This window comes from Podarcis tiliguerta (genome assembly GCF_965153285.1).
Source record: "Podarcis tiliguerta genome assembly, chromosome: 3".
Classification (NCBI taxonomy): domain Eukaryota; kingdom Metazoa; phylum Chordata; class Lepidosauria; order Squamata; family Lacertidae; genus Podarcis; species Podarcis tiliguerta.
Window position 1 is genome coordinate 101404589 of NC_139536.1, and position 1108427 is coordinate 102513015.

The 1108427-nt window shown below is 43.7% G+C and overlaps 13 protein-coding genes and 5 long non-coding RNA genes across 44 annotated transcripts; 9 read left to right on the forward strand and 9 right to left on the reverse strand.

Annotated features, from left to right (window-relative positions):
* Positions 1–9793: 9793 nt before the first annotated feature.
* Positions 9794–61433, forward strand: WDR35 (WD repeat domain 35). 2 transcript variants are annotated; one of them, XM_083431511.1, is made up of 28 exons: positions 9794–10201; positions 11943–12060; positions 13370–13441; positions 14746–14838; positions 16129–16257; positions 17570–17700; positions 18281–18446; positions 18603–18748; positions 19232–19357; positions 20424–20609; positions 21861–21893; positions 23016–23076; positions 25884–26028; positions 27213–27282; positions 27533–27586; positions 29606–29715; positions 30640–30850; positions 33134–33214; positions 33337–33473; positions 34444–34647; positions 38113–38259; positions 44817–44949; positions 46608–46718; positions 53807–53971; positions 54980–55120; positions 56245–56401; positions 58284–58524; positions 59715–61433. In XM_083431511.1, the coding sequence occupies exons 1-28, from the start codon at positions 10178–10180 to the stop codon at positions 59866–59868; spliced, it is 3546 nt and encodes a 1181-aa protein (XP_083287637.1). In that variant the 5' UTR covers positions 9794–10177; the 3' UTR covers positions 59869–61433. The 2 variants fall into 2 exon arrangements, with proteins under 2 accessions (XP_083287637.1, XP_083287638.1); XM_083431512.1 differs by lacking the exon at positions 21861–21893 and having other exon boundaries at positions 9795–10201.
* Positions 23835–238497, reverse strand: LOC310673482. The gene is made up of 2 exons (XR_014509062.1): positions 238135–238497; positions 23835–24300 (listed from the first exon to the last, which is right to left on the reverse strand). It is a non-coding gene; the product is annotated as an uncharacterized lncRNA (long non-coding RNA).
* KCNS3 (potassium voltage-gated channel modifier subfamily S member 3) lies at positions 116818–558942 on the reverse strand. Of its 8 annotated transcripts, none has more exons than XM_083431691.1 (4): positions 167465–167542; positions 142300–142472; positions 137791–139317; positions 116818–117535 (listed from the first exon to the last, which is right to left on the reverse strand). In XM_083431691.1, the coding sequence occupies exons 3-4, from the start codon at positions 139259–139261 to the stop codon at positions 117498–117500; spliced, it is 1509 nt and encodes a 502-aa protein (XP_083287817.1). In that variant the 5' UTR covers positions 139262–139317; positions 142300–142472; positions 167465–167542; the 3' UTR covers positions 116818–117497. The 8 variants fall into 8 exon arrangements, 6 of the variants coding, with proteins under 6 accessions (XP_083287817.1, XP_083287818.1, XP_083287815.1 ...); XM_083431689.1 differs by lacking the exons at positions 116818–117535; positions 167465–167542 and adding exons at positions 134893–135826; positions 166724–166920; XR_014508959.1 differs by lacking the exon at positions 137791–139317.
* MSGN1 (mesogenin 1) lies at positions 182884–184357 on the reverse strand. Its single transcript, XM_083432351.1, has one exon. The coding sequence runs from the start codon at positions 183789–183791 to the stop codon at positions 183300–183302; it is 492 nt and encodes a 163-aa protein (XP_083288477.1). The 5' UTR covers positions 183792–184357; the 3' UTR covers positions 182884–183299.
* GEN1 (GEN1 Holliday junction 5' flap endonuclease) lies at positions 206156–233379 on the reverse strand. Of its 2 annotated transcripts, none has more exons than XM_083431601.1 (14): positions 233235–233379; positions 227571–227765; positions 225979–226165; positions 225164–225340; positions 223852–223962; positions 221295–221368; positions 220656–220747; positions 218990–219140; positions 217345–217381; positions 217168–217248; positions 215733–215863; positions 214528–214589; positions 211574–211717; positions 206156–211324 (listed from the first exon to the last, which is right to left on the reverse strand). In XM_083431601.1, exons 2-14 carry the CDS (start codon positions 227729–227731, stop codon positions 209934–209936), a joined length of 2799 nt encoding a protein of 932 aa, XP_083287727.1. In that variant the 5' UTR covers positions 227732–227765; positions 233235–233379; the 3' UTR covers positions 206156–209933. The 2 variants fall into 2 exon arrangements, with proteins under 2 accessions (XP_083287727.1, XP_083287728.1); XM_083431602.1 differs by lacking the exon at positions 233235–233379 and adding an exon at positions 233024–233214.
* On the forward strand, positions 219149–219897 carry LOC310673505. The gene is made up of 2 exons (XR_014509085.1): positions 219149–219438; positions 219806–219897. It is a non-coding gene; the product is annotated as an uncharacterized lncRNA (long non-coding RNA).
* Positions 233708–276690, forward strand: SMC6 (structural maintenance of chromosomes 6). Of its 3 annotated transcripts, XR_014508950.1 has the most exons (28): positions 233803–234048; positions 237281–237488; positions 238790–238907; positions 246791–246896; positions 247837–247973; positions 249092–249153; positions 249739–249819; positions 250428–250529; positions 251381–251500; positions 251585–251683; positions 253249–253395; positions 253707–253795; positions 257172–257342; positions 258563–258741; positions 260007–260208; positions 261151–261265; positions 262452–262612; positions 262698–262833; positions 263594–263674; positions 265454–265624; positions 266444–266581; positions 268037–268182; positions 268653–268778; positions 269103–269208; positions 272540–272692; positions 273334–273431; positions 275009–275797; positions 276090–276690. XR_014508950.1 is itself a non-coding variant. In XM_083431514.1 (27 exons), the coding sequence occupies exons 2-27, from the start codon at positions 237348–237350 to the stop codon at positions 275118–275120; spliced, it is 3297 nt and encodes a 1098-aa protein (XP_083287640.1). In that variant the 5' UTR covers positions 233708–233978; positions 237281–237347; the 3' UTR covers positions 275121–276690. The 3 variants fall into 3 exon arrangements, 2 of the variants coding, with proteins under 2 accessions (XP_083287640.1, XP_083287639.1); XM_083431514.1 differs by having other exon boundaries at positions 233708–233978; positions 275009–276690; XM_083431513.1 differs by having other exon boundaries at positions 275009–276690.
* Positions 279314–380637, reverse strand: VSNL1 (visinin like 1). Its single transcript, XM_083431860.1, has 4 exons — positions 380340–380637; positions 334681–334847; positions 281369–281584; positions 279314–280353 (listed from the first exon to the last, which is right to left on the reverse strand). Exons 2-4 carry the CDS (start codon positions 334840–334842, stop codon positions 280156–280158), a joined length of 576 nt encoding a protein of 191 aa, XP_083287986.1. The 5' UTR covers positions 334843–334847; positions 380340–380637; the 3' UTR covers positions 279314–280155.
* LOC310673503 lies at positions 292234–304174 on the forward strand. Its single transcript, XR_014509083.1, has 3 exons — positions 292234–292701; positions 293883–293942; positions 304033–304174. It is a non-coding gene; the product is annotated as an uncharacterized lncRNA (long non-coding RNA).
* LOC310673458 lies at positions 380340–404006 on the forward strand. Its single transcript, XR_014509035.1, has 3 exons — positions 380340–383384; positions 395062–395146; positions 401616–404006. It is a non-coding gene; the product is annotated as an uncharacterized lncRNA (long non-coding RNA).
* RAD51AP2 (RAD51 associated protein 2) lies at positions 408160–428859 on the forward strand. Of its 10 annotated transcripts, none has more exons than XM_083431576.1 (6): positions 408160–408277; positions 412451–412542; positions 413893–416703; positions 417253–417354; positions 417479–417529; positions 426826–428859. In XM_083431576.1, exons 3-6 carry the CDS (start codon positions 413925–413927, stop codon positions 426942–426944), a joined length of 3051 nt encoding a protein of 1016 aa, XP_083287702.1. In that variant the 5' UTR covers positions 408160–408277; positions 412451–412542; positions 413893–413924; the 3' UTR covers positions 426945–428859. The 10 variants fall into 10 exon arrangements, with proteins under 10 accessions (XP_083287702.1, XP_083287699.1, XP_083287700.1 ...); XM_083431573.1 differs by lacking the exon at positions 408160–408277 and adding an exon at positions 408825–408927; XM_083431574.1 differs by lacking the exon at positions 408160–408277 and adding an exon at positions 409412–409453.
* LOC310673486 lies at positions 456500–479934 on the forward strand. The gene is made up of 3 exons (XR_014509067.1): positions 456500–456577; positions 476979–477170; positions 479594–479934. It is a non-coding gene; the product is annotated as an uncharacterized lncRNA (long non-coding RNA).
* A 143141-nt stretch (positions 558943–702083) lies between the features above and the next one.
* LOC310673336 (prokineticin receptor 2-like) lies at positions 702084–715681 on the reverse strand. Its single transcript, XM_083431732.1, has 3 exons — positions 715317–715681; positions 710639–711281; positions 702084–703573 (listed from the first exon to the last, which is right to left on the reverse strand). Exons 2-3 carry the CDS (start codon positions 711130–711132, stop codon positions 702880–702882), a joined length of 1188 nt encoding a protein of 395 aa, XP_083287858.1. The 5' UTR covers positions 711133–711281; positions 715317–715681; the 3' UTR covers positions 702084–702879.
* Positions 715682–793894: 78213 nt separating this feature from the next.
* Positions 793895–817410, forward strand: BFSP1 (beaded filament structural protein 1). The gene is made up of 8 exons (XM_083431648.1): positions 793895–794389; positions 796679–796739; positions 805228–805323; positions 805895–805987; positions 807914–808021; positions 811656–811876; positions 813318–813403; positions 815318–817410. The coding sequence occupies exons 1-8, from the start codon at positions 794019–794021 to the stop codon at positions 816280–816282; spliced, it is 2001 nt and encodes a 666-aa protein (XP_083287774.1). The 5' UTR covers positions 793895–794018; the 3' UTR covers positions 816283–817410.
* An 11553-nt stretch (positions 817411–828963) lies between these two features.
* On the reverse strand, positions 828964–956985 carry PCSK2 (proprotein convertase subtilisin/kexin type 2). The gene is made up of 12 exons (XM_083431657.1): positions 956498–956985; positions 926410–926514; positions 886084–886197; positions 885019–885127; positions 881573–881610; positions 856279–856355; positions 851550–851638; positions 847941–848116; positions 836567–836782; positions 833766–833866; positions 832100–832327; positions 828964–829644 (listed from the first exon to the last, which is right to left on the reverse strand). The coding sequence occupies exons 1-12, from the start codon at positions 956678–956680 to the stop codon at positions 829158–829160; spliced, it is 1923 nt and encodes a 640-aa protein (XP_083287783.1). The 5' UTR covers positions 956681–956985; the 3' UTR covers positions 828964–829157.
* Positions 956986–998959: 41974 nt separating this feature from the next.
* LOC310673374 (uncharacterized protein) lies at positions 998960–1005748 on the forward strand. 6 transcript variants are annotated; one of them, XM_083431831.1, is made up of 5 exons: positions 998960–999095; positions 1002538–1002636; positions 1003312–1003395; positions 1004474–1004559; positions 1005200–1005748. In XM_083431831.1, the coding sequence occupies exons 3-5, from the start codon at positions 1003329–1003331 to the stop codon at positions 1005680–1005682; spliced, it is 636 nt and encodes a 211-aa protein (XP_083287957.1). In that variant the 5' UTR covers positions 998960–999095; positions 1002538–1002636; positions 1003312–1003328; the 3' UTR covers positions 1005683–1005748. The 6 variants fall into 6 exon arrangements, with proteins under 6 accessions (XP_083287957.1, XP_083287953.1, XP_083287955.1 ...); XM_083431827.1 differs by having other exon boundaries at positions 998961–999095; positions 1002538–1002640; XM_083431829.1 differs by lacking the exon at positions 998960–999095 and adding an exon at positions 999110–999323 and having other exon boundaries at positions 1002538–1002640.
* A 67802-nt stretch (positions 1005749–1073550) lies between these two features.
* On the reverse strand, positions 1073551–1081175 carry OTOR (otoraplin). The gene is made up of 5 exons (XM_083431875.1): positions 1081066–1081175; positions 1078023–1078182; positions 1077151–1077290; positions 1075216–1075326; positions 1073551–1073976 (listed from the first exon to the last, which is right to left on the reverse strand). Exons 2-5 carry the CDS (start codon positions 1078147–1078149, stop codon positions 1073953–1073955), a joined length of 402 nt encoding a protein of 133 aa, XP_083288001.1. The 5' UTR covers positions 1078150–1078182; positions 1081066–1081175; the 3' UTR covers positions 1073551–1073952.
* Positions 1081176–1081690: 515 nt separating this feature from the next.
* SNRPB2 (small nuclear ribonucleoprotein polypeptide B2) lies at positions 1081691–1089713 on the reverse strand. 2 transcript variants are annotated; one of them, XM_083431844.1, is made up of 8 exons: positions 1089454–1089525; positions 1088065–1088180; positions 1087856–1087942; positions 1086818–1086990; positions 1085266–1085403; positions 1084240–1084290; positions 1083434–1083522; positions 1081691–1082169 (listed from the first exon to the last, which is right to left on the reverse strand). In XM_083431844.1, the coding sequence occupies exons 3-8, from the start codon at positions 1087917–1087919 to the stop codon at positions 1082010–1082012; spliced, it is 675 nt and encodes a 224-aa protein (XP_083287970.1). In that variant the 5' UTR covers positions 1087920–1087942; positions 1088065–1088180; positions 1089454–1089525; the 3' UTR covers positions 1081691–1082009. The 2 variants fall into 2 exon arrangements, with proteins under 2 accessions (XP_083287970.1, XP_083287969.1); XM_083431843.1 differs by lacking the exon at positions 1088065–1088180 and having other exon boundaries at positions 1089454–1089713.
* Between the last annotated feature and the right edge of the window lie 18714 nt (positions 1089714–1108427).

The window sequence follows — 1108427 nt, forward strand, 5'->3', positions numbered from 1 at the left end:
GCCTAGGACTCAGAAGGTCAGTGGTTCGAATGCCCACGACAGGGTGAGCTCCCGTTGCTCGGTCCCTGCTCCTGCCAACCTAGCAGTTCGAAAGCACATCAAAGTGCGAGTAGATAAATAGGAACCGCTCCAGAGGGAAGGTAAACGGCATTTCCGTGTGCTGCTCTGGTTCGCCAGAAGTGGCTTGGTCATGCTGGCCACACGACCGAGAAAAACTGTCTGCGTACAAACGCCAGCTCCCTCGGCCAGTAAAGTGAGATGAGCGCCGCAACCCCAGAATCGGCCACGACTGGACCTAATAGTCAGGGGTCCCTTTACCTTTAATTAGGGGTTACCTAAAGTTAAGGGGAATGTGCTTGGAAAAAATGCGCATATTAGGTGAAATTCACACTAAATTGTTGATGAATTTTCATGAGGTTTTTAAAAGAAATAAATAAATTGTAAGCTGCTGTGTAAATGTGGAGAATGGAACTTAAGAATGGAAAACTGAGAAAAGCCAGAACTTACAGATTTGCCCATTCATCTCCATGACCTTGTGAGATCCGTGTTCAAAGGGACATTTTAATGCTCTCCTTTCGACAAATCAGATTGATGTTCTTTTTTCTTTATGTTCATGAAGGACAAAAGTTCATCCGTTTTCTGCTCTAACTTGTTCGGCGGCAACTTACTGATGTCGTAAAATCTAAGCCATTTTACTCGATGAACTTAGTTTTATATACTCCAACCGGGCAAGGAGTTCTAAGACGTCAAGCTCCTCTGAACATTTTATTAAAGCTGCCATCACTAAAAGATGAGAAAGTACGAGACTGCAACAAAATGTTGCAGAGCATCCTGGATATTGGCAAGTTTCACAGTTCACTGGGACACTGATCTCTCACCACTTTGGGCATGTGCTCTAAGTCATAAAGTCCATGTAGGGATTTCAGTAGTCCAAACACAGGATTCAAACAATAAATCCAGTTTTGATGAACTGATTATTAATACATTATCTTCATGATTATGTTTACTAAGTCCTCTTTGAACAATAAGTGAGGGGAACACAAGGGAAATGCATACCAGAACAAGCAGGACACTCTTTGGGGGCTCTTTGGTTCACAATCGGTTCTTTTTATACAGTATACAGTGGTACCTCAGGTTAAGTACTTAATTCGTTCCAGAGGTCCGTTCTCAACCTGAAACTGTTCTTAACCTGAAGCACCACTTTAGCTAATTGGGCCTGCTGCTGCTGCCGCACCGCCGGAGCCCGATTTCTGTTCTCATCCTGAAGCAAAGTTCTTAACCCGAGGTACTATTTCTGGGTTAGGGGAGTCTGTAACCTGAAGCATATGTAACCTGAAGCGTATGTAACCCAAGGTACCACTGTATATGGTAGCCAGGATTAAGAAAGCGTGGTGTTTGCTTGGGACCTCCTTAAAAAGATACAATGCAAACTTCTTCTTTTTTAAAAAAGGAATGTATTTCCTTGTTACCTTCTCAGGACTTTTGCCACAGAGACAAAAGCTAAGCAGTTGATGGGGATATATGATTTTTTTTCCCAAGTAAAAGAAGCCATTACACTTGAGTTAAATAAATGTACTGCAGCTTACAAGAGTCAAGAAGAAGGTGAATATAATTGAGTTTAATGTAGCTTGGGGCCAAAGTAGATTAAGTGCCTGTCATGAGGCAGCAATGGCTTCTTTGGCCTTTGCTTGAGCTTTTTTTTTTTTTTTTACAAGTGATGGAGAAAGCCATTCTTTTCTGAGAGAGCAGGGCTCTTTCCATTTTATGTGTTGTTCCAGCTACATTAAATTTAAAAGTTTTAAAAGTTTCTAAAACTTAACACTAATTGTTTGTTACTTTATTTCAATCATTTATTTTTAAACTTTAATATATATAAATATTTAAAAGGTAAAGGTAAAGGACCCCTGACAGTTAAGTCCAGTCACGAACGACTCTGGGGTTGCAGCGCTCATCTCGCTTTATTGGCTGAGGGAGCCGACGTTTGTCCGCAGACAGTTTTTCCAGGTCATGTGGCCAGCATGACTAAGCTGCTTCTGGCCAACCAGAGCAGTGCACGGAAACGCCGTTTACTTCCTGCCGGAGCAGTTCCTATTTATCTACTTGCACTTTTGAACTGCTAGGGAGCCAGCGTACAGCTTCCAGGTCATGTGGCCAGCATGACTAAGCCGCTTCTGGCCAAACCAGAGCAGCGCACGGAAATGCCGTTTACCTTCCCGCTGGAGCGGTACCTATTCATCTACTTGCACTACGTGCTTTTGAAATGCTAGGTTGGCAGGAGCAGGGACTGAACAACGGGAGCTCACCCCGTCGTGGGAATTCGAACCGCCGACCTTCCAATCTGCAAGCCCGAGGATCAGTGGTTTACACCACAGCTCCACCCCATGTAGAAATATTAAACCCCTACAATTCAATTCTGTTCAGCCTTCTTAGTTGCAGTTCCACTGTTTGGGGAAATCCGCTCCACTTCCCAGTTGGGAGGACTTGCAGTGGACCACATGGCCACCCAATCCACTCCAGGGGTAGGGTGGAGAGTCCCTACCTGGAGGTCCCGACCGCGTCATAGATCCAACCAGCCAATCCGCTGGCTGGGGGCGTGGCCAGAACCCATTTAAACCGTGGCGCGAGCCAGAGAACTTCCTTCTGGCTCGCTTCCTCGATCTTAGTTGCGGTTTCACTGTTTGGGGAACTCTCTTCACAGGGAAGTTTACTTCGGCCTCCTTTTAATGTCTTTCCAACACCAAGCAAAGGCCTTTATTTCCTCCTGGACTTTTACCATCTGGAGAGACTTGCTTTCATAAAGGCTTTCTACCGCTGGCTGAAAAACCACCAAATCCAAAGTCAGACCAGGTTTTTGAAACATACACACAACCTGTGACCATGAGACTCTTAACCTCAGGACTGTGGTTTGAGCCCCATGTTGGGCAATAGATTCCTACATGTCAGGTCATTGGACTAGACGACTCTTGTGGTCCCTTTCAACTCTAAAATTCTATGGTTCTATTCCTGTATCCCTTTGCTCTGTCATATTCATGCAATCAAATCTGTCCCTTTGCTCTCATATTATTCCTTTTCCTTTTCGCCTTAATAGCCACCGGTGCTTATTGCCTTTCAACTCCCAATTCCATTAAACAAGGTGAAATGAAATCTTGACTTGTACTTGAGCAAATGATGGATATGTTCCTTCTCACTCCTACATCTTCATTAGTTCTCATTTTGTTCCCTCATCACATGAAATAAGACGAATACTCATCCGCTGAATATTTCTAACTCCAACAGTTTGATCTAATCATTCTCAGAGTGTAAAACAGTGCCAATTCAAGCCTTCTGACATCCACTAAGCTATTAAGGAGCCATTTTCTCAAATTGGCTCTCTTCAAGCTGTTAAACAAGACGACACGGAAAAATAACGTAAAAGGGCATTTGATTAAAATCATAGCTGTAGCTCCCGTAGCGCCGGCATAATATAGCTGTATGTAGTGGTCCTCAGTAAATCCTCAGTCATTTTTGAAATTGAATTGTCTGTTGAGCATTATGCAGAACAAGTTTTGGAATCAGCCTGGATGAAATTCAATTGGGCTTGGTCTACTCCAGGATTAGGGAACCTGCGACCTTACAAACCTCCCACTCCCATCAGCCCCAGTCACCACTGGTTAGGGATGATGGGAGTAGCTGTCTGGCAACAACTCAAGGGTCACATGCTCCTCACCACTGATCTCCTCAAATAGCTTTTGGACACCACTCCTGAATTTTTCAGAATTGCCACTTTAATAATCTGCTGCAGCATCAACAATAAAGGAACTCTTCACTGATCAAATGGGGGAAGCATGTGGGGCCTTTGGAGGACGGATAATAGTTGCATAATTCCGTCCATAAATGGTGCTGGATGCTCGATGCCAGTCAGAAAAGTGCTAGCTTCATGCCCGCAGGATACTTTTCTGCATAGGAATCTTTTTTCACGGGGAGCAGTCAAACATGCAACACCACATCTAGGATCCAATACCATCTAGAATCAGTTTCACCACAGGACAAGCTGTTTATTAATTATTACTGATTACAGCAACATTTATTCCGCACTTTCTCACAACAAGCCTGTGAAGTTGATTAGGCTGAGAAACAGTGACTGGCGCAAAGTCACCCAAAGAGCCAGACTGGATAGTTCAGTTGGTTAGAGCATGGTGTGGATAATGCCAAGGTTGCAAGTTTGATCCCCATATGGGGCGGCTGCCTATTTCTGCATTGCAGGGGCCCTTCCAGTACTACAATTCTATGATTCTTTTTATTTATTTATTTTGAAAAGTTTTTATTATTAAAATAATTCAGCATTAATACACACATATTACGAATATACAAGCATAACAAACATACATTTCATACAATCCTTAAAAATGTTCAAACATACCTACACTCAGTCCCACAGATATTTCCTTTTCCCATCACCATCCCTCACCCCTCACCCCACCTTTGTATTAGACTTCCAATCTACTCAATTGCAATTTCTTTCCACTTCTATTACTTTTTTTCACACACCTTTAACCTAATTTTCTGCATCTTTTTCTATTACATGTTTTAATAATAATAATAATAATAATAATAATAATAATAATAATAATAATAATTTTTTATTTATACCCCGCCCTCCCCAGCCAAGGCTGGGCTCAGAGCGGCTTAGAAGCAATAATAAAAACAAGTTGAATCAATTATCCATCTTATTTAGTATTTCAGTATTTAAAACAGAACTTGTTTATTCTAATAGGAGTTCTGATTTTTCAATGTGGTTTTGCAAGTATCCTTTAAACACCTTCCAGTATCTGTCTATCTTCTCTTTTGAGATCCTTCCAATTTCTCCCATTGTTTTAGATATATTGTAATACTCCAATAATTTGGCAAGCCACTCTGTTTTTGTCGGTATAATGCCACTTTTCCAATTTTTCGCAATCAATAGGCTTGTGGCTACTTTTGCGTAAACAGTTCTATGATTCTATGATTCTCTTGCTGACCAGTGTATGACTCCAAGGACTTGGTGCCTAGCCCTCGCTTCTTCTCAATCAACTAGTGCAGGAACAACTAGGTGCATATTTCAAGTTTAACGAATTCTCTGAGCTCTTGTCTCACTTGCTCTGGGATTCAGTGAAGGCTGTAATTTGAGAACCATGCATCATCATCATCATATATTACATATTCCCCACCCATCTGGCCGGGCCTCCCCAGCATTAAAGAGGCTTTTATGTTGAAAAGGTGAAAGGAGGCTGTCTGTGCTGAACAATATATAGCTCGCCACAAACAAACAAACCAGCAATGCCAAAATATGTCAACTCCTGAGATAGGATCTAAAGATCTATGGCATGGGTAGGCAAACTAAGGCCCGGAGGCCGGATCCGGCCCAATCGCCTTCTAAATCCGGCCCACGGATGGTCTGGGAATCAGTGTGTTTTTATATGAGTAGAATGTGTGCTTTTATTTAAAATGCATCTCTGGGTTATTTGTGGGGCATAGGAATTCGTTCATCCCCCCCCCCCCCAAAAAAAAGAGAGAGAGAGAGAGAGAGATCCCCTGCTGAAAAAGTTTGCTGACCCCTGAACACTGAACCAGTGAATTTAAACTGGATGTATCACAAGTCTGGCAACAAGAGCCTTACAGTTATGGCACCAGGTTGCACAACTCAAAAATGTCAAGAGACTAACTTTTGCCACAAACAAAATGCTTTCTGTCAAGCATTTGCTGATTATTTTTCTGTAGATCATCCCAATCTGGATGTCATCAAGGTGTATTTAGATAAGACAGAGATTCCCCCCATTCAGCCCAGGGCATAATGACCATCTAAATTGGACTATAACAGCAGACAAAATAGAATCTGAGGTGAAACACTTAAAGAATGGGAAATCCCAAGGTGTCAATGGTTTGAGCGGTGGGTTTTTGTAAGAGCTTTTAATCTTTATTAATGCCACACTTGGAAATGTTCTTTAATGGTATACCTTGGGGTGGGAGGGGGTTGATCCTGCAGTGATGGACATTGCTTTTGAGTAAAATATATTGTCCTCCCTTCTAAAAAAAGAAAAAGAAAAAGCTTCCAAATGCATAAAGTGCAAAAAACCCCACATGATCAATATTGTGACACCATTTACTACTCCCGTCGTGTTGATCTGGGGCATCCTTGGCTAAAAAAATACCAACACGTTTTGTTCACTTGAAAGAGATGGTTATATCTGTAAATTATCTGGCACCTCTCAGGATTTTTACAGCACACTTCTGCAAGGGAAAAGGAATACCAAGCTGTCAAGCGTGTTCCAACCAAAGCTCAATAATGTCTATTGTCAGTAAATTGAAAATTAACAGATAAAGGACTAAATAATTCAATGTTTTCCCCAGGGAAATAAATAAATTAAAAGATACCACATCTAATCTGGTGTGAATAACCCAGTTGTTGTTTTAATGGCATTTGACACTAGTCAAAATAAGTATAATTTTAATTATAATACATGATGTTATGCATTGCATAGTTAATAGCTAGCAAAAATCACATCAAGTATGAATTTCTCATAAATTAAATACCTAAGTAGGAGCTGCAAACCACCATGCCATGAGATCATTGTACACAGACTTGTAGCCCTAATTACACAGTTCTGTGCTCTTTCTCTCAGTCATTTCACACACAGATGGAAGGTTGAGGAATCTGCTTCATTTCATTTCCAGATCACAACTCAATATGTATAACAAATCTCTGAGGGCTTTGGAGCATTGAGCTCAGCAGTCAGCAGCTGCGTATTTTCACCGGTGCATTACCTTGTACACACCAACTTTCCGTCATAGTCAAATGGAATAAAATGATTTCCTACTTAAAAATATTTTTTCTTCAGTCTTCATTACTGGGAAACACTGGCTGTGTTCCAGCAAACAGATCCCGGCCTCCTATGCCAGGATATGCACAAGCTCTGTGCGCCCACAGGCAGACCCTTTGATACAGTTTTGCTCCTCGCTTTGCAAAACAAACCATGAAAACATAGTTAACCATAACTTGCCATTATGCCCCAACTAGGAGCTTTGGTTCTGTGGTAGGTGTTACGTTGTGGGTGAACATATCAGACGACACAGCGATTCTTCAAACAGCTCTTGTTTATTCACAGGCCAGGACAGAACTGAACTGAAGGGTTCAGTCAGCCTGCTTATATAGAGCTCCAGTACAGTGTAACTGTAACAACTTTCTAAAACTATCCAATCACTGAACGTCACTTTCGATCCCTTATTTGCATAACTATCTACAGTATCCCCCTGCTGGCGCAGGGTGAGAACTTCAGTACATAACAGTAGGCACGAGGAAGATCAAGCCCAGCAAAGGTCCCATTTTGGTCTGTAAGTCCATTTACCCCCAAATCACGCCTGCCTGCCCCCACACCAGGTGTCACATGCCATGTCAAGAGAGGGGCAGATGGAGACATGACTGCCAATACACAACTGGGAGCATTAAAGGGAGCTGCTAATTGTGCACTGGCAATCAGCTGACTGGCAAAGAGGATGGGCTGCAGAACGCTCTATGGGAAATCCCATGATGAAGGTGATCTCAACAGAAAGTGGAGCTTGAAGTTACTGCCTATCAACTGATAGGCTCCATCTTCAAGCCCACTGGGATCAGCTGTGCTACTGAGAACCCAGCACTGCATCAAAAGCTCAGCACAGACCCCCCCCCATGCCCCCCACAATACGAAATGATATCTGTCAAGCATTTGCTGATTATTTTTCTGCAGATCATCCCAATCGGGATGTCATCAAGGTGTATTTAGATAAGACAGAGATTCCCCCCATTCAGCCCAGGGCATAATGACCAAAAATGCAACTTGAAGTAAGAGAGAGAGCCAGTGTGGTATAGTGGTTAAGAGCAGTAGACTCGTAATCTGGTGAACCGGGTTCGCGTCCCCGCTCCTCCACATGCAGCTGATGGGTGACCTTGGGTCAGTCACACTTCACACTTCTCTGACGTCTCTCAGCCTCACTCGCCTCACTCACCTCACAGAGTGTTTGTTGTGGGGGAGAAAGGGAAAGGAGAATGTTAGCCACTTTGAGACTCCTTCGGGTAGTGATAAAGCTATCAAATCCAAATTCCTCCTCCTCCAATAAGCAATAACTTCAAGCCCCACTTGAATAGGCTTAGATTTTCCTTTGTAGCACAGTTTGAGCTCTACAGAGGGAAAACGGCACACCTGCTATTATAGTGACATTGGGTTACTGACATGGCAGATAATTAACAGATATAACAATCTCTTTCAAGTGAACAAAATATATTGGTTCTTTTTTACCAAGGATGCCCCAGATCAACGTGACGGGAGTAGTAAATGGTGTCACAATATTGATCATGTGTTTTTTTTGCACTTTATGCATTTGGAAGCATTTTATGCATTTTGCATGCAAGGCTGGTGGTTTGGGATGTTACAGATGAGGAATTGATAAACGCGAGAAACAGAAGCAATACAATTTATTAGATGCTGTATAAATAAAATGGGACTTAAGAGACTCTGAAAGTAAGTTTGGACAATTAGAAACATCTCCAAAGTTAAAAGGATACAAATTTAATAGGATAACGAAACAGAATACAATGTTAACAGGATATTTCATCTATTGATATGACCAAAAAAGTAGCATGATTAGATTTCTTGAAGCTGCAGTCAGTTATCTAATTCCTCTCAAGCCTACATGATAGAAATATGTAATAGACAGGCTTGTCCATTAATCTATTTAAATGAAGCTATCTGAAGATATTATAGGGCATTATCTGTTAATTATAATTTGGTTTAATGGAAACGTTAGCCAGTAATTTTCCAAAAGGTTAGGTGGAGATATTAAGAACTGCAATTTAGAGGTAATGCTTTCTATAAAGTCAGCAAGCTGTTTTTCCTTCAATTAGAACAGAGATAAATTCTGGCTGACAACGTCCATCTTTTCTACAATGGAAGTGTAGCATGAGTGGACTCATTTATTTACATAGATAGGCCACTTCTAAATATCCAACCAGGACCAATGGTAATGCCAAACTAATAAGTAAAAATTCTCTTGCTATGACATCTGAATAGGTTAATACTAACTGTGGTTAGTATTAACCTGCATGTCGGAAGAAATTCAATGTACTGTAAATATGAAAAGGACTGGCTATGCCTGTTGAGAAATGCTGCAGTGTTATTCAGCACAGGCTCTTCTTTTGTGAACAAATAGAAGCCCAGAAAAAAATTAGTAAGACAGCTTGCTTCGCTGCTTTCATAAAAGCAAACATATCTCTGTGTTATAACTGGAAGTAGAGCTATTATAACTTTGGTAGAGCTATTAATAGACTCTGATTTCTGCATTTCATATTTGATTGTAGCAAGCAATCAGCGATTGAATAATTTAATACAAATAGGCTAAGAAAGCAAATTAACTATACCTTTCTATGGCATGTGCTCAAATGGAAAAGGGGTCAAACCATCGCAAGAAGTGTTGAAATTTTGAGAGGTTGGATAGTTACAATGGAATGATCCCGGTGGTGGGGTGAACATTTTTATTCTTACTTCATAGATAAGTAAGAATAAAAAAGTGCACCCTACCACCGGGACCATTCCATTGTAAGTATCCAACCTCTCATCAAAATTATTACTTTTATATATCTATACACACACACACACACACACACATATATATATATACATATTTTATACATATACATATTTATACATATATACACACACACACATATATATACACACACACTATATATATATATTTATATATATATTTAAAAAAGAAGAGTTAACTCAGTCAGATAGGCGGCTTATAAACAATGCATCGTTGTTATTGTTATTATTATTATTAGGGAAACCAGGGAGCAAAACAGTCGCGGGTTATGGAGGAGCAATGACGATTTTTTGGGTTTGTTGTTGTTTTGCCGCAGCGCGTACGAAGCCGCGGAATAGGTGAAGACGAAGCGTGGACGAGGCTTGAAATGCCGCGGGAGACTTGGCTTTCCTTTCCTTTTTGTTGCTGTCGTTCTTAAACTTTATTTCCTTTCATTGCTCTTCTGACCCGGAAGCTTTTCTTTCGAGGCGGCGACAACGACGGCGGCGGGTTGCCAAGGCGAGCCAGGAGGCGCTAGGCCTCTGTTGCCATGGAGACGGCGGCGGCGCGCGTGTGAATAGATAGGGGGAAGACTCTCGGCAGGATGTTTGTCTACCTGAGCAAGAAGGTAAAGGCTTTCGTGTGATTTTTTTTGGGGGGGCGGCTAAATTTGGGCGGGGGCGTTAAAGCGGGGCTGCCTTGAAATCACATAAACACCCCCCGGACCTTCGGGGGCGCATGCTCTAAAAGTTCACTTTCCTCCTAAAAAGTGCTTTTTTTACCCCCGACAGCCACCCTCCCCTTTGCCACCATCACTGCTTTCCCCCGCCTGCGCGTGTTGTTGTTTTCGGATTGTAGCCAGAAGAGATGCTCGTTTGTTGGTGGTTTAGGACACGTGTCGAAGCGCCTCACACGTGACGTCCGCCGCGCGTTTTCGTCGCCCGAGGGTTTAGACGCGAGTTCCGTGCAGGTCGGGGGCGACGCTCCCCAAACTTGTTTTCGGACTGCAGTCCCCATCCTAGACATGATGGGAATTGTAGCCCGAAAACAGCTGGAGAACCCAGGTTTGGGAAACCCTGGTTGGGAACGTCTGAATGTGCACGCCAGGAGCAGTGGTTCCTAACCTTTTTTGGGCCATGCCCCACCTAAGCATCTTTAAAATCCTCATGCCTTCACTCTGTGACATACAATTTTTATTATTCAAAAAGTGAACTCCTACATTAACTGTTAATAACTCAATATCAATGTTAATAACACATTATCGAATTGCCCCCCCCCCCCAAAAAAATCAAATTGTCCCCCTGTGGGGCGTGTGCCCAACATTGGGAACCACAGGCCAGGAGGAAAGCAGTACACGACCACAATAAGATTGCTTATTTAATCTACAGTTAAGTTGTTTGTTATTTTTATGAAAGGTGCTCAGCGCCATTGATTGATATGGTGAATATTGTTACCTCGCTGTCATACCCTTCAACATTTCTCTGATGAAAATAAGGACATCCTGTTCAATAATAATAGTAATATTTATACTCCACCCATCTGAGTGGCTTGCCCCAGCCACTCCAGGTGGTTCCCATATAAAAATAAAAAGCCTTCAGATGTCTTCTAAAATAGAGTTACAGTACTTATCTCTTTGGCTTCAGGGGACGGATGAAAGCATGCATAACTCCATACCCTCCAGCAAACCTTTCCGATACTGGAGCAACTTTTGAAGCTTTCAATAGTTGTTTTTTTACTGCGATTGGCGTTCTTTTCTCCTCTGTTTGACCCCCATGTTGCCCCAGAAACCTTTTCATTTTAGTCGTATAGCCTGAAAAGAACTTCTTACAGTTTATAAAGCTCTTTGAGGCAAGGGCCTGTCTTTTGCTTATACAGTTGTACCTTGGAAATAGAACGGAATCCATTCCGGAAGTCTGTCTGACTTCCAAAATGTTTGGAATGCTAAGCGTGGCTTCCCATTGGCTGCAGGAAGCTCCTGCAGCCAATCAGAAGCCGCGTTGGACGTTCAGCTTCCGAAAATTATTCAAAAACTGGAACACTCACTTCTGGATTTCGATCGTTCAGGAGCCGATTTTTTTGGGAGCCAAGGCATTTGAGATCCAAGGTACGACTGTATTACCTTGTACACTGGAGAAGCGATGAGTGTCACGCCATACATTTAACGCACCCCACCCTCCAAGAATGGAAATTGTAGTTTGTTAAGGTTGCTGGAAATTGTGGGACTGCAAAAAGGTAGCTACTGTCCCAGGATTCTTGCCAGGGGTGGGGTGTATGCGCTTTGAATTTATGATGCGCAACCGGTCCATATTTTGAGGTTAGCAATTTTGAACTTGGTTTCCATTTCCATTACGAAACCATCTTCCTTTCAGATCACAATTCCTGGCAATGTTCGGCTAAGATCTATTTCTTGGAGCAAGGACCAGGGCTATATAGCATGTGGGGGAGAAGATGGTCTGCTGAAAGTTTTAAAATTGGAGACAAAAATAGGTAAGTGACACTTCTGTTGCGCCTATCAGATATTTGAAAACAGTTACTGGCATTGCCTGTATGGAAGTGAGAGCTGGACCATAAAGAAGGCTGATCACCGAAGAATTGATGCTTTTGAATTATGGTGCTGGAGGAGATTCTTGAGAGTCCCATGGACTGCAAGAAGATCAAACCTATCCATTCTTAAGGAAATCAGCCCTGAGTGCTCACTGGAAGGACAGATCCTGAAGCTGAGACTCCAATACTTTGGCCACCTCATGAGAAGAGAAGACTCCCTGGAAAAGACCCTGATGTTGGGAAAGATTGAGGGCACAAGGAGAAGGGGACAACAGAGGACGAGATGGTTGGACAGTGTTCTCGAAGCTACCAGCATGAGTTTGACCAAACTGCAGGAGGCAGTGGAAGACAGGAGTGCCTGGCGTGCTCTGTTCCATGGGGTCACGAAGAGTCGGACACGACTAAACGACTAAACAACAACAACTAGCATTGCATCAGTACAATCTGGTTCCCATTCTGTGGTGGCATATGATTGTCTCTCTTTAGCTCTGTAGCTGGTCTGTCAACTTGCTCCCTCTATGGCCACATGACTGGTGCCAGTGTAGTCACACTATCCTGAGTTATTGTAGCAGTGCAATGCCCTTGATGTTTTGATGCCGCAGTGCAACGCACTCAATCTGTTCTGACATTTTCATTGCGTGAAAGGCATACAGATGAGTGCAGTCAACCATTTTTCTGGTCCTGTGATGCGAACACCAGGGAATCCTACACAAAGATGCAGAAAGTGGGTCCATGGGGGAAGCTTTGTGAGGGGTCAGCAAACTTTTTCAGCAGTCCACTGTCCCTCAGACCTTGTGGGGGTTCAGACTATATTTTTTTTTTGGGGGGGGGGGGAATGAACGAATTCCTATGCCCCGCAAATAACCCAGAGATGCATTTTAAATAAAAGCACACATTCTACTCATGTAAGAACACGCTGATTCCCGGACCGTCTGTGGGCCGGATTTAGAAGGCGATTGGGCTGGATCCGGCCCCCATGCTCTAAGGGGACGTATTGATGGGGCGGAGGGTGGGGAGGTGGGAAACGAGACGGGTGGGCAGCCCGGGCAGGCCATGGAGGAGCTCTAAGGAATTAGACTTTAGTCCACCTTTCCCCACATTTTGCAGAGTTCTGCATCCCTGTTTCTGATGGTTGGGGACCCCTGAGTATATGTGGACATGTTGTTAAGAACTTTAGAGGCTTTGTTCTACAGGGAGAACAATTTAGGATTCCAACCTTTGTTTTAAAATGGTATTTAAACTTCTTTTTTAGATGAATCCAAAGCAAAGGGGCTTGCAGCACCTAGCAATCTCTCAATGAATCAAACACTGGAAGGTCACACTGGTGAGAATCATTATGATCCTGTATTTAATATGCATTCATTATAGACTAGTTTAAAATTGCCTGCTGAATAAGGTGTTCAGAAACTGATGCACTTTCCATTGATATTTTTTCTCTGTTAATTCATTTATGCAAGAAAACAAACATTAGAGTTCATTGTTTGGGATCTGCTACTGCATGTGCAATTATTGCAAATGAAGTAAAAAAATATATGTGCGGTACATCTTCGACATCATGTTTTCGGTTTATTTTCTCCTTGAACCATCTAACAACATATTAGTGTTTCAGATGGGGTACATTGTTAGATAAGCAAAGGCAAATATCAGCCACAGTTCTTCAAGATTTAAAAGATGTTATTGCCTACATTGATTTATTTTTATTAAAATATTACATTAAATATATCACTAGGTTTGTAATCTTTGTCCCTCCAATACACCCCTTTCCACCTGCAATTTCACATTTATTGGGTGTACGTATAAATTGCTTATCATTTCAGCATGCCAAAGTGGTATAGGAGATTAACATGTTAAAATACAATTATGCAAAGAGAAAAATAAGTGAAAAGCATCATGTAAAGGTCTTGAATCTAGCAAAGAGTCTTGTGAGTGGACGTGGGAGAAGGTGAATTCCAGATTTCCCATACATCCCCAAAAATATGCTCAAAGATATGACATATCTCCTTGTACCAATATAGGCAGAGGTGCTTGGAGCTCTAGTGGGGAGGGAAAATTGGTAAATATTTTCTCTCTTCCATTTCTAGGAACCCCTATTGTATCAAAGGCCCTTACATTTAAAAAAAGCATATTCAGTGAATGGAATAACACCATTGGATCCAAGCTATACTTTATTTTTTCATTTTGCCCTATATTGCTTTGTTATTTATGAGCTCACAAATACTGTTATATTATTATGACTGATGTTTCTGGATACAGTGGTGCCCCGCAAGACGAATGCCTCGCAAGACGAAAAAGTCGCTAGACGAAAGAGTTTTCTGTTTTTTGAGTCGTTCCGCAAGACAAATTTCCCTATGGGCTTGCTTTGCAAGACGAAACGTCTTGCGAGTTCTTGCGAGTTTGTTTCCTTTTTCTTAAAGCCGCTAAGCCGCTAATAGCCGCTAATAGCCGCTAAGCCGCTAATAGCCGTGCTTCGCAAGGCGAAAAAACCGCAAGACGAAGAGACTCGCGGAACGGATTAATTTCGTCTTGCGAGGCACCACTGTAATGGGTTTTTTGGAATTAATAAGATTTTAATTGTGTTATTAACAATATTGTTGTGATCCAATAATATACTCATCTATAATTTTCTAGGTGCTGTGCAAGTAGTGACTTGGAATGAACAGTATCAGAAATTAACTAGCAGTGATGAGCATGGACTTATTATTGTGTGGATGCTGTATAAAGGTAGAGGATTTGTTGGAGATTGCCAATAATATCTCAAGTCTTTATCGTGCCTTTGTGAAATCTCAAATAATAGATGCCTTTGAGATTTGTACAATGCTTCCCCAGGTTTTTAATTGCTGGTTACAAAGCCGCAAGTAGCATTATTTAATGATTTTAAAAATTGTTCTAAATGCTTACCTTAATCAATTTCTTTTTTTAAAAAATATTGAGTTGTAAGTTTTTCCATAACAGCTCAAAGAAGGAAAGCAGGTCAATTCACAATACCATTTTGCAATGTCAGGCACATATGGAGAAAACTCTGTGTGTGGAGCCCATAACTCTAAAAAGGGGTCCCAGATCTCAGAGTAGTTGTGCTCTTTGCCCCTCCACAGAGAAAGTAGCTCTTCCGTATGCTTCAAGAAAGGAGGTTCCTCCAGCCAATGAGCTACTGGAGGAAGCTGTCCAGTGCTTCCAGTGCTGTAAAGCCAGTCACTTAGCCACCAATAAAGTGCACAGGGCTACTGGATTTATTCTTAAGTTTACCTCTTGCCTTTTTGCCCCTCTTCTCACCAACAGCATATCTGCCTTTTAGCCTACATGTATTTTGTTTTGACAGGTTGCCATGTGTAGTAGAGCTGTTTGCTGGCATCATGTATAATCACAGCAGCTGATTTGCTTAGATTTTATGGTTTCATGGATTAAGCTTTCTTAAATTCATTGGAAGCTTGTGGTTTTTAATAAAGTCAGTTTGAAATTTAGAGTGCTAAAACCATCTTTTCCATAGAAAATTCTTAGCTCTTTCCCCTCCAATTAAAAATAATCCACCAATCATTTCTTATCTTCTTCCCTATAAATATGGGGGGGGGGGCCTGTGGGGGGATAATAATAATAATAATAATAATAATAATAATAATAATAATAATAATAATAATAATTTTATTATTTGTATGCCACCCATCTGCCCCAGACACTCTGGGCGGCTCACAACAGAATATAAAATATTAAAAACATGATAAAGCATTGATAGAAACATGATAAAACATCAAACATTAAAAACTTCCCAATACAGGATTGTCTTCTAAGAGTCAAATAAGCCGTCAATCAAGAGATGACCACAGATTTAAGTCATCATTATTTTTTATTCATTAGTAAATTATTTTAAAATATTTCTTACTATGATTTAACATGCTACCCACATAATGTACAATGTTTTCGGCAGATAATTCCAACTGGTTTACTTCTAATAGAAATAGTTGAGATGAAGTACAGCAGTGTTGAAGGTGTGTCTGAACATTTATTCTTTGGCTTTAGGTTCTTGGTATGAGGAAATGATCAACAACAGAAATAAATCTGTTGTTCGAAGTATGAGATGGAATGCTGATGGACAAAAAATTTGCATTATATATGAAGACGGTGCTGTAATTGTTGGTTCTGTGGATGGTAAAGTATCTCCTGTATTAAATAAAAGACTCTTATAGCATTGTTTGCAGTGAATATGATTCACAAACATTGCAGATGAATTTGCGTTTGACTAAATTTGCTTTAATAGAATTGTGACTCCTGAAAATAATATTTTTGTTTGCCAAAATCTTACTGTCCTCCTTTTCAATTTGCAATTGCTATGTTGATGATATCTGACCACAGAGATATGGCGGTGACAGCCAATGATGTCTTCCCCCTTGTACATCTGTACTTTAGGTCTCTCTCCTCCTTCCTTCCCCCATGGGCCCCCCAAATCTGGATTTTGAAGCAGATTTTCAACAGATACAGGGGGAAGGAAAGGGAGGAGAAGCCCCACTGCAAGAGTAGATTCCTGTTTGTGCTACTTTAGAACTCACCCATGAGGTTTTTGTTCTCTCTATTTCTGCATTTTTACATACGAAAATGAAAGCTAATAAAAGTTGGCTTAAATTCCCTGAGATCATAGAATCATAGAATCATAGAGTTGGAAGAGACCACAAGGGCCATCGAGTCCAACCCCCTGCCAAGCAGGAAACACCATCAGAGCACTCCTGACATATGGTTGTCAAGCCTCTGCTTAAAGACCTCCAAAGAAGGAGACTCCACCACACTCCTTGGCAGCAAATTCCACTGTCGAACAGCTCTTACTGTCAGGAAGTTCTTCCTAATGTTTAGGTGGAATCTTCATTCTTGTAGTTTGGATCCATTGCTCCGTGTCCGCTTCTCTGGAGCAGCAGAAAACAACCTTTCTCCCTCCTCTAGGTGACATCCTTTTATATATTTGAACATGGCTATCATATCACCCCTTAACCTCCTCTTCTCCAGGCTAAACATGATAAAAGCACATTCTTTCTTTGGGGAATACTATATAAGCAGCAATTGAAATTAGGATATGCCTGTGTGTCAGCTTACCCAATAATTTTAATACATGAATAATATTTTTAATATGTCAAGTAGATTTATTGGAATGTATGATGGTATGCAATTAGACTTGTGTATATAGCCTGCTAATGGTTGAACACATATACTATCAAAAACATAGTAAAACCATACTGTTTACAATGGTTTAAATTCTCATTTTGATTCCATGAATGGAACAGAACTGTGTTCATGGATTGTTTATATAACAATAGAAAAGAGAGCAGAATACATTTCTCTTTTTTTGCTGTGTATGTGTGCATGAATTAACATTCATCATTTGAACTTTTGCAGTAGCAATCCTTTAGTATTTTAAGTGGCATAATTTTTATTTTTAGTTGTAGGCTGTGTTGAACGTATTTTCTCTTAAAAGGGAATCGCATTTGGGGAAAGGATTTGAAAGTACAGCTCCATCATGTTGCATGGTCTCCAGATGGCAGGACTCTACTCTTTGGAATGGCAAATGGTGAAATACACATTTATGACAAGAATGGGACTTTTATGGTAAGTTCAGAAGTGTAAGAAGTATAATCTATTGGGCACCTTAACTGTCTGGTTGATCTTGCAGTTGGGAAGGTTTTTTCTGCCTGATCTACACTGGTGCTGCATAAAGTCACTAGTGCTTATCCTTCTGTAATGACGTGCTTAAAAACTGTTCTGCAGTCACCGCAGGAATTGAAAACAGGAGCATGTAATGGTGTTTAATAGAGCACAAATACAGAGGCAGCTGGTTACAGCAACCAATGAAGGTGATTTAACTGAAGCCAGTGCCATTAACTTGGACAGAATGCCAACACTTTGACTTAATTGATATGTGGATTGCAGCCAGTTAGCTGCCTATTTATTCTTTCATTCGTTTAGGTACTTCACTTTTGAAAAAAATGTATTGGCTTGCATCGGTTTATATTTAAGCTAAGATTGGTTCTTCCATTCAGCAAACTTACTTGGGAGTAAAACTAATTCAATGCAGTGGGTCTTTCTTTCAAATAAACTTGCACAGCGTCAACCTGCACATCTGTTTAAGCCACTAGTGATAGTTTTGTCAAGTTCATTCTTACTTACATATGTTAAATGGTCACTTTAGATGAAAATGAAAATGAACTGCTTGGTGAATGTAACTGGAGCATTCAGTATTGCTGGAATCCACTGGTACCCTGGAACGGAGGGCTACATTGAGCCAGATTGCCCTTGCCTTGCTATTTGTTTTGACAATGGACGATGCCAAATAATGAGACATGAGAATGATCAAAGTAAGCACAACTTCCTATTACTCCTTGAAAGAAGCACTGTGAATTTAAGGCTTAGAGGTCTTGCTGGAGGGCGATGTAACTCAGATCCTTTTTCAGACAAGCTATTTGTAAGAGCTCGCGTCTGTAACATTTATTTTCCAAACTTATAACAACCAGATCCTGTCTTAATCGACGCTGCTCTGAATGTCGTGACTCTCCAGTGGAACCACTGTGGAAATGTCCTGGCTATTGCAGGCTTCCAGAAAATAGCTGGACAAGATAAAGATATAAACGTGGTACAGTTCTACTCTCCATTTGGTGAGGTAAAAGCATTTATTTCATTTTCCTATTTGATCCGGTTGGCTAAAATTAAATATTAGCCCTCTTCATAAATGTTGCTTGTTCCTGTTTTTTAAGAATTTAATTTCAGGAGATACAGTACCAGAAATTACCTCTCTCTTTACGCAATCAATTTTTTATTGAAAGTTTTCAACATAATATACAATAAAAGCCAAACTAAGCTAAGAGAGAGAGATAGAAGCCAAAAAAGAAGAGGAAAAAAGAGAAAAGAAAGGGGGGGGGGAGGAATGCCAAGCTCTTTATCACAGTTATACCCATATTCCACACAAATTACCTCTCTCAAGTCATCCTGTTAGATTGGCAAGAAGGCCCAAGCCTTCTTGAGTTCATGTACACCTTTCTTCCAGTCATACCTGCAAATATATATTGTGCAGTATATTCAGTTATGCCCCAATTGGAAGTCCCACAGATACCATGTAACCAATGAATGGATGGTGTTGTTTCAGCATTTGCGTACCCTGAAGGTTCCAGGCAAACAAGTTTCAGCTCTGTCTTGGGAAGGAGGAGGCTTAAAAATATCACTAGCCGTTGACCAATGTATTTATTTTGCAAATATCCGGCCAGACTATAAGGTAAGTAGCTGCAGAATGCCACTTTCACTGGAAGGCTTACAGCACCATTTGCAAGCACTACAGAAAGAGAAGCCTGGAATAATGATATTAAAATGAATCATCTCTTTGGGATATCACAACACTTCAAAAGCCACCTCTCCCTGTCTGAGGCCCTTCTTCATGTGCCTCTTCCATGAGAAGTCCAGAGAGTGGCAACATGAGGATGGGTCTTTACTGAGGTGGCTCCACGATTGTGGAATGATCTCCCCAGAGAGGCTCGCCTGGCACCCTCGTTACATATCTTTAGGTGCCAGGCAAGAACATTCCTCTTCTCCCAGTGTGGTGTAGTGGTTAAGAGCGGTAGACTCGTAATCTGGTGAACCAGGTTCGCATCCCCGCTCCTCCATATGCAGCTGCTGGGTGACCTTGGGCCAGTCACACTTCTTTGAAGTCTCTCAGCCCCACTCCCCTCACAGAGTGTTTGTTGTGGGAGAGGAAGAGAAAGGAGAATGTTAGCCGCTTTGAGACTCCTTAGGGTAGTGATAAAGCGGGATATCAAATCCAAACTCCTCCTCCTCCTCTTCTTCTTCTTTCCAGGCCTTTGGCTAATTAAGCAACCTATGGCCTTTTAAACTGAGGTGGGTGGGGTGTAATTGGTTGTTGTTTTTTGTTATTGTGGTATGTATTTTTGTGGTTTTGTATTGTAAACTGCCAAGTGAACTTTGAATGAAGGGCAATATAGAAATTGGTATAAAAAAATAATTACAATAGCAGCTTTTCACCATGTCCATTAGAGTTAGCTATATTCTCTTGAGGAGAATAGCAAAGATGAGTGGTAGGTCTGTACATTATATTTTCTATATGTTACTCTATACCAGGGTTTCCCAAACTTGGGTCTCCAGCTGTTTTTAGACTACAACTCCCATCATCCCTAGCTAGCAGAATCAGTGGTCAGGGATGATGGGCATTGTAGTCCTCAAAAAAGTCTGGGGACCCATGTTTGGGAAACCCTGCTCTACACTATGAATAATGTTTCTATATGTTACTCTCTACTATGAATAACGAATAAAGTTTTCTTTGTTGACAGTGGGGTTATTGCACTAATACAGTGGTTTATGCATATACCCGACCTGATCGTCCGGAGTACTGTGTGGTCTTCTGGGACATAAAAAACAATGAAAAGTATTTGAAATATGTCAAGAGTCTGATTTCCATTACAACCTGTGGAGACTTCTGCATTTTGGCAACCAAAGCCGATGAAAATCAACTTCAGGTATCCCTAGTTACCATATAACTCTTGCTGAATCACTTTGAATTAGAAAATGGAACAGTTAATTTGTTTGCAGTGCCCTGATAGAAGGTCCACTCGTTACCCTTCAAAGACAAAGGAGCTTAACATCATCCTTGTGGCAAGAATGAGTTAGAAGCAGTGGCGTAGCGTGGGGGGTGCAGGGGGGCCGGCCACACCGGGCGCAACATCTGGGGGGGGGCGCTCGCACTCGCAATGCTAAAATCAGTGCTAAAATCCATGGGTTAGGGGGCGCAAATTACTTGCCTTGCCCCGGGTGCTGACAACCCACGCTACGCCACTGGTTAGAAGCTGTAGTTGAAAGCTCTGCTGCTAGTTGTAAATCTTCAAATCACTGATTAATTGTTGTTGTTATTTCTAAAGTATCAACAACATCAGGAAATTCTGCCTAGAACATAAAATAAACAACAGGCTTGCAAAGCTCTTCTCACTATGAGCCTTTCAACCTGTAACATCAGAGGTTGGAACAGAAAGCACAGGAAAGGGCTTTGCAAGCCTTCCTTTCTCCTAGGTGGTTCCAAGGCTCTGCTGGGGGGCAGAAGCAATTTCCATTATATGAAAATTGCCTCCCCACTCCTTGAGCAAGCCATGATCCTGCAACCTCTCTGCTGATGGGCAGTTGGGAGTGTGCCTTGCTCCAGCAAAGGAACAATCAGGAGTTTGGGTAATGTTGTGCTTAATACTGTGCTTCTGGGGCACCTGCTTTTTAGCTTTCCATTGAGTCTGCTTGCTTATGTAAACCAACTCTCTCTAATGTTACTAAACCCAAGGAACAGTCCTCCTTCAGTGTTGAGAACATGGCTTTGTATTTTGAAATGTGATACAGTTAGGAAGGACCAGTGCTTTTTTCTAAAAATGTTTAGGGTTACTCTCTTTTTGACTCAAGAAAATCACCATTTTTTAGTTCAAGTCGGGGGAAATAAATACAGCAAATGGACAAAAGTCAAAGATTCACAAAATGTTTAGGGGTAAGCGTACCCCTGCGTCTCTCCAGAAAAAAAGCACTGGGAAGGACATAGAGCAAAATGCTAAGGTGCAAGTAAATTTTTCTACATCACTGTTAATAATTTGGAAGCCTATCTATTATGGAAGAAATCCAGCAGCCTTGCTTTTTCTTTTTGCCATTACATACAATATCCTTTAGTTTAATTGGTATTCTTTTATTTGCCAAAGGAATTAATTATTTCCCATATCTCTTGTACAATGCTTACAAAGGAGGAGCATGAAACTGACTCTCTCGGTGCAATGGTAAAACAATTCTTTTATATGCTGCTTTAATGTGTAGCTTGTATGGGTATGATATGATTTACCATTTAGGTATATGTAATCAGCACCCATTTCATTGAATTATAATTTCTGGAACTGCCCTGTTATGCCTATCGGTGTGGTTGCTCGAGAGCGATCAGGCAAGATCCATCACTGGTCTTTTCAAAGGCTTTATCTTTGGTGCAAAAACATTTACAATGCAGAACACCTCTATTCCATGTCTTGCTCAATCACTAGCAGAATCTGAGAGTGGGCGGTCCTTAAACTTTCCCCAGCAGAGTAGTTTCTTGACCCCCAGTCTGTGCCTCTGCACGAAAGCCCACTGCGCAAGGAAGGCTTGGGTAAAGGGGGACCTCCCTCCTCCCCACTTTGCTCAGGCAAGGTGTCCTGGCACTGCCTTGCATCTTCTGAGCCCTGCAGCTCTTCCCCACTAGAGGCGTGGCTTCCTTCCTCTGCTGAGGAAGTGCTGCTTCCCACGATTTTTGGAGGCTCTCTGTAATCCATCTGCCCTTCCCCCTCTCGCCTCTGAGCCAATGGCAGTTGCATGACATCCCCCTTTAGATCTGTGCTGTTTTACAGAGAGTGATAGTATATTTGACCTTCTTTGAATACTATATTGGCTTCAGAAACCTCACTGAACAGGCGACATGAATTTTACTTCGTTGTGACTAACTTTTCATATTGATTCAATGGAATCCAAGTTCAAGTAATCTAGACCCGACTCATGGATTAGTCAAAGGGATTCAGTAGTGCTTTCTAACATATTTTATGCTTTGCCCTTCCATATGCAGTGACATTTTGTTGCAAAGGGGTGGTTCCTTGTTGTGGTGGTGGTTTTAGTGGAAAGGAATTTAGCTTGATACTAATGAAACATGAGTTCTTGTTCCTTTCTTCTCCCCTTAAAAATGATTTTAAAATATTATATTAACTTGTTATGCCATCATAAATCTTGGATGCATTTCCTTACCTAATCTATATGGGCTCCTTTGGGAGGATACAGATTTAAATAATAATATATAAGCTGGGTTCAATATAATTTGAGTTGCCGAACATAGTGGATTATGTGATTTGCTTTGACAGTTATGTGTTTATATTTTTCCATAGTATGTACTTGTTCTCTGCAATTCCATTGGTACTCCTCTGGATCCAAAATATATTGACATTGGTAAGCAGATGTTCAGAGTTTGATTGTATTCATTATGCTTCTTGAGCCTTTGCCCCAAATCATTTCGGATTGCAGTGGCAATCCAAAATGGCTAACTACTACTTATGTGACAGAGCTGGCTCTTTGCTGTTTAGTGTCTTGAAACGTTAGCAAACTGTAACAGAAGTAAGTCTACCTACTACTGCCATTTTTGTATGGCTTACTAGGTCCACTTCTTTTGAAACTAATTGCAAAAGTGACTGTGGGCTGGATACAGACATATGTTGTTCCCTTTGATTTCAGAAGGGATTCTGATTCAGCGGAAGGGAGGGAGGTGATTTTCACACACAAAAATTCCCCAGGAAGCCCCCCCCCCACCTCCACTACCTCCCACACTGTTATAGGGCATCCTTCAGCCTTTTAGGGGGGTTTTCAGGGGGGGGGTCCCACCTTCTGCCCATGGGAGCATCCTATAAGTGGAACTGTGCTCGTGTTTAGTCTAGATCCAGTTGCTTGTTAATTGGTATTTCTGTTCAGAATGCCAGCTGCATCAGGTAGGAATGGGATTTTAAGCTGATATTATTTTATGGACAAAGCATAGTGTTTTGTAGCCAGTGATGTCCAGTGCAGACAAAGGCAATTTGATCCAGAAGGGCTTCTGTTACCGGAACGTGGAGAGAGGTGATTTTGTGATTCCCACCCCCACCAGCACCAGCTTCCATGCTGTTCCAAAAGGTTGCCCAATAGGGCGGTTCATAAAAAACCTTTTTTTATATATAAAAAAAAGCCTGCTCCAAAGGTCTTATCTTACTACACTAGGGATTATATAGCTATATCTGAAATTTCATGTATATCAGTTAATACATGGGTAGGCAAACTAAGGCCCTGGGGGCCAGATCTGGCCCAATTGCCTTCTAAATCTGGCCCACAGACGGTCCGGGAATCAGCATGTTTCTACATGAGTAGAATGTGTGCTTTTATGTAAAATTCATCATTGGGTTATTTGTGGGACATAGGAATTCGTTCATTTCCCCCAAAAAATATAGTCCGGCCCCCCACAAGGTCTGAGGGACAGTGGACCGGCCCCCTGCTGAAAAAGTTTGCTGACCCCTGAGTTAATATCTTGACCCTGCTCCACTGAAAAGCATTGGGTGTTCAGTAGGGCGGTTCATAAAAAACTTTTTTTAAAAAAAATGCCTGCGCCAAAGGTCTTACCCCACTACACTAGGGATTATATAGCTGTATCTGAATTTTCATGCATATCAGTTAATATCTTGACCCACCTCCACGAAAATAGCTGTTTACTTGGCCATTTTCCTATGTCGTGAATGCTGAAATTTCAATTCAGTGGAGCAGGATCAAGATATGAACTGATATGCATGAAACTTCAGAGTCATGCTGTCTGAGGCTGATGTGAGTTGGAGTCCAACAACATCTGCAAGGCCACAGGTTGCCCATTCCCACACCACATCGGAACATCTGTGCATGTGATGTAAACATATTTGCTCTTTTCAAAAGTGCCGATCACACTCACTTTTCAAAGGATCCACACATCTGCTGTTTTATTAGGCGTATTGTGAATCGTTCTGGCTTCTGCAAATGTCACTAAAGCAGGCACACTTTATTCATGCAATTCCAATCTTCAAAAACTGTTTAATTTCCAGGTTCCAGTCAAGTACTTGAGCCCAATTTGCAACTGCCTTTCCTTATCAAGTTCCAATTATTTTTAATTATGCATTTGCATGCAGGTTCATCAAAGGCTAATATTTGACAGTTTTCAATGGGAGGCTTTTAAAATGTATTTACCATGCTAGCTGCTTCTAACAACAGAGCTTGGTAGGCAGAGTAGAAGCATAGTTCCCACTTAACGTTTCTCAATTTCAGTGTTCTCTTGCTCATTGGTTATTTCTGCCATAGATATTAAACTATCAAAATGACTGATAGATAAAGCTCAATAGAGATGGTTGATTGCACTGTTTATAGTTGGTGGTAGATAGAATCACACTTCAGGGTACCTTGCTACTTACTGTAGTATTATTGATCTTACCTTTCATTTGTTTTTGTTGCTGTCATTTATTATTATTAGATAATTTATAGCCCACTGTTCCTCCCGAAAAGCATACACGCTGTAATGGAATGGGGGATATGTGGCCCTCCAGATGCCATTTGACTACAACTCCCATCAGTCCCAGCTAGCATGGCCAGGGATCAGGGATTCTGGGAATTGCAGTCCAACAACATCTAGGAAGACCATAGACTCTCCATTTGTGCCCCAAATCCAATGAAGTGGGGTGGAGACTTCCACTGCTACCATTTTCTGCAGAAAACTTTCCATTATTAGGAATGCATTGTTTTGTAAAATTAACAGCATAATGAATACAAATCAAGTAGGGGAATGGAAGTGGATATAATGATAACTCTAAAATCAAAGTTTTTAAAGACAACTATAGGAAGCACATGTATTATGAAATAAATAAGAAATGTATACTTGAGTGTGCCAGCACCTATTCTCTGGAAATTCCCTGCACATTTTGTGTTCAGCACATATAGATCTTTGAACCAGGCCATGAGATTTGTGTTGTTTTTCTTATACCTGACACCCAAGGGTAGCCAGTTTCAATTGTTTCCGGACTACAGCTCCCATCATCCCTGACCATTGTCAATGCTCGCTGAGGCTGCTGGGAGTTTTACTACAACAACACCTTCATGTTGACTACCTGCATGTTGGCTACTCATGTATACAACCTGCTTCTTATCTTGGTCTAAGTAAGATTGCACCATTCAACGGACCTATTCAATTTGTGCTTCTTGTTTGGATTTTATAATAGCACCACTGTTCGTTATCATGACCAAAACCCAGGTGATTGCAGCTTCAAAAGAAGCGTTCTATATCTGGCAGTATCGTGTGGACAAGAAGCTCACTGCAATGGAAATTAATCAGGTGGCACGAACTAGAAAAGAGGGCAAAGAGAGGTTTGTTCTTCGATTTTGCAGCTTCTTTTCCTGTGCTATGTTGTTTAACTCTTCGCATGATCTCCGTGACATTTGATTTGCAAGCAAATTCATAAAATAGTTCCTTTGTGAATAATTAATTTGTAAATAATATCTGCCTATATTCCAGGCAGGAAAGGACTAACAGCTCTTATTCAGCATGCCAAATATTCTTCATAGCTCATTCACTGTAACTGCTTCTGGGACCCTTATTTAACACTAATGGATTCTCTTCTTTGATGTCATTCAGATCTTTCATGGCCCAGCTTTTTTATCTGTTTCTACAATGCTGTGTTTGGGATGCGGGTGGCGCTGTGGGTTAAAGCCTCAGCACCTAGGACTTGCCGATCGAAAGGTCGGCGGTTCGAATCCCCGCGGCGGGGTGCGCTCCCGTTGTTCGGTCCCAGCGCCTGCCAACCTAGCAGTTCGAAAGCACCTCCGGGTGCAAGTAGATAAATAGGGACCGCTTACCAGCGGGAAGGTAAACGGCGTTCCGTGTGCTGCGCTGGCTCTCCAGATGCAGCTTGTCACGCTGGCCGCGTGACCCGGAAGTGTCTCCGGACAGCGCTGGCCCCCGGCCTCTTGAGTGAGATGGGCGCACAACCCTAGAGTCTGGCAAGACTGGCCCATACGGGCAGGGGTACCTTTACCTTTACCTTTACAATGCTGTGTATTGGATCCTAAGTTAAGTTAGCTTAATGAAGTTCATAGAAGGAAAGTTTCCCATCTAGTTGTCTTATGACCCAAGCCTAAATTGTTGTGTCATACCTGGAATAATAATGGGAAGTTTGGATTATTTTGCTTTGAGAATTTCTCCCAATCAAATTGCCATATTTCATTTCAGTCTGGCACCCCACTACCTCCAAAATCCAACCTTCCTCCTGTGTAGTATTTTCCTGCTTGCAAGATTGCACTGGAGGACGTGCTCTAGACAGAATGACTCCCTACTCTGGGTTTTATTCTTACAGGCAGGTTCTTCAGAACCTTTTGCCTTCCTCAACCCTATAACCACACTTTTAAAACCCTTCTGCATTAAGAACAACCACAGGAAAACACACACACATTTGGGAAACAAAACATCATGTGCAGTATGTAAAGGGCAAGCCCTAAAAAATATCCCTGTACTTCAGAAGGTACCAATTTCCTTTTTCCATTTTTCCTTTCAGGATTTATCATGTAGATGATACCCCTTCTGGAGCAGGTGATGGAGTACTTGATTATGCAAAAGTTTTACAAGTAAGTTCTTACTAGACTCTTGTTTTGCCAATGTGTGAGGAAAGCCATTTTGAGTTGTTGTTTATAATCTGAAAGTGCATTAGATTTCTTCTGATTATTTTTTTTTTTTATTGCTCTATCATGCAAATAAAAAAAACTACTTTCCCTTCCAAATGTTACCATATTCTTGCTAGCGATTTCACTCTGCACCTCTGTTTCAAAGAATAAAACTGCTTTTGGTGATTAAACTTGACATCTGATACGGTTTCAGGGAACGAGGGATCCGATTTGTGCAATAACAGCATCTGATAAGACACTTATTATTGTAAGTACCGAATGTGCTGTTTATTTTAATTCATTTATTTATTTAACAATATTTGCATATTCTTTTCCAAGCACACATGGTTCTCTTAACACTGCGCAAGAATAACCTTAGATTTATAGCTGGTCGATATTGCCCTTGCCCCGCTGAATCTAAAAGGCTATACCCACTAGTACACCTCTGGCCAGTCTTGCTGCTGCTGTTCACTGGGAGGTAGAGAGGGAGCAGGGAGGTCATTGTGGTACAAGTGTGCTAGCAGAGCCAATCTGGTTCTCGCACCAATGTGTTTCCAATACAGTAGTATCTCGGGTTACATACGCTTCAGGTTACAGGCTCTGCTAACCCAGCAATAGTGCTTCAGGTTAAGAACTTTGCTTTAGGATAAGAACAGAAATCGTGCTCTGGCGGCGCGGTGGCAGCAGGGGGCCCCATTAGCTAAAGTGGTGCTTCAGGTTAAGAACAGTTTCAGGTTAAGAACGGACCTCCGGAATGATTAAGAACTTAACCCGAGGTACCGCTGTACAGTCGTACCTTGGAAACCAAATGCCGTGGCTCTCAAACAAATCGGCTCCCGAACGATCGAAACCTTTAAGTGAGTGTTCCGGTTTTCGAACAATTATCGGAATGTCCGGCGCGGCTTTCGCAGCCAATCGGAAGCCAAGCTTTGGATTTCGAATGGTTCTGGGCATCAAACGGGCTCCCGGAATGCATTCTGTTCAAAAACCAAGGTACCACTGTATGCATCCCTCTCTGCTACCTGCTGGTAAACAGCAGTGATATGACCTACTGGAGGTCAGGTGAGTGTCGCTGCCTCACTACACTGTCCACTACTGACTGTGCTTCAGGGCATACCAGAGAAGGTGCCAAACAGGAGATAAGCTGATTCGAGTCTCAGACCAGCAATTCCTGGTCTTGTAGTAAGGTTAAAGCTTACTGGGAAATGATATATAATGAATTGAAAAGGATGTTTAAAATACCTTTGTAAAAAAAGATATCCAGAAGCTTTTCTTTGGGGAATTATAGGGACAAAACCACCTAAATTGTATAGAAAGTTATTTATGTATGTGACTACAGCAACAAGAATGCTCCTCACCCAAAAATGGAAAGAAGCAGAAGTCCCAACAAAGGAAGAATGGATACAAAAACCTATGGAATATGCAGAAATGGCAAAACTTACCGGAAGAATAAGCAATCAAGATAACAAACTTTTTATAAAAGAATGGAAATGTTTTATTGAATATTTGCAGATAAATTGCAAACATAAAAACATTGGCAGGATTATTGTAATAACCTGCAGTTTCATAAGAGTATATATTTAAAGTAGATAATTAAATGAGCAAATTAAATGAATTTGGATATGCAGAAGATATTAAAAAATAAATTTAAGGAACTGCAGAAAGGAGGAAGGATGGCAAATTTTGAACTGTTAAAGTGATTGTAAAATGAATGAAATGTATAAATTTGAAAAGTATAAATAAAAACTTTTTTAAAAAATGAAGCCAAGGGCTTCAAGTATGAAAGTGAAGGTTTGGTTGTTGACATGTAGACACAAAACCTCATGCAACACTGGGGAAGTGAGTACCCGCAAAGAATTTCTTTTGCTGTTTTTTGAAAGGGCAAACCTCAACAATAACCTGCGAGAGGGAGGCAGATCGCTCTATTCCTCCTCCACCAGCTTCTCTCATGCACCCCAATCTATAGGAACAGCTGACCAGCGAGGGAAAAGGGGTGGGGCTTCCAATAAAGGGGGTGTGGCCAAGTCCCCCTTTTTCTCCACTGCTCAGCAATTCCTGCTCAGCCACAGCAATTTCAAAGGGGAAGAAGAAGTAGCAGCAATTGGGGTTGGACCAGAGAACCCTCATGGTCCATTCCAACTCTCCAGTTTTATTATTCTCCCAAGCCTTTGGCTCATTCATTTGATAAGACTACATACAGGTTGCTTACCTGTGGCTTAGTCCAGCACATAAAGAAAGTTGTGTTATGCTCATATTTCCTCGCTTCTCAAAAGTTGTTTTTCTCTAGGGACGAGAATCTGGCACCATTCAGAGTTACAGGCTCCCCAACGTTGGTTTGATTCGGAAGTATCTCCTCAACTGCCGGCCTTATCAAATGTCTCTGAATTGCACCTCCAGGTAAGACAGAAGTTTGGCTGTAAAATATATTCTCAACTTTGAGACGCAATCTTGACCAATTTGGATACATTCTGTTAGTTGAAATATTAAACATTATTCTAGGAGGCTGAATTTTACATATTATATTGGAGACAATGGGACGCGGGTGGCGCTGTGGGTTAAACCACAGAGCCTAGGACTTGCCAATCAGAAGGTTGGCGGTTCAAATCCCTGTGATGGGGCGAGCTCCCGTTGCTCGGTCGCTGCTCCTGCCAACCTAGCAGATCGAAAGCATGTCAAAGTACAAGTAGATAAATAGGTGCCGCTCTTGCAGGAAGGTAAATGGTGTTTCCGTGCACTGCTCTGGTTCGTCAGAGAATGGTGAAGATTTGCCTCTTTACCCTGGCCTTTGACACCTGAGATCCTCTTTTTGTAAATATAATAGCTGATAACTGGTTTGTAATTCAGAATTTTAAATTGCTCTGACCTGTCCTGGGACCTGCTGGAGAAGGGTGTATTATAAATTTTAATTATCATTATTACTATGATGTTGAAAGAAACACCAATTTGGGAATTCAATGTTTACCTGTTAATATGTAGTTCTAATTATGCAATTTGTGGTTGAAATTCTGGTTTAAGAAATACAGTGGACCCTCTGGATACGAAATTAATTCAGGGGTCAGTGCACCCCTCAAAAAATCTATATCCAGAGGCGCCGCTTCTGCACATGGGTGCGGCTTGATAAAGCGCTTCTGCACATGCGTGAGCAGTGAAACCCCAAAAAATACTTCTGGATTTGCCGCTTTTGCAACCCGAAGTTTACGTTACTCGAAAGTAACATAACCTGAGGGTTTACTGTACCTTCACGGTAAACCATTTCAAATCTGAGACAGAACATTGATAAAGGACTATTTTTGTTTTCATTCATTCTCCCTTCATTTTCAGCCGTCTTGCTATCATAGACATGTTAGGAATGCTGGTTTTCTTTGACTTGGACACCCGAATAACAGACAGTTCAGGAAGCCAAGCAATAGGTGAACAACTCAAAGTGGAACGCAAAGATGTTTGGGATATGAAATGGGCCAGAGATAATCCAGAGTTATTTGCCATGATGGAGAAAACAAGAATGTATGTGTTCAGAAACTTGGATCCTGAGGTACAGCAATAACCAATAATTTAATACAAATATTTTAATTGGGAGTCCACGATCTCCCATTGCATCTTTTGGGGCTGGAATAGGAGGAAGGCAGTTGGCGAGGTTCTCTGCAGATCCACCTGGAGATCATATGTTCTTCTAGCACATTGTTTGTCATATATATTCCTTGGTTGATTGACTAGGAGTTTTTGTCAAGCTGGAAGCAAAGTGAAAATAGGTGGAAATTCAACAGAGATTAAGGGAACAAAGTGATTTTGGGGTGGGATGACTCTCCCTCTTCCCTCCACACCACCTTGCTCCTCATGGAGCTATTGGATCATTACGGTGGAACAACTACATAAGTAATAGTAAAAATACTGGGTCACACCAAAGTTTCATCTAGTCCAACATTCTGTCTCTAGGAGTGGCTAGACAGGATCCTCTGGAAGCTTTCAAGCAGAGTATTATATATTTATTATTTAATTATCATCATCATCATTTATACAAAATGATCCCACTTCTCACCATCCTGGTCTCAAATCAGCTTAAAAGGATAAAAAAAAGAAATGCAACATACAGAATTTGAAACGTAAATTACCGTATTTTTTGCTCTATAAGACTCACTTTTTCCCTCCTAAAAAGTAAGGGGAAATGTGTGTGCGTCTTATGGAGCGAATGCAGGCTGCGCAGCTATCGCTGAAGCCAGAACAGCAAGAGGGATTTCACTGTGCAGCAATCCCTCTTGCTATTCTGGCTTCTGAGATTCAGAATATTTTTTTTTCTTGTTTTCCTCCTCCAAAAACTAGGTGCGTCTTATGGTCTGGTGCGTCTTATAGAGCAAAAAATACGGTAAACCTCAGAAATGGAAACGAAAGAAAATCAGAAAATTTTAAAATCGCAAAGAAGTATTCATGATGTGAAGACTTCCTTAAATAAAATGGTTTTTAGCCAGGCATCTGAAACTCATCACGGACTGTGAATATCCAACTTCCTTACTAGTGGGAGGGAGTTCGGCAGAGTTGGGCCCACAATACTGAAGGCATGTCTTCTCATTGACCCATGTTATGCTTCTGGTCCCTGGGGAAACCACTCATAATGAAGGTGATGGGCATCCCTATTACTGATCCCAAGCACCTAGTATTTAAAGGTGGTTATTACTATTTTATTTGAACCCTACTCATCTGACTGATTTTCCCCAGCCACTCTGGGCAGCCTCCAGCAGATATAAGAACACAATAAAACATCAAACATTAAAAATTTCCCTATACATGACTGCCTTCAGATGTCTTCTGAAAGTTGTATAGTTGTTTATCTCTTTGTCATCTGGTGGGAGGGCATTCCACAGGGTGGGCGCCACTACTGAGAAGACCCTCTGCCTGGTTCCCTGTAGCTTCACTTCTCGCAGGGAGGGAACTGCCAGAAGGCCCTCAGCACTGGACCTCAGTGTACAGGCTAGACAACTGAGGTAGAGACGCTCCTTCAGGTATACAAGGCCGAGGCCATTTAGAGCTTTAAAGGTCAGCACCGGCACTTTGAATTGTGCTTGGAAACTTACTGTGAGCCAATGTAGATCCTTTAGGACCGGTGTTATATGGTCACCAGTCTAGCTGCCACCAGATGAGCTGCCTTTGTACTTGCAGTTCTCTGAAAATTGAGAGATCTTCCATGAATTTGTCTGATAGTTGCTTAACCTTAAAAGATGTCACCACATCTTGGTTAATTAGCGTTTACCAGTGGTTCTCAACCTGTGGGTTCCCAGATGTTGTTGGGCTACAACTCCCATCATCCCTGAGCTCTGGCCTTGCTAGCTAGGGGTGATGGGAGTTGTAGTTCATCATCTGGGGACCCATAGGTTGAGAAAGGCTGGTTTAGAGAATGTAATAAGCCTCTCTGTAGTCCCTGCAGACTAAAAGCTGAAATTGATGTAGCTGCTCTCTGTCGGAATGGTGCTCCAGCCCCTTGAGGATTTTAACTGCAAATGCAAAAATGACAGCAATAATAGGTTGATGCTTTCTGAAAGCTGCAAGGAGCTCCACAGGCTTTCACAAATACAGAGGGAGCACAGATATGAGGTTGCATGAGTAAATTGAGTAGGCAGAAAAACTGGTGATAATATTGCCAAAGCCTGCAATCCTGTGCACACTTAAATGTGAGTAACGGCACAATTAAGTCTCTCTGATTTCAGTGGGATTTGTTTCCTAGGAAGTGTACATACGATTGCATCCTAAATGGCATTGAAATTGTTGTCTGAAATGCTGCAGGATAATTTGGATTTGCTGATTATACGGTAACTTGTATTTTAAGGAACCCCTTCAAACGTCCGGATACATTTGCAACTTTGAAGATTTAGAAATTAAATCTGTTTTACTGGATGAAATATTAAAGGTAAATTTTAGATTTCTCCCCGCCCCCCTTCTAAAAACATTCCATTTATACAATTTACAAAACAGTGGTTTTCAGTGGGAATGAGCAGCCACTAAACTTATTTTTTTGTGTGTATTTTACAGAATCCTGAACACCCTAATAAGGATTGCATACTTAATTTTGAGATTAGATCACTACGAGATGCACAAGCGATTGTAAATAACGCAGGCATTGCAGAGTCTGCCCAGTTCATTGAAGAAAATTCACATCCAAGGCTTTGGTAAAATTCCATTTTTTTCTAGGTTTTCTTTCCTATTTAGAGGGATTATATTCTTATGGCTTTTCAGAGTTAAATCTAGATTAATAAAACAGGTTTTATTAGCTGCGGATTTGGACTGGTATCTGTTATATAGGAAAATAATCTCAGTTTGATGTGAAAACATCCAATAATAATAAGAGCCGCTAGCTAAATTTGACCCCCTGTGAAGGTCAAATTTGAACATTTGCTGCTCCTGATATGTCAAAAGTGTAACTAGGTCATGTAAGAATTGGTGCATGCAAAAGGACACTGAGGACCAGGTGATACATTTTCCTTCTCAATCCTCAGGCGGCTTTTGGCTTGCATCGTGGGTAGGTAAGCTGTTTCAGCAAGCCCAGGTAACCTATTTTAAGGGAGAGAGAAAAAAGAACCAGAGAGCAGTGCAGAGGTCAGATGGGGAGCCTTCAGAAAGGAATAACGCATCTAGGCAATACCTGAGGCAACCTTTTCCTGAAAGACGGAGGACATTCCAGCCAAGCAGAAGGCAGCAGGAGGTCAGAGGAGCATTTGGGCTGTCAGTCTGACCCTGTTGTCCTGTTTCCCTCCCCTTATGGTTTTGATCTATGGGCTACTTTTAAAATGAGGCTGCATTTTAAAATGCATTTTAACCTGTATTTTAAATTGGGTTTTTTCCCTATAATGTTTTTACTATAATTTTACTGGTGTTAGCCACCCTGTGCCCGGCTCTGGCTGGGGAGGGTGGGTTATAAATAAAATTATTATTATTTATTACTATTATTATTGTTATTGTTATTATTGTTATTATTATCTGCACACCCAAAGCTTTTCCCACCCCCCAAACCATGAGATCTTTTGGCCTTCTCCGCTTCTCTTCCATGTGCTGCTTTGGCTCCTCCTGCAATTCGGCCAAGAATATTTGTTCCTTATGAAGCTGTTTTTTCCAGGTAAGACATCTGTGTTCTTTATACAGGCGACTGTTGGCTGAAACGGCTCTCCAGAGATTGGATCTTGACACTGCTGAGCAAGCATTTGTGCGCTACAAAAACTACCAAGGTATCAAGTTTGTCAAGCGTCTCCTCAACCTCCAGAGTGAATTACTGAGGCAAGCTGAAGTGGCAGTTTACTTCGGCAAATTTGAAGAAGCTGAAAGGATGTATTTGGACATGGACAGAAGGTAATTTTCTAGGATAAATTTGAATTGACAAGAGAATCCCCTGAGTGCGCAACAGCCCAATTGATCGTGGGAGAGCTGTTTATCTTGAGTGAGTGAATTTAGGAATTGTGAGCACCACACAAACCATACTTGTGTTTCTGAATTTCAAGTCCACATAACTCAAAAGGGGGAAGACCAATGAAAAAGAAAGAATACCAGGCATGGGGACAGAACTGGGAAAGATCAGGCAAGCCAACTGAAAATAGACCAAAACATCTGTTTGAGGCCTTGTAAGCTGCCTTAGTGATGATACTGTGCATTTATGTAAAGCTATACAATGTTCAGGGATGCGGGTGGCGCTGTGGGTTAAACCACAGAGCCTAGGACTTGCTGATCAGAAGGTTGGCAGTTCGAATCCCAGCCAATAATCTGACTGCTGCTTTTTGGACGTTTCCAAACCATCTTCAAAGGCAACATGGCGTAGAAGACATTGTAATAATTCATTCTGGAAGTTACTAGAGCAGAATGCTAATACGGTGGAATCTCGGTTTCCGAACGTAATCCGTTCAGGAAGACTGTTCAACTTTGGAAATGTTCCAGAACCAAGAAACAATGGGTGGTCAGCAAAATCCATTGAGAAAATTGAGAAACCTGCAGAGGAAGCTGTTCAGCCTCCGAGGCGTGTTCGAAAACAGAAGCAATTACTTCCAAGTTTTCGCCGTTTGGCTTCCGAAATGTTTGGCTTCCGAGACGCTCAAAAACCAAGGTTCCACTGTATGAGGAAGGGAAGCCCTTCTATCAACATCATTTTCTGCCTGAACCCATCCCACCTTCAGTTAATTCTTCACCCTTTCCCCCCTGTCTATTAAAAGCCTTGGGTAGTATCCAACATAGTGCTCTGTGAACATTCCATCAGTGCAAGAATTTCTGCTTGTGTTCACCCCCCCAAATCTATTCTAAGGGTTTTCCCCCAACCCTTTGGAGCAGATTTGGGAAGGCAAGGGTGGAGTGGGGAGATGGCTCGGTGCTCAAGCAGAAATCCTTGCATTGATGGCATGGGATGGTTAAATACTACTCATTGTCTCCAATAAGGTAAAGACAAAGGGACCCCTGACCATTAGGTCCAGTTGTGGCCGACTCTGGGGTTGTAGCGCTTATCTCGCTTTATTGGCCGAGGGAGCCGGCGTACAGCTTCTGGGTCATGTGGCCAGCATGACTAAGCTGCTTCTGGCGAACCAGAGCAGTGCACAGAAACGCCATTTACCTTCCCACCGGAGCGGTACCTATTTATCTACTTGCACTTTGACGTGCTTTCGAACTGCTAGGTTGGCAGGAGCAGGGACTGAGCAATGGGAGCTCGCCCCGTCGCGGGGATTCGAACTGCCAACCTTCTGATGTTTAAATAATTATTTAGGGGACAAGGGCTCAGCAAGAAAGATCTGGCTATGTTTAGAATGATGCTGCATAGAGAAATGTTCCCTGATACCAAGATGAGGGATTCCTTTGGAATGCAGATAGAGATAATTGGTAAGAATAATGATCTGTTGTGAGCTTGACGGAAGTGTACAATAGATGAGCCTTCCTGCTTTGGCTCATCTTCCTTTTTCTTTTTCTTTTTTTTCTATTCTTTTTTCTTTTCTTTTATCTTTTCCATTGTTGCTTATGTTCTGTGTCATGTACTTTGATTTTTTTGTAGTTTTTTAAGTGTTTTTTTTTCATTACGATTAAGGAATTTTCCTTTGTGATTTTGGTTGTCTATATCTAATGTACCTGTTTAAAGCAAAATAAAAGTTTTTTTTAAAAAAAGGATGCCACATGACCCGGAAGCTGTACGCCGGCGCCCTCGGCCAATAAAGTGAGATGAGCGCCTCAACCCGAGAGTCGGTCACGACTGGACCTAATGGTCAGGGGTCCCTTTACCTTTTTAAGCTGCCTTGGTGATGATACTGTGCATTTATGTAAAGCTTTACAGTGTCCAGAGCATTTCCAAACATGCTCTTCATCATCCTTATAGCAATCCGATATGAGGTAGGCCAGTTACTGTTCCAGGTACGGACTGAGGTTTAGCAAGAATAACTTGCCAAAAGCCACCCGGTCACTTCATGGTTGAGATACAATTTGAACATTTTGGTCCACAGCTCTGTACTTTAAGAAACCTACAGGGCTGGTGGAGGAAAGAATGTGAGGAGTGAGTATAATGGAGTGAATGTGGAGTGAAAGAATGTGAGAGGAGTGAATTTTTTTTTTCATTTTGGAGGCAGTGGGAGGGAATTAACTATACCAACTCTCAGGTTGACATAGTTTCTGGCTCTGTTTGAGAGGGTCATATCCTTGCCCGTCCTTGACCCACACCTGAATCACCCCATCTTTGGCCCTGCCGCCAAAGGAGGACCACCAGCAGGACAACCATGGCAGTGGAAATCTTTGTCACCATCCCACCATGGTGGCAGAAAGTGCTGTCCCCTGTGGAGAAGGAGTTCTGTGATGCCTTACGGCCCACAGGGACCATAGGCTTGTGTTCTGTTGAATGTTTTTGTTTCATAAGCCACCTTGAGAGGCTTCTGTCTTTTAAAAGTGATATAAATGTACGGTGGTACCTCGGGTTAGGTATTTAATTCATTCTGAAGGTCCATTCTTAACCTGAAACTGTTCTTTTTTTAAAAAAAAAAAAATATTTTTATTGGGTTTTTTACTCAAGAAGTAAAGCAAAACAGAACTAAAAAAGAAAAAAAAAGATACACAATGCAAAAACACAAATACAAATACAAAACACATCAAAAAGAAAAAAAACAATAATAAAAACAATTTCATCTTTATGGTATATCTTTCATTTACTTGTTTCCCAACTTCCCCAAACCTCCCTCCATTGTATTCCAAATCGTATATTCATTCAGCAAATCCCTATCCTCTGTCTTAATTAATCCTTGTCTTAATTTTAACATCTTTATACAGCTTAATCTCCTTAAAGTCTTAAATCATTAAGTCTTTAAATTTTACGGCTTTTATACAAATAACCTTTTAAATTCAATCTGATGTCATTTTAACATTCATTAATCTTATAATATTTCTGTAAATAATCTTTAAATTTCTTCCAATCTTCTTCCACCGTCTCTTCTCCCTGGTCTCTGATTCTGCCAGTCATCTCGGCCAATTCCATATAGTCCATCACTTTCATCTGCCATTCTTCCAGCGTGGGTAGCTCTTGTGTCTCTAACCTGAAACTGTTCTTAACCGGAAACACCACTTTAGCTAATGGGGGCCTCCTGCTGCTGCCGCGCTGCCGGAGCACAATTTCTGTTCTCATCCTGAAGCAAAGTTCTTAACCTGAAGCACTATTTCTGCATTAGCGGAGTCTGTAACCTGAAGCGTATGTAACCTGAAGCGTATGTAACCTGAGGTACCACTGTACTTTTAAATAAATAAAGCATTTTAGAATTGGCGCTCTTTGTATTTCGTGAAGCTGCATTTTTGGTTTTATATTTGCAGAGACCTTGCCGTTGATTTGCGAATGAAACTAGGGAACGGATTTCGAGTAGTGCAGCTTTTGCAAACGGGCTCGGGACACGGAGATGACAGTCTCCTTGAAATGGCACACAACGAAATTGGGGACTACTTTGCCGATAGACAGAAATGGTATGTTCATAACTTGACACTATAAGTGACTATTGCTGCCTCCTGTCCAAACTGGAGACTTAATTAGTTGTTGATTTTTTAATTGCCTTATGCAGGGAATGGATATAGAACAACATTTAACCTCCAGGTAACTCTCTGATTGATGATTTAGTTACATTAATTAATGAATTTATTTGATGATATTGTACAATATCATCAGTGATATGAAATGTTTAAAACAGACAGGAAAAATGGTTTTGAATGTACGTTTAAAGAAGTCTGGAAAATGTTTACTGAAAGTATGGGTGAAAATTGTGTTTATTTAAAAACGGTGGTAGCATTAAGATAAATTCAACAGTGTAAATAAGTTCTGATTGATGTAACAAGGGATTACTGAATGGTTTAGTTCATGTAAAATATGCAGGGATGTGGGGTATGCAAAATGAACCATGGAAAGAGAAGGGAAGTCATTGATTTAAGGTTGCTTAAATGAATATTTTGAAATGTAAATTAGAATATATATATATATATATATATTTTGGTGTCCTCGGGTGTCTTCCCGTGTAAAAGTTGGGGTGTCTAGGCGACGTTTCGACGAGGTCTCACTCGTCATCTTCAGGCTGGTGCTTTCGGCTTCTTGTTACTGGAACAGAGCAGGATCTCAGTGTTTGAGTTCCTATAAATACTGTTGAGGAGGTGTGGTGTATAGCCTCCAATGTTCTGGGCAGAGAGGAGGTTCCCAGGCTAGTGTGCCTTTTCTTCTTTTGTTCCTTAATTACTTGAGGGATATCTTGAGTGATTTCTTGAGTGATTTCCTGAATCCCACTTAGGTGGGTCATTAGGTGTGGATTAGTTGCTAAAGCCTTCGTGTCTTGAACTCTTGAACTTTGTGAAGAGTTTTTCTGAGAAGATGGCTGTACTGCACTTGGTTGTGCTCTGGCTTGGCTTCGTGTATAGGGGCGAGCTGTGGTTTTGTGGCCTGTGCCAGCCAGATCTGTGTAGGGATTGCAGGGGGGTGCAGCATCCGGAGGTGCCACCCTGGTTTGGCTACTGGATGGTGTCTGTAATTTATCTGTGGAGAGGGTCTGGGTTTGGGTCTGGTGTGGTTGATTGGTGATGGCGTTCTGTGTGCCTCTGGATCTGGTGTCAGATTTTGTGGGGAGGGCTAATTTCCAGATGTCTGGCAAGCGGGATGTGTCGTCACGCTTGTTCATGTTGTGAGGGTGTTTCTCTATCTCGATGGCTTCCATGATTATTCTCTTGTGGTGATGTTCCATGTTAAAGAGCAATTTGGACTCTGCAAAATTAATTTCGTGTCCTGTTTCTTTCATGTGTTGGAAAAGAGAGGAAGTTTTTTCTTCTTTTTTGACGGCATTCTTGTGTTCTGCGATCCGTGCATTTATTCGTCTGTTTGTTTGTCCAATGTACGTGGCTGGGCAGACTTTGCAGGGTATTTCATAGACCCCTTGGTTTTCCAACTGAATTTTATCCTTGGGGTTTCTGAGGATATTGGCTATTTTTTGGTTGGTGCAAAAGGCTGTTTTGATATTGTGTTTATGGAGGATTTTGCTAATTTTATCTGTAGTGCCCTTGATATAAGGAAGGAGGGCTATGCCATTGTTTTCTTCTGTGTCTTGGTTTTTGGGGGGTGTTTCTTTTTGGATTAGCTTCGTAACCCTGTTTTGCTGGTATCCATTGGCAATTAACACATTTGAGAGATTCTGTAACTCAGTTGTCAAGTGGTCTTCGTCAGCCAGGTGTTTGGTTCTGGAGATGAGAGTCTTGGCTACGGAGTTTATTTGTGCAGGGTGGTGGTGTGATTGTGCATGTAAGTAGCGGTTGGTGTGTGTTTTTTTCCGGTAGATAGTGTGTCTCAACATCTCAACACATCTCAACACATCTCAACAGCCTACACCCCAAAATACAATTCACTATGGAAATAGAAGCCAACAACCAACTTCCCTTCCTTGACGTCCTAATCTACAAAAAACCTGATGGCTCCCTAGGACACACTATCTACCGAAAAAAACACACACCAACCGCTACTTACATGCACAATCACACCACCACCCTGCACAAATAAACTCCGTAGCCAAGACTCTCATCTCCAGAACCAAACACCTGGCTGACGAAGACCACTTGACAACTGAGTTACAGAATCTCTCAAATGTGTTAATTGCCAATGGATACCAGCAAAACAGGGTTACGAAGCTAATCCAAAAAGAAACACCCCCCAAAAACCAAGACACAGAAGAAAACAATGGCATAGCCCTCCTTCCTTATATCAAGGGCACTACAGATAAAATTAGCAAAATCCTCCATAAACACAATATCAAAACAGCCTTTTGCACCAACCAAAAAATAGCCAATATCCTCAGAAACCCCAAGGATAAAATTCAGTTGGAAAACCAAGGGGTCTATGAAATACCCTGCAAAGTCTGCCCAGCCACGTACATTGGACAAACAAACAGACGAATAAATGCACGGATCGCAGAACACAAGAATGCCGTCAAAAAAGAAGAAAAAACTTCCTCTCTTTTCCAACACATGAAAGAAACAGGACACGAAATTAATTTTGCAGAGTCCAAATTGCTCTTTAACATGGAACATCACCACAAGAGAATAATCATGGAAGCCATCGAGATAGAGAAACACCCTCACAACATGAACAAGCGTGACGACACATCCCGCTTGCCAGACATCTGGAAATTAGCCCTCCCCACAAAATCTGACACCAGATCCAGAGGCACACAGAACGCCATCACCAATCAACCACACCAGACCCAAACCCAGACCCTCTCCACAGATAAATTACAGACACCATCCAGTAGCCAAACCAGGGTGGCACCTCCGGATGCTGCACCCCCCTGCAATCCCTACACAGATCTGGCTGGCACAGGCCACAAAACCACAGCTCGCCCCTATACACGAAGCCAAGCCAGAGCACAACCAAGTGCAGTACAGCCATCTTCTCAGAAAAACTCTTCACAAAGTTCAAGAGTTCAAGACACGAAGGCTTTAGCAACTAATCCACACCTAATGACCCACCTAAGTGGGATTCAGGAAATCACTCAAGAAATCACTCAAGATATCCCTCAAGTAATTAAGGAACAAAAGAAGAAAAGGCACACTAGCCTGGGAACCTCCTCTCTGCCCAGAACATTGGAGGCTATACACCACACCTCCTCAACAGTATTTATAGGAACTCAAACACTGAGATCCTGCTCTGTTCCAGTAACAAGAAGCCGAAAGCACCAGCCTGAAGATGACGAGTGAGACCTCGTCGAAACGTCGCCTAGACACCCCAACTTTTACACGGGAAGACACCCGAGGACACCAAAACCTGCATTCCTGTACCCGTGAAAATCTACGAAAGCAAATATCTCACCTCTACGGGGAGGAAACCTTCCAGCTGACAAGAACCTACGAGAAACTAGAAATCCGAAGAGCCACCATCTTATGTGATCTCTTGTTCCTACGCAACTGCCGAGACAACAACTTAATTCCCACATGCTTCCAACTTAAATTCCACTCTAAAACCCCAGCTACCGAAAGGATCCTGAAACGAACTGAACTATCTCTAATCAGAAACGAACTACACAAGAAAAGATACCTACTAAACCAAACCAACAAAGATCTACTCACTCTTCACCTCAAACTCTGTAACAAAATCCACCCTGCACTCTGGGACAAATGCAAACAACTAGCCGTCTGGAGAGCTGAAACGGAGACCTCACACAAGACAGACACACACACCAACAAACTCCACAAACTAGAGAAACGCCAGAAGCCCAGCCACCCTCCACAACAACCCATGAAACAAACAGTACATAACATATCAGACAGGATCCTCACCTCAACTGAAACCAAAGTACTCTCCAAAGGTTTCAACTTTGCAGTCGCCCCGAGACGCATCCCCACGGAAAACATCATATGCGGAGTCGAAGCTAGCCTAACCAAAATCAATCCAGATGAAGCCAATAAAATCAGACTTGAAGTCACCAACATCCTCTGCTCCAGCAAACCACCCAGAAGCAATTTACACAAAGAAGAACAGAAAGCACTCACCAACCTGAGGAAAGACAACAACATAATCATTCTCCCAGCAGACAAAGGTAATGCCACTGTTGTGATGAACACATCGGACTACCAAGCAAAACTATCAAATCTACTCCAAGACCCTACCTACCAACCTATAAAAACAGATCCCACCACCTATCTGGAAAAAACCACCAAATCCAAAATAAAAGCCTCTCCTATCAGTGAAGAAATCCAGCTAAGAATCATCCCCAGAGAAAAATCATCCAGATGCCCCAAACTCTACGGCCTCCCCAAGATACACAAAGAAGGAACACCACTCAGACCAATAGTCAGCTCCATAGGCTCACCTCTACAAAATCTCGCTAAATTTCTCGCCAAGCAACTTCAGCCCTATGCAGAATCCATCTCTTCACACGTTCCAAACTCCTTCCAGTTCATAGAAACAATAAAGAAGCAAAACCTACAACCCAATGACCTACTTGTGAGCTTCGATGTTGTATCTCTCTTCACACAAGTGCCCATTAATGAAGCCTTGACAGCCATTCAAAACAAATACAATCCCCCCGAATACATCTTGGACCTGACCAACCACTGCCTAACCAACACGTACTTCATCCACAATGGACAAAGATACAAACAGATAGAAGGAGCACCTATGGGATCACCCCTCTCACCGGTCATCGCTAACCTGTACATGGAACACTTTGAAACCAATGCTTTAGACAAGTCAGAACACAAACCCAAACTTTGGCTCAGATATGTTGACGACACCTTTGTAATTTGGCCACACGGGAAGGAAAAACTGGATAGCTTCCTCACACATCTCAACAGCCTACACCCCAAAATACAATTCACTATGGAAATAGAAGCCAACAACCAACTTCCCTTCCTTGACGTCCTAATCTACAAAAAACCTGATGGCTCCCTAGGACACACTATCTACCGGAAAAAAACACACACCAACCGCTACTTACATGCACAATCACACCACCACCCTGCACAAATAAACTCCGTAGCCAAGACTCTCATCTCCAGAACCAAACACCTGGCTGACGAAGACCACTTGACAACTGAGTTACAGAATCTCTCAAATGTGTTAATTGCCAATGGATACCAGCAAAACAGGGTTACGAAGCTAATCCAAAAAGAAACACCCCCCAAAAACCAAGACACAGAAGAAAACAATGGCATAGCCCTCCTTCCTTATATCAAGGGCACTACAGATAAAATTAGCAAAATCCTCCATAAACACAATATCAAAACAGCCTTTTGCACCAACCAAAAAATAGCCAATATCCTCAGAAACCCCAAGGATAAAATTCAGTTGGAAAACCAAGGGGTCTATGAAATACCCTGCAAAGTCTGCCCAGCCACGTACATTGGACAAACAAACAGACGAATAAATGCACGGATCGCAGAACACAAGAATGCCGTCAAAAAAGAAGAAAAAACTTCCTCTCTTTTCCAACACATGAAAGAAACAGGACACGAAATTAATTTTGCAGAGTCCAAATTGCTCTTTAACATGGAACATCACCACAAGAGAATAATCATGGAAGCCATCGAGATAGAGAAACACCCTCACAACATGAACAAGCGTGACGACACATCCCGCTTGCCAGACATCTGGAAATTAGCCCTCCCCACAAAATCTGACACCAGATCCAGAGGCACACAGAACGCCATCACCAATCAACCACACCAGACCCAAACCCAGACCCTCTCCACAGATAAATTACAGACACCATCCAGTAGCCAAACCAGGGTGGCACCTCCGGATGCTGCACCCCCCTGCAATCCCTACACAGATCTGGCTGGCACAGGCCACAAAACCACAGCTCGCCCCTATACACGAAGCCAAGCCAGAGCACAACCAAGTGCAGTACAGCCATCTTCTCAGAAAAACTCTTCACAAAGTTCAAGAGTTCAAGACACGAAGGCTTTAGCAACTAATCCACACCTAATGACCCACCTAAGTGGGATTCAGGAAATCACTCAAGAAATCACTCAAGATATCCCTCAAGTAATTAAGGAACAAAAGAAGAAAAGGCACACTAGCCTGGGAACCTCCTCTCTGCCCAGAACATTGGAGGCTATACACCACACCTCCTCAACAGTATTTATAGGAACTCAAACACTGAGATCCTGCTCTGTTCCAGTAACAAGAAGCCGAAAGCACCAGCCTGAAGATGACGAGTGAGACCTCGTCGAAACGTCGCCTAGACACCCCAACTTTTACACGGGAAGACACCCGAGGACACCAAAACCTGCATTCCTGTACCCGTGAAAATCTACGAAAGCAAATATATATATATATATATATATGGTGAATTTATTTGAAAGAGACACAAAAAGTGTTCCATTTTGAAAACTTAAGCATAAGATACATTCTGTGGTTTCCTTACTTTGTTGCTGGTGCAATTATCAATCCTTTTGTAGCACTGACCCTAGGAAATTAAACACATTGACAATTTGACAATAGCAAGCAAACAATCAGAGATCTGGTTTTTCTCCCACCCATACCCAACTTCTTATAGGACAAATGCCGTGCCATATTATGTACAAGGCAGAAACCATGAACGTTTGGCTGAATGTTACTATATGCTGGAAGACTATCAAGCACTAGAAGATTTGGCTAACTCGCTTCCAGAAAACAACAAATTGCTTCCTGTAAGTATGGAAAGCTACTTATTGCTAATTCTCACCCTCAGGCTGTAATCCTGTACATGACTACCTGGGACTTAAGAACATACAAATGTTAGTTTCTGTTTGCCACTGTGCAGTGCTTTAGAGTCACAAGACTCTGTTTACATTTCAGAGACATTCCAGGCTGTTGGAAGTCTCACGGGAGACGGATGTGACGTTACTGGTTTCCTGTTCCTTTGTTTTTGGTTGCTCTCTGCTCTCACAGAGAGAGGATGTATATTTCTTTTCTGTCTGCGTAGCCTAGAAAAGAAAGCATAGCGATGTAGCCATAAATCTCATCACTTCCGCGTGCTGCTTTGATTCTCTGCTGAATGGGAATGTGGCTGGAGCCTCATCAAAGGCTCAGGTCATTAATCACGTCGGAGGGCGATTCCGGAAGATGAGCTTTATCAGCTCGGTCGAATGGATATTCTGACAACGAAGAGCCTGCTGGATCAGGCCAGTGGCCCATCTAGTGGCCCATCTAGTCCAGTATCCTGTTCTCGCAGTTGGCAGCCAGACACCTGTCGGAAACTCACAAGCAGAATTTGAACACAAGAGCCCTCTCCCCTCCTATGGCTTCCAGCAACTGGTGTTCAGAAGCATTGCTGCCTCTAGCTGTGGAAGCAAAACGTAGCCATCTGAGTAAACATGCAAAAGATGACGTTTTGTGGGAAGGCTACAGCATCGCGCTTCTCTGCTTGTTCCAGCAGCACAAGCATTTTTGCTAGCCAGATGGAACAACCCCATCTTTCCTCTCCACCCGCTTCATACTGTTCTGGGGGTTCTCCCCAACCCTCCAAGGTGGATTTTGGGGGAAGAGAGAGGGGCGGAAAACCCTGTTGCACCAGCAGGAACGTTTGTTCTGGTTTCTGCTAGCATGCCAGGTTAGTTCAATCTGGGCCTGCGGTTCTGCTTGTCGGAACAACCTGACTTCATCCAGCAACTAACCACTGGTTTACACAAATCAGATCCTTTATGTTATTCATCCTAAACCACATTTTGAGTTTTGGAAGATGGTGACAACACAGACATCTTTGATTGTGTGTGTATATGTGTGTGTGTGTGTGTGAGAGAGAGAGAGAGAGAGAGAGAGAGAGAGAATGAGATATTTAACACAAAAATATCCTTGGGGATGTTCTTTCTCAACACTCTTCAGAGCTCTAAATTTTCTAATACCAAACCCCGGTAGAAAGAATGTCAGCTGTAAAAAATTTTTTTAAAGGGGACACAGGAAGAAAAGTGGTACATTGCTTATCATAAAGCGGGGGGGATTATATCCCAGCTGATCGCTGCATTAAATTTTATTGATGTGCCTAAAATATGGAGAAGATGGTAAGGACGTTAGAATTTCTACTAGTTGCTACATATGGTAACGATTTTGTGCTTCTACATCCATCAAATGAACAGATGCATCTGACAAAGTAGTCTCCTTGTTAGCATATGTCATGGTGAATTTATTAGCATCGAAGTATCTGCAGTTGGTATCTGTAGTTTAGACAATAAAGACGTAGGGCCAATTTAGTCCTACTCAGAGCAGATCCAATAAAGTCAGGCTATAGTCTTGAGTACAACTGAATTGGCAATCACCCTAATAATGCTCTCCTTCTGCAATTTAATTATGCTTTTGGTGTCTCCTGCAGGACATAGCCCACAAGTTTGTTACTGTGGGTATGTGCGAACAAGCTGTAGCAGCCTTTCTCAAGTGCAACAGGCCCAAGGATGCCGTAGATATCTGTGTAAATCTCAACCAGGTAACAATATAAGCCCAGCACAGGAGTTGCTGAACTGTAAGGTTGTTTGCACATTAATTTCATTCTAATACCTAATAGTGGTTCATTCTAATATCATTTCCCACCAATAGCCAGGATTGCTTTTACATAATAACCTCTAATAATCAACTGATTCATACTGACCAGCTGCTTACATCCTCCTATGCTCTGTGTCTGAGGGCCAAGCCACAAATTGCATAAGAGACCTGAAATCAGAACTCCCGATATTGTTCCGGAGGCGGCGCGACCGGTAATGGCTGCCTTCTCCGAGTAAGGAGAAGGGAGCTCCGCTGTAAACGGGTCGTCCGCTACGGCGAAGCGGAGACCCATTCAGGAAAACCACAGGTGGCAGAAGCCTGTGGTCTCGGGACCCGGCGGGCGCCAGAAGCAGCCCCCAAAACGCTGAAGGGACCCCGTAAGGGGCTCCGGATCGCGGAGGGGGTAGCGGCGCTGTGGGTCGTTGCGCAAACAGCGAAGTGAAGCCGCGTTGCTGTGGCCGGTCAGCGCTGTCCTTTCTTCCTGCAACTTTTCTGAACTTTGGAAACTACAACCCGTGAGTAAATTTGGACATTGAAAACTTTCTGAAACTTTTGTCAACTTTCTGAAACTTTTTGAGAACTTTCTGAAACTTTTAAAACTTTTTTAAAAAAAAGTTGAAATCAGGCTGAAAACGGAGTGAGGATAAGCAGGAAGCCCATCTCCCGCTATACTGAACTTTAAGCAAAGAGCAGGAGGAGTGGAGACAAAAAGTTATGCGTTAACTAAATGCTGGCACCCTGTTAAAGCAGTTTTCTGAGTGAAAGACTTTGAGCTATTGACTTTTGCTGGTCATATTGGGGGTGCATTGATATCCTTCTTCTGTGGCACCAGTGGATTACAAAATAAATAAGAATCTCTGGTGCTGGAGCTGCCTGGATGAACACCAGTTTGCAACTTTGGATACATTGAATTCAGGTTTTGAAACATTCTGAGTTGGAACTGGACACTTTGAAACTGTTGCAGTCAAGGCACTGTAAGAAACACTGTTTTGCTTTAAGTTTTACTCTGCTAAAAATAATACATTGTGGAGGCGATGGACATGGATTTAAATTTATAAGTTTAACTTGGATTTGATCTTTTCCCTGAAGACGTATTGGATTTGATCTTTTCCCTGAAGACGTATTAAGCTCCCTCTAGAGGATTTTGGATTTACAGCAGTGACTTTGTTTTACTTTCCCTTTCCCGGCCTCTGTTTGACTATTGTATCTGGGACTCTGCTTTCTCATGGGAACAACTTGGATTGACCTTGGATTACAGATAACTTTGGAATGAGTGGCGCAAGGAGAAGAGGAAGGACCAAACAAACAACTCTAACTTTATCTGCAGCCTCACAGCGTAGATCTTCTGTGCCGGCCTTGCCTTCCACTTTGCCTCCAGACATAGAGGCGGCCTCCCTAATACAGGCAGGGGAGGGTGAGACAGAGGAGCTGCACCTGGGAGATATGGCTTCAGGGACAAGTAGCTCTGTCTTGGAGAAAATTTTGGAGAAACTGGAGGCTCTGGACAAGAAGGCTGATTTGCATACAGCTAAAATTGAACAGAACACAGAAAGCTTGAATAAGCTGACTGGACAAGTTGCACAGAATGCCCAGTCTATTGGAGAATTAAAGGAGGCTGTAGGTGAAAATCGTAAACTGGCTGAAGATACTAGTCAAAGACTGGAAGAACTTGAGAAAGAAGTAAGACCACTCAGCAAACAAGTTGGAGAACATCAGACTTACTTTTTGATGACAGAACTGCGAAACAGGGAGACCAACTTGAGGATACGGTCAATACCAGAGGTGGAAGAAGATAATTTTATTGAATTTCTAACTAAGGAATTTGCCAAGTTTTGGAAGTTAGAGGAAAAAGACTTTAAAATCGTATCTGCTTTCAGGCTTGGCAGAGTCAGAAGGACAGAGAAGCCCAGAGATTGTTTGATAACACTGAGATCAAAGGAGGAAAGGGACAAGATTTTGGGCCTGCACTACGAAAAGTCACTAGGCATTTTGGGCAAGAAAATTGAAATCTACAAGGACATTCCTAAGCAGTTGCTGGACCTTAGATCTAACTACGCGGAATTGGCAAGACTGTTGAGAAGCAACGCAATTATCTTCAGGTGGGAGTTTCCACAAGGATTATCCTTTACCTACAGAGGGAGAAAGATCAAAATCAAAACAGTGGAAGATAGAGACAAGTTTTTGGGAGCACACGGAGAAGACCTCCACAAAGGACTTGGATTGCCAGCGCCAGAACTTCCAGGGGAGCCCGCCCCCTCGGATCCTCAAGGACCGGAGAACAAGGTACCACCCCAGAAAGAATAACCAGACCTATCCAGGATGTCTCTGCAGCTTTTGAGCTGGAACATAAATGGCTGTAACAGTCCTGAAAAAAGGTCTAAAATTTTTCATATTTTAAAAAAGGAACAATTGGACATTATATGCTTACAAGAAACACATGTGATTAGGCTCCATAGAAAGGTGTTAATAAATAAAAGGCTTGGTCAAGAATTTATATCATCGGATACAGTTAAAAAGAGAGGTGTAGTGATCTATGCAAAAGAGAGCCTTTCACCAAAATTTCTTTTTAAAGATGAAAGTGGAAGAATCCTCGCAATAGAAGTACAGTATCAAGGAGAAAAAATTTTGATATTAGGAATTTATGCTCCAAATGAAGGTAAATCGGATTTTTATAAGAAGTTGCACGAGACCATGCTGGATTATCTGGATTACAACAACGTCATCATGATGGGGGACATGAACGGGGTCGCATCAACAAATATGGATAAGTCACAGAACCAGAACATTACTAAAGAGGGAAGACTACCTAAGACCTTTTTTGAAATGACTGACAATATGGACTGGGTTGACATCTGGAGAGTTAGAAACCCCTTGGGAAGAGAAGGAACATTCTTTTCTGAAGCTCAACTGACTTGGACACGAATCGACCAAATATGGATAACTAGAAGTCTGGCACCTAAGGTGAGGAAGGTGAAAATCTGCCCTAAAACATGCTCCGACCATAACGCCTTGAGAATGGATATGACATTGATCCCAACCGGCTCCTTTAGATGGAAGATGAATGATGGCCTGTTTAGAGACCAAAGAATTGTAAAGAAGGCCCAAAAAACTTTAAAGGACTATTTTGAGATTAATTTGAACACTACGGTGGAAAAAAGAACTATCTGGGATGCAAGTAAAGCTGTGATGAGAGGGTTCTTGATTCAACAGAATTCTTTAAAGAAAAGACTGCAAAATGAAAAGAAAGATAAAATTCTGGAAAGTATCAAAGAGTTGGAGAAGAAGTTAAGATCTAACCCGAAGTCCCAACCGATTCTGAGAGAAATTAAACTTTATCAGGCACAATATTCCAAACTGATAAATCAGGAAATAGAATGGAAGATTAAAATAATGAAACAAAAAACTTTTGAATCGGCAAATAAATGTGGGAAACTGCTAGCCTGGCAGTTGAAAAGGAGACAAAGATTAAATACAGTAACAAACTTAGAGGTTGAAGGAAGGAACATTCAGAACCCGGGAGAGATTAGAAAGTGCTTCCAGAGGTATTTTAAAAAGTTATACACTCAAGGGCCACAAGATGAAATAGAGATTACACAATTTTTGGAGAGAAATGGATTAGCAAAGCTGTCAGAAGAAAATAGAATAATTTTGAATGGCAAAATAACACGACAAGAGATTGAACAGGCCATCCAGAGTCTGAAACAGGGCAAATCACCAGGGCCAGATGGACTGACCTCTAACTACTATAAGACATTGAAGGATTATTTGATACAACCTTTGTTGGAGGTCAGTAATGAAATAATGGAGGGGAAGAAGGCGCCTGAATCGTGGAAAGAAGCATTTATCACATTGATTCCAAAGTCAGAAACTGAAAAGACACAACTCAAGAACTACCGTCCCATCTCCCTTTTAAATGTGGATTACAAAATATTTGCAGATGTTTTGGCACGAAGATTTAAGAAAGTTTTAAGTGAGATAATCCATAAAGACCAGGCAGGCTTTCTCCCGGGCAGACATATGTTTACTAACACGAGGAACATTATAGACATATTGGAACTTTTACAAACAAACATAAACACTAAAGCAGTTTTAATTTTTATAGACGCGGAGAAAGCCTTCGACAACATATCTTGGAAATTTATGAAGGGGAATTTAAAAGAAATGGGAGTGGGACGGGGGTTTGAGAACGGGATTGAGGCAATATATTCAGAACAAAAGGCTAAACTGATAGTTAACAATGTGGTTACAGAAGAGTTTAAAATTGAAAAAGGTACACGACAAGGCTGCCCGATTTCCCCATTACTGTTTATTTCGGTTCTGGAAGTGCTCCTGAATATGATTAGGGGGGACCGGTTGGTGGAAGGGATTCAGGTCGGAGCGAAACAATATAAACTTAAAGCTTTTGCAGATGACCTAGTTCTGACATTACAGGAGCCGGAGTCTAGTTTGAAAAGAGTACTACAACTGATTCAAAACTTTGGTCGAGTGGCAGGATTTAAGTTAAACAAGCAAAAAACTAAAGTTTTGGGGAAAAACTTGACAGATACTGAGTTGGAACAGCTTCAGAAAGAGACAGAACTAAATGTGGTTAAAAAAGTTAAATACCTAGGGGTAAACATAACAGCAAAAAACCTGAGTTTATTTAAAGATAATTATGAAAAATGCTGGTCAGAGATTAAGAGAGACTTGGATAGTTGGTCAAGACTAAATCTTTCTTTGTTAGGCCGAATAGCTGCCATCAAGATGAATGTATTGCCAAAAATGTTATTTTTGTTTCAGACACTGCAGATTGTAGACAAGACAGAGTGCTTTCGGAAGTGGCAGAAAGATATTTCTAAATTTGTCTGGCAGGGCAAAAAGCCCAGAATCAAATTTAAAATATTAACAGATGCGAAAGAAAGAGGGGGCTTTGCCCTGCCAGATTTAAGGTTGTATTATGAAGCTGCAGCTTTCTGCTGGTTAAAAGATTGGTTACTTCTTGAAGATACGGATGTCTTGGATTTGGAAGGTTTTAATAATGCGTTTGGATGGCATGCATATCTATGGTATGATAAAGCTAAGATAAATAAGGCCTTCAAGAACCATATTGTCAGAAAATCAGTTTTTAATGTCTGGACAAAATATAAAGACTTACTGGAGAATAAAACTCCGAGGTGGCTGTCACCCCTGGAGGCTAAGGCTTGGAAAAGAACCAATATGGAGGCCAACTGGCCAAAATATTGGGAGATAATAGAAAAGGATGGTGACAACTGGAAATTGCAGAGTTTAGAAAAGATGAGAGACAAAGTGCGAGACTGGTTACAATATGCTCAGATTAAAGAAGTGTTTAAAAATGATAAAAAGCTAGGATTCCAAGTGGAAAAGTCAAAGTTAGAAACTGAACTGTTAGAACCTAAGACTAAGGTACTTTCAAGAATGTATAACTTGCTGCTGAAATGGAACACACATGACGAAATGGTAAAATCAACAATGATAAAATGGGCGCAGGATATTGGGTATAATATTATGTTTGAAGATTGGGAAAGGTTGTGGACCTCTGGGCTGAACTTCACTGCATGTAATGCGTTGAAGGAAAATGTGATGAAAATGATGTATAGATGGTACATGACCCCTGTTAAACTGGCTAAAATATACCATTCGTCTGATAGCAAATGTTGGAAATGTAAGGAAAATGAAGGAACATTTTTTCACCTCTGGTGGACCTGCCCTAGAGTGAAGGCCTTTTGGGAGAAGATATATAATGAATTAAAAAAGGTGTTTAAATACACCTTTACTAAGAAACCAGAGGCCTTTCTCCTGGGTATTGTCGGCCAGAGTGTGTTAAAAAAGGACAGAACATTCTTTATGTACGCAACAACAGCAGCAAGAATATTAATTGCCAAGAATTGGAAAACTCAGGAGCTACCCACTGTGGAAGAATGGCAGATGCAACTGATGGACTATATGCAATTAGCCGAGATGACCGGCAGAATTCGAGACCAGGGAGAAGAAAGGATGGAAGAAGATTGGAGGGAATTTAAGATTTATTTACAAAAATATTGTAATTTGGCTGAGTGTTGAATTGGATGCCAGTGCAGATAATTGTCTACCATTAAATTAGATTTAAGGTTGAATTATATGTCAAACCAAATTAAGATTATTAATTAAGATGAGTTAAATGATAATTTGTTTGAAATTAATTTAATAATGATGTAAGTGTATGCGGGAGGTGTGGGGGAGTCCCATGTAACAATTGAGAGATGTTAAATGGACAATGACAAGTTGTGCTTATCTAATATATGCTTTATTTGAAAACTTCAATAAATATATTATAAAAAAAAAAAAAATGAAATCAGAACTCCCAGCAGCCTTTTAATTTTCCTAAAAGCAGCTGGCAGAGTGGAGAAACACAATTCAGATCAGGACGTACAACAATGGAGATGTTGAGATGGAAGGTGTTTCTACATTCCCTTGTGCCAGTTCCAGTTCCCTTATGCACAGACTTCCCATGCTGCTATTATCTGCCTTGGAATCTAGGCTGGCATTTTGGGAATTAACACAGGCGAAAGGATTAGACCAGCCAATGCCTCTATGTAGCTCCATCTTGATTTCAGACATTGTGATAATATTGGTATATCCTGATGTTTAGCTGGTGATATATCACAATGTTAAAAACCAAATATCACCTAGCGCAAGATGTGGCTCTGTGCCCAAAAGTGGTTCCTCACCCTGATGCATAGAGTCTTTCAAAAACTTTGGCAGTGCAACACCAGTGTTGTTTTGCCACTGAGAGTACCAACATTGATTCTGTCCCTGAGTTGTGTCCCAATATTCCACCACAATAGGATTTACCAGTGGCCTCAAAGCCCTAAGGCCTGAACCAATTTTCTCCAACAGCAGAGCTCTTTTGCTTTAGAGAGTGAACCTTTGATTGATATATATATATATATATATATATATATATATATATATATATACACACACACACACACACACACATATATATGTATGTATGTATTTAATTGACTTAACATTTGTTACCTTTGCTTCTAGTGGAGTAAAGCTGTTGAACTGGCTAAACAACACAATATGAAAGAGATTGGTTCTCTACTAGCTAGATACGCATCTCAATTGTTAGAAAAGAACAAGCCCCTTGATGCTGTTGAGTTGTATCGTAAAGCCAACTATTTCTTTGACGCTGCAAAGCTCATGTTCAAGGTACGGTTATTGTGGACGAACTGTCCAATATATGTGTGCATTTTTTGATAATATGCAATGCTTATTAATTAAGACGATTTACTTTTTGTATTGGAGCTTTTGGTTTAACTTTGCACCAGGATGCTGCTTCTATTTCTGGGAACAAATATATGCATTTCTAATCATATGCTGTAGTTTTTATTCAGTGAAGCCTTTTACCTAGGCTTTCAAGCACACAGGTGTGCATGGCACGTATTTTCTGAACAGCAGCTCCTCACTGTGTGTGTGTGACTTTAGCCACACACTTCTATAGGTGAGAACTTACAAACACATAATCAGTATACTAAGGCTGCAGTATTTTCAGCAATACATCGGTAGCTCAATACATTTAAGTTTCAAGTGAAGATTAATACTTTGGCCTCATACCGAAGGAAGGATGCACAGAACTGCCAGCTTGTATCTAAATGTTTGTTCCTTTTTTGTTTCAGGTTTTGTTGTTGTTGCTGCTGCTGTAAAAAATGGTGTTTATTTCCTGTTCATATTTAAAAGGGGGTGGTGTTTTGCATTTGGGGTGAAAACATGGGTTGCCTCCAACCAAGTGTGAGTGTTAGGGTTAGGTAGTTCTTTACCCTATTCCTTCCTATTGAATGCCAGCAGACCCACAACAAGAGAGTGGGATGGGGCATTCAGGGCTGCTGGATTGCTCAAAATTAGCAGCAAGGCACCTTCCAGAATTAAACTTGGACCAAAGCTTATCACTTTGAAAATGAGTAGAATGCGTGCTTTTATTTAAAATGCATCTCTGGGTTATTTGTGGGGCATAGGAATTTGTTCATTCCCCCCCCCTAAATATAGTCCGGCCCCCCACAAGGTTTGAGGGACAGTGGACCGGCCCCCTGCTGGAAAACTTTGCTGACCCCTGCCTTAGGCTTTCACTCTCAAACTGTAGACAGAAAACAAAAATAAACTTCATCTTTTTTGTTTTTGTTTTTTAATGGTGCATTTCTTTTGAAATTTCTCTTTAAAAAGATTGCAGACGAAGAGGCTAAAAAGAGGACCAAGCCTTTGCGTGTAAAAAAGCTCTACGTGATGTCAGCTTTACTGGTGGAACAATATCACGAACAAATGAAAAACGCGCAGAGGGGAAAAGTCAAGGGGAAAATTTCAGAGGTACGGTGCCTAAATGCCTGATCGCCCACCAAACATGAAAGCAAGCATTTTGAAAAATGTCTCTAGAACAGATGGCAACAAATCGATCTTTCTTACATTTATTTTTTTAAAAAAATTCTGTTTAGAACAGTATGTAGAGAATAGTTTCACAAAGGTAAAAGATTTAAAGGGTTACAGGCAGGATTGCTGCAGAAACCTCATGCCGTTATTTCCTCTGCTAACAACTCCTGTGTAGAAGATCTCACCAAAAATAATCCCAGCGACACATCTCACTTAGCAAACAGGAGAAAGGGCAACCTTGTGGGTAAAAACAGCTTCTTGACCCCTTTGCTGTCATTTTATTGTGCACAGTGCCTCCTCCTCCTGTTGAACCTCCCTCTCACCTATCAGAGTTGGCCCACTGGGGGTCAGAGGAGATTAAAGGATCCATCCACTGGCCAGATCCAGTTTCTCACCTGTGGAATATGGGAAAGCCAATCTCTGCATCAGAGCTCCACATCCAAACAAATGTGTCTAGTTTTAGGATGCATATACAGTGGTGCCTCGCAAGACAAAAAGAATCCGTTCCGCGAGTCTCTTCGTCTAGCGGTTTTTTCGTCTTGCGAAGCAACCCTATTAGCGGATTAGCGCTATTAGCGGTTTAGCGGCTATTAGCGGCTATTAAAGGCTTAAGGGATTAGCGGATTAGCTGCTAAAAGGCTATTAGCAGCTTAGTGCCTTAGAAAAAGGGGGTGGGGAGCGGGAAAAAATTGCAAGAATCGCAAGACATTTTCATCTTGCGAAGCAAGCCCATAGAGAAATTCGTCCTGCGAAGTGCATTGAAAAACGGAAAACCCTTTCGTCTGGCGGGTTTTCCGTCTTGCGAGGCATTCGTCTTGCGGGGCACCACTGTACCTCATTCGGTGAGCGTGAGTTTGGAGGAGGTAACTTAGTTGTTATTTAAGAGCTCTCTGCACTGTGCATTGCTGCTACATTCGAAAGACATTGACAATGGTATTGCGTACAGTGTTTGAAATTCACTTTGAAGCAGCCGTTTTCACTAGTGAAATCTGAAAATGGGCATTATAAATTAATAGCACAGACAACTATTTTCTCTTCATGTTTTCTTCTCTCCTTGCTTCCAGGCTACTTCAGCATTAGCTGGTCTGCTTGAGGAAGATGTTCTCTCTTCAGACAGTCGCCTGATTGATAACGCTTGGCGAGGAGCTGAGGCCTACCATTTTTTTATACTTGCCCAAAGGCAGCTTTATGAGGGTTATGTTGATACAGCAATGAAGACAGGTAGGATTCCTTGCTGTTATGAACCGCTGGGTAGTTTGTGGGATTCCGAAAGCTCAGGTTGCAGCTTTTGAATGGATTAGACATGTGTTCCTTAACCAAATGTATTCAATTGCCATTATTATTATTATTATTATTATTATTATTATTATTATTATTATTATTTTATTGATGTCAGAGGCTTTGTGCTGCCAAGCCGGCGTAGATAAAACTCCGGGCTCACTGCCAGTTACAATTTCTTTGATTTATTGACAAAGTACAAAAGTACATCTCCAGTGCTTCAAATAATGTCCGACCCTGTTGGCACAGTTGCCGCGTCTGATTTCTTTTTACTTTTTTTTGCCCAACATGCAAGTCTGCGAAAACCACGCCTCTGACTTCCTCTGTTTACAGAATGACTGGTTCTGGGCTCATCCTCCCCACTCCCTGCCTCTGGCTCACTGTCAGACGACAGACTACTAATGATCGGCTCTCTATAAGTGCTGGTTTCTCCCCTTAGATCTTTCCCCGTTTGCCTCTCCCTGACAATTGAATACAAAAAAAAATCAAATAAGAAAAGAAATACAGAACAAATTTCATACATATACACATAAACATAATTATTTATACATCTATAAAGCAATATTCAGAAAGAAAGGGGGAGGGGGAAAAGAATAAGCGAAGAAAAAAAAGGAGTAAAAGAATAAAGATTTAAAATAGAAATTTAGAAAATAGAAAAGTGTTCGCCATAAACAACAGTTCTAGATCTATGCTTGCATATGGCTATATATTTCCATCTTGCAAGATATCAACCTTAATTAAAATGTTTTTAAAAGACTTCCACCGTTTACGCCACACATCTTTTATACTTCAGTCGCCATAACCTCTGTTCTTCATATCCTTCCTATAGGTTTTCCTTAATTTTTCACTTTACATTCTTTATATTTTTCACAAGATTTGTCTAAACACAACCAAATTTTGGTAACTGAGCCCTGGTTTTGTAAATATTCATTTAGACAATCCCACTGTTTCTTGACCATAATTTTAGGTTTTCTCCTTATTAAATCCGTCAATTTGGCTAACTCCAGGTACTCGCAGAGTTTTCCCAACCATTCTCAATTGCCCTTTTATTGTCTGTAAATCAGGAGATAATTCTCTTGCACAGTGGGAAGACCACTGAAGCCCCTACATGCCTCCCAGGATCTTTGGCTTGAATATCTGAGCAGATCTGATGAAACCTTGTCACTTTTACAGTTAAGGCACTTGCTCTGGTCCTGCAATTCAATGCCAGTATGAGAGCTCTAGGGATGCAGGTGGCGCTGTGGGTTAAACCACAAAGCCTAGGACTTCCCAATCAGAAGGTCGGCGGTTCGAATCCCCATGACAGGGTGAGCTCCCGTTGCTCGGTCCCTGCTCCTGCCAACCTAGCAGTTCAAAAACACGTCAGAGTTCAAGTAGATAAATAGGTACCATTCCAGCGGGAAGGTAAACGGCGTTTCCGTGCACTGCTCTGGTTCGCCAGAAGCAGCTTATTCATGCTGGCCACATGACACGGAAGCTGTACGCCGGCTCCCTTGGCCAATAAAGTGAGATAAGTGCCGCAACCCCAGAGTCGGCCACGACTGGACCTAATGGTCAGGGGTCCCTTTACCTTTACCTATGAGAGCTCTAATGTTCACAGAAGCTCCCTCCTACTAAAGGATTTTCCCGTTTAACTGGAGGAGCCGATCCATGCATGCAGTTCCATTTTGTTTGCACCAAACCATTCCCATTTGCGCAAAGGGAACTTTCTGTACAAAGAGTGTGGATCAGGGTGAATGAATGACAATAATAGGATTCATGTACTACTAGTGCCTATTTTAGTGTAGCAAGCAAGTATACTGAGATCTCGTTCTCTTGCTTACAGCCCTTCACCTGAGGGATTACGAAGACATCATTCCTGCAGTAGAGATCTATTCCCTGTTGGCTCTTTGCGCATGTGCCAACAGAGCCTTTTCTATCTGCTCAAAAGCTTTTGTAAAACTGGAATCTTTGGAAAACTCTCTCCCAGACCAGAAGCATCAATATGAAGAGCTTGCCCTGCAGATATTCACAAAACACTTTCCTAAAGATAACAAGAAGTCAGAGTTGGAGGGTCTTCTTGAAGAGTAAGCTTGCTGCTTTTATTCTCATTATGACTAAAATGGAATATACAGTGGTGCCTCGCAAGACGAAAAGAATCCGTTCCGCGAGTCTTTTCGTCTTGCGTTTTTTTCGTCTTGCGAAGCAAGCCCATTAGCGGATTAGCACTATTTGCGCTATTGGCAGTTTAAGGGCTATTAACGGCTTTTTAAGGCTTAAGGGATTAGCGGTTTAGCTGCTAAAAGGCTATTAGCAGCTTAGCGCTTCAGAAAAAGGGGTTGGGGAGCGGGAAAAAAAACCTCAAAAATTTTCGTCATTTTCATCTTGCGAAGCAAGCCCATAGGGAAATTTGTCTTGCGAAGCGCCTCTGAAAACGGAAAACCCTTTCGTCTTGCGGGTTTTCCGTCTTGCGAGGCATTCGTCTTGCGGGGCACCACTGTATGTTGTCTCTATGAGCCAAATGTTGCTAAAAATAGCTGCCCTGTGGGTTGCAATTCATGTTTAATTTTTGATAGAGGTTGAAACTCGAACTCACTACCTTTTCATTAGTAGCACCCAGACATGTTGCTATTAATCAGAAATGTGCTAAACCACCTGACAAAATGCAATAGTACAGCTGGTTTGGGAATCTCTCTTTTTAGCTTAGTTTGCTTACTATAAAAGTAACAAGGCATGGGCTTCAAGGATGTTCAAATTTGACCGCTGAGCATTGGAGTTGATTCATAAATCACTGGAAATTTCAAGACAATGCTCAGCCCTTTGTGTTGTTCTCACTAATAAGATTTTTCTGACAGATTATGTCTAAAGCTGCTAATAGTTACCATATATCTGTCTTATGATTTACCAGCTATGCACCAGGAGAATATGCACTTTTTTTTTTACATGTAGATACAAACTTTATCTTTTTCTTTCATTCCCTTACGTTTTTTCTTTATCTGTTTCCCTTCTGTTTTCTTCTTTTTTCATCTTCTTTCATTCTTCATCATTGCTTGCTTAAAATATTTACAATGTTTTAAAAATCAAGTAAGTTTTATACTGTAATTTTTCTAAATTAAAAAATAGCTGTACACTGGTGCTGTGAACAAACATAGCTTTGAATAGAACTGATCATATTTTCACTAGCAATAACACTGTTCAGTATGAGGGATGCTGTAGATGGTCTTCCTTCCAAAAAAAAATTAAAAAATTAAATTCCATTTTGTGTTTCTTTTAACAGGGGAGAAGGGAAGCTCCCAACCTGTGTTGCTACAGGAAGGGCCATCACAGAGTATCAGTTTTGGATGTGCAATATTTGCAAGCACTGTGTACAAGCCCAAGAAATCAGCAATTACAACTTTTGCCCTCTCTGCCACAGCTCAGTGGCCTATTAATCATAGGAAAATGTCTGCGCTGTTATCGGTATGCACAACAAGTGCAAATGTATGTGGTGTGAAATGCTTAGAAACCCTGTTGAGATTGTTATGGGGGGAATAAACAGAGAAACAAAAGCTATCTAATAATTCGCCCATCCTCTGCGAAGTTGAACTATTCCAAATCCTTTCTTTAAAACAGCCTCAGCCTGGGAAAACAGTGGATTTTTTAATTATTATTTTAGTGTAGCTGAATAGTTTCCCAAAAGATTTGTAGGGTGTCAGTGGAGGTGAAGTCTTAAAGGAAAGGATTTTGTGATGGGAACCAGTGTAAAAATTGCATTGGTTTTATGACAAGGTCAATAACAACAAAAATCTGGCATGACTTTCGCACTTTGGTAAAAATGTCCTAGTCCAATTACATTTCACATAAAATAATTGCACAGATGTCCCTTTCTAAGCACAATGCTGAAAAGATTACTGAGATTTAAACATGGGTATCATGTTTATCCAAAGGAGCATACATGGATCAATTATTGCTGTGACCTACACCATGAACTTACGAAAGTTTGTTATCTAAACCAGGCATAGGTAAACTCCGGCCCTCCAGATGTTTGGGACTACAATTCCCATCATCCCTGACCACTGGTCCTGTTAGCTAGGGATGATGGGAACTGTAGTCCTAAACATCTGGAGGGCTGGAGTTTGCCTATGACTGATCTAAACAGTTAAAGAACAATTGGTAGGCTGAGTCCATCTAAAAAAACTATTCAGTGATGCAGTCTGCGCCAAGAGACAACATATGCTACTGCAGCCTTGGCACAGCTTAGTCAAATCGTATGCTCTCTCAGCACCTTAAAACTCAGTCAGATATGCCAGGACCACAATTGCTGGAGAGAGGACCTTAGTTCTGTGGGAAAGCTCAGGTTGTGCATGCAGCCCTTTGCCGTTGCAAACAGCGTGTGATCTCCCATGCACCCCGGCAGGCTTGCAAGAGCCAATCAGAGAATGCTGCATAGGCCCTTCTCCCTGCCATCCTTTAGCGACCATCCCACCCCTTTCACCTGATAGGTTATCATCAGACCTCATTGTCTGTTCCTTCCCTACAAACTGACCGCCCCATCCACCACTGCACCCAACCCGCATGTACATGAAATTGCACCTCAAGTTTCAGCGCTGCTTACAATGAATCCTGCGATCCTCCAGCAAGTGTATCTTTGAGTATAGGAATGCAATCTCATTTCCTCCCGGACCAATTCCTTCTGCAGCACCAGCGGCGGCAGTTGCAAAGAGCAAGGACAATACAGAAGTGGCAAAACATGTAGCGAGAAGAAACCACGTGCGCCGACTGACTTTATCACTTTATAGTTCAATAAAAAACACATTTACCTGTACATTTAATTATCTATACGCAGGTCTAGCAGTTAGTTTTGGCGTTCTGCTTCTGTATGTTTTTTGTATGAAAAAACGTGTATTATTTTGTAACAACGTTTAGCGAACCACTTTCTTTGTGGACGAAAATGGTTATGGATAACGCCAATACAGTTATTTGTTTCTTAAGGAAATAAATTATTATATTTCTTTAATATTCCTGCAGAATGTTGCCTGTTTTGCCAGCATATGGTCAAGTTTTGTTGTTGTTGTTTAGTCGTTTAGTCGTGTCCGACTCTTCGTGACCCCATGGACCGGAGCACGCCAGGCACTCCTGTCCTCGACTGCATCCCGCAGTTTGGTCAAACTCATGCTGGTAGCTTTGAGAACACTGTCCAACCATCTCATCCCCTTCTCCTTGTGCCCTCCATCTTTCCCAACATCAGGGTCTTTTCCAGGGAGTCTTCTCTTCTCATGAGGTGGCCAAAGTATTGGAGCCTCAGCTTCAGGATCTGTCCTTCCAGTGAGCACTCAGGGCTGATTTCCTTAAGAATGGATCAGTTTGATCTTCTTGCAGTCCATAGTTCTCTCAAGAGTCTCCTGCAGCACCATAATTCAAAAGCATCAATTCTTCGGCGATCAGCCTTCTTTATGATCCAACTCTTACTTCCATACATCACTACTGGGAAAACCATAGCTTCAGCCAAAGGTTGTCTCTCCAAACTCCTCTGCAAGTCTCTCCGGCCTCCTCTTCCACCTTCCAAGCCCCTCTATCTCTTCTGCTCCCAAACACTCCCAATGGCTGCTGGGTTTGATGGCTGTTTTATCCTGTGCATGACTTTTTCGTGCCATTTTCTTATTCCCCCCCATGCATGCCACCAGCAGTAGCCATTTTGCTAGTGAGGGTGCCCCTGCGAGTATCTTCTGCCCACCCAACATTTGAGTGTATTGGGACACTTCTTGCAGGCGTGATTTGTCTGCTAACAGCAAATCTTCCCTGCTGTCAGAGTCAGGCAGGGCTGAGCAAAGGGTGGCGCTGTGGTCTAAACCACTGAGCCTATTCGGCTTGCCGATCAGAAGGTCAGCGATTCGAATCCCCACAATGGGGTGAGTTCCCATTGCTCTGTCCCAGCTCCTGCCAACCTAGCAGTTCGAAAGCACACCAGTACAAGTAGATAAATAGGTACCATTGTGGCGGGAAGGTAAATGGCACTTCCATGTGCTCTAGTTTCCATCACAGTGTCCCGTTGTGCCAGAAGCAGTTTAGTCATGCTGGCCACATGACCCGGAAAGCTGTCTGTGGACAAACAGTGGCTCCCTCGGCCTGAAAGCAAGATGAGCGCTGCAACCCCATAGTCGCCTTGGACTGGACTTAACCATTCAGGAGTCCTTTACCTTTTTACCTTGCCTTTCCAGCATGGCGGATCAGGGATTTGTATTGCTCCACCTCTGTTTGCTGTTGATGCTACCACCATCATCCTCTTTGGTAACATGAAGTTCTGTAATAATGGTGAATTTCTTTACAGTGGTACCTCGGGTTAAGTACTTAATTCGTTCCGGAGGTCCGTTCTTAACCTGAAACTGTTCTTAACCTGAAGCACCACTTCAGCTAATGGGGCCTCCTTATGCTGCCGTGCCGCCAGAGCACGATTTCTCATCCTGAAGCAAAGTTCTTAACCTGAGGTACTATTTCTGGGTTAGCGGAGTCTGTAACCTGAAGCCTATGTAACCTGAAGCGTATGTAACCCGAGGTACCACTGTACTTTTAAAATGTTTTTGGAGAATATTCAAGGACTAAAGGACAAGCATCATGCAGAAATCAAGGGTCGGTCACTCTTCCTCGATAGACAATTCCCTGGCCACGCAGTCGTGGCAGTTTGTTTGCTCTTGCTCTTGCCAAGTAATAGCTGAAGCATATTTATGTATCCCTAATTACAGTCCCCACCACCAAAGCCGTACGCATTTGGTTTACAGTCTGTCAGCATTTCCATTACACCCCCCACACACACACACCTCCCAGAGGTCAATAACTTAAGCCATTAAAAAGCTGCATCAGCAGGAAACGTGATATACAGGCTACCTAAGCCGCAATTCCTTTTCCCCCTACTCCATGAAAGAGGGGAAATATTTTTTGCTTTCCGTAATTTATGGCAAAACTCTTCTCATCTGCTATCTTCAAATTGGCCCTCGTCCTGAAATTAAGCTGTCGGAGGCCGTCTGTCAGTAGCTAAACACTCACCCACAATAAATAAGGAGCCAAAATATAACCGTCAGCTTGTGGAACGGGCAGCCATTAATTGCATAGGTTATTCATCCTTTAATAGAAAGCGTTGAATTCAGCTTTAGTTTAAAAGCGCCAATTAATTTCTGAGATAGTAAAGGAGTCATTACTCTTCCTTCCCGGCCTCAGGAAGAGTGAATAGATTTTCTACTTGTTAAACTTGACGGTCTCCACCAAAATAAAACAGGCTCAGAGCCACTAAATCACAAAACCCTGTCGTTTGTTGTGCCGACTTTCAGCTCACAGTTGATACACCTATTCCAGGAGGCTTATTAAAGAAACACAATGGCAAATAATCAACACTGAATCTTAGCTCTATATACCAAGTGTGTCCAATTAAACAAGGCTATGGGCATGGATCTGAAATAGCTCACCGCGATGGGGTGAGCTCCTGTTGCTCGGTCCCAGCTCCTGCCAACCTAGCAGTTCGAAAGCATGCCAAAAAGTGCAAGTAGATAAATAGGTACCGCTCCGGCGGGAAGGTAAACGGCATTTCCGTGCACTGCTCTGGTTCGCTTAGTCATGCTGGCCACATGACCCGGAAGCTGTACGCCGGCTCCCTCGGCCAATAAAGCGAGATGAGCACCACAACCCCAGAGTTGGCCACGACTGGACCGAATGGTCAGGGGTCCATTTACCTTTACCGATGGGCATGCATCTGAAATAGGGCAGGGGGTTGGGTCCTGCCAGCAAATTAAATCCTTACCTTCCCCCACTTCTGTGGGCCAAGTTTGAAAAATTTGGAGGGATACTTGCCTGTCCATCACTTGACATCACTTTTGAGTTCAGGACACCCATTTTCACCCAGAGTTTGAAATTAGACTGTGCACGGTGCTTTGAAGGCCTGACAATCAGCTTGGCTATTGGGGCTTCAAAGCGCCACCGCAAATCAGCAGTCAGAGTTTGCAAAGAGCCACACAGGGCACTTTGCATATATGATGTTAGGTATAGGTCAGGTGGGCCTTGCAGGCCCTATTATGGTCCTTGCCCCCCTACAACAGTTTTATGGTATATCCCACCTGGTATCAGTACAGATTAAAGTTGCTCTATTAGTGGAGTCGAAATTAGATGAATAATTTCAGGTGGAAAGCTGAAGGCGTGGGAGCTACCTCAGGCAGAAAAAAAGAAAAGAAAATGCTGGAATGGGAAATTTTTCCACGTTCCAGATTTTTTTTAGCTTTTCACCTCCAGGGAAGGAGGTAGTGCCTATTTAGAAGTACAGCTCGTTAAACTCAGCGTCACTTATTTCCAGGCAAGTGGTACAGGTTTGCAGTCTTAAGATTCCTTATTACCTAAGTTTCATTTTTATGATTCTTAATGACTTATTCATGAACTACTCTCCAAGCACCAATTTCAATAAGAGATTGAACATTGCGACCATTAATGTGTATGCACATGTTTGATCCATTTTGTTTTAGTTAGCTGAACTGTAAATTCAGAGATAAACAATATTTTGTGGTAACACAGCTAAATTTAAGGCAAACGTTTTTGAGAAAGAGGAACCATCTCTGCCTAGGGATGGCCCAATAAATGTCTGGGCGTTAGGAAGAATATCTGAAGAGCAGCCCCACCGTGAAGATATATATAAAACCATAAATCGCATCCAACGGACCATTTGCTGCCTGCAATGGCATTCAAAATCTGCTGCCAAGTCAGCTACCTCATTCTGCCTTATGAGAGGGTCACCTTTAGCCTTTCCCGCAACCCCCAGCCAGTGACTAAAAATGTTGGAAGGACTCATAACTGAATTATAAAGGCTTCGCCTGCTTTGCCTGCATACACACCACATATTTAAAACATGTTTGAAGCACCACCACCACCCAAAAAAGAATACAGTGGCTTGTCAGGGCTGCTGGGAATTCTAGCTCTGTGGAGAATAAACTACAATTTCCAGGATTCTATGGTTGGGGAGTGCTTTAAATGGGTGCTTTGTTATGCAGCCTTTGTGGGTATAAACACCCTAATTTCAATCCCTTTCTTCCCCGGTGAGTTAATATTCTTACCATTAACGAACAGTCGTATCTTAGAACCCGTCTTATTGTTTAATCAGGAGAGTCGTCATGTATTAAATAATCCATTTCTAATGGTGTCTTGGCAGACAACTATTTGCAATTTTGCTCCATTGGTTTTTCATCTTGCCTTCGTCCTGAAGTCTTCCAGATTCGTGCATATTTCTGAAGTAAACCAAGATTAAAATTCCCAACGGATGCCCAGGCTGAAGCCTATGCTTTAAACTTTCGCTCACCTTGCTTCTTCACCTTGCCACAAGGACACCTCCTCAGGTTCCAACTTTCATACCGTCACCTTTTGACTGCTCCTTTTATTTTATTTTTAAAAAACTTTCATAGGTGTCTACATGCATTCGGCTCACGTCTCTGCAGAGATTCCTCATATCACCTCTGCAGTATCACCGGCTGAATGAATACTGTACGCTAGACAACTGTCAATGCAGCAGAGCTGAAACCTCCTTTTTGTGCACACTCCCTGAATGCCCTTCTCATTAGGTTTCTTCTGCACTCCCATCTCCAGGGTTCTGTTAGCCTGTGCATGCCCTGGTTATCTCCCGCTTGGACTACTGCAATGCATTCCATGTGGGGCTGCTTTTAAAGGTGACTCGGAAACTACAACTAATCCAGAATGCGACTACCAGATTGGTGACTGGGAGTGGCTGTTGGGACCACATAACACCAGTCCTGAAAGACCTAAGTTGACTCCCAGTACGTTTCTGAACACAATTCAAAGTGTTGGTGCTGAACTTGAAAGCCCTAAGGCAGCCCTGTTTAGGGAAGCTTTTAATGTTTAATTGGTTATTGTATTTTAATATTCTGTTGGAATCCGCCCAAAGTGGCTGCGGGAACCCAGCCAGATGGGTAGGGTATAAATAAATTATTATTATTATTATTATTATTATTATTAAACAGCCTCGGCCCAGAGTACCTGAAGGAGCGTCTCCACCCCCATCGTTCTGCCCGGACACTGAGGTCCAGCACATAGCTGTCAACGTTTCCCTTTTTTAAAGAGAAATTCCCTTATTCCGAATAGGAATATTCCCTTATTCCAAATTCCTATTCCCTTATTCCAAATAGGATTCATCACAAGAAAAGGGAAAAGTTGACAGCTATGGTCCAGCACCGAGGGCCTTCTGGTGGTTCCCTCCCTGCGAGAAGTGAGGTTGCAGGGAACCAGGCAGAGGGTCTTCTTGGTAGTGGCACCTGCCCTGTGGAAGAACCTCCCATCAGATGTTAAGGAAATAAACAACTGGGGAAAATGGGTGGCTCGATTCCTGCTTGACCTTTGAAAAACAAGTTAGGCTATATGGGTCATATACAGTGGTGCCTCTCAAGACGAAAAGAATCCGTTCCGCAAGTCTCTTCGTCTTGCGGTTTTTTTCGTCTTGCGAAGCAAGCCCATTAGCAGATTAGCGCTATTAGCGGTTTAGCGGCTATTAGCGGCTATTAAAGGCTTAAGGGATTAGCGGATTAGCTGCTAAAAGGCTATTAGCGGCTATTAAAGGCTTAAGGGATTAGCGGATTAGCTGCTAAAAGGCTATTAGCGGCTTAGATCAGCTGATAAGCGGTTTAGATCAGCTGTTAAGCGGCTTAGCGATCAGCTGTTAAGCGGCTTAGGGGCTTGGGGAAAAGGGGGGGATGGGGAAAAAACCCCAGGAATCGCAAGACATTTTCGTCTTGCGAAGCAAGCCCATAGCAAATTCGTTTTGCGAAGCACCCCCAAAACGGAAAACCCTTTCGTCTAGCGGGTTTTCCGTCTTGCGAGGCATTCGTCTTGCGGGGCACCACTGTAGTTGCACAAGATGTTTGTGGAAACAAGGTACTAGGCACAGTACACATTTACATGTAATTTGGCTGCCAAAGTTTCAGAGGTCTTGCCAAATGATAACCAAGCTAATTATTATTATTATTATTGTTGTTGTTGTTGTTGTTGTTGTTGTTGTATTTATACCCTGCCCATCTGGCTGGGTTTCCCCTGCCACTCTGGGCAGCTCTCAGCATTTATCAGAACATACTAAAATATCAAACATTGAAAACTTCCCGATACAGGGCTGCCTTCAGATGTTTTCTATAAGTCAGATAGTTGTTTATTTCCTTGACATCTAAAGTGGGGGTTCCACAGGGAGGGCACCACTACCAAGAAGGCCCTCTGCCTGGTTTTCTGTAACCTCACAGCAATAATAATATTTTTTATTATTTATACATACATTTATATATAAATGTATAAATGAACAAAATTGGGCAAGTTTAAATTGGACCTCAGACAGAATCCATTTCCTCAGGAACAGAAGTAATTGCAGATTATAACCTCTATGGAAATCAATTATTGAATAAGGAAAACAGCATAAAGAGTAAATTGCCTCCATAAAAGTGTGTGTGTGTGTGAAAACAGATAACTGGCACTGCATTGCAGGCAAAGACTGCAAGCACCATAACACACATCAATCCCTAATGCTTCAGCGGAAGAAATCCTGTTAAAAGAATGAACAGTGCTACAGTCATTCATCATTGGCTGCAAAATGCTGTTGCTGAACCACTTAACCCGCAGATTCAACCTGCTGTAGCAACTGCAATGTAACTGGGTGTCTGCAAGTAATGTATATTTGATTGCATAACTCATCTTCATTGGGAATGATGGTTGAGAAAGCAGTTAAGAGAAGTATTTCCAAACGGAAAAATAAATAAATGACAGCTTCATGATCATTCCTGGCCGGGGGGCGTTTAAAAAGATTAGCAAGAAATTGGTATTCTTAGCATCCGTGAGGGCTCAATCCAATATACAAGTCAGGATCTATTTGTGTCAAGAAAGCCAGTGCCTTCTAAACATATCAGTGCAGCTGGGATAGAAGGGAAATGGCCGGCAGCTGAATATTTGCTATAAAATGTGACTCTCTCCTGTGAGCAAATAACTGGAGCATTAGCAGAGCTCAATTCAAGCCAGACCAAAACAAGGATAATATGTTTCCAGTGACAGAGTGTGGATCTTCAGCACCTGACACCACAATGAGTCATAGTCCATTTGAACATGTGCCAGGTATGTTCCCTTGAGAATGCGAGGAGGCCCATTTGCGTGTGGAATCTTGCTCTCCCAACGAAATATTTAAATTGGAGGTTTTTAAGCAGAGCTTGGGTGGCCACCTGTCAGCTGTGATTCCTGCATTGCAGGGGGTTGGACTGGATGATCCTTGGCGTCCCCCGTCCAACTCTACAACTCTGTGAGAAGAGTCCTGCTAGATCAGACCCAAGGCCTCTCTGGTCCAGCATCCTTACAATGGCCAACCAATTCACTATCAAGCAACCATCTAGAATTTTGTAGTATGGATGGGCTTCCAAACTGACTTGAACCCCAGTATCACTCTGTTCAGAAAGCTAGGGCCACAGTTCTTTACATACTCTTGCCTGGTAGCTTGGTGGGCTTATGTCAGGGGCCATGCTGAGGAAGGCTACACTGAAGAGGAATGGTAGGACCCTTCCCCTCCTCCTATACTGTCTTGAGGAGGACAGTATAGATTTGGAACAGTGGTTTGCAGAGGGGCACAGTTCAGAAGGCAGAGGTTGGGAAATACTGGATGGGGAACAGCTATAAGAAGAAACACTGGAACAAAGACGGTTAACAGATTCACCGTCTCTGGACAGCATTCCTCTGCTCTCCCCAAGGTCAAGAAAGGCTCAGAAAGTGTCAGAACAGAAAGCACAGAGGGTTTCCAGATGTAGGAGTGACATAGATTAATAGGGACGGAAGGGGGTGTAATCCTTAATTGGGAGCACTGCCATTTCCAAGAGAGGTGTTCTTTGTTCTCTATCTGTGATTATTAAAGTAAGGAGGCTCCTTTTCCTTTGTTCTGCTTATCTACTGCCATGAGGGAGGAAGCCTATTCCCTGAAGCCTGACAGCTTACCTCTGCCTAAACCCACATAAAATTGCTCTGCAAGTCAAGCTGATATCTATTGCACAACTCAACGAGTATGTGGGCCTCCTTCACCTGCAGCTCCTTTCCTCTTGATTTTAATTGTGGTAGCAATCAAGACCGCTGTTGCCACTCAGCATCCTCGGGGAACTGTTGTGATGGCCCCAGCAGAGCTCACCACTGCCTCCTCTCCTAGCTCCCCCACCTGCTTCTTTCTGGTCTGGCACTCTGAGCGATGACAAGAGGCTGGATCGAGTCACCTTCAGGGGTGCCAAGTTGCATAAAATATTGGGCCGGCCCTTGTAGGCCCCTCCCTACAAAATCGATCACATGCAGACTATTTGAACGACAATGCCCATCAACTTTGGGGGGGCCCAACCCCCTTAAATATTTTATTGGTGGGCCGAAGGGACCTTGTCCTCTAGGAGATGGCCACCATTTTAATTTCTCAGGCATTGTGGATCATTTAAAGGGCAGCTGAACCCAGATGTTCCTCACTACCAAGTAAGCCCTCCAGGGCCCATTGATGGAGGAGGGAGGCTACCAGAAGACACTCTGCCCAGCTCTCACTCAGATCACCCATGCAGCTCTTATGGGAGTTTTAAGCAAGCTCCCCCCTTCATTGAAATAGAGAAAGCAGCCTATTTGCATTTAGAGTTGTGTGTGCCCAGGATGCTCATATAGGTAGCTCTGGATCAAGTCGATGCTTTCAGTAGTTTTACTGCTTTTTTTTTTTTTTTAAGGCATTCAACAGTCCTTTCCCAAGTACATAACTTTGATATATACTTCCAGTAAACACTGAGGGTTTTACTGGTGTCTTTAGAGAAAGTAGAATTACAACAAGGCAGAGAGGGAGAATATATATTTATATGGAGTGTCCTTCAGATTCTCTTCTCTCTTTTCAAAATCTCCAATAAATCATCCTTCTGGAATAGCCAGTCCTTTCCCTGGTCCTCTTTCCTCTTATGAAGCGATTGGACAGAAGTTTACCAGATTAAAATTCTGTCCGTTAATTGATGCCATCGATGGGCAGAACAATCCCAATTTACTAAGAGCATTCTGGTAAACAATAAAATAACCTCAGTGCCGATTCACAAACGCGAATCACACATCCCTGCACACGTTCATTCTCAAAAGTAGTTACGATCATCATTTTACACTTTTCACAAGCTTGCCATGACAAGTATTCCACGACCCTCAGGCCATCATGAGAAACCCAAGGGTCTCCAACACCTCACCACAGTTTCTTGCCCCCTTAGTAACTATTACCTCACTTTGCCTAACGGTTGAGCTAGCAGTGGGGAGAAGACCCCATCACTTGTGCAGGGGCTTAGTGTACAAATTTGTGGTTGTCCCCCATGACCAACATTTGTGGTCGATGATTTCATCTTTGCTTGCAGAACCCATCATGGCAAATGCCATCACGATTTTCTAGTTCTTTGCTTAATTTTCATCAGCTTGTCTTACAGAAGACGACAGTTTTTTGTCGTGATCAGTATAATCACATGTATATAGATCATTTTAGTTTGCGGTGTGGATGTGACCCATTTCCATTACAGTTTGGCTACAATAAAATCTCTGAGATCACCACGTTGAGCTTTTTCATTGCTCAAATGCATGCGCCTGCAATATTCCTTTTACTGAAACAATCCTTTTGTAGGAATATCTCTAAAAGATGCACGGAATGCATGGACTTGGTTTTGTTTTTATGGGGTATTACTCCAGTACTGAAAAATGGTCTCCTTTTTATGGTCTGGTGAAAGCTGATCAATGCACACTTTCCAAATTATTATTGGAGTATTATAGTGAATAACTTGGCCAATTTGTAAACTTTGATTTTCTCTCTCTGTTGAGTTATAATCCTCTAACAGAGAGAAATGCTTGTAAAAATCAGCAATGCACCTAGAGTGAAAAGGACCTCCTCATACCTCCGAGAGACTGTAGCTTTTGGTACAGCATTAAACCTAAAATGTGTTTTTAATATTTTGAGCTGTGAAATGTGGCTGCTTCTTCTAGTATAACTCTACAAATTGTTTCCCTGAACCAGAAACAAATGTGAGTTAAATATGGTTACAATTTATTGAGGATGTGTAGAAGCATCCTATTTTAAAATTATTATTATTATTATTATTATTATTATTATTATTATTATTATTATTATTATTATTAACAATTGTATACCATCCTTCATCCGAAGATAAGAGGGTGACTCACTACATAAAAATAAAAAATGAAAACACAAGAATACATAATGAAACTAAAGCAAGAATAAAAACAAATCAATAACCCCTTCCCACAAATACATTTAAAAGGTCACAGAATGTTAACCAGCCAAAGGCCTGGTTGAAGAGAACCATTTCTGCAGACAACCGCAGTGCCTGGAAACAGGGGCAGGGGAAGGGGGCGGTGAGGGCAGTCTGCCCCGGGTGTCACCACTGAGGGGAGTGACAAAATGTCAAGCGACACTCACCACGGGGCCTGGGAGTGACGCAGTGGCTTGGGCACCCGCAGGCTCCGCACTGCCCCAAATGGTCCGCCCGCTGCCTCCCCCTCAGCTGTAGGGTGGCTGAGTGGGAGGAGCCAGGGAGACTCCTTGGAGGCCCCATGGAAGGTCCCGCCCCAGCTCGCCTCACCCCACAGGCCGCTGGCCCCACACCTGGGTGCAGGGCACACGTGCCGCCCCAGGCGCCCAAACGGCTTACTCCACCGCTGCCTGGAAACAGGCCGTCAAGCCGTGTATCCATGTTGTTGTTGTTTAGTTGTTTAGTCGTGTCCGACTCTTCGTGACCCCATGAACCAGAGCACACCAGGCACTCCTGTATACAACTGCCTCCCGCAGTTTGGTCACACTCATGCTGGCAGCTTCAAGAACACTGTCCAACCATCTCATCCTCTGTCGTCCCCTTCTCCTTGTGCCTTCAATCTTTCCCAACATCAGGGTCTTTTCCAGGGAGTCTTCTCTTCTCATGAGGTGGCCAAAGTATTGGAGCCTCAGCTTCACGATCTGTCCTTCCAGTGAGCACTCAGGGCTGATTTCCTTAAGAATGGAGAGGTTTGATCTTCTTGTAGTCCATGGGACTCTCAAGAGTATCCATAGCAGTGACCAAAGAAGAAATTCCATAGTGCATCTGCAGCTGTACAGCCACACACCTTCATCTGCCTGAGCTGCAACAAAACATGTCTCTCCCACATCAGTCTCTACAGTCACAAGAGGCACTGCAACCTTCCAACACATGGGTAGGCAAACGAAGGCCTGGGGGCTGGATGCGGCCCAATCGCCTTCTCAATCTGGCCCGCAGATGGAGCCCACAGCGTGTTTTTACATGAGTAGAATGTGTCCTTTTATTTAAAATGCATCTCTGGGTTATTTGTGGGGCATAGGAATTCGTTCGTCCCCTCCCCCCAAAATACAGTCTGGCCCCCCACAAGGTCTAAGGGACAGTGGACTGGCCCCCAGCTGAAAAAGTTTGCCGACCCCTGTTCCAACAGCTTGTCCTCACCCCCAAAGGCGCACTCCTCCATCATCTCCCAAAACAGACAGATGCCAACCAACTATATTAGCAGACCATTCATACTGAAGATAATAGAATTCTTCCCGTTTACGTCACAGTCACTCTCTCTCCATGTGTGTGTGTATGTGTGTAATGATTTTGAGAATTATTGATGCCATTGAAAATGAAACCTGAGAGAAAATCATGTGCGAAATCATGGCAGCTTGGAAGGGAGATGTTTAGACCCACATTGGTAGGTCTTCTTATTTCAATAAAACTGCCATGCTAGTTCTGCCCAGTGCCTGTCTCTCAACTTCATTGGAGGGCAATATCAGAAACTGGAGGGCATGTTGCCTGGGGTTGGGTGGGTGGGGTATTGTCTGGGATCTACCTCATGCTGCTGCCCAATGAATGGACTATATGAAGAACATGACGTTTTAATTGATGTGTGGATTCCTAGAGCTCTCCAGGCAATCTGTTGTTCCATGCAGTTGTGCAATCCCTCTCGCTCTGAGTTATAATTCCAACCGAGCTTTTTTTGTGGCCGCGGAGTTTTGTTTAGCTGTTGCTGATTCAGTATATAAATTATGTAACTGAATCAATGGCTCCCATTACTTGTAAAGCATCGATCCCTCCTTCCCCGGCACCCCACCTCTCCTCCCTCAGATAATTTGAAGGGAAGGAATTCCTCAGAGGAGCAGGTGAGAAATGAAGCCGAGCAGAAATTATGCTGCCCTCAGCTTCTCGCACGCCACACTTCAATAACACATTGTCTACGTTCACGGAGATGTTGAAAAAGGATCAGCAATCACTTTTCTCTGTCGGGAAGTTCTGATTTGGGAAGAACTCCACAATGTGGCACTGACCCCACTTTTGTCAAGCCCTGTCAAATGCTCCGCCATCACAGAGATTGTGTAAGGGACCGGATTGAGGAAGGCTTCACTGAGGAGGAATGGTGGGAGTCTCCCCCTCCCCCTGCTCCAGATACTGAATCTTCCCAGGAGCAGGAGGACAGTATAGATTTGGAATAGTGGTTTGCAGAGGGGCATAGTTTAGAAGGCAGAAGCTGGGAAATACTGGATGGGGAACAGCTAGAAACACTGGGAGAGAGGGGGTTAACAGAGTCACAGTCTCTGGATAGCACCCACCCCCCTTCTCCAAAGTCACAGAGCTCAGAAAGTGGCAGAACAGAAAGCACAGAGGGTACAAGCTCAGATTACAAGATGTAGAAGTGATGTAGATTAATAGGGACATAAGGGGGTGTGATCCTTAACTGGGAGCACCGCCATTTCTAGGAGATGAGTTATTTGTTCTGTCGCTGTGATTATTAACATTTCTAACTGGTAAGAAGGCTCCCTTTTCTTTGTTCTGCTTATCTACTGCCAAAGTGGGGAGGAAGCCGATTTCCTGAAGCATGACAGGTTGGGTCGGTGGCAGTGGAAGACAGGATCCTCTTTTGCAACCATGGCAAAGGGCAACGGTTGGCGGGAATGCTCTGTTGCTCCAACCCTCTGATACTGGCACATACCTTCTATGCCAGTTTGATTAGACAGCTACTTAGAAAGGAGCCTTGTTGTAGACAGGGGTGCCAACTTGAATAAAATATTGGGGGGAGCCCAGTTAAGCCCCACCCTGCATAATCGATCACATGACACGGTGCACACACATAATTTGAATGGCAATGCCCATCAACTTTGGGTGACCCGGGCCCCTCAAATATTTTATGGGGGGAGGCAAAGACCCTTTGGAGTTGGCCCCCATGGTAGTGGATCACTTTCACATGAGCAGCTGACATAACCCAGTTTTTCACCAGTAACGAACTTAAAAAATATTAAGACTCAGCTATACAGCTGCAAATCAAATGTTTTTAAAGGTGTTAAGTGTTTAAGTGCAGTATACAATGTGACACTAGATGGCGATGGTGAGCCTTATGGGAAATTCAATGCATTTTTTTTAAACACTATTTTTAAAAAGCATTTTCAGAACATTTTTAATATCTGTGGACGCGGGTGGCGCTGTGGTCTAAACCACTGAGCCTAGGGCTTGCCGATCGGAAGGTCGGTGGTTCGAATCCCCATGACGGGGTGAGCTCCCGTTGCTCGGTCCCAGCTCCTGCCAACCTAACAGTTCAAAAGCACGTCAAAGTGCAAGTAGATAAATAGGTACCACTCCGGCGGGAAAGGTAAAGGGTGTTTCCATGCACTGCTCTGGTTTGCCAGAAGCGGCTTAGTCATGCTGACCACATGACCCAGAAGCTGTACGCCGGCTCCCTTGGCCAATAAAGCGAGGTGAGTGCCGCAACCTGAGAGTTGTCTGCGACTGGACTTAACAGTCAGGGGTCCCTTTACCTTTTAGATTCCACCCAAGTTGTTTGTCCTCATAGGTTTGGGTGCAGGTCTTGACACCCTTCCAGAATGCCTCCTGCTTGCCACCTCCATTTTCAGAGCTCTGACACTGGAGGCAGTGGCGTAGGAAGGGGGGACGAGGGGGCAGCCCCGTGTTCCATCCCTGAGGACGTTCACGCAGGCGACATGCCAGCCCCCCCCCCCCCCCCGCTCTGGGTGCCCAAGCCCCTAGCTCCACCACTGACTGGAAGGACCACGGAGAAGCCATCGAATGTCAGGCCTCCTTTTCAAAGGGTGAACATCTATCTCTCTACTCTCAGAAAGGGAGATCTGAATACAGTGGTACCTCTGGTTACGTACTTAATTTGTTCCGGAGGTCCGTTCTTAACCTGAAACTGTTCTTAACCTGAAGCACCACTTTAGCTAATGGGGCCTCCCACTGCTGCCGTGCCACAAGAGCACGGTTTCTGTCCTCATCCTGAAGCAAAGTTCTTAACCTGAGGTACTATTTCTGAGCTAGCGGAGTCTGTAACCTGAAGCATATGTAACCTGTAGCGTATGTAACCCGAGGTACCACTGTAATCCTTTGACAGCTGGGACGCTTCCCCAGGGACCATAGGATTGCAGCCTCACGTCACATTTAAGCCATATGTTCAAAGCACCCTTATGCTACTTTTAACAGTTACAGTTTTCCCCAAAGAATCCCAGGAACTACAGTTTGTTAACGATGCTGGGAATTGCAGCTCTGTAAGGGGCTCTCAAACAAACTCTCTGTACCCTTAAATGACACACTTTCCAAGATTCTTTAGAGGAAAGTTTTAATTTGTTGTTGTTGTGATTAAGATTTGTATACAGGTACCTCGGGTTAAGTACTTAATTCGTTCCGGAGGTCCGTTCTTAACCTGAAACTGTTCTTAACCTGAAGCACCACTTTAGCTAATGGGGCCTCCTGCTGCTGCCGCACCGCCGGAGCCCAATTTCTGTTCTTATCCTGAAGCAAAGTTCTTAACCTGAAGCACTATTCCTGGGTTAGCGGAGTGTGTAACCTGAAGTGTATGTAACCTGAAGTGTATGTAACCTGAAGTGTATGTAACCCGAGGTACCACTGTACAGCCCTTCGTCATAAGATCTCAGGGTTGCTCACAGTGTAAGAGTGTTTTAAATGTATGGTATGACTGAGACCTTAGTGGTTTCCCCAACTATTGTTGAAGTTTTGCCTCAGCTTCTTTCTTTTTATTGATTTCTCCTTTTATTTTATGGTTTTCGTTTCAATTTTTTGTTACTTAACGGGATGTTCTTTGGTTTCGTTCTGTTGCGCAAATTGTTTCGCAGGTCCTCGTTGGGGCTGGAAAAGGCCATATAAAAAGCTTTTCGTAAATAAATATATTACAAAATGCCGCTCACTGAACGAGAGACTCCACGGGCTCTGTTGCCACCTGCCCTTTCCGAGTTCCCTCGACCTCGATGTTTTTGCATGACACAGAAGGAAAGACTGTTACATAACCTGCAAGTCATCTTGGGGCTCTGGGAGAAGCAGGGCAAAAAAACACAAATGAATAATGGAGTGCCTTTCTATTCTGGTGGCATATTATGTGCCTGGCTCAAAAACATTTGCATAGAATGTTCTACACAACTAACAAAGGTGAAGGAGCACCCGCTCAGCTTTTTCAACTAGCTACCCTAGAAGACACGGGTGGCGCTGTGGGTTAAACCACAGAGCCTAGGACTTGCTGATCAGAAGGTCGGTGGTTCGAATCCCCGCAATGGGGTGAGCTCCCGTTGCTCGGTCCCTGCTCCTGCCAACCTAGCAGTTCGAAAGTACATCAAACTGCAAGTAGATAAATAGGTACTGCTCCGTCGGGAAGGTAAACGGCGTTTCCGTGCGCTGCTCTGGTTCGCCAGAAGCGGCTTAGTCATGTTGGCCACATGGCCCGGAAGCTGTACGCTGGCTCCCTTGGTCAATAAAGTGAGATGAGCGCCACAACCCCAGAGTCGTCCGCAACTGGACCTAATGGTCAGGGGTCCCCTTACCTTTACCCTAGAAGACACTAACATACATTTGGAAAAGTTCTCACTTCCTGCCTCCCCTCCCCCCAAAAAATCCCTCCCTATTATTATTATTATTATTATTATTATTATTATTATTATTATTATATTTGTACCCCACCCATCTGACTGGGTTGCCCCAGCCCCTGAGGTTTATCACATAGTTTGGCCTCTATTATTATTATTATTATTATTATTATTATTATTATTATTAAAAGCATTTCCAAACTGCTCAATATTCTACCATCTCTAAGCCAGGCGCAGTGCCGGAATTACATATAAGCTAAACAAGCTATAGTTTAGGGCTCCACACTCTTGGGGGGGGGGCGCAAAAATATTAAGGAAGAAAACCTGGATGTACATTTCCAAAATATAAGATAAAAAACAAATAAAATAAAACCTACATACAGCAACAGTGTTTTGTGTTGTGTGTATGAGGTAAGTAAAGGCCTGCTAGCCTGCTCCCTAAAATATCACTGGTTTGCTCATTTCTATATATAGGTTGCCTACATTCTGCATGGGCAAATGGCTTTAGATACCTATTACGTCCATAAATTACCATATAGCATATATTCAACACCAAAACCAGTGACAATTTGCTGTCGACAAAGGACAGCTGGACATATAAAGTGCCCCGGTACCTTCAGTAGCTTAGGGCCTCATCAAACCTAAATCCGGCCCTGGCTAGGGGTCACCTACCTGGTGTCCACAGAAGCCTTTCTTGGTGTCCTGGGCAGAACCATAATCTCCAGATTCCCATCTTTCATTAGGGTGGAAAGCACATTCCCAGCATTTTTTGAACCTGAGCCATGAGGCAAAATGTACATTTACAATTCTTCCCAGTTAGCACTTTCAGTAGTTTACTTTGCCCTCTGCTCGGTAAAAAAATTCCTAGGGGAACCCATTTGTGAGAAAGAGGGAGAGATGGAGGAGAGAAGGAGATCTGTCTCTGTGATCTCTCTCTCTCTCTGTTTCTCTCTCTGTGTGTAGTATGTGAGAGAGATAGGAAGCAGGTTTGTGTTTGTGAGAGAAGGAGCTGGGTATATATAAATGTGTAGTTTGTGTATTTGTGACAGAGAGGGAGAGATGAACTTGGGCAGAAAGAGAGGAAGAGATTTATATGCAACATACTTATCAGTTTTTGTTTAATGTTTTATTATGTTTTTACATATGTTGCAAGCCATCCAGAGTATCTGGAGCAACCCAGTCAGATGGACAGGGTATGAATAATAAAATTGTTGTTGTTGTTTTTGTTGCTGTTGAACAGGACATCCCTATTTCCATCAGAGAAATGTTGGAGGGTATGGCATAAGTTCCTCCAAAACAGAGGGCTGAGGGGGTAGGACAGGGCAACTCACTGTTTTCAGAAAAACAGCCTTTTTGTTTTCATTAAAACAGCAGTTTTTTATGTGGCACCTTAAAAACAAACACATTTACAGTGGTGCCTCGGAAGACGAAATTAATTCGTTCTGCGAGTTTTTTCGTCTTGTGAATTTTTCATCTTGCGAAGCACCACTGTGCATTGACGGTTTCCCATAGGAATGCATTGGCGGTTTTAAAAAAAAGGCGCAAGACGTTTTCCTCTTGCGAAGCAAGCCCATAGGGAAATCCGTCTTGCGAAGCAACTCAGAAAGCGAAAAACTCTTTCGTCTTGCGAGTTTTTCGTCTTGCGAGGCATTCGTCTTGCGAGGTAGCACTGTATTACCGCATCAATTTTTGTAGTTCATGAAAGGTTGCACCTTGATAAATTTGTTAATGTAACAGCTTAAGAAAAACCTCGTAGATCGGGCCAACGGCCTACCTAGTCCAGCATTCTGTTCTCACAATGGCCAACCAGATGGCTGTGGAAAACCTTCAGCACTCTCCCCTTCAGTGGTTTCCAGTAGCTGGTATTCTGAAACCTTACTGCCTCCGAACGTGGAGCCACAGCCTAAACATTATGGCGAGGAGCCATTGAGAACTGTGTCCTCCATGGATTTGTCTATCCCTCTTTTAGTTGGGGGCCGTCGCTGCCTCCCGTGGCAATGAGTTCCATAGTTTAACCATCCAAGGTATGGCAAGACTCTTAAATCTACTGCAGCAAAAACAATGAGCACTTGTACTCCTCTGGAGAGCGGGGCTTACTTCCAGGAAAGGAGGTTTAAGAATGCGGCTAAACCCAAGTAAATCAGCATGAAATGATCTGTGGATCTGTGGCTAATGTGGCTGAAAACAAACATTTCTTAATTTGTGGTGCTGTTCAGAAGTCTAATATATTTGCCTCAAGCTGCGGTGATCTAATGCAAGACAGACTCCATCTCCCCACCCCAGCCAAAAATTAAAAGCCAGGTTTTTATTTTCCTCCTGGAAGCCAACTGCTTGTTTTAAATTGTATGTGTCACGCCAAACTTTCAGCCTCAGTCTCTCATACGATTTCACCAAAGCATGCTTGCTTTTCATTGACAGACGTCACTTGAAGTGAAATTTTATAGTCAATAGATTCCTACAGGTCTAAGCAGAGGCGAGAAATCAATGCAGCTTGTTGTCAAATCAACATTGTCACCAAGTCTTTGGCGGCCGTTTCCTGTAATAAAACCTCAATATGAGGAGGTTGTGGGCTCGGTAAGGCAGCTTCCGCAGTCTAAATGGTTTGCTTCGTTGCTTAACTGAATTCCTTGTTTTCCTCCAAAAAAATCTCACTTCTCTGTATTTGAATGTCTTTGGGGAATGTCTTCTGATTATTTATCATGCCTGGATTATTAAAGGTAAAGGTAAAGGTACCCCTGCCCATACGGGCCAGTCTTGACAGACTCTAGGGTTGTGCGCTCATCTCACTCTAGAGGCCGGGAGCCAGCGCTGTCCGCAGACACTTCCGGGTCACGTGGCCAGCGTGACAAGCTGCATCTGGCGAGCCAGCACAGCACACGGAACGCCGTTTACCTTCCCGCTGGTAAGCGGTCCCTATTTATCTACTTGCACCCGGGGGTGCTTTTGAACTGCTAGGTTGGCAGGCGCTGGGACCGAACGACAGGAGCGCACCCCGCCGCGGGGATTCGAACCACCAACCATGCGATCGGCAAGTCCTAGGAGCTGAGGTTTTACCCACAGCGCCACCCGCATCCCATATTACTTGGACTATTACTTGCCTGGACTATTACTTACCTCATTTGGGGCTGACTGTCCTCAGCTAATACAGTGGACGCTTGGGTTAGGAACGTGATCCGTGCGGGAGGCACGTTCACAACCTGCAGGGTTCGCAACCCGCAGCGCCACATCTGCACATGTGCGGGTTGCGATCTGGTGCTTCTGCGCATGTGCAAAGTACGATTTAGTGCTTCTGTGCATGCGTGAGCGCCGAAACCCAGAAGTAACCCATTCTGGTAGTTCCGGGTGCAGTGCGGTGCGCAACCTGAAAACGTGCAACCTGAAGCGTCTGTAACCTGAGGTACCACTGTAGTATCAAACTTACAACCTTTGTGAAACACAACTATAGAAAGACTCCTACCACTTGATCCTAGACTTTCAGGAGCAAATGATTTTGACTCCAGTGACAGTTACTCCCAAGTAAATATGCCTGGGATTATTAGTAAAGTCATTAAATAACACAAGAGTCCAGAGAGAGATAGAGAGAAATCCTGGCGACACTTTGCTGAGGAAAATGAACCAAAACTGTGTATAATTTGAGGGGGAAGGAGCAGATAGCCTATGTTTTTTTTAGTCAGGTCTTTTTAAGAGCAGGGTTACATTCTGACCACTGCTTTCTCCATTCCAGAGTGATAGCTTTCTACTAGAAAGAGCAGATTTATTCCACAAGCATCGTGAACGCGGGAAGCAAAGCTGCAATCGATCTCTCCAAGCGGCAGCAAAAAACCCAGCAGCCCTAGGAGGAAAAAAAAGGGCCCTTTGTTTGTTAGTGTTTTTTTCCTTTCCTTCTCCGAAAGCTAATTTGCAGATTGGAGTGTTTCGGCCATCTGCTCTATAAATGATGCTGCTTTTTGATGAGGCTTTTGTGTGAGGCTGGAAAGTGAAAATGAGTGAGAAACATCAAATTGCATAAGCAGTAAGACAGCCTAGTATGTTGAGTACCCTGCTGTATGTACATATGCCACCAATGAACGTCACTGAGTGAAGGAGCTGGGGAGGTCTGCGTCACACACTGCCCACAGAGAGGAAGGAACATTATAATTTTGAAGCAGAATCCCTTGTCACAGAAGAGGATGCTGCTATCGTTCCTTTCCTTTCTTTTTCTTCTTCTCGTATAACCTTTTTATTGAATTTTCAGATTTTACAAATTCTTTTAAGCAACACTTAGAACAAATCTCTCATATCCACCCTTCTATGGTGTTCTTTTCTTACCGTGTAAAGCTGCTATATTACTTATACTTTACCCATTACAGTGGTACCTCGGGTTACAGACGCTTCAGGTTACAGACTCCGCTAACCCAGAAATAGTACCTCGGGTTAATAACTTTGCTTCAGGATGAGAACAGAAATCGCGCAGCAAGAGCAGCGGGATGCCCCATTAGCTAAAGTGGTACCTCAGGTTAAGAACAGTTTCAGGTTAAGAACGGTCCTCCAGAACGAATTAAGTTCTTTGTTGGGAAACTGTGTACGTGCAGCTACTCACACAGAGTCAATTAAGGTTTGGCAGACAGCCAGAAGGTCGTGTGAAGGAGTAAGTCTGCCTGGTGATAACAGAGACATGGAGACAGCTCCCTGATTGGTCAAACTCTCTCAAAGGAGTGAATTAATGGCCTACTAACTGGAATGTGTTAGTTCTGGAGTTCAGTGTTCAGAGGTTCAGAGTTCTGTGTGTCAGTGTAGGAGTTGTGAGTCGTGTCAGAGAGAGCTAGCAAAAGACCCGTGTTCTGTTCCTGTAAATAGTCCACTGTATATAATAAACCTAACTACAAGTTCCTGGTTCCTGCTTCATCTATCCTGTCTGCATCCAAGTTGCCAATTGCTTCCATGGATTCTGCGTTTACTCTGCTAGGTCTGGCTAAAGTCCTGCAACTAGTCGGAAAGTTGCGAAACACCAATAGGTTTTACCAATATTCTTTACCCGAGGTACCACTGTGTATACCTTAATTCTAACTTATTAAACCACCAATTCCAATCTGTTGCTGTACTTCAAGTCCTGCATACATTTTAACATAATCATGTATGGGCGTAGCGGGGGGCGGGGGGCGGCGGCTATGCCCATGTAACCATGATATTTTTTTCAAATATTCCACAAAATATTTCCATTCTCCAATATTTTCCCCCTCATTTTCTTCTTTAATTCTGTCTAGCCATCTCAGCATACAGATTCCATTATCTTCATAGTACTGTAGCTCCTTTCTACAGCAGTGGTTCAGGGATTAGGGATCCGGGAGCACACCCAGGGGGTATGCAGTCTCATCCCTTGCCTCCCCCCCAACGCCCCCCCCTATTTTTGCCATTTCTGCATGGTAATATCTCAAATTTCACAGTCTGTTTTAGCACTGTGCGATTTTTCAGTATATTGGCCAAAATCGGGGGCCAGTGATTTGTGGTGACCTGTATCAGCCGGGAGACAAGAGTTGGAGTCAGGGGAAGTTTCAGAGTTGGATGGTGGAGGACTGGAGAAAACGCAAGTCAGGCAAGCGTAGGGCCAGGTGCTTCCTCACCCTCTTGTCAGGAATGAGCCAGCTCCAAGCGAAGGTTTGCAGCCAACTGCAGAAAGCAGCCAGGAAGAGAGAGGCTTAGATGTTAGTCAGGCAGGGGAGAGCTGGCAGCTCTAGACTTTGGCTCTTCCTGACCTTGATGGGCAGATTGATAAGGCAGAGGCGAAGAGCAGGCTAAAACACAGCCAAAGCTCACAGGAAGCACAAAAAGGTACAAACAGTCTCAGAGATAGCCTCTCAGAATGGGAAGAGGTTGGAGCTGATCCACTAAGTCCAAAGAGTCTGGCAGAATTAGAGTGATTCTTGCAAAATAAAAAGTGTAAATGACATTCTGTGTGGACGAATGAAGATAAACTAGCGTAATACGAGACAGTACAAAGGAAAGAATAGATATGGTAAATGAGAATATTTGGAAGTCTTTTTTAGTTTATTTCTAGAGACCTTTTCTGTTCTTTTTGTGAGTTTGTATGAATTTAAGTGTTAATATGTTATTGTATTTACGTAGAAGAAATGTATAATGCCTTATATAGCCAGTGTGGTGTAGTAGTTAAGAGTGGTAGACTCGTAATCTGGGGAACCGGGTTCGCTTCCCTGCTCCTCCACATGCAGCTGCTGGGTGACCTTGGGCTAGTCACACTTCTCTGAAGTCTCTCAGCCCCACTCACCTCACAGAGTGTTTGTTGTGGGGAAGGAAGGGAAAGGAGAATGTTAGCCGCTTTGAGACTCCTTCGGGTAGTGATAAAGCGGGATATCAGATCCAAACTCTTCTTCTTTTTCCTTTCCCTTTCTTCTTTTTCCTTTTTCTGTTCTTGTACTAAACATTGTTAGGTATTTATCTTTTTTATTTAAATCAATAAAGATTATTTTTTTTAAAAAAAAAAAAAGTCCGAAGAGTCAGTGAATGGGAGAGCTGCTAGATAGGAAGCAAAACAGGAGATGTAAAGGTTGTAAGTTCAATATCTTCTCTTGACACCGGAAGGAGTCTTCAGAAGGGTCATCTTGAGTAATGATGCCGGAGGCTTTGTTAGAGCCATCCGGAGCTATTTGTTTTTGCAATAAATCCTCCTTTTTAATTATCTACACTCCTGACACCTCTCTGGCATCACTGATTTCCAGAACCAGGAGAGGATTGCAAAAGGATGAGCAGAGGAAGCTTTCATGCAGACATAGTCTTCGGCTACATGTGTGCAGCCTGCACATAAACTGGTGGAGGGAGAGTGGTCCCCAGTTGCTGCAACTGGTCCATACCATGCAGACATCGGAAGGTGTTTGTAGGTATTTGGAGCCGTAGACACAACTATAAGAGCCAGCTCTGACAATAAAGAGTTCACTGTCTGCCATGTGTGTTTCCTTGATATTAGCCCAGGGATGGGAAACCTGTAATCATAAAGTGCACTGCGGGGCAATGAGACTGAGGGTACGTTCTATCATATGTGGTGTACCTGTAAAAGGGTAAAAGAGTATTGGGAAATAATCCATAATGAATTGGGAAAAAAAGTTTTAAAGTGCTTCCCCCCCCCCCCAAAAAAAAAAACACACAGCAGAGTCCTCTTTGTTGGGCATAATTCAGACAGAAATTCCCAGGTGTCAAAAAAGGTTATTTATGTATGCTACCACTGCGGCCCGTGTTTTGTTAGCTCAAAAATGGAAATAGAACTAAAGAAGAATGACAACTTAAACTAATGGAATATGCGCAGCTTGCAGACTTAACATATAGAACAGGCTTCCTCAACCTTGGCCCTCCAGATATGTTGGCTCCCAGTACGTTTCCAAGCACAATTCAAAGTGTTGGTGCTGACCTTTAAAGCCCTAAATGGCCTTGGTCCGGTGTATCTGAAGGAGCATCTCCACCCTCATCATTCTGCCCGGACACTGAGGTCCAGCGCCGAGGGCCTTCTGGTGGTTCCCTCACTGCGAGAAGCCAAGTTACATGGAAACAGGCAGAGGGCCTTCTCGGTAGTGGCAGCTGCCCTGTGGAACGCCCTCCCACCAGATGTCAAAGAGAACAACAACTACCAGACTTTTAGAAGACATCTGAAGGCAGCCCTGTTTAGGGAAGCTTTTAATGTTTAACAGACCACTGTATTTTAATACTTTGTTTAAGCCGCCCAGAGTGGCTGGGAAAACCCAGCCAGATGGGCAGGGTATAAATAATAAATTATTATTATTATTATTATTATTATTATTATTATTATTATTATTATTACTACTACTACTACTACAATTCCCATCATCCCTGACCACTGGTCCTGCTAGCTAGGGATCATGGGAGTTGTAGGCCAAAAACATCTGTAGGGCCGAGGTTGAGGAAGCCTGGTTTAGAATAAGAGAACAAGTAGAACATACGTTTAAAGAAGATTGGAAAATCTTTATTGAGTATATGGAGGGAAATTGTGTTTATTTGATAATTTGGGCAGCATTAAGATAAATTCAGCAGTGTAAATCAGTTTTGATGGATGTAATAATGGAATACTGAATGGTTTAGTTTATATAAAATATGTAGGGATTTATGTTTTGCAAAATGAACCATGGAAAGAGAAGAAGGGAAGTCATTAATATTTTAAGGTTGTTTGAATGAATACTCTAAAATGTAAAACAGAAAATTTAATAAAAATTATGCGGGGGGGGGGAGTGCACTGCGGTGATCAGTCTTGAGGTTACCAATGAATGGACATCCGTGGGCAGGCTAGCATAAGTAAGGACTTGTTGTTCTGCCCCAGGCATGGCATGAGAACAGAACTGGATCCAAAATCTGACCGTGAGGAAGCTGGAGGGACACCATCAGCATGCTCAACTGAACTCTGAAATATGCAAAGAAACCACAAAGGGACCAAAAAAAGGAAAGACCCCAACAACTCATTGATGGCAACTGCATGTTCTCAGTGGCCTCCAGGAGCCACAGAACGCCAAGCGTCGGTTGGGAAAGAATACACAACAAATCTTTCGATCCCCTAAGATCAGAGTATTCCAGAGGAGATAATGGATAGATGACTGCCTGCATCCCTGAAATCGAGAACTTCTGTTATTGTGTTGCAGATCCCACTTTTAATCACCCTTCCCCCACCCCTCACTGGTGTGAAGGAAGTATCACGCAGAATACTATTTCCACAGCAATAATAATAATAATAATAATAATAATACCCAGACTTTTTATGAGTGACAGAATTTTGCAGGGACAATTTATTAAAGTGGCCAAGATATTAAAACGGTCCAAAATCAGGCATACAGTGGTACCTCGGGTTACAGACGCTTCAGGTTACAGACTCCGCTAACCCAGAAATAGTACCTCGGGTTAAGAACTTTGCTTCAGGATGAGAACAGAAATCGTGCTCCGGTGGTGCAGCAGCAGGCCCCATTAGCCAAAGTGGTGCTTCAGGTTAAGAACAATTTCAGGTTAAGAACGGACCTCCAGAATGAATTAAGTTCTTAACCCGAGGTACCGCTGCACATGAAAAGTTTCCTAAAGCACATGAGATCACTCATGTATTTGTACTCAAGGCTGACTGAACATTCTAATCCGTCTCCTGGAAAGAAGAACGGAGAGTTGTATTTATTTAATGGGGAAACCTAATGAGCCAGTGCCGTACACTGACACCTCCATTTTGAAATAGACCTAGATATATTACATTAGTCCTGACTTACACACACACAGGCAGGCAGGGAAGGGAGGGGGCAGAGACCGAGAAATGCTCTGAAGGTGACCTGAGGAGCCAATGTACCAGTTTCCATATGATTTCACCGATAGCTGCTTAGCACTTTCCTTTGAGAATGTAATTCCAAGAAGCTCCCAATTTCTTTATCTTCCTATTCAAAGATCACTGTATTCCACCTACAGGCTTAGAGACAACATGCCTCCACCAGGTGAAAGCAGCAGGAAATAGCCACTGTGCTCATGTTCTGACAACTCTTTCCCATGATTATGTGGGATGTGACACATAGATAGCAGTCAAGTACAACATTCCTAGAGTGGACATGAAAAGGGGATGTTTGTTCCAGCCAGTCGGAAAACTTCCTGTTTCCTCCGGGGCTGGAGCATCCTTCCACTTGCATGTAGAGGTGGGCGTGACCTTACCTGTGCAGGTGACAAAAGGACCAGGCACACAGCCATATTTCTCTTTTTGGACCTCTTTGTTGGACCAGCAGCTAGCCAGCAGCTTTCAGCCAACAGAGGATAAAGAGACTATCTCCACATGGGATAGACTGTGTGTGTGTGTGTGTGTGTGTGTATCTGTACTAAGTCTGCCTTCAGGGATCCATCTTTAAATAAGATTGTCGTGTGTTCATTCTTTTAAGAAGGAAATAAGGGATCTTACCAGGAATCTATATTGAAAAGCTTTAAAAAGTTTGCAACCAGCTACCCGCTGTGTGTTTAAAAGGGGAATGCACTCTGCTAAGTAAAGGGACTAGTTAACCAAGTTAGGAAGGATATTATTAAACAATATATCCTCTCCTGCCTCCCTGAACATTCCCACAGATGACTCACAGATTTGACTTTTAAAGCCAACATTTTGCTGCAAAGGGCTCATATCCAGGTACAGTGGTACCTCGCAAGACGAAAAACTTGCAAGACGAAAGAGTTTTTCGTTTTCTGAGTTGCTTCGCAAGACGAATTTCCCTATGGGCTTGCTTCGCAAGACGAAAACGTCTTGCGCCTTTTTTTAAAAACCGTCAATGCATTCCTATGATAAACCGTCAATACACAGTGGTGCTTTGCAAGACAAAAAAAATCACAAGACGAAAAAACTCGCAGAACGAATTAATTTCATTTTGCGAGGCACCACTGTACTCTGCATTCATTGGTCCATGCGTTTGTCTGTTGGAGAATTATTGCAACACTTCCACTGCACAGCCCAGTATCTTAGCTTATCTCAGCCTGGCTGTTATCATAGAATCATAACCTTGCAGAGCTGGAAGGGACACCGAGGGTCATCGAGTCCAACCCCCTGCAATGCAGGAATATGCAGCTGTCTTATAAGGGAATCAAACCTGCAACCTTGGTTGTTATCAGCACTACATTCTAACTAACTGAGCTGTTTGTGCCGTTCATGCAAGTCAATGATCCCATTTGTTGGATTAAGGTTGCAAGTGCAATGGTGCCACATCAGCCTGGAGGGACTGTAAATATCCTCCCCCATGTTGTCTTTTATTTTACAAATGCAATATTTTGAAAAACCTACAGTGGGGCTGTAGGTTTTCTGCAATGGCAAAGTGCACCAGGGACTACTACGGTTTAACTACGGAAACTACAACTAATCCAGAATGCGGCAGCTAAACTGGTGACTGGGAGCGGCCGCCGAGACCACATAACACCAGTCCTGAAAGAGCTACATTGGCTCCCAGTACGTTTCTGAGCACAATTCAAAGTGCTGGTGCTGACCTTGAAAGCCCTAAACGGCCTCAGCGAAGTATACTTGAAGGAGCATCTCCACTCCCATCATTCAGCCTGGACACTGAGGTTCCCACACAGTGAGAAGTGAAGCCACAGGAAACCAGGCAGAGGGCCTTCACGGTAGTGGCACCCACCCTGTGGAAAACCGTCCCATCAGATGTCAAGGAGATGGTTAACTATGTAACCTTTAGAAGACATCTGAAGGCAGCCCTGTATAGGGAAGTTTTCTAAGGTTTAATGTTTTACTAGGGACGCAGGTGGCGCTGTGGCGGCGGGGTGAGCTCCCGTTGCTCGGTCCCTGCTCCTGCCAACCTAACAGTTCGAAAGCATATCAAAGTGCAAGTAGATAAATGGGTACTGCTCCGGCGGGAAGGTAAACAGCGTTTCTGTGCGCTGCTCTGGTTCACCAGAAGCGGCTTAGTCATGCTTGCCACATGACCCGGAAGCTGTACGCCGGCTCCCTTGCCCAATAAAGCAAGATGAGCGCCGCAACCCCAGAGTCAGCCACGACTGGACCTAATGGTCAGGGGTCCCTTTACCTTTACCTTAGGGTTGTATATATGCTGGAAGCCACCCAGAGTGGCTGTGGCAACCCAGTCAGATGGGTGGGGGTACAAATAAATCATCATCTTCGCCATCATCTTCATCAAGCCATTTCTGATCTAAGCAGTGCTGGATCCATACCCATCAATCTAGTTTTATACTGAAGATGTATGTCAATTTACAAAGGCCTCTTGACACAGAATACATTGACAATCTGAGCAGTTGATTCTTTACTGTTCATACTCTGAGGTCAAGTGCTGTTGGTACCTCCAAGGTAACATCCATCACTCATTTTTTTCCCACCGGATTCCTGAAAGAGCCATTATGAGTTGGCTGCAGCAGCACATTTAACTTGACTTTGCTTAAGGAGTTTCTTTTTACTGCCTTACCTGGGTTATTAACTTTGCAGAGCAAATCAAATCAATGTTGTGAAAATTATTGCTGATCATAGATTCCGGTCACAAGGAGTTGTTAACATCAGAAGACCCTGGCATCTCTGCTATGCTTCCCAGTCTTGGCATGCGTTTACCCAAACGCTTAAAACTATTTGGCTTCTTCCATGCAAATATTCATTTCGCAGTCATAAAAATGACTAGCTCTTCTGCAGAGTCAGCTTCTGAAATAAATAAATAATCCTCGGGTGGGAGAAGACGACAGTGAGGAAGAGAAAAAGAACTGAGAGTTTTCTCCCCTTCCCTTCCCCTGAGAACCTTGCAATGGATACATTGGGGGTTTATTCATTTAAGAAGGAGGTCGCAAGTGCCTGCAGATCTGAAGTTCGATTTCTTTGGCCATTAGAGAAGGATATGAGAAGTCAGATGTCAAGAGAGGTGTCACCGTGCATCTGGTTGCAAGTTAATGGTCCTTGAAATTCAAAAACCTAGCGGCTGAGCTCAGGGCTTTTTTTTTATGCCTCCAACGCAAATACCATCTCTCCCCCACAATTTGCTGGTTTTATTAACACTGGCAACTTAAACCGGATAGGAATGTTATTGTCATTTTGTTTACAGAGGCTGAAAGATCACACGTCGCGGACATAACATACAATTTGAAGATTGGGAAAAACTGTGGAAAACAGATTTAAAATTTACAGACTCTTCTCTTTTGAAAGAAAACTATATGAAAATGATGTATAGATGGTATATAACACCAGTACAGAGAGCAAAAATGTACAAAACCGGGCCGAACATATGTTGGAAATGTAAAGAAAAGGAAGGGACCTTTTATCATATGCGGTTGGGAATGTAGAGAAATTTTTTAAAAAATGGAAATGATATATATATAATGAATTGAAGAAAAGAGAAAAGAGAAGAAGAAAGAGGAGCTTTCGATTCTCTATCTGAATTTATATCTAACTATCAGTATTTTCAAAGCATGCATTACTTATCAATCTGCCAAGCATGGTTCTTTTCCCACCATGACATAGAGCTGCCATACATTCTTATTTTCCTGGAGTTCGCCTCAGAAAATGACATCCTGGACTATTTTTTGAAAATTGGACAAATGTCCCTGAAAACCGGCAACAGGGTTAAATCATGCTGAAAATGCCTTTTAAAAAGCTCAAAAAAAACTTGGAGATTTTACCAAAATTCAGTGGTCCCCCACCCCCCCAAAAAAAGCCCAACAACGATGGGGTTTTTCTTAAAAGAGCTCAACAACTTTCAGAATGCCCTGGTTTTTACTTTTTGAAATATGACAACCCTACCATGACATGAATATAGAATTGAACAACCAGCGAGGAATTTCCTTTGCGTGCCATGCTGTTAGGGGGCCATTAGATGGCACGGTTGAGTCCTGAAGTATTCTTAGTTACTTGGGGTGGTCATGATCAGGGCAGGCATGAAGCCCAGATAAACTCACTTTCTTTAGCAACACATGCACAAATTAGAAATTCAGAGATCTTCTTAACGTTGTATGGAAAGCAATAATGGATACAATGTCCATTATAGGTTTGGGGAAGGATGTGGTGCGATAGCCAGACAGTTACAGAGCCCAAAGTTTTCGTTTTAGAAATTCACTGATAAGCAAGCAAGCAGGCAGGCAGGCAGGCAGGCAGTAATACCAACAGAACTTTTCTCTATTCTGCATTCAATATATTTTGAAGTTAAGCTACAGGAACAGCTTGTTGGAAGCTGGGAATACGCTGGAAAATGCTCTGGAGTTGCAGGTGGCTCCAATCCTTGCCCCACCCATTAGCCCCCAAATGGAAAGTGAGCGAGGTCCCAAAACTAAAGAGGACTGGCAAGAGGTTGCTAGAATATGCAGAGCTTGCAGGTTTAACGCATAAAATAAGAGAGCAAGAAGAACACACGTTTAAAGAAGAGTGGAGAACATTTATTGAGTATATGGAAAATAACTGTATACAGCTGAAAATGCTGGCAGCGCTAAGAAAAATTCAACAGAGTAAATAATTTTTGATGGATGTAAAAGTGGAAAACTGATTTGAACGGTTATAGTAAAATATGCAGGGATGTGTGATATTTAAAATGAGCCATGGAAGGAAAGGAAGGGAAGTCAGTGGATATTTTAAAGTTTGTAAAATGTTTATTTGGAAATGTAAAATTGGAACCTTAATAAAAAATATTATCCAAAAAAGAAAGATCCCAGCATCTGCTAAAAGGGTCGTTGTAGGTGGGACCAATGTACAGTGGTACCTCTGGTTGCGAACGGAATCTGTTCCGGAGTCCCGTTTGCAACGTGAAAAGCCCGCAATCTGAAGTGCCATATCTGCGCATGTGCGCGGTGTGATTTGGCACTTGTGTGCATGTGCAAAGCACGATTTAGCGCTACTGCGCATGCGCAAGCGGCGAAACCCGGAAGTAACCCGTTCTGGTACTTCCGGGTTGCCACGGGACGCAACCTGAAAAAACATAACATGAAGCAGAGGTATGACTGTATACTTCTTTGATCCCCATCTTCTCTTGCAAAGATACTGTGGACAGTTAAGCAAGCATCGAGGCGAACTCAACCCTGTAAGGTACGTTAGGCTGAGAGACTCTGCTTCGACAAGCCATCGGCTTGTGAATTGTGTTTGGTAGCAGAAAAGCGATAGCTCTTCTCAAGTTTTTTTTTTTAAAAAAGGGGGACAGCTTTATCAGTTATCAGTAAATTATCAGTAAATTAAGGTAAATTATCAGTTACCTTACAAAGAAAATTGGCCTCTGACCAGCCCCTGTAAGCTTAAAACCAAACAGCTCTAGATTTGCGGTGAAATACAGTGCTGCTACCTCTCTACATGCCCTTGAGCAGTGCGGGCCTCAAAAGTTGCAGGCACTGGTCTCCTCTCTGCACGGTTACAGAGATAACTTTTAAGCCACGACGGCATGGCTCCTGGCTGTCTGACTCTACCCTTGGCTGATATTATGAAGCCGTCTTCAAATGCTGCTGACCCTAGCCCTGCCAAATTACTGGATTAGTTCAATGACCTGTGAAAGCGTAGTCCGTGTTCCCTCTTACGTTTCCACCATCTGCTTTTGAACATCACATCACGTGACGTGCTACAGACGATATTTCCCCCCCTGAAAGCCTTGTTGTTATATGGACTAATGGACAACTAAGGCAGATTCAACACTAGCTAAATAGCAGACCTCTTCTGCCTTTTGATGCCCTTCAATTAACTTAAAAGGCTCCAATTGTTAAGAAAAAGGACCCCCTTTAAAAAAGCAACATTGCTTTATGCTCAAATTGCTTTAATTTTAGTCCACTTAATGCCTTTCATCAAGTCTCATTGTCTTATTTTAACAAATGGAATCATAAATAATGCAATCCACCTCTATTGCTATTATTTGCAATTGGATTTCTTTTTTCCCCAGGACTTCATTTTATGAATATTTAATATTACATAACCTTGATGGCACCACTGCAATCCAGTGAACCATAATGAATATTTAGAAATCCTTCCTTTCACGAGCTTGGCTTCAGATTCTACATGAACATCCAGTCAAACTTTCCATGCACGGTGCAGTTAAGTCTGCAGTGCTCTTCAGCCAGACATACGATGCACACCCAAACTTCACATGTTTGCTTGCGTTGCAGCTGCCTTCTTGTCTCAAAGGCGGGACTATCTCAAAACCAAGTCACGTGTTCATGTCTGATGCAGAAAAGTCAACAGGATGTGACTTCTCTCTGTTATGCACCCAGCATTTCATTCTGCAGAAAAGCATCCTACAGCGCCTTGGGTCATAAAAAAGGCACTCTGGCCTTCGCTATCCTTGGGGACAATTGCAGCCTCCACCTCTTGCATCGCAGTAAGAACATCATGGCAAAAGGGAGGCCAACCCTACCCCACCTCCATCCATATATCTATCTATATCTGTATCTATATCTATATCTATAGGTAAAGGTAAAGGTACCCCTGTCCGTACGGGCCAGTCTTGACAGACTCTAGGGTTGTGCGCCCATCTCACTCAAGAGGCCGGGGGCCAGCGCTGTCCGAAGACACTTCCGGGTCACGTGGCCAGCGTGACATTGCTGCTCTGGCGAGCCAGAGCCGCACACGGAACGCCATTTACCTTCCCGCTAGTAAGCTGTCCCTATTTATCTACTTGCCCCCGGGGGTGCTTTCGAACTGCTAGGTTGGCAAGCGCTGGGACCGAGCAACGGGAGCGCACCCCGCCGCGGGGATTCGAACCGCCCACCTTTCGATCAGCAAGCCCTAGGCGCTGAGGCTTTTACCCACAGCGCCACCCGCGTCCCTCATATATATATATATATATATATATATATATATATATATGGAATTTAAACAAAGCATATTATCTTACAACATATCATCCATAATTCCCCCCCCCCATTCCATCCCCCCATAAAACAACTCACCCTCCCCCCGACTTCCCTCAGTTCCCACCTCTCGTTTCTCTATAGACGCTATTCTCTGCATGTTACAAAATTGTATAAATCCTTAATTTATCTAACTGATTATTATCAATGAAAAATTTGTGAGTGTTTATTCAAAACCTGCCAAGGAGTCCAGTTCACTTTGTTGCCTCTTTAAATACTTTGTAAAAGGTTCCCATTCATCTTTAATGTCACAGTTATCCTTGTCCTGTAGTTTATATGTCAATTTTGCCAATTCTGCATAGTCCATCAGTTTCTCTTGCCGTGATTCTTTAGTCGGGGTTTCTTCGTTCTTCTATCCTTGTGCTATTAAGACTCTCGCCGCCGTTGTCGCATACATGAAGATGTTTTTCAACTTCCTTGGCAGGTCTTTTCCTACAATCCCTAACAAAAATGCTTCAGGTTTCTTAACAAATGTTAGATGGAACATTTTCTTCGATTCATTGTATATCATTTCCCCCCAAAATTTAATTTCATTACAAACCCACGACGTATGATAAAATGTCCCCTCCTTTTCTTTACACTTCCAACACGTGTTTGAGCTAGTTTTGTACATCTTCCCTAACTCCACTGGTATCATATACCAGCTACACATCCCACCTCTATCCTTAAAAGGACACTTTGCTCCAACTACAATTTACCTGAGACTTTGGAGTTAAAATGAAGCTCACTGTGCCCTCAGTCACCAGCAAGGTCACCTAGGGGTCCTGAGAGAAAGAACATAATGGTAATGGGGAAACCAATCTGGCCCTATGCATTGGACAGCAAATGTACAGCTGCTTCCATGGTTGCTTTCCTCTGCCCTCACCATTGCATTTTCCTTTTATATCTTCTCTGTTAGCAGTGGCGTAGCGTGGGTTGTCAGCACCCGGGGCAAGGCAAGTAATTCATGCCCCCTAACACGTGGATTTGCACCCCCTAACCCATGGATTTGCGCCCCCTAACCCATGGATTTGCGCCCCCTAACCCTAACCCCCAGATGTTGCGCCCGGTGCGCCCGGCCCCCCCTGCACCCCCCACGCTATGCCACTGTCTGTTAGACTGCGAGCCTGCAGGCAGGGGACTGTCATAAATTTTACTAAATGTGCAGTGCTTTTGTGCTTGCTGAATGTTTAACAACAACTTCAGCAAGGGGATTTCTCAGAGTCTCTATGGGTGGTACTTTGCTGTCACCACTCCACCACTGTTGCAGCAAAAAGCTCTCGAGGATCAGGTGAAGACATTTTTATTTAGCAAACCTGCTGCATATCATTGTCCTTGGGAACTGTAAGCCAAACCATGGTTTAGTGTGAACGAGCAAGCATGCGGGCTCCCAGAACTTTGTTCAGCTCTTGACATTCTTCCCAGAAAAGGGATCATGGGATTTGTAGGCCAAAAACATCTGGAGGGCCAGGGTTGAGGAAGCCTGTTCCAACTAAAGAATCATGGCAAGAAAAATTGATGGACTATGCAGAACTAGCAAAACTGACATACAAACTACGGGACAAGGATAACTGTGACTTTAAAGAGGAATGGGAACCCTTTACAAAGTATTTGAAGACGCAACAAAGCGAACTGGACTCCTTGGCAGGTTTTGAATAAACAATCACAAACTTTTTATTGATAATAATCAACTAAATAGTTTGAGGATCTATACAGCTGTGTAACATGCAGAAAACAGCATTTTTAGAGAAATCAAAGACTGGAACTGAGGGAAGTCGGGGGGTGTGGGTGGGTGGGTTCTGTGGGGGGAGGGAGGAAAAATGGGGGGGGGATAAGGATGATATGTTTCTGGATAATATGTTTTGTTTTAATTTTGAATATAAAAGTTATTAAAAAGAAAAGAGGAAGCCTGTTCTAGAACAATGGGAGTTTTGCGCAATGGGCAGGAGGGAGGCCATCTTTATGATTTTTACTCATACACAGCGGGTGGCGCTGTGGGTAAAACCTCAGTGCCTAGGACTTGCCGATCGCATGGTCGGCAGTTCGAATCCCCGCGGCGGGGTGCGCTCCCGTCGTTCGGTCCCAGCGCCTGCCAACCTAGCAGTTCGAAAGCACCCCCGGGTGCAAATAGATAAATAGGGACCGCTTACCAGCAGGAAGTAAATGGCGTTCCGTGTGCTGCGCTGGCTCGCCAGATGCAGCTTGTCACGCTGGCCACGTGACCCGGAAGTATCTGCGGACAGCGCTGGCTCCCAGCCTATAGAGTGAGATGAGCGCACAACCCTAGAGTCTGGCAAGACTGGCCCGTACGGGCAGGGGTACCTTTACCTTTACCTTTACTAGGGTTGCTCCAAAGCACGAACAACGCAGGCTCTAGGGCCGTGTTCCTGCTTTGCTGCCACTTAAATTCGGTTCTCCAGGAGCCACCCCTGTCTTCTTCCCACTCCATCATCTGACACCCGGCTTTTCATTGACAACCCGTCTGCAGAGACAGTTTATTACCCTCGTTTCAAATGGTGGAACTGAGACAGAGAGCAATGAACCCACAAACAACCGGGTGCCAGCTCAGAAAATTGCTTAATCCTCTCGGGCGAGCAGCATCGTGCATCATCTTCATTACATTTGTGGAGAAGCGGGATGCACATAAATATCGCGGTGGGCATTAATCATCGGCAGAATACCATGCCCTATTACCTCTGGGCAATCCAGAAGGCCATAGGTGAAAGCAAACCTACCGTTCGTGCAATCCCCATGCAGAGATTCGGACCCTGTTGTCAGGTGTAAAAAACCAAAAAAAACCTAGCAGTGTGAAGGAGTTTCCACAAATGTAAGGCATTCTCTAGACACAGCTCTGTTTTCCTTTTGCATGGGAAAAAAGCTGTAGGTAGCATGAATCGGTCGGTATTGGTTTCTCTCGGTTTTTCATTTTTCCATTCTTAAGTTCAATTCTTCACACATCTCCAATTAAAAACAACAACAGTCAGAATGGTATAAAAATCCCTGGAGTGTAATAATTGCAGAAAAAATAACATATGGGTCTCTGAGAGACAGGAAGATCCTAATAATTTCTAGCTAGTACGGTGGGATTTTATTTCATATGGCTGAGTTTCAGGTTTACAGGTATCTCACCCCTCACTGTATAGAGAAATACAGTGGTACATCGGGTTAAGTATTTAATTCGTTCCGGAGGTCTGTTCTTAACCTGAAACTGTTCTTAACCTGAAGCACCACTTTAGCTAATGGGGCCTCCTGCTGCTGCCACGCCGCCAGAGCATGATTTCTGTTCTTATCCTGAAGCAAAGTTCTTAACCTGAAGCACTATTTCTGGGTTAGCGGAGTCTGTAACCTGAAGCGTATGTAACCCGAGGTACCACTGTACGGTTGTCATCATTTTGGACTGGGTGTTATTATTTCATCTGTTTAGGCTTTGCATGCCCTGCCTTTAGTCGGAATATATCATTGAATTTTTGTTACTGTTCTTGCTTACTTGTCTCTCTGGTTCAACAATAATTTGAAATTTTTTTGAAAAAATATTTTTAAAAATTGTTCGCATTTTTGTGCAAATTTATCAGACTATGCACATTTTTAATGTACTTTTTCCTGTTATATGTATTTGTTGCATTTCAAATCTTCACTAATACAGTGGTGCCTCGCAAGACGAAATTAATTCGTTCCGCGAGTCTCTTCATCTAGCGGTTTTTTCGTCTTGCGAAGCAACCCTATTAGTGGCTTAGCGGATTAGCGCTATTAGCGGTTTAGCGGCTATTAAAGGCTTAGCGGCTTAGCGGCTTAGCTGCTAAAAGGCTATTAGCGGTTTAGCGGTTTAGAAAAAGGGGGTGGGGAGCGAAAAAAAATCTCAAGAATCGCAAGACATTTTCGTCTTCCAAAGCAAGCCCATAGGGAAATTCGTCCTGCGAAGCGCATCAAAAAACGGAAAACCCTTTCGTCTAGCGGGTTTTCCGTCTTGCAAGGCATTCGTCTAGCGGGGCACCACTGTATGTGCATTTTTAGGCTCACTTTCCAGCAATATAATCATTTGTACATATGTGGTTGGAGAACCATGCTGTGAAACTCAGTGACATGTAAATCTCTCTCTCTCTCTCTCTCTCTCTCTCTCTATATATATATATATATATATATATAATTTTTATTAATTTTCAATTACCATCCCATAATAGCCTCATTATAACAATACCAAATTATAAGACAATTACTAATATCAATCATTCCAATACTGAATTATATAATTTAGGTGGCCTAGAATTGATGGTTTGATTATTTTCTTTATTTCTGCGTTCCGAAATCTTATTAATTTCAATTTCAAGAGATGTATGCCTGTGGTAAAAAAATGAATGGAGAAACAGCTGTGACTCCTATATTACAGGGGGTTGGACTAGATTACCCTTGGGGTCCCTTCGAACAATTCTATGATTCTGTGACTCTAACCTTTGCATGGTAGGCTAGGTTCCAGCAATGCAAAATACTGAGGTTTCTGCAAATGCATCCTCCTTCAAGTTCAAGGACAGATTCCAACCTGGCAAAAGCACCTCAGGAGGGTGGAAGTCATGACCAAGAAGAAATATGCCCTGGAAAGGGTCCTTAAGGTAAAGGTACCCCTGCCTGTACGAGCCAGTCTTGCCAGACTCTAGGGTTGTGCGCTCATCTCACTCTATAGGCCAGGAGCCAGCGCTGTCCGCAGACACTTCCGGGTCACGTGGCCAGTGTGACAAGCTGCATCTGGTGAGCCGGCGCAGCACACGGAACGCCGTTTACCTTCCCGCTGGTAAGCGGTCCCTATTTATCTACTTGCACCCGGAGGTGCTTTCGAACTGCTAGGTTGGCAGGCGCTGGGACTGAAGGACGGGAGCGCACCCCGCCGCGGGGATTCGAACCGCTGACCATGTGATCGGCAAGTCCTAGGCGCTGAGGTTTTACCCACAGCGCCACCCGCGTCCCTGAAAGGGTCCTTAGTACTGGGCAAAAGTGTCCACAGAGGTTGCACCTGGTTCCCAGACCAGAGATTCCCCACCCATGAAATAAATACACAGTGGCTGGATCTATAGTCGTCATTTATAACGTTAAAATGGATTCTTGAAATGGGACACCAGAGGGCGCTGCAGAGCAATGGAAAACTGCCATTAAGCCTCCCAAGCAGTATTAAAAACAATGTTCTGTAAGATCAATGTAGATCCAGCCAATGATAGGGGATTACAAATAGAAACTACAAAAAAAAAGTTCCCTACCTCACCTGAAGGCATCCCTGTTTAGGGAAGTTTTTAATGTGTGATGTTTTATCGTGTTTTTTAATATTCTGGGGAGCCGCCCAGAGTGGCTGGGGAAACCCAGCCAGATTGGTGGGGCATAAGGAATACATTATTATTACATCACCTCCTTACAGAAGTGCTCCTGTTCAGGGCTCCAGCTAGCCAGTGGCGTAGCGTAGGGGTGCAGGGGGGGCCGGCCGCACCAGGCGCAACATCTGGGGGGGGCGCGCTCGCACTCGCAGCTCTCTGCCCCTACCTGGCTCACTCACTCTCTCTCACTGCAGTGCTGGCTGTGCGAATCCGATCCGAGCCGCCGGGTCGCCGCCCACTGTGGAGGGGAGGGTGCCAGGCGTATGGTGCGGTGCAGAGAGAGAGCGAGGGACTATCTGGGGGAGGGACAGTGCAGTGGGGGGGGCGCAAATTACTTGCCTTGCCCCGGGTTAGGGGGCGCAAATTACTTGCCTTGCCCCGGGTGCTGACAACCCACGCTACGCCACTGCAGCTAGCCATACCTAATTCCAGCATACTCCATTCCCCCTCGTTCCAGTTTTCATCCCTCCCTCCGCCCCCCCCCCCACAACTGTCACTCAGCATTATTTAGCCAATGAGTATACTCAGTCATGGGAGAGTGTTTTTCAACCCTTGGGTTTCTTTTTCGTTTAGTTGTGTAAAAAAAAAAGTACTTCTGAAAACCTTGCCCATCCCTTTCCCTGCATGTCTGCTGTGTGGCCCCCATCCTGGCTCCAATCCCATCAGCGCTCACTTCTTGAGCTCATTATTAGAGGGGGAAGCCATCTGCATCTCAACAATCAACATCATTGTCTCTGTATCCCAGCCAAACCGTCAATAAATAAATCAGCATGTTATGGCTGTGCTAAATAAGGAGGCTCCTTTTTCTTTCTTCCTTTTTTGTAGGCTCGTGCTAGGTAATAAATAATAAAATAAATGATTTATCAGTTGAAGGTGAGCCAGGGGAAAAAAGACAGAAGTCTTAGTTTTGAAGCTGGTTGGCAAGAAATAGCCGGGTTCTTCCGCCTGCTCCTCCCTCCTCACCTTATATATATTTTAAAATCAACAGGTACAGGGGGAGGGGGGAACTCATAAGTTCCCAGTGCTCTGGTAAGGAGAATGACTCTGTATTTCTACTTCTAACGTAAGCAGAGCACATGGAACAAATGCAATAATATTTGTTTATTTAGAGAATTTGTACTTCAGCCAAAAATAAATCCCAGAGGGGCTTACATGAAATCAAAACAAGACACTTCCTAACCAAGGTCTACATTCAAATAAACACACAAACAAACAAGGAAAAAGGGAGCAGGAGGGAAGAGGAAAACTAAAATCATAACCCAGGAACCAATTTCTAGGTAAAAGGAAAAGGTAAAGGACCCCTGGATGGTTAAGTCCAGTCAAAGGCGACTATGGGGTTGTGGTGCTCATCTCGCTTTTCAGGCCGAGGGAGCCAGCGTTTGTCCACAGGCAGCTTTCTGGGTCATGTCACCAGCATGACTAATCCGCTTCTGGCACAATGGGACCATAGCTGTCAACTTTTCCCTTTTCTTGCAAGGAATCCTATTCAGACTAAGGGAATTTCCCTTTGAAAAGGGGAAACGTTGACAGCTATGAATGGGACACCGTGACGGAAACCAGAGCACATGGAAACGCTGTTTACTTTTCTACCACAGTGGTACCTATTTATTTACTTGAACTGGTGTGCTTTTGAACTGCTAGGTTGGCAGGAGCTGGGACAGAGCCACGGGAGCTCACCCCACTGCAGGGATTCGAACCGCCAAACCATCCGATTGGCAAGCCCAAGAGGCTCAGTGATTTAGACCACAGTGCCGCCCACATCCCTTCCAATTTCCAGACCTGGCGTAGTTCAGAGGCAGGAGGTAGAGCTGGGACTCTGGAAAAGCGGGCGTAATAAGTTCTGCTTCCTATCTCTCCCACTGAGGCAGCCTGATGAAACAGCCGACCCTAGATGACAGGTGAGAGGAGAGAAGGCCTGGTTGATGGAGCTGGTCTGTCACAACAGGGCTGTTGGAGAGGGTTCTTGCTTCCCAGCTCTCCCTCTGTGTCCAAGAGCAGTCTTGTTGTTTTTAAGAAGGGAAGGAGCAATCTGCAAAATTGCCTCTCCCCCGCCCCATACACAAGCTGCCCCATACACAAACACACACTTCCAGTCAGGAGTGCCAGTCAGGAGTGCTTTCAAACTGCTAGGTTGGCAGGAGCAGGGACCGAGCAATGGGAGCTCACCCCGTCGCGGGGATTTGAACCGCCGATCTCTTGATCTGCAAGTCCTAGGTTCTGTGGTTTAACCCACAGTGCCACCTGCATCCCTTTTAGATATACAGCTCTACTCACTAATTACAGAAGAAATTTCATTTCACTTTGAAATTTCATTTCACTGGGGCCTGGAGCCAAAATTTGAGGAATTTTGTGGCTGCTTGGGCACCCAGGGAGCTGGCACCTATGCTTCCATTCTCAGAGGTGTCCATTAGCTCAAAACTCAAAACATGATGTCAGGTTCAGGCCAGATCTTCAGTGTAAAAAAGAGAAGAATTTGGCAAGGAGGCCAAACTCTAGCCTTCTGCTCCCATTGAATCCAACCAAGCAATCTTTCTTCTTCACACCTTCTACATCGATTCTTGCTGGTCGTCCTCAGGTGCCCTCATTCAGCTACGCTGGGGCCAAGTCTAATTTATTTGAACACCTTTGACATATTACAGATCCTGCTAAAAAGCTGCCTCGGACGCCCATTTGTCCTGGCATTTAAATGCTCCCCCATACTTCTGCCAGATTAGAAATCCTCCCCAAAGCTCGCTGCGAACAAGCAAAATCAATCTGAAAGGCTTTGCTAAATGACAGGGCTGCTTCAGGAGCTTTGCACAAGGAACAGTTGCAGCTAATGCTCTGGTGAACGAGCAAAAACGATTCTTCTCTCTGGTCTGAGCTCAATTGTTTTCGTAGCACTGAAAACAAAATGCTTTCTGCTCTGCACAAGCAAATATTCATGGGTGCCTTTCTCATCTTTTTAATATTCTGATCCTCTTCATCAAGCCCGCCCATGGTCAGGGCTGGCCCAAAGCATTTTGCTTCCTGAAGCAAAACAGCAAAGCACCCCGCTCCCACCTCAGTTATCAAAGCCAAGTTACATATTACTGAAGGATGGTCAAGTTATTTTGGCGTCTAAGGCAGAATAACCCACATGCATCTCTTCCAGGGAGTCACAATGCAGTAATAATCAACTAAATGACTAGCACTTTGCTTCTCCTTCATGATACCTCAAATCAGCTGCCTGAAGCACCCTTTTCACTTTGCCAAATGGTACTATCATCTCCTAAACCATGCTGCTTACAGATATTCACCTTGATTTGACTCACCGCAGACCCTCCAAGTGTCCCTATTTTCCAGGGACAGTCCTGGATTTACAGAAGCTGCCCCAGTTTCTGATTTGATCCCAGAATGTCCTGCTATTCCTTAAAGTAAAGGTAAAGGGACCCCCGACCATTAGGTCCAGTCGTGGCCGACTCTGGGGTTGTGGCACTCATCTCGTTTTACTGGCCGAGGGAGCCAGCGTACAGCTTCCGGGTCATGTGGCCAGCATGACTAAGCCGCTTCTGGCAAACCAGAGCAGCGCATGGAAACGCCATTTACCTTCCTGCCAGAATGGTACCTATTTATCTACTTGCAATTTGACGTGCTTTCGAACTGCTATGTTGGCAGGAGCAGGGACCGAGCAACGGGAGCTCACCCCGTCGTGGGGATTCGAACCGCCAACCTTCTGATCGGCAAGTCCTAGGCTCTGTGGTTTAACCCACAGCGCCACCCGTGTCCCCCCGCTATTCCTTAGGGCATCCCTATTTTCATTGGAGAAATGTTGAAGGGTGTGGAGTTATGTGCCCCCCCCCCAGGTCATGGTGATAAGTAACTATACAACCTTTAGAAGACATCTAAAGGCAGCCCCGTAAAGGGAAGTTTAAAAAAAATGTTTAATGTTCCATTATATTTCTATTTATGTTGGAACTCACTCAGAGTGGCTGGAGCAACCCTGTCAGATGGATGTGGTAGAAATAATAAAATTATTGTTATTATGGAATAGGATGTCCCTATTTTCATCAGAGAATTGTTGGAGGCTATGTCACCATGGAGGTACATAATATGTTAAGAGCACCATGTTTCATGAGGAAACATGAACAGTCCATCACACACTGCAGATCAATGTGGATTTGAAACTGCTTGTGCCATTATTATTATTATTATTATTATTATTATTAGTGTCCACATAACATCCACCTCATCCAAGTGGCAGCCCGCAATTTCTTTGTGTTTTTTTATTGCTGCGTTCCACTTCCTTTTTTGTTTCTTTTCTTTTCAAATAATAGACCATTATGCAAATATTTTCATGAGTAAATAAATAACCAGCATTCCAGACATGCAGAAGCAATGGAGGAGTCCATGCATGATGGAACCAGCAAAGGGGAGGGGGCATGTGTAACATGTCAAGGGCCAAATACACAGGCATTGAGGGCCACATTTGGCCTACGGGCCCTGATTTTCACCAGCCCTGCTTTTAAGAGCTGAAACCCTCTGCATGTAATATGGTATTATTAGAAGTGTTCTGAGACTGAGGCATCTCTACATCACAATTTTAAAGTATAAAAGATGGGGCGAGGATCTTGTGACCCTCCAGATATTTATGGACTACAATTTCCATATTCCCTATTGGCCATGCTGGCATGGGCTGATGGGCGTTGGAGTCCAACTGCCTCTGAAGGGCCACCGTTTCCCCATCCATAAAGCTATCATCTCTTAGGGAATCTGGGAACTGCAGCTGTGGATCTTTCAGAAGACTTCGGAATATTGGGCAAATACTGAAAACTATTGCTTGCCAACTATAAACTTCTTTCAGTGTCTTCTTGTCTTTTTCCCCTCTTTGCTCTGCCATCAGGAAACGTTTAACCCAAACCAATGGCATAACTTAGAATGACAAGCCTTAGATTGTCATTATGTGCTTTGGGAAAACCAATTCCCTGCCTGTACCTGGAGCCCGGTGGGGCTTGCATATAGTTTGACATCACCAATTAACTCTGCAGATGCAATTGTCACGCCCCTGACAGAACCGACAAGGAGAAGCTCTCTTCTTAAAGTGCATGGAATCTCCAGCACTCGGGATCAGTTTGTGTCATTGTCGCTAATCACGGTAACTCTCACATATTTGAAACCCATGGCTAGGAAGTTAATGTAAATTGAGTTTTCTTTTGGCTGCCCGTGGGTTGTGGGTTTGAGCCTCACATTGGGTGAAAGATTCCTGCTTTGCAGCAGGTTGGACTAGCATGGCTAAGAATCAATCATTCTCTCATGAAGAATTTACCCAATTCCCTTTAAATATTTTTGCCCCCACCCTCGTGTTTAAAATGCTCAAGGCAGTTCCAACACCACCTTACATTAAGATAGCAATAAAATGCAATTAATTGCAAATGCAAATGATAATACAGCAGATGAAACTTTTAAACTGAAATGCTAGGCATTGATAACAATAATAATACAGTGGTGCCTCGCAAGACGAAATTAATTCGTTCTGCGAGTTTTTTTGTCTTGTGAATTTTTCGTCTTGCGAAGCACGGTTTCCCATAGGAAATGCATTGACAGTTTTAAGAAAAAGGCGCAAGACGTTTTCGTCTTGCGAAGCAAGACCATAGGGAAATTCGTCTTGCGAAGCAACTCAAAAAACAAAAAACTCTTTCGTCTTGCAAGTTTTTCGTCTTGCGAGGCATTCGTCTTGCGAGGTACCACTGTAATAGCATTTATAAACAATGGTACCTTGGTTTTCAAACGTAATCCATTCTGGAAGACCATTAAAGTTCCCAAACGTTCAAAAACTGAAAACTCAGTACGGAAGCCCCAAAACAGAAAATTCTATATGGAAAACTCAATACAGAAGCCTTGTTTCATGTTTGATTTCGTGGGTGCGTTCGAAAATCGAAGCATTTACTTCCGTGTTTACAGCATTTGAAAACCGAAAGGTTCATCAATGGAGACATTCAAAAACTGAGGTACCACTCTACTGACTTTCGAGAATATCAAAGTGGTTCACAAGTAAAAGCCAGCAGTAAAATAAGAAGTATGGAACCAGTTATGAAGTGCAAGCTGGATTTCGAAGGGGAAGAGGAACCAGAGACCAAATTGCAAACATGCGCTGGATTATGGAGAAAGCTAGAGAGTTCCAGAAAGACATCTACTTCTGCTTCATTGACTATGCAAAAGCCTTTGACTGTGTCGACCACAGCAAACTATGGCAAGTTCTTAAAGAAATGGCAGTGCCTGATCACCTCATCTGTCTCCTGAGAAATCTCTATGTGGGACAAGAAGCTACAGTTAGAACTGGATATGGAATAACTGATTGGTTCAAAATTGGGAAAGGAGTACGACAAGGCTGTATATTGTCTCCCTGCTTATTTAACTTATATGCAGAATTCATCAGGCAAAAGGCTGGACTGGATGAATCCCAAGTCAGAATTAAGATTGCCCGAAGATATATCAACAACCTCAGATATGCAGATGACCTTAATGGCAGAAAGTGAAGAGGAATTAAAGAACCTTTTAATGAGGGTTGAAACCGGTTTAATGAGGGTGAAAGAGGAGAGCACAAAATATGGTCTGAAGTTCAACATAAAAAAAACTAAGATCATGGCCACTGGTCCCTTCACCTCCTGGCAAATAAAAGGGGAAGAAATGGAGGCAGTGAGAGATTTTACTTTCTTGGGTTCCATGATCACTGCAGATGGTGACAGCAGTCATGAAATTAAAAGACGCCTGCTTCTTGGGAGAAAAGCAATGACAAACCTAGACAGCATCTTAAAAAGCAGAGACATCACCTTACCGACAAAGGTCCATATAGTTAAAGCCATGGTTTTCCCAGTAGTGATGTATGGAAGTGAGAGCTACACCACAAAGAAGGCTGATTGCCGAATAATTGATGCTTTTGAATTATGGTGCTGGAGGAGACTCTTGAGAGTCCCATGGACTGCAAGAAGATCACACCTATCCATTCTTAAGGAAATCAGCCCTGAGTGCTCACGGGAAGGACAGATCCTGAAGCTGATGCTCCAATATGGCCACCTCATGAGAAGAGAAGACTCCCTGGAAAAGACCCTGATGTTGGGAAAGATGGAGGGCGCAAGGAGAAGGGGACGACAGAGGACGAGATGGTTGGACAGTGTTCTCGAAGCTACCAACATGACTTTGACCAAACTGCGGGAGGCAGTGGAAGACAGGAGTGCCTGGCGTGCTCTGCAGTGGCGTAGTGTGGGGGGTGCAGGGGGGGCCGGCCGCACCGGGCGCAACGTCTGGGGGTTAGGGTTATGGGGCGCAAATCCACGGGTTAGGGGCGCAAATTACTTGCCTTGCCCCGGGTGCTGACAACCCACGCTACGCCACTGGTGCTCTGGTCCATGGGGTCACAAAGAGTCGGACACGACTAAATGACTAAATAACAACAACAACCAGTTATGAAAAGAATACAGCTAGCCATGATTAAAATACATAGTAAAATAACTTTGTGTTATTTTTTGTCGGATGAAAGGATTTGCTGAGCATTTGGATGAGAGCTGGAACTTGGGAACTGAAATCAACAACAAACCGAGAACTCAAGTTGGTTTTAGATTAGCCTGCCAGAGTTTTTAGGAGAGTTTGTGGATATTACTTATGACATTAATTAAAGAAAATTACATAGGCCTAAAGGCATTTTTTTTCAAGGAGACATGGAACACCCTAGTGATTATACTGCTTGTCAGATACCTAGGCTAGCCATGTGTCCTGTTTCACAGTGAGCAATCCTCTAGTTTGCAGGGACAGATGTCTTTGAATGTGTCCTCTAGCTGAGGGCTGCCCAGTCCAAGTCTGGTTTACAGGTAAGGAGCCATCTGCAAATCTTATGCAATATGTTGGCCTCTTTTTTGGCAATACACCACTGGCCACCCTACCAAAAAAATCATTTTGGCAAAATACAGGGAGAATTTTACAGAAATGAAGAAGAGGTAGGATATTTAATTCGGAGCATCACCAAGCTACATGTTGTCCTTTCTTCTGATTTATGTAAGCAAATATTCATCTCTCCTTAAAAATATCACCCGATGAAACTACTCCCAACAAAGGCAATGCATGACAATTCATTTCCTCGCGAGCTTTGTTTGAATACTGAATATACGCTGCCTGTTTGATGCTTCTCAGACTGAGTGCATAATCCAGCGCAGCCGTGCTGCGTGATTTAATTAAGTTATGCACGAAAGAATTTGGTACAATGCTGGCATATGATATGATCAAAATATTTATAGAAGGATGAGCAGTTTTGGAATACCTCGTTGTTAAAGGCGAGGGTGCCTTTGGCAATGCCTTTTTCAAAGATCTGTTCCAAAGCCTTCTCCATCTGAATAAAAGAAGTGGGGCAATGTTAGGAAAAGGGGACTTCAAGGCTGTTTCTATTTTGGGGGTGGGAGACAGTCACTACTGGCAAATTCCAGTTGTGCAGTTGAATATGATTTAGAACTCCTTCTTAATAATCACGCTTCCCTCCCAAAACGGAATTGTTTGCAACAAGGAAAATGTCGTGAAAATACACCGGTAAGCATGGAATGGCGTTTTCATGATGCAACATCATCTCAACTCCCTGCAAACAGAACTTAATGAATGCTCAATAAACAGGTCATCTGGAAGCAGCCAAAGACCTGTGTTTTAGGAATATGAAGAGCTGGCCTTATATTGAGCCGCAAGATAATATCACCAAGGCAACGATCTGTAAACAAACAATAAATGTCCATAAAAATGGCAAAAGTAGTTTCTTTCCCAAATAGGTTTTATCTTAAACAACAGCAAATGTTGTAAATAAAGAGCTCACTTGTAGTATATCAGTGGTTCAGTGCTTGTTTCTTCCCTTTCCAAAATAGATTTGATGTTGAACAATTGCAAACGCAGTAACAAAGAGTCCACTTGTGATATACCAGTAGTTCAGTGCTTGGACGTCATTCTGGTAATCTGACGTTTCCTCGCTAAAGAGCTTATTCATCGAGTTTACAAAGCTCAATGACTAAGCTCTTTAGCGTTCGCAATTGTTCAACATAAAATCTATTTTGGAAAGAGAAGAATATACCACAAGGGAACTCTTTATTCACTGTGTTTGCTATTGTTTAAGATAAAACCAATTTGGAAAGAGACTACCTTTGCCATTTTTATGGATGTTTATAGCTTGTTTACAGATCATTGCCTTGGTGATATTATCTTGTGTCAATTGCAGTAGTTCTTGTATCACCACCCTGTTCATTGTTTTATTCTTATATTGAGTCAGGCAGCCCGTTGGCTCATCGAGCTCAGACTGACTGGCAATGGCTCTCCAGTGGGTTGTCTTCAGCTGTTTGTGTAGAGCTCTGTGAACTGATTCTGTTCACAGACAATGCAGCTTTTTGACTATAACTCTTCTGACCATCGAATGGAGTTGATGGGAGTTGGAGTCCCAACAAAGTTCCCATGAACATGATGACCCAGGCTACAGTCTTTTAATGTGCATATTATTTCAAAAAAATGAGTTGCTGTTGTTGTTGTTTTAAGCTTTAAGAACTTTTAAGCTTTAATAAAACTATTTTTTTTGGGGGGAGAGAACATAATTCCATATGTTCTCTCACCCCCAATAGATTTATTAAAGCTTAAATGAATATATATATATATATAATTATCAAAAACTGAGCGTCTTTTTAGAATACAAAAAGATTTAAAAAACTAATCTAAATAAATACAAAAACAAAAGAAAGGGGAAAACAAGGCTTCTGATTCTTTGCCTCTCATATATATATATATATATATATATATATGAATTCAAAACATTCGTTCCAAGGTAATGCTAATTCCATATGCTCATTATTCCATTCAGGGTATTCCAGGTACCAGTTCCCTTTACATGCCTGCATTCTCTTATCATTACATCTTCTGCTTCTCATCTCATTTTTCTGCAGACAGAGAAATAAATTTTCTTCCCGGAGAAGCTTAAAGCTCTGGATTCTGAGGTGCTCTGTTTTCTGAAATATAGCCAGCGGTATAAATTCAGACGGCAGGGATTATAAATCTCCATGAGGAACATAATGCATTCCCTTCACAAGAGGAAAACGGGGAAAAAGGAAAACAACATATAGGCAGATAAAGTCATCTTGTGTTTGCATAAACAAGATAAGTATGAATTATTATGTAAATGATCATGATTTTTCATCTCAGCTCAGTTCATTCAGAATGGGTTATTCTTTTACCCTGGGCCATTACTCATAGATGGCCCAGAAAACTGGGCTTTATCTTTTTTTAATTTTTTTTTGCAGAAGAAGAACACGGACTGACAGCGTTGTTTAAAAATATGCTGCTGTTGTTTCAAAGTTAAGCAGGATTTATTGTGGTTTTAAAACCTCTCTTACTTGACTGCAAAACATGTCATTGAGATAAGCCTACATGGCCACATATCTTTAAAAGGAAGCTAAATGTTTCTCTCACCGTGGAAAGATGTAACCTAGAGCATCAATTCACACACTGATTTGACTTAATATTTGTGTTCTGCTTTTCCATGCTGAGATCCAAGTGGTTCACAATAATAACAAAAGCATTAAATGTTTCACAGATACAAGTTGTCTCTACTTATGTACACGTATTTGTAGATTCCAAAGGTAGAATTGACGTCCGGGGGGAACTTTCAACAACATTCAGGGTGTCCTGGTTTTTACTTTTTGAAATAAGGCAGCCCTATAGCAGGCAAAAGGGACACGGGTGGCGCTGTGGGTTAAACCACAGAGCCTAGGACTTGTCAATCAGAAGGTCAGTGGTTCGAATCCCTACGATGGGATGAGCTCCCGTTGCTCGGTCCCTGCTCCTGCCAACCTAGCAGTTCGAAAGCACGCCAAAGTGCAAGTAGATAAATAGGTACCGCTCTGGCAGGAAGGTAAACGGCGTTTCCATGGGCTGCTCTGGTTCGCCAGAAGCGGCTTAGTCATGCTGGCCACATGACCCGGAAGCTGTACGCCGGCTCCCTCGGCCAATAAAGCGAGATGAGCGTTGCAACCCCAGAGTCGGTCACGACTGGACCTAACGGTTTGGGGTCCCTTTACCTTTACAGCGGGCAAAAACATTCCTCTTTAACCAGGTCTTGGGTTGACTGACATCCAATGCCCTTTTAAAATGTGTGGGGTGGTGTTTTTTTTGGGGGGGGGGGTTACTGGGCTGTTGCTGTTTTTATTTTGATTATGTATCCTGTTTTTTTATAGTGCGATTTTATCCTGGGAACCACCCTGAGACACTAATCAGCAGCATCACCACCACTACCATAACCATAACCATAATCATAATAGACAGGTACAAAGACTGTACACTCATTGAATGTAATGTATGAACATCCCTTAAGAAACATGAACCTGTGATTCGGCAGCAGCCAGTGAGCGTGCCAGTTTCTGAGCAGGATTTTATTTCCGGTCAGCACAGAACCAGTTCTGCTCTACAAGAGAGATCCATCGTTTTTGCAGGAGGATACAGAATACAATAGGCAACATCAGCAAGGCAAGAGAAATATCTGGCTGGGACCTCTAGGCTTTGGTAACCCCAAATATCAGAAAGGGGGGAAGGTTATTCCAGCCTAGAGGTATAGCTGATTGTAGCCCCTTTGCTTTCTTCACAAAAAAAGTCTACAAAAGCTCTTCACTTTTGTGGTAAAGCTATAAAACAGCCATTAGATATTTCTTAAGCTGGAAGAAAACAGGGATCACATCCTTTGCAAAAGCAGCCTTGTTTTTTTCCAGCTCCTAGGACTCAAAATAACTTAGAAACTAGAGGGTAAAGCATCAGTAAAGGAAAATATTTAAGAAGGGAGCTGGAGCTGGATATGCATATATATCAGATGCTGTGATTATTCATCATGAGCCAGCATCATGCAAATTCAGATATGGAAGGCAACTTTCAATTAGCTGGTCATGCAACACTTACCCATAGCCATGTTTCATAATCAATCACGTAGAAAAGTTGCTTGCCTGCTGTTTATGACCCATGCTGCTACAAGACTAATGCGAAAATAAAAACTCTAATCATTATCGAGAATAAGAAGGGGAAAGAATGTGAGCCTCCTGCTGCGAAATACCATGGGGGAAATCGCCCCAATCTTGGTGACATGTTGGTGTGGATATACCGTATTTTTCGCTCTATAAGATGCACCAGACCACAAGACGCACCTAGTTTTTGGAGGAGGAAAACAAGAAAAAAAATATTCTGAATCTCAGAAGCCAGAACAGCAAGAGGGATCGCTACGCAGTGAAAGCAAACCCTCTTGCTGTTCAGGCTTCTGGGATAGCTGCGCAGCCTGCATTCGCTCCATAAGACGCACACACATTTCCCCTTACTTTTTAGGAGGGAAAAAGTGAGTCTTATAGAGCAAAAAATATAGTATATGCGGCTTGGAGACTTTGATCAGTTCTATTTGAACTGCAGCCGGTCTTCATCCTCATTCCAAAAGCCTTCTGCAAGTACTCAGTTTGAGACCTCTAGCAAGAATGCTCTGTCCCTGCTGGGCAGGAGGGAAGGAGGCATAGAAAAGAGAGAGAAAGGAGTGTGCCCCAGAGAAAAGGGGGTCAGAGAAAGAGTGGGGAAACAGCTGACCCTACTCACTTTTGAGTGTAGCTAAGGTTACCAGACGTCCCCGTTTCCCGGGGACAGTCCCCGGATTTACAAATCAGTCCTGTAATGGTTCTAGGGGTTGCTCGTGCGTAAGCCGGTGCCGACACCTGGTTGGATTGCCTGAGTGAACCTTTTCTGTCCGGACAGCCACTCACCTGTGGCTGTCTCAATCGCTGGCAGAATCCGTCAGTGGGCGTTTCTTAAACTTCTTCCAGCAAAGAAGCTCTTTGATGCCTAGTCTTCTCCTACTCGCCTTCTGCGCAAGGAGGGCGTAGGCAGCGGAGGACCCTTACTCTCCCTGCTGGTCCCCAGCAAGGAGTCATGGGACCACCTCGCCGCTTCCCCCATCTGCCCCCCTTCTCCACTGGTGCTACACTGATTCTCTTCCCCAGAAGATGGGCTGCCTCTCCCAATCCTGGGACGCTCTCTGGAATCCCTCTGGAGCTTGCTCTCTCCCTCCGTCACTGTCAGGGAACTGCCATCGGAGCGGGAGGCAGAGAGGAGGCTCCCAGACGATGGTGAAGAGGGTCCTAGTAGAAGGAGGGATAGCCCATCCGCTGGGGAAGGTAATCAGCGTAACACCAGTGGGAAAGGGGAGGAGATGGAGGAATCGGAGAGGTGGCTCCAGGACTCTTTGCAGGAGACCAACGGAGAGGGCACGAGTGCTCCATTGCCCACACCCACCTTGCGCAGAAAACTTTCGTGCAGGCGATGGGGGAGGAGACTGGGCGTCAAACAGCTTCTATGCTGGAAGCGGTTTAAGAAACGCCCACTGACGGATTCTGCCAGCGACTGAGGCAGCCACGGAACTTGAGGCTGTCCTGACAGAAAGGGTTCAACCATGCAACCTAGCCAGGAGTAAAGGCAACTTACGCACGAGCAATCCCTAGAACCATTACAGTCACTGATGGCAGTTCCCTGACAAGTCCCCATACAAAATCCATTGAAGTTGAAAAGTGTCCCCAGATTCATTGAAAAAAATCTGGTAACCTTATAAGCATATCCGGCGCCGTGGCACAAAGCTCCCTCTGCCCCCCCCCCCAAATTTCCCAGAGTTGTTTTTTCCCCAGATAAATTTTTATTATTTTCTTCATATTATCTTTTTCCAACAATCCTTATTATCACAATATAATCCCTTTGACTCTGCCAAGTCTTGACTTCCCTCCCTCCCCGCAGCTGGTATATACATCACATTCTTACCGCGTATATTATTCTCATATCTCTACGATTTTACATTGAAGGTATTATTCCAGTCCTGCTAGTGTCTTTAAACTTTTATAGTTCTCCTTTAAATATTCAATAAATTTACTCCAGTTGTATCTCTGGTCCTCTTGGTCCCGAATCCTCCCTGTCAATTGGGCAAGTTCCGCAAAATCTGTCCTCTTCACCTGCCACTCCTGGATGGTTGGTAAGTCTTGTGTTTTCCATTTTTGGGCCAATAGAGTTCTTGCGGCGGCTGTGGCATACATAAACAAATTCTGATCTTTTATTTTAATCTCTCTTCCCACCAGACCTAGCAGAAATGCTTCTGGTCTTTTGGTTTTCCAGAGTTTTTTAGGGAGGATGGCACTGCCGGCAGGGCTGGAGGTGGTGGGCAGTGGCTGGCGGGTGGCTCCTCTGGCGGGGAAGGGGCCTGGCGTCTCCTGGCTCAGCCAGCTGCTTCGTGCCACGGTGGCCACGGCAGACGGAGGCTCCAGGCACAGTGCTGCTTCGGCGCGCCATGGCGGAGGCGGGTGAGGGCAGCGAGCTGATGCCAGGAGGCACCGCATCCAGCCTCCACCTCTTCCCTGGCACCCTCCAGAACTTGGCGCCCCGGCGCCCCGTGCTACTTGGCTCTACGGGTAAGACGCCCCTGGTAGCTGACAGAAATTGGAGGGGAAAATGTTGCCCATTTGGATTTGGATCCAGGTTTGAAGACTGAAAAAAAGGTTTGTTAATGGAAAGCAGAAGAGTTGGCTATTAAGGAGTAAGAGTTTTGCATACGTTTATAAGGCTGACAGAGAATCAAAATACTTCTTTCCCTTTCCCTATGTTTAAAAAAATGCTTGGTATTTGATGTTAACTTCTGTATATTTTCCCTTTGTTTTTCCAGCTTTATTAAAAAATAATTTTTAAAAAGGACCTGTGACACCAGGGGCCAGATTCAACTGAATAGCTGTGCTAGTTGGAGCCATCACAAGTCTTGCTAGTGCAATGGGAGTGTCTCCACCCCCATCGTTCAGCTCAGATACTGAGGTCCAGCTCCGAGGGCCTTCTGGCGGTTCCCTCACTGCGAGAAGTAAGGTTACAGGAAAACAGGCAGAGGGTCTTCTCGGTAGTGGCGCCCGCCCTGTGGAAGGCCCTCCCTTCAAGTGTCAAGGAAATAAACAACTATCTGACTTTTAGAAGACATTTGAGGGCAGCCCTGTTTAGGAAAGTTTTTAATGTTTGATGTTTTATCGTGTTTTTAACATTTTGTGAGGAGCCACCCAGAGTGGTGGGGAAACCCAGCCAGATGAGCGGAGTATAAATAATAATAATGAGATGTCAAGGAAATAAACAACTATCTGACTTTTAGGCGACATCTGTAGGAAGCCCTGTTTAGGGAAGTTTTTAATGTTTGAAGTTTTATTCTGCTTTTAATGTTCTGTTGAAAGCCGCCCAGAGTGGCCAGGGAAACCTAGGCAGATAGGTGGGGTAGAAATTTATTATTATTATTATTATTATTATTATTATTATTATTATTATTATTATTATGTTTCCCATTCTCCAACCTCTGGCGCCCCCACAATCAGCTCTGGTGGGAGATTGGGAGAACCCCCAGAACGGCGTACATGAGAGTGGGAGATCATTCCAACAAGCAGATGGAATGATGGTTAACTATGCAACACTGAATTCTTCCCCAAGATTCAAATGCCCAAACAGCCATGAAGCTCACTGGGTGACCTCGGACCAGTCGCAGTCTCTTAGACCAGCCTTGTTGTGAAGATAAAACAGGCAGGAGAAAAAGAATACACGCCACCTCGAGATCCTTTGGAGAAAAGGTGGGATATTAATAATAATAATAATCAATAAAATACAATACTTGGCAGTTTCTATGGCATGAAAAGAGATCACGGGGAAGGAGGGTTGGGTTCAATGGGACTGCACTGTGGAAATCAATAAAATTAGACGCATTGAATGCTATTAGTATGGGCAAACAGGGATTTTGTAATGACTACATAAAGGGCAGGCACATCGAACTTTATTACCTGAGACATCCCAGAGAATTTAGTTTCATGTTGACAGGTAAAATATACTGCATTGACATTCTGCAGGGGCAGCCAATGTAGTTCTTTCCAGAAGTTGGGGGGTTTCCCAGTTCCCATCATCTTCAACCAGCAAGGCTAACAGTCAGGGATAGTGGGAGCTGTGGCTGCCCCGGACATATTGAGTGTCTCCTGTCTTTAATTCACCAACCCAGTGGTAAAAATGAGACAAGAATGGCCAGGTATCAAGCGTCAGACTTCCTGAAAGACCCATCACTCACATTTATCACAGCTATACACATAATATAACTGACTCAGCCAAGGCCAATGCTTATTAAACTGCCAACCCTGAAGATATGGATCTCCTGTGCCCTTGTTCCCCTTTTCATGTTCTGAATTCCCTTCTAAAATGGACAGAAACTGGACACACCATGTTACACAACATAGGGCTCTTCACCAAATGTGTCTTCATCAATTTCTTACAGGGTGTTCAAATGCTAGCGTCAATGGGCTTCCTGCGACATCCTTTTTTTTTTTCCTGCAGAAATTGCTTTTGGGCCACCTACACATTCATTGCTTAAATGCACAAAAAGGGAGTGAATTTGAAGTATATAGCTTTCAGTTTACAGCTCTACCTTTCTTGCTTCAGTTCCCAGAAGGGAGGAACATGGCCAAGGACCAGTGGCGTAGCGTGGGTTGTCAGCACCCGGGGCAAGGCAAGTAATTTGCGCCCCCTAACCCATGGATTTGCGCCCCCTAACCCTAACCCCCAGATGTTGCGCCCGGTGCGCCAGCCCCCCCTGCAGCCCCCACGCTACGCCACTGCCAAGGACTCAACGTGAGGAATCGCATTACCGAGCTGGAATAAGAAGCCAAATCTGGGACAGCTTAGGCGGAAGTAGGCTTCCGGTCTTGTTTACACACACATATTCAATAGCTCCTCCTCACCCCACTGCAACGTGGATGCCATTTAGGAGAGTTTGGACGCCTCAATGGCATTAGAAGGCAGATCACAGAACCACGAAATATTGTGACGTGCTGATATATCTCAAGGTCTGAAATTGCCCATCCCTCCACATATCGGTCTTGCTCGCGGGAGCCAGAGTGGTATGGGAGCTTGCCCAGTTCGCCAAGATGAACAAGCCCCCTACCACTCAGGCTCCCATGAGCAGGAGCTGTGCAGGAGCTTTGTTAAACTGTTTTAGAATCATAGAATCATAGAGTTGGAAGAGACCACAAGGGCCATCGAGTCCAACCCCCTGCCAAGCAGGAAACACCATCAGAGCACTCCTGACATATGGTTGTCAAGCCTCTGCTTAAAGACCTCCAAAGAAGGAGACTCCGCCACACTCCTTGGCAGCAAATTCCACTGTCGAACAGCTCTTACTGTCAGGAAGTTCTTCCTAATGTTTAGGTGGAATCTTCTTTCTTGTAGTTTGCATCCATTGCTCCGTGTCCGCTTCTCTGGAGCAGCAGAAAACAACCTTTCTCCCCCCTCTATGTGACATCCTTTTATATATTTGACATCCTTTTATATATATGTTTTGCTGAGGTGCAGGCACTTTCAGAAAGCTGTCCCCTCGCCTTTGGCTTGATCAGCCGAGAAGCAGCCTTCCTTAAATTGCCCGCCTCCCAGCTAATCGAGGCAATTTTGAGCTGGCAGTACATCACAACCGCTACCAGCCCAGCCCAGGCGGGCAGGCAGGAGTGAGGTGCAATGAGCTGTCAGTGGCTGGAGAAACATCATACCAGTTTCATACTGAGTCAAACCATTGCTCCATCTTGTTGAGTTATTGTCAACACTGATGGGCAGAAGGCCTCCAGGATTTTAGGCTACCCTAGCTGGAGATGCCAAGGATTGAACTCTTGGCACTTCACTTGAAGTGAATGGTCTACTGAGGAACCAAGGACTGAGAACTGAGAGATGTTATTAGAGTGGGTTGTGTGTGTGTTTTTTCAAGTGGGTTTGGTTTTAACTATTGCTGCTGCATATACAAGCACACACACACACTAACAAAAGGACACTGGTGGTCATGACAAAATTTTATTGGTGTTGAGGTAGCCCGCCTTATCGTGAAGTAGTTTACCGGGATATTTGCCCAGTTGGCCTATTGGTAGTTTTTCTTCTTCTCCTTCTCCTTCTTCTTCTTTAAAATGGACATTTCTTAACAAGAACAAGCAAAGGGAGAGCAAGCAGTATCAAGTATAAGTCACAATACATGGTTATTATCGTCATCGTTCGGCAGCGGGAGGAAATGGCGGCAATCATCATGAGAGGAAGCATTTGGCAGAGTTAGGCAGCCCCCCGAGGACCGATGCTTTGTTAATTCATGTAGGGGAGAGGGAAGGGACACACAAACAAATGGACATTATTAGGTCATATGGGGGTTAGGTGATTCTACAGAAACTCTCCTGCTGGCCGAAAGTATAAAATGAGGCTATCAATGGCATGTATGGCTTATTCTTAGTGGGATGGGGGACTGGTGCGAAGCTGTAGCAGCAAATGCACAATAAGCTGTAGCAAAATCCTGTCAGCGTACGGCCTCGTGTTTGCCACTTACTGCTTCTGATTATCTCCCCTAGTGCTGTGTAAGAGAGCTCCCTTTCACCATTCTGATTAGTTGGGTGCTGAAGTCTCTCTTCACTGTGCATGGATTTCATTTGGCTGTGCTTAGTGCCAGAGGGTAACCAGCAGATTACAGGTCCCGTCACAGGTGGGTCTTCGAAGAGACTAAAGATGCACGCTCTATATGAAGGAGACAAACATATTTTCTTTTAATGCCGAGCCCTGGGTTTCTTCAAAAAGCAACTCAAGACATGGCCGTTTCCACGATGGGCCTGGAAATCATGGAAACTGGCATGGCGATGGGGCTTTTAATCTATTCGTACTGAGAATTAAGTTAGCACCAACAGCGTCGGAAGACAGGGGAACAAGAGCACACCTCTCTGTATAAAGAACACACACACACACACACTCCACATTCAGAAGTTGTTTACTCCCTACCCCAAAGGAGCTGGAATCGAAGTGGAGATTCCTCTAACCTGCTATAACAGAACTTTCAAAACCTTTAGGCACTGGGCAAGGTTACATAACCTATGATGATGTCACTAAGGCTGGGTGATATCTGGTTTTCAACATCGTGATATATCACCAGTTGAACATCACAAGGCGTCGGCTGGCTCCACAGTTTTCCCCACATTATGATTTTTGCATAGCATAGCATAGTGGACGCACATGTGCGCGCGCGCACACACACACACACACACACACAATGATTCACAATATATTGCAATGTTCAAAATTATGAAAACGACATCACAATATGGACTTCAAAACGGTTTTGGAAGATATATCGCCCTGCCCTAGCATGTCCCCGTGATGTTGTTCTTCTGTCCACCTGCCCCTGCCCTGCCCTCCCCCAAACTACGTCCATGGGAAATTTCAGCCACGGAATATAAGTGCAACATTTATTTTGGTTCTATGTTGATTTTTTTATATAAAAACAAAACAAAAAACAAACAAGGGTGAAGTTGAGTTGCATTTCTCTGTCTTGTTCTCAGGCTTCAGGGAATCGGCTCCCCCCCCCCCCCCCCCGTGGCAATAGATAAGCAGAACAAAGGAAAATGAGTCTTTTTACCAGTTAGAAATTTTAATAATCACAGTAAGAGAACAAAGAACTCATCTCCTAGAAATGGCGGTGCTCCCAATTAAGGATCACGCCCCCTTCCGTCCCTATTAATCTACATCACTTCTACGTCTTGTAATCTGAGCTTGTACCCTCTGCGCTTTCTGTTCTGCCACTTTCTGAGCTATCCATGACTTTGGAGAAGGGGGGGTGTGAATACTGTCCAGAGATGGTGAATCTGCTAAGCCTCTCTCTCCCAGTGTTTCTTCTCCTAGCTGTTCCCCATCCAGTATTTCCCAGCTTCTGCCTTCTGAACTATGCCTCTCTGCAAACCACTGTTCCAAATCTATACCGTCCTCCTGCTCCTGGGAAGATTCAGGATCATGGTCATGAGGAGGGGGAGGCTCCTACCATTCCTCCTCAGTGCAGCCCTCCTCAACACTTGTCAAGCACACTGGTGCATATAATCATCACAACAACATTACAATGATAAAATTCAATATTACTCTTACTATTCAGCATAATCCAGTCCATACAGTGCCCATGTGCAGAGAATATGCATGGGGTTCCCCTGCCCTCCACCCTATCATGTATGAGCAGCTGGGGGAGATGAAAGCTCAGCCTCATGAGTTCATCAGGCAGCTCTGCTTTATACAAGTCACTTGGGCTCCGTGGCACAAGTGACCTGCGCCAAGTGGAAGGGGAGAACTGGATAAGGATCTAAGAGGCATGAATGTCCCTCCAACTCACCCTAATGGCCTCTTGCATTGCCTGCCTATTCAGTCTTGTTTGCATGTGCAGAAGGGGTAAGTTGGACCCTACACATTGCACAGCAGCGGTACACTCTTACAATGGACTGTGGCATGCCCATTGCGTTTAGACAAAAATAAATAAATCCAGAGTTTTATCCCTGAGTTTGAATTTGCAATTTACCGTGCACAGCCCAAAAGTAATCTAAATGCCATTCATCTCAGCGGGGGAACGTGCTTAAACGTCTCCCACAGAAATCAATGGGACTTGAAAGTGCTTAACCTCATACACACAAGTACTGAACCAATTGATGAGACATCCTAGACTGTCCTACTCAGGGGTGCCAACTTAAATAAAATAATGGGGGCGCCCAGGTAAGCCTTGCCCCGCATAATCGATCACAAGATGCGGCACACACACACCAATTGAATGGCAATGCCCATCAACTTTTTTGGGGGGGCTAGCCCCCTCAAATATTTTATAGGAGGAGGGCAAAGGACCTTGGCCCCTGACTTCACTCCTATGGCCCTCCTGTAATTAAAAACCACGTTCTTATACACCCATACCCTTTTCTTCAGATCCATGTACTTTATTTCTTATATGCTAATGATTTCTTGCAGTGGAAAAACATACATGAAGGTTAGACTCTGGTGTGTTTCTCAGAGGCAGGATCTGTTTCATGTGCTCTAAGTATCCAGGTCAAAGTACCTAGGCTAAGGGTACACAGGTGTATGGAAGATGCTAGCAGGGACTCACAATAAGGATTGGATATGTGGGAGCCGGTGGCGCTGTGGTCTAAACCACTGAGCCTCTTGGGCTTGCTGATGGGACAGTCGGTGGTTCGAATCCACACAATGGGGCGAGCTCCCGTTGCTCGGTCCCTGCTCCTGCCAACCTGTTAAAGTGCAAGTAGATAAATAGGTCCCTTGTGGCTGGAAGGTAAATGGCGTTTCCGTGCGCTCTGGCTTCTGTCACAGTGTTCCATTGAGTCAGAAGCGGTTTAGTCACGCTGGCCACATGACCTGGAAAGATGTCTGCTGACAAAAGCCAGCTCCCTTGACCTGAAAGCGAGATGAGCGCTGCAACTCCATAGTCACCTTTGACTGACCTTAAGCATCCTTTTGGCTTTTTACCTTGGAATGGTGGTGGCTGAGGCCTGTTGGGATTGGTGGAGTGGAAGGCAGGGTGACCACAAGCAGGTGGAGCCAAAAACAATGACAGACAGAACCAACTAAATCTAGTTCTGTCCTCCCACTCTTCCCTGCTGAGTTCCATCAGGGTAACACTAAGACTAAAGGGTGCTACTTTCTGGGTTGGTTGCAAGCAAGAAGGCAGGCTAAAAGGGATGCGGGTGGCACTGTGGGTTAAACCACAGAGCCTAGGACTTGCCGATCAGAAGGTCGGCGGTTCGAATCCCCATGACGGGGTGAGCTCCCGTTGCTTGGTCCCTGCTCCTGCCCTCCTAGCAGTTTGAAAGCATGTCAAAGTGCAAGTAGATAAATAGGTACCGCTCCGGTGGAAATGTAAACGGCGTTTCCGTGCACTGCTCTGGTTCACCAGAAGCGGCTTAGTCATGCTGGCCACATGACCCGGAAGCTGTATGCCGGCTCCCTCGGCCAATAAAGCGAGATGAGCGCTGCAACCCCAGAGTCGTCCGTGACTGGACCTAATGGTCAGGGGTCTCTTTACCTTTTTAAGAAGGCAGGCAAGTGAGGGGCTGGTGGGAGTCAGACTGAGGCCGCTGGGACCGTGCCCATTCACCCTAACGGAGCAGCCTCTGCCACTGACATGACAGCTTTTATTAACACTATCAATTGCGCATTTTAATCTGGTAAGTGTTCATTTGCAGTATGAATATACTGAGGACCCTTGTCTGAATGCAATAAAGTGCATCTCTTCGTTACGACTTGCTATAATCAATGCCAACCTAATTCCCAGCTTCCCTTCCAGAGATCTGAGCTATGCACAATGCAGCCTAACACCTTTTCTAAATGCATGTGAGCAGGCGAGATGGAGATGGGGGCTTAATATCTCTCGTGAACGCTGAAAAAAATGGTTTTCCCTACAGCTGGGATTTGCGGTCTTGAAGCCCAGAGGGAGGAAAGCCAACACAAAAAACTTACTGGGAAGTGGGTGAGGAATTTTGCAGAGACAAACAAAAAAACCCAAGATAGATGTGGTGAGAAGGGTTATGTGCCCCAACCTGTAATCACAAATTTCCCTCTCCAAATGCATGTCCACATTAGCACCACAAGGCCAACACAGGGCTAGGAGCATCAAGTTTAGCCTTAAAATGTAGTTTCTTCTTGAGGTCAACCTAGAAGGCTGGGTGCTGATGTCTAGAACCTGCTTACTGGTGATTGAGAAAGTGCACCAGTGTCTCTTTTGATGTTCTACGTGGCTGCCAGTTTCTCTGTCTGCACTTGCCAGCATTGGCAGGAGTCATACTGAAGGTGGCTGAGAATGGGAAGTCAGCAGAGGGGGGGGGGGACAGACTGTGTTTGGGTAACCTTGCACCAAAGGTAGACTCCCCAAACACATTCCCCATCAGAACTGCCTTGGACAGTAACACAGCTTCCCCTTTTGATTCACAATCAGTTTCTTTGTGACATCGGCAGCAGCTACACTAATCCTCGGCCTCCTATCAGATCTGTTTGCGTGCCTAGTAACCAACACACATCCGCACTGCCAGCCTGAGCAGACCAGGAAATGCATGGCCAAGATGCCTATCAGGACATAAGCATCATGCAACTTACTGGCACAGCTACTGTCTGTAAATGCAGCTGTGTGAGAACAGTGCAGAGGGGAGCAGAGAGACAGTCTCCCAAGGTTTGCAGGAAACAACGAGAACTACGTTAATATACTGGGAGCGGCCGCCGAGACCATATTAACACCGGTCTTGAAAGACCTAAACTGGCTCCCAGTACGTTTCCGAGCACAATTCAAAGTGTTGGTGCTGACCTTTAAAGCACCCTGGATCCTGGTTTCATACAGGTCATTGAAACAGTGACACAAATCCATCAAGTTAATGCAAGAGGGATCCACATATCCCTTGGTTTAAAGGCCAAACGAGATGAAATGCATGCAATTCACGTAATTACCATTTTTAAAAATAACATTTACAAAGTAAATAGCAGGTGAAAGGGCCCTTGATATGGAGAGGCAGGGGGCTTTAACCATGATCCAGATCAAGGGGGGAGGCACACTTGTTTGAATCCAAAGGAAAGCTTCAACTAGTAGGAATGGGACCACTTTTTCCTAAGCAAAAAGGTTCAGGGCCCCCAATCCGGCTCATGAATACAGTGGGAGACAAAGGGTTAAAGCCCCTTACTTCCTACCTGGGTAGTAATCCAGATCTGCCCTCCCGCAACCTGCTAGTAACTTTTTAAAAATAAACTGAGTGATAGCTGTATTCCTCTTCTTTACACACCAAATACCTAACCTAAAAGTAGATATAAAAAATATTTAAAATACGTTACATTTGCACACTTAACATGACAACATTATCTGTTGCAACCCCAAATCTAACCATATTTTCAGCCTCATGTGAGTCCTAATGTTTTCTTCCAGATATATTTCCCTTCATATAAAAAGTGAAGCATTGGACAGTCTGTGTCTAAAGCTTTTTTTAAAAACACCAGAAATTGCATTCCGTTTTTACATAGCCTTGTCATACCCAGGACCTATTTTTGACCTCCATCGTCTCTATTTAACCCCATTTTGCAGCAAAACTTTATGCAACTTTACCCGGAAGTCTCCAACTATTTGCAACCAACTGAAGATGTTTGGGTGCCAGGATAATAACTGCATTTCCACCATCTGGGGATCATTGGACCTGGACTGCTTTCACACACTAATAACCCATCCTGTAGAATTCTATCAGTTATATACTATCTGCACAATCAGAATAAATTTCAGGAACTGTTATGTGCTGAGCTGAATCCTAGAACAATAGGATCCAGAATGCAGCAGTCTGATTGGTCCGCAGGAGCCACCCAATCCAGCTCCAGGTGGAAGTGAATCCGCAACCTGATTGGCCTACAGGAGCAGCCCGGAATTAGCCAATCACGCAGGGCCCATTGTGTAAATAATGTATACAGTAGTACCTCGGGTTAAGTACTTAATTCGTTCCGGAGGTCCGTTGTTAACCTGAAACTGTTCTTAACCTGAAGCATCACTTTAGCTAATGGGGCCTCCCGCTGCCGCCGCGCTGCCAGAGCACAATTTCTGTTCTCATCCCGAAGCAAAGTTCTTAACCCGAGGTACTATTTCTGGGTTCGCGGAGTCTGTAACCTGAAGCGTAGGTAATCTGAGGTACCACTGTATACAGCTAGACGTTTTGGGGAAAGTTTCATTCATTGCTTCTATGAGCTGAATAAAGCGCATGAAATTCACACTCGACTCCGAGTATATTTCAGGGACCAAAACACTTTTTCTGTTCAGCCTTTCAGTTTTCAAAGCTCCTAACCCAGCTCGAGGTTGCCCTCTGAACTAGCCAGATGTTTCACTGAGGATCAGTCACAGTCAGTCCATCCTTTGAAAAATAAGACTTTAGAGCTGTCTTGCCCCAAAATGGCAACTAGACATTCCATTTTGGCAACTGCGAGCTTGGTTTAAGAAGCCATTTGGCACCTAGCTTATATATCTGAGTTTCTAACACTGCCCAAGATTTCCAAAGGAGCTAAGTCTTTTTGGATGCACTTATTTCCAACCAATTTCTTTTCATTCATTTATCCTCACCCTTGCTTCTACTGTTTAAACCCCATGGAGGGCTGAAGAGCACTGGGTTTCGAAACCGAAAAGGTTTTAGAGGATGGGCCTTAGTTTCACAATTAATGGGCAATTACTGTGTGCCAAGCTCTGAGTGAGCTTTCCCTTGCCTGCTCATTTAAAAGAAGCCGGGGAGGGAAGGCAATTACTAGACATAAAGAGAGATTCACTGGCAATAACTGTAATGACTTTTTATCTTCCGTGCAAACCAGAAGCGTGCGTGTGCATGCAAACGGAAACTTTAAAATAAAGCAAGCATGTTTTATTCTTAGATTCCTCCCTCTCGCCTCCTAGGCTCCTTCTGAAAAGATGAATTGAAATTGTGATGGTGTCGATATGTATGGCTATTTAAAACGTATATTCAAAGAGGCCTCATTAGAAGGAGAACGTTCCCTTTCTATATTCATAGTCCCTGTCCAAAAATAGGCAAGTCTATGAAATCTATAATCATATCCCACTTCCCCGTGAATCTGTCTGCCCATACACCTTCTCTTTACTTTGCTGGGACGGGTAGGAATGATTGAATCGGGAGGCAAGGAAGGTAAACAGATCAGACAAAAGATTCTTGCATTGCAGAAGGTTTGACTAGATCAGCCTTTCTCAGCCTGTGGGTCCCCAGATGTGGTTGGACTACAACTCCCATCACCCCTAGCTAGCAAGGCCAGAGCTCAGGGATGATGGGAGTTGTAGTCCAACAACGTCTGGAGACCCACAGGTTGAGAACCGCTGGACTAGATGACCCTGGTGGTCCCTTGTAACTCAGCAATTCCACAATTCTAACAATTGCCGTAATGGCTGTGGCTGATAGGAATCTTGATACATGCCTTCCTTTGGTTCTACAAACACACACACATGCAGAGGGTGATGCTATCCATGCTTTTGTGTGAAAAGAAACAACAGAAACTGTGATTTGAGTCCAAGACTCAAAAGATACAAAGAGTGGTATCAAAGTCTGCTTATTTCAGTGGGTCATACCCTGAGTATGACTTAGTTGGATGTCACCAGAGCGCTAATAATAATAATAATAATAATAATAATAATAATAATAATTTATTTATACCCTGCCCATCTGGCTGGGTTTCCCCAGCCACTCTGGGTGGCTCCCAAGAGAATTTAATACACGATAAAACATCAAACATTAAAAACTTCCCCAAACAGAGCTGCCTTCAGATGTCTTCTAAAAGTCAAGATAGTTGTTTATATCCTTGACATCTGATGGGAGGGCGTTCCACAGGGCGGGCGCCACTACCGAGAAGGCCCTCTGCCTGGTTCCCTGTAACCTCACTTCTCGCAGTGAGGGAACCGCCAGAAGGCCCTCGGCGCTGGACCTCAGTGGTCGGGCTGAACACTGGTATACTGGGCCGAGGCACTGGATCTGCCTCTTGGTTGGAGTGCTTAAGCTGCATTTCTTGTAATATTTGTAAATAAACTCAAATATTCCAAGACACCATAAGCCTCCAATGACCTCCTTCCAAAGGAAGACAAACCCAGGTAAGAACTGCAGCCCTAGAACTTCTTACTGCTTGGAACAGCCTTCATGCAAAGACTTTCAGATCCTCCCTCTGAATGTTGAACAGGGGGAAAGGTTGCAATTTGATTTAGTGTGATTTTCATTGTTTATATGAAATCACCATACTTGTAGCTGCTCCCAGAAAAGAATTAAGAACCATTTGATGTTGTGTGTGTGTTTTTTTAAGCTGCAACCCAGACAGCATTTTCTTTGATGATCCACTGTAGACAAACATTATAATAACATGACTTAAAGAGTTTGAAAATTCAAGTAAATAACCGCAGGGATCTTTTTTAGTGGCAGGAAAAGCTTGGCCGCGTTTCCGAAATGATGAAAGGAGAAAAAGTACTAATGGCCGTTTTGGCAGGATCTGAAATGAGGGTAGGTTCCAAAATGACCACCTCTGAAGATCAGCAGAAAATGCAATTCCATCAGCAGTTTCTGAATCAGCAGAAAAACCTACATGAGAGGTATGATACGCTAGGCCCTGCCTTCTCTCTGTGTCCTCAACAAAGCCTTGGCAAAATGAAGACCACGTACGCATTTGCAGCTAAAAATGCAGAGAGGTTGTTTTTCACCACAGGAAAACAGAGGGGTGGCAAGGATGCCTTCATGCAATGAACTTTACCTGCTTGGTTTCCCTGGAAGCTCCTCCTAACACCTCTTAATGAAGATGTGGTCTGTGCACATGTGCAATGGCTGTCTCTACTGTACACACCTCAGCTTAACTGTGAAGTGAACGAGGCTTACATTTCCAAACAGGGTGGAAAATGCACCCAATAGCAGCGTTTCTCAAGAAACTATAGGATAGATACATATTGCAGCAAACATTCTGTGTACCTGGCTTCAAACACCAACAGCAGGCTTGTTATGGTGCCGGAGCAAATAATAACGCGTAAACAGCCCTAAATTTTGTTTTGTTAGAGGGGAGGGAATAGCATTTATGCAACTGTAGGGTTGCCATATTTCCAGAGGTAAAAACATGGACAAAAAAGAGTTGCAGGAATACAAATTATTAAATGTGTTAATACGAACGGAAGTTTAAAATATTGGAGCTGTTGGATTACGATGAAGACTGAAATGTAATTGGATTAAATAAGACTCTGGAAGCAGAATTAAACGAAATTATCATACCTTGAAATCTAGCACATCTAAAATGTGTAATTGGCTTTTTAACTGATTGGTAGTTGAATTAGAATGGTAATTTGGTATTGATACAATGTGCCATATATTGGACTTTTGTAACTGAAAATTAATGAAAAGAATATTTTCAAGAAGAAAAATATTGAGCTTTTTAAAAAACAATCATCCACTTGCCCCCCACTGGCCAAGTCATCCACACCAGAGCCCAAGAAACAGCCAGACCCCAGGTTGCCCGCACCCGTGCCTGAACTTGAGCCACTCACATACACACACAATTTTTTTTAACCCTTGAAATTGTAAAAATCCCCCCGGATGCACATGCCGGCACCTCAAAAGAGGACATGTCCTGGATTTCCCGGACATATGGCAACCCTATGCAACTGTGTAGACAACTAAGACATTATGGTTCATAGGCAGCTAGCTCCCTGTAGAGAAATTTCAAGCATCTGAACTGTCAGGATGAGCAAATATGGCTGGTGTACCCACCCAAGAGTCCCCCAGGAAGGACATAGAATAAGACTAATTTTCCCAAGGCAGCTCAGAAAAATATCTTTGCGATGTCCTATGCATGTTGATTCAGAAATGCACTCCAGTGAGTTCAAGAGGACTTACTGCAAGCAAAGTGGGCAGAGGATTAAGACTGCAGTCTAAAACAATTAAACCACAAATGCAATAATCGAAGAACAAAAAACAACGACAAAGGATACAAGAACAGCAAAGCAGCAACCTCAAAGGCTTTTTTCTCTTTGCAGTCAATGCTAACTGCACTGTTTCCTGCAGCGTCTCAAGTACTGCTTTGCACAGACGACTAATGAACACGAACACACACAACAAAAACCTCCCCCCGCCAACTATTAAGTTTTCAGGATTTGGCCCAAGGGATTCCAGCAGCAGCAGCAAGCCCTGTTTTCTCACAAGAGCACTCTGCATAAGCCACACATTCCTGTAATGCAGCAAAGCCCTGGACGCAGTTCAGCACACCGCACATTAGCAGCAATTAGCTTTGTGCCAACCTTTCTTAAAGAAATGCAGCAATGTTTTGACAGGTACCCAGCCAGCACGTATAGCAATCTATTAGGCAACCTTGAACATATTAGCATTTCATTGGGAAGGGGGGGGGAGCCCTCCAGGTGAGGGGATGGGGAGTCGGAACAAACCTATACCACTGGCCACACGCTTTTTCAGCTCACTTAAGGAAGTTAGTTTATCCCACAATGAATCATAGGTGATTTCATTTCCCACATTCGTGGGCTTTCTGTCTGTGCCGGAGACAGTCATCCAAACCTAAAGCTTATAGATATTTGTTTCGGCAGCCAAGGGAATATCGGAAAATGCATTATACCCAGGGCTGAAACTCAGTTCTGGCACCTCTCAGCACCATTGCCATTATAAGAGAACAGGTAAAGGTAAAGGAGCCCTGGACAGTTAAGTCCAGTCAAAGGCAACTCTGGGTTTGCAGAGCTCATCTCACTTTCAAGCTGAGGGAGCCAGCGTTTGTCCACAGACAGCTTTCCGGGTCATTTGGCCAGCATGACCAAACCGCTTCTGGCACAAAGGAACACCATGACAGAAAGCAGAGCGCACGGAAACGCTGTTTACCTTCCCGTCGCAGTGGTACCTATTTATCTACTTGCCTATTTGCTTGGTTGGCAGGAGCTGGGACAGAGCAATGGGAGATCACTCTGTTGAGGGGATTCGAACCGCCAATCCTTAAAGGATCCTGTAAACATGAATTCAGAATGCCTTTGCTTGCCAGGAGTTTTTTTAAAAAAAATATTCCTACAACCAGCAGTCTCACCAAACTATTTATTTCCTCACTCTGCTGCTCCACATACCAAACTCCAACAATATATTATACTATAACTTACACTGGTGTTGTTGTTGCTATTATTTATTGAATTTATATACTGCTCTATACCCAGAGGTGTCAGGGTGGCTCACAGAACAAAATCAAAATATAAAACCACAAAATATATAATCAAAACAAAAACAACAAACCAATAACCCCCCCCCACAAAAGAGTTACATTTTAAAAGGGTATAGGATGTCAATCTGGTCAACCAAAGGCCTAGTTAAAAAGGAACGTTTTTGCCTGGCACCTAAAAGTGTCCAATGAAGGCGCCAGGCGTACTTCCCTGGGGAGAGCATCCCACAGACAGGGAGCCACTGCAGAAAAGGCCCGTCAAAAGGTGAGAAATGGGACTCACAGCACTCTTCTGATCTACATCCCTAAACTGGTTTGAACATTCACGACTCAAAGCTCAAGATGCATTCACTTTCCTAGGCATATCATAATGGGTATCCTGTGAAGAGAGTGCTTGAAGACTGTAGCCAGAATAGCACCCTCTGGATATTATAAGACAATTCTCATCATCTCATTGAAAGAGGTGGGTTTGCTTAGTGTGGATAAGGGATGTTTAAAAGAGAAACATCAAATACCACATACTAATATTACTATAGAAGAAACATCAGCATGCTGAAGGGTTTTGTACCTTGGCTGTCCTTTGAAAGATGAGCCCTGGGAGGCAGGAAGAGGAGGAAGACCATGCAAGATATTACCCTCTCCAGAGGGCATGCTTAATGCTCCCACGGCAAGTTATCAAGTGACTCTTGTGTCACTAGCCTAAAAAGAACGCCCTTTTCCAAGGCGTGACATCTTATTAATTTTCCTTTTCTGAAAGTGTAAGCAGAATCCACAGTCACTTCCCTTCACTGTTACAAAACAGTGGGTGGAGTCATAAAGATGCCCAGAAGGGCTGGCTGAAGCATTTAAATTATTCCCAATCTTAATCTTTTAAATGTTCCCTAAGACTGCCATGGAGAGTTACCAGCACAGAATGCAGATGCTGATGAGAAAGTCTACTGACATCTCCATCTACTTTCTCTCTCACTCCCTGAATGGTCAAACCAAAGGAGATGGCTATGCCTCTAGAGCCCTAGTGACCAAGGAGCCAGCAGAGGGAGGTGTCACAATGAAGGGCGTGTCACAAGGACCTCCGCAACCTAGCAACCACCAGCCCTCAACTGACACTACTCTCAACTGACACTACAAAGTTTCCTTATATGGCTTTTAATCCATGTTCAGCTTTTTACAAGTATGTAAAATGAAAATTTTCCCTTTATATTCAAGCTTCTGTTGTTCCTGCACCTACTGAGCATTAGCTATCTAATCTACCACTCTGCCTCTTTGGTTCAAATGCCGCACACCAAAAGGCTATGGAAAGGGCCCTGTGTCTTCAACAATTCACAAAGTGATTCATTGTAGCTCCACAGAAGCATAGCTGTCAACCTTTCCCTTTTTTAAAGGGAAATTCCCTTATTCCGAATAGGATACCTCGCAAGAAAAGGGAAAAGTTGACAACTATGAACAGCAGCCCTCTCCTTCTTTTCAGCGTCATCCTATATTGCCGAACAGTGGAAAATTAGAGATCACCCCTTGTGTGTTTATTCATTTTATTACTCTCCTTCACTAGCAGGTCCCAGGGCGAGTTACAACCATCTAAAAATATTATCATTGTTGTTATTAATTAAATTTATATACCACCCTATGCCCACAGGTTTCAGGGCAGTTCACAGGATACATAATCACAAAATACATAATAAGAACAAAAGCCCAATAACCCCACTCCCAACACATTTTAAAAGGGCATTGGACGTCAATCAGATGGACCAAAGGCCTAGTTAAAAAGGAACGTTTTTGCCTGGCGCCTAAAGGTGTACAATGAAGGCACCAGGTAAACTTCCCTGGGGAGAGCATCCCACAGACGGGGAGCCACTGCAGAGAAGGCCCGTTCTCATGTTGCCACCCTCTGGACCTCTCAAGAAGGAGGCACACAAAGAAGGGCCTCAGAAGATGATCTCAGGGTCTGGGTAGGTTCATATGGGAAGAGGTGGTCCTTACGGTATTGCGGTCCTGAGCCGTTTAAGGCTTTATAGGTCAAAACCAGCACTTTGAATTGGCCCGGAAACTAACTGGTAGCCAGTGCAGTCGGGTTGTTGCGTTACAATGAAGAGATGGGCAGAGATGCTCAAAATAAATAAATTAAAACATGCCCCCTCCCCTGTGCCATAGTGTGATTTTTTTTTTGTCTCTAGCCTGCCTGAGAAAGGACATCACAGTGCTTGAACACCAACATGCTTGAACACCAACATGCAACAATTTGCTGTCACCACGGCTATGAATTCTTATGCCCTGAACTAGTAGTGCAAAACTTCACCACTGCCTCCTTTACGGCCCCTGGGCCACAGCTGGCCACCACTACAATCAAGTAGATAAAGTTAGAACGTTTTGTGCAACTGCTTTGGAGATCTTTTAAAAAAAATAAACAGTTTATAAAGCTTCTGTTATATTTAAAGGAGAGAACTTAACGACGGCTCACCAAATTATTAGGCATATGTATGAACAAAACAAATGTTACAAATGAAGTCCGATGGCAATAAGCTAAATTTTTGGAGTACGACTCCAACTTTCTCATGGGAACTGGAGATAGAATGTAACCCACAGTACTGATTGGTATAGCCTGTCATTAGCTTGAATTTCTGCACTCACAAGGTTATAAAGATAAGGCTTAAGTGTTTGTGGATAGCATGCAGGTTCTCCTGTGCCCTGCATAGGTCCTTACCTCTTAGTTAGGCTACAAAAAAACAAAACAGGAATTATCCAAACTATGCAGAATATGCACCTTTCTTTATTTTTGACAATTTGTTAGTCACAGAATGCAGCTTTTCTTATCCCATGTATACATTCTTGACCCAGGTTACATGAAGCTCTGAGTAAGCCTCTCTAACTTTACTCCAGGGAATAAAGTTTTGCTTTCTTGAGTTTCCACCACAAACAGAAACTTGATACTCTTTCTACTTTCACATTGCAGAGATTACTGTGCTTTAGAAAATCAGGAGAGTAGAAATAATTTCAGATAAGGTTATCGGTTCCTGCCAAAATTCATCCACCCCAAATATTTTGCCTAATGTATTATGATCTGGAAGCGGCTGGAGTCAAGATGCAATTTTGCACCAAGTGAAATGATAATTTTTACTCAAGTCATATGAACTCCCGCAGCTATTGCTTCATGATTGGTTAAAGCGAGAAAAACATATCACTCTTTCTTGGACACAATCCAACATTATATATGCTTGCAGTCTTTCAGGCTCACAGCCAGTTGTTACATCCAAAATGGCAGCCCCAATCCACAGCACCAGGGAAAACTTGAACATTTTGCAAAACTTAGCAATTTCATATTCAAAAGCAAGCCAGCTCCCTTTAGGTAGACTTGAACAATAAAGAACCAGTTTTACATCAGGTGGGCAAAGCTTGGCCAAAATGGCCTCAACCTTGAGAGTAAATGGGGAAGTCTGATTAGACCCATGGGCCTGAGGTTCTCCAATTCTGGAGTAGAGCGTCCGACTAGGACTGGGCTTAAATCCCTGCTCAACTACAAAACTCATTTGGTCGGCTGCTCTCTCTTATTCTGTTCCAGGGGTAGACAATGTGATGTCTTGCAGAAACTACAACCCCCATCATTCCTGACCCCATGTTGGCTGGGGCTGATGGGAGTTTTCACCCACTAACAAGATCAAGGAACCATGTTGGTCTTTCTCGGCCTTTCATGATACCCGAAACCAGCAGCCTGAGGCAGTTGCCTCACTCTGGCTAACAGTAGGGCCAGTCTTGCCAATATGGAAATAGTAAGGTAAAGGGACCCCTGACCACTAGGTCCAGTCATGGCCGACTCTGGGGTTGCGGCGCTCATCTCGCTTTACTGGCCGAGGGAGCCGGCGTACAGCTTCCGGGTCATGTGACCAGCATGACTAAGCCCCTTCTGGCGAACCAGAGCAGCGCACAGAAACGCCATTTACCTTCCCACTGGAGCGGTACCTATTTATCTACTTGCACTTTGATGTGCTTTCGAACTGCTAGGTTGGCAGGAACTGGGACCGAGCAACGGGAGCTCACCCCGTCGCGGGGATTCGAACCGCTGACCTTCTGATCGGCAAGTCCTAGGCTCTGTGGTTTAACCCACAGCGCCACCCGCGTCCCAATATGGAAATAGTCAGGGTCTAAAGTGAAGCACAGTAGCGGAAAGGAGAAAGGCTAGGGCCCAGCTCTCCCAAGACACTCATCTCTCCTGTGAAGTGGCACAGGGATTTCTCAAGTTAACAATAAAAGCCACTGAGATGGGCTTGTTGTTTGGACTAGGGCTACTCTGAAGCCTTGGCTTCCCATAGACTTTCCCGTCCTCTGTGTCTTTCTGCAGACAAAAGCATACAAGCAGAGAAGATCTTAGGAAAGGAAAACAGCACTACAGAAAACAGGCAACTTTTTAAAGGATTTGCACGGCGTCGAGACTGAAAGATTCGGAAAGAGTAGGAAGCATACGCTCCGTAGCATCAGTCACAGCAATTTTTCTGAGCGCTTATCAGTGTGCCACACAAATTGCAGGATGTGGTTCTTTGGGGCTTTAAAAAGTAATAATAAAAGACAGAGACAGAGAGGTGCTCAGCGCACTGAAAAGTTGTAATGGGTTTATAAGAGCTATTGATTAATCTGAGAGCATTAAAAGAACTTTATCCAGACTTTTAGCAGATCTTGGTCATTTCACAAAGAATAAGGGACTCAGGCACAGGCGGTATGAGTCAGCATGCTGTAAGCCGGCTGCGCTTGTGGAGGCTGAACTTACTGCACTGACATTGTCCTTCAAAACTCACAAAAGCTGCTTAAAAGGAGTGGTTTAGAAGGGACTTGCTGTACTCATAACTGCATATACCAGCTGAACCAAGAAGAACCTGGTAACTAACGATGCTTCTAGCCATTCATGTCTTCCAGGGTGCGTCTCTGCACAACAGCCTTGCCAGGTATTCCAAGAAAACTGTTGCATGCAGCAAACCCAACTCTTCACTTGCCTTCAGCCAAGATAATGTCTGTGCTGGCACACGGAACAGCAAAGAACAGCAAAGGCATATGTCTGCCTTGCCCACCCCACCACCAGCTAGCCGGGGCTGGGCGTTATATCAATATATCATCCAAACCCGGTTTGAAGTCCATATTGCAATATCGGCTTCATAACTTTTGACCTGGCAATATATCACAAATCACGATGTGTGTTGGGGCTGGGCGAAATATGATCCAAAACCAGTTTGAAGTCCATTTTTGACTTGAATCATGATGTGTTTGTGTGTGTGTGTTATGCAAAAATCACAACGTAGGGAAAACCATGAAGCCAGCCAATGCTTCTCTTGATTGCTGCAGCCCCAGCTAACTCCACCAGCTCAGTTCTCCTCTGCCTCCGGGGTGTGGGTGTGTGCAGCAAATCACAAGAGCAGCGTTGGCAAAAATCACGATGCGGGAAAAACTGTGAGGCCAGTCAATGCCTCTGCATAGCACCACCCTTACTTCAGACATCATGGCATATCGGTATATTGCGATGTTTAGCTGGTGATATATCATGATGTTGAAAACCAGATATCCCCCAGCCCTGGTCAGTGCACTGTTTATGCCTGTGCTTCTCCCTCAAAGACCCCTTCTTAGCCATTGGGGAAAACTTGAGTTGCTTATACAAATTCAACTAGAAGTGTCTAGCCCACTGGTAGCTAAAGGGGATGGTAAAGGTACCCCTGACCATTAGGTCCAGTCACGGACAACTCTGGGGTTGCAGCGCTCATTTTACTTTAGTGGCCGAGGGAGCCGGCGTTTGTCCGCAGACAGCTTCCGGGTCATGCGGCCAGCATAACTAAGCCGCTTCTGGCGAACCAGAGCAGTGCATGGAAACGCTGTTTACCTTCCTGCCAGAACAGTAGCTGTTTATCTACTTGCACTTGGACGTGCTTTCGAACTGCTAGGTGGGCAGGAACTGGGACCGAGCAACGGGAGCTCACCCTGCCGCGGGGATTTGAACCGCTGATCTTCTGACAAGCCCTAGGCTCTGCGGTTTATACCACAGCACCACTCGCGGACCACAGCACCACATGCGTCCCCACTGGCAGCTACTACCTCTATATTAAGCCAGAAGCTATTAAGCTGCAAACCTACCACCCCATCCTCCAGAATTCCAGCAAATCTCTCTCCCCAAACCAGTCGTTTCACTGAAAGCTGTCTACTAGCCCCTATATATCTAAGTCAGAAAGCCCCATGTTTTGCTTCTCCTGGTTCCTATGACTTTTAGAGAAGAGGTTGGCAGACAGCCAATCTGCAGCTATAAGTACACCTCTGGATAACCCAAAGCAGATCAGGACGGACTTCTGACTTCTAGTCATTTGACAGTGGGAATTATAAAATGGCACACATCCCCCCCCCCAAAAAAAAATACTATTATACTGCTGCAATGAAGAAACCTGGAGTGCACAGAATCATGGGAAGTTCAGTTCAGATACTCAACACAAATTCCTCGATTCGGTGATATTTAATCCTTAAATTGTACGTCTTTTCCACCTGATTCTGCTTGGTGGAGCTCAGAGCGCTAACAAAAAACAAAGTAGATTCACAAGACTTCAGAACATTTTTTGGCAAGTAGCCCTCAACAGCAGAAGAGCGTCAGAATAATAAAAATTACTCAGAAAGCATAAAAACATACTGGAGGCTTCAGCTTCTACTCTCAGCTGATATTACAGAGTTTTCCTTATCACCACTCCTAACGGTATCTGAATCATTGGCCTCTCTGTTTTAAACACCGCCAGGCTCATTTGTGAGAATGACTGACAAGAGAAGGCTGCTTAAGTTAAGCTTTTTAGTGTCGGCTGAGCAATTTGGCTGCCTTAAATGGAGGTATGGGGGCTCGGCCATTCTGCTGTGAAGACCAAAAATGGTGTGTACTAGCAAATCTCCCTTGCAGTAGTAGGTTCTGCAGCTCTGGGAAGCTCCTGCTTTCTGTACACAATGTGTGATTTCATATGAGATAATTTAGCCTCCTCCAGGTGATTACAAGGATCTCTGTGGGCTTAGTGGCCGGGTGGCTATTGGAATTTCGACTTGCAATTTCACGTACAAAGATGATAGCACCCCTATTCCATTTATAGCCAGCCTTGATGAATTCCTCCTACTGCAATCAGCGGAGAACCAAGCAAATGCTTCCCTGCTTTGTCATGCGTCCTGCTGTCACCATCACCAAAACAAAGGAAGTACATAGAGGATATAAAACCCTGAGCCCATAAACAGGGGCAAGACTTGACATTTAGACTGGCTTGGTGGTCAGCTTGACATAGTCCGTCGCACTGCAAGTTACGGGAGCACTCTGCCTCCCCCAAACTAGAAATTAATTGGAAAGAGAAAAATAAATGGAAATGTGTTTATGTGTGTGAGGATGGATTCACTTAAGAAGTCCCAGGATCCAGAAATTAAGACAGACGTATACTGCCAAATTTGTACAAATTGCCTCAAGTCAACTGCTCAGCCAACACTATTATGGGGTGCACCTTCTCTCTGATCGGGGGATGCTATGATTCGGATTTGTGGAAGTTGGCAGCTTAATTTTATGCTAGGGCCAAGGAAATATATGATATGGCTTCTGGGTTCCTTCCAGCTCTGTTATGAGTCCATTTAAAAAGCGAAGTGAACCGAGTGAGTTGGAAGGAATAATATGGCTGACTCATTGCCTGACCCTGCCATCCACCATGTCAATCTATGGCTTAAGGGTAGGTTCAGACACTAAATCAAAGATGGAGGAACTTAGGCCTCAGGCCTGAACGCAGCCCCTTCCCCCGGCTTCTCTTAGTGACCCACAATCCTCTCATTGGATGCCATCCCACGCCAGGCTTGTACAACACCTTCCTCAAGTGCTTCTGCCAATTGGAAGGTGCCCTTAAATAATGCTTCTTGCTTGCCTGTGTGCGTGTTTGTGTGTGTAGACAAGTAGGGAGGTTAAAAAAAAGGTCGCCCAACCCTGCGGTGAGAAAGGAAGGGTGAATGGCTGGCACATCAAGTGGCAATGCGCACATCTTTCCTGAGATCAGGCAGCTAAGCAAGACATGCATCTGAAACAGGTGCCTGTTCCTGAAAAACAAAATAAAGTGCCGACGTTTTGCACATCAAAAGGCGGGAGTTGGGAAGCCTTTTTTCTCTCCCTGGATCTGGCAGGTATGGAAAGCCAGGGGTGGGCAAGGTTAAACTGGGTTTGGATGGGGTTACACCCAAAACCAGCCAGGACCAATCAGGCTCCCTGTTCCCCTTCATCCCCTTCCTCTTTCTCCCAGCCCAGCAGGCTGCTGAAGAAAGGACAGATCCCACTCGAAGATGTTTACACTACAGTCATACCTCATGTTATGTTTGCTTCATGTTACGTTCTTTCAGGTTACGTCACGTGGCGACCCGGAAGTACTGGAAAGGGTTACTTCCGGGTTTCGCAGCTTGCGCATGCACACAAGCGCTAAATCATACTTCTCGCTTGCACACAAGAACCAAATCGCACCGTGCACCGGTGCAGACACGCTGCTTCAGGTTGCGCTCTTTTCATGTTGCGAACGGGCCTCCGGAACGGATCCCGTTCACAACCAGAGGTACCACTGTACTGTAAATTGCTTGCAAGGGGCTTTCCATTTCTTCTCCATCACTCCATTAGTTTCCATTCCACTTCCTTCCTTCCTCCCACCAGGCTTCCTCCACTGGCATGGAATTAGGCTGAGGACTGTATGCAAGCTACAGGAAGCACAAGTGAATTGCACCCACCCATAACACCAAAGAAGGCCTGGGTGAACTATGGTTGAGGAGCAAAGCCTTTCCCTAGCCCTGTATAATATCGAATTTTAACCTCAGATGCTAACAGGCCCCCTGGCTTAGTTTAGGACTATTTGGTTTCTTAGCAAATATGGTTTCGTATGCACTTCTGTTCATTCTCAGGTATAATCACCCAAATAAAAAATTACATTTGTCCCAGCACGTTTCCCGTGTGCTAGTAATCCACTATTTCCCAATGCACAATCCATTCAAACCACACATTCTTTAAAAGGTTATCGGACTTGGTTGCCGGACCAAGCACACTCAATATCATTTTCTGAAGCCATGTGAAAAAAACAAAAAACTAATCCACCACACACAGTCTATCTATCCTTAAGCCCCATCTAAACTGTAAAGAATGTGCAACATCATCAGAGCCAAGAATGCCCTAATATGGCAGAGAGTTAAGATACCCTGAGAATTTAAGTGCTCTTTGTCAAAGCTGTGCTAATATTAGAAGGAAACAGTAAAGAAAAGAGATTCAACTCATTTTCCTGTACCATTCTGCAAAGATGTTGTGTTATAAACATCGTCAAGATCTTGGATGCTTGAGGCGTCGGTTGAATCTTGATCGTTGGCTACAAATCCTACTGAAGAAAGGCTAGAAATAAAGGAGTGCATCCTTTTTGCATAAATATCCCTAATATTAAAATAAGGGAGCTCATTTGTCTTCTCCTTGGGGTCGTTGTTGCACTGGTCCACGTCAATATCCTTCTGTTTCTGGTAGTATTTGGAAAACTTGTTGAAAATGATGGTGATGGGAAGAGCTACCACTAATATTCCACAGATGATGCACGTTGTGCCAATGATCTTCCCTCCAAGAGTGACTGGGTAGGTGTCTCCATAGCCAACGGTGGTCATGCTAATGGTGGCCCACCACCAGCAGATTGGGATGCTCTGCAACTCTGATGTGTCATCATCTTTTTCCACAGAGTAGACCAGGACGGAGAAAATGGAAATCCCAACAGCCAGGAACAAAAGCAGAAGTCCAACTTCGTGGTAGCTGTGCCTCAAAGTGGCACCCAATGACCGCAGCCCAACAGAGTGCCTAGCCAGCTTCAGGATACGGAAGATCCTCATCAAACGCAGGATCTGGACCACTTTCCCCATGTTCTCGATGTCTTCGCTTTCCTCCTCTTTGGTGTCCACGGCCAAAGTGGCGTAGAACGGAATGATGGAGACAAAGTCTATGATGTTCAGCGGGTTCTTCCAGAACTTTTTCTGACTGGGAGCAGCAGCCAACCTGATCATAAGCTCAGAGGTGAACCAGATGATGCATATGATCTCCACTATTTCCAGAATAGGGTCTTCTATCTCCCTTTCGTTGGCATCCAGCTTCTGGAATTCCGGCATGCTATGGATGCACATGGTCACGATGGAGGCTAGGACCACGCTCAAGGAGGAAACGGCAATCAACTTGGCGGACAAGCAAGAGGCAGGGTTCTCCATTCTGACCCATATGTTCTTGCGCAACTCCCCCAACCATTGCTTATCAAACTTCTCGAGCTCCTTCTCAAAGATGGACGACTCATCGTCAGAAGAATCCAGGCTTCCGGCATTGCTTTTCTGGTCCCACTCCTTATCAAGTCCCTCTTCTTTCCTTTCTTGGTACCTGTTGCTGCAGCAAGAGTCAAGGAAGAGCTCGTTGATTCCCCAGTACTCTATTTCCTGGCAGAAGGAGAAGACGCAGAGCTCTTCCATGACGTGGAGTTTCCCTGTGTAATAAAAATTCAGCACGTAGCGGAACAAGGAAGGGTTCCGGTCAAAGTAGTACTCCTTCTCTGCAACGCTGTAGTCGTCGCACAGTTCCAGAATAGCTTCTTCTGAATGGCATTTGAGCAGCTTCCCGAGTCTCGTATGGGGAAATCTGAGCAATGTGCTTTGGCCAATGGACTGCTTAAAGCCACCCACATTCAAGTTGACAAGCTCCTCATCTTGTCCCGGCCTGTGGAAGAATTCGCCGTACACCATTTTGAATGCTGTAAGTGTTGTGGCCGGCCGGCAAGGCACATAATATTACATCGCACCTAAAAAGCAACACAAGGTACACTCAGGTAATTCAATCTCGTTTTGTTCTCATTGCAAACACTTCTCATCTCTGCTTACTGCGAGTAGTTATATTAAAGGAAACGGGGAAGAAATAAAAATCTCACATGCAGCACTAAACAATTCAGCGAGGCAAAATTAAATTACTTACAAGGTTTATTAAGTCAGAGTTATAAAGCTTGATTAAAATAAAGTCTGGTTAGCACTACCTCCCCCCGCCTCCCCCAAGCACCCTGCTGTGGAGAAAAGATGGTTAATTCATTAAGCCTGTCCTGTCCTGTAGCTGAACCATATTTAAATTAATGTTCATCCTTCCAAGAATTAAAGCGTAACTCTGGTAGGCTTAACTATAATGAATCTCACAAGAAAACAATATTTAAGTCTGTAATACATTTCCCCCTGTTTATACATGCATGGCCGTGTCCTTGCAATTACCAGGTTACCAAGACCCCTTCCTATGGGGAAAGGGTGGGTGGGTGCCCCACCCCTCCATCACACACTTCCCATTAATCTGCAATGAGAAAATTTTGTGTTTGATTCATATACAGTGGTACCTCTGGTTAAGAACTTAATTCGTTCTGGAGGTCCATTTTTAACCTGAAACTGTTCTTAACCTGAGGTACCACTTTAGCTAATGGGGCCTCCTGCTGCCGCTACGTTGCTGGAGCATGATTTCTATTCTCATCCTGAGGTAAAGTTCTTAACCCAAGGTACTATTTCTGGGTTAGCCGGAGTATGTAAACCGAAGCGTCTGTAATCTAAAGCGTCTGTAACCTGAGGTACCACTGTACTTTCTAAGGGGAAATAATTGTTCAAAGCATGATGAACCTACCTGGACCCCGAGATCATCTTCTGAGGCCCTCGTTTGTGTGCCTCCTCCTCGAGAGGTCTAGAGGGTGGCAACACAAGAATGGGCTCCCTGTCTGTGGGATTATCTTCCCAGGGAAGTTTGCCTGGCGCCTTCATTATACACCTTTAGGCGCCAGGCAAAAAGGTTCCTTTTTAACCAGGCCTTTTAAAGAGAGGTAGATTAGATAGCTAATGCTCAGTAGGTGCAGGAAAAACGGAAGGTTGAATATAAAGGGAAAATTTTCATTTTACATACTTGCAAAAAGCTGAACATGGATTCAAAGCCACATAAGGAAACTTAGTAGTGTCAGTTGAGTAGTGTCAGTTGAGTGCTGGTGGTTGCTAGGTTGCGGAGGTCCTTGTGACACACCCTCCATTGTGACACCTCCCTCTGCTGGCTCCTTGGTCACTAGGGCTCTAGAGGCATAGCCATCTCCTTTGGTTTGATCATTCAGCAAATGAGAGAGAAAGTGGATGGAGATGTAAGTAGACTTTCTCATCAGCATCTGCATTCTGTGCTGATAATGCTCCCTGACAGTCTATGGGAACATTATTGGGAATAATTTAAATGCTTCAGCCAGCCCTTCTGGGCTTCTGTATGACTCCACCCACTGTTTTGTAACAGTGAAGGGAAGTAACTGTGGATGCTGCTTACAATTTAGGAAAAGGAAAACTAACATGTCATGCGTTCTTTTTAGGCACTTGATAACTTGCCGTGGGAGCATTAAGCATGCCCTCTGGAGAAGGTAATATCTTGCATTGTCTTCCTCCCCTTCCTGTCTCCCAGGACAGCCAAGGTACAAAACCCTTCAGCATGCTGATGCTCCTTCCATAGTAATATTAGCATTTGGTGTTTGATGTTTCCCTTTTAAACATCCCTTCTCCACACTAAGCAAACCATCTCTTTCAATGAGATGGTGAGAATTGTCTTATAATATCCAGAGAGTGCTATTCTGGCTACAGTCTTCAAGCACTCTCTTCACAGGATACCCATTATGATATGCCTAGGAAAGTGAATCCATCTTGAGCTTTGAGTCGTGAATGTTCAAACCAGTTTAGGGATGTAGATCAGGAGAGTACCATTTCGCACATTTTAACAGGCCTTCTCTGCAGTGGCTCCCTGTCTGTGGGATGCTCTCCCTAGGAAAGTTCGCCTGGCACCTTCATTATACACCTTTAGGCACCAGGCAAAAACGTTCCTTTTTAACTAGGCCTTTGGGTGACTTTGGACGCGGGTGGTGCTGTGGGTAAAACTTCAGTGCCTAGGACTTGCCGATCGTATGGTCGGCAGTTCGAATCCCCGCGGTGGGGTGAGCTCCCGTCTTTCGGTCCCAGCTCCTGCCCACCTAGCAGTTCGAAAGCACACTTAAGTGCAAGTAGATAAATAGGGACTGCTTACCAGCGGGAAGGTAAACGGCGTTTCTGTGTGCTGCGCTGGTGCTGGCTCGCCAGAGGAGCGATGTCACGCTGGCCACGTGACCCGGAAGTGTCTTAGGACAGCGCTGGCTCCCGGCCTCTTAAGTGAGATTAGCGCACAACCCTAGAGTCGGACACGACTGGCCCGTACGGGCAGGGGTACCTTTACCTTTTTTGGGTGACCTGACTGACATCCTATACCCTTTTAAAATGTGGCTCTTTTCGAGGGGTGTGTTGTTGGGTTGTTGTTTTTATTCTGATTATATATGTTGTGATCTTTTCTGTGATCGTAATGATGATGATGACCATGGATCCCAAGGATGGGGAACCTGTGTGTCACAGAGCAAGCCGGACAGTAAATCACACTGTGAAAGTTGGAGTTAACTCCTTGTTAGCAAAAACTAATTGTGCACAGCACAGTGAGCACAGCAACTCATTTCTGGTAGGTCTTGCCCTAGGAAACAGTTGCTGAGACTGAAGGTCCCCACTTTCCTACAGCTGCCTCCTCTCCAGGGGTTTCCCCAAGATATCAGAGACTACGTCTGCACATTGCTAATCTCTCTCCTGCCCTTTTCATGCCTCTTCTGGTTTTGGGACACCAGAGGGAAGTTGACTTCATTTCCCTCTCCTAGCCATTCTTACAGACGGGTGCCTGGGGGGAAAGGGGATATTTGAACTTGTCTGATTTTGCTACTTACCAGAAGTGATCTGAAGCCTTCTCTTAGGGTACTTGTCAGTTCCAGAAGCATTTCCTGCCGTGGCAGTTTGTGTTTACAAGCATTGCGGTACTGCATACAAGAGAGGACTGAAACAACTTTCCTGGTTTAGGCAAAGGCCAGAAAGTTTCGCGTTCGGCAAAATGAGAGGATACCTGTAGGAAAGAAAGAAAAAGCATTGGCCATTTTGTCATCTACACATATTCCAATAAAAGTAGGCTAGGAGAACAGGCAGGGCTGGCCCAGTGTGGTGTAGAGAGCCAGCGTGGTGTAGTGGTTAAGAGTGGTGGACTTGTAATATGGTGAACCGGGTTCACTTCCCCACTCCTCCACAAGCAGCTGCTAGGTGACCTGGGGCTAGTCACACTTCTCTGAAGTCTCTCAGCATCACTCACCTCACAGAGTGTTTGTTGTGGGGGAGGAAGGGAAAGGAGAATGTTAGCCGCTTTGAGACTCCTTAAAAGGTAAAGGGAACCCTGACCATTAGGTCCAGCCGTGACCGACTCTGGGGTTGCGGCGCTCATCTCGCTTTATTGGTCGAGGGAGCCGCCGTACAGCTTCCGGGTCATGTGGCCAGCATGACTAAGCCTCTTCTGGTGAACCAGAGAAGCGCACGGAAAGGCTTCCCACCGGAGCAGTACCTATTTATCTACTTGCACTTTGGCATGCTTTCAAACTGCTAGGTTGGTAGGAGCAGGGACCGAGCAACGGGAGCTCACCCTGTCACGGGGATTCAAACCACCGACCTTCTGATTGGCAAGTCCTAGGCTCTGTGGTTTAACCCACAACGCCACCCGCTAAGCGGGATATCAAATCCAAACTCTTCTTCCTCTTCAATGTCCCACAGTGGCCACACACCCCACTGCTGTAAACCCCTGTGGCCACACACCCTGTGGCACCCATTGCAGCTTGCCTCCAGGTGGCAGCGGAGGAGACACAGTGGCAGATGGCCCACGGCAGCTGCAGGGCATGGTTGTGGAGGCAGGGGGCTCTCTCACTGCTGCAGCTGAGCAAGAGGCAGCAGCAAACACCTAGCAACAGCCAGCGCCCACTAGTGGCAAGTGCCAGGCGGTGGGTGCCTGGCAGCAAATGTCCAGTGGCATGCAGTGGCACCCCTAAGACCCTGCCACCCTGCGGCAACTGCCTCGCCACTTTTCATGGGCGGGAGGGCCAGCCCTGAGCACAGCGGGAGGGAAGAAATTAAGCAGGAGATTGATAGGCAATCAAGCGATTTAAGATATTCTGGAAGATTTAGGTTTTGGGTGAAGGGAGATTCAAAACTATGGTTTGAAGCTGGTTTGCTGTCAGACTGCGGCTTTCTGGTTTGTGTGTGCTATAGTTTGTGCCATTTGAATTCTGCAGCAAACTATGGATATTGCAAATCATGGATGAGGGAATCCACATACAGGAGGAAAGTAGGGAGAATATGAGGTTCTAGCAGATTGGCTCAGTTCAGATGTCACAAACTCCATTAGGCTAAGACTTATGTATAACCAGGATGAGGAATACGTAGTTCTTCAGATACCGTTGGACTCCAATCCCAGTTACCCCTAGCCAGCATGCCCAGTGGTCAGGGGAAGCTGTAGCCCAACATCTCAAGAACCAAATGTTCTCCATCCCTACTTTAGGGGAAGGGCAGGTACAAACAGAACCAAAATTGACAGTAGACTGGTCAAAGAGCATTAAGCTTCCTGTTTCTTATATAATCAAAATGGAATTAAAAGGGGTTGTGCACTAGATTTGTATCAACAGAGAAATCTGCACGCACCACCTTGTTAAAGCCAATTTCACTTCAGGGGGAAAAAAATCAGGGCTCAGCAAACCTCCACAGTACTAGGCTATGATTCACTGCTCGGATTACATTAATACCACCCATTACTCACTGTGATTACCTAGTGCGACGCATCCATTCAGTTAATTAACAGACACAGGTTTAGGCAACGTGGCAAGTTCTTTTGATTCCAAAAGCATTCCAAGCCAACTTTATCAAGAAAACATTGTTCTAGATCCAAGATGGTGGCCTGTATCCATCTCTTTGTCCAAAGGTTTTCCTATTTTCATTGCTGTTCAATGGCAGCAACTCAATTCAAGGAAGAGAAGGCTATCAGCAGCTACTAGCCATGATGGCTAGGCATTACCTCCACTGTTAGAAGCAGAAGACCTCTGAAAACCAGTGGGTGGGAATCAGAGATGGCTGTTGCACTACTCTGCAAGATTCCAGTAGGCATCTAGGTGGCCACTGTGGGAACAGGAGGCTGGTCTAGATTGGCCAGATCAAGCAGGCCTCTGCTTATTTTCTTGTGCAAACCTTTATTCTGAAGGTTACATGACCAGAGACCAGATATATCTGAGCTTTCTGTAACAAAATACTACATACTAATGGAGAACTCATGCTCAAAACTCAGAATACCCAGAACAGACCCATTAAAATCAATGGACTAGTTGGGCATCACATGTAGTGATGAATGAGGTATGCAGCAGGGAATTACTAACTTAGTGGGAGAGGGTCAGGGATGAGGTGGTGGGTAATATTAGATTGAACCTACACAGTGCTGATATCCCCATTGACTGGTCCTCTCCCCTCTGGTGAAGTTGCAATATCTCTGCTGCTGGCTGGGCTCAAAGTTGGAGTTAACTCTTTATTAGCAAAAACAGGATCTTCACGCAGGTCTGGCCCTCATGAAACAGTTGCCGGGACTGAAGGTCTCTGACTCCCCACAGCCGTCTATGTCTCCTCCTCTCCAGGATTTTCTCCGAGCGATCGGAGACTGCGCCTGCCTGCCTACCTTTGTTCCTCCCACTTCATGCTTCTTCTGGTTCTGGGGGACAAGAGTGGAGGGGACCTCATCGCAGCAGGAGAGGGTGACACCCATGACTCTTCACCAGCCTGACTCATCTCTGTCTCTTGGCCTCTCTCCTCCAGTACTCCTACTTCAGCTTCTGCCTCTCTGCCACAGACTCTCCCAGCTCACTAAGTCCTGTTGCCCCTTCAGTTTCTGACACCTCCTCCTCCCAGTCTTCTCGCTCTGACCCAGTGGCGTAGCGTGGGGATGCAGGGGGGCCGGCCGCACCGGGCGCAACATCTGGGGGGGGCGCTCGCACTCGCAGCTCTCTGCCCCTACCTGGCTCACTCACTCTCTCTCACTGCAGTGCTGGCTGTGCGAATCCGATCCAAGCCGCCGGGTCGCAGCCCACTGTGGGGGGGGGGGTGCCAGGCATGCGGTGCGGTGCGGAGAGAGAGCGAGGGACTATCTGGGGGAGGGACAGTGCAGCGGGGGGTGCAAATTACTTGCCTTGCCCCGGGTTAGGGGGCGCAAATTACTTGCCTTGCCCCGGGTGCTGACAACCCACGCTACGCCACTGCTCTGACCCCACCACCACTCCCCGGGCTCTGAGCCTCCTTCCCATGGAGGTTCCCCAGCAGTTTCCTCCCATCACTCCTCTGTGTCCAACCAGGCGGGGCTCCTCCTCACTGATGTTCATGAGCAATATTACTTCACTGCGACAGAGAGTCCATTTCATACACCATAAAGGATTTGGGGGTCTGTGAAAATTCCTTAAACAGATACATACAAATAACAAAGTGAGTGTCTGCAGTCTACTAACGTACATTATTTAGATGTTGACAAAGGAATGGGTTGAGTTACTACAATAATAATAGCTATCAAGACAGCTTAATAAGAAGCTGGCTGTGATCTTAATCCAACATATGTATTTCTTTTCTGAATATTTTATTACCTGCGAGAACAATACCAACACTCCAGAATTGTCTGTTGTTATATACAAGATCAGCCCTTATTCCCTTATGGGGGACACAAGAGCCCTTATAGAGTCCTTTGTAGGTTCTCCATCAGAAGGAGAAAATAACAGAGGCCAACCAGAGAATATTGATAAGCAAAGCAGCTAGTAAGCCTGATCTTTATGGAACTGCTGAAACAGGGTGCTCCTCTCACAAGCAGAAGAAAGGAGGAGGACCCAGAACAAAGGTGTGCCCACCCTTATATAGACATTTTTAATTGCCTTCCCTGGAGCTCAAGACCACCCCTCCATACATCATACATACATCAAAGAAGGGGTGTAACCCAAGACCACCCCCCACAAACATCATACCTACATCACAGAAAAGGTGGTCTACAACAGAAATCTGAATGTTGTTTTTCCTGGCTGCCAGGTTATCTGATAATGCCTTATCTGATTGCCTTTCCTGGTAGTCTGCCCATTCCTTTGAGATGGTGATTACCCAATTCCTGAGACAATGGGAAGGTTCCCTCACCCCCCCCTCCCTCCTTGCAGAGAAAACATTTGGTCAGTTTGGGAGTCAAAATGGTTTCAGGATGGTCTTCCTGTGCTGCTCCAGATATGTGGTCCATGTATCTATGTACGTGCTTGGTTGGTACATTTATGAACATTTATTATATATATAAGACCTTAATTTTTTTTATTACACTGTATACAATTCCCAAGAAGATCAGAAGTCTACAGTTTTAACACAAATATTCTAGCCCCCTCCTTGTAGATAAAGTTGACTTTAATGAGCCGTTCACTTAGAAGTGATGACCTGTTCATCCGTATTCTGTTCTGACTACACGCAGCTGGCTCAGTGACTGAGCACTTCGGGAAAATTGAAAGATCGCTATCACCCTGACCTAAGGAAAGTGGGTCATTTAAGATAGTTGGGCTTAGTTTAAAGATCACCTGGAATCTTTGCCTCTGAGCAATATGCAGGAGGCTTCCATTTGGGGTGGAAAACTCCATAATGAGTTTTCTTGAATGGTTGTCCTTCAGTTATACGACTCTGCAGCGTGACTGAGAAAGGCAAGAATAAGCAGAGTACCTCATTATGCCTTATCAAGACCAGCCTGTTCCGGCAGTAAAATAAAATGTCTCCCTTCAGACCAGTTTTAAAGACCACTAATCTTATTTCTCAGTTACTTTCAACAATACACGGCTTCTAATAGCGACGAACAACAACAAAATCAATGCTGCCCAACGTGAACAATGAAAGCTAGGTCCTTAAAAAGGATAGAGTTTCCAGTGACAATTGAAAATCAATGTATTTTGGCCCAACACTTTCAAGAAATTCAATTAGCATGAAATTCTTTTTCCCCCCTTTCCATTTTCAGTGAAGAATCTGATGGACCGTTCTTCTCTAGTTTATCCTCTCATCAACCACCGCATAAGGATGACGGCCTTCGAGTGTTACTTGAACTTTTACAAGTGAGGCCATAATATAGTAATATTATATTAGACTGGATTCCTGAATCCATGACAGTTCCATGGACCGTATTCTTCGCTCTATAAGACGCACCAGACCACAAGACGCGCCTAGTTTTTGGAGGAGGAAAGCAAGAAAAAAAATATTCTGAATCTCAGAAGCCAGAACAGCAAGAGGGATTGCTGCACAGCGAAAGCAATGATCCCTCTTGCTGTTCTGGCTTCTGGAATAGCTGCGCAGCCTGCATTCGCTCCATAAGACGCACACACATTTCCTCTTACTTTTTAGGAGGGAAAAACTGAGTCTTATAGAGCAAAAAATACAGTATTTACACACCATTGTAGAACCTAAGCAAGTTGAAAATCATATCAAAACTATCTGATGCTTTCCATAAACTCATCTACCCAAGGATTCATCTGCTATGAAATAAATGAAGCTTAAGCTTCATGCCCCCCCTAATTCCATAGGGGCCCAAAAAGTGACTTTACTCCACATTGTAGTCAATGAAATAACCTCTATCCCAGATGTCAACCTTGAAGGAGACAATTTTTTTTTACCTCATGAAGTGTGACGCCCTTTTCCTTTTAGAATTTTGGCCAGATGTATTCATCTGAAGCTACGATTAAGTGGTCCCAGTACAGTGGACACTCGGGTTACGAACATGATCCGTGTGGGAGACACGTTCGCAAGCCGCAGTGCCACGTCAACGAAACGATGTTTATTCGGCTTTACGCCCATAATGGAACACAACACAACAAAGCAAAACAAATCAAATAAAACAGCGGGTTGCAATTCGGCGCTTCTGCGCATGCGCAAAGCACGAGTTAGTGCTTCTGCGCATGTGTGAGTGCCGAAACCCGGAAGTAACCCGTTCCGGTACTTCCAGGTTTCAGCGCATCCGTAACCCAAAAACGCGCAACCTGAAGCGTTTGTAACCCGAGGTATGACTGTACTAGGTAGGTTTTCCTTGTGTCATTTCCAAGCAGAGAACAATACAGTATGCACATTTAACTCGGGCACATTCAACTTTGTGCATGTGGCAAAATGTCCTTGGCAATCCCACCCGCCACTGAACTCAATGAGTTTTCACCGTACGTAATTTTGGCATCAGTCACAATCCCTGGAATGTCACCCTCTCCTCCATTGTGGGCTCACTGTACTTCATTAATGCCTCCACCTCCACTTCTCCAGTATTTGAATTTTCATTTTTGAGGGATCTCTAGGATACTCTAGGAACTTTTGTTCAGAGTAGATCCACTGAAAGTTAGTGGGTCTACTCTTGAGTAAAAATTAGTGTCTCATAGTTATGTAAGTGTCCTATAGTAAATGACCTGTTTCATTATGAAGGGGGACATTCAGAAGAACGCAGGAATTGTAAAATCTCACGACGACTTCATCATTACAAAAAGAAATGTGAAAAGCCTTAGGTTGGCAAGGCAAGGCTTGTTTGCCTTCCATGTACCATAACATAACTGAAGGTTAATGGATTGGTAAGCAGTAAAATAGACAGGGGGAAATGTAGGATAGAATAGCCTGCATAACACTGTTCATTGCATTTATATATGGGCCATTAGCTTTAATTTCCCCCCCAAGAGAGAAAGATTGGTCCCATAAAATTGAAAGTGTTTGAATTTGGAAAGTGCATGCCTGCAGGTTTAAAAACCAAGCGTATATTGAAAAATGCCATAAATTAATATATTTGTGATTCTTAAAATGTCTAAGATGCCTTCACATAAACAACAGCTTTTATATCTTGAAGTCAACAAAGGAGAATTTAACCGATGGGAGAAATGGCTTTAAGTCATTTGGTATAAGCAAAAGTCGTTTATTTTATGAGTTCATTATAGTGAGAGCCAACGGGTCACAAGTCTGTGAGAAAATGTGCAGGCATTTGCAAAGCTTTGGTTTTCTAAAATGGCGACCGAACCCCCTCAGATTTCTGAAAAACCAAGCCCACCCCTATGAAGAATTATATGAGTTGATTATGTTTCCCTCTCAGGTGCTTCAAAATCCCAGAGATGACACCAGCCCACTTGATGTAAATTACCTTCCCGAGAGCATATCTCAGAATTAATCCATGTTACATCCATAAGACCTCAACCCTCATCAGCCTACGTTACATCTGTAAGCTCTTCTCTGAAAGGAAATTACAGAAAATGGGTAAAATACAGAATCTAACTGACTGCATGTGGGATAGCATTTCTTCCAAAGCCCTGCAACAGAAACCATAAACAAGGGGGGAACTGCGACAAATTGTTGCATTGTGCAGTGCTCCCATTCAGGGTTCCAGCCATCTAGCTAAGCCTTCTTCCAGAATATTCCATCCAATCACCATTCTATCACCCAGTTTTCCATCCCTTCTCCAACTGCAAGGATTCCCTTGTCAATGAGTAAGCTCAGTCCACTACTGGGCTGCATGGTGGTTGTTGTTTTTATGGGGGGGATTTTTCATTCCTCATTTTTTAATCTCCCCACTTTTGTACTTCTGCAAACCCTGGGATCCCCTCGAGCCTTTCGATACTCCCTGTTGTGTATGGATGGCGATGTTTTGGCTACATAAAGATCCACACTTTGAGAATGAGTTTGCTGTTGGTATAAGGAACAGCTGCAATGATTTTTCTGCTGCTTATATCTAAACATCCCCTTATGCTTTGAGCATACAAAATGCTCTCAGCTTCCAAACCGCCCCCCCCCCCGCCCAATGCTTAAAATTACAACCTTGGGTTGGTGCTGAGAAAGAGGGCAAATATATTTAAATGATAATAATATGATTATTACCTAGCACACAACGATGAAAAATAAATGATGCCGGATTTGTTTAATAAATGCATACACCACATAACTCCTCATATATTTTTTCTTAAATTTTGTTTAAAAATGAAATGTTAAGAATTAAGAAGAAGATAGGGCGTCTTTTTTAAAGCAAGCCTTAATATCTTCCTTCTTGAAAAACCCATATCTGGTTTAATTTTGAATGCTTGCCGCATGGAGAAAGAGAACAACATCATCACCATCGACGACATAAAACTGGATGAATTAAGCATTTTAAATGCCTTTAAGTTCAGTGGGAGACTTGCAGCCCAGTCTGACCTGTGTTCATGTCAGAGTAAGCGCCAATGGCATAGCTGTCATCTTTTCCCTTTTCTTGCGAGGAATCCTATTCGGAATAAGGGAATTTCCCTTTAAAAAAGGGAAATGTTGATAGCTATGGGCAATGGTCCCCAGGGGGTTTACTCCCAAGTAAACATTAACAGGATCTGGCTGTTAAAGCCACTCATTCAAACTGCTCCCATTGAAGCCAATGGGATGAAGAGTAAATAGCTCAGGAACACAATTTACACCAAGCAGGGCTTGAACTGATGGCTTCCGGGTACTTAAAAAGTCTCATTCAGCCCTCACTGAGGACAATTTAAAGGAGTGGTGGAATGGCTTCATGTTCTTGTTTGACACAAGCTGCTAAAGACAAAGAGATGGCTGATGGGAATTTGAATCCAACAATACCTGGAAGACCAGCAAGTCCTAGTTTACAGCTTTATTGCCATAATAACCCATCACAAGATTTAAGCACCCCTGTCAATATATGTCCATTTGGGCTGATTAATTGCTGAAGACTGCAAGTAGTACCATAGTGAAATGCTAAACGTCCCTGCTTCGTCTACAACAGATTCGCAACCAGGTTACTCATGGGCTAAAGTCAAGCAGCATTCGCTCACGTCCGTTCTGCAACACTTGTCATTATTGGATTGATTTTATTTTGCTGCGGAGAGAGGAGATGTGATAACCTTTTATTGAACAAGCCGTTTCAATTAAGAGCCGGCAAACTTTCTGCCCCCAAGGAATGGGCTGTGTGCTTACTTAACCCACCAAGGCTGGCTTAAAACAAACAAACAAAGAGGTATTCCTTTACATACCGTATTTTTCGCTCTATAAGACGCACCAGACCACAAGACACACCTAGTTTTTGGAGGAGGAAAACAAGAAAAAAAATATTATGAATCTCAGAAGCCAGAACAGCAAGAGGGAACAGAACAGCAATTCCTCTTGCTGTTCTGGCTTCTGGGATAGCTGCACAGCCTGCATTTGCTCCATAAGACGCACACACATTTTCCCTTACTTTTTAGGAGGGGAAAAGTGAATCTTACAGAGCAAAAAATATGGTATATACACTGCAGTTTTTTGACAGGGCGCTGGTTTATTGTTTGTTTGTTTTGCTTCTGCTTTAGCCATTTGGAGAGAGATTCCACTGAAAAGCTTCACAGGGTGATTTTCATGCAAAACTTTCCCTGGAACATCTGATCACTTCCTGAGAAAAAGAGTACCAAGCTTAGGGTGCTTTTGCTAAGATTTATTTACCAAATTACACTCAGGGCAATGGAATTTGAAGGAGCAGCTGTTCTCACTGGCAACAAGGAACAGAACATCCTAAGGATGTATTCTGCTAGCAACACTTTGAATTGTGCTCAAAAACGTACTGGGGACCAGTGTAGATCCTTTAGGACCGGTGTTACATGGTCCTGGCGGCCATTCCCAGTCACCAGTCTAACTGCTGCATTCTGGATAATTTGTAGTTTCTGAGTCACCTTCAAAGGTAGCCCCACGCAGAGAGCATTTCAGTAGTCCAACTGGGAGATAACCAGAGCACGTACCACTCTGTGGGCAGGTAGGGTCTCAGCCTGCGTACCAGATGGAGCTGGTAGACAGCTGCCCTGGATACAGAACTGACCTGTGCCTCCATGGACAGCTGTGAGTCCAAAATGACTCCCAGGCCGCACACCTGGTCCTTCAGGGGCACAGTTACCCCATTCAGGACCAGGGAGGCCCCCCACACCTGTCCACTCGCTGTGCCCCGAAAACAGTACAGTGGTACCTCCTGTTAAGAACTTAATTCATTCTGGAGGTCCGTTCTTAACCTGAAACCGTTCTGAACCTGAGGTAACACTTTAGCTAATGGGGCCTCCTGCTGCCGCTGCACCACTGCTGCACGATTTCTGTTCTCATCCTGAAGCAAAGTTCTTAACCTGAGGTACGATTTCTGGGTTAGCGGAGTCTGTAACCTGAAGCGTCTGTAACCTGAGGTACCACTGTACTTTGTCTTGTCAGGATTCAACCTCAATCTGTTAATGGCCATCCATCCTCCAGCCACCTCCTAACACTCACATGGGACATTCGCTATGATATCCCTATAAACAGTCATGGCTTTCCCCAAAGAATTCTGGGAGCTGTAATTTGCTGAGGGTGCTGAGAGCTGCTAGGAGACCCCGATTCTCCTCACAGAAGCAAAGTTTCTGGAGTTCCCCCTACAAAGAGATGTTGGTTGCTAAACCACTCTCTGGGACCGGAGTTCTGTGAGGGGAATTCAAGACATGCTTGTGATCTCACTGTGCACAGACTTTATGTTACAAAACAATCTCCTGAACAGCTCCCAAGAGTTACTTTGCACAAGACAGCCATGCGTGTTGCTTAGAAGGCTGTGATCGCTAACTTTTGAGAATCGTTCTGCACAACTGCAACAGCCACTCTCTTCCACATCAAATATGCCGTTGGACGACGTCATGCCGCTGACACATCGTTCGGCTTCTGGAAGAAGGTACAGGGTTATAAAGACTAGGACTAGCCGCCTTAGAAACAGTTTCTATTCAAATGCGATTTTGGTTTTAAACACAGTGTGAGGTAGTCTCAACCTAGCAGTTTGAAAGCACGTCAAAGTGCAAGTAGATAAATAGGTACCGCTCCGGTGGGAAGGTAAACGGTGTTTCCGTGTGCTGCTCTGGTTCGCCAGAAGCGGCTTAGTCATGCTGGCCACACGACTCGGAAGCTGTACGCCAGCTCCCTCGGCCAATAAAGCGAGATGAGCACCGCAACCCCAGAGTCATCCGTGACTGGACCTAATGGTCAGGGGTCCCTTTACCTTTAAGGTAGTCTCTATGGGAGTATATTGTATTTAATTCAAATTTTAGGGGTTTCACCCTATAATTAGCTTCTGAAGAATCAATAAACCCAGCAGCAGTTTATGTGCAATCAACTCCCCCCCACACACACACTCCAAAAAGCAACTCCTATAGTTAAAACTGAAAGCGTTATATATTGTGTGCGCTGTATATTTTACGGTACTAGGAAAGCCAATTATCAGAGTGGCCATTTTCATAGTCCAAGCCCAATTTATAATCCTGTTTAGTTTCACTCAGGATACACCGAAGCCAATTTTTAAAAAAACAAACTAAAACCCAAAATAAATAGGGTATGTTTTAGCCTATTCCCCCCCCCCCATCATAGCAGTAAAGCTCCATGTGCAATTAACTGTCCGTTGAGCTTATAAGTCAGAGCATCAAACTATAAGGCCGGGGAGATCTAGCACAGTGTTGAGCAACCCAAACAGAGCCTCAATCCCCCCCGCCCCCTTTTCAAACCTCTGTGGGATTTCTACCAATTTTTTTTAAAAAAAACAAAAACCTTTTTTGCTTCTCACTGCTGCTAATGTGTTGCCTCAACCAGTTTTTGGTAAGTTTTTTTTAAAAAAAGAATATGATTTTTCCCCCTCCACAGTGGAACAACTCTGAAAACTAAACACCTTTTCATGTGACAGTCGGCGTTCAAAATTAGCCAGGCACCAGGCGCATTTTGCACCTGACATCAACCAGTAGTGACCAAATGCAGATGCCTGATATCTTCATCATCTGGAGGTGCATGCCTGGGGATCATTGGATCTTGACCGTTTTCACGTACTAGCAGCATATCCTGTATAATTCTATCAGTTATATTTCATCTGCACCATCAGAATGAATGATGCAAAAAAAAAAAATGAGAGGCACAAATACAAGATGGGTGACACCCGGCTTGAGAGCAGTACATGTGAAAAGGATCTAGGAGTCTTGGTTGACCACAAACTTGACATGAGCCAACAGTGTGACGCGGCAGCTAAAAAAGCCAATGCAATTCTGGGCTGCATCAATAGGAGTATAGCATCTAGATCAAGGGAAGTAATAGTGCCACTGTATTCTGCTCTGGTCAGACCTCACCTGGAGTACTGTGTCCAGTTCTGGGCACCACAGTTCAAGAAGGACACTGACAAACTGGAACGTGTCCAGAGGAGGGCAACCAAAATGGTCCAAGGTCTGGAAACAATACCTTATGAGGAACGGCTAAGGGAGCTAGGCATGTTTAGCCTGGAGAAGAGGAGGTTAAGGGGTGATATGATAGCCATGTTCAAATATATAAAAGGATGTCATATGGAGGAGGGAGAAAGGTTGTTTTCTGCTGCTCCAGAGAAGCGGACACGGAGCAATGGATCCAAAGTACAAGAAAGAAGATTCCACCTAAACATTAGGAAGAACTTCCTGACAGTAAGAGCGGTTCGACAGTGGAATTTGCTGCCAAGGAGTGTGGTGGAGTCTCCTTCTTTGGAGGTCTTTAAGCAGAGGCTTGACAACCATATGTCAGGAGTGCTCTGATGGTGTTTCCTGCTTGGCAGGGGGTTGGACTCGATGGCCCTTGTGATCTCTTCCAATTCTATGATTCTATTCTATGATTCTATGAATTTCAGGAACCAAAATGCTTTTTCTGTGCAGCCTGAGTGAATGACGTTATAGTGAATTGCCATCACTCCTCTTCACTTACCCCACCCCACTGCCCTGCTCACATTTGTAAAGAATATTCTTATGTTATGAATGGTCCGCGTCACCATTAAGAAAAAGAGAGGTCAGAATAGGCCAATATATATGTGGACTGTCCCTGGATCAGGTGATTTTTCTTCTTTAAGTTCTCAAGCCTCTTAACCTAGCTCAAGGTTGTCATCTGAACTAGCCAGATGTTTAACTGAGAATCAATCACGGTCAATCCATCATTTGAAAATTACGAGTCCCAAAATGGCAATGAGGCATTCTCTTTGGTGACTGTAACAGCTCAAAAGTAGTTGCGTTTTTCCATACGACTTTCTGGTTCCTGAAATTCATTCTGGCTGTGCAGATAAAATATCACAGGGAGAATTCTACAGGATGTGTTGCTGGTGTGTGAAAACAGTCAACATCCAGTGATCCCCAGGCATAGCACCTCCAGATGGTGGAGACGTCAGAGGCGCCATCCTGACAACCGGGCATCTTCACTTGGTTGCAACTGGCCAATAGCCAGGTGCAAATGCACCTTGCACCTGGCGAATTTCAAATGTTGCTTGATATGACATGAATCTATGGCACCCGCCCCCCTGAAAGAGGTAAGTCTGGTATAGGTCACTCCCCTCCATATTATAGGATGTGAGGGTGATTAGCAGAGGACTACTGATTTAAATCATCATCAATCTTTATTACGGTCCAGAGACCGTAGCAACCCATAAGCTTCAATAAACAAAAAATCACTAGCAACCCATAAGCTTCAATAAACAAAACATATGAACCTACCAAGACCCTGAGATCATCTTCTGAGGCCCTCCTTCATGTGCCTCCTCCTCGAGAGGTTCAGAGGGTGGCAACACGAGAACGGGGCCTTCTCTGCAGTGGCTCCCCATCTGTGGAATGCTCTCCCCAGGGAAATTCGCTTGGCACCTTCATTAATGTTTGATGTATTATAGTATTTTAATATTCTTTTGGAAGCCACCCAGAGTGGCTGGGGAAGCCCAGCCAGATGGGCGGGGTATAAATAATAAATTATTATTATTATTATTATTATTATTATTATTATTATTATTCACCTTTAGGTGCCAGGCAAAAACCTTCCTTTTTAACCAGGCCTTAGGCTGACCTAATCAATATCCTACACCCTTTAAAATTTGGCTTTTTTGGGGGGGTATTATTAGATTTTTATTTTTATTTTATATATTGTGATTTTTTGTGTGAACCGCCCTGAGATCTCCGGGTATAGGGCGGTATATAAATTCAATAAATGAAATGAAATGAAGAAGACTCCTTTAATACCTGGTGCTTTGGGTATATCTCTTCCCCCTTTTGATTCACTGAGAGCGCTTCGCCCAGCCTCAACCCCTCTGCCATTGCAGAAGAACAGCACCTTGTACTCTGACACTGCATGTTCTGCCTACAGCCAGGCAGCAGCACGAAAGAATAGGTTGGTTCTACACCAGCCGAATGCTGATAGGCAAGCAGCTCGGTTGCATAACTGAGTGTTAATGGTATGGTGCTCGGGTTTTTTTCTTTCTTTCTTAAAAAGGCCAAACCACAGGAACCAGGAATCAAAGGTCTACTCAGCTAGATTCAGGAGCCACATAATTGCTTGGGTGCCTTGCGGCATGCTGTCATGGATTTGGAAAGAATAATAATAATATTTAAAAAACCCACCGCAATGGATGCATCTTGTAATAGTCTGGTACCGTGTTGAAGTGACGGCAGTGAACAGTACAGACAGCTCAGGATGTTTTAATAGGGTTTAGCCAGGGTGGGGTGGGGGGAAGGCGTGTGCTTGTTTTCCCAGTGAAGATAAAACATGGCACAATATCAATAAGGCTGATAATGGACTTTGCAATAAGCTGTCGGATCCTCAGGTCAAGTGGCCCATTAACAGGAATCTTTTTGCACCGAGATGCAAGCCTTTCTAGAGCTAACTAAAATTGAGCAAACTGGAGTCACTCGTTTCCATGCCCTTTAACGACCTACTATCATGTAAGACCCCCTTCATGGATCACTGCCTTGTCGTGGTGAATAACTCCAAGACGTTATGAGCTATGCCATGCAGGGCCACCCAAGATGGACAGGTCATAGGTGAGAGTGTAGATCAGGGGTCAGCAAACATTTTCAGTAGGGGCCTGTCCACTGTCCCTCAGACCTTGTGGGAGGCCGGACGATATTTTGAAAAAATATATATGAATGAGTTCCTATGCCCCACAAATAACCCAGAGATGCATTTTGAATAAAAGCACACATTCTACTCATGTAAAAACACCAGGCAGGCCCCACAAATAACCCAGAGATGCATTTTAAATAAAGGACACATTCTACTCATGTAAAAACACGCTGATTCCCGGACCATCTGTGGGCCAGATTTAGAAGGCTATTGGGCCAGATCCAGCCCCCGAGCCTTAGTTTGCCTACCCATGGTGTAGACTAAATGTGATCCACTTGGAGAAGGAACTGGCAATCCACTCTAGTACAGTGGAACCTTGGGTTAAGAACTTTGCTTCAGGATGAGAACAGAAATCGTGTGGCTGTGGCGCGGCGGAAGCAGAAGGCCCCATTAGCTAAAGTGGTACCTCATTATGAACTGTTTCAGGTTAAGAACGGACCTCCAGAACAAATTAAGTTCTTAACCCAGGGTACCAAGTTTGCCAAGAAAACTCCATGGACATAAAAAAGGAGCAGCTTTGAGAAGAAAAGTGATAGTTTCCAAGGCATGCTCTGGTTCATGGGGTCACGGAGAGTCAAAGACGACTAAGACGACTAAACAACAACATCATGTAAGACCCACAAATGTGAGTATTGGGGAAAAGGATACTGCGCTTGGCACATGCAAGCGATGTGGCAGAATTTCTCTCGCTGTTTGTCACCTCTGGCCCTTCCCCTGAGCTTGCCCCCAAAACATACTGTACAGAACCATTGCAGGTTCTGCAAAGACAAGTTGCTTCCAACACTCCCAGGGTTTAGAGGGCAGGGAAGTGAAGCATGAGAAGTAATGGGAAATGCAGATATACAAAAGAAGAAGGAACAGTAGAAAGCAGGGAGAAGAATCTGACAGACCTCAAAGGAAACAAAGGAAGGGCAACAATAGGGCTGGGTGATCTATCGTTCAAAACCAGTTTGAAGTGTCCATACCATGATATCAACGTCATAATTTTTGACCTGGCAGTATATCAACTGGCTCAACTAGAGCCAGGGCTTTTTCGGCTGCAGCTCCAACCTGGTGGAATGCTCTGTCACAAGAGACTAGGGCCCTGCAGGACTTGACATCTTTCCGCAGGGCGTGCAAGACAGAGCTGTTCCACCAGGCCTTTGGTCAGGGTGCAGCCTGACTCCCTCCTTTGGCAATCTTTACAAAACTTTAGTTTATGGTTGCCATCAATTTTGAATTTGATCTTAATTAATTTTTTATAATGTTTTTATAATGTTGCACTATTTTAGTGTTGTTAGCCGCCCTGAGCCCGGCTTCGGCTGGGGAGGGCGGGATATAAATAAAATTTATTATTATTATTATTATTATTATTATTATTATTATTATTATATCGTGAATCATGGTGTGCGTGTGCTTTCAAAAATCACAATATCATATAGTAGCTTAGATATGGAGTTCAGTTACAAAACAATTAAGGGGGAAATACAGCAACCACAAAAATAGCAACTCATTCCATACAAAATGGTTTTGTGTATATACGTAGGTTGCATATTATTTTCATACATTTCATTCCTCTTTCGATGGCCTATTGCCATCTTTGTCAACTTCCTCTGTATGGAAGATTCCAATAAATATAGGTTGTTGTTTTAAAAAGTAACTTCTTTCTTTCCTGTTTGACTTGCAAGTCTCACAAAGCAAAATTTGAATTTCAGTTTTTGAATCCATCTAGTATTTTTCACAGCTTTACTGATTCGTTCCGATTGCGTTCCACCTTTCCTCCACGAATCTCCATGTGGCATCCATGACTTTCTCCTCACAGCAACCCTGTGAGGTAGATTAGGCTGAAAGACTCTGACAGACCCCAGGCCACCCAGCGAATTTCATGGCTCATTGGGGTTTGGAACCTGGGTCTCCTCAGTCCTCGTCCGACACTCTAACCAACTGTACCACAATGGCTCGGTCCCACGACAGGAAGAAAAATATTCTCAAAAACTGCAGCCAGAGACAGAAGCAATGGCTGAGGTGAAGCTAGTGTGGCAAGATGCTCAACAGTTATAGAGCAACTGGGAATATCTGTACCTTTTGTCAGCATCACCTCCTGGCCTGGCTAGCTGATGCATTCAAGAAGACTGATTTTGCAATGTTGCTGAGCAGACAAAGCTTCAATAGGCCCTTCTGGGATAGTGAGATTTAAACAGCACAGACTGCAAAAACAACAGAGATGCCCCTTCGTTGAAGGAAGGGACAGAGAAGGTCACTTCACCACACAAATTGGGCTGCTTTGGAATATTCCTATCTAGCAACTCTAGAAGTACAATAACAACTTTGTAAAGTACAGTGGTAGCTCGGGTTAAGTACTTAATTTGTTCCAGAGGTCCGTTCTTAACCTGAAACTGTTCTTAACCTGAAGCACCACTTTAGCTAATGGGGCCTCCAGTTGCCACCACGTCACCGGAGCACAATTTCTGTTCTCATCCTGAAGCAAAGTTCTTAACCTGAGGTAATATTTGTGGGTTAGCGGAGTCTGTAACCTGAAGCGTATGTAACCTGAAGTGTATGTAACCCGAGGTACCACTGTATATGGGTGCTGTTTCTCTTTCTCTCTCTTTTATTTACATCTCACCGTATTTAGTGCACATATAATTAAATAAAGATGTTGGGGGGAGGGGGGGAGGTTTCAAACATCGATTTCCGTTTTGAGGAGCCATCATATCATCGGTTACCGTGCTCGGCAGAAGCAGAAACGTGCGAAGCTCTCTTGTCTTATTCGTTGTTTTCTATGAGGTCTGGATCACGGCCAGGAAACTGACCAACCCCATATTACGGCACTTCCTAAGTGACATTGAATTGGCCATTATTACTTTTCACTGCTCTGGAAGATTTAGTTCAATAATTAGGATTACCTTGAGGGCTAAGTGCCAGTTATTCGCCGGGTCTTCCAAATGTGCTTTTCCTTCTTCCATGTTGACATGTCCTTGGAACAGTCAGTGTGGGAACGTTCCCTGATATAGGACCACTCTGCCTCTCCACAGGGTCAAGGCAGGACAAATTCTGACCTCTGGTTTATAAATTTGCCTCCAGAGAATTACTTTTAATTTTAACCAGGCATTCTCGTTTCTTAAGCTTTCCTACTGTTTCGAGGGGAAGCCCTGGTTTTGCAGACTGGAAGCCTCTTTGTTGCTTATTGCTAGCGATTACAGATACAGTGGTACCTCAGGTTAAGTACTTAATTTGTTCTGGAGGTCCGTTCTTAACCTGAAGCTATTCTTAACCTGAAGCACCACTTTAGCTAATGGGGCCTCCTGCTGCTGCCGTGGCGCCGCCACACGATTTCTGTTCTCATCCTGAAGCAAAGTTCTTAACCCGAGGTACTATTTCTGGGTTAGTGGAGTCTGTAACCTGAAGCATATGTAACTCGAGGTACCACTGTACCCTATTTAGACAACTATGGATATAGCAAGAAAAGGAGAAAGGAAGAAGAGGCTACACAGCTCAGTGGTTGGAGAATCTGCCTTGCAATCAGAAGGTTTCAGGTTCAATCTCAAATAGTGAAAGACGCTGTGTCTGAAAGCTAGAGAGCTGCTCTCCATCTGTGCAAATAGGGGTTTCCGAAACTTGGGTTTCCAGCTGCTTTTGGACTATGATTCCCATCATCCCCAACCACTGGTCCTGCTAGCTAGGGATGATGGGAGTTGTAGTCCAAAAACAGCTAGAGACCCAAGTTTGGGAAACACTGGTGTAAACAATACTGAGTTGCATGGAAGTTTGTCTGATTCAGCAAAAATACTTCCTTACACATAACCTCACTTAAAAAAAAAACCTTATCAGTCATAAATTTCACATGGCCAGCAACAGGAACGATTTCAGAAGGATCTATTGATTCACAATGCCAGGTCATCATCTTTTATTATTCCCGTATGTACAAGATCAGTCAAAGGGTAGCCAGTGGGCCTCGAACCCTCAGTCAGTTAGGAAGTTGCCCTGCATGCAAAGACAGGCTCCGGTGGATTGAGCAGACGAGACCAACAGTGGGTCCAAAGGTCAAGAATGAGGTTTCTGCATGTGCTGGAGAGAGAAGAGAGGGACAGATGGAGCTGGTCCACCTGGGAAGGCAGCCCAACCAGGGGAAGGAAAACTCTGGTACTAAACCTCAGCTGCCTTGTGGGTTATGTTCAGGAGAAGAACAGGCTAAGGAGTAAACCCTACACACAGCCTTCTAGCTGTTAAGTCCACCAGCCCTTGTCACATGACATCTTGAGCGGTGATGTCTAGCCAGAATGTAGTTCCGGCCCATTTCCTTTGAGAACTTTTGAGTAAATACGCACAGGACTGGAATGTAAGGTAATGGTAAAGGGACCCCTGACCATTAGGTCCAGTCGTGACCGACTCTGGGCTTGTGGCGCTCCTCTCGTTTTATTGGCCGAGGGAGCCGGCGTACAGCTTCCGGGTCATGTGGCCAGCATGACTAAGTTGCTTCTGGCGAACCAGAGCAGCGCACGGAAATGCCGTTTACCTTCCTGCCAGAGTGGTACCTATTTATCTACTTGCACTTTGACGTGCTTTCGAACTGCTGGGTTGGCAGGAGCAGGGACCAAGCAATGGGAGCTCACCCCGTCGCGGGGATTCGAACTGCCAACATTCTGATCAGCAAGTCCTAGGCTCTGTGGTTTAACCCACAGCACCACCCACGTCCCGTTGGACTGGACTGTATCTCGCCACAAATGTCTGGAAGGCAAATCACTAGATATCATGAAATCCTATCATGAGACCCAGTATGGTCCAACAGTTGGGCTCAGATCTGGGAGAGCTGGGTTCGAATCCCCACCCAGCCATGAAGTTCACTGGGTGGCTTTGGAACAGCCTCTCAGCCTCCCAGCCTTCCCCACCTCACAGGGTTGTTGTGAGGACAAAGTGGATGGCGGAAAAAGGAGTTCACACCACCATGAGCTGCTTGGAGGAAAAGTGGATTATAAATGTAAAATACCGCAGCGCATTCAGAGTTATCCACTGGTCATTTGGCAATCCCTGCCCGCCAGACCCTCACTTTGAAGTCCTTTGCTCTTCATAAAGGACACTGCTAAAATCTTCTAAGCTCTGGAATTTTGCAAGAGAATTGGCCTGGGTACCCAGCACATCCAAGAGAGAGACAGCCGGCAAGTACTCCCACCCAAAACATCCTTTCTTGGTGTCATTCCTACGTTAACGATGCCTTTCTTCTAATGTATTTTGCCCGGGAACGTTCATTTCTAACTAAAAGCAACCACAGTGTGCAAGGGAGTGAGCAAACGGGAGAGATCATTCCATCCGTGACGTTTCCCCATTAAATCACACGTCCTACCAAGATACTATTTGTTTTCTGAAAACATACTCGCTGCAAGATTGCTCCAGATTTCCCCCCAGCAAACATACACACACACACACACCATGCCAGCTTTTTTTAACATTAAAGAACGTGCTTGCACCAAGAACATCTGCAAACACATAAACACACACACACACACAAAACTAAGCCAACCTGGCTGTTCTCCTCCTGCAGGGCCCTCGGCTCCTTCCAACTAGCGAGAATATATTTTTCCAGCGAAACTTCTTCGTGCAATTAATTACTCTCCGACACTTTTGCTGACAAACCGGACCACATTCTCAGCAAAGTAGTGCAACCCAGCATCGCTCCTTGCCAATCCTGCTCTGCGTGAACGCTAGCCAAGGGCTGGAGAAAGAGATGATTTCACACTAATGGGTTACTGTAATACAGTAAAAATTCCACAGCCGGGGTGGGGGTGGAATTAATGAAGACAAAACCCCCAGTGGCGAACTTCTCTGGTTCTCTTCCCCTCTCCTGTTCTTAAGAAACGCGTTCACACCCTTGTTCTCTGCAAAAGAAGTCTAGAAAGCCCCTCTTGGATTTAGAATCCTTCCCCCACAAGGACGCTTGAAAACGGTTCCTGTCTACACATATGGTGTGTGGTTGTCCATGGAGGGGGGAGTCTGTTAATGGCAATTACTGTTGAATGTGCACATTTAAATCAAGTTGCGGGTTTGCTTCACTACAAACTCAATTCTTGGCTTTTATTAAAGATTTTATAGTGTTACAAAACAGCCAAATAAACCAGGAAAAGTACATATAGGCAGTGCTTTTTTTCTTTAAAAAAATGTTTAGGGGCACTCTCATTTTCCTTGTTGTTGTTTAGTTGTTTAGTCGTGTCTGACTCTTCGTGACCCCATGGACCAGAGCACGCCAGGCACTCCTGTCTTCCACGGCCTCCCGCATTTTCCTACTCATATTGAAATACTGCCCCTCAATGAGGCCAAATTTAGATTCACAAAATGTTTAGGGGTATGCGTACCCCTGCGTACCCCCCAGGGGAAAAAGCACTGCATATAGGGTCTCTACTTTCCAATCTCTGAGTCTTTTTCACAGTTCAATTACGTTTGATGTGAGACACTATTGTCACAGACACCGTGCAATTGAGGGAAAAGAGAGGGGAGAGAAGGAGATATCAGGAGTGAATATAGCCCACCGGTTCCAAAACGTATGGGAAACTGCCCTACTAGAAAAGTTAACCAACAAACTTGGGACAAGCAAAGGAGGATGCCTTCACCATGGTGGGTCTCCCCTTTATCACACACACAACACAACAAGACAATGGCCTATTCCCTGCCCCTCTCCAGCATACGAATCAATGTGGCTAATCTGACTCAACAACCCAACCCCCAACCACTCATACAAACACAATCCACACTGCAACCAACCGAAGGCTACAAACTCATGTTTTTGTCACTGTACAGCTACAGCCAATCGCTTCTTGGCAAGTCTTGCACAAGACTGACATTTCCATTTGCCAGGTTCATAGTCTTTACATACTACACTGCTGGTAAAGGCAAAGGACCCCTGGCTGGTTAAGTCCAGTCAACGGCAACTATGGGGTTGCAGTGCTCATCTTGCTTTCAGGCCAAGGGAGCCGGCATTTGTCCGCAGACAGCTTTCTGGGTCCTGTGACCAGCAGACATAAACCGCTTCTGGCACAATGGGAAACCGTGATGGAAACCAGAGTGCACAGAAATGCCATGTACCTTCCCGCCACAGCGGTACCTATTTATCTACTTGCACTGGTGTGCTTTCAAACTACTAGGTTGGCAGAAGCTAGGACAGAGCAATGGGAGCTCACCCTGTTGTGGGGATTCGAACTGCCGACCTTCTGATCAGCAAGCCCAAGAGGCTCAGTGGTTTAGACCACAGCGCCACCAGCATCCCTCCAAAATACTTTTACCTTAATGCATTGTAAGGCAAAGCAACAAAAGGTTTGTACCATTAGAAATAACTTCCTGATGGGATGAGCCTCTCAGTTGTGGAACAGGCTGCCCTGATTGTGGTTTTTAAGCAAATGCTGAAAGCTACCTATCAAGAGATGCCGTGGCTATGGATTTCCTTCACGGGCAGTGGGATGCACTTGGGCCTCTGAGGAGCCCTTCTCTTGTTTTAAGTGTAACCTAGAAATATAATGCATGAAACAATCAAGGTAGCACAAAAAAATAAAGGGAGAAGAGAAAGAACTAGCTGGGGACATCGATGCCTAAAGCATCCCAACTGAAAGAGGTCCCTGCTCCTGCCAACCTAGCAGTTCGAAAGCACATCAAAGTGCAAGTAGATAAATACGTACCGCTCCGGTGGGAAGGTAAACGGCATTTCCGTGCATTGCTCTGGTTTGTCAGAAGTGGCTTAGTCATGCTGGCCACATGACCCGGAAGTTGTACACTGGCTCCCTCGGCCAGTAAAGCGAGATGAGCGCCGCAACCCCAGAGTCATCTGCGACTGGACCTAATAGTCAGGGGTCCTTTTACCTTTTACCTCGTGTTTCATACAGGATCTATTCCGGAGGCCCGTCTGTAACGTGAGATGCCCACAACTCGAAGCGCTGTGTCTGCGCAGGCGTGTGACGCGATTTGGAGCTTCTGCGCATACGCGAGCGGTGAAACCCGGAAGTAACTCATTCCGGTACTTCCGGGTTGCCACGGTACGTAACGCGAAAAGATGCGACATGAAGCAGATGCAACACGAGGCATGACTGTATATTTTTTAGGAGGAAAGATTAAACAAGAGTGTTGTGAAGCCTGCCCAAAAATAACCAAAGCCAAGTTAAATAGTTGCTTCCAATTTTTTTTGTAATAGCTGATGAAAAAACAAAGGAGAAGGGAGAAGGCTGATCAGGTCACTAATGGGATAAAAAGGAGCCGGCTGCCACTGTCCCTTTAAAACACACTTAGGAAATTGAAGGGCATTACAAAAAAGACAATTAATGCACCTTGATTTTGAAAAATAAATCCATTTTGAGTGCAGCAATACCATTACCATCCAATGTACCATAGCACACTAATACTTCAAAGAACGTGAACCTAGACTACTATTAAAATCTGTATTGTGGAAAGACGGGGTGGATTTCTGCAGTATGGGCTTCCAGGTGACCGTTGTTTCTTTTATTATTTCAGCATTTGTCCTGATTTGTTTGCACAAAGTTTGGGGAGAGGTTAGAAAAAGCCAGCTATTTATCAAGCATTCCTCCCAATTTGTTTGCAAAGGAAGTTAGATGGCATTGTTTCAAAGCAAGCATTTTCGAGTCCCTTTTCCAATCACGTTCCTTATCACAAATAGTCTGGGGTTTGTTTGTTTCTTTGGAGTGGGGGATGTGTTATACAAGAGGATCAACACAGCATTTAATTGCACAACTTGAATTGAACAATATATTGATTGCATCTCATCTTAAAATAGCAGTAGCCTGGAAGCACCCACATTTTAAGGAACATCTCCCTTGCAGATGGCAAACCTTGAGTTGCAGGACTGCCAAGATCAGCAGAATGTGACCCGTGTTGAAAACATAACTGTTTTCTCCTGCTCTGGAAAGAAGGAACTGAACCAATGGAATCAAGTTACAAGAAAGGAGAGTCCGACTAAACATCAGAAAGAACTTTCTGACAGTAAGACCTGTTTGACAGGGGAATGGGCTCCCTCAGAAGGTGACAGACTCTCCTTCCTTGGTGGTTTTTAAGAAGAGCTTGATTGGCCATCTGCCATGGATGCTTGAATTGAGATTCCTGCATTGCAGGGGGTTGGACTAGATGACCCATAGAGGACCCAACTCTGCAATTCTCTAAGTCTCAAAGAGTTTGTCATTCCCCTTACTAAGCACACAGAGAGACACAGAGTCCAATCCGATGTAGTTTCATGCTAAAAAAAAACCCAAACACATTCCCTAGTAAAAGACTAAAATTACTACAGTACTTTAAAGTAGAAAACCAAGTTCTGTATCTGAGACGTCCCCCATAGAATGACACAACATTCACATTTCAAAGAGAAAAAGTCACTCCATTTCAAAGGGAAGAAACGATTCCAAGTCAATCTCAGCAAAACACCCACCCTTAAAACACACACACACAATCCATGAGGCTTCACTCTTCTGAAAGGACATCCACGGAGCATGAGAAGCTGAGCTAGAGCTCAGCTCTGGAAATCTGTTCGTAGGCTTCATGCGAGATACCCAGGCTGCAATCCTAACCACGTCTGCTCAGAAGCAAGCCCCACTGAATTCAGACTGCAGCCTTAGCTAGTACTTGCACACTCCACCTGCAGCCTAGATGGCAAGGTCACTGCCTCTGAGCGTGTTCAGGGTGCCTTCCCTTCTCAAAGGAAGCACAGCTCGCCCCGACACAACCCCTAAACTGCAGGGCTGAGTTTCCACAACAGTGTGCCCTATGGGACCTTCTGGCGCTGCAAAGAAGAAACGGAGCGGCGCTCTCAGTTTTACGCAAGGTGTGGGGGGCGGGATGGTGCTCCACAAGTTTAATAAGTAAGTTAATAATGATGATGATGATGATGAAGTAAGGTGCGGGGGAGCCCGAGGAGGGGAGGGGAACATTGAGGGGGGGAAACATTGTTCTTCCCAGTCCCCTTAACGTGAACTGAAAACTTGGGAGGCGCAAAGAAAAGCGGAGAGGATACAGCGAAGTTTCTTTTGCGCACGAAGCAAAGGCTGGAGAGGCAAAGCGAGGCGACCCCAGGGAAACTTTGCGGCGAAAAGGCGGACCCAAACGAAGGCAAATGGGAGCCGGAGGGGGCGGAGAAGAAGGGGGACCCCCCTCCCTGACCCTCTGCACCGCGATGGCGAGGGGAAATACCTGGCACTGGAAGCGTGGCGCGCGGGAAAAGGGAGCTGCTCCGTGGAGCAGCTGGCGGCGCCCGGCGCGCGTGGCGAGTCCCCAGGACGCAGCGCGGCTTTGGCAGGCGCTCGCCGGCAGCCCCGCAGCAGCGGCAGGAGGAGGAGACACAGAAGAAGGGCGGTCCTTCGGCCTCCCGGCTTCCCCCCCACCGTCTCCTGCAAGCCCCACATTGCGGGAAAGGAGGCGCGCACGGGATGCTCGCTGCGGGCCCCCGGACCGATGAGGAAGGCCACGGGAGATGCTTGCCCGGAGAGAGAGGGAGAGAAAGAGGAGAGGTGGCAAAAATGTAACGCGCCGCGCTGCGCATCGTGACGACGCAGGAGTCAAGTCCCACAGAAGTCAAACGCTCCGAAGTTAAGCTGCATCCCCTACGTTTAGAGCACGGGACTTTCTCTCTCTTTTAAAGGAACTTTAGTTTCCTCCCTCGCAATGCTACAATTCCCAGCACCCTTTAAAAACTACAGTTCCCACGATTCCTGGGGGGGGGGGGGGAGGATAGGCTGTAGTTATTGCGCTGGATTTAGGGTTCCCCTGCAGAGACTGATGAGCCAATGGGGCCCTAAGTAATAACAGCAACTTATATTTATATGGATACCTACTCAATATGGGGGGCGGGGGGGAGAGATTTGGCCCTGGTTCAAGGCACCATATTACAAAAGTTGGCCACTACAGCATAGGAGCCAATTCCTAGGGGCTGAGGTCCCCCCCCCTCCATAAATTATTTGAGGATGAGCATTGCCATCCAAATTGTGCATGTGTGGTTCATCTTGTGATTGATTATGTGGAGCGGGCTCCCCCCCCCCATATAATCTATTCAAGTTGGCCCCCCTGCCTGTGCCCATTGTTATCCCTGACTAACAACTGTGCTGAGCTGGGTGTGTGGTTGATGGGAACTGGTGGAGGACCACAGATTTCACCCATCCCTACCTTAGGCCACGTTAAGGGACGTGGGTGGCACTGTGGGTTAAACCACAGAGCCTAGGACTTGCCAATCAGAAGGTCAGCAGTTCGAATCCCCGCGACGGGGTGAGCTCCCATTGCTCGGTCCCTGCTCCTGCCAACCTAGCAGTTCGAAAGCACTTCAAAGTGCAAGTAGATAAATAGGTACCGCTCTGGCGGGAAGGTAAACGACATTTCCGTGTGCTGCTCTGGTTCGCCAGAAGCTGCTTAGTCATGCTGGCCACATGACCCTGAAGCTGTATGCCGGCTCCCTCGGCCAATAAAGCGAGATGAGCGGCGCAACCCCAGAGTCGGCCATGACTGGACCTAATGGTCAGGGGTCCCTTTACCTTAGGCCATACTTCCTTCATCCTTTGGGGATGCTATTTTCCCCTGTGACAATACCTATAGCCCACTATCATGCTTTGGCAAGCTGGGGGAACCGCTCAGTGACAATGAAGGAAAGTGGGGGTAAGGCAGCAATGTGCCACTTGTCAATGAGCAGTTCCTCAGCTTGCCAGAGCAAGATTATAGACTAGAGGCATCATCACAGGGGGAAATAGCTCTGGAAATTTACCTAGCAGCGCTTCAGGAGGATGGAAACCTGGAATCAATAATTCTGTGCAGGCAAGTGGTGCTGATCAGAGAGAGAGATGAGAGTCCTTGTGTACTGAGAGCGTTTAGTCACATTCCCACTCTGCTCTCATGAATAATGGAAACATTTCCTTCCCCCTTCTTTTGTATCTGGATGAGGGAGTGCACGTAAAATGCCGAACTCTTCCAGACTCTCCACTTCCCTGGAGAAGATGCATTACCCAGTTCAGGCAGATGTCCTACAGATACACTTGTCTGAGTCCCACTGAACTCGGTGGGGCTTGCTTTTGAGGAGACATGTGTAAGCTGTCTTCTGGATGGGACAGCATTGTTGTTGTCAATTTGATTTATTATCCGTCCTTCACTATAAGGTCCCGGAGCAGGTCGCAACAACAATGCAGCAGCTTACACAACATCTCTAGTATTTGCTCTGTCAACAAATGCATAAGGAGGCAGACGATGAAGGCAAGTATATATGCCTAATACGGCACAGCCAGCCTCAGAATGCAGCACCACATCCCAGTTTTTCTAGATGAAGGGCCAAGCTGGGCATGACTCTTATTCCCACCTTTAGCCCTTGCACATCTATTTTTAAAACCATATTAAACAGTGCCAATGGATGCTTTCCTTCCATTGCAAAAAGGGCAAAAAAAGATAGAAAAGTAAAGGACCCCTGGACGTTTAAGTCCAGTCAAAGGTGAAAATGGGGTGCAGCACTCATCTTGCTTCAGGCCAAGGGAGCCGATGTTTGTCCACAGACGGCTTTCTGGGTCATGTGGCCAGCATGACAAAACCGTTTCTCATGCAACGGAACACTGTGACGGAAGCTAGAGCACACAGAAATGTTGTTTACTTTCCCGCCGCAGTGGTACCTATTTATCTACTTGCACTGGCGTGCTTTCAAACTGCTAGGTTGGCAGGAGCTGGGACAGAGCAACGGGAGCTTACCTGGTCATGGGGATTCGAACTGCTGACCTTCCGATCAGTGAGCCCAAGAGGCTCAGTGGTTTAGACCACAGTGCCACCCGCTTTAAAGCCCACCACCATGACACCATGGGGTCTCAAATTTCAGCTGTGTCCTGTGCGGTGCCAAAATTTGGCGGCCCCTCGCCCCTCACCTTCCACCTCAGAGTTGTGGTACTCTTGAGGCTCTGCACTCCACTAACCCAGAAATAGTACCTCAGGTTAAGAAGTTTGCTTCAGGATGAGAACAGAAATCGTGCTCTGGTGGCGCGGCGGCAGCAGGAGGCCCCATTAGCTAAAGTGGTGCTTCAGGTTAAGAACAGTTTCAGGTTAAGAACGGACCTCCGGAATGAATTAAGTACTTAACCCGAGGTACCGCTGTATAGAAAATAATCGTACACAGACAAAAATGCTGACAGCATTAAGGTAAATTCAGCAGCACAACATTTAAAAGGCATATTAAAATCGGAGTGTGTGAATTAAATGGATATACAAGAATACGCAGGGATTGTGGTTAAAATAAAGGAGCCTTGCAAGGGGAAGGAGGGAAGTCGTTGAATGCATTGGTATACTGAAAGATTTTAATTGTGGAAATGGCTATTTGAAAAACTGTTAATAAAAATTATGTACACTAAAGGAGGAAATATCCACACAGTCATTAAAGGAGCTTTAAGGCTCTTTTCTTAACGCCTAATTTCCATCCCGGATGGGCAAAACCAGAGCAACAGCCCCTTTAGCAATAGGGGCTGGACATGGCTCCTTTAGATCATCTTTGCTATCTTGTGTGTTTATGACACACAAGCTTGTTTTAGACAGACGGATCTCGCTTCCCTATGATAAAAATCATGTCCACTTGCAAGGAAACATATGAAGCGCAACAGCATTAAGAGCAAACCTAACAATCAAGCCGACCTCCGTAAAACGGCATCATAAACAATAGCACAGTGATGGAGAAAGAAAGCGGGGCCAAACCACAAAACGCTTTAATGTTCTGCAATAATTAAAACGAAAAGTCCTGGGACTTGGTCCCAATGTGAAGCACTCCTGCTGCCGGGCAAAGACGCAATTCCTTGCAGCCATTCAATGCACAGACAGTAAACATCTGAGGAGTTGTCATCTTGCAGTGGAGGCTTTCTAGGGTTGCCACCTATCAATAATAATAATAATAATAATAATTTATTACTTATACCCACCCATCTGGCCAGGCCTCCCCAGCCACTCTGGGCAGCTCCCAACAGAATATTAAAAACAAGATAAAACATCAAACATTAAAAACTTCCCTAAACAGGGCTGCCTTCAGGTGTTTTCTAAAAGTCAGGTAGTTGTTTATTTCCTTTCCTTGACATCTGATGGGAGGATGTTCCACAGGGTGGGCGCCACTACCGAGAAGACCCTCTGCCTGGTTCCCTGTAGCTTCCTTTCTCACAGTGAGGGAACCGCCAGAAGGCCCCTGGAGCTGGACCTCAGTGTCTGGGCTGAACAATTGGGGTGGAGACACTCCTTCAGGTATACTCGGTCGAGGCCATTTAGGGCGTTAAAGGTCAGCACCAACACCAACACTTTGAATTGTACTTGGAAACACACTGGGAGCCAATGTAGGTCTTTCAGGACTGGTGTTATATGGTCTTGGCGGCTGCTCCCAGTCACCAGTCTAGCTGCTGCATTCTGGATTAATTGTAGTTTCCGGGTCACCTTCAAAGGTAGCCCCAGGTAGAGCACATTGCAGTAGTCCAAGCGGGAGATAACCAGAACATTCACTACTCTGCTGATACAATCTGCAGGCAGGTAGGGTCTCAGCCTGCGTACCAGATGGAGCTGGTAAACAGCCACCCTAGACACAGAATTGACCTGTGCTTCCATGGACGGCTGTGAGTCCAAAATGACTCCCAGGCGACGTACCTGGTCCTACAGGGTTGTCCTTTATTTCAGTGTAAAATATCCAGTAGGAGAGAGCAAGAAGGAATTGAAAGTGAGCCTCCTGGGGGCAGTGGGAATAGCACTGGGACGGTCCCAAAGAAACCACAGTTCCCAGAATTCCTTGGGGGAAAGTTTAAATCATGGGTCGGCAAACTAAGGCCTGTGAGCCGGATCAGCCACGATTGCCTTCTAAATCTGGCCCGCGGACGGTCCAGGAATCATCGCGTGGATTGCCAGCGCACTCGTTCTTTCTCTCTCCCTCACGCAGCAGCGGCACCTCCTCCCTCCCTCCTCCTCCACCACCGCCAACCCCTGCAGCTCGCAAGACACAGGAGCCGCGGTTGGCTGAGGAGGAGTTTGGATTTGATATCCCACTTTATCACTACCCGAAGGAGTCTCAAAGCGGCTAACATTCTCCTTTCCCTTCCTACCCCACAACAAACACTCTGTGAGGTGAGTGGGGCTGAGAGACTTCAAAGAAGTGTGACTAGCCCAAGGTCACCCAGCAGCTGCATGTGGAGGAGCGGAGACACGAACCCGGTTCCCCAGATTGTGAGTCCACCGCTCTTAACCACTACACCACACTGGCTGAGCGCCCCTCTCGAGCGGCCGCCATTTAAAGCAGCCCCTCTCCGGAGCCCTTTCATGTGCTGCTCATTGTCCCTCGCTCATTCTTCCCCTCCCCCCAAAAAATATAGTCCGGCCCCCCACAAGGTCTGAGGGACAGTAGACCAGCCCCCTGCTGAAAAGTTTGAAAACCCCTGGTTTAAATGTATGGCACGGATGTGACCAGGAGGGCCAGAATATGCCACAATAAGGCAAACCACCTCTCCTTGCAACCAGTGAGCCCATTTCATGAGTAAGCAGTTCGCTGAGCACTGAAGCAGCATTGCTTAATCAGAAAATAATAATAATAATAATTGACACGGCTCGTTCTTAGCCCAGAAGAGTTTTGAAGTGCAGAAGGCATTCAAGGGAGGAGCGGGAAAAATCAATCTTTCTCACATTTGTACTGCTTTTTCCCCTGGAAGGTATTGGTGCTGTAATAAGTTCTGTTCTCTAAAGAGACCTCGGCGGAATTGAGAACAGACTTCTTTGTAACAATACAGGATTCACTGACATCTCGCAACTGTTGTAAGAGTAGCTTTGGGAATCGTGCGGTCGTGCTCGGAATATGTTCGGGATGCACGGCGAGCTTTAAGTGCCGCGTCAGCAGTTTCGGGACTGGTTAGGAACTGTTGCGATATTCATATAAAACAACACTGGAAACAGAACACTTAGATGGATCTCATGAGGCACGCAAAGTGCTGTTTAGGGGCAAGCCTCCTTTGCTTAAGAAAAAATATGTTGGCCTTCCACTTACTTAAACTCTGCAGCTGTATATTGTACTTAGTTATAACCTGCACTGTAAAGATCAAGTATCTGTATTAGACAGGGGAGTTGGGCAATGCTAATGATTCACAATTATTATTACTATTAGTATTATTAGAATTCATGTACCGCCCTACACCCAGAGGTCTTAGGTCGGTACACAGAATAGAATCAGAATATAAAGCCACAAAATATATAATCAAAATAAAACAACAACCCGATAACTGCCACCCAACACATTTTAGAAGGGCATAGGATGTCAAATCAATTTTGATTGAAGGGGAGGAAGACAATGCAAGATATTACGCTCTCCACAGCGCATGCTTAATGCTCCCATGGCGAGTTATCAAGTGACTCTTGTGTCACTAGCCTAAAAAGAACGCCCTTTTCCTAGGTGTGACATTTCCTAGGTTTTCCTTTTCCTAAAGTGTAAGCAGAATCCACACTCACTTTCCTTCACTGTTACAAAACAGTGGGTGGAGTCATAAAGACGCCCAGAAGGGCTGGCTGAAGCCTTTAAATTATTCCCAATCTTAATCTTTTAAATGTTCCCTAAGACTGTCAGGGAGCATTACCAGTGCAGAATGCAGATGCTGATGAGAAAGTCTACTTACATCTCCATCCACTTCTCTCTCACTCGCTGAATGATCAAACCAAAGGAGATTGTTGTGCCTCTGGAGCCCTAGTGACCAAGGAGCCAGCAGAGGGAGGTGTCACAATGAAGGGCGTGTCACAAGGACCTCCGCAACCTAGCAACCACCAGCACTCAACTGACACTACTCTCAACTGGCACTACTAAGTTTCCTTATATGGCTTTTAATCCACGTTCAGCTTTTTACAAGTATGTAAAATGAAATCTGCATGTGCTGTAGAGGGAAGTGAGGAGCAGATGGGGCTGGTCCACCTTGGAAGGTAGTCCACTTAGGAGAAGGAAACCTCTGACCCTAAACTTCCACTGCCTTGCGGCTATACACATCTGTGAGAAAGGCTTCAGGAGGAAACTCCATGGAAAAACCCATACCTGCTGCCTTGTGGGACATCTTCAGGAGAAGGAACAGCTAAGGAGTAAGCCCTACCAAATCTGGAGTCCCTAAGATGGTTGTATGCCTCCTTCTGACAACTCCTCCACAAAGCTGGTGTGAAATGTGTTGCTCTGCTTTCCTTTGGACCACATCAGTGAAACTGAGAGGGTGGTCTTGTTGCTAGGGCTTCCATATACTATGGCCAGGTGTGCTGGTCTCGGGCGGTTACCGTGTGGCGTGGTCCGAGGCAGAAGTGGGGTCCAAGGTAGGGAGTCGGGCGTGGTCAGGAACTCTGGCAGAAGAGCAGGACAGGGCGCAGGCAGGAACAGGCTACCAACAATGTTGCTCCCGCAACCTGGGACTGGGCTGACTGGCCTTTATCTCCTCTGAGGCCTGGGGCGGTCCAGGCCCACAGGTGACTCGCCTCCCCTGGCCTGGAGGCGAGCACTCCGCCTGAGAGAGCTTAGTTCCCTCCGCCTCTCTGCCTTGAGCCTCTGCAGCTCAGGAGAGGCTGGAGGGTTACCGGACCCAGAGGCAGCCTCACCTTCCCCTGACAGGGCTGGGAGAGGAGCACCTGCAGGCAATGGGTCCTCGATCACCTCCGGAGCCAGAGCAGATTCAGCTGGTGTCTGCTCCTGAAGATCCAGCACAGGTGAGGGCCCTTCAGATTCAAGCCTCTGCCCCGGCTCAGCCAGCCCTAGAGGCGGGGACTCCTGTGCAGGCTGGGATTCCTCCGGTTCAGCCTCTGAATCAGATTCCCAGGCCATCACACCAGGCTTGTGCCCGGGTAGGTCACTTTGGTGCTACTAATGTAAAATTACCAGATGTTTTTCAAAGAATCCGGGGACTTTAAGGTCTCTTCCAAGTCTTACGGTTCTAGGACTTCAACAAAAACTTTTCCTCTGCACTTTTCCCATTTATTTGGGGATATATATATTCTCACTACATACATCATTATGCAACAGCCGGAGCACATCAGCGGAGACAAATTAGCTGAACGTAAGCAGCACTTTGATGAATAAAGTGACTGAGTGGCAATTAAGTCAAAAAACACACGGAGCCCATTAAGACAACATGCATATCTATTGCCAATAAGCATCCCTTCTGCTCGGCCTGAGCGGCAATCTTTGAGTGATTTTGCAGCCGTCTAATTTCTTTTGTCTAGTCATCACCGGCTTCGTTGGCTGGGAAGTATTAGGAAGTCTTCACGCCACATTTGGCGGCATCTCATTATGGCGCATTGTAAACCAATCCGCGGAAAACGAAGGCTGAATCTCGTCAGTGATTGGGGTGGTTGTTGTCTCACTGGCTCGTCTGTTCCTCGTGATTTAAGTGCACCGTTGTAAAATTCCGCCTGGCGTCATTGCTTTTGTCGCCGTAAAGTTGCTTAATGCCCCATTGTAGAAGATGGCTCATGATCCTGGCCAAGAGCAAGCAGGCCAGAAGGACGGCCTATAAAGTCCTTGACGCAATGGTTTCATATGCAGGTGGTTGTCGTTGAAAACGGAGACAATTGCCGTGCTTGCTCCCCACACACCATTGTCTGAGAGGCTCCTTCTTTGCTTTCACACTCCCTCCCAGCCCCCTAGAACAGGGGTGGGGAACCGTTTGAGCCTGCTAGGCCAAGATACTTATCTCCGGCAGCCCCATGAGCCACATTTGACAGGTGGCAGGCATGCCAACTCCAGAGGGTCTTCAGCCTTCCCGGAATGCCCACTGGCAACCTCAAAGGAATGGGGGGGCCTTGCAGAGGAGGCGGAGATCCAGCGCGGCACAGTGGTTAGAGTGTCGGACTAGGACCTGGGAGACCAGGGTTTGAATCCCTACACCTCCATGAAGCTCACTGGGTGACCTTGGGCCAGTAGCTGCCTCTCAGCCTAACCTACTTCACAGAGTTGCTGTAAGGGTTAAAAAGGAGGGAATGAGCATGTACTGTTTTTTATTCATTGATTTAATTTGCACATTCGGGGGGGGGGTGGAATCGTGGAATATAAATGCAATAAATGACGGAATAAATAAATAAGCAAATTGGATTGCTGGGATAGCTCAGTTGGTAGACTCTGAGTCTCAGGGTTGTGGATTTGAGCCCCACATTAGGGGAAAGATTCTTGCATTGCAGGGGGTTGGACTAGATGGCCCTTGGTGTCCCTTCCAATTCTACAATTCTGTGATTCTATGATGCAGGGGTCCATGAACTCAGAAGTTTGGGAAACCCTGCATTATAGGAGATGATAGATAGATAGATAGATAGATAGATAGATAGATAGATAGATAGATAGATAATGATGGGGTATAAGGGTTAACTGAACAAATGGCTTAACCTTGGTCTCTCTAGTCACATTATCACCTAAAGTCTCAGGCAAATAGATATTTCCCAGCCCTCATAGGCTATGTAAAGGTAAGGTAAAGAATCCCTAAAGGCGACTATGGGGTGCGGTGCTCATCTCACTTTCAGGCTGAGGGAGCTGGCGTTTGTCCACAGACAGCTTTCCGGGTCATGTGGCCAGCATGACTAAACTACTTCTGGCACAACAGAACATCGTGATGGAAACCAGAGCGCAGGGAAACGCCGTTTACTTTCCCTCCACAGCAGTACCTATTTATCTACTTGCACTAGCACAGGGGTCAGCAAACTTTTTCACCAGAGGGCCAGTCCACTGTCCCTCAAACCTTGGGGCGGACGGGCGGACTATATTTTGGAAAAAAAATGAATGAATTCCTATGCCCCACAAATAACCCAGAGGTGCGTTTTAAATAAAAGGGCACATTCTATTCATGTAAAAACACGCTGATTCCTGGACCGTCCGCAGGCCGGATTTAGAAGGCGATTGGGCCGGATCCGGCCCCCAGGCCTTAGTTTGCCTACCCATGCACTGGCATGCTTTTGAACTGCTAGGTTGGCAGGAGTTGGGTCAGAGCAACGGGAGCTCATTCCGTTGCGGAATTCGAACCACCGACCTTCTGATCGGCGAACCCAAGAGGCTCAGTGGTTTAGACCACAGCGGTTTAGACCACATAGCGTCCAAATCGGCTACGTACATATTACTGGCTTGAAATGCTGCAAGGTTGTTTTTCTCTCTGCTGTCTCCAACTCCCATTTGCATTTTACTGTCCACACCAGAGAGGGACTGGGCATGACTTCCCCTGGCATGCGTTGCCCGTTTTGTTTCCCTTCACCTGAGCTTGCCCAACTCCCGTTCTCGAAGTTGCCCTCTGCGCATGAACCGGAGCTTAACTGCAATGCGGATGCGCCTTAAGTTTCCCATTCAGACTAAGCCCACGAGATGAGCTCTGCGCAGGACCACAGCCACCCACGCCCAACCGACCCCTGGGACTCGAAAGAAGGATGTGGAAATTAAAACAATTCATTACATTCCAAACGGACGGCGCAGTCATCAATAAATAAATGCCTCGGGTGCAATCGTCGATATGGATCTGTTGAACTATTCAATAATTAAATGTAAACTGTCTGAAGAGAATTATTAATTATTTTCATGTATTATTCAGCTGCCATCGCTTCTGAGACAGTGATAGTCTGGAGGGGTGTCCCAAGAACCAGGGGGGAGGAAGTTCAACCCAGAGAGAAAATGAGAGATGCATTGCTAAAGCAGAACCAGCCGGCATAAAGCAAGCTCTGTCTGGGATGCTTGGCTTGGTAGGGAAGGGAATTCGTATAAAAGCAAACAACGGGAGATTCCTCTCTATAGCAGCGCTAGAGGCACTAACTTCAAGAGATTTTGTGCTCTCTCTGGTGGGCATTCTTGGAAATGCAACCCAGCATGTCCAGTAATGTAAAAGCACCTGATTCTCCTCACATTATGTCAAATGAGGCACAACAAAACAACAACCACCGATTACAAAAGCAACCAATATAGTTAATTTTGGATTTGTTTGGATTTTTTGTTTGTTTTTGTGTGTGTGTTTGGTTAAGGTTTCTCCTGGAGGAAAGTCTTTACGTTGGCAAGCGGTTAAAGGAAATTTGCAAATACCGTATTTTTCACTCTATAAGACGCACCAGACCACAAGACGCACCTAGTTTTTGGAGGAGGAAAACAAGAAAAAAAATATTCTGAATCCCAGAAGCCAGAACAGCAAGAGGGATCGCTGCGCAGTGAAAGCAGCGATCCCTCTTGCTGTTCTGGCTTCTGGGATAGCTGCACAGCCTGCATTCACTCCATAAGACGCACACACATTTCCCCTTACTTTTTAGGAGGGAAAAAGTGAGTCTTATAGAGCAAAAAATACGGTAAATACAGTGGTACCTCGGTTCTCGAACGTCTCCATTGCCGAACCTTTCGGAACCAGAATACACAGGGGGATGTTACTCCAGACAGGAGGACTTCCTGTCACCCCTGGTCTGGAGCATCCTCCCCCTGCATGTGACCAGGTAGATGGGTGTGACCCTGTGAGACCCTTGTAAAAGGGCCAGTCACGCAATCATCTTCCCTTGCTCTTCTTTTGCTGCTCTCTTCTAATACTGATGCATTTGCTGTGTGCTGGCTCTCGGTCAGCAGCACATGGGCTCATCCCTCACAAAAGGGTGATTCCACACCTTTCTCTGTATCTGTAACTACAAGCTAAAGCCTGCCTTCAGGATCCTACTGTCAACTGAATGTAAGTAAACTTCTTATTACTTTTAAGAAAAGACTGTTGTGTCTTTATTCTTTTTAAGAGGGAACAAAGGGGATTTACCAGGAATAATCCAATCTGGACAAGCCAGACTGGATTGTTTAACTAAAGAGATTCAGTTGAGTCTAGCTTCCTGCAATATATTGGGGTATGTACTCTGCTACTGACACTCTAGCATGAGTGAGGAAAGATAATACAGTGGTACCTCGGGTTAAGTACTTAATTCGTTCCGGAGGTCCGTTCTTAACCTGAAACTGGTCTTAACCAGAAGCACCACTTTAGCTAATGGGGCCTCCTGCTGCCGCCATGCCGCCATAGCACGATTTCTGTTCTCCTCCTGAAGCAAAGTTCTTAACCCGAGGTACTATTTCTGGGTGAGCGGAGGCTGTGACCTGAAGCATATGTAACCTGAAGCGTATGTAACCCGAGGTACCACTGTATTTAATCCATATATCCTCCCCTACTATCCACAACATTCCCACACTTTTCTCCCCCTAGGACTAGGTCATGTCCATGCCATGCATCCAAAGCATATACCTTCCCCCAAAGAATCATGGGAACTGTAGTTCACCTCCCACAGAGCTACAATTCCCAGCACCCTTAACCAACTGCCGTTCCCAGGATTCTTTGGGGGAAAGTCATGTGGTTCAGATGGAACAAACAGATGGTGTGTCCGAGACCCTAATGATTTCCTGTACTTTGCCTTTCCCCTAGCCTGCTAACAGATAGCATTGCCCCCTTGTGGGTAGGTAAAAAAGTAAAGGTAAAGGATCCCTGGAAGGTTAAGTCCAGTCTAACTTGACTATGGAGTGAGGCGCTCATCTTCGCTTTCAGGCCAAGGGAGCAGACAGCTTTCTGGGTCATGTGGCCAGCATGACTAAACCGCTTCTGGTGCAACGGGACACTGTGATGGAAACCGGAGCCCATGGAAATGCTGTTTACCTTCCCACTGCAGCGGTACCTATTTATCTACTTGCACTGGTGTGCTTTTGGACTGCTAGGTTGGCAGGAGCTGGGACAGAGCTCCCCTGTCGCAGGGATTTGAACTGCTGACCTTCTGATCGGCAAGCCCAAGAGGATCAGTGGCTTAGACCACAGCGCTACCCGTGTCCCTGCCCCCCTTGTGGATAGTGTTGTTTTGGCTACATAAGACTAGGCACTCAGAACATAGAGTTTGCTGTTAGTATGCATTCTGAATTTACGTTAGGTATCAGCGCCAAAAGCGATATTTCTAAGATATAGCCAACATTAAAGTGCAAAAAGGCTGTGCATTATTAACAGTGTTTGGGAAGAGGGGGTTATTTCTCTGTACAGCAGTTGCTGATAACCTAAGGAAGAACCACATACTTTAAACGTACCTCCATGCCATTTAAAAGACGCTCATTCTGTGTAAATATTTCTAGAGCTGAGACAATAAGGGGCAATTACATTTCTGTGCCCATATACTGACATGTAAAAAAATAAAAAGGCTTGATGGTGGAGGAACAAGTGATCTGATTTTTTAAAGTCGTGCTATTATTTGCAAACCAGACAATGCAAGACTGTCTCTTCATTAGTACCATTCCCAACCTTTCTTTCACACTGTGCGGTGTGCATTTCGAAGCTATTCTGTGTACCTGTCCCTGTGTGCCATGTCCCAGGCAAAAGGAAAGGTGAACTTGCATCCTTCTCTTCGTATCTGCATTGCAGCATTATACAGATCCTTCTCTTTCCCCTCCCCATGTTCTGCTCTCAGAGGGCAGAACAGGGTCGTGCGAAATCAATTTCAAGCAAAATTGACAATGCAAATGTTTTCTTTTGCACATTGCAGCCTGGTGCAGCCTTTGACATTGATTAACTTAAAGTTAACAGGAACTTAAGACTTGCATGCAGAGGTTTCTAGGTTCCTTGCAGGGTGATAGTGGGTGGTTAGGGAGAAAATAAAAAGAGCAATTTACAACAATGTTGTCAAAGGCTAGAGAGACCTCCTAGGCTTTGGGGTGATGTGTTGAGCACTGCTATAATTTGAAGTGATGGATGGATACTAAAACGTTACAGCACACTTTATTTCAAAGGACAGTGGGTGGTAGTCAACTCAATTTTACTCAGAGTAGGTGCATCAAAATTCATGGACCTGACTTAATCGTGCTCATTAATTTCGGTGGCTCTACTCTGTTTAAAATCCAGTTGAATGCCATTCTGTATTTTTCTGTTCTTACTACATGTAAAGGTTGCCTGCAGCTGAACTTATTTAACAAAACCAATAAATAAAGTAAATCAGAAAGTATTTCAAAGTATGCTTGGGTGGAGATTTATTCACAGGTATGTAAATTTCCCTTAACAGATCACTGGTCCCAACAAGCTGTTAATGGAGCAAGCAGATCACCAAGGGATTGTAGAATTGGAAAGGGTCCTGAGGATCATCTAGTCCAACCCCCTGCAATGCAGTAATGTGCAATTGTCCCAGTCGGGGATATTTTATCACTCAGCAGTTAAAATCCTTCTATAATACTAAAGAGTTCCTGGTCACCCAGGTATGTGAGGTCTCCTTCAAATGTAATGCAGTTGCTACTCAACAAAGGACTTTTAAGCTCAGCCCAGGCTACTCAGAAGCCAACCCCACTGAATTCAATGGGACCGGCTTCCATGCTAGGGCTGCCATACATTGGGAAATTCCTGGACATATCTGGGATTCTTCCGTCGGAAATAGCGACCGGGTGGAATTTCCAAAAATCAGTAAAAATGGCTGGGGAAACCTGGGCATATGGCAACCCAAATCAGAAGTGATGAGGTTTTTTGGCAAATTTCCTAAAAAAATAGCTTTAAAAAAATCAGGGGGGGGGGGGATTTTGAAGAACTTTGCACCAGAAAAGCTCAACCACCTTTTGAAATATGGCAACCCTGTGAATCCAGGAAAGTCTGTGCAGGATTGCAGCCTGAATGCAGGAATAGCATGGAACCAGTGTGCAGTCACATGAGCCAGCTGCTGTGTGTGCGTGTATATCACTGCATAAACACACACAGGGGACACATGTACATTCACACACACACACATCACATGTGATAGTCTAGACATGGATTGCACAATGCTGTCTGCACAGGAGTCCTTTTGAGACAGGGGCCCTGTCCTGTTTTAACAACTTACACATCTCAACTGTAAACCACATGAACTGCTTACCAGGAAATTTGTACATTGCTTGGAACTGAGCTTACTTTATGCGCCCTGAGGACACATGCCTCCTGCATCAGTTATTTTCGTTTAGATACCAATAGACCAGGGGTTAGCAAACTTTTTCAGCAGGGGGCCGTTCCACTGTCCCTCAGACCTTGTGGGGGGGGGCAGACTATATTTTTTGGGGGGGGGGATAACGAATTCCTATGCCCCACAAATAACTCAGAGATGCATTTTAAATAAAAGCACACATTCTACTCATGTAAAAACACCAGGTAGGCTGCACAAGTAACCCAGAGATGCATTTAAAATAAAAGGACACATTCTTCACATGTAAAGACACGCTGATTCCCAGACTATCTGCGGGCTGGATTTATAAGGCGATTGGGCCAGATCCGGCCCCCGGGCCTTAGTTTGCCTACCATGCAATAGACTAACCATCTTTCCTTTGTTCCTGGTTACCATACATTTGGTTTGAGCTCTGTCCAATAGGCAGTAGTTCTACACTTGCAGAGGCGCAGATGCTTTCAGATTGAAATGAACCAGAACAATGTACTCTATGTTGGATATATAACCATCCTGGGAATATTTGACAGCAGGGGGAAAATATTTTCTAAATAGCAAAAACTAAAAACAATCTCAGATTAGAATTCCAACCCTAATCTCTTTCAGGGATATGATAAACCCATATGGAAGCAGCTTTTTATTTCAAAGTTGTTGTTTCCTTTCCTCCACCAAAGCTACTGTAGAAAATGAGTGAAGAAGCATTTCTCCAAATAATCATACACATATTTATCCTGCGGCTAATATAAAGTGCCTACAAACAGCAGAGAGACATGATAGCAAACATACAGGGTTTAAAAAGGGGGGGAAATAAAGAAGAAGTCCACAAGATCACCAACTCAAATGCATACCTAAGCAGAAGAAAATTGGTCAGCTATAATTAATTTTTTAAAAATTGTTCAATGGAATCATGATCCTTTCAAAACCACACTGTCACCATTGTTCCTGACTGATATCTGGTCTTCCTTTGCCTCATCCTGATACAAACATTCAACTGTAGGCAGCTCCTTTTAGATCAGCTTGTTTGCAAAGCAGCTTCTGAACAGGTCCACGCTTGCCCGATGGAAAGTTACTCCTTAAAGAAAGGAAAAAACCACTCCCGCTTTCTCGGTGAGGAAACCTTCCCAGAGTCTCCCAGGCCTCTCTATACTTGCTTGACGCTGTTCAGCAGGTCTGTGAGCTCGCTGATGTACTTGATGGTGTATTTCAGGGTCTGTATCTTGGTGAGAGGCTGACCCCTTTGGCTGTAGACGGGAGGCAGGTAGTTGCGAAGAGTGTGCAGCGCTTCGGCCAAGGTCCTCATCCTCAGCTTCTCCCTTTCGCTGGCCTTTCTCCGGCGCTGAACGGACATCCTGACTTTGGAGCCCTTGGCGAGGGCTTTGCCCTGGCCAGGTCCTGGGAGATAGACAGGAGGAAAGTCCATCAGGTTATAGCTTCTGTTGCTGCTGTCGCTGCTGCTGCTGCTGGCACAGGGCATCTCCATCACAAGGGGACAAGGCGAGGATGCATAGGATTCGAAGGAAGGGGATGGAGAGATGCTCTGGGGAGAGGAGCTCTGGCTGAGCTCCAGAGGCCCAGTCTTCCAGTCCCATGAGGAGAAGTAGGAAGAGTTCTCTGACTCCGCGCTCCCTTCCATGCTCACCAAAGCCTGGCCCGATTTGTGGCAAGGGGAAAAGCGGGAACGATTTCCTGTCAAAGCTGCAAGCGGGGAAAATCTGTGGCCTCCCTGTCTGCGGAGACCCTTTTATGATAGAGGGAGGGGTGGCGTAAGAAGTGACAAAATGGGAAACGGGGAGGGGGCCAAGGTGTGGGGAGGATTCAAAGGAAGGCAAGTGCCAAAATGGAAAATGAACTCCTGGCGGTGTTACTTTCCTCTCTATGATAATTATCAACCTTTGGCTAAAACCCATTTAAGCTAACAGGCCCTAGTGAGAAAGAAAAGTGGTGGTGGTTGAGGGGGAGAGATTATCATCTTGTAGCAAAACCAATCGAGCCTTCTTATCTACATTTAACAGTGTCTTGGGGAATAACTGGCAGTGGGAAAGGAAATCTAGAAAATGGGCCACAGGATCAACACCTAGGTTTCAATTTTATTTGACTGGATTGGATTTAAAGTGGTAATTTGGCTGACAAGGACACGACGACAACAAACTCCTATTACAGACCCTCCCAGTGCTCCTATTTCCTGGTTTAAAGAAGCCATCCCAGTTTCTGATTTGATCCCACAATGTTCCATTTTTCCGGTAAGGTAAATGTAAAGGGACCCCTGATCGTTAAGTTCAGTCGCGGACTTCAACAAAATAGTATATATATATTTAAAAGTGACTATGGTGCTTCATGAAGAATAAATCAGTGTTAGGAATTTATTTTGTAGGGCTAAAAGGTAAAGGTAAAGGACCCCTGACAGTTAAGTCCAGTCGCAAACGACTCTGGGGTTGCTGCGCTCATCTCTCTTTAATGGCCAAGGGAGCCAGGGTTTGTCCGCAGACAGCTTCCGAGTCATGTGGCCAGCATGACTAAGCCACTTCTGGCAAACCAGAGCAACACGGAAATGCCGTTTCTCGCTGGAGCGGTTCCTATTTATCTACTTGCACTTTGACGTGCTTTCGAACTGCTAGGTTGACAGGAGCAGGGACTGAGTAACGGGAGCTCACCCCGTCATGGAGATTTGAACTGCCAACCTTCTGATCAGCAAGCCCTAGGCTCTGTGGTTTAGATCACAGGGCCACCCGCATCCTTCATTTTCCTTAGGATGTCCCTATTTTCACTGGAGAAATGTTTTCCTGGAGAACCAGTTCTCACTGGAGAAATTCACTGGAGTCATCCGAACTCTGAGCCATCTGAAAGCAGTCCTGTATGGGGAAGGTTTTTTAAAACTGTTTTATTATGTTTTTATATATGTTGGAAGATGCCCAGAGTGGAATGGTATGTCCCTATTTTCACTGGAGAAATGTTGGAGGTTATGCTGTTGAATAAAATATTCCTTGTGGAATTGCTTCCAATGAAATGTGTTCCCCTATGTCACCCTGCCCCCCACAAACGCAGAGTTGATTCCCCACATTTTACTCCCCAAATATACCAAACTGGAGGGATGGAGAAATGTGTTTCAGATTTTTAATGTTTTCATTGTCTTCTTTCTGGATCTAAACATTCTAAATGTCCATCACGTTGAACATTCCTTTTAAAAGCACACACCAAAAACAAGCATTAAAAGCCTTCCAAATTATTATAACCCCTATACAGCACTTGAAGCTCCTTGCACAAAACAATATCATAATATGCAAATATGTTAGCTTTTAGAGGCAATATTGCCTTTTGCCTACCCACCACCACAGAATAGTACAGATGTTCTACTTAGAATAATTTTCTCGTATTGGTCTGAATGGCTTGGTAAAATAATGGAATTCTTTCTGAAGGCATTTCGATCAATCCCATTATCTACATTTAGCAGGAACAGTAGTGTCACATTATTTAGACAGAGCTTGGCTGACTCTTTCTAGTGAATGTAGCATAATGGTTTAGGAGACTACAGCCGCTGTCCTTTTTACCTGGGAGTAAGTGCCGCTGAACTCAGTGGGGCTTACTTCTGAGTAGACATGCATAGTTCTGTACTATAGGTTGGGATGTCTCTGGTTGAAATTATGTCTTTGCTCTGAGCTCACTCAGGGCTTCCGTTAACTTTTTTTTTTTTACAGCTCCCTCATCTGCAATGCAGACATGAGAATAATAGCTTACCTACCGGAATTGCTGCAAGGATTTTAGATTATTCATTTATTTGGAATACTTCTACCCTGCTTTAGGGCCCTGAGAGGCTGTCAAAATGAAACCTTGTACAGGAACAAAAATTACGCTGTCTCCATACACACCATGCATTAAAAGCATGCACCCAAGAATCCCAGGAATGCTGAGGTAAACCACAATTCCTGGGTTCTCTGGGGAAAAGTACAGTGGTACCTTCAGGTTACATATGCTTCAGGTTACAGACTCCACTAACCCAGAAATAGTGCTTCAGGTTAAGAACTTTGCTTCAGGATGAGAACAGAAATCGTGCTCCAGCGGCGCAGCAACAGCAGGAGGCCCCATTAGCTAAAGCAGTGCTTCAGGTTAAGAACAGTCCTCCGGAACAAATTAAATACTTAACCTGAGGTACCACTGAAATGTGTTCATCCTTGTTCCTCCCTAGTGTCATAGCCAGGCAGCAGTTCCACCTAAAATCCTCAAAAGTAAGGGAAGGAGTCAGCCAGAACTCAGCAAACTGATTATGAAAGCAGCCTTCCTTTGCTGGTATTTACCAAAAAGCAGCTCCCAAGCTGAAATGCTGGAGTTATCATCATAATCATCAACACCATAACTACCAATAATAATAATAATAATAATTTTCATGTGGTCTTTCCTCTCCATGTTGCCCCCCTTTAAAAAACTAATATTTTTTTTAAAATGTTTTTATTAAATATTCTCTTGGGTTACAAAGGTCCGTACAGCGTCTCTGCTTTCAGTTCATAGATTTCTTTCTACAGATCATTCATATTCAGCGTGAGACACAGGCATTATAGTCAATATAAAGTTGGGGAGAAGAGAGGTGGAGGGAGAGAGCTGGGAGGAGAGAAGGGGGTGGTGGCTAACTTTCGTTCTTCTACATAGCGTTTGTGTGTCAGCGTCACACGAGTAGCTTCTATTTCTGTTCATTTCTTGGTTTTCGTTGGCAGTGAGAGAGATGGGGGGGATGGGACTGTGTTGCCCTTCTCATACTAAGCAGGTACATTGTTGTTTAGTCGTTTTGTCATGTCCAATTCTTTGTGACCCCATGGACCAGAGCACGCCAAGCACTCCTTTCTTCCACTGCCTCCCGCAGTTTGGTCAAACTCATGCTGGTAGCTTCGAGAACACTATCCAACCATCTTGTCCTCTGTCATCCCCTTCTCCTTGTGCCCTCCATCTTTCCAAACATCAGGGTCTTTTCCAGGGAGTCTTCTCTTCTCATGAGGTGGCCAAAGTACTGGAGTCTCAGTTTCGGGATCTGTCCTTCCAGTGAGCACTCAGGGCTGATTTCCTTCAGAATGGATAGGTTGGATCTTCTTGCAGTCCATGGGACTCTCAAGAGTCTTCTCCAGAACCATAATTCAAAGGCATCAATTCTTCGGCGATCAGCCTTCTTTATGGTCCAGCTCTCACTTCCATATGTCACTACTAGGAAAACCATAGCTTTAACTATACGGAGCAGATACATACCCTCCAACATTTCTACAATGAAAACAGGGACACTCCGTTCCGGCTCTGGCCGGGGAGGGTGGGGTATAAATAAAATTTACTATTTTATTTATTTAATTATTATTATTATTGTTATTGTTGTTGTTGTTGTTGTTGTTGTTATTATTATTATTATTATTATTTTACTGTTCATACCCCACCCTTCTGACTGGGTTGCTCCAGCCACTCTGGGCAGCTTCCAACATACATTAAGATGTAATAAAACATTTTTAAAAAACCTTCCCTATACAGGGCTACCTTCAGATAACTCTATACCTTCCAATATTTCTCCGATGAAAATAGGGACATCCTAAGTAAAAGTGGGACATTCTGGGATCAAATCAGAAACAAGGTTGGCTTCTCTAAATCTGGGACTGTCCCTGGAAAACACTTTGAGGGTTTGCAGGTAGTTTTAGGACACATCAAGGCACCATCACGAACAGGGAGGCCATGAGCTATGAAAAAATGTCCTGCAGAATTTAGGCAACTAAAGCATTCTGAATACTCAGAACTGCTGTGTGAGTAATAATGAAGGTGCTGCTGATGTTGACGATCTATTGACCACTGATCGTGCGTCTCTATTTTCCAGGGACAGTCCCGGATTTACAGAAACCGTCCCTGTTCCTGATTTGATCCCGGAATGTCCCACTTTTCTTTAGGACGCCCAAACCACAGAGCCTAGGACTTGCTGATCAGAAGGTCGGCGGTTCGAATCCCTGCGACGGGGTGAGCTCCCGTTGCTCTGTCCCTACTCCTGCCAACCTAGCAGTTCGAAAGCATGTCAAAGTGCAAGTAGATAAATAGGTACTGCTCTGGCAGGAAGGTAAACAGCATTTCCGTGTGCTGCTCTGGTTCGCCAGAAGCAGCTTAGTTATGCTGGCCACATGACCCTGAAGCTGTACGCCGGCTCCCTCGGCCAATAAAGCGAGATCAGCGCCACAACCCCAGAGTCGGTCATGACTGGACCTAATGGTCAGGGGTCCCCTTTACCCTTATTTTCATCGGAGAAATGTTGGTGGGTATGGAGTTAGGTGACCTCCGAGCCAAGGAGATAAGTAACTCTACAACCGTTAGCCTGAAGGTGGAAAGAGGAAGCAGTCCCAAACAAAGAAGATTGGCAAACTAAGTTAATGGACTACGCTGAAATGGCAAAATTAACTGGAAAGCTCAGATGACAAGAAATTTAAAAAAGAATGGGAAATGTTTATTATGTACTTACATAAGTATTGTAAACAGGTTAATGCATTGGCAGGATTTTAAGAGCACTTGTAATTTTAGAAATAATGTAAGAAATTTGAGGTAGGGAAAGAAATGGAGTAGAAATGATATGCACTTCAAAAAGAAATTTAAAGAACCGGGGGGGGGGGGGGGAGGAGTCACGGGATTCGGAGAAGACAATTTTAGGGATTTGATATTGATTTTATGTACATTTTTCTTTGTTTGTGGTTGTCATGTTTGTTGTTGTTTGTTTTTTATTTTTGTTGAAAATTTAATTAAAATATTATTTTTTTAAAAAATAGAAGACATCTGAAGGCAGCCCTGTATAGAGAAGTTTTCTTTTTACTGTTTAATGTTTTATTATGCTTTTTAAAAATATTTTGGAAGCCTCCCAGAGTGGCTGGGGCAACTCAGTCAGATGGGGGGCGGGTGTAAATAATAAAATTATTATTTTTTATTATTATTAAATACAATGTTCCTACTTTCATTGGAGAAATGTTTGGGGTCATAGATCCCTTGGACTGCGGGCAGTGGAGGTCAAGAGTTAATTTCAATGGCACAGGCTTCTCAGAACTCCTCTCGAATTGTGATAGCAAACTATAAGCCAAAATAGATGAACTAATTAAAATCTGAGCATTTGGGGTTGTGGTTATTAAACTTTGATTGCCGTTTTATATGATCCCAGAGGCAAAGCGTTCCTGAAATTGTAGGCCTTTACAAATTGTTGGCTTTACTAGTGAACATGAAGCAAAATGTACATAGAAAAACCAGCAGAAGAATGTGGAAGCCTGTAATGTCCCCCCAAAAAACATACCTCACACGGAGGAATTGTCCTGATACCTTTTTCTGTTGTGAATGCATGGCCCTAGGTGGGCATTAGGTGCTGGCTGAGGGCAAGCTGTGTGGGTCAGTGTCTATTCACCCTAATGGCCTGCCTTCACTGATGGTTAGATACACAAATACAGTGGTACCTCAGGTTACATACCCTTCAGGTTACAGACTCCGCTAACCCAGAACTAGTACCTCGGCTTAAGAACTTTGCTTCAGGATGAGAACAGAAATCGTGCTCCAGCAGCGCGGCAGCAGCGGGAGGCCCCATTAGCTAAAGTGGTGCTTCAGGTTAAGAACAGTTTCAGGTTAAGAACGGACCTCCGGAACGAATTACCGGTAAGTACTTAACCCGAGGTACCACTGTAGTCTAACCTTGTATGAGGCAGTTTCATACTTCCCAAGAAGAAAATTATTATAAATTAATTTGGAGGTGGTATTTAACACCAGTCAGATTAAATCAAATAAACAAGGAATATTTGGTGTTGTGTTGGAGGGGATGCCGGTAAACAGGGAATTATGTTCACATGTGGTGGAGGTGTAAACATGTACATGTTTTTTAAGCAAAGGGTTTTTAAGGAGATAACAGAAACCATTGGGTTGAAGCTTATCGAAAGTCCAGAGGTAGTGCTATTATCAATTTATGGTGGGGTGGAAGGTACAGATGCTACAAAGCACTTGCTCACAAATTTATTGACAGCTGCACGAGTTATTATAGCTAAGAAGTGGAAGGGGCAAGCAGAATATACAGTGGTACCTCAGGTTACAGACACTTCAGGTTACAAGTGCTTCAGGTTACAGACTCCACTAACTCAGAAATAGTACCTTGGGTTAAGAACTTTGCTTCAGGATGAGAACAGAAATTGCGTGGCAGTGGCACGGCAGCAGCGGGAGGCTCCATTAGCTAAAGTGGTGCTTCAGGTTAAGAACAGTTTCAGGTTAAGAATGGACCTCCGGAATGAATTAAGTTCTTAACCCGAGGTAACACTGTAAAATGGAAGAATGGTATAAAGAGGTGTGGGATATAGCTTGTTGTTGTTTAGTCGTTCAGTCGTGTCCGACTCTTCGTGACCCCATGGACCAGAGCACGCCAGGCACTTCTGTCTTCCACTGCCACCCGCAGTTTGGTCAGATTCATGTTTGTAGCTTCGAGAACACTGTCCAACCATCTCGTCCTCTGCCATCCCCTTCTCCTTGTGCTCTCTATCTTACCCAACATCAGGGTCTTTTCTAGTGAGTCTTCTCTTCTCATGAGGTGGCCAAAGTATTGGAGCCTCAGCTTCAGGACCTGTCCTTCCAGTGAGCACTCAGGGCTGATTTCCTTAAGAATGGATGCGTTTGATCTTCTTGCAGTCCATGGGACTCTCAAGAGTCTCCTCCAGCAGCATAATTCAAAAGCGTCAATTCTTCGGCGATCAGCCTTCTTTATGGTCCAGCTCTCACTTCCATAATAGCTATTAATGATAAATTAACATGTGCCATTAAGGTAAGACGGGGAATATGCAGGAGAAATTATTTTGCGGAAATATGGAGGTTGTTTGTAGAATTTGTACTGTTAAAACAGAAAGGGGTCAAACCATCGCAAGAGGTGTTGAAAATTTGGGAGGTTGGATAGTTATAATGGAATGGTCTTGGTGGTGGGGCGCACATTTTTATTCTTATTTATTTATGATTATTACTTTGTAAAAAAAGAAAAGAAAAGAAAAGTGCTTGTGAAAAATGATCTAATACTTGCCATTGTAAATTTTGCCACTTGGATCCCTCTTGCCCTTTGTACATCTCACCACTGGAGTCACTATCACACGATAAAAACATAACATTCTCTTTTTACTATCGTTGTTAGGAAAGAACCAAGAAACAGGCTCATTCTGTTTTCCTGTGGCTAAAGAGGTTTTTAATGTATAATATCTAGGTAGAATTCATATTTGGGGGACCCTAAATTTTCTTCCACCTCATACAAATTGGGGCAGGAAGAGGAAAGACCTTTTTGGTCACCCAGTAATCTCATAATGTTAAAGGTTTTCGAGCTATGGAGCTCATATCGTAGGCGCGCTCGGTGACACCATAAAAAAACAGGAAGATTTCCTGCCTGAGTGATAGGTGTTGGGGTTTTTTTATGACTCCAACAATTTATTCAGAAATTTGAAGCCAAGCAACATTCAATCTTCAGTCAGTCAAGGGAGCCGTGGACTCAGAAAGGTTGAAACCTTCTGCATTGGACCGATAAATGTCTCAGGGTCATGTGTGAAGCAGCCCCAGAATCTGATTCGCAGATCCATGCAGGTTGGGTTTCTTGATCTCACTGGTGTCTCGCAAAGGCGGTGTCCTCTGGTCACACACTAGCAAGATCAGGGCCAATATGCCATATCTGAGAACATCCCATGTGAACATTTGATCCCCCCAGAAGTGGCAATCTCGACTGACTGAGATGTGACAGCAACTTCCCAATTCATTAAGACAACTGGCCTCTAATCAACCGGCTTCCTAGATGAAAACAGTCTCATGTGCCGAATTTACACCTACTCACCTTTTAAGTACAACTTTTATGACTTGGCATTTTCCAGCTGATATTGAGGAGGGTCTTTTTAATGCCCCTGTTAACAGAAGTTGAAAGGAGATGACGCCGTGTGGTTGGTCTTCTTTAATGTCTGCTTCTCGTTTTAAACTAACGGAAAAGGATCAGAAATAGTACAGAGTGCAGGCTTGTTGTTATTATTTGGGCAGAGAAGAGTGAGGTTTCCTTCCTGTCAAAATGTACACTTTTTCCAAGCACAATTTCAACAAAGAAATCCAAAGACGATATATTGTGTCTCTGATTTAAAGAACTACGGTAAATTCAGTATAAACACTTAATCACCAGCTTTCATTGCCTCACAAAATAGCTTAAATTTTGCCCAATCTTTGAAACACACACTCAGAAGTAAGCCCCACAGAGTTCAGTATGTACTGTACAGTGGTACCTCAGGTTAAGTACTTAATTCATTCCGGAGGTCTGTTCTTAACCTGGAACTGTTCTTAACCTGAGGTACCACTTTAGCTGCTGCTGCCGCGCCACTGGAGCACGATTTCTGTTCTCATCCTGAAGCAAAGTTCTTAACCTGAGGTAATATTTCTGGGTTAGCAGAGTCTGTAACTTGAAGCGTATGTAACCTGAAGCGTATGTAACCCGAGGTACCACTGTATAGGATTTAGCAATCAAATTTAGCTATCCTGTCTCCTCACTTGCCTTTACATAACTGGAATACTTGCTAAAGTGAGCTGATGAATAGTCTGAAATTTTATTTGGTATGAATGGTACGCATAGGTGTCTTTTGATAAGTGAGTTATCATTTCAATTTCTGCACAAATGTAAATGGGATGGTGTTATAGGAATTAAAGGCCATGCCGGTACCTCAATACAGATCAGCTTAGATCTAGTTCACATTACCATTTTGCAATGGCAACGTTTAGCTGTTAACTGGCATGTCTGTGTCATCAGAGATCTAACACCCCAGCTAGAAGATTCATATCACTCCCTGTCACCTCAAATGTCCATCCTTTTCATTCCAGCTTTTATTTAATAATAATTATTCTACAGCAATTCTTAGTTTGTATTAGGCTCTTTGCAGAGGGTTTAAAGGTAAAGGTAAAAGGACCCCTGACCATTAGGTCCAGTCATGGCTGACTCTGGGGTTGCGGCACTCATCTTGCTTTATTGGCCGAGGGAGCTGGCGTGCAGCTTCCGGGTCATGTGGCCAGTATGACTAAGCCACTTCTGGCGAACCAGAGCAGTGCACGGAAACACCATTTACCTTCCTGCCAGAGCGGTACCTATTTATCTACTTGCACTTTGATGTGCTTTCGAGCTGCTAGGTTGGCAGGAGCAGGGACCGAACAATGGGAGCTCACCCGGTCGTGGGGATTCGAACCGCCGACCTTCTGATCAGCAAGCCCTGGGCTTTGTGGTTTAGACCACAGGGCTTACACGACTGCAACTTAAAGCCAATTTTCTTATTACAACTAAAACAGGCATTTTAGACTGATTAAAGAAATTGGTAATATTATGGAAAATACATTCATAATACAACCAAGAAAGCCATCATTAGGGAGACTGAATGAGATACCATACAAGGTATTAACCATAGGGCAAGGGCGGGGAATTTGTTGACAGCAGCTCAGATATTGATATCTAAATTTTAAAAGTAACAACAAATCCTTAAGGAAATGGATATGAATGCATAAAATATCATTAAAATGCAGCTCCATTATAGTGGAGTCATTTTACCTGTTGACCAAATGGTGATAAAGGATTTGAATGCCAGTTCTTGAAATCCACTCTGCAATTTGCAGGAGTTATCGCCGGTGTGGGGGAGCTTTGGTTCCCTCAGATAATAATAATAATAATAATAATAATAATAATAATAATAATAACAACAACTTATTATTTATACCCCGCCCATCTGGCTGAGTTTCCCCAGCCACTCTGGGTGGCTTCCAATCAAGTGTTAAAAACAATACAGCGTTAAATATTAAAAACTTCCCTAAACAGGGGTGCCTTCAGATGTCTTTTGAAAAGAAGATAGCTGCTTATTTCCTTCACATCTGAAGGGAGGGTGTTCCACAGGGCGGGTGCCACTACCGAGAAGGCCCTCTGCCTGGTTCCCTGTAACCTCACTTCTCGCAATGAGGGAACCGCCAGAAGGCCCTCGGTGCTGGATCTCAGTGTCCGGGCTGAACGATGTTGCTGAACTACAACTCCCATCATCCCTGGCTGTCGGCCATGTTTACTGGTGCTGATGGGAGGGGTCATTCAGCAACATCTAGTGGGCCAAAGCATCCCTTGGATGAATGAGAAACGCCCCCATAAAGATCCTACATGCAAGTTTTCCCTGCTGAATATGCTTGGTATACAATATGGTGGGAAGTTGCAGTACGAGTAGGAATCTGATCTTCCTTCTCATCTTTTAGGCACAGACTGATGCCTTTGCATACAATATTGCTGTGTTCCACAGTTCTCCCTAATGCAAAAAAATGCCACTGTTTTATGCTGATGAGTGTGTACAAAAAACAAACAAAATGCAAACTCCACTCTCCCCACAACCTCTGGCGGCTACCGCCATATAAATGAGGAATTTGTGTTCCAAAACGTACTCTCCTATTGCCATCAAAGTTTTTTACCCTGACATTTCATTTTTATAAAGCGTATGCTCAGAATAACAATCGTCTCCCATTTGTTTTCCTTTCTGCAATCTTGTCAGATGAGGAAGCTACATGACAAGTTGTTCGGGCTTTGTAGAGAATCAGCTTTCCCAAATCCATCCATAACTTTTTAAAATGAAAGAATCAGCCTTCCAAAACAGATCTGATAATTATTTTAAAAATGGATTTTCCAAGCATGATCTAGGACATTTCCTCCCCCTCCCAGCCCCCTAAAATGACGCTGCCTACTGTCATTCCAACAGGGGCTTCTGTGGTGTTAGAAAAATCAAGCTTGGTTCGTTCATAAGCCAGAGATTGATCTGCTAAAATTATTTAATGAGTTGACAGCCCCAGTCAAAACATTGTCAGAATCCTTCTCAGAAGATTCTGTGGTGATAGATTTCCAAGGTCAGTTCATAGAAGAGGATAGCGATTGAAAAGACAGATTTCCACACTCAGAACCTCCTGCAATGTCTGCATTGGTTTTGGAATCAGATGGGAGCTTCAGATGCATAAAACAACAATGACATCCTTGACCCATCTGCCATACTAGAGGCTGCTGTGATTCCTATAATCCTGGTGTCATTGATCAGGCAGGAGCCTGAATGTACTGCCAAAATCTGGGTTGGTACCTGAGTTTTGGACTCATGCCTAGAGGTTGCACGTGAATGGCTCACTGTGCAGAGAAACCTGGGGCAGTTGCATTTAAATCGGCAGCTCTGTTGCTAATATACCTGGAACTAGATTCAACGCAAATGCAATTCACTAATGCCCATATTGGCAGCTGTGGGGGAAGACGCAGATGAAAAACAGCTTGGCTCAACTCTAATTTCTTTGACTTGATCTGCCAGGCTCTGCCGCACATATTTATCAGACCATGGCAGGCAATCATAGCTCTCTTATTCACTAAAAGGTTAGAAGTGAAGCCACACAGACAGATGCATCAGTCTTCCGGAGATCAAAATTAGCGATGGTAATGTCCTGGAGGCAGAACTGGAAGGGACTTCTGCTAAAAAGTGAAGGAGCTTTGGGTGCTGTGTGACTACATAGGCCAGAAATTGATGCAGAAGGACCAAAGGTCCCCATGTTTGATCCTTGCAATCTTCTAGTGGAGCTGTGGGAGAGACCTCTGTCTGAAAGCCTTCAGGACCATGGACAGTACACGAAGACAACACTGTACTGATCTGGAAGGATCATTGTGCAGACTCAGCATAAGACATGGGTAGGCAAACTAAGGCCCGGGGGCTGGATCCGGCCCAATCGCCTTCTAAATCCAGCCAGCGGATGGTCCTGGAATCAGTGTGTTTTTACATGAGTAGATTGTGTCCTTTTATTTAAAATGCATCTCTGGGGTATTTGTGGGGCATAGGAATTCATTCATTTTTTTCCAAAATATAGTCCAGCCCCCCCCCCCCCAAGGTTTGAGGGACAGTGGACCGGCCCCCTGCTGAAAAAGTTTGCTGACCCCTGGCATAAGGCAACTTTCTATGCTCCTAACACAGTTGTCAGGACTGTGTGCTAGGACACACTTCTGAAGATATTGGATAATCTTACTTTTAATTTATAGGGGAAACAGTTTCTAGTCTAGAACGGTTTTGAAGATATGTTTGAAAATGTGTGGGCAATGCAGGCTGAGATCTCAGAAGTCAGAAGGGTGGCTGGATAAAATTACCAGCAGTTTGACGTTGGAGTCCAATACGCTGTACAGTCTTTATCTTTCGAGATGCAAGTGGGGCTTATCAACCTGGGAAGGAAGGAAGGAGAAGAAAAACTCTCTGTAAACCTCCGCTTCCTTGCAGGATAACTTTAGGAGAAGAAAAGGCTAAGGGGCAAACCCTATGGAAATCCGGAGTGGAGTCCCTAAGACGGTCAGATAGCATCTTGTATGTCTCCTTCTGGCAACTCCTGCAGTCCAGCTGGTGCCAAACATATTGCTCTGTTTTCCTTTGGGCCACATCAGCAAAGCCAAGAGGGTCTTCTCATCTGGGCAGCCCAGGACTACCCAGATGGTAAAGGACCACTGGACAGCTGAGTCCAGTCAAAAGCGACTACGGGGTTGCGGCGCTCATCTCACATTCAGGCTGAGGGAGCAGGCGTTTGTCCAGAGAAATCTTTCCGGGTCATGTGGCCAGAAGGACTAAACCTCTTCTGGTACAACGGAACACAGTGATGAAAACCAGAGCTCATGGAAATGCCATTTACCTTCCCACCGCAGAGGTACCTATTTATCGATTTGCGCTGATGTGCTTTCAAATTGCTAGGTTGGCAGGAGCTGGGACAGAGCAATGAGAGCTCACACCGTTGCACAGATTTGAACTGCCAACTTTCTGATTTGGAAGCCCAAGAGGCTTAGTGGTTTAGACCACAGCACCACCTGTGTTCCTGCCCAGATGACAAGACTAATGAAAGCAACTCTCTCTTTCTCCTGCAAATCTCTGCATTACCCAAAAGCCATCACCCAGAGGAAATTCTGAATGTCCTGTATGGGGAACAAAGGACTATGGCAGGAAGGACAATAGTTCCCTTTTCCTCGGGCTCTCATCCATGTTGAGCTACAGCAGTTCTAGTGTATTATGCCCTGTACAGCTCCTTCTCATGCTTACAAAAACCAAAATAAATTGTGCCTCATTGTACACACTGCAGAACAAATTGTGCGATCTAAGTGAATCATATGGGACCTATCTTTCGGGGGGGAAATTTAAAAATCCCTTGGAGGGTTCAAATAAACAGGAACCAGTGTATACCTTCGGTTTGTATCATACTGTTGTAGTGAACCTTTGTGAACTTAATTTAAAATAAAGATAGCTACAGTACCATAATGTTAGAACATGTGGTTTTGTGTTCTGGGCCAGTCCAAAAATTTTGGACTACAACTCCCATCACCCTCAACCAGAATGGCTTATAGTCAGGGATGATGGAGCTGTAGTCCAACCAGGTTTGGAAAAGCATGATTGGCATCACTACTAATCAGCTGCTTTGTTTGCTATAAATCAGACTAAGCTTGCAGCCTTATTACCTGAGAGTAAGCAACATTAATGGGATGAGGGCGGCGCTGTGGGTTAAACCACAGAGCCTAGGGCTTACCGATCAGAAGGTTGGCGGTTCGAATCCCCATGATGGGGTGAGCTCCCGTTGCTCGGTCCCTGATCCTGCCAGCCTAGCAGTTCAAAAGCATGTCAAAGTGCATGTAGATAAATACGTACAGCTCCGGTGGAAAGGTAAACGGCATTTCCGTACGCTGCTCTGGTTCGCCAGAAGCGGCTTAGTCATGCTGGCCACATGACCCGGAAGCTGTACGCAGGCTCCTTCGGCCAATAAAGCGAGATGAGCGCCGCAACCCCAGAGTCAGCCACGACTGGACCTAATGGTCAGGGGTCCCTTTACCTTTAAGCAACATTAACATACAGAGACTTCCTTCCGAGTATACAGTTGTACTATAAAGCCTACAATCCGCTTCACATAATTAAGTGTTATTGAGCAAAGAATGACATTTCCAGGTAAATATGTTTAGGATCTGGATCTGGAAGGTTGATCTGGGTTTTCCTTGTTGTTCCTAAGAAGAGCTGATCACTTCACCTGTTGTTTTTTAAAAAACAAAACACCCAAACAGGGATGCAGGCTGGTGGTTAAAAGATCAAAGACTATAAATGTGTCAAACTCTGAAATGCAAATCACCTGCCACAAAGTTGAAGGAGCAATTCCTGCATTGACACCTTAGTGTCAAAGGCTCCAATTAGGTTGAACTGATGGAAAAGAAAAGGCCAAAGACAACATATTTATCGCCTATTCAGATTTGTTATCTCCCCAGTTGAGTTGGACAATGGCATGAAACTCTATCATTCCGAATTATCTCTCCCTATCCATTCATGGTGAAGTTGCACGCAATTGCTGAAGAGAGACTGGGGCTTGAGGGGAAACCACCACTGCAAATAAAGCAGCAAAGAAAATATGTCTCTTATACTTTGACATATTCCATATTTCTCCAAAGGCATCGACTCATCATGAAGATTTTTGATCTGGCATTTTTAGCTGCTCGTGTATATAAGTTTCTCTGTGTGGTAACTCGCATTTCATAGGTAGCTGGAAAGTGTTTCTGCTATATTTCTATCAGCTTAACATTATATGTCGATTTCACCAGGAAATATTTGGCAGCCCTCCCATGTGTTGAAAGAACGCATGGGGGATTATAATGTTGTGCCAACATCCCTGCCATGGAAATGTTTCTCTGCCACCTGTGTGGGAAAGGCCGTTATTCAATTCCTAATCCTGGGAACTTAAAAATCTGCCTTATATGGAGTCAGAGTTAGTGGACGAAACCAATACTGTGGTACCTCTGGTTACGAACGTAATTCGTTCCAGAGGTCCGTTCTTAACCTGAAACCGTTCTTAACCTTAGCTAATGGGGCCTCCCGCTGCCGCTGCACGATTTCTGTTCTCATCCTGAGGTAAAGTTCTTAACCCGAGGTACTACTTCCAGGTTAGCAGAGTCTGTAACCCAAAGTGTTTGTAACCCGAAGTACCAGTGTAGTGGGTCCAGTGGTCAAGAAGGCAGTTTCTGCCTGTGTTGTAGAGGGACGTGAGGGGCAGATGGGGCTCGTCCACCTGGGAAGGTAGCCCATCTAGCAGAAGGGAAACTCTGATCCTAAACCTCAGCTGCTTTGTGGGGTATATTTGGGAGAGAAAAAAGCTAAGGAGTAAAGGTACCCCTGCCCGTACAGGCCAGTCTTGACAGACTCTAGGGTTGTGCACCCATCTCACTCAAGAGGCCCGGGGCCAGCGCTGTCCGAAGACACTTCCGGGTCACGTGGCCAGCGTGACATCGCTGCTCTGGCTCGCCAGAGCCGCACACGGAAACGCTGTTTACCTTCCCACTAGTAAGCGGTCCCTATTTATCTACTTGCACCTGGGAGTGCTTTCGAACTGCTAGGTTGGCAGGTGCTGGGACCGAACAACGGGAGCGCACCCCGCTGCGGGGATTCGAACCGCCGACCTTTCGATCGGCAAGCCCTAGGCGCTGAGGCTTTAACCCACAGCGCCACCCGCGTCCACAGCGCCACCCGCTAAGGAGTAAACCCTACACAAATCCAGAGTGGACTCTTGTAGGCATCCTTGTGGCAACTCCTGCCGCCCAGCTGTTGCCAAACATATTGCTTTCCTTTCCTTGGGACCACATCAGCGAGGCTGCCTGGGCAGCCCAGGACTTCCATACACACTTCCTAGGGAGGTCACTTGGGTGCTGCTAACATAGCTGGATGACTTCAGCCCCGGAGATGCAACCCATTGCCAACAGCAACACTGACTGGTAGCATCTTTCCAGACTTTCAGGCAGGAACCCTTCCCAGCTCTCTTCAGAGATGAGAGGGATTCAATCTGGGACTTTCTGTGGACAAAGCACTACCACTGGAGCTATAGACAGTCAGCCCTACATCCAATCTCCTCCAGGCAAGGAGGAACCTGACCCAGCCAGACTCCCTCTTCATATGGAGCAGCTCTACCTATGCATCAAACCCAGTGGGAAGTGCATTGGTGGGGCCAGTGGAACCCTCATGCTTTCCTTTCATCCATGGAAGAGTGGGCTGTGTAAGCACTGATGTGCTTTCGAACTGCTAGGTTGGCAGGAGCTGGGACAGAGTAAGGAGGTGCGGGTGGTGCTGATCAGAAGGTCGGCGGTTTGAATCCATATGGCAGAGTGAGCTCCCGTCGCTCTGTCCCAGCTCCTGCCAACCTAGCAGTTCGAAAGCACGCCAGTGCAAGTAGATAAATAGGTACAGTACCTCTGAGGTGGGAAGGTAAACAGCGTTTCCGTGCGCTCTGGTTTCCGTCACAGGCACCAGAAGCGGTTTAGTCATGCTGGCCACATAACCCAAAAAGCTGTCTGTGGACAAACACCGGCTCTCTTGCCATGAAAGCGAGATGAGCGCTGCAACCCCATAGTCGCTTTTGACTAGACTTAACCATCCTAGACAGCATCTTAAAAAGCAGAGACATCACCTTGCCAACAAAGGTCCGTATAGTTAAAGCTATGGTTTTCCCAGTAGTGATGTATGGAAGTGAGAGCTACACCACAAAGAAGGCTGATTGCCGAATAATTGATGCTTTTGAATTATGGTGTTGGAGGAGACTCTTGAGAGTCTCATGGACTGCAAGAAGATCAAACCTATCCATTCTGAAGGAAATCAGCCCTGAGTGCTCACTGGAAGGACAGATCCTGAAGCTGAGGCTCCAATACTTTGGCCACCTCATGAGAAGAGAAGACTCCCTGGAAAAGACCCTGATGTTTGGAAAGATGGAGGGCACAAGGAGAAGGGGACAACAGAGGACGAGATGGTTGGACAGTGTTCTTGAAGCTACAAGCATGAGTTTGACCAAACTGCAGGAGGCAGTGGAAGACAGGAGTGCCTGGCGTGCTCTGGTCCATGGGGTCACGAAGAGTCAGACACGACTAAATGACTAAACAACAACAACCATCCAGGGGTCCTTTACCTTTACCAATTTTATTGTGTTCTTCTTTAGATCTATGTTGTCACCCAGAGGCAAATGCGAAGAGAAGGTCCATCAGCAACTAATTAGCTATCTTACAAACATTTCCCCCTACAAAAATATAAATAAATAGGGAAACTACTGTAACCAGGAGGCTGTCTTGCGTACCTCCAAAAAACAATAATTAATCTTATTTTTTTTGAAAGGGTTGATTGCATTGTGCTGAAGCAGAAAATGAAAACCACATTCATTGACTGAAAGAGAATTTTAAATCTTTTTAGAAAGAATTTTCTGACTGGCTCCTCTTTCCTATCTCGAAGCCTTCTCTGAAAACTTTAGCATTAGCACTTTTAGGATAAAATGCAGACAGCTCACAGTGAGAAAGATTAATGGGAGCTGTTATCACGAGTCAAGGTAAAAATCTTTTCATGTCTAAGGAGGTGTTGAAGCTCTGCCATTTTACATCAGCAGATGAAAGGAAGCCGCAGTTAGCAATATTACTAGATCTGTTATAGGCTAAGTGCTACTGGTGAAATAATAAAACTCAGTGGTAGATTTAGCACTTTGCCCTTCAGGAAGGAAAACACGTCTTATTTCTAACACTGTCTCAATGTGCAGTGCAGCTTTCTATGCTAGTTTCTAAACACAGCCTCCCTTTGTGTCAAAGAGAGTGTTGATCCACTATATATATATATATATATAGCCATAAATCTTTCTGTTAAAAAGAAAGGTCATCTAGATTTGATAAGAATTTAATTCTAGAGTCTTGCTTGGGGAAACAAGGTTTGGGAAGTAGTTTCCAGAAAGTACAGAAGTACCTAAGGTTAAGTACTTATTAGTTCCGGAGGTCCGTTCTTAACCTGAAACTGTTCTTAACCTGAAGCACCACTTTAGCTAACGGGGCCTCCTGCTACTGTCAAGCCGCCGGAGCACAATTTCTGTTCTCATCCTGAAGCAAAGTTCTTAACCCGAGGTACTATTTCTGGGTTAGCGGAGTCTGTAACCTGAAGTGTATGTAACCTGAGGTACCACTGTAGTTATGTACAGTCCAAAAAAACCCCTAAAGTCTAGTGGCACTTTTAAATACCTCCACATTTCTGCTTCTTTTTCCCTTCCAAGGAGGGTTCTTCTGGAAAGACATCCCTTTTAAGGCTAAAACATGTAATGATTGATTTTGTAACACACAAATATTTTCTGCAATATAGCTACCACATATTTATCATTTGCTAAGGAATGTGAAAAGCAGTCTAGCACCTGGATATTAAACCGAGTTGCCTTTCAGCACATCGAAGGTAACATCTACAACAGTTCACGTTTTGGGAAGCTTGTCATGTTTCACTTGTTTAAGCACAGTAGACATTTTCCTAGCTACAGGCACAAGGAAACTTCTTGTGCAGTTTAATATTGACTCCTTACAGATCGATGACACTATACAGCCTTAAACAGCTCAGGACCGCAATACCTCAAGGACCGCCTCTTTCTATATGAACCTACCCGGATGCTGAGATCATCTTCTGGGACCCTTCTTTGTGTGCCTCCTTCCTGAGAGGTCCGTAGGGTGGCAACATGAGAACGGGCCTTCTCTGCAGTGGCTCCCCATCTGTGGGATGCTCTCCCCAGGGAAGTTCGCCTGGCGCCTTCATTATACACCTTTAGGCGCCAGGGGAAAAGGTTCCTTTTTAACCAGGCCCTTTCATCAATCTGATTGACATCCAATGCCCTTTTAAAATGTGTTGGGGCTGAACATGGATTAAAAGCCATATAAGCAAACTTAGTAGTGTCAGTTGAGAGTAGTGTCAGTTGAGTGCTGGTGGTTGCTAGGTTGCGGAGGTCCTTGTGACACGCCCTTCATTGTGACACCTCCCTCTGCTGGCTCCTTGGTCCTCTAGAGCCATAGCGATCTCCTTTGGTTTGATCATTCAGCGAGTGAGAAAGTGGATGGAGATGTAAGTAGACTTTCATCAGCATCTGCATTCTGTGCTGGTAATGCTCCATGACAGTCTTAAAGGTAAAGGGACCCCTGACCATTAGGTCCAATCGTAACCGACTCTGGGGTTGCGAGCTCATCTCGCTTTATTGGCCGAGGGAGCCGGCGTTTGTCCGCAGACAGCTTCCGGGTCATGTGGCCAGCATGACTAAGCCGCTTCTAGCGAACAGAGCAGCGCACGGAAATGCGGTTTACTTTCCCGCTGGAGCGGTACCTATTTATCTACTTGCACTTTGACATGCTTTCGAACTGCTAGGTTGGCAGGAGCAGGGACTGAGCAACGGGAGCTCACCCCGTCGTGGGGATTCAAACCACGACCTTCTGATCAGCAAGTCCTAGGCTCTGTGGTTTAACCCACAGCGCCACCTGCGTCCCTATGACAGTCTTAGGGAATGTTTAAAATAGGGAGGTCCTTAGGAAAAGCAGGACATTCCAGGATCACATCAGAAACTGGGACAGCTTCTGTAAATCTGGGACTCTCCCTGAGAAATGGGGGCACTTTGGGGGTCTGTTACCTGGCCTTTGATACCATAGTTGTATTTTCAAGACTCTCCCTGTTGACATCCAATGCCCTTTCTTGTTGGGGGGTGTTATTGTGCTATTTTTGTTTTTATTATGTATTTTGTATTTTTATATTGTGATCTTATCCTGTGAACTGCCCTGAAATCTGTGGGTATAGGGCGGTATACATATTTAATTAACAACAACAATAATATTTTTGGATGGTTGTAACTTGCCCTGGGACCTGCTGGTGAAGGAGGGTAATAAAATGAATAAATACAAAAGGGGTGATTTCTGGTTTTCCACTGTTCAACAATACAGTGGTGCCTCGGGTTACATACGCTTCAGGTTACATACGCTTCTGGTTACAGACTTTACTAACCCAGAAATATTACCTCAGGTTAAAAACTTTGCTTCAGGATGAGAACAGAAATCGTGCAGCAGTGGTGCAGTGGCAATGGGAGGCCCCATTAGCTAAAGTGGTACTTCAGGTTAAGAACAGTTTTAGGTTAAGAACGGACCTCCAGAACGAATTAAGTACCACTGTATACGACCAAAGAGGCAGATAGTTAGGTTAAATATGCTAAGTGGGTGCAGGAACAACAGAAGCTTGAATATAAAGGGATAAATTTCATTTTACATACTTGCAAAAAGCTGAACATGGATTCAAAGCCACATAAGGAAACTTAGTTGTGTCAGTTGAGCGCAGTGTCAGTTTAGTGCTGGTGGTTGCTAGGTTGCGGAGGTCCTTGTGACACGCCCTTCATTGTGATACCTCACTCTGCTGGCTCCTTGGTCGCTGGGGCTCTAGAGGCATAGCCATCTCCTTTGGTTTGATCATTCAGGGAGTGAGAAAGTGGATGGAGATGTAAGTAGACTTTCTCATCAGCATCTGCATTTTGTGCTGATAATGCTCTCTGACAGTCTTAGGGAACATTTAAAAGATTAAGATCAGGAATAATTTAAATGCTTCAGCCAGCCCTTCTGGGCATCTTTATGACTCCACCCACTGTTTTGTAACAGTGAAGGGAAGTAACTGTGGATGCTGCTTCCAATTTAGGAAAAGGAAAACTAACATGTCACGCCTTGGAAAAGGGCGTTCTTTTTAGCCACTTGATAACTTGCCGTGGGAGCATTAAGCATGCCCTCTGGAGAAAGTATTATCTTGCATTGTCTTCCTCCCCTTCCTGTCTCCCAGGACAGCCAAGGTACAAAACCCTTCAGCATGCTGATGCTCCTTCCATAGTAATATTAGGATGTGGTATTGGATGTTTCCCTTTTAAACATCCCTTCTCCACACTAAGCAAACCCACCTCTTTCAATGAAATGATGAGAATTGTCTTATAATATCTAGAGGGTGCTGTTCTGGCTACAGTCTTCAACCACTTTCTTCACAGGATACCCATTGTGATATGCGTAGGAAAGTGAATTCATCTTGAGCTTTGAGTCGTGAATGTTCAAACCAGTTTAGGGATGTAGATCAGAAGAGTACTGTGAGTCCCATTTCTTACCTTTTGACGGGCCTTCTCTGCAGTGACTCCCCGTCTGTGGAATGCTCTCCCCAGAGAAGTTTGCCTGGCGCCTTCTTTATACACCTTTAGGCGCCAGGCAAAAACGTTCCTTTTTAACCAGGCCTTTGGTTGATCTTTTTGACATCCTATGCCCTTTAAAAATGTGGCTCTTTTCGGGGGGGGGGGTGTTATTGGGTTGTTGTTTTTATTGATATATGTTGTGATCTTTTCTGTGAACTGCCCTGAAACCTCTGGGAATAGGGCGGGATATAAATAATAATAGCAATAATAATGATGATGATGATGATAATAATAATAATAATATTAATAATAATAATAATAATACAGCACGGGTCTAGACCCGTCTGCTCAAAAGTAAGTCCCATTGAGTTCTGTAGGATTTATTTCCTGGTAAATGTGCATAGAATTGTAGCTTTAACCTTAGTTTTCATTATAACATGGTAAAGTCTCACTGATTTAACCCTAAGTATGCATAGGAGAATAGTCTTAGATCTCGGAGGAAAGTTGTACAGTAGTAAGGCTTATAGGAAAGTGAAACTTGCATGCATTGCTAGATATATATACTGATCTGCTAATACAAAACAGCCAATTTTATTTAGTCACGGCAAGGCTTTATCAGTGCCTTCCATAGTTGTTACAGTACTGAGAATCCCAGCATTTATTTGAAGAAATAGGATTCTAGGCTATGGCAAAACCCTAAAAGAACACGACACATTTACATCGCAAACACAAATATAATGTGATATGCAGTTTTACAAGAAAATGTTATCCCTTCTTAAGATTCCTTGGGAACAAGGTAAACCATGTTGGCTAAGCTGCTTTCAGGCTTTTATATTCACATTTGCAGAGTGCCACAATAGGTTTTATATACATACATATAAAAAACCTGGGTAATGAATAGAAGTTTAGAGAGAAGGTTTAAGAAGTGCCAAGTTCTTAAATTTCCTTCACAGCTTTGTCATGTTTCTGACCAATAAGACTAACTAACTTGCGCATATAGCAAAAGACAGAAACAGAAGACAAGTTGGATACAGGCATCTGAAATAACATGTATTTTTATTTGAAACTTGCGAACTAGACAGCCAAACATTAATGGCAGGTCTGTTGGCCCGACAGCAGTGCAATTTGCCACAGCATATAAAATTCACCATTCTAAGCTGAGCAGAATTCTGCATGGCAAGACTCTTCTCAATAACGCACAACTGGCAGAACACTTGAGATGCTTCCATTCATGAGATACTTTGCACTGGAAAAGGAGCACTTAGGATGGGATGTTAGTGACATTGCAACTTGTTGCCTTGTGCGATGGTCAGTTTCTCCCAATCTCAGGGGAAATGTTAGCATTTCATTCCTCCGTTGCTAGGTGTGTGATAGTTACATCACATGTTAGGGTTTACTTTTTGGCTTGGAAAGTGTGAGAACGGAAGTCAGTCTTATCCCTCTTCCACTGTACGGTCTTTTCTTTCTCTCTTTCTCTTGGAGATGTGAGACGACGCCATGGTTGCTTTGTCCTGTATATATTGCTTAATAAACCACTTAGAATGCTATACTCGTGCTCCACGGTCGTTTCTGCTATACTCTGCTGAGTGAGCGTGCAAGTCTTTTGCTATGTGTCGCTGGGACTGATTTGTGAACGTCCCGGGCTGCGCTTCATCAGGAAGATGCCTGGAGAGGTCTGTCTCATTCCGGGAGATGCGTGTGCCCCCAGGCGTGTTCCGACAGGCCATGCAGCTAAAAGGGACTTCTCCAGGGACTTCTCTGGAGGGCCTAGAACCCACAAACCACAGCTGTGCAGCTGTTTCTGAGCTAGCTCAGTCAGTAGAGCACAAGATTCTTAATCTCAGGGTTACGGGTTTGAGCTCCACACTGGACAAAAGATTCCTGCATTGCAAGAGGTTAGTGCGTTTCACATCTAAAACAGCAAGTCCTCCCAATTTCTTACAAAACGGTTTTAGGGCATGTCCCAGCCACAGCTGTGCAAACCCAAGCCCCATATTTTCAATGGGCAAGTTAAACACGTCCATTTCCAGTGCAATTTCAAAGTACCTTAATTAACTTTACGTGGATTTCGCTTAATTCCTAGTTTTTGCAACGACCATCCTATGCACGCCACAAACCACTTCTGCGCATGTCTATAGGTTAAAACGCCATGTAATTCTCCCACCTTAAAAAATAATAATCAGGTAGCAAACTTTACAGCAAACCCCCTGCTTTATAGGAATGCAGAAATATATATTGCCTCGGTTCCCTCTCATAACCTGTGGTTTGCATCTGGATGTGACATGATAGACATGCAATATTTGGGACCAGATAATTTTTTGTTGGGGGAAGAGTACAATGGACATAGCAACGCTTGTTCCAGGTAAACATGAGTAACAGTGCACTATAAATTCTTCTGCACATCATTTCACCATTTAATTAATTCTGTTTGGGACAACTGGGCTGGCTGGGGCTGATAGGAATTGCTGGAGAACCACAGATTAGCTACCCCTGCATTTATACACAAGGTTTATACAATTACACAATGCTTATAAGGCTGTAGTTAGGCAGTTAAAACCACAGATAGTCACAGGCTTCAGACACTTCTCTTGGGCTGCAATCCTACACCCACTTACCTGGGAGCAAACCCCATTAAACACAATGGGACTTAATTCTGAGTGGACGTGTACAGAATTGCAGTGTAGGATAAGGCGTACAATCCTAGGGACACTAATATGAAAAGTAAGTTCAGCTGAAATCAATAGGATTTGCTTCCCGGCAAATGCACTTAGGACTCCAGTATAAAGAAGTAAAATACTTTAATCATCAAAAGGGTTGAGGTGTTCAGCTATTACATAATACTGCCTAGATTTAATTTAGGCTTTGATTTAACCCCATGGCCGGAGGTGAACTGCCATTCTTTTTGATGTTTAATTCAAAGGCTTTTGGCTCCAGAGCTCACAAAATCAAAAGAAAGGGCACGATATTGATGTGGTAAATATATAATGCCAACATGTGACACTGATCCATTGACTTGCTGCTGATTTACTTGTAGTATACACTTTCCAGGGAAAGATACTGCACAGCAGTAAATTCAGCTGAGCTACAGTATGCTCCGAGAATAAAAGGGTTGACTATAAGTGAGTAGCTACAGCTGCATTCAGCTGAACTTGGAGAAAGGGGGGAAAAGGCACTGCATGGATGGGATTGTTTGTGCTCTGGTGTGACAGTGGACAAGCAGAGAATAATCAAGATGCCACTGTCTGTTTGCATTGAAGCTGCCTGAACACTGACATCTCACTTTCTTCTAACGCTCTCCCAGCTTCCAGCTACTGAAGAGAGCAGATTGCATCTTTACAGCAACTGGGATTGTCATGATTACCGAAGCCATTGTATCTGGTTTACCCGTGCGGAAGAATGCAGTGATGTACAGTGGTACCTCAAGTTAAGAACTTAATTCGTTCCGGAGGTCTGTTCTTAACCCGAAACTGTTCTTAACTTGAAGCACCACTTTAGCTAATGGGGCCTCCTGCTGCTGCTGGAGCACGATTTCTGTTCTCATCCTGAAGCAAAGTTCTTAACCTGAGGTACTATTTCTGGGTTAGCGGAGTCTGTAACCTGAAGCGTCTGTAACCTGACGCGTCTGTAACCCGAGGTACCACTGTATTCTGAAGCGGTACAACCTATGTCCCTTCTCCCTAAGTTAAGAACTCATTGCAAATAGAAAACCAACACAACAGGCAAAGGGATAGGTAAGATTCATTCTCCTTGATGTGTCTGGCTTTTTCTTTTTTTAATTTGCAGGGAGTTTCTTCTTCTTTCTTTATTTAAACAATTTCTATACTGCTTAACTACAACAACCTCTAAGCAGTTTACAAGGATACAATACAAAAAGTAAAAATCAGTTAAAACTATAAAATCAAATGTCAGTTTAAAATGCCTGCTGGAATGGAAGTCTCCACAGTAGGGACTGGAAATTTAGCAGGGAGGGGGCCTGTCTGATCTCAAATGGAAGGGAGGTCCATAGAAACTGCGCCCACAATATTAAATGCATGGTCCCTGGTGTCTATGAGCTGTGCTTCTGAGCCACAGGGGACCACTAATAGTGACTCCCCTTAAGACCCCAGCAATTGGACTGGGATATAAGGGATCGGGCAGTCCCTGAGGTAATCCTGGACCCAAGTTGTTAAGGGACTTGAAAATTAATACCTCTGGCGAGGTAGTGTATGGGCAGCCAGTACAAACTTTTGAGGAACGGTTATGGACTGTTGATGGACTTTTCCCATCAAAAGTCTAGTCACAGCCTTTTGTGCCACTTCCAGACCAGGCCCAAGGACAACCCCACACAGAACACACTGCAATAACTGAGTATTGAGGTTCTTACATGGGGCAGAATTCAAGAGTGGTATCTCACACCACAGCATTCTTGTTTGCTTGCAAACCCAGTCTAAGATCCCAGACCTGTAGGGGTATGTTCTGTGATTCGGTCAATGAAAAGCTCTAAAAAAGACCCAGTCATATTGCATAACCTTGAAGTGTGAAGATATGATGCACCTCAACAAAAGAAGAATATGCTTATGAACCATCAGCACAATCCACTGCCAGTTCTACAGGAAACCACGGTAGAGCTATAAAAACTGACTGAAGAGACTAGTTAATTTCACACCAGCATTTAGTTCTGCTCATTCCGGATCTCTCCCTGCGTCCTCGCTCATTAAGGTGGTGTCTCTTTACGTAGATCTGTCGGTTGAGCTTTTACAAAGGTGACGGAGGGGGAAGGAGAAGAGAGTTTAATAAATGCCCAGAAGAGCAAAATGCCAAGGGATCTTCAACTGCTCTGCAGTCTTAGTTTCAGCCGTTCAGCCAAAGGAAGGGGGCTATCAGCCCAGGCTGCAGCCTCACTTGCCTGAAGAGGAGGAGAGGACTGACAAAGCTTAGATTCTGAGAGTGTCAGAGAATTGTGAATGTGTGCAACAGGAAGCTCTTCCACTGGTAAATTAATGGCAGGCCCTTTAAGAGAGTTCTCTCCTGGCACAACTTCAGCCACCAGTTCATGGCTGCTCCTTTTGTCCCTACACTTGTCCTTCAGCTGAACCACACGACCCTTCCTTCGCCACTTAGGGCTTCTGTGAGCCTTCTTTCTACCTTTCACATTTTCACCATCACTATCTTCACTGGAGTAAATCTTTTGGCACACGCTCTTCTTCAGCGAGCTTTTATGAAAGGCCGGCACGGGCTTTCCCCTCACCCGACAACTATCTAGGGCTTCCGTTGACTTGCGAGACCATCTTGGTGACTTGTTTCCCAAGTAAGTTGGTTTCCCAAGTAAGTTGGGCCTTGGGCCCAGAGACACTGAAGTTCCTGGACTGGTGAGGTTATCTGACGACCGGGCTGGATTTTCATCGTTTTTGAGCAAGTTTGGCAAGCCAAGTCCCCGCAGATATTTTCCTGGTAATATACTTTCAACTTCCTGAGCACTGTCATTTAGCTGAGCTGAAGGAGATGGAGCTTTTCCCTCAGGGCTAGATGTAACATTGATTTGTTCTACCATTTGCAAAGAGTTTAACAGAGACATATCTGAAAGGCTGGGAGACGCTTCCAAAGCAGAAGGCTTCAGAATTGCCCGCTCTTCTGAAGATAAATCATTTTGACCTTTAGGAAGGTCAATTTTGGAGACAGAGCACTCCTCACTCCCTGGTAGATTTGGATCGTATCGCACAGAATTCAAAGACGGGGGAATGATTTCAGCTGTTTTGCAGTGCAGTGAAGAGTGTTGATTTGGAAAATTACTACTCGCATCTGACTCGGATTTCGAACACACAATATTAACCCGCTTTGGAGAAACGCTGAAGGATGTTCCTTCCCAGTCAATGTCACTCAACTGCAGGTGGGCAATTTGGGAAGATGCACGCAAGTTTTCAGGGTGCGAGCTCAGAGAACCGTCAGGAATGCAATTATACTCTGCATTTTGCAAAGTAGTCATGAGCAAGGTAGATGGTGGGTTTTGACTTTGCGTGACTGCAGTAGTTACAGGTAGGCCCTGAAATTTAGAGCCCTTTTCTGGAACTGTTTGAAAACCAGAAACAGTTGTAAATGGGGGCTTAGGATCTTTGCCGGGAAAGGTTTCCTCATCAGATCGCATGTTCAGCCGAGAAAGAAGATCTGCAATTTCACTGTCCCCAGCTAAGCATTCTCTCTCTTTAGGTTTCTTCTTCTTACCTAAAATAACCAGACAAAACAAAGTCACCTTGTAAAAAAGGAGGCTTTGTTCCTTGTGATGAAGTTAACAGAAGCAATCTGTGATTTAAAGGGCAGTTAAGCAAGGGCTGGGGAAAGTGACTGAGAATCTGCTTACATTATAACGCTTCGCTGACTAAGATGCATACATCTCGGGAGGATAATGGGCAATTTCACAAAACGAAAGGAGCACGGTGTCTATTTAATCAAAACCCGACGCTTCAGATTTACCTTTGCTCCTTTCCTTGCATATTTCCAACTTCTCCATATGGTATCGGGCAACCACTTCTGGATACGCAGCCTGAAATAGTGACGCCTCTTCTGTTGTTATTAAAAAGGGTTCTGCAGGCTGATCGTCTGCTGTAGTGTAATGATCTGGAGCAATGAATCCAGAGCATGGAAACAAAATACTATCAGATACAAATGGGCAGGTTCAGGGCTGCAGAAAAGATAACCCTTCAGGCACTGTGCAATCCAAGGGAGTAGCAAATGAACTGTCATTTCCTAAGCCCTGTGGGTTGGGCTTTTTTTTAGGAGGGGGGTTGTTTCCAGGTTTCCCCCCCTTGGTCTCTACATTGCTCCCCCCCCCCCCCTGCATTGCACCTCCCATGAATATATAAGAAAGAGAAAAATTGCCAGGAGGGGATGCAATCTGCTCCAAAAGTATCATCACCAAGGTAGGACTTTCAGGCAAGAAGTCACTGATGGCCTTCTGTTGCCCAGTAAAGAGACATGTGTTCTCCCAGGCTTTTGGAGGGCTTGGTTGACTCCGCTTTGGAGTTTTCATTCCATAGCATCATAAAATTGTAGACGGGAAGGGACCCCCAAGGGTCATCCAGTCCAACCCCCTGCAATGCAGTATGTATGCATTTATTACTGCTCTGCTACTCATATAGACATTTACATGCGTCCCTGCTTGTTTGTTTACTTTTGTTGCGAACTGTTTGTTTACTTTTGTTGCAAACCGCTTGGGGACCACTCTGGTGGTGGAAAAGAGGTCTACAAATTTTAAAAAGGTAAAGGGACCCCTGACCATTAGGTCCAGTCGTGACCGACTTTGGGGTTGTGGCGCTCATCTTGCTTCATTGGCCGAGGGAGCTGGAGTACAGCTTCCGGGTCATGCGGCCAGCATGACTAAGCCGCTTCTGGAGAATCAGAGCAGCGCATGGAACGAAGTTTACCTTCCTGCTGGAGTGGTACCTATTTATCTACTTGCAGTTTGACATGATTTCGAACTGCTAGGTGGGCAGGAGCAGGGACCGAGCAACGGGAGCTCACCCCGTTGCAGGGATTCGAACCGCCGACCTTCTGATTGGCAAGTCCTAGGCTCTGTGGTTTAACCTAGAGCGCCACCCGCGTCCCTCCACAGTGCCACCAGCGTCCCTCTACAAATTTTACTGTTAAGCAAATTTCAGCACATAAATTTCCAACGTGTCTAAAAACAAAACAGTGGTTCATTCTTAAATATTTAAAACAAAAGCTATTTATGTGAGGTGTGAAACACAGAGCAGTCAAATACAACATTCCTAGAGTGGACATGTTTAGACATGAGGAGGGATGTTTGTCAAAACTTCCTGTTTCCTCCTGTGCTGGGACAAACTTCCTCTACATGTGGCCAGAGGTGGGCATGATTTACCTGTTCAGGTAACAAAAGCACAGGGCTGGCCACCACATCTCTCTTCTCCATTTTGATTTTGTCAAAGAAGCATCAGCCTGAGATGCTCCCTATCTCCTTACAGGATAGATTATAAGTGTATATATTTTGTAACTTAAGTCTGCCTTCTAGGATCCATCGGTGAACAGAATGAGTGAGTAAACTATTTTATGCTTTTCTACAAGACTGTGTCAGGTCTATTCTTTTTAAAAGAGGGAATAAAAGGGGAATTACCAGGAAACTTATTTTAGAGGCTTATGCAAGTCTGGCAAACCTATCTGCTGTGTAAGTTTAAAATGGGGAATGTTACTCTGCTAAATTGTAGAACTTGTTAACACAAGTTGGGAAGGATATAATGAAACAATATGTCCGCTCATGCCTCCCTTAACATTCCCACAATTTGTATTCCAGCAGCATAAAGAAAAGCAGATTTAAACTAGATCAGCGTCAAATTACAGTGAGCAGAGTTCATGCCACTGGCTTGTAAGGGGTGAAGGGGGGGGGGGAGTGTCTCTTATTTTAAAACTTGCCTTGTCTCCAGTGATCATGGCCTAGGACCCTCGTACCTACGGGACCACCTCTCCTAGTATGCCCCACGGAGGACCTTAAGGTCCATATATAGCAACACCCTAGAGGTCCCGGGCCCTAAGGAAGTTAGATTAGCCTCAAGCAGAGCCATGGCATTCTCAACACTGGCTCCGGCCTGGTGGAATGCTCTGTCTCATGAGACCAGGGATCTGATTTCTTTCCGCAGGGCCTGTAAGACAGAGTTGTTCCACCTGGCCTTTGGCTTAGAATCAGTTTGATTCCCTCCCCCTCTTTCTTTTTGCTTTCTCCTCCTGTGAAGAGGGTGCATCCTAATGTTTTAATGTTGTATCTTAATCTTTTAAATTGTATTTTAATCAGCTTGTTTTTATTATTGGTTGTTAGCTGCTCTGAGCCCGGTCTTGGCTGGGGAGGGCGGGGTATAAATAAATTTATTATTATCATCATCATCATCAATATGAATATATTAAGCCTTTCCCAGCCCCACCCAACCCTATTTGAAGATGTTACGAGTTCAACCTGGAGCCTTCTGCAGGCTGCGCTGATGCTCTGCAACTGAGAAATGGCTGCCACAAGAAAGGAATAAAGTTAGGATTTGATGTGTGTTGCTCTACTCGTCTGAACAGCATGCAAAGATCTAAAGATCCAATTTTTGCTTATTCACACTATTCATTTATTCAATTTCTATCCTGCCCTTCCTCCCAAAAGTGGCCCAGGGTGGCAAGCAAGCACATATATTAATTGTGTGTGTGTGTGTGTGTGTGTTAAAAATAAATCTAAAAACATTCTCCCAACCAGCGATCACTAGATACACAGGGCCAGTCTGTCTTTTATTTTTAACATTCCAATACTGCTAAAGTTAGTTTCTTATCACATCATCCCTGTCTTCCTTCCTTCAAGGTGGTAAGGATACTTTTCATTAAACCAGCATTTAAAGCAGCATTGTATGATAAGCCCAAAGAACGCAGAAACAAACAGCACCAACCTGGCTTTTGCCACTCTATTTCAAAGCAAGGAATGCCATTTTTAGTCCGGGTCTTGATTATCCTGTAAAACAAAGATAAAAATGAGGGGGAATTAAAATATAGGAAGCCCTGTGGATCCACATGTGTGGGTGAACAAGAACAGAATTGGCTGGGTTGCCTAGATTCAAAACGCAGGGATTGCACAAAAGAGCCCCAGTAGCAGAGCATGAAACTCACAAAAGTTAAGCAGCAGTATAGCATTAGGAATATAGCTTGTTAGACTTTTCTTATCCCGTTCCAACTACACACAGCAACTGACCTCTTTCTACCCCTCTTGCAATTAGCAGCCCACACAATGTTAAGTAAGTTTAAAATGCTTTACTTACAGATTCAAGGTCTCAGTCATGCATTGTGCCATGCAGCAGCAACAATAATAAAGGCAAAATACTCTTTGGTAGAAAATACAGAATATGATTCCAAACATGTGCTGTAACCTTGTGAGCAAAGTCACACACGTCTATCCCATTATATGATGTGGAGGGAGAGAGTGAGACAGAGAGAGAGAGTGAGAGAGGGAAAGAAAGAAAGAAAGAAAGAAAGAAAGAAAGAAAGAAAGAAAGAAAGAAGTCTTTACTTCCTCCCTCTTGTGGCGTGACCTGGCTGAGTCTATTTGTGGTCCTTTACCCCTTCATACACTAACTAGCACTACGCTTGCTAGTTATATTTGGCTGCAATATTCCACAAAAAGCAAAAGCACAAACCATTTTAAAATAGAAGAATGCAAACAGAAAAATGCCCAAGCAGTTATAAGTTTGTGTGAAATTCAGAATTTAAGTTACTTTTTTAAAAAAGGGGGGGTTGTCAATCTTCTGTGAATCCAGTGAAAACAACAGAAGAAAACAACAGAAAAAGCTAACTGACTATTATTTAGGAAATATGAGAATGGCATTAAAATAAATAAAAACTTTAAAAACCCACTACATGTGGGGCTAATCTCCCACGTGGCTGCAATATGTAAAAGAATACAACAATCCCACAATTTATGTGGAGGTTATGTTCTGGAGATTTTACACTACATCAGAAATACAGGACTGATTTAAACCCCCATGTATAAAAACCCCCATATATTTTCCACTTCCACAAGGCTATCAGGAAGATTTTCTCCAGCAACAGATATGAAAAGAAACAGGGGGTGAGAATTCCTTCAACTACCAAATAAAATTACCTTAGTGCCTGCAGTTGCTGTGCGTCAAAATGGCCAGACTTCCTTCTGTTCATGTCATAGTATGTGAGGAGGATGCACAATTTCTCACAGGCGTAATGCTTGGGCCAGTCCATTTTCTCAAAAGCAAATTTCTGTAAGCGTGAGAAAAGCTCTAAACATGTGTCCTCTAAAACTGGTGCCACAGTATTGTTGGCGAAAACCTTTTCAAGTGCCATGTATGAAACAGTTCACTTGCCATTAGCACACGAGATAGGCTCAGTACGTTTCTGAGCACAATTCAAAGTGTTGGTGCTGACCTTTAAAGCCCTAAACGGCCTTGGCCCAGTATACCTGAAGGAGCCTCTCCAACCCCCATCGTTCAGCCCGGACACCGAGGCACCGAGGGCCTTCTGGCGGTTCCCTCCCTGCGAGAAGTGAGGTTACAGGGAACCAGGCAGAAGGCCTTCTCAGTAGTGGTGGGTGCCCTGTGGAACACCATCCCACCAGGTGTCAAGGAAATGAACAACTATCTGACTTTTAGAAGACATCTGAAGGTAGCCCTGTTTAGGGAAGCTTTTAATGTTTGATGTTTTATTGCATTTTTTATATTCTGTTGGGAGTTTCCCAGAGTGGCTGAAGAAATCCAGCCAGATGGGCGAGGTATAAATAATGATTTTATTATTATTACTATTATTAAAGTAAAGGTAAAGGTACCCCTGCCCGTACGGGCCAGTCTTGACAGACTCTAGGGTTGTGCGCCCATCTCACTCAAGAGGCCGGGGGCCAGCGCTGTCCGGAGACACTTCCGGGTCACGTGGCCAGCGTGACATCGCTGCTCTGGCGAGCCAGAGCCACACACGGAACGCCGTTTACCTTCCCGCTAGTAAGCGGTCCCTATTTATCTACTTGCCCCCGGGAGTGCTTTCGAACTGCTAGGTTGGCAGGCGCTGGGACCGAGCAACGGGAGCACACCCCGCCGCGGGGATTTGAACCGCCGACCTTTCGATCGGCAAGCCCTAGGCACTGAGGCTTTTACCCACAGCGCCACCTGCGTCCTATTACTAATATTATTATTATTACCAAAAGCCCACCATTATCCTGAAAGAAAGTCCTGAGCACAGGAGCGTGCTCCATACTTGTGATTCCCATCAACTGCCTCCAGCAATGGCCCTTGTGGCCATTGATAGCCTGTTCCTCCATGAATCTGTTGAAAGCCACCCAGAGTACTTCATTTTCTAAAACTGCTTAAGTTTCTCCTTAATTTGAGTGCTCAGATGCAGAAACAATTAACCGACATTGCAATAATTCCTACTATTTTTGGGTGCTTACTTTCCGTAATTTTTCTATTTATATGAAGATTCTTCTAACCAACAGAATGGCAACTACTCATCATTACTAGCTGGGCTAAATGCTAATGCATACAATCAGTTGAACCATCAAAATCTACTATCTGTACCTGAAAGGACAATAAATTTGGCCTCCGGCACCCATTTAACTTCATCGGTTTATCTTTGCTGATTAGATACTCTTGGATAACCTTGGCAGGAAAAAAAGAACAAGTGAAAAGGAGGTTTCTGGATAATAAGATTCGAGGAAGCATTCATTTTCAAATTTTCAACTCGGGTCTAATTACCTCAGGAAATGGAAATCCTTTGCATGCTTTAGCCTTCCTGTGAATAAAAATGCATATGTTAGGAAGAGGTTAGAAATGTGAAGTGTGAAAAGGAGCTGCCTTCAGAGCTGTAAACCTGAGGTGAAAGGGCAGGAGAGGTGAAGCAACAGGCAGCTGAGCTAAACCAGTCTGGATTCTGGACTCGGAAATAGCTTCCTCGTTTCTGCAGTTTATTCAAAAGGTGGCTTGAAATTTACAGCATGCTATTTACTGAAAGAGAAGTACCGTATTTTTCGCCCCATAGGGCGCACCGGCCCATAAGGCGCACCTAGTTTTTTGGGGGGGAAATAAAGAAAAAAAAAATATTTCCCCCCCAAGGTGCGAGGCTGGGACGGAGGAAGCCCGAGCTTCCCCCGACCCTAGCCCCCAGAACAGGCTGCTCTCCGCAAGCCCTCCCGCGGCTTGCGCAGAGCTACACGAAGCCCCGGCGCGACTGCTGAGCGCGCCGGGGCTTCGGATAAGAGGCAGAACTCCTGCGGGCTCCCAAGGCTTGCGGATAGCTTCCTGAAGCCTGGAGAGCGAGAGCTTCCTGAAGCCACCGACCCTTCTCGCTCTCCAGGCTTCAGCGAAAGCCTGCATTCGCCCCATAGGACGCACACACATTTCCCCTTCATTTTTGGAGGGGGGAAAGTGCGTCCTATAGGGCGAAAAATACGGTACTTGAAAATGATTCATAGATGCTGCTTAACTCTGAGTAAAACGGTAAAGGGACCCCTGACCATTAGGTCCAGTCGTGACCGACTCTGGGGTTGCGGCGCTCATCTCGCTTTATTGGCCGAGGGAGCCGGCGTACAGCTTCCGGGTCATGTGGCCAGCATGACTAAGCCGCTTCTGGTGAACCAGAGTGGCGCATGGATCGCCGTTTACCTTCCCGCCGGAGGGTATTTGTCTACCTATTTGTCTACCTATTTGTCTACGTGCACTTTGACGTGCTTTCAAACTTCTAGGTTGGCAGGAGCAGGGACCGTGCAACGGGAGCTCACCCCGTCATGGGGATTTGAACCGCCCACCTTCTGATCGGCAAGTCCTAGGCTCTGTGGTTTAACCCACAGCGCCACCTGCGTCACCTTAACTCTTAGTAGGTTGGCTAATTTTTACGAAACAGAATCAGATAAGTGTTGGAAGTGTAAAGAAGTGGAGGGAACATTCTTCCACATGTGGTGGACATTTAAAAACGTAAAGGGGTTCTGGGAAATGATTTATAATGAAATGAAAAAAATGTTCAAAATGACTTTACCCCCCCCCCCCAAACAGAGTCCTTTTTGTTGGGGATAACCTAGACTGAAATTCCCTGGTGTCAGAAAAGATTATTTATGTATGCAACAACTGTGGCCCGTGCTTTGTTAGCCCCAAAATGGAAAGTGAGCAAAATCCTACCTAAAGAGGACTGGCAATTTAAGTTGATAGAATATGCACAACTTGCATATAATAAGAGAGCAAGAACATATGTTTAAAGAAGAGTGGAAAACATTTTTTGAATATATGTAAAATAACTGTATACAGTTGAAAACGCTGCCCACTTGTGTGACTGCACAGGTGAGACCCCCAGAGACTGGCGTCCTTTTCCTGAAGCAATTTGGGGAAATGCACATGGAAGCACACCTACTTTTTAATGCCATTCTCCACTGCGCTGACTTGCCGGTCTTGCTCAGAGGAGTGCCAGTCACAAGGGCAGCAGAATTCTGCATCGTGGGGTTCACAGCATGCTGCGCTGCCGCAGAGACGGCACCCGCCGCTCTCATGATCTTTATAAGCTCCTGCAAGAAAATGGTGACGACGGTTGTAATGGAGATTTAATAGAGTTGCGTCAACAGGGAAGATGCGGGAGAAAAAAAGTTAACCCAAGGACCCACAAAAGAGAGGAGGGAAGTCCATGGGAATTTATGGAATTCTCTTTGTGTTTTGGGCGCTTGGGGATTGTTTGTAAATTTGTAATAAATTTATAAAAGAGAAAAGAAAATGGAAAGGAGAGTGTAGGCTTCTTAAAATGGGGAGGTGTGTCCCATAAAGTTCTGAATGAGGTATAATTGCACAAGTAGCTGAAGCTTTCTGTAGGTTTCATTCTACAGTGGTGCCCCGCAAGACGAATGCCTCGCAAGACGGAAAACCTGCAAGACGAAAGGGTTTTCCGTCTGCAGAGGCGCTTCGCAAGACGAATTTCCCTATGGGCTTGCTTCGCAAGACGAAAATTGACGAAAAAAATTGATTTATTTTTTTTGCTCCAAAACCCCTTATTCTGAATCGCTAAGCTGCTAAAAGCATTTTAGCAGCAAAACCGCTAATCCCCCCCCTAAAAAGCCGTTTTTAGCCCTTTTTTAGCCAATAGCGCTAATAGCGCTACTCCGTCAATGGGCTTGCTTCGCAAGACGAAAAAACCGCAAGACGAAAAGACTCGCGGAACGGATTCTTTTCGTCTTGCGAGGCACCACTGTATCTGTAAACTGCTTTGAGGGTTTTTTCTTACAATCAATGGTATATACATTTTATGAAACAAAACAAAATAATAAAACAAAACAATGAAATAAAAATAAAATGCCAGGTACTGTATAGGGGTTTGTTTGGTTGCTGTGCTGGCTTGGCTTAGCTTGTTGTTCAAACCCAAAGTCATGGTTTAGCTCTATACAGGCAAACCACAAGGTGTAACCAAGGTCTGTTCTACAGTTTGCAGCTTGTGGAAGAGCTAAATGACAAGCCCAGGTTTGGACAACACACTAACCCAAACCATGACTTTTCTCCTGGCACCACAACAGCAGAACAACAACCAGAAAGAGAGGGGTTCAGCTTCCCTGAACCCCTCTTGATAGCCTGCATGCTCGCACTAAACTATGGTTTGGTTTAGTGCAGGCATAGGCATACTTGGCCCTCCAGATGTTTTGGGACTACAACTCCCATCATCCCTAACTAACAGGACCAGTGGTCAGGGATGATGGGAGTTGTAGTCCCAAAAAACATCTGGAGGGCCGAGTTTGCCTATGCTTTAGCATGTCATGCGAACCAGACCTTTTGAGTTATCCATGGTGAGAGAAAGCAGGATACAGATTATTATTACAATAATAACAAACAATACGCCAATTGTGCTACACGATGTTCCTTCGGGGAGAGGCTGATTATAATTTTCTGTAGAGAGAAAAGGATTTGGTTATCCCTCACTTTTCATGGATTGGTGCTGGCTCAATCCAGTCTCCTTTTAAGAAACCTTTTAATGCTACTGCAAACCTGTTGAAGGGGAGGCCTCTGTGCCCTGCACTTCTAAAGTTCACAGGCCGACTCACCTGGATGACGACACACGGCGCAATGAATCACCTTGTTCACTGCCAGGGCTGGGATGTCATCATCTTGGAAGTGGTCTTTCCAGTGCGCAAACCTAATATTTAAAGGATGAGAGTAGCTCGGAGCACTTAAGGTGGGGGACACAATCACCATTGTTCGTAAGATCAGCTGCTTACATGTTAAGGCAATGCACATCTTACAAATACAGTGGTACCTCTGGTTAAGAACATAATTCGTTCTGGAGGCCCGTTCTTAACTTGAAACTGTTCTTAACCTGAGGTACCACTTTAGCTAATGGGGCCTCCCGCCACAGCCGCCATGCGATTTCTGTTCTTATCCTGAGGTAAAGTTCTTAACCCAAGGTATTATTTCTGGGTTAGCAGAGTCTGTAACCTGAAGCGTCTGTAACCAGAGGTACCACTGTACACTCACTGAAATCAGTGGGCTAGTTCACTGATTTCAATAAGTCTGCTTGAAGTATGACTAATGTCGGATGTCATCCATAGCAGGGAAATGTATCTGAAAACTCATGCAGGGTTTATAGGATGCTAATTTTCACTAAGCAACTCAGCATTAGGCTTGTATGACGCACAATGCTCACACAAATGTACAGCTAGCCTAAAAGATAAGATAAAATATACCTTTGCAGTAAGCTCTCTCCCCTCACAGTCTTAATCAACTTTAAAGCTTGTTCTTTTCCAACTCCAGGAACTCCCTTTAAGAGACAAGAGAATATTACACACATCGACGTAGCAATTTACAGCAGCATTTTGAGCACTGCAGTGCGAATATGAAACTTTCCCCGCACTATCTTTCATACAAACTGTTAAATCATCAACGCCGCAGGTGGTTGAAATGACAGTGATGGTCAAAACAACAAATGACTGAATGAACAAAATGCCTGTACAGTGGTACCTCGGGTTAAGTACGTAATTCGCTCCGGAGGTCCGTACTAAACCTGAAACTGTTCTTAACCTGAAGCACCATTTTAGCTAACGGGGGCCTCCTGCTGCCGCCACACAATATCTGTTCTCATCCTGAAGCAAAGTTCTTAACCCGAGGTACTATTTCTGGGTTAGCAGAGTCTGTAACCTGAAGCGTCTGTATCCTGAAGCGTATGTAACCCAAGGTACCACTGTACACATTTTTTAAAATGCAATGGGCAGCTTTGACATTTATCTGCTGCAGCAGACAAAATGTGGTCAACATGGAAAGGAGCGACTAACATTCACGTTGGTTTGACCTGTAGCAAATTATGTGTGAAGCTCCTCTGTCTGGTTGGGATGTTGTAAAGTTGGAGCAGATGACCCCCAATGTCCCTTTCCAACTCCCCGATGCTACGCAAAGTGAAAATGGGGGTGGAAGGTCAAATGTGAAACAAATACTAAAGAGAATCAAAAGGCAAACATCCTCTCACAAAAGCACACTGATTACTGGAGAGATGCATTGCTCACAAACAGTGCAATCAGTTACAGCCTGACAGGGTCAGGGAAGGTGACTATTATGAGAATGTGCTAAGAATTATTATAAGCAAAGGCTTATTTTTTGGTTTTGGTTTTGTAAAATCAATACGTTAAAGGGTGCTCTCTCTCTCCCTCAATCTCTCTATCAAACATGTGGCAGACCGAAGAGCTTTGAATTGCTTTACCCAACTTTCTGGAAGAAACAGATTTAAAAGCTTCACAAATCAGATTGTTAAGGCAAGCCCGGGATTTTGCAGTAAAACATGGGTTTGCTGCTGGAAAACTCAAAAAACAGATTGACTGAAACGGAAGGAAGGGCAAGTAGCTGGCTGGATGAAGAGGATGATATTTTGAAATTGAAAGCTGGCAGCAAAACACTGGAAGATTTTGTTCAGACAGCTGCATTACCTGATGGGGAGTTGCGGGAGTCAAAGGAGACACAAATGTTTGCAGCAGGCATATGCCTGCATTGAAATAGCAGCATTGCAAAAGCTTTCACAGAGTATGGCTCCTTGAGATCTCTAGATAGAATTAGCGGTAGTTTGTGCTTTGCCTGCATGTAAATGACCGAAGCAGAGTAGTTTGACTGCGATTATCGCTGTTTTAAAGCAGAGAGTAATGGAAAATTAAAATATGTGTGTGGCCAGGAAGAACGATTAGGGAATTGTAGAATGGGCTGCAATGCACCCAATGTGACTTATTTGTTCAGCTGGGTATAGGCTCAGTCACTTTCCTGCTTTATAAATTCTTTTTCCAGCAAGCATATACTCCCATTCAATGCTGGCCTGATTCACAGCCGAGCCCTTTTAACCCCACTAAAGACAGCAAAAGTTACCCAGTACAAAGAACTGCTTGTGCCAAAGGAACAAACAGGCAAATTTGTTCTGAATCCAAATGTACATGCCCTGGCTTCAAATATGCCACCAAAACGGTCTCCCTAGGGAGGTTCCGGACTCTCCTTCCTTGGAGGTTTTTAAGCATAAGTTGGATGGCTACCTGCCATGGATGCTTTAGCTGAGATCCCTGCATTGCAGGGGGCTGGACTAAATGACCCTTCGGGTCCCTTCCATCACTACAAGTCTATGAAAATATCCTTATTGACTAGCACTCGTCTGTTGGCTGGATCAAGAGTCCCCATGAATGCCTCTTGGGATACCCCAGCTGGAGGAAGTGGAGGGGGAAAGTTTTTCATGGATTTCTCCTTCTGCCTACAGCCCACTGAGAAGCTGCTCCAGAGGGCTGGAGGACCCCACAAAAGAGTATGGGAGTCGATATGGTGGACTGCAGGTTGAATCAGAGAAAATCAACTTCTTTCCTCTCTCCAGCAAGAGGCTCCAATGCATCTTGGTCTGTTCCATGAATGGAACTGTTCCCTTTTATTCACATAAGCGACACTTCAGGATCCACCCCCATCTCCCCACCTTTAAGAACAAAAGATGGGTTGGGAATCTCATTTCTCAACACTACGCACACGTTTACTTGGATGCTAGTCTCAAGTATTTCAGCAGAACCTTAGAGCTTAGGATCAGGGCCTTGGAAAAGGATGGGGGAAGGGAAATAAATCTATTAGGAAACACCGACTAGGAACCAGCATACGAAGACAGTTGACATGAAGCAATCTGTACTGTACCTGGAGATTCTGATCAGTGTCATGTCCGGGGAAGGTTACGAGCTAATGCAAAAAGATCAGCTGTTCACTCCAGAACGTCAAAAAAAATTTGTTTAGTTTTGTTACCTTAGGAAGATAATCACAACCGAGTAGAACTGCTAATCCAATCAGTGATTCTCTGTTGCAGCCCAGTGTCTTCTCAATAGCTAATATGGAATAGCAGTCAATGTGCGGGTCCTGCAAAAGAACACAGTCAGATGGTGACACCCTCTGGCATTGGGAAGACAGGCGAACTAATGCCAGTGTACTGGAAAAAAGCAAAGATCATCAGTGTCGAAGCAGTGATTCTTCAACATCAACTTCATTGGACTGGTCATGTTGTTCTGATGCCTGATAATCGTTTTCCAAAGCAACTACTCTATTCCAAACTTAAAAATGGAAAGCGTAATGCTGGTGGTCAGCAAAAGAGGTTTAAAGACTGTCTCAAGGCAAATCTTTAAAAATGTAGCGTAACACCAACAACTGGGAATCACTGGCCTGTGAGTGCTCCAATTGGAGAACAGCCTTCACCAAAGGTGTCATGGAATTTGAAGAAGCACAAACTCAGGACGAAAGGGAGAAATGAACTAAGAGGAAGGCACCTTTGGTAAACCCTCACTGTGATCAACTCCCGCCCGGAAACCGATGTCCCCACTGTGGAAGGATGTGCAGATCCAGAACTGGCCTCCACAGTCACTTACGGACACACTGTTACAACAATCATAAAAAAAAATCTAACTCGCCTATGAGTGATCGCCGAAGGAGAAAGAAGATCACAAAGCAGGAAGAAATGTCGTTAACATAGTTTCTTCAATGAGCACTGAGAAACATCCCTGCTAATACCAGCAGAAAGAAACATTCCTCCAATGGCTCTGAGAACCTCCAAGCAGAAGGATGAATTGGCAAATTATGGTTTGCTGAAAGCCGGGGGGGGGGTGGATTAGAGCTTATGAGGATTTCTCAAGGATTGTTGAAGTTAGTGCAATTCTGACTTAACACATCAAAGACTGAATGCCCCTTGAATTCTATGATGGAAGAAAAGTGGGAAATAAATAATGCATATAAATAAACCTATTTAAAAGGGAAACCACAGCAGGATAACTGCTAAGAGTACCAACTATAAAATATAGTTATTTGCATTTATTTCCTCACTGCAGGGTCACCTTTGCCATGTGCAAAAGGTGGCCATGAAAGAAGGGCCTTCTCAGTGGTGGCTCACCAATTATAGATCTCTTTCCCCAGAGAATTTTGCCACATGCCAACACGGTCAGCCTTTAAGCCTCCAGAAAAAAGCATTATTGTTTACCTGGGCTGTGGAATGATTCTGGTCCGGTTTGGTTTTCGTCTTTTAGCTTATTTACAAAAAGAAGATCTTTGAAACAAAGCCCCAAAAAAGTACCTTTATGTTCATGGTAAAATTCCGGTAAACTGTCTGAGCACCGTAGAGGAAGGCATCACCATCATTGGTGATGCAGGCATCCACGTAGCCGTTCAAGTTCAGATAAGCACACATGGCTTCTGCTTCACCGGCTGCCTGAACCCAAGGGACCCCTAAGCACTCCAACATTTCAAGGCACTAAGGAAGCAAAAATCCCAAAAGAAGATGCAGTTAGACCTAAAGCAGGAATTCAGTTCTTTGCAAAATTATGCATGCTTCCATCAAATGGTCACAAGAATCGCCACAAACTTCTGAACCAACTTTCCCCCTGTGCTCTGCTCCGTAGACACTTCATTGAGGTGCAGATCGCTGCCCTGCAATAATTCATAAGTTCTTTAAAAGAGACAAGCCGTATGAAAGCACGGCGCTATAAAATCAGAGAACATCTTCTCATGTCATTAAATCAATAGGAGGTGAAGCTCATAAACGATAGACAAGAGTCAGGACAAACGCTAAATCTTACAAACGCGTGTCTGGAGCTATAAAATTGACATGCGACGTTGAAACAATGCCTTCCCAAAAAATAAAATGGGAAATGCTTCACGGTCAATTAAGCATAATTATTCTGCAGTTCACAAACATTAACAAATCAAACTAGACTTGGTCAAATACAATATATTATTTTAAAATATTTTTTAAAAATTATACAAACTAGATTAAATATTATTAATAAATAAATTTACTATGAATAAACTTATGCCTGTGATTATATAAAGGTAATGGCAGCAGTGTTCAGTATCCCGAACGCTGAAATTCAGCCACACATGGACACTTGCCTCTTTCAGTAGAGATTTAAAATGAGATCTCCCTGTTCTTGCCCTCCTGGGTTTGCTGGATGGGCCAAAGCGAGCTTCTGTCCTCTTTCGCATTGTGTCTGCTTTCAGCTCTGGGGACTCTCCCTCCATGACAAACACCAAATGGATTCCCATTAGCGTTAACAGAGAGACTCGAAAATAAAGGTTCCTGCAATAGCAAGAGAGTTGAGCCACTTTTGTGGAAGGGTACCAACTGTGGGATCGCTTCCCTTCGGACGTACATCATACACCGGTCTCACGTGCTGTTTACTTATTGGTCAAGACCCACCAGGGCTTTGGCTGAGTTGACGTCTTGCCTCCTGCTGCCTTGCTTTTCCCTGCTGCTGTTAACAAACTTTACTACTGGATAGTTTTGTGGTTTTCTTTTGAGATGTTTAATATCGTACGTACTTGCTTTTAATTGTGGGTGCTTTTGTAGCTCACCCTAGGTCCATTTGGTGAAAGGTAGGATATGAGTGTTAATAATGATGATGATGACCATGGATTTAAAGTTGGCCAAATATTTTTTAAGACAGATCAATTATATTTACCGTATTTTTCGCTCTATAAGAACCACCAGACCACAAGACACACCTAGTTTTTGGAGGAGGAAAACAAGAAAAAAAAAATTCTGAATCTCAGAAGCCAGAACAGCAAGAGGGATTGCTACACAGTGAGAGCAGCAATCCCTCTTGGTGTTCTGGCTTCAGGGATAGCTGCGCAGCCTGCATTCGCTCCATAAGACGCACACACATTTCCCCTTACTTTTCAGGAGGGAAAAAGTGAGTCTTATAGAGCAAAAAATACGGTAACTTTTTTCAAACAAACAAACAAACCATGATGTACAACATTCATGCAAGATCGACAGTCACTATCTCTGTGTCCATTTTTTATGTTGCCTATCAAACACACCCAAATATGTAAAGCAATCACTACATGTGGAAATGTGAAACTTCATAGGGAATTGTGGGCTGGGAAAGAAGGCATGCAGCAAGAATTTGAGAGCCATATTTGGAGTTCACTGGAGAAGAGGCTTCTGAGAGTGATCCGTCCTTGACTATACTTCGTCCTTTACTCCTTATCATCAATGGCTATGGGAGCCATGGATTCTCTGCACAACAATAATAATTTCACCAGTAACAAGGGCTGGATCTAGACACATCAAAGACGCCCTTCAGTTAAACGTGTTGTAAATTCATACAGGGAAATCCAGTAGGGAAAGACAGGCCTCCACAGCGCCATCTGTTGTCACAGTTATATTGCATATATAATGCATATAAACCGCTTTTTCTTAACCCATCTGGCCCAGTCCAAGATCATCCTGTCTACCTTGCTAGGTAGCAATGAAGATAAGCAAATAAATATGGGATTGGTTACATTCACTGTTTTCTCCTTGAGTTTTGCTCAAGAACTGGGTGAGGAGCGGGGAGAACAGGGGAAATAAACTTCCTTCCAAGTTCTAGAAAAAATATTTAAGCTATACCTTAGATTTGGGAAAACACTAGCGGTTAAGCAAAGAATTTAATAATCAGTGTGCCGCTGACAATAATGTAAGACAGCAGCATTGTACGTACCTAAGGTGAGGTTTTCTGACTATCCCAACCATCTTTTTAACTGTTTGTGCTTCACACACCCAGAGACTTAAATCAACAGCCAGGGTCTTTCCTTTAAGGCTGCTGAGGGGGATGTGTTGTTTTACAGGTTCCAGGATCTGCCACAAGCTGGTCACTCCCATCGTCACAAATATTCTGGCAGTACGAGGACATCAGCTGCAAAGATCAACATAAAATATAATTGAGGTCTCCTGTGATGAAATTTAAATTACAGTAAAGAAGGATTTTTAAGGAAATAAAAATTATAAAGCTGCAATCCTAAATATATTTGCATGACAGCCAGTCCCATTGAACACAATGGGACTGAAATCTGAGCACACGGGATTCTTATCGATTTGAACCCTGGTCCTAGTCCAAAACTCTAATGGCAGATGAAGCTGATAGACTACATGGAAATGGCGGAAATGACCGGCAGAATCCGAGACCAGGGAGAAGAGTCGATGGAAGAAGATTGTATTTACAGAAATATTGCAAAATTAATGAACGTTAGAAGAATACTGGAATGAAGTTATATGGTTTTAGCAGAAATGTTCTTAAGGATCATGCAAAAACTGATTGTTAATGGGCTAAAGTGGAAAGTTTAAAGTAAGACTGTGTTAAGATAAATTATAGATCAAAAAATTGAGAAAGAGGGAAAGGATTTGCTGAACCAGTTAATTTGAACTAGAATACAAAAAAGGGAGGTGCGAGGAAGTCGAGGAAACAAGCAAATGAAAGATAAAGGTATGAAATTTGGATGTGTTTTTAAATGTTTTTGTTTTTTCTTGTTGTTTTGTTGTATTGTTTCCTTTTTATTTTTGATGTATTGTTTGTTGAATTTTTGTATTGCTCTTTTACCTTTTTTCTTTTTGTAACTATAAAACATCTAATAAATATTACTTAAAAAAACAAAAAACTCTAACCACTACCCCACACTGGCTCTCTCACGTGTACAGGATTGTGCCAAAGTACATTGACAAAGCACACTTTGTTACAGTGGGAAAATCCCTATTCCGTTCAGTACGAATGATTCAAATAGCATTTGATGATAAAAAATAACAAACAGCAAACGAGCAAACTTCTGAAACAACAATGGGATAGTAGCTCCGCCCAAGGCATGAAGGAGAACAGCAACAACTGGGAAAAGATAGACATAATACTTTTACAAGGACAGAAAGAAACATCACAGACAGAATAATGGCCACACACAGGAAGAACAAGGATATACGGTAGTTTTAATGCTTCACCTGTAGATTTATAAATCATTTAATGTGTCATTACGAATGCAATTCGTTAATACTGCAGTTGTTGTGTAAGGGATTGCTATTTTGACTGGAGGTAATTGAAATTAATAAGATTTTGGAATGCAGAAATGAAGGAAATAATCAAACCATCAATTCTAGCACGCGGGGGGGGGGGGGGCACTTAAATTACCCAAATTACATAATTTGGCATCTGAATGATTGGTATTAGTAATTGTATTACAATTTGGCATTTTTATAATGAGGCTATTATTGGATTATTGTAATTGAAAATTACCGTAATAAAAATTATTATATTTTTTAAAATGTTCAGCATTCTTTTAGCAATCTCCATTTACAGCCCTTTTAAACTCTTGCTATCACCTCCCTTCAATCTCTGAACTGCTTTTCTTAAAAAGAGCTTCTTGCTCTATATCATCCTTTCTACTGTATTGCACATTGGTCACCCAGCCCATTCTAAATGTAGCATAATAAACTTTAAAGCATAACTTGTGAAATCAATCTGAATTGGCTTTCACCAACTGATTTTACAGCACAACCCTATGCATGCTTACTTAGACGTAAGTACCACTATATTAACTGGTGCTTGAACTCAGGGATATGTAAAGGATTGCAGCCTTCATCTCTTCCTGACCCTTCCTTGCAATAGTCCCTTCCTATTCCTGATTTCCCTTTCTGGCACTTTCCCTTTTGCCTTTGATGATGCCCATTTCCCCTTGTTATTTTTCTCACTTCACCCTTTCCCACCCTCTTATAGCAGCCTATTTATTAGGAGCCTAATTTAGGGCTCTCTTTCTCCTCTGCCTTGCTCTAAGTTTCTCTGCAATTACCCTTCTGCAAATGAAACTGTGTGGCTATTATTCTGCATTGTGCCAGAGATAATGTTGTTAAAAACAAGAGAACCTACCCATGTGACGCTGACACCAAACCCTTGCAGGTACCCTATGTGAAAGGATGAAAGTTTAATATCCCCCCCCCCTTCTCTCCCTTCCAATCTCCCCCCCCCCCCTTATACTGTCTACAACATTGGTCTCTCACATTGAATAGAACTGGCCTGTAGAGAGGACTTTATGATCTGAAAACAGAGATGATGTATGCACTTATGTGATCCAAGGAAATATTTAATATATATATTTTTAAGTTAACACAGCTTTGTATTTATGCACAGGATCTTAAGATTTGATGGGATGGGAAGAAACTAACAGTGAAATCCTATATGGGACCACGAAGAAATTAAGCCCCACTGAGTTCAATCAAACTTATTCCCGTGAAGTCTGTGTGTATAGGACTGAGACTGCAAGCGACCTTATTATGCAAACAGTCTGAATGATTAGTTCTTATATTACAGCTTTGCAGACAAAACTCTCTCACACAATTAGCATCCTGTTGAAACTAGCGATAGTATGTCAGAAGATGGTTAGAATGGTGGGTCTGGCAATCTCTTTGCCTTTCAAGAAATCACTGCTTTTGAGAAACTCTTGAATCGAGTACTGTGACAAACTGCACAGAGCAGGGGTTTCTTAAAACAGAAGGATAAAGCATTTAGCATGCATAGCTCAGTAATCCTTACAGCACCCTGAGTGGGGCAAGTCGAAGATGAGACACATCCATCTCTTTGAGGCAAGGTGTGGGGAATCTTTGGAACCTCCAGATGCATCTGAACTACAACTCCCATAAGCCCCAGCAGGCATGGCCAATGGCCAGGGATGATGGGAGTTGTAGTTCAGAAACATCTGGAGGGCCAAGCGTTCCTCACAGCTGCCTTAAAACCACCCCATGGAAGTTTGTGGCTGCGCTGAGTCTTGAACTGGGAGCCTCAAGCTCATTCCCTAAACTGTTATGTCCAGAAGTTCCCAATTGTTGGTCAAAAAGCCCAGTTAAGATGTGTAGCTGTTCAAATGAAAATTTTCCCATTCGCCAGGCTTCTGGGCTTCACAGGACATTGTCACAAAGCAGCACAACATTACCTTGCCAAGCCTACAAATCAGGAGCAGCCAATGCTTCAGATGTTGTGAACTACAACTCCCATCATCCCTCACTATTGGCACTGCTGGCTTTGGGTGATGGGAGATGTAGTCCATGTGTTTTGTTGTGTGAACAAACCACATTTTGATGCATGTGCGTAAAACACATAATATAAGAAATCATCCTGAACATTAAATACAATCTTGCAAGCAAGCCTTACCCCAGGGTCTAAGCATGAGGCCAACTTTTGGTACACCCAAACTGAAATTTAGTGAAAAAGGAATTCACTAGGACACCTTTGACCAAAAAAAATAGAAGCAGTGCCATCTAATGGACGCAAATGTGTATAGCATTATAGCTACAGAAAAGCACAGGAATTGACCGCCATCCCTCTTGCATGGCCTGCTGGGCTGTTGTTTTTAGACCAGCCTGCTCATGATTCACCTGTGTGTATTGACTTCCCAAAGTAAGTGCCAATACTAATCCTTGTGAGAATCAACTTTCTACCTCTCGTTAGTCATTTGGAGAACTATCCGTTTATTCCTATTCTTTGCTTCTTGCAACTTTAACTATTAAATTTGTTCTTATTAACGGATTTTCATCATTAACATGGGTACATGTTTTCAATTCACGAAGTCCTTTCAACTTGACCAAGTTGTGATTCCCAAGAGGATCTCTCTTCTTATTCCTTGACTGCTAAGCTTACTCAAGAGTCTTCAGTGTGGCCATGACAAGATCTACTCAGTGGACTTGGCCAGAACCCATAACTGGACAAAGAGATTGGCTTGGCGACTTTCATATTCTCTTTCTACAGAGCCCCACCTCACAAACAGTAAACCATAGGCTTAGGAGGAACCCTAAGATGACATCTAGAGCAGCCCCCCGTCATATAATAATAATATAAGTGCCTAGTCCTTCTTAAAAGAAAACAAAGATACCCACATCAACGTAGAGACTGATACTGAATACAGCAGGGAGTCAACTCCATTTAGTTTCCATTGGAGAATTCCAATTGGAAATACTGTGTAAAATGCGAGCGTGGAGACTGCAATTTTGAGGATCCATAACTGGCAGCATAATCCTACGTCTTTTACTTGCAAGCAAGCCCTGCTGCATTTAGAAGATTGCCACGTAAGGCTGTGTTAACTTGTGAAAGACAACTGAAGGAAGCCCTGTTTAGGGAAGTTTTTAATATTTGATGTTTTATCATGTTTTTAATATTCTGTTGGGAGCCAACCAAAGTGGCTGGGAAAACCCAGACAGATGGGCGGGGTATTATTATTTTTATTATTACTATTACTCCCAAGTAAGTGCACATCGGGTCGCAGCCCAGTAGTGCGACCCAAAAAACGTTGGGCAAAAGCTTTGCCAGCTTAACACATGCAAACACCCCTCCGCTCTTAGAATCATTTCCCTGCTGCACTTGCCCTGAAGAGGGTAACATATGAGAATCACACAATTGTAGAGTTGGAAGGGACACCCCCAGGGTCATCTAGTCTGACCCCTTAAAGTGCAGGACTCTTTTTGTGCCATTGGTGAAGCAGACTCTAGTCCACAACATCTTCTTATGCCATAATAAACCTGCTAGGGTAGGGTTACCAGATGTACCTGGTTCTCAGGGACAGTCCCCGGATTTGCAAATCTGTCCCCGGAAAAATCCGTCCCCGGATTTCATTAAATGTCCCCGGGAAATGTGGCAGCGGCAGTCTCAGCAGCCTGGAGCCAGGCTTCATTGAAAAAAATCTGGTAACCATAGGCTAACTGGATGCAGGAGAGGAGTTTAAGTGGGGGTGAAGGAAAAACGCTAGGATTCTTTCGAACACACCTAAACGTTTCTTCCACCGGATTTAATACATTGCATGGTGGGGTTTGTTTGTTTTTAAATTAACCAAAGCTCAGTTTTAAAGCAAACTTTGATTTGTAGTGTTGACTTTTTTTAAACCCCCCCCTTTTTTTTTTTAAAAAAAAAACATTTTCAAATTAATTTATTTTTTTTAAACTGTCCCCGGATTTATTGGAAAAAAATCTGGTAACTCTAGTTAGGGTCTTTAAAGGTCCCGCAAGACTTTTGATTCCTCGCTTGTGTTCTTGGCATAGCTATCAACTTTTCCCTTTTCTTGCGAGGAATCCTATTCGGAATAAGGGAATTTCCCTTAAAAAAAGGAAAACATCGACAGCTATGGTTCATGGTGCGACTGACCAACCAACCTCCAGAAGTCCTTTCTTTCTGACAGCAAGTGTTGGATTCTCCTTCCTTGGCTGGATGGCCACCTGTCATGGATGCTTCAGCTGAGATGCCATGCATTGCAGGGGCTGGACTAGATGAGCTTAGGGTGTCCCGTTCCCACTCTACCTCCCTATGGCTCTAGGAAAGGTTCTTGCGAGTCGCCTTGTGGGGAAAAAGAAAGAGAGATTTCACCGAGGGGAGCCGAGCCGACTCTGTGGGCGCAGACCCATCCGGGTCCCTCAGACGACACGGCGGCGGCGTCGCGGGCCCTTCCGTGCTGAGGTGAACAACGGCACCCAAGCGCCGACGTTCGTAATTCCGCGGGCGCCAAGCGCGCGTGCGCGAAATCGTGACGTGAGCGAGAGGGCGGGGCCAGAACGGCGGAATCGGACGGCCTGCCGCTGAGGGGAAGGAAGCGGCATACCTCACATTTCTGGTTCGCAGTTGAAGGTGGGTGGTGGGTGGGCGAAACCCGTGCCAAGAAAGCGGGGTCTGGACGCCCTCGAGTGGTTTGGGTGAGATCAGAGGGGCTCTTTCTCTACCATCTCCTCCTCTTATAATTTCTATTTCTAGCTCTATCGTCGTCACGTTATGCCAGTTCCCCGCACATGGCGCCCTTCGGATGGGAGCCGGAAGCGACGACAGGAAGGAAGAGCTGACGCTTGCCCTCTTTCCTCTCTCCTTGCCAGAACTGCGCGTGCGCCTTAAGGCCGCGGGACGAGGTGCTTTGCCGTTGGGAGAGGCAAAAAAAGAAAAGAAAGGAAGCGTAAAGACGCGCGTTCTTCTCGCTCGCGCAGCGCGGGGCGGCCGCTGATTGGATGGCGCGGGGAGGAGACTCGCCGCTCTCGCGCCCCGGGGCGTCGTACGCAGGCGCGAAGCCTTTCAACGGTTTCCCGCTGAAGCGCCAGCTGCGTGGTTTCGCTTTCTGTTCCTGAGGTGAGTGGCGAAGAAGGAAAAGGGGAGAATTAGGTCGCCTGCTTTCTTTAATTTTTATGATTTTCAAGAGGTAAGCCTTAACTTATTATTGTTATTATTATTGGTGAAATTCATTGGACTCATTTTCTTGCCGCTAAGCGTCTTTACAAAAACAATCCCCCCCCAAACGTTCAATAAAAAGCAAGGTGAGGGGTTGGGGGGGGGGAAAGAGACATTGAAAAGGAAACATTATTTGCCTCATTAATAACACAGGGAGCCCGATCCTGAGCAAGTGGCTCCCGAGTACTGTATTGTCAGGCCCAGGGCAGACTAGAAAGAGGGCATAGCTAGAACTATGGAAGCGGCTTCCGAAAGAAGCAGGGATGTTTTTAAAAAGAGGGTAAGGCCACGACAAAAGGTGGTAGGATACAGTAACGAATGGTGTATGCGGAAATGGCGAAACTTGCCAGAAGAATGAGAAACCGGGAGAACAGAAAGGAATGGAGGTGGTTTATTGAGTATTTACAAAAAAGGAAACAGATTAAGACATGGGCAGGATTATTAGTAAAACCTACAGTGTTTTTTTAATTATATACATAAAAAGGTAAAGGTACCCCTGCCTGTACGGGCCAGTCTTGCCAGACTCTAGGATTGTGCGCTCATCTCACTCTATAGGCCGGGAGCCAGCGCTGTCTGCAGACACTTCCGGGTCACGTGGCCAGCGTGACAAGCTGCATCTGGCGAGCCAGAGCCGCACACGGAAACGCCGTTTACCTTCCTGCTAGTAAGCGGTCCCTATTTATCTACTTGCACCCGGGGGTGCTTTCGAATTGCTAGGTTGGCAGGCGCTGGGACCGAAAGACGGGAGCGCACCCCGCCGTGGGGATTTGAACCGCCGACCTGACGATCGGCAAGTCCTAGGTGCTGAGGTTTTACCCACAGCGTCACCTGCGTCCCTGCCAATTATATATATATATATATATATATATATAATAGATACACACACACATATATATATACACACACGTACAAATTTGTGTGTATGTATATATACATATATACATATATATACACACATATACATAAACATGCATATGTATATATATTTGTATATTTTTATGTGTACTGTGTATATGTGTGTGTGTGTATGAATGTGTATGTGTATGTATATATGGTATATCTTAGAATAGACAGACAAAAGAAGTAAGTTAAGACAATTTGAAGTATGTAGGAAAAGACAAAAATAAATGTAAGGAACTGCAGAAAGAGGGGGAAGGGAGTCGAAATTGGAAATGTTACAATTTCAAAAATAATTGTAAAGTAAATAAATGGAAAATAAAAATTGATTTGTTTTTAAGAAGAGGGTTAGGCAAATTCAGAGGATAAGGTTGCCAGTGTTTATTGGTCATGATGCCTGTGTTCTTCCTACACTAATCATTAGTCGTCCGTCCCCCCCCCAGCATTGTAACCTGATAAGGGCTTGTTTAGGTATAATTAGGAAAATACATGGGTAGAAAATACATGAGTGGATGAGACCAATAGTGGGTCCAGTGGAAAGGCGGTTTCTGTATGTGTTGTAGAGGGACATAAGGGGCAGATGTGTGTTGTCAACCTGGGAAGGTTGACCATCTAGGAGAAGGAAAACTCATATCCTAAAGCTCTGCTGCCTTTCAGGAGATCTTCAGGAGAAGAAAAGGCACAAGGAGTAGACACAAATCCGGAGTGTAGAATGCATAGTTATTTCTTTCTTTCAACAAAAATTTAACTCATAGCAGCCTTTGCTTGCTCACCCGAAACCAGGATGCAAGGCTCATTTTCTGTTTAGTTGATAAACCCTCAAATGGTCAGGCTCCTCGAGGCAGCTGAAGTGCTGGCTTATTGGCCCATGTAAGAGAGGTGGTGGGGCATTCATGGGCTTTGCCTGTCCATGTTGCTCTGGCTGTAGATATTCAGTATCTAAATATCCTATCTAGATATTCAGTGCAAGGTACTGTACTGCGTATTTCAGTGCCAAGGAAGTTGTGATACAACAGAACCAAAGCCTTAATATGAGAACCATGGAGTGTACATTACAAAAGAAAAAAGTGCAAGAACACATGCCAGGTAAAAAATGATAATTTAAATTATTGGCATCTCCATTATAAAACATAAATTAAAAAAAACCAAGCAGCCTAATTTTGTGCATATTTACTTAGAAGTAATGTTCAGTTACTCCCATATGGCAATCAAAGGAAAATTCCTTTGGTTTAAAGCTGGAAAGTGCAGGCTTATGAAATCTGCTTTTTTATTATTTGTTAATTGCATTTATATTTCACCTTTTTCTCCAAGGAGCACAAGGTGGCATACATGGTTCTTTTCATTTAACCCCCACAAAATGTAGAGGGAGGTTAGGCTAACAGGCATATACTCTTAACAGAACAAAACTTAACAACTACAGTAAAGCCTCTCCTCCTCCAAGAGGGGAGGTGTTGTGGGCGGGACGCGATTTCTGCGTCACGCAGGGGGCGTTACGTCCCCTGCCCCACTCACCTGGCTGGCACACCACGCCCACAGGTAAGCGCCCAACCGGGCGGCTTGGAGGGGGCGTGGTTTGCAGTTTAACTTACTGCTGTGCCAGCCATACCGCCTCATTTTCCGCCTTCTTGTTGCGAGTCAGCTAGGAGTCATTGCAGGGAAGAGCTCAGCCACGAGGTTTGGAGTCGGGTGTGTGTGTGTGTGTGTGTGTGTGGAGGCTTCTTGGTTCCTGGCTTGCCTTTTAAATTTAGGAGGCTTGCGTGCGCTCATTGCTTTACTGCTTTTAAAAACCCAGGCATCCAGGTTCGCTATCTGCGTTAGTTTTCGCAAGCTGCCTTGCTGTGTCCTCTTTTCCGTATAGAAACCTACATTTAACCTTCTATTTCCCCCCACTCCTGCCATGTGGGCTCTCCAGTTTGTCTGTTACCTTTCTTAAGCTGCAGCTTGTCCCCTTGCCCAGCACGTGGTCTCTCCGCCCCCAGCGAGGTCTGAGTGTGAGTGTGGCTCCGTCTTTCTTTCTCCCTCTTCTCTTCGCGGCACTGTGCGTTTTCTCTCCCCGTGCGTTTTTCCTTCCTCTGCCTCTGCCTTGGTGGCTGTGCGTTTTATTTTAATTTTTGGACAGGGTGCTTGTACGTTTTCCCCTCTGTTGCCCTTGCCCACCCGATTGCGTGGCTGGTCTGGGTGATTGAGTGGGTTTGCCTTACATTTTAATTTGTTGGCCAGGGTGCTTGTAAGTTGAATACTATAAAATAAGGAAACATTTATTATATAGTTTCATGAACTTTCCCTCCACTTCCCCAACATTACAGCGCCAGAAATTTGCCAGATTTCTGATGAAATATTTCCAAAAGAATTTCTGTAAGCACAGAGGCCAATATGTCAAAGAGAAAAGAGAGAAGCTTTTCAGCATCATCATCTGAAAAAAGACCTAGGCAAGCCACATTTGATTCTGATGATGACCCTAACGAAGAGGAGTTGTCACAGCTACAGAGTGACAGCGGTTACTACTCACAGCCGGTAAGCAATTTGTCCCACAATGTGGTTTTATATTATGCCTGAGAGAAAAATGAAACTATTGATGATCAGACAAGCATGGGGGGGGGGGGGACATGTAAGTTAAGCACCTGTGCTAGGAGAAGGTAAGTACTATCTACTGATAGTAAGTACTAAAGCTGGAATAGGGGATTGCATGCTTGGAGCCAGATTTCTACATCTCCTTAATTACCGCTTATTGTCAGCTTTTGTTATAGCCATTTCCAGGGGTCTTTTAAGTTTCCATTAACTTGGGAGCCTGCTTTAAAAGTTGAACTCTCACCTGTCTGCGACAGAAGTTGGTGGAACTTAGCCATGGGTAGAAAAGTTAAGTACCTTTGAGGAGGAGGCCATGCCAGCCAACCCTCTCCCTTTTTTATCTTACAGATTTAAACTTTCATACCAAATAAGCCCAGTAAACAAAAAACAGATAATGAAAGGTTAGAAGCAAGGGTGTGGGTACTATGGCACAGTGTATGTATGACTACCTGCTTGCAGGGTGCAAGTTGAGTATGCTCTGTGCCATGAACTCTTCAAAACCATTAAGAATGATGCCTTATGCTGAGTCTGGTCATTGGTCAGTCTTTGCACCCCAGAGCATCTGTAAGGAAGGAGGTAGTTTTCCAAGTACAGTAGTACCTTGGGTTACATACGCTTCAGGTTACATACGCTTCAGGTTACAGACTCCGCTAACCCAGAAATGTTACCTCGGGTTAAGAACTTTGCTTCAGGTTGAGAACAGAAATCGTGCAGCAGCGGCAGCAGGAGGCCCCATTAGCTAAAGTGGTGCTTCAGGTTAAGTACAGTTTCAGGTTAAGAACGGACCTCCAGAACGAATTAAGTACTTAACCTGAGGTACCACTGTATTGTATATGGAACACCAGATATTATGGTAAGTGTGGCTTGACTGAAACTGCCTTGCATGTGACAAAAATGCACAGGAGTTCATTATTACCTGCTCACTCAACTTCCTTATCCCTGGGCCTAAAGTGGATACTTTGAGGCAAAATATCTCTTTATATTTCGTTAGTTGCACTTGGGCTTTACCATTGCTCTCACGTTTTTTAGGGAGACCCATTGGACACAGTTTGTGATCTGCTATTTAGGCTACTACTTGAATTGTGTGGGGAAATGGCAAATGAGAGCTGAATGTTCTGCTAGTAAGGATTATTCAGACACCCCATGGTATTGTTAAAAATATGCAAGCATTGTGATGATCTGTGACTTTCTGTTTGTGTACGAAAGATGGGTGATCAGTTTTAAACATCTTTGTAATGTATCTGTAGGTGTCAGGAGAAGTTGGAATAATTGAAAGTATCCAGCTGAAGAATTTCATGTGCCATTCAATGCTGGGCCCCTTCAAATTTGGACCCAATGTCAATTTTATAGTTGGAAATAATGGAAGTAAGTTTTTATTTATTATTTTAAATCATATGGAAAATTACAATATTGGCATTTCTTCCATTCTGTAGCATATTTCTTATTTCTCAATTTCTCATATACCAGTTGTCAGGGCTGGCTCCGGGTCCCAGCTCACCAAGGACCAACGCTAGCCGATAGTACAGTATCAAAGTCTTTATTGAAGAATAGTCTCCATTTACAAGTCTCAGCGTCCCAGCCCTACGTCTGGACTTTAGACCGGCGATGCTCTGTCTGGATCTCCACCCCCCGTGCACCAGTTCAAGACTCTAATCTTACTCCACCTCTTCCTTCTCTCTCTCTTCCTCTGGGTCTTACTACCCCCCGGGGTCTCATTCCTCCTGGACTCTTCCGACGCGGAGCTAGACCCCTCTGACTCCTCCCCCTCTCTTCGGCGGGCTTTAGGACCTGGCTCCTTACCCGGGCTGCCCACCTTGCCGCCCTCCTGTACATTTGAACTTGGCGCGCGCGCGCGTTTTACTTTCCGGATGACCGTTTCCTCGCTCCCTGACGAGGGTGTGGCCACTCCTGCCTCACGTTCTCCCTCTGCCTGCGCGCTCCCTGATCCCGATGCCTTAGACTCCTCCCCCCTACTGCACTCTGGGGGGGACGCTGGTCCGGATTTCCAGCTGCTACTCTCTGAGTCCCCTTCTTCCCGAGGTGTCCCCCTGGGCACTCCCCTTGCCCTGACCATGGGGGCCCCTTTCTGTGAATCCTCCGAGTCACTGGAGAGACTCAGAGATCTTGGACTACTGTCGCCGCTGACATTTCCTTCCGACTCCTCCCCCTCGCTCTCTGTTTCTTCCCTCTCCAGTGACTCTGCTCCTGAACCCCTGACATCCATCCCCCCCTCGAAGCCCCCCCTTCCCCCCTCCCCTTCCTCCGGCGGGGGTGCTGGGTGCTCCGTCGTTGTGGGGGTGAATGGTGGATACAGTTCGTTCCCCGTGGCGTGCATCCAGTTAGAGAAATCCGGCTCGTCCTCCATGTCTTCGCCGACCTCGTTCTCCTCTGCTTCCATCTCCGTGCCGCCATGCTCGAACCCAACGTCCTCCCCCATCACGTCCATGTCCCTCTCACCCTCGTTCCCCTCTGGGTCCGTTGCCTGCCAAGGGCCCCTCAGCCACCTCTCCTCTCCTCGATTGTCCCACCAAAACGAGCGGTCTGAGGCAAACCCCGAGGGCGAGCCCTCCGGTGAACGTGTGTCTAATGCTGGTTCTTCGTCCGAGGTGAATCCCTGGAACGTGCTGGTAGAAAGCGTGGGTGTGAAAAGCCAGTCGTCGAAATACTCGGCTGGCATGGGCCTGTGTGGGAACAAGGCATGAAACTCCTCTTTGAGGAGAGGCTCGTCCAGGGCATAGTCCGGCACCCAACTGTTGGCGCTGGCCGGGGTACCTTCCCTTGCGAGAAAATATTCTACTCCCTCTTCCCCCCATCTCGAGTCCAAAATCTCTGTGACCTGGTTGATGGGTTCCCTTCTTGGCGACTCCCTCCTTGGGGGGATCTCCTTATACTGATCTGGTGCCGTGCCCTGCGCCTGAAATCGGTGAGGTGCTTTGTAGGGCGTGAGCACCGACCTATGGAATACTGGGTGCATTCTGGATCCTTCCGGAAGTGTCAACCGGAAGGCCACCGGATTGATCTGTGCCTCAACTAGGTAAGGTCCTAGCTGCTTATGTCCGAGTTTCTTCTTAGCTAAGGATCTGGTCGGCACTGCGTGTGCCGCTAACCACACCCAGTCTCCCACCTGTATGTCTTCACCAACCCTCCTGTGCTTGTCAGCCTGCAGTTTGTATGCGTGCTTTGCCAGCTCTAACTGCCTCCTAAGCTGCTCGTGGACTTCCTGCAATTCCGCCGCCAAGACTTCCGCTGCCTGTGGCTCCCCCTCCCCCAGTCTCTCTAATCCCGGGAAGGTTCTGGGATGCCTCCCGTTGTTGGCGAAGAACGGCGTCACCCCTGTGGACACGTGCTTCGTGTTGTTGTAAGCGAACTCAGCGAGCGGCAGGTAGTCCACCCATGTCGTCGGCTGTTGATTTGCGTAGCATCTCAGGTACTGCTGCATGACGGCGTTGACGCGTTCCGCTTGTCCATTGGTCTGCGGGTGTCTCGCCGACGCTAGGTTGATCTTGACGTTCAGGAAACCCATCAGCTTCTGCCAGAAGCTCGAAATGAACTGGCGCCCCCTGTCGGACAAGATAGACCGTGGCAGTCCATGCACTCTGAAGACGTGGTCTATGAACAGTTTGGCGGTCTGTTCTGCCGTGGCGACCTTCGCGCACGGAATGAAGTGGGCCATTTTAGTGAACATGTCCACCACCACTAGCACTGCCGTTTTACCCCTTGAGCTGGGTAAATCCGTGACAAAGTCCAGGGCCACCCTCTCCCACGGTTCGCTCGGAGTCTGCAGCGGTTCGAGCAGTCCCGCCGGAGGTTTGTGGACTGACTTGGCCCTTTGGCAGGTGTCGCACCTCGAGACGTACTCCGCGACTTCCCCCCGCATCTTGGGCCACCAAAAATCTCTGGCAACGAGTTCTGCCGTCTTCTCCTTGCCAAAGTGCCCGGCGGTGGGTGCGTCGTGTAACTGCTGCAGTACTTTCGCCCGGAGGTCGTCTCCCGGTACGTAGAGGGCCCCTCTGCGGATGAGCAATCCGTCTCGTACTTGGAACTCGTCGTCCTTCACCGTGCCCTTGTGCACCTCCTCCATCTTGGCTTGTGCAAAGGGGTCCCTCTGCAGTGCTCGACGGACCGCCTCCAAGTCCACGGTTGCTGCAGCGCACGCCCACGCTTTCGGAGCGAAAATGTGCTTGGCCGCTGCTGGTGCCGCCTCTTCGAGGTATTGCGGCTTCCTGGACAGTGCATCCGCCATGATGTTGTTGTCGCCTGGGATGTATTCTATCCTGAAGTCGAAATCCGCGAAAAATTCCGCCCATCTGATGTGCCGCTGGTTTAGGAATCTTGCCGTGCGCCAGTACTCCAGGTTCTTATGATCCGTGCGGACCTGCACGGTGTGCTTGGCCCCGACGAGGAAGTGTCGCCACGCCTTGAATGCTGCATGAATGGCCAGCAACTCCCTGTCCCAGATGGTGTAGTTTTGCTCCGACTTGCTGAGCTTCCTAGAGTAGAAGGCACACGGTCTCCAGTCCCCATGCGGGTCCTCCTGCAACAGTACGGCGCCCACGGCTCTGTCTGAGGCGTCTGTTTCAACCCTCAGCGGTTTGCTGGGATTCACATGCAGTAGCTGCCCTTCGGACGAGAAGAGACGCTTAAGGTTCTGAAAGGACGTCTCCGCTTGCTCCGTCCAGATGAACTTCTTCTTCTTAGAGCTGAGCGTGTCAGTAATGGCCGCCGTCTGCATCGCGAACCCCTTGATGAACTTGCGGTAAAAGTTGGCGAACCCCACAAACCGCTGGACCTCCTTCCGATTGCGCGGGCTCTTCCAGTCCAACACTGCGCGAACCTTGGCGCTGTCCATGGCAAGCCCCTTGTCCGACAGCTTGTAGCCCAGGAAATCCACCTCCGTCCTGTCGAACTGGCACTTCTCCAGCTTGGCATACAGCCGATGCTCCTGCAGTCTCTGCAGAACTTCCTTGACGTCACCTTCGTGGGCCTCCTCAGATTCTGAGAATATCAGGATGTCGTCCAAGAAGCAGACGCATGTCTTGTAGAGGAGACCCGCCAGGACGTGATGCATGAAAGCTTGAAAACAGTGGGCGCCATTTTGTAAACCGAAGGGCATAACTCTGTATTCATATGTGCCCAGGGGCGTGAACATGGCAGTCTTCCACTCGTCTCCTTCCCGTATGCGAATCAGGTTGTACGCCCCTCGCAGATCCAACTTTGTAAAAACGCGTCCTTTCCTCGCCGTCGCCAGCAGGTCATCTATCTTGGGCATGGGAAAGGCCGCGGGCTTGGTTCTGGAATTTAAAATTCTGAAGTCTACCACAAGTCTTTTTTGGGGCGTGTCCCTCTTCTTCACAAAGAATACAGGACTGCCCCCCGCTGCCTTCGACTCCCGGATGAAACCGCGCTTCAAGTTGAGGTCTATGAACTCCTTGAGCTCCTGCAGCTCATCCTCAGACATGGAATACAGTTTCCCGGCTGGCAGCGTCGCTCCTGGCAGGAGGTCAATCTTGCAGTCATAGGGCCTGTGGGGGGGCAGCTTGTCCGCTTCTTTCTCGCAGAAAACCTCCAAAAACGCTGCATACTTGCGAGGCACTGCTTGCAGCGTGCCTAATTGTAGCTGCGGGTCGTCCCCTCCTTCTTCCGGGCTAGGAAGGATGCAATGTTCCGCGCAATAGGAGGAGCCGAAGGTCAGTTGGCGTCGGTACCACGCCAATGCTGGGCTGTGCCTGTGCAGCCAACTCATGCCGAGGACTACAGGCGTGTCCGACAGGTGTGTGACATTAAAGCTGATGACTTCTCGGTGATTTCCAATCCGCATCACCATTGGTTGCGTTTGTTGCACCACCTGCCCCCCTAACAAGTCTCTGCCATCCACCGTGACAACGTTCAGGGGCAGCGTGGCTGGTAGCAGTGGTATATTGTGCTGCTGAATGAATTCCAGTCCTATAAAGTCAGCGTTGCTGCCGGAGTCAATGGTGATCGGCACCTCCAGAGTGCGTCCATTGGGCAGTTGGAGAGACGCTGTAAGCTGCACCACTGGTTTGGGTGGGAGGGGGTCTGTGGGTTGCAAAAGTGCTGGGGATTGTTTCATTGACTTGTCTGACTGGACCCCAGTGCCTCTTCCTCCAGCCAGACTCCGTCGTTTAACTGTTGCTGCGTTTTCAATTGAGCTGCTTCAGCGACTGTTGCGGAGGCTGCAGTGTGCTTGTGGAGCCTCTGGGGACACTCTTTCGCCATGTGTTGAGCACTGTCGCAGATGTAGCACTTCCTGTTCCCTCTAGGAGGCTTCGTTTTGGCTGCTCCCGGTGTTAGGGCTCTGTTAGCTGACTGAGCCCTGGCACCTCCTATCTCCATCGGCTCTTCTCCCCCTCCCTGCGAGGGTGTGGAGTGCGCACGCGCTGCTTCTCTGGGAAAGAAGGGAGGTGCTCTGGCTGGTGCCCTTCCCCAACGCCCTTCTTCCCTGTTGCAAGGACGTTCTTCCAGATGCACCCCGATCTCCAGAGCCCTCTGGACTACCTGCTGGGTGCTCCTTGGTCTCTCCCCTCTTCCAATCTCCGCTTTTACATCTGCATTCAACCCCTCCCAAAAGAGGTCTCTGACTGGCGCAGAATCTTTTTCCCACCCCAGGGCATGAACCAGTCCGAAAAATCGAGTATGGTACTGCCGCACGCTGGCTTTGCCTTGTTTAAGTCCATGTATGTCCCTCCTGGCAATATCGACGTCTACCTTTGATAAAAAGCATGAGTCCATTGCTTTAATAAAAGCCTTCGCATCTTGGAGCGCTGGATCATTGTCCCTCCATAGATTCCGCAGCCACGTTTTGGCTTCCCCATGCAAATGGGACAAGATAAACCCCACTCTCTCTCTCTCATCTCTAAAATCTTTGTCAAGTAAATCCAGCGCAAACAGCAGGTCTGCTCTGAAGTTGGGGTACTGCTGCAAACTCCCGTCGAAATGCGATACAAGGCTTCCTCCCCTTCTCCCCAAACCTATGCCTTCTGCCTTGGCTCCCGTTTGCCCCTCTTTGGAAAGCACGTCCAACCTGGCCTGGAGATCCCGGCAGGAGGTAACCATCTCCTCCTCTCTCTTCCTGGATGCAATTACCTCAGTGCTGAGTTGTGTCACCGCTTCTTGCAGGGCTTTTATCTTCTCTTCCGTCGTCATCTTGCCTGAGTTTTGTGAGCTCTGTAAGCACCCCTCCTCTGTCCTCGCTGCGCCGACTCACGTGGCGAGGTTCTCGGTGCCAAAACTTTAAAATTTGAGACAGAGCATACTGTCAGGGCTGGCTCCGGGTCCCAGCTCACCAAGGACCAACGCTAGCCGATAGTACAGTATCAAAGTCTTTATTGAAGAATAGTCTCCATTTACAAGTCTCAGCGTCCGAGCCCTACGTCTGGACTTTAGACCGGCGATGCTCTGTCTGGATCTCCACCCCCCGTGCACCAGTTCAAGACTCTAATCTTACTCCACCTCTTCCTTCTCTCTCTCTTCCTCTGGGTCTTACTACCCCCCGGGGTCTCATTCCTCCTGGACTCTTCCGACGCGGAGCTAGACCCCTCTGACTCCTCCCCCTCTCTTCGGCGGGCTTTAGGACCTGGCTCCTTACCCGGGCTGCCCACCTTGCCGCCCTCCTGTACATTTGAACTTGGCGCGCGCGCGCGCGTTTTACTTTCCGGATGACCGTTTCCTCGCTCCCTGACGAGGGTGTGGCCACTCCTGCCTCACGTTCTCCCTCTGCCTGCGCGCTCCCTGATCCCGATGCCTTAGACTCCTCCCCCCTACTGCACTCTGGGGGGGACGCTGGTCCGGATTTCCAGCTGCTACTCTCTGAGTCCCCTTCTTCCCGAGGTGTCCCCCTGGGCACTCCCCTTGCCCTGACCATGGGGGCCCCTTTCTGTGAATCCTCCGAGTCACTGGAGAGACTCAGAGATCTTGGACTACTGTCGCCGCTGACATTTCCTTCCGACTCCTCCCCCTCGCTCTCTGTTTCTTCCCTCTCCAGTGACTCTGCTCCTGAACCCCTGACACCAGTTTTTCTGAACAAAAAGCAGAATAGAACACTAATAAAATACATATAAAAGATTACAAACAATAAAGAAGCAAATTTAGTACCTCTCAAACAATAACTAAGATACATAAGAGAGATAAGATGCTTGGAGAGAAGGAACAGCAGAAGATTATGGGGAAGGGGGAAAAGAAAATCCCCAAATCAAAAAGAGAAAGCCTATCTTATGGGTCATTATTCTTATATGTATTTAAGCGTTTCTTTGGAACGCAGAAACTGTGTTTTATCAGGTCAGACTTGACTGTCATGTCCAGTGTTGTACATTGTAGCTGACAGTAGCTCTCTAGTCTCAGGCATGCTCTTTCACATCATTGCCTATCAGAAACTATATTGCATTACATGGACTTTTTGCCCTACTGTTCATATTTTTCCTCTCTCCCTACAAATAAGTTTGAGCCTGTATCAGAAGAGGGCAAAACAATCAGTTAGGCTCTTTTCCACAAAAGCTTATAACCAAATGAATTTCACTAATGAAATCTATCTTACTTATTATTTTGCAGTTATTTCTATTGAATCATTGAACAGAATAAGAATCCTCTATTTTCTAACTTTACCTTGCTAATTTTGCAGTGAATATGTTGACACACTGAGTTATCATCAAAGCCCACTTTGTGACTGTCAAAAAAAACATTAGCAGTATGTACTCATGCTCCTCAGTTGAGCTTTTCCAGTTGGTTCAGGGCCTCCTGACGCACGAGATGTGAAAGAACCATCAATGGCTTGCTGCGATATATTTGTGTAACACTTAAGAGAATGCTAGTTACAAAATTCTTGTATTTATTTCATAAAATGTATGGGCCACTTTTGTAAAAAATAGAAATTAAGCTATATGATGCAATTAATACCAATGCATTATTAAAGTGTACATTAAAAGCCCAGTAATGCAACACATTTTCACAATACAGCAGCAAATATGAAACAAATGAATATTGAAGCTATAGCTGACCTAGTCTCTCATGAGAAAAAGTGTCATTGAGTTATTTCTACCCAAGAGTGTTTTTATGTTACGTGATCACGTGCTTTATAACCCAGTAGCTTCTTTAGGAATGGTCTTTTTTAAAAAGAAAAATAAGGGGAGGGGAGGAATGGTCTTTTAAAAAAAGAAAAGAATAAGAGCCATTTTTTGCTGCCTTAAAAATAGCTTGCCAACTATTAAGAGCTTAATAAATGTTGCTTCATTCAGGTGGGAAGAGTGCTGTGTTAACGGCCCTTATGGTTGGTCTTGGAGGAAAAGCTACAGTGACAAATCGAGGAACATCTTTGAAAGTATTTGTGAAAGATGGACAGAGGTAAGTCAAAATCCAGTATTAAGGCAGAACGAGTAAGAACAGTACCAGGGATGGAGGGAAGAATTTCCTGTTCCTCCAGAAATACTCTGCAATCTTTGAGGCCAGTGTCAGGTGGTGAGATCTCTGCAAGAGTAATACATATTAGCTAGCTACCTACACCAACCATTTGTGGTGTCAGCAATCTTTGAGGCCAGTGTCAGCCATTTGTTAGTTCCCAGGAGAGGTTAATTGTAAGTCTGTACAACTCCTCCAGTCCATCTTGGAATTGTTGCAGTCTGCAGATGTTACGGCTTGAGTGTTAGGTTATGCCTTTTTTCTTACCCTGCCTCCTGGTCTAGAAACATTGGGCACTATTTACTGATATTTGTGCTCATTTTTACAAAGGTGTTGCGTACTGTGGATTAAAAATAATATCTTCCTTGGCATAAGGCTTAGAGTACTTATTTATTATTTCATAAAATACACTGCATGATTGTAAAAGAAGCTCAAAGCGGTTTACAAAAAAGATAAAACAAGAAAATCGAGAAAAATGCACAGCCATGCTTTTAAACATACAAAAAGTTAAAATACTAAAACAGATTAAAATCTCCTCAACTTCTAAGCTCCTGGGTAGGCTTGTCTAAACAAGAATGTTTGTAGCAGGCACCAGAAAGAGTACAGTGAAGGTGCCTGCTTGATCTCAAGTGGCAGGGAGTTCCAAAGTGTAGGTGCTGCCACACTTTACAGCTGTGGAATGGGTCTACTGTGGCACCTGTAGTATTGCCAATTCTGCCGATTGAAGCAATCTAGTGGGCACATGTTGGGTAAGGCAATCTCATAGGTGACCTGGTTGCAAGTTGTTAAGGGCTTTATATGCTACTGGCAACACCTTGAACTTGGTTAAAAAGATAATTTCTTGAATTTACATGTTAATTAAAATCAGCTCATTTTTTGTCTTCAGTTCTGCAGATGTTTCAATAACGCTGCGAAACCGAGGGGAAGATGCGTTTAAACCACAGCAGTACGGTGACTCTATCACCATCAGTCAACGCATAAACTTGGAAGGACATCGTAATTACAAACTGAAAAGCAGCACAGGTACTTTTAATTTTTATGAAGTATTCAAAGAAGCTCTATTTTTAGAAGAAACGTGAGCTGAGCTGCCTTCTTTCTTAAATACAGTAAGCCCATAGCTTGTTGTGCATTTAACTTGTATGCATTCAGGCTTACCTGCATAGCATTTTTTTGAACAAAAGGAAAAAGGGGGTGGCGTTCTGGGAAAAATGAAGTTGACAATCCTACCTGACATTGAACCTATTGACTCTGCAATTTTAGGCACGATCCCTGGAACGTAACCCCCACATAAGTTGTGGGCCTCCTGTATCCTCTTGTAAATGTTGGTATAACATGAGCATGCAGATACCTTGTACTGCTCAATATTTTTTTTGTTGGACTGCTTTGGCTTGCTTCATCATTAGCAAGGGTAATGATAGGATTGTGTCTGCATTATACCGGTGTCTACCACGACGTTGTAGGCATAGTAATAAGTCAGAAGGATTGGCCTGGTTTTTCACTCCTCAGGCTTCCCTGTCAATGTTACTAGTCCATCTGCATGCCCCAGCTTGATCATTAGTATTAGATCAGTTTTAATCTAAATTGTACATAGGGAAGCTCAAACAATTTCTTAAAGGGGCACACTAGGAAAACTCAGGATTGTTTCTCTTCTTCTTTTTGTCAGATTGTCTTCCTTGGTGCGAGTCTTCTTCTCTATTCTCTCCCCTATCATGCACTTTTGCTGTTGTTTAAATAAAAAAGGCCTTTCAATTTTGTTCCTTCAAGTCACCTTCTGTGTCCCACTTATGTTTTCTTGCTTTGCATCACTCCCTCTGGTGCCATGCCCTACCCCCTTTTGTTATGACTTCACAGAGGAAGGGGAAAGTGTAGAAATCCACTGCCTTGCTAAACATAAACAAGTGATAACACAATAGGAGAAAGCCTTGGCAGTAGCTGCAGAGCAAGCTCCTCTGGCCCCTCCTCTGCTATTACAGTGCAAGTTCATAAAAAAGCAATAGTGCTTTCCACGGTACATTAGTTGTCCTGGCTGGAGCCACAGCCAGAGAGTTGATTTGCCCCCCAACCTCAGTGGTATAATTTAATTGGTGTTACGTAGTAATTTTAAAATTTTGATTATGGTTTATTCTCATTTTTATATTCAGGTGCCATAATTTCATCCAAGAAGGAAGAATTAACTGCCATCCTAGATCACTTTAATATCCAGGTAAGTCTAAATTTGTTTACTTCTACATATAACACCTAATAGATGATTTTAAAAAATTGTTTTGATGTTCTATGCTTAAGGGTGTGTAGACAATTACTGCAGCTTATGATTCCTCCCCTCCTTGAATTGAAGCCCCTATGCTCAAACTCTTATAGCAACTTTTCATGCGTCACGAGAAACTGGTTTTGGGTGGTAGTGACTGAGTGTATTATCAAAAGGTTCCTCTGGGCATACTGTTTGCAGTGCAGTTCTCTAAATTGTGGCCAACGGTTACGTGGAATTTGTGTTTGCATTTTAAAAACAAACTTGCCCGTTAAAGCTCTTCTGACATCCTGTTTCAGTGAGCCGTTTGTGACTTCTCAAATTCTTAAAATAGTAAAGGTGCTGTAAAGGAAAATCTTCACGAACTTTTATGTAGTTAATTAAAAGCCGTTATGCTTGAGATACTGTTACAACCATAATAATAATTTATCTTGTCTTGCAATGGATGTTGAAGAGAATTTCTGAATTTCAAGTGACTGCTTACTTAAATATTGACTCCTTGCCAAAGCTAAACAAAATAGTAAGTGACTTTTGTTGTTGCAGGTGGATAATCCTGTATCTATACTCACTCAGGAAATGAGCAAACAGTTCTTGCAATCTAAAAATGAAGGTGACAAATACAAGGTAAACAAAACTACCATATGATGTTGTCAGTAATCCATCGGGGAGTGTATGATGTGTTAGTAGAGGGGTAGTACCTCTGGTGGGGGACATGTTGTGCTTCTTCTGGGCTAGTTTGTCCACCTTTGGTCCCCACCCTCCTAGAAGCTGTCAGTATGCCCAGAACATATTGTTCTGTTTTCCTTTGGACCACATCAGCGCAGTGGGGGGGGGGGGAGCTTGTTGTCTGGGCAGCCCAGGACCTCCGTTCGCACTGCCTAGGCTTGTGCCCCAAGGAGGTCACTTCAGTGCTGCTAATGACTTCACCCTTGGAAGCACACTCCATTGTCTCTTGAGACAAACAGATAGCAACAAATGTGTGCTCTTCTTATTCAGATCTTGAGCAGCTTGAAGGGCTTGATGAGTATATTGGAAGCATGCACAAAATTTACATTCAGTGGATAGCCATAGTACTGCTTCTTTATGTTCTTATCGTGCGCATGTTGAGTGAGGTGGGTGGAGCGGGTAACTAGGGTTTTATGAAATGTGTAAGTATAAATGGACTGCATTCATAATTCTTAGTCTTTTAGAAAGTCAGTTATAGAACATGAACTTGTGTTTTCTTGCATTAGTTCTTTATGAAGGCAACACAGTTGGAGCAGATGAAAGAAGATTATGCATACATTATGGAAACCAAAGCAAGAACTCATGATCAGATTGAACAAGGAGCAAAGGTACTATAAACAGTAATGTTATGTCTCCCAGGCCCACATACTGGACTGTGAAACTCCACCTCCCCCAGCCTTTCATACTGGTTCTAGGTTCACTGAGAAGTGCTAAAATAAGACCAGTAGCCCTACAAAAAGAAGGGACACGGGTGGCACTGTGGTCTAAACCACTGAGCCTCTTGGGCATGCTGATCAGATGGTAGGCGGTCTGAATCCCCATGATAGGGTCCCCGTGACAGGGTGACCTTCTGTTGCTCAGTCCCAGCTCCTGTTTGAAAGCATGCCAAAAAAAAGTGCAAGTAGATAAATAGGTACTGCTCCGGCGGGAAGGTAAACGGCGTTTGCGTGCGTTGCTCTGGTTTTGGTGTTCTGTTGCACCAGAAGTGGCTTAGTCATGCTGGCCACATGACCCGGAAAAACTGCAGACAAACGCCGGCTCCCTCAGCCTGTAAAGCGAGATGAGCGCCGCAACCCTAGAATCGTCTGCAACTGGACTTAACTGTCAGGGGTCCTTTATCTTTACCTTTTAGTCCTACAAAATAAATTCCTAACACTGATTTATGCTTCATGAAGCACCATAGTCACTTTTTAAAAATATATACTATTTTGTTAAAGATTTTGTGCAAACAAGCAAAAGCAATTACAACAGAATCTCATACAAATGATTTTGTAAAAACACAACTGCAACTTAAAGAAACAATGCACAGATGCAGTAAAACATTTAGTAAGATACATAATCTGATACTGAGCTTCCTAGAAGGCTCCTCTGGGTTTCTTCTGTCCCTAGTAAACACTAAGAAATGGTCCTAGTATCTGTACTGCTGTCATCTCCAACAACATTTTGTGTCTCTCCTTAGTATCTTGAAGAACTTCGGAAGCGTTATTTGGAGAAGGAGGATCGTTACAAAAGTATTGCTTTTGTGAGTGAAATGCAGAATGAACTGAAGAAGTTACAGCACCAAATAGCTTGGGCAATGGTAATTTGTTGTTTCAGTACCTGTATATGGATTTAAATTGTGTGATATTTATTGTGTGATGCTTACATTAATCTTACATTTTAGGTGAGAGACACTGAAAATGGAGTTGAAACACTCAGAGATGAAATTGGTGCTCTAGAAGCGAGAACTGGAAAATTTGTTGAGAAAGTGAAAGAATGGCAGGTATATATGCATTTATTGCAAATACTGACTTGAATTGCTTTGATTCTCTTGTTCAAGTGAAGCATTGTTTATGTTTCTTTAATGACTTGGCGCGACTAACACAGCCAGTTTTAAAATCTTACCTGTACACTTTAAAAAATAGGTTAGTGTGACTGGTGTCTTCTGAGACTGCATCACAAAATGTCAGATCTGTTAAGCAGTCTGCTTTATTGTCACCTCTCATCAAAGCCTTAGCCTTCATGCAAGGATCACAAGAAGAAAGAACAGATGCTTCTTGTACAGGTCCACATAAATGCCCTTGCATGAGCTATTTGGCCATCTAATTAAATGTGTGCTACTTGTGAGCTTTCTCATATAAGTAAATTGTATTTAGAAGACTGGAGAAGCAAATATCTCAGTTTTGAGTTACTGTATTTTTCGCCCTATAGGACGCACTTTTTCCCCTCCAAAAATGAAGGGGAAATGTGTGTGCGTCCTATGGGGCGAATGCAGGCTTTCGCTGAAGCCTGGAGAGCGAGAGGGTTCTCGCTCTCCAGGCTTCAGGAGAGCCGCAGCGCCAGCCCCACAAGCTCCGGGGACAGCGGGGAGGTGCAGCGCATCTTCCCACTGTCCCCGGACCTGGTCTGCAGGCGGGCGGTGGGGAGAAGAGTGCTTCTCCCCGCTGCCTGCCCTGCAAGCTCTGGGGACAGCGGGGAGGCGCAGCGCGTCTTCCCACTGTCCCCGGACCTGGTCTGCAGGCAGGCGGTGGGGAGAAGAGCGCTTCTCTCCGCTGCCGGCCCCACAAGCCCCTGGGGGGGGGAATAATTTTCCCCCCTTTATTCCCCCCCCAAAAAAACCTTGGTGCATCCTATGGGCCGGTGCGTCCTATGGGGCGAAAAATACGGTACTTTGAGTTACGTGTCAGCTTTTATCGGCATAGAATCTAATAAATGATGAACAAAGATTTTGTAGAAAATAATTCAGTGTTCCTATTACTGCCCTGTAATATTTGGCATTTGAGGTGATTTTTTTGTTTACATGTGTCCTTTAATGAAGCCAAGTTGAGAGAACCATTTGGTCAAGAGTGGATACCACGGCCAGGCCGAAGCCATCGATAGGTCTACCCAAACCACCTCTGGTTGGCTGCCATCCCTGGCCAGAACCTAAAGTGTAGCTTGGATACGATGCTGCTTAGTTGATCAGAAAAGGGCAAGAACATCTTCCTGGTATTTTTGCCAGGGGCTTCATCTTGCCCAAGGGGGCTGGGATGGATACCCTGGCCCTCCTTTGTGTCAGAAGAGGACTCCAAGATTGAAGTACTCACAGTGCTAGGCTGCCCATCAGTTTGTACTAGGCTCAGCTGTAAGGTTCCCAGTTAAAACCAGAGGCCTGACATTATGTTAATGAAATTCAGAATGAAGTGTTGTCTGGAAAGTAAAAGGTTATCATACTTCATCTGCCAACTGTTGACCCTTTCTCTCGTTCCATGTCATGGCTGATTTCTCTCAACTTCCTTTGGATCAGTCTCTGCACATTCACCTAATTTCCCTGGTATAATGAGATTTCTGATTGTTTTGTCTTTTCAGACTAAGGTAAAAGATGCAGAAGGAAAACACAGAACTATGCAAGACAAGCTAGAGAAGATAACGGAAGAAGCTCAGGCATTAGAACCATCATGTGCTGCTTTGAAAGCAGATGTTCTATCTAAAAGAAGAGCAAAGAATGATGCAGAGGTTTGTGGATGTAAAGTTCAGACTTAGAAGTTCTGTAAGAATTTGCCACACACTAATGGTCTAGGCATACTTTAGTATTTTGTGCAGATATGCACTGAAATCAGACACACAGATTCTTTTATCAGCAGAGTTGGGTGTCTTGGATTGTAAAACGCATGAAAGCAGAGTAATGGGTCAAATGAGTATAATTTCAAAAAAGGCAGAAGAAATAACAGATTGAAGTTGCTCTTCAGCTATAATATTTTTGTCAATCTCTGCTGTAAGTTTGTTCCACTCAGTTGTTCACCAGAGTTTTGCTTTCCTTGTTTAAGGCAGCATATAATCGGTCTCAAAATGAATTGAAACGCTTGGTGAAAGACCATGAACAGCTTTGCAAAAAAATTGAGGAACTGAAGACCAGGTAATGTTTCATTTTCTAAATATGTTGTATCACAAAGAGAAGTGAGTAAAGACCATAAACAGCTTTGCAAAAAAATTGAGGAACTGAAAACCAGGTAATGCTTCATTTTCTAAATATGTTGTATCACAAAGAGAAGTGAGTAAACGGGCATTTTGTTACCCAAAACCACCATATATATATATATATATATATATATATATATATATGTATATATGTATATATATATATATATCTGTAAGAAACATGTAATGACAAACAAGAAGTTGAAACATCTCTCCTCTGTGTTATCGATAACACTGGTCAACAACAAATTTGTTGTCTGCGTTTTTTCAGCTGATTCAGGACAAATCTGATGCGCTGAATCCAAAAATCACATTGGTTTTGCTCAATCAGGTCAGGTTTTTGAGCTATGGCCACATGTCATTTTTTAATGTTTTTGTTCACATGTACGCTTGTGTGGAGCATTTTAGAAGAAGTTGGTGGGGGTAAAATGCCATGTAGAATAATTGTTTTGATTGGAAATGATTATTTTAATGACAAGAAGTATTCAGGTCCGATAGTTCTGGGTGATTATGTCGAAAAGGGATCAATTTGAAGTCATAAAACCTCGAAATCTTCCATAAATTGGTGTGGCAAAGCATAAAGTTGGGGGATCAAAACCCCTGGCTCACTCGAGTACACTGAAGGAGAACTATGAAGGGGTGAAGTATGTGCTGGAGAAAATTGGTTATGATCAGCATAAGTGGTGTATTTGTGTTGACCTGAAGATGGTGAACTTTTTGTTGGGACAACAGTCTGGCTTCACCAAGTACCCATGTTTTCTGTGCATGTGGGATAGTAGGGACCGTGCTCAGCATTACACGAAGAAGGACTGGCCTGTGCGGGAGGAATTGGTGCCTTGCAGAAGAAGGAACGTCATCAATGACCCTCTGGTGGACAGAGACAGAATACTCTTCCCACCGCTGCACATCAAGCTCGGCTTAATCAAGCAGTTCACCAAGGCTCTGGACAAGGATAGTGACTGCTTCACTTACTTGTGCCAGGGTTTTCCAGGATTGACCATGGAGAAGTTGAAAGCTGGCATCTTTGACGGACCACAGATCCGTCAGCTCATCAGAGATCCAGAGTTCGGAAATTCAATGAACGAAGTGGAACTGGAAGTGTGGAAGGCATTTGTTCTGGTAGTGAAGAACTTTCTTGGCAACAATAAGGCCAGAAACTACGCAGAACTTGTCAACAACATGCTGACTGCTTTCAGAAACCTGGGCTGCAACATGAGCATCAAGATGCACTACGTATTTTCACATATGGACCGGTTTCCTGAGAACCTGGGTTCAATGAGTGATGAGCAGGGGGAGAGATTCCATCAGGACATGAAAGAGATTGAGACCAGGTATCAGGGTCGCTGGGACGCAGTCATGATGGCTGACTACTGTTGGACTCTGAAGAGAGACCTCCCTGCCGCTGAGCATTCCAGGAGTTCCAAGAAACGGAAGTTCAAGCCCTGAAGTTTGAAAAATGGTGAAGCAACATGCAATTTACGTGTACTTACCTTTATCAATGCCCACCATTCCGTTTACAGTAATCGATGTTTCTATCAGGTAATCAATATATGTTATTGGAAAAGCATTTTATTCTCTTAAAAACATATTTAGGATGATATGTGTTGACAAAAATCAACAAAAATATTATCAAAAATAATGCCACAAAAATGTAATCGATTTTGTCACAAGATCTGATTTTTTTCAAATCAACATAGCACAAAAACCTGACCTGATGGAGAGAAACAGATGCCATTTTCTGATTCAGCAGTGCAAAAATACCCTAAATCAGTTGTAGAAATCTAGACAACATTCAAAAAGTAAAAAATTGTTGCCCAGTGTAATTTCCTAAAAGTTCACTTTATGTTTAAACAAGATTGACCAAGTTGAAAACAGAGAAGTTGAAATTTATTATAAGCAATCTTTTTTATCTCTTAAGTATATATCAGCTTATTAAACTTAATTATATTAAATTTATTTACTTATTAAACTCTGCTAAAACTGTGCTCTGGTTATCTCACACTTTGACTACTCCAGTCTTCTATCTGGCTGTCTTCTCTTCTATTTTAGAAACTTCATTGCAAAATCATTAATGTCCATCTTCAGATAATTATTTTTTGTCAGAAGCCTTTAATGCCACTTCTGCATCCTGCAAAAACTCTCCTTAAATGCTTTTTGCATCCTTGCTTCATTAAAGATAAAAGAAAACCCTTATGAGGGCCCCCTCACTTAACTTTTTATGAATTAAAAAGTTGGAGATGCTAGCTTTTCTTTTTAGAAGTGACACAATCACTTGCCCATTTTGGTTTTCCTTTTCTGGATTTAAAATACACTTTTTGATATTGAGGAACTAGTACTTTAGCATTATTCCAAATGCAGCAACACTATGTGTATAATGGTACTATGATTTGTCAATTGGGCAAATCTCCCAGAGAAGCCCTTTATTATTATTATTCTTCATATTATTACTATTTTACAACTGCTACTGGACTATCCACCAGAACCACAAGTTCCATCAGCATAGATGTGAAGCTAGCCCCCCCCCCCCCGAACAGCACCTTACTTTTATTTATGCAGAGTCTCATTTGCTATTTTGTTGCCCATTCAGTCACTTTGGAAATACCCTTTTGGAGCCCTTTGCTGCTTGGGTTGTAAAGATCTTTAAAAATTGGTTACTCCACTGGAATCTAGATAAATGTATAAGCATCTTAAATAGCACTGATCTCTAATAAAGATGAGTGTGGGGGCTGGCTGCTTACTTCCCTCCTTTGTGATAATTTTCTGTCTCCCACTCCTTTCTGCTACTTGTTTGTTCATCGCTTGCTGATCCATAAGAGGATGTGTCATTTTGTATGACAGCTAAGTGTACTCTGAAACCTTTGGTGGTAGACTTTATCAAATATAAATCTGCCCACTTTATCCCCCTTGCCCTGTTTCCTCTCTCTGTTTCCCCCATTTTTTATTTAGAGTATATTCCTTGCAGGCAGAAAGATGTCTCTAAGATGCAAAGAGTGATGTATAAATAATAATTATATAATTAATCTACAGTGCTTTGCTAAAAGCAGGTAGAAAAGCACATGCTGCTGCCTTTTGTTCAGAGAATGGTAAATAACATAAGTCTCTGTGGGATTTTAAAAATCTATAAATGCAGCCTTAAAATCTGTATTCGTGTTTATTTTAAAAAGCAAGTGTGAAACTGTGGATAGCCAGTTTTGATTAAACTCAAATGCTGCGTGCATAAAAGCTGCCCCAAAGGAAAGATGTATGTCACAAAAGTATTCCTCCAGAGCAGCTCTTTAATAATATAATACTGTTTGGTTTGCATGGTGTTACAGTGCTGAACAAATTTCGGAGCCTGAAACGTTGGAAAAACAAGCAAGAATTGAACGAGCAGCTAAGGAAGAGCAGTTAAGGACACTTCTTGATCAAGAAGAATCAAATGATAACCAAATAAAGCAGTTTCAAGCGGCTATAAAAACATACAAGGAAGAGGCTGTGAGGCTTAAGTAAGTTTATGAGATGTAACTGTCGTTATTACTTGATTTGTGTTTTGTGCTATAAGTTGGGCTTCTGAGCATTTATTTTTCTTGCTCTGTGGACCACAGCTAGCACCTTCATTCAGCTCTCTCCTGCCGGGCATATTTGTCTGAGGAGAAGCATGTATGTTCAACTCTTTCTTGGTTAGTTTTGGGAAGGGACAAGGGATCGTTTCAGTTTCAGTTCCCTGTTGTTTTTCTTCAAGGGGTAGAGGTGAGTGCCTTTTTGATAAAGACATCTGACATCCCACTTTGCAAACAAACACATTTTTTTTTATAAAAAAAATAAAAAACAATAAAAGCAGTTATTTTATAAGCTTCCTCTGGAGAAGGGCACCTAGGGTACCAACTTGGGGAATGTGTTACTAAATACAAATGGCTTGCAGTTTTGCAAACATCTTTCTGATGATTAGTTGGAATCTTCTTTCTTGTGAATTGAAGCCATTGGTTTGGGACCTACTGTCAAGAGCAGGAGAAAACAAGCTTGCTCCATCTTCCATGTGACAACCCTTCAGATATTTGAAGATGGCTATTTCCTCTCAGTTGCTTCTCTTTCAGGCTAAACATACAGAAACTATGAAGCTCCCTTATTTTGGTCATTGGATGTGGCATGTTGTTTACTGAATCTTGTTACAGTGAAACCTTGGTTCTAGAACTTAATCCGTTCTGGGAGTCCATTTGACTCCCAAAACTGTTCAAAAACTAAGGTGTGGCTTCCAATTGGCTGTAGGAGCTTCCTGCACTCAAACGGAAGCTGCGTTGGACATTCAGCTTCCAAAAAACATTCACAAACCAGAACACTTACTTCCGGGTTTGCAGCTTTCAGAAGCCGATTTGTTTGACAACAAATCAAAGCCATTCGGGAAGGTATGGCTGTATATTAATAGTATTCAAGTGTGCTTGTTTGTATGTTATTCTATTTTTGTTTTGCTATGTTACTATGAAATTGTTTAGTAGTGTTTGTTTGAAATGCAACCCTGTTTCTTTGTTACAAGTCACTTTGAGCTTGTTTTTGTGTGTGGAAAAGTGGCATACAAATAAAGTGAATCAATGATTGACTTGGAAGCCCTGCTAAAGCAATTGTACCTTATAAGCAATCAGGTGGTGTGCAAAAGGCTACCTGTTTCTATAAAATGGACTAGGCCTTAATAATAATGCATGATATTTCAGTAGCTTCTTTGTTGTTTTAGGAAGGAAGAATTGGAACTGAGGAAAATATTGGATTCTCATCAACGACAGCTAAAAGAGTTAAAGGAGAGTAAAACAGATCAACTGAAAAGGTTTGGACACTATATGCCAAAGCTCTGTAAAGCAATTGAAGAGGCTCACCAGCAGGGGCAGTTTAAATACAAACCAATAGGACCCGTAGGTAATTTATAATTCTCCTTGTAAATAATTTTTAAACATTGAAAAGTAGACTATGGATACTGCATCACAATTTTAATGGTTCTCAGATTTGATCCTGAAATAGTAAACTTTGTGATTTCTTGATGTACGTCCATGGCTGTGTTCTTCATCCTGGTATTGCTGAATAAGGATGGTGACAGTGGGAGACTCTTAAATTCCTATTCCCCAACTATATCGCAGTCTTAGCTGTGCTTTTATAACCCTCTTCAGATATTTTCATGAATTGCCTGCATACCTCTGTCCCCATCCCCAGTTTTACACATTGCAGTTGGTCTATAAGTAGTATACTGACCACCAAGTAGCGTGCATATATTGAGGATTTGCATTTTAAAAACAGACTACCATGACTTTGTTGTGGGTTTTTTGCGTGCTTCAGTATTGGGAATCCTTACTCTTGTTTTGTTTTGGGCCACTGTGTGAAAAAAAAGATTTTGTACTAGGTAGGCCTTTCGTCTTATATAACAGGGCCGCAATTGCGTTCTTAGGAGTGGCTGGCCACCTTTGCTTCATTGTAAAGTGGTTTCAGCCTTGCCAGGAGGTTATAGCTTGTGGATTTACATTCATTTTAGTGGAATAATCTTCTGGGAAGTTGCTTTTAGAATAAAAGTTCAAACCTTTTTTTTATATTCTTTGCGTTCTATAGAAAGGCAAGAACTTTACACTGAATAAAAAATGGAAAAAGCAAGGATAAGGGAAAAAAAATATTTGGAAAGTGTATTGAAGTTTTGAGGTATTTTTAAAAAAAAATTCAAAAATTAAACTGTGCCATTCATAGGCCAAGATAAGCATTGTCTCTACTGTTGGTTTCAAAGGATTTAAATCCCCTGCATGGTAGAAACATAGTCACAGGCCCAAACTAAATTTGACATTAATGGCTTGCAGGTATGTAAACCGCACATTCATTACATTTTAAACAGCCATTGCATATGCACATTCAATCTCTCTCCCCCTCCCTCCCTGATTCCCCCTCCCCACATAAGCTGCTATTAGTTTTGGATGTGGAGCTCCAAAACTCCTGCAGTGGCTACTAAAACACCCCATTCATGAGCATTTAAATTGCTTTGATGTCTAGTTTGGTGAACTTCTGAAAATGGAGTTACCTCCGAGCTACCTTTTATATTACTATGGCATTTTCACACAAGAGGGGGTGAGAACCTCAGGCTGCGGCGTTCAGATGCTTTAATGTTGACATTACATACAATGCTGAGACTTTCTTCTTGCATTCAGGTGCTTTTATTCATCTGAAAGATCCCGATTTTGCGTTGGCTATTGAGGCATGTTTAAAAAGCTTGATCTGGGGATTTTGCTGTGATAATCATAAAGATGAACGAACTTTACAGATGTTAATGTCCAACTACTGTGAACATGCTTCTCGTCCTCAAATCGTTGTTAGTTCTTTCCAAAATAAGCTTCATGATGTAAGCCAAAGGTGAGTGTATCTGACACTTGGTCTGTGTAAACTGGAATTTTGAATTTTCATTAAGGGTTTATAGTTATGCTGCATTACTGTTGAGGGTCATTGATAGAACTATTGACTTAATGGTAACTTAGATATTTGTTATTGTCACCCTTAGTTCTAACAAATATTATGGGACAAGAGACCTTTTTTCAGATAGTATACAAATGGTTTCATTTCCCAGTTCTTTGACAGCAGCCTGTTTGCAGAATATCAAAGTGCAGTGTCTAAGGGTGCACACCATAAGTATTTTACTAGTAATTAAACCCACTGAACTCTGTGGAAGTTATTTTGGAATCAACACGCATAAGATTGGGCTGTAAGATTAGTTATTGGTTATGTAAAATTATTCATAATGTTAATGAACTTGGCTGCTTATGCTGGTTTGCAGTGGAATCAGGTACTTCACTCTGAATTGCTACATATCCAAAAACTGCTACAGCTTTGAGCTGATTAATTAGAATTCATCTTGCTGTATGCAGTGGTCCGCTTCTGTTCATGGAAGGACATTTGAGCCAAGTGACGTTTCTGCTAATGAAAGGCAGAGAAGCCATTTTTGTTGGTTCCTCCCCCCCACCCTTTTCCACCCTGTGGCATGGGAGGTGGTGTGAGGGGCTGCACAAAACAGGAGGAATCAGCAAAGGTTTCCAGAGTTCTGCACTGATTTAAATACCCCTTTGCAAATGGAACGACTTCATCCATGGGGGGGGGGGGCACACACATCATTTTAGATAGATTTTCCAAATATGGTCAATACATTTATGCTTCTGAAAATGTAACTGAAATGCTCTATATGCCATCTTTTGTAAGGCTGCAAGTGAAGTGACTGCATTGTAAGAACATAAAATAAAATACAAATGCTATAAATACAAATACAAATGCTACTGGGTTGTTTTTGTTTTTGTTTTGTAATAGGGAAGTTGTTCATCCTGAATTCCCATCAGTCTTGGCTGCGTTAGACATCGATAATGCAGTAATAGCCAATTGCTTAATTGATATGCGGCGCATAGAAACAGTCCTGTTAATCAAAGTAAGATTTAATTCTCATACCTCTAGTGCATAGAAAGCCTTACTTGATGTTTCTATAACAGTTCAGATAATTCTGTATTACCTTGGACCAAAGATTTTCAACCTTTTTGAGTCCACAGCTCCCTTGACCAACTACATTCTTTCTGTGGCACCCTTGTGGGGCTCAGGAGCCCAGTTATGTCACCCCTTGCCTGCAGAGCCGGCAGTCTCTCACGCTTTCTCAAACACCCTCCCTTGTGGAGTGTTCCCTCAACTGTCTCCTTGGGAGTCCTCTGGGCAGCCGCTGCCGCCCCTGATCTCTGAGCTGCCCCCCTGGCCCAAAGAGAGGTGACTCCTCACACTGCCCCACAGGGACCTAGGACTTTCTGTCCAATCCCAACAGCAAGGGCTGGACTCCCTGGCTTGCTTGCTTACTCTGAGGCCACCTCAGCTCCTGGCAACCAGCACCCCTGACCAGCCCCAGAGGCACCATTCACCTGCAGAGTTTGTAGCTAGGGCTGCTGCAACAAACAGTTGTGGAAGCCATTGGGAGGCAGAGACATGAGAGGACATCAGAGGAGGGAGGGAAGGGAAGAGGGATAGAGGCCAGTGTTGCCTGCAGCACCCCTGACCATCGTTCAAGGCACCCAAGGGTACCACGGCACACTGGTTGAAAACCACTCACTTAGACCATTCACTGCATGCTATTTCTATATCACATTGTAACAAAGAAATAATTTTAAATGCCAGGTGTTTCTCAAATTGACTTGCTGGTTATGTTAGAGAGAGTGGAATTTAACAAGATGTGTGATTATTGCAGTGCATGGGAAAAGCTCGTTGGTTTCTGACTACAGTTTCAAGAGAGATTGGCAGCTGATTTTATTTAAGGCAGGTAGACTGTAGTAGCCCCTCTGTTCTCTTTCTGCAGGGAAGAAATATCCATGATTCTGAGAGAGGGAAAATTCTGCTGGGAAATATGTCACATCCCCTAAAGATGCATGCAGACAAGACAGCACTCCAGTGTGTGTTATAGTTGCCCACTGGATATTTTAAAGGACAGTTGCTCTGTGACTGACAGGAAGTAGCTTAATGGTCACATTAATTAATTAGTATATTTAAAAGTTGAGACATCAAGTTCCTTTTTACTCAGCTCTGAATACTCCAGTCTCAGAGGAGAAAGTTTTTGTTATCCATGTTTTCTCCCCTAGAGTAATGAGGAAGCTCGTAGAATTATGCGTCAAAACAATCTTCCGAAAAATTGTAGAGAAGCTTTCACTCGTTGTGGTGATCAGGTGTTCTCAAGACAGTATTATTCTTGTGACTATGAAAGGCCCCGCATCCTCAGCAAAGATGTGGAGGCAGACATAAGGTGAGCATCAGTTACTTACCAGCTTTCAGCTCTGTTGTTTTAGAATTTCTGTGTACATTTGTTAACAAGACTTTGTTTCTTTAAGTCACTTGGAGAAAGAAGTTGGAAACAAAAAAACCCATCTGTCAGTAATTCAACAACGTATACGTTCTACTGAGAATTCTATAAGAGAAAACGAACATTACCTTAAAACTCATCGTTGGGACCAAGAACAATTAAAAGTAAGAGATACGTAGGAAGAAGCTCCCATATTGGATAATTATTCTTAATTGTTCTTAGTGTTTGATGTTGACATGCAGGAGCTTTTTAGAATATGAGTAATCCTTGTTTTTCCTAATTTCATGGCATTCATTGTTTCAAAAGCATTGTTTCAAAAGTGTGCTGCTGTTGCGAAATACCTAGCATTGCGTGGCATACCAGTCTAGGGAAAACAAATGCTTTTGTAAATTTTAATTGGCAATGGGCTTTTAAACAGTATTTAGGGTTGTGTCTTCACGGTTCAAAAGAACCCTTGGGTTCAACAAACATCCACTGAGTGCTCTACAAAATTTTACAAGTGCTCACCTTTGGCATGAGTTATCTATGCCTCTTAAATATTTTGTAGCTGTTAAATTGCTTTTCTGCTCGTGTTTGGGGGTAGTGAGTGAAATCGGATTGGATTTCAGCTAGCTAAAGTAGAAGCGGGTGGGCCCTTCCAACTGCTGGAGCTGCTGGGCAGTGGAAAGCCTGTATAATGCCTCCTAGAGGTTACCTGCACATTTTGCTTCATAACTTTTTCTTGGAGGGACTAGAGACAATTTTAAAACAATGAAAGCTCAGAATCGGGGGGGGGGGGCTTCTGCCAAGGGGTACCATTGATGGGCTTTGTGGGTCCTGGGATGGCAAGCTCTGGAGTAAGGGAATATTGGGTTGCAGCTTAAATGTCTGTATTAAATCCAGTGTGATTTCCCCCCATACCGTTTATTTTTATTGTCATTGCAGATAAAAGTGAATAAAATAAAGCTAAAAATTATGGAGCTCGAGAACGTAGAGGAACAGCAGTCAGTCATCATCTCTACATTAGTAAGAATTGCTCACTTTCTACCTTTCTAAGTACTTATTTATATATCATAGAGGTGTTTATGCTAGTGGCAGAGAGCATTTTTTTGTTATACTGATCAATAAGAATTCTAAGGATTCAACTTATTTCTTTTTTTTAAGATGAGCAAGAAATGGGTCAATTTAAAGTGTTTATAATTCAACCAAAGAGGGGTGCTGGGTATTTTAAAGACTAACAGCTTTGTTGTAGCACAAGCTTAAGCCACAATAAGCCTACTAGTGTTTACGACTCTAGTAGTATAATCCTATGCGTAGTTAAAAGCTCCCATTTCCGAGCCAGTGCAGACACACGGGCAGGAGAAGAGTGAGTTTTTTTTTTTTTTTTTTTGAGGAACTCCTCACTTATTCAACAGGAGTCTCAGTTAAAAGTTTCTTAACAGGGACTCATCTCCTCCCTCTTCCATTTGGGGCTTGGTGTCATCGGTATGTTAATGCTGCCCATCTCTGCTTCTCTATAACATCTAAATCAATCATGATCTTGGACCAGCATGCCTGGATGCAGAGGTGGGCTGGATGAGGGCCAATAAACTGAAGCTAAATCCTAGTAAGGCAGAGTCCCTGTAGGTAAGTGATTCTTAGATCTGGGAAACTGGTGAACAGCCTCTCCTGTATAGGATTGCCCTCCCCATGAAGGAACAGGTACTTGTCAGAAGGTGCTCCCGTATCCATTGTTGTAACTGGAGCCTCAGGTAGCTGTAGTGCTTAGGAGTGTCTTTCTCCAACTTCTGCTGGTTTCCTAGCTATCATCATTCCTGGACAGGGGGTATCTTGGTCATAGGGAACTGTGTATTAGTAACCCTTAGACTGGATTACCGCAGAGTGTGGTATTATTATGGTGGTTCAGAAGCAACAACTAAGGCAGAATGCAGTGTCAAGATTTGAGGTTTTGTTGTTAAACTGCAAAGCAATTTAGGACCAGCTTACCTGAGAGAGCTCCTCCTCTCATATACAAATGTCTACTTACCAACATTGCCAGGTGAGGGTCTCACAGCCATCAGAAATGCAACATGGGAGAGAGCTTTTATAGTGATAGCAAATACCATGTGTGAAATAGTCTTCCTCATACATCTGGCATGCATCGATAACTCCCTCCCCCCGGTCACATGCTAAAAACATATTAGTTCACGCAGGCATTCTATGACCTTTGTTTTTACTACTGCCTAAATAGATACTGTAAGGGACGCGGGTGGCGCTGTGGGTTAAAGCCTCAGTGCCTAGGGCTTGCCGATCGAAAGGTCGGCGGTTCGAATCCCCACGGCGGGGTGCGCTCCCGCTGTTCGATCCCAGCGCCTGCCAACCTAGCAGTTCGAAAGCACTCTCAGGTGCAAGTGGATAAATAGGGACCGCTTACTGGCGGGAAGGTAAACGGCGTTTCCGTGTGCAGCTCTGGCTCGCCAGAGCAGTGATGTCACGCTGGCCACGTGACCTGGAAGTGTCTCTGGACAGCGCTGGCCCCCGGCCTCTTAAGTGAGATGGGCGCACAACCCTAGAGTTTGTTAAGACTGGCCCGTACGGGCAGGGGTACCTTTACCTTTTAAATAGATACTGTATTGCTCAAATTTATTGTAATGTATTTTTATACTGTTTCGCTGCTTTGTAATCTTATCTCAGGGTTTTGCTTTGAATGTTTTAAAATACAAAATGATTTATAAGTGTCCTTAAATAAATGAAATGGATTGGGGCCCATTTTCATTATTAGTAATTGAAATTAGCTTAACCGTAACCTGGAAATATTTCTAACAGGAAGAAGAAGCTCAAGATAACAAGAGGAAGATGGAAACTGTGGAGGAGCACATGCATCAGCAGAAAAAGAAAATGGAAGATGCGAAATGTATTCTAAGAGAGGCAGAACAAAAATTTGAAGCGATTAGAAACAAAATCCATCGAGTAGAAGAAGAAGCTGGCCCAGTCCGGGTAAAAAACCACTAATATATTCATTTTAAAAATCCTGTGGAGAATCTGCAGACACTGGGTTACATCAAGTGGTGTTGCTCAGCCCAATAGTAAGGGTTCCTTCAGCAGAATGAGAAAGGAAGCAATTTTCAGTATTTCCTCCCCCCCCACCCCCACTGCTGTGCAACCCCTCTAAATCTCCATTGGGCTGAGATTTGGGGGGACAGCACGGGACTACAGAGGGAGGGGGTGTCAGTGAAAATTGCTTCTTTCCTCATTCCGTATCAGGTACACAATTACCATCAGCTGAGTAACACTTGGATACGTGTGACAAATGCATGGCATCAGACTCAAGGAATTTTAACAAAGAATGAATAGAAAAACATGGCTACATTTTTCAATTGAGATTAAAGAGATGGCATTTCTAGAAGCTGTGAACCTGTAAAAATACCCCACAAAATCAAAATATATGAAATACATTTCTTATCAAATCTAAACAATTTACTGCTTAAACACCATAATATGCACCACATATAACATTTTCTTTCTGACTCGTGTGTAATCTACGCACTAAACTGAGTTGATACCAAACGTATCATCTGATTTATTTTGACTTTATGTATGATACTGAAAACAATTGTTCTTAACTGATAATAATAATTATCTTACAATTATAATTAGCTACAAGATAAGTACGATAATATAGTTTTGTTTATATGTTATCCAGTTTCACTATACTTTGCCATATTAGGTACGCAAGTATGCTGTCTTAAACTGAAGTTTGTACGCCACTTTCATGTTACTAAAACTAGTTTACATTTCATGTTGATTTGTTAACAGGATGGACTGCATGAGGTGGATGAAGAACTGGAACGAAGTAAAAGCCATTTGCGGCATTATGAGGAAAAAGAAAAATCCCATTTAGACACTATAAAAACTCATAAAAATAATCTAGATACAAAAGAGAAAGAATTAATGGTGTGTATTTAGTTTAATCTGATTTAAACCTTTCCTTGTTTTTTGCTAGTGAAATAAATGTTGAAAATGTTTGTTACATTCTCTTATGCACCCTTTCATTTACTCATCTCTATATTTCTATGGAGCTAATTTTATTAGAGTAAAAGGTAAAGGGACCCCTGACCATTAGGTCCTGTCGTGGCCGACTGTGGGGTTGCGGCGCTCATCTCGCTTTTTATTAGCCGAGGGAGCCGGCGTACAGCTTCCGGGTCATGTGGCCAGCATAACTAAGCTGCTTCTGGCGAACCAGAGCAGCACATGGAAACACCGTTTACCTTCCCGCCGGAGCGGTACCTATTTATCTACTTGCACTTTGATGTGCTTTCGAACTGCTAGGTTGGCAGGAGCAGGGACCGAACAACAGGAGCTCACCCCGTCATGGGGATTCAAACCGCCAACCTTCTGATCGGCAAATCCTCGGCTCTGTGGTTTAACCCACAGCGCCACCCGCGTCCCTCTTTAATTAGAATAGGCTAATGAAACATGGCACACGGGATGTGTTTTGCAGAATACATTTCCTGCATGCTCTCTATTCATTTTCCCTTTCAAATGTCAGGTTTGTGGCTCCCTGAGTGTTTCAGCGTTGGCCTTCGGTCCCCACTGATGCAAGTAGAGATGTGGTCAGTCAGTTGCTAGGCAGTGTTTTGCATTGGCGGAATGGAGTTGCTGGCTGCTGGAGCTAGTTGTTTTTCAGTTAGGTGTGCTATGAAATGGAGTATTGGTCTGCTGATTATTGCTATCACAGAGGTTCTGATGCCTTTGTGTTGAAACAGCCATGTCCTTTTCTCCACTGCAGTCTCTGGGGCTAACAACTTTTTGAGGGCTTTCTTCAGCCTGCACTGGTGACAACAGAATCTGGGGGGGTTGGGAGATTAGCTTGATTGCTGTGTCAGAAAGGAAGAGAGAAAGAGAGAATAAGATTCTGGTCTCAGTGGTGACATATAATACCTTATACACCAGGCACACCCAACTCCCAGGAGACTGCGATCTACTCCCAGTATAAAAAAAACTGGCAGTGATCTATCCATTGTCATTAGAGGGGGGACACCAAAGTTGTTGGGGGTTTTTTTTGGGGGGAGGCCAAGTTTGTTGTTTTCTGAAAGCTAATGTGGCCCTCAAGAAAGGGAAGGTTCACATCCTTTGGGGATGATTCTGGGATATTCTCTACAAGGTTACATTGATTGCTGATACACAGCATGCAAAGCATTTTGAACACTGCAAAACATTATGTAAAATGTTGGGTATCATTTCCTATTATACTAGAGAGATCTACACATTTTTTTAAAAAACGCGGAAGAAAAAAGCCCCATTTGCTTGTCATATTAAAATGGAGGGGGGATTTTATTAACCCTGCTTCGAAGCAAAATACACAGAGTTTAAATCTCTTTTTGTTGTTGTTGCATTTTAACACTTTAGGAAATGATTGCAAAGGCTTCAGAAATCCATCCCGAGCGAATAGAAGTCAATAGAACATATAAGAGTCTTGATACAGAAATAAATCGCTTAAAAGAAAAGATCAATTCAGAAAGAAAACGTACTGGAGATAGAGAAGAAATAATCAGGTAAATGTAATGGTTCCTTTGGGTGTTCTTTTTGAGGTGGGATATGCTTCCAGCTCTTTCCTTAAGACCTAATCCCGTTTTAGAGCCATGCAAGCAAACGCCTAACCAATTTTCTGACAGTAATAGCACTTTTTCTGATGACTTTTTTATTCTTCTTTCTGTTGTGAATCTACCAACAATCAATGTTATTGGTGTGCACAGATTCCACCATTATGAGAGGAACTGGGCAGGGCTCTGCCCAATTTGAGGCAAGTTCCCCCTTTCTAGCAGGCCCCTTGCATCCCATGCCACATTGTTCAGAAGAGACCCTCACAGCCTCCCCTAGAAAAGTTTGGTGGGACATAGGGGCCTGCCGCATGGGGAAGGAAGAGGTCAGATTTTCTTGTGAATTTTGTTAATTTAACTTAGCATCCAAGCCACAGTCTTCAAGTAATTGATCCTTGTTTTGGACACATTTTATTGACCTGCAGAGAGCTTCAGGAAGCGAAAGAAAAATATCAGACTGCAGAGAGTGAAGTCAAGAATTTGAAGAAATTTATTAAACTGTTGGATGAGGTGATGGTTGAGAGATATAAAAGATACCTGAAGTTTAGAAGGTTGGTGTGATGTTATACATTTACTGACATACGGGGGGCCGGGGGACGGACGGTGTTAATAGATGTTGAAAAGAACCAGAGTAGCAAAACTAGAATCCCAAATTACAGTTTTCCTCTTGGTACTTGAACACCACCTGTTGTTCAGGAATGGTTGCAACCGGTGCGCTAGCCAGAGCTGGAAGAAAGCAGTTTATACCTGGGCTTCTAGTGACAGTGCTGGATTCAGGAGCATGCTTGGGTATATATATATAATATTATATATATATATATCTGTGTGTATATATATATATTATATCTATATTTTTTCATTTCTTCAATCTAAAGGTTCCTTACAGTGCGATGCAAATACTACTTCAACTGCTTGTTAAGTCAGCGATCGTACTCTGGAAAAATTGAGTTTGACCACAAGAATGAAAAGCTTTCAATTACTGTAAGTCATTTTGCATTTCCTTATTAATTGCTGTGTGCTATTTGATAGTTGGTCAAAGGCTTATCTCATCGGCGGGTCATATAAGTTACTTACCAGCCAATATTTTGAAACCACTTTCTTGGTTTAGAGGAGGAAGGTTGACCGTTTAATCCCAGTTTTTACAAAATACTGTTTAAAATAACACTGTTGTTCTTGGATCACAGATCTTAAAAGGGGGGAAACCTAAAAGCGGGGAAGAGTAGGGGAAGTGACTTAATAATTATGTAACCCAAAAGGCAGAAATTTAGAAGAATCACGGACCTATTTGCATTGGAGCCCTTAATTCACAGAATTCTGTGTCCAAAGGTCAAACATTTTCTATATTTTTGCCCTCATCCATTTACAACAGGACTCCGTATGTCATCTTTTGTCTATTTCCCTACTTTTAAATTTGAGTTTGATCAAATCACTCAACAGAAAATTTCTCAGCGGTTATCTAAAAATATAGTCATATACAGTGCTATTTTTCTAGAAAAAGAGGTGCTGGAACTCACCATGAGGGCCTCCCTTGTTCTCTTACAATGGCAATGGTGCCCACCTGAGAGGTGCCAGAACTGAGTTCTAGATGGAAAAAAGCCCTGGTCATGACATGACATTCTGCGCATACACTGTATAGCCTGCATATCTAAGCTGGCTTTCTATCTACATATCTGTTACTGTTTCAGTTCTTTTACTTGGGAGCTCAGCCTCCTTGCCCCACTGCCAAACACTCTCAGCTGCTGAGGGCTTTCCAGAAACATTTCCACAATTGCAGAATTCCCTGTGCTGTTCCAGCCCTACAAGCAAGACACTCTGTATCTGGCATAGGCAAACTCTGGCCCTCCTGATGTTTGGGACTACATTTCCCATGATCCCTAGCTAACAGGACCAGTGGTCAAGCATGATGGGAATTGCAGTCCCAAAACATCTGGAGGGCTGAGTTTGCCTATGCCTGCTCTATATAGTTTAACATGCATATATCTCTGGTTCCACACAAAGCTAATGGAAATTCCTTGTAAAGGTATCTTGGGCACTGTAGCATAGTTCCCCCTCAGAGGTATTACAGGGAGGAAATATGTTTGTTCTTTTCAGGCACATTTCTCAAATGTATAGATGGTATATACTATTTATATTTTAAGTGCTTTATATTGGTTAGCTTAGTCCGATCAAAATCAACAAGGCTAAAATAAGCTGTTCTGTTGCCACTCTTCAGCCAAGCTGTGCGTTATTTTATCTTCATTAACATTTTTTACCTAATGATTTCCATTAGTCTGTCATGCAGACCATTCTTCAGCTGAATCTAGCTTGAATTGATCATGGTGTATTTATAGATAAATACAGTGGTGTCACTTGACAGGGGAAATAGTTGTGACAGTTATGACCTCAAGGTGTCCTCATAATTCCAAGAAAGACTGGCTATACTGAATTAATTTTACAGAAGAGAGGCTGAAAATGGCATATATTTCACTTTCTTAGCATGTTTGTATTTCATTGTTGTTTAATCCTTAGCACAGCATCATTTTTCTGTGGTTGCCCAGTGCTACAAGTTTGGATGCAATTTATGAAGCATTGTCAATGAAAACTTGTTTTATTTTTGTGGACTTGTAACGGTATTGGCCTATTACTACCTTGTCACTGCAACTACTGCATGTTTGTTTCATGAAGAGTCTTTTCGTTTTAAGCTGCGCTGAAATTAGGTCTGAATACTCTGTTTACGCAAATTCTTTAATTGAACTTCTTGCTTCAGATTGATTTGGTATTGCCGGCTATTAGTAGTTTTTTTTCACAGTGGGGGAGGCTTCCGTGAGATAGGTTGTGATCAGTGATTCACCTTTTCTGGAAATGTTTTCTATGTAAATTAAGGTAATTTTCTGATGGCGTACAGCAGGTATGGGGAATTTTTGGCCCTCCAGATGTTGCTGAACTATAACTCATTAGCCCCAGTTACAGGTAGGTAGCTGTGTTGATCTTCCGTAGTCGAAACAAAATTAAAAAAAATTAAAAATCCTTCCATTAGCACCTTAGAGACCAACTAAGTTGGTTATTGTTATGAGCTTTCGTGTGCATTCACACTTCTTCAGATATCATTAGCCCCAGTAAGCATGGCCAATAGCCAGGGATTATGAGAGTTGTAGCAACATCTGGAGATCCTCAAACTTGCTGTAGAGAGGAAGATCTAATTTTATATATATTTAGTATATCTTGCTGTTTGGCTGGTAACGTATCACAAAGTTGAAAACCAGGTGTTGCCGAGCCCTAGTCACTAAACATTGATGCATGCAGCTTCCACACCAGCAGACCACTCGATCCTGTCAAGTTTTCTTCTTCGTATTGCTGCTAAGTATTGACAGGAAGAGATAAACCTCAGTGCCCCATAACATTCTGCACCACTGAGAGTTCCTGTCCAGAATAAATAGGTGGTGAAGAAGGATGTGACTGGAAGCATCCACCAAGAATGATAAAATGTAGGAAACATCCCTGTGTTCCTGGTATACTTGCAGACTTTAGCCTTCTCTACCTCTTGAGAAGTGGACGCGGGTGGCGCTGTGGGTTAAACCACAGAGCCTAGGACTTGCTGATCACAAGGTCAGCGGTTCAAATCCCCGCAACAGGGTGAGCTCCCGTTGCTTGGTCCCTGCTCCTGCCAACCTAGCAGTTTGAAAGCACATCAAAGTGCAAGTAGATAAATAGGTACCACTCCGGCAGGAAGGTAAACGGTGTTTCCGTGCACTGCTCTGGTTCACCAGAAGCGGCTTAGTCATGCTTGTCACATGACCCGGAAGCTGTACGCCGGCTCCCTCGGCCAATAAAGCGAGATGAGCGCCGCAACCCCAGAGTCGGTCACGACTGGACCTAATGGTCAGGGGTCCCTTTACCTTTACCTCTTGAGAAAGAGTCCAATACATCAACAGATGAATTTATACTTCCCATAAAACAGGGTTGGAGCTTAAAGCCCTGCTAGATTTCCATAGTGTACTGCTTAGAAAGCTCTCGATAACTCAGTTAACTGGCTCTTCAACCCTTTGCTCATGAGTTTCCAGCTGACAACTTTCCCCAGTAGTCAGCACCCAGCCAGCATGCTGACTTCCTTTTTAGAAGAAGCTTCTAGAAGTTCTGATTCCGAAAACGAATGGGAGGAAGTCACTCCCATGCAGAATGCCATCCTTTTCAAAAACAGAACCTTCATGGTAAAGTGTATTGTTTTTTGTTTTGTTTTTTACTTTGCGTAGGTATACACTAATATTAGGGAACTCTTTTTTCTTTCGTTAACTTTCTTTTTCAGTTACACTTTTCTCTCTTTATTTATTTGAAGGTCCAGCCTGGGGAGGGAAACAAGGCTGCTTTAGATGACATGAAATCTTTATCTGGAGGTGAACGTTCCTTTTCAACAGTGTGTTTCATCCTTTCTCTGTGGTCTATTGCTGAATCTCCTTTCAGATGCTTGGACGAATTTGATGTCTTTATGGTACAGTTGGCTGAGTTTACTTATTCAGATACTCATTAGACAGATCTCCATAGCTGTTAATCAGTTATCAGTTTTTATTAGGAACATGAAAGAGAATATATTGCAGTTCTTTTTCTTGTGATTTTAGGTGCATAATATTCCCTTAATAGTTCAGTATATTACATCTAAATCTTTTTGCAAAAAAAAAAATCCTAAACTGAGCGTTTTAAGCATAAATTGAAAAATAAAACGTTAAAATAAAATGTTCACGCTGCTCTCTTTGAGAGATTTATCAGAGGAAAAGACTGTATAGCCTGATGCAATTCAAAATGGGGAGTAATTCCAAGAAGAAAGCTATTTTAAGGGCGGCGGGTTTCTTCATTATTGCATATTAGTCTCACAGAAACACTGGGGATAGATTAAGTTGTGACAGTAACTTGTCCATGGCGATCTAGTTTGCTTCATGGCTGAGTGGATCTTTGAACCAAGGTACCCAACACTTTAAATTAATTTATCTGTGAAATGGGTGATATTGGAATTAGTTTCAAAACCATCATGATTTTACTGTCTGGACCCTGGTTTAAAAGACAACATTGTATTATTAAATTTGAATAAAATTTATGTATTAAAATATATTGATACATTGCAATTTTTGTTTTTAGGATATGGTTAACAGGCGAATTGCAATGGATATGATGCTGAAGATGGCAGATTCTCAACGTTACCGGCAGTTTGTTTTGCTCACCCCACAGAATATGAGGTGATCTGCTTTTCATATTCAGTATCCATTAAGGTTCTTGAGTTTTTAGAATGTCAGTGGCAGTCATTTTTATATTTACTGTTTGGATTTTTAATAAGTCTTCCCTCCTCCCCATCCCGACCCATTTTTCTGCCTTGCTACTTCAACAAAGTCAAATACACATTTCTGGTTCATTTAAATTTGCATCTCAAAGGCTCATTGGATGAGCTGTGTTGTCAACAGGAATACTAAAACTTAAATGAAAAGATAGAAAACAGCTACATTGAAACTTCTATGATGGAAATAGCTTTAATCAGAAAATATAAGGAACCTAAAAGACAAGACTATAGAAAAATGAGGCATAAAATCAGATGCATATGTAAATAAAAAAGTGGCGGTGAATTGCAACATTCCCTGAAGCTTCCATCAGCTGTGTAAATTTTAAAGAGAAATACCCAGCAGCTTTGAGAGTTGAGAGAAGATGGCAGATTGTCTGTTGGTTGAGCTGCTGACACCTGGTGGGTGCAACTTCTCCTGTTTGGAGCTGGTCTGGACTCTTCCCCCTAAACAGGAAACCAAACTCTCCTCTTTCTCCCTTCTGCTTCCAAAATGTACCTTGCTTAGCAGCAGTAGTAAAGTAGTAAAGAGGTTCACTGGGTTTCCAGGGTGCTCATCAGAATCTAGCTAGTACTCAAGCCCCAGTTTCTGAATTCCTTCTCCCAAACAAGTCCATTGCATCAGAGGCCGCAGGAATTAATGAGGATCCTTTTCTCCCCACCATTAAGTCTGGGAGGGAGCAAAAAACTATTATCCAGCCTGATTGCAAGTTCACAGGAAGTAACCTAATTGGGATATCTAAGGCTTCTGCAGTAAACCAGTGTAGGTGCTAAACTCTCCGGAACAGAAACATTGGTATTCGTTTCTCCTTAATGGTGGATGGTGGAGTGGGGTGGACCACTTAAGATCCACTGGATAAATTTGTCTGAAACAAATACCATCAAGGGCTCTAACCAGAGCAAATTTCTGCTTCTTCAGTGGATAAGACATCATATTGTAATCAGCATATGCTCAGCTGAGCTGCTTCTGTCTGCTCTCCCACTGTTAGGAACTCTCCATTCCATGGGGCTGGCAATCCCTTTTTGGGTTACAAAATCAGCTGACTCTTCTGGGTGGCCACCTCCCTAGAGACTACGCTCTACTCATGGAGTTAAAGACTGGCAGTGATCTACCCCCTTTTTGGGGGTTCAGGTCTAAATTTTTTAGGAAGGAGAAAAGACCCTTTTTTGGGGTGCAGGGCAAAAATGTTGAGTTCTTTTTTAGGAGTGCCAAGCTTGTTAAGCTTCTTTGGGGGGAGCCAGTGATCTACCAGTAGGTCACGATCTACTTGTTTGGCCTGCCTGTTAGAGTTTGTTGCATTTTCAAATGTTGCCCATATAGAGGAACAGCAAATTACCAAGCACTGCCTGTATCTAAAGTATCTCTCACAGATGTTTGTCTTCAGTAAATGGCATGTGCAAAACTCAGAATTTCCATGATAAAAGTGAAAGAATCATGCTTGAGTGCACTGCTATTAACTTGCCCTTATGTTTTGTATTTAGCACCTTGCCCACGAGTCGTCTCATTCGAATCCTTCGAATGCAAGACCCGGAGAGGGGACAGAACAAACTGACTTTCCGTCATAGAGGTGATGAAGATGAGGATGAAGAATGAGTGCCTTAATCATGTCCATTGCTCTTTATCAGCTTGCTTTATGTTACATTTGTAGGAATTTAAGATCTCAGTTCAACATGTGCTCATGCCCTGCTGAAATCAATGAGACTCGCACCTTTAATTATGTCCGTAAGATGCATTTGTGAACTTGTGCCTTTTGTTCTTACTGCAGCTTGCAGCGCTAGCATCAAAACTAGAGTTTATACATGGGAGCATCAAAAAGCATTTTGGCGATGGAAATGCTGCAATATACATGCCATCTCTTGTACATGTGGCTCCTCCGCATTGCAGTCACTTTTTGTTAGAATAGAAATAGATTACTTGGGGAATGACAGCCATGGTACTATTATTTTTGCTGTTTTTTACAAAATAAAAGTTTGAGAGCGAGTGCGGTGTGAACGCCTTGTATATTTTTCCTGGCACTAGGGAGTGTTGCCTGTTGCTATTAGACAGCACCGTCTGTGTTGTGGAGATCCCACAATACTGATTTTAAACACAATTTGGACCAGCAGGACATGATAAGCATAAGGTGGTCAGGGGTGGCTACCTCTGTAATTTTGTGTTGCACTGTGAAACACGCCCCTCCCCCCAAATAGCAGATTTGTGATTGATGCCCCCAGCACTCTCAAAATTCAGAATGTCCAGAGAGGTTGGCTTGGTAACTTCTGGATTAGATAGCTTCTTGAACACAGAAGAACTGAATGTTTTGTCCAATTTCTATTTCAGTTGTCTTAACCATCTAATTTTGCAGCATAGATTTCTTAAGAAATGCTATTCTGGGGGGGCTTCATAAAACAATACATTTTATGAATATTTCAGCCATGTCTAAAATTTTCATTACTGAAAAAAAGATAGCGTCTTGATGCTATCAAATTCTTTTTTTGCTTTAAGGAAAGCTGATCTTAATTTCTCACTTCTATCCTTGATGAAATTTATAATCTAGTGTACTCCGCCCTACCCCCACAAAAGTTTTGCACTACTTATAAATCAGGATTTTTAGCTTAAAAACCAGTTTTGAGGAGGATTGTCTATCTTAAAAGACTCAAATTGACAACATGATATGTTTAACAGATTCTGGGAGAAGAAATGGGGGCAAGCAGGTCACCAGATCTCGATGGGTTGTCAGCCGAGTATTATAAAATTTAGCTGCATTTAAGACTGATTGATAGAAGAATTCCTAAATCATGAAAGCTCATCTGTCCTCTGAGTGATGTTATGGCATTTAATTTAGTCACAAATAATCTGGAAGCAAGTGAGCAGCAGGGTGGCCCAGTTTGCAGAAAGCAACCAATTATTCAGGATGCTAAGAATCCAAGCAGATTGCCAGAAGTCCAAGCTGACCTAAAGCACAAATTTTATGCTGGAGATTAAGAAAGGAACGGGACAAAACTGCCAGTATAATGCTTTTGTATAAATCCATGGTGTAGCATATCTGGAATAAAGTGCAACTCTGACCACATGGGTATCGGCTGTCACAGCTAAATGAAAGCTTTTTGTAATCGCTTTGTAAAAAAAGCAAAACTCAAGTCGAGTGGTGTATAAATTTTATGAAATAAATAACTAAACAAATCAGGACTGGCGATGGGAGTTGTATTCCAACAGCATATGGAGGGCTGCTGTTTTTGTTGGGTAATGTGATGGTGGCAATGTTTCTGCTGGGTGATGTGAGAGGATGGTGATGGCTGAACATGTTGCTAAAGGCTGTGATGACACTTCAAAAATAGGTTGTGGTGAAGCGCCGAGACTCTAGCTGCATGGGAACTTGAATGTGTTAGGGGCTTTGTACAATCTGTCAATTTAAAATCCAGTCTTTCTCCTAAGCCCTTTGATGTTTTTGTGGCTCAGGGATAACTGCTACTTCATATGAACCAGCTGTTTAATCAAAAAGTTTCCTCCCTGGTGCGCCACTTTTGAGTTTTCCAGAAAAACTTGCTTTATTGACACATGCTCTTGCTAATTTCCACAATAAAGCAGCAAAAAGCCCCCCTTTGCTGCTTTAGGCAGAATCTTCCTCAACCTGATTTCTGTTCCTTTCTGCCAGGATAAGGCTCCAAATGCATGAAGGTTGGCAGTATTTTCGCCAAGACAGTACGGGCAAGTGGCATTTGTTGTAATAGCAAACGTCTGAGTCTATTGAAGGTTGTGTTCGTTCGCTGATTATTCTGACTTTTTTCCCTTCATGGCGTGAATTTATTCCCATGGCATTTTAAGGATTTAAATTATCTACTGCCGCAGGCCACATCTTTAAATTATCTGCTGCTGGCAGCCATTGTGAACCCCGCTTGAAACTCTGGAAGCGTGGTCTATTTTAATTCAGAAGGATTTGTTCCATTGGTAGCAATTGGAAGGCATTTGTTGATAATATTAAGTGCATGGCATAGTTCCTGCACACTGCTTTTATTTAGGGCAATTTTGACAGGTACGCTCTCTGGAAAGAATTGCAGACAAGTGATAAAATGTTTTACTTCATAGTAGTTGTACTTTGTTCAATCACTTACTGGAATGGATTTGGGGTGGGCACGAGAATCCCTTCCCTAAAATTGCCCAGTTGTAACTCACAGATGCCTTTTTACAGCTTAAAATCTGCAGCCGGGAGAGAAGGTAATTGCAGCTTCTTCTGCCCACCCACCTGACATCTCACCTGACAGTAACTGGTAAATTTTAATTTCCAATTTTCAGTTTAACAATAATCACATGTAAATCAGTACATCCTCAATTCGACTCCCCTTCTGTGGTTTCATATAAAATCATTTCCAAAACTGCATCTCCCACTTCTACTTAATTACTCTCTACTTTTAAATTAACCCTTTAATTGCTTGTTTTTAGATTAATGCTGCCAGTGTGTTTAATTGTTTACTGTCTTTGAGACAGTCCACAAATTTCCCCCATTCTTCGTTGAATAATTCTTTCTTTCTTGATTCCTTAGTCTTCCCATTAATTTTGCCAGTTCTGCATAGTCCGTTAACTTTATCGGCCGTTCTTCCTTGGTTGGGACAGTTCCTTCTTTCCCTCTCTGTGCAAAAAGCATTCTGGCAGCCATTGCTTGCATACATAAACAGTTTTTTGTGGTCTTTCGGTCTCCTGCTCTATTATTCCTAATAGAAAGGCTTCTGGTTCTTTGGTAGAAATTACCTTTAACTCCTCACCCCCAGCTCATTATAAATAATTTCCCAGATGTCTTTGACTTTCTTACAAATGATAAAATGTACCCATCTGACAGTAACTGGTGAGGAAGATTTCATTTGTTAGCTTGTGCTGTCTGTCTGAAGCTAGCTGTCTCACATTGGCCAAATTAATGATAAGTTGGTTCCCTGTGACCTTGAATGTGGGGTTTGCTTATTGCATGTATATTCCACCTGTCCTTCAAAGAACTTGAGGCATACATTGTTCTTTGTGTGCATCTCTCCCCCTGTCCCTTTTTTTTTATCCTAACAACTCTGCAAGATAAGCTTTATGACTGAGGATGTGAACCCTAGTCTTCCAGGTTCTTGTCCAGAACCCTTTAACTACACTGTACCAGCTTTTAAAACAAAAAATGGCTAATGTAAGAGATTCTTGTTTGGGTCAAAATCCTAGTGTGGTGGCTGGGTCTGGTTAAGAGGGCTGGAATTGGGCTGCCTGTGCTAGCAATGGCGAATCTCCCATTTGCTTCAGTGTGAAATTAAACTGTTTTAGTGATCTCTATTGAAATTTTGGGTCTTGCCTTAAGAAGTAAATCACAAAATATCAAAGCATCCACGATGAAAGCTTTTGTTAGGAGTGTTCCGCCATGGGTTTTCTCAGATACATTTTTCTGATGTTGCAGAATCATACAAAAACTTAAATGATTTTTGTGTGTGTGATAGCCCTTACCTGGTCCACAGTTCAGCTCCTTGCGTTTTATCTAAGTTATCTAGGTTGCAATCCTATAGCACTTTCCTGGGAGTAAATCTTACTGGATTGATTTCTCAGCAGAAATGCATAGGGTTGTTAAAGTTCCTCATGCACCTTGGAAGTAACTCAGTGATTTTATTGGAACATAAATAGCTTGCAGCCATACTTCTGCTTTCTTGCATGGGCCCCAAATGCCTCAAAATCCAAATGTTCTGCAGACTTCTTTCTTTGTGGACTAGTCTATAAATCACACAAAGCCACAGTGATGCTCTCCGCCCAAGAAAGACAAGTTATTCATGTAAAAGAAAACAAAGGAGAAGTCAAATGTTATAAATTTATTTCGGGACATTGATTTCAACCTCTTTGGAAGCTTATGAAAACTTCAAGCAGAAATTAATACACTCCCAACAAAACTTTTTTAAACTTCCAGTAAAACAGTATTTTAAATGTGTTTATATATATTTATATTATATATATTTATATGTTAACTTTCAATTTAGGGAACACTTTTCAGCAGGGTTAGCTTTTTTAGAAGGTTTCATCATATACTTCATTTCTCTGACATAGCTCTCTCTTTTTTTGTCTGGTTGAAAGGATGCAAATGAGGTAAGAATTAAGGCAAACCTAAAAGTCATGCAAATGAATACATTAATATTCACTGACAGTACGAGCACATGTCTGGACCAGACTCAAGAACCGAGGAGCTTCCCTCTGTCTGTCCACTACATACAGCAGAAGGGTGTCATGTTTGCTAATGAACAGTTTACACTACCATGGGGTTTTCAGTGTCACTAACATTACCCAGTTTAGGAGACATATAACTAGCATCAGTAAAACATGAACAATAAATAGTATATAGTTCATTGCAGCATGGAAGTGCTGCACAGGCATCGGAGGAATAAGACTCATGAAATGACACTGCACACATCACATCGTGGCATTTTTTTTCTTATAATATATACTTTTAAAATTCTGTAGCAATTGACATTCTCATGCACACAAGTGTTTCAAACACAAGAAGCAAGTCCATTGATAGGTAGTCCAAGCAATTTTTTTGTTTGTTTTGTTTGTGTGTGTATGTATGTGTGTGTGTGGAAATAGCTGCAAACTGAATGGAACATTTAAATTTCTGTGCAGTCCATGAAAGCATTTTTACATGAGCTCATTTCTGAATGTCACACTGCAGGAGTAATACAATGGAAGGGTCGCTCTTTGCAGCTTCTTTGAATTCATCCAGTGTGATCTGGTCATCATGGTTCTTATCCATCTTGCTGAAAATCTTATCCACTCTTTGCTCCGGTGTGAGGCCATCTTCGTTCATTTTCATCATTATCACAGTGCCCACCATTTTATAAATGGCCTTGAGGAGAGAAAGAGAGAAAGAAAAGTTTGTAAGGTCCAGCACAATTAGCCTGGCCTTTGAAACACAGAGTCCACTCAGAGGCAAGTCCTGTTGAGTTCAGTGGCACTTATTTACAAGTAAACGGGTATAGCATTGCAACTTAACTTGTAATTGTGCAGTCTTGCACTTTTAAATTTAAAGGACTTCAACTAGAGAGTTAAGCAGGAAACATGGAATGCATTATGTGAGGCTGAACTGCTATACCAACCAGTATTTTCATATTTGCTACATGGTGTTCATAAGCTAGTGAGAATCTTGCATGAGCATCAGCTATTCTGCAGCGAAGTTCACAAACCACTAGAGATAATGTCTAGGGGATGCTCAACATTTGGCTTTTGGAAATGGGAAGGCTACAGTGAGAGAACTACTGGGGATGCATCTGCTAGAGAGGGCTGGGAACAGAGAGCAAGTTTTGCAGTTACTGCAGAAGCATTTTCCATTTCTCATGGGACTTAATGATGTCAGGTCTATAGGACAAAATCAAGAAGTCCACTCAATGACTATGCCCTGCATTTGGCATTGCCAGATACTGGGGGTCAGACCTGCTCTTATCTTCTTAACCCCATCCTGTGTTAAATTTATTTAGGCTACAACTCTACTCATCAACTAGAAGGAAGGTCACTAAATTGAATGTCTACTCTGCTTTGGAGTACATATGCTTAGGATTGACGGTTTACCCACAAAGGCCCCAAGGGAATTGACATTATAATCGTAACTATAAAACTAATCCCAGAACGGTTTTCTTTTTTAAAAGCTGTTTCTTAGTCACATGTGACAGAATACCGGAAACAGGCTTTCAGTGTTCATTCAGCCTGGATAGGTCAGTTGCTTAGAGCTGATAATGGCAAGGTTGCAGGTTCAATCCCCAGTATGGGACAACTGCACAGTCCTGCATTGCAGGGGGGGTGGACTAGATGATCCTTGAGGTCCCTTCCAACTCTACATTTCTATGATGATGTGTGTAAAATCTCACCTCTATAATTTCCAGCATCTCCACTCTTGTGATTTTTCCATCTCCATCTAAGTCGTACATATTGAAGGCCCAGTTTAGCTTCTGTTCAAAACTGCCCCTTGAGGTGATAGATAGCGCGCAGATAAATTCTCTGAAGTCAATGGTTCCGTCGCCATTCTTATCAAAGGTTCTAAAGGCATGTTGGGCAAACTTTGAAGCATCTCCGTAGGGGAAAAACTGCAAAATTAAACGCAAATGAAAGTATTAGGAGGCAATGTAAACCTCTGTATTATTCCCTTTGTGTATTGAAGTATAAAATGCATGGTAAGAGCCAGGCCTTAAGCACCCCTAGCCCTACTGGAATATTTGGTTTTTTCAGTGCTTCACTCTATTGCCCACTGGACACCACTGTAACTCAGCTGACTTCAGTCAAACTATTTCTGAGTCTGTAGCCTTGGGTCCCTTTGAAGATGACATCTTGGCTCTAATTCTATAAAGTGCCTGCAGAATTTATAATATTATAAATCAAACAGAATTAGCTATTTCCAGCTGCTGTCATCTTATGCCAAGAAGCCTGAGACTTATTGGCTTTCATCAGGGCTGCGTTTCTCTTTTTCCCTTTCCTTTTGGCCTTACTTATGAATTCTAATAACCATGAAATTGTCCATTTATGAAATGAAGACAAAGTGTGTCTGTCTGACCTTCTGTAGCATTGAATTTCATGGGTGCCTACATATTGGCTATCCAAAGGGAGAACAGAAAGTTATATTTATTCTCCTTTGCCATTTCTGCCTGTCCAGTCTCATTTTGTCCATTCCTTTATATTATGACGACCTGGAGCAATCAAGATATTGCTTAGCCTTGGTAGCACAGCAGGACTAGGAGAGGAGCACAGGATCCTAACACATCTGTGCAAAGGCATGGTTTGGCCATCATGAGATGCACATCAGGCTGATAGGTCGAACTCCTGCCTCTTTACACATCTTTTAATTACTTGAAAATGAAAGCCACTCCCATATTTGTGATTTTCATTTAAAGCAAACACCTTACGGGTGCCCAATGTTTCTAAGAAAGATGCACTTTGCTATGATGGAAATTATAATTATGAGGGGAAAGGGAGTAGTTTCAATTTCCTCGCAGTTGTTGTCTCCTCTCCTTTCACACACACACACACACACACACCAGCATATTTTTAAAATTCATACAGTCATACTTTGGGTTGCAAATGTGATCCGTGCAGGAGGCACATTCGCAACCCACAGTGCCATGTCTATGCACGCGCGTGACACAATTTGCCGCTTCTGCACATGTGCAAAGTGTAATTTAGCGCTTCTGTACATGCACGAGTGCTGTAACTTGGAAGTACAGTGGTGCCTCGCAAGACGAAAAGAATCCGTTCCGCGAGTCTCTTCGTCTTGCGGTTTTTTTTGTCTTGCGAAGCAAGCCCATTAGCGGATTAGCGCTATTAGCGGTTTAGCAGCTATTAGCAGCTATTAAGGGATTAGCGGGTTACAGTAGCTGCTAAAAGGCTATTAGCGGCTTAGTGGATCAGCTGATAAGCGGCTTAGATCAGCTGTTAAGCGGCTTAGCATCAGCTGTTAAGCGGCTTAGAGAACAGCTGTTAAGCGGCTTAGGGGCTGGGGAAAAGGGGGGGAGGGAAAAAACCCCCGCAGAACTCACAAGACATTTTCGTCTTGCGAAGCAAGCCCATAGCAAATTCGTTTTGAGAAGCACCTCCAAAACGGAAAACCCTTTCGTCTAGCGGGTTTTCCGTCTTGCGAGGCATTCGTCTTGCGGGGCACCACTGTAACCTGTTCCGGTACTTCTGGTTTGGCGCGGTCCGTAACCCGAAAATGCGCAATCCGCAGTGTTTGCAACCTGAGGTATGAGTGTACTACGCAACAATGCTTGCTCACGGCACGTGACTGTGCATTTCTGAAACTTATTCCTGTTCAGGAAGTAAACCTTTCAGGAACAAGACTGACAGAAGGAAGTTAGACCTGCTGCTAGGGAATCCTCCTTGCTCTGTGGCCTTTCTGGCTCTGTTTCTGCTGAAAAGACAATCCAGCAGAGCTGGCCCAAAACCTAGAAAGATTTATAAATTAGCAGAGTGCGGGTAGCATTAGGATCTTTGGTTTGGACAGTGGATTGTCCTTGTGGAATTCCTTGGGAGGGAAAACGCAGCAGAGATCAATGCGTTGCCAGAAAAGGGTGCTTTATTAGTAGAGCAAATAAAAGGCTATTCTAAAAGGGAGGGAGATTGTGTGTTTGAATAGCAGCGAGCCAAGACGGAGGAGGAACTCAGGATAAAGAGTGAGCCAAAAGACCAGACAGGCGGGAGAGAGTGAAAAAGTGACTTTGACCTTTCCCTGTCCTTGATTGCCAACCCTTGTCAGCTAGGCAGTTAGGGAAGATGGCAGACCAAGAGACAAAACTGGGGATAAGATGGAGGCAAGCTGGCAGAAGCAAAACTTTTGATTCAGTTAGTCATGGCCCCAAATGCCAGCTTTATTTTGATGCCCTGTATTAAGACATTCTCTTGTACACCATAATTAGTTGCGATGGGATGAGGAGAAGCAGACAGAGGGATGCCAGGACTAAGAACATTCATAAAAATTGTCACCAAAGTAGCACACGGTGCATTACAAGTCCTAGGCTCTGTGGTTTAACCCACAGCGCCAACCCGCGTCCCTGGGGACCCTTCTAGGGATGGGTAATTCTTAACTCTTAATTCTTTGGGGTGGGGAGTGTGCTTTAGAATAGTTTGTTGCTAGCTCCATTCAAGCTGATAATGAAAAGCCAAGGCATGTTGACATGTATCGTATTAGCACCAGAAGGAGTACTTGCTGAAATAAAGTAACACCTTGGGCTCTGTTGCCGCTTGTGTGCAGAGGCTCAAACTGATACGAGATACTACTTCTTACACTTCTGAAGGTTTCCTTCGCAACTCTTCAGAGAGCTGTAAATGGAATACAGTGGTACCTCGGGTTACATACGCTTCAGGTTACAGACTCCACTAACCCAGAAATAGTACCTCGGGTTAAGAACGTTGCTTCAGGATGAGAACAGAAATCGTGCTCCGGTGGCGCAGTGGCAGCGGGAGGCCCCATTAGCTAAAGTGGTGCTTCAGGTTAAGAACAGTTTCAGGTTAAGAACGGACCTCCGGAACGAATTAAGTACTTAACCCGAGGTACCACTGTATGTGAATCCAGTGAAATAGGCAGAAGGCACTCATGCAGAGTTACCAGAATTCCCCCAAAGTTGTGTGCCATGAAGAACCACATGGCAGGCAGAACGTCAACAGATGTAGCCTTTTCTGTTGCGGCACCCTCGTGAGAGGAAATGCTGTCCCAGTTTCAATTTTCTCCCCTCCATGCGGCTGTTAAAGTCACCGGGGCCCCTGTCAGGAAGAGACATGGCAATTTTGTTGCCTGCCTTTCAAGTACAGTGGTACCTCGGGTTAAGAACTTAATTCGTTCTGGAGGTCTGTTCTTAACCTGAAGCACCACTTTAGCTAATGGGGCCTCCTGCTGCTGCCAAGCTGCCAGAGCACAATTTCTGTTCTCATCCTGAAGCATTCTGTTCTCATCTCATCTTAACCCGAGGTACGTACTATTTCTGGGTTAGCGGAGTCTGTAACCTGAAGCGTATGTAACCCGAGGTACCACTGTATTCTCTAACTCAGGCATAGGGGCCCTAAGGCCCTCCAGATGTTTCCAGACTAACCTTCCCATCAGCCCCAGTCAGCATGGGCAATGACCAGGGGTGCTGGAAGCTGTAGTCCCAAAAATTGGAAAACGCAGAACGCCTAAAAAGAGTGTATGTTTCCTACTAAAGAGACACACCTGAAGGGGTACAGGATCCCCATTCCTGTTCTAATCGCTCCTGCTTGCAGCTTTCCCTCACTTCTGGAGAGAGAGAAGAACAGGGAAGCCGAAGAGCTGGGCTGTGCTTACAGTTAAGTGGGCATAGGAAGCAATTGAATGAGAAAGTAACAACGGGTCACTGCCCACAGGGATCTGCCTTGCCATGTCTGTGCAAAGGTCCGGGCACAAATTTTAAAAATAGCCGTCATCTGCAAACAAAAATAGGTTCATTTTTAATCCTGCTCACGTGCACTAACATTAAACTGGCAAAATTGGAACGCCACGTGGTATAGCAGGCAGGGAAATATCTAATGATGAGCATCTCAGATGCTCTCAGTGAAAAACGAAGTCTTCCAGTTTCAAGTGTAACAGTAATAAACCTTAGGTTTTTGATCTCATAGCTGATTCCTGAACCTAGAGTAGAAACCCTCCCCACCCCCCCCAATACTGGACTTGTGTACAAAATAGTCTTCTAATTATTATTTTTTTGCTTTTATAAATCACATTCACATCTGTATTCACACACCGATACCTGCGATTAAGTTTCCACAAGGAAAATCAATGGGTAGGTAATTTCCCTACCCTTCTTAAAACAAAAAAACTGCCAACTGAGATAATTCTGTTAATCAAGTGAGCTGGAAATGATTTTGTATCTTGCTATCTTTCGGCGCAAACATTCACACGAAGTGGAAATTGGTGATTTCGCTACCAGCTGAGACTGCCTCGGAGGATGGTCGCATACTATAAATGGATGTATCATGCTTGTATCCAAACACTGTGTGCCTAGGAGTCCAATTAGCCTGGGGATCCCCAATATCTTAAACAGGGGTATAAAAGGGATTAATTTGTTTCAAAGTGTCAATCCTGCTTTTTTAATGGGGATTTCAGAGAGGTCAACAGAGTTGAGCTGGGGTTGGGAAATGCTAGCCCTTCAGATGAGCTCCATCTTCCCTGATCATGGGCCATGCCGACTGGGAGTGATGGAATTTGGAGTCCCACTACAAAATAACCTTGGTTGGGGAAGGGAAGAGACCCATAGTGGGATCTCAGATGCTGAATGACGTACATGGGGTTTGCATTTGTAAACATCGGCTGTTCACAGTTTACTGTTTGTTGCACTGCTTTTCTATTAAGGCTATGCACCCCGTCTAATAGCTATACACTGGTACCTCGGGTTACATATGCTTCAGGTTACATACGCTTCAGGTTACAGACTCTGCTAACCCAGAAATATTACCTTGGGTTAAGAACTTTGCTTCAGGATGAGAACAGAAATTGTGCTGTGGCGGCAGCAAGAGACCCCATTAGCTAAAGTGGTACTTCAGGTTAAGAACAGTTTCAGGTTAAGAACAGACCTCCGGAACAAATTAAGTACTTAACCTGAGGTACCACTGTATATGAAAGGGCAGATCCAACTCAGCTCACCCAACTAACAAGATGAGCAGATTGAGGATTATCGGACTGGGCTCACCATCTAGCAGCACGTGATGCCACATATAAAATAAAAAATCACAAGCAGCCAAACTACACAGTAAAACTAAGCAGAGCTGGAAGCTGCACTAATTAATGAACAAAAGCAATGTGTTTAAATAATGCTGACATGATTAAACTACTACCTGTCATGCTTAAAGTCACACTTCTAAAATTTCTACTGGGAGAAGAAAAAAAGCCATTGGTTTTTCCCCCCAGAAAATGCTTTAATGAATTAGATTTTCTGCAGAAACTGCTAAGATGCTAATGATTACACTCTATAAATTCAAGCTGCAATGACTCCTCTAAATCTGTTGGCTTGTGTGTGCAATATTTTGAATAAACTAAGTTTGAAATTCTATCCTTCTGAAGAAAATGTGTTATGATCACACAGTACCAAGTTGCAGAAATTAAATTTCTGAGACCACCCAGACCATAATCATTCCAGTATTCAAACAACAAGAAGTAAATATTTTCCCTGGGAATGGAGTCCTTTTTTCCAGAACTGGTTCACAGCAAAAACAAGGTGCTGGGGGGGGACCCCATAGGTTTCATTTTTAAAAAATAGCTGGACTTTTTTTGAACTTCTGAAGAGAGGAAAACTTATCTATTAACCTGCCCTTCATTGTCATACTAAAGAATCTGCATCTGTTGTATTTCTGTCTTACTGCACAGTCCTCTTGCTAGGAAAAAGTGGATGCCCAACGAACCAAGGATTGCAAATGTATTTCTGTTCATGTTCTCTATTTTTAGGACATGCAAAATGTTAGCAGGTGACACGTGTCCAGAAACCACCCACCAGGTCTCTGTCTTATCAGATTCACCTTACTGTTAGCCCCATAACATCTGGAAATTTCCATGTCGGCTACTCCTGAGTTAGAGAATTGGAGTTGGACCGGGAAAATCCAGGTTCAAGTACTTATTCAGCCATGGCACTCACTTTGGATCAGTCACATTCTCCAAAATGTGAGAAAATTCACAGGGCTGTCATGCGAATAAATGGGAAACAGCAGTGTAGAATGCTTTGAGATAATTAAAAGAATTGTGGAACATGGGAAAATGTAATAAATAACATAAATATGAGAAGAATCATTCCCTTTGCTCATGCCTCTTCTAAGGCATTCCCTTCTAATAAAACATGGCTTGTACAATCCATTATAACAAAGAAAGGAAACTAACCCCCTCCCCCTTAGACTTGATGGCCTACACTAGATCAAGTGAAGCATGTACTGTGGTACCTTGGTTCTCAAACGGCTTAGTCGTCGGAGAAATCTGCTCCTGAACGCCGCAAACCCGGAAGTAAGTGTTCTGCTTTGTGAACATTTTTCGGAAGTTGAACATCTGATGCGACTTCTACTTGAGTGCAGGAAGCTCCTGCAGCCAATTGGAAGCTGCGCCTTGTGTTTTCAAATGGTTTCGGGTGTCGAATGGACTCCCAGAACGGATTAAGTTCAAGAACCAAGGTACCACTGTACTCAAAAGAAAGGGGGTTATGATATGTTTTCTGGGAGAAGTTGTCTTTGCCCTCTCGGGGGGATATCTCCAGTCTCATATAACCAAGATGTTTAACTCTAATTGATGCAAGAAGAGGTTACGACCAAAGAATAAGCTGTCCTGCCAGGCTTAGCTAGCTCACATACCTTTCACCTTGGGAGGGTTTTTGTCCTCTCTTTTCCACCATGCAAACCCTGCCAGTAAGAAGGTCTAGGATGGATGCTCCAAGCTTGGACTGCATAGCTTAAGTAGGCCATCTTTGTCCTTAAAGGTAAAGGGGTAAAGGGACCCCTGACCATTAGGTCCAGTCATGGCTGACTCGGGTTGCGGCGCTCATCTCGCTTTATTGGCCAAGGGAGCCGGCGTACAGCTTCTGGGTCATGTGGCCAGCATGACTAAGCCGCTTCTGGCGAACTAGAGCAGTGCATGGAAACGCTGTCTACCTTTCTGCCGGAGCGGTACCTTGCACTTTGTATCTACTTGCACTTTGACGTGCTTTCAAACTGCTAGGTTGGCAGGAGCTGGGACAGAGCAACAGGAGCTCACCCCGTCGCAGGGATTCGAACCACCGACCTTCTGATCGGCAAGTCCTAGGCTCTGTGGTTTAACCCACAGTGCCACCCGTGTCCCATATCTTTGTCCTTACATACAAGCAATTTAGAAACATTTACCATTTTGTAACTTTAAGATCAAACCTATCCATTCTTAAGGAAATCAGCCCTGAGTGCTCACTGGAAGGACAGATCGTGAAGCTGAGGCTCCAATACTTTGGCCACCTCATGAGAAGAGAAGACTTCCTGGAAAAGACCCTGATGTTGGGAAAGATGGAGCGCACAAGGAAAAGGAAACGACAGAGGACGAGATGGTTGGACAGTGTTCTCGAAGCTACCAGCATGAGTTTGACCAAACTGTGGGAGGCAGTGGAAGACAGGAGTGCCTGGCGTGCTCTGGTCCATGGGGTCACGAAGAGTCGGACACGACTAAACGACAACAACAACCTAAGTTAAATAGCTCTATTCTGCACCATTGCTGCAGTAGGATTTGCCTTTGCAGGGTTCAGGTACAGTGCATCACCCACGTGAGACCCTTCCCTCTCCACTAAAGCACCTTTCTTTTACCTAACACGAAAGGCTGAGAAAGATGTCTGCTTCTTGCCTGTTGTTTATTGCCTGCACACACGGCTGGTCTCAGGTGCAATTGTAGCTTAAATAAAGTTCTAACCTGCAAAAATAATCTCTTGACTCACACTGATGGGAGAATTAGTTACTAACCAGCAGGAAATGAATTGATTTTGAATTACAGTGCCCTCTAATTAGATCTGAACAATGAGAAGCCGAGGGCACTCAAACAGTGCCATAGGCTAGCACACTGGCAGTCTTGCCCTTATGCAATGCTCACCAGCGGTCCCATTGGGCATTATGGCCGAAACAATTACTCTGATAATGACGTCAATGGTTGGGGCTAAGTATGTGCGAATCTGTTGTTGATTTTCCTCCAACCCACTAACTGCACTGAATATCCGTGTTTGAAACTCTGCTGAAGACAATAGAGCACCTTAAAATCAAAGTGAGATGTGAAATACATTGGAATCCTAAATTGTTCTTGCTATTCCAATTATTTATTTGTCACTTCTCAGGGCCAGCTATCACTGAAAGCTATGAACAGGAAAAGAAAAAACCCCGCAGAAATTCAGTATAAAGCACTGTGTGTATACAGGCAAAGTGGTGTGTGTGTGTGTGTGTGAGAGAGAGAGAGAGAGAGAGAGAGAGAGAGAGAGAGAGAGAGAGACTGAAATTCAGGGGTTGACTGAACTTTATGTGAGGGAAAATTTGGATGCAGGTGATACCTGACAAAACTTCACCGGGGTTGGGAAGGAGGGTCACCATATTGGCTTTGCACTGCAAACAAAGGGGAAGAAGGGAGGGTTGAATGGGGTGGCCTTTTGTTCTATTTCAGCGGGGAGACGCAAATTCACCTTACTGATTTCAGTAAGAAAGCTACTGTGGCCGGATACCTTACTCCCGCTTATTACCTGAGAGCGTGCCCCACTGAATATTGTGGGAAATGTGAATTTTACTTCTATGCCTAGGATTGCATTGCACATCCATCCCATGGAAACCAGTGAATTGGCGGGATTGTATCCGTTGTTCTCAATGAGACGTAACACTTGCTTCATTCTCGTTGGGCTGCATCCACACTATATCTTTAAAGCACGTTCGATGTACATTTCCCGCCTCAAAGAATGCTGGGTACTGTAGTGGGCTAATGGTTGCTGGGAATTTTCACACTGTGGGGGTGGGGTAAACTACAGTACCCAGAATTCTCTGGGGGAAAGAATGTATTATTTCAGTGGCCTGCAGCATCACAAAGCATCCAGTATACAGTGGTACCTCAGGTTAAGAATTTAATTCGTTCCGGAGGTCCGTTCTTAACCTGAAACTGTTCTTAACCTGAGGTACCACTTTAGCTAATGGGGCCTCCTGCTGCCGCCGCTGCGCGATTTCTGTTCTCATCCTGAAGTAAAGTTCTTAAACCAAGGTACTATTTTTGGGTTAGCGGAGCCTGTAACCTGAAGCGTCTGTAACCCGAGGTACCACTGCAATAGATGCTAGTCATCATCTGCATCTCTCCTCAACTGGTAAGGACTGGAGGGTGAATGTGGCATTCTGTCTTCCAATCTAGACACGATACACAAAAAAGCTATGATTGGCAAGGGCAGGGAAGCAGCCGATTGTCTTCTTATTGAAGTTTCCTTACACTTTTGATAAAGGCGAATGCAGACAAATCCAAGATCAGAGACTCGATCAAATAAGGGGTATGATAAATGCAGACGGGAAGGCAGGGAGCAGGCATGTAGGTTTTATGAAACCCTGTCTTTCATCAGGAAATTCGCCGAAAAATAAACCCTAGATGAAAGGGATAATATTCATCTCATGGGCCCTTCGTGCTTTCAGTGTGATCCCCTATCTGTTAATTGCGGACAAAAACCTCAAAGTTTCAGTTGTACGTTGATTACATACTCAACTAGTCCGTTCAAATTATAGACATGAGTAAATGCCAAAAAATGGACTTAAACTGCATATGTTATCAATACGATCCTAGGCACACTTATCTGGGAGCAAGCCCAGAGAGTTTTGTGGGCAAACATGCACAGGGCTGTACTGTACGAGATGCAGCTTTTAAGACTTGGAGTTCCTGGGAATTCAACTTACAAGTGTCTAAGCTGAAGCCATAAAATTCTCCTCAACCCAATGTGCCATGGACCAAGAAAGAAAGGGCAACCATCCAACATGGCTTCCAGTTATGAACATACAGGTACAGTGAGACTTCTACAGTACATAACTTGTAAGGGCAAGAAAGCAGAACATTCATTAAAATTTCTTTTTTTGAGATATTTACAACTTGAGTGTTCTGTCTGAACTGTTCGATTCTTTTCATACAAATGCATGCCCCAGACAGAAACAGTGGAGCAACAACGCACAGCGGTTCTTGAAATCTGCCATATGTTAAAGAGCTGGTTTAACGTTCACCTTCTGAAATTCAATAAAGCCTCTTGGTAGCTGCCCCAAGAGACCGATGAAGAAGGAAAAGCTCATGTTTTTTTACCCTGAGGAAATAATTTTGATGTCAGTTTCAACAGAACTGTATTGAACACTTGAGGATACAGTGGTACCTCAGGTTAAGAATTTAATTTGTTCTGGAGGTCTGTTCTTAACCTGAGGTACCACTTTAGCTAATGGGGCCTGCCGCGCCGCTGCTGTGCGATTTCTGTTCTCATCCTGAAGCAAAGTTCTTAATCTGAGGTACCATTTATGGGTTAGCGGTTAGCGGAGTCTGTAACCTGAAGCGTCTGTAACCCAAGGTACCACTGTACTTTCGACTGGATCCACCCTCAAACATAGCCATCTCAGTATTATTTGGAGGGGGGGAAATAACTATGCCATCCTACAGCTGCCAGCCAAGCCCCCTCTGTTTAGGAGTGTGTGAGGCTATCTGTTTGCTTGCTTACAAGAGGTTACAGACACTGCAGGTTGTGTTTTTTCAGGTTGCGGACCCGCCGAAACCCTGAAGTACCAGAGCGGGTTACTTCCGGGTTTCGGTGGTCATGCATGTGCAGAATCTCAACCCGCATGTGCGCAGATGCACCGCTGCAGGTTGCGAACGTGCATCCTGCATGGATCACGTTCGCAACCCAAGCGCCCACTGTATAAGATTTATATCTGTAGGGTTGTAGCCCTGCTTACTGCTGCATGTTAGGATTGATGAAGCAGAAGGCAGGAAGGCTAAAACTAGATGAAGTCAAAAGCCAGAGGCGGGCAAAGGCAACTAATTTGGATTTTGACTCGCATCCTGTTCCCCGATGAGTTCTGCCAGGGGCAGCACTGAGACGGAGGAAGCAAGAAGGCAGGCAACGCTGGCAAATGGCGGACTGGGGTTGGTGAGACAGCACCCAAATGAACCAAACCCTCTGCAGACTGATGGAATTGCAAGAAATTGCTCAACGACGGGAACCGGTGGCTCCAGGTGGGTATTAAAGGTAAAGGGTAAAGGGACCCCTGACCGTTAAGTCCAGTTGTGGCCGACTCTGGGGTTGCGGCACTCATCTCGCTTTATTGGCCGAGGGAGCCAGCGTACAGCTGGTCATGTGGCCAGCATGACTAAGCCTCTTCTGGCGAACCAGAGCAGCGCACGGAAACGCCGTTTATCTTCCTGCCAGAGTGGTACCTATTTATCTACTTGCACTTTGATGTGCTTTCAAACTGCTAGGTTGGTAGGAGCTGGGACTGAGCAATGGGAGCTCACCCCGTGGTGGGGATTCGAACCGCCGACCTTCTGATCGGCAAGTCCTAGGCTCTGTGGTTTAACCCACAACGCCACCCACGTCCCCCAGGTGGGTATTACTCAGAGCAAAATAGCCAGCTCTTGCATGGAGGTCTCAGTCGATACAGGTGCCTCTTCTGTTAATCCCAGCCAGTGTGCGAGCCACCAATCAGAAGGGCTGTGAAGAAGAAGGAAGGGCATTTGGGCTGGTGTAGTAGTTTGTCATGCCACCCGCTGAAATTCCCTCTTCCACCCAAGTCTTAAAGGAGTTTGCCACATCTGGTAAATCTAACGTAACGGCTACGTGAAGATGCTTTACATTATTCACACATGCTGACTGCTGTACTCCTCCCTGCCAGTACATTGATTCCTATTATTATTATTATTATTATTATTATTATTATTAACCTGCCCTTTACCCCAAGGTCCCATGGTGGGTTACAACATTAAAACACAATTCTTTTAAACAGATTCGGGATCTGACAGCAAATAAAAGCTTAAGATGCCTAACCAAACAACAATGTACATTGCTCTTTACTGGCAAAGCAAACAGTTATTATTATTATTTCTTCAACTTATACACCGCCCTATACCCAGAGGTCTAAGGGCAGTTCACAACAAGACCACAACATATAAAAGCAAACCAAAACCCACCCAGTGCAATTCTAAGAGCAGTATGCATTAAAAACGACAGCAGATTACCCAGGAAGTAATCTAACAGTAGCTCTACCTTTCATGGCAGGTGGATATTGGCCCTAGTGGGGTAGAGGAAAGGGGCACAATACTGTTGCATAATGATGCCCCTTTTTCCAAGTCGTACAACTTTGTGCTGTCTGCTTTTTTCTCCTCTGCCTCTGCAATGGCTCCTGCACCTTTGATGGAAGGCATGAATTCAACAGCTGAACCCTTCTCTCAAAACAGAATTTACTTCTGTTATTATTTAGGTAGGTGTGTGTGTGTATGTGTGTGTGTGCCTAGTTACACAGACCTTAAACGCACAAAGACCCTGCCAAGAAAGAGTTGGCAACTTTAGCTCCATCCTCATTTGTCCATTAGGGAAAAAACATTGTGGGCTCAACCACCATTGCCTGGGCACAGACTTGTGCACTTGTAATTATCAACACATATAATAAATACTGAAAAGGGAAACACATTTCCCTACCGAAAAGGGAAACACATTTTTATTTCTAATTTTAAACAACCCTCCTACTCCCCCCCAGCTGTTTTTCATTAAAAAAATATTTCCAAGCTTATATTGAATATTTAAACTCTTGTCAAGAAGCTGCTGAAAACAACTATTTATAGACATCACAATGTGCAGATGAAGAGATGCTTCAATATTATTTGTTTCTTTTCATAAACAGTATCTCAGGAAGGCACTGGAAAATTCCCCCTGACGCAATGCGAGCCACCCAACCAGCTAATTAATGTGCTTACACCAGGGATGCTATTGATGCTTTTCCACAGCAAATAATGAATATTGGTTTAACATAGTTCTCCCGACAGGCTTGCAACAAACATTTCAGCTTATTTTTAGACGGGAACGGACAGCGAGCATCCCTACAACATTTCAATATTCACATGCTAATACAGAGGATCAATGTTTGTGGATGTAAAAGGATGCGGTCAGGCTCTCTGACTCTGAATAAACCAGCACACATGGGCTTAGATGGACAGGCAATCATTAATATTTCCTTTTCAAATCCCTATTGCAGAAACCCATGAATTAAATAACCAATTCGTCTTTTTAAAAAATGAACCAACTGTGTGACCTTGACTTTCAGGCTCCACAAATTAAGATTTGGCTCCACCAATTGAAATAATCGCTACTGTTAAACCAACAATAGCACTAGTTGATTAAACTCATTCTAGTCTGCCTTGCAGAGTTGTTGTGAAGATAAAATAAAAGCTGGAAAGACGGAACCCTGTACGAAGCCTTGAGCTTTTTGGAGGAAAAGCGGGGAAAACAAACAAATATGTAAGATGCCTTCAGCAAACTTGATTTGAAAGGGAAACACATAAATGTGTTATTTATAACACATAAATGTTATAAATAAACAAGGATTTTGTGATGAAGATATTATATCACTGGTGACTAGATTTTTTCTTTTTAACTAAATTAAAAATATAAACATATCTCTAATTTGATAGACAAATAAATCTACAGCATTTTAATACTATTAAAACTAACGATGTCCTTACATATGGTATAATATAAATATTGTCTCTGAGTGTACAAAGATTCCCATTATCAGATCATCATGAATAAATTTACAAGCAATAAAGTAATCATAACTTATAGAAGTTGAAAGCATAACCAACTATAATACTGTTTCAAATTCCAATAACCCTTTGAAGGGCTCTCATTCTTCCTCACATCTCTTAGCATCTACCAAATAATTTTATTCGGTATGATGAATAGGCAGTCTTGAATAAATTGCTAATATTGAATAACATGTTGCCCGGAGCCAATCTGAAACAGTGTCGAAGTTTAAACATTGAATATTGCAAATATATGGATAAGTCTACCAACTGTGGAAGTTAAAAAGCGTCAAACTGGCCAACGTTCCCTTGTCGCCTGAACTTTAAACCCTATGGCCTATGCCTGCCTTTAATTTAAATTCAGATATTGACATATCTAAGTCAAGTCAGTGACAGTGCAAGCTGCAGAATGGGTTTTCTCTAGATAACTAAAGCCGCAATGCTTATATGGGGGTAAGCTCCATGGAACTCAATGGCACTTACTTCTGAGTAGACACTGTGTAGGCTTGCACTTTACGTGAGTTATTTCCAGACGGCTCTTATCTGATTAATGATACTCACTGAACATTTTGCGCCCCCCCGACAATGCAATGATTGATGACCTAATCCTTAAGCCTGCAATCCTATGCAGTCAAGCTGATTAACATGCCAAACTTCATAATGGTAATTCATGCCTCATTCCTAACTGGCCTGGATTAAAACTAATGATGAAGATGTAAAAGACTTTGCATGGTATTAATCTGAGGCTATCAGTTCTCAGAACTCTGAAGGTCAACAAGACAGCATAGATGATCCCAGAACACATGAAAATTAGGTTTTGGGGGGATTTCAGCTAGCGCTATTTGTAGAGACACGCAACAGCAAACATGAGATTAGGAGGGGCAGCCCCGATATAACCCTATTTTTACAGATGAGACAGCAATGAATCCAGAATCTCACCTCCGAGTGATTATCATTTATTTCTACAATACCTAAATCCTCTCTTTAAAATGGCTTGAGGCAATGTGCAAAGCCCCATAAAGACTCGAAATACAAAATCACAATAACAGAACAGCACCGATTGTTCTTCAAAGCCTTAAAATACTGGTAGAATTTTCAACCATCATTAATTTATTTTAAAGAAGCTACTCTATGGATGTCATTATTTTAGGTGTACAGTGGTACCTCAGGTAACATACGCTTCAGGTTACAGACTCCGCTAACACAGAAATATAACCTTGGGTTAAGAACTTTGCTTCAGGATGAGAACAGAAATCGCGCAACGGCAGTGTGGCAGCAGCAGGAGGGCCCATTAGCTAAATCGGTGCTTCAGGTTAAGAACAGTTTCAGGTTAAGAACAGACCTCCGGAATGAATTAAGTTCTTAATCCGAGGTACCACTGTACTTTATATGTAAATTGAGAATTGGGGAGTTCAAATACTCGTGCTTTGCTTCTTTTGTACCATTTGCAGCAGCCTATGGCTACAAGCAATAAATACTGATTATGTGTTGCCATTGAACAAGCCTCCATAAAACACAGGTGATAAAACAGTGGTTCCCTTATGATATCTGTTGTGGGTGCTTAGTAGACTAGGGAATTTCTGAAAGCCCATTGAGCCTGTGTGTGTATCTTTTAAGACAAGGAACAACGTATCTTTTTACCTTTGTTAAAAAAATCAAATAGTTGAAGATATAAGGAGAAGGGGCTGAGAACATGTTTTGGGCTTCCCATGGGTACAGTGGTGCCCCGCAAGATGAATGCCTCGCAAGACGGAATACCCGCTAGACGAAAGGGTTTTCCGTTTTGGAGGTGCTTCGCAAAACGAATTTGCTATGGGCTTGCTTCGCAAGACGAAAATGTCTTGCGATTCCTGGGGGTTTTTTCCCCCCTCCCCCCCTTTTCCCCAAGCCCCTAAGCTGCTTAACAGCTGTTCGCTAAACCGCTTAACAGCTGATCTAAGCCGCTTATCAGCTGATTGATCTAAGCCGCCAATAGCCTTTTAGCAGCTAATCCGCTAATCCCTTAAGCCTTTAATAGCCGCTAATAGCCGCTAAACCGCTAATGGGCTTGCTTCGCAAGACGAAAAAAACCGCAAGACGAAGAGACTCGCGGAACGGATTCTTTTCGTCTTGCGAGGCACCACTGTATTTGGTGAGACACCATGGGGAATGGGATGCTGGATTAGTCAGGAGAAGCCTGTGGTCTGAGCCAGCAGGGGTCTTTTTATTGTCCATACACTAGTGGCCAAAATTGTGGAAACCTTTTGGGGGAAAAGTGTATGGCTCACAACACCACTTTTTTTGGAGTAATATCATAAAATTATATATCAATGGAAAGATAATTAACCACAGATCCTAGGACTTGCCGATCAGAAGGCCGGCGGTTCAAATCCCCGCAACGGGGTGAGCTCCCGTTGCTTGGTCCCTGCTCCTGCCAACTTAGCAGTTTGAAAGCATGTCAAAGTGCAAGTAGGTAAATAGGTACCGCTCTGGCAGGAAGGTAAACAGCGTTTCCGTGCACTGCTCTGGTTCGCCAGAAGCGGCTCAGTCATGCTGGCCACATGACCTGGAAGCTGGATGCCGGCTCCCTCGGCCAATAAAGCGAGATGAGTGCCACAACCCCAGTCGTCCGCAAATGGACCTAATGGTCAGGGGTCCCTTTACCTTTAATGCAACAAAGTTTGTTCAGTTATCTGTATTCTATCAAAAGTTATAGCCAAATAACCAGAAAAACGAAGCACAACTTGCTTAGGTTGATACGCTGTAGCTTTCCTTTATTTGAATGTAGCCAATGAGCAGGAGTGTTTAGAGAGCCAATCAGGTGTTATGAGCCATTAAACCTCGGAAATACACTTCCAAAAAGGTTTCCACAATTTTGGCCACTAGTGTAGGTTGATAAAAACCATCCTTTACCCAGTGGCGGAGCTTCATGCAGGGGCCTGGCGCCCAGCTAAGGCGGGGGGCAGCCACGATGGTACCCCACCAGGATCGCGCTGCCAGGGGCAGTGCCCTCACCCTGCTCCCCTCTTCCCTGGGATCTGCCAAACCTCTCTTCTATACTTCCAGTCTGTTTTCTGCCTACTTTCTTTCTATGTGTTTCCTCCCACACCCGACTTTCTATTTCACTCTCTGTCCTGTCAAGCCTGCTGTTTCTTGCGCAACACTGCAGGAACTGTGGCTTGCTACGGACAAAAATTCCTACTCACTCTCTGCTACGTTCAAAGCCTTCAGCACCTAGCCGCTGTTAAGCTCCGAGATAAGGTAACTAGACGATGCTTTGCTCAAAAGTTGAATCCCTTGTGCAGAAACTGAGCTGCAAAGCTTTTCGCAAGACCTTCACTATCTTGCAATCCTTTCAAGATAAACTTTATTCAATTGGAATTACTTCGCTGCACAGACTCAAGGTTTTGCTAGAATGTCAGAGGCTTAACTTGAGTTCCCTGCCCACCTAATACCCCAGGGTGCAGGCAGGGCCTCTTCAGAACAGGGTGCAGCCTGCCTCTTTTAGGGTGGCAGACATTACTCCTGAATACTTCCCATTGATAAAGGTGCTTTCAATTAACAGTGCACTACCAGAGCCAAATGGGACGCAGGTGGCGCTGTGGGTTAAACCACAGAGCCTAGGACTTGCCGATCAGAAGGTCGGCAGTTCGAATCCCCGCGATGGGGTGAGCTCCCGTTGCTTGGTCCCTGCTCCTGCCAACCTAGCAGTTCGAAAGCACGTCAAAGTGCAAGTAGATAAATAGGTACCGCTCTGGCGGGAAGGTAAACGGCGTTTCCGTGTGCTGCTCTGGTTTGCCAGAAGCAGCTTAGTCATGCTGGCCACATGACCTGGAAGATGTACGCCGGCTCCCTCGGCCAATAAAGCCAGATGAGCCCCGCAACCCCAGAGTCGGTCACGACTGGACCTAATGGTCAGGGGTCCCTTTATCTTACCAGAGCCAATAAAGCGAGATGAGCGCCGCAACCCCAGAGTCGGCCATGACTGGACCTAATGGCCAGGGGTCCCTTTACCTTTTTACCAGAGCCTCGTGCCGAAAGGCAGAGTCAAGGTATTAATTTAGCATAAAGCAGGAAAATGCAAAGCTGTGCTAGGCTTAATTATATAAAAAAGGAAAAGGAAAAAACCTATCTCCATAGAGACCTAATGCATGTGACCGAATTACCCTGGGGTGAGCTTTTGAACGGAAAACCATTATTGGAGGAGAAGTGTAGGATGCATATAGTTCAAGCCACGCTTCAGTGAAAAATTGGTACAATTAGGAAAATAATTAAAGCCGCTTCCGTAACCTACACTTAAGAGATCTTGATTCCGGAATGAAGGAAACTGAACCAGCATCCTACTCTCAGCAACCCTGGGCTACTGCTTCACGATTCTATACTTTCAGAATAAAATATGGAGCACGGATTAGTGGGTGCGAGACCAGCTGACAGATCATAACAGTGAATGTCAGTAATCTGAGAATAAAGAGTTCTGAATATGGCTCCTCACATCACTATCTTGTAACTAGTGCAACCCACTGAAAATTAGCAAAATGCCTTGGGCTTGCTCTGAAGAAGCATTACTGTATATATTAAAAAAGCACCAATGGCTGATGACAGAAGAGCAGTGTAAGGTGGCCTTACTTTCTTTTCTTATTTCAAGCCGAACACCCAAGATTAAAAAGGGTTGGATTTCACCAGAGCTATTTTTCCAGAAAAAAGAGGTGCCGCAACTCACCATGAACGAGGCTCCCTTGTTCTCTTATTGTTATTATTTATTGAACTTATATACCGCCCTATACCCGGAGGTCTCGGAGCGGTTCACAGAACAAAATCAAAATATAAAACCATGAAATATATAATCAAAATAAAAAGAACAACCCAGTAACACCCCCCCCAAAAAAAACCTACATTTTAAAAGAGCATAGGATGCCAATCAAGTCAACCAAGGTAAAGGTATACCCCTGACCATTAGGTCCAGTCGTGAACGACTCTGGGGTTGCGGCGCTCATCTCGCTTTATTGGCCAAGGGAGCCGGCATACAGCTACCGGGACATGTGGCCAGCATGACTAAGCCACTTCTGGTGAAACAGAGCAGTGCACGAAAACGCCGTTTATCTTCCCGCCGGAATGGTACCTATTTATCTACTTGAACTGGCGTGCTTTCGAACTGCTAGGTTGGCAGGAGCAGGGACTGAGCACCCCATCACGGGGGTTTGAACTGCCAACCTTCTGATCAGCAAGCCCTAGGATCTGTGGTATAACCCACAGCGCCACCCGCGTCCCTTAAGTCAACCAAAGGCCTGGTTAAAAAGGAATATTTTTTGTCTGGCGCCTAAAGGTGTACAATGAAGGTGCCAAGCGAACTTCCTTGGGGAGAGCAATGACAATGACGCCCACCTGAAAGGTGCAGGAACCCACCTTAGAAATGCAGGAACTGAGTTCTGCCAAGTCCTGGCTGAAAAAAAAGCCATGGATTTTACAGGTTTTTTAATGTACCAGTGCTGGGCAAACTGTCATTTGCAGAAAAGCTACAGATTCCTCCATTTAACAGGAGACTTGCAGGGATGATGATCAGCTCTGCGGCTGCCAAGTTCTCCGTCAAATAAAGGCCAGCTATTCTTATATCCAGGCACACACATCCCTCTCAGGCATGATTTTAACAGGATTCATTTAATAACGTCATGCACATAATGATTCCAACATTGTGCCGGGCTTCATGGCAATTATAGCCTGCTGCCATCTGTAAAGTTTACCAGGTCTTAAATCTGCGATTGCCGTCGCCGGTGATGCTGTGCGTGAAACTGTCATACTGCAAGGTCCCTGGAAATTATTTGTTGGTTCATTGATAGGATGGGACAAAGGGCTAAGCCTTTCTGAAGGGAAGGAAACAGCCACATTATTCATTCCCCTATCTAAACGAAGAAGAAGAAATAAACAAATAAATAAGGGAAACCTTGATCAAGGAACATTTAGAGGTGGCAGAGGACTAGGATTTAAGAGACACAACGTCAGCACTGATGATAGTGGTATCTGGTCTGAACACAAACACACAAACACTAGCTATCATTGTCTCTCCAATAGTTGGGATTTATGGGATGGGGTGACGTACTAAGGCAACTGGTAAAAAGATTTGCTTCGGAGTTTGATAACAACAAAAATGCTTCAATCAACTTTAAATCAAAACAGCAACAGCCTTGAGAGCACTTCAGGATGCTTTGGAGAACAAATAATAACCTAGAACAGGAAAAACAACCCAGACCTTTCTCATTCTAGATTGCCAGACATGGCTTGCAGAAATTATCCAATTTGGTGAAATAGGTTCTCTGTGTTCCTAATAATACTACTAATAATCTGTTGCCCATTTGCATTCGCTCATCCCTTTTATTTTATACAAATGCTTCAACGATGTTGTTGTTATGGGTTCCACTCTTGCTTTCCTGTTCAATGAACCTAACTCTTCCCTTCGTCTTTTACAAATCTGTTTTAATAGGTCAGTGTGATTTTATTATATATTATTATATTGGGCAAGCGTCTAGGAGGCTAATTGCATTTTGCTACCCATCTGCTTTGCATTAAATCCTGCGCTGGGATAAAATGCTAAGAGGAGAAGTCTACATCTAGGGGTTAATGCTTGAAAAGAACCTTTCCAGAAGCCATAGTTTGGATGGAAGCATTCTACCATAGTTTCAGAAGTATGGGGAGAGCAAGGTCTGATTACGCAAGTGGCTGACAAAATGTACTCTGCACATGTTCGGACACTGCAAAACATTTCAGGGCCGGGCTCTTTCTAAAAGGAAGACTTGCCTCTCTGCTGGCTGCTCTAAATGCCTGGCACCAAATGCACATCTTCCCATAATGGCATTTCCATACTGGAAAGGATTAACCTATTGAATTTCTGCCTGCCATACAGCTGCTAAAGGCACAAACCCCTACTTTTCTCCAATGACAACCCTATAGCAAAGCGTAGGCTGCCATGCTGGATTCAGCTTACCTGTGAATATTCCCATATGCAAAGAGACTTCTATGCAAAGAGATATGAATTCAGTTTTACTGTAAGTTAACTAGACAGTGAATGCTTGGACTTTGGAGAAATGCTTAACCTGTTGGCAAAGTTCTCACATTTTGCATTTGCCATATGGGGAGGGGATTCTTTAACATCCACTTCCAGTCGTACCTTGGAAGTCGAACGGAATCCGTTCTGGAGGTCCATTTGACTCCCAGTACGTTCGGAAACCAAAGTGCGACTTCCGATTGGCTACAGGAAGCTCCTGCAGCCAATCGGAAGCCCCGTCGGCTTCTAAAAATAGTTCGCAAACCGGAACAGTCACTTCTGGGTTTGCGGCATTTGGGAGCCAAAACATTTGAGAACTAAGCTGTTCGAAAACCAAGGTACGACTGTACTGTGTAGTAGTATTTGCAGAAAAAAAATTACCAGGGAGTACCTCATCTCAGATTATCCCACCACAGGAAAGATGCATCCTGGTTTCTAGGGGGAAACAGAAGGACAAACTACAGAGATGACTAGAAAACAGACAGACACAGGGAAAAGTGCATTTAGGGGGAGAAAAAGGAGCAGCTCTTTAGAACCACAGGGGTTTCTATGCCCTACCGTCCAAATGCTTTGGGTCCCTTCCAAGTCTACGATTCTGTGATCAATCACAGCTCTGACTTCACTCACTAGCTAAAAACATGGATGGGCAGCAGCCAGGCTGCCTCATTCCACAGAAATCACTTAGAAGAGTACTTGTACATTGTGCTTCTGAATTTTCTTCCTAGGGGTAGGGGGTGGGGTGGGGTTAGAGACATGCTGCTTCTTTTTTAAGAAAGCTCAAAGTCTGAGGCCGTTGCTTGGGGACAGCACTGAGGGTTTTCATAGGGAGATAGAGCAGGTTTTATAGGCAGTGCCACAAGAAGCAGTCGGGCAGATCCAACACAGCAGCAACATCAGTGGCCAGCAAAATCTAATTGCTTTGTTCCAGAACTCCCTTGGAGCGCAATCCAGTATATGCCTCCTCAGAAATTAGCTCCATTGCGTTCAATGGGACATACTCTGGGTAAGTTTGAGGTCAGGTCAATGGTTAGGTCATTTGCTTTCACGTCATTCAAAGGGGCTATTATGGAAGATAAAATAATTCATAGATCTATAAAACAGCAGCCAACGAAAGACATTATCTTCTTCATTATGTTGGAACCTAACATTATAACCACCATGCCTTGGAGGACGGTGTGATTTTCAGGTCAATTCCTTAAATTTCTGAAGCTGATGGGCCTGTTAATCATCATCTAGCAGCCTCAGCTGTTGAGCACATCATGCCAACCATAAATATTGGCGAATGCAGCCTGGATAGAGTATTTCAAATGGCATATCTTCCTCCTCCCTGCTCATCGGCAGAGAAAAACCAAATATAAACCTTATCATATGAACCGCGGCAATCAGTTTCCATGGTCTGATACGGGATCTGACCCTGTAGGGGGCAGGTCGATATGAACCCAATCAGGAGGTATATTAAAAGAGACCCATTAGTAGGTTTAATGAGTCAAGTCACTCTCACTGCCAGGCACTATCTTAGCATGGAAGCTTATCACAAAAGGAGAGCATTCACACTGAATATTGGATCTCTGCAAAAGAGGCGGAACTGATTCCAATTAAATGGAAGCTTTTCTTTCATTTGATCACCACATGATTTCTCCGCCTGCAAAATGCCTGTTAGAATTTGTAACTAACAGTATTAAAAAAAAATTTTTTTAAACATCCTGGGTTAGTAATGGTGTATTTTGTAAGATGCTGATTCTTTCTGTTTCAGTCAGCACTGCTGAAAACTGTTGCCATTGTTATGGCCTCCATCAAAAGAATTTATGCGTTTGGAAGAGTTTGGAAGAGTAAAGATAAAACTGAAGCCTTTGAAATAACAATGGTAACAATAATGCAAATAAAATGGCTTAGATAGCATATCCATTGTTTAAGCATTTCAAGTAAACGTTATTTTGCTCATAATGTTGCTCTGTGCTATAACAAAAAACACAACTGAAGTTTGTTTTGGACTAGAAAAGGTCAGCATAACCTATAACTCAGCTAAATATAGATAGACAGTACAGTGGTGCCTCGTAAGACGAAATTAATTCGTTCCGCGAGTTTTTTCGTAGAGCGAGTTTTTTTGTCTTGCGAAGCACCACAGTGGGGAGGGGTGGGGAGAAGCAGGGCAGCTGCCGCAGCCGGTCCTTGGACTCACCCGCGCCTTGTGGACACCACGCGACGTGGCTGCTGGAGGGCGGCGGGGCTCAGGAGCGCGACTCCGGCTGCAAAGCTGGCTGCTGGCGGCAACGGCTCCTGAGGGGAGCGCGCGAGGGCGGTGGGCAGCGGCGCGAGGCAGCCGGAAGGTCGGAAGGTCGGAAGGTGGGAGGGAGCTGGAGGAGCCGTCAGCAGGAAGGTGGGAGGGAGCCGGAGGAGCGGGGAAGTGAGCGTGCGTGCGTGCAGTGACCGTCGCCATGACAGGAGAGGCAGGGCTGTTTCGTCTAGCGAAGCAAGCCCTTAGAAAAATCCATCTTGCGAAGCACCTCAGAAAACGAAAAACCCTTTCGTCTAGCGGGTTTTTCGTCTTCCGAGGCATTCGTCTTGCGGGGTACCACTGTACTTCACTTGATGGTTTAAAGTCAAGTGTGTAAATGGCCACCACTGAAGATATAGGAAGCCCCACCTGAGTAAGTCCTGAGCAAGGACTTCTGCTTGTGTAACGGGGCTTCCCCAGCCTCTTCCCTCGCACCCCACACCCAAATTGGCTTGGGTGGGGGCTTGGAACACACCTGGAGCAGCAAACAAGATGGGCGGCTGAGGGGAGAGGAGGGATCCTTCTGTCTGTCAAGTCAAAATGCTTGCCCTGGCAGAAGTGTAGCGCGATGCTGAATTCTGGGCTGCATCAATAGGAGTATAGCATCTAGATCAAGGGAAGTAATAGTGCCACTGTATTCTGCTCTGGTCAGACCTCACCTGGAGTACTGTGTCCAGTTCTGGGCACCACAGCTCAAGAAGGACACTGACAAACTGGAACGTGTCCAGAGGAGGGCAACCAAAATGGTCAAAGGCCTGGAAATGATGCCTTATGAGGAACGGCTAAGGGAGCTGGGCATATTTAGCCTGGAGAAGATGGGGTTAAGGGGTGATATGATAGCCATGTTCAAATATATGAAGGGATGTCACATGGAGGAGGGAGAAAGGTTGTTTTCTGCTGCTCCAGAGAAGCGGACACGGAGCAATGGATCCAAACTACAAGAAAGAAGATTCCACCTAAACATTAGGAAGAACTTCCTGACAGTAAGAGCTGTTTGACAGTGGAATTTGCTGCCAAGGAGTGTGGTGGAGTCTCCTTCTTTGGAGGTCTTTAAGCAGAGGCTTGACAACCATATGTCAGGAGTGCTCTGATGGTGTTTCCTGCTTGGCAGGGGGTTGGACTCGATGGCCCTTGTGGTCTCTTCCAACTCTATGATTCTATGATTCTATGATTCTTCCGACTGTGTTTGGGACTGCATTTAAATCTTGTCCCTCATACATGAACTACAGTGGTTATTATCACAGCGGCAGTCAAGTGATGAAAATCATGGATATTCTTCCAAGGTAACTAGGCATAGCATCAAAAACTTAAAGCAGTAAGTTGAATCAATAAATAGAATTACCTGTCTATGGAGAGAAATAAAATATTTGGGCGAAGCAGCATGGCTCCAAACTCACAGATATGCAGCAAATGATAAAGTTATTAAGATAAATATTTACCTAGGGTTGCCATATTCCAAAAAGGGAAAATCCAGACACAAAAGTTGTTGAGCTTCTTAAAAATTCTCTCTTTTTTAAAATGAAGTTTTGGAGCTATTTTTAAGGAAATTTGCCAAAATCTATACTTCCGACATGGGTTGCCATACGTCCAGATTTTCCTGGACATTTAAGCGATTTCCGCCTGGGCGCTGTTACAGACAGCTGAATCCCGGCTACGTCTGGGAAATTCCGGATATATGGCAACCCTAAATTAGCTGAAGAAGATCTATTTTTAATTGGGCCAAGGTCCGACTGAAAGGGGCAAAAGAGCTACCACAGGGTTGGGATGGGGCCAGTTTGGTGTGTGACAAAGCAACAGCACCCAGCCAATAGACTCCTACAGATCTGTGTATTCCACAACTAGGGAATGGGTGCAACATGGAGGAAGCTTTGTGTCTGAGCTATTTTTCTAGAAAATGAGTTGCAGGAACTCATCATGAACACCTCCCTTGTTCTTTTATAATGGCAATGGCGCCCACCTCAAAGGTGCCAGAAATGTGTGCCAATGAGTTCCGGCTGAAGTACAGTGGTACCTCAGGTTACATACGCTTCAGGTTACATACGCCTCAGGTTACAGACTCCGCTAACCCAGAAATAATGCTTCAGGTTAAGAACTTTGCTTCAGGATGAGAACAGAAATCGGGCTCTGGCGGCGCGGCAGCAGCAGGAGGCCCCATTAGCTAAAGTGGTGCTTCAGGTTAAGAACAGTTTCAGGTTAAGTACGGACCTCCGGAACGAATTAAGTACTTAACCTGAGGTACCACTGTACCCCCTTGGGTCCTACCAATGTTACCTTGAACAGCATGGAAGCCAATTCAGGTAGCATCTTCCTGCACCCCTTGATAACCCTTGACCCAACTCCATGCATCCTTGGCATGAGATGGGAGATGTGGAGACACTTCCGACTTGAGCTTGGACCTCCAGCAATCTAAGAGGCACAGGAAGAAGCCATGCTGCAGCAATTCCTACGATACTATATGCACAGAGATTGCTGCTCCAGCATCTCATTATGGGACCTTCGATATTCAGCATACAGTGGTACCTTGGTTCTCAAACGGAATCCGTTCCAGAAGTCCGTTTGACTTTCGAAACGTTTGGAAACCAAGGCACAGCTTCTAACTGGCTGCAAGCGAAAACTGTGTCAGACGTTTGGCTTCTGAAAAACGTTCCAAAACCGAAACACGGTTTTCGGTGTTCGGGAGCTGATTTGTTCGTCAACTAAGCCGTTCGAGAACCAAGGTTCCACTTTACTATCAGCATAACAGAGGGAGGGCAGAGGGGAACGTACATCATCTGCTGCCTGGAGGAAACCATTACTTACCAGAAGTGACTAGGTGACAGCCTAATTACACTGCTGGCTTAAACACATTACGACGGTTATATACTTATGCCCTCCAACTTGCCTCATGTGAGTGTTGCTAAAACACACCCTTGGCTGCTCTCCTAATTGCAACTTCAGAGACAATTTCTACTGCAGTGGTTAAGAACATGAACTATCGAGCTTGCCGGTTCTAAGGCTCAATAATTCTTTGCGAGGCAGAAAATAATAATTGTTGTTGTTGTTAGCTGAATTTATATACCGCCATATACCCAGGGGTCTCAGGGCGGCTCACAGAATAAAATCGAGATATAAAACCACAAAACGCATAATAAAAATGAAAACAACAACCCAATTCCCCCCCCCCAAAAAACCCCCCCACATTTTTAAAGGGTATAGGATGTCAATCAGATCAACCAAAGGCCTGGTTAAAAAGGAACATTTTTGCCTGGTGCCTAAAGGTGTATAATGAAGGTGCCAGGCGAACTTCCCTGGGGAGAGCATCCCACAGATGGGGAGCCACTGCAGAGAAGGCCTGTTAAAAGGTGAGAAATGGGACTCACAGTACTCTCCTGATCTACATCCCTAAACTGGTTTGGGCATTCATGACTCAAAGCTCAAGATGGATTCACTTTCCTAGGCATATCATAATGGGTATCCTGTGAAGAGAGTGCTTGAATACTGTAGCCAGAATAGCACCCTCTGGATATTATAAGACAATTCTCATCATATCATTGAAAGAGGTGGGTTTGCTTAGTGTGGAGAAGGGATGTTTAAAAGGGAAACATCAAATACCACATCCTAATATTGCTATAGAAGAAACATCAGCATGCTGAAGGGTTTTGTACCTTGGCTGTCCTTTGAAAGATGAGCCCTGGGAGGCAGGAAGGAGAGGAAGGCAAGGTAAGATATCACCCTCTCCAGAGGGCATGCTTAATGCTCCCATGGTGAGTTATCAAGCAACTCTTGTGTCACTAGCCTAAAAAGAACGCCCTTTTCCAAGGCATGACATCTTACTAGTTTTCCTTTTCCTAAAGTGTAAGCAGAATCCACACTCACTTCCCTTCACTGTTACAAAACAGTGGGTGGAGTCATAAAGATGCCCAGAAGGGCTGGCTGAAGCATTTAAATTATTCCTGATCTTAATCTTTTAAATGTTCCCTAAGACTCTCATGGAGAATTACCAGCGCAGAATGTAGATGCTGATGAGAAAGTCTACTTACATCTCCATCAACTTTCTCTCTCACTCTCTGAATGATCAAACCAAAGGAGATGGCTATGCCTCTAGAGCCCTAGGGACCAAGGAGCCAGCAGAGGGAGGTGTCACAATGGAGGGCGTGTCACAAGGACCTCCGCAACCTAGCAACCACCAGCACTCAACTGACACTCCTCTCAACTGACACTACCAAGTTTCCTTATATGGCTTTTAATCCATGTCCAGCCCCAACACATTTTAAAAGGGCGTAGGGTGTCAATCAGATAGATGAAAGGCCTGCTTAAAAAGGAACCTTTTTGCCTGGCACCTAAAGGTGTATACTGAAGGTGCCAGGTGAACTTCCCTAGGGAGAGCATTCCACAGATGGGGAGCCACTGCAGAAAAGGCCCGTTCTCATGTTGCCACCCTCCGGACCTCTCAAGAAGGAGGCACACAAAGAAGGGCCTCAGAAGATGATCTCGGGATCCAGGTTGGTTCATATGGAAAGAGGCGGTCCTTGAGGTACTGCGGTCCTGAGCCGTTTAAAGCTTTATAGGTCAAAACCAGCACTTTGAATTGGGCCCAGAAACTAGCTGGTAGCCAGTGCAGTCGGACCAAGATCAGCGTAATATGCTCAAACCATCTTGCTCTGGTGAGCAACCCGGCTGCTGAACTCTTCACTAGCTTAAGTTTCCTAACCGTCTTCAGAGGCAGCCCTATGTGTAACACATTGCAGTAATCTAACCTTGAGGTTACCAGAGCATAGGCAACAGTAGTTTGAAGAACTCAGAGAAGCTATGAACTATGCCGAGCAGGGCACCCAAGATGAACAGGTCATAGTGGAGAGTTTTGACCAAACGTGATCCACCTGGAGCAGGAATCGGCAAGCCACTCCAGTATCCCTGCCAAGAAAACTCCATGGACAAAGACAACAGGTATATAAAAGTTATGACGCTGGAAGATGAGCCCCTCAGGTCGGAAGGCGTCCAACATGCTACTGGGGAAGAGCGGAGGACAAGTACAAGTAGATCCAGAGCTGATGAAGCGGCTGGGCCAAAGCCGAAAGGACGCTCAGTTGCGGATATGCATGGAAGCGAAAGGAAAGTCCAATGCTGTAAAGAAAAATATTGCATAGGAACCTGGAATGTAAGAACCATGAACCTGGGTAAGTTGGATGTGGTCAAAAATGAGATGGCAAGAATAAACATTGACATCCTGGGCATCAGTGAACTAAAATGGACGGGAATGGGCGAATTCAGTTCGGATGACTATCATATCTACTACTGTGGGCAAGAAACCCGTAAAAGAAATGGAGTGGCCCTCATAGTCAACAAAAGAGTGGCGAAAGCTGTACTGGGATGCAATCTCAAAAATGATAGAATGATCTCGATACGAATCCAAGGCAGACCTTTTAACATCACAGTAATCCAAGTTTATGCTCCAACTACTGGTGCTGAAGAAACTGAAATTGACCAATTCTATGAAGACTTACAACACCTTATAGAAGTGACACCAAAGAAGGATGTTCTTCTCATTATAGGGGATTGGAATGCTAAAGTAGGGAATCAAGAGATAAAAGGAACAACTGGCAAATTTGGTCTTGGAATTCAAAACGAAGCAGGGCAAAGGCTAATAGAGTTCTGTCAAGAGAACAAGCTGGTCATCACAAACACTCTTTTCCAACAACACAAGAGACGACTCTACACATGGACATCACCAGATGGGCAGCATCGAAATCAGATTGATTATATTCTCTGCAGCCAAAGATGGAGAAGCTCTATACAGTCAGCAAAAACAAGACCTGGAGCTGACTGTGGCTCAGATCATCAGCTTCTTATAGCAAAATTCAAGCTTAAACTGAAGAAAGTAGGAAAAACCACTGGGCCGGTAAGATACAATCTAAACCAAATCCCTTATGAATACACAGTGGAAGTGAGGAACAGGTTTAAGGATTTAGATTTGGTGGACAGAGTGCCTGAATAACTATGGATGGAGGCTCGAAACATTATACAGGAGGCAGCAACGAAAACCATCCCAATGAAAAGGAAATGCAAGAAAGCAAAGTGGCTGTCCAATGAGGCCTTACAAATAGTGGAGGAGAGAAGGCAAGCAAAATGCGAGGGAGATAGAGAAAGATACAGGAAATTGAATGCAGAATTCCAAAAAATAGCAAGGAGAGACAAGAAGGCCTTCTTAAATGAGCAATGCAAAGAAATAGAGGAAAACAACAGAATGGGAAGAACCAGAGATCTGTTCAAGAAAATTGGAGATATGAAAGGAACATTTCGTTCAAAGATTACCATAATAAAGGACAAAAGTGGTAAGGACCTAACAGAAGCAGAAGACATCAAGAAGAGGTGGCAAGAATACACAGAGGAATTATACCAGAAAGATATGGATGTCTCGTACACCCCAGGTAGTGTGGTTGCTGACCTTGAGCCAGACATCCTGGAGAGTGAAATCAAATGGGCCTTAGAAAGCATTGCAAATAACAAGGCCAGTGGAAGTGATGGTATTCCAGCTGAACTATTAAAAAATTTAAAAGATGATGCTGTTAAGGTGCTACACTCAATATGCCAGCAAGTTTGGAAAACTCAGCAGTGGCCAGAAGATTGGAGAAGGTCAGTCTACATCCCCCAATCCCAAAGAAGGGCAGTGCTAAAGAATGCTCCAACTACCGCACAATAGCACTCATTTCACACGCTAGCAAGGTTATGCTTAAAATTCTTCAAGGAAGGCTCAAGCAGTATGTGGACCGAGAACTCCCAGAAGTGCAAGCTGGATTTAGAAGAGGCAGGGGAACCAGAGACCAAATTGCAAACATGCGCTGGATTATGGAGAAAGCTAGAGAGTTCCAGAAAGACATCTACTTCTGCTTCATTGACTATGCAAAAGCCTTTGACTGTGTCGATCACAGCAAACTATGGCAAGTTCTTAAAGAAATGGGAGTGCCTGATCACCTCATCTGCCTCCTGAGAAATCTCTATGTGGGACAAGAAGCTACAGTTAGAACTGGATATGGAACAACTGATTGGTTCAAAATTGGGAAAGGAGTACGACAAGGCTGTATTTTGTCTCCCTGCTTATTTAACTTATATGCAGAATTCATCATGCGAAAGGCTGGGCTGGATGAATCCCTAGCCGGAATTAAGATTGCTGGAAGAAATATCAACAACCTCAGATATGCAGATGACACAACCTTGATGGCAGAAAGTGAGGAGGAATTAAAAAACCTTTTATTGAGGGTGAAAGAGGAGAGCACAAAATATGGTCTGAAGCTCAACATCAAAAAAACGAAGATCATGGCCACTGGTCCCATCACCTCCTGGCAAATAGAAGGGGAGGAAATGGAGGCAGTGAGAGATTTTACTTTCTTGGGCTCCATGATCACTGCAGATGGTGACAGCAGCCACGAAATTAAGAGACGCCTGCTTCTTGGGAGGAAAGCAATGGCAAACCTAGATAACATTTTAAAAAGTAGAGACATCACCTTGCCAACAAAGGTCCGTATAGTAAAAGCTATGGTTTTCCCAGTAGTGATGTATGGAAGTGAGAGCTGGACCATAAAGAAGGCTGATCGCCGAAGAATTGACGCTTTTGAATTATGGTGCTGGAGGAGACTCTTGAGAGTCCCATGGACTGCAAGAAGATCAAACGCATCCATTCTTAAGGAAATCAGCCCTGAGTGCTCACTGGAAGGACAGATCGTGAAGCTGAGGCTCCAATACTTTGGCCACCTCATGAGAAGAGAAGACTCACTGGAAAAGACCCTGATGTTGGGAAAGATGGAGGGCACAAGGAGAAGGGGACGACAGAGGACGAGATGGTTAGACAGTGTTTTCGAAGCTACAAACATGAATCTGACCAAACTGCGGGTGGCAGTGGAAGACAGAAGTGCCTGGCGTGCTCTGGTCCATGGGGTCACGAAGAGTCGGACACGACTGAACGACTAAACAACAACAGTTAGGCTGTCTGTCCCTGTCCACGTAGGGGGGAGCTGGGCCACCAGCCGAAGCTGATGGAAGGCACTCCGGGCCACTGAGGCCACCTGAGTCTCAAGCAACAGCAAAGGATTCAGGAGGACCCCCAAGCTATGAACCTGCTCCTTCAGAGGAAGCGTAACCTCATCAAGAGCAAGAACATGACTGTTACCAAGGTTTAATAGGCCACTTGTTGGCCTGAAGGCTCCTGGAGCGGCTTGCAATGATTTAAAAGAGCAAAAATAGAACATGGAAGCGCAACGCTAAAATCACCACAAAAAAATAATACCACCAGCAGCAAAGTCAACATGAAAACAGAGCAACAGATCGGAAGGGCTGGATGCATTAAAAGCACCCAAAAGATTCCAGGCTATGTCAAGGGAATCACTCCATTGGTCAAATTTCTGGAAACTCGTGGGCCAATGAAAAGGACCTCGGAAGACTATCTTAATCACTTTCTGTGTGTCTCAATGGAGGTCTTTAAGCAGAGGCTTGACAACCATATGTCAGGAGTGCTCTGATGGTGTTTCCTGCTTGGCAGGGGGTTGGACTCGATGGCCCTTGTGGTCTCTTCCAACTCTATGATTCTATGATTCTATGATTCAATATTACCATCTGCAAAACAGACATAATACTAGCGTGCCTCGTGGAGTTGAGGCAAAACACATTAGAAGCATTATGATAGCTATCACAAGGAGCTTAAAAGTAATAAATAGGGCTTTTCATTTTTTTCAGAATAATGGTTATATTGCTAATACACCATTTTCTTGAGCCTTTCTGTATTAATTCATCAACCCCCCCCCCCCCGCATTTCTATTCAGAGATTCAGAAACACAGGCATTTGTGTAAGCACATTGCACACGGTAATTTGCCTGTCTATGTAGTCATCAATCCATCTTCCCCTCTCCTCTCCCTCTTAAGAGAATCAAGATTTAAATCCCGGCTCCGGAAAGCAATTCACTCTGGTTGCTAAGCAGCTGCCTTATGCACATGGAACAGGCAATCACGAAGATTCTTAACAGTTGCAAAAGTGGAAATCTCTTGTTGGTAAAAAAAAAAAAAAAAGGCACAGAGTTACAAATCAGCTAGGAACCCACTAAGTGGGAATATTAGATTAACAACATTCCTTCCGCTAAAATATAACAGTTTTAACAGCTTCATTGAGCTTGACAAGAGTGTGCTACCCAGGGAGGAGACAGTCAACTGCTCCTTCTGCCTTAAGATGAGCTCTGTGTGCTTGAAAGTGTATGGATGTTCTTTAAAGGCAATTGATCCCAAAGAAAGCATCTCTTCGTCTTTGTATTCTCTATGCCAGGTGTGGGAAACTTGCAATTCTGCAGGTATTGTTCTGGCCCCAGCCAGAATGCCCAATGGGGAGGGATGATGGGAGTTGTACATCCAGCAATATTTGGGGTGTCCCAAGTTGGGGTAGGCTGTGCTAAATCAATGAGTTGCTGAGCACCAAGAGTAGAAGAAGAAGAAGAAGAGTTTGGATTTGATATCCCGCTTTATTACTACCCGAAGGAGTCTCAAAGAGGCTAACATTCTCATTTCCCTTCCTCCCCCACAACAAACACTCTGTGAGGTGAGTGGGGCTGAGAGACTTCAGAGAAGTGGGAGACTAGCCCAAGGTCACCCAGCAGCTGCATGTGGAGGAGCGGGGACGCGAACCCGGTTCCCCAGATTACAAATCTACCGCTCTTAACCACTACACCACACTTGGACTTTAAAGATGCAGAGAGGAGAGGTTATAGCCAGTGTTTCTCCAAGCTTTGCAGCTGGGAGATGTGGCGGGAACCACCATGCAGCAGCCCAGATCAGACTTTCTCATAATAATAATAATAATAATAATAATAATAATAATTTATCATTTGTACCCCACCCATCTGGCTTGGTTTCTGAAGCCACTCTGGGCGGATTCCAACAGAACACTAAAACACAATAACCTATTAAACATTAAAAGCCTATTTAACCTATTAAACAGGGCTGCCTTAAGATGTCTTCTGAATGTCAGGTAGTTGTTTATCGCTTTGACATCTGATGGGAGGGCGTTCCACAGGGCGGGCGCCACTACCAAGAAGTCCCTCTGCCTGGTTCCCTGTAACTTGGCTTCTCGCAGTGAGGGAACCGCCAGAAGGCCCTCGGCACTGGACCTCAGTGTCTGGGCAGAACGATGGAGGTGGAAACGCTCCTTCAGGATCTAAACTGTGGACATCATCTCTGCCCATGTAAACCACCCCTGTGTTCATGAGGATTGGAAAAATCAGCAGCACATCCAGTGACACAATGTTAAGGAAAAACAGTGTAAACAAATGATGGGAAGACACCATATATTGCATCATCCTCGGTTCCCCAGATGTTGTTGGACTACAACTCCCATCATCCCCAACCTTCGGCCCTCCAGATGTTTTGGACTACAATTCCCATCATCCCTGACCACTGGTCCTGCTAGCTAAGGATCATGGGAGTTGTAGGCCAAAACATCTGGACAGCCACAGGTTGGGGATGCCTGGTGTAATGGCTCATACCCAGTGCTATTTTTCTAGAAAAAGAGGTGCCGGAACTCACCATGAATGCTCCCCTTATTCTCTTATAATGGCAATGGTGTGTACTTGAGAGGGGCCGGAACTGAGTTCTGGCTGGAAAAAAGCCCAGCTCATACCAGAGGTAATGGCGGCACAAGCTGTGTATTACAGTGTGGGTCGTACCAATGATTGGAGGAGCACACTTGAACCGGAGCATGCAGACCCACATCCCCTCCACAAACAGCTTCTCCCTGGCTGTTTTTCTTCTAGACAGGCATTACTAGCAATTGGAAAGAAATGTGGAAAACTGGCAAAATAAGATGGCAAAATTTTTTAGGGGGGAAGTAGGTGTTGTTTCTTTAACCAATTCTAATACACAAAAGTATGCTACAAAAATGTGAATATAAAAAAATCTGCCCATTTGTTGTAAATTGGTGCATAATTCAGCAAATACTTCGATCCCCTCCCTTTTTTTTGTCAGCAAAGCACAGACTATGGATATCATGTAAATAGTTTTTGGTGGCGATCACGTGAACAGGGATAATTTCTCTGTTTATCTCTCTTCCTCCAAACCAGTATGACTCAACATTGCTCAGCTAGAGAGAACGGCCACCCTGGAGATTGCTTTTTGTGCTGCAGAGGTATTTCAGAAATAACTTCAGCCCCCACAAAGTAGTTTTGATGCATTTGACACCAGCCATGAGACTACTGTGTGTTAGCTATGCGAGATGCTAGCCAAACCCTCTGCGACTATTACAGTCAGCCTTGATGCATGCTGTTCAACGGGGCATTTTCTCTGATTGTTTCCCAGCACGTCACTTGGGGGGGGGGGGTAAGGTCAAAAACAGTCATGTTCAAACCAGAATGCAAATTATCCCAGAACCATTGGTTCTAACTTATGCATGCGGCTTAGTTCCGAATACAAGGTCCGGTTGAAACCAGCCCTTTCCATTGGGTTGGGAAACTAACTGGGAGTAAGTCCAGTCAGGCCAGGATTGGTGTTATATGCTCAAACCAACCTGACCACTGAATTCTGCACCAGCTGATGTTTCTGAACTGTCTTCAGAGGCAGCCCCACGTATAACACACTGCAGTAATCTAACCTAGAGGTTACCAGACAATAGATGTTAGGATGGACTTGTAAAAGAGTAAAAGAGTATTGGGAAACGATCCATAATGAACTGGAAAACATGTTTAAAAGTACTTTACCAAAAAAACCCAGAGTCCTTTCTGTTGGGGATAATTCAGACTGAAATTCCCAGGTGTCAAAAAACTACTACTGTGGCCCTTGTTTTGTTAGCCCAAAAATGGAAAACGAGTGAGGTCCCAACCAAAGAAGAATGGCAACTTAAGTTGACAGAATATGTACAACACAACGTATAGAATAAGAGAACAAGAAGAACATACCTTTAGAGAAGATTGGAAAACGTTTATTGAATATATGGGAAATAATTGTGTGCAGCTGAAAACGCCGGCAGCATTAAGATAAACCCAACAGTGTAAATCAGTTTTGATGGAGAATATAACATGATGTTTTGTACTGAACTATTTTCCATCAGAGAAGATTTAAACTTCAGGAACAGCCAATGGTCAGGGATGGTGAGCGTTCTGGTACAATGACGAGAACCAGCTCGTCTTCTCTGGGATGAGGCAGTTTTTCACCAAGTTAGCTTGAAAAGAATCTCACACACCAAGCTGGATTTTTAAGGGCTCTCTCTCACACAGCTCAAAAGCTGCTGCCCACCTTTATTGAAGTCTCTGCAGGAGTCTCTCTGCAAAAGTCCTGCAACAATCTCTCAGCTAGCAGATAAAAGAATGTACAGTACATCACGCCCCCTCAGATCGTGTTACACAGACCAATCGCTACATTGGCATGAACTGTTCACGCGTTGTCCATCCCCCAAGCAGCATCTTGCTTTGTCCTGTAAGAAGAAACTTCTTTCCATGCCAATATGCATAAGCAACCATTTTCCTACATGCCCTCTTTTCTTTATATATTTAAGCGCAAATGAAAACAACTTTAATCAGCATCATACACGGAATTTGCTAAGCGTTTATATTGTGCCACATAAATCCTTCTAGTCAGCCCAGAGGCTGGACGTGGTTTATTCCACCAGGCACTGCATTGAGCAAGCAAGGAAGGTAAGCATTGAATGCAACAACAGAGAATTATAAATCCAACAATTAATGCAATTATGATCAACAAAATTTTTCTTAACCATTCACCATTAGGTAACCAAGAGAATAGCCATTCCCATGGGTCAAAACCCTCAGGTGGATCCAAAGGATTATGAGCTATCATTTCTTGCAACAATTAATTGATGCAGAAATATTGATTTGATTAATCAGATATATACATACAAAAATGAAAATGAATTAAAGCACAAACTCCTAAAACATATGGATAATGACCTAAAAATTTACTGCTATTGTAATTTTTTAAAAAAAGCAATGAGACGCTGTTTCTACAAGCGACAAAAACACAGGAGATAAACTTAAATGACCATCATTGATATTATTACTAATCTTATATGAAGCATTTACTAGAATACCATGCAATAATAAATGCCAAACCGCTTTGATTAAGGAGGAATATGCATACACATCCAACAATCAGAAAGATTAAGCATAAAAGCAAACTGATTGACTGAACTGAACTGTCCTTAACAAACTGAACTGTCCTTAACAAACTGAACTGTCCTTAACAGGTATTATTACTCCAAATCTGATGATATATCTCAGGTTTTCTTGCTTTTTGTAAGGGAGCATCACGGCGGCGTCTTACAAAGTTCTGCAGGTATTTAGAGTTGTGGGGCCCATGCCAAACTGATTGTTCATGGGGGCAATAAGGATGAGAATGGTAGATCACTCCAATAGCTGCTTCAGAGCAACCTGCGTGATATTTCGTGGCTCGATTATTGGCATGTAAAAACCACAATCCAGAAGAGGCAACACAACCATTTTTGCAAACACAAGAGCCCATTTGCTGTAAATAGGCTACATTCACGGTTCCTTGTACTGAATCAAAATTCCAACCCCAGTTGTAGGTAGCAACACAAATGGGGTAGTCGTAATTGGGGAATAAAACCCAGGCAAGGCCAGTGTGGCGAGGACATCCTTCAAAGCCAGGCTCATTCCCCAGGCAAGATGCAGCAAAACTGTACTGGTATTTGGTAATCAAAGTGGCTTCCCAGGAGGTAGGAAGGCCAATGCGATAAGGACGGAGATGGCTCTTCAGCATGCCAGGAAACACGAACAGCTGTGGAAGGCACATTTGGAAGGAATGTGGCGATGTCTCCAGCTGCAATGTGGATTGAAGTCAGATGGCAGATCTCCACTGGCAGACAGCGTGAAGTATGGTTTCAAGACGCTGGCGTCCCAGGAAATCAGGGAAGTTGGACCTTTCCTCCGGGTCTGGAAGCAACCTGTAAGACACTAAAGGGTGCTGCAACACTTCTTCCCTCCTGAAGTGAAGCTCAGCAGGTGTAAAATTTCTGTTGTGAGGATACAACAGATGATTTAAGGTGAACAACACTTGATGCACAATGTTAGGTATTTCAGGGACAGGAGCCAAACGTCCTCCCAATTGCTTGTTGAGGAGAGTCTTAAAAGTCAAATGTTGGCACGCTCAATGATTGCTAGTCCTATAAAGCAACTTAATATCCCACAAAGAGCAAAAGTCAGAAAAAGTCTGAGAAGTATATGCAGAGCCGTTGTCAGTCTTCAAAGCATGGGGTTTCCCCATAACAACAAAACATTTTTTAAAAAATGCATTTTCCTCTAAGACAAAAAAAAACACACGAGCCAAGCCATAAAAAAAATCGCTGTAAAAAATCCAGAGCTGAGAACAAAGAAGCTTTCACTTTCTCAGATTTAAGGCAACCTTGTCTGGGTACTTTGATTTGCAACATATTTCTGGGAACAGAGCCAAAGAAGGAAAAAGCAACATTTCTATGTAAGAGGCTATGCAGGGGGAGAGGAAAAAAGATTGTAAAATGTTTTCGGTGCGGCCTGTCTTTTGTGAACTGAATCACACAGGTGCCTCTGCCCCCCCCCATGGCAGAAGAAAAACCACTGCAAGCTTTTCTCAGGTTTTGTCCTTCGCAAAATTATGAAATCCAGTAGAGGAAAGAACAGTGGCCAGCAGACGAGCCCTGCCCTCAGAGTGGCAGGCCTTGAGCATATCTGCAATGGCTATGTTAGGAGTTGTCATCAAAGGGCGTAGCACTTGTTCATAGTCCTTATTGGCATTGTCAATTGGCATTGTCGCAAGCTGATGTACAATCACTTCTTGGGCTGCCACATCCTGAACTTGCCTTTTAAGAGTGCCCCAATGACCCCCTCCCTTGTTTTTGTCATCTGGGACTGAAGCCAAAGCGTCCTGAGTGACGGCAACGGTGGTAGCTTCCCAATACTGAGGATCCAGGGGCAATTGCTGAGCAATGGTAAGGAAATTTCTCCCTCCCGGCAGTCCATCGAGTACCTCAGCCTGTGTAAGCATGGCTGGGGCTGGAGGAGATGGCACAATGCCAGCAGCAGCGGCAACAGAGGAAGAGAACTCTTTTATAAATTGCAAGTCAAATTGTTCATTGCTGTGAGGCTCTGCACCGGGGGCGACCGGAGCAAGCACAGGGAAGAGATTAGGCATAGCAGGATCAAAGGCAATTAGAGGTGTAGCCGCTCCTTGGAGAGGGGTGGGCGAGGGGGCGGAGATGGCGCCGAGAGGCCAGGAATGCAGAGAGAGGGAGGGTGGGGGAGCTGTAGATATGGGAGGATCTGGAGCTTTCGAAGAGACAGAAGCCGGCAGGTCCAGAATTTGTGCCGTTGGCAGGCAGGGACACAAAAACACAGAAGGTACAGGAGGCTTTACCGCAAGGAAAATATTTGCTGGATTTAGAAAAGACATAGCCTTGTGAACTTGGCACCAAGCATGTAAAATTCTTGCATCAATCTCCGGGTGATTTTGAAGAAAATGTCCTATTTTCTCCCATTCCGTCAAATCCCACGTACCATCTTGGGGGTAACAGGGAAAATGGGTGTCAAGAACATCAATTAAGGCTTTGAGATCAGCATCATTCACAACAAGATTGTTGCTGGCAAGGAGAAACTTAAGTTCATCAAAAAATTTCTTTTGTGGTGGTGAAAGGGACTGCCCCATGATAGCAGAACGTAAGGGAGCGCTCTCACCTGGGATCCGAAGAAGAACGGATGAAGGACGCGTCTGGAACCCTTGCCGGGCGTAGGTGAGCGCTGAGAAGCAACGTGAAGTCCGAAGTCAGTCACACGGGGCACCAAATGACGAGAACCAGCTCGTCTTCTCTGGGATGAGGCAGTTTTTCACCAAGTTAGCTTGAAAAGAATCTCACACACCAAGCTGGATTTTTAAGGGCTCTCTCTCACACAGCTCAAAAGCTGCTGCCCACCTTTATTGAAGTCTCTGCAGGAGTCTCTCTGCAAAAGTCCTGCAACAATCTCTCAGCTAGCAGATAAAAGAATGTACAGTACATCACGCCCCCTCAGATCGTGTTACACAGACCAATCGCTACATTGGCATGAACTGTTCACGCGTTGTCCATCCCCCAAGCAGCATCTTGCTTTGTCCTGTAAGAAGAAACTTCTTTCCATGCCAATATGCATAAGCAACCATTTTCCTACAGTACAAATCACTGGAGGGCACCAGCTTGAGGGGAAATCTGGTTTAAACCATGGTATACTGAAACAAACCAAGATCTGTAAACATATTTTGATTTTGGCTTGTTTCTATAAGTCCTGGTTGAAGCTTTAAACTAACCACAGTTTTGACACGAGGATTCAAATGTTGTTATGAGGCCTCAAATGTTGAGTGCTGGCCCGTTTAAAGCTGTATCTTGTATAGACTCTATGGGGATAAATCTTTTCTCAGTCAATTCAATATCTGGTATCTCAGTCAATTCAATATCATGTTGTACGGATGCCTGATGATCATCTTCCAAAGCAACTACTCTATTCCAAACTTAAAAATGGAAAGTGTAATGCTGGTGGTCAACAAAAGAGGTTTAAAGACTTTCTCAAGTCAAATCTTAAAAAAATGTAGTATAAACACTGAAAACTGGGAAACACTGGCCTGCGAGCGCTCCAGTTGGAGAACAGCCTTTCCCAAAGGTGTCATGGGCTTTGAAGACACTCGAACTCAGGACGCAAGGGAGAAACGTGCTAAAGAGGAAGGCACGCTTGGCAAATCCACACCGTAATCAACTCCCACCTGGAAACCTATGTCCCCACTGTGGAAGGACGAGTAGATCCAGAATTGGCCTCCACAGTCACTTATGGACATGGCGCTAATACCGTATTCATGGAAGACAATCTTACTTGGCTATGACTGATCGCCAAAGAGAGAGAGAAATCTTTTCTCAGTCAATTCAATATCTGGTAGGATGTAGAACAACACACTGAAGAGATGAGGCAACATCTCATTCTCCTGCAGTTTTATAGCTGAGAGGGGGATCTTGTTGCCTGGGCAGCCCAAGACCTCACTGCCAAGGCTTGTGCCCTAGAGAGGTCACTTATCGTGCTGCTAACTCAGCAAAAACAATGCGGGAGGCAGCAGTTAAGAGTTACTGGTTTCTGCAGCCACAAAAGGCGCTGTGATTCTTCAGCAGTTTGGCTTCACCCCCGGAGGCACACTCCATTGTCTCTCGAGACAGATGAATACCAACAACAGCAACTTCCAGTTACCCAAATATTTCACTTATATCACCAGCTGTATTAACAAAAAACAACAACAAAGAAAAACACTGGATTTGGATTTATTCCTGAGCCAACAGGTGATATTATTCAACCTCTCCACAGCTGTGGAAAAAACATGCCTGCTTGGGGAAGAGTTTTCTGCTATAATTTCTGATAGGTAAAGGTAAAGGGACCCCTGACCATTAGGTCCAGTCGTGGCCGACTCTGGGGCTGCGGCGCTCATCTTGCTTTATTGGCTGAGGGAGCCGGCGTACAGCTTCCGGGTCATGTGGCCAGCATGACTAAGCTGCTTCTGGCAAACCAGAGCAGAGCATGGAAACGCCGTTTACCTTCCTGCCAGAGCAGTACCTATTTATCTACTTGCACTTTGATGTGCTTTTGAACTGCTAGGTCGGCAGGAGCAGGGACTGAGCAACGGGAGCTCACCCCATCGCAGGGATTCGAACCGCCAACCTTCTGATCGCCAAGTCCTAGGCTCTGTGGTTTAACACACAGCGCCACCCGCGTCCCTTCATAATTTCTGATAATTGTTAGTTATTTAGATCACATCATTATCCCTTGACGTGGCCTACTCATAAGGGGCTCGTGTTCTAGGATGATCAATGGATATTTTTATTGATTGATTGATTTCGATGCAGGTACAATTGGAAAGCGAAACAGGTGGATCTTTTTAAATGACATACCTTTTGGTTATTTGTTCCTGGTTAACACAGCCCAAGGAATGTTAAATAATATTTGTCTTTTACTTAGCATCACATGCCACGACAAAAGCTTTGTTTTACTATCTATTGCAATCTTGGGGGCGAGAGCTTAGAAAAGTTAGCATTGCAATTCAAAACCTGTTAAAGGTGATTTCTAGGGAGCTTACAGGTCCACATGACTGACAGGTTTCGACATTCCTCCTGTCAGGGTCATTCTGGTGAAAAGTCCTCCCTGCTCTGAGGAGTGGATGGGGATAAGTTGTCAGCTGCCCTGTGAAGCTAATCAAACAACAACAACTACCGTATTTTTCACTCTATAAGACGCACCTTTTCCCTCCTAAAAAGTAAGGGGAAATGTGTGTGCATCTTATGGAGTGAATGCAGGCTGCACGGCCAAGCCAGAAGCCAGAACAGCAAGAGGGATTGCTGCGCAGAGCCGGCAAGCAAAAGCCTGCAAGCGCCGCACACACACTCCATGCGGCTCGTGAAAGGGACCGCTGAGCAGAGCCTGGGGTGCATACAGGCTCTGCTCAGCGCTCCCTTTAAAGAGGTTTTTTTTTTTCTTGCATTCCCCCTCTAAAAACTAGGTGCGTCTTATGGTCGGGTGTGTCTTATGGGGCAAAAAATACGGTAGTCCTGGGAAATTTTACTATTGTCTGTGATGGCTATTAGCTCCATTCAAAAGGCACAGAAACGCAAGACTAATCAGTCTTGTTCCATTATTTAACTGTAGCAAGATGGGAATCCAGCTTTATTTTTTAAAAAATGAGGTTAGGGAAGAGAGGCTGGATCCTCTCTTTTTGCAGTCAATCAGTGAGTTCTAGCATTTCAAAACACAAAAAATGAAGAAATAAAAGGGAGCAAGGAATCAAGCAAGGAGATAGTTACTTCCCTCTTTTTCTTCAATGGGATTCCTACTTCAAACTTAGCAAAACTTCTTTGCAAGATTGTTTGCATTTCTAATTAAAAGCCAAAGCTTGCAAATCAGCTGCCTTTGGGAAACAAATGTATTTTACAAGCCAAAACCTATGCAAGCACACTCCCAGTTTGCATAGGACTGCACTCTGAATTAAAGTAAGAAGAAGGGTGCAGAGGGAATTTTGGCAGTGCTTTAGAACTAGAATTTAGTGGATTATTCCATTTTACTCTTAAATTTTGAGATGACCTTTACTCAGCGTTTTCTGGGATTATGGAAGTATCAAGAAACTCTGACAATCCATGTAAGTAAGTTTCTTTTTAATCTGCCAAATTTTGCATTTCTCACCAGGCACAAGAGCAAAATTGTGTCAGCTTCTGATAGCGCGATTTTATCATATCATTTGCCATGCAGGCTACTGAAGAAGGAAGCAAATTACTATTCTGGGGACCTTCAATAAAGGAGATCAAGTACAAAAAGAATTTGTTTCTGATAAACTCCAGTGTAGCTTTGCTAAACCCCACAGGCAGAAAGTTTCAGTGATCCGGCTTAGTAACCGGACTCTAGCACATGAAAACACATGCTACAAAGGAATTTAGCCTTTAAGTTACAACTAGACATCTTATTGAAAAACTGCTCCTTCTTCCTTCATTTTTGTAATGATATTTCTTAGTGGGGAAATTAAAATAAGCACTCTGCTGGCCAAATCCCAAGCTCTCGCTCAATTTGTGGCTGCACCAGCAATGTAAACATTGTTTGATATATGAAACAAACAAACGAAAAATCCTTCCAGTAGCACCTTAGAGACCAAATAAGTTTGTTATTGGTATGTGCATGCACACTTCGTCAGATAGTGTGCATGCACACAAAAGCTCATACCAATAACAAACTTAGTCGGTCTCTAAGGTGCTACTGGAAGGACTTTTTTTAAATTTTGTTTCAACTACGGCAGACCAACACGGCTACCTACCTGTAACTTGATATATGAACTTATATACAAGATTTGTAGCAGAGCGAGGAACAAGTACTTGAAAAGTTTGAAAGCAGATGGGGAGGGGGAACTGTCAGAAGCTGTCAAATGAATCTCCCAGTAAAAGAAGAAAAGAAATTAAGGATTAAGAGGAGATTTAAGAAGAATGAAGCGGCAACATGAGGAAGAAATGGACACATGTTTGCAACTGGAGTGGGAAACCTGATTTTTTAAAGAAGAAATTGTATTAAATTAAAATGATTTGGACTGATTTGTAATAATTTGGAAAACCAATGAAAGAAAGAAAAGAAATTCACCCTATGTAAACTGGAGTTACGCAACTTTACCAGGCAACACCAGTGCTGATAAACACATACAATAATGCATGTCATGATTTTGCTGTATTTTATGACATTTTTAATTTTAAATTGCTGTCTGCAACGCTCGAGTTGCACGTAGAAGAGCAGGAATAAAAATCTCCTTCTGTAAATAAATAAATTAGATTGTTGCGCTAGCAGGGACTTCACAACCGGCAACCATAAACAAACACTTGGCTATCAAGCCCAGCCACAACTTGTACCATCCAAGGGACCCAAACAACTGGTGAAATGAAATCAAAAACAAAGACACAAAGACAAGGTTGGTCAAGCAATTCAAGGCTCAAACTCATGAACAAGGTGGCCCTGTTTGTACATCACAGGAAGTCATGGTTTTGAAGAATTCATGACCCTGGCTTAGGGCCACATCCAAGCCTTCAGTAAGTCAGGAACAAACCTTGATTAGAGATTATTGTTTATCGATAAAGAAACAAACTGAAATCTTTGATTTGGACTAAAGCAGAGATTATGGTTTGTTTCATAATAATAATAATAATAAATTTTATTTATATCCCGCCCTCCCCAGCCAAAGCCGGGCTCAGGGCGGCTAACAACAATAAAAGAGTGCAACAGTCTAAAAACATTTCATTATAAAAATTAATTAAAATCAAATTGATGGCAACCATTAAGCTAAAGTTCTGTGAAGATTGCCATAGGAGGGAGTCAGGCTGCGCCCTGACCAAAGGCCTGGGGGAACAGCTCTGTCTTGCAGGCCCTGCGGAAAGATGTCAAGTCCCGCAGGGCCCTAGTCTCTTGTGACAAGAGTGTTCCACCAGATTGGAGCCGCAGCCGAAAAAGCCCTGGCTCTAGTTGAGGCCAGCCTAACCTCCCTGTGGCCCGGGATCTCCAAGATGTTTTTATTTGAAGACCGTAAGGTCCTCCATGGGACATACAAGGAGAGGCGGTCCTGTAGGTACAAGGTTCCTAAGCCATATAGGGCTTTAAAGGTTAAAACCAGCACCTTAAACCTGATCCTGTACTCCACCGGGAGCCAGTGCAGCTGGTATAGCACTGGGTGAATGTGATCTCACAGTGAAGACGCCGTAAGGAGTCTCGCTGCGGCATTCTGCACCCGCTGGACTTTCTGGGTCAGTCTCAAGGGCAGCCCCACGTAGAGCGAGTTACAATAAACCAGTCTGGAGGTGACCGTCGCGTGGATCACAGTGGCTAGGTCAGGGCGAGAGAGGTAAGGAGCCAACTGCTTAGCTTGGCGGAGATGAAAAAATGCCGCCTTTGTTATAGCTGTAATCTGCACCTCCATGGAGAGGGAGGTATCGAAGATTACACCCAAACTCTTAACGGACGGTGCTGGCACTAATTGCACCCCCGCAAGAGATGGGAGTTGCCCCCTCAATCCCATATCGCCCCGTCCCAGCCACAGGACCTCTGTCTTCGAAGGATTTAACTTCAACCGGCTCCCACGTAACCATCCAGCCACTTAGATTGCTACTGTCCTACAAGTCATTGAAGCAGCTGCTAGAAGGGAACCCTTTACTGCAGATTTCTATGGGCCACCAAGCAAGGTGGGATAATCAAATCTCAGACAAATTGGATCAGTCAAGTATACTTGTTCTGGGACCCAGTCAAGCATCACTTCTACCCAACTCAGCTGCAAGGGGCAGGTTAGCTGGGCTCTGATGCCACCCATAACCACATCTGCTCACACAGAGATTCAAGAAGAACCTCCCATGCTGCCCCAACGTTCCAAATTCAGGCCAGGCTTCAAACTACTGGCCCTCCAATGTGCGTCACATTGCAAGATCAGGCAGCACTGCTCTTCCCCAGTCCTCCCGCATGCAAGTTATTTTCAGCAGAAGTAGAAATGGGGCCATGTGCACAGCCTGGGGGCAAGTGGCTGACAAATAACGCGATGTGAGATGCAGGAAGGCCTCTGCCAAAAGCAGCTAAATTGCTTGACTATGTTGAAGCGCACTCTGGCACAGTAGCGGCAGCAGGAATGGAATGGAGAATAGTCCGTACCTCGGAGAATTAAGGAGTCCTGTTCGGGCATTCAATGAACATGGGGAGCAGGGCCAGCATCACTTGGACCTGTCCATTATCTCCACAAGGGCCCTGTCCATTACCTCCATAAGGGCCCTGTCTGTACATAGTTCTCCTAGTACACTGGGAAATGTATGGTCTTCCTGGATCACGTGTGTGGATGTGTGCAGGCGTGGGCAATGTAGTAATACATTGCCGGAAACCGGTTTAAAGTTAAAATCATGAGCTGGCAGATGAAGGTTGATGGACTGTGCTGAAATGGCTAAAATGGCCAGCATGACTAAACCGGTTCTGGCGCAACAGGACATCATGACGGAAACCAGAGCACACGGAAATGCCATTTACCTTCCTGCTGCAGCGGTACCTATTTATCTACTTGCACTGGTGTGCTTTTGAACTGCTAGATTGGCATTCTGTCTATAGATAGGGCTGGCCCTGCCTCGCTACAGGCAGCGAGATCTGGCATGGAAAGAGGCCATGCACTGATCCATCCAGAAAGGTCCTGAACTTACCAGAGGTTCAGAAAACCAACTTACTCCATTCTGACAAACCTAAGTCTGGCCAGGAGGACAAACAATTTTCCTTATCCCGAGCGCAGAAGATAGTGATCATGGCAAGCTACACTTAGGGTGTGTGAATGGATCCGCACGTAAGGAACTGTTATTATGTGCTTCGATATGTTGTCTTACAGGAATAAAAGTATTAGGAATAATGGACTTGGTTTCTTTCACTGATGCTTTTAACAGTTCAGCAATACGCTCAAGTAGACTCTTAGTGTTAACACCTCCATATAGCTATTTCGGCTTTTTAATAAAAAAATTTAGAAGACAGGCTGAATAATATTCTGTACTTTTCATAAACAGACCTGCTTCTGCCATGGAAATAGCTAGAAACACCCTAAGCAGGAAGGTTTCTGTAAAAACATATGAAACAACCCAACCTAATTCACTAGCACCAACCAGAAAAACAGCACGTTCACTCCCTTTGTTCTCTCACTTGTAGCTTCGGCAACTTAATTTTCCAGCACAAACGTTTCCCTCACTGTTTTGTCACGCTTGAAATATATAATTAAGACAGCAAATTTGCACAGCAAGTTTGTTGGAAGAGCTCTGCGGTTCTGTTGGCAAAAAGACGACAATTCGTGCAAACCCTAATGGAACACAAAGAGAGAAATTTGCTTTCCTTCAGGTTGGAAGGAAAAAAATAAGGTTGATGTCCCAAGGTGCTGGAAATGTTCAATCTATGATTAGCAGAAACATGACCTGAATCTCAACGGCTGCCTTTCGCAATTACACAAGGTATCTAGACTGATGACTCACAAGGTGTTTGGCTACAGTTTGATGCCACACAAAAACCACTGCGTAGAGCGTGGCAGAAATTGGTCGTGACGGTGAATAATTGCTCATTGTTGATCTGCCTGGGCTAATGACAGTGGGATATGAATGCCATGGACAGAAAACATTAGAAAGGCGCTTCTTCCAAAGTTGCCTCAAGTGGAGGAGAAGCCACCATAACATGCCTCCACATACTGGTCAAGTAACTCGTAGAAAAAACCCAGGACCACCACAAGGAGGTACTTCCAGGAACCAGGCTAATGTTTGTGTGGGGAGAAAATGGCTCACGAATGCCTCCCACATTAACTGAGGCAGGAAATTCTGACCAGGGCTTTTTTTCAGCCAGAACTCTCCGGTACTCAGTCACGGCACTTCTCAGATGGGCGCCATTGCCATTATAAGAGGATAAGGGAGGCGTTCATGGTGAGTTCTGGCACCTCTTCTTCTAGAAAAAAAGCACCGACTCTGATGTACCAGTGAAATGCAGGAATTGGTTCTCCTATACTGATTAACATAGGAACCAATTTCTGGGGGGCAAGCTCCCTTCAGGGCCCTCCAATAAAATATTTGAGGGTGCCACCCCCACCAAAGTTGATGGGCACTGCCAGAGAGAGAGAGAACGGAGAGAATCTTTTCCCTCTTTATTGAAGCACACTCTAGGTCAACGTTGTGAAACCTTTACAGCCTGGGGCCATCCTAGCACCTCTGAGAATCCCACAAGTCGTGTAGGCATCTGAGGCCACAGTCCTCTCTTAATATTGCTCCCATCAACTGGCATTCAGTGCCACACTGAATCTGAACAGAGATTGCCGGGTGGATGGGACGACTCCAGAGAAATGAAAAAAGACAGCTCCATTGTAATGTGTGAAACTGACGACATGTGAAAAGCAGCCGGTGACTGCAAATGTTTGGCGAACTCTGCAAAATTCTGACCCATTCATTATGGTACGTGAAGAGCAACAGGAGCTCACCCCATTGAGGGGATTTGAACCGCTGACCTTCTGATTGGCAAGCCCAAGAGGCTCAGTACGTTTCCGAGCACAATTCAAAGTGTTGGTGCCCTAAACGGCCTCGGTCCTGGATACCTGAAGGAGCATCTCCACCCCCATCATTCACCTCCAAGGGCCTTCTGGTGGTTCCCTCACTGCGAGAAGTGAAGTTACAGGGAACCAGGCAGAGGGCCTTCTCAGTAGTCTCGCCCTCCCTGTGGAACGCCGTCCCATCAGATGTCAAGAGAATAAACAACTATCTGACTTTTAGAAGACATCTGAAGGCAACCCTGTTTAGGGAAGCTTTTAATGTTTGTTGTTTTATCGTGTTTTTAATATTCTGTTGGGAGCTGCCCAGTGTGGCTGGGGAAACCCAGTCAGATGGGCACAGTATTGAGAAGAAGAAGAAGAAGAAGAAGAAGAAGAAGAAGAAGAAGAAGAAGAAGAAGAAGAAGAAGAAGAAGTTATTGTTGTTGTACCCGGTACACGAAGAAGTATCACTGACTCTGAATATTGTGCCCCCCCCTTTGCGAACGCCCCTAACCCATACAAAAAATCTGAACTGTTAGGAAATGAAGATATGAGATTCTGGAGGGCCTGCCCCTGGTTCTTGCCCCACGGGAAGATTTGGGCCTAAATATGAATCATTTTAGCAAGCGTGGCAGGAGGCACAACACATTCCTGGCTCCCGTAAGAGTCGCGAGGTCACAAGCAACGCTTCCTGCCTACTATGCAAGGGAGTGTTTGGCGCAACACGCTCTTTTCATAGTGCAAGTGTGGAGGAGGTGTATTCATAGTGACAACAGAAGCGTTACAGGAAGCTGAGGAAAGGCAATGCAAAATGTTGCATTGCCAACAATGCATCCTTTATGAAAAATTGCTGGGTTGTAAGAACTCAGATTACCTTTTTTCGCTACATAACAGCACTTTCAGAGATTCAGTAGCAAACTGCCAGTGAAAAGGCTCACGGCTTGATTAACTTTGTGTTCCCTTTGGGTGTAACCGGACCAGTGTGAGGCACATTTAAGTTGTGTTGAGCTGAACAGGAAAGCACAATCTTCTCTCTGTGACTTTAGTTTTGAAGGACTGCTTGTTGTTGTTTTTCCAGATGTGCTGTCTTTCCAAAAGAAACCCAGATTAAAATCCCCATTTGCTATGAAGCTCACAGGGTGATCATGGGTGCTATCTGTCAGCTTAACTTATCCCTTTACAGAACTGGCAGAATTTTTATTATGAAAGCACGCATTCTGGGGAGAATGCTTTCAATGCTCCCTCCCCTTCATCTCTCCAGCTTCATATTGGATGAGTAAGTGCATCGTTCTCATGCATACCATGTACACAACTACAAAACGATATGGGCAGAGGTAAAGGTAAAGGACCCCTGGACAGCTAAGGCCAGTCAAAGGCGACTAGGGGGTTGCAGTCCTCATCTAGCTTTCAAGCCGAGGGAACCGGCGTTTGTCCACAGACAGCTTCCTGGGTTATGTGGCCAACATGACTAAACCACTTCTGGCACAACAAAACACCGTGACGGAAACCAGAGCACACGGAAATGCCATTTACTTTCCCGCTGCAAAGGTACCTATTTATCGACTTGCACTGGTGTGCTTTCGAATTGCTAGGTTGGCAGGAGCTAGGACAGAGCAACAGGAGCTCACCCCGTTGGGGGATTCGAACCGCCGACAATCTGATCGGCAAGCCCAAGAGGCTCAGTGGTTTAGACCACAGCACCACCCGCATCCCTATATGGAAAGAGACAGCTATGTGAGTCAATGGGAGATGTATCTTGCCTAGTAATGGGCAGTGATGCTCTCCTAGCTTCCCAACATAATGGGGCGCTGGCGTCTACCAAGAGGGAAAAGAGCTGGGCGTTGGACCATTAGACCGGCAGCTGGAGCTGCCTGCACCTCATCCACTCCCCATCTCATTAAGCATCAGTAGCCCACTATGTTGGGAAACCGGGAGAGGAACAAAACCAAACCCATGTCATCTCACCAGCTACTACTGATCTTGCCATAAAGATGGGAGTTGAGTTTTAGGGCCACTGTCTAGAGCAGGGATGGGGAACCTGAAACTGTCTAGATGTTGTAACTCAGCCCCACCGGCCATTTGTGGGACTCAGCTACATTAGTCAAGAAACAGTGTTTTGAATGCATTATAAACATGCAGCACCAGATGGCAGCAGGGAGCAAAAAAAATATTAAGTGGTTTTCGATAGCATTTTTTTCCTTTTGTTATAACGATTTAATTTCTGACTTATTTATAGCTGTAGATCCACCCATGATTAGGGATAATGGACACATCTGGGAGGGGCATAGGTCTATTCTTGGTCTAGAGCTCCAGTCCTCTTCTGTGTTCCTATTACCTACTGGAAAGGGCAACTTGCACAAAGGCCATAAATTTAATGTGTGATATTTTATTTTTTAAAAAATATTCATTTGAAACACTGTCAATCAGCCGGTGGGTAGGTAAGTATTTTTTTAAAAAGCTTACAAGGGATTCTGCACATCCCACACATCCAACTTGGCATTTGAGGAGGGGGACAAGTTGTTGGAATTATGCATTACAGAAATATTTTGAAGACAGACAAAATGCTTATTGGTCTGGTTTAGTCTATGCAAGGACATGGACTGCTATCAAACAATGTGAAAAAGAAGCCCACGAGGTCACTGAGTGGCCTTCAGCAAACTGTTTAAAAGGATGGATTGGCATAAAGACTCATATACGAAGCTCTATGGAGTGCAGCTTCAGGGATATTTGAAGAGATAAGACAAAAAGTGATAAGACGCGTGTGTAGAAAGGTCAGATCCTACATACCCCCATGAGTAGTTGTTAACATTAAATAGAGTTTATGAAATGTTTAAGCAAGTGTCTAAAGATAAGTTCAGATAAAGTTCCAGCAACCTTCTCCTGAGATGTTTGCAAGCATTAATTGCTGACAGACTATCAAATGTTATCATGAACCTCAGAAAAACAGTCCCAACTATATCTCTAATCCATGATACAGAACCAAGTGTTTATCATAGCTCTCATTTCCAGTTCTCAAAGCAGTCAGGGGGAAATGGTTAGAAGTCGTAAGATTGGCAGCTATGCTTGGTCTCTTCTTTGTGGTCTTCAGGGGCCTACCAAAAAAATCAGGAACATGGTTCTCCATAAGCTGCAATATTACCACCCTCTCTGGAGTACAGTAGCTTTTTGAGGCTACAGTGGTGCCTCGCAAGACGAAAAGAATCCGTTCCGGGAGTCTTTTCGTCTTGCGGTTTTTTCGTCTTGCGAAGCAAGCCCATTGACGGATTAGCCCTATTAGCGCTATTGGCACTTTAAGGGCTAAAAACGGCTTTTTAAGGCTTGGGGGATTAGCGGTTTTGCTGCTAAAATGCTTTTAGCAGCTTAGCGATTCAGAAAAAGGGGTTTTGGAGCAAAAAAAACTCAACATTTTCCGTCAATTTTCGTCTTGCGAAGCAAGCCCATATGGAAATTCGTCTTGCGAAGCTCCTCTGCAGATGGAAAACCCTTTCATCTTGCGGGTTTTCCGTCTTGCGAGGCATTCGTCTTGCGGGGCACCACTGTAATCTTATCTAGATTCTCCTAGGGGAACCTTATTTCAGCCAAGCTATCCTTGACTGCCCTGTCATAACACACTTCGCTGCAAAACTCTAGTCTAACTTCAACTTTGCTCCTAACATTTCCTCAGGTTTTCCTCCACACTGCAGTCAAATGTCACAACTCCAACTGAGATCTTTGGTTACAATTAAGTGTAACCAAATAGTCTTATCGGTCTTCCGTGATGGTCAGTGCTAAATCTGTTGCGGCAAAGTTACAAAGAGTCTGCTGGCAAGCTAAAGACAGACAGAACTAAGCAGTACAGTGGTACCTCGGGTTAAGTACTTAATTTGTTCCGGAGGTCTGTACTTAACCTGAAACTGTTCTTAACCTGAAGCACCACTTTAGCTAATGGGGCCTCCCGCTGCCGCTGTGCCACCGGAGCACGGTTTCTGTTCTTATCCTGAAGCAAAGTTCTTAACCTGAAGCACTATTTCTGGGTTAGCGGAGTGTGTAACCTGAAGCGTATGTAACCTGAAGCGTATGTAACCCAAGGTACCACTGTATCTGCTTTTATTTTATGTCACACTTGTTATTATTCTTTGTTATGTTATAAATATATATATATATATGTAAATAATTATCATAATAAAAAAGATGAACCCATTTTATTACCACGTAAGATTTTGCCAGTCAAGGCCGACATCAACAGTTCATTTTTCAACAAGTCACTTTGTCTTTAAGATGCCACAAAACTCTTAGTATCTGATGCAAGAGACTAACTCTGGGGAGTTTGCTACCATGACTGGGTCATGCCGCATGGGGCTTATGGGAAATTGAGGCCCCCAAAACACTGAGGTAGCCACAGGTCTAAGGGTTCTCTATTTCAGTGTTTCCCACACTTGGGCCTCCAGCTGTTTCTGGACTACAACTGTCATCATCCCTAGTTAGCAAGGATGATGGGAACTGGAGTCCCAAAACAGCTGTAGACCCAAGTTTGGGAAACACTGAAACAGATAATTATCATTATAAAACCTGGATTTTCCACCTAGCGCTATATGCATGTGAGTCTCAATACGACGGCAGGATATCATAGCTCTAACAATTTTTAACAGGCGATAGCCTCAATGTAGAGAATTGATAGGTTTGTGCTTCCCTCTTTAAAAAATAAAATAAGGGGAGATGTGCATTTCAATAATGACAGGAGAGTGAACAAACCTGAGGGCTAGGGAGTCAACAAAGCATTTCCAAAATGGGGGAAGGTGTTGTGTGTCTTGTCACCACTTAAAAAAGAAAAGGGCACAACACAAGTTGTTGTGCACTCGAATGGCACAGCTGCTAAAGAAATTGAAATCCAACACAGAAAGGTCACAAAACAGCGTGGTGAGTGCAGATGCCAACTTGTGTCACTCATCACGAATGATGTCCAAGTGCTCTTGAAGAAGTGCTAGTGTCAGCTGGGCACATTGGCTGAGGAGATCTCCGTGTTAACTCTTAGGAACAAGAGAGCAAAAGGTTGTAGAACCACAGGAAGACAATTCCCTTCCGGAAAACCAAATGTTGCTAGGGCAGAGCTTTATAAACTGTGTGTCGCGACACAGTTAGTGTGTCAGCTGCAGTGCATAAACGCTCGCCACACTCCTTCCGGGGCAGGAAAACAGTTACTTTAAAAGAAAAGGGAAAACAGGGTAAAGGACCCCGGATGGTTAAATCCAGTCAAAGGCAACTATGGGGTTGCGGCGCACATCTCGCTTTCAGGCTGAGGGAGCCGGCATTTATCCACAGACATTTTTCTGGGTCATGTTGCCAGCATGAGTAAACCACTTCTGGCACAATGAGACACCATGATGGAAACCAGAGCACACGGAAACACTGTTTACCTTCCCGCCACAGCAGTACCTATTTATCTACTTGCACTGGCATGCTTTCGAACTGCTAGGTTGGCAGGAGCTGGGACAGAGGAACAGGAGCTCACCCCGTCGCCGACCTTCTGAGCGGTTGCAGTGTCACATTTAGAGTCGCCATGCAGAAAGAAAGAAAGAAAGAAAGAAAGAAAGAAAGAAAGAAAGAAACTTACCTTTACATAAAGCTGTTGGAACTCCTCAAGGTTCAGTCTCCCACTAGGGCAATCCTTTAGAAACCCTTTGTACCACTGTTTGAGTTCATGTTCATTAAACTCTGTGCTTTTCACCAGATCCTCCATTACTTCAGGAGCCAGTTTGCTATTCTGTTTCCCCATTATGCCTGCAAAAGGCAAAAGAGAAAGCAAGAAAGATCAGTTCTCCATCCCAAGGGCTGCCCAAGATGGTTCACATTAAGTCATCGGCATTGTTTTGGAGTTCAGTACAACTGAACGGAACTGGAATACCTTTTCTCCAAGCTACCTTTGGAATCAATCCCACGGTTGTTTTTATCTCCACATGTGGTGATGGGCAGGCATATAAATGCCTCCCACTCCTTGAAAAAGGAAATCTGCGCCATGCTGAGAAAAATCAGCACAGTGGGCGAGATCCTGGCACCAACACTTTCCTGTCACTTTTGCAGTCAGTTGGTGTGCACAATAGTCAGAGATACCGTTGTGCTACTATCTGATTCTGACTACATACATAGTTTGCCTTGAACAGTTGCAAATGTTTAGTTATAATATATAATACCAAAGTGCCTTTATATGTGTTGACTTTCACTCCTCCATCAAAACAATCATATTAATTGAGGCAGCTACTTCCTCCAGCTTGTCCCATTCCAAATGGCCTGGCACCTTCAACTAGGCTTTTATGTATGTATATAAGCCAAGAATCTCTTGAAATGTCAGTGCTAATTTACAGTAGTTTTTCATATATGAGCCTTCCTTAAAAATCCTGAAAAGGGGGAGGCAGCTGTAATCTGCTGGACTCATTCCCTTGTATTTGTTCGTTCAGTAAAACTGAGCTATTATCTGCCTTGTTCTACTTGATACAGAGAATTCTGCAATAATCCTTTATCCTAATTATACCCCTTCAGCCTTCATCTTCTTCCCAAAAGCTACTTCTTTTATTAGCAAAACTACATTGTTAATTACAATCCAAACTACGCACAACATTTCTGAACAGCTATCAAGTGTAAATCAAGGGCTTTTGGCTGTAGATCTAATTAACAAGAGTAAGAAAACGGTAATTCATGGATTATCTAGTTTGCCACAAAACGGATCCCAACATCTTCCAAGGCTTTGCCAGATGCCAAAATGCTGCCCATTTCCCGGATGTGTCCAAGAAAATCGGGACGGACGGCAGCCCTACCAATGAGCGACGTCCTCATTTATATTAGGGCAGTGTGTTTAGCTTCAGCCCCAAACCTTCTAACAAAACAAAGGAGGAGTTCAATCCAACATCATTCCAACCAATGGGAATCTTGGAATTGGCTTCAATAGAGTTAGGCTTTGGAACTGTTGACACTGCATGGATCTGTTGCGTGGCGAGTTCCCGCCTCCCACCAGTAGGAATAACGACATGTGGCACAATTATTTTAGGTTAATGGGCTAAAATTGGCCACAACTTTATTGGTTACAGGTAAAGAGCGGTATTGGCTTAGGCATCGGTCCTATCTGACTATCTGGCTTCAGCCTGTTTGCTTGAAGACCGGGAAGGGTTACCACCAGCAGGGGGAGCCCTGCTGATGCACATCAACTAGGGACTCCCCCGGGGTCACCGCTTGGGGGGGGCGCTTTAGGCCCTGGCCTCCATAGGCTTCGGACGAGGCCACGCCCCCCGGAATCCTTTACAACTACCCTTCAATATTTGGGGGAGGTGATGGCGCTCCTCCCCCCCCCAACACATCTACACAACAATACCCCTACCAATGCCTAACGGCCAAAACCAAAGAAGTTGTGACGATTTGCTACGAGGTAGGCGAAAAACCAAATGGCCGGTGCCAATTTGCCAAGTGGAAAAAATCCCTACAAGGCCCCTTAAGGGCAACCATAGCAAGGTCAGAAGGGGAACCTTGAAGGGTGGGCAGGCGGGAAACCTAAGAAGCTGAGTGGCCAAAGAGGTAGATCGCGGGCTGCGCTTGCCTTAAATGAGGCAAGCCACACCCCCTGAGCCAGCTGATTGGCTGGCCAGGGGATGACGCGGCCCGAGGATTCCCCTGATCGTGCGGGGCTGGAAGCCAGCCTCCGCGCACGTGTTGGGGCCGTGAAGCCCACAACACTACCCCCTCCTGAGCTCAGAAGTGGCTTTGTCTTACACCAACTTTCTAAGCCAAATTGAACAGCTGAGCACATCTGCTTAGAGGTGCGGATCATAGCAGCGGAGATAAACCGTTCTGCATTGTTTTGTATTGTTTCTGGCACCATCTTTCCTAGTTGTGAATCTGAGAGGTTACCCACCCTATATTAGTCATAGAAACTCAGCCATAAAAACCTGCCTGCATTGTAACTGGATGGAACTACCCAACCAGTTGACCCTGCGTTTTGCAACATAAACAGAGAGGAAATGGGCCAGATATGTGCAGAATCCTGTGCAGGGCGATAATAGGCCAATTTCCGTGTTATTTTTCATGAGTAAGTTTTAACAAATCCCCTGCTGCGCCCTGGTAATAACTGCAACTCCTGACAAACCTCTGCATTGTTCCTTTCTTCTCGAGCTTCTTTCGACACTGCCTTTTGTCTTAGTCATGTCAGCAGGAAAAGCAGAAGGAAGCAGCAGAAAGCTGTCAAATCCCTGTCACGTGTTTCACCCTTTCATATATAATTCTTGGTTCACAGTAGGGGGAGAGATTAATGTAAAACTTCATCCTCGCCCTCATGCTGACGGAGCAAAATCTCGCCCGCAAAACAAAATAAAATGGCTGAATAGAACAGTTGCCAGAACGTTCCATGAAGATTGAGCGTTAACAGGCTCCCAACCAGAGAAAGCAACAGAAATCTTACACAGCGCTCCAACCAAAGCTATCATTAGGAACTCCTTGCAAGGTTATGCTACTCACAGGGGATATAAAGAACTTTAGCATGTATTTAGAGAAAGTCTCCACCACAAAATACAAAGCAACACACCCAAAAGATTATTAATTGGAAATAAATCTGCTGTTTCCTTTTTCCCCATTGATAAGAAGCAATTAGTTAATTTAATCAACTTACACACCAAAGTTTCCCAAACTTGGGTCTCCAGATTGACTACAACTCCCATCATCCCCAGCTTGCAGGATCAGTGGTCAGGGATGGTGGGAATTGTAGTACAACAGCAGCTGGAGACCCAAGTTTGGGAATCCCTGTTATAGACTGACACAGATAGAATGAACACCGTAAAATCACAAGTCTAGAATGTAAAGCAAATGGAAAAACCCACCATCGACAAAAAGGCAGAATCAAAATACTAAAACAAAATACGAATCAGAGCAACCTAAATATAAACAGTCAAGGGACGCCTGAACAAACCAGTATATTTTTAATGAGTATTGAAAACACATCACGGTTTATGTCTTTTGAATTGTATGGAGGTTGCTTGTGGTTGGTGCCATTGCAGAAAAGGCCCGCTCTCATCCAGCAGCTTTCAGTTTGTTCAATGCCTCAGCTGCTCAAAAACCAAGGCTTTAAACAGATGAGATTTCTTCTGTATTCAGTTACTTAATTCGTCAAGATCAATTACATGACAGGAGTTCACCAGGGCATGTACTACTCTGGCGAGAGAGTGCGCAAGCAGGTAGGGTCTTAGCCGCGTACCAGATGGAGCTGGTAGACAGCTGCCCTGGACACAGAATTAACCTGCATCTCCATAGCTCTTTGCCTGGCACTCTAAGCAGGAATATTATGGCGAGAAGGCAACATTTGTGACATTTAAAGAGGAGTGACAGATGTGTCAGGCTTTCAGCACCCTGAGCAGCACTGGTACGGAGACGCACCCAAAGCAAAAATGTAAACAGTGTACCAGCATGCAGAGTTTAGGCACAGTATTTATTTGTGACAAACTAGTTTCCTGTGGTGCCGTTCGCCTGGATATGGAATGGCACGGATTGTGTGTTTACACCAGGAAGAGCATTCAGTGTGGGCTCCTCCTCTCCCGTGATTTCCCAACTTTTCCCTTCATCTACCTCTGAGTTGTGACCTCTTGCAAATCTCTGTTGTAAATCTATACTGTCTTCCTCTTCCTCCCCCCTGGAAGGGTCAGAATGGGGAAGCAGTCTCCACCACTCATCCTCCTCTGCCCAGTCCCTGACATTCCCCAACTCCTGTAGTTAAGCCAGGCATAGGCAACCTTCAGCCCTCCAGATGTTTTGGACTACAACTCCCATCATCCCTGACCACTGGTCCTGTTAGCGAGGGGTCATGGGAGTTGTAGGCCAAAACATCTGGAGGGCTGAAGGTTGCCTGTATTAAGCAAAGAAAAAAAATAGACCCAGCTGCACATTTAGTATAAAAATGTGTTGTTTGGCCCTGTGGGCGCCATCTTCAAGTAATGTGGTGCCCATGCCTCCTCTTCCTAAGCCGGGATGCAGGTGGTGCCATGATCTAAACCCACTGAGCCTCTTGGGCATGCTGATCTGAAGGTCAGCAGTTCGAATCCCTGCGATGGGGTGAGCTCCCGTTGCTCTGTCCCAGCTTCTGCCAACCTAGCAGTTCAAAAGCATGCCAGTGCAAGGAGATAAATAGGTACCACTGTTGCAGGAAGGTAAACGGTGTTTCCGTGCGCTCTGACTTCCATCACAGTGTTCTGTTGCACCAGAAGCAGTTTAGTCATGCTGGGCACATGACCTGGATAGCCATCTGTGGACAAATGCTGGCTTCCTCCGCCTGAAAGTGAGATAAGCACCGCAACCCCATAGTTGCTTTTGATTGGACATCCATCCAGGTGTCCTTTACCTTTATACCTTCCTATCGTACCTAGCATGTCACATTTATGCCCAAGCAGTGGCGGTGCTCCACCAGCACATCAGCAATTACAGGTCTGGGTTTACAGATGGTGCGAAAACTTCCATTTTGCTTTTGTGCCAGCGTCAAGGCAGTGAAGCCTGATCAGATGCAGCCCTGCACAATCCTGGTGGCCGTTTGCAGAAATAAACCAATAATTTGCATATAGATGCTAGGCAGATCCATTGCAAGTATACAACTTGAGCATATGGGAAAAGATTAATCTTGTCACTTGCACTACTTGTACTGATTGAAATCTATTTGCAGCGGATAGCAATGGAAATAGATGGCACAAATGTAGTTTAAAGCTTTTTATAACCACTCCCCCATCTTCCGGAAAACCCCTTTCAAATGTTAAAACAAAGCCTCAGTAGTTATAGCTATTGCTCCCCAGGTACATCTGCCTTTTAAGCCATTCATTAATCATCAGTCATCAGATTAATAATTTCCTGTATGAATACCTTTTGACAATCTGCAATTAAATACAGTGGAAACATTACTTTTATTTTTCTTTATTTTTAAATGAATCATGCACCGGCAGAACAAAATGAGTGGATTTATGCTTTCGACTTAAGACGTCAACAGTGGTCAGGATGGTTAGTCAGCTAGGCGAGTCAACATATGATTCATACAGAAAAACTAGCTATAATAACTCGAAGAGAGAGAAAATCACAGGCAGATTAATATTCTAGTTATGGAGATGTCTCCCCCCCCCCCCCAAAAAAAACCCACTAGAAAACAGTGGGGGCAACTGATTTTGGGGGAAAAGAAAGTATGATCAAACATGGGGTTTTTAAAAATGCCAGGTTATGGGACTCATTGCCCACACTTTTTAAAAAATAAATTAACAGTGGGGTTCAGTAAGGAAATTAGCCGGCAGTTGCGGGCTTCCCTTCAAAATATTTCCCCCTCCTCTCTAGGAAGCAGTGGGCAGAGGCAGGTAGCAGAAGTGAAGGTCAGATCTCTATGGGGGAATATCACCTGTCATTTTACCTGTCACTTCACCTCGTAAATAGAAGGCATTGTTACTTCCTGCCTTTCCACCCACACCGTCCTCTCACTAAAGAGGCTGATTCACACAACCTCTGGGAGAAAAGCCAACTGCTTATATCCTACAGGGGCTGATGCTTTCGTTCAGCCTGGGTCCAAGCAGTGCTGGATTTACATATAAGCTAAACAAGCTATAGCTTAGGGTCCCACTCTCTTGGGTCCCCCCCCCAAAAAAAACACTAAAGGAAAAAAAAACTGGATATACAAAATATAAGATATAAAACAAATAAAACAAAACCTACATGCAGCAACAGTGTTTTGTTGTGTAGGCTTCTATTTGTTATGTGCAAATGGCTTTAGATACCAATTAGGTCCATAAATTACCATAGAGCATACATTCAACACCAAAAAACAGTGGCAATTTGTTGTTGACAAAGGACAACTGGACATATAAAGGGCCCCATATAAAGGGAAAGCCAGTGTGGTATAGTGGTTAAGAGCAGTGGACTCATAATCTGGGGAACCAGGTTCGCTTCCTCGCTCCTCCACATGCAGCTGCTGGGTGACCTTGGGCTAGTCAGACTTCTCTGAAGTCTCTCAGTCCCACTCACCTCACAGAGTGTTTGTTGTGGGGGAGGAAGGAAAAGGAGATTGTTAGCCGCTTTGAGACTCCTTCAGGTAGTGATAAAGCAGGATATAAAATCCAAACTCTTCCTCCTCCTCCTCCTCCTCCTCCTCTTCTTCTTCCCATTACCTTCAGGACCCTTTAGATCAGCAAGCCGAAGAGGCTCTGGTTTAGACCACAGCACCACCTGCATCCCTAACACTAATACGACTCCTAAGATACCACGTTGCTTTAAAGCTGTGTATGGGAGAGTAAAATTCTTAGGAAAAGCAAGTTTTCTAACAAGAAGCTGTTGGCGATGAAGAACGCTGAGAGATCAGAAAGCGTCCAATTCAAAGTGATCTATCTCTGCGTAAACAAAGCAAAAATACTTTGTGTTCCCAATAAAAGAAGTTCATTATTATTTCATAGCTACTCTATAGTCTTATACGACTTGGCATATCCTCTGCAAAACTAAAAGCACCGTGTGGCCACAAGCTGGAAATGGTAGAGTATGCAATGGCAGGGAGTCATTTTCTCCGTTAGATAAATTACAGGACCTTTCTGCAGAAAATGTGACTCAGAACTCAAAATTCATGCTATAGAACAGAGATGGGGGAACTCAAGGCCACGGATCTGAAAGCACACCACCCATTTAAAGCATTTCCGCCAAATACTCCTCATATCTGGGATTAGATAGTTTACCCCTCACAGAACTACAATTTTCTGTAGTTCAGTTCATAGGATTCTTTGGCGGGTGTACATGGGCCACTTAGCGGGGTGTACTCCTGCCCACCTAGCAGTTCGAAAGCACATCAAAGTGCAAGTAGATAAATAGGTACCGCTCCGGCAGGAAGGTAAATGGCATTTCCATGTGCTGCTCTGGTTCGCCAAAAGCAGCTTAGTCATGCTGGCCACATGACCCGGAAGCTGTACGCTGGCTCCCTCGGCCAATAAAGTGAGATGAGCGCCGCAACCCCAGAGTCGGCCACGACTGGACCTAATGGTCAGGGGTCCCTTTACCTTTACCTTTTACATGGGCGTAACCAGGATTTTTATTGGTGGGGGGAGCAGAACCTCAGTTTGCTATGTATTTTTATTGATTTAGGGGGCAGCTGCCCCTCCCTGCCCCCCCTTAGCTATGCCCATGGGTGAGGAGAAGCTGCACACTTTAAATGTAGGGTATTTATTCCAGAGGCCAAGGTGACTTTCATGATTAAATGGGATCTGAGGCCAGGATTTCCTGATCCAACACTCCAGGGTTTCACGAAGCACCCAAAATATGTACTTTCAGTGACTACCTACCAATGAGGTAGTCATACCAAATTATTTTTCGTGACACAATGAAAAAAAGCCCTACTCAAGTATTATACTCATGAGTAAGCAGAACACATGAGTATGGCATGCTAGCTCCCCCACTCCCAGGGTTGCTATCTCTGCTGTCCTCCTTGAGTTGGAGGGCAACTGCCTGCAATGGGGAACTCATACCCTCCAACACTTCTCCAATGAAAATGGAGACATCCTATTCCAACACACACACACCCTTCATGGATCACTGCCTTGCCGTGGCGAAAGGGCTTGAATAACTCAGAGAAGCTATGAGCTATGCCGTGCAGGGCCACCCAAGATGGACAGGTCATAGTGGAGAGTTTTGACCAAATGTGATCCACCTGGAGCAGGAACCGGCAAGCCACTCCAGTTTCCCTGCCAAGAAATCTCCATGGACAAAGACAACAGGCATATAAAACTTATGACGCTGGAAGATGAGCCCCTCAGGTCGGAAGGTGTCCAACATGCTACTGAGGAAGAGTGGAGGACAAGTACAAGTAGATTCAGAGCTGATGAAGTGGCTGGGCCAAAGCCGAAAGGACGCTCAGTTGCAGATATGCATGGAAGCGAAAGGAAAGTCCAATGCTGTAAAGAAAAATATTGCATAGGAACCTGGAATGTAAGAACCATGAACCTTGGTAAGTTGGATGTGGTCAAAAATGAGGTGGCAAGAAGATTCCCTGGGAAAGACCCTGATGTTGGGAAAGATTGAAGGCATAAGGAGAAGGGGACGACAGAGGACGAGATGGTTGGACAGTGTTCTCGAAGCTACCAGCATGAGTTTGACCAAACTGCGGGAGGCAGTGGAAGACAGGAGTGCCTGGCGTGCTCTGGTCCATGGGGTCACAAAGAGTTGGACACGACTAAACGACTAAACAACAATTCCAACCCCTCCAACATTTCTCCAATGAAAATAGGGACATCCTAAGGAAAAGTGGCACAAACAGCAAAACCCAAATAGTGGTGACGCAAAGGGAAAAAATCCAAAACAAATCCTAAGAGCCATTAGTTCAATGAATCTGAAACAAGAAAAACTGGCACATCAGGTTAGAGGGTGAAGCCCAAGACAGCCAGGGAGTGCCAGCAGGCAAGAATCCGTCTCATCTGGTTATGGGTTGTATCTGACTACATCATTTTTAGAGTAGGCCCACTGAGATCAGTGGACACGAGTTAGTTTATGATTAAGAAGTCCAATGATTTCAATGAGTCTACCATGAGTATGACTTAGTCAACCTTATGTTTACTTCCATCCACGAGAAGCATCTCTTTGCCAAATTCCCCTTCCTCGGGTCCAGTGAAGGTGGGCAAATGACAGACTTTAAAAGTTCGGAGAAATAAGATTCAGCGACGATGGGGAAATGGCACCAAGTAGAATTTAGCATAGGCAGTCAAGCAAGTGAGAGATAAACTCCCAGCATTCGAGAAATAGCTGCAGGGGAAAAGGATCAAGAACTGTATTTTCTCTCCTCAGCTGAAGTGCATATTTCATGTGTGAAGAAAGAGGGGCAGGGGAAAAATGGTATCCAAGGAGACGGCAAGTCCACATTATGCTTCAGGGCCCAGTCAGCCTCAAGTGCTTAGCAACAGTGGACCCACATGACAAGCCTTCAAGACCACCTTTTGCTCGAAAACCCTGCAATTAAAAAGCTTATCAAAACTGAAATTAAAACATTAAGAGAAAGACGAGAAGGGTGCTTGTAGGGCCTGGCAAGTAACCTCTTTCTCTTGGTCTGTATGTTTCCTCAACCCACAAGGGTCTGCGTTCTTCCACTCTATTTATGTTGTGGGCTACTCAGGAGACAGGCTGGGTCTTCGCATCAACAACCAAGCAAAATTCATAGCACTCTGTGTGTACCAGACTCATTGGAGGCTAAAGACGACAGACGTTAAAGGAATATTAAAGACCTCACAGGGTTGAATCTGTGGGTCCCTAGCAGACTATATTGTTGGCCTTCTGACTCTCCAGTATGGGGTATTTGATTCTCCTCTCTCATGAAGGAGGCTGACACAAAAATATGTCGTATCAACGTACACTTTCATAGCATATTTTCATATTCCTTGGCACTATATAAATTGGCTCCCAACACTTACAACTTCATATGGCAAAGAACGTTGGTTGGCTCAGAGATCCTTGTTGTTTTCTCTACACCTAATTGTTCCTTCTGTTTCTAGCCAAACCACCATCACTCATGGACGAGGAGGAGACAACAGTAATAATAATGATAATAATAATAATAATAATAATAATAATAATAATAATAATAATAATAATAATAATAATTTGCACATAACAAAATATGTATTTTAACAAAGTAATTGTTGAACTGAAATACAATTGGAAATGTGCATCCAGGTTTTTTCCCCTTTAATTTTTTGGGGGGCCTCCAAGAGAGTGGAGCCCTAAGTTATAGCTTGTTTAGCTGATATGTAAATCTGGCACTGGCAACAGCTGACAGACACAATGTCCTTAGAAAGCATTTGAGATACCCCCCCCCATCCCAGAACCTGGCGAGCATTGAAAGTAGTAGAGAAAAGGGCTCAGAATCAAAGGACCTTCAGCGCCACCTGTAGGGGGAGAAGGTGACGAATGAGGAAGTGGGAGAAAAGGGGCAGACAATCACTCGGGGCAACGCCCTTATTCCAAGAAGCTGCATTTCCAAACCTCTCTCTGTGAATATTGAATAAAAAGCAGTTGGTAAGGACTTTTCCTTGTCTAATAATAATAATAATAGTAATAATTTATTATTTATACCCCGCCCATCTGGCTGACTTTCCCCAGCCAATCTGGGCGGCTCCCAATCAAGTGTTAAAAACAGTACAGCGTTAAATATTAAAAGCTTCCCTGAACAGGGCTGCCTTGAGATGTCTTTTAAAGATAAATGTAAAGGTAAAGGGACCCCTGACCATTAGGTCCAGTCGTGACCAACTCTGGATTACAGCGCTCATCTCGCTTTATTGGCCGAGCGAGCCAGCGTACAGCTTCCGGGTCATGTGGCCAGCATGAATAAGCCACTTCTGGTGAACCAGAGCAGTGCATGGAAACGCCGTCTACCTTCCCGCCGGAGCAGTACCTATTTATCTACTTGCACTTTGAAATGCTTTCAAACTGCTAGGTTGGCAGGAGCTGGGACTGAGCAACGGGAGCTTACCCCGTCGTGGGGATTCGAACTGCCGACCTTCTGATTGGCAAGTCCTAGGCTCTGTGGTTTAACCCACAGCGCCACAGCTGCTTATTTCCTTCACATCTGAAGGGAGGGCATTCCACATTCTCAGTAGTGGCACCCACCTTGTGGAACACCCTCCCTTCAGATATCAAGGTGGGTGCCACTACTGAGAAGGCCCTCTGTCTGGTTCCCTATGGCTTCACTTTTCGCAATGAGGGAACCGCCAGAAGGCCCTGGGCGCTGGATCTCAGTGTCCGGGCTGAACGATGGGGGTGGAGACGCTCCTTCAGGTATACAGGACCAAGGCCGTTTAGGGCTTTAAAGGTCAGCACCAACACTTTGAATCGTGCTCGGAAACGTCTTATCCGTTCCTGGCAACCTACCGTGGGGGGTTGGGTCCTCTGCTGCCTGACAGTCGGCATGAATACATGGAAAACCTGACAAGAGTGGTGGGATGTAGAATTGAATAGCCTCAACAGGAGCGATCCACAAAAGAAACACTGAGTCGCAGGTCCCGCTTGTTCATTTTAATGCATAGGTATGAACACAGAGGGTTGGGTCGAGAGCAACTCAGAGCACTCCTGTGCTGCTGGAACCGGTCCAAGCTTGTTTGATGGGCTTTTACATCTGTTCCTGCTCCTACTAGTGCAAAGTATTAAAAGGCTTTATTCAATGAAAGGTCAAAAGCACTTGGCACCCATCTGCCTGTAACCCTCCCACTGTTTGACATTGATGGGACTAGTCTATTATCCTCAGGTTGCTACGGGTAAGGTGAGATTTAAAGAGCCGCAGCATAGTGATAGGGTGCATGTTTGCCTACACAAACTCACAGGTGCAATCCTTGCCCTCTGCAGGTAGGAGAGACCCCCGCCTCAAATCCTAGAGAGTCAGTGCAAAGAACCACAAGCTTGATAGACCAATGGCCTGACATTATAAGGCAGGCTTCCTCAACCTCAGCCCTCCAGATGATGTTGGCCTACAACTCCCATGATCCCTAGCTGGCAGAACCAGTGGTCGGGGATGATGGGAATTGTAGTCTCAAAACATCTGGAGGGCCGAGGTTGAGGAAGCCTGTTATAAGGGATGCAGGTGGCGCTGTGGTCTAAACAACTGAGCCTTTTGAGCTTGCTGATCGGAAGGTCAGCGGCTCGAATCCCCGCGATGGAGCTCCCATTGCTTTGACCCAGCTTCTGCCAACCCAGCAGTTCAAAAGCACGCCGGTGAAAGTAGATAAATAGGTACTGCTGCCGCGGGAAGGTAAACGGCGTTTCCACGCGCTCTGGTTTCCATCATGGTTTTCCATTGTGCCAGAAACGGTTTAGTCCTGCTGGCCACATGACCCAGAAAGATGCTGTGGACAAACGACGGCTCCCTCGGCCTGAAAGCGAGGTGAGTGCCACAACCCCATAGTCACCTTTGAGTGGACTTAACCGTCCAGGGTTCCTTCACCTTTTACCTTATAAGGAAGCTTCCTATATAAACCAGTGACTTTGGGGCACTATGCAACGCCAGCATTTTCCACTCACTTAACATTGTCCTTGTAATTACTAAGCTAGCCTCCATACAGCAGTTCTTTTAATGAGCAAAGTGACTTAGGCATTCTGCGATCGTTTTGTCCTAATTACAAAACTGCTCCTCATCATTATCCCTCTTTGATAAATGGGGAACAGTCCTAGGTGAGATGTGCTATCTGTTAGATCACCTTGGTTCTCAAAGGCCTGGTGCTCACATCACATCAAGCTAAATAATGGGTTAAAAGGAGCAAGTGAATGTGTGGGCTCTCCTGGAATCCATTTGTGTGTGTTTTTTAAAAATAATAATTTTATTTAGGTTTATAGAGAAAAATACAAAACTTAACATACCACCCCATTTTAAAACCCAACCTAGACTTTTATCTAGATACAATAAAAGCACAAAGGGTGGGGGCGGGGCGAGAGAAAGAAAAATAAACAAATTGAAAAGAGTAGAAAAGAAAGGTTAAAAGAGAAAGGGAGAAAAATTAGATTTAGAAAATAACTTCACCTGTCTGCTTTATAAAAACATTATTCACTTCATGCAATCCAATATTACACCCAAAAAAGCCATTTTCTATAAACAAAAATCTTCAATCCTCAAATCCAGATACAGTGGTGCCTCGCAAGACGAAAAGAATCTGTTCTGCGAGTCTCTTCGTCTAGCGGTTTTTTCGTCTTGCGAAGCAACCCTATTAGCGGATTAGCGCTATTAGCGGCTATTAAAGGCTTAAGGGATTAGCGGATTAGCTGCTAAAAGGCTATTAGCAGCTTAGTGCCTTAGAAAAAGGGGGTGGGGAGCGAAAAAAAATCGCAAGAATCACAAGACATTTTCGTCTTGCGAAGCAAGCCCATAGAGAAATTCGTCCTGCGAAGCGCATTGAAAAACGGAAAAACCTTTCATCTAGCGGGTTTTCCGTCTTGCGAGGCATTCGTCTTGCGGGGCACCACTGTATCATTATTTCTTTCTCTTTTTTTCATGCAAAAAGTCTAGGGGAGATTTCCAATCTTTAACAAATTTAAACAATGGCTTTTCTGTGATTAAACATGTCAATTTCTCTATCTCAGCTAAGTCCGTTAGTTTTAACAGCCATTCTTCCATTGTTGGTGACAAAGGATCCTTCCATCTTTGTGCATATATGGAGAGGAGCTTGCAAAGAAGCGTAGACACTATGGATCCATCAATACTGTCTATGCTGACTAGTGGACACACTCCAAGATTTCAGACAAGGTCCCAGGCCTACTGAGACATGCTGGGGATTGATAGGAGTCCTCTTTCTTGAAATTTGAACCTAAGTTTTAGGAAGAACTCAATAGCACAAGCTGTTCAACAGCAGAACAGGCTGCCTCAGGAGGCAGAGAACTTTCCTTCATTGGGGCAGAATTCAACTTTGTGCTCTTCAGATACAGTGGTACCTCGGGTTAAGTACTTAATTCGTTCCGGAGGTCCGTTCTTAACCTGAAACTGTTCTTAACCTGAAGCACCACTTTAGCTAATGGGGCCTCCTGCTGCTGCCGCTGCAGCACGATTTCTGTTCTCATCCTGAAGCAAAGTTCTTAACCCGAGGTACTATTTTGGGTTAGCGGAGTCTGTAACCTGAAGTGCATGTAACCTGAAGCGTATGGAACCCGAGGTACCACTGTAGTTCCCATCAGCGAAAGCAACTTGGCTTGCCAGATGGAACGATTCCTTCTCTCTTCCCCACCTGTTTGCTGTTGCAGGGGGTTCTCCTGACCTCCTCTCCAGCTAATTTTGAGGGAACACAAGGGAAGGAGTAGGGGGAAAAGGCCCACTGTGCAAGCAAGAAGTCCTTGCACAGTTGAATCCCATCCTAGGAGGTTTTCCTAAGCCAAGAATGGATGGCCACACCTATCAGGGATGCCATCGTGGTGGGTTTCCTGCAAGCTGGCAATGGTTGCATCTCAGGTCCTTTCCAATTCTATCATACTAGGTAAAGGTAAAGGTACCCCTGCCCGTATGGGCCAGTCTTAACAGTCTCTAGGGTTGTGCGCCCATCTCACTCAAGAGGCCGGGGGCCAGCGCTGTCCGGAGACACTTCCGGGTCACGTGGCCAGCGTGACATCGCTGCTCTGGTGAGCCAGAGCCGCACACGGAAATGCCGTTTACCTTCCCGCTAGTAAGCGGTCCCTATTTATCTACTTGCCCCTGGGGGTGCTTTCGAACTGCTAGGTTGGCAGGCGCTGGGACCGAACAGCGGGAGCGCACCCCGCCGCGGGGATTCGAACCGCCGACCTTTCGATCGGCAAGCCCTAGGCGCTGAGGCTTTTACCCACAGCGCCACCCGCGTCCCATCTATCATACTAACACTACCCAATATAGATCTGTCAAAGCTCAAATCCGATTCGATCTCTTAGAGGGATAATTGCCGGTTAACTGAGGGCTGCCTGGGCCAAATATGGCTGCCTATGGTGCCCGCAAGTATCGAAACATTATGTGAATCATGGGGAAGCCGTGGGTTCACATGTACCTGCTAATCAGGAGGGAGCAAATCAGCTCTAGGGTTTTGTACTTCTCAATGTACTAGCCCCCGATCTGTTTTCTCAGGAACGGCTTCCTTATTCACCTAGAAAACTGTATCAAAATAAAAATGGTACACAGGAGGCCTCTGGCGAGGATTTATTTTAACTTGTTCCTTTGATTTCCCCTCAGCAATGAGCAACGCTCCCATTGTCCTTGCTTGCTTTTCTCCCTGGAGCTCTCTGAAATGCCTTTTTCAAAAAGAGAAAGGAAAAAGGAGCACGTTGTACCTCATGGAAAAATAGCTATGATGGAAATGGCCAGTCTCATGAATAAAAAGACTGAAATTAGATGAATAGGGTTTCTTTCTCATTGCTGCAGTAGGCGTTAATAACATATCATGAACCAAGCACGCCATGCAAAAAATAAAAAAAAGTTATTCTGGTTAATCCACTTGTTGAAATAAAAGTTGGATAAGTGATGAAATAGATACAGTGGTACCTCTGGTTATGTACTTAATTCGTTCTGGAGGTCCGTTCTTAACCTGAAACTGTTCTTAACCTGAAGCACCACTTTAGCTAATGGGGCCTCCCGCTGCTACCACGCCACGGCGGTGTGATTTCTGTTCTCATCCTGAAGCAAAGTTCTTAACCCGAGGCACTATTTCTGGGTTAGCGGAGTCTGTAACCTGAAGTGTATGTAACCTGAAGCGTATGTAACCTGAAGCGTATGTAACCCGAGGTACCACTGTACATCTTTGGGCCACCGAAATATTCTACAGCTTTCCAGGCCTGGATAAATAATAGGTATTGTGAGCCTTTTTCTCATTGGTATAGATGGCCATTCAAGAAATGGCACAAGACATGCAAAGACATTTTAAATACAACAATAACATGGCACTATTCTGTGCTGGGGTGTGACATAATATCTTACAGGCCATGTTTCTCTTTATAAATATAGCTTTAGTGGTTCAATTTGTCATATTCAAAGCAGTACCACTGATACAAGCCAACCTGGATGTGTAGAATTTGGGTATATTGTTCTAATCCATTTTTTGTTTATCGTTGATCTTATGTTTCGAATGATTTAAAGAGCTGTTTTATCTTTTTTTAAAAACTGATAATTTTATTGTGTTATTCTCTTTGTAAAACCACTCTGAGGGGTTCTTTTAAACAATCAAGTGTTGTGTGTGTGTGTGACAGTGTTTAGAGATTTAAGAATGTTTAAATCTCTTCCCCTGAAATAAATGAGGCTTCAGAGTTCTTCCAGTTTGGCTAGGTCATCCTTGCTGTGGTAGATGGTGACGATGTTAGTTAATGACTTAATAGTTGCTTTCTTTTACAAAAGCAACTCAAAGCAACTTACATCAATAAATAAACAACACATGCATTAAAACCAGCATTAAACAAAACAGAGAAAAATTAAATTCTGATTCTCTCTCACCTCCATCACTACTATTTATTCAGTGCTATCCTTGTACATTTCACTTTATGAGGAATACGAGGGGAGGTCTCTAAACCCAAACTGCTGATACTCTAGAAATGGACAGAAAGGAAGCAAGCTCTCTGCTCTTTTACTTAGAAGTTTACTGCTACCAGAATCATTGGTATCATTGATTTACCTGCGTACTGCTTACATGCCCAAATGGCATTATTTTATCATCAGTTATAAAATATTGACACATAATTAAAGCACACAGTGAAAAACAACTCCATCAGAATATCCAAAGCACCCACGATTAAAATAGACAATAAAACTAGCCCGTTACAAAGCACAGCAATTAAAACGGAGGAGCAATCAAAACAATTAGATCAGGAAGCTCAAGTTCAGGGGAACGCTTGTCAAAACAAGCGTGCCTTCAAGAGTCAGCGGAATGACAATATTGATGCGGCCTCTACTATTTCAGCATGGAGGCTGTTCACAACACTGGCACATCTACTGAAAAAGCCCACCATCATGCATGTTGTACGCTGAAAGAAAATTATATGAAAATAATGTACCGGTGGTATTTGACTCCTAATAAGTAAGGGATGCGGGTGGCGCTGTGGGTTAAAGCCTCAGTGCCTAGGGCTTGCCGATCGAAAGGTCGGCGGTTCGAATCCCCGCGGCGGGGTGCGCTCCCGTTGCTCGGTCCCAGCGCCTGCCAACCTAGCAGTTCGAAAGCACCTCCGGGTGCAAGTAGATAAATAGGGACTGCTTACTGGCGGGAAGGTAAACAGCGTTTCTGTGTGCTGCGCTGGCTCGCCAGATGCGGCTTTGTCACGCTGGTCACATGACCCGGAAGTGTCCTCAGACAGCGCTGGCCCTCGGCCTCTTGAGTGAGATGGGCGCACAACCCTAGAGTCTGTCAAGACTGGCCCGTACGGGCAGGGGTACCTTTACCTTTAAGTTAGTAAAAATGTATAGGATAAGTACAAGTATCTGCTGGAAATCGAAAGAAAAAGAAGGCAACTTTTATCATATGTGGTGGACATGTAAGGTAATAAAATCATTCTGGGAAATGATATAAAATGAATTGAAAAAAATATTTAAAATAACCACAAGCTTTTTTATTAGGAATTGTAGGTACAAATATTCCAAAGGAGCAGAAAAGACTTTTTATGTATGCGACAACAGCCACATGGATCTTACTAGCCCAGAGATGGAAAGAAGACAAAGTCCCCACCAGCGAGGAATAGCAAGCCAAGCTGTTGGACTATGCCATGGGTAGGCAAATTAAGGCCCGGGGGCCGGATCCGGCCCAATTGCCTTCTATATCTGGCCCGCGGATGGTCCAGGAATCAGTGCGTTTTTACATGAGTAGAATGTGTCCTTTTATTTAAAATGCATCTCTGGGTTATTTGTGGAACATAGGAATTGGTTCATTTTTTCCCCTTCAAAATATAGTCCGGCCCCCCACAAGGTCTGAGGGACAGTGGACCAGCCCCCTACTGAAAAAGTTTGCTGACCCCTGGACTATGCCAAAATGGCAAAACTGACCAGAAAGCTCAGGAACCAAAACGGCCAAAACTTTAATAAAGAATGGGGGGAAATTATAATTTACCTAAGAGACCACTGTAAGCAGATGAAAACTTTAGCAGGATTGTAGTAATACTTGTAATGTAGCAAACACTAGGAATAAAATGGAGTGATATAAAACATGGATTATGGAATAATATGCAGTTGAAAAAGCTGACATTTGGACATTCTCTAAACATGGATATGCATTTTGTATTGTTATAATTCTGTATTTGTAAAATCAAATAAAAATTATTTCAAAAAGAAAAAGCCCACCGCCATGGTACCATAAACCAAGAATCACATTAATATACACTGGGACGCGGGTGGCACTGTGGGTTAAACCACAGAGCCTAGGACTTGCCGATCAGAATGGCGGCAGTTCAAATCCCTGTGACGGGGTGAGCTCCTGTTGCTCGGTCCCAGCTCCTGCCAACCTAGCAGTTCAAAAGCACATCAAAGTGCAAGTAGATAAATAGGTACCACTCCAGCAGGAAGGTAAACGGCATTTCTGTGCGCTACTCTGGTTCACCAGAAGCGGCTTAGTCATGCTGGCCACATGACCCGGAAGCTGTACGCCGGCCCCCTCGGCCAATAAAGCGAGATGAGCGCCGCAACCCCCAGAGTCGGCCACGACTGGACCTAATGGTCAGGGGTCCCTTTACCTTTACCTATGTAAGCAGCAAGACCTAAGATTACGCACTTCCTTCATCACTCCTGGAGCCCTGCCTCAAATCCTTTCACCGAGCACAAGTTCTTTGCCTTTATTGTTAACCATCTCTACAGTTTTGCCCCAGTCTCCTTGCCTGCCCTCACAAATTGTTTTACCTTCAGCTGCATTCTTCTTGTCTTCAACCCCAGACTGCCTTGCTCAGTTCTTTTCTTGCATGGCTTCTCTGTGGGTGAGCAGACAGCTGCATTGGGGAAGCCATGCATGTGTGGGCCTTTCTAATGCAGATGCATGTGTCTTTTTAAAAAATTCATTTTTATTTGATTTTACAAAAATAAGTTTATAGCAGTACCAAATGCATATCCGTATAAAGAGATTTCTTTGAATCTCGCAACTTCCCCTATCCCTTCCATGTATCCTAATGCGAACACTTTCAGCTACATATTACTTCCTAATCTCTATTTTGTATTCATCCATATTATCCATAATACAGTGGTATCTCGGTTTAAGAACAGTCCTGCTTACGAACGATTCGGTTTACGAACTCTGCAAAACTGGAAATAGTGTCCCGGTTTGCGAACTTTACCTCAGTCTAAGAACGGAAGCCGGACGGTGGAAGGGCACCGGCGGCGGAAGGCCTCATTAGGGAAACTGCACCTCGGTTTAAGAACGGATTCGGTTTAAGAACAGATTATGGAACAGATTAAGTTCATAAACTGAGGTATCACTGTACCTGTTACATTAAAAGTGATATTAAAACCCTAATGTTTTCATCATAACCTAGACAGCATCTTAAAAAGCAGAGACATCACCTTGCCAACAAAGGTCCATAAAGCTATGGTTTTCCCAGTAGTGATGTATGGAAGTGAGAGCTGGACCATAAAGAAAGCTGATCGCCGAAGAATTGATGCTTTTGAATTATGGTGCTGGAGGAGACTCTTGAGAGTCCCATGGACTGCAGGAAGATCAAACCTCTCCATTCTGAAGGAAATCAGCCCTGAGTGCTCACTGGAAGGACAGATCCTGAAGCTGAGGCTCCAATACTTTGGCCACCTCATGAGAAAAGACTCACTGGAAAAGTCCCTGATGTTGGGAAAGATGGAGGGCACAAGGAGAAGAGGACGACAGAGGACGAGATGGTTGGACAGTGTTCTCGAAGCTACCAGCATGAGTTTGACCAAACTGCGGGAGGCAGTGGAAGACAGGAATGCCTGGTGTGCTCTGGTCCTTGGGGTCACGAAGAGTCGGACACGACTGAACAACAACAACAACACTGTTCAAAAGGCAAACCTTGATTCAGTCATCCATGAATTACCCATGTCTTCTTCATCAAGCCCCATAAGGAATGAGATGCTTTATAAAGACACAGATGTGCTAAAGATATTTCCTTCTCCTGCTCTCCATATGCCCCCTGGCAGATCTTTGTAGCGTTGGCAGTCAGACAGGCTGTCATGGTAAAATCGAAAAACTACCATTTCAGTCAAGACAATGTTCTGCACTGGCTATATACTTTAGACCTGAGACCTGATCTCGTTATTTTGCCGGGAGGGGAGAATCTGTCTGAATAGCACTTGCATGCTGTATGGGAAACCCTGACCCATTAAAATCAATGGGAGGTTCTGCTTGACCCATTGATTGGGGCTGCTTCCACTTATATTGCTAATTCCCATTCATTTCAATGGAAATTGAGCACAGCTAAAGTGATCTGGCTCTGGGCCCTTCTAGGAAATGTTTAATTGTGCATTCTTTCATAATTACGCAGTATAATTGCAGTGTTTCAGCCCATCTGTTTGCTTTTTCCAGTAAAAGCAAAAGGGTAGCAAGGATAGTCAGAAACATAGAAAGCTACATTAGACCAAGTCAGAGCCTGGGGTCCATCTGTCTCAGGGTTATCAACACTGATGGGCGGCAGAGTTTGGGGGGGGGTACGTTTCCCCAGACCATCCTGGAGACATGAAGGATGGAACCTCAGATCTTCTGCATGGGCTCTGCCCCTAAGCAGGCCTACAAACTGAATAGGATGGCTTCCTATTTCCTAAGGAAATCGTGACTCAAAATGTTATTTCTTCATGGTATCAACTACAGTGGTACCTCAGGTTACATACGCTTCAGGTTACAGACTCCGCTAACCCAGAAATATTACCTCGGGTTAAGAACTTTGCTTCAGGATGAGAATGGAAATTGTGCTCCAGCAGTGCGGCAGCAGCAGGAGGCCCCATTAGCTAAAGTGGTGCTTCAGGTTAAGAACAGTTTCAGATTAAGTACGGACCTCCGGAACGAATTAAGTCCTTAACACAAGGTACCACTGTAAATCAAAGAAATTTGTTTTGACTTGGCACCCACTTATTTTTTATGGTAGAAATAAGGGCCACAGTAAAAATCCATCATCCTATTATCCTAGAATTTGGAATGCATGGCACTGTATTGTTTTTTTATTTAAACACACACACACACACACACACACACAATATTTTATTGTGGTCCATAGACCCCAAAAGACACTACATTTAAAAAAATATATTTACATTGTCTCTGTTGGGCAGGGTATAAATAAATTAATAATGATAATAATAATAAAAATCATTTTTGTATTATTCCTTTGTATTCATGGATGCATATTTGTACTTACCTTCACACTGATTTGAAGCCACTTTGTGCCCTTCCTAAAAGGCTTCTGGGAGGCCGGAAGGGCATTGCTGGAATAACTCTTGGGTTGGGACAACTGGCTAAAATGTTTTAAAATGTTCAAATCTTGGTTCCTCTGTTTTGTTTTTGTTGGGTTGATGTTGATTAAATGTTTAATTGGGGTTGGCGGTTATTTTAATTTGGGTATAAGTGTAAACTGTTTATTATTGCTATTACTGTGGTTGTTGGTTTCTGTTGATTTATTGGTTTGTTTGTTTGTTGTTGTTGTTTTAATGTTTGATGCTTTGTTGTGTTGTAAGCCGTCCAGAGTGGCTGGGGAAACCCAGCAAGGTGGGCGGGATATAAATTAAACACTATTATTATCGTATTATATATGGCATTTGCTCTGTACCTGTCTCTTTCTTGTGTAAACACTGGGAAGTCATCCGAGGGAAAGAAGGAATGGAAGAAGGAACGGTAGCGAGAGGGGAAGATGAACCAGAGGAAATGCTTTGGCTTTCTTCCAGTTGTGCAGGATAACTAATGGAATTAAGGGGTTGGGCAAAAGGCTTTGTGGGAAAAGGGAGAGAGAGAGAGAGATGATACCAGTTAGGTGTTTTGGAAAGGAACACATCTTGACATCCATGGGAGCACTAAGGGAGAGTACCTTAAAAGGAGGAAAAAACTATCTATCTATCTATCTATCTATCATCTCTTAAGAGATTTATATATGACCCTTAACAAAAAAGGGCGCACACAGGACAGGTTACACAATGTACGGCAAGCTAAAAGCACAATAAACGGAAGCGTTAAAACAATTCTTGTAAATTACGTACCATTATAGAATTGTGGGGCTCGAACCCGCAACCCTGAGCTTAAAGAGCCTCATGCCCAAGGTGGGGCTCGAACCTGCAACCCTGAGCTTAAAGAGCCTCATGCTCTACCGACTGAACTATCCCAGCTGTTGTAAATAACTTGATTAAAAAAAACACCACCAAAATGGCTTAACCCGTCGGGCGCTAAAAGCCAAGCAAAGAAAGGTGGGTTTTCACCTGGCATCTATAAGAGTACGGAAGGGAGGGGAGATGTCCTTCAGTGGGGGGGGGGGGTTGTCACCTGCACTTTTGTTATGTACTGAGTTGAATAGGATTCAGAATGCAGCAGTCTGATTGGTCCTAGAACAATAGGATCCAGAATGCAGCAGTCTGATTGGTCCACAGGAGCCACCCAATCCAGCTCCAGGTGGAAGTGAATCCGCAGCCTGATTGGCCTACAGGAGAATCCTGGAATTAGCCAATCACGTGGGGCCCATTGTGGAAATAAGGTATATAAAGCAGACATTCTGGGGGAACTTCCATTCCTCCTCAGCACTATGAGCTGAATAAGAGCATGAAATCCACTCTCGACTCTGAGTATATTTCAACTTCCTGCCTCATTTAATGCAGGAACTACCAGGACAGCCCCTTCTGATCTTAACACACGAAACATATGTCCAGCGGTGGCAAGCCCCATTGAGTCCCCCCACCCCATGCATAGCTTATAGGCATGGAGAAGGGGACAATGGGGTTGTGCAGCATGGCACTGGCCCCTGGACATCTTGGTATTGACACACATATCTGCAGAAAAAGACTTTTTATGTATGCAACAACAGCCACACAGATGCTACTAGCCCAGAGATGGAAAGAAGAAAGAGTCCCTACCAGAGAGGAACTAAGCTGACGGACTACACCGAAATGGCAAAGCTGACTGGAAAGCTCAGGAACCAAGAGGATTTTTTTTTTTTTTTTTAAGAATGGGAGAAATTTATAATTTACTTAGGAGACCACTATAAACAGATGAAAACATGGTTGTTGTTGTTGTTTAGTCGTTTAGAGCACGCCAGGCACTCCTGTCTTCCACTGTCTCCCGCAGTTTGGTCAAACTCATGCTGGTAGCTTCGAGAACACTGTCTTTAACTATACGGACCTTTGTTGGCAAGGTGATGTCTCTGTAGCCAATGCTAGTCCTACTTAGAGTAGACTTACTGCAGTTAATGGGCCTAAGTTAGGCATGTCTACTAAGTTCAATGTGTCTACTAGCATTGGATCCAACCCATTGTGTCCTGTGGCCAGGAAGCAACAAAAGAAAGCAAAAGAAAGCAATGTACACTTACTAGACGAAACATTTCTAGCCCACCCAGGGGCATCAGTGCCCAGTGAATTGGCAATGCCAGCAGCCTACACATTATTTCTATCTAAAATTGTATCTGGAGTTTTAGGCTCTCCATCTGATGGTGTCAGGAAGCCCAGAACTGGCCAAATCCCAGGGCTATTAAGGAGAGAGTGAACAGGTGGCAGCCAGTGAAAATTAAGACCGAGCTCTCCTAGTCCAGTCTGCTTTGACCTTCTCTTGTGCCAGGGAAGGAATTCAAGAAGCAAAGGTCATAGCTACAGCAGAGATGGGCAGACTTCAGCCTTGTAGGCAGTGGAAGCACTGGATCAGTGCCTTGCCTCGGTAATGGACTGGTTGAAAGCCAACAAACAGAAGAAGAAGAAGAGGAGGAGGAGGAGGAGGAGGAGGAGGAGGAGGAGGAGGAGGAATTTGGATTTGATATCCCACTTTATCACTACCCGAAGGAGTCTCAAAGCGGCTAACATTCTCCTTTCAATCCAGATAAGACACTGTTAGTGGGTGGTTCCCTAGACCAGATGGGTGGGAGATCACCTGCTCTTGATGGGGTTACACTGCAGGTTCGTAGCTTGGGGGTCCTCCTGGATTCTTTGTTGTCGCTCAAGGCTCAGGTGGCCTCAGTGGCCCGGAGTTCCTTCCATCAGCTTTGCCTGGTGACCCAGCTACGCCCCTATCTGGACAGGGACAGCCTAACTACTGTTGTCTATGCTCTGGTAACCTCAAGGTTAGATTACTGCAATGCGTTACACACAGGGCTGCCTCTGAAGACGGTTTGGAAACTTCAGCTGGTGCAGAATTCAGCGGCCCGGTTGCTCACCGGAGCAAGACAGTTTGAGCATATTACACCGATCCTGGTCCGACTGCACTTCCATCATCCCTAGCTAGCAAGACCAGTGGTCAGGAATGATGGGAACTGTAGTCCAAAAGCAGTTGGAGACCCAAGCTTGGGAAACATTGTTCCAATGTATCCTTTTCCAGAAATTTTTTTTTGGGGGGGATGAGGGTTAGTTGTTGCTGTTGTTCGACAATTAGGGGGTAGAAATACTTGCAAATCACTCTGAGATCTATTAGTAGAGCCCAACCAGGGGTGCCATCTTGAATATAATATTGAGGGGCCCAGGTAAGCCCTGTCCTGCACAACTGATCACAAGACACAAGGCACACATATCATTTAAATGCCAATGCCAATGTATAAGACAAGTACAAATAACTGCTGGAAATGTAAGGGGAAAGAAGGCATCTTCTACCATATGTGGTGGACATGTAAGGTAATAAAAGCATTCTTGGAAATGATATACAGTGGTACCTTGGTTTAAGAACAGTCCTGTTTATGAATGATTCGGTTTACGAACTCCGCAAAACCAGAAGTAGTGTTCCGGTTTGCAAATTTTACGAACAGTGGAAGTGCACCAGCAGCGGGAGGCCTCATTAGGGAAAGCACACCTCGGTTTAAGAACGGATTTGGTTTAAGAACGGACTTCCGGAACGGATTAAGTTCGTAAACTGAGGTACCACTGTATAATGAACTGAAAAAAAATGTTTAAAACAGCCTTTGTAAAAAACAACAACACAGAAGCTTTTTTATTAGGAATTGTAGGTACTGATATCCCAAAGGAACATAAAAGTCTTTTTATGTATGCGACAACAGCCGCGCGGATGTTACTAGCCCAGAGATGGAAAGAATGTCCCTACCTGAGAAGAATGGCAGACCAAGCTGTTGGACTATGCCAAAATGGCAAAACTGACCAAAAAGCTCAGGAACCAAGAAGGCCAAAACTTCAGAATGGGGAAAAATTTTAATTTATCTAGGAGACTACTATAAACAGATGAAAACATTAGCAGGATTCTAATAATCTAATATGGATTATGAAATAATATGCAGTTGAGAAGGTGTACAATAGGACCCATGGAGGGGAAGGTGGAAAGTCCAGAAATTTGGAGAAATATCTAAATATGGATATGTAATTTGGATTGTTATACTTTTATATTTGTAAAATCATTTTATATATCACCATTAAACAATTATTCAACATGTTAAAGGGGGGGGGGGAGAGAATGGCAATGCTCATCAACTGGGAGGGGCACACTCCTCAAATATTTTATGGTGGGGACGGGACAGAAAAGATCTCAGCCCCTAGGGGTTGGCTCATGTGATCCTAATCTAATTGAAAACTTTCCATTTCAGTTTCTTTTCCAAAATACTTTTTATTTGTTTTAGAGTAACACAAACAGAAAAAAAGAAAGAATACAAAGAATCCAAGATGTAAACCATAACAGTTAATTTCAGTTTCTCTGTCACCATGTTTTCCGTTTTAAATTAGGTTAAATTAGGTTCTCCACACTTCCACAAGAGATTGAGAATTATTATTTTTTAATCTTCATGAAAACGCACTAGCATTTTCTCCTGATATAGACATGTGTGTATGCGGTTGCACCTGATAGGGATGCTTTTGCAAAGCAATTCCCCCAAATATAATATATTCCTGCATGTTATTTTTACTAACACATGAACTTTATTCCCACTAATACCAGTATATGCATTTTTACACACACTGATGGAAAGCTGCATATCAAAATTTAGAGATAGCTGTGTTTCGCTTCTCATATTGTTTCAGAAAGTGAGAATTGGGTCGATTTGTCTTTAAAATGCCAACAGAATCAAATTTCTTCCCTACTCTTTTCCTCTAATCTACAGCACAACCTGGAAGATTAGGCGAGGACAACGATGAGGCAAGAAGCAGGCATATTGAAAACACCTTGGAGTGTCTGCAGCAGCTGCAAAAGGAGTAAGCAAAGCATATCGGACAATCCTCATTTCTCAACCCTTCCCAACGACGCAGGAAGAAGAAAAATCACAAAATATGAGGTTAGATTATGGGGTTTTACAGTGCAAAAGGTTTGCATTAAAATTCATTGGGTTCTCACTCTCAGCAAAAGACATGCAAGTGGTTTCTTCCAGCAGTAGATCAAACTTTTCATTGTTAAAATAATTTCAGCCTTGCATGTCCCATATCTTGTAAAAAAATCACATATCCATGTCTGAAAATCAAACATTATGGGACATGTTTATGATTGGAACAGCTCCTTTGGAATTAATTTAAGTGATGCAATTGATTTGGCTTTTTAAATCCTCTGGAATGTTTTTTGGAGTAAAATGCAGATTGCAGTTGTCTAGCAATATAATATTTTATTTATTTTAATGCCAGTTCCAATAATCCAGGATTATTGGACCCCAATTTACAGGACCCCAAGAGCTTTGGGATTATTTCTTTCTTTCTTTCTTTCTTTCTTTCTTTCTTTCTTTCTTTCTGCTGGGCATCATGCCCCCTGCTATATCGCAAACTGCTTGCGAAAGTCCAAATTCCACAAGCGGCTCTGGCTGAAGGCCTGCTGTCCAAAGAACAGAAACCCAAAGCTTCAATGGGTGGGTGGCACTAGTTGTGCTGTCGTCTGGATCGTGGCCATCGCTTTTCTCTTCTGCAGCATTAATTACTAGTGCGCAACAGTCTGCTGGAGCTGACGATTTGCTGGCTGTTACTCTCCTTTCTTAAAGCTTTAAGGAAGTCATGTAGCACTTGATTAATAACAGCTTACAAGAGCTCATGCCAATGAAAGATATTGGCCTGCTTTCTTCCCTCTTGGCCCTTTTTGTGCCTGACCCAATTCTATACCACATTTCGTGGTACAGGTCTGGGCTTTAAACCTCCATGTCTGAGCGTTTTGGTTTTAGATAATAATAATAATAATAATAATAATAATAATAATAATAATAATAATTTTTTATTTATACCCCGCCCATCTGGCTGGGTTTCCCCAGCCACTCTGGGCAGCTTCCAACAAAATATTAAAATACAATAGTGCATCAAACATTAAAAGCTTCCCTAAACAGGGCTGCCTTCAGATGTCTTCTAAAAGTCTGGTAGTTGTTGTTCTCTTTGACATCTGGTGGGAGGGCGCTCCACAGACGAGTGCCACTACCGAGAAGGCCCTCTGCCTGGTTCCCTGTAACTTGACTTCTCGCAGTGAGGGAACCGCCAGAAGGCCCTCGGTGCTGGACCTAAGTGTCCGGGTAGAACGATGGGGGTGGAGACGCTCCTTCAGGTATACTGGACCGAGGCCGTTTACGGCACCAACACTTTGAATTGTGCTCGGAAACGTACTGGGAGCCAAAGTAGGTCTTTCAAGACCGGTGTTATGTGGTCTCGGCGGCCGCTCCCAGTCACCAGTCTGGCTGCTGCATTCTGGATTAGTTGTAGTTTCCGGGTCACCGTCAAAGGTAGCCCCACGTAGAGCGCATTGCAGTAGTCCAAGCAGGACATAACCAGAGCATGCACCACTCTGGCGAGGCAGTCCGCGGGCAGATAGGGTCTCAGCCTACGTACCAGATGGAGCTGGTACACAGCTGCCCTGGACACGGATTTAACCTGTGCCTCCATGGACAGCTGTGAGTCCAAAATGACTCCCAGGCTGCGCACCTGGTCCTTCAGGGGCACACTTACCCCATTCAGGACCAGGGAATCCTCCACACCTGCCCGCCCCGTCCCCCAGAAACAGTACTTCTGTCTTGTCAGGATTCAATCTCAATCTGTTTGCCGGCATCCATCCTCCAACCGCCTCCAGGCACTCACACAGGACCTTCACCGCCTTCACTGGTTCTGATTTGAAAGAGAGGTAGATCTGGGTATCATCCGCATACTGATGAACACCCAGCCCAAACCCCCGATGATCTCTCCCAGCGGCTGCATGTAGATGTTGAAAAGCATGGGGGAGGTTTGTTTAGAGGTTTGTTTGTTTTTGTCCTGGCGCTTTCCCGAGGAAAACTCGTGTTTGACCGCTGAATCGGAGCAAATGGCAATCCAAGTTTTCCACAGAATACCATTTGCTCCAATTCAGCGATAAAATGCAGAGTTTCCTGCGGAAAGCGCTGGAAGGGGAAAGAACCACACAAAAAGTGTGGTGCAAAAGGAAGTCTGGATAAGCCCTTAAGTGTGTTGTTCGAACCAGGACTGGTGGTTAAACTCTGCCCCTGCTAACCATGAAGCTGTACAAACCTAGGCTACAATGAGGAGCCTTACCGCTGCCCTTAATGACTTACCGTATTTTTCGCTCTATAAGACGCACTTTTTCCCTCCTAAAAAGTAAGGGGAAATGTGTGTGCGTCTTATGGAGCGAATGCAGGCTGCGCAGCTATCCCAGAAGCCAGAACAGCGAGAGGAATCGCTGTGTAGCGATCCCTCTTGCTATTCTGGCTTCTGGGATTCAGAATAATTTTTTTCTTGTTTTTCTCCTCCAAAAAACTAGGTGCGTCTTATGGTCTGGTGCGTCTTATAGAGCAAAAGAATACGGTATTTGAATTGTTCCATAATTGCTCAGAACAACGTGTTATTGGGAATGGTAATGAGTCCCTTTCTACACAGAATAAAGGTTTAAAAAAACCAAAAGGTAAAGGACCCTTGGACAGCTAAGTCCAGTCAAAGGCGACTATGGGATTGCAGCGCTCATCTCGCTTTCTGGCTGAGATAGGTGGCGATTGTCCACAGACAGCTTTCCAGGTCATGCGGCCAGCACGGCTAAACTGGTACTGGCGCACAGAGGACCATGATGGAAGCCAGAGCACACGAAAACGCCATTTACCTTCCCACCACAGCGGTACCTATTTATCTACTTGCACTGACGTGCTTTCAAATTGCTAGGTTGGCAGGAGCTGGGACAGAGCAACGGGAGCTCACCCCATTGCAGGGATTTGAACCACCGACCTTCTGATTGGCAAGCCCATGAGGCTCAGTGGTTTAGATGACAGTGCAACCCGCAAAGCCACTAGAAAGTAATTGTGTGGGTAGAACTGCATACGGTGGACCATATGGAGAGACAGTATAGCTCAAGGACATAGCACACACTCTGCATGTCCAGGTTCACTTCCTGCCATGTCCAGTTAAAGGGATCTGATAGCAAGGATGAAGTCTCTCTCCGAGAAGCCCTGGAAAGTCACTGCCATTCAATGTGGAGAATATTCGACTAGGTGGACAAACAGAGAGCAGTTCCCAGGTCTGTTTCTGTGATCTGCTACCCAAGAAACTCACAGTGTAGTTTAGGCATTTCTGTACAGTCTCCCCTGCCCCCCACCCTTTTAGTACAACACTTTCCAGATAGTTATTACCTTGTTCCTGAGAAAAGCCTTGTCTTTTGGGAACCAGAAGCACGTTCCCTGCACGCCTCCACAGAGAAAAATGGGAGAGCTCAGATAAAATTGTTACTTCTCAATAGAGAGCTGTTTTAGGAGAAATCAGTGCTCTTGTTTTACTTCTCCCCAAAGAAATCGAGGGCAGCACCACAGAGAAATCAATACCCTCCTGCTACTCTAGCAGTTCATATAAATCAAGATAGCTATCAAAGTTTAAAGCCAGGGAAACAGCGTTTTTTAAAATTGCTATGTGCTGACACCCACAGTCTAATATATGTGAGTAGGTTACTACAAAATTGTTTTTTTGTACCCCACACGTATGATTGGGTAGCCCTAGCCACTCTGGGTGTCTTCCAATAAAATATACCAAAACACAACAGAACATCACACATTACAGTGGTACCTCGGGTTACAGACTCTGCTAACCCAGAAATAGTACCTCAGGTTAAGAAATTTGCTTCAGGATGAGAACAGAAACTGTGTGGCGGTGGCGTGGTGGCAGCGGGAGGCCCCATTAACTAAAGTGGTACCTCAGATTAAGAACAGTTTCAGGTTAAGAACGGACCTCCAGAATGAATTAAGTTACTTAGGCAGATATGAAAGATACTTGTAGGTCTCACTCTTCCAGTTCCTACAAGAATCGTTTTAATAAAACCATGTTTTGCCTTAGGCCTCTTTGGCTTTCCCTGGGTCCCTCAAGGATCTTCCACTCTGGACCACAGATCAAATGTGTAATGGCTAATGTAACCCTCAAGGATGGCATTTATTTCAAACTAATCAATTCAGGTAAAAGAGTCTACTCCCAGACTCAGATGGCCCTTTTAAATCATAACATAGAAAATCAAGAGATTCAGCGCCTAATTCAGATCAGTGCTTTTCTCAGCTGTAGCCTAGCAAGCATCTGACACCATCTACAATTTGACATCTTAAAGTACTAGGCAAATTGGTGGACGTTTTTTGAAGGAATGCAGAAGCACTTTTAAAATATATGCATGTACTCAGATGTTGAGAGAGACACAGAGAGCCTGAACTGGCTTTTGATTTTGCTAAACAAATTTATTCAGAGTTAGAAAGGATTGTCGCAGAGCCTCACAGAAGTGGCCGGCTTAGCCTGAAAACCCCTAGGAAGATGTCATGCATATGTAAGAAGAGGGACTGTGGAAATTTACTAGCTAAAGCACCATGGCTCTTATTGCAGCATCCGACCTGTTATTTTGAAGCACAGCTCAGCATAAGAATTGTTTCGTATACTTTTTTATTATTAATAATAGAAATTTCTTAATTTATTTATTTTATTACATTTGATGGATTGATCTACTGATTAAATCCATTCAAGTATGCAGACAACTTATTTCTGAGTCTGCAATCCTCCATGTGCCTCAAAAGATTCCACCAACCTTGCCTCCGAAAATTTTTACATATCACTTGGGGAGACAAGCGAACTAATTCCAGTTTACTGGAAGAAGCAAAGATCCCCAGTGTCGAAGCAATGATTCTTCAACATCAACTTCATTGGACTGGTCATATTGTGCGGATGCCTGATGATCGTCTTCCAAAGCAACTACTCTATTCCCAACTCAAGAATGGAAAGCGTAATGCTGGTGGTCAACAAAAGAGGTTTAAAGACTCTCTCAAGTCAAATCTTTAAAAATGCAGTATAAGCACGACAATTGAGAAACATTGGCCTGCGAGCGCTCAAACTGGAGAACAGCTTTTACCAAAGGTGTCATGGACTTTGAAGACGCTCAAACTCAGGACGAAAGGGAGAAATGCGCTAAGAGGAAGGCACACTTGGCAAACCATCACCGTGATCAACTCCTGCCCGGAAACCTATGTCCCCACAGTGGAAGGAGGTGTGGATCCAGAATTGGCCTCCACAGTCACTTACGGACTCCCTGTTAAAACCGTGTTCATGGAAGACAATCTTACTCAGCTACGAGTGATCAAAGAAGAATAAGACCTAGAACAGCATTGTGATATTGGCAGCTTTATTTTCAATTCCTTTCCTAATGATCCCTAGCACGGAATGTGCCTTTTCCACACATGCTGTGCACTGGATTGACACTTTCATCCAGCAATGGCCCCAAGGTCACTTTCCTGGTCAGTTACTGCTAGTTCAGACCCTGCGAGCATATAAGTGAAATTAATATTTTTGCCTCCTGAGACACATCACTTCACATTTGTCTACTACACAGACTTGCATTTGCCATTTATTGCCCATTCACTCCATTTGGGAAAGTCCTTTTCAAGCTTTCTGCAATCTCTGTTTGGCCCCCAAGCAATTTATTATCAGCAGCTAACTTGGCCATCTCACTGCCCACCCCTACCTCTAGATCGTTTGTGTTATGTACTGAGTTGAATAGGATCCAAATTGCAGAAGTCTGATTGGTCCTAGAACAATAGGAATCAGAATGCAGCAGTCTGATTGGTCCGCAGGAGCCACCCAATCCAACTCCAGGTGGAAGTGAATCCGCAACCTGATTGGCCTACAGGAGAATCCCAGAATTAGCCAATCATGTGGGGCCCATTGTGTAAATAATGTATATAAAGCAGACATTTCGGGGGAACTTCCATTCCTCACCACTATGAGCTGAATAAAGAGCATGAAATCCACACTTGACTCCGAGTATATTTCAGTTTGTTAACAAGTTAAAAAGCACAGGCCCCCAAACTGATCCTTGGGAGACCCTGCTTTCTATTTATCTCCCTTCAAAATCTGCCCATTTATTCCTTCTCTCTGCGTCCTGCTACCTTAAGCAATTCCTGACTCATAAGAGGACCTCTCCACTTATTCCTTGACAGCTAAGCTTACTCATGAGTCTTTGGTGAGGTACCTTGGCAAACAATTGCTGCTGTGGGCCAGGCAGGAAGAAAATGTGATATTAGCAGTGCTTTTTTGCTAAAAGAAATATTTAGGGGTACTCTCATTTTCCTACTCATGTTGAAATACTGCCCCTCAATGAGGCCAAACTTAGATTCACAAAATGTTTAGAGGTATGCGTACCCCTGCGTCCCCCCAGAAAAAGGCACTGGATATTAGTGATGCCTCTGAAATGCCCCTCCCCCCAAAAAACCAACCCTGGAACAATAAGAGAAAGCGTGATGGTGATATCTCTGCAGTGTCCTCTCCTAAACATCTTGGGAACGAGCAGGGGAAACGTGATCATTATTACGATGGTGAGAATAATGATGACGCCTCAGCACTGGGCTTCTCCCCAACAACTTTGGAACAATCATGTTATAGAGCATGCTGCGGAAACGATTGTCATATCCCAGCCCCTCGCACCCTCTCTCAAACAGTTGCTTGTTCCAATGCCTGAGGGAAAACAAACACAGCAGCAATAGTAAGGTCCCCACATTTCCCAAAAGTGCTACATGGCCGGCAGGCAGCAAAATAAGAGGCATGCAATTCCTGAACTCATTGTTCCACCCCAAAGACACACATATTTTTAAAAGCCTCTCAAGTGGCTGCCTGCTCCAAGTGCCCGGCAGGCAGCAAAACAATTACCCAGAGAAACAGGCAGGTGGATCCTGCAGAACTTTCCAGTATTGTGTTTCCATACAGAAAATGGATTACACTGTTGAATTTCTGCCTGCTTCACAGCTATCAAAGAGACAACAACCCTGTTCTCCCCCAATGCCAACCCTAAACCAAAGACTATGTTGCCATTCTGTGCCCACTCACCAGGCAGTAAAGCCTAATAAACACAAATAGATTTACTACTGAATAGACATTTATACTACTGTACTGTAAATTAACTATACAGTGGATTATTAGCGAGCACTTGGTTTTTAGCTCCTGTACTGCAGGAGACATACTTAAGCATCTTTGCAAAGTTTTCACATTCTGCACTAACCATTTGGAGAAGGGATTTTTGCAGAAAATAACTTCTAATGACTACTTGACATCAGATGAATCCACCACAGGAAAAAATAGAATCCTAGTTGCTTGCGAAAAAGGAAATGCAGACTACAGTGATTCCAAGGACTAAAAAATAAAACGAAAGGGAAGGGGAAACAACAGCTCTTCAGGAACCCAGAATATGCAACAATTATCTGCAGATTCACAACTCTCAACAAAACATATATGTATACAAAACTTTGCCAGCCTTGATAACAAATATATCCTTACGTTACAGTGTATAAAGAACGTTAACTTTCTGCCGCTGCAGGTTATTTTACGGTTGTATTTGCTGATTCATTTTGCATTTTATATTTCTGTTTTATGGTTACCGTATATTAATAAAAGAGCATGCCAGTGATGACAAGCAGATCAGTAAGTGAGGAACATGGAAAAACAGGTGGCGCAGGGAGTACAACTGTGCAATGTCACAATTTTTTTGCTCAGCAGGAAGGAAATCTCATTTATTTCAAGCAAGCTACTTCGGAATAAAACATACCAAAGCAAGCTGTTCTGTAAAGGGATTGAATGAAATAATGTGGGCACAAATAACGTGCTCAATCAAACATACCCCAGCCTTCTCCTCCATCCAGCTTCTGCTTTTTCCGCTGCTATGGGAAAGCTCCCCTCCCAAATGGAAGTGATCAGCCTCAGATGTGCTGAGTACAGTGGTACCTCGGGTTACATATGCTTCAGGTTACATACGCTTCAGGTTACAGACTCCTCTAGCCCAGAAATAGTGCTTCAGGTTAAGAACTTTGCTTCAGGATGAGAACAGAAATTGTGCTCTGGCGGCGCGGCAGCAGCAGGAGGCCTCATTAGCTAAAGTGGTGCTTCAGGTTAAGAACAGTTTCAGGTTAAGTACGGACCTCCGGAACGAATTAAGTACTTAACCCAAGGTACCACTGTACCAAAGCGTTACAGCTGCCTCTGAGTTTTGTGCTCTTAACTTTCTGCAGAAATGTCCAATAGATTTGATATAAAGTGGTACCTCGGGTTACAAACGCTTCAGGTTACAAACTCTGCTAACCTGGAAGAAACGGGGAATTGCAACCCATGAGTGCGCAGACGTGCCACTGCGGGTTGCGTTCTTTTCATGTTGCAAACGGGCCTCCGGAACGGATCCCAATCGCAATTAGAGGTACCACTGTAGTCCAATAATTTCATCTGCCAGTCCGTCCTAGTAGGTATCTTAGCATCTTTCCAGCTCTGGGCAAGCAACATCCTTACATTTTGTTGCATTAACTTCTCTTTCTAGGAGAGCAAGACACTTACTTCCAAAAATAAAAAATGGAAGCTCAGTCTGGGGCTCGTGCACCTGCCAAGCTGGCAAACCCCACACTAGGGCTTTGGCCTTTCCAGACCTATGATGGGAACCCAGCCATTGGACATCTGCGTACAAACAAGGAGGAGGAGGAGTTTGGATTTGATATCCCACTTTATCACTACCCTAAGGAGTCTCAAAGCGGCTAACATTCTCCTTTCCCTTCCTCCCCCACAACAAACACTCTGTGAGGTGAGTGGGGCTGAGATACTTCAAAGAAGTGTGACTAGCCCAAGGTCACCCAGCAGCTGCATTTGGAGGAGCAGAGACACGAACCCGGTTCCCCAGATTACGAGTCCACCGCTCTTAACCACTACACCACACTGGCTCTTAAGTGCTCTACCTTGAGCTTTCGTTCTTCTATATCAGCCTGCCCCAACCTGGTACCCTCCCTAGACTTCAGACTACAATGCCCATCAGTGCTAGCCAGCATGGCCAATGCTCAAGGATGATGAAAGCTGTAGCCCAATATATCTGATGGGAAGGCAGTTTGAGTAATACTGTTCTATGTGCTTATCTATTCAGATCCTAAGGATATTTTCCACCAATAGATCTGAAGTGTACAGAAGTGCTTTTGACAGGAGATTCATTTGATCCATGATGCCTGAATTCATTTCTTAATAGGGCCAGTTTTCCCAGTTACATCGGCAACAGAATAAATTTCATTACAAATATAATTGGTGCCTCCTACCTCAGGTATCAATTAAATGACTGCCTTATTGTAAGAGGTAATTCTTATTGTTTTTCTTAATTGTAAAATATAACTTGTAATACTATGTGTGGTGAGATCAAGTAGACACAGAGTTACCTCACATTTAGCCAATATAGTCTACTTGAGTGTAGACAGTTTTTAAGAGTCAGGCAGAGGCCATTATTTTCAAGAAAAGCTCGACAGATTGCAAGCAGCCCATATTCTTAATTATGAGCTTTTATGAACGAGATGTTCTTGTTTTAAATTAATTTGGCCTGGATAAAAATGTTCCTCAAATGAAAAGATATTCTCTCGGTCCTATTACTCAGAGGAAATAGCCTTTCAGGTATAACATTTAATATAGAGCTTTTTGTTTCTTTTTCCAAGAAATGTTTTGCTACGGCATCGCTGTAAGACGTCTTCGCTGCCAATAACATGCTGCCGTGGAAAAAATTATGTTGCAAAATATTGGAAACTGAGATATAGATCCTTAACAGGAATTCTGCTTAAGAACTATTTGCTTAAGTTTAATTAAAACAGCACTTTGGGGACCAGCTGCCTCTACGATCGTTAATGAAACAGAAGTTAAGTACATTTTTATCAGAAAGGATAATCAAGCGCTGGAACAAATTACTGAGGAACATCACTCGGGAGAAAGGACACTGAGGAAATTGTGTATATTAAGGGTAAGTTTACTATTATATTTTTAAATGACCCGCTATAACAAGCCCTTGAGGACCACAGCCAAAAATGTTGTGATATTGCACTTATGACTACAGCAGGGAGGCTGGGGTGTCATAAAGAAATGCAGAATGGTGAAGATGAATTTATTAAAATTATTTTAAGAAAATAAAATTGCATTTTTAAAACTTTTTTTTTAAAAAAAGGAAGGGCGGGGTTTGAAGGTTTGTCTGTTGTTATCCTGAGTGCTAACCCTCTGGAAGCCTGGAATAAGTTTGCTTCTCACCAATGCAATTGGGAAGACTATTACATACAGATTTTCTCTCCTATCTCTTCTCAGGGCTTAGCATCCTAAAGAAACACCTCCTGTCCCTTATCTAACCACACAACCCCCAGTTGTTTCCAGACATTTGTGGATTCTTAATCTCAGGGTTGTGGGTTCGAGCCTCGTACTGTGATTCTATCGTTGCTCTTCCCTCCTGAGTCGAGCATGACAATGTGCTCCATTTTTTCAGGAGTGCCGCCGTTGCTTCTCCCACCCTACTTTTGATTTTTCATGCTTTATTCTCCCCTCCATGGGTGGATGAAGACCTGTTGGAGGAGGAGGGGTGAGATCTCAAGGGGATCAGCTCTCCTCCTTCCTGGCATCCTGCCATTGTGCCACTTCCCAGCCCAGCTTGAACCATGGATGCTTTTCCTGAAGCCCACCACCACCACCCCTGCTGCCGCCATCTTGGGTCTGTGGCAAGTAGGGTGGGGTGGGGTGAAGTGGAGGCCCAAAGTCTGCCCTAGCCAGGCAATCCACCCCAGGGCAATTGGAGGCATCCTGGAAGGATGGGAACCAGGCAGAGGGCCTTCTTGGTAGTGGTGCCCGCCCTGTGGAACGCCCTCCTACCAGATGTCAAAGAGAACAAGAACTACCAAACTTTTTTAGAAGACATCTGAAGGCAGCCCTGTTTAGGGAAGCTTTTAATGTTTGATGTATTACGGTATTTTTTTTTTGGAAGCCGCCCAGAGTTGCTGGGGAAGCCCGGCCAGATGGGTGGGGTATAAATAATAAATTATATTATTATTATTATTATTATTATTATTATTATTATTATTGGTAAACATGGTCTTTCCCCACATTCCCGGCTTACCAGAACCTCCAGAAGTGCTGGAGATATTGGATCTGCATCTGGGCTGCTGCTAAATTCAAAGATAGGGTTGCTATATTTTAAAACCCCCAAAGTTGTTGAGTGTTGTTTTTTTTTTTTAGGAAGACCCCTAAGTTTTTTGGGGTTTTTTACGAAAACGCCAAAAAGAATTTGATTGACAACGCACCACCTTTCAGAAATCTTCCCCAGCCCCGGGACTTCAATACCAGCTTTGAAATCTGGTAATGTCCAGAAAAATCCAGACGTAGGACAAGGGATTCCCAGGCAGCTGGGGTTCCCATGGTATCCTCTGATGAGTCTGGAGAAAGCTCCATCTCCCAGAAAACAAACTCTCCTTCTGAGAAGGGAAACCCCTTCTTCGGTTTTCCAGCCCTTCCCTCCCAAGTCCAGAAGTCTCTGAAAGGCAGTTGGCCCGGAAAGAGGTCTAGAAAAATAGATCCAAGTGGAGGGAGGGAATGGAAACCTGCTATGGAGAGCTGGATAAAAGGGGTTTTTCAGGAAACAAAGACGAAGGAAGAAACAAAGGGGAGGATCGCTTCCAATATAATGTTCCCACCTTTTCCCTTTGCCATGCCTAGAGCAGGCAAGAAACGTCCTACCGAAACAGGAAATGGAAATGGAGCCAAGGGGGGTTGTCCCTCCCCTGAAGTATCCCCCCAAAGTTTTTTTTAACTTCCTGACAGTGGTGAGATGGGTGGAGAGAACCCATATCAAGCATCCCAATTCTCTCTGAGGACTGAGGCTCTGCAAGGGAATAGGGAGGGTTGCCATATTTCAAAGAGTTGAGCTTTTTGGGGGGTGTTTCTGAGCTATTTTGGGGGGTGGGGAGTGAAAGTCGCCGAAACGTACACTCCCGACATGGGTTGGTTACCATACAACTGGATTTTCCCAATCATTTCAGCTACTTCCGCCCAGATATTGTTTCTGACTGCGGTATTCCAGTTACCGTATTTTTTGCTCTATAAGACTCACTTTTTCCCTCCTAAAAAGTAAGGGGAAATGTGTGTGCGTCCTATGGAGCGAATGCAGGCTGTGCAGCTATCCCAGAAGCCAAAACAGCAAGAGGGATTGCTGCTTTCGCTGCACAGCGATCCCTCTTGTTGTTCTGGCTTCTGAGATTCAGAATATTTTTTTTCTTGTTTTCCTCCTCCAAAAACTAGGTGCGTCTTGTGGTCTGGTGCGTCTTATAGAGCAAAAAATATGGTATGTCCGGGATCAGGTCTATGCCTGGGAAATTCCGGAAGTATTGCAACCCTAGAACAGGGGTCTCCTAATGACTCTCAGTTTGCTCCCAGGATTCTTTGGGAGAAGCCATAACTGTTTAAAGCAGGGGTAGGCAACCTAAGGCCCATGCAGCCCAGTTGCCTTCTAAATCCGGCCCGCGGATGGTCTGGGAATCTGCGTGTTTTTACATGAGTAGAATGTGTCCTTTTATTGGAAATGCATCTCCGGGTTATTTGTGGGGCATAGGTATTCGTTCTCCCCTCCCAAAAAAAATGTAGTCCAGCCCACCACATGGTCTGAGGGACGGTGGACTGGCCCCCTGCTGAAAAAGGTTGCTTACCCCTGGTTTAAAGGGATTATGATTCAGTTCTGATCATAGTGGAATTTAGTGGGGGAAAGGCCTAGGTCTGCAGTCTATAATTATGGTATGAACGGGCCATGTTTGTAATGTTCAAGGGACATTTGTTGAAGGGACATATCTCTGTGAGCCAACCTGAGACCTCCAGGTATAGGGCAGTATATAAATTCAATTAATAATAATAATAATAATAATAATAGTAATACAGTGGTACCTCGCAAGACGAATGCCTCGCAAGACGAAAAACTCTCAAGACAAAAGAGTTTTCCATTTTTTTAGTTGCTTCGCAAGACGAATTTCCCTATGGGCTTGCTTCGCAAGACGAAAACGTCTTGTGCCTTTTTTAAAAAACCATCAATGCATTCCTATGGGAAACCGTCAATGCATTTCCTATGGGAAACCGTGCTTCGCAAGACGAAAAATTCACAAGACGAAAAAACTCGCAGAACGAATTAATTTCGTCTTGCAAGGCACCACTGTAATAATAATAATAAATTAATTATAATGTTATATTACAGGCAAACTGTGCCAGTTCAGAAAACAATGGTACATTTTTCCCCTGTGCTGCATTACTTTATGCTGCAGGCAGCAGAAAGCTTGGCTACATTTGCAGCATACATTTAAAGCAGTATCCTATCGCTTTAAGCAGTTGTGGCTTCCCTCAAAGAATTCTGGGAGCTGTAGTTTGTTAAGGGTGCTGAGAGTTGTTGAAGACCCTCACAGGGCTACAGTTCTCATAGTCTCAAATGGTGCTAACCGGGACAAGTCTTACCAAATGGTTCTGTTGCACAACAGTGCAGCCTCTGAAGCTAAGCCAAAACCCTCCCTTCATGTGTCCAGTGAGGTCTCGTTTAGTATTTGGAGGAGAGTACTAATAGGCAGCAGAACTGGAGAGTCTTCTTCAAGAAGCATCATTTGCCTGGAGTTGCATATTGAGCGCACAACACACCTTAGCTCACTGAATGATTCATAAGCATTCCTGGTTTATTATGACTCCTTGAGGCTTTATATTATATTAGCTGCAACAATAACAGTGACCGGCACCGTGATGCCCTTAGGAGTCCAAGAAGAAGCTCATGTTCTGCCATCACAAGACATTTAATTGCAGGACTCTTGATAGGACCGCTGATCAGTCGTGTCATGGTAAAATCTTGACATGGAGGGCTTCAGTTATTTCAATTAATTTATATAGTACCACCCAGGTATATGGCCTTTTCCTGAATAACACAAGCATAAACCACAGGTCTCTGCCGCAATGAACTTACAATTTAAATTTAGACACACACACAAAAAATAAAATAAAATAAAATGGGAAGGAGAAGGAGCAGTTCCATACATAAATGGGTGGTGTGGGAGAGGGAGTTTAGGGATGAGAAAAGCAACTGCGGCAAAGCTTCACAGGGCAGGGCCCAGTGCCAGAAAAACTGCAAACGCTTGTCAAAAAAAGGTAAGAGTGCTGGCCAGACTGGGAAAAGGAACAAAGTAGGTTGAAAATGAGGGTCCTGAGGAAAAGATGGATGATAAGCGTCATGGGACTGAGGGGAAGGAGCAGCTAATAAAGTGAAGAGGGGCTGTTGTGTGACATTGGCCAACTTTAGCCACCACGATCCGGAAAGCCAAGGATGCAATGAGTTTGGGGGGAGAATACAATTCTGTATTTCAGGCTTCCATCGCCATCAAGGTGATGTGGAGGGGGGGGTGTGTGTCAATAATAAGAAAAAGAATTCATTGCAGCGGTCCCAAACTGCCCAACCTACAAGAAACAACTGGAAAGCGGGGATAATAATAAGGTTGCCCGGTCAGGAAGGCAAACTGCAAGGATAAAATGATTCTAAAACGAAGACTGGTACTGTGAACACTGCTTCATGTGTCTAAGCCCACATGTCATTTATGTACAAGAGGTGGCACTAGTAACCGTGGGCCAAATAAGCATCCGTGAGACAATGCAGCATGATTTCTGTAGGTTTATATCAACGGACATCTCTGACATTTACTTCAGCAGCGATGAGATTACACAACACTTCAGAGCAGAGGAAAAGCCAAGCGCCCTGAAAAATTTGTGGCTGAGTTTATGTCTTGCGTATTAGAAAACTTCCTAATTCCTTTTTTTAAAAAAAGCAAAAAGCAACGTGGCACTGAGCTGTCCAAATGTTCTGAAGTTTCCTCAACCGTTTGATGTCTCGTAAAGGTCCCCAACGCAGCCCCCACAGATATATCACTGCTGCACACAGCCCTGTCAAATAGTTGCCACTGGTTTCAATGAATAGAGCTTAAAAAGACACACACAATGTCATTCATAATCACATATTTTTAAGAGGTCAATGTGTACAATACATTTCTAGAACGGCATATTTTTTAAATCGAACAGTAAAAGACCCCGCAGTCTACATATCTCCCTCAGGCAGCCCTCCCCCCGGAAAAAAGTCATTTTCACAAACTATTGCCACATTTACTCAAACCAGTCAGGCAGGCCTTATTGTGAAAATGGTTAAATTTATTAAAGTAATGTTTTGCTCTCCCTCTTTTTCTCTCACTAGTGACTTACAATATTTTAGGATCGCTGCTTCCTAGATCTGAGGGTATCCAATGAAATCTTATTCCATCAGGGTAACTAATAAAATGATTTCTTGGTTAATGCCTTTTCTTCCTCAGTTGATCCGACACTGCGGAGTTCCCTTCATCTTTGCAAGCGCAAAGGAGCCGTGCCCATATTAAGACCGTCAAGACGGTTATGTAACTCTAAAGTTAGCTACGGATGAAAAACGACTGTGCTACAAACCACAGCAATTTTGGTCACGATTCATTTTATACCAACGCAGTCCAGCTTCTAGCCTTTTAGATTGCTTTCTGTTGTTAAGGCTTTGTAATAGTGCTGCTTTAACACGCCGGTGCTGTTTTCACTTTGTATAAAGGACAGGCGTTTGGAGTCAAAAGACTCAAAAGACTATAGTGAAGAATTTGATGCTACCCCATCTGAAAATTGCATGCTGCTTTGGCTCAATATATCATCTAGAAAAGTGCCTCATAATCCAAACACCTTATCTGAAAGGTTCCCTAATTGTTTCTCCCTCTGAACTGGAAATGAGGTGGGGGGGGGGGAGAGACGAGTATCAGAGAATACTACTAAAAATGGACAGGAGAGAAGGGTTAAAGATTGCAACTCTTTCATTGCATCCTCATGCAAAGCAACGCTTGGCAAGTTTGCTGTGTGAAGACGGGTTAATTCAGATAAGAGCGTATGCCCAACATACTGGAGCATCACAAAAGGGAAATTACTTTGTCGGGTGGGAGGGAGGGAATGCTGCAGAGTGAGTCAATCCCTGGTGCAGCAGCAGCAGCAGCAGCAACACTGAAAGGCAGCCTGGTGTGTTCACACACCATTGCTCTGCAGTGGCTGCCAAAAGAACAGAGCAGTCCCTGCTGCTGCCCGTATTGCCGCTGCTGCGGTGGCTGCAGGAGACGACTTTGGTACTTCCAAACTAAAAAGGGCTGTCGCCGCTCCTTGCGGATGCTGCAAAGAAATCACTCTGTGCCGTGGCTATGCAAGCCCTGTATTGGTTTCATCTCAAAGCGACGCAAGCTGCAGACATTTCCACACCTGAAAAAGTAATAAAAAAGACACTTCCTAGCCACGCCCTCGACATTCTAGTCTGGAACTTGTTTTTGGTTTGCTTTGACTATATGAAAGGGATGGACTGGAAGCAACCCTATTCAAAGAACCAGCCTCCCATTGCTTCATGGTGAGGGGTGGGCTGTGTCTCTGTGGGATGAACTGCATGCCATGCAAATGCTGCTTTCCCCCAAATCTGTTATCTGATGGGAACAACTCCAACAGAGGGATTGACGATGCTCTTAAGAGAAGGTAAAGCAGCAGATAAAAGCAAGGTCAATGAGGTCGACTGGGAAGAAAGTATTCTAGTTGATTGGGTGCGCAGAAGCTTGACGTGATCTAATTTTAAAAGGCACATTTAAAAGCAATTATTGCTGCTTTGGTAGTTTCATATCCAAATTCTTTGCAGCCACCAAAAGCTCTTGCGCTCACCAGCCCCACAACCTGCCTGCCCCTCTTCTTGTTCCCATCACTTTATCTCCAAGAGGAGTCCTTCCTACAGCTCCCTTATTGCAGTTACGTAAGGTTAGCCTTGTGAGTTCCCTGCCACTTTCTGTTCCTCAAACCTGTTCCTTAGGGTGGGATGTCCTGGGATTAAAAGACCATTAATTAAAAGGAGTTCACAGGCTATATAGAAATTTAGCAGCATGCTTGTGTAGAATGAGAATGCCCACCACGTCACGAACAAACAGGGGGGGGGGGAACGAAATGGGTATAAGATTGTGGAGGGGGGGAATAGGATAGGACTGAGTTCTGTTAGCTGAAGGAGATGATTCATGTTTGCTAGCAAAAGAAAAAAGGAATCGAGGAAGTTGGTGGGAGTAGGACTTCCCAGCCAAGGTGTTTCAGGTCAGCTTGCACAAAGATAGCCTTGACGTAGCAAAAAAGTGAAAAGCAGGGTATTTTTTTCTGTCCATACCAGAAAACTGCAAAGGGACCTAGCATTCATCAAGGGAAAAAGGGGAGGTTGCAGGGTTTTTTGTTTTAATACAGTAGTATGAGCAAAGAGCAAACTTTAAGAACAGCTAGGTATGTGCATGCAGATGGTGCTCAAGGTTGACGCAGGGTTAAAAAGAAACACTGTATGCAAGGAGAAATATAGGCTATAGAATCTGGCCAGTGTAAATAGCCAAAGCCAAAATGAATGCTTCAGAAAGGAATACAAAGGAAGCATGGAACAGTGTGTATACATTTTTGTTTGTTTTGTTTATAGATGGGAGAGAACCAGCCCCGCTTGGGAGCGACAGCAAAGGGCTTGATTTTACTCAAATGCATCCACTGACTGAATTTGAATCCCTCTGCCAATGCCACAAACATCACACCATATCCTACTGTCAGGAAGCGTGTGGGCTTTCCCGAAGCGACACCTTCTCCCCGCCCCACCTATCTTTAACCCTACAGATATGGGTCAAATAGATTCCTAGACGCAGCCTTTGGTTTCGGATGTTCTGGGCCAAACATCACATGCGGCGACCTCAGCACTGCCTCAGATTGTTCTTGCCCGAGCCAAACTCGCTAAAAAGAAATGCCTTGCAGTGGAGACAATCCCTAAGGAAAATGTGCATCTTCAGCAGGGGTGCAGCCACACTGCACTATATATATCCATGTATTTTTATTTTTTAATCTTTACTGCTTCTTTCCTCAACAAGAACTCCCATGTTAACAGCACTGCTTCAAGGAGCTAGGCATTGGCACTGGAGTCAAACAAGCCAGAAAACAGATCCCTTGAAGGAAATTCCAAGGGAAGCCACAAGATTCCAAGGAGAGAACGCCCGCAGTCTCCATCAGGTGTAACACTGCAGTGAGCTGGGCTGTGTGTGTGTGTGTGTGCTTCAGATCTGCCTCAACCTGCTTCTCCCTGTTGTTTTGATTCCCTCCTCTCTCAAAACCAGCCTCACTTCCCCTCCCAAAGCCCCTTCCCTCTCCTGTCTCCCATATGGCGCTTCATGAAGATCTCCCTTCCCACCCACCCCCTTCCACCCTCTGTCTCCAACACCCACCAAGCAGTTGCAGCACTGGCGAAGGGCTCCCCGTCTCTCACACCTCTGTTCACGCACAAACAAGCGCACGGTCTCTCGCACACATTGAATATATAGATCTACAATGCCAGCCTCGGTTCCTTAAAATATGCTGCACGTGCAGCAGTCGCGTGCCGCTAGGAAGAGGCGATCGATCACTCCAAAGCAAGAATGCCAAGGAAGCAACCTCACTAAGCAGTGTGTGTCTGTGTGTGTGTGTTTAAACAAATAATCACAACGAGTTGGATGACCTTGCGGAGAATGATCTTTTCATGCAAACTCTTTCTACTGCAAAACAACACAGCACTGGCATTTTCTTTAGATGCTTCTTGGGGGAATGTCAGAAGCTTTCATCTGACATCAGTTCCTTTAAAAAAAAAAAAGATTGCCAAAATGCAAATTATTAACCTACACTCTTTTGATGTCTTTCTTCGGTGTGTGTGTGTGTGTGTGTGGTTTTTTTGGTTGCTGTTTCGAAATGCCAGATCATTTGGGTGGCACATCTTAAAACAAGCTCAGGGCGATTTGTTGTGGGTACGTGCCCCCCTTCTCAATTTGACACACACACACACACAAGAAAACTCCAAACCATCCAAAAACACAGCACACAAAAGGGGGAGGGGGAAACTTTACAAAGATTATTTCTAAGCACTCCACGAAAAAGGAGTGGGGGCGGCGGAGAGATAACAGAAACACGCTGCTTTAAGCTTCTAAGTACCGACATATGGCACACAAGCCCAGTATCTAGATACGTGTCTCAATCTCTCCCTTCTCATCCAAATGCCTCTGACCATTGGGGGGCGGCGGAAGGCGAGGAAGGGACCGACAGCTTTGACATCCATTCGACAGTCTCCTTTCACACCCCGGGGTTGCATCGATGCGAGTCTAAACAACTTTGCCAGATCTGCATCTTCTTCCTAGAGATCGGTGTCTACGTGGGGGTCTAAGCTCCTATTTATAGGGATTTAGAAGCCACGGGCAATTACCTCCCGCCTGTTTTCTATTTCTTCCTCTCTCCCTCCCGCGCACTCTTCGCAAGAACAAAACCAAACACAAAAAAAGCAAACCTCAAAACTCCCTTTTGGGTCACCGTTTCCAAGCTGCTCGCCGCCCAAGCCAACAATGTGATGCGCAAAGGAAAAGCCTAAATATTTGAGTACCTGGACCACTTACAGTTTGCGATGTCCTCTGAAGATCGAGACGGAACGGTGCAGGGTTTTTTTTAAAAAATAATTTAAAAATGCTAATAATTAAAGTCTGCTTAAGGGTCTCAACGAAGGAACGGATCCGTGCTTTTGCCTCTCCCGTTTAAAATCCCGTTTCGGATCTCTTCCGCGAAGCCGGTAGGTTAGCAGCTGCAACACGTTCCTGCGCTTTTTGCTCTGCACTGCAGATCAGCAAATCCCGGAGAAATTCAAGGTTCCCTTGGCTGGAGGGAGCCGCCGTGCGCACGCGCTCGCCGGCAACCCTGGCCGGCTGGAAATCCTGCTGCCCGTCGCAGCCGCGGCTCGGCAGCTACTGGGCATGCTCGCTCGGAACCGAGCAGGCGCGGTGGCTCCCGGTGACGCCGCCGCTGCTGCCCGATCTGCCAAAGCTTTGCCCACGAGGCGGGAGGGGAAGCATCTCCCTGATCCTGCTGCCTCGGGAGCCTGAATAGCTCCGCTGCTAGAGCCTGAGACACGTTATATCTCAGGGTGGGAGGCTTCCAGCACTGCGTGGGGCCCCAAGATTGCCTGCATCGCAGCGGGTACGACTAGAGGACCCCTGAGGTCCCTTCCAACCCCATGATTCCAGTGATAGTGTCTTGCCTTTGTCATGGCCTGGATGAGAGCCAACAAACTGAAGCTCAATCCAGATCAAAATGAGACACGGTTAGTGGGTGGTTCCCTAGACCAGATGGGTGGGAGATTGCCTGCTCTTGATGGGGTTACAAGGCAGGTTCCTAGCTTGCGGGGTCCTCCTGGATGCTTGGTTGTCACTCAAGGCTCAGGTGGCCTCAGTGGCCCGGAGAGCCTTCCATCAGCTTTGGCTGGTGGCCCAGCTACACCCCTATCTGGACAGGGATAGCCAACTACTGTGATCTATGCTCTGTTAACCACCAGGTTAGATTACTGCAATGCGTTACGCGTAGGGCTGCCTCTGAAGACAGTTTGAAAACTTCAGCTGGTGCAGAATTCAGCGGCCAGTTTGCTCACCGGAGAAAGATGGTTTGAGCCTATTACACCGATCCTGGTCCGACTGCACTGGCTACCATTTAGTTCCCGGGCCCAATTCAAAGTGCTGGTTTTGACCTACAAAGCCTTAAATGGCTCAGGACCACAATAACTCAAGGACCGCCTCTTTCCATATGAACCTGACCCTGAGATCATCTTCTGAGGCCCTCCTTCGTGTGCCTCCTCCTCAAGAGGTCCAGAGGGTGGCAACATGAGAACGGGGCCTTCTCTGCAGTGGCTCCCCATCTGTGGAATGCTCTCCCCAGGGAAGCTCACCTGGCACTTTCATTATACACCTTTATGTGCCAGGCAAAAACGTTCTTTTTCAACCAGGCCTTTGGTTGATTTGATCAACATCCTATACCCTTTTAAAATGCGGTGATATTGAGTTATTGTTTTTATTCTGATTTTATATATTGTGATCTTTTCTTTGAACCACCCTGAGACCTCCAGGTATAGTGAGGTATATAATTTCAAATAATAATAATAAAAGTGGAGGGGAAATTCCTGAGGATGGAGCATGGGCGTAGCTGGGGGTGGGGAGCAGCTGTCCCGCAAAAAAACCAATACAAATCTGAGGTTCTGCCCCTCCCTATTAAAAGCCTGAGCCATGGGTGTAACCAGGATTTTTTTGTTGTGCGGGGGCAGGCAGAGGCAGAGGGCCTTTTCAGTAGTGGCACCTGCCCTGTGGAACGCCCTCCAATCAGATGTCAAGGAAATAAACTATTTGGAAGACATCTGTACGGGGAAATTTTTAATGTCTAAAGTTTTACAATTTGTGTATGTTGTAAGCCACTCAGATGGCGGGGTATAAATAATAAAATTGTTGTTGTTGTTAGAGTGGCTAAAACCTCAGTTAGCAATGTATTTTTAATTTTTTTTATTGATTTAATGTGGGGCAACTGCCTCTTGCCGCCCACAACCATGGACTGAGCCTGAGTTGCCAGAACGGGCTGCAGCGAAAATAGGGGATCAACAAACACTTTTACTGAGCATAGACATAGAAGCAGAGGATTCCAGAGTTGGAAGGGACCGCAGGGGTAATCGAGTCCAACCCACCTGGAATGCAGGAATCTTTTGGCCAACGTGGGGCTCAAACCCACTACCCTGAGATTAAGAGTCTACTGCTCTAGCAATTGAGCTATTCTCACGGTGCTGCTTGTGCTCTCTCATGATGGAGATAGATTCCCCTCCACACACAGACACACACACACCCGTGCGGAATTAAAGGCAATTTGAAAGAAAAAACACTGCTGTCCATAGTGCAAACACTCATCATAGTTTTGCCTCTGGCCAAACAGGTTTTGCAGGGGGCTAGTGTGCTGTTTTGAAAACCTGCACCAAACATTTGACCAGAGGCAACTGAAATCATGAGAGAAGTATGTGGCAAAGACGACTGCTTTCAATTCACCGTAAAAATATGCTTTGGTCTCAGGCTGACTCTTTGCATCAGTATATGAACTGACGTTATGCCCTTCATTGGCACCCATCTGTCTTAGGAGACAATGGAAGGGTGAGCCTTCGGGGGCAAAGCCAACATTATGCTATGGTTTTATTTATATTCTGCTTTCTTTTGCCCCCAAAACAGTGGCCGTATGAGAGAAAGATGCAATCAAAGTATGGTAAATACAATCAAAAGGTAAAAGGTAAAGGACCCCTGGACGGTTAAGTCCAGTCAAAGGCGACTGTGGGGTTGCGGTGCTCATCTAGCTTTCAGGCCGAGGAAGCCGGCATTTGTCCACAGACAGCTTTCCAGGTCGTGCGGCCAGCATGACTCAACTATTTCTGCCGCAAGGGAACACCGTGGCAGAAACCAGAGCACACAGAAGTGCCATTTACCTTCCCACCGCAGTGGTACCTATTTATCTACTCACACTGGTGTGGTTGGCAGGAGCCGTGACAGCAACAGGAGCTCACCCCGTTGTGGGCATTCAAACTGCCAACCTTCTGATCAGCAAGCCCAAGAGGCTCAGTGGTTTAGACCACAGCGCCACCCACATCCCAGGTACAATCAAAATGAGACAAAATGGCACAATCGCCTAACTCCCAGAATCCTCTTGGTGAGCTGCCACTCCTGCCGCTCTTGCTTCTCATATGGAAGCCAGGTTAACTCAGAACAGGAACCCATCTCTGATCACCCATGGGGGGTGCCCTAATCGAAGCCAAAAGGAACAACTTTGGCATCACCCACGCGGGCTGACCTGCCACCAACAGCACCCCCAAATAAACAGCTTTGACGGGGTGGGGTTTGTTTCGTTTTTTGCAATCAAGCAGTGTACAGTCATACTTTGGGTTACAGCCGCTTCAGGTTGCGTTTTTTTGGGTTACGCACCCACCAAAACCCGGAAGTACTGGAACGGGTCGAAATGTGGTCAAAGCCATAACAGAACAGTAATGTACTTTATAAAACATCATAGGTAAAGGTAAAGGGGCCCCTGAACATTTAGTCCAGTCGCAGACGACTCTGGGGTTGCGGCGCTCATCTCACTTTACTGGCCGAGGGAGCTGCCGTTTGTCCGCAGAGTTTTTCTGGGTCATGTGGCCAGCATGACTAAGCCGTTTCTGGCAAACCAAAGCAGCACACGGAAATGCCGTTTACCTTCCCGCCGCAATGGTACCTATTTATCTACTTTCACTTTGATGTGCTTTCGAACTGCTAGGTTGGCAGGAGCAGGGGCCGAGCAACGGGAGCTCACCCTGTCGTGGGGATTCGAACTGCTGACCTTCTGATCAGCTAGCCCTAGGCTCAGTGGTTTAGACCGTGTCCCTTAAAACATCATAGTGCACAGCAAAAGAAAAGAAAAAAACTTTTAAGGAAAAGGCGCCTGCCTGAAAAAAAAAGTACAGTAAACCCGCAACTTATGTGCATTTAACTTGTGTGCGTTCAGCTTTATGCACTTGGCAAATTTTTTAAAAAGAGGAAAAAGGGCTGCGGCAGGTGTTCAGGGAAAAAGACTTTGACCATTCTGCCCACCCACCATTGATCCCAATATGTTCTGACTATGTGCAATTTTGGCTTTAGGCATGATCCCTGGAATGCTACTCCCACATAAGTTGTGGGCTTACTGAATCTGAAAGATCCCATTTCAAAACAGATTTTTAAAACTCTCATTGTTGTCTGTTCTACAGGTTGGGTGCCCCGATGGAAAATACTCTTGCCCGAATCCCCCATACTTGCTGTGGCGAGGGGACCATGCCTTCAGAAACAGAGCACAGATCTCATGAAGGCTCATACAGAAGAAGGTGAGTTGCTCTCGGGAACAAATCCAATTCAATATGCATCATGCCAAATGTATTTCCTGGCCTTACTAAGGGAATCCCGTCCATTTCTTTACTGCCAAACAAGACTGAAGACGGGAAGACAGTTCTTGCTTGTTCTTTGAAATGGCAAAGATTCCTTTATGTCTCTACTGCAAAGCCACTAATTGAAGAAGAAAAGGGAGAGGCTTGGCTCCAGACCCGGGCGTGACAATGACCTGGTTTGGAAGTAATGTTAAATCATACTTTTGAGATGGGTATTTAAGCCCATTTTATTCAAGTGGGGCATTTTAAAAATGGTTGTTGTTTTTTTTACTTAAACACTGAAATTCATTCACTTGGAACTAAATTATGATTTAGTGTTACATCTGAATGCAGCCAATATGTGGAGAGAGATGGGCTACAAGTTGAGATGTACTCATTTAGCCCACAATTACTGGCTGATTTCGTGATTTCATAGGTTCACGTCCTTTTTTCTTTCTCCAACCCCCCCCCCCCCCAGTTCCAATATCATAATCTCCCATTCCCTTATTCTTTAGAGAAATGAGAGCATTATTATTTTTCCATATACAGAAGAATATTGTGTCCTGAATACTGGGGGAATTTGGCGTTTTCGTAACTGTATGTTCAGATCATGTGCGACCAATATGCTGCATTTATAGCACATCCCCAAGAGTTGGCCGGACAGAAGAATTCCACCATGTTGTTGGCACATATTATCATCAAGGAGACAGCAATAAAAGGGTCTATGCTCTGATTCTATGGCAAGAGCTCTGGTTTCACAGCAGCCTCTTTACTGAACAACACTTTTATGACTAAGTAAAAGCTAAAAGTAGCAACTTAAGCATTGGCGAGCAATGGCTAAGGCAAACTTGATTCCTGACTCAGTTATATTCAGGTAAATGACAGGCTGAGTTCTCATCACTTTTTACTCTCCCACTTAGCGCAAACATTTCCTGACTTATTTTAAGATCGGGGGTTATTATATATGACTTTAGAGATGACTGATGTCCTCCAGTGGTGTCCAAATGTTTTCAATTACCTTTGATCCAGCAGTGGGGATTATCATTTCACTTCTCCTAACCTCGTGTTCTTTCATACTTATGTCAGAATTGGTCTGCAGCTATTCTCTCAACTACACTTTATTAAATCTGCTTCTCCCTCAGAGACATTTCACAAAGCTGTTTTAAAATATACAGGGGGGCAATCCAGATAATGTTAAATACACTTCAGTACCCTTGAAACCAACACTGAATGTATGCTTAGATCCCATTAGTTTCAATTGGACCCATTCACTTTATATTCAACTATTGCATGAAAAGTTTCTGGCAATTCAAATTCTTTGTCCTTGTGTGATATAGTACAAAAACTGGAAATCAGGAGCACAGACTTTACATTTCCTGGGCAATAGCCAACTAAGGAATACTCAGAATAGATGTGCTGAAACCAGTGGACTGGATTTCAATAGGTTTACGGTATGAATGACATTTCAGATATTGATTCCTTCCACAGTTCTATTTTCTAACGACACGTACGATACCATCCTAAAGCTGCAATCCTATAATACTTACCTGGGAGTAAATCCCATTGAACTCTATGGGAAATACTTCTGAGTAGAACATGCATAGGATTTATCTTCCAGCTGAGTACTTCTAAGTAGGGTAAATGTTTTAAGTAAATGTTGGCAATTATCAGAAAGTTAAAAATGACACTTTCTAAAGCTAATTTAAATGCCATTGTTTTCATCAGGACTAAAATGTGACTAACAGTAAAAAATCTTTGCAAGTTTACTTAGAAGTGAAATCCACTGAGTTCACCAGGGCTTACTCTCACATGAGTATACATAGAGTATAACTTGAGTCTCTATTAGGGGAAAAGGTGGGATACTACTACTACTACTAATAATAATAATAATAATAATAGAATTGAAGAGTAATTTTTGGGGCCCAAAAATGTACCCTAGGCTGCTACTAGAGTTAATTCTGTCTGCTTATCTATCCTGGAAAGTAGCAAAACTGATTAAGGAGCATTATCAAAATGAGAGTGAATGTTAAAGTGGGGAGGGGGGGGGACAACTTCTAAACCCTCTCAAACAGGAGAAGTGGAAAGAGTTAAGAAGGGGGTTTGAAACATAGAATTCTCTATTTCAGGTTTTAAAAACCTTTTTTCTAAGATTTTTCCCACACACACAAAAATAAAACCAGCAGGGGCACAAATGCAATATCCTGTCCTATCTTTTCCCCCAGTTCATCTTCTGTCTTAGCTATAGTGGTAAAACGCTACAAGAGGTTTTCATCAATAATTAACAATTTGCGAGAAATGTTAAGGCTTTGCTATGATGAACTACCTTAATTGTCAAGAATAGACCTATACTCCAGGCTTTTTTTTTTCAGGGGGAACTCACCTCTTGGGTGGGTGCCATTGCCACTCTAAGAGAAAGAGGGAGATGTTCATGGTGAGTTCCTGACCTCTTTTTCTAGAAAAATAGCACTACCTATACATGGATGGCTCATACACCCCAGGTAGTGTGGTTGCTGACCTTGAGCCAGACATCTTGGAGAGTGAAATCAAATGGGCCTTAGAAAGCACTGCTAATAACAAGGCCAGTGGAAGTGATGGTATTCCAGCTGAACTATTTAAAATTTTAAAAGAAGATTCTGTTAAGGTGCTACGCTCAATATGCCAGCAAGTTTGGAAAACTCAGCAGTGGCCAGAGGATTGGAGAAGATCAGTCTACATCCCAATCCCAAAGAAGGGCAGTGCCAAAGAATGCTCCAACTACCACACAATTGCACTCATTTCACACACTAGCAAGGTTATGCTTAAAATTCTACAAGGTAGGCTCAAGCAGTATGTGGACCGAGAACTCCCAGAAGTGCAAGCTGGATTTAGAAGAGGCAGAGGAACCAGAGACCAAATTGCAAACATGCGCTGGATTATGGAGAAAGCTAGACAGTTCCAGAAAGACATCTACTTAAGATTTGATTAAGTTCTTAAAGAAATGTGAGTACCTGATCACCTCATCTGTCTCCTGAGAAATCTCTATGTGGGACAAGAAGTTACAGTTAGAACTGGATATGGAACAACTGATTGGTTCAAAATTGGGAAAGGAGTACGACAAGGCTGTATATTGTCTCCCTGCTTATTTAACTTATATGCAGAATTCATCATGCGAAAGGCTGGGCTGGATGAATCCCAAACCGGAATTAAGATTGCCCGAAGAAATATCAAAAACCTCAGATATGCAGATGACAGAACCTTGATGGCAGAAAGTGAGGAGGAATTAAAGAACCTTTTAATGAGGGTGAAAGAGGAGAGCGCAAAATATGGTCTGAAGCTCAACATCAAAAAAACGAAGTTCATGGCCATTGGTCCCATCACCTCCTGGCAAATAGAAGGGGAAGAAATGGAGGCAGTGAGAGATTTTACTTTCTTGGGCTCCATGATCACTGCAGATGGTGACAGCAGCTACGAAATTAAAAGACGCCTGCTTCTTGGGAGAAAAGCAATGACAAACCTAGACAGCATCTTAAAAAACAGAGACATCACCTTGCCAACAAAGGTCCGTATAGTTAAAGCTATGGTTTTTCCAGTAGTGATGTATGGAAGTGAGAGCTGGACCATAAAGAACGCTGATTGCTGAATAATTGATGCTTTTGAATTATGGTGCTGGAGGAGACTCTTGAGAGTCCCATGGACTGCAAGAAGATCAGACCTATCCATTCTGAAGGAAATCAGCCCTGAGTGCTCACTGGAAGGACAGATCCTGAAGCTGAGGCTCCAGTACTTTGGCCACCTCATGAGAAGAGAAGACTCCCTGGAAAAGACCCTGATGCTGGGAAAGATTGAGGGCTCAAGAAGAAGGGGACGATAGAGGACGAGATGGTTGGACAGTGTTCTCAAAGCTACCAGCATGAGTTTGACCAAACTGTGGGAGGCAGTGGAAGACAGGAGTGCCTGGCGTGCTCTGGTCCATGGGGTCACGAAGAGTCGGACACGACTAAATGACTAAACAACAACATACTCAGTGCATTTTCATGGAATGATGCCATCTACTATCCCTTACTGTTAAAAGCATGCTCTACAAAGCTGTTAAGTCAGAGTACTTTGATACCTGCCAATTTTATTCTCTTGAATGAAACAGGACAACAGGACTGAACTGAAGGGTTCCTATTTATCCTGGTTCTGGATAACAGGCTAAATGATTTATTCAATGCGTTTTAGAAAGCCTTGCTTATGACAGGCTCTGTTAACACAAACGTGAAACGCAGTGCCACAATCCAGGCAGGAGTTTCCAGAACACTTACTTTAGCTAACATAAAATAATTTGGTACCCAACGATGAGCAATTAGATGTCCACTCTGCTAAACACCTGAACTACAAAAGGTGCTGAATCCCTGTCTTTTCATACACAAAATTTACAAAATACGGACAACGGAGAGGGGATTATTGCATCTGGATTTTTATTAACGCAACGATTCCACCTCCTTATGCTTTAGTGCTAAATATATCTTTATGGTACTCACACTCCACCTCGGTGATGATAATGCTCTGAATTATTTTATGTGACCAGCTGCTTTTGTTTTTGTACTCCTTATCACTTCTACAAACCAGGGACATATTAACTGTTATCAGGTATCACAGTACAGTGTCCCACCCCCCTTATTCTCATTAAGGTTTTACATTCTCAAGTGGGGGCTTGTTTTCACTTGCTCAGTGACTTTCTGAGACGTGGCAGGAAGCTGTGTGTCAGTAATATTATATTTGGTTTCAAACATCCCAGGGGAGAGGGTGATTTTTGAAATGAGCTCAGAGTATAATGGATCCCATGGCAAAATGAAGCTTCCTCAATGTACTGTGGTTGGGAGGAAGTCAGTATTCTGTCGCTCATCTAATCAGGTATGATACACATTTTTTAGGATTGCGGCAAGTCAATGCTGACTTCAATGAAGGCATAATATAAGACCAAGAGGTTTGTCCTTTAAACATATGGATGTCCCAGGCTGCTAAGGTTCTGATCTACTATGGAGGACAAGGCAGTGGGGACCACTTCACATTCAACACACACCCACACACACCCAGCCACAGCTATTAAGATAAGCTCAGAGAGTCCTTTTCACATGTACCCAATCTGAAGGGCTGGAACACACATTTTGTGTGTTCTTGGTGGTTATCTGAGTTGTAGGACTCTCATCCCTATAAGTCCACAGAAGTCCATATTCAAATGAGTTTAAAGGAATGGGGAAATTCATACAGGAAGTTCAAGGAAGTTAATGTACTGATTGATTAATCAGTTAAAGCCCATATGGATAATCAACTAAGTTTAATAAATAAATCTCATATGGAAGCTGCTTACAAAACCCCAAGAGCCATCTCACATCATGCCTGCAGCAGCAGCCATTGCAGCCCAGCTCCTTCCTCCACGACCAGGATTCCTATTTTTTTTGCATTTCTTTCCCATCTCCTTCTCAGTCTGTATGTACTATTCTGTTAGTTAAAGGCTGTATACACAACTCTCCCCCCCCCCCCAAAATACTCAGGGATTCTTTCTCTGCGGATTTGTTCCAGCTAATTTGTTAGTTTTTACTCCAAACTGCTATTTTTAGGAAACGCGGGTATAATTGCAGATTGCTTGTTTCAGAGGGTGGAATTAATTTCACTGCATGAAAACATGCTAAATTTTCCTAGTAGCATATTTTCAGTCTATATATAACATGATGCATTCCAAGGAACAAAACATACGATCGATAGCTGGAGGGGAAACTGATTGTGTTGCGTGTTAAATATAAACACTTTCTAATGCAGATTTCCAAAACAGAAGGCAGCATTCATAGGCAAACCATTCCCTGTGTATTTCCCATGCTATTTTGGCATCAGATCTGTAAGGAAAGGGAAATACAACAAACAGCAGCTAGAAAAACTGATGCTCCAGAGGAGAAAAAAATGTCGGCACCTATTCTTAGGCTACAGTATGTAACCGTTTATAGCAGAAAAAATAATACGTTTTCCTTACCTCGAGTCATTCACACTTGTCCCCAACGTTCTGCTTTCAATCTAGATTGATTCTAGATCCCACTGTACATAATAATATAATAATAATTTATTATTTATACCCCGCCCATCTGGCTGGGCTTCCCCAGCCACTCTGGGCGGCTTCCAACAAAATATTAAAATACAGTAATACCTGCAGCCATTCGGTTGTCTTCTCAGTTTTGTGCACCCGTTTATTTCAGTGAAGGGTGTGCATGCAAAGGAAGGCATGTGAAGCTCAGCTCCTTCAGTTTAAATGAGCTTGAAGGTTCATACAGGAGGTCCAGGGAACTTCATGTATTCATTTGGTCACCTGCACTCATTACTCATAGGGACGCGGGTGGCACTGTGGGTAAAAGCCTCAGCGCCTAGGGCTTGCCGATCGAAAGGTGGGCGGTTCGAATCCCTGCGGCGGGGTGCGCTCCCGTTGCTCGGTCCCAGCACCTGCCAACCTAGCAGTTCGAAAGCACCCCCGGGTGCAAGTAGATAAATAGGGACCGCTTACTGGCGGGAAGGTAAATGGCGTTTCCGTGTGCTGCGCTGCCTCGCCAGAGCAGCTTCGTCACGCTGGCCACGTGACCCGGAAGTGTCTCCGGACAGCGCTGGCCCCCGGCCTCTTGAGTGAGATGGGCGCACAACCCTAGAGTCTGTCAAGACTGGCCCGTACGAGCAGGGGTACCTTTACCTTTACCTTTTACTCATTACTACTTAATGGACTCTATGGGCATGACGCAACCAAAGTTAAGAACTTTGAATTTAAGTTGAGGGACTTCGTTGAAACCTCTTCCCCTGAAACCCATGGCATTTGCAAGCGCTCGATTATGCTTTGTGTTCCACTCATATCACATCAGCTTATCGCGACCAGTGCTTGCTTACTAAATAAATGCTAAACACACTGTGGTTGTTTTCCTGTGGTTGGTTACCTAGGCTGGAGTGCTGAATCCCTTATATCTTGCAGGTGTCATCCCCACCCTCATCTTTGTTTTGTACACAAAGGCCATTCCAGCTGGCAAATACGTGCAGCGCAATGGCCCCATAACATATTGACACATCAATCTAAAGCATTACTCGACACCAGAAAAGGACAGTCCTCCTAAATCATGGCCCTTAACTTGCTCAATGACTGCTGCAGTGATCTGACTGCCACAGCGCTTGTTACAGATCTAGATCAATACCTTGTAGAGGCTTAGGGTGCACAAACTGCATTTCCTTAAGCGCACAGTTGCTTAGATCTAGCACAAAAAGCATTTGGCATTAATCACCCTGGCAAGCTGGATATATGTTTCAATCAGACCTTTTGTGTCAAGGCTACAAAGAACGTCAATGCCACCCTTAACTCCCGCCACATGTTGGTTATCAGGCAATCTCGGAGAAACAAATCTTTTTATTAACCAAACAACCTCCTGGATCTGACCTGAGAACAACAAAACATTAAACAAAACCCCATAGCCATGCCAGCCAGCAGCCTTTATCCTTGTTCAGGCGGATAAGTTATTCAGAAGAATAGAAAAATGTATCATCTTTGTTTTCCAATGCATTTGTGAATTCTCAAAACAAAAATATTTTAACATTTTCAATCTAATCAGAACAGGCAAGGATACATAACATGTAAAATATGCGTCCTAAATCCCAACTATCAAATCAGTTTATCTGAGATGGAGAAGAAAACAACAGCATAACAATACCAATCAAGCATGCATAAACCCCTCAACAGAGTCTCACGAAATTATCCAGAATTATCCCTGAAAGGGTGGAGGGTCGAATCTCTTACAAGCCTAAGTGCATAATGAAAACCTAATATTCATCTAAATTTTGAATACAGATTAGCCTTTAAAAACAATGGAAATGGGGATTCCCTGAAAAAGTCATTAGTTCTGGGAATCACAAATTTTAATGATATTTGTTTATTTGGGTCACTGAGAAACTTCAAATGAAAGCTAAGTTAAAAATTGATGGGAGCACAGTTCCTTATTTCTGAAATAAACGTTCACCATTATATAATTTTACCAAACCATCCCTTTGGGCTTCTTATTTGAATCTGACCACCTGAAGCCTAAATGTTCAGCCCCAGTTTGTTCTGTGCCCCGTCGCTAAAGTTAATACAGTGGTACCTCGGGTTACATACACTTCAGGTTACAGACGCTTCAGGTTACAGACTCCGCTAACCCAGAAATAGTACCTCAGGTTAAGAACTTTGCTTCAGGATGAGAACAGAAATCGTGCTCCAGCGGCGCGGTGGCAGGTGGAAGCCCCATTAGCTAAAGTGGTGCTTCAGGTTAAGAACAGTTTCAGGTTAAGAACGGACCTCCGGAACGAATTAAGTACTTAACCCGAGGTACCACTGTACATGATATTAACAATTTCTTTTCTACCCCTTCAGGCACTCCCCTAATAGTTCAGCTTTATTAGTACCCATACATAAAATGGTTTAAAAATATTACTCATATCTGAGAAATTGTTTCCCAGAAGAAATGTGAGGTTGTTCTTATTACAGTGACGATGACTGCAGACTCTCTAAATCATAAGCTTACTAGTGAACTGATGCAAAATATTTGGCTGGGAATTTCAATATCTGAAATTCTTCCCCTTTAGGGTCTGGCCTACTTTTAAAGATATCCTTATCCTTAGCTTCAGAATGCTCCCTTATATTCTGGGTACTTTCAGACAGTTAGCATTTTGCAAGAGGTATTCAAGCACAAACTGAGAAATACGGCTTTGCGAATTAAAATGTACTAAAGTGCTCTGTTGCCCCTGGTGCAACAAATTCACTTCAAATAAAACTGGACTGTTTGCAGTTTGGAAAGTGATGGGGAATTGCAATGAAAAGTGTGGAATGAAAGAATGATTAACAGGAAGGAAGATGTACAAAGACCCTGCCTGCAATTGCTGCAAGTCCTGGGAGAGACCACAAGCCCTACCTGCTTCCCACACAACTTCTGGCTTCCTCTTTCTTCCCTGTCCTTTGCACCCTGGACTCTCTCACTCTCTGTAGGGATGCAAAACAGGCAGATGAAGCAGGAATGCAGAGACAATGCACCCTCCCAGTGACCCCACCCTCTCTGACCTTACTGGATTGTTGACTGAGAGGCTTCATTGCAACAAGCAAAAGACAAGAGATTTACAGCACCTTTTATTATCTGAATTTCCCAGCTGCTCAGTTAATTTATTAACAAGAGCAACTCCTGAACTTTAATCTCATCCTCGAGTCCAGCGCTGCAAGTTTCCATTTCCTTCTGCACTTCTTCTGTGCAGAAAAGGCGCTTCTTCGCAAAAGCCACCACGTTACTAATAATCTTACTTTTTGCAGAAAACTTAGCCAGAGAAAGCGATTTTGTGCTCCGTGAGATTTTAGCTGCCTTGATTCTGCCAAAATGAAACCCTTCCGTTAAGTAAGGGTTAAAGTAAGTTGGGGAACAGATGTTCCTATCTATGGGGATGGAAAAATAAGGTGGCATTTAATATATAGTTATTTAAAGGCGCTGTGGTCTAAACCACAGAGTCTAGGACTTGCCGATCAGAAGGTCGGCGGTTCGAATCCCCGAGACGGGGTGAGCTCCCGTTGCTCGGTCCCTGCTCCTGCCAACCTAGCAGTTCAAAAGCACGTCAACGTGCAAGTAGATAAATAGGTACCGCTCTGGCGGGAAGGTAAATGGTGTTTCCGTGCGCTGCTCTGGTTCGCCAGAAGCGGCTTAGTCATGCTGGCCACATGACCCGGAAGCTGTAAGCCAGCTCCCTCGGCCAATAAAGTGAGATGAGCGCCGCAACTCCAGAGTTGGCCACGACTGGACCTAATGGTCAGGGGCTCCTTTACCTTTATTCTGCTCTTTCACCTGAAAGAAGCTCAGACATCTCAATGATAAGACAGCCCATGCTCTCAGGCTTACAACCTAGATGGCACCACATAAAAGGGAGACGTATGGGTCGGGTGAGGGAGCACTAGTCCTTTTAACAATATTGAAAGGAGAAATTTGGAAAGAAGCTACCAGACGTTGCTGGTCTTTCAGCAGAGCCCTGGTGGCTGTTTCCCCTCTTCTTATCTCCCCAAAGTATCCAGTCAAATAACTGAGTTCCCTCTGCTACAGGAACTGTCCTGAAACTAAACTGGTCAGTACCCCTGAAATAGGGTTGCCATATTTCAAAAAGTACAAACCAGGACACAGCCCTACCCTGTAGTAAACAGCCTAGAAGTTGGTTACAGCATGGGCTTGATCCCCATATCAGCCACCTACATATTCCTGCATTGCAGGGGGTTGGACTAGATGACCAGGAGAGGTCCCTTCCAACTCACTATACCACACCAAATTCAAAAAACAAAAGGCAGATATAAATGTACTGCAGACATAAATAACGAAAACTGTATAGCAAATTAACCCAATTGGGTATCTTTCCCACAGACAGATCTAACAGATCCACTGACAAGAGCATTTTGTTGTAAAAGATGCATCTCTTATTAAGAAATGGCCGCCTTACACCTACAAGGTTAGAACCAATCCATAAAATCAATTGTTATTGTTTGTTATATGAAAACCTTACTCATCTGGTGCCTTGCAAGACAAAATATCTGAAGCCTTGGCAGTATATGCTATTGTAAAACCTCGGGGGTTTTTGTTTTTACTATTTATTATTCTGGCAAGGGTGTTTATGGCTCAGTGACTTCGCCCAAACAAGTTTCAGGTTTGCTAACAGTCATTATTTTGTCTTCAGGGTGCAATTTATATGCATTACAGGGAAAACAAACTCCAGTTGGACCCACGTTAAATATATTAAAAGGCACTTTTAGAAATGTCCAGCCTTGCAAGCAATCTTATAAGGTGGAAAGTAACCAACTCCTGAATCAGCACTCTGCTAATTGCTCTTTGCTGGATGTCTTCCCTGTAATAAGCACAGGGTAAGGGGTGCCATCAACATCACTTCTGTAAAATGACTGGAACTCGATCACATTACTTGCTCAATCTTCATTTTTTGTGGTTATTGCCCACCAGCAGTGGGTCACTTTATTTGTATACAGCTTTTCTGTATACGCTACAATGGAAGCAGTTCTCAACAAAGCATGAAAAAATCCAACAGAAATATGCAAAATACAAATACAGAAACACTACATTATCATTCATATTGTCTCTCTATAAGAGACAAAACAAAACAATCTCACAGTAAGTACCTAACAAAAAAGCACTTCTAAATCAAAATAAACAAATTAAAATTCATGACTAAAAAGAATAAAGACACCCTTCTGATCTAGGAGGTAGCAGCAATAGAATAAGATATTTTAAAAGCATCTAGATCAAGGGAAGTAATAGTGCCACTGTATTCTGCTCTGGTCAGACCTCACCCGGAGTACTGTGTCCAGTTCTGGGCACCACAGTTCAAGAAGGACACTGACAAACTGGAACGTGTCCAGAGGAGGGCAACCAAAATGGTCAAAGGCCTGGAAACGATGCCTTATGAGGAAAGGCTAAGGGAGCTGGGCATGTTTAGCCTGGAGAAGAGGAGGTTAAGGGGTGATATGATAGCCATGTTCAAATATATAAAAGGATGTCACATAGAGGAGGGAGAAAGGTTGTTTTCTGCTGCTCCAGAGAAGCAGACACGGAGCAATGTATCCAAACTACAAGAAAGAAGATTCCACCTAAACATTAGGAAGAACTTCCTGACAGTAAGAGCTGTTCGACAGTGGAATTTGCTGCCAAGGAATGTGGTGGAGTCTCCTTCTTTGGAGGTCTTTAAGCAGAGGCTTGACAACCACATGTCAGGAGTGCTCTGATGGTGTTTCCTGCTTCGCAGGGGGTTGGACTCAATGGCCCTTGTGGTCTCTTCCAACTCTATGATTCTATGATTCTATGAAAAGGTTGAAAAGAGAGGCAACGGCAGTACTGGGTGCTGCAGAAGCCCCCTCTGTCGTATATGGTCAAAAGCTCTCTTCTCTAGCACGTGTCCATCATCACGGTCTGTCCATCATCTTGTTACAACCATACCTATGAATGCTCTGTTTTGATTAAAAACAGGTTGGTTTCTCCAGTGTGGATACAAATAACTAATTAAAACAGGCACCTTCAGTGACCACATACCAATGACACCCATGCAAATTACAAAGTTGACTGCAAATACCTACAAACAATTTGCACATGTGTTGCTGATCAATATGTTTCGGCTAATTACAGTGGTACCTCGGGTTACATACGTTTCAAGTTACAGACTCCGCTAACCCAGAAATAGTACCTGGGGTTAAGAACTTTGCTTCAGGATGAGAACAGAAATCGTGCTCCGGTGGCACAGCAGCAGCGAGAGGCCCCATTAGCTAAAGTGGTGCTTCAGGTTAAGAACAGTTTCAGGTTAAGAACGGACCTCCGGAACAAATTAAGTACTTAACCCAAGGTACCACTGTATTGGACTTCAGATGCTGTTGGAGTAGAACTCTCATCATTCCTAATCCTTGCCATGCTGGCTGGAGCTGATCCGAGTTGGAGTTCAACAATATCTGGAGTGCCGCAGGTTCCCTATTCCTTTGCCAGGCCGTCATCTGCCAATGACTGATATTTTTTTAAAATTTCTCACTAAATGAATCCTACTTCCACAACCAAATAGTTGACTAAGAAGTATTCTTGCTCAGTCCACGAGGGAATAGGAAAATTTTTATAGAATATCAATTACGCAGAGCCAAGAAAGCATGTTGTGTTTTCCACTCTGAAAGAGGTATATTTGAATTAATCTTCATAGATAAGTAGGGCTATAAACTATTAAAGAATTTGCTATTGATCATTTTGCATGGCAAGGAAGTTATTCATCAGTTGATCAAATCATTATATTTAACTAAATCTGCATATTAACCAAACCTCAATGAAAGCACCTTTAGAGATACTGAAGAAGCAGGAATGACCATAACTTAGAATATTCCATGCTACAAAGCGGCAGTGGGGCGGAGGAACCTTTAATGTTTTGTTTGTCACTCTTGGGCTGGAGTGTTGTTTGGGACCTTTTGTTGTGGGGGTTGCTGATGCTAGGTTTTTTGTATCTCTATTTTAGATCTTTTTGTGATTTATGTGGAAATAGTTCAGTTTGATTTTGTGTTTTTAATGCTCTGTTTATTGTTTATGACTACTTTCGCCACGTTGTAGTTATGTATTTTTTTTCATGCTGCAAGCTGCCTTGAGCATGGTTTGAACTAAAGAAAGGTGGCATACAATATATATATATGTATGTATGCATGCATGCATGCCAATACCTAAAACAGAAACCAGAACCAAAATAATTTAAAACAAACATAAACAAGCGAGCTCTTAAATCACAACCCTCCAATTAAAGCTGAACCTTGCAGATTAAAATTGGTCCATTGGATTGGTTAACTAAAACCTAAAAGACGCACTTAGTTAGAAGGAAGCCCATTGATTTTAATGAGATTTACTTCTGAATAACCATACATAAGATTGCTCTGTTAATCTACAAGTCTATTGATCACATTTTGTAGGCCTAATTATTCACAGTGACTACATTTGAATGTCATGCATGGTGCAATCTGAATAAGTTGCAGTGAACATTGGGTTCACATGCTACTGCTCCACTCGTCCTGTGTGGTCAAGTGGGAGTCTGGAAACTTTCATTTCTGCTTTTGTTTAACTGTAGCTTGTGTCTGAATCTGAACCAGCAAACTGTGGTTAAGAATAGATGAACTATGGTTTGTTTGAAACAAACAAACTTGAAACCACAGTTCTTTGTACTTCTGATATATGGCACATGATTTTCATTACAGCATTGACTTGTGGACCATATCATAGAAAGAATGTTGTGTTATATTTAAACATTACAAAGAGTCTTGTGGTACCTTACAAAATTTAACAATTTTTGCTTTAGTCAATAAGGTGCCATGCGGCACACTTTGTTGCTTTTGCTAAAACAGACTAAGAAAACACATCCCAGTTCTTGAAGCATGCCATTCTATATTTACAATAAAAATAGTGAATAGTTTGGCAGGTAATATTGTATTCATGATCTTTTACAGTTTCGGGGGGGCGGGAACGATGACAGGGGTATGCATACCCCTAAACATTTTGTGAATCTTTGTACTTTTGTACATTTACTGTATTTATTCTTCCCGATTTGAACTATAAAATGGTGATTTTCTTGAGTCAAAATGAGAGTGTCCCTAAACATTTTTTTAAAGGAAAAAAGCACTGATCCTTTATAAGGAAAATGAAAGGTAGCAAATGAAATTTCCCTGAGCATTCAACGGGTTGGATGTAGATCTCGCCACCCCTAGTGTAGACCTATTGAAATCAATGGGATTCAAATTAGTCATGGTCAGCGGTCCCTTTACCTTTACCTGAAGTCCCTTTAATTTCATTGTGATCCAAATCTCGATCCAATCCAACATCTTCCTGCAAATATTTATCTTCTATTGATGGTTGTTTTTTTTTAGAAACAAACATCCAATAATAATAAGAAGAGGTCTTTTAATACCTGCAGAGGACTAAATAAAGTGCAGTATGATTCTATTGCAGCAAGACAGGCAGCGAAGTGGTATGGTCAAATTCTGTACCAGGTGATAGAAGAACCAGTTGTCAAAGATGCCAGATTCAATCAAGAATATATTTGACTCAAAGTGACAGGTGTCAAATATACAGAGAACATGGGAAGAGAACCTAATTTCATCCTGACAGAGAAACGAAAAGGGTAATAAAAGAGAATATTACTGCTAGTCTTTCAGCTAAATGGTGGTAGCATTCAGATTCTAGCCAGCACCAGAGAAATTCAGTTGACATTACACCTGAATGCTGTCTCTTTTCCTGCCAGCAAAGATGATGAAAGGAGGAAGATGAACTGTAGAGGAAAATACACTACACATCCAATTTCTTCAACCTTTCCTCATAGGCTGGTGTACAGACCCCTCACCATCTCCACTGCATGCTTCTGAGCACATTCCAGTTTCTTGATATCCCTCTAAAATAGCAGAACCCAGAAGGATACAGGGAGGAATTCGACGTCATGCTCTTTGGATTGCTCTGTCAGTGTAAACAGGAGAACATACCATTTGGGGGTTCTGCTGACCCTCCAGAGTGGATTTAGGGGAGGCATAGTGTAGAGAGAGCCACTGCACTATGAGAAGCCCTTGTGCTGGCTTCTGCTAGTGTGCCAGATTAGTTGCACTGAATAGCCCACACTCTACCAGCTTCCCATGAAGACTATCACAGGGGATATTGTCAAAAAAACTTGCTAGTAATTCCATCAAAAAGGGAGAAAAGGGTAGTCTACCACAGTGGTGTCCAAGCTTTTTTCAAAGGGGGCCAAATTTGATGAGGTGAAGGGCTGTGGGGGCCGACCCAAAGGCCAACCAAAGTTGTTGACTTTTTTAGGATTGACGTTGTTGAGCGGGCCAGATTAAGGTCCCAAAGCAGACTTTGGACATGCCTGGTCTAGCATGACTTATTCTTAAGAAACACATACGGGCTCCTTGTAACCATAGAGGGCTTTCCCCCTAAATATGTAGAGACAATGGGCAATGGATTTGGGGTATAACATCGAGTATGATGCTTGGGTGAAATTGTGGGATGAGAGTTTAAAATTTACAGCCACCTTAAAAGAAAATGTAATGAAAATGATGTACCTCTGGTACCTAACATCTGTCAAGCTAGCAAAAATGTATAGGATGAGCAGGAAAATATGTTGGAAATGTAAAGTGAAGGACGGAGATTTTTTCCACATGTGGTGGACATTTGAGAAAACGAAACAATTTTGGGATTTGATTTACAATGAACTGAAAAAGATGTTCAAATATACCTTCTCAAAAAAGCCGGAAACTTTTTTGCTAGGCTTGATGGGAGAGGAAAAAGAAAAAGTAGACCAAAGATTATTTATGTATGCTACGACTGCTGCTAGAACTTTGTTAGCCCAAAAATGGAAAGTACAGGAATTACCAACAGTGAAGGAGTAGCAGACAAAGATGGTGGATTACGTGGAACTAGCAAAACTGACCTACAGGATCCATAACCAGGAGGAAACAAAGCTCTGAAGAGAGTGGAGTAAATTTGTGAAGTAATAACTGTAGAAGTCTGAAGACATTAGAAGGACTGAAATAAATCTAATGATGTGGACTGGATATTATGATGAAACTGTGGAAAGGGGATTGTAATAAGAAAGCCTGCTGAAGGGAGGGAGGTAAGTCAGTGCTCAGCAGAGCGTTGAGAAAGAAAGTGGGTACAGTGGTACCTTAGGTTAAGTACTTAATTCATTCCGGAGGTCCATTCTTAACCTGAAACTGTTCTTAACCTGAAGCATCACTTTAGTTAATGGGGCCTCCCACAGCCACTGCACCACCAGAGCATGATTTCTGTTCTCATCCTGAAGCAAAGTTCTTAACCCGAGGTACTACTTCTGGGTTAGCGGAGTCTGTAACCTGAAGCGTCTGTAACCTGAAGTGTATGTAGCCCGAGGTACCACTGTATATGATCATGGAGTAGTATTGTATTTGGTTTGTTTATATGAAATGAAAAATTTATAAAAAGCATTTAAAAAAAGGTGTAGAGACTGACTGCTTAATGATCTATTCTAATATATATATTAAAAAAATTCCAGGTATTGATGTTAAGCTGACTGGTTGATACTTACTTGGCTCCTGGTTCTTCTACCTTTCGAAGGTCAGGACTATGGGATGGGTTTTAATGGGTAGGAGAGGATATATTAACTGCAATTTATCCTTCCAAGCGCCTATGTGTGTGAACCATTTCAAAATCCCACCCTTGGCAGCAAAGTTAAAAAGCATAGGAATTAGGCTGTAAAGCCTTGTTTTGAGCAACTCCAGTTTTGAAATAAACTGACGCCCCTTTCTTACCCTGCTTAATAAACAATCAGGCAACAACCTGGGAAGTAAGCTTAGAAACATAATTTACTTCTAATGTTGCATTGGTTCACAGCAATGGCAGCAGTGAAAACTATTAAGGCAGAATACTACTATTTACAGGATAACCAGCTTCAGGCATGCACCTAAAGCTGGAGCAAGCAAGGACATGTCTGCGTCCTTCACAGATCAAAGGAAGATAGAGAGGAACAGGGAGTACTATATGCTCCTTTCTCTTCAAGATAGGAGGGGAAATGACATCACACAGAGCCCTCTCTACCAATTGCATTTCTATGGTTTGAGTATCTGCCTATCAACAATACAGCTCTGTGGACTTAGCCCCTTCTCATGCTAACTGGTAAGAATATGCATTTGTTAGGTTTGGTTGCTAAATTCCCACAAGGACAACATTTATCCACCTCCACTTTCAATCTCACTGCACTTTGCTCATTCTCCGGCAATTTTTGAAAATGATAGACAGACACTGCAAGATCATAATTTAGAAGTGTCAGATGCAATAGCACTTTGTATTGTGGTGGTAACCGGGAAAATGGGAATTGAATTTAACAAGCCCAACCTGGGACATATGGTTCCCCCTGAGGGTTCTTCCACAGCTTTTGGGTACCATGAGCACCAGGGAATTGCTGCATAACTGCTAGTCTCCCCACAGGAAAAGATGAACCAGCTGGAAAAGCTTTAGCGATCTTATCTATGCCTCGGGGAACCTGCGTTTGTGTTCACAGCCAATAACCTTATGTTAGTTGGGAAGCTTTCCAGTTCCTCCTCACTGTTATTGTTTGGTTTCCCTCATTCCCTAGGAGATTAAATACAGGAAAATAGGATCTAAGCTGATCAAATTCAGCAGGCTGCTTTGGAGATTTTTTTTTTTTATCCCTATTGAGGTTACCAGAAGAGAGGTATATAAAGGATATATTTCCTGGTTCCTACACAAAGAAAAACTTTGTCAACAAAGATATCAAGCTATTTTACTACTTAAAAAAAAAGGAGTAAGATTATTCAGAAATTTCCAGGTTATGACAAGAGCGTAATTGTTTGAAATCAATAATGGTTCTTAATAAAATTAGTGTTGGAAAATTCATTACTTTGAGGAAAGGGGAAAGGGTAGGATGAAGGAGAAATGTGTTTCCCTTGAACTCTCTCTTTCTCAACTCCATACAGAGAAGCTGCCCCTCTTGTGCTGCAGGATGTCTTTATTTCATCCCCCCTGCCTTTGGCTCCAAGGCCAAACACGGCAAGACAAGTTCATTACCGGAATCCTAGCTTTATTTTATTCTATTGGAACTTGGAGACAAACTCTGCCTAAGCCCTGCTTGCTGCTAACAAAGCAGCATACTAGTGTGATTTTTCTGCAGGTGGCCCTGCTCGCTTACTCAAGTTGCTTTTGGAGAGTAAAACACTTCCCCACTCCTGAATTCCCAGGTGTAATATGAGCATTAAATAAGACACCCTGCCGATCCCTACAGTTATGTTAGTTAGGCGTTATAATCCCAGAGTAGGAAGCAACTGAGGTTTGGCACGACTCAGCAGTGGAAGGGAATTGTTTAAGCTTTAATCAAAGTTGATCTAAAGTGATGTGTATAGAGAGGAATTATTTTGAGTTTTCCCTAAAGGGATAGGTTAATTTACTCAACCCTAATGTTTCTCTTAGAATTAGCTGCTTCTTATCTGCTATCCCCATGGAGAAAATTAAAATATATGTCTGAAAAATCTGATGTCTCCTTCAGTGACTGCTAGTGAAAATCATAAAAGATTTTTAAAGATATGCATAATTTGACAATGGAATAGCATTTCAGGAACAAAGCAGGTATCAAGTGCACTGTTTTTGTTTTAGTAAGCCTTTTGTTTTAGTAAACCTTTTGTGTTCCCATTTAGTATTTTTATGCTGTGAACCACCCTGTGATCTTCAGATGAAAAGTGGTATACAAATTTAATATATAATATGAAAGGTGGTTGCTGCGCCAGGAAGCAAATTCAGGGTACTTGCTTGGATTCACAGAAAGGTTCAAAATTCTCAGAGATGTTCAAAATTAAGTGGCAAAAAGAGAGTGCGTGCTCAATGCATTAGCTGGACTACTTTTTAATATATTTCCCTTACAGAGCTCCACTCCCCATAGTTCCTGGGCAAATGGATTGTTAAACCACTTTGTGAATTGCAGTTGTGTGCAGGGAATAGGAGTTTCCTAACAATTCTCAGCATCTTTACCAAACTAAATTTCCCAGGATTCTTTGAACAAGGCCATTACTCTTTTAAAGTAGTATGGCACAATTTTAAATGTAGAAAGCACTGAGTAACTAGAACTAGCTTACTATAATAGTAGTTTTCAGACCCTTGTTATACTAATGTACCTATGTATATTAATGTTTCCAAGGGACAGAACATGTCTTTAAAATTATCTAAATGCTTTCAGAGTTTCTTAACAAATGGTATAAGTAAATAACACAAAATAGAGCATCGTTGTAAAACAAAGCATCAATACTAATTAAGTTAGAATGCTAGCGAGCTGCTAACAACCCGCTCATCTCTTTGGACTCTTTACTATTTCTACCTTTTTCTTTTAATTATTTCATTATTATTATTATTATTATTATTATTATTATTAATTAATATCTTTTCTCCAAAGAGCTCGCGGTAGTATGAACAGCTGTTTTCTTTCCCGTTTTACTCTCACAAGAACCCTGTAAGGTAAGTTAAGCTGAAAGGCTGAGACTGGCCCAAGAATACCCAGTGAGCTTCATGGCTGAGCTGGAATTTGAACCCTGGTCTCTCACTCCAACCAACACTCTATATGCTATACCACAATGGCTCTTCTACCGCATGCTGACAGCTAGGGCAAACAAATCCTTGATTTTCCAATCGGAGAGAATTCCATAATTACGGACCAATAGTAGAGAATGGTTCTTTGTGTGTGTGTCTTTTCCCCTACACACATCCTTGCAAACTTTTGTTATAAGGACTTACAGCAATGTAAGTTCGATGTGAGTTACTTCCAGCTATGTGGGTATAAGAATGCATCCTCAGTTGACCCTAGAGATTGTAATTAGAGAAGAGGATTTATGTAAGTATATAAAGCCTAAGTCATTAGGGACTTTAGAGTCAAAACCACCACTGCATCAAAACCATAACTTTGTCTGGAAAACAAATTTACTGCTTGTTGTACATTGAAAGAAAACTACATGAAAATGATATGCCGTTGGTATTTGACTCCAGCAGAATTAGAAAAAGTGTATTAAAACACCTCCAACTTATGCTGGAAGCATAAAGATAAAGAAGGTACTTTTTACCACATATGGTGGACATGTAAAATAGTAAAATACTTCTGGGAAATGATATATAATGAATTGAAAAAAATGTTTAAGATAACTTTTATCAAAAACCAGAAGCCTTCTTACTAGGGTTAACAGGAGATAAAATATCAAAAGATTTAAAAAGACTCTTTATGTATGCGACAACAGCCGCAAGAATGCTACTTGCCCCGAAGTGGAAGGAAGAGAAAGTCCCAACTAAAGAATAATGCATAACCAAGATGATGGACTATGCCGAAATGGCAAAGATGACCGTGAGGATCAGGTACCAAGATGACAAGAAATTCAGTCAAGTGGAAAAAGTTTATAGAATATCTGAAAGACCACTGTGTATGCTTAAAAACGTTAGCAGGATTGTTGTAACACTTATAAAGTAATATGAATCAAGGTAAAAAAGGAGATAAAATGGATTAGAAAAATGTAATTAGATGTAAAAAAATGGGGGGGGGGGGATTGAAAGCCGGGGGTGTGAGGGGAAGTCTGAGGGATTTAAGTAATCCCAGGAGTGTAAAGCTTGAAAAGGATGTGAATGTATAAAAAAAATTGACTGTTTAAAAAAATGAAAATAAGATATATAAAATCTTTCTTTCCATAGGATTTTTCCTTTGGTAGAATTCACTTGGTTTTCAGTTAACGGCAAATGTCAGTGGAATCGAACCATTTGCCTGCAAACTTTTGTGTATGAGAATGGAAGGAATAGTCTAGTTCCAAAAATAATGCAATCCAAATTAATGTGCCTTTTTTTGAGTTGCTGGCGGTTAATGTTGACCTGGGAACTGTATTATCAATTCCTGCTGTGAGAAACGATATGATAAACTGCCGCTTTGCTGTTGTGGATTAATTAAGAGAAAAATGAAAGAAAACTACCTACATAAAAAGCCATGTTTGTCTTTGGGGTTTTGTAAAACTGATACAAGAAAACCACTGTAGAAAAAACATTTTGCAAATTGTTTAATCTAGTTCAGCAACACTGTGTCACTGGCTAATTTATTCACGCCTAATAGGTGTTTTTGCAAATGCCATAGACTTTTGGATGCTTTTGATGGAAGGCCAAGGTTTTAAAAAATTGATCTTTGCATTGTGTATTGCTCACATCCCCTCCTAAAGTAAGTACAACTGCTTGCCGTGGGTCAAACTGCAGAGATTTCACCACACTGAAAATGTAACCCCTGTCCATTTTTGTAGTAACAGCACAGTTATTCATTAATGAAAATTTTTATATCATGCTTTCCATGAGACAATGTACCAGAAAAGGTAAACTCCTAATTTTATGGTCTATCTTCATAGGCTATTCAGCTGACAGTCAAGATTTGTTTTTATCATCTTGTATAATGGCCAGTATATTAGTGCTTGCAAGCATCATGGCAATGTTTCAAACCTGAGATTCCTAGGCCCCCATGAATTGATTCCCTATTTCTAATTCTTGATTTCTTGCCCTATGCATCCTTTATTCTTCTCCTTTGCTATTTAGGCAATTCTCTAAAGTATGTTGTTTTGCGGGGAACCATAGAGATATGGCCATTTTCACTACGGCGATCCTTCCCAACCATTTCCCACAAATTCTGAGGCAGAACTGGCTTGTAAATTTTAAATAACGACATTGCTGTGCCTGCCCAGTTGGATCAGGGCTGAGACACAGAGCATTGGAACTTTTCTTTACGATAAAGGAATGCTAGAATACCAGGATAAACAACCAGACCAGAAATGAAGGTTCAAAACTTTATGTGCCACAAGGACTCTCCAGCTCTCTCCTGCCATTTCCAGATTTGAATTAAAATATTTATTTATTTCCTAGCACCATATGTGTACATAGTCGCAAGTGGGTTGCTTGTGTGTAAGTAAGGGGGGAGGGAAACACCAGTATAATACAGAATAAATATATCATAAGTGTATCTAAGAAACACTAACACATCAGGTTGTCAAATACATATGTTGTCCCTAGTGTTTCTGCTTCTTAGGGCTGCCAATCTACTACACTCTTGTTTAAAAATACAACATGAATTTTAATCATGGCATAGTTCACTTTGACAATTTATATAGCTTTTCTTTCGTTGCTTGTAATTTTCAGATTATAGAAATGATCACTCCAATACATTTTCAGGAATGAGCCCATTTTAAAACCCAATGATTCCTATAACTTTTTACCATCGGGATTCATATTAAAGTGAAGAACTCTGGATATTTTAAAATTAGTTTCCTATCCTTGCTGTATACCTATTGCTTCCTCAGGGATACCAAACTTTTTATTTGTCAGGCTTATTCTAACCCCTTTGCTAGAGGTTCTTTAGCCAGTACAAATAATGAGGGGGGGGGAGCCTTTTTTTGCTGCCCCATTCAACACATTCAATTCCTCTAATCTTCAAACACCGCTTTCCATTCTGATACAAGCACCCATAAGATACACGAACTAATTGCTGATATCCGCTCTTTCAACAATTCAAATTAACACTTCCATTCCAATTTATCAAGCACCTTAATGGCATCCCAAGGGAGCATTGCTAATGGTTGTTTGTATATTTCCTTGTATTAAGTTGTCTTCAGATAGGCTGTTTATCTTTTCCTTACAAACCATACATGATCTTTGTGCATGTAATTAGAGGCTATATTTACCCATTGTTCCACTAGGAGGCTAGTAAAACATGGAAGTGAAGTTGTTACTAGGGAGATAGGGCGATAAAATTCAACTACTTAATTATCTTTATTGGCTTTCACTAAGACTATAATCCTCGTTCGTCTCCGAGAACTAATAACTGATCCCCTTCTTTTATTTTATTAAGTAATTTGGCCAGAAGAGAGTTTACATACTTACTAAATATTTTGTAAAAAAAAACCTACTTAGGTATGTGCCCAATCCTGGCACGGTATTCAGTTGAATGTTCTTTTATTACCAAGGAACTACATGTGACATTCCAAGGGGGGACCTATTGGGTTGTTTTTATTTTTATTGTGTATTTTGTGGTTTTATATATTGATCTTATTCTGTGAAATACCTGAGACCCCCAGGTATAGGGTGGTATATAAATTGAATAAAGAAGAAGAAGAAGAAGAAGAAGAAGAAGAAGAAGAAGAAGATGACCTTGCAAAAGTACGATAGATATTGTGAGTCTGTCTTGGGGGAGCAGCACATTGAATACCCCATGATCTATGGGTTCAGGCCAGAGGATATACCTCAAGTTTATTCTCTTATCCAAACATAAGCAAGTACACACACAACCCATCGAGAAAAACAACATCAGACCAAAAGCACTTTGCAGACTAAATACTTTTCACCAGTGTTGGCAGGTTGGTCTTTCTAAAACAGCGCAACGGAACATGAATCCTAAGATTGTGATGTATTTTGATTAAAGAAATTAATTTTAAGCACAGAATAAACACCATGAAAATACAGTGTCTCTCTGTCAAGAACAATATGACCTAAAATTGTGCAAGAAGACTAAGCTTTGCAACGAATTTTTTGTTGGGTGTGTTACATTTTCTGATTTTCTTCAGTTAAAATGTTTTTTTTATCCTGCTTAGTTTAATTTGCATTGCTTCATAGAAAGCTGTTTCACGCAAGTTTGATTTCTTTCTAGAATCCCTGTGATATTTATTTGTTGAATTTATATCCTGCCCTGCCTTCCAAAGTGGCACATAATTTGTTTTGCGGAGGAATGGTCCAAATCTAAGAGTGTTTTATCACAAAATTCAGACAACAATATGGAGCGCTGTTGATGGGAACGGCATGTATGCAGCTTGTGAGCATTCCTTGATATAGCTTTATTAATTTATTAAAATATTTCTATGCTGCCCTGTACAATTTATTAAAAGATTTCTATCCTGCCCTGTATAATTTATTTATAATTTATTAAAATATTTCTATCCTGCCCTCTCTAATATGATTCCACCATCCCTGACCATGACTATTGGCCATGAGATCTGAAAATTAAGCCCATCATTTCCAGGAGACCAGAGCTTCCAATCTGTACACTATACATATTTAGCACACATATTTAGCGGTACAGCCTCTTTAATTCACTTAGGTCAGCAAAAAGCCTTTAGGGCTTCTGCGACTGGATACTAAGCTGTTTCTAAGGACATACGCCTTAACCACTTGCTTTGTACAATACCTTTGGTAACAGCAAAATGCAGAATTGTATTATATGAAAAAAAACCCACATATTCATTATTAATACATTATAAATTAAAAATGCGGCCACAAACAGATCCAAACAGACAGCATTTTGCTGAGAGCCGCTAAAGGATCAGGCATGCGCTAGATATGGCTTTTACTGTTAATGAAATTCAGAGGGCACTTATTTTAGCAGAATGCCATTTGTTCGGGATTAATTCAATGATCTTTTGTTTTAAGTGAATAAACATTACATACTGGACCAGCTGAGTTTGGGATTTGGGAGTCCCAAACTAAATTTAAAGAAATGAACATGTTCTCTCTGCTCCACCCCCCCCCCCCTTTTCAAACTGACGTGAAGCACAAAAGTAGAAAGATAAATAAAACGGGTGCAGAAATTAGAACAGGGGAGATTTATATTTTGGAACTGTGAGCAATAGTAACATGGTGAAAATCCCCAGTCAGTCCCATCCTATAAATGTTTACTCAGGTGTAAGTCCCACAGAGGTCCAATGTGGTTTACTCTCAAGTAAGTAGACACAGGCTTGCAGCCTAAGCCATGTTTCCCTTCAACAAATCTTCTGACAGAGAAGATGGAAGGAAAGCGAAAGGCCTGCCTATCTTTTAAGCTGATTCTTCCAGGCGGGAAATATTGGAGGAGACCTCAACTGCAACGGCCATCTTCTACCCACTTCTTCTTCTTCTTCTTCTTCTTATTATTATTATTATGGGGGGGGGGAGTCCCACTGAGAATTACTCCCAAGGAAAAGACGCTAAAAACATGAAGGAAAAATGGGTCACTATTGGGGGGAAATACCAACTTTTTTTGTCATTCCTGTCAGGTTTTATGGTTTATGTGTGTGTGGGGGGGGGGGGGTTTGTAATAGAAAAATGAAATTTTTCATAATAGAAAAATTTGTGTTTAAAAACAACTACATAGAAACCAGATGTTTAATTGTCACAACTTTACTCTTTGTGAGGAAAGAGGGAAGATTACCCTCCACACACACCCCATGATGGTGCTTAATTTCCCCCAAAACATTAGGGGCGTGGGAGGGACAAGAGCCTCCGTTTCGCATGTTAATCTGAATTTGATCCCCACTGAGTGAAATAGGATTAACTCCCATGTAACCGTGTACAGGATTGCACCTTAGGCCAAAGTCCCCATTTTCTGTCCCTCCTTCTGTGTTGCCAAACGCCTCACGACGTTTTCCCGCCTAAATGAGTCCTCATACTGGAGGCAGTAGAAACACAGAGAAATAATAATCCGAGCAGTCATTGCTTGGAGACGGATCTTCCGGGTGCTTTTATGCACCCCCTTTTTCCCCTTTTTTATTTTGGCTTCCACTTAGAAGTAATAAAATCCCTCTTTTTGCTGACCCCCTCAGGGTGGGCGAGGTGTTGCTCAACCACAGCTAGAGGTGCCATCTTGCATTTCTGGATATTGTTTTGAATGAAAGGTCATAACTTCCAGTCTTGGGGAGGACGGGGGTCAAGGGTCTGAAGGAACATAAAAGTTGGAAGTTTTTTTTGTAATTCCGATGTAAAGTCTGTGTCCAGAAGGGGCACTGACGCCTCAGAGTACACACGATTTCTAAAAGCCACTATTCCTGTACACCGCAACACCAGGATTACCTGTGCACTTCTAGATATTTATCTCTTACCAACTCTGTTTGTATAAGTATGCTCTCAGAGACTATATCAATAACCAAGCAAACTCAACATTATAATAGCACCTCAATTTTGAACCATCGGCATGTAGACTTTTGTGTATAGAAAGGGAAGGGATAGTCTAGTTCCAAAGTAATGCATCTCAATTTCTATGCACACAAATATGCAAAAAAGAATCACATTACATGAAAAAAGATTAGTCCACAAACTAATTGGGGGGGGGGGCATCTTCCTGGTACATTTATATTACTCAGGAATTTATTTTTTATATTACTCAGGAACTGTCACAATTAGAGGGGGGGGGAATCATGCTCCAAGTCTCTTAGCCTAATCTACAAAGAAGTGATCGCAATAAATTGCTATGATGCCTGAAAAGGTTATTTTTTGCAGGTTCCTCCTCACAGTCTGTTCACTGAGTTTGGGTTGTTGGTTTTTTTTTTTTTTTTTGAGGGGGATTGAGTTTTATTCATGGCCTGTTCTTGCTTCAGAGGCTGCACCATTGCCCTTATAGAAGTAGTACATGGTGAAGCTGAATTCCTCAGCTCTGAGGCGGAGAAGGAGCTGGCTGAGGAGGCAGCTGGTTGAAATTGTCCCAAGTCCTGCAACAAGAGGCTTCCCAAACGTCAGGAAAATTCCTGACATGTCCTGGTTTTCGGGCATAAAAATGGCGTCGGGGGGGGGGTGTGCCAGACTGGCAAAATGTCAGGGAAAACCCAGACGTTTTGTGGCCTTGCTGAAGAAAAAAAGAAGTGGTGCCTCGCAAGACGAAAAGAATCCGTTCCGCGAGTCTCTTCGTCTAGCGGTTTTTTCGTCTTGCGAAGCAAGCCCATTAGCGGATTAGCGCTATTAGCGGTTTAGCGGCTATTAGCGGCTATTAAAGGCTTACGGGATTAGCGGATTAGCTGCTAAAAGGCTATTAGCAGCTTAGTGCCTTAGAAAAAGGGGGTGGGAGGCGGAAAAAAACCCCAGGAATCGCAAGACATTTTCGTCTTGTGAAGCAAGCCCATAGAGAAATTCGTCCTGCGAAGCACCTCCAAAACGGAAAACCCTTTCGTCTAGCGGGTTTTCTGTCTTGCGAGGCATTCGTCTTGCGGGGCACCACTGTATGGCCACCCTATGCAACAAGCAGCATTTGGTAAAAAACAAGAATCTGGAAGCCCAGGGAACAGTGAAGGTGTTACAACAAATGCCCCATGGTGGAATTCCCTCCTCCTTGTTCCTTTCTCTCTCTCTCTTTTTTTACCTCAGCACAGTAACATAACAATGTGGATGTTCTAGAGTTGCCGTATTTCAAAAAGTAAAAACCAGGACACCCTAAATGTTGCTGAGATATTTTTTTTAGTAGACAAATAGTGGTGCAACAACGTTATATTTCATTTTCAGACAAGCAGTTTACTTTTAAAATGTTATCAGAGGAACCAGAATTCAGGGTCAAATGATTTCACAGAAAACACTTCTTAAAATGCTATCGGAATATTAATGCTTAATTAATTAATTAAATTCATTTATAACCAATGGGCTAGGTCAGGATTGAGGCACTAGTCCTAAACACACTTACTACGGAGTAAGCCCCATTAAAAGAAAATGAAGCTTACTTCCATTAACACACATAAGATTGTGCTTCAGATCAGTTGTGCCTATGTGCCATTGCAATCGATGTGAAAAATTAGTCACTGCTAACTTGCCCGATTGAATTGAACAGGAGCTAAGTGCAACACACTTACTCTGAATCCAACCCAGTATGGTTTTTAATATGTCTTGCTTAAAGTTATTACAGGACATTTTATTTCGTTGTAGAATGCATGCCTCAGCCAGTCAATGCAATTAAATGTTTTTAATGTCTCTTTTTTAAAAGCAAAACAAAACTGCAGAGAGGAAGGATCAGAAGTTTGTAGTGACTGAAGAGAAATAGCACCGTTATTCTTGAACTCTTGATTTGTGTGAAAGGTTACGTATTTAAAACATTTTTATACTATTCGTCAACATCAATGCCAAGAAAGCTACTCTAGGATGTTCCAAAACCAGCTAAAAATTCCTCTCTTCCATTGCTGAGTACTGCACCCCTGATAGAGGAAGTATCTGAAACAGGACTTTCTGAAGATATCTGAAACAGAGACCTTCTGTTAGTCTCAAAATGTGGGTTAGATTAGCACGGGAAGAAGCACTCTTTCAGGTTTCATAAGTAGGGACACATGATGGAGTATGCAGGGAATGGCTAAAAGCGCTATCAGCCAGAGAGCCCATTTGAATTAAGCAAATATATTTGGGGCTGTTTTCAGAAAGTGGTTAACAGTGCCCATTGTGTGCTGGTGATGTTCTCAACCCACACTGACCAAGAGCTATTAGCTACCATCTACATGGGGTATGCAGTTCTAGCCCACTCCAGGTTACTATAGTAGCTATACCGATCAGTAATGGGAAGACTCTCTTCCATTTTTATTGCAGTGTTGGAACTATGTGTGGCCTTCTCTGGTGGAATCCAAGCACATATAAAAAACGCCGTGGAAATACTTAAAAAAAGGTTTTGAAAAAAATATTGAATTTTGCGTAGCTCACTGATGCCATCTGGTGTCACATTTGTATATTGCACTTTACAACACATTTAAAATGTTTTATTTGCAGCTGTGCCCTCTGTTTATTGCCCAAACTATGGCTTTCTGCACATTAGAGAGTACTCTGGGATATCCCTCACTCCAAACTTAAATTAACAAAATTTTCATGAATAGTGGTGGAATCACTCAGGGAAAAATAGGTGCCAATACTCACCATGAAGTTGTTATAGTAAGGGCCACACTTTTTAACATGAAAAAGATGTGCTGTTACTGCATACCCTTTAGTGCCCCCCTAAAAAAAAGCACTGGAACTACTGTATATTTCTGTCCTTAAAATGTAAAAAAGTAAACAGAGAAGTAAAGCCTATCATGCTGAATGACTGAAATATTGATCATTGCTTTTTTCTTTTTTTAAGAAATGAATCATGCCTAGTGCTGTGACCCTAAGCAAATTTATGGGGAAATAAGTTTACTTTAAATGTGTGGCCTCTTATTCCAAGTAACTATGTTTAGTACTTTTCTTTAAAAGCTCTGTAATTATATTTTTCATCTTTTAACACACTCCTGTGGTAACTGGAGATCAAATGAAAATGATGTCATTGCTATTGTCTCATATGGAAAAATGATAAACATGAATAAGAGAGCACCATATTACTCAAAATGCATTTTGTTAAACGTATGTTGCTAATGCTTAAAATACACAAATAGTTTGCATAATTATAACTTGGTTTAAATTTCAGAACAGGTCTCATCAAGTTTTGTTACTCAGAACTGAACATGGAAAGTTTACAAGCACTTCTATCCATATCAGAAGAGATGGAAGAACCATGGCCAAAGAAACTCAAAACAGATAGTCAAGTGAGCTCAAATGAGCAGAGGCAGTTGCTAAAAAGTTTATGCTATGCAGATAAGAAATCACCAGACACACATCTAGGTTTTCCTGAAGGATCTTGGGATTTTAGTCAAAACGATTTGGAATTGCAAGAGAAAAGCAGCACAAAAACCAGCTTAAGACAGGACCTACATTTTAGACTTTGTATGAATGCCCATTTGCATTCCAGATTGTTAGGAAATACACCATTCATAGAAAAATGGGCAATTGAAAATGATTACTGTAGCAATTTAAAAGATTCTGGTTCTGAATTTAATGAAAATATTAATTCATTGGTCACAAAACCTAAACCTTGGACCATTTTTGCTAAAGATAAAGAAAAATCAATAGACAGTGGCAACATTTCAAAGGAGATTAAGTTACCATCAGTAAATATACTTTCTTATGACATCTTGGCAGAAAATATTGTTGTAAGACTAGACTATTTACTTACAGATGTGCCAGCATTTCAAACTAATGAAAATGGCACAGGTTGTCATCATGTACATGGAGAAAAAAACCATATTCCCAAACCAGTTGCAGATGGTGGAAGCATCAGTGACAAAATCCCACTGCTATGTTTGTTAGGTGGCAATTTTATGAAAGGAAGAAAATCAAACATTGGATCGTTCTTATATGAATATAAAAATGTTGTGGGTGAGGATGAAAATATTTTATTCCGCAAAAAGCAAACAAATGCCTTGGCAAAGAATAACTTAAGAAGGAGCAAAGTATATAAGCACATGTATATATCTTATTCAAGAAGCTGTGGAGTTTTAAATACCAAATTAGTAAAATGTGCTGCTTTTGAGTTGTTTTTACATGATTGCAGCACTGCAGTTGAAAAGAATGCCTCAATATTCAGCCATTTTTTTCTGCTCAATACCCAACAAAGGGAAATATCCAATGGCACCAGTACCATGGAACACACTGAATTTTCCAGATATACTATAGAGGATGGTAGCTTTTCAGTAGTTGGTAATGAAAAAGAACAAATGGCAAGGCAACTTATAATTTTTAACAAACACATTTTCCCAGAGAATGATTTTCACAGCTCTACTTTATGGGGGAGAAGGTTGTGTAGTCCTACAGTGCACAACCTGTCAGCAAACTTCAGACTATTTAACTATTTGACTTCAGCTCCACTCAAATTTGGGAAGTGCAGTATTCAACAATCAAATCTTCCAATGGTGAGTACAATGGAACCAAATATACAAAAGAGAACTGGAAAATTCTTCAATGAAAACAATGCTTTTCCTGTTAAAAAATTTAAAGCTTCTCATTTTATTCCCAGAGCACATAGCAAAGCACAAGCAAGCAAAAGCAAACATATCCCAGAATATATAAGAACTTGTAGCAGAGCAATGATGAACAAAACAAGGAATGGTAATTGTGAAGACTGTGGTTCTACTGAAATGAAAGTCAATTTTTATCCATTTGACACATATAAACAAATTTGCCTCAGTACTGATTCAGAGGAAATTTCATTTATAAGAAATGTGATCTTTAAAGTTGAAAATAATAAAAAATATAGCAAAGGATATTTTGTTCCTGATAAAAGAATAACTTGCAGTGGCTCTGATACATTGACTTCTAATAGTGTTCTCCCTCAGTTATATACAATTTGCAATCCTTTTTTGGAACAGAAAAGCAAAAGTAAAAAGTCTAAGTATCCCAAAGATATAAACAACAATAGTCAAAGGCGCACATGTGAAGACAACAACATGCACTTCCCTATTAATGGCCTTAATTCTGGAAATGTACTTAAATATAATGGTGACCAGTATTTTACTTCAGCTGGTTCTTATGATATTTGCATAGATCAAAATAGACCAGTGATTGTCAAAGCTCAGCGTTACAATATTTCCCGGCATGGAAAAAGAAGAAAACTAAGTGGCTTTGTATTTGAAAAGAATAATAGTGTTTTACCATACTACCCTGTTTGTAGTTCTAGAATCTCTAAGAACTTGAAACACCCTATAGTTAAAAAAGTAGAAAATCTGAATTTATTGCTTCAAAAAAGTATTTTACTAAACAGCACACATAATCCAGAACTAGCGTCTGTGAAACAAAATGTCAAAGATGTGGATAAGAAAGAAAATTCAACTTTTGAGCAGAGTTATGTAAGCAAAAGAAATCAACCTCAGAATATAACTACGCTATGTTTCAATTATGGATGTGGGGAAAGGCTTAGTTCTAAAGACACATTAACAATGACTTCATGCACAATGAAACAAGGCCATTTTGAAGATGCCATAGAAAAGCATTTATCTTCTGAAATTAAAAGCAGACACGAGTTTGAACTGAAAAATCAATTTGATCTGGTACTGGAAGAGCTTTTCATGTTTAATGAAATTAGTAAGGAAAATGTGGAAAAAGAAATGTGGAAATACGGGGAAAGAAATTTTTTGGAGAAAGATCCCCTTGTATTTAATCATTCTGACATCACACTAGATGAAGACTCCAGAATTTTTTTTGAAAATAAAGCAAATACGACTTTCACTACTACTGGTAGTACTGTGAACAGTACTATTGCAAAGCATACAACTGGGATGAAGCCAACTAAGAATGAACAAAGTTTATTTAAGAACACAGTGATAAAAAGTCCTGGAGAGCAAGAAGTACCACATGACCACTGTCCTTCGAGTGTAACAGATGAAGAAATGTTCTATGCACCCTCTCAAGGTAACTGCATAGTTGAATTGGCCTTCTGTTGCATGTGAATCAAGAGGAAAAGGATGTGTCAGACCTTTGTGAATGTGCTAATACAGATTACATTTTCAAGGTAACTAGTAGGGCTGGTTTCAGGCTTGAGGGGCTCTGGACCATTCTCTATTGGTCCAGGCCAACTTACCTGGCAGAAGTGACAGCTGGCAGCAGTGTCAGTTGGCTGAAGGACACCATTTAAGATTTCAACAGTGTCACAGAGTGACACTAAGGTTGCATTCCCATCCCGACTTACTTGGGAGTAATTCAGTAGTCTTTACTTCTGAGTAGATATGGTAAATATAGGGGAATGAAGTGTAGGCATCAGGAGTGGACTGGGTCAGGGTACTGGGGACTGGGAAGCTGTCCGGGGGTTCAATGTGCTGTTTCTGGTCCTGATAACTGGTTAAAGGCATCAGAAGGTTATCTGGCAGGTTATCTAACATCTGTTTTTCTAGAGCAAAACACCAGTTCAACTTTAAAAAATAAATATAATACTAATTGTGAGTTTATTTTTTTACATTTAAGAACATGGCGATTCTCCTTGTAAACAACCTTTCACTTGGAGCCCAGCATTTGTGCCTCATACATTTATGGAAGAAAGAAGCTGTGGTTTAAGAAATGAAAGAGGTAAATTATTCTGATTTTAGTTATTTACCATGGAAAAGTTGTTACCTTATATTTCTTTTTCAATGTAAATCACAGCAAGTAAACATTTTGCAATATGGGATTGTTCGTCTTGTTTGTGTTCCAGGTTCAATGGTAGAAAATGAAGCATATTTTGCTCACCAAAATGACAAAAAAGGTACGAAATATATGGAGTGACTATAAAAATGGTTAATGTCTTCTCTATTTTGCTACATTTTGGCCAACTGTATTTGCTCCTCCATTAGATATTTATTACAATATGAGCCAAAGTACAAACTTTTCAGGAGAAAATTTAGCCTACATAATCAAGTAATTAGCTTTATTCATAATTGGGCAGCCCTGCCTGAGGGCTCCTCTGCACAGATTCAGTTCCCTGATTGGCGATTTCAGTGAACCCTTTTGAAGTCAGCTTGCAGCCGTGGTTTGGATTCACACTGCATCTGCAAACAGAGAAAGCAGGTCTCTCTAACAGCATCAATTGGTTGATTGGCACTGACAGTGAGCCCTCTTAGCTGCACTAGGCTAGGGGATTCCTTAGTGCAGCCAATCAAAATAGGACTTGCTGAAAGCACAGATCAGCTGATCGGCTCCATCAGTGAACCCTGCTTGCATAGGAACAATTGGAGGTTAACTTTAAGCTCCCAATAGTTTTGTTGTCGTCACATCATTGTAGTCACTAGGCAGAGGGCCTTCTTGGTAGTGGCACCCACCCTGTTGGAATGCCCTCCCATCAGATGTCTAGGAAATAAACAACTACCTGACTTAGAAGACATCTGAAGGGAAGTTTTAAATGTTTGGTGTTTTATCGTGTTTTTAATACAGTGGTGCCTCGCAAGACGAAATTAATTCATTCCGTCTAGCGGTTTTTTCGTCTTGCGAAGCAACCCTATTAGCGGTTTAGCGGATTAGCGCTATTAGCGGTTTAGCGGCTATTAGCGGCTATTAAAGGCTTAAGGGATTAGCGGATTAGCTGCTAAAAGGCTATTAGCAGCTTAGCGCCTTAGAAAAAGGGGGTGGGGAGCGAAAAAAAATCTCAAGAATCGCAAGACATTTTCGTCTTGCGAAGCAAGCCCATAGAGAAATTCGTCCTGCGAAGTGCATTGAAAAACGGAAAACCCTTTCGTCTAGCGGGTTTTCCGTCTTGCGAGGCATTCGTCTTGCGGGGCACCACTGTATTCTGTTGGGAGCCTCCCAGATAGGCTGGGGAAACTCAGCCAGGGGTATGTATATATGTATGTACAAACAAACTATTATTATTATTATTATTATTATTATTATTATTATTCTGCATCATATGGTGTGGGGCAGGTCAGTGTGGTCTTTTTTTTGGGGGGGGGGGAGGGCATTGTGTGCCAATCTGGGACCTGTGCCTCACCTAATTAGTACTGTGGGCCAGATAACAACCCTCTCCTGATGACAGCTCTCCTCTGTGCCATATTCCCATCTTCCATTCCTCCCCCCCCCCCTGTGGTTTTCTGCCCATGAAGCTAAAAGCAACTGTGAGATGGGGGATCTGGAGGGAAAATCAGAGAAGTAAGGGATAAAATTCCATTTTCTTCTAAGGATGGGGGAAGGAATGCTTTTAAAATGAATTTATACATGAAATTTGGCAGATCTGACTTGATTGAGCATTGTGGTTGTTGGACCACCTCTTGAATGATTGCTTATGTCAGAGTCATTCGTGCATTATCTCAGCCAGATGGGTGGGGTATAAATAATAAATTATTATTATTATTTTAAAAAGAGAAAGCCTGGCTAATTATATTCAAAATCATACACAAGCAATAGGCACATTATATGTATAAAGCGTGTTCTCAATAAAGGAGAGCACGTGTTGCGGATGGGGACGGTCAAAACACTCTGTGGTAAGTAGGCAGGTTGGTATTAATGGGCCTGTATGGATCCTGTTGCTGGGGCAAAATAGATGTTGCCAATTTAGGGGTGGGATCAGAGGGTATTTAAGCAGGGTCCACAGCAAGCTACTTTCTCTTTCGCTGTGGACATCGGATCAGTACCGAGCTTCAGCTGGAGACTGGTTGTATACCGACCTTATTTTCACCCCCCCCCCTTTCAGTTTTCCCTCTTTTTTAATCTCTTTCTTGGTTTTGGTTATTGCTTTCTAATTTTCTTTACCTTCCCGGCGCTCAGATTTACCTACCGCATTTGGCGAAGGGTTGGGGCCCCCGGGCCTAAGGGCTCGTTGGGGGGGGGGCGCTGGGGCGTTGAAGGACCAGTCCACCCTCGCCTGCTCCGAGGTTCTATTAAGGCCTGCTCCTGGCAGGCGGTGGTCCGGGGGCGGCGTGGGCGGCGCGGACGCCCGCGCGGCCCAGGGAGCGACGCGAGCGGCTCCCCCGCGGTGCTTCGTCGCCCGCTTAGCGGGCGCCTCGTGGTTGCGCTCCCCTCTTCCCCCCCCTCCCCCACCCCCGTTCCGACGCCCGAACTCACCAGGGGGTCTGTAGGTCTAACCGTTGCGGCTGGCGGCTGGGGCGTAGGTTGTGCGCCACGTGGCGCTCACGGGAGGCGGTTTAATACTCCGCGCAGCATTCTTCGTGCCTTTTCGACGCGCTGAGGAGTGTGTTTGGGCCTACAAGCCTAGACCGTTTACGACGCCATTTTAGGGGCAATTTTGGCGGGAGCGCCATTTTGCCCATCCTCCAGGGCTCCGGCGGCCATTTTGTGTAAGGGCAGCTAGCTTGGAAGGGGAAGCGGTTCCCCCTAGTGGCTGGCTTGTGTTAAGCGCAGGTGAATTTGTTTACTATTTGGTGATGGTTTTCTTTGGCTGGTACTGATCTACGTTAATTTTCTGAATTTGGTGGCCATTGGGTAGCGTTCATTCTTATTTTACACTGATCGTTGATTTGACTACTGGTTGGTGGTACAGCAGGGTTGCCACTTCTGCTACTGACTTGCTCCTTGATTCTGCTTACTCAAGTGTTATTTTAATTTAATTTTTGCTTACTTAACTCTTCCTTTATTGTTTTGTTTACTCAAGCTTGTTATTTGGTAATTTGATTTATTCCTTTATTTTATTTATTACTATTATATTTTCTTTTCATCAGTAGTAGGAATGGCTCCCAAGAGGAAGGCGGCCGTAAGTTGGCCCGGGGCAGTGTCCTCAGCGAAGCGACCTATCAGAGGCCCATCCCAGGCCTTGCGTTCTCCGGAAACAAGTCCGTCTTTGAGGCGTCTTCAATCTATGGTCACCGATCTTGCTGATGACCCAGTGGCCTTGGCGCACGTGGAGGCTGAGATGGAAGGCCTGGTGCAACGCTGTTCAACTTCACCGACTCCTCCCGCGATGCCAGCTCATACTGCTGACGCATCGTCCCCGGCGTTGTTTTCTAGCGAAGATGAAGGAGCGAATCCTTCTGATGAGGGTTTCTTACCTAACACCCAAGTGTCTCAGTCCCCGGTTTTACCGGTGACCCAGGTAGCCCCAACAAGGGCGCGGAGGGGCGCCAGAAGGGCGCCCAGGCGAAGAGCCTCTGCCCGGGCAAGGGCCGCAGGGGATCCCTCAACGCAGTCCTTAACGGCTTTGAGGTCTGTGCCGGGTCATTCACAAGTTGTCTCCTTTCAGTCGGTTTCAGGCTCTGCCCAGCAGGACGATGGTTCAGAGTCATCGGTTGAGGACAGCCTTCCCCCTCCGCCAAAAGCCTCTTCCGGTGGGCACCGGCGCCATAAAAGGAGTTCTAGAAGACGCACCAAGAGGAGGCGTAGGGACACCTCTTCTTCTTCCTCAGGTACTTCATCCCAGACCTCTAGTAGTGATGAGGAAGCCTCTCTTAAGCTTTATTGGGGCTTTGGAGAGGCTTCAGGGCTCCCAAAATGGGCATGGGAGCGTAGGGCAAATTCACACAGGGCAAAGTATGGGGCGGTGCAGGAATGCCGGGAAGGAGTCCTGGTGCCCGACGTTAAGGTCTCCACCAACTCAGCCAGAGACATTATTCCTGGCGCGCACTTGTCCGCCAAGTTGCGCTCCAGGATTTTGGATGGTCGTTATGTGGATATATTTAGCCTGGCCCCCTCGCTGGAGGGCCAGGACTCGCAGGAGAGGGCCACGCCCTCTTCTAGGAAGCAGGTGGTCGTGGCTAAGGCGGATAGGACATTCGAACGCTGGCTGGACAGCTTCCAGGTCTTCGCTGGAGTGGTGTCAGCAGCTTATCCTAGGAGGTCTCTGCACTTATGGGTGTACCAGACTATAGTCCGTTCGGCCTTTACGATGGCTGGACAATCTGCTGCGATATCCTATGATGAGAATTTCAGGCGCAGGGCTGCCAAGATCCCTACGGCCCGTTGGGACCGGAAGGATCTGGATGTCTGGACCACCTATGTGGCCCCATGTATTGATAAAAAGGCACCGGAACCGCAGAAACCCAAGGCTGGCCCAGCGCGGCCAGGTCGCAAGCTGTTTTGCTGGGATTTTAATAAGGGCACTTGCCAACGGCAATTTTGCAGATACTCCCACGTTTGTGAGAAGTGTTCAGGTAGCCACCCGGCGTCCGCTTGTGCTGGGGGACGGCGGCCTTTTCGTAAGGGCGGGGGCTCTCAGCAGCCCTCTAAGTCTGCTCCCCAAGCCCCAGTTGTTGGGGCAGGAAAGTAGCGCGCTCCTTACGTTGGCCGATACCCCGGTCCGGCTTCAGCCGTTGCTTAACTTGTTAAAATCCTACCCGGACCGGGAGGCAGCGGCCTATTTGAGTGATGGTTTTTTGTTCGGCTTTAGAATCCCGGTAGTTTCAGCCCCGGTGGCGAGGAATACGGCAAACCAGAAGTCTGTCAAAGATATGCCAGATGTGGCGCGTAAGAAGATTGGGAAGGAACTGGCCTTACGTCGTATGGCTGGCCCCTTCGTTGCTCCCCCATTTCCTAATTTGCATGTCTCCCCTTTGGGTATAGTTCCTAAGAAGGCTCCTGGGGAATTTCGCCTAATTCATAACCTTTCACACCCTAGGGGCACATCAGTAAATGATGTCATTCCCCCGGAGCTTTGCTCAGTGAAGTATGCTACTCTTGATCATGCGATCAAGATAATTCGGAAGTTTGGGCCTGGGGCCCTTTTGGCCAAATGCGACATTGAATCTGCATTTCGGCTACTCCCAATTCATCCGGATGACTTCTGGTTGCTGGGTTTTTATTTTGATGGGGGATATTATATCGACAAGGCCATGCCCATGGGCTGCTCGGTGGCCTGTGCCGCCTTTGAGTGCTTTAGTTCATTCCTGGATTGGGCATTGCGTAAAAGGACGGGGCTGGGTGGAGTCACCCATTATTTGGACGATTTCTTACTGGTCGCAGCAGGCAATACAGGTGACTGCGTGGTGTTATTACAAGCCTTTGCGGCTCTAACGGAAGAGCTGGGTGTGCCTTTGGCAGCTGGAAAGACGGAGGGTCCTTCTACGCAAATGACATATTTGGGCATCTTGCTGGATACCGTGGCCCAAACTTCCAGCTTGCCGGCAGATAAGATATTCACCTTACGGGCGGTCATTGAGAAGATGCTTCCTTTGAGAAAGGTTACCTTGCGACAGCTGCAGTCGTTGCTGGGGCACCTGAACTTCGCCTGTAAGGTGGTCGCTCCTGGACGACCATTCTGCTCTCGCTTGGCCAGGCTCATGTCGGGCTTGAGAGCCCCGCAGCATAGGGTGCGCCTCTCTAGTCAGGTGCGGGCTGACCTACGCATTTGGCTGGAATTCCTGGCGGACTTCAATGGGGTGTCTCTGTGGCAGGACACTCTAAACTTACAGAATGATTTTCAGGTGCATTCGGACGCTGCGGGATCGCTGGGGTTTGGCCTGTTTTGGGACGGTAGGTGGTGCGCAGAGCACTGGCCGCCGGCCTGGCGTGGGGAAGCTATAACTCGGGACCTAACTTTTCTTGAGTTTTTTCCCATTGTAGTGGCCGTGCATCTGTGGGTCGAGCATTTCAGGAACCGTCGAGTTTGCTTTTGGTCTGATAACATGGCAGTGGTGAATGTGCTGGCTAAGCAGTCTTCACGATCTCCTAGGGTGTCTGCTTTGTTACGGGCTTTTGTTTTACATTGCCTGCGTTTCAATATCGTGTTCTCTGCCTGTTTTGTACCTGGTGTATCTAACGAGATTGCTGATGCTCTGTCCCGTTTTCAGATGGAGCGCTTCAGGTCCCTGGCGCCAGAGGCTCGAGACCGTCCGGAATTTTTCCCGGATCACCTCTGGAACCTTGGCAGCACTTAGTTTTACAGGGAGTAGCTGCATCCGTTGTGCCCTCCACCTTGCGGTCTTATAAGAAGGCCTGGACTGATTTTTTGCATTTTACGGGGCAGTCAGTTGCGGGGGTGGTTAGTACCCCCCATTCCACCTCTCAGGTACTCCAGTATTTGGCGCATCTGTATCAGATGCATCGCGCAGCTAGGACAATGAGAATCCATGTAGCAGCGATTTCCTTCTTCAGCAAAGCATTTTTTAATAAGGATCCCTGTCGGAAGTTTGTAGTGAGGAAAGCTCTGGAGGGCTGGGGACGCCTTCGTCCATCCAGGCCAACCTCCAGGCGGCCCATCACGTTTGATTTGCTGACAAGGATACGCAGCAAACTAAGGGGTATCTGCTGGACTAAATATGAGGCTCGGCTATTCTCCGCAGCATTTTCTCTGGCATTTTTTGGGGCCCTGAGAGTAGGGGAGGTGGTCCTTGAACCTAGGCGGGACGGAGGTTCGAGGGGTTTACTGTTGCAGGACGTGAGCGTGTCTCCGTCGGAGCTGCAGGTGAATGTCAGAAGCTCAAAAACGGATCAGCTGGGAAGGGGAGCGGTTATTCGGCTCCCGGCAACTGGGGAGGTGGGCCCATGCCCTGTTAAGGATCTCCAGAAATTCCTGGCGGTACGACCTCCAGGTGGGGGCCCCCTGTTGCTACACGAGAACGGGCAATCGTTGACAAGACAACAGTTCACTAAGGTATTACGCAAAGCTATTGCAGCATGCGACCTTACGGCTTCTGAGTTTGCTCCTCATTCCTTCCGGATTGGGGCAGCGACGACAGCCGCTCATTGGGGTCTAACGGCGGAAAGGATTAAGGATTTGGGCCGGTGGAAGTCGGATGCCTTTAGGGGTTATGTGCGGAAATGATGCGTTTTCGTGTGCTTACGTCTTTTGTTTCCACCCTAGGCCCTGTTGCCATTCGCATCTGGATTGTGGGGCACAGTATTGTGCATTGGGCGGCTAGCAGAGCTCGACAGTCCGGATTGGGTGCCGGCCTGGGTCTTCCGCAGCACGTACGAGTGTCTTGGATCTCCAGACGGGGGATGCTGTGGAAAGAACTTTTGCCACTTATACAGAGGCGTGTTTCCTTGGAGGGCCCTCCTACGGCGATGGTGATACAGCTGGGAGAGAATGATATGGTCTCCTCCTCATGTTTGTTTTACGTGCGGTTATGTTGCAAGATGTGAGGGAATTGGCAGCCTGCTGCCCGACACTAAAATAGTTTGGTCACAGTTGCTTCAACGTCGCATTTGGCGGGGTAGTCCCTGCCCGGCTGCCACCGAACGAGTCAGGAAGCGGATTAACTCCGCAGTGAGCAAATTGGTGGTTGAATTGGGTGGGCTTGTGATTCCTCACCCTCTTCTTACATTTCAGGCTGTTGAATATTTTAGGATGGATGGGGTTCATCTTTCCTCAGTTGGGAATGACGTTTGGTTGAATTCGGTGGTGGCCAAGTTGAAGGAATGGTTGGGTTTGTGAGTGGTTGGCGGCGAGCGTAAGAGCTCGAGTGGCGGTTAGGCATTGGTTTAAATTGGTTGGAGGAGGGGTATGGATTGGCTGTGCCTGCCCCTCAAAAGCTGCTGCTGCACGGGAATTCCGTTAAAGGAATTCAGGGGCTTACCATCCTTTCGTCCAAACCCCTGGAATCGGGTTTGGGCCGTGTAAGCCCCTAGGAGCATGCGGGGAGAAGCTGAGGGTCTGTGCCGCAGCTCCAGTTATCCCTGATCTTGTTCCTCCACACTGGCTTCCGCTGGAATCCGGGAGTCAGTGCTGTCCCCAGGCGGGGGGGACAGATAGTCATAACCAATGCCTAAGCAACCACTCATAATTTGTATGCTTAATAAAGTTGTGGCCAAAAATTTATGCCAAAAACCTTAAACAAAAATCATGTGTGATGTGTGAGTTATTGGGGAAGGGTGTTTTGGGGGACCTCAGCACGCAAAGCGTGTTCTCAATAAAGGAGAGCACGTGTTGCGGATGGGGACGGTCAAAACACTCTGTGGTAAGTAGGCAGGTTGGTATTAATGGGCCTGTATGGATCCTGTTGCTGGGGCAAAATAGATGTTGCCAATTTAGGGGTGGGATCAGAGGGTATTTAAGCAGGGTCCACAGCAAGCTACTTTCTCTTTCGCTGTGGACATCGGATCACCCGCCCGCCCTCCCTTGTTTGGGCTTGCGCTTTTGACCTTGCTATCGCCTGTCTAGGGGTCGTCCGCATTGGTGCGGGGGCATAGTAGGAATTTTCCTGATTGGCTGATTAGTGTGTGCCTTTCGGGTTTTGCCTACTACGTAGCAAATCGTCACAACTTGTAAGGTTGGCGGTTAGGCATTGGTTTAAATTGGTTGGAGGAGGGGTATGGATTGGCTGTGCCTGCCCCTCAAAAGCTGCTGCTGCACGGGAATTCCGTTAAAGGAATTCAGGGGCTTACCATCCTTTCGTCCAAACCCCTGGAATCGGGTTTGGGCCGTGTAAGCCCCTAGGAGCATGCGGGGAGAAGCTGAGGGTCTGTGCCGCAGCTCCAGTTATCCCTGATCTTGTTCCTCCACACTGGCTTCCGCTGGAATCCGGGAGTCAGTGCTGTCCCCAGGCGGGGGGGACAGATAGTCATAACCAATGCCTAAGCAACCACTCATAATTTGTATGCTTAATAAAGTTGTGGCCAAAAATTTATGCCAAAAACCTTAAACAAAAATCATGTGTGATGTGTGAGTTATTGGGGAAGGGTGTTTTGGGGGACCTCAGCACGCAATATGTGTAGAACAGTCAAGCTCTCTGCAGTACTATATTTCCATAGCACAATTTTGTAAATATAAGTGTTTGTGTACAGTTATATGAATTGCTGCATGAATCTGTTTATGTACCGGCTACTTTAGGAAACTTGGATTGTATATGTGTAATAATATTGTAGATATACTAATGCATATAGTATTTAAGAATTGTATTTATCACCACAATATTAATGTTGGAAATTACAATATCAGTGTTCGATCTAGATAAGAAGAAGATTGTATTATTTCTCTTGGATACTATACAATAGATGCCCATGATGCATACCAAAATGTACATATATTTATTGTTGTGGTGGTATTCACAATTCTGCAGCCTTGATTTGGTTTGGACTAAGAAAAACTTCAAACTCTCATAATGAGAAACTATGGTGAGACAGGGATACACATACAAAGTGCTTTCAGTTTTCATAATGCAGTTTCATATCTTTCTTTTACAGGAGATTTTTTATTGGATGGAATTGTAAGAGTACAGCCTCTTAAAACATGTCGTGGTCCTTTAAGAGTTGGATTATCAAAGAAAGCTAAGCCAAAACAACTTCATCCATATTTGAAATAGTTCAATATACCATGTTTTGAAGAGCACTTTTTGAACCAAAACCATTTACAGTTTTTAGTACATTATATATATGTTATAGATATTTTTGGTTTAAAAGGATTTAATAATAAAAGTCCTGTATGATGCTATACTAAGATATGAGTGCTTCATAATGTAGTTTTACAGCATTTATTTATATAAGGATTTTGTGAAATTTCTGAACTTTCATATTTAATATGATGCAAATTCATTGGATAAATGCATTATCTTTGGTTAAGCTATTCTCATTTCTTAAAGTACACTAACAAAATGTAGCAACTTATAGCATTTTATTAAATAATCAGCCATTTTTAATTATGTAGATCAGCTTTAATGCATTATAGAATACGCTGGTCAATAATGATCTAAAGTCATCTCATTCACACAAGGACTTCCTGTTGCACAACATAACTTTTTCTTTTATCCCCACAGCCCCCCATAATCTGCTCTGGAGGGTTGGGGAACCCCCAGAACAGGTTTTGGGGGTGCAGGGGAGGAGGAGAAGGGGTAGAAGCTTTGTTGCACAAGCAGACATCCTTGTGAGAATGAAGTGACTTCATTGGATAAGAACCCACAGCCTTCCTATTTATTATATTCATATATTCTTCTTAAGAGAATTTGTGTCTCGATCAGCAGATCTGCATGCACAACACTAGGTTATATGCATGGCTACTGCATATTAGAATCTCTGCACAACTGAATTGTTGTTTGGAGCTACTATCTGTCACAGAGTTGAGAATGGAAGGGGGAAAGATTGTATTCACTTTTCCCACTTTTCATATTCTGGCCAATGTTTTAGCAGTGTATTCATATTGAGGGTTTCTCCCCATTTTATAAGAATTCTCATAAAGGTTGTTTTTTGCTCTCCTCTGGGCATTACATGAGCTATTATAATCCAAATAAATAGAATATCTCAATTTGGGATGACAGGGTGCTATAGAGTTGTTTTACTGCACATGCCATTAGTATAAAGATCACACATTTAGTTGCTTATGTGGCTAAGCTGACAATTCATGAATATTCAAAGCCAATGACAAATAAAGAGAATTGCTTCCTATTAACAATTAACATTCACATAATGGGCAACCCGATTCCCCTTCCCAGCTGCTGCCAATCTCAGAAACTTAATCGATAGTCTTTTCCCTGCCACAGCATGCCACCAAAGTTGTGTTAACAATTGTATTATCTGTGATAAAATCCTAAAGGCAATTGGACCAAAGTTAGTTGTGAATGAGTAATTTATTCCATTGTTTTTAGTGAGGCAGTGCAATCCCATAAATGTATATTCAGAAGTAGTTGCATTAAACTAAAGGAGACTTACTTCTGAGTAGACATGAATAGGAGTGCACTATTAGGCATAGGTGATTTTAACTAGATGGGAACCAATAACTTCAAACCCAGTTCCAAAACAATCACGTTGTTTGTCTCATTGAAACATAGGAGCTAAATAGTCTTACTTTACCTTGCTTTGTGTTTAAGACCAGTTTACTGAATGATTCCTAAAGACTGGGTCACAGCTAGAGCGTGTTATGTAACTTCCAACTGTTAGCATTGGAATTATGATAAACAGTTGATTAATGGTGTCTATGTTCACATGTTTTTTGGAGTTATGGGTGATTCAAAGTAAACATGTTTGTTATTAAGCCCTTTTATAAGCATTTTAGTAGTTATTGCGCTAAGTTGATATTGAAATTTCCTATTTACATAAGCATGTTATGTTGAAACTGAGCCTGCAATTGTTCATATTACCTAACTCTCTTTTTCAGTCGGATTGACTTATCTTTTAAATAAAACATTAGCAAAAACCAAAATAAAACACAATGGCAAAAAATGGTAACACCAAATAAGACAGCTAATTAAGATCTGAGAGTGAAATAAAGGATTTTAACAATTTAAACTATTCTTTTCTATTTCTTCAATGTTTTCAAATATCTGGGTACTTGTAATTTAACAAAGAGCAAGTCCTAAGCTATGTAACAGGACTGGAATGCAGAACTTTAATTGCAGATTGAATATCAATTTTAGATAAAGGAGAATTGGATTATGCAAAATTACACCAGCTGCATAAGACAAATTATGCAATGACAAGCTATTTTTGAATCTCTGGACCTTGGCAGGATGTTTCCTTTTGATTTCAACAATGGCATCTGAAACAGAAGAATATAGCAACCCTCTAAACCCTCTATATAAAGCATCTATTATATATTCTGTTCCTCATTAGATTTTATACCAGTAAATTATGGGTGTAAACTGCTGGCATCAGTGAGAAGAGGGACACAAGACATATACATTATGCTCATTCACTTTGTGGAAAAAAGGCTGAAGATGGAGCTACACACTACACACAAACAGGTGGAGCACAAGCCCAATGGCATTTAGGGAAAAACAGCTTTGGAACAGGGTGGGGACAGCAGAAAGGGAGTATGTTTAATCTGTTCCTACAGACCATTTTGCCACAACAAAATCTTCCTTAAACAACTTCCTTTCTGGGTTCCAGGCATATATTTAATTCTTGCAAACATACACCTGGTACTTTAAGGGGTGGGGAGGAATACATTGGGGACATTTTCATTGGAAAAGTGACAGGAGGAAGGGCTAACCACCAGGGGTAGGCAACCTAAGGCCCAGGGGCTGGATGCAGCCCAATCGCCTTCTAAATCCGACCTGTGGATGGTCCAGGAATCAGCGAGTTTTTACATGAGTAGAATGTGTGCTTTTATTTAAAATGCATCTCTGGGTTATTTGTGGGGCATAGGAATTCGTTCATCCCCCCCCAAAAAAAATAGTCTGGCCCCCCCACAAGGTCTGAGGGACAGTGGACCGGCCCCCTGCTGAAAAAGGTTGCTGACCCCTAGCTAACCACCCTCAGCTCCATCTGAGCTCCATAGAGCTCCATTTAGCTCTAAGTTGACTTGTCATGAGGTTGTTTTTCCTACACGAAACAGCCACTGACGTTGCACCTTGTTGCTCCTCTCCGAATGCTAGGTAGTAAGTTTCTGTTTTGTGAACCATTTTTTTTAAAAAACCTCAACATAATAATTACAAAACACCATTCACATTTTGTGAGTAATAATGGGAGGTTGCCCCCGTTCCAACAAAAAGGTCCATCGAACTGGGTTCATTTCCCAGGCATCTGCTAGAGATCCAAAAGTAAACAGATTTAAAATTGGATCAGTTCTGATTGATCTTGACCACTAAACCTGATTAAATCCACTGGGAATATGACACAGTCAGGAAGCTTCCCTATCACCGACTCATACATTTTGAACCCTCCTCTGTCCTGATCCCTCCTCGCTGCCTCTCTTTCCAAATGTACTGAACTCAAGGGGCATCAGCGAGAGCTTGGAGGAAGCATACGACTTCAGCCAGAACATGCACAGCAACATTCGGAAGGGCGGAAGAACAGAAGAGCAGCCTTACTGGATCTGGGAAAAGGCCCATCTAGGCCAGGATCCTGTTCTAATAGCAGCCAGCCAGTTGCCAATGGGAGGTCTGCATGCAGGACCAGATCGCAACAGCATTTCTCCCTCTTGCAGTTGCGTGTCGAGGTCCCCAGGGCCACCCCAATAACTCACACATCACATAGAATTTTTTGTTTAAGGTTTTTGGCATAATTTTGGCCACAACTTTATTGAAATACATATTTGTGAGTGGTTGCTTAGGCATTGGTTGCGACTATCTGCCCCCACCATGGGGGACAGACTGACATTCCGCACGATGCGAAAGTCAGAATGGGGGAATACACTTGGGGGTTACGCGGAGCAGGGAACCTGCCCTCACCCCAAATGCAACCAGGAGCTCATTGCTATGGCCCGAGCCCCCTTGACAGAGTGGACAAGCAATAGTTAGCCCCTAATTCATTTAACGGAATCCCTTGCAGCAGCAACATTAGAGGGGCAGGCACTCAACCTACCAAGGGCAGACACTCAACCACTTCCCCTCAACCAACCAAACCATAAACCAATGCCTAACCGCAACCTTACAAGTTGTGACGATTTGCTACGCAGTAGGCAAAAACCAAATGGCCCCAGCCAATCAGCCAGATGGACAAAATTCCTACCAGGCCCCTGCCCCAAGAGCAGACGACCCCATGACAGGCATAGCAAGGTCAAAGCGAACAACCCTAATTCTAGGGAGGGGGGGATGGGCAATCCGATGCACGGGCGAAAAGAGGAAGCCCTAGCCTCGTGCAAGGACTTTTAGCATTTCTGGCTGTCAATCAACAAATGGCAACATTAACTTCTTCCCAACAACAAGGGAAGCCCCAATCGCATCAGTGGCCAACGAACAATTAGCCCCGCCCCCAACTTTGGAGTGTCCTAGTGGCCCCCACCGCAACACGTGCTCTCCATGAAGTAGAACACGCTTCCCCAGCAACAGGCAATGAAAGGCATATTGCCTTTGATAATGGAGGCAGAACATAGTCACTGTGGCTAGCAGGCATCAATAGCCTCATCTTCCATGAATTCTTCTGGTTCTTTTTTAAAACCATTGGTCATGACTACATATTGTGGGATATATCTTATTGGAAATGGAGCATTTGACAGGTCTGTTCTGGGCCAGAGACTTTCAGATAAAAGTTCAGATTCTGTTCTAGCTTAGGGGGAAGAAAATACAGCCCCCCCCCCAGGTTTTGGTTCAATGTGGCTCCCTAATTATTATGATAAATACCTCTGAAGATTTCATCCTAGTTTTAGATGAAAGAGTGAATTTGTAGCATAGCCATACATAAATTAAAATGAATGATGCTTATATTAAACATTCTCAATGTTGGATGGGTAGTTATATTAAATATTCATATATAATAATTCTGTACATTTCCTTATCTCATAGAAAGAAATATATGAACGAGAATTTAAAATCCTTCTGTCGTATTATGTATACTCTCTCACACAAAAAAAATATTTTCACCAATATTTTTTTAATGGGACTCTTTAAAATTTATGAGTTATTGAGTTATGCAATTTCAATAGCTAGCAGCAGTAATTCTGGATTCATTTTGTATGAATTATAGTAATTAATAAATTGTTGCCAATTTTTCATAAGAGAGTGATAAAAATGCAGCTTTAAGATTTAACAAGCAATAAATTGTAACAAATGTCTGCAAAGAGAAATGGGACTGGAATAGATAATGGATCCACTTGAGCTCCTGCTAGGCCAGAAAATGTTACCAAGGAAATCTGTCCATGTAATTGCAGGAAGGAGGCAAATAATAAAGATCAGGGTTAGTTATTAAGATTAAATAATCCTAGCCCATGTGTTTGTAAAGCCAAGCTCTCACCCCACTGTAATGTAGAATAAACTGCAAAAATTGCAGGAGAGCTTTTTGGATAAAGAACAAGATCATAGATGGAAGCAAATCATTCCATTATCTGCCTCTGTAACTGTGTCAAGTGAAAAAATTGTATTAACTTTCTTAGCTATTTGGTAATGGGGAGGGCTCTTTAAAGGGCTATAGTGAGTAAAACTAAAAAAAAAAGTTGTGAAATAAGAAACTTTCTGAATTGGTCTATCACTCTATATTAAAGGAGTTTGGTAAAATAGCCTTTCAGTGTGTTTTTAGGTCCTGTATCTCGGATCAAACTGAATTTTAAACTACTGTACCTTATTTCCTTGTGGAAACATTCTAGAATGGTGTCTCTTTTGGATGTGCCTATACAGTACCGTGTTTGATCAAGTAATTGTGCATGCTGGAGATCATTCATGCTTCCAGATCAGATCTTTCCTTTCCTTAACGGTGGTGATATTGATTATAGGGGCACTTCCCAGAAACATGACAAGCTACCAAAAGCAACAGCATAGGGCAAACATTTCCAGCTGCTGCTATGTAGCATCATCATACCATGTTTGCATTTCTGTTTCCACTCTAAACATTTTATCACCGCTGCCAAGGGGTGCTCACAATAACTATGCATGCAGTTAAATTAATTTTCTGATAGAGGGAGGCTTGTTAATATTCATTCACTGGATTTTTACAAAGGTCAGCATTAAAATAATGTGTCAGGATGGCTGAACAACATAATTTACAAGACGTCACATTTTCATATGAAGAAGGCAGAAGGAAGCTTTTTCAGATAAGGGCAGAAATAGATTATCAGAAAGCAGGAGAGTTGTTGTTCCTGATAGAAGACTAGAAGCCAAACTGGAAGAAAAAGAAAGAAAGGAAATCTGTGCCAGTGAAGAGAACTCACTAAATATATGGAAGAATAAGGCCATTGCCTTTAATATACTTGCTGAAATGCAGGTAATGAATACAGGCTAAGAGATGCTGGGGAGTGCTTGAATGCTGACCTGAAAAGTGATTAATCTTCTACCCTGGAAGCTTATTTTTCAGCACTGTAGTGCACATTCTTATTAAGCAGTGAAAGTTTTGGACTATACTGTATGTCTGACCTTGTAATGTATCACTGGGGTCAAAAAAATGCATTCACTAAAGCAGATTCTAGAGTAGGTCTTTGGTCACCTCTGCAAGGGAACGCTTTCTGATTTCCAGCTCTTATGGAAGATGTTTCAAGGCCTCATTAATGCTTTGTGCACCGAAGCCTTTCCAACTGAAATCTGACTCGCTGATCAAACCCTGTGTGTGCTGCAAGTCTAGTTGTTTTAAACAACAAAAGTTGAAATGTTTTAACCCCTTCCTTAGGATCATTGAATTGCAAGGGACCCAAGGGTCATCTAGTCCAACCCCATGCAATGCAGGAACCTCGGCCAAAGCATCCATGACAGATGGCCCCCTGACCTCTGCTGAAAAACCTGCAAGGAAGAAAAGACCACAAGCCCCATGGTCAGAACTGAGCCTGCGCTATGTGGTATGTTCAAAACAAGTGTCAGAATGGTGAGTTTTCTACCTGCATTATATCAACTGCTCAAATGAAACAATAGCAGTCCTCGCTCTGTGCTTGTGACCCATTACAGGGCGAGTTTCTTCATTCACACCAGGGGCAGCCAATGTTATGTTTGTCAGGGAGTTCACTATTTGATCTGTGCCTGTTCAAGCTGTGACTGCTGCTATACATTGCACAGAAAGGCTGTAAAAAATAAATAAATGTGTGCATTTAAACTATCTGTGCACATGCCCTGATGGTACTTAGCTAGCATGAAACTAATTGATAGCCAGTGCAGTCGGACCAGGATCAGTGTAATATGCTGAAACTGCCTTGTCTTAGTGAGCAACCTGGCTGCCAAATTCTGCACAAGCTGAAGTGTCCAAACTGTCTTAAGAGGCAGCCCAACACGTAACATGTTACAGTAATCTAACCTAGTGGTTACCATTTTGTTTTAAATTTTAGTGCTTAGCTAAAATGTAGGGAACTGTTTCACTAAACAGTGGAGGAGGTAGAACAGGGGTGAAACTTTTGGCCATAACCATTTTTAATGAAGATGATCCACAACAGAATTCTGTATGCTCCTTCCTGCTTTCGTGTCAAACTGCTTGCCAAGAGAAAAGGATGGAGGATCGTGCTGAGCACCGTTCAATATGAAAACTGATTTCCCCCCTACGATGGGTGGCTTGTATTTTGGCAGGAACTTTTGTGCGTGCGCACACAGCTTCTGGCAAGTTGTGTGCTGAAAAGAAAACCCACAAACATCCAGCACAGCGATGCTTTGTTCATTACATGACACTAATCTGCCGAGATATATTTTTCGTGGTTGCTAAAGTCAGATTGCTATTTGATAACATGTTTGCTACTGAGTGTAAAATGAAAAAGGCAGTCTTAAATGATTACTAGGGTTTTAAGATATCACAAATTTTAAGGGATGCCTATCTCTGGAAGGGGAAATCTTCATTCTGTAAAAATGCAGGCCAACAGACAGTTGTAAATTGTCCTGAAATCTACATGGATGGTGTTTCATAAATTATTATAACCACAGGTAATAGCCAGGTTTTTGCCTGAGATTAGAAATGCATTCAGGATGAAAAGAATGGAAAATAAATTCATCCATCTTATTTAAGCCTTGTATTCCCATTGATGAATTGGTTATATATTGTTAGCTACAATCCATCAGAGAGCTCCGAGCCCTTTAAATCCACATTGACTTCAGTGAGATTTAAGAGCACAAAATTGTGGATTGGATCATGATCTCTGGTTTGTTTTCATTGTTATCTTGCCCTGATGTCAGAACAGTAACATACAACATGTTGAGTGGCAAGATGTATCTCCGATCAAACAAGAAAATAAAACGGAATAGTTTTTCTATTTAAAAAAGCGGCTCATGCATTCAATTTCCTTTATCTTCCTGGCACTGATAGAGTTTGACTCATCAAAGCTTTTCATTTGGGGATATGTTGAATTTTAAAAAACCCTTGACATTCACATTTACTTCTGCAAAACAAACTTCATGTTTGCTCTCAACATAAGCACAGACCAATTAACAGGTAGTGTTTAGTTGTGACTTTCTACATCTTGATGCCTTAGTATTGGTGAACAAAGCCAACTCTTTCATGAATAGATCATTTTTCTCTCTATGCCACCACATTTAAAAAAGGAAAATCTGAAGTAGCATTCTCTTGGTGGCAGCTATATTATATGCATCCATTCTTAGATTCAGGGCATGGCTGGCAAGTCCCCAGGAGAATACACTTCCGCATGCGAGACAACAAGATCGGTTCTGTACTTAACCTTGCATCCCAAATTAAGGATGCTGGAGAATTCAGGTAGCAAAGGAAGAGGAAATTACTTCAGTTCACATGCTTCTCTGTGGTCAGGAATGGAAATCACTGAAATGAGTATGATGCGATCCATCTTTGGTAAGTTTGTGACCTGGTCCAGACTGCTATCTTATCAGCTTAAGGCTATTGGTTAAGAGGTTTATTTAAGGCAGGAAAAAAACTACATAATGACCGCTCCCCGCATAAAATGGGGGGCGACCTTTGGGTGGACGCGCGCAGCCCCTGGATCTGGCTCCATCAGCATAGGCTTGGCTTTGCCTTCCCTCAGGTGGGATACCTGGAGGTCTCCGCCTACCCCAGTCAGTTGTCCAATCCCACCTGGAGGAAGCGTTGCCAAGGAGATCGGGCCAGGTAGGGGAGGGATTACCTGCCCACACAATAGAGGGAGGATCTTACCTGGGAATCCTCACTTGGCTCCATTTGAAATTTAATAAAGTTGTGGCCAATTTAATCCCATAGCATGTTGTCTTGAGTCGTTATTCCACATGACGCGGGGGGCGGGCACTCGGGATCTGGGGACTCCGCCTGTCCACGCAATGCAAATTCCTGACTAATCTTGATTCCCGCCTGCGTACTGCACATACTGTTCCTGAAAGATTTACGCAGATCTTTTTATTCACACGTATTTTTCCCCCTATGTCAACGTTAAGCAGGAGATATTCTGTAGTTCTTCACAGTCAGAATTTTTGAACTGAACCTCCAGGAGCTCTCTTTATTGAAATTGTATAGAAAGGAAATCCTAAAGGGGATTTCTGCAGTGAAAATGAAATTGGCTTCATGATGCAAATATTTAAAAAGATGTAAAGGCAGTTCATTTTGTTTGTGTTGCTGAGCTCCGGAGCTATGCCAACATGAACACTGTGCCTGCTCACATGCACCAGAACGGTTAACAGGCACTGAGAAGCATAAAATATCGCCATGCAATCCTATCAACTAGTTCTTGTTCAGGAGCTTATAAATTGACTATAAGGTTTAAAAATCAGCGTGTCTTGGTTTAGGATTAGCAAAGTAGACATGCATTTAAAATGAGGCCAACACAAAAATGCTTATTGAGATGCATTTTTGCTTCTGTAAGAGTGAAAAGAGTTATTTCGCCAAGCATGTATATAATTATTATAATGCACTTGCCACAATCTTACTAAATCATAATTAATGACTGTCCTGGTGCCTTCATTATTCACCTTTAGGTGCCAGACAAAAACATTCCTCTTCAACCAGGCCTTTGGCTGACTAACATCCTGTATCCTTTTAAATTTGTTTGTGGGTGTGGGTGAAGGGGGTTACTGGTTTGTTTTGCTTTTATTGTGTATTTTTATCTTGTACATTTATGTTATGAACTGTCCTGAGATGTATGGATGAAGGGTGGTGTACAAATTTAATAAATAATAATAAACAACACCAGGAAGCTTCTTAAAAGTCAAGTTGTTCATGGTAGAACTTCTTGGATGAGGTGTGTAATGCACCTTTCAAAGGTTCTCTGCTTATTTCAGAAGCAATCAGTGATAAGCTTTATTCTCTTATCTACTATACTAGGTCTTTGGCCAGTGGAATTTTGGTGAAATAAATGAGAATTTGTCAGTATATGGAGAGGATCACAATACAGCTGCTCACCACCTGAGTGATACAACCAGGAGAGACCATATTGTTGTGAGTTGCCGGGTGGCGGAAGGGGTTAGGCTGTATGATCCCTTTTAATTTCTTTTGGAGGATCCTTTTGGAGGATCCCACTGAAAGATTTGAAGAGCTGGTTTAACAACCCAGAAGCAAATCAATAAGGCTTTTCCAGCTAGGTATTTTTTATCAGTGCAGAGCGGTAATTGTAAGCTTGTAGTGCTAGCCTTTAAAGCAAAAGCGTGGTAATTGCATATTAGAAACATAATCAATCTGTTTGAATGAAGTTTAAGTGAGGAAAGGAGGATAATCGTGTTTTCTCATTGACCCATAACCAGTAGTACTGTGAAAATAGCATTCCTTGATACACAGAATGGCAGACACTAAGGTAAAATAGCTATACCTCATGCAGTTCGGTGCATGTTGTGTATGATACATTATATCAGTGTTCAGGGTACAGCTGTGTGTCTGTCTTCCTGCCCCAGAGCAAGGCTCCATTGCCCTATCTCCTGCACCATTAAGGCCATATTCTACTACATGCCTTCATAGCTGTCAAGCGTCCCTTATTTGGCGGGACAGTCCCTTATCCCAGCGCCATGTCCCGCTGCTGTCCCTTATTGATGATGTCCCTCAAATTTCCTGGGTTTCAAAGGAAGCAGCTCCTCTCCCTCCCTCCTTGCTGGCCAGGGAGGAGGGAGGCTCCAACTGTGTTGTTTGGCTGCGTTGCTCACCCAATAAGGAGTCTAAGAACGACTCGGGTGTAGAGCTTGCATGCCTTGTGCTGATCAAATCGGCTGCGTTGCCTGGGGACTTGCCTTTGCTCAGCGCTTCCCAGCGGAGAGGTGATGGTGGTTTTCCTTGAGGCTTGAGGCTTCGTTTGGCTGCTGGCTGGGCTTTCTGCCTTTGGCTCGGAGGGGCTCAGAAGGTGAACATACCTGTGCTTGGAAAATCCCTTATTTTGGCTGCTGATCCCTTATTTTCAAGGCTGCTGGTCCCTTATTTTCAAATCTGTAAGTTGGCAGCTATGCATGCCTTGGAAGTGGAACTATGTTCCTCAAAGGTCCAACTAGGCTGCAATACCAGCTGCCCTATCTGACTTGGAACTCAGTCAGCTGTCAGTCCTTGGGACCAATCCAGCCTCATCCTTTTAAACAACTTGTCTTGCTAGGACAAGATCCTGCACTGCCCTCTCTGCTGCTGCTGCTATAACTGTCCCCCTTGATAATTTGAAATTCAGTGAAAGCAATAACAAATTGAATAGTTAAAACCACACAGCACCTTGTCTTCACACACACTGCTGCCTCTAGCACTCCTGCCTGATGACCACCAATATTTCCATCTCAGAATACATAGCACTGGTTCGAAATGCTTACATAAAACAACGTGCACATTAAGGGGAGAAAGGTAGCTGAAAAACAGTAGGTCAGGGAGGAGCAGCTACAAAGGACTACGATGGTGGAAATAGCCAAGGAAAGTGGGCATCTCTGAGTCAAAGTTTGAGAGAGCCCCTTCCAACTTTAGGGTTCAGGCCAGACAGCCAGTTGACCAGCCTACCAATTAAAGCATGAAGCCCAATGTGATGTCTTCAAGAATTTGCTTGACTACAGTTCCCATCAATCCTGGAAAATTGGCCATGCTGAGAGGGAGTTGTAGCCTACAATACTAGATGGGCACCATGTTGGAAACCCCTGCTTTAGCCTTACTCATATGTGTGGTGTGACTTAAAGTGAAAGACTAGGACCAGGGAGGGTAAGTTCTCTACCGAGCTGTGAATTTCACTGAAGAACGTTTGGTTAACTGACCAATTCTTAGGCTAGCATACATCACGGGATTGTTTTGAGAATTAAGGGGATTGTCTGTACACAGTTGTGAGCTCCTTGGAAGAAGAGAAGAATACAACTGTAAGAAATTTATTTAGATTATTATACCTCCCTGGGCTAATTTGAAGGAGGATAAAAGTTGAAAATATTCAACTCATGAATAATGTTATAAGCTGGGCCTCTTGAATAATGTTATGTATGAATCAAATGATGTTAAATATGTTCCCCGAAGGTGGAGGACTATGTTTTAGCTATGGGGTATAATGAAAATTACAAATTAACAGTAGATGAGAAAGCAAGTGTTTGGGAAAAAAATGCATAAAGGATAGAGAGCAAATACTAGCCTCCACTGGAATTACAGATGCTTTGAACAAACAACTTGTCACGTTAGAAGATCAAAAATATATCAAGCCACTAGAAAAGCAATTTCACAGCGTAATGAACAACAAATGCATTGAGGGTGAAGATGTTTAATTAAATGGCAAAACTCTCCAGTTCATCCCTACTAATCTTGCCCAAAGCCTGAGTAATCAACCTTTATGTAAAACATGAAGAAGTGCAGGCCAGCTCCCCCTGAACTCAAGAGAGACACTCCATTGACTACATTGTCCTTTGGTTTACATCCCAAGTGGCATTTGGTAGAGGTCTTGAAACTGCTTTTGTCTCACTGTTCCTGCATTATTCACAAACCACAAAGCTATTTACTCATACATATTTTAATTTGCCTAACCAAGTGGAACTGAACTGTGAAGTTAGATTATTCAAAGCCGAGAGTGCGTCATAATGCTGACTGTGTACGGATGATACCCTAATAGTGCCCTGCAATTTGCTTTGTTATACATGTGCTTATTTAGACATATCGAATGGAAAAAACACACACACAACCCACATCATATTCACCACTTCCTGTTAATATCAGTCTTAACTTTCATCCATTGAAATTAATGGGACTTATCTTTGGGTAGATTGAGGCCAACAAGGGAGATTATAGTTCTGGATAGATCCAGTTTACAGTGGTACCTCGGGTTATGAACTTAATTTGTTCTGGAAGTCCGTTCTTAACCCGAAGCATTCTTAACCCGAGGCACGCATTCCCTACATAGGCCTCCCACGGCCCCGGAAGTGGATTGCGTTCATATCCCAGGGCAAAGTTCGCAACCTGGGACACCTACTTCCGGGTTTGTGGCGTTCGTAACCCAAAGCATTCGTAAGCAGGACTGTTCATAACCCGAGGTATGTTAGAATTCCTGCTCCATGATTGCAGGCATGGGATTTTTGTCTATCACATGACGGTGTATGTTTTGACTCCACAAAGTGGGAAGTGACGGAGACAGGATGTTTTTGTTACTGTATTCTGTGAAGTGGGACTATTGTCCTTTGTTCTTTTTCTCTTTATTGTCTGCTGTTCTCTTGCTGTAGAGAGAGAGGGAGCCATGTTGCAGTGCTCCGTGTGTGTTTATATGTAAATAAAGTAGATTAGCCAAAATGCTGAGTTGCTGAGGTCTGTCACACGAACTGCACAGACTCTGCGGATCCCTAAGTGTGCCGATGTCTGTTGGCATCGGTCGCTATGATGTTCGGGCTGAAGAAAGCTTTTGAAGTTCCCGAACGAACGACCAGGAGGGAGAGAACATGCCAGTCGGGCATTTGTCTCTGCGAGGGTCCTACTCGAGTGTAGGATGAGCTCCTGACAAGGTACCACTGTACTATCTGGTATTTGGTATTTATCCAGAGAAGGCTGGTCCATTAATATGAATGAAACACTGCTCCATCAACCAATCCCCACAACTACCCCAAGGAATGTCATTGCTTGTTAGCTTTCTCTTCCTTGGATTCATTATGAAACAGAGCTCTTGAGGATATATATATATTTGTTCTCAGAAAGTGTCTTCACAGTTCACTTTCATTCTCCAACCCCCTCCCACTAGGGCATTCTATTTTAGTGGGGTGAAACTTATTCTTTTGCACATTTCTTTAGTGAGGGGCCGTAAAAGTACATTTTTTGGGTGCAAGGATTTCAAATCTACTATTTTTGGGGGGGATGGGACAGGTCTACATTTAGCTTGGCTGGTCTACATTTGATGAAGAAGCACATAAACTGCTTTTGGAAAACCAAAGAATTTTAATGTCACCTTCTGAAAATATCAGGTAATGCTAAATAAATAGAAAAATAATGTACCGTATTTTTCGCTCTATAACACGCACCCGACCATAACACGCACATAGTTTTTAGAGGAGGAAAATCTGTAGGCATGCCACCCGTAGGCATTCCCTCCATAACACGCACAGACATTTCCCCTTACTTTTTAGGAGGAAAAAAGTGAGTGTTATGGTGCAAAAAATATGGTAACTGCAAATAGCTGGCAATTGTTTTTATGCAATTTTACAAACATTTTACTTAGCAAAACTAAATTATATTAATTTAACCAAAATATATTTTGTATTCCCAAGTCATGTTACAACTTTTTAGCACCCCTCATTTGGGGAATTTGAAAACTGAAAAATTCAACGCACCCTACCCACCTCGATCTCTTTAGCAAAAACACCACAGACAGCCTGAAAATTGGGTAAGTGAGGAGAAATAACAGAAACCTTTCTCCCTGCAAATAAATACACCAATTGCTACACTAACCTCATAACTGCTTCTTGATCTCAAGCTCAAATGACACATTATGTGGGAAATCTGTGACTGGAACCCTCAACAAAAATAATAATCCTGAAATACAGTTTTGTGGGCTGCGATTGATCTGGTGCCAGGGTTCAGTGGGCCCTTGGCTTAGTGCTACCAATCACAGAATCACAGGATTGTAAACTTGGAAGGGACCACAAGGGTCATATAGTCCAACCCCCTGCAATGCAGGAATCTTTCGCCCAAGGTGGGGCTTAAACCCACGTCCCTGAAATGAAGAGTCTCGTGCTCTGTCTTCTCAAGCTATCCCGGCTATCACCCAAACACTGGGTGATCCCCGCTACCACTGGTCACCTGCCACCACTTTGGCATGCTGGTGGGACCCCACTCCTGCTGGATAGGCAAACCTGGTGGGTTATAACATTAAAAATGCATTCTAAAAATGTGACACCAGAGGGCAATGCAGAGCAGCAATCTCTTGACAATGGGAAATTGCATTGAGAGCTATATAACCTTTTTAAAATAGTCTTTAATAGCGTTTTTACAGATCAGTGTAGATCCGGCCCTGTTGTCTTCACTATAGTGGAATGGGAATTGAGTGGCTGCTTGGCTGCACTTGGTGCCAGGCAATCTCCATGTTTTACGTCTCACAATGTAATGTCATGCATCTGACATTAATAATAATAATAATAATAATAATAATAATAATAATAATTTATATGCCACCTAGGCTGAACTGTCAGTTTGCATTTCTTAGTACAGAAAGTATTGATCTGATGTGTAGAGATCTTTCCTATTCTACTTAATTCAAGAGGCTTCTGGAAGCTTCTGGAAGCTTCTCTGTATGAAAGAAGCAAGCAGAAGGCTTCATGATATTTGGGTTATTCCTTCAGAGAAGCTGAGTACAGCTGGTTTAAACTGGTTCTGTTATCTCTTTCTGTCAAGGTCATGCTGACTATAAAACTAAGGCCAGAAGGAGCCTGAGTTTCACTTTCTCTTTCTATCTCCCTTCCTTCTGGTGTGGTGTTCTGTACATAATATGCTATACAGTAGTACCTCGGGTTAAGAACTTAATTCCTTCCGGAGGTCCGTTCTTAACCTGAAACTGTTCTTAACCTGAAGCACCACTTTAGCTAATGGGGCCTCCTGCTGCCGCTGCCGCTGCACGATTTCTGTTCTCATCCTGAAGCAAAGTTATTAACCCGAGGTACTATTTCTGGTTTAGTGGAGTCTGTAACCTGAAGTGTATGTAACCTGAAGCGCATGTAACCCAAGGTACCACTGTAATGTTAAGGTTTAGACTTACCGGTATTCTCAGTTATTGTAAGTTTAAGTTAAGTCTGCTGCAACTGGATTTCTTATGGACAGTGCCAGTCCTGAATGTATTGGATTTGTGACCATTATGCTCATTTGCCTTCAGCAGCAGTAAAGCTCTGCTGGATGAATTACAATTGCCTCTGGTCTATTTTTTGGGGAATCCTGTAACGTGTTTAAGTTTTTACTCTGCTAACTATACATTGGGATCTACTCTGGATCAATATTGAGAAGAATTTTCACGACAGGTCATGCTCCCATAATGTTTTTTTCTTTTTTCCTGTGCTGATGGGTTCCTGAGGCTGAGCAGAGTGCTGAGGTCTGGCTGTGTGGGATGCATTGTGCACTGAAATGTATCTTACTGCATCACCTGAAATGTGACAGGAGCCTCTCCACAAAGGATCCAGGCTTGTACCTAAGTAACATTTCATAACAAAAGCCATGGATGGAGAATTCCTGGCATTGCAGAGTTGACTTAATTAACTATCATGCCACAGGGTGAAAGCCTGGCCACATGGGCAGCCCATTTATTCAATCTATTTCTAGCTGGGTACTCTTGCCTTTTGCTGGAAAAAAGATGATCTTTAGAAGTTCTCAGAAATGCAAAGAAATACCTGACCTAATTAACACAATCTAGCAGCAACGCAGTCGCATCCAGGCTGACAGGGAATGAACTTCCCTTTCTTGAGAAATGAAAAAGGATATTTAATTACGGTGGGGCATGCTTGTCAGCGGATAATCATTTGTTCCTAATGAGCGGTCATCTGCCGATTTAAGGCTGTTACTTGTATTTTGAGATGGCGTTGGGTTCTGAAATGAATTAGCCACCAGGGATGTGCTGGGATTGTCACCGCCACGCACACTAGGGTCTTCCCCCGGCCACAGCAAGAAAACTCTCTCATGGCTCGGAGCAAAGGCAAATCACACTCACGGTCTTGGGGGCACATGCAGAGTTCCAGCTGAACCAAGCTTTTCTGCAAGTGTGTGTTGAGGATCACTGGTAGTGGTCCCCAGCTCACCGTTTGAGATACACCACATTGATTGGGAAATCTCATCTAAGGGTGGGGTGGGGAGATCAGTGGTGGCTGGCAGCTGCATGCCTTGCTGGGGTGGGTCAGAACCAGTGGCAGCATAAGGGAGAATTTGTAGGGGGGGCAGTATTAGGACAGGTGTCAGCCCTGGTAGAATCTACTGAGGTGTATCAGCTCTGGTAGTTCCTGAGTAGGCCTGGGGTGCCTGCATTTAGAAATTCTTCCGCGCTGCACCTGTAGGCAAATGGATTAGTCCTTGTAAGCAAATTTCACTGAAAAATAATTTAAAAAATCAATCACTGTATAGTTCGTACCCCCAAGTGCTTTCAGTTTCTGGATTGCGTATTTAGAGGCAATGAATGTGCATTCGGAGTACTTCCACAACACTTAAGATTTTGACATCTGCCTTCACTCGTGGGTTCTGTAGTGGTTCTCCCTGAAAAATATATCTCTCCTCATGTTCATTTGGAAATGCTTCACAATCAATTCATTCTTCCCCTCCATATCTTTCTTCATTCCTCTGTATCAGGCATCCCCCAACTCCAGATGTTTTGGGACTACAATTCCCATCATCCCTGACCACTGGCCCTGTCAGCTAGGGATGATGGGAGTTGTAGTCCCAAAACATCTGGAGGGCCGAGTTTGGGGATGCTCTGTATTTTACCCAAGAAAACCTTCTTCACCAAAGCCTATACTCTAGGGACGCGGGTGGCGCTGTGGGTTAAAGCCTCAGTGCCTAGGGCTTGCCGATCGAAAGGTCGGCGGTTCGAATCCCCCCGGCGGGGTGCACTCCCGTTGTTCGGTCCCAGTGCCTGCCAACCTAGCAGTTCGAAAGCACTCTCGGGTGCAAGTAGATAAATAGGGACCGCTTACTAGCGGGAAGGTAAACGGCGTTTCTGTGTGCGGCTCTGACTTGCCACAGCAGCGATGTCACGCTGGCCACGTGACCCGGAAGTGTCTTCGGACAGCGCTGGCCCCCGGCCTCTTTGAGTGAGATGGGCGCACAACCCTAGAGTCTGTCAAGACTGGCCCGTACGGGCAGGGGGTACCTTTTATACTCTGTGCACTCATCCACTGAAGGGCTGCAATAAGTAGAATTGTTCAACCATTTTTTTTAAAGCTAAGGTATTGCCATTCCTCCATACACTTTTGCTGCCCCTGATGACGTTAGAGAGAACCACAAGAAACAGTCCACCTTTCTTACATGATTCCTCTTTACAGCTGTTATGTGTCACTCCACCAACCTATTAATCTGATGGTGGTTATACAGTGTTGTTCACATGGACCATTTCCAGGAAGCGCACCTTTTCCTTACATAACAGCCAGCATGGCTGACTTACTTTTAGCAGATGCTGGCTCCCTGCTGGAAAATACGCTGCATTTAATGCTGATTCAGCTTGGCAGGTGTGATAATCAGCCTCCAGGATCACAGACTAGACTATTCAGAGACAGAAATTCTCCAGTAGCGGGAAGTCTGGGAAGGAGCCTAGCCTGAGGAAAAGCTGGCTTGCAATTTCTTCTCTAGACGAAATATTTTCTCGCGGAGATATTTTCTCCCTCCAGCTTGGGGCTGAAGAATTGGAGCAATATGTCTGATTCAGACAGTAACTCTCTCTCTCTCTCTTTTTTTAAAGGTCTCTGATCTCCACACATGCACTTCCTTCCGTGGTCCAAGCATTAAGATTTCCTGCTGATGTGAGAACACGTTACTAAAAGGTAAAGGTAAAGGACCCTGGGCGGTTAAGTCCAGTCACAGGCGACAATGGGGTTGTGGCGCTCATCTTGCTTCCAGGCTGAGGGAGCCGGCGTTTGTCCACAGACAGCTTTCCAGGTCATGTGGCCAGCATGACTAAACCACTTCTGGTGCAATGGAACACTGTGACGGAAACAAGAGCGTACGGAAACCTTCCCTCCACAGTCGTACCTATTTATCTACTTGCACTGGCGTGCTTTCAAAGTGCTAGATTGGCAGGAGCAACGGGAGCTCACTCCGTCATGGGGATTCAAGCCGCCGACCTTCTGATCGGCAAGCCCAAGAGGCTCAGTGGTTTAGACCAAAGTGCCACCCACATCCCAAACTGGTTGCTAATCTGTTTTCTAATCTACCTTGCAAAACTGCAGACGGTAAGACGTTAAATCTTGCGAGGCAAAGAGCTCTGCGTAGGTGGGGATCGTAAAGCTGGTGTAAATATGGAGTGTCCTGGCCAAACGAGAGTGGAATTTCCAGCCCAAATGGGAAAGGTTTTATTGGCAGCACTGCAAAAGGTTTGGAATTAAATCTCTAGGATTCTGCACTTGATTGTCTGGAATGCTTCCAACTGCGGGAGCATAAGCAGCGACTTGAGTGATAGGCCACAGGTTCTGATTTTGCTCTCAATGCAAGCTAGCTGTTTGTAGTGGTGGGATTCTGCCAGCATGTGGAATGTCAAAGAAGACGGATCGGACATGAAATGTAGGCAGAGACAGAATCTTAAAGAGGTGAGCCACGCTTTGGTTCCCAGCAGCCTTTGTCCAGTTTCCGGTCACATGGCTGCATATGGCATAGAATTTGGCAGCCCCAGAATTTTGCGCATAAATTTGGACCGGATGCGTTCCAGCGGTTGGTCAACTGCACCAATCCATAACGGAATGACCCACAGGAGTTTGGGGGCTACTTTGGTGTTAAAGACCTGGAACCAACTGATTTCCTCTGTTTAAGAAGAAACAGGCGATAGCCAGAGCTAGAGTATAAATGCAAGTTTACAAATCCAGTCAAAACAAGAATTTGAACATATTGTTATAATAATAATAATAATAATAATAATAATAATAATAATAATAATAATAATAATAATTTATTATTTGTACCCCGCCCATCTGGCTGGGTTTCCCCGGCCACTCTGGGCAGCTTCCACAAAGACGAAAAATACACTAATGTCACACATTAAAAGCTTCCCTAAACACGGCTGCCTTAAGACATCTTCTGAATGTCAGGTAGTTGTTTATCTCATTGACATTTGATGGGATGGTGTTCCACAGGGCGGGCGCCACTACCGAGAAGGCCCTCTGCCTGGTTCCCTGTAGCTTTGCCTCTCGCAATGAGGGAACCGCCAGAAGGCCCTCGGCGCTGGACCTCAGTGTCCGGGCAGAACGATGGGGGTGGAGACGCTCCTTCAGGTATACTGGGCCGAGGCCGTTTAGGGCTTTAAAGGTCAGCACCAACACTTTGAATTGTGCTTGGAAACGTACTGGGAGCCAATGTAGGTCTTTCAAGACTGGTGTTATGTGGTCTTGGCGGCCGCCCCCAGTCACCAGTCTAGCTGCCGCATTCTGGATTAGGTGTAGTTTCCGGGTCACCTTCAAAGGTAGCCCCACATAGAGCGCATTGCAGTAGTCCAAGCGGGAGATAACTAGAGCATGCACCACTCTGGCGAGACAGTCCGCGGGCAGGTAGGGTCTCAGCCTGCGTACCAGGTGGAGCTGGTAGACAGCTGCCCTGGATACAGAATTGACCTGCGCCTCCATGGACAGCTGTGAGTCCAAAATGACTCCCAATATTAATACATTCCTAGCTGCATTGTACTTTTGGCATCTCCCATGTAATCCTGATTTGCAGCATAAATGGCAAAGGCTGGAGACAGTGGAGTGGCAAAGAGCTGCATTAACTCCTTAGTCTATCGTTTTGCTAAAGGCTCCAGACCCAGATGTGTGTCTGTTTTGCCCCTGTGCAAATGGCATCTGCTCTGGTCCTTGCGTATCAGCTGTGCCTCCAAGGAATGTTAATAATCTGGCTGTCATACAGATGCCTTTTGAAACTGCGATACTCTGCGTCTATCATACTCCAGGCCATTTAGCCTTCCTTCCCCCTTAACGAAAACGCCATTTTAATTGGACGCTGATTATTTATGATTAATGCGATAATAGGTTTGAATATAACCTTCAGATATATTCATGCACCAAAGAACTTCCATGGCAAGCACACGTTTTCAAAATCAGACATTTATCATATAATTATTGAGGGCTTGAAGTGCCTAGCTTGCATCCATGTCAGTGCTTTATGTATATTTTGTTATAATTTCCAGAACGGTAGCGGCAGCCAAAGCAAGAAAGGGCCTTGTGGCATTTTAAAAATGTATTATGACATAAGCTTTCATGGACAAGAATGTATTTCATCCTCCTGCGATGAGGCTACATTTTAATATTTTAATGTTTCAATATTTTAATGTTGTATTTTAATTTTGTTTTTGCGTTGTAATCATTTAACTTGTTTTTGTTATTGCTTGTAAGCTGCTCTGAGCCCGGCCTTGGCTGGGGAGGGTGGGGTATAAATAAAAATTATTATTATTATTATTATTATTATTATTATTTCATTGGATGCATTCAATGTAATCCAAAGTTGACAGATAATATCCACATGGACATGAAGGATGGCGGCGGCGAGGAAACCTACAGGCTTGAATGGGAGTTGAATGCAAAATGGTGCATTCTGTCAATTTTAGTTTCCCATTTTTTCAATCTTAAGTTTAGTTCTCCATGTTTTATCAGTTTGCATCTTTTAAAAAAACAAAAAACCCTCGTGAAAACTCATCAGTGGATTTCTCCTAATCTACATATCTTTGTATGCAAGGCTGTCTATTAAGCACATTTGCACAAAGCAACTCCCCTCAGTGTAGTGTGGTGTAGTGTAGTGTGGTGTAGTGGTTAAGAGCGGTAGACTTGTAATCTGGTGAACCGGGCTCGTGTCTCCGCTCCTCCACATGCAGCTGCTGGGTGACCTTGGGCCAGTCACACTTCTTTGAAGTCTCTCAGCCCCACTCACCTCATAGAGTGTTTGTTGTGGGGGAGGAAGTGAAAGGAGAATGTTAGCCGCTTTGAGACTCCTTAAAGGGAGTGAAAGGCGGGATATCAAATCCAAACTCTTCTTCTTCTTCTCAGTAAAATGCATTTTTGTATTCTTTTCACTATTATGTGCATGTTCATATGCACTTTAGGACATAGATTTTTGTATACATTACTTGGCATTGCAAAATTCAGAGGAGTGAGAATTGCAAAGGATGGCTCTGTTTCGACTTGTGTATTGTGTCTGAAGGCGTGAGTCAGGTAGGATCTCCTTTAAATCTCCTTTCCTTTAATAATAATAATAATAATAATAATAATAATAATACAATAATGAAATAAATAGTTAACAATTTGCTGCCCTTTTATGACATATAAAACCAGCTGTTTAAGATGGCGGGGCTGCTTGGCTGGGTTGGCGCTTTCTATCGACTGCTGCAGAATTATCCCTCTGGTTGGCAATATTCATTGAGAGATAGCTGTGAAGAACTTGCCCTGGTACTTTACAGAACAACAAAGGCAGGTGAATTACATCATACCTTTTATGGCATCAGTTAGGTGTTCAAAGAAACTGTAGGCTGGAATTCCCCAACAGATCTATTCAGGTAACAATTCCGAGCAGAAAGACCTGTGAAAAATAACCCTTTTGCAGTAAACAAATCTCCCAAAGCAGATTCTAGAGTACCTTTAACACAATGTCCTTGTCCAGGGTGCTGAACAAAGACAAGTTGCCATGTGAACCATTGCGTTTCTTCAAGGACAGAGGCTGTTTAGCGGGTACAGATTTATGCAGCATAGCCACAGAAAATGTACTTCAGTGGCATTTCTGCATTAAATAAGGAGCTCCACAAATCAGTTACCGGTACCTATTACAATGGTACCTTGGGTTACATACGCTTCAGGTTACAGACTCTGCTAACCCAGAAATAGTGCTTCAGGTTAAGAACTTTGCTTCAGGATAAGAACAGAAATCAGGCTCCAGTGGCGTGGCGGCAGCAGAAGGCCCCATTAGCTAAAGTGGTGCTTCAGGTTAAGAACAGTTTCAGGTTAAGAACGGACCTCCGGAATGAATTAAGTACTTAACCCGAGGTACCACTGTACATAACTTTTCCCCCTCTGTAGTCTCTTCTGAATGAGGTGGCGACTTGTGTATAACTTGCATTTTCTGCTTAAGGAAATAACAAAGCCCTGGGTGGAATTCAGTGTTGAATGATGATGGATGTTTCAACTGCACAAGCATTTCAGCTTGCCAGATTAAATGATTGCCCCTCTCCTCTCTCCATGCATTATTCCAGGGGTTCTCCAAATCTAATTATTATTTTAATTAATTTTTATAATGGAATGTTTTTAGAATGTTTGATTGTTTGATTATTTAATTGTTGTTAGCCACCCTGAGCCCGGCTTCGGCTGGGGAGGGCGGGATATAAATAAAATTTATTATTTATTATTATTATTATTCTCCAGATCCAATTGCAAGGGGCATGTGAGGGGAGGAAAGCTCCACTATGCAAGCAGTAGTCCTTGCTCAGAGCTTCCACTGATAGGGCTCGGTAGGGGAATCCTGCGCCCTAGGTTTCATTTTTTCAGTGCACTTTTGCTAAAGAAAACAAGAGTCACATTCATTCTTCCCATTGAGGTTGGCAGGAGGTTTCCCAACTTTTTTATCTCATCCCTTGACTCGGCTATTTACATTTTCCCCTTCAGATTTATGAAATGATGTTTCTGGAATAGACCAGTGTAGGTCATGTGGGTCTGTTCTGTTCATTCCAATCTCCCAAGGCTTTAGTTAATGCTTTCATTTGTGGCGCTTTCATCTTATTTTCCACCCTAGTATTCATTTTACCCATTACATCAAAGAGAGGGTCTAATGAGGTTCTGACTGATTCATCCAACTGTTGTCTTTTGGCCACTAATGACAGCAACTCTAAAGAAAATCTTGATGAGGTTTGCTATGTGAAAAATAGAAGCTTTGAGCTTAAAAATATATATAATCCTATGTGCTTCATTTTAATTTTGGTTCCTAGGCAACTTTCCTCATCTTGACAGCTGCAGCGAGCTGGATAGTGCCTCAGGCCAAGGATAGAATCCTATTTTAGTTAAAGCCCGAGCAAACATATTTCTGAAATTGGCCCATTTTGTGGAAGATTATCTTTCTGCTTTCTCCATCAAAAACTGTAAAGAAAACAGAATAAGATTTGGCATCCCCAATTTTTATTGTAATTCAGGTTTAGTATTTTATCTTTGGTTGGTTTCTGAGGAAACTGGGTAAGGCCCAGCTGGTTAGGTATTTGAAACACACAGTCTCTTGCCTCTGATGAGGTGGACTCTGGTTCACAAATGCTTACGTTAAAAAAACATATTTAACATGCCACAAGAATCTCTGTGGGTTTTGCTGCAATGGACGGAGGCTCAAAGCTGACAGCTAGCCAGAAGCCAGCTGAGGGGGTAAGGAGCTCAGGAACATGTCCTCTGCTGGTGGAGAGAAACTCCATCCATGGAATAACACCCATATTTCTGGAGGAGCCTCCCATTTGCCCAAGGAAAGCTCTGCAGGTGCAGCTGGTGGATCTGCAAGGCCTACCTTACACTCACAAAATACAAAAAGGGGGGATGGGCCACGACAATACCAATCCTGAAGCTGGTGTAGTTCTTTTTTCATAATATTTTTTTTATTAATTTTAACATATAAATTATAAAATGTACCACAAAACTTATCACTTATACAATCTTTTTAGACTTCCGTCAGCACCTCTGATGATCCACCGTTTTAACCACTTCTTATGCATTTCTTAACTTTATATTGCCTTTACATCTCTTAACAAATCATCCTCCCCCTTGTCCATTTTTACAATACTTCCAATAATACTCCTCACAAAACTTCTTGCAACCCTACAAACGTCGTCTGTTCTTCACAATTACTTTTCATATAGTCCGTAAATTTACTCCAGTCTTCCGTGAATTTCTGGTCTCACCGGTTTTGAATCCTTCCTGTTAGTTTATCTAATTCTGCATAGTCCATTAACTTCATCCTCCATTCTTCAGTCGTCGGTAACTCTTCTTGCTTCCATTTTTAGGCCAATAATATTCTTGCTGCTGTTATTGCATATAAAAAGAGCTTACATTCCTTTCTATTTATGTCACTCCCCACAATGACCAATAGAAATTCTTCTGGTTTCTTTATAAATGTATATTTCAACATTTTTTTCAACTCATTATATATCATCTCCCAGAAGCATTTCACCTTTTTACATTCCCACCACATGTGATAAAATGTTCCCTCTTTTTCTGAAGCTGGAGTAGTTCATACCCCCCCCCAGTGGAATGTTGTTGTTGTTGTTTAGTCGTTTAGTCGTGTCCGACTCTTCGTGACCCCATGGACCAGAGCATGCCAGGCACTTCTGTCTTCCACTGCCTCCCGCAGTTGGGTCAAACTCATGTTTGTAGCTTTGAATACATTATCCAACCATCTCGTCCTCTGTCGTCCCCTTCTCCTTGTGCCCTCCATCTTTCCCAACATCAGGGTCTTTTCCAGGGAGTCTTCTCTTCTCATGAGGTGGCCAAAGTATTGGAGCCTCAGCTTCACGATCTGTCCTTCCAGTGAGCATTCAGGGCTGATTTCCTTCAGAATGGATGAATTCCTTCAGTATTCCCCCCAGTGGAATACTGTGTCCCATTCTGAGTGCCACAGTTTAAGAAGGATGTTGACAAGCTGGAACGTGTGCAGAGGAGGGTGACCAAGATGACCGAGAGTCTGGAAACCAAGTCTTATGAGGAACGGTTGAGGGAGCTGGATGTGTTTAGCCTGGAAAAGAGGAGAGTGAGAGGAGATCTGACAGCCATCTTCAAATCTCTCAAGGGCTGTCACATGGATGATGGAGCAAGTTTGTTTTCTCCTGCTCCAGAGGGTCAGACTTGAACCAGTGGCTTCAAGTTACAAGAAAGGAGATTCCGACTAAACATCAGCAAGACCTTTCTGACAGTAAGAGCTGTTTGATAGTGCAACGGTCTTCCTTGGGAGGTTTTGGGTTCTCCTTCATCGGTGGTTTTTAAGCAGAGGTTGGATGGCCATCAGTCATGGGGCTATGGCTGAGATTCCTGCATTGCAGGGGGTTGGACTAGATGATCCGCAGGGTCCCTTCCATCTCTATGGTTCTCTGATTCTGTGGTGTGCATGCAAGGTAAAATAAATAAGAAAATAAAAGGCTGCCCTTTGCCCCTCCCTCTGATCACAATGATTTTGCAGGCTATAGGATGTGGCAGTAGCATTCTCCCACTGCCACCACAGCTAACCTTCCCAAACCCACTAGCTGACCCTCTGATAACCATGTTGTTGTTATTGTTGTTTAGTCGTTTAGTTGTGTCCGACTCTTCGTGACCCCATGGACCAGAGCACGTCAGGCACTCCTGTCTTCCACTGCCTCCTGCAGTTGGGTCAAACATGCTGGTAGCTTTGAGAACACTATCCAACCATCTTGTCCTCTGTAATCCCCTTCTCCTTGTGCCCTTCATCTTTGCCAACATCAGGGTCTTTTCCAGGGAGTCTTCTCTTCTCATGAGGTGGCCAAAGTATTGGAGTCTCAGCTTCACGATCTGTCCTTCCAGTGAGCACTCAGGGCTGATTTCCTTCAGAATGGATGGGTTTGATCTTCTTGCAGTCCATGAGACTCTCCAGCACCATAATTCAAAAGCATCAATTCTTCAGCGATCAGCCTTCTTTATGGTTCAGCTTTCACTTCCATACATCACTACTGGGAAAACCATAGCTTTTACTATACGGACCTTTGTTGGCAAGGTGATGTCTCTACTTTTTAAGATGCTGTCTAGCATACACTCTTGCAAACGGTGTAGTTTGAAAAAATATATAAATATATTTTCTAAGCCAAACCTGGAGACGTGAAATGAAACCGTCCCTCTGCAGCCCACCACTTTCATCTCTCTGACATCTGTAAAACAGATGAAAAAGGTTTTAAAGAAAGCACATAGATTCAATTGTAAAAATGGCTTCCCCCCGCCCTGCCTTGTGACTCACATTAACGGTGTTCACAAGTTCTGAGTTTCAGGTAAAAAGAGTCCCTGCTATCGTTCTTCTTCAGAAGTTGACCCCGGCTCATTCAGGCAGTGAGTGTGTTTGCCTGCTCTGAACAGAAAACACATTCTATTATCCATCCATTTCTCTTGGAGGTATGTGTGCTTGGGGGCGGGGGGGGGGGGGGAGTGATGATACAGAAGGGCTAGCTCATGCTTTTATGCCCTCAACCATATCCCTGGCAGTTGGCCTGCAAAAATACAGTGGTACCTCGGGTTAAGAATTCGTTCCGCAGGTCCATTCTTAACCTGAAACCGTTCTTAACCTGAGGTACCACTTTAGCTTATGGGGCCTCCCACTGCCGCTGTGCCGCCGCTGCACAATTTCTGTTCTCATCCTGAAGCAAAGTTCTTATCCCAAGGTACTACTTCTGGATTAGTGGAGTCTGTAACCTGAAGCATCTGTAACCTGAGGTACCACTGTATAGCAAAAGCCCATGTTCCCAGGCACTGTAGGGTTAGGTTGCTTTATAGAATAAAGTATTTTTTAAAATGAAGTTTTTAGACTAGGGAGAGCAGCTACTTTTCCAGAAGATTGGAGGAGAAGCAATGGAGAATTAATGAGGCTGAGAATTATAAAAGGAAAGCAGAAAAAAGGGGGAGAAAAAGCTGGCTGCTGCAAAGCAAACTGCTTTTGAGCAAATCTTCTCGTGAGCGAAGGCAGGATAAAAATTGCAGGACAAAATGCATTAGGGGGAAATGCTGTACTGAATGAACACTCCCCCTGCCCCGGCACTTCAAAACAACATAAATTTGCACACGTTAAGCTTATGTGAAAAAAAACCATAAATTTGAAAAGGTGCGGTTCCCCCAGCTTTAAAAAAAAAAAAAATGTCGGCGCTGCACAGATATCCTAGAGTTTGTAGCAGTCTCTGAAGAGAACACCTTCAAGGAACAGGAGAAACAAATTCCTGCTTATTAGTGCTAGAAAACATACAAACACACACACACAGAGCGAGGGGGGAGAGAAACAAACAGCCTGGAACATGGACCACTCATGAAGAGAAACTGCATGTTTCTGTTATGGATTCTACAAAAGTCCACATTGCTCAAGGCAGGGGTTTTTTTTGGGGGGGTGGGATAGTGCAAAACCATTAAAAAAGAGAGAGACCAAAATGTTATCATGTTACAAAGGTCAGGTGAGACCTATAGAATTCCAAAAGGAGGTTCCCTGTTGCATCTCACCTTTCCAGCACGATGAAAGCTTTGGCTAATGTAAAATGCATGTGCTGAAATGTTCTGTATAAGACCTGCCTCCCACCCTGGTTGCTTTTGAAAATACATAGTACTCGCTCCCAGTGCTTTGATCCCAAATCTGCTTTTATATGAATGGAAAAGAGTTGTGCTCTCATGGCAGGGGGGCGGAGGAGGGGGGGGATACAATCCTTCCAAGTCACTGCAGCTCCACTCCCCTATCCCATAATGTTCTGGAGGGTCCTCCAATCCTAAGGTGGCGCCTTTTAGGTGGGCACGGAGCTAGCCACTCGGGTGCCTGGTGCTGGGGCGTGTCCTGCAGCTGGGGGCAGGGTGATCCACGCCCATGGGGGCGGGGCAATCTGCTTGTGGGGCGGGGCAATCTCCCCATGGGGGCGGGGTGAGCCTCTCCGACACTTGGAACATCTCTGCTGCCTCCCCCTCAGCTCTAGGGTGGCTGAGGGAGAAGCGATGGGCAGCCGCAAGTCCCACGCTGCTGTTTCAGGCAGTGTAGAACCTGCGGGCCCCTAAGTCACCACGTCACTCCTAAAAGGTTTTGTGAGTCCATTTTTTAAAAAAAACACACCTCATTTTGTCACCCCCCGCAGTGATGACACCTGAGGCGCACTGAAGCCCCCGCACCCCCTTCCTCCGCCACTGGGCACGGAGGGCTGTGGTGGGAAAGGGGGTCAGGAAAAAATGGGGGACCGGCCTTGTGTAAAGGGGAGAATCCATACATCTCATACACAATTACATTTGGATACCATCTATAGAATTTTCCTTGGTTGTGTAAGAACACAAAGGTGAAGGGGATCATGTTTGAAAAGAACCATTTTTTAAAAAAGAATCTAAACATTGCCAGGGATCTAAGAAAAATTATCAGTGCCGTTTTTTGACTGGATGACATGTATTCAGCTGAGCTTTGTTGAACTCATTGAATTTACTTTACTCTCCCCCCCCCCCATGGTCACGAACTCTTAAAACCCATCCCAACCTTTGCAGGTGTTTAACTGAGCAAGATGTAATGAGAGAATGCTTGGAAGGTTGTTTGTGGGCTACATTGTGTAATGCATCCCTCAGTCACTCCAGTCTAGTGAGTCATGTGCCATACAGATAATAACAGGAAGCTGTGCATGTGCATTTCAACAAACCAACGTAGCCTTCACTGTATCATTTCCTTGTTTGTGGAAGGTTCTCCCAGTGGCGTAGCGTGGGGGGTGCAGGGGGGGCCGGCCGCACCGGGCGCAACATCTGGGGGTTAGGGTAAGGGGGCGCAAATCCACGGGTTAGGGGGCGCAAATCCACGGGTTAGGGGGCGCAAATTACTTGCCTTGCCCCGGGTGCTGACAACCCACGCTACGCCACTGGGTTCTCCTTGGGATGGTGCAACTGTCTCCCTCATCATTAACATTCCGGAATGCTACGCAGCATTCCTGTTCGCTCAGGTATTTGATGCTTGAAATACATTGTTCCTGGAAACTTTGAAAGTGTTAGCAGTGGGGATATGCAGCCGTTTTAAAAGTATGTGCTAGTATTTTGCTATTTAATGTTTATTTAATGTTTTTGTTGTCAATATGTTTCTATTTTATGTTTTAACTTAGTGAATGTGCCTAGGTGAAGTCTTACCCAACTGATCTGGGAATAAAAATACAGTGGTACCTCAGAAGTCGAACGGAATCCATTCAACTTCCAAAATGATCGGAAACCAAGAGGCGGCTTCTGATTGGCTGCAGGAAGCAGTTTGGGTTCCAAAGAATGTTTGCAAACTGGAACACTCACTTCCAGGTTTGCAGCGTTCGGGAGTCAAAACATTGGGACACGCAAGGTGTTTGGGATCCAAGGTATGACTGTACTAGAATCATAGAACTGTTAAGTCATCTGGTCCAGTGTTTCCCAACCCTGGGTCTTCAGCTGTTTTCAGACTCCAGTTCCCATCATCCCCAACCACTGGCCTTGCTAGCGAGGAATGATTGGAGTTGTAGTTCAAAAACAGCTGGAGACCCAAGGCTGGGAAACACCGCACTAGTCCAACTCTCGCAATGCAGGAATCTTCTGCCCAATGTGACCCTGAGATTATGAGTACCAGCCTCTACCAACTGAGCTATCCCAGCAATCCATTGAGATCAGTGGTATAAGCAAATATGATTAGGACTAGGCATAGACATGGGTGACACTGTGGGTTAAACCACAGAGCCTAGGGCTTGCCGATCAAAAGGTCAGTGGTTTGAATCCCTGCAATGGGGTGAGCTCCTGTTGCTTGGTCCCTGCTCCTGCCAACCTAGCAGTTAGAAAGCACGTCAAAGTGCAAGTAGATAAATAGGTACTGCTCTGCCAGGAAGGTAAACGGTGTTTCCGTGCGCTGCTCTGGTTCGCCAGAAGTGGCTTAGTCATGCTGGCCACATGACCCGGAAGCTGTATGCCGGCTCCCTCGGCCAATAAAGTGAGATGAGCGCTGCAACCCCAGAGTCGGCCACGAGTGGACCTAATGGTCAGGGGTCCCTTTACCTTTACTTATAGACCAATTCAGTTAGTGGTAGGCTACTGAAAATGGTTCGTAGATTGTTGCCTCTGTGCACACACATGCATACTATTTTCTCTGTATGATAATCAGAGAGCCGCTGAAATTTTCTGAGCAAAACATTTTGTCACTGAAGTGTAATTCACCATATATTTATTTTTGCGGGGATGAAAATTGTAATTAAACCCAGTGGCATTTCAGCTTTCGGAATGGGACTGATAACACCTAGGTTAATCAGATTTGAATGTGAAAAGTCCCATCCGGAGAATTGAAAAGAGGCGATTTGCAAATGATTTGCATCTAAAAGCAACTGTTTCCTAGATACCATTAAAGCAGACACTTCAGGAAATAGGATTTGTTAGACATGTTAAGTGAATTATAGCCTCAAAATAACAAATTGACATTTTACAGTGTAAATCAAGATTTCTCATGTAATTAGCTCACAATTCATCATGCTTGTTCTCTGCGCTATCCCAATGAATTGGGACCCTGATATTTGATTCATAGCTACCAAAGGCAATGAGAATCTCCCCCCTTTAATTCTACCCAGGAATAAGTCATTGTGCAAAGATTTGTGGGAGTGAGAATTCTATGTCCAAAGATTTCTGCTCTTTATAAATCAAGGAGAGCCTACAAGGAGGAGAAAAAGACAATTGTGTCACCCTGTAGCAACTTCTCATTATAAACTCAGGCAGAAGGCAGTTTCAGTCCTGTGGCCAGACTGAAGTGAACTGGATTTTACCCAGAGTGTGGGCAACTGAGTTGAGTGGAACTTCATTATTGGTACTGGAGAATACATTGAGTTGAGGAGTGAGGAAAAAGCTGTGAGTGAATTTAATGTTTTAAGTGCAAGAAAGAAAAGAGGTGACACCTTGAAATTCACAAATGTGTGCTGTCACCCCTTCTTCCCCGGGATTTTTGCACATTTGGGATGGAGAGCAAGTTTATTTATTTACTTTGTACTGGGATGTCTACCTTGCATCCCAGTCAAAGCCCTGGGGCTACAATTATGCTTACACTAGATCTACTTTATTATTAATCCACAGGGAATTTCATCCCATCCTATCCAGAAGACTTAGGTAGCTTCCAAAGTTGCCCAGTCATTTTAATTTGATGACATGGACAATATTCAAAGCAGTTTATAGTTTCCATAATGTAAAGCACAAGATCTAAAATCTCAATTAAACCAAAACACCATTGAGCACTGAAATACCAATATATATATATTATTATTATTTTAAATGTCAACAAAACTAATACAGGATAAGGAACCATTAAACAAGAATCAACCAACAATTTGAGAAAATAGCTGTGAGTCAGCACATCACAAGGAGTTCTCATATGACTCAGCACATCGCAAGAAGTTGCGGCTTTACCAAAACTGAGTTTAAGGTTTGATCATTCACACACACACACACACACACACACACACACACACACACCACCCTCTTTTCTCATCTTTGGAAGGTTATTCAATTTACATATAGATGAGTTTTAAGCCATTAGCAGGACTTTTTGTATCATGCAAACATCATTTAAAATGCTAATCTTTGGGAAAGTGGCAGAGAAGCACACCCTTTTAGATCTCTCTCTGATGGTAGGTATGTCACGTAGGAGCAAAATATTTTGTGAGTGCTTGCTTTTAAATGATTTTAAGGAAGGAGAGCCGTAAGATACCTGGAGGAACATATGCACAGAACGCAATGAAACATTTCCACTTGTGTTTATTGTGGGTGAAACTTACAACAAGCCAAAGCTTGTGACACATTTTGCAGATGGCAAACATATTCCTACAGCAGCTAGAAAAGACTTTCCTATCCCCAAATTTCATTACTACTACTACTACTACCACTACCACTTCATCATTATTATTTACCTACCCAGGTGAGCTACAAAACAGAAAGCAACTATGTCAAAAATCATAATAAACATAGCATTAAAACAAGAGTCATTAAAACCATAGACCAGCAGTTGGCAGCCTTTTTGGACAAATGGGCACATTTCAAATTTTGGGAGAGTGTTCTGGGCACCAGTCACAATATAGTCGCCATGGTGGCATGGCATAATACAAAATGGCTGCCATGCGGGGCAAGGCATAACATAAAATTGGAGGAAGCACAGTTATAGTGATGCTTTTCTCTTAGTTGTAGATCCACACAAGAAAAGGCTTAACCTATCAAATTTCTGCCTGCCATAAAGCTGTTAAAGGCACAAGACATACCCTCCAACATTTCTCTGATGAAAATAGGGACGTCCCATTCCATAATGAGAATTTTACTATTTATACCCCACCCATCTTACTGGGTTTCCCCAGCCACTCCGGGCAGCTTCCAACATATATAAAAACATAATAAAACATTTTTAAAAAACCTTTCCTATACAGGATTGCCTTCAGACGGCTAACATACCCTCCATCATACCCTCCAGCATTTCTCCAATGAAAATAGGGACATCCTAAGGAAAATCAGGTCATTCTAGGATCAAATCAGAAACTGGGGCAGCTTCTCTAAATCAGGAACATCCCTGGAAAAGATCCCTGTTTTCCTCCAATGCCAACTGTAAATCAAAGCCTTGGCTGCTATCCTGTCACCACATCTGGGAGTAAGCTTCATTAAACACAAAGAGACTTACTTCTGAGTAGATATCTATACCACTGTACTGCAAGCTAACTGTGCAGTGAATTCTTAACCTAGTTTTTAGCTCCTGCAGAAGACATGGCTAAGCTACCCAATACAACTTTTATGGTTTTCTAAGGAGCAATGGAAGTTCCTGAGCAGCTGAATGTTTTAACTAGCTAATTCCAAATTCTGCAGTTCCAGCTTTTAAAACCTTACATGGGGAGGTTATCACTCAAGAAGGAAATTGAGGGAAAGATGAGTGCTGTGCAAATGCTTTGACAGACAGTTCAGCAAGTGTGGGTTAAACCACAGAGCCTAGGACTTGCCAATCAGAAGGTCGGCGGTTCAAATCCCCACGACGGAGTGAGCTCCCATTGCTCGGTCCCTGCTCCTGCCAACCTAGCAGTTCGAAAGCACATCAAAGTGCAAGTAGATAAATAGGTACCGCTCCGATGGGAAGGTAAACGGTGTTTCCGTGCGCTGCTCTGGTTTGCCAGAAGCGGCTTAGTCATGTTGGCCACATGACCCTGAAGCTGTACCCTGGCTCCCTCGGCCAATAAAGCAAGATGAGCACTGCAACCCCAGAGTCGGCCATGACTGGACCTAATGGTCAGGAGTCCCTTTACCTTTACCTTTAAGGAGCAATGGAAGTTCCTGAGCAGCTGTATGTTTTAACTAGCTAATTCCAAATTCTGCAGTTCCAGCTTTTAAAACCTTATGTGAGGAGGTTATCATTCAAGAAGGAAATTGAGGGAAAGATGAGTGCTTTGCAAATGCTTTGACAGTTCAGCAAGTCCAACCTGCCTGGAGGCTACTCTCAGAGGCTTGTGAAGCTCCCAGAAGATGAGACCAGTGAATCTGTTACACGCAAATATATCTGCAGTTAACTGTGTTTTTCACTGGGTGGCCTGTGCTGTAGCAAGAGGATAGGGGCCGTTATATATCCGGATTTCCCTGGACATTACTGAGATTTCAAAGGCAGAATTGATGTCCAGGGAAGGGATTTCTGAAAGGCAGCACTTTTTCCGCCCCACAACTTTGGAGTTTGGTCTTAAAAAAACTCAACAACAAATTAGAGAAATTGAAATCATTTATTGAATACAGTCGTACCTTGATTTTCAAACAGAATGCATTTCGGAAGTCTGTTTGACTTCCAAAACGTTTGGAAACCAAGGTGTGACTTCTGATTGGCTTCCGATTGTGCCGCGTGCCAGAAATAATAGCGGAAGCCACATTGGACGTTCAGCTTCCAAAAAAAGTTCAAAAACTCACTTCCGGGTTTCGATCGTTCGGGAGCCGAAATGTACAAGTACCAAAGCATCTGACAACCAAGGTATGACTGTACAGTGGTACCTCGGGTTAAGTACTTAATTCGTTTCGGAGGTCCGTTCTTAACCTGAAACTGTTCTTAACCTGAAGCACCACTTTAGCTAATGGGGCCTCCTGCTTCCGCTGCGCCGCCGGAGCACAATTTCTGTTCTCACCCTGAAGCAAAGTTCTTAACCTGAAGCACTATTTCTGGGTTAGCGGAGTCTGTAACCTGAAGTGTATGTAACCTGAAGCGTATGTAACCCGAGGTTCCACTGTATATGAGGGAAATTATGTACAGCTGGAAAAGTTGGCAGCATTAAGATAAATTCAACAGTGTAAATAAGTTTTGATGGATGTAATAATGGAGTACTGAATGGTTTAGTTCTTGTAAAATATGCAGGGATTTATGATGTGCAAAATGAACCATGGAAAGAGAAGAAGGGAAGTCATTGATATTTTAAGGATGTTTAAATGAGTATTATAAATTGTAAAGCAGAAAATTTAATTTAATTTTAAAAATTATATATATATAAAAGCTCAACAACTTTCAGGGTGTTCTGAAAAACGGCGACCCTACAGGAGGAGGACATCAGAAGATAGAAGTGAACATGAACAGAGATCCATACAAAATGCAGTTAGCAGGTGGTGAGCTCATTGCCAATGTGTCGGTGTCGTCTGACAAAATCAGGTTGAAGGATATTTTCAGCCACTCTTCCGTCAAGGGCTCTTGGAGTTTTATCAGAGAGGATGCATGGCTGCTTGCTATTCCCAAAGGTGCTTAATATTCAGCTGTGGTACTGACGGGAATCAACTGGGCATGCTGAAAAAGAACAGGGGTACCTCACCATTCTGCATTGTTCAGTTCGCTGTCAGTCCCCGTGGGAATCAATGTACCTACTCACTTTTTATGGACTGTAATTCTTATAGTCCAGTCAGTCTCTAACTGCCAAGAACAAGAATTGTGATGCCACCAGTCACCGTAATGCAGTGGTTTTCTGAAATGGAGGGCAGGGGGAAGCGGGGAGACTAGGAATTTGGACTGGGCGGCAGCAAGGAGGAGGAGAACTCAAGGAAAGATGGCTGCTGGGGAGAGAGAAAGACAGATACAGGAAGATAATGGGCTGCAAGTTAAAGCTACTGGCTTTCCTGAATGTTTCCTCAGAGGGAGAGAGAGATACCAGTATGTTTCCGAGCACAATTCAAAGTGTTGGTGTTGACCTTTAAAGCCCTAAACGGCCTTGGCCCAGGATACCTGAAGGAGCGTCTCCACCCTCATCTTTCAGCCTAGACACTGAGTTCCAACTCCAGGGGCCTTCTGGCGGTTCTCTCACTGCGAGAAGTGAAGCTACAGGGAACCAGGCAGAGGGCCTTCTCGGCAGTGGCGCCCGCCCTGTGGGATGTCCTCCCATCAGATGTCAAGGAAAGGAACAACTACCTGACTTTTAGAAGTCATCTGAAGCCCTGTTTAGGGAAGTTTTTAGGGAAGTCAGATGGGCGGGGTATTATTATTATTATTATTATTATTATTACTACTACTACAGTGGTACCTTGGGTTACATACGCTTCAGGTAACATACGCTTCAGGTTACAGACTCTGTTAACACAGAAATAGTGCTTCAGGTTAAGCACTTTGCTTCAGGATGAGAACAGAAATCGTGCTCCGGCAGCAGGAGGCCCCATTAGCTAAAGTGGTGCTTCAGGTTAAGAACAGTTTCAGGTTAAGAACGGACCTCCGGAACGAATTAAGTACTTAACCTGAGGTACCACTGTACTACCATTATTATTATTCAGATCGAAATCTGTCTCTTAAATCTGAAGCTCTATTGATAATAACAGGGGATCGAAAAGTGGCGCCCCTGAACATTGAGAAAGTCATGACTGAGTTATTTGTAGATCACTCTCCTTCCCGGGCTGAGAGGAAAACATGGCAAAAACAAGTTATTTATTGGGACAGTGTGATTTTTGCAGCTGATGTTAAAGTTGCAAAACAATGAAGCACGGGGTGGAGCAATGGAGAACTTCTGAAACAACAATGGGATATTAGCTCCGCCCAAGGCATGAAGGAGAAAAACAACAAACAAGAAAAGATAGATATAGTATTTTACAAGGACAGAAAGAAACACCACGGACAGAATAATGGCCACACACAGGAAGAACAAGGATATAGTTTGAATGCTTCACATGTAGCTTTATAAATCATTTAATGTGTCAATACAAACAGAATTCGTTAATATTGCAGTTGCTGTATAAGGGATTGTTATTTTGACTGGAGTAGAATTGAAATTAATAAGATTTTGGAACACAGAAATAAAGCAAGTCATCGAGCAATCAATTCTAGCACGTGGGGGGGGGGGGGGTACCTAAATTACATAATTTGGCATCTGAATGATTGGTACAGTGGAACCTCGGTTTTCGAGCGTCTCAGAAGCTGAACGTTTCAGAAGCCAAACGCCGAAAACCTGGAAGTAATTGCTTCTGTTTTTGAACACGTTCGACTTCCGAGGCACCTTTCTCCATTTTCTCAGTTGAGTTTGCCAACTGCCCATTGCACCGGGGCTATTCCTGTTCCGGGTCTTGAGCTGGTCTAGTGGACAGCCAATTGGTGCGGCAGCCATCTAGGATCAGAAACTTCCGTGCAAATTGATCTACTAATTGATATACTGTGTGACTCTTAGCCTGTGAAGTTGCTGTTTGCCATAGAAAGCGCTTCAGCGGCATTGTGGGAAATTTAACTACTGACTCCCAGCCCCAGCTGTTTAATACTGATGGTGCCTGTGGGGAGCACATTTAACACAACCGATTGCCTTTTTTGCCCGCAAATGTGCTATTTCCTGAAAACATTGCCCCTGCAGTTAGGCAGGGGACAATTTTAGCTGATTGGGGCCTTACAACTCCCCCACTTTCTTCCAAAACAACTTGTGCTGTTTGGCCCAGGCTGACGACCAAAAGATCATCAACATTTTATGTATAGCATTGAATTACGACAATGCATTCCACCCAATCCTTAAATACAAATAGGTACACAGAGAGCAAAATGAGGGTAGATACTGAAGACACAAATACTAAGAAATAAAGGAAAGCTATTGTGCTGGTATGATGCCTGGGGGGGGGGGGAGCTCTGTTGGGTAAACAAATACAATTTAGTCTCTCCAAAGCAGTGCATCTGAGGTTAATGTAGTATGCCCTCTTTTCCAGTGTTGCCTTTATTAATCTTTATGATGGAATATGTTATTAAGCACAGCTAGATTTAGCCCTAACGCAACACTGCAGATTACTGTACACTACAGATAAATCAAGCAACTCTTATGTAGGTGAAGCATACAGACTTCCCACCTGTTTATATCCAGGGGAGCAACCGGGACAATGGAAAGCCCAGCCCTTTTTCTTTGAATGAGCAAGGCCTCACAATTCCCAGCTGCGTTTTGCAGCTTCTTAGTGTGGAAAGTGCACATGTCCTTTGAACACCCCCAGAATCCACTGCTGGAAATCAGGTGATCCCTTGGAACCAAAGTGCTTTTCCAAAGGCAGACCTTGCCAGTGGGCTCTTGTTATAGATGGTTTCATGGGGAAAAATTTATTTTATTAAATTTATATCCCAGCCTTCCTCCCAGAGGAGTCCAGGGCAGCAAATACATAAACGGTGGAACAATAAGAATATCTTAAAAACAATTCCAGTAGAGATGCAGCTTGGGAAAGATCTCTTGTTTAGTATAGGATCCTGTTTAAAAGACAGTGCAAGCCTGTTTGTGATACATCAGGTGAGCCCTAGGGCTGGGTGATATCTGGTTTTCAACATTATGATATATCACCAGCTAAGCATCACAATATACCGATATATCATGTCTGAAATAAGGATGGGGCTGGGTAGAGGCATTGGCTGGCTTCTCCATTTCCCCCTCATCATGATTTTTGCATAGCACACAAGCACATCATGATTTGCAATGTATTGCCAGGTCAAAAATTATGACACCTGTCAGGACAGGGGGTTCCTGCTTGGCAGGGGGTTGGACTCGATGGCCCTTGTGGTCTCTTCCAACTCTATGATTTTATGATTCTAGGACTGGTCGTTCTCCTCTTCAAATCACCACACAAACGCTTCTTGTTATTTTATAACTTTTTATTGCGTATTAACAAACAATATTATAAATGGTTCTTATCTTTAGCTATTATTCCTCAGAGTCACTTATTTCAGATACAGTGGTACCTCGGGATGCCAACGGGATCCGTTCCGGAACCCTGTTCGCATCCCAAATGGGACACAAGATGAGACGGCGTGTCTGCATGTGTGCGGGTCGCGTTTCGCTGCTTCCGCACATGCGCATGACTTCATTTTGAGCGTCTGTGCATGCGCGAGTGACGAAACCCGGAAGTAACGCACGCTGTTACTTCCGGGTTGACTCGAACACGCTCATCCTGAAGCGCATTCAACTCAAGGTATGACTGTACCTTCTGAGCTCTGCTTCTCCGTGACCAGCAACTCTCAAAATGGCGACTGTGTCGTTCCTTTCGCTTTCCCGCTCTTTTTTCTAACCTGGCTAGAGCTGGCTTGTATCTCCCCTCCTCCGAATCTGAGCTATAACTTAACCCTTGCTTTTCCTGTGAACATCCGGTCCCTCCCTGTTGTTCCTGTTGCTCTCTTCTATCAGCTTCACTGCTCTCCTCCCCCCCTTGGGGAAAACTTTCTCCCTCTGGAAAACTGGGAACTTCTAACTCTAACTCTTCCCTGACAACACTGACATCACAGTATGCCCAGCCCTAATGAGTCCTGCTTCTTCATGCGAATGCTGGATGGATACTTTTTAAGAATAAAGGAAGAGCCCTGTTGGGTCAAACAAAGGTCCACCACCATAGTCTACCACCCTTTCTCCTAACAGTATCCAATCAGATGTTTTGGCTGAGCTCTCGGGTATGTCATGAAGGCACCACCCTGCGCCGTTTCTCTCTGACAAATGATATGCAGTTTCACTCTGCCTCCTAACATGGAGCTTCCACTTAGCAACTGCCTCTGAATAACCATTTGTCCTCTATGCAGTTATCTAGTCCCCATCTGAAACCATCTAAGCCAGTGGCATCGTTGCCTCTTGTGGCAGCCAATGCTACAAATTAATTGTGTGTGTGTCCTTTTGGGTCGAATCAAGCGAGGTGCTGCCAATCTGTTTCATTGACCTGTTTCCAAATTCTAGGATTATGGAAGAAGAAGGGAAATAGTTCTCTCTATCCACAGCCGTGCTTCATTTTATCACTGACCAGGTCCGACTCATGTGGACTTCCTCATCTGTGGAGACTCCTCTCTCCCTGTCTCCATGCACAAACTTCAAAAAATTAACTTATTTGAGTCATTAAGAGGTTTTCCCGAAGCCTAACTGTGGCACATTTGCAGCTGTTTTCACTGGGCCCCCTCCTTCACCATGTTTAGTCTTCAAATATCTCATCTATTGATTCCAGCAGAATGGGTTTCGAAGTCTAAATTTGGAGCATTTGTGCGACTGTAACAGCCCCACTGGAAAAGCCCCCCAGGCCACATTTAAGATTAAAACAAAACAAATCACCTCCTGATGGCTGCATTGAGTCTATAAGAAAGCTTTTGTTCTTCCATATTTTTCAGGCAGCTCAATTCAATCTTTCATTCTTTCAGCTTTTCAAGGCACAATCTTGGAGCAAAGGCCATGTCAGTGTGCTTGAATTTCAGAGCAAATCCCAGAGGTGCGGGGTGAAATGGCAGAAGTCAATTCTGGCTGCAGCACCACAGGGTTAAAAAGCCATTATCTGAAATGTCACCTTGCCAATTGTACCCACCTGGAAAAATGTTAATCCTCTCTCTAAGTGCTCTGCAGCAATTTTCATAAGTATTCTTCAAAATGGAAAAATCAATTATCGTGCTATAGCAGGTTGCATGCAGAGGCCACGATCCATGCGCATAGTGTATTCTAACTTACCTCTCTTTCAGTTACTCCCTGAAATATACTCGGAGCCGAGAGTGGCTTTCATGCTCTTTATTCAGCTCATAGTGGTGAGGAGGAATGAAAGTTCCCCCAAAGTATCTGCTTTATATACATTATTTACGCAATGGGCTGCACGTGATTGGCTAATTCTGGAATTCTCCTGTAGGCCAATCAGGTTGTGGATTCACTTCCATCTGGAGCTGGATTGGGTGGCTCCTGCAGACCAATCATACTGCTGCATTGTTCTAGGACCAATCAGACTGCTGCATTCTGAATCCTATTATTCTAGGACCAATCAGACTGCTGCATTTTGGGTCCTATTGTTCTAGGACCAATCAGACTGCTGCAGTTTGGATCCTATTCAACTCTGTACATAACACCCCCAAAACAACTCTTTTGGTGACGTGAAGTTCTACATCACCTCCCCGCATCCCCGGCACATAAAATTATTTTTAAAAAATCTTAAATCTTTGTGGCAAAATATGACAATGACTGAAAGTGTCATATGGAAAAAATGCACACACATGCCTATGTTGTTGCTAACTTGTGTGACTGGTTGAACCACAGCTGTTCTGTAGTCCAAACATGCACTCTGCTATTCTTCCAGATTGTAATTTTTAGCATATGGATATCTGCTACCTCTCTTCTGAATAAATCGACTAGATCAGATTGAATCAATATCCCTGGGAACGTGAAAATTCTTTTGGAGAGGGCGGTCTTACTATTAATATAAGGCTTTCTTTCCCTTTCCTTTTTATACTTAAGGAAAAGGTCTTGCTATCATTAAAAAGGGGGGGGGGGATACATACACATAAAAGGGCGGAGGGCAGAAATCTACACACATATTAACACATGCAAGGGTAAGGGCAGGGGCTCCCAAAATAGCAGGTGAAAATCTTGGTGGCTTAGCAAGTATCCCCCGAAAACAGAGGACAGGGTCCCCAAAGACAAAGTCACAGGAACTGAAGTGAAAATGTGAGTTATAATCATCATAAACAACATGAACAGGATGCCCGTTAAAAAAAAAAAGTCTGTAACACATGTCCCTTTTTTAGAAAAGCAATTTGCTTCTTAGAGAGAAGCAGAATTTACAGTTTCCACCTGCTGGATCTGGAATTCTGGCTGCTCTGTGGCTTTCCAAAGTTGTAGTACCTGAAGTCTAGGAATAAATGTAGCGTACCGGGTATAAGACAAAAGCTCACAGCCTTAGAATATGGGCAAGACAAAGATGATTTCCAAGGGATGAGAAGAGCAAATTGTAAATGGAATTTGCATGGGCACTTACTGTATAAACCCAAATTTCCCAGGACTCTGCAAGACCATAACAGTAGAGTGAAATAAACTTCCCTTTCAGTGCATCTCCAGCACTTTGAATTATTATAAACATTAATTAATGATTGAAAGGCCAATACGGGACACACAAGGTAACTTTGTTCATTTCATCTTAGATAAAAATCTTGTACCAAACCTTGGAGAATACAGTAGTACATCAGGTTACAGACGCTTCAGGTTACAGATGCTTCAGGTTACAGACTCCACTAACCCAGAAATATTACCTTGGGTTAAGAACTTTGCTTCAGGATGAGAACAGAAATCGTGCGGCGGCGGCGCGACAGCAGCAGGAGGCCCCATTAGCTAAAATGGTGCTTCAGGTTAAGAACAGTTTCAGGTTAAGAACGGACCTCCAGAACGAATTAAGTTCTGAACCCGAGGTACCACTGTAGCTTTTATACCATGGACTTTGAAGAAGCACGGAGTCAGGACGAAAGGGCGAAACAAGCTAAGAGCAAGGTATGTTTGGCAAACCCTCACCATGATCAATTCTTCCTGGGAAACCTATGTCCCCGCTGTGGAAGGACATGTGGATCCAGAATTGGCCTCCACAGTCACTTACGGACACATCAATAAAACTGTGTTCATGGAAGACAATCTTACCTGGCTACAAGTGATTGCAGAAGAGGAGGAAGAAGAAGATGACGAAGAAGAGGAGGAAGAGGAAGAGGAAGAGGAAGAGGAAGAAGAAGAAGAAGAAGAAGGAGGAGGAGGATAGGCGGTGGTGGTAGTGGCTCTGCAGTAGTCATGGATAGTTCATTTCAGAACTCATCCATCTCACTTGCTTAGAAGAGTCATTGAGCTGTCACCCGAAAGTTTGTGCAAGTAAAAGGACTGTCTGGTAATTGGCAAGTTCAGGAGAGCAGAAACTTTTCCATCCATCTGACAACTGTAGTTTTGAATTTGAGATTTCTGGCCATTTGTCACCTCATAGTTTGTTGCAGAGCATGGAATTTATTTAACAAAAAACAGCTGAATAAGGGTCCCATTTTATCTTAACTGGGAGTAAGTCCCATTGAACTTCATGTACAGGACTGCACTGTTAAACAATTCCATGTTGAGCTCTAAGAAACAAACAGAATACTGTTTTATTAAAAAAACAAAAACCTACATTAAGTTCCTACCAATAAGAAAATGCTTGCCAGCATTTCAAATCCAAGGTTATACTGGGTAACTGCATGCCCGTACAAACCTGATCAATTTTTGTTAATTTGTTTTAGGATCCAAATATCTAAATGCTTAAATTTGTCTTTGAGCTATCTAAAAGGTCTCAGGGACCCTACCAGAGAGGAATGGCAAACTAAGCTGATGGACTACCCCAAAATGGAAAAAGCTGACTGGAAAGCTGAGGAACCAAGAGGACAAAAACTTTATCATTTACTTAGGAGACCACTGTAAGCAGATGAAAACATTAGCAGGATTTTAATTTCACTTGTAACGTAACAAATGCCTGGGACGCGGGTGGCGCTGTGGGTTAAACCACAGAGCCTAGGACTTGCCGATCAGAAGGTCAGTGGTTCGAATCCCGGAAGCTCTACGCTGGCTCCCTCGGCCAATAAAACAAGATGAGCGCCACAACCCCAGAGTCGGTTACGACTGGACCTAATGGTCAGGGGTCCCTTTACCTTTACGTTTAATGTAACAAATATTATGGATAATATGGATGGATATAAAATGTAAAGTATGGAATAATATGCAGTTGAAAATGTTGACAATAGGGCTCATGGAGGGGGTGGGGGGAAGTCTAGAGATTCAGAGAATTCTCTATACACGGATATGTATTTGTTATTATTATAAATTTATATCTGTAAAATAAAAATCCCCCTCCCAAATAAATAAATAAAAGGTCTCGGGGAGCATTTGACTCCTCCAACCTGGCATCCTTTAGTTGTTTTGAACTACACCTCTCTCTGTCCCTGACCATTGGCCATGCTGACAGGAACTGTAATTACACCATATCCGGAAGGCACCGGGTTGGAGATGCCTGGCTTCAACTGAGTTCCCAAGCCAGCTAACTCTAATTCTTTTCTACCTCAGTGAGTTGAGTAACCAGTGTAGCATCCAAAGTGTGTTTTGAGCTGCCACAATTCACCTGTAGATTACAGAGGATGAGGCAAGAACAGGCATCTAGCCATCTCTGCAAAACATCGCCCTTATATTTATTACCCTCTTTCCTTGAATCAATTGTCTCATTAGCCCTGATTGCACACGGTAATGACTCCAAAGCAAGGTCAACGAGGAAAGGAAACACGTCCCCTTGATGTGGAAAGCCTCTGACATAAATCCAGTGACTTTTGGATTTGGGGAGACACAATATTAATGTGAATCCACTTGATGAACCTTTCAGGTAAGTTTAATTGTGCAAGGGCATAAAATATAAAAAGCCAATGTTTATTGTCAGATGCCTTCAAGCATCCAGATGCAAATGGCTGAACAGCTACTGGAACAGCCTTTTCCCCAGTGATGTTCATGACCTGTCAATGAGGAAATGGATGTGATCTGTCAAGGTTGTGGACCACTGGAATAAAGTTTACGGCATGTAATGCCTTAAGAGAGAACATAATGAAAATGATATATAGGTGGTACATGACACCAGTCAAGCTTGCAAAAATGTATCATATGCCTGATAACAAATGCTGGAAATGTAAAGAAGCAGAAGGTACCTTTTTTCACCTTTGGTGGACGTGCCCAAGGATTAAGGTTTTCTGGGAAATGATTTATAATGAATTGAAAAAAATATTTAAATACACATTTAGAAAGACCCCAGAAGCCTTTCTCCTGGGTATGGTAAACCAACAGGTTCAAGTGAAGGACAGAACTTTTTTTATGTACAGCAGCAAGAATACTCATCGCGCAATACTGGAAGACGCAAGATCTACCCACGCTGGAAGAATGGCAAATGAAGCTCATCGACTATATGGAACTTGCAGAAATGACTGGCAGAATCAGAGACCAGGGAGAAGAGATGGTGAAGGAAGATTGGAGGAAATTTAAAGACTATTTACAGAAGCATTATAAAATTACGAACGTTTGAGGTTATCAGATTGAATGTAAAAGAATGTTATTATAAAAATGACAATGTTAAAGAAAGTATATTTAATAAGACATAGGGAAATGTAAGGATAAATAAGACAATAATATTAATCTGAACCAAAGATACGCCAGAGGGAAAGAGTTTACTACCAGAATATAAGACCTAGAATACAGAGTGGGAAGGCATGGGGAAGTCGCAGACCTAAGTTTATGCTGAAGAATACAATGATACAATATTTGTTTTTAATTCTTTTATTCTTACCGTTTTCATTTTTCTTTTTGTCTTTGTACAATGTATGTATTGTTTTTCTTTTGTTTTTTTTCCTTTTGATGTGTTTGTCGATTTGTTCTTTTTTTGTTTATTGAATGTGGAAAATAAAATATTATTTAAAAAAAAAAAGGATGTGATCTGTCAATACCTTATAAAACCGACAATATCATCTGTATGAGAGGAAAAATTCTTCCTCCACATAACCTCAGGCACTATGCAAAAATTATGCACATCACAGATGACCCCTACTTTATTTTTCATCTTCTGCATATTATCTATTTTTCATCTTCTGCATATTATCTATTTTTCATCTTCGGCATACAGTGGTACCTCGGGCTACCCGAGGTACTATTTCTGGGTTAGCAGAGTCTGTAACCTGAAACGTATGTAACCTGAGGCGTATGTAACCCAAGGTACCACTGTAGTGCCATTCAGGAAAAGTTAAGCCAGAGTAAAATGCTACATCGAAGGTTGTCAGCGTCACTTTTGAAAGAGACTAAATTATACAAGTGTCTCTTTTTCTTTCACTTGGTTGCCTGGAAATCGGGTTTCCTGTTCAACTTTTTAATAGTATGACTGGTTAGTTCTAACACAGTGTGTGATGTAGTGAAGGCGCTTCCGTTCATTTAGACATTTTCTTTTTCTCACAATGTCCCGATATGAACTGGTTTCATTTCAGCACCCAGCTCACAAAACGCCTATCAAATCGGACCACTCTTGCATTTTGCAAAATGGCGTCATTGACTTGGATTCTCCAGGCTGTACTACGAGAACTCCTTATACAATGGATTTTACTATTTGCAGTTCTGCTGCTGCTAACCGCCAGTTTAACACTGCGATTTGCTTGACCTTTCTTCTCTTACTCTCCCATCCTTTTACACACACTCCCAGCTCAGAAAGAAACATTTTAATGAACAATTATTCCCATTCCTGCAGCTTTCTCAGGCTGGGAGGTAGGCTCCGGAGTTCATTACACCAACTTTGGTGGCCAATTGTAGAATCAAAGAACCTTAGAGTTGGAAGGGACCCAAAGGCCATCTTGCCCAACCCCCTGCCATGCAGGAATCTCAGCTAAGGCATCCATGACAGATGGCCATCCAACCTCTGCTTAACAGAGAGCCAGTGTGGTGTAGTGGTTAAGAGCAGTAGACTCGTAATCTGGTGAACCAGGTTCGCGTCTCCGCTCCTCCACATGCGGTTGCTGGGTGACCTTGGGCTAGTCCCACTTCTCTGAAGTCTCTCAGCCTCACTCACCCCACAGAGTGTTTGTTGTGGGGGAGGAAGGGAAAGGAGAATGTTAGCCACTTTGAGACTCCTTCGGGAAGTGATAAAGTGGGATATCAAATCCAAACTCTTCTTCTTAACAACCTCCAAGGAGAGGAGGGGCTTGCTTGATTTCCAGTGTGTGTGTGTGCGTGTGTGCCCTGCTCACTCTGCCACACATTTGAGTGCGCAAACACACCACAGAAAGCTACATTTTTGCGGAGAAGGATGGTGAGCTGTCTTACCTGACTGTAATTGTGCATGCATACGAGAGGGAGAATGTACGAATAGGTCTATGTGCATCGTCTGTGAAGGAGGGAGCAATGTGCAATCTCTGTGATAGAGATAGAAAGAGGGGTGTGTGTGGTTTCTGGGTGTTTATATGTGTGACAGAGAAAGGAGAGGGGTGTATTGCATGTATGTGTGTGAGAGAGAAATGCCCATAGGCAAAGCGAGAGAAGTTATGTGTGGCTCTCTATATGGGGATGGTCTGTGCAAGGTTGCCATATGCCCTCTTTTTCCAGGACATGCCCTCTTTTTTATGGGAATGTAAAATGAGAGTCACCACAGTTAGAAGTCGGCAAATGTGTCCCCTTTTTTACTCTTCAAAATATGGCAACCTTACGCTGTGGTCTGAACGTATATGGTGAGTGTGGGAGAGAAAAATCGGAGAGCCACTTTGTATATTTTTCCCCCGGAACATGGGAATGACCCTTGCTATTACACAACAACAGTATCATTGTATGGGGGCGGGGAATCAATAGTTTGTTCTCCATCATTAGGACAAGCTGACTTCCCATTGTTAGCATGAAGTTGCCAGTGTATGCTTTCTAATTTTGTGTTGACATCATGACTCCCCATTGTAGCCATTTTGTGCTAGTGTCCATGGCGCTTCTATCAAGTTAAGAGTACTGGAACCTCCTTTCTGCCTATCTGAGGACTGAGCCCAAGTATTATGAAATGACCTACAGACTTCAGTTCCCCAGGCTATACTTTGGATAAATGTTTTCCCTTGTGCTCTCGGTTGCCTGTTCCGAATTGTACATCCAAGGAAGAGTCCTTTATGTTTACAACATCTCCCTTGGGACTGATTTCTTTCTGTCTGCCCTCTGTTCTTCCAGCTCCTCTGCTATTTTAGGAAACGCTCGCAGACTCTTATTGAATCTTCCTGAGAATGCATCCCTCAGTGTGCTTTGTCCGATGAGATAGCGTTCACCAGATGGCTTGGGGGTTCCATCAAAATAGGGGGGGGGGGGAGGAAATGCACTTGAAGCCAACACAATAAGAGGAAACTCCCATCATAGAGTCCTCAGAGAATGAACAGAGTGGGCTACTGCCTTTCCAACTTTTACTTCTCCCTTGCGAAGGAAGAAACGCTGCACATTTTTCACCTCAGAAATTTTTTAAAGAAAATGGGGACACTTTGAAAGGTGTCCGTGACATATAGCCCTATGAGAGGCTACTCTGTGCAGAAAACAGAGGTGGTGGTTGCATTTGGGGCGAACACACTGGGACAATTTGGTTTCTCTTAAGTTTTTTTTTTTGCTCAAAAGCAAATAAAGTGAAGTTTCCCTGATCGTACTGTCTGCCCTGCTCTGTGACTCTTTTCAGAGCACTGGGTTTGCTGCATTGCAGCATTCTGTTTACTGTCTCAGTTCTGAGGAAATAAGCTAAAGGACGGCCTCGAAAGAAAGGAGAAAAGTCAGTCATTGCAGCATACATATTAATGGGTTGGGGATAAAGAATTAGACAGACGTAACACGACGGGAAAGCTTGCTTACCTAACACCTATAAATCTTTGTTGAAGGAGTGTCACCGCCATGGGGATCGTCTCCCAGAAACAGCAGCTAATCAAACATATTGGAAAGGAAGATGTCGTCATCCTACTGATTTCATTTGGTTGCATTCCAAGGGTGATGTTATGGACAGCAGTGAGATTATGCTATGGAACAACCTCCACATGGAGAGCCACACAGGATTGGAGCCTAAACTGACTCTGTCGACCCCATGGCTGAAGTCAGTAGTGTCCCTTTGCCCAACAGAAACCCAAAACAGCCTTCTTCCCTCCACAATCCCTTTCCATTCTATGGTTTGGTTGGAGTGCTTTTGTTTCCTTCCATCTCTGGTTACCTTGGTTTTTTATGTATAAACAGACACAGCAGGATGGCATGGGCATATATTAAGACATGAGTGACAGACACACTTAGGGGCTGTTCCCTGGGGGGGATGGAGTGTCCTGTGCACAGCCAGCCCCCATTATTATTATTATTATTATTATTATTATTATTATTATTCCCAAAGTTCTAGACAGGAAGAAGCTTCTGTGCCTCTTTTGCATTTACTTCCAGGGTAAGGAAGTATAGAGCAAAGGTTTTGAGCATGGGGTGGGGGGTGGGAAAATGCTGTTTATTGTGTGATGCCTTATCTTTGTGAAGACAGATGAAAATAACCTCAAGGTTAATGGATTTATGGCATTGCACAGAAACAGATGTGTATTATATCCACAGTATCAGAGATGCACAATTTATTTCCTTATACAATGGTACCTCAGGTTACATATGCTTCAGGTTACATACGCTTCAGGTTACAGACTCCGCTAACCCAGAAATAGTACCTCAGGTTAAGAACTTTGCTTCAGGATAAGAACAGAAATCGTGCTCCGGCGGTGCAGCAGCAGCAGGAGGCCCCATTAGCTAAAGTGGTGCTTCAGGTTAAGAACAGTTTCAGGTTAAGAACGGACCTCTGGAACGAATTAAGTTCTTAACCTGAGGTACCACTGTATACCCTTTGCTACAGGTGGGATTATTATTACTGTGATTTTTAAAAATGAACTTGTTTCTAGTTTCCAGGGGAATAAAAAGAAGCCCCTTAGAAATATAGTGGCAACGAGTGGATGGGAGACCTGTTCTTTAGGATTGTGTCATATTTGAAGGGGACGGTCTCTGAGATTCAAACTTTCCAGATATGAGTAGAATTGCTATCAGTCCTGGATATGTAAAAAGGTACAAGAATATTGGGAAATGATTTATAACGAGTTAAAAAAAGTTTTAAACTACTTTCCCAAAAAGACCAGTGTCCTTTCTACTGGGAATAATCCAGACAAATCGCTAGGTGTCAGGAAAGCTGATTGATGTACGCAACAACAGCGGCCCGTGTTTTTCTATCCCCCAAATGGAAAGTGAGCGAGGTCCCTCATAAAGAGGACTGTCAGCTTAAGATGTTAGAATATGCAGAACTTGCAGGTTTAACAGACAGAATAAGAAACCAAGAAGAACGTCTATTTAAAGAGGAACGGAAAATATTCATTGAATATATGGATAACCACCGAACTCAGCTGAAAACATTGGCAGCATTAAGATAAATTCAACAGTGTAAGTAATTGATTGTTGTAAAAGTGGAAATCTGATCTGAATAGTTAAGGTAAAATATGCAGGAATAGAGGACATACAAAATGAACCATGGAAGGAGAAGAAGGGAAGTCACTTGATATTTCAAAGTTTGTAAAATGATTATTTTGAAATGTCAAAAATGAAAAATCTAATATATATATTTTTTAAGAACTGCTGTCAGACTACCCAGGCTTCAGACATGTATGCTGTAGTGCAGAAGAAAAAGCTACTGGTAATATGCTGTAATGCCCAGGCTGCCCTAAGTTGGATAAAGAACTGCAGAACGTTTCTCTTGTGGACTTTGGTTGAGAATCTGAAGGCAGGAATGAGCTTGGAAGTGAACCATAAAAAGATTGATAAGGTTTCATAGTTTCATATATATATATATATATATATATATATATATATATTGGGGGGGGACAAATATGGGAAAACAAAACAAATAAGCTTTGTGCCACAAATAAAGCTCACAGTTCTTAGAAAAGATTGCTACTTCAGTGTGACTAATCAGTTGGCACAGTTCTTTTTTCTGTTATGAATTCAAGTCCATCTATGTTTTCTATTACCCTAGAGACTCTTTAACCATCCAGACAGTACAGACAAGGCAATATATTTTCAAGTGCCTGAAGCAGACTGTTTTGGGATCAAATATCTGATGTTGGGCTGCAGCAACTTGTAACCCACTTCCTTCTCTCGGGAAGATCCCAATTGGGCTGCAAGATGCCCACCAGAACCATTTTGCTGAAGACTTTCTGGATTGTTGCCGTTCCTCCTGTTGCTGGGCAAATATCCGGAGGGAAAGACCCATGCAGTTCAAGGGTTCAGGCCAATATCTGAAAGCGTGAAGCTGCCACACTGGCATTTGCAAGAGCGGATCATTAGCCCGTGTAATCTTGTTGCTTGCAATAGTCTTTCTGGGAACTGTAGTTTGTTAAGGGTGCTGGGAACTGTAGCTCTGTGGGGGGTAAACTACATTTCCCAGGATTCCATAGGGGAAGGCATATGCTTTATTTATGGGGTGCACACAGCCTCTATTGTTGTTTAGTCGTTTAGTCGTGTCCGACTCTTCGTGACCCAGGGACCAGAGCACGCCATGCACTCCTGTCTTCCACTGCCTCCCGCAGTTTGGTCAAACTCATGCTGGTAGCTTCAAGAACACTGTCCAACCATCTCGTCCTCTGTTGTCCCCTTCTCCTTGTGCCCTCCATCTTTCCCAACATCAGGGTCTTTTCCAGGGAGTTTTCTCTTCTCATGAGGTGGCCAAAGTATTGGAGCCTCAGCTTCACGATCTGTCCTTCCAGCCTCTATATCTGCATTATAATAAAAGAACAGATGTGTTTATTTCTCTTTCTGTGTTTATGCAAAAATAAAGAGTAAATAAAAAAAAATAAAACCTATGCAGGCAGCGCTGAGTAGGGTTACCAATGAGCTTTTAAGCACTGGAGTTATGTGCTGGCAATAGTCTGTCCCCACCAACAGTCTAGCCTCTGTTTTTCTGCACTCCTTCCAAAGAAATTAACATTCTGGTAATTCTGTGACCAGATTTTAAAGTATGACTGCAGCAGACTTATTGAGAGAGAAGAGAAATCCGGTTGATACGTAGGAAGTTGGATTCCAGAGAAGATGGGAGAGGAAGAACTACAGTGGTACCTTGGGTTAAGAACTTAATTTGTTCCGGAGGTCCGTTCTTAACCTGAAACTGTTCTTAATTCTGAAGCACCACCTTAGCTAATTGGGCCTCCCACTGCCGCTGTGCCACCAGAGTACGATTTCTGTTCTCATCCTGAAGCAAAGTTCTTAACCCTAGGTACTATTTCTGGGTTAGCGGTGTCTGTAACCTGAAGCGTCTGTAACCCGAGGTACCACTGTACATCACTCCCAAAAACACAGTGCTCTGTCCAGGACATGTCCCTGTTGGGATACTGCCAGGGAGACAAAGTCCATCATGACTCCACGTCGTCTCCGGACGTCCATTGATCTCCCGTAGACACGCAGTATCAGCAATTAGCGACACGAGCTCCAGAAATAAGTTCCCACATTCCAGAGCCGTGCACGCCCTATCAGCAGATAATGCACAGCGAAAGATGCAATCAGGAGAGCATTATTTACAAGTTTATTTCTGCGTTGATCAGAACAAAGAAAAACATGACTGCCTGCTTCAGAGCTCTGGCATAGAGAGAGAAACGAAAGCAAAGACAGAACATAAACATCCTGTGAAAACAGGAAATACGCAGACTCTGTGACTCAAAGCCTGCTCCCTTTTAAGGTGGAACAGAAATATCCTAACAGTCCCATGGGTTCAGATCCCACACCAAAGGGCTGCCACAGGGAGAATGTTTTCTTCTGCTCTGGAGGGTAGGATAGGACCTGAACCAATGGATTCAAGAAAGGAGATTCCAACTAAACATCAAAAGAACTTTCTGAAAGTTAGAGCCTCTCCACAGTGGAATAAACTTCCTGCGAAGGTGGTGGACTCTCTTCCCTTGGAGGGTTTTAAGCAGAGGCTGGATGGCTATATCTGTCATGGATGCTTTAGTTGAGATTCTGGCATTGTAGGGAGGTTGGGCTAGATGACCCTCAGACTCCCTTCCAACTCTATGATTCTGTGATTCTATGAACTTTCTCCCCACACCCCCCCCCACTCCTCTAGGAATCAACTCTTTCCAAACGGCACATTTCTGTTCTCAGATTAAGACTGCATAATAAACAGTTTAAACAGCGCCACAGCTAGAATGTTCAAAATAACAATTAAAAACAGGAGATTTTTTTCCCTTTTTCTTCTAGAGCTGGTGAAATGCCAATACTGAAAGGCATTTCAGTAGGTTGGCAGACCCAATTGATGGAATATGCAGAAATGTCAAGACTGACGGGAAAGATCAGAAACCAGGAAGACCAAGTATTCTTGAAAGACTGGAATAACTTTCTAATATATTTGAGAGACCACTGTAAACAGCCAAGTCATTGGCAGGAATACAGTGACACTCATAAAGTAACATGAATTTTGGATTCTATGATTATATAATAGATAGATTACAGTAAAAGATGCAGGAATAAAATTTAGAAATGGAACCCATGGGGGGAAGGAAGGAGGTCTGAAGGTTTGAAAGAACTCTTTTTTAATGTTGTAAATGTTATGTTTGTTGTGCACAACCTTTATGTAAAACTAATTTACAATTTTGCTTTCCCATTCCCTTTCCCCCAATCCTCAGTTTAGCTCTCCACATTTCTGCATCAGCTTCGGATTTTCTTTTAAGTCCTACAGAAAAGCGACCAGCATTTTATCATGCGAATTGATTAATTCGTTCTGCGAGTTTTTTCGTCTTGTGATTTTTTTCGTCTTGCAAAGCACCACTGTGTATTGACGGTTTCCCATAGGAATGCATTGACGGCTTTTAAAAAAAGGTGCAAGACGTTTTCGTCTTGCGAAGCAAGCCCATAGGGAAATTCTTCTTGCTCAGAAAATGAAAAACTCTTTCGTCTTGCGAGGCATTCGTCTTGCGAGGCATTCGTCTTGTGAGGTACCACTGTATATGCATTTCTTTTGGGTAAACGTTGCATAGCATTGCAAAATTTGGAGAAATGGGGATTTTGGAGGTTAACTGTGTTTTGGTTTATGTACTATTCTTAAAAAATGTGAATTAGTGTAAGTACATCTTTAAATGTGATCTGAATTAGGGTTGCCATATATCTGGAATTTCCCAGACTTAGCCAGTATTCAGACCTCATAAGCAGCGTATGAAAGCCCATGTTGGTCGTGTAGATTTTGGCGAACGTCATACAAAATTGCTCAAAAACTCTCTCTTTATTTAGTTTTTGGAAGAAAAGCTCAACAACTTTTTGTGTCCAGATTTTCACTTTTTGAAATATGGCAACCTTGTCTGAATTAAGGGCTTAGTTACAGGATGCCCTCACCACCGCCATTTCTAAAGAGCATCACGGTAACCAAGCTTTGAGTCGACCGTATTGCAATCCAGGCTTCTTCTATGTCTACACAGTAACCTCAGATAACCTGCTCAAAACAAGATAGAAACCTGTGTGCCGAACTCTGAAGGAAGAGACTAAATGAAGCTGGTGGGGTGGGGGCAGGGAGCTATGCTACTGTACTCTTTTAGTGAATAAATTTTGCATGTTAGCAAATGAATTATTCTGCGGGAATGAATAAATGAATGATCTAAGGCACAATAGAAAAACCCAGAGGCAATTAAAGATGTGTGCGTGGGCATGTGACACCAACAGGCCTCTGCTGCTAAATCAGGTTGTGCGTGTAGCAGAGTCATGCATAACTCCGTCAGTGCATTACCTTTGAATGATGCAAGGCTGCTGATTTGAGAAGCGCAGATTTCCCTTTTGTTTACTGCAGCACGTAGCATCGGGTTGCCATATTTCAAAAAGTAAGAGCTTTTTTTTTTTTTTTTCAAGGAAACCACCAAAATTGTACGCTTAGGGTTACACTGTTAGTCTGAGTGTGGGGGATGCAAAATTCAAATCACTACTCAGGTATGAACCTCACCTATAAGCCTTGGGTAAGTTTATACTGTGGTACCTCCGGTTACATACGCTTCAGGTTAAGAACTTTGCTTCAGGATAAGAACAGAAATCGGGCTCCGGCGGCGCGGCAGCAGCAGGAGGCCCCATTAGCTAAAGTGGTGCTTCAGGTTAAGAACAGTTTCAGGTTAAGTACGGACCTTCGGAACGAATTAAGTACTTAACCCGAGGTATCACTTAACGTTAAGCACCTTACAAGGTTGTTGTGACCTCCTTGCATGATAGGAGCATCGCAAAAATGATGAACCCCTAGCTCAGGCTTCCTCAACATTGGTCCTCCAGATGTTTTTTGCCTACAACTCCCATGATCCTTGCTAGCAGGACCAGTGGTCAGGGATGATGGGAATTGTAGTCTCCAAACATCTGGAAAGCCGAAGTTGAGGAAGCCTGCCATAGCTCATATTTATTACTATTTCTATCCTCTTGGTCAAGTTTCTCATTTATCCCAATGGAAATAATTTATTTATTTTTTAAATAAAATTTTTATTAGGTATTTTATAATTATAAAGGGGGGGGGGGAAACAATGAGAAAGAAAACAATACATAAATTCAACAAACAGTACATTGACAAAAAGAAAAAAGAAAACAATACAACAATACAACATAAGAAAAAAACAAAAACAAAAACACACATCCAAATTTTTATATCCAAATCTTTCATTAGCTTATTTCCTCGACTTCCTCGCACCTCCCTTTTTTGTATTCTAGTTCTAATTATCTAATTTGACAAATCCTTTCCCTCTTCTTCAATTTTTGTTCTATAATTTATCTTAACACAATTTAACTTTCAATTTTCCAATTTAACACATTAGCACTTAATATTCAAATTCTTAAATAACCCTTCTGTTAAAACCATATAACTTCATTGTAATATACTTCTAACATTCATTAATTTTGCAATATTTCTGTAAATATACTTAAAATTTTTTCCAATCTTCTTCCATCGACTCTTCTCCCTGGTCTCGGATTCTGCCAGTCATTTCCGCCATCCAATGCAAATAATTTAATAGATTATTGTATTTTAGTGCTCTGTTGGAAGCCGCCCAGAGTGGCTGGGGAAATAATAAATAAATAAATTATTATTATTATTATTATTATTATTATTATTATTATTTGACGTAACTTATTAGATTTAATGATAACCCCTTCCTTTTGTTGTTTTAAGACCAAGGTTAAGGTGCTCCCATATAGGCTCACACTCTACAAAGCTAGGAAGCTAAGGCTGATTCCTTAACAAGACGTGTCTCATGATCAGCAATGACGTTGTGCAATGTCAACAAATTGTGCTAGCTTATAAGAGATCAAAATGATGGACAGTTTGTGGAAGAATGGAGGTCTCTTTTGGATCATTATTTTTTTTGGGGGGGGGGAATCACAACCAAATGAAATCACAGGCAGCAGTGCTTTTTCTAGAAAAAGAGGTGCCAGATATCGCCATGAAATCACCCTTGTTCTCTCATAGTGTCAATGGTGCCCACCTGAGAGGTGCCAGAACTGAGTTCCGGCTGAAAAAAGGCCCTGACAGGCAGGATTTGAAATTTGAGAAACAGGGAGTAAATTATAACATATGAAATAGAGAAATATGTATTAGATGAAATGTGTGATATTATGCAGTATGTGGAAGGGATGGGTATAAAAACAGCGTGGAAGGAAAGGTGGGATGTCAAATTCTAAGAGAAATATATAACAAATTTGAAATTTGAAATTAATTGGTTAAAGCTGTGAAAATTTAATAAATATCTTAAGGGGGGAAAACCCCACAATTGTGCCAGCTTACAATTTACCCTCTGTGCACCCACATGACGGCAATCTAGCCCCTTTCCCTCAGTTCTGCACCCTTTTAACGTGGATCCCTTTCTGTTGTTTGTGAAGTATAAAGTAAAAAAAAAAAATGCTTTACAAGAACATCTCAGGTACAACCAGGGCAAGGCTGCAGATGGGTGAGGGAACACATATGGTAAAACCTTTGTCAAACCCAGCAAAACACACACGCACACACTTTTTCCTCAGAAAAGCAATACAGTACAGGAGACAAATTGCCGCAGATGATTCCAAGGCCGAAAAACAAGAAAGAGCCTTTTCCCTGGTGGAATGGCAGCGGTGGACATAGGCACAGAAATGCTGACTCTGGAAATTGGTTCAGAAAACAAATTTGCAGACCTGAAAGGAGCTGTTAGTGACTTATCAGAACGATACCAAAAGTCAAGAAGAGGGAGTTGAAATGCTTTTGAGTTGCAATAAGGGGGAAATGGGGAGGGCGGACAGAAGTTTCCTCCGCTGTACACAATTTGCGTGCTGAGGTCCCCAAAATACCCCTACCCCAATAACTCACACATCACACATAATTTTTGTTTAAGGTTTTTGGCATAATTTTGGCCACAACTTTATTAAAATACAAATTGTGAGTGGTTGCTTAGGCATTGGTTATGACTAGCTGTCCCCCCCCCCCCCGCCTTGGGGGACAGCACTGACTCCCGGATTCCAGCAAGAGCCAGTGTGGAGGAACAAGATCAGGGATAACTGGAGCTGCGACACAGACCCTCAGCTTCTCCCCGCATGCTCCCAGGAGCTTACGCAGCCCGCACCCGATTCCAGGGGTTTGGACGAGAGGATGGTAAGCCCCTGAATTCCTTTAATGGAATTCCCATGCAGCAGCAGCTCTGGAGGGGCAGGCACAGCCAATCCATACCCCTCCACCAACCAATTTAAACCAATGCCTAACCGCCAACCTTACAAGTTGTGACGATTTGCTACGCAGTAGGCAAAACCCAATTGGCACACACTAATCAGCCAAAAGGAAAAATTCCTACCAGGCCCCCGCACCAAGGCGGACGACCCCATGACAGGCATAGCAAGGTCAAAGCACAAGCCCAATCAAGGGAGGGCGGGCGGGTGATCCGGTGCCCACAGCGAAAGAGAAAGGAACATGCTGTGAGCCTTGTTTAAATAACCTCTGTTCCCACCCCTAAATTGGCAACATCAAATTTACCCCAGTAACACCAACCACCAATCTGATCCAAGCCCCTTCAATCTATCCTGCCTGGCAACCATGGGGTGCTTTGCTCGGCCCCATCCGCAACACGTGCTCTCCTTTAATGAGAACACGCTTTGCTGAAGGATGAAAAACAGGACACCTCAAAAGTTATTGAGCTTTTTTTAGACAAACCCCAAATTTGTTGAGCTGTGTTTACGCTTAGACTTGTCTAAGATCCAGAACAAAGTGCCGCCTTTCAGAAATTCTCCCAGGATGTCAATTCCGCCTTTGAAATTCCAGTGATTTCTGAATGTAGGGCAGCCCTAGAAATTCCACAAACAGCAAAGTCTTTCCTCAATCACTGTGGCTTCAGGAGGGAGAATAAAGGTTGTCATCACAGAGGAAGCCATCTCAGGAAAATCTCAGCTCCTTCTCTCCCCCGACCCTCCAGCCATAATCATTTTAATGGAGAAGTGAAGGCTTTTTGCTGGATCGCCATTGTGCAATAGACCTTTCATCGAATCAGAAATTTTAATTATTTGTGTGGCAGTTGCACCAGAGAGGCAGAGAGCTAGATTAGATAGCTATTGCTCAGTAGGTGCAGGAACAACGGAAGCTTGAATATAAAGGGATAAATTTCATTTTACATACTTGTAAAAAGCTGAACATGGATTAAAAGTCATATAAGCAAACTTAGTAGTGTCAGTTGAGAGTAGTGTCAGTTGAGTGCTGGTGGTTGCTAGGTTGCGGAGGTCCTTGTGACATGCCCTTCATTGTGACACCTCCCTCTGCTGGCTCCTTGGTCACTAGGGCTCTAGAGGCATAGCGATCTCCTCTGGTTTGATCATTCAAGGAGTGAGAGAGAAAGTGGATGGAGATGTCAGTAGACTTTCTCATCAGCATCTGCATTCTGTGCTGGTATTGGTCCATGACAGTCTTAGGGAATGTTTAAAAGATTAAGATCAGGAATAATTTAAATGCTTCATCGGGGAAATGGTGGAGGGGATGAAGTGATGCGACCCTGTGAGCCTAGGAGATAAATAAATATAATCAACTCTTGATAAAAGGTGTGGTATACATACATACATACATACATACATACAGTGGAGTCCCAAGCAAAGGGAAGAGTCTAAGTGCATTTACCTAAGCCCATTTAAATAACCCCTCCCTGCCAAATATGGGAATGTTTGCTACCAAGCTAGCACATGGCAGCCCTATTTAGGGAAGTTTTTAAATGTTCAGTGTTTTATTGTGCTTTTAATTCTGTTGGGAGATGCCCAGAGTGGCTGGGGAAACCCAGCCCGAGGGGCGGGATGTAAATAATTTATTATTATTATTATTATTATTATTATTATTATTATTATTATTTACCATACGATGTTAAGAAGACATCTTACGACAGACCTGTATAAGGCAGGGTTTGTTTTTTTAAAATGTTTCATTATGTTTTTTAAATATGTGGATAGCTGCCCACAATGGCTGGGGCGACCCAGTCAGATGGGCGGGGTATTATTATTATTATTATTATTATTATTATTATTATTATTATTAACAATAATTTATTTATACCCCACCCACTCTGGGCGGCTCCCAACAAAATATTAAAAACACTGTAAAACATCAAACATTAAAAACTTCTCTAAGCAGGGCTGCCTTCAGATGTCTTCTAAAAGTCAGGTAGTTGTTTATTTCCTTGACATCTGATGAGAGGGCGTTCCATAGGGCGGGCACCACTACCAAGAAGGCCCCATGCCTGGCTATTAAAATATAATATATTATATAATATACAGTGGTACCTCGGGTTAAGTACTTAATTTGTTCCAGAGGTCCATTCTTAACCTGAAACTGTACTTAACCTGAAGAACCACTTTAGCTAATGGGGCCTCCTGCTGCCACCGCGCCGCTGGAGCACGATTTCTGTTCTCATCCTGAAGCAAAGTTCTTAACCTGAAGCACTATTTCTGGGTTAGCAGAGTCTGTAACCTGAAGCGTATGTAACCTGAAGCGTATGTAACCTGAGGTATCACTATAATATAATATAATATAATATAATATAATGGAAAAGGACCTCCCAACTTTCATCGGATAAATGTTGGAGGGTATGCTCCCAGAATTCTCGGAGGGGAAGCCATGACTGGTATCATCGTGCTTTGAATGTGGGGTGTGAATGTGGCCTTTGTCTCTCTCTTTCATTGCAAACAGCCTCCCCTTGCTCTCTTTCAAAGCCTCTTGCTGCAGCTGCCTGCTCCGGCTGCTTTTATCTTTCCTCCTTCATCTTTGGCCTTTCCTTCCCTTGTCAGTCTCGATTAACGGCTTGTCTGCTGGGGCTCTTGCAGCATTCGACGGCAGCCTCTTTCGTATCATTTCTCTCTCCGCCTCCCCGCTCCTGGCTTTTATGTTTCCCCAGCTCACAAACGATAGCCGGGGATTTCGTTCTGGCTGTTAGGAGAAAAACTGATATCATCTTCTTGACCCTGTGGAACGTGAGGCAACGTGGAGCTGGAGAGCAAAAAATTGGTTTAGCAAAACGGGCCGGTGAGCAGTGCTAGGGGCAAGGAAGGATCGGAAAATTCATTCTTGCTCTGTGAATGAAGCCCACGTTGCGTATATCAGAAATGGAGACAAAAGCTTTGGTCAGCAACTGGATCTTCGCAGAGTAGGAAATAATCCCTGAATTAGGGATGGGAAATAAATTTGGTTAGCTTCAAATTTCAGTGATAACCTATTGAGACCTCCGGGTATAAGGTAGTATATAAATTCTAATAATAATAATAGTAATAATAATAGTAAAGGTAAAGGTAAAGGTCCAGTTGTGGCCGACTCTGGGGTTGCGGCGCTCATCTTGCTTTATTGGCCGAGGGAGCTGGCATACAGCTTCCGGGTCATGTGGCCAGCATGACTAAGCTGCTTCTGGCGAACCAGAGCAGCGCACGGAAACACTGTTTACCTTCCCGCCAGGGTAGTACCTATTTATCTACTTGCACTTTGACGTGCTTTCGAACTGCTAGGTTGGCAGGAGCAGGGACTGAGCAACGGAAGCTCACCCCGTCGCAGGGATTCGAACCACCAACCTTCTGATCGGCAAGTCCTAGGCTCAGTGGTTTAACCCACAGTGCCACCCGCATCCCTATAATAGTAGTAATAGTAATTGTAGTAATAGTAGTAATAGTAGTAATAATAATAATAGAAAGGGGATGCACATGACAACAGCGACTTAATTAATATAAGCACAGAAATTTTGTGAACCGCCCTGAGACCTGCGGGTATAGGGCATTATATAAATTCAAATAATAATAATAATAATAATAATAATAATAATAATAATAATAATGAAAGAAGAGCAAGTTCCAATGAAGGAAGAGTGGCTTTTGACTACGCAAAGAGTGGACTACACAGAAACAGCAAAGCCGGCAGCAAAATTAAGAGATCAGAAGGATTCATAGAAGAATGGAGGCCTTTTGTGGACTATTTTTAAAAATATGATAGTCAAATGAAATCGTGTGCAGGATTCAAGATAAAAACAGCAGAAGAAAAATGTTAAAATAATTGCAATAGAGAAACTCTGTGTAGCAGATAAAGATACAACGCAGTAGAAAAGGTTTGAGTAAAAACACTGAAAAAGTGGGAGTGGGAAGTCAGTTTATGAAACAATGTAACTATTTGATATGAAGATTATTGTGAAAATGTTAAAAAAAATTAAATAAAAAATTATATTACCTCAAGAAGCACGGGCAGAAACACACTCCTTGATCCCAGGAGCCATCCTGCAAAATAGCCTTGCGATATCTTTAAATGTATTCAAAGGCATCGCAAACAAGCAGCTTTTCCAAATATATAGTGAAAGAGCTGGTAGCCTAGTAACCCGCTAGCAAACTATATGGCCAGGATTACATTCACAAGGGTATAATCTACCTTGCCTGCTGTGTGTAGGGAGGCCGGGTGAAAACCAATTATACACCTTTAATAGTTGTGCAGAAGAGGGGATTTCAGGGGATTTTTTGAGTGGCTGAAATTCCCTTCTCTGCACCGCTATTAAAGGTGCAAGAGCTTTGTCACCCTGAAGTGTGTGGTCGCTGTTAGATTGGCAGTGATCGCTGTTAAATACAGAGGGATGGTGGTTCTTGCTCCCTTTCCCCCTGAAGGAGCAGAAGAGCTTGCATCTCAGAGTGAGATGCACTCTGATGAACTTCGCTTTAAAACAACCAAAGATCTGTGGAGTTTTATTTAGTGGTGCACACTGTCGGCCACCACACTGCAAGCCTCTTATTGTGCTACGTTATTGGGGTGAGCCGAAGAGCTGTCGTGTCTCATTCTCTGGTGACGCAAACCTCTATCAGAGAAGTGGAAATGCAGCCTTGAGCAGCTGACTGAAAAATAGAGGCTTCTCGGCTAAATACAGGAAAGACCTCTCCGTAGTTGGTCCAGCCACAGATAGAAAGATGGATATTGTTGTTGTTGTTGTTTAGTCGTTTAGTCGTGTCCGACTCTTTGTGGCCCCATGGACCAGAGCACGCCAGGCACGCCTGTCTTCCACTGCCTCCCGCAGTTTGGTCAAACTCATGCTGGTAGCTTCGAGAACACTATCCAACCATCTCATCCTCTGTCATCCCCTTCTCCTTGAGCCCTCAATCTTTCCCAGCATCAGGGTCTTTTCCAGGGAGTCTTCTCTTCTCATGAGGTGGCCAAAGTATTGGAGCCTCAGCTTCACGATCTGTCCTTCCAGTGAGCACTCAGGGCTGATTTCCTTCAGAATGGATAGGTTTGATCTTCTTGCAGTCCATGGGACTCTCAAGAGTCTCCTCCAGCACCATAATTCAAAAGCATCAATTCTTCGGCGATCAGCCTTCTTTATGGTCCAGCTCTCACTTCCATACATCACTACTGGGGAAACCATGGCTTTAACAATCTGGTCCCATCACCTCCTGGCAAATAGAAGGGGAAGAAATGGAGGCAGTGAGAGATTTCACTTTCTTCGGCTCCATGATCACTGCAGATGGTGACAGCAGCTATGAAATTAAAAGACGCCTGCTTCTTGGGAGAAAAGCAATGACAAACCTAGAAAGATGGATATCTCTCTCCCTGATACAGAGCTGCTAAGCTGCCACTCTCCTGGCCAATGAGATGATGTTGATGTTGATATATTATTTACAGGTAAAACTCGGAAAATTAGAATATTGTGGAAAAGTTCATTTATTTCAGTAATTCAACTTAAAAGGTGAAACTAATATATGAGATACTCATGACATGCAAAGTGAGATATGTCGAGCCTTTATTTGTTATAATTGTGATGATTATGGAGTACAGCTGACGAAAACCCCAAATTAACAATCTCAGAAAATTAGAATATTAAATGAAATCAGCAAAACAAGGACTGCAAATAGAGCAATATTGGACCTCTGAGAAATAGAAGCATGCATATGTCCTCAGTATTTGGTTTGGGCTCCTTTTGCATCAATTACTGCCTCAATGCAGGGTGGCATGGATGCTATCAGCCTGTGGCACTGCTGAGGTGTTATGGAAGACCAGGATAATTTGGGGTTTTCATCAGCTGTACGCCATGATCATCACAATTACAACAAATAAAGGCTTAACATATCTCGCTTTGCATGTCATGAGTCTATCTCATATATTAGTTTCACCTTTTAAGTTGAATTACTGAAATAAATGAACTTTTCCATGATATTCTAATTTTCCGAGTTTCACCTGTATACCCCGCACTCTGGGTGGCTCCCAACAGAATATTAAAAACACCAAACATTAAAAAAAATTCTCTAAATAGGGATATCTTCTAAAAGTCAGATAGTTGTTTATTTCCTTGACATCTGATGGGAAGGCATTCCATAGGGCGGGTGCCACTACCAAGAAGGCCTACGATGTTTACCCCGAAGCAAGGGCAGAAGAAGAAGCCACAAAACTGTTGAATAAGATAGACTGCCCTCACGGTATTACTCAACACCTTAAATTCTCCATTGTCCTTTGAAATAAAATTCCCTTTTCTAGTACCGGGTTCTGTAACCTGGGAATCTGCAAAGCTGAAACACGGCTATACAGCTGCATATAAAACGTTTTAAGTGTGTTTTAAGTGCAATATGCAATGTGACACTAGATGGCGATGACGAGCCTTATGGAAAATTCAATGTATTTTTTTAAACAACAATCATAAACTAGAAAGAATATTAAATAGCTGTCCTTTTCTAATGCATAAGCCAAATGGTAGGTCCAGCCCTTCGGGTGTTTGCTCATCACCAAACCTAAACCGCCACAACAAAAAATGCTCTTCTTCAGAATCTCTGGAAAAGATTCCATGAGTTCTGAATGTACTTGACTCAGGGCCTGGCACTGAAGATAAGGCGACATGTCTAAGTCCTAGGGCAGCTCAGCTGCGTGGAATTCTGTCAGATTATGCAGCTCAGAGGAGAATTTCACTTGCCTCATGTGGTGCCATTAATTTGATTTCTTATCAGCGTGGGAAAACCGATGACTATCTTTGTGTTTTGATTTCCCTCCCGTTTAAATCTAATAAATTTGGATTTAATAAACCACTTAAATGTTGCTTGTGAGGCTGAGCTTTAAAAGCACATTTTTAATATTTAATATCCGGCTTCCCTCTCGGGTCATTGTTATTCAGCCCAAACAGCTATGCAGTTTTATTTATCCTGTGGTCTGGCTAGACTTACAGTGTTTATGGTGTTTTTTCCCCTCCTGCTAGGTCATGCTGAACAGATAGTGAGGGAGATGGATAATTCATGTTAATGAACCGTCTCTTTTCGTTGACAGTGTTGTTCAACATTATTCTGGTGTCTCTCCCAAGGTGCCCAACATCCTGTACCTGAAAGACACACTGGGGACAATCTCTATTTTGCCTTAGTAATTCTGGCGTAGAATTAGAATGGGAGGAAGATTCAAGTTTGCGTGGCGCCAGTCTGAAGGTGTGGGAAAGACACACAGGAACTCAAAGCACTGTTGGATACTATGAATCTTTCCCCCTCAAGCAAAGCCAACTTCAACCATACTTCAGAGGTTTTGCCCACTGAGGCTGCTGTTTTGCTTCATTCTCCTTTTTCAGCCTGGTCCACGGGAAATCTCTGTCTTCCGCAGCATAGGCGTTATAACAGATTTCCATAAAGTTTCAGTTGTTTTCTGCTAAGGTGGAAAGAAAAGAGGCTGGAGATATGGGCCCAAAAGAAGTGGGAGAAAAAATGGGGACCCGTAAAGGAAGAGGAGGAGAACAAACTCATTAATCCAGCCATCCTGATGTTGTTGGACTAAAACTCCCATCAGCCTCAGCCAACAGTCAGGAATGAGCGCAGTTGTAGTATTACAATATTGTTATATATTTATTTGCACCCTGTCTTTTCCCCTGATGGGAAGCTGCCCAGAGTGGCGGGAACAACCCAGGTAAATCATCATCATCATTGGCATTATTACAGGGGAAAAAATAACCATTAAAAACAATTAAACATAGAATTAAAACAACATACTGTTACACGCCATTCCCAGGACGAATCTACCTACAGGTTGGTTATAGCGTTAAAAACGTGTTATAAAAATGTGACACCAGAGGGGGCTGCAGAGCAATGGGAATCACATTGAGAGCTATGTAACTTTTTAAAAAATAGCCTTTAATGGCATTTTTACAGATCAGTGTAGATCCAGCCCCAATCGCCACAGCAGGGTGAGATTCCAGGGAGTTCTAAGCGCTTACCCAAGGTCCGTGTTTCCTTTTGGAGAATGAGGCACAGCAGAGACTGTGGTGTCTTTATGATATATGGTTTCTTTTTGCATATATATACAACCTGCCATGGAGGGGTTCAGAACATCTACATTCCAAGGGGGTCCTATTTCTCCCTTAGGCACACCAGCATCCTTGCTCTGCTGCCTTGCAGCTTGCCTCACATCCTAGGTCACATTCCACCTTTCTTCTAACTGCCCTTCTAAATCTAGAGCCATGCCTAAAACATTGGCATTGTCTTTTTAAACCAAACTCCCAGTTGAGGGTGGGAGGAAACCACCCATTTGCAAATGAGATTTGCCCTTTTATTCTCTGTCTTGCTAACTCCGTTGCCCCTAGGCTGACACCTCATGCATGAGGCTAGTCCAGTCTTAATTGGTTTTTGACACAGTTCAAATGCAGATTGGGCTTGATTATATTCTAACAATGGGATGTGGGTGGCGCCGTGGTCTAAACCACTGAGCCTCTTGGGCTTGCTGATCAGAAGGCCGACAGTTTGAATCCCCATGACGGAGTGAGCTCCAATTGCTCTGTCCCAGCTCCTGCCAACCTAGCAGTTCGAAAGCATGCCGGTGCAAGTAGATAGATAGGTACCACTCTGGCGGGAAGGTAAATGGCATTTCCATGCACTCTGGTTTACGTCACAGTGTATCATTGTGCCAGAAGCGGTTTAGTCATGCTGGTCACATAACCTGGAAAGCTGTCCTTTATCTTATTTTTTTTAACCTATGTTCTATGATCAGACACTTGGGGGTCTGATCACAGCTCAAATACACACATGGGCGTGGCTATCACTTCCCACCAGAGAGTAGCCTATCTTAATAAGCTTTTGATGCCCCAAGCCTTAATTAAATTCAGACACTAACTTGATTTGGAATTTAGGGTGTCTTGCACCCACAAATTCATAACAACACATATATAGTCCCTCAATTCTATACATATATAGTCTTTCAACACCTGCAGCCTGATTCTTTATCTACATAGTTCAGAATACTGCACATATATGCTGTTGTTATTTTCCCCCCTACAAACAATATATTGGCTAGTTTATTCATGTTCTCATTTACAATGTTGGAGTGGGAAAATGCACCCCTGTCTTTCATAAACTCTGTTTGTAGATGGTAAACAGATTTCAAGGAGCATTTGGGTGGTACACAATTTCAGTTAACAGATGGAATCCATCATAAACACTAAATCGTACACAGCGATGTTTTGGGCATAATAGAATATGTCTACCTCTAGCAAATGAGTCTTACAGGATGGGGAGAAAACAAAGAAGAAGAAAGTGGGATAAATACGTAGGCACTGATCTCAAAAGGAGGTATCTGCCTTGAAAGTCAATAGGTGTGTATTTACTTTGGATAAATCCAGTTAATTACAGGTGCAGATTCTCTTCTTTTATTGTTCCATAGGTTTACTCAGCCCGGCAGATAACAAGGTTTAACTGGGATTATAGATTCTAAAAAGGATTCTGGGATTGGGTTATGTGCAGATTTCCATGTCTTTTGATTTCTTTGTGCTCCTTTATGTCTACATTGCATATGTACCCTTTGGTATGGATAAAACTCCACAACAAAGCAATCTCAGTGCAGTCATATATACGCAATTGCACCAAAATTCTTTCAGGTAGCATCCATTGAACCCAGACATTGCCTCTCAACAAATATCGAAGGGCTCCTTCCATCTGCGGAGGTCTTCTGATCCAGTGGATGAATTCTGCTTGTGGGGTGAGGAAGGAGGCCATTTTCAATCTGTTCCCTCTCTACGTCTCCTGAAAAATCTGCTTTGCAGGGTTGGGGAACACTCTGGGATAATGTGGGAGCCCTGGGAACTGTAGGGGGAAAGGGACATTGGCAAAAATCACCTCTCCATATTTCTGCTGATGGAGATGTCCTGTGTAGGACCTTTGCTTAAGTGGATCTGATGTCCATATATGCATTGGCACTACAAAAAGGGGGAGGGAAGACACAAATGAGCTGAAGAAGCTTAACATGGTGGCAAGATGGACAAACAAAAAGACATACATTCATACATAAAGGTAAAGGGGACCCCTGACTGTTAGGTCCAGTTGCGGACAACTCTGGGGTTGCAGTACTCATCTCGCTTTACTGGCCGAGGGAGCCGGTGTTTGTCCGCAGACAGCTTCCGGGTCATGTGGCCAGCATGACTAAGCCGCTTCTGGTGAACCAGAGCAGCGCACAGAAATGCCGTTTACCTTCCCACCAGAGTGGTACCTATTTATCTACTTGCACTTTGTGCTTTCAAACTGCTAGGTTTCGCAGGAACTGGGACCGAATAATGGGAGCTCACCCCGTCATGGGGATTCGAACCGCCAACCTTCTGATCGGCAAGCCCTAGGCTCTGTGGTTTAGACCACAGCACCACCCGCGACCATTACATACACATCTGTGCCAAACATTTGAATTTTCACAAAACCATACAGGAAGCAAGAAGGGCGTCACCAAAACGCATAAGGATATACAAAACAGAGCAAAACCCCAAAGGAAAGCTCATGTCTTGCTGCCGGAATTATATTAGTGAAAACAAACCTTATCTTGGTACTTTGTATTCCAGTGACTCATATACTGCATTTCCCAATAAATTTATTAGGTACACATCCTTCCTTACACCTTTAATAAGAAGCTAGTTTAGGAGATATATAAAAGCTGTCTCCCAGACACTGTTGCAGACTTAATAAAGGCTTGAAAGATTTCCTGTTCACAGAGATTACCTGTCTGACTTTTAGTAACAAGAATGTAGTGAGTTCTAAATCTTTTTCATTAACAATTCCTTTCAAATAAGGAGAGCACTTTTGAGTGCCAAGGGGATATAATAACCAGATATATCTTGAATTTTATTGGGCATTTCTTACTAGAATAGTTTTCTTTGGGGCAAGACCAGAATAAATAGAAAATAACTTTCACAGCCTGCTGCTCTCCAGATGTTTCGATTACATCTTTCCTTAGCCCAGCCTCTTCCATACAGTCCAAAACATCTGGAAAGTACCATGTTGGGAAGCCTGAAAATTTCAGTTCCTCCATTCTTGCTCCATATAGCGGGTCCAATGGTCAAGAAGGCAGCTTCTTCACATGCTGTAGAGGGAATTTTTTTACACATCACATGGGAAGACAGGCGAACTAATACCAGTGTGCTAGAAGAAGCAAAGATCACCAGTGTCAAAGCAATAATTCTTCAACATCAACTTGGTTGGACTGGTCATGTTGTGCAGATACCTGATTATCATATTCCAAAGCAACTACTCTATTCCAAACTTAAAAATGGAAAGCATAATACTGGTGGTCAGCAAAAGAGGTTAAAATACTCAAGGCAAATCTAAAAAAAAAATGTATTATAAACTTAAACCTCCACTGCTTTGTGGGATATCTTCGGGAGATGGAAAGGCTAAGAAGTAAACTCTACACAAATCCAGAGTGGAGTCCCTAAGACAATTGGGCGGTGCCTTGTATGACCTCACTCCCAGAGGCACACTCCATTGTCTTTCGAGACAGACACATGGCGACATTTCTGCATATGTATGCAAAAAGGTTCCAACTCTTCATTTCCATCTCCAATAGAAACCAATGATAATTCTGTACATCTCCCCCATTGGAGCATCTCATTTATATAGAAATTTATGCATTGAATGTATTTATATTTATATAGGTTAATGTTTAGTACGTTTCCGAGCACAATTCAAAGTGTTGGTGCTGACCTTTAAAGCCCTAAGCAGCCTTGGCCCAGTTTACTTGAAGGTGTGTCTCCACTCCCATCATTCACTGAGGTCCAGCTCTGAGGGCCTTTTTCTGGAATGAAAGTCATCCCCCCGCTTCCCAAAGATATGTGTGGCAATGCAAGGTCTCCCCAGTTGAAACAGATCAACCATGCTTCATTTTGAGTTAGGCTGCAATTTAAGCCCATCCAAAGTTATTTCCAACATTTTTTTTTCAATTCATTATAAATCATTTCCCAGAATGCTTTTGATATCTGACACAGCCACCACATGTGAAAAAGGTGCTTTCCTTCTCTTTACATTCCCAGAAGGAACTACTGTTCTTGGACTCCAAATACCACCAGACCCAGACAGAATGGCCAACTGTGATGCTAGGAGTTGGGAGTCCAAGAACATCTGATGGGCACCATATTAGCTACCCTTGGATAAATTTATGCATTTGGGCGTTCTCTTCCTTACCCCAGGACTCAGGTGACCTGAGCCAACATACAAAAAATATTTACCTTGTACCATGTATCATAGTATGCATGTCTAACTTGAGGGCAAAACTGGTGCAGAAAAACCTTGCTAAATATTTCTCTCTCCTTGCAGGAAATCAGGATCTCTGGAAGTGGGCTAATTTCTTTGGCACTTCAGGGCACCAGGAAGTTTAGCTTCAGTGGTGGAAGACTGGAATGTATTTGGTTGTATTTTTAAAAAAGCTTCTTTCTAGCTAAATAATCTACTGATTTTTTTTAGGGCGACTGCTATGATTGATGTTTTGCTGCAGAAATGAAAATGTTTGCAGTGTTTAGCTCTCATGTATATTTCATTAGCACACGGCTCAACACCTTGATCAATTTTAACTGTCTCGCCAAAGGAGAAGGCACTGTTACGTAACTGCAGTCGCCTATAAAATGTTTTTGATAGCCTCTCCCGAGAGGATCATCAGCACTGCAGCGTTTGAGATAATATTCCCAGCATCTTTTAGCCACTGAAATTCATGTTTATGAATGAGGCCGAAAGCTGGGAGAAATGAACGGGGAAGCCACAAAGATCTCGACTCAAACGATGTGGCATACTCTGGGATGTGACAAACTGATAACAAAAATATGCTTCCCAGCCAGCTTTTGGTTATTTTCCCTTTAGAAAAGCAATATGTGCAAAATTGAAAAAACATAGACATTCAGAAGCCATGCATAAGTTAGATATGTATTTCATTTCAATATATGGAGAAGTTTCTTAGGTGTATTCTCTTTTCTGCTTTGCAAGCAGCATCCTCGCTCATTGTGTTTAGAACTACAATTTCCATCAGCTACAAGCAGCACATCTAAAACATCTGGAGGGCAGCAGATGTACAGGAAAAGTAAAGCTATATCCAGCCCAAGTTCCTTTTATTGCACCAGAGTTTATCCAAGAACTTTTGGAAGCTTTTGCAGAAAGGGAAGCATGAGAACTGCTACCAGAGCTTCCCATGCCAGTCAACTCTGTCGTATGCCTTTGTACCACACTTGCAAACGTTCCTTACAGGGGTGTCAACTTGAATAAAATATTGGGGGGGGGGCAGGTGAGCCCCACCCCACATAATCAATCACATGATGCAACGCACACACACCATTTGATTGACAATGCCAATCAACCTGGGGGGGCTGGCTCCCTCAAATATTTTTTTGGGGGGTGGTGGTGAAGGGACCTTGCCCCCTAGAAGCTGGCTCCTATGATTTCTTATGACCTCCCAACACTTATGGTTCCATGGATCAAACTCAGCATTCTGATACTGTTTGAGAAAGATGTAATCCACATAGAAATTGATATTGAGCTGTTTTACATATGGGTGAACATCATTTGATCTTCTCAGTGAAAGTCTACTCAGTATTGATCCATAGTAGAGTCCAATGTATAGTTAGCAGAGAAAACAACTTAAACACATTGCAGGATTCCCCAAAAATAGACCGGAGGCAATTATATTTCACCCAGCAGAGCTTTACGGCTACTGAAGGCAAATGAGCATAATGACCGCTCCCCGCTTAAAACGGGGGGCGCCCTTTGCGTGGACGCGCGCAGCCCCTGGATCTGGAGCGGCTCCATCAGCATAGGCTTGGCTTTGCCTTCCCTCAGGTGGGATACCTGGAGGTCTCCGCCTACCCCAGTCAGTTGTCCAGTCCCACCTGGGGGAAGCGTTGCCAAGGAGACCAGGCCAGGTAGGGGAGGGATTACCTGCCCACACAATACAGGGAGGATCTTACCTGGGAATCCTCACTTGGCTCCAGAGCTTCTCCCACCCTACCCACCCTCAGTCAATGTCTTATTTTGCAGGTTAACTTTCCTTCACAGGTTTTGCACATTAACCTTTCTTCACAGGTATGCGGGCGCTGCTACATTAAGGTCGCTGTTAAAGGGCCGGAAAGGTAAAGTTTGGATGAGGTACAAAGACTTGCTTGAAAATAAGACTCCAAGGTGGTTGTCCCCAATGGAAGCAAAAGCACTAAAAAAGCTCAATATGGAGGCCAACTGGCCAAAATATTGGGAGATTTTAGAACAAGACGGAGAGAAACTGAAATTACAGAGTTTTGATAAATTAAAAAGCAAAGTTCGAGATTGGCTCCATTATCATCAAATAATGGAGGCATTTAAAATGGATAGAAAAATTGGCTTACAGGTGGAAAAATCAAAATTGGAAACAGAACTGCTAGAACCCAAAACTAAGATTTTATCAAGAATGTACAACTTGCTGTTGAAATGGAATACACAGGATGAGGAAGTGAAATCAGTGATGGTTAAGTGGGCCCAAGACCTGGGTCATAACATAATGTTTGCTGACTGGGAACGGTTATGGACCACTGGTATGAAATTTACGGCATCTAATGCTCTAAGAGAGAATATTATGAAAATGATATACAGGTGGTACACCAGTCAAGCTTGCAAAAATCTATCACTTACCTGATAATAAATGTTGGAAATGTAAAGAGGTTGAAGGCACATTCTTTCACCTTTGGTGGACGTGCCCAAAGATAAAGGCATTCTGGGAGATGATTTATAATGAGCTGAAAAAAGTGTTTAAATACACATTCCTGAAGAAACCAGAAGCCTTTCTCCTGGGTATGGTTAGCCAACAGGTGCACAAGAAGGATAGGACATTTTTTATGTATGCTACAGCAGCAGCAAGGATACTCATCGCACAGTACTGGAAGACACAACAGCTACCCACGCTGGAAGAATGGCAGATGAAAGTTATTGACTATATGGAACTGGCAGAAATGACCGGCAGAATCAGAGACCAGGGAGAAGAGACGGTGAAGAAAGATTGGAGAAAATTTAAAGACTATTTACAGAAACATTATAAGACAATGAACATTTGATGACATTGGATTGAGGGTGAATGGTTATTAGTGAAAAAGTGAATAGAGAAAGATTCAATATTTTGTCAGATTTAAGGAAATGCAATTATCTATTAGACTTTAAGAGTAAAGAAAACCAAAATATGATAGAGGGAAAGAATTTGCTGATAGAATACTTGATTTGGAATACAGAGAAGGAAGGTCTGGGGAAGTCGGAGAAATAAGTTAATGTAAAGAATACAAGGAGACAAAAATTGCTTTTAATACGTTTATTTTCTGTGTTGTATTTTGCTGTTTTGTGTTTGTGTTTTTGTGTTTTTTTGTTTTGTTTTGTTGTAAGGTTGTTTGTTTATTGCTGCTTTATATTTTTTGTAAAACTTAATAAAATATTATTATAAAAAAAAAAATAATAAAGGGCCGGAAAGGAATTTCCCTGCATTGGCAGGTTTCGCCTTTCCCGTAGCAAAACGTCACAACTTTGGCAGTATCAGGCCTTGGGCGGAATCCTTTAGTCTATCTTCCTCTTTGCAGCGGCGATACCAGGGTTCCCTGTTAAAGGGGTTTCTGAAAGGAAGCTTTGACCGTACGCCGAAAGGTCGTCATTGCTCTCCTCTGCGGCGGCGTAACGGGGGCGGCTGTCTCTGCTTGAACATATGTTCTCCAGAGCCGGCCCATCCCCCCACACACACTGGATAACCCTGATGCTCCCTAGGTCCCCGGCTGGGGACTGGGGAGGGAGAACGCCCAATGCCTGAGCCAAGGTCTACCCACATTTGAAATTTAATAAAGTTGTGGCCAATTTAATCCCATAGCACGTTGTCTTGAGTCATTATTCCACATGATGGGGGGGAGGGGACCGCTCGGGATCTGGGGAACTCCGCCTGTCCACGCAATGGTAACAAATCCAATACAGTGGTACCTCGGGTTAAGTACTTAATTCGTTCTGGAGGTCCATTCTTAACCTGAAACTGTTTTTAACCTGAGACACCACTTTAGCTAATGGGGCCTCCCGCAGCCACTGTGCCGCCGCTGCACGATTTCTGTTCTCATCCTGAAGCAAAGTTCTTAACCTGAGGTACTATTTCTGGGTTAGCGGATTCTGTAACCTGAAGCGTCTGTAACCTGAAGCGTCTGTAACCTCAGGTACCACTGTACATTCAGGATTGGCAGTGTCCATAAGAAATCCAGTTGCAGCAGACTTAACTTAAACTTACCATAACTGATAATACATCTAAACCTTAACACTAAGTGTACTATGTACAGAACACCACACCAGAAGGAAGGGAGATAAAAAGAGAAAGTGTGAAACTCAAGCTCCTTCTGGCCTCTTACTATAGTTAGCATGACCTTGACGAAGAGATAACAGAACCAGTTTAAGCCAGATGTACTCAGCTTCTCTGAAGGAATAACCCAAACATCAGGAACCTTCTGTTTGTTTGTTTCACACAGAGAAGCTTCCAGAACCCTCTTGAATTAATTAGAATAGGAAAAATATCTACACATCAGATCAATACTTTCTGCACTCAGAAATGCAAACTGACAGATCTCCCGTCAACTTGATTATCCAGACTTTGGGAGCTGTTTTAAAAACACACAAGTATCACTTGATTACCTGAGGAGCATTCATGCTGGCATGATTGCTCATCCATCATAGGATGACTCAAAATGCCCGCTGATGGGCACCCTAAGGAAACAGTGGCTCCCTAGTTGCTGGCCATGGTACTTAGGGGCAGTGCAGAAGTGGGAAGCTGCAATCCACCTGCTCACACACAATGCCCCCCAATGTAGTGTTGTTCTGAGGACATTGTTGGGGGGGAATCCATTGGGAAAGTACCGTGGAAACTTCCCTGATTGCCCCTCAGGGGCGTTGTATGTCATTAAAGGGACGCGGGCGGCACTGTGGTCTAAACCACTGAGCCTCTTGGGCTTGCCTATCAGAAGGTTGGCTGTTTGAATCCATGCAACAGAGTGAGCTCCTGTTGCTCCGAGCCAGCTTCTGCCAACCTAGCAGTTTGAAAGCATGACGGTGCAAGTAGATAAATAGGTACCGCTGTGGTGGGAAGGTAAACAGTGTTTCCATGTGCTCTGGCACTCATCACAGTGTCCTGTTGTGCCAGAAATGGTTTAGTCATGCTGGCCACATGACCCAGAAAGCTGTCTGTGGACAAATGCCGGCTCCCTCAGCCTGAAAAGTGAATTGAGCACTGTACCCCATAGGTGGCTTTGACTGGACTTAACCATCCAGGAGTCCAGGGACGTCACATTGTGGCAGCAGTGTGGTGATTCTTCCAAGGCCTCTCCAGGTCTCGGAGATTGCGTCCGAGACCTCGCAAGACCTCCAAATGCGACTTCTGGTTTCCCCTAGGGCCTCCGATGTTGCCTGGGAGGCCGTGTCAGGGCTCCGACGTGACTTTCAGTAACCAGAAGTCATATTGGAGGCCCATGTTGTGGGTTCCCTCGCACCCAAGGCCCCCTAGACCTGGCGTCGATGCCATACACATAGTTCCACCAAGTGCTATTTTTCTAGAAAAACAGGTGCTAGAACTCACCATAGTCTCTTAGAATGGCAGTGGCACCCACCTGAGAGGTGCCGGAGCTTAGTTCCTGTCAGTTCGTCCTGGTGGGGGGGAAAGGCATTGGTTCCACCCAGAATCGAAACCGAGTGAGGCATACCTGGGAGTGGAATCAGCACTGGGTATTACCCTTAATCACAACTGTTAAAAAGGTAAAGGTACCCCTGCCCGTACGAGCCAGTCTTGACAGACTCTAGGGTTGTGCGCCCATCTCACTCAAAGAGGCCAAGGGCCAGCACTGTCCGAAGACACTTCCGGGTCACGTGGCTAGCGTGACATCACTGCTCTGGCGAGCCAGAGCCGCACACGGAAACGCCGTTTACCTTCCCGCTAGTAAGCGGTCCCTATTTATCTACTTGCACCCAGGGGTGCTTTCGAACTGCTAGGTTGGCAGGCGCTGGGACCGAACAGCGGGAGCGCACCCCGCCACGGGGATTCGAACCGCCGACCTTTCAATCAGCAAGCCCTAGGCACTGAGGCTTTATCCCACAGTGCCACCCGCGTCCCAATCACAACTGTTACATACCCACTAACTCCAATATTAGCAGTCTTGTCTGTCACAAGAATCAATCGATATATTACTTTGCAGCACCAGAGTCCAAAGTAAAAAGGTTGAGGCATATTTCAACACACTTGTCTTTTCTTATCTTCTGGAGAGAGACTTTTCTTGTTGAGAGGACTTCTCAAAGAGCTGTCAAATTAGTAACTCCGGCCACAGGTTAAGCCTTTCTAAAAAGCAATTTCAGCTATGCCTCCCCCCCCCCCCGGGTGCCTTCAGAAGAAGATGGGCAGCGTGGTGTGTGGAAACTATGATGGTGATGATGATTTCAATTTATATACAGTAAAGGTAAAGGTAAAGGGATCCCTGACCATTAGGTCCAGTCGTGGCCGACTCTGGGGTTGCGGTGCTCATCTCACTTTATTGGCCAAGGGAGCTAGCGTACAGCTTCTGGGTCATGTGGCCAGCATGACTAAGCCGCTTCTGGCGAACCAGAGCAGCACACGGAAATGCCATTTACCTTCCCACCGTAGTGGTACCTATTTATCTACTTGCACTTTGACATGCTTTCGAACTGCTAGGTTGGCAGGAGCAGGGACTGAGCAACGGGAGCTCACCCCGTCGCGGGGATTCGAACCACCGACCTTCTGATCAGCAAGTCCTAGGCTTTGTGGTTTAACCCACAGCGCCACCCGTGCCTCTCATATATAGTACCTCCCTTTATAAAAAGATTCCAGGACGGTGTAAAACATTAAAAACACATTTCAGAACATCAATGATGATAAAAGCATAATAAAAAGCATACGAACTAACGGTTGCAAGAGCTGTGATCGACATCAGTACTTTTGTCTGATCTTCCCTGAAACTTATGTTTATACAGTGCTCTATACTTACTGAATGTGCTGGATTGTATAACTATGACTGTTCAGAAAAAACCCTAACATTTTAAGCAGAGAATATTCTTCTGAACTATATACCTACTATATGGAAGTTAACAACTAGACAACAAAAATGGATTGTATGTTCTCTAATGGTTGCCGAGAGGCTGATATTGATGAACTGGAAGAATAAAGACATGATCTCCTTTAATCAGTGGATTGATAATATGATAACACCTGCAACCTACGAACGGACTGCTTACAGATGTAGATTCTGCTTGGATAAATGTGACAATATTTGGAACAAATTTATACAAAATGTAGTAGGTTATGAATATTTACATTAGTAAGGTAAAGGTAAAGGGACCCCTGACCATTAGGTCAAGTCGTGGCTGACTCGGGGGTTGCAGCGCTCATCTCGCTTTATTGGCTGAGGGAGCCGGCGTTTGTCTGCAGACAGCTTCTGGGTCATGTGGCCAGCATGACTAAGCCGCTTCTGGCGAACCAGAGCAGCACACAGAAATGCCGTTTACCTCCCCTCCGGAGTGGTACCTATTTATCTACTTACACTTTGATGTGCTTTTGAACTGCTAGGTTGGCAGGAGCAGGGACTGAGCAACAGGAGTTCACCCCGTCACAGGGATTCGAAGTGCCGACCTTCTGATCGGCAAGTCTGATCGGTTTAACCCACAGCGCCACCCGTGTCCCTCCATTTACATTAGTATTAGGATAATAATTTCAAATTTATAAAAGAATGCACGGGTTAGGGTATTTTTGTATTCATTCATATAATTTCCTCTCCTTTACACAGTTGTGTCTTTTGTTCTTCTTTCTTTCTTTCTTTCTTTCTTTCTTTCTTTCTTTCTTTCTTTCTTTCTTTCTTCCTCTCTCTCTCTCTCTCTCTCTCTCTCTTTCTTTCTTTCTTTTTCTTCCCTTTTTCTTTTTTTCATATCACTTTATTGCTTTATACAGTAGTACCTCGGTTTACGAACGTCTCCGTTGACGAACATTTCGGTTTTCGAATGCTGTAAACCCAGAAGTAACCGCTTCAGTTTTTGAACACGCCTTGGAAGTCGAACATTGCATGCTGCTTCCATATTGAGTTTTCAGTTTTCGAACGTTTCAGAACTTGAACGGTCTTCTGGAACAGATTATGTTTGAAAACCGAGGTACCACTATAATTGAATGTAATTTACCTAATCTACATTCTTGATCCAGATTGGGTCTTTGCACCTGATACTTGCCTTAAAGAAAAGTTTCCATTGGTGCCAATGGGAGCTATCCTTCCAGTGCAAATAGCAAGTATCATGACTACAGTAGAGGTAAAGGGTTAAAGCTCCCCCCCCCCAATACTTTTGCCAAGTTCTTGATCTGGATCAAAGGGTTCTGTGTCTGCTGTCCCCCACCCCCCAAGAACCATTAACAACATGACTAACTTCCCCAATAGTGTCATAACAACTTGGCAAGCAGCGCTTGAAAATATATAAGCCTGTTATAACCATTTAAACAAATTCTGTGTAAAAACGGCACCCTCCAAAAAACTACTACAACAAAATACCCCACTTTATCTTAAAAGACTGCACTTAATTCACACCCAATCAGGTTGCATGTCCTGTCCCCCTGTAAGTGCATTTATAAATCTCAATTACGATGTTAAAGGTGTACCGTGTCCACCTTAAAGAAAAATAAATTATAATAATCAGTTTGCTGTACTCAGTGTGGCCATTTTACACACTCCCCAATCAATAAATAAACCTTTAAGGCAGCTGTCAGGTTCAAAGCAGCCTGTAGATTAGAAATAAGTCAAAACATGAAACCTGCAGGCAAAAGCAATGCCACAGTGATTTTCAACCCCCCCCCCCGCTTTGGTTAAAATTAGTTCATTTGTTGTTCCCTTCTGGTACAATTCCTCATTCTAAGGAAGGCAGGCCTGTCACCTTAGTTTCCAACTAGCTCTTACGTAACCCACCAAGTGAGCACATTTCATCTTAATTCAGAGCCATAGATCTGCTCTCTTTGCTTAAGGGAGCAATAATACCCCACATATCGAAAGACCAGAGCTGTTACATAACTAAAATGAATAGACTTTACGAGGCAGCTTAAGGTCAAAAGTGTCCGTTCGCTATATGATGAACCGAGTTTTCTCTACTTTTGTGCTGAATAAATTCCACATATTTTTGCGCTTTGATCCACCGGGATCCCAAGTCTTGTTCAGACAAATTCAAAGCAATTGCCTGTTCCGTTTACCATGAAAGAGAATCTTAAGCAGTCATCTGAAGATTCTTGCATCCATGCAAAGAATTGTTCTTATAATGCCCATAATGTCACGCACACCTCCAGTCATAATATAGTATAAAGGAAACATAAAATACACAATTGTAAGCAATATTCTTTAGGAAACCACATCATGTTGTAAAGCTGAAATATAATAACAGAATAGATTTCTTTTTTTACTTCTTAATTAAGGGCTACAGAAAGTTGAGTGCCGTCCAAAATGGACCAGGATATTGAAAATGATTCCAATCCAAGCCGTGATGTGTTGGCTGTGTTTATTGGCTATTCAATGATGCTGCATGCTTGGATAGAGGCTTCAGCTAAGAATTCATATTTACTGAATGTGGGTACAATATTGATATATTATTGATATCAGATATTGCTAATCGAGGCAACGAACTGCAATTGTTGAAATGTTGGTGGTGTATTATTTTTTATTTCTTGTGCATTTGTATTTAAATTATCCATTCTCTTACCTGCTTCGAGCGCAATAGAGTTCTACAAAATGTGGTATATAAATAAACTGGTAATAAAAATGACTGTCGTCTGGAAGTTTAGATAAATGTGAACATAGAATGCCAGGAGAAAGCTTTCCTCTCTGTGTGCCTTATTCTGTCCACTGCAGTATGGGGTTGGGGAAATCTCAGCCCTTCACATCTTCCTGGGCACAGAGACCTGGAGCTCAAAATAGTCTGAAGCTTGAAAAGGAGCTGGTTCGGGTCTAATCTGAGCTCAGCACAAGTTAGATTGCTTTAGGTGAGCCCGTTTCAAACTGAACCCTGTGAAGCTTGTCCCTCTCTAACACTGGCTAAATTTGTATTTCATACACTATCGCCTTGCATTTAGGGAAGCTTTTACTACTGGATGAATCATTGTATTTTAATATTCTGCTGGAAGCCACCCAGAGTGGCTCGGGAAACCTGCCAGTTGGGTGGGGTATTAATAATAATAATAATAATAATAATAATAACAATAATAACAATAATAATAATTGTTGGGTTGAAATAAACGACAGACGAGTGACAGGTGTCATATGGGAGGCATCTCTCGAGCATGTCTCAGAGAGTCCCTTTTATTGAATATTACAGCATTGCCACATATGTGCTTGTTGCTGATTGGTTAACACAAATCATATGCAAGGGTAGCATATAGGCATTAATCACCAATAGATTAAAGGTTGGGAACTTCCGAGTTGAGCGCCAGCGATCATGGCGGCCCCCTGCTGAGCACCGGAGGGGGAGCTCCGAAAAAAACAGGGTTCTACCGCTACGGCGACGTGGTGAACCCCTGAAAACGTAGGCGGAGGAAGCCTACGTCCGTGGGACTCGGCGGGCACCAACAGCGATCCCCTAAAACGTTTCTGGGGCTCAGGAAGAGCTCCGGAGTGTGGAGGGGGTAACGCGGTGCTGAGAGTCAATCGCTTCTTTTTCGGAGAGACGTCGCACAGCCGTGATCGGAGGAGCGCTCAACTTCTTCTTGGGACAAATTGGATTATAAAAGAACTTTCCGTGAGTAGGAGAATTACAAATTTTAAAAGGGAAAGAAACAAATTAAGGAACTTTTGGATTTGGCAAGTTAAAAAAGCAAGCTAAATTAGAACCGAAGCGGTAAGGTTTAACCAGGAAGTCAGCCTTCCGCTCTGTATATAGCTGGAAACAAAGACTTTTGCGTGCCAAACCTTTAAAAGTGCTTTTGAAGAAACGGAATCTGGCGTTTTGATAAGGATCTTTTCCCCCCCTAAGTGGCAGGGAAAAGGGGGGGAAGGACTGGAAACTGTATTGCCTGCGTAAGAAAGAGCTGACTGTGGGGGAACCACCGCCCGGCGCGCCCGGCGCGCCCAGAACCACCGCCCGGCGCGCCCGGCTCTGATCTGTCAATCTGAAAACACAGGGTAAAGGAGGAACTGCGGAGAGAGACTCTGAGATTTTAAGCTCTGCAAACTGGATTATACTGTTAAAAGCTGAGACTGTTTAAGTCTTGTTACTGGGAGGAATTAGCTGCAAAGTTGCTGGGAAGGAGAAGGAGAAGACGGGAGCCATTGTTCCCAGGGGCTATTGTATCCCCCTGGTGGACATAAGGATTGTTACAAAGACTGATACAAAGAAACAGAAAGCAACTGGGAATTTTCCACTGTTTGGTTTTAAAATCTGACAGCTTGCTGCAGCTGGGAAAGTGACTGGGGACTTTCCACTGTTTTGACTTCAAGTCTGACAGCTAGCCTCAGCTGAGAGTGACCTTGAAATAAGTTGCTGTGGTATGGCAAGTGATAAGGGAAAAGTAGACCAGCTGCAGGAGAAGACTACAAGATCTGGGAAAACCTTTTACTCAGGAAGAAGAGCCTCTATACCTGACCCAATTGGAGGTGCATCTGTACAACCTAAACCAAAAGCTATGTCTTCAACTGAGGACCTTTTCAATACAGGATTTGCAAAAATTCAAGAATCATTAAATAAATTGACAGAGGAGGTTGTAGAAACAAACAAAAAGGTGTCAGAGACATCTTCTAAAATAGATCAAAATACAGCTTGTATTAAACAAAATACGAATTTAATTCAGCAATTATTGCAGGAATCATCAAAAACAAGGAAAATTGCAGAAGAAGCTAAAGCAGCTGCAGAGGCCACAGAAGAAAAAATACCACCGATTAACAGGCAACTTGAGGACTATAGAACAAGATTTTCCATGCTTGAATTAAAAGATAAACAAACGAATCTCAGGATCAGATCCTTGCCAGAAATTGAAAAAGAAGGTCTTAAGGAATTTCTTGCACAGGAATTTGCAGATTTCTGGAAACTGGATCTGGATAAAGAAGAAATCAAAATAGTAAGTGCTTTCCGACTGGGTAAAACAAGCAGGAGAATCAAGACAAGAGACTGTTTGGTCACCTTTGGATCTAAAGAGGAGAGAGATAAAATTTTGGGACTATATTTCCAAAGGCCTTTGGAAGTTGGTGAATCAAGAGTGGAATTGTTCAGGGACATCCCCAAACATCTCTTAGACCTCAGATCTAGCTACAGAGACTTGGTCACACAGCTGAGAAAGAACAACATCATCTTTAGGTGGGAGTTCCCTGAAGGGCTTTCGTTTAGTATAAAATGAAGGAAAATAAAAATAAAATCAGTGGAAGATAAAGATAGATTTTTAAAGGACTACGAGGAGGACTTACAGAAGGAATTCTTTAAAGACCAAGACCCGTCCGATACACAAGAGAGAAAAAGGAGAGATATAGCTAAAGCAATCTTGGATTTGGACAAGACGACACCACCGGGACCAGAAGAGAAAGAAGACACATTGGGAGCTTCTGGAGGAATATAGCAGACCAATTTCAAGATGTCTCTGCAACTATTAAGCTGGAACTGCAACGGTCTAAACGTGGTTTCTAAGAGAAAATCAATTTTTCACATTTTAAAAAAAGAACAATTGGACTTGATTTGTTTACAGGAAACACATGTAACTAGGCTCCATAGAAAAATTCTAATTAATAAAAGACTAGGTCAAGAGTTTATTTCATCGGACAAAGTTAAAAAAAGAGGAGTGGTGGTATATGCAAAAGAGAGCCTAGCACCAAAATTAATTTTTAAAGATGAACAAGGAAGATATTTGGCAATTGAAATTCAACACCATGGACAGAAATATCTGATTGTTGGCGTATATGCACCGAACGAAGGAAAATCGGAATTTTTCAAAAAGTTACATGAGACATTGATGGACTATCTGGAGTACAATGTGATCTTGATGGGAGATATGAATGGAGTTGTTTCTACAAATATGGACAAGGCACAACGGCAGGTAGTCACCAAAGATGGGAGACTACCGAAAACCTTTTTTGAACTGACTGATAACCTGGACTTGGTGGATATCTGGAGAACCAAAAATCCTTTAGAAAGAGAAGGAACCTTCTTTTCTGAAGCCAAAAAGACATGGACAAGAATTGACCAAATCTGGATCACAAGAGGACTGGCACCAAAGACAAAAAAAGTAGAAATCTGCCCAAAGACTTACTCCGACCACAATGCTGTAAAGATGGTAATGAACTTACAACCAACTGGTTCTTTCAGATGGAGGATGAATGACTCTCTGTTTAGAGATGAGGAAATAACCAAGAAGGCCCAGAAAACTCTGAAAGACTATTTTGAGATAAATTTAAACACTACGGTGGAAAAAAGAACTGTATGGGACGCAAGTAAAGCTGTTATGAGAGGATTTTTGATACAACAGAACGCACTCAAGAAGAGATTACAACAGGAAAAAAGAGAAAAGATATTGGAAAAGATTAAGGAAGGTGAAAAAAGACTGAGATCAAATCCAAAATCACAACAAATCTTGAGAGAGATAAAGTTATATCAAGTACAATACATGCAAATGATAAATCAAGAGATTGAATGGAAGGTCAGACAAATGAGACAAAGAACTTTCGAATCAGCAAACAAATGTGGAAAGTTATTGGCATGGCAAATAAAGAAGAGACAGAAAATGAATACAATAACAAATTTAGAAGAGGAAGGAAGAATTATTCAGAACCCAGTGGAAATTAGGAATGCCTTTCAAAGATACTTTAAACAGCTTTATTCACAACAACCACAGAAGGAAGCAGATATGGAGGAATTCTTGAAAGAAAATGGGCTACCGGAAATATCTCAAGAAAGTAAATTTAAATTGAGCTGCAGGATAACAGAACAAGAGGTAGAGAGCGCCATCCAAAATATGAAACTTGGCAAGTCCCCAGGACCTGATGGGTTGACGGCAAGATATTATAAATCAATGAAAGACTGGCTAATTCAACCCTTGAAGGATATATGTAATGACATATTACAGGGGAAAAGGACACCAGAAACGTGGAAAGAAGCTTTTGTGACTCTCATACCAAAGACAGAATCGGAAAAACACCAACTTAAGAACTATCGGCCTATATCATTACTTAATGTGGATTATAAAATTTTTGCTGACATTTTGGCTAGAAGATTAAAGAGGGTTTTAGCGGAGGAGATTCACAAGGACCAAGCAGGCTTTCTCCCAGGAAGGCACCTATCTGATAATGTAAGGAATATAATTGACATTTTGGAACTTTTACAGGAAAGAATAAACACAAAAGCAGCTTTAGTATTTGTGGACGCGGAGAAAGCCTTTGATAACATTTCTTGGGGTTTTATGAAAAAGAATCTCCATAGTATGGGGGTAGGCCAAGAGTTCGAAAATGGTATAGGTGCAATCTATTCTGAACAAAAAGCAAAATTAATTGTTAACAATGTTTTGACTGAAGAGTTCAGAATAGAAAAAGGAACACGACAAGGTTGTCCTATTTCCCCTCTGCTTTTTATATCGGTCCTGGAGGTGTTGCTGAATATGATTAGAAAGGACCAGATGGTAAGAGGGATACAGGTCGGAGTTAAACAATTTAAATTAAGAGCATTTGCAGATGACTTGGTTTTGACATTGCAGGAGCCAGAGTCCAGTGTGAAGAGGGTTTTAGAACTGATTCAAGAGTTTGGTCGATTAGCAGGTTTTAAACTCAACAAAACAAAAACTAAGGTTTTGACAAAGAATCTAACAGAAAAAGAGAAAGAAAGGTTTCAGAATGAGACAGGTTTGACAGTGGTGAAAAAAGTGAAATATCTGGGAATTATTATGACCTCAAAAAATGGGAACTTATATAAGGATAACTACGAAAAATGTTGGATGGAGATAAAAAAAGATCTAGATATATGGTCTAATCTAAAACTCTCACTGTTAGGTCGTATTGCTGTGATAAAGATGAATGTATTGCCAAAAATGTTATTTTTGTTCCAGACACTGCAGATTATTGATAAAATGGACTGTTTCAAGAAGTGGCAGAAAGATATATCCAGATTTGTCTGGCAGGGCAAAAAGCCAAGAATAAAATTTAAAATATTAACAGATGCAAAGGAAAGAGGAGGCTTTGCCCTGCCAGACTTGAAACTTTACTATGAAGCAGCAGCTTTTTGCTGGCTGAAAGAATGGCTACGTCTTGAAAATACAGATATACTGGACTTAGAAGGATTCAATAATGCGTTTGGGTGGCATGCTTACTTATGGTATGACAAGGTTAAAGTTCACAGAATGTTTAAGATTCACATTGTCAGGAAAGCATTGTTTAATGTATGGATTAGATATAAGGATTTCTTTGAAAACAAGACTCCAAGGTGGTTATCTCCGATGGAAGTAAAAGCAGTCAAAAAACTCAATATGGAGGCCAATTGGCCAAAATATTGGGAGATACTAGAACAAGATGGAGATAAATTGAAACTGCAGAGTTTTGACAAATTAAAAAGTAAAGTCCGTGATTGGCTCCACTATCATCAGATAATGGAGGCATATAAATTGGATAGAAAAATTGGCTTCCAGGTGGAAAAATCAAAATTGGAAACAGAATTGCTAGAACCCAAAACTAAGGTATTGTCAAGAATGTATAATTTGCTGCTGAAATGGAATACACAGGATGAGGAAGTGAAATCAGTAATGATTAAATGGGCACAAGATGTGGGTCACAACATAATGCTAGCCGACTGGGAACGGTTATGGACCACTGGGCTAAAGTTTACGGCATGTAATGCCCTAAGAGAAAATATTATGAAAATGATATACAGATGGTACATAACACCAGTCAAACTAGCAAAAATTTATCATATGCCCGATAACAAATGTTGGAAATGTAAAGAAACTGAAGGTACCTTTTTTCATCTCTGGTGGACATGCCCAAGGATTAAGACCTTTTGGGAGATGATCTATAATGAACTGAAGAAAGTATTTAAATACACATTCCCAAAGAAACCGGAGGCCTTTCTCCTGGGCATGGTCAACCAAGAGGTACGTATGAAAGACAGGATATTTTTTATGTACGCCACAACAGCAGCAAGAATACTTATTGCAAAGTATTGGAAGACACAAGAATTACCCACGCTGGAGGAATGGCAGATGAAAGTCATGGACTATATGGAATCCGCAGAAATGACTGGCAGAATCAGAGACCAGGGTGAAGAGACGGTGGAGGAAGATTGGAAGAAATTTAAAGACTATTTACAGAAACACTACAAGATTAATGAATGTTAAAATAACATCAGATTGAATGTAGAAGGTTATTGGAGTAAAATTTTAAGGATCAGAAGACCCAACATTCTAAGTTCTAAGCATTGAATAAGCTATATTAAGACATTCAAATCAGAAAAGAGGTTAATTATGACAGAGGGAAGGGATTTGTTGTTTAATTGTATGAATTGGAATACAGGGAAGGGAGACTCGGGGAAGTCAGAGAAACAAGTTAATGCAAGATTAATATGAAGATAAGATTGTTTTTATTTCTGTTTTTTGTAGTATGTTATGTTTGTGTAATTCTGTATGTTTTTGGTGTATTGTTTGTTGCTTTGTTTTGCTTTGTTGTCTTTTATGCAAAAACGAATAAAATATTTATAAAAAAAAAATAGATTAAAGGTTGGGAAAGGGAACACAGAGTTAGACAGGTATGAAAACCTCCTTATTAAACTATTACTAGTGATTGATATAGCAAAACTTAAAAGGGCATAACTATTGTATTCCATAGATGTGGTCAACCATGCATTAAGAACAGGTCAGGGTACGATGTTTCATGAACTCAATGTGAACTGAACATTCTAGGGTGGGTAAGGAAGGAATGCTTCAGCTCAGAGCGCTTTGCCAGACTCATGTGCAGAAGCAAAACCTCCCATCAAATAATAATAATAACGTTCCCATTCTCTGTTCAGACGTGACACCTCAATTTGGTTCCCCACTCCTGGAATCCTAATTACATACGCAATAAGAGAGAGGGTTGAGACCTTCATCTACAACTTCCCCTTACTGAAACTTTCTCTCCTGGGAAAAGAGATGGAGTTAAAAAAAACAGCCTCCAACATTTCTCAGATGAAAATAGGGACTTCCTATTTCATAACGATGACAACAACAACTTTATTTTTTATACCTCGCCCATCTGATTAGGTTGCCCAGCCTGGGCAGCTTTCCACCTATATAAACACATAACAAAACATTAAACATTTGAAAACTTCCCTATACAGGGCTGCCTTCGGATGTCTTCTAAAGGTTGTATAGCTACTTTTCTCCTTGGCTTGGGGGTCAAATAACTCCATACCCTCCAACATTTTTCCAACGGAAATAGGGACATCCTAAGGAATAGCATGACATTCCAGGATCAAATCAGAAACCGGGATGGCTTCTCTAAATCCAGGACTGTCCCTGGGAAATAGGGACACTTGGAGGATCTGAGAAAAGGAAGTGTGTGATGAAATGGATATAATTGACGAGTGGAGCACTAGATCATAAAATGCAAGGGGAGGTGAACTTCCCTGTCCTTTCCCAAATGTAACTGTCCTAACATCCTTAGACCAGGGCTTTTTTCACTGGAATTCAGTCCTGGCCTCTCTCAGGTGGTCACCATTGCCATTATAAGAGGACAAGGCTCACGGTGAGTTCTTGCACCTCTTTTTCTGGAAAAAATAGCACCACTATAGACCTGTTCCCTTTATTTATGCCACTGGCCCTTCTACTCAAGTGCTGACAGGAGCATAGCTGTCAACCATCCCTTATTTGGCAGGAAAGTCCCTTATCCCAGCGCCGTGTCCCGCTGCTGTCCCTTATTGATGATGTCCCTTAAATTTCCTGGGTTTCAAAGGAAGCAGCTCCTCTCCCTCCCTCCCTGCTGGCCAGGGAGAAGGGAGGTTCCAACTGTGTTGCTTGGCTGCGTTGCTCACCCAATAAGGAGTCTAAGAACGACGGGGGGGTGGAGCTTGCATGCCTTGTGCCGATCAAATCGGCCGCATTGCCTGGGGACTCACCTTTGCTCAGCGCTTCCCAGTGGAGAGGTGATGTGGTTTTCCTTGCTGCATCCCCTTTGTTGGGTTGCTGCACTGTGGGAACCACCGCTTGAGGCTTCGTTTGGCTGCTGGCTCGGCTTTCTGCATTTGGCTCGGAGGGGCTCAGAAGTTCAACATACCTGTGCCAGGAAAATCCCTTATTTGGGCTGCTGATCCCTTATTTTCAAGGCTGCTAGTCCCTTATTTTCAAATCTGTAAGTTGACAGCTATGGACAGGAGCAATGATGTGCCCCAGGCGAAACAGCCACTAATTGAGTCAATTATAAATCACATGCAAGGAGAGCTGAGTCCTTGGTGCAACTCTCTCGTTTGACCCTAGTGGCCTTTGTCCTAGAGATGCAAAAATGCACCCAAAATAACTTTAAGCTAAAAAACAAACAAACAAACCCACAATAACCCTGTTACTTTTTATAGAAAGACATACTCTGTTGGAATTGCCTCAATCTGTTTATAAGAGCACAGTAAGATAAGATATTCCTCCTGAATGCCACTTAATTCAAAGGCTTCCCTTTGACATCAGAGTATCCGTTTCATATCAAATGCATTTCAGTTTGATTCCAAATGCGTTGCTATCTTACTCTGTTTTTTTGTGCAGTGTGCTGATTTCCCAGAGCGTGCAACTTGAAGGTCTCTCCAAACAGCATGGTCATTTTTAGTAAGTGCAGTTTAGGACATATTCTACATAACCGCTAGGAACTAGGAAGCCATGCTAACGAGGCTTAAAGGTCTATAGTAAAGTCTCAGCAGTGCGGTTAATACTTGCAGGAATACTGCAGTACAGAAACTCAGCCAAGGACTGACTTGAGTGATGGGCGCAACAATGAATAAAAAACAGAGGGAGGCTTATCAGCATGATATGTAAAATGCTAGCCCTCTAAAGGAGCTGCAGTTAAGATGCAACCCTTTCCTCTCATTTTCAGCTATGTACATGCAGAGGAACTGAAATGCACAGCATACCTTCCTCACCGCACTTTCCCCTTCAAATAATAATAATTATTTTTTCCCTTTCCTTTTCCCATCACCATCCACCACCCTCACCCCACCTTTGTGTTAGACTTCCAATCTACTCAATTGCAATTTCTTTCCACTTCTATTACTTCTATTATCAAAATAATTAATTTTATTCTACGTAATTATTTGAAACTTGAAGACACCCATGCACACTCTCTCATGTACACATACATTCACCGATAGCAGGAGAGCACATAAATAGGGCTGCCATATGTCCAGGATTTCAAAGGCAGAAATGACGTCCTGGATCTTAGGCAAGTCAATCAAAAAATCACATGCTTTCAGCGTAAATAAAGCTCAAAAACTTTGGGGTTTGTCTAAGAAAAAGCTTGGCAATTTTTGGGGTTTCCTAAAAAAAGCTTGAAATATGAAATACCAATAATTTTGGTACTTCTTTGTGCTTTGTTTTCTGTATATATATAAAAAAGCTGAACAAGTTTGGGGTCTTCCTTAAAAAAAAAGTTCAACAACTTTCAGGGTGTCCTGATTTTCACTTTTTGAAATATGGTGACACAAAGAAGGTGTACAGATATCCCAGTGTATCAGTAGAAACAGTTTTAATGTGTTGCGTGTCAAGGTCCCCAGGGCCACCCCAATAACTCACACATCACACAGAAATTTTGTTTAAGGTTTTTGGCATAATTTTGGCCACAACTTTATTAAAATACAAAAATGTGAGTGGTTGCTTAGGCATTGGTTGCGACTATCTGCCCCCCCCCATGGGGGTCAGACTGACATTCTTCACGCCTGCGAAAGTCAGAAAAGGGGAATACACTTGGGGGTAGTGACGGAGCAGGGAACCTGCCCTCAGCCCTTCCCAAATGCAACCAGGGGCTCTTGCATGGCCCGAGCCCCTTGACAGGGTGGACAAAAGCAATAGTGAGCTCCTGTATTCCTTTAACGGAATCCCTTGCAGCAGCAGCATTGGAGGGGCAGGCACAGCCAATCCATGCCCCTCAACCAACCAAACCATAAACCAATGCCTAACCGCAACCTTACAAGTTGTGACGATTTGCTACGCAGTTGGCAAAAACCAAATGGCCCCAGCCAATCAGCCAGATGGACAAAATTCCTACCAGGCCCCTGCCCCAAGAGCAGACGACCCCATGACAGGCATAGCAAGGTCAAAGCGAACAACCCTAAATATAGGGAGCGGGGATGGGCAATCCAATGCACGGGGCGAAAAGAGGAAGCTCTACGCCTCATGCAGGGAGGCGTAGTATTTCTGGCTGTCAATCAACAAATGGCAACATTAACTTCTTCCCAACAACAAGGGAAGCCCAATTGCATCAGTGGCCAACGATCAATTAGCCCGCCCCACAACTTTGGAGTGTCCTGGCGGCCCCCATTGCAACACGTGCTCTCCATGAAGGAGAACACGCTTTCCAGGTACGGAAAGGCTGCATGGTATTAAGGTGTCTGCCTTTCCCGGCTGCAGAAATTTGCAGCGCTGGTAGGCAACCTTTTTTGTGCTGTCACTATTCTGTCACAGGGAGATCCTGACACGCAACGTGAGCTCCACATCAAGCACACTTTGATGAGGCAGCATTGTCTTGCCATCCGGTTGACGTGTGCCACCTTACGCTCTGACTGTCTCCGGGTAACAGCGACAGGGCTTGTTTTGTAGCACCTGTCACTGGTACAACAATGTCCTTCTTGCGTCTTTCAGGGAGATGTTGTTGACAACTTTACTGGGTTTCAAGCTGTGCTTTTTATTAGGGGGTCCTCAAGGGTACGCAGTAATGGCTCCCCTTTTTCTGTTGTTAAAAAGTGCGGTGCTTACTGTAACAACTTCATGGTGAGTACCAGCACCTATGTTTCTAGAAAAAAACACTGGTTTTTAGATGTTTAACGTGTGGATGGAGGTTGGAGATGATAGACAGATAGAGATAGATAGATAGATAGATAGATAGATAGATAGATAGATATAGATAGATAGATAGATAGATAGATGATAGATAGATGATAGATAGATAGATAGATAGATAGACAGATAGATAGATATAGGTAGGTAGGTAGGTAGGTAATAATAATAATAATTTATTATTTGTACCCCACCCATCTGGCTGCATTTCCCCAGCCACTCTGGGCGGCTTCCAACAAAGATGAAAAATACACTAAAATGTCACACATTAAAAACTTCCCTGAACAGGGCTACCTTCAGATGTCTTCTGAATGTCAGGTAGTTGTTTATCGCTTTGACATCTGATGGGAGGGCGTTCCACAGGGCGGGTGCCACTACCAAGAAGGCCCTCTGCCTGGTTCCCTGTAACTTGGCCTCTCTCAGTGAGGGAACCGCCAGAAGGCCCTCGGAGTTGGACCTCAGTGTCCGGGCAGAACGATGGAGGTGGAGACGCTCCTTCAGATATACTGGACTGAGGCCGTTTAGGGCTTTAAAGGTCAGCACCAACACTTTGAATGGTGCTCAGAAACGTAGGTAGGTAGGTAGGTAGGTAGGTAGATGTGTGTGTGAGAGAGAGAGAGAGAGAGAGGGAGAGGGAGGGAGAGAGAGAGAGAGAGAGAGAGAGAGAGAGAGAGAGAGAGAGAGACTGACAGATTACTGCCCTTCATCTGCAGATCACAGGGCAGTTTACAACATAAAAATACAAGATCAAACCACAAAATTAATAATAATAATAATAATAATAATAATAATAATAACAACAACAATAATTTTATTTATACCCAGCCCTCTCTGGCCAGAGCCGGGCTCAGGGTGGCTAACACCAGTAAAATTACAGTAAAAACACAATAGGGAAAAAAAACCAATTTAAAATACAGGTTAAAATGCAATTTAAAATGCAGCCTCATTTTAGAAGTAGCGCATAGATCAAAACCATAAGGGGAGGGAAACATAAGGGTCAGACTGAGTCTAAACCAAAGGCCAGGCGGAACAACTCTGTAATATATATATATATATATATATGCAGGTTTTGGTGTCCTCGGGTGTCTTCCCGTGTAAAAGTTGGGGTGTCTAGGCGACGTTTCGACGAGGTCTCACCTCGTCGAAACGTCGCCTAGACACCCCAACTTTTACACGGGAAGACACCCGAGGACACCAAAACCTGCATTCCTGTACCCGTGAAAATCTACGAAAGCATATATATATATATATATATATATATATATATATATGTATGTATTATATTTTGTATAATAAAAACAAGAGCAACCCCCCCCAACGATAACCCCCTCATCCCACAAACACATTTAAAAGGATATAAGATGCTAATCAGCCAAAGGCCTGGTTGAAGAGGAATATTTTCGACTGGTACTTAAAGATACATAATGAAGGTGACTTTGGGCTACCATTCTTGGTTAGTAAACATTGTCATTTTACTAATTCAGTGGGACTTACATGTGAGTAGACATGTATGAGATTGCACACAACGAACTGAAATGCTGAAAGCAGAGCAATCTACGAATCCAAGCATTTTGAGAATAACTCCTGATGAGAGGAATTAGCTCTGCTGCTGAATATATTCCGTTTGCTTCTCCCAATGTTGCCTAATATTCTACACACCCTTCCTCAATAATAATAATAATAATAATAATAATAATAATAATAATAATAATAATAATTTATTTATATCCCGCACTCCCCAGCCGAAGCCGGGTTCAGAGCAGCTAACAACAGTAAAATAATACAGCATTCTAAAATCAATTCATTATAAAATCAGTTCAAATCGAATTGATGGCAACAATTGGGCTAGAGTTCTGTGAAGAATTACCAAAGGAGGGGGTCAGGCCAAAACACAGCCTAAGAACATAGGATTAGTTTCTAATTTATTTTTTTTAGCTTCTCACTCGGAGTGGGTCTATTGCAGTCTGTCAAAGTCAAAAATAATGTGCATGTAAATGACATAAATCTCGAGAACTGCAGTTTTCATTCAAAATAGCTTATCTAAACACTGGTGATAGGGACAAATTTGAAAATGTTTGTGGGTCGGGGCTTGTTGAAACCTCTGGAGCATGCAGAGGTCCTTGTTTTGACTTTACTCTCCCTGCTTTCATGATTCATCCTTCTTTTAAACGTCTTGTCATAGACTTTTCTTTCAGAATGACTCTAGTATACACAACAGTGCACCATGCTGTGAACTAGGCCTCCTTATAAGTAGCACACTGGGGTGCCTGTTTGGTAATAAGACTGGCATATAAAACGAAGTTTCTGTATGGCTTATTAGACATGAAGGTTGGGTGACTCATTCCTTATGTAATCAACTTTATAAAAATTCATGGCGAAGTACTTGTTTAGTTGCTCGATACATTTTTCATAAACTTTCCCAAGGAGATGAAGGACTGGTGGGGAGAACAATAAAGTACATGAAAATCCTAGGATGGAATCGGAGTTCTACTGAAGGCCCATCTCTCCAGAAAAGGGTGTGGAAAGGTGGAAACGCAAGCTACCGAGGAAAAGGATTCTGAAACTTGAAGAAGATGGCTTTATACAACTTGAAAATGAGATCTCTCTCTCTCTCTCTCTCTCTCTCTCTCTCTCTCTCATTTGCATGCCCTACAACCACTAGACAATTCCACCCAATTTGACTCCTACTGACTTATAGCCCAGAACACCACCTAAAAATTAAGCTGCAGCTTTTCCAATATAAATATTATTACAATGTTTTTCATTTTTGCTCTGCCTCTCCTAAGGGACCTGGGCTGGGTGTTCAAATAAAGGACTGAACTGAGACATAAATGTTTAACTACTGGATCTGATATTCTCAAAGATGGGGGAAACATCCATTTTTTTTGCTTGATTTTCTCAATAGCCCTGGATGCATCATAAAAGCTACATTCACACGTTGAGTTTATCATTTGAGTTGATTGTTTTACTGCTTATAAAGCTAGTGCTTCCCACCCATTTCCTAACATTCATTTCACACCGCAGTACATTAGAAATTTGTTCCCCTCATGTCACCCAGTGCTGGGCCATCAATATATTTTTCTGCTGATTCCATTGTCTACATCAGGGATGGTAAACCTGTGGTCTTCAGGTTGTTGCTGGATTCCCAGCATTTCTGACCAATGGCTATTCTTGCTTGGGGCTAATGGGAGTTGGGGTCCAGCAACATATGGAGGGCTACAGTTTCCCCATTTCTGACCTTTAAGGTAGCTTTCAGAGTGATCCCCATGAATGGACGATGGATGGATGTAAGAGCATCATGCCATAATACGTGTGCTCCTTGAATATTCCATAACCGGCATCTAACTGGACTCCAGGATCTTCTAATTTACAAGATTTCTGAAGTATCTTCTAGTGTTGCAGAAGGTAAAAGTAAAGGTAAGGGACCCCTGGACGGTTAAGTCCAGAAAAAGGCGACCAGGGGGTTGCGGAGGTTGCCCTTTCAGGCCAAGGGAGCTGGTGTTTGTCCACAGATAGCTTTCCGGGTCATGTGACCAGCATGACTAAACCACTTCTGGCACAACAGGACACTGTGATGGAAACCAGAGAGCACAGAAATGCCATCTACCTTCCTGCCACAGTGGTACCTATTTATCTACTTGCACTGGTGTGCTTTGAAGTGCTAGGTTGGCAGGATCTTGGACAGAGCAATGGGAGCTCACCCCATTGTGGGGATTCAAACCACCAACCTGCCAATCAGCAAGCCCAAGAGGCTCAGTGATTTAGACCACAGCGCTACCCGCATGTGCAGAGTTAGCACAACAAAGGATGTCCGATTTCCATTTTCAGACCATTTTGGACCAAAAACGTTTGAAACTAGGCTGTCTTTGCTTACCTTGCAGGTACTGAGTTGGCAACGTGGTGAATGGCATAATAGAAGTTTTATATTCTGCAATATATGTACTCAGTTCCAGTCAGGAAGAATGAAGAACTATGGATGGAGCCATCTGCGCAACGATGAAATTGTAGCTTTCTGTATCATTATCCCGTCAAGGTTTCCATCTTTCCAAGCCTTGTGGGCAGCATGCAAGAATCTAACTTTATGGGTAAAAAATTAATGGTACCATCTTCCCAAGCTAAACAACATTTCATAAATCCATATGCCAGCAAATGACACTGCAATTCATCAAAAGAAGGGCGAATGGAAGATAACAGCCATCTTATGTTCCATCTCAGCATTTCATTAAAAAAGTGTGAGCCTTCTGATGAGAGTTTCTCATAGACGCATATTTGTACTTAATATTGATGTGTCAGCTTTGTGTAAAACTCTGGCTATTTCAGTAAACATTAAGCTGTGCATAATAAAAATCACCATGGAGATTTTGGGATACTGCCAGGGAGACAAAGTCCATCATGACTGACTCCACATCGTCTCCAGACGTCCATTGATCTCCCGTAGACACGCAGTATCAGCAATTAGCGACACGAGCTCCAGAAATAGCTTGCCACATTCCAGAGCCGTGCACGCTCTATCAGCAGATAAAGCACACAGCGAAAGATGCACTCAGGAGAGCATTGTTTACAAGTTTATTTCTGCGTTGATCAGAACAAAGAAAAACATGACTGCCTGCTTCAGAGTCCCGGCAGAGAGAGAAACGAAAACAAAGACACAACAGAAACATCCTGTGAAACAGGAAATGCGCAGGCTGTGACACAAACATCCGGCTCCCTTTTAAGGTGGAACGGAAATATCCTAACAGGAGAATGCACAATTGCTTCGCAAATACACGTTTACTTCTTGTCGCTGTAATAGAGACAAGCATTTCTCTCTCTTTTTCCTTTTTGTGTGTTCCTTTTCATCTGGAACTCACTGGAACTGAGTTCCGGCACCTCTCAGGTTGGCGCCATTGCCAGTATAAGAGAACAAGGGAGATGTTCATGGTGAGTTCCGGCACCTCTTCTTCTAGAAAAATAGCACCGCTATAAGCCAAAGGGAAGTGTTCTTGTGTATTAAACTTCACTGTGCATTTCAGCATGAATTTCTCTCCAAATACATCTTTTTATGTTGTGTTTGTCCATGGAGTTTTCTTGGCAGGGATACTGGAGTGGCTTGCCGGTTCCTGCTCCAGGTGGATCACGTTTGGTCAAAACTCTCCACTATGACCTGTCCATCTTGGGTGGCCCTGCACGGCATAGCTCATAGCTTCTCTGAGTTATTCAAGCCCCTTCGCCACAGCAAGGCAGTGATCCATGAAGGGACAGCATCTTAAAAAGCAGAGACATCACCTTGCTAACAAAGGTTCATATAGTTAAAGCTATGGTTTTCCCAGTAGTGATGTATGGAAGTGAGAGTTGGACCATAAAGAAGGCTGATTGCCAAAGAATTGATGCTTTTGAATTATGGTGCTGGAGGAGACTCTTGAGAGTCCCATGGACTGCAAGAAGATCAAACCTCTCCATTCTGAAGGAAATCAGCCCTGAGTGCTCCCTGGAAGGACAGATCCTGAAGCTGAGGCTCCAGTAATTTGGCCACCTCATGAGAAGAGAAGACTCCCTGGAAAAGACCCTGATGTTGGGAAAGATGGAGGGCACAAGGAGAAGGGGATGACGGAGGATGAGATGATTGGACAGTGTTCTTGAAGCTACCAGCATGAGTTTGACCAAACTGCAGGAGGCAGTGGAAGACAGGCGTGCCTGGCGTGCTCTGGTCCATGGGGTCACGAAGAGTTGGATACGACTAAACAACAACAACAACAACACATCTTTTTCTGCAATTCCCCCTAATATATGCATTTTTCCAAGCTCCCCCCATATACAATGGTACCTCCAGCTGCGAACGTGAACCGTTCTGGAGGTCTAGCCGGATCCCAAGGTTTTCACAACCCAAGGATCACTGTTATACGCATGTGTGCGGCAGTAGATCATTTCTCTGCATGCGGGCGTGGCAAAACACTTCTGGGTTTGCCGCTTTCGCAACCTGATGTTTACGTTACCCGAGGGTAACATAACCCAAGGTGCTACTGTAATGATGTTTTTAAAATATTGTTTTGATGAGTATATGCATCTTTCATCTATGGTTTTAATCTATGGTTTCCATTAGGACAATAGTTTAAATAGTATTCCTTTTCATACTAGTGGAGTCACACACAAGATTACACAGCTGCATAAAGTTTCATAAATGGCTAAAGTTCTTAGCTAAATATCTCAATCTTTTAAATTTTTATGGTGTTTTATTCCTCTGGATAAGTGTTTTAAGTATGCTTAATCGGTATATTGGTGGTTAAACCCTAGATCAATCATTTTTCTTGTTTGTGTAGAGAATTATGTAGAAATTCTGGTTTAAATATGCTAGCTTTTGCCATAATAAACATGATTGATTGATTGATTGATCTTTGGTTACTTTTAGCTTTGTTTAAGGATTTTATTGTTTAATTACTAGTTTATTATTGTTTTATTGTGAAATGATTTAAAATTGCACACACTGCCCTACAACCTGAATAGTGTGAAGGGTGCTATAGAAATATTTTATATGAGTAAATGTAAAGGTAAAAGTAAAGGACCCCTAAACGGTTAAGTCTAGTCAAAGGTGACTATGGGGTTGCAGCGCTCATCTTGCTTTCAGGCCGAAGGAGCTGGCGTTTGTCCACAGACAGCTTTCCAGGTCATGTGGTCAGCATGACTAAACCACTTCTGGCGCAATGGAACACCATGACAGAAGCCAGAGTGCACAGAAATGTCGTTACTTTCCTGCCACAGTGGTACCTATTTATCTACTTGCACAGGTGTGCTTTCTAACTGCTAGGGTGGCAGGAGCTGGGACAGAGCAACAGGAGCTCACCCCGTCATGTGGATTTGAACTGCCAACTTTCCGATTGGCAAGCCCAAGAGGCTCAGTGGTTTAGACCACAGCGCTATCCACTCGCTCGTTCATACAGCTCCTTCTATTGTCTGCATATAACCTGAAATGGGTGAGGAATCTCTCTGTGTGTGGAAACAAAAGAAGAAAAATCCTTCCAGTAGCACCTTAGGGACCAACTAAGTTTGTTATTGGTATGAGCTTTCGTGTGCATGCACACTTCTTCAGATGCACTTCTTCAGATTCTCGGTGTGTGTTTGTGTGTGTGTTGAAAGCTACATGCCCTTGGAGAGTAACCTGTTGGGGGTGGCATGGCAGCAGTGGGAGACCAGAGACAAAAGTGGGTGAGGGTCATTTGCTCTCTCTTTTACAGTGGACGCTTGGGCTGCGAAGATGATCCGAGCGGGCTGCCCATTCACAACCCACAGTGTCCCGTCTGTGCACCTGCGGGTTGTGATTTGGCACTCCTGTGCATGGGCAAAGCGCGATTTAGCGCTTCTGCACATGCGCGACCGCCGAAACCTGGAAGTAACCCGTTCCGGTACTTCCGGGTTTTGGTGGTCCACAACCTGAAAAAACGCAACCTGAAGCGTCTGTAACCCGAGGTATGACTGTACTTTCTTTCTTTTAGTGGGAAGATCCAATTGCTGACAACAAATTGCCAGTATTAGAAAGAAAGAAAGAAAGAAAGAAAGAAAGAAAGAAAGAAAGAAAGAAAGAAAGTAGGAAGGAAGGAAGGATGGAAGGAAGGAAGGAAGGAAGGAAGGAAGTTCAAGAAAGTTCAGATTAGGGGGGTCATCTTGCTACCAGTCACTTTCCCAAGAACAAACTGAAAAGTGCATACTGAAAATTCATGCAGCGTAAAAGGAAATCAGATTTCCCCTCTTTCCAAATCCTTTCCCTGTGATTTTAATTTGCCGCACTGATGGAACTCTAGAGAGAATTTATAGACTTCCACACATCTTTATCCTGATGGATATGAAACGAGCGCCTTTCATCTTGCCTTATGCGATGGGGGACTTGCTCCAGAATATTTGTCGGTTAAGTTTGTCAGGGTCCCGGTGGGATATGATCGAATTACATTTGTGAAGCGGGAGCTGATGACAAACAATGTACCGTCTTGGGGAAGCGAAGAGAAAATAGCACGCCGACTGTGCTCCCCTCCCAAAGGTGCGGAGGGACAAATAAACACAATGCTCACAGTTCAAAAAGCCATCTGAAAATATTCTTTTGTAAAAAGGTTCATTTGTCACTGCTAGTGCCAAATGCAGACACTCGTTTTCCTTTGCGTTCTAGCAAGCTGGAAGAAGAAGCAAAACAAGCAGGAAAACAACCACTGAAAAGTGCCCGTTTCTCTCAATGAGCCACAAAATGGGACATTTCATTGCCACAAACATCTTCCACTGAATGCTTACAGCCCATAAAACAACATTTAAACAGGAAGGGAAGATCTGACAAATGGCTGATATTGAGTCCATCTCCAGTGCTTTTGTTTTGATGAAGCAAGAACTTGCTGGTGAGAAGGCAATTATTTCCTCCATAAAACCTGCCCCAAGATTACAGACCCTCCAAGTGTCCCTATTTTCCAGGAACAGTCCCAGATTTACAGAAGTCCTCCCAGTTTTTTATCTGATCCCAGAATGTCCTGCTTTTCCTTAGGGCATCCCTATTCTCATTAGAGAAATGTTGAAGGGTATGGAGTTATTCGACCCCCAAAACAAGGAGATAAGTACAACCTTTAGAAGACAACTGAAGGCAGCCCTGTATAGGGAAGTTTGTAATGTTTCATGTCTTATTGTGTTTTATATATGTTGAAAGCCCCTCAGAGTGGCTGGGGCAACCCAGTCAGATGGGTGGGGGTATAAATAATGAAATCATCCATCATCATCATCATCATCATGGAGTAGGATGTCCCAGACCCTCCAAGTGTCCCTATTTTCCAGGTACAGTCCCAGATTTACAAAAGCCAACCCCCAGTTCCTGATTTGATCCTGGAATGTCTTGCTTTTCTGTAAGGTAAAGGTAAAGGGACCCCTGACAATTAAGGTCAGTCGCGAACGACTCTGGGGTTGCGGCGCTCATCTCGCTTTACAGGCTGAGGGAGCCAGCATTTGTCCGCTTCCGCAGACAGTTTTTCCGGGTCATGTGGCTAAACCGCTTCTGGCGAAACCAGAACAGTGCACAGAAAAGTCATTTACCTTACCTATTTATCTACTTGCACTGGTGTGCTTTCGAACTGCTAGGTTGGCAGGAGCTGGGACCGAACAACAATCCCCCCCGTCGTGGGGATTCGAACTGCCGACCTGTCGATCGGCAAGCCCAAGCAGCACAGTGGTTTAACCCACAGTGCCACCCGCATCCCTGTCCCGCTTTTCCATAGATCGATACCTATTTTCATCAGAGAAATGTTGGCGGATATGGCAGGACATCACTAATTTCGTTGGAGAGTATGGAATAGGACGTCACATCCCTGTTTTCATTGGAGAAATGTTGGAGGGTATAAGATTGCCTGCTTCTTGCTGTCATGGTGAATATCATTAGCAACAAAGTCCTTAGTCTCTCCAGGCCTTGTGATCAGCATCAAAGTCCTTCCAAATTGCATGAAGGAGTCATTTCTCAGCCATGCTCCTGTTTACAATATATGCAAACCCAAAAGAAACTGCTGCATCCCATTTATCTTCATTAGCAGTTAGGCGTCCATCTTGAAAAACAGCTTGAGCACTGAAATATGTCCAGTCTTAAATATTCAAGGAAACGAATTTACCTTTTTGGCCCCTGGGCAGCAACAACATAGTCATATCTTACACATTTAATCAATGTGCAGAGCAGAGCACATTGATAGCTATGGCACATAATACTAAGGGTTAATTTCTCTCTCTCTCTCTTTCTGGCTTTTTTGCCAAAATCACCCCCCCCCATGTCATTTTTGAGCTATTTTTATGGAAAATCGGCACTGCCAACATGGGCTGCCATATGTCTGGATTTCCCCGGACAGTTCTTGATTTTTGCCCAGTCACTGCTGCCAATCGCAGTATTCCGGATATGTCCTGGAAATCCCAGAAGTATGGCAACCCTATGTTCTGTTAGAACATGACACCCGAAGGGACATCATGTGCCATCACATTAAACAAGCTTTTAAAAAGTTCTCTTAGGTTGACAACTTTCAAGGAATGAGATAGGGTTTAGGTCATGTTATGCTTTTAATAGGTTATGTTATATTCTGGATTATGTATGTTTATAGATTATGTCTGAATGGGATGAGAGTGTTGGAGGTACGTGCAAATGTGCATGTGAAGCCGGTCTTTGGGTGGGTGTTTGATTTTCGTTGTTGTGTATACTGTGTATATACGGACAATGACAAATAAATTTCTAATTCTAATTCTAATTCATTCTGAAGGTGAAACAGCCATGCAGAGCTCTCATCTAATCCAGTTCATCTCGGCTTGGGATTGTTGCTGTTTTTCAAAAGCTCTTGTTTTCCACAGTTTAAATAGCTCACTTTAATGTAAGTTGTAAATGGATTTGATTACACTGGTCAACAACAAATTTGTTGTCTGCGTTTTTTCAGCTGATTTAGGATGAATCTGATGCGCTGAATCCAAAAATCACATTGGTTTTGCTCAATCAGGTCAAGTTTTTGAGCTATGGCCACATGTCTTTTTTTACGTTTTTGTTCACATGTACGCTTGTGTGGAGCATTTTAGAAGAAGTTGGTGGGGGTAAAATGCTTGTCAAACAATTGTTTTGATTGGAAATGATTATTTTAATGACAAGAAGTATTCAGGTCTGATAGTTCTGGGTGATTATGTCGAAAAGGGATCAGTTTGAAGTCATAAAACCTCGAAATCTTCCATAAACTTGTGCAGCAAAGCATAAAGTTGGGGGATCAAAACTAAGTTAATGGGGCAGCCGCCGCATGAAGTATCCTGATCTTCAATCAGTACGTCGTCCTGTAGCTCATTGTGATGAAATTCCAGTGCCTATCTTCGGAGAACTTCCTGACATTAGTGATGAAGATGCCTCCAGTGTTGAAGGACATGAAGAAGAAGAAGTGGTTCTTGAAGATGATGCTCCACATCCATTTTCCAAAAGGAGTTGAATGATCTAGTTTGCGACCTTCTTGTCAAAGGACTCTGCCAAACTGTTGGCATCCAGATTGAAGGGAAAAAACCTCCTCTCTGACAGCTTCTTCCGTAATAGGCATCAAGAGTACCTCCGTTTTTTCTCGGAAGAGAAGGACTTGGTGTACTGTGCAGATATTGCGCAGCTTCTGCTCAAGCTTGGAGTGCCACAGTACGAACCCAAAGATTGGAGACTGTTCATTGACAGCAGCAAGCGATCACGGAAATGTGTTCTGCTACACAACGGTAACCAGTTTGCCTCTATACCCCTGGCTCACTCGAGTACACTGAAGGAGAACTATGAAGCGGTGAAGTATGTGCTGGAGAAAATTGGTTATGATCAGCATAAATGGTTTATTTGTGTTGACCTGAAGATGGTGAACTTTTTGTTGGGACAACAGTCTGGCTTCACCAAGTACCCATGTTTTCTGTGCATGTGGGATAGTAGGGACCGTACTCAGCATTACACGAAGAAGGACTGGCCTGTGCGGGAGGAATTGATGCCTTGCAAAGAAAGCTATGTCATCAATGACCCTCTGGTGGACAGAGACAGAATACTCGTCCCACTGCTGCACATCAAGCTCAGCTTAATCAAGCAGTTCACCAAGGCTCTGGACAAGGATGGTGACTGCTTCACTTACTTGTGCCAGGCTTTTCCAGGATTGACCATGGAGAAGTTGAAAGCCGGCATCTTTGACGGTCCTCAGATCCGTCAGCTCATCAGAGATCCAGAGTTTGGAAACTCAGTGAATGAAGTGGAACTGGAAGTGTTCTGGTAGTGAAGAACTTTCTTGGCAACAATAAGGCCAGAAACTACGCAGAACTTGTCAACAACATGCTGACTGCTTTCAGAAACCTGGGCTGTAACATGAGCGTCAAGATGCACTACCTATTTTCACATATGGACCAGTTTCCTGAGAACCTGGGTTCAATAAGTGACAAGCAGGGGGAGAGATTCCATCAGGACATGAAAGAGATGGAGACCAGTTATCAGGGTCGCTGGGACGCAGTCATGATGGCTGACTACTGTTGGACTCTGAAGAGAGACCTCCCTGCCGCTGAGCAATCCAGGAGTTCCAAGAAACGGAAGTTCAAGCCCTGAAGTTTGAAAAATGGTGAAGCAACATGCAATTTACGTGTACTTACCTTTATCAATGCCCACCATTCAGTTTACAGAAAACCTGACCTGATGGAGAGAAACGGATGCCATTTCCTGATTCAGCAGTGCAAAAATACCCTAAATCAGTTGTAGAAATCTAGACAACATTCAAAAAGTAAAAAATTGTTGCCCAGTGTTATGGTTTTATATTTTGTGCTCTCGTGTTGAGTATTCTGTGGAAAGTAAACAGCAAATGGTTTATATGCATAAATAAATATAATTACGGCATTATGGCCTGTAACGTTTGGTACAGGCCATAACACCATAATTATATGAATTTATACACCCATTACATGTATTTTCACACACGTAGTAAGAGTTCCTTAGAACACAGAATATTTTCCTGGGAATAAATCAAAATTTCTATCCACATGGAGAAGTGAAGTTTGCAGAACAAGTAAGCGTTTTCTACATATTAGTACCATTTCAGAGTGTGAAAGTGCCACCGATTTGAACTTCACTTATTATCTGTTTGAGAGATCTTGAGCACAGCTGGAAGCTATGTTGAGCTTTTTGCACATCAAAAAGTGGGGAAGTGACTGATTGTGCTACCATTTCCTCTACCCTTCCTACACTATTCAAAATAAGCATTGCGAAGATATATACTGAGTTGTGTGGAATAATCTGCCCCCATACTTTAGGGATATATCTTAATGGAAACTCAGACCGATGTGATGATTCGATAAGGTGATTCATCCTTAACAGAATCAATATAATGACACAATACAGTGGTACCTTGGGTTAAGAACTTAATTCGTTCTGGAGGTCCGTTCTTAACCAGAAACTGTTCTTAACCTGAAGCACCACTTTAGCTAATGGGGCCTCCCGCTGCTGCCGCACCGCCGGAGCACGATTTCTGTTCTCATCCTGAATCAAAGTTCTTAACCCGAGGTACTATTTCTGGGTTAGTGGAATCTGTAACCTGAAGCGTCTGTAACCTGAAGCGTCTGTAACCTGAAGCGTCTGTAACCCGAGGTATCACTGTATATTATCACTGCATATTAGGAGAAAAACTCTGAAGGCAAACTTTGTTGAGATTTTTTTCACACCAGGTGGCCTCAGAAGCACAAAGGACCTTTCAGAACTATCTATCTATGTATCTATCTACGTGTGTGACAATATATTATTTACAACAGTTAATGCAAGTTAGCAGTTAAGAAAAATCCCTTTAGACTTCAGATTCATGCCCTAATGAACCAATTAGAAATGCAGAAAAAGTCTCTTTGGCTCATTAAGTGGAGATTCACTAGGGTCCTTGCCACTCCCCTTTTTTTTCTGGAATTCGTGCGACAAATGAAGAACAATAGAGTCCATGGAAGGAATGACCATCAGGTGACCTTTGTTGCTTTTATCCGCAAAGTGTTATCATCCTTTTTTTCTTATAATTAATTTTTATTCAGTTTCCAATATACATTCCATTCATATTTAACATTCGCCTTTTACATATACATCTTTTGGACTTCCCTCAGCCTATCTGACAATTCTCCATATTATCACTACTACTCACATTTTTTTAATTTTATATTGCACTTTACCAATCCTAATCTTATCATATCATTCAAGCAACATTTAAATCAATCTTTTTCACAAAGCTTCTTGAAAGCCAACAAGCGTTAGTTGCTCCTCACATACATTTTTGATATATTCTGTAAATTTATTCCAGTCCTCGGTAAATCTCTGATCGCGTTGGTTCCGGATTTTTCCGGTCAATTTGTCTATCTCTGCATATTCCATCAGCTTCATTCTCCATTTTTCCCTAGTCGGCATTTCTTCCTGTTTCCATTTCTGGGCCATCAAAATTCTTGCTGCTCTCACTGCATACCTAAATAATTTTACATCCTTTTTGATTTCATTCCCTAATATTCCTAATAGAAATGCTTCTGGTTTCTTAGTAAAGGTATATTTCAACATTTTTTTCATCTCGTTATAAATCATTTCCCAGAAGCAAGTGTTATCATCCTTGGGAATGCTGACTGAGAGCTGAGATTGAATGGATAACAAAAGCTACTTTGGGCATGCAAGCGGACGAGTGGTGGGGGAAGTCACACTACGCAAGCGGACCTCATTCCTGCTGGATATCACCGTTGGCGAGAGCGTGGTGCTAATAACACCAAGGCTGCATGTTTCATCTCCATATGGGACCGCTGCATATTCCTGCATCGCAGGGGGTTGGACTACGGTCCTTAGGGTCTCTTCCAATTTTATGATTCTATGATTCTGCTATTTTGTGGGTCGGTGCATCCATTTGTTAACCAGAAGGTTGGTGGTTCAAGCCCACCTCCTGCAGGAGTATACCTGAAGGAGCGTCTCCACTCCCATAATTCAGCCCAGACACTGAGGTCCTCTTTCGAGGGCCTTCTGGCAGTTCACTCCCTGCGAGAAGTGAGGTTACAGGGAACCAGGCATAGGGCCTTCCCAGTAGTGACGCCCGCCTTGTGGAACACCCTCCCACCAGATGTCAAGGTAATAAACAACTATCTGACTTTTAGAAGACATCTGAAGGCAGCCCTTTTTAGGGAAGTTTTTAATGTTCGATGTTCGATTGTGTTTTTAATATTCAGTTGGGAGCCTCTCAGATTGGCTGGGGAAACCCAGTCAGATGGGTGGGGTATAAATAATAATAATAATAATAATAATAATAATAATAATAATAATAATTACAGATGACCCTCAGGTTTCCCTCCAATTCTACTGTTCTATGTTTCCTCACATGGATACCCCACTTAGTGTCACGTTGAATTCCTCCCAGTTCCTCCCATACTTCTGTGTATGTCTGGGTTTGTGTGAAGAATGTGCAATGTTGTGTTTGTACATCCCATCCAGTGCAATGCCTCTCCCAACACCTCACAAGCTGAAATGGACACCACCTGCCACTGGCAAAGTATCATTCCTTTAAAAAGTGAATTTAAGCTGGAATCCTACATCTGTTTACACCTGCTTGCTTGCTTGCTTCCTCCATCTCCTGAAGGTGCTACTACCCTGTGGTTTCTGCCAGACAGCTCCAGTCATCCATTTTCAAATGGGGACTTTACAGTAACAGTTGAACACATTCATGTGGACACAACACAACACACATCTGCCTGCATTTGCATTTTGAACGGAAATAGAACAACAAACCCGAACAACAGAACTGTGAAATCCCCATTGGCGATGCTCGCAAAAATGCCTAATAGTCTCATTATCGGAGCGGGGATTTTAGCCAATTATATCTTTTCTTGGATGAGGAACCAGAACAGATTGGATCCATCTGGGATTTGTACTGTGATCTCATCTGACAGAATCCCAGAAGCGGAACTTCATACAACGAAATAATGCAGAAACCACATGACTGACAGCCCAGTCTTAGGACGTGCTGTGCCAACCCTTAAAGATTCAAGGTAGAGCATAGCGACAACAAGCCCAGCATAAAAACACAATATAAGAGGTCACACTAGAGTTTTTGCCCTGTGCTGAGCTGAAGACATGGGCAGAATTGCCAGAGAAAGGCTTGCAGTTTTGGTCTAACTCCAGAACTGCAGTAACACATTCCAAGAATATCTGGGTGAGTTCCACTGGAGATAACAATTGTGTGTCAGTGTGATCCTTTGGCCCTGCTGTGTTGGCAGCCTGACATTGACAAACCACTGTCATTGGTTCACTGGGTAGTTCCAGCAGGAAGGTTGAAAGGAAAATTATATAATTTCAAACTACACAGTAGTGCCGGAAGACACTTGCACAAAGTCTATGGTGGCGTTACCAATACACACCATTTGTAGTGCAGTAAGGGGCACGGATGGCGCTGTGAGTTAAACCACAGAGCCTAGGACTTGCCAATCAGAAGGTTGGCGGTTCGAATCCCCGCGACGGGGTGAGCTCCCATTCCTCGGTCCCTGCTCCTGTCAACCTAGCAGTTCGAAAGCACATCAAAGTGCAAGTAGATAAATAGGTACCGCTTCAGTGGGAAGGTAAACAGAGTTTCCGTGCGCTGCTCTGGTTCGCCAGAAGGGGCTTAGTCATGCTGGCCACATGACCCGGAAGCTGTACGCCGGCTCCCTCGGCCAATAAAGCGAGATGAGCGCCGCAACCCCAGAGTCAGCCACGACTGGACCTAATGGTCAGGGTCCCTTTACCTTTACCTAAGAGGTATCTGATTCTATCCTTGCCAAACTCAAACTCCTGAATTTGTTGCTGGAGGACACGAAATTCTAACATCTCCGCTGGGAGAGGGGTGGCATTTTCTTCATGCTGCAAAAAAGGCACTGAGGATTCAAAGGACAGTGTCAAAATCAAACAGGGCGGGCCGTTTGCTACCAAGGCCGTTTCAATTCTTCTCCAGTTTCTTCTCCAGCAAACTATCAAGCACGGATAATTTAATGAAACAGAATCAAGTCTTTCTTATTATTTTGTGAGTTGTATGGATAGAGGGAAATGCTCTGGGCGAAAGGCCCTCATTTCAAATTAATTAACTAGTCTCATTGATTAGGGTAGAACTAGATTTCCACGCACTCGATGAAAGAAAGGAGTCAACCTTTAACTGGAAAAGAAAACTGTAAGAGGATAATTTCAGATCACAAACGGATTAAGCAGGGCCTACAGGGAGTCTAATGTGCAGCATAAAGTAATACATTAATTGTAGAAATATAGATCGCTGGGCTGTAATGAAGGCTAAAGGATGTACACCAGTATGAATATTTGGTTCAGATCCTCGGCAATTGAGTTCCTCTCTTAGTGGTTTAGCCTCAGTTTTCTTAATCCCTTAAATTACTTAATCGCAACATTATTCTGGGTTATTTTTGGTTGAGGGAGCAATGGCGTGTCTCACGAAAAGCATCATGCTTGGCCACCAGTGGGGATTTCAGTGTGTTTGTGGTAGCTGTGTGTAACTTCCACCCCAAATCCCCTGGAATGCTGATCATCTAGGTATCTTTAATGTTAAGGAATTGGCTCCTGGCTTGCCAAGAATAGAGCTGTGTTGCTGCTGCTGCTACCTTAAAAGCAGAGACATCACCTTGCCAACAAAGGTCCATACAGTTAAAGCTATGGTTTTCCCAGTAGTGATGTATAGAAGTGAGAGCTGGACCATAAAGAAGGCTGATCGCCAAAGAATTGATGCTTTTGAATTATGGTGCTGGAGGAGACTCTTGAGAGTCCCATGGACTGCAAGAAGATCAAACCTATCCATTCTTAAGGAAATCAGCCCTGAGTGCTCACTGGAAGGACAGATCGTGAAGCTGAGGCTCCAATACTTTGGCCACCTTATGAGAAGAGAAGACTCCCTGGAAAAGACCCTGATGTTGGGAAAGATGGAGGGCACAAGGAGAAGGAGATGACAGAGGATGAGATGGTTGGATAGTGTTCTTGAAGCTACCAGCATGAGTTTGACCAAACTGCAGGAGGCCGTGGAAGACAGGAGTGCCTGGCATGCTCTGGTCCATGGGGTCACGAAGAGTCAGATATGACTAAACGAATAAACAACATTGTTTGAAGGAAAATTACCAGAAAATGATTCACAGGTGGTATTTAACTCTGAGTAGGCTTGCTAAGGATGTATACGACTGAATCAGATAAGTGCGGGAGATGCAGAGGTGGAGAGAACGTCTTTTCATATGTGGTGGATTTGTAAAAGAGTAAAAGAGTACTGGGAAATGATCCATAATGAATTGAAAAAAATGTTTAAAAGTAGTTTCCCCAAAAAACCAGAGTACTTTCTGTTGAGAATAATTCAGACTGAAATTCCCAGGTGTCCAAAAAGGTTATTTACGTATGCCACTACTGCGGCCCGTGCTTTGTTAGCCCAGAAATGGAAAATGAGCAAGGTCACAACGAAAAAAGAAGGGAAACTTAAGCTGACAGAATATGCACAACTTAACATATAGAATAAGAGAACAAGAAGAACATACGTTTAAAGAAGATTGGAAAACGTTTATTGGATATATGAGGAATATTTGTGTACAGCTGAAAACGCTGGCAGCATTAAGATAAATTCAACAGTGTAAATAAGTTTTGATGGATGCAGTAATGGAATACTGAATGGTAGAGTCTTTGTAAAATATGAAGGGATTTATGATATGTAAAATGAACCATGGAAAGAGAAGAAGGGGAGTCATTAATGTTGTAAAATGAGTATTCTAAATTGTAAAACAGAAAATTTAATAAAAAATATAAACAAAGAACAAACAAATAAAGTAAAAGAAGAAAACACCAAGCAACCCACCACGCCAACGAGGTCCACGTTCTCCCCTCCCCCCCAAAATTGGTGACATCACCCCCAAATTCACTTGTCATGAGTAGGATTACAATATTTCAGCCTTAAGTTTCAACATCTGATCACTGAGGAGTCTTACTGGGAGATTTGTTTCAGTTGCATTCGGCTCACTCCTTCAGCGTCACAATTCTTTCCGAGTCGCTCTTTGGGTGAGATTTATGCCTACCTTGATATAGCTGTACTGCACTGCAGCAACATAACAAAAACTGTCTTGGGTCCTATCCAATGTTCTTTATGTAACCAGCAGAGAGCCATTGCTGTGGAGTTAAGACTGACTTCTGCAAGACAGCTGTGCAAATCAGACCAGCCTCTCTCTTTCTTCAAACCCAAGGTCTTCTGTGAAGCCCTTGGCTTCATGCCATTTTGTTTTGTTTTAAACATCCCTGCATTTCTGCATATTCAATCCATTGTTTTTCTCTTTCCTCTGTTTTCTCTTTCCTCTGTTTCTCCCTTTCTGCTCTCTCTTTTTCTTTGCCCCTCTCTTGAACTATGGATAAATTCACTGAGAGTTTGGCATTCCCTGCAGCAAACGGTGTGGCCCAGCTTTTAGAAGACACCTGACTTTTAGGTCATTTGAAGGCAGCCCTGCTTAGGGAAGCTTTTAATGTTTGATGTTTTATCATGTTTTTAATGGTGGGAGCTGCCCAGAGTGGCCAGGGAAACCCAGCCAGATGGGTGGGGTATAAATAATAAATTATTATTAAATTATTTTAAATGATTAGCGTTAGAATTGGGGAGTGGGATCCCTGGTTAGGACCTTGCGTAGAAATAAATGAGCTTTCCAATCCAAGAATGAGCTTCGAGAGCAGTCTTAAAATGACATTGCGCCAGCAAGAATGTTACTTGCCCCACAATGGAAAGCAGCAGAAGTCCAAGCAAAGGAAGAATGGTTACAAAAACTTATGGAATACAGTATGCAGAAATAATAAATAAAAATAATATATAAAAGAATGGAAATGTGTTTTTTTTAATATTCACAGAGAAATTACAAACAGATAAGAATATTGGCAGGATTATTGTAACAACCTGCAGTTTTATAAGAATATATATTTAAAGAAGAGGAATAAATGAGCAAATAAGTTAATTTGGATGTGCAGAAGATACTAAAAACAAATTTAAGGAACCGCAGAAAGAGGGTCAAGGAAGTCAAGTTTTAAAATGTCAAAATGATTGTAAAATCAGTGAAATTTATCTAACTGAAAAGTAGAAATAAAAACTGAAAAAAGAAAATAAATAACTACTCTGAGAAGTAGGGGTAGGGGAGCTAGTCAAAATGGTTGTAAAATTAGTGAAATGTATAAAATCGAAAAGTATAAATAAATAAATAATTCAAAAATTGTGGGTGGGTGGGGGAGCTACGTTGTGAAGAACAATGTGGTATGGAAAACAGTGGGAGGCAGCATCGTGTAGCCACGGAAAGGTTTAGACTATGGGTAGGCAACCTAAGGCCCGGGGGCCAGATCAGGCCCAATCACCTTCTAAATCTGGCCCGTGGACGGTCCGGGGATCAGGGTGTTTTTACATGAGTAGAATGGGTCCTTTTATTTAAAATGCATCTCTGGGTTATTTGTGGGGCCTGCCAGGTGTTTTTACATGAGTAGACTGTGTGCTTTTATTTAAAATGAATCTCTGGGTTATTGTGGGGCATAGGAATTCGTTCATTTCCCCCACAAAAAATATAGTCTGGCCCACCTTTGGTTTTTTTGCAATCTCAGGATAAAGGTGGCACAAGGAGAGAGGAAAAACAGAGCAGAATGAAACACTTTCGTTTAAATACACACTGCTACGTTCCTAGAAAAAGAGGTGCTAGAACTCATCATGACCTTCTCCCATGTTCTCTTATAATGTCAATTGTGCTCACCTGAGTTCTGGTGAGTTCCAGCTGTCCCTTTGATATCTTCCGAGTTTGCAGTACCAAATTGCGCCTGTCTCCAAGTTTGATTTAATCCAAAAGCTTGAAGTGAAAATGTCAACTCCAATTCCCCTAGCATCTGCATTATGCTTCATTATTTCACTTTGGCAATGTGCGATAATGAGTTTCAGCCAAGGAATGGTATCATGGAAATAACGTAAATTCAATTATCTGTTGTAAATCATCAGATCAAAGCTGACTAAACTCAGACTAGGGACGTGTGATGGATCCAAAATATATTTTTTTTATAAAGTTCCTTTGAGTTTGTGAATCTCGTGTCTTACTTTTTGTGCTTCAGCAAAGTTTTTTTGACCGGGTTCTCTTGACTGCAACAACATATCACTTAGGGGAAAGATTTTTCATAAGGCAGGATTCTCTTAAATAAATTCTGACCTTCTGGGTCAATGCTTTATTTACTTTAATTTTGGCTCGGCTTTTGATCAATATCAGGAATTAAATTGCGATCCCCCTCAAGGATTTCGGTTTCCAGAGTTATTGATTTGCTTAGAAATCTCAGTCAATGACCTTTGAAATTATTCTCACACAGATATACACACATACCACTGCTTTAATTCCTGAATGCAAAATTGTAAAAACCATTCAGCCAAGGATGAAATACTTTTCTGAATATCAACAAAACAGCCCTTTTAAATGGGACTTTCAGGTACAGTTTGAACATGGAAAAATTAACATGGACAATATAATAAGCAATTTGTATGGAGAGATTCTGACTTAAAAGATGTTGCAGGACTTCAACTCTCATCAACCCCAGCCAGTATGGCATGGCAAATGATTGGGGATGATAGGAGTTTTAGTCCAAAAACATTGGGCCCGTGTGGTGCAGTGGTTTGAGTGCTGGGTTGAGATTTAGGAGATGAAGGATCAAATCTCCAACTTGGCTATGAAGCTCACTGGGTGACCTTGGGCCAGTCACTGCCTCTCAGTCTAACCTACCTCACAGGGTTATTCTGGGGATGAATTGAGGAGGTGGAGAACCATGCATGCCATCGGCAGATGAAGCTGATGGACTACATGGAATTGGCGGAAATGACTGGCAGAATCCGAGACCAGGGAGAAGAGTCAGTGGAAGAAGATTGGAAAAAAATTAAAGTATATTTACAGAAATACTGCAAAATTAATGAATGCTAGAAGAATACTGGAATGAAGTTATATGGTTTTAGCAGAAATGTTATAAACAATTAAGCAAAAATTGATTGTTAATGGGCCAAAGTGGAAAATATAAAGTTAGATTGTGTTAAGATATAGTATAGAACAAAAATTGAGAAAGATGGAAAGGATTTGCTGAAATAGCTAATTGAACTAGAATACAAAAAAGGGAGGTGTGAGGAGGTCGATGAAACAAGTAAATGAATGATAAAGATATGGAAATATTTGATGTGTTTTTAAATGTTTTTTGCTTTGCTTGTTGTTTTGATGTAATGGGTTTTTTTTTGTTTCTCTTTTTATTTTTGATGTATTGTTTGTTAATTTTTTTATTGTTCTTTTCCCCCCTTTTCTTTCTTTTTCTTTTTTCTTTTCTGTAACTATCAAACTTTTAATAAATATATATATTTTTTTTAAAAAAGAGAACCATGCATGCCATCTTTAGCTTCTTGGATAAAAAAGGTGGGCTCTAAAGTTAAAGGTAGGTAAATGACCCCTGGGTGGTTAAGTCTGTCGGGATTCACAGAATGCTGTGTGAGATAGTAAGTCTGCAGGCTTGAGTTTGCTAGCTGGTGCAACTGGCTGATGCAATCAACCTGTGATACTTTCTATGGAAGTGTGCTGACAGTAATGTGCTGACAGTTGATTGGCTGTCATTGGTTTAAAATGGAAACCTGTCCAGCACTAAGGTGGTGGTGTAGAGGAGTATGGTCAGAGAGAGAGTTAGAGGTCTTCCTATTTGCCTTAAGGTGCAGCCAGATACTCTGTTTGACTGTATGAACTGCTCGTGTGTTATAGCCTGTAGATATTTGTATATATAAAGGTAAAGGGACCCCTGGCCATTAGGTCCAGTCGTGGCCGACTCTGGGGTTACGGCGCTCATCTCGCTTTATTGGCTGAGGGAGCCACAGTACAGCTTCCAGGTCATGTGGCCAGCATGACTAAGCCACTTCTGGCAAACCATAGCAGCACACGGAAACGCCGTTTACCTTTCCACTGGAGCGGTACCTATTTATCTACTTGCACTGGCGTGCTTTCGAACTGCTAGGTTGTCAGGAGCTGGGGCAGAGCAGTGGGAGCTCACCCTGTTGTGGGGATTCAAACCACTGACCTTCTGATCAGCAAGCGCTAGAGGCTCAGTGGTTTAAACCACTGTGCCACCTGCATCCCCGGTGGGTTATAAATGCAATGCATAACTAAACATCTGGTGAGCCACAGGTTCCCCATCCTTGCACCTCATTCTCTGCCCAAGATTTGGCCCTCCGCTTTCTAGGTTGTTCATCCTAGGAGGCCGAGTCTGCAAGTTCCTAGTGGATAATGACCAGATTGTCACTCACTTTGAATTGGACCTATACAGCACATAATAATAATAATAATAATAATAATAATAATAATAATAATAATGTATCATTTATACCCCACCCATCTGGCTGGGTTTCCCCAGCCACTCTGGGCGGCTTCCAATAAAACACTAAAATACAATAACCTATTAAACATTAAAAGCTTCCCTAAACAGGGCTGCCTTCAGATGTCTTCTAAAAGTTTGGTAGTTATTTTTCTCTTTGACATGTGGTGGGAGGGCGTTCCACAGGGTGGGCGCCACTACCGAGAAGGCCCTCTGCCTGGTTCCTTGTAACTTGGCTTCTCGCAGCGAGGGAACCGCCAGAAGGCCCTTGGCGCTGGACCTCAGTGTCCAGGCAGAACGATGGAGGTGGAGACGCTCCTTCAGGTATACTGGGCTGAGGCCATTTAGGGCTTTAAAGGTCAGCACCAACACTTTGAACTGTGCTCGGAAGTGTACTGGGAGCCAGTGTAGATCTTTCAAGACCGGTGTTATATGGTCTCGGTTTCTGGGTCACCTTCAAAGAGCGCATTGCAGTAGTCCAAGCGAGAAATAACTAGAGCATGCACCACTCTGGCGAGACAGTCTGCGGGCAGGTAGGGTCTCAGCCTGCGTACCGAATGGAGCTGATAAACAGCTGCCCTGGACACAGAATTGACCTGCACCTCCATTGACAGCTGTGAGTCCAGAATGACTCCCAGGCTGTGCACCTGGTCCTTCAGGGGCACAGTTACCCCATTCAGGACCAGGGAGTTTCAGGACAAGTTTTCCTAGGAGACTTTGACCTCTTTAAATGGCCACTGGGTGTTTTGATACACGCCTTCCCTAATTCTACCTGCACTCTGCTTCAACGATCCAGAATATTTTTATTTCTGATCACCCCTGAACTGAATGTTCCTCAGCTTCTGTTGGCTTTCCCCTACAAAGTCAATTTTAATGTTGCATATTATGTGCCAGCAGTCTGGTTTCTTTGTAGTTCAGATAGAACCTGAATGTTTCATACAAGATCACCTTGTCCAAAATGTTCCTTGGAGTCTAGCAAACTGAGCCCTTCCTCCAAGACCACCATCGAGGCCTGAAAAGCATCCCTTCGCAGTGTTGAGAGTCTGCCTCCAAGCCCTAAACAGGCTTAGCTAGAAACCTAAATTAGACTGCTTCGCTGTTCTCATGTGATTATGTTTTTTAAACCCTTCAGATAATTTTTTTTTTTTTGCTTTCATATCCAGGACTTCAATATGTCTTGTCTTTCTGCCAGTAAATGACTGCATCGTACTATCAATCCACCCTATGATATTTCTTCATAGTGGTGATCATTAATTTGCACATTAAAGCCAGTGTGTTTTTAGCAGATAAGGGTGGTTGGGAAGATACTGTGCTCCATGGAGGAAGACAGTAATAGAGACACGGTGATTTACACGAGGGATTTACACAAGGTGAAAATTGCTCACCAGCCATGTATTGTGTGTGGAAATTTCAGAATCAAGAGCAGGAGTGGAAGAACTGGACATGGGGAGTACTCAGAGTAAAAGCAAGTAAACTTGCAACAGGCATATGAGACAATAGCAATGTGCAGAAAGTACATCTAAGATTGTTTTGAAGACGACCTGTTTATTCATCATTCTTCCTGATTTGTTCACATGATGTTTGCAGGGAGTTATACAGCGTTATAGGGACGTGGGTGGCGCTGTGCATTAAACCACAGAGCCTAGGACATGCCGATCAGAAGGTCTGCGGTTCGAATCCCCATGATGGGGTGAGCTCCTGTTGCTCTGTCCCAGCTTCTGCCAACCTAGCAGTTCGAAAGCAGGTCAAAGTGCAAGTGGATAAATAGGTAAACGGCGTTTCCGTGTGCTGTTCTGGTTCGCCGGAAGCGGCTTAGTCATGCTGGCCACATGACCCGGAAGCTGTACTCTGGCTCCCTCGGCCAATAAAGCGAGATGAGCGCCCCAACCCCAGAGTCGGCCACGACTGGACCTAATGGTCAGGGGTCCCTTTACCTTTACCTTTACCTTTATACAGCGTTAGGGTTGCCATATTTTGAAGAGCAAGAAAGAGGACACATTTGCTGACTTCTACTGTTAACTATGGATCGCTATGATGACTCTCGTTTTCCATGAAAAAGAGGACGTATCCTGGAAAAAGAGGACATATGCCAAACCTACACAATGTCCACTGTTTATCGAGCGGTCATTCTGCAAAGAGGTTAGACGACGCTGCGTCAAGCGATTGTTACCCGACATTTTCCCATCGCTTTCAAATACCTCCGCTGAATCCCACTCTCATGAATGGAAGGAGCCTTTCCACCTGTGGACCAGTACATCTGGATCCAACTCTCTGTCGTCTGGAATATGGAATAAATCTGTTTCTGCTGATTTAGAATGAATGATCTTGTGCTGAGCTAACTGGAGATTACTGTGAGTACATCTTTAAAAAAAATTAATACAAGGGGGCTGTAAATCTCAATGGTCTCTTGCATAATATCCCCTCACAAGGTGACATTTGTCTACTTTCTGTATCTGTCTCCAGTGCCTTTAAATGTCAAAGAAATTTCCTTTTCAAATTGAAAGGCAAATCTTAATTTTACAATCACTGTATTGTTCAGCCAAGGTCTGGTTTTTGATATTTACGAGATCCATTGTGCTTTCTTTTAAAAAAATCAAAGATACAGTGTTGCCTTCTGAAAGCCCATGAAAAAATGAAATAGGCAAAGACCAATGAAGGCGTGTGTAAATAGAAGCAGTTTTATATGTGTTCCCTTAATTCCAAAAGAACTATAGAATAAAATGATAGCAAAATAAATATGAACTAAGTTTCACTTGCAAACACAGTTACCTCTGGTTTCTTGTGACCCTGGGAGCTTCATAGTAGATGCTGGGCAATATGCAAAGTCTTCTCCATTCACTTCAATGGAAGAGGAAATTCTGTTCCATGTACAGCACTTTTCCTTACATGAAACTCTCATTTCCATTAAATTGAATGGGGAAGAACAACCATGTAGGGTCCTCCTAAATCACCGAGCCTCTTGGGCTTGCCAATCAGAAGGTTGGTGGTTCGAATCCCCATGACGGGGTGAGCACCTGTCACTTTGTCCCAGCTCCTGCCAACCTAGCAGTTTGAAAGCACACTAGTGCAAATAGATAAATAGGTATCACTGTGGCGGGAAGGCAAATGGTATTTCTGTGGGCTCTGGTTTCCGTCACAGTGTTCTGCTGCACCAGAAGCAGTTTAGTCATGCTGGCCACATGACCTGGAAAGCTGCCTGTGGACAAACACCGGATCCCTCAGGCTGAAAGTGAGATGGGTGCAGCAATCCCATAGTCACCTTAAACCGTCCAGGGGTATTTTACCTTTTATCTTGCTGTAGTATACAAAAGGCTCTGGCTTAACGTACCTGCCCACTACCCAGAGATCCATATGCACTTAATACTCCCATAGCTACCTCACCCTGCAAAACCAATGGACTCTTTTGCTACTCGTACAACTTTTGGGATGTGCATGAGCAAACAACACACGAAGACGCTTATCCTGGTGAATATTCTTTGGCAATACCTGTGATCTAGGACTTGGTTTGAATGGTTGTTCTGAGTCAGTCCCTGAAATATACTCAGAGTCGAGTGTGGATTTCATGCTCTTTATTCAGCTCATAGTAGTGAGGAATGAAAGTTCCCCCCAAATATCTGCATTATATACATTATTTACACAATGGGCCACACGTGATTGGCTAATTCAGGGATTTTCCTGTAGGCCAATCAGGTTGCGGATTCACTTCCACCTGGAGCTGGATTGGGTGGCTCTTGTGGACCAATCATACTGCTGCATTGTTCTAGGACCAATCAGACTGTTGCATTCTGAATCCTATTGTTCTAGGACCAATCACTGCTGCATTTTGGATCCTATTGTTCTAGGACCAATCAGACTGCTGCATTTTGGATCCTATTCAATTCAGTACATAACAGTTCCCCTTCACAAAAGAAACTCTGCCCTCCTGATTTGGCTTTGTGACATCATCATCATATATTCCGAATTGGCTTGGCGACTTGCTTTGCTTCTGACTGCTGCTTGCGAGTGGAGAGGGGTGGGGTCTCAAATCAAGGGAGAGGCCACTCTACCTATCTGTCCACCCTGTTCCCTGTGGCCTTACCAGCCATAATGCTTTTGCTGATTCCAGAGGAATAGAGTATCAACAGCAGCGACTCATTGACGTGCCTCCCAGCCCGCTGACTAGATAAAGATGGACACTACGAGCCATCACCAAATAGCTGACACTAAAGTAGATTGTCCCTTAGAGTAATTCCTTCAGGGTTGGCTCGGCAGAGTTTCCAGCCTCTTAGATTTCATACCTGTTGAATTTATTATCCTGTAGGAGAAGGTGATGGGGGGGTCCAGAATGGGGTATTTTTTGCTGCTCAGAGTGATGCTCTGGGTTCTAATGTGTTTTTGTGTATTAAAAAATTGCTGAATATCTGGGACTTAAAGTTCACAGAATGTTATACACTGAAAGAAAATTCTATGAAAATGAGGTACCGATGGTATCTAACTCCTAGTAAATTAGCAAAAATGTATAAAACATGCTCAAATGTATGCTGGAAATGTAAGGAAAAAGAAGGCACCTTTTATCATATGTGGTGGAATTGTAAGGTAGTAAAAGGATTTTGGGAAATGATATATAATGAGTTGGGGGAAAAAGGTTTAAAATAATTTTTGTTAAAAAGCATGAAGTCCTCCTTTTAGGAATTCTAGGTGCCGAAAAGACTAGGGAGCAGAAAAGACTATTTATATATGCTGCATGGGTGTTACTGGCCCAGAGATGAAAAGAAGATAAAGTCTCCACCAGAGAAGAATGGCAGATGAAGTTAATAGACTATGCCAAAATGGCTTAAATGTCCGGGAGAGTTAGAAATCAGGAAGACCAAAATTTTAATAAGGAATGGGGAAATTTTATAACTTATCTTGAAGACCATTGTGAACAGCTAAAATCATTGGAAGGATTGGAATATCACTTGTAGTTTAAGGTGAATTCTGGACATAATGGAAGAGGTAAAGGATTTGGACTATCATAAAAGATGCAGGAGGAAATGATTAATAATAGGACCCACAAAGGGGAGGATGGAAGTCCAGGAGATTCCTTGGAATCTTGTTTTTATGATTTATGCTTGATATATCTCTGTAAAACTTTAAGTTGAAAAACCATATATATATATATATATATATATATATATATATATATATATATATGAAAATTGCTGAATATTGCTCTGTGTGAGAAGCTGAGCTGGTACAGAGTAACACCTACTTGGCTGGGAGTGAATGAATAAATTCTGCTTAGTGTTGTCAGGAATTTTCTGTAGACCAGACACTTGCTTTGAGAAAAATGGTTGGCTGGGGATTAGCTGTGTTATCTGCATGATTGGTAGGGAAGCATGAGAGTAAAGTCTGTATGTGGATGACTGTGAAGAATGTATTTGGGAGATGTCACTGTGAGATACGGTTTCTATTTCAGTTATTCTGCTTAGTTGCTAGTGATGCTGTACCTGTGGAATTTCACTGCAATTTTGTACCTGATTTTTATTTTTATTCTTTTCGTGTCTTCTTATTAATCTGCATTAAATGTGTATTTTATACTTCCACTCCCCTTGCAATATTTCATTTGCATAGTTTGTAATGTTCTATTGGATGTTTTAAGATAAGATGCTTTGTATTAATTTTGTGAAATATAAAGCTGTATATATAGAAATGATTTAAATAGATAAATCAAGCTGAATCTGATAGGCTGTGTTCCTTTATCAGGAAATACAGGGTACAGGCAATGCATCCTACCTATTTTGTGTTATGTTATCACCAGTGTTATTTTTCTGGGGAGACACAGGGATACGCATACCCCTAAACCTTTTGTGAATCAAAGTTTGGCCTCATTGAGGGGCATGATTTCAATACGAGTAGGAAAATGAGAGTACCTCTAAACATTTTTTTTAGAAAAAAAAGCACTGGTTATCACATAGGGGAATCTGACGTCATCATACTGCCTCTTTGATCCCCAATTTCAGAGTTCATCATAGGACAGGGTAACTAACCTGTGTGACCTTCCAGATTTTCTTGGACTCCAGCTCCCATCATGCCAATGGTGAGGGATGATGGAATCTGTAGACCAGCAACCATCTGGAGGGTCACAGTTTAGTCCTCCTATATTAGAAGGAGGAAGCAATACAGTGGTACCTCAGGTTAAGAACTTATTCCGGAGGTCTGTACTTAACCTGAAACTGTTCTTAACCTGAAGCATCACTTTAGCTAATGGGCCTCCTGCTGCTGCCACGCCGCCGGGACACGATTTCTGTTCTCATCCTGAAGCAAAGTTCTTAACCGGACGTAATATTTTTGGGTTAGCACAGTCTGTAACCTGAAGTGTATGTAACCTGAAGCGTATGTAACTGCAGGTACCACTGCACTGCTTTCAAAAATTATTCTGAAGCACAGGTGCAGGAAAGAAGCAAATGAACAAGGGGGAGGGAGGGAGAGAGAGAGAGAGAGAGAGAGAGAGAGAGAATCCCTAGTCCTGTTATCCCATAAGGGGGAAAGATCAAAATCTATACTGGGCTATTTCATATTAGGTTTTATTTTAACATGCAAGAAAAGTAACCAAGGGTACGTTTCATGAAAATCTTGTGCCTTGGCAAATAGAAAAGCCCTTTTCATCTGGCAATTTTCATTGACAAAAAAAATCAGTGCAGCCCCGACAAGCCTGTGCCAGAATTCTAAAACCATTGTTGGGGAAATTATAGGCAGGAGAGAGCAACTCCTGCTGCATTGCAGATCCTCAGCTTACTCGTTCATGAAAAATAACAGACTGCAGAGAGGGGGGAAGGCGCAGTCAGCATCTGAGCATTAACTAGTGTACTATAAAATTAGATTTTGGAAATTGCCCTTTGTCTCCTCCTCTCCGTGCCTTCTAAACAGAGACCGTGGCGCAGCTTAATCTATTTTAAGAGCTCTGAATTCTTTCCCTGAACAAATATTCCAAAGACATGGTACATGGAAGCCTACAGAACTGAAGCCAGAAAACCATTCAAGTAAATCAGAGACGGTATATAACTGCAAAGTGATCCCGGCACCTCTAGGAATGACATCCTCTGTTCAACCTCAGATAGCAAGCAATTAAACCCAAATGGCTTTTTCACCAAAAAAGGGACAAAAAGACAAAGCACCATGAACAGTACCTGCACTAAAAATAAAATCCGCATGCACAGTTATAACCAGACATTAGATTCTCTGCCACCTTTTTTTCTGATTAAAATACATTATTGTGGTAGCAGAGTTATTTCACGGACAGAGCTATTTTCCTTTTCATCTGGCAAATTGTTCCAAATGGATGGCTTCTCTCTGCAAGGGAGCTGCATTTTCTGTACCATAAAGGAGAGTGAAATTTCATCCACAAGTAAGGGGAAAGCGCTAGGTGTTTGTTAGTTCCATCTGCATCCAAGAAGAACTAGCAATCAATTAGCTATGTCTGTGTTTTGGTCAGTACCTACCATGGCAGGTCATGATCTGCCAACTGACTTAACTCAGCAGTGATCTTTATGGATATTGGCACAATCCCCAGATGGGGTGAAATGTCAGTCTTGTTGGATCAGCAGATTCAGCACACATGACATTCGGAAAACAAAACCAACAACCTCTCGGCAATTCAGTCATTGTTGCTGATATCGCCTTTGGTTTTTAGGCACAATTAAGACTGTTCTCCCCCCCCCCCCAAAATAGAGAGCCAAATTTTACTTTCCATGTTTCAGAAATAATTAAGTACAGTGGTACCTCTGGTTGCGAATGGGATCCGTTCCAGGGCAACCTGAGCAGAATGCAACCTGCATCTGAGCGTCTGAGCATCTAAGTGTCTCAGCGTGCGCGGGTCACGATTCGCCGCTTCTGCGCATGCGCGTGATGTCATTTTGGGCATCTGCACATACGTGAGCGGCGAAACCCGGAAGTAACTGTAATGGTTCTAGGGGTTGCTCGTGCGTAAGCCGGTGCAAACACCTGGCTGGGTTGCCTGAGTGAACCTTTTCTGTCCGGACAGCCACTCACCCGTGGCTGTCTCAATCGCTGGCAGAATCCGTCAGTGGGCGTTTCTTAAACTTCTTCCAGCAAAGAAGCTCTTTGACGCCTAGTCTTCTCCTACTCTCTCTGCGCGAAAGCCTTCTGCGCAAGGAGGGCGTAGGCAGCGGAGGACCTCTACTCTCCCCGCTGGTCCCCGGCAAGGAGTCATGGGACCGCCTCACCGATTCCCCCATCTGCCCCCCTTCTCCACTGGTGCTACGCTGATTCTCTTCCCCAGAAGATGGGCTGCTTCTCCCAATCCCGGGGCGCTCTCTGGAATCCCTCTGGATCTTGCTCTCTCCCTCCGGCACTGATGGCAGTTCCCTGACAGTAACCCTTTCCGGTACTTCCGGGACATCACAGGTTGAAAATGCACAACCTGAAGCGTCTTTAACCCGAGGTATGACTGTACATGAGAAAAGACTTGTTGGATGAGGCCAGAGGCCTATTTAATCCAGCATTCTTTTCTCGCTGTGGCCAACCAGATACCTCTTAGGTAAAGGGACCCCTGACCGTTAGGTCCAGTCATGGCCGACTTTGGGGTTGTGGCGCTCATCTTGCTTTATTGGCCAAGGGAGCCAGCGCACAGCTTCTGGGTTATGTGGCCAGCATGACTAAGCTGCTTCTAGTGAACCAGAGCAGCGCACCGAAATGCCGTTTCCTTCCTGCCGGAGCGGTACCTATCTACTTGCACTTTGACGTGCTTTCAAACTACTAGGTTGGCAGGAGCAGGGACGGAGCAATGGGAGCTCACCCCGTCATGGGGATTCGAACCGCCTTCTGATCGGCAAGCCCTAGGCTCAGTGATTTAACCCACAGCGACACCGACGGCCCTCTTGGGAAGCCCAAAAGCAGAACATGACACTCATCGTGCTTCAGAAGGAATATTTTTTTTTACTTATCAAAGGGCTGATTTCAAAACAATCCAACAGTCCCGTCCGTCGGATTCTAAAATGACAGATCTGAAGGAATAGCACAGGATGGCACTGAGTATTTCTGACTCTGTTTAGGAGCGCTCATTATGGAGTTTAAAAACGTCCATCATTTCCCCTGTTTCCCCTATAGCAAAATCATGGGTTGTGTTATAGGAAGGTTCATATAAGCCTGCGAGGCTAGGATTTGAAATTAAGGAAAATATTGTACAGCTAATGCTTATTCATATTAAAAGCTTCCTTTGATCTTTTCGTTACAGCGCCTGGCATATTCCCAAATGGTGAAAAATTGTGTGACATACTCAGCATTGGGAATTAATAAATTGGTGTGAAGGATGAGCTCGCAAGCATCAAGCATGTCTATGTCTCGGATGCCGAATTTGTATTTTAATTTGGCATGGTGCTGAGATGGTACAGTGTTTTAGCCAAGGACCTTGGCTGCCGGATTTTCCTTGGGCTCATTGTCTCTATTTGGAATGGCACACTCAATTTGCAATTATTCTGTCGTTAAGCTGAAATGAGCAAGCGAGACGGGCAAACCTTTGATCATCTAGTCCAACCTTCTGCCAGGAATGAATGAAGATCTTCATATACTTAAATAATTTCCAATACATTCCGGTTTAACCTTCATTAATCTTTCCAGTGAACAAATGTATCCTTAGGTCAGAGGTCGCCAACTTTTTTGGGCCTGTGGCCACAACACAAATTTTGAGGAAGTGCTGTGGGTGCCGGTTAGAAAATGGCTGCTATGAAGGCATAGCACAACATTACAAGGCTGCTGTAACACAACATGAAAGAGTCTTGGTGAAGCTTTTCCCATAGTAGTTGTTGTGTAGTCGTTTAGTTGTGTCTGACTCTTCGTGACCCCATGGACCAGAGCACGCCAGGCACTCCTATCTTCCACTTCCTCCCGCGGTTTGGTCAAACTCATGCTGGTAGCTTCGAGAACACTGTCCAACCATCTCGTCCTTTGTCGTCCCCTTCTCCTGGTGCCCTCCATCTTTTCCAACATCAGGGTCTTTTCCAGGGAGTCTTCTCTTCTCATGAGGTGGCCAAAGTATTGGAGCCTCAGCTTCAGGATCTGTCTTTCCAGTGAGCACTCGGGGCTGATTTCCTTAAGAATGGAGAGATTTGATCTTCTTGCAGTCCATGGGACTCTCAAGAGTCTCCTCCCGCACCATAATTCAAAAGCATCAATTCTTCGGCGATCAGCCTTCTTTATGGTCCAGCTCTCACTTCCATACATAGTAGAAAATGCTTAACCTGTTGCATTTGTGCTTTTCATACAGTTCCTAAAGGCACAAAACAATTTTTCTTCAGTGCCCACCTTAAACCAAAGCCTTGGCTACTGCACCTGGGAGTTAATAGGTAAGGTAAAGGACCTCTGGACGGTTAAGTCCAGTCAAAGACCACTATGGGGTTGCGGCACTCATCTTGCGTTCAGGCTGAGGGAGCTGGTGTTTGTCCACAGACAGCTTTCCAGATCATGTGGCCAGCATGACTAAACTGCTACTGGAGCATGGAGGACTGTGATGGAAGCCAGAGTTCATTGAAACACCATTTTCCTTCCTGCCAGAGTAGTACCTTGCATTGGCATGCTTTCAAACTGCTAGGTTGGCAGAAGCTGGCACAGAGCAATGGAAGCTCACCCTGTCACACAGATTTGAACCGCCGACCTTCTGATCGGCAAGCCCACTAGGTGGAAAATAATCTTACCGTGGACAAAATATCCTTACTGTGGGCAAATCATTCTGTTGCTCGATATCATATAGGTGCTGTCTAATTTAATTATTTGCTTTACTGAATCCTAACTGTTAAGAACTGTTGTAGTGATAAACCAGGAAAGTAAAGCTTTAGGGTTGGCAATTTTAGTCCAAGCACTCTCATTACAATCTTGCGATACTAAGGGTAGTAGACCGGTAGGGTTTAAATTGAGCCGAAGCCAATAACTGAAATGTCCTACACCAAATCTGTAATTCAACAGAGGGGAGATTAGCCTCCAAGTGCATTGAAGCATTTGGAACACAGGACGGAGGAGAAAGTTTTTTGCCTTAGGAACTGATCAGCTTCTGTAGATTCAAGGTGAGAGCCTGTGCAAATCTGAGCCCCAAATAATAACTGTGCTAGGGGTTTAGCAAACTCTTCAATTGCTGATGGTATGGGATTGCTCATGTGGCGTAGCTATTATTAGCATGGTTCCTGTCTCCTTCACTTTAAATCCATGTCACTTCCATGATGTGCTAAGGGCCAATACCGCAACACAGGAAATATAATTATAGCATGAAGGCACAGGGCTTGCGTCCTTTGCTTGGAATGTGTGAGAAAGGGATTGAAAGAGTTTTCAGGCTGACTTTGTGTCTGATTCCCCTCTCGTCACAACACCAGAGGAGGGTCCATCTCCAGTATCGTTCAGGCTGAAGCCAGGTTTAGTTATGTATAATGAATTGGGGGGGGGGGGGGAATGTTTAAGATAACATTTGTAAAAAAAAACCGAAACAGAAGCTTTTCTAAAGAAATTATGGAATCAGATCTAGCTAAACAATATAGAAATTTATTTATGTATGCAGCTGCCACTCCAAGAATTGTATTTGCCCAAAAATGGAAAGAAGAAGTCCCAATGAGAGAAGATTAGCTACAGAAATTAATGGACTATGCAGAAATGGCAAAACTTACTGGAAGAATAAGCAATCAAGACAATAAGCCTTTTAGTAAAGAATGGAAATTGCTGGTGGAATATTTACAAGCAAATTGTAAACAAATTAAGACATTAGGAGGACTATTGTAAAAGCTTACATTTTTGTAAATAAAAAAAACGTATATGAAACAGATGAAGAAAAGAATAAATAAAGTTAACTGGGATATGCAGAAAAAAGAGAGAGCAAATTTATGGAACCACAGAGAGAGGGGAAGGGAAGTCGGGGTTGGATATGTATTTTTTAGAAAATGAAATGTTTTATTTGTTATAAATGAGAATTATAAATAAACTTTTTTTAAAAGCCAGGTTTAGTTATACCATAAATAATGGCATTGCTTCATTTTGACCTACTGTTATAGGTGTGGATGACTGCACTGCTATTCAAAACTAGCCCGTTGCTATTGGAAGTTTCTAAAATATATCTGTTTGCTTGTTTTGGTTTTTTGGGGATTGCAAGCAATGGATTTCTTTTTCAGCTGCCTACTCAAGGACTCCACTTTTGGCTTTCAGGATTCTATTGCTTCTAGAGCAGTCCCCATTTTTAAGTACTGCAGAATTTAAGAGTGCCCAGATGCCTTTAAGAACTCGGCTATACAGCCACAAATAAAACATTTTATTAATATTTTTTTAAAAATTAGTTTTCAATTACAGTCCAATAATAGCCTCATTATAACAATACCAATTTATAATACAATTATTAATACCATTCATTCAAATGCTGAATTATATAATTTATATAAAGTGACCCACCACATGCTAAATTGGATGGTTTGATGATTTTCTTTATTTCCGTGTTCCAAAATCTTATAAATTTCAATTACATTCCAGTCATAATAATAACCCCTGATACAGCAACTGTAATATTAATAACTTCTATTTGTGTTGACATTGCAACACATTTAAAATATTTTATTTCCAGCTGTATAGTAGCGTCCTAGGTAAGGGTCATGTGTATATGTAGAGAGAGGGGGGAAAGAGACAGAGTTGTTATGTCTGAATCCATTCTATGTAGTCTTCCTTATAAATAGGGGTTAATGCTCTATAACAGAGGAGTGTAACTGATTTCTCTCCAATAAAGGATTAAAAAACAACAACCTCAATAAACTTTTATGTCCAATGTTCCAGGAATGTATACAATATTCTCTCTCTTTGGAAAACTATAAAATGTGATTAAGTTGAGCCGTTTATCTGAAAGCAAACATCTAGATTCTTGGTCACATGAAACCTTTCTGGTGTCTGACCCATCCGTGTAGGAATGAAGCTCGTTCCTGTTTTCATTTGCACAGGATATAAGAGAGGACAGCTGCTTTATGACCAGGAGATGCACATGTTTGAGCCTGGGTGGCCATTTTCAGCCCCTTGAAGATTCCCTTCGGAAAGTACAATGAAGGGGGCATGGCAGAAAATAATAAAACAGAACAACCCCCCTCCCATCGCCAGATGTTTGCAAAGCAAACAAACCTGCGATTCTGTCCACTTCTTCCTCTTCAGTGAAGTGTTGCTACGTACACAGCATATTTTGGAAGACCATTCGAAGCCCATTCTTTCACCTCAGAGAATTCTGGGCACTGTAGTTTGTAAAGGGTTTCTGGGAACTATACATCTTTGAGGGAGGGTTAACTACAGTGCCCAGCATTCCTTGAGGGAAAGATTATGCTTCTTCTTTGTGTTGTTGTTTAGTCGTTTAGTTGAGTCCGACTCTTCGTGACCCCATGGACCAGAGCATGCCAGGCACTCCTGTCTTCCACTGCCTCCCGCAGTTTGGTCAAACTCATGCTGGTTAGCTTCGAGAACACTATCCAACCATCTCATCCTCTGTCATCCCCTTCTCCTTGTGTCCTCCATCTTTCCCAACATCAGGGTCTTTTCCAGGGAGTCTTCTCTTCTCATGAGGTGGCCAAAGTATTGGAACCTCAGCTTCAGGATCTGTCCTTCCAGTGAGCACTCAGGGCTGATTTCCTTCAGAATGGAGAGGTTTGATCTTCTTGCAGTCCATGGGACTCTCAAGAGTCTCCTCCAGCACCATAATTCAAAAGCATCGATTCTTCGGCGATCAGCCTTCTTTATGGTCCAGCTCTCACTTCCATATATCACTACTGGGAAAACCATAGCTATAATTATATGGACCTTTGTCAGCAAGGTGATGTATCTGCTTTTTAAGATGCTGTCTAGGTTTGTCGTTGCTTTTAATGTGCCTATAATATGCATTAAAGGCATAAGGTGAACACAACATATGGTTCTTTGTTTTACAAGATGGAAGATCTAGATGGAAACCCATCCCTGGTGAGGCTGTGTTGGATCCGGACTTAGTCACCCTTGTAGAACCTCCATGGAAATCAATGCAGTTAGACATGGCTAAAGTGGGTCCCATTGATTTTGAACTATGAAATGTTGGGCTCCAATCCACTGTAAACAAGTAAATTGCCTGATAAGTAAGTTGGAGAACCTCTTTGCTGGGTGTCAAAAAAAAATGCATATAACTCTTCCAAAAGAATAAATAAAACTGTCCTAATGGGACTTTAAACACTACTCCACTCTAGGGAGCTATAGGTGTCAACTCCTAGAGGCCGAGGGAATTTCAGGCCCCCGAATATATATTTTTAGGGGGATGGGCCCCTATAATATTCAGAAGAGGTCATGGGACGTTGTACCGGGGGGGGGGGAAACGATCCTCTGGAGAAGCTGTCGCCTGTGGATCATGCACAATGTTTGAAAAAGGAAGAAAATAAATGTCAAAGTTGATCTAGTTCTAGATAAATGACTTCCCTGCCTTGCTTAGTTTTTCTTCTTTGCTTTTACAGTGGTGCCTTGCAAGACGAAATTAATTCGTTCTGTGAGTTTTTTCGTAGAGCGAGTTTTTTTTGTCTTGTGAAGCACCACGGTGGTGAGGGGTGGGGAGAAGCAGGGCAGCTGCCGCAGCTGGTCCTTGGACTCACCCGCGCCTTGTGGACACCGCGTGATGCGGCTTCTGGAGGGCGGCGGGGCTCAGGAGCGCAACTCCGGCTGCAACGCTGGCTGCTGGCAGCAACGGCTCCTGAGGGGAGCGCGCAAGGGCAGTGGGCAGCGGTGCGAGGCAGCCGGAAGGTCGGCCGGAAGGTGGGAGGGAGCCGGAGGAGCCGTCAGCAGGAAGGTGGGAGGGAGGCGGAGGAGCGGGGAAGCGAGCGTGCATGCGTGCGTGCAGTGACAGTCGCCATGACAGGAGAGGCAGGGCTGTTTCGTCTAGCGAAGCAAGCCCTTAGAAAAATCCGTCTTGCGAAGCACCTCAGAAAACGAATAACCCTTTCGTCTAGCGGGTTTTTCGTCTTCCGAGGCATTCGTCTTGCGGGGTACCACTGTATTTATTTTTTAAAGGCACCCATCACCTTGAAGTGCTGGACAATTGTTGTGATGCATAATGTCACGCCATTTCCCCTTGATTCTCAGTGTTTTGTAACAGGGTTTCTTACTAAGCACATGACCTACATGCCATTTTAATGACATAAGGGGAGGGGAACGGTAAAGAACCTCTGGATGGTTAAGTCCAGTCAAAGGCGACTATGGGGTTGTGGCGCTCATCTCGCTTCCAGGCTGAGGGAGCCAGCGTTTGTCTACAGACAGCTTTCTGGCTCATGTGGCCTGCATGACTAAACCGTTTCGGGCGCAACGGGACACCGTGACGGAAACCAGAGCGCACAGAAATGCCGTTTACCTTCCCGCCAGAGTGGTACCTATTTATCTACTTGCACCGGCATGTTTTTGAACTGCTAGGTTGGCAGGAGCTTGGACAGAGCAAAGGACGCTCACCCTGTTGCAGGGATTCGAACCGCCAACTTTCTTATCAGCAAGCCCGAGAGGCTCAGTGGTTTAGACCCGTGTCCCTAAATGTCAGAGGAACCACAAGGGCTGCCAATCCCACCTCTGTAAAATGGTCTAAACTGTGAAGCATCGGTTCACGCTTCATCAGTACATTTGCCCACTGAAAGTGAGGCAAGTGCGCCAGAGGTGCCATGATTTTTCCCATGTTCTCTGAGGGCTAAGTTCTGTATTTATCTCCTCTGTAACAGTCACTGTCATAGTCCAACTGCGGCTAGGTTGCTAAGAGCAACAGTCAACTTCAAAAGAAGTTAAGATCCCCTTCTAGGAGAAAAGTCTATTTCATACTGCGGAACTGATTTTCAAAGGGCTCCATTTATATTATACAGGCCTGTCTAGTTCTAGATAAATGACTTCCCTGTCTTGCTAGGATTTTCTTCTTTTCTCTCTCTCTCTTTTTTTTAAGACACCCATCACCTTGATTACTAAGTGCTTGACAATTCTTGTGAAACATAATGTCACGCCATTTCCCCTTGATTCTTAGTGTCTTCCTTAAAAAAAAAAAAAAAAGACTCTGGGTTGTTGTTTTTCTGGATCCGAAACTGAGATATTCCTTGACAATTTAATTCCAAAGTATTTTACATATGAATGGGGAATGAATGAATGAGTGATGCATACTTAGAAAGACCTAGTTGTGTCAATTAAAAAAAGGTTTTTTAAAAAAGTGCGTCAATTAACACACTAATTGCAATATTTACCATTCTCTCTTTGAGGTAAATAGCTGAAGCAAGGCAATTGCAAGTATTTAATGGCAAAAAACCACAATGGACTAGAATGCTTAAATTCCACTTTAAAACCCAAGGAGGTCCTCCTAGGGACTTATTAAAGATATAATTCCTATTACAGTGGTACCTTGGTTCTCAAACTTAATCCATTCCAGAAGTCTGTTCCAAAACCAAAGCGTTCCAAAACCAAGGCATGGCAGTTTTTTCCAAAACCATCACAGTTTTTTATTGATCCTGGAATGTCCCGCTTTTCCTTAGGAAGTCCCTATTTTCATTGGAGAAAAGTTGGAGGGTATGGAGTTATCCAACCTCCAAGCCGTCTGAAGGCAAACCTATACTGTGGAACCTCAGTTTTTTAGCATCTCGGAAGCTGAACAATTCAGAACCCGAACACTGAAAACCCGGAAGTAATTGCCTCAGAAGTTGAACAGCTTCTGAGGCATGTTTCTCCATTTTTAAATGGATTTTGCCGACCGCCCATTGATCCTTGGTTTTCTAACATTTCGGAAGTCGAACGGTCTTCCGGAATGGATTAGGTTCAAAAACTGAGGTTCCACTGTATAGGGAACCCATGTTTAATGTTTTATTATGTTTTTATATATGTTGGAAGCTGCCAAGAGTGGCTTGGGCAACCCAATAAGATGTGTGGGGTATAAATAGTAAAATTATCCTTACGGAATGGGACTTACCTATTTTTATCGGAGAAATATTGGAGGGTATGTAATTGTGTGTTTAATCTCCATATGGAAAACCACAGCAGCTGACATTTATACATTCTTACACATCTACACCGGAAGTAGATGTCAATTCATTGTGACATTCCTCCATAAGTGGGTGTGGGACTGAGGCCTTACCCTGTTTTTCTCAGCACTGCATATTAACCTGCCCCTGTCCCAGTTCCCCCTTCTGTTAGTATTAGGAAATGGGCAACAGTTAAAGCCAAATATCTATCTTTTCTCTCCTACAGCCAGGCTTGCAGATGATTTTTTAAAGCCCTGTGTGATGAAATGTTTAGTAGAATTGTAAACAGGCGATTTCCAGAGGAAAATCCCTCGTCGTTGATGGTTTCCGTATTATTTCCGTGTACTTATTTTCTTATTTTGAAAGAAGCTGCCTCTTTCCCTCTCTTGTAGCCTATAATTTATGAAATGCAGTTCTTATTATTGTTCCTGAGATAAGGAAGTAGGTCAACATCAAAGGATGTGCTTAGAGTATGCTTCAAGTATTTGTACTATAACCTTCTCTCTCTTTAAATTATCTATACAGACGTGGCTTCATTTGCACACAATGGGGATCCTTTTAATAGCTTACAAATTATACTGAACGTAAGATAAATACCAATTAAAACAGCTTGGTAACCTCCTTATTAACTTATCAGCATGGGAGTTTGCACTCTCAGGGTCCCCCACTAAGCACATCTCCATTACTGAGTTCAGACTCTGAGTGCAGGATTTTGCCATCACCAGCTCTGAAGGGGAAATGTCTAGAATTGATTTGCTCCAGTGCGCGATGTAAATAAAACCACATAAATCTGACAAAGTCTATCCAAGAGTGGAACAATAATTGCGGAGCAATAGAAGTAGAATAACGTAATAATGGGGAATAAGTTTATATGTGCTTAGCTGCCACCAAATAGCTTCAGGGTACACGACTCACTTGTGTGAAATAACTGCACTGGCTACCAATCAGTTTCCTGACCCAATTCAAAGTGCTGATTTTGACCTATAAAGCCTTAAATGGCTCAGGACCGTAATACCTCAAGGACCGCCTCTTTCCATATGAACCAACCTGGATCCTGAGATCATCTTCTGAGGCCCTTCCTTTTCATGCCTCCTCCTCAAGAGGTCTGTAGGGTGTCAACATGAGAACAGGCCTTCTCTGCAGCAGCTCCCCCTCTGTGGAAAGCTCTCCCCAGGGAAGTTCGCCTGGTGCCTTCATTATACACCCTTAGGCTCCAGGCAAAAACATTCCTTTGTAACCAGGCCTTTGGTTGATCTGGTTGACACCCAATGCCCTTTTAAAATGTGTTGGGGGGCATTATTGGGTTGTTTTTGTTTTTATTATATATTTTGTATTTTTATATTGTGATCTTATCCTGTGAACTGCCATGAAACCTGTGGGCATAGGATGGTATACAAATTTAATTAATAACAACAGTGATAACAATTTTGGGTGGTTGTAACTTGCCCTGGGACCTGCTAGTGAAGGAGGGTAATAACATGAATAAACACACAAGAGGTGATTTCTCATTTTTCACTGTTCAACAATATAGGATGACACGAAAAGAAGGAGAGGGCTGCTGTTGAGCTGCAATGAATCACTTTGTGAATTGTCAAAGACACAGGGCCCTTTCCATACCCTTTTGATGTGTGGCATTTGAACCAAAGAGGAAGAGAGGTAGATTAGGTAGCTAATGCACAGTAGGTGCAGGAACAACGGAAGCGTGAATATAAAGGAATAAATTCCATTTTTCATACTTGTAAAAAGCTGAACATGGATTAAAAGCCATATAAGCAAACTTAGTAGTGTCAGTTGAGTGCTGGTGGTTGCTAGGTTGCGGAGGTCCTTGTGACACGCCCTTCATTGTGACATCTCCCTCTGCTGGCTCCTTGGTCCCTAGGGCTCTAGAGGCATAGCCATCTCCTTTGGTTTGATCATTCAGCGAGTGAGAGAGAAAGTGGATGGAGATGTAAGTAGACTTTCTCATCAGCATCGGCATTCTGTGCTGATAATGCTCCATGACAGTCTTAGGGAACATTTAAAAGATTTAGATCAGGAATGATTTAAATGCTTCAGCCAGCCCTTCTGGGCATCTTTATAGAATCATAGAATCCTAGAGATGGAAGAGACCACAAGGGTCATCGAGTCCAACCCCCTGCCAAGCAGGAAACACCATCAGAGCACTCCTGACATATGGTTGTCAAGCCTCTGCTTAAAGACCTCCAAAGAAGGAAACTCCACCACACTCCTTGGCAGCAAATTCCACTGTCAAACAGCTCTTACTGTCAGGAAGTTCTTCCTAATGTTTAGGTGGAATTTTCTTTCTATGACTCCACCCACTGTTTTGTAACAGTGAAGGAAAGTGAGTGTGGGTTCTGCTTACACTTTAGGAATTTTTGTTTCCTATGGAGTATCTCAGAAACTCTGGAGTTTCCTAGAGTCTTAACAACTAATTTAACTTTTAAAGCATTTTTCTTCCCCTGAGCTGTAGTTGGGGTCCAGGACTTAGAAGAACACCAGAGAATCATTTTTTAAATTTGTTTAGATTTTTTATAAAAGACTCTTATTGGACATGTAAAATTTTAAATGAAAACTGAAGCTAATAAACATTTGGCTCCTTCTTAGAATTGCACCAAGTATAAGGGGAGAACATGTTGCTTTCAAGAAGCCCCTGTTGCTGAAATGATAGCTGCATTGTATTCCCAAGAAATCCAAACGTTTGTACATAATTATATATGCATTTTAAAATATATATATCTGTGGAACGGTTTTAATTGTTTCGTAATATACAGAATCATTTTTACATGTATTTTACTGCATTGTGAAATTGCTTATGGATGCTTCACAGGAAGTGATTCATAGATTAAATAAATTATTATTATTATTGTCCCCAGATATCTCATTTAACAGTTGTAGTAATATAATCATAACAGGGCAGTCTTAGTTCAGTTAGGCTGACTGTTCCTGAGCCAAGAATACACGTAGATCTGGAAGGAGCCCTTCAGTGTAACCATTCAATATATACATTGCCATCAAATTAAGGAAGTTTTCCACAATATGTAATTCCTGCTGCTTGGGTGGGAAAACTGGGCTTTCTTTGAAATGAAAACAGAATGGTAATATTTGGACAGCCTTATTAGCCCTCATTTAATACTGTTTGGAGAGAAAGAAATACCCCACCTTTTGAAATGTTAGAGAATAACTATTCCGTTTTATTAACAATTCAGCGCTTACTCATTTCCTGTAACTCCACAGCTGAGCATTGTTATATCTATTGTTATATGCTTCACTGAAATGAGAATGTTATTTTTCCTTTTCTTTTTTTTGGTAATCCATATGTAAAACTTTCCACTTCCGTATTCATAAGCCTAGGGTTTTTTTAAATATAATTTTCATTTATAACAAAGAAAGAAAACATTTCAATGATCATTCGACAATAATTTTAATTCTCCACTTCCCTTCTCCTCCTTCTGCAGTTTCTTAAAGTTATTTCCATCTTTCCCTGCATATCCCAATTGTCTCAAGTTATTCTTTTAATCCTCTGTTATCATATACGTTTTAGAAACTGCATGCTTTTACAGTAGTCCTGCTAATGTCTTAATATGTTGAAAATTTGTTTGTAAACATTCAATAAACCATTTCCATTCCTTAATAAGAAAAGCTTGTTGTCTTGATTTCTTATTCTTCCAGTAAGTTTCACCATTTCTGCATATTCCATTAATTTCTGTAGCCATTCTTCTCTGGTCGGGACTACATCTTCCTTCCATTTTTGAGCAAATATCATTCTAGCGGTTGTAGTTGCATACAAAGATAAGTTTCTATATTGTTTAGGTAGCTCTGATCCCAGAATCCCCAAAAGAAAAGCTTCTGGTTTTTGTTCTTTTTAAACATCTTTTTCAATTCATTATATATCATTTCCCAGTAAGCCTTAACCTTATTACATGACCACCACATATGGAGAAAGGTACCTTCTTTCTCTTTACATTTCCAACACTTATTTGGTTTTGGTTTGTACATTTTTGCCAGTCCACTAGGTGCTAGGTACCATCTATATGACATTTTAATGTAGTTTTCTCTTAAACCATAACATGCTGTACAAGATCGTGCCTCCATTTCTATGTTATGACCAATATCTATTGCCCAGTATTCAAAAGCCTAGTTAGACAATTTTCAGTGCCACACGGGAACCATTTGCCAGCTTTGTGGTACTGTGAAGAACGCTTAAATTTAGGATCGCAAGTGATAAGAGACTATAGTTAGCATCTTTTTATTTCAAAACTTCTGCAACCCTGGGGGACTTGTCCATTGGGTGGGGAGGGACAGAAGGACTGAATTGGGACCAATCAGTGACAGCTTCCAACTTTTTTTAAAAAAGCCGTTTGAGAAGAGCAGAACATGCTCATGTAACTTCCATATGGAATACCAACATTAGTTCATCGCTCCTCATTTACAGCCATTTTCCGTCTGCCAAGTAAAGAGAATTGTTCACCCTTATTACTATTTTATTCGCTGACTGGATTAATTGAAGATCTGCCATGCATAGAGATGGAAGATGGTTTGGTGAACTGAAGGTGGGTTTTGTTTGGGGTTGGGATTTTTTGGGGGTATTTTCTAATGGACAGTGGCCATTGCTTCTTTGTCCCAGCCTGCCTTCCACAACCTTTGCACCAGGCATAAAGTAACCTGCTTAACGGAGAATAAATATATATATTCTAAAGTGTGACAGAAGTGATTTGGACACAGCGTTCTTTTGCGAGATATTTGCGAGTGTTCACTCTAAATTTGGAAAATGCTTTTTTCCATTTTATCTTCGCTTTGTTACAGCTGCAAACTAGGCCTCCCGTCAGACCACACCCCATTTCTCTCTTTTTTCTCCTTCTGTTTTGCTTCTAGCCTGAAAAAATAAATCTGGTGAACTTCAAAGTTTGCACATTACTTTGTTGTTCATGAGGAAGGTATTGCTTTACAATTCTCATAAGGAATTTGTCAAAGGAACCTGCCACAAACTGGCTGTGCTCACAGTTCTATATAGGTGTAGAGTTCTGGGTCTCTGCAATGCTTTAAGCCTGTGTTTCACTTACAAACAATGATTCCTGAGGAATGATGAACACAGATTCATAGTCAACTGAAGTCTGGGGAGAATGCATTTTGAACTAGTCATCTCCCCAACCCTTTGGCACATAGCCAATTTCTCCTAAACCCATTCACGCATAGTCAGTTTTCTAGCTGCAGGGGCTAGAAGCATGGCCCCATTAACTTCAAGGCAAGACAGTATCTTTTAGGGTTGCCATCTTTCAAAATAAGCTTTTGGATTTTAAGCTTTCGGTGCTGTCTCCGCTGTTTTTCCCAGGTTCCCCCTGACATTTAGCCAATTCAGCAAAATCCCCCCATGCCATTTTTTTCACCAGAAAACCAGGACATGTCAGAAATTTTGCTGATGTATGGCAAGCCTGTTATCTTCTGCACCCTGATCTAAACATCTCTTGCAGGCAGAGGGGCTTCAGGGCTCTCATGAGCTCCCATACCTGCAAAGCCTTCTCCATTTTCTTCTATGTAAATACAGGAAGTGCTCCGAGGCCTCAGGATCAATCAAGGGATTAGTTTTCAACACTGCTCTACCATGCAATATAAATTGTTTATACCAGAGGCATTTGCACATTGATTTACAAGGAAAATCTCTGCAGCTGCAGCAGCTGGGCCACTTTCACTCCATTCTGTGCCTCTAGGATTCTTTTTGTGTATGTCACAGAGTTGGAATCAGGAGATTGTCATTTTGAGAGGTGCAGATCTTGCTTTGTCATAAAGCCTACACTTCTTTCTCATTTGTGATGGATGCCCCCCCCCCCCGAAGTCCCAGTTCACTTATCCCTATCACAGTTCAGCAAATAATTCAGCAAATACAGTTTCCTTCTTTGCTTTTGCTGTGAAAGCAATTTCCGCGATTTCCTGCTTTTGTGAAACCGAATATACTTATCTTAAATTATCTATTAAGTTTCGCCGCCTTGCAGCGCTGATCACCGACAATTTCTTACAAGAGCTTTTGTCTCAGCCAGCGGTCTCTCTGATAAATAAAGTTGTTAGGAAGTCCTCCTGCTTCTGATACCACGTTGGTATCAACGACGATTCAGCAGATCACTTTTGTTGTTGTTTGCTTGCCTCTAATGCAGGGCTGTGAAACCTGTGACTCTCTAGATGTTGGATGCTTGGAGGATTGGGAAGGAAACTAGGAGAAGAATAGGATCTGGGATCAAAGCTAAGGTCATGAGGAAAAGACTGAATAGATCCCCTCATTCTGGGCTGGAGATTTCTCAGATTCAGTTATGTGAAGGAGGGGTTCCCCATCACCCCAAGGCAAAAGAGAGGAAGGATCTTGAGGGTAAGGATGGGGGCAGCATTTGACTCATTTTTCATTGAAAGGTGAGCTACCTAATTCCCACATTGCACGAACCAAAATGTGGCTGTCCTTCAAAATTCACACTTCTCTGAATTTTGTAATTCAAACCTCCAGCGGAGTAAGAGGTACAGAAAGGCATATACTAGGGTAAAGTAAACTTCAGTTCCCATCATCCTGTGGGCTGGGGATGTTGGTGTCAGGAACGTGGCCCCCCAGAGCTCAGGCGATGAGTTAGAGATTGAACTAGGGACTGACTCTGCAGATGAGAACTGCCTGTCAGAATTGAGAAAGGACAGTTTGTTTTCCCCTTTTTGGAGAGGACTCTATTAGCTCCCAAGGAGAGGAAGAGTTGGAAGGCAGCCAAAGCATTGCTAGGCAATCAGCAGATAAGCAGTGGTTTGAGTCTGGGTTGAGTGAGAGTGAGGAGGAGGGAGATCAGCCTCTCAGTCCCAAATCCAGGCATTTGGATAAAATCAAAAGGCAAGGGAAGGGCAGGAGGGGAAAGGCAGGAGTCTGGCGTCCTTTCTGTTGTGGGAGGAGCGAAACTTCAGACTGACCAACAAACGTAATTTTGAGCAGGCGAGATGCCGGGCTCTGGATGTGTCTTTTTGTAAATAAACCTGCATAAAAACTGCTGGAGAGTCAATTACTTCTCATAGGAGCTTGCTAGAAATAATTGCAGATGGGAGTTGGAGTCCAACAACATGTGCAGGGCCACAGGCACCCCACCCTTGCTTTAGGGGAACAGCAAAACCATTCCATTGGAACCTGGCCTGAACAGTAACAGAGACTTTTCTTGGTCTTTCATGCCTAAATCGAGATGGGGAGGGTGGTCTGCCAGGGGCCAGCAAAGGTGACCAATATTGTCCTGGTCCTGCATTGCCTTATGGAACATTTGAGCCTTATTTTATCGCTAAAAGAGTCCTGAGAGTTGATCCATGCCTGTTGGTTGCTGACATCAATAGAACTCTCCTCCCTCTGTGACTTGTCTTGTTAAAAAGTAGACACCTGTGCCCCTTTACTAATACTTCTGAGGAGAGAGAACACAGAGGGTTATTATGTTAACTTGATAACCTTATGATCACATTACGTGAGCTATCCCCTATCTGGTCAGCCCAGCTCCAGCTTTTATTATTACCTTGATGTAAAAGGTGGGAAATGGTTGTCCTTATACAGAGAGATCCACAATGTAGCCATCATTATAATTGACAAAAGGATATTGGTGCAGAGCATGCCTGTATATTACAGAGACTCCTGAAGAAGGTTAATTGCCGTCTGCTTCCAGGCTGGCTTCTATATTGGTCCTCATTAAGTGGAGAACTGCTTAGCTTTAATAATGGAATAACAGCAGCCCCTGCACTCAGAACACTTCCTGTTCCTGCAGTGAGTAATTTCATGCTCTGAGCCTAAAATGTGAACCATCTCATGCTGCCAACTTAGATGATAGATACCTTTCTGTAAGACGTCCTGGAATGATTGGCCTTATCGTATTTAGGCAATTCCAGGAGAAGAATTTACCTTTCCCACCGTTACAAGGAATGAGGGGACCAACCCAGCCAAAATGCATTAGAACATTAAGTTAAATTATTCTGGAAGGATGGCAGAATCCTCGGAGGAGAGGCAACGTGTCATTCTTGCGTGTAAGATTTAGGATGTTACATGACGGAGGGTTCAGATTACTTGGAGCAAGGACAGCTCAGAATTGCCTCTTCTCAGTTATACTTGTTAAGGAAACACCCTGCTGGTTTTGGACATGCACGGAATTCTTCAAATCCTTGCTTTCATTCAGTTGTTGGGAACGTTTACTGAAGGTTGCTGTAGACATGTTTGAAGCGAATACAAGGTCACGTTTTTCCAGTCCTTCAATCAGCACAACCATTTCAGCTTGCCTCTCCACACCAGGAGAGGCGAGTCACCAGAGGATCAGTGCCACCCTATGCCTCGGGGCAGATAAAAGCCGGCCAGCCCCAGTCCCAAGTTGCGGGAGCAACATTGCTGGTTGCTAGTTCCTGCTTGAACCCTGTCCTGCTTTCCTGCCTGAGCTCCTGACCTGCCCTGGTTCCCTGCTTGCAAGCCTGATCCTGACTTCACCTGGCTCCCTGCCCTGCACCCAGCTTCAGCTACTACGGACTGCCTCCACGTTGCACCTTTGACCACGGACCGGACTTGGCCTCGCCTCTCGGGTAACCCACGGGACCAGCACACTTATTGTGAGAACCAAGGGACTGTCTCTTCCACCAGTAGCCTCCAAGATCAAGGGAGAAACAATAAAGTTCGTATTTATGGTTTTATTCAGCAATCATGGAGCAAGAATTCAGTACTGCAAGCCTTGATGACGTTGCTCACTCTGAGCCCCTCCTTTTCCTTCCCTAACGACACCCTGTGTCCCTATGGGAGATCTCAGGAGTCATATGTCTGTGTGCTCTTTGCTCTTGGATTCTAAGGGAACGGCGCATCCTTGGAGAAGGGGGGGCGGAGTTCCCATGCTCTCTAAATATGTGTCTGCTATCTGTTCCCCAACTCCCTCTCCTTCCCCCAATACGTCATTTCTTGGCAGTTCTGTGACCAGTTGTAATTCAATCCTGCCTCCGTCTCCTCTTTTAGCTACTGGAGAATGGGGGCGGGGCGATTCTTCCCCCTCCCCCTCCGAAAGAAGCAGAGGGGAAGGAGGGGGCAATTACCAGCTCTCCTTTTCAGATCTTTCCATGATACCTGTCAATAACTGTGCTCTGCAGGTGAGAACCTCCTGCTGATAACATTTCTCCGAGTGATGTAAAAATGGGGGTTTTAGCGTTGTGGTACCCCCCCCCTTCGGAATCGAAAAATCATGTTGCTTTTTTGGGGGCATTCACCACCACAAGGCACCACCACAAGATGGACACGGAAGAGTAAGATGCTGTTAGGGCCTAGATATCTGTGTACCAGTTTACTTCGCCCAAATTTCTCTCCGTTGGCATTGCGAATGGGCCTTTATTATGTATCGAAACAGTTCACTAACTCGCTATAATGAGGAGATGTTATCCCCGGGGAAGCAGAAACAGCCAGGCTCTTATAGATATAGGGAAGAATATTAGTAGATTAAGCCTGATGCAAGAAGATTTTCTGCCTTAATGCATCGCGAGATGTTGGGAGGATCCTTGCCATGGAACACTGATGGAGGCAGATTTAATCTCAGAGTCCTACATTTTATAGCAGAACCTGTTTAGCCTGGCTCTTTTGCTACCAGAGTGAAACCCTGGGTAGTGGAGCCATAAAAGGATGGCATACAGCAAGGAGACAACTGGGTTTTAATTGGCCAGTCATCTTGCACCCAGCTGATTTGTTTGTTGTTGTTGTTGCTATTTCCAACTTCAAATCTTTGAGCTGTTCTTCTTGCCGATGAAAGCTGTGGAGACCACGACACGGGAATTTTATTCCGCTGCAAAGAGTTGTTTTATTGAACAAAACAGAAGAAGCCGAAAGGCAGCTGGCATGGAAACTTGGAGGGAAGTCGTTGTCGTTTGCAAATTGAACTGAGCAGAACAGCAGCGTTTATGCGCGTGGCAGACAGGGTAAAATGGAACGAGGGCAGCAGAGCTGTCTTCCCAGGAAGTGAAATTGACTAGTCCATTTTCTTGTCCAAGCTGAGGAAATGCGACCAGGCAGCAGGAGAGACAGCTCTACTGATGGCCTTTTTCTTGTAGATAAACAGTAGCAAATGGAGTCAAGGTAGCAAATGGAGTCAGCAGTAAAGACAAGGAAGCCAAAGGAAAGCAATGTGGGCAATCTTCCATTTTCCAGGGACAGTGCTGGATTTACAAAAACCATATGAGTTTCTGATTTGATGCCGGAATGTTCCACTTCCCTGTAGGAAGTCCTTGTTTTCATTGGAGAAATGTTGGAGGGTAGGGAACTATGTGACCCCCCCAGCCCCAAACCAAGGAGATAAATAACTATACAACCTTTAGAAGACATCTGAAGGCAGCCCTGTATAGGGAACTTGTTTAATGTTTAATGTTTTATTATATTTTTCTATATCTTGGAAGCCGTCCAGAGTGGCTGGGGCAACCCAGTCAGTTGGGTGGGGTATAAATAGTAAAGTAGTAGTAGTAGTAGTTGCTGTTGTTGTTGTTATGGAATATGACACCCCTATTTTCATCAGAGGGGTGAGGGTGGCGCTGTGGGTTAAACCACAGAGCCTAGGACTTGTCGATCAGAAGGTCGGCGGTTCGAATCCCGCAACGGGGTGAGCTCCCATTGCTCGGCCCCTGCTCCTGCCAACCTAGCAGTTCGAAAGCACGTCAAAGTGCAAGTAGATAAATAGGTACCACTCCAGCGGGAAGGTAAACGGTGTTTCCGTGTGCTGCTCTGGTTCGCCAGAAGCGGCTTAGTCATGCTGGCCACATGACCCAGAAGCTGTACTCTGGCTCCCTCGGCCAATAAAGCGAGATGAGCACCGCAACCCCAGAGTCATCCACGACTGGACCTAATGGTCGGGGTCCCTTTACCTTTACCTTTATTTTCATCAGAGAAATGTTGGAGGGGATGATCCTCAAAAACAAGCAAACAAATTCAGAAACACTAAGAGCAATTTTACTTAGCAGTTGCTCTGTCTGTTGAGTATTAGGTGCTTATTTCCATGCTTTTCTAACACCACAGGTGAGTCTTCAAACCTGGAGGTGTCACCAGAAGTGGTACAGGGGTGCTGCAAAAGTGAATAGTCCTTCTCCCTTTCAGTGCAACCCACTTTGCCACTCCTGGCCTGCCCAGTGACAGTGGGGGAAGAAAATCGACATGCTTGTTTTTCCTGTCCTAACATTCCACCCTAGCAATATATTTGGTTGACACTGATAGGATTTATTTCAAGTTATTCATTCCAGATCCTGACCATGCACTCATGCAAAACACTGACCATCTTTGAGTGAATATTGAATATCCCATTCACAGGGAAACTGAGGTTTTCTGAAAGTCAAAGGAGCCTTTCCCCTTCATCTCGTTTCAGATCCGAATTTCAAAATGTATCACTGTGTGTGAGAGAGACACAGAGTGAGAAAGGAGAGAGATGGTATTATCTCTTTGTTTAATAATTCAATCCCCATTGATTAGAATAAAAACCCTTAGCCAAAATCAATCCCTTAGCATTTTGAAATCCTCCCAAGTGTTAATATTTTATCATTCATTTAAAAATAGGCAAGGGAAAAGCAAGATATAAAATAAAATACTAAGAACAGGAATTGTGAGGACAAAGTCAACCACTTATTCTAGTATTCAGTTACTCTTAAAACAGCATGATGATCTATGAAGCTGAGTGTTTTCAAAATGTGAGACTTTTCCTTTAAAGATGTGTTAATAGCTCTTGGAAGCAGCTAACCCTTTGCAAAGTTCCTGTTTTTAAAAAAATATCAGGTCACAACTTAAGAGATTGATAGCTATATAATCAAACTACGGACTGCAGTTACTTTAAACAGCTATTTGACTGCTTTAGAAGAAAGATAGGAAAGGCCTCAAACAGGACTGAGACGTTGGGGCCATTGCTGGATGAAAGTGTCAATCCAGTGCTCACCATGTGTGGAAAAGACACATTCCGTGCTAGGGATCATTAGGAAAGGAATTGAAAATAAAGCTGCCAATATCATAATGCTGTTATAGACACCTATGGGTTGACTGCAGTCATCCAATGGATGTTTACTCAGAAGTCAATTTGACATTTTTCTCCAGGTCTTCTTCTTCTTTGGCGATCACTCGTAGTTGAGTAAGATTGTCTTCCATGAACATGGTCTTAACAGTGAGTCCATAAGTAAGTGACTGTGGAGGCCAATTCTGGATCCACACATCCTTCCACTGTGGGGACATAGGTTTCCGGGAGGGAGTTGATCATGATGAGGGTTTGCCAAACAGGTCTTCTTCTTATCTCATTTCTCCCTTTTGTTCCTGAGTTTGAGCATCTTCAAAGTCCATGACACCTTTGGTAAAAGTGGTGCACCGCAGGCCATTGTTTCCCAGTTGTCGGTGATTATACTTCATCCCCCCCCCCTTTTCCTGTGTTCTGCTTATCTACTGCCATGTGGGGCGGAAGCCAGTTCCCTGAAGCCTGACAGCTGTTCCCCAAACCACTCCTCCTCAGGTAATTTTTAAAGAAAGAACAAGCAAAACAAAATGAGCTTGGTGGAGAGTGCTGCACAAATATTAAAAGTAATAAGAATGCTGGACCCCCAGGGCATTGGTGGTAAAATAGCTTAAGGACCCAGGTAGCCTACTTGAAGCATGAGGAATGAAACAACAATTCACACTCGACAACTGCACTGATCCAATGTGCATTAACAAGAACCAATTCAAAACCTGCACATCAGATGCAAAGGTATGTTTGACATCGCTTCTAATTTGGCCATCAGAATTATCTGGGAATATTCTTGGTTGGCCATCCTAAAACTCTTAGAAAATATGCAGCAATTTACCCAAAGACATACACCACAATAAAATTTGTCCCATGTAAATTGGATGGACAACTTTTGAAAGGGACGTTTCCTGTTAAATTCCACATTTCATCCTGCCAAGGGTGAGAAATACACACAGTTGAATGCTGTCATCTCAAGGAGAATAGGGGGGAATAATTAAACTGGGTGTGGCCCTATCATAATGGCCTAGCAGGACATTCCTATTCAGAGGCGTGTTTTTAAAAGCTTTGTGAAATTACTTTTAAAGGTTGTGAGGTGGAATTATATTTTTAACACTGACCTTGGCATTGTTTTCAAGAGCTATGTGGTGCAAGCAAAAATTATAGCTTACAATATGCTTATTCCATAGACAGTTATAATTACATGTGAGTCAATGGACTTTCCGAAACTAAATTACTTTTCCTGTGGTTCTGAAAAGCAAAGTATAATTGGTGTGACATTAACCACATGGAAGCTGCTCTGAGGGGAGTTTCTTCTTCTTCTTCTTCTTCTTCTTCTTCTTCTTCTTCTTCTTCTTCTTCTTCTTCTTCTTCTTCCTCCTCCTCCTCCTCCTCCTCCTCCTCCTCCTCCTCCTCTTGTTTCTGCTGAAGTTCTTGTTTCAGTTGCATTTGTGATGCAAAGGTTGAATTTACAGTGTATGCTGCACATAAGACTCACTTGCCTTACAAATGACTGTCTGTTCTACTTTCTTCTCAGAATCAATGGTGATCCAAGGTTTGTATCAGTTTCTGGGTTTGCTTTGAGCAACATGTGTGGACATTCAGTATTGACAGGAGCTGAGGTTATTCACATGCACACAGACCCAACTTCAACAGCACCTGTTTGTCTAAACCTACCTAGTTAGCACAAAGGAATTGGGGTGAGATTACTAAAAGAAAGAAAAAATGTGAAGGTTTTTAGTAACTGTTCGAATACAGTAAGTCCACAACATACACACATTTAGCTTGTGTGCATTCAGCTTTAGGAGCACAAAAGGGGGGTGGCAGAAATGGTGTGGCTGTCCAGGAAAAAAGACTTTGCCAATGTGTTTTGACTACATAGGGCCTTCTTGGTACTGGCACCCACCCTGTGGAATGCCCTCCCATCAGATGTCAAGGAAATAAACAACTATCTCGCTTTTAGAAGACATCTAAAGGCAGCCCATTATTATTATTATTATTATTATTATTATTATTATTATTATTATTATTATTATTATGTTGGGAGCCCCCCAGAGTGGCTGGGGAAACCCAGCCAGATGGGTGGGGTATAAATAATAAAAAAATATTATTATTATTACAGTGGTACCTCGGGTTAAGTACTTAATTCGTTTCAGAGGTCTGTACTTAACCTGAAACTGTTCTTAACCTGAAGCACCACTTTAGCTAATGGGGCCTCCTCCTGCTGCTGCGCCGCTGGAGCACGATTTCTGTTCTCATCCTGAAGCAAAGTTCTTAACCTGAAGCACTATTTCTGGGTTAGCGGAGTCTGTAACCTGAAGTGTATGTAACCTGAAGCGTATGTAACCCGAGGTACCACTGTATTATACACCATTTTAGCTTTAGGCACAATCTCTGGGATGCAACCACCATGGATGTTGTGGGTTTGCTGTATTCCATTTGAAGATGTATTCTCTAATAGGTTGAGAAAATGCCTACATGTTAGCTTAAATGGTCCTCAGCTCTTTCGTTTTCAGTTGCCTTCCTGGACTTCATCACTGCCAAGGAGTGTGGTGGAGTCTCCTTCTTTGGAGGTCTTTAAGCAGAGGCTTGACAACCATATGTCAGGAGTGCTCTGATGGTGTTTCCTGCTTGGCAGGGGGTTGGACTCGATGGCCCTTGTGGTCTCTTCCAACTCTATGATTCTATGATTCTATGACATAGTCAGATTTGGTTCGCTACATGGGATTGTGAGATCCTTGAGTTCACAACACGTTCTCTGATTCAATGAGATAATCTTTATGTCCAATCCAGGGAGCAGCACCGTCACTTGCAATTGCCTTTAGGGACATTGCCATGTGGCCAAATCTGATTGGCTATGTGCCATCATTACATCATCTGGTTCACTGCGTGATCCCTCTTCTAGTGGGATAGCACATAATACTAATGAGAACAAAAGCAGCGGCAGCTTGGGAGCAGGACCTAGACGAAGCGGCAGACAGCAGAAACAATGGCACCATGCCTGATTAAAAAGCTACCTCATGCCCTGATGCAAAGGCAATGCTCACAATCACCTTGATTTCCTGACGATGGATGCAGTGGCGTAGCGTGGGTTGTCAGCACCCGGGGCAAGGCAAGTAATTTGCGCCCACTAACCCGTGGTTTTGCGCCCCCTAACCTGTGGATTTGCGCCCCCTAACCCGTGGATTTGCGCCCCCTAACCCTAACCCCCAGATGTTGTGGCCGGTGCGGCCGGCCCCCCCTGCACCCCCCACGCTACGCCACTGGATGGATGGAGCTTATCTGGTCATTAATTTTGCAACTCCCATTGCCCCATGTTGGCTTCCCTGCTACATAGTCCAAGCCTAGAGGGAACACTTAGCTTTAAAGATGACAAGCCGGCCAATAAGTGCTACTCTGGCACAATCCCTGATGGAGGAACTGGCTTGGATGCCAATGGAGCGATTTGGCAGGCGGATTCCTTAACGGTACAGAGTTGGGACTATCAAATTCTTTGAATGCCTCCTCTCCCCACCCTGTTAGCATTCTCAAAGCAGAGCGGCGTTCATATATTTGCAAGAAATGATCACACATTTGGACTAGATGACGCTTGGGGCCCCTTCCAACTTAGCAATTCTATGATTCTATTTTAGGGGTCATTGGGAAAGGGAATGAAAGCAAAACCTGCTGGTACCTAATGACTGTAGTCAAACTTATGGTGCAATGTGGTCACCATAGCTCAAAGATGATACAGCAGACCTTTGAAATGTTCAGAAAAGGGCAATGAAAATGATCGAGGGTGTAGAACAACCCTCCTCTGATGAACACGCAGGGCTACAAATAAAGTGGGTAGAGGTATGTATAATTATGTACAGTGCTGATTTTCTAGAAAAAGTGCTGGAACTCATCATAAACACCTCTCTCATTCTCTTAGCATGGCAATGGCGCCCGGCTGAGAGGTGCCGGGACTGAGTTCCAACGAGTTCCTGCTTTTAAAAAGCCCTGGTTATGTATGTATATTTATTTAATTAACAATAATAATAATAGAAGTAAGTATAAATGATATTGTTGAGCTGGGAAAGAGCTCACTGAAGGAAGCCAGAGACAACAGGGATGATGCCCTTTAATAACAATAACAATAACAATGGGCTACCTTTGAAGGTGACCCGGAAACTCCAATTAATCCAGAATGCGGCAGCTAGACTGGTGACTGGGAGTGGCCGCCGAGACCACATAACACCGATTCTGAGAGATCTGCATTGGCTCCTAGTACGTTTCCGAGCACAATTCAAAGTGTTGGTGCTGACCTTTAAGGCCCTAAACAGCCTTGGTACTGTATACCTGAAGGAGCATCTCCACCCCCATCGTTCAGCCTGGACACTGAGATCCAGCGCCGAGGGCCTTCTGGCGGTTCCCTCATTGCGAGAAGTGAGGTTATAGGGAACCAGGCAGAGGGCCTTCTCAGTAGTGGCACCCACCCTGTGGAACACCCTCCCTTCAGAAGGAAATAAGCAGCTATCCTATCTTTAAAAGACATCTGAAGGCAGCCCAGTTCAGGGACGTTTTTAATATTTAACGCTGTACTGTTTCTAACACTTGATTGGGAGCCGCCCAGAGTGGCTGGGGAAACTCAGCCAGACGGGCGGGGTATAAATAATAAATTATTCTTATTCTTATTATAACAATAATGTTTCCCAAGAAGGGGGCAGAGACTTGCAGGGTGGGATAGGGAAGATCATAGGAGGTCTTGGCAGCATTTGGAGACAAACACACACACTTTAAGTCTTTCCTAATAATCAACCTTGAGTGCAGGATAGAATTACTTCTAATCCCCCCGTGTTTTTAAAATACATTTATTAAGCCCATGTTTTCGGAGTGTATGTATTAAGAAGAAAATTGATATAGACAGAGGTGTCAGGTCTCCTATAAAGAAGAAGGGATCTTGGCAGGCACAGCTTGAATGTTCAATAAAGGTGAACTGGACTGTAAATGATTAGCATTAGAACATGACTTTCCTTAGTGCATTTTATATCACTAAAATCAGAGGGAAGGAAAAGAGCTTTCACATTTTCCACAGCCCTAACCTATTCAAATTTAAAACGGAAATGTGATTACAAATTTGAAAATCACAAAAGCCATGCTTGGTTGTATGACCAGGAACAAAAAGATGGGGGAACCTCAGGTGTGATAGTGAACATGATAAATTATATTTGCAGAAGTCTTGGTGTACTATGAAAATTACTAACATCTCAAATATAGGCTGAAACATTCCAATGCCTTAATTTTCTCTATTCCTATTTTTTTTTAACCTGCTCAAGCATTTCTTCTTCTTCTTCTTCTTCTTCTTCTTCTTCTTCTTCTTCTTCTTCTTCTTCTTCTTCTTCTTTTCTTCTATCACTCGTAGTTGAGTAAGATTGTCTTCCATAAACACAGTTTTAACAGTGGGTCCGTAAGTGACTGGGGAGGCCAATTCTGGATCCACACATCCTTCTACTGTGAGGACATAGGTTTCCAGGCGGGAGTTGATCACAACGAGAGTTTGCCAAGTGTGCCTTCCTCTTAGCACGTTTCTCCCTTTCGTCCTGAGTTCGATCATCTTCAGAGCCCATGACACCTTTGGTGAAGGCTGTTTTCCCATTGGAGCACACTCAGGCCAGTGTTTCCCAGTTGTCGGTGATTATACTACATTTTTTAAAAAGATTTGCCACGAGAGAGTCTTTAAACCTCTTTTGTTGACCATCGGCATTATGCTTTCCATTTTTAAGTTCGGAATAGAGTAGTTGCTTTGGAAGATGATAATCAGACATCCACACAACGAGACCAGTCCAACAAAGTTGATGTTGAAGAATCATTGCTTCAACACTGGTGATCTTTGCTTCTTCCGGTACACTGGCATTAGTTCGCCTGCCTTCCCAAGTAATGTGTACAATTTTTCAGACACCATTGATGGAATCTTCCGAGGAGTTGGTGATGGTGTTTATAAGTGGTCCATGTTTCACAAACGTACAGTAAGACATACAATCTTTTTTCACCTGCCGAGCATTAGCATCAATTTCACGGTGTCCAATTTTGGAAAAAGATTTGGGGGACAGTTAAGAATCATACAGTCATAGAATCATGGGATTGTAGAGCTGACAGGGATCCAAAAGTTCACCAGTCCAACCCCCTGCAATGCAGGAATCCCAGTTAATGTACTTGTAATTATATGTAGCCAACGTGATGCCTTCTGGATGTTATTGAGCTCCCACCATCTCTGCCCATTGGCCAAGCTTGCTGGTGCTGACTGGAGTCCAATAACATCTAGAGGGCACCATGTTGGCTCTTCAAATGGACATTCGACCTGAATGACAGGTGCAGGTGAAAACACTGTGGTAATGATGGCTTGCACCACTGATTTATCCCAATCTCTCCATTCCTTCTAACAGGGCAGCTGGTTCTTACTTAGCAAAGAACACTGTGAAAATGCTATGCTTGCGTGGCATTTGACAATATTTTCCAAAGTTCCTCGTGGGGTTTCGAAAAGTAGACTATGGCCTATTTGGGGGTGATATTTTTTTCTCCTGGTGTCTGATTTACTGCAGTACATCCACAGCAGGAAGGCAGAGGGAGCAAGCAGGTTTAATAAATGCTGTTGTGTTTTTATGGTGTTTTATGAATTTGCTGCTCCTTCTTGGCTACTTTGTAAATCCCTGGTCTGTTCTATAAAAATCACTCTTGGCCATTCTGGCTATTTATGAAGGTTTCTGTGAGACGCCTCCATGACTTGGCTCATTCCTCCCCACCCCCATTGTGCCCCAGGTTGACACCTAATATCCATCTTTGCTTATTGGAACACTATATGACTTTGACGATCTTAGGCTTCTCTCATTCCTCCTCCCTGGCCAAATAGATTAGGCATACCTAATGTTTCTCAAATATGCTGATGACATAACCTTAATGGCAGAAAGTGAGGAGGAATTAAAGAACCTTTTAATGAGGGTGAAAGAGGAGAGCGTAAAATATGGTCTGAAGCTCAACATCAAAAAAACGAAGAGCATGGCCACTGGTCCCATCACCTCCTGGCAAATAGAAGGAGAAGAAATGGAGGCAGTGAGAGATTTTACTTTCTTGGGCTCCATGATCACTGCAGATTGTGACAGCAGTCACGAAATTAAAAGATGCCTGCTTCTTGGGAGAAAAGCAATGACAAACCTAGACAGCATCTTAAAAAGCAGAGACATCACTTTGCCAACAAAGGTCCATATAATTAAACCTATGGTTTTCCCAGTAGTGATGTATGGAAGTGAGAGCTGGACCATAAAGAAGGCTGATCGCTGATGAATTGATGCTTTTGAATTATGGTGTTGGAGGAGACTCTTGAGAGTCCCATGGACTGCAAGAAGATCAAACCTCTCCATTCTTAAGGAAATCAGCCCTGAGTGCTCACTGGAAGGACAGATCCTGAAGCTGAGGCTCCAATACTTTGGCCACCTCATGAGAAGAGAAGACTCCCTGGAAAAGACCCTGATGTTGGGAAAGATGGAGGGCACAAGGAGAAGGGGACAACAGAGGACGAGATGGTTGGACAGTGTTCTCGAAGCTCTCAACATGAGTTTGACCAAACTGCGGGAGGCAGTGGAAGACAGAGGTGCCTGGCGTGCTCTGGTCCATGGGGTCATGAAGAGTTGGACACGACTAAATGACTAAACAACAAATGTTTCTGTGCTCTCTGAATGACAGGCATTCAGAAAGAACGTGTCACATAAGTCCATTCATCTTTTATCTGGTGTACAGCGTTGCAGCCGGTCAGCCAAGCCTCAACAGTTTTCTGGTGTAGTGGGAGGTACTCTGCCTCTCATCCACTCCCCTACATCACAGTCGGCTGCATCATCTGTGCTGGGCACAGCCCCAGCCAATCTGCTGCCAGGGTGGGTATACAGCCGGCTGGCTCCCTCTTCCTTGCCTCTTTATCGGATCACCCAGCCCACCCACCCTCTTTTCATGCTTTGATCTGATATGACCTTGCTACGGCAATTGCCAGTCGCCGGGTAGGAATTTTTTCCACTTGGCAAATTGGCACCTGCCATTTGGTTTTCGCCTACCTAGTAGCAATTGTCACAACTTTTGTGAGGTTAGGCATTGGGTAAACTTTTGTTTGGTTGGAGGGGAGATTGTTGCCTTTGCCTGCCCCTCCTTAGTAAGGGGGCTGTTAAAGGAATCCAGGATGTGAATACTGTTTGAAGCCTGGGCGTGGGCTAGGGCCATGTCACAGCCCCTATGGTAACTTCTCAGTGTGGTACCACTATCTGAGGTAAGTTATAGGTAAAAGTAAAGGGACCCCTGACCTTTAGGTCCAGTTGTGGCCGACTCTGGGGTTGCGGTGCTCATCTCACTTTATTGGCCGAGGGAGCCGGCGTACAGCTTCTGGGTCATGTGACCAGCATGACTAAGCCACTTCTGGCGAACCAGAGCAGCACACGGAAATGCCGTTTACCTTCCCACCGGAGTGGTACCTATTTATCTACTTGCACTTTGACTTGCTTTCGAACTGCTAGGTTGGCAGGAGCAGGGACCGAGCAACGGGAGCTCACCCCGTCATGGGGATTTGAACCGCCGACCTTCTGATCGGCAAGTCCTAGGCTCTGTGGTTTAACCCACAGCGCCACCTGTGTCCCTGAGGTAAGTTATAGGGCACCCCCTATTGGTGGTTTACCCTTCCATGGACTCCCTGTAGACGCGCAGGAGTCAAGATATAGCCTGGCTTCACCCCAGTGCCTAAGCCAAACCGCTCACATCTGTAACCAATAAAGTTGTGGCCTTTTTGAACCCATAAACCAAATATTCCATGTCAGTGTGATTTATTGTTCTCCTGGAAACTGTGGCTCAGGTGCCTTGGCATGCAGTGCAGAGTGGACTATTGTCCAAAGGGTGTCCACTTGTGCAGAGAGATGAACGGGAGAGAGAAACAGAAGAAACCCGATATCGAAGTGCCAATCCATTTCTTCCAGTGGTTGGATGGATGTGATGGATCAACATGTCCCCCTTGGTTTATGATTAATTTGCTCTGCCTTATCTTTGTATGGCTCTCCTACTCTTCCATATGCTAGAAATGTGAAGCGATTATCTACCTTAACTGATGGCTGCATGTTGAATTCAAGAGGAATTAATTATGGAACTCCAACATCTGTGACTCCTGGCTGAACATGGTGGAAACTGGAGATGATCTGATGGGCGACAGGTTGCCCATTTTTGCTCTGAAGTCCAGAACGTGTGTTGTACCACAGAGTGGTAGTGGGGAGGGGGAGAGAGCCTTGAGCCCAATTTTTTGCAGCCACATTAAACTAGGTTTCAGGATGTTTGTTGGAGCCATGCTAATGTTGTATGGAACTGATATAAATGTATGTGCCTTCTCTCTTTATCCTCCCTCTCATCATTCCATCACTCTGCTTCTTAAAAATTAATGTTGTGCTGTTGCAACTAACCGATTGGTTGGTCCCGAACTATTTTCTGAAGGCCTGTGATCTGGGAATGAAATCCTTCCTGAATTATTGATGCTGCATTTCCTCGCATACTAAAATATCCTTCCTAACCAGAGGGTGCACTATGTACATTAGAGTACAGCCAGAACTTGCTTTGAATGTTGGCTGCCAGGGATGGAAAATGTAAAGTGAGGTTTTATGCTCCCGACATTTGTCGTGATGCTTCGAATCCCCTGGAGAAATCCACTCCTGTCTTTGGCAATTAGGAGCAGGATTTTCTCTGGAACTGCGAAGCTTTCATCCGTAACTGGATCAAAGGATCTAAGTGTGCAGTCAAGTAACTGCTGAAGGGGGTGCTTCATTTGTCTGACTCCCACTCTCTATTCGTTTTATTCCATGTGAGTCGGTGAAGAAAAATGCACCCACTTGCTTGTGCGGAACAACAGGAAGGGGCTGCAGTAACTCATGAAGCAATGTATGGGGAACAGATATTAAGGGAAATGTTTCTGATTCCAGCAAGGCTTTCAGGGTTTTTGGCACAGCTTTAGCACTTGAAGAAAATCAGCATTTGGCCCTACGCCTTCAGTTGGTGCATTCCAATAGAAACTCAAATGCATTGCTTTTCCATTACCCGTGGTTGAATTGCAGATTTGTATTCCAGGTTTTAACAATGCTTCGCCCATACAGTGGTACCTCAGGTTACATACGCTTCAGGTTACATACGCTTCAGGTTACAGACTCCGCTAACCCAGAAATAGTGCTTCATCTTAAAAACTTTGCTTCAAAAAGAGAAGAGTTGATATTAGAGTGGTACCTTGGGTTACATATGCTTCAGGTTACATACGCTTCAGGTTACAGACTCCGCTAACCCAGAAAAGGTACCTCGAGTTAAGAACTTTGCTTCAGGATGAGAACAGAAATTGGGCTCCGGTGGCGCAGCAGCAGCAGGAGGTCCCATTAGCTAAAGTGGTGCTTCAGGTTAAGAACAATTTCAGGTTAAGTACGGACCTCCAGAACGAATTAAGTACTTAACCTGAGGTACCACTGTACACCATGCTCTCAGTCTCATGCCTTTTTCTCCTCCACAAACACACTGAGCCACTCAATGACCATTTGTCTGCAAGTTATAGTTATTATCATGTTGATGCAATCTTTATCACAAGGTGCATGATAAAGAGTGTTGTGAAGGTGGTGAATGTCCTGTGTGAGTGTCTGGAGGTGGTTGGAGGATGGATGGCGGCTAACAGATTGAGGCTGAATCCTGACAAGACAGAAGTACTGTTTTGGGGGACAGGCAGGTGTGGAGGACTCCCTGGTCCTGAATGTGGTAACTGTGCCCCTGAAGGACCAGGTGTGCAGCCTGGGATTCATTTTGGACTCACAGCTGTCCATGGAGGCACAGGTCAATTCTGTGCCCAGGGCAGCTGTCTACTAGATCCATCTAGTACGCAGGCTGAGACTCCACCTGCTCGCGGACTGTCTCACCAGAGTAGTGAATTCTCTGGTTATCTCCTGCTCAGACTACTGCAATGCACTCTACGTGGGGCTACCTTTGAAGGTGACCCGGAAACTACAACTAATCCAGAATGTGGCAGCTAGACTGGTGACTGGGAGTGGCCGCTGAGACCATATAACACTGGTCCTGAAAGACCTATGTTGGCTCCCAGTACATTTCTGACCACAATTCAATGTGTTGGTCTGACCTTTAAAGCCCTAAATGGCCTCAACCCAGTATACCTGAAGGAATGTCTCCACCCCCATCATTCAGCCCCCCCCCATCACTGAGGTCCAGATGTGAGGGCCTTCTGGCAGTTCCCTCACTGTGAGAAGTGAGGTTATAGGGAACCAGGCAGAGGGCCTTCTCGGTAGTGGTGGGCGCCCTGTGGAATGCCCTCCCATCAGATGTCAAGGAAATAAACAAGTATCTGACTTTAGAAGACGTCTGAAGGCTGTCCTGTTTAGGGAAGTTTTTAATGTTTGATATTTTATCGCTTATTTCTGTTTGGAGCTGCCCAGAGTGGCTGGGGAAACCCAGTGAGATGGGCAGGGTATAAATAAATCATCATCATCATCATCCTGCATTTTGTGTGCTCTCTTGCCATCAATATACATCATGTGTTAATACTGCTCAGCCAGGGATTTAGCTGAAATTTAGTAGCAACACTAATGTAAATCAAGGGTGGCTGTGGAATTATTTAGCTTGGGTTGGCAAGTGTGCTAATGGAAAGGCATGCCATTTTGCAACTTCTGGGAGCAGAGGCAGAAATGACTGAAACTCCTTCCTTTTCAAATGACAGAGGAAGGCCTTGTTCATGCACCCGTGCCCCTGTTTTTTCTGCATTTGATGACTACACACTTGATCTGGGGTTGCCATATCTTGAAGAGCAAAAAAGAGGACGCTATGACGACTCTCAGTTTAAATACCCCTACTCTATGTAAGCTATAGAAGTTGCAATATATTCCTGAATGGGGCAGGAGAAGAGAAGAGGAAAGCAAGTCTTCAACTACCAGTTGTGTCTATGTCCCATTCAGAAAATATAGCCAGAGATATTTTGGCAAATTATAAAAATCCACCAGGAAAGAAATTTTACCCCTGAAAAAGAGGACACATGTCCTGGAAAAAGAGGACACATGGCAACCCTATTGATGCCATGCCTGAAAGTGTGAGCCGAGCTCATTGAGAAGCATTGCATTGGAGACAACGTGAAGATTTCTGCCTGTGGTGTTTTATACTTCGATTTTCCTTCTTATGCATGCGGTTCCTCTCTAGATATTGAAGCCCTCAAATGACTTAACATAATGCATAAATCAGCACTTGGAACAGCTATTCCTCTGGCAGCCTGAGGGGCTCTGGGCATGGAACTCTGGTGTAAAATAAGCTATCATCTCCCAGCTGTCCGTGGTACTGAAACAAAACCAAAGCTCTGTTTTGCCTTTCTATCCAATATCAAAAATCTTGCTCATGGTCTCTGCCTCATGACATCCTCATGACCTCTGCATTTTCTTGTTCTGAGATGTGAATCACCCTCTGCCCTCTCGGTACCTGCCTCCTGTGGATTCTCCTTCTTTGGGATATGGCCGTGACTATGAAAAATGTTTAACATATATCATGTTGCAATTGCCCAGGTTGGTGGGTCATATCAGTGCGGTAGGCAAACGAATACATCAAGTCTTGTTTTAGGGTGTGGGTGTGTGTTTTTCAAAAATGAGAAACTTGTACTGCGTGACGGAATTTAATTATTTTAAAAGCAATTTCCGTTCTTGTCATAAAGCAAGGCAAGTATGCCGCAGAATAGAAAGTTTCTCCCATTTCTTTTCTTTAAAAAATTATTCATTGATGTAAGAGAATGAGATGGTGGTATTTCTTTCAGAATCTTTTTTTTACACTCCAGTATAAAACAGCTATTGTCTGCCAGAGCAGATGTTACAAGTTTGCAGACATCAGCTGATGGGGAAACGACTTCAACAGAACGAAAATGTCTTAACAAGAAGTGCCAGGGGTAATGAAAACTGAACAAATCCATTTTAAATGAGAGAATTCTTTCTTTGGAAGCTGAATTTGGGTTTAGGGAGGGGGGCACTGTGGCTGTCTTCTTGCATAGGAGACAAACAAATGTGACAGAGCTGAAGGATTTTGAAATGGCAGGATTGCAATCATTATTATTGTCCACCTGTTAAGGCTGAGAGAGAGAAAATGGGTTTTAAAGCAGGGGAAGAGTGGATAATTGAAACATTTTTTTTTTTGTATGGCTTTTCTAAAAGTCCCTTCTTAGATCTCGTCTCCATGTCAATTACATCAGGGACCTCAGCTGAAGTAGGAAGAAGAGAATTGCCAAATTGCAATGAGGACAGGCTTTCAACAATATTGAAAGTTCCCCATTCTGGTTCATGACTGCTTTTAAAAACCACTCTGCTGGCTCGACTTAAATTGTACAAGTGCTGAAATTGTACACAACAAAACAAGTTAAAAAAAAATCAGTTAAAATAATAAAATCTCTTTTTTTGCTGGAAGTCTTCCGTAGGTGCCGGACGTTCAGTAGTTCCACCTACACAGATATTTCTGCTTGCCCAACAAAGTGATTTCTCCTCTCTTTCCCCCATCTCCCCCACGTGCTATTACAGGGGTTATCCTGAGCCTCTGGAGCAAATTTGGGGAGGGGACAGATGGTGGGCAGGGAGGAAAGGCAGGAAAGTTCAGTTGCACAAGCGTGAAACATTGGGCTGGCTTGCACTAGTGCAATGAGTAAATTGAATAGAGCCCAAAGTCTCTCCCATCCAGAGTGGTGTACGATCCAATGGTTTTTCATTAGCAGGTCCTCTTTAATGATGGCAAACTCTTTACTTGCAAGGAAAAGACATGTGCTGGCTCTGGCAGATAAAACCCACGTCTCTGGCAGAGAAGGAGACTTCTGACAACATAAAATAAAGCCATCGTTCTTTTCGTTCAAGGGCATAAGAAGGATTTCTTCTCATCCATCTATTATGTCTTAAGCCACATCATGTGTGACAGCAGATCTCCGGAGGGCAGACTTCACACAAATAGCCATTACAGCCGTAAGTGCAATACGGAGGGGACAGAGAAATGTTCTTCATGTAAAACAATCGCTTGTCAAAAACACGTTTTGCAATTGATGCAGCCGCATTACCATGTGAAAGGGTGGCAGGATCCGCCCCACCTCATCCCTGGCAACATGATTTGGTGCCAGTTTAAGCTGCATCAACTTTTCCTTTTTGCAGTCGTCTGTTTGGTTACTTTTAAAACTTACTCTTGATCTCCCTCTGACCTTATGTATCTCATTTGCTATAATTCATGTGAAGTAAGGCTACACACACACACACACACACACACACACACACACCACCCATCTGGCTGGGTCTCCCCAGCCACTCTAGGCGGCTCCCAACAGAATATTAAAAACATGAGAAAACATCAAACATTAAAAACTTTCCTAAACAGGGTTGCCTTCAGATGTCTTCTAAAAGTCAAAATGTTGTTTATTTCCTTGACATCTGATGGGAGGGCGTTCCACAGGGTGGGCACCACTACCGAGAAGGCCCTCTGCCTGGTTCCCTGTAACCTCACTTCTCGCAGGGAGGGAACCACCAGAAGGCCCTCAGAGCTGGACCTCAGTGTCCGGGCTGAATGATTTGGGTTCAGACACTCCTTTGGGTATACTGGGTCAAGGCCATTTAGGGCTTTAAAGGTCAGCACCTTTATTATTACAGACCCTCCCAGTGTCCCTATGGCTTATCCCCTAACAATGCAAGCTCCATCTTCCACACTTTCCAAATCTGAATGCCTGCAGCAAGCAGACTCAAGGAAAGGGGCTGCCTTATTGCTACAACTCCTTAATTGAAATGTACTATAGCTGCAATAGTTGATTCTGAGTTCAAGTGATGGGGAAGGCATGTACCCTGTAAGATGACGCCTGCTTCGGTAAAGGAATCCAATCTCTAGTTCAGGCTTCCTCAACCTCGGCCCTCCAGATGTTTTTGGCCTACAACTCCCATGATCCCTAGCTAGCAGGACCAGTGGTCAGGGATGATGGGAACTGTCGTCTCAAAACATCTGGAGCGTCGAGTTTGAGGAAGCCAGCTCTAGTTGGTACATGCGTGGCAGAGGGTCTCTGTCAAGTTGAGCTATATAAACAACACCTTGCCTCTTAGGTGGCCTGTGGCTTGAGAGGTACATTCCTGCACACGCAGTGGCGCTGTTCTTTGGTTGCAGCATCCTGGCATTAAAGCTTTTGAACAAATAACAAGGATAATGATGCTTCTTAATACCTCTTTATTAGCATGTTTGTGTATTATTATTTTTTATGCTTCTAAGATACTATACAGAGACCTCATAAATTTCTGCTTGATTTGAATTTGTAATACTTTAATGTCATTTGTACAACTTGTATACAGTGAGATTACACAAGCACCCCCCCTCAGCTCTCTTCGATTTAATTCCCCTCGTTTACTGATGCACACTCACCAAACCCGAAAGTCAGTTGCCCTGTTGTTATCTTTTCATTCAGCAGCCTAACAGCCCACAGATAGAAGCTGTTCTTTACCTGTTGGTGCGACTAATCATGCTTCTATATCTTCTGCCTGAGGGCAGGAGATCAAGAAAGTGCCGGCCAGGGTGTGAATCATCCCTGAGAATTTTCCTCACTCTCCTGAGGCAAAGTTCTTCCGCTCTTTCATGCAGTGGATTCACGGGACAGCCCATAATATCTTGTGCTGTATGCACCACCCTCTGTAGGCACTTCCTATCAGATCATAGCAGCCAAAGTGGAAGTTTCTGAGTTTTGGGAAATAGTTTCTGAACTATCATGGTAAAGCTGGTATTCTCAAGTATGGCACATTGTGCTGGCTGTAAAATGATACATTAAAATGGGTTTTTAAGGAAATTAGCTGGTTCTGAGACATTTGGTCCTGTTTGGTATAGTGATCTGTTGTGACTTTTTGGGCAATGTCCTCTTGCTCAGCTTTATGAAGGAGGACTCTGACCACAAAATGTGAAGGAGGGATGTCTTTATTGGGCATGACCTTGTTTTCTTTTGTTTTCTTTTGTTTTGCTTTGTAATGTTTTGTTATGTTTTATTGTTTGATACTTTGCAATTAGATCGATTGATAGAAGGAAGAGGGAGGGAGGGAAGAGATCGAGATCGATAGAGGAAGGAAGGAAGGAAGGAAGGAAGGAAGGAACTAAACAGGTCGATAACATTTGGGAAATGGAGCATTTATTAATAAATTAATAAAAATAATGTAATGGCACAACACTTTTAAAACATCTCTGTTGTGCTTCAGTACAAATATTATTAGAATGCCTTACACACTTCTTTTTAAAACTGATTTTCTTCCCTGATGCTGGAAGATTTAATTTTATGAAGCAATTAGACCGATATCTCGCTAATTACAGGGACAATAAAAATGGCTAGTAGATGCTAATCACAGTTCATGGGGCTTGCGGGGAGAGAAATTAACCTTAGCGCATTTTCCTAGAAGACGTAGGTTGAAAACCAAAATGCACTTAATCGGGAATATCTTAGTTACATGAGCACTTCATTTATGTGGAAAATTCACGCTGCTTTTCAGAGCCCACGTGCTGGTTCTTTCTGTGAATTGCATGTCCAGTGGGAAATACTTAGAAATCTGCTATTAAGCTGACATTTTTTGACATAACTGCAGTCTTGCTTTAATGCACCGGCCTAATTTGAATCGCAAGCCTTAAGCACCATGATTGGAATACCATTTAGTTATCCCTGAAAGGGAACAATTTTGAAAAAGGCTGTCATTCTGGGGTAACATTTTAACTCCAGAATTGCATTGCGTTGGCCTGACATATTCATTTTGAAAACCCAGAAGTCTCTAACGGTGCAGTTGAGACGTATGGCTTGCAAAAGTGACACTTACCCTGCTTGTTTCCCCCATTGCCCTCTGAAATTCTGCCTCTCCCTCCTGAAACTCTGGCCTTTTGTCTCTGCTAACTATCTCTTCCCACAGAGAGGATTTCCCCCCATTTTCTGTCTGGCTCAGAGAGTCTCTGTTAATGGCTGCCTTCATGGGTTAATGGGTCAGCCATCATCAGCCTTTGTTCTTCCAATGATCCCCCTCCAGCTAGCTCTGAAAAGCTAACATTTTTTTAAAAAAAATTGTTTAATCATTTTTTATACAAACATCAACTGCAAAAGACACATACACATTCGTTCATATGTAGCTAATCTGTCCATATTATCAATCCATGTGCTCAATGGAATCTTTTTGCGGCTCTTCCAATTCATCAAAACAAGTTTTTTTGCTTCTAATATAGCACGGTACATCCATTTTTTTTTGACCCCTTGAAATGTCCCACATTTCCGGAATATAATTTAGAATTAAATGCAGTTCCCCTAAATAAAAGTTTCTTTTTATTACTCTTGCTATAAATATCCTTACCTCACACCAAATTGATCTTATCATTGGGCAGTTAATTAACATATGTACTAAGTTTGCATTTTACTCCCACATCTCCTTGGTTCCTTAGCATAAGCTGAGCCCAGGGATTTCTGTGTTTAGCACAATTTAGCCAAACCTCAATTAATTCTAATTTTTGCTGAACCCAATAATCATGGGTGACTTGCATCCATATACCCTGGCACCCAGAACCTATGACAATACCATGTTATGGTGCCAGAGAATAGCACTATGTTTGGCTGGTGAAAAACTGTATTGGCCCAAATATAAGCCTCATCCGGAAATAAGCCACACCTTTAAAATTCAAGGGAAGGGGAAAGGAAAAAATACCTGGGCTGCTTCCTGGTGGGGGGAGCCATGTTGCTCTGCTGGTGGCATAAGGTCACAAATATAAGCTGCACCTTAACTTTTCACAATTGGAATTTGGAAAAAAAAAGTGTGGCTTATATTTGGGCCAATACGGTACCACAGGCTGGGTTTATGGTGAGTGGCAGATCCTTATATATATAAAAATGTGAACCAGCCTTACCTTCAAACATACCCTCCAAGTGTCCCTATTTTCTGGGACAGTCCCAGATTTAAAGAAGCCATCCGAGTTTCTGGGTTGTCCCATTTTCCTTAGGATGTCCCTATTTCCATCAGATATTTTGGAGGGCATGGAGTTATGTGACCCCCCATGGCAAGGAGATAAGTAACTATACAACTTTTAGAAGACATCTGACAGCAGCCCTGTATAGAGAAGTTGTTTTTTAATGTTTAGTGTTTTATTATGTTTTTATAAATGTTGGGAGCTGCCCAGAGTGGGCAGCAATCTAGAAGAAGAAGAAGAAGAAGAAGAAGAAGAAGAAGAAGAGTTTGGATTTGATATCCCGCCTTTCACTCCCCTTCAGGAGTCTCAAAGCGGCTACTGTATCTGGTCCTGTTTCATATTTTGGTTTGTTATTTTTACTTTATTTCCTCTTAAGGGGTGGGGAACTTGCAATCCTTCAGATATTTCTGGGCTACAACTCCCTTTATCCATGAACTTTTCACATGCTGGCTGGGGTTGATGGGAGCTGGAGTCCGGGGTATCAAGTCCAAACTCTTCACCTTCTTCTTCTCCTTCTTCAATAACATCTGACAGTCCAGTTTCCTCACCACTGACTGCCTGAAAAATTGTCTGAGATTGTCTGGAAAATGTTTCTTTCTTTTTTAAAATCGTGGTTAAAATGCCAACCTTCCATCTTTGCTTGCAATCTCTTGTATCTCTTTTTAACTTGGTGACTTTTATTTTCTCTTTCTTTTGCTCTCTCTGTGGTGTATACCGGCACTGCTTCGAAAGATCCCACTGAGCAAATTGTCACCTTAAGTAGGTGGCACTTCTCGTAAGTGACTAACGTTCACCCCGGTGTGAGAATAGGGGGAAACAATTATGATAAATGCCATTCTTGTCAGAAACTTCCATCTACCAGAGGGCAAAGGAATACAGGTATCTGAAGACCATAATTCTGGCTTGATGGACAGACATAAAATTATATGTTAGGACATATTTTTAAAAGCACAAAACAACTTTTGGATACTACAGAAGCTGAAGAAATACTCGGAAAAGCTTTTGCTAAAGGTCGCCCAGTGTCCCTCCACTTCTCATCAAACAATGGAGCCTAAATCCTAAAATGGAGCCTAGAATTGTAAGCTGGAAGGGACCCCAAAGTTCATCTAGTCGAACCCCCTGCAATGCAAGAATATGGGTACAACTCTAGTCCACACTTGGCAATTGAGCTACATCCATTGACTATTACCTATCACATCCATACGCATTAGAATCTGCAGCAGGGCTAGAAATGCTTTTTCACTCAAAAGGGTCATATTTCCTTATGGGCAGTCTTCTGAGGGCCACGTGCTTGCATGGGCAGGACCAGAGGCAAAGGTAGGTGGAGTAATGGATGAGACTTCACCTTTATACAGGAAGCTAGGGATGCGGGTGGTGCTGTGATCTAAACCACTAAGCCTCTTGGGCTTGCCGGTCAGAAGGTTGGCGGTTTGAATCCCCACAATGGGGTGAGCTCCCATTGCTCTGTCCCAGCTCCTGCCAACCTAGCAGTTCAAAAGCACACCAGTGCAAGTGGATAAATACAGGTGAAACTTGGAAAATTAGAATATCGTGGAAAAGTTCATTTATTTCAGTGAATCAACTTAAAAGGTGAAATTAATATATGAGATAGACTCATGACATGCAAAGCGAGATATGTCAAGCCTTTATTTGTTATAATTGTGATGATCATGGCGTACAGCTGATGAAAACCCCAAACTAACAATCTCAGAAAATTAGAATATTAAATGAAATCAGTAAAACAAGGGTTGCAAATAGAGTAATATTGGACCTCTGAGAAGTCGAAGCATGCATATGTACTCAGTACTTGGTTTGGGCCCCTTTTGCATCAATTACTGCCTCAATGCGGTGTGGCATGGATGCTATCAGCCTGTGGCACTGCTGAGGTGTTATGGAAGACCAGGATGCTTCAATAGCAGCCTTCGGCTCTCCTGCATTGCTCAGTCTCATGTCTCTCATCTTTCTCTTGGCAATGCCCCATAGATTCTCTTAATGAAGCACAGTGGACCAACACCAGCTGATGACATGGCTCCCCAAATCAACACAGACTGAGGAAACTTCACACTGGTCTTCAAGCATCTGTCATTGTGTGCCTCCCCATTCTTCCTCCAGACTCTGGGTCCTCGGTTTCCAAATGAGATGCAAAAGTTGCTCTCATCAGAAAAGAGATTTGAGGAGCCATGTCATCAGCTGGTGTTGGTCCACTGTGCTTTATTAAGTCCAGGGTCAACACAGCCATCTACCAGGAGATTTTGGAGCACTTCATGCTTCCTTCCGCAGATGAGCTTTATGGGGATGCTGACTTCATTTTCCAGCAGGACTTTGGCACCTGCCCACACTGCCAAAAGTACCAAAACCTGGTTCAATGCCCATGGGATTACTGTGATTGATTGGCCAGCAAACTCGCCTGACCCGAACCCCATAGAGAAACATCAACTGTTAAAGACTTCCATGAATGGATGTCTTCCAAAAGTCAAATGGTTCTTTATCTGTTGGACATCTGATGTGAGTGCATTCCACCACTACCTGCCAGGGGCTGGGCAGAGGAGGAGGAATGGTGGAGACCGCCTCCCCATCCTGACTCTTCCAGGTAGGAGGAAGAGGAAGACAGTATAGAATTACAACAGGGGCTTGTGGGAGGTCACAACTCAGAGGCAGATGAGGGGAAAAGTTGGGAAATAATGGGAGAGGAGGAGCAGGCATAGCTAGAGCAGCGGTTGGCTGACACATTGTCACTAGAAAGCATTCCAGACCCACCATTTCCCAGAACCCGGTGAGCCTTAAAAGTAGGAGAGCAAAGAGCTCAAAGACAGAGGGCACATAGTGGCCCCCATAGAGGAGATGATGAGGATGACAAATGAGGAAGTGGGAGAGATGGGGGGTGGGATGGAGATTCACTCAGGACAGCCTCTCTCTGTAAAGTTTGAAATAAAAAAGGACTATAAGAAACTTCCTTGTCTATATACTTTCCTGGGCAACCAGCCGGGAGACGCTGACATCATCCTAACACTACCAAGAAGGCCCTCTGTCTGGTTCCCTGGAGCTTCATGACTCACAGGGAGGGAACCACCACTTCGAATTGTGCTTGGAAATGTACAGGGAGCCAATGTAGATCCTTTAGCTAACTATGAAAGCGCTGTGTTCAGCTGTCTAGAAAAGGCGCTGTTTCTATGGTACTTCCTCAGCTTTCAAAATGTCTGCAAAGATGTTTACTTCATGGATAGAGGTTACAAGTTCCCACCTCTCCGTGCATTCAGTAACATTTAAAGGTAAAGGTAAAGGGACCCCTGACCATTAGGTCCAGTCGTGGATGACTCTGGGGTTGCGGCGCTCATCTCGCTTTATTGGCCGAGGGAGCTGGTGTACAGCTTCCGGGTCATGTGGCCAGCATGACTAAGCTTCTTCTGGAGAACCAGAGCAGCGCACGGAAACGCCATTTACCTTCCCGCCGGAGCAGTACCTATTTTACTACTTTCACTTTGACTTGCTTTCGAACTGCTAGGTTGTCAGGAGCAGGGACCGAGCAACGGGAGCTCACCCCGTCGTGGGGATTCGAACCGCCGACCTATCTACTATTCCTTATGGCCAACAGTTATCTCAATCAGCCCACAGACCCAGACAAGGACACCATTTATCTAGGTCGCAAAGGGGGAATACCTATCACCCCTTTCACCACCAATGATTATTTTTCTGAAGCATCTCTTTGTGGCTGAGATAAGTAGGTTCAACCCTCTTCTGAGAGAGGTGGAGCTCATCCACACCTCTGTTCACCCCAATACCTTCCCCTGGGGAAACCTGTGGTTTAGTGCTGAACTGGAAAAAATGGCTACTGAGTTCTCTGCTCATTGCCAAACATAAGTGTGAAAGAACCCTAATTCCCATTGGAAAACATGTGGCATTCTTAGCCACTGATGTTTCAAGGCATCCTTCCACTTCCTCTGGTCCTTGTGATCTATTTTCAGGCTGCAAAAATATTGGGGCAGAGATCTGTCTTGTGAATTAGTGGGCAGAACCAGTGTAGCTAGAACTTCAACATTTATTCATTTAAAAACATTGGACCTGGGAAGTTGTTTGGGTAGCTACTCACCTCAAGTAAAGCACTCTGAAATTTCAGTTTTTGACTGTGGTTGAAGAAACTGTTCCTCCCCCCCAACCCCCCCAAAAAACTGTTATCTCTGTTTCCTTCTCTTTTTTAAGGTTTAAGAGCTCTTTTTGTAGCTTTCACATTTTACAGGAACTGTGCAAGCGATTCTCCTTGTCACTGACACCAGTAAATTGGTCCCTTGGTATTATGAGACCTGGCAATTTTCACCAAAGACAGTGCGATTGCTACAGCGAGACAAGGAGGAATGTGTCTGCCAAACGTGAATCACCAAGCAGAGGGGTCCTATCTTTTCAGAGCAGATAAGCTTATTTCCACCCTGCAAACAGAGCCGAAATGGTACTTAGACTTCTGCTCTGTCATTTCAAGAGGGGAATAAAGCTATTCTTTCTGCTGGAGGAAAACGTTTAAATGTTGAAAATTGGAAATGTGTCAGCCTCAGAAGCAAGGAATGGCTGCTTTCTGCCTTTAAAACATGGTGTGCCGTGTTGCATGTAAATGAGGACCTCTGCAGTAGTTTTGCAGAAACAACACGATTGCTTCAGAAATGTTAACTTTAATTGGTTGCTGATTATTATTTATTCCTTCTGCAAATCTGCACACTTACAGCACATCAGTGGCGTAGCGTGGGTTGTCAGCACCCGGGGCAAGGCAAGTAATTTACGCCCCCTAACCCGGGGCAAGGCAAGTAATTTGCGCCCCCCCTGCTGCACTGTCCCTCCCCAGATAGTCCCTCGCTCTCTCTCCGCACCGCACCGCACTGCATGCCTGGCACCCCCCCCCTCCACAGTGGGCGGCGACTCGGTGGCTCGGATCGGATTTGCACAGCCAGCACTGCAGTGAAAGAGAGTGAGTGAGCCAGGTAGGGGCAGAGAGCTGCGAGTGCGAGCGCCCCCCCCCCAGATGTTGCGCCCGGTGCGGCCGGCCCCCCCTGCACCCCCACGCTATGCCACTGCAGCACATGATAGTCATGGTCCTGTGTGGAGGAGAGGTAATATTTTAGGAATTGACTTATTTGTGGGTCATATGCAATGGTTTGCAAAGGAGGCCAGGAAAGACATCCAGCACAACTTGCCATCACGCACCAATACTTTCCTCAATTTTCTCTTTGTCCTCAGCATCCCAAGACACTCCCTAAACAAGGGAAAAAACAAACAGCAAAACAATTAAATTTGGTCAAAGCAATTAAAAATAATCAAACCCAGGTCTTAGGTATTTTTGTTTTTTTATATATATAAAGGGCCATAAGCAAGATGAAAAGGACTGAGAGCACATCAGTAGTAGAATACTGATAAGAAATGGTTTATTTTAGGCATCTGTTATGAAACTCAGAAAGAAATGATGACTCATTAAGTACAATTATTGAGTTGTATCCAATGAAGTCCTTGCATGAGCAGAATGGCTTCCATTCATTTTCTTCTCTTTCCTCCTTGCAACTCCCAAATCTGCTCTAGAGGGAGGGGAAGGCCCTTTGCACAACTGGAAGTTGATTTGCTTGTGCAATAACTTAGGTGTATTCAATTCACGGATACTCTTTGACTAAGAGTATATCTCCAAAAGGGGGCTGTGACTCTGGTGACTGTAGTTCTTGTGTTCCTTTATTTACGTATGATATATATATATATATATATATATATATATATATATGAATGTGCTTCACTATTTCCCTGCCAAATCAACTGTTTTTCAAAGCAATTTACCCCATTGCAATATGCATTTTATTTTCATGGATATATGCATTTGTGTATTTGTACAAATTTCTTAGCTAGAGAATCACATTTCAAAATTCAAAATTCAAAATTTCGAAGGGCAAATGTTAAAGGAAGACTATGCCTCAGTTTGCATATGGTCTTGGATCATGTGAGTTAGGTAGATTAAGAATACAGTGGTACCTTGGTTCTCAAACTTAATCCGTTCCAGAAGTCCATTCCAAAACCAAGGTGCGCTTTCCCATAGAAAGTAATGCAAAATGGATTAATCTGTTCCAGACTTTTAAAAACAACCCCTAAAACAGCAATTTAATATGAATTTTACTATCTAACGAGACCATTGATCCATAAAATGAAAACAATAAACAATGTACTGCAGTCACATAATCAATCAATCAGTAGCTGAACAGGGTTCCACACAGCCACAAAAACAAAGCAAAAAAGCCTCAAAAACAAAAACTCAAAATAAATAGCAAAAACAGACAGACCTCATCGTAACACTCAAAATGGAAGTGTGGCACTCAAATCAGAAGCATAACATTCAAAACAGAGCATGCTCGCTTCCGAAAAAAAGTTTGCAAACACTTACTTCCGGTTCTGCAATGTTTAGGTTCCAAGTTGTTTGAGAAAGCGTGTTCTCCTTCATGGAAAGCATGGGTTGCGGTGGGGTTAACAAGACACCTCACTGTTGCTGGGCGAGTTAGTTTGGATGACCACCGTTGTGATTGGGCTCTTCTTGTTGTTGGGGAGAGTTTGATGTTGCCAATTATTGACTGACAGCCTTAGGCTTTATATACTTTGCGCGCAGCATTGAGCTTCCTCTTTTCGCTGTGCACATCGGATCACCCGCCCACCTTCCCTAATTTTAGGGCTTTTGCATTTGACCTTGCTATGCCTGTCATGTGGTCATCTGCTTTTGGGGAAGGGGCCTGGTAGGAATTTTGTCCATTTGGCTTATTGGCTGGTGCCATTTGGTTTTTGCCTAAAGGTAAAGAGACCCCTGACCATTAGGTCCAGTCGTGGCTGACTCTGGGGTTGCGGTGCTCATCTCTCTTTATTGGCTGAGGGAGCCAGAGTACAGCTTCCGGGTCATGTGGCCAGCATGACTAAGCAGCTTCTGGAGAACCAGAGCAGCGAACGGAAACGCCGTTTACCTTCCCGCTGGAGCGGTACCTATTTATCTACTTGCACTTTGACTTGCTTTCGAACTGCTAGGTTGGCAGGAGCAGGGACCGAATGACGGGAGCTCACCCTGTCGTGGGGATTCAAAGTGCCGACCTTCTGATCGGCAAGCCCTGTTTAACCCATTTGCCTACTGCATAGCAAATCGTCACAATTTGTAAGGTTGCGGTTAGGCATTGGTTTTAGAAAATTGGTTGGTGGAGGGGTATGGATTGGCTGTGGCTGCCCCTCCAATGCTGCTGCTGCAAGGGTATTCCGTTAAGGGAATCCAGGGGCTCACCATGCTTTTGTCCGCACCCCTGTCAAGGGGGCTAGGGCCACGCAAGAGCGTCTGGGAGCATTTGACATCTGATGGGAGGGTGTTCCACTGGGTGGGTGCCACTACCGAGAAGGCCCTCTGCCTGGTTCCCTGTAACCTCACTTCTCGCAGTGAGGGAACCGCCAGAAGGCCCTCGGTGCTGGACCTCAGTGTCCGGGTAGAACGATGGGGTGGAGACGCTCCTTCGGATATTTTGAACTGACTTGCAATTTAAAACAAAACAAAACCAATTGATGCCCACAGGATGCCTGCAATATGCTTTAGACTACTTAATACTTTAAATCCTGAATTTATTCATCTATCAAGAGATCCAGCACTCCGTGTTCTTTTTCGTTTCTCGATCGTTTTCATTACTGACAGCTGAACTGAAGAACAATAGCCATACTACTTTGTAAAACTTGACTTCACCTATGTCCATTGACTGATAGATCCACATCTCCCTCCCTCTCAGCTTCTCCTTGGTAGTGTTTAAACAAAAGTCATCAAGGAAGGAAGTAATGTCAAATAAGCATTTCGCGTCTCAGTTATTACTAGCTGGATCAGAAACCCCAAGTGATTGAAATGTGTGTTTTTTTCTGTTCTTCAATTTAACATTTATAAAGTCTTATTGTAGCTTTAAATAAAAGTTCCATTCAGTCTTCCCATCTCAGAGGCACAGCATGCTCAATTCCCTTTTATTATTATTAAAGAAAAGATTTGCAATTTGAGATTCCCACCGATTCATCTCAGTTTCATGAGCTATAGTTTGAACTTCAAAGCAACACCCCTCCTCATGCCATATGCTGAATTATTATGTTTAAAGCAATTCTTCCTGTCACTTATTAATAGACAGCCAGCAGCTAAGTGCTCCATCTAGGAGGCTGTGCTCATTCAGAATCTGAGGATAGTTTAACGCTGTGGGGGAACAGGCCTACCTGGGACTAATGTAAATTCATTGCGCATTATTATTTTGAAGTAACCCTCCGTGATTATGAGAAACCTTGGGGGCATTGGTGTATTGCTTCTATGGACGGAGTATTCCTTTCCCCCAGTTATATTGTACTAAATTTTCAAAAATTTCACATGTACACTCCAGTGCATAATACAGTAGTACCTTGATTTTCGAACATCTCCGTTGACGAACATTTCGGTTTTTGAACGCCATAAACACGGAAGTAAATGCTTTGGTTTTCAAACATGCCTCGGAAATCAAACATGCCACGCAACTTCTGTATTGAATTTTCCGTATTGAGGCTTGCATATTGAGTTTTCAGTTTTTGAACATTTCGGAACTCAAACCGAACAGATTACGTTAAAAAACCGAGGTACCACTGTAAATTTTTGTTTTGTTTTGTCGACTTCCCACCCCATGGTGTATTTTATTTCTCCCCAATTGCTGCACCCTATCTTCTCTCTCTTATACCATAATAACAATACAATAATCTCTAATTCCTTCTGTTGCTCATAGTTTAAATCTTGCCTGTGAAATCATCATACTAGTATTTATTTATACATACATACATACATACATACATACATACCCCACCCATTTGACTGGGTTGCCCCAGCCACTCTGGGCAGCTTCCAACTTATATAAAAACATAATAAAACATTAAACATTTGGAATTATGCAACAATATATTTCTAAACTGCTGGGGTGTAGTTTATTTACTGGATCATTTTCTGCAACTCCTTTTACTTTTAAGGAAGAAGGCAGTGCTCTTCATCACCATCTATTTTGCCTCCTTTAAACACTTAGCATTCCATCTTTTAAAAAGGAGTTAAAATCTTCTCAGTTAAACGCCAGGTTCCATGTCATGCTAATGACAGAGCTGTGCATAATCTGATTGTATTAATAGCCTATCTCAAAGTACGAAAATACCTGTGTCCTATTCATTAAACCGTACCTCACTCTTCAGTTACTCCCTCTCCTCTCTATCAAAAGCTGTGATGCATCTGTCCTGAATGTATCCATCTGGCTTAATTAGATCTCAATCTAATTCTGCCAAGTAGATTCATTCAGTTTAGAGCTAAAAAATGTCGACTTAGAAACTAGGAAACACAACAGCATTTTTTGTTTTTAAATCTGTGGGGCCGATCATTTTGATCCATGGAGCCAGACACAATTCCGCTCCTTTCCATGGTTTCAGGTACACAAAAATCTAGGAGGGCTGCCAGAGTGGGTGGGGTGTCAGGGAAGAAGATTCCCCATCTGTGTAGCTGTTAAGGTAGGAGGAGCAAAGGAATGACAGGGGACACGATTGTCCCCTTAGAAACTAAAGCTGAGAGCTTTTGGGTGCGATCCTGTGATCTCCAAGAGGGCATCCAAGGTGCCAGAAGCTTCTGAAGATCTCCCTCTTTGTGAGCAGAGAAAGAGATCTGTTGGAAAAACAGGACTGGTCTATTGATGGAAGCTTCTTTGCTGCTGCTGCAGATACCTCCATTGCTGTCGCATCTCCACTATTGGGGTTCAATGACAGGAGGAGGAGGAGGAAGAGGAATAATAATAATAATTTATTACTTATACCTCACCCATCTGGCTGGGTTTCCCCAGCCACTCTGGGCAGCTCCCAACAGAATATTAAAAACACAATCAAACATTAAAAACTTCCCTAAATTGGGCTGCCTTCAGATGTCTTCTAAAAGTTAGATAGTTGTTTATTTCCTTGACATCTGAGGGGAGGGTGTTCCACTGGGCGGGCGCCACTACCGAGAAGGCCCTCTGCCTGGTTTCCTGTAACCTCACTTCTCGCAGGGAGGGAACCGCCAGAAGGCCCTTGGAGCTGGAGAAGCTCCTTCAGGTATACTGGGCTGAGGCCGTTTAGGGCTTTAAAGGTCAGCACCAAGACCTTGAATTGTGCTTGGAAATGTACTGGGAGCCAATGTAGGTCTTTCAGGACCGGTGTTATATGGTCTCAGAGGCTGCCCCCAGTCACCAGTCTAGCTGCCGCATTCTGGATTAGTTGTAGTTTCCGGGTCACCTTCAAAGGTAGCCCCACGTAGAGTGTGTTGCAGTAGTCCAAGCAGGAGATAACTAGAGCATGCACCACTCTGGTGAGACTGTCTGCAGGCAGGTAGGGCCTAAGCCTGTGTAACAGATGGAGCTGGTAGACAGCTGCCCTGGACACAGAACGAAGAGGACAAAAGACATTTGCCAAGGACGTGCTGAGGCTAGATCGGAGGAAGGTACAAGTCTGGTGCAAAGAAAACATGGAAGAGAGCTTTCTTTTCATTCAGGGAATCAAAAGTTATCATGTCGGCTGCTCATTTGACTATCCCTTCCATAGGTTCCTGGCTGGGCTTGGACAAAATAGTTTGAAATTCAGATAAACTTAGAATCAAGTTGCATAGGCAGTTTTCAGGCAGCATCCTAAGCTATGGCTTCAAAAAAGTTTTAACCCCTTGTGAACCACACCAAGAAGCAAGTGTGGACTTTACATTTCCTTGTGCACCTTATTCTTATTTCTATGTCTACAAAAATAACCCTGTCTTGAGTTTTTTGTTGTTGTTGACATGTGAAATTATTGATTTTCACCATGTATTTATTTATTACTCATTAGTCACCTATTTGCCTACTCCTCTAGGTGATGTGCAACAATCTGAATCTAATTAATTATATTCCAGTATTTGAATCTAATAAATTAATTAGTGGCAGAATTGTTTAACAGCAGATGATTAATCAGCTACAATTATTTAAACAGCTTGCAGACCTCCTCCTGACACCTCAGAGAAGTTTGTTTGATTTACAGCTATTGAGCAACCACAATCCCCAATAGAAAGGGGTAATTTGGCAATCAGAAAATCCAGGTAAATGGAATACCTTCTGCTGAATTTCACTGTGTGATTTGCAGCAATGAGAACCTTATGTCACTCTGGATTTCTTATTCCAATGGACCTAAAGACTGTGGCAGCAAACCCTGCACTTGCCTACTTTGTTGTTGTTTAGTCGTTTAGGCGTGTCCGACTCTTCGTGACCCCATGGACCAGAGCACGCCAGGCACTCCTGTCTTCCACTGCCTCTCGCAGTTTGGTCAAACTCATGCTGGTAGCTTCAAGAACACTGTCCAACCATCTCATCCTCTGTTGTCCCCTTCTCCTTGTGCCCTCCATCTTTCCCAACATCAGGGTCTTTTCCAGGGAGTCTTTTCTTCTCATGAGGTGGCCAAAGTATTGGAATCTCAGCTTCAGGATCTGTCCTTCCAGTGAGCACTCAGGGCTGATTTCCTTAAGAATGGAGCGGTTTGATCTTCTTGCAGTCCATGGGACTCTCAAGAGTCTCCTCCAGCACCATAATTCAAAAGTATCAATTCTTCGGCGATCAGCCTTCTTTATGGTCCAGCTCTCACTTCCATACATCACTACTGGGAAAACCATAGCTTTTTTTTTTAAATAGAAATTTATTAGATATTTTATACTTATAAAAGAGAAACAGTAAAGGCAAAACAGTACATACATTCAACACAATACATCAACAACAAAAGAAGTAAAAAAGAAAAAAATGCAATAATACAACATAAGAAAAAATACACAAAAACACAAATCCAAATTTTTGTATCCAGATCTTACATTAACTTATTTCCTTGACTTCCTCTCACCTCCCTGGTTCAAATTATCTGGTTCAACAAATCCTTTCCCTCTTCTTCAATTTAGTCTGTAGTTTATCATAACATAATTTAACTTTCAATTTCCCAATTTAACCCATTAGCACTTAATGTTCATATAATTCTTAATAACACTTCTGCTAAAACCTTATAATTTCATTCCAATATTCATCTAACATTCATTAATTTTGCAATATTTCTGTAAATATGCTTTAATTTTTTTCCAATCTTCCTCCATCGACTCATCTCCCTGGTCTCGGATTCTGCCAGTCATTTCCGCCATTTCCATATAGTCCACCAGTTTCATCTGCCATTCTTCCCGGGTGGGTAGCTCTTGTGTCTTCCAATACTTTGCGATAAGTATTCTTGCTGCTGTTGTAGCATACATAAAAAAAAGTTCTATCTTTCTTTAACACCAATTGGCCGACCATGCCCAGGAGAAAGGCCTCTGGTTTCTTCAGAAAGGTATATTTAAATACCTTTTTCATTTCATTATATATCATTTCCTAGAAGTTCTTAATCCTTGGGCATGTCCACCAAAGGTGGAAGAAAGTACCTTCCACTTCTTTACATTTCCAGCATTTATTGTTGGACAAGTGATAGATTTTTGCAAGTCAGATAGTTGTTTATTTCCTTGACATCTGATGGGAGGGTGTTCCACAGGGTGGGTGCCATTACTGAGAGGCCCTCTGCCTGGTTCCCTATAACCTCACTTCTTGCAGTGAGGGAACCACCAGGAGGCCCTTGGAGCTGGACCTCACTGTCCGGGCTGAACGATGGGGGTGGAGATGCTCCTTCGGGTATACTGGGTTGAGGCCGTTTAGGACTTTAAATGTTGCTTGTGTGTGTAAGTCTTGAGGAAACCAGTGGGATATACTAGCAGTAAAAGGTCAGCCTATAGAAAGATGCAGGAAGAGGATAAGGATCAACAAATATTTGCTTTGACAAATATATTTGTCCATGAGTCAAAGGCAAGGAAATGAAAGAATAATGTGCCAAGGGCACTTTCATGAAGCCCTAGGATATTCATGCTTCCTCCCACTCCTTGGATCATAATGAAAGCATGATCTGAAGTTCCAAAGTATTGCTTTTCAACAGCTCCATTAATAGACCTCTGGAAATAAAGTGCCGGTAAAAGCCAAGATAGAGGATTGTGAATACTCAACAGAACACGTTTCTTCCTTTGAGACTGCAGATGTGTGATAGCTGTGAAGACAAATAATCACTTTTCAGGAGTGTTCAGGACTAAGAGGCCACCTTAAATCAACACCATGCTTTGAGATAACTCAGGGTTGCCATATTTCAAAAAGTGAAAATCCGCACACAAAAGATGTTTTTAAGGAAAACTGCCAAAATCTACACTTCTGACATGGGCTGACATACATCCAGATGTTATCTTCCATGACATTTGCTGGAATCTAATCAGGGTGAAAACCTTTGTCGGTTGAAATTTCTTCAGTCTAAATACTTTCTAGCACTGTGTTGAAACCTAATCACCCGTTACCAAGGAACCGCTGTCAAATAAGACAATGAATATATATCCTGCTGAATGAATGTATCCGTTTTAGCCACTGACAGCCTCATGCTTATGAAGTAATAGAAAAGCCGTAAGATTGACTGTCGGGTCTTTGATGCCCAGCAAATCTGTTCAGCAGAATTTAGTTGTAATTGTGCATTGCTAGAGGAAGCAAAATAAATTCCAGGCAAGCAGAAGTTAGAGCCATCTATGCATCTGCCTTCCCTCAGCTTCTCCACAACCAGACAACCAAGAAGAATTATTACAGCTGGTGGACACTTTCTAGCTAGACCAAAAAAAAAAGCATTTGATAAGGCCGTTGGGTGGAGCCAATGAGGGGCTGGCTTGTGGAGTGTCAGGGACAGGCTGGATGAGGAGGAATGGTGGGAGGCTACAGCTGGGGAACCCCCCCCCCCCGAGAAGCATCAGAGTGGGAAGGCTCCGAGCCAGGAGAATAGTGGTGGAATACAGAAGACAGGTTAGTGGAATAGGCTGGGGGCAGATGGGTGGGACGCTGAGCAAGCGACAGGAATGAATGACACTGAGGCAGAGGAGGATGAGGCTTTGACAGATCATCAGCAACCTGTCAGTTCCACTGTTCTCCTCTCCCCTCCTCCTTTGTCCTCAAGAACGAGAAGGGTGTTACATGTGATGGCCTGGGACTTGGGCTCGGACTCGGAACCAGAGGAGTCTCAGCCCGCACTGGACTTTGCCTCAGGCGGCATCTGAACTAAGTCTAGGGCCTGATTCTGAAGAGCCCCAGTCTGCACAGGCTCCCCTGCAACAAGCACCAGCTGGGCCGAGTCAGGGGCCTCAGCCTGCCCTGGCTCCAGATGCGGAGATTACCTCATTGCCTTCAGCTGGCAATCAGTTACAGCTGCTCCAATACCAGTTGGGTCAGGAGAGGCTGAGGCAGCCTCTGGGTCTAGTAACCCACTGACATCTCCTGAGCTGCAGAGACTAAGGGCTGAGAGAAGGAGAGACATGAGTACTTGCAGGAGGAGTGCTCGCCTTTGTGCGAGACAGGGAGGTGAGTCACTAGGGGATCAGGACTGGCCATTACCCCGACAAAGATAAAAGGCTGTTGGACCCTGCCCCAGGTTGTGGGAGCAACATTGCTGTTTGCCAGAACCTAACTGATATCCTGTGCCTGACCTTGCCCGGTTTTCTGCCTCATGTCCTGCCTTGGCCCTGTCAGACTGACTCCTCGCAGAACCCTTGGATTTGGGACCGGACCTGGACCGCATTACTCGGGTTACCCCTGGGCCCAGCACACTACATTTAGCAGAATTAGAGCCCATCCTCAAAGGAGTTTGCAACTGTTGGGAAGGCAGCCAGCTGGGAACGAGTCTTGTGAGAGCCAGTGTGGTGTAGTGGTTCAGAGCGGTAGACTCGTAATCTGGTGAACCGGGTTCGATTCCCCGCTCCTCCACATGCAGCTGCTGGTGACCTTGGGCTAGTCACACTTCTCTGAAGTCTCTCAGCCTCACTCACCTCACAGAGTGTTTGTTGTGGGGGAGGAAGGGAAAGGAGATTGTTAGCCGCTTTGAGACTCCTTCAGGTAGTGATAAAGCGGGATATCAAATCCAAACTCTTCTTCTTAGGAGGAAGCAGGAGGCTCAGATTCTCATTCTTAATCTGGAGAATATGGTTAAGAAACTTCAGAGGCTGAATCAGCAACATCAGCAGGACTTTGGATACAGCTGTCCTATTTCTTAAGGTTTGACACATTTGCCTCATTTCAAAAAGTAAAAACCAGGAAACCCCCCTGTAATGGTTCTAGGGGTTGCTCGTGCGTAAGCTTGTCCCAACCTCTGGCTGGGTTACCTGAGTGAACCTTTCCTGTCCGGGCAGCCACTTGCCCGTGACTGTCTCAATCGCTGGCAGAATCCGTCAGTGGGCGTTTCTTAAACTTCTTCCAGCAAAGAAGCTCTTTGACGCCAAGTCTTCACCTACTCTCCCTGTGCAGAAGCCTTCTGCGCAAGGAGGGCGTAGGCAGCGGAGGACCCTTCCTCTCCCCGCAAGGAATCATGGGACCGCCTCGCCGCTTCCCCCATCTGCCCCCCTTCTCCACTGGAGCTACGCTGATTCTCTTCCCCAGAAGACAGGCTGCCTCTCCCACTCCCGGGACGCTCTTTGGGATCCCTTTGGAGCTAGCTCTCTCCCTCAGACACTGATGGCAGTTCCCTGACATCCCCCTCAGAAAACTGTTGAGAATTTTGGAGTTTTAAAGGCATTTCTGGCACCATTTAACCTCCGTTGCCAATTTTCCAGGACATTTGCCTGATTTCTGAAAAATAATCCAGGATGCCATTTTTCGAGGCAAATTCTAGGACATGTCCCGGAAGATCAGGACATATGGCAGACCTACTCATGTTCAAGCAATTTCCATGGCTCCTAGCACATCTAATTTGTTGTGCAGTTGTCGGGCATTTTCCAAGTCCCTCCATGTAATTTTCACTCAAACCTTTTTCCATTTCAGGGCCTGTTTAGGTCACTACTCATACTTGTCTGATTCTCTGATCTCTCCAGCTTTAGCCATGTACATTTTCTAAGCGCAAAAAAATAATAAAACCTTCTGCCACTAGTCTCCCAATGCTGAATTTTCAGGGAAGGATCTCTGCTGATGTCAAAAAAACAGATTCATGAAATCCGCAAGAATTCAGTGGTTGTCTGGAAAAGTTAACTTGGCTCCAGTTTTTCCTCACATTCTGTGCAGCTCTTTCAGATTTGCGATTTTCAGAACATTTTGCTCTGAGGGAGATTGTCTAACTGGTTTGCCTACCATGTGGGAAGATTCTAGAAGAGTAGATGAGTAGAAGGAGTTGCCTTCCTGGTCACTGTGCGTCTCTGTGTGAAATCAAGCCACTCAGTTTCAGCTGCCAAAAAAGGTTACATTTTAAAAGGTGGGTTTTTAAAAAATGAGGCAGAGCTCAGGCAAGTGATAGCATTCAGAGCCCCAGGGATGCCAAGTCCCCATATCCTGTCCAAGTGGTATACCGGGTGCTAAAACTGATGCTAGTGCATATATTGATCTCTTCAGTACATCTGGTAATGGTCCAGAAAATTGTATGAAGATACATAAAGACATTGTATCTGTGAAACTACGAAGGTTTGGCTTCCTAAGCTTCCTAGCTATGTACCATATTTCTCGCTCTATAGGACACACTTTTCCCCCTCCAAAAATTAAGGGGAAATGTGTGTGAGTCCTATGGAGTGAATGCAGGCTCCTTGGCTTCAGCGATAGCAATGCAAAGCCTCCGAAGCGCAGAGGGAGAGCTCCTCCCACGCTCCGGAGGCTTCGCGTTGCTTTCTCTGAAGCCGCCTGAAGCCCCCGGAGCGCAGTGGGAACTCCCGCTGTGCTCTGGGGGCTTCAGGCAGCTATCCACGCTCCGAAGGCTTGCGGATAGCCGCCTGAAGCCTGGAGAGCGAGAGGGCTTGGTGCACACCGAACCCTCTTGCTCTCCAGGCTTCACTTCATTGGAGAGGCGCTGCACAGTTTTCCCTCTCTGCGCAGCACCCCTTCAGCGAAGTGGGAGAAATGGAAGGGCTCTGTTTCTCCTACCGCTTCGCTGAAGGGGCACTGAGCAGACAGGGGGAGAATTTCCCCCCCCTGTTCTCCCCCTCCTATGGTCCAGTACGTCCTATAGAGCAAAAAATACAGTAATTTGCTTAGCGCTTTTGGGGTTAGAGATCTCAATGCAATAAATTAATGAATGAAGAATGGCTTTGGGGGAGAAACACTGATAATTCTCTGACCTCCCCACCACCACCTCAGCTATAAACCTCTGAAAACTCTTGGCACAACAGACCAGCCACCATGTGTAATTATGAAATATTTGTTATTGAGTTGACTCCACGCAGAGCAGACTTACTGAAATTAATGGATCTAAGTTAGCCATGTCACTTAATTTTGATGGGTTTTCTCTGAGCAGGCTTAACACTGGACACAACTCCTTTATCTTTGTATTTTATTGCTCTGCCCTAATAAACGGCAAGCTTTCTCCATCGGCTATATGATCAGACTCTGCCCTTCTGACTCTTGGCACAGGAAAACATAAACCAGAAGAAAGACTCGGATGTCCAAATAAATCTTTTTGCCATCTGTTGCGATCGAAAGAGACAAGAACAGAAGCAAGGAAAGCCAAGTAGCAACGTGAGTCCTGCTGGCTATTCTGGGAACACAAAAAGATTCTGAAAAGCTATAATGCTGTTTTTCAATAGGCCTCTGAATTAATCCCTTCTGGCCGCTAAATAGCTGTTGCAAAAGAGGAGAAAAGAAAAACTGGCAACATACCTATCCAAAGTAAGGTTCCTTTCTGTGTGTGCATTTCGGAAGAATGAGACTGACCACAAAAGACACATAAATAATTCTGTGGCGCACAGTGGGACCTGGCTGGCAAACTAGCCCTTGGCTTTCTCCCTCTTTTTCATTGCTATATAAAAACGTCTCTCATTCTAAGGGTGTTGCTTACACAAATTGTTTTCTAGAACTCTTCATAGAGCAGCTTTGGCCTTAACACTGCAAAGCACCTGGTTGCAGTACCCTGAGAGGAGTATGAAAAAGAATCCACTAGATCAGGGACGAGCAACCTGTGGCCCTCTAGAAATTGTTGGACTACAACTCCCATCAAAATTGAGGGCAGAAATAAGAGACCCACAGGAAAAAATCAGAGACCCTTTCTGGACTATCTGAGAAACTATTATAGTCAAATGAAATTGCAGGCAGGAGTGGAAATACAGTGATATCTCAGTACTCGAACATAATACGTTCTGGAAGGCCATTCGACTTCTGAAACGTTCAAAAACCAAGGCGCAAAGGGCTGGCTGCAAGTTCAATTGAAAAAATTGGGGAAAAACACAGCGGAAGTCGTTTGACTTCCGAGGTGCGTTCAAAAATTGATGCAATTACTTCCGGGGTTTGGGGTTTGGAAAACCGAAAAGTTCAGCGTCTGAGATGCTTGAAAACCGAGGTACTGCTGTATAAGCAAAGGAATGAAAAGATAAAAGGAATGTAATGTAGGATATATGTGACCTCCCGAACGAATATGAATTACATTTAAGGCAGGTGAGAAAGGATTTGAACAGAAACATCATGGAAGTAAGAATGGGAAGTCAACATGTTAAGGGACTACTGCATTGAAACTGAATGGAATTTGTTAAACTGCATGAAAATCGACAAAAATTTAAGGCGCGCGCGAAGGGGGGGGGGGGAGGACAGCTTCTATCATTCCTGACCAATTGGCAACACTGAATGTAGGAAAGAATATTTGCCAAGGTTAAGACTTGGGTCAACAGTCAAAGCTGAAAGATCCTACTTTGTGAACTAGAGAAAGGTTATTTTCAGGACTGCCAGATATTTGGCAGTAGCAAAACATGAGGATAAGGTTTGTACAAATGTGGGCTGCAGATGATGATCTCATCACTTTGGTCTGTATTACCATATCTCTTCTCCCAAGCTCTTAATTAATTTTGACAGATTTTATTACATTTTTTAAAATGAAAGTAATAACGTCTTGTATGACCAGCATTGAGCATGTGTTATTGCAAAGTCCTTATGACCTCATCTCTTAAAGTATAAATCGATACTGACAATGCTATAAAATTAACCTTCACATATGTGAAGTCTGAAGGAGGTTTGCCAACTTCTTACTGGGACTTGAAGAGTGCTGGGATCTGCAGAGAGTAGCAAACCATGCTAATCATCTTCATGCCAAGCAAAAACCCACATACAGATTTCTGCAGGTCTCCTGCTGCTAAAGGGCACAGGAGCAGGCCAAGCCATGGTCAGTTGAAAATGCAAGTTTGAAAAGAGCTGATGGGGAAAAGATATTAAGAAATGTAATTAGCTGGAAGGGAGGGGGATTTGCAAGTGTGCTGAGGACATTTCTGTCTGCATGGGCACTGCTTTCTCATTGGAGAAATGTTGAAGGGTATGCTTTAATATATAAGGGTGCACATATGTAGGGTTGCCATGTGTCCTCTTTTTCCAGGACACATCCTCTTTTTCAGGGGAAAAATTTCTGTCCGGTTGGATTTTTTTAATTTGCCAAAATGTCTCTGGCTTTACTTTCTGGATGAGACATAGACACAACTGGTGGTTGAAGACTTGCTTTCCTCTTCCCTTTTCCTGCCCCGCCCCAAGCAATATATCACAGCTTCTATAGCCTACATATAGAAGGTAAAGGTAAAGGGACCCCTGACCATTAGGTCCAGTCGCGGATGACTCTGGGGTTGCGGCGCTCATCTTGCTTTATTGGCCGAGGGAGCCGGCGTACAGCTTCCGGATCATGTGGCCAGCATGACTCAGCCGCTTCTGGCGAACCAGAGCAGCACACGGATACGCCGTTTACATTCCCACCAGAGCAGTACCTATTTATCTACTTGCACTGGCATGCTTTCGAACTGCTAGGTTGGCAGTAGCAGGGACAGAGCAACGGGAGCTCACCCCGTCGCGGGGATTCGAACCGCTGACCTTCTGATCGGCAAGCCCTAGGCTCTGTGGTTTAACCCACAGTGCCACCCGCGTCCCTCCTACATATAGTAGGGGTATTTAAAATGAGAATCGTCTTCAAAATATGGCAACCCTACATATGTTTATTGCAGATGACCTTTGTAAACCACAGCAAAGGTCCCGTTTTAACACCATGAGCTTATCAATAAAATTGCATTTGGGGTATTAGTCTTTTGTTTTCAGATTTCTGGGCTTCCAAACTGTAAAAACCTAAGATATCCTATTGAAACTAATCTTACATATACAGTGGTATCTCGAGTTAAGTACTTAATTTGTTCTGGAGGTCTGTTCTTAACCTGAAACTGTTCTTAACCTGAAGCACCACTTTAGCTAATGGGGCCTCCTGCTGCTGCTGCGCCGCCAGAGCATGATTTCTGTTCTCATCCTGAAGCAAAGTTCTTAACCTGAGGTACTATTTCTGGGTTAGTGGAGTCTGTAACCTGAAGCGTATGTAACCTGAAGTGTATATAACCCGAGGTACCACTGTATAACACATACACCCTGTTAAAGTCCACATGGTCCATCTTTAAAATATATTTGCTGTGCAATTTCATGTAGACTGGTCCCTCTCTCTTGGGGAGAGTAACATTCAACTCTATTTTGGATTTTGTTTGGGGGGATGTATGCATCTGTGAATATACTCCCATGGGAATTATCTCAAAGTTCTTGATATACAGCCATGCAACTGAATTAGACATGAACTAGTAACCAACCTCACAGGGTTGTTGTGACAACAGACAGAGGAGCGGGAGAGCCATGTATATCACGTTGAGCTGCTTGGAGGTAAGTTGGGATATAAACGTAGTGATAAAACAAAACATCTAAAGGTTTATAATAAATTAGAGCATTAAGATCGCCTGTTAGAATTGCTAAAGCAATAGCCAAAGACAATAAAAGCAATCATGGCAATGTCAAAACGGCACCATTAAAAAAAAAAAGCCTGGAAAGATTAAAAATAGATAAAATATAAAACAGCAGTGAACAATTTTTAAAAAGCAACCGCTGGCTTTCTTTTAGCATTCCACTCTCCCAGTAACCTTGAAGAGGACGCACGTGTGTATTAATATGAAAACTAATTACTACAACAATGAATCTGAATGAAATATGTGAGATTGAACGGTGATTCTTTTATGAGGGCTATTTCAAGAGCTGCTCTGTTGTTCCAAAGCCTGTAGACAGCTAATTTATACCTCAGAGCCCCAATTTTATGTTGGGGCGAGTAATCATTTTAATTCAAATTCAAGCATCTTGATTTATTTCTACCAGAGGCCAAATAATACATCTGGATGGCACACACTTAAATGACACAAATGAAAATGGAAATCAATATAAATGAGAGAGAGAATATGGGAGGAATTATTTGGAGAAGGCACTGATACACCACAGGTCAAGTAAGTTCAAGTCTTATGGGAGATGATGGAATCAGCAGGGTACTTTTGTACCGTGATACATTGGTTCTCAAACTTAATCCGTTCCGGAAGTCCGTTCCAAAACCAAAGCGTTCCAAAACCAAAGCGTACTTTCTCATAGAAAGTAATGAAAAATGGATTAATCTGTTCCAGACTTTTAAAAGCAACCCCTAAAACAGCAATTTAATATGAATTTTACTATCTAACGAGACCATTGATCCATAAAATGAAAGCAATAAACAATGTACTGCAGTCACACAATCAATCAGTAGCTGAACTGGGTTCTACACAGTCACAAAAATGGAACCTGAAGCGTATGTAACCCGAGGTACCACTGTATTCTTTTGAGTAAAGGCTGCCACATTTGTCGTATGCATTAGCACTCACTTATGAATGTATTAGGGACGCAGGTGGCACTGTGGGTTAAACCACAGAGCCTAGGACTTGCCGATCAGTAGGTTGGCGGTTCGAATCCCCACGACGGGGTGAGCTCCCGTTGCTCGGTCCCTGCTCCTGCCAACCTAGCAGTTTGAAAGGACGTCAAAGTGCAAGTAGATAAATAGGTACTGCTCCGGCGGGAAGGTAAACAGCGTTTCTATGCACTGCTCTGGTTCGCCAGAAGCGGCTTAGTCATGCTAGCCACATGACACGGAAGCTGTACGCCAGCTCCCTTGGCCAATAAAGCGAGATGAGCGCTGCAACCCCAGAGTCTGCCACGACTGGACCTAATGGTCAGAGGTCCCTTTACCTTTACCTTTTATGAATGTATTAGCACCTGGTTGTGAACAACCACTGTTAATTATGCAATTCCTCCTGTAGAGCTCAAGAACTTTGTCTGAATTTTCACTTTGGGGAATATGGCAACCCTGGCATTTATGTTTCCCCTTATTTCATTGTTTACAACCTCCCCACCACCACCAAAATATAATTATCCTAATAACCCTTCATGCATCTGACAGACTGCAGTTCACAAAAGCAGTTGCTGTAATAAATTTGCTAGTCTTTAAAGTGCCACCTTGCTGTTTGCTGCATGAGACTAACACGGCTATCCCTCTGGAAAGGGAATAAATTGCTGATCTTTGGAGCATTGTAAATTTGTTCGACTCCTCTGTCTAAGGAGATACAGCCCCTTCACTGCCAGCTGAAGGCAGTCTCCATGGAAACATCCAAAGGGAGAATACTTCATCTAGTGGCTACCAACACAACCAATTTTGCTTGCTTTGCTCAAGTGAGGATATATTTGCCTAAATGAAATAAAGCTATGAACCTCCTTTGCCTGCTCCATAGGCTGCATTCTGCGCCCAGGTTCAGATTTCTGGCCACAATCCAGAGCAGGGTGCCTAAAAGGTCTTCTGACGTTACTTTATGAGCATCAGAATAGCTGTGGCATTTGTAGGGCTGTCATACATCCGGGTTTTCCTGGACACATCTGGGAATCGGGCAGCAAAATTCTGGGCAGATTTTTGCCGAATCAGAAAAACTGTCTGGGGAAAACTGGACATGTGGCAAGTGGGGTGATTTTTTAAAAAAAATGCTTTAAAAGCTTAGAAAAGCCCGCAAAGCTCCTTTTTCTTTTTCTTTTTCTTTTTTTTTGGCGGGGGGACATGTTCCCCAGAAGATCTCAACAACAACTTTGGCCAGATTTTTCATTATATATTCATCTCTCTCTCTCTCTCTCTCTCTCTCTCTCTCTCTCTCTCTCTCATATCTATCTCTCTATTTCTCTATAGAGTGGTACCTCGGGTTACAGACGCTTCAGGTTACAGACTCCGCTAACCCAGAAATAGTACCTCGGGTTAAGAACTTTGCTTCAGGATGAGAACAGAAATCGCACAGCGACAGCAGGAGGCCCCATTAACTGAAGTGGTACCTCAGGTGAAGAACAGTTTCAGGTTAAGAACAGGCCTCCAGAACAAATTAAGTTCTTAACCCGAGGTACCACTCTATCTATCTATCTATCTATCTATCTATCTATCTATCTATCATCTATCTATCTATCTATCTATCTATCTATCTATCTCACACTCTCTCAGGAAAAGGCAGCAACGCTATGCGTTCAGAAGGCAGGTGAGTACTGCTGCCCCATATGTGCTTGCCCCACCAACTGCTGCTGAATCCACAGCTTAGTCTGGGAGGTGCTTATCAGGTCAATTCATACTGGAATCTGCAAATACAGAATTCTCCTATCATCCCTTAAGAAAAGTGACATGAACCGTCATGAATGCATGCAGATCAGAGACAAGGAAAGGAAATCTGAGGACAGGAACACACCAGGCTTGCCAGGTTGCCATATTTCAAAAAGTGAAAATCTCAACGGAAAAGTTGTTGATCTTTTGCGAGTTTTTGCCAAAGGTGTTGAGCAAAGAAGTTAGACATTTTTGAGCTATCGGCAAAAGCAACACTGCTTTACGCCCGGATTTTCTCGGACGTTCCGCCGATTTCCACCCGGACACTGCTTGCAGCTGCAGTATTCCGGATATGTCTGGGAAAGTCTGGATGTGTGGCAACCCTAGGAACACACACACACACACACACACACACACAAACACAAACACACACACAGGATAAAAAAAAAATCAGTATCATTTCCAACTGGATAGGTGTTCCAGGGTGGATAAAGAAGCCTTTTCTAGGTCAGTATTTTGAGTAGGCCACCCAAGATCTTGCAAAATAGCTGGCAAAGCTTTCAAATTGTCTACAATTCATCATCAAGCCAGATGGCGAAAAAAGGAGCAGGTAGAAGTGGAGATGGGGGGAGAAAACATTGCCTGATGGTGAAGCCATAACGTTCCTCTTTCATCTGCTTCTGTCTGTCAGAGATTCGTTTATTTCTGAGTTCCTCGCTTTGCAAAATAGAAACCGAGGATTTCTAGAAGCACCTCGGTGAAAATGTGAAGAGGCATTCCAAACTGTTATAGGCAATAAATATTTGATCCCCTGTTAGGAAGGAAGCCGGCAAGGAAGGAAGGAAGGAAGAGCTGGATACGCTTAGCGAGAAAGGAGTGTAAATCTCGGCCATCCTTTTCCCACAAGAGCACATGCCAATGTTAGTTTATGTTTCAGTGAAATGAAGCTGCCTTCAGAGAGACCCACAGCGGGGCTTTTTAACAGCGAAAAGCAAGCCGCCTGCACTGTAACAGTAACATTAAACCATTTGCTTTAATAGCCCAGGAGCTCCATCTCTGCTTATAAAGCAGTTCTGAAACTGCCGCATTGGCCTTTGGCAGTTCAGATGGCAAAGAGCTCAGAGGAAAAACATTCTCAACATACTGAGGCACGATTGCTTCTTTGGAGATAGAAGAACTGTTTAACCCTGGTCTTGTTAGCGTTTGACAGAAGTGATATGGCCAAGGCTTTCTGTCAGAAGGGACAATATAGAGGAACTGAATTTTGTAGGCTCACTCACCATGTAAACATGCCTTACTTGAATATGTGGGAAATACTGCAAGAATCAAACACTAGATTTCTTTCTCATCAGTGTCATTTATGCTCCCCTTAAGATGGCTTCAAAATAGAACAATGACACATTTTTATGAGAGCCCGAGGAAGCTACATGGGAGTTGACATTTCTGACCATTTCTGCTTGCAGATGTTGCCTGCAAAATCTATATGCAAGCCTTTTGTTCTGCATGCAATAGCTTTGACATGTATTGATTCTTCATGGGTATTAAGTCGCTAAAGGTGAATTCACCCATGGACAATCCACTGACTGGGGCAGCATCAAGAGATACACGTATTAAAAATCATCAGTTATATGAAATGTTTAAAACAGACAGGAAAATGGTTTTTTTGGACCAAAGTTTTTGATTTGAAAAAGAACTTTTGCAAAACAAAGAAAAACTCTTATCTAAAATGTACAATCTGTTATTCGAATGGGAAACAAAAGATGAGCTTGTTAGCACTTCCGTGATACAATGGCATTAGATGTAGGACATAATATAGATTTCAATCTCTGGGGGAAATTATGGAAGAGTGATCTGAAGTTCACAGCATGTTATTCCTTGAAAGACTTACAGGTAGTTCTCTTTCAAGGAATAACATGCTCCAAGTAGACTTGCTAAAATGTATAAGACTGAATCAGTTAAGTGCTGGAGATGCAATGAGGCTGAGGGTACGTTCTATCATATGTGGTAGATAGGTAAAAGATAGATAGGTAGGGTAAAAGAGTATTGGGAAATGATTTATGATGAATTGGAAAAAAATTTTTAATGTACTTTCCCCAAAAAACCCACAGACCTTTCTGTTGGGGATAATTCAGATGGAAATTCCCAGGTGTCAAAAAACATTATTTATGTATGCCATTACTGCAGCCCATGTTTTGTTAGCCCAAAAATGGAAAATGAGTGAGGTCCCAGCTAAAGAAGAATGGCAACTTAAAATGATGGAATACACGCAGCTCGCAGATTTAACTTATAGAATAAGAGAACAAGAAGAATATACGTTTAAAGAAGATTGGAAAACTTTTACTAAATATATGGGTGAAAACTGTGTACATTTGAAAACGTTGGCAGCATTAAGATAAATTCAACAGTGTAAATAAGTGTTGATGGATGTAAAACTGGAATAATGAATGGTTTCCTTTATGTAAAATATGCAGGGATCTAAGGCATGCAAACTGAACCATGGAAGGAGAAGAAGGGAAATCACTGATATTTTAAGATTGTTCAAATGAATATTCTAAAATGTATAATAGAAAAACAATTAAAAAATTATACAAAAAAGGTGTCCGCTGCATATTTTAAAATGCACAGCAAACCGGGGTCAAAAGTGAACCTTCAAAATACAACACTGCCCGATTGACTCCAAACTGGTGCCAAAGTTTTGAGCCACTTTTGTGCCGTTTTGTGCCACAAATCCCATGTCTTGCACTGCCCCTCAAACTGGGTAATTGACATGCAAACTGGGGGGGGGGGCAATAGGGGCTCCAAAATTTAGGGATCACACGTTAATGAAACTAGATTCACCTATCCCCAGAAAGGAGTCACCACCAGGAATTAGAGTGCTACGTGGAGTCGATCAGTATGGCGTGTGTGTCTAGGATGCTCCCATCTAGACCTCAAAATTGGAAAGAAGTGTGCCAATTAACTGCATAGGAATTAGCAAGGGCTCCTGATGAATGGCTGTGATGAGAATTTGTTAGCCACTTTTGTTTCCATCATCACAGTTGTCGCTGGAAAGAAATGTAAATCTGCTTACTCAAAGATTTAATTTATCTCCTAGACAAAATGCACGGGGAAATATATAATTAGGAACATCTTTACCACAAAAAGGATGCGCAGGGAGCAAGATTCTGGAGCGGTTTGAATTTGCTTTTTTTGAAGGAGGAAACACTCTATCTGTCTTCTTTTCCAACCACTTCCCCATGAATGTTTGCTTTAAATACACATACATTTTAAACATTTTAAACATTTTAAACACAAATTAAATGATTGCGTCATCATAGATATAAGTCATGGTGCTCTCTTCTAACCTAGTTCAGAAACACGGAGCACGATTTCTGTTCTCATCCTGAAGCAAAGTTCTTAACCTGAAGCACTATTTCTGGGTTAGCGGAGTCTGTAACCTGAAGCGTATGTAACCTCAAGCGTATGTAACCTGAGGTAAGGTAAAGGTAAAGGTACCCCTGCCCGTACAGGCCAGTCTTGACAGACTCTAGGGTTGTGCGCCCATCTCACTCAAGAGGCCGGGGGCCAGTGCTGTCCGGAGACACTTCCGGGTCACGTGGCCAACGTGACATCGCTGCTCTGGCGAGCCAGAGCCGCACACGGAAACGCCGTTTACCTTCCCGCTAGTAAGCGGTCCCTATTTATCTACTTGCACCAGGGAGTGCTTTCGAACTGCTAGGTTGGCAGGCGCTGGGACCGAGCAACGGGAGCGCACCCCGCTGCGGGGATTCGAACCGCCAACCTTTCGATCGGCAAGCCCTAGGCGCTGAGGCTTTTACCCACAGCGCTGAGGTACCACTGTACAAATTGCGAGATAAGGACAACTGTGACTTCAAAGACGAATGGGAACTTTTTACAAATTACTTGAAAAGACAACAAAATGAACTGGACTCCTTGGCAGGTTTTGAATAAACATACACAAATTTATTGATTGTTAGCATAGTAGATAAATGATATATAGATTTATACAATTTTACAGTATGCAGAGAAAAATATGAGTTGAGAAATCAGAGAGAGGAGCCGAGGGAAGTCTCGGGGGGAGAGGGAGGGAGGGTTTAATGGGGAGATTGGGTGGGAGGGGAAAATAATGAACATGAGACGTTTTGATATTTTGTTATGTTGAAATTGTTGTTAATAAATTAAAAAAGAAAGAAAGAAACTGACAGACAGTGGCTTGCTGAGGCTTTCCTGTCTTAACCACCACATCAGAGTAGCTCCATGGTACCAGTGGCGTAGCGTGGGTTGTCAGCACCCGGGGCAAGGCAAGTAATTTGGGCCCCCTAACCCGGGGCAAGGCAAGTAATTTGGCCCCCCCCCCCGCTGCACTGTCCCTCCCCCAGATAGTCCCTCGCTCTCTCTCCGCACCGCACCGCACGCCTGGCACCCTCCCCTCCACAGTGGGCGGCGACCCGGCGGCTCGGATCGGATTCGCACAGCCAGCACTGCAGTGAGAGAGAGTGAGTGAGCCAGGTAGGGGCAGAGAGCTGCGAGTGTGAACGCCCCCCCCCCGATGTTGCACCCGGTGCGGCCGGGCCCTCCTGCACCCCCCACGCTACGCCACTGGCTCCATGGTACAGTTTAATTTTGCTGTGGTTCTTTGTATTGCAGAAACACAAGATTTAACACCTCGGGGTCCCTTCCAACTCTACAAATGATTCTATTAATGCAATGTGTTCTGGATCAGGGCAGGTGAGTGAAACCGAGATGTGTTGATGTCATTTGTGCTATTGTACCGCCAGACCAAATGTATTATTTTTTATTCTTTGGTCTTTATCCAATAAAAGCAGCACTCAGGACTTCTGGCAGTGCCTGATTTAGGGCAGTTCTCGCATGCAGGCTGCCGAGCTGAAGGGGGCGCAACATTGAGAAGATCCATAATTGAGAAGATCCATTTGGGGGCACCAAATTTTGGTCCCGCACAGGGCGCCACCATATTGCAAAATGTCAACTAAGTCTACCCCTGCTTCTTGATTTTGCCAACTGCATTTCTGTGGTAGAAGAAGAGTTTGGATTTGATATCCCACTTTATCACTACCCTAAGGAGTCTCAAAGCGGCTAACAATCTCCTTTCCCTTCCTCCCCCACAACAAACACTCTGTGAGGTAAGTGAGGCTGATAGACTTCAAAGAAGTGTAACTAGCCCAAGGTCACCCAGCAGCTGCATGTGGAGGAGTGGAGACGTGAACCCGGTTCACCAGATTATGAGTCTACTGCTCTTAACCACCACACCACACTGGCCTTGTGGTAGGGCCATGTATCTCTTTTGCAGAACAGAAACATTTTGAGATAGTCTGAATTCCATAGAGGCAGCATATTTCCATAGAGGCCTACACTATATGCAAGAAGAGGACTGGGGAAAATAAATGTCCCCTATTCAGGCGACATCTAGGAGCAAACAACTAAATGGAAACCTGGCCCTAGGGGGTAATTTCCATTTCAGCAATATATGTCCTTCCTGAAATGATAAGCTGCTTCTAGAGAAGCTCTATGTCCCCCTAAGATTTAAAAAGCCCCATTTAATTAAACAAAAAAACAACAACTGCTAAACAATAGCAGGGTTCAGTTACTACTGCATTTCTACACAATTACATTGGTAAATCTTATTTCATGAGGAGATTTCACCCCTCCCATATCCATGAATCTCCTGAGGAGTCTGCTGATTCTGCAGAGAGGAGGAGGCATGTTCTGCTCTCTACTTATTCTGCTCCAGCACCACATCAAAGGGTCAGTCAGTGAGTCGGTCAGTCAGTCAGTCAGTTAGACACAGTCAGTCAGTCAGTCAGTGTGTCGGAGAGAGAGAGACTGAGTGTTAGAGATAGTGTATATAGATAAGGTTGCTGCTAAGAGCAGCTGCAGACACTCAGTGCGGTTTAGCATTCATTTATGCTTAGACCCATTTAGCTCTGTATATAGTTGTATAATAGTTGTAGATAGAATAAAGAAGATATTCTACAGAGCTGCTCTCTGAGTTGTTTATAGACTCTGCTAGACTCTGCTGTACTCTGCTGTGCGATGACTGTCTACTTGTGGAAGTGAATCCGGTGCTCACAACTCTAAGCTGTGAGTCCACAGCACTTTGACCTGTTCCTGTGCAGAAGCTGGTCTCTGGAAGTGCTACCCAGCTCGCCTAGCCCAGTCGGGGCTGAAGTGGATGAGTCCAGTTGGTGGCACTGGCTCAAGGGCGATGCTGACAGAGGACTGGGAAAAATAAATGTCCCCTATTCAGGCGACATCTAGGAGCAAACAACTAAATGGAAACCTGGCCCTAGGGGATAATTTCCATTTTAGCAATATATGTCCTTCCTGAAATGATAAGCTGCTTCTGGAGAAGCTCTATGTCCCCCTAAGATTTAAAAAGACCCATTTAATTAAACAAAAAAACACTGCTAAACAATAGCAGGATTCAGTTACTACTGCATTTCTACACAATTACATTGGTAAATCTTATTTCATGACTGAGGAGTGAGGAATGGAGAAAACGTTTATAGCTCCACTCAGGTTAAGATAAAAACCAGGACACCCCGAAAGTTGTTAAGACGCCAAACTTGTTGAGCTTTTCTTTTAAAGGAAACCACTGAAATTGACATATGGCAGCCCTAAAAGTTACATCTTCAACCTGAATGTCACTTAATTCCATACCCTCTAAGTTTTCTCCTATGAAAATAGGGATGTCCTAAGGAATAACAAGGGACATGGGTGGTGCTGGGGTTAAACCACAGACCCTAGGACTTGCTGATCAGAAGGTCGGCGGTTCGAATCCCAGCAATGGGGTGAGCTCTCATTGCTCGGTCCCTGCTCCTGCCAACCTAGCAGTTCAAAAGCACGTCAAGTGCAAGTAGATAAATAGGTACCACTCTGGCGGGAAGGTAAACGGCGTTGCCGTGTGCTGCTCTGGTTTGCCAGAAGCGGCTTAGTCATGCTGTCCACATGACCTGGAAGATGTACGCCGGCTCCCTCGGCCAATAAAGCCAAATGAGCACCGCAACTGCAGAGTTGGTCACGACTGGGCCTAATGGTCAGGGGTCCCTTTATCTTACCAAAGCCAATAAAGTGAGTTGAGCGCCGCAACCCCAGAGTCAGCCACAACTGGACCTAATGGTCAGGTGCCCTTTTACCTTTACCTAACCAATGAGGCTATTGGTATCCTATGTGCCAATGCTGGATCAAGAAAACTCCCAGGTTAAACACCTGCTTCTTCAAGGGCAAAGCAATTTGTTCTATAATGGTCCATCTACCCAGACACAGGAACCACCTACCAATATCTATCTATCTATCTATCTATCTATCTATCTATCTATCTATCTACAGTGGTACCTCAGGTTACATACGCTTTAGGTTACAGACTCCGCTAACCCAGAAATAGTGCTTCAGGTTAAGAACTTTGCTTCAGGATGAGAACAGAAATCGTGCTCCGGTGGTGCGGCAGCAGCAGCAGGTCCCATTAACTAAAGTGGTGCTTCAGGTTAAGAACAGTTTCAGGTTAAGAACGGACCTCCAGAACCAATTAAGTACTTAACCTGAGGTACCACTGTATCTATCTATCTCCTTTATTGCCATAAAAGTGCATCATATACATGGATCCAATCACAACATAGTAGGAGATACTTTAGGATAAAACTGTCCAGACATCCTGAGGTACAAAGATACGTAACTTCATAGTATCACTCAAAAATCTTGACACATTCTCCATGCCATTACTGCAATCATTCACACTTATTGTTTTTTATTATTTATTCAACTTATACACCACCCTATACTCGGAGGTCTCAGGGTGGTTCACATCAAGACCACAACATATTAAATCAAACCTAAAGCAGTAACCCAATAACCCCCCCCCCAAAAAAAAACCACATTTTAAAAGGGTATGGGATGTTGATCAGGTCAACCAAAGGCCTGGTTAAAAAGGAACGTTTTTGCCTGGTGCCTAAATGTGTATAATGAAGGTGCCAGGCGAACTTCCCTGGGGGGAGCATTCCACAGATGGGGAGCCACTGCAGAGAAGCCCTGTTAAAATGTGAGAAATGGGACTCACAGTACTCTCCTGATCTACATCCCTAAACTGGTTTGGGCATTCACAAGCTCAAGATGAATTCACTTTCCTAGGCATATCATTAAGGGTATCCTGTGAAGAGAGTGCTTGAATACTGTAGCCAGAATAGCACCTTCTGGATATTATAAGACAATTCTCATCATCTCATTGAAAGAGGTGGGTTTGCTTAGTGTGGAACAGGGATGTTTAAAAGGGAAACATCAAATACCAAATACTAATATTACTATGGAAGAAACATCAGCATGCTGAAGGGTTTTGTACCTTGGCTGTCCTTTGAAAGATGGGCCCTGGGAGCCAGGAAGGGGAGGAAGACAATGCAAGATATTACCCTCTCCAGAGGGCATGCTTAATGCTCCCATGGCGAGTTATCAAGTGACTACTGTGTCACTAGCCGAAAAAGAACGCCCTTTTCCAAGGCGTGACATCTTATTAGTTTTCCTTTTCTGAAAGTGTAAGCAGAACCTACAGTAACTTCCCTTCACTGCTACAAAACAGTGGGTGGAGTCATAAAGATGCCCAGAAGGGCTGGCTGAAGCATTTAAATTATTCCTGATCTAAAACTTTTAACTGTTCCCTAAGACTGCCATGGAGCATTACCAGCACAGAATGCAGATGCTGATGAGAAAGTCTACTTACATCTCCATCCACTTCTCTCTCACTCGCTGAATGATCAAACCAAAGGAGATCGCTATGCCTCTAGAGCCCTAGTGACCAAGGAGCCAGCAGAGGGAGGTGTCACAATGGAGGGCGTCTCACAAGGACCTCCGCAACCTAGCAACCACCAGCACTCAACTGACACTGCTCTCAACTGACACTACTATGTTCAGCTTTTTACAAGTACGGTATGTAAAATGAAAACTATCCCTTTATATTCAAGCTTCCATTGTTCCTGCACCTACAGAGCATTAGCTATCTAATCTACCTCTCTGCCTCTCTGGTGCAACTGCCACACACCAAAAGGCTATGGAAAGGGCCCTGTGTCTTCGACAATTCACAAAGTGATTCATTGCAGCTCAACAGCAGCCCTCTCCTTCTTTTCAGTGTCGTCCAATATTGCAGAACAGTGGAAATCTAGAGATCACCCCTTGCATGTTTATTCATGTTATTATCCTCCTTCACTAGCAGGTCCCAGGGCAAGTTACAACCATCTAAAATTATTATTGTTGTTGTTATAAATTAAATTTGTATACCGTCCTATACTCACAGGTTTCAGGGCAGTTCACAGGATAAGATCACAATATAAAAATACAAAATACGTAATAAAAACAGAAACAACCCAATAACCCCCCCAACACATTTTAAAAGGACATTGGATGTCAATCAGATTGACCAAAGGCCTGTTTAAAAAGGAACATTTTTGCCTGGCATCTAAAGGCGTACAATGAAGGCACCAGGCAAACTTTCCTGGGGAGAGCATTCCACAGACGGGGAGCCACTGCAGAGAAGGCCTGTTCTTGTGTTGCCACCCTCCAAACCTCTGGTGTTGCCACTCTCCAGACCTCACTTACCAATATGACATTGCATTCATTGTGCTGTGAATAATAATGGCAGCACCTTGTTTCTGTGATGCAATTGCCCTAAAAAGGTAAAGGTACCCCTGCCCGTACGGGTCAGTCTTGACAGACTCTAGGGTTGTGCGCCCATCTCACTCAAAGAGGCCAAGGGCCAGCGCTGTCCGAAGACACTTCCAGGTCACATGGCCAGCGTGACATCGCTGCTCCTGCTCTGGCGAGCCAGAGCCGCACACGGAAACACCGTTTACCTTCCCGCTAGTAAGCGGTCCCTATTTATCTACTTGCACCCAGGGGTGCTTTCGAACTGCTAGGTTGGCAGGCGCTGGGACCAAACAGCGGGAGCGCACCCCGCCGCGGGGATTCAAACCGCCGACCTTTCAATCGGCAAGCCCTAGGCACTGAGGCTTTAACCCACAGCGCCACCCGTGTCCCGCGGCAATTGCCCTACAAAGTGCCATATTCATGGAAACTAGGGAGCATTGGATTAGGGCTTCGCACTGAAAGTCTTGGCATGTTGCAAAAAAAGAGCTGAAAAGGTTAAAATTAAAGTTAGGTATTGCTTGAAACATTTGCCTCCGCTGTTAAATTGAAATCAATTGAAATTGATCTTGTGAAATAGGTTGGCCGCATCTGATATCTATGATTCTTATTTTTGTAATTAAATGTAATAGAAAAAAATACTTTGTTCCTATGAAGTAAGATTATTTGGCAGCATTTCGTTTGCACACAAACACGGTACAAACTTTGCATTTAGTTCAGGGAGAAAATGGAGACTTAACAATGACAAATGGCAATAATATATCAGGATCTGACTTACAAACCTTACAGGTTTTAAATTCTGATGTGTTTCACTTCATCTCTCAGCCCGTAGCAAATGGCTTTTTCCAATATTAATGAGGAAAAAACACATTATGAACAAACTGTGAACATGCTGAAACTAAGGGAAATTAATGTTCCTTTTTCATAAGCAATCAACAACATAATTATCTCTTTCATGGCTTATTGTTTTTGGTACAACAAGTATAAATGAAGGGTTTTCAATGGTCCTTCTTGTAAAGAAATAGGAATATTCCCCCCTCCAATGATTTCAGGAAACTTTAAAACTTTGAACTTTAAAAAAGTTCTGTGGGAAAATGTAACATGAGATGTGAGAATAACAGTCGTAACATAATAAGCACATATTACCAAATTCTGTAATGTTATCCCCATCAGAAGAATTCCTGCTGTTTTGTGGACTGTCGTTTTTTTTAAAAAAAAGTCTGAGGCAATGGAAGAAATGGATAGCATGTGTTTTTTGGTATTTTCAGCATGATTTAACCCCCGTGGCCAGTTTTCCAGGACATTTGCCCGATTTCCGAAAAATAATCCATGACGCCATTTTCGCAGGTGGATTCCAGGATGTGTCCTGGATAATCAGGACGTATGGCAGCCCTGCCTTTGCACACGAAGGAGATTGAAAGCTCCTAGTCACAGTTTGCATCAAACAGCAGTGCCTTGTTTCATTTGAATCCAGGAAATGATGGTTTATACAAATCCTGCTGGGTTCACAAACCGGCTTACTGAACCAGGATGTGATACTGCCAAGCAACCATCATATGCTCAAACCACAGTTTCTTATATATGGATGAAACTGAAAATGGCTGTTTGTTACAAAGCCTGGTTTAGCACTTCGTCTGTATGCAGCTGCACCTTTGAAGAAGCAAGTAGCTGTTCGGTTTAAAATACAGATTGCCTCTTCAAAAGCTTCTGATTGTCTACACACAAGGTACATGGGATTTTTCCACAGGGTAGAGATATGCGAGGAGGAAATTGCGTCTGGTGTGAAGTGGCTGCCGAGGTATTTTTTTAAAAAACCGTTATGGATTTCGGAATTCATGAACAACAATTTAAACAAGTGTGGCTGTAGACAGTGGCGTAGCGTGGGTTGTCAGCACCCGGTGCAAGGCAAGTAATTTGCACCCCATACCTGTGGATTTGCGCCCCCTAACCCTAACCCCCAGATGTTGTGCCCGGTGCGTCCGGCCCTCCCTGCACCCCCCACGCTACGCCACTGGCTGTAGAGAAAGGTGTTTTTACATTGTTCCTTGTAACCTGAATCAATATGCTAGTTTGGGGACATTTAACCAGATGTTGACTTGATGATCTGTGACTGCACTGAGTGAGCAATAGAACAATTCCTTGCTGATACTAAGCAAAAGAGAAATTGCTCTGGAAGCATCTGGCAAGTTGTGAGAAGGTTACATAACAAAGAACTGCCTCAGGTCATACATACTGACTTTCCATTTCATTACATAAAAAGCAAAGGATCATCCTACACCGTGATTTGCAGGTCCTCCTGGGCCATTGTCCTTGTTTGGAAACATTTAGGTCTCTCTTCTACTTCTTATTTTTTTAAAGCATGTTTGAGGGAATCTGAGGTTTGCGTCTCAGAAAGTCATCAGCACAATAAAAATGCTTTATAACTTTCAGCAGGCACTGGGCTACCTTCAGCAATGATCTGTTTTAAGCCACAGGAAAAGAGCTCGGAAAGAGATGTTGTGCCTCATAAAATAATTTTAGGAGTCCCGGTTTTGCTGTATCTCCTCCAGTTGACATAGGTTTGTGCTTAACTCTGCCTCTGAAATACATTTGGGTTGCCATATGTCTGCAATTTTCTGGACATAGCTGAAATACCGCAGTCGGAAGCGGTGTCCAAGCGGAAATCGGCAAAATGTCCAAGAAAATCTGGACATATGGCAACCCATGTTGGCAATGTAGTTTTTGCCAATTTCCCTTAAGAATAGCTCAAAAAAGTTCAACAAAAAACCCTTTTCACTTTTGGAAATATGGCAACCCCGAAATATATAGATTTTTCTTATTAGTCATAGGTACGTGATTTTTATAAGGCTGAAATATGCACACCACCATTTTAATAAGAAATTACATGCCCTAAGAAAAGTGAATAAGATGGGCTATAATTGGAAACTGTTTTAGTTTAATAATGATATTGGAAAGCTGTTACTTTTAATTACAAGGAAACTCAGAAGGGAGGGATTTGAGGAAGTCAACCAAGATGTTTAAAAGGTTGGATTTGTGAAGAATTAAGTTTGTTGTTATTGTTTATTTGTTTATTGTTCCCTCTTTCTTTCTTTTTTTTCTTTTTCTTTTTCTGTTTTTGTGTATCATTTTGCTTTGTGGTTTGTGTTATCATTGTGGAAAATCTAATAAAAAAATTTATTAAAGAAATTACATGCCCTGTTTGCTTAAGATCTGGCTTAATCTGCTTCTTCTTTAAGAACAGAACAACAAAAGGCCCAGAGTATATTGCAAATACTTTAGCTTTGTTCTATACACAAGCTCTCCAGTGGCAAAGTAGAGAGAAAAACTAAGCAACTAAGAAGATGTGCTAACTAGGCTATAAGGAATTTTTGCTCTTCCAGTACCGTGTGGATCTCAAGGGGCTCTGAGCAGAAACAGGCAAAACAAAACAAGCATTATGATTAGCAACAACAACAACAAAAATGAACTAAGCTTGGAAAATTGTGTCCTCCCGGTGGTGGGTGGGTTTATTGGACAGCCACAACACCTGATTGGTAGGTCCCTCATTGCTGGGTTTAATCTGGCCAATGGGGTGCAGTCTAAATGGATCAAGGGACCTATATATACTTTTGCACGTGACCCAGAGCTTCCTCTTTCGGCTTGTGCATCAGAACACCCGCCCACCTCTCTCTAATTTTAGGACCTTTTGCAATAGACCTTGCTATGCTGTCGTGTGTCATCTGTCATTGGGACAGGGGCACGGCAGGAATTTCCCCACTTGGCTGATTGGCTGTTGCCATTTGGGTTTTGCCTGCCGCATAGCAAACCGTCACAACTTGTAAGGTTGCGGATAGGCTCTGGTTCAGGTGATAGGGATGGGAGAACGCTCTGGCTACCCCTATGTGAAGGGTATTCCGTTAAAGGAATCCAGGGACTCAGCTTGGTTTGGTCAACCCCCAAAAGGGGAGCATCTGGGAAGTGAACAGTGTCTGTTCCTGGGCTTTTCACCTACCTCAGGTGTTCACCCTTGGATGACCTATGCTGGTGCCCTGGGTCAGCTCTACCTGCATGGGTGCAGGGAGCTAGTCGAAACAGAACCTATGCAACCACTCACTTTTCAGTAATCAATAAAGTTGTAGCCTAAATTCTGCCAAAAACCAAAACTAAAATTTGCGTCAAATGTGTCTTAATTTAGGGGGCAGGTTCCTGAGTCTGAACACACAAAAACAGAGAGAATCTATTCAGGGGAAAATCAGCTTCCAGTATTTAAAAATAAGCGCTCTCTCTCTCTCTCTCTCTCTCTCTCTCTCTCTCTCTCTCTCTCTCTGAAGGATCTCAGCTTAAAAGGTATCATTTTCAACCAGGGATGGAAGAATCCTTCTATTTCCAAGTCTGTTTTCCACCCAGCCAGTCTGGGAGTTACATTTCCTCTTCTTGTCTTGGTGTCACTGCAGTCTTGACCACCCCAATTTCATTCCTGCTGGGATCTGATTCCTCCTGAGGGTTCCCTACAGGTTAACATGTTGTTGAAGTAGGACCCTGCAGCCTGCAGGATCGCACCCTCCGCTCACCAGTTATTCTCAACAGGAACCATCATGCAAAACTGGGCAACGGTGTCTGCATGCATGTCTAAATCAGTGACGTTTGCAATGGTTTGCTCCACTATCCTGGTTCAAAACGGTGCCCAGTGGTATTGTGAAAGAAACCAGCTTCACTCTGTATCAATCTATCAGCTCAGAGCCACTGAGGGAGAAATTACCAGGAGAAAAAAAACCCAAACCAACAGGGTTTCCCCGACAGAGTTCTCTGTTAACCCACTGATACAGCTGAAATTTATAGTACTTCGAGGTTGTGAAACATCTGCTCCTTCCTGATTAGACAGAAATGAGAAAAATGAAGAGATGCACAAAGAAATATGGTTATCAGCTTGTGCGAGGCCATTTGCACTTAAATCTTATTGAAATTCGCTCCTCTCTCTCCCCCATCCCCTCACCCATTGTCACATACTCAGTATTCATTCATCTTGGAAGGACTTGGGTTCGCCGTCTTCCACAGTATTAAGTATAGACCAAAAAGCATTTCTCCATTCTCGGAACCATTGTGCCAAAATGTGCAAAGTGTGCCATCTGTGCAGTTTGGAATGATTTGGCCCACCATCTTTGATCAAAGCGGTGTCCAACAGTTCCCAAACATGGATCAAAACCAAATCTTGTAAAAGGGTAAAAGCGTATTGGGAAATAATTTACAATGAATTGGAAAATTTTTTTTAAAGTACCTTTCTAAAAAAAAACAACCAGAGTCCTTTTTGTTGGGGATAATTCAGAGGGAAATTCCCAGGTGTCAAAAAATATTATTTATGTATGCCATTACTGCGGCCTGTGTTTCGTTAGCCCACAAATGGAAAACGAGTGAGGTCCCAGCTAAAGAAGAATGGCAACTTAAATGGATGGAATACGCGCAGCTCGCAGATTTAACATATACAATAAAAGAAAAAGAAGAACATACGTTTTGAGAAGATTGGAAAATGTTTACTGAATATATGGGTGAAAATTGTGTTCATTTAAAAACTCTGATAGCAATAAGATAAATTCAACAGTGTAAATAATTTTTGATGGATGTAGCAATGGATTACTGAATGGTTAAAAACCCTTCTGTTTCAACACACAAACTTTGCAGGGGAGAATTTGCAACAGTTTGGCACCATTTTTGAATGAATTGGATAATGTCAGATATTAGGTGTTAGGGATTTTTTCACAAAAATATTTGTCTGCGTTTTAGGGTGCCAAGGGCTAATTTTTTTGGTCTATGATAAAACCTGCTTTTTGCACCGCCAAACCTTGTAGAGGTGAATTTACAAGTGTTTGGCACCATTTTTGAGTGAATTGGATAATATCAGATTTTAGTTGAAATTGTGACCCCGTGGGTTAGGGATTTTATCGAAAAAATCGTGACCGCATGGATTAAGGTGTCGAGGGCTGATTTTTTGGCCTGTGGTAAAAACACTTCTGTTTCCACCGCCAGATCTTTCATGGGAGAATCTGCAACAGTTTGGCACCATTTTTAAGTGAATTAGATAACATCAGAATTTTTGTGAAATTGTGACCCCGTGGGTTAGATGGGGTTTTTTTTTGAAAAAATTGTGACTGCATGGATTAAGGCATCGAGGGCTGGTTTTTTAGCCTATGATAAAAAGTTTTCATGTAAAATATGCAGGGATGTATTGTGTGCAAAACGAATCAAGGAAAGAGAAGAAGAAGAAGAGGAGGAGGAGGAGGAGGAGGAGGAGGAGGAGGAGGAGGAGGAGGAGTTTGGATTTGATATCCCGCTTCTCACTCCCTTTAAGGAGTCTCAAAACGGGTAACATTCTCCTTTCCCTTCCTCCCCCACAACAAACACTCTGTGAGGTGAGTGGGGCTGAGAGACTTCAAAGAAGTGTGACTAGCCCAAGGTCACCCAGCAGCTGCATGTGGCGGAGCGGAGACGCGAACCTGGTTCCCCAGATTACGAGATTACCGCTCTTAACCACTACACCACACTGGGAAGTCATTGATTTAAGGTTCTTTAAAACAATATTTTGAAATGTAAATTAGAAAATTTGATAAAAAAAAATTATTATTATTATTTCTTTAAAAAACAACGTTTCACTCTCGGTTACTATTACGCCGAATTGCGCAATAGCCTCTCAATTGGCGTGATTTGGCATGTTTTGACATCTTGATTCAAATGGAGTCTGACAGAGTTTCAGAAATGGACCAAAACTGGTTTGTCCATTGTGCCAAACTGGGTGACAGTACCTCGTGAATGCACTGAGAACAGACTTTTCCAAAATCGATAGTGGTTTCTTACAATTCGAGTTACACGAATGAGTAACCAAAAGAGTGGTTTATGCTAATAAAATGATATCATGTTGATTCAGGGGCTAACAAATTAATAAATGCTAGAGAATAGACATGGGTGACTGTTATTGATAAAGGAGTGGGAATAAGATTGAGCCATATATTAGGAGCCTATCCAGCATTCTGACTGCTATTTCATCCGACGTGTGACTATGCCCAAATACTATTTCTGAAGCTTGAGGGAAAATCTGAGATGGATTTGTATGCAGTTAATAAGAACTGAAAGTGCTGCGCTTTCTTGACAAACCACTCAATAAATATTTCAGGAATTTAATGTATTTGGCAAGCAAAGCAGAACTGTGGAATTTTATCAGTGGTGCAATGTGCCTGCAGACAGAGAACTCTTAATGTTTTTTTCAGCATTCGCAAAAACAAGAGGAATTTAATATGTCTAAGCACAAGTCTTTCGGACAGTCGCTGCATAATTACATCCAGCATCTCAATGATTCAGGGAGTTAGGGGCAAGCTATAATTTGAAATATTGCGGCCGCTGTAGACGAGGAAAGGCTTGTGGCTATAATCATTGGCTAGGTCTGGGCTTCCCTGTGTGGCAACTCAGGTCAGGTTTTTTACCATCTCTGATTACATACCTTTCAACATTTCACAGGTAAAAACAGGGACATGTTTGAAGTTGTTAACACTGCTATTCTCTACTAAGGATTGCTCTCTCGCTCTCTCTCTCTCACACACACACACCTATTGAATTTATTTATTCTGCAATAGGGTTTCTGCAGTGCTTTAAAAGCCAGTAAGCTGAGGGTTTGCTGGATGAAATATACTTGGAGTCGAGTGTGGATTTCATGCTCTTATTCAGCTCATAGTGGTGAGGAGGAATGGAAGTTCCCCTGAAATGTCCCCTGAAATGTCTGCTTTATATACATTATTTACACAATAGGCCCCACGTGATTGGCTAATTCTGGGATTCTCCTGTAGGCCAATCAGGTTGCGGATTCACTTCCACCTGGAGTTGGATTGGGTGGCTCCTGTGGACCAATCAGACTGCTGCATTCTGGATCCTATTGTTCTCCGACCAATCAGACTGCTGCAGTTTGGATCCTATTCAACTCAGTACATAACACTGGGTTTTTTTACATTAAATATATGCCAGAAAATTTGCCAGAAAACCTGTCAGAATCCGTCTCCATCTGGCCCAGAGATGGAAAAAAGACAAAGTTCCGACCAGAGAAGAATGGCTGATAAGGATGATGGACTACACCGAAATGGCAAAAATGACTGGAAAGATTAGAAACCAAGAAGATAGAAGCTTTAACAAGGAATGGGGGGGAAATTACAAGTTACCTAAGAGAACACTGCAAACAACTAAAAACTTTGGCCGGATTATAACAACATTTGTAATGTAACAAGCACTGAGGTAAAAAATGGATTTTTAAGGGAAAAAATGGAGATACCATAAGATGCAGTAGAAAAAGATTGACAATGGAACCCATGGAGGGGTTACGGGAAGTCTAAGGGTTCAGGGAATCCTGTATGTTCATGATTATGATTACTGTTTGAATTTAAATGTAAATTGTAAAACTGAATAAAAAAATTAAAAAGAAAAAAGAAAATCTGTCAGAATCTGATAAAGACAACATGTCTATATTATGTGGTCAGAGCTGTCCCTGACATTGAAGCAAATGAGCAAGTTCCTCACCTCATGGGTTGCAGTGGATCTTGTTTGTTCTCAGAACAATCCTGAAAATCAGGTCACTATTATACAATTTTATTCATTATATACACACTATATACACATTACACACACATATATGGTCCGTCCAGAGCTGCCTTGTGAGTGTACAGCTGAGGCAAAGTCTTTTTTATATAATTACTTTTTATTGGGATTTTTCAGCGTAAGATGCAGTAAAAACCGAACTAATCTAAAGAAGAGAGGTAAGAAACAAACCGAGGAAAAAAATTAAAAAGGAAGAAAAAGAGAGAAAGAGAAAATTTGGGTGTCTCCCTAAATCAAAAGCTGAACAACTTTTGGGGGGTCCTGGTTTTTACTTTTGGAAATATGGCCAACCCTATCTTAAAATAATAATAAAAGTGCTCGTTCTACGGCTGCTACGGTGGATTTAATTGTTTGGATTTTAATTAAGGATCCCCATGCAACATTCTTTACTGGTTCTGCAGACATTGCCTGATGGTAACTTACATTGCTGTGTTACAGAACGATCCATCAAAAATTAATCTCCAGAAGCAGCAGATTAGAACAGCCAAATCAAATGAAAGTTGCTTGGGAGTCACTGCTATATATCAGCCATGGCAAAGAATGCCTGTTCCCACAAAAGGCTATTCCTTTTCTGGTTATTGTTATTTTGTTAGTACAAACCACCCCCCTCAAGCTGTCCAATTTGGCCTTGTGTAAAGATGCTTTTAGAAGGGATGTGGTTGGTTCTGTGGGTTAAACCACAGAGCTTAGGGCTTGCTGATCAGAAGGTCGGCGGTTTGAATCCCCGCAATGGGGTGAGCTCCCATTGCTTGCTCCTTCCTCCTGCCAACCTAGCAACTCGGAAGCACATTAAAGTGCAAGTAGATAAATAGGTACTGCTCCGGCGGAAAGGTAAACAGCATTTCCGTGCGCTGCTCTAGTTCGCCAGAAGCAGGTTAGTCATGCTGGCCACATGACTCAGAAGCTGTATGCCGGCTCCCTCGGCCAGTAAAGCAAGATGAGCGCCACAACCCCAGAGTCATCTGCGACTGGACCCTGACCATTGTCAGGGGTCCCTTTACCTTTTTAAAGATGCTTTACTATTTCATTATTAAACATTACATGGTAAAGCTCAAGAGTCATTTACTTCAGATAATTCAGTAGTTGCGTGTCTAGGTCCCCAGGGCCACCCCAATAACTCACACATCACACATAATTTTTTGTTTAAGATTTTTGGCATAATTTTGGCCACAACTTTATTAAAATACAAATTTGTGAGTGGTTGCTTAGGCATTGGTTGCGACTATCTGCCCCCACCATGGGGGACAGACTGACATTCCGCACGAACACTTGGGGGTTACGCGGAGCAGGGAACCTGCCCTCACCCCAAATGCAACCAGGAGCTCATTGCTATGGCCCGAGCCCCCTTGACAGGGTGGACAAGCAATAGTTAGCCCCCAATTCCTTTAACGGAATCCCTAGCAGCAGCAGCATTAGAGAGGCAGGCACTCAACCTACCAAGGGCAGGCACTCAACCACTTCCCCTCAACCAACCAAACCATAAACCAATGCCTAACCGCAACCTTACAAGTTGTGACGATTTGCTACGCAGTTGGCAAAAACCAAATGGCCCCAGCCAATCAGCCAGATGGACAAAATTCCTACCTGGCCCCTGCCCCAAGAGCAGACGACCCCATGACAGGCATAGCAAGGTCAAAGCGAACAACCCTAATTCTAGGGAGGGGGGGACGGGCAATCCGATGCACGGTCAAAAAGAGGAAGCCCTAGCCTCGTGCAAGGAGTTTTAGCATTTCAAGCTGTCAATCAACAAATGGCAACATTAACTTCTTCCCAACCACAAGGGAAGCCCCAATCGCATCAGTGGCCAATGAACAATTAGCCCGCCCCCAACTTTGGAGTGTCCTGGCGGCCCCCACCGCAACACGTGCTCTCCATGAAGGAGAACACGCTTTTCCTACCAATTTTCCACTATGATCTAAGTCGCTCCCAAAACAAAACAGTCTTGTGGCACCTTAAAGATTAATGCACTTTGCATCTGATGAAATGGATGGTAGTGTTTAGATTTGCAAGGGGGTAGATGCACATTGCAAACACAAGAAAAAAAGAAAGAAAGAAAGAAAGACAGAAAGAAAGAAAGAGAAACTGACCTTTCTAACATCTCAAGAGCATACGTTCCGTGGGGAGGCAAACCCTCAATAACAATTTGCAGACCCTCCGGACTATGCAGAATTAGATAAATTAACCGGAAGGATTCGAAACCTGCGGGACCAGAGATTCTTAGAAGACTGCAGTAAATATCTGAACTATTTGTAAAGCAATTGTAATAAACAGATTACACTAGTAGGACTGCAAGAAGTTCTGTAAGGAGGATTATGTGAAATATTGCAAGGAAGACTATGAAGAGAATTATTCATTAATGATAATTAAAAGTAATAGAGAAACTAAGATGCAGAACAAGTGATGAAGAATGGAAGAACGGAAAATCTTCAGAGGTTGTTGACAGCAGTCTAAAATATTGTATAATATAAGAGGTTATGTTAAATGACTGTTGGAAATGATATGCATACACACACACACACACACACACACAAAATTTGCAGACCCTCCAAGTGTCCCTATTCTCCAGGGATGTCCCTGATTTTGAGAAGCTGTCCCGGTTTCTGATTTGATCCCAGAATGTCCCTTTTCCCCCTTAGGATGTAATTTCACTGGAGAAAAGTTGGAGGGTATGGAGTTCTCTGACTCCTGAGCCATCTGAAGGCAGTCCTGTATAGGGAAGTTTTTTTAAAAGAATGTTTAATGTTTTATTATGTTTTTATATATGTTGGAAGCTGCCCAGAGTGGCTGGGGCAACCTAGTAAGATGGGTGGGGTATAAATAGTAAAATTATCATTATGGAAGGAGACGTGCCTATTTGCATTTGGAGAAATGTTGAACGGTATGAATTTGGGCAGTTGTGGATCTTCCAATCCCAAAATGCTCTGGGACAGTTTTATAGTATGCAATGTTTGCAAGCCTCCAAATTATAATTACCCATTTTTCAACAGGTATGGGTTTCACCATTGTAATGTTTCTCTCAGGGGTTTGAGATAGTTTTTCAACTATCTCAAACAGAGTTGCCCTGATCCTACAGAAATGCTGGTGCTGTTTTCTGCCATCCAGACCACACAAGTCCCTGCTTTGGGGATAAACTCTGAATCAGGAGGATCTTCTGCTCTGGGACATCCATCAAATGGCCCCTGTTTGGGGGGGGCCACTAGGTGGCGTGTTGGAAGATGGCCGACAATAACATCTCTCTGACCCATACGAGGTATTAAGGGGCTGCTATGGGAAGTTGGCAGCCTTCCTGGCCCCCCCAAGGGTATGGGGGGGACTGCCCTGCCAGCGGTGTTCATAATGCACCCCCTGATCCGAGAGACGGGGGTGCGGAACACTTGGCACAAGCCCTCGATGGAATCAGATCTTCCCGACGCCGATTCCAATCAGCGCGTGCTGGTTGCTTCAGCTTGGAATTATAATTGGAACTAATTGGAAATAACGGATTGGAAAGAAGGCTGAAGCACATATATCAAGTGAAGCTCGACGATAAGACTGCTGATTAATGCATCTCTGTGACCGGGAGTGACGGATGGATAAGTAAATCTTTTGATGAATTACCACTATGAGAATGTAAGGCTGGAACGAAGGGGGGGGGGTGGAGGAAAAAACTCTTTCTATTTCCTTTGCATGATATGACTATAATAATCCTCCACCCCAGAAAGAAATAAGATCGTCGCGTTTTAATAATCATAAACAGAACTTTAAGACTGTGTGGGAGGAAATAATTACAATAAGAGAAGATCGAATGGCGAGAAGGAGGAAAATTTCTATGACGCAGTTAAAAAAATATGGCGTCTCGCCAAGACAGGCTGGCCGGAGAAGGAACAGAAGGAACAGGGGGAGGAGATTCAGGACTACTTGAAAGAGAAGGAAGGTTGGAATGCAAGTTTGACCTGACAGAGCCCCCTGATTTGTCTGATTTATTGGGCTAGCCTGAGGAAAAATAATGGACCGACCGAAGATTAACTTTGTTTATGGAAGTATTTAACAGAGGTCGTTCCTGAATAATATGAGCTTGGAAGAGCACAAAACCCACACAGAGACGCCAAATCTTCAATCTGTTTGTGAAAATCATCAGAGATCGCAAAGAAAGGAATAAATCATAACAACAAGAAGAGAAAGAAAGTAATAAAGGTCTATCCGAATCGAACTGGATGGAACTGTTTAATAAAAGCAGCAAATAAGTGATGTCTGGAGTCATCTGGAATTTTGGACTTGTGCGGAGCTTGATGTATGGGTACCCCCCAAAATTTTAAAATTTGGCTGTATAATCTGGAACTAATGTGATTTGAACAATGTGATGTGATTGGCCTGTTAATAAAAATTATTTCAAAAAAAACAAACAAATGGCCCCTGTTTGTGCAACAGCGCAACACAAAATGGGTGAGCTCGTGACCCTATTGCCAAATTTGAAAGGTTCTTGAAATATACTCAGAGTCGAGAGTGGATTTCATGCTCTTATTCAGCTCATAGTGGTGAGGAGGAATGAATGTCCCCCCAAAGTATCTGCTTTATATACATTATTTACACAATGGGCTGCACGTGATTGGCTAATTCCGGAATTCTCCTGTAGGCCAATCAGGTTGTGGATTCACTTCCATCTGGAGCCGGAATGGGTGGCTCCTGCAGACCAATCATGCTGCTGCATTGTTCTAGGACCAATCAGACTGCTGCATTCTGAATCCTATTGTTCTAGGACCAATCAGACTGCTGCATTTTGGATCCTATTCAACTCAGTACATAAGAGTTCTGCCCCTTCATCTCTCCTCAGCAGGTACTTAAATAACTGTACAGCAACCACAAAGAATGGAAAGCAACAATAAGATGGAAGAATACCCCCTGTCCTCCACAAAATAAAGGAAAATGGTAGTATGATATGTTCTATTTATTCAATTTCTCCTTTGACACCTCTGCTGGAGCTGCAGAGACATCTTCTGAATTGGTTTCTTTCCAAATCTCTGAGCAAAAAAGCACATTTTCTTCACCATGCATTCAAATGTGACTTGATTTTGCATTCACCCCCTGTTCCTAACATCTTCTTTTTCTTTCCACTTGGCAGCACAGACTTGAATTGCATCGTCAGATGCGCTGAATTGTGTTAAACAGCAACTGATGAACAACAGGCTGTTTGAAACTGGATGTTTTGGACTTAAGAAATATGGAGTTCGTCATATTAGGCTGACCAACCTCTAGAAATCCTTCAAATTTCTATCGCTGAGCGAGTACAGATGTTGATCCTATCGTGATACAGGAATCTAAGGCGATATATAGGGCTCTAAGCAGCTTAGAGAGCTGTCAGGAGTGAGAAGCAAGTTGACACAATGGGCAATAGGTCTAGGACATAATATAGATTTTAATCTCTGGGGAAAACTTTGGAAGAGAGATCTGAAGTTTACAGCATGCTATTCCTTGAAGGAGAACTACCTGAAAATGATTTATAGATGGTATTTAAATCTGAGTAAACTTGCTAAGATGTATAAGACTGAATCAGATAAGTTCTGGAGATGCAATGAGGCTGGGGGTATGTTCTCATATGTGGTGGGCCCGTAAAAAGGTAAAAGAGTATTGGGAAATAATTTGCAATGAATTGTTTAAAAGTAAATGAGCAGAAAAAATGTTTAAAAGTACTCTCCCCCCCAAAAAAAAACCAAATGGAGTCCTTTTTGTTGGGGATAATTCAGATGAAAATTCCCAGGGGTCAAAAAAGGTTATTTATGTGTGCCACTACTGCGGCCCATGTTTTGTTAGTCCCCAAATGGAAAATTAGCAAGGTCCCAACTAAAGAAGAATGGCATCTCAAACTGATGGAATATTTGCAGCTTGCGGATCTAACACATAGAATGAGACAACAAGAAGAACATATGTTTAAAGAAGACTGGAAAATGTTTATTGAATATATGGGGGGAACTGTGTATACTCGAAAATGTGGGCAACATTAAGGGAAATTCAACAGTGTAAATAAGTTTTGACAGATGTAATGATGGAATACTGAATGGTTTAGTGTACGTAAAATATGCAGTGATTTAAGTTGTGCAAAATGAACCATGGAAAGAGAAGAAAGAAAGTCTCTGATATTTTAAGGCTGCTTAAATGTATATTCTAAAATGTAAAACGGAAAATTTAATTAAAAATACAGTGGTACCCCGCAAGACGAATGCCTCGGAAGACGAAAAACTCGCTAGACGAAAGGGTTTTTCGTTTTCTGAGGTGCTTCGCAAGACGGATTTTTCTAAGGGCTTGCTTCGCTAGACGAAACAGCCTTGCCTCTCCTGTCATGGCGACGGTCACTGCACGCATGCACGCTCGCTTCCCCGCTCCTCCGGCTCCCTCCCACCTTCCGGCTGACGGCTCCTCCGCCTCCCTCCGACCTTCTGGCTGACCTTCTGGCTGCCTCGCGCCGCTGCCCACCGCCCTCGTGTGCTCCTTTCAGAGAGCCGTTACCGCCAGCAGCCAGCGTTGCAGCCGGAGTCGTGCTCCTGAGCCCCGCCGCCCTCCAGCAGCCGCGTCGCACGGTGGCCACAACGCGTGGGTGAGTCTGAGGTACCGGCTGCGGCAGCTGTCCTGCTTCTCCCCGCTCCTTCCCGCCGTTGTTAGTGTTTAACTGCAGTGGTGCTTCGCAAGACGAAAAAACTCGCTCAACGAAAAAACTCGCGGAACGAATTAATTTCGTCTTGCGAGGCACCACTGTATAGCAAAAAGAGAAAAAAGGAGTGGGAAACAAGAGGTGGGGAGCTCCAGGACTTTGGATGAAGGTGAATTCAGCAAGCAGGGAGGCAGGCAAGATTGGCAAACTCTTGCCAAGAAAACAGTTCTTGCAACTTCCTCAAGGGTGCTTCCAGAGTGCCACTGTTTTAGGGTGGGATTCAGGTTCTACAATTATAATTGATTGGGAGTTCTTGGGCAACAAACCAGTTTCCCCCCAAAGATCAGACTTTTTGTGACAGGCAGAATGGTGGGGGAACTGCACTGGAAGGTGTGAGACACCACTTGCTTCGATGCAATGTTGTCTAATCTCCCCGCAAGCAAAGCAGAATGATTGCTCATTAAATAGCCATCATTTGTCTAATCTCCCTGAAAACAAATCGGGAAGAATTCTCCACCATCAGGCCATCTGAAAACAGGTTCACTGTGGAACCTGGGAGGAAATAAGACTAGAGATGCCAGTTTTGCATGAGTTCATTCATAAATCCATTCTGCTCTGCTTCAACACCATTCAACAATATCTTTATTTCAGCCCTAAAACACATGTTCTTGTAAGCATTTTGGTAGGATTGCCATATGTCTGGACATTACCGGGATTTCAAAGGCAGAACTGATGTCCAGGGGGAATTTCCGAAATGTGGTGCTTTGTCCTGGATCTTAGGCAAATCAAAAAATCATGTGTTTTTGGCATTAACAAAGCTCAACAACTTTGGGGTGTGTCTGAGATAAAGGTCGGTAATTTTGGGGGTGTCATGCTTTTTACTTTTTGAAATGTGATATACCAATAATTTTGGTACTTCTTTGTGCTAAGACCTGTATTTAAAGTTTGGAGAAGTGTGAAAACTGAGGCAGAAGGTTTGTAGTAGCCTGGGAAATATGGTAAGGCTGGTTGGCTTAAAAATGCAAACCATGCTATACAGGGCGAGGGATTTGGGGCAAAACATCTAACTTTCTGCTTGGGAAAGGTTATGGAAAACTGATTTGAAATTCTTGGCGGGCTGTACATTGAAAGAAAATTATATAAAAATGATGTACTGATGGTATTTGACTCCCAGTAAGTTAGCAAAAATATGTAAGACAATAAAATAAAAAAATGTAAGACTGCAAATAACTGCTGGAAATGTAAAGAAAAAGAAGGCACCCTTTATCATATGTGGTGGTCTTATGAGGTAATAAAAGCATTCTGGGAAATGATATACCGTATTTTTCGCCCTATAGGACACACTTTTCCCCCTCCAAAAATGAAGCGGAAATCTGGGTGCGTCCTATGGGGCGAATGCAGGCTTCAGGAAGACATCCGCAGCCTAGGCAGCTCTGCGGGAGGTCCCGCAGGGATGTCTAGGCGGCGGATAGCAGCCTGCTTCCCGGAGCGTCGGGCGCCCTGAAAGCAGAGTGCCCGGCGCTTCGGGAACACATCCGCAGCCTAGGCAGCCCTGCGGGAGGTTCCGCAGGGATGTCTAGGCTGCAGCCTGCTTCCCGGTGTGTCGGGCGCCCTGAAAGCAGAGCGCCCGGCGCTTCAGGAACACATCCGCAGCCTAGGCAGCCCTGCGGGAGGTCCCGCAGGGATGTCTAGGCTGCGGATAGCAGCCTGCTTCCCGGAGCATTGGGCGCCCTGAAAGCAGAGTGCCCGCTGCTTCGGGAACACATCCGCAGCCTAGGCAGCCCTGCAGGAGTTCCCCGCAGGGCTCCCCATGCTGTGGATAGCAGCCTGCCGCCCGGTGCGCAGGGCACCCTGAAGCAGAGTGCCCCGTGTGCCGGACAGACATCTGCAGCGTGGGGAGCCCTCCAGGAGTTCCCCGCAGGGCTCCCCACGCTACGGATAGCAGCCTGCCGCCCGGCGGGCGAGATGCCCTGAAGCAGAGCGCCCCTCGCGCGGGGCAGACATCAGCCAGCCCCACAAGCTCGGGGGACAGCAGGGAGGCGCAGCGCCGCCATCCCGCTGTTCCTCAACCTGGTTCGGTTTCCCCGACCTGCTTTAGGGGGGGGAATAAAGGAAAAAATGTTTTCCTTTATTCCCCCCCCCCCCAAAAAAAGCTAGGTGCATCCTATGGGACGGAGCGTCCTATGGGACGAAAAATACGGTACAATGAATTGAAAAAAATGTTTAAATTAACTTTTATATTTAAAAAACCCAGTGGTTTTCTGTTAGGAATTGTAGGTGCTGATATTCCAAGAGAGCAGAAAAGATGTTTTATGTTTGCGACGACAGCAGCACGGATGCTATTAGGCCAGAGATGGAAAGACGAAAGAAGAAGTCCCTACCAGAGAAGAATGGCAAATTAGACTATGTGGAAATGGCAAAATTGACCGGAAAGCTCAGGAACCAAGAAGACCAAAACTTCAACAAAGAATGGGAAAAATTTATAAGTTATCTTGGAGACCACTGTAAGCAGATGAAAACACTAGCAGGATTGCAATAACACTTGTAATGTAGCAAGCACTAGGGAGATACTGGAGTTATATAAAATGTGGATTATTGTAAAAGATGCAGTAGAAAAGGCTCAACACAAGGATCCATGGAGGGGAAGGTGGGAAGTCCAGAGATTTGAGGGAATCTCTTAACTGTTGGTGTGTGTCATTGTATTGTTTTAACTTTATATTTGTAAAACAAACAAACCAAAGAATTTCCAGAAAAAATATGCAGACCAAACAAAATCCTCAGATGTCCTGACTTCATGCTCAAACTGCACCATAAGAGCAGAAGACAACAGACCCTGCAGGTTCCTGGCTTGACCTCCAAGCAACTCACGAAAGATCCCAAATGACATTTGTATTTATGCTATTGATAAGGACTGACAGAACTATTGAAACTTTGCGTTTACAAGTCTCATTAGTTGCCTCCGTGCTTTTATTCGGATCTGCTCGCTGCCATTCTCATATCGATACCTCCGTTAATCCTGTGTGCACAAAGAAATGCGTCTGTGCAGACTTGCTTCTGGTTGCGTGTCTGTCTTCTAAATCACTGTCAAATTTGACGTCCGGCGGAAAACGGGCACTTTACATAAGATATGAGCAATGTTCAGTGGAGTTTAGGAGTCTTTCCGTGATGATAAAAGCTTACTCATTTGTTCAGGTCTCCTGCTGCTGATCTGAATAATTTACAAGAAATAATTTAGATGTGTTATTTTAAAGAAGCTAAATTAACCACAAAAGACTTCATTAAATCCAAACGTTATTGGGAATGGGGGTGGAAACTGTGGCTAGATGTGGCAGGCCGTGTGGCAGGCAAAATGCTAAGAAAATACGTGGTCTCCCCTTCACTTTTGTGTCTCCCTGCATAGCGATGCTCACCACAAAGAGAGGACATAAGCTCCCCAACCTATGCAAAGCTGCCAATAATCACTATCCTAATTAAATTATACATGTGCATCATGAACAGCTCCTGAGAGGAAAATTACTTCTGATCCATTCACTGGGACTACAGCTGGCTCTTTCTGTATAGGAACCAGGAAGCTATTTCTGTTTTAGGATTGGACATGAATTGTGTCGAATATTTAATCTCCAGTTCCCTTGCAGCTGAATATTCCAGAAAAAGGGAAGCCCTTATGGCCATTCTGATTGTCCAGACCCATAAGAATATTACAGTGGAACCTCTATCTGCGACCATAATCCGTTCCGGAGGTCCGTCTGGAGGTCGAAATGGGTGGCTGGGAGAGTCGCCATTGTGCGCAGACGTGGGCGGCGATTGCCCACTTCTGTGCATGCACGAATGGTGATCGCCGCTCCTGCGCATGTGCAAATGGTGGCAAACCCGCCGGTTACTTCTGGATTTGCCGCAGACGTTGGCCAAATGGACACAAGCAGAGGTGGATGTAAGAAGAGGTTTGACTGTAGTATTCAAATTTTGCTACTAATTTCTCTTCAAAAACAGAACAAAAGCATCAAAGTACATCAAAAATATCCATACAGTGTATTGTGCTGTCCAGCACAGGCTCAGCATCTTAGACATAAAAGATAATTCCAAAAATCCAAAGGGTGTTCAGAGAGACTAAAACAGGCAACTCCAATCAAAATGGAGAATTTGCAACTCAAGACCTTCGTTCACTCTCAGTGCAGAGCAGAAAAATAACTTTGCTAAAAAAAGAAGAAGCTCTCAATGACTTTTGTATCCGGATTTTCACTTTTTTGAAATATGGCAACCCTTGGTAACCATTGACAGTTACAGCTCAGAGAGGAGCTCTTCTTGCTTTCAATATATGGAAAGTCACCGAGTTAAACCTTTACACCAATGCACATTTAGACATTCTCATTTCAACACCTTCTGCATGCAAGGCAGATGCTTGTATCATAGAGATATAGTCCTTCTTCATAAAAGGGTAAAACAGAACAGGGTGGGATGAGTGCTGCCCTGAACCCCATGGAGAAAATGTGGGCAATTAATATGCATGTTGGAGCCTAGATGCATTGATTTTTCAGTTTATGAAGAAAACCGTCTGGATAGCTCAGTTTGAGAATGGTGCTGATGATGCCAAGGTTGCAGGTTCAATTCCTGTAACAGAGTGTTCTCCCTAACAGAGAGCACGTGTTGCGGTGGGGGCTGCAGACCACCCCACTGTTGTTGGGATAATTATGTTTGAATGGCCACAAGTTGTGATTGGGCAAGGTGTGTCTCTGGGGAGATTGTCATGTTGCTAATTGGTGGGAGGGGTCAGAGGTTTTAAATATGGGTCACGCAGCCTTGGGCGTTCTCTTGGGCTGCGTGCACTGGATCACCCACGCACCCTCCCTGGAAAGGGGTGGTTCTTTGTCCTCTGACCTTGCTATGCCTGTCATGGGGTCGTCTGCTTTTGGGGCAGGGGCCTGGTAGGAATTTTGTCCATTTGGCTGATTGGCTGGTGCAATTTGGTTTTTGCCTACTGTGTAGCAAATCGTCACAACTTGTAAGGTTTGCGGTTAGGCGTTGGTTTAAATTGGTTGGTGGAGGGGTAAGTGCCTACCCCTCCAATGGTGGTGCTGCATAGGGAATTCCATTAAAGGAATCCAGGGGCTTGCCATCCTTTCGTCCTAGTCCCTGGCATCGGACTTGGGCCATGCAAGCCCCCGGGGGCACGAGGGTGAGAAATCAGGGACTGATGCCCAGCTTCATTTCTCCCCAATATTGTTTTCCCTGACTGGCTTCCGCTGGAATCCGGAAGTCAGTTCTGTCCTTGGGGCAAGGACAGATAGTCGTAACCAATGCCTAAGCAACCACTCACATGTGTGTATTTAAATAAAGTCATGACTAAATTCATGCCAAAAACCTTAAACAAAAATTGATGTGTGAAGTGTGAGTTATAAGGGTGGTTGGGGACCTCGACGCGCAAGGAACAGCTGCCAATTCTTGCATTGCAGGAGCTTGTGCAAGATGTACCCTAGGGCCCCGTCTAACTCTGTGCTTCTGTGCTTCTAAGTTTTGAAATTGAACGTACCAAATGAAAAGTAATGTTGTTGTTTTTTTAAAAGCCATGTTTCTGAGCCATGTGATGTCGTTGGGTGTGCTCTTAAGGCTTTGAAGCCTGAGTGCAATGAGAAGGAAAACGGTCAGGAAAACAAATGTGCTTGTTTAATACTGTGTGCCCCTGCAGCTATCAGCTGGAATGAAGAATCCAAGAAATGGTGCTTTGTCCGCACACTTGGACATCTGTATTTATTTTTAAATCAATCTTTAAGCTTCAGGGCACTCCGGGACACATCTTCGTCATGTGAGCTCTGCGGTTAGGAATCCTTTTGCCAGCTTGCATCTGGGATGCCAGTAACTACTGTATCAGAACTGTGGCCCATACATTGGTAACCTTGAGACCAGATTACGGCAATGTGTTTTATGTGGGGTTGTCCTTGAGGCTGGTCTGGAAGCCCCAGCTAGTGCAGAAGGCAGCAGCTAGACTGCTGATTTGGGGGTAAGGGGGAGCTGCTATCATGTAATGTCTGGGCTGAAACATCTTCACTGGCTGCCCACTGGCTAGGAGACCAGGTTTAAGATTCTCATATTAATAGACAAAGGCCTGAACAACTTGGGTCCAGGCTACCATAAGGACCACTTGGCCCATTACATGCCAACTCAATGACTGAGATCATTTGGAGGAGCAGCAAGCCCTCCCCCCCCCCCATGTTTCATTTCCAGTAAAGCAAACATTAGCTTGAGATTTTGTAGAGCCACTGCTAATCAAAATAGACAATACTGGGCTTATAATAAGTCAAAGTCAGCTTTGCCCAGGTCGAAGTCTTGTTGCTGAGCAGCAACATGCACAGCTCAGTAGTGTGGGAGGCCAGGCAACCAGAAGAGTCTCTGAGGTGTACCTGCCTGGGGGCAGACTCAGCAACTAAAGTCAGGTCCAGCCCTGAGCCAGTGTGGTGTAGTGGTTAAGAGCGGTAGTCTCGTAATCTGGGGAACCGGGTTCGCGTCTCTGCTCCTCCACAGGCAGCTGCTGTGTGACCTTGGGCCAGTTACACTTCTTTGAAGTCTCTCAGCCCCACTCACCTCACAGAGTGTTTGTTGTGGGGGAGGAAGGGAAAGGAGAATGTTAGCCGCTTTGAGACTCCTTAAAGGGAGTGAAAGGCAGGATATCAAATCCAAACTCTCTTCTAGGGTTGGGCAAACAGCAATCCACATGGTCAGACAGTCCAGGGATCAGGGAATCAGATGGTCATGGGTTCAAGGGTCAAGATGAGCAGGAAGCAGCAAGGTAGAGCCAGGAATTACAAGCGTTGTTTCCAGCATCTGACTGCTGTTGGAAGCTCTGCTTAAGAAGGCTGAAGCCAGCTGGTTCTCACCAGTTCCTTCTCCTCTATTTCCTTGAAGGCTGATCAGCTGCCGATGGAGTCGCTCCCCCTTCTCCCCCTTCAGACTGTTGTGCAGCAGGCGAAGCTGTCTCCTGGTCTCATTTCCTCTTCTATTTACTTCCACTAACACCTCCTTCTCCTCAGTTTGATTGTTGGATCGCTGATCATGCAAGGTGCTGCTAAACCCTTCCCCTCTTGTTCCGAGGTCTCAGGAGGACTGGAGTTGAGCCCACAAAGGGAATACACTGGTACCTCAGGTTACATACGCTTCTGGTTACATACGCTTCTGGTTACAGACTCCGCTAACCCAGAAATAGTGCTTCAGGTTAAGAACTTTGCTTCAGGATGAGAACAGAAATTGCGCTGCGGTGGCACGACGGCAGCAGGGGGCCCCATTAGCTAAAGTGGTGCTTCAGGTTAAGAACAGTTTCAGGTTAAGAACGGACCTCAGGAACGAATTAAGTACTTAACCCGAGGTACCACTGTATCAGTCTTCTCATCTCCCTTGGGGCATGTGTTTGGAAAAGAACATAGATAACCATTTGAATTCCCTTGTGTCACACAGCATAGTCTGTGGTCTCCTGCAAAAGAGTGTTTTGACACTCTTGTAGCAAAAAAAAAGGGCATATCATTCATCAAATACCAATACAGTTTTACCTCAGGTTCCAAACTTAAATCGTTCTGGAGGTCCGTTCTTAACCTGAAACTGTTCTTAACCTGAGGTACCACTTTAGCTAATGGGGCCTCCCGCTGCCACTGTGCTGCCGCTGCATGAATTCTGTTCTCATCCTGAAGCAAAGTTCTTAACCTGAGGTACTCTTTCTGGGTTAGCGGAGTCTGTAACCTGAAGCGTCTGTAACCTGAAGCATCTGTAACCCGAGGTACCACTGTACTTTCTGGATGCAGGTTTTGGTCTTTGGCTTGCCCATTCCTTTGGATCATAGAATTCTCCTTCAGTTTTGCATGTGCCATTTGCGAAGAAAATGTGCATTTCACATTGGCCCTGTTTCCCTTGTGATGCATCATTCCTCAGTAGATGGTTCAGAGACGCCTGTCATTTGCACTAAATGACACAGAATGTCAGAGCTTTCATGCCTCATCAGATACTGCTCTAATCTTTCCAGGCGCTGCGACAATGAAATCTAGCCGTACCATGGAAAGCATTTCACTCTGTAATTTGAGAGAAAGAAAGAAAGAAGAAAAGGCACAGCGGTTGCGTGGCGATTGGGTTAAAAACCCCTCTCTTGATTAGTGTACAAGAGAGGAGAACCCTGTATATATGTGTCTTAAAACTGTACCTCAGCTTTCCTCTGGAAAACCCAGAGCAGCTTACACAGAGCTTCTGGTAATCCCTGCTTATCTTTAACCGTGTAATAACAGGATCTGCCCTCAGGAGAACATTCTTACTACATTGACAAAGCATCTTCTCTCTTTCTGTGCACAAAAAAAACAAAAAAGCTGTGCTTTGGCCAAGGCTGAACAAAAATGCCTTTTTGGGATTAAGAAAATGAAGTCCTTTCTTTCTCAACAGAAGGCTATCTGATATATGCCACCTTGAATTCTAGGGATAAAGTGTCCTTTTAAAATTTATCCAATTCCTTACCAGTCTTGTCATGCCTATTTGATAACCCATTGTTTTCCAGTTTAAATATCATTGTTGCATCGTTGTTGCTTTTGCTGCTGCTGATATTCAGAGAGTGTCTAATCTAAAAAGTTAGCTTTGTTGTTGTTTAGTCGTTCAGTCGTGTCCGACTCTTTGTGACCCCATGGACCAGAGCACACCAGGCACTCCTGTCTTCCACTGCCACCCGCAGTTTGGTCAGATTCATGTTTGTAGCTTCAAGAACACTGTCTAACCATCTTGTCCTCTGTCGTCCCCTTCTCCTTGTGCCCTCCATCTTTCCCAACATCAGGGTCTTTTCCAGTGAGTCTTCTCTTCTCATGAGGTGGCCAAAGTATTGGAGCCTCAGCTTCATGATCTGTCCTTCCAGTGAGCACTCAGGGCTGATTTCCTTAAGAATGGATGCATTTGATCTTCTTGCAGTCCATGGGGTGTTAGCTACCACCACAATTTTAGTTAAATTAGCAACCACCTTGCCTTTAAATAAACTGGATACTTTAGACACTACCCCAAGAGATAGGAATTCAATGAGAGCTTCAACCAAGTGCAAAAACTGCAGTAACAAGTATCAGGGTCAGATCCAGATGTTACTACTCTCCGTATGGATATGGGAGAGGTTACTAGAGGGTGTATCACTGCTAAGAATCATATTGTGGGGAGAATCTCATAGCAAATAGATATAATTGGACATTTTGCAGAATGATTGGATTTAATGGCCAGTTTGTTGACTTGTTATACCAGCAACTATGTGGTTACTGGTGCAGGTTCACAAACCAAGGCATCAAGAAGGCTGTGCAGTCGGCTGTGCAGCACAAAAAGATTGTGGTTATGTATTGTGGCTTAACAGTGTGGTTCAACAACCAATCCCTCTTCCCAGGGAACTCTGGGAATTGTAGTTCTGTGAGGGGAATGGGGGTCTCCTAACAACTCTCAGCACCTCCAACAACCTATATTTCCAATAATTCTTTGGGGGAAGCCATTACTGACTCTGCACGCCCTCCAACATTTCTCAGACAAAAATAGGGATGTCTCATTCCATAACTACTACTACTACCAGTAGTAATTAGAAAGCGCAATGGCTTCTGTAAATCCATACCCTCCAACATTTCTCTGATGAAAATATTTCTGATGTATTTACAGCGTCGTCGTCCCCCCCGCAGTGTGTAGATCCACCCTCAATGTAAGGTAGCATTTTATGTTGTATCCTTACAACAATCCTAAGAGGGTGTTTAGGCTGATATATATTGACTGACCGAAGATCTACTCCCTGAGCTTCATGACATTATGGATTAGAACTCAGGATTTCTTTGTCTAACATTCTGGAAATGAAACTAGTTAGAAGAAGAGTTGCTTTTGCCTTTAACTGCTTGGCTGGGAAAGCTTGTTTCCAGGCTGAAAATCCAGCGACGGAGGCAAAACAATATTATACATAGCAGCATTAAATCAGGCTCTTCAAGGTTTTTGAAGGCCTCAGCACACCAGTAAGTAAGATAATGGGTTTGTGCAAAAGAGAGAGGTTTGAACAACACAAAAATGAGGTTAGCATTAATTAAAATTACTCTTAAGATGCATCAAGACATGGAGCGTGCCCTAGCCTTGCATGATAATAAATAGCATATTAACCGGATTAACTGAACATTGTAATTACCAAGCATTTTCTGCTCTAATGATCAAAGGGAGGGGGGGGAATGGCCCAGAGTTCTACATTTAATGAACTTTAAATGTCACAGATGGAACATAATAAACATAGGGAGGCAATAATGCTTCCACATCATGGTTTGGGAAAAGAAATAAGAACCCTAGAATGCAAAACATGTACCTTCAGATTGTCCCCATGTTTTTGATAACATTCAAAGACGCAGAAGAGTGAGCTATGGAAAGGGAAATATACCGTAATTTTGAACGGAACAATGCCAAGTCTCCTCTCATTTCCCGTTTGTGAAGCATTGAGTTGTGCTGCATTTGGAGAGGTCAGTCTTCCTTCTGCAGTGGGAGAAAGGCACCACAAAGAAGGATGCTCAGACCAACTGAGTCGGTAGAGAATAAGACTCTTAACCCCAGAGTAGGGGGTTCAATCCCACATTGGGAGAAATATGTCTGCATCACAGGGGATGGGCCTAGCTCAGGGGTCTGCAACCCGCGGCTCCGGAGCCGCATGTGGCTCTTTTACACCTTTGCCGCGGCTCCGGGGTGGATACTAGCAAGGGGAGGAGGAGCATTGTGCGTCCCGACACTCCCCACTGTGGCGGGTGCTGTACCGGCTGTGACGTCGCATGGGGGCAGTGCGTGCGTTAGTCATGCACCGTCCCGATGTCACCTTCCCGCCCACCCGCTACATTGTAAGGGGCATGTACGCTGGTCACTGCATTGAAAGGGGGAATGTACGCTGGTCACTGTTTTGAAGGGGAGTGAAGAACACACACACACAAAAAGGTAACTTGCTAATTTAACGTTTATTTCTATGAGGAGGAGTAATTCTGAGGGGTCAAACAAAGAAATAATAAAAAAGTGACAAAAAAAGTTATGTTTATAATGATGAGTTTTGTGGCTCCCAGTTTTTTTCTCCTTCGGAAACGGGTCCAAGTGGCTCTTTTTGTCTTAAAGGTTGCAGACTCCTGGACTAGATGGTTCTCATGGCCCCCTCCAACTCTACAATTCTATGATTCTATGATTCCAGTCTAACAACTGTCACCCAAACAACCAGCTTGGGAAAGGAAAATATCTTGGTGGTGCAGCCCATGTTTTCTATGCAGACAGAGTCAACCCTGGGCATTGCCCAGTCAACTGCAGGTTGCAGAGCTGGGAAGGATCCCAGCCTAAGCTCCACAAGTGTTGTGTCGGGCAACCCAGCCAAAAGAGTGGCATATTATATATATATATATATATATATATATATATATATATATACTGTTTTACAATTTAGAATGCTCACTTAAACATCCCTAAAATATCAATGACTTCCCTCCTTCTCTTTCCATGGTTCATTTTGCATATCATAAATTCCTGCATATTTTACAAAAACTAAACCATTCAGTATTCCATTATTACGTACATCCAACAAAACTTGTTTACACTGTTGAATTTAACTTAATGCTGTCAGCACTTTCCCATAGAAAGTAATACAAAATGGGGGGCCACTAGGGGCGCATCGGAAGATGGCTGACAATAACATCTCTCCGACCCACACGAGGTAATTAAGAGGCTGTGATGGGAGTAAACAGTCTCCCGGCGCCCCCAAGTGGGTGGGGGGACTGCCCTTGCCTGCTGTGCCGTATACCACCCCCGAATTTGTGGGGGTGGGGGCCCTAGGCAGAAAGCCCTTGTGCGGACTTTGGCGCTCCTGGATGCTGTCTCTGATTTGCGCCTCTAGCTGCATCAACTTCAAAAGAAACAATTAGGAGGAAGCTAATGCACATATTTCAAGGAAGAATGGGGAGTAAAGACTGCTAACCGAAGAGATATCTGAGAAACAAGATGGGTCGGAGGAACAGGAATAAATCATGAGAAGACACACCAAGGCTCGGTATGTTCGGCAACGGGGCTGGATGGGGGGGGGGGAACTTTCCTTTCTTTTCTCTATGTGATTAACCAAGAATCCACCCCCCACAAGTCACAAGTCAGAAATGCCGTTTAAATGACTTAAGCTGAGGATTTAAGACTGTGTGGAGATAATTTTCTAACCAAAGCATGTTTTAAGGAGACTGTGGAAAGTATAAGAGCTTTGGAATGACGCAGCAAAAAATAGCGTCGCCATTTTGGCAAGTTCTGTCAAAAGACTTATGTCTGGGAGGAGGAACAGACCTGTTTTCTTATTATGGGTGAGCCTCCTCAGAGGGACTAAAGAAGGCGACAGATCTGCAAGACGGATGATGGAAAGAGTGCTTTTATTTATGAAAGTGATGATATATGGAAACCATCTCGACATGATGATTGGATGAACGGAAAATTCACACAGGATTATAACTGGTGTTTACCTGCTTAAGGAGATTATCAGAAGAGATCATAAAGAAAAAAAGAAAAATATACGAACAAGATGAGATATGAGAACAGCAAGATAGGACTGGATAGAATTATGAACATTATTTGGACAGATTTGTGGATATTAACGCAGCAGCAAGAAGATGATTGGAATCCCCTTCGAAACTTGAAATATGGGTCCCCCCAACAAAAAAATTAAAATTTGGCTTTGTAATTCGGAATTTATGTGATTTGATTTGATTTGATTGGTCGGTTAATAAAAATTATTTTTTTAAAAAAAGTAATACAAAATGGATTAATCCATTCCAGACATTTAAAAACAACCCCTAAAATAGCAATTTAACATGAATTTTGTTATCTAACGAGACCATTGATCCATAAAATGAAAACAATAATCAATGTACTGTTCTATAAAAGAAATAAGACAGCATTGTAGATGATAAAAATTAAAATTATTATTTTTTCTTACCTGCACTGATGATAGTCATTGTTTGGATGGGGGGCTTTTTTCCATTTCTGCAGTTACACAATCAATCAATCAATCAATCAATCAGTAGCTGAACTGGGTTCCACACAGTCACAAAAACAAATTAACCGAAAAAGCCTCAAAAACAAAAACGCAAAATAAATAGAAAAAAAAAAGCGCCAAACTTAAACCATTCTGGAAGTCCTTTTGACTTCTGAAATGTTCGAAAACCAAGGCGCAGCTTCCAATTGGTTCAGGCGCCCCGGAAAAAAGAGCCGACAGCCGCATTGGATGTTTGGCTTCTGAAATCGTTCGAAAACCGGAACACTTCCGGGTTTTCGTCATTTGAGTACCAAGGCTTTTGAGAACCAAGGTACCACTGTATGCAGAAAAATAAAAATCTCGCGGCACACTTGGGAAAACTCTGGTTGACAAAAGTTTATGCTATTGATGGGTATCCTATGGCACTATAGGATGCTGTTGGACTCAGGTACCATCAGCTCTAGCCAGCATGGCCAATGGCCAAGAATGATGGGAGTTGTAGTCAAGCAACCATCTGGTGGGCCAGATTCCCCACCTCTGCTCTTTAATCTCTATATCTAAATCTCCATCTCAAGGAAAATCAGTCTTTTTCTGCTGTTGTCCCTAGAACATGAGAGAAATATGCTAGATGGCTTTGGATCACTTTATTTCATTCGTATAAATTCTCTCCTCTGACACCGGAAACATGCCTTTATTTCGTATTGTTGTTGCTGTTAACGTTGTTTGTTAGATTAGCTGGTCACTTTCTGTGCAAAGGCCTCCAAGTGACTCTGGAGGCGACTTTTCTTTCCCTGACACCAAACAACTGTTTGAGAGTCAATATTCCACTTTTCTAATTCGAGATTTAAAATGGAATGCAGAATTGGTTGCCTGGGAAACAGGTTTTTGTGTAGGTTTAAATCCAAAACAGTCTAAGCTGAAGTAGTGAACTGATTCATGCCTCTTTCTCTGGACACATTCTGCACTCTAAAGTAAGATATTCGCATTTCATTCTTCTGTAATCCCGAGGTCAAAATCTGACTTCTGAAAATTGATAGATTTCAATTAATTGAGGCTATTATTAGCACGATTACTCTGAGTGACTGAACGCTGGTCTTTTGGAGCAAGACTAAATCATTACCCATAGCTTTTGTTGCATACATAATTGATTTCGATATTACTCATAGCTCCAAAAGTGTCTTTCGTTTTAAAATAGAAATGATCCTTAATGCCTACTACATCTCAGAGGTATAAAATATGCTGCCTTTCTTTGCAATGAAGAAGTTTACTCAACATATCAAAGTAGGAAGTCCTTCTGATTGTTTGGCAGGATGGATCTGTAATATTAAATGATAACGGCACCAGAGGGTATCTTGGATCCTGAATGACTCTGGTAGGGGCGGAATTTTGTCTTTCGAATGTCAGCTATGCCCTGTGCAAAGTCAAGATTTGGGGACATCCTATATGCATCCTTTAAAAATGTGGCTCTTTTGCGGGGAGAGGGGGGTGTTATTGGGTTATTGTGTGTACAGTGGTACCTCGGGTTACATACGCTTCAGGTTACATACACTTCATGTTACACACTCCGCTAACCCAGAAATAGTGCTTCAGGATAAGAACAGAAATTGTGCTCCGGCGGTGCAGCGGCAGCAGGAGGCCCCTTTAGCTAAAGTGGTGCTTCAGGTTAAGAACAGTTTCAGGTTAAGAGCAGACCTCCGGAACAAATTAAGTACTTAACCAGAGGTACCGCTGTGTATATATATATATATATATATATATATATATATATATATATATATGTAATATTATATATTGTGATCTTTTCTGTGAACCACCCTGAGACCTCTGGGTATAAGGTGATATATAAATAATAATAATAATAATAATAATAATAATAATAATAATAATAATAATTTGGGGGGACCTTGCACTTCTCACCCTCTATTATGCTCAATTCACTATTTCTAGGGCTGCCATATGTCCAGGTTTTCCCGCACACATCCAGGCTAAAGGGCGTCCGGGCAGATTTTTGCCAGAGAAAGCTCAACAACTTTGCCCTCCCCCCCCCCCAAGAAGGCTCAACAACTTTGTCCAGATTTTCACTTTTGGAAATATGGCAGCCCTAACTATTTTGTGACACCTTATGGAGCCCCCTAGGCTTGGTGCCCAGTGTGGTGGAACCAGTCATGGTGCCCTAAATCAGCCTTTAACCCAGGCAACCAGCCTGCAGAAGCTGGAGCAGAAGGTAAGTCAAACCATCTTTTCAACTCTCCTAGATTGCAGTAATATATATTGTTAAGTTGTGGGTGAACATATCAGACGACACAGCGATTCTTCAAACAGCTCTTGTTTATTCACAGGCCAGAACAGAACTGAACTGAAGAGTTCAGCCAGCCTGCTTATATAGAGCTCCACTAGAACGCAACAGTAACCATTTTCTGTAACTATGCAATCACTGAACGTCACTTTCGATCCCTTATTTGCATATGTGGACCTGAACTATCTACAGTATCCCCCTGCTGGCCCAGGGTGAGAACTTCAGTACATAACATATATAGTAACAATAGATATAGGTAAAGGTAAAAGGACCCCTGACCATTAGGTCCAGTCGTGACCGACTCTGGGGTTGCGGCGCTCATCTCACTTTACTGGCCGAGGGAGCCGGCGTTTGTCCACAGACAGCTTCCGGGTCATGTGGCCAGCATGACTAAGCCACTTATGGCGAACCAGAGCAGGGCACAGAAACATCGTTTACCTTCCCCCCAGAGCGGTACCTATTTATCTACTTTGACATGCTTTCGAACTGCTAGGTTGGCAGGAGCAGGGACCGAGCAGCGAGAGCTCACCCCATTGTGGGGATTCGAACCGCCGACCTCTGATCGGCAAGTCCTAGGCTCTGTGGTTTAACCCACAGCGCCACCCGCGTCCCCACGATAGATATACAACAGGTGTAATCCTATGCTGTGTTTTTGCTACTATTACTTCAACAGGGCAGCTGTGGACCTCCATACAGTGGTACCTCGGGTTAAGTACTTAATTCGTTGCGGAGGTCCGTTCTTCACCTGAAACTGTTCTTAATCTGAAGCACCACTTTAGCTAATGGGGCCTCCTGCTGCTGCTGCGGCCGCTGGAGCACGATTTCTGTTCTCATCCTGAAGCAAAGTTCTTAACCCCAGGTACTATTTCTGGGTTAGCGGTGTCTGTAACCTGAAGCGTATGTAACCTGAAGCCCGAGGTACCACTGTACTTTTTATATATATAATTTTTATTAAATTTTCTGTTTTAGTTAACATTTGACATAGAGCAAGATTATTAATTTTGACATAAAACAAATGCAAAAAAGGGTGTGGTTCTTATTTTCTTCGGTGCATCCTTATCTCACAAGTTATAGAGGCTCTGTCTGGCGTTCTCTGTAGAATGCTTTCAAAATGATTCACGGCAAAAGTTACTTTATATTCAAATGTCCCAGCCTCTTTATCACCTTCCCTGCTCATTTTGTTTCCTTCCAGAAGTGCTGATATAACACTTAAAAGAGATGGATGAGACAGACCAGAAACTGCATTTCCAAACTTTCCAAGGGATTCAGACTGTACCCTTTTTACAAAGCAATAGATCTGAAGTAAACAGCCAAATTTCTAGAAACTCCTCCCAAGCAAGATATAAACGGGTCAGTGTTAATTAACCTTTCTGCCATTAATTTCATTTGGGCAGACTGAGGAGTTTCTTTTAAGAAATAATTTTGGTGGGGGAAATGACACTCATTTATAAACAGAAACAACTTGTGAGTAAGGAAAGGGTTTTCTGTACTCTACCATTTTCTGTACTCTGCATTTCCAGTCTTAAATTCAGTTCTCCACGTCTCTGCAGCAATTTATGGATCTCTCTCTCTCATCTATTTTTTATAAAATCTTCATGTAAGCTCATCAACATTTTAATGTGAAAGTCTCCCAATACATTGGTGTCCACAGTTTTTACTCTTGTGCATATTTTTGCAAGCAATTTCCCCTAAATATGCAATTCTTGCCCCCATAAGGAATGATTTCTCAGTATATTTCATCTGAAAATGTTATGTCAGTGGAGCACACTACCATTCATAATGTGATTACATAGCAGTTTAAATTCCTGCATAACTGTGGGTTCTTTTTATCTTTTCCAAGTAGCCGTGCTTCCAAATAAAAAGAACCTGCAATATCTATATCTACATCTATATCTATATCTATATCTATATCTATATCTATATCTATATCTATATCTATATCATCTATCTATATCTATATCTATATCTATATCTATATCTATATCATCTATATCTATATCTATATCATCTATATCATCTATCTCTATCTCTATCTCTATCTCTATCTAGTCTGACCTAGGGGTCCTTTAACAATTTCACAGTTTGTGTAACATCTTAGTATAAACCTCTGTCTTCTTCAGTCATTCACAGGTTGGTAAAGCAACTAACTGTTTATAGGCTGGTAAAACAACTGCAGTATTCATGTGATCTACCACTATGTGACAAATAATTATTTGACATTGAATAGCCATTTGGGCAGGTGGTTTTCCTGGAGAACGTTTTCATACGTGCAAGAAAATGCGAGCCCCAAAGCGACTAGAGGCTATGAGGATTAGCCAACCTGCACTTTTAAGTGCTTTCATTCATCTTCATTTTAAGTGCATCAACAGGTTCGGCTAACATTATCTAGAATTAGTTGAAACAAGTGGAGATATCTGATCCTGTCACACCACATTGCATTTGAATGATGGGCTACTAACTGGAAAAGCAGAAAGAAAAACAGCTCACTGAGTTGCCTCAATCTCGATAAACCCTGTTACCTCTTCAGGGTTCCCCCCCTGGTTCCTCCCACCATTTCTCTGCTTCCAACCGGTCCACAATATCTGGTGACCAATGTGTGGGATCAGTATAATACGTGCAGACTAGCATGTTCTGTCAGCATCCCGGTAGCCCAGTGATATATCAGTTGCAGTTCCCAGAGCATCCTGAAGGGCAGCCCCAAACATGGAGAATATGGCAATAGTCTTGTCCGGATGAAATGAATGCATGAGCCTCTTGAGAGACATCTTATATAGTAGTAGTAGTAGTAATTTATTTATATCCCACCCATGTGGCTGGATTTCCCCAGACATTCTGGGCAGCTCCCAGCAGAATATTAAAAACATGATAAAATATCAAACATAAAACCTTTCCTAAACAGGTTTTGCCTCCAGATGTCTTCTAAAAGTCAGATAGTTTTTTATTTCCTTGATGGGAGGGCGTTCCACAGGGCACCCACCACTACCAAGAAGGTCCTCTGCCTGGTTCCCTGTAACCTCACTTCTCACAGTGGGGGAACCACCAGAAGACCCTCAGAGCTGGACCTCACTGTCCGGGCTGAAAGATGGGTGGTGGAGACGCTCCTTCAGGTATATCTTCTACCTTTGTTGTTGTTTTGTCATGTCTGACTCTTCGTGACCTCATGGACCAGAGCACGCCAGGCACTCGTGTCTTCCACTGCCTCCCGCAGTTTGGTCAAACTCATGCTAATAGCTTTGAGAACACTGTCCAACCATCTCGTCCTCTCCTTGTGCCCTCAATCTTTCCCAACATCATTGTCTTTTCCAGGGAGTCTTCTTTTCTCATGAGGTGGCCAAAGTATTAGAACCTCAGCTTCAGGATCTGTCCTTCCAGTGAGCACTCAGGGCTCATTTCCTTAAGAATGGAGAGGTTTGATCTTCTTGCAGTCCATGGGACTCCCAAGAGTTTCCTCCAGAACATAATTCAAAAGTATCAATTCTTTGGCGATCAGCCTTCTTTATGGTCCAGCTCTCACTTCCATACATCTCCCACCTTTATCTGGGGGAAAATGTGGGGGAAATAGAACCAGTTTTTAGAACATGGCTTTGATTTTATAGCTTCTTCCCAGCATTTGACTTGGAGATCCAGAAATAAACTTAGCAGGGACTATGTCGCACATTTTTGCCTGTTAGGTATTGCGCAGGTAAACAACTTTCAAATGGGAATGGCCCCAGTGAGAGAGATCCCTATTTGTTTGTGACTTTTTATATGAGAGCAAGAGAAACCTGGAGAGAGCTTAAATCAATTTGCTGAAACATGCTCTCCACTAATGCTGTTGCAAAGCAGTGCTTTAATCAGTACAAGACTCTACCAATTTCAGATAATTGCTGTTAATCTTCTTCTAACAGAAAAAAAGAATTGGAGCATGGGCTTTTATCAGTGTGTATGTAGCTTGCTAGATGAACCTTTTCTGTTCTTTATCTTGATACCCCATGCAGGTCGACATGTGCCTTCTAAGGAGAAACATTCATGTTTAAGAATCAGCCCATTAATTTACTCATGCATTCAACATTAGGAAAACTTCCTTTCTTTTACATCACCCTGTGGTTACATCTGGATTTTTTGAGCACATCTATTCAGTGCACCAAGGGACGCGGGTGGCACTGTGGGTAAAACCTCAGCGCCTAGGACTTGCCGATTGCATGGTCGGCGGTTCGATTCCCCGCGGCGGGGTGCGCTCCCGTCGTTCAGTCCCAGCGCCTGCCAACCTAGCAGTTCGAAAGCACCCCGGGTGCAAGTAGATAAATAGGGACCGCTTACTAGCGGGAAGGTAAACGGTGTTTCCGTGTGCTGCACTGGCTCGCCAGAGCAGCTTCATCACGCTGGCCATGTGACCCAGAAGTGTCTGCGGACAGCGCTAGCTCCCGGCCTCTAGAGTGAGATGAGCACACAACCCTAGAGTCTGTCAAGACTGGCCCGTACGGGCAGGGGTACCTTTACCTTTTATTCAGTGCACCTAACATCCCCATGCCGTTGAACACCCATGTGCCATTGACGGTTTGTTCCCATGAGAGACACAAGGAATCCTCTACATCTCAATTGTTGTTGTTTAGTCGTGTCCGACTCTTCGTGACCTCCTGGACCAGAGAATGACAGGCACTCCTGTCTTTCACTGCCTCCCACAGTTTGGTCAAACTCATGTTGGTAGCTTAGAGAACACTGTCCAACCATCTCGTCCTCTCCTTGTGCCCTCCATCTTTCCTAGCATCAGGGTCTTTTCCAGGGAGTCTTCTCTTCTCATGAGGTGGCCAAAGTATTGGAGCCTCAGTTTCAGGATCTGTCCTTCCAGTGAGCACTCAGGGCTCATTTCCTTAAGAATGGAGAGGTTTGATCTTCTCAAGTCTCCTCCAGCACCACAATTCAAAAGCATCAATTCTTCGGCGATCAGCCTTCTTTATGGTCCAGTTCACACTTCCATACATCACTACTGGGAAAACCATAGCTTTAACTATACGGACCTTTGTTGGCAAAGTGATGGCTCTGCTTTTTAAGATGCTGTTAACATCCCAATTAGTTATCCCTATTTATTACCAGAGATAAACCACATTTTCCGCATGTCTATTGTACCTAGTATATCTTTGTCCATATTTTGGCCTTTGGGGAGATTTTGGGTGTGCTGTTTTTAATGTGGGTTACTAGTTGCTATTCTTCAGGTTTCAGCCTCTCCTTTCCATATTTACAAAATAGATAAAAAGAAAGGTTTCAGCTATGAGACCTCAAGATCTGAAAAAGACTTGTTAGAAAATAGTATAAAATTACTGTCGAAAATGTACAGATTGCTTTTGGAATGGCATACAAAGGATGAGCAGGTTAAATCTGTAATGATACACTGAGCGGGGGATTTGGGGAATAATATTCAATTTTCAGATTGGGAAAGGTTATGGAAAACTGACTTGAAATTCTCGGCATGTACATTGAAAGAAAATGATATGAAAATGATATATCAGTGGTATTTGACTCCTAGTGAGTTAGCAAAAAGTATAAGACAAGTACAAATATCTGCTGGAAATGTAAAGAAAAAGAAGGCACCTTTTACCATATGTGGTGGATGTGCAAGGTAATAAAAGCATTCTGGGAAATGATATATAATGAATTGAAAAAAATGTTTAAAATAACTTTTGTTTAAAAAAACCAGAAGCTTTGTAGGCACCGAGATACCAAAGGAGCAGAAAAGACTTTTCATGTACGCAGCGACAGCCGCACAATGTTACTAGCCCAGAGATGGAAATAAGACAAAGTCCCTGCCAGAGAAGAATGGCAGATTAAGCTGTTGGATTATGCCGAAATGGCAAAATTGACCAGAAAGCTCAGGAACCAAGAAAACCAAAACTTTAATAGAGAATGGGGAAAATTTATAATTTACTTTGGAGACCACTGTAAGCAGATGAAAACATTATCAGCATTACAATAACACTTGTAACGTGGCAAATATTATGGACAAAATGGAGAAACATAAAATATGGATTATGAAATAATATGCAGGTGAAAATGTTGACAATAGTCAAATTCAATCAGCTACATTGCACTGTCAAGATGTTTGCTACATGATCCCTGATTGGATAGGATCAATTGTTAGGAATTATTTATTCTTTTTCTCTCTTAATTTAAAACCCTCTTCATTCTCTTTCTCATGCCCCCAACCCCTGCCAGGAGTTCAGCCTACACTTGAGTAGGACTCTGGCAGAGACACATGGACGACTGGCATGTTCCCTCTCTCCTGGTCGATCGTTCAGGAGCTTCATAAGCTTTCTTCAGCCCGAACGTCACAGCGACTGATGCCAACCGACACTGGCACACTTAGAGATCTGCAGGGTTTGCGCAGTTGCGTAACAGACCTCAGCAAGTCAGCATTTTGGCTAATCTACTTTCTTACATATAAACACACACAGAGCACTGCAGCATGGCTCCCTCTCTCTCTAGCATCAGACAGCAAAGAGAAAAAGAACAAAGGACAATAGTCCCACTTCACGGAACACAGTAACACAAACATCCTGTCTCCGTCACTTTCCACTCCGTGGAGTCAAAACATATACCATCATGTGATAGACAAAAATCCCATGACTGCAATCATAGATCAGGAATTCTATAAAACCCCTCCCCAAACCTTTGAACATACTCTAATCCAGAGGATTTCAACCTTTTTAAGTCCATGGCACCCTTGACCAACTCCATTTTTTCAGGAGCCCAGTTATCAGTCAGTCAGTCAGTCAGTTTTATTGCACATAGCCAAAGGCTGCCGCAATGTACACAGAATTATTTGATAATTAAAAGAAAATATACTGAATTGGTAAAAAAAGACTTAAGACTTAAAACATTTATATTATTAAAACATTACGTACTCTAAACAAAGCTATAAAAGTACCCCAATGTACAAATAAAAACATTAAACAATAAAATTCATAAGCTAAAATCTTCACATGGTCACTAATGTTAAAAACATTATCAATTAATACAGTGTGCAATTTATACTCAGAGTTTGGTGACAAAGATAGAGCATAGCCTGAGGTAGATAGATAGGATCAAATAAATTCATCTCCTTTACAGTTAATGGCTACCTTGGCTATATAATTTGCTCTAATTTTCCTAGCCGCAGTTGCAAAAAGTGCTACCCGCCAGTTCACATACTTATCTGTGTCTGCAAGGAGATATAACATCATATCAAGGGGGTTCTGGCCAGGGGACCCTGTCATTATAGGTACCAAAAATCTCTGTCCTCTCCTTCAGAGTCCTCTGGGCAGCCGCTGTGGCCGCCCCTAGTCTCTGAGCTGCCCCCCTGCCCCAAAGACAGGTGCCTCCTCACACTGCCCCACAGAGGCTTGGGACTTGTCTGTCCATTCCCAACAGCAAGGGGTGGCGGATTGGTGGCTGGGCTACCTCGCCTACTTGCTTGCTTGCTTACTCCAAGGCCACCTCAGCTTCTGGCAACCAGCACCCCCTGACCAGCCCCAGAGGCACCATTCTCCTGCGGAGTTTGTAGTGAGGGCTGCTGCAACAAACAGCTGTGCAAGCTTTGGGGAGGCAGAGACACGAGAGGACATCATGACCTCGGTCCTGGATACCTGAAGGAGCGTCTCCACCCCCATCGTTCTGCCCGGACACTGAGATCCAGCGCCGAGGGCCTTCTGGCGGTTCCCTCATTGCGAGAAGTGAGGTTACAAGGAACCAGACAGAGGGCCTTCTTGGTAGTGGCACACACCCTGTGGAACGCTCTCCCTTCAGATGTGAAGGAAATAAGCAGCTATCTTATCTTTATAAGACATCTGAAGGCAGCCCTGCTTAGGAAAGTTTTTAATATTTAATGCTGTATTGTTTTTAACACTCGATTGGGAGCTGCCCAGAGTTGCTGGGGAAACTCAGCCAGATGGGCGGGGTATAAACAATAAATTATTATTATTATTATTATTATTATTATTATTAGAGGAGGGAGGGAAGGAAAGAGGGACAGGGGCACCCCTAACCATCCTTCAAGGCACCTCAGGCTGCCACGGCACACTGGTTGAAAACCACTGCCCCAATCCCTACAGTCCTGACACAATGTGAGGCTGCCAATTTCCTCAATTGCAAGTGATGATGGAAGGCACGGCACATTTCAAAAATTAAGTGGATTCTGTTGTACAGGCAGGCAGGCTCCTAACTGCAATTCTCCTTGGACAGTTAATTGCCCAGGATTACGACACAAAATCCACAACAATCCCAGCCGATTCAGGAAAGTTGGAAGGTAAAGCAGTTAGCAAATAGCAATTAACCGTTAACCAGCCTGATTAAGAGATTTCCAAACTGATTAAGAGATCAAGAACAATTCCGGCTGGCCTGGCCAAAGCTATTTATTTCAGAATACTGTTCTGTTTTTGCTCCTGGAAAATGGCCACCCAGCTCCAAGTCCCTGACAATTGAATGCATCCCATTTGCCCCAGTTATTGGATCATGTATCAGGGCTGGGTGGGACGCGGGTGGCGCTGTGGGTAAAAGCCTCAGCGCCTAGGGCTTGCCGATCGAAAGGTCGGCGGTTCGAATCCCCGCTGCGGGGTGCGCTCCCGTTGCTCGGTCCCAGCGCCTGCCAACCTAGCAGTTCGAAAGCACCCCCGGGGGCAAGTAGATAAATAGGGACCGCTTACTAGCGGGAAGGTAAACGGCGTTTCCGTGTGCGGCTCTGGCTCGCCAGAGCAGCGATGTCACGCTGGCCACGTGACCCGGAAGTGTCTGCAGACAGCGCTGGCCCCCGGCCTCTTGAGTGAGATGGGCGCACAACCCTAGAGTCTGTCAAGACTGGCCCGTACGGGCAGGGGCACCTTTACCTTTACCTTTTATCAGGGCTGGGTAATTTGTGGCGCTAGGGATGTTATTGTATTCCAGCAACCATCAGTCTCAGCCAGCACTGCTAAGGGATGATGGGAGCTGTGGTTCAACAAAATCAGGGAGGGGGCACAGGGTTCCCATTATTGATAAAGAATGCTAAAAGTAGGCCAACATATATATTTTTTCATATTAAAAAAACAAGAAAACTAAATTCAGCCTCCTGCCTTAGGGACAACCCACAGCTCCCTTCTGGATCATCAAGATGATTGACAACTTGAAGGTTGGAGATGATGTCAAGTTTTCATCTGTTCATAACCACATCTGAATAACACTAACATAATAAGATTGCTTTCCACCCCCGTCTCTTTAATTTGTCTCCCAAACAGCAACAACCTGTCCTCCATTTTGACTACGGCAAGAGGTATAAGGTGCTTGTCATGCCTATTTTAAATTAGCCATAAAATCTGCCTGGGCAACAGAACCGAGTGCAGAGAAGCAGGCATGCAGCCAGAAATATAGTGCTAATTCTTTAAAGCACTACCAGTTCCTCACAGCAAACAGTGCGCTCTTGCAGGTTTCCTGCTTATAAGGCAGAGGCAAACAAACCCCAGACTTCTGTCTCCAACCTGTCTCTTTAGTCCTGCCTGAGTCTGCAAGTGTGTGCCCAATTTTCAAATAGCTAGTGAAACCAAGATTCATGAATGCCCATGGAGGAAAGTGTCAGTTTGCAATTCTTGGTGCAGAAAGTATTGAGCTGATGTGTAGAGATCTTTCCTATGCTACTTAATTCAAGAAGGTTCTGGAAGCTTCTCTGTGTGAAAGAAACAACCAGAAGGTTCATGGTGTTTGGGTTATTCCTTCAGAGAAGCTGGTTCTCTCATCTCTTTCTGTCAAGGTCATGATACCCATAATAATAAGGCCAGAAAGACCCTAGGTTTCTCTTTCTATCTCTCTTCCTTCTGGTGTGGTGTTCTGTACATAGTATACTTAGTGTTAAGGGTTTAGACTTATTGCAAGTTATTGTAAGTATAAGTTAAGTCTGCTGCAACTGGATTTCTTATGGACAGTGCCAATCCTGAATGTATTGGATTTGTGACCATTATGTTCATTTGCCTTCAACAGCAGTAAAGCTCTGCTGGATGAGATACAATTGCCTCTGGTCTATTTTTTGAGAATCCTGCAATGTGTTTAAGTTTTTACTCTGCTAACTATATGTTGGAATCTGCTCTGGATCAATATTGAGTAGAATTAAATGACAGAAAGATCCTCAGCTTGGTCTAGATCAGCAGTTCTCAACTTGTGGGTCCCCAGATGTTGTTGGACTACAACTCCCATCATCCCTGAGCTCTGGCCTTGCTAGCTAGGGGTGATGGGAGTTGTAGTTCAGCAACATCTGGCGACCCACAGGTTGAGAAAGGCTGGTCTAGAAGCATTAATTGCCAAACACTGAACACAGGCAAGCAAGTTGTACAAAGAACAACGCCTAGCTCTTGGTTTGGCACCTTGCAAATAAGACAGTTACAAAAGTTGGGTGGCTCCCCCTCTCTCTGCCAAGCAATACTAAGATCTTGGGGGGGTGTCTAGGCACTCACCCTGTTTCTGTGTTCCCTTCGAGAACTGAGACATGGCAGAGACTGACAAAGCTTTAAGAAACAGAGTTTATTCACCTGTTTACACCTTCCATCTGAATGGAGGGAGTCCAGATCTTGCACCATGGTCATTTCAAGAGGGGCTTCTTCCCCATAGCAGTGCAGCCCTAGAGTCCAAGGCATCTCTCCCAGCCAGCCTTCAGCCAACCTGCCCAAGATGGATCCCAGTCTTTTCTTTCCCCTTCTTCTTCGGCGAACACCTTGCTAAAAAAATCTCTTTCCCTGTCACTTCAAGCATACACCTCATCACCTTGGCAACATCTGTCTCCCCAGGTCAAAAGATTCTTCTCAGATGGCCCACAACCCCTTTTGTAATGTTAACAGATTTGCTCTTTGCCAAGCTAACCAGGCTGGTTTGCATAAACCAGCCCAGGGATTCCTGGTCTGACACAGTTCTGCGGCTCGAACTTTCATCATTCCTGTCTCATTTTATACAGTAGTGTCAGTGCGCTGCTGCTAAGGAGAAAGTAATCTACGAAATCTGTAACTTTTGATCTCCCGCCATGTAAAATTGTATTTTATATTTTTAAATGTCAGCTTCGAAAAAGACATACATTTACTCGGTGCGTTGTCAATTATCTCAGTAATATATCCAAAATGGAGGGTGCATTTGTAGCCATATGTTGCCCATTCAATTCCATTGTGTGATTTCTGTAGGGCTCCGTCCAATACTTTATCCAAGTCTTTTCGATGCGTCTCTGGAGCACTGTAACTAAGACTAATTAAATGGAAAGCCGAATTGGTCTGAAATAATGACAGATTGAATAAGTAGGTTTGCTACTGACATTTAAGGTATCATTTGAGATGTAGCAAAGGGGGGGGGGAATAAATATAGGTTCCTGCAATCAGCAGAACATTGTGTTGGTAGAATAGCTATTAGAGGCATAAAGACTAGAATTTGATTGAATGGCAAGATTTCTATTAAGCATCAAGAAAATCTCCTAGACCACAAAATGCGTAACAATTAAACCCCACATTCCAAATTGCAGGTATGCATTTCTTGTTGGAGTTAAAATAGCATAGCATGGGCAGTCTTTAGCTGATTTCACATTACAGCATATTCAAACTATCTTGGCACCCGAATTTCTGTGCTCTGGTCCAGCTTCTGCCAACCTAGCAGTTCAAAAGCGCAGCAGCGCAAGTAGATAAATAGGTACCACTGCAGTGGGAAGGTAAATGGCGTTTCCGTGTGCTCTGGCTTCCGTCACAGTGTCCCCATTGCACCAGAAGTGGTTTAGTCATGCTGGCCACATGACCTGGAAAGCTGTCTGTGGACAAAATGCCAACTCTCTTGGTCTGAAAAGCAAGATGAGTGCCACAACCCCATAGTCACCTTTGACTGGACTTAACTGTCCAGGGGCCCTTTACCTTAACCTTTTAATTCAAATCTCAACACCCGAGTTTCTGTGCTCTTGTTTTTTGTTGACAGGATTCATTAGTGTAATGAATCCAGGGATCTCATGGAACCTTCTTATGCATGATGGAAACCTGATGAATCTGCTGCCCTGGTGCTTCAAAACAGATTTGGACTACACAGCCCTTCCAATGGAGAACATTTCAGATAGAGGACTGTCCCGGGGGAGGGCAGGGCGGGGCAGCTGTCCCCCATCAATAAAATTCAATAAAAATACATAGCAAACTGAGGTTCTGCTCCCCCTAACAAAAATCCTGGCTACACCCATGGGACTGTCCCCTGTAAACTGCCTAAGATGCAATTGATCTAATGAAACGGGTAGCAGATCTTTGTGGTGTGCTTGGAACCAAGAAAATAAATGGAGCAGGGTACTCACAAGTCTTGTGAATGACAGATGAAAAAATAAAGCTTCTTTCTTATTTATTATCTGGCCACAAACTGGTGCTAAAAATTTAGCTGCCTTTGCTAAAATGTCATGGGTGAAGTATGGTCTCACTGCATAATATTCAGAACAAATGTCTGCAATGTGGTAAAAAGTTAACAGTTCTGAGCGTTATGAATGCTGTCATCTGAATAAAGGCACTTGGTGCTCCTTATGTCAAAGAATGCGCTTTATTCCAGCACCCTGTCAGTCCTATGGGTCGTACTGAATTTTCTTAATTTCAAATAGAATGGCTGCGAATTGTCCTTTCATCACCAGAATTCTGATATGGCAAGTCTACGGGCAACTTTTATCTGCATAAACAGCTTGTGTATTTGTTTTTTATTCAGTTTATATCCTGTCCCTCTGCCTAAAGAACCCCACTAAACTCTTTAGTGTTCTTTCTTTCTCTCTTGTTTTCATTTCATTGATCATTGTGCATTTATTTATTTTTTCTTTTCTTCTTTAAAAAAATAATTTCTCTATTTGGCTTTTCAAATTAAAATTTTACAGACATATATCAAACATAAATAATAAAAACAAAATTCCAAGGAATCTCCTGGACTTTCCTCCTCCCCTTTGTGAGTCCATTTCCTGCATCTTTTATGATAATCTAAATCTTTTACATCTCCACTGTGTCCAGAATTCAACCTTAAACTACAAGTGATATTCCAATCCTACTAACGATTTTAACTGTTTACAAAGGTCTTTAAGATTATTTATTTGTTATTTTCATTTTCGAAAATAAAATAATGGACCTGTTGGGGTAAACAGTGCATTATCTAATACAGGGCACCATTTAGGACTCAGCTAAAGGTAAAGGTAAAGGTACCTCTGCCCGTACGGGCCAGTCGTGTCCGACTCTAGGGTTGTGCGCCCATCTCACTTAGGAGGCTGGGGGCCAGCGCTGTCCGGAGACACTTCCGGGTCACGTGGCCAGCGTGACGAGGCTGCTCTGGCGAGCTGGCACCAGTGCAGCACACAGAAATGCCGTTTACCTTCCCGCTATAAAGCGGTACCTATTTATCTACTTGCACTTAAGCGTGCTTTCGAACTGCTAGGTGGGCAGGAGCTGGGACCGAAAGATGGGAGCTCACCCCGCCGCAGGGATTCGAACCACCAAGCATGCGATTGGCAAGCCCTAGGCACTGAGGTTTTACCCACAGCGCCACCCGCGTCCACGGACTCAGCTATACAGCTGCAAATAAAATGTTTTAGATGTGTTGTAAAGTGCCATATACAAATGTGACACTAGTTGGCGACATTCAGCTATGCCAAATCCTTTGAGCTATGCCCAAGGATTGTTTGAGTGGGGTTGAAGTAAGCCGAATGACCCATTGACTGCCTCTTGAACCAATTTAACATCTTTGCGTGATGACAGTCCATGTTCCAATAGGGCGTGCAATGGCCAAAGGAGAAATAAAATAACTTTGGTTCAGATTCAACAAAGCGTTTCTCTAGCGGGAGTCTGCACAATGAGTCTCTGTTCGCAAAATGGTGTTTTTCCTTCCTCTTTGCCCCTTGCCTCTCCAAACTGGCTTGGTGGGGTGTCCAAAACAGCAGTTGGGGGCGAGAGCCATCAGGCAAGCCGAAATGCTTGTGCTGATGGATTTATCATCTTAGCATGATGTTGAATTCCACTCTACATAGATGTTGAAGGGGGACATGCACAAACCGGCTAGATTTTAAAAATCAATTTCCCTAAAGCTATTCAGCTGCAAAATGGCTGTACAAATGTGCTTTTAAATATGTACGATGGAACATGCATTGATTCCAATGGATTGCGATAATAGATGCTGTTTTAATTAACATTTTGGGGATCTCAGATGAAGATGTTATAATTTTATTTATTGAATTTATATACCGCCCTATACCCGGAGGTCTCAGAGTAGTTCACAGAAAAGATCACAATATATAAAATCAGAATAAAAACAATAACCCAATAACATCCCCGCAAAAAAGGGCCGCATTTTAAAAGGGTATAGGATGTCAATCAGATCAACTAAGGTAAAGGTATCCCTGACCATTAGGCCTAGTTGTGACCGACTCTGGGGTTGCGGCACTCATATCGCTCTATAGGCCAAGGGAGCTGGCGTACAGCTTCCAGGTCATGTGGCCAGCATGACTAAGCCACTTCTGGAGAACCAGAGCAGCGCACAGAAATGCCGTTTATCTTCCTGCCGGAGCAGTACCTATTTATCTACTTGCCACTTTGACGTGCTTTCGAACTGCTAGGTTGGCAGGAGCAGGGACCGAACAATGGGAGCTCACCCAGTCGTGGGGATTCGAACCGCCGACCTTCTGATTGGCAAGTCCTAGGCTCTGTGGTTTAACGCACAGTGATCAACCAAAGGCCTGGTTAAAAAAGAACGTTTTTGCCTGGTGCATAAAGGTGTATAATGAAGGCGCCAGGCGAACTTCCCAGGGGAGAGCATCCCACAGATGGGGAGCCACTGCAGAGAAGGCCCGTTCTTGTGTTGCCACCCTCTGGGCTTCTTGAGAAGGAGGCACACGAAGGAGGGCCTCAGAAGATGATCTCAGGTAGGTTCATATAGAAAGAGGCAGTCCTTGACGTATTGTGGTCCTGAGCCATTTAAGGCTTTATAGGTCATAGCCAACACTTTGAATTGGACCCGGAAACTAATTGGTAGCCAGTTTAGTTGGAGCAGGCTCGGTGTAGTATATTCAAACTGTCTTGCTCCGATGAGCAACCTGGCTGCTGAATTCTGCACTAGCTGACGTTTCCGAACCTTCTTCAGAGGCAGCCCTACGTATAATTATCTTGGCTAAACAGATCGGACAAGGCCTTTTCAAAAAACAAAAAAGCAAATGACCGCGCGTTTGCCTAAGGCATCTGATTGACAGTTGCTTCTATGGGAGGCATGTAATCCCAAACCTTCTCATTGGGTCAGTACCAGGGAGGAAGGTGGCCGTGCAGGAGGAAGGCTGCAGGCACATTCGGAGTTAAATAATTGCTCTAATGCTGCGGCAGAGCTGTTCTGCAGAGAAGGCAGACAGGGAACGGGCTGCAGTGCATACAGATGAAGGAGCAGCGATGCGAACACTGCAGCAAAAGCCTTGCATGGAGAAGTGCAAGAGCTCTCAGGCGCTGAGAAACAACGTGTCGCCTTGAACTGTATCTCCAGCTTCAGAAGTCATGTACATGAGGCAAGGACAAGATTGCAAAACAGCAGCAAACAAGGAACTGCTGAGAGCCCCAAGGCAGATTGTCTTGCGCATACATGCATGGACTAAATAAACCAGACAGAAGATTATTTTTATTATTCACATTATTCACATTCTTATTATTATTTATTAAACTCATCTGCGGATCTCAGGGCACTTCGCAACATAAAAATACAACACAAAAATACAAAATACGTGATAAAAGCAAAAAATGGTCCTATAGGATGTTGATTCTCATCCTGTGCTTCTTCAGCTGACTCCTCTGCTTCTCCCTATCCTGTCCTCCAGACTGCCATTCCTCCTACAAATTTCGCTGCCATCTGCAAATCCCGCACAATGCCTTACTTCTGGTGCTCTATGTGTTGTTGAGCTATGACAGCCTTTGCCAACCTGGTGCCCTTTGGATTCCTGATTGGGGAGGCGGGGTTGTGTGTCATTGAATCCTACTCAATATTGATCCAGAGTAGATTCCAATGTATAGTTAGCAGAGTGGAAACTTAAACACATTGCAGGATTCCCAAAAAATAGACCAAAGGCAATGGTATTTCATCCAGCAGAGCTGTACTGCTGTCGAAGGCAAATGAGCATAATGGTCACAAATCCAATACAGTGGTACCTCGGGTTACTTACGCTTCAGGTTACAGACTCCGCTAACCCAGAAATATTACCTCAGGTTAAGAACTTTGCTTCAGGATGAGAACAGGAATCATGCTCTGGCGGCGCAGCGGCAGCAGGAGGCCCCATTAGCTAAAGTGGTGCCTCAGGTTAAGAACAGTTTCAGGTTAAGAACGGACCTCCGAAACAAATTAAGAACTTAACCCGAGGTACCACTTGTAGTGTCAGTTGAGAGTAGTGTCAGTTGAGTGCTGGTGGTTGCTAGGTTGCGGAGGTCCTTGTGACACGCCCTCCATTGTGACACCTCCCTCTGCTTGCTCCTTGGTCCCTAGGGCTCTAGAGGCATAGCCATCTCCTTTGGTTTGATTATTCAGCGAGTGAGAGAGACGTGGCTGGAGATGTAAGTACAGTGGTACCTCGGGTTACAAGCACTTTGGGTTACAGACTCCGCTAACCCGGAAGTAGTACCTCGGGTTAAGAACTTTACCTCAGGATTGGAACAGAAATTGTGCGCCGGCAGCACGATGGCAGTGTGAGGCCCCATTAGCTAAAGTGGTACCTCAGGTTAAGAATGGTTTCAGGTTAACAACGGGCCTCTGGAACGAATTAAGTTTGTAACCAGAGGTACCACTGTACATTCAGTATTGGCAATGTCTATAAGAAATCCAGTTGCAGCAGACTTAACTTAAACTTACAATAAACCTTAACAGGAAGCATACTTATGTACAGAACACCACACTAGAAGGAAAAGAGATGGAAAGAAAAAGTGTAACCCAGGCTCCTTCTGGCCCTACTTTTATAGTCAGCACGACTTTGACAGAAAGTGGTAAGAGAACCAGTTTAAACCAGCTGTACTCAGCTTCTCTGAAGGAATAACCCAAACATCATGAACCTTCTGCTTGTTTCTTTCACACAGAGAAGCTTCCAGAGGCTTCCAGAACCCCCTCGAATTAAGTAGAATAGGAAAGATCTCTTCGCATCAGATCAATACTTTCTGCACTAAGAAATGCAAACTGACATTGTGGTGCAAAATGTCTTGCAGGCACCAGACCAGTGAAGCATCAGAAGGAAATGTTGCTGGGAATGGGATGCTAAAATCACAGGCTGGGATGGGGAACGCCCCTACCAGAAAGGCAAGGAGAAATGGCTGTGGTTTCTGGGTTCCAGTGAGATTTTGCAGATCTCTCACGAGATTTTACGGGAACCCAGAAGTTGAAGCTACACAACCCTGGCAAGCAAGGCATCGTGGAGGGGCAGCAAGGGTGGCACCTCAGGCGCCGAAACGGGCCAAGTTGCCCCTGCATTTCAAAGCACAGGAATTCTGTTGGGATTATGTTTCCCTATTTTATCAGTTCCATTGAACTCTCTCACAACATCATCTGACATTTGAAAATAAGGAATCATTGAGGGAAGAAAAAGTTTCTTTTGCTACTATACAGTGCTCTGCTTTCAGCAATTAAATGAGTCTCTTCACATTAATATAAGTATGTTGCCAGAAAAGGAATGCTGCATATACCATCGCTATCAAAGCTAGCGAGTCCTTTCAGCTCAAGGTTCGGATTAGCATTAACAGAAAGGGCAAAATTTGGATTCTTGGCTGTTTGCCCTGCGTGTAACCTGAGGCAACATAGCAGCTTTCAGATTCCTGTGGTGCTCCGAACTTGGTGACGTCTTAAAAAGGAAAGAACACCATAAAACAGTGAATGCTTCTGCAAAGCAACTGGAGCTATAAAAACAAAATAGCCCTTGCCAAATTTCTCTAAGTGATAAGAACTGCTTCACTGGACTGACTCAAAATGGGGTAGGATTTTATTCGAAACGGAAGGCTTTAGTCCACAGCTGTAAAGCAAGGTTGCTATGAAGCAAATCAACTTTAGGTTGGAGCCCAAGGGTTTGTGGCCCCTAACTTATCGCAAAAAAAAAAAAGTTAATCTGGAATGGTTGAAATAAGAAAGCATACTTGGATCTACTGCCATTGACCATAACTAGACTGGGTGGTTTGTTTCTGGTCTTTCGTGAGCAATTTCTGAATTGACTCATCGGCGAAGATGTCAATTTTATGGCTCTAATTATACAAAGAGTTGCATTTGGAGAGGGGGCGGCCTAGATCCCACTACTCAAGAGGACGTCAACCATGAATGTCGAAGTTTCGACCCCAATTCATGGGTTCCTAAATATTTCCAAACCAATTAGACCCTTTCCTGTTGCAGGGCTTGAGAAGTTAATAAGTTTCTTCCACTGACTTCATTACTGGTGTCCATTTCAATTTATCACTTGTAAGCTCTGTCAGTTCTAATATCCCTTTAACTCAAGGCCTTTCTGCACATCGTGCAGATGTCATATGAATTGGGAACCGGTGGGGTGATGTGTGCATACGGGGGAAGGGTGTCTTTCAATGCAGGTTCCTGGATAATCCCATGACAAAAACCCCACAAAGTCCAACGATAGTGGAATATATGCAATTGCTAGCATTGCCTCCCAAGCCTCTAAAACAACCTGTGGGTCCCCAGATGTTGTTGAACTACAACTCCCATTACCCCTAGCTAGCTAGGCCAGAGCTCAGGGATGATGGGAGTTGTAGTCCAACAACATCTGGGGACCCACAGGTTGAGAACCACTGCTCTAAAAGAACAAAAGAGTGATAAAAGTGTCAGGAGTTCAGCCTACACTCGAGTAGAACCCTGGTAGAGACACATGCCCGACTGGCATGTTCCCTCCCTCCTGGTCGATCATTCAGGAGCGTCAAAAGCTTTCTTTAGCCCAAACATCACAGCGACCGATGTCAACCGACACTGGCACACTTAGGGATCCGCAGAGTTTGTGCTTCATGCGTATCAGACCACAGCAACTCAGCATTTTGGCTAATCTACTTTATTTACATATAAACACACACAGAGCACTGCAACATGGCTCCCTCTCTCTCTAGCATCAGACAGCAAAGAGAAAAAGAACAATGGACAATAGTCCCACTTCATGGAACACAGTAACACAAACATCCTGTCTTCGTCACTTCCCACTCTGTGGAGTCAAAACATATACCATCATGTGAAAGACAAAAATCCCATGACTGCAATCATGGAGCAGGAATTCTAACAATAAGCTATTGCTAGAAATACATGCTTCTAGGTGTTAGGCTTTTCTTTTTCTTCCTATCAGTAGCGCTCTCTGCGGCATCTTAGATGGGACACCGCTGCTCTTCTGAACACTGGCTCCTGTGAGGTGGAGAGGTTTGAGGTGGCCCATGTTGATGTGCTTATGATGTCTATGTGTGTGGCGATCTCAAATGCAGGAGAAGCTTTCTGATGTCGGCTCGGACATCCCTATTTTCATTGGAGGAATGTTGGAGGGCACGCAGACATTGCAAGTACAGTGGTACCTCAGATTACATATGCTTCAGGTTACATACGCTTCAGGTTATATATATAATATAACTGTCAGCCTGTGAAACTGAACTGGAAGCCATCTTGGCCCTCGCTGTGGGTCATCTCTTCTCTCCAGGGTATGCGGAAAGGCCTCGAGAGATCCATTTTGCTCTGTTTAGCGCCACCCTCCATTCTAAATGTTTCCATGTAAGGTTGCCATATATCTGGGATAATTTTGGACCCACAGCTGTCCATGGAAGCGCAGGTCAATTCTGTGCCCAGGGCAGCTGTCTACCAGCTCCATGTGGTACGCAGGCTGAGGCCCTACCTGCCCACAGACTGTCTCACCAGAGTGGTGCATGCTCTGGTTATCTCCTGCTTGGACTACTGCAATGTGCTCTACGTGGGGCTACCTTTGAAGGTGACCCGGAAACTACAACTAATCCAGGCGGCTAGACTAGTGACTGGGAGTGGCTGCTGAGACTATGTAACACCAGTCCTGAAAGACCTACATTGGCTCCCAGTACGTTTCCAAGCACAATTCAATGTGTTGGTGCTGACCTTTAAAGCCCTGAACAGCTTTAGCCCAGTATTCCTGAGGGAGCGTCTCCACCCCCATCGTTCAGCCCAGACACTGAAGTCCAGCTCCGAGGGCCTACTGGTGGTTCTCCCACTGTGAGAAGTGATATTACAGGGAACCAGGCAGAGGGCCTTCTCGGTAGTGGCGCCTGCCCTTCCATCAGATGTCAAGGAAATAAGCAACTATCTGACTTTTAGAAGACATCTGAAGGCGGCCCTGTTTAGGGAAGTTTTTAATGTTTGTGTTTTTAATATTCTGTTGGGAGCTGCCCAGAGTGGCTGGGGAAACCCAGCCAGATGAGCAGGTTATAAATAAATAAATGATGATGATGATGGACTTATCAGGAATACTGCAGTCAGAAGTGGTGTCCAGGCAGAAATCACAAAAAATGTCTGGGAAAATCCCGACATATGGCAACCCATGTCAGCAGTGTTGGTTTTGGAATTTTTTGTTGTCCTTGTGAATAAATTCCAAGGCGAGAGATAATCTGAAAGTACCTCTGAGGTGGTATGAGTCTTATATTCGGTTTAGGAGTCTGATTGAAAACAAAACTAGACTATGTCACGTATGTGAAAAATGTCCTCTCGGGCAAGAAAATAAAACCCAATTGTGAAGCCACGGCAGTGCCAGTTTCTATCTTGGCTCTAGTGCCACCTGCTGTCGAAATATTCCTCCCCATTAAAGATAAAGGTATTTGGGGTGAACTTCTTTCTTCTTACATATTTTCTGCATCTGCATCTGCAAAGCTAACCTTTTCTTGTGAGATAAAGTCGTATGTAATTTGTTCAAACTGAAACTCGGAAAAATCAATATTTGTGCCTGCGCTGCAATGTCTCTGAAAGTGCACATAAGTATGGGTGACCCCAGAGATTGTGTTTCTCTTTCCCTGGCTAAACTTAATCCAGAATTAAATAACCGTGTATCCTTTTGGAGTGCAAAAATCTTATTAATGAAATTAAATGTGACTCTCCAATGTTAGGTAAATAGACATCTAGCAAGGAAGACATCTTGAGCCTTTCCTAGTAGAACAAAATTGCAGAGAAAAATATAGCGGAATAGACTTTGTTACTCCAAAGTCTAACAAGCTGCGACTACACAGCTTTCCACACTTACTTAGGAGTAAGTTCCATAAGTAGGACTTATTTCTAAATACACACACACACAGGATTGTGTCAGGTCAGTTAAGAAACCAAGTTTCTTCAAAACCTGCCAAGGATTCCAATTCATTTTGTTGTATTTTTAGATATTGTAAAAAGCTCCCATTCTTCCTTAAAGTCACAGTTGTCCTTGTCCCGCAATTTGTATGTCAATTTAGCCAGCTCTGCATAGCTCATCCATTTTTCTTGCCACTGTTCTTTAGTTGGGATTTCCTCGTTCTTCCATCCTTGTGCTATCAAGACTCTTGCTGCTGTTGTAGCTTATACTGCAATCTCAAATCCTTGAAGGATTTTGTTACTGATAAATTCATTTCATTTTTCATTCATTATGTTGCTCCTCCACCCACTACAAAATCATGCTCAAAGAGGCTTAGGTAAAGGTAAAGGTAAAGGTAAAGGGACCCCTGACCATTAGGTCCAGTCATGACTGACTCTGGGGTTGCGGCGGTCATCTCGCTTTATTGGCCGAGGGAGCTGGCCTACAGCTTCCAGGTCATGTGGCCAGCATGACTAAGCCACTTCTGGCGAACCAGAGCAGCGCACGGAAATGCCGTTTACCTTCCCGCCGGAGCAGTACCTATTTATCTACTTGCCACTTTGACGTGCTTTCGAACTGCTAGGTTGGCAGAAGCAGGGACCGAGCAACAGGAGCTCACCCCGTTGTGGGGATTCAAACTGCCGACCTTCTGATTGACAAGCCCTAGGCTCTGTGGTTTAACCCACAGCGCCACCCGCGTTCCTTCAAAGAGGCTTACCGGGGGTGGGGGGGACATGAATGCATTTCAAGCAAACCCATATGTTTCATTTTGGTTTCATTTCATTTAATTTCATTATTGGTTTTTACAGTTTACTTCTAAATTCAAAAAAATAATCATAATCATAGATATAAAGGATTCCTTGAATCTTTGGACTTCCCTCTGCCCCCCCCCCATGGATTCCACTCACATCCCTTTTTCTTTTCTTTTTTCTTTTTACTGTATCTTATAAAATTCTCCGTTTCCAAAAAAATAAATAAATCCCTGTTATTCCATAGTTATTGTTACATTACAAGTTCTGTTACAGTTTTTAGTTGTTTGCAGTGTTCTCCCAGATAAATTATATATTTTCCCCATTCCTTAGTAGAAATTTCTATCTTCTTGTAATGGTTCTAGGGATTGCTTGTGCGTAAGTTGCCTTTACTCCTGGCTAGGTTGCCTGGTTGAACCCTTTCTGACAGGACAGCCTCTGTTCCGTAGCTGCCTCAGTCGCTGGCAGAATCCGTCAGTGGGCGTTTCTTAAACCACTTCCAACATAAAAGCTGTTTGACGCCCAGTCTCCTCCCCCGTTGCCTGCGCGAAAGCTTTCCGCGCAAGGTGGGTGTGGGCAACGGAGCACTCGTATCCTCTCCACTGGTCTCCTGCGAAGAGTCTTGGAGCCAACTCTCTGCTTCCTCTATCTCCTCCCCTTCTCCACTGGTGTTACGCTGATTACCTTCCCCAGCGGATGGGCTATCCCTCCTCCTACTAGGACCCTCTCCACCATCGTCCGGGAGCCCCATCACCGCCTCCCGCTCCAATGGCAGTTCCCTGACACTTCTTGATTTCTTCCTGGCCATTTCGGCACAATTCATCATCTTTATCAACCATTCTTCTCTAGTCGGGACTTTGTATTCCTTCCATCTCTGGGCCTAAAGTATCCACACTTCCGTTGTCACGTACATAAATAGCTATTTATGTACTATAGTCTTTTCTCTTCCTTTGGTATTTCAGTACCTGAAATTCCTAGTAAAAACGCTTCTGGTTTCATTTTGGCTTTATGACCTAGGGTGGTTTTTAGGTTCTTCCAGGAGTGATGCCCCCCCCCCTCTCTTTTCTATAAACCTTATTTTTCCGTTTTTCCAATTGACAGCAATAATCATCAAATACGATCGCATACATAGCTGTAGTTCTTTGACTTCCCTCTTCCCCTTCCTTGGTTCCGTCTACAGATATTTTCAAAACTGTATCTCTTCCTCAGCTCCTTTAGCTTATTACACTTTGTATTTCTTCCAGTCACATTTTAACTGCTAAATCTTAAATTAATCCTGCTAATGTATTTAATTGTTTACAATAATGTTTTAAATAATCCACATTTCTCCCCCATTCTTTGTTGAAAATTTGTTCTTCTTGATTTTTTAAATCTGCCCATAAGGTTCGCCATTTTTGCATAGTCCATTAACTTTACTTGCCATTCATTCTTCCTTTGTTGGGACAATGTCCCCCCTCCTCTCTCTCTCTCACACACACATTTGTGCTTTATTTTTCGTTATTGTGCAGAGCAAAACCATGCAACATATCTCAGCAGCCACTTGAAGCCCTGCCTGTGCGTTCATCAAACATAATTGCATCCTCTGCACAGAAATCCTTTGGAATATCAGTCCATGTGACAAAATTTACTGCAAATTCCTTGCTCTCTGAATACGGCTGTAAATGAATGACCATTTGTCGTGCCTTCAAAGGACAACCTCTTAAACCACTTTAGCAAAGTGGGAAGGAGACAGTTTTTTCTTTCTTTCTCTGTTGATAGTTTTCAGCTCATTGCTTTCAAAAGTAATATAAATGCACAGTTATAACATGATTTGAATTCTCTGCACTGCTAATTACTTTATCAAATGAACAACCTTTTTGTGTTCTTTTGACTTTGAAGTGTGATGTGGTTTTAAAGCAGAGACGCCAGTTCTAGGGGGGCCTGGGTGCCAGGGCACCCACCCCACCCCCAAATTTGTGGGTGCTTCAAGTACCATTGATTTAAATGGGTCCACTGTGAGTATTGGATGGGGGTGGTGCTGTGGGTTAAACCACAGAGCCTAGGACTTGCCGATCAGAAGGTCAGCAGTTCAAATCCCCACCACGGGGTGAGCTCCCATTGCTCGGTCCCTGTTCCTGCCAACCTAGCTTTTCGAAAGCACGTCAAAGTGCAAGTAGATAAATAGGTGCCACTCCGGTGGGAAGGTAAATGGTGTTTCCATGCACTGCTCTGGTTCGCCAGAAGTGGCTTAGTCATGCTGGCCACATGACCCAGAAGCTTACGCCGGCTCCCTCGGCCAATAAAGCGAGATGAGCGCCGCAACCCCAGAGTCAGTCATGACTGGACCTAATGGTCAGGGGTCCCTTTACCTTTACTAGCACCCACAACAGCAAGCTCTGACACGACATCAAGTTCCACATCAGATCCCTGATGCAACCTCCCAGACAACGTCGGGAGACTAACGGGCAAAAAACAAAAACAAAACTTCAATGAGGAATGAAGTTCAAATATTTGACTGTGCTGCGAAATTTCACGGCCTGAGAATGTTCCAGTAATTTGGGTGTTCTGTGCCACTGCTTCCATTTCCAAATGGGTTTGTATTTTTCCTTTATAGGCTATTACAAAGGATGAATGGAAGCTATTAAGAGCGGGCATTGTCTATCTTCTGCCTGTGTTTTATGTTCCTTTCTAATTTTAGGTTTCTGCTTTCGGAAATGTCACTGTTGCGTTCTATATGTCTCTTGTTCCCAAACCCTCACTCGCCTCCATGTGGCAAAACAAAGAAACATTCAAATTTGTCATTCTAATGTAGGCATATCAACAAAATTACTTTTTCTATTAATTTGGTTTCTTGTGGCATCAGGGGTAGCTTCTCCCCGCCCTTGCAAATCCATCACTTTATAGGACTGTGAATATTTCCCCCCGTAATACCAAAAAGAACCCTCACCAAATCTGTTCTGCCCCACAGGGCTCAGTTATTTAGGGATAGGAAATCTGTATTAGTATTAGGTAGAAGGAATAATGCTTCTGCTTTAAGAAAAGTTAGTGCCTTTACCCTTTCCAGACCTCAAGGCAGCCTGGGAAATGAAGGCACAGCAATATTTTAGTTTCTATTGCCTCTGTCCAGAGCGGGGGGAAACCTCCCTGGAATCAGCTATACAGCTGCAAATAAAACGATTTAAATGTGTTGTAAAGCGCAAGTGTGACACTAGAGTGCAGCAGTGAGCTATGCCAAATTTGATGTATTTTTCAAAACATTTTAAAAGCATTTTCACAGCGTTTTTTATGTGTGTAGATTCCACCTTGAATTCTAATATTTCCACTATTGTAACTCAAGGTAGAATTTGTCCCCTCTACAGGCTTTAAATTTCATTTCATACACAAGAAAAATATGCCTAGATGCCTCTTTATTGTCAGAATATTGCTTTGGTTCCTTGGGACATACTGTCCTTTGGGCCATATTTAGGTTGCTTCAACCCTAGCTGGAATTGATATGGATTGTTTGCTTGGTTTTTACACACACAGTCTGCTTCTATTACTTATTTGTAATATATATTTATATGGTAGTTTTTTTAATCCTTAATTCTTTGAGTATATATACCATAAAATGACTTCAGCTGTAATCTGTAGTATGGCTCACTTTCTTTCTGACATCCTTAATATGTGTTTTATAATACCTCTGCCCTGGTTTCATTTCTTTTGCAGTGTGGGCGAACCACAAACCAAACCACACCTTGCTGTTGATGCTGGTGGAGGTGCTTTATTGCTAATAGTAATTATGATTAGATATTTATATGCCACTGCATAACATAAAGTTTTCTGGCCAAATTCTAGAACGTTGCAGGGGGTCTTTTTCCAGAGTTTGGCATAGCTCTGGAGTGAATCGGATGACTTCATGTTTTGGGCAAAACCATGACCCTGGAGTTAGGGCACCAAACACTAATTTTCTAGGGTGCCGTGAAACGCAGGGTTCTCACAACCAAACGTTGCAAAGAGCCTTTTGCCAGCGTTTGGCACAGCTTTGGAGTGAATCGGATTGTGGAGGTAACGCTCCGCTTTGCGAAGGTAAACCTCGCACCAGACATGCATCAGTGTGTTAAGGAGCTTTATGCCTGCTTACCCTGACCTTTTGCCTTCTTGGCTAGAAAATAGGGGTTTCCCCCTGACCTTTTGTCCTTTCACAATTTGTTTGTTAGACATATCGCTTGGCTGGAGCATGACCGGGGACGCAGACATAATCAAGTATCGGGGGGAACATTCGAGGGAAGCACCTGCTGACATGTCTATTTGCTAATGCTGGAAATGTGCGTAGATGGAAATACGTTAAGTTCAAGGTGGTTTCACTACTATTTCCAATTGTTGACTTCTGCTAATAAAAGGAGACTCAGGAGAGCTAGCAGGCAACTTGCTTGGAGCATGCTTACCAGCATGCTTCTGCACAGCTCACGAGCATTCAACCTCCTGTCTACTGTTTTGACCGCCAAACCTCTCAGGGGAGCGTTTGGCACCATTTTTGAGTGAATTGCTGAAAGTCAGATTTTTGATGAAATTGTGACCCCGGGGCTTAGGGATTTTTTAAAAAAAATCTTTTTCTGCCGGTTTAGTTGTCAAGGGCGCAATTCTTGTCCTGTGATAAAAAGGCTACTGTTTCAACCACCAAACCTTTCAGGGGAATTCTTTTCCTGTGAAAAAAAGGCTACTGTTTCCAACGCCAAACCTTTCAGGGGAGCATTTGCAACCGTTTGGCACTATTTTTGGGTGAATGACCGAAAGTCATATTTTTGCTGAAATTGTGACCCCGGGGCTTAGGGATTTTTTCAAAAAAAAATTTTCCGCCAAATAAACTGTCGAGGGTTGATTTCCTGTCCAGTGATAAAAAGCCTTCTGTTTCGACTGTCAAACTTTTCAGGGGAGCATTTGCAACCGTTTGGCACCATTTTTGAGTGAATTGCCAAAAGTCAGATTTTTGCCGAAATTGTGACCCCGGGGTTTAGGGATTTGTTCAAAAAAATCTTTTTCCACTGGTTAAGTTGAAGTGGGCACATTTCTTGTCCTGTGATAGAAAGACTTGTGTTTCGACCGCCAAAACTCTCAGGGGAGCATTTGCAACCGTCTGCAACCATTTTTGAGTGAATTGGAGAACGTCAGATTTTTGCTGAAATTGTGACCCCGGGGCTTAGGGATTTTTTCAAAAAAATCTTTTTCCGCCGGTTAAGTGGTCGAGGGCTGCTTTCTTGTCCTGCGATAAAAAGCCTTATGTTTTGATGGCCAAACCTTTCGGGGGAGCATTTGCAACCATTTGGCACCATTTTTGAATGAATTGGAGAACGTCAGATTTTTGCTGAAATTGTGACCCCGGGGCTTAGGGATTTTTTCAAAAAAATAATTTCCGTTGGATAAGTTGTCGAGGGCTGATTTCCTGTCCTGCGATAAAAAGCCTTCTCTTTCGACCGCCAAAACTCTCAGGGGAGCATTTGCAACCGTTTGCAACCATTTTTGAGTGAATTGGAGAACGTCAGATTTTTGCTGAAATTGTGACCCCGGGGCTTAGGGATTTTTTCAAAAAAATCTTTTTCCACCGGTTAAGTGGTCGAGGGCGCATTTCTTGTCCTGTGATAAAAAGCCTTCTGTTTTGATGGCCAAACCTTTCGGGGGAGCATTTGCAACCATTTGGCACCATTTTTGAATGAATTGGAGAACGTCAGATTTTTGCTGAAATTGTGACCCCGGGGCTTAGGGATTTTTTCAAAAAAATCTTTTTCCACCGGTTAAGTGGTCGAGGGCGCATTTCTTGTCCTGTGATAAAAAGCCTTCTGTTTCGACCACCAAACCTTTCAGGGGAGCATTTGCAACCGTTTGGCACCATTTTTGAGTGAATTGGAGAATGTCAGTTTTTGATGAAATTGTGACCCCGGGGCTTAGGGAATTTTTCAAAAAAATCATTTTTCGCCGTTTAACCTGTCAAGGTCTGATTTCCTGTCCTGCGATAAAAAGCCTTCTCTTTCGACCGCCAAAGCTCTCAGGGGAGCATTTGCAACCATTTGGCACCAATTTTGAATGAATTGCCGAAAGTCAGATTTTTTGCTGAAATTGCGACCCCGGGGCTTAGGGATTTTTTCAAAAAAATCTTTTCCCGCCGGATAAGTTGTCGAGTGCTGATTTCCTGTCCTGTCATAAAAAGCCTTCTGTTTCGACTGCCAAACTTTTCAGGGGAACATTTGGAACCGTTTGGCACCATTTTTGAGTGAATTGCCCAAAGTCAGATTTTTGATGAAATTGTGACCCCGGGGCTTAGGAACTTTTTCAAAAAAAATTTTTTTTCCTCCAGTTAAGTGGTTGAGGGCTGATTTCTAGTCCTGTGATAAAAAGCCTTCTGTTTCGACTGATAAATCTTTCAGGGGAGCATTTGCAAGTGTTGGGCACCATTTTTGAGTGAATTGCCAAAAGTCAGATTTTTGCTGAAATTGTGACCCTGGGGCCTTGGGATTTTTTTTCAAAAAAATCTTTTTCCGCCGGTTAAGTTGTCGAGGGCTGATTTCTTGTCCTGTGATAAAAGCTTTTTGTTTTGACTACCAAAGCTTTCAGGGCAGCATCTACAACCGTTTGGCACCATTTTTGAGTGAATTGGAGAACGTCAAATTTTTGCTGAACTTGTGACCCCAGGGCTTAGGGACTTTATCAAAAAAATCTTTTTCTGCTGGTTAACTTGTCGAGGGCTATTTTCTTGTCATGTGATATAAAACCTTCTGTTTCCAACGCAAAACCTTTCAGGGGAGCATTTGCAACCGTTTGGCACCATATTTGAGTGACTTGCCGCGAGTCAGTTTTTTCATGAAATTGTGACCCCCCCCCCCGGGGCTTAGGGATTTTTTCAAAAAAATCTTTGTCTGCCGGTTAAGTTGTCAATGGCTGCTTTCTTGTCCTGTGATAAAAAGCCTTCTGTTTCGACCGCCAAACCTTTCAGGGGAGCATTTGCAACCGTTTGGCACCATTTTTGAGTGAAATGCTGAAAGTCAGGTTTTTTCAGAAATTAAAAAAAAATCAGAAATTTTTCAGAAACCAGTCTGAACTGGTTGCAAACCAACTTGGGCCTGTTCAAAGAGGCTTGGACCGGTTCCAAGCAGCTTGTACCAGTTCCAACCCGATTTGACAGGTTACCTTTAGTCAGGACTGGTTCCAGCCAGTCTGAACCGGTTCAAACAGTCTGGGACAGGTTCAAACTGGTCTGGATGTCTTCCAACTGGATTGGACTGTTTTAAACCAGTTTGGACCGGTTCCAAGCAGTTTGAACCGGATCCAACTAGTCTGGACCAGTTCCAAGCTGTCCAAACCTGTTTGAACCGTCTGGGATCGGTTCAAAGCAGTCTGAACTGGTTATAACTGGTCTGGACCTGTTCCAAGTAGCTTGGACCAGTTCTAACCAGTCTGCACTGGTTCAAACCAGTCTGAACTGGTTCCAATTGGCTGGGACCGGTTCAAACCAGCTTGGGCCAGTTCCAACCCGCTTTGACCAGTTACAACTGGTCTGGACCTTTTCCAACCAGCTTGGACCAGTTCCAACCAGCTTGGACCAGTTCCAACTAGTCTGGACTGGTTCGAACCAGTCTGAACTGCTTCCAACCGGCTGGGACGGGTTCAAACCAGCTTGGACCGGTTCCAACCTGCTTTGACCGGTTACAACTAATCTGGACTGGTTCCAACCAGGCCTAACCGCTTCCAACCGGCTTGGACCTGTTCAAACAGGTTTGGACCAGATCAAACAAGCTTGGACCAGTTCCAACTAGTTTGGACTGCTTCCAACTGGTCTGGACCTGTTCCTACCGGCTTGGACCAGTTCCAACTGGCTGGGATTAGTTCAAACTAGCTTTGACCGGCTCCCACCAGCTAGAACCGGTTCCAACTAGTCAGGATTGGTTTCAACTGGTCTGAACAGGTTCAAACCGGTCTGAACCGGTTCCAACCGTTCTGGACCTGTTCCAACCAGCTTGGACCAGTTCCAACTAGTCTGGACCGGTTCAAACCAGTCTGAACTGCTTCCAACCAACTGGGACCGGTTCCAACCAGCTTGGACCGGTTTCAACCCACTTTTACCAGTTACAACTAGTCTGGACTGGTTCCAACCAGTCTGAACCGGTTCAAACAGGCTGGGACCGGTGCAAACCGGTCTGGCCCTGTTCCGACCAGCTTGGACCTTTTCAAACCAGCTTGGACCGGTTCCAAGTAGCTTTAAACGGTTCCAACTAGTCTGGCCCGGTTCCTTCTGGTCCAAACCAGTTCAATCCGTCTGAGACTGGTTCAGATGGTCTGGACCTGTTACAACCAGCTTGTACTAGTTCCAAGCGGTCTGAACTAGTTTAAACTGGCTGGACTGGTTCAAACCGGTCTGAACTGGTTCCATCCACCTTGGACTGGTTCCGACTAGTCTGGACCGGTTCGAACCAGCTTGGACCGGTTCCAACGGGTCTGGACTGGTACCAACCAGCTTGGACTGGTTCTAACCAGTCTGAACTGGTTCCAACCGGCTGGGACCAGTTCCAACCACCTTGGACAGGTTCCAACCGGTCTGGACTGGTACCAACCAGCTTGGACCGGTTCTAACCAGTCTGAACTGGTTTCAACCAGCTGGGACCGGTTCCAACCAGCTTGGACTGGATTCAACCCACTTTGACCAGTTACAACTAGTCTGAACTGGTTCCAACCGGTGTGAACCGGTTCAAACCGGCTTGGACTGGTTCAAACTAACTTAGACCGCTTCCAACTGGCTTTTACTGATTCCAACAGGTTTTGATTTGTTCCAACTGGTCTGAACTGGTTCCAACCAATCTGGACCTTTTCCAACCAGCTTGGACCACTTCTAACTGGCTTCGACCAGTTCAAACAGGCTTGGACCGGTTTCAACCGGCTTGAATTGGTTCTAGCCAGCCTCAACCATTTCCAACCAGCTTGGAGAAGTTCAAACCAGCTTTGACTGGTTCCAACAGGCTTGGACTGGTTCCAACAGGCCTGAATTGGTTCCAGCCAGCTTGGACCAGTTCCAAGCAGCTTGAACCGCTTCCACCTAGTCGTGACAGGTTCCAACCGGTCTGAAGTGGTTCAAACCAGCTGGGACCAGTTCAAACCATTCTGAACCGGTTACAACTGGTCTGGACCTGTTCCAACCACCTTGGACTGGTTACAACTGGCTGGGACTGGTTCCAACCAGCTTTGACCGGTTCCAACCAACTTGAACCGGTTCCAACTAGTCTGGACCGGTTCCAACCGGTCAGAATGGGTTCTAGCCATCTGACACTGGTTCAAACCAGTCTGAACTGGTTCCAGCCGGTCTGGACCTGTTACAACCAGCTTGAACCGGTTCTAACCAGTCTGAACTGGTTTCAACCAGCTTGGACTGGTTCCAACTAGTCTGGATCGGTTCCAACCGGTCTGAACCAGTTTAAACCGGCTGGAGAGCTTCAAACCGATCTGAACACATTCCAAACGGTCTGGACCTGTTCCAACCAGCTTGGATCGGTTCCAACTAGTCTGGACCGGTCTGAACTGGTTCCAACTGATCTGAACCGGTTTGAACTGGCTGGACCTGTTCAAACCGGTCTGAACTGGTTCCAACCAGTTTGGATCGGTTCCAACTATTCTGGACCAGTTCAAACCGGTCTGAACTGGTTCCAACCGGCTGGGACCGGTTCCAACCAGCTTGGACCTGTTCCAGCTGGTTTTGACTGGTTCCAACTAGTCTATGCTTCCAAACAGCCTGGAGCGGTTCCAACCAGCTTGTATCGGTTTTATCTGGTCTGAACTGATTCCAACCAACTTGGACCAGTTCAAACAGGCTTGGACCTGTTCCAAGCAGTTTGAACCGGTTCTAACCAGTTGGAACAGTTTCCAAGCAGCTTGGACCAGTTCAAAGCAGCTTTGGCTGGTTCCAACTGCCTTGGACCACTTCCAAGAAGCTTAGATTGGTTTCAGCTAGTCTGGACCAGTTCAAACTGGTCCGAAACAGTTCCAACTGGCTGGGATGAGTTCAAACCAGCTTGGACTGGTTTGAACCAGTCTGGACCTGTTCCAACCAGCTTGGAGTGGTTCTAAACGGTCTGAACTGGTTCCAGCCAGCTTGGACCAGTTGAAATCAGCTTTGACCAGTTGCAACTGACTTGGACCAGTTCCAACCAGCTTGGACCAGTTCTAACCAGTCTGAATCAGTTCCAAACAGCTTGGACTAGTCCAAACTGGTCTGAACCAGTTCCAACTTGCTGGGATGAGTTCAAACCAGCTTTGACCGGTTCCAACTGGCTTGGACCGGTTCAAACAGGATTGGACCTGTTCCAAACAGCTTGGACCGGTTCCAACCGGTCTAAACTGGTTCCAGCCAGTGCACCTGTTCCAACCAGCTTGGACCAGTTCTAACTGGTCTGAAGTGATTCCAACCAGCTGGGACCAGTTCAAACCAGCTTTGGCTGGTTGCAACCGGCTTGGACCGGTTTAAACTGGTCTGAACCGGTTCCAACTGGCTGGGACCGGTTTCAACCAGCTTGGATCAGTTTCAACTAGTCTGGACCTATTCCAACCGGTCTGGACTGGTTCCAACTAGCTTTGACCGGTTTCAACCAGCTTGGACTGATTCTAACTGGTCTGAACTGGTTCCAACCAGCTTGGACCAGTTCAAACAGGCTTGGACTATTTCCAACCGGCTTGGACTGGTTCCAACTGGCTGGGACTGGTTCCAACCAGCTTTGACCGGTACCAACCAGCTTGAACCGGTTCAAACCTGTCTGAATCGGTTCCAACTGGTCTGGACTTGTTTCAACCAGCTTGGAGTGGTTCTAACTGGTCTGAAGTGGTTCCATCCAGCTTGGACCAGTTCAAACAGGCTTGGACCATTTCCAACCGGCTTGGACTGGTTCAAACAGTCTTGGACTAGTTCCAACTGGCTTGGACTGGTTCCAACCAGCTTTGACCGGTTCCAACCAGCTTGAACCGGTTCAAACCTGTCTGAATCGGTTCCAACTGGTCTGGACCTGTTTCAACCAGCTTGGAGTGGTTCTAACTGGTCTGAAGTGGTTCCAACCAGCTTGGACCAGTTCAAACCAGCTTTGGCCGGTTCCAACCAGCTTGGACCGGTTCCAACCAGCTTGGAACGGTACAAACAGGTCTGGAGCTGTTCCAACCAGCTTGGACTAGTTCTAACTGGAACGTGCAAATTTAGCAGGGGATCAAATACTTTCCTCCCTCACTGTACATACATACATACATACATACATACATATGTATGCCATAATTTTGTCTGCAATGATAGAAGGAGACACACACAAAAGCGCGCGCACACACACACACACACAAACGTATGTATGTATGTATGTATGTAGATCCCCCAGCTTTTTTCTTATGCTTGTTGTTGTTGTTTAGTCATTCAGTCGTGTCCGACTCTTCGTGACCCCATGGACCAGAGCACGCCAGGCACTTCTGTCTTCCACTGCCACCCGCAGTTTGGTCAAACTCATGCTGGTAGCTTCAAGAACACTGTCCAACCATCTCGTCCTCTGTCGTCCCCTTCTCCTTGTGCCCTCCATCTTTCCCAATATCAGGGTTTTTTCCAGGGAGTCTTCTCTTCTCATGAGGTGGCCAAAGTACTGGAGCCTCAGCTTCACGATCTGTCCTTCCGGTGAGCACTCAGGGCTGATTTCCTTCAGAATGGATAGGTTTGATCTTCTTGCAGTCCATGGGACTCTCAAGAGTCTCCTCCAGCACCATAATTCAAAAGCGTCAATTCTTCGGCGATCAGCCTTCTTTATAGTCCAGCTCTCACTTCCATACATCACTACTGGGAAAACCATAGCTTTTACTATACGGACCTTTGTTGGCAAGGTGATGTCTCTGCTTTTTAAGATGCTGTCTAGGTTTGCCATCGCCTTTCTTCCAAGAAGCAGGCGTCTTTTAATTTCGTGACTGCTGTCACCATCTGCAGTGATCATGGAGCCCAAGAAAGTAAAATCTCTCACTGCCTCCATTTCCTCCCCTTCTATTTGCCAGGAGGTGATGGGACCAGTGGCCATGATCTTCGTTTTTTTGATGTTGAGCTTCAGATTGATGTTATATCCAAATGTCACTAGATGGCAACCTTTCCTTTATTATAGGGAAATACTTAGAAAGAAAGAACAAAAACCCTGCAATTATTTTTTCAGCCACACTGTGTCACACTATTTCCACACTATTTCCAAACTTTGTCTCTCTCTAGACAGCATCTTGAAAAGCAGAGATGCCACCTTGCCAACAAAGGTCCATATACCGTATTTTTCGCCCCATAGGACGCACCGGCCCATAGGACGCACCAAGTTTTTTGGGGGGGAAATAAAGAAAAAAAATTTTATTTCCCCCCCCCAGGCGCTTGTGGGGCCTGCAGCGGGGAGAAGCGCTCTTCTCCCCGCCGCCCGCCTTCAGAGCAGGTCCGGGGACAGTGGGATGACGCACTGCGCCTCCCTGCTGTCCCCGGAGCTTGCGGGGCTGGCGGCGTGCTTCTCCCCGCCCTCAGCCTCCAAACCACATCAAGAGGCAGCGGGATGGCGGCGTTCTGCCTCCCCACTGTCCCCTGACCTTGTGGGGCTGGCGCTGGGGCTCTCCTGAAGCCTGGAGAGCGAGAGGGGTCGGTGCGCACTGACCCCTCTCGCTCTCCAGGCTTCAGCGAAAGCCTGCATTCGCCCCATAGGACACACACACATTTCCTCTTCATTTTTGGAGGGGAAAAAGTGCGTCCTATAGGGCGAAAAATACGGTAGTTAAAGCTATGGTTTCCCCAGTAGTGATGTATGGAAGTGAGAGCTGGACCATAAAGAAGGCTGATCGCCAAAGAATTGATGCTTTTGAATTATGGTGCTGGAGGAGACTCTTGAGAGTCCCATGGACTGCAAGAAGATCAGACCTCTCCATTCTTAAGGAAATCAGCCCTGAGTGCTCACTGGAAGGACAGATCGTGAAGCTGAGGCTCCAATACTTTGGCCACCTCATGAGAAGAGAAGACTCCCTGGAAAAGACCCTGATGTTGGGAAAGATGGAGGGCGCAAGGAGAAGGGGACGACAGAGGACGAGATGGTTGGACAGTGTTCTCGAAGCTACCAACATGAGTCTGACCAAACTGCGGGAGGCAGTGGAAGACAGAAATGCCTGGCGTGCTCTGGTCCATGGGGTCACGAAGAGTCGGACACGACTAAACAACAAATAGATATAGATATGCCTACCTTGAAATGTGTCATTTGAGCTGCCAAACCGTGGGGTCAATTTGCAGGTGTTTGGCGGTTTTTGAGAGACTCGGAGAACGTTGGAAGTTTGGCGTAACCACCCCACAGGCACTGAGGGCTCATTTTATGGCCAACTGTGAAACGTGTGTTTTGCACAGTCAGACGTTGTGTTTTGCACAGTCAGAGACAATTTTCAGGGGGTTGTTTTTGGCAGAATCAGATGACGTTAGATATTCGGCCAAGGGGACGCCGAAGGGTCATTTGTGGGCCCCTGTGAAACGTATTGTTTTAACCAACAAAGGTTGCAGGGGGCCTTGTCCTGGCATTTGGCGCTGCTTTGGAGTGAATTGTACGTCGGTATTTCGGCAAAAACTTGACCCTGCGAGTTAGGGCACCGAGAGCTCATTTTGTGGGGCTTGTGCTTTAGAAATAAAACTGCTTTTCAAGGTACAAACAAATGACAAAACTGGGTGCTTGTCATGTGGGAAAATAGGAGATTTTGCAAGGAATTGTACAAAACAAAGTGGCCTTCAAAAAGAAAAGTTCTGGGGTGGCGACATAAAGCAAACTAAAATCGCCTTTGCAGTTCATCAGAAAGATCTAGCAATATCAAGTTATAGGAAAGCTGGTGCTATTAACAGTAACCCTTCTAGTTGGTTAATGGATCCAAAATGGTCAAAGGCCTGGAAACGATGCCTTATGAGGATCGGCTAAGGGAGCTGGGCATGTTTAGCCTGGAGAAGAGGAGGTTAAGGGGTGATATGATAGCCATGTTCAAATATATAAAAGGATGTCACATAGAGGAGGGAGAAAGGTTGTTTTCTGCTGCTCCAGAGAAGCGGACACGGAGCAATGGATACAAACTACAAGAAAGAAGATCCCACCTAAACATTAGGAAGAACTTCCTGACAGTAAGAGCTGTTCGACAGTGGAATTTGCTGCCAAGGAGTGTGGTGGAGTCTCCTTCTTTGGAGGTCTTTAAGCAGAGGCTTGACAACCATATGTCAGGAGTGCTCTGATGGTGTTTCCTGCTTGGCAGGGGGTTGGACTCGATGGCCCTTGTGGTCTCTTCCAACTCTATGATTCTGTGATTCTGTGATTCGGCAGCTTCCATGCCCATGACGTGTGATGCCAATTTTTTTCAGAGAGTTAAATGAAAACTCGTAAGAGACAGTTACAGTTGCAACTGGCAACAAAATACTGTATTTTTCGCTCTATAGGGTGCACCCGACCATAGGGTGCACCCTACTGAGAAGGCCCTCTGCCTGGTTCCTTGTAGCTTTGCTTCTCGCAGGGAGGGAACCGCCAGAAGGCCCTTGGCGCTGGACCTCAGCGTCCGGGCAGAATGATGGGGGGTGTTTCGGTGCATTCCACAACATGAGCCCTGAGTCATGATTTCACTGAAAACCAGACGTTATCCTATTCACTTCAAAGCAGTGACAAACACTGGCAAAAAAAACCCTGCAACGTTTGGCAGTGAAAACCCCACGTTTCACAGTGCCCGTCAAAATGTGGCCTCGGCAGTCTAACCCGTCACCATGGTTTTGCCTGCAAACTCTGGCAAAAGGCCACCTGAAATGTGTGGCTCTGGAAAGGATGAATGAAGAGATAACCAATACAGTGAACAGGCTTCAAAAGGAAGTTGAGATAATCAAGATATAGATTACACTAGCAATTTTCAAAAGAAATATGCCTAATAAAATTATGTGTCTGGGTAAGGTAAAGGTAAAGGGACCCCTGACTGTTAGGTCCAGTCGCAGACGACTCTGGGGTTGTGGCGCTCATCTCCCTTTATTGGCTGAGGGAGCCGGCGTATAGCTTCCGGGTCATGTGGCCAGCATGACTAAGCTGCTTATGGTGAACCAGAGTAGCGCACAGAAATGCCACTTACCTTCCCGCCGGAGCGGTACCTATTTATCTACTTGCACTTTGATGTGCTTTCGAACTGCTAGGTTGGCAGGAGCAAGGACCAAGGGACCAAGCAACGGGAGCTCACCCCATTGCAGGGATCGAGCCACCGACCTTCTGATCGGCAAGCCCTAGGCTCTGTGGTTTAACCCACAGTGCCGCCTGCGTCTGGTGGGTAGGCATGTCTGGGTAGGCATAGCTAAGCAAAAATATTATTAGCAGATATTGAAAGCAGAAATTGTTACAGGGCTAGAGAGAATCTTTGCATAGGAAGAACCACGAAAGGCAATACAAAATAGCTTGTACCAACTGGTTCCTTAAAGCACCTAGCGTGCAAATTTTAAGGGCTTAGGCCAAGAGTTTTCAAACTTTGTGGCAGTGAGCCTTCTTAGATCAAGGCTGACGTTGCCACTCATAGCAGCAGCCTCAAGGAGGCAGCAAAGTACTTCTTTGCTTGTTACTCTCCTCTGTTACTCAGATGGAGAAGCTCGCAAAAAGGAAAGTACAGTAAGGGATTATAGCTGGATCCTAAGGCTGGTTGGTTCCTTCACACCTCTCTCTCTCTCTCTCTCTCTCTCTCTCTCTCTCTCTCTCTCACACACACACACACACACACACACACACACACGGTGCCAAGCTTCACTTTCCATTACTGAGTACATGACAGATACTTGCAGTCTCATCATAAAGTCCTTTACAGCAGAACATGATTGGCAGCTGTTGCAATATGCGACCTTACTCAAACACAGCATAACTTATCCGAGGGGATAGGCAGTGACCTTGCAGAGAACCAACTTGGCACAGTTAATCTGATGAGGCTAAATAGATTAATTTCCCCCTTCTCTATGGTCTGGTTCTGTGCACCCCACCCCACCCTCAGGTTAATGGGAAAAGAAAAGACAGGTTTGCCAAAGCATTTTTGCTTTTAATAGAGATTGCAAGAGCAAGTAAAATTGAGAGTGCAAGCAATCTTTTAATAAATTCGCCAAAATGCCTTCTGCGCTGCTGCCCTGGTTTTTGCATCTAATCCGGCAAGGGATGATATGAACAGATTATTAGGATTTCTGCTGACCTTTTGGGCACCCTGTGCCATGTATAGGCTGTAAACGGAGGAAGAGTTGATGCGCTTAGAGAGCAGATCTGTCTTTGTATAGAAGTATTGAGAAGGTATAGAAGTATTGAGAAGGAGGCACTCCAAAGTGTCTCAATAAAGTGCTGAGCAGGGCTGGAGGCGGCTGCTTTGGGCATCATATCTGAGGGAGGCAGAGTGCACAGAGCTATGTATGTCATGTGGCCTGGCCTGGACCTAGCCTTAGAAAGCACACCATCTTTCTCTTGGCAATGCCCCATAGATTCTCTATGGGGTTCAGGTCAGGTGAGTTTGCTGGCCAATCAAGCACAGTAATGCCATGGGCACTGAACCAGGTTTTGGTACTTTGGACAGTGTAGGCAGGTGCCAAAGTCCTGCTGGAAAATGAAGTCAGCATCCCCATAAAGCTCATCTGCGGAAGGAAGCATGAAGTGCTCCAAAATCTCCTGGTAGACAGCTGCGTTGACCCTGGACTTAATGAAGCACAGTGGAGCAACACCAGCTGATGACATGGCTCCCCAAATCTCTTTTCTGATGAGAGCAGCTGTTGCATCTCATTTGGAAACCAAGGACCCAGAGTCTGGAGGAAGAATGGGGAGGCACACAATGACAGATGCTTGAAGTCCAGTGTGAAGTTTCCACAGTCTGTGTTGATTTGGGGAGCCATGTCATCAGATGGATCCAATATCATCATTTGAACAAAGTATTTAAGGAAGATATGATACAAGGGTTTGGGGAACGAACATCACGACTGGAGAGAGACCTGTTAGAATATAAAGTAAAAATGTTTTTTAAAATGTAGGAGATATTATTGGAATGGGAGACAAAGGATGAACAAGTAAAATCCTCAATAATACATTGGGCAATAGATATTGGTCATAATATAGATATGGAATATCGCCCAGAGATGGAAAAAAGATAAAGTCCCTACCAGAGAAGAATTGCAGATCAAATGGATGGATTATGCCCAAATTGGCTAAAATGACCAGAGGAATCAGAAATCAGGAAGACCAAAATTTTAATAAGGAATGGGGGAAATTCATAACCTCTCTTAAAAACCATTGTAAACAGTTAAAATTGTTAGTAGGATAGGAATATCACTTGTAACTTAATGGTGACACAATGGTGACTCTATTTGTACACAATAGAGAAGTAAAAGATTTGGATTATCATAAAAGATGCAGGATGAAATGATTAACAATAGGACCCACGAAGGGGAGGAGGGAATTCCAAGAGATTCCTTGGAATCTTGTTTTTATGATTTATGTTGGACATGTGACTGTAAAATTTTAATCTGAAAAACCACACACACACACACACACAATCGTGTTCCCTGCAAGACCAGCTTTAACTTTCCTTTTTCTGACATTGCACTCCACAACAAGCACTTTTGGACAGGCAAGTGTAGCAGATCTCAAGTTCAGGCTGTTAATCGACCATCACAATAGCCCTGGAGCAAGCAGGCCTTTCCGAATTGCTCTTATGGCTTTTCGTTCTACCTGGAGCTCTTAATTTAATTCTCCAGACACCTCTCTAAGGAAATCAATTAAGCTTGCAGAATTGCCGTTTTGCTCTTGGCTCACAAAGGGCTGGAGCTTCCATCCTGATGCTTGTGTGCAACTTCCATGAAGGACAAAACATAGTGGGCTTTCAGAGACCTTTGTTCCCTGTAAAGCCTTCACCTGGACACATGAAGGCATAAGTCACGCAGGGGGGTGCGCTTGAATGTTCTTAGGAGATTTCTTGTGTTCAGGAATCCTGACAGCTCAAGGTTCCAAATAGCAGGGAGATGTGTTTAGTTTGTTAAGCTGAGCACTGAATCTGAAGACTCCTTCAGACATTTCCACTCAATGTGGGGAGATTGTGGGTGGGGTGGATGGTTTGTGTCTTTTGTATAGGTTGATTCTGGAGTTGCATACTAAGGATGCGTTAAATATGTCATGATACATTGGGCGAGGGATTTGTGGCATAATATCTAACTTTCATCTTGGGAAAACTGATTTGATATTTTCGGCCTCCTCTCCTAGAGTGGGGTAACTGTGCCAGGTACGCAGCCTAGGAGTCATTTTGAACCTACAGCTGTCCATGGAGGCGCAGGTCAATTCTGTGTCCAGGGCAGCTGTCTACCAGCTCCATCTGGTATGCTGGCTGAGACCCTACCTGCCTGCGCACTGTTTTGCCAGAGTGGTGCATGCTCTGGTTATCTCCCGCTTGGACTACTGCAATGTGCTCTACGTGGCGCTACCTTTGAAGGTGACCCAGAAACTACAACTAATCCAGAATGCGGCAGCTAGACTGGTGACTGGGAGTAGCCGCCGAGAGCACACAACACCAGTCCTGAAAGACCTACATTGACTCCCGATACTTTTCCGAGCACAATTCAAAGTGTTGGTGCTGACCTTTAAAGCCCTAAACGGCCTCGGCCCTGCAGTCCTGAAGGAGTATCTCCACCCCCATCATCCAGCCTGGACACTGAGGTCCAGCTTTGAGGGCCTTCTGGTGGTTCCCTCAGACGTGAGGTTACAGGGAACCAGGCAGAGGGCCTTCTTGCTAGTGGCGCCCACCCTGTGGAATGCCCTCCCATCAGATGTCAAGGAAATAAGCAACTATCTGACTTTTAGAAGACACCTGAAGGCAGCTCTGTTTAGGGAAGTTTATAATGTTTGATGTTTTATCGTGTTTTTAATATTCTGTTGGGAGCCGCCCAGAGTGGCTGGGGAGACCCAGCCAGATGGGCGGGGTATAAATAAATAAATAAAATTATTATTATTGCTATTGTTAGGCAAGGGCAGGGTTGTACTCTTACCTCTCCTTCCCCCTCTACATTCTCTGGAACCCACTGAAGAGTTTCTCCTGATCTAAATTGGCCACTGAGATTGTGACACAAGCGTTGATGTACAACATGGGATTTTGGCTTAACATGTGAACAGAGAAGCAAGTGAGAGAGGCAAGTCACTTTGCCCAGTGTTCCTTCGGGAAGACAATGTTTCATGCATACTGTATGCCATGTGAAGGCAACCTAAGGCCTGGGGGCTGGATGCGGCCCAATTGCCTTCTCAATCCGGCCCACAGAGGGTCCGGGAATCATTGTGTTTTTACATGAGTAGAATGTGTCCATTTATTTAAAATGCATCTCTGGGTTATTTGTGGGGCTGCCTGGTGTTTTTACATGAGTAGAGTGTGTGCTTTTATTTAAAACACACTTCTGGGTTATTTGTGGGGCATAGGAATTTGTTCATTCCCCCTCCCCCCCCCCAAGATAGTCTGGCCCCCCACAAGGTCTGAGGGACATTGGACCGGCCCCCTGCTGAAAAAGTTTGCTGATCCCTGCTGTATGCTTTGCAGATACCTAGACATCTGGAGGAACCAAGGTCATGTTTAGGACTCCTGTCTATATTCTGAGGAATTTAGCTGCAGGCAAAAAACGGCACTGGCAGTTCTCTTCTCTGCAGCTGCCTCTTGTGAACCATTTCTTAGTGCAGAGCTCTAATTAAGGATCCACAAATGCCATCATCATATCTAACCAATTGAGTACTTATCAGATCCCATTTAACACAATTCCTGTTCTTTATGAAACAAAACACTCACATAATGCTGTGTAATAGGGATGTGCTTCAGACTCCCAAGTCAAGGCAGGGAGCCTCAGAGGGATGGGGGCTTGCCAGAGGCAAATCAGAATCGGTGCAAGGCAGCTTTCTGCCCCAAAATGAAAGTTATAGATTCCTTTAAAAAAACAAAAACAACCAACCACCAAACTTTAAAGGTGCCCAACAAAAAAGCCTCTAAACCCATTTGCCTGTACTCTTTGGGCTGGCATTCTTAAGAGACGCTAGAAAGCCTGAAAGTATTGCCCACATCTGTCAAAATGGCAGGAAAGCTATAGTCATCTTTAGCTGTCCCAGTGCAGGGGAATGAAATGAGACAAACTCAGGGTCAGAGTCAAATTGCACAGCCCACAAAGCACCTTGGGCTGAGGTGGGCTGTTTTCTGAAGTGCTTAATCAGTGTGTGTGTGTGTGTGTGTGTGTGAGAGAGAGAGAGAGAGAGAGAGAAATTTACTAAATTTTCTGTTTTACATTTCTGTCCAGCGCCAAGGGCCTTCTGGCGGTTCCCTCATTGAGAGAAGCAAAGCTACAGGGAACCAGGCAGAGGGCCTTCTTGGTAGTGGCGCCCGCCCTGTGGAACGCCCTCCCATTAGATGTCAAAGCGATAAACAACTACCTGACATTCAGAAGACATCTTCAGGGAAGTTTTTAATGTGTGACATTTTACTGTGTTTTTGGTCTCTGTGGAAGCCGCCCAGAGTGGCTGGGGAAACCCAGCCAGATGGGTGGGGTACAAATAATAAATTATTATTATTATTATTATTATTATTATTATTATTATTATTATGAATATCCATTTAAATAACCTTAAAATATCAGTGACTTCCCTTCTTCTTTTTCCATGGTTCATTTTGCATAACATAAATACCTGCATATTTTACATAAACTAAACCATTCAGTATTCCATTATTACATCTGTCAAAACTTATTAACACTGTTGAATTCATAATGAATTGAGGGGGGGGGGGATTTCATTACTTTTCCAAAAAAAAAAAAAAAAACAAAACAGGTCCCTTTTTGATAGGGATAATTCAGAAGGAGATTCCCAGGTGTCAGAAAAGGTTATTTATGTATGCCACTACTGCAGCCTGTGTTTTGTTAGCCCCCAAATGGAAAACGATTGAGGTCCCAACTAAAGAAGAATGGCAACTTAAATTGATGGAATATGTTCAACTGCGGACCTAACATATAGAATAAGAGAACAAGAAGAACGTATGTTTAAAGAAGATTGGAAAATGTTTGTTGAATATATGGGGGGCGGGAATTGTGTACACTTGAAAATGTGGGCAGCATTAAGATGACTTCAACTGAATGAGGCTTCTTAACCAGGGCTGGAGTTTTTTTTCTTTTTCAACAGCGCAATATGTAACTGGCATCATATGTAAACTGCCCCAAACTCATTTCCAGATCCTTTCCAGCAGGTGGAAAATCAAAGAGAGAAACATTATATATTACTGAAAAATAAAGGGGAGAGGGAAAGAAAGCCCCAAGCTTTTAACTCTGAAATCCAATTTCTGAGCAATTTCCTTTCCCTACACTTTGGGGTGCTCAGAAGAGCCAGGCTTGCTCAGCCTGACCTCTTAAGCCCTTAGTATAGAGATGATAAATGGCTTTCCATTCACTAAACACCAGTGATAGAAGATGCTGCTCCCAATGATAGCACAGCGGTTTATCACGAAACCTCCCACAAACTTCGGACTGCACCTAAGCAACTGGAAGAAGAAACTTGTCTTTCTGCCCCCGCATGACACAGTCCTAGATGGAATTCCTAAATCACGCTGTCTCTAACAGAACTGCAGTATAATTCTCCAGCAGAGACGGAAACCTATGCAGAGATAATTGTGCACATAGCGACTTGGAGCAGGCAGGTATGATGCATTTGTGACTCACGATAATTCAAAGTATGGTAAAGAGACAAAACAAAAAGGCCATGGAGTTTTTATTCTTCTTTATTAAATTTGTATGCCGCCCTGTCCCTGCAGGTATTATTACGTCAAGAGACACAACTAGTATACTATCTGCGCTAACAGTATCATGAAAGCGACATGAATTATTTTTAGGGAGTGGATCCAGCCTCCAAGGAATGCATGGCCCGCTGCTGTGGTGGCAGTACTGCCGTGGCATGCTCATGCGAGGCCAGAGCTGCCGCCTCTATAGCAGCCTAATGGAGATGTGGAGGTTTCATTATATATTAGGCTTCCTCAACCTTGGCCCTCCAGATGGTTTTGGCCTACAACTTCCATGATCCCTAGCTAGCAGGACTAGTGGTCAGGCATGATGGGAATTGTAGTCTCAAAACATTTGGAGGGCCGAGGTTGAGGAATCCTGTTATATATCATTTCCCAGAATGCTTTTGTTATTTTACATGTCCACCACATATGATAAACCACCACATCTTTACATTTCCAGCAGATCTTTGTACCTGTGTTCTACATTTTTGCTAACTTACTAGGAGTTAAATGAGGGACATGGGTGGCACTGTGGGTTAAACTACAGAGCTTGCCGATCAGAAGGTCGGCGGTTCAAATCCCCGCGACGGGGTGAGCTCGCGTTGCTCGGTCCCTGCTCCTGCCGACCTAGCAGTTCGAAAGCACGTCAAAGTGCAAGTAGATAAATAGGTACCGCTCTGGCGGGAGGGTAAACGGCATTTCCATGTGCTGCTTTGGTTCGCCAGAAGCAGCTTAGTCATGCTGGCCACATGACCTGGAAGCTGTACGCCGGCTCCCTCAGCCAATAAAGTGAGATGAGAGCCGCAACCCCAGAGTCGGTCACGACTGGACCTAATGGTCAGGGGTCCCTTTACCTTTACCTAGGAGTTAAATACCAATGGTACATCATTTTCACTTAATTCTCTTTCAACCTACAGCACTGGTTTCCTTCCACCCCTAGGTGGGAAATGTTGCCTGCCTTTACAGAACAATATGATTGATTGATTGATTGATGCTGCCACATTGGGAATACTGGGTAGAGTGTAGGGTGGCGCTGTGGTCTAAACCACTGAGCCTCTTGGGCTTGCCAGTCGGAAGGTTGGCTGTTCGAATCTGTGTGATGGGGTGAGCTCCTGTTCTTCTGTCCCAGCTCCTGCCAACCTAGCAGTTCGAAAGCACACCAGTGCAAGTAGATAAATAGGTACCGCTGTGGTGGGAAGGTAAACGGCATTTCTGTGCGCTTTGGTTTCCGTCATGGTCTCCTGTTGCACCAGAAGCAGTTTAGTCATGCTGGCCACGTGACCTGGAAAGCTGTCTTTGGACAAACACCAGCTCCCTCGGCCTGAAAGCAAGATGAGCGCCGCAACCCCAGAGTCACCTTTGACTGGACTTAACCATCCAGGGGTCCTTTACCTTTACCTTACCTATATGGCTTCCACTTAATTCTAAGACAAGTGTGGGAAAACATGGGCTACTATTCCTATTATCCCCAGGAAGCATGGCCAATGGGAACAATTCTTTTCACTGGTGCTAGAAATAAAAGGAGGTACCTGCTTTCCCCCACACTTCTAGACCAACCCCTCATATATTTTCCTCAGACAGATGGACCATCCAAATAACCAAGTTAAATTACATAGTTCTGACTGTCCAAAAGGGATGTTATCGGAGCTGAATACACACCTGCAATGAATTTTGTTTAAACCTGTCAAATCCCTCTCTGAATTTCATTGACACACCTAACATCTGAAGGAGGTGCTTCATCCTCTTCTGTAGTGTGATTGAATATTCATGATATGGCTTTGCGAAGAAGCAAGTCAAAAGTATTTCATGATGAATGACTGCTATGGTGTCCTGATTTCATTCGGCTGAAATTGACCATGAACTGCCCGATTTCATGCTGCCCGTGTGCATTTCAGGCTGCGTCTGATGTGCGGGCGGCAACTAGGCGAGATGCTCACAATCAGGTGCCGAAGGAGTGCAGGTGACTCATCTGAAAAGCCTTTTGTGGGCCAGTCACACGGACTGAGTGTTACAATCCATATTGGGTTGCTTTTGTTTGATACTATGTTACCATATTGACCCGAATATAAGCCGTACCCAAATATAAGCTGCAGCTTTAAAATTGGAGGGGGAGGGAGAGAAAAAAAGAAAAAAATACCCCCATACCAGCTGCTTCGTTCCTCGCTGCTCCTGGCTGCATACTGGGGGGGGGGGGGGAGCCACGCTGCCTTACCGGCAGCCTTTTCCCTTCCTCGCCCTCTGTCCCTTCCCATCCTTGGGGAAGAGAACGGGGAACTACGCGTGCAGCAGGCACAGTTTGCCCCGCGCTCCTGGCTGCAGCCCGTAAGGTCGCGAATATAAGCCGCATTTTAACTTTTCATGATCAGAATTTGGGGGGAAAGTGTGGCTTATATCCGGGCCAATACGGTATGTATTTTTGTGTTTTTATATTGTGAACCACCCAGTGAAGTGCGGTTTAGACATTATTATTATTATTATTATTATTATTATTATTATTATTACTACTATTATAGTGGTACCTTGGGTTATAGATGCTTCAGGTTACAGACTCCACCAATCCAGAAATAGTACCTTGGGTTAAGAACTTTACCTCAGGATGAGAACAGAAATCACATGGCGGCAGTGCGGCAGCACCAGGAGGCCCCATTAGCTAAAGTGGTACCTCAGGTTAAGAACAGTTTCAGGTTAAGTATGGACCTCCAGAACAAATTAAGTTCTTTACCCGAGGTACCACTGTATTATTATTATTATTATTATTATTATTATTATTATTATTATTATTGACAATGAGCAGCAATCTCTGAATCCTTACCTGTAGAAGTGCCTGTTGAGACCAACATTGCAAAATCTAGAATAAATTCAGAGTTAGGCAAAAGCTTCCTCCAGGTTTCCTGATCACCAGTTCTGAGATGGGGAGAGTGTGGCAAGTATGTCCCATTGCGTCAAATTACTCTCAAATAACCCCCTACAAATGCTCCCACTCACAAATAATTCCTATAAAATTGCCTGCTGCTTCGGCCAGCTTGTTATGTCACATCATTTTATTGAGCAATAAGAGCTTTCTCTCCCGCACAGATTCAGGAATAGACAAAACCATGTACAAAAGTTCCACTGACTTCCAAAGTAGATACTGTCACACATTTTACAAAAGGACAAACGTAGCAGTACAGTACAAAAGTCTTACCTTGTAACAAACAGAGCAAAACAATCCTGTTTAGGTTAATGTACTTCGTTGACTTCTACGATCCGATATAGCTGCGTTAATTCATTTAAAAGCTGGTCATAGAAGGAATATAATAATTGTAATGACAACAGACTTCCAGAAGGTTGTGCAGAGTTAATCAGACTCAGATTACGCAAACCTGTTATGGTCTGAAGCTAAACTAAAACAGACAATTAACAATGCAATAATATGCATGTCTGCTAGGAAGTAAGCCCTAATGAGTGTGATAGGACTTTCTTCCAAGTGTGAATAGTCTGAAACTACACAATCTGAATCCAAGTCCTAATAGACTCTGTGGCCTCATTCTGGGTAAGCTTGCACAGACACTGCAGCGAATGTTCAGGGATGATGAGAATCCAACAACATCTTCCCCATCCTTGTCTTAGGAGCTCAAGGTCCAAATATGGCCCTATCTTTAGGCCACCATGGAAAGTTAGACTAAACAGGGATGAAACCCAGATCTCTTCTGCCCCTCTTTGGGTTGCTTGTGCAACACAATAAAGCAATGCCTACATAGCCAGGGAAACATTTTTGCTCTGCCATATCATGAATTTCCTATTAAAAGAGTTACTTTAGATGTATGGAATTGAGTCTAAAATGTGAAGGCTCAGTGCAGCCACATTCTCATATAAATTCAGACCTGTGGATAAATCAATTTCACCAGCCCAAGGATTATTCTTACCAAAAGGAAAGCACTTTTCAACTGCAAGAAAGCACTATGTTTTCAGCAATTTTAGGTCAGAGAGATGCTGCAAAACTGAGCAAAAGGCAAAAGCTCTTTCAGAGCAAGGTCATTGTCCTCACTTTGCTATGTCAAGACATCTTGACATAATAAAAATATGATGGACTTACCACGACTTTGTGAAATCACATTCACTGCATAGTCCCTGATTTTTTAGGACCACTTTTTCAAGAAGATGCAATGAAGCATTTGCCAATTGGCTAGCAAACAGCCCTCAAATCACATGGACAATGTTGGGGGGAATTATTTTGACTGCCTCTGAAAGCACTCTTTGTGGTTGTACATTTGCATAGCCCTAATCCTTTGAACAAAAACCAAAAATAATTATCCCTCTAGAGGTCCTCTGAAGATTAGGTATTTTTTCTTTTAAGGATTGGGTACTGGCCAATACTAAGTACCACTATCGTAGCTACTGTATTTTATACAAGAAGGTTTTGTTCTGGATCTCTGTCGTTCTTACTACAGTAGCCATTGGTTCTTGCAATCCTGTTAGATCTTAAGTTCCTAGGACAAGCTCCTGGCTGGCACCCTCAGTCCAGATTGAAAAGGTTAATGATAGGGGGTTTCAGACAACCTCCCCACCATACATTAAAAGACCACATGAGAGGGGGTGTAAGCAGGAGCCCCACAACCCCACCATACACAGCAACCACATTGTCCGTGCATTCTCGGTAGAGGCGCCTGCCCTGTGGAACACCCTCCCATCAGATGTCAAAGAGATAAACAACTGCCTGACATTAAGAAGACATCTGAAGGCAGCCCTATTCAGGGAAGTTTTTAATGTGTGGCATTTTAATGTATTCATAATCTTTGTTGGAAGCCGCCCAGAGTGGCCGGGGAAACCCAGCCAGATGGGCGGGGTACAAATAAATTGTTATTATTATTATTATTATTATTATTATTATTATTATTATTAGACTGGCATTTGGGAGCTCCTTGTTAGTATATAGTTCTGTTCCACCGTTTACATCCTCCCCCTTTCTGTGTAACCTGTAGTACCTGTGGTTCAACCCATTTGCAACCTCTGTACATAAACCTTAAGTTGTTCTCTGTTAACAACCTTAGAGAACAACTTAAGGTTTATGTACAGAGGTTGCAATTGTGTTGAACCACAGCTACTACGGGTTACACGGAAAGGGGGAGGATATTAGAATATAGTTCCGTTCCACCTTAAACGGTGGAAGCAATCAGTCATGTTTTTCCTTTGTTCTGAACTACGTTGAACAAAACGGTGGAACGGAACTATTTCCTAACACTTCTTTATGGGGTGTGTGTCTCTCCCCCCCCCATAAAGAAGCTCTCCACAAATAGATCAAAGTGTGCATGTAGCCCCTTCACACACCAGCCAAATAAGTGAACGGCAAGGTGTTTATCCACTGCCTACATAGGGAATAGGGCTAGCCCACAGTCCTAGTCACTCCATCAATCCTTCACTCCCCATGTATGTGTGGCATTGTGTAACCCCCCACCCCCAACATCTGGTCCATTGCTGAATATTTGAAGCTGCCATATACCTTGGTTCTCAAATGGCTTAGTTGTCGAAGAACTAAGTGTTCTGGTTTGTGAACGTTTTTCAGAAGCCAAATGTCAAACACGGCTTCTGGTTGGCTGCAGGAAGTTCCTGCAGCCAATTGGAAGCCACGTCTTGGTTTTCGAACGGATTAAGTTTGAGAACCAAGGTACCACTGTACTGAGTCAGATCACTGATACATCTTTTTCACTATAGTCTATTTTGACTCGCAGTGTCTCCCCAAGGTTTCAAGAGAGAGATCTTTCTCTACCCTGCTATTAGCTGAAGGTGTTAAGGGTTGAACCTTCTGAATGCAAGCATGACCTTTTTACACCACTGAACTCTGGCCCTCCCCTGTTCAGGAATAATTTTTTACACCCAGAACAATATGTGTGTGTGTTAACTAAATGCCTATTCTCCCCATGCCCAGGTCTGTGTACCCACAAGAATCACCCAGGGTTTGAAATATTGGCACGGTGTGTTTGTGTGTTGGTCAGAGGTAGAGATGGACAAACCTGTCCATTTGGGTTTCTCATTTTCCCCATCTTGAGTCCCGTTCTCCACAGTACTGTGTCTGTGTGTGATGGTTTAGTGCTCGTTTTCTCCTAAATTAAATGTTTTCATATGCAATGTTGCCTACAACATACATTTTTGCAAGCAATTTCCCCTAAAACGCATTTCAACATGTTGCTTTCGCTGATAAAAACACTTTTTGGTGCTCGTTATTCGGTTGGAGAACCAACCAAAACTCAAAACTAGGAGGAGTGTGAATTGTGAAGGAGGGTTGTGTTTTGGTTCACACATTGTTTCCGGAAGTGTTTTATCCGGTAGGTTTGCATGAAAAGCCAATGGAACCAAATTACTCCCCCATCTCTTGGAGGGGCTCTGCCCTCCCGACCTGTTGTGCCAGTACCCAGTTTAAAGACTCCAAGTAGGGGCCTGATTTGGTTAAAATTTGGGGGAGCCCGAAGGTGGGCTTACTCCCCCACCCCCAATTTGAGCACCACCTCAGCTATCTCTAAAACATCTTACCCAGTGCTTTAAAAAAAAATGTTTAGGGGTACTCTCATTTTCCTACTCATATTGAAATACTGGCCTTCCATGAGGTCAAACCTAGATTCACAAAATGTTTAGAGGTATGCGTACCCCTGCATACCCCCTAATAATAATAATAATAATAATAATAATAATAATAATTTATTATTTATACCCCGCCCATCTGGCTGAGTTTCCCCAGCCACTCTGGGCAGCTCCCAAAGTCCATAACTCCCTAGTAAGAGCAGATGCACTGCAAGTTGGATCCTCTAACTGAGGGTCCATGTTGTTCACAGCCCTGGAACTCTTCCCCAATTGGCTTGTGGGCGGGGCTTGCCCCGCTCCAGCAAGTGGTGCCCCAATTATGCCACTGGCCTTTAGCCAATCGGCAACGTGGCAAGGTTGGGGGTTGGGGGTATTTATTCAGCAGCGTGGCGTGGGGACCCTCTCTTGCTTCGTGCTGCTGAACGCCCACCTACCCGTTAGTTAGGTCGTGTCTGGCCTTGCTTTGGACTTCTGTTGATCACCTGTTTTGGAACAGAGGCCAAGTAGGTTTTTTGTCCAATGTGGCAGATTGGCTGTGGCCACTTGGTTTTTGCCTACCTCTTAGCAATCGTCACAACTTTGTAAGGTTTGGTGGTTAGGCATTGGTTTAGGGGAATGTGGGGAGGGGAGGTGCGGCCATCACCTGCCCCTCCAATTAATAGGGTATTCCGTTAAAGGAATCTGGGAGTCTGGATCTCGTCCAAAGCCTGGGGAGAGGCTAGAGCCATGCCAGGACCCCTGGGAACCCCAGAGGTGAGCACCAGTGTATATACATTGATGGAGCTCCCCCTGCTGGTAGTTTACCCTTCCAGGCTTCCTACAGGGTGGGCAGGAGCTAGTTATAGTTTTGATACCAATGCCTAAGCCAATACCAGTCACACTTGTGTATTCAATAAAGTTGTGGCCAAAATTTGCCCATTAACCTTTAAACTAAATTCTCTCTCCACTGTGTCTTTATTTCCATGGGGGACGGGTTTTGGGGCTCGGAGCACATGTATAAGATCCCAGGAGCCATCTCCATTGAAAGGACATAAGTTCATGTGAACCTGTCTCTGCTTAGATATCCTGTAATAACATAAGCCAAGCAGCCTAAAACAGCAGACAGACCCCACCGATTAAGTAATGACCACAAGCATGAAATAATACCATGGCACTGAAAACTTTGGGACATGTGACTTACAGATGTAGGGATCCAACACCCCCCACATTTGCACAGGTAAGTTAGCATTATACCCATCACTAAAAATCCGAAGAACTCAAGAGACCGATTACGGCAACATGTCACTGCTCCATTTATCAAGAACATGAAGATACAAGAGAAAATAACATTCCACCCATGAGTCCAAACTCATTATTTTTGTAATAAAAGAACATTACTCAAGTAGGGAACACTGTTGCGGAAGAGATTATTTTTTGACAGAAAGCGAGCTTGGTTCCAGAAATGCTAGTGTCCATCAGGAAGAAACATATGGAGTCGCTTGGGCATGTTCAGAAAATACAGGAAGCATATGTGAAGCATAAATATTTGATCCATAAAGCATCTTGCTGATCTTAGACATTCGCCTGCCTTCTGTTTGTCTTAGAAAAACCATGGGTTTTCTTGCAGTTATCCTAAGAAAAAACCAAAACAAAATCGGGAAATTCTGGCGAGAGTCAAGATGGAATCTTGTGTTTGTAAGAGTAGCATTTTCTTTGATTAAGGACTTCTGGGGGGGCGCTTTTAGAGTGCCAAGTGTAAATAGTATAGTCTCATAAAAGGGAAAGTGGGATGTAGCAAAATCGGGTGGCTTGTGTGGCTACACAATTTCATTTCCCAGTGGTCTGTCCGAAGTCCGTCTTGGGGGCCTAATCCGGCCCACCGGTCGGTTTAATCTGGCCCCTGTGGCAGTTCATTTCCTGGGGTAAAATACCTAAAAATACCTCAACAACCTCAATCCTAAAAGAAGCTCAACAACTTTGGTTGGCCTCCACGGCCCTTCACTTCATCAAATCTGGCCCTCTTTGAAAAACGTTTGGACACCACTAGCCTAAGAGAACATGGAAAGTTCTTCGGCCCATGTGAATAAAGAAAAGAAAGTCAGGTGAAATCATGAGGCCACGCACCAAAAAGGAATCTTTGCTGTGAGGAGATTTCTGCCCAAATTTCACTTTAGCCGAATGCAATCCACCTCTGTCACAGGCATGGCGCTAGTTCTGATGTCGGTATCTATGCTGGACTTGGCTCCATGGTAGGTGGACCTCCATCTGAGCAACATGATCTTCTTGAAGTACTTCATGGTGTTGTTCTTCACTGTTACGAAGCACATGGTGTTTATCATGCTGTTGCTCATGGCTATGCATTCCACTATGTAGAAGGCGGTAAGGTAATGTTTCTCTTTCACAAACACGGTGGGGAAAAAATCACGGACGATTGTGAATCCGTAGAAAGGTGCCCAGCAGAGGACGTAGGCTGTCAGGATACACATCAGAACCAACACCGTTTTCCTCCGGCAACGGAGCCTCTTACGGATCTGTTCCGTCTGAAAGCCCGGGACCGTTTTGAACCAAAGTTCCCGTGAGATCCTGGCATAGCAGAGGGTCATGGTGAGAACGGGTCCGACAAACTCAATGCCAAAGATGAAGAGGAAATAGGATTTGTAATACATCTGCTGGTCAACAGGCCAAATCTGGCCACAGAAAATTTTCTTTTGGTTTTTGATCATGAATAATACGGTTTCCGTCGCAAAATAGGCGGATGGGATGGCAATGATTAGAGAGACGATCCAGACAACGGCAATCAGAAAGGTTGCTGTTTGGTAGTTCATCCTGGGTTTCAGTGGGTGAACGATGGCGAGGTACCTGCAAAAGACAGATGTTTCCAAATTCTTGTTAGGAAAGGCTTGCAATTAAATTTTATTAAATTATATTTACTTGTTACTGGGTAGAAATAGCAAGTCTTTTTCTTAACTCCCACTCAATGTTGAGGAAATACCCTTGGGCTGGCAGGCAAAGGTAAAGATAAAGGACCCCTGAATGGTTAAGTCCAGTCAAAGGGAACTATGGGGTTGTGGCACTCATCTCGCTTTCAGGCCGAGGGAGCCGACATTTGCCCACAGACAGCTTTCCGAGCCATGTGGCCAGCATGACTAAATCGCTTCTGGTGCAACGGGGCACTGTGACAGAAACCAGAGTGCATGGAAATGTTGTTTACCTTCCCGCCGCAGTGGTACCTATTTATCTACTTGCATTGGTGTGCTTTTGAACTGCTAGGTTGGCAGGAGCTAGGACAGAGCAACGGGAGCTCACCCAATCGGGCGGATTTGAATTTGCTGACCTACCAAACAGCTCAAGTGGCTCCGTGGTTTAGACCACAGCACCACCCACATCCCTTCTTGGGCTGGCATAATATTGATGGTGGTGCATAGCCCTGCAATCAAAACCCAAACCCCTGATCCTGAGAGTGTCTCTGCTGATGGTGCAAAGGAGCATATCATACTTTGTCTTAAAGTATAATGACATGAGGTTTTAGAGTCGTTATTATTATTATTATTATTATTATTATTAAAAATTTAGATTGCTTCTGGGTGATTTTTTTTTTTAGCAATGATTTTATTTACTGTAGTTATTTTAATGTTACTTAATGTTGTCTGTAATCTTATTGTATTGTTGCTCTACTGATTGCTTGAGAGGGTAAGTACCCTAAAAGGCAAAATGATATATATTTAAAATACAAACTATGTTTTTTAAAAATACAAGCCCTGTGACATCAGGAAAGTGACAAGGTTATAGGGCTTACTCAGCCAATGCCCTGATTTTCTCTTGTATTAATCAGTGGATCCCAAGGTCACCTGGGACCGTCTCTTTAGATTTCAGAGTAGTGTTACAGTCATGGCTCATCATAAAGCAAGATCATGTTTTCCATACCATTTCTTTTAGCAGCAATTGGCTGCAAAATACTTTCCTGCACTGAAAAAGGTTGTAGGCAAACTCCTAATTATACCTGATGCTTTCCTGCAACATGAATTGTTTTCAGCACTTCTTAACTGTAGCTGGCCAGCTACTCAGAGGGGAAGTTGAAACCCATTCTGTCTGCATGTATTGACAGTTCCTTCTTATTCAAGATTAATGTTTTTAATCAACAGAGAATGCAGTGTGTTCATATTTCCACATGAAGGCAAATGCAAGAGGTTTGCCTTGAGACCTAACAGAGTCTGTGAATTAAGGGCCTGATAGGAACACGAGAATTCCTCTGAAAGAAATACACCGGGAATTAAGATGGCATGCAAAGCTTTCCATAAGCACCAGTGCTTTGGTTGACAAGTTTGAAAGCTATTTTGCTTCTCTTATTCGCAGAGCTGGTGGGAGTGAGCATGAAACTTCCCCTCTTTTGATAGCAGCTGGTGCAAGCCCAAGATAAATAAGCATTCGCCCTGATCTAGACAGGGAAATCTGTAGGAAGGAGTAACAGTATATCAGGATTCATGTTCCCAAAGTGGACCTCTATTGAAGTGGTTGGAAGTGGCTTTAAATCAAGAGGGGCTAACCTGTGGCCTGCAGGCTGCGTACGGTCCCTTAAATGTTTTAATGTAGCCTCAAGGACCTTCCCTCCAAATTTGCTTCTATTTTTTAAGCCTATTTGATGCTTGCTCTTCACACACACAACCCTTCCTAGATGTTTTGGGTATCCATATCGGGAGCCTCTTTTTACCTTTAAAGGGGGACTTGGGTGGCGCTGTGGGTTAAACCACAGAGCCTAGGGCTTGACAATCAGAAGGTCGGCGGTTCCAATCCCCACGAGGGGGTGAGCTCCCGTTGCTCAATCCCTACTCCTGCCAACCTAGCAGTTCGAAAGCACGAAGTGCAAGTAGATAAATAGATACCGCTCCGGCAGGAAGGTAAACAGTGTTTCCGTGCAGTGCTCTGGTTCGCCAGAAGCGGCTTAGTCCTGCTGGCCACATGACCTGGAAGCTGTACACCAGCTCCCTCAGCCAATAAAGCGAGATGAGCGCCCCAACCCCAGAGTCATCCGCGACTGCACCTAAAGGTCAGGGGTCCCTTTACCTTTACCTTTTCCCATCTTTGGGGCAGCATCATCGTAAGAAGGTGTTATAGCTGAGGAACCACGAAGGAGAAATCATTCAAGACCTTCTTGCAATGGCTCTTCCAGAGGTCGTTTGTTAAGGTAAAAAGAGGGCTTCTATCCCCCTTGTTTCTTACCTCATTCAAACGCAGCAGAATCTCTCCCTGCTCCTCAGCTGATTGGTAGAAGAGCAGGGATTGGGGCTGGTGAACATATATGTATGTTTCACTGTATCATTAGTAGTATCATTACTAATATTATTCATTTCCTTTCATATCTATAAAAAGGTAAAGGTAAAGGTACCCCTGCCCGTACGGGCCAGTCTGGACAGACTCTAGGGTTGTGCGCCCATCTCACTCAAAGAGGCCGGGGGCCAGCGCTGTCCGGAGACACTTCCGGGTCACGTGGCCAGCGTGACATTGCTGCTCTGGTGAGCCAGAGCCGCACACGGAAACGCTGTTTACCTTCCCGCTAGTAAGCGGTCCCTATTTATCTACTTGCACCCGGGAGTGCTTTCGAACTGCTAGGTTGGCAGGCGCTGGGACCGAACAACGGGAGCGCACCCCCCCCCCGCGGGGATTCGAACCGCCGACCTTTCGATCAGCAAGCCCTAGGCGCTGAGGCTTTAACCCACAGCGCCACCCGCGTCCCATTATATCTATATATTGTGTTAAATGCCACCCCAATCTCCATGTGGTGAGAGAGGTAGGGGTTCCAGGCACCTACCTAGGGTTTCTGTTTCCTTCTGGAAATGAGGATCTGCAGACACTGCAGTGTTTATATGATATATGGTTTATTTACACATAAAAGGTAAAAAGGTAAAGAACCTCTGGATGGTTAAGTCCAGTCAAAAGCGACTATGTGGTGAGGTGCTCATCTCATTTTTTTAGGCCGAGGGAGCTGGTGTTTGTCCACAGACAGCTTTCCGGGTCATGTGACCAGCATGACTAAACTGCTTCTGGCACAATGGAACACCATGATGGAAGCCAGAGTGCACGGAAACGCCGTTTACCTTCCCGCCACAGCACTACCTATTTATCTACTTGAACTGGTGTGCTTTCAAACTGCTGGGACAGAGCAACGGGAGCTCACCCTGTCATGGGGATTCGAACTGCCGACCTTCCAATCGGCAGGCACAAGAGGATCGTCCCATTCCCTTTACCTTATTTACACATATATACAATCTGAGTGTAGATAGGGGAGCTCCCAGCATTACACCCTAAGGGGGTCCCTTGCTTCTCCCATAGGCACAGAATGAGAAATCATCCTTGCGCTGTGTCTCCTTCTACAGCCCTCACTCTTGCTTATCACCTCTAACAGACTAAAACCATTCCCCTCTGTACACAAGGGATTGCATCACAGGTGTTGGACCATATGGGACTGCATAGAGCTTCATGCAGTTGCTTATAGCTCAGTCAGAAGAGCATGAGACTCTAAATCTCAGGTCCCGAGTTTGAGTTATTATTATTATTATTATTATTAAAAATTGCTCTGCAGGTGCAAGAATTGAATTTCTCTTCCACCATTATGCTACCAGGTTTCCCCCCTTCAACTTTCACTTCTACTGAATTCTCTTCCCGAAGCCTAATACAGTAGTACCTCGGGTTACAAGCGCTTCAGGTTACATACGCTTCAGGTTACAGACTCCGCTAACCCAGAAATATTACCTCTAGTTAAGAACTTTGCTTCAGGATGAGAACAGAAATCGTGCTCTGGTGGCGCAGCGGCAGTGGGAGGCCCCATTAGCTAAAGTGGTGCTTCAGTTTAAGAACAGTTTCAGGTTAAGAACGGACCTCCGGAACAAATTAAGTACTTAACCCGAGGTACCACTGTACTTTGCATTCTACTAGTCTCACTACTTGCGAAGCATGTTGTTACTCTTTATTTCTGCTTCCGAATTAAAATCTTGGACATTTCTCAATGTAGTTCTTTCCCCCCCGATATGTGGCTGTATACTAAACACATTAATGCTCTGTTGAAAATTTATTTGGAGTCCTTTTTCTTTTCTTTTTATTGCTTTTTATTTGATTTTCTTTCATTATAGAATTACAAATTCACATCCATATTTTCACTTGTAATTAAAGTATAACAATGGAGTCCTATTACAATGGAGGAACATTAGCTGTAGATTTTCCATTGCTGTTACAAGCCTACATTTTTAAATAAAACATTCAGAAAATAAATTTCCTTGGCACAAAACATAATTGCAAAAATAAGACTGGTCTCTCCAGAGCTGAGTCAGACTAAGAGAGAGAGAGAGAGAAGATTGCCGCTCTTCCAGATTATGATCCCATATTGCAAAGATACGGCCATTATATGATCACTAAACAATAATAGTCTGTAGAAATGGATTCGTCAAAGGCCATTTATGTTTGTGTGCCAACAAGTCTGCCGTATTATTGGTAATTTCAAAAGACGCCGAAAACCCCAAAGACGCTGTTCTGACCTGTCAAAATTAGGTTGTTATGCAAAGAGGAGGCAAAGTTTATTTGGCTTTGGGGCACTTTCAGACTTTTGAATGGGATTCGACCACATGCCAGGAAATTCAGATTCCACAACCACGGTTGATTAGGAGGTCTTGTACAACAAATCTGCTTCCACTGCTTTGCACTGGAAAAAGTGCTTTGAGGCAACATGGTCTAGCCTACCCCCCCAAAAAAAAATCAGGATAGATGCTCAATAAGCAAATTGCTTGGAAGTGCTCTTCAGTACAAATACTAGTTATGTGACCCTCAAGCTCAGGACGGTTTTAATGTTTGCCATTTTAAAAATGTTTTTATATGTGCTGGAAGCTGTCCAGAGTGGCTGGGGAAACCCAGCCAGATGGGCGAGGTATAAATAATAAAATGATTATTGTTATTATTTTTATAAAGGAGCATAGACTCTGCCAATTGCTGCGTGCTTCTGGTTCTGCTTGGCAATTTTGTATATTAATGGCATACACTATCCCCACCAGCTACTTAATAACAATTATTGCTAGTTCCCAAGGTATCTCTTTCAAATCATGCTCAGGTTTCACACTCAGAGAGGATATTGTTTTAAAACTTCAAGATGACTAGAAACTCGTTTTGGAAATAAGAGGATGGCTGGATAAGCCACATGCAGCAAAAGCTAGCTTTGATTGCAGACGTTTGACCCCAGGACTGAAATCCTTTGCAGTGATTATGAAGCAGTGCTTCAACCTAAATTTTCTCATAAATTGAAAAGGAAATCTTTTTTGCTTCTGCTGAATCATGCTTTGAATTGGAAACAAAAGATAAATCCACTGTAATGCATCCTTGCATGCTCACAAGCTAACCTGCAGAGCGATTTTTAATATTAAATAGTAATGAAATGAAATAAATCCTAGGCATTTATTTATCTGGATTTTTGTTTAAATAAAAGATTAAGAGATGAGGTATTTCTTTCATGGGTTTTAAACCTGCTTTTGGCACCCCTTGTCTCATTTTCCCCACATCCGATGGCTAAAACAGCCTGGAAAGATAGAGCACAGGGACCTGGAAGGATAATTCGTGTCCAGATCAGAGGTGCAAAACAATGGGCTGCCTGAGAAGGTGTGAAGGAAAAGGAAATCCTTCTATTGTATTACAGTATTGCAAGCCCCAGAGCTGAAACAGATTGCCCTTCTGCCACAAGAATGCTGATAGCCAAATGGTGGAAGGGAGATACAATACCAACTAAAATGGTGTGGCAAGCGAAATTATTTGATTAGGCAGAATTGGCAAAGATGACAGGAAAAATTAGGAACCAGACAAATCAAAAGTTCAGTGCTTTTTTTCTTAAAAAAAATGTTTAGAGGTACTCTCATTTTCCTACTCATATTGAAATACTGCCAAACTTAGATTCACAAAATGTTAAGGGGTATGAGTACCCCCAGAAAAAAAGCACTGCAAAGGTTTAACAAAGAATGGGATATATACCGATTATATTTAAAAGAACATTGTCCATATATGAAATCTTTGACATGCTTTGATTCACTTCTGCAATGTTATATGCGACAAAGATTATAGGTAATTTATGATAAGTTAAAGGTCATACAATACGCAGACAACAAGGAAACGAAGGACGCGTACTGAGGAAGACAGGAGTTTTCTTTGTATTTGATGGGCTTTGTTTTTTCTTTTGTTCTTTTTGTGGTGAATGGACTTAATATGCAAAATCAATAAAGATTAAATTGCAAAAAATGAAAAAAGAAGAATCAGGTTGCCCTTTGCTGGGAAAGCAGTCTGCATCATCCACTGTGCTAAGCCAAAATGTCACAAAGTCCTTTCACCTCAAGCCTCTGAGATGCTGTGAAGTGTGTACACTGTGAAGTGTGTTGCATTTTGGAGCACGATGTACATAGATTCTGAAGCGGAGAGAAGTCTTGAGTGCCTAATTAACTGTTCAGTATTTAAATTGCTAATGTGTATTTAAATGGAAAATCTGTTTGGATAATAGAGTGCATGAAATATATTCTAAAATATATTCTACAATATAGAACCAAAATACACATCCCTTAGAAGTTCACGCAATTTTGTGATATTGTTCTCCAAGGAATCGTTGTTGATAAAAATGCATATATTAGGGAACGGTGCACATAAAAATCAATACAGTAGTGAAAATAACATCCAAGATTGCATTCTGTTAAGGAAATTTGCTTGCACAAATGTATACATCCGTCAAAATTGCACATAAAAATGAGTTTATTAGGAGGAATTTGCAGCAAAATGCTGAGGCTTTGGAAGAAGAAGACAAAAACAAAAATTGGGTGGAGAACTGAATTTAAGACGTGGGAAATGAGAAACTGGCAGATCCCACCCTCTCTAGCTACAGGCAAACCCATTTCCAATTACCCTCCTTACCTGTCCACAGCAATCGCCAAGAGCGCATTGGTGGAGACGTAGAGTGAGACAGTGCGCAAGTAGTTGACCGAGGCGCAGAGCACATGGCCATGCTCCCAGGACAGCTGCCGGACCACATAGTAGTCCATCTCAAAAGGGCAGCAGACGATGGCCACAATAAAGTCAGAGATAGCCAGGTTTGCAATGAGAAGGTTGGTGAGATTGCGCAGCTTCTTATATCGGGCCAGAGCGGCGATGAAGACAAAGTTGCCGATGCCACAGACCAGCATGATACCAACCAGCGCCACACCGATGACGATCTTGGCGGCGAAGAAAGTGCGGGTCTTGGTTACGTCATCGCCATCGTCCAGGGGTAGATCATAGTCGTTGTAGCTGAAGTTGAAGGGGAAAGTGTAGTTTGGGTAGAAGGAAGAGTCTCTGCTGAAGTGGCTGTATATTGCAGCAAAGTTGGTGCTCGCGAGCGTGTCGTTGGTAGGGTGCCATTCATGCCTCATGATGTTGCTCTGCTCAGTCTCTTCTTATCTCACGAGGAAGCTGTTGTGAGCTTTTGCCTTCTCAGTATCTCCCAGGAAGGTCCAGCCAGGGAAGTGAGCTTACACTTCTGCAAACTGGGATCTTTGACAGCGACCCAGCCATTCCTCACCTTTTAAAATCAGAAGAGAAAAAAGAATCAGAGGGAGCAGCAAATGTATGGGAAAGCAGAGGCATTCCTGTGCTAAAGAGCCATAGATCGGGAAATGAATAAAGCTTTGGCAGTCCATGTGTAAATATTTCCAACTGCTCTGCATTTATATCACTCGTATTAAATATTTGAGATGCAGTGCTTTACTGAGCAGTAGCATTTTGAAACAACATATTGGGGTAGGTGAGAGAGGTAAAAACAAATATTTTCCAGGTTAGGTTATGCTCCTTCTATTCTATCCATTTGTGTAGCAATTATATAGAGTTGGGTGAAGCTACCAAATGTTTGTGCTGTCACCAATACTGCCTTGTTAATGGCTGCCAACACAGTAACAAATTTCCTCAGCTGCCTCTCTGGAAATTGCCACTAGACTGTGTCACCTCACTTCAGAGCACATGTCACGCACTTTTCCTTCAATTCTTTTACAGTCTGCTAAGGGCTCAGACGTGGGTGGGACGCGGGTGGTGCTGTGGGTAAAAGCCTCAGCGCCTAGGGCTTGCCGATCGAAAGGTCGGCAGTTCGAATCCCCACAGCGGGGTGCGCTCCCGCTGTTCGGTCCCAGCTCCTGCCAACCTAGCAGTTCGAAAGCACCCCTGGGTGCAAGTAGATAAATAGGGACTGCTTACTAGCGGGAAGGTAAGCGGCGTTTCCATGTGCTGCGCTGGCTTGCCAGAGCAGCAATGTCATGCTGGCCACGTGACCTGGAAGTGTCTCTGGACAGCGCTGGCCCCCGGCCTATAGAGTGAGATGAGCACACAACCCTAGAGTCTGACAAGACTGGCCCGTATGGGCAGGGGTACCTTTACCTTTTTAAGGGCTCAGAGAGAAACTGCGTATTGAGAGAAAGTGCATCTTGTGCACTTTGGAATGTTATAAGTAATTAAATTGAGTGGAAGCAATCTCACGCCAACAAGGCTTTTTATTATTATTATTTTGGAAGTGGTTAAACAGATACACAGTGCCAGATTTCCAAACTGTGCAATGGCATAAGCTTTGGTTTGGGTCAATCAGCAGAACTGATTTTCAGCATGCATCTGAGGATAGGCTCAGGGATGCTGGGAAGTCTAGCTTGCAAGGGAGCGGAACAACAAATCTGAAACCACAACACACAATGCAGGGGATTGTTTGTTTTTTTGCATGTTCACATTTGCATGTCGAGGACCCCCAAGACACTCCCGAATAAAAACACAGTTCACACATCATTTTTGTTTGGGTTTTTGGCATAATTTTGGCCACATTGAATTACAGTACGTGAGTGGTTGCCTAGGCATTGGTTAGTGACTATCTGCTTCCACTTGGAGGTAGGAACAGAACAAACAACTACACCCCTGTGGAAGTCAGTAAGGGTAAACAATTTTGGGGAGAGAATAAACCTAGGAGCCAGGCTCTCACCTTTCCTCAAATGCTTCCAGAGGCTCTTGCATGGCCCTAACCCCTTGACAGGGGTTTGGACAAAAGCATGGCGAGCCCCTGGATTCCTTTAATGGAAAACCCTTGCAGCAGCAGCATTGGAGTGCCAGGCACAGCCAATCCATGCCCCCTCCACCAACCAAAAATTAACCAGTGCCTAACTGCAACCTTGGGACGTGGGTGGCGCTGTGGGTTAAACCACAGAGCCTAGGACTTGCCGATCAGAAGGTCAGTGGTTCGAATCCCCGCAACGGGGTGAGCTCCCATTGCTCAGTCCCTGCTCTTGCCAACCTAGCAGTTCGAAAGCACGTCAAAGTGCAAGTAGATAAATAGGTACCGCTCCGGCGGGAGGGTAAACGGCGTTTCCGTGCGCTGCTCTGGTTTGCCAGAAGCGGCTTACTCATGCTGGCCACATGACCTGGAAGCTGTGCACCGGCTCCCTTGGGCAATAAAGGAAGATGAGCACTGCAACCTCAGAGTCGGCCACGACTGGACCTAATGGTCAGGGGTCCCTTTACCTTTACCTAACCGCAACCTTACATGTTGTGACAATTTGCTACGAAGTAGGCAAAACCCAAATGGCGCCAGCCAATCAGCCAAATGGTGAAATTCCTACCAGGCCCCTGCCCCAAAGCAGACAACCCCATGATATGCATAGCAAGGTCAGCGTGAACAAACCCTAAATAGAGGGAGGGTGGGCGGGTAATCCGATGTGCGCAACACAAAGAGGAAGCTCAACGCTGCACACAGGGAACATAAATAGCACTCCCATCAATCAAATAAACTTGCAACAATAAATTTTCCCCAGCAACAACTGAAGGTGTCCAATCAAATTCATGACGATCCAAAGGAACCCGCCCCGCAACAGGGGATGTCATGGTTGCTTCCACTGCAACACGTGCTCTCCATGAAGGAGAACCCGCTTTGACAGATAAAGGAGTTGTATCCATGTCTGCATATGTCGATGGGCTGTGGCTCAGTGGTAGAGCATCTGGTTTGCATGCAAAAGGTTCAGGTTCAATTCCCAGCCTCTCCAGGTTCAATTCTCCAGCCTCTCCTTGATAAAATCTAAATGCTTTGAAGTTTTGTGTATGGCTCTGATTCATTCACCGAGCTCTGCCTAGGGGAAGGTTTCCCCATTCCCAACAGTGATGATGGACATCTGCAGCACTGGATGGGCACATCAATCCTGGAGCAGTTATTTGGCGCCAGTTGTGTGGATGCGCAATGCACAGAACTGACTGACTTGTGCAATTCAGGCTTTGTTTATAACCTGTGCACTGCTAATTCACATGGTACGTATCATTTACTTCTGCGGATAGGTCAGAAATTTTTCTTGCATTCGAAAACGTATGAGATGCAAACTTCTGAGTCTGGTTTGGTCATATTGAAAGCAACACAATAAAGGGCCACTTTATTTACGATGCAGACTGGCAGCGTGCTGCCTTTTGTCAGCTTCTCCTGGTTGGAGAACATGCCAGCTTCACCAGGAAAAGGGGGAAAGGACAGAGGGGTGTTTAAATGAGCTTTATCTGCTTAATGATTGGAGGGTAAAGTATAATTAGAAATATTAATAATCAAGAGATCCCTTTCCTCTGGTTGAAAGGTTTATTTATTTACATGTAGCAAGCAACACAATTTCTTTTGGTCTCCATACCCGCTTTGCCTTGAAACACACCATCATACTTTCAAATACTCTGCACCCATCTCTGGAAATGGACCTGCTTCTGGGTTCATAATATGAGGATGCCAAGCTGTGTGCAGAAAAATGCCACAGAGCAACTGAGAAAAGCAGTTGTTGGCAGTAGCTGTTCAACAATGTCCACTAAACAGCATGACTTTTTTTTTAGACAGCAAAGGAAAGCCTGCACAACAGGGGAGATCAGCTCCCGCTTGCACCCATCGAACAGTGTTTTTCAAGAAGCACATCAGTGTTCACAAGGCAGCTGTGCTGGTGGATTTTTTTTTCCCTTCCAGAGGAAACTTCTTCGGGCAAAGTTCAATTCTTTATCATGTTTCAGCCATCAGAGATACAAATGCACGCTTACCATTTATGTTAGCAAACCTCACCAAAATGAGCCTGAAGATACTAACAACGATGATGATTGATCATAAAGCAGCATAGAATCTTTGAGGATTTTTGGTGATTCACAGAGACATCGGTTTTTATGGGCAGCCCAATAAACTGATGTCTCTGAGGTCCCACAATGCTTATTGCCTTTTTGTTACTGGAGACTAGCATAAATCTTGTAATTGAAAAGTCTTCAGAATGCCAGCTGAAGCAGCTTTATCTGGAAGTAAGTTTCACGAAAAACAATGAGACCTTTGCCACCCCCACCAAGGAAATGTGTTAGGATCAGGGTGTAAATAATTTCTAGAAATCAATCCAGGACAATGTTTGGGGAGGTGTGTGTGCCAAATTGCTGCAGAAGAACAGCAGAAAACACCCAAGCTCAAAATCAATCGATAGGTACAGCTATTTATCTATTTTAAAAAAGCAAATTAGGAGTTTATGCATTTTCCAAATCAGCTACCTTGCAAAATAATAAACGCAGCATTTTATAAAAAGTACAAATCAGACTTTACCTGTTCCAAGGCTATGCTTCATCTCTTTGATGCCGTGCAGAGATGCTGAGTTCTTAGTATGCTACTCTCCGCAGAATGCTTGCAGTCCTGTTGGAAGCGCAGCACTGAAGGTTATCTAGTGATGCTGTGCAGGACTAAAGACGGAATCGCACATCTGCCTTGTAGCTGAGAGAAATCGGAAGCCTGCCTCCCTCTGTGGCTGCATCTAAATCCTTTTCTCTGTGGGAGGCATCTCTACGCTTCCTGTGCAGATCTAATTTTAAAGAGCCAGTCCGCAATAAGTCACACACCCCTTCCCTATGTGTGTCTGGGTATGTGCGTAGACATGCATAAGATTCCGTTTCTATATTCAGAACGATCTTCCAGAACACAAGCAGAGCTCTTTATCTCTGAATTCGTTATACGAAAGCATATTGCAAAACCTGCTCACTGTGGGCTTCATAGATCATGGACTGGATCACTAGGCTCAATATTGTCAGCTGTGATACCCTTCTCCCTTCTCCCTTCCCCCAAAACAATTACCCTTCTCACAGCAGTTTTGACTGTGATATGATTTCCCCAACCACAATTCTCAGAGACTGAAACCATTCTAGAGAAGCACTGAGATTTCTAGGGTTTCTGTATGTTGGTAGTCACTTGGAATATGGGGCAACTGGGCATCCAGCATAAACTGTATTCTTGACCTGAAGCACCTAAATAAATATATATTAGGGTACAGAATATGTATGTGAACTATGGGCACAATCCAGCTGAAAACAATCATTTTAGAAAAAGAAACCTTGAGAGTTATGCATATTGGCCTCCGCAGTCACTTACGGACCTACTGTTAAGACTATGATCACGGAAGACAATCTTTCTCTCTTTTTTAATTCAATCTTTATTGATTTAAAATCAACATAGACACACACAAAAAAAACTTAGAAAAAGAATAAAGAAAACAGAACAAAAAACACATAGCACATCTCTTACAAATAAAAATAAAGAAGAAAATAGAACAGTACATCGCGAATACACAAAAGTATTTCAGCCATCAACTTCTGACTTCCTTGATATGGGTTCTTTGTTTCCTTAATTACTTGCCTCTATTTTTTTAAATAAACTTACTCTTTATTAAATCTTATTTGTGTTCTTTATACCTTATTCAATTCAAGGCATTCTAAAGTTTTAATATGGGGTCACTGTTCTTTTAAATATTGTCTATAGATTTCCCATTCCCTTTTAAACTTTTGGGTTGGTCGATCTCTGATCTTTTCCATCATATATGCTAGTTCCATATATTCAAGTAGTTTTGCTTGCCACTCCTTATTATTATTATTATTATTATTATTATTATTTATGTTTAGATGGGATTCTGATTTAGTCATAATCCAGTCATAATCCCACAGATGGTAGCTTTGCCCCACTGGCTCCTCAGCCAAGCACATACACCAAAGGTCTGAACCTGCAGTTTCTCTCATACTGAGCAGGATTTTGATTGCAACAACACCTCACCAGCAGAGTAAAACTAACCTGTCTCACAACGGTCTAACTGCCACTCTTCTTTTGATGGAATTTTATCTCCTTTCCACAATCCTACTTGGCTACGAGTTACAGTGGTAACCTTCAGGTGACATATGCTTCAGGTTATAGACTCAGCTAACCCAGAAATAGTACCTCGGGTTAAGAACTTTGCTTCAGGATGAGAACAGAAATCGTGCTCTGGCGGTACGGCGGCGGCAGGAGGCCCCATTAGCTAAAGTGGTGCTTCAGGTTAAGAACAGTTTCAGGTTAAGAACGGACCTCCAGAAAGAATTAAGGACTTAACCCGAGGTACCACTGTATTGCCAAAGTAGTAGAAGAAATTGCAAATAACACAGAGGAAAGAGAGAAGTGTCAGTCACTTGAAAGGGCCATCCCTGTTTGGATGCAGCGCAAATAAGAGCCCCGGTGAGTCAGGCCAGTGGCCCATCTAGTCCAACACACTGTTCTCATAGTGGCCAATGTGATGACCTGCAGGCCAGAACTGTGCACAACAGCCTTCTCCCTTCCTGTGGTTTCCGACAACTGGCATTCAAAAGCACATTGTTTTCATCAGCGAAGGTTAGGGGTGGGTATTGCAGTCATGTATCTGTTCATTTCCCCCCTCACTTAACGGTACTAATTGAGCTACACAATTAGAATCATTAAGCATTAAGATCTCCCTCCTTCCCTTCCACGATCATAGCAGGAGACAGGATTAGATACAAAACATTGAATGGCGATGGCTGCTGTCCTCACCTCAATTAAATGGAGTTCAAGGGAATGCACTTTCAGCTACACAACTGATCAGTTATAATTGGTCGGCTTTGATAAGTTGCCACTTGCTTCATTGTTTTTTCATAATGGAGTAAATTTGTACCAGTAAACATTGCTTAACACGTGCATGAAAGCTGAATGGCTCACAGAGCTCCTGAACAACCATGAGCAAGCAGGTGGGGCTCCGCACAATGACTGCGAAAATTGTCACCATCTCTAGTGGAGAGACATCACCTTGCTAACAAAGGTCCGTATAGTTAAAGCTATGGTTTTCCCAGTAGTGATGTGTGGAAGTGAGAGCTGGACCATCAAGAAGGCTGATCGCCAAAGAATTGATGCTTTTGAATTATGGTGCTTGAGGAGACTCTTGAGAGTCCCATGGACTGCAAGAAGATCAAACCTATCCATTCTGAAGGAAATCAGCCCTGAGTGCTCACTGGAAGGACAGGTCGTGAAGCTGAGGCTCCAGTACTTTGGCCACCTCATGAGAAGAGAAGACTCCCTGGAAAAGACCCTGATGTTGGGAAAGATTGAGGGCACAAGGAGAAGGGGACGACAGAGGACGAGATGGTTGGATAGTGTTCTCAAAGCTACCAGCATGAGTCTGACCAAACTGCGGGAGGCAGTGGAAGACAGGAGTGCCTGGCGTGCTCTGGTCCATGGGGTCATGAAGAGTCAGACATGACTAATCGACTAAACAACAACAACTAGTGGAGGTAGAACATAGCTATCAGTTAGGAAAGCTATCATGACAAAGGAACACGGGTGGCACTGTGCTCTAAATAACTGAGCCTCTTGGGCTTGCCAATTGGAAGGTCGGCGGTTCAAATCCATGCGATGGAGTGAGCTCCCATTGCTCTGTCTCAGCTCCTGCCAACTTATCAGTTCAAAAGCATGCCAGTGCAAGTAGATAAATAGATACCGCTACTGTGGCGAGAAGGTAGACAGTGTTTCTGTGCGCTCTGGCTTCTGTCACGGTGTTCCATTTCACCAGAAGTGGTTTGGTCATGCTGGCCATATGACCTGGAAAGCTGTCTGTGGACAAATGCCGGCTTCCTCAGTCTGAAAGCGAGATAAGCACCAAAGTCGCCTTGGGCTTAACCGTCCAGGGGTCCTTTACCTTTACCTTTTACCATGACAAAGGGGAAAGGGAGGCGATCAAATGAACCTGCTTCCTGCTACCCCTTGGGGAAGCAGACCGTTGGATTTTTTAAAATGTTCAATATGTGCAACCCCAGCTGCGTGACTGGAGAAGGGAGCTGAGCAGAGGGAGGGAAGGAGACAGGAAGACAGATGGATTGATGGAGGAGGAGCGGAGGCAGAGCAGAACAAACCTGACTCCAATGGCTGTGGAGGAAGAACCTGGTGGAGCACAAGAGGCGATGAAAAGCAAACTTTTTGAATTTCTGGTTCATGGTCTCTCCTGGTTTCGGAGGCACTGGTACATCTCCTTACCAAGGGTGCGAGGGAGCCATTGCCCAGATTGTCCCCCATCTTGCTAGGTATACACATGAGGAATAAAATGAGTTTAGCTTCATATTATCATGCATCCTTCTCTCCATCAGAAAGAGCATTCATACTGTAAACATCAGTCCATTACAGCTGGATGCCTTTTGATATTAAAAATAGTAGGCTGAATAGATCTCTGTGTACTCACTTGAAAGGTCAATCTTTTAATTTTTTTTCATGGTGCAACAATTCTTGACAGCTCATATGAATAAACAAGAAAATGGTTGATGGGACTGGGATTGAGGAGCTGTCAGAATCTAAAAGGAACTGTTTATTTCTTCTGCCACTGGGGATTGTAATATTATGTTACCTTAAGATGAATTCTTTAGCACGCTGACGTCAGTGACAAAGGCTTCATTCCTTCTCGCCCTGCCCTCTTTTGCCTTTAGACCAGCTCTGAGTTTGCCATGTTCAATAATTCCTGGTGACTAGTGAGATTGGATAGCTGTTTTCTGAAGGCTTAGCTGGAGATATTTTGCAAAGGTTTGTAAAGGTAGCCCTCCAGGTGTTTTGGGCAGGTACCAAGATAAGTAAGTGTTCTCCAAGTGAACTCTTGCATATTTGGGCCATAGGTGTGCAAGGCACTGTGCCAACTAAAAAATACAAAGACTTTCCTCAGATGGCTTAGAACAGTGATGGTCCTCCAGATATTGTTGGATCCCTGGCAGCCTGAGCCAGGGATAATGGGAGTTGTGTTCCATTAACATGGAGAAGGGACAAAAGTTGTGCATCCCTGGCTTAGACCAACCTTCTACCACTTGGTGGCCTCCAAGCTGTTGTTGAACTACAACCTCCATCAGCTCCAGCCAGCCTGGCCACTGAGAAGGGGTGATGGGAGTTGTAGTCCAGCAACAGTAGTCGGTTGGCCCTGAAGGTACAAGTAATGGTAAGGCTAGTGTTATGATAGCTAGGAAGCGGAAGGAGCAAGCAGAATATTAAATGGAAGAATGGTATAAAGAGGTGTGGGATATACCTATTAATGATAAATTAATATGTGCCATTAAGGTAAGACAGGGAATGTGCAGGAGAAATGATTTTCAGGAGAGATAGAGGGTGTTTGTAGAATTTATACTGTTAAAACAGAAAGGTGTCAACCCATCACAAGAAGTGTTGGAATTTTGGGAGGTTGGATAGTTACAATGGAATGGTCTTGGTGGTAGGGTGCACATTTTTATTCTTATTTATTTATGATTATTACTTTGTCATTTTTTAAAAAAAGAATGTATAAAATGTAAATGAATGTATAAAATATAAATAAAAGAATGAATTAAAAAAATAATAATAAATATATGAATAACAACCAAGAAAATAATGCTAATAATAAAGATTTTTTAATTCAGGAAAAACCCCATTCATACCATCTCAAAATCCAATGCTTTTTAATGAAATCCATCATGTATATCTGTGATTGGGGGCCTGATTGGAGGGTATGACTTTTAGGCAGACCTAGAATCATTGAATGGTAGAGTTGGGAAGGATTCTAAGGCTCATATAATCCAACATCCCGTAATGCAGGAATATGCGGGTGGCCCATAAGGAGTGAACCTGTGGTCTTGGTGTTATCATATTCTAACCAATGCTCTAACTAATGGAGCTAAACCCGAGCTCCTCTTTCTTTAGAATTACCCCACAGTTTCTGATCCATTTGTTCATGCTAAATTAACTCTATGGCGTAACCCAGATTAAAAGATAGAGGAACAGTCCATTCTTTTGGAAGAAATGGGTTGGTAACAGGGTTTAAATGTACATTAAATCAATTGACAGGATCAGATAGAGAACTTGTGTGATTTTCTATGCTGTGGTTTAAAGGTAAAGGGACCCCTGACCATTAGGTCCAGTTGTGGCCGACTCTGGGGTTGCGGTGCTCATCTCGCTTTATTGGCCGAAGGAGCCGGCGTACAGCTTCCGGGTCATCTGGCAAACCAGAGCAGCGCACGGAAACACTGTTTACCTTCCCGCCAGAGCGGTACCTATTTATCTACTTGCACTTTGACGTGCTTTCAAACTGCTAGGTTGGCAGGAGCTGGGCCAGAGCAATGGGAGCTCACCCCGTCACGGGGATTCGAACCGCCGACCTTCTGATTGGCAAGTCTTAGGCTCTGTGGTTTAACCCACAGTGCCACCCATGTCCCTCATACTGTGGTTTAGATGCCACCTGACTGTCAGTGCTGTTTGACCATTATAGCACCTTTGGGTGTCTGTTTATGGATCATTAGATTTGAGTGCTTCAGTCTCTTTATGGAAAAGTAAACCCCTAAATGTTTATACAGTGGTACCTTGGTTCTCAAACTTAGTCCATTCTGGAAGTCAGTTCCAAAACCAAAGTGTTCCAAAACCAAGGTGCGCTTTCCCATAGAAAGTAATGCAAAATGGATTGATCCATTACAGACAACCCCTAAAACAGCAATTTAACATGAATTTTACTATCTAACGAGAGCATTGATCCATAAAATGAAAGCAATATACAATGGACTGCAGTCCCCACAATCAATCAATCAATCAATCAATCAGTAGCTGAACTGGGTTCCACACAGTCACAAAAACAAATCAAAAAGAGCTGCAAAAACAAAAATGCAAAATAGATGGCAAAAACAGACAGACCTTAGCGTAACATTCAAAATGAAAGTGTGGCACTCAAAATGGAAGTGTGGCACTCAAAACGGAGCACGTTTGGCTTCCAAAAAAAGTTCGCAAACCGGAACACTTACTTCCGGGTTTGCACTGTTTGGGTTCCAAGTTGTTTGAGTACCAAGGCATCTGAGAACCAAGGTACCAATGTTGATTGGGATGTTGTAAAGCAGATGTTCAGGTTCTTCGAGATGATGTGAGTAGGGAGCAGGCAAGAGTGCTCCACACAGTCCAGTCAAAAGAAAGTTGCTTTAGAATCTATAAATGATGTTTCTTTTGAGTTTAAATTGCAGCTGATTCAATGAAAATTGATGTTTTGGGTGCATTGGGCTCCACCGTGTCCAATAGGAAGGAATTGGTCAGTACAGATAGATGCTGGCGATGTCATGCTGATGATGCCTAACTGTAGGTCCTGTGGTGTCTCCCTTTTGTTCAGGAACTGCTGCTTTCGAAAAATCTTTGATGGATGACAAAAGTGGGTCACATGAGCCCTGATAGCTGCAAAGAGGCTTACAGTCACAGGTAAGGCGAACAAACACCCACCGCCCCACTACTCAGTGATCTCAAGGCTGTGTGTGTGTGTGTCCCCCCGCAATTGGGGTCTTCAATGTGACTGAGAATCATGCAAGATCGTTAACAGACAGGATAGTAAATTGTTTTCATATGCAATAACGGCAGCAAGAGTACTACTGGCACAGAAATGGAAACAAGAAGAATTTCCGACGAAAGAAGAATGGCAGACGAAATTAATGGAACCATGCAGAATTAGATAAGATGACAGGAAGGATTCAAAACCTGTGGGACCAGAGATTCTCAGAAGACTGGAATAAATATGTGAGCTATTTGAAAAGCAAGTGTAACAAACAGATTACGCTAGTAGGATTTCCAGAAGTTTTGTAAGGAGGACTATGTGAAATATTGCAGAGAAGATTATGAAGAGAATTGTTAGTTACGGATAATTAAAAGCAATAAGGAAATTAAGAAATGTAGATGTGGTTGATGGACGTCCAAAACATTGTATAAGATAAGAAATTATGTTATATGATTGTTGGGAATAATATGTAAAAATTAAAATAATAATAATAATAATAATAATAATAATAATAATAATAATGCAAGATTGGGGGGAGTACCTTGTTCAGATGAATGTGCTTCCAATGCGCATGATGTTTCCTGCCCCTCCACAGATAAAGGCTGCATCTACACCATACATGTAAGGCCCATTTGAAACACACCCACCCAGTAATCTTAGGAACTGTATCTTATTCCCGACAGAGCTACAATTTCAAGCACACTTAACAAAGAATCCCAGGACTCTTTGGCGGAAGTCATGTGCTCTAAATTACTTTAAACGTACGGTGTTTATGCAGCCACCGAGTAGGGTTATTGATATGACTGGATCTATCAGTGTATTTTAAAGAAACTGAGGTTTATTTAAAATGGCAGGCATACAAAGAAATGGCAAACGCAAACACAAATTCTTAGCTAACTGTTTTCAGGAAGCAGAATGGATTATGCTTATTGAATGTTCTGTGAATTGCTGCATGTTTAGGGATAACAAATTTTCTAACTAAATAGCACCAGGCAATCTAGGGAAACTGTTGATCCTTTAAATTTCTCGAAGAACTGGAAGTGGTTGACCATCTTATTATCACGAAGAAACGACAAATCCCAGTGCACGCTAGTAATTGATATAAAATACAATTGCCATCATTTAGGTGGCATTGTTCTGAATTCTTAACATTTCAAAGCACAGGGAAGAATGCTGGTACGATATGCTGAATGCTCAATACAAGAGTGAATAAAATATATTGATTGTTCAGCAAATGTGAGGCAGTGACGGAAATTAATGTGCAGCTGCATTATTTTGTGCTTATCCCATCAACCATAAATCTCACGTTGTCTTTCCTCCTGGTTTATTGTTCATCCACAATGCTTTCTTCTTTGCTTTTAATCCTCCTTTGTTATACAAGAGCGAAGTGCTGGTGACTTTAAAGAATTCCATCAAGCGCAACTCTGTAAACGAAATGAGACTATATTGTACACCAGGTGTAGGCAAACTTGGCCCTCCAGATGCTTTGGGACTACAACTCCCATCATCCCTAGCTAACAGGACCAGTGGTCAGGGATGATGGGAGTTGTAGTCCCAAAACATCTGGAGGGCCAAGTTTGCCTATGCCTGTTGTACACTAAGTATCTCAAGGCAACACGTACTATAACTTTCCCATTTGCCACTGTTTCCTGCTGAATACTTCTTTTTTTAAAGGAGAAATACTGTACCTCCCTCTCATTCACCAACCCTTCTACCTTCCTGATGCTTTGCCTTAAATGCCTCACTGGGGTTATGAGTTCAACATGCATGGCTTTCTGCCACACACACCCTCCCCGCCCCAAATGGACTAACTGCCTTTTGATAAGAGAGGTGATAGCCCAGTGGGAAAACCTATGACTTACATAGTGAATCTAGGTGCAGTCCCTAGCATCTCATGTTAAAAGGGATCTTGAGCACAGAGGGAAAGATGCCTTTTGCTTCAGAACCTTGGACAGCTACTGCCAGTCATAGTAGAGAAACGTTTCTCAAACAGCGAGCCAGGACTCACCAGCAGGTCTACTTTCTGGTGGGCCTCAGCAGCACAGCCTGCTCAGGAGCTCCTCACTCGCTTGCTTGCTCACTCACTCCTTAGCCACGTGGTAGACTTTTTGTTGGACCACCAGTATATGCGGATGACACCCAGCTCTACCTCTCTTTTAAATCAGAACCAACAAAGGCGGTGACGGTCTTGTATGAGTGTCTGGGGATGGATGGTGGCTAACAGATTGAGGCTGAATCCTGACAAGACAGAAGTACTGTTTTGGGGAGACAAGGGGCGGGCAGTTGTGGAGGACTCCCTGTTCCTGAATGGGGTAACTGTGCCCCTGAAGGACCAGGTGTGCAGCCTGGAAGTCATTTTGGACTCACAGCTGTCCATGGAGGCACAGGTTAATTCTGTGTCCAGGGCAGCTGTCTACCAGCTCCATCTAGTACACAGGCTGAGACCCTACCTGCCCACAGATGGTCTTGCCAGAGTGGTGCATGCTCTGGTTATCTCTTGCTTGGACTACTGCAATGCACTCTACGTGGGGCTACCTTTGAAGGTGACCTGGAAACTACAACTTATCCAGAATGCGGCAGCTAGACTGGTGACTGGGAGTGGCTGCCAAGACCATATAACACTGGTCCTGAAAGATCTTCATTGTCTCCCAGTACGTTTCTGATCACAATTCAAAGTGTTGGTGCTGACCTTTAAAGCCCTAAACATCCTTGGCCCAGAGTACCTAAAGGAGTGTCGCCACCCCCATCGTTCAGCCTGGACACTGAAATCCAGCTCCGAGGGCCTTCTGGCGGTTTCCTCCCTGCGAAAAGTGAGGTTACAGAGAACCAGGCAGAGGGCCTTCTTGGTAGTGGTGCCCGCCCTGCAGAAAGCCCTCAAATCAGATGTCAAGGAAATAAGCAACTATCTGACTTTTAGAAGACATCTGAAGGCAGTGCTATTTAGGGAAATTTTTAATATTTGATGTTTGATTGTGTTTTTAATATTCTGTTGGGAGCCACCCAGAGCGGCTGGGAAGCCTGGCCAGATGGTTGGGGTATAAGTAAATTATTATTATTATTATTATTATTATTATTATTATTATTATACACAAGTAAAGGTGGCCTGGAAATAGAGAGGTTCACAGATGGAGTGGGGGGGTGGGGGGGGGAGGAAGGTCTTCCTTCTCTGAGGGGGAAGGGCCAGAAGAGATGTTGTAGGAAATGAGAAAAAGAGATCCAATGTTAGTATTTATAATTATTAATAATAGTAAACAAAGTGGGAATAGGAAAAAAGGGGATAAAGTGTGGAAAGCTGTCAGAGGAACAAAAAGTGGCTGTAAAATGACTAGGGAGGGAGGATGAAAGAAATTGGCCTTTTGTTGTAGGATAACAAACAAGGGACGTGGTTGGCACTGTGGTCTAAACCACTGAGCCTCTTGGGCTTGCAATCAGAAGGTCAGCGGTTTGAATCCCTGCAATGGAGTGAGCTCCCATTGCTCTGTCCCAGCTCTCACCAATCTAGCAGTTTGAAAGCATGCCAGTGCAAGTAGATAAATAGGTATTGCTGCAGTGGGAAGGTAAACAGCGTTTCCGGGCACTCTGCCTTCCGTCACAGTGTCCCATTGCACCAGAAATGGTTTAGTCATACTGACCACATGCCCCGGAAAGCTGTCTGTGGACAAACGCTGGCTCCCTCGGCCTGAAGCGAGATGAGCACAGCAACCCCATTGTTGCCTTGGACTGGACTTAACTGTCAGGGTACTTTTACCTTTTTCAACAAACAAGCTGTGTGTGTAAGAAAAATAGGATAGGTGAAAAATACTTTGAGAAGCATGTAGGCATGGAAGAGAAGAACATAACAGAAAAAACCTTCTTCGCTTAGAACCATTGGATCAACAAATTCCCTAAAGGGTTATTGCACAGTGCCTCTAGAGCAAAATTTTCTCCTTAGGTAGAGTAAAGCTGAACTATGGACATGCTTATTTTAAAGAAAATTCTGTGGTGAAAAATTTAGCTATGACCCAAAGTGGATTAGTACCCATGGAAAAGAATGCCAACAACTACCAGCCGATTATTCCAACCTCTGCTTCCCTCTGCCACCATTTCACAACCTTTGGGCATCTGTAATTTTCAGGGGTTTTAAATAGGCCCCGGTGGTTGGAGTGTCATTTTTGCTGAATATTGGGCTACAATGTATTGCAATTACTGTACATGTAGCTGCTCTGTTGTCAATCGGTGTTATGCGGTAAAATGCAGCTTAGTCTTATATAGTATGCTTGGAATCATAATGCAAACTGACTGGAAGAAACATGCCACACAAATGATGTGTGTAAAAAAAATATTATTATTTGTTACCTTTAAAGTGTTATCATTTTCTAATTTTATCTCTATTTATGATCAGAAAAATCTTGAAAAGGGCAGGGAGATGTGTCCATTTATGCATTTGTCCTCATTCCACCCATTTTGTGCGTATTTTATCTTGCAATAAGCAAAAACTTTGAAGAGAAGCTCCATGGACTGAAGAATAGGAAGCAAATGGGACATTCTTGCATTTCATGTCACAAACATATCTACTGTTTGCCCTAGTTTTCAGAGATGGTAAGCATTTGCTGTTTATGCATGAATGAATCAAAGTGTAGCCTTCATTTTGGCCTCTGGATAAATGTTCAAAAGAAAAGTATCTGGAAGCAAATGTGCTTTCCCCAAACATAGCCATAGATGTTATTAGTGGAAAAGTACCGCACTGCTCAGCGTGAGCCCAAGTTCCCTTTTAACAAAGTCAAAGCTGTTGACACTTGTTTTTGTTTAGCTCTATTCCAATGCACAACTCTGGACCAGGTGGTTGACAAAGAATCCATTTGCAACAAACAAGGACTCAGACAATTGCTCCGAGTGGAATTCAAAGCCACACTATTACAAATGTAATATCTGTATATATCGACTTGATCCCCGCTCCCTCTGTGCACTCTTCTGGGGGATACCCCTCCGCCGCCAATTTCAGGAAAGGGACAAGGCAAGAGAAAAGTTCTCTTTCGCACAGCTTCCACTGATGGAAGTCCCTGCTCCTGCCAACCCAGCAGTTTGAAAGCACACCAGTGCAAGTAGATAAATAGGTACCACTGCGGCAGGAAGGTAAATGGCATTTCTGTGAGCTCTGGTTTCTGTCATGGTGTTCCATTTCACCAGAAGTGGTATAGTCATGCTGGCCACATGATCCAGAAAGCTGTCTGTGGACAAACACGGGCTCCCTCGGCCTGAAAGCAAGATGAGAGCCACAACTCCATAGTCACCTTGGACTGGACTTAACCATCCAGGGGTCCTTTACCTTTTTACCATCCTCTGTGTCATTTGTCATCTTTTAAAATATTTGTACCCTGCATCTTCTTCTGAAAGGAAGCCAGAAAACTATAAAATAAACTTTAGAAGCTTGGGACACCCAGAATTTTTGCCAGCCTTTGCATTTTCTGAAAGCAAGCAGAAAGGCTTTCCTGGCAGAAGCGGTACTGTAATGAGCTGTGAATCAAGTTGTCACTTGGCTCCAACCTGTACCTAGTGGCTGCCATATTGTTTTCCTCCCACAGCAAGATGCCCTCTCCCCTTCCACAGAAAAATGTTGACCAGAACAATGGGATACTAGCTCCACCCGAGGTATGATGGAGAACAGCAGCAACCAGGAAAAGATAGACAAAATACAAGGACAGGAAGAAACTTCACGGGCAGAATAACTGCCACACACAGGAAGAACAAGGATATAGTTTGAGTTCCTCCCTTGTAGTTTTACAAATTAAATGGTGTCATAATGACACATTAAATGGTGTCATTACGAATGGAAGTCATTAATATTGCAGTTATATGAGGGATTGTTATTTTGACTGGAGTATAACTGATATTAATAAGATTTTAAAAGATGACAAATGACACAACTACCTGGTTGTAGTTTTATAAATCATTCTTTCTCTTTACATTTACAGCAGGTATTTGTACTTGTTCTATACATTTTTGCTAACTTACTAGGAGTCAGATACCACCTGTACATCATTTTCATATAGTTTTCTTTCAGTGTACAACATGCTGTAAATTTCAAATCCATTTTCCATAACTGTCCCCAATCTGCAATGTTGTGCCCCAGATCCTTTCCCCAGTGAGAACAGGGTTTTAATACATCTGTCTTGTTGGTGTGCAGAACAAATGAATTTACTCAGCTCAATTTACATTTTATTGGAATATTTCAATTGATTGCAGATGGATATCAGTTTATTTTTAATTGTTTTCCATAGACTCCCCTGCGCTAGATAGACACATTGCAGCGGAGAGGTTTGTTTTCTCCTTCCAGCACTCTCTGTCAGTTCTGGTGAGCTACAGCCTCTTCTTTGGACTCCAATTGTGCATTGACTGAGGGCAGCGAATGTCCCTGGGTATCATGTCCCAACAGTTTCAATATGGCCCTGAGGCAGCGTCAAGAAACGTGTAGCGAACTTTTATGCAGAAAGCGAGCTTGCAGTAGGCGTTCTCGTGGCGGTGGGGGGGAAAGGAACTTGGCCTGATTTAGAAGAAATCTGCCCTCTTAGATAAGTTGAAACTTGCTAGGTTTTTTGTTTTGTTTTTTTAACAGAAGACCCTGTCATTTGATTTGTCAATGACACATCTCTTATACAGACATTACGCGAGAATATATATCTTACTGCAGATAGATTTGTTTCCCCGCTCTTGCTTCATTGCCCTTATAAATAGGAACCCCAGACATTTGGTGGCCTGAAGCAGAGTCCTCTTGCTAGGGACACTTCTCAAAAGTCTCACCAAACCATTCGGTTCATGCCTGCCCCCTCAGTTGTGCCACCTGAAGCTAATACACAGCAGTGCCAACTTGAATAAAATATTGTGGGGGACCTAAATAAGCCCTGCCCTGCAAAATTGATCACATGACGCAGTGCACACACACCATTTTTAAAAATTTTTATTTACATTTTCCAATTTTATACGTAATTTTGCAACCATTTAAACATTTTGAAACTCAATTTCTCCCCTTCTTTCTGCATTTTCTTAAATTTATTTATTTTTATATTTTCTACCTATTCCAAATTAACTGTGCACACGCACCATTTGAAAGAGAATGTCCATCAACTTTGTGGGGGCAAAAGCCCCCTCAAATATATATATATATATATATATATATATATATATATATATAATATATAATTTTCATTAAATTTTCTGTTTTACAATTTAAAGTACTCATTTATACATCCTTGAGATATCAATGACCTCCCTTCTTCTCTTTCCATGATTCATTTTACATATCATAAATCCCTGCATATTTTACAGAAACTATACCTGTCACTATTCCATAATTACATCCATCATAATTTATTTACACTTTTGAGTTTATCATAATGCTGCCAGCGTTTTCAGCTGTACACAGTTATTTCCCATATAGTCAATAAACACTTTCCAATCTTCTTTAAACATATGCTCTTCTTGTTCTCTTATTCTATATGTTAAGTCTGAGAATTGTGCCTATTCTGTCAACTTAAGTTGCCATTCTTTGGTTGGGACCTCACTCGTTTTCCATTTTGGGGCTAACTAAACATGGGCCGAAGGGATGCGGGTGGTGCTGTGGGTTAAACCACAGAGCTTAGGACTTGCCAGTCAGAAGGTCGGCAGTTAGAATCCCCGTGACGGGGTGAGCTCCCGTTGCTCGGTCCCTGCTCCTGCCAACCTAGCAGTTTGAAAGCACGTCAAAGTGCAAGTAGATAAATAGGTACTGCTCCGGCGGGAAGGTAAACAGCGTTTCCATGTGCTGCTCTGGTTCGCCAGAAGCGGCTTAGTCATGCTGGCCACATGACCCGGAAGCTGTACACCGGCTCCCTTGGCCAATAAAGCGAGATGAGCGCTGCAACCCCAGAGTTGGCCACAACTGGACCTAATGGTCAGGGGTCCCTTTACCTTTACCAAAACATGGTCCGTAGTTGTTGTATACATAAATAACTCTTTTTGACACCTGGGAATCTCAGTCTGAATTATCCCCAACAGAAAAGACACTTGTTGTTTTTTTTTGAAAGGTACTTTTAAACATTTTTTTTCCAATTCATTATGGATACTTCCCCAATACTCTTTTACCCTTTTACAAGTCCACTAAATATGAAATATGTTATTGGGGGGCCAAAGCCCCCACAACCCCTAGAAGTTGATACCTATAGACTAAGCCTTCTCATTTGTGTGGAATATTTTCTGGCTGTGGAGAGTGGAGGGGTGGGGGACAGAAAACCAGTGGGAAGGTGAAATATCATGGCTGCAATCCTGAATTGAACCACTCTGTACTGTAACATTTTGTTGCAGGACCTACTGGCACTTCATACTTGCTTTTTTTGGCCATGACCTTGTTTATTTGCTAATCCATTTCCACAAGGCTAGTAACTGGTGACCCTGTTAAAAGTTTAATCTGTCATTTCCGTTCGCATAGCTGACACCGTCCTGCGTACTGGTATATACGAGAATTACTGTTGAGCTCTAAAAACCTTTCTGAGATGGCATTGAACATATTGAGCTTCACAAAAAAAATTAATAAATCCTTAAAAATGCTGTTCTTTGATAGATTTAATGTGTGGCTTAATTCAGGAATGTCTAATTCACTGAAATAGAACAGATGGGCTATGTTTGAATGGGCTTATTGAATTGTTGTTATTAGTATTATTGTTGTTGTTGTTGTTGTTATATTTATTTATACCCTGCCTTTCTCCCAGACCAGCACTTAAGGCAACCCACACAAATTAAAACAACACAGATAAAATATAAAGAGCTAAAGACATATAAAAGACAACGGTTAAAAAGGTAATTAAACTCTAACAGAGTGAAAACAATGGAAAAACAAATAGATTAAACTACAGAGAATAAAAACAGTGCAGCACAGTTAAGAGCCCTTTCCTTAAAAAAAAAAAAAAGTCAGTTCTCAAATGCTTTTCAGGATAAAACATGTTAAGTCTGCAGGTTGTGCATATTCTGTCAGCTTAAATTGCCACTCTTCTTTCGCCTGTTTTCCATTTTTGGGCTAACAAAACATAGCATACATAAATAACATTTTTTTCACACCTGGGAATTTCAGTCTGAATTATCTATCCCCAACAGAAAGGACTCTGGGTTTTGGGGAAAATTACTTTTAAACATTTTTTCCAATTCATTGTGGATTATTTCCCAGTACTCTTTTACCCTTTTGCAGGTTCACCACATATGAAAGAATGTTCCCTCAACCTCATTGCATCTCCGGCACTTAACACATGAGTAGGCAACCTAAGGCCCGTGGGCCGGATGCGGCCCAATCGCCTTCTAAATCCGGCCCGCGGACGGTCCGGGAATCAGTGTGTTTTTACATGAGTAGAATGTGTCTTTTTATTTAAAATGCATCTCTGGGTTATTTGTGGGCCCTGCCTGGTGTTTTTACATGAACAGAATGTGTGCTTTTCTTTAAAATGCATCTCTGGGTTATTTGTGGGGCATAGGAATTCATTCATTCCCCTCCCCCCAAAATATAGTCCGGCCCACCACATGGTCTGAGGGACGGTGGACCAGCCCACAGCTGAAAAAGTTTGCTCACCCCTGCTCTAGAGCCCTAGCGACCAATGAGCCAGCAGAGGGAGGTGTCACAATGAAGGGCAAGTCACAAGGAACTCCACAACCTAGCAACCACCAGCACTCAACTGACACTACTCTCAACTGACACTACTAAGCTTGCTTATATGGCTTTTTACCCATGTTCAGCTTTTTAGGTAAAGGTAAAGGTAAAGGGACCCCTGACCATTAGGTCCAGTCGTGGCCGACTCTGGGGTTGCGGCGCTCATCTCGCTTTATTGGCCGAGGGAGCCGGCGTACAGCTTCCGGGTCATGTGGCCAGCATGACTAAGCCACTTCTGGCGAACCAGAGCAGTGCACGGAAACGCCGTTTACCTTCCCGCCAGAATGGTACCTATTTATCTACTTGCACTCTGACGTGCTTTCGAACTGCTAGGTTGGCAGGAGCAGGGACCGAGCAACGGGAGCTCACCCCGTCGTGGGGATTCGAACCATGACCTTCTGCTCGGCAAGTCCTAGGCTCTGTGGTTTAACCCACAGCGCCACCTGTGTCCCGTTCAGCTTTTTACTAGTATGTAATATGAAATTTATCCCTTTAGATTCAAGCTTCCATTGTTCCTGCACCTAATGAGCATTAGCTATCTAACTTACCTTTCTGCCTCTTTGGTCCTATATCGCTGAACAGTGGAAAACCAGAAATCACCCCGTGTGTATTTATTCATTTTATTACCCCCCTTCACTAGCTGGTCCCAGGGCAAGTTACAGCCATCTAAATTATAAAAAAAGTTTGCTGACCCCTGTTAGCAAGCCTCCTCTGAGCCTACTCTGTGAATCATTTTCTCCTTCAAAGAATGACATACTGTAAACTTCAAGGCCTACAGGTTTCTTATCCCTGTCCTGATTCTGAAGCACCTCCTCCTTTAATGGAATTTCTGAAAATGGGGGTTCTGAAAACAAGCTGCTATTCCCCACCGTCCTTTTGTAAGACAGCTAGAAATGTAGCCTTTTGAGGCTTTGCCCTCGGGTGGGAAAAAGTATTGCGCCCCGGAGAGGGAGTGGGAGTCAAACAGACACTCAAGGAATAGTTTCGGAGAAAAAGCTTTATTTCTACCATCCAAGAACTGGTAGAAGGAGCAAGTGTGATAACTCACAAACAAGCACGAGTTCACAGCCATTTGCACAGAGCATATATTCCCCTTCCAGTTCCCTCCCCTTTCTCCTCCTCCTCCGGAGTCCTGCCCCATGTTGAGTTTCCTGAGCATGAACAGAAAGCTTCTGTCTTTGGACTCTTTTGGACTCTTGGCACCCTTCCCAGGAAAGGGGGTGAGAAGCCAAAGAGGGTCGAGGAGCCCTGCGGTTTGGCATGTCCAAGATGTGTTACAATCGAATGAGATAAGAGTCAGTACTCTTTAAAAAAAAAAAAAATTATTAGAGGTTTAATAGTTACAAAAAAAGAAGAAAGAAACAATAAAAAAATTAACAGAACAAAACAATACCTTACAATACATCAAAAATAGAAAGAAAAACAAAAAACAATACAGCAAAACAACAAGAAAAACAAAAACATTTAAAAACACATCCAATATTTCCATATCTTTACCTTTCATTTACTTGTTTCATCGACCTCCTCACACCTGCCTTTTTTGTATTCTAGTTCAATTAGCTATTTCAGCAAATCCTTTCCATCTTTCTCAATTTTTTGTTCTATAATTTATCTTAACACAATCTAACCTTAAATTTTCCACTTTGGCCCATTAACAATCAGTTTTTGCTTAATTCTTTATAACGTTTCTGCTAAAACCATATAACTTCATTCCAGCATTCTTCTAACATTCATTAATTTTGCAATATTTCTGTAAATATATTTTGAATTTTTTCCAATCTTCTTCCACCAACTCTTCTCCCTGGTCTCGGATTCTGCCAGTCATTTCCGCCAATTCCATGTAGTCCATCAGCTTCATCTGCCATTCTTCCCGGGTGGGTAGATCTTGTGTCTTCCAATACTTTGCGATAAGTATTCTTGCTGCTGTTGCGTGCTGAGGTCCCCCAAAACACCCTAACCCAATAACTCACACTTCACACATTATTTTTGTTTAAGGTTTTTGGCATAATTTTGGCCACAACTTTATTATCATACAAATTGTGAGTGGTTGCTTAGGCATTGGTTATGACTAGCTGTCCCCCCCGCCTTGGGGACAGCACTGACTCCCGGACTCCGGCGGGAGCCAGTGTGGAGGAACAGGACCCAGGGATTACTGGAGCTGCGCCACAGACCCTCAGTACCATCCCTGCCTCCTCCCAGGAGCTTACTCGGCCCGCACCCTGCACCAAGGGTTTGGATGAGGGGGATGGTAAGCCCCTGAATTCCTTTAACGGAATTCCCGTGCAGCAGCAGCATTGGAGGGGTAGGCACAGCCAATCCACACCCCTCCACCAACCAATTTTAACCAATGCCTAACCGCCACCAGAGCCCTTACGCTCACCGCCAACCACTCACAAACTCAACCACACCCTCAACTGAGCCACCACTGACTCCAACCAAACATCACTCCCAACAGAGGAAAGATGAACCCCATCTTCCCTAAAAAGTTCAGCAGCCCTGAATGTTATACGAGGGTGCGAAATCACACAGCCACCCAGACCAACCACCAACTTACTTGCTGCGGAATTAATCTGCTTCCTCACACGCTCGGTGGCAGCTGGGCAGGGACTGCCCCGCCAAATGCGGCACTGCAGCGATTGTGACCAAATGATTTTAGATGACGGCACCATTGCCGCCAACTCCCTTAAATCCTGTAATATAGCGGCCCTCAGGGCGTAACAGGAAGATGAAACCATATCATTCTCCCCCAGCTGCACCACAATCGCCGTAGGGGGGCCATCCAGGAGAATGCGCCTGTGCATAAGTGGTAAGAATTCCTTCCACAGCATCCCCCTTCTGGAAATCCAGCACACTCGTACTTGCTGCGGGAGGCCCAGACCGTCTCCCAATCCGGACTGACGAGCTCTGGCAGCAGCCCAGTGCACAATACTGTGCCCCACAATCCAGATACTGATGGTGGGCAAACCTAGGGTTGAAACACAGCATAATTACACACAGGCACATCATTTTCGCACATAAGCCCTGAACGCTTCAGATCTCCAACGACCCATATCCTTGATCCGTCTCACGGATAGACCCCAATGTGCAGCCGTTGTTGCGGCGCCAATCCGGAAGGAGTGAGGAGCAAACTCCGAAGCCGGATGGCCACATGCCGCAACCGCCTTGCGCAACACTTTTGCAAACTGGTGCCTCGCCAGTGGACGCCCATCCTTATGGACAAATAGGGGGCCCTCACCCGCCGGGCGCAAGGCCAAATATTTGTTAAGATCCTTAACTGGGCAAGGGCCTCCTACCCCAGTCGCCAGGAGGCGAACAACTGCTCCTCGCCCTAGCTGATCAGTCTTTGAACTTCTGATATTGACTTGCACTTCTGACGGAGAAGCACTCACGTCGTGCAACGTCAAACCCCGTGAGCCTCCAGCCTTCATAGGCTCCAGGACCACCTCCCCTACTCTAAGGGCCCCAAAGAAGGTTAAAGAAAAGGCTGCGGAAAACATCCGAGCCTCAAACTTAGACCAACAGATATTCCACAGCTTACTGCGCATCCTTGTCAGCAGTTCAAACGTAATAGGCCTCCTAGCCACAGGCCTAGAAGGGCAAAGGCGCCCCCAACCCTCCAGCGCCTTTCGCACCACAAACTTTCCGCATGGGTCTTTGTTAAAGAAGGCCCTGCTGAAAAAGGAAATCGCCGCTGAATGGATCCTCAGCGTCCTGGCTGCCCGCCGAAGCTGAAATAGGTGCGCCAAATACTGAGGCACCTGGGCAGTAGAATGAGGGCTATCAACTTCCCCAGCAGACTGCCCATTAAATAATAAAAAATCAGCCCAGGCCTTCTTATAAGACCTCAAGGTGGAGGGGGCAACAGATGCAGCTACTCCCTGTAAAACTAAGTGCTGCCAAGGTTCCAGAGATGATCCGGGAAAAATTCCGGACAGTCTCGAGCCACTGGCGCCAGGGACCTGAATCGCTCCATCTGAAAACGGGACAGAGCATCAGCAATCTCGTTAGATATGCCTGGAATAAAACGTGCAGAGAATACAATGTTAAAACGCAAACAATGTAAAACGAAAGCCCTCAATAGGGCTGATACCCTAGGGGAACGTGAAGACTGCTTGGCCAGCACTTTCACCACCGCCTGGTTATCGGACCAGAAACAAACACGATGGTCCCTGAAGTGCTCGACCCACAAATGTACAGCCACTACAATGGGAAAGAACTCAAGAAAGGTTAGATCCCGAGTAATAGCTTTCCCACGCCAACTCGGAGGCCAGCGCTCAGCGCACCACCTACCATCCCAATAGAGGCCAAACCCCAAGGACCCTGCGGCATCAGAATGGACCTGAAAGTCGTTGTGGAGGTTCAAGGTGTCCTGCCAAAGCGACACCCCGTTGAAGTCCTCCAGGAAATCCAACCATATGCGGAGGTCAGCCCGAACCTGGCCAGAAAGCCGCACCCTATGCCGAGGGGTCCGCAAGCCTGACGTCAGTCTGGCCAAACTGGAACAGAAAGGTCGCCCCGGGGCGATCACCCTGCAAGCAAAATTTAGGTGACCCAGCAACGACTGCAGCTGTTGCAAGGTAACCTTCTTCTTGGGAAGTAGCTCTTCAATAACCCGTCGTAGCGTGGTTATCTTATCAAGTGGCAAGCTAGAGGTTTGGGCCACTGTGTCCAGTAAGATACCCAAGTAAGTCAGCTGCGCGGAAGGGCCCTCAGTCTTCTCCGCCGCCAATGACACGCCTAGTTCTTCCGCTAGGGAGGCAAAGGCCTGCAATAACGTGACACAGTCCCCTGAGTCACTCCCTGAGGCCAATAAAAAAATCGTCTAAATAGTGCGTGACTCCGCCCAAACCAGTTTTCCTACGTAAGGCCCACTCTAGAAAAGAGCTAAAACATTCAAAGGCTGCACAGGCAACAGAGCAGCCCATGGCCATGGCCTTATCAAAGTAAAAACTTCCTTCAAACTGAAAACCTAACAACCAGAAGTCATCAGGATGAATTGGAAGCAGACGAAATGCTGATTCAATGTCGCATTTTGCCAGCAGCGCGCCAGGCCCAAATTTCCGAATCATCTTGATCGCCTGATCCAGAGATGCATACCTTACCGAACAAACCTCCGGGGGAATCACATCATTTACTGATGTGCCTTTAGGATGAGAAAGATTATGAATTAGGCGGAATTCCCCCAGAGCTTTTTTGGGAACTATACCCAAAGGGAGACATGCAGATTAGGGAAAGGGGGGGCGGCAAAAGGACCAGCCATACGATGTAAAGCCAGTTCTTTGCCGATTTTCTTGTGCGCCACCTCTGGCATATCTTTAACCGACTTCTGGTTTACAGGCCTCCCAGCTAACGGAGCTGAGGCCACTGGAATCCTAAAACCCAAGGAAAACCCTTCACTCAAATAAGAAGCAGAGGCCCGGTCAGGGTAAAGCTTCAACAAGGCCAGCAACGGCTGCAACCGAACCGGGGTATAGGCCAGGGAGGATAAACTATCACTTCCCTGATCCGGCAGCTGGAACCTGGGGGGCGGCTTTGGGGGGCTGTTGAGAGCCCCCTGTCCTTCGAAAGGGCCGCCGGCCCCCCACACAAGCAGATGCTGAATGGTTCCCAAAGCACTTTTCACAAACATGTGCATACTTGCAAGGCTGCCGCTGGCAGGCACCTTTATTGAAATCCCAGCAGAACAGCTTGCGACCCGCCTTTGCTGGGACAGCCTTGAATTTAGGAGGATCAGGGACCTTTTTGTCAATACATGGGGCCACATAAGTGGTCCACACGTCCAAATCCTTCCGATCCCAGTGGGCTGTTGGGATCTTGGCTGCCCTGCATCTGAAATTCTGATCATAAGCCAAAGCAGCAGACTCTCCAGCCATCGTAAAGGCCGAGCGGACTATGGACAGATACACCCACAAATCCAAAGATCTCCTGGGATATGCAGCTGACACTACGCCAGCAAAAACCTGGAAACTATCTAGCCAGTGTTCAAAAGTCCTGTCTGCTTTAGCTATAATTGACCGCTTCCTTGAAGCCACAGAGCCCCTGTCCAAAGGCTCCTGCCCATCGAGCGGGGGGGCAAGGCTGAAAATATCAACATAACGGCCGTTCAGAATCCTAGCCCGCAATTTAGCGGACAAGTGGGCCCCAGGAATAAGATCCCTAGCCGAGTTGGTGGAGACTTTCACCTCAGGCACTAGGACCCCATCCTGGCATTCTTGCACCGCCCTGTATCTCGCCCTGTGGGAGTTTGCCCTGCGCTCCCAAACCCACTTGGGGAGCCCTGAAGCCTCGCCAAAGCCCCAGTACAGCTTAAGGGAGGCTTCCTCATCGCTACTGGAGGTCTGCAAAGTAGTACCTGCAGAGGAGGATGAAGTATCCTTACGTCTCCTCTTGGCACGCCTCCTGGAGCTCCTTCTGTGGCGACGATGCCCACCAGAAGAGGCCTTCGGAGGTGGAGGAAGGCTGTCTTCGACCGAAGACTCAGACATATCACCTTGGTGCAAAGGACCTGGAACTGACTGAAAAGAAACAACCTGTGAAGGACCCGGAAGCGAACTCCCCGCTACTGGAGACTGCGCGAATGGACTCCCCACAGCCCGGCCTCGAGCTGATGCCCTGCGTCTGGCCACACCCTTGGAATGGCCCCGGCCCCTTGGCGCTGCAACCTGCGGCACAGGTAAGATCTGGGACTGGGCCAGCTGCGCATCAGGTAAGAAGCTGTTAGCCGTTAATGGCTCACTCTCATCCCCACTAGATGAGGACTGCGGCGAAGGAACACCCACAAGAGGAGCCGGCCCTGCCGAGGAGGTTGACGGAGTTGAGCATCCAAAGAAAGCAAATTCCACTGTCGAACAGCTCTTACTGTCAGGAAGTTCTTCCTAATGTTTAGGTGGAATCTTCTTTCTTGTAGTTTGGATCCATTGCTCCATGTCCACTTCTCTGGAGCAGCAGAAAACAACCTTTCTCCCTCCTCTATATGACATCCTTTTATATATTTGAACATGGCTATCATATCACCCCTTAACCTCCTCTTCTTCAGGCTAAACATGCCCAGCTCCCTTAGCCGTTCCTCATAAGGCATCGTTTCCAGGCCTTTGACCATTTTGGTTGCCCTCCTCTGGACACGTTCCACTTTGTCAGTGTCCTTCTTGAACTGTGGTGCCCAGAACTGGACACAGTACTCCAGGTGAGGTCTGACCAGAGCAGAATACAGTGGCACTATTACTTTCCTTGATCTAGATACTATACTCCTATTGATGCAGCCCAGAATTGCATTGGCTTTTTTAGCTGCCGCGTCACCCTGTTGGCTCATGTCAAGTTTGTGGTCAACCAAGACTCCTAGATCCTTTTCACATGTACTGCTCTCAAGCCAGGTGTCACCCATCTTGTATTTGTGCCTCTCATTTTTTTTGCCCAAGTGCAATACTTTACATTTCCCCCTGTTAAAATTCATCTTGTTTGTTTTGGCCCAGTTCTCTAATCTGTCAAGGTCATTTTGAAGTGTGATCCTGTCCTCTGGGGTGTTAGCCACCCCTCCCAGTTTGGTGTCTTCTGCTTCTTTACAAGAATATCATGGGGCACCTTGTCGAATGCCTTGCTGAAATCAAGGTAGGCTACATCCACTGCGTTCCCTTCATCTACCAGGCTTGTAATTCTGTCAAAAAACGAGATCAGGTTAGTCTGACATGACTTATTTTTCAGAAATCCATGCTGACTATTGGTGATGACAGCATTCCTTTCAAAATCTCCCTAGCCTGGAATGTGTGTGGCCCACAGGAAGACTGACTACTTTACTGTTGTAAAAGTAATGTTTAACACCCCCCTCCAAAAATGTCTGTTTTTTATTTAAGTCACCTTAGTCTCAAGAAGAATAAACTGTTGGAAATGATATATAATGAATTGAAAAACATGTTTAAAGTAACATTTGTTTTAAAAAACCCAGAAGCTTTCCTTTTGGGAATTATAGGGACAGAACTACCTAAACTGTATAGAAATTTACACCGCTACAAGAATGTTACTTGCCCCAAAATGGAAAGAAGTCGTCCCAGGAAAAGAAGGATGGATACAAAAACTTATGGAATACGCAGAAATGATGAAACGTACCAGAAAAATAAGAAATCAAGATAACAACCTTTTTATAAAAGAATGGAAATGGTTTATTGAATATTTACAAATAAACTGTAAACAGATGAGAACATTGGCAGGGTTATTGTAATAACCTGCAGTTTTTAAGAGTATGTATTAAAAGTAGATGAATAAATGAGTAAATTAAGTTAATTTGGATATGCAGAAAATATTAAAAATAAATTTAAGGCGCCACAGAAAGATGGGGAAGGAAGTCAACTTTTGAAGTGTTAAAAGGATTGTAAAATTACTGAAATGTATAAAAATGAAAATCATAAATATAATAATAAGAATAAAGAATAAAACTGTCTGAATGAAAAATGTGCATCACATTTTTAATATTATAGACTACATATTGATCATTAAAGTTATGTAAAGAAGGATTAGTCTGTTGTATTGCATTGTGGTACCATAAGTATGTATACGATTGCAATGGAGGAAAATTTTAAAAAAGTCACAATAAAAGGGACTGCATGGTGGCATTAGTTATAAAAAGTTTGTGCCATGCATTGGTATATGCTGAGGAAACAGAAAATATCTCATTTGAGTTGAAAATATCCCCTTTGATTTGTTGCCTTTGCTGCTTTTTCTTGGCTATGAAAAGCTCTGCTGTATCTCAAAGACATTCTGCAAGATTACTGAATGGGTTACTCAGAGCAGAGATTTAGCATTTCTGTTCCAGATGTTTGCAGCAAGGGGGGGGGGAGATCCCAGAGGGTCACTGAATGTGCTCAGCTTGAATAAGCTTGCCTCTAAGTGATTTTTCCCCCATAGATGAGAAAACAGCTCTCATGTGTCAGCATTTATTTTGCATTTGTTAGAGCCTTCGGGAACCAGAACAGGGCACTGACTTTCAGAAAACGGCCCCAGAAACTGTGTGTTCCTCTATGGCTGAATAACCATGGGACAGAGGTTTTAAGTAGTGAAAATCAGGTTTCTTTTAGGGTTTCAATGGACTTATGCGACTTACAGTGACACAGCCTTGGGTGAATGCCATGCACGCTGCTTACGGGCTAATTGCATTTCAAATGTAATGTTCAGGCAAATAAAACGGCCTGCCCTTTGACTGCTAATTTTAGCTCAAGGCCAGCTCTAAGGTCAGGTGCTGTGAAATATTGGCCGCCTCGTTGCTACATGCATTAGCGCCAGTGTGAAAAGGCATGATCTGGCCTCGTGCTACTGCCATTATCTGGGTCCCGGTTCCCCAAACAGGGGCAGTAAAATGGCGACTGGACTGCAGACGATGCTTGGAATTGGAATACTCCTCCTTACAATATACAGTGGTACCTCGGGTTACAGACGCTTCAGGTTACATACACTTCAGGTTACAGACTCCCCTAACCCAGAAATAGTACCTTGGGTTAAGAACTTTGCTTCAGGTTGAGAACAGAAATCATGCAGCGGCGGCGCAGCAGGAGCAAGAGGCACCATTAGCTAAAGTGGTGCTTCAGGTTAAGAACAGTTTCAGGTTAAGAACGGACCTCCGGAATGAATTAAATACTTAACCCGAGGTACCACTGTATAGGTAGAATCTGTGACTTTCCAAAAGCTAAAACTGCAAGGTTTTTTAGTGGGGGCAATTAGAATAAGATCTATGATGTAAACCTCCAAAAAGTATTTTGTATAGTTTCTATCTTCAGTACATTTGATTTTATTGCTGATGCAAATAAAGATTCTTCTGGTTTTGTTTGTTTGTTTGTAAATTTATTTATTTGGTTTCGCAGATTAAAATTCTACAACCGCTTATCATCATACAATATAAAAACAAGATTCCACAGAATCTCCTGGACTTCCCTCCTCCCTTTTGTGGGTCCTGTTGTTAGTCCTATCCTCTTGCATCTTTTATAATAATCCAAATCTTTTGCATCTCCATTATATCCAAAATTCACCCTTAGCACCACAAGTGTTATTCCAATCCCACTAACGATTTTAGCTGCTTACAATGGTTTTTAAGATGGATTATAGATTTCCCCCATTCCTTATTAAAATTTTGGTCTTCCTGATTTCTAATTCTTCTGGTCATTTTTGCCATTTAAAGATTCATCTGATCTGATCTGATCTTTAATTTGTGTTTTCTCACAAAACATCATTCAAATCTGTGTCATCTCTCCAGATACATATTTAATTTGTGCATGAATCCACAAATTGAAACGTGCATGTTTTCTCGGGACCTGTATTTAAATGTGTGCTTTCTCTCGTATTTAAACATGCTTTTTAATATGTGCTGAGAATGTCATTTGGGGAAGGGCTAATCCTGTAGATACTTAAGTTCTTAAGCCTACATATTAGTCTGAGGCACAGGCCAGTTCATATGCCGTATTTTTCGTTCTATAAGATGCACCAGACCACAAGACGCACCTAGTTTTTGGAGGAGGAAAACAAGAAAAAAAATATTCTGAATCTCAGAAGCCAGAACAGCAAGAGGGATCGCTGTGCAGTGAAAGCAGCAATCCCTCTTGCTGTTCTGGCTTCTGGGATAGCTGCGCAGCCTGCATTCGCTCCATAAGACACACACACATTTCCCCTTACTTTTTAGGAGGGAAAAAGTGAGTCTTATAGAGCAAAAAATACGGTAAGTATTTGCGAAGACTGAGCTCCTCTGGCTTCTCTAGGTTCAAGATGATCAGAATCTAAACCAGAGTTTTAAATAGAGGGGACAGAGAGGAATTGGATGTACTTGGGGGAGTGCGGGAGAGATTTGGCAGCATGTCTCCGCATTTTTTTTTTTTAAAGATGAAACTTATTCAAATGTGAAAGATAAAGCAGCCAATTCTTAATTGGTGATGAATCTCATTTTTATTTTTTGCCCTGATCCACTGCAGATTTCAGGGTAGATATTTGTTTCTGATTTCCCACAAGCCGAATGACCTCATGTTTCTGGGTGACTTGATGCTAATCTATTATTGCTTCTGCTGCTTCCTTTTAAGGTGCTATTCTGCACTGGCTATTTTTTTCCTTTTAAACTATTGCAATGTGCTCTATGTGGGGCTACCTTTGAAGGTGACCTGGAAACTACAACTAATCAAGAATGCAGCAACTAGACTGGTGACTGGGAGCGGCCGCTGAGACCACATAACACCAGTCTTGAAAGACCTACATTGGCTCCCATTATGTTTCCGAGCACAATTCAAAGTGTTGCTGCTGACCTTTAAAGCCCTAAATGGCCTCGGTCCTGGATACCTAAAGGAGCGTCTCCACCTCCATCGTTCTGCCCTGACACTGAGGTCCAGCGCCGAGGGCCTTCTGGCGGTTCCCTCACTGCGAGAGGCCAAGTTACAGGGAACCAGGCAGAGGGCCTTCTCGGTAGTGTCACCCACCCTGTGGAACGCCCTCCCACCAGATGTCAAAGAGAAAAACAACTACCAAACTTTTAGAAGACATCTGAAGGCAGCCCTGTTTAGGGAAACATTTAATGTTTGATGCATTGTTGTATTTTAATATTTTGTTGGAAGCTGCCCAGAGTGGCTGAGGAAACCCAGCCAGATGGGCGGGGTATAAATAATAAATTATGATGATGATGGTGATGATGCTACACTTGCCAGAAATTATGCAAACTTTAAAACCGTTCATGTACGAAAGTAATTTTTTCCATTGCTTTCTATGTCGGTGGGGTTTTTTTGTGTGTCCCATTTGGAAGCAGCTTCATCATGCTGGCCACATAACCCGGAAAGCTGTCTGTAGACAAACACTGGCTCCATCGGCCTGAAAGGCCAGATGAGCGCTGCAACCTCTTTGACTGGACTTAATTGTCCGGGAGGAAAGCAATGGCAAACCTAGACAGCATTTTAAAAAGCAGAGACATCACCTTGCCAACAAAGGTCCGCATAGTAAAAGCTATGGTTTTCCCAGTAGTGATGTATGGAAGTGAGAGCTGGACCATAAAGAAGGCTGATCGCCGAAGAATTGACGCTTTTGAATTATGGTGCTGGAGGAGACTCTTGAGAGTCCCATGGACTGCAAGAAGATCAAACGCATCCATTCTTAGGGAAATCAGCCCTGAGTGCTCACTGGAAGGACAGATCGTGAAGCTGAGGCTCCAATACTTTGGCCACCTCATGAGAAGAGAAGACTCACTGGAAAAGACCCTGATGTTGGGAAAGATGGAGGGCACAAGGAGAAGGGGACGACAGAGGACGAGATGGTTGGATAGTGTTCTCGAAGCTACAAACATGAATCTGACCAAACTGCGGGTGGCAGTGGAAGACAGGAGTGCCTGGCGTGCTCTGGTCCATGGGGTCACGAAGAGTCGGACACGACTGAACGACTAAACAACAACAAATTGTCCGGGGGTTCTTTACCTTCTTTTTTTTTTTAACCTTTTTAACCTTTATACGTTTAGAGCACTATTAAGCCACTTCAGCAGCAACAGAGAATTCTGGACGCAGTAGTTTATTAAGGGTGTTGGAAATTGCGGTTTGCACTCTTGACAAACTGCAACTCCCAGCGTTGGGGTTTAAGTGGTATAGTTGTGGTTTTCATGCATGGTGTGGGTTTGACCTCAGATAATTCTGCCAGATAAATACTGACTTGTACTGGAAGTATGAGGCATCAAACATTTCACCATTCGTAACGTCTCCTGAACGAACCGTTTTTGCCTCATGATATACACTGCACGAGACTGTCATTTGACGTGGTGTGCTGCTTCGTTATTCTTCTGAAGAGGCCTGTGACGTTTCTATTTATAGATTAATGGCAAGTTTCATGTTCCACAGCAGTCTCCTCAGCTCCTTGCATGTCATTGCAACCTAGCAATTTTGCACGCCTGTCAGGCAAGGACTGTGCACTTCCTTAGGCAGCCCTATCAAAGCTTCTCATGAAATCAACTTACATTATAGAACCTTTCCTTTCCCAATCAGTTCTCTGAAATACTTCTTTGTACAAGAAGTAACAACCCCCTTTAAAAAAATGCCAGCAGACAAGGAATGCCAGCAAAGAGCAGGGCAATTTGCAACCATCTTCAAGCAATCAGCCAACCGATTAATTACAACCTTTCATTTCTTTCTAGCCAAACGCTCCATAGAACTGTAGATGATGTCTTCTTAGCTATGGTTTCCTGTGTGTGCACACAGCTAGTGGTTCCCACTAAACAATGATGAGGGAGTGTATCATGTTTAAGGCACACATACCTAAGATTTCAGCCACATTTTTTGTATTCATCCCCTCCCCCCATAATTTTTATTAAATTTACTGTTTTACTTTTTAGAATTTTCATTTAAACAACCTTAAAATATCAATGACTTCCCTTCTTCTCTTTCCCTGGGTCATTTTGCATAACATGAATCCCTGCATATTTTACATAAACTAAACCATTCAGTATTCCATTATGACACCCATCAAAACTTATTTACAGTGTTGGATTTATCTTAATGCTGCCAATGTTTTCAAGTGTAAACAATTTCCACCATATATTCAATTAATATTTTCCAAACTTCTTTAGACATATGTGTTGGGATATTGCCAGGGAGACAAAGTCCATCTTGACTCCACATCAGTCTCCGGACGTCCATCGATCTCCCGTAGACACGCAGTATCAGCAATTAGCGACAGGAGCTCTAGAAATAGCTTCTGACATTCTAGAGCCGATGCACGCTCTTATCAGCAGATATGCACAGCAAAAGATGCATCCAGGAGAGCATGATTTACAAGTTTATTCAGCGTTGATCAGAACAAAGAAAAACCATGACTGCCTGCTTCAGAGTTTCCAGCAGTGAGAGAGAAACGAAAGCAAAGGACACAACATAAACATCCTGTGAAACAGGAAATACACAGACTCTGTGACTCAAAGCCTGCTCCCTTTTAAGGTGGAACGGAAATATCCTAACAATATGTTCCTCCTGTTCTGTTATTCTATACGTTAGGTCCACAAGCTGCACATATTCCAATGATTCAGAACTTGGTAATGTAATAACCCCCCCCCCCGACAAAATGGGAGCTGCTGGCCATTGGATGCTCCTACAGCCGAGATGTGGCCCCAGCAATGCTCCAAATGTTATTGGACTCTGACTCCCGTCAGCCTCAGATGGCTTGGCCAAGGAATGAGGATAGTGGGAGTTGTGGTCCAACAACATCAGAGGACCACAGGTTGCCCATTAAACACAGGAAAAAATTAGATAAATATCTAATTAGATAATTAGATATTTATACCCCACCCATCTGGCTGAGTTTCCCCAGCCACTCTGGGCAGCTCCCAACAGAATATTAAAAACACAATAAAACATCAAACATTAAAAACTTCCCTGAACAGGGCTGCCTTCAGATGTCTTCTAAACGTCAGATAGTTGTTTATTTCCTTGACATCTGATGGGGGTGCGTTCCACAGGGCAGGCACCCCTACCGAGAAGGCCCTCTACCTGGTTCCCTGTCACCTCACTTCTCGCCATGAGGGAACCAGCAGAAGGCCCTCGGAGCTGGACCTCTGTTTCCCAGCTGAACAATGAGGGCGGATATGCTGCTTCAGCTATACTGGGCCAAGGCTGTTTAGGGCTTTAAAGGTCAGCACCAACACTTTGAATTGTGCTCAGAAACGTACCAAGAGCTGATGTAGGCATCTACTTCAGCATCCTCTTCTGACCATCAGTGGCTCATCGAAAACTTGCAAGCGTTTTTGGATTTATAAAACAGATTTGGATATTCCACAAAAGAGGAAGGGTATCTTTTTATATGCCACGGCGGCAGCAAGAGTTTTGATCGCAGCAAAATGGAAGGGTAATGAAATCCCCTCTATTCAAGATTGGATCCAAAAGCTGACAGAATATGCTGAATTAGATGGTTTATCAGAAAAAATAAAGAATAAATCAAAACAGGAATTTGTTTCTAAATGGGAGGTTTTCAAAGAATATCCGAAAAATAAATATAGTAGTTTAAATTCTGTTGCAGCATTCGAGGAACTTCAGTAATAGTTGTAAGGTAGATATAAGAAATTAGATTTAATGAGAATAAGTTTAACTATTAAAAAAAAGTGTATTGGCAATAAGTAATATGAATTTGAAGTATGGAATGGACGGGAGGTCGGGTCTTTAGTGTTAAGACCAATAGATATTTTATTGTTTGTTAAGAATATTATGTGTCTATGGTTATTTTTGTAATTTGTGTATAATTTGGTATTTGTGTTTTTTGTTTGTTTGTTTTTCTTGTTGTATAAATAAAAAACTAAAATAAAAAAAAGAAAACTTACAAGCGGGACCTGAGCACAAGAGCCCTCTCACCTCCTTTGGCTTTTAGCAACTAGTATTTAGAAGCATTGCTGCCTCTGACTGTGGAGACAGAGCATAGCCTCATGGCTAGCAGCCACGGATAGCTTTATCCTCTGTGAAGAGAACATCCATTGGAATTAATCCATCTGAAAAGTAATCACTGGACTGGTTGCAAACCAAGCTTGAAAGAGCTTTTCTCTGTGAGCAAACATACCAGTTGCCGTTGTAGCTACAATTTTAGTATTGGTGAGGGGGCTGGTGAGGGAGGGGCATGCCCATACAATTCTGTCATCCCCCTTTGCTTTTTTTTGTAATATTAGTTTTGGCAGACATTTTGGTTTTTGTCACACATCCACGGCAGCCATTCTGCAATCGGCAACTTATTCACACTGTAAACATTCCAGGTGCTGGCCACTTGGCCCTTTGCAGACCCAAGAACCTCACTAGGGAATGGTGGAGTCCAGAGACTTCTGCATCCCTCCTTCCAGAATACCCCCCCATAGCATTTTGAAGCATGGAGGTACAGGACCCACAGAGAGTACGCAGAGGCCTTGAGGATCCCAACACATGTCATCTTGCCAACTATCTAAACACCCCAGACCAATCTCTATAAAATGACACCACCCTCCACATCATTTGACAGTTTCGAATGCAGTCCTTTCCAAGCAATACACAATGCCATCACAGCAGTAGGGAACCTGGTGGAACCTGGTGATGTGACTGAACTAAAGACAAACACTGGCTCCCTTGGCATGAAAAGCAAGATCTGCAGAAGGGACATGGAAAAGAGCTAAGAGCCTCGGATGGAAGATCACCAGGTTGATGGGCTATATAGAACTGATAGAAAGGACTGACAGAATCCAAGACCAGGGAGAAGAGACGGTGGAAGAAGATTGGAAATTGTAAAATTAATGAACGTTGGGAAATGTTGGAATGAAATTACATGACTTTAGTAGAAACATTATAAGGAGTTAAGTATAAATAAACTTTAAGGGTTTGATGGTAAGATAATGTTAAAATAAATTAAGATAATTAAATGACAAAAAGCAGTGAAAGAGGGAAAGGATTTGCTGATATAGTTAATAACTGGAATACAAAAAAGGGAGGTGTGAGGAGGTCGAGGAAATAAGTTAATGAAAGATAAGGATAAATATTGGATGTGTTTTTAATTGTTTTTGTTTTTCTTTGTGTTTTGATGTATAGTGTTTTTTGTTCTCTTTTTATGTATTTTTTACTTCTTTTCTCATTTGCTTTTTTTTCTGTAACTTTTAAACTTCTAATAAATATTATTAAAAAATAAAAAATAAAAGCAAGGTGAGCGCCACAACCCCATAGTCGTCTTTGACGGGACTTAACCATCCAGGGGTCCTTTACCTTTTTTACCTTGAGACCCACTGGCCCGTCACCTGGTTTAGCTGGCCAGTCGAAATTGTTCCTGGGGTGTGGCCACTGTTGCATGCTGACAGAGCGTGTTCTCCTTCATGGAGATCACATGTTGCGGTGGGGTCTAACAAGACACCCCACTGTTGCTGAGAGGGTGAAGGTAGTTGGCCACCATTGCGATTGGGCTCCCCTTGTCATTGGGGAGAATTTGATGTTGCCATTTTGTGATTGACAGCTAAGAAGTCTTATATTCCCTGTGCGCAACGTTCAGCTTCCTCAGTGCATCGGATCACCTACCCACCCTCCCTATATTTAGGGTTGTTCACATTGACCTTGCTATGCCTGTCATGGGGTCATCTGCTTTTGGGGGAGGGGCCTGGTAGGAATTTTGTTCAGTTGGCTGATTGGCTGGTGCCATTTGGTTTTTGCCTACTGCGTAGCAAATCGCCACAACTTGTAAGGTTGCGGTTAGGCATTGGTTTTATGAATTGGTTGGTGGAGGGGGCATGGATTGGCTGTGCCTGCCCCTCCAATGCTGCTGCTGCAAGGGTTTTCCATTAAAGGAATCCAGGGGCTCGCCATGCTTTTGTCTGAACGCCTGTCAAGGGGTTAGGGCCATGCAAGAGCCCCTGGGAGCATTTGGGGAGAGCTGAGGGCATGGTACCCAGCTCCATCTTTCTCCCCAAAATGTTTTCCTTTTCTGACTTTCGCGTGCATGCGAATGTCAGTCTGTCCCCAGGCAGGGTCAGATAGTCACAACCAATGCCTAAGCAACCACTCACATTTTTGTATTTTAATAAAGTTGTGGCCAAAATTATGCCAAATTCTGTGTGAATTGTGTTTTATCGGGGTGGCTTGAGGACCTCGACACACAACTTCTAGGAGCCAGAGCGGAGCGTGGACTCATGCAGGGGTGGGCAGCTAAGTTCAAGCCTTGGAGGACCTGCCAGACTTACGCTTGTCATGTCAAGAATGCCCTCTGCCTCCCAGCAACACTGGGCCTCGGACAAGCTATGCACGGGCTTGGGTGAGAGCTTAGGGCAGGGTGGGGACAAAGGGTGGACAAACGACCCCAGAAGGAGCACGACGTGTCCCCTTTAAGTATTTCTACATTTGACATTATGCTTATCTCCATGGATTTAATCATAGCTATTGAATCTCTAACCCTTCGAAAGCAATTGTTCAGATGAATGTTCACAACGAATCTGCAAGGCACACAGATCAACACAATGTGACATTGTAATAAAACCACTTCTGCTGGGATGAAGGGCAGAGGAAGACTCGCAATTAATTCAATAGGGAAACTTGAAGGGGACGTAATGGAAACAAAAGAAACCAGCTCTAAGGAAGGCAGAGAAAACGTTTCAATTCACAAAGCACAAAGGTTGAGAGAGTTCATTCACTGTTACACTGCTTTTTCGGCCTTGAAAGAAACATACTTTGGACTGAAATCCAATAACACTTCCTTGGGAGTCAGGTCCATTGAACTTGGTGGGACTTACCTCTGAAAAGAAATGCATAGGGAGCTGTAACTAACCTGTGGTCCTCAATTTGTTGCTGGACTACATCTCTCATCATCCCTGACCTTTGGTCATTCTGACTATGGCAGTGTTTTCATGCTTTGCTGGACAAACCATGCTTTAATCATCTCATGCGTTGAGGTACAGATATACCAAAGGAGCAGAGACGATTATTTATGTATGCAACAACAGCAGCGCGGATACTACTGGCCCAGAGATGGAAAGGAGATAAAGTCCCAACCAGAGACGAATGGATGATGAAGATGTTGGACTATTCCAAAATGGCAAAATTGACTGGGAAAATCAGAAACCAGGAAGAGAAGAATTTTAAGAAGGAATGGGAAATTTTTTCAATGTATCTGAAAGAACATTGTAAACAACTAAAAACTTTGGCAGGATTTGAGTAACCCTTGTAATGTACTAAAAATTAAAGGTAAAAATTTAAGAAAAATAGAGAAAATAGGTGAAGCAGTTGAAATAAGATGGACAATGAGATCACACTAGATAAGAGTTTCAAAAAGCATGGGGGAAATGCAGAGAATACGTCACAAAACAGTGCCCTAAAATACATACCTGGACTTGTTTTGATTAATGTCTGCAGGAGACTTTGTGGATATTTAAGTTATAATTTGAAAAATCTTAATAATTATTCATAAAGGAAACAGTTTATAAGAAGTAAATAAGGAGGCCAGATACAGGATAAAGGAAGTCTTTTATTTGGTTGTTTGTATTGTTGTATGTTATGCTCACTGTATGTTATGTTCAAGTTTAAGGAGGGTGGATTTGTGTTTTGGGGGGGATTGTGATATGTTGTAAATAAAATTCCAGTAAAAAGAAAAAAAGAAATAAGATGGAAAATGGTAACCATGGAAAGGCAGAGCGGAGTCAAAGGATTCAGGGAATCCTAAATGAGGATGTTAGTGTTTAATGTTTGAATTTAAATTTGTAACGTAAAACTTAATAAAAAAGATTTAAAAATAAATAAACATCCCATGCGTTGAGCATAGTTTTGGTTATTGATGGTGTTGGCAGAGAGCATGGGCTGCTGCTAAAACCTACAGACATACAAGGATACGCAGATACAAATTCCAACTTACACTGCAGGGATTCAAGCAGATCTCTGGTTTGTGGCAATCATCATTTAAATGGGGATAGATTTCTTATGATGTCGGCTGCTCGTTTCCATCTGTAGAAATTCTTAATGTTTGGAAGCAATTTTTCGTGCAGAGCACGGACCCTGTGGAACAAATCGTAATGATGCAAATGAATAAAGCTGTCTCAGATGCTCAGAGTGGCATGAGAGAGAAGAGCCCAAAAAACCTACAAGTCAATACGAATCTTATAAAGCCACTTCAGGAGGAGGTGGTGTTGCGGGCAGCCAAGCCCCCAACACAAGTGCAGGGGCTGCTTGGGGTGTGTGGCTTGCCTGATTTAAGGTGAGCGCAGCCCCGGGACGTCCCTCTTTGACCTGCGCAGCTGTTGGTGTTTCCCACCCACCTGCTCCTTTTCTTTTCAGGCGTTCCTCTGACCTTGCTATGGACTTCAGTTGGTCGCCATTAAGGGGCCTGGTAGGAATTTTTCCACTTGGCAAACTGGCTCCAGCCATTTGGTTTTTCTTTTTTTAAAAAAATAATATTTATTAGAAGTTTTGTGGTTACAGAAAGAAAGAATGAGAAAAAAGCAATAAAAAAATTTAACAAACAATACATCAAAAATAAAAAGGAAAACAAAAAAATACACCAAAACAACAAGAAAAACAAAAACATTTAAAAACACATCCAATTTCCATATCTTTACCTTTCATTTACTTGTTTCCTCGACTTCCACACACCTCCCTTTTTTGTATTCTAGTTCAAATTAGCTAATTCAGCAAATCCTTTCCCTCTTTCTCATTTTTTTGTTCTATAATTTATCTTAACACAATCTAACTTTAAATTTTCCACTTTAGCTCATTAACAATCAGTTTTTACTTAATTCTTTATAACATTTCTGCTAAAACCATATAACTTCATTCCAGTATTCTTCTAACATTCATTAATTTTGCAGTATTTCTGTAAATATACTTTAAATTTTTTCCAATCTTCTTCCACCGACTCTTCTCCCTGGTCTCGGATTCTGCCAGTCATTTCCGCCATTTCCATGTAGTCCATCAGCTTCATCTGCCACAGCCATTTGGTTTTTCCCCTACCTCATAGCAAATCGTCACAACTTCATTGGTCTTGGCGGTTAGGCATTGGTAGGGGTATTGTTATGTAGATGTGTTGGGGGGGAGGAGCGCCATCACCTCCCCCAAATATTTAGGGGTAGTCCGTTAAAGGATTCCGGGGGGCGTGGCCTCGTCCGAAGCCTATGGAGGCCAGGGCCTAAAGCGTGCCCCCCCCCTAGTGGTGACTCCAGGGGAGTCCCTAGTTGATGTGCATCAGCAGGGCTCCCCCTGCTGGTGGTAACCCTTCCCGGTCTTCAAGCAATCAGGCTGAAGCCGGTTAGCTGAATAGGACCAATGCCTAAGCCAACACCGCTCTTACCTGTAACCAATAAAGTTGTGGCCAATTCTAGTCCATTAACCTTATTCAATGGTGTCATGTGTCTTTATTTACACTAGGGTGAGGCTGGAACTCACCACGCAACTAGAGAAGCTTGTAAATCCAGAGGAAAGCCTGACCGAGAACATGCTAGTGGTTTCTATTTTGGAGGTCTTTAAGCAGAGGCTTGACAACCATATGTCAGGAGTGCTCTGATGGTGTTTCTTGCTTGGCGGGGGGTTGGACTCGATGGCCCTTGTGGTCTATTCCAACTCTATGATTCGATTCTATGATTCTATATTGGGAATGGTCAGAGAGTCCATATGACAGGAAGGAGACAAGAAAGGGCGAGAAAGAGACTCAAATGACATGTTTTATCACCAGTACAGTGGTACCTTGGTTCTCAAACTTAATCCGTTCCGGAAGTCCATTCCAAAACCAAAGCGTTCCAAAACCAAGGTGCGCTTTCCCATAGAAAGTAATGCAAAAAGGATTAATCTTCCAGACTTTTGAAAAAAACACCCTAAAACAACAATTTAACATGAATTTTGCTATATAACGAGACCATTGAGCCATAAAATGAAAGCAATAATCAATGTACAGTGGTACCTCGGGTTACAGACGCTTCAGGTTACAGACTCCGCTAACCCAGAAATAGTACCTCAGGTTAAGAACTTTGCTTCAGGATGAGAACAGAAATCGCGCAGCAGCAGAGCAGCATTAGCTAAAGTGGTACCTCAGGTTAAGAACAGTTTCAGGTTAACAACGGACCTCCAGAATGAATTAAGTTCTTAACCCGAGGTACCACTGTACTGTATTATAAAATAAATAAGACAGTATTGTATATGATAAAAATTTAAAAATAAAATAAAATTCTTACCTGCACTGATGATAGCCACTGTTTGGATGGGGGACTTTTATCCATTTCCGCAGTCACACAATCAATCAATTAATCAGTATCTGAACTGGGTTCCAAACAGTCACAAAAACAAATGAACCGAAAAAGCCTCAAAAACAAAAACGCAAAATAATTAGCAAAAACAAAAGCGCCAAACTTAATCCATTTCGGAAGTCCATTTGACTTCCGAAATTTTCAAAAACCAAGGTGCAGCTTCTGACTGGTGCAGGATGCCCTGGAAACAATAGCCAACAGCCACATTGGACGTTCAGCTTCCCAAAAACGTTTGAAAACTGGAACACTTACTTCTGGGTTTTCGGCGTTTGAGAATCAAGGCACCACTGTATTCTTTTTCACCCACCAATGCATTACATGCCATTAAAACATTTTCTGGGAAGCGTATTGAAAGTAATCTTTTATACACCTTACGTTCTCCTTATGAATTTCTCTTTTTTCCTACTATTATGAGCATCTGTATCTTCTTCTCCGCAGGGAGAAAATCATTTAGGGGAGAAGCAATTTTGAGTGGGAAAAGTTTAAACGTTAAAAATCTGCACTATTTGCATTCTATTTGTGTCCGATCTCATTGCTTTACGACTCCTCTGCCCTTACAGTTATGTGTACATATATCCACAAATATGGCATAATATTTCATGCATCTGATAAAGTGGACCCTAATCTGCAAAATTTATGACATAATACATTTCTTAGCCTTTCATGCTACTAGACTCTTTGTTGTCTTTCCATGATTCACTGGAATTCAGAATGAAAAAGTATCAGTTTCAGAATAAGACATTATTATTATTAACTTTTCATTGCTGTTCTTGAATCATTGATGGATGTTACAATAATGAGTTTCCTGGCATTTTAATCTACACTCTAATGCTCAGCTTGTTTCATTCTGTAATTAGGTTTAAATGATACACAGCATTTCAACGTCTGTTTCCTATTCTGGCCTTTCTCATTAGCTTCAAGATAGAACTGACTACGGTTTCTAAATCTGTCGGATGAAAACCAATCTGCGTATCTCCACAACACTGGAAAGGGCAAAAAGGGGCTAATTCAATTGGGTTGTTGTTGAAAATGAGCTTGTTGTTTTGTTTTTATTCTCCTTTATTTATAACTCACCTTTTATCATGGAAACATGTGGTTTTCAGGCAGTTAGTTCCCTTTCCAGACATTGTCCTAGATAGGTTTTAGCAATATGGTGGCTTTTGACTTTCTAGTGAAGATAACTGGCAGTCAATAAATGCTCATGTTATGACCGCAGAGTTCTTGGACAATTCTGTGTCCAGGGCAACTGTCTACCAGCTCCATGGTATGCTAGCTGAGACCCTACCTGCCTGCAGACTCTCACCAGAGTGGTGCATGCTCTGCTTATTTCCCACTTGGACAACTGAGTTCGCTCTACGTGGGGCTACCTTTGAAGGTGACCTGGAAGGTGACCTGGAAACTACAACTAATCCAGAATGCAGCTGCTGGACTGGTGACTGGGAGTGGCCTCAGAGGCCATATATCACTGGTCCTGAAAGACCTACATTGGCTCCCAGTATGTTTCCGAAACGGCAAGGCTGTATATTGTCTCCCTGCTTATTTAACTTATATGCAGAATTCATCATGCGAAAGGCTGGGCTGGATGAATCCCATGCCAGAATTAAGATCGCCGGAAGAGATATCAACAACCTCAGATATGCAGATGGCATAACCTTGATGGCAGAAATTGAGGAGGAATTAAAGAACCTTTTAATGAGGGTGAAAGAGGAGAGCGCAAAATATGGTCTGAAGCTCAACATCAAAAAAACAAAGATCATGGTCACTGGGCCCATCACCTCCTGGCAAATAGAAGGGGAAGAAATGGAGACAGTGAGAGATTTTACTTTCTTGGGTTCCATGATCACTGCAGATGGTGACAGCAGTCACGAAATTAAAAGACACCTGCTCCTTGGGAGAAAGGCGATGGCAAACCTAGACAGCATCTTAAAAAGCAGAGACATCACCTTGCCAACAAAGGTCCGTATAGTTAAAGCCATGGTTTTCCCAGTAGTGATGTATGGAAGTGAGAGCTGGACCATAAAGAAGGCTGATCGCCGAAGAATTGATGCTTTTGAATTATGGTGCTGGAGGAGACTCTTGAGAGTCCCATGGACTGCAAGAAGATCAAACCTATCCATTCTTAAGGAAATCAGCCTTGAGTGCTCACTGGAAGGACAGATCCTGAAACTGAGGCTCCAATACTTTGGCCACCTCATGAGAAGAGAAGACTCCCTAGAAAAGACCCTGATGTTGGGAAAGATGGAGGGCACAAGGAGAAGGGGACGACAGAGGACGAGCTGGTTGGACAGTGGTCTTGAAGCTACCAGCATGAGTTTGACCAAACTGCGGGAGACAGTGGAAGATAGGAATGCCTGGCGTGCTCTGGTCCATGGGGTCATGAAGAGTCGGACACGACTAAACGACTAAACAACAACAACAACGTTTCCGAGGACAATTCAAAAAGTGGTGCCTGCCCTGTGGAACGCCCTCCTATCTGATGTCAAGGAAATAAACAACGATCTGACTTTTAGAAGACAATTGAGGGCAGCTCTATTTAGGGAAGTTTTCTAGGTGTGATGCTTTATTATATTTTTAATATTTTGTTGGAAGAAACCCAGCTGGAAACCCAGCCAGATGGGCGGGGTATAAATAATAAATTATTACTATTATTACTATTATTATTATTATTATTGACTCTTGTGCTAATTTTGCTTGGGGTGATGAGTGGTTTTCAGGCACTGTCCCCTTGGAACTCATGACTGACACTACTTATGGGTATACAAAGAAAGATAAATTGTCCTATTAACGCAGAGTACAGTGGTACCTTGGTTTACGAACTTAATCCGTTCCAAAAGTCCATTCTTAAACCAAAGTGTTCTTAAACCAAGATGTGCTTTCCCATAGCTGCGGGGGACTCAATTTACAAATGGAACACACTCAACAGGAAGCAAAACATGTTCTGCTTCCAAGGCAAAGTTCACAAACCAAGACACCTACTTCCGGGTTTGCAGCGTTCTTAATCCAAGTTGTTCATAAACTAAGCTGTTCTTAAACCAAGCTACCACTGTACCTAAATATGCAGGTGTTGTGCCACACCCACACCCACACCCCTGAACCACCTCCTCACTCTAAACAAGGTGTACATTTCTGAGCTGGTGTTTTGATGGGTACTTCAACAATGCCCCTTTATCCCTGCTGCCACCACAGATAATATTTGTCTGAATACCTCACCCCTAGCATTGCTAAATAATAGGCATGTGGTATAATCCAACTATTGTATTAAACGGAAACAACAAACAAGTGGTTTATGATCACAGTGTACATAAGCGTAGGGTTTCAGTCTTTGTCGTTTTTGTTACTCTATTACCTATGCAACAATGGCTGCTATAATAATGCTCCTATGTACATTTAACTGAGACAAAGCCCACTGAAGGTGTGTGTGTGTTACTTTTGGCCTATGAGAGAATTGCTCTGCACATTGGTGACATGTGAACAAAACAAATATAATGCCCCTGCAGATAACATCTCTCTCAAATTAAATGGTCCACCACCGTGCTTCTTTCAAGCAAAGTGTGTGGATTGTGTTTATACATTTTCAGCCAAACGTTCAGAGCAATTAGGAGGAAATGAGAGAAACACAACAAGAGTGCACCTAATGCTTTCTTTCTCTTGTTTATCACCCTTATTATTCTGCACTTGTTATGAAATAGCAGCATGCATTTATGGCTTCTGCAAGGGGCTATGTAAACATTAGGTGCTCCGGCAAACACCCATTAACGGGACACCTTTGCTCTACCGCATTTCGATGACGCCCACCCCTAATGTTATGCTCCCCATTTCTTATGTGCTAGCTTCACCCGGTGGCCTCATCATAGTGCAGAGAGAATGAAGACTCGCAATGTTCTAAAAATACCCCAAAGAAGTCAATTAAGCCTCAAATCTAGGATCCAGTATGACATATGAAACTGCTTTGTATCACCAAGTTTCCGACTGTTTTATTTAATCCTGCTACCTAGTGCAAAACCAACAATTTCCAGTTTGGTAAGCTTCTTAAGGAGATGTTATGTGCTGCATGCATCACGGAAAACCCTGCACAACGGTCTATATTAATGATTTTTTAAAATTAAGAGTTTAATATCCTCAGCCTTTTCTCCTACTGTCACTTGAAGTCAAACTGTTATTTTCACTCACAAATGCTTGAGCAAGTGACATTTTACTTCAATGATAATAATGATGATAATGATGATGATGATGATGATTTGTTATTTATACCCCACCCATCTGACTGGGTTTTCCCAGTCACTCTGGGTGGCTCCCAACAGAATATTAAAAACACGATAAGACATCAAACATTAAAAACTTCCCTAAACAGGCCTGCCTTTACATGCTTTTATTCCTATGCTATTTCTGTGCATTTTTATTCTATGCTTTTAATTCCTAAATTGTAATGGTTCTAGGGATTGCTTGTGCGTAAGTAGCCTTTACTCCTGGCTAGGTTGCATGGTTGAACCCTTTCTGACCAGACAGCCCTCTATTCCGTGGCTGCCTCAGTCGCTGGCAGAATCCGTCAGTGGGCGTTTCTTAAACCGCTTCCAACATAAAAGCTGCTTGACGCCCAGTCTCCTTCCCCGTTGCCTGCGCGAAAGCTTTCTGCGCAAGGTGGGTGTGGGCAAAGGAGCACTAGTCCCCTCTCCGCTTGTCTCCTGCGAAGAGTCCTGGAGCCACCTCTCCGCTTCCTCTATCTCCTCCCCTTCTCCACTGGTGTTACGCTGATTTCCTTCCCCAGCGTATGGGCTATCCCTCCTCCTACTGGGACCCTCTCCACCATCATCTGGGAGCCCTCTCACCTCCTCCTGCTCCGATGGCAGTTCCCTGACATAAATATATACTGGTTTCTCCACTCCCACACCCGAAGATTTTCATAGAAGCTTATATTTGGGTCTCAGATTCCCATCTCTAAAACCCTGCAACATTTCTCTGATGGAAAAAGGGATGTCAGTAGTAGTAGTAGTAATAATACCCTGACAGTCTGATTACATTGCCCCAGGCACTCTGGGTGGCTTCAAACATATATAAAAACATAATAAAACATTAAACATTTCAAAAAAACAACAACCCTCCACAGGGCTGCCTTCAAATATCTTCTAAAGGTTATATAGTTATATATCTCCTTGGCTTGGGGAGATATATAATCCAAATTATCACTTAAATCCAAATTCTCCAATAAAAATAGGGACATCCTAACATATCCTCCAATATTTCTCTGATGAAAATAGGGACATCCTAAGGGAAAGCGGAACATTCCAGAATCAAATCAGAAACTGGGACAGCTTCTGTAAATCTGGGAGTGTCACTGGAAAATAGGGACACTTTGAGGGTCTGCTATCTACTTAGTTTGCACGTTGTGTAAAATATATAAGGCTCAACCTACACATTGGATGGAGCCCACAAGCAGAAAATCTGAGATGTAGCTCATACTTCTTTTCACTGTGACCCCAAGATAAAGCCTGCCTTCAGATTACTGCTGTGAACTGAATGCAAGTTAAACTCTGTTCTTACTTTTTAAGAAGACTGTGTTGTGTTATTATTATTTTGAGAGGGAAATAAAAGGGAAAACTTAACCAGGAACAAACCAGACTGGATTGCTTAATGAAAAGCATAAATAATATATATATATTTAAAAATAGAAAGCATGGGGGGGGTAAGTGTGAATAAGCCACACACAGTTAGCAGCAGCTGCATGTTTGCTGTAATGTGTGTAGGCAAACTTGCACATTGTTTAAATCAGGGATGGAGCACCTGTTTCTTGTTTGGGCTACACCTGACATCATTCTTGACCATTTGCTGTGCTGGCTGGGGCTGATGGAGTCCAAAAAACAACCAACCAACCAAACAAACAAACATCTGGAGGTCCATAGGTTTCCCACCCCTGACTTAAATATGAAGGACTTCTTGCCATTATACTGATAAATTTCCTAGTCCCAGAGTCAGGGCTTGTCAGGGACTGGGCAAAGGAGGAATGGTGGAGACCACCTCCCCATCTGACCCTTCCAGGGACGGGGAAGAGGAAGACAGTATAGATTTGCAACAGGTGTTTGAGGGAGGTCACAGCTCAGAGGCAGATGAGGGGGACAGCTGGGAAACCAACACATAGCTGACACATTGCTCAGAGGCAGATGAGGGGGACAGCTGGGAAACCAACACATAGCTGACACATTGTCACGAGAAAGCATTCCAGACCCTCCATCTCCCAGAACCCGGCGAGCCTTAAAAGGAGGAGAGCAAAGAGCTCAAAGACAGAGGGCACGCAGCAGCACCCATAGAGGAGATAATGAGAATGAGGAATGAGGAAGTGGGAGTGATGGGGGGCTTGGAGATTCACTCGGGACAACACCATTATCCAAGAGGCTGGGTTCTACGGCCTCTCCCCGTAAAGATTTTTTTAAAAAGGATGGTAAGAAACTTCATACTTTCCTGGGCAACCAGCCGGGAGGCATTGACAGCATCCTGACAGCAACATAAACACTACTAGGATATAGACTATATTGCATATAGTCTTCTTGTGGGGTGCACCAGCTATATGAACATTTCTTGGATGCCTTCAGTGCACATAGGAAGCAGTTTTATACAGAGTCTGGCTTTGGGGCCTTCAAGTATTGATTCCACTGAGTGGCAACAATGGTGTGGCAAGTTCCTGCCCCACCCCCCAGTGAAAATAAAGACACATGACACAATTATTAAGGTTACTGGGCTAAATAAGCCCACAACTTTATTGGTTACAGGTGATGAGCAGTATTGGCTTAGGCATTGGTCCTAACCAACTATATCCGGCTTCAGCCCATCCGCTTGAAGTTCGGGAAGGGTTAACCACCAGTAGGTGGGGTACCAGGGGTAGTCCTGTGCGATAAGATGGCGCCCGGCACACTTCCCCTGTGCCTTTGGACGCTCGCGCCGATAGAAAACTTGATCTCTTTGAAGCTCTTAGTAGAGTTTGAAGCTCTTAGTAGAGTTCTTAGCAGCGGTAGAAAATGTTGCCTCGTGTGTGTGGATAATAAATCAGACTGAACGCAGGCTTCTTGCTAATCTCTAACAGCCTTTAATTGCTAATCTCTAACAGCCTTTAATTGTGAAGAAAAACATCATAAATCAGTCCCGGCAAGAGAGCAGACATCCTTCTCGCCTCTCAGCCAAAACGAAAGGAAACTCACACACAAAGAAAGATTCCCGTATGTGAACCAAACCACGCCTCAGAATGTGAGACGTCACACAGAACTGCTTAACTCTGTAAGTTCTGATTCTCCTCACAAGTCCTGCTGATGCACATCAACTAGGAACTCCCCCGGGGTCACCGCTCGGGGGCGTGCCTTAGGCCCCCACCTCCATAGGCTTCGGACAGGGCCACGCTCCCCCGGAATCCTTTATCAGACTACCCTTCAATATGCGGGGCAGGTGATGGCACTTACTTCCCTCTTTAATCTACATAACACTACCAATATCTGGAGGTGGCAAAAAGAGGGAGATCCCCGGCCGTGCCAGCATTAAATAGGGCAGGCCATGCCCCTCAGGCCAGCTGATTCACTGGCCAGGGGGTGACGCGGCTGGGGATTCCCTCAATTGCACGGAGGCTAAGCTCCAGCCGATGCGCGCGTGGTGGGGGCGTGAAGCCCACAACACCACCTCCTTTGAAGGGCAGAAGTGGCTTTGTCCAGGATTTCGGGCTGGGTTCCCTCTCAGCCCTATTCTAAGATGCTAGAATATGAACCTGAGACCTGCACACCTTCATCAGTGTGTGTGTGTGTGTGCGCGCATGCGCGCAGATAAGTTTAGAGCTGCTGTTAGCATCCTGACAGGACTGTGGGATGTATTATTACTAGAGCAGTCAAGTACAACATTTTCCTGCTGCCTAGAATGGACACACGGGGGTGTGTGGCTCCAGACAGGGAGGACTTCCTGTTGTACCAGCTCTGGAGCTTCTTCCTCCTGTGTGTGACCAGACATGACCCTAGCTGACCAGATAGAAGGGCTGGCCACGCAACCATCTCTCTCATGAGAGCCAGTGTGGTGTAGTGGTTAAGAGCGATAGACTCGTAATCTGGGGAACTGGGTTCGCGTCTCTGCTCCTCCACATGCAGCTGCTGGGTGACCTTGGGCCAGTCATACTTCTTTGAAGTCTCTCAGCCTCACTCACCTCACAGAGTGTTTGTTGTGGGGGAGGAAGGGAAAGGAGAATGCTAGCCACTTTGAGACTCCTTAGGGTAGTGATAAAGCGGGATATCAAATCCAAACTCTTCTTCTTGGACTCTTACTCTCATACTCTTGGACTCATGGCTCAACCTACACTTTGGATGGAGCCCACAAGCAGAAAATCTGAGATGTAGCTCATACTTCTTTTCACTGTGACCCCAAGATAAAGCCTGCCTTCAGATTACTGCTGTGAACTGAATATAAGTAAAACTCCGTTCTTACTTTTAAAGAAGTCTGTGTTGTGTTATTATTATTTTGAGAGGGAAATAAAAGGGAAAACTTAACTAGGAACAAACCAAACTGGATTGCTTAATGAAAGGATTCTCACGAATCCTCAGCTTGCTTCCAATAGGTTGCAAAGGGAATGTGATCTGCTGTTTACTCACTAGCATGAGTGAGGAGGGATAATATCAAAACAATATATCTTCTGCTACCTTCCTTAACATTTCCACAAGGGCATCAGTTAGACAGTATTGAAGGCTTAGGCCCTAAAAATGTAGAAAATATATGTATACACACAAACACACCCCTTTCACCCCCCTTCAAAATATTTGCCCTGCGAGGATCAGAAACACATATTTGCTCTTCAGCATCTCCCATTAATTTCGCCTAAGCTTCAGGGGAAGATGTTTGCAATCGGCTGCGCTCAGTATCACATTTGAGTAATATATTTTCTGAATAAATATATTTTCTACATAAAATGCCTGGCATTAAAAACCAGATGCTATATTATCAGCCACTCCATGGGGGGGGGGGGGAGAATGCTGCCTCCTTGTAACTGGTATTTAACTAGAGGAGCAATATATTTAATCCACAGGTGTTTTTTTCCCCAACCACTGAGGCATCTGATCAAGGTCTGTATTTTAAAATGAGCTTAAAAATATATTTGCAAATGTTTGTATGTTTCATGCCAGGCAGAATCCAGCTGGCTAAGTACTCTGGCAGTGTTTATCTTCCTGCTTTCCTGGACAAGCCCCCCCCCCCCCGATTTATAGCAGTAGCAGGAGACACGTTTCTCAAAGTTGTAAAAGGGAATTACAGGCTGGGAGCAAAGGTTATACTGACCCTACATATTACAGAATACAATCAAGCTGCAAAAACACTAATTAAGAGTTGGTAAATAGTAAGATTTATTGTTTAACAGAAAATAATACCATGTGCCTCCCATCAGATTCTAGCCATATTTTCCCAAGGTTATTATTTTAATTTCTCTATTGCTGCGTTGAATATTTCATTCCAGCTAAGCGTTAACCACAAGCAGGGTGCTACACCACAAATGCAAATTTCTGTTATGGAATGAAGCCTTCCTCAGCTTCTAGCGGCTTTGAATCAGCAAAGGCAGCTAGTGTATAACCGGAATATTCAGGACTGGAACTGATTGGTACGATGACATTCTAGGGGATTGCTGCAAAAGAAAAGAAAAAAAAGATTCACTTAGTTTGTAGTTCAGAATTCAGGGTCTTTGTCTTGGGAGAGCCAGTGTGGTGTAGTGGTTAAGAGCGGTAGTCTCGTAATCTGGGGAACCGGGTTCGCGTCTCCGCTCCTCCACATGCAGCTGCTGGGTGACCTTGGGCTAGTCACACTTCTCTGAAGTCTCTCAGCCCCACTCACCTCACAGAGTGTTTGTTGTGGGGGAGGAAGGGAAAGGAGAATGTTAGTCGCTTTGAGACTCCTTAAAGGGAGTGAAAGGCGGGATATCAAATCCAACTCTTCTTCTTCTTCTTCTTGAAGGCTAGTCTGCCTTTTGCTGCAGGGTGTTAAAGAGGGAAGGTAAGAGCCAACCATTGCAAGATGGTGGGGAACGCAGGTGCTCAGCATGGTCAACTTGGGGCTCCCCCAACCCCCTCAAATATTTTGGGGTGTCCAAGGGGGTCTGGGCCAGCTAGGAGGGTTCCTCTGCCTGAAGCCCTGGAGAGCCACCGATGATATTGAACTGGATAGACCAATGGTCTGACTCAATATTAGGCAGCTTCTTGTAATGTAACCCTACTGTCCTCAGATGACAAGCGAAGGAGAGTTTAATCCTGCTCGGTTTAGTTCCATGCACCTGTTCCCAGGACAGGTCCTTGGGGGGGGGGCAGGAGCAGAGCCCCCAATCCCATACCTGCACCAGGCCCCATGAATCCTCTAGTTGACCCTGCAAAGCAAAGGTACTCCTCACCCAGGGCACTATTTCTCTGAGAATCGGTCCAGACAGCACCATTGGCACTTCAAAGCACCTTGCAGTTGACATCATTGCTATGTCAGGTGGTTGACAGGGGTGGGTGGGAGACCCTGCCCACCAATCACATTTGGTCTGTGAGGCCGATTCCCCTAGGGAGCCAAAAAAGGTTCCCCGCCAATGGTTTTTACTTTATTTTATTTTATTATTTACCGTATTTTTCGCCCTATAGGACGCACCGTCCCATAAGGCGCACCTAGTTTTATTTCCCCCCCCCCCAGGCACGGGGCTGGGGCTGGGGAAGCCCGAGCTTCCCCCGACCCCAGCCCCCAAACGGGCAGCTCTCTGCAAGCCGTGGGAGCCCAGTGCTGGCTCCCGCTGCCTGCTGAGAGGTCCGCGAAGCCTGCATTCGCCCTGTAGGACACACACACATTTCCCCTTCATTTTTGGAGGGAAAAAAGTGCGTCCTATAGGGCGAAAAATACGGTATATACTCTTTTTAAAAATATTTTTTATTGTTTTTTCAATTTCATCATAATCACATTCCATTACATAATTCCATAACCCCAAATATTGCTCAAACTCAGCATCAACCTTCCCATGTCCCTCTTTCTGACTTTCAAACATAATTACTTAATTCTTAGCATTTCTATGACCACTTTTTAAACTTCTATATTCTTTTTGGTACTTCCCCTCATTAAATGTAATTCAGTTCCTTACATTCACATTACCAAACATTTCAACTCAAGCCTACAAACGTTTTCACATGTTTACAATGTTCTTTCATATATACAGTGGTACCTCAGGTTAAGTACTTAATTCGTTCCAGACGTCCGTTCTTAACTTGAAACTGTTCTTAACCTGAAGCACCACTTTAGCTAATGGGGCCTCCCACTGCTGCCGTGCCACTGCAGCACGATTTCTGTTCTCATCCTGAAGCAAAGTTCTTAACCTGAAGCACTATTTCTGGGTTAGCGGAGTCTGTAACCTGAAGCGTATGTAACTCGAGGTACCACTGTAATATAAATTTGCTCCAGTCCTTTTGAAACAGTTTGTCGCACTGATTCCGGATCTTCCCCATCAACTTTGTTAACTCTGTGTATTCTACCATCTTAACCTCCCATTCTTCCAATGTTGGAAGTTCCTGCTGCTTCCATTTCTGGGCCAGAAGTATCCTTGCTGCCATTGTGGCATACATAAACAAATTTACATCTTTTTTATTCATATACTCACTGGTGGAGGAAGAGGAGTGTGGGGGGAGTGCACCGCCCCCGACAGCACGATCCCAGTGGGGTGCCATCATGGCTGCCCCCCCCCGCCTGTGCTGGGTGCCACGCCCCTGCAAGCGTTGGGCCACACCCTCAGGACTCGTGCCACCCCGCCCCCGCCTGCTCTCCACCCCCCGGTGCCGGAGCATGAAGCTCCACCATTGTATTTACTGCCCTATATCCGGGGGTCTCAGGGCGGTTCACAGAATAAAATCAAGATATAAAACCACAAAATACCTAATAAAAATGAAAACAGCACCCCAATAACTCCCCCCCCCAAAAAAAACCACATTTTAAAAGGGTATAGGATGTAAATCGGATTAACCAAAGGAACATTTTTGCCTGGCGCCTAAAGGTGTACAATGAAGGCACAAGGTGAACTTCCCTAGGGAGAGCATTCCATAGATGGGGAGCCACTGCAGAGAAGGCCTGTTCTCGTGTTGCCACCCTCCAGACCACTTAAGGAGGAGGCACATGAAGAAGGGCCTCAGAAGATGATTTCAGGGTCCGGGTAGGTTCATCTGGAAAAAGGTGGTCCCTGAGGTATTGCGGTCCTGAGCCGTTTAAGGCTTTATAGGTCAAAACCAGCACTTTGACTTGGGCCTGGAAACTAATTGGTAGCCAGTGCAATCGGACCAGGATCGGCGTAATATGCTGAAACCGTCTTGCTCCGGTGAGCAACCTGGCCACTTAATTCTGCACCAGCTGAAGTTTCTGAACCGTCTTCAGAAATAGCCCTACATATAATGCAATGCAGTAATCTAACCTGGAGGTTACCAGAGCATAGACAACAGTAGTTAGGCTATCCCTGTCCAAATAAGGGCATAGCTGGGCCACCAGCCGAAGCTGATGGAAGGCACTCCGGGCCACTGAGGCCACCTGAACCCTAAGCGACAGCGAAGGATCCAAGAAGACCCCCGAGCTACGAACCTGCTCCTTCAGAGGAAGTGTAACCGCCATTAAGAAGCTGTAGGAAGCTAAATGTGAAGGTTGTTTGGTTAACACAATGGTAGTATGTATGTAAAAGTGCCATCTAGCAAAATAAAATCCTTTTCTCACTTGATTTAGTGTTTCCACATGGGATTTTCTCATCATTCGCTTCAGTCGGTTCTTTGTTAGGGCAGCTTACCAAGTCTTTAACCCATGGCAATGTGTTCACAAAGCATCAACTCCTGGCAGGAACGGCATACAATCAAGTTTATTCCTTATCTCACTAATTTCTCTGGCTGCTCTGTTTTGACCCTCAGCCGATTGCTGATGCCAGTGAAACATCTTGACATTTCTTCATATTTCAAGGAACTTGACTTCACTCAGTGTGATGAAAGGTGGGGGGGAAACCCAGATTGGCTCAGTATTCTTCCATAATATTTGTTAGCTGAAGCTTGTGGTAATAGGGCTTCTTTCCTACCTAAAATGCTCCTGCAATGTTTTGTGTTCTTTTCAATTAATATTTGAATCACCCATAACAGTAGTTTTTCTGGTGATTTCTCATTTACATTTTAGAGATAAAGCATTCAGGATGTTTTTCTCATGAAACACTAGGAACAAGTTTTTTCCCTTTGAAGCGCCTAAATGCTTAACACCTCCATGTCAATTGCACATCTTTCCCCAAAGCTTTCTTGCAATTTTCAATTTTCTGTACTATTCAGTCTGTAGTAATCAAGCACATTCTTTGAGCAAAAGTTACCAGTTTTTCAGAGCTCTTCCTGTAACCAAGCAACAATCGGCAAAGAATAAAAGGGACACCTTTTCTCAAATAGGATGGTGTTCATGGCTTCAAGGGAAATTTTCGCCATTACTCTGTACAAAGTAAATGTTGGTTTCCTGGTTCAGCTAAGGATGCTGTTAACAATAAGAATAAGCAACAACAAGAAATAAACCTGCAAAAATTGAAAAGAGCGGAGGAAGACGATAGGGGGTTAAAATGAATGAAACAGCTTCAGGCTTGTGTTCTGCTCAGCTGGCTACTTAAGTCATAGATGTTTGACTGCAATTATCTACATCCTGTTTTGTAGGAATCTGTAATTGTATGAAATGAGAAGCCACGCCAGGGAAAGTTAAGAGTACATCCCTGTTGCCAAATCAAGCAAGTTTTCTTTTCTCAGTCGAGTATTTGGTTTGGGGAAAATATGGATGGATATATGAACTTTCTTAAGGAAATCAGCCCTGAGTGCTCACTGGAAGGACAGATCGTGAAGCTGAGGCTTCAATACTTTGGCCACCTCATGAGAAGAGAAGACTCCCTGGAAAAGACCCTGATGTTGGAAAAGATGGAGGGCACAAGGAGAAGGGGACGACAGAGGATGAGATGGTTGGATAGTGTTCTCGAAGCTACCAGCATGAGTTTGACCAAACTGCGGGAGGCAGTGGAAGACAGGAGTGCCTGGCATGCTTTGGTCCATGGGGTCACAAAGAGTCGGACATGACTAAACGACTAAACAACAACATATGAACTTCAGATGCTCTTTTGTATGAACATCCCCCTTTATATAAGGAAATGTATCGACACCCACATTCTGGCGCACATCCCCTTCCCCAATTCTCAAGTTCACGGATGTCAGGGACTTTGCTGGGGAGGGCTACACTGAGGAGGAATAGTGGGAGCCTCCACCACTCCAACTCCTGATCCGGATCCTGAATCTTCCCAGGAGCAGGAGGACAGTATAGATTTGAAACAGTGGTTTGCAGAGGGGCATAGTTCAGAAGGCGGAAACTAGGAAATACTGGTTGGGGAACAGCTAGGAGAAGAAACACTGGAAGAGAGAGGCTTAACAGATTCCTTCTTCTTCTTCTTTGGCAATCACTCGTAGCAGAGTAAGATTGTCTTCCATAAACACGGTTTTAACAGTGAATCCATAAGTGACTGTGGACGCCAATTCTGGACCCACATGTCCTTCCACAGTGGGAACATTGGTTCCCGGGCGGGAGTTGATCACGGTGTAGATTTGCCAAGCGTGCCTTCCTCTTATCACATTTCTCCCTTGAGTTCTGAGTTCGAGTGTCTTCAAAGTCCATGACACCTTTGGCAAAGGCTGTTCTCCAACTGGAGTGCTCGCAAGCCAGTGTTTCCCAGTTGTCGGTGTTTATACTACATTTTTTTAAGATTTGCCTTGAGAGAGTCTTTAAACCTCTTTTGTTGACCACCAGCATTACGCTTTCCATTTTTAAGTTCGGAATAGAGTAGTTGCTTTGGAAGACGATCATCAGGCATCTGCACAACATGACCAGTCCAATAAAGTTGATGTTGAAGAATCATTGCTTCAACACTGATAATCTTTGCTTCATCCAGTACACTGACAGTCTCTGGACAGCAAGTCATGGAGAGCTCAGAAAGTGGCAGAACAGAAAGAACAGAAAGCACAGAGGGGACAGGCTCAGATTACAAGACATAGGAGTGACGTCGCTTAATAGGGACAAAAGGGAGTGGGATCCTTAATTGGGAGCACCGCCTTTTCTAGGAAATGTGTTCTTTGTTCTCTCACTGTGATTATTAAAGTTTCTAACTGCTAAGAAGACTCCTTTTCCTTTGTTCTGCTTATCTACTGCCATGGGGGAGGAGGTTGATTCCCTGAAGCCTGACACACATTAGAAATCAGTAGTCTGCAGCATTGCAAGACAGATAGGATCAGCCTCATTGCCTTGGCAATTGACCACATTCCTGTTCCTTCCTATATTCCAACCCAAGAGCTCCCCCCCCCCCGCTCCCCTGTTTTATAATCATGTAGTGAAATCCAACCGGCTACTCAGTGCCTTCTGCTCACCATGGCATCTAGGACTGCCTGGGATCACACAGTGAAGAAACCATTTCATGTAAAATAAATTGCCCCCAAAGCAAGTCTAGGCAGCAATGGTCGAAAACAACTGGGAACAGAAATGCACAAAAGAGTGGAACTTAATGAGGTCCCCACTCGCCCCCCAAGCACGTCCCTGGAGTGGCAACTTTTGCACTGGACATTGTGAGCTTGTTGACAATTTGGCACACCACTAATTGCAACATTTTATATTTCTCCATAACAGGTTGCTAATGAAATTGACTTCTGGAAAGGCTCTTGTACGCCCTTTGGTGGTTGCCATGCATACTAGACTCGTCGTAATTTATCTAAAGAGCCTAATTGATCATAATTAAGGAGCCACACAGGGGAGGAAAAACAATGCAATTTAATCTGGGAGGGGGAAAATGTGCTTCTCCCCAATTTCACACTGTGATGGATAAGCAGTCAAGCACAAACTTAACAGGATCCTAATATCAAATGAAAATGTGAAGCAGAGAAGAATTGCTTTTAACAAATTACACTGCGTTTGTTTAAAATGACAGGAAATATAATTTCCCTCTGTTCCTCTTTGGTACATACAATATTGCTTCAAGTCATTTACCTGGGGCCAAGAGGAGAGGCTGCAATGTACTATAGATATATGTTTCAGCTCAGAATTATTAACTTCCAAGTCTCTTGTTTTATTTTGAAATTCACTGGGCTGGAAAGGGATTAATGAGATGTGTTCTCCAAGGCTTAGTTTGATAAACAGTTTCTTGATTTGCTCACATGTCCTTCTCTCACAGGTTTTTTTCTTCCTTTCTCTTGCTAAACACTTACTACTTGAAGTCAACAATGTGTGTAGCATTAAGAACCACGCATTAAATACCTGTACTTGTCTAGACATCTGCAGCCCACTGGCATGCATTTGTATAGACTGTCGTCTCCTCCCAGCCCTACAAGCTATGCAGAACCACTTTATGAACACAGAGATACGTACTTTTCTGTGAGTCCACCCCTCATGCTGTCAGTGGAAATGGTAAACTGAGGGATATAAGGTTGGGATGCCACAATCTATCTCTGAAAAATGAAGTAAACTGCTTGAAGTCAGCCCTTGCACTCCAAAGAGCTTCCAAGTCAGGCTTTCCTTCTGGTTTTGAGTAGATAGGAGTGAAAATGTTCTGGACAAGTACCAAGAGCTCTCATATACTTAGTTCAGATAGAATGGAAAACCATGGTTTGCTGCTATGCTAATGAGCCACAAGGTGCATTGGGCTTGTGTGCAAACCTCTTCCTTCTCTCATCTTCCATGTGCTGCTGGAGATCAGAAGTGTCTTATTTTGCTTTCAGATGAACCACAGATCCCTGTGGCATCTGAACTTAGGGATGTATGAAACAATGCTTTGACCCAGTTTTGTTTTCACTTCATAAAACTGAACTAACTACATTTACCCCAGTTTAGCTGCCACAAGGAACTATGGTCTGCTTAAAATTGGAGGCAGAGCTCTGTTTGTTGAGCTATCTGGGTGGGTTGCCCTGTGTGTAGCTTTCAATATCGACATGCATCTTAGACTTGACAAGATGAGCCATGATGTTCCAGTGGTGTGTCATCATGGGAGCTAAGGAGGCGAGCTGTTGATCAGAAGTGAGGACCCAACTGAATATCTCCCATGCTCTAGCCAGTGGAGGGGATGAGCTGTGTAGAATAAAAATTTTGCAGATAAATAAACACATTAGGTAAAGGTAAAGGGACCCCTGACCATTAGGTCCAGTCGTGGCTGACTCTGGGGTTGCGGCGCTCATCTCGCTTTATTGGCCGAGGGAGCCGGCGTACAGCTTCCGGGTCATGTGGCCAGCATGACTAAGCCGCTTCTGGCAAACCAGAGCAGCGCACGGAAACGCTGTTTACCTTCCCGCCAGAGCGGTACCTATTTATCTACTTGCACTTTTTGGCGTGCTTTTGAACTGCTAGGTTGCCAGGAGCAAGGACCGAGCAATGGGAGCTCACCCCGTCGCGGGGATTCGAACTGCTGACCTTCGGATCGGCAAGCCCTAGGCTCTGTGCTTTAACCCACAGCGCCACCCGCGTCCCCACAATAAACACATTACATAACATTAAAGTGCCTGCAGGAGGCTCTGGATTTGATCAGAGCTGCAGCCCCAGGAGAGACACTATTAGACTTTCCCCAATGCTGTTTCCCATGCAAATTGCCACCTCCCCTCGAAACTGGTTATGAGGTCCTCTAAAGAGAAATACTGTGGGAATGTTAAGGATAGTAGGAAAGGATATATTGAATAAATATTATCCTTCCTTCACTTATGCTAGTAGATCAGATTCTCCTCAATATAGCTGAAAGCTAGTTTGCAGATTCATTTGAATCTCTAAGTTAAAATTATTTCCTGGTGTCCCCTTTAATCCCTCTTAAAAGAATAAAGACACAAGTCTTTCTGAGTAAAGTAACAAAAAGTTTACTCACATTTCAGTTCATGATATGATCCCTGAAAGGCAGGCTTTACTTGGTAGTTACACAAAGAAACTGTGAGTTGATCTCATATGGAGACTGAACTCATGTGCTGCTGGCTGAGAGCCAGCAGGCAGCAAAATTACATTAACACAACAAATTGGCTGCAGGAGAGCAGCATGGCAGCAAAAGAACAGCAAGACAATAGAAGACAAAACAAACGAAGTGGAGACTGAGAAAAGGTCTGCAAAATTCTGCTCTTTTATGGAGTCAGCCAGAGCCACGCCCATCTCCCAGATCACATGCAGGGGGAGGATGCTCCAGACCAGTGGGACAGGAAGTTACACTGACTGGATGTCCCCCTGCCTGTGCCCACTCTAGGGAAACAAGGAATGTTGCATTTGACTGAACCAATGGATTACATCCCACAAATACAGGTGACAATAATTGCCCCATCCTGTCAGGATGCTGTCAGCGGCTCCTGGCTGCTTGCCCAGGAAAGTATAAAGACAAGTGTCTTTTTATTTCAATCTTTATAGAGAGAGGCTGTAGAACCCAGTCTCTTGGATAATGGCATTGTCCTGAGTGAATCTCCACCCTCCACCTCTCCCACTTCCTCATTCGTCATCATCATCACCTCCTCCATGGGTGCTGCTATGTGCCCTCTGTTTTTGAGCTCTTTGCTCTCCTACTTTTAAGGCTCGCCAGGTTCTGGGAGATGGAGGGTCTGGAATGCTTTCTAATGGCAACATGTCATTTGGGTGTTGTTCTGGCTCTCCCACGATTTCCCAGCTTTCCCCCTCATCTGCCTCTGAGCTGTGACCTTCCTCAAACTCCTGTTGTAAATCTATACTGTCTTCCTCTTCCTCCTCCCTGGAAGGGTCATGATGGGGAGGTGGTCTCCACCATTCCTCCTCTGCCCAGTCCCTGACACATCCACACCCCAGTACCACTAACAGCAACTTTGGAAATGAGGCAATTACAGCGCATTCAGAAGTACTGTAACTCCCACTATGTTCAGCGGGGCTTATTCCCTACTAAACATGTCTAGGATTGCAGTCTTAGGCGCAGGAAACAGTGGAGAGTTAAGCAGAGACAGAGTTGCAACCTAGATCAAAATTGGAGTCTATTACGGTTGATCACTCATCAGATAACACATTTTCTGTGTCACATCAGTTTTGACCCTGAGCCACCTTATATTCAAGTCCTCAAATATAGACTGTTGCTTGCTTTCTGTGGAGAAGTGATGCATGGCTCCAGGAACAGACCTTTAGAAGGAGATTAATGAGGTGGTTTGTTTTTCTTTGTATGTAATTAGAAGCCACCTATTAGAGTTATTTGATAAATGTATCTGCAGAGAAGAAGTGATGCAAGGAAGCAGAGCTAGAACACAGGAGAATAGGTGTTATGGAGGAACTGATTATGTAAGCCAGGACACCTTGGGGAGTGCTGTTTTTGGGATGGCCAGGATTTCTGCAGTGGTGAAGATACAATGGAGTCTTGGGCATTAGATCTACTGGGCCAAAGCCACAGTAAACTTTTATTTTTTATATAATATTTTTATTTGGTTTTACAAATATAAAATTATAACAATCCAAACTACATATCCTTATTTCTAGATTTCTCCAAATCTCTAGACTTCCCACCTTTCCCTCCGTGGGTCCTATTATACACACTCTTAACTGCATATTATTTCACAATCCATATTTTGTATCTTTCCATATTGTCCTTGATATTCGCTATGTAACAAGTGTTATTAAAATCCTGCTAATGTTTTCATCTGTTTACAATGGTCTCCTAGATAAATTATAAATTTCCCCCATTTTTATTGAAGTTTTTTTCAATTCATTATATATCATTTCCCAAAATGCTTTCATAATCTTACACGCCCACCACATATGATGAAAGGTACCTTCTTTTTCTTTACATATCCAACAGGTATTTGTGCTTGTCTTATACATTTTTGCTAACTTACTAGGAGTCAAATATCACCAGTACATCATTTTCATATAATTTTCTTTCAGCATACAGCATGCCAAGGATTTCCCAATCTGAAAGTTGAATATTATGCCCCAAATCCCTCACCCAGTGTATCATTACAGATTTAACCTTTTCATCTTTTGTATACCATTCCAGTAGGAGTCTATACATTTTAGACAGTAATTTTGTATTATTTTCTAACAAGTCTTTTTCAGATCTTGAAGTCTCATAACCACAGTAAACTTTTAAACTTCCTCTCTCAAAACCACACTCTTTCTGTTTTCCTTCCATTTCAACTTAGAGAGATCCCAGAGGACAGATCATTCAATTTCTCATTATTTGGCCAATCACCTGTCTGCACTGCTTAGCCAATCCTAATCCAAAACTATTGCTATGGCCAGAGAGAAAACTCATGCAAAAAATTATCATTTCACTAGTGCGGTCCCTAGTACTTTCACAACATCAACTTCATTGGATTGGTCATGTTGTGTGGATGCCTGATGTACTGGATGAAGCAAAGATCACCAGTGTTGAAGCAATGATTCTTCAACATCAGCTTTGTTAGACTGGTCATGTTGTGTGGATGCCTGATTACCGTCATCCAAAGTAACTGCTCTATTCCGAACTTAAAAATGGAAAGTGTAATGTTGGTGGTCAACAAAAGAGGTTCAAAGACTCTCTCAAGGCAAATCTTTTAAAATGTAGTATAAACACCAACAACTGGGAAACACCGGCCTGCGAGCGCTCCAATGGGAGAACAGCCTTTACCAAAGGTGTCATGGGTTTTGAAGACTCTCAAATTCAGGACAGAAGAGAGAGATGTGCTAAGAGGAAGGCATGCTTGGCAAACCCTCACCATGATCAACTCCCACCCAAAAACTTATGCCCCCACTGTGGAAGGGCGTGTGGATCCAGAATTGGCCTCACGGACTCACTTCTAAAACTGTGTTTACGGAAGACAATCTTACTTGGCTAAGGACGAACAGCCAAAGACGAAGAAGACTTTCACCGGTTCCCACCCTCCCCTGTTGTGATGAGGGTGAACCAGGAAATCATGACAACCATAGTATGCACATAGAGCTATATTACAATATTAGTAGGCCTGCCTTTGGGTAGACCTAGCAGCCTGTGAACATGACAGTGTATTATGTTACCAGTGCTTCTTTGGATTAAATATGCTCCATTTCTCCTTCTCTTCCCCAGCCCATGTCACAATACTTTTAATTGTTAATCTCTGAGATGCTTTATAATTGTAAATGTTGAATCGTGGCACTTTCACATTGGGTGGTATTCAAATGTGCTTCAATGTGCACTGGACTGCAGCCAGTCTGTCAGCCTTCATGGTTTGTATCTTTTAGAACTATGATATGAACAACTAGCGTTGCTAAAAACTTGTTTACCGAGCTTTTGGGTCAGGAAATATTTATGTATGTAAAGCTTCGGTGCATAATCTCCAGAGAAGTGCCTGGTTCCAGCTCATTGGAAAGTCGTGACCATATTTTCTGTGAGGCTTTTTGCCTGTTTCAACATGTTTGCAATGAGGCTGTGGTTACTTGCTGGAAGCAGAAAAGCACATTTTCAGAGGAATTGTTTAGACGGTCCATTGAATCGTACTGAGAGCGGTGCTCTGTTTCAAATGCAGCCCTGGCATTTTGGAGAGCTTAGTGCAAAATATGAAATTTCCACCTACCACCTCATTTGGAGCTAGAAATTGTATGCTTCTGAAAGACATGGTTCCAAACACACCGATGAAGTCCCACTAAGGTCCATGGAGACTACTCATAACTAAAGTTGCATAGGAGAGCCAGTGTGGTGTAGTGGTTAGCAGTGGTAGACTCATAATCTGGGGAACCGGGTTCGCTTCCCCGCTCCTCCACATGCAGCTGCTGGGTGACCTTGGGCCAGTCACACTTCTCTGAAGTCTCTCAGCCCCACTCACCTCACAGAGTGTTTGTTGTGGGGGAGGAGGGGAAAGGAGAATGTTAGCCGCTTTGAGACTCCTTCGGGTAGTGATAAAGCGGGATATCAAATCCAAACTCTTCTTCTGATGATGAAAGAATGCCAGACTTGGGATATTTCTATTTCAGCTGGATGTTAAATGCCTTGGTCTTATTTAAATTCAACTGAAATTAATAGTAGGGCTACTATTATGAGGAACAAGATCTCCCCACCAGCCTCTGGCTTTCAACCCTGGTTGAGAAATTAATACAGTCATCAATTCCAGTTTCTCTCCAGAACCTAGTATTTCCTATTTCTCAGTATACCATGAACACAAGTCCCATGCTGAAAAATTGTGGTATTTGCTTTCTCAGGTGACTCAATGAAGTGAAATCATTTTCTAGGGAACCCTTGGCTCATCAGTTGAGGGTTCTTCAATGAAAGGAATTGTTGTGAGGTAACTTGGGGACCAATAATATTAGTCCTGACCACTTTGAGGTCTTTTTCTACAAACAAGCAGTATATAATTTTTGTTAAATAAGATATATAATAATTTTCTTTGAAATGTTGGGTGTATTTGTTAACATATTCTCAGTTCACAATGGATTTTAAGAAGAGAGGCGAAAGAGGAGCATCTGAGCCTAAGACTCACGAAGGTTCCCCCCCCCCCATCCTATCTGATTGCAGCAATTTTATGACGAACATAGAGTCAGATGTCAGTACAGAAGTTATGTTCTGGGGTAGATAATGGTAAAGGCAAAGGGACCCTTGACCATTAGGTCCAGTTGTGGCCGACTCTGGGGTTGCGGCTCTCATCTCGCTTTACTGGCCGAGGGAGCCGGCATACAGCTTCCGGATCATGTGGCCAGCATGACTAAGCCGCTTCTTGCGAACCAGAGCAGCGTACGGAAACGCCGTTTACCTTCCCGCCAGAGCGGTACCTATTTATCTACTTGCACTTTGACGTGCTTTTGAACTGCTAGGTTGGCAGGAGCAGGGACCAAGCAACGGGAGCTCACCCCGTCGCGGGGATTCAACAGGGTAGATAGAAAATGTGAAATGCTGGTGCAATGAGCCATTGCGTGTCAGCTTTCAACACTACCAAAAACCAAATAAGATTCCATCAAGAATCACAAAGGGATTAACTGTCGAATCTCAGACACTGGAATTAACTATTGAGTGTCAAATATAGATGTTCAATATTCAATGAATATATGAGCTCTGATGGTATATCAGGAGACTACTTGGCATTCAAGGTTAGAAAGGAAATTCTTTGGACCAATTTAGTTTCAGCTCAGATTTCTAAAGTTATGCCTGCACTAAGTGTCCTGCAGGGTGTTTTATCACATGACACTTGCTGCTTCAGCTGCTGTAAGTATATATTATCTGAAAAACTGGTGTGTGGTGCTCATCTTACATCACATAGTGGAGTGATTCATAGCCCCGTGCCATGCATATTTGCATTAGCAGAGATAAAATACAACATATGGTGTGGTTATTATCAAAAACATTATCATGTTGACGGGACCAGCTGGCTATTCCATCACAGCAGCCAAATGCTTTCTTATTGGTTCATTTCAGATTGCCATTTAACACAGTGTGAAGGCTGCTCCAAATGAAAGAAATGGAAATCCACTTGAAGTCAGACAGCAAGCAGCATGGACTCTCTGTCCATAGATGACATGAATCCACCATGTAAACAAGAGTCACTGAATACATGCTAGCCAAACACATGTACACATCCAATCTGTGTATTTCTGCTCCCAGAAACTTACTACAGTGGTACCTCGGGTTACATACACTTCAGGTTACACACTCCGCTAACCCAGAAATAGTGCTTCAGGTTAAGAACTTTGCTTCAGGGTAAGAACAGAAATCGGGCTCCAGCGGCAGCAGGAGGCCCCATTAGCTAAAGTGGTGCTTCAGGTTAAGAACAGTTTCAGGTTAAGAACGGACTTCCGGAATGAATTAAGTACTTAACCCGAGGTACCACTGTACTAGGTAAATGTGCTTACAATTCCAGCCAAGATGCTTACAGCACTATGCAAAAAAGCCAAAGATTGTATATTGATATGGTAGGGAAAGAAGTATGAGTTGTTGTTGTTGTTGTTTATTGAATATATATACTGCCCTATACCCAGGGGTCGCAGGGCAGTTCACAGAATAAAATCAAGATAAAAAACCACAAAATACCTATAAAATATAAGAAACCCCAATAGCCCCCCACCCCACAAAAAACACATCTTAAAAGGGCATAGGGTGTAAATCGGATAAACCAAAGGCCTGTTTAAAAAGGAACACTTTTGCCTGGTGCCTAAATGTGTATAATGAAGGCGCCAGGTGAACTTCCCTGTGGAGAGCCTTCCACAGATGGGGGCCACTGCAGAGAAGGCCTGTTCTTGTGCTGCAACTCTCCGGACCTCTCGAGGAGGAGGCACATGAAGGATGGCCTCAGAATGGATCTCAGGGTCTGGGCAGGTTCATATGGAAAGAGGTGGTCTTTGAGGTACTACAGTCTTGAGCCATTTAAGGCTTTGTAGGTCAAAACCAGCACTTTGAATTGGGCCCGGAAACTAATTGGTAGCCAGTGCAGTCAGACCAGGATCAGTGTAATATGCTCAAACCATGTTGCTCCGGTGAGCAACCTGACTGCTGAATTCTGCACCAGCTGAAGTTTCTGAACTGTCTTCAGAAATAGCCCTACATATAACACATTGCAGTAATCTAACCTTGAGGTTACCAGAGCATAGACAACAATAGTTAGGCTGTTGTTGTTGTTGTTTAGTCGTTCAGTCGTGTCCGACTCTTCGTGACCCCATGGACCAGAGCACGCCAGGCACTTCTGTCTTCCACTACCACCCGCAGTTTGGTCAGATTCATGTTTGTAGCTTCGAGAACACTGTCTAACCATCTCGTCCTCTGTTGTCCTCTTCTCCTTGTGCCCTCCATCTTTCCCAACATCAGAGTCTTTTCCAGTGAGTCTTCTCTTCTCATGAGGTGGCCAAAGTATTGGAGCCTCAGCTTCACGATCTGTCCTTCCAGTGAGCACTCAGGGCTGATTTCCTTAAGAATGGATGCGTTTGATCTTCTTGCAGTCCATGGGACTCTCAAGAGTCTCCTCCAGCACCATAATTCAAAAGCGTCAATTCTTCGGCGATCAGTCTTCTTTATGGTCCAGCTCTCACTTCCATACATCACTACAGGGAAAACCATAGCTTTTACTATACGGACCTTTGTTGGCAAGGTGATGTCTCTACTTTTTAAAATGCTATCTAGGTTTGCCATTGCTTTCCTCCCAAGAAGCAGGCGTCTCTTAATTTCGTGGCTGCTGTCACCGTCTGCAGTGATCATGGAGCCCAAGAAAGTAAAATCTCTCACTGCCTCCATTTCCTCCCCTTCTATTTGCCAGGAGGTGATGGGACCAGTGGCCATGATCTTCGTTTTTTTGATGTTGAGCTTCAGACCATATTTTGTGCTCTCCTCTTTCACCCTCAATAAAAGGTTTTTTAATTCCTCCTCACTTTCTGCCATCAAGGTTGTGTCATCTGCATATCTGAGGTTGTTGATATTTCTTCCAGCAATCTTAATTCCGGCTAGGGATTCATCCAGCCCAGCCTTTCGCATGATGAATTCTGCATATAAGTTAAATAAGCAGGGAGACAAAATACAGCCTTGTCGTACTCCTTTCCCAATTTTGAACCAATCAGTTGTTCCATATCCAGTTCTAACTGTAGCTTCTTGTCCCACATAGAGATTTCTCAGGAGACAGATGAGGTGATCAGGCACTCCCATTTCTTTAAGAACTTGCCATAGTTTGCTGTGATCGACACAGTCAAAGGCTTTTGCATAGTCAATGAAGCAGAAGTAGATGTCTTTCTGGAACTCTCTAGCTTTCTCCATAATCCAGCGCATGTTTGCAATTTGGTCTCTGGTTCCCCTGCCTCTTCTAAATCCAGCTTGCACTTCTGGGAGTTCTCGGTCCACATACTGCTTGAGCCTTCCTTGAAGAATTTTAAGCATAACCTTGCTAGCGTGTGAAATGAGTGCAATTGTGCGGTAGTTGGAGCATTCTTTAGCACTGCCCTTCTTTGGGATTGGGATGTAGACTGACCTTCTCCAATCTTCTGGCCACTGCTGAGTTTTCCAAACTTGCTGGCATATTGAGTGTAGCACCTTAACAGCATCATCTTTTAAAATTTTAAATAGTTCAGCTGGAATACCATCACTTCCACTGGCCTTGTTATCTGCAATGCTTTCTAAGGCCCATTTGACTTCACTCTCCAGGATGTCTGGCTCAAGGTCAGCAACCACACTACCTGGGGTGTACGAGACATCCATATCTTTCTGGTATAGTTCCTCTGTGTATTCTTGCCACCTCTTCTTGATGTCTTCTGCTTCTGTTAGGTCCTTACCACTTTTGTCCTTTATTATGGTAATCTTTGAACGAAATGTTCCTTTCATATCTCCAATTTTCTTGAACAGATCTCTGGTTCTTCCCATTCTGTTGTTTTCCTCTATTTCTTTGCATTGCTCATTTAAGAAGGCCTTCTTGTCTCTCCTTGCTATTTTTTGGAATTCTGCATTCAATTTCCTGTATCTTTCTCTATCTCCCTCGCATTTTGCTTGCCTTCTCTCCTCCGCTATTTGTAAGGCCTCATTGGACAGCCACTTTGCTTTCTTGCATTTCCTTTTCATTGGGATGGTTTTCGTTGCTGCCTCCTGTATAATGTTTCGAGCCTCCATCCATAGTTCTTCAGGCACTCTGTCCAGCAATTCTAAATCCTTAAACCTGTTCCTCACTTCCACTGTGTATTCATAAGGGATTTGGTTTAGATTGTATCTTACCGGCCCAGTGGTTTTTCCTACTTTCTTCAGTTTAAGCTTGAATTTTGCTATAAGAAGCTGATGATCTGAGCCACAGTCAGCTCCAGGTCTTGTTTTTGCTGACTGTATAGAGCTTCTCCATCTTTGGCTGCAGAGAATATAATCAATCTGATTTCGATGCTGCTCATCTGGTGATGTCCATGTGTAGAGTCGTCTCTTGTGTTGTTGGAAAAGAGTGTTTGTGATGACCAGCTTGTTCTCTTGACAGAACTCTATTAGCCTTTGCCCTGCTTCGTTTTGAATTCCAAGACCAAATTTGCCAGTTGTTCCTTTTATCTCTTGATTCCCTACTTTAGCATTCCAATCCCCTATAATGAGAAGAACATCCTTCTTTGGTGTCACTTCTATAAGGTGTTGTAAGTCTTCATAGAACTGGTCAATTTCAGTTTCTTCAGCACCAGTAGTTGGTGCATAAACTTGGATTACTGTGATGTTAAAAGGTCTGCCTTGGATTCGTATCGAGATCATTCTATCATTTTTGAGATTGCATCCCAGTACAGCTTTCGCCACTCTTTTGTTGACTATGAGGGCCACTCCATTTCTTTTACGGGTTTCTTGCCCACAGTAGTAGATATGATAGTCATCCGAACTGAATTCTCCCATTCCCGTCCATTTTAGTTCACTGATGCCCAGGATGTCAATGTTTATTCTTGCCATCTCATTTTTGACCACATCCAACTTACCCAGGTTCATGGTTCTTACATTCCAGGTTCCTATGCAATATTTTTCTTTACAGCATTGGACTTTCCTTTCGCTTCCATGCATATCCGCAACTGAGCGTCCTTTCGGCTTTGGCTCAGCCGCTTCATCAGCTCTGGATCTACTTGTACTTGTCCTCCGCTCTTCCCCAGTAGCATGTTGGACGCCTTCCGACCTGAGGGGCTCATCTTCCAGCGTCATATCTTTTATATGCCTGTTGTCTTTGTCCATGGAGTTTTCTTGGCAGGGATACTGGAGTGGCTTGCCGGTTCCTGCTCCAGGTGGATCACGTTTGGTCCAAACTCTCCACTATGACCTGTTCATCTTGGGTGCCCTGCTCGGCATAGTTCATAGCTTCTCTGAGTTCTTCAAGCCCCTTCGCCACGGCAAGGCAGTGATCCATGAAGGGGAATAGTTAGGCTATCCCTGTCCAAATAGGGGGGAGCTGGGCCACCAGCCGAAGCTGATGGAAGGCACTCCAGGCCACTAAGGCCACCTGAGTGACAGCAAAGGATCCACGAGGACCTCCAAGCTATGAACCTGCTCCTTCAGAGGAAGCATAACCCCATCAAGAGCAGCGACCTCTTTGAAAGATGGACACAGATGGGCCAATTAGACAAGAAGGTTTTGAATCAGAGGTTACTGCCATGCTTAATTGTTTTGCCTTTCACTTTTCCCAGATGACTTTCCATTTTTATACGTTGAGTGACAATCACTCGCTTCAGGCTACCCAAAATACGACTCACCAGGACTGTGCAGTCGTTTGAACCTAGAACTCTCTTAACCATTGTGGTTTTGCTTGATTCACAACATGAAGGCACTTGTCACTAGCCTGTTTGGTTCCATTCTTTCTGCAGGACAGATGCGGCCGTTTTGACGTTATCAAAAGGAAGCAGCATGAACGAGCCTTTCCAGGACAAGAAACACAGCAAGGCAAAATCCAAATTGACCAGCGGGGTGCCACTTTAATGAAAGAATAACCAGATAAATGCACCTGCTTATTTTATTTGAAAGCCAGCCCGTTTCTGCCACAATGCTGTCATCCATGCATAGCTGTTCTTTTGATCAACAACATTACCTTCTTTTCCTCAGGGCCTCAAATTATGAACCTTTCAAAAGCAATACCATCACTTTGGAATGTGACGCAATGAAAGCTGATCATAGCGGACCGACCGTAATGTTGATGGTCCTATGCAGAAAACAATTATCTGCTTTTCCATTGCAGTCTCCTGCAGAAAGGTATTGATATGTGATATGGTCTGATTAGTGTCTGTGATGCTGCTCATATAAAACTCATTCCCAGAAAGGCCAGGAGTCCAATGGCACTGTTAGGGCACTTACATGACTAAATGGAAATTTTAAAAGGGAGCAGGCATGGTGTTTGTGTGTAAACTTACCATACTGGCCCGAATATAAGCCACACCTGAATATAACCCACCTTTAAAATTCAAGGTGGGGAGAGACAATAACCAAATGTAAGCCGCTCCCTTAAAATTCTGCAGGCACACACACCTGTTCCGTTTTACCGCATGTCTGTTTCAGCAGCGATTTCACAAAAGCCAATTTTTGTAAGGTCGCAAATTTAAGCCGTACTTTAACTTTTCAAGGTTGGAATTGGGGGGGGAGTGAGGCTTATATTCAGGCCAATACGGTAATTGGTTGCAGGGTTAGGGTCAGCAACTGGGCACCAGTCTAGCCCATATATCAGTATTACTTGCCCTCTCCATCTTCAATTTAGAGCCTAACAGGGGTCATGCAGAGATGGTTGTCTGGGTCAACAGGGCTTGGTAAGTCCGGTCAACTTTCCTGGTGGGCGGCATTGCGGCCGGGCAGCTGGGAACCAACTGCGATCTGACAGAGGGGGTGGAGAATTGACGTCCATTTCAGAGTCATCCTGGCCACATCAGTTAGTTTACTGAACCCAATCTGGAACATTTCTTTATTGCTGAAAAGTCATCTTGAGCTACAAATGTGGGACATATCTTCTCTTCCTAACCCCCCCCCCCAAAAAAAAATATTTGCACTTGGTTGTTGCCCAAAACATACTTCAATATCCCAGGAAATGTTTTTTGGAGCCTTCTGAAATTTGCTTTCAGCCTGTGATGCATAATGTACCATCACTGCAATTTTGGCACTGAAGTGCATAAGGACAAGATCAGAATGAGGACTGTTTGTCATAGGGGGGAAATGAATGACGCTGCACCTGGCAAATCAATGCATCTTCTCTTCACATGCAAATCTGGCTCAAAGAATCCAGTATTTGCATGAGATTTTTGTTTGTTTCTTCAGTATTGGGATCTTCTTTTTTGCTAAATGCATTTTGTACACAGCTGTAGTTGAACATTCAGAAGCATCTTTTTCACATTGGAAGAGAAGCCTCTATAGCCCAAAGGAACACTTACCTCCCATTGCAAATATTGGCTTCAGAGGGGACAGTTTTCACCCGGACCATAGCAGGAGAATAGATGAACTTTCCCTTCCACCTTGAATTCCCTTGAATTCCTGCTACGATTCAGGCCCACCAGTGATTGATATCTCTTTTCTTTTTTTTTAACATTACAAACCTCATGCCTAATTTGGCCCAGAATAATTAGTGTCATATACTGGGAATTAGAATTTGCATTTGAAGGATAGTATCTCTGCTCCTCCTCTCCAGCTTAATTTCTTTTTGCTGATATCGTTGCCATAATTTAGTCCTCTCAGCTTTAGATGGTTGATCTTGGCCTCAGAAGAGCAGTTTCAATACAAGAGGCAAGAAATTACACCCAATAAGCAAAGAGCCCTATGCGAGATTTCTGGATGGCATAAAAACATTAGTTGCAAGTTATTGACCAAGGCGATATTAAGTTTTTAAAAGAGAAAATGGAAAGTCCTATAGCTAAAGTATCATGACCTATGGCAGCCACACACACTTTCCCTTTGTTCCACTGTCATATCTGACCAAATAGTTGTTGTTTTTTAGTTTTCAAGGCACTACAAAAATCAACAGGGATGAAAGTACATACCGTGATCGGTGATGACTCTTTCGACTTTTAGAACAGAAGAGCCCTGCTGGATCAGACCAAAGGCCCATCTATAATAATAATAATAATAAATTTATACCCCACCCATCTGGCTGGGTTTCCCCAGTCACTCTGGGCGGCTCCCAACAGCATATTAGAAACACGGTAAAAGTTAGAAACACTTCTAAAAGTTAGATGGTTGTTTATTTCCTTGACATCTGATGGGAAGGCATTCCACAGTGCAGGAGCCACTACCAAGAAGGCATTTTGCTTGGTTCCTTGTAACCTCACTTCTCACAGGGAGAGAACCACCAGAAGGCCCTCGGTGATTTAGACCACAGCGTCACTCACTCCCCTTTGACTGACTGTATGAGTATATGAAAAACCACCCTCTCCCCACCCACAGAGAAAAAGATGTTGGGAAGATGAGAAAACCTATTTTTTTCTCCTGCAGGTGAAAACAGGGTGGATTATTTGGAGTCAGGAAAGGGGAGAGCAGGCTTTCTTGGTCTGTACAGCCCACCAACCCAACTGGCAGCCTCCTCAGACTTCATGTTCAGACTTCATGTTCAGGCAATCTAAAATGGTGCCACCAGCAGTAATGGCAAGAGTTATGGGGACCGTGGTGGGATCTGAGACAGTGTCCACACTGGCTGCATAGCAAAGCTGGAAGAAGCTACAAAATGGTGAACTTGCTTCATGGAACGACCACACCTTGGCACAGGTAATACTTGCAAGGATGCCAGTATTTCCACTGCAGATCAAGAAGATATTTACTGGTTTCTGTTGGGAATTATAGGGTCAGAGCTGCCTAAATTGTATAGAAACTTATTCGTGTATGCTACTACAGTGGCAATAATGTTACTCGCCCCAAAATGGAAAGAAGCAGAAGTCCCAGCAAAGGAAGAATGGATACAATAACTTATGGAATGTGCAGAAATGGTGAAACTTACCAGAAGAATAAGAAATCAAGATAGCAAACTTTTTATAAAAGAGTAGGAATATTTAAAGTAGATAAATAAATGAGTAAGTTAAGTGAATTTGAATATGAGAAGATATTAAAATTAAATTTAAGTAACTGCAGAAAGAGGGGGAAGGAAGTCAAGTTTTAAAATGTCAAAATGCTTGTAAAATCAATGAAATGTATATATCTGAAAAGTATAAATATTTTTTTAAAAAAAGAAGACGAAGACATTACTGGTTGGTTTGTTCAGTTTATATCGCACCCTTCTTCCCAAAGGAAAAACTATATTCTCAGTGCCTACTTTGATTGTATTCTTTAAAAAAAAAAAAAAGATTAAACTTTGACAAGGAACGTAAGAAAATTAATGCTAATGAAAGTCAAAACTTAGACATTTAAGCACATCTGGCTGTGTTTAATCTGCTCCAGGAGCATTTTTTTAAAAAAAACACACACCCATGGGCCCCAAAGGAGCCTAGCTGAAGGCATTTCAGAACAAATGGCTTTTATCTTTGAGAATAACTTGAAGTCTCCTGATGTCCCAGGAAAGGGAATATCACCATGTCACTTTTTATAGGGCAAAAGGTGCTGCACATGCATACTTGTGATATGACTGCTGTGATTTTCCGAAAAGAAATCAGTTGAGGGAGAGTGAAATTTTAAGAAACTGTTTTCTTCAAATTTGCCTCCCAAGTCAACATGGAAGAAGGTGCCTTTTGGATAAAATACAGAGGCTCTAAAGCAATTCATCTCAAGGCAACCAAGCGGTGATTAAAGCAGTATCCTCAAGCTGATAACATTCTCCAGAAATTGGGACTTTTACTAAGGAAATGGTACACAAAGGTTGGCTCCGTGGGGAACGGAACACATACCTGGAATCAAAAAGAGAATTGTACAAACTAATTTCTGAGAATAATCAGCAGCAGGCACAAGGGTGATGTGGTTTGCTGAACTTTGAAATCATGGAGATGAGTCATTTTATTTGTACACCAGTGGCACGGACCTCAGCTCCTTTTATTATTATTACTATCCTTTTCAACAGGCTCAAACGTTTCCATCAATAGTGCCCTAGAGGAGAATGGAGACTCTTAATTCCTGGAAGGATATTAAGGGTAGGGCATTTAATTTATTGCATTTGGCAGCTACTCTCACACAGAGGGAAAGAACTTTGTAGCTTTGTATTGTATTTTGAAATCTTAAACTCCCAGGAAAGGTTCCAAAACATATTGCCTTGGGGGTGAAGGAGTACTTATCTTTCTTTCTCTTATTCTTGGTTGATTGTCTGCATTGGCTAGACAAAACAACCCAGCTTCACTCTTCCTGAAATCGAGCTACAGCCCGATTTCTGATAAAAGCTGGACCACAGGAGATAGACCACTGTCTCAATAACTATGACTTCTTTCTGCTGCTTCAAAAGCTGGTCTATCAAGGCCCATTTCTCTCAGCAGATGCATATTGGTGATGCTCTGTAGAAGTGAATGGCGTTCAGGAGAAATGATTTTGAGGAGATATTTGTTTGTAGAATTTGCACTGTTATGACCGAAAGGGGTCAAACCATTGCGAGAAGTGTTGCAATTTTGGGAGGTTGGATAGTTTGAATGGAATAATAAATAGTGGGGTTTTTTTTGGGGGGGGGTTGCTATTGGGTTGTTGTTTTTATTTTTATTATGTAATTTTTGGTTTTATATCTTGTTTTTATTCTGTGAACTGCCCTGAGACCCCCAGATATAGGGCAGTATATAAATTCAATTTAAAAAAAGAAAGAAAAAATAGAATGGGATAGAGTGCACATTTTATTCTTATTTATTTATCATTATTACTTTGTCAGGGACACGGGTGGTGCTGTGGGTTAAACCACAGAGCCTAGGACTTGCAGATCAGAAAGTCGGCGGTTCTAATCCTTGCGATGGGGTGAGCTCCTGTTGCTCGGTCCCTGCTCCTGCCAACCTAGCAGTTCAAAAGCACGTCATAGTGCAGGTAGATAAATAGGTACCGTTCCTGTGGGAAAGTAAACGGCGTTTTCATGTGCTGCTCTGGTTCGCCAGAAGTGGCTTAGTCATGCTGGCCACATGACCTGGAAGCTGTACGCCCGCTCCCTCGGCCCGTAAAGCAAGATGAGCGCAGCAACCCTAGAGTCGTCCAAGACTGGACCTAATGGTCAGGGGACCCTTTACCTATTACTTTGTTAAAATAAAAAAAAGAAAGTAGAAGAAGGAGGAGGAGGAGGAGGAGGAGGAGGAGGAGGAGAAGGAAGAAGTAAATGGTGTTAATATTTCGGTTTCTACTTTAAGAGGACACATAATCAGTAGTGCCCACTCCTTTCGTACCCTGGTAAGTAAAGGTAAAGGACCCCTGACAATTAAGTCCAGTCGCAAATGACTCTGGGGTTGCGGCACTCATCTTGCTTTACAGGCCGAGGGAGCCGGCGTTTGTCCGCTCCACAGACAGTTTTTCTGGGTCATGTGGCCAGCATGACTAAGCTGCTTCTGGCACAACGGAAGGCCAAAACCAGAGCAGCGCACAGAAATGCCGTTTACCTTCCCGCCTGAGTGGTACCTATTAATCTACTTGCACTTTGACGTGCTTTCGAACTGCTAGGTTGGCAGGAGCAGGGACCTAGCAACGGAAGCTCACCCCGTCACGGGGATTCGAACCGCCGACCTTCTGATTGGCAAGCCCAAGGCTCAGTGGTTTAGTACTAGAACTAATATTCTGCTTTCTCCAAATACCCAGTGTAATAATAATAATAATAATAATAATAATACAGTGGTACCTTGGGTTACAAACACCTCAGGTTACAAACATTTCGGGTTACAGATTCCGCTAACCTGGAAGCATTACCTCGGGTTAAGAACTTTACCTCAGGATGAGAACAGAAATTGTGCGGCAGCGTCAGAGCGGCAGTGGGAGGCCCCATTAGCTAAAGTGGTACCTCAGGTTAAGAACGGTTTCAGATTAAGAACGGACCTCCAGAACGAATTAAGTTTGTAACCAGAGGTACCACTGTAATAATAATAAATATTATTATTTTTTACTTATACCCTGCCCATCTGGCCAGGCCTCTGCAGCCACTCTGGGTGGCTCCCAACACAATATTAAAAATACGCAAGTTAGGCGACTGTTGTGGTGGCAGCACTGCTGTGGTACACTTCTTGGAGGACAGATCTGCCGCCTCTACAGCATCCTCAGGGACATGAAGAAGAAGAAGAGTTTGGATCTGATATCCCGCCTTTCACTCCATTTAAGGAGTCTCAAAGCGGCTAACATTCTCCTTTCCCTTCCTCCCCCACAACAAACACTCTGTGAGGTGAGCGGGGCTGAGAGACTTCAAAGAAGTGTGACTGGCCCAAGGTCACCCAGCAGCTGCATGTGGAGGAGCGGAGAAGCGAACCCGGTTCCCCAGATTACGAGTCTATCGCTCTTAACCACTACACCACACTGGCTCTCCACTGACATGGAGGTTTTGCTGGTTTCCTCTGCCCCTTAGATGTGAAATGTCAGGTTGCCTTCATGGAACAATATGGTGCTGCCACATTGGGAATACTGTGTACAGTTCCTGTTATTGCACCCTGAAAAAGGATAAAGCAAAGCCAAAAAACGTGTGGTAAAAGGGAAATAAAGTGGATTGAGTGGTAATACCCTATGAGGAAAGGTTGCAAAGTTGAAAGGAGGAGCTTAGTTTAGAAAAAAGGGGGCAAGGGGAGAAATAACAGAGGTGCAAAATCATGCACAGTGTGTAAAAAGTGTGGTGACTGGCTTCATTGAAAGGCATTGCGAAAAGGACAATAGTGATTTCAAAAAAGAATGGGAACCTTTTACAACATATTTGCAGAAACAACAAAAATACATGGACTCGCTGGCAGGATTTAAATAATCATTGACAATTTTATTTACAGAGAACAAGAAATTTTACAATTTGACAACATAGTACTATATACAAACAGCAGAATGTAACATTTGACGTAATAAACCAGAAATGGAAGCTGAGGGAAGGCAATAGGGAGGGGGGAAGTTGGAAAATGAATGTTTCTGATATTGCATATTTGTTATGAGAAAAAGAAAATTAATAAAAAATATTTTTAAAAAAGAAAAAATGAAAGGCATTGTGTTTAAGACAAGGAGCCAATATGAACGTTTGACCTAGGGCCTTGGATCACTGTCACACGGGCAAAACACAACATGGTGTTTCTTTATTTATTGAAGGCATTTCAATAAATAGGCATTTACTTATTTAGATTATCGTACCTGGACCACTCACAAGAATGCAAATTGGTTTCTCACAAAAACTGCACCTTAAAAGGCAACAAAATCTCAGCAAAACCGACCCATTTTAGCAAAACGACTGCTTTTTCTTCACACAAAAGCAACAAACAAAAAACCAGTTATCTTAAAATGCAAACAATCGTTTTATGAGATGCAGAGTGGTTTGCTTTGGGAACTTGTTCGCCGGGGAACCATGAAAAAGGCACATTCCCTTTGCTTGGCCTCAAGAAATTGCCACAACTCATACATTTTCATTCCTTTGACACGTTTCAGTCATTTTTCTTCATTTTCAGACATTTAATTGATTCCAGATGGAGTTTCCTACAAATATCCTCTCTGTCCAATTTTATCTCCCGGGCCTGACAATTTCCCCATCCCTACCTTTTGTTTTTAATGGCAGTATGCTGTAAGAGGGAGGGCGCTCTACCATTTGATTACCAAACAATTCAATACAGTGGTACCTCGGGTTAAGTACTTAATTTGTTCCGGAGGTCTGTTCCTAACCTGAAACTGTTCTTAACCTGAAGCACCACTTTAGCTAATGGGCCTCCTGCTGCCACCACGCTGTCGGAGCACGATTTCTGTTCTCATCCTGAAGCAAAGTTCTTAACCTGAGGTACTATTTCAGGGTTAGCGGAGTCTGTAACCTGAAGCGTCTGTAACCTGAAGCGTATGTAACCTGAGGTACCACTGTATTACCAAACATTTGCTTAGTTGGGTTGCTCAAAATGGTGTTCCAGCCCCCGGTGGACTGTGGCTGAATACGCACCATACATTTAACCCCACCCACCACCCAAGAATATCACAACTGGGGAGAAATCTGATGGAATGGAATGTAAAAGTGTCGTCTAAAATGTATAAGATATTGTTGGAATGGGAGACAAAGGATGAGCAAGTAAAATCCTCAATTATACATTGGGCAATAGATATTGGTCATAATATAGATATGGAAGCATGGGAATGATTGTGGGATATGGATCTAAAATTTACAGCATGTTATGGTCTAAGAAAATTATATGAAAATGTTATATCGATGGTACCTAACACTGAGTAAATTGGCAAAAATGTATAAAATCAAGTCAAATAAGTGTTGGAAATGTAAAGAGAAAGAAGGTTCTTTTGATCATATGTGGTGGTCTTGGAGTAAGGTTAAAGCTTACTGGGAAATGATATCTAATGAATTGAAAAAAGATCTTTAAAATAACCTTTGTAAAAAAAAACCCCAGAAGCCTTCCTTTTGGAAATTATAGGGACAGAACTACCAAAATGTATAAAAAATTATTCATGTATGCAACTACAGCAGCAAGAATGTTACATGTCAAAAATGGAAAGAAGAAGAAGTCCCGGTGAAAGAAGAATGGATACAAAAACTTATGGAATATGCAGAAATGGTGAAACTTATCGGAAAAATAAGAAAGCAAGATAACAAACTTTTTATAAGAGAATGGAAATGCTTTATTGAAAATTTACAAATGAACTGTAAACAGTTAAGAACATTGACAGGATTATTGTAAGAACCTGCAGTTTTATGAGTATATATTTAAAGTAGATGGATAAATGAGTAAATTAGATTAATTTGGATATGAATAAAATATTAAAAATAAATTTAAGGAACCGCACAAAGAGGTGGAAGGAAGTCAAGTTTTGAAATGTTCAAATGCTTGTAAAATTATTGAAATGTATAAAACTGAAAATCATAAAGAAAATATTAAAAAGAAAATAATATAGGGAATTGTAGTTTCTTAAGGATAATTGGAGTTGTACCTCTGTGAGGGTCAAACTACCATTCCCAACTTTCTTTCTTGGAGGGGTGTGTGCCTTAAATGTGCTGTGCTTTAAATGTATGGTATGCATACAGTCTGTTTGATTTACTTTTGTGGAGGTAATCATGGAAGTAATATTGCAGAGTTAATGAGTGCTGTTGTTTTCTGGGGGTGTTTGTGGGTTGGACTTCTGCATTTTCATTATTTATATTTCTCTCTCAGACCCTCAGGGGTAAGATGAACATATCTCAATTAGAACACAGTTCTTTTCTGCGAGCTCTCGGGCTACACCCATGAAGCTTCTGCTATCACAGTGTTACAGTGACAACAGAAATTGCAACTGCTAGACATTGACCTGCTGCTGTTCTCTTGTGGAATTCCAAAAATCTTGTCTAAAAGGTACCGTATTTTTTGCTCTATAAGACGCACCAAACCACAAGACGCACCTAGGTTTTGGAGGAGGAAAACAAGAAAAAAAATATTCTGAATCTCAGAAGCCAGAACAGCAAAAGGGATCGCTGCGCAGTGAAAGCAGCAATCCCTCTTGCTGTTCTGGCTTCTGGGATAGCTGCACAGCCTGCATTCACTCCATAAGACGCACACACATTTCCCCTTACCTTTTAGGAGGGAAAAAGTGAGTCTTATAGAGCAAAAAATACGGTAGTTTTTAGAAGAAGGCAGGGAAGACAGGCTTTCCTGCGAGGAATCATCTGGGTTGGGGATGAGGAATGGGATCCAGTCAGAGGATTGATTCTCATATATATATATATATATATATATATATATATATATATATATATAATTAAATTTTCTGTTTTACAATTTCAAATAAAAATTTTACATACTTAAAACATCAATGACTTCCCTTCTTCTCTTTCCATGGTTCATTTTGCATATCTTATATCCCTGCATATTTTACAAAAACTATACCAATCCATCAAAAATTATTTACACTGTTGAATTTATCTTAATGCTGCCAGGGTTTTCAGCTGTGCACAATTATTTTCTATATACTCAACAAATGTTTTCCAATCTTCTTTAGACGTATGTTCTTCTTGTTCTATATGTTAAGTCTGGAAGTTGTGCATATTCCGTCAACTTAAGTTGCCAACCGTCTTTTGTTGGGACCTCAGTCATTTTCCATTTGGGGGCTAACAAAACACAAGCCAGAGTTGTTGCATGCATAAATAACCTTTTCTGACACCTGGGAATTTCATTCTGATTTATCCCCAACAGAAAAGACTCTGGTTTGGGGGAGAGGGAGGGGGCTTATCATCCTTATCTCCCCCATGCTACAAGTTTGATGGATGGGCAGGAATGCCCACCTGTCAATCACCAGCTATCCCAATGATGTCTGGGGAACTATTTTCACACAGTGCATAGGCATTTGTGATCCTTGGCCAGTGTAAAGTTTGTGAAAATTAAACTCTTCCCAGTGTTTCTCTTACTTTGCCTCTCCCTCACTTTCAACTACAATGTTAGCGTAGAAATTATTGCTGTAGCCTTACAGCCCTCTGGTGGTGTTCAACAGGCATGATTTTTCATTTAGATACTAGATATATATCTCAATCCGACCAATCAACTCTTTAGTCAGTGCAGTCTGCCCCATCTTGAGGACAAGTCCAAAGGACATCTGAGATGGAAATGTACAACACAAGCACATATTGCAATTGAATCTGGATGGGAAAAGATGGAAGATGCCATCACTGCACACACACACCCTTCACTGACACCAGTTCATCTCTTCCTCTCTTGTTACCTTCCTAGTCCCTGGTAAATATACTGAATTGGATCCAGACTGGACCTTCAGTGAATAGAAGGTCTTCTACACATGGGAAGGACTAGTTCCAAAGGAGGACAGAGGACATTTTAGCCGAATGCCCCGTATTTTATTTTATTTTTGTGCAAAAATGTCTTTCCTCCCAATGTTAGTTTTTGGTGGTGGGGAGAATAGGGGCCTCCCAATGACTCTCAGCACCCTTAACAAATGACAGTTCCCAGGATTTTTTGAACGAAGCGTCCTTCGTCCTTGAAGTGGCGTCCTAGTGCTTTAAATGTCTGGTGTGGGTTGTTGCCATGTTATAAGGCAGTCCTTAGGATGAAACAGGGGCGCAGGTGGCGCTGTGGGCTAAACCACTGAGCCTCTTGGGTTTGCCAATCAGTTCAAATCTGTGTGATGGGATGAGCTCCCATTGCTCTGTCCCAGCTCCTGCCAACTTAGCAGTTTGAAAGCATGCCAGTGCAAGTAGATAAATAGGCACCACTGCAGCGGGAAGCTAAATAGCATTTCTGTGTGCTCTGGTTTATGTCGTGGTGTCCCGTTGCGCCAGAAGTGGTTTAGTCCTCCTAGCCACATGACCCAGAAAGATGTCTGTGGACAAACGCTAGCTCCCTCAGCCTGAAAGCGAGATGAGCGCCGCAATCCCATAGTCACCTTTGACTGGACTTAACTGTCCAGGGGTCCTTTACCTTTACCTTAGGATGAAAACATTCCTCATCCCTGCCCCTTTAACAAAAAACCATAAACGAAGCCAGCATCCCACTAGGCAACGATGAAATGTGACATCCTCATGCAAAAATCCCTGACTGAGATGGACAGAAAAAGAGCAAAAAGCAGTGGAATGTTTGGACGCATCCTGTAAAGCCGCACAGCTTTTGTTTTCTGCCTCTCCAGCAAAAACAGGACATCTCCCTCCCTTTGCTTTGAATTGGGTTTCGCACAATTGAAACAGACGGAGAGAAAGAAAGCCCCAAAATGCTGACAGGATGGAAACACCGAGGTCGAGAAGGTGGGGCCGTTGGATTTTATTTAGTCTACTGCATCTAGCTAGGGTTTTAGAATCCTAAACTGCAGAGAGGCAGGTCAGTCCTCAAATGTGGCGGGAGAGCTGAGCGCATCCCCTTCCTATCCATTCCCAGTCCCAGAAACATCGCGCCGTCAAACTGGAGAGAGAAAGGGAGTGGCAAAGGGGATCTCTGGGCCCGCACACGTCCCCCCAGGCCGCCATGTACAGAAGCAGCTACCTGCGCGAAGTTCGCAAGGAGAAGTATGAGAGGTCGGATGCTTTCGAAGAGCTGCCCCAGTCACCCGAGTTTGGCAGCTTTGCCCAAGCTCAAGGCCTGGAGAACCTGCAAGAGCTCAACGAGCGCTTTGCCAACTACATCAACCGGGCCCGGGTCCTTGAGCAGCGCAACGCCATCTTCCGTAAGCAGCTTGAGACCTTTCAGCGCATGGATGAGCTGGCCGGGCTGGAAGAGGCTTTTGCAGCTCAGATTGACCTGAACCGCCAGCGGGTTCGCGAACTGGCCTCCGACAGAGCTAAGTTGGAGCGGGAGGAGAAAGATGCTCAGCGCATGCTGGATGAGTTCCGTAACAAGTAAGTTGGCTGTGGGCGAGAGGAGAGGGGAACACCATGACAGAAACCAGAGTGCATGGAAATGGACGCGGGTGGCGTTGTGGTGTAAACCATTAAGCCTCTTGGGCTTGCTGATTAGAAGGTTGCGCTTCGAATCCCCGTGACAGGGTGAGCTCCCATTGCTCTGTCCCAGCTTCTGCCAACCTAGCAGTTCAAAAGCACACCAGTGGAAGTAGATAAATAGTTACCACTGCGGCGGGAAGGTAAACAGCATTTCTGTATGCTCGGGTGTTCCGTTGTGCCAGACGTGGTTCAGTCATGCTGGCCACATGACCTGGAAATCTGTCTGTGGACAAACACCGGCTCCCTCAGCCTGAAAGCGAGATAAGTGCCATAACCCCATAGTTGTCTATGGCTGAATTTAACTGTCCAGGGGTCCTTTACCTTTATAGAATAATGTGGTTGGAACCCCCTGCAATTCAGGCACCACAGATAAAGAATCCCTGACAGATGGCTATCCAACCTTTGCTTTAAAAACTTTAATGAGGGCTATTCTTAATGTTTAGTCGGAATTTCCTCGCTAGCTATTTGAATCCATTGATTCAAGTGCTACCCTCTGTATTGGAGTCATAGATAAGGCTGTCTGTGGTTTTTTAAGAGAAGTAAACACACACACAGGGACCCGGGTGGCGCTGTGGGTAAAAGCCTCAGCGCCTAGGACTTGCCGATCGAAAGGTCGGCGGTTCGAATCCCCGCGGCAGGGTGCGCTCCCGTCGCTCAGTCCCAGCGCCTGCCAACCTAGCAGTTCGAAAGCACCCCCAGGGGCAAGTAGATAAATAGGGACCGCTTACTAGCGGGAAGGTAAACGGCGTTCCGTGTGCAGCTCTGGCTCGCCAGATGCAGCTTGTCACGCTGGCCACGTGGCCCGGAAGTGTCTGCGGACAGCGCTGGCTCCCGGCCTCTAGAGTGAGATGAGCGCACAACCCTAGAGTCTGTCAAGACTGGCCCGTACGGGCAGGGGTACCTTTACCTTTTTAAACACACACACTTGTGGTGCCTGTGCATGTATTCATTTGATGCTTGGCTACATTCTGAACCAACAGAGCCTCAGTTAGATGCCTGTGGCTTAGATTACGAGGATAGTAGTGGAGATGAGGTGGACCACATTCCCCACCTTGAGCCTAAGGTGGGTTGGAAATGTAATGAACCAACAAATGAGTAATAAACCCACTACATGAATTGTTGGGGACCTGGTTTTGCAGGTTTAGAAGCCCCACTCTGCACTTGACATTGATCGGTGGGTAGCAGAACCCCAGGGACTGTCGCATCGAGAGTGCATGCCGTATGACAGTGTATCATTATTTTCAAGAAATAAATACCTTGCACAACTTCGCGATCTTTAGGATCCCTTTACGGCAGGACTGGCGACACTTGTTCAGCAGTGCAACAGATGTGCCCCCCCCCAACTGCCCATGGTGTCACATTCCAGCCAGGCAAAAGCCAGTGTTTTCTAACCCCCACCCCCATTTCTCTATCCTCGGTAAGGGAGAGACCTTATAACAGTTCAGAGGGCCAGATTGAGAAGTTGGAGGGCCACATTCAGTCCTTGATCCTGAGGTTCCCCATCCCTATTTTATGAAGTATTTTGTTTACATGGTTCCCAACATGGGGGCGGGCGGCAATTTGAGAATGAGTTATTGACAGTTAATGGCCTTTTAGGCTTCCCCCACGTGAATAGGAGTTCATTTTTTGAATAATAAGAATTATGTGTCACCGGGGGAGGGGGGGATCAGGATTTTAGAGATGCTTAGGTGGGGCGTAGCTAAAAACAGCTTGGGAACCCCTGGTCTACAGCAACAGTTGCCAGTTGATAATCTCAATCTTGCCTCCTGACACACATATAAATTGCCCTTCTTTCTTTTATGTTCTTTCATCATGTTCTCCCCCCTCTTATGTACCTCACTGAAAACAAAGACTGGATTTTCAATTGATCCACAGAAGTCCATGACAACTGACTAAATAACTAACTAACTGATAAAAAGATAACAAACTAATAGCAGGGGTATAACAATTATTAGAAACACTGCCCCCCACGATGATATTATACCTGGTTTTTGTTCTATCTTGTAATTTCTGTTAAAATATTGTCAATTTTTTTCATCATTATAAATGAAAAATTATGACAAATTGTTTATTTCTGCCATTATTCACTTTTACCTGGAAACAAAAAGGAGAACATTGCGCCACTTACCCATTTCTTTTATCAGCTTTATTATTTACATTTTCCTTTTTGCTTCTCTTTTTCCGTAGATATAAAAATGAATGTGAGTATCAGCAGATGTTGAAAACTACTCTTGAACGACTTAATAAGGTAAGTTCACAATATCAAAGGCTATCTGCTTCCCCTCAGCCAATGTTTCTTTCATGTGGTGTTCCTTGTTAGCAACCATGTCATGGGCACTGTTCAATAGTTGCCAGGGAAAACCAGGCAGTCACATGGCACAGGTATCACCATTTTGAAGCTGACGTGCTTACTTGAGGTGTAACAAACTGCATAAACTGTCCCTTTTCCAAAAAAGGATTCTAGGGCAATATGCATAAAACTACTACTACTATTAATAATAATAATAATACAGAAACAAACTACAAACCAACAATACAGTACAACAAAAATAAGAGGAATAAACTCATTCAGTAATGTAATCTGAAAATATCATCCTTTAAAATGCTTCATCAAATCAAAAACTTCTAATCTGGTGCTGAAAAGAATACAAATTTGACCCTAGGTGCCCGTCTCTCAAGAGACTATTCCATATTTGGAGCCACCACAAAGACCCACCTAACTTTTGTACATTCATTATATACTTCTGTTCTGAATATGAAGCAGAAGGACCTTATCTGAAGGTCATTGTGCACCATTAACTTGTTCAGAAGGAGTTGTTCCTTCAGTTATTGGGGCCTCAAGCCATTTGAAGCTTTCAAGGTAAGCACCACACCTTGAATTGGGCTGGGTCATGAACAGAAAGCTAATGTAGTTCATCTGGAACTCATGTTTCATCCCATCGTTCAGCCCAGACACTGAGGTCCAGCTTCAAGGGCCTTCTGGCAGTTCCCTCACTGCAAGAAGGGAGGTTACATGGAACCAGGCAGAGGGCCTTCTCGGTAGTGGCGCCCGCTGTGTGGAACGCCCTCCCATCAGATGTCAAGGAAATAAACAACAACATAACTCTTAGAAAACATCTGAAGGCAACCCTGTATTGGGAAGCTTTTTAATGTTTAATGTTTTATCGTGTATTTAATATTCTGTTGGGAGCTGTCCAGAGTGCCTGGGGAAACCCAGCCAGATGGACGGGGTATAAATAAGTTGTTGTTGTTGTTGTTGTTGTTGTTGTTTGAGATGGCTCCATCTAGCTAAAGAAGCCAGAACTTTGGCAGCCAAATTCTGCACTAGTTGGAATTTCCAGATGCTTTTTGGCCCCACATACAACACAATATAGGAATCCAACCTGGATTACTGTAGCAAGGTGGGCTATTTCTACGCAGGAAAGGATGCAGCTGATAAACCAAGTAAAGCTGGCAGAAGATGCTCCAAGCCACTGATGCATCTTGGGTCTCTAGTGATAATGTCGAGTCTTAAAAGCATTATCCACAAGCTGGGCACCTCTTCCTTCAGAGGGAACATCGGAAACCACAAGCTCACATCTTGTCGGGACAGTTTATGAGTCTTCGTCTATCCCATTGGCCAGATACTAAACTAAGGCCAATCGAAGAAGGACTTGTGGATCCCTCAAAAACAACCATGTAAGAACTGTGCAGGTATTATGAGGGCATGTTCATGCTTTGGAAAAGCAGCTATTTTAATATTAGAATTTATTCTCAAAGGAGAACAATGTTTTACAGCTATGTCCATTGCTGTATCAAGTTCTGTAGCACAAAGACCTTATCCCCCCCCCCATCCAAAAAAAGCATATTTCAGATTTCATTTGAAAAGAATTTGTTCTCAGGAGGTTTTATGTGTTTGCCGTGGAAACAAGGTTTGTGCAAGAGCCTTCTTAAGTTGTGGGTGAACATATCAGACGACACAGTGATTCTTCAAACAGCTCTTGTTTATTCACAGGCCAGAACAGAACTGAACTGAAGAGTTCAGCCAGCCTGCTTATATAGAGCTCCACTAGAACGCAACAGTAACCATTTTCTGTAACTATCCAATCACTGAACGTCACTTTCGATCCCTTATTTGCATATGTGGACCTGAACTATCTACAGTATCCCCTTGCTGGCCCAGGGTGAGAACTTCAGTACATAACAAGCCTAGTGTTATACAGATATTGAGTGAGTCCTTTCCTTAAACAGACAATCCTGATAAAGTATTTTACAGGCCCTGGCTGATGTACTGACTTGCCTGTGATGTAATCTGCTACAGAGTTTTTCCTTTCATCTGAACCTTTAGATACCCAGATACCCAGAACCCACTCATTCAATGCTTTATCCTACTGGGCTATTTTCTTACTTATGGGCTGAAAAAATGGACCCTATTTCCTATTTTGGATGGCTAATTTTTTTGCTTTTCATGTTTATCTTCCTATTGATGCTTTAGAGTGACTTTTCTACCTCTTTGGCAGATAGATTCTTCTTCAGTTTAATTGAAATAATTACCAGCATTCTGTCAATTATATTCTGATGTGTTGCTTCCCTGATGTGTTGCCACATTCATAACCCAAAAGTTACGTATCCAGAGCGGTACGTAACTAGAGGGTCCACTGTATATATTATTATCTTTTTAGCTTTTAAATACAATACAAGTGCCTCTTTGAAAGAGGTGACCCACAGCCTGATTGCCAACCACCTTCCTCTCTTGACAGTAACAACAACAACAACAACAACAACAACAACAACAACAACAACAACAATATATTATTTATACCCCTCCCATCTGGCTGAGTTTTCCCGGCCACTCTGGGCGGCTCCCAAACAAGTGTTAAAAACAGTACAGCGTTAAATATTTAAAAATTCCCCGAACAGGGCTGCCTTCAGATGTCTTTTAAAGATAGGATAGCTGCTTATTTCCTTCACATCTGAAGCGAGGGTGTTCCACAGGGTGGGCGCCACTACCGAGAAGGCCCTCTGTCTGGTTCCCTGTAACCTCACTTCTCACAATGAGGGAACAGCCAGAAGGCCCTCGGTGCTGGATCTCAGTGTCCGGGCTGAACGATGGGGGTAGAGACGCTCCTTCAGGTATACAGGACCAAGGCCGTTTAGGGCTTTAAAGGTCAGCACCAGCACTTTGAATTGTGCTTGGAAACGTACTGGGAGCCAATGCAGATCTCTCAGAACCGGTGTTATACTGATGAACACCCAGCCCAAACCCCCTGATGATCTCTCCCAGTGGCTTCATATAGATATTAAAAAACATGGGGAAGAGGACGGAACCCTGAGGCACCCCACAAGTGAGAGCCCAGGGGTCTGAACACTCATCCCCCAACACCACTTTCTGGACACGCCCCAGGAGAAAGGAGCGGAACCACCATATAGCAGTGCCCCCAGCTCCCAGCTCCTCTAGATGGTCCAAAAGGATGTTATGGTCGCTGGTGTCAAAGGCCGCTGAGAGATCCAGCAGAACTAGGAAACAGCTCTCACCATCTTAAAGAAAGTTTTCCACAGTCCAATCCCTCCTCCCCTTTGGCATTTATGTGCACATAAAACACTTTTGACTCATCAGCTCTTCTCTGAACCCCATCACCCAAATAGCTGCTCTGAGCAGTGCTGCTGTCAGACGCAGAGGTGCGATGGGGTTGTTGCGCTGCGCAGGTGCCAACAGAGGGTAAAAGGAACATAACAATTAAATTGTGTATTGGACATGTGGCTGTGGCGACCAAGGGCTCATTTGCTTGCAGATGTAATTCAATCGAGGAAGTAAACACTTTCCTCTGACATAGGCTGACCTGTCACAAATTGTAAATATCAAATGGTTAATGCAATTCCCACGATGGCAGCTCGCAAGCAAGCCATTAGATGAAATTTGCTGCTAGAGAACATTTGTAGATCAGCCTGAATAAATATCAAAATTGCCCAAATGCATTTGTTCCCGGTGCATCTGCAAACACAAAAAGGAGTTGCGCTGTTCAAATTAAAAATCCGTTGATACCAGGTCTTAGAAAGGGCAAAGCAATGAGCATATACTGTCACCTTTTTGAGAGGAAGATCACAAACACCTGGCTTCATTCGTGCACACAAATAGGATGGAAGCAAGCCTTCCAGGTTTTTTTCCCTACCTGCGCATCATTCAAAACAGGTGCAGAATAGGCACTAGAAAGACAGGATATGAATCTCTCTCTAACTGAAATAAGCTGTTTATGTTTTTGCTTGCAAATGTTCAGCTCTTCTTAAGCTGCTTTTTTTCTTTTGAGAGGGGAGGAATGCTGCCCAATATATACATTTTTACAAAGCAATTTGCCCTAAAGCAATAGTTTCCCCTAAAACAGTATGTTATGTTCACTAATATGTAGATTCCTCAATATGTGTGCATTTTTCCACTTGGCTGGATAACTGCATTGCAAAATAATTGTAAAGGCTAGCTGACTGGGTGTGTGAGTTTTGCTTGGTTTTGTTGTGCAATTTATCCTTTTGCTGTATTTTAAGTAGTCTGAAGTACAACATCAAATTAATGGCCTTCTGATAGCCAACGTACTATTGAAATATTATTGATTGATTGAATTAATATACCACCCTCTACCTGGAGGTCTCAGTATCTGGGCAATGGGATGGACAAAGACTCAAACTGTCCTGACAAGATGGAAGCACTGTGAGTTTGTGGTTTCCGATGCCCCCTCTGAAGGAGGAGGTTCTCAGCTTGGGGATGCTTTAAGACTTGGCGTTATCACTAGAGACCCAAGAGGCTTCAGTGGCTTGGAGCATCTTCTACCAGCTTCACTTGTTGTTTTGTACTCAACGGTTTTTAAATATATTGAACTTAATTTTGCTGAAGGTCGAAATTCAGACATTTGTTGCATTTTAATTGGCTATACCTTATGCAATGAGACACCATTTAATCACATCCATCACCTTTAGACTGGTGTATTAAGACTTTGAAGACCAGAGGTTGCAGCGGGTTACCCGCAGAAGAGCTGAAAGTGTTTTGCTTGGCTAGTTTTTTTCTGAGAATGTGGACCGGAAACAGTATCCCAAGGGATGTACCTAAGTAGATTCAGAAATCAGGACTTGCCAATGAAAGGAAGCATTAATCAACAGCTCTGCCAACCTGTCAGGTTCCTGTCTTGTATCTACCACTTGTGGGAAAGAATGTTGATTAATCACTTGCTGAAATAACCTTTTGGGACTAGGAGTCTGGGGAAAGTATTGCACAGAAACAATAATGCAAAGGGTCGGGGGAGGGGGAGAGACTCATGGGCCAATCTACTCTAGTCATGCTCAACTTCTCACAGGTCTGTGCGCTCCTGCACAGCAAGAATCAATGTATGGGGTGGCACAGCTGGCTACAGTGACAAGGGAGACCCAGACTCCCCCTGAATCTTGCAAGACCTTACCTGCTCTTGTTTCGCCTTGTAGGATCTTGGGGAGAAGATGGAGCATCAGCATTAAAAGGGTCTTGATGTTCACCAAACTAGGCCTTTGTTTCCCTCGATGAGCTTGCAGGACCAGGCGTTTGGCTCCCCATATCTCAACTCATGCAAATAAGAGACCAAAAAGACTGGTTTTTGGATCAAAACAGGCCACAGCTTTATTGAATGCAGATGAAAGAGGTTTGGCTTGGGCATGGGGCAATCTAAACACTTCTGGCCTGCCAGCCAGAAGTGACGCGTGGTCAATCCAGTTCTGAAGTCTTACATCAAATAGGGTGACCCCTGCAGGGACTGCTGTCTAGGGGAGTGCCTTTGGTCCTGGCCCCGCCAGGGCATGTGGACTTGGCCACTCCCCCTGAATCCCTTTAAGGGGATACCCCAGTGTTAGGAGGGGCAGGCCGAGACTACAACCTCCTCTCCATCCAAAACAAAGCATTGCCCCAATGCCCAACCAGTTGTGAAGATTGCTATGAGGTAGGCAAAACCAGCAGGTCGGTGCCAGTTAGCCTGGTGGGCAAATTCCTATCCGGCCCCCATAGAGAGTGGTGACTGCCGTAGCCACAGCAAAGTCATTGACTATCAGCTTAAGCCGAAGGTGGGTGGGTGGGGAAACCCGGCGAAGGAACGAACAGGTAGTTCCCCAGGTGTGGGCAGCTTAAATGGGGCGAGAGGCAGATCTGAGGGAAGCCCCCTGGGCACAGCCCGCACCCCCAGACTGCATCCCCATTTGCCAAAGCAGGGTGCAGGCTTTGATAGGTGGAGGGGGCTTAAGCCCTCACCGCCTATCAGGGAGGGCACTGGTGTTCCAGTTCTCTCACCGGGGCTCCAGTGAAGCCTCTGATGCCCTGCAATGCTGCCACACTAAGAGGGGTGAGCAGACTTCCCCAGCAACCCTCACTTGGTTTAAAGTTTTTCCCTGAAGCTTTACGTGGTCTTTGGTTTCTCATGGAGTACAGTTTGACTCTTCTTGATTGGCTCTTGGTTGTGAGGTGAGGTTGAGTAGTGTGAGATTCAAATGTCGGCAGGCTTCCCTGTGCCTCTGGACTTTTCCCAGCTTCGAGCAGAGTATCGCAAACAGCGGTGTGTGCCTTGTGTGGGTGTAGGAATAACAGTCCATCCACAGCTTCTTTCTAATCTAAGAAGCGGTTTATTTACAGTAGAGAAATAAATCATCCAGGAGAGCAAGCCAGCATGATTGACTCCCGTGGAGCACAAAACAAAAGTGTTCTGTCTCACATAACAAAGAACAATCCTCGTATGTGAGACCCCCCCCAGTGGGCAGGATGCACTCTGAGCTATTAACCCTGTAAGCTCTGGTTCTCCTCACAAGTAATATACCCTTATGGGGTTCTGAGCTAATGCACCAGCTCTTGGCCACAGCTTGGGCAGGTGGGGCCGAGCCTGCTGTCGTATATCTCAGGTTGCCAGCGCATGGCCCTCACCACACTGGGTCCTCTCTGCTGGTCAACTCTCAAAGTCATTCCTCTGTAGGTGTGCTGGGATGCGCCCCCCCCCAAACAGAACACCTAGGTTCGAAACAGAAAACAGACCTATGCTATGATGCAATTCCAAGCCTACTTACATTGCTGCAACCAATGAAATTAAGGCCTCTTATAACTCAAGCATCTGTTTTGGTCTGATGGTTACCCAGCCTTTTGTTTTGGGATCACCTTGATGCGCCTGCACCACAAATCACAAGCACTGAATCCAGATATATGCGAGTGCTCGCATTCTGATCCACATCACAAGATGCATGTGGCTAGATCGATGGGTCTAGAATGAGTTTCGCTATGTGGCTACAGATGAAGCAACTGTCAGAGATGCTGTTTCTCTGTATGTGGCTTTCTTTTGCTGAAAGGGGTGTTGGTTCATGAGAAGAAACAGGGAGGGAACCGCCCAAAGGCCCTCAAAGCTGGACCTCAAAGCTGAATGATGGGGGTGGAGACGCTCCTTCAGGTATACAGGACCGAGGCCATTTAGGGCTTTAAAGGTCAGCACCAACACTTTGAATTGTGCTTGGAAATGTACCGGGAGCCAATGTAGGTCTTTCAGGACCAGTGTTATATGGTCTCGGTGGACACTCCAAACCACCAGTCTAGCTGCCGCATTCTGGATTAATGGCAGTTTCTGGGTCACCTTCAAAGGTAGCCCCACATAGAGCACATTGCGGTAGTCCAAGCGGGAGGTAAGCAAAGCATGCACCACTCTGGCGAGACAGTCTGCGGGCAGGTAGGGTCTCAGCCTGCATACCAGATGGAGCTGGTAGACAGCCACCCTAGACACAGAATTGACCTGTGCCTCCATGGACAGCTGTGATTCCAAAATGACTCCTAGGTTGCGCACCTGGTCCTACAGGGGCACAGTTACCCCATTCAGGACCAGGGAGTCCTCTACACCTGTCTGCTCCCTGTTTTCAAAAACAGTACTTTTGTCAGGATTCAACCTTAATGTGTTAGTCGCCATCCATCCTCCAACCGCCTCCAGACAGGACCTTCACCACCTTCACCGGTTCTGATTTAAAAGAAAGGTAGAGCTGGGTATCATCCGCATACTGATGAACACCCAGCCCAAGCCCCCTGATGATCTCTCCCAGCGGCTTCATATAGATGTTCATATAGTGCCAGTGGGCTGATGAGCTCACTGTTTTGCTGCTGATTCATATCTCAAAAAGTCATAGAAAAGAATGCAGAAGTGTTGAGCAAATGGCTGGTCGCTGGCTCAGAATGTTCTGGTTGTGGTCTGTATTAATCTCATTTGCTCACAGTGCAGATAACAAGGCCCAGAGCAAAAGCCCATGCTAAGTTTTTATCTTTATCATTCCTGGCACATCAGCAGACCTGGCCAGTTCTGCATTCCATGATATAATGGAAAGAGCAAGCATCTACACATTTTTGAACAGCACAGCAGACGCTTTGGATTAGTTTATTGGGCCATGTCACAAAAGCAGTTCTCTTTGAATGGCTCCCCATCACATGTCCTTGCCAGGAATGTCACTGTTTTGCAACCCCTAAATATGGTGGTTCTGTCTGAGCACTGGCAGCTGAACGTTTGAGGCAGATAGTACATATTGGGCTAATGTTTGCTGCATGTGATTGGCTATGCATGTGTAAAACTGGAACACTCATTGATGGGTTGATTTTACTTACACGCAACTGTGCCCAAAGCGGTTCACAGAAAACATTCAAAACATTAAAACAGGGAACACTGGAAATATAAATATACAAAATACAGAACGTGTTGGTAAAGTCAAAATAACAAAAAGAAATGCTTTTATTACAGGAAGCCGATGAAGCTTTGCTGTGTAATCTGGAACTACAGATTGAATCACAGTTCTTGCAGGATGATGTTAATGCTGCAAAGGACAGATACAAAAAGGTAATTTCTGTGAACTAACAGGGGAGCTTTGATTTCTTCTTAGTTTTCTTTGCTTGCCAAGAAGTGTAGACGACAGAGAGTAGGCTCTTGACCTCTGGCTGACAAGGGACCTTCAGCCAATGAACAAAGTTCTATCTCCCATTTTCTTCCCCCTCTATTTATGGCACCTTCATAGCAGATTAAAAGCCATAGTGGGATGATATAGTGGAAATTGATCTACCTTCTGGTGCTACAGAGCTGTGGCTATGAACAGAAAATCTTGGGGGAGAAACCCTAGTGGGAGGACCCCAAAACAAGCCAATGGGGACTATGAATGGTCAGTGGCCAAAGAATGCAAGATGAATTGTTGAAGGAGGGGAGTAGAAAAACAGAAGGATGGATCTCTGAACAGGAGGTATTCCACAGTGCAATGTTTTGTTGCAGGTCTCACTTGTTTAGAACAATTCCTTATTTACCTAGGATGGATCTACACATGAGGGGGTGGGGGTGGGAATTGAGTTGAGAGGGGAGTCCCTCAAAGGAGATCCTGCTTTTGATTCTTTCAAATGTAAATCATTTTGCTCTGCCACAGAACCTCATGGAAATACAGACCTATGTCAGTATTTTACAGCAAATCATGCAAACGACTCCTCGTGTATCCACCATCACAGCTGGAGCCAGCGAGGTAAGTGCTTTATTTCACAGACAATGTTTGTGGCATGTTAAAAGAAATGATCCGAAGGATCCGATTTTCAAATAGTAGTAAAAGAAAAATGGAGTGATTGAGGATTGGTGAAGCAACATTTGGAGGATTACCTGGTTATTCTTGGCGGACAACCATTGCACAGCAGTGTATTGCTGTTCTTTTTAAAATAAATTTTATTTTTTCATTTTCTGTTTTACATAAAATAATGAGTTAAACATATCAACATATAATCCCTTTTGACTCCCCCGCCCCCAATTGTGGATCTTAATGTAATGATTTTCCCTTCTGCATCTCTTTCATAACTCTGTTTTTATAAATCCTTTGTCAATCCAGAGCTCAAATTTTCACCACAAGTTTTCCGTCTACCCTATCAATGTACGTAATTGTTTACAATAGCTTTTTTCCAACAAATTTCCCCATTCTTTATTAACGACCTCCTCTTCCTGGTTTCTCATCCTGTACGTTTTGCCATCTCGGCATAATTCATCAATTCTGTCTGCCACTCTTCTTTAGTCAGAGTTGTACCATCTTTCCATTTCTGCGCTAAGAGAGTCCATGTAGATGTGGTCGCGTACATAAATAGTTTTGTCTGCTCCTTCAGGATCTCTGGTCCTACAATCATGACAGAATGATGGAGATCATAGCCAAACAACTGCTTGTAGGGATGGATCAATTATCTGAAGCAATGGTGCTCAGATATGTGAACGCCCTTGCTCAAATTACGGGGCCTCTCTTATGCTGAGTGACCTATCTGCCACAGTGTCATCCTTCCCCAGGGAAGGAATTTTTGGCTTATTTATTTGTTTCCCCCCTTTTCTCCAAGGAGTTCAAGGTGGTGCATGTGGTTCTCCCTCTTTCTGTCTCATCCTCACAGCAACCTTGTGAGGTAGGTGTCAGGGAACTGCCATCGGAGCTGGAGGCGGAGAGGAGGCTCCAGAGGGATGGCGGAGAGGGTCCCAGTAGGGAGAGAGGTAGCCCATCCGCTGGGGAAGAAAATCAGCGTAACACCAGTGGAGAAGGGGGGCAGATGGGGGAATCGGAGAGGTGGCTCCAGGACTCCTCGCCAGAGACCAGCGGAGAGGGCACGGGTACTCCGCTGCCCACACCCACTTTGCGCAGAAGACTTCCGTGCAGGCAGAGTAGGAGGAGACTGGACGTCAAACAGCTTCTATGCTGGAAGAGGTTCAAGAAACGCCCACTGATGGATTTTGCCAGCGACTGAGGCAGCCACGGAACTTGAGGCTGTCCAGACAAAAAGGGTTCAACCAGCAACCTAGCCAGGAGTAACGGCAACTTACGCACAAGCAACCCCTAGAACCATTACAGTAGGTTAGGCTGAGAGACAGTGACTGGTCAAGGCCACCCTGTGAGTTTCATGGCTGTGTGGGGACCAGAACCCCTGTCTCCCAGGTCGGTCTGTCCATCACTCAAATCACTGCACCATACACAGGAAGTGAGTAGCAACGAAGGAGGAGTTGTGGCATTTTCTTTTTTCTTTTTTTTCCAAGACATATTGTCAATCAGTCAAATATCCCTCCTAGGTTTCCCAAGGGATTGATACAAATGACTGGAACTAAGGCAGTTCCGTGCATCTAAATATGTCCTTCCGTGAAATCAACCTAGTTCTGTTTCACTTTCCAAGAGCTGCCCTTTGAAATCCTGTCAATATTTCTTGCTTGTACATTAATGGTCTTTTGCTATTCATCATTTCACCACAATGTGTATCCCTTCAAATCAAGTGCAATTTCTGAAAACCGCATGACTTTGATAGCACTCCTGCTGGAAGCACTTGGCCTAGTCGTGCTTTTTTCATGTCCCTTTCCATGCATAATCAGATTTTCAGTGGTACTTGCACACAATCCGATTCCCACCACGCAATCCTCCCTCTTTCTGCTTTCATCTTAGGAGAAGCTGATAACTGAGAGGAGGATACCGATTCTTCAAAGCCAGTTAGAAGAATACAAGAGCATCCTATGCCAGCTCCAGGCTCAGAAAATGAAACTGCAGACTGAGGTACTTCCCCCAGAAATACAGTTGTGTTAGGCCTGTGTACACACTCCTGATTAAACCACCGAGCCTCTTGGGCTTGCAGATCAGAAGGTCGGCGGTTCAAATCCCCACAATGGGGTGAGCTCCCTTTTCTCTGTCCCAGCTTCTGCCAACCTAGCAGTTTGAAAGCACACCAGTGCAAGTAGATAAATAGGTACCACTGCAGCAGGAAGGTAAACGGCGTTTCTCTGTGCTCTGGCTTCCATCACGGTGCTCCACTGTCCTAGAAGCGGTTTAGTCATGATGGCCACATGACCTGGAAAGCTGTCTGTGGACAAACGCCGGCTCCCTCAGCCTGAAAGCAAGATGAGCACCGCACCCCATAGTCACTTTCTACTGGACTTAACTGTCCAGGGGTCCTTTATCTTTTTACCTACACCCTTCTGTTTACTCTGCATCCAATATGCCCCAAAACTGTTTTGGGAACCTATGTACACACGCTGTTAGCCACAACAAACTGTGTCTGTCCTATGGTTTCTTATGAAATACTGTGTTTTCATGCATTCCTCTGCCTCCAAGCTAGCTTTGATCCAAACCAATAATTTGCACACCATCTAGGATAATTCTGCAGCAGTTTTCAAGCTGACTGCTTGGGTGTGTTTGACATTTTAACACAGCTGCCTTCACAGGCAAGAGTTAAAGAGCTAAATTCACGGGACCGGGAGATTTTTTTATCCAAAGCCAGGTGACATTCTCATCCAAGAGAGATGGGAGGTACAATAAAATTTTAACTCTTCTCCAGCCTCTATCAGGAGTGCTCTTGTTCAGGACTGTACTTGGTCCGCAGTGTGGATGAATGAGGCCCCAGTGGAACAATATACCAAAGTCAATAGCTAATATGGGGTCAGAGGGAAATTATGATGTCAAGTGATACATTATTCCTTTCACCCTCCTCCCCACTTCCTCAGCAGATAAATGATCCTGCAAAATGGAGGGGGGGCAGGGTGTATTCAGCCCAGCTTTAATGTAAAATGCTTTCCACACTTCAAAGCATTACACTAGTGGCCAAAATTGTGGAAACCTTTTGGGAAAAGTGTATTTCTGAGGTTTGATGGCTCACAACACCACTTCTTTTTGGAGTAATACCATAAAATTATATACCAATGAAAAGATAATTTAATGAAGAATGTAATGAAACTAAGTTTGTTCAATTATCTGTATTCTATAAAAAGGAAACACAACTTGCTTAGGTTGATATGCAGTACTTTCTATCATTCGAATGTAGCCAGTGAGCGTGAGTGTTTAGAGGGTATATTAAAAAGTTAACTCATTTAGTTAGCTCATGCATTCATGCCCAGTCAAACATATGCATTTGTTGTCCCACATACATATATGTGCAAGGAAGGAAAACCTACAAGTGGTTCACTATCAGGGCAACTGGATTTAAGTTCTCCCAAGGGAGGGATGTAAAAACTGGAGTCCCCCAAGTATCGGTCCTGGGACCCATGCTTGTTAACTTGCTCACAAATGATCTAGAGCTAGCAATGAGCAGTGAGGCAGCCAGGTTTGCTGATGATACCAAATTGTTCGTGACATTCAAAACAAAGAGGTACTGAATTGCAAGGAGCTCCAAATTGTTCTCTCCAAACTTGGAGAGCAGGTAATAAAATGCAAAAGACAATTCAATGTAAGCAAGTGTAAAGTGATGCAAAAACCCCCACACCCCCACATGTCACACATACATACAGTCACAAGGTCTGAACTGGTGGTGACAGACCAGCATAGCTATCAACATTTCCCCTTTTTTAAGGGAAATTCCTTTATTCCGAATAGGATTCCTCGCAAGAAAAGGGAAAAGTTGACAGCTATGCTGACCAGCAGGGAGACTTGTGGGTCATATTGCATAGTCCAATGAATATACTTACTCAGGGTGCAGCAGCTGTGAAAAAGGCAAATGCCATGCTAGGGATTATTGGGAAATAGTTTGAAAATAAAAATAATGTCTATGATGTGGCCACACTTTGTATACTGTGTACATTTCTGGTTGCCTCATTTGAAAATGATATTATAGAGCTGCTGGGGGCGAGTTCAGAAAAGGGCTGCCAAAAAGATCGAGGAGATGGAGCAACTATCCCCTACGAGGAAAGCTGACAGGCATTTGGGGCTTTTTAATTTAGAGAAATGAGGGACGCGGTGGTGCAGTGGGTTAAACCACAGAGCCTAGGACTTGCTGATCAGAAGGTCAGCGGTATGAATCCCCGCGGTGGGGTGAGCTCCCGTTGCTCGGTCCCTGCTCCTGCCAACCTAGCAGTTCGAAAGCACGTCAAATTGCAAGTCGATAAATAGGTACCACTCCGACGGGAAGGTAAACGGCGTTTCCATGCGCTGCTCTGGTTCTCCAGAAGTGGCTTAGTCATGCTGGCCACATGACCCGGAAGCTGTACGCCGGCTCCCTCGGCCAATAAAGCGAGATGAGCACCGCAACCCCAGAGTCGGCCAAGACTGCACCTAATGGTCAGGGGTCCCTTTACCTTTACTTTAATTTAGAGAAAATGTGAGTAATAGGAAACATTATAAAAGTGTATAGAATTATTTTTGGTGTAGAAAAAGGGGATGGAGAAAAGTTTTTCCCCTGTCTCCTCATACTAGAACTCGGGGACATCCAATTGTGCTGAATGTTCAAGACAGACAAAATAAAGTACTTATTCATCTAGTGCGCAATTAAACTACAGCATTTGCTCTGACCAGAGGCAGTGATGGTCCCCAACTTGAATGGCTTGAAAAGAGGATAAAACAAATCAATAGGGCTATCAGTGGCTTTTTGCTATGATGGCTGTGCTCTGCCTCCGCCATGCTTTTCGTACACCAGTTTTGGGGGAATCACAAGCGATTGTGCTCCCACTTGAGGTCTCTTCGTTGGCATCTGGGCTGACCACTATGTCAGGCTAGATGGGCCACTGGCCTGATTTGGCAGGACTGTTCTTATGTTCTTGTGAGCTATGAGGGTCCTTTGCTTTGCTTTTCGTTTGTGGTTTTTTTTGGGGGGGGGGTACCCAGCCTCATCCAGCTCTCCAAGTCTGGTGTTTGAAAACATATTCCAAGGTTTTAAGGAGGTACACCTTAAAGTGAAATTAAAGGTGATTTCATCTATAATGTACTCTTCAAGGCTACCTGAGTGGTGCCCATAGAACCATTAAAAAAAAAAAAAGTGTTCTTGGAGCAGTAAGAAAGGAATAAAATGTGTTCACAGCAAGCAAAGTCCTTGCTTTTCAAGTGATTGATCGCCACCTGGTGGCAAATTTATATTCCACAAAAACGCTTTTTGGAGAAGGATTTTTGCTTCACCAGATAGTCATGTAACCTAATCTGCAAAATACTTGCTTCCTCGTCTGTCCTTGTCAGGTCAAATCACTGCGTTCTAGAGTTTGCTTTGTTACCTGTGTTTTCATCAGAACAACCTGTGGCAAAGTTTTGCAACAAATCTCAAACATAACCTGTCCACTGTAAATAGGCAAATTACAGCCCCTGGCTTAAAGTCAGTGAATTTATGACTGAAACAGGCCAACAGTGACCAGCTGAGAGGGTACAAGTGCAAAGTTTTCCAGGTGATAAATGCTCAAAGTCCTCTCTTTCATTTCCTTTTTTTTTTTTTAAACAGACAACAATGCTGGAACAGGCTATTAAAAACACCCAGGAAAGCTATGACGATGAGATTCAATTGTACAATGAGCAGATCGACACTCTGAGAAAGGGCATTGAAGATGCTGAGAGGACCTTGGAAAAATACACCAACGATTGCCGCCAGCTCTCCATTTATAAGCAGTCTCTGGAGAGTGAACTTGAGCGCTACAAACGTATTATTGAAAATGAAGAAAGCAGGTGAGAGATTTGGGGGGGCACTGGAGATGTTCATGGGTTCAGTGTATTGTTGTGTCTTTAAGAAGTCTCTTTCAAACCAACCAACAAACCAAAAATGACATTTGAAGTTTCCGATGAAATTGGTGGTACCTGGGTTAATATTAACACCAAAGCAGAACCGGTCCTGCTATTAGGCAGTGTTAGGCGGCTGCCTCAAAGAGATGATGCAAAGAGCAATGGGCAGAGCTACATGTAGCATGTGCTTGAAAGGTAGAGGGACCCCTGACTGTTAAGTCCAGTTGTGGACGACTCTGGAGTTGTGGCACTCATCTCATTTTACTGGCTGAGGGAGCTGGCATACAACTTCCGGGTCATGTGGCCAGCATGACTAAGCTGCTTTCTGGAGAACCAAAGCAGCACACAGAAACACCATTTACCTTCCCGCTGGAGTGGTACCTATTTATCTACTTGCACTTTGACATGCTTTCAAACTGCTAGGTTGGCAGGAGCTGAGTAAAAGTTAAAGGACCCCTGGACGGTTAAGTCCAGTCAAAGACAACTACGAGGTTGTAGCGCTCATCTTGCTTTCAGGCTGAGGGAGCCGGCGTATGTCCACCGACAGCTTTCTGGGTCATGTGGCCAGCATGACTAAACCGCTTCTGGTGCAATGGATCACAGTGACAGAGACCAGAGCACACAGAAACGCCGTTTACCTTACCTATTTATCTACTTGCACTGGTGTGCTTTTGAACTGCTAGGTTGGCAGGAGCTGGGACTGACCAACGGGAGGTCACCCAGTCACAGGGATTCGAACCGCCAACCTTTTGATCGGAAAGCCCAAGAGGTTTAGACCACAGCACCACCCGCGTCCCATGTGCTTCACCATTAACACATCCACAGACTCAAGTGAGTCTGCTGCCCTCAGGTGTGCAGTCAACTTCTGTAGGTGTGCAGGATGGTATTCCATGAGATCTATTCAAAATAAGTGAGGGTTGCCATATTTCGAAGAGCAAAAAAGAGGACACATTTGCGGATTTCTACTTTCAACTCTGGATTGCTATGCCGAGACTCTAATTTTACATACCCATGAAAAAGAGGATGTGTCTGGGGAAAAGAGGACATGGTGACAACCTTAAAATAAGTAGGGCTGCTTCTGTAACCCGTGAAATATTGCTGTGATGAAAGCATCCTCCTCTGTTTCTAACAATTCTAGCCAGCAAGGTGCTCAGGGAAGTGGGCATTGGAGAATGTGATGTCATAATACTCTCCGTGTATTCAGCTTGAGGCAACACAAAAGAATAAAAATATCTTATTTGGAAGATGCCCATACATTATGCAGAGAAATAAAGATCCATAATTATGCAGATGCTGTACTTGTTTTGTTTTATTTGCATAGCCGCCATTCTTTTTCAATGCATTATTTCACAAGGCATTTATTATAACTTGTTTCCCTCTGTTCCAGGTTGAATTCTGCCATTGTTGGAACCCCCGTGACACTATTTACACAAAGCTACAAAACCACACAGACTACAGCTCTTGGAAGGAAAGGTAATGACCTAAGGCTAGGATGGGGAATGAATTAGATTCAGGTGCCTTTCAGGGCAAGCCTATTATTATTATTATTGTTGTTGTTGTTGTTGTTGTTGTTGTTGTTGTTGTTATATATTTTCAGTTTTATACATTTCAATAATTTTAAAATCATTTTAACATTTCAAAACTCAACTTCCTTCCCCGTCTTTCTGCAGTTCTTTAAAAAACTTATTTAATATTTTCTGCATATTCCAAATTAGCTTAATTTACTCATTTATTCATCTACTTTAAATATATACTCTTATATAAAAGGTAAAGGGACCCCTGAACATTAGGTCCAGTCGTGGCCAACTCTGGGGTTGTGGCGCTCATCTCGCTTTATTGGCCGAGGGAGCCGGCGTACAGCTTCCGGGTCATGTGGCCAGCATGACTAAGCTGCTTCTGGCGAACCAGAGCAGCACATGGAAACACCGTTTACCTTCCTGCTGGAGCGGTACCTATTTATCTACTTGCACTTTGACGTGCTTTCAAACTGCTAGGTTGGCAGGAGCAGGGACCGAGCAACGGGAGCTCAACCCGTCATGGGGATTCAATCCACGACCTTCTTATCGGCAAGTCCTAGGCTCAGGGGTTTAACCCACAGCACCAACCACATCCCCAATACTCTTATATAACTGCAGGCGATTACAATTATCCTGCCAATGTTCTTATCTGTTTACAGTTTCTTTGTAAATATTCCATAAACCATTTCCATTCTTTTATAAAAAGTTTGTTATCTTAATTTCTTATTTTTCTGGTAAGTTTCATCATTTCTGCATATTTTGTGTCCATTCTTCTTTTGCTGGGACTTCTTCTTTCCATTTTTGGGCAAGTAACATTCCTGCCGCTGTGGTCACGTACATTAATAAATTTCTATACAGTTTGGGTGGTTCTGTCCCTATAATTTCCAAAGTCAGGGCAAACTTATTTAATGGAGTTACCATCTCACAGTTCCCCAAATCTCTACCGCCTCACTGCACATGCATTAAACAAACTGCAGAGCATGGCAATTGCCTTGGATTTTTATGTATGTAGGAAGATGCATATTTATGTATAGTGCAATGAATGCTTTTGCTATTTGAAATGACAACTGAAAATTATTACGGCCTCAGCCCAGCATAGGGACGCAGGTGGCGCTGTGGGTAAAACCTCAGTGCCTAGGACTTGCCAATCGTATGGTTGGCGGTTCGAATCCCCACGGCGGGGTGAGCTCCCGTCTTTTGGTCCCAGCTCCTGCCCACCTAGCAGTTCGAAAGCACCCCTAAGTGCAAGTAGATAAATAGGTACTGCTTTATAGTGGGAAGGTAAACGGCGTTTCCATGTGCTGCGCTGGTGCTGGCTTGCCAGAGCAGCTTCGTCACGCTGGCCACGTGACCCGGAAGTGTCTTCGGACAGCACTGGCTCCCGGCCTCTTAAGTGAGATGAGCGCACAACCCTAGAGTGGGACACGACTGGCCCATACGGGCAAGGGTACCTTTACAGCCCAGTATATCTGAAGGAGCGTCTGCACCCCCATTGTTCAGCCCAGACCCTGAGGTCCAGCTCCGAGGGCCTTCTGGCGGTTCCCTCAATGCGAGTAATGAGGTTACAGGGAACCAAGCAGAGGACCTTTTCAGTAGTAGTAACCTGCCTTGTGGAACGCCCTTCCATGAGATGTCAAGGAAATAAACAACTATCTGACTTTTAGAAGACATCTGAAGGCAGCCCTGTTTAGGGAAGTTTTTAATGTCTGATGTTTTATCGTTTTTTCAGTATTCTGTTGGGAGCTGTCCAGAGTGGCTAGGGAAACCCAGCCAGATGTGTGGGGTATAAATAATAAATTATTATCATTATCTTCTGTTGGATCTCACACAATGGCTATGTCCGTTTCCCCTCCTTTCCCCTTCTCCACAGACATTACGTTGGTTGCTCAAGACATCACCAGTGCAAAGACCAGACAAAGAAGTCTGCCAAAGAAGATCTCAAGGAGGAAGGAGATCACTGCTAAAGACCTCGCCAATGGTGCTCCATCGGAAAAAATGTATGACCGGCCTATGGAAGGCCTTGATCACGATCAGCTGGATTTCAAGCATGGGGGATTAATGATCACAAGTGAACACAGACAGGATGAAGTTGAAGACGTGGAGCAAGAGAGGGCTGCAGAGGATGTGCCTGATGGAGCACAGATAAGCAAAGCTTTTGATAAACTGTGCAACATAGTGAGAGAGAGGATCAGATGCTACCAGAGACCAGAACCCAAAAGCGACTTCTATACTAAAGGGCGGTATGTACTTGTCACCGGAGAGGGGAGTTATGATGACCCCTGCTTCTACTCTTCACCCATCCCTTCTGGAGGTGGAATCACTGTCTCTGATGACAGCGAAGGTACGATGCCCAGTGGAGGTGTTGTAGAACCAATATCAGAGCTACCAGAACCCCTTGAGAGTGACAAAGGTGAACTCGAAGCCCAAGAAACACAAGAGGGGCCCAAGATGCCGGAAGACCTGAAATATGAGTATAAACCAGAAGAAGACAAAGCGAAGGAAGATGTGTTTGAACAGTGGGGGAAGCCTGAAGGGAAACACGAAGAGCCAGCAAAACAGCCGGGGATCGAGGAACATGGGCCAATGACCCCAATGGGTCCGAGTGACCGAACTGAAGCAGGCGTATACATAGGCAAGGAGTATGGCAGGGCAGGTAGCCTCTCTTTCAAGGAGCTGAGCCCACCAAGCACCGTGAGTTACGAGAAAGTGGAAGTGGTGGAATCCATCGAGAAATTCTCGGACGACAAAATTCAGACGTACGAAGAAACCGCCATGATTGTGGAGACCATGATTGAGAAGACCAACAAGAAGAAGCAGGGAGACAAAAGCTCTTAATGAGATCTCCAAAGCAGCCAGTTTATCCAGCTGTCAGACATTAATGTGGTGTGCTCCTCAAGGCTTCTTGCTCCATAAAGTTATCACTAATAAGGTCAATGGAACTATTCCATAGTGAGTGGGTTTGAGGACTGTAGCCTAAAGGCTATATTTTGCTTGAGTTCTTCCCAACCCCTTTCCATCTTTGGATGGAACGATAAAATTAGTGGGTTTTGTTGCTTGGAATGAAGCTGGCTTGTCCGTGAACAGCAAAATATTGAATTACATTGTTACACTTCTGAGATCTTAAACCTGATTCATGAATTACCTGCTCTGGTGCATTCTGCTTAGAACAGACCCAATTATTAGCCATGGTGGTGAAACATGTACACTGCCAGTTGCACAATGACTTCTCATGCTAACCCTCAACAACAAGAATGGCTCTAACCACAGGAGAAGACAGCCACACCACAGAATGCAAGGTGTGAACCCCAAACAACCGGGTCTATTTAACTACCACCGCCACCCAGGTCCTAAACAGTCATTTTGAATTTAGGTCTAGTACTTTTAATTTCAAGCCAAGTTGCCCCCAATTCAGTAAGGGAGAACTAACTGTATCAAGATGGTTATAATCAAAATGTATAATCAAGGTGCCCACCTAGACTCCAGCGAAGTGGATAAATGCAAGGGATGCAGTGAGGCAAGCACAGCCTCTTCTATGGATGCCACCAGACTTCTGCAACTGATCTGCACTGGGGCCAGTGTCCTCGGTGTCATGGCATCTGTGTGATTGTGTCAAGTGTCATTATTGGAATCAATTAACTTCCCTACTGAAGTGTTTCTTGCGCCATACTGATATCTGTCTTTCAAATTATATGGTACTCCAGCTACGTACGGTAGATGGGGACATGTAGCTGAGTTTCATTTAATAAATATTTTGCCTTCCATAGACAGTGTTTTTCAGAAGATGGGTGTTGACATTTAACCACAAAAGGCAGATTTGGGGGGGTTGGGTTTCATTGAAACTTATTAAAGCCACAACTAGGCTTCAAACAGACTTTGTAAATGTTGTTAAGAGACACCTAAAATGTAATCACTGGATGTGGATAGAGATGTAATACATTCAGAGGAATGGGACCAGGCTTCTCTTTTTTCTAGGAGAGGGGCACTAAAATATTTTCAGCTTTAAATAGATTTGGGGGGGGGGGTGTCATACAAACGAGACTGACTTGTATGTACATCAAAATAGACTCAGATAGACTCACAGCCCTGGTCCAGAGGTGTTCTCACACAATATTGACAATGATGTCCCCTCACTGAGCAGATAATTGATGCTATGAGCTGTGAAGGGAGAAGGGAACTTGGATCCACTTCTTCCTCCTACCTCTTACCTGCCAAACACTTAGACAGCATCAATGGACTGTTCAGCAGCGATGATGCAGGAACATCTCTTGCCTACAGGTGGGTACCAAATGTAGGATTCTTACCAGTGCAAGCATCATGAGTCAGTGCTTTTGGGAAGCTGCTGAGGTCCCAGTTCACCAAGAGGGGCCACTCCTGATCCAACATAACACAGCTGTAACAACTGGATTGTGCCGTGTAGCAGTGCAAGGATTAGGTTCCTATTTCTCTGTGTAATGGTGAAAGGATTGGGTCCTCCTGGCAGCACAAGCAAACCTTGGGGGTCCACTCTGGCGTGGACACCGTGCCATGCTGCCACTTACAGCAGTGACTGCTTTTGAGTTTGAGTTGAGTTGAGTAGTTCAAAACAGCTTGTTTGTCTTCTGGATGTGTGAGGTGAAAGCTGAAGTACCTTGAGATAAGTTCTCACTGGAGGCAAAGTGCTGTGCACACCATTTGGGGTGAATTGTGGAGCACAAGGGGCAAAACGGGGCAATAGCTTCACATGGCAGTTCTCAAATGGTGGATCCAATTTCACCCAGGAATATGTGACCAAGTTGCTGGCAATAAACATAGGAAACTGCCACATATAATCCATCTAGCTCAGCCTTGTCTACACAGTGACTGGCTGTGGCTCTCCATGGTTTCGAACAGGGAATCTTTCCCAGCCCTTTCTGGAGATGCCAAGGATTGGGACCATCTGTATGCGAAACAAGTGCTCTACCACTGAGCGATCACCCTTCCCACAGGGCTAAGGAGCCTTCTGTCAGCAAGTAAAACTGACAGGTGGGCCCTGGCTCCTGAGCAGACAAAATGGTTGTGAGAAAAGATTGCAGAATTCTTACAATAGTCAGGTTGCATTCCACAGGATTGGACTTGCCCCAAAGTTGCACCCCACAGAGTACAATAGCTGGAAGACTGCTCCCATCTTACACAATGGTCTAATCCAAGGCTTATCAGTGGACAGTGAAGCTCTGATGGCATTTCCTGCCTGCGAAAACCTTCTCCATTTCCAGGGAAATAGTTCATTTGAACATGTTTCTGAAAAGGGCAGTCCACACATGCAAGAACACTGTGCATGTATCTGATCAAATACAGCCCACGCTCACAGCCCAAGGAAGTCAATGGGAAAACTCGATTCAATATGAATGCATGGAGATTTTGCCCATGTCTTGCCCTTCCAGGTGCCCATATACGAATGAATTATAGAGAAATTCTGGAAACCTGGTCATAGCATTTGCAAGATCACCCCATTCGTATTTTGGGTTACCTAGTTACAGTGCTTGGTTTGCCCATTGGATGTTGTTCTCAGTCACTCATTAACCAGTTTTCTAATCCTTCCAAAATCTTACAATAACTTTGCAGCTGAAGATTGCTAGGATTGATCCCTGTGTTATTTCCTGATCTATAGGTGCCCTCCATTAGGCAATGATGTACTAATAGGGACCTCAATGAAGCTGCATATTGTGTTATTTTCTTCTTCTACTGCTTAGACAGAGTTGTCTGTCTGATTTACATTGAAATATATGTCAACAGTGTCTTCAGTGGAAATTAAAAGACTGCATAAAGAACCTGCCAGTTCTCATTTACATTTTTCAGATTCTTTTCCTACATGCATGAAACTTTGCTCTGAAACAGGGCCAGTTCAAAGCTGGTTCAAACACTACACAATAGCAAACTTGGGTTTGTGACCATATATTCTTGACCAGTGGTTATAGCCAATCAAAAGAACATAGGAGAGAGATTTTCAGGATCTGACCTAGACCAGCATCCTGTTTCACAAAATGGTCCACCAGATGAGGACAATAGCCTTCTTCCACTGTTGGAATTCAGAAGCGTGCTTTTTCTAATCCTAAAGGTATCATACAGTCATCATGACTAGTACCCATTGGTAGCCTTGAATTTTTATGCCATTCAAGTTGCTGACTATTGCCACATTTTATAAAAGGAAACTCCATAGACTAATCATGTGCAGACTCTTCCGACTCCCTGGCAAGTCCACATGTGTTTGTTGCAGTCACATCTCAGGTGAACTACATGTTACACAAGACAATCCCAACATAGCCCTTAGTGGTATAGCTGGTCTAAAATTAAATTGCTTTTGCACTCAAACTTCTAATGCAAAATATTTAACGGTTTCACCACAGAGGAACCAAGAGAGATGCTGCTCTATATACCTAGACAACAGTGACCAATGATGGATTTTGATGATCCACAGAGGCTTCATATGGATATTTTAAAAAACCATAAAGGATGAAATTGAGCCCTCTAGAAAATGCATAGGCAAGTGCCATGAGCTCAATCAGAAACATAGCTGTCAACTATGACAGCCAAAATAAGGGATTTTCTGGGTACAGGTATGTTCAAGTTCTGAGCCCCTCTGAGCCAAAGGCAGAAAGCCCAGCCAGCAGCCGAACGAAGCCTCAAGCGGTGGTTCCCACAGTGCAGCAACCCGACAAAGGGGATGCAGCAAGGAAAACCACCGTCACCTCTCCGCTGGGCAGCACTGAGCAAAGGTGAGTCCCCAGGCAACGTGGCTGATTTGATCGGCACAAGGCATGCAAGCTCCACCCCCCAGTCATTCTTAGACTCCTTATTGGGTGAGCAACGCAGGCAAGCAACACACTTGGAGCCTCCCTCCTCCCTGGCCGGCAGGGAGGGAGGGAGGGGAGCTGCTTCCTTTGAAACCCCAGGAAATTTAAGGGACATCATCAATAAGCGACAGCAGCGGGACACGGCGCTGGGATAAGGGAGTTTCCTGCCAAATAAGGGATGGTTGACAGCTATGAGCAGAAACTTCATTGCCACCCTTTGGAACCAACCCTGGAGATAGGAGTGACATCAGTGTATCACTGTGCCTCCTGAATCTTTCCCACTGAGTTTGTCCAGCAAGTGATCATGGCTGATGGTAGTAAATGCTGCTGAGAGATCAAGAAGAATCAACATGCCTCCCAACTCTCTCCCAGCAGAGGCCACCCTACTGCAGGGATCGTCACCTTAGTGATCTCCAGATATTGTTGGACTGCAACTCCCATCACCCTTGATCATTGGCCATGCTGGCTGGGAATCATGGGAACTCTAGCCCAATAGTATTGTGGGGGGCACCACATTGCCTACGTCTGTGTTAGGGTGATCAAGGTTGTTTCAGTTTGCACTCCAACTGAAATGGATCCACATAAACAATTTCTATTTAAGTGCCTGGAGTGGGATCCACCATATTGTCTCTGTCTCTCCAGGGGCAGAATTTGGTGAACTTTTGAAATATGGCAATGTGTGAGGCCAAAATTTGGCTCCCCAAAATGGATCTTCTCAATTTTGCACCCCCTCCACTCATCACCTTGCTCTCTCTCATACCTTGCCACAAAAGGGAATAGTTGTAAAAAGAAGAAGAGGAGGAGGAGGAGGAGGGAAAAAGGGAATAGTTGTACTTGAATGTTATTACAATACTCTGGGTGCAAATAAGTGTTTCTTAAGGAGTGAGGATCACTCCCTGTTTCAAGGAGTCATTAATCATTGGCTAAGACTTGCTAGGCAAGGACTGAGAATCCAGGTGTCTGACCAGACTACCTTTTGTATCATATCTACAACCCCAAGCCAGATCAACCGCATCTGATCCCAGACCACACAATTAGGCTCCGGAATGTCAGTTTTAGATATTCTTTGTTAAAGGACAATGTTTGCTCTGTGCAAAAAAAGCTTGATAGACTTGAAGAGATTGTCTCTGAGCACAGGGAAAGTTTGATAAAGCTTGATTTCCAAACAACCAAAACCAGTACTCACGCATCTGGGCTTCCACACAGCAATTTTCATTCTACAAAGTTGACAAGTGTGATACCACATAATTTGTGATGAGCAATGATGATGGGATATGCTGCTGTACAACATCTTTTTTTATTTTACTCATATTATAAAACGTTTGCACGAGGCTTTAGAAGTTAACAATGTTCACTGTCTGTAAACAAGCCTAGGACACCCACTTTAAAATAAATAAATTAGAATAAATCATTATTCTTTTGCATCAGCAATACAACAAAAGGTACGCAATTTATTCTCAGTTTCTACTCTGATGCAAATAAAAAAACAAAAACCATCAAATTAAGTCTGTGTCATATATACCATTGTTAGTAATAATATCAAAATGTGCTGTCACTCCTTAGAGTTATCTTTCAGTTCAGGTTATGAAAATATGTACACCCATTTAGTAATTTTGCTGTTATATAGGATATTTAATGTTCAAACAGAAAAGGGGAAAGTTACATCAAAGCAATGGCATCTATACATTTTCTTAAATGAAGATCCGCTTCATTTAACATTTTGAAGACCATCTAAGATGTGAATGTGATCTTTGCCTTTATCGTAAGTACATGTATCTTAGAAATACATATATATATATGTATATGCAATATATTCTTACTCTTATATACAATTGGGTGTGTATATATAAATATATAACATACGATGGGTTGATGTGATATTACACATTCCATATATACTATAGCTATTGTTGGTTACTTTAGTTTATATATTTAAATATATATGGCCTCGACCGGCAAGGGAGATCAGAACAACTGATGCATCACAATGCCGATCTAGAGGTCTGCCCCACTAAACTTGATGGAGATGCATGAATCTGATGGTGATCTGTGTGGGGTCTCTGCTTTCGTGCGGGAAAGTGGCACTAGAAGCTGGTCAAAGGCCATAAGAGCAGAAGCAGAAGCAAATTCTGCTCTCAGATATGCATGTCATTTAGGTTTGCTTTGTTTTTCACCCCAGATTCTGATCAAAATAAGCTGAAGTCTTTCATTTACTGGCTCTAGATTCAGCCTATAACCATTTAACTCAACGAACCCCCTTTCTACACAAAGGCTTTGTCTTGTTTTCCATCAGGGCTTTGAGCATGTGATTAGAAATAGTCATATATGAACGGCTGGTGAAGATGATGGACTATGCCAAAATGGCAAAATTGACCAGGAAAATCAGAAACCAGGAAGAGAAGAACTTTAAAAAGGAATGGGGGGAAATTATAATGTACCCAAGAGAACGCTGTGAACAACTAAAAACTTTGGCAGGATTCGAGTAACGTTTGTAATGTACTAAAAAAGCTAAGGAAAAATTGGATTATATAAGAAAAATAGAGAAAATAAGTGAAGCAGTGGAAAAAGATTGAAAATGGTAACCATGGAAGGGTGGGGGGAGTCAAAGGATTCAGGGAATCCTGAATGAGGGTGAAGATGTTTGTTGTTTGGATTTAAATTTGCAATGTAAAACTCAATAAAAAAAAAATTACATTTTTAAAAAAAAGAAATACAGTGGTGCCTCGCAAGATGAAAAGAATCCGTTCCGTGAGTCTCTTCGTCTTGCGGTTTTTCGTCTTGCGAAGCAAGCCCATTAGCGGATTAGCGCTATTAGCACTATTAGCGGTTTAAGGGCTATTAGCGGCTATTAAGGGATTAGCGGCTATTAAGGGATTAGCGGCTATTAAGGGATTAGTGGACCAGCTGATAAGCGCCTTAGATCAGCTGATAAGCGGCTTAGCAACAGCTGATAAGCGGTTTAGCTAACAGCTGTTAAGCGGCTTAGGGGCTGGGGGAAAAGGGGGGGAGGGAAAACCCCCCGCAGAACTCGCAAGACATTTTCGTCTTGCGAAGCAAGCCCATAGCAAATTTGTTTTGTGAAGCACCTCCAAAACGGAAAACCCTTTCCTCTAGCGGATTTTCCGTCTTGTGAGGCATTCGTCTTGCGGGGCACCACTGTAATCATTTATATGAAATGCAAATCGGCTCATAGAAGGGATCAGCAGCCTTTTTATTCAAGGTGTTCTGGGTTGTTGATAAGAAGAGTTTTCCTGCGGTCCTTCATGGGATACAGACTGCAGTTATTAAAGCTCGAATGTCCATGCATATATCTGAGGTTCGAATTAGCCCCATATTATCCTTTGGTTTGTTTTAAGCTTACCAGCTTAAAAGGTTTATACATATCTATATATATATCTATGCTTTCCCCTCTGTAAACGAACGAGCAAAAATCCCAGAAGCACTCAAGCAAACACAGCTCCTGTAGGTCAGGATACATTTCTGAAACTTATTGTGTTCCTCGCTTGTGAAACTCTTTATTGCATTCCATGTATCTCCAGTGGCTCCAAGACTTGCACAAAGCTCCTTTTATTTCTGAGGCATGGGAGAATTTTCAGTGTAGAATGTTCAATGCACACAATGGACATTGTTACGCATCACCAAAAAAGAGAGAGAAGCTTCTATGAACAGATTATGTGCGATTTCTTCAGCACAAATAACTCGTATGTTTCTTATATTATCTTCCTGATTATGTTTAAGCTGCACATTTTTACATATCCCATAAAGAAACAGCAGAACTGCCACTGCCCAGATCTGAGTAATTCCAAATTTTCTGGTGTACATATTCCCTGCTTGCATGTCTCCACTTATCCTAACCTGGGATCCACAGCCTTCCTAATTTATTCAGACGTATATTTAGAGGCACCTTTTTAGATATCCAATATTGTACTTTGATAAATTAGACTGTACAAGAACACATTCCGGAGACTTGAAAGAGAAAAAAAGGAGCCACGGTTAACAGCAGTGCTATTTTTCTGGGAAAATGGGTGCCGGAACTCACCACGAACACCTCCCTTGTTCTCTTAGAATGGCAATGGTGCCCATCTGAGAGGTGCCGGAATTGAGTTCCGGTGAGTTCCAGCTGGAAAAAAAGCCCTGGTTAACAGTTACGAGAAAACAATTCATTTGCAAACTAAGGAGCAAAAACATGCTTAAACTCATGTGATGAGAAATATGCACACAAGTCCTTTTGACTCTGAGATATGCCTCTGCGTCACACCTAGAGCAGCAAGAAATAGCTGTAGGTTTTGCTGGAGTCAAGGCAAATCTCAATTAATCAATGAGACAACTGGTTTATTGTCAAGATTGCTCCCCCCTTCATGACACACTGGGCAATAGATATAGGACATAATATAGATTTGAATCTCTGGGGAAAACTTTGGAAGGGTGATCTGAAGTTCCCAGCATGTTATTCTTCGAAGGAGAACTACCTGAAAATAATTTACAGGTGATATTTTTGTCGGAGCAGACTTGCTAAAATGTATAAGTCTGAATCAGATAAGTGCTGGAGATGTAACGAGGTTGAGGGTACGTTTTATCATATGTGATGGAGTTGTAAAAGGGTAAAAGAGTATTGGGAAATGATATATAATGAACTGAAAAAAAATGTTTTAAAGTACCTTTCCAAAAAAACCAGAGACCTTTTTGTTGAGGATAATTCAATGGGAAATTCCCAGGTGTCAAAAAAGACTATTTAAGTATGCTACTGCAGCGGCCCATGTTTTGTTAGCCCCAAAATGGAAAACGAGCAAGGTCTCAACCAAAGAAGAATGGCAACTTAAACTGATGGAAAATGCGCAGCTTGCAGATTTAACATATAGAATAAGAGAATAAGAAGAACATACATTTAAAGAAGACTGGGAAATGTTTACTGACTATATGGAGGAAAATTGTGTTCATTTAAAAACGCTGGTAGCATTAAGATAAATTCAACAGTGTAAATAAGTTTTGATGGATATAACAATGGATTACTGAATGGTTTAGTTCATGTAAAATATGCAGGGATATATGGTATGCAAAATGAACCACAGAAAGTGGAGAAGAGAAGCCATTGATTTAAGATTGTCTAAATGAAATTTTTGAAATGTAATTTTGAAAATTTAATAAAAATTGTAGAAAGATTTCTCCCTCCACCCACACAAAAGGAAGGCCCCAGTTACTACCGCATTTTCAGTAAAATACTTTCTGCAGAATCACATCAGTAAAATACTTTCTGCAGAATCACAGGAGTCTGTTAAAGAGCTAAACTCAAATCTTGCGAGAGGAGAGCCGGGCTTAGAGAAGGAGGGGAAATTCCATTGTCTTTGCATGAATTGGATGATTTTGCTGGATGCAACCAAACGAGCATAGGCTCAGGATGAAAAAGGCAGAGATTTGCCACCTGGTACTGTACAGATTTGAAATTTCAGCTGATTCAGAGCAGCTCTTACAAGTTGCTCTTTGCTGGAGTCAGGGCCGTCTTACCCATAGATAAGTGTGGGGCGCCGGGGCGCCAAGTTCTGGAGGGCACCAGAGAAGAGGCAGAGGCTGGACGCGGCGCCTCCTGGCATCAGCTTGCCACCCTTGCCTGCCTCCGCCATGTGGCGCCAAAGCAGTGCCGCGCCCGGAGCCTCTGTCTGCCGTGGCCACCATGGCACAAAGCAGCCAGCTGAGCCCTCCAGCCACTGCCCGCCACCTCCAGCCCCGCCTGCAGTGCCGTCCTCCCTAAAAGAAGGTAGACAACTCTGGGAAATGGCGGGGGGCAGAGGGAGCTTTGCACCACAGCGCCAGATATACTTAAGACGGCCCTGGCTGGAGTCGCCCACCACCGTGGCAACATCTGTGTTTAACTTGCTTTTCTAGAAAGGCCAGAGATTTTAGATGATTCGAGTCAGGCTCTTATAAACCACAAACACTAACGTAAGTGGCTGCATGATATTAATTCCAAGGTCATGTTGCAGCCAAAACTATATGAACTTTTAAGTCTGCTTTGTCTCCACGGGAGACATTTAAGCACACGTGTCACTTATCCCATTTAAATTAATAAGACCCAAAAGAGCTTAAATTGGGTTGAAGGTGCCACAATTATCCCCTCAGGTTATAAATGAGTTTCCTAATATATATCCCAATCAAAAAGTAGTGTTATGAGATGCACCATGATCATGAAATAATGACAACCAGCCATCCTTTTCATCGGTGAGGTGTGTCTGTCTTTCTCATTATTAACATTCAGGTGGGATTTAAACACCTTCCTGTCCGCTTTCCTGTCCCTTGATGGCTGAAATATACAGTTTCAGTGGCAACCCTGGCATTTTCAGCTCTGAGGATATTTGATTTCAACGTTTCGTATTGTTTTGCTGCTTTATTGGATTATTCCTTCAGCAGTAAAGACATTTATTGACTGTACGGATAACCAAATATGTTATAATTTTAACATTGCTTTGTCGTACTGAAGCATCTTTGACAATGCTTTTGGAATTGGGTGGCTCCAATTCATTCTTCAGTTCCAAAAAATTCAGATGAAGTTGTGACTTCATGATAATTTCTAGAATGCAGCACACAAGGGATTGTGAGGCTGCTAAGGACCCACAGTCCAATACAAAACCAGGAGGGAGTGTTTTAAAGGCCTCTCTGCACTGGTATCCCAAGAGCCATTGGGATGGGGGGAAGGGTATGGCACAGACCACCAAGCTTTGCTAGGATCTCTCCCCCCTCCACTGCCCCCACCTACGATGGTACGGTCTGGCACGGTCTGGCAGCGAGGGACTGTGCTTTACCTGTTCCCATGCTGAAGCTGCCCTGCAATATCTAGCAAGGCCCAGGGGCTGGGATAAGAAGAAGAAAAAGGTAAAGGACCCCTGGACGGTTAAGTCCAGTCAAAGGCCACTATGGGGTTGCGGTGCTCAGGCCAAAGGAGCTGGCATTTGTCCACAGATAGCTTTCTGGGTCATGTGACCAGCATGACTAAACCGTTTCTGGTGCAACGGGACACCATGACGGAAACCAGAGTGCACGGAACCACTGTTTCCCTTCCTGCCACAGCAGTACCTATTTATCTACTTGCACTGGTGTGCTTTCGAACTGCGGGTTGGCAGGAGCTGGGACAGAGCAATGGGAGCTCACCCTGTTGCGGGGGTTCAAACTGCCGACCTTACTGGCAAGCCCAAGAGGCTCAGTGGTCTAGTCCACAGCGCCACTGTAGCTCCATAGCCCCATACAGATGTAGAAGAGGAGTAGCTCAACACCACCCTCTCTGCACCATGCTGGAGCTTTTGTGGAGTGGGCAGGGGCGGACCTACATTTTGGGGGCTCTGAAGCTTGAACTGTTATGAGGCCCTCCTTGCAACCAGCAATGAGGTCTGGGTAACCATGGTTATCGTCTTCAATGGGATTGTTCCTTGGCAGGTCACCAAACCTTTACAACATCTGTGCTACTGAGTCTCAAACTTTGGGATTGTTGAAATATATACCCCCTCCCCCCGAAAAATTAAGTTGTGCGACTTAAATTGGGCCTACTAGACCCAAAGTTTTTAAGCAATGTGGACTAAACTTGCTTCTGAGGCCACTCCAGGATTAGGGGCCTTGAAGTTTAAGCTTCATCAGTTTCATAGTAGATCTGCTCCTGGCATTCGGATGGCTTCAAAATTACTCAGCAGTTTCAATCTGACAGCAATTTTGCTTCAAAACACCCCACTTTGCTCCAATCAATGTGATTATTCTAGAGACAGTTCCTTAAGGATTGGGGCTTCTCTCTATTTCACATACCTTCCTCCCATCTTCCTAGGAAACTATTCAAAATGCTAGTCTTAAAGGGATTGAATTGTATTGATACTGGCGATCTTTTGCACAACCTGATCTACCCAAGAGAGCTAGGATGAAGCATAAGAAGACATTTATTCTTTACCAGCCCTGCCCCTCAAATGCAGATGGATGGATTTCTCCAGCTGACAGTTCCACTAAAATACATACAAGGATCTGGGAGGAGAAACATTAGAACTCTTTGAGGATGCTTTGTCCTCAGGTTCCAAACTCATTTTTCCAGTGAGTACATGTCTATTCAAAAGTAAGTCCCACTGAGTGTAATGGGACTTAGTCTCAGGAAATCAAATATTCGTACCTTGGATCCCTAACACCTTGGTACTCAGACGTTTTGGCTCCCAAACGCCACAAACTCGAAAGTGAATGTTCTTTGGAACCAAACGTTCAACGGGGGTTCCGCTGCTTTTTTTAAAAAAGCATGCTTAAATTACCCACTTTTGGGGGGAAGGAAACAAAGCCTTTGAGGGCAAATGTTCCTCCGCAGAAAATTGCTATGGGTCCCCATTCTGGATCAGAACCACACTGTTGCTATTCCTTCCGGTCTAAAGGGGTGAATTAAAGCATGCTATTCTTTTTAAAAAAGCACGAACGATATTGCAGGTGATTTGGTCCTGTGACAACTGGTTTTGTTTTGCCACGATTACAGCTGCCACGGCAGTATTTCAGCAAGTCAGAACTGCCGGTTTTGAACATTCAGCTATCTAAGCAGATAGGTAAAATGCCAAGTGATGCGTTCTCTGCAAAAACAGTAAGAGGAAAAGGAACACAGCTGGTTGGTTGGATACTTTTCACATGACATTAAAAAAAAAAAGAACACCCCAACCCCAAATCAAAGATAGTTTAGTTACAGTCATTCACACTTACAAAGTAGTTGGTAGATAATAATAATAATATATTTGTGGCTCAGAATTCAAAAGTTTTCACTGTAATTAAGTTAGACAATGCAGATAATTGGGGGGGGGGGACCAGGGAGTTAGGATAATGTTCTAAAGACAATAACTGGAATATGCCTAATGTTTAGGAAAGGAAATTGGGAAAGGATGCTGTCTGACATGCAAAGCAGAGCTAGTTCTTGTTCAATATACTCTTCAAGCTTCTCTCTACAGCTTCATCTAATTCTTCTTCCAACTCTTCCTTCTTGGACATGGCCAATTTAGACTGGTAATCTTTGACTATTTGGTCTATGTAGGGTGCACTTTGAGTTCCATGTAGCATTAATGTCCACTCCTTGAGGACTCCCTTCTGAGGCAGGAGACCAACAAACCCAACTTCCAGAACCCAAGTACCCCTGGGGTCTTCTCCCCAAGAATGTGTTGTCATGAAAGGCCATTTGTCAAAGCCCACCTTGGAATCATCATCTCTGGGACGCCGACTCAGCAAAATGGATTTCGTCCCCATCGGGGATGTCATGTTGACATTCAAGTCCCCTCTCCTGGTAGAGTTCACTGTTATGACGGCCTGGACGTGTTCAAGGTAACGGACAAAGTTCTCCTTCCCCTCGCAAGCATCAGTCGTAAGAGTCAGAACCAGCTTGCCACTGGATGGTATTTTCCTGGGGTGTACAAATAAATGAAATGGTTTTGAATGCCACGTTTTTCGTAGCACATCTGTTTACCAGAGCATATTCACTACGGCTTTGTGCATGAATACAGAAAGTATTGCAACAAGATCATTATTAACCAGAGAGTGTCACATTTCCATATAGCTAATGGTTAAATCAGGCATAGGCAAACTTGGCCCTCCAGATGTTTTGGGACTACAACTCCCATCATCCCTAGCTAACAGGACCAGTGGTCAGGGATGATGGGAATTGTAGTCTCAAAACAGCTGGAGGGCAGAGTTTTCCTATGCCTGGGTTAAATGTTGGTTTTTGAAGACTTCAAAACAGATGAGGTTATGTAATGAAAGGGAATATAATTCGTCCTTCCATACTACCTGCCCACGGACTCACCAGAATGGTGCAGGCTCTAGTTATCTGTCAATCTGTTATCTTTAACAGTTCTTACTTTCACAATATACATGAAACCCCTTATGAATTCTATATAAATAAAATAAAGCAGCATGCTAATCAAACTTTTGCAAACTATAAAGCTCTTCATTCTGGAGCTAGATCTCTTTTATTTCCTATAAAGCACAACCACTTTGGGAAATAACACTGAAAAGGTGAATTGCAGCTGTTAGAGGCATAAATTGTCCATCATTAGGTTAGTGTTTCAAATAACTCAATTGAACTTTAGCTGTTGCAGTCAATTAGCATTAATTGATTTGCTTGTTGACTCATTCTGTTTACTGCATGAGGATAATCAGAAAATAATTGGACTGCCTGGCCCTTAATTGGAGATTTAGCGAACACTGAGCGAACAAAATATTTAGTGCTGCGATGGTACAGCATTCAAACACCTTGTATGGTGTTCTTTGAAGTGTTTTGGAGTTATCACCAAATGACATAATAAATCAATGAAGGATCTAATAAGGTAGGTCCTGTGATCCCCTGGCCCCTGTAAAGGAGTTCCAGGGGCCCTAGGATGACCAGATCTCCCCCTCTGACATAAAAGAGAGAGGCCTCAGAGTGGGAGATAGACAGGTCCTCCCCCCACAACTGCAGAAACTTCTGCAGCCCTGGTATTTGAGCCTGTCATGGGCCCCAATCCAGCACTAGTCCCAGGAAACTATTAGTTTATCACCACTGCTTAGCCACCCCGAGTGGTACATGCACACCAGGTCAGGACAGAGATCTTTATATAAATGATGTCGCCAACATTTCAATTTGCTGGGCTGAAAACACATACTGTTCCAGCTTGAAATGTTCAACTGTTTTATGGATTGGGTTAGCTCAGTATGTTCTTGTCCAGCTCAGAAAGCAAACTGAGCTTCTGGGCATGTGCTGTGAGCAATGAGCTCTAAGTCATGTAGTTTTCCATGTTGCCTCAGCACTCTATAGGGAGATCAGGTTCCTGACAAAATCTTCAGGCATAAGAAACAAAAGGGCATGTTGTTTCCAGCTCACTTGTTGCTTTTACTGAGTGCTAAGGTGCCCTGGAAAACAACATGTCCCTGGGGACTGGGGCACTGCAGTTTCAGTGCAAAGAGGAGAGGAGGCTCCACAGAAAGGCTTCACAGTTGTTGCTTCTGCTGCTACAGCCACTGTCACCATCAATTTAAAAGCTGCCCTTTGAAACTGATATGGCAGAAAGTATTAAAGACATAAAAGCATGATATATGCATAAAATGTAATGTTTGTAAGCATTGTGTTTGAAAACACTTTGCAAAGAGAGGTTTGCGTTAGGCACGGGAGGTTTCACTCTGGCGAATGCGGAAGAAAAGGTTGGATGTTTCTGTTTCAACCCAGAAGCCCGAACTGCAAATCTGCAGAACAAGCAAGTTACTTAGGTACCAGAGAGAGGAAAGTTTTTGAACTGCATTAAGGACTAAAAAGAAGACTCTACTTTCTTTAAGACCAATGTGTTACTTTGTATATTTCAAATGTTTATTTATAACTATTTTAAAACTGCTTCCAGTGAAGCTTTGGAACTCATTCTTGGGGTGGAGAACATTCATTTCTACTCGCATAAGGTCCAAATAAGGGCTTCACAATGCAGTAACTCCAACAGACGACAGGGAAGCCAGCAGTAGGTGGAGAAAGAGCCAACAACGGGAGAAACCAATTAATTATAGTGTTGCCCAGATTTGTTGCTACTATTGCAAAGGCAAGTTCCTTCACTATAATTCAACACACAACTCTTCTTCAAGCAGGAAACTGCCTTATGTTTTGTTTGCCACCTGACAACCCTGGTTTCATACCTGAAGAAAACTGTTATGTAACTCAAAACCTTGCTACAATATACACTCCCTTCAAAACAGCTAAAGGTGTCTTCTGAACCACTTTGGACAATATTTTTTCCTCTGAGACAATATGGCAGGTAATCTTATATTCGTAAGTGACACAATCCCGCTGATTATAATGAGACTACCCCTGAACCGAACCCCTTAGGTTTGTTATCACTTACTGAGGCTCTTGTATCGACCCACCGACACAGTGAAATCTTTCTGGAACCGTCTTCCAGTCTTTAGCCATCTTAACCATTGCCCCAGCATCAAGGACGCCATAGCCGAACAGGTGGTTGAATTCTAGGCCGACACCGTTTCTTCGCCACTGGTGAACCTCGTCATGAAGTTGATTCCTTTTGGAGGTGAGCACTGTCAAATGCTGCATGTCTCTCCATGTCAGATCCAGGCTGCAAGAGAACAATACGGTAAGAGATGATATCTCTAGGCAGCGGCGTAGGAAGGGGGAAGGGGGTGGTCCGCCCCAGGTACCATCATGGAGGGGGGTGACAAATTACCAAGGAACAATTACTGCCCTACTAAGGCGGTTCATAAAAAACTTTTTTAAAAAAAATGCTGCTCCAATGGTCTTATCTTACTACACTAGGGATTATATAGCTATATATGTAATTTCGTGCATATCAGTTAATATCTTGACCCTCCTCCACGAAAATAGCTCCAGAGCTGTCTTAAGAAATCCACAAGTAATATGTTATCTTTATGAGAATCACAGAGAGGTGAGCAAGCTTTGGAGATCATCAGATCTGCCTCTGAATATCTGCTGGCTCACATATTTCCAGAAGGACAGCAGCCATTTGCTTTTGCATTCCACAATGCCTTGCTGCAACCTAAGGTCCTTTTTGCACCAAGCATAGCACTGTTCCATTATTACCAGCCATGGCATGAGCAGCAGGGCAGAGCTGGAGAGTCACCCTCCCAACATGGACGTGGGTGATTTTTACTTTGCTGCGGCTAGGGTCAAGCAGGGGCCAGGTCAGGCCCCTGAGGTTGTACCAAGAGTTGGTGACAAGAAAGGGATGATCATTCCATCTGGTAAGATGAATTTCATGCCTTGACATAACAATTGACATTGTGCGACATTGAATTCAACATCATGCTATGATTTATTGTTTAAAAAAAATGGTAAAGGATCCCTGGATGGTTAAGTCCAGTCAAAGGTGACTATGGGGTTGCGGTGCTCATCTTGCTTTCAGGCTGAGGGAGCTGGTGTTTGTCTATATGCAGGTCATGTGGCCAGCATGACTAAACTGCTTCTGGCGCAACGGGAAACCATGACGGAAACCAGAGTGCACGGAAATCCAGTTTCCCTTCCTGCCGCAGTAGTACCTATTTATCTACTTGCACTGGTGTGCTTTTGAATTGCTAGGTTGGCAGGAGCTGGGACAGAGCAACAGGAGCCGTGCAAATTTGAACTGCTGACCTTCCGATCGGAAAGCCCAAGAGGCTCAACGCTTTAGACCGCAGTACCATCCGCATCCCTGCACATCATGCTATGGTACACATTCCATCAGGACAAGCATTTCAGCTTTCCTAATGGAAATTTGCATTTATTTATATGCATCATCAACATATGCAAATTTCATACAAATCTGTGTTGTCTGGTTTGATGATGCATAAATGGCCAGGGGAAAAAGAGCAACAGAAGATGGTTAGGAAGATGCCGAGTGCATTTACATTAGTAAAATTAATACCTATTCAAGAATAAACCATTTAATGTAACATGGAATTTTGCGTTTTGGCTCATGCAAGCTTAAGAGGTTTGTTTATAGCCATAAATAGGAGTCATTTAAATTTGTAACAGTATAATTGATGGCTGTTTTCACTCACTTTGCCTCCAGTGCCAGTGCAAACACTCCCGCAGCCTCTGGTGCGGCTGCAGATGTTCCAGAGTGGCGCAGTGTACAGTTGCCATATAAATCTGTCGTAGCCTGAAACAAGAATATAGAAAAATTAACCTGGGGGAGGGAGAACATTCCATTCTCCTACAAGCTGGCTAGGCAGATGAAAATGCTATGAAATATTTTTGCTTAAAAGGGGGATTATTTTAATATACTTCAGTTCTTTTCATTTACTAAACAGAAGCAGACAGTTAAAGTATTTTTTAAAAAAATAGGAAAATGTAATTAACCAGTAAATACTAACTTTGTTTCAGATTCATTCACCAGTTATTCAAAATTCAGTTAGATTATTTGCTTAATAACAGAGATGCAGAGGCTCCCACCAGGAGACTAGAGGGAGGGGAAGGGGAGGCCATGTTTTCTCATTTCCTTTTCCCCTGAAGACCCCCGTGCCAGCTCTCATACAGTTTCAGAGGGTCCCGCAACGCGATATGAACTCTGGATCCAACCCATCAGGAGCCAATCTAGGGTATCAATTTCTATTGGCTCACCGTCGTAGAAGGCTGAGAAGCTTTGTGTAAGACAGTCACTAAAGGTTAACTATAAGCCATAATAATAATAATAATAATAATAATAATAATAATAATAATACTAAATTATTTATACCCCACCCATCTGACTGGGTTTCCCCAGCCACTCTGGGCAGCTCCCAACAGAATATGACACAGAATAAAACTTCAAACATTAAAAACTTCCCAAAACAGGGCTGCTTTCAGATGACTTCTAAAAGTCAGATAGTTGTTTATTTCCTTGACTTCTGGTGGGAGGGTGTTCCACAGGGCAGGCACCATTACCAAGAAAGCCCTCTGCCTGGTTCCCTGTAACCTGACTTCTTGCAGGGAGGGAACTGCCAGAAGACCCTCAGCGCTGGAACGATGGGGGTGGAGACGCTCCTTCAGGTATAGTGGGCCGAGGCTGTTTAGGGCTTTAAAGGTCAGCACCAACACTTTGAATTGTGCTCAGAAACGTACTGGGAGCCAATGTAGGTCTTTCAGGACTGGTGTTATGTGGTCCCAGCAGCCACTCCCAGTCACCAGCCTAACTGCTGCATTCTGGATTAGTTGCAGTTTCCAGGTCACATTCAAAGAAAGCCCCACGTAGAGTGCATTGCAGTAGTCCAAGCAGGAGATAACTAAAACATGCACCACTCTTGCCAGACAGTCTGCGGGCAGGTAGGGTCTCAGCCTGTGTACCAGATGGAGCTGGTAGACAGCTGCCCTGGACACAGAATTAACCTGCGCCTCCATGGACAGCTGTGAGTCCAATGACTCCCAGGCTGCTCACCTGGTCCTTCAGGGGCACAGTTACCCCATTCAGGACCAGGGAGTCCTCCACACCTGCCCGCCTCCTGTCCCCCAAAAACAGTACTTCTGTCTTGTCAGGATTCAGCCTCAACCTGTTAGCTGCCATCCATCCTCCAACCGCCAATTTGATGGTCTGGATGCCACCTCAAGCTGTATTTCAGGAATAATGGAAGCGAAACATTTCAAACTCCTCCTTGCAGCTGCACAGGAAAGCAGGAGGCATGCTGTAGCTTCTTCATGTCATGCTAAGCTATGGTTTCTATGATTTTAATTATTGATTGATTGATTGATTGATTGATTGATTGGATTTCTATACCACCCTTCATCCAAGGATTACAGGGTGCTCCCACAGTTTAAAAGGCTAAACGTGGCCAAAGCACACCTTTCCTGCCAGTTTTCCTATAATGAGTCAGTTTTGCAATGATCATAAAAGCAACATAGGCCCAGTCTTCTTAGGACCATGTCAATGAAAACCTTTTTAGGTACACCAGTTACCATGGGATTATCACTGAAGGCTGATCCCAATGAAGATTTTTTTGGTGGCTGGGCAAAAAGATTGAAAGTTGGTTTCACCAGGTAATGAACTCGAACTCATCGTGTTTTCTGTTTTGTTTTTAAGGTGCTTCCAAATCAGAACTCACTGGGTCCTTTTGAAAATATGGTTTGCCGCTACATGGTGAAGTCTGAACAATCGTAAACTGAACAAGAGCAGGGTATAATTTGATGATGATGATGATGTTAATAATAATAATAATAATAATAATAAATTTATTTATACCCCGCCCATCTGGCTGGGCTTTCCCAGCCACTCTGTGCAGCTACCAAAAAAACATTAAAATACTGTAATACATCAAACATTAAAAGCTTCACTAAACAGGGCTGCCTTCAGATGTCTTCTAAAAGTCTGGTAGTTGTTGTTCTCTTTGACATCAGGTGGGAGGGCGTTCCACAGGGCGGGTGCCACTACCGAGAAAGCCCCCTGCCTGGTTCCCTGTAACTTGGCTTCTCGCAGCGAGGGAACCGCCAGAAGGTCCTCGGCACTGGACCTCAGGGTCTGGGCAGAACGATGGGGGTGGAGACGCTCCTTCAGGTATACTGGACCAAGGTCATTTAAGGATTTAAAGGTCAGCACCAACACTGTGAATTGTGCTCGGAAACGTACTTGGAGCTAATGTAGGTCTTTCAGGATGAAATATACCGAGAAGTTGGTCTATCTTAGGGCAGACCTACACAGGGTAAAAGCTGTTTCAAAACCACTTTTCCCTCCAGCTCCCCCAAGTGTTAAATATCTGCTCTAGTCATTAGATGCTTACTGACCAGCAAGGCTCAGCTGGTCAAAAGATGTAGAGGGGTGTTTCTTCTTGGAAAGGAAGACCCCTTAATGTTGTGAAAAGACAACACTACAATTTGTGATTTCTCTACTCACCACGCCAGCTTCGGGATTTCTCTTCCTCCCATTGCTAAAAGTAGAAGCCAAGGTTGAGGAGCAGCTTTCATCATATAAAGCCGTCCGGCCGTCGTTAATAGCCGAATTGATGGAGATGGTCCACATGCTTGATGCATAACCATCACAGTTGCAGTCATCGTAGCTTCCTCCATCTCCAGAGGCCCACACATAGATGCTTCCCTTGCCGCCTCGGCCCTGTGGGAAAGGGGAACTCAGACTTGTCAGGTTCAGGCCATATATATAGGCTCATGTTATTGTGGAGCTATATTGTGGACACGGGTGGCACTATGGTCTAAACCACTGAGCCTCTTGGGCTGGCCAATCAGAAGATCGGCAGTTCAAATCCCCGCAACGGGGTGAGCTTCCATTGCTCTGTTCCAGCTCCTGCCAACCTAGCAGTTCGAAAGCACGCTAGTGCAAGTAGATAAATAGGTACTGCTGTGACAGGAAGGTAAACAGCGTTTCCATGCACTCTGGTTTCCCATTGCACCAGAAGCGGTTTAGTCATGCTGGCCACATGACCCGGAAAGCTGTCTGTGGACAAATGCTGGCTCCCTTGGCCTGAAAGCAGAGATGAGTGCCACAACCCCATAGTCACCTTTGACTGGACTTAACCATCCAGGGGTCCTTTACCTTTTTTACCTTTTGTATTAATATGGGGAAATGCAGATCAATTCACAGATACCCAAAGTGACAAATGTATTGAGTCCTACACACCTTTCTTTGGGGCAAATCACAGCCATACTTTTGCGCTCAGGATGTTGCCCTTTAAATCTCTATTTTCTCAGTACACAAAAGAATTTCCCAGCAGTTAGTAAGACACACATGAGAGAGAATCGATTCCAGGGATAATAGGAACAGAGCCAGTGTTTTGTTGTGACGGACACAAGTCCACTTAACCTGCTCTGCCCTTTGGTTATCTGGCAGTCAGGCGCAATTAGAGAGTTTATGCTTGAAAGCGTCCCTGGTTTGTTAAGAAGGCTGAGTAGCTTTGACACACATATGTCTGTTTTGACAAAGAAAAGAGATATGATAAAGCAACTCTACAATAGACCAGGAATGGGGAACCGGATCTGGCTGCCCATCTATCAGCAATCTGACGTCACACTGATGTTTGATGGCCCATTTTCATCCGCACCTTGAAATTCAACCATGTTGGGTGAGTGACACTTTGAAGCCGTGACAATCAGCTGATCATCAATCAGCGCAACTGACAGCTCTCTGCAAGCACTGATGATCAGCTGTAACTAAGCCTGCAGCCAGACGTTCCCCAGTGTTACAATAGACAAAAATGATGGGGCTCTTTAAACAGGGAAGGGTGGGACAGAGAGAGCTAAGAAGATCGGTAGGATCACCTAGCCAGAAAGAATTTCTGTGTCCTATCAAAGGCTACTTTGGGCAGATAGCCATCATAGACTTAGGGTCTAATGAGACAAGATGCCCATTCACACAATCAGCAATTGTTATGACCCAAATAAATAATCAAATATTTCAGACTATTTAATAATAATAATAATAATAATAATAATAATAATATAGATCCCAGTTCAATACCACAGCCTGGAAGATGATGGAAGCATTCAAGTTGATCAAATATACATTCCCATGTACCACCAACTTCTCCCGAAGTGGCCTAACTTGATATATGTCTGAACATATATGGAATGAAAAAGCACATAAGCATTTTTAAAAAATCTTAGATCGGGTATGCACAAAAACTCTGGAAAAATAAGAAAAGTTCATCCACATAAAATCATGCCTGGAGTGTATACGTGTGTGTGTGTGTGTGTGTGTGTCTTTTCTCATAGGTTTTTGGTGGGTAGGCAAAAAGCCAATATAATAGGCCCCTTGCAAGAGCTCCTCTGGATTCTAACTAAGAAGCTGTGCAAAAGGGAATCAAAACCTAATTCTGATTTGAAATTGCAAATGGAAGATAAAAAGCTCCTGCTGTTTTTTCTTTATAATGGCAACATAAAGCATCTGGATCATTTTTATACAATTGTAGGGATGTGATCTGAGTGTGTGAAAGAAATAGAGCACACCGCTTATGTAATGATAGGTAAAGGTACCCCTGCCCGTACGGGCCAGTCTTGACAGACTCTAGGGTTGTGCGCCCATCTCACTTAAGAGGCCGGGGGCCAGCGCTGTCCGGAGACACTTCTGGGTCACGTGGCCAGTGTGACATCGCTGCTCTGGTGAGCCAGAGCCGCACATGGAAAACACCGTTTACCTTCCCGCTAGTAAGCGGTCCCTATTTATCTACTTGCACCCGGGAGTGCTTTCGAACTGCTAGGTTGGAGGCGTTGGGACCGAACAACGGGAGCGCACCCCGCCGTGGGGATTCGAACTGCCGACCTTTCGATCGGCAAGCCCTAGGCACTGAGGCTTTTACCCACAGCGCCACCCGCGTCCCTTATGTAATGATAAGAGCTTCTAATTTGTCAAGGCTCCTCTGAATAAAGCTTTTTTTATATATGAAACTACTCCTCATTCTTGGTGCCTCTTGTTGGACCCAGAAACATTCCGTCTTATGTATCAAAATCAACTGATATAGATTCATTGGGTCAGATTTAAGAGTTGGATGGCATAAACAAGAGCAATTGGTGGCCCAGACCTGCCAGCATTAGATCTGTATTAACACCTCCCAATAGTGCAAGTAAGGTGAAAGTGGAGAGGAGAAATGCAAAATAACCTAATTTAACAGATCTTCTGGAACAGGAACTGTATGTAAAGATGCAGGGTGAAAACTTCCAAATTGAGAGATGTGCTAGTCCAGGAGTGGCCAACTCCCAAGAGACTGCGATCTACTCATAGAGTTAAAAACTGGAGGGTTCAGGTCAAAGTTGTAGCTTCTTTGGGAGGAGTCAGTGATCTAGCGATGATCTACCACAGACTTCCAGTGATCTACTGGTAGATCACGATCTACCTGTTGGATGTGCCTGTGCTAGTAAATAAGAGCATGAACTTTGCAAAGGCAGGGGTTCTAAGACCGGTTGCCATCCAATCGATAATGGCCAACATTCACAAAGAAGCTGCCCTTCACTCACTGAAGACACCGAGGTAACACTTATAAAAGAAGGTCTGATCAAAGAGTAAAGATATAGATATATGAGATATAAATGGCAATGCAATCACAATTCCAGCCGTAACAGCACACCTGGGATGTCAACAATCACCAATAAGGTAAATGAAGAATCCTAAAATGGGAGAGAAATACAAGGTGTGACTGGAAAGTTTGGTGAATGGTCACAGAAATCGGACAGCAAGAATTATTCGAACATACAATCAGCATCGGAAACCAATGAAATGCTCATAATTTTGTGGAAGGAGATGAAGTTATAATTTGAAAGACAGTGTATGAGTGGTTTAAGCATTTCTGTGAGGGACTGCAAACCACCAAAGATGACTCTCAGTCTGGCAGAGCAGATCATCAACGAGCAGAACAGCGGCAAATGTCGACAAAGTTCATGAGTTATTGATGCGGAAGAATTGCATATTCTGCATGAAATTGTCACTGAGGTTACTGAGTTGTCCTACCCTCCATATTCTCCCGATTTGGCCCCACCAGATTTCATTCTTTTTCCAAAACTGAAATCTGCACTGAAAGGGCATGGCTTTTCCAACATTTCACACATCCAAGCTGCTGTGACGAGGGAACTGAAAGCAGTACGAAAAGAGAATTTCTCCAGAAGTTTCCAACAGTTCTACGAACGTTGTCAACGGTGCATTGTATCAGAGGCGGCCTACTTTGAAGGCCTGTAAAGCATGAGTAGGCAAACTAAGGCCCGGGGGCTGGATCCGGCCCAATCTCCTTCTAAATCTGGCCTGCGGATGGTCCCGGAATCAGCATAATTTTACATGAGTAGAATGTGTGCTTTTATTTAAAATGCATCTCTGGGTTATTTGTGGGGCATAGGAATTTGTTCATTCCCCCCCCCCAAAAAAATATAGTCTGTCCCCCCCCACAAGGTCTGAGGGACAGTGGACCAACCACCTGCTGAAAAAGTTTTCTGACCCCTGCTGTAAAGCATGTATGTTCAAATATTTCTCACTGTCCAATTTCAGTGGCCATTCACCAAACTTTCTAGTCACACCTTGAATTAGGCTGCCGCTGGACTTGAAACATATATGAATAATCTTGGGTTGACATGCAGAGAAGCTGCATTGAGTTCAACGACACTCCCAGGTGAGTGGGTTTAGAACTGCTGTCTGAATTCATTTTAATCTTAGCTTCTCAGTGACTTGCATGGTTCTATGACATTGCTACTCGTATTTCCCCACTGTTCACCTTTAACAATGACAAATCCAGTTGCTCATAACTGCGGCTAAAGGAAAATGAGAACAGCCACTTATTTTTTAACACCTGGGTTTTTCCTTCCACTGGAGAACCCAATTACAATGCCTTGATTAGAACATAAATTCTTAATACTTCCCTCCAGGCAATTTCCACCTTTGCAGAATTTTTTGTGCCTTAGGCACAGCCATCTTACTGAGGCAATATAACATTCACTGGCAATGCAGGAAGGAAGGTACAGATGACATATTGCAAATTGTGATGAAGCTCAGACCAGAGCCTTAGTAAAAAAAAGTTTGATCTTTTTCCAAGAGTGACTTCTTTTTGAAAAACCTGCTGATGTAAAAAGCCAACCACACACACAGCAATTGGCTGGTTGAGAACTTTTCTCCTTTAAGTTGAAACTGGATAAACACTGTTCATGAAGCCACAAATATATAAACCAAGACAATATAAGCAAGTTCAAAGATCTTGGGTGTAACGTAAAAATGGAAACAAAGTTGAAGAATCATCATGCTTACAAGGCATGATTATCTTCATTCTTACAGAGCATCCTCCTCTAACTTGGTGTCCTATAGATGTTTTAGATCAGGCATGGGCAAACTCGGCCCTCCAGATGTTTTGGGACTACAACTCCCATCATCCCTAGCAAACAGGACCACTGGTCAGGGATGGTGGGAATTGTAGCCTCAAACATCTGGAGGGTCGAGTTTGCCTATGCCTGTTTTAGATCACAACACCCAGGAATGATGGGAGCTGTCCAAAATATCAGGAGCACAACTTGGCTGAACCTTGGCTTCTTCTGAGCCCTTCTCGAATACTGAGAAGTATCATTTTCAGTTTAGCAGCGCATTAGCATTCCCGATGTGCCTCTCTTGCTCAGCCAACATTTCAGTTCTCATTATTTATTCATGAGTAATCACCTTTGTATATATTAAATTCCAGCTCTGGTTGGCAAAGGAAGAGTCCTCAATGTTTATTCACCTTGGAGTTATATTAAAGATCCATGGCATTCCTGTAGAATAATTACTTTCCTATTCTGAAAATAGTCCTAATTGGATTTATATTATGCATGTAACAGAGATCTCAACTATGCAGAGAGGGAGAAAGAAAGGGGGGGATCCCATAAAATTAGAATGTGAAGGGATACGGTTCTTAAAATAATAATAAACAAACTTCATAAAAATACGCTACTTCTAAAGTGTGCAAAAAAGACTTGCTTTCAATTATTTTTCTTCTCCAAGGATGCTAAGTGAACTCACCAAAGCTAGGATGCTACGTGAATCCACCAAAGCTAGATTCCAAAAAAAGAATAGGACTATTTTTTTATCCTATGCAGACAAACATATTCAACATCATACATGGATGGTAAGGTATAGATCTAAGAAGTTGTGGATTATCCAAAGGTCTACCTAGTCCAGCAATCTACTCCCAAATGAGGCCAACCAGATGATTTAGGGAATCCTACAAACGGATGGCATTTGTCCTCTGTCCTGCCTTCCCCTCAGCAGCTGCTATTTATCAGCCTACTGTATCCTTCACTGTCAGGGAACTACCATCAGCTCAGAGGCGAGAGATAGAGGGGGAGTTGTGTTACAGGGAGCCTCCGAAAATCTTGTGAAGCAGTTCCCCTTCGGCGAGGAGGAAAGTCCCACCTCCAGTGGAGAAGAGGTGCAAGGACCAGAGGATGCTAGTAAGAGCCTTAACACCTTGTCTGAGCAAGACGGAGATGAGGGAAGCATGCCCTTGCCATTGCCCATCATGCGCAGTAGTTTGAAGTGCAGGGAGGGGTGGAAAAGGCTGGGGGTGACAAAACTTTTATGTTGGGGGAGGTACAAAAACAGACCACTCCCGGATTCTGCTAGCGATTGAGCCAGACATAAACTTATGATGCTCTTCACTGTAAATAAAGGTAAAGGGACCCCTGACCATTAGGTCCAGTCGTGGCCGACTCTGGGGTTGTGGCGCTTATCTCGCTTTATTGGCCGAGGGAGCCGGCGTACAGCTTCCAGGTCATGTGGCCAGCATGACTAAGCTGCTTCTGGTGAATCAGAGCGGTGCACGCAAACGCCATTTACCTTCCCGCCAGAGTGGTACCTATTTATCTACTTGCACTTTGGCGTGCTTTCGAACTGCTAGGTTGGCAGGAGCAGGGACCGAGCAATGGGAGCTCACCCTGTCACGGAGATTTGAACCGCCGACCTTCTGATCGGCAAGTCCTAGGCTCTGTGGTTTAACCCACAGCGCCACCCGCGTCCCTCACTGTAAATAGTTTGCACAAAATAAAACCTGTAAAAGACAGGTCGGAGACCTGCCTGGTTACTCTCAAGCAACCGCAACAGCCATCTGACATTTACATATAGAGTTCTCTAGGTTTCCCGTTCCCTCCTGTTCTTTGAGGGCATAAACAAGCATGCAGAGGGAAGTGATCCAGTTGACATAGTGTACTCAGACTTTCAACAGGGTACCTCACCAACAACTCCTGAGTAAGCTTAAAAGGAATGGAGGAAGAAGAGAGGAATTAGTTAGGCAGCAGGGAGCAGAGAGGAGGAATAAATGGAGAGTTATCCGAATGGAGAGGTGAAGAAAGTGGAGCCCCTCAAGGACTGGTATTTGGCTTTTTAATTGGGTGAGCAAGTGAGGTGGGCAGGTTTGCTGAGAATACTAAATTGTTCAGAGTCGCAAAGAAATCACAATGAGAGATGGTGAAGAGTTCCAATGGGGCCTCTAAAAAGTGAGTGAATGGGCAGTAAACTGACTTGGACCTTAGTCAGCCATGAAGCTCACTAAGCCAGAGTCTCCCAGCCTAACATACCTTACAAAGGATATTGTGAGGCTACGGGGAGGTGGAGAAACATGCAGGACAGCTTGAGCTCCTTAGAGGAAAGGTGAGATATGACTGTAAGAAGAAAAGAAAATTTAAAAACCATACTTTTTTGATCATTTTGGACTGAGGCTGGATGGTTGTTATCTAGTCCAAAAACTATTCTGAAGGGGTAGAAAACTTCAAAACTAATATCCGAACACCCCTTCCTCAGCCAACATTTCTTTCTTTTCTTTTATCATTTATACTTTTCATATTTATACATTTCATTGATTTTACAATCACTTTGACGTTTCAAAACTTGACTTCCTTCCCCCTCTTTCTGTGGCTTCTTAAATTAATTTTCAATATCTTCTACATATTCAAATTAGGGACGTGGGTGGCGCTGTGTGTAAAAGCCTCAGCGTCTAGGGCTTGCCGATCAAAAGGTCGGCGGTTCGAATCCCCGCGGCGGGGTGCGCTCCCGTTGCTCGGTCCCAGCGCCTGCCAACCTAGCAGTTCGAAAGCACTCTCGGGTGCAAGTAGATAAATAGGGACCGCTTACTAGCGGGAAGGTAAACGGCGTTTCCCTGTGCGGCTCTGGCTCACCAGAGCAGCGATGTCACGCTGGCCACGTGACCCGGAAGTGTCTCTGGACAGCGCTGGCCCCCGGCCTCTTAAGTGAGATGGGTGCACAACCCTAGAGTCTGTCAAGACTGGCCCGTACAGGCAGGGGTACCTTTACCTTTACCTTACATATTCAAATTAACTTAATTTGCTCATTTATCCATCTTTAAATATATACTCTTATGAAAATGCAGGTTATTACAATAATCCTGCCAATGTCCTTATCTGTTTACAATTTATCTGTAAATATTCAATAAGCCATTTCCATTCTTTTATAAAAAGTTTGTTATCTTGATTTCTTATTCTTCTGGTAAGTTTGGCCATTTCTGCATATTCCATAAGTTTTTGTATCCATTCTTCCTTTACTGAGACTTCTGCTTCTTTCCACTTTGGAGCAAGTAGCATTCTTGATTCTGTAGTAGCTAGCATATGTAAATAAATTTCAATACAATTTAGGTAGCTCTGTCCCTATAATTCCCCAGAGAAAAGCTTCTGGGTTTTTGTTTTTTTAAAATAAAAGTTATTTTGAACATCCTTTTCAATTCATTGTATATCATTTCCCAGTAAGCTTTAACCTTACTGCAAGACCACCACATCTCAGCCAACATTTCAAACCTCACAGGTAACTGCAGTTATTATTGAGATGGGATTAACCTGATAGCTGACTTTTCCAGATATATGATTATTTTGAGATAAAGGATTATGATCTCCATCTATGAGACTGCTACAAAACTGAGAATATTTTGCAGGTTGTGCTTTCTGTCTTTAATATCCCCCCTTTTCTTTGCCAAGATAGTACTGCTGAAGCTTTGAAATGGAACATCGTAGCAGGGGTGCTAATTATCTGACTTTAGCAGCAACCACTGAGAGCTTTCCAAAGAAAAGAAAGGCTTGGATGTTTCTGTGCATAAGCGAAAGGCAGAAAATACAACAAAACAGAAGAAAATAGCATCCAGAGGGAAATATATATAGTCATAGTTCCCTTTTTGAAGAAGAAAATGCTTAGGAGTAAATCCTACACAAATCCAGAGTGGAGTCCTTAAGACAGTTGGATGGTGTCTTGTAAACCTCCTTCCAGAAACTCCTGCAGCTCAGTGATGCATTGCTCTGCCTTGCTTTGGACCACATCAGTGAGGCCGAGGGTGGGGGTCTTGTCATCTGGCAGCCCATGACCTCCATACACACTGCCTAGGCCAGCACCCCAAAGAGGTCACTTTGATGCTGTGAATGCAGCAAAGAAACAACACTGGAGGAAACCGTTATAGGTTACCGGTCTCTACAGCCACAGCAAGTGCTGTGATTCTCCAGCGGTGTGACTTCGCCCCCGGAAGTGAACTCCATTTTCTCAAGGGACAGACCAATGCCAACAACAATAGTTTTAAGGAAGTCCCACATCTGTCATTCATAAGACTCATAACCAGGGGTGTCATTCCCACCCTGGGGTTGAGCTGGGCACATCACAGCCCCACCTTTCTGGCTGTTCATGAACAGAATATAGTTGTACCTTGGTTCTCAAACTTAACCCATTCCGGAAGTCTGTTCGACTCCCAATACCGTTCAAAAACCAAGGCACGGCATTCGATTGGCTGCAGGAGCTTCCGGCATTCAATTGGAAGCCACGTCAGACATTAGGTTTCCGAAAAGTGTTTGAAAACACTTACTTTCGGGTTTTCGGCATTTGGGAACCAAAACGTTCGAGTACCAAGGCGTCCGAGAACCAAGGTACAACTGTAATGGAAGACCTTCCCATGTTTGATTTGGCTGCCAGAACAGGTCACAAAAATCATAACGGATTTCAGTTGACTAGTTTGTATTCCCGACAATGTTGAGCCCTACTCAAACAGTTGCCTGTATGCTCCACAAAATGGGAGGACAAGACGAGGGGATTGAAATGGTCTTTTCTATGGAATCCTGCACACAATCTTTGTCATCCAAAAGTTGCTGAGTAAAGCTCTTTCAAAACAGACTGGAATCCAGAAAGGTTTAGATTAGCTTGCCTTTTAATACAATTTGCAAGAAGTGTCTTGGGGAGGTTCACACTGTGGAAGTTCCCCCCTGCTTCATCCCTGACACCTCCTTTGTCCTCCTCATGCCCTTGTGGGCTGTGTCAGTACAAAACACCACACGAAATCAGCAAGGAGCATGGAATGGGCTAAGATTTACAACTCATTAGGGCCGAGTTATTAAATATATTTCTGCCATGCTTGGATATTATTAGCAGGTTAAGTTCACCGGAATAGATGTGAAAAGGTTTTTAGTGAGAAATCATCACAGACAATAGAAAGAAATTATTCGGGTGGAAAATGAGCAATTGTACAACAGTTCTGCTAGATTTCCCTAGATTTACTGTGCAGCCTAAATAAGTTGATATACTATCACTGTGACGATTGCAGGGAGAGAAGCTACTCTTAACAGCATCCTAAGGACCAAACCAGAATACCATGATTAGCAACCACATCTAATAATAATAATAATAATAATAATAATAATAATAATAATAATGCCAGGCACAGTCCCTGCCCCACCCAGTTTTCATTGGGAGCGCATAAAGCAGGCAAAAATCATCCTGTGTGGAAATTAGAATTACAAAAAAATTCCCATTTGCACCAATGGGAGGTTTTCCCCTCATATGTGCCCATGGGAGCTTTTCTCCCAGTGCTGTCATTCATGATGGTGGTGTGATTGTTTTTCAGGATTGCAGCCATGAAGGGTTAAACTTCCCCTCCCTGTGTGTTGCAATCTTAATACAAATTAGCGGTCCTGTTCCTGGTATTTTAATATTTTGATGTAAAACAGATGTAATGGCTAATTGTGCTATTAACGTAGCACTTGTTTTAACACTAAGCAAGCAAGTTAATCATTCTAACGTCATTTTGTGATGGCAGTTGCAATGAAGAAGGATGGGTGAAAAGGAAAATGGGTGAAATGGAAAATAGAAAAATTACTAACCAAATTAGGTAAAGGTAAAGGGACCCCTGACCATTAGGTCCAGTCATGGCCGACTCTGGGGTTGCGGTGCTCATCTCGCTTTATTGGCCGAGGGAGCTGGCGTACAGCTTCTGGGTCATGTGGCCAGCATGACTAAGCTGCTTCTGGCGAACCAGAGCAGCGCACGGAAAAGCCATTTACCTTTCCGCCAGAGCGGTACCTATTTATCTACTTGCACTTTGGCGTGCTTTTGAACTGCTAGGTTGGCAGGAGCAGGGACCGAGCAACGGGAGCTCACCCCATCGCAGAGATTTCAACCACTGACCTTCTGATACCAAGTCCTAGGCTCTGTGGTTTAACCCACAGCACCACCCGCGTCCCAGCTAACCAAATTAGTGGAGCAAAAATTCTCAGTAATTCTGAGGGCTGGGTTTATTTGGAACAGCAACAGCAATCTCTCCCCCTCTCCCTCTCTCTCAGTGGCATAGACTTAAATGGAATAAAGAATTAAGTAGGGAAGATCCTTCAGCCAATTTAGTGATATATAAGATCAAACACAGTTCCAGGTTTGATCTTCTCTGTTAGTGAATTGGTTATAAGGACCTTCCCTGCTGATGCTTTGTCCCGTTTGAGTTCTTTTGATCACAAAAGGTCAGACATCACAGGGACATGATAAAACTGTTTTAAACCAGACACATTACCTTATTCACACCATCTGCCATGGCTTGTAAGGTGAGCTCTCTTGGTCCATCCACAGTCTTACCATTATCGGTCGGGCCCCAGCTGGCACTGTAAATATCTATTATTTGAGGCATGTGGCTGATCGAGGAAGCTTCTATGATGTCTGTCATGAACGGCTGATCCAGCATTCGGATTCCTGTGGATTTAAGCAACGTAAATGTGGACAATGAGCGGAGGAACAGGTCTCAAGGTCACTAAGGTCTCTTGACAGGTATAAACCCTGCAACACCAATCTTGGGTCTGCATTGTCTTTCACAAAACGTGATCTCATACCCAACTTTGGCAGAGGCAGGATTTAGTTCTTCTCAATTTTCTGAATGCAAAGCTTTGCAGTTAAAAAAAGGTAATCCCAAAGCCTGGCTGGGTCTTAATGGAAGGTAAGGTAAAGGTAAAAGATCCCTGCACAGTTAAGTCCAGTCAAAGGCGACTATGGGGTTGCGGCGCTCATCTCACTTCAGGCTAAGGGAGCCGGCGTTTGTCCACAGACAGCTTTCCGCGTCATGTCGCCAGCATGACTAAACTGCTTCTGGCACAATGGAACACCGTGACGGAAATCAGAGTGCATGGAAAGCACCGTTTACCTTCCCGCCACAGCAGTACCTATTTATCTACTTGCACTGGTGTGCTTTTGAACTGCAAGGTTGGCAGGAGCTGGGACAGAGCAACGGGAACTCACCCTGTTGTGGGGATTCAAACCACCAATCTTCTGATCAGCAAGCCCAAGAGACTCAGTGGTTTAGGCCATGTCCTTAATGAAGCAGCATAGCCATGGCACCATCCACAGGCCCATCACTGCACTATTTAGGCAGTTGGTATTGAGTGCAATGTGGGGGGGGGGAGCTTCTTTGCTATGGCAGATCCTGGGATCAGATTGGGCTTACTGCTGTCAAATGTCTGAAGCAGAGTTAGCTCAAGATCCTTTGGATCTATGTGCTAGTTACACACACAGAGAGAGAGAGAGAGAAGGAGGGAGGGAGAGAGAGAGAGAGAGAGAGAGAGAGAGAGAGAGAGAGAGAGCACAGACCCATTTGTTTCTCACTGACTACTCAGGCTGCTGGTATTGATATTGCTGGAGGTAGCTTCTCTCTGCCCTTGGGTGGGCAAATTGGGGAGTTCCTCACCGGGAGGGCTCCCTTGCTGGTCCCCTGCTGGCAGATCCAGGCACCTCATCCACCCCCTAGCATGGCAGATGGGATGTTTGGATTGCTCTGCCCAGAATGTTCTGTATTTAAAAAAACACTATTTTGATGCACATATTTTACTTCAGATCGATTACAGCAGTAACAGTAGATCAGCATCATGTTGAAATGTGCAAAGTTGGAAAGGAGATGGTCTCTGTTGAAATTGTTAGACTGAGCATATGATCTGAAATGCAGGGAAGCCCACTCAACTTGAGGATGGAATTGGAAAGAGCCCAGCTTCCTAGCTGTCTACTGCCATGCTTTTAACTCATTGAACTGATCAATGTAGAAGCAGTCAATGCACCATGGTGACAGGATTCTGGGCTATTGAAATATACTCGGAGTCGAGAGTGGATTTCATGCTCTTTATTCAGCTCATAGTGGTGAGGAGGAATGAAAGTTCCCCCAAAATATCTGCTTTATATACATTATTTACACAATGGGCTGCACGTGATTGGCTAATTCCAGTGTTCTCCTGTAGGCCAATCAGGTTGTGAATTCACTTCCACCTGGAGCTGGATTGGGTGGCTCCTGCGGACCAGTCATACTGCTGCATTGTTCTAGGACCAATCAAACTGCTGCATTCTGAATCCTATTGTTCTAGGACTAATCAGACTCCTGCATTTTGGATCCTATTCAACTCAGTACATAACAGCTATGTATACCATTTCAGACTTGATAATTGGAGGTTCTCTTACCTAGAAACCTACCTGCATGTAGCAGCACATCAGAAAGAAGGTTCCACTCAAACTGTCCCTCTGATGTGCTCACTTCCTAAAGGAGTTCCAGCTCTTTTGCTGCCCTCTTCCCTATGAAATGAGCCTTTCCAGCTTCCTTCAATAGCTCACTGCAAGCTTTTACCATTACTGGTACACGTCTGACTGGAAAGAGGGCAAATCATTTGCTACCATCCCAAAACTGACTTGGAAAAATCTTTCTTTTTCCGATTTTAGCTGGCCACTTGATGGTGCTGTAGTCCTCAACAATAACCTGGCTTGCTAAATGGTGAGCTTGTATGTGGCTGCAGTCATTTCCGCCTGACACATTATCGCTCCATCAAAGGGGCAAATGGAGCTGTACTTTATAAATAAAATAGGAAACAGCTGCCTGCATTTACTGGCAGCAGTTTTCCAGGGTTACAGCCAAGGTCCCTACCTGGAGATGCCAGGGTTCAAAGCAAATTCTCTACCACTGAGCTACTATCTCCATTCTTGGTGTAAGATGCCTGCCAATAATTGAATCCCAAAGCTATTTGTTTTGGATACATTTTAAAGCAGTGAGGGTCTACGTTTGAGGTAGGTGTGCCACACAACTCGACTCCACAGTGAGAGACAATGCCACCACTCGGTTCCACAAACTGCTACTGGCGAGATGGAGAAAGATGGTTTACAGAAGAGAAACTTGCAACCTCCCAGAAATTGTTGGACAATAACTCCCATCATCCCTTACTATGGTCCTAGCTGGCTGGGGCAGGCAAGGTGAGGCTTCTAGAGAAACTTTGCAAGGTATTAATCAGGCTGCATCTTTCAAGTAACAATGAGAGACGTCGGTCACTTTGAGCAATTATGTACAATAAGAGAGCAAGACATATGGTTTTCACGTATTCAGGCCTGTTTTAAGCATATGCGGCACTTGGGTGCAAAGATCCGCCCGGCATTCCCCCCTCCCCAGGTTGCCCAGTCCCAGGCGTGCAGGAGGGCAGGCCTGGCCAGCCTGCCATGGCGCTCCGACTGACAGGCGGGCTCTTCCCCAGACTCAACTCTTGGGCCCCGGACTCTCAGCCTGGCACCCCTGAGAGCCCAGCGCCCAGGTGCCCAGCACCCCTATCACCTATGGGTAAGACAGCCCTGCATGTATCTTGGGAGGAAGGAAGTGCAGGATGGAAAAACTGGCATGAAGACTGAAACAACTAGCTATGTTGTGTACACACACACACACCCCTGCTCCATTCACCAACCCTCCGCGATTCCCCCTGGCATGAACACCCTAGTTTCCCTTTCCCAAACCACACCTCGTTTTTCACCTTCCCAACTACGTTTCTGCAAACAGTTCTCTTTTCTATTGTTTAGTTCTGTTTTGCAGCCCTGATTTCAATTTCACATCCATGCCCCCCTCCCGCTCCTTTTTGTACACACAAGCCGCCCCCAATGGTACCCTCTTGCACCTTCCTCTTCCTCTCACATATTGTGAGTGCTAAGCACTTTTCTCACTTTCCACCCAATTCTGAAGACACCATCACCTCCCATCCCATAGTTCCTTTCATGCCCTTGGTTTGATCTCCACACCTCAGAAGAGTCACATATCTGCTCCTTGCCCCGTTTTTAGATAAAATGGCAGTTTTGCCTCTGAGAGCAACCTCAATTGTGTGTTCCCTAATTTATCGCATACCTGCCACTTTTGAATTATATGCCACTCCAACGCCACAGATATTGTTGTTTGCTGCAGCAGATACTTCCCCAGCACATCTGGTTCCATGACTGCGGAGAAAGACAGAGATTCCAGTCAAGGCTTCGCATTAGCATCAGAATCCACAAAAGCTTGCAAAGGCACTGGGTAAAGGTTTTTAAATCAAACAACAATCAAGAAAATGACTTTTTTGTTGTGTTTCCTGGAGCCCAGAGATCATGATGCACATTTGGACTGAGCATAGTGAGGGCAAACTGACCCCACTGCATCTCACCCATTCTATAATAAAAACTTTGCTACGGTAATGAAAGAAGTACACTTGTCTGTTTCTGGCTGCTTGCTTTGGTTTCTAGAAAATGTATGTGCTTTTTTCACCTTCCAACGAAGCAACGGGGCAAGGGCCAAACCAGCTTTTTCCTATTTTGTTTTGCAGGAGAAATTTCCCCTGACAGCACCGGGCTTTATGGTAACTCTATTAAAGAACTGTTGGAGAGGCTTCTATGTTGCTAGGCATCTGCGGTCTAGCATCTGTGGACTGCCTGTTATGCATAACACAGGTTATACTATTGCCTATCATCTTCTATAGATCCTAGGGCAGGAAGGCTGCTGACGTCTCAGATGATCTTCGTCTCCCCCAGATGAGCCATCTATTCAGTATGCACAAAATTTACGGCAAGGTTAGGCTACATCCGGTCTTAATCAAACATTAATTCTGATAGGTTTACAGGGTAGTTGTATGACAATGAGAGTTCATGCTGATTATCTTGTGGGGTGTTTGCATGTCTTCTTGTTAATTATTCCTTCGTCCCACATTTTTCAGTACACTTCCCTATTACTTTCCTAAATAAACTATTATTATTATTATTATTTATATCCCACCCATCTGGCTGGTTTCCCCAGCCACCCTGGGTGGCTTACAGCACATAAAAATGGTAAAACGATGGACATTAAAAATTCTCCGCTACAGGGTTGCCTTCAGATGTCTTCTAAAAGTCAGATAGTTGTTTATTTCCTTGACATGGGCTGGGCTTGAGGAGACTAGAGGTTGTGTCTAACTTTATCTGAAGAAGTTAAATGTAAGCCAAGGGTAAATGGGATAGGTAAAAAGGTAAAGGACCACTGGGCAGTTAAGTCTAGGCAAAGACGACTATGGGGTTGTGGCGCTCATCTCGCTTTCAGGCCGAGGGAGCCGGCATTTGTCCACAGACAGCTTTCCGGGTCAAGGACCTCAAGGACTGCCTCTTTCCATATGAACCTCTCTGGACCCTGAGATCATCTTCTGAGGCCCTCCCTCGTGTGCCTCCTCCTTGAGTGATCCAGAAAGTGGCAACATGAGAATGGGCCTTCTCTGCAGTAGTTCCCCGTCTGTGGAATGCTCTACCCAGGGAAGTTTGCCTGGTGCCTTCATTATACACCCTTAGGCTCCAGACAAAAACATTCATTTTTAACCAGGCCTTTGGCAGATCTTATTGACATCCAACACCCCTTTAGAATGTGGTGGGGGTTTTTTTGGAGGGGGTTATTGGGTTACTGCTTTTGGTTTGATTTTATATGTTGTGGTCTTGTTGTGAACCACCCTGAGACCTCTGGGTAAAGGGCTGTGTAGAAGTTGAAATAATAATAATAATAATAATGTGGCCAGCATTACTAAACTGCTTCTGGCACTTCTGGCGCAACGAGTGCCAGAGTGCACGGAAACACTTTTTTCCTTCCCGCCAAAGCTGTACCTATTTATCTACTTGCACTGGTGTGCTTTCGAACTGCTAGGTTGGCAGGAACTGGGACAGAGCAACGGGATCTCACCCTGTCGCATGGATTCAAACCGCTGACCTTCTCATCAGCAAGCCCATGAGGCTCAGTGGTTTAGACCACAGTGCCACCTGCATCCCACAAGGGGGTCAGGTGCAGAACAAGTTAGACTGGTGAGATGCTTGCCCATCCTTTCCCTTTCTGATTCCACCTACTCAATTGGGCAAGGGCTGGCTCAGCACCTGAACAGAAATTTGTTAGGAGCTCCATATGAGCAATTCTGTGCTTTGTACAGAAAAGGCAGGCTGTAAACAAAGGCTAAGAGCTAAAGGGCCATGCAGATTGTTCCGCATGCCCAAAGAGCCTTTTAACCTGTGTTTCTCAAATAGACTGAGGTAGCTTGCCTGGCAGCATGGAACCACATCAACAGCCAGCCAGCAGTGGCATCGTTGCCTTTAACAGGAGGAGCGAGATGGTGGCAAATTTGGGACTGTGCCAGCACACCAGCAGAGCCAATCTCCCACTGGCGCACCCGCACAGTGCCCAGCAGTGCTGCCACCTTGCCATCCCCCTGTAAGTGGCAGTGATGTTCCAGCAGGTGAGTTGCTCCTGCAAACATGCCACATGTCTGCTGTATTTTGAAATGATCAAAACAGATTGTCATGTGACATGATTCTATGATTCTATGAGGAATCTGCTGTTATAAACATGTGCTGGACACATGGTGGGGTGACAGAAAGTCGATAGAAATCCAAGAAGAATATACCTGTAACGTAATGTAATGTAGTAAGTCTTACCTATTTATATTTTCACTTTTTTTGTCTTTATGAATAATACTTCTGTATGCTTTTATTTCTTGTTTTGTTTAAACGAAGCATATATATATATATATATATATATATATATATATATATATATATAAAATCATGTACTGGATCAGTCTAGGGCTCAGCCCGATTTGTCCTTGCCCACCGTTTTCCTTGGGAAAACCTGATTTTTACTGCTGAATTGGAGCAAATGACAATCAGGGGTTTTAGCAGATTGCCGTTTGCTCTGATTTATCACTAAAGAGCAGTTTTTCCTGGGGGAAACCATTCACACCCGTGCTTAGAAAATGTGGAACAAGAAAAAAAACTACTTGGACCCATGCCTTCTATGCACAGGTCAAGTCCAAGTCTTGATGAGCCCCTATTCAGTAATGGCATGCAGGAATCTAGTCCAAGCCGAAATCTGTCTCATTGCTAGATGAATATGAGCTTCTGAACTAAAATGGTAATCAGTAACTAAGCGTAAGTGTATTTCTTACATGTGCTGTTCCAGACTTCTCTCCTAGACATCTAATTTACGGAATTAGGGCATATAATAGAAATGCAGAAGCCCAATGATCTTTGAAGTCCCAGAGTTGTGCAACTCTTCACTAATTAATTACAGCACATTAGCTAAATGTCAGGTGTCATCTCATCTGCAAATATATGAAAACTTCCATGTTATCCTATGCTTCTGGCAGAAATGGCACAAGTACTAATGAGAATGTGCCGACACATCAGTCATTCTCAAGAGCAACTGCAGGAAGCTGTGAATGTACATTTGTTGTTGTTTAGTTGTTTAGTCATGTCCAACTCTTTGTGACCCCATGGGCCAGGCACTCCTGTCTTCCACTGCCTCCTGCAGTTTGGTCAGACTCATGCTGGTAGCTTTGAGAACACTGTCCAACCATCTTGTCCTCTGTCGTCCCCTTCTCCTTGTGCCCTCAATCTTTCCCAACATCAGGGTCTTTTCCAGGGAGCCTTCTCTTCTCATGAGGTGGCCAAAGTATTGGAGCCTCAGCTTCACGATCTGTCCTTCCAGTGAGCACTCAGGGCTGATTTCCTTAAGAATGAATACGTTTGATCTTCTTGCAGTCCATGGGACTCTCAAGAGTCTCCTCCAGCACCATAATTCAAAAGCATCAATTCTTTGGCAATCAGCCTTCTTTATGGTCCAGCTCTCACTTCCATACATCACTACTGGGAAAACCATGGCTTTAACTATATGGACCTTTGTTGGCAGTGAATGTACATATGCACATGGAAATGCAACATGTCACCCTGGGAATGAACTGTGTTAGGAAATCTGTCACAAACATCTCCCTAAGATCACGAAATTCAGGGAAGTGGCGATTCTGAAGGATAGTTGCATTTCAGTTTATGAACGGGGTCCGTTTGCATCAAAATGTGAGCAGAACCACAATTTCCCTTTCCTTACTTTGGACACAATCCAGCCAAAGCGAAGCATTAAAAATAATTCCACTGAGAGAGTTGAGCATTTGCACAAACCTTTTGGCCAGAAATTAATGTGCCTATGTGCCTGAACAGTGCTTAACTTTGGCTGAGAGAAGCCTGGTTCTTCCCTCGTTCTCTAAGACAGCAAAGGTCATTGTGCAGAAGAACTTTCATCATGCCAATAATGTCACATTAGACATGCGCTCTCCACATGGGTGCCCAATTGTGCAACCATTTCATGCACTTGATCTTCCGCCTCTTCCTTTTTCTTTTTGGAAGGGAAGAATGGTGAGAACTGGGAGTTTGCTTGGAGCACCTTCATCACCATTTTGAATCTGCATTCGTTTTAAGTCCAGTTGCCACAGCAACTGCAATCTTGAAAGAAAGAAACTGCTCCAAAAGTGCATTATTTTAAAATGTATTTTCCATAAAATATGCACACCATCCAAAATATATACTTTTAGATACGTTTTTTTAAAAAAAATTAAAAAACCAAGAATGATAAGGCAAAATTTGTTGACTTGCACAAACCATAGAATAATTACATTCTGATCAGCTTATTAGAATAGGGAGTGAAAATCAGGTTGTTTCATTTGAAGATGTGGACCAAGCAAACTAGCAAAAGATTGAATTGGATCAGAGATGCTATGAGGAAAGTTTGTAAACTCCCAACAAGGAAAAGGATTAGATGTGCTTCTCACCTATTAAACCAATCATCTGTATAGCGAGGGTATGGATAGGGGTCGTTGCTGCTGAAATCATAGCTGGCTTGAGCATTCTGGAAAACACAAAAAGTAGGACAAATAAGCATTAATAGATATATAGAGAAATTAATACACATCAGCCATGTTTATTCATTTCTTATCTATTCCTTTAAATTTATACCCCACACTTCCTTCACACACAAAAGGCCAGAGTGCCAAACACATCTGTCAGGGGAAAATACAATTAATGTGTTGTTGTTGCTTTAAAAAAAAAACATATTTGAAACAGAAATTTCCGAGACAACAATGGGATATCAGCTCTGTGCAAGGCATGGTGGATAACAGCAACAACTGGGGGAAAGAAAGACACAACATCTTACAAGGACAGGAAGAAACACCACACACAGGAAGAACAAATATATAGTTTGAGTTCCTCACTTGTAGCTTTAATGTGTCAACGTGAATAGAAGTTATTAATATTGCATGTGTTGTATAAAGGATTATTATTATGACTGGATGTACCTTTGAAGGTGACCCGAAAACTACAACTAATCCAGACTGCAGCAGCTAGACTGGTGACAGAGAGTGGCCACCAAAACCATATAACACCAGTCCTGAAAGACCCACATTGGCTCCTGGTATGTTTCTGAGCACAATTCAAAGTGTTGGTGCCAGTGGCGTAGCGTGGGTTGTCAGCACCCGGGGCAAGGCAAGTAATTTGCGCCCCCTAACCCGTAGGGGCAGAGAGCTGCGAGTGCGAGCGTGCCCCCCCCCAGATGTTGCGACCGGTGCAGCCGGCCCCCCCTGCACCCCCCACACTACGCCACTGGTTGGTGCTGACCTTTAAAGCACTAAACAGCCTCAGCCCTGAAGGAGCGTTTCCACCCCTGTCGTTCAGCCCAGACACTGAGGTCCAGTTCCAAGGGCCTTCTGGCGGTTCCCTCACTGCAAGAACTGAGGTTACAGGGAACCAGGCAGAGGGCCTTCTCGGTGGTGGCGCCTGCCCTGTGGAACGCCTTCCCATCAGATGTCAAGGAAATAAACAACTATCTGATTTTTAGAAGACATCTGAAGGCAGCCCTGTTTTGTGAAGTTTTTAATGTTTGATGTTTTATCGTGTTTTTAATATTCTGTTGGGAGCTGCCCAGAGTGGCTGGGGAAACCTAGCCAGATAGGCAGGGTATAAATAAATTATTATTAGTAGTAGTACTAGTAGTAGGTCCAGGGATCAATCTCCGCCATCTCTGTCTGAGATCCTGGACGGTAGCTGCTAGTCAGAGCAGACAATCCCAATCCCAATGGACAAGCGGTCTGATCTGCTTTAAGGCAGCTTCCATTAGACCGAAAAGATTAGACAGAAAGAATATCCCTCTGCTGTTTAAATATGTCGGAAGTGCAGACCAGAGTAGCTGTCTTTCAGACCTGCTGCCTTCTTTTGCCTGGGGCAGGGAAGGATGCTGATCTTTGCCTCCTCCTTTTGCAGTGCTCTTAAGAAGCAACCTTGCCAAAAGAAGATCAGAGCTTCCCCTACCCTTTTATGAAAATATTGTGCCATGGTGTGACCAGTAAGCCCAGCTGCTTCTCCACTGTGGCAGTAATGACACAGACAAAACAAATGACCAAATGTGGATAATTAAATTTATACATTTGCTTTCTCCAGCGGGAGAAGTGTTTCTGAATAAAGAATTAAAAGAAAGCCATGTATTATTCATAGGAAGGATTTGAGCAGATTTGAGAGGAAATTAAATCCAGCCTCTAATTCACCGAAATCTCTTTCTCTTAACAAATAACAGATTTTCACCAAATGCCAGACTCCTTGCCTAACACATCACCTTCAGGTGTATCTCTTCCAAGATGTGTTGCGCCCATTATTTCTGTCGATTATAAGAGGTCCCTTTGCATCACCGTCCACATTTGATGAGACCTATTGCAGTGGTGGGAAACCTGTGGCTACCCCAGATGTTGTTGGACCTCAACTCCCATCACTCCCAGACAGCATGTCCAATGGTCTGAGATGATGGGGCAACATCTGGAGGATCTGGAATGGGGCAAGGGTAGGACAGAGCAGCAGCAAGGGCAGGGTTATGTGACTACACTGGCAGGAATATCAGACTGGCTTCACGAGTGTGCCTTCATGAGTGGCCGCCCCCCTTCCACCATATAGGTAAGCCCCAGTGATCCCAGTGTCAAGAGGGCAGTGTTTTGGCATTTCCCACCACATCAAAGTGTTCAAACATACAAAGTGTTGGTGCTGACCTTTAAAGCCCTAAACGGCCTCGGTCCAGTATACCTGAAGGAGCGTCTCCACCTCCATCGTTCTGCCCAGACACTGAGGTCCAGCTCCGAAGGCCTTCTGGCGGTTCCCTCACTGCGAGAAGTGAGGTTACAGGGAACCAGGCAGAGGGCCTTCTCGGTAGTGGCGCCCGCCCTGTGGAACGCCCTCCCATCAGAAGTCAAGGAAATAAACAACTATCTGATTTTTAGAAGACATCTAAAGGCAGCTCTGTTTAGGGAAGCTTTTAATGTTTAATAGGTTATTGTAGTTTAGTGTTTTGACGGAAGCTGCCCAAAGTGGCTGGGGGGACCCAGCCAGATGGACGGTGTATAAAAAGTAAATTATTATTATTATTATTATTATTATTATTATTATTATTATTATTATTATTATTATCAGTCACTGCTATGGAGGGCCACAGGTTCCCTACCCATACTCTTTGTTAAGCCTTTGAGATTTGCTTAAAACTGCCCGCTCAGCTTGTGACGTCTGAGTATAAATAAACCTTCCAAGGATTTCCCTGCATTTGATGCATTATTGCATAAATGTCTTCTGCTTGATCTGGATGTATGTCCTAAAATATCAAACCACTGGACTGTATAGCCCCCAAATGCCTATTCCTGGACTTTGAAGATGCTCAAACTCAGGACGAAAGGGAGAAACATCACTTAGGAAGACAGGTGAATGAATGCCAGTGTACTGGAAGAAGCAAAGATCACCAGCATTGAAGGAATGATTCTTCAACATCAACTTTGTTGGACTGGTCAAGTTGTTCGGATGCCTGATTATCATCTGCCAATGCAACTGCAGTCATAACTTGGAAGTTGAACGGAATCCGTTCCGGAAGTCTGTTCAACTGTCAAAACATTTGAAAACCAAAGTGCAACTTCTGATTGGCTGCAGGAAGCTCCAGCAGCCAATCAGAAGCCAGAAGCCCTGTTGGACGTTTGGCTTCCAAAAATAGTTCGCAAACCGGAAGAGTCATTTCCGGGTTGGCAACGTTCGGAAGCCAAAACGTTTGAGAACAGTCTTTACCAAAGGTGTCATGGACTTTGAAGATGCTTGAACTTAGGACGAAAGGGAGAAACATGCTAAGAGGAAGTCACACTTGGCAAACACTCATTGTGATCAACTCCAACCAGGAAACCTATGTCCCCACTGTGGAAAGATGTGTGGATCCAGAACTGGCCTCCATAGTCACTTACGGACTCACTGTTAAAACCATGTTCACAGCTACGAGTGATCGCCAAAGAAGAAGATTCCTGGGGTATTGCAACATGGTACCAACAGTCCATCAAGGCCTTCCATGGGACCCACAAGAGATTGTGAACCCAATGAAACAACAACAACAAATGGATATATGCAGGCCACACACACACACACACACACACACAGAGAGAGAGAGAGAGAGAGAGAGACATTCTCCAGCCCAGAGCAGTTCTTCCTCACTCTCTGACCTCTTCACAAAATTTAGACACAACGCCTACACCTCTGATAGGATGCTGTACCTTCACTGCTTAATTCTAGGTGGAGAAAAGGAGACAATGAGCTGGAATGGATGTGCTTATGAGGAATAGAAAGGTGGGGAAAGGAGATGTCTGAAAGTGGCAGTGGAGACAGAGGAGGCCTTTTGGGGGCACAAGGGAGGGCAGTGCCACTATAACACAAAAGCATGGGTCCAAGGCTTCGATCCTCATCATGTTTGACAAGGCATGACTCCCAAGTCACCATTATATTAAAGCTGAGATTAACTTCCATGGATTGCAAAGTAGAGACTGTCTATTCCTCGCTTGCCATGGTCACCATGGCACTTGGATTCATTCCAAATAATTCATATTTTTTGTCACTGGCAATAATGGATCTGTAATTTTTACAGGCCACTCCACGGAGGCAGATGTGATTTGTAATTTGATGGCGGCTTGGGAGAATGTCATGTAAAAATCATGCAAATGGTACAAGAAGATACATATTCTATTTTAGTTTTAGTTTTAACGTATTTACAGTGGTACCTTGGTTCTCAAATGCCTTGGTACTCAAACAATTTGAAACCCAAACACTGCAAACCTAGAAGATAAGTGTTCCAGTTTGCAAACATTTTTCAGAAGTTGAATGTGTTCCATTTTGAGTGTTACACTTCCATTTTGAGTGCTTCACCGAGGTCTGTCAGTTTTTGCCATTTATTTTGCATTTCTGTTTCTGCTGCTCTTTTTTGTGTGTGATTCTGTGGAACCCAGTTCAGCTACTGATTGATTGATTGATTGATTGATTGATTAAGTGAGTGATTGCAGTATATTGTTGATTGCTTTCATTTTATGGATCAATGGTCTCGTTAGATAGTAAAATTCATGTTAAATTGCTGTTTTAGGGGTTGTTTGTAAAAGTCTGGAATGGATTAATCCATTTTGCATTACTTTCTATAGGAAAGTGTGCCCTGGTTTTGAATGCTTTGGTTTTGGAAAGGACTTCCGGAATGGATTAAGTTTGAGAACCAAGGTACCACTGTACTTAGATTACATTGCATACCTCAAACAAAACAGTTAACAATAACGATTCCAAAACAACTGAGGTGCTGAATGGGTTGCATGGATTATTTTAGGCGATGTAAATATAAGTATGGTTACAAATCACGATTTTGAAATTTCCTTTTGTGGTTCAAATAGTCTTGTTTCCATGTATAGGATATGAAGGACCACTGTGTGGCATCATAGTGACTTCTCCTCTTATTTCTACACTCTTCCTTTTCCATGCCCTGTGGCAGCCACTTTGTGACTGGCTCCCACACCACTTTTTTAGAATTCCACATGTGCCCACCAGCCTAAAAAGTTAATTGATTCCAATTGGCATTTTGCGTTAAACACCAACAGTATAATAATATTGGAGCAGCAGTAGTGGGAGGTGAGGGGAAAATCCTGGAGTTGGAAAGGCATCATCATCAACAACTGCTTGAGAACTTAATGGCACACTCATTCATCCCCAACATTTTCAGAATCTTCCTGAAGTTAACAAGATTTGCAACCCTCGTTGCTTGTTTTTCACAAAACTCAAAATAAACTAAAAGACAAAAGCCAACTGCTAAGCTCTGATTTTTAATGTGACCCTGACTAATCTGGAAACATGACTTTTCAGAATAGAAAGGAGGACGGGGAGTTAAAATGAAGGGGTTTATTGTTAAGTACCCGCATTGAGATCTGCACTTATTCATTCTAATTGCAGAATGTTCTCCATGCCAATTTCTTTGCAAGCTGGTTCAGTTATGCAGGTTCCTTTCATGCCTCTCTAATCACCCTTACGTTGTCCAAGCACAGGGCTGCCAATACTCTATGCATTTACTTAAGCTGTTAAAGTGCATACATGCTGTTTCCTGAAAGCTCAGAGCAGATCCCTCCAGTTTTTCAACTGCCCTTACAAAAAAAACAAAAACCCTGTGTCGTTATCCATCCCTGCAACCACCACCACCACCACCCCGCCAAAGCCACCTCCCCACAAAAGGTATGACCTGAAGGTACATGAGGCCACTGCTTTGCTAGCTGCTGTTGTTGTTTAGTCGTTTAGTCGTGTCCGACTCTTCGTGGTCCCATGGACCAGAGCACGCCAGGCACTCCTGTCTTCCACTGCCTCTTGCAGTTTGGTCAAACTCATGCTGGTAGCTTCGAGAACACTATCCAACCATCTCGTCCTCTGTCGTCCCCTTCTCCTTGTGCCCTCCATCTTTCCCAACATCAGGGTCTTTTCCAGGGAGTCTTCTCTTCTCATGAGGTGGCCAAAGTATTGGAGCCTCAGCTTCACGATCTGTCCTTCCAGTGAGCACTCAGGGCTGATTTCCTTCAGAATGGATAGGTTTGATCCTCTTGCAGTCCATGGGACTCTCAAGAGTCTCCTCCAGCACCATAATTCAAAAGCATCAATTCTTTGGCGATCAGCCTTCTTTATGGTCCAGCTTTCACTTCCATACATCACTACTGGGAAAACCATAGCTTTTACTATACAGACCTTTGTTCGTAGCTGTAGGTCTGGTCAGTTCCTTGGATGAGTGACTGCCTGAAAATCATATGCTCACTGCTTAAGATAGATTCAGTGATGGAAGAAAGGCAGGATATAAATCAGGCGTGGGATACATTGGGCCCTACAGATGTTGGTGAACTCTGATTCCCATCATTCCTGGCCACTGGCCATCCTTGGTAGGGCAAATGGGACTTGTATTTCAGCAACATCCAGACCAAATGTTCCCCACATCTGATACAGATGTAAGAAATTCAAAGGAGAGCAGCAGCATGGTGAAGAACGGACATTCATTTAGCATTGTTTCCTTACTACCGAGAGAAAATCATTTCTATTTCTTCGACGAGATGCTGTCGGCAAGACTGTGGCCAACATTTTACCAGCAATTTACTGAATGTGTAAATTGACGGAATCCCTGCTATCATTAGCTGACTCAATAAGAGCTCCAGAATTACGTTAATCAGATACAGTGGTTTCTGCAACTTGATTCGAGCATCATTCAGCTCCTCTTCTGGGGAAACGTGAAGAAAACTCATCCATCATATGGATAAGAAATGTGCAGATATTGCAGCCGCAGCAAAAACGCTATCAAAGTGGCACATGTAGACTGAGGCCAGACTGTATGGTACCCACTGATGATTGGCCCTTTTACAGTGGTACCTCAGGCTACATACGCTTGAGGTTACATATGCTTCAGGTTACAGACTCCACTAACCCAGAAATAGTGCTTCAGGTTAAGAACTTTGCTTCAGGATGAGAACAGAAATCGTGCTCCGGGGGTGCAGCAGCAGCAGGAGGCCCCATTAGCTAAAGCTGTGCTTCAGGTTAAGAACAGTTTCAGGTTAAGAACGGACCTCCGGAAGGAATTAAGTACTTAACCCGAGGTACCACTGTACACCTCTCCCAGATGGATGTGAATGCTAAGCTGGCTTTTCAAAGTAGAGCCCTTGTGCCCCAACTTTCCTTCTGCTATAGCAATGTTCAACACAGTTATCGCATTGCAAACACAAACAGATGCGGAAAGGGTCCAGCGGTTCCAGCAAGATAATTCACTTCGCCAATTATTAATGTCCATTCACATCCCTAGGGAGACAGACGTCACGTTTTGAGAACAATAGGCCGAGTTCTTAACCCGAGGTACCACTGTATTTTAGCATATGCTGCGTCTATTTTGTATTGATGTTTTTAATTGGTTTTCATAATGTGCACAGATGTGTGTGTTTTTCTGCCTGCCAACAGAAAACCCCCATCATTCAGCCCGGACACTGAGGTCCAGCTCCGAGGGCCTTTTGGCGGTTCCTTCACTGCGAGAAGTGAAGTTACAAGGAACCAGGCAGAGGGCCTTCTCCCAACAGATGTCAAGGAAATAAGCAACTATCTGACTTTTAGAAGACATCTGAAGGCAACCCTGTTTAGGGAAGTTTTTAATGTTTGATGTTTTATCGTGTTTTTAATATTCTGTTGGGAGCCACCCAGAGTGGCTGGGGAAACCCAGCCAGATGGGCGGGGTATTAATAAACTGTTGTTGTTGTTGTGTTGTTGTTGTTGTTGTTGTTTTATAAAGATTGCCAAAGGCTAGTTATTTGCTTCACACCTATATGCTGCAGTGTATTTAGATTTCCTCAAATATAAATTTGGCTATCACAACACCTCCGTCAAATGCTGGAAAGGAATGAGCATTTTCATGTCTGCAGCCGGCAAATTAAGACCTGCTTGAGGAGAAGTTATGAAGCCCTAAGTAACATTTCTATACAGTACTGGTAATTGAAAAGGAACTATTAAAAGCCCTCGGCCTTGAGACCTTTGTCAATCATTTTGCAAAAGTGCGTAAAGAGTGGTGCATTCAGCTTCTTTAGATCTACAGATTTCTCCGTTACCTCTCAGGAAGTGACAATCTGATCTGCCAGAGATGGCTATTCAGATACAAAATATGCACAGGCCCCAGGTATCTCAGGTTGCTCTTACCGTATTTTTCCGTATATAAGACGCCCCCATGTATAAGACGCCTCCTATTTTGGGGGACTCCAAATTAAGAAAACACCCCTTAGCACTACCCATGTATAAGATGTGCCCCAATTCTAAACCATTTTTTTGGGTAAAAAACCCCCATGTCTTATACATGGAAAAATACGGTACTTTCCTTTTGCTGAGAGTCTACATTCCTGGTTCTGCCTGCGCTGCTTCCTGAATCACTTGTTTTGATTGTCTGATTTGTATGTCAAGGAAATGTTTGTAACTCTACAGTGGTACCTTGGTTCTCAAACACTTTGGTTCCCAAACACCGAAAACCCAGAAGTAAGTGTTTTCTAATGTTTTTTCAGAAGCCAAATGTCTGATGCGGTTGTTGGCTATTATTTCTGTGGTGCCTGCACCAATCAGAAGCTGCACCTTGGTTTTCGAACATTTCGGAAGTCAAACAGACTTTGGCGCTTTTGTTTTTGCTATTTATTTTGCATTTTTGTTTTTGAGGCTTTTTCGGTTAATTTGTTTTTGTGACTGTGTGGAACCCAGTTCAGCTACTGATTGATTGATTGATTGATTGATTGATTGTATGATTGAAGAAATGGATAAAAGCAATCCAAACAATGACTATCATCAGTGCAGGTAAGAATTTTTTTTTTTAATCATCTACAATATTGTCTTATTTATTTTATAGTACAGTACATTGTTTATTGCTTTCGTTTTATGGATCAATGGTCTCGTTAGATAGTAAAATTCATGTGAAATTGCTGTTTTAGGGGTTGTTTTTTAAAGTCTGGAATGGATTAATCCGTTTTGCATTGCTTTCTATGGGAAAGTGTGCCTTGGTTTTGGAACCCTTTGGTTTTGGAACGGACTTCCGGAATGGATTAAGTTTGAAAACCAAGGTACCACTGTACCTAGTTTGAAAGCCCTTTTCCTTACTGTCATTTGAATTTGATTAGTGTACACACACACACACACAACATACCTGAACTGATAAATATATGACTTATTTCACACACAAAATGTTTAGAGTGGCAGTTTTAGCATAAAATATACCATACCATTATTTTTCTTTCACAAATCTTAACATGCAGGGCACAGAATGCCCACCTAGAAATATACCTTTCGATTTTCCCCTTCTAGGATCTACAGAGAAACGAATGAAGCTTAAATTTCAGGGGCCCCGATCCCAGAGAAGCCCCAGAAGTGACTATAATCCACATTTCTTTTTTTAAAAAATGGGTCTAGTAGACTCAATTTGACTCGAAACTCGAAAACTATAAAGCATAGGAAATTTTTATGCACACTTTGACATGTGAGATAATCCAGTGCAGCAATTTTAACCAAAATCTGAGGGGCAGTGGTTGTTGTTTTGTTTTACAGTGTTGATCTGTCATGAAACAACCCCACTGTAAAAGATAACAGTGGTTACCATTACAGTTCAAGCTTCAAGCCCCCCAAAGTGTAGGTTCACCACTGCCCCCTTCTGTGTCCCCCTCCTCTGATTTTAAATCCTGGTGCTTGGATGCATGTGCTATTTTGCCTGCATTTTGTGTCAGGTGCTTTTCATACGAAGCTGTGGGAGTTTCCTCATCACTGGTTCTCCACTACTGGTATAAGTACAGTGGTACCTCGGGTTACATATGCTTCAGGTTACATACGCTTCAGGTTACAGACTCCGCTAACCCAGAAATATTACCTCGGGTTAAGAACTTTGCTTCAGGATGAGAGCAGAAATCGCGTGGCGGCAGCAGGAGGCCCCATTAGCTAAAGTGGTGCTTCAGGTTAAGAACAGTTTCAGGTTAAGAACGGACCTCCGGAATGAATTAAGTACTTAACCCGAGGTACCACTGTATTTTAGCATATGCTGCGTCTAATTTGTATTGATGTTTTTAATTGGTTTTCATAATGTGCACAGATGTGTGTGTTTTTCTGCCTGCCAACAGAAAACCCCCATCATTCAGCCCAGACACTGAGGCTAAGGTGGTGCTTCAGGTTAAGAACGAATTAAGTTCTTAACCCGAGGTACCACTGTACTCATGAACATAAAATAAGGAAGTTTATTGTGTGCCATGCAAATGTCAGTTCGCAATTCTTAGTGCAGAAAGTATTGATCTGATGTGTAGAGATCTTTCCTATTCTACTTAATTCAAGAGGGTTCTGGAAGCTTCTCTGTGTGGAAGAAACAAGCAGAAGGTTCATGATATTTGGGTTATTCCTTCAGGGAAGCTGAGTACAGCTGGCTTAAACTGGTTCTCTTATCTCTTAAGTCAAGGTCATGCTGACTATAAAAATAGGCCAGAAGGAGTCTGGGTTTCACTTTCGCTTTCTATCTCTTTTTCTTCTGGTGTGGTGTTCTGTAGATAGTATGCTATACAGTGGTACCTTGGGTTACATATGCTTCAGGTTACATACGCTTCAGGTTACAGACTCCACTAACCCAGAAATATTACCTCGGGTTAAGAACTTTGCTTCATAGAATAGAATCATAGAATCATAGAGTTGGAAGAGACCACAAGGGCCATCGAGTCCAACCCCCTGCCAAGCAGGAAACACCATCAGAGCACTCCTGACATATGGTTGTCAAGCCTCTGCTTAAAGACCTCCAAAGAAGGAGACTCCACCACACTCTTTGGCAGCAAATTCCACTGTCGAACAGCTCTTACTGTCAGGAAGTTCTTCCTAATGTTTAAGTGGAATCTTCTTTCTTGTAGTTTGGATCCATTGCTCCGTGTCCGCTTCTCTGGAGCAGCAGAAAGCAACCTTTCTCCCTCCTCTATGTGACATCCTTTTATATATTTGAACATGGCTATCATATCACCCCTTAACCTCCTCTTCTCCAGGCTAAACATGCCCAGCTCCCTTAGCCGTTCCTCATAAGGCATCGTTTCCAAGCCTTTGACCATTTTGGTTGCCCTCCTCTGGACACGTTCCAGTTTGCCAGTGTCCTTCTTGAACTGTGGTGCCCAGAACTGCACACAGTACTCCAGGTGAGGTCTGACCAGAGCAGAATACAGTGGCACTATTACTTCCCTTGATCTAGATGCTATACTCCTATTGATGCAGCCCAGAATTGCATTGGCTTTTTTAGCTGCCGTGTCACACTGTTGGCTCATGTCAAGTTTGTGGTCAACCAAGACTACTAGATCCTTTTCACATGTACTGCTCTCAAGCCAGGTGTCACCCATCTTGTATTTGTGCCTCTCATTTTTTTTGCCCAAGTGCAATACTTTACATTTCTCCCTGTTAAAATTCATCTTGTTTGTTTTGGCCCAGTTCTCTAATCTGTCAAGGTCGTTTTGAAGTGTGATCCTGTCCTCTGGGGTGTTAGCCACCCCTCCCAGTTTGGTGTCATCTGCAAATTTGATCAGGATGCCCTTGAGTCCATCATCCAAGTCGTTGATAAAGATGTTGAATAAGACCGGGCCCAAGACAGAACCCTGTGGCACCCCACTAGTCACTCTTCTCCAGGATGAAGAGGAACCATTGATGAGCACCCTTTGGGTTCGGTCAGTCAGCCAGTTACAAATCCACTGAGTGGTAGCATAGTCAAGACCGCATTTTACCAGCTTCTTTACAAGAATATCATGGGGCACCTTGTCAAATGCCTTGCTGAAATCAAGGTAGACTACATCCACTGCGTTCCCTTCATCTACCAGGCTTGTAATTCTGTCAAAAAATGAGATCAGGTTAGTCTGACATGACTTATTTTTCAGAAATCCATGCTGACTATTGGTGATCACAGCATTCCTTTCTAGGTGCTCACAGATTGTTTGCTTAATGATCTGCTCCAGAATCTTCCCTTGTATTGATGTCAGACTGACTGGGCGGTAATTATTTGGGTCCTCTTTTTCCCCCTTTTTGAAAATAGGGACAACATTTGCCCTCCTCCAGTCTGCCGGGACTTCGCCTGTTCTCCAGGAATTCTCAAAGATGACTGCCAGTGGTTCTGAGATCACATCTGCCAGTTCTTTTAATACTCTTGGATGCAGTTCATCTGGCCCTGGAGACTTGAATACATCTAAACTAGCCAAGTATTCTTGTACTATCTCCTTAGTTATTCTGGGCTGTGTTTTCTCTGCTGAATCATTTGCTCCAAATTCTTCAGGTCGGGCATTGTTTACTTTATCGGAGAAGACTGAGGCAAAGAAGGCATTGAGGAGTTCAGCCCTTTCTGTGTCCCCTGTTTGCATTTCACCATCTTCTCCTCTGAGTGACCCCACTGTTTCTTTGTTCTTCCTTTTGCTACGAACATACCCATAGAAGCCTTTTTTGTTGCTTTTAACCTCTCTAGCAAGCCTGAGTTCATTCTGTGCTTTAGCTTTTCTGACTTTGTGTCTACACGTGCTGGCTATTTGTTTGAATTCCTCTTTGGTGGTCCCCCCCCCCTTTTCCATTTTTTGTACACATCCTTTTTTAATCTTAACTCAGTTAAAAGTTCTTTAGATAGCCACCCTGGCTTCTTCAGGCACCTTCCATGTTTCCGTCTCATTGGTATTGCCTGAAGTTGTGCTTTTACTATCTCCCTCTTAACAAACTCCCAGCCATCAAGAACTCCCTTTCCTTTTAGTATTACTGTCCATGGGATCTCACCCAGCACTTCCCTAAGTTTTATGAAGTCGGCTTTCTTAAAATCAAGAACTTGAGTCCTAGTATGCTTGGCTGCTCCTTTCCGCTGTATAGTAAACTTCAGAAGAGCATGATCACTTGCGCCTAATGATCCTTCCACTTCTACCCCATTAACCAGGTCATCAACATTGGTTAGGACCAGATCTAAAATGGCTGTTCCTCTTGTTGCTTCTCCCACTTTCTGGACAATGAAGTTGTCTGCAAGGCCAGTGAGGAATCTGTTTGACCTTATGCTCTTGGCTGAGTTTGACATCCAACAAATATCCGGGTAATTGAAGTCCCCCATTACTACTATCTCCCTTCCTTTTGCATGCTTGGCCATCTGTTCCAGGAAGGCATCATCTATGTTCTCCGTTTGGCTTGGGGATCTATAGTAAACTCCCACAATGAGGTCACTGTTATTCTTCTCTCCCTTAATTTTGACCCAAATACTCTCACTTTGGCTTTGAGGTTCTAAATCTTGGATCTCTTCACAGGTATACACATCCCTGACATATAACGCCACTCCTCCTCCTTTCTTGTCTGGTCTGTTTCTCTGAAATAGATTGTATCCCTCCATTTTTACATTCCAATCGTGGGACTTATCCCACCAGGTTTCAGTGATGCCTATTATGTCATATTTAGTTTGCTGTACCAAGAGCTCAAGCTCATCTTGTTTATTTCCCATGCTTTGTGCATTAGTGTACAGACATTGAAGTCCATTAATCATTCCCCCGCTTCAGGATGAGAACAGAAATCATGCGGCGGCTGCACAGCAGCAACGGGAGGCCCCATTAGCTAAAGTGATGCTTCAGGTTAAGAACGGACCTCTGGAACGAATTAAGTAGGTAACCAGAGTTACCACTGTAGTGTTATAAGTTATTGTAAGTTTAAGTTAAGTCTGCTGCAATTGGATTTCTTATGGACAGTGCCAATCCTGAATGTATTGGATTTGTAACCATTATGCTCATTTGCCTTCAGTAGCAGTAAAGTTCTGCTGGATGAAATATTAATTGCCTCTGGTCTATTTTGGGGGGAATCCTGCAACATGTTTAAGTTTTTACTCTGCTAACTATACGTTGGAATCTGCTCTGGATCAATATTGAGCAGAATTTCAATGACAGTAAAATGGCAGCCAGACTGTGAAATATCTCCTTGGAATATGCTAAAACATGCAAAACAAAACAAAACCCCCACTCAGAGTAGAGTATACTCTGGCTAAACTCTGGACTTAGTTACTCAGTTACTAGTTTAATTTACTGGTTGAAGGCTCCTGGTCCAGTCCCCATGTGAAGTAGAACTATGGGGATAAAGACTGATCATCATGATTCCATTCATTGTCCTCTCCCAAATACTTCTCCCTCTCTCTTACATGTTTTTTTCCCCCTTCCACAATTTGTAAACACGAAATCCACAGCTGTTCTCCTCATATTCATCTTTTCAATAGACATCTCTCTCACATTGTGGTATAGCTTTATTATTCCTTCCAGAAGGTCTTTTATCCTGGAGAAGTTTTGCCTGGCAAAATTACCGGCTTTGTGTGTGTAGTCTGAGCTGTGTAGCAAACTGTGGAATACATTATGCTTCGTATTTTAATTATCAGCCCAGAATGAAAGATCCTCTTGATGGAGAAAAATAATAATAATTCCTTGAAAGTCAAAGCTCTGTGGAGTTTCAGGCTCAGAGAAAAACATTACTTCCTATGTCAAACAAAGCCATCCCTCTGTTCCATCTTGGAGGAAACGTAGGATATAAATCTATCCAATTAATCAATAGATCTCTATTCTTACTTTGTAGAAAGGAGAACTTTAGATCTTGGAGCAAATTAAGGTGGTGTGTACTTTTCAGCATGCCCAGCAACCTTGCAAGTGAAGTTTTAAAAAACATAATAAGGAGGAGAAGGGGCAGAAGTTCTGGGGCCCAGTACAAACATCTTGGGGACTTACCCTCTAACCATGGTCCTGGGAATCCCTATTAGAAAACAAGTGTTATAACTCAAAACAATGAGGTTTTCTTTATTATCAAGAAAAATGTAATACTACAAGGACGCGGGTGGCGCTGTGGGTAAAAGCCTCAATGCCTAGGGCTTGCCGATCGAAAGGTCGGCGGTTCAAATCCCCGCGGCAGGGTGCGCTCCCATTGTTCGGTCCCAGCGCCTGCCAACCTAGCAGTTCGAAAGCACCCCCGGGTGCAAGTAGATAAATAGGGACCGCTTACTAGCGGGAAGGTACATGGCGTTTCCGTGTGCGGCTCTGGCTCGCCAGAGCAGCGATGTCACGCTGGCCACGTGACCCAGAAGTGTCTTCGGACAGCGCTGGCCCCTGGCCTCTTTGAGTGAGATGGGCACACAACCCTAGAGTCTGTCAAGACTGGCCCATACAGGCAGGGGTACCTTTACCTTTACCTTACAAGGAGAGTAACTATTATGATGATGCCAATGTAAGCACGCAGACCTTAAAAACCACCCGTACTCCGGCAGCAGTATTCCTTTCCAGCAGAAAATGGACACTGGCATTTAAACCTAACAGCCAAGTGACAAGTTAATGGCTTGATTTAAATATTAATGACCCAGATGCCACTGCAAAAGACCAATTTCTTTACCAACCTCCGAGGTATTGTGCTGGTCATTTTATTACGTTCTTCAAAAATGTAAGAGGACAGAACAGAAGCCATCTGTCTAAGGCACCAGGTTGCAACTCTATGTCACAACGAGGTTTCAATGAAGTTATTATAACAGGTTTGGATTCCGGGTTTATACATTTCCACCCCCACCCATACATACTTGTAGGAAAGTATGTAAGTTGGATAGAAATGAACAGATGGTTGGTTTGGTATAATTGCACTAATGGGGGTACAATATCTGCTTCAGAAATGAAACCTATGTGATAGCCAGAGTATCCTCAGCATCAGGGAACCAGCAGATTTGTCTCTAAGAGTCCTTATGCACTGGGTAGGATGCATGGAGACTTGCTACTTAGGGTAACCTGAATTCAGTCAGGTGCTATTCTGGTCCTGAATTGCCTCTTAGTTCTTTCTCAGGCACTGTGAAATGGTTCCCATGGAATATGGAGGTGGCATCAAAGATCTTCAGGTTTCAGAGCTTCCTGTCTCTGAGCTGAGCAAGAAACTTTGAGCACTTCAGAAGTTTGAATGGTCATGACACATTCACCCTGAGGTCATCAGGCACTGAGAGTGTCAATGGCAAGATCAGGATATTTTGGGAGAAGTTCCTGAGATCTTCAACCACTGATGATTTCTTAGTTTCCTTTGTTATCTAGGAGCTGAATGCTGAGAACCTTAGGAAAAAGCTTCCTTGTTTGAATAAAAGAGTATCTTGTAAATAACCACACCACAGCTTGTCTACAGCAAACCAAACAGCCTGTTAAAATGTGTAAAGGTAAAGGGACCCCTGACCGTTAGGTCCAGTTTTGGATGACTCTGAGGTTGCGGCACTCATCTCGCTTTACTGGCTGAGGGAGCCGGCGTACAGCCATAGTCATGTGGCCAGCATGACTAAGCCGCTTCTGGCACACGGAAACGCCGTTTACCTTCCCACCGGAGTGGTACCTATTTATCTACTTGCACTTTTGATGTGCTTTCAAACTACTAGGTTGGCAGGAGCAGGGACCGAGCACCTAGACTTTGTCACACTTTCTGTGATTTCCTATCCCGGGACTTCAGACACCTCTTCCTCTCCTCTCCTCTTTCCTCCCAATCAGTCCATCCTCCCTGGACTATCTCCACTTTATACAAGCAACAGTGATAAGCCCTTTGACATCCAAGTTGAGATGCATCTATTGCCACCAAATAAACAAAAAGCCAAATGTCTTTCCCAACAGCTAGGCGTCTCTCCTTGCTGGAAGGGAAATGCCAAAGAAAGAGAACAATAAGAACTTCTGCTCGCCTTCAGCTCTGGAACGGTGGTTGCGTGACAGCAGTTGCATCCATGTGTGGTTGCTGTTGCCTTATATGAAGGGTAGCCAACTGTCATGGAAGAAAGCTAAGAGTTAGGGGATTGGTGGTGGGATAACCATGAGTGGTCAGAGAGAGAAGAAGAAGCCAACTGGGAGGAGCAGGTGTCAGAAGCTGAAGAGCTAACAGGGTTTAGTCTGTGGCAGAGGAAAGTCCAGAATTAGAGGCAGAAACAGAGGTTTGGGGGTGGGGGTAAGAGGCAGAGATGAGGCAGGCTGCTGAAGAAGCCAGGGGGTTTCCCTGTCCTGCTGTGACCAGCTCCCCACCACCCCATCTCCCAGAAACTGCAGAGGTATGGAGAGGGCAGAAGCAAATGCAGGCAAGATGAAGGAGCCTCATATTGCTTGGAAAGGAACTGGGGAAGGAGAAGACTTACAGAGCTGTGGGAAGGCAGAGGACTTCAGTCCTCACAACTGTCTCATTGGGGCAAGATCTACCGGGAAGAGTTGCTGTGCTCACTAGGCCTAAGCTGTTTTGTTTCTTTGAATAGAGTCGATTTCACTGAACCTTGCGAGTTCATGCTGATCTGCTCCTGATACCAACATATGCACTCCATGTGTTGTCAAATCCATTCCTGGCCATTTGCCATGCTGACTGGGGCTGACGGGAGGACACCACTCCATAGACCAATCCCTGCCTTACACCAAATTGTAGATCACCACACTGGCAACACCTGCCTTCACCAAGCCAAGCATTAGGTCCATCTAGCGCCATAATGTCTAGTTTCACGACAGCAACATTGCCACATATAGGGCTCCTTCCCAACTGTCTGAGATATTTTGACCAGACATCTCAGGGACTTGAGCCAGAACTTTCAACATGGGAAACATGCCTTTGATCACTGAGTTATGCTTTCCTAGAGTTAGGAAAGAACACGGAAGAACCCTGACCAAACCTAAGAGAAGGCGTGTAGTGGTGATAGGGGATTCCCTACTGAGGGGAACAGAAGCAGTGATCTGTGGGCCTGACAAGATGTCTCGGGAAGTGTGCTGTCTCCCCGGGGCTAAGATCCAAGATGTAACTGAACGACTGCAAGGAATCATAAAACCCACTGACAAATACCCCTTCCTCTTGGTTCATGTGGGAACCAATGACACTGCAAGCAATAGCCTCCAGAAGATCAAAAGAGACTACGAGGCTCTGGGCAGGAAATTGAAGCAATTAAATGCACAAATCGTCATCTCATCTGTCCTCCCAGTTGAACGACGTGGCCCAGGGAGAGAGAGGAAAATAGTGGAAGTAAACAGCTGGCTTCGCAAATGGTGTAAACAGGAACGGTTTGGATTCTTAGATCACGGACTGCAGTTTCTTGAGGATGGACTTCTGGCAAGCGATGGGCTGCACCTCACAACGGTTGGGAGGAATGTTTTTGCCAAAAAACTAAGAAACCTCATCAGGAGGGCTTTAAACTGACTAATGTGGGGGAGGGAGACAGTGCTCCTGAAGGAAGGAGTCTATTAATTGATGAAGATGATCATCCAAATGTCATAGACCAAATGGAGCAAACAGCAAGCAGACCTAGTGGTGGGAGGAAAAAATCCTTAAATAAGAGACACGGGGGAATGACTAATGGACTTCAATGTCTGTACACTAATGCACAAAGCATGGGAAATAAACAAGATGAGCTTGAGCTCTTGGTACAGCAAACTAAATATGACATAATAGGCATCACTGAAACCTGGTGGGATAAGTCCCACGATTGGAATGTAAAAATGGAGGGATACAATCTATTTCAGAGAAACAGACCAGACAAGAAAGGAGGAGGAGTGGCGTTATATGTCAGGGATGTGTATACCTGTGAAGAGATCCAAGATTTAGAACCTCAAAGCCAAAGTGAGAGCATTTGGGTCAAAATTAAGGGAGAGAAGAATAATAGTGACCTCATTGTGGGAGTTTACTATAGATCCCCAAGCCAAACGGAGGACATAGATGATGCCTTCCTGGAACAGATGGCCAAGCATGCAAAAGGAAGGGAGATAGTAGTAATGGGGGACTTCAATTACCCAGATATTTGTTGGATGTCAAACTCAGCCAAGAGCATAAGGTCAAACAGATTCCTCACTGGCCTTGCAGACAACTTCATTGTCCAGAAAGTGGGAGAAGCAACAAGAGGAACAGCCATTTTAGATCTGGTCCTAACTAATGTCGATGACCTGGTTAATGGGGTAGAAGTGGAAGGATCATTAGGCGCAAGTGATCATGCTCTTCTGAAGTTTACTATACAACGGAAAGGAGCAGCCAAGCATACTAGGACTCAATTTCTTGACTTTAAGAAAGCCGACTTCATAAAACTTAGGGAAGTGCTGGGTGAGATCCCATGGACAGTAATACTAAAAGGAAAGGGAGTTCATGATGGCTGGGAGTTTGTTAAGAGGGAGATAGTAAAAGCACAACTTCAGGCAATACCAATGAGACGGAAACATGGAAGGTGCCTAAAGAAGCCAGGGTGGCTATCTAAAGAACTTTTAACTGAGTTAAGATTAAAAAAGGATGTGTACAAAAAATGGAAAAGGGGGGATACCACCAAAGAGGAATTCAAACAAATAGCCAGCACGTGTAGACACAAAGTCAGAAAAGCTAAAGCACAGAATGAACTCAGGCTTGCTAGAGAGGTTAAAAGCAACAAAAAAGGCTTCTATGGGTATGTTCGTAGCAAAAGGAAGAACAAAGAAACAGTGGGGTCACTCAGAGGAGAAGATGGTGAAATGCAAACAGGGGACACAGAAAGGGCTGAACTCCTCAATGCCTTCTTTGCCTCAGTCTTCTCCGATAAAGAAAACAATGCCCGACCTGAAGAATTTGGAGGAAATGATTCAGCAGAGGAAACACAGCCCAGAATAACTAAGGAGATAGTACAAGAATACTTGGCTAGTTTAGATGTATTCAAGTCTCCAGGGCCAGATGAACTGCATCCAAGAGTATTAAAAGAACTGGCAGATGTGATCTCAGAACCACTGGCAGTCATCTTTGAGAATTCCTGGAGAACAGGCGAAGTCCCGGCAGACTGGAGGAGGGCAAATGTTGTCCCTATTTTCAAAAAGGGGAAAAGAGAGGACCCAAATAATTACCGCCCAGTCAGTCTAACATCAATACCAGGGAAGATTCTGGAGCAGATCATTAAGCAAACAATCTGTGAGCACCTAGAAAGGAATGCTGTGATCACCAATAGTCAGCATGGATTTCTGAAAAATAAGTCATGTCAGACTAACCTGATCTCATTTTTTGACAGAATTACAAGCCTGGTAGATGAAGGGAACGCAGTGGATGTAGTCTACCTTGATTTCAGCAAGGCATTTGACAAGGTGCCCCATGATATTCTTGTAAAGAAGCTGGTAAAATGCGGTCTTGACTATGCTACCACTCAGTGGATTTGTAACTGGCTGACTGACCGGACCCAAAGGGTGCTCATCAATGGTTCCTCTTCATCCTGGAGAAGAGTGACTAGTGGGGTGCCACAGGGTTCTGTCTTGGGCCCGGTCTTATTCAACATCTTTATCAACGACTTGGATGATGGACTCAAGGGCATCCTGATCAAATTTGCAGATGACACCAAACTGGGAGGGGTGGCTAACACCCCAGAAGACAGGATCACACTTCAAAACGACCTTGACAGATTAGAGAACTGGGCCAAAACAAACAAGATGAATTTTAACAGGGAGGAATGTAAAGTATTGCACATGGGCAAAAAAAATGAGAGGCACAAATACAAGATGGGTGACACCTGGCTTGAGAGCAGTACATGTGAAAAGGATCTAGGAGTCTTGGTTGACCACAAACTTAACATGAGCCAACAGTGTGACGCAGCAGCTAAAAAAGCCAATGCAATTCTGGGCTGCATCAATAGGAGTATAGCATCTAGATCAAGGGAAGTTATAGTGCCACTGTATTCTGCTCTGGTCAGACCTCACCTGGAGTACTGTGTCCAGTTCTGGGCACCACAGTTCAAGAAGGACACTGACAAACTAGAACGTGTACAGAGGAGGGCAACCAAAATGGTCAAAGGCCTGGAAACAATGCCTTATGAGGATCGGCTAAGGGAGCTGGGCATGTTTAGCCTGGAGAAGAGGAGGTTAAGGGGTGATATGATAGCCATGTTCAAATATATAAAAGGATGTCACATAGAGGAGGGAGAAAGGTTGTTTTCTGCTGCTCCAGAGAAGCGGACACGGAGCAATGGATACAAACTACAAGAAAGAAGATTCCACCTAAACATTAGGAAGAACTTCCTGGCAGTAAGAGCTGTTCGACAGTGGAATTTGCTGCCAAGGAGTGTGGTGGAGTCTCCTTCTTTGGAGGTCTTTAAGCAGAGGCTTGACAACCATATGTCAGGAGTGCTCTGATGGTGTTTCCTGCTTGGCAGGGGGTTGGACTCGATGACCCTTGTGGTCTCTTCCAACTCTATGATTCTATGATTCTATGATTCTGTGATTCTAATATATCCCAGTGGCTACTGAATGCCTTCAGTCACTGGTACCTGTTGTAAGAACTCCATTCTATGAATCTCCTGAGTATAATTAAAAGCCATCTTTACATTACTACATTCTCCTCTCATCTTTATTTAGAACAACCTATTATACATCTCGTCACACCTCCGGTGTTGCTAGAGGGAATTCAAAAGGGCAATTCTAAATGTCACCCATCCTGCACAATATTTCACCAGCTCTATTTCCAATTTTCTTCTCTTGGCTGTGTGCGCCTTTTCTTCCCACTCAACAGAAGGTTTCTCATGGGGCGACTTCGGAGCTGTGTTAAATCATGGCAAGCATGACTCCATCTATCCTCAGCCTGACTCATTGCAGCAGAGAGCCCTACTGTGCAGCTGACATCATGTTTGGGAGGCTTATATATGGGAATTCATAAGCTTTGCAAACTGCTGGACCATCTATCATAGACGAGAGGATAGCCTAATCATGACAGACCATCTCCCTTTCATAGGTACATTTCTTAACTATTCTATATATTCTGATCGCTTGCTGATCAGAAGATTGGCGGTTCGAATCCCTGTGATGGAGCAAGCTCCTGTTCCTCTGTCCCAGCTCCTGCCAACCTAACAGTTCAAAAGCGCACCAGTGCAAGTAGAGAAATAGATACCGCTATGGTGGGAAGGTAAACAGTGTTTGCATGTGCTCTGGCTTCTGACACAGTGTCCCATTGTGCCAGAAGTGGTTTAGTCATGCTGGCCACATGACCCGGAAAGCTGTCTGTGGACAAACGCTGGCTCCCTCAGCCTGAAAGCAAAATGAGTTGCCTTTGACTGGACTTAACTGTCCAGGGGTCCTTTACCTTTTTACCTATCGCATTTACCCTTGGCTTACATTTTACTTCTTCAGATGAAGTTAGACACAACCTCCAGTCTCCTCAAGCCCAGAGCATGGTATAATATTTCCTTCCCTAACATGAAAACATCTTGAAATTGCTCCTATGCAACAGGCGATTATTCTGCAAGTATGTATGCAATGAACTGTTGCAAGTTGGCATAGTTCTCTGCTGTATTCCAGCCCACATATGACTCCACATCTAAAATCAAAACAATCACCCTCTTCAAAGCCTATATACTACTCTGCTCCTCCAATCTCTTCCCTGGCATCAATCTAAAGCAATCAGACTTCGCTCGGTATACCTCTGCTCTTGCCTTCAATTACTCAGACTCCTGTTTTGAAGGACTCTTTTGTGATGTCCGTATGCCTTAATTTCCTGAAGTAAACAAAAGCCCTGCATCCCTCTGGGATGAATCCATCTCTAGACGCCTTGTTCATTGTGTGCTTGGTCTGAAGCCTAGCGATGCAAGCAGAATGACACAGAATGACTCTTTTTTGCTTTGCTCCCCCCTCCCTTTTAGCTCAAAAGGCTTTGGAACGGGTTGTTATGTGCCTCAGTCTTGTTATCAATGTTATCAGGGCATTCACACTGTAAAACCTATTGAGCCAAGAAGGTCTTGCTTGATATTTTATGCAAGAAGAAATGGTCCTGTTGCATCTCAGCTAATGATTTAGGAGAATGAAAAATGGACTGTCCTGTATCGTATGTGCATTTGAATCCCCCCCCCCAATAAATATATATATGCCATTTTAATAATAATATTTTTTAATAAATTGCCAGAAGATTGCCAACTGACAAGAAGGTGTTGGTCTGGGGTGCTCTTGTGTTTTTAACAGAAGCTTAATTTGAGGAAATCAACTTTTCATGTATTACTTGTAACATCTGTAGACTTAGCATCTGTTGGCAACTTTACCCATATTCTTTTTTTGATGCACAATTTCATTCACTTTCTGAGATTATATCTGCAGCTATTTTGTGCATGCCATGGATTCATTAATACCTTCTTCTACCAAAAAGGCTTCCAGAGCAGATGGGGAAAGGCTTGTGGCCACCCAAATGTTGGACTACAGCTCCCATCATCCCTCACCATAGTCCACGCTGGCTGAGAGTGGTGGGAACTGGAATCCTAAAAATATCTGGAGGACCACAAGCTCCCCACCCCGTATTAGATCAATAACCAATCTCTGCTCACAGGCTTGCAATCTAAAAGACATGACCTCCCCACCCCCAAAGAAATGGTGGTGGAATTGTTGCATACAGTAAACTTGTTTCAACAAAAAGGGTATCTCTGCTGGGTCTCACATAGGCCTAATAATGGCAAATATGAAAAAGCAGAAACTGATAGTGATAGCTCAGAAAATTATATAGATATAATTCCATGTAGTATAGAGTCTTAGAGCACAGAGCATAGAATTGCAGAGCAAGAAGAGGCACTGCTGGTTACCTAGTATAACTCAATACAGAAATAACCACATCGAAAATAAGCTAATTCTACCCCTCTTTTTCTCAGCTCTTTTTATGGAAATGAGTGCCTTATGTCGCCTTAAAAATGGAAGACAATAATTTTCAGAATGCATTTTTTCCCCCTGTACTACTGGTGGTTTCTTTTGTTTCTTTTGAGAGGGGAGCTGCTTCTCATAAACTGGCAAAACCAACGAGATGCTGAATTCCTTACAATTCAGCAGCTTGAGGCTCCATTTATAACAAAAGCTATTAAAAAGTGAATTCAGTATGGTGACAAATTTGAGCCCCAGTTAAGAGGACAGGAAAAGACCCACCAATTATGGCAATAGAGTAAAATAGGTAAAGGACCTCTGGACGGTTAAGTCCAGTCAAAGGTGACCATGGGGTTGCGGCGCTCATCTCACTTACAGGCCGAGAGAGCCGGCGTTTGTCCACAGACAGCTTTCCGGGTTATGTGGCCAGCATGACTAAACCGCTTCTGGTGCAATGGGACACCGTGACGGAAACAAGAGCTCATGGAAACGCCATTTACCTTCCTCCCGCAGATGTACCTATTTATCTACTTGCACTGGTATGCTTTCAAACTGCTAAGTTGGCAGGAGCTGGGCAGAGCAACAGGAGCTCACCCCGTCATGGGGATTCAAACCACCGACCTTCTGATCGGCAAGCCCAAGAGGCTCAGTGGTTTAGACCACAGCATCACCCACAATAGGAGGAAGCCTCCTAAGCAAAGAAGGCTCTGAATCCTTCTTCCTTCTCTTGTAACAATGGCAGTGTTCTCTAAAGGCATAAATTCAAAGAGAGTTGTAATCTCAGTGTACCACTCAGGACTTGCTTGTCTTCATATCCAGAAATGGTTGTGATCTTATGCTGTAAGTCATCTTGGCCCTCCAGATGTTTTTGAGACTACAATTCTCATCATCCCTGACCACTGGTCCTGCTAGCTAGGGATCATGGGAGTTGTGGTCCCAAAACATCTGGAGGGCTGAAGTTGAAGAAGCCTGCTGTAAGTCTTTATGTTCATACATTCATTCACCCAAAGTGATTCCTAAAACCACTTTGAGGTTTGGTTATAACCAAGTGGTATATAACTATTGAGGAATAAATAAATAATAATAAACCCATGTAACAGGAAGACTATTATATATTATTTTCCAAATTGGGACATGATCAATTATTTCCATGTTCTTTATTTTCATGAGCTTTTACCATCACTGCAGGTCCATTGCGGACACGTGTCTTTGGCTCCCCAGGACCCTCATCAATTTTCCAGGTTTCTTTCAGATTCCTCACATTTTGAATTTATTCTTCTACCATAGCTTTCCAGTCTTCCTCCACTCTCCTTATTTCTTCCCATTCATATCACACATTTTGGGGGACTATCACACTTGCAACCACATCATGAAAGCTGAATTAGGAAATAGTTGTGGGTGACACAATTTCTAATGTCGAGAATGAAAGCTTGTTTAGAGCTTGGCAACAACGTAATTTCCCCTGCCTACATATGTCACTGTTTTTGTCCATGCATCAGAAGGTCACAGAGGTGAATTTATCCACTTTTACTTGCTTTATGTCCCAGTCTTATTCATCATCTACATCAACAGCATATTTATGTGGCAAACACACCCAGTGGCTAAATATCTCCTCTAAAAAGAATGCCCAGAAGAACATAGAACATTGTGTACTCACGTAGTTTGAAGCCAGATCTGGATGAAGGTAATCAATGCCTGCCAAATAGATAAATAAAAGATGGCAGATAAAATACAATCAGCACATTACAAATGAAAATAGGAAAAAAAAAATACGTTTTGGATAACCACAGAATTAAATTGCTCTGCATATAAGCATGCTGCAAGGAATAAGATAAGTGCATACTTTTAATCCTTTCTTATTTAGACTACTATTAAATGTTACACATGCGGTTGCACGAATTCAGAAATACCTTTGGGATCTGAGACAGAGGTTAGGGCTGTAAGAGCTATGGATTAGATTTACCAGTGGCCGTAACAACCTCTCAAAGGGACATGTTGACAAGCCACAAACAATTCCACCAAAGCTGTGGGTAATGAATTGAAAAAGATGTTTAAAATAACGTTTGAAAAACAAAACAAAACCCAGAAGCTTTCCTTTTGGGAATTTTAGGGACAGAACTACCCAAACTGTATAGAAATTTATTCATGTATGCGACTACAGCGGCAAGAATGTTACTTGCCCCAAAATGGAAAGAAGAAGAAGTCCCAGCAAAAGAAGGATGGATACAAAAACTTATGGAATATGCAGAAATGGCAAAACTTACTGGACAAATAAGAAATCAAGATAAACTTTTTATGAAAGAATGGAAATGGTTTATTAAATATTTACAAATAAACTGTCAACAGATAAGAACATTGGCAGGATTATTGTAATAGCCTGCAGTTTTACAAGAGTACATATTTAAAGTAGATGAATAAGTGAGTAAATTAAGTTAATTTGGAATATGCAGAATATATATATATATATATATATATATATATATATATATATATATTAAAAAAAAAAGGAACCGCAGAAAAAGGGGGAAGGAAGTCAAGTTTTGAAATCTTAAAATGATTGTAAAATTATTGAAATGTATAAAACTGAAAATCATGAAGAAGAAGAAGAAGAAGAAGAAGAAGAAGAAGAAGAAGAAGAAGAAGCCGCCGCCATGGGTTATAGAATATATAGTAGATGAGTTTGCAGAAAGCCTAAATTTGAAAGCTTCACACTAAAGTCATCATGTATCTGAGAGCCGCAAAAGATACTTCCATGGCCACATCTTGATTCCAGCAGCCACACTATTGCCATTAATTGCCCCTGTTGCTTTTCCAGAACCATTGCCTCTCTGGTACCCACACCCATTTCACCCTTTCTTATTCCCTCATCTCATATCTTCCAACATTCCTCATGCATGCACAATGAGATTTATCTAGAACTCGTGTTCCATTGAACTTACATGTATAATGTTTGATGTTTTATTTTATATGTTTTGGAAGCCTTTGGTTCATTAATGATGTCTCGTTTAATGATGCTCATCATTTAGTGGGGTGGGTAGAGGTTGCCTTTATTAATGTTTCCGGGTGAGCATTTTAGGTTGCATTGTTCACTGTTTTATGTTTTTCTGGTTTTATATTTCTTACATGCATTGCATTTTACCTTCTCAAGTCTCTTTGAGACTCTATTGTATAAAGCGAGTGCTTATTACAATGAATAATAATAATTCCCCACATTTCTGCATCATTTGATGAATTTATAAAGAATAATTGGTCAGCATTTTCACGCATATTTCTCCCAATAAGCTTATATTTGCAAGCTGTTCCCCTAGGATAAAGCATTTTTCAGTTCTTTTGCTGCAAATATATGTATTTTTATGCAAACTTCCACTTAATATTCTCATTTTTGTGCACACTATTTGGCTGCAGAAGAGCATCCCCCCCAAAAAATGAGAGAAGCGTGAATTTTGAAGGATAGCTATGTTTTGCTTCCTATATTGCTTTGGTAAGCATGAATTAGATAGTTTTCCATTACAATGTAAACCAAACTAAAAAGATTTCTGCCATGCGCCCCTCAGCAGTAACAGATGGCATGGTAGGGTGGAAAAACTCCCAACAGCTGACTTGTTGCTGCCTACCAGAAGGGAGAGGAACAAGGTGGCATAGTGTAAATGCACCAGCAGAGCCAATCCGGTTGATCTTGCCAGTGTGTTTGCACTGCACAGACCTCCCTGCCACCTCACCCCTTCCCCTGTCCTTTCTGGTACACAGCAGTGATCCAGTGATCGGGAGGTAAGCTGTGCACTGCCGCCACACCATATAGGAATTGAAGTCCTCAAGTGTTCCTACTTTTAAAGCCCTAAATGACCTTGGCCCAGTATACCTGAAGGAGTGTCTCCACCCCCATAGTTCAGCCTAGACACTGAAGTCCAGCTCCAAGGGCCTTCTGGTGGTTCCCTCACTGTGAGAAGTGAGGTTACAGGGAACCAGGAAGAGGGCCTTATTGGTCGTGGTGCTCACCCTGTGGAACGCCCTCCCATCAGATGTCAAGGAAATAAACAAGTATCTGACTTTTAGAGGACATTTGAAGGCAACCCTGCTTAGGGAAGTTTTTAATGTTTGATGTTTTTATCATGTTTTTAATATTCTGTTGGGAGCTGCCCAGAGTGGCTGGGAAAACCCAGCCAGATGAGTGGGGCATAAATAATAAGTTGTTGTTGTTGTTGTTGTTGTTGTTGTTGTTGTTGTTGTTGTTTTGGGGGGAGGGGGAGTTTCTATCAGCAATGTACTACAGAAATCATGTTTCATATCTGAAGCAAACAGAATTTAAAAGCTTGTTAGAGCCATGCCCAGGATTTTCTTGCATCAGTGAAATTGGTTTAAATCTATGGTTTGATTATTAGATTGCATGAAATGCTACTCCTGTTTCAGATTCTGCTTGCTCCCTCCAGTTAGCCAGGTCACATACATACCACTTCTGTGCTCAGTCACTGTGAAACGTGACAAGTCACTCTGTGGGCCCAAGTAAAATAAGCCAGGGAGCAACAAGGCATGTGCAAATGGATGGGGTGCTGGGCAGACAAAAGGAGCATCATTTCCCCTGTGGTGTATCTCTATTAACAATGATAGGTCCCTGTGGATCTGTTCCAGCAGTTACAGGGTTGCTTCCTTTTAGCAGAACGATAAAACACTTACAGCACAAATTTGAAATGCCCTGTAATGTACAGTGAGGCAGGCATTGATATATCTCACATGTTGCAATATAAATGGTAGCATGTGTGTTTGTGTGTGTAATTCTTCTAAGTTGCCCTAAAACTGCAGAGCAGATTTAATGACACAATCTCCTCTTTGAAACTCAACTTCCATTTCAGTTCTGCTGGGCAAAACAAAATAAGCCGACAGCTGCTGTACCTGAACTAAAACAGCGCTACCCATGGCACATTTTTGAGAATCATAATTATCCGTGAATTGTAACCCAGGGGAGCTTTCTGTAGATGTTCCCTCGGCTGAAGTGAATCTCTTACAAAGTTCTCATTAAAATATCTATGTTTGGAAGTTATGCCTTATTTTAAAATCAGATTTCTCATGTGATACAGACTGAGAGTCATGATATTTTAGTTCGCTTACCATCATCCATAATTCCTATAGTTACACCTTTCCCTGTGTAACCCAGCTCCCACGCTTCAGCTACATTCAGATCGAGTCCAGGAGTCCCATCTGCTTGCCCAGTGTTGATCTAATGCATAAAAAAAATTAGAAAAAGAAAGCACAAGAGAATTATTTGCTTGGCACAAAACAGACTGTTTACATCCACTGAGAGTCTACTTGATCCATCTGCCACAGGCTAGCCTTCATTTGCTTGGGAAGGAGGCACTAAATCCAGGAATGCTGGCAATAAAATAAGAGGAGGTTTTTAAAAAGATTTGGATGCAATGGGACTATTGCATTTCATTGCTCAGTCAGAACCAGAGGTTTGCTCTAAAATCTGGCTTGAGTGACAGATCACAGCCTGTGATCATGCAGTAATGAAAATGATTATGCCTCTGAACATGTTGAAGGTTATCCATTGACCTATTTAACTCAGTAAGGGACCCCTGGGTGGTTAAGTCCAGTCAAAGGTGACTATGGGGTTGTGGCACTCATCTCTGCTTTCAGGCTAAGGGAACCGGCGTTTGTCCACAGACAGCTTTCCAGGTCATGTGGCTAGCATGACTAAACTACTTCTGGCACAACAAAGCACCATGATGGAGGCCAGAGTGCACGGAAACACCGTTTACCTTCCCGCCGGAGCGGTACCTATTTATCTACTTGCACTTTGTGCTTTCGAACTGCTAGGTTGGCAGGAGCTGGGACAGAGCAATGGGAGCTCACCCCATTACAGGGGTCTGAACTACTGACCTTCCGATCAGCAAGCCCAAGAGGCTCAGTGGTTTAGACCACAGCACCACCCACATCTCAGTAATGTCTACATTAACGGACAGCGGCTCTGCAGGGCTATCTTTGTCCAGGCAGGTCTGTCATTGGCAAATCATCCATTCAAAAGAGCTTAACTTTAGCCTCATCGTGTCAAAAAATAATTGGAAATCATAGGGTGTGTTTGCTATATTCTTCCATACCAAGACATGCTTGAGGACTGCAAAAATCTGAAATTGCTTTCCTGATGGAGAGGGATGGAAGTTCAAGGTTGCTTACCAAGTACCACTGCTTTGTAAATAAAGGATCATTCATGTTGATGTCTATTTCATTGATATCTCTGTAGCCTCTCTTCCTCCTCCCAAAGCCTTCTTGCTGCACAGCCTTCTTCACCTGCAACAGTAATTGTATTAAAAGGTCATTACCATATGTGATGGTTGCCCTCCTAGGCGACATCATGCTGGGTCATAAGGAAAGGGTTAAATGAGTGTGAAGTGATTGGCAAGTGGGAACCCAAGGGGAGGAGTTAGAGTTAGAGTTAGAGTTAGAGTTGTGAAGGAGTCAGTCGGGTGTTAGAGAAGAGAGAGGGAGGATAAATCTGTGGGTTGGGCTAGTTTGATGTGAGAGAGTGAGAGAATCTGTTAAGAGGAGTCAGATAGACAGTTGGGATAATCAGGTAGAAGTTATTAGGAAGGTATAGGCCGGTAAAGAAACTAAGATTAAGAAACTGACAAGAAAAATTATCTGAAACCATAAACTTGTTAAAGCTTATAAAATAAACTTGTTTATTTGGTTTAATGTTAACAACTGTCTGGACTCCGTGTGTACCCGAGAGAAACGGGTTGGTGGCAGCGAGGAAGCAATCACAGTGGTGGCACTGGGATCAATAGACCGTCAAACGTCCGGGGACCCTATGTGATCGCCACACCAGATCATTGGTATTTGTGAAACAAGGGTATTGCCTTGTAGCTTACCATCTTGTACTTTTTTTTAGTATGGGGAGGGACCTAAACACAGGAGCAGAGATAGAGAAGGAGCACCTCTCTTCCCCGGGTCTACGCTGCACCTCGGAGATGTGTGGAAGGTAGCTTCCTCAGCACTGACCCAATTCTACCAGGGCGCAGCGCCATTCACAGATCAGGCCTGACCTGGGGGCAGAAGTGGCAGAGGGGAGGAACTGTGGCAGCGGCATTGCCGTGCTTCTCCTCTGCTGGGCTCCAGCACGCAAGGGAAGCGATGACAGCTCCTGCGGGGAGATCCTCCTCACACTGCTGGCTATGCTGATGGCTCCTTTAGATGGTGGGCCAGAGTTGCTGGCTTGGGCACATCACTGGGGCTGCCCTGCAGCAGTGGCAGTCTCTCCTCTCCTGCCCACCATCCAGCAGCCAGTACAAGGTTCAAAATGGTGGAGGCCATCAGTGGCGGCCATAGAGAGGCTCGACCAGCTCATCATCCTCCCAGAGCTCAGCAGCGGTTCTGGAGAGGGGAAGCAGGACAATCCCAGATCCAAACAGAAGCCAGGAATGCTTCTGTGAATCTGAGATGTCCTAGTAAAATCGGGGCAGTCGGGGATCTGGTCTTCCCGTTTTCTGTTCTGGAGTTATCTCAATGAGTATTGGTGTCCAGTTCCATTCTGCTACTGATCTACATTCAGACCTCACCTGGAGTACTGTGTCCAGTTCTGGGCACCGCAGTTCAAGAGGGACACTGACAAACTGGAACGTGTCCAGAGGAGGGCAACCAAAATGGTCAAAGGCCTGGAAACGATGCCTTATGAGGAACGGCTAAGGGAGCTGGGCATGTTTAGCCTGGAGAAGAGGAGGTTAAGTGGTGATATGATAGCCATGTTCAAATATATAAAAGGATGTCACATAGAGGAGGGAGAAAGGTTGTTTTCTGCTGCTCCAGAGAAGCGGACACGGAGCAATGGATGCAAACTACAAGAAAGAAGATTCCACCTAAACATTAGGAAGAACTTCCTGACAGTAAGAGCTGTTCGACAGTGGAATTTGCTGCCAAGGAGTGTGGTGGAGTCTCCTTCTTTGGAGGTCTTTAAGCAGAGGCTTGACAACCATATGTCAGGAGTGCTCTGATGGTGTTTCCTGCTTGGCAGGGGGTTGGACTTGATGGCCCTTGTGGTCTCTTCCAACTCTATGATTCTATGATTCTACATCCATCCATTCCCAATACCCCCTACAGGAAGTCAGATTCACACATATTATACCAGTTACACCATTAAATACTTAGCTTCTGCACACACACGCTTTTGCCCTTCCTCTGTGTTTGAAGCACAGGTGGGCTAGCATCAGCTCATCAATCCTTGTCTTCAAACACAGGGAGCAAGTGGGAGCAATTCTGGGTAGAAAGGAAGCAGTTCCATAGAACAGAAACGGCCATCCTTGTTGTGCTTTGGGATTTCCATATTAAGTGCTCTCAAGCTTCGTGCGTTAATAGGCAGCAGAAGTGGGATGGCGTACATAAATGGAGCACCTAATCATTAAGAGGTGATTCATCTACAAGCCCCTGTTTGTGCTCTTTGAGAAAGGGGTACCCAATTGAATTAAAACTGGAAAACCTACAGCTGGCGAAAGAGAACACGGTATATTCAGAGCACCTAATTAACCAGCGGAACATTACTATGTCACAAGGCTTTATTGAGGTGGAGCGCTAAGAAGGATTCGGAAAAAGGATTAAAGCTTAACATGAATGAGGATTTTATGACTATGGTGAACAAGGTATAGAGAGAATGAAAGCGCAGATGCCAGGTTGGGCAGAAGCCAACTGTGGATGGTTTTAAAACTGTATCAGGTAAGCGATGAGGTTAATGCTCATGACTTTTGTGTCCATAGTGTATTCATTCTGATTTCTTTCTCACCCTGACCCCATGGAGTTAATGCACAAAAAAGGGAACGTCTGTAACAGTGCATAAGCCATGGCAATGTAGAGTTGACAAAACTCGAGCTTTATCTCTGATGGTGCAGGATTGTTCCCCCCTCCCCACACACAATGGCCTGTCAGAGTTTTAAAATAAATCAAGAGGATCAATGGGATGCTGAGACTGAGCAGGAACTATTTGAGAAAAATCACATGGGACGCAAATTGCGGAGAGTTTTCGTGGGCAAGGTCCATCGCGACTGATCGGAGCTTTATGAAAACTCTTGCACCACTCCCATTCGTTTTGACAGGGCACAGGGGAGAGAGATCTCCCCATTGCATCATGCTCTTGTTGTTCCTTTTCCTTTTACCAGCATTGTATATACCGTTATTTGTTCACTTATTATTACAATTATTCGTATATCGCCTTCCACTTCAAAGAAAGACTGAGGTGGTTAATGAAACATCAAAACTGTAATGAAAACGTATGATAATAAAAGCCACGACAATAGCAAAACATATCAGTGAAACAAGAGCACAGAAATTAGATTAGCCACAGATGTCAGGAAGTAACATTAAGTGTCGGGGAAATCTTGGGTAAAGACTGCGAGGCTAGTTTGTTGGGGCAAACGTGGTGCAGACCCACCAACCGCAGTCTCGCTTCCTCCAAGGTCGCCTTCTTCCTTACAGCCAATCCAGAGTGTGGCATTACCTATAGAATCACAGAACTAGAAAGTTGGAAGGCTGCTGGCATCTATCTATTTATCTGATGCTCTCCAGATTATTGAGCAGTACAACCCCCATCATCCCTGACTAGCCACGTTGGGTGAGGTTGAAGAGAGTTGTAGTACAGTGATACCCCGCAAGACGAATGCCTCGCAAGACGAAAAACTCGCTAGACGAAAGGGTTTTCCGTTTTCTGAGTTGCTTTGCAAGACGAATTTCCCTATCGGCTTGCTTCGCAAGACGAAAATGTCTTGCGCCTTTTTTAAAAAAACTGCCAATGCATTCCTATGGGAAACCGTCAATACACATTGGTGCTTCACAAGACGAAAAAACTCGTAAAACGAAAAAACTCGCAGAACGAATTAATTTCGTCTTGCAGGGCACCACTGTACTTGGGGAAGGCTACCTTCCTATTAAGTGGGAAATCTTCGAAACAATGAGGCCATCCAATTCCCTGGCAGGTTTTCAAGGATAGCAAGAGAGCTGGTTTAATATCTGGGAATTGGTTTTATTGTCTTTCAGACACTTGCCTTACCGCTTGCATTTTTGTTCTTCTTTTCCAATTATGTTCTATTATTGTTGCTGCTGCCGCTGCTTTAAATTTTGTTAGCCAGATGGCAGGATGCATTCATAAATAAATAAATTAAAATTATGCAATGAGATTGGCTCTGTAATTTGAGTTGAATCCTTACAGTGTTGGGGGGGGGGGGTTGCATACTGTATACATGGCTACCTTAAAAAGGGAGGAGAAAAATGCCTTAGGGATGGAGCCAGTGGAAGGATCTCTTAAGGTATTGGCTCCACTAGGAACTAGCTCTGTCTCTGTGGACTCAGCTATACAGCTGCAAATAAAACATTTTAGATGTGTTGTAAAGTGCAATATACAAATGTGACACTAGATGGCAATGGTGAGCTGTGGGAAATTCAATATACTTTTCAAAACGTTTTTTAAAAAAGCATTTTCACTGCATTTTTATATGTGTGTAGAATCCACCTGTATGTATTGTTTCATATTTACAAAGCATGAATTACTGTGAACAAATAAGTCAACAGAACAGAACTCAAAAGCATACTTCAAAGGAATTATGGGGTTGTGTTGACCTTCAAGTGGTTGTACACTTGCAAAATCCCACTGACAATGGAGAGCTTAGGGCAAGATTTGCATGGATGTTAATATTCTTTTTTCTGCTTTGGTTGTCTTGCTAACCCTATACTTTATTTGATGTTTATGGTTTGCAGATCAGAAAAATGAAACTGGGAATACATTAGTAAGTGAGAGCTGTCTATCACCGAAAACACATGCCTCTGCCCTTGGGGAATTCTCAACAAAGCATTGATTACATTAATCATTAAGTACTGCTATAGCTCCTGGGACTCCATGGACTTCTTGCAGTCCATTGGACTCTCAAGAGTCTCCTATGGTGCTGGAGGAGACTCTTGAGAGTCCCATGGACTGCAAGAAGATTAAACCTATCCATTCTAAAGGAAATCAGCCCTGAGTGCTCACTGGAAGGACAGATCCTGAAGCTGAGGCTCCAATACTTTGACCGCCTCATGAGAAGAGAAGACTCCCTGGAAAAGACCCTGATGTTGGGAAAGATGGAGGGCACAAGGAGAAGGGGACGACAGAGGACGAGATGGTTGGACAGTGTTCTTGAAGCTACCAGCATGAGTCTGACCAAGCTGCGGGAGGCAGTGCAAGACAGGAGTGCCTGGCGTGCTCTGGTCCATGGGGTCACGAAGAGTCAGACATGACTAAACGACTAAACAACAACAACAACATAGTTCCTGGGAGAATGAAAAATGAAAGCAATACAAAATACAAAACAAAACAAACAAACAAATAGAAAAACTAATAGCCTTAGCGAACACCTTGATGGTTAAGAGCAGTTCCACGATAGAACCAGATTGTTAGAGAGGTGATGGGCTCTCACTTATGGGAGATCTCCAAGCAAAGAATGCACCAGGGATGGATTTCCAGCATCAAACAGGGGGTTGGAGTAGAGGAATGTTTGTTAAGCAGGAGAATAGACTCTAGTCTTGTTATGTACTGAGTTGAATAGGATCCAAAAGGCAGCAGTCTGATTGGTCCTAGAACAATGCAGCAATATGATTGGTCTGCAGGAGCCACCCAATCCGGCTCCAGATGGAAGTGAATCCACAACCTGATTGGCCTACAGGAGAATTCCGGAATTAGCCAATCACGTGCAGCCCATTGTGTAAATAATGTATATAAAGCAGATACTTTGAGGGGGCTTTCATCCCTCCTCACCACTATGAGCTGAATAAAGAGCATGAAATCCACTCTCGGCTCTGAGTATATTTCAAGTGTGTTTATTAACTCTTTATTCTCACATCAGCCCTGTCAGGTGAGTTGTTTTACAACATAGCAGCTGACTTCAGATCAGCCGAGTTTGAATGTGAGCCCTGATCAAAGGCCAGTACACTTCCTAGGTTATCGACAAGGTTCCGTTAAGAAGAGGAGACTTGTATGGTACACAGACAATGAGAAATAGCAAAGTGAATTGCAAGAATGCGGGGGGGGGGGATCCTTAAGGCAACAGCAAACAATACTACTTTTTAAACACAGTCGCAAAATTCAAGATGTTTAACAATGGACATTGCATACTTGTGTTTCAGGTCTACACTTAAAACATCATAGATGTATGCCTATTGCTATGCCATTTCTGTTTAATAATGTAATCTAATTCCCTATTGCGGTCCCCCTATTTGGAGCTCTCCCTCTCACCCATGCCTAGATCATTAACAAACGCCTTGCTGTGACTCCATTAGAGAAAAGGCTCCACATACTTCGGAAGATAGCCTCGTGATTATAAAATACCAACAAGGGGAAAAATGACACCTAAGTATTGAGTTTTAATATACTTCCACTTAGGCATGGTGCATAAAATAACTGGGATGCTAATAAACCAGCAGGACAGTGAGGCAGAACAAATTAACAAATTCATCTATCGACTTCATGACTACTCCGGGGGGAGTGCAAGCATCATAACATCGTAAACTGAAAGCATGCTGTGCGCTCCAAGGAATGGCAAGAAAATAGCCTCTGCATCTTAATGCAGCAACGTGAGCAGGGCTGATGAGCAGGATTGGCTAAGAGCATCATCCTCGCTGCCTTCAATGTGCTGCACTAGGAAGGATGATTCCTTCCCCCCCTCCCTGCCCCCACCCCAACATTATTCCCTTGGCTATCTTCACCCAAGCTCCAAATCCTACTCTTTTATAGCACATGATGAAAAAATACAGAGAGATCCCCATTGGAACTGTTGCCTGAGATATGTATTCTTGCTGCCGTTGTAGCATCTTTATGTATGCTACAACGGCAGCAAGAATACTTATCGTGAAGTATTGGAAGACACAAGAATTACCCACTGGAAGAATGGCAGATGAAGGTGATGGACTATATGGAATTGGCGGAAATGACCGGCAGAATCCGAGACCAGGGAGAAGGGTCAGTGGAAGAAGATTGGAAGAAATTTAAAGACTACTTACAGAAACACTGTAAAATTAATGAATGTTAGAATGATGCTGGATTGAACTTAAGTGGGATTTTTTAGCAGCAATGTTAAGGAATGGATTGTAAAAATGTAAAAATGGATTGCTAACAGGTGATAATTTAAAGTTATAATATGTTAAGATAAAATTAAAGAGGGAAAGGATTTGCTGAAGTAACCAATTGAACTGGAATGCAAGAAAGGGAGGTGTGAGGAGGTCAGGGAAACAAGTAAATGAAAGATATGATATGGAAAGACTGATTTGTTTTTAACTGTTTCTATTTTGTATCTTTCTCTTCTTTTTACTCCTTTTTTATTTTTTTCTTCTTTTTTTCTAATTTTTGTAATATATTGAAAACTTTAATAAATATCTTTTTTTTAAAAAAAGAGATATGTGTGTGAGCTCGCTTATACAACATATTTGCATTTGCAGACTTTTATTGTTATTATTTTTTTTGGCCATAACAGAGACACATTTATTTATTTGTTTGTTTGTTTGTTTGTTTGTTTGTTGAATTTATATACTGCCTTATACCCAGAGGTCTCAGGGTGGTTCACAGAATAAAATCAAGATATAAAACCACAAAATACATAATGAAAATAAAAACAACAACCCAATAACACCCCCCCCTAAAAAAAAGAGACATTTTAAAAGGGCGTAGGATGTCAATCAGATCAACCAAAGACCTGGTTTAAAAGGAATGTTTTTGCCTGGTGCCTAAAGGTATATAATGAAGGTGCCAGGTGAACTTCCCTAGGGAGAGCATTCCACAGAGGGGGAGCCACTGCAGAGAAGGCCTGTTAGAATGTGAGAAATGGGACTCACAGTCCTCTCCTGATCTACGTCCCTAAACTGGTTTGGGCATTCACGACTCAAAGCTCAAGATGAATTCACTTTCCGAGGCATATCATAATGGGTATCCTGTGAAGAGAGTGCTTGAATACTGTAGCCAGAATAGCACCCTCTGGATATTATAAGACAATTCTCATCATCTCATTGAAAGACATGGGTTTGCTTAGTGTGGAGAAGGGATGTTTAAAAGGGAAACATCAAATACAACATACTAATATTACTATAGAAGAAACATCAGCATGCTGAAGGGTTTTGTACCTTGGCTGTCCTTTGAAAGATGGGCCCTGGGAGGCAGGAAGGGGAGGAAGACAATGCAAGATATCACCCTCTCCAGAGGGCATGCTTAATGCTCCCATGGCCAGTTATCAAGTGACTCTTATGTCACTAGCCCAAAAAGAACGCCCTTTTCCAAGGCATGACATCTTATTAGTTTTCCTTTTCCTAAAGTGTAAGCAGAATCACTTCCCTTCACTGTTACAAAATAGTGGGTGGAGTCAAAGACGCCCAGAAGGGCTGGCTGAAGCCTTTAAATTATTCCCAATCTTAATCTTTTGAATGTTCCCTAAGACTCTCATGGAGCATTACCAGCACAGAATGTAGATGCTGATGAGAAAGTCTACTTACATCTCCATCTACATAATAATAATAATAATAATAATAATAATAATAATAATAATAATAATTTATTATTTATACCCCGCCCATCTGGCTGAGTTTCCCCAGCCACTCTCGGCGGCTTACATCTCCATCTCCATCTCTCACTCCCTGAATGATCAAACCAAAGGAGATCACTATGGCTCTAGAGGACCAAGGAGCCAGCAGAGGGAGGTGTCACAATGAAGGGCGTGTCACAAGGACCTCCGCAACCTAGCAACCACCAGCACTCAACTGACACTACTCTCAACTGACACTACTAAGTTTTCTTACCTGGCTTTTAATCCATGTTCAGCGCCAACACATTTTAAAAGGACATTGGATGTCAACCAGATCGATGAAAGGCCTGGTTAAAAAGGAACATTTTTGCCTGGCTCCTAAAGGCATATAATGAAGGCGCCAGGTGAACTTCCCTGGGCAGAGCATTCCACAGATAAGGAGCCACTGCAGAGAAGACCCTGCTCTCATGTTGCCACCCTCTGGACCTCACAAGGAGGAAGCACATGAAGAAGGGCCTCAGAAGATGATCTCAGGCTCTGGGTAGGTTCATATGGAAAGAGGCGGTCCTTGAGGTATTGCGGTCCTGAGCCATTTAAGGCTTTATAGGTCAAAACCGACACTTTGAATTGGGCCCAGAAACTAATTGGTAGCCAGTGCAGTCAGACCAGGATTGGTGTGATGTGCTCAAACCCTCCTGCTCCAATGAGCAGCCTGGCCATTGAATTCTACAGCACCTGAAGTTTCTGAACCATCTTCAGAGGCAGCCCTATGTATAACGCATTGCAGTAATCTAACCTTGAAGTTACCAGAGCATAGACGACAGTAGTTAGGCTGCCCCTGTACAGATAGGGTTGTAGCTGGGCCACCAGCCGAAGTTGATGGAAGGCATTCCGGGCCACTGAGGCCACCTGAGCCTCGAGCAACAGCAAAGGATCCATAAATATCCCCAAGCTATTCATTAAACTTATTAGTTGCTACCTAAAAGGTCTCTGAGCAACTTACATTTAATGCATAAACATAAGCGGATTTTTTATATAACAGGGGGGGAATGGCTCCGGGGAATAGCTGTTTCACAACACGTCAGGAGACTAGGTGAGCAAAGCAGAAAGTCTGGAATGGGAGAAGCAGACACCAAGCTATCCAAGAAAAAAGATAGGGTTGGCTCAATAATGAAATCTCGCTGGCTTAAAACTTGGCTAATATTCCTGTCCCTCCATTTCCATTTGCTTCTTCCACTGTTCCCCATTCCCTCTAAACAATGCCCAGGGTCCAGGGGAATGCTGCTCCCCTCCATCTTTGAAGTCTCTCTGTGCTGAAATAGCCTGGCCTAAACATGCAGCAGATGGTGTAGCAGAATGGAATGTGGCTCTATGGGTGGAAGAGGCCACTTTTCAGTGCTCCTCATGGAAACAGAAAACTAAAACATAAAAGAGAGAACAGTGTTTTTCCAGCCCTTTCCCTGCTGTCTCTGCTCTCAAAAAGACAAAAATAAAATCGCCCATGCATTTTATCCTCCCACTGCTAAATTCTTATCCCTCATTTCTGCTGCATGGGAAGACCGGGTGATTCTCAACATCACCATCAATCCATTTCTGAGAAGGGTAAAAAGCTCTGCAATACCACAAGCATATACACAGACTTTAAAGGAGTATTAAAGAACTAATCGCTTTTATAAACCCACCCTCCTCCCTGATCAATTTTTACTTTGTTAAAAGCCTTGTTAGACTCTCAATCTTAATTTTCTGCAGTTTATTGGTTCATTCGGTTGCAGTGCTCTTTGAAAGGCTGTGCAGCCAGCGAGTCTGCGAAAATCAATACATATCACAGACGGGAATACATTGGAGGAGCAAAAAGTAAGGGAGCAGGCAGTCACTGTTAAGCTGCTATATTTGACACCCAGAAAAAGGATGTGTTCACAAACATTCCCCCGCACACACACAACCCCACTGCATGCAACCTGAGCCAAACTATGGTGAACCATAAATACAGACAATTGGGTGTCCCCGGGGGGGGGGGGAGAGTTTGGTCATATGACAAAAGAAAAGGATGCCATATTGCTTTGCAAGCACAATATCAGTGTTCAAAAGTCTGACCAAAAAAGCTGATGATTTGCTTCTATGCTTTTAAAGCAGACCTGCAGAAAGCGTGACCCACCAAAGGTTTTTTTAAAAAAGAATAAGGTAACGGACCCCTGGATGATTAAGTCCAGTCAACGGCAACAACGGGGTTATGACGCTCATCTAGCTTTCAGGCCAAGGGAGCCAGTGTTTGTCCACAGACAGCTTTCTGGGTCATGTGGCCAGCATGACTAAACTGCTTCTGGCATGACGGAACACAGTGACAGAAACCAGAGTGCACGGAAATGCCATTTACCTTCCTGCCAGAGCGGTACCTATCTATCTACTTGCACTGGAATGCTTTCGAACTGCTAGGTTGGCAGGAGCTGGGACAGAGCAATGGGAGCTCACCCCGTCATAAGGATTCGAACCGCCAACCTTCTGATCGGCAAGCCCAAGAGGTTCAGTGGTTTAGACCACAGCGCCACCCATGTCCCACCAAGGGAAACACAGCTCACCTTCAGCAACATAAGGCAGCCCTCCAGAAAGCTCAATAGATTTCCTCTTTTGGCCACTTGCTTGGGGGTCAGAAATAGATTTATTCAATTTATGTATCCTTTCACGCAAAATGAGTCCCAAGACAATTTACAGGGAGAATATGCAATGTACAATACAACAAAATGAATGTACAAAAAGTGCTCAGCCACACACAAACACACACACACACACAAAATCACCCAACATCTGAACCACAGAGGCTGGCTATCAAGAACTGGGAATGCCAGAAGAACATGAAAATATAACCACATGGCTAGTGATCACCTGTGACCTGTTAGGGCACAACATTTGAAAGCCAGGCAAAAATAGCCCTACACAAAATCCCATCTCCAACTGTGGGCATCTTTCTGGCTTAGAGAAATAATAATAATAATAAATTTTATTTATATCCTGCCCTCCCCAGTCGAAACTGGGCTCAGGGGGGCTAACAACAATAAAATAATAGAACATTCTAAAGTGGGAGGGCGAACATAACATGTTTTCAGGGGTGGAAACCCTATTCATTCTGACCTAAAATAGACCAATGAGACATGCAATAAAAATATAACCCATAAATAGGATTTTTGCTTTGGCATATCATAAGAAGAAAAGAGGCCAGCCAGTCAGGCAGAGACCTACCTATCTGTCTCTTTGACATAGCTAATGCTGGCAATTGTGAGTTCTTTTGCGACTCAAATTAAAAACTCAGCCAGAGAATAATAGAGGCCAATGTAGGTGCCACAATTCTCACTTTCATGTTGAAGGAGTGCACCAGGAGTTGCTGAAGTTTGGAATCAGAGCCAAAATGTTATCTGAGCCAAGATGTTACAAAATTCCATGACATCATTAAAAACACGGTAGATAGTGCTCATCAATTAGACAGTAGCGGAAAAAACCATCCATAATAGAAATGCAATTATTATTATTTTAATCAGCTAATGGAAACTAACTAGAGAGAAGGCCAGAATGATTTTTGTGTGAAGGAACGACACTTTCCCCCATTATTTTGCATGCAGTTCCTTGTTATGAAAAGGTTGCTTCTCTCCCTCTCTGCTTTTTTCTTCTTAGAGGCTGTTCTGACAGTCTAAAGCTGTTCTAAGGGAGAAAAGTTGCACAAGAGGAAGGCTGTTGCACAAGTGGAAAGGCAGTGTTGGATACAATTGACAGTTGTGTCCTAGAAAAAAAGACCTAAGAGCTACAAATCCTGGAGCTCTTTGGGTAATAATAATAATAATAATAATTTATTTATACCCTGCCCCTCTGGCTGGGTTTCCCCAGCCACTCTGGGTGGCTCCCAACAGAATATTAAAAGCACAATAAACATCAAACATTATAAACTTCCCTAAACAGGGCTGCCTTCAGATGTCTTCTAAAAGTCAGATAGTTGTTTATTTCCTTGACATCTGATGGGAGGGCGTTCCACAGGGCAGGCACCACTACTGAGAAGGCCCTCTGCCTGGTTCCCTGTAACCTCACTTCTCACAGTGAGGGAACTGCCAGAAGGCCCTCGGAGCTGGACCTCAGGGTCTGGGCTGAACGATGGGGATAGAGACACTCCTTCAGGTATACTGGCTGTCTTCCTTCATCCGCTGAAGAACCAATTGGGAGAATGGTGGCATTTTTGCCTATTGCACTTTAGGGCCTCCCTTCCATTTCTTCTGTCTGCAGGTCAGTGCTATAACATCTTAACCTCACTTTTACAACATGCCTCTGGATGTGAACCTACATGCAGTATAATTTTATGATTACACCGTCTGTTCAAGAGAAGTGCACTTTATCAGTTTCTAAAGGATTTTCCCTCATGCCTTTCTCAGCAATGTCAGTCATATAAACTGAGGTAGTTTAACACGTAACCAGTTCATATTTAAACAGTGTTGCCTCCTAACCCTTTCTGTAACCTCTCCTTGTGACTTCCCCGAGACTTTATTGCTGCCTGGTAAATTAGAGGAGCTTTCTTAGAAAAAGAAAACAAAAGCTAGGGGAAGAAATCGATATTTTTCTCCATTTAGTTAGCCTCTCACTGTGTTGAGCATAGATACAAGGAATCAATGTGAACTATGCTGCTGAGAGGAGTTTTCATTCTGTTCAACTAAACATCAATAGCATGAACCTAGTCATATCTTTCAAATTCAAAAGAACTGGTTATGCTGGAACCTTCAGAGTGGCTGAAAAAAAGTGGTTTTCCCCACTAGGCCCTCACATTCCTGATGCATAAAAAAAAAAAAAATGTTTTCTCTTTCATATGATCAAGAAAGTTGACAATGTCATTAAAATGAGGGCCCAGAAAGCAAGTGGCTTGTCCAATAACGGTATTGTCCAATAACTCCTCCCAAAGATTTTTTTCTACTTTATTTATAAAAGGATTTCCATGTCGCCGTATCACACAACACAAAACAGGGAAGGGGTTCTGTGGAGGAGCCCACAGAGCAAGACAGCGAGGCAGGTCAGTTGTCAACAGTACCATGGAGAGCTCCAAAGAAGAAACTTGCTAGGACCAAGGGATGGAAATGAACAGAGCCTTTTTGAGCATCTGTCTCTAGCACACCTCTGCTACACTCTGGCCCCTTTTGGAGTTCTGGAGTCTCTTAAAGGACCATCCCTTTGCCTGAAGACACCTACTTTCCAGCATTTCATGGTCTCTCACCAGATGTGATTCTTGGGGACGCTGAACATGAGAGATGCTGTGGGAGGCGCGCAATTGCTCAGGCCCAGTTCTAGGGGCCTTTGTGCTGTTGCATTTGGTTCAGAGGACCCCTGTTTACCAGCATAAGGTTCAGGAGTCAGGATCGTGGCCTGCTTCTTTAGTCAATGATAGTACAGTGGTACCTGGGGTTAATAACTTAATTCAGTGTGGTGTAGTGGTTAAGAGCGGTAGTCACGTAATCTGGGGAACCGGGTTCGCGTCTCTGCTCCTCCACATGCAGCTGCTGGGTAACCTTGGGCCAGTCACACTTCTTTGAAGTCTCTCAGCCCCACTCACCTCACAGAGTGTTTGTTGTGGGGGAGGAAGGGAAAGGAGAATGTTAGCCGCTTTGAGACTCCTTAAAGGGAGTGAAAGGCGGGATATCAAATCCAAACTCTTCTTCTTCTTCTTCTTCATTCTGGAGGTCCGTTCTTAACCAGAAACTGTTCTTAACCTGAGGTACCACTTCAGCTAATGGGACCTCCCGCTGCCGCCACACGATTTCTGTTCTCATCCTGAAGCAAAGTTCTTAGCCCGAGGTACTATTTCTGGGTTAGAGGAGTCTGTAACCTGAAGAGTCTGTAATCTGAAGCATCTGTAACCCGAGGTACCACTGTAATGACTCAGACTCTGTGTCCCAGTCTCTGCTGGACTCTGGGGTCATAACCGCTGGAAGTCAGAGATTGGGGGAACCTCTTCCAAAAGCTAAAGGCAATCTTGAATAGTGGAAAGGTCAGAGTTAGTTATAGAGCTGTGACTTTCAATATTTTTGGAAATTAATATGAAAACATCAGGCTTTCTCGAGTTCTGAACTTTGTTTCCAGCACTGATATTTCCAGATGAATTGGCACAGAATTGGCATTTTGGTAAATTTCTGTGGTAGAATCTGAGCAGCAGCACAAATCCACATTTGAAATTGCTCAGAGACTGGGTAATTGGTGTGCCTTTTTTTTACATCTGCAAAATCCTGGGTAAAACCCAATTTCTAAGTACCTCAGAAATTGATAGAATTCATAACCCTATCAATTCTCCCATCACATTCCTACCCCATGCTGCTCTCAAAATCAATCTGAAAGCAGCAGGAGGCTGCAAGAGTGCCAAAAAACAGAAAGAAAGAAGGGGGAGGCATGGCATTTGGTTGATTAGCCTGAATTTCTACATTAGATCTGCAGAAACGATCCATATATATATATGTGTGTGTGTGTATATATATGTATATATATATATATATATATATTGAAGAGAAGAGGGAGACGCTCCTTTCCTTTCAAACTCAAAGCATGGCTTTTGATCTATTTTATTCTAAAGTGTAACTGCATTCTCATCAGGCCATTAGGAAACCCAAATTTAGCAGAATGCAGCAATGAATTGAACTGTCCAGACCACAGTATTACATTATCCCAGACTAGCTACTTAGTGAAGATTACAAGAATCAGATTTTTGCATAGCTAGATGTCAAGCCTGCCCAAAACTCTACACTGTATTGTATTGTTTTGTTATTGTACCATCAATTCTTCTTTTATGTGAACATCGATTATTTTTTTATTGTGATATATTGTAATCTGCCCTGGGATTACATGGTGAAGGACTGCCAATAAGTACACATAAATAAATCCTATGGAAAGATGAATGTAAAGGTATTTTGTATTTGACACAGACCCTTCCTCCCAAACGTCTGTCAGCCTTTGTGTTTTTGTTTCATTTCAGTTTGTCTCTTTGCTGTTATGGTTGCTTTTGTGAATCTATCAATTAAAAACAAAATTTAGTAGAAATATTAAATAAAAAACCCAACAACAACAACCCTACAAGGAGAAAGCAAACCAGTCAGGGAGAAAGGTTCTGGCTCAGCTTTTATTGTGTGCAAGTTTTCTTCCTGCATTTTGTGGTGTGTGTACATTTTTTAAAAATAGAGGGAGCAGCATGCAATGATGAACCTGCAGATCTTAAAACTGGTGGCATTGTTAAGAGTAAGTGACAAAAAATATTGGAGTACAGTATTCCAGAGGAAGAAGAAGAGGAGTTTGGATTTGATATCCCGCCTTTCACTCCCTTTAAGGAGTCTCAAAGCGGCTAACATTCTCCTTTCCCTTCCTCCCCCACAACAAACACTCTGTGAGATGAGTGGGGCTGAGAGACTTCAAAGAAGTGTGACTGGCCCAAGGTCACCCAGCAGCTGCATGTGGAGGAACGGGGAATTGAACCCGGTTCCCCAGATTACGAGACTACCGCTCTTAACCACTACACCACACTGGCTCTCAATCAGAGTCACAATCAAATGATAAGAATTGATCTCTTTTGTTGGAACCTTTTTCCATGTTCTATATTTTCTGTTCGGGTTCCATTTCTCTTAAGAAATTTCTCCAACTCAACCATCACTATCATTTTCTGATCCTAATTTTTAAAATATCCCCCCCCGCCCTCCGCCCCCATTTAACCATGTAAATCTATTATAATGGGAAAACAATGGCTCATCTGTAGAAACTGCAACAGGGGCTGGCGACAGTTGATGTGTTTCGGGGAGGAGTGTTGAAGGTGGAATGAGAAAAGTATCCCACAAGAACATTCAGCCAAAAGGCCTAGATGGTGCTTGTGTGTTGGACAAGAGAGGCAGAGCAGGAAAATCCTTGGCACTGATTGGTGTATTCCTATATATATATATAATTAATTTTTCTGCTTTACATTTTAGAATATTCATTTAAACATCCTTAAAATATCAGTGACTGCCCATCTTCTCTTTCCATGGTTCATTTTGCATATCATAAATCCCTGCATATTTTACAGAAACTAAACCATTCAGTATTCCATTACTGCATCCACCAAAAATTATTTACACTGTTGAATTTATCTTAATGCTGCCAACATTTTCAGGTGTACACAATTTCCCCCCAGATATTCAATAAACGATTGGTGCATTCCTAAGGCAGTTTGAGGAAAGTTTTGGTTTCCTTTAGTTTATGGTGTTTGATTTGGAAAGCCTGTCAAAGCAGCTTGACCAGAGATGACAGACCGCCAAAGAAGCAACATTGCAGGATAAAATATTAGGCAAAACATTTATGTTGTGAATTTCAGCTCTGTCTGCCAACTCCAACCAGAAACAGGTATTCCTCACATACACACACAAAAATTCAGGATGTTGGTGTGACTCATTTTCAAGACAGATTTTTTGCGTGCACAAAGGATATCAATCAGTTGGCCGTGTCAACCTCAGGGAGGCTCCCGTAGTTCAAAACAAAGGTTTTTGTTGCGTTTGTGGCTTTGGTCAGAGTTATTTCTCTGTTTCAGAAGACCAAAGGTAGAAGCCTTTGCTGATGCTCTTCAGAAGACCCTCCTGCTGCTACTGGTAAGGGCCGTTTGCCAAAAGCTACTCTCTCACACACAGATGCACAACACTTCAGAAGCACACCAAGCACCGCCAAACATCATTCAATCCTCTCTCAGTCTCATCGGAATGACTCTTGTTTGTTTTCCTGTCTGACTCATAACCGCCCCCTTCTTTGTTTGTAGTCCATCCCGCACCATCCAAGAGCCATCTGTCACTCAAAGAGGGCAAACCTTGGTGTGCTACTCAGGCAGGCAATAACTCAAAGAGCATCCCTGTTTTACTCATGCCTTGGATTTCTCTTTCTGCATGTCTGCTACTGCATTGAGCAGGGAAGGGAAACTGAGGCATGGCAGTCCTAAAAATGGACCATGAAGCAAAACAAGTATCTCAAGCACCCTATCCTTGGCTTCCTGTCCCTTGTGGTGCTCTCATTCTTCTCATTTCACTCTGTACATAATTCTTCTCCACTTCGCTTTAATAGATCATAATTCCTCTTGAAACATACTATGAATAATAGCATGGTGCCCACTGAACATCAGTATGAAATGCCGCTGGACCCTGCAGCACTATCTCATTCATTAGAAATCTACAGACAATAGCCCTTTCCTGAGGTTTTTCTGGTTCTGCTATAATTGACTGAAACTTAATGGGTGTTTTAAAATGTGCATACCTTTTGGAAACGGTTCCTCATAAAAAGCAACAAATGCTTCCATTCAGCTAACATAAAACACCACAATAGAAGTAAATTGTTGTGGTGGAGCTCATTTCCAATTCATCCTGATTGTTTTAGGCTTAAAAGCCCACACTTCATTTCCCAGCAGCCTGGTTAGCTTCTGTACTACTGAAAGGAATCTACCCATAAATAGAGTTGGGCTCCATTTGCCCTTGGATTTTAGTAGACTCAAAATTCCTTATCTTCGAATTGCCTTCATTTAGCTGGGACAGTCTTGATTTTCAGAAGTCTGTCCAGGAGAAAGATTATTCTCTTTCCTTCCTTCCTTCCTTCCTTCCTTCCTTCTCCAAACCATTATTAAGGGAAAGGGACCCCTGACCATTAGGTCCAGCCGTGGCCGACTCTGGGGTTGCGGTGCTCATTTCGCTTTATTGGCCGAGGGAGCCGGCGTACAGTTTCCGGGTCATGTGGCCAGCATGACTAAGCCACTTCTGGCGAACCAGAGCGGCGCACGGAAACACCATTTACCTTCCCGCTGGAGCGGTACCTTTTTATCTACTTGCACTTTGACGTGCTTTCGAACTGCTAGGTTGGCAGGAGCAAGGACCGAGCAACGGGAGCTCACCCTGTCACGGGGATGCCAACCTTCTGATCGGCAAGTCCTAGGTTCTGTGGTTTAACCTACAGCGCCACCCGCGTCCCAAAAAACCTTTATTAGGCCATCTTAAAACATCCATATACAAAATTTTTCAAATATATTCAAAGAAAGTCATATACGATATATAGTAACAGAAATTTTCATTTGAGTGTCTTCCCACTAAATAGTGCCATTCACCACTCTAAGAGATACTATTGACAGAAACTCAGACACCCATGCAGTTATCCCCAGGTTAATATCAGACAGGTAGAATCTGATATTTTCATTGTGCCATGATCTTAAACTACCCAAAAGGGAGATAACACACATTTATGTAGCTGGTTGTACAGTGGACAGTAGAAAATAATACGCTCTACAGTGTCCAGCATGTTCAAATAACATCCTCAATGTCTATCATTTCTAGGGATGTTTCGATACCTGCCCTTAACAAAAGCCGAGGGGAAAACTTTCAGTCGAACTAGCATAAAGGCCCCTCCATGCAGAAAGCTGAATTATTTGCGGCAATGAGGATAATGTGTGCAAACAAATCATATTTCTACTTCCCCTGATAATTTTGGTAAAAAGAAGAAGTAAATATGTGTGCAACAGGTGAAGAACGAAGGGCAGTAATTAGTAATAATGGTTAAACTATCGGATCTGAATCTTTTATTTTATTTTGGGTATGTCGAAAGATTGCTGTCTTAATTAGAGCTTCACAGTGGCACAAAGGCAAAATAAGAGAAGTCTTGCAGATAAGCTGTTTACTTACACAACTCCTACCAGAGAGAATCAACATTTTAACTAATTTATTTATATTTTATTAATTGTATCCCAACTGTTCTCCAAGGAGCTAAAGACAGTTTACATAGCATTGTGGTTCCCTGCCCTCACTTTTTTTTCACAAAACACTGAGGTAGGTTAGGTTACGAGATAGTGTCAGGCCCATGGTCACCTAGTGAGTTTCATGGCTGAGTGGAGATTTGAACCTGAGTCTCCCATCCATCAACTAAGATTCTAAGCCTTAGCTCTCATTACATCGCCTCCTCCTCTGGAGCAATGTGATTGGGTAACAGGTAGGGATTACAGAACCTGTCAATGTCAGGTTCTGTCTCACTTTTCTAATTTTAAATTCAGTTCAGCACATTTCAGTATCAGTTTGTGAATTGACTTTTGGAAAAAGAGTCACCACAAAAAATTCGCATCATGGTGGTCTGCATTTTTTTCAAATATACACACAGTTTCGTATGCAATTTTGCCTACAGAAATTACCTCCAGTATAATGCAAGTTTGTATTTTCACCAATATAGGCAATTTTATGCATGCTTTCCCCTAATATATATATTTTGCTCACATATTTAGAGAACAGCACTGCAAAAATTGGAGAAGTGCAAAATTCAAAAGATAGTTGCCTTTTGTCTTGTGCATTGTATTGGGAAATCTGAATTAGGTAAGTACGTGTTAGAATGTGAACTAAACCAAATTTCTTTTCTGTTCCTACTGAAAGACTGACTGTGAGTCCAGAACAAAATCTAAGTAGTGTTCCAAAGAATGAAGACTTAATATTTTATTAATTAATTAATTAATACTTAAATAAACACTTAAATAAAAAAAGACTTCTGACAAAACGAGTCTTCCAATCATTCTCATTGTACTATTTATACTGTCGTTTTTTTCGGACAGTTTTATATTCTTTAATATTGTTCCCGTCTACTCCACGAACGGTATTTGTTGTGTGATTAAGTTTTTTTAATGCACGTAAATCTGCTTTTTCTTCTGTATTTTCTTCTTTTCTTTTTTCTTAATTGTTTTTCCTTTAATTTTCTTTTTGTAGGATGAGATTGTAAATTTTTTGCATATGTGTGTAATTTAAATTAATAAAGATTATTTTTTTAAAAAAAGATTCTGTAAGGAATACAGAACTTTGTCGAAATGTATCATCAAACCTTGCCTTGCCTTCTTTTTTATTTCACTTCAGTAGTTTTGTGAGTCATGGACAAAGAGAGAGAGAGAGAGAGAGAGAGAGAGAGAGCACTTTAGGAGAATTCATGTTATAAAAAATTCAAGTCCAAGCAGATAGAAATAGTGGTTGCTGCCAGAAGGCAGATTCCACAGAGCAGGTTAGTGGTCTGAGATTAAACAGTTGTGTTCAATCATGTCACTGCTTACAAGTTCAATTTCTCCAAGCCCACTCAGATTGCAACTGTTCGTTGCCTGTAGTATTAAGTGCAATATATATTGTTATGAATTGTGGGGGCAGGTTCCCCGTAATCTTTACATTCAGCGAAGAGTCAGAGTCTGAGCAAACTCAGGGATTCCTGAACTTGGCAAGGGCTAACTTCCTCAGATGTGCAGATGACACAACCTTGATGGCAGAAAGTGAGGAGGAATTAAAGAACCCTTTAATGAGGGTGAAAGAGGAGAGTGCAAAATATGGTCTGAAGCTCAACATCAAAAAAACAAAGATCATGGCCACTGGTCCCATCACCTCCTGGCAAATAGAAAGGGAAGAAATGGAGGCAGTGAGAGATTTTACTTTCTTGGGCTCCATGATCACTGTAGATGGTGACAGCAGCTACGAAATTAAGAGACGCCTGCTTCTTGGGAGGAAAGCAATGACAAACCTAGACGTATCTTAAAAAGCAGAGACATCACCTTGCCAACAAAGGTCCGTATAGTTAAAGCTATGGTTTTCCCAGAAGTGATGTATGGAAGTGAGAGCTGGAGCATAAAGAAGGCTGATCGCCAAAGAATTGATGCTTTTGAATTATGGTGCTGGAGGAGACTCTTGAGAGTCCCATGGACTGCAAGAAGATCAAACCTGAAGGAAATCAACCCTGAGTGCTCACTTGAAGGACAGATCGTGAAGCTGAGGCTCCAATACTTTTGCCACCTCATGAGAAGAGAAGACTCCCTGGAAAAGACCCTGATATTGGGAAAGATGGAGGGCACAAGGAAAAGGGGACGACAGAGGACGAGATGGTTGGACAGTGTTCTCGAAGCTACCAGCATGAGTTTGACCAAACTGCGGGAGGCAGTAGAAGACAGGAGTGCCTGGCGTGCTCTGGTCCATGGGGTCACGAAGAGTCGGACACGACTAAACAACAACAACTTCCTCATGAGGCCAGCCTGGTGATGGCGGGTTGTTGAAGAAACAATGGTGCCCACTGCCATCCATGAACCCCTCCATGGAAGTCATCTACCAGGCAGAAGGCTCTGTCAGGCACAGAGGGAGGTCGCCAGGGTAACAGGGGGCACATGTTGTCACTGCAGGAAAAAGATGTCCTTTTTACAACAGGTGTTTTAGGAGCAGGGGTTTCTGGGAAGAAGGGGCAGAAAGTGGGCAGAACTCCATGAAGAGACTGAAGGGGGCAGCAGACAAGAGGGTGGAACTTAGGTTGCCTCTGAAATCACTGCTAAGAACGACAAGCCCCTCTTGGGCTGTAAATGCTGTGAACTCTCTCTCTCTCTCTCTCTCTCTCTCAATCTCTCTCCATCAACTCAGCTGCAAATGTGTGTGGATAAAACATATTTCTAAGACACTGAAGTCTCCACTCATTATTATAATAATTTTAAAAAAAACTTTTCGAGTTTATACATTTCACTACTTTTATACATTTCACTAATTTTACAACCATTCTGACATTTCAAAACTTGACTTCCTCTTTCTGCGGTTCCTTAAATTTGTTTTTAGTATCTTTTGCATATCCAAATTATTTTAATTTGCTCATTTATTCATCAACTTTAAATATATACTCTTATGAAACTGCAAGTGATTACAATAATCCTTCTTTTTATAACTTATATGTAAATATTCAATAAACCATTTCCATTCTTTTATTTAAAAAATTTTTATCTTGATTTCTTATTCTTCCAGTATGTTTTGCCATTTCTACATATTCCATAAGTTATATTATGGAATATGCCTCATCTTCCCCAAAGAAACACAAACCCTGGTTAAGTGCCAAGACCTCTGGTATCTCTTGTTAACTGCTTGGCAGAGATTGCAGTGGTCCATTTCTTCCTTCCTTCCTTTCTTCCTTCCTTTCTTCTTTTCTTCCTCCCTCCCTTCCTTTCTACATATCTACAGTACATATCTATCTGTTGTTTGCATCTGTCTCAAGACACAAAGGAGTGTGTCATTGGGGGTGAAGCCAAACCACTGTGTTAGCAGCACCAAAGTGACCTCCCTGGGACACAAGCCTGGGCAGCATCTGTGGAGGTGCAGGGTTGCCCAGATGACAGGACCCCCCTTCAGCCTCACTGATGTGGTCCCAAGGAAAGCAGAGCAATATGTCTGGCACCAGCTTGACTGCAGGAGCTGCCAAAATGAGGCATTCAAGGCGCTATCCAATCATTTAAGGGACTCCACTATGGATTTGTATAGGGTTTACTCCTGAGTTTTTCATTATATATATATGTGGCTATGTGCTAAGCCTAGGGCTTGCCGATCAGAAGGTCGGTGGTTCAAATCCCCTCGACGGGGTGAGCTCCCGTTGCTCGGTCCCAGCTCCTGCCAACCTAGCAGTTCGAAAGCACATCAAAGTCAAGTAGGTACTGCTCCGGCGGGAAGGTAAACGGCATTTCCGTGCACTGCTCTGGTTCGCCAGAAGCGGCTTAGTCATTCTGGCCACATGACCCGGAAGCTGTACACCGGCTCCCTCAGCCAGTAAAGCGAGATGAGCGCCACAACCCCAGAGTCGGTCACAACTGGACCTAATGGTCAGGGGTCCCTTTACCTTTACCTTTACCTTTTTACTCCTGAGTTTTTCATTATATATATATATATATATATATATATATATGGCTACAAAGCAATCAATCGGAAACAACAATATTGACCAGTAGTGGTTGTGTTTTATTTTGTTTTAACTGTTTCAAATGCTTCAAAGAAACCCAAACTTTAGTTAAAGAAATACTTGCAGATTCTCCCTCAGAGCAAATCACACATTCTGTTACAACTGAGAATCAACAGACCCCCATAGGGAACATTGCTTTGCTCCAATAGCTTTTAATAGTGTGTGTGGGCGTGTGGCTGTGTGTACAAATTAAAGCCCCAACGGGACACAAAAATGGAGATACTGACAGCTATGCTCACTCATGGTTCTTAACCCACTAACTCTCTTTTCCCAAAAGTGAGCCCAGCTAGCAGAGAAGTGCCCGGCTCTGAACTTGCATGACAAGGCAGCAGGTGGAAGGACAATTCAGAAGCACTGGCTGCACCTCTGCTGCCCACTTTTGATCAGATTAGGGAAGATCCCCATCATTCTCATTGTTCACTGCAATTTGGCCCATAGAACCCCCCCCCCCCTTGGATTATTTCATACTTCCAAAATAATAGTAATAATAATAATTTATTATTTATACCCTACCCATCTGGCTGGGTTTCCCCAGCCACTCTGGGTGGCTTCCAACAAAATATAAAAATACAACAGTCTGTTAAACATTAAAAGCTTCCCTAAAAATATACAGTGGACCCTCGGGTTGCGAACGTGATCCATGCGGGAGGCACGTTCATGTTCAGTTTCTGTTAATTGATTCTCATGAAAACTTACAGATTCTGGCTTCACACAATTAACTCAAGGCAGTGTCAATTTACTCTTGGCAGAAAGCCAAGGTCTGCTTGACCTAGAAACTACTTACTCTGATTGGTTAACGACCAGCACTCAACTCTGTTATCTAGGAATGCTAGCTCAGTTTGGGTTAGGTGTGTTAGGAGTGGGAGTGCTGTGTATGGTTAAGAGAGAGAGAAAGAAAGGATTTATTTTGCTTTGTTTTGTATGCAGAAACTCTGCTGGTTTCTTTTCCCTTTTAATAAATCCTGTAAATAGTTATTCTGAGTCTAGCTGACTAGTCATTTCCACCTCAACTAGCTTCTTTGCTGTGCAGGAAAACTCTGCTACGTTTGGGCTAAAGCCATTAGAGCTATGCCTGACACTTCAAAGTTCCATGAGTTCACAACCCGCAGCATTCGCAACCGCATCTGCGCATGCACGGGTGGCGATTCAGTGCTTCTGTGCATGTGCAAAGCACAATGTAGCATTTCTGCGTATGCGCGAGCGCCAAAACTAAATTAGCTTTAGTTCCAGAACACTTACACACACACACACACACACACACACACACACGACGAGAGCTGAGCTGAAGTTGCATTGTGCTTTGTTTATTCGAAGATTAGGGGAGGGGTGCTGGGTGAAGCAGAAGTAGAATATCATTTGTATGTGGAGGTGGGAGGCATTCTATACAATTTCAGAGGTCAGGCACTAACCTGGGCAAAGAACAAGAACCGTTTGCAAAGCACTTCCCAGTGTTAAAAAGATAGGAAGAACAGGGTCGAATGTATGTTGAAAATGTAAGGAAAAAGAAGGCACCTTTTATCATATGTGATGGAAATGTAAAAGAATTTTGGGAAATGATTTATACAGTGGTACCTTGGGTTACATACGCTTCAGGTTACATACACTTCCGGTTACAGACTCCGCTAACCCAGAAATAGTGCTTCAGGTTAAGAACTTTGCTTCAGGATGAGAACAGAAATCGGGCTCCAGCGGTGCAGCAGCAGCAGCAAGCCCCGTTAGCTAAAGTGGTGCTTCAGATTAAGAACAGTTTCAGGTTAAGAACATACCTCCAGAACGAATTAAGTACTTAACCTGAGGTACCACTGTAATGAGTTGAAAACAATGTCTAAAATAACTTTTTTCTAAAACCACCAAAGCTTTTCTTTTAGGAATTCTAGGTGCCGAAATCCCAAGGGAGCAGGGAAGACAATCTATGTATGTGACCACAGCTTCGCTGACATTATTGGCGCAGAGATGGAAAGAAGAGAAAGTCCCTACCAGAGGAGAATGGCAGATTAAGTTGATGGACTATGCCAAATTGGCAAAAATGACCGAAAGGATCAGAAATCAGGAAGACCAGAATTTTAATAAGGAATGGGGGATTTTTTTTAATTTTTTCTTATAAAACACTGTAAACAATTAAAACTGTTATTAGGACTGGAATAACACTTGTAGGCTAATGGTAAATTTTGGACATAATGGAGATGTAAAAGATTTGGATTATCATAAAAGATGCAGGAGGAAATGATTAACAAAAGGACCCACAAAGGGGAGGAGGGAAGTCCAGGAGATTCTTTGGAATCTTGTTTTTCTGTTGTATATTGGATATGTGATTAATCTGAAAACCAAACAAACAAATTAAAAGAAGAAGATAGGAAATTGCCTTCTCCCAAGTCAGGCAACCATTGGGTCCTTCTATGCCAGTATTGTCTACACTGGTTGGCAGGGTATTAGGAAGGCCTCCCTGGATACTTCGGGGATCAAATATGGGACCTTCTGCCTGCAAGCCAGATGCTCAGCCATGGAGCTATAGCTTTCCCCCATAACTACTACATAGAACATTTTCTTAGCAATCCTATCCACAGTATATCCTCCCTCCCCATAATATAGGTGTGGGTAGACTTGAAAGAATCATGGCTTGCCTAAGGCTCCCTAATGAATCATGGCCTAAGTTATGGCTTTAAGCTAGAGGGCTTGTTGGCTCATAGCTCTGCTCTGTCGCTTACCCTCTTCAGATACTTCATCTCCTAGGCAGAGAGTTCCTGTTTTATCTCCTGTAAAAATTTAATCAAAGCTTGTGGAAATCTATGAAAACAGTTCCCAACGCCCCAATTATTAACACTCGTCTTGGTGCATCTGCCTGCAATGAGGTTTTTTCCTTTAAAAATAAAATCATCATTGTTAAGTTTCACCTGTCACAGCATTCGGTATGTTACATCCAGACCAGAGCCCTTATTTTCTGGTAGGGCAAATCACCGGATCAGGCTGTTCACTCATGTTGGTTGTAGAAGAACAAGGGAGGAAATAGTTATCCCTCTGCTCAAAAGCGACTCTTCGGCAGAACACTGCAGTGTTATGTAACACCCCAGCCAAATACTCATCAGCTGCCTTATTTTGCGACAAGACCTGTAGCATCCAGATATAATTATACCTGGGGATACTCAATCCCCAAGCGATTTCAGGTTTGATATCGTCTGCACATCCCTTTCTTGCCGTTGCAGAAAAGTGGTGCGATTAAAATGCACAGAGTCTGAGTATTTAGGTCAGGTCGGCAACATTTCAAATTCAGATTGTGGCTGCACTTTGAGGGGTTTTGTTTCTCTCTCTTGTTCTCCCATCAGCTTCGTGACAATGCTAATCAGAAATAAGTCACACGCTGACTAATGCATTCCCCGTTCCATGCAAAAGGAAGGTAAACGTTAAATATTGAGATTTGGAGCAGCACAAACAAAAACACTTTGCATGCTGATTGTATGGTGTGAAGTTAAGACTGTGCTGTCAAGCTTTCCCACACTAGACCGTGCACCTGACAACAAAATAATCTCTGTGATGCTTACCAGCAATAATTACTCGATCCAGAGCTTAATTTGAATTTCTGACTATTTTAGGGCCTGAGCTTGAAATGAAATCAGGGCATATGTACAGCAACTGTAACCATATACTAAATGTATTTTCCCCCTTAACCATGCCAGCTCCCAGATATGATCAAATGTGAAATACTTATCACCACATATTGTCAAAAGCTGCTTGAGGCCTGCAGGGCCAGCACAGAGTCTTGAGCCACACTTAGCTCTTCTATACCAGTGAAAGCTTTGAAGCAATCCCAGATCACGACCAGTGATGGTGTCAGAGCTCACCCTCCCAGACCTTGAACCTGACGTTTCTTCAATCAGGGAGCTGGTGAAGCAAGACCTTCCAGCAGATCTACCTCCTGCCACTTATCCCAAGAAGCCACCAGACTTGGGTGGAATCTATACAGAATCATAGAATCATAGAGTTGGAAGAGACCACAAGGGCCATCGAGTCTGACCCCCTGCCAAGCAGGAACCACCATCAGAGCACTCCTGACATATGGTTGTCAAGCCTCTGCTTAAAGACCTCCAAAGAAGGAGACTCCGCCACACTCCTTGGCAGCAAATTCCACTGTCGAACAGCTCTTACTGTCAGGAAGTTCTTCCTAATGTTTAGGTGGAATCTTCTTTCTTGTAGTTTGCATCCATTGCTCCGTGTCCGCTTCTCTGGAGCAGCAGAAAACAACCTTTCTCCCTCCTCTATGTGACATCCTTTTATATATTTGAACATGGCTATCATATCCCCCCTTAACCTCCTCTTCTCCAGGCTAAACATGCCCAGCTCCCTTAGCCGTTCCTCATAAGGCATCGTTTCCAGGCCTTTGACCATTTTGGTTGCCCTCCTCTGGACACGTTCCAGTTTGTCAGTATCCTTCTTGAACATATATATGCTCTGAAAATGCTTTTTTTTAAAAAGCGTTTTTAAAAATTCATTGAATTTTCCATAAGGCTCACCATCGCCATCTAGTGTCACATCGTATACTGCACTTAAAACACACAACGTTTGATTTGCAGCTGTATATGTAGCTGAGTCCCTGGACTCTCCTGGTCTGGGATGTCCCCACACAAACTGTCTGGGTTCCTGGCCAGCTTTCAGATACCCCTCGCCTCCCTCAGGGCCACAGGAGCAGAGAAGATGATGAACCAGGCAGGAACTTTAGAGCAGCTGCCAAAATGCCCGGCTAGCTATTGTCTCCCTGCTTATTTAACTTATATGCAGAATTCATCATACGAAAGGCTCGGCTGGATGTATCCCAAGCCAGAATTAAGATTGCCGGAAGAAATATCAACAACCTCAGAACATTGATGGCAGAAAGTGAGGAGGAATTAAAGAACCTTTTAATGATGGTGAAAGAGAAGAGTGGAAAAAATGGTCTGAAGCTCAACATCAAAAAAATGAAGATCATGGCCACTGGGCCCATCACCTCCTGGCAAATAGAAGGGGAAGAAATGGAGGCAGTGAGAGATTTTACTTTCTTGGGCTCCATGATCACTGCAGATGGTGCCAGAAGTCACGAAATTAAAAGACACCTGCTTCTTGGGAGAAAAGCAATGACAAACCTAGACAGCATCTTAAAAAGCAGAGACATCACCTTGCCAACAAAGGTCTGTATAGTTAAAGCTATGGTCTTTCCATTAGTGATGTATGGAAGTGAGAGCTGGACCATAAAGAAAGCTGATCGCTGAAGAATTGGTGCTTTTGAATTATGGTGCTGGAGGAGACTCTTGAGAGTCCCATGGACTGCAAGAAGATCAAACCTCTCCATTCTTAAGGAAATCAGCCCTGAGTGCTCACTGGAAGGACAGATCCTGAAGCTGAGGCTCCAATACTTTGGCCACCTCATGAGATGAGAAGAATCCCTAGAAAAGACCCTGATATTGGGAAAGATGGAGGGCGCAAGGAGAAGGGGACGACAGAGGACGAGATGGTTGGACAGTGTTCTTGAAGCTACCAGCATGAGTTTGACCAAACTGCAGGAGGCAGTGGAAGACAGGAGTGCCTGGCATGGTCTGGTCCATGGGGTCATGAAGAGTCGGACACAACTAAATGACTAAACAACAACAACAAGCTGAGTCCTTGAACTCTCCTGGTCTGGGACTGTGGGGGTCTCCACACAAACTGTCTGGGTTCCTAGCCAGCTTTCAGACACCTCTCGTCTCCTTCAGGGCCGCAGGAGCAGCAGAGATGATGAACCAGGCAGGAACTTTAGAGCAACTGCCAAAATGTCCGGCTAGCTACTTGTGGGACTATTCAGGAAAAAGGAGAAGCACCTGGGAACACCTGCTCAGATAGGGCCTAATTGAGAACCAGGAAGGGGTGGAGCCTCCAGCTGAAGCAACAGCTCTTATGCAAGCTCTAGGGCAGGGGTCAGCAAACGTTTTCAGCAGGGGGTGTCCCACTTTCCCTCAGACCTTGTGGGGGGCCGGACTATATTTTGAAAAAGAGAAGAAAAAAGAATGAATTCCTATGCCCCACAAATAACCCAGAGGTGCATTTTAAATAAAAGCATACATTCTACTCATGTAAATGTTGGCTTTTCGCAGTGTAGTAACGCTGCAGAGAGCTTGCTGGGGAGACCATGCATTAGAAAAAGAAGGGACTCAAAAATAACTTAAACAAGGTTTTAATAAGAAAAACAAAAACTCCTTATACATCTACAAACAAACACGACCCATCTACCAACCCATCCCCCAGGGTGAGTGGCAGAGCTAGGTGCTGCTCCTTATATACTGCAGCCAATTCCCAACACAGCTTAATCAATGCAACTCAGCAGCACCTGCTATGCCCCACAGCTGCAAAGCTGGCTCTCGTTAGTCTGCTCTGGCCCTTGCTCTGGCCCCTTAAAGGTATACACATTGGGTGAAACAATGATGAACCTTTAGATTTAAAGAGACAGTTCAACAGTAAAAACACCAGGCAAGCTCCACAAATAACCCAGAGATGCATTTTAAATAAAAGGACATATTATACTCATGTAAAAACACGCTGATTCCCGGGCCGTCCATGGGCCAGATTTAGAAGGTGATTGGGTCGGATCTGGCCCCCAGGCCTTAGTTTGCCTACCCATGCTCTAGAGCAGTGTTTCTCAAGCTGTGGGTCTCTAGATGTTGTTGGACTACAACTCCCATCATTCCTAGCCAGCATGACCAGTGGTCAGGGATGATGGGAGTTGTAGTCCAACAACATCTGGGGACCCACAGCTTGAGAAACACTGCTCTAGAGGAAGGACCCTGCCAGAACCTCACATCTCCTTCCCAAAGCCCATGCCTCTCTTACCCAGCTTTGGGGGTGGGGAACCTCAAGGGCTGGGGGTGTCAAATTTTGGCTTTGCACAGGGCACTATATTACCAAAGTATACTCCTGGAGCTCATATCCCTTTCCTTTCTGACAAGTACATTTCATAACAGACCCAATGCGTTGCAACTGTGGAGGAATTTCTACTTTCTACACGTCGAGAACCCGACTTTCCAAAAACGTCGCAAGCAGGCCACCATCGCCCTGAGCTCTGTGGGGAAAATAAATGCTAATTGCAGAGGGAAATTGGGCAATAAGGGCTCGAACCGCAGTTCTTTAAGACTACAAATGGAACATGTTGCTAACAGAAAAGGTACCTAAGAGAAAGGGGGAAATAAACAAAACACCACAGAAATGGAAGCTCAGATACACTGCACTCCAGTGGCAGCAAAATGACACACCTTTCCCTCTGAACACATTGTGCACTGTCGACATAACAAATATGACAACGAAACAAGTTTTGATTTGATCAGTAGGCTAGCAGTAAACGTTATACCACAGCACAAGGCTTGTGATCTATAGGCAAGCAAGACTGTTCAGCACATAGCTTGGCTCCCACACCCTTATTCAATATTGATTTCAATTACTTTACTGCTTAATTCTCTCTTTTTAGGATTGCCCCAGTGTACAGTTTGTGCCGCTATTCAGCACTAGGTGGAAATGAGCTCCAAGTCACGCCTGCCTGTGATCACTGTGAGTTGAGCCATCCTAGCGAGATCTGTCTTTGGTTATAGTTCAGACCTCATTCCCAAAATGTACCATTTAAATTACAAAAACAAAACAATACCTTGACATGGGGGGGGGGGGATAAATAAAACTAATGATCCGGGGAAGCAGCAATTTTTTGCTAAGTATGTGTGATGGCCTGGGATTCGGACTCAGATGCTGAACCTGAGGGAACCCAGCCTGCACAGGAGTCCCCGCCTCCAGAACCAGCTGAGCCGGGGCTGGGGCTTGAGCCTGAAGGGTCCTCACCTGTGCTGGATCCTCAGGTGCAGGCATCAGGTGAGTCTGCTCTGGCTCCTGAGGTGAAGGTGGACCCATTGCCTGCAGGTGCTCCACTCTCAGCCCCGTCGGAGGAAGCTGAGGTTGCCTCTGGGTCCGGTAACCCTCCAGCCTCTCCTGAGCTGCAGAGGCTCAGGGCAGAGAGGTGGAGGGAACTAAGTTCCCGCAGGAGGAGTGCCACCTCCAGGCCAGGAGAGGCGAGTCACCGGAGGATTGGGGCCGCCCTATGCCTTGGGGCAGATAAAAGCCGGCCAGCCCCAGTCCCAAGTTGCGGGAGCAACATGGTTGGTTGCTAGTTCCTGCCTGAACCCTGTCCTGCTTTCCTGCCTGAGCTCCTGACCTGCCCTGGCTCCCTGCTTGCAAGCCTGTCCTGACTTCACCTGACTCCCTGCCCTGCACCCAGCTTCAGCTACTACGGACTGCCTCCATGTTGCACCTTTGACCACGGACCAGACTTGGACCTTGCCTATCGGGTAACCCACGGGACTAGCAAAGTATGGCTGTATTTGGTGCAGAAGTGCCAAATCTCAATCTGTGCCTCCCGCACAGATCACATTCGCCACCCGAGCGTCCACTGTACAAACCTGTGCATTTTAGGATAAAATGGGTAGAAATCTTTCTTGGTAAAACGCATGCATAAATGCATATTTTGTATTTTAAAAGCATTAAATATAGCATGAATTTTCATCTGTGTTTTTTTTGGGGGGGGGGGGAGATGCGGGTGGCGCTGTGGTCTAAACCACTAAGCCTCTTGGGCTTGCCGATCAGAAGGTTGGCAGTTCAAATCCCCGTGACAGGGTGAGTTCCTGTTGCTCTGTCCCAGCTCCTGCCAACCTAGCGTTTGAAAGCACACCAGTACAAGTAGATAAATAGGTACCACTGTGGCGGGAAGGTAAACGGTGTTTCCATGCGCTCTGGTTTCCATTACGGTCTCTCATTGCGCCAGAAGCGGTTTAATCATGCTGGCCACGTGACACAGAAAGCTGTCTGTGGACAAACGCCGGCTCCCTCAGCCTGAAAGCAAGATGAGCACCGCAACCCCATAGTTGCCTTTGACTGGACTTAAATATTTAAGGGTCCTTTAACTTTTACCTTTGCAGATTGATGCACATAAGTTGTCAATAGATTGATCAGTCCATACCTGAACTAGACAGAAGGTAAAGGGACCCCTGACCATTAAGTCCAGTCACGGATGACTCTGGGGTTGCGGCGCTCATCTCGCTTTATTGGCCGAGGGAGCCGGCATACAGCTTCCGGGTCATGTGGCCAGCATGACTAAGCTGGCGAACCAGAGCAGCACACGGAACTAGACTTATACCTCCCAAAATGCACATAGATTCATGTGAACTGAAAAGCGGAAAAGTCAACGTTGCAGATTGCATGTGCTGAGCCAATGCATATTGGGCATAGCTGTCAACTTTCCCCTTTTTTTAAGGGAAATTCCCTTATTCCGAATAGAATTCCTCGCAAGAAAAGGGAAAAGGTGACAGCTATGGTATTGGGATGTTTTGCATGGATCATCTCCTGAAGTGGTGAATTTCCAATGTGGAAGTCGACAGACACAATCCCAACACATGCGCACAGATGCGGGCTTTCATCTGCACACACATGCGGAATGTCGGCATAAGACTCTTTCTTTGCCTATGGCTAGGAGAAATCTGTCTCCTGAGAAATCTCTATGAGGGACAAGAAGCTACGGTTAGAACTGGATATGGAACAACTGATTGGTTCAAAATTGGGAAAGGAGTACAACAAGGCTGTATATTGTCTCCCTGCTTATTTAACTTATATGCAGAATTCATCGTGCGAAAGGCTGGGCTGGATGAATCCCTAGCCGGAATTAAGATTGCCGGAAGAAATATCAGCAACCTCAGATATGCAGATGACACAACATTGATGGCAGAAAGTAGGAAGAATTAAAGAACCTTTTAATGAGAGTGAAAGAGGAGAGCGCAAAATATGGTCTGAAGCTCAATATCAAAAAAACGAAGATCATGGCCACTGGTCCTATCACCTCCTGGCCAATAGAAGGGGAAGAAATGGAGGCAGTGAGAGATTTTACTTTCTTGGGCTCCATGAACACTGCAGATGGTGACAGCAGCCACAAAATTAAAAGACGCCTGCTTCTTGGGAGAAAAGCAATGACAAACCTAGACAGCATCTTAAAAAGCAGAGACATCACCTTGCCAACAAAGGTCTGTATAGTTAAAGCTATGGTTTTCGCAGTAGTGATGTATGGAAGTGACAGCTGGACCATAAAGAAGGCTGATCGCCATAGAATTGATGCTTTTGAATTCTGGTGCTGGAGGAGACTCTTGAGAGTCCCATGGACTTCAAGAAGATCAAACCTATCCATTCTGTAGGTAATCAGCCCTGAGTGCTCACTGGAAGAGCAGATCCTGAAGCTGAGGCTCCAATACTTTGGCCACCTCATGAGAAGGGAAGATTCCCTGGAAAAGACCCTGATTTTGGGAAAGATGGAGGGCACAAGGAGAAGGGGACGACAGAGGACGAGATGGTTGGATAGTGTTCTCGAAGCTACCAGCATGAGTTTGACCAAACTGCGGGAGGCAGTGGAAGACAGGAGTGCCTGGCGTGCTCTGGTCCATGGGGTCACGAAGAGTCAGACACAACTAAACGACTAAACAACAACAAGGAGGAATGGGAAAGCTGTTTATGAAAACACTGACTTCAGCTTACTAAAAAGAGAACGATCTTCTGTGAGGCACAAAGCAGGATCATAGTTCAGTGGCAGAGCGTCTGCTTTGCATGCAGAAGGTCCCTGGTTCAGTCCTCAGCATCTCCAGATGGTTCTGAACCCCTGAAAAACCACCGCCAGCCATTGTGTCTATAATGAATGGTCTGAACTTGGCACGAGGCAGACTCCTAGGTTCCGAAGGTCTTTCAAATTGACATTCACTTCTCAGCTATTTCCGGGAAGATTGTGTTTTCCATCCACACACACCACAACATCATAAAAAAGCAATTTTAAACACATTTGCACATTGTTAACTTTTGTGTACGCACTGCAATCATGTAACAATACAAAACGGAGCGTGCCTCAGCAGGAGACTGTTTCCGAGCCATCCTAGCTCAAAGAGTGTGTATTAAAAAACAGTGGTTTTTTTTCCATTTTACACTTAAGTACGGGTGGAGGGTTATTTGGGCAAAAACATCTCTATGCAATCAAATTGTAGCTCCTTTCCTATTGGAGGGAGTTTATGCTGAGTCACTTTAAAGATCTCAAAGCACTGAAAAATAAGAAAATGACAAGAAGGGCTCTTGTTACTGGAATTCTTTAGCTTAATAATCCAAACTTGCTATTTGTATACCCTGGTTATTCCCCTATGGATGCTTCATACACACGCAAGATCAGCCTGCTAACTATTGTTTCTACAACTGTTTGAATTATATTCCAATTCATTTAGCAGAAGACAGATTCTGAATTCTCTCTCTCTCTCGCTCTCTCTCTCTCTCTCTCTCTCTCTCTCACACACACACACACACACACACACACACAAATGTCACTCTTACTGGTCCTTCTAATATGCTACTCACAAGGAAAACTGAAGGATGGAATTCAGTGTAGTCCTAAATGGAGTAAGTGCCTAAGAATAAGATCTATTTGCATAACAGAACTTTCCCCCCTCTGTTGTGGGGTTTCCCTGAGAAGATTTAGGGGGTGTGGAATGGGGGGAGATGCCCCATTGGGCAAGCAGACCTTGTGCCATGCATGAAACAACTTTAAGTGGATGATTGCTATATTTTTAACACAGAGACCGCCAGGGGCTTAGGCTGGAATAGCTCAGTTGGTAGAACATGGGACTCTTAATCTCAGGGCCGTAAGTTCAAGCCCCATGTTGGGCAAAAGATTGTGGCCCCTTCCAACTCTGCAATTGTTAAAATTATACAATTCAAATGAGAGAACTAATCTGTGAGAACGTATGCAGACGAAGCTGCAGGCGTCAGAATTTATGCAATAAAAATCAACTCGGGATCTTGAATGACCTAACATAACTGCAGAAATTTTGCTTTAGAATTCTACTAATCTAAGCATCATGTTCTTCACAGGGATATGCTTCATGAACATCCATTGCCCTGGACTCATTCAGGATGCAGCGTAGGATATCAATTCAATAAATAAGCAAATAAATATAGAATAATTTTGGAGCACAATATGCAGAGGCAAAATGAAATCTACTGTGTGTTTAGCTGTTGACTGCTAGTTAAACTGTGACAATCTGTTAGCTCCAACAGATTGCTAGCACCCAAAAGATTGCTAAATTTGACTATCTTTTGCCTTGACTCGGGGATAGCACAATCCTATACAGGGCCACTAAAAAAATGAGTCCTACTGAATTCAGTGAAACTTTTCCCCAGGTAATGGTGCATACAAGATTGATGCCCTAACCCACACCAGTTTTAAAACCCAGTTTTAATAGCAGCTTGAGGGCTCTGTGGAAGCAGCTAATGAGAGGGAAACTCTCCTGAGGAAACTCTTAAAGGAAATCCATGGGCAGCTTAGTTGGAAATTTGTTTTTGTTTGGTTTGGTTTTTTAAAAAAGTTCTTATGAATATCCACCAGCGTTTTACTGCAAATTTCCCCTAATATAAACATCTGTATGCAACTTTGGCCTGATATACACATTTTGGCAACTTTCCTTACTATTCATCTTTGCTTATAATTTTCATGAGTGTATGCATTTTTTTAATGCACGCCTTCAGGAGGGGACTTTAGTAAACCTTTGTCATAGGGTGCCCTGTGCAAGGCCAAATTTGGCACCCCCAAATGGATCTTCTCAAGTGTGGATCTTCTAAATTTTGCACTCACACTGCCCTAAATCCAGTGCTGCACCTCGCCCCAGTTTCTGTGTTTTTGGACACACAACCCAGCTGGAGAACGGCATTGCAAAATTCGTTCAAAGTCCTAATTTCAAAGGATTGACTGTGTTTGAGTTCTTGCGTTGTTTCCAAATGTGAGAGCATGGTAGGTTCACCTCCCAATGCAATCTGGGACCGTCTCTCCTTATATGTCCCACAAAGGAACTTACGGTCTTCAAACGAAAATATATTGGAGGTCCCAGGCCACAGAGAAGTTAGGCTGGCCTCAACCAGAGCCAGGGCTTTTTCGGCTGTGGCGCCGATCTGGTGGAACACTCTGTCACAAGAGACTAGGGCCCTGCGGGACTTGACATCTTTCCGCAGGGCCTGCAGGACAGAGCTGTTCCACCCGGCCTTTGGCCAGGGCACAGCCTGAATCCCTCCTTTGGTAACCCTCACAGAACTCTAGCCCAATGGTTGTCATTAATCTGATTTGAATTAATTTCATAATGAAATGATTTTAGAATGTTTTATCATTTTACTGTTGTTAGCCGCTCTGAGCCCAGCTTTGGCTGGGGAGGGAGGGATATAAAAAAATATTATTATTATTATTATTTCTCCCCCAGCCCTAGAGACATTAGATGCACTCTGGGCCACATAGCTCCTTCAAGATCCATTGGGCAAGAGGAGGTCTTTGGAACTGTAGCTTTTTAGTTATGATACATTTTCAGGCAGAGCAGCCGGGTCATTGTGGGTTTCCTGGAAAAGAAATTTGGAGAAAAGGCACAGGAGGGGGCACACCAGTAATGGACAAGCCAAGGAAGAAAATGAACAATTGATCTTGTAGCATACAGGATCAAATGGCCGGGAGCAACAGAAAACCACTCTTGTTAAGAATCCTCTACGGAAGCTGGTGGTTCTTTGTGTATTTTGTTGTATTTTCATTTTCTCTAACTCCTCACAGGAATAGAAATGCCAGGTGATATTTAGCTCTTCGTCTCCAATAATGGCTTTTGGTTATTGTAAAAGGAATAGAATTATCTTCTCCTGTCTAGTCCAATATTAAAGCTGTATAAATCAGTGCTATGCAGGCTGGGTCTCACTGTGCTTCGCTGCTGAAGAAGTGCAATAGTGTAACTTTCTAGCCTTCATTTATTCCCTGTTTCAGCTTCGGCACTGATTATTAGCTTCTTTTTCTTCCCATGGAAGTATCATGTGTAAATTATGAATCCAGTTCCATCTTGGCCCTACGGACCTTTTCTCTGTACGCATCATTTATTTTATGCTTTCTTCTTCTCCACGTAATTGTGTTGGAAGAAATGCAAGAGAAAAATTTCTATGTCTCAAACTCACAGAGATCCGACAAAGTCACTCTTCCAGCTATTATATCCCTGACCTCCTCAGAGATATTTCAGTCTGTCTCTGAAGAGGGGTAAAAAAAAAAAAACCCTGGTACAATTTTATATTTATTTTTCAATCTTGAAATTGCATATGTTCTTGAGAAAGGATGCAGGCTTCATTAAAACATGCCCAGTTGCTATCAAGCATACCTGCATTTAAGCCAATTTATCTGTGCCTTTCCTTTATCTGGAATTAATGAATTTAATTGACTGCCAGGGGCTTAGGCTGGTAGAGCGGTTGGTTAGAGGAGATTAAAAATCTCATGGTTGTGGGTTCAAGCTCCCTGTTGGGCAAAAGATTCTGCCATTGCAGGGGGTTGATTAGATGATCCTTGTGGTCCCTTTCAACTCTACAATTTTATGATTGTTCAAATTATACAATTCAAAGGAGCTAACTAATCTGTGCGAATATATGCAGACCAAGCTGCAGACATCAGAACCTATCTAATAAAGATCAGCTCTAGATGTTGAATGACCTAACATAAATAACCATACGTGAGAATATTTTGTTTTACTAGTGGCTCTCCTTTTTCTGGAATTAATTAATTTAATTGTGCTCCAATCAAATCTTTAAACAGATGACCAAGTGATAATGAAACAGTAAATTGTTACGAAAGAAAAACGGGTATGTGAAAATAGAATCAGTGACTCCTGTTTGGGAGATTCTTTAAGGGACAAATGCTATGCTGAGCTACCCTTCACAATTCACTCTCAATTGCTTTACACATGTTCATTCCCAGGAAGAGAGAGAAGTGAGTCTTCAGATCTACAGTGGTACCTCAGGTTAAGAACTTAATTCATTCTGGAGGTCTGTTCTTAACCTGAAACTGTTCTTAACCCGAGGTACCACTTTAGCTAATGGGGCCTCCCGCTGCCACCGCGAGATTTCTGTTCTCATCCTGAAGCAAAGTTCTTAACCTGAGTTACTATTTCTGGGTTAGCGGAGTCTGTAACCTGAAGCGTCTGTAACCCGAAGTATCACTGTACTCTATGGAAGCTATTTTAGTATAAACCCAGTTCTCTTGACAATAGTGACCGCTCCCCACATAAAACGAGGGGCGCCCTTTGCGTGGACGCACGCAGCCCCTGGATCTGGAGTGGCTCCATCAACACAGGCTTGGATTCGCCTTCCCTCAGGTGGGATACCTGGAGGTCTCCACCTACCTCAGTCAGTTGTCCAATCCCGCCTGGGGGAAGTGTTGCCAAGGAGACCAGGCCAGGTAGGGGAGGGACTACCTGCCCACACAATCTTACCTGGGAATCCTCACTTGGCTCCAGAGCTTCTCCCACCCTACCCACCCTCAGTTAAGTCTTATTTTGCAGGTTAACTTTTCTTCACAGGTATGCGGACCATACTACATCAAGGTCGCTGTTAAAGGGCCAGAAAGGAATTCCCCTGCATTGGCAGGTTTTGCCTTTCCCGTAGCAAAATGTCACAACTTTGGCGGTATCAGGCCTTGGGCGGAATCCTTTAGTCTATCTTCCTCTTTGCAGCGGCGATACCAGGGTTCCTCGTTAAAGGGGTTTCTGAAGGGAGGCTTTGACCGTACGCCAAGAGGTTGTCATTGCTCTCCCATGCGGCGGAGTAACGGGGGCGACCATCTCTGCTTGAACATATGTTCTCCAGAGCCGGCCCACCCCTCCACACACACACACACTGGATAACCCTGATGTTCCCTAGGTCCCCAGCTGGGGACTGGGGAGGGAGAACGCCCAATGCCTGAGCCAAGGTCTACCCACATCTGAAATATAATAAAGTTGTGGCCAATTTAATCCCATAGCTTGTTGTCTTGAGTCGTTATTTCACATGACGGGAGGGGCTGCCCGGGATATGGGGGACTCCGCCTGTCCACGCAATGATCTTCCACACCCATGAGCATTCTGCCACGAATCACATTTTGAATCCATGAGGTGGACTCATGGAACAATTCATACACAGGAAAGTGTTTAATTGGAGTAGCAATTGGCTTACCCTCTGAACTATCCTATTAATGATTTCAAACCCATTAATGACCATTCTGTCTATGAGTGACCCATTCTGACAATGGGCATACCAGGGAGTATCATCTTGTTATTGTGTAGCATTACGCAGCTTGAACCTTTGTAGAGATAATTACTTAAGACTGCCAAGATGACCACAATTAAAGGGCAGCTTTCTTAGACCAAGACAGTCTGAGCCAATGTGGTGCAGTGGTTGCAGTGATAGGCTGGAGAGATGCAAGATCAATACCCCACTCAGCCATGAAACTCAGTGGATGACCCCTGGCCAGCTCTCAACAGAATCATCCTCACAAGCTTGTTGTGAGGTTAAAATGGAGGAAAAGATAACCGTGAAAGTTGCCTTGAGCTCCTTGAAGGGAAAGGAAGGATATCAATGACATAAACAAAAGAGGATATTTACATAGATGAAGTTCTTGTGGATTGTGGAGCAGATTTCCTGAATTATTATTTTTTAGTTTTTTATGTATACTTTTCAAATTTATACATTTCATTAGTTTTACAATCAATTTGACATTCCAAAATTTGACTTCCTTCCCGCTTTCTGCGGTTTCTTAAATTTGTTTTTTAATGTCTTCTGCATATCCAACCTCATTTAATTTGCTCATTTAATTATCTACTGTAAATATGTACTCATAAACTGCAGGTTTATGAGTACATATTTTACACTAATCCTGCTAATGTTTTTATCTGTTTACAGTTTATCTGTAAATATTCAATAAACCATTTCCATTCTTTTATAAAAAGTTCACTAGCTTGATTTCTTATTCTTCCGGTAAGTTTTGCCATTTCTGCATATTCCATAAGTTTTTGTATCCATTCTTCCTTTACTGGGACTTCTGCTTCTTTCCACTTTGGGGCAAGGAACATTCTTGCTGCTGTAGTACAATTTAGGTAGTTATGTCCCTATAATTCATGAATTTGACATGTAGGGCGATATTCCACATGGAAGTGATGCCATATTTTTCATGTAAAGCTGCCTTATATTGATGGGCCAATTGCCTAACTCTAACCCATCCATTCAAATTGGCAGTGGCTCATCAAGGCTTTGGGCACAGAGGGGGATCTTTCACTGCCTTATAGCACATGTCAAACATTTGATTTCAAATTGTGGCTATAAGATGGAAAACCATTAAGAGACAACTTACCCTGGGGTCTTTTTCTAAGCGAAGCTGGTGCTGAAGACTGCGCCGTCTCCGACCCTTGGACATCCCATTGTGGAAAAAATGGTACCCATCCTCTACAAAGGGTAGCTGGGGAAGATTTTGAACAGTTAAGCATTAGATAACACGCTCCTACTGACCAACATGATAATCTATAATACAGTCTCTATAAACAATGGGTCGAATGGGACTGGGCAACCTTAGACCTATGGGATCTGTCCTTGGGATGCTCCTCACACTTCCCTGTAGGCCATGACCCTCAATGATCCTGCTTTGAACCCTCCTTGGGTGTTTTTGCCTGGTTGGAACGTTGACCTTGAATTCTGATCAGGCCTCTTTCCCAGTTGTCTGGGTGGAGGAGAATAAAGAGGAATTTATGAGTACAGTGGTACCTTGGTTCTCCAACTTAATCCATTCTGGGAGTTCATTCGACTCCCAAAACTGTTCAAAAACCAAGGCGCGACTTCCAATTGGCTGCAGGAGCTTCCTGCACTCAAGCAGAAACTGCGTCGGATGTTCAGCTTCTGAAAAACATTCGCAAACCAGAACATAGCTGTCAACTTTCAGATTTGAAAATAAGGGATCAGCAGCCTCACCTGTCCCGGGGACAGTCTACGGGATATCTAACAATCCGGGATAGCAGTGGGAAGCAGCAGAAAACGGCGCTGGAATAAGGGAATTTCCCGCAAAAAAAAGGGAAGGTTGACAGCTATGAACCAGAACATTTACTTCCGGGTTTGCAGCATTCGAGAGCCAATTTGCTTGACAACTTAGCCATTCGAGAACCAAGGTACCACTGTATGTGCAGAAGCTAGCCTAATGCACAAAGGCAAAGCTAACATTTGTTGTTCTACCACTTTTATCTCTGGCCCCACCCACAAATGGCATGCGGTTGCACAGCACCAGATTTAGAGCAGTATGGGAGCTTCCTACACACAGGGCACTGCGCCAAGGAGGTGGGAAATTGAGATGACCCATAATTGAGAAGATCCATTTGGGGGCACCAATTTCTTTTGCCTTGCACAGGGTGCTATATTACAAAAGTCTGCTCCATGGTTGTTTAGGCGCCGCCCCGAAGGGAATAAAGCTCTTGGGTTGAGAAGCATTCTCTACTTCCAGAGCAGAGCATTCAATCCCTCAAAGAGTCCTACATATTATAACCCAGAGGGGGAAGCAATAAAACTAATATCATTAAGACCAAATTGAGTCTTCGGCCAAGAATATCACACTTGTGCATGTGTAGCTGTGGCAACATAAACAGCAGCCTGCTTCTACATATCCACAGCAAATTATGGTTATGGATATAATACCATCCATGTACATTTTGCTTCACAAATGCAGAAGAAAATGTTACGCCCCTGCCTTGAGGAGCATACAATCTAAAATTAAAAATTAAAGAAAGGCAAGGAAAGCTCATAAAAGTCTAAATCGGTTAGAATTTTGCTTTTAAACGAATGCCTAGTTCCTGACTATGCTAGAAATATGTCGACATATGCCGTATTTTTTCGTGTATAAGACTAGGTTTTCTTCCTAAAAAATAATGTAAAAAATTAGGGGTGTCTTATAAATGGGGCCATCTCCCCCCCCCCATTTTCTTAAAGTCTCCAAAAATAGGGGGCATCTTATACGGCGGGGGGGTGTCTTATAGACGGAAAAATGCATGGCATGGGCTGTTTTGATTTTCCACCAAAGGAAATGAAATCCTCCTCTATCCCGCTCTGTTTGTCATAATAAAAAAAAAATAGTACATGGATCCCACAGGGCACCTTGAATGTTACAGATCATTGGGAGCCAGGTCTGCCCAGCATTGAACATAAATCTGAAAACTTTTTCGTTCCGCTCACAAAACACAGCTAGATGCCTGTGAAAACTGGACATTCAGCGTGGCTCTCAACAATTTCCTCAGATGGAAAGAAGCGTTGACAAGGGTTTTACCTTTCCATAATGAGAAACTGGGAAAATGCCTCACCACCCCATTTCAATTTTTAAAGCCCAAGTTGGGACTGATGGAGTGATGAGGTCAAGCATTCTCCCTGCCTCTGTGCAAGACTAGCATGCAGGAATGAGAACATTCGTTTGACCGAGGAAAAAGTCCACACAAAAGGTGGCTGTTCCTTAGATGCGCTGTCCAATTTTCACACGAAAGATGTGGAATTAAATCTGCTGTTCCGGATGCCCCCTTCAGAGCTTGGAGTTCCTCTGTAGTCACATGGCAAAATATGCCAGCTATATCTATTGTTAGGGGAATTACAGGAAATTATTATAGAGGATCTAGGAAATCCACTCAGAGTAGTTGGATTACCATCTCTCGCACTCACTCGCTGCCCACAAATATGACGCAATGACAGTCTGTGTTTGTGGAAAGGAATGACAAAAAATAAATAGTTTGAGATAACAACAACAACAACAATATTGTTTAAAATAATTTGATTATTTATACCATCCCCATCTGGCTGGGTTTCCCCAGCCACTCTGGGCGATTTACAACACATAAAAAATGGCAAAACATTAGACATAAAAAAATCCCAGATACAGGGTTGCCTTCAGATGGGAAGAGGCACAGACAGAGTTGAGTTTTGAGTTATGTGAACTCAAAAAAAAAGGCATCTAGGAATGCAGAATCTCTCAATCTCTCTGTCTCTCCAAGGTGAGGAAGCAATTAAGCTGTGTGCTTCCACCTATGCTCAGTGTCCATATTTGTAAACAAAGTCAAATGTCGTGAGCATCCAGTCAAATGCCATAAGAAATGCAATAAATCTTTACTATCTTCTTCTTAGTGAACAGGGCAAGCGCAATATATTTTACAGCCTGAGGCAATGGGCAAGATGTCATTCTCCCCATTGCATGTACAGAAATTAGCCAGCCTGGCAGGTGAAACTTACTTCAACACTGATGACCTGACAGCTGGGTACCGCCTTTGGGTTTTTATTATCATGATTTTTATTATTTATTTATTTATACCCCATCCATCTGGCTGGGTTTCCCCAGCCACTCTGGGCAGCTCCCAACAGAATTAAAAGCACAATTTACAACACAACGCCTTGAGAGGGCATTCCACAGGGCAGGCACCACTACCAAGAATCAAGGGGGTTCCCCAACTGTCGTCTGAAGACTACCAGCCATCCATGTGCTTCATACAAGTGGTCCACAGTGCGTCTACACTAAATATTAATATTGACCGTTAATTATATTTTCATTCCTTCTTTTACTTCTTATATTGTATTTTGGTTTGGTTTTGTTTTAATTTATTTAATCGTTTTTTCGATACAAATAACAACCGCAAAAGACATATACAACAAAAACCATAGTAACATAATATTTTTGTTTTAATTCTATGGAATTCAAATTGTGATACAATCAGATACAGCATAAGAAACAAAAGAAGCAATTGAAAACCAAAACAGCACATCACAACTGCTGCAACAGGCAGTAAAATCATTAAGAGGTCTGCCAAGACCCTCAGTGACTTTTAAGCGGTCCATGGAGGTGGAGATTGGCACTAAACAATGTAACTGGGGAAATAGTAGCCTATTAGTATCTCCCCACCCCCACCCCACAAACAAAGAAACTGGCTATCTGTAAAAAGAAAGGTTATTTTGCTCTATGACAGCCTTCCCCAACCTTGTGACCTCCAGATGTTCTGGGCTTCGGTTCCCATCAGTCCCAGAAAGCCTGGACTAATCTTCAGGGATGATGGGAGCTGTCGTCCAAAACATCTGGATGGCATCAGGTTGAGGAATGTTGCTCTGCATTTACAGGATCTCTCTTTCTCAACTTGTACTAGGAAAAACAGTTGCATGAACCCACTCTAAGCCAGTCTCTTTTGGATTTCAGCTATTTAGATGGCTGCTGAAAAAATACCCTGTCTACCGAGGGACCCTGCAATTCAGCCAGACTGCTAAGACTGAGATAAATGGCACATATATTCCTCCTCACTGAAGCTGCTCTTATGGAACATTTTCAATTGCACCGCACGTCTCCATGCTATTTCTTGCTCAGAATAATTCATAACCGTCTGGTTAGCGACTCATCTGCATTTTCAACCCCATTTTTATCGGTGTTATCGTGCTACCCTCTTTCAAATTACAACAATAAAAAAGGACTGTGACCTATTTGGCTAGTTCCTAACAGAACACTTCTGATCTTTTCTGCACAATGAGAAAAGTGGAAGACAGGGTGTAACATGATTGCCTGTGATTGTACAAAACGATTAACCTTGAACGATGCATTGTCACACCTTTCTGGCATGTCTGAAAAGCCACAGAAGCCATTTTAGTTAGCATTTCTGTCTATTTCACTGGCCTTCTAATTTCTTTTGAAAACAGAAATCCTCCTCTTTAAAGGTCTTGTTCTTCTAGGTATAATCCTAAAATAAAAGCTGTTGCAACTTACAAATTCCTCTTTGGCCTTATGTAATATTAGACAGGAGTGCCTGGCATGCTCTGGTCCATGGGGTCACGAAGAGTCGGACACAACTAAATGACTAAACAACAACAACAACAACAATATTTCTAAAGACAAGTTTCAGTTAGTAATTCATGCTGCTTGATTTCAATAAACCTGTTGAATAATCAAAAAGTAGCAACTTGCTATACTCAGAAAGGAATAGGCAACGGTAAAGGTAAAGGGACCCCTGACCATTAGGTCCAATCGTGGCCGACTCTGGGGTTGCGGCACTCATCTCGCTTTATTGGCCGAGGGAGCCAGCGTACAATGTGGCCAGCATGAATAAGCCGCTTCTGGTGAACCAGAGCAGCGCACAGAAACGCCATTTATCTTCCTGCCAGAGCGGTACCTATTTATCTACTTGCACTTTGACGTGCTTTCGAACTGCTAGGTTGGCAGGAGGAAGGACCAAGTAATGGGAGCTCACTCCATCGTGGGGATTCGAACCGCTGACCTTCTGATCGGCAAGTCCTAGGCTCTGTAGTTTAACCCACAGCGCCACCCGCGTCCTTTAGGCAATGGTACCAATGAGTTAATTGGTACTAATTACTTTAGTCATTTCTATATTAGTACTCTATATTTTTGTATATTTTCTTAAAAACAGATGGCCTTACAGCAGGTGTGGGGGAACTTTAGTCCTCCAGATGTGACTAAACTACAATTCACATCATCCCTGGCCATTGTCCATGCTTGCTGGGACTGATGGGAGTTGTAGTTCAGCAACATCTGGAAGGCCAAAGGTCCCCCAAGAGCTAAGGCCCAACACGATTAGAAATCCTTAAAAATAACATGGCACAGAAGTCTTGATTCAGCTTTATCACACATTACATTTAAAGAACTCTTTGGCTACTTCAACAGTCACGGCATCCTGGGAACTGCAGTTTGCCAAGGGTGCTGGGAACTGTAACTTTGCAGCAAACTATAGCTCCCAGGATTCCTTAGAGGAAGCCGCGTCTGTTAAATTGGTATAATGCATGGTGTGAATGGGACTTTTTTGCAGCTGCCAGGAAGGCATTCGTATAGCCTCTGTCGGACCGTCAGTGATGTCACAAATCAGCTTCTCAGTGGGTGATGGTAGCAGAGAAAACAAAACCCAGCACCCTCTGCTAAACAGCTGATCAGCTTACGTGGCTCAAAAGGCCTCTTGCCAACAGACAAAAGTGTGGATTTTTAAAATTATTATTAACCATAATCACTAAGTTTCAGAGGCAAAATGTCACTCAATGTCAATCATTTTGGTGGCAGCAGCAGGAAAGGCTATTGCCTGCACCACAGCTGACTGAAAGTACTGTATTTTTTGCTCTATAAGACTCACTTTTTCCCTCCTAAAAAGTAAGGGGAAATGTGTGTGCGTCTTATGGAGTGAATACAGGCTGCACAGCTATCCCAGAAGCCAGAACAGCAAGAAGGACTGCTGCTTTCACTGCATTTTTTCCCCTTGTTTTCCTCCTCCCAAAACTAGGTGCGTCTTGTGGTCTGGTGCGTCTTATAGAGCGAAAAATACGGTATTTGCCTGTCCACTGTGGGTGATGGGAAGCTGGATTCAATGGATCTTTAGTCTGATCCAACAGATTTTGTCTGATCCAAATCTTCGTAGACTTTTATTTGTACCATTGTCGGTTTCTTGACTGGTGGCAACCCTGGCAGCTAGATTGTTGGAGAGATGCATGCCCGGCCTTCATTTCTCAGGCCCTCCCTTAGCTTCTGCATACTCATACGTCCTTGCCTGATTGCTGTACGGATATTTTGTACTTCCTTTAACTAAACACAATTTATAGGTTGAAAAGCTTCCTTCGGTGCCTAAAACCAGAAGACTGAAGATTCATACACATTGTCTGAGAGTGACTCCCCCAGTTTCAGCTGCATTGATTACTCTTTCCTAAGGATGGCAACAATTAAGCTCTAATTGAAATCCACACTTTTTATGATCAGTGGTTAATGGCTTAATTAATCCTGCCAATCAAACGAACAGCATTTGCTTCATGTTTTAGGTTTTAAGGGCTAACTGCCAGGCTATTTATCCCTCAGAACATCGGGAAGCAAAAGCTGAACAAAGCTTTGTGGGTTCTGTTATTCGCCCACGAAAGAAAGGTCACAGCATCTAAAGCACGTCAAGGATTTTGCAGAAGAAGAGAAATATTTTTAGGCACGAACAATGTGGACTTGGAAATGCTTTACATTTCATCATCCTTGTGTACCACAGATGTTTTTCATGGATGGAACAAGTTGCTCACCCCTGTGAAGAAAGATTTGTGCCTGGCACTCGGCTAGCACTATGAAAAATGTAAGGCAGTGGTAGCAGCAAGAACAGATGACTGCTGGTGCTTTGCAAAAGTCATACATTCTGATATTATGAACATCATCCGTTATACAAGCAAAAATCGGTAATGGCAGAGGAAGAATAACATATTTAGGGTTACTAGGTATGTTGTTTTGGGGCACATTTAACAAAGCCAGGCTGCTGTAAGGTAAAGGTAAAGGTATCCCTGACCATTAGGTCCAGTTGCGGATGACCCTGGGGTTACGGCGCTCATCTCACTTTACTGGCTGAGGGAGCCAACGTTTGTCTGCAGACAACTACTGTGTCATGTGGCCAGCATGACTAAGCAGCTTCTGGTGAACCAGAGCAGTTTACCTTCCCGCTGGAGTGGTACCTATTTATCTACTTGCACTTTGACATGCTTTTGACCTGCTAGGTGGGCAGGAGCTGGGACCAAACAATGGGAGCTCACTCCATCGCGGGGATTCGAACCGACCTTCTGATTGGCAAGCCCTAGGCTCTGTAGTTTAGACCACAGTACTTACCTAGTCACATTGCTCCAAAAGAGCAACCATTGTAGTGAGAGACAGGACAGTGTTTTGGTTAGAGTGTTGGACTAGCACTAGACAGACCCAGGTTCAAATCCCATTCAGACCTGACATTCACTTGACCTGAGCACTTTACTTTACTGCATCTTAGCCTAAGCTACCTCACAGGATATTTATAAGCATAACAGCTGGGGGGGGGGGGAGAAAAGAGAAGAAAAGGACTTTGTATGCAACCCTGAGTTCCTCGCAGAAATGGTCCGGAATTTTCTGGACATGCAGTGCTACCTCACTGTTACATGCGCTTCAGGTTACATATGCTTCAGGTTACAGACTCCGCTATCCCAGAAATATTACCTTGGATTAAGTACTTTGCTTCAGGATGAGAACAGAAATCGTGCTCCGGCGGCGCAGCAGCAGCAGGAGGCCCCATTAGCTAAAATGGTGCTTCAGGTTAAGAACGGTTTCAGGTTAAGTACAGACCTCCGGAACGAATTAAGTACTTAACCTGAGGTACCACTGTATACGTAATGCTGCAGTCCGGGCGAAAATCAATGAAAATATCCAGGGAAATCTGGGTGCCCATGTTGGCAGTGTCGTTTTTGCCGATTTCCCATAAAAATCGCTCCAAAATGGCAATTTTGTGCCAAACTAGAAACTTCATCACCCCCCCCCCCCAAAAAAAGAACAACTTTGCCAACTTTCTGCCTGGATTTTCACTGTTTGAAATACGGCAACCCTGGCTACTGTACAAAGATAACAGCCACCACCATTGCTCCAGCCACAATGTCATCTGGTCCAACCAAGTTTTCGCCTCTCACTCTGCTCACCATGAGCCTGCAGCCCCCTGAAATTTGCACACAAAGGAATATGACCCTCGAGCTGCAAAACATTCCCTAGCCCATTTTAGAGATTTGTGTGACGCATGCCTGAGAGCGAAAGTAACCAGCCATAAGAAGAGGAAAGATGTGTGAGCATATGAAGGAGCCATTTTTAGCACCAGCAGCATATGGTTCCTGAGAAAAACGAAATGCCACCCGTCACATTCCCTCTGCCGAGTGGCTCCCTACCAACAGTGCTGCGCAAGGAACATGCTTAATTATTTAGATAACGAAAGTAAATATAATTCCAGCAGCAGATGACATCCTCACTGTTCCCCCAAATGAGACTGATATTTTTTATTGGTGTTATGCATCCTCCTTCCAACGCACCCAGCAGGGAGATAAGAAAGGCTCTGGATGACTTCACGCATGATGTTTCTCACTCAGTGATGAGCTGATGGCTTCTGCATATAGGAAAAAAACATCATACAGCACAAATGCCGCATGGCATACACACTTTTCCAGCCTGATCCTCAATAGAAGTAGCTTGTGTCAACTCCAGGTTTTGGAGGACTCTTGGACAAGACAGAAACCCACCCATTTCCCCCAGCTACTCCTTGCCTTCCTTGTCACTGCTCCCACTTGTGAGGCAGAAAGCCAACCAGCTGTTAGGGACCATGCTGAGGAGAGCTGCACTGAGGAAGAATGGTGGAAGCCACCCCCTCCCTCTGATCCTGATCCTGTTCCTGAATCTCCCCGGGAGCAGGAGGACAGTATAGATTTAGAACAGTGGTTTGCAGAGGGGCATGGTTCAGAAGGCAGAAGCTGGGAAATACTGGATGGGGAACAGCTAGGAGAAGAAACACTGGGGGAGAGAGGGTTAACAGATTCATAGTCTTTGGAAAGCATTCCTCCAGCGCCCTCCCCAAGATTGAGAAGAGCTCAGAACAGAAAGCGCAGAGGGTACAAGCTCAGATTACAAGACATAGGAGTGATGTAGATTAATAGGGACGGAAGGGGTGTGAGCCTTAATTGGGAGCACTGTCATTCTAGGTAGATGGGTTCTTTGTCTCTCACTGTGATTATTAAAGAATCTAACTGGTAAGACTTTCCTTTCGTTTGATCTCTTCTTATTTACTGCCGTGGGGGAAGAAGCCGATTCCCCAAAGCCTGACACCAGCAAACAAGCAGCATTCACTACTATCACTCCCCACCGCCGCAGTTGCCTAAGCCAGAGCAAGAGGCAAGAGAGTAAGCAAACACGGGCAATGGGAAGAGAAGGAACATGGTCCAGGGGGCTGCTGCCAGTGGCTCTCCTGCTCAGATGTGGGCCCTCATCAGACACATGATCACGTGACACCAGCCCTTGAAGTTGTTCATTTATTATTTATTTATTTATTGAATTTATATACCACCCTATACCTGGAGGTCTCAGGGCGGTGCACAGAATAAAATCAAAATCTATAAAATCAAAATCAGAACAATAACAACAACACCCCCCCCAAAAAAGAGCAACATTTTAAAAGGGTTTAGGATGTCCATCAGGTCAACCAAAGCCCTGGTTAAAAAGGAATGATTTTGCCTGCCACCTAAAGGTGTCCAATGAAGGCGCCAGGCAAACTTCCTTGGGGAGAGCATTCCACAGACGGGGAGCCACTGCAGAGAAGGCCCATCTAAAGGTGAGAAATGGGAGTCACAGCATTCTCCTGATCTACATCCCTAAACTGGTTTGGGCACTGACAACTCAAAGCTCAAGATGAATTCACTTTCCTAGGCATCCTGTGGGTATCCTGTAAAGAGAGTGCTTGAATACTGTAGCCAGAATAGCACCCTCTGGAAATTCTCAGCATCTCATTGAAAGAGATGGGTTTGCTTAATGTGGAGAAGGGATGTTTAAAAGGGAAACATCAAATACCACATACTAATATTACTACAGAAGAAACATCAGCATGCTGAAGGGTTTCGTACCTTGGCTGTCCTTTGAAAGATGGGCCCTGGGAGTCAGGAAGGGGAGAAAGACAATGCAAGATATTACCCTCTCCAGAGGGCATGCTTAATGCTCCCATGGTGAGAACCTACAGTCACTTACCTTCACTGTTACAAAACAGTGGATGGAGTCATAAAGATGCCCAGAAGGGCTGCCTGAAGCCTTTAAATTATTCCTCATCTTAATCTTTTAAATGTTCCCTAAGAATGTCATGGAGCATTACCAGCACAGAATGCAGAGGCTGATGAGAAAGTCTACTTACATCTCCATCCACTTTTTCTCTCACTCGCTGAATGATCAAACCAAAGGAGATTGCTATGCCTCTAGAGCCCTAGTGACCAAGGAGCCAGCAGAGGGAGGTGTCACAATTAAGGGCGTGTCACAAGGACCTCCGCAACCTAGCAACCACCAGCACTCAACTGACACTGCTGTCAACTGACGCTACTAAGTTTGCTTATATGGCTTTTAATCCATGTTCAGCATTTTACAAGTATGTAAAATGATATTTATTCCTTTATATTCAAGCTTCCATTGTTCCTGTGCATTAGCTATCTAACCTACCTCTCTGCCTCTTTGGTTCAAATGCCACACACCAAAAGGGTATGGAAAGGGCTCTGTGTATTCGAAAATTCACCAAGTGATTCATTGCAGCTCAACAGCAGCCCTCTCCTTCTTTTCAGTGTCATCCTATATTGCTGAACAGTGGAAAACCAGAAATCACCCCTTGCGTGTTTATTAATTTTATTCCCCTCCTTCACTAGCAGGTCCCAGAGCAAGTTACAACCGTCTAAAATTATTATTGTTGTTGTTATTAATTAAATTTGTATACCGCCCTATACCCACAGGTTTCAGGGTAGTTCACCGGATAAGATCACAATATAAAAATACAAAATACATAATAAAAACAAAAACAACCCAATAACCCCCCCAACACATTTTAAAAGGACATTAGATGTCAATCAGATTGACCAAAGGCCTGGTTAAAAAGGAACGTTTTTGCCTGGTGCCTAAAGGTGTGCAGTGGTACCTCAGGTTACATACGCTTCAGGTTACAGACTCCACTAACCCAGAAATAGTGCTTCAGGCGGTGCGGCGGCAGCAGGAGGCCCCATTAGCTAAAGTGGTGCTTCAGGTTAAGAACAGTTTCAGGTTAAGAACGGACCTCTGGAACGAATTAAGTATTTAACCTGAGGTACCACTGTACAATGAAGGTGCCAGGAGAACTTTCCTGGGGAGAGCATTCCACAGACGGGGAGCCACTGCAGAGATGGCCCGTTCTCGTGTTGCCACCCTATGGACCACTCAAGGATAAGGCATGTGAAGAAGGGCCTCAGAAGATGATCTCAGGGTCCGGGTAGATTCATATGGAAAGAGGCACTCTTTGAGGTATTGTGATCCTGAGCCGTTTAAGGCTTTATAGGTCAAAACCAGCACTTTTAATTGGGCCTGGGAACTAACTGGTAGCCAGTGCAGTTGGACCAGGATCAATGTAATATGCTTAAACCGTCTTGAATCATAGAGTTGGAAGAGACCACAAGGGCCATCGAGTCCAACCCCCTGCCAAGCAGGAAACACCATCAGAGCACTCCTGACATATGGTTGTCAAGCCTCTGCTTAAAGACCTCCAAAGAAGGAGACTCCACCACACTCCTTGGCAGCAAATTCCACTGTCGAACAGCTCTTACTGTCAGGAAGTTCTTCCTAATGTTTAGGTGGAATCTTCTTTCTTGTAGTTTGGATCCATTGTTCCGTGTCCGCTTCTCTGGAGCAGCAGAAAACAACCTTTCTCCCTCCTCTATGTGACATCCTTTTATATATTTGAACATAGCTATCATATCACCCCTTAACCTCATCTTCTCCTGGCTAAACATGCACAGCTCCCTTAGCCGTTCCTCATAAGGCATCGTTTCCAGGCCATTGACCATTTTGGTTGCCCTCCTCTGGACACGTTCCAGTTTGTCAGTGTCTTGCTCTGGTGAGCAACCTGGCCGCTGAATTCTGCACTAGCTGAAGTTTCTGCACCGTCTTCAGAGGCAGCCCTACGTATAAGACATTTAGTTACAAGTCACTGTGTGATGAGTGTGCATGCATGATCCAAACTTAAGATGAAAGAAATAAAGAAAGTTCAAGTAAGTTATTTTCAGTTCTGAAGGAATAACCAAGACAGAGGAAAAGCAAAGCACTGCATTACACAACAGCAATACTTCAAGACAAGTGTACACCGTTAATATTTTATTCCTGTAGAATCTAAAGGCCCGCTCTTGATCCTCACAAAGATGGCGTCAGACTCAGAGAAAACATATTTCATGCAGGTCAAGACTTCTGTTCATTTAATGGTCCTGAAGCAGGAGAATATATTATTAGTATTTCCATGCTTCCATCACTGTGATAGAAGGGTTGCCATAATGATTATTATCCATGCTACTATTGAAGGAACTAAAATCTTGTCTTTCTTAAAATGTGGCAATCCTTCTCTTAAGATCGGGTACCTGTCCAATAGCCTGAATCCTACACTATCAGAATCTTGTTGCTGTTACATCCCCAATTTCTCCATTAAGACCCTCACTCAACTGAACTGTGATAGCTCTACTTTACAGTGTATTTTTAACACCTCCAAGTAGTTTATCCAATCCTCTGCATAGACTTCATTATCGTGTTTATCATCATACCTATTCTTCAAAGGAAACATGCTTTCCTCCTTCACAGAAATAAAATTCTGTTTGCAAAGGGTGGGGGTGAGCAAAACAAAGGCACCCAATTCTCTGCTGAACACAGTACAATAAAATGAGGTTGGTGGGTGAGGATCCCAGCTCCTTTGATGGCCACACAATTGTTCTGGTACCAGAGGTGCTATGTAACTTATTCAAGCAAGACCCCAGCCCCCAGTCTCCAATGCAACACAGAAGACAATTGCTCGGGCTGGTTAGATGTCCTCATGCCACCCTATTCTGTGATTGTTCCGCACGCCGGCTCTGACTCACCATCTACTTTGTTTGCCTCCCTGTACATCTTGGAGATTTCCTATAATTAATTTCAGAATGGCTACACATACAGCTTGCTGCCATTTCCAATTTGCGTCTTCCCCCCTTCAGACAGATGAGCAAAAGTGCATACGCATATTGCATCAGGCAATTCCTACTTGCGCTGACTTTGATTCAATCAATACAGCTCATGCATGTCTTGTCACTGATTTGATCACAACGCAAAAGGAATCTTGCTGCTTTTGTGTGATCGCAAGATGATTCCTTTGGGCTCCAGTGTGACTATGCCTTGTAAAGATTACTTGACCACAAGATCAGTTAATCCCCATACCTGGAAAGAAAATCAAGTCAGGATTTTAATTTTAATTTTAATTTTTGTCAGCATCCTTAATGATTTCTCTTTGCATGTGTTGTTAATCCATTAACACTCTTGTTTTGAAACTAAAGCATATGCAATGGAGCAAAGGCCAAATGCTACGAATGGATCGTTATTCATTATTCTTCACAGAGTAGCACCCAAGCAGCTTTCCTACCAGTGAGCACTCAATAAATAATTGAAACAGGCTTGAATAATACATAGGAGCCTTCCCATCTCCTTTGTTTCAGTCACATCAGCCTCAATGGAAATTCGGCAAGTTTAGCATTATGGATCCTGATGTGGATGACTAGTGTACATAACAAAACAACAGCACATTCTCAAAGCAAATTGCCAAACGTTGACGTTTCCGTTCCCTGTTTTTACAGTTACAGCCAAAGACCTTAAATATTTGCTCAGAAAAGAGAGCTAAAGCTGGAGCATATCACTTAGGCTCAGAGGTTGCTGCGCCTTGCAGGTCTTCAGCTAACCATCTTTTAAAATAAAGTAAGGCATGTGCCAGACATTGACACATCTGCACAAGCCATTTAAAAACATGCCTTCCTGTGCCTTCGGCTGCTAATGCACTGAGAGACAACTGCTCTGGGCTCTTTGTCAACTCTTACCAAGCTGAAGCCATTCCTTCTGGCTGCAAAGCAGAGGGAAAGGGGCGAAGCAGATTGCTCCGCTGACTTTGCTGACAGACCACTGACCTTTGCCTCCACCTCAGAAGTCAGTCGCCACTCCAGCAAGCTATCTGAATTGTCTCAGTTCCAGCTGTTTGCTATAAGAGCTGTAGCTTTAATAACTGCTGGCCAAGCTCATTTTCACCACTTCCTTCCTCCTTCATTTTGTGTCCTGTCTTTAAAAATCTAAGCCTACTTTTTATTAAGCAGCCACACTGGGTGCTGTTTTGGCTAAAGAGCAAAAAGCATTTTGAGAGATTGAAGCTCAATACAGAGCTTGGGTGGAGTTAAGCACAGTGCTTGCTTCTTGGTACTGCAACCATGCACAGTTCTCTTTAAATCTACCAAAGTTATGGAGGGGGGAAAGCAGCATTTGCATTGCTTCATCCATGACGCGGGTGGTGCTGTGGGTTAAACCACAGAGCCTAGGACTTGCCGATCAGAAGGTCGGCGGTTCGAATCCCTGTGACGGGCTGAGCTCCCGTGGCTCAGTCCCAGCTCCTGCCAACCTAGCAGTTCAAAAGCATGTCAAGTGCAAGTAGATAAATAGGTACCGCTCTGGGGGGAAGGTAAATGGCATTTCCGTGTGCTGCTCTGATTTGCCAGAAGCGGCTTAGTCATGCTGGCCACATGACCCAGAAGCTGTATGCCGGCTCCCTCGGCCGATAAAGCGAGATGAGTGCCACAACCCCAGAGTCATCCGCGACTGGACCTAATGGTCAGGGGTCCCTTTACCTTTTACCTTTTATCCATGATATTTCTATGCTATAACTTTTCGGAGGGGGCCGTTATTTGAGAAAATAGTCTCAAGACTCCAAACAAGCAAGGTTGCTGTAGTAAAATCTTCTGAGGGGCAGATGGGGCTTGTCAACCTGGGAAGGTAGCCCATCTAGGAGAAGGAAATACAGTCTTAGCTTGGTTCTCGAATTTAATCCATTCCAGGAGTCCGTTCGACTCCCAGAACAGTTTGAGAACCAAGGCGTGGCTTCTGATTGGCTGCAGGAAGCTCCTGCAGCCAATCAGAAGCCTTGGAAGCCACACAGGATGTGCGGCTTACGAAAATGATTCAAAAACCTGAATGCTCACTTCTGGTTTTCGATCGTTTGGGAGGCAAACGAGTTTCAAGGCGTTTGGCTTCAGAAATTCCACTGTAAAGCAAAGCCCCCCAAAAAGCAGGCAAAAAGAAATAGGCAATTCCACAACAACACAAAGCCAAAAAGTTTTATATTGTCAGTTAAAACAGCACACTTTCGGTTTGTTTTTTTAATCTGCATAAGGAAAGCCAGATGAATAGAGGCTGAGAGAAAAAAATGAGCCAGCATTCTGCTGTGAAGCACAGTGCTTCAAGGGATGTATTGTGCTTCTCCTTGTAACACAGTTCCTTATTCAGCAGTAGTAGAAAGTGCCTTTGCTTTTTTAAAGAAGATTTGAGAATATTTTGCCTCTATTTCAGAGCAGAAGAGCTGCAGCGAAGTATGGGTGAGCAGACCAATGATTTGGAGCCTCCACTTCCTGCAACAAATATTTTTGAAGACACATTTCAAGCAATTATGGGGAATTTGTGCTGGGATACTGCCAGGGAGACAAAGTCCATCATGACTCCACGTCGTCTCCAGACGTCCATCGATCTCCCGTAGACACGCAGTATCAGCAATTAGCGACACGAGCTCCAGAAATAGCTTGCCACATTCCAGAGCCGTGCACGCTCTATCAGCAGATAATGCACACAGCGAAAAATGCACTCAGGAGAGCATTATTTACAAGTTTATTTCTGTGTTGATCAGAACAAAGAAAAACATGACTGCCTGCTTCAGAGTTCCGGCAGAGAGAGAGGAAAGCAAAGACACAACAGAAACATCCTGTGAAACAGGAAATGCGCAGGCTGTGACACAAACATCCTGCTCTCTTTTAAGGTGGAATGGAAATATCCTAACAATTTGTAGCTGTGGTCATTGGCTAGGGCTGAAGGGAGCCGGAGCCCAACAGGAAATGGAGGGTCACAGGTTTGTGGAGAGGTCAGAGTTCATCGTGGATGGAGCTCATACTTGCATTGAGCATTCATGCCTTTGCCAAATAAAGGCTTTTGTTTGTAGTTAATGCCAATCAATGAATGGCAGCTGTTTCTTGGCTAGCTATATTAGAATTAATCTTTAGTGTGCTGATAAATCGTTGTACCTTTATTACATCAGTCAAGTAAAATAAACACATCATTTTAATGAGTTTCCTAAGCACTAGTTTTTGCATTGTGCTTTGTCTACTGAGATGCTGTGCAATTCATTTGGGAACAATCATGTCAAAAATTGGGAATATTCACTTCAGAGGAAAGGTAACATTAAAGAAAGAGATCAATAGGTAGAGGAAATGAAAAGATCCTTTACTCATTTCTAACCTCTTTACCTTCATGCAACTACCAAACCATAGTCTATCAGTACATCCGAATGTAGCCAAAGTCTATGCAGACATAACAAAAGCCTATTCACAGATTTAGGACACATAAAATGAAACCATTTCTTCACACAACCAATAGTTAACTTCTGGAACTAACTGCTGCAAAGCGTGCTGATGGCTGGTGGCTTTACATGCCTTGAAGGCAGCCCTGTTTAGGGAAGTTTTGAATGTTTGATGTTTTACCGTGTTTTAATATTCTGTGGGAAGCCGCCCAGAGTGGCTGGGGAAACCCAGCCAGATGGGTGGGGTATAAAAAATAAAATTATTACTATTATGAAAGTGGGGTTAGATAAAGGCTTTTGACAGCTCTTAGCTGCCTGCCCCTCCTCGATAAGGGTATCCTGTTAAAGGAATCTGGGGGGGTGGATCCTGCCCCTATTTGATGTAGGGCTCCCCCTGTTGGTGGTTTACCCTTAGTTTGACTCCATGCAGATGAGCTATATCTTGACTCCACCCAATGCCTAAGCCAAACCGTTCACATCTGTAACCAATAAAGTTGTGGCCTGTTTTAGCCCATGAAGCTAAATACTCATGTCTGTGTGTTCATTAATCAATAGGAAACTGCAGGGCTCACGGCCTTGGCTCATAAAGGCTTTTGACAGCTCTTAGCCCTCCTGGCTAAATGGAACTTCCATGGTCAGAGGTTTGGTACTTCTGAATACCAGTTTGAGTAGCAAACAATGGCTGAGGTTTGACACTTTCACTCTGTTCATGGGCTCCCCAGAAGCATCTGACTGGATATTCCTGGAAAGAGGAAGCTGGACTAGAAGAATTTTCCACCTGATCCTGAATCATAGGCATGCATATGTGCCCAAGCACACCCCAATGTTTAAAAAAACCCAGGGATTGTGGCAAGGAGGATAGAGTGAGGTTAAAAAAAAAAGAAAAAGGTAAAGGACCCCTGGATGGTTAAGTCCAGTCAAAGGTTACTATTGGGTTGCGGCACTCATCTTGCTTTTCAGGCCAAGGGAACCAGCGTTTGTCCACAGACAGCTTTCTGAGTCATGTGGCCAGCATGACTAAACTGCTTCTGGCTCAAAAGAATGGAAACCAGAGCGCATAGAAATGCTGTTTACCTTCCTGCTGCAACGGTTGCTATTTATCTACTTGCACTGGTGTGCTTTCAAGCTGCTAGGTTTGCAGGAGCTAGGACAGAGCAATGGGAGCTCACCCCATTGCACGGATTCGAACCACTGACCTTCTGATCGGCAAGCCCAAAAGGCTCAGTGGTTTAGACCACAGCGTCACCCGCATCCCTAGGAGAGAGTACAGAGCAGCAACCCAGCTCCCTCAGCTTCCACGACTCTTGGAGAAGCAGCAGTGGGAGAGAGACAAAGGCAGAGGGAAGCATACAAAAGGCTGGAGTGGAACTGCAGCTTCTGCCTGTGTCGGGCTCCGTCTCACGGCTATGTCTCAATCTGAGTTCCACTTGCCACCTTTGGCTATGCTGGCCAGGGATGGAGGGAGTTGTGGTTCATGTTCAGCAGCATCTGGCAAGCCAGAGGTTATGTACCTCTGCCATAGCATCCAGGAGTGGGGGGGGGGGGACTCAGGCCTGGGTGGGACAAATGCCTCTATGCATACATAGCTGTCAACTTACAGATTTGAAAATAAGGGACCAGCAGCCTTGAAAATAAGGGATCAGCAGCCAAAATAAGGGATTTTCCAAACACAGGTATGTTCGACTTCTGAGCCCCTCCGAGCCAAAGGCAGAAAGCCCAGCCAGCAGCCAAACGAAGCCTCAAGCAGTGGTTCCCACAGCGCAGCAACCCAGCAAAGGGGATGCAGCAAGGAAAACCACCATCACCTCTCCGCTGGGAAGCGCTGAGCAAAGGCGAGTACCCAGGTAACGCGGCCAATTTGATCGGCACAAGGCATACAAGCTCCACCCCCCCCAGTCGTTCTTAGACTCCTTATTGGGTGAGCAACCCAGCCAAGCAACACTGTTGGAGCCTCCCTTCTCCCTGGCTGGCAGGGAGGGAGGGAGAGGAGCTGCTTCCTTTGAAACCTGGGAAATTTAAGGGACATCATCAATAAGGGACAGTAGCGGGACACGGCGCTGGGATAAGGGACTTTCCCGCCAAATAAGGGACGGTTGACAGCTATGGCATACACAAGCCACACACCTTCACCAGGCCTGCTCTACTCCCTCCTTAAGTGCACAACAGAGGCAGTGTCTTTTGCTTGCCCGGATGAAAAGCAGTGTGGACTGTGTATGTATAGAAACTTCCGATATTCGCATGGCTGAAATGCCTCTTGTACATAGATAAGTGTTCTATCCGTTGCTCCGCCCCCTTTTGCCTCTGGCCCCGCCTACTCAGAAGGTTTCCCATGAGGGCACAGCTGCTTGATTGGCACTCAGAAAGCTCCACACTAAAGAGATTTATATTACTATTATTTGTCACAGCCAAGGAGACACACAAAGAAACGCCAGTTATTGGCAGCTCTATAGGGGTAGAAGGAAAGCATATGCATATTAACACATCACAATCTGTTTTAACAACTGAGATTCTTTTAGCAATTAGCAAAGCATTATTTTGCAGTTAGGATGTACACAAGTGGTTTCCCCCGCTCCCTCCTTAAGAGTGATATTTTTCTCTCTCTTTTTTAATTAGAATGGAGTGAATCATGCAAAATAATTTGCTTCTTATATTATTGGCTTTGTGTTTGTGAGTAAGCTCCAATTATCTCAAATGTGTTATTTTTTCTTCTTTTTGACATTAAGAAGCCAAAATATTTTTCCCCAAAACCAAATTAGTTGAGTGGTGCCTGTACCAGTGTGAAAATGGGTTCGAATGAGAGAGAGAGAGAGAGAGAATGCAACTTGATAAATTTCTACCATTGGTAGCTGTGAAATACATGTTTTAAGAACTGAACAAAAGAAGACTGGGTTTAATGGCTTGTTGTGGATGGAATGAAACAGGTCAGTTTCCTCCAGATTAATGGGGACCCGGTGGCTCCCACAGAGAAATCCCATAATTGTCTACTCAAAAGTAAACCCCATTGAGTTCAATGGGGCTTACACCCAGGATGCTGAGTACAGCATTACAGTTGGGAAGGACCATAGCTCAGTGGTAGAGCATTTGTCTTGCAAGCAGAAGGTCTCAGGTTTAATAATAATAATAATAATAATAATAATAATAATAATAACAATAATTTATTTATACCCCGCCCATTGAACTGGGTTTCCCCAGCCACTCTGGGCAGCTCCCAACAGAATATTAAAAACACAATAAAACATCAAACATCAGAGAGAGAGAAAGAGAGAGAGAGAGAGAGAGAGAGAGAGAGAGAGAAAATATTGTTTAATATAAACAATTAATATATTTAAGGGTAAGCGCACTCCTAAACATAATGAGACCTACTCCTGAATAAGTATGCGCTGAATCAGGTTGCCAGGATGAGATCCGTACAACAGGATTGCAACTCCGTGTGCACTGACCTGAGATGAAGCCCTGCTCAGGTCAAAATGCAGGGCAAGCCTTACTTGTGCCTAAAGGTAAAGGACCCCTGACAGTTAAGTCCAGTGGGTTGTGGCACTCATCTCGCTTTATTGGCTGAGGGAGCCGACATTTGTCCGCAGACAGTTTTTCCAGATAATGTGGCCAGCATGACTAAGCCGCTTTTGGCGAAACCAGAGCAGAGCACGGAAATGCTGTTTACCTTCCCGCCGGAGCGGTATCTATTTATCTACTTGCACTGTGACGTGCTTTCTTTGACTGCTAGGTTGGCAGGAGCAGGGACCGAGCAACGGGAGCTCACCCCGTCACGGGGATTCGAACCACAACCTTCCAATCGGCAAGCCCTAGGCTCAGTGGTTTAGACCACAGCGCCACATGCGTCACTCTTGTGCCTACTCATAAGCAAACATTGTTAACTTCATTGAGACTTACTCCCAGGTAAATGTACAGGAGCGCAGTCTTAAATATATTCAGGGAGGTATCCAGTTGTCCAATACCATAGTGGGGAAAATACCTCTCTCGCACTGACACATTATTATTGCTTTCATTATTTTGTTGTTGCTTATATATACACAGAGCAGCTTTGGGTCAGGTTAGAGGGAGAGAATAAGGAGAGCTGGCCCGTTTCGCCTCACAGGGTCTGAGGAAGACACAAGTGCCTTTGCTGTTTGTTTTCATGTATGCCTCACAGCAACAACAAAAAGCTGGCTACTCAAGCTGCTTTAAGAAGTCCTGAATGTTGTTGAGGGCTACCAAAAATTGCTACAAGGGCTGAATGTGCCCCCCAGGCTACATGTTGGAGCATTCTGTTATAGAGGTTGCCAGGCAGCAAGTTCCATCACCCCTGACCATAGGTCATGCTGGCTAGGTCTGATGTGACCTGCAGTCCAGAAACAACTGGAGGGGCACAGATTCCCCACCCCAGTCCAACACAATCACATCCTGGGTAGGTCTAACCACACTCAGCTGGAAATAAATTGCATCGCTTTGGGTGGAATTGATTTGCACATAATGATATGCTGAGAATCACAGCCTTTGATTCCCCCAAACAAAAGACGTCTTGTGAAAAATACCTCTTTTGTTCCGTATACCAACTGACAAAAGCCCAAAGAATGGGCTTTAGAAACATGTCTCTTTTCTCTGAGGATGTAGGTTAGAAGGAGATGTTCTGATGCTTGCAAGCGACTTACGCATCTCACATTGGTTCTAGCACATTTCCCAGACCAGCTATGTGCTTGGAATATCTGCGGTGGTACATATGAAAGGAAAGGGCCTGAAAGAGAAGCAGTGTAGAGCAGTTCCATTGTGTTTATAGTAGTCACCAACAGGGGTGGCTGTGACTAAGGGCAAGGGCCTCTCCAAGTGGGGCTCAGAGGGACTCCTGTCTGAAAATTGGAAAACCAGTGCCAGTCAGACAGCCTTCAGCTAGATGGACCAATAGTTTGACTGCGCACATATCACCAAAAGAAGGGAGGGAGGAAAGGGAGGGGGGAATGAAGGTACAGATTTGCATAAATAATAATAAAATAATAATAATTTATTATTTATAAAATAAATAAAATAATAATAATTTATTATTTATACCCCGCCCACCTGATTGGGTTTCCCCAGCCACTCTGGGTGGCTCCCAACAGAATATAAAAAAATATGATAAAACATTTAAAACTTCCCTAAACAGGGCTGCCTTCAGATGTCTTCTAAAAATCAGATAGTTGTTTATTTTCTTGACATCTGATGGGAGAGTGTTCCACAGGGTGGGTGCCACTACCGAGAAGGCCCTCTGCCTGGTTCCCTGTAACCTCACTTCTCACAGTGAGGGAACCGCCAGAAGGCCCTCGGAGCTGGACCTCAGTGTCCCGGCTGAACTAGGGGGGTGGAGACGCTCCTTCAGGTATACTGAGCCGAGGCTGTTTAAGCCTTTATGGTCAGCTCCAACACTTTGAATTCTGCTCAGAAATGTACTGGGAGCCAATGAAGGTCTTTCAGGAACGGTGTTGTATGGTCTTGGCGGCCACTCCCAGTCACCAGTCTAGCTGCCACATTCTGGATTAGTTGTAGTTTCCGGGTCACTTTCAAAGGTAGCCCCACGTAGTAGTCCAACCGGGAGATAGCTAGAGCATGCACCACTCTGGGGAGACAGTTTGCGGGCAGGTAGGGTTTCAACACTTGCTTATTCAAATTTATGTGCATAGCTGCAAATTAAGAACTAGTAATTGTAATCTAAATAGAAACTGAAGGGATCTACCCATGGTGGAGAAGCCTGTGGACAACTCTGATGCCCTTGATTTCCATTTTTTAGAGTTAGAGTTGTATAAAGGTTAGAGTTGCAACCCTGGCTCTGTCCACTTTTGCATCTGGCCCCTCCCATCGCTGATATGCGGCTCTCAGAAAGTTGTCTTTGAGGCAGTGTGGTCCCTGGGCTGCAAAAGGTGCCCCACCCCCACCCCTGATGTACAGGAAGTGATAGGCTCACCTATCCATTCTTAAGGAAATCAGCCCTGTGTGCTCACTGGAAGGACAGATCGTGAAGCTGAGGCTCCAATACTTTGGCACCTCATGAGAAGAGAAGACTCCCTGGAAAAGACCCTGATGTTGGCAAAGATGGAGGGCACAAGGAGAAAGGGACGACAGAGGACAAGATGGTTGGACAGTGTTCTTGAAGCTACCAGCATGAGTTTGACCAAACTGCGGGAGGCAGTGGAAGACAGGAGTGCCTGGCATGCTCTGGTACATGGGGTCACGACTAAACAACAACAACAAAAGCTTTATATTCTGGAGTGGCTAAAGATAGGGAGCTTTGCAAAAAACTTTCTCCCTCTATTTCCTTAACAATTCAGGTGGGGGGCACAGCTGAGCAGTAGGGGACATCCTTTGCCTTTGGGAGGCCTCAGCCTTGGTCCCTGACACCTCCAGTTAGAAGGAGGAGGAGGAATGAGAGAGCCTCTGCTACTGGTCGAGCACACAGTACAGAGCAAATAGTCTGACCAGCTCCAAGGCAGCTGTTTCTATTCACCAAGACAACATCCACGAAGCTGAAATAGGAATAAAGGTCATAAAGTATAACGACAAATGAAACTGATACGGAAATTAAAAACACCATTGCCAATTACTTTACTGCTCGGCCTATTGTTCTCAAAACGTGACGTCTGTCTCCCTAGGGATGTGAATGGACATTAATAATTGGCGAAGTGAATAGAGAGGCTCTTGCTGGAACCGCTGGACCCTTTCCGCATCTGTTTGTGTTTGCAATGCGATAACTGTGTTGAACATTGCGATAGCAGAAGGAAAGTTGGGGCACAAGCGCTCTACTTTGAAAAGCCAGCTTAGCATTCACATCCATCTGGGAGAGGTGTACAGTGGTACCTTGGGTTAAGTACTTAATTCGTTCTGGAGGTCCGTTCTTAACCTGAAACTGTTCTTAACCTGAAGCACCACTTTAGCTAATGGGGCCTCCTGCTGCCACCACACCCCAGAGCACAATTTCTGTTCTTATCCTGAAGCAAAGTTCTTAACCTGAAGCACTATTTCTGGGTTAGCGGAGTCTGCAACCTGAAGCGTCTGTAACCTGAAGCGTATGTAAGCCGAGGTACCACTGTATAGAGAAAAATATAAAGAGCCTTTCTTTCTTTCTTTCTTTCTCTCTCTCTCTCTCTCTCTCTCTCTCTCTCTCTCTCTGGAAGATGGAGACATTGCATGTGAGCATCACATTAGCCTGAAGTACCTCCATTTTAGGTATTTTAGGCTACAAGTCCCTTCAGCCTTGATCAGCATGGCCAATGGATGGTGGGAGTGGTCAGCCAAAATGTTTGAAGGACCCTGTGTTAGGAAGGATTGGCATAGAAGGCTGTGCGGATGTCATTGGCCCAAAGATAAAGTCCCTACCAGAGAAAAATGGCAGATCAAGTTGATGGATTATGCCAAAATGGCTAAAATGATTGGAAGAATCAGAAATCAGGAAAACCAAAATGTTAATAAGGAATGGGGAAAATCTACAACCTATCTTAAAATCCATTGTAAACAGTTAAAATCGTTAGTAGGATTGGAATGACACTTGTAGTTTAATGGTGAATTTTGGGACACAGTGGAGAGGTAAAAGATTTGGATTATCATAAAAGATGCAGGAGGAAATGATTGACAATAGGGACCCACAAAGGGGAGGAGGGAAGTCCAGGAGATTCTCTGGAATCTTGTTTCTATGATTTATGTTGGCTATGTGACTGTAAAATTTAAATCTGAAAACCATACACACACACACACCCAATCCCAAAAGAAAAAGAAAAAAGGAAGGATTGGCATAACTATTAATAGTAACTTCAGGTGCTTAGTTATGGTAGCTTTATAGCTGATATAGGTCTAATGAGAATAAAGATGGAGATATCAGCATGCTGGCATGAAAGCCAAGGTTTGCATAAGTAGCTTGGGGACTTAGGGGGAAGAAACCTAAGGCCCACAGAGATTTAAAAAATAATAATTCTGAAATGCCCCAAGGACAGGATGAAGCAGACTCAATGGTCATGGGATTCTAGCTGAACATTAGAGGGGAAAATGGGAAACCAGGAGGGGACAGAAATGGAACAGAAGAATGGACGACTGGCTTACTAGAACACCAAAAAAAGAAGAACCTTGCAGGAACAGACCAGTGACCAATCTAGTCCAGCATTCTGTTCTCACGGTGGCCAAGCAGATGCCTATTGGGAGCCGACAAGCAGCACAGGAGTGCAACAAGATCACTCTACGCTGCAACATTCTGTTGCAGCAGGTTCCACTTGTCCATGCTAACTGTCTGCAGAGGCACCTGCCCTTATCCTTTCCAGCTCCACTCACATGGTTGTGTTGAGAAGCATCACCCAAGTGGGAAGCTGCCAACACGAAGCATGTATCGCATCTGAGGAATGATGGGAAATTGTTTCTTTGGCTGAAAGTGCATCGTTAGAAAGTGCTGCTCTTCCCTGTGAAACTGCTGCAATGACTCTCAAGGCTTAGGTATACAATATACAAATTAACTAATTAGATGTATGCAGCCCAGCCATTCATGAAGGCCCTGGCAAAATTAAGAGAGCATGTAATCTTCCATTTAAGCAAAATAAAATTAATGCACTGTAAGATATATTTAGGACACGGGTGGCGCTGTGGTGTAAAACCACTGAGCCTCTGGGCTTGCCAATCAGGAGGTTAGCAGTTCGAATCCCCATGACGGGGTGAGCTCCCATTATTCAGTCCCAGCCTAGCAGTTTGAAAGCACATCAAAGTGCAAGTAGATAAATAGGAACCGCTCCAGCGGGAAGGTAAATGGCATTTCCGTGCGCTGCTCTGGTTCGCCAGAAGCGGCTTAGTCATGCTGGCCACATGACCCGGAAAAATGTGGACAAATGTCGGCTCCCTCGGCCAGTAAAGCGAGATGAGTGCCTCAACCCCAGAGTCGTTTGTGACTGGACTTAACTGTCAGGGGTCCTTTACCTTTAAGATATATTTTGATATGATATGATTTGTTATTTTTACCCCAGGTTTTTTGTCCATGGACTCATAATGCGGCTTGTGAGAATAAAAACAACAAAACATAAATAGCAATCATGAAAACAAAAGAGGCTAAAATGGCAGCAGATCAAAAGCGATAGACTCTTCCCCACCAAAGCTGCTGTTGTTCATGGTCCAGCTCAGCCTTGGTTGAGAACTTGCTTCTAGAACTGGTGCTGAGTTGAAAGACTTGACAAGACCACCTCCCAGCAAACCACTATTCTAGGAGCAGTCAGTGTGGTGCCCTACAGGTATTTTGGTCTACAACAGCCCCATCATAACATGGCCAGTGGTCAAGAATGATGGCGGCTGTAACCCACAATGTCTGAAGGCTACCTTTGGCTACCTTTGAGAAGCATCTTAAGTTATCAAGCTTGCTAGGTTGCCTTAAGCCATTGGATGACTGTGAAACCATCTATGTCCAATGACACTTGTGCAAAATCACACCCTTCATATTTGAGAAGCAACAGCAACTTTTTGTGTTTCCACTGGAAAGGCATAATTGAGAGGTGCTTTTTTTTTAAGGTGTCCTCCTTCTTCCACCAAGCCCTTCTTCCTTATCTAGCTGTTCAAAGGAGTCTCTTTCAAAATGGAGGAAATTAAGCAGTGAGATCCCCCAAGGATCTGTATTGGAGATGTGCGATTTAACGTACGGTGCAATCCCCTACATGTTTATTCAGAAGTTAAGTATCATTGTGTGCTTAGGATTGCAACCTTATTCATACATTATCTGGAGTTACAGGAACAAACAGAACGGTAGCCGAAGTTGCTCAAGAAGGATCTCTCCAAACCGGATGAACGGGCAACAAATCAGCAAATGAGATGCAATGTGATCGGAAAGTCAAGTATATTGCACCAGGAAACATCTTCACACATACACTCATTTGTATGTGTGCCTCTATAATGTTTGTGCCTGTGAAAAGTTGTGCATTGGGTAGCTATATTTAACATGGTCTACACACTATAAGGAAGCTCATGTCCTTGGAAAAGGTGAGGACAGTTGGATAGATTGTTCAGAAATTATAAGATGAGCTATTTGGGAAGGAGTACTTGGCATTGATTTAAATATAAACAGCATTTATATAGCTGCACTATGACAGGAGTTATCTGGGTACCTCTCAAAGCAAAACATACAGCAGTTGGGATTTTACAGATACTTTGTTATATAGGATCCGGATAGTGTCTTGATAAATCAGGAAATGATTTTCCCCTCTTTTCATATGGACAAGGTTTGTGAATAATTCCTGCCATCCACCTTAAGTCCTTGAGATGAGTTGGTCCAAAATTCAGACAGAGAGACCACACACCATTAATTATGAAGTATTCTGTGGGCCTACGTATTCTCAAGTGATAAAGTTTGCACACAGTGGCACTTCTAAGGAAGCATTTCTCTGAAACAATCCCCAAGAGAAAACTGTCAATATTACTGTGGGATGGGGGGGGGGGGGAATGCTAGCTGAAGTGTTTTATAAACTTTGGGAATGTTCATGCGGTGGTAAAGTCCCAGATTATAGACTTTAGGATGTCAAAAATAAATGGATGTCCATCTTGGTCCTTTATTTGTGTAAAACAAAGTGCCCAAAGCTTTACAGTATAAGCCCACACGTTAACCTTAAAAAGGTGCTTTATTATTAAGCATAAATTTCACAGAAATGAAATAAAATCTGAAAATTACTGAGCTTGCCCAACTGCAGCTGAAGTTAAATATATACTTAAATGTAGGCAAAACAATTCCCTTTTCCAGTGGAAGGTTTGTTTGTTTTTATCTCACATACAGTATATCTTTTCTCAGTTTACTCCTATTAAAATCAGCTCAACATACAATGGCAAAACAGCATTTATGAATCACAGAGAAAAGAGCTTTTAGATGGTCTCTTTCCCTTCTGGGGTGCATCCCAGCCCACCATTGGCAATTCTGAGAATGTGAAGGCAGTGGACAACTTAAGCTTTCAAATCTCCAAGCCATACTTGTGGGGAAAACAAATGTGCCTGCTGGGAGATCCTTGCAGAAACATGTTTCTCAATCAGAACTAGAAGATAAAGGAGTAGGAATTTCCATAGGCAGTGAAGCCAACCCTGCAAAACCATCTAAGCTCCTTATTCCCCACAGAGAATAGAAACCAAGGACTTACTGCTGAATTTATTCTCCTACAGTAGAAAGCAAATGCACATCTTGTAAATAATGCATGGCGATTTCCTTTTTGTCCTTCAAACAGGGCGTGTGGGGATGGGAAGAAAGGATACATAGGGAAGAGATGCGCTGCTTCCTAGAGATTGCTTTTTACTTGGGTCTCATATTGGGGGGGGGCAATCTTCAATTCTAAACTCACCGACTGGGGAGAAAGTGCCACTAAGCTCGATGGGACCAAGTGCAATAAGCTTTACAGAGCATGCCACACATATCTCTGTTGGTGGTTGCTGTAGCTTTTAACTGAAGAACGTCACCAGCAAAACCCTATACACATCCACATCAAAAATAAGCCCCATTGGCTTCAGTGGAGCTCACTCCCAGGGAAGTGGGCACAAAGTTTCTGCCCAACCCTTGAAGAAAAAGAAACTAATTCCATGGCCACCGTCCGTTCTGCAAAGAGGAAATGGTGCTCTGATAAGATACTGCTGCTCACAATGGAAGGAAATGAATTTGCACTCCCAGCTCCTTGTGCGAAGGCAAACGGGAAAAGGCTGACATTCACTTGGAGTTACACCCTTCCAATGGGCAGAATAACTTTGTGGATCCAGGTACACGTCTGGAGGATAACCTATTATATTTTTTTTATTTTTTATTTTTTTTATACCCCTTCCCAGAGTATTCTCAACATCTAGCTTGCCTCTGCTTATTTCACCTAATAGTTTAGAAATCCCCTGCATCTGGTGTCCATTTCATTTACCGGGGACTTCCATGAAGAAAAAGAGTCTCACAAACTAGCTGTGCAAGGAGCTGCATCTCTGAAACAGGATGTGAAATGAAAGTAAGGGAAGGGCAATCTGGAAAGAATCCGAAATATGCATTTGGCAGAAATCTATGGAGTCTGACCCAAAGAAACTTGGCTTTTTAAAAACAGGGGCTTCTGCAGAGGCTCTCTCCCCCCAAAGCTCTAGCAACTGAACCACATCACTATTTAATAGAAGAGAAACTTTGGCAATGCTAAATACCACCTTATCTATCGGACAGCAATGGGATTAAGTTGAGGTCCCCATGCATTTTGCCTTCCTTCTCCCAATGATTCCTCTGTTGAGCTGAGGCACCTCTGGTCTGCGTGCCACAAGTTAGGCTATTATGCTACTTTGATGTGATTTCCCTCTCAACCTCCCCCCGCTCGATGCACACACTTTCAAGAGCCTGATACAATTCCCAGGGAACAGGGGGAACACCCATTAACTACAATGGAAGTTAGATCAGGTCTTTCTTGCATAACTGCCAGCAGGGTGGTGGAGGGGAAAGCAGCAATGGGCTGCCTGCTTCTATGCACATATTTATTGCTCTGTTTTTTCTAGGGACTTCACAGGAGCTGCTCTGACCAGGAATGTTTCATAAGACCAAATGCTGGGTGTTTAGCAGTCTAGATTAATCAAATGCACAGCAGTCTCCTGGTTTACATAAAGAGAGTGAGAGCTTGGTTGCAACTTCGGGAGAAGCAGAACGGAGATGTTTGAAAGGCTCTTTGAAGCCATAAATTAGTAGCATGCATATATTCATCAAGAAGGTTTTCTTGCCTTAAGGTCTCTTGCTCCTCTTCTTAGACATCACATTTCTAACCTTAGCTTTCAGCTTGTTTGTTACAGCCTAGCATTTCATTTTATCACATTCACACTGCAATTGCATGGAATTTAAATTTTAATTCCAGGTGCAAACTCTTTGTGTCCAGCTGTTCTTGACAGAAATGTTTTTAAAGCAGGTCCCACGGCTAAAGGCAGCTTCTTCTCCGGATTTGCATGCACAAGTGAGTTCCTCAGTTATGATTAGCATTCTGGTTACCCAGAAAAAAAATGCCTCCTGCAGGCATTTCAGCAGGAGAGTGAAACCAGAGGGCGGCTGTGTTTTGCCAGCAATTATAACAGGTTACCCAACTCACCAGGTGAAGCAAGCACCAATTGGCACTGGTCTTAAACCCTACAGTGCCATGCTTAGCTGGCAGTGGGGTCTTTGAACAGTCACTATCTGAACCTGCTGCATCTAAGAAACTGAAGAAGCAGAAAAATTAGCCATGAGGATTTCCTCCGCCTCCCCTTCTAACTTGGAGAACATAATCACAGAAGTGCGTGCATTTGGCTGCTAGTGGCTACAAGAACATAATGTGCCCCCATCATTCAAAAGTCTGCAAAAAATGAAAAATGGAAATCTAGGTAGAGCATTTGGTTTCAGAGCAGCCATCCACGGATAAGAGTTTCAAAGAACTCTGTCTAAAAAATAATACCCCTTTTGCTCCTGTAAAATGCATGTACAGATCTCTCCAACTTTGCAAGGCGATTCTATCAGCATCATGCACAATTGTGTTTTTTTTAAGAGGGTGGGTGTATTTTGTAATAAATAAATAAACAAACAAATAAGCACGAGAGAGAGGACCTTACCTTTCTGACCCCATTAAAGCCATATTCTGCAGCAAGTTGCTTGGCTTCTGCTTCTCCCCCTTTGTGAAACTCAACCCAGAAATGATTCGTGTAGATGGGTCTTTCGGAGGCAGAGGCAAAACGAAGCAGCCCTATGAAAAAGAGGCCGGCTGTCTTCCAGTGTGGAGCAGCGTCTGCCTTCATGGCTCTTTCGGACAGGGAGTGCAAGGGAATGGTGGCTGAGTATGAGAACTGAAAATAACGGTAAGCAAAAGGAAGAGGATATAAATAATATAATGTCGACTTTGGGGTGGGGGAGGCTGATCAAGGGGCGAGCTGAAGGCAGCAGATCAACCGGTGCTGTGGCTTAGCATGTCTGTGCCTGGAGAAGAAGGGAAATCCGATGGGCTGGCAGCTCGTGAAATTATGCTGATGTGTGGTGTGTGTTTGTGTGTGTGTGTGTATGTGTGCGCGCGATGCCAGATCTGCATTTTTCAGCTCCTCCTCATCTCTAACACAGCGAGGCGGCTAAAAGAAAGCACCAACCCGAGCGAGGTGGGGCTGCGGGGCTGCCAATCGCGGCCAGGCAAGAGGGTGTGCGCTCCTCCCTCCTCTGCCTCCCAGCTGAACGCGCTGGCTGGAGGGCTGGCACCCAGGACAGGCAAACCTTCCTAGCGGCGGCGGCGACTTGCCTGATTCAGCACCTTGGAGAATTCCTCCATTTCTCCAAGCCCTGCGAGCGAGGAAGGAAAAGCCTAAGCAGGGGAAGGAGAAGCCCAAAGAGAGGGAGATAGATAAGCCCTCCACTTAGCATCCGTGCTGTCACTGTTTTGCCTCTGAGGGAGGCGATGCTGAAACAACAGCCCCTTTCCCATCCAGAACCTCTCTGACCTGATCCCAGGCTAACGTTACATTCCTGCGCGATGAGGGACTCCTCCCTTCCCGTTGCAACAAGGGAAGCTCTGTCTCTCTCCAAAGGGCTTCCCCCGACTAAATGGCCTTTGCCCGTTCTTCTATTGCAGGGTTGCTGAGCTTTGATTCGGAGGGACAGGGACGTTTCCAGAATCCCAAACTGATCTTGGCTGGGGTAGGAGATCTCTCTGACAGCTGGTGGATCGGGGGTGTGGGTCGCTTTCCCACATCACCAGCTAGATGAAAGTGTTGCAGCTCAAAACACTCGTTGATTGATTCGTCGCCTATGTAATTTGAAGATCCCGTTATCTGGCCAAAGGGTGAAACTGATAGGCAGATCAAGGGAAAGCATTTATAAATCAATACCCCGCTTTCAGATTTTGAATGGAGTGCATGTGGGAGGCCAGAGGCTTCCTGTTAGTCAAGAGGAATACTATGGAAGAACATGACAGGAACCTGCTGGATCTGGCCAAGAGGCAATCTTTCAAATAATAATAAAACTATTTTTTTAAAATTTGATTCTACAAGTGTAGAGTTATAACAGTACCAAATACATATCCATATATATTTAGAGTTTTCTCTGAATCTCCAGACTTCCCACCCTCCCCTCCATGGGTCCTATTGTCAACATTTTCAACTGCATATTATTTCATAATCCATATTTTATATCTCTCCATATTGTCCATAATATTTGTTACAAGTGTTATTAGAATCCTGCTAATGTTTTCATCTGCTTACAGTGGTCTCCTCCTAAATACATTATAAATTTTTCCCATACTTTATTGAAGTTTTTGTCTTCTTGGTTCCTGAGCTTTCCAGTCAGTTTTGCCATTTTGGTGTAATCCAACAGCTTGGTTTGCCATTCCTCTCTGGTAGGGACTTTGTCTTCTTTCCATCTCTGGGCTGGCCAAGAGGCAACCTAGCCCAGCAAGCTCTTCTCACAGCAGTCGACCAGTTGCTCATGAGTAGAACTTTAGTGCAACAGCATTCTCCCCACTTCATACCCACCAAACTGATATTTAGAGGAGAACACTGCTATATCTACAGCATTTTCAAAGCGTTTAACATTGTTTCATCCTGCTCTTACTAAATCTCAAAAATGTGAACATGGGCAGGAGATGGTATCAGAGATCAGAGTACAGTGGTACCTCGGGTTACATACGCTTCAGGTTACATATGCTTCAGGTCACACACTGCGCTAATAAAGAAATAGTGCTTCAGGCTAAGAAATTTGCTTCAGGATGAGAACAGAAATCGTGCTCTGGCGGCGCAGCAGCAGCGGGAGGCCCCATTAGCTAAAGTGGTGCTTCAGGTTAAGAACAGTTTCAGGTTAAGAACGGACCTCCGAAATGAATTAAATACTTAACCCGAGGTACCACTGTCTTTTGGCTTACTGTGTCATGCGAACCAGTCTCTAGTTAAGGAGATCAAACCAAGGTTTAATTGCGGTTTGTTTGAATGAGAGCAAGTGTGGGGAACCTTTAGCCTTACAGATGTTGCTGAACTACAACTCCTATAGTCCCTGGCCAATGGCCATTCTTGCAAGGACTTATGGGAGTTGTAGTTCAGCAAAAGGGCAAAAGATTCCCCACACCTGTACTAGGACTTGGGCATAAGCTACAACGAGGCTAGAACTTCGCACTCCTCCTCTCTAAGATGTACTACGTGCAAGGACTGGGATCCATGGTTTAGTCCACCAGTCTTCAACAAGTGTGTCAAGTGGTTCCGGTTAAGAACAGACCTCTGGAACGAATTAAGTACTTAACCTGAGGTACCACTGTAGATGCAGTATTTCTTCCTTTGTATTTGTGGCTTGACTCACTTGGCTGAGCAATCTCAATTCATTTGCTCTGCGAGGACCGTTATGAATGCAGTTGTTCCTTCTAGTGGCAGAGCCCATCATGTAGCAGTTAATAAACTGATGATATGGCAGCTGCAGCATCAATCAGGCTGGCTTTTCTGAAAGATGGTCCCTCCCATCCCTATAACTCTAGGCAAGTTACTGTTATTCACATTTTATATGTGTGTAACTGAAGCTGAGAGGGTTTGCTGGATGGTGTGCCATTTCCAACAACGTAGAAATGGATCTCAATGAGGCACAGGACTTTAAAAAATATCTTCTCTTGCCACAGAGAAGACACTTCAGTAGATCACTGCTGACATTGACTGATTTGTTTTAATATTTCAGCCAAGCAAACAACTGAATGAATTTATTTGGCCATTTTCCAGCAGTGGGTACTGGTTCAATTAATTAGACACTCTCTTCTTTCCTTAATTCTCCCAGGAACCCAACAAGGTATGATGTGCAGTAGTACAAAAATCAAACTTAAGACTCATGGGTGCAAGTAGATTATTGTTAGAAGATCCCCAGCCTAAAAATATTTAAAATCATAATGGTACTGTTCAGATGTAATGTTAACTTTAACGTGTGAGCAGCAAACTCACTTCCAGGCTCCCTTTTTTTCAGCACCATTTGTGTTTGGACAGCTCCAGTTGAAAAGTTTTTTGTTTTTTTTAATAGAGTTGGAAGAGACCACAAGGGCCATCGAGTCCAACCCCCTGCCAAGCAGGAAACACCATCAGAGCACTCCTGACATATGGTTGTCAAGCCTCTGCTTAAAGACCTCCAAAGAAGGAGACTCCCTTAGCCGTTCCTCATAAGGCATCGTTTCCAGGCCTTTGACCATTTTGGTTGCCCTCCTCTGGACACGTTCCAGTTTGTCAGTGTCCTTCTTGAACTGTGGTGCCCAGAACTGGACACAGTACTCCAGGTGAGGTCTGACCAGAGCAGAATACAGTGGCACTATTACTTCCCTTGATCTAGATGCTACACTCCTATTGATGCAGCCCTATTGATGAAAAGTTATTATGTCCGTTGACCAGACGACAAAAAAACAGCCTTATCAAGCTCACCTTTGATAGAGAAAGGATGGACTCCAGCAAAGATAGTCAAGGCTAATTCTTACTGAAATGAGTGGGATTCATTAGCATAATTAGATGTTTGATTCCTATTTATTTCACTGGAAATTATTCACGACTGACTGTTACTGGGTTGTATCCAATCCCAGTTGAAGGGGGGTAGGCAAGATGTCTTAAGGGAACTAGCTCAACCGTCAAACAAACTGATTTCTTTTGGTTTACATCTCTTAGGTGAGTGCAAAAGAAGTTTTATAACAGAGAATAACTATTTAAAGTTATATAACCTTTGTTGTCCTGTTAATGGAAATGTAACACTCAAGAGGAATTGAGAAATATATCTTCCTTCTGAGATCGCTTTGGAGTAGACAGACAGGACTCTGTTGTGAGTGAGTTGCATAATCAGGAACATACTGGCTACAAGGAAATCAATATATTCAAACACACAGGTTACTTCAAGTCATTGTTGTTGTTGTTCACAATATGCACGCAGGGAAAAGACAATTTTGAATTCAGATGGGATTATACAGAGGTTAAATGAGGAAGTTAAGAATATATGCCAGTGCAGCACACCAAACATCAATCCAATCCATAGGGTCCCTATGTCCAAGTTGGGATTTGAGTAATACATTTCAAGCAAAACTGAGCTTTAGCTTTAGCAGACATTTAGAGCAGATTGGATCGTTGCAAAAGATGGGAGCGGAAACCACTGGGGAAAACATCAGCTATTTTTTAAAAATTGGCTTCCTCAAAACCCCTACAGATATTTTGCATGAACAATACTCCAAATTCACCTTCAATAGGATTAATTCAACATTATCTCTAAAGCACCAATGTTTGCAGCATAACTGGGTTCTCAAGGGAAAGACTGACTTGAAATTTTCCTCACGTGCAAGTTACAAGCCTACAAAGCTCAAGGGCATTATCCAAACCTATTGGAGGAGGCAAAGAAGCAAGAGCTAGTTACTATTGAACATTTCTCTTTGTTTCTCTGGCTCAGCACCATCTCCAGCAGTAAAAGAAATAGCAAGATAGATCTTATAGCAGGAATAGTCAAAGGGGTTGCCATCCAGATATTACTGGACTACAGCTTCCATCATCCCTAACAGCATGGCCAACGGTTGACAAGATAGTCTTGGAAGTACAGGAATGGAAACTGGGAAAGCATTTAAGGAGTCCTCTCTGACCATGTATTAGGAACACATAATATCCAGATGTTGGCTAGAACCTGGGGCAATGCATGGCCTTGGAAGTAGTTGTTTTTAGAATAATCTCCCAGAAGGAAAGGAGTAGGGGACATGTAGATTGGACTGTCGCTTGGAGAGAGAAAGCTAGGGGCTTGTAAGAATGCAGCGAGGAGCAAAATCAGTTCCAGGATAGTAAAACCAGAGACCGCTATGCACTCAGTGTTCCTGCGAAGTGGTATTCAAAAGGCTGCGACGCAGTTTCTCTTCGAATAGCAGAATTTTACAACAATCCAGAGAACAACAAAGGCAGATGATGTATTATTTTTAAGTCAAGCAAATCCAGGGCAGTTAAATACTGTGGCAGTTAAAAGCTTGTCAGGATTGTAGATTAATAAAAAGAAGCATGAACATAATCTAGCAAAAAATTAGCCATGGTTAAAGGCCACATTTACCACCTATACTTATTTGCCTGGGGAGAAGCCACACTGAACACTTGTTTGGTTTTTTTTCTGCGTTAAAAAAAGAAGAAGATTGGGTTGCACGTCCTGCTGAAAATTGGAATTGAAACAATTCCATTTGCTTACCCAAGACTAGGGATGTGGGAGAAATTTGATTCAGTTCACATTTAAAGGCGAATCTACCCGATTCGCACTTTCTAAAATAATATGTGGACCAAAACAAAACCCATCTTGAAATTCACATTTCTTCAAATTTTGCAGTGCCATTCTCCAGCCAAGTAATGTGTCCAAAAATGCATGTAACAGAGCAAAGTTTGCATTAAAATGCATATATTCATGAAAATAGTATAGATTATATTTGGCGGGATTGGAGAATTTTGTGTGGATGAATTTTCATTGGGACTTAAAAAAAATAATTCACAAACTGATGGGGTAGTGTGAAGTACTGAACTTAAGATTGGAAAACTGAAAAACTGAGAGTAAACAAAACTGACAGATTTGCTCACGCCATCCAGAAGTAAGTCCCACTGATTACAATGGTTGTTACTCAGAAATAAATATGCATCCGAGTGAGGCCTAAATCCAATCGCATGGCAATCAGTCGTGATAATTTTTTGCTGGTTTGTGCATCATATATTTTCCCAATAAAGCCCCTCAACATTCTCAAATCACCCAAACAGAATCAAATACACTGAGGAATCTACCCAGTCATCCCATAATAGTTTTGCTGAATTCCTACCTCTCTGAATAATGATGTCTACTAAGGCAGGAGAGGCTTTCTCAACATATCTGCTTACTTTTTGATAGAAATGGCCTTATTTAGGTTTTATAGAGTACATTTTGTGCTATTTCCCAACAAACATTTTAAGATCTGGAAAAAAACAGCTGCAAAGTACAAAGCAAAAACAAAAAAAAAAACCCTGCCAGATTTTCCATAATCCATTTTTAAAATGGGGTAGAGGTTTTAATCCACTCTGCAGAAAGCCAAGCGAAAGCAATATGGATTAAAGGAAGAGTGAGCTGCTTAATTTCCCCTACAACGCTTGATACAAAAACAAAACAAAAGCAACAGAGAGAAAACAAAAACTGTGGAATGAAGCAAAGCACTGACTGATTTGTTCCAATACTTCATGGTCATTTTTATTTACCGCTTGAAAATAGTTCATGGCTATCAAATGTCTTGTTTGAAATAATGCAAGCACATCATCACATGTCTGGCCCTGAATCAACCCTATATCAACCATGTTGCTCTGGTTTTCAAAATGCTTTTTGACTGCTAAAGTGGCATCATGGTGCTTTAAATGTGGCTGGATGGTTACGTGGGAGCCGGTTGGAGTTAAATCCTTCGAAGATAGAGGTCCTTTGGCTGGGTTGAGACGATATGGGGTTGGGGGGGGCAACTCCCATCTCTTGCGGGGGCGCAATTAGTGCCAGCACCGTCCATTAAGAGTTTGAGTGTAATCTTCAACACCTCCCTTTCCATGGAGGCGCAGATTGCAGCTATAACAAAGGCAGCATTTTTTCATCTCCACCAAGCTAAGCAGTTGGCTCCTTACCTCTCTCGCCCTGACCTAGCCACTGTGATCCATGCGACGGTCACCTCCAGACTGGATTATTGTAACTCGCTCTACGTGGGGCTGCCCTTGAGACTGAGCCAGAAACTCCAGCGGGTGCAGAATGCTGCAGCGAGACTCCTTGCGGGGTCTTCGCTGCGAGATCACTTTCATCTGGTGCTATACCAGCTGCACTGACTCCCGGTGGAGTACAGGATCAGGTTTAAGGTGCTGGTTTTAACCTTCAAAGCCCTATAAGGCCTAGGACCCTCATACCTATGGGACCACCTCTCCTGTATGTCCCACAGAGGAACTTACAGTCTTCAAAAAAAACATCTTGAAGGTCCCAGGCCACAGAGAGGTTAGGCTGGCCTCAACCAGAGCCAGGGCTTTTTCGGCTGTGGCTATGATCTGGTGGAATGCTCTGTCACAAGAGACTAGGGCCCTACGGGACTTGACATCTTTCCGCAGGGCCTGCAAGACAGAGCTGTTCCACCAGGCCTTTGGCCAGGGCACAGCCTGACTCCCTCCTTTGGCAATCCTCACAGAACTCTAGCCCAATGGTTGTCATTCATCTGATTTGAATTAATTTTATAATGAGATGATTTTAGAATGTTTTATCATTTTACTGTTGTTAGCCGCTCTGAGCCCAGCTTCGGCTGGGGAGGGTGGGATATAAATAAAATTTATTATTTATTTATTATTATTAAAAATGCCTAGTGTAGATGCAGCCTTTTTCTAAAGTAACACATCCCAAATTTTGTGACCTTTTCTCGCAGGATAGTTGCTCCAGCCCCTTGATAATTTTGCCTGCCTTTTTATAAACCTTTTCCAGCTCTGGCACACTGTAATCCAAGTTTGCAAACCTCTATAATGGCTCCCCTTACTGTACTTGGTCATACTGTTGTACAGTTAACCCGGAGGGCGACAGGTTCCCCATACGTGCCCCAGAGCTTAATTTTTCTGTTGTGATTCAGTGAAACTTTCTTTTTTTAATCTTTTCTTTGGAGCTGAGTATTTCAAGTCGCACGTTGACTTTTTCCTTGCTAATGGTACAATGACTAGAATACAGGAACTGAGCTGAGGAAAAGAAATTACAGTGGTACCTTGGTTTGCATATGCTTTGGATTACAAACCCGTCAAGCCCGGAAGTACGTGTCCCAATTTGCAACCCTTTTTTGGATTACAACCCTTTGGGGGGGATTATGAACAATTTTTTTTTGGAAGCAAAAGCGCAACTTGGGTTACAACCTCTTTTGGTTTACAAACGGACCTCCGGAACGGATTATGGTTGTAAACCAAGGTACCACTGTATACCCATTCCCAGGACCAGCCTAAGACGTTTTGGCCACTGAGGCAAACCACAAAATGGTGTCTCTCCCATCCCACTAGGCAAGAAAGGGTGATTAAATATTTACAGCAGGGACAAGAGGGAAGTGTAGGTATACAGCGGGAACAAGCAAGGAATAAAGATATACATGGGGAACAAGGGGGTGAGGGAAGATCTACATCAGGAACAAGGGAGTGGAATCGACCTTATTTGATGGTTGAAGTGGGAATCACAGGCCATCATGGTGTGGGGGGAGGGGTCCACCGAATTACACCAGGCAGGTGCAGACCCCAGGATAGTCCAGAGGGCAGCCCCCACCTTTTCTTCCCTAAGGATGAGAAGAGACCAGCAATGACTTTTATTTGCTGAGATGAAGCTACAGAGGTTCCATCGATGGGGACCTGCTGAGGAGGCAGCAGATCTGGTCTCCAAAGGATCATGTGGCGGTGGCGGCAGCAGCAGAGGGTGATGCATTCCTTGGAGGCCAGATCTGCTGCCCTTCTGGATGCTGCCACCTGAGGCAGTCTTCTCACCTTGTCTCATGGGTGGGCTGGCTCTGCCCATTCCCCTCAGTAGTGAACTGTGGCAATCTTCTTCTTCTTCTTCTTCTTCTTCTTCTTCTTCTTCTTCAGTGATCACTTGTAGCTGAGTAAGATTGTCTTCCATGAACAGGGTCTTAACAGTGAGTTCATAAGTGACTGTGGAGGCCAATTCTGGATCCGCACGTCCTTCCACATTGGGGACATAGGTTTCCAGGTGGGAATTGATCACAGTGCTATGATGAAGGTGGGGATGGGGTGGGTGAGGAATGAGCTTGTGACTGATGATGCAAAAAGGGTGGTGGTGATGTATGGCCGAAAATGGAGGAAAGCAACAGCAAGACATGCTCTGGTTCCTCCTTCAACACTATGTCAATCTCTTGTGAAATCAACTCAGTAGGACATTCAGAGAAGGGGGAAGGGTAGCTGGGCCAAGGAGAAGCCATCCTTGTTTCAAAGGATGGCTTTATTCACTTTTCATAGGCACAAAATTGGATTATTTCAACATCCCTGTCCCCGGCTTTTCAGAAAGCACCTTCTCCCATGCTTACCAGTGCTATTAAGTGCTTAAGCAATTTAAATCTCTTCCTCTGAGAGCTCTGAGAGAAAAGAACGCAACGCATGAGAGCTTCTTGATGACAGTTTGGGCTTTCCTTGGAACGGTGCCCACCCACTTTTACTCTTCTGCGAGTGACTCATGCAAAACTGATTTAGATTTCAGCCCTCTCTTTAGTAATGCCATGTTGATGCTCATCAGAAACAAAGCTGCATGGATTCTGGCTTTGAGGCAGTGGAGGCATTGGCAAACTTGAGAAAAGTCTAACATTATACATTGTTCCATAGGCCAGAGATTTGCTGTTCCTCAAATTTCAGGCAGTCCACCAAGCCCGTTTGCAGGCTCATAATGCATGGCACCAGCCACTTCCATCTACGGCAAAGCATCTGTCTTTAGTGTTCGCAAATTATATGAGTAATGTGTCATCTGTTTGTGGAGTCAGTGGTTGTTTGTCCTTTTTTCTTTGCATAGCAACTAATTCCCCCATTACTATGCAGCCTATCTGAGAAGCATTGCAATTATGCAATCAATATTAATAATTATGTTAATATTCATCCATCCTGTCCAGGAAAATGACAGATGGATTTCCCAAAGTGCAAAGAATATCCTATATTCAGCAAGCCTATTTCAGATTAATTGGTTTGAGTGTGTAATGAAACCACAGGAACCTGGAAGGAAAAAAGCAAAGCAAACTCAAGAACTCTTAACAAAGACGAAAGTCACAGACCTTTGTAGGTCTATATCATTAGCAGCTTAAGAAACTAGCATCTTTGCCCCTTCAGAGTACAGATGCCACCCTCCTGCTCAAACCTCCATACAGCTTTGGAATAATTTATCGGAGCCATGTTATTTGCAAGGGCCTTCGTTAGTAATAATGGGGCATATTGCCTTTCATGTTGTGAGATAGTAGTTTCCACAGAGGCAGTGAGAAAAGCTGCCATGACCTGTGAGAGGGAAGAAAACAAAGGTTTCTGGGTATTTGTTCATATTTTGTGCTACATACACACAGAGAGAGAGAGAGCCATGAATAAAACAGCACAGATAAAACTATCGGATATTATATACCACAGTGCTGTAGAACAAGCTACCTGGTACTCTGATTTATTTATTTATCACTAAATATCCCACTCTTCCTCCAAAGACCTCAGGATGACATGCATAGAATTCTTCCATTTCGCCATCACAACTATCCTTAAAACCTTGGATAGGGACATAGGGACATAGATTGCTGCCTTGTAACAAATCTCACCATTTGGTCCATCTAGCTCAACGACTGCCTACAGCTTCTGGCAGCAGGTCTCCAGGGATTCAAGCAGTGAACGTTCCCTATTGCACCTGGAGATATCTGGGATTGGAGCTGGGAGCTCCTGCCTGCAAAACTGATGTTCTACCACTGAATTTTGGCCCTTCCTCTCAGGTAAGTTGGATGATGCCAAGGTTGCAGGTTCAATTCCCCTGTGGGACAGCTGCCTATTCCTGCATTGCAGGGGGTTGGACTAGATGATCCGCAGGGTCCCTTCCAACTCTATGATTCTATGCCTCCTTGTCCAACATTGTCACGGTCCAGGTTACAGGCCGACGGAGTCCGGGCTTGGTACGTAGGGACCGGGGTAGAGGACAGGATGCAGGAATCAGCAGTGCAGGAGTCAGGAAGCCAAGAGTCCACAAATCAGGAAACCAGGAGTCAGGAGGCCAAGAGTCCAAGAAACCAGGAGTCAGGAAGCTAAAGCACAGCTAGGTGGGTAGCGTGTTGCTGTGGCAAAGAGCCAGAGGGAAATGCTAGTCTTATACAGTGGTACCTCGGGTTGCATACGCTTCAGGTTACATACGCTTCAGGTTACACACTCTGCTAACCCAGAAATAGTGCTTCAGGTTAAGAACTTTGCTACAGGATGAGAACAGAAATCGTGCTCCGTCGGCGCGGCAGCAGCAGGAGGCCCCATTAGCTAAAGTGGTGCTTCAGGTTAAGAACAGTTTCAGGTTAAGAATGGACCTCCGGAATGAATTAAGTACTTAGCCCAAGGTACCACTGTATACCCCTCCTGGCCCTTGCCACCAGGTGCTACGAGTCTTCTGTCAAGCCTCACCTGTGCGGCCACACCTTGTCCTTTCAGTCCAAACTCAGGAAGGCCCCAGTCCTGCGAGGCCCTACCAGACACAGGGCCTGGCTCCTGCATGCACTCCTGACAGACAGCAGAGATGGAATTCCCATCAACCATGCCCATTGGCCATGCTGGCCGGGGCTGATGGGAGTTGTAGTCCAACAACATCTGGGAGCCCAGTTGGGAAAGATTGCTTTATATCTTACGGCATCGCCAATGCCTCACCAGTGGATACAAACAGGTCTTTTTTCAGCCAGAGCTCACTGGCGCTCACCTCTGGCACCTCTTTTTCTAGAAAAATAGCACTGCATACAGGGCAATGCAAGAATATTGTGCATTGCTGATGGTTTTAAAAAGCAAAGTTTTCTTACACGGGGTATGAGCCTTTGCATAATTATTTCTAAACTGTAACTTAAAGTGCTGGCCCGCTGCTTTTAGTGGGCTCCAAAACACTCTGAATCAAAAGGTGTCTTAAAATAAGGGGAAGATTTTTGCCTTCTTCATGCAGCTCTGCCATCCATCTTGCGGTACACTAAAAGCAGTAATTCAGATATAAATTTCACTCTATTATAAAGCAAGGGGAACTGTGTTTTCTCTGTTAGCATTGCCTGTTCTATTTTTGAGTCTGCAGTCTACCCACAGCTATAATTTGGTTGAGAGCACATTTGTACCTGTCACTCTTGCCTATACAGCTAGTCGCTAGGGTGAGGTTAAGGTTTTCGCAGGGAAGAACGTAGACATGAGCCTAAGACATACGAGATTTGAAGTCTTGGTCCTACTAGTTATGAAATCATCATATAAATTCAACATATATCAGTCAGGGTGGATATAGAAATGCCGTTGTCTCAAAAGCATTGGGAGATTGTGTATGGTCACTGACAGTTGCGCTGTGGGCAGGGCTGTCTTACCCATAAGCGCTAGGGCTGTGGGGTACCTGGGCACTGGGCTCTCAGGGGCGCCAGGCCAAGAGACCAGGGCCTGAGATTTTAGTCTGGGGAAGAACCCGTCCGTCAGGCAGAGCACCGCAGTGGGCTCTTCTGCTGTGGGCGGCTCTGCGCCGTGAGTTCGTGGGCAACCGAGCCAGCGAGACACTGAGGTGGCTGGCTGGCTCCGCCCTCCTGCGTGCCTGGGACTGGGCAACCTGGGGGGGAGCGCCAGGTGGATCTTTGCACCCCGGTGCCGCATATGCTTAAGACAGCCCTGGCTGTGGGGCACTGTTTTACCCTCAAAGCTATTTAACATCTATACAGAGCCAGTGGGAACAGTCATTAAGATATTTGGGATATGATGTCATCAATAATAATAATAATAATTTATTTATTCATTTATACATACATACCCCGTCCATCTGGCCAGGTTTCCCTAGCCACTCTGGGCAGCTCCCAACAGAAATAATAATAATAATAATAATAATAATAATAATAATAACAACAACAACAACAACAACAACAACAACAACATCAAACATTTAAAAACTTCCCTAAACATGGCTGCTTTCAGATGTCTTCTAAAAGTCGGATAGTTGTTCATTTCCTTGACATCTTGCATTCCACAGGGCAGGTGCCACTACGGAGAAGGCCCTCTGCCTGGTTCCCTGTAGCTTCACTTCTCGCAGTGAGGGAACCGCCAGAAGTCCTTCAGAGCTGGACCTCAGTGTCTGGGCTGAACAACGGGGGTGGAGACGCTCCTTCAGGTATTTAAAGCTTGCTACCAAGTGTTGCTTATTTGGCACTGCCACATGGCAGGGCCTTCTTGGTGGTGGTTCTGCATTGATAGAATACCCTCCCTCATGAGAGGCATGTGTCTCCCTCATGATTAACATTCAGGGGGGACTTTTCAACCTTCCTGTTCACCCAGGGATTTGTTAGTTTCTTCTCTAGCACGGTGAATCGTCAGTTCTGTTGCTACCCCCCGATGGCAGCTTCATTTCCTTTCCCGGTGTTTTCTGAGTTTCAGATGGAAGTGAGCATTTAATGTGTGAAGCAGTGTGGAATGTGGATGTGTGGTGTTTTACTGATGAAAGTTTGGCCTCATTGAGGGGCAGTATTTCAACATGAGTAGGAAAATTGTTGCGGACACCAACAGCAAGCAGAGGAATCCGGAAGATGTTAGTGCCCACAACCTCATGCCAATGTGGAAGTTGCTGTGAGCAGTCAGCTGTGTAATATGAGGCAATGCATGTTCTTTGTGCTTTTGTCCATTTACTGTATTTATTTTTCCCAATTTGAACTATAAAATGGTGATTTTCTTGTGTCAAAATGAGAGTACCCCTAAACAATTTTTTTTTAAGGGGAAAAAAACACTGACTACAGATACCAGGTCAAAAAGTGAATGTAGAAATTGGGCCTGCTTAATGCCCCGATGCTGTGGTCTAAACAAATACAGTGGTACCTCGGGTTACATACGCTTCAGGTTACATATGCTTCAGGTTACAGACTCCGCTAACCCAGAAATAGTGCTTCAGGTCAAGAACTTTGCTTCAGGATGAGAACAGAAATTGTGCTCCAGCGGTGCGGTGGCAGCGGGAGGCCCCATTAGCTAAAGTGGTGCTTCAGGTTAAGAACAGTTTCAGGTTAACTATGGACCTCCGGAACGAATTAAGTACTTAACCCGAGGTACCACTGTATCCAGTACTTTGAGAAAAGTAACTTAACTTCAAGAAATAATTCCCAGAGATTAGTACATAGCTAGTGGTGAAAGTCACTGAGGAATTTGGCCTATGTATTTAAAAAGATGAAGAATCCCAATACAGTATTGACAGCAGCCAAGGCATATTATGGATTGGGAATGTTTGCAACTCAGACATAATGAGTTATAAAAGATTCAGCTCATCATGAATATGAATTGTAGCTACACAGACTGCAAATTTTTTTTGCCTCCAGTTTTAATCACCCTCATTATAAAAGTTGTCGTACTGAGATGTATCAAACATATAATACCCATGGTCTTTGGGTTGCTAACGTATCTAAAGCACCCTCCAATGCTAGGCTTGAGGGTGTTCTGCAAAATCCACAAATAATGAATTAATTCCAAACCATTAAAACCATTCACAATTGAATGCGTTTATCAGCTGGATGAATCTTCCTTCTACAGGCCCTACGGTTGAAATTACCGTATTTTTCGCCCTATAGGACGCACTTTTTCCCCTCCAAAAATGAAGGGGAAATGTGTGTGCGTCCTATGGGGCGAATGCAGGCTTTCGCTGAAGCCTGGAAAGCGAGAGGGGTCGGTGCGCAGCGACCCCTCTCGCTCTCCAGGCTTCAGGAAGCTATCCGCAAGCCTGGGGAGCCCGCGGGAGTTCTAGGCTTGTGGATAGCAGCCTGCTGCTTCAGCGCACCTCGGGCTTTGGGCAGCAGGCTGCTATCCACAAGCCTAGGGAGCCCTGCGGGAACTCCCACGAGCTCCCCAGGCTTGCGGATAGCTTCCTGAAGTCTGGAGAGCGAGAGGGGTCGGTGCACACCGACCCCTCTCACTCTCCAGGCTTCAGCGAATCATAGAATCATAGAATCATAGAATCATAGAACTGTAGAGTTGGAAGGGACCCTGAGGATCATCTAGTCCAACCCCCTGCAATGCAGGAATATGCAGCTGGTCCATACAGGGATCGAACCTGCAACCTTGGTGTTATCAGCACCATGGTCTAACCAACTGAGCTATCCAGGAAAGCCTGCATTCGTCCCATAGGACGCACACACATTTCCCCTTCATTTTTGGAGGGGGAAAAGTGTGTCCTATAGGGCAAAAAAATATGGTAATTTCAACCGTAGGGCCTGTAGAAGGAAGATTCATCCAGCTGATAAACGCATTCAATTGTGAGGTCATTATCTCAGCTGGCAGAGAGTAAAAGATGCGTTATTCAGGGGGTTTTCCTGACCCATATCCTGTTTAAGGCTTTACATGCTCCAGCGGGTGACAATTTGAATTACGGTAGATAGAAGGCAGGTGACCACACTGCAAGCAACTACTGCACAGTAAATGGACTTCTGTCTTCAGTCATTTATCACTGTCAGGGCCTGGGCAGAGGAGAAGTGGTGGAGACCGCCTCACCATCCTGATGCTTCCAGGGAGGAAGAGGAAGACAGTATAGATTTGCAACAGGGGTTTGAGGGAGGTCACAACTCAGAGGCAGATGAGGGGGAAAGTTGTAAAAGCATAGGAAAGCTGGCTGACACGTCATCATTAGAAAGCATTCTAGACCCTCCATCTTCCAGAACCCGGTAAGCCTTAAAAGTAGGAGAGCAAAGAGCTCAAAGACAGAGGGCACGTAGCAGCACTCATAGAGGAGATGATGATGATGATGATGATGATGACGAATGAGGAAGTGGGAGAGGCGGAGAGTGGAGATTCACTCGGGACAATGCTATTATCCAAGAGGCTGGGTTCTATAACCCCTCTCTGTAAAGTTTGAAATAAAAAAGGACTGTAGGAAACTTTTCCTTGACTTTATACTTTCCTGGGCAATCAGCCAGGAGACTCTGACAGCATCATGACAGCCACTGAATTTCTCTTAAGAGAAGCCTGCCTAGAAAGAATGACAGTAATCTGACTGGAAATTGATCCATAAATGACAGGGGAAAGATAGTCAAAGTGTCCTCATATCCATGTGAGTACTTTACTCTCTGTACTGTATGCAAAGATGTCTCCATGACTTGCTAACCACAGAGCAACCCCATTTAAATTAATTGACCCAGATAGTCATCTCTATCAGTTGCAATGTGTCTACCCTGAGCAGGACTAACATTGATTGCAACCCTCTGTGATCAGTTCTGATTCCAGATTTGGGAGCGAGGCTTGTGGAAGTTGCCCTCAGTGGGGTCTCCTCTCTTAGGGGACCCACTTCCTCCTTTCCACTGTTACCACAACCCACTCACCTGCCTTCTCCCACTGGGTGCACAACTGGAGAACACAACACAAGTGTACTGTGTTCAACACAGCCGCTCCAGTCTCCTGTTTTTGTCCCTGCTTTTTTGCTCAGGGAGGACAGGCAATCATGGTCATCATAGAATCATAGAATCATAGAGTTGGAAGAGACCACAAGGGCCATTGAGTCCAACCCCCTGCCAAGCAGGAAACACCATCAGAGCACTCCTGACATATGGTTGTCAAGCCTCTGCTTAAAGACCTCCAAAGAAGAAGACTCCACCACACTCCTTGGCAGCAAATTCCACTGTCGAACAGCTCTTACTATCAGGAAGTTCTTCCTAATGTTTAGATGGAATCTTCTTTCTTGTAGTTTGGATCCATTGCTCCGTGTCCGCTTCTCTGGAGCAGCAGAAAACAACCTTTCTCCCTCCTCTATGTGACATCCTTTTATATATTTGAACATGGCTATCATATCACCCCTTAACCTCCTCTTCTCCAGGCTAAACATGCCCAGCTCCCTTAGCCGTTCCTCATAAGGCATCGTTTCCAGGCCTTTGACCATTTTGGTTGCCCTCCTCTGGACACATTCCAGTTTGTCAGTGTCCTCCTTGAACTGTGGTGCCCAGAACTGGACACAGTACTCCAGGTGAGGTCTGACCAGAGCAGAATACAGTGGCACTATTACTTCCCTTGATCCTTTTTGGAGGCTCAGGCCTACCTGGTCATCTGCCTTTTCTGAGCACATAAGCAGTGACAACAACAGGAGTCGGTCAGGATGCTCTATGGCATATTCAAGATTCTGGGCCTTAACAGGATTTTTGGGCCTTTCAGGATTCTGGGCCTTAACAGATGCTCAATGATGCTGACCTCTGGTGCCTGCCATGCCCCATCAAGGTTTCTGCTACTCTACATGGCATATTAGAAGAACTGCAGAACCTTTTACTTTGGCCACAAGTGTTATAAAAAGGGACTTGGGTGGCGCTGCGGTCTAAACCACTGAGCCTCTTGGGTTTGCCAATTGGAAGGTTGGTAGTTCGAATCCATGCGACGGGGTGAGCTCCCATTGCTCTGGCCCAGCTTCTGCCAACCTAGCAGATCGAAAGCACGCCAGTGCAAGTAGATAAATAAGTACCACTGAGGCGGGAAGATAAACAGCATTTCCATGCTCTCTGGTTTCTGTCACGGTATTCCATTGTGCCAGAAGCAGCTTAATCATGCTGGCCACATGACCCGGAAAGCTGTCTGTGGACAAACGCCAGCTCCCTCAGCCTGAAGCGAGATTAGCGCCACACCACATAGTCGCGTTTGACTGGACTTAACCGTCCAGGGGTCCTTTACCTTTACCTTAGAAGTGTCATTGATTTTTAATAGGTTTCTAGACCACCTTTTATAGGGATGCGGGTAGCGCTGTGGGTTAAACCACAGAGCCTAGGACTTGCCGATCAGAAGGTCGGCAGTTCAAATCCCTGTGACGGGGTGAGCTCCTGTTGCTCGGTCCCTGCTTCTGCCAACCTAGCAGTTCGAAAGCACCTCAAAGTGCAAGTAGATAAATAGGTACCGCTCCGGTGGGAAGGTAAACGGCGTTTCCGTGTGCTGCTCTGGGTCGCCAAAAGCGGGTTAGTCATGCTGGCCACATGACCCGGAAGCTGTATGCTGGCTCCCTCGGCCAATAAAGCGAGATGAGCGCCACAACCCCAGTCGGTCACGACTGGACCTAATGGTCAGGGGTCCCTTTACCTTTACCTTTAGACCACCTTTTAGGCAAAATTGCCTCCTATGTTTGTTTGTTTGTTTGTTTGTTTGTTTGTTTGTTTGTTTGTTTGTTTCACAAAAGCCATTTACAGTACACCACATAAATCCAACAATACATTAAGTAAACATTTAAAATATTTCTCTAGAAATATGCATGTCTCCTGTTGTGCATAAGGATTAACAACCAAGGAAATGTTACACATGTGCCTAGTTCTCTCCACACTGAAATAGTGGAGGCATCATGTCCAATTTTTCCTTGATTTACACTTACTCTGGAGAAGCTGAATTTGCTAGGTTCCCCCACCCCACCCCTGCTGTCCCCTATTAAAAGCTCATAAGAGCTTCTCACAACCAAATTCATGATGCCTTTCTCATGTTGGGTTTGATGGTGGATAACTTACCGGCTGTTTGTGGCTACCAACAACTCAGCTCAGTGTGATGCTTTTCTCATTTGGAAATGTGGGTCCTAGGCAGTGGTTTTTGTTGTTTTTGGTTTTGGTTTTGTTTGTTTTTTGGTGTGTTTTTTGGAGGGGGGGTAAAATATAAGGCTCCGGTACTCATATCTTGATAAAAGTGTCACAAATACCAACAGAAAATTACTCCCATCGGTATCCAAAGAAAAACAGCCGAGAGTACTCAGTACTGGTGAGTAAAAGGTAAAGGTAAAGGTACCCCTGCCTGTACGGGCCAGTCTTGACAGACTCTAGGGTTGTGTGCTCATCTCACTCAAGAGGCCGGGGGCCAGCGCTGTCCGGAGACACTTCCAGGTCACGTCACCAGCGTGACATCACTCCTCTGGCGAGCCAGAGCCACACATGGAAACGTCGTTTACCTTCCTTTATCTACTTGCACCCGGGAGTGCTTTTGAACTGCTAGGTTGGCAGGTGCTGGGACCAAACAACGGGAGCGCACCCCACTGCAGGGATTCGAACTGCCGACCTTTCGATCGGCAAGCCCCATGCCCTGAGGCTTTTACCCACAGCGCCACCCAAGTACCATCACACAAAAAACCACTGGTTCCAGGACAACAACTACTTCCATCTGTGGCATGGCAAATTTCCCGTGGGAAATATAAATTAAGCCATTTTCCCTTTGAAAAATTGTGCCTAATTATACATCTGCTGTGATCTATGTACCGTGGTACCTTGGTTTGCATACATTTCGGATTACAAACACGTCAAACCTGGAACTGCGTGTCCTGGTTTGCAACCTTTTTTTGGATTACAACCCATTTTTTTGGATTATGAACAAATGTTTTTTGGAGGCCCCATTGGCGAAAGCGCGCCTTGGGTTACAACCTGTTTTGGTTTACAAACGGATCTCCGGAACGGATTATGGTTGTAAACCAGGGTACCACTGTTATTTTCCCCACTAAATTCAGGACAGCCCAGCCTCATCCATCTTTCAACAGTTTGTTTAACAGCAACATTTTTGTTTTATTGCTGTGAAAATGTTTCACCACAAGTAAGCGGTGGAATAAAAGTACGATTTTTCTTCACAGGAAGGACATGACAGCAATAGTGTAAATTAGGATGCCTCAGCTTCTGTTAAATCCCAGAGTTGGCAGCCAATATTTTAAAAGACACAATCCTTCAAAATGGAAGGGATTCTGCCGAGATCTCATGTATTATCCCTTCCTTATATTGGTAGCTGTCTGTGGCCTGCAGCTGTCAAACAGCCGACTGCCAGCTGTGTTTGCCAAAAGATTTACATGCCTGTTCTGATAAAATTAAGGTGAAGAAGTCTTAGAGGAATAAAACTCTTACCAACGTTTTTCTCTTAAAAGGCAGAGGGGGAGGGGTGTTATCAGGCCCATGAAACAGACTTTCTGATTTACCATTGTTGTGTTAATTTATTTTGAAAGATTTACTTCACCGGTGCCAATACCAGGAGTTAATAAAAAAGAGCATTTAAACATATATATATATACACCTCCTCAACAGTATTTATAGGAACTCAAACACTGAGATCCTGCTCTGTTCCAGTAACAAGAAGCCGAAAGCACCAGCCTGAAGATGACGAGTGAGACCTCGTCGAAACGTCGCCTAGACACCCCAACTTTTACACGGGAAGACACCCGAGGACACCAAAACCTGCATTCCTGTACCCGTGAAAATCTACGAAAGCAAATATATATATATATATATATATGGACGCGGGTGGCACTGTGGGTTAAAGCCTCAGCACCTAGGACTTGCCGATCGAAAGGTCGGCGGTTCGAATCCCCTCGGCGGGGTGTGATCCCGTCGTTCGGTCCCAGCGCCTGCCAACCTAGCAGTTCGAAAGCACCCTCGGGTGCAAGTAGATAAATAGGGACCGCTTACCAGCGGGAAGGTAAACGGCGTTCCGTGTGCTGCACTGGCTCGCCAGATGCTGGCCACGTGACCCGGAAGTGTCTGCGGACAGCGCTGGCTCCCGGCCTATAGAGTGAGATGAGCGCACAACCCTAGAGTCTGGCAAGTCTTGCCCGTACGGGCAGGGGTACCTTTACCTTTACATATATATATATATATATATATATATATATATATATATATATATTACCAGCAAATAAAGACAGCTAAAAGCAGATGAGCAGCAGAGAAGGCTAAACCACTCACTCAAACAAAAAACAAGAACGCCTGAGGAAAAATGCAAAGAGATTCTCAGCGCACCCGTAGGAGAAAGCAAAGAAGGCAAAGCCTTCACAACAGCTTCTGGTTTGGGTGGTGTTCAGTTCCAGCACATGACGGGAGCTTTAGGAAGCTTTCATTTCCAGGGATTAGCACATGTGGGTGTTGATTTTAAACCAGGGCTTAGACCACGGCCGACACTTTTATTAAAATTTCAATAAAAGAGATTAGCATCCCATATATAATCAACAGCAAGCTGCTCTCATTTTGAATCTGATGCCTGGGCGACAGTAGTTGTTAAAAACACACTGTGGTCAAGTAATGAACCAAGTTTATCAAGGATTACTGAAAAAAGGACACATGAGGTGGGAACCTTTTGGAAAGTAGCTATTTCAAACCACTGACTGTAATGTTTTCATGGACATTTTGCTTTATATTTTATAGAAGAATGTCGCTGTTGATTTAATTTTTTTAAAATATTGTTTTTAATGCTGTGACCTGCCCTGGGACCTTGGGATGAAGTGCAGGAAATAAACAAAATAGCCCTTTTATTGCTTTTGGACTCTAGAAAGCATGGGCTTGCTATCGCAAGGTAATGGCTGCAGCCATTTGTCTGCAATTCCCACCTTAAGTTGCCAAAAGGCAGGAAGGAGAGGCGGAAGCTGGGATAAAGCGTGTTCTCCCTCATGGAGAGCACGTGTTGCGGTGGGGGCTGGCAAGGCACCTCACTGTTGCTGGGTGAAAAAGAGTTTGGCCATCTTTAACCAGGGGCTGGCTGTTACTGGGTAGATTTACAGTGGTGCCCCGCAAGACAAATGCCTCGCAAGACAGAAAACCCGCTAGACGAAAGGGTTTTCCGTTTTGGAGGTGCTTCGCAGGCCGAATTTGCTATGGGCTTGCTTCGCAAAACGAAAATGCCTTGCGATTCCTTGGTTTTTTTTTCCCTCCCCCCCTTTTTCCCAAGCCCCTAAGCCGCTTAACAGCTGTTCGCTAAGCCGCTTAACAGCTGATCTAAGCCGCTTATCAGCTGATCTAAGCCGCTAATAGCCTTTTAGCAGCTAATCCCTTAAGCCTTTAATAGCCGCTAATAGCCGCTAAACTGCTAATAGCGCTAATAGCGCTAATCCGCTAATGGGCTTGCTTCGCAAGACGAAGAAAACCGCAAGACGAAGAGACTCGCGGAACGGATTCTTTTCGTCTTGCGAGGCACCACTGTATATGTTACCATTTATTGATTGACAGCCTTAGTTGTTAAATACTCTGCACGCAGCGACGAGCTTCCTCTTTCGCTGCCTGCATCGGATCATCCGCCCTCCCTTCCCTAATTTTAGGCTGTTTGCTTGACCTTGCTATGCCTGTCATGGGGTCATCTGCTTCTGTGGCAGGGGCCCGGTAGGAATTTTGTCCATTTGGCTGTTTGACTGGTGCCATTTTTCTTTTTGCCTACTGCGTAGCAAATCGTCACAACTTGTAAGGTTAGGCATTGGTTTGGGAATTGGTTGGTGGAGGGGTATGGATTTGGCTGTGCCTGCCCCTCCAAAATGCTGCTGCTGCAAGGGTTTTCCATTAAAGGAACCCAGGGGCTTGCCATGCTTTTGTCCGAACCCCTGGTAAGGGGCTAGGGCCACGCAAGAGCCTCTGGGAGCATTCTGGGGAGAGGTGAGGCATGGTTCCCAGTCCCGTCTCTCGCCCCGGGTGACTTACCCTTTCCGACTTTGCAGTGGGTGCGAATGTCAGACGGTCCCCGTGCTGGGTCAGATAGTCACTACCAATGCCTAAGCAACCACTCACATTGCTGTAATTTAATAAAGTTGTGGCCAAAATTATGCCAAAGACCTTAAACAAAAATTAAGCATCATTGTGTTTTATTTGGGGGGTGTCTTGGGGACCTCGACGCCCAACAAGCAACAAAAATGTACAGTAGTGAATTTGAGCATAGGGTGTGTAAATTTGGGGTACAAGTTGCCACTGATTACGTACACCCAGCCCATAAGTATTGACTCCAATCATAGCTACAAAACTATTCTCCTTTGTTCCCTTTCACATATTCATTTGTTTTTGTTACTAATTCAAAGCAGGATTATGGAGCCAATTTCCATAAGGAGCCAGGCACACATAGATCAGCTGCAAGAAAAGGGGTTGTATCCAACAGAGTCAATGTGCTCATGGGGGGAAAATTGGTCTGATCCAGCCGGGTTATTTTTATGTTCTTTTTTTTAAAAAAAAAAATCCAAACAGAAAATTCTATCATTTTCTGCCTGCTCACCTTCAAAGTAAAGCATAATAAATACTACCAAAGCACCTGTATGTTGACTTTCTGTTGGAGCATGCACTTATCAAATGCAAAGTGTCAAAGGTCCATGTATCTGTCTGAAATGGATTGGAAGAAGCAGGAATTATGTTCATATTAGGGAAACTGCCCTTTCTCGGCGCAGGTTAACCTGAAGTGATACAGTTGCTGTTAGCCTTTTCCAGGGAACATTATCTCACAATAGGGTTTGTTTTCCAATTTGTGACATGGAAGAGCTTAAATAAAACACAGAGCAGTATCTCTCAGAAGGGATTAGAAATCTCGACACTATCTACAATGTTTGCAGAAATAATGGGAAACATGTTATTTCTGATTTACAGCGCTTTGTCAAAATTGCTGCCGTGAGACACAGTTGTGTTTTTATACTTTCACTTATCTCTCCAGGTCCACGGAAAGGGAGGCAGGGATTGTTGGTGGAGAAAAAGCAATACAGAGATGTTCCGAGAAAAGTGACACGGTTTTCATTTTAGAAAGAGAATTCTACATGAATATGAAATTCAAAGAGGAATCAGCTGATGGTTCTGTATCTGTGATAGGTATTCAGCAATAGTAAATGTTACTTGAAACAGGAGAGCGTTTTCAATGGCTAAGCTCCACGCTTCACCGCCAACACTTATGGAAGGTTGATTTAGCCAGGCTGGCTGGGCACTTGAAAGAGTATGTTGATGCAAATGTAGCTCAGTTAAGACACGTAATTTCTTTATACAGGGATATACAATATCTCAATATGTTCTCCCCAATACTTTCTCTATGCTAGAGGAATTATATGTTTCAATTTTAATGGCAGACTCCAACGCTAAGAGTTTCATTTCTTTTCATTTAAAACATAATCCGTAATACAAATCCTCACTGTAGTCATTAAAGCATGTTATACACTCATTTTAAAAGACCCAGTTTGTGTGCAGGTAGATTGTAGTGGTTGTTTTTCTTTGCTGTAGTTCTCTTGATAACACTGTAATGTATTTCACCTTTATTGTATATAGACCAAATAAACTGAAACTGACATTAACAAATGCGTGTGGGGGGGAATTACTGATAATGATGGATATGTTTTTTTACGTCAAGCAGTATGGATTTATACACTCCAGTCGTGCATAAATTGTACAAAATAAAATAATACGCTGTTTAGACAAGCCTACCCAGGTGCTTAGAATGCTGAGGATATTTTTTTTACCTGTTTTAGTATTCTAACTTTTGTATGTTTTAAAGTAGTGTTACAGTTTTTTCTTCATTTTACTGTTTTATCTTTTGTAAACCACTTGGAGGTTTTGTTTTGTTTTTTTACAATCAAGCGGTATATGAATTTCATGAAGCAAACGAGTAAATAATATTTCTTTGAATAAGTTCCAGGTGTAACCATGTTCAACCATTCACTGGAATACACTAGAACACACAGCCCCTGCCCCCAATGTCCCTAGGTGCTCAAGTTGCTTTTTAAACCTTTGTGTATTTAGAGAGCATGCTCAGAACCTCTCAGCGAGGGAACCCTGGTAAGGCAGAGTTTCCACTAATAAAGCGGTACCTCAGGTTACAGACGCTTCAGGTTACAGACGCTTCAGGTTACAGACTCCGCTAACCCAGAAATAGTACCTCAGGTTAAGAACTTTGCTTCAGGATGAGAACAGAAATCGCATGGCGGCAGCGGGAGGCCCCATTAGCTAAAGTGGTACCTCAGGTTAAGAACAGTTTCAGGTTAAGAACGGACCTCCAGAACGAATTAAGTTCTTAACCCGAGGTACCACTGTGGAAACCTTCACTCAAAGGTCTAAAGAGGAGGCTCTTCTCTACCCTTAGGACATTGGAGGCAGGGCCTATGTGCTTATTTACAACCACATGCTATGTTCCTGCGTTTTCAAACATCTCGTTTCGGTGAAATTCACATTCGACAAACCCAACAAAGTGGCCAGGAGATGTTTGCGAGTGCCCTGTCTTTCCTTCTACAAATCCCCAGTGGTCTGCACTCCGCAGCCTCCCTGGGTGTCTGTGTTTCAGGGAAGACATCATGAGGTAACTCCTCTTATGGAGCTGAGGTTTGAAAGAGCTTGCAGAGAAATTCTGAAGTCCCCTGAAGGAGGCAGAAAAATGGAAGCCTCTTTTGCAGAGAAAGAAAACTTGAGAAATCGAAGGGCTAATTTCAGCACAACACATGTTGTAAGCTCTTAACCATGCAGCAAGAATACGACTGCTCCTCCTCGGGTGCACAGAACAGCTTTGTGACAATGTGCCACCGTGACAGGAAAGCTGTACATGAAATATTAATTTGTTGTGCTATCTGAACTACAACTCATACCTGGGTGATTCACTAAAGGTCAGCCGGAGCAAAAGCAGCATTGTGTTTGGTTTGTTTTTCCGGTGAACTTAATGGCCAATCTGATTTTCTTTCAGATGCCTAGAAACATTTCCCACCTCAGTGAGACATCAACTATTCGATTTGGCTCTCGGCAGCTGGTAGAAGGGAAACATGAAAGAGCGTGGGCTTTGTCTAACTGCCAGTTTTTTGTTTTTAAAAAGGCTATCTCGGAAAAGAACCACCAGCACCTGAACAGTGAGAAGTGAGCTGCGCAAGGATCAGAGATGAAAAATCTGAAAATATGAAAGCTGTTGGGAGTTGGGGAAAATGCATCTATTGTGTTTGTATTATTGCACTTAGGGACGCGGGTGGTGCTGTGGGTTAAACCACAGCGCCTAGGGCTTGCCAATCGGAAGGTCGGCAGTTCGAATCCCCACGACGGGGTGAGCGCCCATTGCTCGGTCCCTACTCCTGCCAACCTAGCAGTTCGAAAGTACATCAAACTGCAAGTAGATAAATAGGTACCACTCCGGCGGGAAGGTAAACGGCATTTCCGTGCACTGCTCTGGTTCGCCAGAAGCGGCTTAGTCATGCTGGCCGCGTGACCCGGAAGCTGTACACTGGCTCCCTCGGCCAATAAAGCGAGATGAGCGTCACAACCCCAGAGTCGGACACGACTGGATCTAATGGTCAGGGGTCCCTTTACCTTTACTATTATTGCATTTTAAAACTGAGAGTAATATCCAACCTTAAACATACTCATGAAAGGCCCACGGAAATCAACAAGCCTCTTCTGAACATGGCAGTGTTAGATATTACCCTTTGTGGGTTAAAACAACAGCCCTGATGTGGAAATCCTCTAACGTAGCAGAGGGCTGTGCACCAGCCTTCTCCAATCTACTGCCCTCCTGTGTCAGGCATCAGAGTATCCAACCCCTCACGGTAGATTGCCAGGAATGGATAAGACAGGGAAAGTTATTGCCAATGCTTTTTATTCAATATTCACAGAGAGAGGCTTAGAAATGCAGCCTCTTGGAGTAATGCTGTTGCTCCGAGTGAGTCTCCACCCCTCCCTCTCTCCCATTATACATCATCACTCTGGGTGCTGAGATGTGCCCTCTGCCTCTGAGCTCTCTGCTCTCCTACTTTCAATGCCTGTCGGGTTCTGGGAGAGAGGGACACTGTATCCATCAGCTGTTCCCTCTCTGGTGCTTCTTCCTCCTCCTCTCCCATTATTTCCCAGCTTTCCCCCTCATCTGCCTCTGAGCTGTGATCTCCCTCAAACCCCTGTTGTAATTCTGAGCTGTCGTCTTCTTCTCTGGAAGGGTCAGGCTGGGGAGGCAGGCTTCACCATTCCTCCTCTGACCAGTCCCTGACATCCTGAGGTTATGGACTCCACCTGCCATCAACCCCAGCGAGCATGTAAATATATCCAGTCATTCAATTTTTGTTTATTATAATTGAACCCCACCTTTCTTCCCAGAGCTTACTGTAGGGTACTGTGTGTGCATCACCAAATGATAAAGACACTCGATGCATCTGATGATGTAAGTACAATAACATTGTGAGCCTTTGAGGTTCCACAAGACTGGCAATTTTTTAAAATATTAATTTTATTTTTGCTGTAACAGACTAACATGACAACCTTTTCGTATCAAACAGAAACTCAGTGAACCCAAGGACATAAGAAGAGCCCTGCTGGATCAGGCCCAAAGGCCCATGTAGTCCAGCATCCTGAGCTCACATTGGCCAACCAGATGCCTTTGGGAAGTCTACAAGCAGAACTTGAGAGCAACAGCTCTCCCCCATTTGTGATTCCCAGCAACTGTGATTCAGAAGCACACTGCATTCAACAGTGGAGGTAAAATGTAACTATTGTGGCAAATAGCCGTGGATAGCAGTATACTCCTTGTATTTGTCTAATCCTCTTTTAAAGCTATCCAAGCTGGTAACCATTGCTACCCTCAATCAGCCACGTCTTCCTTTGTTTTCTCAAAGGTCCTCTATTAATGGTTAAGTCCACAGAGCCCAGAATCCTTGAGTGGACCAGAAGCTTCACAAGGCCTCTTGTCAAACAGTGACAAGGTCTAAAGGGAGCAATGGAAGACCCTTGTTTCTGTGGTGGCCCCATGCCTGTGGATCTCTGTCCTGAGTAAAAACTTGTTAGTCCCATTGTTGCAGGCCAAATTACACTGTGCTCCAGATGCCTGGATGACAACAAAAGATTTTTATTTATTTATTTGTAAACCGCTTACAGGTTTATTCCAATCAAGCAGTGTTGTTAAATAAGTAAGTAAACCTACAATAAAGGTAAAGGGACCCCTGACCATTAGGTCCAGTCGTGACCGACTCTGGGGTTGTGGCGCTCATCTTGCTTTATTGGCTGAGGGAGCCGGCGTACAGCTTCCGGGTCATACAGCCAGCATGACTAAGCCGCTTCTGGTGAACCAGAGCAGCACACGGAAACGCCGTTTACCTTCCCACCGGAGCAGTCCCTATTTATCTACTTGCACTTTGAAGTGCTTTCGAACTGCTAGGTTGGCAGGAGCTGGGACCGAGCAACGGGAGCTCACCCGTCGCAGGGATTTGAACCACCGACCTTCTGATCGGAAAGCCCTAGGCTCTGTGGTTTAACCCACAGCGTCACCTGCGTACCTACAATAGTTTCATGTAATTGTTAAGTAGCTTGGGAGACAGACTAGAACCCTACAAAACAGAGCCCCAAATCTGTGGTGCTACTGTCCCTTAGTTCTATTTTCTGATAGCGACCCTACAGGTAGAAGCAGGGTCCCTCTGCAGTGCACTGCATCCAACTCCCATCTGCACCCCCAGAGTTGTTCCAAAAAGACGCCACCATCAATGGTGGTGAAAGCCATAGAGAGATCTGGGAACACCAGGCCTCTAGCTTTTACTCCACTCCTCTTTGCCTCCAGAGTAACTTTTCACAGAGCAGAGGGGGAGGGAGGAATGAATAGAAATGGCCTGCTTTGTCTGGTGGGAACATTCAGAGTCTTACTCATGAGAAGGTTGCACCTAGCTCCATGTTTGAGTGAAGGGACAGAACAATATCTCCACCTCCAGCTGAATGCGAGTTTCTTCCACAGAGTTGTTTTTCATTCCACAGAAAATAGGCACATTGAGTTTATTACTTTCATGGTGTTCCCATAGTAATAATGTGTTCTCCAACTGATAATACGTCAGTGACCCTCCCAAAAAAATTGTCTGATATGCACATTGTTGACAAAACTCACACAGAAACCAAATGTTCCATAAGAATGTGTTTGAGTAGATGACATTCTTCATAATATTGGCATCCCTGAAAGTAACACAGTTCAGAAATTCAATTACTGCAAGTACTGAAAGTCCTATGTGCTGAAGTAGCTAGGGCACAGCTAGAGCAAAATAAAACTGGTCTTTACCATGCTAAGGAAGAGAAACAGGGATGTTGCTCACTGCACTATAAATGCAGTCCAGTTTGCAGTATAATATAATAATAATGCAGCATAATTTTCAATTTCAGAAAGTTTTAATGTTTGATGTCTTACTGTGTTTTAATTTGTTGGTAGCCACCCAGAGTGGCTAGGGCAACCCAGCAAAGCACACCAATGCAAGTAGATAAATAGGTACCACTGCGGTGGGAAGGTAAACGGTGTTTCTGTGCACTCTGGTTTCCGTCACAGTGTCCTGTTGTGCCAGAAGCAGTTTAGTCATGCTGGCCACATGACCTGGAAAGCTGTCTGTGGACAAACGCCGGCTCCCTTGGCCTGAAAAGTGATATGAGTGTGACACCCTATAGTCGCCTTTGACTGAATTGTCCAGGGGTCCTTTATGTTTACCTTTTTAAAATTATTATTATTATTATTATTATTATTATTATTATTATTATTATTATTCCACCACCATTATCAAACATATATATATATTAATAAAATCAAATAACAGGTTAAACCATTTGGGCTGGTAGACAGGTTAGCCATGCCTTTCAAACATCCACTAAATGTGATACTACAGTGTACAGTGTACATCTCCACACAGAAAAAACAGCGGTGGGAGACCTATTTTAGACCAAGGGCCACATTCCTTTCTGAAGGCTACATGCCAATGGTAGGCAGTGCCAGAGAAAGAAGTGTGCAGAGCAGCAAATGCCAGGTTTGCCTTTGTGCAGTAGGCAACTTTCTACAGACACACCCATCCCACCCTAGCCTCTCTCCAGACAAGCAAGAAGCATGATTTGAGTTAAAGGCACATTGCAGCCAGGCAAAAATATTCAGGTGGCAACAGAAGGCCAGGCTGTGTGTGGCCTGGGAAGACTCCTGAAGGTGCGATACAGAAGCCACTTTTGACCCCTGTGTCTGAGGTTCATCTCCCCTGCTATAAACAAACTGTGATATGATTTATTTAAGAAACTATAAAAGACTTCAAAAACCAGATGAGAAGAGCACATTCTAATCAGTCAAATGCCAACCTAGGTGGAATGGGTGAGATCAATGGTGGCCAGTGAGACAGTTCACTAGACAACATGGACTGTCATGATGGTGAGGCAATAGACAAGGAAGGGCCTTCCTATTGTTACCACACAGTGGGAGGGGTGGAAGTGGGGACTTGGGTGAATAGTTGCCCCAGTGCAGGCATAGACTGCTGAAATCAACACATCCATCAACTTGATTCATCCGCTGTGCCCTTGCATGGCGTTGGCTGCAGCACAGACTCCTCCCAGCCCCTCAACAGGGGGATGTGGGCTCTTTCTTCCTCTATCACCAGAACATGGCAATGGGTGTTATCCTCCTAGCAAACTACCCCGCTAACTCGTGCCACAGGCAGTACACCAGAAGCTCAACACCCTGTAACGGGGAGGAGGGGAAATATTAACACGTACAAGGAAATTTAAGATAAACAGTTGTGAAAGAGCATAGTTTGTAGAATATGGAAAATATGGTTTGATGGGAGAAGGAGACATGCAATAGACAGTCTCGGAATCCCAAGATGTTTCTTCCTAACTGTAAAGCACCTTTAACTTATGCATTGCTCTCCATAGGCTTGAGGCCAAACTGTGCTATAATATTAACAGGGTACAAACTGCTCTCCCAGACCAGCATGGTAAAAACTGCTAGTGTAGTTGCAGTCTGATGTGCAAGCACAATGACTGAAGATCAAGTTAGAGATGAGGAACTTATGAACCTACAACTCCCATCATCCCAGACCATTGGCCACGCTGTGTGGGACTGATGGGATTCGCAGTCTAATAACTTCTGGAGGGCCACAGTATAGCCATTTTCAATACAAGTCCTAGCATTGCTATTAAGTATTGCATCTCTGAAAATGAACCCCTGGCTGGTGAAGCCCTGGCTGATAGGGGTGGGGAAGAGACCATTCCTCCACAAATAGTATCCGAAATTATGGGATAGCACTTTCAAGCTTATGTTAATGATGGCTTCCCAATACGACCATTATTTTACAAACATGAGTTCCTTCCGGGCAATGAAATGAAAATGCAGTCAATGTGACCAGAAGCACTTTTGAAAAGAAAAGAAAAGAAAAGAAAAGAAAAGAAAAGAAAAGAAAAGAAAAGAAAAGAAAAGAATCATAGGCAAGTCTTGTTTTAGCATCAACAAGATTAAATGTCAAAGACAGAAAAATGAGTGCTATTCCCTTTGATCTGGAATATTGCTTTATGCTATTTCTGCAGCATGCTTCAAGTTCTGCAATACGTATTTGTATGCATATATGGAGACACGCAGGGAGGATTTTTGTGTTTCTTTATCAAGAATTACATTCCTCCCCTTGTAATATATATCACCCATGTCACTATTAGCACATTTGTCGGAGAGATTGGGCAACCTTACTGTAATTATTTCTTATCCATTGTGTCCTAGGAATTTTCCCTTGTGAACTTAAGGGAAACTGCTGCTGAAAAGGTTGGAATTAATAGTGCTTCCATCATGCTTTATTATAAAAAGCTGTTTGCTTAGCTGTTGGATGGCTACATATTCCTAGAGGCTGGGTCCTAGTTTGCTAGGACAGCTAGGTCTCTGTTTGCCATTCAGTTATAATTGGTTTTATTGAGGCTCTATCATTGTATTTTATGTTATTGGTTGACTAATTGGCCATAATAAACATCACAACTTCTGTGTGGTTCCTGATTGGTGGGATTAGTCCCTCAGGAAGCCCATTCAAAAAAATAAAATTAAAAAATGAATGCATGAAATCAGGGGAACAATTACTACAAATGGGCAAGGGGAATGCCTGATTTTTAACCCCGAACATTTTTGTCCCATCTCCCCAATAATGGCCTTTTTTACAACAACAAATAAACCTTGCAAAAATTCAGTAGCAAAATTGTCAGGAACATGATACCAGTCTTTTGTAACAGTTGGAGAAGAGTTACAAGTTCACTTTTTAGTCTTAGGTAGAAAGCAAAGCCTCTTCTTGACCCCAGCAATCAAGAACACAGCATGGAATTGATAGACCTGGTTTCTTATTCTCAGCCGAAACGAAAACTGACTATCTTCTAGGGACCAGCAGTTCTGAGATCCAGCTTCACAGTCAATTGCTACCCAGCAAATTGAGCTGACTGAGATAATGAACCCCTTGCGACTCAGAGCCAATCACCCCATACTTTCCCTGGAGTCCACACTGGCACCATGCAAGATGTTTGTTTTGTTCCTACTGGAAAATTAAAATAACTGTTAATTACACAGGTGTTTGATTAGACTTAATAGCTCATTGCCCACCCAGGAAATAGTGCATTAAGTTTGACCAGAAGATGAAACAGATTACTGGGCCAGTGAAGCTTGGGTGAAAGAAGTTAAATCGAAGAACTTTAGGATTTGCTATAGCTAAAAAGAAGCATAAATATTATTACCAACATGAATACATTTTGCCACTGAAGTTTGCAAGATGAGAGCTTTTGTGCGTGGGTGAATAGAGGATTTTGAACCTGAGGAATCCTAGCACGGTTTGCATCCACACTATGCAAAGAGTCCTGTCAACTGTAGCTTATTAAGAGTGCTGTGAGGGATGAACTACAGTACCCAAGATTCTTTGGGGGAAGCCAAGTGCTTCAAATATATAGTGTGGCCCCATCATCCCTGACCACTGGTCCTGTTAGCTAGGGATAATGGGAATTGTAGTCCCAAACATCTGGACGGCCAGGGTTTGCCTATGCCTGGACTAGATGACCCATGAGATCCCAATTCTATGAAACAACTACAGTCATTATTTACTACTCATCTGAATTAATGTAGAGCAGCCTATTTTACATTTATTAGATACATGTCTTTATCGCTTTGTTTGCTCTCTGGGCAGTGAAGAATGCTTTCCTCAGCCACCACCTAAAACCGCTGGCTATTTTAAACGCAAAGATACTAGGGATCCAAAAATAAAATGCACATTGAAATTCAGTACAAGATGATGTGACAGGGTAAAACTTGCTTTCCATTTTGTCTAGGTTTATAAGCATAGGGCGATTCTGTGACAGACCAATCAGGATGAATTAAAGCACTTACAAATTGGTGCTATAGAAAAGCATCTCATTAAGAAGAAGAAAAATAACCAGAGTTCAAGTAAAATAGATTCATCTCTGCCTCATGAGCTTCAGGAAGACTATTATCCCAGCCTAATTCAAAAAGCAGCTAATTAGAAGTCGTCATTTTAGCTGCAAGGAAATATGTGAAAAATAACTAGCTATTTAGGCGACACAATCATAATCTCCTATGAATACCCCAAATACAGTATGATACACTAGAAGTAGTTTCTGTTGCCAAAGGATGGTTAAAATTGTTTGGTTCCCATTATTTAAATGATAAGTTTTACATCCTAGTTACTGGGGACAATATTTCCCAAAATCTATAAATGCTTCCACAGTCCACAAACTTTTTACAGTCGTACCTTGGTTGCCAAACGCCTTGGAACTCATACGTTTCGGCTCCCGAATGATCAAAAAACAGAAGTGAGTGTTCCAGTTTTCAAACGATTTTTAGAAGCCGAATCTCCGGCGCAGCTTCCACAGCTTCCGATTGGCTGCAGGAAGCTCCTGCAGCCAATCTGAAGCCGCACCTTGGGTTTTTGAATGGTTCCGGCAGTCAAACGGACTCTGGGAATGCATTCTGTTCAGGAACCAAGGTGCTACAGTGGTACCTCAGGTTAAGAACTTAATTCGTTCTGGAGGTCCATTCTTAACCTGAAACTGTTCTTAACCTGAGGTACCACTTTAGCTAACGGGGCCTCCCGCTGCTGCCGCACCACCACCATGCAATTTCTGTCCTCATCCTGAAGCAAAGTTCTTAACCCGAGGTACTAACCCGAGGTACTATTTCTGGGTTACCGGAGTCTGTAACCTGAAGCGTCTGTAACCCAAGGATCCAGTGTACTGTATTTGCTTGCTTCCTTGCTTCCTTGCTTGCTTACTTACTTACTTACTTACTTAGCACTTACCATAAATATCTCAAAGTAATTCCAAAGTAAAAACATTAGTCAAAACCATTCCATATACAGTGGTACCTCAGGTTAGGAACTTAATTCGTTCTGGAGGTCTGTTCTTAACCTGAAACTGTTCTTAACCTGAAGCACCACTTTAGCTAATGGGGCCTCCTGCTGCCGCTGCACGGCCACTGCACGATTTCTGTTCTCATCCTGAAGCAAAGTTCTTAACCCGAGGTAATATTTCTGGGTTAGCAGAGTCTGTAACCTGAAGCATATGTAACCTGAAGCGTATGTAACCCGAGGTACCACTGTACTGTATACAAATAACTCCATACAGGCAGACAATTTCAAATAGCATTGATTCGATTGACATCCTATGCCCTTTTAAAATGTGGCTTTTGGGGGGTGTTGTTGTACGGGGGACCCTCCGTACATCAGACCTGGTCCAACACCTGCTTTCACAATGGACAGTCCGATGCCTTTGAGAAGCCCACAAGCAGGAACTGAGCACAACAGCACTCTCTCCCATTATAATCTCCAAGCAACTGGCATTCATACTGCTCCTGATACTAACGGCAATATATTGTCATCAAGACAAACATGAATTTGTCTAGTTCCCCTTTAAAACCTTCTTAATTGGGTGCCGCATTGGCACATCTTTGGGTGGCGCATTTCACAGTTAACATGGGATTTGCTACCTATGCTGGCTCTGCTATTGTTAATGCATTCATACCCCAGGCTGTGTTAGACTGGAGAGGGAATCTTGAAGCTGTTAAGCCAAAAACTGTGATTCCCCCCCCCCCCTTTTTCTTTTTAAGTGTGATGCTCCTTGGCAACTATAATGATTAGAAACATTCAATGTGCAAATCAATGGATTCATTAGATTAGTTAATGAAATAGCTAGAACCCTGAACAGAAGCACTCCCTGTTCATCATCTTGCACTGCAATTTGAAATGAATTTGAATGTTCCTTAGTTTACTGAGGACGCGGGTGGTGCTGTGGGTTAAACCACAGAGGCTAGGACTTGCTGATCAGAAGGTTGGCGGTTTGAATACCTGCAACAGGGTGAGCTCCCGTTCCTCGGTTCCTGCTCCTGCCCACCTAGCAGTTCAAAAGCACGTCAAAGTGCAAGTAGATAAATAGGTACTGCTCCAGCTGGAAGGTAAACGGTGTTTCCGTGCGCTGCTCTGGTTCGCCAGAAGCGGCTTAGTCATGCTGGCCACATGACCCAGAAGCTGTATGCTGGCTCCCTCGGCCAGTAAAGCGAGATGAGTGCCGCAACCCCAGAGTCGGCCACGACTGGACCTAACGGTCAGGGCTCTCTTTACCTTTACCTAGTTTACTGAAAGTGCTGTTTCCAAAGGTTCAGCACAACTTTCAGGATGTCTAGCATCATACTCTAAGATGCAAGCGGATCCACCCTGAAGAAGCTTTACTTTCCCGCTGCAATTCATCTTAATCTCTTTTTGCATTGTGTCCATGAGGCACTCGTAAACATCTGCTAGGCATTAATCCTTTGCCGATTTAGATGTGCCCTTTGACTATCTCACGGAGTTTACTATGGGGAAATGTGCGGTGCTACAGCTTTCAGTATAATCCCACATACCTTTTACTTGTCACTGTTACTTTAACAACCTAAGCTGCCTGTATGGTTTTAGCCTGAGGTGCAACTCTGCTCTTTTGGCCCATGGCCTTTCATTCTAGCAATTAAGAAGGTGATTAGGGTCCTGTAACCAAGGCAACAATCCAAAATACTACGGAGCTTGAAAAGCATTGTAAACTCCAGCTATACACCACAGTGATGAAAGAACGCTTAGCACAGATAATTCTTTCAAAGAAGCTTTGTAGACAAATCATCTAAACTTATCTGCAGACACACACACATACACTGATAAATGTGTGCAGGTCCGAGGTAGAAATTCTAGCATCTCAAGGTAGGGTTGCGAGGGAACCCACTCTGAAATCCTGAACAATCGCTGCCAATCAGTAGAGACAATACTGAACTTGAAGGCCCAATAGCCCAACTCAATCTATATAAAATGCTTTCCTATGTGCATTGAAAGTATCCGAGAAATGTTCACATAGCTGGTGTGCCCCACAAGAAGACTATATGCAATTTTCCTATGAGTGTTTATGCTATTGTCAGGATGCTGTCAGCGGCTCCCGGCTGGTTGCCCAGAAAAGTATGAAGACAAGGAAAAGTTTCTTGCCGTCCTTTTTTATTTCAAACTTTACAGAGAGAGACTATAGAAGCCAGTCTCTTGGATAATGGCATTGTCCCAAGTGAATCTCCACCCCCCATCTCTCCCACTTCCTCATTCATCATCCTCATCATCTCCTCCATGGGTGCTGCTACGTGCCCTCTGTTTTTGAGCTCTTTGCTCTCCTACTTTCATGGCTCGCCAGGTTCTGGGAGATGGAGGGTCTGGAATGCTTTCTAGTGACAACATGTCAGCCAGCTGTTGCTCCGGCTCTGTCTGCTCCTCCTCTCCCATGATTTCCCAACTTTCCCCCTCATCTGCCCCTGAGCTGTGACCTTGAGAGCGGTAGATTCATAATCTGGGGAACCGGGTTCGTGTCTCCGTTCCTCCACATGCAGCTGCTGGGTGACCTTGGGCTAGTCACACTTCTCTGAAATCTCTCAGCCCCACTCACCTCACAGAGTGTTTGTTGTGGGGGAGGAAGGGGAAGGAGATTGTTAGCAGCTTTGAGACTCCTTTGGGTAGTGATAAAGCGGGATATCAAATCCAAACTCCTTCTTCTTCTTCTCCTCCCGCAACCCCCTGTTGTAAATCTATACTGTCTTCCTCTTTCTCCTCCCTGGAAGGGTCAGAATGGGGAGGCAGTCCCCACCATTCCTCATCTATCTAGTCCCTGACAGCTATGTAGAGATGAAAATTCCCTCAGTGCTGGAAAGTTTAGATCAGGACACCTTTAACCGGACCAAGTAAAACACGTCATACTTCTTGCTTCCATGATTCTTCAAGTCATGGGCAATTGAACTTCCACATTCAGCACTCAAAATGTGAGGGGGCGGGTTGGTGTTTGCAAGAATGATATTTGTAAAACGTGGTTGTGCAAACCAGATTCCCGGGGGGGTCTCAATGAATGTGGTAGGAGTCCTCAACACCTCAGCAGAAGGATCTTGAGCTGAATAACTCAACTAGACTAATAAAAGTCATCATGTTATTCATTACTGTTGGGCTAGTAAATCAATGGCACAAGTTGAGGGGAGCTTGTGACACCCCCAACTATGAATAATAGAGATGAAGCATAGCCATTGAACACTTCATTTCTTTAATAAAACAATGCCATATAATTTTAAACAACAAATTCATGTATAGAAATATGGAAATATGAGCTCACTACTTCACAGAAGATGCAATTTCATGACTATGATTATTCTTCCTCCACCTGTCTGCTATATAAATAAATGGCTATATAAAAACATAATACTAGATTGCCAACCTATTCTCTTTCTCTCTCTCTCTCTCTGTGTACACATACTGTGAAAAGAAGCATATATTCTTCTGTCTGGGCAGTTTACCCAAGGCATTTCACTTGCTGAAGCAGAGTTCAACACTTCAAAAAGCATTGCTGCATCGGGATGGGGTGGGTGGGAATTAGTTCAGTTCACACTTTAACTGAAATATGCCTAATTTGAACTTCCCAAACTAGTGAATTCCCACTCCTCCAAATGTTGTGATGCAGTTCTCCAACCCAACAATGTTTACCAACCAAAAGGAAAAAGAAAGAAGCATATACAGTGGTACCTCGGGTTAAGAACTTAATTCGTTCTGGAGGTCCGTTCTTAACCTGAAACTGTTCTTAACCTGAAGCACAATTTTAGCTAATGGGGCCTCCCACTGCCACAGCGCCGCCACTGCAATATTTCTGTTCTCATCCTGAAGCAAATTTCTTAACCTGAGGTACTATTTCTGGGTTAGCGGAGTCTGTAACCTTGAAGCGTCTGTAACCTGAAGCGTCTGTAGCCCGAGGTACCACTGTATAAGGATATGTGCAACAATTACAAATAGCAGCAAGACTAGCATACTCAAATGTGTTGTATTAGGGAGAAATTGCTTGCAAAACCTGCTACATTGAGGGAAATGCACAGCAAATGCAAACACATTTTCATGCAGACTTTTTTTAATAGAAAAAAAGTCTGTAACTTGAGGCAGAAATGAGACTAAATGAAGACTGGAAAAATGAGAAATGGAGAAAAAATAAAATGGGTAGATTCAGCCATCCTTATTGCTGCTCCTTCCATATATCAATTGCCACCTTCAATTACTTCTCCACCCTACTCAGGGGTCCATCTAAATCAGGTCACTTTATTTATTTGTATTGTTTTATTTATGATTTTCATTTTTATACATTTCAGTAACTTTATAATCATTTTAACATTTCAAAACTTGACTTCTTTCCCCCTCTTTCTGCGGTTCCTTAAATTTATTTTTTAAATATTTTCTGCATATCCAAATTAACTTAATTTGCTCGTTTATTCGTCTACTTTAAATATATATATACTCTTATAAAATCAGGTCACTTCACTCCACCTCACAGCCAGTCTTATGTCTGAAGTGCCATCCCTTCTCTTGATAGGGGATGCAATGTTTGCTAGAATGCTTAGCTTTGAAATCATTAAAGTATATTGTTTTCCTTAAATCAAGCTGCCGCTCTCCTATCTCCCGAATATAGAATCATAGAATCATAGAGTTGGAAGAGACCACAAGGGCCATCGAGTCCAACCCCCTGCCAAGCAGGAAACACCATCAGAGCACTCCTGACATATAGTTGTCAAGTCTCTGCATAAAGACCTCCAAAGAAGGAGACTCCACCACACTCCTTGGCAGCAAATTCCACTGTCGAACAGCTCTTACCGTCAGGAAGTTCTTCCTAATGTTTAGGTGGAATCTTCTTTCTTGTAGTTTGGATCCATTGCTCTGTGTCCGCTTCTCTGGAGCAGCAGAAAACAACCTTTCTCCCTCCTCTTCAGTACATAGCATCTCCACTCTCCCAGATGTTGCTGGTATTTCGAAACGGACTGTACGTGATTAATGGATGCTGGCGATGGGTTATCAAAAAAAGACAATGTTCTTTCTGAGCAGTGGATATGTTTTTATACTTTGCTCTCATCTGCTGGCAGCTATATAAGGCAATCAGTCCTGGCAGGTCAGACACTGTGCTGACTGTCTCTAGCACTGATGTCTCACAGAGTATTGCTGTACTGCCAGCTTATGGCCTTCAAAATGATATGGAAATGTGATGGGTCTTCAAATAGGAGCATGGTTTGCATAGACATTCAGTATGGGTAGTAATGCCTTTCTGCATCCAGTCTCTCGTAGGAGAAAGTGAACATTCAGCATATGGTTTTCTGCTCCCAATCTTTCCCATGTGTATTTTCCCCCTCAAAGTAACCCAAAAGCTCAGCCAGGTTTGGCATCAGCACCCAGCACCCAGGGCATCTATCAGATCCTGTACACTCCAACAGGGACCATCAATATCTTTTTTTCTTTTAAAAAAATAATAATTTTTTTTGGTTTTTCAGATTAAAGTTTTACAATCACATATCCAACCTACATCATAAAAACAAGATTCCGAAGAATCTCCTGGACTTCCTTTCGTGGGTCCTATTGTTAGTCATTTCCTCCTGCATCTTTTATAATAATCCAAATCTTTTACATCTCCATTATATCCAAAATTCACCATTAAACTACAAGTGTTCCAATCCCACTAACATTTTTAACTGTTTACAATGATTTTTAGGAAAAAATATAAATTTTTCCCATTCCTTATTAAATTTTTGGTCTTCCCGATTTCTGGTACTTCCAGTCATTTTTGCCATTTCGGCATAATCCATCTACTTAATCTGCCATTCTTCTCTGGTAGGGACTTTATCTTCTTTCCATCTCTGGGCCAATAACATCCGCAGGTCGCGTACATAAATAATCCTTTCTGCTCCATTGGGATTTCGGCACCTAGAATTCCTAAAAGAAAGGCTTCGGCCCATCAATATCTTACCTGGGTCCCTGCCAACATCTTCCAGAGCAGGAAGTGGTGACACCGGTTCAGCTCCAACACCACTGGAGTAACATGAACTCTATGTATTTTGCATGTATTTTCAGGGTTTTACAGCTATTCTCCATGTTTGTTTTCAAAGTGCAATATGAAGGCAGTTCAGAAACAGCTCTTACTTCTCCAGGGCATCTCTACACCTAGACACATGGTTTAATCATTATCCCTCTCCCCCAAGAGCTTGAATTCTGTGACGGAAAGTTAGGGTGGCTGAGAATGTTCAACATTCTCATCCAAGCTACATTTCCCAGAGTCTGGGAGAATTAATCCAGTACGGACCCAATATGAGTCTTCAGTGTAGACATAATCTAAGAAATGCTATATTTTGAGGATCCATCTTATTTCTGTGATGGTAAGTTTCTTTAAACTGCTTTTAATATTGTGTTTTAATGGTTGTAACATGTCCTGGAACATTAGTTTGGTAGTGATGGTGATAATTGTCAGTTTGCAGTTCTTAGTGCAGAAAGTATTGATCTGATGTGTATCTTTCCTATTCTACTTAATTCAAGAGGGTTCTGGAAGCTTCTCTGTGCGAAAGAAACAAGCGGAAGTTTCATGATGTTTGGGTTATTCCTTCAGAGAAGCTTAGTACAGCGGGTTTAAACTGGTTCTCTGATCTCTTTTGTCAAGGTCAAGCTGACTATAAAAGTAAGATCAGAAGGAGTCTGGGTTTCATTTTCCCTTTCTATCTCTTTTCCTTCTGGTTTGGTGTTCTGTACAGTGGTACCTCGGGTTACATACGCTTCAGGTTACATAAGCTTCAGGTTACAGACTCCACTAACCCAGAAATAGTGCTTCAGGTTAAGAACTTTGCTTCAAGATGAGAACAGAAATCATGCTCCGGCGGCGCGGCGGCAGCAGGAGGCCCCATTAGCTAAAGTGGTGCTTCAGGTTAAGAACAGTTTCAGGTTAAGAACAGACCTCCGGAACGAATTAAGTACTTAACCCGAGGTACCACTGTACATAGTATGCTTAGTAGTTTAGTCTTATTATAAGTTATTGTAAGTTTAAGTGAACTCTGCTGCAACTGGATTTCTTATGGACAGTGTCAATCCTGAATGTACTGTATCTGTGACCGTTATGCTCATTTGTTTTCAGTATCAGTAAAGCTCTGCTGGGTGAAATACAATTGCCTCTGGTCTATTTTTGGGGACTCCTGCGACATGTTTAAGTTGTTACTCTGCAAACTATACATTAGAATCTACTCTGAATCAATACTGAGTAGAATTCCAAGTCAGGCCTGTGGCCATTTAGCACAGGCTAAGCACTCCACTTCTGACAGGGACCAGCTGCAAGCAGGACATCACTGCTATATCCTTTGTGGTTAATCTCAGAATCCATAAAATGAAGATTCAGGTGTAGTCTCTAAAGAGAGATGTGATTTTACCAGTTCATTTTCATGTTATGAGCATTTTGTTTTGTGTGGAACAGCCCAGCAGAGAAATTCTAGGTCAGCGAGAAAGCAGTATTTAAAATGGTCTCTGTGGCATCAGCTTGCTCTTCTCGTGTGATTGCATGCTGTGTGCACAGAAACAGCTCTCCATGTGAAAATGATTCGTCACCCTGCTGGCTTCGATCTCAGGAATAAATGTGTGAACTGGTCTTCCGTCATCGCCCACCAGAACATCCTGCCACAGTTAATTCCCAAACCATATGTATTCACTGAATGGTTGTGAAAAAGAACTTTGTTTTGGATTCAGAAAACAAACATTTTTTTCTAGGCTGCAACTTCTCACATTATAAAGGACCCCTGGACGTTTAAGTCCAGTCAAAGGTGACTATGGGGTGCGGCGCTCATCTTGCTTTTCAAGCCAAGGAAGCAGGTGTTTGTCCACAGACAGCTTTCCGGGTCATGTGGGCAGCATGACTAAACCACTTCTGGTGCAATGGAACACCATGATGGAAACACTGTTTATCTTCCCACTGCAGAGGTACCTATTTATCTACTTGCACTGGCATGCTTTGGAACTGCTAGGCTGGCAGGAACTGGGAGAGAGCAACAGGAGCTCACTCCATCACGTGGATTCGAACCGCCAACCTTCTGATCAACAAGCCCAAGAGGCTCAGTGTTTTAGACTACAGCGCCACCTGCTCCCTTTCTCAGATTATATACAAAGCAAGGATGTATGAAATTTGGTAAAGTTTACCCCACATTTCATGGTAGACTGCATCCACATGGTGTTTTGCTCAGAATTCAGCAGTGTCTATCCTACTGGCATTTTGTACTGCGAACTGCAGTTTATAGAGGCCTGTTGATCACTATCTACATTTCCTTCGGAATGACCTTCGCTGAAGTACAGTGGTACCTCGGGTTAAGTACTTAAATCGTTCCGGAGGTCCGTTCTTAACCTGAAACTGTTCTTAACCTGAAGCACCACTTTAGCTAATGGGGCCTCCTGCTGCTGCCATGCCACCGGAGCACAATTTCTGTTCTCATCCGGAAGCAGAGTTCTTAACCCGAGGTACTATTTCTGGGTTAACAGAGTCTGTAACCTGAAGGGTATGTAACTTGAAGTGTATGTAACCCGAGGTACCCCTGTAATCTGCAAAAGGATCAACAAGAAATGCATTTCTCTCTGCAACCGTAGAGGACTAGCTCTATGGCACGCTAGACCTCTAGCCTCTTATTGTGACATCACAGAACAGCTCAACTGCCTTGGTTAATGCCTACCAACTGCCGTGCAAGTGAAGGTCTTGAACCGGTTACTACTAAGATTATTTCTGCCCACAGTGCAGAGGTATGGTCATGGAAACGGCAGCAAAAAAATTGAGCTGCAAAAATCTAGGCTCATCTCCCATTAGAGCGAGGTCACCTTTGAATGGCTCTGTACAACTTAGTAGCTCTTTCTTTACAATGGAAGCACAACAGTAACTGTGGATAAACTTAGCAAGTGCTGGTATATGTTCTGAGGCACACCTTTTGGGTTGCAAACTAAAACCAGGTGGAGATTTCAAATATCTTCCCAGTAAGAAATGTAGCCAAACTGTTAGTACCCCTATTCGTGTATCCATTAGTTGTATACGTGGCAGTATGTGTGGCTCCGCCTCCCCACCCTATGGCCTTTATGTTTTGAGACCTCTGGGTATAGGGCGGTATATAAATTCAATAAATAATAATAATCCTCAAGGGGGGTTGTATGCACACTGCACTCAGCTGAAGGCAGTGGAGCCATTCCTATAGCTGCACCTGATATTTGGCAATTTCCTTTGCCACTCCGTACCCCCTTGCCATCCTCCATACTGTTCAGGAGAAACTCCTGATCCTCTGATCCTCCTTTGAGAAGCTTTTCAGAGTCTGCAAGGGGCTACAGTGGAGGGAAGAAGGTGGGAAACCTTCGTTGCATGAGCAGTCCCTCCCCCCCCCCCCAACTTTAGTTTTCTGAAGGGGTAAGTCCACAAGCAAGCAAATGGTTGTCCATTCTCACTATACTAAAGCCAACTGCATTACGGCGCACAAAATTCAGTGCATCATCATCATCATCATCATTACAGTGGTACCTCTGGTTACGTACTTAATTCGTTCCGGAGGTCCGTTCTTAACCTGAAACTGTTCTTAACCTGAAGCAGCACTTTAGCTAATGGGGCCTCCTGCTGCTGCCGCACCGCCGCAGCACGATTTCTGTTCTCATCTTGAAGCAAAGTTATTAACCTGAGGTACTATTTCTGGGTTAGCAGAGTCTGTTGTGACCGACTCTGGGGTTGCGGCACTCATCTCGCTTTATTGGCTGAGGGAGCCAGCGTACAGCTTCCGGATCATGTGGCCAGCATGACTAAGCCACTTCTGGCGAACCAGAGCAGCGTACGGAAACGCCGTTTACCTTCGCCCCGGAGCGGTACCTATTTATCTACTTGCACTTTGATGTGCTTTCGAACTGCTAGGTTGGCAGGAGCTGGGACTGAGCAACGGGAGCTCACCCCATCGTGGGGATTCAAACCGCCGACCTTCTGATCGGCAAGTCCTAGGCTCTGTGGTTTAACCCACAGCGCCACCCGCATCCCTGTAACCCTGTAACTGTATTAATATACCACCCTATACCCGGAGGTCTCAGGGCAGTTCACAGAAAAGATTGCAATATCTAAAATCAAAATAACAACAATAACCCAATAACACCCCCCCCCCCCCAAAAAAAGAACCACATTTTAAAAGGGTATAGGATGTCAATCAGGTCAACCAAAGGCCTGGTTAAAACAGAGCCTTTTTGCCTGGCACCTAAAGGTATATAATGAAGGCACCAGGCGAATTTCCCTGGGGAGAGCATCCCACAGATGGGGAGCCACTGCAGAGAAGGCTCCGTTCTCGTGTTGCCATCCTCTGGACCTCTCAAGGAGGAGGCACACAAAGAAGGGCCTCAGAAGATGATCTCAGGGTCCGGGTAGGTTCATATGGAGAGAGAAGGTCCTTGAGGTACTGTGATCCTGAGCCGTTTAAGGCTTTATAGGTCAAAACCAGCACTTTGAACATTGCACTCATTAAGTCAACTGGCATGTATGCATATTTCATTTGGCTGCAAGGAGAAGGAGGCCATGGTCCCACAATTTGTGGGTTGCCCCTTTAAAAAAAATAATAATAATACAGGAGTGTAGCTCTCATGATTGCAGAAGTATCAGAGAGAACATGTGTAGGTGTTGCACGGTAATGCTTCTCAGACGCTTCCATCAGTAGGAGGGTTTTGGTTGCTAAGCATTCATTTGTTATCTAGTCTGTCCAACCACTAAAACTACGTTCTGACAGGGAACCAATAGTAGGTCTGAAAAGCCAGGAATCCCCAGAGTTGGCCCAACAATGCCTTCTTTTTTCCATTTGGCCCTCACCATGACTGACCAAATTCCGCCAGGCTCTGCCTCAATGTGCCAGGTACCATTTTTAAAATGTGTTTGTTTGCTTACTCTGGTTTTATCCCTTCCTTTGAGGAGTTCAGGATGCACTGGGTAGGGTTCTCTTCCATCCTTTTGTCCTTACAACATTCCTGTGAGGTAAATTAGGTCATTCCAGTGAGATTCATGATTTGAGTGGGGATTTTCAACCTCGGCCCTCTAACCACACTGGGATCCTCCTGGGTGTAACCCTGAATCGCCAGGTTTCACTGCTTGGTCCATTTGGGTCCTGTCCAGAGATTCAAAAGCTGACAACCCCAGAGTGGGGATGGAATTTGAGGTAGAGATAATGCTTTCCTCCTCCTGGTGATAAAAACCAGCCCAATTAAATAACCCCTTGTGCAAATATGAAAATACAGTGGTGCCCCGCAAGATGAATGCCTCGCAAGACGGAAAACCCGCTAGACGAAAGGGTTTTCCGTTTTGGAGGTGCTTCACAAAACGAATTTCTAATGGGCTTGCTTCGCAAGACGAAAATGTCTTGCGAGTTCCTGCGGGGCTTTTTTCCTTTGCCCCCCCCCTTTTTCCCAAGCCGCTAAGCCGCTTAACAGCTGATCCGCTAAGCCGCTTATCAGCTGATCCGCTAAGCCTGCTAAGCCGCTAATAGCGCTAAGCCGCTAATGGGCTTGCTTCGCAAGACGAAAAAAACCGCAAGACGAAGAGACTCGCGGAACGGATTATTTTCGTCTTGCGAGGCACCACTGTATGTGGCCTTAAATATTATAACAGATAACATACATCTATGTATACATATCGACATTTTAAAATATGCACCTGCCTGTGGCATTTGCCCTGCTAGGTGTGTAACATCATACTGGGTCATAAGGAAAGGGTTAACTAAGGGTAAAATGATTAACCAACAGGAACCCAAGGGGAGGAGTTAGAGTTGTTAAGAAGTCAGTTTGGAGTTGGAGAAGGGAGAGAGAGGATAAGACGGTAGTTTGGGCTAGTTTGATGTGAGAGAGTGAGAGAATCTGTTAAGAGGAGTCAGATAGACAGTTGGGATAATCAGTTAGAAGGTATTAGGAAGGTATAGGCCGGTAAAGAAACTAAGGTTAAGAAACCGACAAGAAAAATTATCTGAAACCATAAACTTGTTAATGCTTATAAAATAAACTTGTTTATTTGGTTTAATGTTAACAACTGTCTGGACTCCGTGTGTACCCGAGAGAAACGGGTTGGTGGCGATCATAGTTGTGGCACAGGGATCAATAGTCCGTCAAACGTCCGGGGACCCTGTGTGACCGCCACACTGCCATTTGAACCCCTTTGAAGGAGATTAAAAATCTGTTATTGCATTGACAGAAGAATAGATAGATGCTGAACTGGATTTTCATGAGAATGAGGAAGAGAAGGAAGAACGACCGCATGCAGATCCCTAGGAGGCAACCCTTGCTGTTAGCGGTAGGTAGGTACCACTGTTTTCAGAAAGAAAGTAATATGGGCCTAGCCATAGCTCCAGGCAAACCTTTCCTCTTCATGCACAAATAGCAATAGATGATTGCAAGCATCCTTTAACATTGTGAAATATAGTGACTGGGCAGCTGGGGTTGGTAAGCTAAGGCTGTGATGTATACCTGGCTTCCTTCCTGAAGCTTTGCTGCCACTTAGCGAGAGAGGTGAAAATGTTCCTCACATCCCTACTTGAAAAGGGCTGTGTTGGCTGGCCAGGCTCCCCCCTGAGCAAGCAAACAGGGGGCTCAGCATGACCCCACTTTGCTCTGTTGGGGATGGGGTCACTCTGGCAGCCTCAGTGGTGAGGGATGCACTGGCGCCCCCCTGCCTGACACACGTCCCCCCCCCACCAGTGTGTGAGCCTGCCCCGGGTGCCAGCAACCAACGCTAGGCCACTGTCTGGATCCAATGTATACAGTTGACCTTTCCCCCCTAATACTTCCAAACAAAGCAAAACCCCTTTCTCACAGGCACATTAGCGTCCGCTGTGTATCTCCTATGTTTTCATGTACAAATCTAAAGGTCTGCTGTTCCTCATGGATAAGCCCCACCTCCATTATCTGATATGCAGTCAGAAAGCAGTATTTATGCATTCACCTATCAATTTTTTCAATATGCATACAGAAAGGCAGAATTCACATATGAGCAAAGAGAAGGAAAATGAAGAGCAGAGGGCAGCTCCCTCGGAACCGGTCCTTCCTTTCTTTAGTAGGTAGAACCATAAACCTTATCGATTCTTGTGTGTAATTGGAGTTCGGCATGCCAATAGGGTTGGGGGGATGTTTGATAATGCGCAATCTATTACTATTATTTATGGAATTTATATACTGCCCTATACCCAGAGGTCTCAGGGCGGTTCACGGAACAAAATCAAAATATAAAACCACAATATACCATATTTTTCCGTTTATAAGAATGTATAAGGTGCCCCCTATCTTGGGGGCAACAACCAATTGCCAGTCCACCCTCAGCACTATCCATGTATAAGACGCCCCCTAATTTTTGACATTATTTCTTAGGGGGGGAAACCTAGTCTTATACATGGAAAAATACAGTATATAATCAAAATAAAAACAACAACCCAATAACACCCCCAGCCTAGTCAACCATCATATTCTGGCAGGCCCAGGGAAAAAATCAGCTGTAAGCCAAAGTGAATCAAAGTCAAAATGAGAATACCCCTAAACATTTTTTAAAGGAAAAAAAGCACTGGTTGTAACCTACCTTCGGACCTTAGGGTGAAGGGCAGGTTAGTAGCAGTAGTAGTAACTCACAAAACACAAAATTAAATAGTTACAGAGAGTAAAATAGCTAGTTTGAGTAACCAGCTGTACATAATGAACTGTATACTGGCTTCACCACCCTGCCTGAACCAACATCTTATATTTTCTTGTTTCTCCAGTACGAGACAAGGAATGTTAATGTTGCCATTTAGGGAGTAGAGTTGGTAGAGCTCTGGTAAGCCTAAATGCAATGGAGAAAGCTCAGATGCAAATAGCAGAGGTTTGGACTACATAATTGCGAGATCCTGAAAACGGAGGAGACCATTTGGGGAAGCTGGGATTTGGAAAAATCCCGAGCCAAGCTAATGGGGTTAGCAGCTTCACCCATCCCTATTGAAAAGTGGGATATGATATGGATCTAAGCCATGGATTTTATTATGTGTATCTAAGACACAGATATTCATGCTGCTTTGCATTTCATAGTCTTGTTCCATAAGCATCTGCAAATATTCATTTAAATAAGCAAATGACAATTTTCTAATTCTGCGTCATGTTCATTGCAGGTCTTCTCCAAGAATCACAGTCAGCTGTGGAGTTGAGGAAAGTGAAAATGGGGAAACTAACACCAAGGGTTGTAATTCCTTTAATGGTGAGATTAACAGAAGCAGCGAGACGTTAATTTGGTCTGTTCTAAGAATAAGCTGGGGCTAGACTACGTTACTGCTTCTGCATTCTAGATTAATTGCAGTTTCCGGGTAACCTTCAAAGGTAGCCCCACGTAGAGCGCTTTGCAGTAGTCCAAGCGGGAGATAGCGAGAGCATGCTCTACTCTGGAGAGACAGTCTGCAGGCAGGTAGGGTCTCAGCCAGCATACCAGATGGAGCTGGTAGACAGCTGCCCTGGACACAGAACTGACCTGTGCCTCCATGGACAGCTGTGAGTCCAAAATGACTCCCAGGTTGCTCACCTGGTCCTTCAAGGGCACAGTTACCCCATTCAGGACCAAGGAGTCCTCCACATTTGCCCAAGTCTGGCTTGATGAGGTCGATTATCCATGTCATCTGGCACTTTTTCTCCCAGAATAACCAACCAGTTGCCCTGGGAGACTCACAAGCCAAGTATAATGGAGAGAGCCGTCACCTCTGATCATTTTAGTTGAGGGGCAGAATTTATCATGGTAAACTTATGCATTCATATGCTCCACCTGAAATTATCACAACTGCTTATAAAGACCATGGAAGTGTTTCCCGTTAACCCTATATGTGAACGTGTGCTTGGCCTTTTTCCAGGAGCCCTCAAAGAAATGGAGAAAGTTTTCTTACTCTCCTCAGTGGATTAGTATATTGGACGTGGCTCAGAAAATCTTCGATGAAGAAGATAGAGTGAAGAAGAAACAAAAGCAGAATAAAAGGGGAGGGGAGGAAATGCTAGCAGGTGGGAATTTGGAGGAGGGAAAAGCAGAAATTAAAAGGGAACAATTGTCTGACTTTTGTGCTCCAGAGGGCATCCAACCACATACTGGATGGGATCTCCAACCCTCACGGGAGCAAGTGCCAACTCCAGGGCCGTCATATCTAAAGGCAGAGAAAGAGATTTTAACAGCGAATGAAATAGAGGATATCATCCAGGAAATTGTGGCTGTCAGGGCTAAGGAGAGGCTCTCTGAAGAAAGCATGCCTCCTGAAGGAAGAGAGAAGCTCTTCTATCAAGATGCCTCTTCTATCAATGCGCAGAAGCCACGCTACCATAGGGACCGGAGGATGCCACACTAAGGTGGGGGTTCATTGCTCAACCACCGCTCAGAAAAAAAAATGTACGCCACTGCCATCACAGTGCTATTAAATGTTGTTGTTTAGTCGTTCAGTCGTGTCCGACTCTTCGTGACCCCATGGACTAGAGCACGAATGGCTATTAAATAACCATTCCCATTTATATCACAACAGTAGGGTGTTGTTGTCTTTTGCTGCTGCTGTTGCTTTTCAGCTGACATGGGGGAAGTGGGCTAAATGCTTGAAGATGCAGAATGGTGTTTAAAAAAAAGTGCTCATTTTGCAACTTAAAACCTCACCTTTCATGCTGTCTTCAGAAGAAGGCCACATGCATTCTCTCAACACAAAAGGCACATGCACACAGAGGCTTCCATGTACCCTGGAACCCTGTGCAATCAGGGTTGTGGGTCATGTGGAAATTCTTGTGTGTATGGAAAGTGCATCATCATCATCAACAACAACAACAACAACAACAACAATTTATTATTTATATGCCACCCATCTGGCTGGGTTTCCCCAGCCACTTTGGGTGACTCCCAACAGAATATTAAAAACACAATAAAACATCAAACATTAAAAACTTCCCTAAACAGCCTTTAGATGTCTTCTAAAAGTCAGATAGTTGTTTACAGTGGTACCTCAGGTTAAGTACTTAATTCGTTCTGGAGGTCCGTACTAAACCTGAAACTGTTCTTAACCTGAAGCACCACTTTAGCTAATGGGGCCTCCTGCTGCCGCCGCGCCGCCAGAGCATGATTTCTGTTCTCATCCTAAAGCAAAGTTCTTTACCTGAAGCACTATTTCTGGGTTAGTGGAGTCTGTAACCTGAAGTGTATGTAACCTGAAGTGTATGTAACCTGAGGTACCACTGTATTTCCTTGGCATCTGCTGGGAGGGCGTTCCACAGGTCAGGCACCACTACCAAGAAGACCATCTGCCTGGTTCCCTGTAACTTGGCTTCTCACAGTGAGATCCGCCACAGGGGCCTTGGAGTTGGACCTCAGTGTCTGGGCTGAAGATGGGGGTGGAGACACTCAGAATGCAGCATTTCTCCAGAAACTATGAGATAGAAGTAGATTGAGGTGAATGTCGTGTGTACACAGCTTCATAAACCGGTGGTATGAGCCCACTGGATGCAGACGAAAGGAAGAGGAATCTGAAGGGCAGTGGCACCGCTGAACTGGTTGTAAGGAAATCAGGAAGGCAGGTTGGCGGTGGCTGGGTGGAGGGCGCTGGCTGGCTGAGGGCAGACAGAGATCGGGGAGCAGTGCCCCGTTTGTTCAAATGGCCTAACCTCCACTAGGAAGATGAGCGTAATCTGGAAATATGCACATAGATGAAATGATTGCATTTCTTTAACACTGAGACATGATGCTGCCTCCACTTTCATCTCTCAAGCAAAGCAAATAAATTACAAAGCAGCACCACTGGCAGCTGCAAAAGCCATGAGATTGTTTTAAACAAAGAGAAAGGGATTATGAAAGCTAATGTGATAGAGAGCAATAAATGCCAAGAACAAAAAAAAAAAGGCAAATAGCAGTTATAATGACACAAAAGAGCAAATGTTGGTCCAGGCTTACATCTGTACAGGGAAAATTATATAAATATTAATAATAGCTCATGACTACTGCATTCTCCTGTAACTTAAAAGTCTGGAGATGTTCAATATGCCACTGCAGGACATCTGAGGAAAAGCTTTGTGTATAGAAAAACCAAGTAAGAAAATAACGGGGCGGCAGGAAGAATCATTCAATATTGATGAAATTAAAAGTGCTTATGGAAAAAGCACCAGAGCTTTGGCATTAAAGGCAAGAAATATTTAATAATTACAGTGGTACCTCGGGTTAAGTACTTAATTCATTCTGGAGGTCCGTCCTTAACCTGAAACTGTTCTTAACCTGAAGCACCACTTTAGGTAATGGGGCCTCCTGCTGCCGCCACGCCACCGGAGCACGATTTCTGTTCTCATCCTGAAGCAAAGTTCTTAACCTGAAGCACTACTTCTGGGTTAGCGGAGTCTGTAACCTGAAGCGTATTTAACCTGAAGCATATGTAACCTGAGGTACCACTGTATTTTTAATATGGTTGACACAATTGTAGGGCGGGGGGGGGGTGAGTGGTCACTGCTATACAGTGGTCCTGTCTTTTTTGGTTGCATTTTTGTATGAGGAGAAAAAATCATGGTGCGAGAAGAGAAGTTGCAGGACAAAGAGGAATAAATATTCCTTCCTTTTCTCCTTCTGTTCTTCTCCCTTCCTCCATGCTGCATTCTGTCTTACCTCTTTCCGGCTGAGGCCAGCCACAGGAAGGACCAGCCTTCTCTTGCTGGATTCAAGTTCCCTTCATTAAGAGGAGTGAATACAGTTCTGTTTCTCAGAGAAAGTGGCAGAACAAATAGCATACTTGAAAATTAAAGAAATATCCCTATAGATTCAGCACAGGCCACCAGAGTAAAGCCCATCATATGGTTTGAGAGAGGGGTGAGAAAAGGAAAGGGAGCCCCAACACCAATTCAGGCTTTTTGTTACCAACAAAGATGAGAAATGTGAGTTTGAGCTGTCAGGGGCCAGCTGCTGCTTTTTGTCACGACTCCGGACAAATTAGTAACATCGAATCAGGATGCCACCAGTGTGGCAAACGCTTCCTGACAGGTACTCACTCCTAAAAGGTGTCAGTCTTTGAGGAGATGCCCTAAGGCACATTAAGTCAGGCAAGAGATGGAGAAAAACTCTTCCACCCAGTCATAAAATGCAGTAAATTCTCCTATGCTCTTTCATCCTTAAAGGACAACTGCAGCATAAAGAATAGAGAGGAATTGACATTACTTCATTATTATGTTTTCAATTTTGTTATTTTAAAGCACTTGATATTTTAAAAATCTCTAAGTGATGCCCAACATGAATACAACAAACAATGTCATCAAAACAAACATAAAACTAGTATAAAAGCATAGAAAAGCAGGAATCCAGAGAATTCAAATAAATGAAAACAGGGTTCAGCCTTCTGGGTCATGATATGTCTCTACAACACTTGGCTCTACATTAAACACTTGGCCTCACTGCTTCCTGCCATTTATTTATTATTAAGTGCACAGTTAAAAGCTGCAGTGTCTTCAATATGCTTGTGAGGCTCAGCACTGTTTCTGTGTTACCCCCAACTCAGCTAAGGTGGTGGAAGTCCTTGGATGCAGTAATGCAATATTGAGGGCCAATAAAATGAACCTCAGTCCTGGCCAGGCTAGGTTTCTCTGGGTTTATGTTTCATCTGTTTAAATAAAGGATTAGGATCACAGTCTGGGAGTCTTGTTCCTAGGCCTACTTTTGACACTGGAGGCTCAGGCAGTCTTGGTATCCAGAAGTCTGTTATGTACTGAGTTGAATAGGATCCAAAAGGCAGCAGTCTGATTGGTCCTAGAACAATAGGGTCCAGAATGCAGCAGTCTGATTGGTCCTCAGGAGCCACCCAATCCAGCTCCAGGTGGAAGTGAATCCGCAACCTGATTGGCCTACAGGTGAATCCCGGAATTAGCCAATCACGTGGGGCCCATTGTGTAAATAATGAACCGGTATATAAAGCAGACATTCTAGGGGAACTTCCATTCCTCCTCACCACTATGAGCTGAATAAAGAGCATGAAATCCACACTCGACTCCGAGTATATTTCAAAGTCCATTTCACATCCACAGTATGGTGTGCAAACTGTAGCCGGCCTTAGACAGCAAAAGCCTAACAAATGGGAACTGAGCGGAACAGCGCTCTCTTATCTTATAATTCTCAACAAAGGGAACTCAAAGGCATACTTCCTCTATCAGTGTAGGTGGAACCGAGCCATTGGGACCAGTACCCACTGACAGCGTTATGCTGCATGTATTTGTACAAATGTATAGAGTGAAACTTTCCTGGTAAGTGGTGCTTGGCAGTTGGGTTGCATCTGCTCGTAATTACTTTCTCCATGCAGCTGTCTGAACCAGGCCATGGCATAGCAAAATAAAGAAAATAGCGCAAGGAACCAAGCGCTATGAATGTTTGCGTAGCCCACAACGACTTCCTCTCGGATTGGTTTCAGCCCATAGGATAGGGGCGGAATACAGAACATGCCATTTCGCTAAGTACTTAACAGCTCCAATTCTGTATGTTTGCTAAACTGTAATAGCACTTAGCTTATTGCAGGTGAATTCATGATCTGTATCACGGAGCATAAAGCGAAGCGTTTGGGAACGCAGTGCAAAAAAATACCTTTAGAGCAGAACGTTTCCAAACAGACCTTGGTAATCATCCCGAGAAAGGGTTGCTTTTGACCTAGAAAACTCTGAGCTCGTATAACAGAATTGACGGATTTGAGATTTCTTCAGAAAATATGTTCCAAGGGCTGCGCTGGAGCACAGCAAAGTTCAAAATAGTTACGCTTTCTGCTTTCAAGAGTGTTCAATCAGCTGTTCCTGGGAAGATTAGTAACAGGGCAGGAAAGAAAGAGCCCGTCATCTTCATTTGTCAACATCAGAAGTGGCCCACATGCCCCCTTCAAATGTTGTTGGATTCCCGCTCGCATCAGACCCAGCTTGCACTGCCAATGGTCGGGGACAATAGAAATTGCAGGACAAAACTTCTGGGGAAGAAGAAGAAGAAGAAGAGTTTGGATTTGATATCCCGCCTTTCACTCCCCTTCAGGAGCCTCAAAGCGGCTAACATTCTCCTTTCCCTTCCACCCCCACAACAAACACTCTGTGAGGTGAGTGGGGCTGAGAGACTTCAAAGAAGTGTGACTGGCCCAAGGTCACCCAGCAGCTGCATGTGGAGGAGCGGGGAATCGAACCCGGTTCCCCAGATTATGAGAATACCGCTCTTAATCACTACACCACACTGGCTCTCGAAAAAAAGAGAGAAAAGGGGGGTAAAGGACGGTTAGATCCAGTCAAAGGCGTATATGGGGTTGTGACGCTCATCTTGCTTTCAGGCTGAGGGAGCTGGCATTTGTCCACAGACAGCTTTCTGGGTCATGTGGCCAGCATGACTAAACTGTTTCTGGCACAACGGAACACCCATGATGAAAGCAGAGCGCACGGAAACACCATTTACCTTCCCGACACAGCGGTACCTATTTATCTACTTGCACTGGTGTGCTTTTGAACCGCTAGGTTGGCAGAAGCTGGGACAGGGCAATGGGAGCTCACTCCATCATGGGGATACCAACCGCCAACCTTTCAATCTAAAACTAATGAAAATTATTATTTAAAAACTGGACAACCACCGGTCCACCCTTCTCCTCAATCTTGGCAGTGCCACTGGGGAAAATAGGGACATTCCTGGATCAAGTCAGAAGTCTTTTATTAATTAAGGCTTCCATAATTCTGGGATTGTCCCTGGAAAATAGGGACACTTGGAGGGTATGGTCTGTGCTCACCATACGTAGGGGTGTTTGTCTTTAAAATGGACTTGGACCAGACAGAAGAAGAAGAAGAAGAAGAAGAAGAAGAAGAAGAGGAGGAGGAGGAGGAGGAGGAGGAGGAGTTTGGATTTGATATCCCGCCTTTCACTCCCCTTCAGGAGTCTCAAAGCGGCTAACATTCTCCTTTCCCTTCCTCCCCCACAACAAACACTCTGTGAGGTGAGTGGGGCTGAGAGACTTCAGAGAAGTGTGACTAGCCCAAGGTCACCCAGCAGCTGCATGTGAAGAAGTGGAGACACGAACCCGGTTCCCCAGAGACTACCACTCTTAACCACTACACCACACTGACAGTGCTTCAATCTGAGGGCACCTTCAAACAGAGGACTGCCAAGGGCATGAAACTGAGCCAAAGTACACAGGTTGCCCACCTGTGCAATGCCAGCTAATACTTGCTTTACTATTAAACAGCAATAATACTGCATAGTATTAAATAGGAATTAATGGCATTATATCACTTTCTAGGGGAAAAACAGGCAGCGTCCAAATTTGTTTAAAAAGAAGGTTGGGAAATTAAATGAAGAACAGAGCAGACTTAGCTAAAGCTCCAGAAAGATGTCTGTACATTAGACAGAGGGAGCTATTGACAGCCTACTTCGTTCTCTGAATTATTTTTGAAAGTAGCATCGCCAGGAACCAAATTGCTATCAACCTGCATCACGTAGTTCACTCAGAACAAGCTCCTACAGGTAATATGTTGGAGGAAATTGCTCATTGCGTATCCCCAGCAGCTTGGCACAAAAAGGAAATTTAAGGTGCTTCTGTTCTACTCGACTAATGCGAAGCGTGTCTGGGGGCAACGGAGAAAGAATCTGATCTTCATTTCAGGATCTTTGTCAGTGTACGTGTTGTAAAGAAGGGAAGGCTACAGCATTTTGGGAAGCAGGAAACCACAAAGAGTGGGGCATGACTGAAGGTGGAGAAAGAGACTCAAGTTACATTTCCCACACATCCAATGGATAGCACTGAATTCAGGAGGAATGAAGGACTTGTTTACAGCCTGCATCATAAACTGGTGGCATTTACAGCCAGAAGCGAGAGAGGGGTGGTGCCACTCTCCTGACATCTATGATTCATCCTTTCATGGCATTTTTGACTGCTGGAACAGCTCAGTTGGTACAGCATGAGACTCTCAGTCTCAAGGTCACAGGTTTGAACCCCATGTTGGGCAACAGATGCATTGCAGGGGGTTGGTGCAGATCAGGGTCTCTTCCAACTCTACAATTCCATGATTCCCTGGAAGTGCTGGATTGGCTCTTTCTGTGCAGTTCTGACCTTACTCAAATGCTGCCCCGGCAGTCCAGGTGACTCAGTGGCCCTGCCTCACCATGCTAGAGTGGCCCTCGGTGGCCCTGCCTCACCAAGCAACATTTTTCCACCTTTGCCGCATCAAGCAGTTGGTCCCTTACCTTTCCCGCCCCGACCTGGCCACAGTGATCCATGCGATGGTCACCTCCAGGCTTGACTACTGTAATTCGCTCTATGCGGGGCTGCCCTTGAAGCTGTCCCAGAAACTCCAGAGGGTGCAGAATGCTGCAATGAGGCTCCTCACGGGGTCTCTGCCATGGGAGCATATTCACCCAGTGCTTTTCCAGTTGCACTGGCTCCTGGTGCAGTACAGGGTCAGATTTAAGGTGCTGGTTTTGACCTTTAAAGCCCTTCACGGCTTAGGACCCTCGTACCTACGGGACCGCTTCTCCCGGTATGCCCCACGGAGGACCTTTAGATCCATAACTAGCAACACCCTAGTGGTTCCGGGCCCTAAAGAAGTTAGATTAGCTTCAACCAGAGCCAGGGCCTTTTCAGCACTGGCTCCAGCCTGGTGGAACGCTCTGTCTCATGAGACCAGGGCCCTGCAGGATCAGATTTCCTTCCACAGGGCCAGTAAGACAGAGTTGATCCTCCTGGCCTATGGCTTGGAGCCAATTTGATTCCCTCCCCCTCTTTCTTTTTCCTTCTCCTCCTGTGATGAGGCTGCATTTTAATATTTTAATGTTTCAATAGTTTAATGTTATATTTTAATTTTGTTTTAAAGTTGTATTCATTCAATTTGTTTTTATTATTGCTTGTTAGCCGCCCTGAGCTCAGCCTTGTCCGGGGAGGGCAGGGTATAAATAAAAATTATTATTATTATTATTATTAGAGACTCCTGGAAATGAAATGTGCTGGTGGCCACATACTTGGATGGCTCTAAATGTGGAACAGAGAAATTCAGGCAGGAAAAGTCCTTCATTTGCCCACATAAGCCGTAAGGTGCAAATAGTGAGGCCCATGAGGCTGGGTCACCACCAGTGGGGCAGCCCTCTTTGGGGCATTCAGGACAGACAAAAGAAAGTACTTGTTCGCACACCACAAGAAGCAATGGTGGCCGTGCCAACATGGATGGCTTGACAGGTAAGGTAAAGGTACCCCTGCCCATACGGGCCAGTCTTGACAGACTCTAGGGTTGTGCGCCCATCTCACTCAAGAGGCCAGGGGCCAGCGCTGTCTGGAGACACTTCCGGGTCACGTGGCCAGCGTGACATCGCTGCTCTGGTGAGCCAGAGCCACACACGGAAACGCCGTTTACCTTCCCGCTAGTAAGCGGTCCCTTTTTATCTACTTGCACCCGGGAGTGCTTTCGAACTGCTAGGTTGGCAGGCGCTGGGACCGAACGACGGGAGCGCACCCCGCCGCGGGGATTCGAACCGCCGACCTTTCGATCGGCAAGCCCTAGGCGCTGAGGCTTTTACCCACAGCGCCACCCGCGTCCCCGGCTTGACAGGAGGTTTAGGCAAATTCACAAAGGATAAGGCTGTGAACAGTGACTAGTTATGAGGGCTTTGTTCTGCCTCTTCTGTTGGAAGCAATATACCTCCTAAAGCCAGTTGCTGGGCATCTCAGGTGGGGAAAATACACTTGCACTCAGGTTCTGTTTTCAGGCTTCCCACAAGCACCTGGTGGTCCACTGTGAGAATGGCTCTTCTTATGTTCTTATCTTCAAAGTGGGGAGCGTCCTGCACTTGTGGAAGCTCCCCACACAATCTAGAACCCTGACTTTCCATGAGTACAGGAGGCTCCCCACTATAATACAAGGCACATATGATAGTGGGGGAAAGATATATGCACCAAGTATGTATCAGAGGATCTCTAAGCATGTGCCATCAGGACATAACATCATCAAAAGTTAGAAGTCAGGTCATTCATTATTCAGATCTAGAAACCCCCCACATTATTTTCTCGTGCATGAACTCTTGGGTTAGGGCAACTGGCTAAAATGATTTTAAATGTTTTGAACGGTTCTAGTTTTGGTTCCTCCGTTTTGTTTTTGTTGGGTTGATGTTGGTTAAATGTTTAGTTGGGGTTGGCGGTTATTTTGATTTGGGTATAGCTGTAAACTGTTGTTGTTTGTTTGTTGCTCATATAAGATATCTTGGTCTTTTTAATGTTTGGTGCTTTGTTGTGTTTTTGTATATGTTGTACGCAGCCCAGATGGGTGCAATATTTTTATTATTATTATTATTATTATTATTATTATTATTATTATTATTATTATTATTATTTTATTATTATAGACCTCCACATGTGGGACACCAATGAGAATGCCAACCAGTGGGGCGGCACTTCTTATCCCCACTTCCACAATAACTTAACAAGGGGTGTTCATTTGAGTAACTATTCATTCAAACTGCAGCATCTGAGGACACTTTGACACTTAAAGCTTCTTCGAGAAAATATTTTGAAAATGCAGAAAATGAAGGACAGAACAAGCAATGCCTTTTTTTTTTTTTAATTTCAAACAATATTATTCACTGTTGCTTGGATAGCAGGGTGAACATAACCCTTCCCCTTGCCCTCTTCCCAAGACACAGGAGAGCAAACAATCAGCTCACAATCCCAACTGGAAAGCTGTTTCAAAAGAGCAGGGCATCTTTCTTGTACAAATAGCAGAGTTCGTACATTATTAATTCCATCTTGACAGTGTAAAAAAGGAATCGAGATGGCCAGATGATCTTTTAGAATGCACCAGTAGCCAAGCAATCAAATATTATTTTCTTGAAGCTTTTGGATAGCAGTGATTAAAAACAGGGTTTTGTTTTGCGGCTTGGATTCAGAGAAGTCCTTACACAAGCCGAGAGGCACTTCTGCTCTCATGGGACAGGGATTTAATATCCACTGCTAGCCATAAATTAGGGAAGGATAACTGGGGAAGAGAAAAGAGCTAGATTATGAGTGGAGAACCTGAGGCCTTGCAGATGCTATCGTGCTCCAACTCCCATCAACCCCAGCCAGCATGGCTAAAGGGGGTGTGTGGCAGAGTTGTAGTCCCTCACTGTCTAGAGAGCCACAGATTCCCATCTGTGATCTAAAAGATGTCCGGGTGGCACTGTGGTCTAAACCACTAAGCCTCTTGGGCTGGCTGATCAGAAGGTCGGTGGTTCGAATCCCCATGACGGAGTGAGCTCCCATTGCTCTGTCTCAGCTCCTGCCAACCTAGCAGTTCGAAAGCACACCAGTGCAAGTAGATAAATAGGTACGGCTGTGGCAGGAAGGTAAACGGCATTTCCATGAACTCTTGTTTCCGTCACGGTGTTCCGTTGTGCCAGAAGCAGTTTAGTCATGCTGACCACATGACCCAGAAAGCTGTCTGTGGACAAATGCTGACTCCCTCAGCCTGAAAGCGAGATGAATGCCACAATTCCAAAGTCCTTTGACTGGACTTAACCACCCAGAGGTCCTTTTCCTTTATTAGTACCAAAGTGATTTCAGGGTGCTTAGGGTTCTGCAGAACAGAGATTTGACTGAGACACCTTGTCAGAGTTCTAGGCTACTTTAATCACTGGGTCTATCCGCTGTGTTTTCTGACTTGTCACTGTTTGCACAGGGACAGAACACAATCACAGAATCAAGGCACACAAATAGGCCCCCTCATTAATCTTTTCTAACTCATTCCTACTTTGCCTCTGAATTCTTGTGCAGTAAAGACTATTATATTCAGTCCTACATGTAAGAAGACGACCAATTCTTTAAATTACCCTATAGCTTACAATCAGTGTACTGCCTTCTTGTGATAAGAAGCAACCAATGTGGTAGAAACGGCAGATTTTTTTCAAGAAGCCCAGTGTTGTTTGAAAAGAGGTCGTCCACTTTATTCTTGAGAAATATTTGCTACGGCTATGGTCGATGATTCAGCTGAGTCAGCTATGCTGTAGCTAATTTAGGATGATTCTCTTTTTTTCCATTTCTTTTTATTGAGTTTCACTTAAATAACCAAAAGAAAAAACAAATCAACAATTTCAGAAGAGATATCCAAACATAACACAGAAGTAACATCAGTTTCCGTTACAGTTCTTTGTCTTCTTACTTAAATCTTTGCATCTTTAAATATTTAAATCTTTCCTCTACACACCTATTGACCTCCTTCCCTCCCGATTTCGGGCTTCTTAATAAAAATACTTTCTTTTTCCTGCAGCTGTTAATTGTTAATGGTTTATGCATCGTAAGATCTATATCAAACCTGCTATAGTTTTTAAGTTTCTATAATTCCCTTCAATGTATACCATAAATTTTTTCCAGTCACTAATAAACTTTGTATTTTTTTGGTTTCTGATTTTTTGTGTCATTTTTGCTAATTCAACAAATTCAAATAATTTTATTTGCCAATCTCTGATCGCTGGGGTGTTTGGACTTTTCCAATTTTGTGCAATTAATATTCTAGCCGCAACTGTAGCATACTGGAATAATGTCTTATCTTCTTTTTTAATTTCATCCCCAATTATTCCCAATAGGAAGGCCTCTGGTCTTTTGGGGAAAGTGTATTTAAATATTTTTTTTTTACTCATTATAAATAAGTTCCCAGAATTTCTTCATTTCTTCGCATGTCCACCACATATGGTAGAAATTGCCTTCTTTGATTTTCCACTTCCAGCAGGCCTTATTTCCTGTTTTATACATTTTCCCTAATTTTGCCGGTGTGATGTACCACCTATACATCATCTTTTCCAAATTTTCTCTGAGTGTGACACATGCCGTAAATTTCATTCCACTAGTCCATAATTTCAACCACTTATCATATTCTATATTATGTCCCAAATCCATTGCCCATTTTGTCATGACCTCCTTTATTTCTTCATCTTTGGTGTCCCATTCTAATAGTATGTTATACATTTTGGATAATAACTTGGATTTACCTTCAATTATTTCTATCTGAAATTGAGATTTTTTCTCATTTATCCCTACTTTTTTATCTTCCTTCCATGCTGCATTTATTTGATGGAATTGCAGCCAGCCTGTTAATTTGTCTTTCAACTCCTCATATGTTCTCATCTTCCATCCGCTTTCTGATCTTATCAGTAGGTCTTCATAGGTCAATCTTTCTCCTTCCATATTTGCTTTTTTAGTAGTTAAAATGTCGATTGGCGATAACCACCAGGGTGTTTTCCATTCTAAAAGTTTTTTGTTTTTCTCCCAAACTTCATATAGTGGCCCTCTAATGATATGGTTTGAAAAACCTTTGTGTACCTTTTCTTTATTTAGCCACAAATAGGCATGCCAACCGAATCTGTTGTTGAAGCCTTCTAGGTCTAGCAGGTCAGCGTTTTCCAGGTTCTCAATCCAATCCTAAACTAACAACCTGATCCAAACCTTAGGTGAAATTCAGCTGTGTTAATGAGTGGCAGGCTAGACAAACTAGATGTGCCTATCAGAAGCCCATTTGTTTAAACTTGATTTTGATTTCTTTACAGTGGAAAAGTATTTTGATTTCAGGCATTCTTCCAATCATCAGTGGTGTCAAGTATTGAAAAATTGCTTTGAAAGTTAAACCTGATTGTATACCCATGGATTCTGTCTCTCTGAGGCATAATTTTTCTATGAGTGTAGGTGTCCTGAGTGGGTATAAAACAATTAGCAAGTGAATTAGTAGCATCTAAGTGGTTGTCATGCACTGGCAGGATACAGAGGAGCAGTGGGAAGCAACAGCTGAGGAACCCCCAAGGGAAGCCCCAGGGTACCTCCAGGGGAAGATGACTAAGAGCCAGGGAATTGGTGGTGGGATGGCAATGAGCGGTCAGAGGGAGAAGAGGGGGTAGAGAGGGAGAAAGAGGTGTTGGAAGCTGAAGAGGCAACAGGGTTTAGGGAGCGGGAAGAGTCTGTGGTAGAGGGCAGTCCAGACTCAGAGCCAGAAGCAGAGGGTGGGGTCAAGAAGGAGAGTGGAGGCAGGCTGCTGAAGAAGCCATGGAGTCTCCCCCTCCTGCTGCGATCAGCTCACCGCTGGTCTCCCAAAACATGAAGAAAAATGAAGAGGGTGAAGCAATGGGAGACAAGGCAAAGAAGCCTTAGGCTGCTGGGGAAGGAACCAGGGGAGGAGCCTTAGAGAGGCGTGGGAAGGCAGGGGATCTTCAGGCTTTGCGTCGATATCTTTTTCAATTAGCAGTAAAGGTAAAGGGACCCCTGACAGTTCAGTCCAGTCGCGAACGACTCTGGGGTTGCGGTGCTCATCTCGCTTTATTGGCTAAGGGAGCCGGCGTACAGCTTCCGGGTCATGTGGCCAGCATGACTAAGCCGCTTCTGGCGAACCAGAGCAGCGCACGGAAACGCCGTTTACCTTTCCGCCGGAGCGGTACCTATTTATCTACTTGCACTTTGACGTGCTTTCAAACTGCTAGGTTGGCAGGAGCTGGGACTGAGCAACGGGAGCTCACCCCGTGGCTGGGATTCGAACCGCCAACCTTCTGATCGGCAAGTCCTAGGCTCTGTGGTTTAACCCACAGCGCCACCCACATCCCCTCACTTGGAAGTAGCAAGGGTCTAATGGGAAGAATAGGCAAGCGGAGTGGGGCATTCTGTGTCGGCCAAATCTCCCTTTGTGTCAGGGACTGGTCTGAAGAGTGGGGGTGTGAAATTCCCTCTCCTTCCCCTCTGCCTCTTTCCGAGGAGGAGTGGGAAGAGTGAGCCCCCCCCCCATTCTCCAGTATGCAAGAAGCGACAGAGACAGGACTGATTTATGACAGGACCCAGAACTGCCAAGTTTCAAGGTATTGAGAGAAGGAGGGAGAGTTGGATAGCTGACACATCCTTAGAGAGCCTGGGAACGCCTCGCCCTTCTCCAAGGACACGTCGGTCAATCAGGATTTGAGAGCAAAGAATGCAGAGACGGGTGACTCCTGAGACTTTAGGTAAGAACACAGGATATTGTTGGGGGAGGAAGAGGAGGGGCTCAGAATGAGCAACGTCATAACAGTGTCGGGCACTATATTCTTCGTTCTGATCCACAGCTGTGGAATAAAACCATAAATACAAACTTCCTTGTTCCTTCTTTGATCCTGGAAGCTGCTGGGGGGGGGGGTGGAGGAGAAAATCCCTTGAGACTGACACTTTGTCATCATGGTACAGGGCCCAGGGTGCAGCTGAGATGCCCAGACAACATCATTTCAGCAAATGAGCTTCGCCAAGAGTGAGGGAGTTCTAGCACACAGTCTAATTATTAAGATGTGGGGACTCCTAGTCTGAAAAGCAATAGATTGGCAAAAGCGAATCAGGTTGATTAATGATGGCAAGATTCTAACTGATGGTGTGCCACTCCAATTATTTTTTTCACACGTACCTTCTTAATGGGCCAGTGCTCCAGGGGTTGCAGGCTGCTCCATTCCACCTCTAAGCCCTAAATGAAGGAAACATTTCAGAGAATCCTATGTACATGCCAAAAATAACCTGCAAGCTGGTTGCTAGGTGCTCCGCTCCTTGACATTTGTATGGTGAAGCAAAGTGTTATCTGCCAATTAGCAAAGGACCATAACAAATGCCCTTTTCAGAACTCTCCCTGTTCCAGAACGGAATGGCCCCTATATAGGGAAAGTGCCCATTGTTACCCTTCATTGAAGAACAGTGTTAAAAAAGAAGAAGTGTTGTTTCAGGAATTCTGGTTGCTGTCATTAGAATTTGCCAGGTAGATGCTGTGATGCTCCAACTTCCAAACCATCATCTCTTCACATCTCTGCTTGTCAACAGATTCCTCCTCTTTGGGGCACCCACCTGTTATTCTGTTTACACTCCAGGCATACTTGCTCTCCTGGAGGAGAGCGAGGCTCTGCATAAAAAACTCAGAAGGCTCGAGGCTGGCAAGGTGATAAGACTGGATAAGAAATGACAAGTGTTATCTATTCTCCTCGATGTACAGGAATTGTGTCTGTTCAGACCCAGGCATGGCCATGGGCAGAATGCAATCCGATTATAGCATTTTAATTACAGTGGTACCTCGGGTTAAGTACTTAATTCGTTCCGGAGGTCCGTACTTAACCTGAAACTGTTCTTAACCTGAAGCAACACTTTAGCTAATGGGGCCTCCTGCTGCCGCAGTGCCGTCGGAGCACAATTTCTGTTCTCATCCTGAAGCAAAGTTCTTAACCTGAAGCACTATTTCTGGGATAGCGGAGTCTATAACCTGAAGTGTACTGTATTTTTCGCCCTATAGGACGCACCGTCCCATAAGGCGCACCTAGTTTTTTGGGGGGGAAATAAAGGGAAAAAATTATTTCCCCCCCCCAGGCGCAGGGTTGGGGAAGCCCGAGCTTCCCCCGACCCCAGCCCCCAAACAGGCAGCTCTCTGCAAGCCGTGGGAGCCCAGTGCTGGCTCCCGCTGCTTACGGAGAGGTCCGCGAAGCCTGGACATGCTGAGCTCAGCGCACGCAGGCTTCAGCATGCAGGCAACTCTCCGCCAGCAGCGGGAGCGCTCCCGCTGCTTGCGGAGAGGTCCGCGAAGCCTGGACGCACTGAGCTCAGTGCGCGCAGGCTTCAGCATGCAGGCAACTCTCTGCCAGCAGCGGGAGCGCTCCCGCTGCTTGCGGAGAGGTCCGCGAAGCCTGGACAGGCTGAGCTCAGCGCGCGCAGGCTTCAGCATGCAGGCAACTCTCCGCCAGCAGCGGGAGCGCTCCCGCTGCTTGCGGAGAGGTCCGCGAAGCCTGGACAGGCTGAGCTCAGCGCGCGCAGGCTTCAGCATGCAGGCAACTCTCCGCCAGCAGCGGGAGCGCTCCCGCTGCTTGCGGAGAGGTCCGCGAAGCCTGCATTCGCCCCATAGGACGCACACACATTTCCCCTTCATTTTTGGAGGGGAAAAAGTGCGTCCTATAGGGCGAAAAATACGGTATGTAACCCGAGGTACCACTGTATGTATCCAATAGATAAAGTGGCTCATTTGGACCAATATCAGTCTTCCAGTATTATAACATTGTAAGCAACCCATCAGGGGGGCGGGAGGAATAATAATAATAATAATAATAATAATAATAATAATAATAATAATAATAAATTATTATTATTTGTATCCCGCCCATCTGGCTGGGTTTCTCCAGCCACTCTGGGCGGCTTCCAACAAAGATTAAAAATACATTAAAATGTCACACATTAAAAGCTTCCCTGAACAGGACTGCCTTCAAATGGGTCGGTCCACATCTAGCTACTGCAGTACTACTAAGCAATTATATGCAGAAAAACATGATTAGCAAAGGCTGGAGTAATAACTCCACTTACCAAGGAGTAAGCCCCAATGAGTTATGAGGAGGCAGCATTAGGACTACGAAAAGAGCTGTATTTCATAAATCTGCAGATGAATATGTGCATGCAACACACTTGGAGATCTGCCAGGAAGTTGGTCTTCATCATGATATGTGTTTAACATCTTGGGGAAGAAATAAACACTTCAGCTCTAAGGTGCCTTTAGAAACAGTGCAATCCCGGGCCTACTCAGAAGTGACTTCAGTGAAGGTTGCTTCCAGGTGCCTTAGAATGACAGCTTGCGTTTCTCATTCATTTTGGGGGGTTTGTTTCGCAAGAGTTCACTCTGTTGCACCACGAAAATTCACTCTGTGAGTTCACTCCACTGTCAGAGGCAGTGTGGTTCAGAATACCAGTCGCTAGAAACTGCAGAAGGGGGAGAGTTTCTGTTCTACTCAGGTCTTGCTTATGTGCTTTCCTTGAGCATTTGGTTGGCCACTGTGAGAACTGGATAGCAGGCTAGATCCAGCAGGCTATTTTTAAATACAGTGGTACCTCGGGTTAAGAACTTAATTCGTTCTAGAGGTCTGTTCTTAACCTGAAACTGTTCTCAACCTGAAGCACCACTTTAGCTAATGGGGCCTCCCACTGCCTCTGTGCCACCGCCGAACGATTTCTGTTCGCATCCTGAAGCAAAGTTCTCAACCCGGGGTACTATTTCTGGGTTAGCGGAGTCTGTAACCTGAAGTGTCTGTAACTTGAAGTGTCTGTAACCCGAGGTACCACTGTAACGACTGCTTAGACCAGCCTTTCTCAGCCTTGGGACACCAGATGTTCTTGAACTACAACGCCCATCATCCCTGACCACTGGCCATTTCTGGCTAGGAATGATGGGAGTTGTAGTTCAACAACATCTGGGGACCCAAGGTAGAGAAAGGCTGACTTAGACGATACTGATGCCCTTCCATTTCTCCTCAGTTAATCATGATTCATATAGGAAACTGAAATAGCTACCCAGATGTATGCAAAATCTGTTCATGCCAAACCAGAGAGCTGTCACAGTGGTTTCGCTTGCAGTGAATAGCTATTTCATTGCATTGCATGCCAGGATTGCATGGGACCATTGTCAAGTTGAAAGACCTCTAGGCTGGTTACTGATAATTGTATACAGTGGTACCTCGGGTTAAGTACTTAATTCGTTCCAGAGGTCTGTTCTTAACCTGAAACTGTTCTTAACCTGAAGCACCACTTCAGAGTCGGAGCACGATTTCTGCTCTCATCCTGAAGCAAAGTTCTTAACCTGAGGTGCTATTTCTGGGTTAGCAGAGACTGTAACCTGAAGCGTATGTAACCCGAGGTACCACTGTACAGGCATTCACACAAGTCTGTGATGGTGTCCAGAGTAATTCATACAGAGGTGGAAGGAGAGATGTTTTCCTCACCATTGTGATAGAAAGAAATGTACGAAATAGTATTATTAGGACTATTAGATGCAGATGGTGACACAGGGGAGAGATGAAGCAGAGATCTAAAGTATCAGATAAGCAGGCAGGAGAGCTGTAAACAAAGAGGGATTTCAAGTAACTCAGACTGGATGCCCATTAAAACAAAGCGGTAATCCATATGGGAACAGCTATGTTTCATTTTCCTTATGCAACTCCAGTGAGAAATAATCTATAGATTTTGTCATGAATATAACAACAAGTAGAATGGAAGTGAATACATCATTTATCGGTAGTCATTCAGCATCTGAAAGCACCTTCATCCGTGCTCATGCATTCTGCTCATTTCAATGGGAATTTGAACTCTAAGCAGTACAAAGCATTGAAAACTTTCAAAATGTATCATATTCTTAAAAAAGACAAAAACAGTAGGGGCACACGAAAAAAGGCCCTTGTATTGTGGGTAAGAATCTATTGCTATTCCAAGAGGAGGGGGAAGCCAGATTGTATGCCTCAGTAGAGATTTGGTCAGCCATCACAAAAACCCAATAAAAAATGCAAATGTTATAAATTACATAGTTCTTCTCTATCAAACCATGAACAGAGTTTAATTTTTGAATATTCTACTTTCAAGCTAGTGATAAGCATATTAATTAAACACATCAAAGTGTCTCATCATAGTGAAAAGATAATTACAACAAACCACCTAGACCCATGTAGTTCAGAAGAAGCCTGATAAAAATAACTCATTTTACATAACACGCCAGGAAAGAGAACTTAGATTTTAGAAGAAGATAGAAAGTTCCCATGCCATTTTCTCACCAAACCTATAATGAATTATAAAGCAAGCCCCTGATCTCAGAGAAGATATATTTTTTGTTCAGTCAGAAGACGGAAGACATTTTTAATGCAGTCAGAAACAGATTAAAGGGACAGTGCTGGGATACTTTGAGAATTGAGCTTTCCTAGATGTCTTGGCTCAACCATCTTTTATGAGAGCACATATCTTTTACCTATATGAGACAGGCTTTCCAAACTTCCAGCAGTCCACTAACAAAGGCCTTCCTTTTACACGTACTTTAATGTGTGATGAAGTTCTTTGTTTGGGGAGGGTGTTCCTTTCACCCAAAGAGAATGGTAGAGTTAAGAACCTGGCCAATTGACTAGTCAAATTATTCACAATCTGACTGGGCAAATATTTTGAGCTTTACTCTTTAGAAGCTTTAATTTATATTTATTGGGGGGGGGTTCAATTCTTCTCCTGTTCAACCTGAATATGAATAAAAACAATATTTGTGAAGCAAAAAAAAAAGGGCGTATTTTTTCGCTTTTAGATGATGAACACAAGAAACACCATCTTAGAATAGGTGTTGCTGCTATATACGAGAACCTGAACCCTTTAGCACTCTAGTGTATAGAATAGTGAGATTATATTTCAGAAGGGCAGGAAAGAAAGAAAAAGTATAGTTGACTTTCCTTTTCTCTTGAAATCTCCCCAATTTCCATGAGTCTTGAACATGCACACTAGAATCAAGTATTGTAGACCAGGCAGAAAGTCTTGCTATGTGGTTCTGGAGGGCAAAGATACCACCAACAGAGTGCCACAAGATGGAGAACATTTTAGTCCAGTTGCCTAAGCAACAGAGATGTCTTCTTCTTTGGCGATCACTCATAGCTGAATAAGATTGTCTTCCATGAACATGGTTTTAACAGTGAGTCCGTAAGTGACTGTGTAGGCCAATTCTGGATCCACACATCCTTCCACAGTGGGGACATAGGTTTCCAGGCGGGAGTTGATCACGGTGAGGGTTTGCCAAGCATGCCTTCCTCTTAGCACATTTCTCCCTTGCGTCCTGAGTTTGAGCGTCTTCAGAGCCCATGACACCTTTGGTAAAGGCTGTTCTCCAACTGGAGCGCTCACAGACCAGTGTTTCCCAGTTATTGGTGTTTGTACTACATTTTTTTAGATTTACCTTGAGAGAGTATTTTGTTTTCCACCAGCATTTCGCTTTCCATTCTTAAGTTTGGAATAGAGTAGTTGCTTTGGAAGACAATAATCAGTCATCTGAGCAACATGACCAGTCCAACAAAGTTTGATTTTTGAAGAATCATTGCTTTGACACTGGTGATCTTTGCTTCTTCCAGTACACTGGCATTAACCTAAGCAACAGGGATGTATTCTCTATTCACTGTGAGGTCATAAGACCTCATTTATTCTCAATGGCATCAAAACATAGCCATATTTGATTGGTTGCATATTACTATGATATCATCATGTATACTTAACACTAAGGGTGTGTTGACAGATTACAAGCTCTATCACTACAGAGGATTTTACACAAATGCTTTACCTAGCACTATCCTGAAACGGGAAGTTTCACGGTGAAAATTGCAGAGCAGCAGTAATTTCGCACTCAAAGTTCAGGATGATTTATTTTTACATGCAGGCTTGGCACACAACAGCTACTACTGATTCATTTATCTTTTCATTTAGCACCTTAATTATAAATGTTCCTCTAAAAGTTATTTTATAGTTTATCTATCATTGTACCTAAACAAATGAGTACAGAGAATAATTGGTCTTCAGCGACACACTTTACAAAGCATGAGAAGCTAATTTTTTGGAGAGGGAGAAAATATTGTGCTAGCAATTTACTTTATTAAGGAAGATGGCATTTATTAAGAATTGTTTTTTAGGTACCGTGTGTGAAAAGCGGAGCCCTTCTAATAAAATGGTACTTGGTGACTGAGTAACTGCCTTGTTAGTAATAGTGTTTTTGTTTGTTTTCTGAAAGCTATTCACACTCTTCTGCAGCAACAATAACTAAAAAAGGTACATTCTATAAACTTTAATATCTCCAGATACAGTGGTACCTCAGGTTACAGATGCTTCAGGTTACAGATGCTTCAGGTTACAGACTCCGCTACCCCAGAAATAGTACCTCGGGTTAAGAACTTTGCTTCAGGATGAGAACAGAAATAGCAGTGTGGCGATGCGGCAGGAACGGGAGGCCCCGTTAGCTAAAGTGGTACCTCAGGTTTAGGACAGTTTCAGGTTAAGAACGGACCTCTGGAATGAATTAAGTACTTAACCCGAGGTACCACTATACTAAACTCTGGCCAATATGGAGATGCTGGTAACTTTCAGACACACAAAAAATTGACTACACTAACCAGCCTACATCCGTATTTGTGATTGCATGGATTATTGGCAATGCTATAAAACAGGTGGCGCTGTGGTCTAAACCACTGAGCCTCTTTGGCTTGCTGATCGGAATGTTGGCTGTTCAAATCTGTGCAATGGGGTGAGTTCCTGTTGCTCTGTCTCAGCTCCTGCCAACCTAGCAGTTCAAAAGCACACCAGTGCAAGTAGATAAATACGTACCACTGCGGCGGAAAGATAAACGGCATTTCCATGCGCTCTGGCTTCCGTCATTGTGTTCTGCTGCGCCAGTAGCGGTTGAGTCTTGCTGGCTACATGACCTGAAAAGCTGTCTATGGACAAAAGCCGGCTCCCTCAGCCTGAAAGTGAGATGAGCGCCACAACCCCATAGTCAGCTTTGACTGGACTTGAGAGCCAGTGTGGTGTAGTGGTTAAGAGCGATAGACTCGTAATCTGGTGAACCGGGTTCGTGTCTCCGCTCCTCCACATGCGGCTGCTGGGTGACCTTGGGCTAGTCACACTTCTCTGAAGTCTCTCAGCCCCACTCACCTCACAGAGTGTTTGTTGTGGGGGAGGAAGGGAAAGGAGAATGTTAGCCACTTTGAGACTCCTTCGGGTAGTGATAAAGCGGAATATCAAATCCAAACTCTTCTTAATATTCAGATATACTATTAACAGTAGACCTGCTCCTTGATGCTTGTTATATTTGTTTAGAATATTCCACTCCTCACCCCAGAAAAAGTCCTGTCCAACCCCATTGGGACTGAGGTTGACAAACAGATTATCCTCACCCTCTCTTGCTTGTCAAACTTGCTGCGCCTTTAGGCCCTTTGTGAAAAACGTCACAGATAACAGGACCGATTTGCGCGATCGGCTAGCCTTCATTCCTCAAGCTCTTGGGATTTTCCGTGCCTCAAAATGTTCTAATGACTAGGTTTGTCACACATCTCAATGCACGTTAATTAACTGGGTCCAGCAGTATAGAAACAAATAGCTGGGAGACAATGAGAAAACGGCTGCTGGAACATTTGCATGGAAAATATGTATGATGCGGCTGATTAATTAAAGACATATCTTACACTGCCTCCAATGCGTCAGATAGTTGCTAATTATTGGTCCGCACCACAGCAACAGGGAAAGTAATACAGAAGGGAAATCCGAGGATCATAATCCACAGCATCTTTCTGAAAGTATGCTGCAAAACAATCCCTGTTAGCATGATATTTTGATCGACTTTCTAATTCCTCCTGGCACCGCTTTCCGCCCTGCACAAACATCTCTGATATGAGCTGCACTATGAGAGGTGCAGTCTAACATTCTGCATTCTGCACACAAGGAAAAGAGGTGGTTACCATGGCAACAATCTTCATGAAGATGCTCTCGAAATATATGTGGAACCATCCTGCATATATATTTTAGATTCCCCATTAAGTGCGGGCAAGTGAAAAGGGGGAGAGTGGTTCCTCTACCTTGAATGGTTGTTTAGAACAGGGACACCTGTCAAGGGGCCCAGAAGTTTGCCTTGTTGGGCCGAGGCAAGAAAAGCTGGACTTCCTGGAGTCCTCTCCTGTATAAAGTAGAGGGGCCATTATTATTATTATTATTATTATTATTATTATTATTATTAGAATTTGTATACCGCCCCTATACCTGGAGGTCTCACGGAGGTTCACAGAACAAAATTAAAATATAAAACCACAAGATATATAATCAAAATAAAAACACCAACCCAATAACACCCCCCCCCCAAATCACATTTTAAAAGGACATAGGATGTCAATTAAATCAACCAATGGCCTGGTTAAAAAGGAATGTTTTTGCCTGGCACCTAAAGGTGTATAATGAGGGTGCCAGGCAAACTTCCCTGGGGAGAGTATTCCACAGACAGGGAGCCACTGCAGAGAAGGCCGTTCTCATGTTGCCACCCTCTGGACCTCTCAAGGAGGAGGCACACAAAGAAGGGCCCCAGAAGATGATCTCAGAGTCTGGGTAGGTTCAGATGAAGAGAGGACGTCCTTGAGGTTTTGCGGTCCTGAGCTGTTAAAGGCTTTATAGGTCAAAACCAGCACTTTGAATTGGGCCGCAAAACTAATTGGTAGCCAGTCCAGTTGGACCGGGATCAGTGTAGTATGCTCAAACCGTCTCGCTCCGGTGAGCAACCTGGCCACTGAACTCTGCAACCAATGAGCCAGCAGAGGGAAGTGTCACAATGGTGTGTCGAAAGGGTCTCCGCAACCTAGCAACCACCAGCACTCAACTGACGCTACCCTCAACTGACACTCCTAAGTTTGCTTAAGCCACTTCCGAGCTTGGGAGGAGGTGGGGTTGCGGGCTTCATGCCCACCCCACGTGCGGGGGGGGGCTGTCCCCAGCCCCCGCGAGAACTAGGGAATCCTCGGCCGCATCATCTGCCCAGCCAGCCAATTGGCTGGCTAGGGTGGGAGGCGTGGCCTCCCCTATTTAGGGCCGGCGCAGCTGAGGCTCCCCCCTCTTTTCGCCGTGCCAGCCTGCTGATTAGTTTCCCACCCTCCCTCCCTTTAGGCAGGCTCCTTGACTTTGGTTTATCGCCTACCTCGTAGCAACTCGTCACAACTCCTCAGCATTGGCAGTTAGGCATTGGTAAGGGAGGGTTAAGTGTGTGCGAAGGGGGGAGGAAGCGCCATTGCCTCCCCCCACAGGAAAGGGTAGTCCGATAAAGGACTCCGGGGGGTGTTGCCCTGTCTGAAACCTGTGGAGGTATGAGCCTAAGGCACGCCTTCGCGCGGTGACCCCGGGGGAGCTCCTAGTTGACGTGCCTCAGCAGGACTCCCTCTACTGGTGGTTAACCCTTGCCGGTCTTCATGCAATCGGGCTGAAGCCGGCTAGTCGATAAGACCAATGCCTAAGCCAATACCGCTCATTCCCGTAATCAATAATGTTGTGGCCTATTTCGCCCATTAACCTTAATACTCGTTGTCCTGTGTCCTTATTTGTTCCTGGAGGAGGCAGGAATTTGCCGCGCAATATGGCTTTTAGTCCATGTTTAGCCCCAACACATTTTAAAAGGACATTGGATGTCAATCAGATCAACCAAAGTCCTGGTTAAAAAGGAACCTTTTTGCCGGGCACCTAAATACTGAAGGTGCTAGTTGAACCTTTCTGGGAAGAGAATTCCACAGACAGGGAGCCACTGCAGAGAAGGCCCGTTCTGGTGTTGCCACCCTCTGGACCTCTCAAGGAAAGAAGGGCCTCAGAAGATGATCTCAGAGTCTGGGTAGGTTCATATGGAGAGAGGATGTCTTTGAGGTTTTGCAGTCCTGAGCTGTTAAAGGCTTTACAGGTCAAACCCAACACTTTGAATTGGGCCCAGAAACTAACTGGTAACCAGTTCAGTCGGACCAGGATCAGTGTAATATGCTCAAACTGTATTGCTCCGGCCACTGAATTCTGCAGTAGTTGACACTTCCAAACTGTTTTCAGAGGCAGCCAAATGTATAACACATTGCAGTATTCTAACCTTGAGGTTACCAGTGCATAGACAACAGTAGTTAGGCTATCCCTGTCCAGATAGGGGTGTAAGCTGATGGATGGCAGTCTGAGCAACTGAGACCACCTGAGCCTTGAGCAACAGCAAAGGATCCGAGAGTACCCCCAAGCTATGAAACTGCTCCTTCGGAGGAATTGTTACCCCATCAAGAGCAGGCGATCTCCCACCCATCTGGTCTAGGGAACAAGCCACTAACAGTGCCCCCATCTTATCTGGATTGAGCTTCAGTTTGTTAGCTCTCATTCAGTCCATTACCTAGGCAAGACACTGGTCCAGCGCTTCCACTGCCTCACCTGCAGATGTAAAGGAGAAACAGAGCTAAGTGTCATCAGCATACTGCCTTGGCTTCCTTTGCATCTGCATCAAGCTGTTTAATACTCCCTGGTCCTGAATGGGGTAACTGTGCCCCTGAAGGACCAGGTGCGCAGCCCAGGAGTCATTCTGGACTCACAGCTGTCCATGGAGGCACAGGTCAATTCTGTGTCCAGGGCAGCTGTTTATCAGCACCATCTGGTACGCAGGCTGAGACCCTACCTGCCCGCAGACTGTCTCGCCAGAGTGGTGCATGCACTAGTTATCTCTTGCTTGGACTACTGCAATGCACTCTATGTGGGGCTACCTTTGAAGGTGAGCGAGAAACTATAACTAATCCAAAATGCAGCAGCTAGACTGGTGACTGGGAGTGGCTGTTGAAACCATATAACACCAGTCCTGAAAGACCTACATTGGCTCCCAGTATGTTTCCGAGCACAATTCAAAGTGTTGGTGCTGACCTTTAAAACCCTAAACAGCCTCGGCCCGTTATACCTGAAGGAGCATCTCCACTCCCATTGTTCAGCCTGGACACTGAGGTCCAGCTCCAAGGGCCTTCTGGCAATTCCCTCCCTGTGAGAAGTGAAGTTACAGGGAACCAGGCAGAGGGCCTTGTCAGTAGTGGAACGCCCTCCCATCAGGTGTCAAGGAAATAAACAACTATCTGACTTTTAGAAGACATCTGAAGGTAGCTCGGTTTAGGGAAGTTTTCAATGTTTGATCTTTTATTGTGTTTTTAATATTCTGTTGGAAGCTGCCCAGAATGGCTGGGGAGGCCTGGCCAGATGAGCGAGGTATAAGTAATAAATTATTAGTAATAGTAGTAGTATTACACAAAGGTCACATCCACACCATACCCTGAGAGTACCCTCCAACATTTCTGTGATGAAAATAAGGACATCCTAAGGAAAAGCAGGACATTCCAGGATCAAATCAGAAACCGGGAAGGCTTCTGTAAATCCGAGACTGTCCCTGGGAAAAAAGGGACACTTGAAGGGTCTGTACATAGTGGAAGCAGACGTGTTTTTAGGGCTTTCCCACACTTACCTTTCCTCAGAGTAAATGGCTATCCACGAAAAACCCAAATTGTCGTTTGTTGTGCTTTAGCTGTAATGAGTGGGTTTTCACGGGGGAAGGTACAGAGCAAAAAAAGGGAGAGGCACTTTGATACAGAAAGCTTTGCCTGGAAAGATTGAGGCAAAAGGTAAGCTCTTACTTTAGGTAAGAACTTGTGTTTTTCACTTGCAAAAGGATACGAAAAAGCATAGCAGTCTACACAGGCACCGACATAAATAGCTGTTGCCTAACATTTTTATACTACGTACATTTCTGTAATGGTTTTCTCCGCCATTATAAACAACAGAGGACAAAATACATTACGAAGCAATCTAACCCTATCAGTGTGTGTGTCTGCTTTCCCCTTTTGCTTGATGCCACAATTGGCAATGATAGTTAAATGTGTATCAGCATTTTTCTTAAAAGCCTTTTCAGTAGGTATGGAAAACACAGAATCCAGCAGCCAGCTACCGACACCTGACACATTTTCCGTTGTGAAAGCAAATAGACTTTTTTCTTTAAGCGCTGACAAAAGTCACGAGTTCTATCTCCTAGCAGCCAAACATGATCAATTAGCAAATTAAACCCATTCCAGCATTTGTTTGTTTTATCAAGATAATGCATTTCAACCTTGGGACACAAAGGTAAATCTTACTCTGTTAACTCCTTGTTAGCCAATATTGAAATCAAAAGGGAGGGAGAGAGAGAGAGAGATGTTAAAAGGACAGAATGAACCCTCTCAATGTTTAGACAGATCATATCCAGGATCACATTGTGGAGCAATTTATGTTCCTGAGGTCAGAAGGAAAAGCTGCCCACGCACACCAATGGAGCTGAGCACAAATTTGTATATAATTTTTATTAAATTTTCCGTTTTGCAATTTAAAATACTCATTTTTACATCAGTGACTTCCCTTCTCTTTCCATGGCTCATTTCACATATCATAAATCCCTTCATATTTTATAAAAACTATACCATTCGGTATTCCATTATTGTTTGTTTGTTTTTAAATGATATTTATTCACATTTTAACAGATACAGAAAAAGTAGAGAAAGACAAAATACAGTAAAAAGGAGAGAAATAAGAATAGAGAAAAATTGAAAAATAAATAAAACCACACCTCCACCCCACCAGCAAGAAAAAAACAAAAACATTTTTTAAAAAAACCCTTCAATTTTTCACAATTCCATCCTTCAGTGACTTGTTTCCTCGACCTCCTTTTTGTATTCCAGTTAATAATTAAGTCAGCAAATTCTTTACATCTTTCACTGCTTACTATCACTTATTTATCTTAATCCATTTAAACCTTATCCTCCCATCAACATCTTAAAAATGATCTATACTCCAATCTAGTAAAGAGAGAAAAAGAACCTTAAATCTTATACCCTTAAATCCTAAAATCTTAAGTCCTTATCATATTTCAACTGAAGTCATATAAATTCATTCCACCATCTCCCAACATTCCTTAATTATACAATATTATACTAAATAATGTTTTAAAAATTCCCAATCTTCTTCCACCATCTCTTCTCCCTGGTTTCAGATTTTATCAGTCTTTTCTGCCAATTTTGTCAGTCTTTTCTGTCAGTTCAATATAGTTCATCAACCTGGTGCTCTTATGTCCGAGGCTCTTAACTCTTCTCCCTGTCCTGTCTGCAGATTTCTTTCAGTGCCAAAAATTAAATCCCAAAGGTCTTTCTTCTCAGCAGCTCCTTTATCCCATTTCAGCATGTTTGCCCATACTCCATATTCCAAATTGTAATCCAAAAGATGTTCCAAGGCATACTCCACAGTATTCCATTATTGCAACCATCAAAGCTTGTTTACACTGTTGAATTCATCTTATTGTTGCCAGTGTTTTCAGCTGTACACAATTATTTCCCATATATTCAATAAACGTTTTCCAATCTTCTCTAAACGCATGTTCTTCTTGTTCTCTTATATGTTAAGTCTGCAAGTTGTGCATATTCTGTAAACTTAAGTTGGCATTCTTCTTTGGTTGGGACATCGCTCATTTTCCATTTTTGGGCTAACAAAACATGGGCCGCAGTAGTGGCATACATAAATAACCTTTTCTGACACCTGGGAATTTCAGTCTGAATTATCCCTAACAGAAAGGACTCTGGTTTTTTTTCGGAAAGTACTTTTAAACTTTTTTTTTTCAATTCATTATGGATTATTTCCCAAAACTCTTTTACCCTTTTACAGGTCCACCACATATGAAAGAATGTTCTCTCCACATCTTTGCATCTCCAGCACTTATCTGATTCAGTCTTATACATCTTAGCAAGCCTACTTGGAGTTAAATACCATCTATAAATCATTTCCAAGTAGTTCTCCTTCAAAGAATAACATGCTGTAAACTCCAAGTCACTTTTCCAGAATTTTCCCCATAGGTTTAAACCTGTATTGTGTCCCATATCTATTGCCCTAGCTGAGCACAAAATTGTGTCCACCCCACCGTCCTAAACATAAGCAACTTGTAATAGAAGGGTAAACTCCAGAACAGCCTAATAAGGATTAATGCCTAATGGGAACTGAGCATGCTCAGTGGGCACAGAATGGTAATTGGCTGTAGGGGAAAGGTGGAGAGGCATGGAGGAGGGGAATGGAGGGTCTTGAGGGAAAGTATGCCTGAATCAGAGCACTCCACACTGCAATCATTTGTTGTGGCTTCCACTTCAGGAGTCCTGATCAAGGCCTCTTCAGTGGACTTCAGCACATGACATGGGTGTTAGGGCAGATGAAGTTGATGGACTATATGGAACTGGCGGAAATGACTGGCAGAATCCGAGACCAGGAGAAGAATCGGTGGAAGAAGACTGGAAAAGGTTTAAAGATTATTTACAGAAATACTGTAAAATTAATGAATGTTAGAAGAATGGTGGAATGAAGTTATATGGCTTTAGTAGAAATGTTATAAGGATTTAAGTATAAATAGATTAATAGAATATTAGAGGTAAAATAAGGTTAGAATGTGTTAAGATAATTATAGGACAGAAAACAGAGAAAGGTGGAAAGGAATTGCTGAAACAATTGATAGAAGTGGAATACAAAAAGGGAGGTGTAAGGAGGTCGGTGAAATAAGTGAAGGAAAGATAAGATATTGAAATTGGTTGTTTATTGTTTTTGTTTGGTTTTGTTAGTCTAAGGTGTTAGTGTTATGTAGTGTCTTTGTATTGTATTGTATTTTGTTTTTGTTTTTGTTTTGTTTTATAGTGTTTAAACTGTTCAAAAAGTAATAAATATTATTTTTTTTAAAAAAAAAAGACATGGGTGTTAGGAACTGAGCCTACACTCGAGTAGGATCCTGACAGAGACACATGCCCAACTGGCATGTTCTCTCCCTCCTGGTCGATCGTTCAGGAGCTTCAAAAGCTTTCTTCTGCCCGAACATCACAGCGACTGATGCCAACCGACATCGGCACACTTAGGGATCCGCGGAGTCTTTGCAGCTTTGCATAACAGACCTCAGCAACTCTGCATTTTGGCTAATCTACTTTGTTTACATATAAAGAAACACAGAGCACTGCAACATGGCTCCCCCTCTCTCTCTAGCATCAGACAGCAAAGAGAAAAAGAACAAAGGACAATAATCCCACTTCACAGAACACAGTAACACAAACATCCTGTCTCCGTCACTTCCCACTGTGTGGAGTCAAAACATACACCCCATGACTGCAATCATGGAGCAGGAATTCTAACAATGGGGAGGGCAGGTGTCACAAAAAGATATTCATATTTATCATTCATTATTACGCTTTTTCAAGATAACTGAATTCATTTAGTTGCCAGGCCATTGCATACTATGCCGGCGAACTTGTTTGGTTTGCATCCTACTTATGCCTCATTATCACGCAAGTGCATGTTGTCAACTACACAGATTCCGATGACCTTCACTATGAAACAAAGACACTGTGTCGCGGAGCGTTGCTTTAAGCGAGAAAGATTTATTGTGTGGCATATCACAGTAAACACGAGAGCAAGATGAATGATAGCTGCAGCCTCCAGAAGATTGAAGAATTTCACTCTCCTCCCCATCTGCTATTGTTTGCTTATTCATGCCTAATGTTCATTCTGGTTCCATGGTCCTATAGACAGGTTTGCTCGTTCCATCGTAACATGTAAAAAGTTAAAACCATCCTCTATTGATCTCTTGTCTTAGAAAGTGAATGTTTTGTTCTTCTGGTACCTCACAGTCAATTGATTAATTGATTGTGTTTACAGTGGACGCACGGGTTATGAATGTGATCCATGCGGGATGCATGTTCACAAGACACAGCGTTCGCAACCCACAGCTGCGCGTCTGCACACATGCGGGTGGCGGTTCAGTGCTTTTGCACATGTGCAAAGCGCGATTTAGTGCTTCTGCGCATACACAACCGCCGAAACCCGGAAGTAACTTGTTCCAGTACTTCCAGGTTTCGGCGGTCTGTAACCCGAAAAAACGCAACCTGAAGCGTCTGTAACCCGAGGTATGGCTGTATTTAAATGCTGCCTTTCCACAATGGGCCTTACATAGGGTTGCCATATTTCAAACAGTGAAAATTCGGACAGAAAGGTTGTTGCACAACACGAAATGCCAAAATGCTATTTTTATGGAAAATATGGCAAATTGGCAACTGCAGTATTCCGAATATGTCCAGGAAATTCAGGAAATATGGCAGTCCTAGAACATTCACTTACGAAAATACAAAGCATGGGGTGGAGGAGAGAAATCAATTTACAAAACATATCCAAAAAATAAAATAAAATAATGTTATGCTCTTTAGTGGGATTCTATCTTATATACAACAAACACAGAAACACAGGGCTCCCTTTCCGTGGTACAATGCAGAATGTGGCTTTTCTAATGGTCTTAATTACTCAACTTTCCTGATAGACAGATAGTTTATTACGGCCATAGGCCCATATTCAATACATCATACAGCAGCACATGTATAACAAGATAAAATTAATAAATTAAATTACGTTAAAATCAAGTACATCTCAGACCATAAGTTTCTAAATTCCATTAAAATAAGAACAATATAGCACTTAAAATATCAAATTATCAGTATAAATCAATATTTTTTAGGCAAAATCAATAATCATGGAGTAATCCATTTTTCCTTTTATAGGCTAATACTGTTATCAGAAATCTGGCAACAGAAAGGGACCTACTCGGATCAGAATCTTGCAATAAATGCATTAGCTGTGTTTCCAAGGAATCACCTGAGATTTCCGATAGTAAAGGAACTCAACTTTCCTGATTTAAGTCTCTTCTGGATATACTGCTCTTTCTTTCTTTCTTTCTTTCTTTCTTTCTTTCTTTCTTTCTCTTTTTGTATCTCTGCTATTTTTGTTGTTGTATTGATTTGTTTAATTGTTTAAACAAATCCTTTGACTGCACCAAAGGGTTCCAAGTCCCTTTGCCGTTGTGCTAGAAAAGATTTGCTAACAACACGCTGCTCCCCTGCTCCACACTTTTTAACGGAAGCACCAGACTTATTGGAATCATTAATCTTCATTCTCTCTGTTTGACCTTGAAGAGCCATCACGAACATCTTCAAAAGCGTTAACATGCTGAAATCAGCCACCTGAGTTTATAGATGAAGTGCTTAGATAAGAAGCTGCTGTTAATTTATCACGCCTTTCTGCGGCATAACGTTTGTATAACATCAACCCTCCCCACAGTTTAAAAGGCGCCATCATATTAGGAACAAAACTAGTCTATATCCAAAGAATCTATGGCTAAAACGAGTACTGTCATCCCACCACCAATGGGTACTGCCATCAATAATAATAATAATAATAATAATAATAATAATAATAATAATAATTTATTATTTATACCCCTCCCATCTGGCTGGGTTTCCCCAGCCACTCTAAAGGTTTGGTAGTTATTTTTCTCTTTGACATCTGGTGGGAGGGCGTTCTACAGACGAGTGCCACTACCGAGAAGGCCCTCTGCCTGATTCCCTGTAACTTGGCTTCTCACAGCGAGAAAACCGCCAGAAGGCCCTCGGCACTGGACCTCAGTGTCCGGGCAGAACGATGGAGGTGAAGACACTCCTTCAGGTATACTGGAGCCAAGGCTGTTTAGGGTTTTAAAGGTCAGCACCAACACTTTGAGTGGTGCTCAGAAACGTACTGGGAGCCAGTGTAGGTCTTTCAAGACTGGTGTTATGTGGTCTTGGCGGCCGCTCCCAGTCATCAGTCTAGCTACCGCATTTTGGATTAGTTGTAGTTTCCGGGTCACCTTCAAAGGTAGCCCCACATAGAGCGCATTGCAGTAGTCCAAGAGAGAGATAACTAGAGCATGCACCACTCTGGCGAGACAGTCTGTGGGCAGGTAGGCTCTCAGCCTGCATACCAGATGGAGCAGATAAACAGCTCCCCTGGACACAGAATTGATCTGCGCCTCCTTGGCTTTCATCTTTGAAACGTGAACAAGTTTCTATCCCTCAAGGTACGGTGTGAAAAGTGTGTCCGGTTTCAACTGCAGATTGGGTCCGAAAGGAGGAAGAAAAATATTGCCGGTGGGCTGGGTGGTGGCACTTTTCTGCTCTTCTATTAATCCTCTAAAGCCCTAAAGTAGGGGCAAGGAACCTGTGACCCTCCAGGTATTATTGGACTCAAACTTCCTTAAGCCCTAGCCTACATAACGAATGGTCAGGGGTGATGAGAGCTGCACTCCAGCAACATTCAGAAGACCCCAGGTTCCCCACTCCTGCCTAAAATGATCTTGGCCCCAGTTTTCTCGAGGACCATCTGACAGTTTGCTTGAGCTTTAAGATCCACCTCAGATATTTATGGCTGCATCAGAAATGGTCAAGCAAGTGAGAAGGATAGAACCTGTTTGGTGTCAACTCTATGGATTGCCCTTCCAGTAGAGATTAGCTTGGCTTCCACCCTGTTATTTTCTGGGGGGCACAAACTGAAAACCATTTTTTTCCCCAAACAAACTTTTAAAACATAGCCATGCTGCTGTTTTAATCATTCTCATTGCAATTCTTAGTCCTTGTTTTTCATTCTGTGGGATGATATCCAATGTTAGACATTTTCAGAGTAAACCCATAAAAACCCATGATTTTAAGCAACTTACTAACCTTAGCTGTCACCCCATGATTTATAACATTGTGTTATTATTCTTTAATGTATTGCTGTTTTCGTGAGTCATGTTAATAGAAGAGAATGATAAAAATATTTATTAAACATCATCAAATGCAAGCATTAATCCTTCGATGTCCCTTTCCCTGTAGCACCTTGCTATTTAACAAAGAGCAAAAAATATCTGATTTCCAATTAGGTCCTGGTATGCACAGTCATCAAATGGTGGCTTTTTATTCAAGCATTTAGATTTCCCAGTAGCAGCTTTTTTTTTTGCTTTAAAAACTTGCAGTTCTAAGGCACCATGATCTTACAAAACAACAAACTTTTCTTGCTCCAGATTTGCTTCTTCTTCTTCTTCTTTCTCCCCCCCCCCCCAAAGTTTCTAAATGTTCTACACTTAGGCAGGAATAACAAGTTGCACAAACATAAGATCTGCAGAAACTGATCTCCGATGAACCGCAAGCTCTGGGATTAAGCACCTAGTGACTTTGTGGAGTGGAGTCTCACATCAGTAATAGAAATGTATTTTCAGGAGACAAAGCAAAATTCACACTGCAGGCAAGCTGCAACCATGTAAGGGAGTTTGTGTGATCATCTTTTCACAGAAATCTCATAAGTTTGTGGACATTCTCTACAGGCATCCATCTCTTTGTGACTAAACACAGGGGCTGGCAAACAGATGCCCTGTCAGGAAAAAACCACTGACCTTTTCAAAGTTTATTCAGGATGACTAATGCTTCTTGCTGTCAAACCTTCTTAATGATCTCTGCGCCAACCTTGTGCTACAATCAAGTTCAAGTCAACATCACTGGAACGCATCTTCAAGACAATAGTGACTACTTCCAAATGGTCACTATTTTGCAAATACGTGAAATTTAAGTGGATTTGGCACTCTTGCACAACAAAGCCATTTCCTCCCCCCCCCCAAAAAAAAAGCCTGAGAATTTGGGGTAAGAAAAGTGATGGGGAAATACACTGAGAAGTTTAGGGTGACAGTGATGCTGGACAACATTGTATAATCTTGACGCAAGCAAATCCAAATGGATGTCCAACAAACAGATGTTGTAGGAGCTCCGTGCATGTTTTGCGCAAGCAAATCAAGATGAACGCTCAATGACAAGTCATTTGGAACAGCCCTTTCGCTCAGCCCATTAACATCAGATATTATTAAGCAGGATCGCTGAACACATATTTGCCTCACATACTGTGTTAGCTTTCTCAAATGGGGCCTTATAAAGAGGAAGCTGGAATGTGCGACTGGGGGGAGGTCAGAGGGCAGCCATATCATTCTCTGTCCTTTCCAATTGCCAACTCGCTTCACTTCTTGGACATCTTACTTCACTTCCTGGTGCCTCAGAGAAGCTTTGGGCAGCTGGCTACTTTTTCATACCTGTACTGTAAATTACCTGAGCACAGCAGGGCCCTGCTCCCAAGGCAGTGACTCCTAAACTGTATGCTGGGGGGTATGGGATGGAATTAAGCCATTGTGGGTGGCGCTGTGGGTAAAAGCCTCAGCGCCTAGGGCTTGCCGATCGAAAGGTTGGCGGTTCGAATCCCCGCGGTGGGGTGCGCTCCCGTTGTTCGGTCCCAGTGCCTGCCAACCTAGCAGTTCGAAAGCACTCTCGGGTGCAAGTAGATAAATAGGGACCGCTTACTAGCGGGAAGGTAAACGGCGTTTCCGTGTGCGGCTCTGGCTCGCCAGAGCAGCGATGTCACGCTGGCCGCGTGACCCGGAGGTGTCTTCGGACAGCGCTGGCCCCCGGCCTCTTTGAGTGAGATGGGCGCACAACCCTAGAGTCTGCCAAGACTGGCCCGTACGGGCAGGGGTACCTTTTTATTAAGCCAAATGTCTGTTTTCCCTCCATTTTATGTATTTTATTTTATACTTTTCAAGGTTATACATTTCACTAATTTTATACATTTCACTAATTTTACAATCATTTTAATATTTCTAAACTTGACTTCCTTCTCCCTCTTTCTGTAGTTCTTTAAATTTATTTTTAATATCTTCTGCATATCCACATTAATTCAATTTGCTCATTTATTCATCTTCTTAAAATATATACTCATAAAACTGCAGGTTATTACAATAATCCCACCAATGTGTTTATCTGTTTATAATTTATCTGTAAATATTCAATAAACCATTTCCATTCTTTTATAAAAAGTTTGTTATCTTGATTTCTTACTCTTCCGGCAAGTTTTGCCATTTCTGCATATTCCATAAGTTTTTTTATCCATTCTTCCTTTGCTGGGACTTCTGCTTCTTTCCAGAAGTTTCTTGCCACTGCAGTAGCATACATGAATAAGTTTCTATACATTTTTAGTAGTTCTGTCCCTATAATTCCCAAAAATCTGGGTGTGTGTTTTTTATAAAGGTTATTTTAAAATGTTAAGCTGAATGTTAAAACTAATAGGCTTAAATTAAGTTAAGATCAAATTGGCTGAGTTATGCGAGGGTTGGTTTCAACTGAGCTTTAGAATAAACTTATTGAAGGCAACAGCAGTTTGACAATCAAACCAATTGTCTCGGATTGTGTGATCACTGCCCTTTTAGCCAGCTCCATTGTGATCCCACAACTGGTGTTTGAAGTCATGTATCCCTGACATAGGACGTGGGTGGCACTGTGGGTTAAACCACAGAGCCTAGGACTTGCCAATCAGAAGGTTGGCGGTTCAAATCCCTGCGATGGGGTGAGCTCCTGTTGCTCAGTCCCTGCTCCTGCCAACCCAGCAGTTCAAAAGCATGTCAAAGTGCAAGTAGATAAATAGGTACTGCTCCAGCGGGAAGGTAAACGGCGTTTCCGTGCGCTGCTCTGGTTCTCCAGAAGCAGCTTAGACATGTTGGCCACATGACCCAGAAGCTGTACGCCGGCTCCCTCGGCCAATAAAGCGAGATCCACACTGCAACCCCAGAGTCGGCCACGACTGGACCAAATGGTCAGGGGTCCCTTTACCTTTACCTTTATCCCTGACATTAGCCACCATCTCTATCTATCCAATTTGAAAGCATTCACTTTGAAGTGAAGCTAAAATATGCACATTTATTTGAGGCAGCCGGACATAAGGGGAGTTCTGTCCACCCCTAATGGGCTGGCAGATAACATTAAAGGCTCTTTTTCACAGCTTAAGAGCTTTGGCTATGAAGCAGTTTCAGGATCTAAGCAATAAATAATCCATCTTGGCTCCAAATGGTCAAAAGTGGCAGTTACAAACCAGGTCACAATTGAGGAGGGCAGAAAAAGGCTTGAATACTATGCATGATTATTTGGGAGTAACTCCCATGGATATTGGTGGAGTTTACTTTTCAGTAAACCTATAGAGGATTGGGTCATGAGAATTTCCATCCCTCCTTCATAGAAATAACCTGTTATGTCAGCTTTGGTAATAAAGCAAAGATATACCTGTGGTTACCAGACCATGGTTTTGTTTCCTTCCATCCAGAATTTAAGTATATACAGTGGTACCTCGGGTTAAGCACTTAATTCGTTCCGGAGGTCCATTCTTAACCTGAAATTGTTCTTAACCTGAAGCACCACTTTAGCTAATGGGGCCTCCTGCTGCCACCACGCCGCCGGAGCATGATTTCTGTTCTCATCTTGAAGCAAAGTTCTTAACCTGAAGCACTATTTCTGGGTTAGCGGAGTCTGTAACCTGAAGCGTATGTAACCTGAAGCGTATGTAACCCGAGGTACCACTGTATTTGCAATTTTTTGGTATTAAAAATATGTTACCAGCTGCTTTGACATTTTGCAGAAGCCAGGCAAGCCAGTATCTCTGAGCAACAACTATTAAGGTAGGTCATTGAGCGCTTACAAAGCAGATCCACCATCAGGCATAACATGCGACTTTACTTAGTAGGACGCACTGACTGCCAACCTAAATGAAAACTTGTTATGCACAGGAACATTTCTGTATACCTCTCTTCTTGATTCAGCAATGCAGAATTATGGGTTGTCATGGAAAAACCGCCGCCATGACAAGGCTCATGACGTCAAGTTCATTCAGTGAGGTACTTTATTTCAAAAAGATGTACAAAGCAAAATTGACCGGATTCAAGGAATGAAGAGTGCTTTTTATAGTCAATGAATGGAAAAATACCACCTGCTTTACCTTCATTTGGTCACAGAGCAGATGGGACTATTTTAAACATCTGGCCATTTCTTCCAACCTTTATGTTCGGAACAACTGAAACTAATTGAGAACCAGATCCTCAGTCTGGGATTCAATCTGAGATGCCCACTTACATGGGAACAAGTCCCACTGAGCCCACTGGGACTTAATTCTGAGTAAGCATGCATAATTGCAAGAAGCTTCTGGCCAGTCTGAATCCAAGCTTATACATTATCTGTGAACTTGAGGAGCTCTTCCACATTGGTATGAAAAAGGTGTTTCTAAGGTATAAAAATGACTCAACCTGACAATGCTTGTGATGCAGAGCCTCTCATCACAATTCTTTACTTCAATTTTACTCCAATCATATTTTTTTAAATAATAATAATCAGTTTTTGTCTCATCATCAGAGCAGAAGTTTTCAGCTGCTTTGTAGTCTAACGAGTGACCTTTCAATTAAAAGTGTGAATTATGAGCATAGATTGCACGGTGGGTATTGGCTTTTAACTAAAATTGGGATTTTGCTTGCTAGCTTTGCCTTTTGGGGTGGAGCAATACAATACTGTCTGTATGAGAAGGAGAGAACGAATGGGTTTGTGTTTTTTTAAGGAATATGAATTTTGGAGCTGTTGGTGAGCAGCTGTTCCAAGCAGTGGCATAGCGTGGGAGGGGGGCTTATTTTGTTTAATGGTTAATCTAGTCCTGGGTGGAGGTGATATGAACAGGGGCAGGGACATCCTTCTAACATAAAGCCTAGGTTTAGCTCTTGGGGAACGGTGTTCTGTTGCGCCAGAAGTGGTTTAGTCATGCTGGCCACACGCTGTGGACAAATGCCGGCTCCCTCGGCCTGAAAGCAAAATGAGTGCCACAACCCCATAGTCACCTTTGACTGGACTTAACCGCCCAGGGGTCCTTTACCTTTACCTTCATCTTTTCCCCCCCTTTTATTAAAGATTTTCTTGGTTTACAAAAGTATGTGCAGTGTCTCTGTCTTTCCTTTTTCAAGTAATGTTTTTTACAGATCAGTTTCATTTGTTAAGACATTAGGAAGAAAAGGGGGAAAGAGGTGGAGGGGGGAAAGGTGAGTGGGAGTGGGGTCGGGTGGCGATGTTTCTATTTTAATTAATATATGTGGGGTTTTGTGTCAGCGTTGCTTGTGCAGGTTCTCTGCTATTCACTTGTGTTTCTTTGGTGGTGAGAGAGGTTGGGGTTGGCCTAGGGTGTGGTTGTTTGTTTGTGAGTGGCTGTGGTGATCTTTGTTTTCATGTGTGAGTGGGATGGGTGGGTGTTTTGGATCAGGTTAGCCATATTGATTTGTATGTTGTTGGTGGATTTTTGTCGTTGTCTTGTTGGGCTGTGTGGCAATAATGCCACAAAGAATTCATAACCCACCTACTTTTTTTTTCAAAATTAAAACAAAACATATTATCCAAAAACATATCATCCTTGTTTTTTCCCCCATTTTCCCTCCCTCCTCCCACCCACCCCCACTCCCCGACTTCCCTCAGTTCCAGTCTTTGGTTTCTCTGAGACTGCTGTTTTCTGCATGTTACAAAGTTGTATAGATCCTCAAACTATTTAGCTGATTATTATCAATAAAAAGTTTGTGAATGTTTATTCAAAACCTGCCAAGGAGTCCAGTTCACTTTGTTGCGTCTTCAAATACTTTGCAAAGGGTTCCCATTCATCTTTAAAGTCACAGTTATCCTTGTCCCGTAGCTTATATGTCAGTTTTGCCAGTTCTGCATAGTCCATCAATTTTTCTTGCCATGATTCTTTAGTTGGGATTTCTTCAGTCTTCCATCCTTGTGCTATTAGAACTCTCGTGGCCGTTGTTGCATACATGAAGATGTTTTTCAGCTTTTTTGGCAGGTTTTTCCCTACAATCCCTAACAAAAATGCTTCAGGTTTTTAAACAAATGTTAGATGGAACATTATCTTCAATTTGTTGCATATCATTTCCCAAATTCTTAAAATTACATTACAGTCCCACCACATATGATAAAATGTCCCCTCCTTTTCCTTACACTTCCAACATCATAACCCACCTACTGTCAGCAGCCAGAAACATCATAGAGAGACACTGGAGAGATCTGTCAGGAGTACGCAAGGACCAATGGTACCAAATAGTATGGGAAACAGCCTTACTAGAAACAATAACCAATAAACTGAAACTGACTTGGGGACAAATAGAAGAAGATGCCTTCACCCCGGTATGGCTCCCCTTTATCACATTTACCTTTACCTTTTTACCTTTTACATGTCTAGTGAAGCTGAATTCTTGAAGGTTCAGGACAGACAAAAGATATTGCTTCATGTGGTGTGTAGTTAAACTACACTCCCCTCTCATTTGAAGTGGGCATCAGAAGCACCCAAACCTCTTTGCCAAGACCGCCATGGAAGGACCTTTCTACCTTAATTTTAAGACAAAGCCTCAAAACGTTCATCCATATGCACTTATAAATAGGACATCTTGGTTCTTTGAACATAAAACAAATGGCAATGGCATAGTTTGAGTGAACAGTTGTGTATTCAGAGTTGTGTATTCAGAGCATCAGTGTCGTATGTATCCTTTGGGGAGGGGAATCCCCTGAGACAAGGAAGCAACTGTGTTATTTGTTCATCTATAAAGTTGCGCACTCAATGCCCTTTTACGGGGTTGACAAGGTCTTGGGAGAATTATTTTCCCAAGAAAAGTGTGAAATGCACCTACAAGGCAGATTGCTCATTTTGACTAATGTGACACCTCTGTCTTGAAGAAGCTCAGCCTGACCGTTTCCCCCCCCCCCCCTTCTTTAAAGCATAACGCTCCTTGGGAATTTAATATGGGAGAGTCAGATCAAAGTGCCCTTAGCAAGGCTGTTAATTTTAACACCTTTGTGATGAGTAGCAGGACTCACCTGTTGTAAAGCGCAGGTTGTGAAATTTATGACACTTATCTGCAACACCTACGCAGAGCATTAATGAGATGGCGATGGGTATTTTTGCACTGTGGCAATTTTTCATGATCTGCTATGTGGAAAGAGGACACCTTCACTAGCTAGCTGCCTGTCGAGGCCTCAGAGAGATGTAACTGCCGTGATTGGATTAGACGCCATAGAACTATATTTGGGAAATACGATAAGGAACAAGATCAGGAAGGCTGTGAAATCCCAGGGCAGATAGGCAGAGGGCCCACTATCAGGCAAGAAAAAAAAGAGGCTAGCAAAAGATTGCAAGATACCCATGCAAAGAGGAGGAGGAACAAAACAAGCAGGTCAAGGAGTAGCTATTGAACCCATTGCCAGAAAAGAGTGCACAAATTTGCATTTATATTGCATCATGTTATATTCATGCCTATACACTAACTGATTTATTATTTTCTTTCTAACCTTGGTTTCTCACATCCTAGTCCAACACTAGGAATCAAACAGAAACAGAGTCCAACTCACCATAGCAGGGAAGACTGTGACCTGTGTGCCTGCTCAGTCCAGTTACTCGGTCCAGGTACTCAGTCCAGCAAAGGTACTCACTGCAGATGGGCAACTTCAAGACCCCTGCTCTCCCCTCTTAGGATCTTTAAACTGGGCTCAGACCAGATACCCCTTAACTGAGGCAAGAGCTGCTTTCCATTCCTCTGTTCCTTTCAAAATTGCTTGAGGATGTGTGTGATTGGCTCCCAATCTTCTTCAGAGAGGTATGCTAATTATTGCACCATTGTTGGACCCGAGCTGGGATCCCCTTGATTCTTCCTTCTCCTAGATGGGCTACCTTCCCAGGTTGACGAACCCCATCTGCCCCTCACTTCCCTCTACAACACATGCAGTTAACCACCTTCTTGACGTTTGGACGCACTATTGGTCTCGTACAGTATGCTCGATCCACCACAGCCTGTCTTCACATGCAGGGGAAGTCCCTAATTCATGGAGATTTTGATACCCATTGGCTACTCTCGCTGGTGTCAGGATGCTGTCAGCGACTCCCGGCTGGTAGCCCAGGAAAGTATAAAGACGAGGGAAAGTTTCTTACGCTCCTTTTTTATTTCAATCTTTACGGAGAGAGGCTACAGAATCCAGCCTCTTGGATAATGGCATTGTCCCGAGTGAATCTTCACCCCCAGTCTCTCCCACTTCCTCATTCGTCATCATCATCATCACCTCCTCTACGGGTGCCACTAAGTGCCCTCTGTCTTTGAGCTCTTTGCTCTCCTACTTTTAAGGCTCGCCGGGTTCTGGGAGATGGAGGGTCCAGGATGCTTTCTAATGAAAACGTGTCGGCCCTGTGTTGTTCTGGTTCTCCCATGATTTCCCAACATTTCCCCTCATCTGCCTCTGAGCTGTGACCTCCCTCAACCCCCTGCTGTAAATGTATACTGTCTTCTCTTCCTCCTCCCTGGAAGGGTCAGGATAGGGAGACAGTCTCCACCAATCCACCTCTGCCCAGTTCCTGACACCTTGTTTAGCCAGCCACTTTAGCCTACTGACAAGTGGACAAACTACCCCAGAAAGAGCATGATGTGCCCCCCACCAGAGGTACAACCCTTCTCCTAACACCCCATACCCCCCCCCCAGTGCTAGTAGGGCTATTTTATAATAAGCGTTGCCTCCCTGCACCCACATATACGTCTTGTTTTCACATTCAATTTATCTCGACAGGAAGAAATCTGCAGCCACAAACTATATTTTAGCCTCGGAGAGCATCTATAGGCTTAATAAATAATTAAGCATTGCGAGGAACTCGGTGACTCATTCACAAAGCTTGTGCTCTCTACTACCAAATTATTAATGTAGAGAGAGAAATTCACAGAATCTCCTCCAGACATTTTTCTGGCCGCCTCGTCGTCGTCATCGTAATCCTCAATTTTATTTATGAAGCAGCTCTCACAAGAAGAGTAAACAAACCATCAATTTTGGGGTGCAGCAAAAAACGTAAACATATTAATCGCATTTCATGAAGGTGGTATTTTGTATCCCCGCTGGCAAGCTTAAAAATAAATAAATAATCATGTTCAAATGTTCCCTAACCATACTGGGGAGGATTCTATGCATCTTGAGTGACAGAAGCAGTCTTTGCCTTTGGAACTGTCCAGGGTCCTGACTTCCCAGAACAGAAAGAATTGGGCTGGGCAGAGAAGCAGGGATGATGTCACACTCTAGGAACCTTCATCTCAGCCAGGGTTCTCTGACTTTCCCCCCATCAAGTCATTGCGCTGGAGTGATAGCATTTCTCATTTGAATTCCAAAATGTCTTTGTTACCCAGAGATATGCGCACGCACTATGAAGCATAATTTTGTACAGACTCCTTATGTTTCAATGCAGTGAAGAACACTTCTTTAAAATAAAAATGGTAATGACAAATGGGTGCTGTAACAAAATTTATTTATTTATTGAATTTATATACCGCCCTATACCCGGAGGTCTCAGGGCAGCTCACAGAACAAAATCAAAATATGAAACGACAATATATATAGTGTTACCTTGGTTCTCAAACTTAATCCATTCTGGGAGTCCATACAAATCTCGAAACTGTTCAAAAACCAAGGTGTGGCTTCCAATTGGCTGCAGGAGCTTCCTGCATTCAAGTGGAAGCTGCGTCAGAAATTCGGTTACCAAAAAACATTTGCAAACCGGAACACTTACTTCCAGGTTTGCGGCGTTCAGGAGCCAAGCTGTTTGGGAGCCAAGCTGTTTGAGTACCAAGGTACCACTATATAATCAAAACAAAAACAACAACCCAATAACAACCTCCCCTCAAAAAAAACACCAACCACATTTCAAATAGGATGTCAATCAAATCAATCAAAGGCCTAGTTAAAAAGGAACGTTTTTGCCGGGCGTCTAAAGGTGTATAATGAAAGCGCCAAAATGTAACAGCATGGAGTACACCTGTGGAAGACTCTAGTTAGTTGCCTATGTCCACTCCATTTCTCCTTCTCCAACATGTATCAGGTTTTTTCCTAAAGGTACTGGAAGGACAGATCGTGAAGCTGAGGCTCCAATACTTTGGCCACCTCATGAGAAGAGAAGACTCCCTGGAAAAGACCCTGATGTTGGGAAAGATGGAGGGCACAAGGAGAAGGGGATGACAGATGGTTGGACAGTGTTCTCAAAGCTACGAACATGAGTTTGACCAAACTGCGGGAGGCAGTGGAAGACAGGAGTGCCTGGTGTGCTCTGGTCCATGGGGTCATGAAGAGTCGGACACAACTAAATGACTAAACAAGAAGAAGAAGAAGAAGGAGGAGGAGGAGGAGGAGGAGGAGGAGGAGAGTTTGGATTTGATATCCCGCCTTTCACTCCCCTTCAGGAGTCTCAAAGCGGCTAACATTCTCCTTTCCCTTCCTCCCCCACAACAAACACTCTGTGAGGTGAGTGGGGCTGAGAGACTTCAAAGAAGTGTGACTGGCCCAAGGTCACCCAGCAGCTGCATGTGGAGGAGTGGAGACACGAACCCGGTTCCCCAGATTACGTGACTACCGCTCTTAACCGCTACACCACACTGGCTCACGTGTGGCTCAACAACAACAAACAGTTGTGTGCCCCTAAGCCTGCTGGTCTCTCTCTCTCTCTCTCTCTCTCTCTCTCTCTCTCATGAAAGGTGCCATTATGGCTAAATAAGTATCAGTGCTCAGAGAATGAGCCAGAGATGTCTATGTGGGAAAAGGACAATAGGATTACACCAAGCACATTAAGAAGATACCAAAGCCCAGATATTAATTCATCAAGCATAATAGATGGGAGAGATTAGGACTCCTTCCTTGCAAAGAAGCAAAATGCAGATTTCTATTCACTTCGGTAGTAATCATTGTTGCCCGTGTCTTGTGTCTGCGTTTTTAATTTCATAGCGCAAGTAAGATCCACGTAACACAGATGCATACTGATATGCCATCACAGAATGAATTGACAGAATGAATTCCTACAAAAGGCTTCAATATTTAAAAAGCATTATTAAGACTCAAGTCACATCCCCATGAACTAAACCATAGCATATACATATACATAGGGCTTCGACTACAGAATTATTTATATAGTAAACTATCCAAATGTGCCCTTTTTTTTAGGCAGCCCCCCCCCCCCGAGCTGCAGATTTAAGGATTTCAATCAAAAATACTACAATTGCTCTCTGGATCTGGTAGCTGCAACAGTCCTCTACAGTAGTAAAGGTAAAGGTACCCCTGCCCATACGGGCCAGTCGTGACCAACTCTAGGGTTGCGCGCTCATCTCGCTCAAGAGGCCAGGAGCCGGTGCCGTCCGAAGACACTTCCAGGTCACGTGGCCAGTGTGACGAAGCTGCAACTGGCGAGCCAGCACCAGTGCTGCACACGGAAACGCCGTTTACCTTCCTGCTATAAAGCGGTACCTATTTATCTACTTGCACTTAGGGGTGCTTTCAAACTGCTAGATGGGCAGGAGCTGGGACCGAACGATGGGAGCTCACCCTGCCGCGGGGATTCGAACCACCAACCTTATGATCAGCAAGTCCTAGGCACCGAGGTTTTACCCACAGCGCCACCCGCGTCCCATCTATTGCTCTCTGGATCTGGTAGCTGCAACAGTCCTCTACAGTGGTACCTCGGGTTAAGTACTTAATTTGTTCTGGAGGTCCGTTCTTAACCTGAAACTGTTCTTAACCTGAAGCACCACTTTAGCTAATGGGGCCTCCCACTGCTTCCGCGCTACCGGAGAATGCTTTCTGTTCTCATCCTGAAGCAAATTTCTTAACCCAAGGTACTATTTCTGGGTTAGCGGAGTCTGTAACCTGAAGCGTATGTAACCTGAAGCGTATGTAACCCGAGGTACCACTGTACAACTAACTAAAAAGCTACAGAAGCATTTCTGTCCACTGTTCCTTGTTAAATGCTTTTTAAAACAGGCTTTGATTTTCATTTCCTCGTAGAACAGTAAGAATGTGTTCAAAAGCCTCAGGAACCAAAGGCGGCTTGAAAATTCTTGCCTAATTCATCTTATTAGATGACATGATTTTCACACACATTTCCATGGGCAGGGACTGTTGATGCACCAGAGCTAAGCTAGACCTGCACTTTCCATACAGAATTCAGAGAAAGTAGCACAAGCAGTAAAACTTGGCTTTGTTACAGTGGTGAAAGTTCCTAAATTACTGCTCTAGGAACTCAAGAGAGGCTTGTAAGACCCATGTGGTCTCTAACCTCTTCACAGCTTGAGCTTTTTGGGTAGACTAGAAGGCGAACAAAGGCTTGATGGCCTAGTCCAGGCTTCCTCAACCTCGGCCCTCCAGATGTTTTGAGACTACAATTCCCATCATCCCTGACCACTGGTCCTGCTAGCTAGGGATCATGGGAGTTGTAGGCAAAAAACATCTGGAGGGCCAAGGTTGAGGAAGCGTGACCTAGTCCCTCCCAAGATGAGCTAAGCCTGGCAGGACAGCTTACTCTATGGTTTTAATCCCTTCATGCATTAATTAAACTTAAGCATATTGGTTATATGAGACTGGTTATCCCACAAATATGGCAAAGAAAATACATTTTGATTTGCTTGCAAGTTTATATGTCCTCCTGCTGATCATTCATTCATCCCACAGTTTTCATATCATGCATTTCCCCATCACATTTATTTATGAATGAATGAATGAATGAATGAATGAATGAATTTGTTAGTCACTTTATCTTGCCCAGGGCAACCCAAACTGGCAGACAGACAGACCAAAAACCCAACATAGAAATATCAAAACCAAAAGAAAAAAGAAACACTTTTAAAACACCCCATCACAGTTAAATGTTTTTGCCAGCATGCTTTTCTTGTGCATCTCCTTTGCCTGAGGATCCTGCTTTCTGCTACTGAAAACGACTGCACCAGCAGAAGGGCAACACTAGACGCTGCCCATGGACATGCCCTTGCTTAAATCCCAGTAATATTCCACAATATTTCATTATCAATGGCGAAGTTCCCCCAAAAAGCAGGCAAGGATTCTGGCAAGGGATTGCTTTGTAGTGCTTCTAAACCAGGGGTAGGCAACCTAAGGCCCATGGGCTGGATGCGGCCCAATCGCCTTCTCAATCCGGCCGCAGACAGTTCAGGAATCAGCATGTTTTTACATAAGTAGAATGTGTCCTTTTATTTAAAATGCATCTCTGGGTTATTTGTGGGGCCTGCCTGGTGTTTTTACATGAGTAGAATGTGTGCTTTTATTTAAAATGCATCTCTGGGTTATTTGTGGGGCATAGGAATTCGTTCACTTTTTTCTTCAAAATATAATCCAGCCCACCACATGGTCTGAGGGATGGTGGACCAGCCCACGGCTGAAAAAGGTTGCTGATGCCTGTTCTAAGCCCTAGAAGAGAATGGAGAACCAGAACTTGCTCAGCTAGAAGTCCCATCATCCCTGATTCTTGGTCATGGTGGCTGGAGCTGATGGGAACTGGAGTCTGGCAACTTCTTAAAGAGCCAGAGGTTCCATTATCCTTGCCTTGTGGGGTCTTGTAGGATAGTTTCCACGGCACACAACACTTTAATTTAGCTACTCTTTGAAGGTGCTTTGCCATTTCCCAGTATCCTTAGAACACTTTTCAACTTTGCCTCACATTGGGAAATGACTATTATTTAGAAGGACCAGGAATGTACCATGTTGCTGAATGCCTTCAAATTGCTGCTCTTATCTTCTTCCTGGAGCCAGATAACAGAACTCAAGGTAGAAGGTTGAAGAGATACGGCAAATTGCCTCATTTAAGTGGTGTAAGTGGGCCGTGTGGTTTCAAAGAAATCTCAGATTGAACAAGAAATGGCATATCATGGGTCTGAGCAAGCACCCTGGTGTATAAATGCCTTATCTTCAGCTGCAGAATAACAAAGCAAAGCTACACAGTGGTGTGATAAGCTTATACTTTATGCTGCTTTGAAGACATGTTCACACACGATTCTATCAATGTTTACTCAGAAAAAGGTCCCACTGAATTCAATAGAACACGCTCCCAAGAACACACATTTAGGATCACAATCCACACAAATCCTTATATGATACTTTTTGAGTTTCTGGCTATCTATATAATTAGTGATGCTGCCAAGACTCATATTTCTGAGCTTTCATATATAAGCCTCAGGGACACGTAACATTTACCTCAACTATGAAGCCCGGAAATAGACAACAAACTATTTTCCAATGTTAGGGAGACTGAGTAGCTTGGCTTGTTTTGCTGACACAGTCTAGGAGAATAATTGTCTGTACAATCACAGAAGAGGAGCCTTTCCAGGGAGCCTTACTTAGAAGTAAACTCCGCTGAAATTGGTGGGGATCAAGTGCGATTCAGAAATCGCAATTCCATGCAAACCTACTTTGAGGTGATCTCATGGAGAACTTTCAACCCTGTGCACATTCTCCGATAGACTCAACACTTCCGAGTTAAATATGCCCAGGGTCAGACTACATACCTGCTGGAGAGACAGTGCCCTCAATTCCAGCAATGCCAATGAGTTCTTAACCTGAGGTACCGCTGTAAATATAAATCAAATAAGTGTTGGCAATGTATAGAGAAAGAAGGTTCTTTTTATCATGTGTGGTGGTCTTGTAGTAAGGCTGAAGCTTACTGGGAAATGATATATAACGAAATGAAAAAGATGTTTAAAATAATGTTTGTAAAGAAACCAGAAGCTTTTCTTTTGGGAATTATAGGGACAGAACTATCTAAACTGTATAGAAACTTATTCATGTATGCGATTGCAGCGGCAAGAATGTTACTTGCCCCAAAATGGAAAGAAGCAGAAGTCCCAGCAAAGGAAGAATGGATACAAAAACTTATGAAATATGCAGAAATGGTGAAACTTATCGGAAGGATAAGAAATCAAAATAACAAACTTTTTATAAAAGAATGGAAATGGTTTATTAAATATTTACAAAAAACTGCAAACAGATTAAACACATTGGCAGGGTTATTGTAATAACCTGCAGTTTCATAAAAGCATATATTTAAAGAAGATGAACAAATGAGCAAATTAAGTTAATTTGGATATGCAGAAGATATTTAAAATAAATTGAAGGAACTGCAGAAAGAGGGAGAAGGAGTTCAAGTTTAGAAATGTTAAAATGATTGTAAAATCCATGAAATGTATAAATATGAAAAGTATAAATAAATATAAATAAATAAATCTGGGACTGTGATGCAGGCAATCTGGACTTCCCCCAAGTTTAAGAAAAGTTCCTCTCCGCGTAAAGAAAATGGGTCTGTGTGATGCAAGTCAGCAGTCTGGACTTTTGCTACTTTGCCACGAGGACACTTTGGGCCCAGGGCTGGTCCTAGTGGATCAAGCCAAAAGTCCATCTATTCATAGAATCATAGAATCATAGAGTTGGAAGAGACCACAAGGGCCATCGAGTCCAACCCCCTGCCAAGCAGGAAACACCATCAGAGCACTCCTGACATATGGTTGTCAAGCCTCTGCCTATTCCAGCATCCTGGTCCCACAGTGGCCAACCAGATACCCATGGGACTAGGCAGAACCTAGTCATTTTGACATTTTGGCACCCTATTAGCAAAATTTAACCATTCCAAAATACAGGTGCGCTTTCACTCTCGCAAGATTGAATCTACTGCCTTTGGCTGTGCTCGAGGGTCGATTAAAAGAAATTCCACTGGAAAAATGGCTATGTGCCTGTGGAGACGGCAGGGTTGAGTCAGTGGCTCATGTGATTCTGGCTTGCACTCTTTACAAAGATTTGAGGAGTGAGGTTATTACCCCTATTCTTGTCCATGCCAGGTCTCTCAACCATCGCTAGAATGTCCTTTCTTTTGGCAGATCAAGATGAACAGGTGACAGCAAAAACGGCAAGGTTTTTAGCGAGGGCAATTAGAATAAGATCTATTATTTGATTATTGATGTAAACCCCCAAATGTATTTTCTATTGTTAAGTTTTTACCTCTATCCTCAGTACAGTGGTGCCTCGCAAGACGAAATTAATTTGTTCCACGAGTCTCTTCGTCTAGCGGTTTCTTCGTCTTGCGAAGCAACCCTATTAGCGGCTTAGCGGATTAGCGCTATTAGCGGTTTAGCGGCTATTAGCGGCTATTAAAGGCTTAAGGGATTAGCGGATTAGCTGCTAAAAGGCTATTAGCGGTTTAGCGGCTTAGAAAAAGGGGGTGGGGAGCGAAAAAAAATCTCAAGATTTGCAAGACATTTTCGTCTTGCGACGCAAGCCCATAGGGAAATTCGTCCTGCGAAGCGCATTGAAAAACGGAAAACCCTTTCGTCTAGCGGGTTTTCCGTCTTGCGAGGCATTCGTCTTGCGGGGCACCACTGTACATTTTATTTTATTTTATCACTATGGCTAGTGGCTGGTGCAAATAAAGATTCTTCTGGTTCTCAGAAGCAGGACATGAGTGCAGCAGCACTCTCTCTACTTGCAAATCAGGTCAGGATCGCGCTTGTAGGCCTTCAGGCCAGTAACTATGGTGAATATTTTGCATCTTGTGTGAGACCACTGGGCCGTAACTTTGGTTCCCATAGGATTTGTGTTGGGATGTCACTTGGACAGGAAGAATGATGAGAAAAGGCCACTCTTCAGGAACAAAAGCAAGTTATTTCAAAGGGAATTGAAACCTGGAGAAGAAGTCACATGGCGATTATGTATTAAATACAAAATGCTTCCAGAAAATTAAACCTGTAACTATAAGAAGTGTGTGATTGTGTTATCAAGTGAAATGAGGAAATATATGCACACTTTTCAGCCAGTTAAAGTGCAATCCTGAAGGACTATCTCTGTGTGTGAACAAGCTTGTACCCTGCTCTCAGGCACACTTCCACTAGCCATACAATTTTGGTAGATTCCAGATATGGTCCCTTTTTGGTGATGACGCTGCAATTGTGGAATTCCTTCTTTCATTCCTTTAAAATAAAAAATGTCTTAATATCCCACTTAAAAAACCCAAAAATCTCAGCAACAGGTATTCCGGGTCACCCCACAGATGCTTTACCACTGAGCTACAGCCCCATCAATAATTTCTTTGCTGCACTGGAACAACTCTTGAGCTGTCCAGTAGGATGACGCCAACACGAGGCCATTCTGTTCTGTTTCGTTTCAGCACTACATGTTCTTTGCTGTATGTTATTCTCAGAGCAGAGAAGTAGAAACTGGCTTTTTTACTTGTGTGTTTTGCACTTTATGGACAAGATGGGTGCACAAAGCCCATTGTTCTCGCTAACCCATAATTTATACAAGGGCCTATTCTGCATTTCACAAAGCATATAGACAGAGCCTATTCATCTGAGGCTTGAGCACTTTACCATGTGATTCCTTTCATGCCTAAAGGAAAGCTTATCAGTGGTTTGCTAACTCTTCTCGCCATGCAGCAAATTAAAACAATTAGCAAACAAAAGGCCGGGTACTTTCTGCAGAAGCTTCTGAAGTACAAACAGAGAAAGCCAAGGCTAGGGTGTTTTTCTGTCTCTTATAAAAGGCATTTATCATGTGACAGAATATAATTTGGGAGGCAAGAGAGAGATCTAATAGCAGCTCACTTGCCAGGACTATGCATGAAAAGCCATTAAGGGAGAAGGTTAACCCCTCTTCCTATCAGACGCTCAAGCAAGCAAATGTTGATTCACCCAGTAATGAAGAATATTTGTTTAGCAGAGGGAAATGAACTGCACACACCATGGCAAACAGACTGAAGAGGCCATAACTCATCCTCATGGTCAAATTACCCCCTGGGTCTTCTCCTCTGAGGTTGAGCACTCCGGGGCAGTTCCCTGGAGAACTTGTGGGTCTCCACAGGATCTGAGGTAGGCTGATGTTGTTGGCCTCCCAATTCTCACCAGCCCCCGTTAGTATGGCCAATGGAAACTTTCTCAACACAAGGACCGTGTTTACCCCTGGGCAATCTTCTGAAGGCCTCAAGGCAATGGGGAAGGCATAGGGCTAGAGTCAAGTGTGCAGTGCACCAAGGGTAATTCTCCTCCTCCTCCTTTGGCGATCACTCATAGCCGAGTAAGATTGTCTTCCATGAACACAGTTTTAACAGTGAGTCTATAAGTGACTGTGGAGGCCAATTCTGGATCCACACGTCCTCCCATAAAAAACAGAGACATCACCTTGCCAACAAAGTTCTGTATAGTTAAAGCTATGGTTTTCCCAGTAGTGATGTATGGAAGTGAGAGCTGGACCATAAAGAAGGCTGATTGCCGAAGAATTGATGCTTTTGAATTATGGTGCTGGAGGAGACTCTTGAGAGTCCCATGGACTGCAAGAAGATCAAACCTCTCCATTCTTAAGGAAATCAGCCCTGAGTGCTCACTGGAAGGACAGATCCTGAAGCTGAGGCTCCAATACTTTGGCCACCTCATGAGAAGAGAAGACTCCCTGGAAAAGACCCTGATGTTGGGAAAGATTGAGGGCACAAGGAGAAGGGGATGACAGAGGACGAGATGGTTGGACAGAGTTCTTGAAGCTACCAGCATGAGTATGACTAAACTGCAGGAGGCAGTGGAAGACAGGAGTGCCTGGCGTGCTCTGGTCCATGGGGTCACGAAAAAGAAGAGTTTGGATTTGATATCCCGCTTTATCACTACCGGAAGGAGTCTCAAAGCAGCTAACATTCTCCTTTTTCTTCCTCCCCCACAACAAACACTCTGTGAGGTGAGTGGGGCTGAGAGACTTCAAAGCAGTGTGACTGGCCCAAGGTCACCCAGCAGCTGCATGTGGAGGAGCAGAGACGTGAACCCAGTTCCCCAGATTACAAGTCAATCTCCCTTAACCACTACACCACACTGGCTCCCAGAAGAGTCGGACACGACTAAACGACTAAACAACAACAGGTTTCCGGGCAAGAGTTAATCACAGTGAGGGTTTACCAAGTGTGCCTTCCTCTTAGCACATTTCTCCCTTTCGTCCTGAGTTCAAGCTTCTTCAAAGCCTATGACACCATTGGTAAAGGCCTGGCTATGTAAAATTTTGTCTAAAATGTATAAATTGCTGCACAATTTATATATATGAGGACAATTTCTGTTCTCATCCTGAAGCAAAGTTCTTAACCCGAGGTACTATTTGTGGGTTAGCAGAGTCTGTAACCTGAAGCGTATGTAACCTGAAGCGTATGTAACCCGAGGCACCACTGTACACAAAAACCTCACTCACACTCCTGGCATGTGCTTTCCTAGCAACCACTCAAGCTTATCTGTTGTTCTTGAGAAGTAATTAAAACCTAAAAGGCAGAAGATCTTCTTGCTACCCTTCAAAATAGGTTACAAACACATACCCTCCAACATTTCTCCAATGGAAATAGGGGTGTTTTATTACATACCCTCCAACATTTCTCCAATGGAAATAGGGGTGTTTTATTACATACCCTCCAACATTTCTCCAATGGAAATAGGGGTATTTTATTACATACCCACCAACATTTCTCCTAGGGAAAAGCGGGGCATTCCAGGATCAAATCTGAAACCAAGACGACTTCTGTAAATCCAGGACAATCCCTGGAAAACAGAGATACTGCCAAGACTAATTATGAATAGATTAGAACAAAGAGATTATATATAAAAAAAATTATTTATTTGGTTTTTCAAATGAAAGTTTTACAATCACATGTCCAGCATACATCATAAAAACAAAATTCCAAAGAATCTTGACTTCCCTCCTCCCCTTTTTATGGGTCCTATTGTGAGTCATTTCCTCCTGCATCTTTTAGAATAATCCAGATCTTCTACATCTCCATTACAGCGGTACCTCGGGTTACATACACTTCAGGTTACAGCCTCCACTAGCCCAGAAATAGTGCTTCAGGTTAAGAACTTTGCTTCAGGATGAGAACAGAAATCGTAAAGCGGCAGAATGGCGGCAGCAGGAGGCCCCATTAGCTAAAGTGGTGCTTCAGGTTAAGAACAGTTTCAGGTTAAGAACAGACCTCCGGAACGAATTAAGTACTTTACCTGAGGTACCACTGGATATCCAAATTTCACCATTAAACTGTGTTATTCCAATCCTACTAACGGTTTTAACGGTTTGCGGTGATTTTTAAGATAAATTATAAATTTTCCCCATAGAAGAGAGAGATTTGATCCATGTTTTCAAAAACATCATACATGACTATGCCATAAGTGTAATGTCTCCAAGAACCATTAATATTCAAGGCGGACAAATATGCACATTGACCCTGGTGCTTCTGCATATTAGGATTGCCAGCTTACTAAAATCATGTTCATAGATTCGAAATGAATTTTAACCATGACAAAGCCATGTGTAGCAGCTGAAGGCCCAGTTTTAGTACAGCACTGGGCACATTCAATGCCACATGGCTAAGTTCTTGCTTGCTGGCATCAGGTATAAATGAGGCCTGATTTGTCTCCATTCCCAGTCGCATCACACCCCGCGGCTGCATGAGCTGCGTATAATGAAGTTATGCCGCTTCTCTCCGTGAACTTTGTAGCTAATGGGACCGAACAATATGTAAATTTCTCTGGATTGCACCCAACATCTGGATCCACATTGTTACAAATTCAAAAGCAAGTATTTCAGTTCACATACCCCTGCTTTGAATTTAGATAAAATGGTCAGATTTGCAAATCTCTGAAAAGAAAGAGAAGGGGGCGGCTGAACTATGCTAACTGGTGAATGTATTACCATTTCAAAGCCCCTTTTATCTTTCTAGGGCTTTGAAATTATAATCATCATAACACGCAGTACAGTTTCAATACTCTCTTAATGTTTCTTATTCCTGTTTTCATTTAAAGTCACATAATTTGGGGCACTGAACTCATGAGGTCTGAATGCATGCAATATTGAACCGAAGAATAGGGGGGGGGAATGGAAAAATAACCTAACAAAAATCACAATTTTGAAATTGAAGAATGATTGGAAGAGAAAAGGTATTGTTTATGTAAGTCCCTGAACCCATAATGACTCTTGCTAACACCAGGCTCAGTCTAACAGTTATGTTTTATTTGGAATCGCAACAGTGAAGGGTTGTGCCATTTCAAGAAAAGATCCAATAAAAGGATTTAACTTTTAAATAAAACCTTTGAAATTTTCACATGAAGTTTCAATAAAAAGAAGCAAAATTTCTCCGGGACACTTTGATATCCTCAGGCAAGATGAAAATGGATTAAAATTCTTGAATGAAATAATCATCATCATCAAACCTTTTATTGGCATCACATACAAACATCCGAAACAAATCAATACAGAATTACCGCTTCCCCAGTAGCACAAAACATTTGCTAAAAGAAAGGAGGCAGAACAATCTATCGTCACATCTCTAGGTCTCCAGGGAGATCAGACGTCTGCAGTGTATCTCAACGACAAAAAACCAAATAGAGATATTTAGCCACTAAATTGGTGAGCTCCTGATCATTCCCCAGTAATAGAAAATGTATGATCACCAACTCTGGTTTCCATTTGGGGATACAGAGTTGATCTAGAAATTGCTGATGGAGATCAGCATATGGTTTACAATTAAGAACCATGTGTGTAAGTGTTAAGTTGTGGGTGAACATATCAGACGACACAGCGATTCTTCAAACAGCTCTTGTTTATTCACAGGCCAGAACAGAACTGAACTGAAGGGTTCAGCCAGCCTGCTTATATAAAGCTCCGCTACAGTGCAACAGTAACCACTTTCTGTAACTATCCAATCACTGAACATTACTTTCAACCCCCTATTTGCATATGTGGACCTGAGTGAAAACTATCTACAGTATCCCCCTGCTGGCCTAGGGTAAGAACTTCAGTACATAACAGTAAGGGTTTCCACCAGGTGGTCTTCACATTGGCAAGTTCTTCCACCCTGACTGAGAACCTTCCCCGAAGAAGGTTTGACGGATTTGAATTAAACCTGGCCAGCGAAAACGCCCTTCTTTCTTGAGGGTTAAGCAGAAATTCAAGGTAATTGTGGTTAGTTTCATGTGCCCAAGAAAGTTGAAAATAAAAATGAAATTATGTAGAGTATGCTAACTAGCTATCTCAGAGCTAGTTTGCTAGATTGCTTTTAAATAATGTTTTAAGGATATTCTAGAACATTCTAGAATATTCACGGCAGAGAAAAGGGTGTGTTTCTTTTTCATCTTACGATTAATTTTTCCAGATGAAGTTTCAGTTTCTCCTTGAGTAGGTTTCATGTGCCAAAGTGTTGTTTTATTGTGGAATCCTGTAGAAATTTCCAGTGAAACCCAGGTGCCTTTGTTGCTGTGGTTGACCTAGCTGCTCTAGAACAGAACTTCATTTCTTCAAGTGTCCTGATTTTTCCAGAACATCCCGGAATTACAGTAGCCATCCCAGTGTCTGAATTTATCCTGAGACATCCCATTTCTCCACTCCAGAGCCACCACTACTGCCGGCACTGCCATTTGAGGTAGCACCGTGCTCTTGCACAAGTCAACATCAAAAGATGTGCACCCCAAATTTCATTAGAGGAACAGCTCAAAGATGTTTTGAACTCTGAGGAAATGACTTCTGTATGTGCCACAGAACTTCCCCTTCTGTCCTGCCCCCCATGCCTCAAAATCAGTTCTGGAGTGTTGGGGGTACTCTGTGTCGGAGAAATTGGAGGCGCAGAAATCCTGTTGCCCAAGCAGAACTCGACTGGTGCAGCGCTGGATACACAGCACTGTATTTACATTGAAATGGCCATAGATAAAGGTGTAGGTAAAGGTAAAGGGACCCCTGACCATTAGGTCCAGTCGTGGCCGACTCTGGGGTTGCGGCGCTCATCGAGCTTTATTGGCCAAGGGAGCCGGCATACAGCTTCCGGGTCATGTGGCCAGCATGACTAAGCTGCTTCTGGCAAACCAGAGCAGTGCACGGAAATGCCGTTTACTTTCCCGCCGGAGCGGTACCTATTTATCTACTTGCACTTTGACGTGCTTTCGAACTGCTATGTTGGCAGGAGCAGGGACCGAGCAACAGGAGCTCACCCCATCGCGGTAATTCAAACCGCCAACCTTCTGATCAGCAAGTCCTAGGCTCTGTGGTTTAACCCACAGCGCCACCCGCGTCCCTAGATAAAGGTGTAAGTTTCCTTAAAGTTTCCTAGATAAAGGTGTAAGTTTCCTTAAAAGCATCAGCATTTGATGCCGTATTCCAAACCTAGAGGGTACAACAAATAGCAGGTGCCCCCAATTTAATCTATCCCTCAGTGCCGTATTTGCAGAATCTTTTTGCAGAATATCTTTTTAAATAAAGGATGAAGATTTTGCCCCCATCCCAGTAATTTGTACCATTTCCCAGTTGCAACATACCTACTTTCCCACCTTAATGGTACATTTTCAATGCATGAAGTTTACACATGCACAGTGCAGTCCTATGCATGTCTACTGGGGTGTAAGCTCCACTGAGTTCAATGGGGCTTACTCCAAGGTAAGTGGGTGGAGGATTGCAGCCTCAGAAAAGGAAGAAACTAACATCGTAGCAATAGCTGCAGGAAAACAGGAAACACCATCAATTCTCCAAACCCTGAGATCATCTCAATACTGTAGCTGGCAGTGTTGTAATTTAAAAGTGTTCTGTTATACGTATAAGCAAACTCAGAGGTCTCATAATTTGCAACTTGGCAAGCAAGCAAAGCCAAAATCGTTAGGGTGGTTTTTGCTTTTTTTAAACTAGAGATGTGAGCTTTGAGAGTGGTTTTATAAATGCTACAATGACAAACAGGAGCATTCTAACATGCCAGCAGATATTTATTTAACCAAAGAAATAGCAGTGTTATGGTCCAAAATGATTAATAAGTAATGCCAAAATTCCCAGACTGCTCTTCCAATCAAGCACATTCAATGTAGTGGCAGCCACTGATGCCTGTTGCTTTGTGAGGTACAGCAAGGCTCAGGTTCACACAATGCCACTTCCCATCCCTCCTGATGGGAGTGATCAGGCCCACTAGCAACACTTCCCATATGCTCACTGGCCAGGCAGACCTGCAGCCATGCTTTCAGCGTTCCCTGATTGGCCAGAAAGGAGGTGGAGGATCCAGTGGCGTAGCGTGGGTTGTCAGCACCCGGGGCAAGGCAAGTAATTTGCGCCCCCCCCCCCTGCACTGTCCCTCCCCCAGATAGTCCCTCGCTCTCTCTCCGCACCGCACCGCATGCCTGGCACCCTCCCCTCCACAGTGGGCGGCGGCTCGGATCGGATTCGCACAGCCAGCACTGCAGTGAGAGAGGGTGAGTGAGCCAGGTAGGGGCAGAGAGCTGCGAGTGCGAGCGCCCCCCCCCCCCCGATGTTGTGCCCGGTGCAGCCGGGCCCCCTGCACCTCCCACGCTACGCCACTGGGAGGATCCATCTCTTAGGAAATCCAAGGAACCATTGATCACCAGGTAGAGAAAATGCTTGCGTTGAGTGTCTGGAGGCAGTTGGAGGATGGATGGTGGCTAATCAAATCAGACTGAGGTTGAATCCAGACAAGACAGAAGTACTGTTTTGGGGAAGCAGGGGGAGAGTGGGTGTGGAGGACTCCTTAGTCCAGAATGGGGTAATTGTGCCCCTGAAGAACCAGGTGTTCAAACTAGGTGTCATTTTGGACTCACAGCTGTCCATGGAGGTGCAAGTCAATTCTGTGCCCAGGGCAGCTGTCTACCAGCTCCATCTAGTTTGCAGACTGAGACCCTACCTGCCACAGACTGTCTCCCCAGAGTGGTGCATGCTCTGGCTATCTCCCACTTGGACTACTGCAATGCGCTCTAAGTGGGGCTACTTTGAAGGTGACCCAGAAACTACAATTAATCCAGAATGCAGCAGCTAGACTGGTGACTGGGAGTGGCCGCCGAGACCACATAACACCGGTCCTGAAAGACCTACATTGGCTCCCGGTACATTTCCAAGCACAATTCAAAGTGTTGGTGCTGACCTTTAAAGCCCTAAATGGCTTCAGCCCAGTATACCTGAAGGAGTGTCTCCACCCCCATCGTTCAGCCCAGACACTGAGGTCCAGCTCCGAGGGCCTTCTGCTGATTCCCTCACTGCAAGAAGTGAGATTACAGGGAACCAGGGAAGGGCCTTCTCAGTGGTGGCACCCACCCTGTGGAACGCCTCCCATCAGATGTCAAGGAAATGAACAACTATCTGACTTTTAGAAGACATCTGAAGGCAGCCCTGTTCAGGGAAGTTTTTAATGCTTGGTGTTTTATCATGTTTTTAATTTTTGTTGGGAGCCACCCAGAGTGGCTGGGGAAACCCAGTCAGATGGGCGGGGTATGTGTGTGTGTGTGTGTGTGTGTGTGATGATGATGATGTTAGAAATAGAGGTGTATGCCTATGGTGGCTGTGTGCAAGGCAATAAGGCATTTGCACCCATCAAGGAGCTATTGCTCCTCCCCAGACAAGGAGAGTGAATTCAACTCCTCTCAGGAATGGCAACTAGGGTACACCAGGATATGTTTCTTTTGCCATCCTTGCAAATATCCTGTGCTTTACACAGCCACTTGTGGAGTCCGACGTGGTTTTAGGGTAGCACAACCACTGCGACCGCACTGGGCACCAGGCTGCAGGGGGTGCCACAACAATGCTGTGGAACAGGGTGTGAGAGGCAGGGGGCATCAATTTTTAGCATCACATGGGGCGCCACTGAAATTTAAGAGCGCCAAATCTGCAACATGTATGACAAGGAACGCGGGACGCAGGTGGTGCTGTGGGTTAAACCACAAAGCCTAGGACTTGCCGATCAGAAGGTCGGCGGTTCGAATCCCCGTGACAGGGTGAGCTCCGGTTGCTCAGTCCCTGCTCCTGCCAACCTAGCAGTTTGAAAGCACATAAAAAGTGCAAGTAGATAAATAGGTACCGCTCCGGCGGGAAGGTAAACAGTGTTTCCATGCACTGCTCTGGTTCGCCAGAAGCAGCTTAGTCATGCTGGCCACATGACCAGGAAGCTGTACGCCGGCTCCCTCGGCCAATAAAGCGAGATGAGCACCGCAACCCCAGAGTCGGCCACGATTGGACCTAATGGTCAGGGGTCCCTTTACCTTTATGACAAGGAAAGGGTTAAACGTCCTCCCATGAAGGACCTTACGGTCTTCAAACAAAAACATCCTGGAGGTCCCGGGCCACAGAGAGGTTAGGCTGGCCTCAAGCAGAGCCAGGGCTTTTTCGGCTGCAGTTCTGATCTGGTGGAACGCTCTGTCACAAGAGACTAGGGCCCTGCGGGACTTGACATCTTTCCGCAGGGCCTGCAAGACAGAGGTGTTCCACCAGGCCTTTGGCCAAGGCACAGCCTGACCCCCTCCTTTGGCAATTCTTCACAGAACTCTAGCCCAATGGTTACCATTAATTTGATTTGAACTGATTTTATAATGAAATGATTTTAGAATATTGTATCATTTTACTGTTGTTAGCTGCTCTGAGCCCGGCTTCGGCTGGGGAGGGCGGAATATAAATAAAAATTAATTATTATTTATTTTTATTATTAAATACACACATGCATGTGCACCCACGCACACATGGCCATCTTCACCTTTGCTATTCTTTGCTATAGCATCTGCAACAAAGCCCTTTGAACCATTATGGGAAAGAAAAATAATGCAACTGCTTGCAATATGTGCACCTAAGTTCCATCTTGCCCCCGAGGCCTGAAGGTGATGCAGAGCATCTTTCTCCAACCACGTCAAAGAAGCACATTTTAATTGTCAAGCCTGTTTGCTCAACAGTGCGCAGTCTGTCAGCACATATCAGTACTCGGTGGAAAGTATCCCTCTGCCCACACAGATTTAGAAGTCAGATACATCCACTGTGAATTCTCTTAAATGAATCTTGACAATACTGGAGCCTGTAGCACCCTCCCCCATGTTTTATAGGCAAGCTGCAAACAATACCAGCCAGGCATTAGTAAACCAATTCCTGGAAGCAAAGTTCAGTTTAGTGGATACATCTACCATAGCACTTTTCCAGGGACACCCTGAGTGTGTTGGCTTTGCAACAAAGTAAGTACCTAATAGGGCACGGGTGGCACTGTGGGTTAAACCACAGAGCCTAGGACTTGCCAATCAGAAAGTTGGTGGTTCGAATCCCCGCAACGGGGTGAGTTCCCGTTGCTCAGTCCCAGCTCCTGCCCACCTAGCAATTCGAAAGCACACCAGTGCAAGTAGATAAATAGGTACCGCTCCGGCGGGAAGGTAAACAGCGTTTCCATGTGCTGCTCTGGTTCGCCAGAAGTGGCTTATTCATGCTGGCCACATGACCCGGAAGCTGTACGCTGGCTCCCTCGGCCAATAAAGCAAGATGAGCACCGCAACCCCAGAGTCGGTCACGACTGGACCTAATGGTCAGGGGTCCCTTTACCTTTAAGTACCTAATAAACTCATTGGTAGCCAGTGCAGTCGAACCAGGATCGGTGTAATATGCTCAAACCGTCTTGCTCCGGTGAGCAACCTGGCCACTGAATTCTGCACTATCTGGGTATGTCTCAGTATCTGCTTTAGATACAGAAGGTCACAGGTTCAATCCTGGGCATCTGCAGGTAGGGATGAGAGACACCAGCACGAAACCCTGGAGAACTGCTGCTTTCCAGTGTAGACAATCCTGACCTGGATGGACCAGGGGTCTGATTCAGTATAAGGTAGCTTTCTATGTTCCTGTCGATCGCTTTGCAAGTTTGAGAATACCAGTTGCCCCAACTCCCTTGTACCAAGCTGAATCTAGAAAGAGCCAGTCTTGTGTGTTTATCCTCAAATGGAACACATTCCCAATAAGGACTATACAAAGAAAGTTGTGCCAGGTTTACTCATCTCATCCTATCGCACAGGGTCCTGCAACAGTTCTTTCCTTTATGAGTAATTGGATCTGATGGGCCTGTGTCAAAGGATTGGTTATTTTGAACAGACCAGATGGAATAAGCTGCCCTGAGTTACTTCTAATGAAATATCTCAAGGGAATCCAAAAGATTAGGTTAGCCTTCATAAGATGACAGTGAGCACATGGCAAGTGAGAACTGAATGCCAGGAGGCATTTCCAAAAAGTAAAGCAACCAGTCTTGCCAGAGGAAGCAGCCGAGGCCAGCAGAGGAAATCTAGCAGAAAGTGGAAGAAATCAGGTCAGCGGTAAAAAAAGCTGAACATAAAGAAACTCTTTCCAACATCTGAACTATTAGTATGCAGCTGAAAAGACTGTGATCCTCACTACTATCGGTGCCAAATCTTTATTTTAGAATTGCTATCTCTTTAGAAGGGACGCGGGTGGCGCTGTGGGTTAAAACCACAGAGCCTAGGACTGGCTGATCAGAAGGTCGGCGGTTCGAGTCCCCGCGAATGGGTGAGCTCCCATTGCTCGGTCCCTGCTCCTGCCAACCTAGCAGTTCAAAAGCACGTCAAAGTGCAAGTAGGTAAATAGGTACTGCTCCAGCGGGAAGGTAAACGGCATTTCCGTGCGCTGCTCTGGTTCGCCAGAAGCAGCTTAGTCATGCTGGCCACATGACCTGGAAGCTGTACGCCAGCTTCCTTGGCCAATAAATCAAGATGAGCGCCGCAACCCCAGAGTTGCACGACTGGACCTAATGGTCAGGGGTCCCTTTACCTTTACTATCTCTTTAGTAAGGTTGAATATACATCAGGAGTTCTGAAACTGTGGTCCATGCATACCCTTCATTCACGTGGTCTGTAGCATTCCCACGTTAAACGGACAAGTTGATTTCTAATTGCATTTCTATAGCTTCTTTTGTTTCTTACATGGTATGTTATCATATTACGATTTGAATTGTATGGATCCAAAACAAAAAATCCTATGGCCTGTGTTGCTTGGATCTCAGCTTTGCCATAGGGGAATAACCTTACATTTCTAACAAATCTTAGGTGGCCATGTGTCCTACTTTACAAAACACAGTCCTGTATTTGAAGGACTGTCTGATTAAAGATGAAGAACACTAAGAAGGAAAGTCTGGAACTTTGAACACACTCATGAAAAGTCAGCAGTTAGAAAGTAGCCTGATCAGGTGCATGGCTCATCTGGTCAGCGTTTTCCCCATCATGATGAGAGCTGCGTGGCATGTCTGCTTAGATTATACCTATACTTTCTGATTTTTCATCTACACATGCAGATCAGCATGTGCAAATTGTACGCAAACCTCTTTCTGGCAGCGTGTTTCCACTTCTTTTTCAGTTGCATATAAGTGGCCACTGACTTGAAGGCTAGCCAAACTCACCAGGAACATGGGAACGTGTCGGCTAAGTTTTAGAACAATAGGTCCTTGGGGAGTTATCTGCTTGCTTTGGTTTTGCCCATTTTGCCATGAACTAGGGTTGCCATTTGGGATGCAGGTGGCACTGTGGGTTAAACCACAGAGCCTAGGACTTGCCGATCAGAAGGTCGGCGGTTTGAATCCCCTCCACGGGGTGAGATCCCGTTGCTCGGTCCCTGCTCCTGCCAACCTAGTAGTTTGAAAGCACGTCAAAGTGCAAGCAGATAGATAGATACCGCTCCAGCGGGAAGGTAAACGGCATTTCCGTGCACTGCTCTGGTTCGCCAGAAGCAGCTTAGTCATGCTGGCCACATGACCCGGAAGCTGTACGCCGGCTCCCTCGGCCAATAAAGCGAGATGAGCACCGCAACCCCAGAGTCGGCCACGACTGGACCTAATGGTCAGGGGTCCCTTTACCTTTACCTTTCAGGTTGCCATATTCCAAAGAGCAAAAACCCAGACACATTCGGGGGCACCCTCCCGCATCTCCATTGCTCTCCACCCCCCTGCCTCTGACCCCTTCCTTGCCCACCTGCTCGCCCCCCCCTTCCCTCTCCTCTCTTTGCTGTCTTTGGCCCCCTGCTCAGGAGATTCTGCATCTCTCCAGACGATGCAAGAATGAGCAGCCCCGGGAAGATCACACTAGGTCACACCAGAAACTGTGCAAGGCCTAGCATTCGCTCCAAAATAAATAAATAAAATTAAAAACCCCAACGCCAGACACTTCACATCAAATGCAAAAATCCACCTGGATGGGCATGCTGGCCCCAAGAAAGAGAGCATGCCTGGGGAAACCCAGACGTATGGCAACCCTAAACTAAATAGGACAAATATCATCAAAGGTAAAAAGAAAAGGTAAAGGACCGCTGGACAGTTAAGTCCAGTCAAACTTGACTATGGGGTGCAGCGCTCATCTCGCTTTCAGGCCAAGGGAGGCGGTGTTTTTCCACAGACATCTTTCCGGGTCATATGGCCAGCATGTGGTCACTTCTGACCAACAGAACGCCTTGACAGAAACCAGAACGCATGGAAATTCTGTTCACCTTCCTGCTGCAGTGGTACCTGTTTATCTACTTGCACTGGCATGCTTTTGAACTGCTAGGTTGGCAGGAGCTGGGCCAGAGCAACGGGAGCTCACCCCATCACACGGATTCAAATTACTGACCTTCCTATAGGCAAGCCCAAGTGGCTCGGTGGTTTAGACCACAGAGCCATCCGCTCCCTTATCATCAAGCTCCTGACGGACAAGCACTCTGTTCCCACTGACCATGTTCTTCTGCCCTTTAGTGTTGCTCCTCAGCTAAATGATGATTTTAGGTCAAAACAACAGCACCTAGTGACAGCATCCTTTGTGGTATCTTGGTCTTATTTTCCATACGAAACGTAAGCACCATGGCAGCATGGGGTGTGTGGCAGAATTGCTGGGGGAAGGAGAATGTGCCCCACTGGAAAGACGGAGAACCCACAGCATTAAGACACCCAGAAACCCTCACCAGGCCTCATATTTGTTTCTTTTTCTTTAAAAACCCTGCTGTTCTGTTTTGTAGCTTTTTGACTGAAACAAAGCTAGGAGGACCTCTAGAGGTGAACGTATGCATGAAGCCAACCTAAGCTCAAAACGGTGGTTGTTTTCCAAAATCATTATCACACATGACACAAGCTGTGCCCAGTCCTGCCGGTAACCAAGTAGGTGTGAATGTAACATGACAGCCTATCTGGAAACCCTGGCAGTTTTTAGTGCTGCATTAATCTCTGCCTTACTGGATTGCATATCCCTGCGCAATAAGATTGCAGCCCACCAGGAGGCCTTTGGGCAGCTCTAAGGGGCTTTTGTGACAGCTGTTGGGTTACTGGGTTTCTTGCAAAGAATGCTGGAATAGTTGGAGAATAATCTGATCCAGAAAGAGGCCTATGGTGTGCTTACTTGAAGAGATTGTATTACTCTTTCTTTTCTCTATCTGCATATTTTTCTGTTAGCATAGAAAAATATTCTTTGGAAAAATTAAAGAGAACATGAGCAATGCTCTTTTTCTTTTAAAAATGTGGACTAAATGGAAAGCACATGTTACATCAGCCTTGTGAAGTAGTCTGGTGTTCCTATACTGTACTAGTATTGCTCAGATGGATGGGTGAGAGGGAGAAGGAGAGAACGAGATTTGGACTCATGATGCTATCGGGATACAGTCATACCTCGAGTTGAATGAGCTTCGGGTTGAGCGCGTTCGAGTTGCGCTCTGTGGCAATCCGGATGTCATGGAGCATGTTACTTCTGGGTTTCGCCGCTCACGCATGCTCAGACACTCAAAATGACATCACGCGCCTGCGCGGTAGCTGCAAAACGCAACCCGCACACAGGCAGATGCGCCATCGCGTCTTGTGTTCCATTCGGGATGCGAACGGGGCTCCGGAACGGATCCCGTTCACATCCCGAGATACCACTGTAGTCACATGCACAATCCTGATTTCAATATTATTTGCCCCTGTAAAAGTTTGAGGGAGGTCACACAGCTTCATTACCAATCAGTGCCTGTCCCATAACATCCTACTGAAATCCCACGTTCAGACGATGTTTTCTGTCTACAATCTCCAGCCGTTCAGTTTGACAGGGCGACCCTGGGATCTAATATTATAAGTGGGAGGGGGAAACTCCTGTACCACACCATGCATATATTTTGCAAACCTCAGAAATGACCCCCACACCTTAAAAAGGTAAAGGTAAAGGGACACCTTGCCATTAGGTCCAGTTGTGGCCGATTGGGGTTGCAGCGCTCATCTTGCTTTACTGGCCGAGGTAGCCGGCATACAGCTTCCGGGTCATGTGGCCAGCATGACTAAGCCGCTTCTGGCGAACCAGAGCAGTGCACAGAAATGCCATTTACTTCCCGCTGGAGTGGTACCTATTTATCTACTTGCACTTTGAGGTCCTTTCGAACTGCTAGGTTGGCAGGAGAAGGGACCGAGCAACAGGAGCTCACCCCGTCGTGGGGATTCGAACCGCCGACCTTCTGATCGGCAAGCCCTAGACTCTGTGGTTTAACCCACAGCACCACCCGCGTCCGTCGACCCCGATTTCTTAGTTACCTTTATATTCATACTGAAGTTCAAAAAAATTGTTAAGCATGAAAGACTTGTTCATTATGATTCTTTGATACTCAGGGATCTAAAAAGCCTACGGCTACTGGCCAAAGCAGAGTTATTTGGGAATAAGCACCACTGAACATAGTGGGGATTTGCTTCGGGGGGGCGGCATGGGTAGGATTGTTGTTTATCTTTTCTGGGGGGGTTTAATTTGAAAAATCTACTCTCTGGCACATGAGCAACAAAACAATACAGACCCCATGGCTTCTATTAAAGCAGCTTGCCATGCCATCTGCTTGAGAGTAACCCACAGAGAGGAATAGCAAGAGCTGCTTTTGGATCCAAAATGCACCACCGACTCATATTATAATGCCTCCTGTGGCACCTAAATTGACAGGGCTTTGGCAGGACGTTGGGTGACTGTTTGAAATCGAAAGTGGAATTTTACAACTGCATCAGAAAAGTTGAAAACAAAGAGAGAGACTTCTCCAGAGTACCTCTGAGTCAACAAAGGAGATGAGGAATAATTAATATGGACATAATATTTGATTAAGGAATAAAGGAGCAATGGATGGAAATTAAAACCTCACACAGGAAGAAGAAAGGAGAACTTCATTTGAGAATTTACAAATGACTATATGTGCTAATGCGAATTGAAGTTAATCACTGTAGCTGTGGTATAAGGGATATTATCCAGAATGGATTGTATTTGGTTTGAGCAATAGTCAGGAGGCAGAATTAAAGGGAATCAGACCCTGAAGTACAGCACGTGGGAAGCCATACAAAATTTATAATTAGCTATATAATTTGATTTGTTTCTGAATTAGTATTGTTATTTGGTATTAATATAATTTGGTGCATATTGGATTTTTGTAATTGGAAATTAATAAAAATTATTTAACCCCCCCCCCCAAAAAAATGGCAGCTCATTGGTTGGCTTGCTCCACCGAAGGGCCATATCCTCAGCACACAGGAACAGAAAAGAGGTCTAAGTTGAGAATAAAGCAGAGAATGATATACATAGGCAATTAAAACCTAAAGCGTAATACAACCACTGGAGGTCAGCATAAACCTACTGAAGACCCGTGTATGAAATCTACAAAGGGGAACGCCTCACCTGCCTTGGTCAAAGACTCGTCAGGATGCAACAGAGAAAAATGCAGGGTGTAGAGCCAGTTGCACATAGCAAAAGGGAGGAATGAGTTTTCCAACAGAAGAGAAGCAGAGGCTACTGCAGTTCTTGGGGAAGGAGTACAAGAACTAGAAATGTGGAGATTCAAACCGCCAACCTTCTGATCAGCAAGACCAAGAGGCTCAGTGGTTTAGACCACAATGCCACCCGCGTCCATTGCAGTTTGAATCTACTTGCATGCTTTCGAAGAGCTAGGTTGGCAGGAGCTGGGACAGAGCAAAGGGACCTCATCCTGTCGCAGGAATTCAAACCGCAATGGATGCGGGTGCTGCTGTGGTCTAAACCACTGAGCCTCTTGGGCTTGCCAATCAGAAGGTTGGTGGTTCAAATCCCCACAACGTGGTGGACTCCCGTTGCTCTGTCCCAGCTCCCACCAACCTAGCTGCTCGAAAGCATGCAAGTAGATAAATAGGTACCATTGCAGCGGGAAGGTAAACAGCATTTCCATGCGCTCTGGTTTCCGTCACGGTGTCACATTGCACCAGAAGCGGTTTAGTCATGCTGGCCGCATGACCCGGAAAGCTGTCTGTGGACAAACGCCGGTTCCCTCAGCCTGAAAAGCAAAATGAGTGCAGAAACTCCATAGTCGCCTGTGACTGGACTTAACTGTCCAGGGGTCCTTTACCTGTTGTTGTTGTTTTACCTTTACTTCTGAATACTTACATGTTGCTGCCCTGCTATCGACGCTCTAGACATCTGTGTCTGGGGAGCACAGCATAGGCATGTACGATGCAGCTTGAATAGATCAGAACTGGATCAATCGTATAACAAAATCCAAGACTCACACGGCGCAATCTGGGCCTACGCATGCTTATTCCTTACACACTTATGCATGAGCTCGCTTGCCCATCAAACTGACAGGTAAAGCAATCCACTGCAGCCCATAGCTGTTGTCAGCACAAGACAGAAGCATATGAGGGAATAAAAAATGAATGTATGTCCTGCTGCCTTCCAAACATCAAGGGTAAAGGTAAAGCGACCCCTGACCATTAGGTCCAGTTGTGGCCGACTCTGGGATTGCGGCGCTCATCTCACTTTATTGGCCGAGGGAGGTGGCGTACAGCTTCCGGGTCATGTGGCCAGCATGACTAAGCTGCTTCTGGTGAACCAGAGCAGCGCACGGAAACGCCATTTACCTTCCCGCCGGAGCACTACCTATTTATCTACTTGCACTTTGACGTGCTTTTGAACTGCTAGGTTGGCAGGAGCAGGGACCGAGCAACGGGAGCTCGCCCCGTCGCGGGGATTTGAACCGCCGACCTTCTGATCAGCAAGTCCTAGGCTCTGTGGTTTAAACCACAGCGCCACCCACGTCCCTCCAAACGGCAAAAACCTCCCTTAAACAATGTATCCTTGATAACCTCAAATTGTGACATAGCAAAATAAAATGTTTCCCTTTTGACTTTTATTTAGCAACACAAAACACATTAGTGCAGTGGTTCACAACCTTTTGGGGGCCACGCCCCACTAAAAATCCTGATACCCCCCCCCCCATGACATATAATTCTTATTATTCAAAAAGTGAACTCCTATTCATGTGGAGGAAGCCTAAAAGGCCATCAACTGTTGCAGTGAAAGATGGGAAGGATTTGCTGATTTAATTATTAACTGGAATACAAAAATGGGAGGTGGGAGGAGGTCGAGGAAATAAGTCATTGAAAGATAAAGATATGAAAAATGGATGTGTTTTTAAATGTTTTTGCTTTTTCTTGTTGTGTGGATGTATTGGGGTTTTTTTGCTTTTATTTTTGATGTATTATCTCTTAATTTTTATATATATATATATATACTGTCTTTTTCTTTTTTTCTGTAACTATAAAACTTTTAATAAATATCATTTTTTAAAAAAAGGCCATCAACTGTTAATAACTCATTCTCGAATTGCCCCCCTCAAAAATCAAATTGCCCCCCTGTGGGGCATGTGCCCCGTACTGGGAACCACGGCATTAGAGGAAACAACAGGCTCAGGCAAATGGACGAAGCACAGATAGTAGGCACCTGCCTATAATATTTAGTATTTATTGTTCTGAAAAGTAACAAAGAGAATACTGTCATTTAGAAGGCAATAGCAGTTTGGGGCATTGGTTAAAATCACTTGCAAAGTAAATCAAAATTATGTATTAGTCCTATTTATGTGTTTTTCTTCCCTTTCTATTGGAAAAAAGGTGTTTAGGAAAAAGAGACTTTCTGTTTTTCCCTAGAATCTACAACAGGGAAGGCGGAAGGTCTTCTTTTGCTCAGCGCTTCTGTAGTTCCTTTCTTTAACTGTCCTGGTTGACCACTTTACAGACTTCTATTCACAGAAGAAATCGATGGCCTGAGAAAGAGAACATGTTGTTGTTGTTGTTTGGGTTCACTATTATAGTTTTTAAACACCTTTAAACAATTAGAGCCAATTCTGAACAAAGGGAGTTGTGGAAAATCAGTTGCTTTGAAAACATGGTGCGTTGAATCCAGACAGCCATGCTCCTTGTTGAGGCCCAACTGAACTCAAGAGTTCTTAAGTTACCCGTTACTTCAGCGGCTCAGCTCCAAGCCTGACTGACTAGATTCAATCCAGAGTGGATCTACACAGATATCAATAAACACTGTGAAAATGCTTCTTTTAAAAACATAAAATATATATGGAATTTGCCATTAGCTCATCAGCTCCATCTAGTGTCATATTTAGTGCCACACATCTAGAGTCACGCTTAAAATGCACTTAAAACATTATATTTGCAGCTGTATAGCTGACTCCCCAGTGTCTTCTAGGACCACCTCTGACTTGGCTTTTTGAAAAGCAAATGTCCCATGTTTCTTGCAAAGTTGCATACAAGAGCAATGTTGCATTTCAGGAAATACTAAGACCCAGTCTCGCTTCTGTATTTGGTTAGCACAAGCTGCAGTAGCCTCAGGGATGGAGGCTGTTCTGACAGCTTTTAGGATTTTGTTGCGTTTCCTGCCTCTTTGCCCCACAAAAAGCCTCTGATGCTGTATTCTCCATGACAGGAACTGGGTTCCCCCTTAAAACCTGAAGACAAAGTAGTTGAAGAACATCTCCAACTTCTCCCTCCCCAATGAGAAGGCCTCTAAAATGGTGCCAGCATAGAGCCCAGGTGGCTGGCTTGCCACCTCAGTGAGAACTAAGCCAAAGTTCCATTTAGGAAAGAAACTTGTGGTGCTTTCAGAACTCAAATAAGGAGAAAAACAAACAAGCAAAGTCAATGTCCCTCTGTGAAGGAAACCAATAACTCAGAAGGTGAGACTGTAACACCCAGTGCAGTCAGGAAAAAGCAACTGGAAGCAGTCTCACCAAACAAGCACAGAGCATACCTTGTGCCCAGAGGAGTGTTGTTCTCAGTGTACATGAGGCCAGGACCAAATCAATAAGAAACATCTTGCAGAGGCTCATTCGGTAATTTCAAGGATGCAAGATTTTCACTCAAGTTACCTTAGCAGAAGGTATGAGGTCGCCAATTATGGGGTCACCAATATTCAGCCACTGCGGAAGCTTCGGCCACAAACCATCAAAGCATTTGTGTAGCAACATTTGCATAGCTTGCTCATTTCTTACCTTCGTGGAAACTGTCTCGTTTGCTTCCTGATAGATGTGCTGCTCTGTGACTAAATTCCTGGGGAAATATCCAACAGTGCCCATCTGGTCCTCGTATTGCTCTGCATAAACCTTACGGGTTAGATCAAACAAGCCTGGAGTTAAGCACAGCCATTCTTCAGAGTAAATGAATTCGCTGCTCTGTTGGAAGCATGGGCTACCCAGTCGCCCTGTACACTCTTTGAGGTTATTTCGGTCAGCATAAGGTACTAACAAAACAGATTTGTTGTTGTTGTTGTTTACCAAAAGGCACATATAAACAATTGCATTTCCAAGAAAAATGTGAGCTCATACAGGTTTTAATTCCTCTTCTGTAGACTTGACTAATCATATTCTTAAAAGCCTTATTTCCTTAAACTGGGATTTCTTGAAAAGCTTTGCCCTGGACAATACCCAACTCCATTTCAAAGGGTTTCTGGGCAAGAGGTTTTCTGGTGGGTCCCATTCTGTTGACAATGGAGCCTGGTGGCTTCACTGGTGCTGAGGCATTTTGAAGTAGTGCTCCTTAGCTGGGTCTGGCCATGGGTTAAATTTCCCACAATGCTCCAGAATGACAATACATCAAGACAGCGCTATTTTTCTGGGGGGGGGGGGGGAGAGATATGCCAGAGCTCACCAAGAACGCCTCCCTTGATCTCTTATAATGGCAATGGCACCCACCTGAGAGGTGCCAGAATTCAGTTCCAGAGAGTTCAGACTAAAAATTTCAAAAAGCCCAGCCCCAGAGGCCATTTTTTTGGACTCATCAAACTGGTCTCACTTTGAATGCCAAACCAGTTTTTTGAGGGAGGCTCAGCTGTCATGGTAATGTGCACTGACACTGGACATTTCAATAAATACTGGAAATATTCCAGTGTTTCACTAGAACCTAGTGGCTTTGTGCAAAAGCAGGTCTAACATTCATAGCACAGACCCAAAGAATAGCTTGAAGGCGTGGCGGACATGGGGGGGGGTGGACCTTTGCTGAAGACAAAGTCCAGGCCTGCCTAATACCCGAGTGCTTGAAAACTGCCCCCCATCAGCACTGCCAAACACTGTTCCTGCAAAATTTTCCCTACTCTCTCCCCTCCTCACTACAGTCTCCCTAGAAAACACACACACTGCACCTGAGGATTAAGGAAAGCCTTTGGAATGGGGCAAGGGACAATACAGGCAGGGGGCTGAGCAAGAGGGGGTATTCCCAAAAGTGCCATCTTGCGAGAGTGAAAATGTCTTTCCTCTCATGCCAGGCAGCTGTGAATCCAATCCCCCTTTGTATGCTTGCTTTGAATTCCAAAACGAAGAAGAAGAAGAGTTTGGATTTGATATCCCACTTTATCACTACCCAAAGGAGTCTCAAAGCAGCTAACATTCTCCTTTCCCTTCCTCCCCCACAAGAAACACTCTGTGAGGTGAGTGGGGCTAAGAGACTTCAGAGAAGTGTGACTAGCCCAAGGTCACCCAGCAGCTGTATGTGGAGGAGCGGAGATGCGAACCCGGTTCACCAGATTACGAGTCTACCGCTCTTAACCACTACACCACACTGGCTCTCACGAAAGAAAGGTGAGGCATACATGTAACATATAAAGGTATTTTTAAAGTTTTCATAAGGTAAGTATTTCTTCAGTCTACTTTAGAGACCTTCCCCACCCCTTCTTATTTTTACTTTGGTACAAATCTCATTCTCTCTCTATCTCTCTCTTTTAAGAAGGGTGAGTGTTTTTTAACCTCCCTGCTTCCCACATGAAGTGCTGAGCAAGGAAAGGCAACAGATGCTTCTGGAGGTGAGCTTGTGAGAATATCGCCTTGCCCTGTCCAAGGAGAGGTGGGGCAGGGGTTTCTCTAAAAACTGTGGATACTGGAGAGTAAATAGCCATGCAGACAAAGGATAAGATTTAACATAGGAAAGGTCCTTACACTCCCAGCCCAGAATTCTGCAGATCCTCTTTCTTGCACCAGCTTTGAGTAAATGTAGATCAGTTGCCCCTTTCTGACGTTAATAAATCGGCAGTCTGGCGCGTTGTAATCGTCTTCCGCCCTTGCCAAGGAGATGGCATCTGGGGGTGGGGAAAAAAACACCAGTAAGATTTTATACAGAATTAAAGGGCTGGCTGGTAAGAAGAGGAAATCCTCATTAATTTTGCAAAGGCAATCATAGAAGCATGCCTTTCCACATTCACAGTTCATCTCCTGGGAAGTCTGGAAAAAGCTAGCTACATTTTGTTTTGTTTTGACATTTATATACCACTCTTTTCCACCAGGGAGCTCGAGGTGGTGTACAGTGGTACCTCAGGTTAAGAACTTAATTCATTCTGGAGGTCCATTCTTAACCTGAAACTGTTCTTAACCTGAAGTATCACTTTAGCTAATGGGGCCTCCCGCTGCTGCCGCTGCGCTGCTGCTGCACGATTTCTGTTCTCATCCTGAAGCAAAGTTCTTAACCCGAGGTACTATTTCTGGGTTAGCGGAGTCTGTAACCTGAAGCGTCTGTAATCCGAGGTACCACTGTACATGTTTTTGCCCATTCCCATTTTATCATCACAACACCCCTGCAAAGCAGGTAAGGCTATTCCAGCCCAAGATCACCCAGTGAACATGGGGGCTTAGTGGGAATTTGAACTCTGGTCTTCAAATCCCAGCCCTACCCTCTAACCGCTAGACCAATATATATTTATGAAAAATATATCCATCAATTTAAAGTTATGCCTGGGATATGGCAAACCACAGAGGGATTCATTCATGCAAGAGTTCACATTTTCAGCACACAGTTTCACAAACGGGTGACTTACATAAGCACTCCTGATCAGCACACAACTTCTTGCTTGCCAGCTTGTCCATAAAAATTCCCTTTGCGATCATCGGGAAAGTGAATCCAAGAAACAGCAGAAACAGCAGCATGCCAAGAGTGTGGGGCATTTTCTTCCCTCCCAGGCACCTCGCTCTCCCTGCCTTGCATAAAAGGAACAGGTTAAGGAACAGCTCTCTATTATATATGTATAAAAAAAATTAAGATGCAATTTTGGAGGGTGGGGAAGAGAAGCTCTCTGACCAATAGGAAGTTGTGAGGGCAACATTCCATCGCTTTTAAAGAGCCAGGGAAACTTCAGGGGGACCCTTTTGCTTTATTTGCCAGGCGTTTTTAAATGCCTGCCTCTTGCTGCAGTTAAGTCATGCTCAACATCACATTCAGCAGATTTTGTGCAAGGATGAAAAACAACAGATCCCCATGAATTATACAGGTTTCCAATCTTATGGGCTGGTTTAAAGTGCAGCAGAAACACAAAGAATCCTATGTTGGGCATGGGCTGGGGAGGAAGTGCCAGAGGAACTTTGCCAACAAAAACCAGACCGATTCCAGTGCAAAGAGACAAGCCATCTTCCCCCACTAGGAGCTTACGAGCCACAGTGGCAGTAATGCAGCTTATAGGAGTGGGATGCGATTTCAGTCATCAAGTTGTGGGTTTATATGTATGCTTGCTTTTGATCCCCCTTACATGCTATCTCAGAGGGTTATATTTGAAGTGTGCAGCAATGTATGGCTTCACAAAGCACCTCAAGAATACAGATGACTGAGCTACTATATGGTAAGGTAAAGGGACCCCTGACCATTAGGTCCAGTCGTGACCGACTCTGGGGTTGCGGCACTCATCTCGCTTTATTGGCCGAGGGAGCTGGCGTACAGCTTCCGGGTCATGTGGCCAGCATGACTAAGCCATTTACCTTCCTGCCAGAGTGGTGCCTATTTATCTACTTGCACTTTGATGTGCTTTCGAACTGCTAGGTTGGCAGGAGCAGGGACCGAGCAACGGGAGCTCACCCCGTCACAGGGATTTGAACCACCGACCTTCTGATCAGCAAGTCCTAGGCTCTGTTGTAAGGCCCTCACAAATTATCACATCCTATTGTGGCTGGTTTCATGACCCTCCAGAACAGCAAGGAAGGCAGCACATAAGGGCTGAAAGGAGAATTAGTGGGAATTTGTTCCCCTTTTTCTGAGAAGCAGAAGGGACACGGGTGGCGCTGTGGTCTAAACCACAGAGCCTAGGGCTTGCTGATCAGAAGGTCGGCGGTTTGAATCCCCACAATGGGGTGAGCTCCCGTTGTTCAGTCCCAGCTCCTGCCCACCTAGCAGTTCGAAAGCACGTCAAAAGTGCAAGTAGATAAATATGTACCGCTCTGGTGGGAAGGTAAACGGTGTTTCCGTGCACTGCTCTGGTTCGCCAGAAGGGGCTTAGTCATGCTGGCCACATGACCTGGAAGCTGTATGCTGGCTCCCTCGGCCTATATAGAGAGATGAGTGCCACAACCCCAGACCAGAGTCATCCGCGACTGGACCTAATGGTCAGGGGTACCTTTACCTTTTCTTACAAGCAAGAGCCACCTCCGCTTAGAAACCGAGACATTCAGTGGTGTATGAATTATGATAACAAAATGAATCAAAATCCTTTTCAGAAAGTTTCATACCTCACTTTTCAGCCAAGTTTGGCCCCCGAATCAGTTCATGATGAATCTGCAAAATGGTGTAATATATTGAATGGTTCCGGAAGACCCTTCCAGTTGTGTTGCATCAAGCCTCCTCTCCAATCTCCTTTCAACAGTATCTGAAAGCGCAGCTTCTTTCTATAGGTTTTAGTGTGTAAATCTGCACGTCATGAATTGCTGCCTTCTATCTGTTTGGTTCAAGTGTGTTTTGTGTTGTCATCTGCTCAGATTACAAATGTAGAAGAGTGGGATACAGATATCTGATTATTTCTTTATCTGTTTATGGCAAACTCTTCTGGTCCTTGGCAATATATATTGTACAAAGGGCTTCCCAGGGACATCTGGAGTCGCAGGTGGACTTGGCTAAGAAGTAGGTGGCAGAACAGAAAAGCAGCCCTTCCCTCAATTTAGGGGAGCTGGTGGTGACCCACACCCATTCCGCACAAGTTATTTAATATATTCAAGGCTAAGAACCAGATGTGCTTAGTAAGTCTAAAGTGTCACTGACCCCAACCACCCATGGTCACTCTAAATTAAAAGCTGGGTATCCAAGAACACATCAAGCAGAGAATACAAGCACAATGCTTCGGAGCATCAATAGCACTGAATTCATTGGAATCAATATTTCAGTGACCGTATTATTGAGTAGGGAGTTCAGCATTCAAACCCGTTTTAGACACCCTCCTGCTATGTAGACTTCTTATATAGTGGTGCCTCGCAAGACGAAATTAATTCGTTCTGCGAGTCTCTTCGTCTAGCGGTTTCTTCGTCTTGCGAAGCAACTCTATTAGCGGCTTAGCGCTATTAGCAGTTTAGCGGCTATTAAAGGCTTAGCTGCTAAAAGGCTATTAGCGGTTTAGCGGCTTAGAAAAAGGGGGTGGGGAGCGGAAAAAAATCTCAAGACTCACAAGACATTTTCGTCTTGCGAAGTAAGCCCATAGGGAAATTCGTCCTGCGAAGCGCATCGAAAAACGGAAAACCCTTTCGTCTAGCGGGTTTTCCGACTTGCGAGGCATTCGTCTTGCGGGGCACCACTGTAATACATTCTGCAGATAATGGGTTCATTTAAAATGAAACTACCATGCTCACATTCAGCTCACCGTGTGGCTTATTCAGATTCTGGGAAAACGTCTGGATAGCAGCTCCCTATTACTGCAGGGGCTTAGTGATACCTACTGCATATTTCAGGTGGACACTGAATACATATGGACACCTGCAAATCACCTGGGAGATAGCCCCCCCCCCCAATAGTGATGCTAAGACTACTGAAGTCAGTGACTACTTATGAATGTATTTCCTTATTTACATCTTTACGGTAAAGTACCAGTTCAATTTTGGATGCAGTCATACCTTGGTTGTTGAACGCCCTGGAACTCGGACGTTTTGGCTCCCGAACGCCACAAACCCAGAAGTGATTGTTCCAGTTTGCGAATGTTCTTTTGGAAACCTAACGTCCGACAGGGCTTCCACAGCTTCCGATTGGCTACAGGCACTTCCTGCAGCCAATCAGAAGCTGCTATTTGGTTTTTGAACGGACTTCTGGAACAGATTCCGTTCGACTTCCAAGGTACGACTGTATCCAATACATCTTTCCAAATAATCTATATTGCATTGTCTACTCTAGACAGATCCCATCCCTGACAGTATTATTTTCACAAGCAGCTCATCCAAGATTGTTGACAACTCTTTCAAAATATAGAACAGCCTCTCAGTTATCTGTATCTTCACCAGGACATTTGGAGTTGTATCTAAGGAAGATATCCCACTGGCACAAGGGAGCACCGCCTCACTCTCCTCCCTTGTGCCCTTCCTCCCAAATCTGTTTTTAGGGTTCCCCCAGCCCTCCAGGGCAGGTTTTGGGGTAGCAAAAGAACTTCTCATGGAATGAGCATGTATTTCAAATGATCAGCATTTCCAAGTACATTTCCAGTCCCTAAAAACTATTGCTTTTCATGAACCACAAGTACACCTTAGATTACTGTTTCAAGAGAGAAAATGCACCTTTATTTCTGAACAGGTAACTTTACTGTGAAGGAGCCCCTCTAGTCACAGTATACAAAACGGACTTATGTACAACAACCAAATTTTACAGCTTCCAGCTTTTCAGCTGGCATTCCTTGAATGTGTTTAGAATCCTTACATACTTGTACTGACTAACTCCCAACAATGCCATACCAGATGTTTTCCTTAAATTCAAGGAACCACACTTCAGTCAATCCAAATTACCCTACAGCATGTAGGGGGAAAGAAAAACCAAACTGAGCAAGTCCTTCAGGGATCCTAGTTTCCTTCCATCACTTCTTGGCATAAGTGATTTTCATTGCATGCGAAGGGGTAATTTTAAATCCTTGGAGGGCATCGCGAGCAGCTCCAGCCTGCCCATCGTTTTCAAACTCCACAAATGCGATGTCGTGTCTCCCGGGCACCAGGCGCACTTCTTTGAAACCAGGGAACCTTAAGAGAGAGAAATTTAAACAAGATGACATGCTTTGATTTTGCAGGTTACAGGCTGTTCTTATTCTTCAACCAAAAAAAGTTTATAAAATTGAAATTCACCGTTGAAAATAAAGCTGAAAGCCATAGGCTGAATTTGCCAAGTAAAACATACCAAAGATGCCAGGAACATACTTGTAACACAATGGAAAAACAGAGCAGCTGAAATGCAGGCATTACAGACTTCAGACAATGTTTTTCATTTTATGAAGGCCACTTTGTGCCAAACTATTTTTCAGTTAATTTCCATTCAACAAATACGATTCCCAGAATGGATTTGTTCTCCTGCTTCCAAACCTTCTCCTACAGAGCTAATTCAACACAATCTCTATCCAGCTTTGACAAAGCATAATTTACTAGAATGACTAACTTAGAAGTCACATGATGTACACTTACCCAAGTATACAATGTATGGGTACTTATGTTTTGCCAAATATTTCTATACCTTAAATGCAACGTATTTCACAGTTTGCATGGCTACTGTTTCTAAAACTTATGTCGAGTCAGACTATAAACACAGACATCCTGCACTAAATCCGAGACAGGTTAAAATCCATGTTTGATATTGTCTTTCCTTGTCCCTCAAACATGGCTCATTACCAGCATCCCAGTTTTATTTTTAGAACTCCATTGACTGTTCTGCCTTTCTTACTCATAAATGCAAATTTAAATCAGCGGCTAATCCAAGAGGCAGCATGAAATGTTTAGGAAGGAGAAAGTTGCATGAACAGCCACTTCTTTGTTATTTGAAATGTCTTTGCCATCAGAGGCCAAAAAACTGAATTCATTCAGCTTGAACATAACCAAAGAGGCAAATTCTTAAGTCACATCTGACAATAACAATGAATTTTTGTTCTATGAGTGCATATAAATGGCAGCTTGAAAGAAGGAGGTGTGTTTCTAAAGAGTCTTGGCTCTCTATAGCCCTCCACAGCTTGCACTGAAGGCTCCATTATCTCAGCCCATCCAAACTGCAAAAACATAGTTGCATAGAACCAGACATCATTCTTTGAGTTCAAATGGTGGAATCTATTGCAAATGACAGAAGGTTAGAAGACCACGTATCTCACCACTGGGTTCTTGAAAGTTTCTACAGAAGATGAAACTCTTAACAGCCCAATCCTGTGCAGTTTACTATAAAAATCCCCACTAATTTTGCTGAGTCTCAAATGCAGGTGTAAAGGATTGTAGAACTATATATATCTATGTATCTAGATGAACTTACTGATTGAACAGCATTGACAACATCATTTCATTGGTCTCTTCTGGCAAGTTGTTGAGGAAAAGTATATAGTTCGGTGGATTATCAGGCACCTGTAAAGGAAGCAGCAAATAATGTGCTATGGTACGCCAAAACCACATTTGCTTTAATATTTATAAATGTTAACAGTAGCTATTTTGGCATAACTCATTGACGTTAACCCAAGAAGCTGCCAATTCTTCATTTGACATAAGAAGAGAATTGGGGTGGACGTAAACAGATTCAAGTTGTTTGTTTGTTTCTGCACTTCACAGGTTTTAAGGTTAGCTAAGGAGTCTAATATAACCAGGCAGCTATTCTGAGCATTTTCAGTTAAGAATACGGCTAGATAGTATACTCCACAACATCTCTCCTGCAAAAGGTCCAGGTAGTTGGCACTTCAGGCATTCAACAGCTGTCAGCCCAGCTCTTTAAAAACAAAACCCTCACATACTAAGTATTCAGTTTGTGGTGTGCTATCATCTCTGTTATCCTAATAAGGACTTGGCACACTTAGAATGATAGGATTAAATTACAGATTTTGGACACTGTTTGCTTTTTCTACAACAATAAATGGAGGTACAGTTATATATTTACAGTCCCTCTAAGCAAATACTAGCGGATAACACTTACCGACTGCTAATTAATCATTTACAGAAGCTGGTCATATATGAATAAAGCATGTTGCTTCCAAAATGCATGTATCTGTATACAAAATATGTAGCTCTAAAAAGACCAACGTGGTGATCTGAAATTGGTGTACTTCCAGTGCAAAGGATGTTAAGGATTACCTGTTGATTCTGCGAGTTTGCTTGGGAATTTGCTGAATTCTGGTTTGCTCCCTATTGAGAAATAAAAAGATTTTTTGTTTTTAAATTATGCTTCAAGACCTGAAGTCAGTATTAAAAACCCACGTATATTATAATTTACCCTACAGAGTTGCTAGAGGCTCATATTTTAAATAGAAAAAAAAATACTTACATGGGCTTATGTTTTTAAGAGCTAAAGGTAAAGGGACCCCTGACTGTTAAGTCCAGTCACGGATGACTCTGGGATTGCAGCGCACATCTCGCTTTACTGGACGAGGGAGCCTTGCCACTTGTGGTTTTGCCAACAGTTGCTAGTAGCAAACACACACACACACACACACACACACACACACACACACACAGCTGCCTCCTTATTCACCAGCACATATAAGTGACTTTGCCCTCCTATTCCCTCCCAACAACTCCACAGTCTTGTTTTTTTGCAAAAAAAAAAAAGATGGACAGGATAGCTGGAAGGAAAAATAAAATGCTCAAAGACAAACAAATCCAAACAGCTCTGCAAAGTAAACAAAAGTCCTGGATTCCTCAAATAATTTTCTTCTCACAATAACAGCGCCCATGATACCCAAGCAGAACAAATCTGGGAGATTTTTTTATTCTACATGTGGCAGCAATATCACCTGGTAGGTAAAATATTCTGAGCTCAAAGGGGATCAGTCATTTTGCTAGGGAAAAGTACATTTTTTGTTAACTGCTAACCGCATAAAGCTAGTAAAAAAACCAACAACTGTCAGGCTCAATTTCACAATCATATTTCTGTTTCCTCAGAAGCAAGTCCAGCTGATCTTACTCTCAGGTTAAGCAACTGTTGGTTTTTACGTGTATTGTTTTGAAACCGAGGCTTAACTCAGCTTACATAACGCATAGTCCTGTTCTACATGTCTCCCAACACATGTACCCTACCATTTGTTAATGTTATAGGCAAATGTTAAAGAAAGAGGCTTATTCTTTGACCAACGGCAATGAGATCTGGACAAACTCACTCACCTGATTTGGCTTCTTTGCAGCATTAGCAGACTGTTCCAAGGACTTGATCTTCTTCTTCTCTTTCCTCTTCTCTTTATCAGCAAATGTACCACGCATTTTAGAAATCACATCGGAATCTGTTTTTGCATACTGGATGCGCTGTTGAAATTAGAATGCTGCATTAAGCATCAAAGCTGTGAATTTGAGCCTGATATTTTGGAACAGACAAGGAATAAAGGGGAGTGGGTTGAAGGTCACAGAGTATCCAGCTAATGAAGTGTTTGAAAAGCTAAGGCAGTGTTATGTATTGGCACCTGGAGTCCAACCCAGAGCATGAGTTACATACAGTGCTGCAAGCCTGTTGGGCACACTGCCAGACATGGCACCACCATGCCATTAAATGCCACCCTAGCCAGAAACAAGGTGCATCTCCAAAGAAAACATTATAAATTGTCTAGGGTAGGGAAGAACAGCCACAAAATACTTGGTTTTCACAATGAATTTGTATCAACGTGGAATGCATAAAGATTTTTAAAATACACACTAAAAAATAGGATTTTCTTACAGAAGATTCAGGTCTTTAGACATGTTTTTAGAACAGTCCCCTTAAGACATTTACTTCTGTTCAATTCTTGGGCATTTTCCAAAGTTGATTAGAAGCTATCCATAAATATATCTCAAATGGGTTGATCAAGGTGTTCCTAACACACTTCACTGGCTATATTTTAATCAAAAGAGAGCTTTTGACAGTTACATTAAATTAGCAGTCATATAACGAGGAACTGAAACTTATTTACAGAAGAAACCTGAACATGCTTACTTAGAAGTCTTACTGATTAGATCAGGATCAGAATAAAATCCAATCAGATGGCAACCCGCAGATTAGGGTTGGGGACCTTAAATGCTCACTGTTTCTGCTGAACTTATATGGGCCTGTGAGAAAAATTGGGAGGCCACTTTCATGCAAGTTCTTATGAAAGGGGAGGGGGAGTCAGACTGAACCCCGACCAAAGGCCTGGCGGAACAGCTCTGTCTTGCAGGCCCTGCGGAAAGATGTCAAATCCCGCAGGGCCCTGGTCTCTTGTGACAAAGTGTTCCACCAGGCTGGGGCCACGGCCAAAAAGGCCTTGACCCTGGTCGAGGCCAGTGTAATCTCATTGAGGCTCAGGACCTCCAAAATATTATTTGCGGGCCGTAAGCTCCTCCGTGGGGCATACCAGGAGAGGTGGTCCCGCAGGTACGAGGGTCCCGTAGGTACGAGAGTCCTGCCAGCAGAAGCCCTGAAGGACGTACACTTGTGCAATGCAGCTTCCCCTCTCTCCGCCCCCTTAAATAGGCTCAGGAACAGTGCAGAGAGGCGAAAGAGAGAGGAACATCCCATCTGACAAGCCAAATCACTTGCCCTGAGAGAATGATCAGCATAGTGGGGTGCTGAATTCCTCCCTTAGTGTTTGAAGAGCCTAGCGAACAGACCAAAAGCTTTAAATATACTACCTATTGCTCTAGGCAGAGAAACCACAAGATCCCCAGCCACATTGTTCTCTTATGTTTTGCAGTAAAATATAAAGCTCACCATTGGTTTACCATAAAATGGAAAGCCTTGCAATTGTCTCAGGGCATTGGTGGAGGAGCCAAGTTCTTTAAATATAACAAAGGCCTGTCCTCTCATCTTCATCGTCTTTAGTGCCACAATGTCCACTACGTGGCCAAACTGAGAAAACAGTGCATACAGAGATCTTTTCAGTTCTGTTAAGGGAAGGAAGAAAAGGAGACTTATACTTGTATCTGCTTCTAAGACACCCACAGCATCTTCAAGGTTACGGCAATCACTCCAAGAGACAGCACATGACTTGGGCAGTGAAGCCAGCCAAGTTTCTCACTCTAAAATCAGAAAAGTCTGATAATGCAACATGCCAGACATATGATACTTTCAATCATCACCTCTTACCCATTGTTTGCTGAAATGTTAACTGCTCCCAGCCAATCCCCTTCATGGGAAATTTCTGTGCCATCATTAGGTATTTCAAGACATCGATAACAATTTACCACTCTGGAGAAAATGACTAACAAATCATTTATATTTGAATGCTCTTCCCCCCTCTCTATACATTATCAATATTTTTCAGAAAAGCCGAGTTACAAAAATTTACCAAAGACCAATCCTCTCTCATGGTGGTGAAGAGATGGCATGAAGCAGCTTAAGGTAAAGGTAAAGGTACCCCTGCCCATACGGGCCCGTCTTGACAGACTCTAGGGTTGTGCGCCCATCTCACTCAAAGAGGCCAAGGGCCAGCGCTGTCCGAAGACACTTCCGGGTCACGTGGCCAGCGTGACATCGCTGCTCTGGCAAGCCAGAGCCGCACACGGAAACGCTGTTTACCTTCCAGCTAGTAAGTGGTCCCTATTTATCTACTTGCACCCGGGGGTGCTTTCGAACTGCTAGGTTGGCAGGCGCTGGGACCGAAGAACGGGAGCGCATCCCGCCGCGGGGATTCGAACCGCCGACCTTTCGATCAGCAAGCCCTAGGCGCTGAGGCTTTAACCCACAGCTTACAAAAACTTTCTGTTTCTTGACTAAGCATTCAGAATAAGGAATGATTTATTTTCATACCTTCCTTTTTAATTTTGTCATTAACATTATTGATATACAGTGTATGGTTTGGTCGGATATCCATCTTTTAATTTCTGTCAAGCTGACCTGGGAAAAAACAAAACCAAGAATTTATTTAGCGTACTTTCTATAAAAACAAAACCCCTGAAAGCAGCTTACATTGAGTTATCTGATTTTATCCTTGCAATCACAATGTGAGACAGGTGTACCTGAGATATAGTGACTGGCCCAAGCCTACCCAGCCAGCTTTGTGGCTGAGCAGGTTTTGGAAGACAGGTCTCCTCAGTCCAAGTCCCAACACTATAGCCACTAAATGATGAGGGCTCTGTACAACAAAATACAGCATATTTAAAATTAAAGATCATAGCTGACTTATCAGACTACAACATTTAATTTTAAAAAGAATTAGTGGACAACGCTAGCTATTTCTACTCAACACTATCCTAGTTTACAGGGTTGGCAAAAGCACCACAAATTGTATCCTACTAATTTACATTACTTCTGGTAGCCAAATTGAGCACCATTTGGTGGAAAGGCAGGATGGAAAGTTAACAAAACAAACATGCATTAACTGGCTGCAGCTGCTCCTCAAAAGCTCGTACATAACTTTATTTTTATTGGCAGCATGTGCGCCCACACGAGTTTTTAGCTCAGATACCAAATCCTTCCTGACCTAGCTCCCTCTGCATAAAATAAAATACCAGCAAGGGGGTAAAAGAAAACTGGGCTGGGGCACTGCTTTTGGGTGTTATTGGGTTGTTGTTTTTATTTTAATTATATATATTGTGGTTTTTATGTTGATCTTTGCTGTGAACTGCCCTGAGATGTCTGGGTATAGGGCAGTACAGTGGTACCTCGGGTTAAGTACTTAATTCGTTCCAGAGGTCCGTACTTAACCTGAAACTGTTCTTAACCTAAAGCACCACTTTAGCTAATGGGGCCTCATGCTGCTGCAGCGCTGCCGGAGCACGATTTCTGTTCTCATCCTGAAGCAAAGTTCTTAACCTGAAGCACTATTTCTGGGTTAGCGGAGTCTGTAACCTGAAGCGTATGTAACCCAAGGTTCCACTGTATATAAATTCAATAAATAATAATGATGCTTTAGGAGGCTACAAGGGCAGGATTTGGCTACACCGACTAGGCTCGGCGAGAAGGGTATGTACACGTGTGTGTGTGTGTGGATACCTTGTAAAAATTTACTAAGTCGCCCTATTTACCTCCCTTCCACCCCCACCCCCCTAAAACACTGAGCCCAAAGCTGAAGCGGGACTCACAAAGGCCTCCCTCTCCCTGGATAATATTACGAAGAGCAGCCAAGTAGATGGGGGGGGGAGGCGTGGGAAGAGCATGTATGCGGGTGGGTGCAAGTAGGGGACACCCCACTGCCACCCCCTTTTGTGCTTCTCGCACAAAACCTCCCTTGGAGGTTTCTAAGCAGAGGCCGGGTCGGCCACCTGTGGCCTAGCCGAGATTCCGGCATTGCAGCGGGTTGGACTAGATGGCCCTGTGGGGTCCCTTGTATGAGGAGATTAAAGAGCCCGATGGTGCCGCCCCTAAAAACCCACGGAAAGCGCCCCGCTCTTTCGCTCTGCCTGTACCGTCTCAATGCCTCAAACCGCCTCCTCCAGCGCGCCACCACCCGACATGCCTCCTTCCTTCCTTCCCTTCCGTTTCCGGCCAGCGGTGAGGTGCACTTCCGCTCTCCCCTCTGGGCCCTCGGTGAAGCTTTCCCTTATAGCGGGCAACCGCCACTGAAGGGGGAACGTTTTTCCAGAGAGGTGAGCGGGGATGGGGGGGAAGAAAACCCGTAGCGCATGCAGCTTGAACTTCCGGTTGAAAAAAAAACCCAACAACCGGAAACTCGTCATTGGACGTTGGTCCGTACGGGCTCCGTTGTAGGGCCGCTCTGCGCCGCCTCGTGTCTATGGTAAAGTATTGGGAAGTTCCATCCTAGACCGCGAAGCGCTCTTAAAAAGGAAGTTGGAGACGCTCTAGCCATCCCCCTCTATAGAATTTGCCTTCTCCGCTCGAGGCCGCTCAATCAATGCCCGGACGGCCGATTCACGACGAGTTCTTCGGCTATCGATTGGTTCATTTCCGCTTTGCGAGCGCAGCTGATACAACGATACAGACACGTGTGGTTCACGGGGGTGTTTTTTACTGCTGCTAAGTCTTGGGGTGTTTTTTTTGTAAGAAAGGTGCCTCTGAGCACGTGCAGAGAGCCCCTCTGAACTGCTACCAGCTGCCATGCAGATTTAAAGAGGCAAAGCACTTCCTTTTAGAAATAATTCCTTGCACATGGAAAATGATATTATTATTATTATTATTATTATTATTATTATTCATTTATACCCCACCCATCTGGCTGGGTTTCCCCAGCCACTCTGGGCAGCTTCCAACCGAATAATAAAAACAATACAGCACCAGACATTAAAAACTTCCCTAAACAGGGCTGCCTTCAGTTGCCTTTTAAAAGTCAGATAGTTGCTTACTGCCTTGACATCTGCTGGGAGGGTGTTCCACAGGGCAGGCGCCACTATCGATGGTACTGAACACCGAGTAAATGGGCAAAAAATTAGTTTTTGTAAAATATGCTGGGATTTATGATATGCAAAATGAACCATGGAAAGAAGAACAGAATTCATTTATATTTTAATGATGTTTAAATGAGTAGTTTAAATTGTAAAACAGAAAATGTAATAAAAATTATATACATCAGGGCAAAAAGCAAAAATGTCTAAATCCAAATCAAATAAGTGTTGGAAATTTAAAGAGAAAGGTTCTTTTTATCATATGTGGTGGTCTTGTAGCAAGGTTAAAGCTTACTGGGAAATGATATATAATGAATGAGAAAAGATGTTTAAAATAACGTTTCTAAAAAACAACAACCCAGAAGCTTTGCTTTTGGGAATTATAGGGACAGACCTGCCCAAACTGTATAGAAATTTATTCATGTATGCGACTACAGCGGCAAGAATGTTACTTACCCCAAAATGGAAAGAAGTAGTAGTCTTGGCAAAAGAAGAATGCATACAAAAACTTATGGAATATGCAGAAATGGCAAAACGTTCCGGAAAAATAAGAAATGAAGATATTAAACTTTTTATAAAAGAATGGAAATGGTTTACTGAACATTTACAAATAAACTGTAAACAGATAAGGACATTGGCAGGATTATTGTAATAACCTGCAGTTTTATAAGTGTAGACTGTATGTTTAAAGTAGATGAAAAAATTAGCAAATTATAGCAAATAAAGTTAACTTTGGTTAATTAAGTTAAATTAAGTAGATAAATAGGGACCGCTTACTAGCGGGAAGGTAAACGGCGTTCCGTGTGCTGCGCTGACTCGCCAGATGCAGCTTGTCACGCTGGCCACGTGACCCGGAAGTGTCTGCGGACAGCGCTGGCTCCCGGCCTCTAGAGTGAGATGAGCGCACAACCCTAGAGTCTGTCAAGACTGGCCCGTATGGGCAGGGGTACCTTTACCTTTACTAACTTAATTTGGATATGCAGAATAAGGAACCGCAGAAATAGGGGGAAGGAAGTCAAGTTCTGAAATGTTAAAATGATTGTAAAATTATTGCAATGTATAAAATATAAAATCAATTTATTTATTTTTTAAAAAAGGAATATTTCCTTGCACCAATGTGGTTAGAGCATTGCACCTGGGAAGACCGGGGTTCAAAACCCCACTGAACCATAATGCCAGTCACTGTCTCTCAGCCTAACATGGTGGTTGTGGGTATTGAATGAGGACTGGGAGAACCATGTTGAGTTCCCTGGAGGAAAAAGGTGTGATATAAATTCAATAAATCATCCTTGGAAAGAAGCTTGAGCAGACAACGGTAAAGGATTGGGCAGCAATTCTTATTCTAAAACACAAGGAGCAAACTGTTGAGAGGCCATTTAAGGAACCCATCAATTTTATCATCATCATCATCATCATCATCCTTGTTTCAGGTTTTGGTGTGGTTACATTCTATATAGTTTCTCAGTTACTGGACAAAGCCATCGTGGCAGCATGCAAAATAACATTACACATTCAAAGTGCAACCCTGTTGGTTCAGGCCAATTTATTATTTTTGTTAAGTTGTGGGTTGACATAGCATACGACACAGCGATTTCTCCAAAGCAGCTCTTTATTTTGTAAGCTGGAACAGAACTAACTGAGGAGCTCAGTCAGCCTGCTTATATAGAGCTCCAGAACAATTGTAACTGTTGCAACGTTCTAAAACTATCCAATCACTGAATGTCACTTTTCGATCCTTCATTTGCATACAAAACTATCCAATCACTGAACATCACTTTTCGATCCTTCATTTGCATAACTATCTACAGTATCCCCCTGCTGGCCCAGGGTGAGAACTTCAGTACATAACAATTTTTATTATTTGTTACTTAAAGTCTGCATGCCACCCTTCATCTGAAGATTCCAGGGTGGTTCGCAACAGAAAAATACAAAATGAGAATACATAATACATAATTCCGCAAAAATCAAGCCAAAACCCACCCAGTGAAGGCTCATATAGAAACACTAATAGTCCATGTGCTCCTGTACGCCTGCCAACAATCAAGCTGCAGCAACTGAAACTTCTGAACTCTTTTCCAAGGGCAGCCCAACATGGGGTATTCAATCATCCCAATAGCAGATTACCAATATGCAAAGAACAGACGCAAGACTGATTGTACCAGGAAGGCAGGTCAATGTGTTTGGTCATTCTGAACAGCCCTGTTTTTATAAGTCACTGGAAAAAAGTTGAACTCATTTGTGCTCTTGCAATTTAGTAATTAAATTGTGCCCTGCCATCTCAATGAATGCCACGAAGTCAGGGTTGTGAGTTGCCGATTCTTGTAGCAAACCTGGGAATTTTGTGTTAAATGGTGTGTTGTAAATACAGTAAATAATAGCAATATTAATAGCTGGTGTGCAAGCTGAAATGGCAACATTGAGCATTCATCCTGATCTGTTTGTGAGAAGGTTATCCAATTGTTATCTCTCACTTTCCAGTGCATTTTCACATCACTTTCCTTATTGCATAAAGTCCAGCTGGGGCGGGGGGAGTGGGTTTGTTGCACAAAGCACCAAATCAACTTTTAACTGTGCAACCTGTGTTTGCTATACTGTGTGCGATTGAATCCCACCTGAAAATGGTGGCAGTCCAGAAGCATGCATTTAAGCTGAAAAGTGACTGGCCTTATCAGCAGCACAAGTGATCAAAGAAAGCTGAGCAGCGAATGCTCCCATGAATGCGTACAGCTTCTCTCATCCATGGCTACAAGTGACAAATTAAGCAGCTGAATTTTAATTTAGAAGATTTCAAGCGGATAACTAAGGTAAGAAAAAAAGAACGTGCAAACCAGAATCGTTTTTCTCAGCAGTCACGGGACAAAGATATGTCACAGACGTTTGCCCTTCCAGAATGCTATTGTGCAACGCAGTCCTGCACAGTTTACTCAGAAGTAAGTCCTACAGTGTTCAACAGAGGTTACTCCCCAGATTTCAGCCTTGTATGATAAATGGAGTAGTTATGCAAGGGAGTGCATGTTAAGTTTTTATTACTGTTCTCCCGACAGGATTAGTATGTGACTCAGCAAATATGAAGAACCAGTGATGTCAGCAGTTTAGTAATGCCTATAGACAAAGAATGTTTATTCAATACAATATTGCTTTGAATTATTGAAATATAAAGACTACCAAAATATTTGTTTTAATTTCTCTTGAGTTGCCCAGAGGAATAAACAAACATTCCTTAAAGTATGATGGATGGATGCTTGGAATTAGTTTGCTAACAAAATGCCTTTGTTTCTATGAATGAGAAATTATATTCCCCCCCCCCCCAAAAGGAAATTCAGCAGGAGGGCTAAGGCTACAATCCAATATTCACTCCCCAATATTCAAGCGGAGTTCAGTCCCCTTGAAAACAGGGCTTACTTCTGAACAGGTGTGTATCAGGTTGTTCTTTTAACCTGGTAATGTTTAAATGCTAATAGATATGTAGAACTGAGGGACGCGGGTGGCGCTGTGGGTTAAAGCCTCAGTGCCTAGGGCTTGCCGATCGAAAGGTCGGCGGTTCGAATCCCCGCGGCGGGGTGCGCTCCCGCTGTTCGGTCCCAGCGCCTGCCAACCTAGCAGTTCGAAAGCACCCCTGGGTGCAAGTAGATAAATAGGGACCGCTTACTAGTGGGAAGGTAAACGGCGTTTCCGTGTGCGGCTCTGGCTCGCCAGAGCAGCGATGTCACGCTGGCCACGTGACCCGGAAGTGTCTTCGGACAGCGCTGGCCCCCAGCCTCTTTGAGTGAGATGGGCGCACAACCCTAGAGTCTGTCAAGACTGGGCTGTACAGGCAGGGGTACCTTTACCTAGATATGTAGAACAAATGAATAAGGCATCTGGTGTTTACGTAATGTATTTAGTTCACACTGAAACATTTTTCTGCAGAGCGTAACGCAAGTCATAATTCCCTCTATTTCCAAAGTTCAGTAATGAGTGCTGAACTTTTTTTTTAATGTAGCTTTCATTTGGAAAAGAAAATGGGCAAGATGGGAAAGGGAATCAACTGGGTAGAGGTGACAGGTGAGGATGTTGTGGCCACAGCAACCCAGGTGGCTTCCAAATGATGCTCAACTGCTGACAGGTGGGGCTAGCTGAGGTCAAATGCACTTTGTAAACCCTTTTATCCCTGCACTGCAGGTTGAGCTGTGAGAGTGGCATGCAGCAACCCTGCAGTGTTGTTTACGGGTTGTTTTTTCCTATTGCAGCCTGCGGAACTGTGCTGAGAGAGAGAGACTTGCTTATGACAGCCCTGCAATGTAGCTGAGTGTGAATATTACAGGTCAGAGGTGGGGCTGAGTCTGGTTTGGATTCCCAGTCAGAAACCTCCCTTACCTCTCAGGTTGCAGCAAACGCCAAGTTACTTACTGTATTTTTCGCTCTATAAGACGCACCAGACCGTAAGGCGCACCTAGATTTTGGAAGAGGAAAGCAAGAAAAAAAAATCTGAATCGCATAAGCCAGGACAGCAAGCGGGATCGCTGCGCAGCGATCCCGCTTGCTGTCCTGGTTTATGGGATAGCCGCGCGCAGCCTCTCCCGGGCAAGGGGAGCCTTCATCCCCTGTCCGGGAGAGGCTGCGTGCGGCTAAGGCTCCCCCAAGAGCCGTGCTCCCTTTAAAGAGTGTGTGGAGTGTATGTGCGGCTCTTGGGGGCTTTTCCCCGAGGAGGGAGAAGGGCAGCGCTGAGCAGAGCCTCCCGCCTGCATTCGCTCCATAAGACGCACACACATTTCCCCTTACTTTTTAGGAGGGGGAAAGTGCATCTTATAGAGCGAAAATACGGTAAGTTGTCCCTTACTCTGTTGAATACAAAAGCCTTATGCTGCACTGAGTTGCATGCAGACTGGTTGCACTTACAGGGGTACCCCGCAAGACAAATGCCTCAGAAGACGAAAAACTCGCTAGACGAAAGGGTTTTTCGTTTTCTGAGGTGCTTCGCAAGACGGATTTTCCTAAGGGCTTGCTTCGCTAGACGAAACGGCCCTGCCTCTCGTGTCATGGCGATGGTCACTGCACGCACGCACGCTCGCTTCCCCGCTCCTCCGGCTCCCTCCCACCTTCCGGCTGACGGTTAGTGCCTCGCGCCGCTGCCCACCCCCCTCGCGCGCTCCCCTCAGAGAGCCATTGCCGCCAGCGCCTCTCTCTCCCTGGAGTCGCGCTCCTGAGCCGCACCGCCCTCCAGCAGCCGCGTTGCACGGTGGCCACAACGCGCGGGTGAGTCTGAGTTACCGGCTGCGGCAGCTGTCCTCCTTCTCCCCGCCCCTCCCCGCCGTTGTCAATGTTTAAATGCAGTGGTGCTTCGCAAGACGGAAAAACTCGCATAACGAAAAAACTCGCGGAACGAATTAATTTCGTCTTGCAAGGAACCACTGTATTAATCTTCGAGAACTATTTTTTTGCACATGAAGCTAAGACCCAAGTTAGAGCAGGAACTCGAGTCTTTGATTTCAGTGTGTGTGTTTTTTTCCAGCCACGTGCCCATATAACTTTTTGCAACACATTGCCGTATTTTGTTGCGGGGCCCTGCGTGGTGTCCCTGTTTCCTTTCCTGCGCTGAAAGGGGTCATTCAGCAGTTCAGAACCGCCAGCACCCACCCCAGCATTTAGCAGAGAAGAAAACAGTTGACTTAGATAAATCAATCAATCAATTCTAGATGTAAAGGTACATTGATATCCATCTTGTGAGGCCAGGAAGTGAATCACATTAAGGTCTGACACGTTTATTTATTTATTCATAGGTTGCATCCTGCCTTTCCAATTGCTGATTATAAATCAGGGTGGGGAAAATACATTGCGTAGCATCCAATGACATCGTTCGGATTAAGCAATGGATTTATGCTTGTTCGACTGGCCTTTCAGCTTCTCAGCTTCTCCCTGTAGTCACAAAAATCTCTCCAGAGGCTTCCTAATAATAATAATAATAATAATAATAATTTATTTATACCCCACCCATGTGGCTAAGTTTCCCCAGCCACTCTGGGTGGCTCCCAATCGAGTGTTAAAAACAACAAAGCATTTAATATTAAAAACTTCACTAAACAGGGAACAGATTTCCTAGAACAGATTTTGGGGGTTCAGGAGGACGTTAAGGTATGGGACATCCCAGCTCACAAGGGAAAGCCTTTTGCACAATGGGATCCTGATCCAGAGATTGTCATGCACAAGAAGGTGTTTCATGCGACTAGTCTCTCGAGACAGAGCATGGGTGTGCATATTTCCATTAAATTATCCCGGAGGTAACTCATTCCCTCCAGATGGCGAGATTCATTTCACTTGCCACATCACATTTTCATCTATCCACTTCTATTATGGCATTTCGTGCCACTTTTGACACAGATACTTGCAGTCCTTAAAACTTCTAATTACTTTCATTAAATGAATAAAGTTGTACTATCTTCTTGACATTTGTAGCTAATTGCATCTCACGCAAACCGTGAAATCGTGCCCCCATCTTTGTATTTTATCAGCCATGCAGAAATAAAATATCATTTAGAGGAGGAATTGAAAAGAGGCAAGCAATGAGCACTACTCATTAAAGCACAACCCAAGAACAATGAGGTCCTTGTGATTATCAGGCGTGTGATATGAAAGTTGCCCGTGTGCCCTCAGAGTTTTCTCATTCCTTCATTTGCTGGGAATGTGTGGATCCAGTGCACTTGTCATTTTACTGATTTTAAATAAAGTATGTATCAGCCTCAGGAGTGTGGGCCACCTCCCCAGGGAAGAACCATACCTCAGTGTGAGAGCATCTTTGTTACATGCCAATGGGTTGACTTCGGATAAGGGAACTTCCTATGTTCCTAAAACAAAACACAGCATCAACTACATCCATGCCTTGGATTCCTTAGGGTGGGGGAAGCCTTCAGCAACAGTACAGCAGTTATAATCGCAAGGTTCTGGGATCCATTTTTATGGCTTTCATACAATTCGCTAGCAAATTATCCTAATTGTACCTTGACATGGATCTGAGTGGGACGTGGGTTAAACCACAGAGCCTTGGACTTGCTGATCAGAAGGTCGATGGTTCGAATCCCTGCGATGGGGTGAGCTCCCGTTGCTCGGTCCCAGCTCCTGCCAACCTAGCAGTTCGAAAGCACATCAAAGTGCAAGTAGATAAGTAGGTACTGCTCTGGCGGGAAGGTAAATGGCATTTCCATGCGCTGCTCTGGTTCGCCAGAAGCGGCTTAGTCATGCTGGCCACATGACGCGGAAGCTGTACGCTGGCTCCCTTGGCCAATAAAGTGAGATGAACGCCACAGCCCCATAGTTGGTCACGACTGGACCTAATGGTCAGGGGTCCCTTTACCTTTATGGATCTGAGAGAAGAGGCTACAGTGTCCCCAGAAATTAATAACTTCCATATTTATTCTCTCTCTCTCATATAAACCCCACCTTTCCTCCAAGCAATGCAAGGCAGTGCATAGGGTTCTTCCTACCCTTGTTTTAGCCTCAAAACAACACGGTAAAGATCACCCAGTCAGCTTTCTGTCTGCGAGGAGATTTCATAGGATCATAGAATTGTACATTTGGAAAGGACCACGAGAATTGTCTAGTCCCACCCCCTGCGATTCAGGAATCTCATGCTCCACGGTAGACTTTCTTACTTCTCTAACTATTACAACGTACTGACTATCTGTAATTTAACAGTGCACGATTGCATATCTTTTGTACTGTTATAATAGTTACACATTATTTTTAAAAATAAACTTATTTTTTTAAAAAATGCATGTGGAGCTCAGGGCATCACGTATATGGGGTTCTTGGCTGATCCAGGCAATACAGATTGCTGCATCATGACTCTCCAAACTATAACCCTACCCCTAAGGATCTGATCTTGATAACCCAAACTCTGTGTCTTAACACATCTGCCAGGAGTTGTTTGCCTATCACCACCACACTTCCATTGCTCTCATAAAGTACATGTACACGACATGACTCTGTCCCAGTGGTTCATGGGTGGTGAAAAACATTATGTTGATCTGGTCAACATTTGGTTATTGAGTTCACAAAAAGTTCTGCTTGCACCTATGATCATTCTCTGATTTCACTAAAACCATCTCATCCCCACCAAATTTAAACATGCACTTATTGCTCCAATTCCAATCATGTGGAATCTATGACTTTTACCAAAAATAAATGCTACCTTCTCAGCCCATTCACGTTTGCATTTTTTCCTGTTTGCTTATTTTATCATTTCCCCATTATAGCACACTGAAGATGAAACCTGTGGATGGTTTTAATTTCATTCAGATGGTTTAAAAATGCATTCTAATTTGTTTAGGTTTCTTTAGAGGGTCGTTATTGATTAGGCACAGTGCCATCTGGCTCCATTATAACTTTTTTTTGTGGGAAATAGGAGCAAAATGTTTCCTTCCTTAATTGCATCTAATATTGTGCTTATTGGCTTTCTACAGTTTTGTTGTTGCTAGTCAATGTCTACTTATGAATGAACTGTGCCACAGTGGGTGACATTTTGTAAAGGACAGCATGGTTTGGAATTAAACCAGTGCAGTGAATTTAATTGCATCAGATTTTTTAAAGTGTCAATTTTCATTCTTGATTATTCCTTGATATAGCTATTTCTACTGGATCCCGTTCCATTCAATATTTCAATGATACTTAATGAAGATAATAGTTTTCTTTAACTCGGGAATGAAGACAAAGAATTCATTGTTCAAAAATTAACCTATCAAGATATACAGCTAACTTGTCTATCAATTTCAATGGGTCTTCTCCAAATGTGATTTAGTTGTAAATCACCCTTGCACACCTACCAAGTAATAACACTAGTTAAAATCTGAGCAAACATAATCTACAAAGAATAGGAGTGACTCACTGATTCATTAATTGCATATATCTTTAAGTTCTAGTATTGATCTTTCTATCCTCATATATTAATATAATTAAATGTCTGCCTGTAGGTTAAAGAACAGATTTGCTCCACACAATATGTGTAAAAATAGGAGGAACATTATAATTTATTTCCTTGGGAAACTGAAAGAAAAGTCTCTACTAAGTCACACCGAGAATTATGATTTTCACCCAAGGGAAACAGGTATGAAAGCAGGAAATCTGGAGGGCTGAGAGAAGGGTTATTGCAATGGATAAGCATTGTTAACATTCCTTAGGCTTAGAGCTTCTTAGTTCTGTGTTGCCAGGGAAGGGTGATGAGTCTTCAACCTTTTGCCAGGGCTGACGTGAGGCTGCCCCATTAATCCTGAATGCTACAGATATGGGGATCTATTTCATTTGAAATCACAGCAGCATCTACTGTCTAATGGAAACTTGGGAAGGTCATTTCACTAATAATTCTGTAGAAGAATGGAACATCTTGTTTAGAAATTACACCAAACTAAACCAGAAGGGATGCGGGTGGCGCTGTGGGTAAAAGCCTCAGTGCCTAGGGCTTGCCGATCGAAAGGTCAGCGGTTCGAATCCCCGCGGCGGGGTGCGCTCCCGTTGTTCAGTCCCAGCGCCTGCCAACCTAGCAGTTCGAAAGCACTCCCGGGTGCAAGTAGATAAATAGGGACGCTTACTAGCGGGAAGGTAAATGGCGTTTCCGTGTGCGGCTCTGGCTCTCCAGAGCAGCGACGTCATGCTGCCCACGTGACCCGGAAGTGTCTCCGGACAGCGCTGGCCCCCGGCCTCTTGAGTGAGATGGGCGCACAACCCTAGAGTCTGTCAAGACTGGCCCGTACGGGCAGGGGTACCTTTACCTTTACCTTAAACCAGAAGGAAGCTCTACTGAAGATGCTCTCTAGTTTAAAAATAGGTGAGTTTTAAGTGCCCCAGCTGCCTTATAATTACTATAGGTGTATCTAATATTAATATCAGGCTACATAGTTTCAAAGCAAATTAGTACTAGGCAAGTTGCTGGGATGGTAATTCATCTGTTTGAATTACAAATATGATGCATTGTTTCAGTGGGTTACATTTATTGCCACACTGCCACTTCTGTTTGTTCCTCACCTGAGCACAGACGTTTAGTTTCAGACATCTTAAACAGTACCAATCTGTCTATTTCCACCAATTGCCGAATGCTGAAGGCACACCCAAAATTTGAAGGACCCTGTTTGGAGCAATTGTCTCCACACCATGCAAGTGAGAAACTACCTCACAGACTGTAACCACCTGGCTTTTCTTCCTTCTTCTTGCACAACCCTCATACAAGTCAAGGAAATAAGGCTACTGGTGACTACTACTAATGGGAGTATTCAACTTGTGCTTTCAGTCAGGATGCCTTTGAACATATTGCTGGCATGCTGTCCTCGGTTTCTGTGTGTGGGCTTCCTATAGACAACTAGTTGGCCAATGTGAAAATCAGATACTGGACTAGATGGGACACTGGCCCGATGCAGCAAAGTTCTTCTTATGTCCATTGGGGCTTATTTCTGAGTTGGCATATATACAGATAGCATCATTAACTGCAGACTTTACCCCTTTCTTCAGCAAGGCAAGGGTCAAGTCCTGGGGGAAGTGAATTATCTCCTGACACAGCCTTAGAACCATATGGATCCTCAAGGTCTGTTTGACTCTCGCAGATGCTTGATATTAGCTGTTCTGTAAATCTTCCAGCTTCTGTACACAATGCTTCTCCGTGGCCAGCTGCCAATTGCCAGCCGGAACATATCCTGCAAGCATCTGCCAAGGGTCTCTGAGTCTTTATGGGAGTAAGCACTCGTTTAAACACCATTAATAAGAACGCATCTCTTTATCTATTCCTGTCAGGTGTTTCCCTGAGCAATGGGAACGTGTCTTGACTTGACACAAGTGTTTGAAGGAAGAGCTCGATCCAGGGCTGAGTTGAAGGACGAGATGAGTTTCCCTGCCTCCTCTTTCTGTGGCTGAATCTTACTTCACCAGTTATGACAATGTGGTTTAGTGGGTGCAGGCCAGGCTCAGAACTTGCCTTTTTAATGCTGCTTCTAAAGCAGAACTGTATGCTGAAACACATCGTAAATCTCCCAAATCAGAAATCTGTGTACAGAGTTGCTGAGCACACCCTCTATTCTCTGCTTCATTCACCCTCCCCAAACCCAACAGCGAAACAGAGGATAATAATACCCGCCTGCCTTACAGGGTTGTTGTAAGGATTGCGACAACTAGATAATGCATGTGAAATGCTTCGAACACTTGAAAACACTGTAGAAAGGCTGCATATTATAATGTCTGTCTGGTCCCGTGCAAATTATATCAAAAATGTAAAAGGCATTTGACTTCTATATCCATGCTAATTGTCTGGTGCCTAGGGAACAGCTCCTTGTTGTTGTTGTCTTTACAAATCATAGCCAGGGGTGGGGAACCTTTTTTCCGTTGAGGGCTGCATTCTCCCAGGAGTAATCTGTCAGGGACCTGCCAGCAGTGGGCAGGACCAGGGGCAAAACTCAGTGAGACTACCCCACCCATCTTTGCCACTTCATGTTCCCTCCCTCCGTGGCAGGCTGCTAGCGTAAGGACAAGTCACTCCTGATCCGAACTGGTTGGCTGCAGAGGGCTTCCCCTCATTTATCTTTCCATCATCACTTCATCCATTTTAGTGTTTCCCTCTCACCCTCCCTCTGGGCTCCCCTGCCTTCCAGGTGAAAATAGGCTCAGGGTACAACCCCCCATCCCAGACATGTAAAAGACTACCTTCTTCTTTCTTTGGAGATCACTCGTAGCCGAGTAAGATTGTCTTCCATAAACACGGTTTAAAAAGTGAATCCATAAGTGACTGTGGAGGCCAATTCTGGATCCACATGTCCTTCCACTGTGGGGGCATAAGTTTCCAGGTGGGAGTTGATCATAGTGAGGATTTGCCAAGCGTGCCTTCCTCTTAGCGCATTTCTGCCTTTCATCCTGAGTTTGAGCACCTTCAAAGCCCAGGACACCTTTGGTAAAGGCTGTTCTCCAATTAGAGGGCTCACAGGCAAGTGCTTCCCAGTTGTCGGTGTTTATACTACATTTTTTTAAGATTTGCCACGAGAGAGTCTTTGAATCTCCTTTGTTGGCCACCAGCATTATGCTTACCATTTTTAAGTTCAGAATAGAGTACTTGCTTTGGAAGATGATAATCAGGCATCCAAACAACATGACCAGTCCAACGAAGCTGATGTTGAAGAATCATTGCTTCGACACTGGCGATCTTTGCTTCTTCCAGTACACTGGCATTCGTTCGCCTGTCTTCTCAAGTGATGTACAAAATGTTTTGGAGACACCGTTAATAGAATCTTTCAAGGAGTTGGAGATGGTTTTTTATAAGTGGTCCACGTTTCACAAGCATACAGTAAGGTTGGTAGTGCAGTAGCTTTGTAAACAAGCATTTCGGTTTCCCTGGGAAAGTCCTCAAACACTCTGCACGTCAGTCGGGAGAAAGCTGCACTCGCAGAGCTCAGGCGATGCTGGATTTCAGCATCAATGTCTGACTTTGTAGAAAGATAACTGCCCAGGTAGGAGAGGTGACTGGCATTTTCCAATGTGGCACTGCAGAGGGATTGTTTTGTGCCTGTAGGTGCAGCTTGTTGGGCTCCCCTGCCTTCCAGGTGAAACTAGGCTCAGGGTAAAATCCCTCACCCCCAGACATGTAAAAGACTACCAACTCAATCTAGTGAGTAGTTCTAAATACAGAGGACAGGATAAGAACACAGAACCCACCCAGTAACCATCAGAGGCTTGCCTTATTTATTTCAATGAAGGATGTTGCTCTGCTATTAAAAATGACTAGGTTACAACATAGGGACGCGGGTGGCGCTGTGGGTTAAAGCCTCAGTGCCTAGGGCTTGCCGATCGAAAGGTCGGCGGTTCGAATCCCCGTGGCGGGGTGCGCTCCTGTTGTTCGGTCCCAGCGCCTGCCAACCTAGCAGTTCGAAACACTCTTGGGTGATAAATAGGGACCGCTTACTAGCGGGAAGGTAAACGGCGTTTCCGTGTGCGGCTCTGGCTTGCCAGAGCAGCGATGTCACGCTGGCCATGTGACCCGGAAGTGTCTTCAGACAGCACTGGCCCTCAGCCTCTTTGAGTGAGATGGGTGCACAACCCTAGAGTTTGTCAAGACTGGCCCGTACGGGGAGGGGTACCTTTACCTTTACCTTTTAGGGTACAACATCTCCTCTATGCCACTGGAAAAGTGATGTAGGATTCCAAAGAGGAGTGTTTGATTCTATACATCTTCAAGGTTCCATGATTTGTGGACAGGAAAATTAATAAGGGAGGAACAGTAAAGATGCTACAGTTGCACTTGTTTCGAAATTAGATGTCTTCAATCTTCCACTCTAGTCTACACAATTAATTCATCCAATTAATCCACTCAGAGTCTTTCTGATAGTTAAATCAGAATAATATGCTCATTTCCAAAGAGCTGCCTGAGGTGCAGAAATTTGCACACATTATAAGCTTTAGTGGCGTATTAAGAATGGAAAGCTTCATGGATGGGTCTGCTTTAAAAATGTCTGAAAAGGAGTCATTAACAGATTCAGAATTATAGCAACAGCCTGAAAATATATCTGCATATATCTGAAAAGCCCCAGGCTTCTATTGTGGAATTTAAGCAAAAATGGGATTTCTTCTAATTATAATCATCATCTACTCTGAAATAATTCTTGCCTGGATCTAAACCCCCCCCCCCCTCCGAGGTGTTATAAAAATATCCATTGTCTTCAGTGGTATTTTGACTGAGGATTTTCATTATCTTCAAATATTTCTGTATCAGCTCCATGCACTCTGCATCCCTTTGCTGTGCAGATAATAAAACTGCATGTGCATTTCTGCCCATGAAGTTCTGTATTTTATGTATTTGTGTTTATTGCAAAATAATGCTCCGTTCGTGTGCTGTTAAATTTCTTTGATCTTACTGGAAGTCTTCAGATTTGCCAATGCACCAGGTAGACCACTAGAGGGAGGGAAAGCTGCTTGTTTTGAAATGCATAATTATTACAGTGAGATGCTTGGCGGAGTGATAGGGCGATAAAACTTTGGGTGCTGAAAAATTACATAATACCTGAAATTCTTATACGGTTTTTTTTGCCTTTAAAACTTTTTTTTAAAAATGCAAGTCCCCTCTGCAGGAAAGAGAAAAGTGCACCACGTCCCCTCTTGCCTAGGACTCCACAAGAACAAAATACCGTATTTTTCGCTCTATGAGACACACCAGACCATAAGACGCACCCAGTTTTTGGAGGAGGAAAACAAGAAAAAAATATTCTGAATCCCAGCAGCCAGAACAGCAAGAGGGATCGCTGCGCAGTGAAAGCAGCAATCCCTCTTGCTGTTCTGGCTTCTGGGAGAGCTGCGCAGCCTGCATTCGCTCCATAAGACGCACACACATTTCCCCTTACTTTTTAGGAGGGAAAAAGTGAGTCTTATAGAGCAAAAAATACGGTAGTTACTGCAGCATGTTCACATGCATAGCCATTTGAGGGCCATGCACATGCAAGCTCTACCGGTGTTTTAGGAAGATGAATGTTTCAAGGCTAGCACACAAATGCACGGTTCCTATGGAATCAATGCCATCTTCCCTGGGAAGCTGACTGAGGGAAACATGATTGATGACCCTTAGTACCCTATTGAGTATGTAGTACAAGGGGTGGATGAGAGGAGGACAAAATGTAAACACTGGGCAGTAAAATCCTTAAGAGTGGAGGCAACTTTTTTAAAAAAGGCTATCAGCAATAGCTAATAACAGCATGAGGCTCAGCAAGAAAGGAAGAATGCTGTGGCATCCCTGGTGTTCCACCTAGAGAGTTTTAAAGAGTGACAGAATGGATCAGCTGATGGGTTGATCAGCAGTCGTCCCCCCAAGTGCTCAGGAGCAGGAACCAAAGGAAAGGATAGTTCTGGAGATGAGCTGATCTACAGCTGTGACGAGATGACATTGCCTTCAAAGCTTTCCCTGAATAAGAGCATCTTGCTGATATTTCATGAGCCACAGATTAATCTTGGAGAGGGAGGAAATTGGGGCGGGGGAGAGAGATGGCAGTTTCGCAGCTTGGAGCAAATTGAGCAGCACGCCCTCAAGCTGCTTGCTCACAATGCTGCTTTCTGTGATCCATGACAACTTTGGGAAGGCCTCGATGATGGCTGCTAGTTTGGGAAATCAATGTTGGCACGGCTTTCTTCGTCAAGTGTAAAAAAAAAATCTGTGCACAGACCGTTCCTTGCGCTCATTCCCACCAGCACCGTACCTCAGAAAGAAACATCAAAATGGGCCAAGGGGGAGGGAACTGTCTAAATCAACCCAACATAAAAATTCTGATTTACATTTCCTGGGTATTACATTAGAGCTAGCCTTGAGGGAAGCTCCCACCTGCCCAAGCCCCTTTCATTTATAGAGGTACAGTGGTGCCTCACAAGACGAAAAGAATCCGTTCCGTGAGTCTCTTCGTCTAGCGGTTTTTTCGTCTTGCGAAGCAAGCCCATTAGCGGATTAGCGCTATTAGCCATTTTGCGGCTATTAGCGGCTATTAAAGGCTTAAGGGATTAGCGCTATTAGCTGCTAAAAGGCTATTAGCAGCTTAGTGCCTTAGAAAAAGGGGGTGGGGAGCGGGAAAAACCCCCCAGGAATCGCAAGACATTTTCATCTTATGAAGCAAGCCCATAGCAAATTCGTTTTGCGAAGCACCTCCAAAACGGAAAACCCTTTCGTCTAGCGGGTTTTCCGTCTTGCGAGGCATTCGTCTTGCGGGGCACCACTGTACCTGTGGTTACGAACTGAATCTGCTCCGCAAGTCCATTCATAACCAGAAACCGTTCTTATCCTGAGGTGCGCTTTCACTAATGGCACCTCCCACTGTGCGCGTGCTTCTGGCACGTAATTTCCGCTTACATCCCGGAGCAAAGTTCGCAACCAGGAGTAGCTACTTCCAGGATAGTGGAGCTCGTAACCCACAGCGTGCATAACCAGAAACGTTCATAAACAGAGGTACCACTGTAATATCAAGGAAGCTGTTGACACTTTGAACGGATCTCATGCAGTTAAGGGCTGAATGAGGGTTAACAAATTGAAGCTTAATCCCAACAAGGCAGAGGCTTGGCAAGAAATGGACTCTGAAATTGACATTGAGCTCTGTTTTGGATAGGGTAGTACTCCTCAGGTTGACAGCCTGGGTGCTCCTTCGCTTGGCTTTTACCTGGGTTGGTGTTCTTAAACCTTGGGTCCCATATGTTACCAGACTACAAATCCCATCGTCCCTGACCATTGGCTAACCTGGTGGTGGATAATGGGAGTTGTAGTCCAACAACATCTGAGGGCCCAAGGTTGAAGAACAGTGAACAGTGACCTGAATGACTACCTGAATGTGACCCAACCTTTGAAAAGATTACAGAAGTTTCAGCTAGTCCAGGATGTGGCTGCATCTTTCCATATCCCCTGACCCTTTCACTAAGATCCAAAGGAAAAGCCATTCTCTGGATCTGACTTAGGACTGAAGCACATTTGAGCAGGATTTGGAGCGGAGGTCACTCCCAGCCCTGCCTTGAGATGCAGCTACTGCCTCATCCCCAAAGGGAAGGAGAGACTGCCGAGTTATGGAACGCCTTGTCCCTAGCTGGCCCTCACCCTCACAGTTTTTCATCAGTGATTAAAGTCCATTTTATTCCTATGTGGAAGATACTGTTTTCATTGGTGGTTTGTACTGCTGTTCCTGCCTCCTGCGCTGGTTATTTTTAAATACTGTTTTTATAACGTTTCCATTGCAAATGTTGTAAACAGCCCCCAGTGGCGTTTTTGCATCAGAAGGGGGGCGGGGAATGAATAAATATTCTTAAGAACATAAGAAGAGGCTGGCCAAAGGCCCGTCCAGACCAGCATCTGTGCGGGAAGATATTGGGGGCTGAGCTCTCTGCACTTGCAAATCCCAGCATTTGACAGCAGAGACAGAACTTAGCAATGATGGCTACTAATTACTGATAGCCTTATCTTCCATGAATGTGTCTAATCCTCTTTGAAAGCCATGCACTTAAAGCTAGCATTGAAGAGAGTGCCTCACCTTCATCCAACTCCGAGCTCTGCCTCTCACCCAATTTAAACTGTGAACTTGCTCTGAATTTTGTTCATCTGCCCCCTCCCATTAGATGTGTGTAGTAAGATTTCAAAAGCCAGAGAAATGCCCAAGTATCCAGAGAGCTTCTTCTGCCATTAATTCCGACTATCAGAAAGTTATTCCTGAGGTTTAGTCAGAACTTGAATGCATTGGTTTGAGTCCTACCCTCCAGAACAGGAGAAAACAAGCTTGCTCCATCTTCCATGCGAAAGCCCTTGAGATATTTGAAGATGGCCATCATACCTCTTCTCAGTTTTCGCTTTTCAAGGCTAACCATACCCAGCTCCTTCAAGCTCCTTCACCAGGCTTAGTTTCCAGACCCTTGATCATCTTGGTTGTCCTCCTCTGCACACATTCCAGCTTGTCAACATCCTTCTTAAATTGTGGTGCCCAGAATTGGACACAGTATTCCAGGTGTCGTCTGACTAAGAAGACTAGAGTGGTACTATTACTTCCCTTGATGTGGACACTATACTTCTGTTGATGCAGCCTAGAACAACATTAGCTTTTTTTGCTGCTGCATCACACTGTTGACTCATGTTAAGCTTGTGGTATACTAAGACCCCTAGATCTTTTTCACATGTACTACCGGCAAGCCAGGCATCCCCCTTCTTACATTTGTGCAGCTGGTTCTTCCTGCCTAAGTGTTGAAAACTTTAGAAGCCAGCACCTTGCCCAGGTTTTTCTAGATTTTTTTTTTTAAGCTAAGATGAAACCTGACCTTTGACAGCTTCTGCACCAGGCACATCCTGGTGTTTCCTTCCATCCATGGACTAGGTGCGCCACTGACCTGATCTGGATCATGGGTCTGAGCCCCACATTGGGCAAAACAACTTCCTTGCCTCACAGGGGGTTGGGCTAGAGGACCCCCAGCTCCTGCTGTTAGCATTTTTACCCTGGTCACCCAGACCTGCGGCACCTGCTGATATTGCTAAATTTGCAGGTTCAATCCCTGTGTGGTTGTGCATATTTCTACCTTGCAGGGGGGCTGGACTTGATGACGCC

Coding starts and splice junctions, on each gene's coding strand:
- WDR35 (XM_083431511.1), top strand. CDS start 10,178: ATGTTTGTCTACCTGAGCAAGAAG. Junction 23,077..25,883: donor TCCAAAATATATTGACATTG/GTAAGCAGATGT, acceptor ATTTTATAATAG/CACCACTGTTCGTTATCATG. Junction 26,029..27,212: donor AGAAAAGAGGGCAAAGAGAG/GTTTGTTCTTCG, acceptor TTTTCCTTTCAG/GATTTATCATGTAGATGATA.
- KCNS3 (XM_083431689.1), bottom strand. CDS start 139,261: ATGGTGTACGGCGAATTCTTCCACAGGCCGGGACAAGATGAGGAGCTT. Junction 135,827..137,790: donor CACAACATCTTTGCAGAATG/GTACAGGAAAAT, acceptor ATTAATTTCTAG/TTTGGGGGAGGCAGAGTGCT.
- MSGN1 (XM_083432351.1), bottom strand. CDS start 183,791: ATGGAAGGGAGCGCGGAGTCAGAGAACTCTTCCTACTTCTCCTCATGG.
- GEN1 (XM_083431601.1), bottom strand. CDS start 227,731: ATGGGAGTGACCAGCTTGTGGCAGATCCTGGAACCTGTAAAACAACAC. Junction 217,249..217,344: donor AAGGATTTCCATTTCCTGAG/GTAATTAGACCC, acceptor TTTCCTGCCAAG/GTTATCCAAGAGTATCTAAT. Junction 211,325..211,573: donor ATGCAAGGAAAGGAGCAAAG/GTAAATCTGAAG, acceptor TGGTTATTTTAG/GTAAGAAGAAGAAACCTAAA.
- SMC6 (XM_083431514.1), top strand. CDS start 237,348: ATGTCAAAGAGAAAAGAGAGAAGCTTTTCAGCATCATCATCTGAAAAA. Junction 246,897..247,836: donor TTTGTGAAAGATGGACAGAG/GTAAGTCAAAAT, acceptor TTTTGTCTTCAG/TTCTGCAGATGTTTCAATAA. Junction 262,834..263,593: donor GGGACCAAGAACAATTAAAA/GTAAGAGATACG, acceptor TTGTCATTGCAG/ATAAAAGTGAATAAAATAAA.
- VSNL1 (XM_083431860.1), bottom strand. CDS start 334,842: ATGGGGAAACAGAATAGCAAACTGGCTCCTGAAGTAATGGAGGATCTG. Junction 281,585..334,680: donor TCCAACAGCTTTATGTAAAG/GTAAGTTTCTTT, acceptor TTAATTTTGCAG/TTTTTCCCCTACGGAGATGC. Junction 280,354..281,368: donor AGATGCTGGAAATTATAGAG/GTGAGATTTTAC, acceptor TCTCTCCTCAAG/GCCATTTATAAAATGGTGGG.
- RAD51AP2 (XM_083431576.1), top strand. CDS start 413,925: ATGGAAAGTTTACAAGCACTTCTATCCATATCAGAAGAGATGGAAGAA. Junction 416,704..417,252: donor GTTCTATGCACCCTCTCAAG/GTAACTGCATAG, acceptor TTTACATTTAAG/AACATGGCGATTCTCCTTGT. Junction 417,530..426,825: donor TCACCAAAATGACAAAAAAG/GTACGAAATATA, acceptor TTTCTTTTACAG/GAGATTTTTTATTGGATGGA.
- LOC310673336 (XM_083431732.1), bottom strand. CDS start 711,132: ATGAGGCATGAATGGCACCCTACCAACGACACGCTCGCGAGCACCAAC. Junction 703,574..710,638: donor TTGGCGATTGCTGTGGACAG/GTAAGGAGGGTA, acceptor TGTCTTTTGCAG/GTACCTCGCCATCGTTCACC.
- BFSP1 (XM_083431648.1), top strand. CDS start 794,019: ATGTACAGAAGCAGCTACCTGCGCGAAGTTCGCAAGGAGAAGTATGAG. Junction 811,877..813,317: donor ATTGAAAATGAAGAAAGCAG/GTGAGAGATTTG, acceptor CCTCTGTTCCAG/GTTGAATTCTGCCATTGTTG. Junction 813,404..815,317: donor TACAGCTCTTGGAAGGAAAG/GTAATGACCTAA, acceptor CCTTCTCCACAG/ACATTACGTTGGTTGCTCAA.
- PCSK2 (XM_083431657.1), bottom strand. CDS start 956,680: ATGAAGGCAGACGCTGCTCCACACTGGAAGACAGCCGGCCTCTTTTTC. Junction 856,356..881,572: donor CAGATCTGGCTTCAAACTAC/GTGAGTACACAA, acceptor TGTGTTTTCCAG/AATGCTCAAGCCAGCTATGA. Junction 848,117..851,549: donor ATATAATTCAAAAGTGGCAG/GTATGCGATAAA, acceptor TTAAATCCACAG/GAATCCGAATGCTGGATCAG.
- LOC310673374 (XM_083431827.1), top strand. CDS start 1,002,550: ATGCTGAACTGGATTTTCATGAGAATGAGGAAGAGAAGGAAGAACGAC. Junction 1,002,641..1,003,311: donor ACCCTTGCTGTTAGCGGTAG/GTAGGTACCACT, acceptor ATATGCATACAG/AAAGGCAGAATTCACATATG. Junction 1,004,560..1,005,199: donor GGGTTGTAATTCCTTTAATG/GTGAGATTAACA, acceptor GCCTTTTTCCAG/GAGCCCTCAAAGAAATGGAG.
- OTOR (XM_083431875.1), bottom strand. CDS start 1,078,149: ATGCCCCACACTCTTGGCATGCTGCTGTTTCTGCTGTTTCTTGGATTC. Junction 1,077,291..1,078,022: donor TGCTGATCAGGAGTGCTTAT/GTAAGTCACCCG, acceptor CCCCACCCCCAG/ATGCCATCTCCTTGGCAAGG. Junction 1,073,977..1,075,215: donor ACGAGACAGTTTCCACGAAG/GTAAGAAATGAG, acceptor TCTCTTTCTCAG/GCCATCGATTTCTTCTGTGA.
- SNRPB2 (XM_083431843.1), bottom strand. CDS start 1,087,919: ATGGATATCCGACCAAACCATACACTGTATATCAATAATGTTAATGAC. Junction 1,086,991..1,087,855: donor TGACAAAATTAAAAAGGAAG/GTATGAAAATAA, acceptor TTCCCTTAACAG/AACTGAAAAGATCTCTGTAT. Junction 1,084,291..1,085,265: donor CTGCAAAGAAGCCAAATCAG/GTGAGTGAGTTT, acceptor ATTTCTCAATAG/GGAGCAAACCAGAATTCAGC.